We start from the raw sequence: 1,153,433 nt of genomic DNA, 5'->3' as shown, positions 1-1,153,433 counted from the left end.
AATAAATGGTACACTGAAATGACAAACTCCAGACATCTTCCACTTCAGCAATGTCATTAATTTTGGACAGCCAAAACATAGCTGCCCAATTCCCTCATGTAGCTTCCTGTGCCCCCCTCTGAAAATCCCACTACGTATCTATTTAAATACGCATAGGAAAGACAAATGAAGTGAGGGACAGCACAAGGGTGGAGACACACGCGAACATACTGCTTAATAGTGTTTTAGTTTAATAGCAAATAATAATAATAACAAAATGCAAGCTTAATATCAAGTAATAACAGCAAATACTGCAGCAATCTTGCAGTGTGATCTTAACTGGCAGCTTTGCTATCAAGACAGGAAGGAGAATGTGAGACTATAATAAATTACATGAATCAAAGTCTGATGGTTTTCACCAGCTAATATTTCTGTGAGGAAATAGTTAACCTCTTCAGTGCTGATTCTCCATGGATTTATTGTATTATAAGCATTCAAGAGAAATCATTCCAGGGATGTAATTGTCGGTTAAGAAAACATGTTTCTTCTAAGTGTACCTTCAAGGGACAAAATAGATTATGCCCAGGTACAAAGCAATAAATAAGGTTGCTAGATAGTAGAGAACAAAGAGGTAAATGGATGGAAATGTTTTGGAGACGAAGAGGTCTGCACCTCATGGACAGACCTGTGAGCCCAAAGCACAAACACCAAGAAATCACGGAGTTCCATCATGAAGACAATACACTCTAAGACTCCTTTTCCAAGTACGCTCTACCTGTGTATCAAAGTCAGTGAGATTCATTTTGTTCGGTGACCCTCTTGAAATGAATGAACATAATATAATGCCGGTTATGTTATCATTCTGCGCTAAATTCCACAAAGCCAGGACAGGACAACACATGCTTGAGTCCAAGCTTTGGAGTTTAACCACCTAGCAGGGAGATGAATTAAGTAGTTGCCACATTTGCCTGTCTTGTTCATCCCTCTGTCAGAGATTGCCAGCCTTGCACCAATAAATCTCTGATTAACATGCATTGGGTTTGAGTCCCTTTAGCTTTCAGTTTTGCCTTGTTTAGTCTGTCAGGGTGGAAAAAAAAATACAAAACCAAACCAAAGTAACCTGAATTTGGCAATGGTTACTTTAATATCCCAAACTTCAAACCTCCATCTCAAGGGGCTGTTTGCCATTCAGTCATTACTCCTGGAGACCCAGGCAACCTTTTGGAGAAGGCAAGGCTGGGCAGCTGCTACCATGCCTCATATCATCACTCATGAACCAACTGCTTCATTTGAATTTATTGTGTCTTCCCTGCTGGATCCTGCACTTTGTGGACCACTTCTTATACAGACTTCAGGAAAAGAAGGAAAGGCAAATAATTGTAAAAGCTGCTGACCTTCTACCTCCTAGTACAAAGAGAGATTTATGCATGGTAAAACACAATTTACTAATTTACTAAGGTAGTATTAGAGGCACAAAATATTTCCACAAAAATATGACTGTATGTCTTAATAAACTGTTTTACAAATTGTTCTGAGAACAGATTTCATTTAAAAAGTATTGAATAGAATTACTTGGAAAATTTATATAACATATGCATCTTGAATCGGCCCGTCTACAATCATAAATGGACACATATATATACACATGTATATATGTATGTTCTACAAATGTATGTCTTATACTTGCTTGTAAAGGATTTCCACAAACTGACTGCAATTTTTATAAACTGAATATTTTGTAGATGAAGTAACTTGTTAACTGAACCATAAATAAATTTTTAATGAAAACAAATGTATCAACCAAGTCACTGAAATAGAAAACCACCAAGGAAAAGCTGTCTGACAAAAGAAAATGGCCCTTCCTTCCTCCCTCCCTCCCTCCCCCCCTTCCTTCACACATTTGAACAGATAAATCTAAAATGCCTGCCAAATAACAAAGAATGGAACAGGAATCCACCACTTCATGTTATATGGGGAAATGGAATTGTCTTATTCAAGTAGCTACCTTAGATACTAATATCAGCAGTTTAAAGGAAAAATCATCATATGAGTTATTTAGAGAACAGTACCTGTGATATGCCCTCAGACCTTATTTTACTGGACAGAACTAGTTATTTTGCTGGTACAAAGGTGATAATCTTAATTCAACTTTAAATATAAAAAGGTGATAATCTTAATTCAACTTTAAATATAAAGAGCACTGTAATTGGAACTACTGTCATATATGGAGCTGATTTCAACCAAAGGAGGATCAAAGCTCACCTAAGCATAGAATGAAACACTTAAAACAAACCAACCATCTTAAATATTAACAAGAAGACTTCCAGAAGAAGCTTTTGCCAGAATAGACTAGAAGCAGTGCTATAGGTCCTGATGGCATTTGTGTCTCTATGCATTGCAGTCATTATCTGTAGCTTGTAATATCATGAAATCTGTGGTGAAATAAATAGGACTTTGATATTCCTGTTTCATAATTACTTCCTCTGGAAAAATAAAAATAGCAGAAAATCTGCAGAAGTCAATACATTCTGTCCAGGCTTTATTTATTTAGAGTATTTGGCCTACAAATCTGTAGCTCTACCCTAGAGAAAAAGAACAACCACATGCCTTGGGCAAAGTCTCCCTTCAGTGTGGTAATGATGTTTAGAGGATTTCTATATTAGTGTCCCTCCATGTATTTGTAGTGTGTCATATACTTAGTACAACCCTTCCAGTATTTTGTGTCCTCCCTTTAAAATCCACAACTATTTTTGAAAACTAACTCACCACATGTGCCATTCTAATCAGAAATTGGAATACACATATTTTTTCATTCTTTTCACTTTTCTTCTTTTTACGAGCACCAAAAATTCATGTAAACAGCTGTTTCATTGTTGGAAAAGGACAATGAGGAAGGAAAATAGACTTAAAAAGGTTATTTTTCTGTAAGTCGCAGTCCTTCTTGGTATTTACAGGCAGAAAGGAGGTGGCTGCATTCTGTCCCAGCCTGAATTCATAAACCTAACTTGATCGTCTTCTGAAGAATTTATGAATCATGGTTAATAATCAGCTTTAGGCCCTTCTGAGGGAAGAATCACATTTTGAAGCTACAGAGGTCCACTAAATAGCCCACGGGAAATGACCCTGCATCCCATTAAATATAAAAACTCACTACTGTAGGACTCTATGTCAGAGGTAAAACATTTCAGTCTCTGCTCCCTTCAAGTGTCAGAGAGCTCCCTCTGCCTAAATGCTTTATTAAGATTGAAGAAGCATACCAGATTTCTGCTTCTCAGGGAAAACTGTTTTCTTCTTGAAAAAGTTTTTTTCCCTTTTACTTTGGGGGAAAAAACCAAACTCTTTCTTGTCTCCATTCCCATATATTCATTATTGTCCACCTTTTTTTAAAGCTTTTATCTTTCTTTTATCTATTTCATATGCCTGTGGCAAACACCATAGTTGTCTTCTTTCTATTCCAAGAATCAGCTACAGTGAATGCTTTATCTTAGTTAGACCAGGTTGCTATTTTCCTATTTAAATGGAAGATATGGATTGAAAGTCAGATGTGAAGGTCAGGGAAATGGTTCTTAGTTTATTGTGATTTAGGTCTTTGCAGGCCACTTTTTGCTTGATGGAAAGCATAATCACAAGAATATTATTGAGAAATAAAGTGAAATTCACATTTACTTTAATAATCTATTTAAGTTTGCCGGGCATAAGTGTTCCCACATTTGTTTTGCTGTCTCTTCAATTGCAATGGTGGTATTGGTCACAATTTCAACAGGAAAAAGTTATTTACAAGCACTTCTTCATGTTAGTCCAATCAGTTTTGGGGGAACATACATACAATGTATGTGAAAGTAAAAAAAAGACAAATAGAACAGATAGACCTGCAGCTGTTGATTTCCACTGTGTGATTTAAGAAGCAACAAACGATGATAGTCTTATAGACACCAGAATGAATACCTTGTGTTTCTCTACTTATAAAGGGGAAAATTTTACCAATTTTTTTTCTGATGCAACCATTCTGACTTCAGTCAACTGCCCATAGCTTACAAGACGTCTTTTATAAAAAGCCTTGGCATACCTAATGGCTGTTCGGAAGGTCCTTAGACTTTATACATTTGGCAAAATATGAATAGCACCCAAGAAGATATTATGATTATAAAAACCAAGAGTGGCAGCAAGATACCACCAGTAACAAAAGCCATAAATTATATCAATATAAAAAAGTTATCTTCAACCACTTGAGATTTGACAAAGAATTTTTATTACAAGGAAAGAAAAATAGAATGAAAAAAGAGGAATGCAAATATTACAAAGTCTGGGAAATAAAAGAATTACATTCTGATTCCATTATCTGAAAAATCCCAAAGAAGAAAGTTCTCTGGAAAGTAATAAGGGTGTGTGAGTCTTCAGCAAGTTAGACATGATCTTACAGTGTATTAGCTACAAAAAATAACAAAACAATTTTCAACTGCCCACACAGAGATTTCATTTCTGAAAGCAGAGAAGTAATAAACAGCTATCCTTTTACAGCTGCAATGCAGCCTTACTTGGAATATTGCCTGCATTTCTGGGTATGAAACTGTAAGAAAAATGTTAAAAATTTCCAGGAACTTTGAAGAAAAAAAGAACGAAAAAAACCCTAACAAAAATCATTAAGGAAATAACATTAGCAGAGAAGGAAAGAAAAACAGCCCAGTAGAGCTTCAGCTGAAAAAGAGCTAAGCACCACTTTCTGGCCTGTCAAGAAACCATTTATGCAACAAAAAGGAAGATCAGCTGTCTTATGACGATAATGAATGTTTGTCTTCCACCACAGAAGGTAGGGTCTGTCTGCTCTGGGGATGTGTAGGTTTCCGAGAATCCTGTAAATCTTACAAAATATGCAAACAGAAGTAGTTATTACTACATCATTCCTCCCCCTCCACCAGCTTTATATGCTCTTTTTTCGACACAAAAGTGAGCCTCAATTGTTTTTGAATGGCCTGTTGGCTTTGCTCCAATGAATGGTCACCTATTTTTCCAGCCTGCAGGAACAGTACATTATTTTAAAAAGGTCCAGATGCTAGAGGTTTGGGGAATAAACCCAAACCCTATTTTTTTCTGTTCTATTTGTGTCTCTTATATTACCAATTTTTTTGCATCAAAATTACAGAATAGATTGCCAGAGAGTGTCACACTCAAAATCTTGACAAAAGGAACATGCAAACCTAGGTATTTACTGTTAGAATAATTAAATACTAATATTTAAAATACTAGAATGCTAAAGTACTAAACCACTAAAACACTAAAATAAAATGAAAATAAAGTCTAATGAAATAAATATTATTAGTCTAGTTGCAATGATGCTAACATTTATAGTTCCAATTATATTACGGTCAAAATGATATACATACAAACTTTCAAGTATTTCCCCCTAAAGTTTTGGGGAGGGAAGGAGTTACAGCAAGTCATCGGCATCCCTAGTCCTTTGCCAGGAGCAGTACGGTGGTGATGTGGATGATGTCTTCCTCTTGATATTAGGATCTGCTTAGAGCAACTTTATGAGTTTACTAATCTGCTTTACATCTTGCTTTATCCTCTTTGTTCTAAAAGTCCAGGTTACATCCAAAATTTTTATATACATATGTGTTTTACATATATTGGATACTTGTCCTTTGCTTTCTTTGTTATGACTAAACCAAGTTTTACCCAGCTCCCAAGGTGACATTCCTGTGATGAGTAATAACTGGCCATAGGTCAGTTGCTTATAGCCCTAGAGTCTCCAGTGTCACCCTCTCCCTGTATTTTCAGGCTGGCTGCTATCATCCCATATCTTTATTCCTCTATGCTGCATTTTGTTCCATGACAATGGATTCTTCATTCCACATGAGTCACTATCTGTTATTATTGTGTATTAATTACAAAGTGTATAGAACAAAAGCAACTGTGCCAAGTTAAGCAAAAGCTAAACCAAAGCAGGTAACGCTTACCTGATCATTAAATGAGCTAAAACCATTGCAAGCTAAAACCAAATCTCCAGGCAGGCTGAGACAAGTCCAGGCAAAGCCTGAGGTCTTGAGGTCTAAAAGAAGCCTGCGACTTCTTACAAGCAATAGCAACTCCAAATTTACTGGGCTAAAAGGCTACATTGTTCAATAAAAAGGGAGCTGCTCACAAGCGTTGAGAAGAAGAGTTCACAATAGATACTGAGCGATAGTGCAACCTCTGCTTACATCTGTTGGAGCACTTAGTAAGTCACGGTTTGAAAAAGTCACCTAGGAGAAGGGGAACAAGCATGGGATACACACTGGACTCTCTTCAGCTCTTTCTAGAGTATGATTTCTTGAAGACCATTCTGGTTTGAGACAAGCAGCACACAAACTTAATAAAATCACAATTTTTAAACCACTATCCTGCCCATGAACCTGTCTCCACCAAAAGCTCTTAGCATCTTCATCTTGTATTTATTTATTTAGGACACTAACCTAGAGTATGGATTTAGCTTGTATAAGGGAAAAAAAAAAGTGATTTGTACTGGCCAGAAATTATTCTGGAGACATTTTGCTTCCTCATAACACAAAGTTATGATTGTTTTTAGCCTTCTGTGTCATGTACAAAGTGGTTGAATCCTACCTCATTGTTCCTTATGCCCTTCCTGTACAGAGGACAACCGCACAAATGTGTCGTGTACTCTGCAGGATGGGGCAGAAGTGTTATTAAAACTTTATGGAAACAGACACTATGATTTCATGTGTAAAACTCTAAGTGCTTTCCTGGTGCCATATATATTTCATTATAAAACTATTAACGACATAGCTAATTATTGCACAACATATACTTAGTGCATAAAACAGAATCTATGCATAGCCTCAAAACAGAAATGGAAGTAAAGTGCATTTTATAACTAGTATTTAGCTTGTTTGATTAAAGCCAAGCTGTTCTTCAGTTTCTCTGTCCACACAGTTCTATTTGGCCTAAGCAAGAATACAGAAGTGTGCAGAACAGACTTGCCAGGACTCTGATAAAATATGTACTTGCTCGTTCAATTCCTGGACTGCTGATTCAATGTCTTTGGAAACTCCTTCTGACAGCAAGCATCTTACTAAACATATTTAAATGTATCTTGTGGATACAGATGGGTCCAGTGTATCCAACAACAACAGAAAAATAAAGCCATCTACTGAGAATTGGTCACATAACTTGAACATGAATACTTAGTTGTTATTCAGTGCTTTACATCTGTAGACCTCAGAGTGCTTTTGCAAAATATTATCCACATTTCTAACTGTGGAAACTGAATCACGAAATGATAAACAAATCATGCTGTGTCAACACACTCAGAGATTTGGTAAAGTTTTTGGGACAAGCACCAGGTTTTACCCTCTGGTATGAGAACCCAGTAAGACAGAAACTATCACAAAAGTTTCTGTGATTGTTTCTCTGATACAGATAAATGAAACAACAAAGATGTTCTATTTCATCGAGGAAAATACCTTAACCTGTTGGCCATGCTGCCTTTGGTTGATGGCACTCCTGCAGATTTCTTCTTTCCATCCTTTTAAGTACAGCAAACATAGAAGCTTTAGGAAGAAAACTGGAAAAGAAAACTCATAACTAGCAAAACCATAAAATATCATTTTAAGCATGTCCATAGTTAAAGCATTTTTAAGAAAGACTCATGAGTCCTTTTCTATGTCAGAATAAGTTTTGCAAGCACTTCTATGTATAAGATCATAAGATTTTATGATTTATTCCCAAACACATTGAAGTGAACAGAAAGACCCTCAAGTTTCCTATAGATGAAGAAGAGGTGAAAGATTTTTCTTTGACCTATAAAAGCAGCTCCTTAGCAGACATATAGGTTGCTTGCTTAGACAAAAAGATCGAACACAACTCTAAGAATAAAATAAAGCTACTGGAAAGAAAAAAAATCTTTTCTACATAAAAAGTTATTTATAGATCTCACCTGGGATTAGCCAAGAATTTCTTTCACATGTGAATCAAATGAAAGAAGAATGGAAAGTAATTAAAATATGATATATTACACAGAAAGACAGAAGTTTAGAAGCACATCTGCAGCCTACCTATGTGAAAGACACAGAGAAAACTGACACAAAAAATGCCTGTAAATGTGAACCCAGCAAGTAACCACATGTTACTACTGCAAAAACATAATTTACATTCAACATCTGGATTTTGTGAACTGCCTTCAAAATAAAAAAGAATAATAATATAAAGTGGTGGAGCGTAGTCTGGAGCTGCAATTCCATATCTCATTTTGCTTAACTTCTCTTAGGCGTTCCAAGAGAATGCTCTTCATTGCAATCCTAACAATGTCAGTGCAATTAATTATGCAAATAAAACTCTTCCTACAAGAGTTGCAAAATCAGCATATTTTTAATCTTATCCAGTGCTTTCATATAAAGAATGAGAATTCCCGGACATTCAGAGAGAATTCTTTCTGAGAAGAGACTAAATGATCAAGACTGCTTGATTTAGGGCTCTTTACAGTGGCTGAAATGATCAAGTCCCAGTTAGAAGAGAAGTTTTGGATATATGTAAAACAATGATCGTACACTCCCACCACAGCTTATTTGCCCTCTGACAGTTTTCACATTTATATACACAATGACTACACTACTCTAGTGAAGAACATGGGAATCCCGTCTGCAAGTAGATGCTACTTACACTCCTAAGAGAAGTTACGTAGTAGGAAGAGATTCTATTTTGTCAGAGAATCGAGTAATGCAATATCACACAATGCCAAGCTATGTAAGCCCTGCAGCACAATGCCAACACAGAGGTATAAATGCTTTTTTTTGATCAAATTTCCATTCTGTGCTAACATCTAGCCTAAAATTGGCATTTGGAAGCAGACCAAACAATAAGATGGGTCCAGAATCCAGGAAGTGAACAAAAAAATGAATCTATAAATACTATATATACAGTGGGTAGTTTGGCACATTTCTTCATAAGACACACAAAGTTAAGAAAACAGGGGGTTTTATGCCTCAGGTAATGATCCATAATTTTCATACCTTGTCTCTTTATTCTCTGTTTTTTCTTCATAGATATATTCTCTAACACAGGAATGGGAAACTGAGCAAAAAATGTTGTATACTGTTACTTTCCCTTTTTTATACCAGTAAAATTAAATAATAATATGCCCTTTTTGGCCACATTCCACCTAACTTTTGGCTTTTCCACAATGGCAAGATTTAAAGGATTTGGAAACCTTCTGTACAGTAATTTAGGGATTCTGCTAATATGAAAGGGATAGAAACTGTGTTTTGTGCCAAATACACTATGCACATTTGATATTTTTTAGATTAATCTGTACATAAATTATGTGTACGAGAATCTGTTTTAATATAATGCTTTCTTTGTGGTTCCTTGACTTTACAGCAACAAAAAATCTAATTTGGGAAGAAAAAACCCCCACATTAACTTGATAAGGTTTTCTTTATCAGAGCGTTTACAGCTGCAATTATAATTTCTTTTCACACTACAAGTTAATGGTCAGACTCAGCCACCTTCTTTCATGAGGTGTAATATCTTGTTCTGTGGCTGTCAGCACTAGCATCAATGACAAAGATACTACACCAAGTTAAATCTACACTACCTCTCCAACAACTGTTCCTGCTTTCTAGGCCACTTCTTATGTCTAAACCAAAAGGTTAACTTTGTGGAGGTCTCTTGACCTCCTGGCTCCACCAAAGCTCTTACAGGTCTTATTTACCCCAGTCACCACTGCAAATGCAGATGGGGAAAACAAAGATTTTACAGAGGACCCAGCCAGTCCAGAAGGTAGGTAGAGGTATCCAGAAAAGCATTTTTGGTGGAGGATCCCTTGAGCTGGTACCAGATGGTCTCCGGCTACATACGCAGTAATGAAACCAGAAGCCTACTGTGGCCTTAGCACCACCTTCGAGACTATGTAAAGAAAAGGTATATATATCCATATATGATAATGAAAGAAAGGTCTGAACTGAAGTATATAAACATTCATACACAATAGGCAGAATACACACCCTTTCATCCTGCAGAAATCATGCAAAAATGACCTGTTCCATGAGAAAGTATCCGTGTCCCATGAGGAAAGACAGGTTTTACCATTCAGGAGATCCATAAGTTTAATTTGCTTTTTATGGAGCAAAGCTCCAGTCTCACAGGTTCAAAATATACTTTTGAGCCAGAGAAAGGGCACACCTGTTGTACTTACACTACTATCGAGTGTTCTCATCTGGATGTAGAAATAGTGGTCTAATTATGACTGAACCAGTTGTGGGTCTGTGGTGGGCTGACCCTGACTGGATGCCAGGTGCCCATCAAAGCTGCTCTGTCACTCTCCTCCTCAGCTGGACAGGGGAGAGAAAATATAACAAAAAGCTCGTGGGTTGAGATAAGGACAGGGATTGGTCATTCAACAATTACCGTCAAGGGCAAAACAGACTCGACTTGGGGAAAATTAATTGAATTTATTGCCAATCAAATCAGAGTAGGGTAATGAGAAAACAAAACTAAATCTTAAAACACCTTACCCCACCCCTCCCTTCTTCCCAGGCTTGAATTCCGATCTTCTCTACCTCCTTACCCCCAGCAGTGCAGGGGGACAGGGAATGGGATTGGGGTCAGTTCCTCACACGTTGTCTCTGCCGCTTCTTTCTCCTCAGGGGCAGGACTCCTCACTCTTTGCCTGCTCCAGCGTGAGGTCCCTCCCACAGGAGACAGTCCTCCATGAACTTCTCCAACCTGGGTCCTTCCCACTGGCTATAGTTCTTTGTGAACTGCTCCAGCATGGGTCCCTTCCCCGGGCTGCAGTCCTTCAGGCACTGACTGCTCCAGCGTGAGTCCCCCCTGGGATCACAAGTCCTGCCAGAAAACCTGCTCCAGCGTGGGCTCCTCTCTCCATAGGTCTGCAGGTCCTGCCAGGAGCCTGCTCCAGCGTGGGCTTCCCACGGGGTCACAGCCTCCTTCGGGCATCCCCCTGCTCCGGCGTGGGGTCCTCCCCGGGCTGCAGGTGGAGATCTGCTCCCCCGTGGACCTCCCTGGGCTGCAGGGGGACAGCCTGCCTCACCATGGTCTTCCCCACGGGCTGCAGGGGAATCTCTGCTCCGGCGCCTGGAGCATCTCCTCCCCCTCCTTCTTCACTGACCTGGGGTCTGCAGGGCTGTTTCTCTCCCATATTCTCACTCCTCTCTCCAGCTGCTGTTGCGCAGTCTTTTTCCCCCTTCTTAACCATGTTATCCCAGAGGTGCTACCACCATCACTGATGGGCTCAGTCTTGGCCGGCAGCGGCTCTGTCTTGGAGCTGGCTGGCATTGGCTCTATCAGACATGGGGGAAGCTTCTGGCAGCTTTTCACAAAAGCCACCCCTGTAGCCCCCCGCTACCAACACTTTGCCATGCAAACCCAATACAGGATCACAGAATTTTTTCCTAGGGAACACTTGTAGTATTTATAAGTGAGCACAATGGCATTTACTGTATAATGATATTATTACACAAGCAAATAGTTTATAAAGAAATATAAATATTGATTTACAATTTTTACAATTTTTCTATAGCATGAAAGGACACTTCAGTTGAGGAGAGGTATTGAAACACTATGGAGGCCATGTTATACATTGACAGAAACTGGGCTGGCACTGTTCAGTTTAGCAGGAGCATGCCTGCATACTTCAGAAGGAAATGGCCATTGGTATTGTTTCATGCAAATTTACCAATATTTGTTTTTATAAAGAAAAGGAAGAAGGACATAAATAAAAGACTATTATTTACTATTATTAGCATAATATTACTAAGAACAACATGTAGTGGGACTGATCATAGCCTTTTTATTAGCACACATTTCAGAGATATCCCAAATTATCTTTTAGTTGGTTTCCTTATTAATTCAGCTAGAGAAGACACATCATTACAAGATTAAAACAGCATTATTATTGCTGGTGATATGAAGCTTACTGAAACAATAGTTGTTGTGACAACAATCACTGAAAAAGAAAATTAAATACGTCTAAAAGTACTAATGATAAGGCTGTAGTCAGAATTCTCTTTTTAATCTACATTATAACAAGTAAGTGTTTTTTTTCTTTCATGTCGCTAAATCATATAAATATTAGACTAAATTGCACCAACATTAGTGCATTACTGCAGTGCTTCACTTACATGAAAGTAGGAAATATTTACTAATTTTCCAAATATGGTTTATCAGATGACTCTTGGAAATACTTATCCACATGGTTCATGAAAAAGAAAGTTGTTTCCAGCAGGTAAGAACAATAAGGACAAAGAAATATTTTGCAATGCAAATAAAAAGGATGAAAAAAACCAAACACTTCCATCAGACTGACTGTAAAATCATAAGACTGCGGAGTATGATATGCATTAGGCATAATTATATACAAATGCATACTTTGAAAATGAACATCAAAAGTGTGTTTATGTTGCAGTGAAATTAAGCACATGTCCCAGTTAATATTAATAACTTCCTTGTTATATGAGTGTGTTTTCATTTTAAGAGCATTTTATTGTGGAGTCTTTCCCACTGAGCTGGATTCTCTGTTACAGTTCTTACACCAAAACCACACGAGTAGACCACTATTGTGGGTAAAGAAGCCTTCCTGGCTTGTCTGCCACTGACACTTCCAAATGGAGTGTTACAGAATCATATATGTGGTCTTATACAAGGTCCTCTTATACGCACTTTTCTAGCTGATAGGCACCTGTACAATATGAGGAATACATGCGTCTGAAAATGGAGTAAAATAAATCAGTGGGGCAGTAAAATAGAAGTTGAAAGCACTGAGGAAAATGATGGAGGAAAGATGCTCTATGATATAGAAAGCTTGGAGTTAAGCGTTAACAAGCCGTTCACAAAGTAATTTTGTGTGTTTATTAAATGAAATTATAGATTTAAATAGGAAAAATAAACCTGGGGGACTACACTGCCTAACCAACCAGGCAAAAGTGACTGCTACCTGCTGAGGGGAGATCAGAGAAGCACCAAATGCAAGAAACACAATAGGAACATGAAAAGTCAGCTAATTCACACTAGACTGATTAAAAAACATGCAGGGCTGCTCAGGCTGTGTTTTCAGAAACAGCCAGTGATTCCTGAACAACTAAGGATTTCTGGGCCAAGCCATACAAGAAATCCCAGAGAAGAAATAATTTTGGTCCTGAATCAGTCCATAGGAAAGTGTCATAACACTATTGTCGAAGTGTTATGAAGAGCCGACAAAGTGTCGAAGAGCCACACTGTCATTGTAGATACAACATACTTCATCTCAACAGTTTTGTGTGAATAACAAGAGCTGAAAAATCCTCTACTGTCATGCAATATTAAAAAAGGGGAATAACATGAAAGTGAGAAAGCTACTTAAAAAGAAACTAAAAGGAGAAGCTAAAAAAGTAAAATCTTCTCTGGAAGTTTGGGAATAATTTTGGAGCCTCATGTTGGAGGCACAACACAAATGCATATGTTTTCAAAGAAGATTTTAGAAAGAACAAAAGAAAGTCAGCATGGGCAAACGGCAGAGTAAGGAAGTCTACTAAAAATAAAAAGCCACCCTTCAAAAACCTGAAGTTCAATCTGAATAAAGAAACCAGAAAAGAACATGAACTTTGGTAGCTTAAATGTAAAAACACAGTAAGGCCAGACAGAAAAAAAAAAGCTAAAATCTTATCAGGAGCAGAAAGTCTGTCAGACAGTCTAAAGGCCCAATAAACAGTCAAGGCATAAAATGAGTGCTTGGATGAGATGACAACATAGATGACAACATAGAGGAAGAACTAAATTACTATTTTGAATCTCTCTGCATCAGGTAGGCGTTTGAAGATATTTTTTTTTAAACCCAGAACTGTTTTTCACAGAGAACACAAAAGAGAATACAAATATCAGATTTAAATGTCAGGAGTACAGCTTATAGGACAACTTGACAAAATGAATGATTTTAGATCACCAAAGCCAAACCCATGCTTCTAAGAGCTCTGCTGAATTTCGAGGAAGAAATGGCTGAACTACGGACTGAAGTATATAACTTTGCTCTAAAAATTGCCTTGCTACCAGCGGACCAGAAGGAGATCTAGGGCACCACAGATCAATAAGACTATACTCTGAATGAAACTGATACAAAATATGACAAAGTCTGAAGCCTCTACAGAGACTTTTAAGGAAACTAAGCAGCTATGGTATAAGAGGAAAGAGTCCAACCTGGGTAAATAACTAGCTATAAATTAGGAGGCAGTGGAAAAAATGGTTATTTTTCACAGAGAAGTGACCAGTGGAGTTCTGAATAAACAGTCATGAAAAGGAGATGAATAACTATGTGACAAAGTTTGCTGATCATGCTGATTTATTGTGTATCTTAAAAAGTAGAGTTGGCTGCAGAGAGTTGCAGAAAGACTACACAGCACTGAGGGATTGGATGATAAATTGGAAGATGGAATTTAATGCAAAGAAACATGAAGTGATGTGCATATGGAAAAACAAATGCAATTTTATGATGGATTCTGTAATGATGGGTTCTAAGATGACTGTTACCACTCAGGAATGAGATCATTGATTATAATAGATAATTTCACAAAATTATCACTTCAGTGTTCAGTAAAAGGAAAAAAACAAATGTTAGGAATTAATAGGTAAGGAATAGAAAACAAGACAGAAAATGTCATTATGCTACTATATAAACCTCCAGTGCACCTGCACTTGAATGTTGAGTACGTCTGACCCTCCCATCCTGAAGGAGATACGACAGGAAATCAAGAAAATGGACAAAAGCCCCAGCAACAGATGACAGCAGATTAAAGTCTGTTCAAAAGCGTGGGACAGTTTCCAAATGAGGAAATGCTAAATAAACTAGGATGGTTCAAGCTAGACAGCAAGAAAGGAGGTATGATGGCATCTCTGAGTTCAGAAGTGGGGCAGTGTAGGGACCACTTCACCTTCAGTCCTAAACTATACGCAATCAAACAAAACCAGTAGGTGACAGGTTCAAATCAAGAAAAAAAGGCTGATCTCCACACAATATGTAAATTAGCTGTGGTAATGCCCGATGTGAAAGGCAGTGGGACTCAACTGTTTGTATGGATTCAAAAAGTATTGGAAGAAGATATGGAAGAAAATGTCACTGGAGTCTGCAAGGAATGGAGATACCAGGTCTACCTCCAAAAGTTTCCTAAGTATGTAACTGTTGGGTGGGGGGTGGATGTTCAGGGGAATTTCACAATATACTTGTCATCTTCCTCCACTTTTTTCCAGGCATCTGCTTTTGCCTACTGTCAGAGACAGGATACAGGCCCAGACAGGCTTTTGGTTTGATCTAGCACAGCTGTTCACATGTTCCTAGTGATAAAACTCACTGTTCTTCATTATGAAAAATAAAAAACTTTGATTTTTTTTTTCTGTTAAACTTTCCAGATAATAGTCAAGAGTGAATGCTAAACTTCTTTGCAAGTGAGCTTGAAAGCCCTTCTCTTGATCATCATATACTGGATGAGAAAGAGTTCTGTAGTTTCTGTCTTGACTACGCAGTGCTGCTATATATTAAGGGTACTACAAGAGCTTAAAAGCATGTTTGTTGTTGTGGAAATCTTTAAAACTTAGGAAGGGTTTCTAATGGGGTTCTAAAGGGTTTCTCTTTTAATGTGTTTGCAGATCTGTTTTGATGAACAGTCAGTATATCCAAAAAAAAAAAAAAAAAAAAAAAAAAGGTGAAAAGAACCAAGCCAGCTACCTTTGCAGAAGCTTTATATTTAACTTTGCAGAAGAGAGAGAAAGGTTTTTTATGTATTAACTCACTCATTCAGCTACATGAGGGTTAAGCAAGGTCAGACTTCTATAGTACAGGTGCCAACTAAGGTGATCAGGTTACTGTATCATAATTAGTTACCATTTATCTGTTGAACCTTCATAATTGACTGTATGTGTGCTCCTGATCTGGAGCAATTGTAATGTCAAATGCTTTCATTTAGGTCTGCTCATGTAGGTTGCAGTTGTGTGACATTACCTACCTACAGGTCAGAAAATAGTTTTATTTTATAGAAAGTTTCAGAAAAGAGAAAATTTTTGCAATCAAAAATAGCATATGATTCTGACATAATTCCTTATTTTAGTAACTCATGCTTTCTTTCATCTTTCATGTTTGGTCAGATGACATTTCCTTGATGCAATATGGTATCTCCTTTATTTTTAAGGAGAGGCAGTGCACCAGAAGATAAAAATTCAACTAAGTGGTCCTACTGTACCGAGGAAAATGTTTCAAAGTGATAGAACTATTACTTATATAAAGCTCCTCATATATACAAATCAGCATTTAGAATTTTCAAATGAATTTTCTACAATTTTCCAATTGTATAAAAGGATCTGCTTTAAGTGACATCATTAAAGGTGATTGTATATGTGAAAGAGGGGACTGTAATAAGGACAGAATCTGTGATAATGGACAATTTTAATTACATAGTTATTGATTGGAAAACAGCTATGCAAAACCCAAAGAAGATAGTATGAAGTTATAGTTCAAGACTGGGCCCTACTGAGCTTGTTGAACTGTCTGTGTGGGAAGAAGCCATTCTGTCATAATTTCAGGGAATCAAATTGCAAGAAAATTTTACATAAAATTTGTAAAATATGTACAAAATTTTGTACAGCATGGGAATACTTGGCAATTATCAAGGCTGGATATGTAATACTCTCCTGGAGATGATCCTAGCTGCCTGTCACAGGCTGATGTTTTCTGGAAAACTTCTTGACTTCCAGGTAACACCTTTAATATCTTCACCAAATATGCCCAGTAAAGCTAATGGCTTTCAAGTAATACTCTCCAGGGCACTTGCAGCACGGACAACAATAAAGTCCAGAAGTTTTGCTTTGCCACCTGATGAGAAAGTAACTCAGAAAACTGCACTAGAAGGAAGTGATGTAAGCCTTTTTTGGTTGACCCATAGTCTCCATTCTGCACGAAATCTCTTCTCAGCCACAGAAAACATTTAAGATACTGGAAAGAAATATCAAATAGGAATATGCAAAGGAAAAGTCAAGGGTTTTCAGATGTCACCTGGAAATCAAGATTACACGAAATAGCAGATTAGCATGAATGGCTACTCAAGCCATCCTTACTACCAGCCACTGTCAATTACTGTACCCCAGTTTATATTTCAGAGCAGGAGGTGCTTTTGATTCTGTCATTAGGAATGTGAGGGCAAGAAGAATTGTCGCAGAGGTAGAAGGGGTATAATCTCCAACAGAGGAGGGGGAAAAGAAACAACTGCAAGTTGTAGGATAGGAATACTATCGTGGCTTGCTGGAGTGTTCTGAACTTGGCATGAATTCTGCCTAATTTTGCTTTGTATTTTATAGATTACGTGTACCCAATACAGCTTGAAAATGGCAATCATCTCACCATTGGGAATATATATCTCTAGGTTTGGTTTCTCATAACCTGTATTAAAATAAACCAGTGTGTTTTGGATGTTTCTGGATTGGCACTTTCTTTTTGCTGTTAGAAAGTCTGATGTTGTGTGATATTTCCAAAGAGGTTTTGTTTGGGTGTTCTCCAATGCAGAGATGAGCGCTACTGATGAGCACTGGGAAATAATTCAAGAAATGGCTGCAGAGCCTGCAACTGAAATTCATCTCAGCTAAATCTAAACAGGGAGGAGGGTTACAGAGGTCAAATGTAGTTACATAGTATATAAAGAGTAGAGTGAGCAAATAATTGAAAGGCTTTTGAAAAATATATAAACAGTCTGGTCGAAAGACAGACTGAGGTGGGTTTATACAAATAAGCAAAAGAAAGTTAAAAGGATAATTAGAGGAGCAAAGAAATAATATTGAATGTCAAGTTGTATGGAATATTTCAATTAAGGGCTCTTCAACTATATCTGTAATAGAGACTTAGGTTCAAAGGTTAAATTGTCCCATTAAAAACACTGATGGGGGATTGAAGACAGGGCACAAGGAAATGGCAATTTGTTAAATATTATTTAGCTTCTGTTATTACAGCTGAAGAAGAAGATGGAAAACTGCTTGGGAGAAGAAGTGCATATCTTAAAAGGATAGGTCAGCTCCTAATAAGATGCAGGTAAAATTGGATGTAAATGAGTCATTTGGCTGCAAATGTACATTTCGCTGGTGTCATAGAAGGACGTGTAGGTGATACAGGAAATACGCTCTAATTGGCTATAAATTAGGGAGGTTCTAGCTTATTATCAACATTTTTTTGTATGTAACCTTTATGCCAGGTCTTATATAGCACTGGGGTAGCACAAATACCTTTACAATCATTTTCCTCAGTGCAGCTCATCATGGGCTTTTATAAAGTGAAGTAATAGAAGTTATCCACGTTAGTGGCAGATTAATACACCAAGACATACTACCCAAATCTGAGGGAACATGCAATAGAAGAGCAGGACCAGTCCAAACCTGTACTGAAGAACTGTATGGAAATAAATGTTGTGAAAACCTAAGAAGATTCTTACAAAATATACAGAAATATATTTCCTCAGATCAGATACCAGTACTGCAATGAAATATTAAAGCTCTGAGCTGGAAGAGTATCACAGCATATAAATGAATACACTAACCAGCTCAATTTATAAACTGTGAGTAAAATTCAAGTAGAGTATCATATTCAAAAGAGCCGGAAATGTTCATATGGCATAAGTTTTAAAATAAAACTACAGAAGAAAAGCAGCATACACAGTATAATGAGATGAATTAGACTATTTTTACAACAGAGACAAATAGGAGTAATATACAATGCACAGTGACTATAAAGACTTAAATACAAGATGAGGTTTCTGTGATTAAATACTTCTTGAAAACAGAAGTTCAGGACCTTTTATTTCCAAAATCCCCTGTTTACTATTTCCCTAAAGATAAGTGGACATTCAAAAGTATCTCCTATTAAAACAGTGGAATTGAAAGTTTCTGGGAGTTTTGAATATCTGGCGATTTGAGTGCATCATCTTTCTTAACCCCATTTTTTTCCAGTGAAGAGTCAGACCTGCGCTGCCTTCTGCAGCCTTGATTTGGTATTTTCACTTTTTTATTGCTTACAGGCAAGATTGGCTTGATCAGCCTCTTCTCTGTGACAGCTATCATCAGCAAAACCAGTTTTCTTTGGTGTATCCCATCTTCTCTTTATATCTTTACACCAGCGGAAGCTATGAGCTAAACCATAGGAGGGAGGAGCCTTTAGGATGCAAAATGGAAAGTGGATGGCTGGAAAGCTGTCCAGAAACCAATCTTCCCCTAATTATAGGGGTCTAGACAGCTAAAATAGCAGGTACAGCTGTGAATTGGAGAAATAGTAGCAGTCTTTGTCATACACACTATGGAAAAAACTTTCCATTAGCCAGTTTTGGGCCTTTAGGGTAAGCTCTAGAAGTCTCTGCAAATAGAAAGCTTTTTTGTCATTTGATTTTTCTCTCTGTAAAAGATCACAAATGAGGGGCGAGTCACATTAAGAATCTCAAGCCTTGTTCTTGACTAAAACTCTTCACATCTCAGATGCAATACCAATAAATTTATTTCCACTTCAGTCCTCACAGTCTATATATCCCTTATATATTCCCTGACAGCTCTACAGCAAAATATACCTGCTTCATCATGGGACTTGATAATTGTAATTTCCTTTTTAAAAAGCTCTCATCAGGTTTGTCACATCACCTCTGAATCTAAGAACTCAACTGCTGTGCTATTCTGATGAATTGGAAGTATATTACGCTATTCCTTTCTTTTGTACGGTAACTGCTTCTTAAACAGCTGATTTATTATAAAATGCCACTATTTTTTAAAGCTCTTACTAATGCGGGCCCTGGCTCTGTTCTTGAATCTCATTTTGACAGGTATCTGTGCTGTGTGTGTCTCCCATTATTTAAATACCATACTGTCACCTCTTTGGAAGATAAATGTCTTTTGCATTGTTTGCTTCAAATTTAAGGTCGTTCTAAATTATGTCACAATGTATATTTTTATGTCTTTATGTTGTTTAAAGTTACAAATGTCACAATGGAATGCGAGGAAAGATATCAATAAATTGTTATTATCACCATGGTGGCAATCATGTTTGTTATTTCAGTACTTTGGACGCAAAAAGAAAACATAATCACCAATAACCTGTTATATTTATTACACTTATGTAAAAAGTTTCTGTATTTCAACAAAATTCTCAATATGAACAATATATGCTAAAAGGTAAGACTTGAGGCTTAAATCAGATTAAAGCACAAATCTGCTTTTATCATAAAAGGAGAGGGAAAAAAGCCCTTGAATTATTTTCCTTTTTCTTGCTACATATCTCAAGCCATTACTGCCAACCCATCAAATGAAAACTGCATCTTCTAGAAGCTAAAATTGCGAACACTACAAGTCATGTTGCAGTTGACATGAAAACAACCATTGCTGGCATATCTTGTATTTTTACAGCTGACTATTCTCTCTCTGACATTTTTAGTAAAGTTGAGCAATATCCAGATTCCAGCCTTGATACCAGTCGGCACAGCAACATTCATCTTAAGATGACATCTGTTGAGAATTTTTCAATAACTTAATGGTTATAAAGCATGTGAGGAGGGGGATAATAGAGGGATTATGACATAAAAATGCTAAAGCCCTTGTGGGGGAACTGCTGCACATAAAGTTTTGATTTGGTAATTCAAACTAATGCAGTTTGTAGTCCTCTAGAGAGAGGGCAATAATGGTGCACAATATGCTCTTAAACACTGATGCATAACACATTGTGCTAGAGCCAAAAGGCACTGTACAATATCATTATGGTGCAGAGAGAAGTAGCAACTTTGGGAGTTGCTTTCACAAAGACCTGAATGCACAGGTAACAAACAATGCCATTCCTCTTCTTTCTATCCTCCTTAATCTATCCGTTTGGGTATCCCAGGAAAACACGGCATTTGTTGTTAATATGGTAAAATGATAAAGCTAAGAGTACAAAGATCAGTGTCATGCAGTACACAGAGGCTTCATTATTTTTTTTTACAGAAGGTGGATTGAGCAAGATTAAAATTTAGGGTTGTTTGTCTTTGAAAGGTAATAAAATAAGGAATGTAAGGATTTGGACAAAGCTAGAAAACATAGACAAAATTAAAGATCCCTCTACTCATAACGGACCCAAATTTAGTACTACTAATATTTCATTGAAGATAAAAAGCATGTAAAGACAAATTCTTAAAATGGAATAGACAATTATTATATAATTTATAAAAATCTTATCAAAAAATACAACGTACAAAGGATACACGTTCTTTTTTCTTTTGCCTATTTTATTATTGTTGCAATTGGTTTATTTAATTTACATTGCATGTGCTGCTGGATGTAATGTGGAACATAACATTTAAACGAGAACACAATTTTTTGATTACTTCTCTAGGACTTCTGGCAGTGTGAATTTAAGGTGACAAAACTAATCTGTTTGAATGATAAATTGTCTGTACTAGGACAAAGTAAAATAAAGAAATTAAAAACTCTACCATATTAACTGATTTTCAAGAAAATGCATGTCTAGATGATTTTTCAGTTCATAAGGACCCTATGAAGTTTGGACGACTCCATCATTCACTTCCTGTAAGCATAGTGACACCTTTTTGGATTTTCTAATCTGAGTCAAAAGTTTAAGAAAAAAGTCTTGTCATTTAAAATACTTTTTCTCCTGAGAATTCCTTTAAGATAAGTAAGAACTTTTGTGACTTTGCATAAATGGTGATTCATCTCATCTCCTTTTTTTCACCTGAAAATCAGTTTTCTAGTGCAAACTGGTCGATTTTTCTCGCCATGCTGAATGGCACCAACATATGTAAAAAACCAACCAGTTGCATCCCAATGTGCTTGTCCAATTATGTGGGACCAATGAGCCTATGTCCCTTGGCTGTCTCTAAAGAAGTAGCCCCAAGAACCAGCTTACCTAATTCTGACCGACAAAGATGGGTGGAAATTCTGTCTTAATGACCCAGTAGGGAAGCTGTGGAAAAAAATGGAGAAAGAGATTCACACTCCTACATACAGGGGTCTAATGTCGTTTCAGACAGCGAGGGTAAATTTCTTGGCTTTCTGCTGCTACTCTAGACAGCTGTGGCTTTCCTGTAAGTCCTAGGTCATAGCTGCCATCCGTATGCTGATGTGCCAGGCAACTGAGGATGTGTAAAATGAGTGAGATGCTGCTGCTGCTCCCTCTTTCACTCATCACAGGTCTGTGGGTCCTCTGCAGTAAGGGGAAAACCGGTCTGTCCTCAGCAAGGGCTCAGGCTCTGAGGTCCTGCCTAATTTTGAGCGTAATGTCTACTACTACAGCATTAGAGAAAAGCTCCAGAGAGCTCCAGGTAGAGCCTTGCGCTTCCCTATGGTCTTCCAGCTCTCTGCTGCATGAGAACCTGTTCCTCCTCCAGTGTGCTCCCGAGCCATACAGTCTATGAAAAAGTACATCACGCCTCATCGTGCGCAAGGGGCTCGCGCTTTGTGTACAGCGCTTGTGTCAGCAGAAAGCTCTGCAAAGGGGGCTCAGATTTTCTCAGAGAGAGTTATTTATGTGCTGTGTGATTGAACTAAATTAAATTAATGTCTTTTTGGTATCCCAGAGCATACAGCGGCCAGCGTCTCCTCTTTTGTCACTTGGCTGCACTCTTGACATTTTTTTCTCACACATTGCTGGTAATGGTAACAAGTTTTCAGGCTCCTCCCATCTTTCCCGTTAGGAGTCTGATCCAAAGGTTTGCTAAGCAAATGGAAGATTCCCCATCTACAGTCAAGGTCTTAAATCAAGACGTTTTGTGGGAATTTTCTTTTTCAGCTGAGGTGTTTTTAAGTTTAATCATGCCTCTGGGAACAAGAAGCTAGGAGACAGTGGATCCCCAGAAATGCAGGCGTTGCTTGTTAGGGTATTATCCAACAATACAGCAAACAAGACTTTGGCACTCCCAAAATTAGTGTTCTAAGGCAGCTGAGTGATGCAAATTGGTGCTGATCTGGGATAAATTCAGCCTGGGTTCAAATGTGCTGGTTTAAATGTGTCCCACATAGCTTCTTCCTGGCAGAATCTATGTCGGATCATGTACTGCCCATTGTAAAAAATGTGCTCTGTGATTGTGTGCTTACTTCTCATCCAGAGCAGAACAGTACTAGCCCATTTGTCTGGTGAAGCATAGATCTTTATGATTGTAAAGCTATGACGTTAGAGACATTTCTGAAAGGCGCAGTGCCCCCTTTGCTATCTTGAAACACCTGGAAAGGTGTAGAAACCTTGGATGTTGCAAACCTGTGAATGGTGGACAATGTTTCCTCACTCATGCTTAGTCCACAAGTGGGAAAGGTAAGGTTTCATCCCCACTGTTCCCTCTTGTTCATGAGGACAGAATGCCAGGCAACGACGACTGCACTCCTCCTCTAGGCCATAGCTCATTTACAGTGTGCATGCAAACCAGGGGGTGAAGTTGGGAAAGTATACATGCTATCCCAATCATTCAGCAAGATAAGTGATTTAGACCCAAAAGAATAACTCCCCTTTTATCCATTTTTCCCAGCCTGCAGGTTCTGGGACATCTATCTCGTGATGTATGAGACCCATATTATCTTTGAAAATATAATGTTGTGATACAAATTATGAATTTTTTTTTAAATATTTTGTGACACATCTACCACTTAAAAGACTCAAAAGTCTGCTCCATGCTTAAAATATAATGGCGGAAATTACATGGAATATATGTAAATCTTTTTATGTTTTCTTTATATATAGTATCGTAATCCCTAGAATGAGAATCTGCTGCATTGTTCCATTGCCAAAGTGATGTCTACAAATGAGGGCTCAGGGAATTGCTGCAGGCTTTCTGATGAACTGAGCCAACAAGCCACTGTGGACACAAGCCTGAGTTTTTGAATGAAGAAAGAAGAGGATTTACACATGCAAAGATATTTGTCTCTCTTTTCTTTCAGATTTCCGACAAACAACTCCTCCTTTCATTTATGGGCAACAATTGGAAATATAATGCAAAACCTAAAAATACTTGCGTGCTCCAAGTCTTCTCCATCTTTTCCAGCTATATAATTCTTTCCTGGTAAAAGATGCTACTGTTCTTTACAGTTGTCACTGATTAGTTAATTAATACAGTAACTTCAAAATTCACTATTTTAACCATCTTCTAAGCACTTCTAAAAATATTTAAATGTCATTTTGCAGACAAATTAGTTGTGAAACTATCTACCTATCTATCAGTGCAACTCTCAGTTAAAATTTTGTACAAATAAATATATTCTATATGTTATTCTTTTCAAAGAATGTTTGATCTAATAGCTTCTAAAGACGGAATCTTGTTTGATTTCCTCGTTGTTTAATACCTAAAAGAACAGTCTGAAAAAGACGAAAGATGTATTAGTTTGCTTAGCTACTTAGCATTAGAAGACTCAGTATTTTGTGAATTACAGAACAAGATTCAGTTTAAAGGATGAAATCTTTTTTTTCCACTGATTGCCTCCCTGCTTGAAAATAGTAAGTGGCCTTAAAGTGCCAAGGAGTTTTAAGAATTTTAAATTAATGTTAAATATTTTAAGCCTTTTTTATGGAAAAAAGGAATAAATTCAGTATACTCACACATTCAAAACCCAGATACTTAATGATATTTATAACAGATCTTATATACATTAGTGGTCTATGATGACTAGAATTACAAAGGAAACCAACAAAGAAAGAAAAATAGGACTGTCTTTCTCTCTAGACCCCTTGTGTCTGTGCATGGCCACCTCATGTGCTGGGATTTGAAGTATGTGGCTCTATGACACTTTGCACCCCTTATCTTTCCTTGTGGATTTGGATAGTATATATTTAGATGCTCGGCTATCAGCGCAGAGGACAAAACTTTCTTGAATATGCTTCTATAACTGTTTGCATACATAAGGCCATGGTATCTACAGATTTTGGGAAATAATTGTGAAGTGTTAAGGCGCAGCAGTCAGCAATAGTTAGAGAACTTTCAAGGTCATGGCTGCTGAAATAATTTCTTTATACTGTAAACAGTATTTAGTCGTTTCTGAAAGAATAAGAGATAAAACATTTATTGCAGTTTTACATCACTTTCATGGTGTTTTTTGAAATGAATTGCTACCTACGCTCTAGACTCCTTCCAGTCAATCAGAATGCCGAATTTGCTTTCAAAAATGCTTACTTTATTCTACAAGAAAGCCATATTCCCTGAGAAATCATTTGTTACCAGCAGTTGTGCTTTGCTAGTCCACCTTCTGAGGTGAATCCAAGATTGGTTATGGTTTGAACATAATCGTGAAGTGTACAAATAACTGTTTTTAAAGGCAGTATTCTTGCCGTAGTTTATATTCAAGGGTTTATAACTGAGGTGGTATATTAAGAAAAGTCTGTAGTTAAAATTCTGCAATGGAAAATGTCCCCCAAGTCAGAAGGCAGGACCCACTTTATCAAGTTTATAATTAAGCAATAATCCCAAGAAACGCAGTCATTACCAGCATTTAATGACTACTTTGTTGGTTAACAGCTCAACGTGAAGTTGAGGATTGTTAACACTCTATCAAACTTCTTGTTAAGTGTGCTAAGTTTTTATTTAAACACACTTGGATCGCAGCTGGAAAGCTGTGGGGGGAATCGGGTGTTCCCCAGTGGCTAATGACCAATTTTTTTCCATCACTCAGAACACAGGGCACATTCCTTTATGTTTATATAATAGCTGTTAACTACAGATGGCTGGTGCCACCCGATTTTGGTACTTTGTGTGACCTTAGCCATCTACTGTGTCTGTAGCGAGTTGATGTCCTTTTGCTGTTGAGCTTTTGTGGAATAACAGAAGTTTATCTCAGAGCCTTTTGGAGAATCCAGCCAAGAGGACATAATAATTACTACAGAAATCAATAGTAAGACAAAAAGTGTAAGTACATTTCCAAAAGCTATGACAACCTCTGCTGAAGTCAAAAGGAGCTGCAGCGTACACCACTTCTGAAAATTAAGGGAAGTATCATCACACAACTTCCTTGAACTGTATGAATCAAGCAGCAATATTTTACCTGAAAAGTTTCACCTAATCTCCCATTGGCAGTAATCAAGAGTAAGTACAATTTTAATCAGAATCAGATTTATTCTGATGGGCCAGAGAGGAAACTATTTTACCTTGTCGAGTGGGATGACTGAAAATTAATCTTGCAAAGTCTACTGAGCTAATTCAGCCTAGGAACATTAGCTGAAAAGCAAAGTCATACCTCTGAATTAACTGCAATTTTTCTTCTGAACTGCCTGCGACAAGTAGCCATTTTCCTTTGTTTGATGTGGAAGCAGAGGTGCTGCTACATTTAGGGTTTACAATAACTTCCCGGACAGGTAGCAGCATTTTCACTGCAACTGAAGAAGCCTTAAACCAGCGGCATGGGTCGGACTTGCCAAAAAGCAACAAGGAGAGGGAGAGAGGGTTACAGAAGCGATGTCACGCATGGGTTTGTTGACTTTGTCGAAATACCCACAACAGTCGTGGAGTCAGACAAATTCCGCCTAATCAACCCGATAACTTATTATCAAAAGGATCTATTTCTTTGTCACGTCTGTCAGGGTAATCCGGAATTCATTATCATATTAATGTCCTGACTGGGCTCCTCTGGACCTCTGAGTTTTGTTTGTTGAAGAGCTTCCTGGGGCGTTTGGAGAAACAAAGCGCGCTCTCTGGAACATGAGGCATTCAGAGCAGCGTACAGATGGGCCCGGGCTCTTTGTTCCTCTCTGCCTGGGAGGCTGTTATGGGAAGCAGCCAACCTGCAGTCTGTCACAGTGAACATTGTCAAGTCATTGTGTACTTTTAATTGTTACTATGTACATGGAATCTGAAAGGTCGCTCTGGATATATAGTACAAGTGCACAGAGCCCTTTGCCAGACCAAACAGCTGTCCTGTGGTGTTCCCATATTCAGCTCCAGTCACCTTTCCCTCATTGAAGGATCCTTCTGACAGAGCAATTAAAACATACGATTTATTTACTAAACAGTCAATAAGGAAATCTTAGAAGTGCACTCTTTCACCACTTCACTGTTTCCCATGTGGCTGCCTTAACAGGTCCTTTTATATTTAAGCAATTATTTCTGCCCCAATGATATTACAGACCCGGCAAGATTAATTAAAGAGCCGACAGCAAAGTACAATAACAACCCCAAAATACAATCAAAGAGGTCAAACTGTATACCAAATTCTGCTCTTAGACATTCCTACATAAAATAAAACTCCCTAAGTTTGGCTGGCCTGCAAGAGACGAACTACATTCTTTTCTTTATTAAAGATATGTGAATATTTCTATAGAAGACTTTGTGTAGTTTCTCATTTTTATCTGCAGTATAAAAGAATCAGTCTTAAAGGAAAACTTAATTGTATATGGTGTGAATAATCCTTGGCTGTAGAAGCACTACTCACCAGGGAGTCTACAAGCCATGTTCAGTCTAGATATGTTAATATTTGTCTTCCCATCATGCACCTCAGCTTTTGTTTAGAAAAATATGAATGCTTGCTAAACACAGCTGAACACTAATATGATGGTATTTCCAAATCTTTGCTAAGTAACTGTGGTTTAGCAATATTGCCGTGTAAGCAAATTCAAAGATTAATAAAGACTTAAAAATTATTAGGTTTAGGACACAAATGCAGAGAGATTTCCAGTTCCTGCCCACTTTGCTTATCCCAGAAGTGCAAAATATGAAGAAGCCATACAAAATGTGTTGTGAAGAACATGGTCATTCTCCCATGGCTGTGCTGTATTAAAACTTGATAGTTAATAATTCGCATGCTGCATATATGTAAAAAGTAATGAATGTGTATATAAAATCATATAGATATATGTGTGTATGTGGGGAAAAAAACTATATTTAATGTCCTTAAAAATAGAATTTAACATTAAAAAATCAGAGATAATGAACATAGATTAACTTCAATCCAGCTTCTAAAGTATTATATAGGGAGCTCTTCATGATTAAAAGTACTCTATGTAATTCTGAGGGCCTTACACTGCTGAAAATGTACATCTAGTTATATACCGAACCAGGTATTCCTTAATTTGCTAATGATTTCCAACTCTTTTTGGGGGTGGGGTCCTTTTCCTCTTTTCTTTTCCTGTTTGTTGTCGCTGCTGGTTTTCCTTGTTTATTTCCCCTGTTCCTTATCCTTGTCCTTACCCTTATCCTTATCTTTACCTTATCCTTTTTTTTTTGCCTTGAGTATAGAACATCAGAAAATCTGGTTAAGTATTGCAGCAACATATGATAATGAAAATAACCTTCAGAATTTTCCAATACCCATTTCAGAAATCCATTTATGACAATGAGATATATTTTTATGATATTATTGTTGTTGTTTTTGTTATTAGTATTATTGTTATTCTCCAGTGCTTCTTAATGATCCTGGTTATAGAAGTGAAAACAGTGAGACTTATACAATTAAATCTGTGAAATTTATTATGATGAAAGCCTTTCCAGCTAACATTACTAACATCCATTTAGCTAACTGCATTTCTCAGTCACTCTTTGTTTACACGAATAGTTATATATATTCGGTGTTTGTTCAGGTATTAGTAACAACTCAGCTTCATTCATCTCCTGCACCTGCCAGATGAAGACACTAGCAGATCACCTCAGCTTGCAAATCCTTTTCATTTCCCTGAAAAAGTCTGAAACCCCTTGCTTTCCTGACTTGGGATTTAAACCAATTGGTCTGTGACTCAGATCGCTGAGGGTACCTTACTAGAATCACAGTGAAAGAATGAAAAAACTTATGGAAGCTCCAACACTAACTGCTACAACAATAATCTCCCAAGCTGGGGCTTAGACCTTAGTTTATAGTAATTCTTACTCCAGTTGCATAAAAAAACCTGTTTCTGAATAAAGAAAAAGTAGCGTACTCCTCAAACTGGGACTGTGTCCGAGTACTCCAAAGCAATCTTTAGGTGGCCATAAATAAACCTATGGTGAGCTTTTGTTTAGAAGTTCTCAGCGTTGATCAAGAAACCTCTGCAGGCACAGAAGTCTGCAAAGTGCAAGGCAAAGCAGGCCAAAGCAGTACCCTATGTAACAGCTGAAAGAGTGTTTTTTGGTGATGCATTTGTACTCGATACACTTTTTACAGCCTTTTGCCTGAGACTATTTGCTTAACATTTTGCTATTTTCACAAAAAAGAAGCAGAGAGAAGTTTGGCTGAGAGCAATTACACACATCGTGAGAAACAATTCCATGTTGTGGGCTGTTTTATTTCACCTTAGCCTTCCCTGGAAAATTCCGTGAGGTGAAAACTCACAGTGAGCAAATCCATGCTGAGGTTGATGAACCTAGTGCTCAGTACATAGGACACCATACTCAGTGGAAATAAGACATTTCACTTCTGTGAAAAGTTCCTAATAGGCCTAAATCGTTTTCATCATTTTTTTTGGAATATATTTTGTGGCAGTCTAGAATCATTTCAAATCACCCATTTTCTTTGAGAGGCTTGATAAAAGCCAATAATGAACATTTGTACTTATAATATCTAAGATTGTACCCAATACAATAGCCTGCTTATACCTTAGCATAGACTTAAATCCATGTTGGGACTTCTCTGCTGTTGACGGCTCATAACTGTGTTCTTCTTCAGCATTTTTTTACGGGTGGCTTTTTTTTTTTTTTTAATAACTGTACAAATGGTAAACACTATAAGACAGCTACCTGGAGGTCAGCAGCAGTATGGCTGATTTGCTGTACTGCTTCACGGGAGGGTGTAGGTACAGAGGAGGGATCCCGGGATGCGCTGCTGACCACGGGCTGTCCCCCCGCGTCCCCCACTCCTCCCCTCTGCCTGCTCCCACCGAGCCAGTCTGGGGGGGCAGACAGAATGCCAAAAAAAAAAAAAAAAAAAAGAAGGAATATTCTTCTTTCAGTTTACTCCACTGAGCCGTCCCTCCGGGGAGCGGGACAAGCACCGCTGCCAGGGCAGGAGGGGAGGCAGGCGCACATAGCCAGGGCCAGGGGGAAAGGCAGGGAAGAGGGAAGATCGCTCTGTCTGGTGGCAGTTAGCTGTCAGATCAGATTAGCTGTATCATAAAACAGCGTGTTATGGCACAGCTCCAACACAAACCCAAGGCCGCAGCACTTGAATGGGTTGAGAAGCTTATTTGTATGCTCCCACACTCGGGACGTGATTCCACCGAGCAGTGGATTAGTGAAATGATCTATGTAAAAAGCAACACAAAGCAAACGAAAACAAAATGTAGAAAAAGGGTGGTTATTTTGAACACCTTGGGTTTTTTGATCCATTTTGCACTGCTACCTGCAGTATCGGCACTCCACAAGGGAAGAGAAGATGGGGATAGGGATGCCTTCAATCAGTGTGGCTACCCGAACTCCATTACTGTAAAACTAAAGTCCAAGTCCATCTGCCCACACAACCAAACAACAGTGTGGTTCACTGGTTAGGAATGTCAGTCATACAACTGTGAGCATATTTCTGTGGTGATTATTGCATCCAAGAGTAGTTCACTTTATCTAAAATTATACTACACTTGAAAAACAATTCATGAAATGGGCTGAATTTCTTAAAATGAAAATCACTTTTAAAATTGTTTCAGTTGAGAACAGATTATTTGTATGAATACTGATGGTCACTGAGTGAATTTTCTTAATTCATTGACTAAATGATAGTCACCTGTATGGATATACTGTAAGTCAATAGCACAGACACCATTCTGTAATGTATATTAATTTATATGATGTAAAAGTCAATATTATGAGTTAACCTATTGTGCATAATATTTTGAAATGTCATCCAGAATAATACCATTGATGGAATAGCAAAGAATTTAATGACCTCTTTAGTAAAGTATGGCTTTTGAGACACCAAAAAACCCACCAGCAAATAGCCCTTCCGCAACTTTTCACATCTGCTTGGAACAGTGTCTAGAAGTTCTGAAGCTGGTATTTCTTGACCTTACAAAATGTATGGGTGCTTTTTTCCCTGCTCACGCTTAATCATTCCTCTTTGGAAGAACACACAACCTGTCTTGCTAGCAGTGCTATCACTTCACTTCCAATGTTTTTCTCTCCTGTATCACAAATCTTCTACATCACAAATTCCTTTTCCCTTGTTCATTCTCCCCATAAAGTAGTTTGATTTTTCCCCCTTTACAAATAGCACACATCAGAAGTGGTCGTCTCTCTGCTTTAGATTTTCAGGTTCTCACCTTGCTCCCTACAGACAGAGCTGGACATCCTTCCATGTGTGTGTCTCTTCGGTGTGGAATTGATATTCTTCACACAGCAAGGCCAGGGAGGGTCAGTGGTGTTCCTGCCTAGGACCAGGAGAGGAAAGACAGCCACAAAATGGGATGAACAAGAACTTCTGGGGCAAATTTTCCTTTCAAGGAAGCAGAAGAGGAGACAGAGCTCTGTATTTTATTGAGCAAAGGAAAGGCAAAGAACCCAGTTCTGACTAGCTAAGAGTGAATGGCAAAGAGCAGACAATCTAAGGTATTTTTTCCCCATTAATTATTTCCCATGTAGATATTGAGGAGAGGTGGAAAATCCCCAACTCATGAACAGTACAATAAACAGCTCTGAAACTCTGTTCCTGTTTTTTCCTAACCCTTTTGTCAAATTAGCCTTTCGGACTTTGTTTTATAAGAGTTTGGAATACAGTATATTAAAAATTAGGAGGGGGACGTTATGTAGTCAGCATACATCTGGTTGTATTTTTATTCTAGACCATGTTTTAGCTCCGTACTGGTAAAACAATAATATATATACATATACATTTTCAATTAAAGATTAACAACCAAACTTAATAACCAGTGCATAAAAACTAAAGCCAATACATGGTATAGCAATAGATTAATTGAATGTTCATCAATTACAGCAAGTTACATTTAAGAGGCATGTTCTGAACAAGTATGAAAGATCCTGATATTCAAAAGAGTTTGTGTTGAATATCGTTGAATCATATTACTTTACAAATATTTCTTACTAGAATTGCAGAGCTAAAATGTATCATTGTGACCCCTTTCCAGAAAACATTCTAAGCTATTGTATAATATAAAATATTGTACCATCCTGAAAGTATAAATAAATAAAAGAGATTTGTTATGCTAGTCACAATGCTAATGCATAATGGTCCCCACTTTTCAATTTACTGATTATTACTTTTCCAATTTATCTAATCTTTAAAATCAAAGGTGAATTCTTTGCTGAGCATCCACCCTCTCATATTTTATTTAACTTCACCCTTGTTTCTGCTTTGTGTCCGCCAGCTACTGTAGTTTCATTTCACTCCAATCCATTTGCTGCCTCAAAAAAAAAAAAAAAAAAAAGAAAAAGAAGAAAAAGTAGATAGATATAAAGACAGAGAGAGAGAAATAGAGGGAGAGACAGGGAGAGACAGAGAGGAAACTTGCAGTGGGCAAAATATATCAATTAAAAATTAGGGTAAAAATAGTCTTTCATGTGCAGTGCATGTCCCTGAGCTAGATTAACACTGCTGTGAGCATGTTGCACTAGTCAGTTCATTGCCTGAGGAAAGTTTGCAGGCAAAATTCATCTGCACAGCTAGCACACTTGAAAGACTCAGGCACAGGGCTGTGTTCGTGGCCTGGCAACAACAAAACACCTGCTTGAAGTTAAGACAGAATAGCAAGCTGGATGGAGTTCAAAAGAATCGAATGATAATCACACCCTGATTAACAAAAAAGTGAATTACTGTAGTCCTTTGTCAATAGCTGGCCTATTTGCATACTATCTCGCAATGCCCAACAGGTTAGAACTTTTTAGTTACACATGGTCAAACATTAAAAAATGGAAGGAAAAAGCTTTACGCCTGTGTAACTCAGACACATTGCATGCATATTGTGTGTGTTACATCTTCTTAATGCTATCTAGTCTGATGTTGGCAAGTGCAGGGAAAACTCCACCCACTGTCTTTCTCCCATTCCCCCACATTCCAAAAATATACTAGGCAAACAACAAACGCAGCCTATAATTTTATTTGGCACAAGTGTTTTTAATGTATTTGACAACAAACAACTGTATATTAAACCAATTTGTTTCAGCAGATGAAAGTGAGTAATTTTAGATTCAGTCCATTAGAGCTGCTCTTGGCTATGTGAGCTTTTTGAGGTTTATCAGCAAAAAAACCCCTGTAACAATCTACAATGCCAGAACATAAAACATGGAATGTACTACCTTAATTTCATACTGGATGCCTTTTGTTTCATAATTGCGTTTTCTGTGCATACCCTGGGTTTTATTTTAGATTAGTTTCAAAACTGAATGTTGTCATGATAAAATGAGCACTTCTGTATTCATATCTTTACATTGCTAATAAGGTAGTGAGGCATGGCAAAGTGGAAATAGAAAACATAATAAAGCCAAATTAATACTGCTGCTTGTTGTTTTCCTTTATATTATAAATGTAATATTACTCCATAGGTATTTATTAAAAAAAAAAAACTTCTTTTGCTGCAGTATAAGCAAAGTCCTGCTGGACCATGTCTTCCATTTATTCAAAGAATAGGCAGAGCACAGATTAGCAGTGGTGTATATTACACCTTCACTTTCCCTGGCAACATCCCTCCTTTGTAGGAAAGAGTATGACAGGAACTGACCTCATGGGATCATTTCCCTACTGTAGTTGAGATCAAGTATGTTGTTGCAAATATGTCACTTGTCTAGCTTGTTCTTAAAAACATTCACAGCTGAAAACTATAGCCATGGAAGATATTTTCAAAAAAACCACCTAAATCTCCATTATTCCAATTTAAATGTAAGTATGCTTTCATTTGTGCCTATTACTTCTTACGCTCCTCATCTTGGACAGGGAAAATAGATTATTCTGTTTCTTACTGCAGTAACCTTCTATTATTAGAAGATTAATGATTTGTCTCCACTTTCTTCTGCAGCCTGATGAAGACTAGTAGCTTCCATCTTCCCCCACGGATAACGCTTTTCAAACCTCTAAATTCCATGTTTCTCTCCTGCATATGATCTCCAACTGGTCCTTTGAGGGCTTAGAAGTGACAGAGCAGAAGAATGACTTCATGTGTCTTATGGGTTATCTGCCTGTTCCCTTTTCTTGTTTAGCAATGATATGACATTCTGAACATATTTGTCTCGCTATCTACTGTGACACCAAATTTCTTTCTGCAAAATTTTTACATGACCAGTTTTCTCACCATATTGGTTTTACAATGGATAACTACCTCCCTTGTTGTATAAATACGAATCTATTCTTTTTTGCAGACAGTTTTTCTAGTGTTTCAAGACAATTTTACATTGTCTTCCTGTTCTCTGAAGTTTTGTGGTTGTGTTGCTTCCCACTCACTTAATAAGCATTCCATCATGTATGTCACAAAAGGAAATCTTGAAGAGGACAACAGATGATCTGTTTGATTTTATCAGTAAACCAAAATCTTTGATACTCTCTTTTTACTGACACTGTAGCATTTTTTCTAAAACATGTCTTTCTAACTGGCTTAGGAAAATGCCATGTGCACAATGTTAAAAGATTTTTAATGTCAAAAATATATCTACTGCTTCTGCTTTGTCCACAGGGCCTACTACTCTGTAATAGAAGGAAATTATTTGCTCTTGACAAATCCATGCTAGCTGCTATTCAGTTTTCCGTTACCTTCTAGGTTACAAATAGTTTGCTGGATCATTTGGTTCAGTAGTTTTCTGAGAACTGAAATTAAACTGGTTGATCTATAATTCTCTTGTTCCTCCTTTTAGAATGCCTATCTCATTTTAAAGATGGGCAGTCCATCTGCACTCTTCCAGTCTTCAGTACAGCTCCGATAGTTTATGTTCTCAGAGATCATTGCTAACAGCTCCTATATTGCAGTAGTTGAACCTTTCAGTAATTTGGGATGAGGTACATGGTCCACATGGCCTAAAGTATCTGATTTCCCCAAGTATTCTCTATTCCTGTCCTAGGTTGATATTGCACTCTTTGTTTGTTTATTATTAACTGTGCTTCATTAATTGCCACTATCTCATTTCAGATTACTTTTTTAAGGGAGACTGAAGCAGCTAAGGTTTATACATCATATAGTAATAGCCTTCCCTTTTGGTCAGCTGAAATTTTAGATGATCTTCCTATTATTATTGATATACATATACAACCATCACAATCTTAAAGATAACTTACTATTTTTTTTCTTGTTCATTATGTTTTGAATTTTACATACTTGAGTTATCTTTTGTACTCATCCTTAGTAAACTGACATTTCTATTTTCTGCATACTGCCTTACTATCTTTGAGGTCAATAAAGTATTCATAATTTAGTCAACTTAATCTCTTCATCATATTTCTATTTTTTCTCTACACTGGGATGGTTTGTACTTCTGCCATTAGTATCAATAATTAAAAAAAAAAAAGTCTTCTTAAATGCTTTTTTTTTCCTTATACTTGTTTCCCAAAAGATATTCCCTAAAAACACTCTCTGAATTTACAGAAGCCTGATTTCTTGAAGTCCACTTTTTCTTATTAGGCTGTTTTCCATTATGCTGTCTCTCTCTCCCTCCTTCCCTGCTACCTTCCCTCCTTTTCCTCAGGATCATGAGTGTATTCATTTTATGGTCACTCTAGCTCAAGGTGCCTTCCATCTGCCTATTCTCAGTCATTTCCTTCTAGTACTTAGAATGAGATCTGGAATCACTGGTTGTTTTCTTCAAAATATAAAAAATTGCATCAAAATATCAATAACTGCATGAATATAGACCAAGAACTCATTTGGAAATCTGTGTTATGATCCCCAAAACAGCGCATACTCACACATTCTCCCTCCATCCAGCAAATACTAATGTACTCCACAGTATAACAGCTTCAACACTACAACAGCTTCAACACGAGGCCACGGGAATCTTCCCTTGCAGTGTGGTGGTTATGGTAAGTTCATAGGGAAGGACTTCATAGTCCTCAGGATGGGGAGAAAGCTTGTCAAAGTTCTTTTTCACACTCTGGTGAGTACTGTAATTGTCATGCTATCTGGTCAGTAGTCAACCTCTTAAAAATCAGATGCTGCAATACTCAGCAGTGTAACTCCCATGCCCTTTATGGTTTTAGACTAAGATGCATTTTTTCACTATTATTCACTATTATTAATTATTTATTGAGCCGTGACCTTCCCTGACTCATATGCTTGTCTAGAACTTTGTTAGTCATCGAATGGGGTCATGGATCAAATCTTTAATTCTGGGAGTTGTCCTAAGAGATAGACTTGCTTTCTATTCCCCTACAGTGTTGGAACATGCCCCTTTGGTGAAGAATTCACAACTTTGTTCCTTCAGTTCAGAGGAACCTCTGCCAGCTTAATTTGAAAACAGCCAGTGAGAAAGTAAAATAAAGCTCGAATTCTGATGGAAAAGTCTATGTTTTTGTGATGCTGACTAAAGATCAGAAATATTAGACATAAAGTATCTGTGTCCAGTAGAGTAGTATTCCACCGCTGTGCTTTCAAAAAGAGTAAGATTCAGGTGTGACTTGAAAGCAGCTGAGCTGTCTAAATACCTTTAAAAGTCTTGCCTTATCTACAGTCATGGATCATATCCTTTTCATTAACCTCTGTCCCATCAATCTGGTTGTCCTGATCTCTCAGGAACCACTCTGTAGTTTCCACTGAATCAGCTGTACTTCATCTTGGTGCTAGAATGGAAAAATCAAGAACTATCTATAGTGCATCACTTTCAGTGTACCTAATATATATTTCAGTTTGATGACTAAGTGTATCAGCTTTTTCATCTGCAGTAGCTAAATAAGAAAAAAACCCATCCAAACTACTTTTAAAAGGTTTATATAAAATTCAGAAAATAGAAAGTCCAATTACTCTGCTGTATGGCAGGACATTCTTGTCTACGTTTTTTCAAATGTTTGAGATTTTATTCTTTTTTTTTTTTCCAGCCATACTTTTATTAGAGGTTAATAACATGCTGTAACAAGGAAGCTAGAAATCTGTTATTTTTCATTTTTGTTTTGACAATATTTTTCTGACAATTAGCAATTTTCACATGATATAGAACCATCTCATCAGAGCAGTATCAGTCTCAAAGCTCAACCAAAGCTTCTGAACAACAACTTAAATGACAAATGTTCCTTGAGGACATGGACAAGTCAATATAGCACAGGAAAGGGAAGGCAAAGATGAGTGTCACACTTGCATGACTATCTAAAGGCAGAGATTGCTCAGGCTTCATAATTTGGGGAAGTGGGTTGTAAAGGAAAAAATGTAAGGAAGAGATATCAATGAAGTGTTAGTGCCTCCTTCCCCATAGCCATTATTGTCACGTGGCACTGACATTATTCAATGTCATTTAATGCATTTAATGTCATTTAATTTAATGTCATTGCTACAGTATTTAATAATGGGTGGGAGAAGAATAAAGATGTATCTACACATCTGTGTTGCTTCAGTGACAAGCTGCTAATCACAGGAAAGGGTGCTTGGAAACATCTGGTAGACATGCCAGTGCTGTTATATGGATTGCAGAGAACTGTGTTTTGAAACTTGGCATATAAGGCCATTTTAAAATCAACGGTGTTGCACTGTGGCAAAGGATTTTCGGACAGTATACGTAAGCTCACCAGACATATCCGTTCCATACCATATCAGCTCTCAAACCTGCAGTGGACTCATCAGATTTCCAGCTATTGTCTTCATATTGACATTCTAGACTGGATTTATAAAAGAAAATGTCATAATATTTCCCATTTTGAGATGAATACATCAAAAATAGTTTAAGAAAGAAGAAGGAAAAAGTGATATAGCATTTACACTGCTGCAGGTTTTGTGTAACTCTCCCTAGCTCTCGACCTATGTCATTTCATTTTTAGGAACTCAAGTGACAATTTTCATCATCTGTCAGTGCCTTTTCCACAAGTTTTCTGCAATTCTTTAACCAAAATAAAACAAAATGGGCTTTAAGAGTAAGTCATGGCTTGCATGCCTGTTCTTGATTAGCTTCATGGTAAGAAGATTCTTCTCCTCCCTGACCAATTTAGCTTATTAACACCACTTTCCTTGACCTTATTTTTGAGTTTGTGGAGCAACTGACTTAGTGGCAGTCAAATGTGTCTAAAATTGGTAATATCTACTGGTGACAACTCTTTTTATGAAATGCAGTACTGAAACACCTATGTGAGGCAAAAATATGCCTCAGGTGAAGAGGAGCTCCTCTTTCTTCAGGAACTCTTTGAGGAGCTGAACTGCTGCTACAGCAACACCCCCCTGTTCTCCAAATGCTATGTATCTTTTATAACTACTGATAGCCCTAGAAAACCATGACAGCAGAAAATTCTGGAGCAAACATGGCTACTGTGGGGCTACTAAGTGATAGTACTGTCAGTGTAACAACAGGCAGTATTACTGAACATTGCAAGACCTAGAGAAAAAGAAGATACCTGTACACACTCTGGTATACACTCGAATAGTCACCTCACAGAACTATTTTCCTGGCCTGATTTATTTCCAGTAAATATCAAAGACTCAAGTATTCATGTGAGATGGCTTGCTTTGCAACATCTATTATTGGATTTTACTTCGAGCAGTGGCTGTGTTTATTCAAATGGGTTGAAATTATCCTAATGGACGTGACCTCTGCTACTGGCATTATCAGATTCCTGTGTACACTATTTTTCCATCACTTGAAGCAAGTTATCCTTGTTTCCACTGCCTGAAAAAGGTTTTGATTTACAACCAGGCAGGTTTTTTGCAGACATGATGGGTTTGCAATACAATATCTGGATAATGTCATTTTCTATTAAATGGCTTGGCTGAGAGCTTGGTGAAATGATTCAAATAGGGCAGGCTGAAGATGAAGCTTTCAACTGGTCAGCTTTTCCTTAGTTTCATCAGAGTCCGTCAAAACATCTACATTTCCCATATGTAGATATTTGGGTCATACAGCACATTACGTTTTGCCTGTTAATTTAAAACTGTTGCTACTCATTCCAGATTTCACCTGCACTCCGCAGATTAACTTCCTCATTTTAAATATTTTGGCTTGGGGAAAGAGTGATAGTCTAACCATGAAAACCCAGACACTCAAGGCACTGGCCAGGGATATTGTTCAGACCGCACAGCTAATATGATCACTTCTGCGTCTGAATGGTATTTACTATTAGACTCTTCTCTTTTAGGCACCCTAATCCTTGCAACCTTCATTCTTTTCCATGAATGGATGAATCGGTCCGTCGTGTGACAATATGCACAGTCTAAAGACGGTAGCTCCTCTGAACACCTTGATTCAACCTAAGTCTGTAGACACCTGTGTACTGCCTTGTAGTCATGTTGAAGTTCAAGATCAATTTCATAGAGTCCAGAGTGATTTTGTCCACATTGTTGAAGAGCCAGTCCCATTTTCTGCCAGGGTCCTTGCCCAGAGACCCGGATGGAGAGGTGTGTAAGGATAGCAGGCTGTCAAGGAAACAGGGCTTCAGAAGAGGCTGTGCTGGGAATGCAAGGTCTGTCTGGGAAATTAAAATCTACTTTCTTCTGCACCAGGCCAGAGGCCGCAGCACAAACCTCCTGCTGCCACAGCAAATATTCCACCATGTGGACTATATGTCTTACATGGGAACTCCGGATTACTGTAGCCACTTAAACACAGAGCCTGAGTTTCCTTGGCATAATGTGGACACCTACCTCATCTAAGTCCAGTCTGAGAACTCATTTATTTAGTGTCCCAGCTGTGCTCCCTAACACAGAAAGACTTGAAATGTTCTTCCACATTCTTTTGGAATAACACCAGAAGAGAATAAATGAATAGCTTCACTTCTGAGTGACCCATATTTCTATACTACTACAGATTAATTTCTTAAAATCTGTGAAACAATCTTCTTCCTCAGCAGACATTCAATGTAACTAGTATTCAAATCTGTATGTTGGACTCCTGTTGGTTCATTAGCCACAAATAAATGTATTTTGTTGATACCTTAACGTGCATAAAAGGCTCAGAATTACGATTGTGACATCTATAAAAATGCATACTGGTGTTTAAGGCAGCCTATACTAGTTTGTATATTAATGCAGTTTAAGTGCATGTTAATTCAGTAGTATGCCTCAGCTCTAGCATGGACATGAATGCAGTTCCGTATCAATCCATTCATTGCCTGTCAGAGTCCAAAAGCTTACCCTTTTTTTCCCTCCTGCATCTTCTTGTCTACTTAAAAACAATCCTTACCCAGATTTCTGTAATTCAGAAAGGTATCTGGAAAATCAGATGTGAGTTTTGAGGAGAACTAGTTGTTCAGCAAAGATGGCAGTCAGGATTTTCTAACCTGTTACAGACTTTTTTGATTAATTTCTCTATTAGAATTGTGAGCAAGGCATTTCCAGCTACTTTAGAGCCACTACCATATGCTTTCTGGTCATAATACCCTTTTTGGAAACAGAGTTATGCCTATAATGGAGATATGCATGACAAATTTATGTATTCATTGTAAATCACTGTGTGAGAATTATTCACTTGAATGAAGAAAATACACTCATTTTCTTTATTCGGTTATATTCAGACTAAATTTACATCGTGAAGTTTCATCTATTTATGCCATGACTGAATTTTGACCTTTGCATGTGAAAACATCTCAGCAGTCCAAGTAACCATAGGAATTTCCTGTCATCACATAGCAATAAAGTACAAATAGTGCCAGTGCTGTGGAAATTTCTTCTTCCTTAGCATGATGATATTTACACAAATGCAAGAGTCCAAAATCTGTCACTACACCTCCTTACTAACTTTTTAGTTACACCTGAGCCAAGAATAAACCACTTTAACTAATCAATTAGCAAAAACCACTCTTTTTTTTGACAGACGTAGTACATGGGAGCTATGCAGATAGTTTCTCAGTTCTAGGAGACTGTGCAAAGTGATTTCATTCTTGACATTTGTTATTCTAGACATGCAAAAGCTCTTAAGTTAACAACCAAAATTAATCAAGGTAGGATGATTGCACTGGCCCACAGATGTAATATTTCATAAGGAAGCTAATTGTTTTTCATTCTAATTTCTGTAGAAGAAAACAGGCTTAAGAAATGCAGGCAGTAGCACCAGATGATCATAAAAAAAGAGTTAAGTGAAAAGGAATTGTTTTCCTTCAGATCAATTCTAATAGCCCATCCACGCAATAAACAAGAAAAGCTGTAAAGAAGAATAGGAATCACTCCTGCCAGGAAAAGTAGTGCTTTCACACAATTTCCTTGTTGTTAGTCCTGCAGCAGAGGGAATTTTATACTAATTTGTATCACCGTTAATGTTCAGACAGTTGCAAAAAACGCCACTTGACCATGAGTACATACCTTTCACTTAAAAGGAAATCATTCAAAAGGAAAATTAATTAGTCACAATTTTTCCTAACGGAACTAAATTAAACAACAACAAAAATAGAAGTATGGGTCTTCTGGGATTGATAGAAATAAATAATTAAACTTCTTTTTTTTTTTTTTTTCCCAGATGCTACCTGCCTATTTCCTTAAGAGGTTTAGTGCATCTGGTTTTCTATTTTCAGTTTCATTTTATTTGACTTTAGGAAGCACTAACCAATCTAGGAAGAAAACCTTTTAAAAGAGTTATTTATACTCAAACTTCAGAGGATAAAGACAATGGAAAGTGCAAAAATCAACTCAAATATCTTCAGAAATAATTTAACTCTCATGTCACTGCTGACTGACAGCTCTAATAAATTCCTACATTTTAAGCAGACTTACATTTCACATGCATTTGCTCTCCACTACTGAGCAGAGTGGAACATCTATTGTCAAATGCATAAAATAACATTAGAAATGCAAACTTAATGTAGCCAATGGTAATGTGTTATTTAAAACTTATGAGCCTGAATAAGGGCTTATTTTCTCCAAATTGAAATTTATAGTTTCATTTTAAAGTGCTAACTTGAATATTGATGGGCTTTAGGCATGCTGTTATAAAATGGGAATGAAAAACAAAGCAAGTAACTATGAGGCATAAAGCTGCTATTATGGTAATATATGGAAACTTATATAAAAAGTGGATCCTAGTTACCTGTACTAATAGCAAAAAACATACAGTAAAATTTGTGCAACTGGTATAGGGAAGTCATACTTTCCTGCAATATGTGTCAAATCATTATATATTCTAGGTTTAGAATCACAATCTTTAAACATCGATGGCTGGAGAGTAATTTTGAAAATACAATTGCACCAGAAAGCAGGTGATAGTTTCATCTCTTTCTTTTTGAAGCTTTGTTGATATTTTTTCTCCAGTTCCACTCTGATCAGTGAAAATAAAGAAGAGAGACAGTGTTTCTCAGTTGCTTTCTGGCACCAGATTTTCTTGACACTGGATGATTATACCATACATGGCTACAGGAAAGCTAAATAAATTTACATTAAACACAAATCTCCTTCAATTTCATAATAAAAAATACCTCTCTACCATATCTTGATTTTACAGATAGTCTAAACCACTGAAGTTTTTTTCCACTTCATCTATTCAAACATATTTTTGAGTTGTACATCAGTACTTCAGAAATGATGCAGTATATCTCTGGGCATACAAAAATACTAATTTGAAATTTTATAATACTTGTCATCTCTTGATGCAAATGTTTTACAAAGCAGTACATAGCTTATAAAATACCCCTGGTGGAAGTATTTATATTGGAAAATTCTTATGACAATTAAGAAAATTATGCTTAGAAGTTACCTGATTTTTCTAAAAATCACAGATTTTGCTCAGTTGCTGAATTAAGAACAGAATTCAGTCTCCCAAATCCAATGCATGCAATTCAGTCCTGCAGGTGTGATTCTTCACACTAAAAATGCTAATGTCCATAGACTGAAAACTCAGATCCAATACTGCTTAATTTAGGCATTAGAAGAAGGTGTAGTAAGGCTTATGAGAGTGTGCTAAACACTTTTCTCTCACAATCAAAAGTGCTGCTGGAAATACAATACAGTAAAATTGTCCCATTGCTTTAGAAACAGCAGAAATATCTCCACCATAGGCTGTTTTAACAAACGAACCCCAAACATCTCTTCTACACAATGGCAAGGATCATTAGCTCAAAAACTTTGCTTTCCATATCTTCTCTTTTGATCTCTGTACAAGAAATAACTTGTGACGGACTTTTCCCCTTTTGTTTATGGATCTTCCTAACTCTTTTCCAGGTTGCTTAAGAAGGCTTGTTTTCAGCTTTATAGGTTATTCTTGTGTGCTTTCTGAAGCATGCCTCAGCTCTGCTCCATAGCCATGCTCCTTGCTACGAATATGCACCTTTTTGCAGGTGCTACCTATGTCAAACTATTGCCATATTGTTTTAGGCAACACAACTTTCTCCTTTCTCCGAGCTTGGCCACAGCTCAAGTATTTTTTTAGGGAGATAATATTCAATAAAAGCTGTTGCTGCATGAATGGCATCTAGAACAGTCCTTTGCATGTAGTTAAGATATTTAACAGAAGTTTTGTATGTCGTTAAAACAGGGGGAGTCAAGTAGGACCACAGCCAGTTGAGCAAAACCAATAGTTTGAGGAACTCTCCCAATCCAGATGGGATTGGGAGATGCTGCTGCAAGTACCCTTGCAATAGAGACTCCTTTTGCCATGGGACAGCTATCAAACATCCTGTTTAGGAGATTTGATTCCCCATATGAACATTACCCTATACTGAGGCTTATTATCTTCTACCTGTCATCTATTATGTTAGTAACACTTTAAGAAAGAAGGTCTATTAATATTTTAAAAATATTATACCGTATTGGCGCAGACAAATTCCTTAACTAATTTAACTCTAAGACAATAAGAACACCAGTTGCCATACTTTTCCTAATATACAGCATGGATTCAAGGCCTTTTTCTGGTTTAGGATAAGATTGCTCCAAATGTGAACACACTCAAGTTTGCCTCGTTACTGGTCACATTTATTCCATGTAATGACAACCTGAATTGTTTCTTATCATTAAACTATTTCTACAAGTGGTTCTCAAATTATTTTACAAAGTGATTTACTAAAAGCAAAGCTTCTGTAATGATTTTATGGTTGTGAAAATGCTGAAAATGCTTAATTTACAAACATATCCCGTATTAAGAAGCCAGGTGTCAAATCTATTAAGGTCTGCTCAAAATATGCATTTGCCCACAGTGATCATTCTGAAGAAGAGGAAAATACAGGCAGAAGGATACTCCAGATAAAGACATCGTGTTCAGGAAGGTAGAGATGAGTGGCTGTATTTTGTTCATGTCTTAGAGCTGCTCTAGAAATTGCAGACTACATCCAGTCTCCTATCGTGATTTCTCAGCGCTGCTAGCTCAACTGTGTACCTTACAGTAAATTATCAGATAGTTGTTAAGGTATGTTACTGTATTAATTTCTTGGCCTTCAAATCAGTTAATTAAGTTCCTATCTAGGCATTTTATGAGAACACTTTTTTTTGTTTCTTTTTGTCTTGATTTTTTTTCTGGAGAAGAGAAGGCTCCAGGGAGACCTTATTGCTGCCTTTCAATATATAAAGGGGACTTATAAGGTGGAGAGAGACTTTCCACCAAAGCTGCCTATCTACCAAGGACAGGAAAAGGGGCAACAGTTTTAAACTGAAAGAGGGTAGGTTTAAATCGGACATAAGGGAGAAATTTTTTGTGATGAGGGTGGTGAGACGCTGGAATAGGTTGCCTGGAGAAGTTGTGGATGCCTCATCATTGGCAGTGTTCAAAGTCAGGTTGGATGGGGCTTTGAGCAACCTGATCTAGTAAAAGATGTCCCTGCCCATGGCAGGGAGGTTGGAGTAGATAATCTTTAACGGTCCCTTCCAAACCATTCTGTGATTCTATGAAATTTTTGTATGATATTAAAACTTCAAAAATTGCCTGGGGAGACCAGGTGCTCCATTCACAAACAGTGCAAACATGAGTGCTCAGCTTCTCTCTCATTATTCCATAGAGTCTTCACAGATTTAGGAGGCTCCAGAGCTCTGAAGGGACATTCTGATAAGCTGACAGAGCCTGACTGTGTTAGGTTTGTGGAAAGAAAAACTTTCTGATAAGTGTTTTCCAGAGCATGATAGAAAATAGCAGGAAATTCTTGAAAAGGTCTAAGAGTTAGATGGAATAATTAGAGTTTATTGTTACATTTCAGTTGAAGCATTTTAACCACCATGTTATATGTACTTTTTGGTCTGCTGAAACCTAAATTAGATAGCAACTATAATGTCTCCATTTGGTTTCGGTTAGCATTGATCTGACTGCTGTTGCTGGGAAAGCTTCATCACTCAGGCTGTATCTGATAAACCCCAGTGGAGGAGACTTCTCTAGCATCTATTTTCAGATGAGAGGTCTAACATTTCTGTTTCTCTCTATCCTTTCTAGATTGTTATCTTTTTTTTAGTACTGCATGGGCACTGTCAGAAACTCTGAACTTTTGCAGTGATCCATAGAAGCCCAGGGAAATGTCTGCTATCACCTTGGCTTGGTCTCTGCTTGCCATAGTTCCAAAAAACAGAATTCAGTCTTGTGTCAGACCCAATAGTTCTTCCATTTTTGATACAGAACATTGCTTAAATTACCACTAAGCTAACAGCCTGAACCTTAGATCTTGAAGAGCATAGCTCACTTGTACTACAATATGTAAGAAATGTTTGGTTTTAACTCTGATAGAGACAGATGCTATAAATAAGAACAGGTTCTAAGTGGCATTATGAATCTCACTGAAGCTTTCTGTGTTTCCAATTTCTAATTCTAGTTCAGTTATGACAAAAAAGAAAATCCCTTTGATAAAGCCTTTTGAAAAGTATGTTCTTTAAATAGCTAAAATACATGTAATGCATACTTCGTAACAATGAATTTTAAAAAAAGTATTGGCTTATGCTAAGCCAATAGAAAGCAAGCTAACTCCAATACATTATAATTGTGATTTGTGTAGCTGGCTTCTTTCGTGACCTACTGAAATATTTATAGTGGACAGAGAAAAGAGGCAGTCACAATTGCAAATTCCTGCAGCTGGGGACATCTCTGTCACTGTGGGCTTCACTGAGACAGCTCTGCCCTAATTTCATCTGACTTTGAATATGTGCAAATCACAAGGAAATGTGAACTGACTACAGGCTGAGAAAATCAGCAAAGACAGAAAATCATTTCAGATCACAGTGTTATCAATATTTTACTTGGTCAGGATTAGATAACTTCTCCAGAAATTTATAACCCTAGTTTCAAGAAATGTATAGAAATTCCTTAAAACTGTCATGAATACAAAAAATCTGTGTAGAATTTAAGCGTGCTGTTTGTTCATGTTGACTCACATGACATGAAAGAAACAATTGTCTAAATTTACCATGGGTGGACAACATAGAGCTTTATTATGGGTTATAAATAATGTCTAAAAGCATTTATAATATGCACTGCTTCCTATCTGCTGTATACTAATATTTTGTGGAATCATACTTGGAATTCATTAACACTGACATGACTGTGACCTTGAATTCAATGATCAATGTCATGATACCATTAAAGTCCTTCCTGATACCCAGAAGCAAAAGGGTAGGCTTTGTTCCAGCCTCAATCATCTTCTGAAATCCCCAGGGTGATGGCTCAAAAGTTTTGCATCTTTTTATGTTTCTTTTAGTTTTAAAGGAAACAGGAAGTAGTCTACAACCTTGACCTTTGACGGGCTGAGTTTCCAATTTGATTAGCTCAAGACCAAATAAGGCCTCTTCATATCAAAGTCTTTTCTGGATATATTGCTCTGTAATAAATTTTCACTCGACTAGAGAAAAGCAAAAATATCAAAAGTAAACAAACAAAAATATCAGTTATCATTCTTCTTAACGGGCTAGGCTGAGTGAGTGCTTATCCATTGTGCTGGATCACTTTGCTTGTGGATGTCAGCAATATCTGAGGTGGCGGGGGTAATACAGGAAAACTTGTTTAAGAAATGTCAAAAGGGTTTGATCAAATTCAAATGTCTAAGGCATACTCAAGGCAATCAGCTTCAACACAGAAGCCAAAATGCAGAAGAGGAACATGCTGGAGGGTGGATTTTTCTTGTTTTGTTTTGTTTTTTTTTTTTCTAAGGATGATTGCATACCTACTTAGCAAAAACTATCATCGTTTGTCTTGTCGTCTCTGCACACAAGGCGTGCTGAATCTCCTGACACAAAATACCATAAATTAATAGGGAATTTTGCCATCAGTCTTAGCCATTTGTCAGTTTTTATTTATTTTTTAGAAGAGGCTGCATAGTTTTTCTCTCCCAGTTTACTTTTACCAGGGAATTTTTATTCTGTGGTAATATTTAATCTTTTCAATATTCTCTGTAAACAGGCCAAAGAAATCCAGCTGTGTTTGTCAAGGGGTAAGTGAGTGCTAAGGCAGTGCTATGTACGCCTCTCTATTACCTTTGCTCTGTGTCTCAGCAAAAAAACTCTGTGAAAGGATACACCGAAATTTTGCTTAAAGAAAGCATTAGCTGTCTCCAGAAAACACTGCTGGGTTAAACCTTACATTAACTGTATGCAAAACTTTGATAAGTCAGAATTAATAGTTTCCAGTCAACTTTCAAAGAGATAGTACCACATAAGTCTTCCAATTAAAAAGAAAATTAATGCACACAGAAACCATTATAAATAGCATCAAATATAGCAAACCATATTTGGAATACTTTGATTAAATTTTAAACAAAACCTGTTGGTAGGAATTAATGATGATAATATGTCCCTCAAAGTTCCTCTCTTCATAGTGATTACATATATTCAAATATAAAGTATTAACATAATATTTACATTGCCATATTTTAAGTACATCACACTTAAAACACACTCTCCTCTGATCTTGTCCGGGAGCTGAAGTCTCAGGCTCTGTCTGTGGTAGATGACTATTGCTTTAGAAATCAAAATCCCCTCTGAAAAACTCGAAAATCTCTCACCAGATAGCAGGCCAGCAGTCTCCACTGCTATCAGAGCTCTCAAGTTTGCCCAGCTGGCCTTCCCTTGCAGGCAAAAGCCAAACGTAACCCAAATTGTATGGTACGTAAGGGAGGTCCAGTCCTCACAACACGCACCAATTTGGGTCGTGCGTGGAGCCGCAGAGGAGCCTACAGATCTGCCTTTCGCCGCTGTAATTAAAACCTTTCCTCCTTGCTCAGAGCTTGGCGGTGACTAGGCATGTCCTGTCAGACGGTTCATCGGCAACGAAATCTTCTTATACAGTCTCAGAAGCAGCTACTGAGCCAGTCCAGTAACTGTCATACAGCTATTTCTGGATCTGCCTGGGTCCAACGAGCGGAGCGGAGCAGCGCTGCACACCACATGTGTGCAGAGACACAGAGCATCTCTGCCCATTGCTCCACGCACTCCCGGTCTTTGGGCTGAGGCATGTGGCTTGCATTTCCATACAGTACCTTTCCTCATAATAATGCTCCCAAACAAATAACAATGCCAGCGATGGGGATTCCTTTTGAAATGCAAGAAGCAACCTCTAACCAACAGCTTAAGCCAATTTAAAAACTCTCTCACTTCTTGCTTTTAAAGCAAACAAACAACAGAACGGATTATTTCCAGACCATTTTATTGCTTCTATGACAGTGGGCAATCTGACTTCCATCGTCAACCATTTTTTTTAATTTATGACTTTGCTATTTAAAAAACCCTACTTTTTTTCAGGAAAACCCTTCTTTATGGGCATAAGAGTCATGGATGGCATAAAAAGACTTGGTGCTGGAGTGTCAATTAACACAAGTATAATAATTGGTTCAGAAACAGCACTGCAAACCTACTTGATACCCAGAAGCAAGAGGTACCGCAAATAATATATTCGTCACAAATATTGCCATGTGCAGAACAGAGGAAAGGCAACCTAATCTCTGACTTGCCTCGGCAGTAAACTATATTTTTCCCAAATCAATGCTCCCTGTGGCATCCTCTCTGTATTCCATGTTGATTTGTTCAGCTTACACTGTTTGAATTTCCTAATAATGACTGAATAGCGGATGAGTGTTTTTGATAACTTGCTTGAGAGTTATCTTGGCCGTGCTGGTTAGAAGTGTAACAACCTTCTGAGCTGCGCAACTTCTGAGTTCTGCACTACGAGATTTAGGATGATGATTGTGATGGTGACTATTTCTCAGGTAATCTTTTAAAGCTTTCTCTGAAAAAAAAAAAAAAGAAAAGAAAAAAAAAATCAAAATAAATAAATAAATAAATAAATAAATAGTAGGAGGGAGGTGGGAAAAATAACAGCAGTGTTCAGGCCTGTAATCACAGCAGTGGCTGCCCCTGTCCGTGTCTAATGTAAGGGTTATGGAATATCATAATCCCTTCTCTGAGCTCCTTTACAGCAGCAATGATGACTAAATTTCTTGTGTCTTATCACACTGTCACAGACTGGAACTAGGAGAAGGAACTCTGAAGAAAACACAGCATGAAAACTAGAGAGCAGATGATCAGATTAGCTGCTATTGGATTTGTTAGCAGGGCCACAATCTGACTGAAACAGGCTCGATTCCGAGGCCCACGGAGATTTAAACCATCAGCCCCCACCCGCCTCCCCCTTATCCCTATCACACCATTATTTATTTTTTTTTAATATATATCCCCCTTCTCCACATAACACACATGCTTTTACCCATTTTAAGTCATCTTCCAAAAGGATGAGGTTAAGAGTTAACACTTCACAGGTTCCAGTGGTATCAGATGAGTTGATGGATTTTGAGTAAGAGGATCCATCAAAAATACCACACAAAAAAATCCCCAAATAAGACTGAAAAGCAGCATTCCTTTACTGTTTAGTGAGATTTGCTCCATTTTACAAGGCTTCTGCAATGGCACTTTACAGAGATCTGTTATAATGTGTCCACTTGTGCTGCCTACATGATCCTTAATGTAGATCACATGCCACCCACAGTTGCAAGTGTAGACCAGCCATGATGGGCTAGATCCGGTCCCAGTGATAGTGGGTACAAATCCCACAGCATTAGGTAAAAATTTAGTCTGATGATGTATAGCAGTCACTGGTTTATAAAAACAAATTGAATGCTATATTGCTTAAGATAATAGTTCTTGTGTTCATGATATATAGTAAATATAGTACACATTCAACTTTTGATACCAAGTCAAGTTGCAGAGGAAACCAACTAGAATATTGCAATATATCAATATATCAATAGAATATATATCAATATATCAATATATCAATATATCAATAGAATATATTATAACATAGGAACTATGACATACAAAGAAGAGTTTAAAGAATTCTGCTAGAGGACATACTTTCAGAAAAGATATGAAACCTTGTACAAAATAAGCTCAACTGTACAGTCAAAGTGAAAAGTTCTGTGTACAGCAACAACAACAAAAGCAAGTGGACTATTCAAGTCTTGAATTCTGCAAAGAGATATTCATAATGCACAAAAATGAACACCTGCTTAAGTGTTTGCACAGTTGGGGTTTTAGTTTTCAGTTTAACATACAAAGCATGTTTCTATTCTTACTACTGCCAAATACAATATTTTCCAAATAAATCATCATAAAGAAACAAAGAAGTATTGAAGTCCAGCTCTGTAACTATCTTGATGAAATGCTGCATTCACTACAGTGGTAGTTAGATACATAAAAGAACTGCAGGGCCGGGATAATATTATAGTTGAGTGATAACACCACTGTGTTTTAAATTAGGAATGTTTGAGGACCCATAACTCTGAAACCTGTATTTCACTCTCCTTTGAAAATCAGTGTGCTTCCTCAGTAGAATTTGTGGTTCCAATTTAAGGTCATTTCAGTGAGGGTTCTCAAGTTACAATGATTCTATAAGCTTCATGAGATATTCATTTATACAGATACGGATTTATTGAGAAGGCATTTCAAGAGTTTTTTTCTTTGAAGCTACAACAGAAATAGATCCTTCATTTTCTTCCTGTCTTCTACCAAATATTCTTCACACCTAACAGTCAAAATACTGAGGAACTTTATCTGCACAGCCTACAGCTTAGGCCATTCTTCCTGTCTGTATTGACCCATGCAAAACTATTTATTCATTCATTTAAGATGATGCATTTTTTTTTCTTTTTCAAGAGGCTATCTTGATGTGCTGATAAGACCTCACCTAAAGTCATCGTCTTGGCCACCATCCTCCTTGTGTATACAGCCAACACTTCCAGATACTGTGCTCCCATTAACCATTATTTACCCAATGACAAATAGGTAGGATAAAAACATTTTTAGATACCACAATGTTGAATATCCTAGCTCCAGTTGTTTTGAATAGATAAGTGCTATTCTGGAAAGCCACTTCACACCATTTTGCATTTCCATGACAGCTGATATAATTTTTTTGTAAATGTAAACTTTTGGTTTGGGGTTTTTTTTGAGCTCAAGTAATATTCATGTGATCTTACACTGCAAGATGGTGTGAGGAAATGGTTAGATCCAATCACTCAGAAGCTTTGGTGGAACAGCATGTACTCACCATATTTACTGAGATAAAAATGTTGCTTTTTTCCCCAGATCTTTTTCTTATTCTGGTATTCTTATAGCTTATTCTTTAGCTAAGCAATAGTGCCAGCATAGGATCTGAATAACTTGATTTTTTTTTTTTTAATTTATTTAATTTAAATCTCTTCAGAAACTCTCATGCAATCGTTATGGAAACCAACCTTATTCCTCAATAAAAATTACATTTGTGAAATCTTCTTCCACAGTCCATTTGGAGACTGAAGCAGTGCATCACAGCAAAGCCCTCCATGGCCCAAAGACCTACATTTATAGGTTGTTGAGTCTGAATAAAAACTTTCTGAGAGCTACAGTAAGCCCCATATCTAGAAATTTCCAAATCTTGCCCCATGCTATCATGTTTTAAAGCCTTATCTTGCCCACAGAGCTCACTGAAATTTACAATTAAACAAACTAGTTCTCATACATGACAAACTTGTGCAATTTACACAGCTGTTAATTTATTCTTTTTTTTTCCCCCAGAAAGTGTCTTCCTTTTTTGCCATTGCCTCAGCCAGATGCAAAAAAGCAAGGAATTGAGGGCTTGAATTTTAACAAGAGTAATCAAACATTTGGAGAAGGGAAAAAGGAGAAACTTTTTTCAGCCTTTCTTGTTACATTATTAATTTAAAAATTCTAGGATTCTTCAGTCTTAATTCTATACTGAAAACAAAAGTTGATCAAGAGTTGTATTGCTTATGTTAGTCTGCAATACTGTAAGGAACAGCAGCTTGATTTCTGCAACCTTCTTTTTACTTATGTGATGAATGTAGTAAAGAATACATGGTTGCCCAAAAGGATACATGAAATAGAAAGAGGAGACCTTCAAAATCTGAGGGTTTTGAAGGGGCATCACATCAGAATCTAATATCCTAAAGAGCTCTAAACACCACAAATTCCCTCATTTTAATTTAGAAGTCCTTAAAAATATCCAAAACACTAATTGAACAGAGACAATAAGACAGTAGTAAACTTTAAAATACTGCCTTTGTAATTACTCTACCCATCTCCTTTTAATGAGGATTAGATAAATTCAAATACAATAAGAAACTTTGAGTTTAGCATGTGTCACTGTCACTAAACAGGCAAAACAAGGAAATGCATGTACAAGACACTCCTATTCTAATATGGTAAAGCACATACCGTTTATATGGGGCTGACTTCAATCAAAAGAATAAATTTATTTGCCATGAAAAATAAATAGATGAATCCATGTTTAGCTCTATCCAATTGTTCATCCAAACTAAAGAAGCCTAATATTTTCACACCTGATGTTTTCAGACTATATGTACTTTAGAAAACAATACAAATGATTTATCACATATTAGAAAAGCAGTCACAGATCATCTTTTTAAAAGCAGTCATAGGAAATACCTACAGCTATTTTTCCTAACACAAACATAATGAAATGAAACTCAGCTCAAGCCATCGTAAACATATCAAAAGAATTCTGTAACCTAAAATTCAGAATGTGTAAAGTGTTTTCATTACTCCAAGAGTGAGCAGTGTTATTATTCTATCATGCTTATCTTCCCTCTCATTAGGGAGCTGGCTGGAATTAGTTACAGGTCATAGAGCTATTTGGACTTGTAGTACCATCTCCCACATCTGAAAAATAAGAATACCCTGACCACAGAGCTACTGATTCAACCTCTCTAAGGTTCACTTTATCTTGAATAAATAAATAATGTTTAATTACTTATGAAGAATGGAAATTGAATTATTTATAGAAATAATTTCTCTAACAATAGAAATGAGAAACATCTTGCATGTCTTTCAGTGTAATGGAATAGCTATGGTGACTGGAGCAGGTATCACTTGCGGCGTATCATGGTCACTCACAGTCACTAGACTAATTTCATGTTGGACTTCTTGGACCTCTCTGAGTACAGTCCTTCTTGGACCAGTTTTTAGCTGTTCCCTCTTTCTCAGGATGGGAGCATACAGTTCTTCCCTTTCCAGGCTGTGCCCTGGATGTCAGACCAGATAGATCAGTTGGAGTTTACGTCAGGAGGTTGTGCTGTGATTTCCTGGGAGTAATGCCAGTGAGCAGATGATTTTGCAACACTGTGTTTTTATTAGGTGAGGAGAAAAGCTTTTTAGAGGAAACCAGCCTTTAAACGATGGATGAAACAGTATTCCTTTTTAGCTCATGCCATATTAGCCTGTACCCTGGCTGCCTGCCAGCAGCTGGTAAAATGCTTTCAAATGCCCTATCCTCACCACAGACTTTCTCAGAAGCACTTTTCAGCAGATCAGTCTCCTTTAGTCTTCAGGACTTCACCTTTGATAAGGTAGAGCTTCTAGGTACCTACAGATGGAGTAAAAGAGCCTGTAGTTAGTAAACTGGTCCACTGCCTTTTAAATACATTCTTCTCTGAGGATCCATCACAACTTTTTATATTTTTTATTTTTTTGATAGATATTTTCATATAGAAAATTGTTGTAGCCTGCAGAAAGATAACTTTAGAGTAACACCACGCCCCCCATTTCTATTACTATGACAAAGTCATAACATGAGACTGGGGTACAGAGTGAAAGCAAAGGTGTGTCTAGCCCACTAACCTGTCCCTGACAATAGCAGTAAGTGGTTGGCTACAGAGGAGCATGAAAACAAAATAAGTTTTTTAAAGATACATTGACAAGTACTCTCTCAGCCTTCAAAAGCTTGCATTTTAGAGATTCCCTGAACCAGAAGTGGTGTCCATGTATTTAATAATCCTCAAAGGATTTCTCTTTTATGAATTTTTCCAGTGACCCCTTGCATTCCACTAAACTTCCAGCACCTGCAACATCTAATTTATTCTCAGAAAGCATTACCTTCAGACTCCTGTAATACCTATATTGAAAGTAGTAGTTTAAATTCTCTTTATGGTTTATAAAGAATGACTGTAAAGAACTGACTTAAAGGAAGTCTAGACAACTCAGAGTCAAGGTCTATGCTGTGAACATCTAAGTTAGCTAAGATGAATGCCAACCTTTCTGCCAGTTACAGTTCTTCTGGGGCAGGGTCAGATATAGCAAAATTAATCAATCTTCACAACTGTTCCCAGTTCCCAATAAAATACAGGCTAAACTTCTAGAAAAGTCAATATGGAATTTCAAAGAGAATCGTATCTTTATAAATTCCATTGATTTCAAAACATAAAAGTCCCTCTTCCCTGAAATTACTGTCACTACATTAAAAAGGTGGTATCAATGTTCACAAAATAAAATCTGCTTCCTACAAGAAAATTCCAGTTGAATGGTCACAGCATATGCCTCAATGTTCAGTAAATTCTCATATGTTTTTATTTCCTTATATAAAAACAACAGCCTATTTTATTGTGTATTCAGTTCAGATGATCACAACAGTACAATACTTAACAACAGTTACACAACAGGAGCTCTAGTAGCATGTTCCCAACGTTTGATTAGATTTACAAAACCAATATAGGTTTGATAACATTGCCTGGACATCCGTAAGTTTGATTTTATAAGTGTATCTCTTCTAAGAATAAGAAAAAAAAATATATTGTTTCTCCTGTAGTATTTATCTATGTTAAAAAGTTTCACTTTCAAATTCAGTGCCTGGCAACCAATGAGAAACCCATTCTTCACTCCAGCAGTGAAGATACAGTTTCTTAATATTACAGAATAATTCTACTTTTTCAATTACTAGACAAAGATAGCCAGATTTAGCAGTGTCTGAGAAGGAAGTTAATTTCTGAGTGGTGAACGGAATTTATTTTTTCCAAGCTTTCAATTATAACTCAAGCTGCGCAGGACATTTTTACTTAAAAATCTTTTATTGAAAAATTCTCAAACAAATAAAAAGATCCCAGTACTATCGTCATCGTTTCTCTGAAAAATGTATTGGGATGGACTTCTGTTTAGTGAGAGTACGCAACATCCTGGTGGTTATCGTCGGGGCTGTGGGGGCACCACCAGCCCTGACTGTCCCCGTCCAGTCCTCCGGGGCTTCCCCCACCCTGCCCATGGCCCAGGACCCCACGTCAGCCCTCTGGGGCAATCAGACCCTGCCCCAGTGACACCACAGCAGGACCAGTCTCCAGATCCCCATAGCCCTGCCCTACCCGGCCATGGGGCTTGCTGAGCCGAGCCTACCAGTGAGCCCATGTCCCAGTCCAGCCTTGGCCCGTCCCAGTCCCCAGGGAGGTGCCCAGTGCCGGGGACTGGGGCAGTAGGATGGGTCCTGGCTGCCCTGACAGACCCCAGTCCCCATGGGGCCCTATTATAAGGATTATAAGAGCTAGAGTCAAGAATCTTCCCCAATCAAATCCCCTAGACCCTTTGATGTATATTTACAGGGAATAGGACAGCCTGGCTAAGCAAAATTTTTCAGCTTACTCCATGCTTCCCTGTTAATCTACTCAGAAGGGATGTTTAACTAATTGGACATGGAGCTACTGTCTCAGCAGAAGATAAGCCAGGAATGTTCTAAGACAGGTGCCATGCCCTAAAAGATGTAAAAAGTTCATCAATATACCTTTATGTCCTCAATTTTTAACATTCCCACTGTTGAGTTGGTCCAGTTCCTGAAATCTGACCTCCAAGACTGTACATACCCAACAGAAATGGTCAGCAGAGCTTCCCAAAAGCCACATGCTCTTTTCCAGGTAGTTTAAACTGGTATGAGCCATCACTGCCCTGGAAAGCAGCAGACCCACTTCTGGTTATTTCCTCCAGTTTTTTACTTCACCCAGCAAAAGCAGGTTCATGCAACTACAGGGCGAACAAGATAAAATAATCTAAAGGAAGTGTGGCAGGGGGAGAGACAGAGCAAGAGAGAAAAAAAGAGAGAGAGAGAAAGTGAGACTGAAACTGAGACACATAGGGAGAAAGTAAGAGAGAGAACAAGAGGAAGGGGAAAAGTAGGCAAAAGAGAAAAGAAGTAAGCAAGATAAAAAGGTGAGAGAGAAAAAGAGAGCACCTGGGGGGGAGAGAAAGAGAGAGGGAAAGAAAGACAAAGACAGGAAGAGAGAGAATGAAAGAGGGATAAAGGGGGAAAGAGGCAGAGATAGATAAAAAGAGCAGGAAAAAAAGATAGATATGTAATCAAGAGACTATAGCAATCGTACCAAAATTCAGGAAAGGATGCTGCAAAATATGAAAAAGTAGAAAACATAATGAAGACAATGTTAGCTGAAAATATTTCTGAAAAATATTTAGGCCACATCTTCAATTTCTCTATCACTGTTCATCAGCCCATCTGTATTCCTAATGAGTTAGAGAGACTTGCCTGCAAGGAAGAAGTCCTGGCTAACCCTTTGAGCAATACACTTATTGTTGCCCATTGCTCTGCTCCAGACTATGTTGCTCAGGTTCTTTTTAACAACATGAGGACAAGAGGGTTAGGGCCAGTGTCCGTATTTTACCTCTCAACCTGCTGACTGCAAAGAGGGTTTTATAAATTTTCAGCAAAAGGCATTTCTGAGAAGCTTGCATATATGATACACTTTATGCATTATAGTAGTGCTATGGACATCTGTCAATTTTACAAGCTGACCTTTCAGGTTTCTGTAGCTTTTAACATGTTATAATAAGAACACTAACAAAAAACCCAGTAAATAGTAACAATTAATAAAAATTAGAGCTCTTCAAGCTACTGTTGGTTATCTTGAGAGGCCATAGAAAGAAAAATAATTGTGAGAATTTAATAATTAAAACAGCCAGACCTAACTCATAGACAAAAAATAATCTCCTATGGAAGGAGCAACAGGACAGAGTTGCCCACAGAAACTTTATAAATGGAAGTCCTTGCAATAAAGTCTCCCTTTTCCCTTGAAATCTCATCGTATGTCTTTTGGAATGAGTACTCTCACTTCAGAAAATTTTGTTCTCATTTTTCTCACAAAAAGTTGTTTCTGTGAAAACTTTAACAAACGAGAACATATGAAGTAAGTTTAAGCAAGCAAGCCCCACAGACTTCTCATACTAGGGCGTTCTCTTGTCCATCAGAATTAGTACATCTGTGCCTGAGAGGACCATCCTGCAGAGCCTGCAGATCAGGCTGTCCTACAAATACTATAAAATTTCCCTGTATGCCCCAAATACTAAAATCAGACAAATAGTGAACAATTTATCCACTGCCTTAAAGGATTCTCAGTCTGCTTTTTTTCATACTATGTTCTGTGAGCCTCTGAGTTAGCAGTTTCTCATATTTTCTCCTTTTTAGCTGAACTTTGTAGCAGAACATAAGGTCTTGTCTACCTGCAGTTCAAACACCAAATTAACTAAATGGATTAGAAAGCAGCCTAATGAAAACTGTGATCCATATTCACTCTTACTTCAGATTGCAGAGGAGAATCCACCAATTAGCTAAATTAATTTTGATGTGTTCACTGCCAGGATTTCACCCATTCTGAAAACAACCTTGAAAATGTGAATTAGCATCATTTGATCAAATCTTGTCCTAAGTTGTTTGCAGTTGTTTGTCTAAAATAATAGACAAATGCTGTGCCCATTGAAATCTACAGTAAGTCCCCAAAACTTCATCTGAAAGCTCTGGCAAAGGCATCTCAATGCCTCATTCCCCTATCCTAGAATTTACCTTAAAGCTTTAACTCAAGTAGGAGAAATGGCTGAGTTTAGGTCAGATTTAGCTCTCATCCTAGCCAAGGAAAAGCCAAGCTATTTCAGTTCTGATCATTTTAGCCACAACATTCATCTGATTTTCTTATCTCACAATCCTAAACTACTCCTTTGGGTTTTTTGGGGAGACAAACTATCCCAAAAACAAGCAAACAGATCTCCCACTGATAATGTCTGAACCTAAATACAATTTTGGTGCAACCTGCTGCACAGAACACAGTGGGTGCAGTGTATCTTCTGGCTGCTTATTTATTACTGAGTTAGTGTTCCTCAGATATATTCTTCTAAGAGCACAGGAGGTGACAAGTTTTTTTCTCTCACAGAGAAGTGCACCATAATTTCTGTCTGTTTGTCCCACACTAGATATACTAGATGCCGTGGATTTCATGAGCCACTCATATTTTTGAAACTGTTTGAATTTTAGCTGTGCTTCACCCATTCTTCCATCAGGCGGCCAAAAAGCAGACAACTGCCAACTTTTACGTGCTCTGTGGCTTCTCCAACTCACTTCTCATTGCATTACTTGCTAGCTCCCACCCATGAAGGTGCGGTTGGTAGAAAGAGGCTTAGAAGGGCAGTAAGAGGCTTGTGGCTTCCCATCCCCATGGAAGATGCACAAGGCACAATCAACACAACTTCCAGCTACCTTATAACTTCTAGGCCTCAGAGGCTCAGACACTCAAACCTGGTTTTTGGGTACTGCTGCTTCTGGACAGAGATGGTTGTAGATACTGATCTATCATGGTCAGGATAGGGATCTCCAAGTAAATATATATTTTAAAGGGAAATCAGAGTTCTGAGAAATACAGGGCATAATTTTCCCCATTTTACTCATATAGCTACATGAATATTCATGTGGTTAGATGTGGCTGCTGTGGAAGCTCTCAGGGGAGAGCACATAATTCGTGAAAGCCATATCCTGTACAAACGCAAGTTGTCTTATTCAAAGCCACACAAGGTCAATTTTAGCTTACATGCCTGATTTTTTCACTTGGTCACACTTTTCCTTCCATATAGTCAAGTCATCTCACCCTCTTTTTACATGTTCTTTGTCCCTTTGGGAGGATGCACAGCACTTTGTATAACTCCCTGAGATGAATGCCGTTTCTGGGAAGGTCGTAATGTTACTTACTGGAAATTATATGGTAGACCTGACTAACTTGTCTGAGTCATGCAAAATAGGAACAATTTTGAATTTGGTGCTGAATAAATCAAAAAAAGAATAGGGATCTTGATGCAAAACGGCACCCATTCCACATTGTATTTCTAGCAAACTCTGAAGAGATAAACACTGTTACTGCTAAACAGTTCTTCGGTGTCTTACAATTTGTCTTGCTGAAACAGAGTTGAAAGAGAGTGTCCAGGCTACAAGGGTCTGTCAGCAATTAATTGTTCCTTGTGTGAGTTTAGAGTGTCTAGTTCAACTCTATCCTTGAGAAGATGTTATACGTTTGAAAGCAGCATCTGGAGTCCCAAGTCACATTCTGTCACAGAGAGTAAATTCAGTTTAAATACTAGTTTCCTAAGAAACATGAGGAATTGTTTTATTAATTGTATTAGTATTAATTTAAATACTTTTGTTTGTGAGAAAAATCATCAGCTCCTGAACATCCTCTTTGATAATGCCTCCTGTCAATAATATCTTTACTCACTGCTATTGTCACCACATCTCCCAAATTCCCACACATCTGTCCCAGTAGTCCAGCTACCATTGTGCTACTTTGTGCTTCTTTAACCCAACAAACTGGTCAGTTCAGCCATTTCTTGGCTGATCACCTTGAATATGATTTAAAAGTATTTTGGTGAGGTTAAAGCATTCCCTGAAGGTTACATATTAGGCATAACTCTTTAATGAGTGCTATGTGCACCTTATCTGTCCCTCGGCTGTTCCATCTGGTAATTAGGGTTAGAGGTACCAGCTCACTGTTGCTCTGTTCCTTCTTGCTTGTCTTGAGCTGTTGAACCTCCCAAGACAATATTTATAAAAGTCATTGCACTTCCCTGCAGTTCTAGCAAGACATCATGAAGTCCATGTGAGACAGAGAAGAACCTTACATCTAAAAAATTTCACTGAATAAATCTTCATCTGTGAATTTTGCATAAGCCATTCATAATTACTTGAAATTTGTACAACATCAACTACTTGACTATCTAAGAAGATAGAGATGATATAGTTTATTTTTCTTTCTGCCTGAGTCAAATTTCTACTACAAATATTCAGTTTTACACTCTGGGTATCCATATGAAATTCTACATCTATGAACATACTGACCAGTAAACCTGTTTGCTACAGTATTTATGAGAAACTAACATAAAGGGACCATGCCAAGAGATTAAATATGCAGAATTACAATGAAATACTTGTAGAACTTTCCTTTTTCAACTTTTACCTAGTCTTAACCTCACTCTGCCTTGGTTATCACATTTTTTACCAACTATTTGATTAAATGAGTCATCAGTTACTCTTAGTTAATTCCTAAACATATCTCACATTTCAGCTCAAATTCTGTCATTTAGTTCCTGGTTATTAACCATTAACATATAGAGGTTGGATATGGCGTATACCCCATGGCTATAATAATTTCTGCATGTTGTCTTTAGACTAGTTAATTTTTCAGAAAGGTTTTATAAGATATTAAATACTCTTTTTTTTTTTTTTTTTTTTTTTGGCAGGTTTTCAAAGTTCTGAGATGGTGAATGACTTTTTTTTGTGTTGTTTTTTTTCTTAACCCAGGAAAGCCACTGTGTACTGTTAAAGCAGTGCCAAAACTGAGGGAGCTCCAGTTTTCCCATTAGTTGCCAAGAAGACGTTTGTAGTGCACCAGCATCGTGAACTGAGAGAGATACCTTCTCTCAGCAAAAACTACCATCTCAGCATAAGCAAACTGATCAATAAGTTAATGGCATGAATCAATGAGAAAGATTTGGGAGAGATCTTAATTAAAGAAACAACTGCTGATACAAATTATGTTTCCAATGTATTGATGTAGCAGAGGGCATGAGGTTGAACGGAGATGAGTGCTGATCAATGCCTTTAACATTTGCATTCCTTTTAATCAGAAACCAGCTCTCTTCATCCGTACGGATACAGGCACGCACACACGCAGACACATCACTACCACCAGCACCTCAGAAGGGCTTTGGTTTCTTTGTCTTTATTGATTCCTATAGCACTCCTCTGGAGGTTATTATGGTCGCCTCACTTTACAAGGTGAAATGAAGGTCTCCACAGACAAGATGACGCTCATTCCTTTAGACCTTCCTGAGTACTATCTCAATACCTTAAATCAGTGAGAAAAACTGTGCCTCACTGTGAACATCATAACCTACATCATGTAATGTACAGATGTAATAAGGAAGCATAAGTATAACTTCGGCAACTTATAGTTATACAAAAAATAAAGACAGTATTCTTTAACACAAAACGACAAGCGTGTGTGTGTGTGTGCGCGCGCGTGCGCGTATATTCAAGAGAGACACAGACAAACAGATGGACAGAGGGAGAGAGAAATAGAAAAAGAGCATTCTCCAGTGGCTGAATGGCACAAACATCCAAAGTCAATAGCTGGTTTCCCCAAGTGATTCAATCTGAGACACAGTTTAAAGAGACATCAATCTGTGATGTCAGCAATGCTCAGCATATAGCTAATGGAGCTTCAAAAGATCAATATTCAAACCTGCCTTCTTTTCATGCTGGAAACTCACACCACTGTGACATCTCCTGCTAGATGCAACGTACATTTTATTTTACCTACTTTTATCACTGCTATTCATATTTTAGTTAGATGGGATGCTGGTGTGTTTGTTTTGCCTTTTTTTTTAATTTGGGAGGGGAAGAAGTTTTATTCCCTAGGATACAGAAAAGTAATTTAAACTTTAGCTCAGCTGGTAGCCATGTAATCCATCTTATTTTCCTGTCAGGTTTTATAATGAAGTCAAAAGCAATCCTAAACTGGTGACATAATAATCTAATGCTGTGTAGTAATGATTATGTTGGATCCAAAAATATGCTTTTACTGCATATACAAATTGAAGAAATAGAGCAATTTCAATTATCATCATCATAGTCTTAACCTAGAGCAACAATAATAAAAATATCTAAGAGGAGGAGAAAGAACTACGTTTTTAGCTACTTAAATCATAACCACGACTGAGTGAAAAGGCTGAAAAAAAATGAAAAGACTGAAAAGTATCTTTCAATAAAATACCAATTTCCTGTGGTAGAATCACTGGGTGTTTCATTAGTTGCTTTTAAGAGGCCATAGGAAAAGCAAGGGAATCTAAAACATTGAAGTCATTAACAATATTAATATTAGCACTGTTCTAAAATAACATCCTATCTAGAGCTAAACTATAGCATGCATCACATTTATTAGAGAATGGTTCTATTGACACATTGCAGTATATGTAAACTCGCTGAATTTATATAGTGAAATGATTTAAATATTAAGTGAGCCCATGCTTCCAAATGTTAGTTCAAAGACTGGTAGAATTGGAACCCCACTCTAATCAGGCTTTCCCATTTCCTTCTCCCACAAGAAATAAAATCAAAACAAAACCAAGTCAAATTAAGTTGTTAAATGGTTTAAGGATTTGATATCTTTTGCTGTTAATTTAAAGGGCTGAGCTGCAGCTCATTTCTTTTCATCTTTATAGAAAAGCACAGGGTGACCCCAAGGGTCACTGAGGATTATCTCTGTGTCTTTCCATTCCATCTTACGTTATTAGTTTACACTGCAAATGAGAAACTGATGTCAGAAATATGCCAAACATTATTTATAAATATAGAAGAAGCCAGGGTGAAGTCTGATAGGTCTGTGGCTTAGCATGTAAAGGTCTCAACAGCAATTAGTAATTGAGATACATTCACTGTAAGGTGGAAACTGTCATCTGAAGAGCAGAAAATATTTTGTTAGTATGTCAATAATTTACATGAAATACAATTCTGAAATGTCAAACACTAAGTATGAAATGGATCGGTGACCCTATAATAAAAAAAAAATCAAATTACTAGAGTAATGTCTTAAGGTTAAAAGAAGTACTGAAGTCATTACTACTCTTAAGTTGACTCAAATTTAGTATGAAGTTACTTTACATTTTTCCATATACTTTCTTTGATTGACCTTAAAATACTGCTTTTTGGCAGCTTTTATAATTAAGAGTTTTAGTTGTGCCAAAGTACTGTAAATGGTATATAAAAGAAGATGTGAACTTGCTGCATTAATGAAAAGCCATACTAGTCATACAAGGACTTTTAGTTAATTAGCATTCAAGAAAAATACCATGCGATAAAACATTGTATCTCTACATTATCACAGAGGAGGGGAAACTACCCATTATATTCATCATTGGAAGAACAGCCCCAAAATAGCCAAGGCAGAATTTAACATTCAAAATACTTTAAGTAGAAATTGACTATTAAGTAAGTGAGAGGGGAAAATAGTTAACAAGCAGTGATATTTGGGGATAAGAAACTGCTCTGGCATAGCAAAACTCACTGCACCTTTACCAGTGTTATTTAAAAGCTAATGCCTTGGTATCAGAGGCTTTATACGAAAGATACGCATTCAAATTTTTTTATGCTCATCACAAGTTACTGGAAATATGTGTTTGATAAATATGTTATGTTTATGTGATATTGCCTTATACTATATTGCGCTAATAAATCAGAAAGCATGAAGGTCACACATTTGAATAAAGATGCTGCCTTTGTAGCACGTCTTTCTTTTTAACCTAGTCTGTAATGAAGTTAGAAGTTAACGAAGTGCTGTGGCACACATACACACACACACACTCACACACAGGGGCTGATCATTAAGGCAAATGCAGCAAGGGAGAGATACCCCACTTTTATTAATGCAAAGAAATGTGATGTTCTGCCCATTACCACCAGAAAATAAAAAATTAAAAAAACCCTAGAGGCTTTGTTTATAGAAAAAAAAACCACCAAACAAACCCAAAACAACAAAGAAGATGTCTCTGACCTATCAGGTGACTAGGTCTTCCATTCAAATTTCATTCCAGTGTGTTCCTCTCATCAGCCTCAACTCTAGCCTAGGTCAATCTGCACATGAAGAGAGTAGCAGGACCCTCCAGTATAATTGCCTAGGACTTTCTAAGAAATCCTTGTTATGTTTTGAATCCCATCTTGTAGAGTACTTAGTGTATCATGTGTACAGAAATATTGTCCAAGTTTGTAGATTTGTAAGTTCATTTTGCTTTTTGTTTGTTCTAATTCTTCATTCTCTCCCATTTCCCATCTTAATATATTATCTCTACATTCCTGCATTGTAAACCAAGGAAAATCAAACATTCCAGGTTCAGAATAAGCTCCAGAAGTGGGAATGAGCAACTGGGAATGGGGACAGAGAGAGACAGAACTTCTTCACTCAGTTACGTTGTCAAAGCCAGTGGCCCATGGCACTACTTCAGCTCAAGTACTCCTCGCTTCTTAACTGCACATTGCTCTTCCCAGCAGGGTCACAGTCGTTCTCCTCGACTGTTAAGATAATTTTATAAAATCTAATTGTCCAGTTTCATTTGATGACATTACTAAAGAGGAGTCAAGAAAGACATAAGGCATTGAAATGAAAAAAAAAAAAAAAGCAGTGCTTTTTTGTTTTTGTAATGAAAAGATCAGGGAATAGGTAAAGAGAGAAAAAAAGACAAGTGTGCTTGAAATTAAAAGATTCTGTGAAATCCACTAGGACTTCACGAGGTAATTTCATTTGGGGAGTGTGACAATAAGCAAAGATGAACTCTATTCAAATCCTAGGATTTTAGCCTGAGATACTGCAGACTTAATTGTCAGAAAGACAAAAGTGGGGGTGGGCAGAAGGAGACAGTGGGTCATCGGTATCTACTGACTCTGGGTCTGCTGCATGGCTACTTCAGCATATAACTTTTAGGTCTCTTCCTGAAGGTCCAAGTGTATGTATTAAACCCAAAGGTCACGTATACTGTGCAAGGGAAAAATGTGATTAAAAGATTCAGCTTGCAGTCTACAGGTAGACCAAAGTTTGGTTTAGGGATAGGGAAGTTTTCAAAGTCCTGGTTACCTATTCAAGAACTTGGACAGTTTTACTCAGTTTGCACATTCTTCATAGGATAACTGTTCAGAGGAAAGCAAAATTATGAAGAGAACAACAGCAACAATACCGCCAGAGATACAAAAACCCCCAACAAATAAACAAAAAACAAACCAGCAACAAGCTGCTGGAAATCAGTGGTGCTTGGTTTAAATATCACTCTGAGGAACAGTTAAGATAAAAAGTGTCTTTAACACACACACAAATATCTCCCGATGTTACTTTTCAATTTGCACACTTATTCAGCTTTTGCCATAGTTTCTCCTTAAGCTAACATTCATGGAACACAAACTTGGCCCACTGTGAGATGAAATCCCATTTATTTCAATTGACGCTACACAAGACAAACAATTATAAATGATGCTTTCAAGATGCTGGGAGAAGATAGAGGAGAATTTCATTGCCTGATGTAATCATAACAGTAAATATCAAAAGAAAAGAGCAAGTGCCTAGATACAGGGAAACAGAAAATTCAGTTTCTGTTGTTTATGTCTAAATTAAGAGTCAGCCTTCCCTCACAGAGCTGAAGAAAAGTGGAGCAGGCCCTTCCCTGTCCCTCATGACTTAAGTGAGCTCATGAGGAGCAGGCATTAGCAATATACAGGGCCATATTTGTAACAACAAAGTAAAGCAAGAACAGCTAATCAGTGGTATACAGTACTGTACAAATTACCATCCTACAAGTGGGGCTGAGGAGCACTCTCAGAGTAGGTGCTTTTTCACATAACATCTTATTACCTGTTATTGCATAGGGTTCTGCAGCATGTTTCTTTATACTCTTCAGTCACCATAGTGAAGAGATGGCTCTTTACTCTTGCAAACCGCACTAAAAGTCCATCAAAGCGTTGATGGGTTCACTGAGACTAAGTTAGAGACTTGATGTTTTTAAAGGACTTAGCCCTTGTAGCTCTAATACTTGCTGCTAAGTCTCTGGAGCTCAGACTTCTTTGCGAAGCAGATTATAAATCTTTCCCATAGTCAGAGAAAGAACTATTTGAAGAGCTAGTAGAATATCCAAGTCTTGCTCATTTGGATGGTCTCCTAGCCAAAGCAACCCCAACAAGCTTGAAGGAGTGAGTGATTGTTAGTGAAAGAATTTGCTCTCTATGTGAACACAAGCTTCCTTGCCCCTCAAGATGCTTAATAAGAATTGCTAGATTAAATATCTACAAGTAGATGGTAGAACAAACAAACCACTATGGGCAGAAAGTAGGTTTCATCCATCTTTTCAGGATATAAAGATGCATAGAATTAAAGCAGTTTCTTTAAGGTTACATTTCAAATTGATCATATTATGACTTAACTACCATAGCAAGGAAAATGATGAGGGGCCTCATGCTAGGCTATTAGTACATCTAAATTTGCTGGACATACTTGGCTTCTTGTCTCATGCATTACATCACACAGAGTAGTGTAAACATCTATGTCACCTTTGTGTGTCACAGGCTTTTTTAAATGGCAGGAATATTTCTAGGAAAGCTGTTTTAAAGCCTCATTGAATTCAACATTAAATTGCTACTTTCTCTGTCTACTAATGTTTTAAATAAAATATAACTATTTAAAATTAAAGAAATCACAAGACAACATTTCTAAATGGTCAAGCTGCTATCTAATCTATCTAATGGATTTTTGAAATATTTTAATCAGTTTAATTCTTGGAATGTATCCTAGGTCTGCAACTATTCACTGCAGACTGTAAAGCGGTTAGCTACCCATTTACTATGTAGTGTAGCACCGTGGAGAAAGACTGAAAACAGCAAGTTTGAAATCATATGTCATGACTTCTCAACACACAGTAAGAGATTAATTTCCCTTTTCAATGCATGCCTATGCACTGCACAGAAGAGACATACAGATTGTTGTTCACACCTACATTCCCTTTCCCTGTACATAACGTATACAGTATAGTCCTCAGAAAGTGTCTGAACTTATTTAAAATGTTGAAAAGCTTTTCCTGTGTGAATCTCTTTGCAAGATGTGAGCTGTGTGTATTGATGAACACAGTAAGTTCAGATCGGTTACCACTGTGCTATTAAACTAAGCAGAGCCAAAGCACAGGCTCAAACACTCCCCAGATTGGTTTTGCCCTGGTTGGACTTGCATCCTTTCCAGACAGCACTCAGGCATACTTCAGAGGACTGAATAATTCAGAAAATGTTACCAAGAGGCAGTACGGATGATGCTACTTTGCTTTTTGAGATGATGAGATTTCAGCTGTGTGGACACGCGCTGTGCTGTGCCACATGCCCTCGGGGATCAGAGAGCAGACACCCAATCATTTTATTTACAAGCGTAGACACAGCCCCGTGGGACAGTGCTAAGTATAGAAATTAAAACAAAATATCGTCCATTTCTAAGATGGGTAGTCTGACTCCTCTTCCTCTGGCTCCTTGGCAAGGGGCTGTTCCAGAATTCCTTTGCTGCGAGCGAGGAAGTGACTGTTTAAGGTGCTGCCTAGTAGTAGTCAGCAAGTAGGCTTTGTGTGCTTACCTATTCGTCTCTGCAATAGTCACTGTAAAATTACTTCTGTTCTTGCCTAGCATAGACTGAAGACAAGGACAATTCCTGAATTTATTTTTAATGAGAGATGGGGTCTTTTCAAGGTCTTGATCTACTTGTCAGAGGATGCCCTATTTTTATTTCGGGTGTACTCCAGAAAAGGATCCATGTAACATAATCCTATTTGTCAATGAAATATAGAACATAAATACATATGTGTCTATTGCTTGTTTAATTAAGTGTTTAAGATACTGCATTATTTTTCTGTTGGAATAGTGAACTAAGGCCACATTCTGGTCAATTAAATGCTCCAATAAGACAGAGTAGCAACAACAGATTTAAAGACAACTTCTACCTAGATACACCCAAAAAGAAGGCATACAGAACAGTAGTAAAGCAATGTTGATACTAGAGCAGTAGGTATTTGTTTTTAAATTTTGAATGACAGAAGTTACAAGTTAATTCTTTTTTTCTCCAAACCTATTTAAATATTTTAAATGTCTTAATCATAAGTGTGTATTTCTGTAATTAACTCTCTCTATATATATGTATAAATATATTGTTTTCAGTCAGTAGTTGAAGCATTTTAGAGCTACCATATCATATCACATTACCAGAAGCTTATGTGTCTTTTGTAATACACATCTTTGGAACATGACATAAAATGCTTTTATTTACAGAAATGACTTATATATATACATAAAAAAAAGTCATAAATATTGTTAAAATTATCATCTCAGGGTCATTGAATTTTATTTGGGTTTTGAAGGAGACAAAATAAGACACTTTTAGTGAAAGAATAAGTAATCAGCTCCAAATAGCCTATCAGCATCTCAATCTATCATCAGCTCCAAATAGCCTATCAGCATCTCAATCTATCGGGGCACACAAAATATACTGAAACTGCTCAAACTACAAAGCTTTCTGAGTGTCTTGAATGTGGCAAAGGTGCAGAAAAGGATTTTAAGCAACTGTGCTTCAAATAATAATTCTCAAGGAGAATGCCACACTGATTCTGAGACTATAACAAGCATTTAACTAAGATAGATGTGAGTCCCTCCCTCATGTTTGCCAGACAATAACATGGATAAAGGTCTGGGCATGTGGCAGGTATGTCTGGAGATTTGTAAAATAACTTTAGACCATTGTTACTTCTCACTCCTCATTTCATGCTGATTTTTTTTACAGTATAAAGCAAAACCAACGTGACATATGAGATACTGTTTTACAGAATAAAAACATTGCTCAAAGTAGAAGGGTTGTTCTTAAACAAGTTATATATTTAGCCATTATGATTCCTTAGATCTTTTCTTTCATAAATTAGCATATTTAGGGTCTGATTTAATTGGGAACAGTCTGGGGACACTTTGTATGACAAAGTTTATTAAACTCCATGCTGTAAAAATGTTAGTATTCTTTGAAGTGTAGGGAACAAATATTCTTCCTCTCCTACCTCTGTACAGAAAGTCAACCATAATGATGATCTGAATGACTAAACAAAGCATATTCAAGGAATATGAACTTTGGAATATTATTATCTATTAAATCAGGTGCATTCCGTGACTTTCCATGTAATATTACTTATTCAGAGTATTAGAGAAAAAAATTGCAAAGTAGCCTATATTTTTTTTCTTTTTGGCATTTAAAGTGTGTCCAGTGATCAGCAGAAAGCCCAGTTGGTTTTATGATTTATCAACCTCAGTGTGTCAGTCACTTGCTTACAAGACAATGGCATGACTTCAAATTTGCACAAATTGTCTATATATTATGCTGCTGTGAATAGATTTGTATTTTAGGAAAGGATATACTCCTACTCTCATTTAAAACAGAGACAAAGCTCATATTGATTTCTATTAGACATAAATTTGGATCAATGGCTATGATTTTCAAAAGGAAAAACCTGAATTTAAGCTCCTAAACCCCAATATTCAGTCATATAAACAAATGGCCTGATTTTCAGAACTACTGAGTACTCAAGAACTCTTGTTGAGATTAAATGTTTTGGGAACTCAATATTTTTTAAAAAAAGAGATAATTTATTTGTATACCTAAATATAGACTTTAAGAATCTAAATTTAGGCTTCTATTTTTAAAATTCTTGGCCTAGATGTTATGGAAATGCTTCACACACTATTTACACAACAGTTCAGGAGGTGAGATGAATACTACATCCTACATTGCAATTCTAGTTCTGTGCACTAGTTTTTTCAATCATGTCAGCCAAATATATCTACTTGTGGCTGGCTTTAATACAAGTTATTCAAATAATAATGTTGCAATAAATTAGTAAAAATTATGATGCTTTTCTGTATAAAACAAAATATTTCAATACTACTCCTCCAACTATACCAGCTTTTATCCCTGAATGTGTTCTGAAATGATTTGTTCCTCTAGTATTGTCATAAGTGTATATCCTTGCTCACAGATTCCTTTATTTACACATATACCTAGTGCTCCATATTTAAATCAATAGTAATATTGAAACCTATATTGGTATTGGTACACACACACATATAGGCATTTTATGGAAAATGTGAATTGTCACTAAATAACATTATATTCTGTAAAAGGTACTCCTTCCTGTCTTTCAGATGGAAAATCTTAAGGAATGAAGAAGGAATAAAATGGTATAAAAGTATAGACCAGAAATTACTTGCTTAATAAAGGTAAGAATCCTGAAGTATGAGGTACTGTAGTGAAAGTGTGTGCATATTTGGGCAAAATATCGGAATCTGCAATTGTACGTATATAAATAAATGTGTTCCAGTTGCTGTCCTCAGTTTCTTAAAATTTTGCCTCCTGGCTGGAGAATTTCCAAGCCCAATTTCCATGTAGTGATGAGTTCAGCCATCTTTAAATATGAGAAAGAGATTGGGGCAAGAACAAGAATCTTGTAGTACTGAGACATAACTGGAAAAAAAAAGGCCTGATTGTGAAGAACTGAGGAATGATTAGGTGAAAATTAGTGCAGATTTTTATACTTTGTGATCCCTCATATTTCATATTTTACTGGTAAAAGCAGCATTCTTAATGATGACTCCTTATTCTGAGAGAAAGAGAAAGAGAGTTTGCGTGTGTGGTAAATTGGCTGTATATTAAGAATGCACTGAATATTTGCAGCAAATATGCATTTGTAAATGTGTATCAATTCATCTGTTGTTTTCTAATAGCAAATGGGGAATATGTACATGATAAGAGAATATTCAGGAGAAGAATGTGGATACCCTTAGCTGAGAAACTTTCATACTTCGAGTGCCCATGTCCCACATTCCAGGCTGTGTTGAATTTAAACAATATTTTATATGTGTGTTCTCAGAGTCAGGTGGCCACTTTGCAATTCTCTTACAACAGAAGGATAGCTGAAGCTGCTTTTCATCAAAAGGATTTTAAATCAGCTTTTTAACCTAAAAGTGAGCTTTTCCAATCACTCCTAAAACTTGAAGTATAAATGTTCAAAACGTAGACCAAGACTATCAGAAACACTTGGGTCAGGAAACACTTTTTGATTAAAAAGTAAAAGGTTCTGTAGAAAAATATGAACTTTTTTGGTCAAAAAGAAAAAAAATGCATTTGGAGTTGCATTTTTCCCCCAGTTCATTATCAATATATTATTTGGTTTCGGTTCCCAGAAACTGGAATTCTGTCTTGAGGGCTGGCCAAACACTGGACTTATGAGTGACTGACAAGACTGCGGAGTGTCCATCGACGGTGATGTACAGAATTCGACTGGACACAGCCCTGAGCCACCTGATCCATGCTGGCCCTTAGGCAACCTCAGAGGTCGTTTGCACCTAAATTATTCTGTGATTCTGTAACTACTTTTTCTCTCTTCAATACCAGAATTTCTGTTGCAACTAATTATAGAGCAATTTACAGAATTTATGTCTTTTCTGAATATGCTGTAGCTTATGGATCCAGCTATTTCTTTGATGTCTTTGCTCCCTACAAACAGAAAGGAAATAATATCTCTGGTAATGCTTTAAAGGTTTTTCGTCTTCTGAAAAGCAACTGCTTTACGAGAGTCTCTGGACAAGCTTCTCTGAGGAGAGCAGAGACTGAATGAACAGCCTAAAGCAGCAATCAACTGAATCAACAACCTAATGGCAGCAATCAGTTCCCACAAGGGCATTTCTTCTATAGCACAAAGGACACATAGATATGTAAAGATAATGAAGAGGAGGATTCAGCATTTAGCACAGACTCCTGAGTAATACTTTCACTGAAAAACAGCAGGATCATTGCCATATGATAATGGTTTACACTCACACAATATATTTAAAATGCCTACACTGATAGGACTGTTTCATATTCCTCTTCTTCCATTTTCTACATCCCTGAAACAAGACAACTAGAACATCAGCTGACCCAGAGAGTGGGAAGGGTTGTTCAAACACCGTACCATGTTTAGGACTCCAATACACCAGTTCATTACTGCAGCTTAGCCAAGCTAATGTATGTCAGCTGACCTTTGGGAACTTTGTGTGTATTCCTAGACCACCAAAAATGTGAGATATGACAACTTTATACAGTTTTCTTTCACTGATTTCTTAGCTAATAGGTTTCATCTCATGTTTGCCACAGGCTGAGTGTGTATGATGACAATTACTGTGGTCACAGTTGATATATATCAATTTATTAAACTTGCAGATATGTCTGAATTCTTAGCGCAGAGAACAACTGATGACTCCAGGACTCAAGTGGGAGCCAGCTGTAACCTTTGGTTCAGTGTTTTGTGAAAATCACTTTGTTCCTACTTTAAATCTGTAACTTGAAATTGTGGGTAGTATGGCACCTTTTTTTCCTGCCATTGACAAATTTCAACAGAAGGTACATGCCTTCATTTTTCAAACTGTCTGGAAGTAGGGTATGTCTATAACTACCTTTTTCTAATTTGAGCAGAGCAGCATTTTCTGTTCAGGCTTTAAAGAGTGTGTTTGGCTTAGCCACCTTCATGTGTTTCTCCCTATGCAGTAAATGCTTCCATTCTGGTGGAGAGAATTTCCATACATTCATCTTTGAAAATAAAAATGAAATGGAACCTTTGCTAATACTAGAGAAGTATTTTCACACATACTCTAACCCACTCAATTACTTTTCAGTCAATGAGTAAGTAAATCACCAGATATATCACTAGGCTACTAGGTATTGATTTGCTTGCTAACTTAACTCACGGTAAATGAAGGCTGGCCTTGAGCTGGAGATCAGGGACTGTTTTTTGCTGTACTTCTCTAGAGTCATGATCCATTCTTCAGCCTTTAAAATATAGCTCTAAAATAAGTGTGTATGTAGTAAGTAAATATAAAATAAGTAAATGCATAGGAAGCATATGAAAGGGAACTTTGAGGCAAACCAAAATTTGTAACCTCATAAGAGACTCTGCATTCTTACATTCTCTGTGTGCCCAATATTGCGGGTTTTGCTGATGGAAAACTCCCATCAACATCAGATCAAGCCTTATAATGGCACCATATTCAAAGTACTTAATTTGAGAGTCCTCTGGAGTCCCAATTCAGAGGTCACCCCTGCCATTTCAAAGGAGAATGCTACAGGGACGTCGATAGAGAATCCATCCTCAGCAACAGATTTTTAATGCATTCTACTAGTACATGTATAATGTGTAGCTGTAACCTACAGAATTTTAAAATAAAACAAAACCATGCGTTGCGCTTTTAGAAACAGAAAGTTATTTATGGGATTTTCCCTGTATTTTTTCTGGTCTTCAGACACTGACGGCTGAGAAACATATACTGTTCTTTTCAGCTGCATAACTATCCTGCTAGCGATTAATTACTTAGATACTTCTGAATAAATAGGATGTAAAGAAATACCTAACAAAAGCCTAATGCATCTCCAATGATGGAACCCTGTGCTATGCCTGAGATGAATATCCTTTTCAATTTTTTTTTGAAAGACAAGCAGATTATTCAAAATTATGGCAATCAGATACTGGCAGAGAAGAAAAATAGCGATATGCTGAACAGAAACCACTTAAATGCTGCAAGTCTCGATAATATAATATTTCCACAACTGTTTCTGTTTAAAACTAATAAAAATAAACATAAAACATTCCCTTCTCCTCCTATCAAATTCATTACTTTGAGCGACAAAATGACAAAATGATTAGCTGTTAATAAGGCCCTGGTTTAAAAGATTGACTGACATTGCATTACTCATTTAATTTCCGCTTCTCCTAGGTTTTTTTTTTCTTCCTCCAAGCACAGAGGGAATTAATATTATCACATCAAAGGCCTCCCTTTAAATGGGGGAGAAAAATCATTTAAAAGGACAGAGGCTGTGATTATTCAAACTAGGTTATTTGCACCTTGTATATATAACGATATCATGGTACAACTTCATTTTGTTCAAATTGCTGTCAGTCACTAATAGAAGAAATTTGCTTCCGTTTTATCAGCGTTATTGTGTTCAGTCAGATTTGTGGGTGTGGGACGGGGGTTCAGGGTGGGCATTAAACATGAAATCTGATAAGAAGGATATGAGGAACGGGGAGTAAGGAAGGCACCGAGCGAAGGGAGACTGATTGTGAATCCAACATTCACAATGCAAATGCTTTTCCCCCCCGCTCTTCCTTCATGGTTTTCTTCCCTCTCTGTGCGTGTTGTTTTTATTTAAAGACACAGATACAACCACACACTAAAGTGCAAGCGTGAGCCTCTGTGGAATATGAGATTTAGCAATACAACTCTGGGCTCTGGTATTTTATTTCCTTTCACTTTGATTCCTGACAGACAAATTATTCTAGGGATGATTTAACACCTAAAGATGTATGTCATATTCCATAAAATAGTTGTATCGGTGGGAAAAATTATGAGTGGCACAACCCTTGGCCTAGCAACAGCCAATGATCTATCAGCATTTAAGTCTTGGCAGATTGAATTATTCCCCTCTCTAACTGTAACTGTGTTAGGGCTTGCATGACAAACAGTCCACTTGTCAAATATTTATCCTTCCTCCTAAAAAAAAAAAGGGGGGGGGAGGGAAAAAAAAAAAAAAGATTGACCAGGAGAAGGAGGGGGAATATAAGTGGTAAAAGACCAACCACAGCATGAAATATGAAACATAAATCACTGGGGTCAGGGAGAGCAGGGGAACTTGGTTACTAAGGCTCCAGATGGATTAAATAACGCACGTCCTGAGGGAGGGTGGGAAGGCGAGCGCTAAAATAATAACAGAACAGAATGCTCCTATGTCGAAAGGTTTGAAGACAAGCCTTGTTAATTCAGAAAACAGCAGAGTTAAATTAGCCCAGGTCCCTGTGAAAAGTAGTGTTACATATTGTGCAGGAGAGATAAATTTTCACTCGCTGTCTCCAATACACTGGCCACTGACAGGTGACTGCTGTGAGTAGTTCATTAAAATGTCCAATTCATGGGAGACTTTCAAAATTTATAATGCTTCCTATAGACAACAGGGTCAAGTTCAATGAGAAAGGAAGAGAGCAAAGTAACTAAAGGAATTATTCACTAATTACCTTTTAAACACATTTGCTTTTTTTTTTTTTTTTTCAACAAGTATTAGCTTACTTTTAATGCCTCCAGGTTTACGGCTTTAAATCAGAGAGGGAGATCAGAGTTCAGCCCACATCCCTGTTTTCACTGTCCTCTGGATGGAAGATATTTGAACATGTAAGACTATGTGCTATAGCCCTTAGAGTAAATGATTTTAGAAGATATAGGATCAGACCTTTAGCAGGGAATGTAACAGTGATGGTAATTTTAATTAGGTTTCATTTACCTGTAAGCCAAGAATATATACTGAAGTTCAGTAATTACCAGTGGGGTGGATAGTACTGCATATTATTAACACTACTGGACATCTGTGACAAGAGCTCATTACATGTAAATAACCTTATAGTGTTATCTGGGATGAAATATCTTTTCCTAATAGAATACATGAAGTTGAACTGTTTTGCAAAATTTCAGCCATAATGATTATGCTATTCCAGAAATATCCTAAAATTTGAAGGATTATTTGCTTAGCCCATGCTAAAAACTCTTTTAGGTAGGAAACTATATGTTCTGCTGGATTTGGAAGAAGGACTGTAACAATGGCAGGAAAATAGTCCATGCCATTTGTTTCTTTTTGAAAACCTTTCCAAATTTATCTATGGCCTGGTGAAAAATATACTAACCCATGCTAAACTGGGCATGCTCATCCATGCCGATGGATGAGTAGGACTTTTCCTGAAATTGTAGCTTTAGGCTGCTGCAGACTGTGTCAGGTTTCCCGTGTCTCATCATGCCTCTGCCATCTGCAAAGCCTTCTAGCACGGGGTTTAGTCTCGCTCTTAGTCCTCACATAGGTGACAATTATTATCGCTGCCAGTTTCTCCATTAACTCAGCCCTGGGTCCTGAGAAGACCCAAACCCCAGAAAGCTATCTATAGAATGTTTTAAATTGTCACTATAACAGGAATATATTTTGGATACTTCTGATTATGTGTAAGCAGTATAAAATTGGTCAACAACTTGACTGTCTTCTGAATGAGAGTGATGGATTGTTAGAACACGAGGACTGACAAGTTGGGATAAGGAATGGGGCGATGGATTGGTTCAAGTGGGTGGAAGAACCCTTTTTGTCAGAAGAACAGGAAAACGTGATGAACTGAAAGTTATTAGGAATGAGATAAAGAATAAATGAGTCAAGGGAAGGTTGGAGCAGGATCCCAAAGGAAAACTGGAAGAGATTCACAGAAAATCTTGGAAAGGCAAAGACAAAATGTGGCTAGGCCTTTATAAAGGCTAAACTTAGCTAAGGACAAAGAGGTTACTTGGGAACTGCTGCCAGCATCAAGGAAAAGATTTCCAGGAATTTCCAGGGAAAGGTGAGTTACATTAACAGACATTATATTGTGTTCTAAACATCACCTAAGCTTTGTTAATTAAAATAATACCGCGTTCAGAAATTTGCTTTAGGTATAGCAAAGGATCTTTTATTGTAGAAGTTGGAAGATGTGTAGTGAAAGTGAAGGTAGGGAAGTTAAGGGAAGGAAGAAACAGAATAATCTCATGGTTAGGACTATGCAAGAAAACTGGAGTGGATTTCAACCTGCAGGTTAAGACAGCTAAACGTAGGTGTCTACATGTGAACTTGGTGCTGCAGCTCCCCTTGTACTCAGCTAATTATAATATACTCAGTTCAGTTAATGGAGACTGAAGGGCTACTCAGCTGAGCTTATATGGGTGTCACCTTCAGGGTGAGCCGATTAACTCATTGACTCACAGGCTGACACTGGCAGGATTCAAACCCTAGCTTCACAGACTATTTGTGACTATGCTACAGAGTTCCTCTAGGTTCCTGGGCAAGAAATTTTAAAAGACTTTTTTCATGAGATCGCTATCTGTGAGTTCCTTCGGGGTTCTTGGTTGGATGCTTAGAGGCCCGAGGACTTGATTGGCAGAAGCACTGAGAATTCACAGTTGCAAATGCAGCAAATAAAAATCATCATTTCAGCTCACAAAATGCTATCTAATTATAGTATCTTTGAAAAAAATTCAGGCAACAGGCCTCTCAAATGCAGCATCCATATTTGAAAGTACCTTTGACATGAATCTCATTCCAATGCGGTTCCTTTTGCAGGCAGATAAATTCCCTTATGTTTGTTAAGTCCCCATATAAGAGAATGATCAGCACTATAGATAAGCCATGAAGGATGTTCATCACTGCATCTTCAGAAGAGCCTTGAATAAATAGATATGTCCTAGAGACTACATATTGAATGGTGAGGGAAAAACAGTAGAGTGAATAGTTATTTGTAAGAAAACGTTATCCATTTTATGAGGCAAAGGTCCTGTGGAAAAAAAAAAATAGAATCTGATCGTATTATTAACATCTTTATAATAATACATAAGCTGACAGAGTAAATTAAGGTTGCATGAGCAATTTTAATTCTGGGGTTTTCTAATTTTTGAATGCTTGACTTTGCAACCTTAATAGATTTTTTTAATATATTTTTATGTGCAATTATATAAAGTGCAGAGCCTTTTGATTTATTGCAAATGAATATTCTTTGTCTGCTAGAGTCGTGTACATCATTAGTTCAAGTGGAAGAGCAGCATTTAGATTATGTGTGTTTAGAGTGTCATGTTGTGGCTTTCTTAGGCATATCTGACCATGTTAAAAAGCTCATGAAAACATGGGGAGAGAAGAAAAAGATAGATATGATTCAAACAGCTAGCTTTTTGGATATATTTGTAAATTTGTTCATAATTATTCAGAACATTGTTTTTAGAAATGAATTACCATAAAAAGAGCTTTAATTGTTATTTTATTAAAACATTAAACATATTTTAAACCAGTTTCTGGAGGGTTTTTTGTTCTTTTAAGGTTGGCCCAATATAATGTTCAAACAGTTACCTAAATGATATGAATAGTCTCATTAACTTCAAATGAAACTAAGTTAAAATTATCATTACTGCTTTAGTGGAACAAGACCTTTTGATAATTGTTTAAAAATAACATTTGTGAGATAAATCCCTGTATACAATATCCCAGATCTTTTCATAGGTAGATTCCCAGACAGCAAGAAAAGAAACAAATTTTTAAATCTCAGTAGCTTACTTTGTCTCTTCATTTACTATATGTGACTGAAAGCTTCTTATGGGTTTTTGCACGGTTTAACCCCAGCTGGTAACTAAGTACCACGCAGCCGCTCACTCACTCCCCACCACCCAGTGGGATGGGGGAGAGAATCAGGAAAAAAAAAAGTAAAACTTGTGGGTTGAGATAAGAACAGTTTAATAGAACAGAAAGGAAGAAACTAATAATGATAATAATAATAAAATGACAGTAATAATAATAAAAGGATTGGAATATACAAAACAAGTGATGCACAATGCAATTGCTCACCACCCGCTGACCCATGCTCAGTCAGTCCCTGAGCAGCGATCCCTCCCAGCCCCACTCCCCCTGGTTTATATACTGGGCATGACGTCACATGGTATGGAATGTCCCTTTGGCCACTTTGGGTCAGGTACCCTGGCTGTGTCCCCTCCCAACTTCTTGTGCCCCTCCAGCCTTCTTGCTGGCTGGGCATGAGAAGCTGAAAAATCCTTGACTTCGTCAAAACTTTACTTGGTAACAACTGAAAACATCAGTGTGTTATCAACATTCTTCCCATACTGAACCCAAAACACAGCACTCTACCAGCTACTAGGAAGAACATTAACTCTACCCCAGCTAAAACCAGGACAGTTTTTCCATAATTACTCCACCTGGGCATGAAGTTGTTCCTTGTGCGATCTACATCATCATATCCTCACCATGCTCCACAGCATCCATCCTCATACAGGGTAACTTCGCTTCACAAAGTGCTTAATCATGACATTAGCTCTCAGTGGCATGTCCTACCCTTCGCTCACCAGTGGGATTCCTGTGGTGTCAGGGGCAGAGTCTCAGGAAAGGGAATATGTCCCCAAACGGTGCCATTAAGCCATTACATTTGCTGTGTCTCCCAAACGAGGCCAGGGATAATGAATACAATACCCCATCACAACCGCTATTCCACTCACTGTTTGTAACCCATGGATTTATGATCTAAACCCCAGCCTTTTAAATAGCTAATGAAAATAATTCCACCTAGATAAGGAATATGTGTGTGGGGGGGGTGGGCATGACAATTTTTATTCATCCTCCATAGCTACCTCACTTCATCAAGACCACTTTGTGTGAATAGAATGAGGAGGGTTTTCACCTGGGAAGCTATGAAATTTACCTAGATGTACAAAAGTAAAACCCATCTTTTCCAGATACTTGATTTTAGATCATTTTAGAATTCAGTTGAATTGCAACATTTTGAGGGGTTTCATTCCAAACAGAACAAAAATTTGGCATTCCCAAAATTTTTATAAAATAAAAATTATCACAAAAACGTAGTTGGAAATACTGAAATATTTCCTTCAATAAAGTTTTGTGTTTCATGTGAATATTAAATATATAGACTAAATGTATATATAAAATATATAGATAAATATCAGTACATACATATTCATAATATTAAAATGAATGCAATAATCTATGTGTTTCAGTGAAACAGAGCAAAGAGGTTAAAAAAGTGCTCATTTTATCTCATTTAACACCAGGGGGAAAAAAAAAAAGGTTGTCCATTTTTTATTTAAAAGTTGTGAAATTGACATACTTCCATCAAATATCTCAGTTTTTATAAATCTGCATCTTTCAGTCAAAAACTGCTCAAACAGTATGCTGACTCTAGTAATTATTTCCTATTTGACTCTAGTAATTATTGTGGTCTTCACAGATTCTGTAACCTTTTTAAAACAAGAGAAACTTGAATTGACTCAGAAAGCAAGTAGACTGTGAGAAGCACTTCCAAGGTAATCGAGAGATGATCTGCTAATGTCATGCTTTCTCAGGTGAGCAACAGTATACATTGTTTGCACAACTCTTTAGCCAAACTGCAGAAATAGCTACTAAGGCCTGCAATTGAGCATGTCACAGCTTTGGTTGCTGCCTACAGAAAGAGAGGAATTAATTACTCACGCTTTTTTATTTTCTTGAGTCATCACTAATATATGAGCAATGGGTATAGATCTAAAAACACATTTTGAGAAATTAAGATTCTTCTGATTTTTCTACAGCTGTCTCAGTGTGGTGTGTTTTTTGTGGTGTCTCTGGTGCTGAGCATTCTTAAAAATACTCAAAGATCAATACATATATATTTACTTTTGGTTGAATGCCATTTATTTGTTATCATGCCGATTTTAAGATAAACTCATTTTTTGAAAAAGTAAACAAAACTCTTTAGGTTCACATACGTATTTCTTGTGTACTTCTGGAAACATTTCTGTCTGTAATGGAAGTCAAAAGAACTTCTGACAGTTCAACAGTAGCCAAGATGAGAAAAAGACTCCAGCAGATGATATGATGCTGGGAACATTACTAGAATTATTCCTTTCAATTACACTATTTTCTGTTGAGTAATTAATTAAAATACAAGTAATAAAAAACCCTTGAGCTTTTGGTTGTTTTTGTTGTTGTTACAATATCTGCTGCAGGAAATATCAAAATGGCAACAGAAAACAGACAAAAGATTACTACCACTTATTTGTGTTCTTGAGTGACGTCATTCTGGTGACTTCAGAAATCAAGGACGAAAGACACAAAGGATGCGTACCGTGACAGCTTTTTAGATTATACAATTGTAGTGTTATTCATCTATCCTCCTCTGAGATCACACAGAAAAGCTCTAAGCATCTGTGAGGTTCATCTGACAGGTGGTGTCCCTCTACATTTTCCCCATCCAGCAGCACCTGGGATGGCTGTGGAACTTTTCAGTGTCGCAAGCAATATTCACAGGAAAAGGAGGTGGCTAATATGAAATACAATAGACAGGTATGTTTTGTAGAGATAAAGATCTGGAGCCTTCTTGGTGCTTCTCTTAGAAGAGCTGCTTTTGGCAACCCTTGAATGAGCAGTGCCCCACTTCTCACCTATCTCCTGATTCCACTGCCTAAAGTTGTTAGGTTGGCTCAGTTAGAGCTAGGTAGAGTGGGAACAGCTTTTGTTTTGCAGGCTCTCTTCTCCATGATCTTAAAGGTCTTTTCCAACCTAAATGATTCTATGATTCTATGATCTTAAGGATCTGTCTGATCACAGTGTGTTCTTCCAAGGAAAGTAGAAGGGAGGTGAGAGATCAGTCTTATCAGCCTTGTCTGCCACAGGCTGCTATTCCTCAAAGAAACCTGTGTTTTCTTGAGTGTTTCAAGATTTACCCCCAAAAGGAAAATACAGTTCCTGGAATTTCTTCCATCCTTGCATCCACTGAACAAAGGAAAGAATTTTGTCAGTAATGCAAAGATTGTGAAAGACCTCTTAGAGCTTTTCTGCTCCATAAATGTGTGTCAGAGAAAGAAATGAGGAACAATTATTCAGGGTGTTTCACAGCAAGAGCTCAGATCCTATCACATCTTTTGAAGTCTGTAGCTTGTTGATGAAGCATGGTCCATTTTAGAACGCAATTCTTTTGGACCATCCTAGCTATTAGTGGAAGAGTAGCACACTCTGCCAAACTCAAAACTCTCTTGGCATGATTTCTATACAATTAACATACATTTCTATCAATTCTTGTTTGTTTGAGCTTTATTGAGTAATAACAGATTGCTGCATTTTACATCTGCCTTGAAAGTACTCTACTAAGAAATCCACTGGAGCACAACCTGCAGCAACTTTGGTCCAGATGTTAAAATCATACATTTAGAAAAGAAAGGTTACTATTTAGATAAGTTTATGCGCACTTAAATTGGTGAAGGAAATACTTATCCCAGGCATGTTCTTTTCACAGATAATTTCACAAATCTCATTTTTTTTAAAATACATAACACAAAACATAAGTTTCTCAACAAAGAACATCTACATAGGAAAACTAAATTGCAGAGCACCTTTGAGTGATCCCATTGCTTTAATCCCTTTGTTTTAAATAACTGAAATCAGCAGTTTTTCTAGCCTGTGAAACTAACAAATAGCGGGATAACGTATGGCTTTTTCTTCTGTTGAAAGAAATGCATGTACGTACTGAAAATAAGTAATGGGAATTTTTATGCAAAAAGATAATTAATAAAAGGAATGATATTTGTATAAAAATGGTGTTTACCTTGCTAGTGCATCCTCAGTCAACTCTACAATATCTTTCATCCAACATTATAAAACCACTTATGTTCAATACTGATAAATGCGCTACTGTGTAAAGCTACAGCTGAAATAACGTTTCAAAGCTGTACCTGGCAAAACAATAATAAATGCATTTTGATAAAATTTCAATTCTATTTCGGGGGGATTTATTTCTAAAATGGTGGTATGCTCTCCACCTTAGAAAAAAATTAAATGTGTTCTGGCAGCATCTTCATCTGAATAGCAGCTTGAAGGGTGTTTGAAGTACCGCTGCTATGTCTGAAAGACTCTGTATCAGGACCTTGTTTGTCAGACTGCATGTTTGTCAACATTGATGTATCAAAGAGGTCAGGTCAATAGCGCTTCAGTATAAAGTGAGCAGGACAGGGTCAAATAGAAGCCCTGAGCCTTGTACCAAGATCAGATGGGAGAAATGTGAAGTACATTTAAAAGGAGCCAATTGTTTTTCTCTCTTCACTGAATGCAAGTGTATGTTTGTTGACCTGAATGGTACTTTTTTAGATTAAGGAAAAAAGGTAACCTTCAGCAGTATTAAAATAGGAAAACATTAGGAGGAGAAGCAAAACATTTCAAAGTTTGAAAATCCTCTTCAGGTCTTTAAAACCTGCCAAGAGGATATGGAAGAGGAGTGAGGTTGGAAGGAACAGGAATGGAGGCCAAAATCACGCTTCCTTCTGGCACAACGTATTCCCAGCCTGGAGAATGCTCCCAAACACACTCATGATCAAGTCTAGATGTCGTATCCGTTCCTCGTTCGGGCATCAGCAATGCTGACTTTCTTTGCCCCTCTGTCTCCATGTGTCTTTTCAAAATCTGTCCTCAGTTTAGGCTGCGAATACACACACCAGTCAAAGATGGTGCCTTTGATCAGTTATCATCTGCTTTTACAGATGGAGGCAATGTGATTCGCCCAAGGCTGCAGAACAAATCAGAAGCAGAGTCAGAAACAAAATCTGGATCTAGATTTAAAATGGCTATGTTACCAGTAGACCAGCCGAGCAATAGACTTTGCGTATTTATGCCGTTTTAGCCAAATACTGCAAACGGTATTTGATTTTCCAGCCTGAGAAATTACAACAATATGTTATTGATTTGCATGGTGCATTCTGATGTTGATACTAAACACTTTCCTGGAGAATGGATAATAATACGACTGGGTAGATGGACAGCTGCCATAAACCAAAAGGATGTGATGACATTTCTGCAAGGAAAATATCCCAGTGGATCAGAACTGATGTTCAGCAGTTTAAGCAGAAAGTCAAATGTTAGGACACTGAACTCAAAAGCCCCCACCTAGTACACTGTCACTCTGCCATCTGTCAGAGTGAGCCGGGCTAACACCAAAACAAAACAAACATTTACAGCTAATCTCTACTGAAGGTTTTAAAAATCATTCCAAGCAGTTATTCAGCTACAATCCAAGGACAGATCTTCACTACCACCAAATTAAGAGACATTTTACACCGTGAGATCAAGATGTTTTTAGTTGGCTCAGCTGAAAAAGGAGTCCTCAGAGCACTATTATCTCTGCTGGTTTTCTGAGTGAAAAACAAAGCGAATAAAAGCCAGAGAAAGAATTTCTTTTCAAAACAGACGTGTATATGTGCTGAGGGCTGACACACTTTTACCACCATTAAGAGAGCTGTCCTTAGATCAGCATTGCTTAGTCAGGAAAAGAAATATCTGACAATGTATGGCATGCATCTGTTTATATTTAGTGTCCCTTAGCAGAAAGTTGACAAGGTCTGCCCAGGAGGTTTACAACCTTGTGCTCACCACCCCCAACCTTTTTTCCCCCCTTCTTTCTCTACATAAGGAACATTCTTTCTGTTTTGAGATATAAAATGGCATCCTTGGGGTTTGCGGTTTTTTTTTTCCTTCCCCCTAGGTTTTTCTGTTAAGGTCAACATTGCTTCAGAGTCCACCTATCACTTCTAATCCAGTTGTTTCCAGTATTCATTATATCACTTCCTAGCACAAAAAATATCACCTTCCTTGACTCTATCTGTGAGTCCTACTGCTCATCATGAAGAAATTCAGAGCTGTTGAATGATGATAGGTTAGAGAGAATAAAAAAGTGCCTGCAACAACAACAAAATAATAAAAAAGGGGAAAAAAAGAAGTGGAGAAGAAGGTTTCTGAAGAATGTGGGAAAGATAAATAGGACTGATACTTTGTTTCATTGTCAGTAGCACTCTGGGGTTATTTGAAGCACTTATTTATGCACTGTAAGCAGAACAATACTGTAGAAGAAATGATTAAATACCAGCTCTCCGAGCAATAGACATCTCATTGTGGCAGGCCTAGACTCACCACTGGGTGGTTTTGATAAAGGCAATATGAGTTGATAACTGATACAGTTTGCCAGGGAGTCATCTGGGGATGCTGACAGCTACTATGCTTTAATAAAATCATTAGAATGTAAATGTTTTTATTGCGAAATAAAGAGCCTCCAGCAAAGTTGACACTATCGCTGCTCCCTCCACTGAATGAAAGCACCGATTAGCATTCAAATGATATAATGATAGTCTGGTTATCTTTATTAAAATTTTTCAAATCGAGTCTTCATTTTGCATGATTGAGTTTTAAACAAATGCAATATTCAGTAGGCTGGTGAGCCAGTCTGAACACTCTTGAAATAATTAAAGTGTGCCTTTTATTTTTTTAAACATGTGTTTCATAAGCAATGAATTGGATTTGCTATTTTAATATGACAATATCTAGTTAGCTTTGCATAAAATAGGGATGTTATAGCATAATTATTGAAAGGGTACAACTTTTAAACATATGTTTCATAAAGCTGAATTCAATTTTCTGAAATGTGACAATGCCAGTCAGCTACTGAAATAATATCAAAGGACGACTTGATTGTTTAGGTTAATCTCATGGACAATCTTTACTATATCATAATTGATGGTAAATGGTATGCTTTGTGGTATTTATTTTCAAAGGAAACACAGAACTCATTTCCCACAATGTTCATCAATTCGGGGTTCAGACTTTTCAACTGCAAGAAAATGAAGCAGATTCTAAGCAAACAGTGCAGACCCTGAATTTCTGCAACATATGTTTTAACGTAAACTAGCAGAGGTTTTGAAGTACCCAAGAAGAGCCTGAGGAAAACTGAAGAATAAATTAACTCATCTAAGTCCATTAGATTGTACTCTACATAGGATCAATCAATCATTAATAAATATTTAGAAATCCCATAGGACCTGATCTTCTTTCCAATACTTCTTTCAGTCTTGTCAACTTAGGCTAACCTTTCTCCTGGATTAACCAACCCTATAAAACATACTGTACTACAGATACCAATAAATACACAGTATTGTAAGCAAGTATGCTTTGGCTGGTTCTTGGTTATAAAGAATCAAGAGAATCAATGATGACATAAATGTTCCTTAAAAAATGTGTTCCTGAAATAGCTGTAGTATTGATTCCAGCCTGAGACAGCTTCAGAGCTGAATTGAAAAAAAAAAAAAAAAAAAAATCTGAATAGCTGACAAACTCTTGTATCCATTGTTTGAGGAAGAAATGGATAGTGTAGGTGCATTCTTAGTTCTTAACTAGTCTTTTATTACAATGACTTTCTGAAGATGTCCTGAATGTTTTAGAAGATTCTAAAGAATTAGACATTTCACTATTTACATTTCACTGAAGAAGTGCCAGGGAGTATCATCAAAAGGAGGAATATAAATGCCCCTCTGGTAACAAAGCTAACATGTGAGAAAACAGGAATGTCAAAAAAATACCCTTTTAGCTCTTGTGCATTAGGAAGTACTGGCACACAAAGCTGCATTTTTACAATATTGGAAAAAGACAGCAAATAATTGAGGGATTTTTTTTTTTTTTTTTTTTTTTGGTTGATATATGAGTGTGTGTACGAGAAAGAGACTTAACTGCAAAACTAGGATTTGACATGTATGTCAACGTGGTCTCATTACACCAATCTGACTAAATGGGAACAGAACATCTTTAGCAGTAGCATCTAGGAGAGGACTAGCTAGAGTTGTGGTACCTGCTGTTGAGGAAAACACATTCCTCTTTCCACCAAAAGATGTGGTTACCATCTAAAGGACATAGGAAATGGTTCAGGCCAGAGCATTCTTTCCCCTGTTCATCAGATTTCAGAACAGTCTGTAGAGCACTCTGCATCATCCTAAGAGATGACGTACTGCTTTGTGAGATTAACCCCTCCCAGAGAGGGAGAGCACCTCTCCTGTCTATTGCCAGTGCAGTCCGTCCGGGCCAAATGAGGGATATCGCAACGGTCTTTGGAACTAAGCGTCAACAAATGCCTTGTAGGCATTATTTAGAGTATTACTAGATTACTGAGCCGGAAGAAGAAAAGCTTTTCAGTTTATAGAAACCTGCGTTTCCACTCTTTTAATGACAACTTGTAAAAGTGAGAGCAAGACAGCAGTGGATCTATGTAAAAGCCATTTCAACACAGATTCTGTCGAATGACCAAGGGAAGTCTTCCCACTATCACCCACAAAATATTACTATTTGCAAATTTTCTTGTGGGGTAACACACCTTATCTGCACAATCACTTATGTTGGTTCTGGGCATATATTTTTTTCAATTCCTTCAATTTTTTTCTAAAATAAACCAGATTTTTTTCAGGCAGAAATTTTCTCTTTACAGAGAAATACAAGTGCAAACCTGATACTTATACAAACTGGTTCACTGGGACAGGTATTGTATCAAAAGCCTAATTTGGTTGTAACATGGAGTTTTGTAAAACAGATCTAATCAGTGTGTCTGGTTATACTCAAAGTCTGGCGGGGGAGGGGGAGAAAGGTGGCTTTCCACTTTTTGTTATCCAGCCCAGGTATTATATTATCGATTCAGAGAGGAAATGTGCTGAGCAAGTGGCCTTGAATGGAACTGAAAGAAACCCTTGGGACCATTTATGAGATAGAATTTGAGCTCAGTTAAAGAGCTATAGCACATGCTGTTCTTCTTCTTGACAGGGAAGGAGTTTTCTCTTTTAGTAAAATCAACAAAGTAACACCTACTTTAGAGATTTAGGACAGAATACAACCCATACGTACTTAAGAGCTGGACAGACACGAGTGAAGTCTGAAGTAAATGAAGAGCAGAAAGGTAGACATGGATTTTGGTGGACATAGGCCTATACCAGGTAGAAAATCATAGAAGATTTGCACCCTCACAATATCATCATACTCAGCTCTGGAAGAGTTACTTTTGTTTCTTTACCTTCACAGAGGGAACAGTAGGGGAAAAAAATTATGAAAAAAAAAGGAAGCCTCCCACTCTCATCATGCAAGTTTGTGCATGTATGTATGCCCATTCTCCATGGTGTGTACATCTAGTGATAAAGTGACAGAAAAAGGAAGAACAGGATAAAAAATTGAATATATCAATGGAGGTCCACCTGAGTAAGAAAGTCTTTGGGAACTGTGACTTCCAGGAGGGATGCTTGTTTGTGGCTTGCTTGTGGGCACTGCAGTTTTAAGTGGATACTGGGGCACTTTCAGAGTGTGCCTGTTTGGTTTTAAAGATAAAGTGGCAGAACAATTGCTGCCTTTTGATAGCAGGAGATTTTTTATAGTCATGCAGCACTGAGCAGAGGAAAAAGAAGCTGATAAAAATTGGGCACAGAAAAAAGGAGAAAGAAAAAGAATAATATAAAGAAAGGGCAGAGACAAAGAAAACTCAGGGAGACGATTTCCAGAAGGAAGAATAAGAAGAGCAAGATGGAGAGTAAGATTACTGTACAGTGTAAAAAACCCCATGAAATTGCAAGAAGAATATAAAAATATGGGAAAATGGTAAGGCAGATAATAGAAGAAAATTAAGACTCAATTAGAGCATTAGAAAGGGATCAGTCTACTGCTACATTTCATAATATTATCAGTAACATTACGACAGAACTTGCACCCTGGTTTTTCAGTCTTTCTTTAATAGGCAGTATCAGCCTCATGGACGACAACATAAACTGTGTATGTTTTTCAGATGCTAACACATGCTGGACAAAGTTCAACAGCTGCTTTCACAAGTGCGTGTTGAAAATGTGACTGAACTGCTGGCATAGTGATTCAAGTGTCTTGAAAACAACTGCAGTATAGGTTTAACTGCCATCTTCTGCCTCCTCCCCATATTCTTCCTTCTGGCTCACAGAAGGTTGTCAGACACACAACATTCTCTGGACTTTAACTAACAGAATAAAATATCTAATATAAATTACCTTTGACTGCTGAAAGACTTTATTTACAGCTGCTCAGAGCTGCATCTGGAGAGTTTAGGTAGAGGCTATGACTGCCAGATGGTAGCCAGACTTACCCAATTAGCAATCTCTCTCATCCTGTGCCTGGGTTTGCAGTGTTACTCCTCACATCACGGTTGCCTGACTCAAGCCAGTACCTCTATGGTCTAAAATAGTAAATACTAAAATAGTAGCAATGTTGTCAGGTGAGCCAACACAGAGCTCTGTAGGCTTGGCTCGGTTGGAAGATGGTCTTTGCTACGGTTTTTCTGGCTGTTGAAATTAATGATGTAGCTCTTGATCAGTTCAACTTGTTGACAGTTAAGGCCTAATCCTGGTCTGCTTTTCAAGGCAGTGGTATGTTTAAAAGAGTAATGAGGGCTGGCCTGAATGGACAGAAAAGTGAAAAAGCAGGGAGAACAGGGAAAAAAAGGTTAACTTTCTCAAGTATATATTTATGTTTCAAAAAAAAACCCAAAATCAACAGTGAGGCTCATGACATCAGGAAATCAAAGCATATTCAAGTCCAAAAGGGTTATCTGCTGAAATCTCTGCTACATATCAAATGATGAAAAAATTATCATTTATAGTTGTAGCTGTGCTAAAGCACATCATCTAGACTGATCTGTGCTTAGACTGCTATTTGTAGTTGGAAAAAAAATAACAACCCCGGGCTTTTCCAGTGCACAGTTTAGGAAAGGCAGAGATATACAGACTGAGTAAAAGTACAGATCCTTATGAGACTTCTGGAAAACATTCCCTGTCCCACCTGAAGAAAGGACTGGTCTCATCCAAAAAGTCCAACTAAAATAGTTACATTGCTCTGGTTATGCTTCTCCAGGTGATTAGGAAGACAGGCTCTTGTATTACAGCGTGAGGGTGGAAAGAGGCTGATGTTTGCATTTTGTCAGATAGAGTTTCTTTTGCCTTTCTGACCTGCCCTTGGCACAGAGCAAGGACTGGGGGAATGTTGGATTTAAGCCACTTCTCTATACTCAGGTCTCTGAGGCCACCTGAGAATCACTAAAGCCCCGTCTGCATCACAATGCCAACTCCTCTCCGGTGGAGAGGATAGGATAGGGAAGGGAAGGTGTTGGGGTTTGTTAATACATATATATATATATAACCTGGGAAAAGGCAAAGTGCAGAGCTTTAGTACAAGTACTGCAAATCCCATGAGAGATATCCAGCATGCTGTAGAAATGAGGTTTCCAACTGTTTTGTGCTGCAAGAGTAATTAAAAAATGACTACTGATGAGGATTGAAGATATCTGGCCTCCCCTGAAAAGCCTGCCACATACCAGCCTGTTATTATGCTCACATGAAAACCATATTCCTTCATCCACACCACCTTTATGGCTGCTTTGATTACAGTTTTATGGTCACAGGGCCCATAACTTTGCTTTGACCCTGAAGGACGAATAAATGCAAAATAAATCAATGTGAGATTCAGAGCATGCCAGCAAGTTCCATCACACCGATTTGGAAAACTCACCAAGTTTCAGCAGGTGTAATATATCAGTACACAAATGTACTGGTTCTATTATAAACTTATGACTAGTCACCATGTTAGCTCTAATTTCTGATACTTTTGTATGTAAGGTATTTTAAGGATTTAACGAGGGAATTCAAATCGGTCAGCCAAAGAAACAGTACAGTTCAGACACAGCAGCAAGGCTAAATGAGTGCTTCATTCACTCTTTAGTTTTATTCTGTTTCTAGCTGCTTTCCATCCTTTTCCTGGAGACTGGATATTGCCATCCTTGTTTCTTCTGCTCTTCTCTTACTTGTTGTTTGTCAGACATTAGATTTATTATTTTTCTTCCTTTGTGTGTAGAAGCACTTTAGTAGTAGCTATTGCTTTTTAACATAAATCATATTTTTAGAAATTGTGACCCAGAGAGACAAATTTAGAAAAGGAGGGATCAGTTCAGAAATCATAAACACCTATAAAATTTGATCTGAACTTGTTCAAATCCAAAAATTTGGGGAGGTTTAAAAACTACTTCTGAGCCAAGTTTTTAACCCCTGTAACAAATTCGGCTATAATTTAACATGAAATTGCTTGCTAAGAGCAAACGTAGTTATTCACTGACATCATGTTGTTGATATCTAACCCAGGGAGGTTACACCCAGGGATGTTATACCCAGGGAAGAGGTGGGAATCAGATATACTCCTGAGGTCTAGCCCTTTTCCTGCTTCTGTCCTGTTTTGAAGCGTAGCTTTTTGCTGTAGCCCAAATTTGCCGTGCATGATAATGTCTTGGTCTGTGAGTTGTGTTGTCACTTGCCCACATTGTTCTCTGCCTTTTGTTTCTCCTTGCTCCCCATTTCCCTGGCCTGTGGGTAGGGGAATTACAACTTACTCCTATGCCCTGCAACCTGAGATTTAAGAATTATGAATGGTGATATAAAAGAGGGTCTCATTCTCTTTTATTTCTCCCAGCATATGACCTCAATCTCTATCCCTTAGGTAGCTGATTATCCAGATCCTCTGACTCTTTTATAATCCCTTCTCCTTCATTTCACTGAGGCTGCTCATGGAGTAAACCAGGATTTTCCTTAAGTGAGGTGGAATTATCTAGCTTTCTCAAATCGCCAATGTACATTTAGCAAGACACTGGGTTGATGAAAACATGGTTGAGATAAGCTCTCCTAAGGGTTCTGAATCTAGAGGTTTGTTTATCCCATTTGCGTTCTAAACAAAAACTTTTTTTCTTTTTTTAGTTAGAGATATTTGAGGCTACTCATATACGGTCCTAAAAAGACCCAGGAGAAATTAGCAAGGGACTTATTCTGAGTAAGTAGATCAGGAGTGGGGTTTGTTCTTCATGAGGGAAAGAAATAACACAGCTTGCAGGAAATTGATCAGTGCCTCCAGAGCCATATTGTGAATTTCTCTTCTTTCATCTTTACACATGGAAATAAAAGGACCTATCTGTTTCACTTGGAGTTTTATAGGTATGTTTTACAGCACTGACTGAGTTATCTGTCTCCTTGTTGGTAAGGAGGTGGATAATTCCCTATCTGAAAGTGTTTCTATTTTTATGATCAGCTTTTTTGGGGCAAACATCAGAAGTGACCACAATCTCAAAACACAAGGAAGAACATAAATTGGTAGAAAAACACAGCATAATAGACCTTCTCACATTGTGCTCAAGGGGACTCCAGGGACCAGCCAATCCATACAAGAAGAATAGTGTGAGCTAGATGGGACCCAGTATGATTAATCACCAGAGCAATGCAGATTTAGCGCATTAGGTGAAAAGATAAATGTGTAAAACGCTGTGTCAGAACCCATGGAGTGGCCCACACGGTAATTCAGGGTCAGTAATTGAACTTCACTCTAATTATCCTGGGGAGATAATATTAACTTATAGTTGAGTGTGAAAGAGAGAGTCCATAATTCATCACTCGATGGGGCTGCTCATTGCATTGTGTTATTGAAATATGATGGCTCCATTTTTATCCTGTCATAATGACAACTGATGTGCTTATTTTCTTTCTCTGTGCCTCCAGGGGATGATGAAATAGTAAGCAAACATTCTTTCTGGTGAAAGAACAGCACTTTATCACACTGGCTTCTGCTCTAAAAAAGCATTGGCAAACTCAGAAACAATTTCTAGAACCAAGGCCAGGCATTTCCCCTTGCATTCTGGTTGTAGACAGCTAACCTAAATAAAAGCCACCACTTTTTTTCTTTATGGGATGCAATCTTCCCCTCCCCAGTTATCAATTGTTTCCGTTTCTTAAATTTTTTGAGAAGCTTCTTTTCCATTTCTAATTTTGCTGGGATACAAACTTCTAGATGAAGCTAGTTGTAGCAGAGAGGTCACTGGACAGCAACGATGAGTTCTAGAAACTGGAATACGTCCATTTTCTGTTTCACACCTATGTAGCTCTCACTCAGTTCCTTTCAAAAGTATCAGTGTTTTCATCATCAACAATTTTAAAATCAGCTCCTGTTTCTGTTTGACTATATTCAGCATTTGAAAGTCTTTAAATTATGTCTGTGTCAGGAACTTCGCAGCTTTTGTAAACTTTTTCTCCAAGAACCTTTCAGACTACAGAATCTATCAGGATTTAGGTCAGAGAAGATTTCAACTGCAGATTTACTCTAGTGGTATAGAGCACATCACAAAACAAATAATGGGATGTCACTGTGTGGCTTCTCCTATCCTGTTTGAGCAGAAAAGGCAAGATTACTCCACAGGAACAAAATCTGTTTCATACTCATGACTACACATTTATGCATGTTTACATTAGGTCCCGACATGGGCTGGACTGGACAAGGGGAAAGAAAACATTTAGGAACTCTAACAAAAATGGTAGAACAAAGAAAAAGGAGGTGAAATTCTAGAAAGGGAAATTCTTGTTACTAAATATGGAGTGAAAAGTGCTGTGAACACTGCTCAGGTGTGGAGTGCACAGTGCACTGATGATGTTGACAAGAGATCGCATTCGTTGGATTATAGACTTATGTCATACTTCCAGTACTGTAAAATCATTTGTATTTGATGACAAATGGGAGATGCTTGACATAAACAAGATTCAGATGGAATTCATAAGGCAAATTGCAGTTTAATACATAGATATAGAAACATCAGTAGATTTTAATGAAGCTTTTTTTTTTCTTGTCTCCCAATGAAACAATCTATGTCTTTGGTTCACACTACAGTGGTGAAGGTGACTATTTTTTCCTGACAAATTTTTGGTGCAGGTTTATACCGCACCATGGAAGGCATTGTAGCTCTTCATATTGCTTTGGCTGGCAAAAGTTACAAAGCCAAAAAAAAAAAAATCTCAAGTATTCATAACAGCAATGCTCTGACTTAGCATTTCTGGACAGATAAGACTGAAGTATGAGCAAGGATGGCTTGAGCAACTGGTTGCCACTCCCTATCATAACAGTGAATAAGGAGAAAACTGATTTTCCTTTGGTTCCATGCAGCTGACCCTTCAAAAGACTGCACTGTGGCAAGAGTCACTTGAAATGTGTGCTGGTGGAAATAAAGTTGGCAATGCTGGGAGATGGTCAACTATGAGGCAAATGATAGATAGAAAGCAGAAAAACACAGCTGAACAGTATAAGACTTTGGAAAAAAATTAACTTGCTTTTCTGGAAGATAAAATGTGAAAGGAAGAAAGGGGCAATGTATCTACACATTGGCAGCTGCATTCACATTAATAAATCAAACTGGGCAAAGGTATGGGCTTGAACATTATCTTGACGTAGTCCAAGTATTTGATTCTCAGAATGTTTCTTGCTACGGTTTTGACACAGATCAGATAGATAGCTTTCTCTCAGAAAATGCCCAGGCACCATTCCAGGATGAGCCAGGGTCAGTAGTGCCCCCACAGTCAGCATGGACAACTCAAAGATTTTTTTTGGGGGTAGCAGAGTGGGGGTGAGGCAATAAGGGACTTCAGCCTCATGGATGTGAGCTGCAGAGAATTTCTGCGTGCTTTTTGCTACTTTGGAGTACAATCTTTAACAAAAATGAGGAGGAAATGACTAAAATGTATTTTCAAATTAAAAAAATAAAAATCCTGACATTCGTCATTCCCACTTCATATGGCTTAGCAGCGCCACGTTCAAATGTGTAAAGTGGAGGACAAGACAGGATGAAGTTTAACTCAGGCTTTTGCCATTGTGGATGAATAAATGGTTCTAGAGCTCAGGGTTTGGGATTCATTCCAGTCATTTGTTTTAGTCTGGCTGTGGCAAAGTGACAACAGGGTGTTTGCTGTGCAATCTTCAGTAACGAACTGAAATCTTAACACACAAAATGGGTGGCAGTTTTCACTTCAGAATCATGACAAAAGGATGTTAGGATAAATAACGTTAAGGAGGAGGTTGTCTTTTATAGCAGGTGCTACTCTATTTCACATGTTACCCTTTTATTTTTCATATTGTATTGTCTTACACTAATCATCACCTGTTCTTTAACTTTAGTTTATTGCCTTAGATAGGCCTTGAGCAGTTATTCCTTTAAAGACACCTTTCAATATAAACACTGACTTTTGGTCATCAAATCAATAGTACACAAACAAAGTAGAAAGGGCAGTCACTGTGAAACACAAGAAGGCAGAAATGGCCCATACTTATCAAAATCCTAGTGCTATGTCCTAGTGGCAGGAAACATAACTGTTACAGTAAAGGTGAAGATTTAGAAAGTGACTTTTCAATATTTAATACACCATGTGGATTCAGATTCACTTAATACTTGCTATGCATAAAACCAGAAAAAAAAAAATCATTAATTTGGTGATCAAGGAAATGATTTTCTCTAGATCAGATTTTATTCTTAAATGCACATATTTTTCTTGTAATATTTAAAAATAAATATATTGTACTTGACTATCCAATGTGACTTTTTAGCACTGTTGCTGTATTTCTTATAGCTGTTTTTAAACAGAAAAGTATCTTGTACATAAACTGTGCCTTTTTCACTTCTCATATATTTTAATATCAAATTATTTAGAAAAAAGTTTTCTGACATGTAATGTTTTATTATGCACATATAATTCTGTATGTTATGGGTGTGCAAAATTTGAACCTGTACAGTGAGGATGTAAAAAGCTACAGGTATACGTAAAAGAGTATCTTAGCTCCCGTAACCCATCCTTTCCTACTGTTGGACTATCTGATTTTACATCAGATGCTTTAAAGAAAAAGCGCTAAGAGTAAATTTCCTTAAAGCTTTCCTAAGAATTCATATTAAGTTACATACCCAGATATAATGGAACCTTTCTGAAGCATGAAATAATTGCATGTAGCCTTATGTCAAATAAAAATGGTTAGAGTATTGAGTTAATTAAGCCACTGATCTGTACCAGCGGCTATGTTCATCATCTTAGGCTCCTGCTGTCTTTCAGAATAAGTGGGCTTCTGTGTATATCATCCATCTCTGGTATTTCAGAAGTCCTACAGTCAACATAAAAAAGTGAAAATAAAAGGTATAGCAGTATTTTCCACTAGTCTCACAACCTCATCTGTTTTATCTTTTTAAAAAAAATGGCTACATTTACATTTACTGACTCTTGTATACAAGTCATAATGTCAAGGAATCCATTTGCTCTTTAATAAAACTTATCATGATGTCTGAAGGCTTGATTTATGGACAGGTCTGTTGTCACCTTGACTGCCTGAACCCTTTCATTTACTGCAAGAGTTCCGAGACAGGTCATGATATCTACACTAGGTCAGAATAATAATGTCGCCGGGATCACGGTCCCTGACAATAGCCTATTTGTCTCATTTAAATAATGAACATCATTGGTGAAAATTGCAGAATGAAACCATAACACACAAAGGACAGTAGAACACGACCGTGCAGGATATGAAGAACCAATATTGACACAAATCATGACCTACTTGCTCCAATTTGCTAGCCAACTATTTTTTGTTATTCTTTTCAAAAGTCTCCAGCAGTATCCAGATGATCATGAGAAATAAAATAAAAATATTTTTCTTGTACCAATTCTGACAAAAGAATATTAATTCTAATAAGTATGAGGGCATATACGGTGCTGCTTTTCTCATGGCATGGTAAATGCCATGGTAAATATGTATGTGATACACTTTTCAGATACATCAGAAATAATGTATAGGAAATAGTTTTCTCCTTGCTGTCTAAAAAAAAATAAAAATCCTTTCAAGTCCTTAAGAAGTACTTCCTGAACTACTTCAGGTATTCAGATCCAAGGTATTTCAGATCACTGTGAAATTTAAAAGTGTGTAAGTATAACCAGATACCCTTGTGTAAAATTTAGGGATTGGAATATAATATCATCATGCCAAAACTCATTTTGGAGAAAAGACAAAGGACACCTACCTGTTCAATGTCCAATTCATGAAATTCAGCAACCCAAGCTAGAAGCCTACTGTCCATCCACAATGAATAAGAGATGGGCACCTAAGACTGAGGTTTCTAGTGTTTCATGGTGAGTAGGCAGGAGGTAAAGCCAGCTAATAGGAAGCGCAGACTTGATGCGTCCCATGTACTGAGGTCAAAAGTCCTGCTTTTGACTCCTGCCTTGCGTACACCCATGTGTAGGTGCTTCCGTGCACCTACCACTCACATAGTAGTGACTTGCTGACCAGCTGCTGTGAGCCGAGGGCTCCTGCAGCAGGGTTTAGTGCCGCAGCCCTTTCACCGCATGTCCTTTAGCTGATGCATTCCGCCTAAGATCACCAGTGTTCCTCCATTAAATGTTGCACAGCACCTCTGGAAAGCCCATGATACGGTGCTGTGCATACATACGGTGCTGCGTGACCGGTAATAACTGTGGTGTGACCTTTCCACACGTGGCCACCTCTCCGTTTCCCCCACAGCATGTTATGTGTGTCTCGAGCCTTAAGATGCCACGTAACAAGGTGATCTGGAAACGGTGATGAGAGGAATGCTGCACACTGCCCAGAGCTAGGCAATCACACGTGGTCCCGAGCTGCACGCCTCTAGAAACTGGGTTTTATAGCTCAAAGCCTCTGCTTGACATAGGCATCTAAATTTTCCCTTGAGTGCGGATAATTGAATCCGTATTTTCTTACTGAACATAGCTGGATGAGCAACTGGTGATAGTCTGAGAGGGCTCAAGCTCCCACTCCTCAGAACAGAGTATTTTAACCTATTGTGGTTAAGGAGTGAAATTTTCCAAAGCAGAACTGGGGCAAAAAGTGCCCTTTCAGAAGCAGTAAAAATTACCAAACGCTCTAAACATCCCATTTAAATTGGGCCACAATGTATCAGGATCGCAGCAAGCATGATACCAGAAATAATATGTCAGATTATGCCTATAATAGGAAGCGTTATAATATTTTCCAATAAACTACTTAAACTGATGAAGAGCAAGCACAGTAGCTAAAACATGATTTTTGGAGGTAGTAAGTCTTCTGAAAATTAATGTAGTATTTCAATATTTTAATAAGATTACAGTTCTTATTACAGATATGACACTACCTATTAAGGCAGCTACTCTTCCATTCAGCATTTAAGTGTTGTATCATGTAAGTAAAATGGGTAAACAGATTTTGGATAGAAGGCCATACTACCATATAAAATGAGATATAAGGTAAGAAGCCTAACGCCAACTTTAAAGCAATGAACTTGTCTGCAGATTTTCTCCAGAGATGTATTCCTTCCCAAAGCAAAATAGGACCTCCCCAACCCACACACCTAAAGATATGCATCAAGAAAAATCACACATCTACTATCTAGATAACAGGTTTCATCCTCATTCCTATCTTACTCTCTGATTGAATTTGCACTATAGAGACTGAAAAATAAAGTCTTTGCCAAATGTACTTTTCTCAAAATACTCTGTTTAATCAATATTTTTTTGAGTCAATACATTCTACTGGGATGGCTTCTGTCTTCCAGAGCTCTCTGATGATAGAGAAGGAAGGAGAGAAATCTAAGCCAAGAAATACTGTTGGTTTTGCTCCTAAGAGCACTCTTTTATCACAGTTCTGTCTTGGGAAGGCATGTGACAGTTTGATCCAACGTGGACAAAGCATAAATTTTGAAGCTTCAGATAGAGCTGTGAAATAGAAGTCTCTGCATGGACAGTTCCAAGAGTAAGCAATCATAAAAAGTTATGTGGTTCATGGGGAGCCTTGCATCCACCTCACATCTGTGTAGCTCAAGATGGCACACACATGACATGCTACTTCTCATTTTCCTTGCTTTCTTTTTGAATAAAAGGGTAATTTTCACAGCATTTATTGAAATAGTGGATGTTTCAAACCTGCATTTCATTTTTAACCAGTTATAAGGAGGTTCCTTTAGATAATAAGTCAGTAATTCCTTCAGAAATCAATGGAAAATGCTCAGAGCTATTATTATCTTGACAGCATATTGCAAGATTAGTAGAACAATTTCACTATGTTTATAACTACCTCATGCTGGCATTTGATTCCCTTTTGTCCTTAAAATGAAAACAAAGAAAAGTAGTTGCACAATCGCTCTTAATTTCTGTCTCTCAAGCACAAATCATTCTATCAACTACACTATTATTTTCTTCAAAGTAATGAAAAAGTTCCTGTTAAAGAAATTTAAAAGTTCAAATGGATTTTAGGCAAATGGTGTGGAAAAAAAGCACGTGAAATAAAGAGTGATTCAGTTAACACCATACTTACAAAAAAGCACATGTGGATTAACTATATACACCTGTGTGGTAATCCACTTTTAATGGCTAAATTCCTAAGCATCAGGTACCTCATTTTGGGTGGAATTACACATTTATTTGGGATATTTAAATTTAGTTATAGATCTGATTAGAAATGTGGAGACACAGAAACACTGACAGGGTGCCTAAATCATCTAATGTGATTTTCTGTTATTATTGCAAATCTTTTGATGTATAAGGAGCAGAGTGAGTGTGGAATTCTCTTTGCATTAGAGAATCACAATAAAGAGTCCTTGAAGGCACGTCAGGAAGTCATCATATCCATTCACCTTGTCAAAGACAGGTTTAGCTACTCCTATATCATTCCTAAGAAATATTTGTCAAACTTCTTAATAAAATTTCCTCTACTGATGGATTTTCCAGAGGGGCCCAATCTTTGCAGATGCTTCACTGCCATTGTCACAGAGAGCTTTTCTTATCCCTGAATCTTCTTGCTGCAACTTAAGCTCATTCTTTCCACACTAACCATCTTGCAGAAAGTTAACAGGTCTTTGCAACAGCTTTTCAAAATGTTGAAGACTGCTTTCATGCCATCCCTTCAATATTCTCTATTTTATATCTCTCTCTACAGTTTACCTTTTTCAGATCTCTGATTAGTCCTGTCACTCTCCTTTAGACTCTCTCTAATTTATCCACAATTTTTTGAAAGTGGGATGCTTCAAATGGAAACTACTCAGGATGAGGCTCACTATTAGCAAGCACTCCAGAAGGATTCTGTCAATTCTTTGGCCAGCTGCATTCCTATTAATGCATCCCAAAAGGATATTTGTCTTTTTTTGCACCAGTGTAATATCATTGATTCATTTCCAGCATGTGACCACTATAATACCTAGATTTTTTTCTGTGAAACTTATCCCACCCCACCATCCTGTATTTGCATAATTGCACTTTGGCTTAAGGCACAATTCCTTGAGGTAATCTTTATATCCTATTGTTTCAAGAATTTTTCTCTAATTTATCAAGAGAATTTTAAATTCTAATTCTGTTCTTCAAATTACTTTGTCCCTCCAGGTCGTATTAGCTGTAAGTATAGTTAAGTATACTAGCTTCCACCATCCAGGTCAGTAATAAAAATACTGGATTACACTGAATTCAGAACAGATACCTGCAAAACTTCCCTTGAGTCCATGAAACACAGAATCTCTCTGAGTATATTTTCCAACTGATTTGCACCTATGCTGTAGTAGTTTTCATTAAGTCCCATTTCTCCTGATGTAGTTTATGAGTATGTCACAAAATACAGTGTGAAAATCCTCAGAAAGGTCAAAACCCACACCAAATTCCTGACCTACAAGTCTGTCATCCTTTCATTAAAAATACATACACACACATATATATGTAGGATTAGAGAGCTTTCTTCTTTACAAGTCCATGTTGGCTGCTATTTATGTCCTTATTGTCTTTCAGATCATTACAGATAGTTTGATTATTTGTTTATGTCCTTTTTTTGCCACAAGAATTAGATGTAGGTAACTGATGTGTACCTCCTGCTCTCAGTTTTCTTTTTTTTTAAAGAAATGAATCACTTGCATTTTCCAGTCTCAAAAATATCTGCTTAGGTTTTGGTGATTTCATTTGAAGATTATCAGACCCAAATGAGTTGAAAACATCTGTCTTAGGTAAGTACTCTCATTTATTCCTGCTTTATTCTGGATTGACAACTTCTTTTTCTTTTTTTCTGCAACAATTTTACTAATAGAAAATGGTGGCTTATTATTTTAATGTCTTATGAAGATCCATAAGCCATTAAAATATTTGGCCTTCTAAGCATCATTTGTCAATACCTTTCCCTCTCCGTGAAGAAGCTGACCAACGATATTCTTAGTTTCCCTTTTACTACAAAAACACTTTTTCCTCATTACCAATGCCATTTCCTGTAAGTTGCACCTCATTTTGTGTCTTGACATTTGGGATTTTGTCCCTATGTGTTTGCTCTGTGTTTTCAAACTTATTCTTAGTAAGCTAACCTAGTTTTTGCTACCTGCGCACTTTTTCCATACATCTGAGATCACTGAAAAACTCACAGTTCAGAAGTTTCCCATCTGTCCATCTTTCCTTTGGTTAGCTTGTGTTTGTACTCACAGGAAAAGGTCAGCTATACTTTGTATCTTCTTTTCTTACACTCACCTCCAATAGTTGCTAACCCTCTGAGTATATAAGTCTTCCTGACAGCCTGTTTTCACTTTTTTTTTTTTTTTCCCCGCATGCCATTTTACCTCTTTCCCCTATCAGGTCGTGTATAGCTTTGGTTTATGGTTATTCACATTAAGATGGCCTTTCACCTTTACATTCTTACCCGATGTCTCCATGTTTGCTGGAATCAGTTCTAACCTCCTGTATCATTTCCCCAACTCTCCCATTCCCGTTGAAAGCAAATTCTGTGCTCTGAATGATTTTGCCATCTCTTCACAGAAAGCCTTATCCACCTGAACTTCTTTACATTTTGGACTGTTGTAGATCCTAATCAGATAGCTCCTTTGTTCTCTTCCCCGTTCATCTCTACTCAGAGATTTTCAGCAAGCTTCTCTCCTTTTATTTTCTGTCTTGGCAAGCGCATGCATCCTTGATCTTCAAAGCAATACTCCTCCTTCTTTTCATTACCTGCCTTTCTTGTACAAGCTATTCCTCTTTTATATTAACATTCCAGTCATAGGAATTATCTTACCATGTCTTTATTATACCAATTAAGTCATAAACTTGACCGTCTAGTAAGAATCTCAGCCCTTTTTTCTTCCCCATATTTCTTGCATTAATATACCTATAGCAGGATGTTTTGCAGACTGCCATACTACTTCTGATGTCCTTATATTATCATAATAAGGACAGTCCCGTTCCCTTTCCCCAGTTATAGGGTTTGTCTGCATTATTGTTCTTTATTGTCACCTGGCTACTGACATTCTTCAGCTATCCCTTCTAGCCCTGTTAATCCTTATTTAAAGCCCTTTTCATTACATGGTTTCAAAGCTAGGTTTGGAAGACAAAAGGGTATTAAGCAAAACAAATTATCAGTCAAAACAATCCGTTATTCCAGAGATCATAATTGGATTTTTTTTGATGGTGTTATATATTTATTTTGCTCTGAGGTGAATACTCCCGGAGTTGTCTCATCCTGCTTTGCACCACTTCTTAGAAAGAAATTCTACTGTTTTTCCAAGTCTTCAACACTTCAATTTCATACTGAAGTGCCTCCAGACTGCTTGGGCTTTCACTCTGTAGTTACCCTTCACTTCTTGCTTTTTAATTCCTGATCTAAAGTCTCTTTTGACACCTAACTCTCCACAAGTATCTCAGCATTATTACCAAAGACGACTGCATGGAAGTGAGGAATTTCTCCTTTCAAAGCTATACAAAGAAACCAAGTCCTCAGTGACACAGCTGCATATGCATATTTAAAGAGAGGATTCTTATGGATTTGCTATACCAATTAGATTTGAATTATTATATATTCATTAAATTATTTATCTAATGCATAATGTTGTGTCCATAAAAATATACATAAAGATAGGCTGTTATATGATACATTTATGCTATAAATCATTATTGCAACTAGCAAGTATTTTTAAAGTTATTTTTTCATTGCTGTTCCTTTTATACTACATTTCCTTTAGACAAACATATAAGCAGAAAATTATTAATTATTTTGCAAAATAATAATTTACTTGTAAAAATGTCTCTACTGTACTAATTTGCCACTTACCTAAAATAATGTATCAGCAATGCCATATCAATACACAACTATCTAAAAATTCTGTGAAAGGTCATGTTAAAAGTAAAGTGGATCACCTGGGTTTAGATTTTTAATAGACTTATGTTTGTTTCCAGACATAAAATTAAAACAGCTTTCTAAGTAGAATTCTTTGTGGAGATCAACAAGGATGATATATGCCTTATACAGGCACTAGCCATGTGATCATCACTAAAAAAAAAATGATGGAAGAGGACAACACAGAACGCAAATAGCAATGTGTAACTGTGCAGCACCTGTTTCGGTTTTGTTTGTTCTTTTTGCCTTTGAGTCCAATCAAAGCGCTTCTTTTGTCTTTTTGTGTTTAAGATATTGAACCAAATTAAACTTGTGGGAAGCTATCATAAACCTTCATGATGAAATACGCTGCAGCTACAAAATGCTGTATGTTTCATAAGATCTCCAAAATTAGTGACCTTTTTGGTAAAGTTAGTAACAGACACAGCTCAAAAACCAAACTCCTGCAGGAAAACCAGAAGTGACACGACAAAGGGCTGGCATAATGTCCAAGATACTGTCTTTTATTGTATTTGATGTCTGTTCAGACATGTTTGACGTGTCTGTCTTCACATGTCTTCTCCTCTAATAGCAGCTGTGCTCTGATGGGATATAACACCTTCAATTTCCAGCCTTCTTTTTATTCTTCTTCTCAACAAAGTGAAAAAAATTCTGACAATATAAAAAGTAGCCCTCCCATCCACTTGAATAAGAGTCCAAATTTCACAGTTTTGATGAAACTTCTGGCAAAGTAATTAATGCTAAAGTAAACAGTCATCGAGAATGTCTGTCTGCAGTAGGAATGCTCCTGATTGAGGCTTTTATTTACTTTACACTCGTATCTACTTAACCTTCTTTAACCTACCCATCTATCAAGAAACTATACAGCTATGCATAGGGACTAGTTTTTCATCTAATAGAAATTTTGAAGCTCAGGAAAAATGAAATTTATGTAAGTTGCATTAAGTTTATAAACTCAGTGAATGATGACACAGGTTTAACTGATGAACTGATTTAAGAATCTGTTGTCACTTGGGAGTGTTAGTGCTTAAGTAAAATATCTGGTCATGCTGTCAGAACTTCCCAAATTGCTTACTTGAACCAATTCAATCTTTCTGTACATAATCCTGCTATGCAAACTTCTTTGTATAAAGAAATTTAAAAGGACTTCCTAGTGTTGCTTTCCATGCAGGAAAAAAGGCCATAGTAAAGGGAAGAATTTAACAAAATTCAATGAAGTCTTGAAAGTCTTGGGTATTTTCCTTCAAGCTGTATGACATTAGGAAAGTTCTGGTTGGCTGGTTGGTTGGTGTGGGAGACTGCCCGCTAAGGATTAAACACTGTCAAAATGCAAAATAAAGCCAGTTTACTTCATTTTGCATGGAGCTTTTAAAGCTGTGGTCTAGGGAATGTGTTTTATTAGCTTATAACCACCTGTCACTTCAAACTATATAAACCATTTGCTAGAGAGAGCAATTAAACCGAAAATTCTCAGAGGATCATTTTAAGAAATGAATTATAAACAACAAGGGAAAGGAAGTTGATATAGACAAATATTATTTATATAGCAAATCAAACCCACCTTATTCACAATTCTTAACACTGAAATTCTCTCAGATTTTATAGTTGTGATCAGATACAGATATCATTTTGCTTCTGAAATTATTTTACTCAGTACATGAGTTCATTTATGGACGTGCTTTTGTGACTTGAAAGAAAGTGGTTATATATTTCCAGTTGTTTTTCTTTTCCATTTCTGCTGGCCTTTTACTTTGAAACAAGACAGGTCAAACAGGAAAATTATGAATAATTCAAAACGCTGAAATCAGAAGACAGTGAGAAGCCTAGAAAGGTCTGTTTCAGACAATCCAGGCTATTAGCTGTTTCCTCTCATTTGGTAATTTGCAATTTTTTTCCCTGGAAAGAGGCAGGAGCTTATGTCCCTTCCCATTCTAGGACAACAGTTATAAAAGTGTGACTTGATGAAAGAAATACTGTGAAGATGTTTGCGCTGACATTTTCCTACCAAGATTAACAGACAAAGACGAAGAACATTTTACATTAATACAGTAATGTGCTGACATTTCCCCTAATATCTAACAGCTGGTTTACATGGTTTGTTGTTTTGAGTTTACAAAAATAATTTTACCCTTAAATGATTTTGTTAGTGTGTTTGCTGGTATGCTTAGTTCTTACAGCAAAGCAACCATTTCTAAGTAAATTTTAGACAAAATCTTAATAATTTTATTTAAGTAGAAGAATTCCCTAGCTTCTTGGAATTTCATACAGTATTTGTTGAATAGACATATGAAAAGAAGTAATCAGTTATCAATAAAACAGTCTTCCTAGGACCATCATGAATATGCACGTTTAAGCTAATCACTTAGTGTTCTCTGGATGTTTAGTTCCTTACATTTATAAAGATGAGGCAGGCTTCACATTACACTTAAATGCTCTCCTATCCTTCAGATTCAGAGTCAGATTTGGTTTGTTCCCTCCAACTGTGAAAATGTCTAATAAAATCATCTTCTAGCACATTTCATTATTTTCAAGCTACATCATTTCAGTAAATACTTTGTTTCAGTGATCATAGTGATGATAGGTCATGCCATAGTTTAAATAAATTTCTTCCCTTATTTAGGATTCCCAGCCTAGCTTTAGCTGTTAGGCGTACATGTGGCACTTGTAAACAGAGGCACAGCCACTCGGTGAATATCAATCGATCTTACCGGGTTGGATTTCCTCTCTCCTATCAGTAAGTTTAGTCCTTCAGGCATGACAAGTCACATCAAGGGGTTTTGTGTAGTGCTTAAGCTCCTTAGGTCATTTAGATGTTCTTTCTACTACATTATCTTTTGACGTGCACCTAGGAATAACTTCTTTTCCTCACATCCCTATATTCAAGTGAATTTGGTTCACATTCAGCTTCTCCCCATACCGTCGTTAGAGGGATACTGGGCTGCATGTGTGGTAGAGGCCTAACTTCTAACATGTCTCTAAAAATGTTGGAGATGACAGACAAATACATCTTCATGGCCCCTGTGGCAAGCAGGTCAACCTTTTCTTGACAAAATATGCCAGACTTCTATAATTACAGAATTCTTTGCCTCATTAAAAGCCATGTCAGCATTAGTTCATTAAGATAAGGTGTACAAGAAAAGCAGGCACCCTAGGCTGAAAGTTTCAAAAATACCCATCCAAGCGCTCGAGGATGAGGCAAAACAAGCAGAGGTGAGAAATCGTTACATTGCAGGACAGAATACAAAGGCTGGAAGTAAACACCACAGAAATTGCAATTTAAAAATTAAGATGAAAACATTAGTCTATCCATGATTCCACCCATGATTCTATCCATTTTTATTTTTTTACTGAAATGGTGGGCTTTATCAAACTGCATTGCATGCAAGTCAACAGTCATTTTTATCAAACTGCATGCCTGAGCAAAAAGAAACAGTGGTGTGTCAGTGAAACTCCGATTTTTCTCCTGTGCTCCATGCCATTCTGTAAACACCCCATGGCAAAACTCTTTTTGGTCACTGTGCTTCCATGGATAGGAAATTTGGAGAAGGGGTGTAACAAGAAAAACTGCAAAACTGAAAAATGTGCTTTCAGCTTCCCCAAAAATGGAGTATATATGTTTAGCAATCTGTAGCCAAAAAAAAAAAAAAAAAAAAAGGAGTAACTATGAAAGATCACAAATAACTTGAGATAATGTTTAGCATTGTATTAAGCTTGTAACTTATTACTATCCAAGCACTGTGTCGTGGTAACAAAACAGATCCTATAATCCTTCTTTAATCATTTGATATTAGACACCCATTAATCTAGACAATAATAATAATAAAAATAAAGTGTTCAGGGTTCAATGAAAATAAACTTTTATTTCTGACTAAATAAGAAAATAAGATATTAGATTTAAAACTTCCAGTAGTACCACGTTCCCTTCAAAGCAGAAGATAAATTAGAAAAAAAAAATAATGTCAGCTGCATGACATTTTTATAGATTTGTAATTTTAAAAAACCTCTCAGGGAGTCAATTGGACAGAAGAATGGTAAGGTTTCCAAAGCCGCATGATAATTGCACTTGATAGCAATATCCCACTTTGGTTCCATACCGGATGGTGGACAGCATGAAAAATATAGACAAGTACCCTTCAATCTATATATAGTCAGTATTAATAAGCTCTGGGAATAAGATGATTCAAAAAACATGGGACTGAGCAATGACCAATACACCAGCAGCAGTATCTTAGGACATTCTGTGTGGAAGGACAATGTAATTTGTGCAAACTGCCTGGCAATGTAAGTTTTAAGTTATTTTATTTATAACTTTAAGTTATTAAGTTATTTTATTGCTTTAAGTTCAATAATTTCCATGTTACAATTACTCTATGTGCATAGGAATTTAACCAGTTACATCTGACAGTAAAAACAGAAATTAAGCTCTTTAGGTTCTATCTGCTCTAAGTACAGGACACTGACAGAAATCTTGCAAAAAGAATTTTCTAATCTGAGTGCTGCTATAGCATATACCTTGATTCCTCCCTGTAATTGTAGAGACAAAAAAAGAAAAAAGAAAAACCATCAGCATATCATTTTGCCATAGTTTTGTGACTGAAAAATGCATATTTTTATATTCTAGTAACTAATTAAAATAATTTAAAGTGGGTTTATTTCATGATGATTAGATCCTTAGAATGCACATGTGTAGGTAGGTGTGTTTGTGTGTCTACATGCACATGTACATATGTATATGTGTTTGTGTGTGAATATATTTGCAAAGGAGGAAGGCTGCTTCCGGCAATATAATAGATTTTCTTAATTATAATTTGGAACAGAAGGAAGGCATATGCCAGGATTTTTGAACTGGATTAATCTGGAAGTCAAATTCTTAGCGGTATCTGTGTACAGGAAACCCTGTTTCACACTGTGAGCAAAATAATAAAAAAAAAAAAGTCAACTGCTAGCTCTGATCAGCTCTACCATATTTTCCAAAAGCCCATGAACCAGAACAGCGGGTTAAAAGGAAGTTGACCTGACACATCCAGGTAGACTGATAAACTGAGCTGAAAACATTTCATCTTGCAGCTGATGCTAGGTGAAGCATATATGACAAATTGTAATGGCTGCAGGGTAATGGATCACCTGTAAGGGCTCAGCGTTCGCTCCCTAACTTGCTTGCGCTCTCACTCCTGCGTTCTCCCACACGCGGCAAGGAACTTTCCCTTCACGAGTCTTAGGGCTGCAGGGGAAAATCACGACTTTGGCAAGTCGTTCAGCACCCTCCACAAAGCAAGAGCGCTGTGTCTTTACACGTACGCCTCTACAGCAGGACCGGTTGTGAACTCAGAGTCACAGCCGGTCTCCCATAAATTCTCACTTCGGGACAAGGCATGTCTGGCTGGCACTGCTGACCATGCCTCTAAAAAAAGCAGTACCTGCGGCGTTGTTAGGCCCAAGAAACTATTTCTACCAGGATACCATCATCAGCTTTCACTAGTTACCATAGAAGAAGGTGCATTCCCCAGAAATGAGGGAGTCCTAAAGAAAACTATGTATTCCTAAAATATTGAATTGTTTGATTAGCCTGTGCTACCAGAGCTATACTCAGCTGGGGTTCCAGCTCAAGGCTGAGCAGCTTATACACTTTAGCATAGAAACAGATAAGCCAGACAGCAGTATAAACAGCAATATAAATAGCACACTTTCTTGTTTCTGGCTCCCTGTCTCTCAAACTGCCTACCTCGCAGCCTAGCTCCCCTTGGGTGCAAGCTGTTGAGTCTGCTAGAGGAACGTCTGACGTGGGGCAGCAGCCACGGAAGAGAAGAACATCATATACGTGCAACTCAGAAATACTGGACAGGGTTTGCTTAGAGCCCCCTGAACGCTCTATTATACCTTCTTTAAGTTTAGCGCTAACCTCCATCTCTTATACCTAAGAACATAACTTAAGTGCGGCAGTTTGCTGCATTTCCCTACAATGGGAAGTATGGGTTTTCTGCACCCAAACTTATAAACCTTAACTCACAATTTAGTTAAACTGGGGTACCTTAATATGTAGACATGCCAAATAAACTTATCTGACTTGTTCTACACAACCATTTTCATACGGTACTATTTTAGAATAATAGATGCATGTGAAATCAAGGCAGGTTAGGATTAAACTCAGTAACCACACACAAAAGTTTCCCCAGTTTTTCTGAGTTAAGAAAGTAAAAATATGTAGAAAAAATTATAGTTTTAAGAGATTCACATGGGTTCCTCTAAATGAGCAATCTTCAACATCAGTAATGTTTTCTGGTTTCCGTTCTTTTAAAAACCTGGCTCCAGGTTTGCATGGAAGTTGTCCATGGAAACATTTCTCAGACAAAATGAGTTACAAACTAACAATTTTCCTTTATCTCTAAAAGTAGTTCCCTAACATAACCAAAAGATCTGTGAGGATCTCACATAGATGTTCAAACTCTTTCCAGGAATATTCTCCATTTTTTTCCTCTTCCTCACTTACTTTCTAGATCTTGATTCTAAATGGCTATTGTGTGGATTATATTTGATCTCTTATTTCATCTAAACAGGAGCCCAAAAAATACATCTTCTATCTGCAAAACATCACAGACTAAATTCACTTTGTTGTAAATTGTAAATGAGACTGTTTGTGGCGCTGGTAAGTTGAATGCAGTGTTAGTCACCATGAAACTAAATGACACAGCAGACATCCTCTGTTGACTTTCCCAACCTTGAAACTTTTCATTTGACACAGCACACACCTTGCCTCTCACTTCCACCTATCCAGAAAATCCATCAAAATTAGTGGCATTACTCTGCTATAAAAGTGGTTTCAGTGAGACAAAATTATTTCCAGAATTTATAGTGAATAAGTTACAAAGAAAATTATTTTTCCAACAAAATGATTTTGTACCAGCTGAAAATGAATGCACAAGTAGCAACTGGAGATTCAGAAGAGAAGAAATACAATTTCAGATTATCACTCATTGCTACTATTCTCTTTATCATCTCATACAGCCAAGTTGGAAAAATGTCTACTTTTCCACTTTTAGTATTTCCACATTATATATTGCAAATTTCCACATTATTTGCATCTGTACAGAAAGCAAGCAGCAAAACCCATCCAAGACAGAGTCAGTGACAAGACATATTTTCAATCTTTAGATTTATTTCAGTTTGGACAATATTGGACTTCAACTCATAGTGAACCTTTAGCCTAGGTAGTGAAATCTGGTGTAAGTAGGACATAAAGTAGGAGAAAATTACATTTATATTAGGATAATTAAAACAAGCATAACTGAAATAAACCAAAATAAATAGGTCAGGGTTTGGTAACCAGAAGACTAACAAGAAAATCAGCAATTATAGGCTGTGGTTTAAGATTAAGTTGATGCTGATTCACTAGGGCTGGCACTTAGAACAACTATTTTACTTTACATCGGTCCTTAGTAGCATGTAGACAGTCCATATCAAGTTCTGCAGGATCTGAAATGACAGCAAAGAGGTGAAATGCTTACATTGGCTAGCTGCTAACCACTGACGGTGTCATCACTAGCAGCTATGTGTACCAAGCTGACTCAAAGTATCGCACTGTGTTCCAAGGTTTTCCATCCTTTGATTTTGAGAAAGAGAATAGCCACCCTTACTTATACATTATGCTGTTCTCTGTGGTGTGTAAGGTATTGATAGTCCTGTCAGACAATACACAGGATCTGAGAACAGAAAGGGAGAAGGCAGCAGTAGGTTTGTGATATGCTGGAGAGCAGTAATCCAGACTCCAGGAAGACTGGCAGCGCAGCTTTGTTTTATGATAAGAAAGCTATTGCTGTGAAAAACAATATGAGGATGCTCTAATCCATTTCTATGTCAAATTATTAGTGCTTGGTGGAAACACAAGGTTGTAGCTGAAATATTTTGTTAAAATACTTACATGTTTTCTCTGCATACAGAACTTCTGATGTTTGTCCTTGGTGTTTCCTTCTTATTCTGTCTTCTTTGTAAGCTTTCTTTCTTGTTCGAACTTATTTTTCTTCTCAAGTTGTCTTCTCCATTATTTTTCACTGAATCAGTTTCTCCTTCCTATTAACTGATCCATATCTTTTTTTTTCATGGTGATGAAAGGTAGAGTAATGTAATTCCTATAATTCCAGTTTGCTATGTGATATTGTGGTGGGTTGACCTTGGTTGGCTGCCAGGTGCCCATCAAGCAGCTCTCTCACTCCCCCTCAACAGGACAGGAGAAAATATGATGAAAAACTGATGTGTTGAGATAAGGACAGGGAGATCACTCATCACGGGTGAAACAGACTCAACTTGGGGAAGAATAATTTCACTTATTGCCAATTAATAACAGAGCAGGATAGTGAGAAATAAGAACAAAACTAAAACCACCTTCACCTCATCCGTCCCATCTTCCCAGGCTAAGCTTTACTCCTAACTCTTCTGCCTCCCCCCATCCCTGCACCAAGCAGTGCAGCATGGATGCGGAATGGGGGTTGTGTCAGTTCACAATACTTCGTCTCTACTGCTCCTTCCTCCTCTTGTTATTCCCCTGCTCCAGCATGGGGTGTCTTCCACAGGAAACAGTCCTTCACAGACTTCTCCAATGTGGGTCCTTCCCACAGGCTGCAGTTCTTCAAAAACTTCTCCAGCGTGGGTCCTTTCCACGGGGTATGGTCCTTCAGTCCACAGACTGCTTGGGCTCCTCTCCATGGGCCACAGCTCCTGCCAGGAGCCGGCTCCTGCATGCATTTTCCAGTGTCGATAACTGCAAAACATGCGGTGAAGGGAGGCAGAAACAAAAAGCAATGAGGCTTAAGTAGCTCAGTATGAAGTGGGAGATGTAAGCAGTGCAAGGACACTGATGTACAGAGAGCCACCACAGCAAAGCACGGTGGGTGAGAGGCACTGCTAGGGATCCAGAACCAGTGCTAAGGTTTGTGCAAGCCTGAACAAGGCTGAGAACCATTGGTGTTTTAGACAAGATGGGAGAGGAGAACCTGTCCTGTAAGACAGAGAGCAGGATCATTCAAACTTTATCTGATCTTAGTCAAGAGTACCAAGCGGTTTGACTTTAGAGTTACCCTATTCTATGCAACATTTTTATACCCTAATGAACCTAGCTTTGGATATTGTGAGTCTTTGGTGCTTTTGGTTCACTCACTTCTAGGAAAGTTGTCGGTTCCATTAGGGAGGTTAAAGTAGACTAAGGTCGCAGAATCACATGCTACAATGCTGCAAAAATAGTCTTCATTTTATATTAGATTGCTTATTACTGGATCTCTTAGGATGTATTTTACAGCAGGATAAAAATAGATACCTTAAACTAAGAAACTTAAGAGTAGATTGTAAACTGAGTTTCCCAATTTTCTGTTGTCAAACTATGAGAAATCCCAGGCCAAATAATCACTCAGATTTAGTACTTTAGATGATTGACTATAGAGTATAATGTAAGTGTTGCCAGGGGATTTTAAACATTACTTTATTAAAGAGTCCATTACAGGTGATGTAATGATAAAAGTAAAAAACAAAACAAAACAAAAAAAAAAATGCAGCCATTTGATAATTCTTATGTTTCATGTGGGGTAGAACTATTATGCATATAATGCCAATTTCTTCCTCAAAAAGGTAAAATGGTACTGAAGGGAAATGATATTGAGCACTTTTTCATTATTCTACCTACTGACCATCTCCTTGACATGTTTCTTGCTGTCTGTTTTAGGAGTTTATGCACTTGAGTATTCCAGCCAAGGCACCTAAATTCTTTGAAATCTGCATCTGTCACAATGATTTTGAGTCTATATGCTCTGGCTGAGCAATGAGATACTCAGCATCATTCAAGTAGACTTAGGTCATGTCAACACTGGATTAACACATCCCACAGAGGATCCCAGAGAGCTTCAGTACAGCTTACAAGTGGATATCCCGAACATCAGAAAGCAAGACATGTTCCTGAATATAAAACTGTTCTAGAATAACATCAGGTCTGGATGTGATCTTAGAAAAAATATCTGGATATATCTACAAGTGGAGCCAAACAATAACTAGGATGATGGTTCATCTAGCTTGGACGTATCGCCAGGGTTAAGTCAGCCTATGCCTTGCATCAAAACTGCTTCCATAAAGAAAAAAAGACAGGTCATTGTCATAGGAGACCCTCTCCTGAGGGGAACAGAAGGCCTAATATGCAGACCGGACCCACTTCTTAGGGAATTCTGCTGCCTCCCTGGGACCTAGGTTAAAGATGTGAAGAGAAAGCTTCCTACCCTGGTACAGCCCTCAGATAACTATCCATTATTGGTTTTTCAGGTAGGCAGCGATGAAGTTGCAACTGGAAGTCCAAGGGCAATCAAGAGAGACTTCAGGGCCTTGGGACGACTGGTTAAGTGATCAGGAGCACAAGTAGTGTTTTCCTCTATCCTTCCAGTTGCAGGGAATGATGAGGGAAGAGACAGGAAAAGCCAGCAGATCAATACCTGGCTCTGAGCCTTGTGTCACTGGCAGAATTTTGGGGTTTTTGATCATGGGTCTGTTTACACAACACCAGACCTGCTGGCAACAGATGGGGTACACCTGTCTCGAAGTGGGAAAAGGACCTTTGCACAGGAGTTATCGTGGCTCATTGAAAGAGCCTTAAACTAGATTTGAATGGGGAAAGGAATAAAACCAGGCTCACTAGAGATAAGCCTGGGGGCGGCACGCCAATATTTGAGGGATGGTGAGCTAGCAAGGTCCTTTGGTCTGTCATCTCAGTGGAGGTAGGGGATGGAGAGCCATGAGACGGCAAAGACACAAGGGCTATTGGTGTGTTAGAAACCATGGAAGTACCTGAGAATGGTCATATAGGAATTAGGGCTTCTCCCCACAAAAAGGTGGCGGGATCAGTAGCCCAACTGAAGTGCATCTACACCAATGCACGCAGAATGGGCAACAAACAGCAGGAGCTTGAAGCCATTGTGCAGTGAGAAAACTATTATCTAGTTACCATCACAGAAACATAGTGGGATGACTTGCACAACTGGAGTGCTGCAAGGGATAGGCAAGGAAGGAGAGGCGGTGGGGTAGCCCTGTATTTTAGGGAGCATTTTGGCTGTCTAGAACTTGACAATCGTGACAAGAATTGGGTAAGAATCAGGGGGAAGGCCAACAAGGTGGATATCGTGGTAGGGGCCTGTTATAGACTGCCCAACCAGGATGAAGAAGAATAAGCAGCTGGGAGAAGTCTCATAAACCCTAGCCCTCGTTCTCATAGGGGACTTCAGCTTACAAGATGTCTGTTGGAAATACAATACAGTGGAGAGGAAACACAATACAGTGGAGAGGAAACACAATACAGTGGAGAGGAAACAGTCTAGGAGGTTCCTGGCGTGTGTGGAAGATAACTTCCTGACACAGTTGGTGAGGGAGCCAACAAGCAAAGGTGCCCCACTGGACCTATATTTTGTGAACAGAGGAGGACTTGTGGGTCATGTGACGGTTGGAGGCCATCTTGGACACAGTGATCACAAAATTATAATTTTCAGTTCTCAGAGAAGTAAGGAACAGGGTCAGCAGAACTGCTACCTTGCACTTCCAGAGGGCAGACATTGGCCTGTTTAGGAGTCTGGTTGACAGAGTCCCTTGGGAGGCAGTCCTGAAGGGCAGAGGTGTCCAGGAAGGCTGGACATTCTTCAAGAAGGAACTCTTAAAGGCACAGGAGCAGGCCGTCCCCATGTGCTAAAGGACGAGCCAGCAGGGAAGAAGACCGGCCTGGCTGAACAGAGATCTTTGGCTGGAACTCAGGAAAAAAAAAGAGTTTATGAGTTTTGGAAGAGGGGGCACGCCACTCATGGGGACTACAAGGATGTTGTGAGGTTATACAGGGATAAAATTAGAAGCCCAACTAGAACTTAATCTGGCTACTGCTGTAAAAGACAATAAAAAATGTTTCTATAAATACGTTAGCAACAAGAGGAGGGCTAAGGAGAATCTCCATCCTTTATTGGATGTGGGAGGGAACATAGTGACAAAGAATGAGGAAATGGCTGAGGTACTTAATGCCTTCTTTGCCTCAGTCTTTAAAAGTAAGACCAGTTGTTCTCCAGATACCCAGCACCCTGAGTTGGAAGACAGGGAAGGGGAGCAGAATGAACCCCCCATAATCCAAGGGGAAATGATTAGCAACCTGCTACACCACTGTCGTGGTTTAACCCCAGTCAGCAACTAAGCACCACGCAGCCACTCACTCGCTCCACCCCCCACCAGTGGGATGGGGGAGAAAATCGGAAGGAAAAAGGTAAAACTCGTGCATTGACATAAGAACAGTTTAATAGAACAGAAAGGAAGAAACTAATAATGATAGTAATAACAATAATAAAATGACAATAATAGTAAAAGGATTGGAACATACAAAACAAGTGATGCACAATGCAATTGCTCACCACTCACCGACTGATGCCGAGTTAGTTCCCAAGCAACAATCCCCCCCAAGGCCAACTCCCCCCAGTCCATATACTGGACATGATGTCACATGCTATGGAATAGCCCCTGGCCAGCCTGGGTCAGCTGTCCTGGCTGTGTCCCCCACCCCAACCTCCCGTGCCCCCCCCAACCTTTTTTCTGGCTGGGCATGAGAAGCTGAAAAATCCTTGACTTTTAGTATTAAAACTACTTAGCAACAACTGAAAACATCAGTGTTACCAACATTCTTCTCATACTGAATCCAAGACATAACACCATACCAGCCACTAGAAAGAAAATCAACTCCATCCCAGCCAAAACCAGGACAACCACTTGACACACACAAGTCTACAGGTCCAGATGGGATCCACCGAAGGGTACTGAGGGAGCTGGTGGAAGTGCTCACCGAGCCACTTTCCATCATTTATCAGCAGTCCTGGCTAACTGGGGAGGTCCCAGTTGACTGGAGGTTAGCAAATGGGACACCCATCTACAAGAAGGGCCAGAAGGAGGATCTGAGGAACTGTCAGTCTGACTTCAGTGCCAGGGAAGGTTATGGAGCAGATCATCTTGAGCACCATCACACAGCATGTACAGGACAACCAGGCAATCAGGCCTAGACAGCATGGGTTTATGAAAGGCAGGTCCTGCTTGACTAACGTGATCTCCTTCTAAGACAAGGCAACCTGCTTAGTAGATGAAGGAAAGGCTGTGGATGTATGTTGCCTACAGGTAGATGGTGAATGGAGATAAATCCAGCCGGTGGCTGGTCATAAGTGGTGTTCCCCAGCGCTCAGTATGGGGTCCAGTTCTGTTTAATATCTTTATCGAAGATGTGGATGAGGGGATCAAGTGCACCCTCAGTAAGTCTGCAGACAACACCAAGTTGGGTGGCAGCATTGATTTGCTCGAGGGTAGGAAGGCTCTAACAGAAGGATCTGGACAGGCTGGATCGATGGGCCGAGGCCAATTGTATGAGGTTCAACAAGGCTCAGTGGTGTCGGGTCCTGCACTTGGGTCACAACAATCCCATGCAGCGCAACAGCCTTGGGGAAGAGTGGCTATGAGACATAGACAGTATATTGGTTGAATATGAGCCGGCAGTGTGCCCAGGTGGCCAAGAAGGCCAATAGCATCCTGGCTTGTGTCAGAAATAGTGTGGCCAGCAGGTCTGGGGAAGTGATTGTCCCCCTGTACTTGGCACTGGTGAGGCCGCACCTCGAATCCTGTGTTCAGTTTTGGGTCCCTCACTACAAGAAAGACACTGAGGTGCTGAAGCGTGTTCAGAGAAGGGCAACGAAGCTGGTGAAGGGTCTGGAGAACAAGTCCTATGAGGAGCAGCTGAGGGAGCTGCAGTTCTTTAGTCTGGAGAAAAGGAGGCTGAAAGATGTTTAGATGTGGCACTTAGGGACAAGTGGTGAACTTGGCGGTGTTAGGTTAACGGTTGGCCTCAATGATCTTAAAGGTCTTTTCCAACCTAAATGATTCTAGGATTCTAGATAATTGAGATTTATATGAGTAGGGGTTGAAGATCAAAGCTCATCAGCTTTAGTAAGAAAAAGGCAGAAGAGATAAAAGACGAATTATTGCAAATAAAAAAGAAAAATCTGCTGCTGTTACACACATAAACTATTTTTAGTAGCCAAATCATGCTATTCACCATTTTACAAAGAAGGAAAAAAGAAGGCATAAATGCTAACAACCTCTGGAAATTATCTCAGCATGACAAGGATTTCTATAAATGAAAATAATAGCATTGCCCTTTAAAAATAAGTTTGCAATCACAATATATGTCCTGAAATCAAATGCAGATAGAAGGCAGGGGCAGAACTCAAAATTCACTTAATGAGAAGCCTTAGCTTACTGTGTTAAATGACCTGGCTAAATATAGAACTTGTTTGTTTCGATGAAATAGCAAAAGGTAGTGACCCTGTGAGAACTCAAAGGAATTTTCCTGTTTTGCAACAGTACAGGTAGCAGTTTTTCCTAAGTGGACAAGTTGGTCTCAAGACACAGAATGGTTTTCCAGAAAGAAGCATAATTTTGTAAGGAAGACCACGCAATGAAATGAAATATTTCCTTCTTGTCTTCACTAAGAATTCTGTGCTGACATTTGCAACAGAAATGCAGTTGTATCAAAGTCAACCACATTAGAAAACAAAGTAGTAGTTAATTTTCTGGAAATGCCAGTCATTTTTGTCACCTTTGGCAACTAGAACTGCTAAGAGTTAGTCACATTGGTAACATGAGTAGAAAGAAGAAAGATTAAAAATATCCTTAAGTAGAAAAGAGGCAGATGAGCTGAAAACTCAGACCTCGGAGCCTAAACTTTTTCACATTAAGGGCATCAGTAAAAATTCCTTTGTCTTTAAGAGTAGCCAAGTGAGGCTTATATTTTCTGGCCAATCAAAGGACTTGTTAATCCAAGAAAGTGCTGAAGAAGTGGCAAATATACTCATTTCTCATTGAAGTACTACTGGGAGGAAGTTTCAAGGACCATGGATGAAATGAACAACCTTTACCGCAAAAGTTCTTCCAGTTGACCTAGGGCCCTTCTTACTGCATTTTTCAAGTAAATAATTTAGAGAGAATCTAAAGGGAAAATATGGTTTATTACACATAATTTCTAGAAAGAAATACTAAAACAGGAGCAAGAAATGTGTAGGTAAGTTGTAGTGAGTATGGTGAGAGCAGGAGCAATCAGCACACTTCTATCAGAGGGTTATTTGAAATCAGGATTAACACTCGTACATATCGCAGTCACACTACATGCACATGACATTTAATATGTACCGTTGGCAGTTAGATAACCTCACAAGTGGTGGTTGAAGAGCCCATCTATGTTTAGGCTTTCTCTCATAGTATGCGTTTAAACTGAGATTCCTGCAATATGTGGTTACTCAGTCTCTCACTTTCTCAGTGAAAAAATGGATAGCCAGTGTTTCATAACATGACTATTCTGTCAGATATACCTGATACACTTTCATTTCTCCCCAAAATGAAAACTAAAAATCAACAATAATGTCTTCAGCACCAGTAGGCAGCTGATTCAATAGTCCCAAAGTCCAACTAAACACATGTTCCTCATTAATGGAATAAACCTATGGAGACCTATAAAAATGGTGTTGAAGACCTAGCTCTTCTCACGTATCCAACATATGCCCCCTGTACAAAGGTCAGGTGGCTAAAGATGGAAATTCTTGGTTGTGTCATAGCATTTTCCATGGTGCCCATTCTAGAAAATAGCATCTTATTCAGGTTGATATTATTTTCTTCTTAAACATAGGAAAAGCATATTTTGTAGCAGCTCTGCTGTCTAGTCACTGTTTAAAAAAATCCCTGAAGTGTTTTCAAAAGCATGATCAGCAGACACCAGTAGGTTAGCAATATTCTTCCTAAGATTTTAAAACTTTTTTTTTTCCTGTAGTTAATAGAGACTGACCTATCCAGAAATGTTGATTATAAGCATCTTAGATTGTGGCAAAAATATCAACTAGAAAGACACATCTGCAGGACAGAATTATTCTTGTTTCACAGCCTAACATAATGAGAGTTGTTTCATGTTGTTTTGTGTGGTTTTGTGCATATTTTTATTTTTTTTCTTTTTTTATTCTTGGCCTTTGATTTTTTTTCAAGTGACTCTCTCATTTTGTCTGCCCATGAAGGAGGAAATAGCAAAATATCAGGAGAAACATCTCATGTTATGATTAGGCCAAAAATGCTGGGAGGTGTGTGTATGGGTCCATACAGGAAAAGTACACAGGATACCAAACAGTACCTCATCTTGTGCCATAGCTAAAAATGTTTTTCATTGAATTATAAAAAGAAAATCACCACAACAAAAATATTGCTATAGTTAGGGGTAAAAAGCCCAGTGAGCGTACTGCCAGTCTGACCACAGAGAACTAAAAAAAAACCAAACCAGAAGTATTTGAAACCGGTCTCGAGGCCATGGGTAACCTAATTAACATTTTCTGTTGTTGTTTTAGATTGGTTAAATCTTTGAGTTTTACTACCAATTGCCCATTAGTGAACTTAAAATACATACATATGTGTGTATATATATGTGTACTTTCCGCTTTTATTTATCAGGGAACACTAGTTGTTTTATTTACTGGTTAAAACATGTAATTAACTGTTTTAGTAAAACCTTAATCTAAGGTTAGAATTTTCTCCTGACTTGTATTTCTTCTTATTTTGCTACTCTCATTTATTATTTGTTCTTATTGTAGGTTTAGGCACAAGAGTGTCAATTAGCTGATCGAGTCCCAGTAAAATATATCATGACTTTATGATTCAAATTATCTAAGGAATTACTTTGATTTTTCCCTCCACTGGGATTCCACTACACCTGTGAACAACCTTGCTGCTGTAGAATGATGACAAACATTCCTGATGCGATTTATCCAAAGCATCACTTTAGATTATAAATAGTAATGTATTTTGCTATAGTGATCATACAATGATTTGTTCCTGTGAATAACGCACTACTGTTCAAGATTCACAGAACTGTAGCTGCAATTTTACTTAACTGGCCAAGAAAATCCCCCTGGTTGCCTGAATGAGTCTTTTCCATTATAATGTGGAGTAAATTACCAACCCCACCTGGGCAAATGGATAGTCAAATCAGGCTGTCCATATAAAATGGTATGGGTATGCAATATTAAAGGAACTAGGTATGCCATAGGTCAGGTTCTTCCACCTCAGTTAGATGCTGTCAGCCAAGGAATAAATTTCAATAACAGAATACCTATATTTTGCCATATACAATGAGTTCTAAATAATTTCTAAGGCTGTGGAGGAAATAAAAAAAGAGAAAAATAAATTTAAAAAAAGACAGGATCTCTTTTCACTGGAAGAGCAGCAAAAAATAGTGACAGAGTAACAGGGTGGGTTTAAAAATATTACTATCATTAATCATCACTATTACTAGTGTTAATCATCACTACTTAATTACTGCTGGTAAAAAATAGTCTATGGGGTGGTAGAAAATGGAATTCTGCAAACAGTTTAGTCTCTAAACCTTACTGCTGTCAGAATGCCTTCTTTTAGTGCGCATGTAATATGTATCATCTAGTGGAATTGTTTAGAAGGCATACATGTGACAAGAAAAAGAAGTTTGGATGAAATGCACATACATGCATATGAACTCTATTACTCTGAAAAGTAATATAACATGTTCTCATCTTCCCTATTTACCCTAGTAAGTGGGAACTTGCATACGTGTATGCTAAGCTGCAGAATATATATTGGCAATTTTTTAAAAATTAAATTGCAATTGTTCAGCAAGTTTAAATAATTGTGCAAATTTTGATAGACATAGAAGAAAGATATCCTTAAAAAAAGACCTGAATCTAAAAAATTTAAACAATCTGTTTATTTTCTTCCTCATTAGCTGTGTGCTAGAAATAAATGGCTGCAACATTGGCCTGGAAAAGAACCATATGTTTAAAAAAAAAAATAAAAAATATATCTTTCAGTTTTATTTCCATTCTCTGAGTAATTTGATGTTAAACGTTTTGAAATGTTAAAACAAATGTCCATTTGCAGACTTCCTGATCTGAAATACAGTACTTTCTATACTTCTTTGGGCAGAAGTATAGAAAGTGATAACTATAGGGTAGTAACACAAAAGCAAAGAGGGGAAAAAAAAGCAATCTATAAACAACAGCCCCAGAGGGAAATATGAGCAAAACCTCTTGGACATTCTTGAGAGCTTTCCAAAAACATGGTGCAAGTTATATTGTGTGGGTTTTTTCAAAATTCTGTTATAACTGCAGTCACATTTCTTATTTCCTGCTCACTTAAACAGAGACTTTATAAGCTGAATTATTGTTATTTCAGTTTGTGCTTGGTTTTTAAATGTACAGCATTTTCAGGTCTACAGAGCAGGCATTTGAAGTATGGAAAGAGTATATGTTTTCTGTATGATACGTTAGAAATATCTGCATACAGTGGCAATCTTGAGATTACTAAAGTTAGTTGAAATTTTATTTTGTTTTAGATGACAGCAACACTCATTCTTGTGTATAACATTAAAAAAAAGACAAATTAAGACACTTCAAGGTTATTGGGCCATTCAGTAACATATAGGGAGGTCCAATGAATTCCTTTTATGCCTTCTGTGTAAACACGCACTCCAGAGTCATTAACAATGTGAGTGATAGGCTGAAGCTTGCCACAGTGGCTGTGCAGCCAGCATCTTCATTTACAAAAAGAATTTGCCTCCCATGAGTTATTTCAGTGTGGATGAGTGCATCCAGATGTAAACTCAGTACATTTTAATTAATGTACTTACATGATAGCAAGCAAATCTCAAAAGATGTGAATCAGAGATCCAACCTGAATAGGTGTCTGGTTTCTGATAGTGTTGAAATAATCAGTGTGCAAAAGATCAGTAGAAGCAAAAGGAAGTTACAAGGAAAAACAAGGAAGTTACATCCTTGACCTTCATTTAAATAGCTGAACTTGGTATGCCCGTGTAAGCATGCCTGGCTGGGTTACCAGGTGGTGTAAATCAAAGTGACTCCATTGATTTTAAAGGCAATACACCTGTTTACATTACCTGGCAGCCTCATTGACATAATCCAAAATTGCAGAGTGAGTAAATCTGACACAAAATGTAGTATCAGAAATCAGAGGCTTAGCGTGATGCTACGGTCCCTTTAAAATCAGTGGCCAAACTTCCACTGAAATTAGTAAATACAGGTTTTCAACCTCAATCTTTAATTGAATTGCTATCATAAGAACTGCCAAGGCCAAACTTGCAGACTGTTTCTATGGCGTTACAATTTATGCTCACACACAGACACAGACACCTACATGAAAGTTTCAGATGCCCAAATAGAAGTATACTGAGCAATTTTTCCCTTGTTTAAAAAAAAAAAAAAAGTTTTTGGGAAAAAATGTGGCTTTGTTTTGCTGACAAAACAAAAATCAGCTTTTTCTCGTCTGCTTTTTTTCCTGTTCTCCTCTCTAAGCCTGCTTTTGCAGATGAGCCTTATCTTCCCACCAGTTGCTTTTCTTGCTATTTCTTTCAGTCTCTGAATCAGAGTGATTTAGATTCTTGTTAAAATAACTTGAAACCTTTCCTATACCCAAATAAAACTAGGCACACTAAAAACTGGATTTTAAGAAACTAATTCATTCAGTATGAACTGGACTCATGTTCATTCATCTTAATCTGATTCCCCATTAAGTTAGGCTGAAGTGCCATGAAACGGGTCTGCCATATTGATAAATCGGCATCGCACAATTTTACCTGAAGTCAGTTTTAAAAGTCACTGGAACTGATGCAACTCTGAAAAGTCTGAATTGATCAATCCCAAAGGGTTGCATAAAGGCGCCTATGTCAGCTAAGTAGTGTAAAATCACCATGAGTGAGATGTATCTGTTAACTTTAGACAACTACTGTATAGACTTTCACATCTCACCTAGTTATCTAGACTCTCTCTGTAGTCAGTAAAGAGAGAGGTACTTTGAGGCCATGACTCATTTGGCTTATTTTAGATGCCTGCCATAGGAAAGGAACTGTGCCCTAAAAGCCTTTCTTTTCCCCCATCAGTTTCAAAGACCATCCGTGTAAATAGCTCAAATATAGATGCATGCTTAGTAGGTATCTACGTGTGAGTAGATGAAGATTATCCCCTGAGTATAAATTAGGGTATGATTTTTCTGTCTTTATTATCTTGAGCTGTGCTTTACAGTATTTATTGCAGACATTCCTTTCTAGGTAATGCTTAGTTTGACTTAGATGATTAACAAAATTAGGCCATGAGTCCAGGTGGATAGCCAATGTTACCCCAAGTTAGACTCTGTTTAGTTGTACCTAAGTAATTTAGAGAACAAAGAACATGCATTTATGTAAATGCAGCTGGATAAAAGATGATGTTTTCTTTGCTTTCTGAGATACTTATTGAAATTGAACTTTCTCCTTTACATGTGTATATAAATACTTGTTTAAACATTTTATGGTAGTGTCCACATAACTGTGATTGACAACCACCTTAAAACATATTATAGGGAATGAACAGAAGTGCAAAGCATTTTAAAACTATTACTAAATTATACCTTGGTCTTATATCTTACCCCTGCAAAATGAAACAGGTAAAACCATCTCTAATACACAGTCAACTGAAAAAAAAAAAATTGTGTGTAACCTTTGTTGTCCTTTTTCTTTTGTGATTCACATCACAAAACTGCTGCTGTCAGGCTTCTGAGTGAAAAAAAAAACTTCAAAGTTATTCCTACAAATTTTAACCATTAATGTAAAGACAATAAAAGCAATTCAGAACCTGGAAATGCCGTGCTTTATCCTACAGTACCCTAGCAGCTCAATTAACACCATATCAGATCAGCTGCTTGCTTACTACTCTACTCAGGTTTATGATCATCTAAGTGGTCAGATCTTAATCAAACAGTGGCAATATTTAAGGGTAGGAATGAAACAGTCTTTTTTTTTTTTTTTTTGTTACTTTTCGTTGTGTATCACAGCTTTTGTTATCTGATTCAAATACCATTTGGAAGCTTTCATTTGTTGCTGAAAAGCTCATAAGTGAGATCAAGAAAGAACTCAGTCAATTGTCAGCATGAATATGGAGTTCGGAAGGCAACACCATGGCCCTAGATTCACTGTGACCCTGGATAGTTATAGAAAAGACAGATGAAAACATTATGTTCCACTAAACTATGTTCCTCTAAAGATGTAGCTTTCTCCTGGTTTTGAGACTAAAACTTACTCTTGTATTTAAAACCAGATTATATGTTCTGTGTCAAATTCTACATCATGTAGGCAGGCTTATTTGTTGTATGTTGGGGAAAAGTGAAAGCAGAAGAATTCCTCTTGAGAATTCAGACCTTCTTGAAGAGAAACTTCACCATAGATGCACTGGAGACAGTGCTGGATAGCTTGAATTTGGTCCAAATAGAATAATTAAGCCTAAAGCTCCAACTGGCTTTGGGTCTCTTTTACTGCATACTCTTCAGCTCCATAAAATACAAATAGTTTGGTTTTATTTTCATCTTTCAGTGAAGACTTTGCAAATGTGCAAGGCCAATATTAATACCATTCATATTTCTATAAATGAGATTATCTACATGTTTGCATGATATGATATGATATGATACGAACATTAAATGAAAGGCATTTTCTCTGCTCTTGACTTTTCAAATGCTTTGCTTTCAATTTTCATTGTCAGCAATGGTTAAGTGGTGGCGTAGGCCCTCTGGAACTGCCAGATAATAAGGTACAAGCTATATTTATTTATTAGTTTTTGTTAATTTCTTCAGATCAGGTGCAACACATAAAAGTGTACCAACAATCATTCCTTGGCAAAGAATGACACAAATTATGGAAGATTTTCTATAGAAAATAACAACAACAACAAAATCAGCAAATGATAGATCTACCCAGATGACTTTACCTGCCTCATTCCAGAAAGATACGTGTACAATACTCTACTATTCACACTAGAAGAAAAGGCAAGAAGCATTCTCTTTGTAAATATTACATTGAGAAGGCAGATTTAGTTTTAATTTTGAATGACAAGTCAAGAATGTTGTTTAATGCAAATCCTTTCCAAAAGAGAACATACAACAAGGCACCATTTATTATTCATAGTTCACTTTCTGTACTTCATTATATATATCTGCTATAGGGATTTTATGCCATTGTTTGGTCTAAAAAGATGAGAAATATAAATGTACTTTCAGGGATGAACCCAATCTGTATTAAAGCAATGCTATTCATTTGCTTATGATGGTTTAGATTTCTAAAGTCCCTCCTCATTCTATAACCATAGAATACTTCATTTTACTACACCGGAATGCTTAGAATATTTTGCACAGAATTTATGAATGCAAAGCTTGAAACCAGTAATTTAACAACAGTAAGCTACTGAAAGAGGAAAAAATGGTTTTCCTCTTGTTTTCTGGGTTTTTTTTGTTTTGATTCTGTGTTCAATCCTAGCACAATGTGGTCCTGATTTAGGACTAGCACCGTAGAATTTTGCAATAATACAAATTAATTGTCATTGCATCATCATTTGGTAGAAACAATATGATTTTTGCTTCTCTGAAAAGTAGCAAAGCTTGCTACCTAGTAGTAAAAGAGAAAGATGAATCTTAATCTCAGCATTGCTTTGTGCCCTCAGAATATCTATGTCTCAGTTATCAAGGCTTGTCATGCATATAGATCACAGCAAGGCCTCGCACAGGATAAATTCTACTTTAAAAAAAAAAAAAAAAAGCCATCTAGAGGTAATTCTAATTATAGCATTTTGTACTGGAAATGCCAATTTTGCTACAATTCCCATAATTCTTCAGGGACTGGAATATGTCTGTGCTTGTCCAACAAGCAGAAAACATTAAATTTTTATGGACAAATACTGAGGCTACTGTTTTTACATAAAAAATATTTGTGGTGCCATATACCATACTCCATTTAACAGATTTGGAAAGAAAAGCAAAATATTATGAATACACACTACAAAATAAAAGAAGGCAGAGCACAGCCAAAACAGTCCCCTATTCTACCTGAATCAGAGATTAGTACAGGAAAAAGTGACTGTGATAAATAAGTCAGTTTTAATTCACCACTCTTTAGTTATATGGGTAGTCTGAAAAAGTGAATTAGCATTTCAAGTGATCCCTTCAAACATCAATAAGGTAATAGAAAATGTAGTCCTAAAACAGACTGCATTTATGTGCACCTATTTTTATTTTTGTTGGACAATCATTTGAATATTAATTTTAATATATGTACAGTCTAAGTGGCTACAGCTCTTTGATAAAGAACTTTTTCCTTTCCTATGCAAGTCTTTTTTTTTTATTCAGTTATTATTAGATCAAAATTTCGAAGGCACTACAAAGCTCAGTTCTGTAGGATAACATTGCTTCTACCAACAACAACTGAAGACTTAAGCAAAAAAATTTAGTGTATGAAAGGCAGAAATGTGAATCTCCAAAGAAAGAACCTTCTTTTCCCACCAAAATCTACTCCTTAATAAAATGGAGGGTTGAACAAGGATTTTTAAATTATTATTATTTATCATCCTTTTTGTCAAGAGATGACAATGTATTATTTTCTGAGGAATTTTGTCAGTGCCAAACCAAATACTAGGTTAGCTAAAAATCCCTCATAAGTTTTTCTGAAACTACACAAATATTTATTTCAGATTATTTTCTTACTTTAAACAGCAGAAAAATGAAAACAGTAAAACTTTCCTTTTTGCCTTTTTACCAAATCAAGTGCTTGTATCTGAAGCCAAAATTAACTAGTAGCCACAATGGGATTTTTTTTCAGTAATTTTGTGCTTCATTCATTTCATCCAATATGAGGAAATGTGGTAGAATCTTGTATGAATGATTTACTCTTCTCATTTTGACAGCTTCCATGACTAGAAAACATTAAAGATTTACCAGGAGTTGACAACAAGATCAACAGACCATTTTGAAAATACGACTGAAAGTTCATTAAGAAAAATGTCTACGGGCAATCAAACATGATGGGCCAAATATTTAGCAATCATGCATAGTGCGACAAAATCACATCCTTCCTTTTCTGGAAAAGTTTGGGGCTCCAGCTTCTTAGAGTATTTTGGACCAGTGCACTTGTTCTTTATCACACAAGTTCTACCACAGGGCAAATTGTCCTTAAAAAAAGACTCACCTGAGTGCCAAACAGATCTTCAGTCTTCAATCCAGCTCACCTTTCTGTAATACAAAAAATAAAATTTAACTCTGCACCGTTATAATGTTCTAATTAATTATTTAACTAAGCTGGAAAGAAAAAATGGAAATAAAGAGCGTATTCTGCAAATTCAAGTTTTGTATGTTTCACTGAATTTCAAGACTCACCAGATTTTTGTGGTAGCAATTGGTACAGTTATAAGGTTATTGATATTCTAAAAGTTTATTTTATAGATTATTTATGTGTATTTTCAGCTTTTAAAATAAACCGTATTTTATTTGTGTTGTAGCGTTGGCCAGCTTTGAGTTCCCATTTTTTCCACACACTGATTTATATTTTCCATTTAATTTTTGTGTGCTTACACTAGCTACACCAAAACTCCATTTTTATACAAATTTTATTTAAACTATTCTATGTCTTTGCCTATTGGATTGAAAAGCCTGCATAGACATGACAAAATCTCCTTTCACTATCAAACAAGGCAAAAGTGTTTTTTAAAGAAATCTTTCTTCAACAGGTCTTGCTCACTGGTTTCTTTTAACTAGACAGAATACTAGTAACAAAAGAGAGATCTCTCCTTAAAAAAATTGCAAAATTTGAAATTTTGACTTAATGAAAAAATTGTTGAAGGAATTATAAAGAAATTGTGGTCACACACACATCCTCTACCAGACTTCGCTCTACTTAGCGGAAGTTTAGATTGGATATTAGGAAAAATTTCTTCACCAAAAGGGTTATCAAGCACTGGAACAGGCTGCCCAGGGAAGTGGCTGAGTCCCCATCCCTGGAGGTATTTAAAAGATGTGTAGATGTGGTGCTTAGTGACATGGTTTAGTGGTGGACTTGGCAGTTTTAGGTTTATGGCTGGACTCGATGATCTTAAGGGTCTTTTCCAACCTAAATGATTCTATGATTCATCACGATACATGTTGACTAAAGCCATGTATTTCTATAATGATGTAACCCACAAGCCCAATGTCAGAATGGATTTGAATGCAATATAAAATGGCTTATGCTATGAAGTTGCTTGTGCTACACAGGAAGGACAGTGTAACAGTGATTGATGATTGACCTTCCGTGCTGGACTGCTTTATATGTTTATGACGTAAGACTTTTGAAGGCCAGTGTTTCATTGCTGAAATCTTGGCCTTTCAAATGTCTCACGGGGAAGCAGGGGAGCTTTACTGCGCCTTACCAACCACTTATATTCAGCAGACTGCAGCAACAAAGACGTTTACACTGTATTAATTCATCCAATATAAAAACACAATATAAAATCAGTACTTAAACCACATGCTTTATTAATTAGCTTCTACTTTAATTTATTGTTTAATCAGTCACAAAGACTTTAGCCCATCAAGATACAGTCCTGGTTCTAGGAAGGATGCAATGCTTTCAGAGAGCATAGTGAAGAAATCTGCCCGCAGCTTCCCTTTCTTTCTCTCTTTTCTTGTCCTTCCTTTGTATTCCTGTAAAATGTTAATGTGATAATTTCACCAGCACCATTTCCTAATCAGTAAAGAGTATCCTGAGACAGAGCTGCAGAGTTTGTCTGGTCTAAACAGTTTGCATAGCCTGAACTCCGCAGTCACACTGGGACTTTGCAATGTTGGGTTTGTTGGTTTATTTTGGCTCTGAGTTGATCATCACTGAATTCTGCCTTCTTATATTTTACGGTGGTGGGTTTCTGAATAGGACTCACTGTGACCCCAGTGGAATTTTATATCCTTGCAGTCAAAGAAAAACCTCTGGCTTAAATAGGTGAGCTGTGACTGGTAGAGAGATGCAGATAGAGTTTTAGATCCCTCAGGTCCTACAAATAGGAGCTTTTTTTTTAATCCTCCTTCCTGAGTAAGAGACCGTGTCATGCTGCCTGTTTTGTTTCAGGAATAGATGGGACGCTCTGGCCCTTCTGTATGAATGGGGAATATGAGAAGAGGAAAAAGTGGCTGGATTAGATTTGGGCTGAGTAAATGTTGATCTTTCCTCACCTGCTCTGCACAAGTCTTCACCTCACTGAAACATTTTTATTAAATTTTAATCAAAAGCACAGAAAAGATTGTTGATTGTAGAAATATCTAACCCTGCTCTAAGCTCCTCTGCTAGGCCAGTTTATAGATGTTAACAGTGCCACAGTGACATTGAGTTTAATGTTGTTTTATAGCCTAGGTGTCCTACGAATTGTCATAGAATCCAAAAGGATCAAAAAATTCTGTAGCTACATAAGTGTGACAGAGCGAAGAGCCCAAGCCTTTACGAGATGGTAAAGATTAACTTGTGTTCAGAAGGTCCCCTCTCCATTTGTTTTTCCTGATGCCAGTCTTCTGTGCAATGACAATTTGGTTACGGGAGGAGGGGGGAACTTGCGCTGAGACCCCAGTTTAAAAGTCTGTCAAGTATATATTTGGGGGAGTGTAAGCTTGCATCTCATCCCTGAGATCTTTGATCGCGAATAGATGGCCTGCCTCTTTTTTGGAATTCATACACGATCAAAGACATCCTTTATTTAGAGATGCAAATGCTGCTGTCAAGCCCATAAAATACATACAAATGACAATTTTTTACAGACCTGCATTGTACTTCAAAAGAGCGCTTTTTATTTAAAAGGTCGTGACCATTTTGATATCAGATACTGTTATTTGTGAGCGGAAGGTTCAGCAATCTTTTCTTCTTCTGACTTAAACATCATACGAATATGTGTATTAAAGCAAAGCTGAATCTCTCAGAATGAGGAAATGAATTTTTTAATAGATGTTAAAAGGCTAATAAGTTCACAACTCTTAGCACCCAGTCAGAATACCAGATTTTTATACCACAATAAAAATTTACCAGATTTCTGAAAGTATGTGATCTCTTGAAAAGAAAAATCATAAGAAACTTGGATCAGATGTCTATTATTCGAAAAACTTTACAGTCCACTAAAGAGTGCTTTTGGCAGGGAAGTAGGAAATGAGTTGGAAAGCATTAATAAACTTTCAGGATACTTGAAAACACCAGCTTATGGTACTTGATCTTTAAGTGAACTCTAGATTACTTCCATTTTTTTGAAACCATAAGTAGTGCTTAGAAAGAAAGATAGTTTATCTAAGTAAAAAAACAGAAGGACGGGAAAGAAAGTTTAGCTTGGACAAAAGCTAGAAAAGACAGAAAAAGCAGTACTTGGAAATTATTATTTTTTGGCATAGAGTTTGATTTATACTTTAAGTGTTCCACAGAAAGAAACATAAAATTTCACTAGGATTCCATTTTAATTTCACTTACATGTTACTGAAGTCCATTTTACAATGAATTCATAGCAAAATGTCATTAATCTGGCACAGCAGCACAAGAAAGGTATGTCAACTAGTTGATAACAAGAAAAAGAGGGTACATAAACTTTGGGGATCAAAGAATTGATTCCAGAACAGCAGTTTGTTCCACTGGCTTGACAGGCACTGATTTGTTCAGGTATTAAGCCAGATCTACTTTGCTCCTCCATAAAAATGTTAAGTGGTTCAAATTCAGTACAAGGCTATGTAGAGCCAGAAAACCCTAGTGAAAATACCAGCCTCTGAAAAGCAGTTTCTAAAAAAGGTAGCAAACTTTGGAGATCAGCCAGAGACATTTCCAGAGTTCTTGCTTCTTTTTGCAAAAGGCCTGAAAGCTGTTTATATATATACAATTGTGTTGGTTTGTTGTTTTTTTTTTTTTTTTTAAAAGGACCCAAACAAACTCCCCAGTCTCTCTCCTTTTATTTAACATAAATTTGTCAAGACTCTACTGGTTTTCCTAAAAGCTTTTTCTGAGGATTGAAAAGCATGTTTTATGTGAACTCAAGCACCTTAATTGAAAGGTGTCTATGAGTGTACCGAAGCCTTAATAATGCTGCGTTTTATCCAGAATGTTAATTAGGTGTTGTACTAGATGGGTATTAACAAGAAATAAAAGCAACACAGTTTTAAAGAGTACGTCTATAAATCCCCTACCTTTCAACTTTCCTTCCTGTGATCTTTTTATCAGTTCTTCAGTCGCATTAGAATTTTATAGGATTGAAAAGACTTATGTTCATCATTAAAAACAAAACAAAAATCATTTTCTTGAGAAAAATCTTTCTGGCTGACTATGTGTGTCAATAATAAACAAGAATGAGATCAGGACAGCAGCTTGCTTTCCTTTTGCTAAGTGTCCTTAACATAATGCAAATAAGACTGTTCTCTGTGACTGTATCAAAGCAGCAGCCAAAGCAGATTTGAATAGATAAACTCTGTGCAGTAGAAGTACTTAGGTATAAATCTTTAAAAGGCTAAAATAAACCACTTTTGTGTGTATGTTGATGCAATAGATATCAGCCTGCCTAGATAATTAGATGCATATGACTATTTTCTGCACAGAGTAGAAGTTGCTTTAGGTGAACTCAGAAACCACATTTCTAAAGGATTTGAAAAAGCTTTCAGAAAATACCGTATCAGAGCTCCTCTGTTTTAAATGAGATGGGAATCCATTCTACTAGAAGGAATGATATGCTGAACTCATAATTTGGAATATTTGCAACATAGGAAGAGAAAGAAAAGCTGAGTGTAATAGACTTTAGGAGATGAAGAAAAATGAAGAGATGGAGGTGGTCACCATTCAATGACCACGTAGAGTCTATTGCTTCTTGCTGTGAGGCTAAGGGGAGTCAGAGCAAATATTTTTTCCTACTACTCTTCAAATTCATCCTGATAAGATGCCTACAGTCACCAGGGAGATATTTTGGTTAGCTTGTTTCTTTTAAATTACAAGTTGCTTACTAAGGCTTTGAAATTTTGATTTTAAACTGATACAGGGAAAAGAGGGAGAGTTTTAACCCAAAACCAAGATTGTTAAAAGGTCATACATCTGAAAACACAACTGTGGAGTACAGAACACACAGTTTTGTGTTTGTCCTCTGTGATTATTTATACTGTTACGGCAAACCACCATCACAAATTTCTCAAGAGCTAGCAGTGGTGTGGGATTATCAACCTAATCATGACTGCCTTCTTTTTGCCAGAGCAGACCCTGCATGTTTAGTACCACTGAAGTCAGCGGAGGAGCAGACCCCTAATGGACAAACAAGTTGACAGTGACACATATCATTAGATAAAATGGTGCAAAAGTCTTTGGGACAGACAGGCAGGCAGACGGACAACAGGGAGGGAGAGAGAGACTGATTTGAGAGCCACTGTTATTGGAAAAAATACCAGTGGTTTAATTTGGATTATAATTATACCTAACATCTCTGTTCGCCATCTTAATAGCATTAGTGTAATTTTTTCTGTGCTGCTTTGTGAAAACCTGACTTTCCAAGGCCATGCATTCCTCGGGCATCACTTAGCAGAAGGCCAAAAACGTATGAATTTTTTAAAAAAGCCTCCATTTTTTCTTCAGAATGATAACTGAGCCCAGAGGTGACCCTTATACACAATTGCAGTTATTCAGGTCTAAAAAGCCAGCAAATTCACATGTAACTATATCTTCCAGCTTCAACAGTAGGGCAGACTGTCAGCTCCCTCATCTGTCAGCACTTGTTCAGGCTAGTAAATGAAGACCGGTGCATACTAGCTATATCTATTTGCTACAGGATATGCACTCAAGAAAGTCACGAAAAGGAGTTTCAAGCAAGGGCCAAAACCAATCAGTCATTTTCTCCTGTCAGTGATAAGAAAAGCAACATAAAAGAGAGAGGTGCTTGTCCCAGAGGTAGTATCAGTAGCAAACTGTCACCAAATAAAAATAGTTAAAGTCCTAATGACTGTACTAATTCAATACAAATGAGCCAGGTTCTAGGTAGCTTAGCATTTCCTCTTGCTAGGCCTCAGGCAGGAAAAACAGATGTCTTACTGTTCAGGCGACAAATTATGTGCAACTTGCTTTGGGTGAAAAAAGAAATGCCCAAATGCTGGGACACCCAGTGCCATCTTATCTCCTTGGAGCTAGAGTCCTTGAAAAGCACACTGTATCGCCTTAAATTAGCAGAAATCTTCCTGCCTTTTTCTTCTCCGTGTTGTGGAGAAGGATCTTCCTGCCTTTATCTTCTCCGTGTTGTTGCAGTCCTCCCCATGCTCAGTGTATATTTAATTTTTCACTGGTTTACCTTGAGGCAATGGAGAGCTGTGCCATCACCCAGGGAGACCGGAGGAGGACGGCAAAGTAGAATGGGTGCAATGCAGAGAAGCTCTGCTCAACAGGCAGTCTCTTCCAGCAGTGAAACTGGCTGCTAATTGAAAGCACGCCTTTCTGTTGCCCAGCACCATAAGTTGAATCTCTCCGTAGAGAATTAAAAACTTACTACTAGGGAAGGAAAAACCTACTACTCTGACTTGATATGATTTCATAACAGACTTTTATGATTCAAAAAGACCACAGAAGGTCCAAGACAGTGGAAAATGAGGTTAAAAGTCTTCAAATCAGGAGTGGATTTGTAAGGAATGACTAAGGCTTCACTGATGCTGCCCCATCTGACACGTATGATCCCAATCACGTTATGTGCTGCTGCACATCTCTTCACATCTAGCCTGAAGTTGTATCTGGCTCTGTAAATGCTTGATTCAACTTAATCAGATATGTGAAAAGGAAAGATGCTTTGATAGTTCTTTCTAAGCCTTTATGCGTACAGTGTTATCTTCTAATATTTTGGAAACATTTTACATACATAAATTATATAAAGGAGTCTATTGATTCTGAGTTTTATTTACATATTTGCAATCTAAATACTTAATCAACCCACACTGTTTGTGGTGATGTAATTCTTTCCAGAATAGTCCATTGTGCTGTCACGTGGAAGATGCCGAAACAACTATGCGTGAGCTAACAAGGTAACAAAAAAGCATGGAGCCAGATTAGTGCAGCCCACTGCCCATGTTAGCATATCTTGCATCTCTCTTGGGCAAATCGTCCAAGGAACAGCACTGTGATACTGTGACTCCAGAGCTCTTGCCATGGGGGTAGGTCACACTGTCTTTTAGCTGAGCACATTCAGAGCTCTTCCCACAAGACTTAGTCATCAGCAGAAGATTAAAAATGAAACTTTTGTCTTTCTACATACAAATAGCCATAATATTTTTTTTTAAAGTGTAGAAAACATACCAACCAGGAATTGAAACAATTTTAAATATTTGAGTATTCCCCCCCAGTTCCAAAATAATTATAGCTTTCTATGATAATTTTTAAGTAGAAATCAGTAAGCGTTCTCATATTAAAGTGTCTATTATAAAGGTGTTGTCTACACTGGTAATCTGTACCTGGAAACATGGTTTGATAAAATATATATGGGGGGGAAGTGTTCTGTAGCTGACATTAAAACAAAAGATAAAAAAAGCCCTTTCTATATATTCAACTCCCCTTCTCCTAACACTTTTTCTTACACTGTCTTTGGAACATTAAAAAAAAAAATCCACCAAAAACATTCAAGTGATGCTTTCAGTAGTGGGTGCTCTATTGAACTTCCATTTCTCTTTCATTTTTCCCTGTCAGCTTCTTGCACTGATGTCAGTAACTTACCTTAGATTTGACTTGCTTCTCACCCAGCCTTTCTGAACCCTTACACAAAAGATGTTCAGAAAGAGACTGTGGTATAGTGATTTCATTCAGCCTAGATGTTTGATTTCCGCGGCTCCTTCGGATCCAGCTTCCAAAACTTCCACTCTTCAGACAGCTCAGAGAAAGGATGCTTTTACTTTACAGCCTGCTGCCACTGCCATCCTGAATATAGATGCTTCCTGTTGTGTTTCCCCTTTCAACCTACAGCACTTGGCTCATAAACTACGAGCCTTTTTGTCTCCCCAGACTTTTCCTTCACAGGGAACTTTGTGGTTGACTCGTTGCCCTGCTCTGAGATGCTGGCCACCTGAGTATGGTAAGTAGCCCTGCCGAGGGGATGAAGGTTACTGGATGACTGAATTTCTCAGAACCTAGGTCCCCTGGTGACAGAAATAAGCATCATCATGAGCATGATGTGCCACGGGTGTTACGACTCCACATTTTTCTGTGGTATCACTCTTCATTCAAGATAAGCTATAATATATCTGGGGCACTCCAGGTATAGTCTAGAGGAACCCCGTCAGAAAACAAGACCTGAGGCAGAGTTTTTAAGGACCTTTTCCCCCCCTCACTTTCTTTCTGCCAGACAGAAAGAAGCAGATGGGGAGCTATTTATCACGCTGTCAAACCAGCAGATGTCTTCAAGAACTGCACTGCTCTCTGGTGAAGTCATGGAAGATAAAAGCATCCTTTCAAGGTGCTAAACTCTTCAAGGTATTAGAGATTTACCAATCACTTCACAGAGTAGGCAATTCCCCTTTTAGGGGTTTGTGAGCAAATGAAGTGAAGGCCAGACATCGTGATCAATTAGTCTTATCATTTGCATAGTACAGCCAGACAACAACCTTGAACGAATTTTTTCAGACCTTTAGAAAAACATCCCCTTTAATCTACTGCAAAACTGATAAGTTACTTGAGTAGTAACAGTTCCTACCTAATTTCAAGTCTGATTCTGTCTTATTTTACTACCAAGAAATAGATCTTATTCTTTCTGCACTGGAATGAAGATCAATCTACTATTGTGTTTTCACATCTCATGTGGATAAGTCCAGGCTAAGCTCAGGTCATCTCTTAAATTTTCTCTTTGATAAGCTAAATAGACTGCTGCAGTCTTTCAGTAGGAAGAATATTTTCATGGCATGACTTAACCCTCTCTGAAGGCTTTCCAGTTTATCAATATCCTTCGGTTGTGGATGCAAGCAGTAGGTACAGGGTTGCAGCAGTCAAACTACCAAAATGAAATACTGAGGTAAACTCACCTGCCCACAATTATTTCAAATTCACTGTTTATACATCAAAGAATTACACAGACTTGTTTTAGCCACTATGTCATGTAAATGATCACCATGACACCTAATTTCTTTTTTGAGATGTTACTCCAGGAATGGATCTTGCCACCCAGTATGACCTGGGTCCTTTCCTCCTAGATATTTGAGTTTGTATTTCACCATACCAGAAAATATACTACAGATGGTTGTGGTCAAGTTGCCAGCAAACCAGAGCACTCTGCCTAAGTAAGCTATCCTCTTCGTTATTATCAAACCCTCAGGTTTTTTATTTGCAGCCAATACCAGCCATAACACCTCCTTTTCTATGTACTTAATGTAACTCCTAAATAGGACAGGACAAGCACTAATCGCTGTAGTACTCCTCCAAAGACACATGCAGTTAGCGATGAATGCTGGCCAACAGTTTCTTAACGAAAATGCCCTGCATTACCAGATAACTGGTAATAACATAACACAGATTGTATTATCTTTACAAATTTTAAAAAACTGTACTACCGAGATGGTTATGAACAAATCTGAAAAAAAGGTAGTGTGTCCCTGAAAGAAAATCATACAGAGAGGAGAATCCACCAAAACCAACAACAATAACAAATTAGTTCATGAGTTGAGCGGCATTGTTAATAATGCATAAAATGTTCTTGACAAATATATGGCTAGAGATGTCCTGCAGGGTATGAAGACCGGGGTAGGGTATTAAGAAAAGATGTACCTTCTGCAGTGGGGCCAAAAGCCTGGAAGAAGTGTGTTCAGTCACCTGTGAACCAACCAAGGATAGCTCACATACCTTCACTCATAAAAGTCCAGATCAGCACTCAGTATGTTGATCTTTACAAATCAAGTTTATAAACACCTTAGGGGGAAAAAAAAAAAAAAAAAAAAGGTTAATTTTATAAATGTATTTGTGCTCTTTTTTTTCCCAATTAATTTTCTACTAATAAAATTGATCTAATTAATATTCATTGCTCTCATTTCTTTCTTTCTTTTCATAACTTATTCATTGTTTGGGAGGTTGCCACATTTTTATAGCTGCTTTCACTTATCCTCTAAGCTAGCTTGCTGTTTGCTTTGAGTTTTGACCAGGTTGAATTTTTGCCGATAGCATTTTAGACATCTAGTTAAAAATTATTAAATAGTTTGCAATAATCATTTAGACGTTTCCAATTGAGTTCTGTCTCCCAGTTGATTTGTCTTATAATTGTTTTCAGCTTTGTTAAACTGACCCTTTTAAGCACCAAGTGTATATCTCATTGGTATGTCTTTTATTCTGTTTGCATACAGAAGTGAAATCAAGTCATATTCATTTGCACCTAAGAACCACTAATTTTTAGTTCTGTGATCAGGTCCTCTTCATCTGTCAAGATGAGGTATAAGACAGAATTCCTCTGTGTAGGATGAAACACTCTCTAAGTTAAGAAATTGTCATCTATAATTTTTAGAAATCCCTAGGACATTTCAGTACTGGCAGCCTGAGAAACCCCAGCATATGTCAGGCAGATTGAACTCCTCCCCACCCCCTTTCCCTTTCCCTGATAAAACAGTTTTTCTTCCTACACGAAGAAAGTAGATAGGTAGATTAATTATCCTGATAAATATTGATCCAGAAAAAGGGATGCTAGAGATGGTGATCGGCTCTGGTCTTAGATTTTTTGCCTTGGTGATCCTCTTCCTTTGCTTCCTACTGAACATCTATGGAAGTAGAGCACCCCCATTTCGACAGGTGTAAAACACATGTTTTTTATTTTTTGCCTCCCAAAGGTGGAAGGAACAACAGACAGTGTACCAACACAGAAGCTATTCCAAACCATCAAAGCACACGTCTCTAAAAATCACATGAATAATACATTTGTTCTGAATGTATATATGTGATACTTTATTATATTGTCACATTGATTCACGATTCAAAATGATTTGCCTTAAGACGATATCATTTAAATTGGAGCTGGATGTTTTTCCTTCCCAACAGTGAAATTATCAGTAATGAGAAGATGGAGTTTAACTAAATTTTGGAAACTTGGGGCTGAGACCTCATTCCAAACATGTCCTTTTTTTATTCATAACAGCCTTCCATTTCACTCTCTTTGTTGTCTGTATCATTGCTTTCACCTTTCTCTCCGATATGACTCTAACTTCAAAACTGGATTTCTGCATATACGAACAAATTAGACTTCTGGGGAGTTTGATGGGGTTTGTTTGTTTGTTTTTTCAGGTGGCTAAAGAATTATAAAAATAAAATAGGAAAGAATAGCCCAAAATAAAGAGAATAAACATGAAATAACTAAGGAATTTGAGTTCTCTGGGCCTGATAAATCACATCTGTGGCTACTTAAAGATGTATAGGTGAGGCAGTAGTAATCACATTAATGATATCCTGAAAATTTGTGAAGGATTAAAGTGATGAAGTATTGAAAGACTGGAAAACTGAAAATAATACTTGGCATTGAATAAGTAGATGAAGCAAATTAAGCAGCCGCAACTCCTTAAATTCCATTCATGGAGATGGCATTCATGGGATATCTGCAAGCTTAAAAGCAGCTAGGAAAAGGAATCAGCTAACATGGAGCTGTCAGGAGCAAATTCAGTCAAGCCAACTTTATCTCTTTCTGCGAAAGCAGAACAGACGTCTCAGAAGAGACCATGGACATCTCGTATTTGGGCTTCAGTGAGGTTCTTACAATGTGTCTCATATCGTTCTCATAAATGGCCTTGAAAAATGTAGTAACAGTATAGCTTCCACCTTACTAGGATAAGTAGGTTGATGGCTGGAAAAGCCAGCTCAGCATTGTTACTGATAGTTCACTATCAAAGTAAATGGTAGTAGAACTATATAGTAGGTTATCTTCTGCCTACTAATACTGAATCCTTTCTCTAGCAATGCTGATGATGGAATATACATAATCTTCTGATAATACCAAACTCAGAGGGACTAGGAATATGTTGGACAAAAAAGTTTGTAAGTAAATAAAAAATAGCATATATTTCAGTAAGGATGAAGCTGTATACCACTCAAACCAAAACTCTCCAGCTGACCTCTGGGAAACAGCACACATCTGCACTGCACACAGTGACTGAAACAGCCCTCCTTACCTTTGCTTCCTATTTTTTTGTGGCTTAGTCTCATGTCATGACACTGACCTGTGTAGAGGAGTAAAAAGGAATTTGTTTCTTCGTATTTCCTCCTAATTTGTTTGTACTTCTATTTGTCCCTTTGGAGCCATTTTGGTGATTTATATTCATCTCTAGAAGTAGGAGTGATTCTGTGTCCATTCTGTGAGGATCACTAAAATAAAATAAAAAATACAATCACAAATACAAAACTACATTGGTCGAGTTTGCATAAAAAGCTTCGTTTTGAAATAAGCCACTTCCTTTTAAATGTTCTATGAGTGTTGCTGCAAGATGAGGCTTATTTGGAGGTGTATTACTAAATACACCAAATACATATTATGAGAGTAATATCTATGTAGATAGTTTATGAAACCCATTAATTAGAAGTAGAAACAGAGAAATTGGGGGATAGGAGTTTTCCTAATAATGTGAATCACCATTTGGGATTTATGAATGAATTGTAAGAGTAAAATGATGAAAATGATAGGTGTATTTGATAAATTAAACAGTTCTACAATAATATCTACATAATTTTTAAAATATCAGGAAACCTGTGCCCTGTTGACATATTCCAAGAAAAAGCAATATTCATTTCCCTTTCTTTTTATTAAATTTTTAGTTCTTGAACTGTGGACACATATCATTTTACTGTTTAACAAAGCTCACATGAAATTGTGTATGAAACTAAATGCATTGTACTGGCTTTAAATTTGCAATTAGAATGGTATGTTTAAATTGAAAAATAATATCTGAAGCATAAGATTAAATGGAGAAATGATAAACAGGTGAAAACTTGCTAAGAAAATTATTAAATTAGTATCAAATTGTATATTCTTTGACTATTGCAAAGCACTGTAAGTAAAGTAATTGGTAAGGGTTGAGTAAGTCCACCCTTATGCATATCAATTTGGCATATAGGGAGGGAAATTTCTAAGAAATGAGAAAATCCAAAGAAAGCAGAAATAAAAAAAATCCATAAAAAGACAAGGTAGTGCAACTTTTTCTTCGAGTGAAAGTCTGAAAAGGTATTTATATAAGGAATAACGAAAAATAAATTTGCATTACTACTACATTACCGCTCCATCACTGTGTAGAAAAGGCCATTAAAGTGTTGTAGTTCTGAAAATATAATTTAGAATAGAGAAAATCCTCTAAGACTTCAATTGCAAATGTATTGCACCAATAGCTCTTTCTGAGACTTAAGACATAACCTGCACAGGATGCTTAACCATCTTTTATCTGAGGGATATGTCCTGACCTCCAACTCCTTTTTTTGAGGAACTCCATGACAACACTGACAGAAGATCTGTGTTCCACTCAAATGCAGGAAGTCTTACCAGGAAGGTTTATCGGAAGCAGGCTTGACTACAAATGCAACAGATAATGCTACCATTCAACATTTTGATTTCAGCTGATCCAAAACCGTTGCACCTCTCCCACGCTTGGTGGCATTTGGAGTAATATGCACTGCTGAGAAAGGAATGATATATAAACTTACAAAAAAAACTGGTATCAGAACTTTGTAATATTATCAGTTTCCCACAGTAGCACTTCATGTAATTTTATTCCATATCTGCAGTAGCCTAACCTCTACATCATAAGTGATTTTAGTAGCCTCATGATTCAAATTAAAAAAAAAAAAAGCAAGAGTTTTGTGCTGTGATTGACAATGAAGTTACTGTGAAAAAGAGCGAGCTGAATCATGCGTGTTCTACAATTGCTACTTGCCTCATATCCCTCAGATTTCAATGTTACCAATTTGTTTCTTCTCTAAACTGGGAGAGATCAGTATAACAGCAGTGTGGATTTTCTAGAGAACTCTTTCAAGACCTTTTCAGACTGCCCATCTCTTCTCTTACACCTTTCCCTTGCATGTTCAATTCCAAATATTTTTCTTGACCTTTTGGCCTGCAGCTTCTTGCCACAAACCTTGCAGAGAAAACCTAGAGCTCTGGCTCCTGTTAACCATAGACATGATGTAATCCTGCCTACATTACTTCACTATTTTTTTCAGTATATGCATGTATATACATATTCTGCTTAACTAGTCATCTGGGGAAGGATGTGAGATCATTTTGTAAGATTGGACCAGAATGGAATTTAAGGGTCGTTTTTATAAGCGAATGGGCGGCTGCAGTTAATGCCATATGAGGAACCAGTCCCCAGACATTTGTCTGAATTTCAAATCCTTGGGGTACAGTTTTAAATATCTATGTATATGCATATTTATAATATTTAAAAGGATAAACCAACAAAATAAAATGAAAGCTAAGATGCTACAGAAGTACTCGGTGACTGCAAGCACTTTTGGGCTTCCAAATACATCCATCAAGCCCATGGGCACAACAAATCTGCAGGGATCAGAATGTTTGGATATTATTAACATAAGTATTCATTCCAGAAACTAGTCTTGGCTGTTATAAAATCAAGCAACAGGGTTAAACTTTCAGAAGTTTTTTTAATTTGTGGATTTCAAAGAGAAATTCCAAAGTTTTAAATGACATTCATTTTAATGTTCCAAACAGGTGATAAGCCATAGTAGCAGCCTATTTAGCCAGTTTTTATAGCTATGGTCTTTACGGCACTCCTGTTACTCACACAGTTGCAGTACATGAAGAAGGCAATTGGGTTCTTCTTATTTCTCAAGTGTTGGAAAGGAAGGTTGAGATGCCATCATGCAACACAGTTACCGTGGCCTTTCTCTACTTCTAAGCCCAGTGATGCACGTGCTGAAAGCATTCATTTGGATAAGCAGTTCAGGCATTTTTCCAATGCCTGGACAAGTAATACTGCAAGAATCCAAGTACTGTGCATGCGATATAGCTTATAGTTATTCATTGGTTGCCAAGACATTGACCTTGTACCTCTACATTTAGTCAATACTCACCCAGACAACGATAATATCATTTCATTGAACACATGCACAAAATTTCTGGGTTTTGTGTATCCAGTTGGATTTTTGTTAGTGATAGCAATACAGTAGTTGCTTTTTCATTCTTCAGTGTCTCCTTTGCAGTCCAAGGGTCTATCAAGAAGCCAATATTCCCTTCAGAGATTTTTTGCCCTCTAGCAAGCCTTTCTGACATTTGTAGTGGAGCTATGAGATGCTTTAAATAAGGAGCTCCAATAAGTTTATTACAAAATAATTCTGACTTAAAAATTACTTATGAGAAAATAAATTCATTTTTGACCCCTACACATCTAATGCATTTATATATTACAACTGTTGTTGAAATTTCCAGTTGTTGCTAGTAAAAATCTCTACAGTTGAGTATGGAATTCACTTTTTTTCAAACCTATTCAAACTATTAATTATAAACTCTGCACAGGAAGTCCTAGGAGCCCTCATTCTATCTTCTATTTAAATTTCCTCACAGACATATTTTCTTTATGATAATTCTCAAGAATGTCTTAGTGAGGATATTACATTTTATAAAAGCTATTTTAGCATGAGCCTAGGCAGAAATGATACACTTTATTCAAGCAAATTAAAAGAAGAAAGCAGAAATTTGCAAGTAGTCTTAATTTCACTGCACTTTTAAGTAGGAACCTCTGGAGTAAACAAGTTGTTTCAGTAGAGCTGGCCTAAATTGAAAAGGCTCCATATGCTAATTTTAGAGGTGCTCAAAGTAACCAGACATAATTTCAACAAGTCTATCATTAGCCCTGATTTGTTTCTCTTGGTTTCAACTGCTGCTATTAATTTCTCAGGCTGTCAACTTTTATATAAAACAAGTTTTGTCATAAGAAAATATATTTTCACCCTCCTTTTTCTCCACATACATGGGGTTGTGGCTGTGAGGAGATTTTTTTTCCTTAAGTCTTCTGAATTTTGTTCTAGTATTCATTCAGGGAAATGCCAGCTTCTCTTCTGGAAGCACATGACAGTTACAGTCAAAGCCTATTATTTTTAGGATAAACACCTTGGTTCTATACTTCTTAATCAACAGTGTTTTAAAAGAAAATAAACTATTAACAGAGAAATTTATACAGCAATCCTGTCTCTACGTCCTGTCTCATAAGAGTGAAATAAACCTTTTATACTTTTTTCAAATCCGCTCCACTTTGTCTTATCCCCTCAGCTTTCCCTCATTTGTACATATTCTCCATACAGATATGGATATATGTATAAATTATTAATATGCTGTATATTTTCTCTCTCAGCAAGGGTCAAGGACATGGAATTCTTTTTTATTGTTTAACCTACTTTCCTCACACAATGTTCCCTCAGTTCTAATTCTAATTTGCCTATATATTGAGTAGATAACATGGAACATTATTCCCAAGGTTCCTGACAAGGATAAAAACCTTGTGCAAACCCCCCGTCCCAAAATGCCACGAAGTAACACATCTCTGGAAGCTTGTGTATAATGGACTATGTTTTGAGAGCACAATTCAGGCTTACTAAGAAATTCTTTTGCTGGTGCTTTTTTGAGCTTTTAAGCTTCCTGTATTGTTTCATTAGATTATCTGTGAGGACATTGCTGTGCTGTACTTTACTCCTGTTTAATCATCTATGGACCATTTTTTCATATTTATTTTAAATTCTGCAAAATTCTTCTGAACCTATCAACAGAAAAAAAAGAGCTACAAGGGAAAGTGAAAAATTCAGAACCCACAAGCTTAATGAAGGAAATATAAAAATACAAGGTAAGATTGTTAAATGTGTTCACCTGTTGTCTGAAAAACCCTACTCATCCAACAGAAAAAATATGGCAAAAAAATATAATATTACCCACAGAAATCTGTCTTTACAAGATTTAAATAAATAATCAGCATAACACCTTCGCTTTACAACCTCTTCCACCTGTACTGTCAATATATAAACTCAATATTAAACTCCTTTGTAATACCTGTGTTCACTAAAAGATAAGCACTTCTTAGTATCAAAAGTAAATCCATGTATGCATTTTAACATATTTGGATGTAACACAAAATGATTTTCAAGCAACTGCAATTATAAGTATCATGTAAAGTTGATATAAATTGTATATTTGACATTTAAACTCTTGAAAAGGAGGAATTTTGAAAGACACAGTCTAACGATGAATTCATGAAATTAAATAATTCCGTCTTTAAAATGTGTCAGTTATTGACCTCAAAGCCTTCACATCGTCTTGGTACAGTTCATTTCTATACAATAATCTTAAGAAAAAAAAACAGTCAAATTAAAGAAACAACTTCTGTATCTTTAGCCTCCATATGGAATCAATGTTTAGCTCTCACAGTACATTTAAAATTTTATTTGAATTATTTTTTAATTAAGGATTTCTTTGGTCCCTAGGAAAAGAAAGGCAAGGGATTAAAATTTGGTGGATCCCATGTGTGTAATTTGTAAGGCTTAAACCAATACATAAAACATTCAAAAAAAATTTTGTAGATAGCTTGACCTTCACTATATTGATTTCTATCATAACATTCTAAAACTTTTAAGTATGACCTTTTCTTATTCAAAGATAGAAATATTTTTAAAACTGTCAACGTTAGACATTGCAAAGTAACATTAGACACTGCAAAATAAAGTGCTCATCATTGCATAAAAGTGGTACTGCAGAAGTGTATGAGGATAAAGTTAACAACTTAATGTTATGTAAAGTGTATGCTGGGAATGGGGAAGAAACATACGTTTCTCCTTGTTAGTTCCTGAAACATGGAAATAGTATAGCCGCATACAAGTTAACATAATGATTTTCTGGCTTGTGCCCTGTAGAAGGAAGTATCTTCTACAAGATTCAGGAAAATGGTCAGAGCCATTCTTGAACGTTACTTGATCAAATCAAAGTGTAAATCTGTTCCTTTTAGAGTCTGAATTTTCTTTGAATTTCCTGACTACCTCCCCACACTTCTGTGAGTTTACAAACAACACAGGCATTCACAAATAAGGTTATTTTTCTTCCATGAGGATTCCAAGTGACTGAAGTATCACATATGAAGATACACTTTCACAACGTAACCCTAGAACTTCCAAATACCCAAGCGCCTTCTCACATAGACATTACCTCCATTTCATGATCTCTACTTGTAGGTGTTTTTTTAAAATTCAGAGCAATAATGTAATCTTAGTAACTATAATTCCCAGGTTATCTGTGGGCTAGAACTACAGGTTCAGCCCTTAAGCTTGCTAAGAGAAACTACTTTTTCTGAGGCCTAGTAGTGCATTGTGATTTCTTTGTGCTGGAGACATCTGTTACTGCCTGCTCCTACAAGAGCACTTCTCAAAGGCTACATTGTCCAGACCAGCTGTTAGGAATCCCGAGTTACATGGACTATGAAATAAAGCTTACAGACAACCTGAATGTTTACACAGACACTCTGAATATTCAGATTCAGGCCCACAGCCTTTGATTTCTCTCTCAGATAAGCTTTCCCAAGGTGGTGCGAAAGAGGAGCTTTACCCAGGATCATAAGCAAAATAGCTTAACATCCTTTTACACTAGTTTGGAGTGGGCAGTATGCACCCTGGAGAAGAAAGAATGTCTTGGACAGAGAAGGGGCGTGTATGTATCTGAGTAGAGAGAGCAATGGGGATAAAAAAGAATCAACCTTTCTCTGACATGAAAAAATAATAAAAGTTTTAAACTCTGAGGTTCAGGCTGACAAAACACTAACAGGATCTGTTTGGCTTAGAATGAGAGGCAGTACTCCAAAGCTACTCCAAAAGGCAGTACTCCAAAGCAACAGTAGCCTATCATGAGAACGGAGAAGGTATCCTTCCAAAAAAGATTCACTGGTTGGACAAATAGAGCATTTCTTACATACTTTGGTCTTTAAGAACAGACAAAAGTTATAGAACAAAACACCTATCTTGTAATTCTGATTGTAGTTGCTGAGGAACTGGGTAGTAATATTCCTCCAGGACTGAAGGACCAGACATTTTCTTTCTCTTTTCTGTGAGGAACAGCTTGAAAAATCTTCCTGGTTTTATATATGATACTTATTAGAGAAGAGGTAAAAGAGCAATGCACATGAAAGAGTAACAGAAATGAAGTGAGAACACAAAAATTAAATGGGAGGCTAACTTGAAGAACAGGCTCCTTGACAACATAGTGTCTTTAGGAGTCAATTATGACCAATAGGCCACAGCGGGGATTAAAGTCCATGTTGTTAAAACCAAACCATATACTGCAAACCTCCAGCTCCAAAACCAGCAGCCCTAAGCAAGACTAAGAGGTATTAAACAGCATGAGATACCAGCCTGTATCGAACTTGTAAGGACCAGCAGGTTGCAGGAAGTGAGTTTGGTAAAGGAATCAGCCCATCTCCAAACACGTGGCTGGAAGGCAAAACACAGTTGCTCTACTTCTGGAAACAATTAATTTACAAAGAAATGGGTTGGTTTTATGAATCATGGAATCCTCTCACCACTCATTCATTACTCTAACCAGTGTGTATTAAAAACCAGTTTCCACAAAACAGAACTTTGCCTACATTTTGAAAGTCAAAACAACATTTCATTCCTAAGATTGGAATAATTTGATTTGTAGTGACAAAGATTTTATGTCACTTTAGATTTATAAGTGAAACCAGCTGAATTAAATGAAATAAATTTGCAAGCGGAGCAACTTGAAGTAATTACTTCAGTGTGGCTCGGCAGGGCCACAGTAGTTCTCCTGTGTGTTGAGTCTTATCAGATCCATGGGGATGGACCCCCGTACAAAGATCTTTCAAAGTCAAAGGGGCTTGGGAGTCCACCCAAGCTGCTGATTTCTGGTCTAAAAGCCAAATTTACACATGCCAAAAATGAGCTTAATGTGAGAAAAGATATCCCCATGTGTCTTACAAGACAAAGGAGAGGATAGTTACATTAGGAAACTGGTAGCAAGGGTTGATAAGCACAAATCAGAGAAGCAGCTAGATAAACAGCACTTACAAATCTCAATAAATTATGGAAGAGGCAAAGAAGTTTTTGGGCAACTCAGATAAGGCATTCAAGCTCTAGCTGGCTATAAATAAGAGAAAACTACAGTTATGATCAATATGGTTTCTCTAAGAAGTTTCAAATGGCAGTTTGACAGTCTGTTTATCAAAAAAAAAAAGGGGATTGATTACCACTATCCCAGAAATCATTTATATTATGCCCCTTTTTGCTAGCACAGTATTCAGTATTGCTTACATTTAGTAATACATTGAAATTTAGGTTTAGTTTAGATACTTAAAGGACAAATCACACATTACTGTTTAACTATTATCAAACATTTCACAAATGGGATGCTGGAAATCTATTTTAGTAATTTCATGCAACTCTTAACCTCTCTGAAAAATATATGCCCTATGACTGAAAAAACACAAAATTTGGAAAATCAAGTTTCTAAAGCATATTTAGTTACATCAGTTGGAAACATCAAAAATAGGTTTTAAAAGACATGCTGAAAAACCACCCCTACCATAAAGTCTTGAGTCTGCCTAACTGGTAGGTCTAGACTCATTAAATGTCAAAATACTAACTGTCTCTTATTTTCAGAACACAGAAATGTATATTTTTCATGTCACAGATGCCAGAGGTGAAAAGCAATTCAATTCCAACCTGGCATGATATTAAAAAGAACTGCTGCAGAAATCTCAGGAACAACAAACCCACTTTAGGCCTAAGGGAAAGCCTGCAGAGAAGTGTCCTTACTAAATTTTAAAAAGAAAGGCTTTGAACTACAACATGGAAACAAATACGGACATTTTCTGTGAGCTCAAAAAAAAAAGAAAACAAAGTGAATAGATTATTCCAAAACAGAAATAAGGTCCTGGCACCTCAGCAATAAAAAGCTCACAGGACCAAATATGTTTAGTCTCTTCCCTTCATGTTTAGCTTCAGTTTTGCCGAAGAAAATGTTATCCTTTCAGATCAATAAATCTTGGTAATGGCCTCTGCAGAAGTCAATTTCCACTTTATTCTATACAGTAGGGAACACAGTATGAGAGACTCAAAGATTTATAAAGCATATTGTGGGGTTGGGAAGAACCGCAGGTTAAGTGCAGATCTTGCCTCTTGAAACTTCAAAAGGCAGTGAAAGAGGAATGAGGGAAAATGAGGGCCAAAAGGAGATGCTGATCTAAAAGAGTAATTTAGGGTCTTCCTTCTTAAGCTGAAGGTCAAGAAAGCCTAACAGTGGTTCATTAGGAAAAGAGCCCTGAAGTGGGTTTAAAGCTGTAATAGTAATTTTTTTTTTTTTTTTTTTTTTTTTTTGATAGGAGTCTTTAAACACTGGGCAGTACTCTCAAGGCTTGGAAGTTACCAATGGGCTGAAGACCAACAACCAGCCGTGTAATGACTTACCGCCATGAAATAAGGCTTCACAGTCCGGCTGCAACTTAAATGGCACATGCCTGCCTCCTTTGGTTTATCGGGGAGTATCTAAGAGAATGAACAGCCCTTACTAACATCAGCAGAGAAATTCACAATATTGTCAATACAACTGCCAAAATACAGTTTAAAACCAACCATCAAATTCAACCAACAGCATAAGACTAGCTGGGTGATATGAATTCTGACATATAAATCAAGCTCTAATATTACCCACCTCATCCTATATGAAGTTTTCACGCAAGATGGAAAATGACACTACAGAACTACAGGGAAGTGTAGTCTTGGGTCCCTTTACATATGATGGGGAGAACGGTGCTGTTGAGAGAGGTTTAGCTGAAAGTAAAATACTTTGCAGTTAATCTTGGATGAGCAACCGTCCATACAATTTTACTGCAGCCTGCCTGACACAGTTCTGGCACATTTGCACAGTCTGTGCAAATGGCATCCTCTCAGACACATTTGGAGCTTACTTCTGGGGTGGACCAGGGACAGTAAGCAGTATATATGAGGCCACGTGCTTTGGACTGAGAAGAGAGTTTAACCGTATAAGTGAACAGTGTGCCACCCACGCTTTGGAGCAGAGAAAAGGCGTTGGATGTTCTATTTGCAAGTTTAGGTGAGCTGTATGGCCAAAGGAGTGATGATAGCATCAGATGGGTCAGCCAGAGCAGGAGCCTGCAGGCTTTAAACTGTATGTACTCTGAAGGAGACCACACAGAGTATCCTCCTAAAATTGACACCTTGGGTATCTGAGGGTAGTTTTGTGGAGGTTTCCTGAAAAGGCAGTAATGCAGAACTACGCAGCTGAAAGCAGAGGCTTAGGTTTCTAGCTGGGCTGTTGCAGATTAAAACTAAAATAAATAATGCGAGATAAAATAAATGCTACCTGAGCCCACCTGAATGTTAGTTCCTGCACTAAGTCTGAGGGTTAGTGAGGAGGAGGAGGAGGAGTGGTGGGCTCTTTATTTCCGTTTCTGTTGGCCATAATTTTCCACAAGCAGCAAGAGAGCTTCTGAAAGTGATCTGTACAGCCTGCCGGGGTCCTGCATCTCCTCCCACCCAGTGGTACCTCACGTGAACCAGCTCAGAGCTGACAATGCAGGTAGCCTACGGGGAAGTAGAAGGCCAAATAGGAAGGGACAGGGAAGATGTTGCTGGTTTCCCAGATAGTACCTGCTCTTGATTGTCCTGATATGTTGAAGAGAAATCTTTAACTTATTTCATTAAACGTCCGCTAAGACTTTAGGAGGCACAGTGAAAGTCTTGTTCATGTGAAGGAATAGTTGCGCACATGAATAGTCCAGTTAAATTACCGGTGAGTATGTTCGCATCTGTGCAAGCTTTATTCATATTATCAGGCTCTTTTAAGCTATATTTGCATAGAGTATTATGGAGAATGTCTTTGCAATTCCCCAAAGGGAATACACGCATTTTTATTTCTGGTTTGCGGACACACAAAAGCGAGTCAAAGAAACAGTTTGCTGTCAGAGAAATTTTTTTTTTTTTTTTTAATCTAAGAGCACTTATCTTATTAATTCTTACTAATCCTAAATGCTTATTGCCAAGACAAAATTTTAATTGACATCAGAATTTATCACTGTAATAAGATATGTGTTACCATAAAGGAACCACGAACAATTATTCCACAGAGCTGTTAACAAGGCTTCCTGATGGCTCTCCAGAATAGTTTTGTGGACCATGCTTTATGCAGGCAGATTTTTTTAAGGAAAAACTCCAAGTATCCTGATGGGCTATCCAAGGGAGAGGACAGCAAACAACTTAGAAAAGAGAAAATGTTGTCTTACTGTTAAGAAAGTAAACAGACACTTAGGTCTGGTTTAGTTTCTTTCTGTCACAGGTAACTTAAAAATCATGATCAACTCACTAAATACCACTGGAAAATTATGGCAATTATTTTCCCAATTCACAGAGTGTTTGTGACAGGATTGTGTAAAAAATGTTAGCTAGAAAGTGGAGAGGAGAAGGTGTTTTAGAAACAATACCTCAAGGATTGCTTAAAAAATTTTAGTCAAAACCCAGTAGTTTTCCCACCTTTTTTTACTGGAAGAGAAGCTTGGAAGACTGCTAGTACCTTTCAGAAAGTTATGAGAATTTGGATATAACAAGACAAAATAAAAAAAAAAAAAATTGTCTAGCATGCTGTGTGAATTCAACTCTTTTTTATTAAAAATGTAGTCATAATAACAATTTTCACCACTCATGAGGTATAACAACTTGCTTAACACTGAGCAGTGATGCAAGATAGGATATAAGGAAAAACACAAAGTCAGTTAGTTTCAGAAATACTGTCTTAGTGTTCTTGACATGCCACCATTATAGAGAGCAGACAAAGCCAGAGAAAGGATTCAATATAGAAGGGCAAGGAAAAGAATAAAGAAAACAAATGCTATAGAAACCAATAAAGAAGTAGTTGAGAGAAATATACGGACAGTAAATGATGAAAACATGAATTAATCTTTTATTAGCTTACACATTTAGAAAACTAATAAAATTTTCTAAAGATGTAGATCATGTATGCTCACTTTTACATTAACAATCAGAAGTGGGACTGCACATCAATTTAATTGATGTTGTTATGAAAGGAATATGTACATTTGTAATTTTGTTTAGAACCGTACTGAAGTACACGTTTATTTCTATACTGCGTATAAGCCAACAAGTGCTAAGACCCCTTCTGTGGTATGAACCGAACTGTGATTATGTTCAGAGCTGAAGGCAGTCTCTTTTTTCAAAAGCTTGCAAGCTATACAAAGACAGCTGAAGAAGAATAAAACATACAAAATAGAATGATCGATATGATGGTGACTCTTGTCAGCTAGCCAGCATATTTTTGGTGGAAGGAAGACTTATAATGAGAAGGGAACTAGTTAAATGGTACAGATTTAGACAGACAGAAGAAGGGCAAAATGTAAAGAGGAAGATACGGAGGTGAGGTGAGGAAATTGTCAGGCACTGAGTCTGAATAAAGGAGTAGGCAAACAGAAAAACAATGCAAGAGAATTTCTAGTCCAAACTGTGGTACACATTTCAAGTACTTAGGAAATTGATAAAACTCTTACAGTTTCTGTGTGGCTTTTCCTTGATTTTTTTTTTTTCCCCCTGAATATTACAGGGGTAGGGAAGATATGTCATATGGATCCAATCACCTCCAGGGATGATATCTTCTCTGTACAGTGTAACACAGGAGACAGCATACGGAACAAGCCTCAGCTAGACATATTTTATCCTTCTCTGTTTTCAGTGCTATACAGATAATTCTTAGGCCTTTTCACAATCTATATAGAAATAAAAGAATTAAGGACTCTGGTTTTCCCTTTTGTAGAAACGTTTATAGGAGGGATGATCATGTGGCTCCCCTGTAGAGCATTAGATCAAAACCTCATAAAGGGCACTGTCTTTAGAAAAATACCTTCTAATGGGGAAAGAATAGAGTTGGGGTAAGGAGGACAACTAGGTTTTTAGCTTACTTTTGTCTACTTAATACCCCAAAGAGTAAGCAGGAGTATGCTTCACCTTTAAAAGCACTGTAGTAAATTACACTGCCCACTCTACCTCAAGGATTCCCCTAAGGAGGCATCATATTTGGTTGCGATTTCCCCAGTGGAGTGACACAGGACCCCGTTTGCCTTCTCCGTTGTGAGGTTATTCACAGCAGCACCAACTTAACTTCTATTTTTCTGTTGTGCTCTGTTGTTCTATTATGTGAACTGTCTAACTTCATCTGCACTCCATCCTAATTCTGTACTACAAAAGAACACTGAAAATATGAATGAATTGTTCTCTAAATTGTATTTCTAAAGAGCCTCTGAATTTTACTGAATGCAGAGATATTTAAACCATGCAGTAGTTTATCTACCCTTTTCACTCCCACTTTTCGAGCAAATGAGAGAAGTAAGAAGTAGTTTTATTTGACTTTAAAAAGCACTTAGTTTCTAGAAAGACAAAACAATGGAAACAAAGTCTGGAAGTAATGAAAAGTATACATAAAATGTGTTCCAAAAAGTATCTACTGCTCACTATCATACTTCCAGAAATAGCACAGAAGTCTGAACTGTCCCATTTCCCCACAGTTTTAATTCATTAATCATGTCATTTTCCTTCAACTTTGAAAATTAACTTATTTCCTTTCCCACTTGTATTATGATGTCATACCATGAACTAGCTATGACAGAACATCAAAGAAATGAACAGATCACCTAACTCTGTGATCTTGACAGCAGTGTGAAGAATATTTTAACGAATCCTCTGTTTCTATTTAATATGCAATGGGGACTGTCTGACATTTTGTAAATGCTATCATCTTGATTTCCACAATTCTGTTCAGTGGTAGTAAATCTGTCCCCAAATAATCAACAGTAAAGCTGTTTCTCCATTTGCATGCATATTCAAATGAAAATGTTTGATCTGGATGGTTTTGTAATCACTTTGCAGAGGGATTTGGGGGGGTTTTTTTAGTGATTCATTTTTGGTTTTTTTCCCCAAAGATGTATGGCCAGAGAAAAGTGAGGCAAGTAACTCAAATGTTTTGACAGCATTTGTGCAAAGCAACTGGTTTTCTTTTGTTGGGCTATTTGAACACCGTCTGCCACACTGAACATCACATGCTCATTCTTCCTTGCTCTAACTTTGCAAACCACAGTCTGCTTCAAACAGAAAAGTAATATTGAGCAGCCCTATATTTAGTCTTCTTGTAATATGGTGTATCAGCAGGAGCAGTTCCATCACTCAGCTGGAGCTCTGCCATTTCCTCGGTTGACATTAGCTGGAGAATCTCTTTTCTCGAGAGGTGTAGAATTTGAAAATGACTCTTTAGATATGAACTTGATGTCATAAGACTTCATTGAGGTGAAGTCACCACTGGTTAATTATAAAACATGGATTGAAAAACTTACTGACTTTAGATATGACACACAGAAATATGCTCCAAGTTTGGAGCATATGCTTCATCATTTCCGAAGAATTTCAACAAAACTTTCATTTTATATCTTTTTTTCAGCTTACTTAAACAATGATAAAGTCACGCACATATTTTCTTTCTTCTTTGGAAAAAATTATTCCACTCCCAGAAGCAGGATTTGGAACATCTACTCTCCCAGGAAAAGCACGTTTAGGAAAGTATGATTTTGCCAGGTTTCACAGTCCATTGGTGATTGCTAGCACCTGCAATAAACACTGGACAATACACTTATCTGCTCAATTTGATGAAACCAAATCAATAGAAAATCCAAATTTAGGTGCCATAGTGTCTTAAGTAGAAGTATCCTGCTACCCACATGTGGCTCCCCATTCTGACTGATGCTTTGGGAACGTGAGGCAGGCAAGCTCACAGGTCGATGCTGAAAGGTACGACCCTGCTGGCCCCATATTTTGAAACATGCCAGAAGCCTGTGTACAAATAGCGCTCTTTTCTTCACTTCACAAATTTTAGCAGTTTAACAAGTCCCTGAAGTGAGGCAGAATGCAAAGACTCATCCAAAGCATCACAACAAGAAGCTGGAAGCCCTCTGGAGATCTGCAGTCCGCCAGTGCCTCCACTCTGCTGATCTTGTCTAAGCTGTGCTGAATGAAGGTCAACCTTTCAATTAATGCCTATTCCACCGTAGCAAATTGCTTTTTTTTTTTTTTTCTGAATTGATGTGATATAGGAGACTTTTTTTATTATTAATAATTTAAAGGTTCCATCTTTATTCCCTTATCCAATGGCCTGCTTTAAAGCATTAGTGGAGAATACTAATAGGGCTACTTTCGCATGGGAGAGGCTGGTGTAAGAAAGAGTACCTATAATAAGGTTCAGCATGAGGCATAGGTAATCCCTAGGTACTTTGTGATATTTGATTTGATTTGTGGTCCTTTGCAAAAGAGGCAAAACATGCTTGAACCTGATAAATGTCCTGTAAGAGAAACAAAAATGTCTACTGGCCAGAGAACAAAATTACTCCCAAAGGGATATGTTGCTTTAGGAAGGAATATTTTCCATAACCAACTTATTTCTAATAACAGGACGAGAAAGAGGAAGAGAGAGAGAAAGGTCAGATTTAGATGACTCTTCAAGCTTCTTCTATTTAGTCTCTAATAATGCAGTATAATAAAGTTTTATAGAGAAGAAAATCTTCCCAGTAAGTATCTTATTAATTATTAGCAGGTTTGGAGTGTTTTAGTTAAAACACTGCTACATTTATGTTTATCGAACATTTCAATAGACTTCAGAAATCTTTTAAAATTTCTTTTTTTCATCATAAATTTTCCTGGAAAGAGTCTATATTTTCATTTATATGTTGATAGCACCTAAAATTTTGGGATCCTGAACTTGCTTGTCTACAGTTAAATTATTGCTATGAACAGCACTTCAGCTAATGCGGCATGTCTTATGATTGCATTCTTCAAGGCTCAGACCAATATTGGCAGGGGATATCTTTAATAAAGACAGTAGGTAATGTTTTTCCAGTTCTATTTGTCAAACAAAAGGGATATTTCACATCAGCACAAAATTCACTTAGCATTCAAACTCTTGCAATGTGCTGATCTCGTGAAAGAAAAAGGGGGGCCAACGACTTGAAAATTCTTAGGATTGCTCCATGGGATTTTTTTGTTCTCCATCCCTTTCTGTTTGGCTTCAAGTACCTTGTAGTTTGTGGATATTAAAATACTACATTCCTGGAAAATAAATACTGATACATCTAATAGTGTAATTCTTATTTGTTTTTCTAACAAAAGCCTTCTTGTCCACAAGCATAAAAAATTCTTTTGATTTTTTTAATGTCTTTGCTAGTATGGTCTTCAGTGCACTCATCAAATAAGGATTCTAGGTTCTGCCTAAATCAGTTTCTCAATTATTCAGATTTCCATTTAGGAAGCCATTGGCTGTATCCTTCACATGTAAAGGACCTCCCTACTATTTGCAGAAGTTTAAATTTATTAAGCAAAGATGGAACTAGCTGAATATCAGTGAGACTGATACAGTAAAAGAGAGACATCTGACATAGCATTTGAAGAGGATCCCGAAAGTAAGAAAACCTTCTGGAGAATGCAAATGAAGGAAAAGTCTTGAAAGCCATCTTTACCATTTGCATAACTGGGCTATTTTGACCACTCGTTATTCAAACTTTAAAGTGGGCAAACCTCTAGATGTTTTAGCATGAATGTCATAACACAGCTGGTGATGAGACAGCATATCCTAAAAGAATATAGGACTGAAGAAGCCATGTACCTCAGCAGTAAGATGTCTAGTGTCCAGTAAAATGCTAGTCATGCCAACCCTAGGGTACACAGTGTATTTTCCCCTTTTCATGAGCTAAGTCAGTAACAATATATACCATGAATTATTTTAACTAATGAATGTGTGTCTGTAGGAAAAGGCTAAAAAAAAGGGAAGTAGTGCTTGAAAAATGACAACGTAAAGACATCTTTCATATCCTGGTGTTATGGCTTGAAGCCTCAAATCACTAGGGGATATGAAATGACACTGCTTGTCCTATCCTCCTGGTGAAAGTGGCTGACAGAAGGACTTCATCACACACACACCCCACACGCACTTATATAAATGCGCAGAGAAGACTTGCGCTAATCTTTCTTGTTATCGCCAGCACTGAAAATGCTACTCTTCCTTTTATTCTCTTCGATATACACTGCAAGCAGCTCTGAGCTTTTCTCATTAACCTCTCTTTTCTATACTTATCAGCATCTTTTCCACATTGTTGGGGCCATTTTCCAAACAATTGTTTGAGGGGAGGGGAAAAGCCAAAGCAATAATGGGCTCAGGGTCACAATTGAAACTGCTCCGTATAATAAGCAAACCTGAAACAGTAAACTGAGAAAGAGAGAGGGAAGGAGAAGGGGAGAAAAGAAAATGCTGACTTGGGTCAGGGGTCAGCTCTCTGATCTCATTGTCAGTGCCTCTGCCTTTTGCGTTATGGAATTTGTCTTTCATTACCCTGTCTGCCACTCCTGTCAATACACCCTGAAAAGACTCCTCAATAGGAAATTGTAAAGTTCTGGTTGAGGTAACAGGGGGAACTGCCCGATGAAGCCGGCTTGCGACTCACCGCCGTTTCCTGGGCCTCTGGTCTGGTGCCGATCTTTCCTCGGCATCGGACAACAGAACATCAACAGCAACTGCAAGGGAAGAGGGGTTACGCAGCCACCCCCCCGGCAAAACAACACAGGCAGGGCATCCCTGCTGCTTGAGGTAATGTGTAACTTTAATATGTGAGCCCCTCGGGTGCTACAAAGGTAAACAAAGCGGGAACGCCTATTAATAAATAAGAATATAAAAAATTCATTTGTTTCACCGAGAGAAAGAACATAATGCTCCTCTGAACCAGGGGACGGGGTAAAATGAAAGCTCTGTGTTAACGGGAACTTTACGCGTCATATACCATAAAGATATCAAATACTGGTTTATTCCTTCTAACTTCCTCCTTTTAGCTGACTGAGGATTTCCATCACAGTTAAGAGAGTTATAATCTCCCTGACATTTGCACTATATCAACCTATACTGAATGTCTTTCCAATTGAGTAGTCAATTATCATTAGCACTGCTGAATGTCGCAAGGAGGATTTTTATTGGGTGCAAATTCATGAATGCTTCTAGTGTCCAAACCAAAATATTTGGCCACTAATATCCCACTTGAAATGTCAGATTTTCTTTGGTTTCAGTTCATCCTTCAATTTTAGCTACACTGTATTTAAATACTTTTTTTTTTAATTTGAAGTCTTTTCTTCCAAACTGGTGTAATCTACTCAAATTTGTGATGCCAAACCTAGAATTAGTTATATGACTGGTGAATTTATAATATGCTTCACTGGAAACGTTCTCTTGAAATAAGGATCACACATCCACTCTCTGTTTCTGAAGTTCTGGCAAACTGTAATTAAAGCGCATTTTTCCCCCAAAAAAACCCTTTATTCAGAGACAATCATTAGACAACAGTGAATTTCAAGATTTCAGTGTCCTTGCAGGCAAATACAGATCTCTGAAGCCAAATTTTAGCCTCTGCACAGTTCTACTCATAAATATACTAGGATATGTCTCTTCTAGCTGCAAAACTTAGAAGCAACAATTGTCTAAGTTTACCAAAAAGAGCTGTGGTGTGGTTCATTCAATCCAAGCTAATACAACTTCCATTTCCTATACAAGTGAAAGCTCCCTAAGGAGGATACTCTCACTTCCATAACTCTTTCTGCAAAAATCCAAAAGGCCAAAGCAGTCCAAAGGACAGCATCCCATAAGAGTGACAGTAGAGTAAGGAAATAATTCATTCTCACTGACCAGCTTAAGAATATGACATGATGCCAATTTGCTACCTTTTGAAACAAAGGAGAGGGGACAAAAGATGTTTTGGTGCTCAAGCTTGTGATATTGGTGTGAGTTATGCTGCCTGTTGAAGCTGACAGAATAACACAGAGACACTTCATCACTCTAAGAAGGTCTATGGGGTAAATCGAATTAGTCTTGTTCTTGGAATTAACACAGTCAGTGTGTTGTTGAGTTACCGTAAAACCTATTGTGGTGGGTTTGGCCTTGGCTGGATGCCAGGTGTCTACCAAAGCCGCTCTATCAATCCCCCTCCTCAACTGGACAGCGGGGAGAGATAAACAATAAAAAGCTCGTGGGTCAACATAAGGACAGGGAGAGATCACTCACCAACTACTGTCACAGGCAAAACAGACTCAACTTGGGGAAAAATTAATTTAATTTATTACCAATCAAATCAGAGTAGGATAATGAGAAATAAAACCAAATCTTAAAAACACCTTCTCCCTTCTTCCCAGGCTTAACTTAACTCCCAATTTTCTCTACCTCCTCCCCGCAGCGGCACAGGAGGATGGGGAATGGGGGTTGGGGTCAGTTCATCACACATTGTCTCTGCTGCTCCCTCCTCCTCACGTGGAGGACTCCTCACTCCAGCATGGGGTCCCTCCCATCGGAGACAGTCCTCCATGAACTTCTCCAAGGTGACTCCTTCCCATGGGCTGCAGTTCTTCACAGTCTGCTCCAGCGTGGGTCCCTTCCCCAGGCTGCAGTCCTTCAGGCACAAACTGCTCGAGCGTGAGTCCCCCATGGGGTCACAAGTCTTGCCAGAAAACCTGCTCCAGCATGGGCTCCTCTGTCCACGGGGCCACAGGTCCTGCCAGGAGCCTGCTCCAGCGTGGGCTTCCCATGGGGTCACAGCCTCCTTCGGGCATCCCCCTGCTCTGGTGTGGGGTCCTCCCTGGGCTGCAGGTGGAGATCTGCTCCCCCGTGGACCTCCCTGGGCTGCAGGGGGACAGCCTGCCTCACCATGGTCTTCCCCACGGGCTGCAGGGGAATCTCTGCTCCGGCACCTGGAGCACCTCCTCTCCCTCCTTCTTCACTGACCTGGGGTCTGCAGGGCTGTTTCTCTCCCATATTCTCACTCCTCTCTCTGGCTGCAGTTGCTGTTGTGCAGCAACTTTTCCCCTTCTTAAATCTGTTCTCCCAGAGGCACTACCACCGTCACTGATGGGCTTGGCCTTGGCCAGCGGCGGGTCCATCTCGGAGCCGGCTGGCATTGGCTCTGTCGGACATGGGGGAAGCTTCTAGTGGCTTCTCACAGAAGCCACCTCTGTAGTCCCCCTGCTACAAAAACCTTGCCACAGAAACTCCACACACCTATTTAGGAAGAGGAATTAACAACTCTCAAAGGGTCATGGGAAGCTCTCCATGATGGGAAAATTGTGACTGGGCTTTTTTCCCTAAATTTATATGTTCTAGATCAAAGTGAAATGAATGAAGTCCTATAATCTTTGTTTTGCATGAAGTCAGGTTAGGTAATCACAATGGTTCTTTGTGTCCTAACACACCCTAAAAGGAACAGAGGACCTGATCCAATCTGGAAGTTTTGATGTTTGCTGTAGAAAGGAGAGCTCTCAATTCTTATTTGGATCCCTGAAGATCTTCTCATTGCTCCCCATCTCAAATGCATCCAATATGGACAACCAATCGTGCTTCAGAAATTAAGCCCCATAAAATACTTGTTTACTACTTTCTACTATGCTTACTAAAGTGTAGTTACTGGAGACTGCTCATCTGTAGGACAGACTGTCCCGCTTTCGTAGTCAGGTATATTTGGCAAAGCTCAGTAACTGAGGAGGCTTACATAATAAAGCCCTTCAGGGGCACTGATGTAGAACAAATGCCACCAAGCTTCTGAGTTCATTTGGAGAAAAAGTAAATGGTACAATGCTCACAAAAGTCGTCCCCCCCCCCCTCCCCAGACCAAAGCAAACTAGATTATCTGTTATGAAGTAGCACCAAACTCTGATACCAAGGCAAGCTTTGGAACATGGAGAGTTGGCTTTTTCTTTTCCTGAGGTCCTCTTATGCGCTTGTATTGGTACAGGAAAGTGTAGTATTGTATCTTAGAAAAAGCACTTGAGCCATTTATTTGTATCTTACCGGTAGGTAAAAAGTCTAACTCAACTGAAAAGTCTAACTGTGTCATTTCAGTACACAAAAGTGAATTTCACCCACAGCAATCCCACTAGCCAATTTACCAACAGATGTTGTTTTATAGGGAGATCTATTAAATGAATTTGTCCTTCATTAAGAGACACTATGTTATAAAGTTTCCCCCAATAGCTTTCCAAAGCACACTTGCTCCCAATTTGGTTGAAGTCCAGTCTTTGCTATAAAGTGCAAAATACTTGGCTGCTAACTAAAAATATATAGCAAGCAAGAAACACTTTTTAATTAATATAAAAGAAGTAGTTGTATTATTAACAGTGGTACTGGGAAAAAGTCAGTTTTATTTTTCCTCCTAAATTATTATTATATGTCTCCCACTGCTGGCATTTTCTTTGAAATAATCGTCCTTTTTCCAAAAGGTAATGGATACTTTTACCTTCCATACTTTCCCTTTATGAGCATTTATAAGCCTCACTGCACATACTTTATCCAACAGGTAAGGTTCTACCTTATAAAAAAGCAATTTAGCTTTATAGATTTGGCAATACTGAACACTTGGTTAAATGAAGGGTGCCTCATTTAAGAAATGGCATATCTGAAAGGGCCTGTTATCACAATTTAAGTTAGTGTAAAAACACCATCCAGTACACTGATATGGATGGAAACTATTGCTTCTGGCACAGTCTCACATTGGTGGGTGCCCGGAAATCTTTGAGTACATGCTTCAATTTAGCTGGAGAAAAGCTGGTGTATCTTCAGGACGAATTTTTTATTTGAAACTGTGTTCTTTTGTGTAGGAAAACATTTGTACAGAAATTTGATACATTATTTGCTCAAGTTTTTAAGATACATTGCTTTCCAAAATAAGGGACTTCAAAGGCAGCATTTCTAGAACAAGATTGAATCATAATGAAATTTTACCATATTAAATGTTATGCTTTCTGTATTCCAATTTTAATCAATTTAAAATTCAGACATCCCCAAATTGTTTTCATTTGAAAGAAAAACAAGTCAGAAATGGCAGAAAGCAGTAATTAAATATTAGATTTTATAATGTTAATGAGATTAACATTTTATAATAACCCCAGGTTATTTTATATTATTTTTAATCTGGCAGAAAATAAAATATGCAAATACTAGGGCATCTGAGGATCACTTTGTCAGCTATGCTTATGGTCATTTTTTATTAGAACATTAACCGATTCACTTTAAAAAATAATCTGTTAAACAAAATAAGAGTACTTTTGCAGAATTTTAACCTTAAAATAAGACTCCTTTGTTTTCATTCATCACACAGTATTTTGAGGTATCTTGTAAAACTCTACTTTTTTTTTTTTTTTTTTTTTTTCAGGAGGTAATTTAAAATTAATGTCACTTTCTTTTATTTTGGGGGTTGGGATTTTTTCAGAATTAGAGGGTGGCTTTCTGGTGTGTTTGTTGCTTTGGACTGGAATTTCTTTGTCTCTTAGCAATAATTTAATTCAAAAAGGAACAGATTATCTTAGATCTTAGTCTTCAAGGTAACAATCTCTCCCTACTTTTGAAATGTTCCCCAAGATATCCAAATACATTTCAGCTTATTTGTCCTGGTGATCCTTCGGCAATAGCAAAATTGGGGAAGTTTCTTCCAATTCTCTATTATTGTATTTTGTAAACAATTTATCTACCACTTCTTTAGAGCTGTTGTCACCCATAATCCTCTCTTGTGTACCATTGACAGAGTGACCTTCATACTCACTGGCTCATCCATCATACAATGAACTTTTCACTCTACACCATGCTCATCCCTTCCTAGTAAGGAAAACCTTTGTCCACATCCCACTTTGCCATTCACGAGGGATTCTGTACTAGTGCAAATGTGTATCAGAAATGAAAAAGGAGGAAGTGGAAAAAGATCACTAGTTCAGCACCTTTGAAAGTTAGTACAAATGGTTACCTTCAAAGCACATCTATCATTCTCATTTGCAGTGCTTTAGCTGATAAGCCGCCCCCATTTGTGCTCCCCCATTTGACAGAAGCTACCTAGTGAATCAGTAACAGTGAAAAACGAATTGCCATTTGAGAAATGCACTTCCCCTGTATTGCAGGATGCTCTCTGCGTTTGCCTCACGTGCCTAACTTTAAGTATCCCAATGAAAAAAGCTTGCTTTTAAAATCATAAGCAAACTCTTTCAATGAACCATATTAAAGAATGCAGATAAAATGTTACTTCCTATCTTTTGTAATTGGCAAAGTTTGTTTTCAAAGTTGCTACACAAAACATTATTAAGGACAGGGGATTAACCCTGTTCACGTATTTATGTACAAGGTCTTGTGTACTCTGGCACTAAAACGTTTCTGGCTCCTCCAGAGAACAGGTTAAAACATTCAATTTCAATGCAGTTTTATTTGTATTTAAGTCATATTTTTCTCTGCTTTTATTGATATGACAGTTGACTAAAACCTAATCTCAGGTTTTTAAAATCACCTCTCCAACTGCTTATTCTATATGGATCTAGAACCAGCACCATTTTGAGAGTATCAATGACTATGTGTTGCCCCTGGAAAAAAAACCTAAGAAATGTTTACTCTTAAGCTGGCACAATGACATAGAATAGGAAGTGGGTAATTGGATTCCTATGACTTGTTATTGTTTTACCATTAGGGTTTTTTATTTTACCCAGAGATTTTCAGAAAAGGTTTAAAGTCATATACGCTTATTCATTCCTTTGAATTATATATGACATAATAAATCAGGGAAAGACCTCAAGCTTAGAAAAGGGGAAGAGAATTATTGAGCTGTATTTAACTATAGCAAGACATACAGCAAGCTGTATAGCTGATATGAAAAATAAGGATTGGCGGTGGTGTGTCACTGACATTGACAGATAATAAATGTAAGTAGACTTGCTATGTTTAAAGTTTTGTTTCATTTGCTTCATGAAGATAGAATTGGACTCCAAACATTTTCTATTTGCTATTCTTTATCACAACTATATGCCAGCAAGTTTGCACTAAAAGTCCTATATACAAAATACTACAAATTAGCTACTTACCAAGAATTTATCTGCTTTTATAAAAAACAAAACAAAACAACCACCTTTTTATACTAAAATCCATGACTGGAAATCTAATGAGGCTATAAATACCCTGTGAACATTTTTTTTTTTTTTCCACTGCAATTGAAAGAGTCTTTCTACTTTGTATTATAGAATTTTGTTGTTTGCTAATCCCAGATTCATGGACTTGAACTCTCTCTCAGAGATGTTTACATAACTCAGAAATACAGACTGATGTAACTTGAGTAATTTGCACCAGAGAAAGTTAGTCATTACAACACAGGAGAAAGAAGTATCTAACTCAAAAATCATTCACTTGCCAAGGTTTGGTCAGACCTTACACTCATTCACTGGTATTTTCTCCAGCTTTGCCTCATAGGTGCTAATCTGTGAAACTTTCAAACCTTTATTTCTCAGTTGCATAAATTTCATTGCCAGAAAGCTTTTTAGTTTGAAATTTGTGCCTTTCAGTTGTGTCTGAATAGAGGAAAAATAAAAGAAAGTAAAATATTTGTACTGTAAACCCCAAACAGCAAAAGTAGTACTAATAAAAATAAGTTGAAGTTGAATTTGAGTGTGCATGTTTGTCAGAGGCTGATTTTTTTTTTTTTTTTTTTTTTTTTAAATGACACTCCTTCCTCTTTGGTTTGCTGTATATGGACTTCTTTATATGAATTTGTGATATACGCTTAGGCAGAGCTCCTCTTCCCGCCTTTTACAGGTAAATTATATAACTAGTTGCGCTACAAGTTTGTAATAAACAATGGCAGAGATTTGCAGAGTGAACTCCTCTAGGTTAAGGAAAATTACTTCAGGTAAGCACCTGAAAACTACAAATGCCTTTGAAACATCTCTTGAGATTGTAGGTTTTTAGAGCTGACTTCCACTTCGGTGGGATGAAGCCTTTGCTGTCCACAGAACAGAAGTACCTCTTAGTTACGGTGGACCCCAATGCAGAAGATTCCTCATTTCTACTGATGAGCAAAACAAAGTGATGTCAAAGCGGGCATGATCTGCCAGGCATCGGGCAACTAAGAGGAGGTACACAATATCTGTAAGGGGAGTAGACTTGTTGCTTCTCTTCAAGGTGACAACCACTTGTACTCGACTAAATGTTCACTTGCCAAACTTCTGGGACCCTCCTGCCCAGTTCAGAGACTCAGTACACACAGGAAAGCAATTTGTGCCTCATCAATGTAGCTGTGAGGTTACAGGTCAGGATTTCCTTCCCAATATGTTAATGCTACAATAAGAAATTACAGTAGTATTGTATATCACCTAAAGACAAAATCTCCTTTACTATGCCAACAAAACCGTCAGCTACTGAGAACCTTAGCTTAACTGCTGAAATTAATCTCTTTATAACTAATAGAAGTCAGAGAGGACTTTATCATTGGATTTCCATTCACCTACTTACACAACCTGCACGCAGGGTGAATAACAGAGAAAAATAAAATGTAGCATTTCTAAAGGGAATGACTGCAACAGAAGACCAGCTTTAAGCATGAAGGAAAACCTTTTGCAAGTAGAATGCATGGTACCAAACAGGTTGAGTTAATACTGTTTTTGCTGTTTTTCTGCCTTGTCTCTCAATCTTAAGTCAGCTGAGCAGCAGCTTTCTTAGTGGGAAAAAACAGGAGGAGGTCAGGCGGAATGACCTCCCTATTTTGTCTCCCAGTGGCCTGCCTCCCATTTACTACACCTTTTGACATCCTTAAGTAGATATCTCTTTAAGTGTTCAGTCAGTAAAACAAACTGAAACGAAAGCAAAGGAAAGGGGGATGGGGAAAGGAGTATACACTGTAGGGCTCAGATTGAATATAAGGCATGCACAACCCATAAATGCTGTATCTTCCTTCTTCAGTCACAGATCAAAAATAGTCTATTATTCCAGGTATTCAAAAAATACTAATTAACAGTTTACTACTAAGCTACTACTGTTTTCAAACTGTGTCATTGAGTGTCACTTGGGAGAAATAGGCCATATTCTAAAATAAGCTCCGGAGTTACATTTCACGGACTCTATTCAGATTTGCTAACTAAGCAGCAGTATTTTGGAAGTTATTAAAATTAACTTGGCTAATGAACGAAGAGTGAGGAATGTTGGTGTGTACTGTACTTAATGATTCCATGCAATGCATATATGGGAAATCAATTCATTGAGTAGTTGTGGTGGAACATATGTGAGATGTGTGATAATGGGATCTATGGCTTGGAGAATATTATTTCAAGACTGTTGTGGAAAAGTTCCAGATGTTCCACAAAACTTTTAAGAGGTTTTTTCAATTTGTAAATTACACATTTCCCATCTCTTGCCATTATCCATTAATTAGCCAGTTTAAATATTATGCTATGAAAAGAAATTCTTAAATAAATATCAGATGCAACCCATGCACTTTAAATAATCAAGAACATAAATTTCAACATCCTTTACTGGTTGGATGTACCTGTTTTCATCTGTAATCCCTAAAAAAGAAAGCTGAAAGATGTGGTAGGGATTTAAGACTGCAGTCGTTGGTAAAGCACTTTACAAGAAAATGGATTTAAAAGATTCAAATAGGACTATGAGCCATGCTCAACATATCAAAAAGCTGGTGAGTTTTTAGTTTTTCAGAATTCTTATTCATTTCTTCTCTGATTGTCACAGTGCTAAAGCTGATCTAAAGTTCTTATGTTAATCAGTTCATTTCAACATCCATAAAAACTGGAAGCTTCAAGTACACAAAATTTTTCATGAAAGAGTAAGGATTTTAGGAAGATCAGACTCATATAGCTGTAATTGGGTACATATCTTTCTTTCAAGTTTAATTCATTTGAATTACATTTTTTTTTTAAATTTGAAAAATGATATTGTCTTTCATTATCTTTTTCTGAATCTCACTGTGCAGCTCCCCACCCTGCGCAATTTAAAGCAACTTCCCAAGCAGAAAAACTACTTTTTTCCAGTAATTTTTTATTCATTTTAATACAAATCAATCCCTACTCAGAAAAAATCTCTTGGTAAACAAATTATTACGCTATTGTTTTAATCAGTGAAATGTGTTATATTCTATTGCTGCACATACTGCCTGGTTTATGAAAGTCAAACTAGGTATTAGTACTGGGTCAGATGAAAGAAAAAGGAAAGTATTAAGAAATCAATTTTTGTCAGTAAGGTGAGCAAATATGAATGAAATACAGAGATAACTGGCTTCAGATGTGCTAATAGCAAAAGAATTCAGGATAAGTCAACATCAATGATATATTTAAAGAAGTAACCAATTCACATTCCAGAGATCTGTTCTAAAACAAGTGTTAGAACATGGCACTGGCATGTACTGGGGGAAGGCAAGGCATATTGCAGACCTGAAGACTCTTGTTTCCTTTGAAATTAAATCTCTGGATAACAATTAATGGGACAAAAGATCCTACCTGGATCTGGTCAAAACATTTTAACAAACTCTATTTTTTCAGAAATACGCTTCTTTGGCAAAACCAAACATTTCTGCAATGACACATGTATTTATAAAGCCTTTGATGGGCTGTGTGGTTAATCTGTATGTTTCAAAACTATCTTTTTTAGGGAAAACACAGTATTTTTGTTTGTTCCATGAAACCAAGCAGGTGCATCAGCATAATGCTGCTCACCGATTAAGCCCTTCCAAAAGGAAAGGTATTTTATCTCAGAATCGACACTGTGATGACACGGCTTCTGAAGTGAGGTTATTCAGGATCCCACGTGCAGGCAGACGGAGTCCAGGACAGCCCCTCCATATGCAAACATTCCTCTAGAAGCAAAGGCATTGCATTCTCATGGTTAGGCAACCTGACAGCAGTCTCTGTCTATACTTTATTCACCAGAAGATTCTTTCTCTTAGATATCTCCTTTTTGGAGCGAGGTGGAAGAATGGAGGAATCAGCCTCTGCATCCCTAAAAACTGTGTATGAAATTCTGAAATTTTAGAGCACGGTATTGAAAATATGATGACAGGATACATAGTCCAGATACTGCAGATAAAACCATCCCCAAAGTATTTAAAATCCTTTTTATTAGGAACTGTCTTCCACTTTAGTTGTATTAAAAGAGTACATTTATGTTATGTTCACTTTTTAAACTTTTGATGATGATCTGATCATAATTTTTTTTATTTTTTTGTCTGCATTTGACAAATGAAATTTCTTTGCATATTTAGGCAATTCTGTTGCACATTTTAAAAAATGCTCTGTTTTCTTCTATGAGTAATTATTTTAAGATTAGTTTACATAAAGGAGATGCTAGTAACATATTTTTCTCTTCAGTAGTTAACACATTTCTTAAACTGGCCTTCTGAACTTGCCATTTTCTCTTCAAAATGTGCCATTAATTCCTATTAGGGAGCTACTAGTAAAGAAAATTGCATGTTAACTTTTATCAATCTGTATGAATAAATGTTAACCATTCTCAGTTAAAAGCTCTCCTTTTAGCTCCACTCAAGTGAAAACACCTAAAGCAGTGCACACGTTGGCAAATCATTCAGAAGATTAATGCACTTAGGCCTGTACAAAGAGTCAGAGATGTGTATTAGCATTATAGATTTTAATTTGAAATGATGTCAGTCTTTTCTCAGCTGCATTGTAGTGCAAGGACTGCCATCTGCTTATAATAATGAATCTGACAATCCACGTAAATGTGATTTGCTGCTCCTTTTGCCAACATAATGGCCTGGATATTGATCCTAATGGTGGAGCAGTTGCTGCCATTTCATTCAATAGAAGTGGGAGGACAGGGTGCAAGAGTGAAATTTCCAGGACTTCTGCTGGAATGACAGCTAAGAACAGAACTGTGGGTTTTTCAATATGAGAGGGGACGTGGATACTCCTCATTCTCAGTTTTCTCCTGGAATGAACCATAGAAAAAATCAAACAAACAAAAGTAAAAGTGAGTATCTGTAAGGAAAAGGAGCTCACAACAAGAAAGAGATAAAACAACCCTCTCCCCCCCGCCATACAGCTGCTCATTTTTTGCTCCTGTTGTTGATGACAAGCGAGATGGTAATGGCAGTGGGGGGAGTGTTGTAGTAGTCTCCGCATTTTAAGGCAAGTTTGGATCCTGGCCGGGACTTTTCTCTGCGCTGCGAGAAATGAGATGTCTGAGGTGCAGCGTTTTATACCTCTCTGTAATTTCTTCACGAGCACTTACACCCTTGAAGAAAGGCACTCGATGGCAAAAGCGAAGTGCCATTTAGAAGTCACAGATCTTAGAGGGAAACTTCTCTCCAGCTAATAGTAAATGCAGGCATTTCAGGCCTGCTGTTTTTATCACCGCAGTGCAGAATTGCAAGTGTCCCTCAGGATGGTTTTCCTCCAGGAAATGGAACCCGGTTTCCCGGGAAGTGCTCAGACTCCGAGCTGTCTAGAAGAGAGACAGGGGGCTATTTCCCTAAGCTACAACAATTATTATGTCTAAGTTGATTCTAACTCCACTGTTAATGTGATTTGTGCGGGGCCCGACAGTATTACAGTACCTTTATAAGAGGGTGCATGGCTGTTTCCATGACAGCCAGAAGAGGTAGGGATGGAAAATGCCATTTGAGATAGCTCAAAAGTGTTTGATTGGTACAAGACATAAGGTCAGCAGCTTTAAGGAGTAAACTCCTGTAACACTCAAGCTGATTTTCTTTAAAAAGTGGAGTTCACAAGCATTGGCATGTTAATTATTAATAGATTTTAACCAAAGCAGTTAAAAGATAAAGATGCTGTTAATTTTACCTCAGCCAGTTCCTGGACCAGGCAGTGTGACCTCAGTGACTGAAATACTAATCTCCGTGGCTATTTGAAGTGGTTGCTCACACCTACACTCAAATTTTACAGCATACCAAAGAGCGATATATGAAGCAGCTTATATATAAATCCATTCCATAAGTGTTCCTTTACTTTGAACAGCTTTAACTGCTGATTTTTCAACTTCCATTTCTAACCTTGTAGATTGTTATATTTATAAATGGAACAGACACTGCTCATTTCAAGATATCCCCAACAATCCATCATCTTCATGTCATTTGATCTCCTAGGACCAGAATTTTGAAAAAGTGTTCTCAAAGTGTAAAACTACCTACAAGTAAGAGCTGCAGCATGCATGTAAAATTTCTGTATTATTCTATCAACACTAACCACACAGCCTCGATTTAATATACTACATCCTAGAATACCTTGCATCCTCTGCCTTACTTGAAGGAACAGGCGTTTATTGTTTATTTCCCAGAGAACAGTGCAGCAGTGAGCAAAAGCCCAGTAAGAGGCAGAGAACCTATACAGAAAGGGAGGGTATGAAAGAAATAGAATAAAAGAAAAAAAAAAAAATCCCAAACCCATATCCAACAACCTTACGTAAACAGCATAAATATTTACCAAATCAGCACAAAATGTATTCTTCTGTCTTTTATCCGATGATTGGTGATAATGAAAAACACCAGTGATACTCAGTTGACAGTCAGAAAATCCCACCTGCCCTGAGGCAAGTAGGCAAACAGAATTTGGCATAACCATAGAAAGGCATTTTTCTCAGATACTTATATAAAACTGAGGTGACTTAGTACTAATGACAGGCTCTTGTGTGACTGACACAGTACATCTCAAACTGAAACACATCTCAGAAAGGGGGAGAAAATTGTTCTCTCATCTTCCCTCCTATTATTCCCCTCCAGTGTTTCTGCTCGGGTAGCAGCAGACAAGCACCTCTAACACAGGCCCTTAGGTCTGATGCCCAGTCCCCTCACTTAAGTGAACCTTCATTTCTCTACGCTGAAGACCTGCTTTCCCACAGGTGTTCCCCTGTGGGCTCTTCTTAGAGCTGCATTTCCACTAGTTTTCTTCTTCTGAGAGGGAAGGTCAGGTTAAAAAAAAAAAAAAAAGAAAAAAAAAAGTTAAAATTAATATCACTCCAGAATTTCCCTGTGTGGAAATCATTAGGTAAAACCTGTTTGCAATCAGAGTGGATGCTTTTAGAGGATCTGTATTGGATCTGGATGTCTTCTACCCTTTTTGGTTAGTACCTGTTAGCCATATTTCACTACTGTTTAAGCTACTATCAGCTATCCAGTACAGCTATCCAGATGCATATCTTTTATTTTGATTCATCCTTCATAGGAAGAAGAGCAACCATTTTGGTTAGGTACAAACCAGTAGGAAGAAAACTTGCGTTCCAGTCCCAGTTTATGAGGCTGTATGTGTGTAAGCTGCAGAATCTCACGACTATCTTTTTCGTATCTCAATAAAACTGCTTTAGTAGGCACACTTTTCTGGGAAAGAGGAAGACCATTAAAACTGAAATAAATGTCTTTAAATCTGATGAAATACTTCTATTACTTTGGACATCTATATAATTTCTTACAGATTACAGCAATAATGTTTGTATATGCATGTGCATGCATATAAATAAATAAAGAAATAATCAATATATGTAGCCTACCCATATAGCAGATGTTCATTTATAGCTTGGGCATATACCTCAAACTAGATAATCCAACTTCAGGAAAGAGCACTGTGAAAACTGTTAGCATGGTGACAAACACAAAAAACTTCTTCACGGATTGCCAAATCTTTATTTCAGTCCAAAAGGAAATATTATTAGAGAAAGAATAAATGTTCAGCTGGGACTGGAACAAGTACATCTGTGCAAATACAATAAGCGCAAATGATGTGCAGCTCTTATTATGAAGAGCTACCAAATCTCTCCCAGATGACAAGTGAATGTAGATCCACAGCAGCACATTGTCCACACTGAAGCAATACCCATAAGCATCCACATTTCTCAAACTTACTGTATTGGGCAGCATCAGCATCATGTCCTTCTGAATTTTTTTCTGAGAAGTGGAAGAACACCAAAAGACCTAGAATACTATCCTGCAAGTTAAAACAGAAACGCAGATTTTCTACGTTAGGTTGAGCAGAAGGGGGTCTGGACCTGTGTCAGCCCTGAACTCTGCCAGCAGTCCCCTAAGGGGCCACGACAGAATAGACTTCAATTGTCTGACAAGAAAGGACTTCGTTTTGGAGAGACCTTTCAAGGCTTCTGTCCAGGAGAATTATGGAAAAAAAAAATAGTAATTTTTTCATTTGTAACTGGCATTTTTTGTGAAACATCAGTAAATATGCGGTGTATGATTATACCTCCCAGACCATCTCATCCAAACCTTGCGTCTCTTCTTCAAATTAACAATACTTCCTTTTTAGTAATCACAGTTAAAAACACTGACTGGGAAGAGCCCGTTTTTGAGTTTACAAGTATAAGAAGCCAAGAAAGTCTTTCTGCAGGAAAAAGAAGGAAAAAAAAATGTTTGTCAGTGTTTCTTAATCAGCAGAAAGGGAGCAGCTGTCAGCCTGCCGGAATTCAGAATTTAGATGAGCTGTGAGGCCACACTTCTGCTACCCCGCATCTGGTTTGGAAACAAAGAACAACCTGTCTTTGGTTGCTCTCATCTTGTAAGTACAACTACCGTGTAGGTAATTAACACTCCATGATAAAGGCTTGGTTTTGCATATCTTCATTTCTACTGACTCCTCCACAGTGTAATTCTTCTTCCCACTTGCAATTAAAACAAAGGCTACGCAGAGGAGAGGAAACCTGAACTTTTTCTGATGTTGAGGTGAAGTGAGGTAAATTTACTTTTTTGGTTCACTTCCTGGAAAACACACCATGGTATACAATACTTCAAATGTATTTTTTAATTTTATCCTTAAAAAAAAGGAAGAGTGCTCCTTCCTTCCCTCCCTCTCTAAAATGTTGAGAGATTAACTTTCTTTGTGAAGTACATAATAACCAATAGCAGTCTTTTTAAGACATCTTTCAAAAACAAGAGGTCTTGGAATATATTGGTGCTATACAGTGAGAGCAGTTCTATTCGTTCGCTGTTGTATATAATGTGAGTTCCGTTGTGCTGTCTATAAACTGATGAATAGAGATTTACCTCCACAGGGGAATGAGACTTCTGCTCTCTGCTCCCCATTCCATCTACAACAAAGTCCAGGCGCAGAAGTCATTCAGCACCGCTGTCTACAGGCCCTGCGGTGAATACTGGCCTTCATGGACAGCGAACAGATGGAGGGGACAGACTCTTGTCCTCCTCCCTAGTTCGAACATCACATAGGGTCAAGACAACCTGATCCTCTATGGTTTCGGCCCATGAACTCATTCTGTGGACCATGGATTTTTGAAAGCTCGTTAAATCCAAAGTTGCAGCAGGAAGGACGTATTAAGGTAACACTGTCCATAAGATAAAGAAAAAAAAAAATTGTAAAACTGGGATTGTTCTTTATTTTAACACTCCTGATTGATTGGGTTTTTTCCTCTGTGATTTTAGGAAGTGAACCCAAGTACGGAGGCATCTTACAATCTTGTAAAGTGCTTCTTAACTCCTACTAAGGAGACTTTGTTTATACTTTTTCACATTAAAATGCTTAGAAAAAGGAAAAAAATTCTTAGTGAGTCAGCTAACCAAAGTTTCCCAGTTATGTCTTTGGTTTTTTTCAGTTTTAGTTTTTCACAGTCCTTTTCTGCTTAACTGTCAAGTGAAAGATAAGGCTGTCATACTGTCTGAGTAACAAAAGAAATACAATTTTCCTACACTAAAGTGTACTGGCCTTGTGCCACTGTTAAAATTAAATTTGCCCAATACCAGTTAGCTGCAGCAAACATTTTTATGGCAATAGTTGGCAAAGAGAAGAGAGATTTCTGGGGTTTTTTTGCTGCTCCATTTCTCTGAAACAATGGCAAGAATTGACATTGTCTATTCAGTGTAGAAGACAGGCTGTCAAGTAAAGCAAGACAAATGTGATGTCCTGACTGATTATTTCCTTAGATACTAAATCAATGAGCTTATTATCACAGCAATTACATTACTAATGTAAACAGATGCTATGTGTAGACAACTGGTTAACAATAAGGTAGGCAGAGTGTACTATTTTTTTTCTCTTACACAAAAAATTATTTGAAGCATGTTATATTACAAATAACATTCCATCTTCAGTTCAGTTGTATCAGTTAACTGAATATATGCTGTATCACATGATTTTAAATGTAGGAGAGATATACTGTAAAGGAGTAGTCATTTTTCACACAATTAAAGTTGAACTTGTGTAATCTTTATTATTACCAGCATTAATGTTCTTGTCTATATCAATCTGTAATAAAATTCAGGGATTCTGAATTTAAAAAAGCAACACACTACAGTTCTGCCCACAAATTAACTCTGCCAATTTAGTCTCAGCGCAACTTGTTATGTAGTTTTATAATGAAATTAAAGAAAAAAGCAATATCCTGTACAATGGCTAAAATTATTTTCACATAGCTCAACTTGAACTTCCAGTCTATTCTTCTATTTCATTAATAGTTATCTCTAAGTTTCTAAACCGTTCTCGGTTCTGGTCATTGTATATGGGCTTTAGAGAAATCTGGTGTACATAAAATAAATCATTATAAATATAGCAGCATTTATAATGCTATGTCTTTATAGTAGAAGGTAGTTCCTTTCTATAAAACAATTCAATCAGCTCCTAAGCTTCCTGAACACAGCTGTGTATTCAGTATATATATCCTATTCAGACAAAAAAGTAATGGGGAATCGGGGTAAATTGGTATGTGAGTTCTGTAAGAAAGGACCATTAACCAGTATTTGACCTGATGGCAGGATACTTCTACACTATACTGTGGTCTTTTAATTTGAAGGACTCTAGCAAGTACTAATAATGAAGATACGGAGCTAGTCTAGATATAACGGAGATCGTGTCAGAAAACAATTTGTCAGAAAACATTGTTTCACCAAGTGCAAAAACTTTTCATGGGAATGCTGAGTACTTCACAAAGCCCTCGCCACAGAGAATTTTGACTCCACTGAATGCAGACAGTGAGAAACTTCAGAAATATTTTGTTTCCCAAATTAGATTAAAAACAAATGGCAGATAAAAAATTCCTCCAATTTCTCTTTTCATCACTGTTATTGAATATATGATAGTGAAAGAAGCAGTCATATTTCTCCCTCCTCTCCTATAGAAAGAATTTACACGGAAATTTTCCTGCTCATCATCATGTTAAATTAAAAAACCCAGTTATTTTCTAAGGCATTTTCAAAGCAGCAAGATCTTTTCTGAGCCATTTAGGAAGCCTCTTTAGGAAAACTGCACTGTTTTGTGTACTTTGTGTTCTATAAAAAGCTGAGTACAAATTGAAAGTAACCAAAAAAGAAACATTTCCCCAAAGGTCTAGGTTAAGTAAACTATGAGTTTGAACAGCAAAAAATGAGCTAAAAGTTCTTACCCCCAGTTTCGGCCATGGGACATTTTTCTCTGTGCATATTGCAAGAGTTTATTTTCATGAGATCTTGCAATGTTCTAACATGGTTGGAAGGAGATCACTTAAGATATTTGCATTCCGCAAATCCATTATATATATGTACATGTGTACCAACAACCTCAAAGTGCCTTTTGCTGGTCTGGCGCCTGATTCTGTACCACTGGAGAGGGAAGTACTGCCACTACTGCATCACTGAAGAGTGGGTGCAGGATTAACCTCTTAGCAACAACACACTCGAAAACCCATTCACAGGCAGCATATGATTTTTACTCTTGTCAACAAACTGCCAAAATATATTTTCCCTGGAAAACAGTCAAAACCATTTTTCCTGTGTGGAGCCTGATTTCCATGACAGATATCAGCCCTAGCTACTTCTAGTCATATGTATATTTTGTGTTAAATGTATCATCTGGCATTTTTCATTCAGAAATAAACCATTTCTGTTAAATTTTAAAAAATCTCTCTGTAAGAAAACATAGAGATCAAGTGGAAATTGTTGATGTGTGAAAGAAACCAAGGGTAAATTACAATCTTATTATGGAATATCTAATACAAAAAAAATAGCCTTAAATTGACAAATAAGGAAAATGAGAAACGTACTTATTTTCAGTAGTAAAAAACCCTAACACCTGGGTACACCTTTGAAAACATCGGGGAAGTTTCAGGTGAAAGACTGTATCAAAGGTTAGTCAGAGACCACTCACAATTAAAGAAAAAATAATTTGCAGAAGTTCAAAATTCATGAAGACTTCTTTATGCAATAACTAAATCTTCTACAATATAATTTGCATTTATTACATGTGGCAGATACATTGCAGTTATATCTATTTTAATATCTGTTAGCTTTGGTACACAGTATTCGTCTCTGTCTTCAGAGAGTTTCTCTCCCTCCCTCCTGCAAAATTTAATTCTGTCGCTTTTGAAATACTAGAACAAAACGGCTCCTTTTTAAAGATAATTGTTGATGAAAAATAATATGTCTTTGTTTAAAACCACAAACTACGCATATTATTAGTTATGGTTTCTGTTCTTTGTGACTGAATACCTCATTGGCTTTCCATATACTGGTTTCTACTGCTGGGATGCACTGCTGATCCAAAACACATACGAGGAAGATGAGAGAGCATTCAATTCCTCAGTTTACTCAGAAAATAATGATAAGTTCGGCTCAGATTACTAGGGAAATATTGTTGCAATATTTAGCTGTCACCTTGTTTTAAAATTAAGTGTAATTTGAAATCTTGGGGAGGAGGGATGGAGGGGTCAAACTCATGCTCTCTCTTTTCTGGCATTTTTGAAGTCTTGAGAAAAATGTTCTGGATGTGAGTCTTCCATTTAAGGTAAAGAACCATGGTTTTCAAGAAGAAATGTTAGTCAGTATTCCAGTTTTCCTCATGCATATTTCAGGGTCCATTGATTTCTGATATTATTATATAGGCTACTATATGCTGTAGCTTCATAACTTAAATGTTATTACAAGAGGGATAAATTATTCCATAAGAACAAACTGAGACCAAGGAGTTTTGCCATATTCTAGCACATGTGGAATCTCTGTTGCTGTGTTTTCGTAATATATATTCATTTTACTAATTGTACGCAGCACCATCTTTATAGTAAAAATATTAAAACAAAAAGAAACCCGATCATTTTAAAAACCCATCATTTTTACACCTCTCAAAAAAGATATCATATTTTACAGACACAGCTGACTAATATTTTTAAAGAAATGGCAGTATTTATTTATTACTTCTATCAGTGGTTAATAAATAAGATAAAGGTTTTTAGTTTTGTGGTTTTAATTTCTTTTAAAATCATGTATTATTACATTGGACGTAATAAATCAAATGGTTTGCTATCTCATCCACTATCCAAGCGGTTCTATTGATCGGTGATGAATGAGTCCCCAAATTGCCTACTGTGTGCTCTATTCATGCACACTGGAATGCTTGTTTTAGCTACGCTTATTGTGAGACTGAAAAAAAAAAAAAAAAAAAGACAGCAAAGCTGCAGGTGTGGGAAAATTAAGAAGCTTTGCCAAGGAAGGTCAGAACCTTGGATGTGCTGAACAGCTCTAAAATACTCTTAGAGATTGACTTAAGGTGTGAGACATCTGCCTTTCATTTTCTTACTGTATCTTAACTCAGACAATTGTGAATCAAAAACTAGAGGTCTTTTTAAAGTTGGATCACATACTGAAGAACAAAAGGAAATCTTAAAGTTGGCTCAGGCAACAGTGGTAATCATATAGAAAGGGGATATTCTTTCCTTTCTCTCCTTTCATTGTATATACGCTACTCAACAATGTATTTATAAAAATAAGTAGAAGTCCATTTCCTCATGGCTGGTTTTGTGCTTGGCTCTTTCACACTCTTCCAAAGGCTTTTAGCTCATCACTGCTCACAGCATTGTAACCTCGGTGCAGCACTGAACACTCTTTGTGCTCAGAGATGACACACCAGGTCCTATAAATGACGTAGAGCTGAGCAGTGTTTAAATCAGATTTGCTTAAGTGTGCGCAATAGCAGACAAATGGCAGAGAAGCCAATTTTGAAGCATGGCTTCAAGAGAGCGAAAATATGTCTCACTTTACCCTAAAGATAAATTCCATTTCAACTTTTTAAAAGGACAGCGTTTGGAAAATAAAAATGATTAAATAATATTCTACCTTTCTTTTTCTGTGGTCAGCAAAAACAGGCTTCTCCTTTATGCTCACAGTCAGGAAAAACAACAGTTGTTTCCATCAATACATATACAGGCAGCAAAAAAAAAAGAAAGGTACTGTGTGCTGTCTTTTTTCTAGGATGTATTTCTTACAGTCATTGGAAAAGACAGGTATTCAGGGCCAAATGCTCTATCATGAATTTAAGAATCTGACTGTAGGAATCCTTATTTTAAAATGTTGAATCTAAAATAAAAATTCAAAATAAAAATATAGATTAGCCATTTTTTTTCCAAAAGGGTTGATTTTAACAAAAAGCAGTGATGGCTCATCACTGCTGGAAACTTGACTACTAATAGATTCTTAACATGGATTTTAGGAAGTAGATCCTATCTCTCACCAGTCTTTTGCTTTCCAGTGTTAGTTGTCCCATACAAATCTTAAGCAACTAGATTTAAATTTGCTTTTGATTTAAGGTAGAATTTCTACACATTATTCCTCTCACTCCAGTGTATTTTGGATATGGAAATGATCCACTCACTTTTGCATGGCTCATGGCTGTAGAGAGAAGGACAAAATGGTAGGGAGAGCTTGAAGCACTTGAAAGGAAAAATATAAAAATTTAACTATGAAAAAATTACTTTAAAGAAAACTATTAAAATCACTTAGAGATTTAGAATAACAATGGCGATAATGAAGCATGGAGGAACTACAATCAGGTCACAGTGGTTAAAAGTTTTGGATTAATTACAGTTTATCGCTGTCAGATTTTTCAGACTGTTGTCCATTTGTTTAAATATTTTCTCATGGAGCTAACCATCCCAATCTCTCATCCAGTACAATACGCATACATGTTTGTTACAAAATAAGCTAAATCCCCTTGCAGCATTCAGTAGTCCAACATTTTCTGGCAAAAAACTACAGGAAAAAAATTGAAAAATTTAGGAAAAGAGATTCTGGTTTTCATTTAGGCGGCATTTGCATTTCTAAAAATTTCAAAATGCTACAGTGTTTAGAAACTACATTCGGTGATCCATGTGTAACACAAATCAGTTTTCACATCACATATATAGGGACAAAAAATAATTCCAACATCAAACATCATGTTTAGCAAAATAAAGAATGGAAGTCAGAAACCCCTGAGTTTTACATCTGCCACTGCAGTTCTAGCTTTTACATTTGAACATCTCTCCCACTGTCCTTGACAGCTTCAGGAGAGATTTGACTCCTATGCCTGCCCTCCACCTTTGCTCCAGCAAATGACAAATGCAGACAAATAATCAGTAGGTGCTCATGGAGCCACAGTCACAAACAATGAAGGCCACTTAAAAAAAACAGTCATGATACAGTATTTCCTACTGTATTTCAGAATCCAGGTAACACATGTAAGTCCTAGCTCATGGAACAGTGTTGCCTGGCTTTCAAAGTCCAAACTTTGATTTGTCCAAGCCTAGATCAGCAGCAAAGCCTCCGCGCACTTTGTACAGCAACCGAAAGATGTTCACAGTCAAGCTACTGACCCTCTGATGACTATTAGTCCTAAAGGCAGGACTGACGACGTGGAATTTTTTACCAGGTTGGCCAGTATTATGATCCTTGATTTACACAACTTGCTTTGAGTCACTGGTTTGCCAAGGTGAAATAGTTCTTGTAAATATCTAAGATTCTTAAAAACATAGGTCTGACTTTCTACAGATCAGTATGTTGGACAACTACTTTCTGAAGGAGACATTGAATCAGAACCAACTAAAATTCTTACATTTCTGTGTTATTGAAAAAGTAATTCCACTATGTAACCTTTAACAGTTAAGTTTAACCATGCACAGATGCAGCTGCTACTAAAACAAGGAGCAGAATTCATTCCAGATAGTCATTATGCTAGATCTTTGAAGGCTACGGAGGAAATGAGCGTAGAGCTTCTAATAAAGCGTTTACAAGCCAATTATGAATTTTGTGCATTTCTAGACTGGAAAGACTGGCTACTATACTAAGACATTCAAACCAGCTAAACAGTATTATGCATACATAAAAATAACATGAAATTGCAGCTTTCACCACAGTATTGTACATTAGTATTTTATATTTAACATGGTAAAGTTGTACATGAAAAGGCATATTCTGCTGTGTTTACCAGGAAGGAATGGTTTTGCCACTCAGGGATGCATTATTTATTTATTGATCAGGAGAAGAGATACCCGAAACTGTGACTTTCTCAAATTATCCATCTTTGCTACCACTGAGTGAGCACCGGACAAATGATACTGCCCTCTCTGAAATCAGCACATAGGGTAATTTACTGATAATTCTAAGAGATCTGTGGAAATGATCTTAAATTAACATCTTTGCTCAATGCTCAGAGCACTCTGCAGAGGATTAACTGAAACCTGAAGCAGCGAGTGCCAGTCGCAATGTCACGTGCATTCTGCGTACCCATTTCCGTCCCAGATTGCTGAAACGCAGAATACCAAGGGCAACAAAAAAAGTCATTACAAAAATGATTTTAGATTCCCCTAGCCTTTGTCTCCAGTCAGAACCAGTGAAACCTCTGAGCAAGTAAGAGCAACACCAGTAAGCAGCCTTTCCTACAATACCAATGAATCTGCTTTACAGTCTGAGATATTCACATTTTGATTCATATTCACACTGTTTCCCACTTTTTATAAAGGTGACGGAACAAAAGGTCCTAACCTGAGACACAATTTTTGCCAATTTTCCAGCCTGGCAAAGAAACTTGTTCTGTGTGGATTAATCTTATATCTAGAGTCAGAAGGAACCAATGGATATAAGAAGTTCTTTTTTTCCATGTTATGTTCTTCAAGTATGCTTAAACGAGACACAATAGATCGCACATTTCAATTACTAAAAAATGCACAAGGTTGGAGTCACACGCTTTATAACCCTCAAAACCCTATAAACAACACATAAGTAGTATTAAACAATTTCCTTGGCCTTAATACCCTTTATTGCCTTGATTCTTTCTCCTCTATTTTTTAAAGCCAAAATCAAAATGTTTTGTTGTGTTGATCTTATTTTCATTGTAATTTACTTTCAAGCTGATTTTGAAAGCTGTTTTAAAGTTCTAACTTTACTGAAAAAGCAGCTACTGCACAATAAAATCCTTGGGAAGAAATGTGATTTATGCAGATGAGTTTGTTAACAAAATTTACACATAAATGAGAACATTTTTTTCCATTCCGGTTGCTATTACAAAGAAACACTGGGAAGTAAATTATCTGTAGAAGAGTACAAGATAAAAAATGTATTAAAAGCTGTAAGAACGAAATTGAAATGTCAAACATAGTTACTTATAAAAAACAGGTGATAGGCTCCTTGTAAGCTACCTATTAAAAAGAGTAATCAAAGTGAACTAAAATGGCTTTAGTTCTCCCACCAAACTTGTGGCTCAAATCCTCCACAGGTTTATTGCCTGTTTGCAGAGTTTCATTCACTTCTAGGCAGTGCGGGCTTTCTGAAAGTTAAGGCTGTATATAAGACTCTTTATTACCCACATACATAACATTTGAATTCTGCTACAGGTTTTCGCAAAACCCAGATAAATGCTTCTCGGCACTAAGATTTTATGCATGCCATAACTGTGATGTCCCGTAGCCCGCAGAAGAGGGAGAAGTGGCGCAAATACGGATTTTAAAGCCGCGAAAGGCTGGGAAGCCAAAACTGGGAGACGAGGGCGTTGCGACCAAGGCTGCTCCTGGCTGCGGGACGCTTTTTCCCCCCTCCCACACCCCCAGCCCATTTCCAACCCCCAGTCCCACCACCCTTGGTTGCCTTCTGGTGGGGTGGTGACGCCTCCTGCCCGGGACCTGCGGCCCCGGGACAATGGGGCCGGGAGCGTAAAGCATAGCGCTGTGACCGAAGCCTCCTCACCGGCAGGCCTTTTCAAGCCGATGGGAAGTAGGGCCACTTGAGCTGGACATGGCTGGCTTGTCAGTTCCTGACAACAAACTGTGTTTGGTACGCGGTGCATTCATGGGCAGTGTCATGCTTTTGTCCGGAGCCGTGACGTCTTTCCCCGGGTCGGCTTCTGGCTTTTGCGGCCGGGCAACTGTGTTGGGAAATCCACCCAAGCAGAAAGGGCCCCCCTGGCTGGTGATTTCTCACATTTAATTAGTTGATTTTCCTTTCCTGCAGTCAGGAAGAAAATGGAATTACATCACGCGCCATGTAGCCTTGGAAAAGGACCGATTGTTTCTAATAGAGCCGCTGGCGACAGGCACAATACATGCGCTCCTTGTTTCACATCGGATATTAGATCCCCCAAACAAGTCTGAGTGCTCCTGCTCCGAGGATCCTCAATAGGGAACAAAGGGGACCAGGCTTCTCCTGTGTCACTCCCGGCACCCCACGGAAAGGAAATCTTCATTTAGGCACACTTCACCCTTTTTCACTCTTTCCAAGCATCTTCTGAGACTCAGCAAATGGTTCTGAGAGTACCGGTTTGCTACATGGAATTTGTGAGCTGATATTTTCATCTGCCCATCAATAATTAGTTAAATGCATACCTATACCACTTCACTTAATGGGAACATGCCTGGTTGTAAATTTGCAGTCACTAAGAAGTATGGAATAGGCCTGTGATACTTGGCTCTGGGACTATACAGAAATGACAGTTTATTAAATTAGGTACGTTTCCCACAGGCAGACAGATTATGTTATGCGTCTTGTGCAGATGCTTCAGCACTGTTAATATTTAAAAAAAAACTCCAACCAATCAATCAAACAAAAAACCTACAAGACTTACCATATTTGATCAGACCAGTGATGCATCTCACTCAGTACTGAGTCTCTAATGTCAGCGTATAGAGGATGGCCAGGGACAAGTATGGGTACATAGAGTAATATCTCTCCAGAACACAGCATACAGGTCAAAAAACACATAGTAGTACTTCCCTAGAATACTCTCGCCACTTGCAGTGATTTGTGGCTTAATGATTTTGTGAACCAGAGTATTTAATAGCCTTGGATGGACTTCTCGCCTATCGATCTTGGCATAACTGGCACGCTCAGGCCTTGTTGCACAAAACATCTAAAAAAGCTTTCCCCGCAGACCTCCCAGTCTCCGGGAAGGTGCATGCCTGAGGATCACCTGGGTACGCCTTTCTTCCCAGCACATGTTCATTCTCATCACTGTCAAAATTGAAGTTCAGTGCCTGTGCTTCTAAACAGGTTTTCAAGATCTGAGAAGAGGTTATTTCTTCCAAATGCTAAAAAATGAATACAGAGTACGAAACCAAGGCTTTCCTCAGCAATCAGTTTTAAACTAATCCACCTATGGGAAAAATGTAGCCAAAACCTATTTCTGTTAACTGCTGGAGAAGGAGGTCACTATCTTGATAGCCATGTTGAAACATTTCTCCTCTTCTATCAATATCAATCTTAGTGTCTGAATTGCATGAGAAGAGAGTTGATCTTTCGTGCCATATATGTACAGGAGGCCGCAGAGTCACCCTACATCAAAAAGCAGGACCAGAATGCAATCACAGTCAACAGCAGGGTATGGAGAAACATTTGTGGCAAGCAGACTTCAGGCAGGGAGCGTCATCAAGATAGGATATAAGAAAGAGCTGATGGTATCAGCTGATGATACACCCGAAATAAAAATTACTGGACCACCATCGCTTCCCAGATGATCCTGTAGATTAATTTATTAGAGAACTTCTTATTACTGCTAATGACATTAATGCATAAATGTTGTATTACCTCAGTTATTTATTTCAAACAACAGGCCTCTAGGACTGACAATGTCTAAGGTAGATACACTGTGTTCTTCTACCGAGAAAGGCAGAAGTCTCTAAGCTTTCACTGAGAACTTTTGGATTCAATATTAATGAACAACGCACTGTGAGTCCATATGGCTGGCGAGGCCTGAGCTGGAATTCATAGGACATCAGTCAGTGTACTGCAGGAGTCGGGTCTTATATATATTTTAAAATAGAGTTTGTTTTAATGGCATATTAAGCCATTGATGTCAATAATGAAAGAGAAGGGACAGATGTGCCTGAGCAGATCAACTAAGCTTTTGTAATGTTTTTAAATTATTTGTTCTGTTGTAGACCTCCATTACCTAACAAAAGAAAAATAGATTTGACTGGTATACATTCTAATTACTTGTACTAAAGTTAGTCAAAAGTAGGAGTTTCTCTTTCAAACAAGTCTTTTGATATGGTTTTTAATGTTTTAATTCTGAACTGGAATGAAACAACTGCTTTTGTCACAACAATAAAATATCCAACTTACAAATAATATTTCAAATTTTCAAAATAATAATTCTATAGAAGAACAGAAAGCAGTAGAAAAAGCACATTAAAAGAGGTTTTACAGGAATTTATGACCAAGTAGGCTTAACACAAAAAGTACATTTGCCAAAACCAGCTGTTTTGCCTGAAAAAAAAAAAAAAAGAAAACAAGAATTTATTTTCTGGTCAGCTTGTCGGTCAGGAAAAGAAATCCCAACATGTAAAACATACAGGGTTGAACAGAGAAGATAGAAATCACTGCACTTCAAATTGGACCTCCACTCGGGGCTACCCAGTCTTTTTTAGACCGGTCCACCAAAAACATACAAAAGCCTGATTAGAGTGATTGATTAATGGAGCTGGATGACTGCACTGTTAATACACAGTGACTTTTGGCAGCTGAGGCAAAGTTGGACTGTAGGTATCTATGTTACAAAACTGCGTCACAGCCATGCTCTGTCTAAACCTGTGACACAGATAAGGAACCTGGATGAATATAATGTAGAAGCTGTAACTAAATCACGTGTTTAACAGTATTAGAGGGCAACTGCCTCTCCTGGTGCAAGTGAATGGTCAGTGGAGTGTATAGTGGCTTGATAACCCATAGTTTTTAAACAGTTTAGGAGATGGCACTTCACCATATCTTAAAGAAGGGGAAGTCTGTTGAATAGAGTGGGCAAATCCTGTAAAAAGGAATAATGACTGCCCAGCAAAAGTGCTGAAATCACATTAACTGCCTAGGGGAAAGGCTGAAGGTGGATAACTCCTGCACAGTGTGGCAGAGCAAAGACCGAAGATCATGTTCTCTCAGAAGGGAGATGATGGGTGCTGGATGAGCTGGAGAGTTCCTTCATGTCAGAACTCATTAAAACTTGCCATAGCTGCTCTCTCTACGTGCCTGGGCAACTCTAAGATACAATTAAGATACAATTCTATTTATCCTGTGGATGGGCTGTCTGTACCAATTCATAATCAGTTACTGGTATCTCCTGAAAATCCATGGGTCTGACAACTCCTTCAGCTCAAACATTCCCAAACAACCTTCCAGTCATCATATCAGACACAAGGCTAAGTTCATTCCTTAATTGCATTTACTCCGTTTAATTTAAATTGATTTTTGCAACAGTGGTCCGTAATGTGTCGAAATACCATTAATATCCAAAAGTTGTACTAAAGAATCCAGTGTTGAGATTGTCACATACCTGTCAGCATCACCTGAGCCTCAGAAATATAAAAATGGTTGTCTTTACATTTAAAAAGCTCCCACTATGACCTTAAACACCCCTGGATTATTTTAACATCCATACTGCTAAGTCACGGTTTAGACAACTTTCTCTGCCCCCCTTAAGTAAGTGTTATTTTCACAGTAATGCATGGCTTCGAAGCAACATCAAAGGGCACAGTATTTTCCTGGCATTTACTGTAAAGGTGAAATTGATATGTTTGAAATGCCACAAGTAAACATAGATACTGGGCTCAACACCTAATGAAGCCCACACATCCCAAACTAACAAAGGTAGCATCGACTCAGTGCTTGAGCTAGATAGAAACTCAGACTGTGTTTCCTGGCTACTTGCTTTAGGCAACACTGCTTTCCCATGATCACAGAAGAACTCTGACTGTATTTTGATTCAGTATTCACATGTAAAGAACATTTGTTAATTGCCCATTTTAACACACAGTGAAATGTGTGAGCTCAATATAACTGAAGACTTAAAGCCGGTTTGACACGTATCAAGTGGGTGCATTGAAAAGGCAACTTCAGAATTGAGGGATTGTTTTAAGTGGTTTAAACCTATCCTCTAAGCCAACTTTGTTGCTAAAAAGCTGCAGAGGTTTAAAATAAAAATAACACATTCTTAGCCTGTTTGCATTTCCTATTCAAAGAGCTTGTTCATCTTTAATCTTAACTCTTTATCTTCAGAACCTTGAATGGGGGAAAAGGACAGAGACTATACCAGAATCCTTTGCTCTAGCAACAGATACATGGGAATTAGAAAATAACCCTCTGCTCGTTTGCCAATAGCCTTTGCAAGTCACCTAATTAGATGATTAAGTCATTAAAGGGATATGCGCATCTGAAAAGCCTCTAGTCAGCCTCTGAAATCAGAGGAGATAAAGAGAAGACTCTTATTTCTTTTTTCTCTTACACTGAAAAGGTAATTAATCCATTTAACTCTGCCTAGCAGTGCTTTTCTATAGTAAAAAGGAGAGACTGAAGCAGGATAGCTTTTCAGAAACACTCTTTGAAACACCAGAATGACAAATGCCTCTTTCTTTTGCATGCCACATGAAGAGGATAGGCTTAGCCCCCAGTGGTCAAAATTATTTAGACAAGAGACCAGCAGCAGTGTGTGTAATGCTGACTTTGGTATTTGGGATGTTACTACCTGCTAATTTGACTTTTTTCGTAGCTCAGTACAAAGTCCCGCTCCAGAGCAGCATCTAAAATTCTGGGGAGAAAATTATTTAGCATCATTCACCTCCTCCTATACAGGACTCAGAATCAGTCTTGGGTACATGTCACCTGTAGGACAGGTGATGACTTCCAAACAGTAACAACGATGCGCTGTGATTTCCAGGCCTCTACTGTAAAACTGGAAGTAGCGTGTTGGAAATGACAGACACAAACACGTGTGCTGCCCTAGCAACTAAAGCAAGCTACACATTACAAGCTGCCAACTACACTGCAGATAAACCAGCGCTCCCACGCTCGGAATGGCTAAGATCTCCCTCTGTGTAAGCTTTGAGGTTTAATTTCTGTTAATACATTTTGATATTTGCAATATAACACAACTATAAGAAAAGAAGGCAAAATGGCACTGCTAGGTCAGCAGCAAGAAACAGCTCAAAAAAACCTTAATCCCCAATGCTGCTGTAGGGTCTCGTCAGATCAGAGAGCGCAACCCATGTTGCAATAGCTCAGCCTCGTCACTTCAACGGCGTGAGAGGATCTGAACACAGGTGACAGTGGACAGAGGACTTATGCTCTGCTTTGCAATTCGCGTCTCTAGAATTAAAATTGGTGAATGAGGTAAAGAGAGAAAGAATATTCCTATGAGCTTAAAACAAGACACTTTTTCTCTCTACTTTAGAATTTTTCCTGGGTCTGGCTACAGAAATCCCAGCAGCACTATACAGCAAAAGGCAACGTCAAACATGGAAAACGTACCATTGTAACTAACTGCCATTATAATTCTGAAATCTGACATCTCTATGTCAAAACAATTTGTGGTTTTCAGCCACATTTGGAGCAAACTCTTATGTTCTTACACAGTTTTGTACTTACAGTGCTGTAAATTAAATTAGAACATTGTATGATTTCCACAATAATTTTTTGAGAGAGTTCAGCATTGATCTATTCCCTGTTATTCTACTGTGTGTAACCCTGGTAGTGATTCAGTACTGTATCAAGTGCAAGGAAAGACAGAGAAATCATTCTGAAAGGTTTAGTATGTATTTTAGCATACATTTTAGTAGCACATTTTGATTGACATTTTCAGTGATGTGTAACAGAGACAAAAGACCTGATGTATGGACAGACAACACTTTCCAGGTTTTGTGACCAGACTACTGTGATGTGCCTGCATATATACATACTTTCTTGGGAGGGAGGGGGCAAAAAATGAATCAAAATCTTCATGAAATACTATAGATCCTTAAAAATCCATGAATTGTCAAAGAAGTCCAAATATTTCATTTAAGAGTCAAATGGAACCTTGATATCAAATAGATATACTGCCAGGATGTGTTCCTTTAGGCAAAATGATTATCAGTCATCCTTAGTTGACAGCAATTTAATAATAATACCAACATGAATTATTAATTTCTAACAACACTACAAATACATTGAAAATTTCTTGTCATCCCTTGCCTAGAGGGCAATAAATGAAACTTCCCCCAGATAAACTGAAACATAGCTCTTAAGCCATTATTTTTCTCTGAAAAATGCAAATGGACAAAACAGCATTAACTTAGCAAATATTCTTTATTTTATTCATTCTTCAATAGTTTGTGCTCACTTGAATGCTTATAGTAGCTTTTTTTTTTCCCCTCATTTTTTATAGTCTCTATATTTGGTATGCACAAAAGAAAATACCTACTTCTCACCTCTTATGATTAGACAACAGTTTTTTCTGTCCCAGACTAATTAATGGGACTCACTGTATTTTAAAGTCATTTTAATTTCAAATATAAAAAAGGAAGTGGTCAAATGGCAAAGAAATATGTGTCTTGAGAGTGTCCTGGCCTAATACTTTTCCAGTTTCCTAAAAAACTTAACTTGTACAGGAATGGCCATGAGTAGATCAAAAGACACTGCATGTTATTTTCATGGTAAGGCCCTTAACAGACAAACACTAATCTGTATGCAAGTTCACTACAGTATAAGAAACTGGAAAAAACAGCAAGAGAATCAATCTTTCAACTACCTAAGCCATTCTTCTGAATTCTAAGCTGATATATCAAAATTATTTTCCCTCATTATAGAAAAAGAAAACATATTATTTCAGATCTCAGTATATCCTAGCTTTGCAGGGAAGGGGAGCAAAGCTGCAAAACCTAAGGCTACAGACCCAGCCTCAAGCAAAAAAAGCCTGCCAGGGTCTTGCCTGAGTGGCCCTTGAGAAATCTGTGAATAAACATTTTTTGCTCTTATTATGCACAATATTTCCTTCCTTCCCTATCGCGATTTGCATTACATACTTTTGACTGAAGGCAAAACCAACAATATCAGGAAAAGAGACACATTTCAAAGGACATCTAGATAGTAACCTCTCAGTGGTTGAAAACCTGAAAAAAAAAAAGTGTAACTTGCAAGTGTAACTAGTAGCATACCATAAGTCAAACTAACTCAAGCTATCAGTTGAAGTAAAGATATTTGTTGTCTCACTGAAAATTTCTAGTGATTAGCATTCCATCTGTACTGAAGAATTATTTTTGTCAGGACACTGTAGCATATTTAGTTATTCTAACCTACTGCTGAAACATTCTTAGTTGCAAACATTCCATGAAATAGTATTACGTGCTAAATGTGTACTTTTTCCACAGAGTACATTAGTCATTAATTGCTAAACAAAATGTAAGAATATGTAATAGAATGAAAGAAAGGAATGTAAAGTAAACACAGAAAAAGTTGTAACAACAGTTGTTGCAAAATAGTTACATAGAAAAGAGATGATACACTGGCAGTAATTAACAGGTAGGAATTAGGTCAGGATTAGAAAAACAAGACGATCAGCAGGGCAGGAGAATTCTGGATGGCAGCTAATTCCCCAGTAAGGACTTCAGGAAGTAACATATCTGAATAAAAGAGACAATTGAAATCCACTTTTAGGGCTCAGGTAAAGACAATAAAATACAGCGCATGTATACATTCAGTGTAAGGAGTAAGCATTACAGAGTTAGCATTACAGAGTTAGCATTGAAAATCTCTGTCATCATAAATTCCCTTCTTCCTTTAATATCTTAGGTCAGCCTACTGTTTCCAAAATCTTCTTAAAGAAAGTTTCTATTTCCTTTTTTTTCTTCTTTTTTTTTTTTTTTTTTTTTTTTTTTTCTTCTTTTGCCAGCTGCTTCATTCATACCTCCTACACACTAAGGGCTCCCCCTGTACACAAATTCCCATAATGCAGTCGGGTGGAGAAAAGACAGGAGCTGAAAGAGGATTTTTTCAGTCAGTCCTATGTTAGGTCTTTAATGTTTGTTGTCTAAAGTTCTTTTGCCAGTGCAAAAACATCAAAATACTGTCAAAACCATAATCTTCCTGCCTGGCACAGGTCACGAGAGCAAGTTTGACGTAAGTAAGCTTTAACTATCACACTCAGAGCTAAACAGCAAAGCTTAACAACACTTTCCGCAAAAATTATTTACTGCATTTTGTTCCCACATGACCTTTTCCAGACTCAATACTAGACAAGCTCCAGGTCATGCTGTGCAGAAGCTTAAGATGTTAGTACCCCACCGGTCTGTTCTTCCCCAACAACAAAGTCAGCAAAAGGGCAAAGCTGACCGAGTAAGAAGTTTGGCTGCTCAGCGTCAGCCCACCGCCACTGGTGATGTAAGCCCTGAGATTTCCTGCTGATGCAGCCAAGGTGCAGACACATGGTCCCATTTTGTAGTGGGGGCAGTTACCTCCCAGTTGGAGAAGTCAGCTAGGGACTCAAAATTGCTGCCTAAAAATTCAGTACAGGTCTTCTTTCAATGGTATAACAGAAATCCTCAAGTTAACAAAATGGTCTTGCGAAGAAATTTTCAGGCTGCATAGAGTCCTACTAAAAAGCATGTCCATTGACTTTCAGTATTATCTCACCACTTTCAAGTCAGCTGGATGACCTCACAGAAAGTCAAATGCACAAATGTGAGACTTGCCAGGATTTATTTTAGGTATTTATGCACTATGAAACAGAGTTACCAATACCTGCTTTCCAAGACATCGTTTTGCTCTTTGGATTGCACAGGATATAATAGTGATAATGAATGGAAGAACACAGGTTGTTTCTATCCCAGGATTTATCCCTGCTCGGTTCGACCTTATTGTGCTCTTCAGACAAAGTGATAACTTGAAGAGAAATGACCAGAGCTTTTTGGAGCACAGTAATGCCATCTCAAACAATCCTCTGTCAGACCTTGGCATGCCCCCTCTCCTGTATTCTTTCCTGAATTCAGCAGGAGGCTTCCAATATGACAACTGATCTACTAGACTTCCTACTGAACAAGCCAGAGCTTTATATTGGATAAGCCACTTTAAAGGTAGCTGTGAGGAGCTTGCCAGCCATGAGCTGCATGCAGATGAAAGTGAATAATGCAACATGCAGCATGCAGCAATATTCTGCCAGTACTGATTCCATCTACACAACAAATACTCATCATGTGCACATAGACGGCAACCGAATCAATTACAATCTTTCAAGAAGGATAAAAACAAAGACCTACATTTTCAAAGCAAATGTCACCAAAACAGCTAAAAAAGACAAAAGACAGATAAAAATATGAATAGAAAAGATCTCTTGATTACTCTTCTCATTGTAAACTGCACGGTGAGGGTTTTTTCTCCTGTTTGAAGGGTCACAATAAAAAGTCTGAAGTAAAAAACGTGTTTAAGTTTTCATCTTTGAAAGGATCTACTCTTGGTAAGAAAAGAGCTGATAATATTTTAACACACAGGGATCAAACTAGCAGTGCCACTCACTATCAGAAAGTGAAATACATTTGAAGCATGCTATTTTCAAACTTTCTTGCCATAAAGAATAACGAGCTTTCTAGTGAAGCTAGGAAAAATAAATACTTACTAATAAAAACACAGAAATGTCAGATGACTCCTTCCTGGTGGGAAAAAATAATGCACTAGCCCACATTTACTGCTTTTCCCTTATTTCTGAAAGACAAGTTCCTTCAACATATAGTGGCAGTACAGCTTCTACCACTTAAATACATTTGATAATTGAGACGCAGAATACACATACAAAGTATGTATTTAATCTACACTCTCAGGGGAAGAAAGCATAGATACAGAATGCACAATCAAACATCTAAGACCTGCCAGATTAAAACAATGAGATACACACTGAGTCTCACAATCTTTTCATTATGTAGTATATCAAGCGGTGCTGCTGCAAACTGCTTATACTGAAGAAAAAAAAAATCTGTTTTATCTTCAAGCTTCCATTCTCACTTACCTACGCAGATTAAAACAAGCAAGCAGACATATATGCCAAAACACAATTAAATAATTAACTCAGTTCACGCCTTCTACTCATTCCCTGCTCCCAAAGCAGCTTCTGCGGCAGCTGGGAGCACCCCCTTTGGCTTGTGGACTGAATTAAGAAGGTGCTCCTTCAGAGGGAACCAAGACCACCTCCACGTTAGTGGTATTTGCAGGTCTTGTGCCCCACAGTGGTCAGGTCCATCTTAGTCCAAAAATTTGTCTTAGCTTTCAGGAAAATGTATTGTAGTCCTGTTTAAATACTGTTAGTTGCTAGTTTTATTCAGTGTGGAACTGAACAGAAGTAGTCAAGTTGATGTTTGAATGTACTATTTATAGGCTGCCAATCAACCTTTCTGCAATTCTAATATAAATAAAAGACACCAGAATATATAAGTAATGTTTAGTTATTATCATAATCATTATGCATTAAGTTTATTAATTAGACAGGGAAAGTGTGAACATCCTTTTCACAGTTTAAGGCAAAGCTGACCAAAGTCAATTTTTACCGCTACACTTAGTTATTGATGAAATATTGCTTTGCTCTGAGAAAAAAACAGAAGTCGGACAAGTTTGAACTCTTCTCCACCAAACACCACCTCCTTTTGCAAAGACAGTTTCAAGATGTCCAGATATGTCTAAAAAATTCACACCACAAATTGAAATAGTTGTTTTTCTCAGTTTCAGTGAGATTTCTGGAGTCCATCAGGCAGGATATGGCTGTGAATCATAGTCTTACAACATGAAAACTAAAAAGTAAGTCACAAAGAAGACTAGAGCAGACATGCATTTTGAAAAATGCCTTTCATTATGCCGTTTTCCTCTGATCTTTATTATATTTGCCTACACCTTAACAAAAGCCACAGAAATATGTGAAGTAATATGAATTCATGATGAAGGAAGTGGAGGGAGATGAGTGAATTTAGCTGCTGTTGTTCACAACTGCAAAGAACAGCAGTCTCTCCTCCCTATTCAGTGCCTCTCTGGAATGGAAAAATCTGTCTCTAATTTTCCATTTACCTTCAGTGGTAGATTAGAAAACATTCCCAAGTGGAATTGTAAATCTTTGACCGCACTCCTTACGAAAGCTAAGATTTTTGGTTTCTTTCAAAAATGAGTTACCCACGTTTACAGTGCAGAGACTTGATTTTGTCACATTCTAGTATGTGCCTAATCTGAGGTATTTAGAGATTGTGTAACAGGAATTAGCAAATTTCAAAATAATGATGAGCATGAGTTCCTAAATGAATCAAATGCTCAGCTTCATGACATTATTTTGTAAGCTATAGCTTGCTAGCACTGCCAAAGGCTGCTTCTTTTCTCAAAGGCATCACACACCCTCACACACTCCCTTTCCAGCAGAAAATTATAAGATTTGCTTGCACATAAGGAAGGGTCACTGTGCAATTTCCTTTTACTATAATTTGAAATCCCGCAAATATAATTTCTCATCATACTCTAGGGAGCATAACAGTTTTGGCAAATTCCAAAGAAAAGGTAGAGCTGAAAAAAAAACACCAACCCAAACCCAAACCCCACACTAATTTCTGCAAAGCAGTTTTCTGTGTTTTCTCCTAAAAAGGCAGTAACTACCACCAGGCTGGTTTGAGATATTTGGTTTTTAGTGAAAGAAACAAAGTTTTACAAATAAATATCCCAAGAATATTTTTGGGTCAGAATAGTTGACATTCTTCCCAAACCCATATATTGAATTTTGGAATCATACCTCCTATACATCAACTTTCCTTTGCTTGTCTACTGAAGCATAAAAATTACATAGTCATTCTAAAGCTCAAGTTATCACTATGCATAGAATTTAATAATACTGATTCATAAGAAGCTTTAGCTTACATTCACAAACTTATAAGGAAGCCTGTTATCTATTTTTGAATGTCTGTCCTGAAAGACCTAAATACTATGTTTCAACAACACTTTACAAACAATCAGAAGTTGTTCATTCTAAATGACTTCCAAATAATTACTCAACAGCCAGCTAGTTATTCTAGGATAGGATGCTGTAACTCACTGTTTTTAGTGAGTAAATCACTTCAGTGACTACAACAATCAGAACTCCCCTGGGCAAGAGGGTTATGCTGTTTTTGTTATCTATCAGAAACTGCATTTTTGGCAGGTTAAAACTGAGAGAGAAGGTACAACCCAGCAAATATGGCCAAGTATCAAACTGTAGGACAGGATGTTCTGTTCAGATTTCTTGTTCTTCTTAAAGGAATGAGGAAGATCATGTAACAAAGTCAAAAGATATTTGTAGATGCATACATGCTGGGCATCTTACGTCTTTTGAACACATAGGAAAGCAAATGCTTTAGAAAATGCTGGTGCAGCTCATCCTGTTTAAGGCACGTATATGCTGCTGTCTGCTATTTTGGCATCCAAGGGCTCTTGATGCCTTTTCTCAGAAGTCATGTTTATTAGAATAACTTGTCCAACAGTCATGCTGTTGGGCAGTGAGGTCATTTCTGTGTGTTAGGGTTGCAGTACTTTTTCTGGAAATTTTTCCCCAATGTATACTACATACAACACAGAAAAATGTGATGTGTGTCCAGTTGGTGGGGAGGGTGGGCTCTGTGATACTTCCTCCTGTTCTGGTCTCTTCAGCAGTTAAAGTGGGCACACACTGCAATTCCATTCCTAGGATAGCTGTATGGTTAGGTGTCAATCCAAAGAAATGCACCAAGAAACTAAAACTGAAAGGATGTCACAGAACAGACTTCTCTGGGATGATAATCGTGAGTACCAAGTGAGCACCTGGTGAGCTTGCTCACTTTAGGATCCTCTGAATCCATGCCTATTTTGCACACATACCTAAAGTGGGAATGATGTTGGTTATATGTAACTTTTTGCTTTGAAATGGTGCTGGAAGCATGTGCAATAACTGTCAGTTATACCTACAGACAATTGCTTAAAATAAGAGGTGAAGTGGACTTCTGGCAAGTAGGCTAGGTAATAATCTTGCCTGTACCTTTGTGAGACCTTTCAGGCAGCACAGGTTTTTCTGCAATTGCTTTGCATCATTGATTCTTACATACAGTATGCAAGAAAACCAGCTAGATTTCTAACTATTCTATCCAGAACTATTCTGTCCAGAAACCTCCGTCTTTGGAGGAAGGCTGAATTGCTAATGACACATATTAGCATTATTTGCCCTTTAACTCGGGCTTCTTCTAACTGATTTGCTTTGTTTGTTGCATCTCCTGCAAGGAATACTAGTTCAGATTACCCCAGGGTTCTCCTTGCTCAAGAATTTGTATAGAAGTTTGAGCTGCTTTGTAGACCTTTAGACCTTGTTTACAATATTCAATCTTTCAAGCAGAACGCAAAACTTTCGAAAAACATGCTTCAGAGCTGTAGTTTAGGAGAACATAAAACTACCATAAGCCCGTATGTGAGAACTGAGAGTGAAGCCAACAATAATGACAAAGAGCTTCACAGTAATAGGATGCCAATATTTTTCTTGATGCAAGCACGTATAACCTCTGGATCCTAGAATTATGTTCCATTTCCGTTACTCCTGCTTTACATCTTTGTACGGGACAGTTAGTCAATGGTCTATAAACCATTAAAATGAGGGATAGTCAGACATTCAGGAAATGGATGGCATCTCGTGCTACACAGTGAAGACGACTGATCTTTCTGCAGGGTTTCAGGAGTTCCCAAGTCTTTTTGGACCTAATTTGGACTCTTTCATTGGTGGAGGTATGTTATTAAAATTTTAAACTTCTGCTTCCTTTCTGCACCCCTGCTTGTTTCAGATGAATGTGGGGCAGGAGGAGCACTGCCTATGATATTGAAGATGCATTTTCCCCCCACCCTACCTCAATCAACACGTCAACATCCTCTGCTTTGTTCCGTTTCTTTCCTAAAAATTCCTGAGATTCTGTGTGCTTTTTTTGGCTGTGGCTGAGCTCTGAACTGATCTTTTTGCAGAAAATATTTTCTTCTGTAGTGTTTCAGGGTGTCAGAGCCCGTTTCACCCTGCCCACAAGTGCCTTGTACAGAGCGCTGCAAAACAGGTTAGTGGGGAAGGGCAACGTGTACCTCTGGATGGGCAGCTGTTTCATCTCCTTAAAGAAGCAGAAGAATCAGTGTTTCAAAAACCTTCCCTGAAGGGAGAAACCCTGGTTTTGTTCTCCTGGCTATAGGGAAGAAAACAGTGCTGGTCTACAAGCCATGCCTCACTCGGAGGCCATTCTTCCCTCAAAAGACCCCCTCTGCAATGTGATGTTTCTGACCACGGTCAAAATCTCTCCTCACTCACCCCAGTGAAAATGTGGACCCACTCCACTTATGGGTCCTTGTGGCGATACGTGACACAGTTTTAGAAATGCAGGATAAAATACTCAGAGCTTCCTTTTCATGACTCCTTCCTTTGCAACGTGTTTCCTTCAGCAGCAGGCAGAGTACAGAAGGATAGCGGATCAGATACAAGAGCCAGGTGATCCCCGGGCTGATGAGGGGGTTGGCGTTGTCATTGCAGGCAGCAGTGAGTGACTGAATGCCTGGCATTTCAGAAAGAAGCCTGACTCTTATTTTCTTCCCTTGCATTTGAAGGAACTTCACCGTATTTGACAGGTCTTAAAACTGTGCGTATCTGCTGCCATGTAAGAAGCTTGCCTCTAATTTAGATAGATACAGTAGATAAATATTACCTCAGTAGGGTTTACTAAAAGTCTTTCTTAAATCAACAACTATGCAGCATAGTTAGAACTATATGCATGCAGAGCAATTTTAGGCTTTTTGACATCTTCACAAAGCCAGTGGTGGATACCCATTTTCAGACTCTGAGAATGATTACATGATATCTTGGCAGGCCAAGATGACAGTATGCAGCTGGTAAGCTGTTTCTAGCTGTCATAATAGGTAGTGTTTGAAAAGGAAAAAACAAAGGCTTGCTTTAATGAGGCCTACAGCAGCAGCAAACTGAAGTTATAAACACATTTGCTGCTATTTTGAAATTTTCAGTGAACTTTTTTCTTACTTTACATTCCTTTTTTAAACACATTTTGCTGTCTGCCTTTATAACTTCAGCCACTGCTGTGTGCCGTCTTGTGTAAAACTTGCTGGGAGACATTTAAGGGTTATTTTTTGTTTGTTTGTTTTTGGGGTGTTCTTTTTTATCTCTATCCCATGTCTCCTTTGAATTTTTCCTTGAAGAAAGAAACTGTTTCCTCTAAATACAACCATTTGGTTGAGTGTAAAAGTGTTAATTGGGGCATTTATTTACTCTGCCGAATTAAATTCCACAGTGATTCTACACAGAGCTTCAGCAAATCCAGTATTTTTTCTTCTGAAAGCCTATGCAGGTGGCGTCAGTACTGGATATTCTGTTTACAAATCATTAATGAAGTGATTGTGGCTTTTTTCATTTGCTCACACTTTTGAACTGCTCAGAGCGACACATTCCTAAATAGGGAACACAAGAGTAGAGAGAAGCACACAATAGCCTTATTATGGGGGCCACACAAACACTGGTAGTGCTGAGGGTTTATATTAACCCAATCAATTAAAGATGTACGGAAAGAGTTCAGCTAGTAGGGGACTGGGAAAAAACGGTACACAGCAATGAGTTGCTAGGCATGCTAATCTGGACTCTGAAATTTTCGCTTAGTGCTATATCTGAGCTTTCTTCCTGCACAATAAAAGGTCCCTTTCAAAGCTGAGAGTCCTTAGCAGTGCAACCATTGGAAGTCACTGCATTCTCTGAATGAAATAAATGCCTTGCTTTAATTTCTGTAAGGCTTGTGTAAATTTCCTTCAGTACTAAACCATTAGAATTCCGAAGGAAAAATGCATATATTAGGCTATACTGTATCCCTATTGTGCACTAAACATCAACTCATGCTACTGATATGGAGTTTAAAAGCTTAAATAAAGTGCAGAGCTCCTGCTGGGCAAACAAGCTGAACTGGCCCAATGAAGTAACCTTTTTGTTAAGAATTCTCATTTGAATAAACAGCATGGTAGAACTGCTGAATGCAGATGGCTTAAGTCTTTGGGTTTCTTCTGGAAGAAAAAATAAGTTTTAGTAGTGTTATTCTTTCATGAACTAAATCATATTTTACGAAGGACAAGTTCCCCAATTTCTCACACATTGTATGGTAGAAATGAAAAGAGTTAGTAGCTACCTGGCTCTTTTTGAAGGCTGAATCAAGACAAAACAAATACACAGGTTTTATTCTGTAATTCTCCTCTTGTATGCTTGTCTATGCAAACACACATACACACACACACATGCATGCAGAAAGACATGGCTCTGAAAGCTATGTAAGGTCTCCAAGGGGTAAGTGAAAGCTCTGTGCTTACATTTTGCGTTATTTTTGTGTTCTGCACTCATCCGTGATACTTTTTGAATTGAACGCAATATCACGAGCTTATCAAGAGCTACAAAGACTTAGCACAGCACACAGTCTGTCTTATAATAGAAGCTTTGCTTCAACTTTTATTGCATTCGCTGTCATTTGCTAGGTAGATATTTTCCCTCCTGTCAGCAGAATGCTGGTCCTGTTTGCCTCCTTCATCTCTGAAAGTGAGCAGGTGGTGGGACACTCTACTGATCGTGCAAAGAGCTCATAGTGCCATGGCAGTTGGAATATAAGAACTGAGAGATACAAACATTAATTTGGGATACCACTTAATGGGATGCCATTGTGCAAAAGAAATTGAGAGTTGACTGCGCTCAGCTGTCAAATAGATACCCCATTCTCTGCATCTTTTATAGGAGGTGAATAAGCTATTAAGTGTTGTGTGAAGCATCAACCAGCTATTTCTACGGACTTTTTCCTCCTATACTGTAAGAACTGCACTGGTTTTAATTGTTACTGTTGGATATGTTTTCTTGAAGAGATATTTCTCTGATCCGAGATAATCTGAACAGAAGCTTGTGCAAGAATGTGTTAAAGATGCTGAAATGTTTCTTTAGCTCCACAAAGTGACTAATGGGCAAATATGAAAGACTGGGGAGGGGTGAAACAATATAAACATCTGTCAAAAACATATCTTTGAAAGGATCTGCTGAATATAGACAATGTCTTCTATTGAAAAAAAAAAGATGGGGAATTTTCAAAAGTTGTGGAGAAGAGGGAAAATTGTCAAGAGTCAATAAGGTAATCTGATTACTTTTATACCAGGAAAGACTTTCTAATAATCAACATCTGTAAAACCAGACATCTGCATGTTGGAAAAGAAGACTGGGTACTGTGCACCAAAACTCTTAAGACAGAACTTTCCTCTAGCTGTTTTGTTGCCGTTTGATCCCATAAAGGTGAGGTAAATTTCTACCATGTTGTAAATAGCACTAGTCTTTATTTAATTGTTATTTTTCTGCTGATCTCATAGCACTTTAAATAGTTCTGTAGGTCTATGTATTTGAACTATATATGTCGTATTTTTTTCTTTTACTTTTCTACAGAAAAAAAATACATAAGCGCTAATTGCAGTTGTTGGACTGCATATACAAAGAAGACGTGCAGTTATGTCCCTAGCCACATGGAATAGTCCGTAAGCAGGCAAAGATCTCTAAGGCCAGAAGAAAAACTTCTGACGAAAACTCTGTCTTGATTTTTCTCATGAGAGTGTCTGTTTTCCTCCCCAATTTTTTTTTTAATGGTGAATTCTTGGCGATATTTTTCAGTTGAAGGCCACTATTGAAGGCCACTGTGCACAGAGAGCATAACAATTAATTCCTAACCATCACCATGACAAGTATATTTTCTAGAAAGAGCAAAAATGCCATGATATAATTATCCATGTACTATTTTTTTTAAGAAAAAAAGATTATTCATTTCTATTGTAAATTTGGAAGAGTAAGTGCATTCAATATGCAATTTTGTTGGGCCTTGTCATACTTCTACTTAGAAATAGCAAACCTAACAGGTTATCTATGGAGTTTTACTTGTTTTGAGAAGATGTTAATGTACCTTGCTACCTAGCTTGTCTCAAGTTCCTAATGCAAAAATCATCCAAAACGTAAAAAATTAGAAAAAAAAAAGAAAGACGGCTGAATAGTTTAATCTAGTAAGATAGCTTGCATTAGTTAGTTGGAACTCTTCTGCAACATGTCTAAGTGGAAACTTGATGATTAGCACAGGTAGAACTGTTATAGTTCAAATAAATACAAGTTTACCATCATTAAACAGTAAAGTAGCTATTCAAGATATTAAAATGGATTGTATAACTGCATGCCAACTACATTTTTTGAACAAAAACTACATGGGCATGGAGTATTTGAAAAAGTGAGTTTCATGAAAAACTCTTGGCTTTTTCTTCTAATTTTCCTTTTTTCATCTCAGGGTTACAGTTCCCTAACTTTTTAAAATTATTGTTCTAATATGAAAAAAGAAAAAGCAAAACCCCCAAATTAATGGTCCAAACACTCTTCTAAGCTAAGAAATACTTCAAGTTCTGAGTGTGTCATATATGGTACTTTAAACTCTATCACAGTCAGAGTTGCTCTGATTTACACCAATATTTACCCTCTGGTTTTTGTACAGGGACAAACACCAAGATTTGAAGAAACCTGACAGTGATCATAGAATCATAAAATACCAATTTCGAAGGGACCTCAAGGATCATCTGGTCCAACCTTTCTCGGCAAAAGCACAGTCTAGACAAGATGGCCCAGCACCCCGTCCAGCCAAATCTTAAAAGTGTCCAGTGTTGGGGAATCCACCACTGCCGTGGGGAGATTATTCCAATGGCTGATTGTTCTCATTGTGAAAAATTCTTCCTCTTGTGTCCATTCGGAATCTCCCCAGGAGTAACTTGTACCCATTACCCCTCATCTTCTCCATGTGACTCCTTGTAAAAAGGGAGCCTCCAACTTCTTTGTAGCCACCCTTTAAATACTGGCACATGATGATAAGGTCTCCCCTAAGCCTTCTTTTCTCAAGGGTGAACAAACCCAGTTCTTTCAGCCTTTCCTCATATGGCAGGCTTCCCAGTCCTTTGATCATCTTTGTGGCCCTTCTCCTCTCCAGCCTGTCCACATCGGTTTTTGTACAGCAGGGACCAAAACTGAACACAGTATTCCAGGTGTGGCCTGACAAGCGCTGAGTACAGTGGGATAATGACTTCTTTATCTCTGCTGGTGATGCCCTTGTTGATGCAACCCAGCATCCTGCTGGCTTTCTTCACTGCAGCAGCACACTGTTCACTCACACTGAGCTTGTTGTCGACCAGGACCCCCAGGTCCCTTTCGCAGAGCTGCTCCCCAGCCGGGTAGGTCCCAGCCTGTGCTGCACTCCAGGATTATGTTTTACGAGGTGCAAGACCTTACATTCGTCTTTGTTGAACTTCATAATGTTCTTGTTAGCCCACTCTTCCAGCCTATCCAGGACTTCCTTCAGCATGGCTCTCCCTTCCAAAGCATCCACTTCCCCACTCAGTTTGGTATCATCAGCAAACTTTGTCAGGGTGCACTTGATCCCATCATTCAGATCACTTATGAAGATAATAAACAGCCCAATATTGGGCCCAATATCAATTCCTGGGGGACCCCACCTGTGACAAGTTGCCAGTTTAAAAAGGAGCTATTCACCACCACCTTCTGGGTGCAGCCTGTCAGCCAGTTCCCCACTCACCGCACAGACCACTTGTCTAGACCGTAACGCATCAGTTTCTCTAGGAGGAGGCTGTGGGAAACCATATTGAAAGCCTTGGAGAAATCCAGGTAGACAATGTCCACCACTTGCCTCACATCAACCAAGCAGGTTACTTTGTCATAGAAGGCAATCAGGTTTGTCAAGCACGACTTGCCTTTGGCGAATCCATGCTGGTTTTTCCCAATCACGTGCTTCATTTGACTTGTGATAGCCCCCAGGAGGATTCGTTACATAACTTTCTCATGGACTGAAGTAAGACTGATGGGCCTATAGTTTCCTAAATCTTCCTTTAAGCCCTTCTTGTAGATGGGGGTGACATTAGCCTTCTTCCAGTCTCCTGGGATGTCCCCTGATCTCCACGACTTCTCAAAGATTATGGAGCGCAGCCTCACAACAACATCAGCCAGCTCTCTTAACACCCTCAGGTGAGTATTTTCAGGGCCCATTGATTTGTAGGGGTCAAGCTCCTGTAATAGTTCACATACCAACTCTTCTTTCACTGACGGTGGGTCTGTGTTTGCATCAACCTGGATTTTTGTTCCCAAGGCCTGGGGTCCAACAGTGCTGGTAATGACAGAGGTGAAGAAAGTGTTGAGAACCTCTGCCTCTTCAGTATTGCTGGTGACAAATTCACCTCTCCTGTTTAACAGTGGGCCAATATTTTCCTTCTGTTTCTGCTTGTTGTTTATGCACCTGAAGAACCCTTGCTTGTAGTTTTTAACATCTCTGGCAAATTTCAATTCAAGCTGAGCTTTTGCTTTTCTAACTGCATCTCTGCATGCCCTGGCAATGCCCTTGTAGTTCTCAGTGGATATTCGTCTGCTTTTCCATCTCTGGTAAGCTTCTCTTTTGGTTTTGAGCAGATTCAGAAGCTTGCAGTTAAGCCAAGGGGGTCTCTTGCTCTGCCTACTTCTCACTCACTACTTGCACTCACTAGCTCCTTTAGCGTCCATGGAAGCTTCCCACGGAATCCCTCCCAGATGAGCTGTAAGCAAGCTGAAGTTTGCTCTTCTAAAATCTAAAACCTTAGGACTAACCTTCAGCGTGCTCAGCAGGATCCTAAACTCCACAATATTGTGATCCCTGCAGCCAAGGCTATCACTAACCTAGCTATTACAAAGCAGGTTTTCTTGGTTTGTGAGTAGCAAGTCCAGCAGTGCCTCATTCCTGGTTGGTACATCTAACATTTGTATGAGGAAGCAGTCCTCTACGCATTCCAGGAACGTGATGGATGACATGTGAGCTACTGTATTGTTCTTCCAACAAGTCTCTGGGTAGTTGAAGTCACCCATAAGAACCAGGTTCTGTTGACTCGAAGCCTTCTTAAGTGACCCAAACATTGCTTCATTGGCCTTATCATCTTGGTTTGGAGGTCAGTAGCAGATGCTTACTGTAAGATCCCCCTTGGAGATGACCCCTCTGATCTTGACCCAGAGGCATTCCATAGGGCTTCCACAATCACCGTAGTTGACTCCTATACATTCAAGGTTCTCCTTAACATAGAGTGCAACTCCTCCTCCTCCTCTTCTTCCCTGCCCTGCCTGTCTTTACAAAACAGCCTATAGCCATCCATCATGATCCTCCCGTCATGCGAGTTGTCCCACCATGTTTCAGTTACTCCTATGATATCATAGCTTTCTGACTCGTGCGGAGCTCCAGTTCCTCCTGTTTGTTCCCCAGGCTGCGTGCATTGGTATATATACACTTGAGGTGGTTGATCTTCTGGTTCTCATCTTGGGAGGCAGCTAAGGAACATTTGTCATTGCTCTGGTTGGCCTGGCTTATTCCCCAGTTGGTTGCAATGGTGTGAGCATTGCCACTTTGGACCGTCCCCCCAAGTCCTTTACTTCAAAGCCTGCCTCATCAAGTTGGCCAGCCTGCTGCCAAAGATGCCCTTGCCTTTGGCTACTCAGTTTACCAGAGAAGTCTTTCTAGATGCCATCCTGCCTGCCTCCTCTCCTGAATTGAAGTCAGCCCCAAGCTCCTTCAAGTCCCAATCTACCTTCATACGGGTACGCCACATTGTAACTTTATTAGCATACTTCATGCAAAAAGTCTTTATTCCCTGCCCCTTAGTATGATTATACCTTTCAGTTAAACAGCACAAGACAGGTCATAGACCTCCTGCCTTTCCACCTATGCCTAGCAGGGGAGCAGAGGTGTACAGTTGTTCTCTTCTTCCTCCTCCAAGCTCGGACCATATATTTTTCAAAATTTTGGTTCATTTTGCATTTGCTTTAAAAGCCAGCAGTGACAAAGGTCTACAAAGGTACTGAGGTATTCAGATATTGAAGTGTTTTAGGGCAGAACACAGACTGTTCAGAGTCACTCTAAGCTTCCTGCTCGCTCTTGAAGCGTGTATACCTGCTACGCTTGAATTATGGAAACATGCACTGGAGCAGGGTTCAAAGCTCAAGTCTTTTCCCTCTCAGGTGAAAGTCCTAATCAGTGGGCAGCAGCCTTTCTCATTAATATTCCCTTACCTGCTGGCCAAAGCACTTGCTTTGGAAGATGCAAATTGAAACTCTCTTAGACAAAACTCAGATCTCCCGAACAGAAAATACTCCAGTCCCTGAGTTACTGTATGCAGGCTGGTATATGCCTATCTCCATTTATAAGACTAAACAGCATTAGATTTGAGATACGATGCATTCTTTGGCATTTTCCTGGGGACATGTTGGTGACTCTGCTAACAAAGCCCGATGTGTGAATACCATATTTAGACATTTCATTGGCTTAACACTAGTGCCTAATTCAGAGCTGTTGACTCTATTACACATTAAAAGACACGTAAAAGCAAGGCACCATGATACATAATAAGGTTTTTTTGGATCTATTTTCCCCACCTCAAGTCTGAATCCGTTCAAACTAAGCATAATGACTTAACTCTAATAACACATTGAGACATTTCAAGTAATTCAAAATCTGAGAAATGGCTTAACTAAGGTTAAAGTTTCTGATACTAAGCCTAACTGGGGGAAAAAGAGCAGCTATTCAGTACATCACTCATTTTCATATTCTTTGGTTAAAAAAACCTAGTGAGAAGGAAGCAGAGTCTGATTTTGAGGCTCAAGATGGGGGTGCTGGCATATTCCTTGTCCTAAGAGATGCTTTGATTAGACTGAGCCATCCAGAAGGTCCTACATGACATGTCCCGGAGCTTTAAAATGTTAGACATCTCCTTTCATGTGAAAATTATGATTCTGCTGTCATCTTTTCCCTTGCATACTTTTTCCTACTCTTCTTCCTGACCTCTATTTTTTTCTTTCTACTCTAAATATATCCCTCTCTTGTGATACTACCATGACCAAAAGGACACTGAAGTAAGTGGTCTGGCCATGCAAACACAGAAGGAGGCTTTCAGATGTCAGTGTCTCAAGGAATGAGATACTAAATGCCACTCAGGAGACAAAGGTCATCTTTTGGAAGATTTCCCATACTGATATATACAGCCAGAGAACTGTGTGACAGCAGGACTCTTAGGCAGGGCAAGCATTTCTTCTCTCTGGTGAGAATTATTCAGTGCTTGTTGCATGTGTCTACAGGGATATCAATTCCTTGCTGTGCACAGTTCTGTATTTCTAACCAGTCAACAACACCTCATATTTCTAATTCTTTCCCTGTTACTCTCTCAAACATGGCTGCTACCCCTTTCTGTGAGGCTCTTCACTCATACATAGTGCTAGAACATTTGATCTAACAGGAACTATTCACAAGGCAGAATAAATTTGGACAACTCCTTCAATGATAAAAGGTTTTACGTAGCCCCTTGGTATAAAAATGAACTGTATTAATGTGCTACAGAACTTGGGAATTCAAGTATAATTACAATGTTGGTATTATTATTGAAGAGAAAGGAAAAAGATTTAATCTTAAATATATTATTAACACGCAGAAAATGGAAAACTTTCTGAAAATACTTTATCAGTTATTAATTACTACATCTCAAACCATTCTGCTGTAAAAGTTCACTTACAGACTTCCATGCCAGCATAACCTGGAATAAATTTTGGAAAGTGGCACCAAAATAATTGTTAATCAAAGTCACCTGACAAGTGGCCAGGACTGTTATGAGCAGGGTCAGATATCAAAGCAAAAAATGAAACACTTCACAAATCTGGCACTTTTGCAATTACATGTACAAGAAGACTCTCCAGAATAACTGCCCTCTTCTTTCAATCCAGGAAGAGTTTTAACAGGAGAAGGAATGGAGTATCTGATCTTTCACAATCAGTACCGTGAAGACATTTTGCCTTATGATTTCTACTAAGATGCAGCAAGGGCTCACTACAAATCTTTAAACAAGGCAAAACTTGGGTTTTATTACAGATTAAAAACTCTCACTTGGTCTTTAGACTGTGGACAACCTGGGGAGATTCATATGATAAAGTAAGAGTATACCATCCTTTCACCTATGAATGAAATGAAACACCTCCTTCAGTACTGATGTCAGTCTACCAGCAGGATAACAGAGAATTTGTTGACAAATTGAAGGTAGTTTGGAGATAAGCATGAAAATGTGCAGAGACAAAGAAGACATGCCTAACAAAAGTTTTGGTATCGTGTGGAAATTCAGGTCAAAATGGTAAGTTAAAACTTCCTCATTTAGATTTCAAATTGATAAATGAAATATTCAAATCTCTGATTTATTGAAAAATAATTAATTACTTTGGGTTGTATTGAAATAATTATTAAAATGTGTTGCAGCACAGAAGCATGGATTTGTTTCCAGTGCAGCAGAGAAACTGTGTCTGGGAAACATCAAAAGTAACTTTCCTTTCCGTGGTTTCACGATGTGAGGCAGGAGGCTCATTGAACTTTCACTCAGGAGGAAGAGACAAAAAATATAAACAGGTACAGATGGAAAGAAGTAGTTCAGGAACACGATAGTGACATGGAAAATGGCAGTTTACCTGGACACATGATTTTTTCTTGAATCCTAGCAAAAATTTGCATTAATAATGAAATTATGTCAGAGGACTCTAAGGGAGGATTAAACCAATTAATTAGGTAAATAATAAGAAAATATTTTTTCTCCTAACAGTCACGTTAAGAAGAGGAAATTCAAGAGGCTCTTGGAATTATTCATCCAACAAGAAAACAGAAAAAGAGACATGAAGTTGGATGAGAAACAGTTCATTAAGTATTAAAACCTAAGCCAGTCTCCCAACCAGCCTGGCAGAAGCCCCATTACTTGACATACGTGCAGCTCAGCTTCACCAAGTTCTCAGAACTGAGAAGCAATGCTATGAGACTTTCTGATGTACCTCTCTGCCAGCACAGGGATTTACCTTTAAAAGTTACTTCATACATTTGGCCTTGAAACTTCTCAGCCAAAAGTCTGGGAAACATGGCCTTTAATATATAACTTGCTCTGGCTGACATGTGTTGCCTGGTATGAAATTAAGGAGTTCACTTTCCACCACTTCTTTTCTATTTCTGAAAACTCTATCATTTGTTACTAAGCATCCCATAACTGTGTTTCTAACAAAGATTACACTGATATTTCTGTCCAGCTACATGTCCTGCAGGGCTGTTCTGCGGTCTTCCGATCAGTAAAAATGTAATAACATTTTCACATAGTCAATATTTAATTCTGTAAATGCAACTGGTAGTTGTAATCTAGGTTATTAACCACACAGTGATTTATGATGGAGGGCAGACAGTGGAGGGGTACAGAGCACTAGGAAGGTCCTCTGGTGACAATAAAAAAGTTATAAATTTCATAGCTCTGCCTGAGAAATGTATTTATATCCTATATTAAGAATAGCTTTTTATAAATTTTAATGATCCATGTTATTAATGGTGCTGTCATCATTACTGCCTGTGCAAGACTGCAGTCTTTTTTTCCCTCTTATACTTTTCCATCAGCTGAAGGTCTTATATTTTTTAAAAAGCTCTTATTAGCAGTTTGCCAAAAAATCTTTAAGAGTTATAAGTCTATCTTTGTTTCATTGGACTGCAAAGACTGCAAGGAATATTTTGCATAAAGTTTTACGGCCAAGGCAAAGGTTGGGCTAATTGGACAGAAAACAATTGCTTCTCTATCATGTTTACAAAGCCTAAGTCAACACACAGGAATAAAAGTAGCACCATATCAAAAAGAGGAATTTATACATGAAAATTGTTCTTAAAATAGTGTAGTATATAGTATTGGGTAACTAGAAGATAGACAGTTATATATCAAAGATATGACATGAATCTGTATGGTAACATGGACTCCACGTACAGTGAAAGAGACAGCAGCAGTATTTACAAATAAACCACATTTTTACTTGTTTTACATTATTTTAGAATGCTCTGTCACACTCAACCAAGTTTGCCAAGGGAAGGTAGTCTATGGCACTGCCTGATATTTGAACAACTTTTCTATTTATCTGATCTTCGTACAAGTAAAACAGAAATATAAAAAGAAGTTTGGGAATGGAGCAAAAGACAGAAGGAAAAGAAAACAGGGCAGAAGTAGCACCATTTCAGCTCTAAGCATTTCTCTTTAGTCACCTCTAACAGCAGAAGCAGGCTCCTACAGCAGCCACCTGCTTTACTTCTCTCAAGGATGGAGGCAGGTTTTCTAAGACTGTCAGAAGTCAGGTGGGAGCCAGCATCCCTCCTACCATAGGACACCAACAGAGTAAAAATGGTACACAAATATCTGATCTGTGGACAACGAAGGAAGGGATGGAGTTCTGGCAGATGCGTTCAGTAGGAAGAAACACAGCCATATACGATTGTGTATGTAAGACACGTAGGTCCTCTGACATAAGCATTGGTATTTTTAATCATAAAATCATAAAAATAAACCACAGACTTATGGGCTATCAGACACTCTGATGTTTTGGTGATAGCAGCTGTACAGTTCAGGTGGACATATTAAAGAAGATACATGAGTTGGAGCAAGGTCCTGTGGTATCCTATGCTTGCTGTTCAGTTTTAAAATATTCAGCAAAAAAGGAACAACTAACAATACCCTTGCAATCTCCAGGCAAATTAAGTACCTGCTATTTTACACGTATTAATATCAATTATGATTTTTTCAAGCATGAAAACAAATTTGCAACACTGAGCCACTATTTTCCAAAATTATTCTTCTTTGAAAAGAGCTTATTTATCATTTTTTGTCTCCTTTATTTTGATACAAACTCTGTTTCAAGTTGATACAGTAAAAGTGATTTTTCCCCTTGTCTTTCAGCTACTTATCTTATTTCTGGGGTAGGAAACATGAATATTGCTAGTTAGTAAAGCCAACATTCCACTGCAAATACTGCATTTCACATTTCCAGCTCAACTTGAACTGTTTTCTCACCTCATGATCTATGAGTTATAGCCTAAACACTATTCTTCTCCTATTGTATTTCTATCTCATATTGGCTTCAAGTGTTAGATGCTCAGCCTAATTCGAGGTAAGCCCTGAGCAGAAAGTGTAAGTGCAAATCAATCTGAATTCAGAGGATAAGTGAGGAGTAAGACACTAGACAAAGTGATTTCAATGAAGACAGAAAAGAAACCTTAAAGACCACAATGGTAAAGCATCACTTGACTGATCTAAATGCGAACAAAGTTCCATTATCCAGAATCCTAGGAGAGTATTAGAAGCTTACTCCAGATTTGCTTTCATAAGAGAGGAATTTCCATGCTATTCCTAACCTGAGAAAAAACATCCTCTCTAGTGCTAAAAGAAAATTCAGTCTTCCTGCAGCCTAGTTCTCTTCCTTTCTTAAGCAAACTCTGCTAACTGTATCATACTATATTCCTGTAAACTCATAAGGAAATTATTTGAAATACAAATGCATTTTCACTCGCTAGAAACTCCTCTTAATGAAATCAGCTATTAAGCCAAAAGAACAAGAACTGCAATTCATTTTTAATACAGATTTTTCTAGGATTCTTTTTTTTGACAAATAGGATCTGCACAATACTTAATATATGTTAATGCTTATCTCAATTTCTGATGATTGTTTATAGTAATGTAACAGGGATGTTGAATACTATTTGGGGGAGATTGAATAACACTGATAGTTAATGACTACTATGTCACATGCAGGATGCCTCAGCTCATAGTATCTGTCTCAGCAAGATTAAGTAGGAGAAAAGACTATGAATTACTAAGGAATAAGTCTGTTGGAATGCTTTTCTAAATTAAACTTTTTACAAAAAAGTTTGCCTAAAACTCCAGAAGTAGGAAATTCATTGGTTCTTGAGCAAAGCTAACAGAATTTGGCATCAGTCTGGCTTAGAAAAAAACCCTATTTTGTTCTTCATGATAAGGGACTTTCAGAATGTAACACTATGCAGTGTAAGAATGCTTAATAGTGCTTTTCTGATTCATGAATGAAAAAAGCTTTTATTCAAGGTGATTACAGAGTACTCTATTGATTTAAGTAGTGGGTATTTACTCTAACTTTCTCTTAAATGACTACAAAACAGGAGGTTTTCCCACCCGCTAACAGCATGATCTCAAAATGTAACGTACAGTTCCAGGACATCTGCCCTTACTCATAAAGGCTACTATCTTATTTTAGAGTAAGCAGGCAGAAGAACCAATATCATAGATGAAAAGGTGATGTGCTACTGCCACTTATTTTGAAGTCAGATAAAGCAAAGCAAGGCAGGAGCAATGATTTAGCAAAGGAAACAGGAATGCATCTTGGTGGGAACAGTTTGTTCCACCTGAGTTTTGCATTTTAGCTAACTTAAAATATAAGAGAAAATGTGATACTGATTGATACACATTTGAAAGCTGAGGGGGGGAAGAAGCTAAGAGAAAAGCGCCTTCTCAGTTGTAACACCATATGAAGATATTCTAGAAAGAAAGCATCAAACTGTGAAAAAAAACCTGAAATGTCAGGGAACCTCATTGTAATTCTAGAAGCCCTCTTTGAAAGTTTCCAGTAGCATTTTTAAAAGTAAGCCTAGACATATTCACCATCTCAATGAGAGGCAGGAGGCTTCCTATTCAGCAGACAGAGAAAGTGAAGAAGCAAAAAATGTGATCAGCAAAAGCTGGCTTGCTTACTGGGAAGCTGCTGAAAGTGCACAGTGGGAAGCATCGAGGAAACTGTGACTTGAGCCCATTTAAGAAGTTTTCTGGGATACAGGTGAATCTCTGATACGCAAAGCCATAACCTTTTTTTCCAGCCAGCCCGTTCTCACAAAGCATAGGTGTAGGAGGAGGTTGGTAACCCCCTCTCTCATAACAGCATCTTGGTTACAACAGTGGTTCCTAAACACACTGGTCTGCTGTAAACTACGTTTCTTGGTGATCATTGCATCCCTTATCAAACTTGAGTTTCAAACACTTCTACAGCCCTGATGCAGAGCCATACTATGGCCTTGTAGTTGGCTAGTAACCAAAGGACCACATCTGGAGGGGCCTCTGGGAGAGGACCCACCCAGGTTATAAAAAACTTCCACTGCATAAGAGAATTGATATCTGCACCTTCCCTCTCCCTGGGCGTTATTATAACCCCCAAGTTACACATACTGTGTCCCTGGACAGCGATGCTCTGTGTTTCATCTCACACCGATTCCCCTTTTTCCAAAGAACCTAAGATTTTCTCTCTTCTACTGATTCCTCAAAACTACTGTTCATTTGCCTATTTGTTTACTTTTCCCTTCTACTAACGGAGTCTGAAACAGCGAGGAATATGACTTCTTGTTGTCTACCCTTGCAGAGGAATGCTGTCTAGCAGCTGTCTTAAGGGGATTACAGCAAAACGATCTATTCAAGTAGAGCTCTGGAAGTCTCACTGAAATCTTGCCTTAGCTCTCAACCTTGCAGCCTTCCATGTCTTAATCTGTCCTGCCCTCCTGCATCTTTTAAGCTCACTTCCCTTTAGACTCCTCTTTCTTTTTCTCCTTTTATTGCGCCTACTGTTTCCCTACACACTGTAACTATCCTAACAGAAATGGAAACAACGAGGCTTTTCACATTTGTCAAATGACTTGTCTGCTGTGTTTTTTTGTATAATTCTCTTCCATTTTATCTGCTTTGTCATTCCAGATAACAACCATTTTTCTGCAAGGAGTATGTCTATATTTGTTAAGAAAGCAGTTACACTATTTTGGGTACTGCCACAACCTAAATCATTATCATCTTTTTGAAAGAATTCTACACATACATATATGTATACATATACATATACATATACATACATATATTTTCAAGCCCCAAAGGCCCTTTATTTATGAGAACGAAAATCTGGGGTGACTTCCAGAAACTATACAAGAAGTAGATGAAGAGTGCCAGATCCCACATTGGCAAGTGAAACAGGACAGCCACAAATCCTCATCCTCCCATTACAACGATGGAGGAGTTTCAAGACGAAGAAAGAACAACTGGACTGAACTAACTCACACATGCTGAGGGCTGGGGTGAATGAGTACTTTTTTTGTTAATGCAATGGCTTGGAGTTTTTGTTTTCTTTTAAATAAGTAACTGGGAGGAATAGTGAAAATGACAAATATGAGAAAGGACTGACTGTATTAATGAAAGAAGAAAGATCTGGAAAAGAAAAAGGCAGCCTGACCACAAAAACCTTGTTGTGGTCTAGAAGGACCCAGTAGAATCTGTGATGAACCTCCCTTTGACTTTGGTGGGACATTTGCAATATTCCAAGCAACAAGAAATGGAGAAGATTTTAAAACAACCAGTTGACAAACAAACATATCAGCTGTGTGCTCCACCTACTATCATCTATTTCTTTCTCTGCACTTCTTGCTGAAATCCATTTAAGTCCCAATTCTGCAAATACGTGCTTAACATTATGCAACTACTGAGATCCACTGGAGTCTGAAATGCTATATTTGTAGATAAACTAAATTACCCATAGTAAAAGCAAGATCAGGACTTGCAGCTATAAGCTCTTTACAGCAGAAATCTTGAATAGCAACCCAGCCCTTGAAAATCTGTACTGACTCAAAGAGCAGGACTAGGATAACTCCTTCAAATTTCATTCCTACCATTTGTAAGTCCTACTTCATCCTAAAACGCATTTTATAAACAAAATAGCAATGATAATAGATGGCTTTTGTGGAGTGTTTAGCATCTCTTCTCTAATACCATTCTGCCTAGCTTCCAAGTGCATTTAAGACTTACTGAGAATTTATCTACTGCTTCCACTTTGCTGGTCATATACACGTGACAGCCCTCTTACTGCCCGAGCAGTAGAGTTTGGAGATAGAATGACCACTGCAGAGGTGCGACAAACCTCCCTTCTATAGTCACAGACCGAGAAAAATAAGAAAGTAATAGAGCTCACAGACTACTGTCATTTCATTCATGTTCAATGTCCTGCCAGTATTAACCAGTTGCTGTATAGATCTGTGTAGGAATCAATCAACACATTGGCAGTCCTGCAGTCTATCATCCAATTGAAAATGTTATAGCTCAAGTGAAAGGTGTCCCAGGAATTCCTGAGTTTAAATTGAACGGGAGAGCAGGAAAACGTAAAATGCGCCATTAAAAGTCAAAATTTCTGCTAAATTTGAGTTTCTCAGATGTAAAGTAATTTACAAATGAGAACTATAAGGGGAATGTTATTTTCTTGTATTTCAACATTTTTTATTCCACCAAGTGTTTTTTTATTATTATTCTACTTACAGAATTTAGAGATTTACAATATACTTAATTGTGTGTCAAATTACATTTTAAAAAAATTGAAACTAGTCAATACTTTAATCCCAAACATGGCAGTGACCTCACTCAAATCAAGTCAGACACTGAGAATACACCTGAATTCCAGGACAGATATGTCTGAATTATCTACTGCTTCTTCACGTCTTTTGCTACGGAAGAGACCACATTTTGACTTATTTCAAATAACAGTGAACACTTAGCTTTGTTATAATCGTAAAACAAGAACCTTTCACCTGTACATAATCTGAATGTTCCAGGAAACATAACAGATGTGCAAAAAACAGATCTGAAAAATTGAGGGTTTCTTTCTTGACTAATTTTTCTCTGTTTATGATATAAATATACTGTCTTATCATTGAAAAAGACATACACTGACTTTTTAAAGTCTAATCAACATTTTTTTTATTATTACTTAGACAGTCTAAAGCCTCAAAGAATACGCTTGTTCTTTGGATGTTTCAGTAGGAAAAGAACTGGAGCGTGATTCTGCAAATCTGTATCCAATGCTATGAGGGCAAGAGCACTCCACAGGTCATACCACAGTTCTGCAACCCTAATCATCCAAAGTGAGAAAGCCACATTGGTTCAGCATGGTAACAGTGCCCACCTGCTTCTCAGCTGACACGCACTCAGACCTAGCTACATTGCAAGCCATGGACAACGACAGTGAGAAAACACTGAGATAAGAAACAATTCTAAACTAGCTATTACAAGCAATCAGTTTAGACTCAAGTCAACCTTGCACTGATCTTAAAGAAACTCTGCAGTAAATAAATGTGGAGCGTGATTCAGCTCTCTCAGCAGAGTAAGGTGGGATATAATCTCTCAATTCAAGGGATTTATATGAGTGAAATCAAGTATAAAGGCAAAAAGAATCAGTAATGCAGTGCCTAAAAATAAATAAATTCTTGAGAATTTTCTGAGAATGGGCTCAGAAGATACATTCTTTTGACTACACTGAGTACATTAAAAGAATAAACACATACACATACTGTTACATCATTCATTAAACCTTGACATCCTTCGCATTTGTAGCAAAGCATGGACTTTGGTGGGACTATTGCAGGTTCACGTTCCGCCGTTCCTATAAATGCTCACCCAGATATGATCTCTGGAAACTTCAGTTTGTGTAGATGTAAAAAAGCTCATGCCCTCAGCAGCCTATCTCCTCTGAGCATCCTTCAGCTCCTCACAATTTCCACATTGGAAGAAGCCTGAACACATACTGTGCTTACAAAGCAATTATCCACATTTAATTTCAGACTGTGGGAGCAGAATTTAGGAGGCATGCCTCTCTGGACAAAGTGAGAACGGGAGTATCAGAAGTCTGGCATGTGAACAGAGCACAAGAACAGAAAGAAGCACTGGTTTGGGACTCTTGGCCAGAGTTTCTTCACTGGCTAAGGGCTCAGACCTCAGGACAAGGTCAGGCTGTAAGCTAGTATTTCTCAGTAGCCAGTGACAAATAAAACTGCTTTTTGAAAGAAGTACCATTCTTTGCTTTTACCTTTTTGTTGCCATTGTTGTTGAAAACAGCCCTTTTTAAGCCTTATCTGTGGGCACACCATCCCTAGTTATATAATTCATATTTACTGCAAAATCAGTCAAACATGGACACATTACTTTTGCTCATATGATTTAGCTTTTTAATACTTTCAGATCTCAGAAGCAGGTCTACGGTCCCTGCAATGCCGGCAGGGCAGTTTTGCAACTCTACCCATGAGTTGTGTTTAAACATTCGGAGCCACACACTGTATAAAGAGCAGAACTATGGAGGATAATCAGCTCTGCCACACAAAGAGATTCTGAACTTATCTTGAAGGCAGAATTCATTTTTCTAGCTTGGTGTCTCAGGTTTTTTCTGCAATAGGACTTCTCCTGTAGAGTAACAACTCTTATTACCATGGGAACATAACAGTTTTAGAAAGCCTTCTGCTGGATCAGCTACAACAGGGAAGGTACTGACTGCAAAAGCAGCTCTGCTTCAGAGTAGAAGAATCTGAATAAAATGTAGCTGTGATTTTTTTTTCTTTGCAGCAACTCTTTTAGACTTTGCTCATTTCTGCAACTGTTCTATTACAGCAGTTGCAGAAGTGCCTGAATGACAACTAGTGTGAGCAGCAGGAGGACAACCCATTATACCTGGCAGAAGTAGAGCCCGCGGGTGACTATCTGAATGCTTTGTAATATCCACAAAATGAATGAGGCATTTTTTATTACTACTATTTGCACCTATAATCAAACCAATAGTATATATGACCAGATCATATCTACATAATGGGTCCTGCCTATTAATCAAGAGATAACTAGAATACTCAATATACTTGTAAGAACATGCTGTCTTGATAATTATGATATTTGCTCCCTGGTATTAGATAATATAAGGAAATAAAAAGGTTTGAAAACCACTGCCTTCCATGTGTTCTGTAGGTATGTATAATGCTGAGAAAATAATTTAACAGATCTCTGGTATTGCAAGTGTAATTCTTTATCTGTCTTTCCAGTACCGTAACAATGATGTAGTTCATCAAAGTATATGAGTAAACAGAGGAGCTCTTACAACATCATTGGTAGGCTACATGTCAGAAATCATCTTTATTGATCAGAAACACTGAGATAACAGAGAAAGTCAGAAAAAGGTGTCATTTTAAAGGCATGTTTAAGCCTTGTAAATATCTCTGAAAACCACAGTGCTTGATTCTGATACCCATGCCACATTCTTATTCCTATATGAAGTCTCAGGCAATTCTCCTAAGAATTTAACAAAAGAATATAAAAACTGGTGTACTAGGTCAGACCAGAGGCACAAATTATATCTGGTCTCTCATGGGAACGAGAAATGGATGCCTAAGCACAACAGAATAGTGACTGCACAGGAGTACTTCCCACAAATACCATTCCATTTGCAACATGAGCCTTCTGAGCCAGAGATAGCATCCTTGTACTTAACAACCTTTTTCATTTTTATTCTTTTTCGCTCTTTTTCATTCACTCAGCTGTTCACCTCTTGAATTCTTGTAAATATTTTAGCACTAATAGCATCCTCAGGTGGATGTTCCTCAGACTAGATATATGTTGTGACAATAACACGGACATATGCACCACTTGTTTTGAAGGGGTCTCAGGCCATTTTACGCTGACAGCCCCTAGATCTTGTATTGGAAGAATAAGCAAATAACCAAACCATATTCACCTCCTCCAGGGTTTCATAGACATCCGTTGTACCTTCTTTCAGATCTCTTCCTTTTCTCTGAGCTGAAGAGTCCCACCCAATTAAGATGTTCCTTATGCAGAGCTATTCCACGTATTTGATCTTCTTTGAAATGAGGAGGGGTGACAGAAAGAATCCGACTGTTCAGTTTTCAAAATCTACATGTGTATTTACACAATGATGAAATGTTTTGTGTTTTACCTTGTGTTCCCTTTCTGGTAAACCCTAACATTTGATTAGGACTTACTGCACTACTGAGCACTGAGCAGACTTTTCATAGAACTAGGTCTTAAATTCAAAATCTCCTTCTAGAGTGGTAATGGTCACCCTAGAGCTGATGGTCACAGTTTATGTAACATTAGGATGTTTCACACTGTAAATTTTCCCTGAGATGTGAGCAAGAGTGATAACATTATCACAAGCCATTCTTTCTACATGACTTATATTATTCCAATGGCTTCTGGAGGATATCCACATTTTTAATTCATTTATATTATAAGGCATAGCTCATCTTCAGAAATCTGCACCTGTTATCCTTAATGCGTTTTGGAACTGGCTTTGGTTTGTAGGGGTGCTGAGGTAGATAGTACATTAATTTAGTATTCCAGTCAAGGGTAGAAAAAGTCAATATAGGAGGATGAGATTTGGGCTTCATTCAGAGGAGAGAAGAGTGTTGTAGCATGTGTCATGAGAAGACAGAGTGTCTTCTTGTGAATATTCATTCAGCTGCTACCATCAGTTATGGAGCACTTATGAACAAGATCTGTTTTTCAAGTAAATAAACCTAGAGAAGAACACACAAGAAAAACATGATGGACAAATACAGACTGTACATTGAATCTCAGCCTGAGGTTTTTTCTGCTAAAAATGGGTAAGTCCAAACAAATTCTATAGCACTTGGAAATAATTTCTCTGCATTAACCACTTTTAAGAGGAGTAATAATTGTAGGAGAGCATTCAAATGGTAAATAAAGTACGTTAGTTCTTTGCCAATGTTATTGTTTAAAAATTCTGAATTTGGGGAAAATATTTTGAAAATCTGATAATTCTTTTGTGCCTTGCGTACATGGGGTGATGTGTATGTGCTGTCTTGTTAAGACACAGGGCAGAAAGTATTTGCCTGTGTTAAATGCATCTTTTAACTTTACCAACCTGCACTCTGCCCACACCACTCAGGACTTTTTCCTGCTATTCCAGGCCCCTCTGAATAGTCTCAAACCTCTGTTATTTTCTGACAAGTGTCTCAAGTGAAAAATGCAAACATCCTCAAAAGATCTCTGAAATAATCATAATGACAACAACAACAAGGTAAGATAAAATGGTAAGATTAACTCCTCGGTCAGCAATGGGTTAACATGCCATTTTGCACAGGAGAAGAAGAACTTCTGAACAGTTCATTGTTAAGTGTTTAAAAGCATTTCCAAAACAAGATCACTGCAATACATAAGGCAGAGTACACAACTGTGTTCAGGCTCATTCGTTGCTCAAGAACCAGAGAGGAATGCACTAAGGATATGACTATATTTTTCTTGGTCCTAGAATAATTATTATAACTGATAATAACTCTTTATTATAATTGCACCTGAGTAATTATCGAGGTCACAGACACATTGAGCGAGGCAGTGTATGAACACAGAAAAGCTGCCCCTGTTTTAAACAGCTTACAATTAAATTAAACAAGATATATGAAAATGACGAAGGAAGGAATAAAATTCACAAACTGAACAGCATGATCGCAACAAATGTCAACCCATGAGTGCTTTTCTTGGGGGGAATGGGAGGCTATTAAGCACAGGCATGGCGTATGGAAAGAAAAGAAGAATGGAAACAGCAGAAAAGGTAGGATCAGTAGTGACTGGATGAAGCTGAGGAGAAGGACACAATATAGTTAGAAATAAATTCAGCAAAGGGCAGGGACACCAAAATGAGAACTGTAAAATGTTTGCTGTGGCTACGTCCACACACATATGTTAGGACACTGTAAATCTGTCCCCTGTGAAAATGTCCTAAGATGACCTGCTCTCACATTTTCACATCACGCGCTGTTTGGGGATGCCCAGCCTGGCAAAGGCACACTGCCCAACACTCAAAGGGCTCTACAGGCTCCTTGGGCTACCCCGTATATGAGAGTCAGTCATGCCTTCTAGCAGAAACAGAAAGGAAGGGAAAATATGAGCAAGGAACTGGGATCCATGGGTAGCATGCACCCCTACCATCTGTGCCTGCTGTATCCTGCATTCACTAGACTGCACGCTGCCTGCACCCACTCCCATACCCATCTCCTTTCTCAAAGGCCAGGCATGCCCCAAACAAAGGAACAAACACCGTCCGTGAGCAAAGAAGAGGCTGGGGCAAGTGCTCCGCGAGTACTTTTTCAGTTATGTCCATGCAAGGTCAGAAAGGTACTAAGCAACCTGAGACACACTGTTTCAGTAATGCCACCCTGCCAAGGCTGTCCTTGAGAAAGTCAGCAAAAAGGGCCCAGCTGGCCCCATCTCCAGCATGCAGTGATGTTTATGGCATGGTCAGAGACATTTTTAGTGCGAGCCAAGTGCCAAGTTTGCTTCTGCGTCTTGGCCAGCTTCCTGAAAGACAATTTCTCAGACCAAACTTCTGACCTTGAGAAGCCAAGCCTATAACAAAAGCACCAGCTTGAACCTAACCCTTCCAGGCCTGTGGGCTTTGCAGTGTCTGAGACACACAGAGGCTTCACATTGCAGGATTAAAAAATCTTGTATATTGCAAGGATAGTTGTGGAACCTAAAAAGCCCCACTGCTGCTCAGTTTTTATCGGGTTTGTGACTGTATTTACACAGACTGGCTGCTCAGATACATCCAGTCAGGCCAGCATCTATTGATAGTGGGACAGAAGAACTGTATATCTAAGCAGGCACCTGAAGACACTCTGTAGGGTACCTGGCAGCAGGTACGACAGGTCCAGGTGAGCATGCACCAGAAATGTGGATTGGGCCCCAAGCAAGTGAATATTATCTACCTTCATAGACTAAGCAAATTTTAATTGCCTGGCAATGTTAGTCACGATGATCAGCTGTGGGTCTTGGAGCAGGAATTTCAATGGTGCAAACACTTCGTATATAAAATGCAATGAGCTTAGGTTGGGTCAAGGGGGGCAGTGATGTAGAAGGACAGTTCCCTCCAGCAGCTTTTCATTATTCATGATGCGTGGCTTCAGTCCACTTCTACTTCAACCAGGTGCATACGTCTTTCCAAGAAAGATTGTCCTGGGACCTCTTTGTGGTACATCTACTTTGTTCCAGTTGAGGCCACTGAGTGATGTCCAAGGCAGCACGTGTTCTCTTCTGGATGTGCAGAAGTGTTGTGAAAAACGTAACCCCAGATGAATCCAATTTAACTATTTCTAAGTCTCTCAGGAGGCCTCATCTTCAGCATGGGTAATAAAGGACTCAAAATTATTCTGATCATGTCTCTGCTCCATGAAAAAACACACATTCGCTGCATGAATTTAAACAAGATGAGCTGTTCACACAATGAGTAAAACCATGGCCTCCTGAAAATCAAGAGTTGTTTTAACAAGCGATCCAAACTTTCATCTTTTATCTCTGTAGTGTTCTGTCAAGTGGAAAACAAACTCCACTGAAATTCAGGCTTTAGAAAAGAATTAGAGAGGTAATAGTAGCTGACAAGACAGCACAGTCTTCTCCATTGTCAAAGGGAAGCTTCTTGACCATTTATGCATTACTCCAGCCAATGCTTGGATCTTCTTGAGGGAAAGCAATGAAAGTAACTTTGAGTGAAAATGAAATAACTCTTGAACTCATTTAGTCTGATAGAAACTTGTACATACATTACATAGACTTTCTCAGGCTGTACACCATGGAGCAGAAGCATGCAGCAGGAAACATCTCATGCTGTATGGAGAGGTGGTTCGCCACCCACTGCTGCCTCTGCTTTATAACTGCTAAGGTGGATTTGAAGAAGCTGAGAATTAATGGGATGTTTGTCTTAACGTAAGACAGAACTGTGAAAGAAAACCCTGAAAACGCTACAGAGGAGAAGTCTGTAAGACTAATTCTTGAGCAGCTAAAGTGCTCTATAAAAAGGCCTGAGAATACTTGTAGGAAAAAAGATTTTCAAAATGTAATACCTCTAAATGGCTTATTTCATTACAATAATGTCAAGGAGTCTTTTATATGTCTTGATTACCACACAGTGAAGTCTTAAGAAAAATAAAACCATAGATTTTGCTAAAATGTAGATATTATTCTTTTTATTTATGTATTTTTTACTTAATTTGTAAATGTAAATGTAAAACATTTTTGGTTGTCTTTTTGCCCCATTAAATAAACAAACAGTGCCTGTTTTTTCTCCAGAAAAAAAACATTGTTCTGAATTGTAAAAATTGCTTTTGTTCAATAATAAAGATTGAAATTACATTATTTTGCCATACCCCTTAATAGAGTATAAATGGCATAACAATAACAACAAAACAACAACAATAATAAAAATAATAATAATAATAACATCACTGTCTTCAGATGTCTTTTTTTTAGTTTAAAAAAAAATCCATTACTTTTTTCAGTCAAGATGCAGAATATGGTTTCTTTGGGGATTTGAGATTTTTTTTTCTTTTTTTTCTTTGAGATGGTTAGTTTTAAGTGGCACTGAATTTAGCATTACATATTCAACAAAAATTTATTGGTTTTGTGAAAACTGCAATTCTTGGCATATGTTCTTCAATTATATCAACCATAAACACATGTTATGTGGGTGTGCAGTTCTTTGGTTCATTTGTAAACACGGGTAATAAAATATCTGTATTGCAATACCTCTTTGTGTGCAGAGTATTCATGTTATTTCTTCCACTGGAGTTTGCTCATTAATCATGGTGACAGCTGATACTTTTTTCACTGACATGAGATATACAGTTGTTAAAAAATTTGTTATAGAGCTTAATATTGTCATTTATGATATGTGCAAAATAGAGAGAACCTTCATGGAGAAACTAATATGACAAATATTGACACCGATGGTAGATGTTTTTTCTCTCACAACAAGTGGAGACCTCTTTGAAAGGCACTAAGGTGTTAAATGCAAAGACCACAGACTTTTTAAAATGCATAATGCACATGTACTCAAGAAATTTCTTATAAATTCAAAATCATTTGAATGACATTAGATATCTTAAAGGGTGTGAAGAAGCAGAAGTTATATTCTAAATAGGATAACATATGCATACAGAAGTGGAATAATTAATTTAACCAAATATGCTATGTCTTAGAAAAAAAATAACTGCAATCAAAGTATCAGCTGACATTTGAAGAAAGGGGTGAGGATGTAAACTGTGATCTCGTAAGGACATGCCATCCCTGTGGAACAGGAGTAAAAGCTGTAAAACAGATAAACTTCAGAGCTCCCCAACTGGACAGCAGGAAACAACCATAAAGGATAAACTCTCAGATTAACCTAGTTTAGATTTCACTTTGACAGGATCCTCCATATTAAATGTTATTATACAATAGCGTTACTATTGTTACTACTGTTAACAACTCTCCAGCTTGTATTTTCTTTATTTTACACACATCTTGAGGTGTTGCTGTATGAGGACTATTAGGGACGCCTAGGAAATTTAGTACCAGTTTATTTTGTACTTTTTTGTCTTTGAAAGTGTCACCAGGAAGTTTTGCCTGTTGGAGAAAAGACTATTTTAATGCATCATGACCAAAGGAGGAGAGAAAGTACCTGGCAAAGGAGCCAAGAACCCCACAATATGCAGAAAGTCTCAGAGAAATGATGTGTGTGAGCTTTAGTGATCTAGCAAGTGTATTGTTTAATCATTACCAATTTCCTTGAGTTAAGATAATAGAAAGTTATTTGCCCTTTGTGGATATCACCTCTTTTTTTTTTTTTGGCAAAGAAGATTCATGTGTAGTAAGATTTCTGACAAGAGGCTCAGGAGAGACACATATTTCCTGTATGTAAAATATATGTTACTGGAGTTGCTAAAAGACTCAGAGTAGAATTTTGTCCTTGAATATATATGCCACTGCTGTTTACTTTAATGGGAGGTATGTGCCATATTCCAGTGATCAACCTTGGCATTTGCAGAGAACTCCAGCTAGGAAACCAAATGCTTATTTCACAGATATGCTGCAGTTATTATTGTTGGAGAGATGTAGACAACAGCAGACCATACATGCTTTTTTTATTTTAGAAGCATAACTGGTCTATGACGTGCTTGAAGAAGCCCTCTTAATTCTTCCTAGCCTCATCTCCTGTATTAAACTCTCATAGCACCAGCTCTTACACCAAAACCTCTCTGAAGATCCCATCATCGTTTTTCATTCAGGATGACACACTGGCTTTCAGAACACACTCTTACATTTCTAGGACAAAATTCAGATGCACCATGTTCCTCAAACATGAAAAAACAGGGAGAAGATCCAAATGTAAAACTTATGAAAGGCTCTGAAATTTAGTTCTGGATTAATCTTGGGTGTTTTTGTGAAAGTCCAAGGTATTTTTCTATTACTCTAGCCTATTTATTTTGCCATAAAATTTTTGACTGCATTAATCTTTATTTCATATTGGTTTTAAACACCTAAAATTAAAGATTTTTTGTTTGTTTGTTTTATTGAATTCCATGGTCCAGCAAGTTAATATATTAATTTGTCATAGGACACAGAATATGAACAGTCATGTGGGAAGAGACTGGAGAGTAGGTACAAGCAATTCATTTTTGAAGGAGAAAGGTTTAATTCCCTGGAGATAGCATAGCAGGTATTTTGCAAGTGAAGGCATACTATCACTTAAATCCTCAAATACTTTTGTCTATTGTCTTCAAAAGTAGAACATGCATTAGCCCATATTAATTCAACCTCGCTGTGACCCATAGCGACATATCATTGTCCTTAATCTTTATAAATGGCTTTTGCACTCTGCACCATAAAAAACTTTCTTTTTGCTGATCAATACAAAGTGTATTTGAAAAGAGCATTATCTGCCTTTGAAAAGGCCTTCTGGACAATCAATGGTCTTCAGAAGCAGATGCTGATCAAGCAAGCATAGGCAACATTGTAGAAAGCTAGTAAATATTGATCTCGATTCAGAAAAGGAAATTGCCTTGTAGTTGCAGTGTCTGACTTCATTTAACCTATAAGTTTACCAAACGTCTGATTGGCTGATCCGGTAAACACTATGGTGCATCATCACTGATTGGTGAGCTTGTACGAACAACATGCCTTAAGAGTTTTATGTGGTCACAGCATGAGATTAGTTTTAAACTAGAGTTAAAACGAACTTGAAAAATGTTGATTTCTATTGTAAAAAAACACGAGTAATACTCATTGTCCACATGATTTCACAGTGGATCGAAGCAAGCAAAACAAAAGCTCTGACACTGGCATATTTTATGAATCTGTACTCCTTAATTAAAAAAAAATAACATCCAAAATAATCTGTTTAATCATTTTTATATATCAGGTAACCTCCTGAACTCAGTTGGTTTGACAAAGTCACAGGCTCAACGAATTTCTTTGTTTCCCAGGATTTTATTGGTAGAAACTGGCATTTCTGATAGCAGAAACAGCATTTTACGGTAGGCCTAGGTCCAGCCAGTACAATTCCACTAGTGCAGAGAGAAGGAAAGATGCAAAGGAACTTCAACAGATGATCTAAACTTCCATGTAATGCATTACAATAAAACTTGAATTATTCTAGATTTATTATGTTGTTTATGACAGAAATCTTGTTTAGTACTTCCAAATTGTGAGAGTCACATAATTAGCTGTCAGGAAACTGCACTGATCGTCATTCTGTAAAAGATATTTTAGCTTACAGCACCATATAAATCATAGAAGGTGTATAGTCATATCTCGTGTCACTGAAGTCAATAGGACTTAATTGATATTCAGCGGCCTATCTGATCATTCCTTCATATTATTGTAGGAAAGGTTGTTCCTCACAAACGTAGGGCAAAAATACACTAATTTCAGGTCTGAGATTCACAAGTAACTACAGGGGTAGAAGTGCCACAGATATGTATCAGCCCTCCTCACTTGTCCAGTCAGCCTGCTCACTCTGGAATAAGAACTAATCCCAAAATCTCAGCAGTCAGAGGATGGACCACTTATCTTTGAGCCAGCCACAACGCTAGGCAATATGTAACAGGACAATATCATAACACCATAAGTGTTCTGTGCCAAAGAGCTATTCTTCATCATGGCTCCTTGCTGGAAGAATGGGATTGGACTGATGGAGTCTATGAACAATACAGATATACTTACTCAGAAATTCACTCAGCAGACTAGGGATGCAAAAGGCAATGGCCATTCCTCTAGCCCAGCCTGAGGCTAGGGGAATTCACTGGCCTTCAGCTCTCTGCAAATCACTTTTATCCAAAAGGCCCAAACGGACTTTTCACAGAACATGTTCTTCTACTTAACAGGAAAAATAAATTTGAAATGCAAAGACTACCTCCTGTACCACAAAATTTATGATAAAATATTTTACTCTTTTTATTACTTTTTAACATATTTACAGAGATTAGTTTCCAAATAAGTGCAAAAGACCTTCATTTGGACTCACAAACGAATGAAGATGTATGTCACTACCTGGCAAAAACTAACTTTAAGATTTTAAATATTTTTTAGAACATGAGAAAGATTGAAGTAAAATTCATTACATCAAGAATAACTTTGACCCCAGAGTTTAGACTTATCTGAGTTGAAAAATAATAATAATAAAATAAAAAGGAAAATCCATACTCTTCAAACTAAGTTCTGAAACAACTGAGAGCCAAATTTTCTAGACTGAGCCTCTAATTTTGCACACACAAATACAGTAATTAGGCATGAAACTGCTCATGTACCATAAAGTTCTTATAGTGTGGTATTTGGTCTATATCAGGAGGTAAATCAGGGAGCTGTTGTGTGGTTTTACAGCGACTATATACTTTGGGGGGTGGGAAGAGTAGCTTCGGGTGTCCAGATCGTAGCTGAACAATGGATCTGAAATAGGGTTGTTTCTAGAATGTATGTGGAGAATAAAATATGACAGAACAATATTTCTCACTGTCAGTTTGTGGGCAGTTGAGTGCTTGGTTTGGGTTGACAAGCCATATGTGATAAATGGTGCATAGTTTTGTAGGACTGTATTTTCTCAGCAAGAGGTGAAAGCTTTGTCTTATTTTGGCAATGGAGTGGAATGACTTTGTTTTTGCAGAATGGTGGTCTGATGCCAAGGACTATGGGAAGCGTTGTTTGTGAAACTTTACATATACATCGCCACCATAATAATGTCAACCACTTTCTAGCATTATTAGCATTATTTTGCAATAATACTCAGAACCCCCATTGGAATGTAGGCCACACTGCGGTCTACATTTGTTCCTGTAACATAATGAAATTGGTTTTTTTACCTAGTGGGAAAGGCTATTGTTGTACCTTTGCTGCTGACTCAATATATTAAAAATATATTACCAGAGAAAGGTCCATATAACTGCATTTGCCAACTATACGCTAACATACATGGCTTAATTTATGTCTCCTTTGGCACTGGTACTCATGACTTACACAATACATGTGAAGGAGGCCCATCAGAGGGCTCTTAAACTATTTTAGAATACTAATCAGTCCCTACACACTACAGCTTTTATCCTGTTTACAGTAGGCTACAAAGGCAGAAGCAAGCTGCAAGTGCAAACCTCAGCCAGGGCAGCAGTCCTTAGTCCCATACTCTTACCAGCACCCAGCAAATGTAATTCTAAGGGAATTACGTGCTTGCTAATCATCAACGATATGACTACACAAATCCTTAAAATAGTGGCTGTTAATCAAAAATAGAGTAATTCCTATTCCGCATCAACTACTGCTCGCTAAGAGACCCATCTTTCTAACTAAGCAGCACTATTCCGAAAACCCTTAGTGACCTCGGCATATTCAGAAGACCTTGCACTGCACAGATCAGACAGCATCTCTACCACATCCCAGGCCCTGGCTGTGCTGGGGTGGAGGCACACAGCCAGGATGGTAACTTTTCAGTCCTCTGAAACTGAAAGACACAAGTAACAGCGAAGTGCACTGCTGTATAAGAACAACTGAGAGGAAGACTGCACCAAATCCATGTATTGGGGTGTCATTTAAATCATCAGTCACCAACAACATAACCCGAATAATAAGTAGCATGATAGTGCAATAAAAAACTGCCAGACAAAAAAAGCTGTTTAGAAAGAAAGGTCATTTTTGTTTTATGCAATGTAATATGCCCATTTTAAAGATAACATCATGTCTGTGAGCTCCTAATTAAGAGTTCTATTTCTTTGGTCCCGGACAAAGTAAAAAGTGAAGTTCAGCACAGTAACTTTTTGCTTTAACCTGAGCAATGAGAGCTTGATCCCCTGACATAAATGACAAAATCCTCTCGGCTTTTGCAGCTTGGTGGAAACGGCCAAATCTGCATTCAACTTGTTTTTCACATTTCCATCATTGTGCAGAATGAAGCCTTGCACAGCCCAAGGGACATGTGTTTAGCTGCCATTCTGTAGTGCTTGTAGCATTTTAACTTCAAGCCTCTGGGAAAAAGCCACATACCTATTACTATGGCTTTGGAGTTTAAATTGTTAGTTGATGTGTCCTGTTTATCAAATCCAAAAAGCAGTTTGTGCCTGAACAATAGACCTGGCCCTGCAAGCAGAGAGGTGTTTGGGCTGGTTGTTTGTTTTTTAAATAAAAGCCTAAAGAAGTGGCAGTCACAAGTAAGTAATCAAGTATTTGTCCCTCTCGTCTGCCTCTGAGTTATTTTACACTTAAATTGACTCATTGCTGACATTGTAAGTTTTGCAAGGTTTGGTGCTCACCTATCTGACCTTCTGTATGAAGTATGCTTATGAGAGTAAAAAGGAGACGGGTTGAACCATTCTTCATTCAGTGGGGTTTTTGTTTCCATGTTTGGTCAATGTAAAAAAAAACCACCACAAAACCAACAAAAACCCAATTCCAGAACCCCTTTCCACACTCTCATATAAATCTCACTATACATAATCAAACACGAGCAGCATTTTGCAAGTAGTAAGTCATTTCGCTTTCCTCTAGAGCTGTTAACAAGGAAACAGATATAAATTTTATATATAAAAATCTATTTAATTTGATATATTTTGGCAGGCAAGTGCGTTTCTGTAGGTTAGGACAGGTGTGTTGTTGATTTTCATTAATATATATAATCTGCCATCCATTTATTACATATGATGTAAAAGAAATCTTTTTTCTTTTTGTCTTTTACAGTGCAAAGACAGTGAATATTGTTTTTTAAATCTAAAGAAAGACCTTCATAGCTGAAAGGATTAACTTTTTTCAGTTTGTTTAAAACACCTCTTCTTAAAAAGTCTATTGTTCTGAATGAGTTTATGTTGGCCAGCTAGACTATTATCCAGGGAACAAATGTTTCCTTGTGAGCATGAGACAACTTGCAACTTTTATTATGGTATTTCAAATAATGGAAAGTAATAGTAAAATTGCTGCAATAAACTCAAAAGAAAATCTTGATGGGCAAGTCCGTTATGCAATATGTATTCCCCTTGCTGTTCCTTCACTGATGCCAAAAGCATGTCACTCAGGTAATTTGTTTTAGACCCTTAACAAGACTTAGAAGCAATTATTATGAAACACTGACACAACAGATCTCACCAACAATTGAAGTTTGACAGCTTGTGAGAAAAGTCTCATGTTTATGTCATTGGAGAGGTGATCCTTGTATGACCTCCTTTTTCACTGCTGTGAATGATAAACTATCGTTTTCCAGTGGTAGTTCACTATAGCTGAAGGCCCAAATGTACTGTACTTGTAAAGGAAATTTTCAGCTGGTTCTCTGAATCAAATAAAGCTGGAAACTTCTTTCGTTCCTTTGACTGATGTAGTTTAGGTTTTATGATATGCTCTAACTGGGTAGGGAGCTAAAAGCCTAACGGATATCCATACTGTGCACTTTGTAAAGGACTGTAGAACAAACACAAATAGAGATATATGTGCAGAGCTAATGTGCATATACTTTCTGACTGAAAATAGCTTCACATTTGTTTTTCTAAGCAAACTGAAATAACTTGCACGTGAGAGAGGGAAAGAAAAAACATATTAATATCTATTGCAATGTATTTATTTGCCTTATTTCAGAGTAGAGCTTGGAGGGATAATTTACTGCTTTATGATAATTTCAGCATCTGCAAGCACCCAAATCAACTACTCTTAATCCACATTTCAGAGACAAGTGGAAGATGATGTGGTAGGCAGGACTACGTACTCATGCTGCAAGAGTTCCTCAAAACTGTCCTGAATCAGTCAGAACTGCCATGGAGCAGCAGAATAAAAATAACCTTCAGGCAGTGAGTTTAAAGCTCCCTATGCTCCTGCACTTAGTTTGAACAACACCAGACAAAGCCTGTACTTCTTTCTTTGCTGTTAGATAGCTTTCTTGCTGAAGATTATTTTCTGAAAAAAAACCACCAAAACCACCAATCAACACCCCCCCCCCCCAAAACAAACAAACAACCCACAAACTTTCTGACAGTTTTCTTTATCTGTGTACTCACATCTTAGTTTCTTGATGGAGATGGAAGCCATACAGAAGCTGTATCCATTCCCTGGTGTACAGCTTGGCTCCATGTTATACTTCATGCTGCACCCAATGTGAGCCTACGAGAAATTCTCTTCTACCTACTATTAAGTCACACATTGGCCAACTACAAGTCTTCCTAAAAGAACACTTTATCTTAAGGTTTTGATCACTTGGTATCTTAAGCATATGCAAGTAGAAGAGTACACTTTTTTCCTTAATGATTCTGAAAAGAGTAAGACCTGCTACACATTTGCTTTAGGTTACAAAGTGACTTACAGGACTTCAGATTAAAATATCTTTTTTTCCATTTGTGTATTCTGACCCTACATTTGCATTGCTTGCATGATAGCAGAAAAACTCCAGCCTAAAAAACTTTTCTGCTTCAAGTTCTGTATTATGCAGCTGGTAATTTATCATGGATATTACTTCACTGTCGCTTTCACAACAATCTCAATCTAACCCATGTTCAGCAGTTTTAATAACGGCTTCTAATCTCAAACAAAAGGATTTTTGTTTACATCCAGATTTTTCTCCGTATTACTGAAAGGAGAATGTGGCAGGAACTTCTCTCTTCCTTTCTAATTCCAGAAAGGAGCAAAAGTGAGGTTAAGAGCAGATGATGTGTTTCTGAATTTTAGATGCTCCAAGTGGCACTTTGGTCTCTCATACCTGCACGCCCTTGTAGTGAACAATGACAATCACATTTAACTACTACCATAGGAAGTCAAAACATGACCAGGGCCAGCTGACACCAGAGCACCACTTACAACATGATACAATCCTTTTTTAACCCAATACTTAAACCCTATTTATTTTTCCTCTTGTCTAGGAATGCAGATTAGAAGATAGTTTAATTGCAATCTACAGAGAAACCAGCTGTGGTCAGGACTTTTCAGTAGTACTATAAAAGAATGAATGGCCATATTTTTGTTCTAAATATTTGCTGCAGCTAGCTGCAGAAGGCAGAACTTTAACTTGGACATACATCATCAGAATAGATTATTATATACTAATGGTATAAAATTTGCAGCTGGTAAATAAGTTTAAGAATCCTGTGATTACAGCATGCACTGACTGCATTTCACCACATCCTTAAAATGTGCTTGCAATGAGTAAGACTGTGCCTCAGCTGAAAGGTAACCTAACCAATACATCAACTCTCAGGTCCTTCTCTGCCCGACACGTGGGAAAGCCTGATACGCAGGACAGCCAGCTACAGTCTGGATTCTAGGAGATGGGATGGAGCAGGGATGTGAAGGACTTCACGCATGTTCCAGAAATGTGTTGGCATCCTCTGATCCTGCTGTGACACCTGGACGTTCAGTCATGCAGCTGACTTTAAATCAAATTGTAATTCTGTGATGCTCATCCCTGGGAACAATATGGTTACAGTGTGCTTAATGTAACCATTCTTGTTCACCCTGGAAAACTAAGCACATGTGATATCTATACACCCCACACTCCAACACAAGTCTCACTAGACTTTGGGCCATCTGCTAACCAGAGGTGCCTGAACTTTTGGAGTTATCTTCTGTTTCTCCTTTTGTTTATATCTATGTGTGCTGGTTTTGGTGGGGATAGAGTTAATTTTCTTCATAGTAGCTAGTATGGGGCTATGTTTTGGATTTGTGCTGAAAACAGTGTTGATAATACAGGGATGTTTTGGTTACTGCTGAGCAGGGCTTACTCAGGGCCAAGGGCTTTTCTGCTTCTCACCCCACCCCACCAGCGAGGAGGCTGGGGGGGGCACAAGGAGTCGGGAGGGGACACAGCCGGGACAGCTGACCCCGACTGACCCAAGGGATATTCCAGACCACAGGATGTCATGCTCAGCATAGAAAGCTGGGGCAAGAAGAAGGGGGACGTTCAGAGTGATGGCATTTCCTGGAGATGGCTGAACACCTGCCTGCCCATGGGAAGTGGGGAATGAATTCCTTGTTTTGCTTTGCTTGCGTGCACGGCTTTTGCTTTCCCTATTAAACTGTCTTTATCTCAGCCCATGAGTTTTCTCACTTTTACTCTTCTGATTCTCTCCCCCACCCCACCAGGGGGAGAGCAAGCAGCTGCATGGTGCTTAGCTGCCAGCTGGGGTTAAACCATGATAGCATGCAAAGCCCTGCTAATTGTATCAGAGAAGAATCGATAAAAGCAACAACAAAATCAGCTTGAATGAAGGTTATCTAATAATGTGGGAAGTAATGGTGTGTGCCTGTTGCATCAGGAAGTTTCCAAGACAGAGCTGGAAAAAATATGTTTGACGGAACAGCAAATTGGTGCAAAATATTGTAAAGTAATTTTCACACAAATACATATTGTGGTACTTTAGCGACAGCCTGGCACACTTCGGTCGTGTGTTGAAAAAACAAAACCAGTATCAGGAATCTGAATACATGGCCCTGCAATTATTTTCGACATTTAAGATATTAACAGAATTTGACCAGTGAATTCCTTGTTGAGTACGTAGCCTTCTGCTAAGTTGGGGTCTTGGCCCTCTTACTACTATACTTTATCATCTCAAAGATCTTTAACAGAGGTCCTTCTTCAGTCTCTGAAAAAAGGTGAAAAGCTTCAAACATAGCTGTTGGGATGTCCCCAACAATAATGGGATACAGATCCATAACTGTGTCGCTAAATACGACTAAATATAACTATTCTTTTGGTGCAATTAAGATGCAACACACTAGTAACTAGTAAGTTAAAGCTCTGCAAGTTCATACAGGCATGATCCCTCTACATTACTGCTTACGCTCCACAACGAATCTTTGATCGGTGCCCCTCCATACATCTGTTCCCCCCCTTCCATTATTATTTATCTTTATTTTATTTATTGCCATTGAAACAGACTGAATATCTCAAGGATATGAGATGTTTAATGTCTTGCTCATTACTGCGAAACAAATGCAGGTTTGTGTGAATCACCATCATTAACAGAAGTGAGAGTGCTCCTAATTGGAAACAATTACTCAACAAGTGTTGCTCTTCCCTAAGAGACCTATGAAGTGCTCACAGTGGGCAGCCCTCAGACTTCAGTTTCCCATGCAAATGGAGATTTTGCCATGGAATTTGGTGACTATTATCCAGTTGTTTCAGATAGGTTGGTACATACCCATTCAAGTCCCTAGTAAGAATGCCCACAAATGGCACAATTTGTCAGACTTACCTGCATTCTTATGCCACTGATTGTAGGTCCCAAGTGGTTTGGGTTTTTGGGGGGGGGGGGGGAGTTGTTTGTTTGTTTGTTTTTAAAACAACAAAAACCCACCACAAAACCAAAACAAAACCAAAAAAACCAACCAAACAAACTGCCTTCTGGCTCCCTCCAGAAGTGATACATATTGACACACCTTAGCCATGTTGCCCTATGGACAGACAAAGAAAGCATCTTAGTCTTCTAGGGGCATTAGCAGTCACATCTTTTATCACTAATAGAACTTCAAACAGTTTAGATTTCTGTGCCGTTTGCAATTGCCTCCTTGATCCTAGGTACTTCTTCACATCTGGAAAATTGCATCATAGTATCGCACCTGAAAAAAAGTTGTGTTGTCTATTTTCCTTCCCCCTAAGGATACAAGTCATAACTGCAGACTTTCAACCTCAAGGTTAGAGCAAGAGTTGTATTATTCCTGTGCAGCACCTAAACCAGCTGCTGGACACAGCAAAACTTCTGACATTCAGGAGTTAATATAGCTAGTGTGTGTGTATGTGTGTGTACATGCACTAATTATGGATCACAGCATGCACTAGGATGCTAAGGAAGTTCAAAGAGAATATTAGATCCCTGACTCCAGCAGATGCACAGCTCTGGGGTATAAGAAAAAATGTGTGAGCAAATCACACAAGCTTCCTGAGCAGCTAGAAACAAACCTGGAACCCTGCAGGCTATTGTTGGATTTGTAAGATTGACAATAGCCTCTGCAACTTGTAATTTAGTCTTGTTTTTCCTTACTATTAAGATTATTGTTTCAGTTTACTGAGCTCATGAAAATGTAAGCAGAGGAGAATGCAGGGATTCTCTGCCAGTATTTATGTTATAAAATATTAACCTGTTGACACCTTGCATTAAAATGGATTCATTTTTAGATAGAGCATAATAGTTCTATCATCTTTATGTAAGCATTATATACTATTCTAACTAAAGTGCCTTGAAACTGCTCCTTCAGTTCTGTGTATCTAAACTCAATTTATACAATATTTAGAATACATTTAACATTTAATACACACAACCCTTATTGTTTGAAGACAACCAGATCAGGCCATATGGCTGTGGTTGTTACCTTACAGCTGTTTGGGCAGAGCAGGGCAGGATAGTTAAGGTTAGAAACACATAGTAAAGAGCTCTTTCACTCCTCTAATGCAAACCATGGAGTTTAAGGCCAAAAGCAATCATTTTGTTTTACCATCCAGTTCATCTTAAAAGAACTTCAATCAGTAACAGGGCAGAGAGCTTCATTCCCCAGTTGTGGTGGCATAGAGCTAATTTGTCAGGCATCCATTATCACGCGACCAAAACCGACCTCCTGACTAGTAACAAGTCTGTCTTTCATCTCGTTTTCAAGATGCAGCACAATAGCTTGGAGTAACACATCTTCCAGAAAGACATCCAGTCCTGAGCTGAAGATACCATGAGAAGGAAAAGCCACCACTTTACCCCAGTAATCTGTTTCAAGGGCTTTTCAGACCTTCTGTAAAATTGTGCACTTGATTTCTCGGATGACTCTGCCTTGCCTCAGCCTCCAGCCATTGGTTCTAATTATGCCTCTCCCTACTAGATTAAAGAGCCTTTAGTATCCCACACTCTCTCTCCTGACATTACTTTTACAGTGAGATCAAATCACCTCTGACATTCTTAATACAATAAGCAGAATGATCTTTACGTTTCTTGCAGTAAAATGCCTCCTCCTGGGTCTCAAATAATCACTGTGGGTCTTCTCTTCAATTTTGGGCGTCCTTTAAAATGTGGATATTAAAATTGAGTGCATGGATATACCTACATATTTGTTCATTACTTCCCTGTTATCATATTCAAGGAGTGTATTCTCCTTTTTTTGCCTCAACTTTGCCATTTAAACACTCCACTGCCAGGATCAGTTGCTTCTCGGGATGCAGCTCTCCATACCGGAGCTACACACAGTGCTCCTTGACATGTAATTTTGTATGTCCCTCCCCCACCAATGAATGCATCATTTTCACTAATGCATCAAGACTTGACCACCTAGCCCCAGCACTGTTAATCTCTCCCTTAATCCCCCCAGATTTTTTCAACTGCAGTTCTGTATATAATTCCAGATCAAAGTCTTGAATATTACTAAACCTGGAATATTTTCTAGCTACAGCCCACCCAACAACAACTTTTCACTGACATTTTTGGAATTTTGAAATCCGTGTAAGCTATATCCACGTAACACAAATCGGGGAGGAGCAGTGCCAAAACACGACATGTCCATACAGCACAGTGCAGCACCAAGCAGAAACCTGGTTATTGTAGATGTCCTGTTGTGGCTCCTGGTGATCACTACCATGTACAATACTCTACTGAGTAGCACACATACACTCTCAGTTTGCCAATGTAACACTTCATTGATGCTACCTCTCAAGTGGGTGTTGCTGGCTATTCTCACAGAATCACAGAACCATTAAGATCGGAAAGGACCTCTTGAGATCATCTAGTTCAACCCCACTGCTCAAAGCAGGGTCAACTACACCAGGCTGCTCAGCATACTGACTAGATTTTTTTAATATCTCCAAGGATGGAGACTCCAGTGCCTCTCTAGGCAACCTGTTGCAGTCAACAATCACCCTTACTGTATTTTTTTTTTCTTCTTATGTTTAAGTAGAATTTCCCGTGTTTCAGTTTGTGCCCATCACCTCTCAACCTTTTAGTGGATACCACTGAGAAGAGTCTGGCTCCACTTTCTTTACTCCCTTCTGTCACACATTAGTAAGATTTGCCCCTTAGCCTTCCCTTCTCTAGCCTAAGCGATCCCAGCTCTCTCAGCCTCTCATATGTCAGAGGCTACAGTCCCTTCAGCATCTTCATGGCCCGTCACTGGCCTTGATCCTGCATATCCAAATCTCTCTTGCACTGGGCAGCCCAGACCTGGATGTACCACTCCAGAAGTGTTCTCAGCATGGCTGAGGAGAAAAATCACCACCCTCGACCTGCTGGTGAAGCTCTCTCTAATGCAGCATGGCTGCCTTTGCTGCAAGGGCACTTTGCTGGCTCACATTCCACTTGGTGTCCACCAGGAGCCCTGGGGCCTTTTCTGCAAAGCTGCTTTCCAGTCAGTCGGTCCCCAGCCTGTTTGGGTGGGTGCCTGGGGTTTCTTCCTCCCCAGGGGCAGGGCTTGGCATTTCCCTTTGTTCAGCTCTGGAGATCCTCGTTGGCCCGCTTCAACAGCCTCCCAAGACCCAATTTCATCACAGTGCAGCCATCTGGTGTATCAACCACACATCTGCAAATCTGTCAAGGGTCCCATCATCCTGGTTATCAATGAAGACGTTAAACAGTACTGGCCGCAGTAACAACCCCTGGAGCACAGAACTAGTGATGAGGCTCCAGCTGGACTTCATGCGCGTGACCTCAACCCAACAGTTCAGACTGTCTTTCATCCACCTCTCTGTCCTTTTATCCATGATTCATCACTTTGTCAGTGAGGAAGTCACAGTGACAACACTGAAAGCCATACTGAAGTGAAGATAACAACCACTGCTGTCTGCTCACCCACCAAGTTAGTCATCTAATCATAGAAGACTATCAGGTTGGTCAAGCATGATTTCCCCTTCCTAAAGCCACCCTGACTACTCCCAATCACCTCTTGCCCTTCATATGTCCAGAAATAACTTCCAGAATTATTTCTGCATCATGTTGCACACAGTCAGTGAGGCTGACTGTGAGGTCTGTAGCTCTCTGGATCCTCTTTCTTGCCATTCTTGAAGACAGGGATGGCATTTGCTTTCTTCCAGTCACTGGGAAACTCCCCCAGTCACTATGACCTTTCAAAGGTAACCAAGAGTGGCCTCACAATGACATCAGACAGCTCTGCCGCCATTTGGAATCATAGAATTATTTAGGTTGGAAAAGACCTTCAAGATCATCGAGTCCAACCACCAACCATACCTACTAAACCATGTCCTGAAGTGCCTTGTCTATGTGCTTTTTGAATACCTCCAGGGATGGTGACTCAACCACTTCCCTAGGCAGCCTGTTCCAATACCTGACAACCCTTTCAGTAAAGAAATTTTTCCTAATATCCAACCTAAACCTCCCCTGCCGCAACTTGAGGCCATTTCCTCTTGTCCCATCTCCAGCCACCTGACAGAAGAGACCAGCACCCACCTCACTACAACCCCCTTTCAGGTAGTTGTAGAGAGCGGTAAGGTCTCCCCTCAGCCTCCTTTTCTCCAGACTAAACAACCCCAGCTCCCTCAGGCACTCCTCATACGACTTGCGCTCCAGGCCCCTCACCAACTTGGTTGCCCTTTGTGGGTGCATCCTATTGGGTCCCATAGACTTGTTTATGTCCAGTTTATTTAAGTGTACCCTAAGTTGATATTCCACCAAGGGTAAGGTTTTCTTTCTCCAGACTTTCCCTAATGGCCTCAGGGACCTGGCATTCCTGAAGGCTAATTTTACCAGTAAAGGAGTGAGGCAAAGAAGGTGTGGAGTACCTCAACATTCTCCATGTCCTTTATTACAAAGATCACTGGAAGATACAGTATTCAACCATCACAAGGGGAAGAAGTTTACAGTCTCCTTTTCCTCCTTGATTCACCAACCAACCAAATATAAGGCTTGACTTTACTAAACCAGACTGTCTAACATGCTAGAAATTATTGCATAATAAAGAAAAGAAATTATAATTGTAAATGCTAAGTATTGTTTTAATTCTGCTGATAGTCTGGAATGTTCTTAAAATGTAAGGAAAATGAAAATGGGGACTAATGGAAAAAAATAGAGTGGCATTAGGTAAATGAATTACAGTATTCGGGATGCAATGTTCTGCATTAGAAATCATCACAAAGCTGTGAGGTGATCACAGGAGGAGTAGCAGGATTTTTATGCAAACAAACATTTTTAAAATTAAATATATAACACAAAGATAAAATAGTGAACAATGTTTATTGCTAGCTTTTGTATTCCTTGTCTTAAACTTTTAACACAAATAGACCCTCACAAGAAAGCATCATGGATTTGAGTCTTAGAAATGTAGACACATTTGAGTGACCCATACTGAAATTGCTGAAATCACAACAGGGACATCAGAACCACCACATTGATCAGCCAGGTGGTAGAGAATTTTGTTTCTGACCAAAAGCAGTAGTGGGCACTTGGTGGAGAATTAAGAGAGAAAGGCATGAAAGGCTGGACTGTTTCTAGTATGACTGGACTAATCTTTCTTGAACGCACTCACTCCTTTTTAAATTCTCTGGTTAGAGAGTTCGTAACATCCTTTTTTGTGTATGTCATTTAAATCTGCTCTCTGATAACTTCTTTGGGTGTCCTCCAAATCCTGTACTGAAATACTGAAAGTTGCTTCCTATTCAACCTTCTCCAAATTACTCACAATTTTATCAATGCCTACCATATTCCCTTTTAGCTACCTCTTTTCAAAGCTCAAGGGAACAGTGTCTTTACTCACACAGAAGTTGCTCCATTCTTCTGACCTTCCTTGTTCCCCTTCTCTGCTAGAGAGGCTAAAAATATGGCAAAATTCAAAAGGAAGGAAGACATACGCACAGACAAGATGCACATCCTGATTTGTATAATGTAATCTAAGCAGAATGAAACAAACCATCACATTTTCAGCATGGGTTCAGGTGTATTCCACTTTTTCAATTTTGCCTTCTGTCTTTTTATTTGTTAATTTTTCAAATAAATGAGTCCATTTGACTGTATTCCCCAATATCCTGGCAAGCGCATACAGTTGCTGGGAGAAGGGCATTGTTTTCTAAGTCCACCTAAAAGTGTAGCGTCTGGCTCTAATTCACTATTCTCCCATGAAGGCCATGGGGAGGATTACATTTCTTTCTTCCCTATTCCCTCTTTCCTAGCTAATGTCTGCTGCTGTCACACACTGCTGATAGCAGCAGAGCGAGATGGGTAAACCAGATCAAAGAGAAATGTCAGCTCCAATTTTTGTCCATAGCATTGTAAAGTAACAAGGAGTTAAACAGAGTCATGCCATTTTTCAGCATTTGCATTTCATAGCTGGTACTTCTTTGCCATACATCTTGCATTAAACAGCTTCGTATTAAGTAAAAACCAAATTCCTTACCCTCCATAGCCTCATCAAGTTCAAAAAGGTCTGGAAGGAGGTAGCACAAGGCTGAATTTGGCTCTGTGCTTCAGAACTGACATCCTGGTGAAGTAGCCTGCAGCAGCAGCAGCACACATCGGAAAAATTTCCTTTCCACTGTGGATTGCTATTGCAATTCTTGACTCAGCCTTTGCGGAGATTTACTCTGGAAATCAAATGGGAATTTATTGTACAGAACAAATGCAGAATATGCAGCTGTGATTTTCAGGTTAGATAACTGAATATAATCAGAGAAGGGAGTTTTGCGTTTCCCTACAGCCAAATCTGCATTCAGTGACAGAAAGGCTGTCCTAGTTGCAAAATACTCTGTTAAAAGCAGAATCTATCACCATGGCATTAAAAACGTTACTTGATATTCACACAGTGAATAACTTCAAAAGGAACAGTAAAGGAAAAATGAAAACAACCTCAGCACCTATAGTATTTAATGGCAGTGGTACTCAACCTATGGAATTCATTCTTCAGAGGCCTGTATAGAGCTTTTATCATGGGTCTGAGTGAGAAATCGTATGACATGCTGGCTCAGTTCTGTTTCTTTTCAGCTATTCTGCAAACTTGTTGGATGATATCTTTCACCATTTCCTTCCATTTACGTATGTAAAGTTTCTTTTTTCCTTCTTGTAAAAACATACAATCTACCCAATCAATTACTTTGCCCTAAGACACAAATTGCAGAGTGCCTCTGGATTTTCTTAACTGTTTTTGATGAATGCATTCATTCATAATTTTTAATAAAATTGTCACACGCATTTTTGTATTTTTTACTTGTGTGCCTCTTTGTGATTTTAAATGGCTCTTCGGTTGTTAAAGGTCGAGTGCCATTGCTCTAAGGGGCATATTTTCATTGCGGTGCACGAAGAGTTATGCATGTCAATCTTTAATCAAGATGAAAAGTCCTCCTAATGCTTTCTGCTCACGAACTCAATGCATAGTAAAAGAAACTTAAAACTGAATAAAAGTTGTGAGTTTCAAAAAAATCTGTTTTGATATGTTTTCATCTAGCAAATCATTAATAACTTCATGATTCATTCTGAATGATTTTGTTCTCTGAAACCAATGTCATTGTTAACATGAGTAGTTCCCGCAGAAAAGCCTGTGTTGCCTTGTCAAAAAATAGTTTTATCATAAGAGGCAACTGCTTTTAATAAATAAGATTACAATGTACTTTATGGCAGCTTCTGATGAAAAATTACAAATGAAATTACACACATGGGGAACAATCCTAACTTCCAGGAAAAAAAAACAACAGATGAAATCCTGGGATGTAATGAAAAAACATGGATTTGAAAGGAGCCTTTCTCCTATGCAAAACCAGTAAGGAAACAGAATCTTGATCAAACCGAGACTATAGCTATATATGCTAATGCAGAAAATCCCATGTAACCATCACAGGTAACATGTACATGTAAAAGCCCTAATTCATACAGTAGCAGTTCTGTTACTTTAAACACAGACCTCAGAACTCCATTCTTTTTTTCATGTTTTGCCTTATGCTCATGTCTATAAATGGATCCAATTTCTTATTTACCTAGGAATGGAAGATATTTTCTGTAATGGATTCATAGTCAAGAAAAAACAATTAACATTTGAAATTCCAGTGGTGTTGGCTTAGTTTTGAAAACTCAAAGAAATGGAGTATGTAGCATTATCTTTTCTTTCTTATTTAACGGATCTGATATCTGTTCTTTATACAAATGACCACAGAAAACTCATTTAAAATTTACTTTCTAGTGCACAAAAATACGCCAGATTAAAATGCATGGTTTTTTTGCAAGTATTTATAAGAAGAGATTACAGGAAGTTTCTGAAAAAGAAAAAATAAAAGAAAAATTGTGTTGAAGTACAAGGAAAAATTTATTTGGACTATTCACCTAGGTTTTGGTCAGCTCAGTTTTATGCAATTCCATTTTCAGTGGGAAAAACAACAGACCAATTAATGCAAAAGTTTCTCAGACATCTTATAATGTTACAGTAAGAGCCCCCTAGTTTTGATAGCAAAAACTGTTTTATTCTTTGCAATTCATTTTTCAACAGGAATCTTGGGAAAACTGAAGGCAGTACAGATTTGCAGAGATGACTCTTCCAGCGTTGTCCACCTACAGAAAACCAATTTCTGGCAGGTTTTCTGAATTTGTAATTTGTTCTGGAATAAAGTCACTAATAACAGTCAGGAGAAACTGACTGGGTTTTTTTTCCTACCCAGGTAGAATGGATTGATACACATTATGAAATTCACTTACTTCAGAGAAGAAATTACACTTTATAGCATAGCAAATATTAACGTTAGCACAATGCAAACAATCTTTTTTGGACTGAAAATATTTAAGAAAATTACTATAATATTCCCTCATAAGAGTATCAGTTTTGTTAAATATGTTTAATTGGTGAAGTCTTCCTTATATAATATGTTTCTTAACATTCTTCCTAAATATTTGATATCATATCATCAAATACAAGTATTGAATTAATTTCCTCCCCTGATGCTTTTGCACTTCTGTGGGAACAAAATTATTTTTTTCAAGTGCCTCACACAGCTTCCGTTGGCTTTAGTTCCCTCTGAACGTTGCCAACTCAGTCTGCACAGATTTGGATCCTTCCTTTTGTACCTGTTATTTTCAGGCTTAACCCTAATGTCAGTGTTACAAAATTCAGAGCTATAAATAATCAGTTCATACTTTAACTGCAGAGGAGCTCTGTTAATCCTTTGAGAGTCCCATCTTTACATGCCTGAACATTTCTTCAATACCTTATTTCCTGTTGTCAAGCTGTGATACCCAACACACAAAACATGCATGCAAGAACAAGCAATAAATACCAGTTTGCTAAAACTCTCCCTCTCTCTCTGGTGGGAAATGCGTGTGTCCCGACTGGATGTACATGTGTTTTCCCATGTGAGACTCCCCTCTCTAACAACAAACAATGCATGTTTGTCACTGCCATTGAACTGACTAATCCAGGCAGTATAGAAGACGACTTATATATCACAAAACAATAGGACTAATTTGAGTGACAATCACTTAAGCGGAGCGCTCTCTTAAGTGGCATACAGAAACACCGAGTTCAAAAGTGAAATGTACTACTGCTTAAAAATAAGTGAATAGTAATGATAATACACACCTCACACACACACACACACACACACAAAAAAAAAAAAAAAAGACAGACAGACACATCATTCATAGGATCCCCCAGATAAGAGAAAATACTAGCTGGAATTAGAATTACAAAGAAAATCCTCATCGACAGTGCTTTCTTCTTCTAAATACACATATGTATTATTTTTCCTCTTTTTTCTGTGTGGCTAACACACTGCATTTGTCCCTCGATTACACTTCCTCGGGGAAGAAACTAGTTTGGCATTCCTGCCCGGGGCAGACACCCCTTTCCCCCAGTCGACCCGAGCAACCCTGCCGATCTGACAGGCCGCGCTCTCGGGGTGGAGGGGGGACGGCGACTCGCGGGACGAACCCAAGCTCGCTCCCTTTCCCGAGATCTCACTCACAGCCCCCGGTTTAAGACTGCAGCTCACGATACCCCAACCCACGCTGATCTGATCCCCTCTTACAGGGCCGGATTCGGGGAGACGCCGGGCTCCGCGCTGGCGATAAAGGCCGATTCAACCTGGGCTCCGGGCTGAGGAGACCGGCGGGCCTGCGGCCTTCAGTGGAGCTCTTGCACCCCCTACAGCCCAACCGCCCGCAGTTCACTGGGGAAGCGGCGGCGGGGGGTGGGGGGGTGGTGTGTGTGTGTGGAAATAACATCCCAACAACAGTACAAAGAGGAAAAAAAACCAACCCAACCCACCCTTTAATGGCATTTTCTCAAATGATTCCTGTCATCCGGAATCCAGGCCTGCCGTCCCCGCCAGGAACCGCGCGGCCTCACCGGGCAGCGCCGCGGGGCTCCCGCCGCCCGGACGGCCTTCAGCTAACCCCGTGCTGACAGGAACCAGGCAAGACAGAGGAGAAGGCCGTTCCTAGCATTGATTAATTAATTAATTAATAAAAATACCCAGCTTCTAAGCCAGTGTCAAGAAAAAAAAAAAAAATCAGCAAAAAACAAACCCAAAACCAAAAATAAAAACCGACCATGACTTGTCAGCCTAATGCAGGGCCTGTGTGGAAAAAAAAAAAAAATCCAGGCTGGGAGAGACCTGACCCTGAAACAGGCATCTTACCACAGGAATGGTCACACAAAGGACAGAGAGGCTGGTAAAAGCAACTCCCCTCCTCCCGGTAAATCTTAAAATAAAGGCGTGGGGTGTGTGGTCTACAGACGTGCGGCGAGACCCGGCTCTGGCTAAACTTTACTCTGTGAACTGGTGGTCGGTGAGGTATCCCTCACGCACAGAATGCTCCGGCCGCTCACCTCCGCTGGGTAACGATGAGGCTTGTCATGGGCGCTGACGCTAACTAGGACGCAGGACAGACCCACCGGTTTTAACTCAACTCCAATTTAGCAGCCTCTTTGCAGGCATCCTAAAGCCATTCCATCTCTATAAAAACTATTTTGGAACCATTTTGTAGTCTCAGTTGCACCACATAAATCTCGTTTGACGCAATTAGCTGCAGTCGGGTTACTAGAGGCTGACACAGACTGAGAGTATTGTACAGAGATAACATTAAAGTGAAGGAGGTGAAGGGAAGGCCTCAAAATGGAAAGTTTAGCATGAGGGCCAGCTGCCATTTTTTAGGCAAGTTAGATTACAGGTGTTTAGTATGGTCTTCCTGTTTGCTCTGGTCACCTCCCACCCCTCAACTGAACAGTAAAGTCTTTCTACCATTTTCATTATATATCCATTTATATCTGGGGATACAATTCAGACCAGAATCCTAATTTTAAACAGCCAATTAACAAAATTAACATCTCTTTTGCAAGCTCAGAACAAATCATTACTCCTGTCTTCTCAAATCCATGGGTCTCATATCAGCCTAGAAGTCAGGTTTTACAGAACGTGAAAGGAAACAGAGAAGTTGTCTCCCTCATACTCACTTGTCTCCCGCGGTGGAGTGGCTTTGTGCTTCGTAATGATGTAGGGAGACTGAGAACCACCAGAACACATCTCCTGGTGAGACAGCTGTAGGAGACATCCACAAGACTCCCAAAATTGGGTTTGAGTGCTATTGACTGATACAAACCAAACAGTGAGCAGAAACCGTCAAAGTACTCCATCGTCTCCTTACAGTCACAAAGACTAGACTTCACATAACAATAGGCAGAGTTTCTTCTGCAACTAAATAGCTCTATATAGTGGGGCTTTAGTTAAAACAATAAATACCATCAATCTTCTCATTAAAAAATCCAGGAGTGAGAACATCACCATCTCTTACACTTGGTTTACTAGTACACAAAAATATATGAAGGATTCCCTCCCTCAAGCAGGCCTCCTCAAGATAACATTTCTTAATTAACACCTTAATTAGCACTGAGAGGGTATGGCCTGTAGTTTATTGGATCTATTTAGCTCTCCAAGCAGCTGCATTGCTTTTAATCAGCAGCAATGTTTCTCAGAAAGCAGAAACAACACTCCTGTTCTGAATATGCTTAATCATTTATCTCCCTGTCCAGCAAGGGGAATCCTGCATAAAGGCCTGCTTTATACCTGGGTTTTTTCTCTTCTGTGAATACCTGGAGTTTACATTTTTTATGACCAACAGTAAGAAATTAATCTCAACAGAGAAGGCTTAGGAAAGGGAAAAGGCTTGCCTCAGTTTCACTGCCTATCCAAAGGTTATAGGGACTTGGGGCAATGTTCACATAGTGATGGGGTCTTTATGTGCCCAGATGAAGGCAAGGTCTCTTCAGTAACCTGATTAAAAAAATGAGTGAAATAGCATGTAAATTAATAGTACAACACAGCTTGTGTTTTAACTTTTGGTTATCTCCAAATTAAATGGAAAACACAGCAATAGTGTTTTGTTGTTGCCTGTATGAGCAAGTTTATATTACAATTTGAGCTGCTACTCTCAGCTAAGTGACTTCTGCTCTACCTTTGCAAAAGCAGGATTTGCCTCCTTGCTGCTAGCTTTGACAGGCTATGCTGGTTCTTAAATTACAAGTGAAGTAGGATGCTGTTGGCGGGGTGGCCATTTTCAGCAGAACAAATTACAATCTAAGTCTGAAACATAGCTCTTCTGAAATCAACCAATTTCAATGGGAACAGAACTGAACTGTATTCCTGCTGATAATTCAATGTAATGACAGTCCCTAATTTTCCCAACCACTAGAGCAGTAAGCATGTGCCCTGGTAATTGTCTACTTTTGCAGCCAAAAAATCCCACAAAGTCAGCACAAGATGTGCATATGCAGTATGCAAGAGAGTAGCAAACAGAGGAACCTGAGAAATGCTGAAGACAATAAAAGGCTAAAAACACTAAATGAATTTTAAAAATGCTCAACATACTATCCTTTTCTGTGGCTTTCCTAGACAAAGTGGCTAGTACCTCACTGGCAATAAAGCTCTCACAAGTGTTAACATCTATCCAGTCATTTATGAAAAAAATTTAATTTATATTTTTATATTATATTTAAGTATCATTCTTCTTTCACTTTGGCTTATGCCACTTTCATTCAGTTAGCAACTGTCCTGACCAAATCAGGGTAAATGACAGAAACCAGGTAACAATTTATAAGGTTGGGTTACTAATCCCGTAGGAGTCTTACTTCAGCTGCCGTGCTGAGAAATTACCTCTCAATAGACCCACATCAGAAATACTGAAAATGTGACAGAAAACACCAAGTAAGAGGGCAGAAAAGAACATTTGAAAGGAACGTGTACTGCTAGGATTTCTGGAACTTTAATAGCTTTCCACCTCAATTTTGGCCATCGTGAACTCAAGCTAAGAGAAAAAAATATATCTTTTTAATGAGTTTTACAACATGCAAGTTGCTTTATAACATATTACATAATGATGTAAGTGCCATAAAGAAGGTTGTGTGCTGCTCTGTAAAACGTATTAGATCATCAATATTTCTGGTTTCGTACTGAGGAATTAGAAATAATGATGAAGATTAGGGTTACAAGAATTAAAAAAATCCTTTGAATTGAACCATTCAGCCATCCCCAGGGAAATTCTAAGGAATTTGTAGGCTGAGAAAATAGGTAAGTTTATAGGTTCTCCTTAGGTGAAAGAAGTCATGTTAACATCATAAGTTTTATACAAACTTTCCATATGCTGTAGTACCCTCCCTGCTTACCCCCAGCTTGCTTTCCCTTGCACCCTTATTGTATAGCCCAGTTGGAAATAGATTTATTAAAAAATGATCCATCAACTTTTACACAGAAGGAGGTCAAGCATCTTTCAGTAGCATGATTCAAAACAGGAATATCCATTTAATCCTCTTGCAAATGACAGGCCGGGAGAGTTTGCATCAGTAAGCATAGAGGCAAAGGAGGTTTGCAGAAGAGCTGTCCTGTTGCTTAATGCCATGTTTCCTCAGAGTCACCCACGCTCTGTCCCGCAGCCCACTTCTGCAGATGTTCTGTATTCCTGGAGAGGAATGCAGACACTTTGAGACTCCTCGCTTCCAAAATTTTGGTTTTGTTTTTTTTGCCCTTGTACATGTGTGTACTTTCAACTTTTGAAATAACTGTGGGACTGCTATGTACGTTAGGCAATCAACAAGCTAGAAAAGAATCTTTACTGAATGGGTCTAGGAAGGAGTCTTGTAGAGTTTTTTGTCTGTTTGATTAGTGGAGTTCAGTATTTAGCTGCTTCTGAAAGGCCAACTCGGCACCCAACTGCCCAAATGCAACTTCAAATCTGGCACTGAGCAAACTAAATCATGCTGGCTGTCAATAAGACATAGATTTCTGTGTTGTTTTTTTAAACAGGACTTAGGTTTTAATGATACTGTACAAAACCAAGACTGATTAATTCTGAAATTATTAGAAGTGAAAAGAGGGATGAATTAGCTGGCTAAATGTAATGATTTTCATTATATAAAACTCAGCATGTACTGACCACCAATTACTATTGTAGGTGCACAAAAGGAATGCTGTCTGTATCTATGGTCCAAAGTCAGAAGCCATAGCAAAGCTATATTAGAAACTATGCTTACTTTTATAGTTAGAAAACAGTCTCTACCACAAAGATACATGTTCATTGTGATAGAATGAACAGCAGTTTATGAAAGCATGTGAGGTGTAACACAGCCTGATGAAATTATGTTTCAGTCTCCCTTGTTTTTATTTAAGATGATTTCCAAATTCCTAAACTTTGTTTAGAGTGAGAAAGTAAATCAACATAAATTTTTTGAATTGCTGATTCATGTGGAAACATGGGAAGAGAGGTCTAAAGCTCTCAGTGTCTATCAATGAACAAGTAACTTGATTGGGCCTGTTTTCCTGCTTTGATAAAGGGTCAAAAGTGTTTTTTTGCTGTGTTTGAAGCACTTTATATTGTGAGTCTCTAATTTTTGTGATAAAAGATGCAAAAAACCTGCAGTAGGTAGAGAAGTCTGACTGATGCTGGAGAAGCCTAGGCATCTAAAATCATCAAGTTAAAGAAGACCTAAGAGGTACAGAGAAGAAATAAACATTAAGTTAGGAATCAGAGAAATAAATCTCTTTGCTTTCAGCAGGGAGTGCAGTCTCCAGGCTGGTATTAAGCTCAGGAAGATAAGGCTGCTATGGATATATTCCTCATACATAAAAATTAAAGGAAGTAGGAGAGTGTTGAAATGGCTCTTTAATGTGTAGTGTGATTATAAACTTTGCACCTGACCTCACAAATTTTCCTTCCATAGGTATTTTGCCTAAATTAAATGCAATATAATAGCTAGATACTGTACAAGCTTTAACTGTCTCATTTGGGAAGAGTGAAAAATGATTATAATTTACAATTTATTGGAAGAGTGAAAACCAGCTGGATCATTAGATACCTTGAGTGATTCTCCAAAAAGGAGCTGTTCCATACCTGTCTTGCTGTTCCTCAAGTCTCAACAAAGTAAAAATACGAACAGATTCTTAGATCTGGAATGATGCTGACATTCAGGTACTAAACTTGATGCTGACTTCACTAACATTATCTTAGACTTGTTCATTTTGTTTCCTAATGAAAATTAAAATCAAGATCCCCTAACACACTAGTATTTTGTCTCGCTACCAAGTAACTGATAAGCAATGTAGGTCAAGAGCAATGCATTATTAAAGTTGGCTGACATGTCATTTCTCACCTCATGGTTGTAGCCACTTTTAAGGATATACTCTCAACTACTAAAATCCCAAGGGTATTTATTGACGGTGTTGTGTTTACCATAGATCTACACCAAAACTTTTGTCAAATCAAGCGATAGGTTGAGCAAGTTTGTGAGTGAGCTGGGAAGTTCTTGCTCCTGTGACCTTATCCGTAAAATAATCTTAAAACAGTTCCAAGTGTTCCCTGTCATTTTTCAGTGAGTTTCAGAAATGCCTTATTATCTCCAGATATCTCAGGTTTTAATTTTTTAATATACTCTACTAACTATTCAGTATTAGGGAGAGACAGATTTTTTAGGGTGAGCTGAATTGCTTCCTTGGGCTCCACTGGCTGTGCTCGCTGGACATGAGTTCACTAGGACAGGAGCTTCAGACACCTGCAGCACACCTGTACACCTTCTTGTGGATTTTTCCTTCCTACATTTAGGAATCTTAATCCAGAGCAGAGTCTCACTAGAGGAGTCCCAGTGTAAACTCAGCATCTAAAGTTATACACTCATTTTCTCAGCATGTAAATGACAGAAAAGCCTCTGAGAACCCAGTCTGACAAATGATGTTCATATACTTCAGACATGATGCATGGAATGGTCCTCGTTAGGGATCCTTCCTTAAAAGACTGCATCATGCATGGGACATGTTTCATGAAAATAGATTTGGTTCTGTCTTGGGAGACCCAGGAGATGAAATGTGACTCTGAGATTAATGAATCCTGCAAGTTAAATGGTCACTGTTCTAGACAAGACACCTCCCAGTTTGCCAGCTCCTAATGGTACTAAAACAATTGCTGAAAGAGGAGAACATTTTCCTCAGAGAATATATCCTGTACCAAAAGAGAAAGAAAATGCAAAGCAGAAAATTCTGACAACAATGAATTTCCAGTAATAGCTTTAATAGCTAATCAATTAAGTAGTACATGGAAAAGGTTTTCTTTTTTAGAAAATTGCTTCACCGTCTGTGACGAGATATCATGCTGCAGAGTTTGGATGGTTTCCATCTCAGTAGAAGGGGAACGAATGTCCTCGGAGACAGGCTGGCTAGACTATTCAGGAGGGCATCCAAAATGCAGTATACGTACTTGATGCTTTTAAAGGACCATTTCACAAAGCTGAAAATAATTACAAGACGTATCAGGCCAGAGAAAGAAATCAAAGAGAAAAATGTAAATGGCAGTTTGGAACTGTTTAGGAATGTTTTACTAGATGTCCAAAAAGCCACAATTCCTTATCTGACAGAAAAGGCTATGTGGATTTAAAAAACAACCTGGTTTAGTGGGGAAGTGAAGGCAGCTATAAAGAAAGGGCATAAAAAAATAATATAAAAACAAGATGAAAGTAGAGGGGAGGAGAAGTAGAGAGCAATGAATATAAACTAGGAACTGTACAAAACTGAGAGAGAAGCAAAGAATAAAAAAAAAACCATCAATGACCAAAAGAGCTAAGGACAAGACAGAAGAGCTTGTCTGAAAGTAGCTTAGGAATAAAGGGAATCCTAGTAAAGGAACAGAGCCATTATCAGATGGTAATGGGAGGTGTGTAAATATTAATACAGCAATGCTCTGTATTGTGAGGAGAAACAGGATGAAGTATTAATCATCTCATGATCATGATCATGACACATTTTCCATCCCCAGAGTAATGCAAGAGAATACTAAAAGGCCTTTAAAGTTGAGCATTTTGAGATCAGTAGCTCTAAATAATTTGCTTCCAATAACTTGAAAACATTAACTTTCTGGATTATTATTGTTGCTTTTCAGTAATTCTTAAAATATTGAGGTTTTCCTCAAGGCTAGAAGAAAGCCAGTGAGGTACTGATATTTAAAAAGGGAAAATGGGATGATGTCAGTAACTGCAGGCCTGCTGTCATGATAATAACACTGGAAAAAGATGATGGGATGGCTGATAGGAGACTTGATGTATAAAGAATCAAAAGAGACTGAAAAAACCTACTCTCAGTCAATATGGGTGTACCAGAAATAGATTTTATCAAGCTAACTTAATATATTTTTAATAAGATTACAAATTTGGTTGCTAAAGATAATCAAGTTGATATAGAGTACTGAGATTTCAGTGAGGCATTCCACTTATTACCACACAACACTTTGATTAAGAAATGAGAGTGATACAAAATCAACATGTAATATATTAAATGGATTAAAAAATGGCTAACCAGTAAGTCTCAAAAAGTACTTCTAAGTGGAAATTATCATCAAATGCTTGTGCTTCTAAATGGGGTCTGAAAAAAATAGTTTTACACTTTATTCTATTTATATTTTTATCAGTGATCAAGAAGACAACTTTAAATAGTAACCAATAAAGTTTGCAGATGGCACAAAAGCAGCAGGTACAGGAGATAATAAAGAAGACAAGTCACTGCTGCAGAACTATCTGGATTGCTTGGCAATATGGGGTCATTTTAATGTAGCTGGTTGTAAAAACCTACATGTACTCACAAAGAGTGAAGGACATATTTACGGGATGGGGGACTGTACTGTATAAAGTAGTGATGATGAAAAGGACTCCTGGGGTGAAGGCAAGGTCAATGGGAGATAATCAGCTGAACAAGAGTTCCCAGTATGATGCTGTACCAAGACGAACAGAAATTTGATAACAGAGCGCTCTTTGATCTACCAGACAAAAGTATAAGAAGATCAAATGGCTACAAGTTAAACCTTAGTAAATTCAGAGTGAAAAATAAAACACATTTTCAGCAGTGAAAGTATATATACCTATTGGAACAACTTGCTAAGGACTGATTCTCTGACATATGAAGTTTTAAAATTGTTTGGTGACTTGCTTTTTATTTTATTAGATTTTGTTTTGGGTTTGTTTTTTTTTTTTTTCCCCAAAAAAGAGAAAAGCCAAATCGGGGTGCTTCAGGGGCAGCTTGTGTTGCACAAAAGACCATACAAAATCATCTCACTCCATTAGTATTATTTCTGAATTCTACATGCACTTGGCTAATGCCTTCATTCACGCTTTTGGCAATGGTGAGGCTACTATCATTCAAGTATTACATTTACCTGTATGAGAAGGATTTTATTCTTGTCAGGTAACTGCAATTAATGCAGATGTGAATAACCACCATGGTTAATCACAAATACTATATTTTCAAACCTAGGTGGGATTTGAGGTGTTGTCATTAGTGCTTCAGGTGGCATTGTTCTAGCAATTCATTGCAGTATACATTGAAAATGGACAAATACTAGCGTTCATCAGAACCATTATGGCCTCTTTTTTTCCTGTTTAAAAGCTTAGCACTGGGACTGGGGGGCTTAGCTGGCTTCTTTGATCTGTTTCTTGGGTTCAAGTCTCTCCCCAAGTGCTTGAAAAAATGTGTAGGTCCTAACCGCAAGCCCCACAGTAGACTTCATCTTTTTAAAGTGCTTTGCTCAGCTTGCAGTTCACAAGCCCGTGCTATTTGACAGCAGGAGACAACTCACTATCTTCCCCTCCAGCCAGGAAATCCTGGAGAGGTTTGACTGTGAGCAGATTTTTCCAGAAATGGTAGGATCTTTCCACTCTCTCTCCAAGAGTGACCAAGTCCCTGCTCCTCCTTAGTTCCTGGGAAATCATGGTGCCAGCCCTATGTAAAAGACAGCAACTCAAAATCTTTTAGCAGGGCTTCATTTAAAAATTTGAATCAAGATATGAATTAAGCTTTTCAAATAAGGAATAAAGTTTTAATCAGCCACAAGTACTTTAAGTGTTATTAAAAATCATTACCTATTTCCCTTATTAAAAACAAGAGGCTGAAAGCATTTCAAAGTCATATTTAAGCCTCCTGCTGATATTGCTATACTGAAATATGATGGGGACTTTATTATGTTATTTGGCTGTGTTAAGGGACATTACTGACGTTCTCCATAGTATATAAAATTGAGGAAACAACTAAAAAATGTTTTGGTTACCTCACAGACTTGCAAAGAGAAAGTATTAAAAATTAACAATTTAAAAAGTAAAGTATTTTCTTATTAGAAGCAAAATTAAAGTTGCGTTCAGTCTGCTATTTCAGTGTGCTATCTCAATATAGGGTGAGGGAAAATTAATTATATTTCTGATATCTGGAAGTAATTTAAATACAAAAAAGAAATTTAGAAGGAAAGAAGATAAACAATCCTGAAATGCCAGTTAGCAATCAGATGTGACGTAAAGGCCAAATAAGATTCTAGGGGTTTAACCATACTGTGCCTTCCTCTAATACAAATGAAAGGTAATCCACAATTATGGGCTCTAATTATTTAATAAAATGTTTATTTGTGTTTCTGACTCTCTGGGTGAAATTCAATCCCCTGCACTCGCATGAAGCCAGAGTAATTGGGGCTGTATGCAATGGCTGTGTAAAGGGACTAGTGAGGTGAAATTCATCCTTCCCAATCTGAGGCTCATGACTACTCCGCACCGCTCCAGTTCCCCAGCCAGCTGCTCTCCTCTGTGCCTTGGCAATGCTTGGTTAGGAATGGCAGTTGCAATCTCTCCATGCAGTTTATACGGCTTGGAGCTGGTTTTGGTGTCTTGTGAGTACAATTTATAACTTCTCTTGCCCTTCCTTGACTGAATATCTATCCAGAGAAAAAGGTGCTCCATACTGCACAAGGGAGTTAAAAAATAGTGAAAAAAGAGGACATTTTCCTGATTGCACTGCAGTAGCTGACACTGGTGTGGTAATGGCTTGGAATATCCCTGATTTCCAGGTGTCAGACATGAGAGCAGCGACCTTTTACATTCAGTCACAAATGGAAAGGAAAAAAAGACATCTAAACAGAAAGCACCAGTGATATTTTTAACATGAATTCCTTCTCTACATGTGTGAAAGACACAGAGTCTTTATTTTAGTATATGTATGTGTAAGTCAGAATTTTTTTTTTTATAAATATTTGTGAGAGAGGAAAAAGAGAGAACAAATTTGTATGGGCCTCTGTTTTTGTGTGCATGTGGGTGTACTAAAATTGCCAAAGTAAAGAAGAGCTGTGGAGATGGGCTGAATTATGAAGGTGACAATTGCTATTCACACTCTCATCTAAGAGGAGATTAGAATGGAAATCACACCCTTTTACAAGTACAGTTTTGGTCCATTCTGTTGTAAAATGTGAAAGAGTTAAGGCAATATTTCGGAGGTTTTGGTGAAAGTACTGGCCTAAGAAGTCAATTATGTGTTATCAAGTCCACAAATTACAGGTCATTCTTGTTATCTTGCAAGAGTGAGAACTCTAGGCCAGATATTATTTCCAGAGTCACTGAGCATTTCCTCTTTGAGTTCCAAAACCCCATACAACAGCACATGAACAATGCTATAGGACTGAAGAATATCTTGTTTCAGCCCAACTGGAAGAATTCTAAATACACACTATCAATGGTCTTGCAAATCTCTGACAATGATCTATAAATTTATATTCTGCAACAAATAAAACACTTCTATCAGCCCATCAGAAGAAAACATTCAATTAGACCATTTCTTTTAAAGGAGACTTAAATTTAAAGCTCTTAACATGGATTCCCAAATCTTCAAAAAATCCTTCTTCTTTCTCTATTAGAAAGAGTGAAGGGGAAAAAAAGTGACTGAGTACTTTGAATGAAGACTTTGAGCAGGCCCTTCTTAGGGAAAGTTGTTTCTTACTGAAAGCCTTGGTGAGTGTCTAATTACTTCCTTTAGAGCCACTTTGAATTGAACCATAAGATTCCAATGTGTATTGAATTTAAATTCTACTTATGGGCTCTGCTTCCTTTGATTCTGCATTTCTAGCAAGGGGAGCTCCTTACACCACATTAATCATAATATATGGAAGGGCTTCTGTGTTTGCTTCTGCAGTGCACTAAGTTGTCCCTGAAGATAAAAAAAATCCCCCTTGGAAGAAAAATCTCATTCTAAATGAAGATTTAAATTGAAATTATTGGAGAAGTTAAGAGGAAAAGATATGCCCAGTAAAATTAGAACAAGCATTTAAATGGAAGAGGGTATCTTTAATTATTTTCTTCCTTGGCATAGCAGAAAATCCCATGATATGATAACTAAGGATACTTTGGGGGGTTAAGAGCCCAACAGCAGAAAAGCTAATGGGATTTTTTTTTTCAGATAGAGGTTAAAGTGATGGTACTTTAAGTAGGCTGTCAAACTATCTCAGCTCACCATCTGCTACATATTAATTTACAATAGAGAGATAGGTGAAGTGGGTGTTACTCTTCAGGAGCTATATAAATGTGTAACTTTCTCAATTAGTATTCACTTCAAATGAAGAATAAAATCCCAGGAATCTCAGACCACAAGCCAGGCAGTATTATGTTTAAATGGTAATAGTGTATCTATAATATGCAGCTAGAGCTGCAGTGTATTGCCAAGAACAGAGTCCAAAAGGCAAGGCTAAGCCGTTTACCATTAACCTCCTGAGATTTCTTTGTTTTGGATAGGTACGCAAAATGGAATAGAATAGATGTGTGTTTCCAAAAGGCTTTTTTTTTTTTCTTTTTTTTTTTCTTTTTTTTTCCCCTTTTTTTCCATGGAAATAAATGTTACACTTTTAGTTTGTGGGAAACTATGTTTTCTTTAAAAGCATTAATTCCCAGTTTCACCAAAATCAGATCAAGAAAAGGAAAGAGCTACTTAAGAAAAACAATCTCTACTTTCTCCCATTCCTGTGTGAATCATATGCCAGTTGAAGAAAAATAGAGAACTCTTAATTTTTGTGCGTACGGAGCCAGCAGCTACTCGTAAAAGTGGGAACAGGGTTATCTTTCTCACTGTAATGGCAACATGGAGCCCTATCCCATCTCCTGGATACGTGTGGGACTTACTTCCTTCGGGCTAAGTCCCTGCCTCTCTGAATGAGACTGAAAATCCTTCACTTGATCTCGAAGGAAATGGTTCAAACGCTGATACAAGCACACCGACTGTGGAAATGTGGGCTGTGTACGGTGTAAAACTCTGTTGGAGATACCTGTTAAAATGTGGTGAGGTACTTCTTTGGTAATTAGAGAGTTTGGCTGTATTATGATATAAAAAATAATGTCTCCCTTTAAATTCATAGAGATTATTTTCCCTGGTCTCTTCAGCATTTACTGTAGCACTAAATATCGGTTAACAATTAGCAGTGCTTTACTGAAAATGCTGATTAGACTTAGGCTAATCATAGCAGACCTGGCCTTGTTTTATGTAGAAAAATCTCTTAAATCTGAAAGAACACTTTATCGCAAGTTAGAAGTACATTTATTTTCCTCATTCATTCATTGCCCAAAGAATACAGGCTTTCCCACCGTAGCAGTCTTTTTTGTCCCACAACCAGAAGTTTCCCCAGACCTCCTCCTCCCGCTCCCCCCTCGAAGGAAAAATACTAAATTGAGGGAAAAGTCGAGCTGTGCTCTAGCTTTCACTACGCTCTCTCTCCCATGCGAAGCCAAGGTGGTAACGGTGTGTGAGCAGCAGAAGGCACGGGACACGGCTGCGACGCTCTGGAGCGGGGCGCGTGGGGGTACGGCTCTTCCGCGGACAGCAGCTGCGATGGCGCGGTCCACCTCGGAGGCAAGTTTCTTTATAACACACAGCCATCTCCCGCTAAACGTCCAGAGCAAAGGTGGTATGCTCAGCCATAATTTAAAGGACCGTGACATGAAGAAAGGGTTATGATGTTTAACTTATAGGCCATCCAAATGTTATAGGCCCAAGCAAGTTCCTATTAGCAATAACTCAAGTCCACCGAGAAGATTTGACATTCAAAACTGATGAGCACTAATCCCTCGAGCCCGCTCCGACCCAGCCACGCTCAGGCCACTTGGTAACCCGAGTGACCCAGGAGTCAAACCATGATAACCCACTTCAATTTAAAGAGCAGCTTCTCCCCATCTGTCTGAGTTCTGACTCTGCACAATAAATTTCCCAAAGAGCATAAAGAGCCATCTAGTGTATATCAAATCAATATCATTGTGGCTTGCAGCGATATCTGAGGCTACAGTTCACAAAATAAACTAGGCCAGGGGCTGGATTTCTGCCCTTGGCAATCAATCAGACTCACTGGGTCATAGATTTTAGTGTAAATTAACACAGCAGAAACAATCACGCTCCCCAGATGATGATATAATACAGTATTTGCTTTTCTTTTTCCCCCCATTTCATTGCTCATGCTCGGCGGCTAAGCTGTACTGAACAAGACTAATAAAAAGCAATGATTAGAAAGGTGGTGGTAATCATAAAGCAGAACATTAATATTCTCCTGACAAATGTATATAAAATGCACATAAAATATATACACAATATTAAAGGGAAAAAGGAGAGGGGAAATGGCATTAAGTCACTGATGTTTCAAATACATTTTTTTTGCTTAAGAATTTTAGAAGTGATCTTGTAAATCATTGCAAGTGGTTATCATTTTCTTTCATTACCGTATTTGAATCCAAAGATGCTAAATGCTCCCTTATTGTCCTCGTGTACCACTTCCCATACATGGTGTGGAGCACACCGACAACTGCTTTCTCCACTTGTGATTCGGGCTTTCCCAACATTTACCTGAGCACTGCCAGCACTTTTCCCCAGAGGAGTTTTAATTTTTTTCTCTTTAATATGTCATTGTTATAGGAGAAGAGGCACCTAGTGTTTCATGACACCTACCTTTACACAAATCTCATCTTTTGAAATTTTCTCGGAATGTGCCACGTATGAAAGCCTTGCAGGAATTACTATAATCTCTAATTATTCAATTGACGTAAGACACTGTATTGTATTTTCTGTCAGAACCTCAGGAAGAAATGTCAATATTTTCAGCATTAGCAGGACATTTTTTGAATTATAAACACCCATCTCGTAATGTTATTTTATCTCATGCATCTTCTCAAAATATTTTACAGAAAGGAAATGCGATACACATAAAGGAGACGAAGTAGGGTTCTTTTATTTTTGCAAAGCCAGCTGGATCTTTAATTAATGCAACAGAAATTTCTGGTAAGCAACCATTTTATTCTTTAAGTATTCAAACCTTTACATTACTGTTGAGATAGTGTAACTCCAGTCAGAATGTATTTATTTGCAAAATATCTAATTAGATTATACAAACAATATTTAGTTTAGATATAATAAAATACTAATCTGTGTACAAAAGCTACATGGTATGGATTAGAACTGTATGAGAATAATAACTACCGTGCAGGAGTGGTTTCTGTTGAATAGACAGAATAATAAGATTTATCAAATAACAGTTATAAGCAGGAATTCATTTCTTAGATTAAATTTATCCAGTATTTTCTGCCAGGGGCATAAAGAAACAGAAGCTTCAAAGGTAGCTCTCTTCTGAGATGATTGAAGGCAAACTATACCTCCTTTAGTGACAAATCTACTCTTCTGTTCTCTGACTAAAGAAAAGAGCTGGATTAAAAGGCTGCAGAAGGGGAGCATCTCTTGTATGCTCTGGTGTGTCCAACTCAGGAAATCTCCTAAGTAGTTGCTACAAAGCCAAGAAACGGTAGAAATGAGGGATCTGCCACCACAACGATGCGACAGATATTCCCTTTCCTGTGCAGTGGGCATGCCAGCTGGACTAGCAAAATATAGTCATTGCAGGGCTGCACAGTGTCCCTCCACGATAATTGTGAAAGAACCCCCTTTCTCACTGTCTCAGTTCTCATTTTATTCAGTGGGTGCTTCCTCTGTGGCTGAGTACTTGTCCATGAAGAGAATAAAATTTCTGAGAAAGAATTAGTGAAATTTACAGTATTAGTGACAGGCAACTGAATTGTTTGTGTAAGGTAAAGCAACCTCTACCCCCCAAAAAAACCTCAAAAGCAAAAAAAAACCCAACCCAGCCTATAGGCTGAAGAAGTAGATTTCCTTTCTTCATGATAGTCCACTCATGAACAGCTGAGTTACAAACTCTTGCAAATTATTATTTTGGTTTTTAAGTTTAGATTCCTCAGGACAATTCTGGTTGTGTGCCACTCTATTAGCTGGTGTGATCTGACAGCTACTAGATTGCTCATTTTTCTGAAAGCTGGTGTAGGGCAAGATTACCTTGAGATAGCAACCACCTTCTGTGTTTGTGCGTGGTAATTCTATGTTTACCTTAAGTAGTTAAAAATTTTTTTTTTTTTAAATGCCTAAAAGGTAGCAATTAACTCTGTTGGTGCTACACGGAAGTGACTGTTACATATAAACTGCTGATTTTTACCTCTTTTTAAAAAACCTAAGTACTCATATGTAGAGAAATTTAGCTTAAAAGATTCATAGGGCTCCACACACTATCTCAGAAGAAAGAACATAGAAAATGTCTCAGCAAATTTTGTTTGACCCTTTGTGAATCTGTATTATGCTACAGACCTTAATTACGTAGTGGCAGGTTATGTTTTCATCAGACTGCTTCATTCTGAGCACAAGCTGGATACACACAGAAGCAGAATTAAGTTCTCACAGGGTACCATAGATCTCACCTCACTCAAATCTTTCCGGAGTTTCTGCCCTTTCTGGAGTTTGCCACCTAAGCATCATTCCTCTGACCTATCTTCAAGCACTTTAAAATAATAATTTTCTTGCTTCCCCATCTTTCCCTGTATTTTGTCAACACGAAGCGGGTCTTCATTTAATGACATCTACATGAAACAGCTCTGCATCTTCAGACTGCTACAGTGGTAGTAATCTCTAAATAGGAAGCAAATGCTATCTGTCAATATGCTGTGCTATGCAACAGAGTAGGCCATATGAGAGGTCTGCATTACATCATTCATGGACTTTCCAGGCTTGTAATGTCCTTTCAGTGAACCTGAACTGAGTGTTGAGCTTATAACGAAAACTGAAACCCAGGGAGTTACTTGTGGTTTAGGATTTTTGCACAGCTTCAATATACACATACTGGGAGTCATTGCAATAGGCCAAAGATGTGTTTCAGCCACTTGTGAGGTAGTAATGTTAATAGGCAAAAAATTTGCTTCCTAACATAAAAATTCTTCATTCCTCCATTTTAGAGTTTTTGTGTTGTTTTTTTTTAAATGAACACAGTACACTTGTGCCCGGCATCTGTAATATTTTTTTGCAGTTCTCCAGTTGTAGAAAGCAGGAAGGTATTGCTATGGTTATAATTATAGATATTATTCTATGGATGTGTGAATGTATGATTCTCTGTGTGTTTATCTGTATGCCTGTGTATAAAATTAATGAAATATTCACTGGGCTAGAAGAAAGAGGGGAAAATAACAAACAAATCCTACAGTCCAATGGTCAGGGTACTCCCCTGGGATGTGGGAGAATCCAGTCGCAGTCCCTGCTAAGATGAATGTTAATTACGTACTGGAAGTAGAGCACTTCCAGCGGGAAAGATTAAGAGGTACCTATTCACTAGCCCATGGATTAAGTCACCTTTGTGGGAGATTTGTGTTCAGAGACAATTGAGATTTGATCCTAATTCACTCAAAAGGTGAGCGCTCCTAGGCAGTAAAGAGCTCATCTCCACGGTGTGAGAGACAAACTCTACTCCTTGGCCACTGGCTAAGTTTTGACCTTGCAAGTGAGATGGGCAGAAGCACACCTTGCTTTTTAAGCTTGTGAGGTCTTAAACATTACAGCTCAGTTCTAGCAAGATAGTGACAGCCTTTTCTATGAAATTCTGGGGTCCTGAGAGTTTCTGTAGTAGAAACAGGCACGTAAGAAATGCAGATGCCTCCAACATTAGGGGAGGTGGTGATGGGATAGCATGGAGGAAGGAAGACAGGAGAATGGGAATCTGAATATTATATTTGAGTCTCCTAAAGAAGTAGATGGTTTTTCTGTATTACCCCATGAATCTATGGCAACTTAGTATTATTTTTTTCTATTCATTTTCAGTGTGCACTTCTGGCCCTGTCTTCTCCTCCATGTTCCTTGCCACAAGCATTCCTTGCCTGACCTTGGAAGTCAGTTGCTTTAAGGGATATTTTCATGGGACTCCCTTTCCAATAATGCTGCCTCGAAAGTCATCTTGGTATAAAGCTGTTCTTAGGTTTCAGTAGGCCTAAGAGCCATTGCCTTTGCTTACTCTGGGAAAGTCAAACGTCCATTGTGAGGGGTCCCAACATCATGAGTCAAATGTCAAGTTGGGGGAAAGAGTGTGCCAGGAAGCAATTATTCTTCTCCCCCGTAGATGAAGAGCATCTGCCATGGATCAAGGTCCTTTCTTTTTACACTCAAGTCAGAAAATTTTCTCTCTTCTAAACTGCTTCTGTACTTTTTACTCCATGAGCAATTGTTGAGATCTCTCTCCAAGCCCTTCCTACCTGACTTTCAAATACAGCTGTAGAGAAACTATAATTACATTTAATGAAACACCTTGATAAATATGTACAAATGGCAATCTTTAAAAACAAAAAGGACATTAATCTTTGTTCTTAGATTTGACATGCAGAGGAAAACCTCATAAACCCAGACTGAAGAGCTGAATGGGAAACACAATGGAAGTCCTCATATTTCTACCAAACTACCCAGATATATTTCCTCTGTGGATTTATTTTTACATTCACTTTAGCATTTAAAATACTCAACTGACTAATGGAAAATAGTTTGTCCAAATTATATCTTTTGTTTCCTACTAATCAGAAAAAGTACTTCTTAAATTACAAGCAGAAACAGTTGCCAGACTGGTTAAAGCCAGGTAGATCTTTAAATCTTGAGAGGAAACCTGGTGCTATCAGATTTTAATCCTATTTTCCAAAATTTATTTATATTCAGATAACTCTGATAATCCTTAAGAAGAAAAACAAATACTATGTTTCTTACAAGACCCAAACTTCCAATAAATCATTTGGGACTGAGGCAGTGAAAGCAATACCAAACTGGGTTAATTTGGGGGTTGGCCCCCATAACTAATTTGACAAACGGCACTGAAATTTAACTGGTATTTTTTTCTATACATGCCATTTTTGTTTGGTGGCTGTAAGGGTTATTGGCATGGCTTGTTTCCTTCATGTTACTGCTTTTCATAAAGTTAACTAGTAGAAATGGTGCCAAGAAAGGAAAAAAAAAAACAATTGGTTCATGATTTAAAGTAATAAAATGATACAGTATTAAAATGGCAGCAATCCTGCCCTTACAAAATTGGCTGGTGCAAGACTAGACTAGTTGGTTACTAACTGTATGCAAAATATAAAGCAATAAAGAGAAAGGCATATTTGCCCATTGTTTTACTGAATGTCATAAACAACAATAACTAAAATTCTGGAAAGTAATGCTCTGCTTGTTTTTCTAAGTAACATTAAAAAGCAGCTCAACTTAAATGGTATACCATGAGAAAATCATTTCTAATTATTTTAAGTAATATTTAGATCAATTCATAGTAATCTTATTATCTTTCATGTTTATGTCAGTATTAGATTACTTTCATGTTTGTTTAAGCTCTTTTGCTTTTTAGAATGTCTGTTTCAAAGGCAAATTGAGCATAGTTAAAATAATCAATGCCCTTTGTGGTTTCAGCATATGCAAATAACAACAACAGTTGAAAGGAATCTAGTGCTTTCTTATACAAACTATTAAGCTTTTACTGAAGAAAAACAGAATTATCTAGCTAATTATATCATTCATTATTGCTACCTGCATATAGTCAGTAACTTACAGTCTATTAAAGAAAACTATAGTGAAAGAAATATGCTGTGAGAAAGAATAGCGGCTGGCCAGGCTTAATCCCTGTACAGCATTGCTCAAAAAATGTTCTTTATTTGCTCATGTGAATGAGTAGGAGTAAACAACAGTCAGGTGCCGAAATGACTGGATTTCACCTGGGAAGAGCTGCATTCACTTTCTTGCTCTGCCACAGACTTTCTGTATGACCTTCGGCTGATTATTTCATTTGTTTCTGAGCTCCGGCCCGGAGCTAAACAGAGCTGAGGTTCTTCCTTTCTCCTCTCCTTTGCCTACAGCTAGACTCTAAGAAACTTGCGGCAGGGGTTGTATCTGCGCTCTGCGATGCGCTGGGGTAGTGCGTAGCCTGGTGGGGTGCCCGTCTTGGCTGCAGCCGCTCTCCCAGGTTGTACAGTGAGTAATGATACTAATCCAACAGGCCGTCTGTACATGAAAGCACTCATTAGCTTCACTAAGATTTCCACCAGAGCCATAATTGCAGCGGTGAATTGCTGACAATTTCTCAGCATGGGTCACCTTCTGAAATGTTTAATGGGAGTGAAAAATACTTGAGCTAATTGCTAGTGTCTTATTCTTTGTTGTTTTCTCTTCACTTCCTCTTGTGCTTTGTGCCTGACTGTCATGAAAGGAAAATGAACATTTTGCTAGGACTCTAGGGGCTCCATTGCACTAGAAGAAGCAGTGGTTGTAAAGGGGTGGCAACGCTCAACAGGGCACTCTACTCCCCGTCTTCTCGTTATTCAGAGCGGAGAGAGGTGCCCAGGGTACGCTGTGGTTCCTGCCGGTTTACGCATCTAGGATTTTTACTGGCAGAAGAAACCAAAGCATGGCAGGAGAGGGATGAAATGCATGTCCAAGGCACAGCTGAGCTTTTCCCAGATCCAGGAATATAAAAACACTATTGGGACTGGTCTAAATTTTTTTAAATATCAGCCTACAGGTTTTTGCTGCTTCTCCATCTCAAATGTAAGCAATGTATTTCCATTACAGGATACCATACTGTCATAATATCACATCGTTGTGCACAGAGAGCATCCATGAGATAACGCTTTGATAAAAAAAAAAAAAAATTAACTGATGTGCTTGATTTTAAAATTATTTTGTTAATTGGTTTTTTTTCAGGAAGAAGACACTTCAGATTACTCTCTCCAAAACAGTAATAGATTGTGTTTTCTTTTCTTAGTAGCCGTCTTTTTAAACTGCCTTAAAGTTTCAGCTACCTGTGCATAAGTCAGTCAGAAATTTTTTCTACTCTGATAAAAGCATAGAGCCTTCTTTGCAATATCCGTAGATCAGATTTGCTAAAAAACACAGATTCATGTTCTTATTACTAGAATACAAACATAATGTTGGTATATGGCAAATTTTACTGGTTATGTTCAGTGGTAATACTGGTATAGCATTGTGTTAGCAGACTAATGCATTTTTATTTTAGCAAGTTTTTCTCTTGCAGTTTTGAATTCAGGGCCGTAGGTCAGACCTCCAGGCCATTTGGTAGCTGGAGGTAAACGCAAGGAAAATATTCATCTCAATGGTTTCTGTATGTTTCAAAGAAGAAGATAATTTCTGTGTTCGTATGCCATTTGCATCACCTTGATGAGCCCTGCTGTAAACTGATTTATAGAGTTCAAGATTTTTGGAAGTACACTACTTGTTGAAAGCTAGTGATACAAGTAGGAGTCATTTAACAAATCTTTACATTCTTCTGTTTCTGATTCTTTCTCTGCTCAAGGGGACTTCTGATTCTTTAGCTCCAGGTTGGTCAGGTTCCCATTGCTATGTAAGAACAGTACAAAACCTTCACTTCCTTTTTAGAAGGGGTGTTCATGTGTGTGAGAAGAATGTTTGGTAAGTGTAGCTGTGTTTAGCCAAAATGTCCAGGTTTGCATCAAAATCACTCTCTTTCAGTATTCACGTGTATTCAGATCTAAGATTTCAGGTTACACACCACTGAAAAAAAAGAGGGAGGTTCCTACATGTGCAGAAGGTCCCCCCTTCTTCTGAGAAGGGCTGTGCACTAACAGTACAGATACTAGAATCTGACTATTCCAGATGAAGCTCCAGAAGGATTTCCTTCTCACCGAATCAGAAATGAGTGAATCTGTTCCCTTAATTTCTCACCCACGTCAATATCCTGGCCAGTTTGCAGGAGCAATGGCCGTGGGACTTCAAATTCACAGGCCTCCAAAAATTCTGTTTGCTGGATAACAACAGTATAAGGAGCCACAAAGGAAAACATCATGACCTAGGCAGATTTCAAAACACGTGAAAATTTGAAACACTTAGCAGAAATAAACTACATGTAGAAATCAACATGTCCACTTAACTATGAAAATGCAAACTAGAAAATCAAAAAGGAGAGATTTCTAGAAATTGTAAGTTCATCCTTGTTGCTGTAATGGATTGTAGGAAAATTATAGATCCCATGAACTACTCTTGAAAGATCATGAGGCTGGACAGAGGAGAAAAAAGTATGTGAAACAACCTGAAGAGCAGATTTTTCAATAGCCAGTCAGGCTAGAAACAGGTGGTTATTACTACAGAATTCAAAATATATAAGTAAAAAATTTTTATCATTAAATATTTATAATATGCCAACAAAGCAATCTGAAAATCAGAAAATACTGATTATTTTGTAATATCCTGAATGCAGTTTGAACTTATTTAGGAAAAAAAATGCAATCAAACTTAACCTGATATAGATGTTCTAAGGAAAAAAAAACGGGGCGGGGGGGGGGGGGGAATATACATACAGGAATCAAAAGGGAAACTATATTTATTCTAATGACAAATATTATTTAACTGCAGACTTCAAGGCATACCAAAAGGCAATTATGAAGCAGGGAACAAAGAAGATAAACATTCTATGATCTGATTGTTCTATATGATAAAAAAAGTTGTTCTTAAAAGAGGTGCAAAGTTAGAAAGCCCAAATACTCAGAAAACTTGAATCTCTCTTTAAAACTACAGATTGCAACAGTGCATTTGAGTGACTGAGCTTCAGTGGGACCGAGATTTGATTTCATGTCCCAAGGAACACCAACCGGCAGTGACATTCCTTAAAGAAAATTATCAGCAGAAGAACAAAAGTTTTAAGTGTTGCCAGTTCTCATGATTTTGTTGTAAATATTGAAGTATTTATTGTCCCTTTCAAAGTTTATATTCCTGGAGTCAGACTTTTTCCTGAGAATCTCATCTGACAATTAAAAAAACCCCAAAAACATTCTGCATGTCAAAAATATTTTTCATTAATTAGATTTTTTTTTTTTTTACTTCAGTCTCATGAATTCTGAATGCTTGCATTTGGCAGTGAAGGAAGACTAAGAATTCTATAAAAGGTTGTTTGAAAAACAGAAGACTAAGAAGCTAGTTAATGGTTGGCATATAATTTAATAATCAGCCTTCATTCCAGACAAGACTAACTAAATGTTATATAATAAAAGAATAAGGGAACACTTGATTTCTTTGAAAGACAAATTTTAAACAAGTGCAAAGGAAATAATTTACTACTTTAAAATTAACTTGTGGGATTCACTGTTGCAGTACATTTTGTCCTAAATAAATACCCTATTTATGTGTATATATTATTATGTATAAAAGTATAAGCAGCCATAAAATCATAATTTTATTAAGAATACTTTCTGGTATTGCATTAACTAAGGTAAAATGAGGAGTGTTAGTCATACTTATATTTAGGAAATAAAATGTCCCATTAGTCTGAGAAAGAGTAAATTATTCTATTGTGGTAGAATTTGGGAATTATAGGTATTTTTTGATGCATTAAATGCTAAGCATTTATCCCAGCTAACTTCAAGTGCCCAGCTGTGTTATTCCTGTCTTCCTTTAACAGTAAAAAAAAAAAAAAAAAAAAAAAAAAAAAAAAAAGATTAGCAGTATTTCAGATCTTAGCATGTGCTGACTTGCGCTGTGAAGGTGGTTATTCCTCTCCACTGCAGTGGGTCTAGGTTGCTAGCTTAGAAGGTTTGACTAGAGATCCTCCTGAGGTCCCTTCTAACCTAATTTAGCCTATGAATTATTCTATGTATGTTCCTTAGTCATCTTAACTAAGAACCCAAAGGCTTCGTCCACATTCATCGTTTAGTTCAGCTCCTGAAATTTATCTCCCAATTTTCTCCCCATTCCTGTGTTTTAGTTCACACTGGGACGGGTTTGGATGAGACAGAACTGGAAGATGCACCTTGGGAGTGCACTTACAGAATTTTACAGTTGCAACAGGGCATGCAGTCCATGGGACTGCACCAGATGGAGCTAGTCCAGATTAAAAGACACTGGAAATACGTACAGTGAGGATGTTGGTCCTCAGCACCAAATGCTGTGCTCTGCAGATCCACTCCTATCAGTCTGCGTTACTTGTTAATGTGGACGTAGCTAGGGCTGGCAGCAGTGAATCCAAGCCTCCAGGTGCAGCGTATGAAAGAATCCACAAAATACAGACCAAACGTTACACTATCACCTGAAAGTGAAGCTAATTTACTTTAGTAACATTTTAGAAGAACTTCCAGTCTGTTTGCACACAGAAGACTGCAAGCACCAAAATACTCAGTCATTTAACAGAGTTCTTACAGGACCACAGAAATAATTTGGAACAATTTTACTACAGAGTTGTACACTTTTCAAAAGATTAATTTTCCTTTTTTATTTCTTTCTCTTGGAAATGTTACACAGACTCTGTACAACTATGTATAAATAGTGTAAGTATCAACTATAAATTTGCTTAACCTTCTAAAACAGAGATTGTTTATGCAGAGCATAGCTACAATTATTGACAGCATTTGAAATAAAAATGCCTTATATTACCAGCAAGACTAATTGCTATTTCTGATGAATCTCCTATTTTTAAAATGGCCTAATCCACAGAAATAGATTACTAGAAATCATGCGTAATGCTAGTAAACATTTGAGATTGCGTGCATTCAAGCTTCATCTGAAAAAGTCCATGCTTAGTGTTGCTTTTCAAAAAGAAGCAGTAATGCTGAACATCTTACTATTTCACCTCTGAAGTTACTGGACCGTGTCACAGTAAAAGCAATCAATATTGGTTAATAGGCCAGATCTGTGTTATTAGTATTCTTTACAACCTTGACATACTTCATTTTATGTACAGATTGCCTATGAAAACTTGGGCTTATATCTTGTCTAGACAATGCCTTACATGGCCATTCAAATTAATAATGTGCCAGAATTATCCTATGCTTAATGCAGCTGTGCTCTGTATTGACTCTGAAAATTAAATTTACTTCATGGTGCCTATTGACAGCTGGGTCTCAAGCATATTTAATGGATTTGAATGGAGTTTGGGCTATGGCTTATGCCTCCAAGCAAAATGTTAATAGCTAATAATTTTCATTAAAAGTGAGAGTGTTTATCTATAAACGTTGCATTTCTCAGTATATGAAGTCAGCATAAAAAGAAGTTTAAGATCACCTTTCAGTTTACTCAAAGCACCCAGAAGGAATCAAGAGAAAAGAAAAATAACCTGTTTGCTGTCTTTAAATGCAATTCGTTGGCTTATTAACAATGTATTTGCAAATACGTGGTAAGGGAATCCTATTCCAGTCAAGAAAAATAGCTTTAGTTCCAAGAAGGCAGAGACAATACCTCAAGTTGCATCTGAGCATAATGAAAAACCTCATACATAATATATTTATTGACAGCCCTGGAAATTGAACTTCTTTATTTATTGACAGCCTACATACAGCATAGGCTGTGCAAGTTTCTTTCACTGCTGAGCCAACATACTTTTTACCTGGACAGAAGAAACTACTTTTCCTGAAGGAAATAGAATTTATTCACCATATCCAGTTGTTCTTTGGATTATCTATGAAATGTCCAAAAAAGGTGTAAGCCAGTACCAGTTTTTCTGGTCACTTTTCTACCCCAGAATACGTTCTCAAGAGACATCTAACAGAAACAAATTTTACTCACTACTAATATGAGACTGACTTCTGCCACTAAATCTACAGGTAGACAGTTACACATCTAATTACTGAGAAGGCTAAAAGCCTCTTAGGTAAATAACCAAACAACTTCCTTTTTATAATTAATATCAAAATTGACTCTTTTTGTTCTAGCAGCCATCAGGTAAGCAGATAAAATTGACATTTCTCCCACCCACCCCTCTGTGAGAATTTCTTGCCACATGGGCTTGGTAGAGTTACAGTGTAAATGGCAGTATTTGCTTGAGATAAGACATAAAGGCTGCATGACATTTTTTTATTCCGGGTCTCCAATCCTTCTTAAGTCTGAAATTATCACTTAAAAAAAAAAAAAAAAGTTTGAACATTTCTGCCATCTTTAAGCACAAAGAGGAGTGAAAAACATGCTTTCTAACTTTCAAGCAATAATAAACTTTCTTGGACAATATGACAAGGAAAAAATATTAAAACTGGAAAATTGAAAATGAGAGGATAGACCTCCATAATGTCAGGCTGCATGCAGGTCTGCAGTACATTTTGCACAAGACTTTTTCTAAACTTAGAAAACAGGCAGTTTAGGAAGGACTGCACTGGGCTTTACCAGAAATCAAAACAGGCCTGAAATTCAGATGCAAGTGCCACAAGCTCTAGCAGACTTTGTGAAGTCCATTGGCAGATACCCTGGCAGTTTACCTTACATGCAGCAAAACTGTTTCTATTTAGGACCTTCCAAAATGTGTTGTGTGCAGTACAAACCAGTGAAAAAAAGTTTCCTTTTCTGCTTGTTTTCTCTCTTTTTCTACAGACTCTAGCATATTCTATACAAAAATCCGTGGCAATATTGAGAAGAAAGAAAGTGTACATATTATAGGTGTAATATCTATACAGATATAAAACAGAGAAATGTTGTATGTACACACACACATATATACATACATAGAGATACACATGCAATGCACATAAACATACAGAATAATACATAACCCAGAGAAATGCATTACAAGTAGAAAACAAATATGACACCTGGCTCAGCTTCCTAGGAACTGTCAGAAACAACTGCAGTCTCTGACTCACATCACAGGCAGCAATGATTAAAAAAAAAAAAAAAAGGAGTAATAGTTTGCTGTGGAAGAATGTTTAAAAGATTAATCAAAGTTGCAGGGTGTAATGTATATAAAGATTAAGGATGGGCAGTGACATACAGGCCAACACACTGCTGAATTGCAATTAAAAAGAAAGCAAGAAAGCATGACGTTACCAGCTGGCACATCCTCCATAGGAGGGAAATATTGTGTGATATTCCATGGTCTCAGATGAGACATGTGCCGTGAAGCAAATATACAAAGACTTCACAGATAACCTTAATTTTCACATTTTCTTCTTTTGGATGGTTCACCTTACAGTTCAAGCATTTTAGGGATCAATAATATCTTTAACTGGAAAAGGGGGTTTTGAAGATAAATTCCTGGAAGATTCTTCCTCTTGGACTGTCCATTGAATTAACTCCTGATGAGAAGAAAGGGTTTGCCTCCTTAGAGAAGAAAATTAGGTTGTACACCATGAATCTTTCATATACCCCAAGATTTGAGAGATCTGATTGAATTTAATCCTGTGACTGCAGCCCCACTTTCTGATGATACAAGCTGACTACAATTCTCTTTCCTTCTACAGCGTTTTTTCTGCAAGAAGCTGCAAGACTAGCGTGCCTCTCTCTAACAACAGTGCTTGGCTATTTCTTTTATCGTCTCCGAGTTATTTTGATTGCTGGTGGTCCTGCTATGTATTTTGCCTTTCTGACAATCTGGACAGACCTCAGCTTTATGCAGAAGTCCAAAGAGCACAATCCCATACCTCTTTTATACTGAGAAGCATTATTTGTAACCTGAAATGTATGGGTTTTCTTACATGAAACAAATCAAGAAACTATTGAGGTTGATCTTACTGGAAAAGGAGTGACTTTTAACCCATGAAGACAAAAGTGAATGTCTTTCAATACTCAAGGTGAAACACCGGTTGGACAATATATTCTCATTTTCATAAAATGTTGATATTACTAATGGTGCTTCTTGATGCCAAAAGTTTCTCTTCCTGTGACTCTAAGCAAACAAAAGAACAAAGATTGTTTCAGTAACACTGACAGAACTGTCCAAATTGTTCAGTTACGGTTTTTCATTCTTAAGGTGAAACCCAGGAAACTCAGCTAGTCTTAACAAACACAAAAGAAAGTCACCATTTTTTTCCTTTTTATACACTTACCTTCAGAAACGTATCAAACCTTTCAAAATTGTCTCCCTTAAATTTTTGCCATTGCTAATGATGGATGAAGTACACCATATAAAAGTGAAAATGTGTGCTGAAAGAGTACTTTAATAGCAGATCCCCCCCTGCAAATGTCAGCAGTTTTTTTCCTCCTTTCCTTTCTCTTTTTTCCTCTTCTCTCTCCTTTATTTTCTCTCCATGGGGAAAAAAAAGTGCTCTGTAGTCTTTGGGGGCTTACATTGTGATGGAGTGATAAAGCAGGACTAGATTCTATAGATTCCACACATTTTAAATTACAGGAATTTGGAGTCATATTTTTGGCTCAGAAAATAAGCCTGGTTTCTAAATTTTACACAATAGCCATACTGTGACACTCTGTGACTTGAAATTTCCATGGCACATATACTTCTAGAGACAACTAAGACATGCCTTTTATGCTATTTCGCTTTTCCATAGCTACAGAAAACAATAGCTACGAACTTTTAATTAATTTCTATAATACACATCCTGATAACATCCACTCATGGGCCATTTTTAATTTTGAAATAAAAGAAACTAAATAAAATAATTTCCTAATAGCTATAATAGATTCCGGTTTGCTAGAATACATAATCTAATGAACTACTGACAGCACTGAGAATTTTACTAATTGTGAGCAGGTTTTTCTTCCCACTCTCTACTCCCAGCACATCACCTTCCTGGACAAACCAGGGTCCCCACCACATAGGAGAAGATGAAAGAACTGGCACAGGCTATGGAGCATAAGATGGGTCATGGAATGCATCCTTACCTCCTCTTTGGATGCTGTAATCACTTACTCTTTATCACCAGCTTCCCACTGCACAGCTCCAGTTGCAGTTTGAATCTTGCCTGTAAAATACAAGTCAGTCACTAAACTATGAAAAATAGTAAATACATAAATTATATGCATATTTGATGTGGGACAGATTTCCATAGTTTGGGGGGGGACCTCAAAGGAAGCTGATGCTTTATGTAGCAGCACTCCCGAAAAACAGTGACTAGGACATGTGTTGGTAGCTTGGATTTTCTAATGAAGTGTGCTTTTATATCCCTTTAAATCCTCCTAAAAATTAAGTATATTGTTTCTAGTTTCACCTGCATTACTTCCAATCTCCAGATGGATTTTATTTGCATAAGAGTTCCCAGGAGGGCTTTGCTATAAAGAAGCCTTGCTGAACAAATTACAGAACTAATCATTTCTTTAAACAGACATTTGTAAATAAAATAAAAGATCTATACAATATGTCAGATGTGAAAGGTTAGCCACTGTGCACAATAACAAAATAATTTAATTTTAAATAAATGACTTTGCCTTAATTAATTAGGAGGTGAACTGAGCCTCAACTCCCAACATAGTTAAGGGAGAGTACTCACGCTTATGCCAAAACGCAGATTGTAAAAAAATGTGAGGCTGAAAACCGCTTTCCCTTCACTAGTTAGTGTGAGCCAAAAGTTTGTGCAAGCAGGGGAAGCTCTTTAGAGTCAGCTCTCGAGGCTGCTTTGTATCACTACATGACACGAAAGTGGCTATAAAGACTACAGAATGGACACTTATGTGCTTTATTTGACCTTGAGATAGGTTTCCCTATCAGGAAGGAGACCCCTCAAAGGTAGCAAGGTGACAAAATCAACAGGATTAAATCTCTAACTACTGGCAAGCATCTAGACCGAAGTTCAACAACACATCTGAGATCCTTTTTTTTTTTCAATAGTACCTGTAGCGCCCAGCGCAAGTGTCAGATTTAAACCCCGACATCTAAATTGCTACATATAGGAACAAAAGAATTGACAAAAATCCCCATGAGGTATCTATCCTGATCATTTTCCACCCTGAAACTTTTTTGGGAATCATTATCCTGACTGTCGTTTGGAGCTGCAGTCACAGTCCTGTAAACAGGTTCACATGTGACTGGTGATACCTCTAGGGATTTCCAGTAAATCCTATAAACTCTTCAGAGAGGCAGAATTACTCATGTGCATAATTATCTGAGGGACAGATAATTATCTAATAGTAGTTTCTTTTAGTCTGAAGTTTTAAAGCATTAATTCATAATAGTAACAGCGTATCCCTTTTAGTGGAATATTATTGCAATTGGCCTAATATGTGTTTTTTATCTTTTATCTCCCGAGGCCTGAGGGACAGAGGGAGGGAGGAAGGAGAGGGCAGAAAAACAGTAAACTGGTGACTGCTCTTATCTTTGACATGCTGTGAATAGACAGGATATTAGACTAATACCCACAAAATCACAGATAAATGATTATCTTGTCTTGATTACTACTGCCCTTTAACAGGCTCCTCTTTTTAGCCAAAGACATTAGTTCTAATTTATTTGACACAAATTTCAAGGCCTTCTGCCAAGAGGAGAGCAAAAGCTTCATGAAAATGTTCTTAGCATAAATTTGGGACATTACTTGTAAAACGAGTCGATAAAAAGAAAGAAAGGTCTTTCTACTGAAACCAGAGGATCTCCCAACTTAAAGCAGTTCTGGTTTCTATATTTTACCATGTATTTATAATAAAGACTTAACTCACCTTTGATGTGAACTTCCTAGCAAAAGCTGAGGCTTAGAGATTGTCTATATTATAAGCACTTAATCATGAAGTACAGGAGAGCACACTTCATACCTTCATATGATTTATTTCCTTACAGAATAACCTTTAGGAACAAGAAGCCTTTCATTTTTTCTGTTGTGTTTCTGTGCTAATTAATTTTCAAGAAGAGTCAACACTTTATTTGAGCTGCCAGGGAAATTATTTGCCTTGCCGTAGGAAAATGCATCACTGTATTATGAACCTCACTCGCTATTGGCGATGTTCCTAACAGCCTGGGATGTCGGTGAATAATGTCAGCGTTACTTTGTTACGTGTACTTTAAGAAGCATTTTTTTTTAACTTTTTGGATCCATTTCTGCTGAGTGATATGTGCTATCAGTTTCACAGTTACACAGGTTTAACTTGGAGCAGTTTATCTGGCTTGAGTTTTGTTTGGTTTTACCTTTTTGGTACTTCTAATGTTGAGTACGTAAGAACTGAATGCATTAAAAAGTGTATTCTGCCCTTCTTATTAACAAGGGTCCCTGGGTGAGGAAGAAGGTGCGTGCAGGGGGATTCTGCAGTCCAGCAGTGAATTTACAGTTACTGCAGTTACGATTTTCATCTTCGTTTTGGCTGGTGTCTCTTTTATGTCATTCCTAAGCGGCTTTGTGTGTAATGAGGCTATTGTTCAATAACAGGAAACCACGTTTTCTCTCCTTCTGCTGTAGCTTATTTTGGCCCTGGTACCTGTAGTCCTTCTCATATTCAACCCACACTAAATTTCATCTTAGAATTATACAATAATTTGTGTTGGGAGAGACCTCAGCTAGTCCAGCCTCTTACTCCAAGCAGGGCTAACTTCAAGGCGAGATCGTGTTGATCGGGGTCTTGTCCACCTGAATTTAACCATCTCCAGTCTCTAGTTTTAGAAAAACAAAAGTGGGAATTCTTCCAAAGACACAACTTAAAGAGACATAGTGGCTACTTCAAGACAACTAATTCATTACAGTATGACTTCTGCATACATACAGTTCTGAGTAGGACCAAATCAATAATAACAAGCACTTTAATTAATATTATCTGCGTATTTCACAAATACTTGAAATTTACTAAGGATCTAGAAGGAAGAGTGAACATTATTAGTTGAGTAAGAAGTTTTGAGTAGACTACTTCTCATTTTTTTTAGGCCTTCATTCAGAAGAAGGACTTATGAATATTCCCATCAAAGCAGTCTTTTCTCCAGAAATGATAAAATGTATTTCTACTCTAGCCTTGATTCTGAAAAGACTCAGATGTCTGATTAAATTCAGGGATTGGGAGTAGTTCCACTGAAATTATCCAGCTACTAAAAATCCCTCTGAAATTAAATCAAGGAAATAGTTTTGAAACCCTTAAATATAATTTCTACCTTTATTCATGGAAGGTAAGAATGATCTGATTAGAAAATAACAGAAAAGTAGGGAGAGATATTAATTCTTATTTTCTAAATTGTGTGCAATTTTCTTTACATAGATTATGACATTTTCATCAGGCTCCTTCTACAAAGACCATATTTAGGTACCCATAAACTTGGTATCATTTTTGCGTGGACCCAAATCCTCACTTGCTTACCTATTCAAATTTCCATTCTCCTAATTGGAAGCTCTCTGTGCTTAAGGAGTAAAAACTAACTGAAGAGTTATTTTCAGAAAAAAATCTGTTTAATATTTAACTCAAGTATTTATGAGTAAGAAAGGCAATTTACTACAAATGCTAACAATAACATGTTAACATTGAGACTTGTCAGAGTTAACGACTGCAGTTTTCGAAGACAATTGTTTAACAACCTTGTGCAATAGGAAGCAAGAGGGTTTGGAATAATATTATTTATTTGGATTAAATACGACATAAGTGAAATTTGCCTGAAGTAAAATTACACTGAATGGAAAATAGAAGCAGAACTGACTGACATTAATAAATCTAAAGGTTGAACAATCAAACCTTAACTGAAGAATACAGAGGAAACATTCATCCGGTTCTTTGTTAGAGATTCTTTTTAGAAATTTGCCAGAACAGTCATAATAAGAGGTGTAATTAAGCAATCAGCCTTTTCAGAGATACATCTGTAATAACTGCCAACAATGAAGTGTCTTATTGTGGATTATACTCCATGTAATTTAAGAAAAACAACTGTAATTGTAAGTAAAGCTTATGGCATCATACCTCATGTTTACACAGGTGTGATGTTATAACTTATCAGACTGAAAGCTTTCTTTAACACAAGAACAGTATAAAAATACCTTACAACATTGCCAGAAGTAATTGGATGGTTAACAAACAAGTGTATTCACCTGTTCAGGAACAGCTCAGCGTGCAATGTCTGTGCTCCATCACTTAAATCAAAGTGCTTTGAGCGTGGAGGTAAAGCTAAGCCTTTTTGGACTCTTCTGGCTGGTCAGTTTTGTATTATTGACAAATCTGCTGCCACTGGGTCCCAAATATGTGCGTGGCCCATGCAGCCTACGATGGGAGCAGCCAGCTCACGTTGTCTCCTTTCGTGTCAGTGTTTCTGGACAGGGAGAAGTGTTCCTGTTGAAGGAGCACGCAGGGACCCAGCTAGCAGCTGGGAGGAGCAGCAGCCACTGGCATCGCAGGATACACATCTGCCTGGGCCGGGCAGAAGAAGGTGGCAGCAGCTCAGGAGGGGTTCCCGAACACTTACAGCTCTCCTCTGTGTTTGTCCGTGTGGGCTGGAACCGGTAAGAAGCTGGTTTAGGGTGAAGAGCGCTTGGCCATCATGCAACCACTCAATCACATCCCATTTCCCACCAGCAGACAGCACCCACTTAGTCCATAGTATCCCCTCCTTCCACACTCAGCTTTGCTGGTTCGCGGTACACCTGATACAAAGAATACCTCACCGGCATCCCTCCGTCTTGCTTGTAATTGTGTATACCACCTCCTCTCCATTTGTCATCGCGGAAATTCCCTGGACAGCAACAACTTCGGTGGGAAAGCATTTGTATATTTTTTGCTGCCTCTGGGCCATGCTATGGAGCAGTTTTGAGCTCTGTTCTCATCTACAGTGGAAGAGCCTGGAGACATTAAAGGACTTCTAGAAATATTATCTTTACCCATATATATTAGCAGCAAGGGAGCAGAGGACTATGCTTTTGGAATCAATATTTAAGAGAATCTCATTCACTGGACAGTGCTGAACAACATGGCTTGTTTTTTAGTCTATTGACACACCATCCTTTTTAAAGGCAAAGCACAGTAATAGCGGCAATTACAGTAACTGTTCTTGCATTGGGAAATTTTAATTTTCACAGGACCCTGGCCTTGAGATTGTTGGCAATCCTTCAACTGTCCTACAAAGGTAAAATAAGATATTCTAAGACAAGATATGCTCCTCTTCTCATTTCCAGAAATAAAATGTGGAGCTCAATACTTGTAATATTTCCAGAAAAAAAACCAAACCTAAATTAAGCACTCTGACATTATACATTCTTGACTTCCAGTGATTAAAAGGTTGGCTATACCTGATGTATGGCACTAAATCCAAATATCTAAACCCGTGAAGTAAACATAAAGATTTTTCTATTATCTTTATTTTATGTGCAAACTTTAGGCCACATTCTCGGCTACTGTACTGTAGCTCCTTCTCCCTCAATACAGATTTACTGTTGATACCACTTTAGGACTGTGTCCTTATTTAAAAATGTGTTTTCAGGAGCTTTTTGTTGCTTTATTTTTTACTTCTAAATGCAGGAAAGAATGGAGCAGACTTATGGGGAGAAAGAGTTGAAGACCATTCTGACATTTTGTTACTTGTGTCTGAAGCTCTTTTCTTTCATCTTTAAAAATACTTTTTTTTATTTTGTAAGTTTCTTATCTTAAATATGATATTATCATTAGATAAGGATTTAGCAAGATAAATAACTCCTATGTACTAATACTCACAACACAGAGACGTAAGCGTTTGCAGTCTTCCAGTCTATTACCTCTTTGCTCTCTGACCACCACTACACCCAGCTTAGATTAATTACAAGAAGAGGTGCAATTATAATGGGAAACAACAATACATCTGGTAGCAGTAGGGTTGTGTATTTTGGTTGAGGTACTGCAGAACTGAACTGGTCAGGGAAAATTGTGAAGGGCTAGCTAGATTATTTAGCACTTTTCATTTAAAATTAGCTCTCTATTGATATTTTATCTGGGAGTCCAAATCACAGATTAAGAACCAAATTATCTACAAACACAAAACAAAGCTGCTGTTTTTGCCACAAAAGGTTTACAAGGCAAATTTAGGTACATTCCCCTTGGCAATGCTAAACTGACAGTTAAAACTTCAATATTAAAGACCAGTTCTATTTTGATCTTCCCAGAATCATCTTTGTGAACAACATGTGGTACATGGTTAGAGCTAACCAAAAAAAAGAGATTAAATACATGGCATTGCATCCCTTTTAATATGTTGATTGTTCACTTGCACGTAGTTGGGCAATTAAATCTGACAATAATCTCTCACCCCCTCCTGAAAAATCCAGGATCACCAGCCTGTTGTCATGGATGATCTGAATGTATCATGTTGTAAGGGTGGCATCAACTCCTAATGTTAGAGTGAGACAAGAAAGGGATTTAAGATTTCATTAGTTCAGCCCGTTTTTTCCATGTTCTCAACATAGCTTAAAGGAATTTAAGGAACCTTAGTGGGGCCCTGAATCTAACACGCAGTCTGTATTCCTAAACTTGGAGAGTCTCTCTTGGTGGGAAAAGGAGGTGAGAAACTGGAAACTACCTACAAAAATGTTAATAAAATTGTGGAAAGAAATAATTTGTTGTGCATATGTTGTTGTATGTTCTTTTAAAATATTTTAATAACAACTAATTGGCCAGTTAAATTAATATGGGTATACGGAGCCAAAAAATTCCAGGCATGTGAAAATAAGTGGTTTAACTACATCATGCTGAAGCGAAGAAAGAGCAACTTGCTGCACACCACGAACTATGCAAATGCCAACAGTAACAGAGAGTGTGCATAAATGGAACATGAATAAAGGATCATAAACAGTAATTTAAAAAAATGTATAGTCTACAGTGTTCTGTTTCAAGATTAGGTTAATTGAATGTGAAATGTTAGTTTAAGGGAAAAAAAGTGATAGATTAAGATTCACAAATCCTGAAGATAAGTGAGTTAAAGAATACTGGCATAACTGTAAAATAAATTTGACCCAAGAGCATGCAGATAATCATAAGCTCCTTTATCTTCTGGACCTTTGGGTTTACTGCTTTATTTTTTATTTTACTGTTTGAAAAATAGATTTTAAAGATTTACATACTTGCCACAGAATAATATCTTAAACATGTCTGGATAAAATTATGACTTAGAGGAATTCAGCCATGATAGGCCTTGTATTGAAAAACCTGCCATAACAAATTTTAATTCATAATTGTTATTGAATAGCAAAGACAGATTTAATTATCTCCATTATTGACCTGTTCTAAGCAAGTACTTTATGTTATAAATCCACACATTATTGCCAAAGAGCAGGCTGAATGCATAAATTCTCTGCCAGTTCTCTCAGCAGGTTCTTTATGCCACAGGAAAACTTCTAAAGGAATAAAATATGTCCAGCTTCCTCCAGCTCACCTAGCTATAATGCAGACACAGATTTGTCAGGGTTGCAGACCCACAATGAAATAAAATTATTATTTGGGGATTCACGAGAGTTAAATAATTCAAAAACTGAAATATTGTATAAGCCCGATTAAAAATTCAATGGTGAAAAAGTGTTCTTGATTGGTTGTGGCACCGGACATCAATTACACAGAAATCCTTCAGCAGCTCTGCCATTCAAACCCATCTGTTCCACAGTCATCTAAAGGAGTGATGACACTGTGTGAAAACAGGTAAAATGTGGGATTCTTTTTCTTTGCTGGAGAAAAGAAAAGGGGGATATAATAGCAACGATGACCTTGGTACAGGACATTTCCCGGGGAATTGATGACCGCCGTGGACCATCAACTCTCCCAGCTAGTCATTAATCCCCAGGAAATGCCCTGTGTCTGCCTTGTTATTGCTTAATTCAATTATTTGTGGTTGTGGCATTTATTCTGTGAATATTTTATTGCTCAATCTGCTCTCTGTCTTACCTCTGCTCCTCTTAAAGTCCATCTCACTGGTGCAGACTGGCTCAGCTCAAGAGCACCTCGCATTTACCAGAACAGGCTACGGTTTACACATTTCTGTGTGCCTGCTATTTCATTAAGATACGGTAGCTCGAATGGAGTAATAAAAAGTGTACTTTTCTATCTATCTTAGGAATTTCATAAATTGTAATTACCAGACAATGTAGGTGGAATCAGGTTTTACTGGGCATATACATTGCATACATACAAGCACCATAACAAAAACAATTGATCCTGCTACTTGAAATGTCATCATTATGCTGAGAGATTTTTAGGTATGCCAGAATGGTAGGATGCTACAATAAAGGTAGGAAATAGGATGGTGTGATTACTTTTTGTTAGTTTGGTTTTTTCTCCTGCATTGTATCACTCTTGTTCTTATTTCTTGTTCTAAGGATGCAGCATGACAAGCGTTTCACCGTCAGCCTTGTTGTTTCCTCAATACTGCACCTCAACGTTTATTCCTCCCCTTATTTCTGGCAGTGGGACTGTTCTGTGGGGAACTAGGAAGATAAGGGAGCTGGATTTTTAAAACCTACAGAAAAAAAAAGGCTGGTTTTAACCCCTGCAATCCATTTCACCAAACAGCCACACAAATAGTTGTACCGGCACAATGGAGGGACTTGTCTGGAGCCAGGAAGGAGTGGTGAGGAGTGAGGACGGCTTAGCCAGCCTGCCACGGAAAGAAACGCTCCTCTAATTACAGTCTGAGAGTTGTATTCTCTTCTACACTAAAGGCCTTCACAGTGCTTCGACTGTTTGAAGGAGCCATTAAACAAGTCTAAATATAATCTATGTTTATGTTACTATTAACGTGCAAGAAAGAGGACATTTCTGAAGCAGTTGAAAAACATAGGTGTACAAATGGAAATTACTACACAACATCTGATCATTCAATCACAACATATGCACAGAGGTCCATGAGATCAGATGGGATGTATGCAAGAACGTTGAAGGAGTCAGCCAATGTCATCGTGAGAACACTGCGCCATCTTCTAAAGCTCGTGGCAACCAAGCAAAGTGAATAAGAACTGGAATAAAGTTAATGGGAACTGGAAGAAAGCTGACAAGAACCCCATGAAGTTCGACAAGAGCAAACGCAAAGCCTTGCATCTGGTACAGAGTAACTGCCCACACAAATACAGGCTGGGGACCTACTGTCTGGTAAACAGCTCTGCAGAAAAGGATCTGCAGGTCATAGTGGACAGTAAGTTGAACATGAGTCAGCAGTGCAGCAGCAAGGAAGAAGCAAAGATCAGCTGCATCCTGGGCTGTATTACAAAGATTGCAGCCAGCAGATCTAGAGAATTTATCCTTCCCCACTATTTGATGCTTGTGGAGCCTGCATATGGAGTCCTTTGTCCAGTTCTAGTGTCCCCAGTACAATAAAAATATTGACTTATTTTGAGCCAGTCTAGCGGAGGCACCAAAATGGTTTAGAGCTGGAGCATGTGACATATGAGAAGAGGCTGAGAGAACTGGGTTTATTCAGTCTGGAGAAGAGAAAGCTAAAAGAAGACCCTATTGTGGTTTGCCACTGCATTGATCAGAGGTGGCAGATAAAAGAGACAGAAGCTTCTCCGAGGTGCACCATGACAGTCCAGAGTCCACAGATACAAGATAAAACATGGGAAATTCTGATTAGATATACAGAAATTTATTTTATTATGTGGGTGGTCAAAAACTGGAGCATTCTGCTCAGAGAGGTTGTGGTGTCTCTATCCTTGTAGGTGTTCAAGACTCAACAGGATAAGACCCTGCGCAATCTTTATCAAATTAGACCTGCTGTGAGCAGGGGGTTGGACTATATGAGCTCAAGTGGTTCCCCTTAACTTAAATTATTCTATAAGTCTATGATTCCAAAGCCATATTTCAAATAATATGAGGACAAAGTTTCAAGCAGAGGTACCTAAATGGTATGGATGTAACTATCTAACATCACTGGGGCTAGTGTATCTTTCCCTTTGTTCACTAAAAGGCCATGCCCAGAGAGCAAATCTTGAATTATGACGTTTCCATTAAGTTCTGTGTTATCAACAGTTAAAAGTTCATGTTAACACAGTTTAATAGCTTAAACGCAGCTACCCTTGTATAGCTAGTAATTAAACATATTGCCTAGAGTGGATTGACATGTTGGTGTGCCCCATACTGTAAGATGGAAAAAGTAGTAATGTATTATATTTGCATTTCTTCTATACTATTAGCCTTCATAAAATTCAAAACAAGATTTTTGGAAATATGTCAGGAATTGTTTTTGCTTTCTTCTTGATATCATTGTCACACACAAGAAAATGCAGAAGTTATTTGCTAAGAAGTAACATTGCTTTGCATCGAGACTGAATAGTGTTAGAGCACCTAATCTCCTTGAGATCCTTTGAAACACTGCCTAGCCTACATTTTTTTCCATATTCTATTGTTTTCTTGCTACAGGCAACCCAAGTGATAGTCTCTACCCCTCCCAGACAACATTTCATGTTCACAGGAGTGAGTGAACTAGCTGCAAGTCCCATCAGAAATTTTGTAAACCCTGTGCAGGTTTATAGATACAACCCTTATCTTTCTCATAACTTGATAAGTGATAGGTCCAAGGATGATTGTCTGGCCCATTGCATTTGACGCAACTAGACAGATAGACACCACAGGGATGTGATTGAGCTCATTCCCCAAAAATCTCAGTTCTGCCCATTAAATGTTTATAATCTCCATTCTGCTCATTTCATTTCAGTTTTTCATTAATAACTCTAAAGAGGCCATGAATCTGAAGTATAGGATTGGAACTCAGAAGATTTATACTCTGGTCCCAACTCTGTAACTAATTTGTCTGTGACTTCTTGCAACTCACTATGCATTACTCGGTTCCCTAACTTGAAAAAATAGGAAAAAAAACATTGCTCGTCTACTTTTAAGCTATACACTCTCTAATGTTGACTTTTTTTTCCAGGTTTTGAAATTTTTTTATTGTTTATAGACAACAAGCAGGAAGGATACACTTGTCAAGATGCTATTGTCAGAACCAGTTTGTGACTTTGCTTCTCGAAGTGTTCAAAAATAAAAGGCATGTGTAAGTCAAGATGAAGTTTTAGACACAGATAGACACATGACTGCCTATACACACAGAAACGAAATAGTTCCTAAATTCTTAAATGCTGGACTCCTTTGATAGCATAACCATAGTTAATGTTGTGTCAGGGTTTCCACTATAAACCCTCTCTTTTATAACTAGGCAATAAAATTTTACCCCAGGCATGAAGTACCAGGTCTCAGCACAGCGGCTGACATTTTTATATGTACACGTTTTCACACACATTAAAAAAAAAAAAAAATCAGTTTAGCTACTTTAATACATGCAAGTATAACTAATATAAAAAAGTTTAAGATACTTCTCAGTTGAACATATATAATGCACATGCACACATGCACATGTACACATATATACATATATAACTCCAAACAGCTTCTTCTTGTTACTGAAAGGGTAGTGGAGAAAGATAATACAGACTCTTCAACTAGAAAACATGCATTCATTACCTATATCTAAAGAAATAATTGTATATGACCAGATATTTGATTGAAAGTTACTTTGTTCAAGGAAATACGAGCCCTCCCACGTGGCTTTACCTCCCACACCACCAGCAGTCCCCTCACCCCCGACATGATACACTTCATTAAACACAGAAGTGCTTTGTTGCATTAGGGGGTTTAAAAGAAGTGGAAAGGTAGGCTCCTTGCACTTCCTATGAGAAATGAACATCGACTTCCTCTGAAGAAAATGTAAATGGATTTGCTTAATTGGACTTGGGGCACTGGAGCAATTAATAATAGATTGTGTCATAGTAAGGGCTTTGTTTATATTTAAAGCAATAAATTACAAGTATTAAGTTTATATTTATTCCAAGTTAAACTCATTTGTAATTGACATGTTACTTAGCCCAAGGCTTTTAAGATCTTTTAGTATAATTAAATTAATAGAGAGTTATAGATCACTGCATGATAAACAAACAGCATGGACTTTAATATGACAGATATACAGAGAACAGGCCATGTAAGTAGATCATTATTATCGGTTTTACCTTCAGCAAAATTACAACTGAAATAGCAGCAAAAGATTCAGTGCAAACAATGGTAAGTGCAAGGATGGTTTGTAATAAATTTTCTTTTCCTTTCCTAACTTGATGGTTAAAATACATATGTGCCAGTGTGAGGGAATATTAGTCAGTAAAATAAGCTTTTCTATCCCACCACTCCATGATCATTTTGTTTCTTCCACTTTCACACCAAATAGTTTGGATTACATTTTTGAAGAGGTGATACCACTCAAGGAGTCACTAAAACTTTGGACACTTGATTTCCAAGAGATCCTTCTAGTCCTTTGGCCCTCCAAATGATAAGGTTAAGTATACCATTCCCAACAGACCCTTGTTGAAACAGTTAATAAAGTCTCTAATAGCTGTCATAGAGACCAGTGAGGAAGATCCCACAGATGCCTTGGCAACTTATTTTGACATCTAATAATCCTGGGGTTTGATATCTAACCAAAAATACTTGGTAAATAGAGCCTGCTTCTTTCTGTTTACTGTGGCCATGGAGATAAGATAATCCTGTTTCTCTTCCAGCAGCCTTTTAAGGCCAGTATAAGCCAAACACTCTCCCAGTTCTTCTTTTCTGTGCATTACACGCATTAAAGAGCAGGTTGCTCAGCCCGTCTGCACAGGAGCTGCTTTTCAGCTGTCTGACCGTTCTCTTTTCTCTCCTGCAGAGTCTCCCACACCTCTGTTGAAATGCCCCACGCAGTACTCCTCCTGAACTCTTACAAATGCTGAGCAGAGCAGAAAGATATACCGTATGTTTATTCGCTTTGCTTTTAATCTTCCCAGGATAGCGCTTATCTTTTTCTCAACAGCATGACATTATTGACTTGTGTTCCACTTGTGATCTACTAATACCTTTAAATCCCTGTCTACTGGCCTGTTGCTCAGCCAGTTTTTCTAGATCCTGAATTTGTGTGGCTGATTAGGCCTGTCTATCTGCACTGTTTCACTTGTGCCTCTTGAACTGCATTTTGGTTTTCTTCAGACCCTGCTTTCAATCTGTCAAGATCCTTTTGAACTGAAATCCCATCCATCAGTATAATGCAGTGCCTTCCATCTCAGCACCACCTACAGATTTAATTATGACTCCCTTCCCATCGTTCAGGTCATTAACGAAAACACAGAATACTGCCAGATCCCCGACAGTCATAGGCAGAATCAGACTCAGCGCTTCCTTTCATTTTAGGAGTAGCCCATTAATAAATACTAGTTATCAATGATTTTCCTATTGGCTTTACGCTGTCCTAAAGTACACTTAATAATACACTGTTTCCTTATAAGAATATCATGAGATACAGTATCAGAGTCAAGATTTTAGTAAGTCTAAATTTAAGATATATATGACATTTTCTTCTTCTCCTCTATCCTTAATGCATCTTTGTCATAGAATAAAATTATATGGGTTTCACAGGATTTGTACTTAAGTAACCCATGTTGACTGCTACTCATCTCCTTGCTTTCTTGCAGCTAAACAGTTTCATTAGTTATTCCACTAGGGTTTTTTTAAGTTGAACAGTCCATAACTCTCTACGGATTTTCCCCCCTATTTTTAAAGATGTGTGCCATGCCTCTTCTTCTTCCTATTTTTAATACCACATCTACCCTTGTAAGTTCTCAAAAGTAAATGCAACAAACCCAAAAGCAGTATTTCTAGTTCTTTAAATATCCTGGGATGAGACATTTGAGGACCAGTATATGTAAAAACAGTTATATTCTCTTACCTATTCCTTCTGTATGCCTTGGCCTTCTGGGTTAGTCAAATGACTCCTTCCAGTCCCTCAGGTGACCTCTTTCCCCTCTGCTGCCATGGACATCGCAGTATTCGCTCAACTTCCCTCTCAAACCCATTAGAAGACCAGAAACTAACGCTCTTCAAACCCCTTCTGCTGTAAGTGGAGCTTATGTTGACAGTTTATAGTGTTAGAATAGATCTGTTCTTTTGGGATACTTTACCTTTGAAACTATTTGTAACCAACTTCTGTAGATCAAATAGAGACAAAGGAATAATTTGCTAATTTATAAGGTCGGTGTTTGCATTAAACATTCCCTGTGCTCCATGGTAAAGCAAAACATTCACAAATTTTCCTGATGATGACTTCCTTCCCAAGAGTTAAAAATGTATGCTGTTTTCTCCTCTTGTTCCTCATGGACCTTTCTCCCTTCCAGCTTGTCTTACTTTTTGTAAATGAAAGCTATCTTATTCCACATTGAGCTAAAATCCATTTCTTGTTTACCAATTCTATTCTTACATACAAATGTGTGTATGTGTAATGATATAGATATGGAGATATATATGTGTGTGCGTGTGTATTTGTAAATATATAGTTTTACATATATATACACATGCATATATTTACTTGCATATGTATTTATATAAATTCTTCTGTTTTCCTGTTTTTCTTTTCTAAACTCTCCTTTGTACAGTTTGTTCCATATTAATAATTCTTGATTGCATCTTTCTACTCTGGATGTCAGTTTAATTGTGCTGCGGTCTATATTATTCACTGTGTGATGTAAGTACATCATGATTTTCTGAACTAATCCCAGTGTTGAGAAAGTCCTTCTCTTTTCTGATACTTGCTGAATGATCATTCAAGGAACAGAAAATTACCTTTCTCTGTTGTTGCTCTTTCCGATCAGCTAATTGATTCTAAATAAGAGAAATCATATAATATTACTTCTTTATCAGCCTCATTTGCTTGGATCTGTGCACTATGCCTTTTATATGTTTGGGGGTTTTTTGTTCAGTAGGTGGCTAATGGTAGTTTTGTAGCCATACAAATCTTTTGTGTGATCTTCTCTGGTCATAATTTTTAACTCAGACCCACTGAAATTTTATCTGTATTATTTATTTTAAATATATGTAATGTTATATATTATATTATAGAGATCTGTGACTTAAAATGTTATTCCTATTTGATTTAGAACTAGGTATTATAGTACCTTATTGATTTTTGTCATTGACATTTGTCATCGATTATGGTATATTAAGGTCTTCCATTCTCAGGAGTTATGGCACCCTGAGTTTGAAATTTTCTGTATTAGAAAACTGACCTTTTTTTGAGGATGTTTGATAAAGAATTTATAGTGAAAGGCTGTGAAGGTGGACACTACTTTACATACATAATCACTTTTTGTTCAAACTTTATTGGGGGGGGGGGAAGTCAAATATCAGAGTAACAAACTTCTTAATTTGCTGTGAGAAGGTGCTAAGCAAGCAAGTAAAATCCCTACACTCTCTACCACTAGAAATTGATAAACAGATTTTTAATTTTTTTTTTATTTAAAGTGCAGTTGCAATCATAAAATTCTCTTACGAGATTAACAGTACCGAAACTGAACATGTGAATATCCGTTTTCTTTGGTTATGAAGCTTTACTAGCAAAGGTGGGAAAAAAAAAGACTTGGAAGAAAAGACAGTTATCCTTGTAGATTCATCAGCTCCACTCATCATGTTGAACATCCATGTGCACTTTTAATTTTCTTATGCATGGTAGCTTTCCTGCACATGAGGGTCTCTAAATATTACCAGCCCAGAGAATAAGCACCCCCTTCTGGGATACACTTATGACATTCCAGCATAGATTGTTGTCACATGAAATAATTTCATATAATGAAATTCACAATGAATTTACAGATGAAATTAATTACTTCATGTGTGTCACAGACACCAGTGTAAATTAAATAACTTCCCAATAAAAAGAAATCTAGCTTTTCAAAAAACAAAATCCAATAATAGCAAGTTGCCCTTGTCATGTGCTCAGAAACAGAGTGGTTTTTTCCCTTGCTCAATCCCAAAGTTTTTTAATTGCTTTACCTGCCATGCTTAAGTCACTTATGTTACTGAAATATACTCCAGGCAATCCTTTGCTTTCAGATCAAGAGAGTTGATAACTGATATGAACGTCAGTCTAGAGGTTTTTTTCACATCATCATGTCCTTAAAAGACAGCTATTACTGCAGGTACTAATTCCCTAGTATTTAATTTTCCAAACATATATACTACACATTAGTTGTTTGGCTAGGTGATCATTCCCATCTCTTTTAGGCAGCTAAATCATTAGCTTCGACTGGTATCTTTCACTGATACAGGCTTAAAAGCAACTCGTGGCTAATTTGGCACCTAAATATGCATTTATTGCTTATTTTTGGTCTCTCAAGTTTGAAAACTGTAATCTAAATGACTTTTCCAACCTCATCTTGTGATAACTGTTATCTTTCTGGCTTACTAGAATTAGAATAGGAAGGAAAAAACCTGCCTCAGATACTATTATGTGATAAGTGCTGACCTGTCTTGACTCTCTAATTGTGACAGGTAACTACACGTAAATCAGTGTCATAACTGAAACTGGTTTCTGGGGGAAATCCTGATGCCTTGAAAGATAATGAGAGTTTTGCCCTTTTTATTTCTGGTGGATAACAACAGCTCATTCTGACTCTCTGAAATAGAGATATAGGCATACTTCCCTTCTTCAAAAAATGGCCAAGAGCACACACTGGGTCTTCTTCATTCTCTTACTCATCTTGTGTGAAGCCAGGTTCTGACATCACCTGCTAACATGCAGAGCATGGGCTAAATTAACAGCATCAGGAATGTCTTCTCTTTACTATGTTGGACTAACCTGAGAAATGCCAGAAAACTTGTTTTTAGGGACTTGTGACTTAAAGAGCTGATCATCATCCTCAACTCAGCTTGATTCTCACTAAATTATCTATAAATTTGTGATACACGCAAAGATGGGGAAAATGTTTCGGCTGTGATGTTATACATCACTGTGTCCAAACAGAAAGCTTTGCGTTCATGAAAAATCCCATGTAAAACGTTACAGGATTACAGTAGACCACAAAAGTCAAGTAATAAGCTTTCATTCTTACACTGAAATTGCTATATGCAATTTTCTATTAATATTTTCTCACTAACGTTTTTAATGAAAAGATATTTTTAAAAGCAAGCAGAGAACAAACAAGATGCTTTTTCAAAGTGTTGCCAGTATGCTTCTGACTCCATCTTGCAGTAATTTAGTTTTCTAAATAATTCCAGTTGATGTACTCTTTGGAGCAAATCCCTGCAGAGAACAATGGGGTTGATTGTTTTGTTGACTGCAATTGTTTTATGTGTGGGTTATTTCTCAAACCTCAGTGTTGGGCAGGGAAAGGAGTGGTTCAGAGAAGCCCCTCTAATGAATGGGTAACAGATGACTGTAAACCACAGGTATTAGACCTTTTCAGCATGGAGCTTTAGTGACTCAAAATGTTAAAAAAGAGACAGAAGAACTGTGAGCACATCCTAAAAGCTCAACAAATTCATTGTCTCAAATTAGGTAATTCGTGGCCAACCTCAGTTTGGATTCTTAACATTTTTGGAAATGTGGTTAATTTTGCAATGCACAAATAACTATACAATCTAGTATCAAATGTACTTTGACATTTTGCAGAAGATATACCTGGCTGTGGGGCTTATCAATAGCACAGAGTCACAGAAAATACGATGAAGGTTGCAACACTTTCACGTTTTTGACCATCATTCCAAATAGCAAAAATTACTTGATAGAACAATAAAAATTAATTAAAATAAGGAGGAACACATTGCAATAAAAGACTTGCCTTAAATACATTCGCTCCCATTCACAGCTGTGCTCAACCTACCCCTTTTGTTTGATTTTCATGCAGCGTCTCCCGACTGCTGTAACAATACCTCACATGCTAAAGTATTTAATGAAATTCATGCAGTTCAGCATGATCACAGAAGAGCTAATCCAAATATAGTTCTAATAAGTAAGGTATCTTCTCTAGCCAAGTCTTACCCACACGAAATGAAATATAAAACTTTATAGTCACTGCTACTGGTTGACAATTTTAGTGGAAATAGAATTATATAGCAAAACAACCCTGGGATGCTACCCACATTTTGGTACTTTGTTCGCAACTTAAAATTAGCTAGTTTCTACTGTGAATTTTTATTTCTTTGGCGAGCATGTATATTTCATTCTGTTAGAGTCAAAGGCAAATCTTAGATTAAAATACATGGGATATTTGTCCCATTCTGTGTCTGGCAGTGGAGGCAACCTAACAGCTAGAAGATCCACACAGTACATTATGCTTTACCTGTCTCTGAGACCTTGAAAACCTCATGAGACCAGCAATCCATAAAAATGCCATATCTTATTAGCACACCTGTATGCGCAAAGTGACTTATTTTCTTTTTTATGTATTAAATTCAGGCAATATTGAAATGAAGTGTCACTTCAAAAATAAAGGTAATTTGTTTTGCAAATGTTGAAACAAAATCTGGGACTTTACATTCTTTTCTTTCCTCTAAAGCTGCAATTTTCATCAAATAAACAATGAGCCCAAAGAAACCTTTCTCAGTATCTAACATCTAACATCTGTGTCAATCACAGAAAACCCTCTTACGGTTCTTTGCATGGAAGAAAGCATACCCTATCCCCCTCCTAGCTTCAGTGATTAATGAAGTGACTAAAACGTTCAAACATCTTAAGGAATTTGGACACCTAATCTCCAGTTATTTTAAGTCAACTGATATGTCCACGAGGGAGCTTTCAGTTCCCTACATGGCCATAACTTACACATGATCCCTTCCATGTTTTTCTTGATTTCTTTTCCCTGTGAAAACAGAAAGACTAATACCTGAAGAAAACAGCAGGATTTATAGTGCACCGTTTGAAAGGCTGCAGCACTACAAGTGTTTCTTTTCTGCTTTTCTCTGTTACTTGCTAATAATTGATCACTGGCAGTTTCTGTCCCAGTCTCTGTTCACCCCGCTGCTATTCTCCTGCCCACTTCCCCGGGACTCTGAAGTGCACTGTAAAATGTCTGCAGATGGGCTTTAGTGTTCATCTAAAGACGTACCCTCATTTTCTTTACTGCAGATCACACAGTCATTTATTTTCACAGATCTGGGCTTTGGTTTTCATCTTCTGCATTCTCTTGTTGTTCCCAGTACATCAGTGGCGACTTCTGCACCTGGACTCACAGCGTTACTATTGCCATTCTCTCTACTGGACCTGTTTCTCCCATTCCAGAAGGACTATGTCACTAATTAGCTCCATCGATTAGAAGCCCACGTGGGCTCTTGAATTCGCTTCCGTAAGGCAGGCAGGTCTTCTCTGTTGCATTTTTAAAGTCTATGTATACAAAATATGCTAAAGCATCTCTTCGCCTCTGTTGATGAATATCTGGCAGGATGACCAAGCAACACTGAGAGCTTTGTATACCATTTTGCCTTTATGACATGTAGGACTTGCACATCAGCATTGTTCATCCTGCTCTCGAGTGGCTGTTGAACAGTATTTAATATTAGGACAGTAATCAATGTTAGTCTTCGAATTTCAAAGCAAATTAAGATGACCATCATAGTATGCTGTTGGATGTCGATGTGTCGTTATCTCCCTGGGAATTATAGAGGTTCACAATTTCCAGAATAAGCTTGGCTTGTGCAACCACAAGCCGAGTAATGTCATAGAAAATTCACACTTTGCTGTGTATAGCCATATTTTCTTTACTGCAGTTGCAGCCGTTCTCTTCACTAGCTACCAACTAGAAGTACAATGCCCATGCCACCGGGGTTGGGTCCACACCAGCAGTTTGGGGAACAAAGCAGCACGAGGAGCAACTCTGCAGGTCTCTGACTGGCAGGAGGACACAGCAGTTGCCTCTTACTTCAGCCGCTGTATCACCACTGCACAGCTGGCCACAGCAGAGGTAAGGTTTTTGGATCCCTGTCTGTCTGTTGCTCCTTCTGAGTTGCCATATGCACTTACATATAGGGATAGCATCCTAATTCTTGGCCTCCTTCCTTTTTCTTCCGCTTTCACCTTCCTTCTCTTCCCCTGTACCTCACATCTCCACGCAGCCATACAGAGTCTTGCCTTACATGAATATTATATCATTACCTTAAAAATATTGCCATTTGGAATTATTATGCCATTAATTCTTATGTCCTGTAATTTACAATAAAATAATGCTATAACTCCTGAATCTTTAAACAAAAGGGATATCAGTGCTCTGTGGAGAAGGGCTGTCGGAAGCACAAATATAAACTCCCCATCCTAAATCTTAATTACAAATTTTATTTGTACAACGAAGAGTAAGATTTCAGTAGTCCTCTATTTGTTCAGAATCTCTTTATACAGGTTTTCACAGCAAATTAATTTGTATAACACAGGAGGATTTTGCTACAGTTGTGACTAGACTAATGTCATTTTGGATAATCTTCATAATGTCTAAAACTTCAATATCTCCCTGAACAGCAGAAGCAGCAGGAAAAAGAGAAACTTCCCTCCCCTGTGGCTTACGGAGTTATTTGCACTGGTCATATTAAGCACTGCAAATAATTTATTTGGTGAAATTAGCCCTTTCTGTTCAAAAGATCAGAAAACAGACCTTTCATATCTATGGGCTTGTGTTTAGGACGCTCTCCCAGAAGGGAAGAACACGATAAAAAGGTGCAAAGAGAGGTAAAAATGAGAACTGCACTGTTTGGCAAAGCATTTGACAAAGGATATACTGTAAACAGATGTTACGGTCTCGATCAGTTATATATCAAGTAGTTCACAGAGTGAGCGTTCGTAATAAGAACTCATTTGATGGCTTAAAGGCACACATTCTGTTCACTAATTAGATAACGTAACCTTTACCAATTAATTCCACTTCCAGCTGAATTAAATAATTGGTGGCAAAAGGAACTCTACCAACATTTTAAAACCACTAGGCTATATTGCAACTGGATTCTGTAAGAAGGGTTCAGCTGTTTTTTATTTTATTAGTTGCAGATATCTGGTTGGAGGAACTATCAATTTCATGGTCTATCCTGCTTTGAGCATGAGGTTGGATTAGAATCCTCCTAAGGTTCCTTCCCACCTGAATTATCCTATGATACTATGAGCCTCTAATAGAATATTATTCTATTATAGCTATTGTAGAATATACTAATAATGTATTTTTATATAAAGATAAATATATAACAGTTTCTATCCTATATTCATGTTTTTCTGACTGTTGTTCACAGATTCTGCAGCATTTGTGAAAATTAGCTAAGAAAAGTAAGCCTTTAATCGGCAGACTTATTTGCCTGGACAAGAGTCCTTATCCATACTGAGAATTTGTTAGAGGCCTGCAACAAGGTTTAAAAATAATGAATTATATCAATCCTGTAGCTTTTAAAAGTAATCTCTGGTAATTGCTTGAGGATTTAAATAGCTTGTTAGGATATCAAGATTTTTAGAGACTGGAAATAACCTTCTGCACCCAAACACTGCAGTATCATTTATTTTTAAATACATATAATTGAGGTCCTCATGAGAAGAGCTCTGCCTACTGGGAACTTCTCAGTCCCTCTGAGATTGGTGGCTAAGCAAGACATTTACTGAAAATTAAGTCTAAATCATCAAGCCTTTTTTAGAAATTGTTTCAACGTTGGCCTCTCGTGCCTGTCTATTACTGATTATTTGGTTTAAGCAATTTTTGTCTTTGAGAGGGAATACTGATACTGTCATTTTAGTCAGAGTTGCGAAGCACTGTGGTTCTTTTCAAGCCCACAAAGCTAGCTTTTTTTTTTTTTGTCTTTCCAATCGCTATTCATCTTTTCCTTTTCTCTTCTGGCCCATCTCTTCTGCAGTAGCTGCAGCGACTGGGCTGAAGTTAGAAGAATTTAGCTAACGGAGTTCAACAAGTTTATGGTGTTAACAACAGGAAACCACCACACTAATCTGCAGATTGCCTGCCTTCACATACAGGGCTATTCATGAATTCGTGCTGCTGTTTTCCTGCATTTCAGAACTTCCATTGTTTTATATGGGAGCTTGGAGGCTGGTTTAATTAAAGTGATCTGAATAGAAGTACAGTATGCCAGATGTACATTATAAATATAGAGCAGGTTATGTAATGGTAAACCATCAGGAAATATATGGGAATGGTTTGTGATAACTCATTGTTAACTAAATATAAATCCTAATTTATTTCACTGTTTTAAACTTACTACTTTTTTTTAACTAGCACAAATGAACTTTCTTTGTATTTTTACTTTTTCCTTTTTTTACTACAGCTTTCCCATGGGGAAAGTCTGCTTCAAATTAGTTCATTCTGGTGAACAGGTACTATTCAGTGTGAATAAGGACTGTAGCATTTGGGCTAGATCCACAGCGGGACTAAGACAGGGTATGCTGCTGTAGTTGCTTCTGCCCACAACAGAGGTGTCTTAAACCCATGCGTCAGCTGCCATCTAATTGGCATAAAGACAGAAAGTATTCTGTTTCAAAATTTAAATTCCCAAGGTCTTCAAAGAATATAGGCTTGCTCCAAAATATCTACTTTTCATTATGTTGAGCTGCTCAACTGTATTGTCCCATGATTCACCAATTAAGTATTGCCTCTCCTAATTTACTTATGTGGCCTGATCGATAAAGCATTTTCAGCATCCTCTTGACAGAAAAGGCAAGGACAGTGAAGTTCTCATTCCTACCTCTTTTTATCCCATTCTTTCTTTGCTGGAGCACCCTAAACATGACACTGCAGTTCCCTTTTCACCTTCCCTTACTGAAACTCACCGAAACGGGGTGCAAGGAAGCCCTCAGTCCCTGCGTTCAGAGGAAGACTGCCTCTTCATCTCACAGGCAAAAAGCTCTTTGTGCAACCCTGGTTCAGGACATACAGCACCAGCTTTCACTGGGTTAAAAGGTAGAATGAAGCGTATATTCTTCAACTACCCGTGGAATACCGTATAAACAAACCTCAACCCAGAGAATCAGTCCCACTTAAGTCATGGGTGCTGATACATGATTTCACATAATATTTACTTTTTTCTTTGAAAGCCCATGAGCAACTCATTTAATAGTCAACCATTTTCAGATGTTGGACTATGCTAATTCCTAAATTATGATACTTGTTGCATTTCCTTTTAGACTATTTGTTCCACTTGACTAGCAAAGAGGCTTTAAATGTTGAAATAACTTTTTATAAGCCACATTTTGTATCAAAATTGAAATATTTCTGACAAGAAACATATTCCTACATATTCATTCAGTACTTTTCCTGTCTTTTGCCTAATTAACAGTTTCAACTAGTAGGTGTTTTCAAAGCTGACTGGGCAGGAGGTGTAGAGCAGACAAATCCCACTGTTTGCTAATTAATTTCTCTCTTCTTAAGATCACTAACAGAAAAATCAATGGTCGTCTACCACATGTGTTCTTTATAACCTGCCAGTGGTTTAGCATAATTTGTTGAAAGACTACCCAAACACTGTTTGCAAAGAGGTAAAGGTATCAAAAGGTCATTACAAGTAGAATAGTAAAGAATATTACAAATATTTCTCAAAGTATGGAATTTTCTTTCTGAAGAATTTACACTTCACAGCAAATACACATCCTAGAGTCCTGCAGAAAGCTCCCTAATTTTAACTTGCCTTTCAAGGCATTTCTGCATCAGTCAGAATATCTGACTGGCCTGGGAGAGTGGAAATGAGACACAACTCCTCTAGCTTCATCACCACAGCTTACCCTGTGATTCCATTTGTTTTAGTGGGTGAAACTGGAATAAGCTAGAGTAATAAATCAGCCTGTCGTGTCTGAATTGTCTCTCTAAATCCACAACAGGACTGGATGTGACTCAAAGTATGAGCCAATGGGTATGTTTGGGCAGTAATTTTCGAGTTTCAGATGTCTGTCTACATCATCACCCATACATCTGGTGCTGCTTACTGCAAGAGATTTTGATGAATTATTTTAAATAATTTTCATGAGCTTTAGAAAACCAGCCAGAGCTTCTGAAATTAGGCATAAAAGCTTGCATTTATTTACATATGGTCTTCTAATACTACATGCATTCAAATTGCTTAGAAACCTCAAAATATCTTTATGTCCTTTTTCTTTTCTCTGAATCATTTAAATTATAAGGAAAGGAATGTCCCCATCCCATTGATCTATTATAACAGATACAATGTAAGTTATGTTAAAGACTTCTATAAGGTATTGCTGTTGTTCTTGATTCCTCACAAGCACCCAGCAAAAAGGGAGAAAATGATGAATTTGGTATTCACAAAACTATAAACGGGCTGTTTTGGATAAACACAGTTTCAGTCATGACTCAAGGCAGCTGGGAGGTGGGTTGGAACAGCTCTGCCAAAAAAGGATGCCACCAGCTATAGCAGCCAAATTCTAAGGGTCTTGACAAATGGGGAATGATGGCCAAGCCGGTCAGAGGACTGGCTATTTCAGCACATTTCTTCTGCAGTCTGAAGCCTCTGCCCATGCTGATATCAACCCTTCAGTGGTTATCTGCTCCAGTCTTTCCCAGCTGGATCTATCTTGGAAAATCCGCAGGTGACACCACCCGCTGCCCACACTCCTGACTTGATTTACATAACTTGAACAGGTTTAAGTACAGCCACCTCCAGAGGTTGCAGGGATGTACGTGTTGCAGTCAGCAGCTCTGGGCTTGCAGTGATGTTTCGGAGCTTTCTGGGAATTCATTGATGCATGCAAACACTTTGGCAGTTGCATGGTTTAGCCTTGCTTGCTCTTCTTGTAGCTTTTGGTGCCTGGCACTCAGTGCATATGCAGGAGGTTGCAAAGTAGGATCCTCATCATGTTTATGAGACAGGAAAAGAACATCTTCTTGTGGCTATATATTTACTATTATTTTGCATATGGTATTTATGTGTAGTAACCTACCAAAACCAAATCAGAGACTATCACTGTTCCCTGCAACAGGACACATGGGCAGTTCTCAGTATGTGTTTTTTAGGTACTTTATGGACCTGCAGCTGCCCAGGCAGTGTGTGAAGACAGCAGCTGACTCACACCTGCCAGACTCATTCAAATCTTGGCTTAAATATTCTGTCATTGCAGATTAATCCCTGATTTCCTTCTGGCTGGCCAGAAAGGAAAAAAAAAAAAAAAAAAAGCGCAATATTTGGAAACTAGGAGTCACCTTCTAGGTTCTGTAAATAGTGTGCAAGAGTGTTGTGGTCATGTATGACCATGTAAGATTCCTGTATTGAAAACCAGAAAAAAGTCAGCTATTTCCACAATGATTTTTTTTTTTTTTTTTTTTTTGAAGTGGGAACTGTACTAAGCCCTCCTTCTGCAAACAGCAAAAGAAAGCACAGTGCCAGAGCTGCTGAAAATTCATGGTAAGAACAGTCACCAGAGACTCTTACTCCAACGTGCATTCTCTCTGTTTTAGAGGACAGACATGAATCTCTCTCCTGGGGCAGTATTGTAGGCAGTATTCTCTGCCTCACTGGGACTCTGCCATGTTATATCAGTATTTCAACATTCAGTGAGACCAACAGGAAAGCTGTTGACTCCACAGCCTTGTAAATTGGATCACTCAACTGGAATGAAAGAGACTTAGGCATTGAATCCTTGCTTTCCAGATACTCACTGGAGCAGTTCCTGCTGAAGACCCCAAATCTTGGCTACAGCATTCACCTGATAATGCATAGTCAAGTCTTTGCTCCTATCATCCCAGTCTACCAGTGGCACGGGGCCTGCTTTGGTACTTACATGCAGTTAACTTAGTGAATGAAAAAGGGAGATACATAGCCAAAAGCATCATTTTTCTAGTACTGTTAGAGTACTAGTGATAGGACAAGAGGAAATGGCCTCAAGTTGCACCAGGGGAGGTTTAATTTGGATATTAGGAAAAATTTCTTCACCAAAAGGGTTATCAAGCATTGGAACAAGCTGCCCAGGGAAGTGGTTGAGTCACCATCCCTGGAGGTATTTAAAAGACATGTAGATGTGGCACTTAGGGACTCAGGTTAGTGGTAGACTTGGCAGTGTTAGGTTTATGGTTGGACTCGATGATCTTGAGGGTCTTTTCCAACATAAATGATTCTGTGATTCTATTCTGGACTTGTAGAGCTTGGTGTTCAAGATACCACAAGTTCTTGGAGCAATTTACACTTACAGTATTGTTATTAACTGGAGCAAAAAGCAAAGAAAAGGAAGTGGTCATAGCCCTGGCTACTACTGCATAGCCTCATGTCTCACCTACAGCCCAAATATACATTCCTCACAGAAGGAGGGCAGCCTACGAGAGGTACCTTGAGGGGATGATTAGTGTTAAGTGTATATATCTAACATACACATGGTTTGGGTTTCTAAGAAAACTCAGTAAGATCACAGTCTTATCACACATGTCATCATTTGAAATTGACAGGCACACCACTCCTCTTATAATTAGAAGCTTTGAATGTTAATTTCCCAAATTCCCACATCATCAGGAGGATGAAATTTAATCTCTGCATATGTCACAGTGGACTGAGCCAGGGATTTGATATGTTAGGAGAATCCTGGACCTTGTGTATTTTTAGGCGGAAGGAAATGGCAACGTTTCAGTGTAACACTGTACTGTGCTTGCCCCTCAGGGGAGGGTTTATATAAAGAGTGTTTCAGTAGCGTAGGGTCATTTTTGAAACTAACAGGGCATTGCTTTCTTTAAGGTCACAGCATCTAGCAAGACCCCGTAGATAGCAGCAAGTCAGCCTCTAACACTCAGGAACAAAAGATCGCTAGAACACATCAAGTAAATGGTGGTTGGTGGATGCTGCAAAACCTGAGATAGGAAAACGAGCTGGTGGGATACCAAACCAGATAAAAACCTACTGCCTGAGAAACTATCGAACTCCTAGTTGTCTGTGTGAAACCGAGGACTGCAGATTTAAGTAGAAGGAAAAATGAAGGGAATTACTTCAAATGAAAAGAAGACATTTTTGGCTTCCATAATAGGAAACTGCTGTCATATCAAAAAGAAAAAAATCCTGAAAAATTTGAGCTCTTATTAACAACTTTTAACAACCTCCAATAAGGTGAACTTTTTGTAATTTATCAGAGAACAAAAAAAAAGTGATTTCCATGAACTTTCCAGGGGAAAGCCAGTATGGGTATTTAACCTGAGCCTTGTCAACTCTCCCTACAGAACTTATCTTCCGTCTTTGGGGAGTGAGCACTCCAGAGTGGTAAATGACTGTGCTATCTTTTTCCATAGTCCCATATGTGACATAGATACATTTTTGCCCATGATTAATGAGATAAGTTCAAATAAAGGTTATGTGTTTAACCAAACCTCAGCAGTAGAGTTATGAGACACACATTTAATATTTTTTTCATCAGAAACTAACTACATGCTGTTCTAATTTACTGATTGCCAAGTTATGTCATCCAGCTAAAAAGTTTTTTTGTTGATATTCAGGAGTACAGAGATGTCTTATTTAAATAGCAAGATAGAGAGAAACTATTAATATAAAGGAAAAACAATGATCTAAACTACAAAATATGGTTATCAGACATTGCCAGTAAATCCCTCTATTAAAAGAATAAATATGGTGTGAGACTACCCATATCATTCTTATACACAAGACCACCGTTAAATTAAGAAATCTCCTACTGGTATAGATTTACTGCATAAACAGGCAGTAGGCTAGAGAACTTATATAATCTTCACCTTTTTGCTTTATTTGGGAGAAAAGTGCATGGGAAGAAACTGTTTCTACTTTTTCTTCTCATTTACTCTCCTTTTTTTCTCTCTCACACCAATAGATATAACCCAGTCACTTCAATCATTTGAAAGGCTTGTCAACTCATGTCATTTGTTCGGACATCTTGCTACCAGCTGTAGAATGGATACAATTAAAATATGAGGGAAGTGATAAAACTTTCCCTATAGAGACTAGAGTGCGACACAAAGTAATCAACTGAGGGTTTTATGATAATAATTTTGGCTTATGCCTGCACTGCAGTCTGCAAGGCCGTGCAGAGATACTAGAGCAAGATTTATATGAAGCTATTGAGCCATGGCAGTACCAAGCCTGGTGGGGGCAAGGTGATCACCGCTCTCCCCGTTGGGTCCTTTCTCACTCCATGCATTGTCACTAACTACTGGGATATTTCTGGAACTACTTCAGTAGGGTTTTCAAGGTTTGCCTTTGTGCCAGACCATAGGAAAAATGTATTTGGGTGCTGATTGACCCATGCAATCCAGAGCCAGAGCTTGGGAATGGGGAAGAAAGGTTGCTGAAGAGCGTCCTAGTGTCACTGACAAAACGTGATGAGAGTTGAACTGACTAGGGAGAACAGAAAATCTTGAAGCTGATACAAAATCTTCAACCATGAGTCCGTTGGTTTTAACCAAAGAATACTTCCTCTTTTGGGAGTGATAAAAAAATCTGTGAGAGTACAAACACGACAATGACAGGTTCAATTTTTCACATTTTAGAAAGTCTTTGAATTTCCGTTGTGTCCGTAAAAATATTTGTGATAAGGCCACAATTTCTTTGCTCTAACTCAAAAGGGATAAGGCAACCATGTGGGTCCAGAGGAGGGCCACAAAAATGGTCAAAGGGCTGGAACATCTCTCCTATGAAGAAAGGCTGCGTGAGTTCAGGTTGTTCAGCCTGGTGAAGAGAAGGCTCCAGGGAGACCTTATAGCGACCTTTCAATATATAAAGGGGGCTTATAAGAAAGATAGAGAGAGAGGCCTGTAGTGATGGGATAAGGGGAAATGGTTTTCTGAAATAAAACGGAAAGAAAGTAGATTTAGATTGGACATAAGGAAGACATTTTTTACGATGAGGGTGGTGAGACAATGGAAGAGGTTGCCCAGAGATGTTGTGGATGCCCCGTCCCTGCAAGTGTTCACAGTCAGGTTGGATGGGGCTTTGAGCAACCTGATCTAGTGAAAGATGTCCCTGCCCATGAGGGGTTGGCCTATATGATTGAGAGAGGGGCATTTGGCACTTAACAATTCTGGCTATTCAGCACGAAGCCCTAGCCATAGAAATCAAAAAGATAAGGTCTTTGAAATACTATGTTGTGCACTGTCTTACAGCTTGCACGTAATGTGTTAAGCAAGTCAATGCACTGATTTTTTCTTACTGCCTTTCCTAGGTGTGAAGTTACATTGCATTGAAAACTGTTTTTTCTTTGCAGGTCAATGTATCTAAACCCAAATCTCAACTGGAATTGGACAACTGAAACTATAAGCAATATTGTCATAGAAACTTCATGGAATAACAACCTGTAAACAAAATGTAGTAGAATTTAAAAAGATGTCATCCAAGTAGCTTATCATTCCTCAGAATTCCTTCAAAAAGGCATGCTTACTCCTCTGAACATACCAAGCAGCTTCATACACAATATACTGTAAACCTATAGACATATTGAGTTGACCAGTGCTAGAAATATCCAGCTCAGCATGTTCACAAAAGCAGGAAAATTAACAACCTAGGCAAAGAGTGAGATGTATGATTGTTAACTCATATCTTGAATACAAGAACTTCAGCAGGTAGAAACATTAAGAACACAATTCCACGTATATAGAAAATCTCAAATATTAAATTAATTGTTTGTTAAACATTGTTAATTCTTATGTGCTTTGTCTAGCTTCCCTTGTCAGTCCCTAGTCTCCACTCATTGAATATGAAATCAGAAGAAAACCAGCAAAAACAGACAATACACAAGAGCTTAACTTGACAACAGGACTACTCCTATGCATAAAACTATTATAACTTCTATAAAACACTAGAATTATTACACAAACACAGGATTATGAATTAACTCAGTGCATGTGTGAAAATAATCATGCTCTGATCTGTGATTTTCAAAATAAGAGAAAGCTAAATTAGATTATTTTCTAGAGAAAGTCCTTTATACATTGAAAAAAGCAAGACTTGAAAAATGTCCTGTTATCTAATGGAGTAATGAAATTCATTAAGTTTCAAACAACTTTCCCATAAACTTAAATAATCATTGTTCATACTGCTACCTATTTCAAGTGCATTTACACAGGAAGCATCATAAAGAACTAATCCTGTGTGATTACTGCAGTAAACATGGCTGAAGCTCACTGTGGGTGCAGATTTTTCATTTTATACAACAGAATGTTGAAATACTAAGTTCTGCCTGTGATGAATGAAAGAAGAAAACAGAAGAAAATACAAGATTAATCTCACTTTGCCAACTTATTTTAGGATAAATAAAAATACAAGTGTTGCTAAAGGGATTCTGTGCTTGGTGTTACAAAGCAGAAAGAACTTGCTATGATCCATACATTAATTTACCCTTTTAAACATCTCTATATTTTTAATAAAAGATTACAGATTTCTCTTGTTATACACAGGCACATTCTAAGAGATAAATGTTTGAGCAATTTCACTTGAAACTTGATTGAGACATTTTAAAGGAAAGGACAGAGGTTTAAATGGCTAGGTTGGATGAATGTAAATTGATTTGTCCAAGGTTATTTGTTTAGATAATAGAGGTAATAGAAGGAAGGCCCTGGGTCTCACAGAAGTGATGCTCTGAGACGTCCCATCCTGTCATCATGCTCAAAGCAGGTTCACAACAGGCCATACTCCATTTAGGCAGGGAAAATTCAATTAGGATCATTCTGTGGACTCAGGGATCCCAGTGGGGATCAGGGTAGGCAATATTCAGATTTCATTGTCTCACAACTATATATGCCAATGAAAGACATCTTTTGCCCTGCCTTGTGCTCCCCCTTGTGTTTTCCCAAAGTCTGTTAATAGGGTTTTGATGTCAGAAAAAAATGAGATGCTGATTGTTTATGGCATATTTTATTAATTACACTTTTAAAAATAAAAACTGGCAATAATTGAGTACTGTCAACAGTGAAAAAAAATAATCGCCAAACCTATTCAAAACTATGATTTGGGCACTGCATAATCATTCAGCATATACAGAAAGACAAAAAAATTAAGGAAAAAACATTAAAGAAAACCCAACAATTAAATAGTTTCTGGGATCAGATATAATTTTTCCTGCAGTGTGCTGTCAACTAAGTATGTATGTCAGCACAGGTCTGAAAGTCATGGCAAAAACTTAGGAAAGCTGGGAAACGGTTTAAGAAGACATCATCATTTTAAATACTAGAGTTGCCAATCCTAAAATTTCAAAATCATGAGCAAGACATCTAAAGTCATAAGGCTGACTAAAGCACTGATTAAATGTGAGACTGTGTTTGATCTGTCCTTTTGCTTTTTAATGTCTTCTTACCCTTCACGCTATGGATGTGTCACAGTTACAGAGGTGTCAATTGTCTGAAACATAGGTAAGCTGGTCCTGGTCAATGCAGCAAGAGTTGTTACAGTCTGATGATCAACTTCATTCAGCTTTTCCCCAATACAAGAATGCTGATTAATCAGTCATTAATCCTCAGCCACACAAATACCCGTTTCTTACCCCTAAGTCTTTCCTACCACTGAAGTGTTATTGGAGGAAAGTCTATACTTTTCTTGCAGCAGTTTTCGTCAACTCCTTTTCCACAGGAACAGCAAAGGTATGTATTCAGAGCATCCATCTTTTAGGCAGAACTGAAATCCATGTGAATCTTACTAGCTGTATGGTAGACTTCTGTGGAGACTCAAGACACCATACTGAACACAACAGATGAAAATTAAAAACACAAAGGTAGAGAAGAAAGAGCTTGAAGGACAACGTCCAAAAGGCTTAAAATTAATAAAGCCTATTTTAAACACATCAGAAGCAGGAACCTTGCCAAAGCACCTGTAGGGCCAGTAAGTAATCAAGGCGTAGAAGGAATGTTCAGAGAATATATAATAGGAAAACGCAGCAAATGTTTTCCATCTGTTTTCCCTGTGGAGAAACATAGGAAGGATTCTCCAAAAGACCCCTTCTCTATGCAGGACTTATCAGAGGGTCTTGCTCATGTTGAACTGCTGGAAGAGTGTGGAACAAAAACACCAAATGAAAAATTTCTCATCAGGACGATCTGATACATGCTGCAGAGTTCAAGGAACTCAGGTCTGAAGTCCTGCTTCACAGAGCTATTGGAGTTCTTTACAAGAACAAAGGGGATCACATAAGGATAAGGAAATCTGGAGAATATAATCCGTCCAGTTTTCCAAATGGTCTAAAAGATGCCAAAGAAATGAAACTGCTATGGGGCGATGTGAAGATCCTAATCTGCGTAAGAAATAAGTTAAATAATAGGAATAAGAGAGTAATAGGAAGTAGATAGCATAAGAGAAATAACTCTGCACTTTCATCATATGCATAGTTATAAACATCATATTCAGTTATAAATAAGACAATTATTAAGCTTAATCTCTAATACGCCCTGTCTGCCTCACCATTAACACATCGCATTGTTTTCCAAAAAGTCATTGGTCTTACCTTAGACTTGCTTAGCGCCATTAATTTACCCTTGGGGAGGACTTCCAAAACACACCAATATACGTTCTGCTCTGTAATTTAAATGCTGTCAAGTTTTAGGAAGCCACCTTAGCTTCTCAGGTAGGAGCCTGCACTTGTGATAAAGGCAGGAGCTTTTACTATATAGGTTTCATTCCTGGATGTTGGGTCAATATCTAAAAAGAACAGAGATATAACAGGCAGATAACATTTTGTTTCTGTCAGTCTATTGGACCAGCTGCCTGCATAGCAGACTTCAGCAGATAAAGAAAACACTTCTTGCCTATTGCATCTTAATTACCTGGGAACTGAGAAGTGGTCAATATCTTCAGTCCGCAGCTTTCCTTCCCTCCATCCATACTTGCTCAATTCACAAGTTGCTACTTACCTGTTTTCTTGTCCTCTACTCTCATTTTGGAATTTCATTCTGATTTTTTTTATGCATATCTCTTGCTTTAGCAGTGCCAGCATTTGCAGTGATTGATAATTATATGGAAAGACATTAATTTTGGTATTCAGTGCACAGCTAACTGCAGATCTTTGTTTTCCTTTGAAATATGTGCTGTTTGAATCTCAGGTCAGTCAAACTATCAGAGCTCGAAGCAAAGATTATCATAAAATCCTAGGCTTACTCTTTATACATTGAAGACATATGCAAAAATACAAAAAGAAATGCAATTGCTTCCAAGTGTTTGCAAGGAAAAATGTATGTATATATAGATGAATGTACATGTATTTGGCATGTACCAATGGTGGTATGTGCATAATAACAATTCCATGTCGTATATAGGCATTTGGAATATGTTTTTATTTGTCTAAGCAAAAATTGGTAGCTTTAAGAATTCCACAGATGTGAATTTTGTGTGCGTAGCAGTGCATCATCCTGATTGCATGGGCAAATGTTTGCATCTGCTGAAAGGGGAAGGAACTTGTATGACAGCACAATGTGGAGCTCCAAGAGGGTGAATCACTGAAAATAAGCAGTTACACAGAGAATCAATGTAAATCATTAGAAATATGGTCATTTCAGTAGGAGGTCAGTAGGAAGAATGAATGAGATGACTGAAACTATTTAATTCACAGTGAAAATTAATAAAATGGGACAAAATAATGAATAGTTTAAAAGAGACATACAGGGCACCTCTGTACAGCCTTTTTCATAATACAATAGCAAGGAGATATTAAATTATCAGCTGAAGATTATTTTAAGTATGACAAATTTGGAGATGAGAAATGGTGTTATATTTCCATGCAACGTCATTAACTGATGAAATGCACCCATGTGTCAGAAGCTTCACAGGATACAGAAAACATATGAATAAGAGAATGATGATAAAATGATTTAAACCTCCACTCTCACACACACACACAAAAAATCCCAATTGCTAAGTCATTTTGCTTAGCGTGGGCATTTCCCTTTTGAACATTTCAAATTGTTCATGCATTGATAAACCAATCCTGTGTTTTTGCATATGACTCTGAGAAAATTCTGGAGCTTGGCACACTAGTTCGTGTAACAAATGAAGTAGGTAGACCTGTTTTCAGATCAGTTGTGGCAGTTCCTGTGTTGCGTTGTTTCAGAACTCAGGAAGATGGTCTTGAGAGTTATCTGCAGCATTTTTCAGTTTGTCTGGTGTCTAGGAGGGACAGCGATTGTTCCTCCGTCTTTCCCCTAAGAACATGATTATGTTTTTGAACGCCCAAATGTTTTGTTCCCACACATTTATGGTTAAAGACTATCACTTGTTAAATTCATAAGACCTGCTTCCAACCTATCCCTGTTAGAGATGTAGGAGGTGAAAATGCTAAAGGAAAGAATGAAAACAACAGATGGGACTCTATTATCATCTGGTTAAAAGGAGGATAAAGACTGCCTACTATGTGTGCAGGATCGCCTTCCTCAACAAGTACAACACAACATGGGGATATATTCATTGGTTTACCTCGCTGTGGGAGCCAGTGATGCTTTTTTATCCCCTTCCCATTAAAGGTTTTGATAAAGGACAAGGAAAAGAAAGTGAATTGTTCACCCATTTCTAAAGAATTCAAAATTAGCCAGGGCTGAGGATAAGGTAAAGCAGAGTGCACAACTCTATCTACTTGTGTGTGTCATATAGAAAGGACAATTTCTGGAAACTCTTTGGAAACAGATACCTAATTGCATGATTGTTTTTTACTGTACCGGACAGATCTGGTGACCTAAGTGAGTCTGATGTCCTAAGTGGTCCCTCCCAAGCCTATGGTTCTTGAGCCTGTGTGTTTCTGACCATGTTTGGTCCAAATTCAATGGCCATTTCGAATAGACTGGGGAAAAGTATTCTTCAAAATACATATTTATTTCAGATGGAGTATAAGAAACTCCTTGGTTCACTGAAGGAAGCTTTGTTCGACAGTACCATTACAACAGTTTTACTACTAGTCTGGTCTATCCAAGCAGCAGCTGAAGAAAGTTAATCAAGCTGGTGGTGTGCTGTCTTGAGCATTTTCTGTGTTTGAAGCTGTTTCACAGCTACATTTACAGTAGCATAGCAAACAGGAAAAGCTCACAGTTGATAATACTAATAATAATTTTTTACTTCATATCAGACAAACTGAACACGTACGTCTTATTTGGAAAAGAAAAAAAGTAGCCAGAAAGACTAGGCATGACACAAACCAATAACTTAACTTAATAACCAGTCAAGATTTCTCATCTTACATCTTAGAAAATGAGCCTGTATAACTGTATTGCCTGCTTGTGCATCTGGCAAACAATTGTCCCTCCCTCTACTATAACTTTTGAACCAATTGGCCAATTTCAGTCAAATTCAGCTCAGAGGTTAAGGTCTCAAAGGTTAAATTCCTCCAAATTTCATGAAAAGAGACAGCAAGATAAGGCAAAGACAAACATCTAAATTAGTGTCACCACTAAAGGGAAAATTGCTCTCAGCTGAAATTGTTTTTTGACACCACAGAATCTATTTGAGATAGAAATGGGGTATAAAAGCATTATTGTTCACAAACAAAGTTTATCTTGAAAGTCACTTTATATACAGTTTTGAATATTGTCAATGATGTGAGATCCATGATGGTTTGCACCTAATTCAGATTTTCATTCTGGATCATTTCTAGAGTGAATATTATAATTTTGTTACATTTTTGCCATGAGACATTTTTTCATCTCCTAGACAAACCAGTGTTATTCATTTTCTTAATTACAAATACGAGGATATGAAATAGAGAATTAAGACATGATGTAGGTGGCAGGAGCTGTGGGTTCATTTCCTTTGATGAATAAATAATTGGTTATTTGATTAATAAATAATAATATTTTGTTACCATTTTTCTCAAGCATTTTAAAAAAAAAAACACTCCTTGACATTGTTTTATTGGATATTACCTAACATAACAAACTCTTCTGGGTTCAGGAAATATTTTTGCCTAAATTTTTCAGCTGGAGAAAGTGGGGCACATGGAGATTTAGAAATATATTTTGCCTCCCTGGTAAGTCATATTTTCTGTGCTGCAAGTTCCTGTGTTTTTTCAGACACTGTGAACAAAAGAGGGAGTGAAGGCAAGGATGCCCAAAATGTGAGCATTTGTGAGCATCTTCCAGAAATGGATTTGTCCAGCCAGAGAAGAGATTAAGTGTGTAATTATTCCATTTTGGGATTGCCATTGAATCATGGCAGCAATTCTACAGATACAAATTTTACTCACAAAGAATATTTATGCCTTTTATGCTTTTTTGGCCTGGGTTCCCTTCCCACAGTAACTGAGGCATATGGGGGAGTGTGCAGAGGAGCAGTGCAGCCCAGGTTATTTCCTCTGAGGTCCCACATGCAACAGTGAGTAAGCAACAATAGTAAAGTTCCATCAATGTAAAACAGTCTTGTCTTTCATTTTGTTTATTTTGTTCCTTAGTTACTAGACCACCTTGCCTTCTTTTTTTTTGTTTTAGCTCCTCATTTTCCTAGCATTATTTTGAGAAAGGCACCTCCGAAGAGGGATTAACATATTTTCCAGCCCTTGTCATTTAGAGGATCAGCAGAATTTCAAATCATAGAAGATGCTGAAAAACTACCAAAAATGTCTCAATGAAAGATGCAATGTAAACATTTTAATTATTTTTTCTCACTTGAGAATCAAGAACAAACTTCCCAGCAGGCCTAATGCTGCCTTATTGCACGAAGTAAAACCATGAAACTGGTAACAACTTTCTAAGCACTCAGTCACAAGCCAATTGCACCAGTTTACCTGTAAGGATACAAAGAGCATTTCCACCCGATCATTCTAAGGAAAAGTTTCCTAACTAGTTACATGGAGTTATATCTCCAAGAATAGAGTCTGGCGATATCTGCTCACATATCCACACCTGGGATAGAGGAACTTCTCATGTCCCTCTAATGGAGTAAATGGCAAACAGTTTTCAGAATTTCTTCATGAAGCAGAACGTCAAATCTCAGATACCTTGTGGGACACATGTCTAAAACAAACATTATTTGCCATTTTCTTGTCACAAACCTGTATCTTCTGTAGGAGGAGATATGCTGCAGCTCACTGTACAACTAACTGAAATAGAGAAAAATAAATGAGACTCTCAGGTTCTGAAAGATTTACTCAGGTCTGATAATGAATAGCACAAAAAGCTTAGCTTTCAAATAATTCGGGAGAAGCCAGACAGTTAAAAAAACCCAGCACCTATATTGAAGTTGTTATTCAATTTCCAAACTTACTGGCTTAGGATAAGTAAAACAAACACACAAACAGAAAACCCTCCACAAGCATTTTCATTAGACACAAGTTCTCCTTGGGTTGATACTTGTAAAATTGGCTCATTAGTGAAAATACTTTGATAACCCATCTTTTTGCCAGAAATGTTATTTTGGGAATTTTAGGAAAGGGCTTCAAATTAAAGACAAATATAGTAGCTTTTATTTGTGGAAGGAATCATTCTGACAGTGTCTTCTATTAAACAGCACCATAAGCAAAACATGTCCTACTGCTGCTAAACATTTATAGTATTCCTCACAGTATGAACACCTCAAGTTCAAGAGATCTTCCGTAAACAGAAGTCTGATAATGTCTTGCTCAAAAAGATAATTATAGCATGCTACAAATGGCTTTATTAAAATGCATTAAAAAGCTTCTCTGAATGTATTGTTTGCATTCTTCAACCTTGCTGTGACCCCAAGCACCTTTACATAAATGTCCTACAGTCGAGTTGTTGAATAAAACAGAAATTTTGCTATGGACTTAGATGTGATGAATACAACTTATATAGCATAAACAACTTACATTTTTATTTAAATTTACTGTAAAAATTGGCACAAAAAGCAGTAGTGGATCTTGCTATCAGAGAAAGGAAAGTTATAAAGACCTGTAAAAGTATTACTATATTTTTAATATTATATGTGCACTTTAAGCTGCAGTAATACCTGCACTAATTTTAAGCAAACTGTTTCAACTGTTGACTGAGATCCATCTCACTGCAACATCATGGAGTTCTGTGAAGGCTAATTTACTTGCTTTACTTTTACTATCTATAGTGTAGGCATACTTTTACTTTTCTGAAGTTTTGGGTACAACATTAAAAAGAACATTGTATGCATGTGTGTTTATATATGCCACTATGTATAAATGTCAGAAAACATGCACAGAATTAGAATTTTTCATGAGAAAGCTTGCATCAAAAGCACGTTTCCATAAAGGGAAATGTTTTACTGAAAGAATTTTTTGGTTTATGGTGAAGTTTTACAAGCTGCAACAATGAAAGCTCAGTATATGAGGAAATGCAAGAAAACTACTAAAACAGAAATGTGTTTATGTAGGGTGTATTGCTGCTGCTACTATTTGCATTCTGTCCAATGAAAAGGTCACTTCAGAATGGTGATGCCATACAATAATATTCTTTAAAGAGTAAATATATTCACCAAGGATATGTCATAACTTGCTATATTTAGGGATACCTGAACGCTGGATTGTTTGCATAGCACACTTTAAACTTGGATTTTAGAATCACTATGGGCAATAACTAGCTGGGAGCAATGTTACTTTGTTTGTAATTCTCAGAAAAACGGCTGAATTTGGCCATTAATTGAGCTAAGAAAAACTGCTGCCTTGTTTTTTTAATATTTTCATAGTAGATACTCCAAAAGTGCTGCCTGTACAGGACTCAATGGCAATATTAATGAATTTCTTATTACTATAGAATTTAATTGATGTTATAGAGGAACTATAGATGGTAACTGTAAAGGAGGTACTGCTAGTCTTTTTCTTTTTTTTTTTTTTTTTAAGAATATGACTGATATACAATAAAAAAATGTGCTGCAAGTAGACCAGAATTGAAGGGGTTGAAGGGACAGGAGGAAAATATATTTATACCATGCTGCTGTGTAGTTTGAATACTTTGCTGATCAGAGAAAAAAAAATAGGAGAAAACACTGCATCATTCTCAGTGATGCCAGCTGTTTACTGGGAGGACTGAAGAATATTGCATTTGGGAAAATTTGTGAGGGCCTGAGAAAAACTGGACCTACAAAAATCAAGAAACAACTTACCAGAAAAACTGGTTTGCTCAAACAAATAAAATGATGCAAAGTTGTTATCATGGAAACCTATATGCTTTCCAATCTTAGTAGTTGGTGGTATTTTATAATACTATTTAAATAGAACAAATATTTTTTATAACTGCTCAAAGTGCTAATGCAGAGAAAACACCAGCAGCAGGAGCATCCTTCCTCTTCTTCAGTCCCTTTGGTTTGCTTTCAAATGTGCCTACCAAGATTTTAAAGAGCTGAGACACTGCCATGTTTTTAGGAGCCAGAGACCACAGCATGGAACTGAGACAGGTAAAAACAGGAAAAGAAATCATTATCATGTGATTATAGAACAAAAGCTCACATTACCACCAGATAAATTATGCCCCTGTATTTGTCCTTCTGCTTTCCTCCTAAGTTCATCAGAGAAGCCACAATACAAGGGAAAAGTAAATCTAAATAATATAAGCAGTCCTTGTTCCTGATACTTTGTTTATCCTCCCATCTTTCATCCCTACGCTACGTCATTTTTGTATTTAGAGTAGACACTCCGACAGAAGCAGTTTTTCCTTTAGGTTTGCACAACGTCCGGTAAATGTTGGGGGAGAGGAGACGTAAGTTTGGATGGGATTCTTTAGAACAAAAATGTTAACGAAGTGGATATCTCTGCTCACAAGAAGAGGGACAGATCTTCCAAATGAGCGATCCCATTCTTCCATCTATTATTCCTAACAATACTAGTTTCCAGATAAAAAACAAAGCCCATTTATGTTTTTCTGTTAACTTTCTTCTTACTACCACTTGAATTAATAGGGATATAGTACTATAATATTGATTACTCTGCAGCTGTGATATTGAGAAAGAAAACTGAAGAAAAGGTGTGGATGTTGCCTAAAAAAAAGAAAAAAAAAAAGGAAGATTGGACTCTTTTTGGTTTCTTTTACTACAGCTAACCAGAGGACTGCTGGCTCCAAAATTGTTAGTCTCTGTGTCAACTGCAGCATCTTCTCAGACTACGGAACAATTTTCTTTGGAACACTTTAATAAACTTAAGTGCCCTTTTCTGGCGACTTTTAAAGATTAGTAATTTTCCTAAATCTTTGATATCCTCCTTCATTGCCCCTGCCTCTGAACACAATACCTTTCCTTTTAGAACAGTAATCTTCCATTTTGCTAGAGAAAATATCTTCCTTTGAAACTGAGTTATGGGATGGAGCCATGCAAACTTCAGCCCAAAAGAATGCTTTGTATCCCAGCACAGGCATAAGCAGGGTCTATGCTAACTTAGACCCTCTCAAGGTCATTTATGGTTATAGATGAAATTATGTAATTATGACACCTTTCCATCTGTTTTTAGCAGTTATCAACTATAGCTGAAGAAATGCTATTTCATATTCATGCACAGCCTATCAGTTCTTTCTTCCTTATTTAATTTTATTTATCAACTAGCATTAGGAAAGATGATTTAAGTTGCATATTCTACTGAAGAATTTGTAAGTCAGAAGGGACACAGCTCAAAGCCTGACTTTTACATGTTTGCTTCGGCTTGTAAGCGTCACAGTTTGAAACACTCCCTTTTTCTTCCTGGCAGACAAACTTGATATGACATTTACTATAACATGATTAACTCTGGTGCCATTTTCACAAAGTCATTCTTAGAGTATATCCATACTTTTTTTTTAAAAAGAACTGCAAACAGGAGGATGGATATCATATAGTATCTTGAACAAATTAAAAGCATAGAAAGCATAGTTAGAAATATTCTGGGAAAATTTCCACAACCAAGAAAAAAAACCTTGTATTAGAGGTTCTGAGCTATGCCTATGTGTAAAGACAGAAGTTATGGAGGCAAAAAAAATGCTACACTTTTCCTTGCTTTATTTTTTACAGTTTTGAATTCTCTAGTTAATAATAATATTGGCTTTTCTTTCTCCTTCCTCCCTCTCTGCACTCCCTCCTCCCTTTCATCCCCTTCAACTATATGCAGGCTGCCTGATCAAAACAAATTACAGGACAGCCTTATAAATTAGTTACAGTAGACTAATGTCTAATGGTGACATGTCTGTTTTGCCATGGTGATGCTCATCCTCCAGAGGTAATGTCACCTAGGTTGTCAGACAAGCAACAGCATTTTCATAAATAATCCATGTGATGCTAATACAGGATGATTTGTGTGCCTTATAAAAAGTTTGGTTGGGTTTGATTGAGTTTCCCACAAGATACTGTATAGTTAACACTATGACCTGATCTGACTTGGCTGACTCTGATTTCTGAAAAGGCTACTCTAAAATACTAGTGTGCAACATGAAGGCACTATGTTACCAAGACACAGCTATACTGGTAATAAACAGAAGACTGTAATATTCTGAATGTATCTCTGGTTAGATCAAAAATGCACAAATGCATTCAAATACCTATAGAGCTAAAAAATGTGTCTGACATTTTTCAAGCGTGGATTTATTGGGTGAGGAAAGAGAACAAAGGAAGTTGAATCTCTTTCCCCCCGATTACCATGGCCTAATACAGTTTGTATGCTTCAGTTCACATGACACTGACCTGTCATTCAGCTGCAGAGCCCTCTCTCACCCCTCCTGCCCAAACCAATCAGAGCTGATCTGGACCCAATTTTACTTTTCAAAAATGCAAACATCCACACTGGTACTAAACAGCAGCTAAAACTACAGGGGGAAAATGCTTTGTGATTAATCTAATAAGGTTACATACCTCATTTGTAGAATATCACCTCCTTTTCAACTAATAAGGGCAAAAATGCAAACACACGATTGTAATATAAATGAGTCCCTAACTCTGGTTTACAAATATGAGCCAGATGCTCATTGTCATACTTGAAAAATCTCAGGATGTTCCCCTACCAGAAATGTTGAGCTAGAGACCACCACTAACTTACACGTGTCTCAATACAACTGGTTTTAGTTCTACTGGTTGTTTGGCTGCCTCTGGTTAAGGACATCCTGGGCTTTCCATATGTGCTGCGGTTACTTCTCCCCTTTGTTTAATAGGACACATTTTGCCAATGTCTTGACATACATCCCAGGAAATTACACTGGCTTCACTGTTGTCACGCAGAGCTGGCCAGTCCTGTGAAAACAATGTGGTTCTTATTTTGAAAAGAGTATTAACTATAAATGTGGTGCTTAGTATTTCTGCAGCACTTTTAGGGTATGACTGAGGTATGATATGGTTTGATACTTAACGCTGTTTGATGATGGAAAGAAAATAACTAGATCTTTAAAAGGCATGACATACTTTCTTGAGGGTCAGAGCATATGTGTGCATGGGAATGAGAAGATTCAGACAGTAACTGAAAGGAAAGAAAGAAAATGCGCAGGAAGATAGAGGACAGAGGACAGAGTGCTCAGCTGAGGAGGAAGAATTTAGTATGGACCTTCTTTACCAAAACATGAGAACCAGGAATGCCTTCTCAGATTTCCTATATTTTGTGTTTTTACGATGCAGCTTATGATGTCTAATAGTCATATATATAAATCAAAGGGCTTATTGCAAAAAGCCTGCAAAAGCTCCAGCAAATATAGCATTCCCCTCACACTCTGATCAAAGGAAACAATATAATGCCAAAATAAGACAACAATTCAATACTGAGATCAAGCTATAGTATAATACCCAAGGATGCAAGGATCAGCACAACTCTCTATTTAATAAGAACAAAAATGGAGTTTTAATACTGCTGCAATTTGATCTCTTGGACATGCGGTTTTCTGAGTTGGTGGCATACCCAAGTCCCAGTGCTTCAGTCATGTAATTGCAATTGTTCCCCTTAAATCCTTACGCTCCACAGTAAGCTGGCAGTTGTAGCATCTGACAGCATTCCTGGAGAAATAGAGACTCTCTTTGGTAAAGTGTTGGTGAAATTTGTTCTCTGAAAAAGTCAACGCCTTTTAGCGTCCAAAATTTTTCTCCCAAATGTTCCCCCAAAGCTTTGTGGAAAGAAATGAAGCCATTTTGGTAAATAAAGAGGACTCCAATTTTCAAAATCTGGACTCTGTCATGCCTTCCCTCTGACATTATTAAGGTGTTCCAAGAGCACTTAGACCTCGTAAAGCAATTCAGAGGTGAAACCAAAACAGTTCTTCCTCGAACCTGAAGTGTCACTTCAATTAGACAATATCCACCTCAAAATCAAGACTATTGGACTACCTTACTTCTGGTGAGTTATCCCAAAGGATGAATGTAGCTCTGTTAAGCAGCTTGTGCCTCCAGTCATCAGTGCATATCTTCAAATTTCAATTAGGACTTCCATTTCCAGCTATGGTGAGAGAGATCCAAGATATACAGGTTATTCAAGCCAGCTTTCCACATGACAAGCAGCTTCTCTTTCACAGCAGTGCAGGACTACAGAGGGGTTTCTCAAAAGCAGCACTCCTTGGCTTAAGCAACACCTAATACTGCCCCTGCTTATTTCTCTAAAGCCATTTACTCTTCTTGGAGGACACACTGACACTTCAGAAGAGCAGCTGGTGAAGTTTTTTCTTTGCCCTCTGTGGACAACCGGTCACACAGGCTCTAGCTATTTTACTTACTGGGCTGTGTTCTAGCTATTTTACTTACTGGGCTGTTTCACAGCTGTAGACCCCTGGTCCTCCAAGGGGTTTTGAGATACCAACTAGAAGGGACTGTGATCGATTTTTCATTAACTGCACTTTCACAATAATGACTCCTCTCTTGAACTTACAATTTGGTACAGCCTGTAACAGCTTTTCCAAACCTCATTTCCAGCTGGCTATTTGTGGTTTTGACATTTCAACAAGCACACTGCCATAGTCCTTTATTCATAAGAGTTTTATTAAAACGAAGACCTTGTGAAACCAAAATTCTAGTTTAGAAACTTTATGCACTAATTAAAGGCATCTTTAAAACCAGATGTGCCCTCCCTGTACCAGTACAGGTATCCAACTATTATAAAGGAAAACAATAGTCCCATAAATGTCCCATCCTATGATGTTTTCAGGTGATATCCACCCTTAGGACAGCAACCATGAAAATGTTGAGCAACCTGGAAAGATCTCACTTCCCACATACAGTGTCAGTTCCCTGAGGCACTGCCAGCCCTGACCGTCCCTGCCCACCCTTCCCAGGACCTTCCCCCACCCTGCCCATGGCTCAGGACCCCATTTCAGCCCCTCCCAGGCCTGTCAGTCCCCACCTGAGCTGTGGTCCCAAAAACATAACATCAGTTAACTTCCAGAGAACTGGAGCCCTAGTTAGAAAGGGTTTGGAGGGTGATGGTTGAAATCTCTTGGGGTAGGCTTATGCTCAAGATTTTCCTGGCAGTTACATACCGCTTAGGACAAGAGACTGGAAGACAAAAGCAAGCAATCACTGTTTCTAAAGCAGAAAAAAATGTATACCAGCGTCTGTAACTGAGCAACAGAGGAAACAGAGCTTTATACAGCAGGCATTACGCTAAGGGGCAACATTAGCTGCTGTTTCCCAGTCAGTGATCATTGGCAATGGATTTTCTCCCTTCTCCCTTTTTTTTTTTTAAGAAAAGTCAGATATTAATTGTGTTCCTAAAGAAAGTGTTCTCCTGCCCCTCGTTGGCACCTGTTAATGAGATGTATATGTACATGTCCCAGTATTAGCTTTACCGTGTCAATTGCATTAGGGCTCAGTTCTTCCCTGACATAACTTGAATACGTACTAGATGAATACTAAAAAACTACTAATTTCTTTAAAAATTAACTTCAAAAAAGTCCTTTGTGCCACTTAATGAAGTATGCTAGAAAGATTCAAACTAGTATTTTTCTGCATGGTACTTGTATGGCATATTCACAGACTGTCACAGGTCTTCTCTTTTCCGTTCTTGGATATACTTTGGATGGGATACTGTTTTCCAAGAGCTACAGTTTTCAGGCCTTCTCAGACTGAATTGAATACAAAGGCCCAAGGCACACAAATTATCCAAGCAGTTCGTGTCTTTGCAGGAAAAACAGGTCACAGTTAAGGTACGGTTTACTCAGGAAGAGAATACTGGCCGTGTTTCTTCTTCAGTAAATTTTATTTCAGTTGCAGAGTTTCATTCTGTACGAGAAATGGCAGCTGATCTACAGTAAGGAATGGAAAGTAGAGATGATCCAACAGAGTTGTTTATTACAAACCTGCTCAGTTTTGAGAGGGATATAAAGACCGTCGGATGAGCTCTTTAGCAGATCAATGCTTCAGGAGACACTGCAACTAATATTTCTGAATATTCCCAATTAAATTCCATGATCAGAGACATCTATTCCTGAATTCTATTGTTATTATAGGTGTGAAGATGGATGATTGGGTGTCTTCCTACTCTAGAAGTGCAACCCTTGTTTACCAGAAGGCCGAGATTTTCTTTACACTTTTCTGAGTAGTTGTCATGGTTTAACCCCAGCCAGCAACTAAGCACCACGCAGCCGCTCACTCACTCCCCCCCGCACCCAGTGGGATGGGGGAGAGAATCAGAAGAAAAAAGGTAAAACTTGTGGGTTGAGATACGAACAGTTTAATAGAACAGAAAGGAAGAAACTAATAATGATAATAATAACAATAATAAAATGACAATAATAATAATAAAAGGATTGGAATATACAAAGCAAGTGGTGCACAATGCAATTGCTCACCACTTGCCGACCGATGCCCAGTCAGTTCCTAAGCAGTGATCCGTTCCCCCTGGCCAACTCCCCCCAGTTTATATACTGGGCATGACGTCAGACGGTATGGAAGACCCCTTTGGCCACTTTGGGTCAGCTGTCCTGGCTGTGTCCCCTCTCAACTCCTTGTGCCCCTCCAGCTCTCGCTGGCTGGGCATGAGAAGCTGAAAAATCCCTGACTTACTTAACATAAACATTACTTGGCAACAACTGAAAATATCAGTGTGTAATCAACATTCTTCACATACTGAATCCAAAACATAACACTATACCAGCTACTAGGAAGAAAGTTAACTCTATCCCAGCCGAAACTAGGACAGTGGTCCTAGAAATCGTCACATTATTTTCTTAACTCTTCTCCCCATTCCTCTTTTAATCCTTCCCCTTACATTTCTGTTTCAAAGTCTGCAAGATGGTTTCAGTGAGGCAATTTCAGTGATCAGACACCTCTCAATATGAGTGTGGAATTGCCAGAATTATGTTCAGTGTGAAGGCAAGTAAGAGCCCATATTATGCTACAAAATACCTCAAGAGTCCTTTGAATATAAAAAGATACTGATCTTTACAGTGATTAAGTGGCAATAAAAACCAATATAAAAAAATCCTGATATTTGCTAAAACAAGGTATTTTCCCAAACATAGAAAATGTTTTCACATTAATATCCAGCAATACCATCTTTATGATGTTTTTTAAAACTATCAAGATATACTGCATCTTTTTGTAAGAAATCAAAACTGAAGATCCATACTATATTTATTATTTACTTCCTGGAAGGAATAAAGCTCATATAGATTTGAAAAGAGTTTGATAAACATTAGGAAAATAAATACTAGTTTTTCTTAAATGACTTTTTAACCAATCAGAATGCATCCCCTGAATATGAAGTATGACTGGATAAAATTGCTCCAGGCTTCAGTATTATTGTCATTTGAGAAAGCAAACAATAGAAACCTATTTTCAGTCAGTTGTGAGCCAGCAGTTGTTTCAACAATGTAACCATACCTTCTATATTCATGAGTGAAGATAACTACAGAACATTCCTAATCCTTCAGTGAAAAATACAATATCGCAGCCTACCTCCCTGTTTTTCTTCACCCCTGCACAAACAGAGGCAGATACCCCTCAACTAAAAGAAGTACAGTCAATTGTCTTGTTATGTTCCTTTTGCATTACAGATGCATTAGAGCTCTGCTTAGGTTTCATAATTGAGTTATAGCAGTCATCCACATATTAGATTCTAGGCTGAGCTTTGGCAAGACTAAATAATAGATTGAAAAATACAATTATTGCTTACCTACAGAATTCCTTTGCTTGGGAGGTAAAGCATATCTATCAGAAAAGTTGTTTTTTTTTTCCTCAGGCCTATTCAATAAATGAACGTTACACCAGGATTCTTACACAGAGTATCTTTGAAATGGGTTTTGTATTGATTTTTGTAACTACCCTGTTAGATGACGTTATCCCTTAGTGTGTCATGTTTAGATGGGTCCGCCCGGAGCAGGTCACTGAGGTGATAACTGTCATTTGGAGGGACAGAAAAGCAATCATAGCTTTTTCATTACTTACTGTTTTCCCCCTGCAAGTGTGGGATCATTTGACATATTATGGCTTCTGTGATTTAAGCTGCATTCTGAAATTAAGTGCTAGAATATCAAGCTGTGGGTTTAGAAAAATAAACTTCATGTCAAAGGAACCACATGCCCTGTAGGTCATAACTAAGATCCAGAAGAAGTAACAGTCTTCAGCATTTAAAAAAAAAAACCCCTGAACACAAACACACACCCCTCAAAAAAATTTGCCAGAAAAGAAATATATTTTTATAAGAGGCAAAAGGATCCAAAATTGTTAAAGTAGTTGCAGACTGTACTTCCTATGTAAATGAAAAATTGAAAAGCAATTTACAACCTGAAGCTCTTAATTTTCCGTGCTAAAACAAAAACATTGTGAAAGTATCACCAATTTGTTAAAACATTCAGTAAGCCAGTAACAGTTGAACGTTAGGGTACAAAAAGAAGCCAAAACCCGCTTTTTACCAGCTTTCAGAAAAACCGCCACACTTCTCTGCAAAGCTTTTGTGAGTGTGACCAAGTTTCTAGGAAAATCTAAGGTGAGTTTTAAATCAATCCAAACTCATTTTAAAACTAATCTGTATTAATGCATAGTTGCTGACAGAAAATACAGAATATGGTAGTTATTAAACTGTTTTGATATGGAACAAAGAAACTTGTTATACTTAAGCTGAGCTTTTGCAATTTTTAAAAATTTATCAAATACCAAGTTAAAAAACAGGTTAATTAGTTAATAAAATAGACCCCTGTCCCAGATACACTTCTATATGCAAACTCTTTTTTGGTGTATTTTTGAAGACAAGGCACAAAGTCAAAGTGTCCTTTCCCCAATTAATCTTGAACACTTATTATGTAAGAGTTGTTAATGTATTTTAGAGATGAGCCCTTAAACTGTCAGGGTTTTTTTCTTCATTTATTCAGAATCTTCTTTTATGATCACAATCACATTTCATTCACAAGCCAGATCATATGTCCCTTACATGAAACTTATGTTTACAATTCTTAGTCTGTAATTCTCAGAAAACTCCTAGTACTATAAAATGTCATTATAGCAATATTCATATACTATATAGCCATTGGAAAGAATGCACAAACAATCCTGGAAACAAGGACTGGCAAGCAATATTTCATATTCAATATCCTAAATAAATGCCAGGTTACATAACTTGCTGTCTATTCTTTCTCACTCTTCAAACCCTGTGAACATTGAAGGTTTTGCCATATAGAGGAACAGTTTCAGCCCAAGGCGATGATCATAGTCTGGTGGTTCAGGTACCCTCTAAAGAGCAGAACACCTTGGTCTGAACAGCTTTAGGCTGAGGAATCCAGTCCACCCACATGCTGTGCAGAGGTTTTAACCATGAGGTTATGTCATTCTACTGTATCTTCAAGGAGCAAGTCTAATCTATTTGTCCAGAAGAAAGCTTAAAATTCTCTTTTATGATTCCAGAATGGATGAGGTTCCCAGACTCTGGAGAGACACAAGCATATACATATGCTCAGGCATGTCTGTCTGGGCTAGTCCTCAGTAGCTCTCTCCTTACCAGTCAATTTGGGTTTCATGCTGAAAAGCTTAAATCTTCATACCATCTGTGGGTACCACAAATTACTAACTAAAATATTAAATACTACCAGACAGGGATAAAATTTTCAACAGGTTAAGAGCAAGATTAGTAAAACAAACTGCCATCCCCTTACCCTTCCACTTTCCCCAAAGTAAGCTAAGTAACTAATAAAATAACATTTATTTTATTTTTAAGTAGTCAATGACTACATTAGTCTGTACTGAAGTGGATATGGACATTTTCTTCCCAAACTCCTAACCCCCAAAACTGATGAAAGTCGTAAAGTATTGTTAATCTTCATTTACTTTAAAATGCCCCACAATAGATTTGCAGTCTTGCAACTAAAATGAAAGCCTTTAATAGATGTCATTTTACATTTTATATATGGGTCTTGTAAGTAATGCTTCTTTTAGGTTGCTATCTCACATAGGAAAAACTGACCATAAACATACTCAATTATTTTTAGAATGTGCTCAGAAGTACTCTACTTACTTGGCACTGATTAAACATAATTGGACAGTTGAAAATGGCCATAAAAATATACGGTGATCAAGTTACATACTTCTTTTTTTGTTGGATATTTGAACTATTGTTGGATATTAAAACTATTTAAATAACTACAGTATACAAAATCAAAAGAATAGATGTTATCTGAATTTAAAAGCAGCCATTTGGCAGATCTCATAACCAAACACATTGAGAAAGAAATTGGTGGGCTTATTTCTAGTGAATAATACTGGTCAGTGTATTCAGTAATTCTATCATTCATAAGAAATAACTGATCAAGTTTATTAATGACACAGAGATTGGTTGACTAAAAAGAATGATGGGAATAGGTCGCTTATTCAGAGATATCCAGATCACATGGCACCATGGGTGTATTCAAGTAACATGCATTTTAATATACATTTAATACATTCAGTATTCAGCCAGAGGCATCTTTTGAGAGAGCTCAAAATCAGATTTCTGATGGAATGCTAGTCACAATCTTATTAATTATGAAAACTTTGTTTTTTCATTCAGAGGACAGTTTTAAATTTAACTATTTAAGATGTAAAAGAACTTTTGCATTTTTCTTTTTCATATTTGCAGGAGAATATATCACTGGAAAATATTCAAAACCAGTTGTTTTCATTTAGTGTTTTTTTCATTGGTTTTCATATGCAAAGTCTTCTGGTTTCTGGATGTCATAAAATTCAAATTGCAGGCACACATTTTTCCCTTGGAAACAAATGAAATCATCTTAACGTTGGTTACTGCAGTCATTCCCTGAGATTCTAGAGCAGTTCTGAGAATCTGAGCTTTTTCAAATGATTGAAGTAAGCCTCACTAGAAATATCCACTGTTAATTATAAGGAATTAATAAAAGATGTACACTATTCTTTTCAACCATTAATGTGCTTCCTCCAAAAGGAAACTAAGAAAGTATTGTGAAGGATACTTTATTGTCCCTACAGAAAGCTATAACTGTGGGTTAACTGTCAAGGAAGTATAACAATACTATCCTTTTTTCACTGACATTGTATTTTGAAAACACAGAATATTAAATCAGGATACTATCAGTTATTCTTCCTTACTTAAATTCAAGCCACAAAAGGTAGTGGAAATTGAGTGAAATTGACATTTTTTAACTTCCCAAATCTGTTTCATAATAAAAAATTAGTTGGGTTTTTTTGTTGGTTTTTTTTTTTTTTTATTAAGCGTACTTTCTTTTCTACCTTACTGGGTCATAGACTTGCCAAATGACTTTACATTGTATCATCTTAAATATGCATTATTGCTTATCATGTCAACTTTCAGAGATATAATTCCAAAAATGTATTCAGGTTGTTTAAAATCCATGCATATAATTCTGATAGAGAAACACTATAAGAATCTATTGTAAAAAAAAATCCATTCAACCACAATGTATTTATAACTTGTCACAGACTATTAATATGCATCATCACAACAAAGACTTTCTTTGTTCCAAACTGAAAGTGGAAGAACTGAGTGAAGCTGGGAGGATTCTTGATCCACAGGCTTCTGTTGTTCGTTCTTAAGCCAGCATGGCTTCTTTTTCATGGATATACTTATTTACTTTGTCTTCTTTCAGGAATGTAAAAGGAGTTTAAAGTAGCTTTAGCTGGGCTGCAAGATTGGGTTAATAAGATTATAACAAATCTTTTCAATTCTTCAGTCATCTTGCCTTGGGTTTGACTATGTGGTCTGAGGAAGCCTTTGAGCTTCAGCTGAAACAACTTTCACATTTCTCAAGATGCAAACTTCTTTATTAACTCCAAGCTTCATTAATAGGAGCCAACTTCTAGAGAGCCATTGTATATACACCATAAAATTATTGCAGCTACTTTGCAAGTCTATCTTTATGACATAACTGACCAGATGACCTCATTATGTCTAACTGGGCTCGAGAAAGAGGCCAGATAGGTAGGAAACATCAGCACAATGTACTCACAGATTTCTAGATGTTCCATACGCTGAGGTGGCACTACCTTCTGGGAGCCCTGGGCAAAGGTTAAGCCATGCATTTCTTCTTCCTCACATCCACACAGTGTCTGGCTTACTACCTAATCTAACCTAGTGTCAACCATGTCCCATTCTTTCCTCATTCTCTGTCAGAAATTTCTCTAGTGTTTCAACAAAGCATGTACCCTTTTTTAATACAAGCAGACCTTTTTGAAGAAATATGAAATATTTCAAGGAAATTAAGTAGCTTCACATCATGTTCCCTGGATACTGCCCAAGAGACAAACCTACCAAAAAAATCTGAAAAGAAAAAGGAGTATTATAGAGTCCTCTTTATTTTTCTAAAAATTTTCTATAATACAGTGACACACCATTTCTGTAAGATCTTCTATTAAAACAGTATTTTTTTTTACTCTCTCTACCCTTTTATAGACAAGACTTTCCACAGAGGAATTTACTTGAATGCATGATTTTTTGTAATTAAAATGTTACATTTTAGGAAAAGGAAAAAAAAAAAAAAATTTCTATAAATAAATGGGATTCAATGCACTTAACAGAAAGGGAAGAAATTAAATTGCCAGGAAGTCAGTACCAGTCATTCTAAACATTGATTTACACATCTGTTCTTCGCCAATTAATAAAAAGTTTAACTGTTTGTAAACACAGGATACCAAATTTTTAAAATGGCTCCAGTAGAGAGAAGTATCTGGGGAACTCCAGATCATTAAGTATGGCACCAAACCTGGGTAAACCTTTAGAAACTATTAATAAAGTATAGAAACAACAGACTCGAAGACACATGTGATTCAGTGGGGAAGAAATAACCTGGTATTAGTAGAGAAGCACCATGCTTACAGTTTATTAATGATCTCTGTAGGACTGCAAATGAGGGAGATCTGGTTAGCATACTGTATTTGGATTTTTACAAAGTTATCTGCCACATCTCTCATGGTAGGCTCTAAAAGAAATTAAAATTCCAAGGGGTGACACAAATACCCATTTGTATTTTATGGAACAAAAAGCAGGATAAATGGTGATTCTGTAGAGGTAGGTCAACAATGGAGTCTGGTACGAACCTGTACTGCCATCTGCAGTGTTCAAAATAAGCTGATGTTACTAAATTATTCAAGGTTCTCAAGTTAGAATAGATAAATGGAAATGCCTAGTACGAATGTTAACCATTATTAAGGGGAAAATAGAGAATCAAATCGGGTGCCATTCTGGTCCCACAAAGGGTAAAATAGCACTGGAAGAGGTAGAGACAAGGATGTGTGGCACAGTTTCCACATAAAGAACAGTTAAAGAGATAATAAGTCTATCATCTGGAAGAAAGATAACAAAGGTCTATAAGCAAATTCGTGAGAAAGTCATACAAAATCAAGAGTGGCCTGGGTGAATCAAAATCATGAAATAGCATGTTTAAAAGGGGAAATATGGTATAACATAATGAACACAAAAAGCAAAAGCAGAAAATCCTAGATATTTTCATGGTAGAAAAATCAGAAAGATACTGCCTCTGACTCAGTGAGTCCACACACTGCTGGCAGCTAGGAGGGTACACAGGGGGAATTATCACTGTGTGCTTCCCTAGGCATCTGCTGCTAGTCACCAACGAAGAAAGGAAACCAGGATAAGATGGACTCTTTCATCTGATCCAGCATGGCAGCACTAATGTTTTTATTCAGGAGCCCCTGGCATTACAGAGGCGAAACAATGTCAATTGGCTGATTAGCAGTATCTTGCAACAGGGAAAAGCAGATGCTCTTAAACTAAATTGCTTTATTTGGAATGCATACAGGACTGCAGCAAAAGTTCCCACAGAGATCCTGTAGACTGGCCAAATGCAGTCCTCTCCACAACTCTATGTCCATCTTGGGGAGGGTAAGGGGGGAGGGAGGGGTATCACATATCTTTTTGATATACCCATCCAAGCTCACTGTAGGAGCACCTATTTTAGAAACAAACCAACCATACAATCCTGGTATTACTTGCTTTTTCTTCTAAATTACTGACACCAAAACCACAAGCTTTTTGAGATCAAGGCTGTCTCAAACTTTATACATGTGAAACAGATGAATGTCAATGTCTACCTCTATTACTTTACCGGGTTTAGTTATGTCCTTCATTTATGGTTCTTGTAATTGTAAAAATACTTTGACCCTACAGAAAGAGCCTTTCTTAGAATCAGAGTCGATACAGATCTCCCCTTAGTTACAAAGAAGAGAGTATCAGTTGGGAGGAACTAAAAGGAGACAGAAGGATTCTAATGACTTTAAAAAACTTTTTAATGTAATTTGGAACTCCAGGGCTAGTACTCTGTTATCATAAGGTTTTGGCCACTGCAAGGCATCATCAGAGATCAGAAGTGAAGTCTTTGGGGTGGTTGGTACTCTAATACTTTTGGATTTCTCTTGAGTGCACCTTAGCTCTGAATTTCTTTGATTTAAGGATAGCTACGTTATCACTATAATGTTTTATTACCATTAAATGGCACGTTCACTTTCAGCTGTAATTGAAGTTTTTCTTCTGTGGTAATATAGGGTCTGGTTATAGAACTTTAGCTAAGAGCCACAGTTTGTAATTCATAGAGCACTTTGAGATTTGCAAAAAGACTCTCATAAATCAATTTAAAGAAGAATGATGGAAGGCAATGGAATTAAATTATTAACATTACATATACACTCAATTTCATTTCAGCTGACTTTTCATCATGACGACTTTTTCTTGACATATAAATATGAAGCTCTACGAAAGAGGGAGCTTTTTTTTTGTTGTGAGAGAATAAGGGTATTAAAAGAAAATTAGTCACTTATGTAAGAAAACTTCGGCAAGTAACCAAGTAGTACTACAGGCAAAAGCAGATATTCCTCACAAGGGCTGTGCAAAGTAGTGAATTCTAATCATCTCCATTCCTTGTTGCATTTAGGCATAATCAACTGGAAAGGGAAGTGAGACATGTTCTGCAAACCACACTATATTGTGAAGATCACCTCTCAGAGCTGAACACAATAGCTGCTGAAGCTCATTATTGTCTAGTTGTGTATGCCCAGTTTTGCAACAGTCTCCACAAGCCCACACCACAAACCAGGAATATACAAAATTATCACGCAGAAAAATACCTGTGTCCTAGAGACATTACCATCTGACGGCCAGATCCAAAGAGAGCTAAAGCTGAAGAAGTGGAATATAGGTGGATTTAGCAGCCTATTTCCCAAATTGCAATCCTGACACATTGTTTTTAACCGCAGCTAAATACTGGCATGCCAGTTTTGGTCTGCCACCTTATCCCTAGCAAGCCGAAATGAAAAGAGCTGAAAAGCTTGGATGAGAAAGAGGATGATATCAAATTTTGAAATCATGTTCTGAAAAGAGAGATTAAATGTTGCTCAGGACTCTGAAAGAAAGTGGGTAGGCAACTTCAGAAAAGGATACCAGGCTGTCCAAATGCACAACAATTCCTCCACAAAGTCCTAGGTAAGTCTTGTCACAGAGCACAATGGCCCTCAAAGTTCAGACATGGTTCCTGTTCTCCCTGTTTTCTATTGATTACCTTCATGTGGCTGCACACTGGGGAACAGCACAATGTGCTACCTGCTAGGGATTCTGAAACATCCAACTCTCCATATAAACTGTATGTCCCTATTCTAGTTTCCTAGGACAGTAGTCTACATAAAATACACCATTCAGAATATTTTGTTCAGAAATAACCCTGAAATGTGTTAAGGAAAAATAGTTCTGGAAAATTAATATATTCTAGATGTCAGTTACAGTTTGTGAATTCTATGCAAGCCAAAATGTGCAAAATTTGACAACAGTTATTATTTGTGGTGAATAATCCAACTCTTCAAACAACCAGTATTACATTATTATAGTTTAGGATAAACTGTTGCCCTCTTTTAATAATACATTTTTACTGATTACATACTTCTATCTTATCAATGAAAAACTCTGGCATTCACTCCATTGAGACTGTCTTGCGCTAAATTTACAAAAATATGGGCTACCTGGTTGCTGTACAACTTGTAACTATACACCTGTCTGTGTTTATTCATAACTTTAGCATCAATTTTATCATCCTCTTTTATGCACTACACAATAATTATATTTTTACTTCATTCTATTCAGTGCTTTCCCTTATTAGAGGTTCCTTTATTTCAGTTTTTTTCATCATATATTTGACTGGAAAAACCACTGTTTGTTTTATTCTTTGAGCAAAGTTGTTTCAAAGAAATGCCACAAATTGACTGAACGAATTTCTTTATTACATTTAGGTAATGGGTTGCAGAGCGTTCCTACTAACCCACTTCAAGCATTGCTACAAATGCAGAGGACAGGTGGAACGATGGCCTTCCAAAGGAGAGTAAAGTAGCCATTCCAGAAGTGACAACTTGTTTGGTCTATGCCAAGTTCATTTCGGTTTTGCTTTACTTCCGATCATACTTCAAATGAAGAAGAAAAGTCATCATCTCTTTGAAACTGACCCTATGCATAGAATGATATATCAAAAATATTACAGGGAGATTCTTATCGATGATGTTTCACAATATGCCTTCAGCTGTTAGTAAAAAAGATTAGTTTCAGGGTTTTTTTTTCCATATCAGGCAGCACCATTTCAGCAACACATTAGACTAGGTATGCTGGAGATGACGTTCAGTACTGTTATAACCACTTTAGGTGCCAGCTACTATTTACCAGTCTTTTGTGTTCATAATCACTGACCATATTCTCCAGCTGTCTGCTCACCTGTTTTCAGATAATATTTAACTCACCTAGGAGTCATTCTTATTTCCCAAACAAATTCTTCTCCCAAGACATTCTGGGTACCAGAAATGCCATCACATTTATGCAAATGTCAATAGTGTAAAATATCAGCTAGTTCAGCAAAACATTGTGTGAATAAAATTTTGTTTTATTGTAGGGGATATTTATAGACAGAAATCCAGAAGTGAGATGGAGACAAGCAGGATGTTAGTGGCCCAATGACTCTGCCCTGCAGAAATTAAATTTTAGAACTGTTCAGAATATTTTTAACAGAAATTAATGTCAAAGTCCCAAATTCACAGAGTCACCCTCCCCTTATTAGGGAGGCTCAAGCACCCTTTTAGCCCATGCTTGGGAGAGGCCTGAGAGCCAGGCCCAGGGCACAGCTCCTCCGGTGCAGCCAACAGACGCAGCATTTTGCACAACAGGGCACGAAGGAGAGGCCAGCAAACTGTCTATTGTACACAACCTTCGCTACGGTGGTGATGTGCCACACACCGTGTTCCCGAGGAGCCACTGGAGAAACTGAACCTTCATTATCAGATGGAGCTTGGACCCAGATGGAGCTTCAGAGAAGGATGCAGCTCTGCAGTCTTAAGCTGCAGGGAGTGCCTGGGAACCTCTTGTTCATCCTGGGGAACGTGGTCTTCTAGCCTACAGGAGATGTGCAGTTGTCAATGAGCTATATTGCCAAGTAAAAGAGCTGCAAGGGAGGTCTCCAGACTGCATGGAGAGGATGAGAAAGAGATCAACTGTATCATCTCTGAGACCCAACACCTTCAAAAGCCCAAACCTTCAACTGTAGTGAAGGGGCAGGAAGACCCTGTGCCCATGAAGCTGGAAAGTGGAAACTCTCATCATGAGAAAAGCTAGAAGCTGGTGACGACCCACACCAGGAAGGCTCCTGACGTACCTGAAGACTTGCAGTAACAGAATAGGTACAGTGTCCTCGTAGCAGATGAGGAGCTGGGAGTGCCATCAATATAGCATATTTGGCAGCTGAGCCTGAGCCACTCAGGAGCACTAGGAGGAAGTGGTGAGTGGCAGAGGTAGGAGACTCCCTACTGTGGGGGACAGAGGCCCCCATCTGCAGACCTGAGTTGTCATTCAGGGAGATTTGCTGTTTTCTGGGGACTTGCATTAATACTGTTGTAGAAACACTATGGAGGCTCATCTGGTCCTCTGACTAGTACCCTCGCTGCTCTTCCATATACGCACCAATCATACTGCCAGGGGTCACCTGGGAAATCAAATGTGACTACATGACTCTGGTGGCAATGCTCAAAAGCATGGAGGCCCAGGTGGTGTTCTCTCCTGACGGTGAAGGAGAAGGGCCTGAGGACTGGATCGATCCTATGGGTCAACAATTGGTTGCACAGTTGGTGTTGACAGCACGGTTTCTGTTTCTATGACCATGGGACTCCCTTTAAAGGCCAGCAGCTGCTCAGAAGAGGCAGGATCCACTTGAGTAAGTTTGCCAACAGGCTGGCCAATTTGGTGAGGAGAGCTCTAAACTAGAAATGATGGGGTAGGAGGGATTCCTCAACAAACAAGTCGGGTAGTTATGAATGAAGTAGATAAGTCAGGGGCTGGAGGTGACGGGTACAGAAGCAACATAGCAGACATCAAAACAAGGCTGAAGTTGAATCACTTCAAGTGGAGACAAGTAATAAAGGAAGTGTTTGTGGAATGGCCTTATGGGAAAACTCTGTTCTGGGGACTAAGCATGCTTGGGTGCCTCTCTGAAATGCCTTTACACTAGTGCATGCCACATGGGTAGTAAACAGGAGGAATTAGAAGTCTTTGTCCAATTATAGGACTGTGACTTCATTGGGATCATGGAGGTATGGTGTGGTAACTCACATGACTGGACTACTGTGATAGATGGATACAGGTCCTTTAGGAAGAACAGGCAGGGGAGGTAAGGAGACGGTGTTGCACTTTATTTGAGAGAGCAGCTGGAACGCATTGAGCTCTGCCTTGGGACAGATCAAGAGCCAGTCAAAAGCTTACGTTATGGGTCAAGATCAGCAGGCAGACCAACATGGATGCTGTTGTAGTGGGTATCTGCTATAGACCTCCTGATCAGGAAGAAGTAGATGAAGCCTTCTTCAGACAACTGGAAGAAGCCTCACATTCATAGGCCCTGATCCTCATGGGTTCAACCTCCCTGATATCTGCTGGAAGGACAACACAGCAAGGCACAAGATCTAGAAGATTTCTAGAGTGCACTGAAGACAACTTCCTGACATGGTTGATTCAAGAGTCAACAAGTAAAGGCACCCTGCTGGACCTGATACTTGCAAACAAGGAAGAACTGGTTGGGGAAGTGAAAACAGGAGGCAGCCTTAGCTGCAGTGACCATGAGATGTAGAATTTACGGTCCTGTGAGGAGAGAACAGGGGAAAAAGCAGGACCACGACCCTGGATTTCAAGTGAGCAGACTTTTAACTTCTTCAGAGATCTGTTTTGGAGAATCCCATAGGAGACAGCCCTGGAGAGAAGAGGGGTCCAGGAGAACTGGTTGATATTCAAGGAGGCTCCAAGCTCAGGAATGGTTCATCCTGACAAGTAGGAAATGAAGCAAAGGCAGCAGACCTGCACAGGTAAACAAGAAGCATGTCACTGAACTCACAAATAAGAGGGAAGTGTACAAGAGGTAGAAGCAGGGGCAGGTGACCTAGGAGGACTATAGAGATCCTGAAGACTGGAAGAGAGCAAATGTCACTCCAATCTTCAAGAAAGGCAGGGGAACTACAGCTCAGTCAGCCTCAGGTTGGTCCCTGGGAAGAGCGCTGCCAGCATGTTGAGGGAGGTGATCCTTGCCCTCTGCTCAGCCCTCGTGAGGCCACATCTTGAAAGAGACTGAATTGTTATCTTGAACCATTTGCCTCAAAGATTGTTAGGTGTGAGGGACTGGGCTGTCATCAAGGAACTGTGAACTGCTTATCTTGAGCCCTTTGTCTCTAAGATGACCTGTTTAAGCAGGACACCCCTCTGTCCATAAGGACGATTACCAGGCCATTGAGGCATCCAGGGGAAGAAACTGGGCTGGAGCTGATAAGATATTGGTTTCTGGTATCGATCACGCGAAGGTCGTGTGATAAATGAAACCTGCAGCGCATGACATCATCGAAATATGCCCTATAAAAACCCATAGAGACAAGCTGTGGGGGCTTTTTCTTCCTCACCAAAGAATTGAAGATTGAGGACCGACGGGACGCTGCTGGATCCGTGGTGGTGACCATCCTTGCAACTCCCACCACCGACTGCTTGCCTGAGGACCAACGGGACGCCACTGGATCCATGGTGGTGACTATCCTTGCAACTCTATCCCTACTGCTTGCTTAATTTCTACCTTTTCTTCCATTCTATCCTATCGCCATCATTTTCCACTTTTGATAATAAAAACTCTTTTGACTATACGGCATTTGTCTTAATCTTGCTCTTGGGATCATATCGAAACCTTCCCCGACATTGGATCGGGACAACTGTGTCCAGTTCTGGGCTCCCCAGTACATCATATGGACTTACTGGAGTGGGTCCAGAGAAGGGCCATGAAGATGATTAAGGGACTGGAGCAACTTTCATGAGAGGCTGAAAGAGCTGGGACTATTCAGCCTAGAGAAGAAAAGGTTCGGGGGGGTACTCATCAAAGTGTGCAAATGCCTGAGAAAAGGGTGTGAAGAAGACAGAGCCAGGCTCTTCTCAGTGGTACCCAGTGACAGGACCACAGGCAACGGGCTCAAACTGAAATACAGCAGGTTCCATCTGAACATCAGGAAGCACTTTTTTACTGTGAGGGTGACTAAGCACTGGCACCGTATTCTGTCAGTGCATTTTCCAATATGAGTGCTTTGTAATTTGAGAGATATGATATATTTACAAAGCATCTTTTGGATAGAAAACACTCTCCTTGTGTTTTTTCACAGTAATGAAGTACTGGTGAAGACTGCCCAGAAGAGTGCACTGAGTCATATACCTCACGCACTTACAAATATGTAGAAAAGCTTCTGGAACATTATCTAAAAATGGTGCCAGCACAATAAGCTTCGCATAACTGCTTTTCAGTTCTTATAGGAATGCTAAAAAACTGTTGTCAAACTCCATTTTATTCAACATATGATGGCAGTTTCCAGAAATATACTAATTTTTCCAAATAAATTAGATTACAACCATATTTAATGAAAAAAACAAGTCTCTACTGATGTTCTTAAAGCTGACCTATTGAATAAAGTATCAGCAGTGGCTCACATTGTTATCCGTAGCACAATTTATGAACTGTAAGACACAAATAAGCTAATCTATCTCTGTTGCCTCAGTAATATGAATTAATCAGGTGTTGAATGGATTGTGGAAGTGAATTTATTCTACTGAAATCACATCATATGTTTGTATGGAAAAGACTGAAAGTCTACTTTTGAAGCCAAAAAGAAATTAAAGTTTTAATAATAAAATGCACTGTGGCCTCAATCCAACTTAGCACGTAAAATAAATAATCACAGCACATTTTTAAATGTGACACCATCGGTGTTGCAGTACAGTTACCTCTGGACTAGCTGCTCCTGTTCTCCTCTCCTTGCGTGCTAATTATCTGGATATACACATGTGCATACATACACGTTTGAACTTGCACACAATACACGTACACAGACATGTATATATAAGTTAAAGTCAAATGGCACAGACTAAACTAATTTTAAAAATGGACAGTAAAAAAAAAGTGCTTGAAGAATATTTTGGAAGCAGAACTGGTAAAATGACGTTAACAGAAATAAGAAAGTATAATGAGCCAGTAGATGCACAATGAACAGCTTACAGCATTAAAGACCAGAAGAATTTGGCAAATTATATAGTAGCCCAGATTCCTAAAGAAGTCAGTTATTTCTGTTATAATCTGCATAGTTTTCATTTTTGCTTGTATTGAGGTGTCTATGCAGTGTAAATAGCTGAGTTTTTTAAACCAATGTACCTGCTTCATAATACAGCAATGGCATTACACATTTCCTCAGCAGTTTTAATCTAATTATTCATTTATCTATAATACCTTGTGGTCACTTTTAAACACTGTTATTTATCTCCCATATTACCTTCAGTATTTCACTAGTGATGTTTGTAGCTACAAAACAAGTGCATATATATGGAGGTACAGAATTTACATTTACAATGGGTTTCATTTTACTTGATAAAAAGAAATTGACCTATAGCATGGATTTGTTACAAATACAGAAATACATTGCTTTCACTTTTTATGATTCCCTTTTTAAAAGAACAAAACCCAAACTTTAAATTACTTTGTATAAAATCTTAATATAAAATTACAATATATTGCATCATGATTTACGTTCAAAGTGGAGCTTGCAAGGAATCCTGCAAGGGAAGTCACACTGACCCACATGCCTGCCTTCCCCTAACCTCTGTTCCTTTACTGAAAGACAGCTATACCCGGGCACCTGTAATATAGTGCCATTGTTGCTTTCACTTACTTCAGAATCCATTTATTAGAGAGACCTAAGCCTCTATTTCCAAACTAAGTCATATCAGCTGTATTTGGTCAAGTTTGTATATAGTAATTAAATATATTTTGTTAATATGAAAATACATAAGTATTCTTTTATTTAGCTGTAGCCTTAGCCTCCTACTTCTACTGAAGTCAATATAAAAATCAACTTTGACAACCATGGGACCTGGCAGATCAATAAAATGAATCAATTCCTTCAGAAATAGGAACTGTTGCTTATTATAATTAACAGATAATTGTTACAACCAAGTTACCATTTCTGTAATCTTCACCTCTAAAAACAATCCCATTAACTGTAATAAAATAGAGAACAAATACATATTTTAATTTCTAGGAATATATTGATTACTCATCCATATGCAGTGCAAAGTTCATGCAAACTAATTTCTATTAGGAGTGACCCAGAATCATGTTTTGACTTTCCTATGTAACATTTATCTTATATGGTAATGCTTCACCTTCCCAACTGAATAACTAAAAATGTATAGGCAGTAATTGATATAGCCACAACAGCAATAATACATTAATCTATGCAAAGAACAGTTATTCTCTAAGCACTGGTATGACCTAAACCTGATTTGCAGAAATGTCAGCATGATCTGACCGCTTTACAGTCTTGTGAAAAACAGCTGTTCAGCTGAGAGCAAGTGGTAGACTAGCCAGTACTCACCCCTTGCCTGAGAGCTGTGACTTTTTAATCCACCTCTAAGAAGTTGTGAACTCCAGTGAAGAAGTGCCACACGTGTGTTAGGTTTACCTTCTTTTACATCCATATATGAAATTAATTTAAAAACTGTTTTGAGCAGACAATGGAAGAACATCACTTTTTATTCCCCCAGACGGAGACCTACTTTAACAAGATGTGTTGCATACAGACCGTGTGGGATTGACCAAAAGTCTTCCACCTCAAATCCTGTGTAGCTCAGTGACCTGGCTGAGTGCCCATCCCCAGGCAAACACCTCTGCTGCACCCTGAGTAACTCTCCCATGATCCCCTGTGAAAAGAAACGCAGGGATGTGAATGAGAAAAGAGTCACTCCAGCAACCTCTCCAGTCTGGACAGCCCAAAGGCCACAGGCGTGCAATTCATGGAGTAGTTATCAGTGTCCACACAGGCACAGAGACACCACTCTCACAACTAATGTTGATGACCAAATGGAAAAAATGGAGAATGCATCTACAAAAGCAGTCACCATCTTGCCCCGGACACATTACAAGGTGGTTAGACATAAACTGAAACCCTAAGGATGCGTTCATGTATCTCTGTGCCCAAGTGTGTGCTTTCAGCAGGCTGTCTTAGCTTAGATATGGTGGTGTGGGAACACTAGAGACTGGAGCTGGCCAGTGTTAAGTAATACTATTTCTTACATATTCATTTCATTTTTGTCAAACACTATGGCTTCCATTAACGTTTAGCTCAAGTTTACTTCTAAAACATTCACTTTCTTCAAAAAGAAAAGTCTTACATATGAGCAAGTAAGCTGATGTGAGATGTACAGCTTTAAACCAGCTGAGAATCTGGCCCAGAAAGAGTGTCCAAAAGTAAAAGTGTCTCTTCTGATGCACCATTTTCCATAGCTGTCCATAATACTTTATTTTCTACACTGTTATGTCATTACATATAGACATAGGCACAGATTCACACACACAAACAACTGTGTGGCTAAATTTCTGATGTGATATCACACGCCTTTCCTTTTGGTCCAAAGCACTGCTAGACAGTTGATTCTGAGATATGTGCTTTCGAGAAGCATATTGGAATAACTTGAAGAACATTTCTTCTGTTTCTACTAATAAAGGAAAAGATTCAAGCCACATCTGTAATGCTGTATTTCTGAACAAGGTGTGCTTGTTCTACCAAGGATATGCCAATAATTCAAGGTAATCAGCAAGGTACATTACAGAGGAAACTCTGAACCAACAAGCTGTACAAACAAAATAGCAATCAGAAGATTTAATGCATTTCTGATGTACATTTAAGGCATTGACACTGGGCCACAGATGTACATGTGTTGTGTTTTATCTGTTGAGATATGGCCTGTGAGAACCTATTATAGCACATCATCACCCACAACTACTGGGCCCAGCAAAGGAAAAATTCCATCACACATTACTTCTGCAGATATATTAGAGAAACAAATTGTACTTGGAATTGAAAAGTCACAGGCTTATTCTGTCTTAATAAATTTCTGCCAAAAGGCTAAGTGTAAAACTAGAAATACTTCCCAAATGTTGTTACTGTATTATCATCCCTGACATCTCAAGGGCTGCTCAGGGGATCATCTAGATATCATTCCAGAGTTCTCACAATAAATCTGCTTTTTTTTAACCTGTGCTTGGTTTTATGTAGCCATTTTGAGTTTGCTGTACTTGAAATTTAACATCCCCTTTACCAAAAAGCAAGGCTGTTTTATAACAAGAGCTCTGACACTTTGGTGATCTGATGATACTATACACTTTTCAAAACCATGGATACACCTTCAAATGTTACTTTAACTTTTCCGAAGACATAGTCTGAAATCCTGTAATGCACCTGAAGAATCTTAATAGATCTGATTCTGTCCCTGCACTGCCATCTTTCTATTCTAGATTATGCATTATATATTGATCATTTTTTATTCTGTTATCAATACTTGCAAAGAATCTTGAGTGTTGTCTCTCACATGCACCTTGTAACTCTTCCATGTGTCATTGTAGCATAGAGCAATATTGTAAAGTTCTCAACTACATCTATTATTTCTGTTATCTTCTCTTACGTTTTTAATTCTCTACCTCTCTTAATAAATACATGAGGAGTTGATAATATACTGATATGGGGATGACAACATGCTAAATAAAATGCACTAGGAAAGAGCACTTTTTTGAAGCTATTCCAAGAAAAGCAGTCTTTCATGTCAACCAGCAAAACCATTTTGTCCCATTTTATTTCTGCTTCAACTAAACAGAGAAAAGAACAGAAAAATGCAGAAGGTGGATCTATGCCATTGGTTTAATTACTCTGATTCACTCTGAGCTCCTGCTTCTTTGACAGGCCACACTTCAGGACTGCCAGATATTTCCTGGGATGGAGCGATGAGGTCCTTACCCAGGCAGAACCCAGGCCTGGCTGAAAGCTTAGGTAAACAGGTACAGGGATGAGACAACTTACTCCATTGCCCATCCCAGTCTGCCAACACCTTACATTCAAAAACAGGTTCGTTCCACCCTCCTCTGCACATGGTACATACCGTCAGCATCATGATATTAAAGCAGAAATATGGAGTGATGGAAAGCAGCTCTGTAACTATCTTTGTTCCATATAAAGTTATATTAATTCTGAAGGAAACTTGAGCAAATTTTTTAAGTATCTCAGTCCCAATAAGAAAAAAAACACTCTAGACCAAGGAGAAGAACCAGCCTTGACAAGTGCTTCTAGCTATCCCACAGGATGGCATAGTGAGAAGACCAGGACATGCTCTCTGTGCCTGTCTAGACGAACCCATCAGGGCGTTCCATGCTGAGGGTTATGAACAGTACAACCCCAAACTAAAAATTAAAAAATGACCTCCATTAAGGTGGGACCTGGTATGGTCATGTAGCAAAACAGACACATGCTGCGAGTGGCATGAGAGTCCTACAGGTGCAGACGCAAAGGGCTATGAAACACGTACCAAACAAGAGATCACGGAGAAGTTATGCAATGCAGATCAGTCAGAAAACTGCTGGAGGAGCTGGCCATGAGCGGCATGGATGTCACCCACCCTCGCTCAACGGACCAGGGAAATGCAATGTCTCACTGGAGCAAGTCATAAAGGTAATATGGGGGTAGCCAAACAGCAGAAGCAACCTCTCAGCTGCCTATGCTAAATCTGACAAGGATCATGAAGCAAAAGCTGCAGCTGATGATCTGACAAGGTTATAAATTAAATAGATGTAGATTTACTTTAAGAGTTTCTAAACTGTGCCAGCTCGTAAGTGAACACTGTTCAGCCAATCCTACTACACGGGAGGCAACCTATAGCAGGGGAAGGGGACAGTGAGCTAAAGGTGCCAACTCTTGTCTTTGTTTCAGCAAGAAAATAGTTGGCTTCTTCAATCAGAGCCTTCCATCTCTCTGGGTGACATCTAGGAAGCAGTGTTGAGAACAGGGTTGGGTATCCATAGGGATAAATAGGTACATGAGTACTTTTAAGGATGTGGGCCTTGATGTCTCCAGTCTATAAACATAAGCAAAGGCATACCAGACCAGGTCAGTGTCATACTGAGTCATGTATTCCAGCAGTCACCAGTACAGCATGGCGTAATGGAACGTGAACTGACCTAGTAAGAAAAAAGCATTAATTAAATTTAATGTTTAAATATGAACCAGGAGATGATATATCCCTTGTAAGTAAAGTTTTCCCCTATGAAACGTAGTTGTGAACTCTAATTCTCTATGAATTTACTTACTTTTTTATGTTTAATACTTCTTCCTCAAATAATTCTGGGGTTTCAGTGGGATATTAAAGTAATTAATCATTTGTTGTGTAAAAAATTTGTTGCCTTTTGGTCCAAGAAGCACTACCATGTTGTTTTTGTATTAGGAAAAAGGGTAAATAGCAATGGTCACCCTACTTTTTCTCAGTCATGTATCTGTTATGATTCTTCTTCTGTGCTTCCTTCCTAAAATGTCCCAGCATATTTTTATATGAAAATGTGGTCAGTTCTAGATTTACAGTGTCATTCCTTCACAAGTGATGCTACATGGCATAATTTTTCCACCAGTCATTCATCTTCATCCTTGTCCATGTCCTCGTGTGGTTTTTTGGAGGTGGGGAATTAGTAGGCTACTGCAAGTACTCTGGGTAACCAGGATGCTTTATCTAGATTCTGCTTATTTGGGGGATGTCTTTCCTCCTTTTCTTTCTTATAAGTGCTATTTTTCCAACAGTTAAAGTCAATATGGCTACTGCTGAGCTTTATAAAAGTTCACATACACTGTTTCAAGAGAGCTTCAAACCTCCAGTGTATGTGCTTAATGTGTCAGTATGCAGTGATCAAAAATTTCTTTGTTTCAGTGTTTTCAAAATCGGAACAGCAGATAGCTGTTGGCTGTGTACAGGCTCCTCCACACAACGCTTTTACATCAGCAATCAACAGGTAGGCTAGCCAACCACAGCTCTTGAAATAATCAAATAGTAACTTGTCATTTCAGCTGTGATGAAAGTCGACAACTGTGATGTGAGATATGGAAGTGCCCTGCAAAGAGTGATCATCTCATTTTTCTAGCATCCGTATAAGACAAAGAAGACAACTGGGTTTCACAGTTGTGCATCAGTGCCTCATAGTTTAAAACTTGTTAATGTTACCAGGCTCTGGTAAATGAATGAAAAGAAAATTGATCATTAAATGGTGTGATAAAACCAACGAACAAGACATCCAGATACCAGGAGCTTTCTACATACTGAATATAGCAGCCTTATAAGCAACAAGCTTACAATGTACACCTGCAGACCCCACTAAATTGTTTAGATTGCACACTTTACTGTAGGTCAGGGCTGTTAATCACCAGAACGCCCCAGGGCAGCCACATACAGCCTTATTTATGGGCAAATCAAGAAACTGAAATACTGAACCGTGCCTGATTAGCTGCACTAATATGCTACTTGTGGCTAATTTCTGAGCTGCTTAATTCGCAGGTGTTTGCCCCAGCCAATAAATCATGCTTTCTACCTCCTCTTTGCACTCATGGACCTGCCGTGCATATGTGGAGCCTGTTTAAAGTGACAAGCAGGAAATAATTGATGGTGCATTAAATCACTCTAGCGTTTAGTGAACTGGCTCCCCTTTGAAACAAGCCTTGCTACGTTCCCACTCCCAGGCTCATTTCAGATGTTATTGTAACCCAAGTCTTCTGCGCCACTGCTTGCAACCTTTCAAAGGTACAATGTGTACATTTCCTCATTTTTGTTTGTTTTACTTGTAGAGCACACTATTTGCATAAGACATCGCTAATAAATTTTCCACAACAGCTAGTCGCCAATGCGATGAAGCGGAACAAAATTCTACTGAGTGAGAAGTTGGAAGGGAACGTACCCATACCAGGAGCCTTAGCAGCTCCAGCCCTGCAGTTTCCCTTTAAATATTCTTAAACGAAGCTGTCAGTAAACAGGGGTTCTCGGTCATGTTTTGTATTGATCATCACTAACTTGTTCACTCTGATTTTTTTCCTTCGGATGAGAGAAAGGGAGCTGAAAGCTGAACTCATGGAAACAATCAACTCCTAACTCACTCCAAGTCAAAACCAGGCAGATTCATGTTCTTTGCTGTATCTTGACGCAAAACCACAGGGAAGCTGCACAATTGCCAAACTTTAACTGCAAATGCTGTCGAGGGTATACTGGGATGCCTGAAACTGGGGAATACCCTCATTTTTTCATCTGTCTTTTGGTTCATCCCATATTAACATGTGGTTACCTGAAGCAATTTTTATTTGGGGGGAATCTCTGGTCTTCAGCTTGCATTGTAGCTGAGATGATAGCTCCTCAGGGAATTCTGGATGTGTCACATAAATCTTTTTTATATGGCTTATGGAGAATGCCCTTTGGAGCAAAGGATAAGAGGCAAGACCTAACCACTTCTCTCTACTTTAAGGAGTCGATTACCATTGTCCATCATAAAATTCCTTTGCCATTATTCTGGGGTCTAAGTAAAATAATCTCAGAGTAAAGGATTTCAGCAAATAAGATTCTGGTTTTTGAACATTTTCACTGATCACTTAGGCCTTATGCTGAGACCAAACAGTAATTGATGCTAATGGGTAATGAGGTAGTTTGCATATTAACTTATCACACAAAAAGCTTATTGGTGTCCTGCAAACCACAATGTTGCCAACAGTTTTGTGGTGATAGCTAAAAGTGGGGATTTCTGGAGATATTTTTTCTGGGGGTGCTTAAAAATGATTATATTTACTTAGCAGAGTGTTACATTGTTTGAGGTACATTTACCTGAGACTTTTTCTCCTACTGCAGCTAAGACCAGCAGAAAAAAAATCAGCTCTCCAAAAAAAAAGGCAGCTACTTCAAATTAAATTAAAAGGAAGAGCAAAAAGGATAAAATGTCTACAAGTGGTACAAAAAGTTTTTAAAGAGAATGTATTAGACATTCACAATAACAATGAATCACCCCCACCATCAAAAAATATTTCTCTTATGTTCCATAGGAAACCAGAACAGAAAAGGTAAAGGAGGCAATAGCAAATCTGAAGAAAGAGGGGATTATCCTCCTTAGTCATATCAGCTGAAGAAGTTTTTTAAAAGCATAAACTGAGACAAATTATATCTTCAATCACAATAAGATACATGAAAACAATTTTGAGAATAACTTCCTAAAAGCATAAAGAAAAGAAAATAAAAATTAAGAACAAAACAAGAAACTGGTTGCGGTTTTTTTCCAAGCTTGATATGTAATCTATGAAGGGAACAGAAGGTCAAAGTTTATAAAGAGAACTTAAATGCCCTGTAGTAGCCACCGGTGAAGATGCAATACTGAGTTACATGGACATTTAGCCTGACCTAAAATGGTAATTTTATGTTCTTATCTTCTGAGGTTATAAAATGAAAGTTCTGCTGTCAGGGTGTTCTCTCTTGCTCTCACCTGCTTTCCTTGAATGCCAAGAGAGGATTTGTTAGCTTCTGCGGAAGCTGTAAAGTCATGTTTTGCCATAGACTTGCAAAAGAGTTGGGTTATGATCTGGATTATGAGACATTTTTAATACATTTGTAAATTTTAAGGCCAGAAAGAGCCATTATGTTTGCCCAAAGTAATTTCCTTTGCTATCCGGTTATAACATTTTTTCCTGAGTAGTTTCTGAATTGGAAGGAATTATTCTTTTCCATTAAAAAGGAGTTTGTTTAGATTTAGAAACTAGTAACCTAACCTGGAATATATTTTTATAATTTGGCATACTTTTGCAATTTTTTTTTAGTGGTAATTCAATTATAAAAATAAGAACTATGTTTGAGATATTGTGTTTCAATTTATCTCAAGCACCTTGACTTAAAGGAGGTTATTAACACAAATATCTAATGAATAAAGGTAAGTCATAATGTCTGACCTGAAAACTTTAGGGTGAGATTTTCAAAGCTCTTCTGCATTAAATTATCATAAACCATCTAGCTGACTCCAGTATAAAACCCCATAAATTTCAGTATAAGGGCATGACATTTTCCCACTATTTATTAACTGAATATTTTGCTTTGGTTTTGATGCCTAGTTTGCTAAGATGCCTACTAGAGAAAAATAAAATGCATGCATATCAATTAATATAATTTCAATATAACAGACCACAGTGTTTTGACTCAAAGGAGGTTTTTTTCCCTAAAATGGCTTTTCTCGGAAGTGAATGTTTGGGGTCACCTTTTTTTTAGTTAAAATAGACTTTTCATTTGCTTTCTACATTACCTAAAAATTTCAGAACTCTCTTATGAAATATTTCTAATGTGTTTTCTCGAGGATTAGAAAATGGTTATTGAAACTAATTAATTAATCAATACCATGGTTTTATGGGGAAAAAAAAAAGTAACATTTTCTATGACATGTTCAGTAGATATTTCAGGTAAATAGCACTGTTGAATAACATTATTTAAATAAACAAGTGCAATAAATTTAAGCTTTATGAGATGTCACAAATAAATAATATGACTGAAGTGGAGTGGCAACGAGTGAACAAATTTGTACAAAGCTTGAGTTCTTCATTTATAACCTGTTGGAGGAATTGGCAGGAATAAATCACTTTTTGGTCAGTTGATGTCCATGGGAAAACTCCAGCTGAATTCAGCGGGGACAGGGAAAAAAACACGCATACACATTGTCAGTATTCCTAATCTGACTTTGAATACCTTAGGATTTTTTGTGCCAACCTAGAGAAATCATCAAGAAGCTTAATGTTCATTGGCTCAGTTCTGTGTCCTTTTTGAAGTCCAGTACCTTGTAAACACGATGAATTGGACAGGAAAGTTGTTTCCTGAAAACTAACCTTTAAAAATATTTTGTTGTATGTTCTTGTAATTTTTATGATATTTAAAAGAAAATTACTGAAATGTTCATTAGGATTTTTACACAAGGCTCAGATCAGGATAATGAAATAATTTCAGCTATTCTTGTTTGCATTTTTCTTTTCTTTCTCCAGTCATTCTGTTTAATAAAGTAGATAAACCTATGCCTCACTCACATTAACTTCATGCTTAACAGACATACGACAAACTCTCACCCAAGGAGCATCACTGGGGACTTTCAGACAGATTTGTCACACCTCCGTAATAGTCTGGAAATCTAGTCTGATGTTTCTGCTCTTTCAGAAAAAAATATCATCAAATAAAGTGAAATGTACTTTGAAATTTCTTTAGACTGTCTTGATTTTTATGTTTGTTTTCTTTTTACCAACATATTTTTCCTAATTCAAACTCTAGTGAATTCAATAAAGAGATCCCTCCGAACTTTCAAGGGTGGCAAAACAGTCCCAGGCTGTTACAGAAAAATCTTACAAGTATAAGCTGAAACTATAACCAGCTCCTATTTTATGCAGTCTTGGAGAGGTTTGTTAAGATAAGGAGTAACATTGGCTTGTGATCAGTATTGGGGTGTACACTAGTAGCATTCTGATGGAGTACTCTGAAGTTGCACTACTTTCTCAAAGTGATGTGGTAAGGAGAGAGATTAGGATTGGTTTGGTTACCTTAATTGCTCCTCTCCATATTCATGATGCTCTGAGTGTTTTACAAAGTGAAACTACGCCATGTCATTTTCATGCTTTAAATTATTTCTCATTTTTGAGAATAACTCTGAGAATACACTCTAAAGAGATCTGTGCTAGAAATAACCAAAAGATATTGGCATGTTAACCCCATATTAACAAAGATTCTTATTACTGAATTTGGGTTTTGCTTGCTTCATTGGCCTTGAATTATTTTCTCAGTTGAAAATCCACTCCGTATTTCATCACATTCTGCATCAACGCCAAAGGAATAATGTATGACAATTCAAAAAAGGAAAAAGGAAATGTATAATGCAACTTAGTAACACTATGTAATTGTCATATTGCTGAAATGTAAGCATTGGAGAGGGATATGGGAATGTCAAGAAGTGTGGTTTCTGTATTTAAGAATTAAAGGTGTGCCAGCCTTTACTGTCAGAATACACTTTCAGGAGGCAGCAATGAAACTTTATATTACAAAGGTCACTCAGAGAAGAAGAATGTCACAAAGTTAAGTACATCCAGGGAAGATCAGATAATAGGGAATATCTTTTTCAAAGCTAAAATGATAGATTGCAAGAATGGTAAAATAGAGCACATGGCAGATAGAAAGGGAAATCAAGACAAGAAAAAAAAATAAAATAGAAGGGTAATACAATATGAGTGAAGCTGTAGAAATCATAAAAGAAATGCTTGGAAACAAGAGTGAAACTTATTGAATAAAATAAAATTTATTCAGAGCATTCAGATGGCAAGATTCAGAAAAATAACCAGCAGAGTGGCATCTTAGCTGATTGCAAGATGCTTGACGAATACATTTTAAAAAATTGTCATGTGTTTTCATATAACACCATATGAATAATTTAACAGCAATGCCAAGATTTATGAAAAGAGTATTATCAGTGAAATGTTAATGCCTGAGACAAGAAATTGTGGGGGTTTAGGGTGACTCTACAGTTCTAATTTATAAAAACTTACAGCATTTAACATGGACTTGTAAAGCTGGGACAAGATCTTTCTGGATTTCTACAGTATTAACAAAGATGAAAGCTTGATGATATTTGGGAATTCTGTGCTAGTTATCATTTAATACTATCTTTGGCAAACAGAATATGTATAATACTGTCAAAGCACTATTTATACAGAATAGCAAGTCTAATTATTTTTCATTTAATATTTTGCTTCCTTTGATGAGCTCATCATAAAGTGATCCTTTGTACTGAAGAAGAAACTTTATGATGTCATTAAAATATTACAGACACAATCATTATGTAACGTTAGTCATTTTGCCCTTGAAAAACCTATGAGGAGGAGCGTGTGCAGGCAGATTAATTTGATTGCTTGCATGCCTGGCCACAACATGAGACAGACACAGTATTTTGGTTTCCAGTGGATGGCGTCTGTTGCACCTCGACAAAGAAACCCACCTGCATTCACCATCTTAGACTTTCCTAGGACACATAAAAAAGTTGAAGAACAAGCACAAAATCGAGAGGATTCCATCACTTTACCTGCGTAGCCCTCACCTGCAGGATTACGACAGTTCCTTGCATTAATGGGAAGCTGTTGGGGAAATCTCCTGAGAGGACACAAGTGGGTGGGGCACAAAAGTACGGACAGTGTCTGTATTAGATTTATGATCCCATAACCATTTTCCGACTTTACCTGCCTTAGTGTCTCCTATAGGGAGAAGATATTGGGCTGAATTTCCATGGCTGCAATATGTGTACAACCAAGACATTCTGATCCTCGAGCACTAACTCAGTGATGTTGAAATCAGGAATGGTGAGCATAATCATTCTCAAAAGAGCACTTTCATATGGAACAACAGTTTTAAGTAAAATAATTTAGATAGTGCAAGTATAAATTGTGACCAGAAGGGCATAGATGATGGCTTCAAGCCTTTAGGGCAGATGAGGTTAAAGGTAACCTTTTTGCTAAACATTCTGTTTAGCTATCTGTTCTTTGCAAACATACCAGAAGACAGATAGCATACTACTCTGATAACGTGGTGTTTTCCACTTTTTCTCTACAAATATTAAAAGTTTGCTGAAACCTAAAATCCTGCTAAAGTGCAAATAAGCTCTGGGTCAACAATTATTGATGAAAATCCCCATTTCCTCTTCCTCCATTGGTGAGCTAAAGAAATAATGTAAATTCATTTTCAAACTACACGATACAGTGTGCTTCAGAGACTGACTTAGAGGGCATACTTCCTTCCCTACACATTGTACAATGTATGACCCACAATCATTTCCAAATCTTCTAGTACTTTATTTCAATTAAATACTGCAACACCTTTTACCTTGGCTTACAGTCAGTTCTTAGCTATAGAAAGCACGTACCTGATGAACGTGGCCCTCTCAGAAGATATTCTAATCACTAAATTTGTGTCACCAACATAAAACTCATATACACACTGAGACTAGTCATAAAGTCTGGCCATGGTCTGAACCACGGGATACCTCCAGTCACAGAAATACAAGCCTTGTACCAACCAAAAAAAAAAATACACCTCGCTGTGGACATGCTGACTCCCAAATGTTTGAAGATGCTGGGGTCAACCTGTTACCCCTTAGAACTATAACAATTGACAAAAAACCAGCTGGGAACAGGCTTTTCATTTGGACCTCTCTTGCAGTCAGATTGACAGGAGAGCAAGAAAAAACACAGAGAGAAAAAACATCCATGAATCCATGGCATGGCCTCCAGGAATCTTCAGCTAGAAGAAGCACGTATTTAAAATTCTGTTCCTTCTAGATTGGAACCCAAACTATGCTGTGTACTCTGCAAAAAACAACTGTGTACCAGCAGGGATTGGACATGAGTAGGACTTTAAGAGAGAATTCCGTGAAGGTCTGTCAGCTTTGAATAGGGTGAAATCTCAGGCGGTTAATTTTGCTTGTCCACCTAAGATGTTTTTACAGGATTGAGTTTTACCTGAAGATATGTCTTAAGCCAGCTCACTTAACCAAGAAAAGATGAGTTGGGCTTTAATGCTGAAGTTTTGACTTTTGCAATGTATATTTGTAATGCATTTTTAAAGAATGCTTTGCATATGCATGCAGACTATTACACAGGTACATTATGATTATAAAACAAAACACAGGTACATTATGATTATAAAACAAAACAAACAGATTCCTTACTTATTTTAATCTCTGCAGTGAGGAACATTGGAATATTCCTGCTTTTATCCTTTTCAGACTGTTGCATATCAGACATGACTACCAATAACAGTTGTGGCTATTTTTCTCTTTCTTTTCATTCTTTTTCAGTATATTGTGGATGATTTTGAAAAACAGCTCCTATTTTGAAACTACAAACAGTTGAAAACTCTTAGTAAAAAATGGATGTTTTCTTAAAATATTAGACTTACATATTGCAGTGCAGTAGCATATGATATTAAGGGTGGGATTCAGGCTGATTAGAGAGTTTCTTTACATTCCTATGGCTTCTTTTCACCAGTGTGGTATAAAACATATAAGAAAAAATATAATTGGGCTTCAGGGTTTTTTTCCTCTCTGTCTATGAGTAGTTCTCTGATTTCAGTAATCGTGATTTGTCATCATAAAATCTACTGATTTGTGAGCCACCAATTTACTTGGTCATCTGTTCTTACACAAGTCATAGGAAATAGGAAAGGTGGAACCTACATGGTCATCTCATCCTTCCACCTGCCCAGGACCATCTCTACTTTCATCATTCATGACAGATACTTGTTCTAAATCTTTTTTGAAACTCCTGTGATGGAGGTCCCACAACCTCCCTGGCAGAACTGTGCACTTGTTACTTTAAGAGAATTTTTTTCTTTTGTTTGTTTTAATGCAGATCACATAACATCTTTTGCTGAAAAGGAAAAAAGTTTATTCCCATCATATAAAAAAACTATAGTTATGTCTCTCTTTCTCTAAGCTAAATAATGCCATTTCAATCAACCTTTTCTCGTAGGTCACATTTTCTATGTTTCTGATCTTTCTCATTCCTCTACTAATTTGATCTCCCTCTTTCTAAAAGCATGGCATTAACAAACTGAACATGGTATGTCAGCTAGGGCCATTCCAACACTGAGCAGGGTAGAAGCATTAGGTCATGTGTTTTTCAGGGTATATTCTTGACAGCCCAAGGCGGTGGTTGTCTTTTTGCAACACCATTGGCATTGTTGACTCAGGCTAGGGTACATTAAAACCCCCCAGATCCTCTTCTTCAGTCCTGCCTAGTCAGCTTGTATTTGTTCTTGCAACTATTTATTCTTATCTAAGCACAGTGCTCTGCTGATTCAGTACCTTTAGCTTTTCAGTTTGTCAGGAACTTTTTTTTTATTCTAATCATGTCCACTGATGCACTTCACGCCTCAGCCGATCTACAGATACCTTAAGCATCCTCTCAACTCTTTTCCCCAATTCTCTAGTGACAAACTCGAACCAGGACAGATCTCTGTCAAGTCTCATTCACTGCAGTCTTCCATTAGAGAATATACTACTAATAGCTATAAACTGAGTATAGTTTCCCATCAGTTTCTGTGCTAGTAACAATTTAACTTAAAGCGCGCTTGCCAAGCTTTCTTATAAGACCACAGTGCAAAATGTCTTACCAAAAGACATAGACTGACAATTTCTCCTTTCACCTATCATGCAATTGTTTTGATACAATTTGCTCCTCACAGCTCCCTGTTGGCTGTTTATTCCTCTCTGTTCTCACTCAGGTGTTTGCAAATTCTTTCACTATTAGGTGCATGTTTTTTTCTAGGAAAGGAAGTTTCTGTAACTACCTTATATTTCCTACTCCTTCCTCCTTTTCTTGTTTATATCTAAAGACCTGCCTTGCCTTTTTCTCATTTGTGGAACTTCCACAGGGTCTCAGAGAAAATGGCTTCAGGTCTGCGACTGCTTCAGCCAGATCTGTGAGCATCACTGGGTGAATTTCACTTGGCTCACATGATTTACAGCACCGACAGAACAGCTTCCTCACCTCCTCTTTCCCTCCTGTAGACTGATTTTTTTTTTTTTTTCACCCTAACACTAGTCGGTGTTAACTCTGTGATCACAGTCCAGCTTTTTAGCAAAGGTCGTAACATACTGCCTTGTGGTATGCTGCCACACTTTCTAGTAGCCCTCGTGTTACAGAACATCTGTAAATAGTGAAAACATCGAAGCAGAGCAGCGGAGTGAGCTGTTACCAAATTAGCAGAATATGTTCATCTTCTCTAACTGACAAGCATATTGTTTTGCATATTGTTTCCTAGCTTTGACCTATTTGTTACAGATAAAGGAAAGCTCTCTCCTTCTCTATCTCTTTCCCTATGTCTGCCTTCTTCCTTTACTTCTTGTTCTCTGTTATTGGGAGTTGCAAATCTTGCATGATCTAATGAGATCAATGTTATAAAGTGAGAATGGGAAGCTCTGTGCTTTCACTGAACTAATCTCTACCCTGGTCTAAGGGGCTTATTTGCAGCTGAAAGTCCTGGCAGTCTAGAAATAAATGCCTCATAAAGAATTACTTAATTTAGTTAATAATGTTTGAATCAAGTCATTCTTCATTTTCCATAAAACTAGAATAGGCTAGAAGTAATTCAATTATTTTTTACAAGTACTAATGAATAAAGTAAATGTGTAATTTCCAATAAATTACATAGTTACTTGTGGTGTGAAAAATTGTGCACTCAAAACAAGTAAAAAAATGTGTCACTTTTATTTTTATAGTATGTCCTTTAGAAGAGATATTAAAGCAGTGTTTACTTTATCCCATGGTACTCTATAGAAAACTGTAGATTAATTTTCCCTCAGAGAAGCCATATAGTATTTCAACCCTGAAAGAAAAAAATGCCTTAGAGAGAATCATTCAGGTACCTTGTATAAATTCTTCAGTAATAAGAAATAGGCATTTATGCATTTCATACATAGCCTGTATCTGTTGAGGAAATATATTCTTGCCCTGTTAAAGGAAAGATTTGGCTTTTTCTGTCTGAGTCTTTTTGCCCCTCTTTTAATTAAAATGCAAACTTAGGCATAATCCTGCCTTCTCAAACAGTGTTTTTCTGTTCTGAAGCATGTGGTTAGACTTTCTTTTCTCTGGGCAATGGGTAGGACAGAAGCGTCATGAATGGAACACAGGGGATGAAATACCCGTCACGCCATGCACTTCCTTCCCCTCCTGTTTTCCTTCCAAAGCTCAAGAAAACCTCTCTGTGTTCATGGAAATGACAAAGGAATTTATTTCATATTTTCAAATATAAAAAGAGGCAACTTAGAAGAGGACAGTATTTATAAAAATTTACTTACTGCAAGCTGGGATCCCTCTTGGCACACCTGCACGCAAGCACCGCCTATGAGTAATGCATCCACTGATTGTGCTGGTGCACTGGGGGGAAAGGGAAAATACAGAGATTCACAAAATACATATCTCAGTAGCCATAAATGAAGCAAATCCACTTTAGCTTTGCTGTGACCTCCAGGAAGCAGAGCATGAACTGCTTTGATTTATCACAAAATTGGAGCTTGCATCTAGAAATGTAAGTGTGAGATCATTTACTTAAAAGCTGTAGTCATCACCATAATCTTTAAGGAGCCAGATCCTGAGGCAAATTGCTGATGTGCTGATGTGCTAAGGCCTAGAAAGCAAGTCAGACTTCCAGGATACCTTACAAATATGGCAATATTGACAGGCTGTAAATTGGTTTCTTTGTGCATGCTGCCTAGCCAAATAACCCTTAAGGAAAGCGTGATAATAGCATAAGTCACCAAATACATTTCACCAGGCCTCTGTGCAGATGTAACTCTTCAGAATAAAATAAACCAGCTATGCTAGTTTTGAAGACAAGGCACTTGTACTTAGTTGCGAAATAAACCACCAGCCGGCACAATACAATCTCCTCCTCTGCGGTACCTTTGTCTACAAGACGTGAAGCCTGGACCTTCACAGATGGCACTGGCTCCAGAGCAGGAGCAGGACGGACATGGATTTAGCGAAGAAATGTACTGACCACTAAGACAATCCAGGTAAAGCAGTGCCATGCATTCAGATATGCATAGAGGAACAATGAGACCTCCAAACTCTATATGTTTCTGCGCCATGGAGGTGAACGCAATCTTTGCCAGAATTTCTTTGGATGTGGTGTCCCTTTGGTCGGAGCATTTTCACCTCTGGTAGACAGAAGTTAGAAAGTGACCCCTGTTTCAGCTCTGCTGACCAACGACCCATCACCTTTTTCCAAGTATGCCTCAGTACTGCATTCTGTGCTTTCCAGCAAAATTACCCAAATAGAGAACTGTTAGTAAAACATTAACTGAATGTTGAATAAGCGTTGACTCCTTACAATGACTCTCTAGTTCATCCTTTCAGTAATCTAAAGACCAACCCAAAGCATGCAGTGAACCAGCTTTTACAAAGGAAGCAGGATAACAGAACAATAAATTTTTTTTTTTTTTTAAGTTTGGGTCATTTTTTTCCCCAGTAAGCTGATTCAGAACAGAAACTTCAAAACTAAACAACATATGATCAGTATGTGCACAGTCATGTACTAAGAGTCCATATAATAAACGTTTCTTATTGTTAGAAATGCCTGGAGTACCTTATCTTCTGTAATATGCTAATGACACATGCTGATTTCTAAAACAGTATCCAGTGTAGGCTAACTACTGGCAGATATAAAAATATTTACATAGATGAACAAAACTGTGTGTGGTAATATACTTGCAAATTTATCTTACAGATGTCATTTCCAGACATGAAGACATGATAATCATTTTCTAGCTAGCTCTAATTAATTAGGACCCTAAAAAGCTATAACAAATTACCATCAACATATTTGAAAGGATTTTAGAAAGATATTCCTGAATTTCTCAGTCAGTGTAGAAATGTGGTGATAATTCTGCTATTCGTACTCCTTCTGAGATTTGTTTCCGCAGCACACACTATACCTAGAATGAACTAAGAAATTATTTTTTCTTGTTAAAAATATCAGTGCTTTCCAAGTTTCCAATAGATATTTTCTTTTTAATTTATTTTCCTATGAGGAAAGAAAGGGAGCTTCGCAGCCATTTAAAATTTATTTTTGCAAAAACATACAGCAGAGTAAATCAAAATTGAACCACCCCACTCTGCAAAATTGAGAGAGTGGCTTATATATATATACAGTGTATTTGGCAAAATACTATAACAAACACTTAAAAAGGAATTCACAAATTCTAGAAACTGAACAAGAAGGAATCTGAACTAGCCAGTAAGAAGCAGTGAGAACCGTGATGCACCCATCCCTGGGCACAAGGCAGATGAGCCCTGGGTACCCAACACGAGGATCCCAGCAAATCCTCTCTGCCAATACAGCTCTCTGGCCCCGTGCTACCAAGCCGTACACCCTCTTGTGTTCACTTTCTCTGAACCCAAGGATTTTTCATTCATGACTGCTCTGTTGCCCACCTTCAACAAGAAAACAGAGAACCAGTCCTTTCCAGCCAGCCTCATGGAGACTGGTGGTTATGCTGCATCTCTATGTGACATGAAAGCTGTCAGCTTGAACCCGTTCAGGCAGAGACACTTTTTGGTCCAGCTCAGTCCCTTTTTGTTAAAGCTCAATCAAGACAATTAAAACAGCCCTGATCAATGTAGAAGAAACTCAGGCCCCTAAATCAACACACTGAAATCTCTTCCTGAAAGGCATTACTTAATTTCTAAGTGTTGTAATATTAAGTAATCTTTGGGGTATTTCTTTTCCTAATAAATGTATCCATCCAAAACATTCACTTCCCAATGACTACATTTTCAGAAGATGTCCTGTAAATGTTGTTTTCTCACTTCCTCACATTATGTTCATAGAGCATAATGGTTTTAGTATATTATTATTTTTGTTGACTTAAAGTTACAAACACATAAGCAGCATTTATATTAAGCTTTGTGCAGATACAAATCTTGGTAGGAGAAAGCACCACCGACATCAATGGAACAGTTTTAAACATTAGTCTGACCTCTTAACACACAGTTAAGCTTAACTTATGAGGCCTTATGAAATCTGACAGGTCTGAATTGGGAAATTTAGCAAAAATTCTTTTAGAATAGGGCCATTTTCTTGTGGAAATTGGCTTTTTATATTCCTGAGTTATTCCTTTTTAACTTGGCTTATTTTTTTTTTATGTGAAAGGTTTTGAAAAAAGTATTTTTCTTTTTTTTTTTCCTTATTATGGGGTTGAAAGACTTTGCAAATATTCCAATTTAAAATCCATAATGAGTAATGCCAGGAAAAATGACATGACCACAATTTCAACACACTTCTTTCACCAAAAGCAGCACATATGGCTTTGGCTACTCTAGTTGGGAACATAGGCTGGGGATATTTTGTCCAATGCAGTGGTACCATATTTTCTCAGAATATTCAGAAGATAAGCATTATGTAAAAAGTCAGAAAACTCTGATGTTCTATTAGAAACTAAATCAGGATTCTGGCCTATATGGAAATGGTGTGTGGAAGCAGTTCTCCTGTTGAAACCACCTGTCTAGGATTTGCCCTCTTGCCATCTGTATGGGTTCTGAGCACCTCTGAACATGAGAAAGTTACATTTGTGGCCCTTGTACTGCTCAGGGTCATTAGTTGCACTAAAGGAGGAAAAAGAAGCCTCTTAATGCTTCACCTGAACCAGGAACAGTAGCTCACTTGCACTGCTCAGTGCCCACCTCTGTCAATTTGGTGATGCAGATTGTCTGGTGGTGGTGATCAAGGAGTGATACCAGCAGGTCGAGGGAGGTGATACTTCTGGGGAAGTCACATCTGGAGTGGTGTGCCCAGGTCTGTTCCCAGTACAAGAGAGATGGAGCTACTGGAGACAGTAGAGCAAATGGCCATGAAGATGATGGGGGACTAGAATATCTCTCCTATGAGAAGAGGCTGAAAGAGCGAGCTGGGACTGTTCAGCTTGGAGAAAAGAAGCTGAGGGGGGGATATCTCATCAATGTATCTAAATACCTGAGGGACCAGAGGTAATGAATACAAACTGAAACACAGGAGGTTCTGCTCTGAGGGTGGCCAACCACTGGCACAGGTTGCCCAGAGAGGTTACAGAGTCTCCATCCTTGGAGATATGCAAAAGCTGTCTGGACATGGTCCTGAGAAACTTGGTCTAGGTGGCCCTACTTGAGCCGAGGGGTTGGACTGGATGACCTCCAGAGGTCCCATCCAACCTCAACTATTCTGTGATACTGTAAAATATGTCCCAAGTCAGAAGTCTGGATATGTAACAAAAGCCACACATTGTATGCACCTCTCCTGGACTCACCCAGGAGGCCATCAGACTGCACCATGGGAGGTAGAGGCAGCCTGTCCTTGCTTCCCCCTCCCCTGAAGACTTTTCCTCACAAGGTTATGTGCTTACTCAGGGTTCCACAGAGTTTGTATTTTTTATGTCCTTAACAAAGGGACTGTGCTCTTTGAAAATTTCCCTCCATTTCAGAAGGCTGTCCCTTCCGAGTTCTCCATCTCATGAATGTCCCCCATGAATAATTTCTCTTCCTGAAGTCAGCATTCCCCCTGGAGGCTGATTCATGGCGAGAGAGTCTTCCTCAAGTTCTGCTCCTCAGTGATTGAGGTCCCATGTTTATGGAAAGAAAAAAATCTTTTGAGAGTCTCAGGGCATTGATATCTTGCATCTCAGCAAATTGCCATGGGGTAGAGCATTCTGGTGTTATCTGTTAATACCAGAAGGTGCAGTCTTATAGATTTTTATGTTAAGATGCAAAACAGTGGCACCTGGTGACTCCAGCTCCTTGAAGAGAAACAGTATTTTTGTATTGAGTCTGTTCCATTCCTGTATTCATCAAGTCACTTTGCTGAGCAAGAACAGATCAGTTAATTTTTTGGCCCAGCTTGCTGCATAGCCATATTAATTGGAATTTTCCATGAAGGATTTATAGGGCACAGTTAAAATGAAATATACTTGCTAACACCTCCGCAGAGGAGTTTATATTAGAAAATAGATGAGGACTAACTGGGTTCCCTTTAGAAAACAAATGTACATGTATACACCGCACATTGCAAACCAGATAACATACATTGTTCAGGGTATAAATTAGACACAGGTCGAAAAACAAGGAGAAGAGAAGATCAAGAACTTAAATCTGAAAAGCTTCCAGTTGTCTTTTCCAGAAAAATAATAATGCAAAATATTTTTCTACTTGTTTTTTTCCCCCCACAAACCAGCTACCTCTCAGCCACCGGGTGGTAAAGTTTCACTCTAAATAAAGCATTGATGGTATGAAAAAACAGCTGCAAAAAAACAAATGACAGTCAGTTCTGACTGTCAATCTACACATTTAATGAGAAACTCTGCTCGATTTAATGAATCCTGGTGCTTCAGTCTACCATCACTTTAAGTAGAACCTGCATACACAACTATGTAGTGTCAATTTGGGGCGTACATTATGGCAGTACAATACACCTCTGAAGGGAGAACTTCATTTTCTGAACTATTAACCATATAAGCAATTGTTACTAATTTACTGTGAGAAACGTGTGTGAAAATGTATGTGCACATGATTGGCTTGGTGAGACAGCTTGAAAATGTTTAATCAAGGCTGAATAATTCTGTGTCTACAGTAGCAGTTAGATTAAAAACAATCAAAAGAAAAAAAAAATAATACTATCCCTTCACCAATGTGTCAGGGGTGAAAGTCTAATTGGTTTGTAGTTGACGATAAACTAACTTCACTGTGAACTGACTAGTTGAAATCGGGGCGGGGGGGGATTCATTACCTTGGGCTTGACCTTTGATTCCTGAGTCTGATAAAACCTGAAAAGAAGTACCCTTCTTCGGAAAGTGTATTTCATATACGCGGAAAAAAAAAGAAGAAACAAAAACTCCTTGAAAGCTGCTATTTGACATCAGAACTAGGTGGCTGATTACAATGCCTAGGTCGGGACAGTTCGCTCGTTGTAAGTATACGGATATAATGTTACCTCTAACAAATGCTTACATTTAAGCATCTGTTTATCAGCCAGAAGCGCTAGCACAAACGAAACGCTCAGATTATTTTAGGAACCCCTCTAAAAGACCGCCCTTGAAATTCTGCACAGAGTTCCTGATTTTGACAACGGTACTGGAGTGCTGGCTCTGAACATCAAACTCGCGCTCATTACAGCCAGCCATGGACAAGCCCAAACCTCTTCCCCTCCAGCCCGCGCTCCCTCGCATAAACCCATCCTCGCACGGCTGTAAAGGACTGCAGCCCGGTTCCTCTCTGCGTGAGGCTGAGAACCGGCTCATGTAAATACAAGCCGGAGAATTTAGGTTGTGTCACGTAGCAAAAAACAATGAGTGGAACAAATGAGTCCGAGCAGCTCGGAGAGTTGGAAATCTCTAATTACCAGACCCAGTCACAGAAAAAACACTGAAGGAGGGGCAGACTATTTGCACCTAGCGCCACTCAACCAGGGTGACAATAAATTTATGAAAGGTCAAAGAACTTTCCCTCAGTGAAAGTTGCGGTGGGAAGGATGGAGGGGGGGGTCTGTCACCCGGCCGGGGCTGCCAGGGCTGGGACGATGCTGCCACCTGCCGATGTCCCATCCTTCCCGGACATCCTTCTCCAGGTTTTTCCAGCCTGCAGGTAACTTACCACTGGTTTGTTTTGTTTTTTTTTCTTTTTTCCTCATCGCCTGACAGAATTTCCAGTTACTCATCGAGGTTACAACACGTACTTAGGACCTACTTGGGTCAATTTGGCATCTTCTGCCTCTCTGCTGAGAATCCACTATCCTGCGTGCGATTGCGATATCACTTGCTGGAAAGGCAAACATAAATATCAGACAACTACTTGCCTTTGTTACATATAGCCCCCTTTTCTAAGCAAAGTGTTCACTCCTAGCATTTATATCGCTGTGGACTACGGTATACTCCTTGCCAACGTGCCCCTTACTGCTTAGTTATCAGACTGTGGAAAATGGTTTCCTTATAAAAATGCCTCTTCCATAAATACACAAAAACTTCCACATCAAGCTGTCTTAATGAAAACCCCTGTAATAGCAATAAGTCTTATTTATAAAAATTACACAAAAAGACTTGTATAAATGCATACAAATGCACATGTAAACATACACACAGAGAGAAACAGGATTAATAAAAGGATTTTTAGAAAAGAGAAATATAACCTAACCATATTCAAGAAATATTCTCTCTGTGAATTCCTCCTGCTACTTTTTTTTGGACAATTCATCTAGCTTAAGCTAAAAAGTGGGGGACAAAACATCGCAACAGCATTCTTATTGCAAGCTACAGATTGTTCTCTATGTTTGGGTATCGGGCAGGACTCGAGCATCAAGGAGAGAAGAGCTGAATTACAGGATGAGCACTTTGGCAACCGTTCCTGCTGCCCAACCGTACAGCAGTGCAAAAAGAAGCCTGGCATCTGCCAGAGCACCATCCACGCCTCAGATTCGTTCAAGAGCTGTGCCTGGACAGCAAGAGGGGCTGCAGGAGGCAGGAGTAGGCTACAAGGACAGTCCTCGATGGCACAGATGGAGGGGGACACTTCACCCTGTCTCTGGGGCTTTTGGGATGGTCTCCCGACCCCTCTGCGCCCTGCCAAGGTCTCCCTCCCTAGGGACAGCTTTGCAGGGGATTCTGCAATGCCTCGCTCACGCCGCTTCCATGCTCGTAAAGTCCCATTGCGCGGGTTCGTCCACGTCACCTGGGGGTCTCTGTGAAGAAGGATCTGAAGCAAAGCTCCTTCCAAAGAACGGTTTGTGTAGGGCAGTCTCTAGCTGAACTCTCAAAATTAACTCACCAGCTAAGCGTGTCCTGTGTGTGCTGACCCTCCCCAGGACACACACACACACACACACACACACACACACACACACACACACGTTTTCAAGTAGCTGTTGAAAAATATCATAAGGTGTTTTGGAAGGACTACCTTGACCCTTCTCCCTCAAAATCTTGATTTTATGTAATGATGTGTGCAAGACTGCTTAGGACAACGGCATCCCAAGTTTTCGTTTAGCTCTGTTCTCTGCACTTTCCTGCAAACACGTCTGAATTTTCATGTTCAGATGCTGCACATGCCATCATCGCATTTGCTTGGGCTGCAATTACAACCAGGCCGGCGCTAAGCTACAGCGTACTTTCAACTTGCAGCAACCGCAGAAGCCAACCCGTCTTCAGGAGCGAGCGAAGGCAAGGCTCCTTCGAGCTGTGCAAATGCTTGCATCGACTTTCAGCCACCACCGTGGCCAAACCCTGGAGGAAGCGTGTGGTAGTGGCAGCCGTACCTGTCCTCAGAGCAAAACCACCAGCTCTCCCACGCAGTCAGCCCAGCACGAGCGTAATTCTTGCTTCTTTGTGCCCGATTAAGGACTCTGCACCTGAATTTTAATCATGAGAAAATCGTGTGCTATACAGAGCAAGAGACAGAGAGAGGGTGCCCTTGGAGGACCTTCTGTAGCAATTATTTGGCCTAAACCCCTAAATTTCTTACATTATGTTTAATCATTATAAGACAGATAGACTAAGGGTAACAGTTCCAGCAGTGGACAAGCCCCGATGGTTAGCTAAGGTACCTAAGGGCGTGCATTTTAAAAAACATTTGCGTAATAATGTGGCTGTTTAAAAATTACATAACAGTACAATTAAAATGCCAGAGAACGGCACAGTTGAGCTGTTGCTTAGGTTAGCTGATGTGATCCTGAATCTCTCTGCCAGCTGCTTTCTCCTCTGAAATTGCTTGCCCACTTGAAATGTAAAGGCACGCTTTTCCAGTGGCTCTCACAGTTTTCGCTTAAGTATAAAGCCTCTGGTGGGCTGCATGGTGCTTTCTCAAAGAAACATTTCATATCTATAACGTATATTAGCATCTTAAGATTTGTTGCCAAAACAATACCAGCATTTAAAGGTCACCTTTGTCTGCTGTTACAAAGTTGTAGACTAAATATTGTTTACAAATGTGTATGATAATAATAAGTGTATGTACAGAGCAGAGTTCTTTTTTTAAAAAAGCAGAACACCAATACTCCCAAACCCCTGCTAAGCTTCCAATATAACCTGAAAGTTTAATTGAACTATAGGCCTGACTGTTAAAAATCTGTTAATGCTAATGTAGGTTTTGGCACTTCAGCTTCAGCACCACTATATATGATTTAAAATCTGCATTTAAATACCATTCAACTTTGACATCCACAAGTGTTGAAGAGAGTGTTCATATCTTTTTCTTGCTGAGAAAATTCTTTCTTGTCAAATGTTGTAATCGAGCCACTGACAGCTGGCACGAGTCTTATCTGCTTGGACAATCGTGATACCAAATGGAAAGACATGACTTGCCTTGCCTCTGATTTTCAAGATTACAAAGGACTCAGACCAGAAGTCCAGAACTGAATATTTCCTTGTTCAGATAAGACTGATTTGTGAGATCAACTCTGAGTTTATATTTTTTTGTCTGGGCCTCATCCCAGTTCAAAACATGAAGTGGTGTTGGGAGAAACGTGACGGGTAATGGGAGCCCACTCTATACTGAATTGTACTGGCATTTCCCATTTCTAAAAATGAAAATGTAAGAATGAAACTTGCAATTCTTGACTGCAAGTGACTGAAAGGCACTTATTTTTGATCACTGATATTTGCTAGGAAATAAATTAAAAATTAGAGGACGGTCAAATATAATCTCCTGTCTGTGCATTAGAGAATTAAAGATACTGACCACTGAGAAGCCTGCCTAACTTTAAACACAAGGCTTCCTGCTGTCTATTAAAAGTTATGCAAGATCAATGACAAATGGCAATGAACACTAATCTTTCAAGAAATTGCCAATCAATCAGTGGAATTCTTTAACAGAAACCTGCAAAAACATAACCAATTTTTTGTAAATAAACAATTGCTTTCCAAATGAAAAGTGCTTGATTTCATCCCAATTTCATATTGCCAAAAAGAACTTTGCTACCATGAATTCTGAGCTGCTGCCAAGATTATTGTTATGTCAAAGTCCTCATTTAGTATTGAGATTCATGTTTTTTTCTAGAGAAGTTGCAAATTGTATCAGAAACATCCTTTTACTTTGCCTTCCAAACAAATACAGCTTCTGTGATGTGCAAGAAATGTCTTACAACAAGCACATGACAAACTGTCTCCAAGGGGACTTTCTTCAAGCTAAAAAGGTAAAGTGGTTTTCACTTGCCAAAAATGCATTGTTGTTTTAAAGAACCAAATTAATTAAAAAAATGGTTTTTACATTTACAAACCATTTAGGAAAGGATAATTCTTTCTCAACAATAAGAAAATAAATTAAAAGTTCAAAAGCAACCTCCCCATTCAAAAAAAAAACCACCCAGTATATGTTGACTGACATGCCTTTAGCTTATTACTGGTGTTACACTATTTATTTGCTACTTGCAAAGATAACAAAGAGAAGAAGGTATGTGCAGTAAACCTTTTTCCCAGTATAACGGACTTGAACTGTCCAAAGGACATAATTTTCAGTAGAACAAATATGGAATACATGGCTGCAGGTAGAGACAAACACAGAAAAAAAAGCATTTGCATTTTTTTAAATCCTGGAAAATAGAAATATTTTATAGCTATGTCATTACCACTGTAATGTCACTTTCACACAATAGTTTATAAGAACAGGCTGTTATTCAGTGAGCTGTGAGTAGGTCAGTGTATTTCTTTCACGGTCTCAGTACGACTCTTTCCTGAAGAAACGTACACTGGTACATCCTTCAGGAATGGATGAGAACGTCGGAGTCAGGCACAGTGCTGCTGCTTCTTTAGAAAGAAAGTTGCAGTGACTCAATTCTGAAGCCACACCTGCAGCAGAAGTCAGTGAGAGACGTGTCTTGACCGATTGGTAACATCTACCGTACATAACTGGCACACATTTGTCAGCTGTTTGAGGTTTGTAATTGCTCAGCTACTGCATTAGATAGGGAAGGAGGAAGACCAGATCAACTGCTTTTTACATATGACCACTTTGTAGTACTTTTTGTATTTGCTTGGGCTGAAAGCCAAGAGGATGGTCTCTTTTTCTTAAAAACAAATCAAAATCCCTTTAACTTTATGCCAAATATTAACACTTGACACTGAAAGCCAAAGTAGCAGGACAGTTACAGGGAACAGTAGAACAGCATTGTGCCATAGCTCTAATGAGGATAAACACAATAAGAAAGCTATTTTATTTTCTGGAAATTAGTCTCAGATGCCATGGACATAGAATGAACAACATACAGTCCTCTAACAGACATGTTTACTACACATACACAAAAAAAGGTTTGCATTCACATTTATCACCCTGAACAAGAGGAAACATTTTATGAAGGGTGTTTGAATGCTATTTATACAAACTGAACCATACCATTCCTACTGAGTAGACAGACTGGAGATACGCCTATTAAAAAAAAAAATACATTTAAACCAGTTGAAAGTGCAGCACTTTATTGCTCATCTCCAATACATGTAAGATAATACCTTATGGGTGCTGTAGGTACTGATCAAAATAGGTTTAATATACTTATTAGTTGAAACCAGATATAAATAAGTCAAGAAACTGGATTAATTATGTTGTTATGTGGGAACCAAGTGAGGGGAGACTCAGCTATGATCAAAAATATTTTTGTTCTGCAAAATACACTATGATTCTATGCAGTGTTTTAAAGTTTGTTCAATACTATGTAATGTAATGAAATGTTATGTAGCAATACAGATCTTGCTTCTGCTTGAGGTATTGTAAATCACTATTGATTTCAGTGGAGGCAGGATCAGGTTCTTAGAAATGATAACAAGCCAATTCTGAATTCTCTTATACTTACCAAAGATAGTCGTCATCTTTGACAGAGATGCAGAAATGGGAAGAAAATCTATTCATGTGCTTTAGACACTGGCTTTTAGCAGCAGAAAAAAGATATCAAAGAGCACAGCTTTACAAGCACATGCAAGAGCAGCATTATAGATGACTTTCCTGAACAAAGGCTTGCATGATCAGGCCAAATTGCTTGTGAGGCTTTCACCAAGCTTTCAAATTGTACGGAAATAAGGAGGGAAAATGGTGTTTTAAAAGTATTTTTAAACCTGTTGCAGTATACTGACTGGGTTTGGATTAAATTGCAGATGTTCAATGCCCCTGAATTAGTACTTTTTATTAACAGACAAAGAGCACTCCATTAAACTTCTGTTTCAAATCACACTACTTGTCATTAAACAATCAGAGCATGTTTTCTCTTTCTTTTGACCTTGGCAATTAACATATAAACTTTCAAAGCACTACACTCAGACCTCTGAAAAGAAATATGATACAGAACACAATTAGTGACATAAAGATGAAGGAGACAAATAAAGGGTATCTAAATATAAAGAAATTTCCTTAAAACTCTTCTTGAAAATGAGACACTGTTATTAGAGATTAGACGGTTTAAAGTGAAAAGACATCTGACATTTGCATTGATGCTGTAGCAGTGTAGCTCTGACTTACAGTAGGTGTAATTAGAGCATTCACTCTATGGAGGAAGAAAGACCTGTCACTCTGCAGCAAAGCCCCAAGCAAGGCAGGATAGCTAACAATGTCTTATCCTTAAATTACACTTCTGATTTGAAAAAATATTTTAAAAAAACAAGGTTTGAGATGGATTGTGTAGTGTTAGTAACTGAAACTTTCCCTGCTTCTCTGCTAATATTATTACAGCAAGTTATTACATATTTTTTGAAGCCCAGAGGACAGCTCAAGATTCATCTGCTTGAGTAAATGCACTGATAGGATTATTTTGGAAAAGCATGATGTAAGCAGCTCTCTCTAATAGAATGAAACCCCTCAAGATACTTATAATTAAATTGATTAATTTGGCTTGTGAAGGTGCACTGTGTCATCTGATTTTGGAGGTAGACAAATATCCAAGAGATAGAGTATCAGTGTCTTCTTGTCCCTTCTTTTTTTAGGGTTAACATACTGCCAGCTAACATGGGAAAGATCCCAGACAAAAGCTCCTTTTCAGACAAGCTGAACAGATTTGGAAATTTCAATTTTCTCCAGTCCTGGACAAGAAAGAATTTCCATGCATTGGAAATAGCTTTGAATGTTCTGAAACACATGAAATGCAAAGAGTTCAATCCCTGTTCAACCTTGAAGACGTTCCCTGCAAACCCCACCGTTCTTAAAAAATCCCCTCTTCTACTAACAGGAGTTTAGACAAAACAGATGAGGTTCTCACTCCTACATGGCCAGGGATAGAGTGGATGATACCTACAATGATGCCTTCCTCTTTTCTTGCAACGCTATTGATCTTTTTGTCACCTGCCCCCAGAGATCCACTGGCATTATTTTGTCATTACAGTGCTTGCCGTGAGACACAGAAGGGACAACTTAATGCTGCTTTCTGAAATACTAGTCATTTTACAGACTTCAAAATTGAGATTGAGACCAAATGCCGGAGAGTTTTGTGAAGGGTAGCTGACTTCCACATAATGGCCTCACATCTACTCCTAAAGCAAGCCATGAAGGTTTTGTCTTGTAGGGATCCCTAAATCTCCTCTGGTTAGAAGGAGCAATAGCTTTCCAGGGAAGTGGAAAACAGTACTAAAAATTATTGACAGTTTCAATTTGGAACGAACCCCTTAGCTACAGCCACAATGGAAGAGAATTATTTGGGTTTCCTTTGCCAAATTCATGAAAATCCGTAACTGAAATCTATGCCACTAAATGAAATATAAGGCACATAAACAGAAAGAACTAAATATAATAAAAAATCAGAACAATTTGGCCAGTAATCAATTTCGGATTACCATGAAACAAGGCAAACTGGCTCTTCAAAGAAGGTTTTCTCAATAGCTCTTCTACTTCTGTGGAGTAGGCATTGCATTAAACTTGATCATCATTTGAACTACTTATGAATAATTGATTTAGGAATAATGTCACTGATAAAAATCTCGAAGTTCCATTTGCTACGGTTTGTGGAACATATTTATATCCATTTATAACAATGCTAATCGACAGCAATCCGGACTTTGGAACCCTTGAAAAAATTAATTGAACATTACAAACTCAAATACTGTCGATCAACATAATTTAATAGAGTGTCTTCCATAGATTACCTAACAAAGATCAATCATAATCACAGGACCCTCAACCATTTCTATTCTCCTGTGGTTATTAAAATAGATGGGATTTTCCAGTATGTCTAAAAGATTAATGAATCAGATTTCTGGTAGATCAAAGTGTGATACTAAATTAGGAACAAGTAGTTCTCCAGAAGAAGCCTCACCAGTAGCCTGTCCCCACATGCAGTTTTTGTCAATGGAGTTCCATTTGGAATATCTTTGTTGATCACAACAACAGAAGCATGTCCCCAGGCGGCAGAATATTTAGCACTTCCAAGATTCCTAGAGGAGAACTGGACCTACAGGTGCACTACAAGATGCAAAAAATAGTCAATGGCAATCCTGAGTTGCTATATGTTTTCTTAATGAAATATATTTTTTATTACTGGGGTTTTTTTTTCATTTTGTTGGTGGAATTGATGACTGAATGTAACATAGTTAGGCTTTTAATGTGGTATCAGTTATGGACATGCAGATAGCTTAACAGAAAATGCATGTGCCCTGTAGTCCTAGACAGAGTGTCTACTTACGTACACCAGGAGAGACTAATTACATTTAACTCACTGCAATAGCAAGAGAACGATGAGATATTATGGTATCTCTGGGTTTCATGCATCTCTACATGAGAGCACACAAAAATTAGGGTATCTTTTCAGCTAATACTGTTTAACTTTTTGTTGGCTCGACGTGTGTGTCTGTGTGTCCCAAAGGAAATTGTGTTACTTTCATAATAAATAGATTTTTTATGTAAGAGTGCATATGCATTGTTGTGTTCAGCGCGCTGAAAATAACAGCTCACATGCAAATCCAGAATCAAAAGACAAGTAGGAGAAGGGTCATCAATACAAGAACTGGTAACAGCACAGTACATTCTACACAGTCAAGAGACATAGCCTAGGGTACCTGAGGTGACTCGATGTAGGGTACTGAGTCTTCTTTTACCTCCTGAGTACAAGAGATGTAATGTTCAGTGATAGCAATATGCTTCCTCCTCATAGACCTTTCACACGATGATGAAGGTGGCAGCTGGTACAGAGGACCTCTGGCACTGAGCATAAATTTTGGCTACAAAAATATGATTCTTTGCAAAATTTCCTTTCAATCAAAGAAGTAAATCTCCAAAGGGACCTTGATAGAAAAATCTACTTTGTTTCCACTTCTCTATTTCTACCCAGTTTGCTTTCCTAGCCAATTTTTCAGGTTTCCTACATGGCTTTATCACAAAACCTGCAGTTACAAAGCATCAGAGAAACTGATGTGTGTACAAAACAGTTGTATTTATTACACGTGTTTATTCAGAAATAGGCCTGAGAGGAAACATTGCCAAATATTTGGAAAATTACAATACTCCAAAAGCCCTTCTGCCCTTGTAGGACAAGGAAAATGAAATCCCTCCTGGAACGGTGCAATGAGTCCTGAAAGAATCAACAGCAGAACATTGCTCCTGTCTTCCCTCCACCTGCTTTCAGAAAAGAGGGCTATGGAGCATGAGGGAACTGCAGCGATGAGTAGGTACATGTTTTGCTTTCCAGATTAGTTTGGTAACACTTTCCCTCCTAGGGAGAGAATACCTTTGTGTTTCAGAAGAAGGGTGCAGCAGTTAGTAAGAGAGATCTTGATGGACCAGCTTCATGAAAGCCACACTGCCTCAGGTTCAGAGTGTCAAGGACAGATGGGGGTAAGGAGGAAACCTCTGCGCAGAGTGTGACTGCATCTGCTGGCTCATCCCAGAAGCAGATTTTCCTATTCGGTAGATGATCACCAGAAAGGAAGCAAATCCCAAGTGAGTTACGTGGTGAGAATGTTGCCAGATTTCCTGGCTTCACTATGTCTTAAAATGACCTGAAGAAAGGTGTCCTGTTATCTAAGAAAATTCAATCAAGTATTTAGATTATGTAGAAGACATAATCTTCAGAAGACTGAACCAGCACCTTGTAAACAACCTGAACAAAGGTCCGTAACTCTCTGCCACCAATGCAAAGAGAGGACTCAAATGTGACTCAGACCAGTGTGCTTCACAACAGAATTGTAATGGTCACGGTGAGTTGGCAACCCTGCAACTTAAGTGGTGAGGAAAGTTAAGTGCTGGCATGGTAGCAGCTGTTCCTCTGCAATGGCAAGTGCAGCAGAGAAGTGTTCTGCTTCCCCCTTCTTTGTGTGAGCATGCAGCAGTTGTCATCAGCTGGCAGAAGACAAGTAACCAGTCACACACTCCAAGGACTACCAAGGTTAACCAGAGGGTCAGGGCAGGGTGAGCATTAATTTGTGATATAAAGATACCAAGGAAAAAATTGGAATTTTGTTCTTCAGGTCCCTTTTAAGATATTGCAGGTCCTCTTGAGTTGAGGCAATTAATAATTTTGAGGCAATTAATACTTTTGAGGCAATTAATGCTGTTTAGGCCTAACACTGAAGCAGTCATAAGATTTAAGAGGATCATCTTGAAAATGCCAGGTTTGTACTGATGGCGCGCACTCTTCCGGCAAGAAGCTTCACCATTTCCTTTGGTAATGCTTGAAACGACCCAGGATCTGGAACCACAACCTCCAGTAAAGAAATGGCGTGAAGCTGTGTAAGTATTTACGGGATATTTTTGTCACATTTTCTACATAGACAAAGAATGCCCACCTTGGCACCTACATATTCCCTTCCCTACTGCATCCTATCTCCATTGTCACAGTCTGGCACAAGGGTCCAATTTGGTAGCACGCTGAGGGACGTTGTCTCAGGAGACCTCTCAGCTGTAGGTAGGTGGTTATAGGGACCGCGCAGTGGTGGGGTTCCCCCTCCCTGAGACCCTGCAGAGAAGAACCCTGTTGTAAGAACAAAAATCATAGCAGCTGCTCAAATGTGTCCCAAGCAGAGGGGAGGACAAGCTCACTGGGAAGCCACCATCTCCTCAAGAAGACCTGCAGATACCAAGCAGGGGACACAAGCACAAATTTTGCAGCCCCCCCTCAAGAGGCCCATTCTTTATATATGAGACTGAGGAAGCAAAACAGAGTTGATACACACTGCGTATGACAAGGAAATAAATTTTCTTCATCCACTTGTGGCTGTTCTTCAAAATACAGGGAAGTATATTTTGCTTCATGGCCACTCAGAGTTTTAATGCTATGACATGATATGCAAACTGGTAGGAGTTTCATATTCTCTTTTGAGAAGAGGGAAAAAGTGGAAGTGAACAATTCAAGAAGTTACAAGACTTTTATTCAGGGAGTAATATGCACTGACATGGAACACCAGGAGAAGACTTGGATTATAGGTTTATCTGTCCCTTTTTATGGGTGACCTTGAAAATGCTTAGAGAAAGCTAGAGAGAAAAGCAATTACATTTTTGAAATTACACACCACTGTTCTCATTCATCTTGATAAGCACTTTTAAGGAATCCAAAAAAGGCTAGAATATTGCTTTTATAAGAGTTATAGAGACCTTGGTTCTGCAGAGTCAGTTTTAAAATAAATTTAGATGTACAAAGATGAATTTTTACTTCCTTTGTGTTGCTAAATTGGCCACTTTTAAAAAAACTGCAGTTCTGTACCGAGGCCTTTGGCAAAAAAAAAAGTGTACAGGATTTTTTTTTTCTTGTTCTGAAAAGATATATAGCAGATCAGTTTATGTTGTGCAGTCATCCCTACTGTGTCACAAGCATCTGCATTCATCCTTTCCTGTGCGTTTATAAGTGTGATTGAAGTGTTGATAGGAAACTGCATTTATAAAAACAGGATGTTAGGCAAACAATAGGCACAAGATCTTAGTTATTCTTATTCCTGCTGGTTAAGCTCCCTGTGTTCGTTTTGGCGTGATCTGTCTTCGTGTCTCTTACTCTCATTATTATCTTGCCTTACCAATTAGGTAAGGCACTGAGTGGCCTGTTATTCCAGCCCGGGAGGGCTGGGGGTCAGAAGGAGTCATGCTTAATGTTAAATAGCTGTGAAACGTTAAAGCCTGTAAATTCATCAGGACAGTTGGCCTAGCCCACTGCAGAGCAAGGGGTGTAAGCACTTTTCTGCTTGAATTACGCATGGAGCAGCGCTGGCTTTGAAATGCCAGGATCCACGCTGAGCCCAGCGAACGCTCCCCAAGCGCGTAGCTCCAGCCTCAGCTCTAATAGCAGGAGCAATAGGGGTTATATTTGGAAGCTCTTGGCAGTCAGATAGAAAAAAAAACTTCAAAAATCATTCTTCCTCTTTACTGAGGACCCCCGTAGGAGTACTACTGGGAAGAAGTCTGTCGACCTGCCACAGCTAATAGTCACTCAGCAACCCGGCGTAACCACCGCTCCAGAATCAATGCGCTGCAGCTATTCAGTAGTACCACATCTGATGCTTGAAAGGATGGAAAATACGATATGTGACAGCTGCTTATGAGTGATAGTGATAGTGAACAAAAAGCCTAATGGGTACTGGAATCTCCCCGCCCTGCGTACAGAAAAGACGAGGAAGGGAATGATGACTTTCCCTAGCACGGCTGCACTCTTCAGCAGGCACCGTCCTGTGTGCCAGATTGGCATCTCCAACAGCTTAACAGCAATTATTCACATGCCACCTCTGAAGCTGTGGTTTGCTACTCACATAATCTCTGCTATATCACATACCAGACTGCTGACTGCACATCAAGAGGTTTTTCACTTGTTGGACAAGTGAATAAGAGACCAACAGACAGAAAACAGAAAAGGGTCAAATCTGTTAGACTAGAGCTTTGTACAAGGAAAGCAAGAGCTTTTGTAACCAACATGCACAAGGTTAAAATCTAAGCAAGGATAGTTTAGCTTTGGAGAGAAGGATTTTCTGATGCACCAGAAAAAATGGCCAGGCTTTGTGGTATGGTGTTTTACCACTGGCTTCGTTGGGAACTTAGTTGCATAGCATCTTGGCCTGCTTGAAACTTAGCACCCAACAATATTTAAATAAACCCTGGAACTGTGAATTATTTCCTGAAATCCCATAGTCTTCCATTTTGATGTACAGTTTGACATTTCTTTGGCAAAGGCAACTTTGCTTCTGTCTACTATATGGCTTAGCATCTCAAACTTCTGACTCCAAATCTGAAGATACTTATACCTCACCTCCATGAATTTCACTCTTCATTGTGTGAGCATAACTTTGATTGCTATTTAGAGAAAAATATTCACCTGTTCTGAGAGGAAAGCACATTTGTGAACATGGCTGAAACTTTTTAAAATGTGTCTCAAAACAAATGTGTAAGCTATTCATTGTGGCAAGCTTCCACGGAAAAAATCTTCAGGATAAAACAATAATGTATTTCTAGCATGCAGAATGACAGAACACCTGCCCAAAAGGAAAAAAGAAGACAAGAAGAAATTTCATCAGGAGAGAACCTAATTATTAAAAGACATTGTAAAAGCAGAGGTGACTCTGAATTTGGGGTAGAAAGATGAGTTTGATCAAAGGGCTAGTTCAATCATTTGTCTATACAAGAAAGTGCTGCCCTGAGTTATTATCAGTAGCATTCCTCAACCTATTAAAAGTCCTAAGTGAGTATTATTTTATAGATCTCAACTGGAAAGACTCCATTAATATTCCCATGTATGAGAATAATGAATTAGTATCTCTTTTTACTAGTTGTTTTACAGTCAAATATTTTGTGTCATTATGTTCAATTTTTACAAGGCTTTTTTTTATCTTGGTTTAAGATATATAAACATCCTTTCAAATGTTTATATACCACCAAGAAGTATTTCCAAGGCTACCTCTGTTTGTGATTTTTATCTTCATGCTAAGGGACTCAAAAGGTTAAGATTTTAATCCACTGCAAGGGATTTGCTGAGTAAATATCTTGTTTGTAAGAGTTGGATTTAGACAACACACTAAACCTACTCCATCTAACTACAACACGGTGAATCTTGTCAAGAAAAGAAACTCTTCTGTTTATCCTTACTTATGCACAGACCTGTGAATAACTCTTATAACCAGCTAGTGATCCTGCCCACATTATCTTGTCTGTAAACATGCTCTGCATGCTGAAACAGCTGAAAGGAACATACAGGATTAGGAAAAATCACAGAAACTGAAAACATGTTTTAACACAACTATGGGAGAAAAAAATCCTCTGCTCCAGGTGAAAAGCTTTATAGTCTCTCTCATCTCCCCTTATCCTCTCACATTGCCCAGAATTGCCCTACTTTGTCAGAGAGAAGCTATGATGAAATGACCCAACTTGAAGGAATACCTCCCACTTTAATTTCCCTAAGAACAGACAAAACAGTATATAGGCAGCTACTTTTAAATTATTGTTTCTCAAAAGGTACACTAGCACTGGTTAGAAAAAAATGTTACATCTGAGCAAATAAAACACAGACCCCAAATGGTTTGTGACTTTGTAAACCACTGCTTAAACTTTGAGTTTCAACATTTGCTTTTTAGCCCAAGAGATCCCAAACATGTTCCCATTAATGCTACCGGGATTTTGGTTGGCAACATCAGCTGCAGAAGTAGTGGGCTGCTTGTTTAAGGACAGCATCTAGCATTAGCCTGCAGACGAACAAATGTTTAACAATATAAAGGAACATTGCACAGCAATTTAGGACAACAAATACATGGCCATATTATTCTGCTTTCCTGATATACTCTCTCAATGACCCAAACCAGACTTAAGCCAGAATACTGCATTTTCTGAAATCTGCAACCTCTCAAGACTGCAATCAGCCAGCAGTTCTCCTCAAAAAGATTCTGTACCAGGATTTGGAGAGACCCTGTGTCACAGGACAAGTAACTTCAATCCAGCTTCTCAGGCCTTACAGGCCTCTCTGTTTATTGGGTGGAATGAGCATAAAGCCCTTGATATTTACTCTGATGGGATTTGACTTCTCCAGCATTATGAACATGAGCAACACCTCTGGTTTTGTAACTGAGCTAGAAGCCTGTAGCTGTGGCACAAAGCAGTTGCTAATACCATTATTTTAAAACCTGGATTTGTTACCGAATCTGTCTGATAGAAGAGGGTAAATGTACTTTACTGAATATTCAGTGCAGTCTGCAGCACCTCAGCCTCACCCGAGGTGTGAGAGAAGAGGTTTGGCACGGTCATGTAACCCCACCTCAGTGACATGTTCTGCTGATGTGACGTATTTGAACGCTGCAGGACCTTGGAAAATCTCATAAGAAAAGCAAATAATAGTATAAAGGTTCGTTTATCCTATTTTGTGAATGAATACGTCATAAACATTTCTTGAAGACCTTTACCTTTCTGCAAATTAACTGGCCCCCTCCAGAGTCCAGACTGACTGGGGAAGGGACAGAAGGGAGATGCTGACCTTCCTTCAGAGCTCTAAGGGGGTGAAAGCAGCTAGGAAATTGCATTTCTGGGTGTTGTTGCCTGATCTCTTTGAGCAGAGAAACCTAGTAAGCTATGCTGATGTTACAGATATACAGCAGGCTCCAGGGAAGCCTATCCCTCAGCACTGGAAGCAACCATGGCTTGCGACCCTGCATTTCATAGAACTTACTGCCACACACAAAGAGAGAGGTGCATTGTCTAAGGCTTAGACTCAGCAAAACCTTCTCATCAAAGCTGGACCGATCCTATACTTTGCTATCTTGAGACTGTACTTTTGTCCCACTCAACACCTGTTGACAGGAGGGATTGTAAGATGATGCCCTGCCTACTCAAGGGTAACAAGAACTTGCAAGCAAGAGGAAAAATGCTTACTTGCAGGTCACCCAAATTTATCTGACTTGTTTGTCATTTGTTGGAGGGGGGGTGGTGCCAGAAAGGAAAATTTTCTCAACAACAACATGTTCAGGGGATGTATGCCTGCTTCAATAAACCTCATGATCCCTATGGAAAGGTGTCTGATTTTCTGCCTGCTGCTTTCCAGGCTTCAAGCTCTTAGACCCCAGGTTTTTAAATTTTCTAGGAAAAACAGCATCTACTCTTAACCAGTTGGTTCCCCCACTATCGTATTACATGACATTACCCTGGGAACCAATCAGTAAATCCTAACTCACCATCCAGGCAAAAGAAGATGAGGTGGTCCCTTCATAGAAACAGGTCTCTACTACAACTCTTAGGCAAGAGTGTCTGTTTCCTTAGGTATGTTTATGTTTCTATGAACAAAGTCTTTTGTTCTCGAGTACTCTGCATGTAAGGAATCAGAAAAACAGATGCCTACAGCCTGATGTGGTCACATATGTTTAGGTTGTTTAAGATCACAAATATAGGCCAAGGTCCTTCATTCATATTTTGAATGATGCTACTGGCACTTCTGATGAAAACAGTCAGATCTACATCAAGGCCGTACCACAGGGAAGAAAGTCTGGCATAGTCTATCCTTAAAATCCAGTGGTACTACTTCCTTTTTATGATGCAATGCAGTTAATGTAGCATAGGACATACGACGGATCAGACTCCTGTACCTATTTTTTTTTTTTCCCTTTGGCAATTGGCAAAGTATCGATGTTGCTGCACCATTATGTCTTCCAAAATACTATTTTTACCAGAAAGGAATACACTGATGAAATATATCAGATTAAAATCAATATTTGAAACCTACCATAGACTCCCCAGAACTAACAGGGGAAAGAAATTGAATGACATCAGTACAAATGAATATCTTAACAGCACTGTTAAATCACAAGATTTAAAATCCAGTCTTTTCTTGCTTAACTTTTTACTGTAGAAAAAGTGGCAAAGGGACAAAAAAATGCCATGGCCTTGAATTTCTGAGTACTAAGAATATGAATCCTCTTTCCACCTTTATTGGAGAAACCTGTGCATTCATATATGCAACCTTAGAATCAGATGCATATGCAGTGTCTGTTTAATAACTGTTACAGCATTTGCCAACAGTTAAATTCTTTTCCAATTAGAGTATTTCTCATTTAACTTCTTTAGGCTAAGTTATCTCCCAGGAAATTATCTGAGTAAAGCTGTTGTCCTAATATTTCCTCCCCCAGTCTTCTGCCATACACCATTACATGCTGTGTTCATACATACACGCATACACACACACATATATATATATGCTTCATTGCAATAGTGGTTTTCTTCTCTAGTACTTGGCAGAATGTGGTCTAACTCCCCTCTTGTTATTTAGTTTTATAGTGGAGTACTTTGACTGAAAAGAAATTACATTTTTATACAAACAACAGTGAGATAAGATCATGATTTAACAGCAGCTGAATGACTAATACCTCTAATTCCAGAAATGAGCATGAGAAAGAAAATTTATTCCATACCCAAGGTGTGTGAAATACTAAATCTAAACTGAAATTTAACCACAGAATTTGGATAGCAAGAGTACTAGTCTGGACAAGGGGAGTATGAGCCTTCCTGTGATGGCTCACTAATTTTGACCTGGAGAGTAAATTTTAGGAAGAAAATGATAACCTATTATGTACACTCACTCAGCCTGCAGTCTCTCCTCTGAACCGCTGAGATTCCATAGTAAGACCTGAAAGGTACCTTTATTTTATGTCTCTCTCCTCCATAAGAGGTGAACAGAGAATGCCTGATTAACAACAGCGGTGCTAAATCTTATCTTTTCCTTAGAGTTCATTTTCTAACACATATAAGAGTAAATGTTTGCGTTCCTGAATACAACTTTGATAGTGCATGGTAATGGTTTCCTGCTGCAAATTGAACATTAATGAGACTCAGCAGAACAGCTGCATGTAGAATGATTAAAAACAAGGACAGAAAGGCAAAGATCAATCACATGATCTTCAAAAACAGACAGAAGAAGACAGGAGCTAGAAAGAGAATTTAATGCTGCTAGTACTCTCTAATAATTTGGTCAGTTTTTCTTCATACACAAAGAAATATTAGAGGTCCAAGAAAGTAATCCGGAAATATCATATATTTCATTTACCACACTCCTTTTCACAAAACCTCAGGCCATAACTGAAGCACAAACTGACAGAAGTTTGGCTCTAATGAAAAAGAAAGTTTTGGAAACAGATACATAACTGTTAGTCATCGCACATAAACACTGCACAATGCCAAATGCACATGGTACACTTTTGATCTCAAGCAGACCGCTGCATTTTACATATTGCCAAATTTTGACTACTTAATCACAAAATTAACTACCAAACAAGATCCACAGATGTTATTTTTTTTTTCCCTGTTCGATGTCCAGAAACAATTCCAGGGGATATAATTTTGTAAAATTAAGCCGAACTTCCAATGTAAAATGCTGATTTGGAAAAGAGATAGGATATGGAAGAAATTCTTGCAATAGAAAATTATGTAAGTTGCTGCCTGTAGACCACAGACTTTAAAAATCTGAAAGATGAGTCTAGGGTTTTCTTCATGTTTTCTCTTCAAATTCAGAAGAATCCAGTTGAGAAGTCCATGGAAAGCTGGAATTACACCAGTGAGAAAATATTTCAGATGTGATTCTGCACACCTTAATAATATACATGGCCAGAAAGTTTCTACCTTTGTAAATGTGTAAAGAATTATTTTCTCTAATAGCTATGGGAATGAAAAAAGTGAACGCTAAATTTTTCTAATTTCACATTTGCACCTAAAGTTTAAGTGTTTTTCCTATGAAGACAAAGAACGGAGATTGCAACTCTCACCAGTTCTCCTCCCTAACCAAACATATTTTGCCATTAGATTTCCTTAGAACCTTATTCAGAGAAAAAATGTTTTTACAATTTTTTTTTTTACAATTTATAAGTAAAACAAAACAAAACAAAAGCCCACAGTTCTTGCTGTTAATAAGGGCAGTAGCCTCACTCTGCCTTAGAAATTCAATAAGGCACTGCATGATACTAAATAAGTTTAAGTGTTGCCCTTGCATTATACAGCTGAAGGTATGCAGATTTTCCTGGTAACCAAGCATATTTTATTATTTACACTTTATTTGTATTATACAATGAAAAAGAATGTGTGACCAGCAGAACTAACAAAAAGGACAATAAAATGATGGTTTGGTATACAAGTTGGGACATTTCAGTCAGTTAATTTGTTTTTCTACAGCAAGCATAGCTATCTGAATTTCCATAATGTAAAGCCATTTACTCTTCCACTGAGTAGGAATTTCTGAACAAAATACCCCTGTGGCATGGTTTAAGGACAATCACTACAGTAAAACATTCATTTTCATAATATATGTGAAACAAACATATAAATGTAAAACACCACCATTTCTTTCATCAGCAGTAGTAAAAGCAGCAAAGAGTGAGTTCAGCAAGTAGACCTCCAGGAATTTTCTGCAATTCTTTGTCAGGATTTTTCATTGTCTGGTCAGAAACATCAGCCACTTCTCTAACAATTTATAAGTAAAGATGTAAAGAAGTGACCACTGCTTAGTATTCACTGATGCTTCTATAAGTAGAATTATAGCATGGATTTATTCATAAAATAAAACCCACATTCACTCAGGATATGTATTCATTTTATTCCCTCAAATAGTTTCACAGGATCAGGAGTCTCCTCTCATAAAAAACCTACCACTCTTAATAAAATGGGGAAAAAAATTATACTGGTGATGAAACACACACAGAGTTCATAAAGATGAATCACTACATATGCTGGTTAATAATGTCTCAATTTAAAACAATATAATTCCTGAAAGTTGTGCATCATAAATCATTTGTTTCATTTGAGCAGTATTTATATGGATTTGTCAGTATTACCAGAAGAAAACAAACATATTTTAATATGTGGTCCTAAAACTTAAATGTAAGCATGCACTACTCAAAAACTAGAATCATAGCTAACAGCGATATAAATGTTAATATATTTCTAATCCTGTAGAGTGCTATTTTCTCTAATAGTTACGGAAATGGAAATGAAGTGATGTCTAAAATGAACATACCGTATTTTTCTTCTTCAAAGACCAAGAATTTAAACTGAATAGTTTTGGATAAATGGTCCAACATATTTTGGGCAACACATATTTGGGACATAAAAAAATAAGCATCCTAAACAGAATACAATAATACATTGCAGAAGACCTTATAAATCAAAATATTGGAGACTTTTTGAGAATTGCAGAAGTAAGATTCATTCCCTTGGACCATGAATTTGGGAATATACATGTTCTGATGTTTCATATGTGTATATGTATGTATTATACTTATTCTCTGGTATTTAGCATGTCTGCATTGACAAGTAACCCATATGGCATTGACAAAAGAGGTACAGAGAAATCTTTTAGAGTGATATCCTGCAACCTCTGGCTTCAGGAGAGATAGGGTTTTCCCTCATCTTTTCCATCTATCATGAAAATTTTATGTTTCTGTGGACAGAGATGCTACAAATACAAGTTAATCTATTTCACATGTTAATATCTTTCTACATATGCCCATACCTTACAATTTAGGGATTATTTTTCCTTAAATGTATAACTGTTTCCTCCCCCCCAAAAATTCTACTGCTCTCGTCTGCATGAGTGGACCCAAGACATATTCGGTACCTAAACTGAGGAAGGTCAATTTCAATCTAAATGCTGGAGGAACAGGAATGAAATCACAGAATTGGAAAAAAAAAAAAAAAAAAAGAAGTTAAATGCATTATAAAAATAACATTTGCTGCCTAAAGATTTATTGAACAGATTGCTGAATGATTCATGCTCTTCTATAGGTACATATACATGCTTTAAATAGTATAGATAATGACTATATTTAGTTATAAAATGTTCATTGTGTCAACTATTCTAACTCCCTGAAAAAAACGTACATTTTACTCTTGGAACCTTTTTTTCCTGGTGTCATTGATTAGAATTATTACACAAAGTTTATGTGGCATTGTACTGATCTAAGGTAGGCCACAGTAAAAAGTTTCATGTTATCACTCAGAGAAAATGGGGTAAGAAACTTAGAGAAACATCTGGATGACCAGCATAATTCTTTTGGATCCCTTCACCTCATCTGTCTTTGATGTCCCCCCAGACATGAAATGCATGTATCTGAACAGCCTCATAGTTCTTGCACCAGTGAGAGTCACATAGTGCCCTCCTTTCCTTCTTCCAGTCCTCCTGACACTTGTTTCTAGTCTGTGTTGTCTGAAAAATTCCTGGAGCATTCTTCCACATAGTCTGAAGATGCAATCTTGCTCCAGAGAAGCCTGAAGACCTTCCTCTGAAGATCATCCTTACCATGAGGAAAGAGAGCCTTTCCCCAAAGGAAAGCTGCAGATTGGAAAAAGAAGTCATGTATAAAATGAGGACTTGAAAAAAAAAAAAAAAAAATCACATTTGTGAAGAGTTTTGTTACCTGAAGAGCACAGAATTTTACCTGTGACCTTCACTCAGAACATCTCCGCAGTATACCTTCCATCCATGGCAGTGCTTCAGCAGAGTTTTGGGTTGTCCTGACCCAGTTTCGGGTTGTCCTGACCCAGCAGCCTGCACCTTCCCAAGCCAGCAGTGGTGAATGGAGTCTAGTATCTGTGCTCCATTTGTGTGCAAATACTTCAAAGACACAAATAAATTCCACTGCTTATTTATGAAACACTTTGGAGCTGTGGCAATGGACAGGTATTGATGCACAACCAGGGACTTACTGGTTCGAACTGAAGCTCCAGTGCCAACTGTAAGCCACCATTTGTAACAAGACTGAAATGCTCACTGAAGGCAATGACTTGAGAGAGGGCATCTCACTCTGAACTTGGAAACATACCACAATGCTGTTGTTACTGGCAATCCGAAATGCGTCTCCTAACGGTTGATTTCCGAGGCTCACCACCTGCTCTCTAGTGTTGGAAAGTTGGGGGAGCAGGGGGAGAACCAAGAATCAGGCAAGGGGGCTTTCTTCAAAGATACCTATTCCCTACCGATTCCCATGCCGTTCTACTTCAGATTTTGAAGGTATCATGTGCTCCAGTAATCTGGGACAATTGCCTGCCTCAAGCCAAACTAGTTGCTTCAAAATGTGAAAACCATTTTTGAATGTTCCCACAACTTTCACCCTTGCCCAAAACCATTCTGTAACCCTCAATAACCTTCTGCTTTCTTTGTCAAGGCAGCTGCTCCTGAAAGACAGCCTGAACCACCTTATGCCAGAGGATGGAGATATATTAGTAATTTCAGGCCAAGTCAATCAATTAATTGGTAATAACTACTAGAATCAATCATCCTTGCCTATCTGGATTCACTACTCAGAAACAAAGCATCCACACCTCTTTCGTGCTGTCATTACTGTTCATTTTTCCTATATGTTTTGCTTCATCTTAGATGGCATTACATCTCAATTTATTTAAAAGTCAGGTCTCATATCACTTCTCAGTATCTGTGCTTTGCCCTGTACCAGCACAGCATGAGGAAATATAATGCTTTGCTTGCTACACTGCATTTTCATGAGTGGAAAGAGAAAGTGAGAGTGTGTATTACGAACACTGCAAAACTGGGCAGAGCCGGTGATGCTATGGCTTCTACCTTTGCATCTGCCAGTAGGCTGAAAGTGTGACCATGGACTCTAACAGGTATTTGAAGTAAGATTAAAATAAGATGGCAAAAGTCACCGTTCCTTGCCAGCCTTGCCATATTCACCACCCCAAATGCAAAGACTTTTTTGCATAGGCCATCAGCAGCCACAGTCATAGGCTTGGTAATATTAATACAGATGCTGAGGTGAAACCTCTGCTGAGGTGAGGGTTTAGGAGAAAATGAGGTTTCTCTGCCTCAAGAACAGAAACGTCTGTCAGTTGGAGGAGATACTGGGCCTGTATAGCTTCAGCTTTCCTGTTGTTACCTACTCCTGGTTGTTTATTCAGTTCCTGTGCTACAAGTTTTATCCCAGAATGGAAATGCAAGAACACTCTATCCACAAAAATGGACCAGCTGGTGCCATTTCACAAATATTCTCATCCAAAAGGGTTCACTTATATGAGTCAACTCTAGACATCTATGTTGAACACAAAACTAGTATGATCAAACTCAACCTTCCAGTCCTGACCTTCTCCTTCATGAGTTTTAGTTATTCTTCTAGATACTACTGTTTAAAGCCTTTCCATGGTTTATAGCACGTTACACCACACTTTCTTTAGTTTCCAAAGCCAGGTCCTAAATAAAGACCAAAAAACACTTCAAACAACTTAATCCTTCCTAGAAAAGGCTGTTAGCATTCAAAGATGACATTACATCAAAAGCAAAGGTTAAACTCCAGAATGCATTCTTTGAATGAAGTAACAAAAGCTCTATTATATCCTTTGATCACTTGAGCTCACCTGTAGGAAATGTTACACCTTTTTATTAAACTGTTGAATTGTCTTTGCTGTACAAGCTGGAGACATTCTTGACAGGCTTAAAGTCGTTAACACCTCAGAGGAATGCTCAGCAGAGCCTATAATACCCTCTCGTGTCGATGCACGTCCATACAGCAACTCTATAGTTCCCTAACATCGCAGGCACTCTTTCCTCTTGATCTTTGTGTAACAAATTTATTGAAATGAGTGAAATAATAGCATACTGTCAAAATTCTCCATGACACAGATGTGCACAGTAAAATATTTGATGGTTACAAATAAAACCCCCTAGCACTAAATTAGCAAACTTATTGAATTACCATGACACATTTGTAAAATAAATCACCAGTTAATTACAGTTTTAAAAAAACCCCAAACATCTTTGCATTTTTTATTGGTGTCTGGCCAGTACATTTACCACTGCCCATTGCCAACTACTGTATACACGGTCAATCCATCTTCCATTCATATAAAATACATTCATATTCTCACACAATAGACATCCCCCCCCCATGCACTTTCTTGTTCTCTCTAGAAATATCTACTTATATATGTGTACAGGCATGCAAGTATGGCTTATTAAAATAAGATTAAAGATCAACACTGTATCTTTGGTTTCTCTTCTTTTAAAAATTTCGTTATACATTTATTTTGTTTTAGAAGTAGAGCCAACTATAAACATGCCTTCTCTTAAAAATAGATAAATAAATAAATAAATAAGCTTATAAGGATTTTCTGGCAATCCAGACTGCTATTTATTTCTAATATCTTCAGCAATGAACAGCTGAAAGCTATTTTCCCCCAGCCTCAGTGGATCCTTTGTTTCCTTTCATTCCTTCAGTTCTTTTGCAGAGCTCATCTCTTCATGCTTAAACAATATTTTTATAAAGACTAGCATTCCTACATGGATGCAGTCTCTCAGACACACAGAGAACTAGGAGCTGATTCTCCTCTTTTTCTCAAGTTGTGCTCTATATACATTATTTCTTACATGTCACAAAGCTTTTGAATATTTCTAATACACTTCACACTTTAGGTTCTGAGACATCTTCTGCTGAATAAGCACTCATATACATGAAAGCTTACTGCCAGACCATCACTACATACACATACAAAAAGAATTCTTACATAGCAATGAATGCTATGAGACAGCTAAGAAACACAGCGCAAAGAACTACCAAATATAAACGATGGTAGATTTTAAAAAGAACGTGTATCCTTTAAAAAAGGAAACGTACATGCTCTCTGTATTGTAGCCAAAGCCCCATACACAAGCTAATGTAATCACCAAAAACTAAGTTTACATCCTTCTTTCATACTTGACCTATGATTTTCTGAGAGAACTTTTGACTTACTCATGCTTCTATTCTTGGCCTATTTAGAGATAACTATTCAGTGGAGGCTTACAGTGAGCTTCTGGATCTTAATCCTGTTGTCTCGATTAGTCTCTCTAATGATTACACAGTTTGATTGCCTCAGAGGGAGGTGGAGAAGAATGGGGTAGAGGGAAGGGAGCAGTTTGTATAGTCCCCATTAGCTTCTGATTACAGGAAAAACAAGATAGTGTCATGTTGGCTGAGTTCAGTGGGGAGGAAAGCAACGTGCCTTAGAATAATTCTGTACAATCAAGAGATTAGAAGGATTAAATGTAACCAAACTTTTCCTAAAACAGAAGGATGAGCAATATGTTTTTAAATGGTAAACACTGGCTAATTTGTTGACTCATTTGTGAGATAGTCTACTGACACAGTGAACACTGGTAAGAATAAAGCAGCCACCTGTACCTGTTTCTCTGTTGAATCACACGGAATGGATTTAAGATTGCTGTGCCTATCCGACTTTGTTCACTGAAGATTTATCTTTCTGTCCCACCCTCGACTTAAGTGGGCAATAAAAACTGAGTATTTTCTAAAACTATGAATTTTTCTGTACCTGTGGGTAACTAGAATGAATGAGTAAAAGCTACCTCACTTGGAAGAATTTTTCATCAGCAGTTTCTTCTTAGGTTTTGAGTGATTTAGAATTTGTATTTTTCATAAAATTTGAAAATGGCTTTCATAACAATTCAGCCAGGAAAAAAAAAACCACCATAAATTTCTTTGCCAATTTCCTTTGAAAAATTATACAATGCAAAAATGAGCCTAATAGACTTTTCATTTTTCTTTTCTTGATCCCTTCTTAAGTTAACAATTAATGTTTTCCTTATTTCATTTTATGAAAATAGCTCATTATTTGCAGTGTCATATGGAAATTCTTCTACTTCAAATGTCTTCGGTTTCTGGAGAATAATTGCATCTTTTTTGTAATCACGCTGCTGTCTGATGCAGAAAGCAAGTTTCATTCTGCCCAGAGAAGCCCTTTTCAGTCCCCACAAGATCACTACTACTAGAAATAATATTCACACCAGTGAAAAAAACAGAAACATATCCAGTGCTATCCTCCCCTAAAAGCTCATAGAAGGTGGTGGCTTAAACTGAGAACAGCAGCTCCTCTGACTGGAAAAAACACGCCCCTTCCTTACCAAGCACTTTGGTCTGTGCTGCTTACACTTTTAAAAGTCATTTATCACTGCTAATGTCAGCCTGCTTTTCCCTTACAGTCACAGCATTCAGCAGAGAGGGCTAACTGCAGTGAAGTATGCAAGCTGCATGATCCGAAAGGTTATGGAAAGCAGTTGTAATTCCCTCCTACAAGGGCAGTAACACCAGAAGAGTGGAGGAGCTGTGGCCTGTCAATTGCTATTCTCACAACATTAAAATAAAGATGTTCAGTGAGACTTTATAAGGAGTTTACGTAATTGGTTTAAGACTATGTATCATGTCAACAGAACTCAGTAAGACAATACCTGTAAGGAGAGAGAATAACTTTTATGAGGTCAGTGTAGCTAGAAAAAGCAAACAAATTTCTGAAGTCCTTCATCAGATGAAATACAGGAGCTCTTGGTTTTCAAACTTGTTTTAGCCCATATAACTCCATTTCCAACCAAATCAAAGATCTAAAATTGAAGGTAACAGCATACGAAAACTGAAAGTTTACAGCCCATGTAGGCACATGGGCTGAGGCTCACAACAAACTCAGACACAGACCGGAAAAAAAATTTTAGTTGTTCTTGGCTTCAGATACCTGGGCTTCTGTCATCAGGATGAGTTTCAGATTAGCATTTCCAGATTAGTTTGCTTCATAAGCACTGTGCTTATCATAGAATCATAGAATAGTTTGGGTTGGAAGGGACCTTTAAAGGTCATCTAGTCCAACCCCCTGCCATGAGCAGGGACATCTTCAACTAGATCAAGTTGCTCAGAGCCACCTCCAACCTGACCTTGAATGTTTCCAAGGATGGGGCACCTACCACCTCTCTGGGCAACCTGTTCACCACCCTGATTGTATAGAACACGCACCCCTCTTGTGGGGAGCTCAGCCTTATTTGGAAAAGTAAATGTATAGGCAGTAGCTGAATTAAGGATCTGGAAGATCAGGTTAAGATGGAAGTTTTAACAAAAGGAAAATGGTGTTTTCCAAATAGTCAGCCCAAAGTTGGATTGTTTTCCACATCGTTTGTTCAGCAACCTTAGTAATCAGTAAAGGAGTTTAAGGATTCTTTTGACACATTATTCATCACAAGCAGAAACTAGAAAGTCATAACATTAAAAAAAAAGTTTGTTGCCCTAGGCATGTTTTAGCTTACTGTCAGCTCAGTCTGTTCTAGTGTTTCACTTGTAATAGCTCCCTTGCTGTACTTATGACTAATAACAATAAAATATTAACAAAATAGTTTTGCTTGGTGGTGACTCTAGAGATAGGAATGAAAGCTGTTGTTGTGTCCTTTGTTTTGTTTCAAGTCTGACAACTACTTTTGCTCCCATTACCACCATATCGTTTTGGTGCTGAAAGGATCAGTGACAGCAGTAGCACCATATTCCTCACTGGTGTGAGAATAAACAGGCCAGTATGCTCCCACCTTAGAAGGAATTTGTTTTCCTGTAGCGTTTCTTCCTCCTCAACTTGAACTCCTCAACATCCTCCAGCTTCCTCCAGCTTTTCCAGCTTCCTCCCTGATGCTAGAAGACGTGGTGAGACTTTTCCTCCTTCAGCTGCCTCTCTGCCTGTGTTGAACTCCCTTTCATCTCTTCCAGCTCCTTCTGCACTCGTTCTTTCTCCAGCCGCAGCCCCCATCGCTGCGACGAGTCACAGAGCCTGCGGAGTGACGATTTCTTCACAAGCCAACCCTCTCCGGCTCCGTACTGCGGCAATGAATGTGAAAGGTTTGCCAGTTCTCAGAAGGCACTCCCATAAAATGACCCCAAAATATCTGACAGATTAGATTGGAAATTTTTAAAAATATGTTTTTATTTGATTGTAATTACTGCTTGCTTATAATGATGCCTACAGGCCGTAAGTGAGATTGCGCACCATCTCCACCCATAGTAATAAACAGCCCTCATTGCAGAGTGTGCAGTATAAGCTTAATCAGACCAAAGTTAAGGGAAGCAGATACTATGATTCTTCTTATCTCATTTAACTCCAAGGTACAGCTGAGTTTGTTCAAAATCTTTGGCAACTGCAGCAGAAGGGTTCAGGCAGTGCTATGAGCTTGGTGCTGTGTAGAGTGAAATGAGTTTGTATCATTTTCACGTTGTGTTGCAAAAGCTTCATGTGGTTCTAGTACTTACAGAATTACAGTCTATTTGTTTCAGCGCTGGTGCCTTATGAACTAACAAGGGATCTGTTAAAGGGCTCTCGAACATTTCATTCAAACTAAATTCCCTGGTAAAGTTAAGTTTAATTTCTTTAAATAAACTAAGGTCTCTGTTTTTAATTCCTTGGGTGATGTCAAATGAATGTACAATTTTATGGGCAAGCTAGGATGGATTCTTAGAATGAGAACAAAGAAAATTAGAAAGAGAAAATAAAATATAGCTTGAAAAAGTCAGCTACTAACCATCAGCTAATATTGAGGTTCACTTTTACTTTTTCTGTGTAATTTGTAGCCTGTCATTAAAACCAAATGATCCTTTAAAGTCTGTTTTGCAAACAATGTGACAAGATTAAACAAGATTTGTGATCATAGAGAGATCCCCGTCTGTCCTAATGCTGTGCTCCTCACCTCTTCAAGGTATTTTAATTTCCATAGTTTGTCCTCTCAGACTTTTGTATTCTGGTGCTTTTTTAACGCTAACACCAGTCGACTCCAGATTGCAATATCCCTTGGCATTACAGTGGTGATATGATTCACATTACCACTGGCAGGTTATCTCAGGATAATTGTATAATTAACTTACTGTGTAATTACCACTGTTTCCAGCAACTTGTTATATGATTCCCACCTTGTTACCACAAAGTAGCACATGTTGGTTTTGACACAGTCAAACCATGTGGTGTTTGAAGGCTTGTGAACTTTATGATGTCTGGAGGGCTTGCAAGCTAGTTTGTCATAGCTGGGAGCCTAAAGTGGGAGCTGAGTCAACCTGAGGAGGACCACCATACTTAAATGAATAACAGCAATCTCTCTAACCTCCAAAACATAATATTTCTGTGAATAAATTATACTTTCTTAACAATAAATAAATTCTGGATACATGGAAGCTTCTATCAGTTAGGATAATTTCGACATATATGGATATGCTAAGCACTGCGTATGTCACAGTATGCTGGTGTTTAAATTTTTCTAGGTGTTTCTTTTTTATACACTACAATGTCCATACTTTCCCACATTGTCTGTTCTTTGCTCCTGTTTTCAACCCACTTATTTTTTCTTAAGGTTTCTACTCCATTTCTCTAGCCATTTTGTTTCACTCACTCATTGAGAAGAATTTTCAAACACAGGATTTTCAAGCCAATTCAAGAAGAGGCAAATGTGGTCTTCTCATCCCACATGCTTCTACAGAAACCAGGAGGAAAAAAAAGGGTCCCCAGTGCTTCACTACAAACACGGAACTTTTTAAACATCAGTTGTTATCAGTAAGACCAGTGTTTTCATTTTTTTACACACAGATCGATTACTTGATTTTGTTCTACCTCTGTTCAGTTTTGCTAAATACTGAAAGGATATAGGAACTCCTTTCAGTTCAAACTGACAAATTTTCCCAACATCCCTGGATTGAACAAGCATTTAATTGCCTATAACCAGACCAAACATTGACATAAATGTGTATTAAGTCTGCAGATCAGAAGCAGAGGTAGGACAGATCTACTGGGCGATCTGGGAGTTAATCAACTTTGGTTTTTATGCCAGCACGTGACACAGTTTGCTTCAATTTCTTAGGCTGAAGGCCAGGGATACCTATTCTAAACCATCCTTTTGAACTTTCCTGAGAATACTGAGCAAATTACACTGGCTATGACCACATTATTTTTATATATAAATAGTTAGAATTGATTCTGGATTCAGATGAGACTGAAAACACTTTTCTTACTGAAGACTTCTCCAGCGAGACAGGCCAGAAGGGTGATGTTCACTATTGTTTAAATATCTGCCAAACTGCAGCTTTAATATTAATGGCTTATTCAGGTCATGCCATTTCTTAACGTTTTTTTTGTACCATCCTCTATGATATTTATGCTAATGGCCAAATGCTTTCAGTGAACCTAATTTCCAGCTTCAGTGAAATAACTTCTACACATCTAATTTAAAAAGTAGAACACTTAATTTAAACAGAATATACATAAAAGGTTTTTTTTCTCTTTTGCCTTATAATGCTATTGTTAAGCCTGAATCAGATATGAAATCTAAGCTTGTTACTGGGAAAAAAATCCATTCACATTCAAAGTTTAATGTTACTCAGCTTTCCATACAATCACTGCAATAACACTTTATCTGCCTATTATGAGTGTCCTTGACAGAATGTTCGCAGAGCTAATCATTTACAGAAAAAATCAGAAATTAGGGTGAGAGGATATGTATATGTGTGTGTGTATATATATATATATGTACACACAGTGTGTGTGTGTGTGTGTGTGTGTGTGTGTGTGTGTGTACACACAAGCATATGCACACTTGGAGTTCATTTTTTTTTTTCTGCTCTGGACATTTGCAACTTCCCACCAAAGCCATAAGAAGTTACTATAACCTAGTCAGGGAAACTAGGGCTTCTGGATTCAGTTACGTTTTTAAATTCTTACAATTACATAAATTGTTTTGAAATTCTTAAAATACCAACCTTTGTTGCATACTGATTCACTACCTGTTTTAAAGAAAATATTGTTGTCAAATATAATCCTACTCTTTCTGGTGAAATCATATACCCAAGCAACAAAAACTTTCACAAAGTTATGACTTTGTTCAGCTATTTACAGCTGCTGGCCTAATATACATTCTGGTACAACTTCTTTTTTAACCTCTTAATGAAACCTAATACTGCAGATCGGAGTCTAGCTCCTTAAAACTGCGGCTTACAGGATACCTTTGTGGTGCATTAATCTTTTAACCCCTTGAGGCACACTGAACATCAATTACACAGCGCCGTTGCCCAGAGGTGAGATATGTGAGCTGGAGCTGAAGACAGACTACAGCAGCGGCATCTCACACACAGATCATGAACAATCCATCTTCTTCAGGGTGTGGGGGCAGAACAACTTCAGAAAGCCATCAGCGCGTAATACGGTATGTGAGCGCATTCGCGGCAAAAACTAACTTGTCGCACAAGGAAGAGCTCGCAAATCATCCTGACCTTCCTGACCCCACGCAATCTGCTGCTGAGGAGCACGCGCTGTTAGAGAGCCTCGCAAGGTCCACACAAAAGGAGCAAAAAGGGACTCTTATAATTGCCCTGGATTTCTCAGAGCATCCTGCTTAGCAGGAGGATGGAAGGTAAATAACACCACCAAAACTGAGAGTCACCATTGGTATTGTTTACAGACAAGACAGGTCCACTCTCAGGGAAAAAAAAAAAAAAAAAAAAGGAAAATCAGCTCAAAAAACATGATATGAATTCCCTGCTATTGAAATTCCCCAGCAGTTGTGAATATTAAAAAGTGAGCTTTTCCTACATAATAAGGCTCCTGTGGAAACTGCAATAACTGTATACTGCCTCTACATGTTCTGCCAGACGCTAAGTTTGATCTTAAGGTGTTTAGAGGTTAAGAAAGTAAGAATCTTATTGTTTTAGGAAGTAGAAATCTAAAACATACAGAGTGGTTCTTATGAACTTCAGCCTGCTGAAGGATAGATAGAACTGGTACCATCACCTTTAAGGTCATCCAGTACTCCCTGTTATAGGACTAGCTGCTTATGTCATGAATATATGTGTACCTTTCATGAGCAGCTACCTGCAATTTCATCAAGGCTCGCCTTGAAGCTATGACATGCCATCTCTTCAAAAACTCACCGAAGCAGCCAGTTCAAGAAACCTCTAAAACACTGAATAAAGGATGCATTGACTGAATAAGCATAACACTGAAGGATAACAATATACTGAATAAGGGATGTGTTAGAGTATGACAATTGCATTTCTCAAAGATTTTCACTGAGGCATCCTGGGGCTGAAGAAAGGGAATAAGTGGCCAGGAACCAACCCTGGTGTCAAGCTCCAGTACTAAGAGTTTATTATCTGCTTTTTATTGCTCCTCTATTTCTATTGGACAGAATAACATGGAAGTAAAGGAAGTCTGAACCCATCCGTGTTCAACATTTTACATATCTTGATACCTATTGCACAGCAAATGAACTATCAAAATGCATGCACATTACTGGATGATTTCTTTCCTCAGAAAATACTAGGTACACCTCTTCTTGTTGTAATTTTTTGTTGAGGTTGGTATTTACTACCTGCTCAACTCCTTCCGTGAACAGACTTACTCTAAACTCCTTAGAAATTCTTGGTTCATCTGACATTGCTATCTTCTGTGTTTCAACAATGTTTCCCATTTTAGAGATATCCTTTGGTATAAGTAATGCTCTATGCTGGCTGACTGTGTAAAGGCATAAACATTTCTCTAGTTATCAGATAGAAAAGCTGCTACTGTAAAAGTCCATTATCTCCTTCTGTTTGTTTGCCAAAAGTCTGACTATTGTCTGTGACAGCCTTAAGTCAGACAAGGTGTCTGCTCCTGCTCACGATCATCAACACCCTTCACAGGAGGCAGAAGTTTTCAGAAAGCAAACCAAGGTCCATGGTTTGTGGGCCTGCCCAAAGTTTCTCAGGAGCATAGGCAAAACCAAATCTGTCATCTTCAAGATAAGGAACAAGTAACTTTGTTTTCATGCACAGGGTGGTAAAATTCATTTTTTATTGCAGCAAAGCAGGTGCCATCTTCTACTTATGCTCAGTCTCTGCTTAAAGCTGGCCACAGTTATCTCTGCCTACCATTTCCACTCTTGCCTTCATTTGCAGCCTATCAGTATTTTAAGTACCTGAACAAAGGCATGAAATATTTAGGCATTTGCTTCAACTATATAACCAAAGAATTAAATGCAGTAAATAAACACTGACTTTAGTAAAGCTCAAACATTACATAGATTATAGCTAAACATTACATAGATTAAAGCTCTTCCTAGATTCAGTATGTGGCAGATGCAGAAGCTTGCTGTGCTTGCAAAATAACTTTACACAATCACAACCTTTATTCAAGGAGGAGAAAGACTAGACTGAAGGTGGATATTTTGCACACACGTAAACAGACTTGAACCTGGCAGCAGCAGTGCCGGCCTTGCTGCAGTTTGTGCAGTCACTGATTTTAGTAGGGCCAGGGTCTCATTCCCTCTTTTTTAGAAAATAATTGGAGGGGTTGGCAGCATCTTTCACTAATGGAGAAGTAAGGGAGAGCCTTGGCTCCATTAGATCTTTAACTTCTAGATAGATAAAGCTAATCTAAAATAGGCTCCCTCTATACTTAATGGATGCAGATAGACATCTCCAGAGGGTGTTTCATCCCACCTAGTTTTGATGTATACCAAGGAAGAACTGCCCTCAGGAGATGCATGTTTTTCTGTGCTGATTATAGAGAGAATACAAATGACTAGTGCATTTAGATGTCTAGCTTTCAGATAGCTAACTTTACATTAAACAAATACCACTCTGAATAGATATTAGGAGGTAGATATTTTATAAAGTCTTGTGATCTCACTTCCAAAATGAAAATAAAAATGCAGAATAAACAAGTTATTTATTAAAAATGCTGTATAGATGCATGCAAAGAAGGTAATGGGTCTCTCCCAACACCATTAACTTTTCCCTAACATGCTAGATAACACTTATTTCTTTGGTCAGTCAGAGCAAAGCATTTCTATGCTATATTATCTATAAAGCCACACAGCTAGAGTAATATTCATTGCCTTCATACATAGGCACTTGCATAGTACCTTCAGTGTCTGGATCTCAGAACATCTTACAAACATTAATGAATTTAACTTCCCTATGAGCAAAATAGCATTTTTGTATTTCCTATATAGCCATTGAAACTACAGCAGCACACATGGGATAGATTCTAGTGCTTGAGAACTACAAAGTTTCATTTAATGTTCACCCTATGAATGTAAATGTGAAACAAAGACTTTTGAAAGCTGCTTTCTGGAGGAAATGGTTCTTGGCAGCAGTGCCAAAATTACAACCGTCTCTCATTTTTGTGCAACCTGTGATTGGCAATTATCATAGAACAGAAGATTAAAATCAGACATGCTGAGATACTTTAAAATCTTGTCAAATGAAGAAATATATTTTTAAGGCAGTTTGGAGGAAAGCTTGCAACTTAATACGTGACATATTGTCTTTTCCATCATAGTACACCATGCATAGTATGGTGAGTGTATATCTTAAGACTAGTTGGGAAACAGGTATCATCATTATTTTTAAAATGTTTACTTTTTGAACACAGTGTTTATTCTGAATTACAATAAAAACTATTCTTGAAAACTTTTTTTTAAAATATTGTACCTGTACTAATGAAAAAATGTCATTTAATTTTAAGTGCCAAAAACCCCCTTACAGTTGTATACTATTAGATAAGCATGTATTCTGTACTTTATATAATGTGAATGTCTATAAATATATGCATACGTCCGGAGAGACATAGATAAGAGGAAAAAGTCAGTAACATTGGAGACCGTGTTAGAATTTTCAGGAGATTGTGTTTTATTATTTTGATCATTGAGAAATGTTTCTAATAACTTTCTACAAGCATATGATTCACTTGGGGAAGAACATTTCAAAGTCTATTTCATGAACTTGTGCCTTGAAGTATCACAAGTGCTTTGTATTTTGAAGAAGAAATTTATTCACAATAATATTGACTAGCCTGGAATGCTTTATTTGTTGAATGAAAACATCAGATCGTTCTGTCACTTAGTTGTTTAATCCTTTAATGGTTTTGATCATTAAAAGGATCATTCTCTAATTTATGAAAGTAGACGACGAGACTCTTTCAATGTGAATTCTTTACATATATATATATATATATATGCACATCTATATGCACATGTATACACACACATGAACACAGAAATTACAACGTCTCTGCAGTATCTTTTATTCCTTTAGTCACTGGTAAAAAGTAGACAATATCTCCATCATCATCTGCTCCAACTGTAAGAACATTCCCATCGTTAGGAACACATTAACTGTCCTCTCTCCATAAAAAGCATTACAGGATTTGCTTCTAAAGGTCCCTTGTGGTCCAGACAGAAATCCAGGGGCCTCCAGAGATCACTGTCAACTGTTTGGAGCCATCCATCTCAGTAGTAAATTCCCTGGTAGGCCAGCTTCTACCAAAATAAGACTGTTGAGTCTGTTTGTAGCACAGTATACCCAGTCGCCATTTCCAAGAAGAAATGTGAACTAGAAGTTATTTCTGGATAGTTTTGTTCAGTGTGTCTGCTCCATCACCTTACTCTGCCCAAACTTCTTCTCCCAGGTTCTTCAAAGGGGTGTTTCTCCCCTGCAAGAAGCAGGTAGTTCGCAGGAGGCTGCTCTTTCTCTGAATGTGACTTTTCTTGCCTTCCAGCTTATGGGAGAAGAATAGATAATGTTGGCTGAAGACTCAAGACAAAGAACACCGAACGTCTGAAGCATGCAAGGAGTTACAATACAGGGCATTTCTCCCTCTCTGGTTAGCAGTCTGTTGCAGCCACAGGGCTTTTCTCATCAGATGGGCTTACCTGCCTTAGCACCGCTTTTGGATCTCGGTGCCAGAAATGCCTAGAAAAGTATCTACTAATTATCTGATAAATGTGTTTGTTCATGTCTGAAGTGCAGCTTATCTAATTGCCAGTGCCCTTCCTATTTTCCTCTAAGGGGTGGGTTTAGTTGAGAATTCTCCCAAAGAGCTTGCTTTTCATGTAAGTAATTATGTGCTTTGCTTGCTTCGAAGGGATATTAGCTCATCTGCCAATGGCAGCAAACAAAAAAAAATTATATTCTCAAGGAGATTCAGATCTAAAATAAAACAGAAACAAAGAATTTTGGATTTGTGGCTTTAGGCTTTATTGAAATTAACATAAAGCTAACAGTGAGGCTTGCTAGAAAGTACTAGCAGATCTGTGTTACTGGAAGTGCTGTCTTAAGGGCATAAACTTGTAAGGCCAAGTCGCTAATCACCTTTGTACTTGGGAGCCAGGAGATTGAGAAGTTAATAAAAACAATCAAACAAACAAGAAAAAATTAGGTGTTATTAAGAGGGTAAACTTTTGCAAACTTTGCAAATCCCTTGGCAACAGCTTCTACATCTGAAATTCCCACTACTTTCTAGGTCCCACCAACCCAGTTTTGAGGCCCAGATGTCCCTTTATGTTTTATGTTTTGCAAATCTTCAGGAGCTACTGTGAACCTGCAGGAAGCAGAATATGGTTCAGCTTCTTACTAGGTCTACTGGACTTGGAACAAGAGGAGAAATACTCAATCCTTTTCATAAGATATATAAGTATTAACTCAGGCAGAATATGGTCCAACTTTATTCAATACAGTAGAAAGCATTAATCTGGGTAATACTGAAAAACACGAGATAAATTGTAACAGATATATTGCATACAAAATAAAATAATGTTTACATTTATCACTAGAACAAGCATGTGGATGAAGGAGAATGTTAACACAGTTAGATGGTTTTATAGTTCATTTGATGACGTCCTTCACTAAAGGCTTTTAAAGAACCTAAAATTCAGTGGGACAATATGTATCTGCAAGTGGTTGTAACTGAAGTCTGACAAAGAGCTATGCCATGGGCAGTGTTATGCCATGTAAACATTCTTGAAAGGGGATGAGCTGATATAATTTATTGTCGCTCATCAGGGCTGACTGCTAAGAACTACAGACTAACCTCATTATACTTAGTGATAGAATGAACTTCAAGATTAACATAAAAAAGGGGAGGGGGGAAGAACTTTCCTTATTCACAGACACGGGGATGGTCTCTTGACTTACTGTTACCCCAAGTTAAAAAAATCTTGATAATATATTTGGAACTTTATGAAAATGTCAACTCAGTGGTAAAAAACAGTTTGTGAACAAAACCAAATATGCAGACTAGGACCCTTCAGCTTGGAAAAATGATGACTGAAAGGTACATAACAGAGGTCTATAACATCAAAAGTGGCAGAAGATGATGAACTGAGAACAGTTGCTCATCATTTCTCATCAATACAGGAGCTAGGGTCAAGAACTGAGATTAGTAGATTGCATATTCTATACAGGAACAACAACAAAAGAGATTTCTTCATATAACCCATGTTAAGTTGTGTGCCAGAAGATATTGTAGCTGCTAAAATTCACACGGATGCAAGAAATGACCAAACCAAACCAATCCATGGAACATAAAGCTACCACACACCATTACAGAGCCCATCGCTGATGTAATTAGGAAGGCCCTGTGCCATAATTTGTTGGATGGTGGAAGAATATACCTGATAAATAATATCACATGTTCTTCTTATGCTGTTCCTTATGCTCTGTCTGCTTTGAACTTACTTCATACTCAAGTTAGAACAAAATTCTTAAAGCCATAGAGCTAAAGCGAAATACAGGACTTAAAGGAACCAGGTCTGGCTATCAAAGCTTATCAAAACTACTTAAATTACTTCACACGGTTTCTTGCAAAAGCTGAACAAGTTCTACTTTGAAATGTGTTTGATGGCTAGCCTCCACTACACTTAAAAGATCTTACTCATCCAAAGGTTAGAAACCTCATTTTCAATCTTAAGTTGTTCCAAGCAAATTTATAAGCACTGGTTTTTTAGCTACCACTGTAGCCTAAAAGCTCTTTGTCCCCTCAGTTTCGACTGTTGCTCCCTCATCTTCCCTTCATCCCTAATGAGCAACAGAAAAAGATCAATTATACCTCCTTCCAGACTTCATTTTCCTCGTTTAAAAAAAATGGAGTTGTTTATGAAATTAAACCTTTGGACTTGGTGGAATTGCCATTATTTTATACATTTTTTTAAAGCAAGGAATATTTCATTTTGATGACAGTACCTTTTCTAACAATGAGGTACTTCAGCCCTTAATGAACTGTGCAGTACGCAAGTATGCAGTCTGGCTGAACTAACGCTGCTCGGGAATATCTACATGTGTACCACCCACACTAAAATATCAGTAAAGCTAATTTCATCAGGGAAAAACAGGAGATCATGTTTGGTTGATTTTGGTTTCGTGTTTGTTTGCTTATCTTGTGAGTTAATTTCTGGCACCCTAGATGGAAACAGAAAAGAATTAAAGAGAAAATGGAAATATGACAACGAGTGAAGTAAAATAATAAGAATAGTATCACAAAAAACATTCTCTGAAGTAAAAATGGATTAGTAGCTAGTTAGGTAACATGGTCATGAAAAGCATTTGTAAAGATCTGTATAAAATGGAATGTACAAGTAGTGTGAGAGGGTCATTGAAGACTCACATGTTCCTGGAGACTGAAGATCATAATAGGGGCATATGCATAATACAAAAGATATAAAATATGTTTCTGCATGCAATACTGGAGATAACTTAGCTTTTAATTTCCTTTTTCCAATATCTTTATGTCCTGTTCAGCATGTGTGCATTAACTTTTTCAATGCATGCGAAAATGCTTAGGTATTAGTAAGTACTGGTGGAAGGTTCAATATTCTGCATATGTCCATAAGCTTATGGTTTAATATTATTTAGCAATGATAGTCTTCCATCTTGAATATCCTTCTGATCCAGCTAGATACTACCCCTTCTGTCAGTACATATGATACAGCCTCATCTCAGCAAAACACATTATAATTCAGTATCATTTCACTGAAGAAAAAATGGCAAGATTGGTAAAATTCACAGAAGACAAGCAATGATAGGAGATCAATGCATCTTTTTTTTTTTTTTATCATCTCACCATAAGTATCCTCACACATCCAGAAAGAAAAATGGATGAAATAGAAGAGAAACAAAAGTATGGCAGTATCCAACACGTCTTAATAACAAAGAAGTAAATCTTTGTTTCTCAGTGAACTAGACTCTTGCAAACTCTCAAATACCCTAATCTGACTATAAATTTACCCCTCCTACACCTTATCACCCTCTATATTATTTTTTCTCTGAATAGACTGCTACTAACATTGTTGGCTGCAAACCCCACCGAAGTATGAAATTCAATTAAATAAGTGTCTATTGCTAAGAGTATTGCAAAGAGCTGCTATTCCTATAGGAATATATTTTCAGCAAGATAGTGCAATTTGATGTGGCTGCCTTATTTAGATGATGTGCAATTTAACCATGGAAGTAAAGTATTCCTGGCTGATTGGAAATATCTACATCTATGTTATTTTGATACGTTATCTGTATCACAGCAGATGTCTCACAGCAGCTCTCCGTGCACGTGCTGTCTTGTGAGAGGGGAGGCCAATACTGAAACCCAGCGAGGTGCCAGCTCACAGGGGTACAGACCTTCAGCGATAAACCTGCACGCTATAGGAGTCCAGTCATTGCAGTGACTCAGCAGGGTCTTTTAAGTTTTTTGGAAAAAAAAAAAAAAAAAAAAGAGGGGGGGGACACAAAAGATACCCTAAGCAAAATGGACCACTGCACTGCTACTACTATTAACCTTTGTCCCAGTCGCACATTCCATCCCAAAATGAGATAGGGAGAAAGCCAGATGACTTCTGTCTGAAGTACTATGGAGAAAAGTACACGCAATACTACAACCACTTCTTTGATGCTCAGGCAAACAACTACAGGGAAGTATGAGGAGCCAATGGCAAGCTGAGGGAGAGAGATGTTCAAAGTTCCCTGATACTGTCATGAAACAAGCACACTCCTGCAAAGTACTTTTTGCTTCAGTGTCGAATCTGCAAAAAAACCAAAGGCCGCCAAGTAGCCTGAAGGGAACTGTCATGGAACCTCCCTTCCCTCTTCTAACCTACTCCCCTCCCTGCCTCCTATCTCACTCTACTCCCTTCCCTTCACCTAATCATCTCTGAAAATGAAACAAAAGAAAATAAGGCTTTTTCTTATTGCGGAGCTGGAACGATCCTCAAATACTACCTCCAAGTGGGTGCCCTATCTTTCTTGCCATTATTTGTCTTATCTTCTGTACTAAGATCATGCCTTCTTTAGGTAGGGAATGATATTCATTCCATGGTGTCTAGAACAACCTCAGGTTTGGCTGGCTCCTCCTACCATATCAAACAACAAACTAACAACTAGAAAAGACACCTAACTGTATGCTAAACAAAACTGTGAAGCAACACGCTGAACTTCTTTTAGCTGAAAGGTTTGTCTTCACCCAGTACAGTCTGGGATTAACAATGAAGCGAAGGTGAAATACCTGGTACCGTTCCACCCTCACTCCTATGTTATTTACACATAGAAGACTATCTAATTGAAATGGAGCAAGACCTGTTGCACATGGACAAGAACTTTTACCCTCTACCCAGAAGATCATCTTAAGAAGAAAGTTTTTTATGAAGAAAAACATGGGATTCAAGAAAGAGAGAAATCCCTAAATTAATGTTACCCCAAATCCTGTAGTAATTGAATATCATGTGACATCCTGCTTAAATTTGGTGACAAACAGAGACCCAGAGGGTGCAAAATACAACATCCCAGTAGGGAATGTTCAGAACAATTCTCTCATTTTCTGAAATAGCTGAAATTTTGAGAGCAAAGCAGGATGTCACATGATACTCAATTATTACAGGATTTGGAGTAATGCTTATAGCAACACAGTGCAGGCAAAAGAAGGATGAAAAGTTTTCTGGCTTCTTTCTGAGAAGCTGGAACATAAACTGCTTCATGTATTGAGGCTGGTGTCCAGTCATTTCACACGCAGCTTACCTGATGTTCTGACTGACTCTTATTGTTCAGGTTTTCAAACCCCCACAACCAACAATCACGACGTAAAAGCCACTGGTACTTTGGCTGACCAACAATGGCCACCTAAGATGCAACTAGATGTCCTAGTTGCAGGTATTTGAAAAATGATAATTTTAAAAGCCTTGTGCAGATAAGCATGCAAACTCTATTGACTTCTAATAACATTTGGGTGTCTAAAAACTTAAGCTACTTTAAAAATCCATGTATGAGTGTGTATCTCCCCTGCAGTTGCACCGACTACCGAAGAGAGATGTAAGCAAATGTTGCACTAGCTAGCACCAGCAGCAGACGCAGTCTAGACACAGCATCCTGAGGTGGTTTGCAACTGATTTCCTGGGTTTCTCAGGCAGGTTTTGAGCCTGCAATGCTCAAGGCAACTGAAGTTATGTTACCTAGACTAATTTACTGTGTTGATGGCACAGTTAGTTTAACTTATGTGTAGTACACTCTTAAATTTCAGTAACAAGTTTCAACTCATAAACCTTAGCGTTTTTAAATCAGTAAGTACCAGATTTGCAAGTACAGAGTCAGTTAAATTATTTCACCATAGCAATACAAAAAAGGTAACTTAGAGTATCCATGCTTAAAAGTAGTTTGAAGCCAGAGGTTTTTCCCATGTTGGTAATTTATTATGTCACACGAATCTGTCAGCTTCTCTAGATTTAAGTTTACTTTTGTGAGTTTTAACTTAAGAATTCACTGATTTAACATATAGTTAGACTTAACAACACCTAGCATGCTTTATATATATCCTCAAAAATGTGAGCTATTACTTTTGTGCTGATTTTAAACTGCTTAATTTCTTGGAGTCATAAACTGCTTTGAACATTAAACGTACGTAAGTTTCTTGTCACTGAATTCAATAAAAACCTTGTTATCAACATGAAGGAAATCAGAATCAGGTTCTCAGTGAATATTTAATGGCTGGCACTAATAGGGTTAGCTGTGAACAAACACTACCTGGGAAAACAGTTTTCAACATAATTGAATTAGTTTCAGTCAAATGAGTAGTCGGTTAAATCATAGTATCAAACTTCTGAATTACTTACCTTCACTACTTTCATTCAGCCAGTAGCAGATACAGAGTTTCCATTAGACCTTCCAGTTTGACTGGCAAACTAATAAAGAGCTCAATAAAGCTGCCATGGTTCCTTTTGATATGGGATTTGAGTATGTTTGTCTTTTTAAAATAATTTTGATTCTATTACTTTGATTTATTCTTTCTTGTTACATCCTGTCTTGAAATTGTTTATTTAGCCATTGTAAACATGAGTATATAACAACTTTATTATAATTTCTGTTCTGATTAATAATCATCAAGCCCATATTTCATTGCAAACAATCTGCATTTGTGAGAAACCTGCTAAAGGACAAGCAGTCCTTAACTGCAGTTATTTTACTAGCACGTCTTACCTTAATTGCTTTGTTGTTTTCAATGCAAGGTAGAAAATTAGGTTACTGCTTCATAACTATCATCTCTATTTTCAGAGCAGAATTTGAAGTCTGGTCCGAAACTATTGTACTAGACATGGACTGATTTTCAAACACTTGGATGAACTTACCATGTATACTTATGCGCTGAAATACAAGTTCAGCTCCTTTGAAAGGCTGGACCCAAAAGCTTGATCCTGTACAATGCTGGACGATACGTGGAATATTTCCATGATCTTTTTCTTTTCTGCTGCCTTCAAAGTAAATCTTCCCTACCACTGCAAAATACACTTCCATATTCACACACACAAACACACACACACACACACACAGAGACACACATACTTACCCCTTCTCTTTTTTCTGTACTTTCTCTTTTCTTGAACCCCTCTATGTCCGTCCCTTCCCATCCGTTTAACTTTCTTCTGGTGCTCCCTTCTAAGAAAAAGTTCAAAGACTGAGAGGTTTAGCACTATTTGGATAAGCATGAAATTCTAGTTGCTTATCCCAATTACACAAAACCTCTAAGTCTTTTGAACTTTCCCTTAGAAGGGAGCATGCAAAATTTTATGCTTATCCAGGACACCTGGATTTTCAAACCTGAGCTGGAATTTTATGAGGACAGTCTCTCTCTCATTGGGTAGTACATGTACAAGAGCAAACACAGACATAAGAAGAGAAAAACACTGATTTTTTAATCCTGGATTTACTACTGGATTTTTGAAAACTTTGATGACCACCCTTCTGTCTCACCTTCTCTTTCTGTAAGATGAGACAAATGAAATTACCTACCCATCACAAGAAAACTGTTGGGGCTTTTAATTCATAACCCATTGCATATGCATTACTGTACAGAAGGAACATGATAATGCTGTTACTTCTCAATGCTTTTCAGCACCAGAAGTTCCAGACTGGCCAGTGCAAAAAAACAAAAACAAAAACAAAAACAAAAACAAAGTAAGGAGCCAAATAATTTTTTTTTTATTATGATAACAGTAGCAAAAACTGTATTTAAGTTTGTCAGTATTTAGGTTTGCATATATTTCATATATTCCATTTGGCTCATGATTTAAGTTCCGGCATGATAAAATGACGTTCAAATTTATCTTTACGACTTCGCAGGTTGAACAAAATCCTTGAGATTAAGGTTGTGCCTTTTAGTCTTGAAGCTGTCCTCCTATTCCTCAGCAATAGCATCTATAGACCGGCTGAGCACTTCAGTTTAAGCTTCCTTTTCTATAGTTATCACTGCCGGCAAAAGTACGATTCTGAGAACGGCATTAGAGAATATTATTGCAATGCAAGAACAAATGGTCTGAGTATTGCCCCACAAGAATGGAGTGACGGAGGTAGCAAGGCATCTGCCTTTCTTGTGGTACCTGTAACGGGAATCTTAGCTGAGTTTCTTTCGGCGTCCCTGGTTATGACAGTACCATCAGAAACGTTTATGTTTCATACCTGTGGTTCTTATAAGAGTACAGCAGACACAGTAAAACAATGAAAGTGGCATTATTAACATTAAATGTCATAACACTTGACAGCTTCATGTAAATGAGGACCTCACTAGGCAAAAAAAAGAAAAGAATGCTGCTTTTTCTTTAAAGTGAATTCAGGACTAAAATAACAACTGATCCAGGCTGGAACCCAGGACCGCAGTGCCTGTGACACACACAGGCACAAATGAGCTTCTCTTACTCTCTCTGCTTTTTCGGTCAGGAAGGGGTGGGTTGCCTATTTCGATATGAGCTGCATAATTCTCGGCAAAGCCTTCTGCTGTTTTACCCTTTCTTCAGCTGTTAGGAAGGGAGGAGGAAGAGAGAGACGGGAGGGAGAGCGACGCGGGCTGGACTGAGTGGCAGCGCAGAACAGGACCAGCAGTTCGGGTCCCCCCGCCCTCTCCCTCCCTGTCAGAAACACAGCAGAGGTGTTTTCAGACCTAAATGGAGCAAGTCGGAGCATTCCTCCCCTATTGCCACAACAGACGGCGCAGGTCCTCCCGATGTGGCTTTCAGCTTTCTCATCTTCTCGCCTTGTCAGAAGGTTGCCATCATTTAGAAAGGTGCAGAGTATTTTGAAAGGATTAGGGTATAAAACCCAATTCAATCCTTTACAAAAGAGAGACAGAGAAGGGGAAGGGGAAAAGCAAAGTGTCAGGTGCTGCAGAGCGACTGGACGAGAGCAACGTGCACAAATAAAAATAGCAAATTGATTGAACCACTCCTGTTCCTATGAAGCAGGGGCAGAAAGAGATGATACGTGACAAATACTTAGCGTCAGAGCAAAGCAGGAGGAGCAAAATGTAGATTATGACAATGTATGAAGGCAGAGGATTAGGTGACACCAATAAGGGAGAGGTCACCCCCCGCAAAAAACACTAGTTCTACACTTATTTAATACTGACATGGGAAGCTTCTGCTTCACTATTAACTGAATATTAAGTACAGAAATTTACAGTAATGACAACAAATGCTGCTTATTGTTGTACTACCAAAGCCTGACAAGTTTCTTTTTCTCTTTCTTGGGCTTTTCTCTCAAACTGCATGTCAGGAAATCTCCTTAAATATTCAGGTTGTCCACATCTCTTCCCCACCACGAAAAATGCCCTTGTGTGTGGGTTTGCAGATTTTCTTCTATTCTGTTTCACAAATTGTTAGCCTGCCCATGAACTTGATGCATTTAAAATATTTGTGCTGAGGAATGAATGAATGAATGAATGAATGAATATTCATTCCTTTATTAACAGATCCCATTAACAGGTCAAACATCTGCTCTTTCATTGGGTATTTCGAAAATACGAACAGCACTATGTATGATACGTAGTCTCTTATGCAAGTCAGAAGTCAGATTTTGCACTAACAGTTTCTAACATGAAATGCTGAAACACACCATTCACTTCAAGAAAGTGAGTTTAAAAAATCACCTTTTTCATCACTTTAGTATATTTTAATGATTTTCCTCTCAATTTTTGCAGCAAATAAAAAATAAGAAACAAAGGTTTGTAACACTGTTTTTACCAAAGAGAACATTTTACTTGTTTCCCCTTAAATGAATATAAGGACTGTTCATGGCAATGTTTACAGTCACAAAAAATCCATGATTAATCACAGCTAACCAATTCACAGGAGCTTTCATTTGCAAAAAGTTTATATAAAACAGTTTTCATTAGTATCTTCTGCCAAGATGTAGCTAATTTACCTCTAATTTATGTTTTCTTCTTTTCCTTCTATGTTACGGTACTTTTGTTTCGGCATCAGTGGTTACTTAAATAAGCCAGCATGCCAGTAATCACTTGCATGCACAGATTCTGGAGTGTGATACACAACAACACTTTTTCTACTGTAATGCTGCCCAACAGCCTTTACTAAACCGTGTGTACTGACCAGCAAACCTATCAACTGAGTCTTCATGGGAATGTGAGGCATCTGCAAGTGTGGGTTCCTTGTGCCACAAGAAGAAGTTCAAGTCTTTTGAATTGCCTAGGTCTCCTTAAGCATTTCAGAGACCTGAGAAGAACTGCTCCATTACGTTATCCAGTTATCTTTCATAAGTAAAAAAAATAAAAATAGAAATGTAGTTTCCATGGAACTGATAGAATTTATAATAAAAAGGCTGAAAACAAAGAAAAAACTTTGCATTCACATGTTCTGAATTTTTTGTGCATCTGTACAGAGCCTATTGTCCTTCAGCTCTAAAAAGATTTCTCAATTTTAAAATGTATTAACACACTTATTACAATAAAAAGTTATTAAAAGATTTATTTTTAAAATACCTTATAACTATTTTACAAGGTATTTTAATGCTTTTTTTACTAGATTTGATAATATTCAGAATCTTCCTAGAATTGTTTGTGTGGTACCGGCTGTCAGTACCACATGTTTACCCCTTTTATCACATACAATCTCTTGCATGCTGCAAGAGATGCTGTACTCTTAAATTTTTCCTCTAGTTCTTAAAATGTTTGGTAATGTCACTAACACGGCATCTCTCTAGATTGTCTTTCAGCTTTCTTGCTGGGCTGAACAAGGAGCAAATACAAGTAGGGTGAGTTCATTCATGTCCTCGTTTACCTAATCGCTGAGCAAATGTCTCTGTTCATTCCCTGCCGCTACTAGCTTTCTTCTAGCCACTTGTGGACAGGACAAAACAGACACACACCAACGCTGTAAATTAAATTCTTCCTGAAAGAACAGTAGCAACTACGCAGAACAAACCTGTAAAGAAAGGAAATGGCAATGTAGGCTCAATCCTGTGCCTTGCAGTAGCGTTTATAAGAGAAGAAGTGCCATTTATGATCTTTTGAGTAGCCTGACCTGCAGTAGGGAGATCCTGCAAGAAAATAACTTTGCAAGTGCCAGTTATGCAAGAACAGTAAGTCCCTCTGCCCAAGGCCATTTCTGAGTGATAGAGTACCCACCTAGATGATTACAGCACTGGTTGCCCACACTTCATTCTTATTTGTAAATAAATCTCTGCCCGCACGGTTAGTCTGCTGTCTGGCCTCTCCTGAAGATGACAGGTTCTCTCCTGAACTCCTAACTGGGGGTAACTGTCTTATACCACCTCCTTTTATTTTCCCCTGTTGCAAACTCTATCCCGAGGGAATTATTCAGTGAATTCTAACAAGCGGCAGGAAACACTTTGGTGTGCCATGCAGCTTGAAGAAGCACCTTCTACTAAGGGAAAGATGGGGGGAAAAGATCCTGAAGCACAACTCCCAGAGACACCAGGAAGGCACAGGAGAGCACAAATTCCAGTTAAGCTGCCAAACAAAACAAATCCACTAGCTTGAAGAATACCAGTATCTTTCATTTCAGATGCCACACTGGACAGTCTCCCTGTAGTCACTGGGCTTCAACTAAAAAAATTATTTTAATAAAACTCACTATTCCAAGGCAAGTAACACAGTCAGATAGGTCTTATCTTTAACTTGCTTTACTTCTCAGGTTTTTATTTTTTTGTTTTTGCCTTTTTAAACCTTTTTAATTTTTATCCTCTAATTCACAAAACAAAGAAAAAGCGATTTTCCTTAACACTTTCTAATTTTTGCTCCTTTACCCATAGCTGATGAATCCTTGCTGACAGCAAACACCATTGTAATTCCTAAACACAGGACCGTAAAGCTGGGGATGAGCTCTACTGAAACCAGTCAATTTGTTAATTGCTGAGAGGAACTTGAATTAATGTGACAATGGCTGCCCTCAATCAAGAGTTTCAAAAGATTTTGTGTTCCTAAATGGCTGTTTTGGAAAGGATATTACCTGACTCAGAAATCACAGCAGGACGTTGGCAAGCTTTACGTTCCCTGGGCAGGACTTCAGCGGTCTAGCTAGAGCCTTTTCTACACTCTCAGCATCTACTTGGCCACAACACAATCCCATTTATCCTGGAACATCAGAACCAGCCTAAGCCGGGACCAGTCCAGACAAAAGAGGAGAAAATAGTGAGCTAACTACCCTAAGTGCATGCAGCTCCTTAAATTGTTGTAGTCTTTCCTGAACATGATTTGAATCAAATACATGAAGCATGCGGACAGAAAGTTCACAGTAATCTGCAACTGTATGACACACCACAGATCTGAGAATTAAAGGGGAAAGTCCTAGTATATGCATCCAAAATATACTCACGGCTATTTAACTGGTTTATTCTATTTTCAGCCTACTTAAAGCTGAAATAACTAGTACACTTACAAGATGCGATTAGATCAATTCATTAATTATGAAAAATAGCAGTTATCATATAAACAGTTTAAAATAAAAAATACGTGATATTATGACAAAAAAGTTAGTGGGAGAACATGAATGCAGGCCTGCATATATGGACATCTAAGTCTGAAAGCAAAAGCAGGTAAACAGATTTTGTAATACTCATAGGAAAGTTACAGGTATTCTGTCACCCTCACCTATTTTGTTTAATTCATGAGAATACATAGAGAAAGTTACCACTCATTATAATGGAAATACAGAATCTTAATCCATATAATCACATTTAATTAGAGACTGGGCAGTAATGCATACAAATAAAACCCTAATTTTGACCTTCCCTGATCTCTAAGTTGGTCATCACACTTCTTTACCCTCTTCAAAACATATATTTTTCTCTTGATATTAATAAAGTTAGCTGACGTTCAGAAGAGAAGTTTTTAATAACAGAAATTATTCAAATAATAACAATTGTGCATAATCTGTATTAGTGATTTTGTTATCCAGCTTAAGTATGCCCCACACTTGTTTTTGGCAGTTTTGGAAGAAGAGGTTTACACTCCAACTGAGTTTGGGGGATTGGTTGCTCTTGGTTTCTGATGGCTTTTCATTCTTATCTGTGATGGAAAGGCCAATGATATACAAACAGGTACTACAGCAATGGACCATTGTCTGTTCAGTAGCCGCAGAAATTTTTAGAAATGATTTTTTGCCATAAGGTACTTACATAGAAACTCTGAGCTACTGGACAAATTAACCCTTACACTTCGTATCATTTTATATCACATTTTTCATCATTACTGATGTGCCATCTGTTACCACTCTCTACCAAAACCATTATGGTGTGCTTTAAACAAACTCAGCTCCTTCAAGCTCAGAATGACAGCCAGTCAGTGCATAGTACATGTCATGATAAGACAAGAAAACTTGGTCAAAGACACCCAGATTCTACTTTTTACAAAATGAGGTTTATAATGAGGTTGTAATCTTCAAGCAGAGCTGTGCAGGAGCTCAGTCTATGAGGCTTTATCCCAAAACTCGTACTGAGAATTTCAAAACAAATTTGAAAAGTCTGCAGAATTAAAGGTCTATAAACTGACACGCAATGGATAGTGCTTAGCATACATCAAATATATGTCAGCAATAAGGACTGCCACTCAAGAAGGAAATTTTGCTGGACGTTGCAGGTTGTCATCTTTAAGGCTGCAGTTCTGATGCAGACAGCTCATCTATTATGCTCCACAAGTCTTCAGTTTGGGGATATCTTAGTACAGAACTATCCAATTAATTGCTTAAAGCTGTAGTAATGTTATGCATGACAAGCAGGAAAATTGCTCTGATTAGGCAAAAGTGCAGAGTCAGACCTCAGAACAATGCAGTTGTATTTCCTTGTGAATACACAGGATGGAAAAACCAAGACAGCTCTTCTCTTTGAGTGGATGTGAAATATATACTTGATGCTTTCATTAAAAATCAAGTAAATGGCATTTTTATATCAATGTCACAGAGGGCCACCAGACCCTTTTACTGAAAGAGAAACATCTGTCTTTGAATGGCATGCTTGGAACATCTCTTACTCTTTCCATTGGAACATAAACAAAAATTCTCTCTACTAGAAATACATGAACAGAAGCAAGCATACTTCATCTAGGATCACTGCAAATATAAGGCCATTACTTTCTCTCCTACCACTGAGAATGCTTTCCCTTTTCCTAGTAATCCCTCTGGATATGTTGGTAGCGGAGACACAGCACTGTGCACTCTGACCACTTCAGGAGAGCACAAATTCCATTCCAGCTGAAAAAAGGGCATTAAAACTGAAACAAGTGAATAATTAAATATGATAGAGAAAAATGAAATTAAATCAGCAAAATGTCCTACATTAAGACAAAAACTCAGAGGAAGATTGGACATTCCATAAGCCAAAATTAACAGATACAAATAAGATGGCTCGTGCTATAGTTTCACAAGTGACAGCTGTATGTTCCAGCAGCAAGGGACAGGTCAACCTGGAACTCAAAAGAAAAGTGAAAATAAGAAATTAATAGCAGAATATAAGAGAAATATCATTAATAACTGATGAACTTTGGAAAGCATCAGGAAAAAAATAACACACAAGCAATGAAATGCAGCCCCCTGCATTTTGGAAATCCTTTTAGGTGAAGGCCATTGACCTCAGCCATTAAGACCATGAAATTAGAAAGGAAATTACCTAAATAAGCTGAAAAGTCTTAGTTAAAGCAGTAACATCCAGGATTATTGTAATCATTTTTCACAGTCCTAGTAAACTAATCATTTATTTATACTATATTTTATAGTTTTATAAGGATACACCACAGTTTGAAATGTGTGTCAATGTATGCATGTACAGTAAAAATATACAGTGACATTCTTATATTTTTCTGAACCAAGGACCTATGTAATAAATATTATATATATATAAAACACTATACACATAAACAGTATATAAACAAGAAATATGAAGAACAAGAGAAAAGTGACATGACCTAACTCTGAAGTTAGATCTGCTCTGAACAGGAGGTTAGACCAGACGATTTCCAAAGTTCCTTTCCAACCTCAACTATTCTCTGATTCTACAGTGATTTTTTTTCTATAAACTACAAGCAAACATCACGCCTCATGAAGCTCCTTGTGGTTCACCACTGGAGAGCAGCTTTGGGAACCAGTATCTGAGGGAAGCTGGTGTAACAGGGTCCCACATTATCTTACAGTTGTGGGGCTGACGGCAGTAATGATATTCCCAACCCCTAGCAGCCGAAGCTTGAATACGTACTGCCTTCTGCCCTACCACAGATTTCTTAGATATAACTTTTTACATAATTGTTAGCTCTTGCAGTTACTATAGAACCAAAACGGTCAGAAAGGATAAAAAAAGAGTGGAACTATAAATCGCAGATATGATGTTAAGCTCTTGAGAAATATAATACGAATGAGACAGATACATAAAAGTTTATGTGCACGGTATTGGGGCTACAAAACAGTTTACAGACACTCTGAAGCAAGTCTTTTTGAAGAAAGGTTTTTTCTGGCAAGCATTGAAAAAACCAGGAGAAATCAGAGTACAGATAGAAACGATAATGGCCATAGCGCTTGGACAGAGTTACAAAAATTAAGGATGATAAACAGAACAAGCTGAAAACAGATCTCAAAAAAATGCCCTTCAGTGTATTTATGTTTCAAAATCGTGTTTGTTCAGTTACCCATTTATTATAGAGCGCTCAAAATTATGAAGACTGTAGACCAGGGTTTTCAAAGAAGCAGTAGAGAGAGCTAAATAGCATGTTGATTCTTGTCTGCGCCATAAACATAGCCACACAACGCCGTTCATCCTAAGAGATGCTCCAAGTGAAGTGCTACGTTCACATTATATATTTGGCCCATAGCTATATCCGAACCCTGTATTGATCACTTTCCCCTTTCCCTGCGCTAAGCAACCATTCACACTCCACGTGGACGCAGAAGAGCTGTCAGAAATGGCACGTAGAGATTAGTGGAAATTAGGCATGCCTCTTGCTGGAGCCTTGTGTTAGGACCAAAAGCAGCTCAGAAACTCAGAAAAGAGTCGACAGCGGACCCTGAATAATCCTGACCCTCTGTTGAAGTCACATTAACTACTTTTGGGTTTGCAAGACAGAGGATGAGATAGCACCAAGACAGCTAGCCTGGGGACAGGCTTCAGGTTATTAAGACAGCTACGGGGTTAGCCAGGAGGGATACAAACTTCGGTGAATTTTCCTGAGGGGAAGGGGAAAAATGGGAGTTAAGACCAACCAAGTAGCCTGCCTGGTAGCAACAGTTATACGATGGCAGCCTTCAGCTAGCCAGAGGCGTCCATGAAAACTGCACAGAATCAGTTCTGAAATCCAACTGTAATGTCCATTTGTTGTAGAAATTAATTCCCCAAAGAAGAGAGCAAAGGAAAAAAAATCAAACATAGCAAATTTTTTTGACATTACAAAATGAAGTGCGAGTCTATACCCTTCTCAATATACTATCTCTGTTAAAATAAGTACTTCCTTGGCAGTTCATTTCTGATGACAGCCAAATCCCCAAATATTAGTACCATGAAGCATTATTAGATATTGAACCACTGAAGAAATACAGTAGCAGCATAAATAGGGATGCTGTTCTATTTCTTTGAACTAGATTTTTGAAACAAATTGTGGGTCTTTCTGCTAGCTACACAGGTGTGACAGAGAAACAGTACGACTGAATAATGAAATCAAATGTTTCTCTATTAAATACAGTAAACGAGTTAATGCAGATGAATAGGTACGGCTCACTTGCTTTCCAGTAGCATTGGCTTGCAAATTATTTGCAAGAGGATGCTAAATTCTCTCTTTGGTATGGATCCAGCAAAACTACTGCCAGATCACACCTCCTGGGAAATGTGGGACTTGGCATGGGATTTGGCACAAGACTTTACAAATGTCAGTTTTCCTGTAAAAACATCAGGTCTGTTGTCATGAAAACATCAGTTATGAGTAATTTCTTTTCTTAATATTACTAGCCAATACAAATAGAGAGGGGATGAGATGTCAGTCATGTGCAGCCATGCACTCAGGGCTGGATTTTTGTAACACAATTGCCCAGAATAGAAATATGGATTTTGGATTTTGAAATGGATGTCCACACTTTGGATCAGTACATGTTGTCTTTAAAAGTATATCTGCCCTGTACTTCAGAATACCTGTCATTATGAAATAACTGACAATTAGGAGGAAAACAGCAAACGGTATGAGCTAGGTACTCATGTTCAATGCAAAGTCGCTGGGGGATCACCCTATTTCATTTTCTTTACAGATATTTGTCTCTGAAGAGTATGGATTTTTTTTCTTTTTTTTTTTTAATGAATATTCCCTAAGAATATAAAGCACTAGAGAAAAGTTAGGATTGAACAAGATAGTCATGGCAATCAATTCAGCCATCTGTGATATTATTTTTACCAGTCTGGCAAGCAACGAGCTGCACGAATGCTTTACTGAATCAGTACATACAAACTAAGCTCCTGGCAGGTCCAAGCCTTTAAGTGGTTAATTAGTACCTCATTTCTAATACAGTGCCTAATCTGTGGGAAAGCAGAGAATACCTGCTCCAAGCAAATGCAAGGAAGTAATCTTTTGGAAGATGGCTATTAAGTTTGGGAAGCCAGAAAAAACTTGTTGTCTGAATGGACATCTTACTCCACGCAGCCATTCAATAGATCTTAGTCACTTCTCTATGTGTCAACCCGCCAACACTTAAACATTCAGCCTTCTGAGTCACACACTGTATTTGCACTGGGATCTCCTCAGAATCTCATATTGATAGCAACAGCAGTTACATCTGAACCTTAAGAAAAAAACACTGCTGAAGATCCCAAAATTAAACTTTGCCCATAACACCATCTTTTCTCAAATTCCCCTTTTAATACAAAATTAATTTGAATGTATATTTTTATGTCCAGCCCTTGTGTAGAACAGTTATCCAGGAAGAAGTACACAGAACAAATCTCAGAGGTAAAAGCTTCAGTATGGGACCAGTGTCAAAGTAGGTCAATTTTTAGGACTAACAGCCTTGACAGTGTCCCTTTAATATGTTGATCTGTTTCTGTAAAGCACATTAAGAAAAGTTTAGCGTGAAAGAGGCTACAAATGTGTTTGATATGATATGGCAATAAGTGTACATTTTGAGCATACTAAAGCTGCCAAAGTACATTTTAAACTGCTTTTCTTTACTAGCTAAGGGCCCAGTTCAATGAAAAAAAATCCAGACTTCTGTACACTAGAAGTTGCAAAAAAATCTGGTTTTCTGTGACATCTGTAACTCACTGTATATATTTTCAAGGTGGAATCTGCATCTTTCTTTAAGACATAATGAATATTATTTGTCTGTTTGGACTCCTGAGAAACCTTAAGTTGTGATCAGGGCTGGATGTTGTCCATATAGAGCTGGGCAAAATCACTTGCCTTGAGGATTTAAAAGTCCTGAGTACTTTGTTTTCAAGAATACTGCTGAATCACCTTGCCTGCTGCATTGTATTACTGCTGATTTGCTTCTGTTGTCCGTTACACACATGTGAATCTATCTATTTGATGAAAGTTTGATGCTGCAAGAGATATAGTCTGCATCATATTTACAGGTATTGCTAAGGAAAGCACACTTGCCAAAGAAAGTTTTTTTCAGTGAGATCTTATATCCAAAGAGAACTTACTGTTTTTTCATGTTTTCTGCTTTGATTAAAACAGATATCAATTCAATGGTTAATGCATACAGAAAGTGTCTAAATAGTACAGATAGTTCAGGATGTGGTTCTCTGTAAAAAGGGTAAAGTTTAAAAGGCAGACTCAAATTTTATGAAGAACCCTTCCTCTATAAACTTCAGTGAGGAAGTTCCAAGCTGCCTTTATTTTTGTAATGTCTTGCACGATCTCTTTCTAAAGTACTGTCTATTATCAATTAAGAAGCACTTACTGATGCTTTACGATTACATCATGGTGGCCTCTTCATTTTTCCTACTGTTGCACACTATTAAAATAAGCTGGAAGTACATTCAGTAGTTTTGTTTTATTGCTTTCCTTTTAAACAAGTTATCCTGTAGTATTCACCACTTTTGTATCGTCTGCAGTAAAGGATATAGTAATTACAGGCTCTGTTTTAATCTCTTTTATTACAGTAACTGATGCAATTGAAAAAGCAGACAGGTTTTCAAGCACATGAGCCCTTCTTCAGGTCTGGAATGGAAACAGCCAAATTTTAAGCACATGAGTTATATACACATACAAGCCTGTTATGTGAACACAACAAAATAAATTTATTTGGATGGCACTGTGTTCAAACCATTTCCTAGGAACATTTTTGGAGTTGCTTCCAAAATATTTTTAGAAGTGTAAACATTTAAGGAAAAGCATTTAAAAATATGGCAACATAATCTACTATTGGGAGATGCTTTAAAAACTAAAATCCCCTCACAAAGCAACTACTAAGGCTTAATAAAATGAAGACTGACATTCTACAAAATATCAAAGAATAAAAAGACATAAAATATACATTAACACAAAAATAACTTTTCAAGGAATATATGCACAACTGTTAATTAACGGCAAATGAGGATCAAATCATTTTCTTGTGCAGAGCCACAACTAACAAAGTGTAAAACACGACTCATTGAGCAACATAAATATAAAAACAGTCCGATCAACAGTAGGTACTTGATATTTCCAAGCGAACAACTCCCAAGACCTCATCTTCAACCAAAACATCCTTATACCAGCTTTGATTTATGGCAATGGAGTATTTCCTCTGAAATGGTGGAGGGAAGATGTTTCGCAGTTTCTTAATTTTGCAATAGAGCTTCATCTCCTCATATTCACACTTAGCACAACTGGATAGAAAGCAGACAACAATATTTTAGCTGTCAACATCTAGTGTTTAACTTAATTTTTTTCCTCCTAAAATTACAATGATTAGAAATGTAACCCTGCTTTGTTTCTTTATTCTTCCCAGAAACATGCCTCCTACATTTGACACAAGTTTTACATTGCTGCCATGATAGACTCTGAAAAAAATCATTTTTTGCAAGAAAAAAATGAAAAGGGCTGATTCATATACTAGCTTCCAAATCTAACTACATAGTGAGCAATCCACACATTCCTTCTGAAATTCTTGTAATCTGCAGAAACAAAGATGGCAGGGCTAGTCTTCATAAATTCTCATTTTACAATGCCTGTCTTTCTTCTTTTTAGGATTCTGTTCTCCTGGAAAAGTAAACATTACCTAGCCTTTTTTTCTTTACATACTTTTCTATTTATTTTCCACATTTATTTGTTTTAGCTGGCACTCCCTCTATTTCATTGCTCCTTTCTGCAGATCCAATGTTTATAAAGAAACTTTTGGTTTAGAACGATCAAATTAGGAGTATAATTTATTACAAAGAGCTATTTCTCTAGAATTTCTTCAGCAACATCTTAATTAGCAACAAGGGCAAAGAACTGGTAAGGCAAGATTCATGTGCTGCAGGGCATCTCAAAACAGCTGCCCGGTTGCCTGATATTTCTTTCGTATCAGACCCCAGTGCACAAAAACATTACCAGAACACAACTTGGCATTACTCTGATTTAATGCAGGGCAGCAGAAAATCGGGTGCCTCATCCTTGCAACAAAAATCCTTCTGCACTGAACATCTTTGATAAAAAACATTCATAAGCAACAAGACTTTAGATTTTCTCTTTTTTTTAAGTCTTGCCTAGATGCATCTCACTGGCTTTTCCACAGAACAAAAAGCTCTGAATCAAAATTAGAAAGTGACGCTCTCAGCCACTGCTGGCACGTAAGAGTCGGTCCTGAAGCTGAGCATGCAGTGAAAGAAAGTACAAGGCTACAGCAACAGTCTGCTGTATACACCTCTTCCCTACGGCTTTGTTAATGTGCAGCCAAGCCAAAATCATAAATCAGCCCTAGCTACCCGGAGAGCCTAGCTTTGCATATGGCTGTGTCCAAGGACTGGCAAGGTGCACTCGCACCAGACTCAGAGGAGCGGCAGAAACAACGGGAATGGATGCTACGTCCCAACAACTCACCGGCCAAAGCAGAAACACAGCTACTGTTCCTACTACACTGACAGGCAGCCTTGGACGGAGCAGGCAGGAGGAAGCCATAGCCAAGCGTTGTTTAATTAATAATGCCAATGAGATATCTGAAGCGTCTCTGCTTTCTTTTTATTTGCTAGCAGTCACATACTGGCAGAGGTAAAGTTTTGTGCAGACTTTAATAAAAGAGGTACAGAGAGGCTAACTGCTGAGGAGCTAGGGAGGGCGCTCAGTCCCATACCAGAGCAGCCTTGCTCTAGGAACCACATACCTCGTCCTCTTACACAGGAGATTCTGCGTTCACAGGTTGGAAATAGAAAGGACAGATTTAGTGCAACACCTGAATGCAACAGGTCTTGTTGGATACACCTGCTTTTACACAGGAATTGGTGTAAAACCGGCCGTGTACATTTGGCAGCCAGGAGCCATAGGTGAGAATCACTAACTGCATCCAACCAAATATAGCCGAGTAAGTGACAATCGCCAGAACTTTAAAAGAACTTTTGTTCTGTTTCTAGGATCCATCTTTTAAGTATTGTGTTAACTTTACCATTCATTCAGTACAAAGATAACCCATTCATATAGTTTACAGCAAACAGGGAACAAGCTTCTTACAAAGATCGGAGAGACTAGGTACACACTTGCTGTCTCCTACCCCAAACCCATACAAGATATGAGAAACAAATGTGTTTCTTATATAATATTGCACCTTCTCAGCAAAAAGCATATCACTGAGCCTGGGCAGACAAGAAAACAATCCCTCCTTCAGGGCGCCGCATTGCAGAGTTTCAAGCACAGAAGAAAGCACAATGTGAAAAGCAACCTCCTAAGAGGTTGTGCTATCTCAGAGCCCAATACCGAATATTTGTGCACACAAAAGTACAAATAGGAAAAAAGGAAGAACAGGGTGGTCATGAAATAGCCTTCGATGAAATTAAAAAAAAAAAAAAAAAGCACAGTGAATGACAGCAGCAGCAAAGGAGTGGGATATTCAAGACTAAGGCACTGAAAGAAATCCTTCACATTTATAGCCAAATTTATATGAAGACAAAGTATTTAGGATTAGAGAAGATAAAAGATCAAAAGGTTGAAATTATGTTTGTTTAACTGAGTTTATGAAAGAGTATATTACGAGGTGAGCTACACAAACAAATTAAGTTTATGTAGTTTTGACATATCCAACAAAGGGTAATGAAAACCACAACTACCACTGGGAAACAACAGCGGGTAACCAGCTCTTGCAAGGGAGTGGTTCAGGAGATGAGAAAATGATAAAGATCGCTTGATAAAAAGATATCGGGAAGAGCAAAGCCCTAATGTGTTGTATCTTCTGATACTTCAGATTTCAGCCTTGTCATGGTTTACTATAATCAAAACGCAGGTAACAACACCACACAGAAATGGAAAGCAAGCCTGAGGTTATTTTCACTTGAGACACAGGAGTTGCCACGCAAATTACTGAGAAGTATTTGGCCTCCAGAACTTATCTGGCCTCTTTTCACTCCAGGAGCTAACAAGACAAATATAATAACTGAGGGTCCCGCCAGGTGTCTGGAAGAACCTGCTGGAGTCAAGGCTGCAAATACTTGGTAACTTCTTGTTTTCACATCGCTGTAACTACTTGAACTCCTCTCCCATCCCATCCTGGCATTCCACACACACATGCACACTCCAGGTGATACTTCACTTGTCTGAAAAAATTAAATATGTTTTCTAAGACAAAACCCCTTCAGCCCATCTCCCCAGTTACTGGCCAAGAGTATTGCTGAAGAGATCCCAGTGTGTGCTAAATTCTACACTTAATCCCAGCATTTCATACACTATGGGTTTAAGAATTCCACTGCATTGCCCAGTAATGGTACAAAACATTATCGGTAAAAGCTCACATGCATTTCCAACTGCAGATTGATTCAGTTGTGTTGCCAGTTCCTAGCATTTTTAGTGATCTCAGACTAGATCAGTCTACCTGCTAAGTGGGTTTTGCATGGCTTTACAGCAAACTCTTCAAATTTATTGTTGCGCACATATTTAGGCACACATATTTGCATGTTCATTTAGCTGCTCCGAGATCCAAAATGCTAATTTTGAGTTTCATTCTTTAATTCTGTCATTTCTAAACTTATAACTGCTTAGCTTCCAGAAAAAAACATGTTCAAAATTATTTTTAGTGTGCATAAAGTTATATCTAACATTCAGTTCAAATAATACAATTTCATGAACAGAAGGAAGACTGAATTTATTGAAAATATGTAACAGATAATGCTGCCACTGATACAGCTGATATGGTACAAAACATTTTTAAATAATTTCATAGCTTTAAATGCAAGCTGTGTGATTTTCTTCCATTTTGAATATTCTGTAGCTACAATCAAGGCTTAAAGTTAGCACTGAACAAAGAAATTATGTATGTCCTTACAACATTTTATAGACTGACCGTAATTTAAGGACTTGTAATTAGCTAAGTTTATGATCTTGCTTTAATTTATGCTTTTTAATGCGATCAGTACAATCTTGGTCTGAGATGTAAGTACAGAAGAGAAAAGGATTAAACCAAAGATTTTCCTTGTTCTTTTCACCAAAATCTAATTTTGGAAATGGTTTGGGATTTTATCTGGTCCATATACGTTCTCCAGATGTGAATTCCTTCATTTCAAAAGATACTTTTTTAGTTCGTGTCATAACAAAACAAAAGCAGTTGAGTTTTGTCCTCTCTGGTGTTTTTGGCATTTTCACTTCAAGGAAATGCTTCAGGTGGTTTCACCTGGCACCTCTGCCTAAATCAAGATTCTCCATCCCCCAAAAACCCATATATTCTCAGTGTAAATTTTGCTAATAAATGACACAAAAGGCCCAGCTTGGTCTGAAAAAATTAGAAGCACAAAGCACAAATAAAAACTAAAAAAAAGTATGGCTACAAAGCTATCATATAATATGAATGAGGGATAGCACTTGTAACCTACTAATGTTTATGCTATTTTGAGCAGTTTAACAGTGTACCATCTCTTTTGCTTTTTCTGCTGTTGAACGCAATGACATATAAATGGCAGGAATTATGACTGGGCCATGTTTATGCTGCCTTTGAATTTTTCATTCATCTTTCTGTTTCTACGTTTGGTATGTAATAAAAAAACAGTCATTTCAGGAGTTCAACATAACAATGCTTCAGTATTGCTACAGAAGACTTTTGTAAGAGAGATCATGGAGATGTCTGCAACACTACAGTCTGTGTTATCACACAGCCATTAATTATTAAAAATGCCCTGAACACTGCAGCCCTACTTAGAGCTTCTGGATATTTCATTAGTATTTTCAGTGGAAAGAAGAGCAATTATCTTTATTACTTTAATATCAACATTTGCCACCGATATTTTCCAATAAAAGATGCATCCTTTAGGTTTGGAGAAAGGAGGCTAGAGACAGTGGGGGGAAAGTGAGATACAATGGCATCTATTTACTGCATTCACTCCAGAAGACAAGATGGCAAATTTGTGATAGGAAAAGCAGCACTTGATGAGAAAATAGAAGAGAAACAAAAAAGTAAACCCTGAGAATCAGGAAAAGTGTTTCTTTCTGCTTCAAATATGATACAGGACTTAGCTGCCAGCAGTATGAAATATCTTGTGTTTTAAGATCTCTGTTTCATACTTACATTGCACAGTATTATGAGATTTTTAACTTTCCCCTTGGAAATCACTTACTCTTTTAAAATGACATACAACTAAAAATCATTTTGTATCACAGTAGCTTCTGAGGGCTAAAATTAATCCTGGAATTGCAGTAGAAGATGGAAACAGGCACCCAAGAACTATTAATTGTTGGCAGTATAGTTTTACTGCTCAGAAGAACTGCAATAAATCACACTAGAATTTCTAGAGGAAAGTTGCAGGGTTTTTTTCCTCTGGTTTTGTTTGACTCTTAAACAATTAGTTTGATTATTTTTTCCTTATCAGATTTCCTATAATTAGAGGCTATGAGGAAGATCATTAAATAGTAAATGATTTTTTCATCAGCCATATGGTCACCTCAGAGATTTAGAAATCTACTTTAGGCCCCATCTGTGCCAGTAAGAGTTTACTGGCAATGTCAAGAACTCCACACTGTACACAAGTGGACACGTAGCAGAGGAAACCTAAATATAAGGTGACATGGTGCCACAGACAGTTTGTGTATAGATCCAATCTCAGATGCTCAAATTCGGCCCTGGGTCATACATGTAAAGTCTGACATATTATGGAAAAAAGGAAATTCATAACTTGGTTGATGTAAGGTAAGGAGGGAATTTTGAATTCATATTAAAATTTACACCAATGTAAAATGGTCAGCAATAAAAAATTGCCTTTTGGATAGCAATGGTTCCATGTCTTGGTATAAACAAGCTAATTATATAGCACTATCTGCTGAAACTATCTGACTCTTTAATAGTCTTTGAGGTGGCAAGGTTGAAATCAGTACTCACCAATTTGCAGCATCTGGTCTGGAAACTCTAATCATGAAAACTCTCTTCTAAAATCAGGGCCCAGCTATAAAAAAACTGTATTGCAGGTAAGTTTCTAAATGAAGCCAAAAGGTTGGGTGATTACCTGAAATCACTAAACTAGAAATTAACTCTGAAAGGTTGGTTTTCTATCTGAACCTGGCATTGAAGGAAGTGGATACAAGTAATCTTTGGAAATAAAGCTCATCAGCACCTCATTCTACCTGATCAGGTTTACAAATAAGGATGTAGATTTTATATAAACCTGTCCCTTTTGGAAAATTCTCCACTTGTCTATGTTCTTCATTACAAGCTAGAAAAGAAACAGTTTTTATGCTGCTCATGATCGCTCTTACTGATTCTGGGCTAGGCTGAAAATGAGAAGTAAAACATAAGAAGTAAGGTTTTGCCCTCTGGGGTCAATAGGAAAATAGGCTTTAGTTTATTCAAAGTAGTTCATAAATATGCAAAAAGATATATCTCTCTCTTTCAAAAATAAAAAGGGAAAAAGAAAAAAAAAAAGGAAAAAACTTAAAATGTCTGTTTCTCCTTTTTTTTCCACTGAAACACTGGGAAATGTGTATTTGTGGGTTTTTTTAATTTTTTTTTTTCAAATTTTAGAAATTCAGGAAAGAATTGGTCAAATTACAAGTAAATAATTTTGTGTACAGATCAGCTTCTCTTTTTACATAGCATTCTTAAGTTTAAATGAAAGAGACATTACGCTCATTGAGTAACATTCCATAATGAAATGTGTCAGGCAAGATAGTAAGGGCAAGATTTTTTAAAAAGTGGCTGTAATTTCCAAGTGTACATTTTAGAGCACTGAATATGAGAAAAAGACCTTTTTAAATTATTTTTTTTAAAGAGCACATGCTCTCAATTTCTATGCAAAGTTTATCAAATGATTGACCAAATTTAGGGAGTAGAGTCACTATATTCATGTCACTAGTGTAGTCACTAGTAGTATAGCAATAACAATAGAAACAGTATAGTCACTACTAGTAGTACAGGGTTACTAATAATATTCATGTACTGAAGAACAGACTTGAATGTTTTCCACTTCCCTCTAGGCCGTACCTTGGTTGAAACAAATTGTCGCCCTACCAAAACCAACTGGGTTGATGTAATATAAATCAGTACAAAACTTAGCTATCTCATAGTATAGATTTACTGAGAACTAGCTGTTTACAGAGTCAGAAGATTTTTTTTCTGTCTCCCTTACAAAAAGATATTAAGGGCCAAAGGAAATATAAAGAAGTGCCATGCTGTCTTTTCAGTCATAATGGCTCAGTTACAACGTATGGTCCCAGCTGGAGCAAAGAGGGCAGTGCTCTAGGCCAAGCCCCCTTCTCTAATTCCCTTTTAAGACTTCATACAGCAATGGAGCACAACTAGAATCACTGCTGTCCCTAAAGCACAAGGTCTGTATGTGTCTTGCAAAAGGATTAAGAGTGGGTAGCCCCAGTGCTTATGTTTATATACAACAATTTTCTACTATTCTATGACCACATGCAAATGGAAAATATGCTGCAAAGCTATACTCACAGAAGAGAACTCCTGAGAGTTCATACACAGAGTATGCATTTAAAGACTATTTCAGGAGGATTATCATGGTCTCCTGCAACGTGAAGCCGTAAGGTTTTGAGTTTTAGATGTGGCTGACCACAGATTGACTTTTACATGATCTACTTGTCATCACATATCACACAAGAAAAAAAAAATAAAGTCAGAAGTAGGCTTCTATCTCCTTTTCAAAATTTTAAAACCAAAAATATATTCATGCTATGTGCATGCTGACAGCTGAAACATCAGCAGTCAAGAAACAGTAAATAAAGAAAAAGCAGAATATCTGCAAATAAGTTTGAACCAGCTCTAGGGTTGCCGTAATTTAAATGTACTGTCAAAATGAGTAGGGGACCCCTGCTTCAAAAAGCAAACAAGCAAACAAATGTGAAACCCGTGGTGCTTTTCAGGTGAAGGTTCAGAAGTGCTTCACTAACTGGGCTGATCTGGGAGCTGACTTTATTGCTCGTGTATATGAACCTTTGCCCTGGTGAAAGGCTCTTATAGTTTTATATTGCTAATTCAGCTAGCCAGACACAGTGCTTCAGGATAAACAGTGATAAAGCTACACCTCAAGTTGGGAAGAGCAACCTGCAAAACCTGCATCTTTTTCCATTCACGAAAGAAGGAACATACCCAAAGAGGGAGAAGTCTTTTGTCTCCAACCCGTTCAGGAATTACAATAAGGACATCATTGGGCTTTCTGACATCATAACGGCCCTAGAAGGTGTGTTTTAACAATGCAACTCACAACAGTCTGTTGCTTGCCCTTTCCCAACCATTTTGTGATCGCACCTCCCATGCCCCTCATGTAAGTCTCTAACCTAAGCCATAGGAGCCCAACAAATTATTGTGATTCCATGATCACAAACTATGATCTCACATACTCTGTCCAGGACTTTCTTGTTACTGAGTAGTACCAACTGTTTGCACTGAAAACAAATATGTGCAAGAGAACTTGTATGACCTAACATCCATCTGAATGTTTTGCATCTAGTCTGAGACAGTGGTCTACACTCCCTCCCTAGGCGATGGTAGATTTATCTCGGGTATCTTTGACCCGTTCCTAAAACAAATCACACTCTATCTCCTGATTACAGAAGGAGCTTAATGAACTTAAATTTGACACAGGACTTTAAAATGTGTTAGATAAGTCCCACCCATGCACAGTACAGTTTTCTTACTCAAATTCTGGATCTTGTTCAGTTTCTCAAAGCTGTTACCCAGTAGATTTGGTATCCAGAGCATGATGCTCCAGGGCTTCTATGTCAAACACTTTGAGAAAAGAAGAAAGAGGAACAGAAGTACTTCCTTCATTCATGCCATATATACAAACAAAGACAAGTGGAGATGATCTTATCATTTTAACAAGTGAAAAAAATCCTCAACTGTGCTAGACCAACTAAAAAAATAGTCTTCCCTTTTGATACAGCAATATGCTTTAGGCCAGTTTTTGAAGGCAAGTTGAAACTTTTGAGACTGTTCTCACTGATGAAAAGTTTTTCAAGATCTTGGGCTCCATTGAGCTAGGTGCTGGACAGACGTTGCCTACTCCAGATCTCAGAAAAGGGAACACAGAGTCTAACCTGAAACAAAATGCAGTTGTGTTACAATTGTGTTTTGCCAGCTTTCACCAAACAGAATAAAAACAAAAACTTTTTTTTTTTTTAAATCCTTTTTGGATACTATAGTTGTTACCTCTCTTGTTTTAGTCTTCTTTCACATTGAAGAGTATGTGCACTCTGAATTTATTTAGTATGTAAGTACACTGTAAATTTACTATTTACCAACTTAAATTTACTATTCCATTACAATTAAAAAGGAATCAGAAAGAAAGATGTCACACTTAGGGGAAAAGACATTTTAATCAGCTTTTAGCAATTAATCATGAATTGGTATTCAGCCTTGAATTGAAAGGAGGAAGACAGGTAGATGGAACTAAGTCATCCATGGATCCTACAGCAATTGTCACATTGTTCTCCTTTCCTTTTTATTTACCTAGAGAGGTCAAACTAGAAGGAAAAAAAAAAAAATATTTGTAGTAAGCAGACCATAAGATTTACCTTCTTTTAATGAGTATCAAAACTGCACAATGAAAAGCAATCATGTACAAACATATTCAGGGGCAATGGAATGCTACTAAATGTTGTCTTTCAGTGCACTAGGTGGTAACAAATACAACGTTGCAATAACGGTGTCTTTTTGTAACAGAAAGACTACCAAGAACTCTTAAGCCTTATATCGACAGTCCTACGATCTGAGGAGAAAATAAACTAATCTTGATTCCTATTGCTTTAATGTATCACTTTCTACTAATTGAATTAACAACAGTAAGTTTATCTTCTCAGCTTTGTTTCCATTTAAAGCGATAAGGCCTAAGTCCCCCATAGTTTTGAAAAATTCATTGCCTTACAGCCTCAGACATCTAGAAAGTCTTTCACAACTCTCCAGAGCTCCACTGCTAAAAAGCTTTAAAAAACCTGGGCCTTCATGAGTGAGATATTCCCAAGAAAGGCTGAGAAATGACAAGCCTGGAAATTATATGTAAAGGCAGATCTTCAAGCAATGGTCACCCAAGTAAGGGTTGGGTAGCTGAGTATTGGGCCTGCATCCCTCTTTATTCACAAAAATCAAGGAAGAAATACAATTTCATAAACAAAGAAGCTGGTCATCGCACCACTTTGGAAAGGATTTCCGGAAAAGCAATTCCTCTCTTCTTTGGGACTTCACTCAGGCTTTGACATTTCATTATGAATTCTGACCGAATACAGGTGTGACTTTCTACTGGGAAAGCAGAGTACCCATCCAAAGCACGTCAGGACGCATGCCAAAGCGAATGCATAAGACAACACAACTGATGGAGCACAGGCTCTTTGCACATCACTGTAGGTTTTATTTCATTACTAATGCTCCACCTAATTCACCTTTGGCTGGGTTACTATGGGGTGGAGGAGGAGGCGGGAGAAAAATAAGCTACCTATCACGGTTACAGGGCTAGCTGCATCCCTCTTCCCTTCCTTACTTCTCTGAATACACCTTGCCCTCTCCAAGTATGTAATTCTCTAATCTATCCACTTTGGCTGGACCACTGCACAGCATTTTCCTCCCTCCTCTGTCTGTGCTCTGAGCTGGCTGGACACGAACAAGTCAGATCCAGGAACTGGATCGCCATTTGCAGAGCACTGAGCCTCAGTTGGTAAAGCCCCACTGAGAGACTAACGGCTGCTGGCTCGTGTCCACACAGGCAGATACTTCAGCTCTACAATATCCTGTGCATCAGCTGCTCTTGTGCAGCCTGTTAAGCTGATATTGGCACCTATGAAATTTCTGTTCAGAAATCCATGATCAGCAGTAAATACATCAGTTAAACCACCTTATTATTTAATAACGCCTTGACATACGAAGAATAAAATTTAGATAAAAGATTTGAAAGCGAGAGCTTACATTCAACTCTACTGTAATTCAATCGGGTTTATTCTTACAGTGATCAGTAGAGCAAGCTACTCCGGGTGCCTCGGTCCTGGTTCCTCCACAAAACTTCCCCCATCATAAATTACTGCAGCCTCACTGGTCATCTGATCTCAAAGTCTAAGATCTACTCTCGGAAATAAGACTCTGCCTGGGCTAGAGCGGAGCTAGCAGTTCAGCCAACTCTTCAGTGTTGTTGAAGAGTAGCCCAGCTTGAGCAACGGTTTCCCTCAAGGTAAACCAGTTGTTCCCTCAGTCAACGTCTTTGCTAATGCCAGGGGACAGAGACAAGGTAAAGATTAAAATGCCTTCCTGAGCTGTCAGCAGACAACCTGACTGACGGGAGATGCGGCCATCCTACCTTCTCTTTCATTTCGCTCTTCCTGACAAACTCTCCCATTAAAAGGAAACCACCAGCGTTTGCACACGCTGACTGAACCACACGGCGCAGCCGCTCTGTTGCAGCTCTGTCCCAGCACCACTTGGAGCTAAAAGCTACGACTGCCTCATTTCTCGGCTGCAGTCCCTTCCTTCCCCGTCCCTTACACAGGTAGGGTTTAGGCGAGTCGATACCTCAAACATGACTCTGAGAGTCCACCTGTCAATAATAGCATGACTGACACTAGCAATAGGAATGGATTTTGGGACGAGAATTGTCCTGCTGTATATTATAACTAACTTCATATGTAAACTGCATTTATGAGTCTGAGCTCTTAACTGATCAATTATTTTCAAATATTTCAGTGCTCCTGAGGAGCCAGATCTGGTCCGCTGGCTTCAGCCACCATTCAAACTGACAGCGAGGTCTTGTAGAACAACAAGAAAGTCAGAACAAGCTCACCAAGGTAACGCTGTAAGCACTTCAGCTAAACATCAAAGAGACCATCTCATATCTTAAATTAACTCTGAAGTTCCATATCCATCAAATTTCACCAGGTGCTCCTTCATGATGGAGATTTTACTTCAGCGGGGGGGGGGGGGGGCGGGGAAATACCTACAACGTGCCAAGTCTTCTAATGGTCTAAAAAGCCTAAAGAAAAAGGTGAGATGTATTAAAAAAACAACAGAAAAGATATGCTAGTGCATTATCGTCTATGATCAGCGCACTGTGCATTGCTGATCCAGCTCAATGTTTGAAGCCAACAGCAATGTGCTTTGCCCATTACTGAGGCCCTGGACAGGACGACTCGGTAGGGGTGGGTTATCACAGAATAATCACACCCTTGGGTATTGGGTACGCAACCACATCTCAAATCTTGTAACACCCCAGAGGTGTGATTATCTGCTGTCATGCTTTAATTCTTAATTAAAACAAGAGCTGCAGCTCAGATAAGATCTGTGAGAGGATTATGGTCATTCTTGGTTAGACAAGGGGGAACGTGTATCTTTGGAATTAAAATTCAGGTGCTTGGGTGAACTCTGCAATGCTGAGCTGTGCTTGAATCCAGCTCGCCTTAGTTTTCCCTTTGATATGATTTAACCAGGAGGCAGCACACACAAAAAGCTGCGATCCCCAGGAACCAAACACTGAATAACCCAATAAATTGCACAGAGCTGCCATCATTCAAACATTTTTGCACTTTAATCACTTCTCAGCATTTTGACTTAAATAAAACTGTAAACTTTAAGTGTGCTTCTAATGATGCTATAAGACTGATTCTTGCTACTAAACATTAGTACAAGTCACAGCAGCCATAAAAACACTGGAGGAATGTCTTGATGAAATGTGTACTAAACTACTCAACCCGCAAATATAAAGATGGATATACGGCCTGAGGAAAAATGAACATAAAGCAGTTTTGTGATTTTTTTTTTAAACTTAATTTTATTTTTAACAAATATTAACCCAACTTAAAGTCTCTTTTAAAGGTTACATTTGCATTTACAAAGAACTTTCAAGCAATTTAACTACAATGAATTTTAACAAGGCAGCTTCCTGTCCTCAGTGCTTACCTATTTTTAAATTTTATGAGACGATTCTGGCAGAGTTTTGTAGCCGTTAAGATGAAAGTCTGGATGCATGCATACTTTAAAAGTGGAGGAGGAGGAAAAGGAAGAATAAAAAGAAGAAAGGAAAATAATCAATTTGGTATCAAATTTATTCCAAAGCCGAAAAGTGCATTTTTTTCTGATTGTGAAAGAAGACATGCAGGGAGGTCAAAGGTCAAGCAAAGAGGAGACAGTATTGTGTAGGAACTGTCACGCATCACCACCTATTTTGACATGCACAGGGCCGTTTGTTGTCTGTCGAACATGCAAATTAAGTGCCTGCTGTCATAGCTAGCCGATATCTGAAAGTGGAAAATGAGACCACCTGTAACCAGTGAATGGAGTGATGGACAAGCATTCAGAGCTCGTCATTTCCAACGCCATTCACACCACCTCCGAATTGCATATGACATGTAAAAATCTTTTCTTAATATTCACAACCGGGAAGTTTGGGGAATTATGGAGGCTTCAACTGCTGCATCTAATGGGTTCTCCAAGCAGACAGCTGTGACTGTGAGCTGGCTTGATAATTAGGTGTCCAGGAAGATTTTATGCTATGAATCAGTTAAAAGGGAGAAAAGAAAAAGAAAATAATGGCAAGCAAAACTCGCTGGAATGGAAATCATATTAACCCTTGCATGTCTTCCTCAGCACTTGGCTTTTACAATTCCTGTGAAGCAAGATTTGCAGAAATCAGACACATAATAATTTGTCTTCTGTCTCTGAGCAGCACTGTCTTCCTACTCAGAAAATTGCACTCCAACCTTGTTTGATGCTTTGTTTTCCTGGAGAGAACTTAGAAGCATTAAATCTAAGTATACCAATCCCTCTACGATTTGAAAGCAAAGGCAAGGCTTTATTTGAATTTCTCGTTAATATGGTGCATAGGATTTTAAGGAACAGATTCATTGTACTAAAGTCATGTCCTGTCATGTGCCTGTACATATGAAAATCAAATAGTTTAGATAGCTCTTTTGTAATCCTTTGCATGTTATCCCTACTTTTGTATGCATATCTGTCTTTGTGCATGGGATACCATAAATACCGCAGGCAGTATAATGCCAAGAACAAATGTGATCTCCCTGATTTTTACTTTTGCTTGATAAATAAAGCTGATCTAAAACACTTAGGATAGGAGAGTTTAGATGTGCACAGACGCACAGTAAGCTCACAAAACCTGCTATTTTATTCAGGGCCTAACTAATTAATGCCAGTGTTAATTCCTAAACAAAAAATTAAGCTCTTCAGTTTGCAACTTCTGTGCTGTGTTCTGAAAGCCATTCTGGGTGGGTTTCCTTCGAAACATAAAGAAGACACGCATACGTACGGCAGTCAGTCAGCATTCAGGAAGGTTATTCAACCCACTAAGGATGAATCAGAATTCAGCCGAGGAATATTGTCCACCAATACTTCCAAGCACAACTAGAGAGTTTGGGGAGCTTGTCTGAAGTCCTGCTACACAAAGATTGCAGCCCTGCTCCAGGCTCCTGAGGAGTGAAGGCAGGCACTCAGAACCAGAAGCAGGCAAGTTACTAGTACGATAAACAAGCTTCTCTGAGTCACGCAGTAGAAAACCTGTATTTAAATTAGTTTTATTTTTTTAAAAGCATTACACTTTTTCATTTACATTCTGCGAAGCTGTAAAGCGTGGCAGCTGTTCCACCGTTGTGCACAACCTGCATTCCCTGCTGCTCTGATTTAGGTCTCCAGTGATTCTCTCTTCCCTCCTGTGGCAGGGAGTTTAGAGAAGCTGAAACAGGACTCGCTGACCCCTCTGACTGGGGCTGGGAGGGAAAATCAGAAAAGGAAGGAAAGAAAAGAACTAGTGAACACAGACCCAAGAGAACAGGAGCAGAAAAGACACTGGAGAAAGAAAGATCCTACCTGCACATGTTCAAAAGCCATCCCTATCCCATCTTCTCTTGAATAACATGGCTACCCTGTCTCTTCCTCTGTGTTCTTGTCCCACTTATTTTAGACCTGTAGGTTTTCTTAGAAGCACTACTTCTCTTAAGTTTCCATATGCTCTATGGAGAAAAAGAGAGATAAGCATCTTGGGGAGTCCCATTTCCCAGCCACAAGCCAGCAAATGCCATTTGATGGTTTACATCTCTAAGACGTAAAGTAGGAGAGCCTGAATCAGCTACCGCTCAGTCAGTACTACACTGCCGGGCACAGCTGAAGTGTGCAAAGGCATACCTGAACACAACACTGAAATACTATCACTGCCTTTCTTTCTTTCTCCCAAACACGTTAGTTTGCTGCTGGGCAGACAGAAGTGGAAAAGGCAAAAAAACTGGCAAGCTCTCTGTTTCATCCCTTCACACCAGCTCCAGAGAATAAGGTTGTTTCTCTGTGCCTGAAATCAAGCTCCAAACAGGACTTGAAGACAGGCAGCACGAGGGTGGCATCTTACTAATCATGTTCTAATCTACACACAATAGAAATCTAAAACACCGACAGTTAAAAACCATCCAGTGTGTGCATTTCCATAGAACAAAGTGCTTGGCAACAAAGTCAGATTAAAGATTTCTTCTTCAAAACACCTTCCAATTACTATCCACGTGCAATACGCTCACATGCCCCAGCAGTGCCTTTGCAACTGCCAGACTGTCAATGTGACCAGAGTTGAAAATATCCCTCATCTTTGAGCATATTCCAGCCTTTTATATTTTTTAACTCCCTACGAAATGGGAGAAAAATAAGTGTAAGCCTCACTGGCTGGCTTCTGATATGTCCCTGAGCCAGCTCACTGCCTGCAACATCTGTGCTGGCACGAGCAGGAAGGCAAGCACACTGCCACACAAAAAAACCAAAAACCTGCAGCTTCAAGTAGGACTTAAACTGGCATTGTTGCTGAAGGACTATGTAACATGGATCTACAACCAGGGCCACACTGTTCATCTGCCTGTTAGCAAGCTAGGTTGGAGTCCGAGAAGTTGGGCTCCACTTCTCAGTGTGGCTCTAGGCGGTCAGTTCACCTCCAGCAGCGTGGGTACACCAGGACCCTGATACTGCTCTTAAGGTATATAATAGATTGTCATTAATAACAACAATTCTCTTTATATGTATTTTACTTTGTTTCTACTATACAAATTAAAGCAAGCTTTGTTTTCTACATACGAGCTATTAAAATACGACTCTACAACCTTCAACATCTGGCAATATACTTCTCAATATGGCTTGCTCCAAGTTTCAAATAAGACCTAATAATTTTCAGACAACAAAAATATGTCATCAGGTAACACAAGGTTGCTATCTCCATTACACAAGAAGTTAGGGAGATCAAGGTCTGTCAGAAAGCTCTTATAAGGGTGAGAGGGGAGAAGTGGCCATCACGTGCCTTCGGGTCAAACCAAGGAGGGACTTGCACATCACAGTTAAGCAGCACCACTGTGAGACTACCAAGTCTCATTCAGGCCAGACTTTTCAGCCAACCAACACATTTCCTAAATTTTAATTTCACTGGAAATGTTTCAAACAGGTCACAAGCTGGCACTAAATGCTTTCCCAGCACAGGTCTGAGTAGCAGGGACAGGGGGAAGTTTTTTTAAAGATAATTCTGTTTGCTAACATATTGCAGCACCAGAAACCCAAACCAATGATATTTGAAATGTCTGCCTGCAGTACATCAGGCCACATGTTGCCACTCTTTCCTTGCAGTAAGCAACATGTCAAGCAAAGCACCTGATTTGCCTGTCAACACGGGTAACAATGGCAGAGTATTTGTAGAAGAAAAATCTCATGAACACAATTATGTAAGTCCTCCTACTCACGGTGGCAAGTCACACTCCTTGGAGCAGATCCAGGAAAATAGTCCATAGGGTAAAGTGTTACATTGCCAGCCTTGTCTGACTTAGACATGTCCAGGTCAATGTAAGCCACCAAATACTCATTACTTCTGAAAATTCACCTACTGCTTGCATTCCTTCAATAGTATTTTGCCACCTAATCTGAGACTTGTTTTTCTGCAGATACTTCTTGTGGAGGTTTTATTTGGGTTTCTTAATTTATTTCACGTGCCTAACTTGAACACTCATCCTGTTGGCAGGAACGCAATCCAAGGACCCAGAAGTTCTCTTTATTCTGGAGAGACTTACAATATAGACTGGGCAGACAAACAAGGCCCTTCATTTTTTTATGATGTTTTTTGTAGAAATCTGCTTATTCTGTCAAAAGAATCTGTCACTGAGAAGCAGCCGGACTGAAAAAAAGACAGTAAATGACACTGAATTTTACTGAACTAGGTTCAGCCTTAAATAAAGCAAGTCAATGGTTCTTTCTATATGAATGGAATTTACCCAAATACGAGGCCTGCTTACCATTCAAACACAAGTCCATTTAACCCTAACACTAAAAGCTGAGTGTGACTTAAAAGTGGTGTAGACACACTGAATTTTCCCTCTTCACAAGGCAAATTTGCACCCTAATTGAGCAAATAAAATAATAAAAATTCTCAAGAGATTTCTAGTAAAATTTCCAGATTACATTACCTATGTATTGTATTATCATTAATATCTATTTAACCACTACCTGTATTATGAAAACTTACTTGTACGGGAAAAATACTTTGCTTGCTTTTGTACACACGATAATTAAAATATTCAGTTAGGAGTAATATTTAAAAGCAGCCCCAGAAAATTTTATCCCTATATTAATATGCAAACAGTACTTCTTTTTCTGATTATATTCTTCGGTTTCCAAGTTAATATACTTAAGCTTTCTACCAAAAGAATTTCCAACAATAGAATGTGCCAGTAATAAGGAAAAAGAAAAGTAGAAACATGCTTTTCTACTCACTTTCTAGATAAGCTTCATTCCCCTATCATTTTTTAATTGATGGTTTTATAAGTATTTTTTCCATGTGACTTTATCTAGCTATTTTAGAAATACTCTCTTACCACTCTCTACAGATTTCTGAAATATATACAAAAGCAAGTGAGAGGAAAACACAGTGTGACTATAAAACACGCTGTCGGAGGAAGTAAACAGCACCAAACTAAACAGCATACAACAAAACCACTGAGCACCGCGCATTGTGATGAAGTCCTCAAACTGGAGTTTTATGATGGCAGCTTAAAGTTTCTTACATGCCCTTGTGTTGCGGCGCTGAATGAGCCAGGGACAGCTGCACCAATTCTACACAATTAGTCAAGGTCAGACAGTGGAAAGGGAGGACACTCACTATTTGTCACGAGAACAATGGCAGGAGGCTCAGCTTTTCTGCGCCAGGAATGACTGTTCCCTACATGCATTCAATCAGTGGTGAAATTATGCCTGGCCCTTTTTTTTGTATAGGAGAGAGGGGCAACCTTTCCAGACAATCGAAGTGTAAGAACTAACAAGGCAGAGCAACAGCACAAAACCAAGCTTGTTTTAAGTACTGAAAGCATATGTTCTTGACACAAGTTAATGTTTTGACACTTGCGGAGACGAAGGTAATAATTTCTAGAAGCTTTGAGTAAAAACACTAAACCCACTTAAAACTGTTCCTTCATTACTGATTATCAGGGTTGCAGATTTAAAATAAAAAAAAAAATCCTGACAAGGTACTGGCAATTATTTTGCTTGCTCTGAGGGGGTTTGGTGTTTTGTGGTTTGTTTTTTTTTTTTTAAACATGTATTTTTCATAAACCTAGAAACATATTCAGAAAGAAAAGAGTTAAATTTTGGACAAAGGCACTCTCCTCAACATGGGTAGGCAACCAGAGGTGGAAAACAAGAAAAACAATCCAAAGCATCTGTCATTAGCAGGAGGGGAAAAAAAGAAAAACAAAACGTTTTTAACAATGAGATTTTATTTCAGTGTGTAATTATGTGCACTTGGAGCTGTATTTTGAGTTCCTTTATGACACAGCACAAATACAGAAAAGGCAAAAAAGTAGTTAAAAATAATGGATATGAAGTAGTAGTTTTGATACAGAACTCTCACGGTACTGCGCTGGAATAAACGGGTTTAATTGTGTAAATTCTGTCACTTGTATGAACAAGTGTGGGGATGCAGAATGTGCTTAAACTATTATGTGGAGACTATACTGAGACCACCTTTTTAAAAAGCACACTATACATTTAGATATATTAAAAATGATTCATATTCACTGCAAACAGTATTTAAGCAAGTTTATGGCAGTTCTGAATGCTAACATACTTTTAAGTATTTTATCATATTTGCATTCATCAAAGGCAAACAATTTTTAGATACTTAAGGCGGGAATTCTTACAATTAAGGAGTTTGAAAGCATTACTCTAAGTACGTGTAATTAAAAACATCAAAGGGCAAATTTTCTTTTTCTGGACACCACCTGAATACGAGATCGCATTAGCTTTGGAAGAAAGGAATTTCTCCTTCAGGTAGTTTTTGCAGCTACTAAGGCTGCACAAGCCACACCTGTAGTTGCACACTACCATAAAAGAGGAAAGGATAGAAATCCATGAACCATTGTACCAACTCCTTCCTCCCCAGTAAGAGGAGTAAGGCCAGCCCCAACCATACCTACCTCTTCCTCTATTGCTGTCCTGCAGACACATCAGGATGTTTGAAAACTTTTTTTTTTAAATGCTCACCATCTGTTTCGTGGTTTTTTCCTCCAAAAATCTTTCCCCCTGTGACCTGAAGCTGCATCAGCCCTGCAGTTAAGGAGCCATCTGCCCCAGCAGAAAAACTGATTCTGAAAGATTCAATAAGGGGAGGAAATGGGAGAGATTTTACCTTGATTTAACTTCACACCCAAAATATCCTACATTCATGATAAACTTCTGCTGAATTGTATCTGAAAAACAGGTTTTTAATATATTAACTTCAGAACATCTCTTTTCACCTGGAGCAATTTAGAGAAATCCTTTAAACCAGCACAAATTTAGTTCTTCATGTATCTAATAAAAACTGAGATTTGACTACATGAACTGTGCCTGTTAATTGAGACAAGAAACTAGTGCACTACCTTCTAATTCTAAATCCTTAACGGCACTTTGTTATTGCATTGTTTACAAAGCAAGGCATCCTTGACTGGTTTCTTTATCATACTTCCAATGTCAGCTGAATAAATTAGAACAGGAAAACGTCAGAGTACAATGTACCTTTTCAAGCCATTTGGCTTAGTGAAGCAGGATAGATTCAGGAAAAATCACCTCTTTTCCAGTCTGGTGGCTTTGCAGGAAGTTAGTGCCTTTTTCTTCAAGTTTAGCAATCCCTTCCTATCCTTTCTTTCCCTAGAAAGAAGCCCTGCGAGGTAAATGAAATTTGCAAACGAAGTAACCACCAAGGTCACTTTCAAGCTGCTTGCCATACACCTTCTATATTGATAGGTACAGCTACTGCTTCCTGTGATGAGAATATAAACTTAAATTTTGTTCATTCTAATCTTCCTTTCCCTCAGTTGACAGGGGAATCTTTGCACCATCCTCCTCTCACTGGCTCTTATCTATTTGCTAGAAGGTGAAGACAGGCCCCATGTTTGAAAACGGTGCTGATCAACAGAAAATAGTCAATCTCATCTAACAGTGAACAAGGAAATTTGTTAGAAAAAGGAGGACAGAATTTCTTAAGCTATTCCAGTCTTTTCAGTAAATCTATCATAAATCAAACAGACCAAAAACCCCGCTTGGGAATTACTGGATCTGAGAAAGAACTTATTCAAATGAATTCATCTAGCTAAAGGCAACTGTTATTTAACTGCATATTTTGAATTTTTCAGTATGAAAAACTAGATATTTCTATTCCATGCTGACTTTTCACGTATTTGGAAGGCTGAATTTTGAAACCTCAGAGCACATTAGGAAATAATATTTTGTGGCATTATTGAGAGGGTTTTTTCCCAAATGTGTCTACTGCCATATCTAGCATCAGTACCTGACGGGTTTGCAAATTTTTGCACACAGCCCAAAAATGGAGAAGTATTGCTTGGAACTTTTAACAAGTATAAACTATGCAAGTGATAGCATTTTACATAAAAGTTTTACCCACAGGGAAAAAAAAAGAATAATAAAACCTCTATTAATGTTGAATATCTAGTAACTTACAAGATATTTTTACAATATTCATTTAAAGTCACTATGTCACCTTTTCTCTGAACACCATCAAAATCCAGATAGGAATGTTTCAAATTGGAGCAAAATCTTTTAATATTATTATTCCTGAACACTGTGGGCTGCAGAATGTTCCAAATGTATCTATTCAAATATACACGTTCCTTATAATGAGTGGATAAATGTTTTTACTTGATTGCAAAACATGTCTACAATGCTTTAATTGATTAGCATGGTTTTATGATAGATATGTAGTCTTCTTAAAACTAGGTCTAAATTTGACAGATGTACAGTTTACCCATGTAGTAAGTAAGAATATACAGTAGCTTCAGGTAGTTCATAAAACAAAAGTCACTGATGGGGAATAAAATGCTATAAACAACATTCAGTACAGTATCCAACCTGTCATTTTGATAGTACATTTCTGCATTAGACAGGGATTGTCTTTTCTTAAGGAGGTTAATAGAGTCACAACTTATGTATCACCAAAGTTGAACTGATCTATACAGACTGTCTAGAGAAGGGCAGATGGATAGGTAAATTAGAAAATACTGAAATAACTTTCTCACTGCTATAACAAGGAGGGAAAAGAGGAAGAAGTAGGAATTTGAGAATCATTAATTCCTTTCTGATATCACTCATAGTGTACTAACTTAGGTCCCTATCAACCCTGAGAGCCTGAAACACAGGAAAGTCAACTATAAAGACCTGGGTATAGAGCAAATTATAAACTGCTGCACAGTTATACTCCAAACACACTGTTAACTCTTAATGCACATTTCTATGAACCATAAATATCACTGATTGCTGAATTCATTCATTCTAGATGCTATGCTGTTTCTTTAAAGAGAAAACCACAGCTGAACTAGAATTGAAATAAGAACCTTTTTCTGTCTTTCTAAAATTAAAGGAATCGCGATGAAGGAATCACAGTATGTGCCTGTAGAAACCAGAAATTAAAATCAAAATATTCTCTGAAATTTGATATGAATCAAGATCAGAAATTCTACTGTGAACCATCCCAAATAGACAGAATTATACTGTAAAGCTGAAAATAAACTTACTTTCATAATAGAATTTGTGAGCCTGTATTACTGGACATTAGCAGGAATTTCTGCTACTATAAATCCTATGTTTTGCAGAAACACACTTTGAATAATTTCACTCTTATCTGTTAGTTGCCTGGAATACTTGCAGGAAAAGAACATAAAAGTAGGAGCAGCCATCAAAGCATCTAATTTAAAATTCAATAGTTAAAATAAAAAAAAAAGAATTTCAAATCTGCATCTACTGGTTATTACCTCCAACAGACTAAGATAAGACCTTAAGTTCTGGATATTTGACAAAGGGCCTTGACTTTCAGAGGACAAGTGCTCACCACTTTCTGAATCATTAAGTAGAAAATTAAGGACTGTGTTCCTCTATCCTGGCAGAAGCATACCATATGATTTAGGTGATGAGTCACTGAGCTGGAATTTCAATGATCAAATATTCACAATGAGATCCTTGAGCAGGAGCTACAGACCAAGACCAAGAATTATTCACAGAAGTTATCGGGTGAATAGTTTTGAATAATGAGCACATATGAAAGTCTTTGCTTATACAATCTGTGAAGAAAAAAATATCAATTGTGGAATAAATTATTAATTTTAAATTAAGTATCTGGCTCAAAAACATATTTACTACATTATAGTGAACTGTAAGCCTAACTGTAAACTGACTGCCCTTTGCATTTTCTAAGTTTTCACAATAGCCATGCACTGCAAGAATAAACATCTGAATTGAACTGATGGTGTGAGTTCGTTGTGGAACACAAAATATATTGCTTCTTTGATCAAAGGTCAAACCTACAATAGTAATGTAAACACACACTGGCTGGGCATAAGTGAGAAGTCTTTCATAAATTCAGCAGAAGTGAAAGCTGTCACTAGTTTCTTTTTATGAGCTTGTTTGATGACAGTGGCCTGAGGTACCAATTAAAGGGAGTTACTTTATGACATTATTAGTGCAAAGTGTGTTCAAAGGTGAGCCTATTTGTCATGCCTGATTAGCACCAAGTATGGGAAAAAACCTAAAACGGTAACAAACCAAGCAAAATCTGTTTTTAAAAAGATCCAGTCATATTGATTTGACTTTCATTGCTCAACTACAAATTCTAGTTCCTTCCAGCTTTGTTTTGTTTTGGTTTGGTTTTTAATTAATGATTCAGAATAGAATTTCTTACCAACCCACTGGTACTATGGCAGCTATTAATACTATAGTGCAGATAATTTTACTGACTATTTTGGTGGGAGGTTTTGATTTACTGGACTCTCTAATCATACTGTTATTTTACCCTTTGCTTTTCTCATTCTAACCCACTTGATGGATTCTCCTACAAGCTCATCACTGAAAAAAAGAGCATGTAACCCAAAATCTTCAGCCATTATACTGGGCGACAATTAGGCTTGCTAAGCATAGTTTCAACAAAATCTCAAAATTCCCTAGAAAAACTCCAAGACTTTTGCAAACTCTTCTGGAGTGATGGTCTAGAACAACATTTTTCATCCCAAAGTCAGGAAACTGGATGAAACTTTGACACTAGATGTTTTGTAAGGGTAACCTTTTCCTAGAGTGCAATAGTCAGTGGGGCTTTCCCATTTTCCCACTTCCTTAACTAAAGAGGTTTTGTTGACAACTCCCCAAAATTCCTGATTTCAAAATCTGAGGTTGATCCAAAGTCAATGATTTCAATAGTATTCCTTTTTATTAACAATCTATAAAGCTTTCTTCTCATAGTAGTGTGGAATCAAAGCAAAAAGTTACAATCGAATTCCATCATATTTCAGAAAGCTCGAGGAGACAGGATACATCTGTTGATTTAAATACTAACTCTCATTTTTTTTATTTTTAAGTACAACCTAAGAAAGGTTTTGTTAAAACATCACCATTCACCTAAAAGTCCTCTTACAATGATATCTAGAATTTGAACTACGAAACTAACTCCTCTTGCCCTCTGTCCTAAATAGGACCCAACAGAAGCCAAAAAAACCAGCAGCAAACCTGCATAGCTATCATCTCCCTTCCTCCATAATATTAAAACCCAACTTTTCATTTCATTACGAATCCTAAATATGAGTCTACGTTAGAGAATTCTGTAAAATGAATGGCATTTCTTAGACAGTAACTTTTTGCCTGAAGAACTGTACTTGAACCTAGTCCAACATTAAAACAGTGGCTGCATCTAATTCATCTTAACTAATCAGGAGGATGTAGATCCACTACATGCATACCCTGTACCAAGAATCTAGTCCCAATGGGTATGCAATGTATAGTCCCCCAGAGCTGCGCAGATCAAGCACACAATACATGTACTGGTACTGGGTCCTCAGCCCACTGGCTGAGCCCCCTTTACAGAGGGAACTCAACACACTGAGATATGCTCGACAACATTATGCAACTGTCTATTGCATAGCACTGAAAAGTTTGGTTACAATTTTTACACCCTTCTAAAAATGCAAAAGATGTTACTGCTTTCATTAAAACTACTACGAAAACAGACTTCTGCCACTGAACTGCATACACAGCTCATGTCTTTTCACAGATTCTATGGGAAGAAATTATGACATGATCCAAATCAGATTCTCAGCCTAGGTTTTTTTCCTCAAAACCTTCTGGAAGTTAAATGTGCCTATAAATATGTATTCAGTTTGGCTGCCCAAAAGTCAAAGCATTTTAATAAGTTGGGATTCCAGTGTAAGACAAGAGAATTCTATTCAAATCCATTAAAAAAAAAATCAGAAGCTAAATAAACAAAAATCCAGTCATCAAAAAGAAATGTTTCTCCTTTGACAGAGAAGCAATAAGTAATGTTTATTTTAGATTTAATAAGTCTAACCACATTTCTTAACTGTATACCTATGCATCTTCATGGGAACTTTTCCTAGGTTTCTAACAGTCATTAGATGAGTAAACCCGCAACAATTTCTTGCTCTCTTTCCTTACTGTCCCCTTGTCATGAACAAGCCAACCTGACACTTTAAAAAGTAGCCTCACTTACGCTCAATCTCTCCTTTCTGATCTTTGTCCCTTGTTTATCTCTCTCTTTTACCTTATTTATCATTTGTTCAGTACTATCCATGTGTCTTCCAAATTTCCAATACAGAAGTTAACAACAATCTCCTTTTATATTAAAAACATGAAAGTCAAAAGAACTGCTGAGAAAAAAAGAGTTTTCAGCTTCACCACATTAATTACAAATTACTTTTGGCGCCAATGTGGGTGTGAGTCTTGGAGTACTTATTAGAATTGGAAAATAAAATACTGAGAAAAACTTGGGGGCCAGGTGGAGAGAATGTACAGACAAGAAAAAATTAGTACAGAATTCTGGGAGGCCTATGAAATAGCAAGCAAGTGTTGTGGAACTTCACCACTTAATTAGGTCAGGGCATGAATGCAAGATTATGAAAAACAGCTAATTAAATCATCTTGTAGAAAGCTATCCCTTCTAATAGAAAGGCCAACCCAAAAGGCAATAAAGTAATAGGAGGGAATCACACCTAAGCACTCTTATTATGAATTAACACTAATGGTAAAAAAAATCACTCTCTACTAAAAAGATTGAGTCAAATTGAGTCACAATAGCCAAAAGGTTTACAGACCCAGAGAAGAGGTGACAGCAGCAGCAGTAATTTCTCATTTTCCCTCAAAGCCTTCCTCTTATTATGTAAGGGAGATTGACGAGCTACTTCAGAAAAATTAAACCGAGGAAATTAATTTTGCGTTCTGGCCTGAAACTGTGGAGTCTGTTGCCATTCTTGCAGGAAGAAGCCAAGCTAGGATCTGCCTGTGGCTATCAACAGCTCTGCCGTTAATGCTTGACACTTCTGCTATCCCATGACAACATTTTACCCTATCACCAACTCACCAGTGCTTTGACATCAGCATTTTTCTCCACTGATTCAAAAATAGTAGTTTTGGTAAAATATGTGAGTGAGTCTGGGTCTTTCTGCCTAAGCTAAATATATGCTCTTGTATTGTTTCTCTGCCCAGAAGATGCTCTGAATGTTAGTTGTTCTATGCTACATTAAAGCACGAAAACAAGTCTTTTGTTCCAGGGTCAATCGCCTGTAGAGCTAGAAAGGATTTTTCTCCTCCATCATTGTCTGTGTTGAGGTCAGGACAGGTTGGAAGTATTGAAGACCACCTACTGATTAAGGCAGGGTATTGAGAGTGTGCAAGTGCATTATGCTGTTGCAAATGCTGAGCATCATTCCCCACATCGGTGTGATATTTCCTGATTAAATAACAAGCACCACACCAAGCATTAAAGGTACGCTGAGAAGGAATTATCACCACTATTGTCTGACTTACAGGACTACCCAATACAGAGTAATACTGGGATCGTTTGGAGTTATCTTGCTTCATCAGTTCCCTAATATTGCTGAGGCATTTGGAACTGATGATGTCCCAGTCACTCCTGTTACTTGCTCAACATGTGCAGGAAGGCACCAGAGAAACCAATATTACAGTAATGTTCTTACTTGTTGTGGACTGGATACCCAGGGAAAGATGATTGCAGATGAGTGCGTCACTTGCACATTTACCAGCACACAAAGAAATGTGAATTCAAGCTCAGTAATGTTTCCTGTATCTCAAGACCTATGCACGTTGCCACCCACGTGCAAACATAGAGCAAGGACTAATGCAGACTGCATACTTTAAAAAAAAAAAAGTTCTGCTGAATTGTTACATACAAGACATACTGAAGCAATAATAATTATTATTGCCCTTCTTACACATTCTGTTTAACCACATAAACGGACAATCAAATATACCAATGTTATTTAACTATATAACATTTCATTGCCCTAGGAAGTCCGTCTACTCAAAAGTAATTCCCAGACAGCTAGCTCTCCATCCATGATCCCTTCCTTTGTGCTTCAGCACTTCAAAAAGCAAAAACTGCTCTGATGATTTATCTCAATATGCTAAATTCAGGCAGCTGGGAAATAGCCTAAGATAAAACTCCATGCTCCTATCTTGAAATTTAAAAAAAAAAAAGTTACCACCCAAAACTTACCCCAGCAATGCCTGCTGGCATTGCAACACAGAAAAGAAGACAAGAACAGAGAGTTAATTCTGGGCTTTCTGCTGTTATATTCATTTCTTTCAGGTGTTTTCAGTTCTACAAGACCTAACTCTTTCTTATCAGTTGCAAAAATATCCCCAAAATTCTGTTGCTTAATGACTGCTAGTATCCACTTTGAAATCTTCTAGCACTTTTTTTTTCACCAGACTTTCTGTTTTCCAAGTTTAGATTTACTAGTCTCAAAGACTGAGAGCACATCTTCATGGAGAAATCAAGGGATACAAAACATAAAGGAAGTGTAAAATATTCTGTAGTACTTTCTCTAGTTTGTTTTGTTTTGTTTTAAATCTGATAGGAAGGCTTCTGAATCTATTCTGATCTTACAGGATTTTCCAACACATACCAGTTTGAAGAGGAAGCCCTTAATGTCCTGTCTCCGGTGTTGATAGTCAAGGTGACAAAAGTCTTGCTTACTTCATTGTGCAGCAGTTGATACTAGTCAATGTATGGATGACTTCTGTTGAACTGTAATTAAAATTTAAGTGTTCCCATTATATTGCAAACTCTGTTTGGTATACTAAATGGTACAGGACTATAACTCTCACATAAAGTAATGTATTTAGAAAAAGAGGTAGTCTTATTGCTAAGAACATGTGACATGCTCTTAAACCTAGTTAAATAAGTTAGAAACCATCTTCAGATCTTGAAAAATATAATTGGCAATCTCATCTCACATAGTATGGTGAAAGCCCAGAATCATTAGGAGAAACAAAGAACTATTTTACAATAAAATATTAGACTGCCTTCTGTCCTTTACAGCACAGGTTTCTAAAGGAAAACACAGAAGTATCCCAGCTTTCCATTGCTGCATATACCACTTTGCTGTTTAAAAGCTGGAACATTAAGTAATATTCTAACAAACAAAATACTTCAGTATTTTCAAGTATATTCAGAAAATAACTCATTGTTTGATCAAAGACATTTTTTACACTGCCACAAAGTGAAAGTTATCTGTATGTATGTAAATAAAAACAATAGTGAATGGAGCACAATGGAAGAGCCATTTAACCTGTGAATTGCAAGGTTATTTTTGTAGCTGTGTCCTGTCTAACCAGTGCAGCAGATGATTTATGGTCTCCAGCAGAGCTTCATCATCATTGTTCTCACCTTTATTTCCATCATAGTTAATTAAAGGGAAGGTCATTGTCACCTTATGTTTTAAACCTTCTTAACATAATATATCACCCTGGGTATGCTTTAATAAGGGGACCTGTGAAGGAATGCTGTTATAGGAAAAAAAACTTTACAGCATAATCCATCCTGTTAACAATTACACCTTAGATTTACACATAATGAAAGTTAATAAGCAGACAGAATGAAGGCTACATCTTGATACTCATTCAAATCTTGATTAATTGGCTGTGTGATCTAATGGAATAAACAGTAGTATGCTTTTCTTGACTTCAGGCGTATGTATGAAGAGTGAGTTTCTAAAGGGAAGATCTTCCCTTGAAATAATTTTAGCATACAAAACACTGTGCCAGTGGGAAAGGAAAAAAAAAAAAAAAAAAGCAAAGCACATATTTTAAATATTACCAAAGAAACCTCTTTTGATGTTACATGTACAAAACAAACCACCTTTAAGTTGAAGATTGGCTCAGACAGATTACAAAATATTCAGACAATGAAGACAATGGTTCTTAATACAGTTTCAGTAGGTGTTAGCATTTTTAATCCCCCGGGGGAAAAATTCAAACTGACTTATAATTATCTACTAAAGAGAACCAACTCTCTAAAACACACACAGATCTAGGGGAAAAAAATCATTTAAATATATATTTAAAGATTTACTCCAGAAGATCTCCAAAAATCTTCTATGCTTAATCTATATTAAGCATTTTTTTAAACTATTATGCTGTTTATACAATCAGCCAAAATATGGGCTAAGCATACATGGAAAATAGAGTTCCACAGCACTACTGTACTTGTTAGCCATAGACACTTATGGAAAACCTGAATGCTGAGCACTTTATGGCTTCCTAAGCTTATCTCCATGCTAGAAGACAAAGGTGATTTTTATTATAGTATTAGTGGACTGTAGTATAAGCCCTAGAAGAGACAATATACAAAAGTATGGTCCTTGTCATTTGCATGTATAGTGCCTCCTGTCCTCATATTGTAAATACAGCAGCCTTCAACTAGTCGATATGGAGACAACTTGCCTAGCTGGAGGCAAGTTTTTACATCAGTCAACTGGCCTGTGCAAGTAAATTATGGACCACAGAACCATATCTGTCCACTGATAGCTAAAAAATGGCATCCAGGGATGAAAGTCCTGTCCATCAGCTTAGCTTGGATCACTAATTTTGCTTTCCTTTCTCTACACACCAAAATTTCTCCATCAGTGGAGAAAACAGCTGCTCTATATGGGACCAAAACCATACCGATTCAGGACCTTCTCAACCTGGTTGCAGCGCTTCCAGTGTTGCTTCCAGTGATGGAGTATGCATCTCTGACACGTTAGTACATGTATAGATTGTGGCTCTAAGATTTGTCTTGTGCCACAGTGGTGTGAGGAGTCATGAAGCAATTTCATGGTTGCCCTGAAAGAGAAATTTTTATCAACGCCTTCCAATGACTTAGCTAGAGACATTGGGAGAAGAACAGCTAATAAACTGCCACTTGGACAACGTGCTCTTGACACCAGCAATACTTTGGAAAGTATAGCTCTCCAGACTGCAGAAATATGATATTAATACTCTCTGGAGACAATATAAGTACATTATCTCCTTATTTGTCTTGACTTGTCTCCTGGCATCATTAATGAAAGCCCCAGAGGCCTGAGATCGACCTGTGAGAACTTCCATGGAAAAGTCACAGACCAGGTAAAGACAGCATGAAAAAAGATTGTCATACACTCAGCACCATGCTGAAAAAATTGTGGCACCTCAAGACAAACATATTAGCATACTCATGCAACAACAAAACGTATTCATGCACCTGCAATATGTTGTTGTGTAATTGTGTGGAATGGTAGATTAACTCTGTACACTGTATTCAGTCACCACAGAAGTAGCCTTCATTCTTAATACACTGATGTAAAACTTTTCTTGAACACCTTAATTTTAGCTAATTGCATAAATAATATACTGCAACAATGTTGATTTTTTTCAACATAACCTGTGCTTACATCTAGCCAGCACTTCAGGAACTCCAGATGCAGTATTCTGCTGTAGAGCAGCCAAAAAGCAAAGCAGGGAAGTGGGCAAGGATGAATACACGCCTTATGCTTCCTAATAACCTAGCTGTTTGGCTTATTCTGTTGTGAAGTTCTCAGTCGTATTCATTAGAGCAGTTCATTTTGCTTCAGGACTGAAGTATTTCACGGAGCAAAGCCTAAACCCAGTGTTATTACTTTAAACACCCAACTAGAGGAATGTAGCAAAGGAGACCTCTCTTCATACACATTCATAAAAGGAAGAACCATGGCCACAAAGCATAATCTACACCAGTTTGAACACTTGGAAACCTGAAAGAATCACCAGATGGTTTAGTTCATGTCCCAGGCCTTGCAATTATATTCAGTTCTCTGTGTTATTGTACAAAATGAGAAGTTTCGCTAAAGAACATCCTTTGCATAATCAGTGTATTGCTTTAGCTCCTCCTGAGACATGAGGACACCTCTTACATTTTGAGGCCTTAACATTTCTCACTTGATACTATTACCAGTCTCATACATTCAGATATGATGAGTCAAACAAAAGAAAAAATCACGACCTCGATGCCAAAATCCCATTGGAAAAAAATTTTATTTCTATTATGTATTTGGCAAGTCTTTTGACCTCCCATTAAGGAAGGTGTATGCAAGTCACTGGGCCAACTCTGCCTGACATGCAAAGATAAACCTGGCCCCTCCATTAGAAGCTCCTGCTGATTAATAGGTAGTACAGAACTTACAACTTCTTATCAAATCTCAACTACTAGTTAACTGATTACTAGCCACATGAAGCTTCTCTGCTCTTCATTCGCCATTCAGAGATGCATAATTAATACAACTTTCACAGTTCCTACATGGCTTTGCAACCCCCCCCCCGAGAGCAATGTACTCGCTCCTCCTGCGCTTTCAGGGATTCTCCGTTATCCTCTTCTCCTCCCCAGGCTTGGCTTAGCATTAATGGGAAATAGAGGAAGGATGACCTATACTTGCTTTTTACAATGACCTTCACCTGTCCCTTCCATGAAAACTGGGGAACTAGACGTGTCAGGCAATCGGATGAAGGGTCTTTATGGGCATGGAGGCTGGCATTTCTCTCCTCTGATGGTGCCTGCAGCAGAGGCCAAAATCAAAGTTATGCAACATGTCGGCTCTGAAAGACTTCCTGCGAGGCAAGAGACAAGTTATGTTATCAAACAGGGAGAGTCTTAGATGGATGGGCAGTTCTACACGGCCATGTAAATCATTGCCTTCAGCTCATTTGAACTTCGCAGAGATGGATTTGATCAGATGTGGTAAAAAAAATATCTCCTCTACAAGAAGCTTTGAACAAGGTTCACAAGGTTCGCTGTCTACACACTTGACAAAATTTTAATACCTCCACTAATCTGCAATAACTGATCAACCCTGACATTGATTATCCAGTAACAGCTCCAGCCTATCTTCACGATGAGTTGTTTCTCAACATGAGATAATGAAAATGAAAGAGTTGTCTGAAAAGACAAACCTTGGGATCCCACTGATACAGCAATTGTCTTCTACTCAGGTGAGTGATCCCCTTAGTAGCATCGCCTTTCTCTTGGCACCTGGCAATAAGCCTGTCTGGGTTAGGAGGCTCTCCTTAGCAATGCAGTGACCTGAGCCTTCAGAAGCAGCTGTGGGACAGACAACAGGAGGTCTTCTTAGGCCCTCTTCCAAATACCAGGGTATCATCTAAGCCTCCTTTTTCTCCTCCACAAATTAGACAACAACTAAATGTTAGGTACCTCAAGGAAGTACTTCTGTTCAGGTGGTCAGCAGCAGCAAGAATGGGATAAAAAATAAACTGTAAGAGAAGGTAAGTCCTAATGTGCCCTAATTTATAGTGGAGGAAAGCATGAGCTTTTTGGCCTGAGGGACTTGGAGTCTTTACTTGACACTGGTATTTAAAGTGACAGATGATTACCCAGAGAGGAAATAATGTGACATTAAAATATTCCCCAAGACATACAGCATTTGATACCTAGCCCAAGAAACCTAATAAAAATAATAATAATAATAAAATAATAATAATAGTAATTCAGACTGGCTTGGGAGGCAGCCTGGTTAAAGAGTGGTTAAAATAAAAAGGGGAAAAAAGCTAGTGAAATGACCCTATGTCTATGTCTACGACCAAGATCTGGTCTTAATGCCTAACAAAACCATATAAATTTTGGGTAGAAATCAGTAATGGGACTCACATGAGAACCATAGTGAATGAACATTACTTACTGACATGCCTACCTATGCTAGATATGAAAGATCAATGATCAATATCATATCAGTAGCTGTATATCAGTCTACAGAGACACAATCTAGTATTATATCTACCAATACATTCTCAATTAACATCCAAAAAAGCACACTCACAACTCACTGATGACATTCATAGGTTGTAAACAAAGTTTTGCACCCCTAAAAATTATGGCAGTTTTCTTCCCCTCCCCCCCCCCAAACACACCTTTTTCTATTTCCTCCCAAGAGTGAGGAAATTCACACTGTTCAAAAGTACAGCCAGAGAGTTCTTCAACACAGACAAAACATCACCTGTCAAAAAGCCCCTACATTTTCTAGATTTTTATAGTTTAAAATATGACAACAATGCCACCTACTAATAGTCTGAGGCTGTATTTACATGACTCTTCAAATTTCCCTGATTGTTAGGTTTCAGAAATCTAGCTGGTCTCACAGTTGCTTGCCAGTTCAGCATGCCCCTCTCCAATGTGAATGATTTGCTGGAGACAAAAAGTTAAATATTGTGAAACAAGTTCAATTTTCAGTATTACACAATGGGGTTAGAGAATAGCTAGCAATAAATATATATATATATATATTTCAAGCACTGTTTACTATTTATATCTTTATAAATCATGTATAGCATCCTGCTGTATTCATATTTTTATAGCATAAATTACGTAGGTGACAAGTTGTGACAGTCATACAAAATCTGATTTTATGACATTTTTCCACTTGCTGCCTTTGGTATTAAAAAAAATCAGGTTAACGTCATTCTGCTTCATATTTATAGTTCCTATAGAATGACATGGAGAAATTTCAGAGTAGGTTAGTCACATTGATATGCATTTGTTTTCCTACGTAAGTAAGACTGCTTATATATAAAATCAGTAAATTTAGTGTAATCCACATCTCAGCAAGTCAGCACTGTTTATACTAATTCACATAAAAATCCTGTACACTAAGAAATGGCTGTAAATATTCTCTTTGGGATTTCTAAATTCATCTGCCTCTTTCAAAACTGTTCCCATTTCTCTAGTGAATCTGAAGAGAAACCACACTGAAAATATAATGGACTATTTCTACTCCCCTCAAAGTGATCAACATTGTGACTTACTTTAGTGAGAGTAGGACTAAAGACTCCCTTTCTAACTAAACATAATTTACAAATCAAGACTAATCAGTTAACACTTTCCTCTCACTTCACCTACAAATGTTAAAAAAAAAAAGTTAAAAAAACCTGCCTTGATAACAGAATTCCAAACCCAAGTCAGATTTTCCTTCTTCTTAAATCAGAGAAGCACCAAAAAAATGCCATTAGTTGCCTCATATACTAGAAAATATACAATATTGCTTATGCTGCCAATACCTCTTGTAAAACATGTAATAGCAAATACAGACACACACTAAAGAAACCACTGGTTTTTATTACTTACATTATGGCAAGCAACACACCCTGTAGACTTCTTCAAATTGTGGCAGGAAGTTATAGAGAAAGTGATGATGTAGTTGTCTGGCAAACCTGAACAGCTTTCTTGTTCTCAGCACAAAACTGGGAAGAAAACTATTTCAGGGTCTATCGGAGTTAGCAAAAAAAAGACAGAACTCAAAAAAGGAAAATACCATTAGATTTGTTTTTCACACTACACTTGTTTAGCACAGATGGTAACTGACCAAAATTTCAGTTATGACACAACTTCCCTGGACATCCTAAAAAGGAAACATGCCAAGCACTTTTTGTTGTTATTTTTTTGGTCTTGATTTTATCTTTTTTTATTTGGCTGATTTGAGGCTTGTTTTGTTCTGGCTTAGTTTTAGGAAGATTTATGAATATTAGGGGGTTTTGTTTGGTTTTTTGCTTTGCCAGTTTTTAGTATTACCCTTCCATAATGCATATTACCATGCAAAATGCATGATACTCCCTGTCTGGAATGCAATTCCTGTTCCTTTTGCCCTGTGAGAAGAAATAAGAGTTCAGGATTCTATGCTAACAGGGTTTTAGGACTGATCATGCAAAATAGCATAGAAGAGAGGAACCCAGGACATAGACCTGCAAAGAATCTGTAGCATGAGGTAAAAAAGAAACAAATAAAACCCTCTCGATAGCAGGAGGTTATAGAATCACTTACTCCATTTCAGTCAAATGAACATTTCAGATTTGAAATATTGGCCAGATTTCACGTTAACAACAAATTTTGAATAGCTAAGTATAATACACCTTTTTTTCAGGTATATTTTTGAGGCTCGTGGACAATTATTTTTTTTAAAAAAGCTTAAGTAGTTCCTATAAGATAACTTAGTATTTTGATACACCTGGAATACTGCCCAGCACTGCGGTAGCAATTTTATCTTTATAGCAATACATTGTTTAAACTCATTTACATGCATCTTTTCCACTTCTATTTTGTCATAAAGCCATTGGGATGTTTTTCAGGCCAATGCAATATTTTTTAAATAGCTGTATGAAGAACAAGGTTTGACTGTGAAGCAGAGCTATACTAAACCTTGTTGATATTCAAATTATGAGTAACCTGTCTTGTGCAAGTTCGACTAATGGGCAAATGTTGTCCTAGACTCCAGAAGGCAGAACTCATTGCTTAACAAACACTACCAACATTTTACTAAACAAAACATTTATTTTGATGCAAAATTTGCAAAGTGTTTTTTGCATCTCTCATTTTCTTCTGCCAAAGACCACTCTAATGGTGTGTTCTAACGAAGCTTGCAAAGGCACAGGCAAACATGTAAAATCTACTCCAATGATGGGAGGCCAAAAGATAAGACCTCTTATAAATCCCACTATTTAGCTTTATTGTAGGTTTTCCAATATGCCTTTACAAAGAACTCTACAGCCTTTTTAATCTTTCAATAGTTTATTTCTGCACTTTCATAACAGGCAATGGTATTTCAGCCCTTCCAGCATGTTTTTCAGAGAATATGCTGGAACAGATCTTACATCACATGTCACTTGCTCACAATGTTTATTAGAAGACAGTCCCTATTGAGAAAGAAAGCATCTTGGAAGAAATGCATTAAGTAAATGCAAACGAAACTAGTAATGACTATGCAACACGTTAATCTGAAAGAACTACTATCAATATCTCATGTTAATTCTGTCTCAAAGGAGCACCTTCTTGTATGACTACCATATGCTTTTATCCTTTAAAAATGTCGACCCTCTCTAGTGCCTATTAGAAGGATTTCTCCCAGGCGTTGTGATCATGTTTCAAACCACTTATACCCTTGGACAGCCAAGGGACAGCATTTGCTCTATCAGAAACCTAATGCTGAATACTCAATACTTCAACATGTCAAATTTATGTACTAGCATGAATTAAAAACCACCAGGCAGTGAACTAGCAAAACTTCAAGGAAAACACACAGTACTATTCTGATCTAATATGTGTATCTCTGTCAAGTTGCCATCTTTGATTGGTTCAACAGAACATTACATGGCACAAAATCCAAAACATACTACATTGGCTTCATAAATATTTTTAACTTCATGATGTTTGAAGAAGACTTAGGTAAAAATTAGAAATTTATATTTCAATTATGTTGGCTTAGAAAATAGAATTTTAAAGACTTTTTCTTCCAGCTTGAAATCTGTTAGGAATTTCCTTTCTAATTCCAGGAGGAAGATAAGCCTAAACAAAACAATAAAATCTCCACAAAGATAACTGTCATAGATACTTTGAGACAAAAAACCTAGCCTAAGTAGTATGTAAGTATGTGGATACCAGTTACTCCCCCCAAATTCTTGCTGGTTTAGACACACATCTCATGATTACAAGTTACACTTTTCAGGCACAGTGTTTCCTATAGATTTCCTTTTTCTTTCATTGAGCACCGCGTAGTTGCCCAGTCCAGCCCCGGTCCGAGCACAAAAGGGAACATTCATACAAAGTTTTTTCCTCCTCTTTCCTGTGCAATTGCTTAACTCATGTCCCTGTTCAACTTGGTGAGACACTCCGACCTTTCAGGCCTGGGCTGCGACTTCAGGAATACACACGGCAGAAATAGCCTCTCCCCTGCTCCACGCCGAGGGCATGAAATCCAGGCAGTCAGCAAGAGTTTTTTCTGCAGGGCCAGGATTTCACACAGCTTGTCCATAGTTGAATGACAGACACAAAAGAACTTGAAAAGTGCTATGCTCTTAAGATAGATGTCAAGTCTGAGAGTTATGGTATGGAGCTGTCAGCTGGGAGCAACGATACATTCACTGCCTAAATATTCTTCTCTCTCTCCACCCCAGGGCTGGTACCGCCCAACTTTTGACTAACTGTGGGCTGGTACCGCCCAACTTTTGAATAACTGCAGGCCAAGATTTGGTGCTTAAGGAACGATTCATGAAAACCCATATCTTCAGATAATTCATTCCTTTCCATAAGTCACCCCTGCAAGTTTTGTGAGCTCTAGGCTAAAATTACAAGTTTGGAGCATGCTTTGTCAAGCTTGTGCTGATCAAGGGAACTGACAACATAATTGCTTTATCAAGATGAGTATCTATTTGATGTTCTTTTAAGATTCTGCCCAGCTGGACTGCTAAGAAGAAATTTATGAGGTTTTAGAACAGATGTAACCAGGTTTAGAGCTATGGGGATCCTTTTCTTCCTCCAGATGTACTCATGTACAAGGGTTTCATACTTAGTTTCAGCTCTCGTTCTCTTCTCCCCCCCCCCCCGCATGTTTCTTGAGCTGATAATGCCATGGACATTTTAATTAAACCACAAAATGCCTAAAATAATATACTATGTTTGCAGCAGAGGGGGAATTAAAAACATTAAAAGTACTTTAAAATATTTTCAGCCCTACTATATATTGTTTCAGACCATAGTTATCCCCTAAACCTGCTAGCAAGTTGTCTAATCTTTATATCTGCCAGTATACAGAATGCATGGAAGGAAAGCAGCAATGTATGTTCCCAAGACTAAATACAGACTATTTAAACAAGTATTAGGTAACCTACTGATTTGAAAGGTAAAGTATATTTCACAGTATGGCAATATTAAGAAGTTTAGAAGAGCAATTTATTAAGCAAAAAAGTGTGCATCTAAATACTATACTTTTAATAAAGATATTTGAATAATTTTCTCTATGTAATGATTGCAGTCAGCCCAGATTCAGAGGAAGTTAAACTCACATTGTCATTAATTTTTCATGTATGAATTTAAAATACTTTACCAAGAGACTCCCTGGGAGGAACATTTAAAATAATTGCATGCTTACATTAGTTAGTAGCAATTCAGAATGATCGTTCTCTAGTACAGGCTCTGAAAGAACTTTTATGAAGTTGGGATGAAAGCTTAAAACCCATCACATGCACAACATTCACTGAAGTTTAATGCGATTAAAGGAAATTATTTAAAGTTATATAAATAATCCAGTATTATATATATTTATCTTCTGTAAGATTCTCTTGTGGAGAAACAGAAGAAAGATGATCACGGTTGGAAGATCTCTTCTAGGAGGATAGGTCTGACGATTGAGCTTTGATTACATCTTGTGTTTGAGATATAAAGGATTCCTCCTTTACTAACTAGTTTACCATCCAGCAATCAAGGGGTGATAACTACATAAACAAATCACTCAGTGCAAGATTCAGAGAGACTCTATATAAAACTCTAGCTTATCAAGGTAGACTTCCAGTTAACTAAATACAAATGTATTCTGTGATAATACTAAATGCTAATAATACTGATAATACTAAAAAAAAGAATTAAATTATTTTAAATCATTATTTCCTCATTTAAAATAATTTACTTAAAGTATTTTCATTCAAATATTGACACTTTAATTCTTCGAATTCTTACATTCCTTCCCCATGATTTTTTTCCAAAATTAAGAGGTAGCTGACTCTGAACACTGAAGGGTATTTGTTGAAGTATTTTATATCTAATGGGCTAAATTTTAGGCTACTTAGGTCTGGAGTTCTTTCTAAAGTTTTAGCACTAGAAATGTATCAGTGAGTCCAAATGTTACTAAGTTTGGAGCAGCAACAAGCTGAGGAAGTGTCATTTGGAAGAAAAGCAGGATTATTCTAGGCCTGAGGCCAAATCCTGGCTAGAGTTTAAATTCTAATTTAACGGTACTCTACATCTGGAAAGATATTCTCAAGAGATTTTGGTGGCATCCAGACTGAAACCAGGAAAGGAGCTCTTCCAATTTAGAAGGCAATAGTAAGCAGAGAAGCAGGGGTAGATTCAGACGAAGCAATTCAAATCACAAAGTAATCACCAACCTCTGTCCCCACACAATTCAAAGAAGACTTGTTCACTTTATTTTATCTGATTTTTGGTTGTTGGTTTCTTTTTTTTCTTTTTTAAAGAGCAATGACAACTAATTTACCTTGTTATCTCTTTCTTTTCTCTGCTGCAGTTTTTCTTTGCATCGAATAGAGAAAACTCCCCTTTCCCTTCTGTCTTACACATTTCTTATCCAAGATTCTGCCACTGCAGGTGCCTCAGTCTTCCAGAGATGCCTCTTCTCATTACTGGCAAATCTTTTAAGGTGACAAAAGAGTATTTTACAGCCCCAAACCCCCACATATGACAACTAGAATCCTATATTCCTTGAACTCCCATGAATAAGAGAAGTAGATCTTCATCCGTGTGCTGAAGGTCAAAGACAACTGTAATGCAAAAATTTATAATGTAAATAATTACTCCCCCATCTCTTATCAACAAAAGATTTTTCTCTGATTTTGAAAAGAAGGCAAATAGAAAGGCAAATAAATAATAATTTAATAAAATCCTGGACTTATATGTGGTGGTTTCCCATTCAAACTCCTTTCTTTTTTAATATTCTATTAAATAAATTGTCAAGTCATTATATTATCTGAAATAAAAAAACCAGTAGTTCAACTCTGCCTAATTTTCAAACACACTATTGCAGTGAATTTAGTAGAAATACATGATATTTAAGCCTGGGCAGGATATGGTCCACTGTAAATGCCTCCTGTTCTATCATGGTAGTTTAATTCCAATGAAACACAAAACTGTTGTATGCATCTATATTCAAACGCAAGATAAAATGCATATATGGATATTCAGCTTTGTTCTTTGACTGCTGTGCCAAGGTCTTACTTATTTTTGGGGTGTGAACCTTTATGTGTATAAGGAATATATTGATTAATTTGTCTGAGAGTTTAACTCTGACTTCAGAATTAGCCTGAATCAAATACTCTCATCTGACATATCATTTAAATTTCCATCAATATACATTTTAGAAGAAAAGCTAAGTATAGAGATCTTACTCACACACATTGTTTTCTCTCCTGCACTAGTATAAATCAAAACAAAGAAAGATTAGACGGCAATACAAAAAAAGGTAGGATTTCTATAAGACCCCATATTGCAGCTATAAATGGAAAAATATATGAACGTGTTCAATGCAGCTGAAGTTTAATATTACTATCCAAATTCCATTTTATCCCACTGTCACCGCCACCAAAGGAGGGGTTTTATGTTGGAGATAATATGATACCGCAGTATAAGCCCTCCTCAGATTTCAAACAGGTCAACTTGTCAAAGCTTTTTAAGGGAGCCAATTACATTAATTTTCCACAGCAGAGAAATACATATTTCATTTCCATCTCCCACTAGAGATGGGGCCCAGGGATTCTGTTTCGAAAGGCTCTTATCACTAAGTAACATTCGTACCCCCAAAGGAACCTTTGGCAGTCACTGGTCCATTGATATAATTGAGCAAGGTATGAGCTGTCTGACACTGCCATGGCATTGCTCAATAGCGCTGTGCACTAAGCACTCGGAACAATGAAGCTTCAGCAGACGGCCGCATTGTCAATAAATTTCAATTACACTAATTGCCAAGAGTTCAATGAGTGCACTTTCAAAGGGGAGGAGGAAGGACGGATGGAAGATTAAAAAAAAGCCTATGCCTACTAGGGCTAAAGAATAGGATGCAATAAATAAACTGCAGCTTCTAATGGGGGCATTAATGCATTTTTTTTAACATGGCTTAACAAGATTTTACAAGCTGTACCAGTTTCAGGGATCCTGTTTTACATTTCTTTGTTACTGTCTCCAAACAACCTATACAGAGACTCAATTATGTGGCATTATCTTTCAGGGAAGAATCATTTTCTTAGGTTTTTTATGTTGTTCGTGTTCTGTTCGGGATGGATAATGCATTTGAAAGCAGAATGCTGTAATGTCAATTCCATGAGCAAATGAGGCTGCTCACTGAACAGGCATATAGCGACCAAATGCATCACCTTACTGGAGTGACACAGTCACATATTCCAAATTAATTAGAGCTATGCAGGAAACTTACATATGCACATGTGTGTTCACTCCAATCACTATTAATATTAGGCACACAGCAATGTGCACAGTATAGATATAAGTAGTTGATATACTTACCTCTTTCTTACCCACAGATTATTTTATTCCAATGTCTGAACTTGCATAAAAATACTGGTGACTATTCTGAGCTAAATCTGGGAACATTCAGTTTGCTTTATACTGGCCAAGATCCCAAACAAAGTATTTCCCGTTATGTTTAGTTCTGTTTTGGTTTTTAATATAGCCTTCTGTGTAAAAGGGGGCTCAGAGGAAAAGGCACTTTGCTTAGTGTATTTTCAAAACCTTATAGAAATCCTAAGTGAGTAGTTAAATGTTTACATTAATAACTATATGATGAAACAGTATGAGAATTTACAGGACTGTCAACAGTTCCCGCTTCTGTAGGAACCGTATGTATGAATGAACTGGATAATCGTTTATGTCAGAAAGGACTTAAGGAGGTCTCTAGCTCAACCTTCTGCTCAAAGCAGGGTCAGCTCTGAGGTGAGAACACGTTACTCAGGACGTTACCTTGTTGGGTTTTGAAAATGCCAAGGACAGAGTTTGCCCAGCCTCTCTAAGCCACTTGTTCCACTGCTTGACTGTCCTCATGGTGAAAAAGATTTTCCTTACATCTGCTTGGACTCTCTCATGTTTCAACTTGGGCTTGTTGCCTCTTGTCCTCTCACCGTGCATCCCATTCATCTTCCAGTGAAAGTCCTTGTTCTAAAGAGTGTTTAATTGCATAGACAGAGTGCAACAGTTCTACCAAACATATGACCCAAAGAGGTACACATGAAAGTATGGCACTATCAAGAAAAGGATGTGGAAGTGGGCCTCCCCCAGTCCAGTTTACTGGCTCTACTGGTGTTCAAAAAAAAAAAAAAATCTCGGCTTTAAAAAGCCATACATAAAACTTCAGAAGGTTTTACTGTAGCCCAAAATAGAAATCTCAAAGAACTCTGCAGAAGAGAATGACAGCTTCAAAATCAGTCTGGGAAACAAAACACACATGTAGTTTAATATTTTTCAGATTTGTTTCTTTAATAAGAAACTAGAGAATATAATAAAGTCACTTCAGTTTGATAAAATTAGGTCTTCAACATCTCAGTGCACCACTGAGAGTGATGACAATAATGACTAAAGCTGTAAAGGGCTCCATAAGGCACCAGAAGAATTTACAGTACACTAGCTCAAGGCACAAAAGTTAGAAACAGTCACTTATCTTCACAGGAGATTTTTAACAATTTAGTTGAGAAACATGAGCAGATGACCTCAGCTTTCTGGGTAAAAAGAAGAAATACTTTCTAGCAAAAGAGAGGAGGAAATGGTGGAACAAATGGAAGACTCAGTTTCCTGCTCTGTTTGATTATGAGTTGATAGACATCTAAAGTTTAACCCCTTTTTTACACCCCAGAGAGACCAGATCAAGATTTGCCCGTGGTCATACAGGAAAACTAAGGAAGGGCTGAGAGCAGGACTTAAACCTCCTGGAGGCAATATTACCCAACCACAGTATGCAGAGATTTCTGCGGCTGGCATGCTAAGTAGCACAAGATGGAGAACCACCACAGCATTACAGCATAGGAAGGAGGCTCATCACTAATATCACAGTTAATAACACTACATATGCAGACTAGAGGTGAATGAGGTATGGCAAAGGAAGAAGGCCGGAGGTGATGTACTTCTCAGAGAGCATGAGGTTGTGGACAATCTCCTGGACAACTCTGGAATGGAAGAAATAATCGGCATTTCCACCTTGAAGGGAAAAGCAAGCCTTACACAGCAGAAGTAATAAATGACATTTAAGAGCTATTTCCAGCAATTTGTGAAGATTCTGAAACACCCAAAGAATGACCCCAGACACACAGTATGTCTAATAAAAAGCTGTGCTTTTTGGGTGGGTTTTTTGGGTTTTTTTCAGAAATTACTGCGAAAAAAAAAAAGGCACATTTTGATGCATCAGGCTTTTCCTTAACCCAAAGGAATCAAATTTACAAGTACTCACTATCAAATTCCTCTTTCCCATCCATCTTCCCCCATTAAATTTCCAACAGTTAATCTGGAAGTGGAATTCAATGTGAAAAATGTGAAAATTCTAAGGAGTCTTCTGAAGAATCAGTGCTTGCAAAGAGGAATAAGGACCAAGTGTTTTTCCACCCAAAAAAGGTGAGTAGTGCTGTCTGTTAGCCACCCTCCACACCTGTGGATCAGTCTTATCGCAGTTTGCATTGCTGCTTATTTAAGGCAGGGTGCTATGGCCAAAGCACACAAAGTTTGTTTCTCATACAGCTCACAAAACAGCTTGTTCAGGGAAAGAATTCTCTGCATGGCATTTTTATTGACTACAGCATTTCCTTAGCAATTTCAGAACTCTAAAACAAAGTAACAGTTTCAAGAGTTTTGAAGTGAAACACGGCAGAATGTTTAGTCTTAGCTGCATTAAATGTTCTGATCACAGCTTATTTTTGCTTACTGATGACACAATATTAATTTTAACGAAAAAACACATTTAGACTTAAACAAAAAAACACATTTAGACTTTAACAAAAATTTACTGCCAGCTGATAAACAGGTTTTCTGTTGGGGTTTTTTTTACACAAGATTTTAGATGCCAAAATCAACCAATCAGCCCAAGTATGTCACTATTTATCATGCAGCTCTCCCAAAAAAATAGAAAGGCAAACTATTCATCCATCTTGGCATTTATAGTCTGCTAATGAAAGCAAAGGAATTATTCAGAGATTTAAGATCAGGAGTCATCATGATCCCGTATTTCAACTTCCTGCATAAGAAGGGCTGTACAATGTCACAGAATAATTTTTGCATTAAGACTAGTAACTTGTGGTTGAACGAAAGCTGTTTTTAATAAGATGTCTGACCTTAATTTAAAAACCTAGTGATGAAAATTTCATCACATTTATTGGTATTTGCTAGTGTTTCATTTTTCTTAAAACTATGTACTTAGTTTCTGTTGTTGCCCCTATCCATATGTACTGTACTTTGTACCTTTTGGAATTTGTTAGGACTGTGTCTACTAGTTTTAAAAGACCAGTAGGTATGTATTTATGCAAATCAAAACAAGAGAGCATCAGATGTGCTCTGTGCACCTTTGACATGAAAATCTGCCCTGAAACAAAATCTTAACATTAATGTGAAGACTAATTTTAATATGAAGTTGCATATGCATTTCCTGTTTTCCATAGAATATTTTGTTTATGGGATACAGGAACCCAATGGAACATTCTATACAAAATAGCTAAATCACACATGAAGTAAATTAACATATCTATAACACAATTAATTTTATATTTATTATAATAATTCTGGAAAGCTATCCATCGACTGGAAACTGTTTTTCTAAGCTCAAATTTTATGTACGCTGTGAGGTACTGCACTGGTAAAAACAAATTTTCTCTATTCAATACCACATTTATGAATGAGACCTGTGAGACATAACAAGTCAGGAAAAATCTCTCCATTTCACTTCAGAAATGAAGATGTTCCCTAGTGTAAAAGAAGAAAAAAATTATTTGCTTGTGAAGTGTAAGAAATATTGTTGATTTAATTTTTATAATTTTGGGATATGCTTTCATATGTGTCAAAAAATAAGTAATGGTTAACGGTATTTAGACTATCATTCAAGGTATTTATTCAAGAAAAAGAAAATTATTCTCTTTTGTAGGAAAGCATGCTTGATGCTATTTGATCATAACGGCAGAAATAGTGTGGTTTATATCAGAAAATTGTGGTTGCGTGCTTTCTGAGCTTATGGAAAATCAAGTAAACTCATTGAAACAAAATAATTTTAAGCTTAAATCATGGTAACTTTGGAATACTAACTTTCCAACTTGAATTTGTTTATTAATGTCAGCTTTAATAACAATTTTTGAATCTACTGTGCTGTATTCTTCAAATTACAAAAAATGAAGAACACATTTTCCTGGTTCAATACCACTTTTGTAAGAGAGACCCATGAGGCTTAACGAGGTTGTCAAATGATTCCTGATGTCTGAGAGTAATTTTTTTGCTTTCTTTCACTTACTTACACAATAGAGTACTACTTCCAGGATACCAGGACACATCTCCATGCAACTTTCTGCATGATCCTGCAGCATTTTAAGAGGCTTTTGTTTTCCACAGACATAAATTAATTTTATAGTATTTACTGTGCATCCAGATTGGAATGAAAGCTCCCTTTTAAAGTCCTAAATATGTAGTACCTCTCAGAGCTTATGTCTTAAAAAAAACCTCGTAAGTGTTGTTGAAAACTCTGGGAATCTATGAGAACAGTATCCTGTCCAAGTGTACTAGAGAAGTATGATATATTAAACCTGACAGGATGATGTTCATTAATCTTTGAAATGTAGTCGGGACGCTGGTAATTCCAAGAGGCATTACATTAAAATGAAAAGCCCCCTTATGGCAAATGAAGGTGGTTTTTTGTTTCCTGTCATCATCCATTTGTAACTGCCAATAGCCGCTAGTTAAATCAATGCACCTGATAAATATTGCTTGACTGAGGAAATCTAGAGAATCATCATTTCTTAGTACTGGGTATTTATCTTGTTTTCTTATTGCATTTATTTTTCAGCAGTACTGCACTCTGAAAACGTGCTCATACCATTTGGCTTTTCAGCAATTAACATTGGCCTAAGGGCAAATTGAGAGAGAGATGGTTTCAGACCAAAGCGTATACTACATCTGTTGCTTTACCAGTCTTCCTTGCAGAGGAAGAGGTTTCTGGATGGAATGTCATGATTTCTGTTGTTTTTATTCAACATGTACCTCTCTTGGCTGTATGGTAACATTTGGAAGACTTTGGAACAGAAAAGCTCTATTTCCCATTCAACTGAGGAAAAACAAAATACTGTATCTATAACACAACTCTAGAAATAGACCTATATCCTGGAAGCAGGTAAAGACTGGGTCTAGTCAATGATTTACCCCTCCCTCATATTTCAACCATTACAAAATTCAAGAGAAAAAGAGGAAATGTTTCACTGTTTACTGTTTAACCTTTTAGCTACAAATCATGTAGTTATCATTTGTAAAGGAAATGCAGAAAAGTGAGTGGGGGAAAAGATGTGTATACTTGATACAGTCTTTAAAAATCTCATTTGTTTGCTGTTTTTTCCTATAGTATACAAAATATGAAGTGCAAATTTAAGGCTTATCCACATTTCTTTACACTAAATATTTCTATTTTTTGCTTATAAAAAGGCTGTATTTTTCAGAAATGCCCATTTACTCTGATTGCTCCATTATTTTACAAGCCTAGCCTGTGATCCATACATTTGGGCAATCCAAGATTAGTGATGACTAGATTTTAAAAATACTAATATTTATTTGTGTATTTTTCTTTAGTGGTAAGATTCCCAAACTATTAAAATGTTTCCTTCCATGACATGCAAAAACTCTTACAAGATGCTAACTTTTCATCAGGGCCAGTGAGAAGCTATTTAGTTTAACAACAGAAAGAAGCTCTTTCTCGTGTTTTATTGATGACATTCATTTGCCAGATAGGCAAAGAAGCAGAGAAGGCAGTACTTTGAATGCTATTCTGAAGTCAGTCGTCTTCTCCGCTAGAAATTTCCTATTTGATCTTGAGCAAGCCAATCTGAACACTACCTCTCCATCTTTAAAACGGGCCAACAGGTTCACCCTACGATGCAGTAGTAGTGTGTAGATACAGATATTATAGAACACGAGCCACACAGCTAGCAGCTTTGAGACCTATGAGGATTCCAACAATAGAGCACCTAAACCAGATAATATCTCAAGGGGAACTTATTTCACTAGTATGGTATTTGGCAAATGAACAAGTAAAATACACTTGACAAATTTGCTAACAGTTTTGGTCTATAGTTGGTTAGATCCAATGCCAAATCACTCTTCTTTCCCAAGACAGAAAGTTCATTAAAAATTAATTTTGCCTCATTATCACAAGTAGGTTTTGGTCGATGACCTCCACATCAACTTAGCTGGACATGGTTTTGTTTTGAGCTATACACTTACCTGAGTTTCTATAGGCAGATTTCATTCAGAATTTGTACACACACCCATAATAAAGGTTTGGTCCAGCAAAACACTTAATTCATGCATAACTTAAAGCATGAAAATAATGTCACTGAACTCAGTCCAGCTGGCTATGTATCTGAGGTCACACCTATGTATATGCCCTTTGACCAAAGTCGCAAGTTTCCAAGGTTGCCTTGTGCTTTAATCTGGTTACATCACACCATGGAGAAGGCTACTATTTTGTCTGAAGAACCAAGAACAAATCTTTCAGTACACACAGTATGGTTTTCCCGAAGGCAAATGGCAGGGGAAAGGAGGGTACGGAGACTATACTGTTGTCTGGCACCACACAAGTATGAAGAGAAAAGCTGCCAGAGGACTGCTCATGCTCTGTGTCCTACCCTGCATGTCACAAACGTAATATTAATGCAGACAACACCACACACAATGGCCATGAAAAGAGCTATTGAAAAAAGTTCTACCACGCTTAGAAAGAAGAGAAAGGAAGCACTGATGTATTTTGTCAGAAATAACCAATATCAATAGCACATATATACATAAATGCTCCCATTCCATTTTTCATCATCTTTTAATATCATTTGACGAAGTCTCACATTTTTGTCATCATTGCCATTCAGTGGGCTTTATCATAACAACAGTCATCATCAGGAATGCTATTCCTGTCTCTGCTATAAATATAAATCTATAATCTCTGCAGTAAGCTTTAAGACCTGGCTTCAATGCAAACAATACAAGCTTACTCCATTCCACTGATCTACCTCGACCTGCAAGAACTGAAGGCCAATTCAGTGCCTCAGCAGCCAGTTTTAGTGGAGGTGCCTTTAGAAACCTAGCCCTGGCTGACTGGCATTCACTGTCTTTCTCACATCCTCATTTTCAGTCAGGAATAGCTTGCTCCTATGTTTGACAATATATATTTCACATTTGGTAATTATTCTTCATCACATTATCATAATGTACCATGTCCTAAGGGCAACAGCCCTTTGAGATTCAGTTCTCTTGGCCTCTCCCATTAATACAGGCCTACTGGCTGTTTTACATGATTGAGGTTTGACTCACAGAAATACAAATAACATAAATTTAGGCCACTGGCTTTTTAATCTCCCCTTGGCTCCCCAGCAAGGCAAATGACAATATTCTAATCTGTTTTCCATTATAATTAAGGCTCTCATTTAGTTTATGGTTTTATAATTGGAGCACCACACCTCAAGAAATATCACAGGTCCTTTCCACTTCACAGGCAAATCAGGGAAATTCTGCACATAACAGAAGAGGCCATAGGCAGTAACAGAAAAGTTATTTATATAGAAGGAGAAGAGACGTGGTTTAGAAAGGTTCACATTTCCAAGGTGATGAAAAGCATGTCCACACAGCACAATTGGGTGCATGTTAGGGAGCACCGAGCAAGCTCCAAGTTCGTTTGTATCTAGTGCAGTAAAAGAAAGCACTGCCCCGTAAGCAGAGCAGAAGAATTACCATGCCTCACTGTACAAGCTGTTTAGTCCTACTGACAGGGTCTGGTCTGTGGCCAAGTCATTTGATATCAGCAGTGGGCAACCCATGCCGTGCCCCACGACATGATTTAAATGTGCTCATCACAGTAAAAATAGTTCAGGATTTACAACAAAGCTTCCCTTAAACTGGATCTTTCTAAGAAGGTTAAGTCTTCATGTTGACTTTGGAGAGCTGTTTAAATTTGTTGGTTTTGACTGGGGGGGGGGGGTGAAGCCAGCAGAAAAGGTGGTTCTCCTTACAGCAAGGAACTATGAACAAGGGCTTTCAACAGAGAAAGATGAGAAGTAGAGATAGGCCAAAGGCTGCACTACTAATCCCATGCATAACAACCTTGGTTTTGTTCTGAATAAGGTATTTTAGTTGTTAACAACACCAGAAGACTGAAGTGTGTGTTTGTTCTTTCTGCTATAAGTCATTAATGCTATTCCAAAGCAGGAAGACTTCAGTTAGACCATTATCAACCTAACCACGCAGCGTTGATTAAAAAGAGCACACATAGAAAACATTTTACTTTTAATCAGTCACAGACAGGACAACACAGGGTCCCAAGGAAGAAGAAAGTGATAATATAGGATTTTTTTTTCCCCCAAATTCCAGAAGAATCAAGGGAGAGAAACTTACAGCAGAAACAGCGAAGTGACACACAGATAATCTGGCACTTAATTCAGGAGCAATGAGGACAGGACTGAACTGTACAGTAGTAGTTAGGATTACTGTGTGTGCCAAAAATCATCATCCATCAGCATGGGAAAACCAGACATGATAACAGCAGTGTGCACAACGAAGTAAGGTTAAAGGACTTCCAGTTCTTTCAGGATGCCCAGAGCTCCCGGACTCCACAAGGGCCACGATCACAGAGCTGTTGGAAGGTTATACTCAAAACAAGTGTCTGCCAAAAGAAGTACTATTGTATTGGCATCTCTGGGGGCATTTCTGACCTGCATTTTCTCAAGCAGCAGTGCTTTTTCCAAGCTGCTGGTGTATACACAAAGCTGGTGTTTAGTGAAGCAGATGCTATTGTAACCGACAGGTGAGCTGGCCTCTCTGAGGGAACACAGAGACGCACATCTTTATTAAAATAAGCCGGCCCCTGTTATCGCAAGATTACTCCATGAGTCAGAACATGGTCCCAGCAAGGACAATGATGACAGGGTTTGTACTGTAGGCCTCCTCAAACACTAATTTTATAAGCCAGGATATGAGCTGCATGAAGTAGTAGCTAATTGCTGTTTACTGTCAGACACACATTTTAACATCTAACATCTACACACCATATGTCACTTTCTACATCCCCACCCTCCCACATATTTTAAGTTTAAAAGAGCTGTCATTCCTTATCTAACCTTTGGTTTGGGGGAAGTGGTTCCATATTGTTTTCCATTTGGTTCTCAGTGATATCAGTTTAGGTATTACTTACATGATTTATTAAAATAAATAAGAAAAGCTGTTGCAAGAACGTTGTTTTAATTTGCTTCCAGAGAAGTGGTTAAAATCAACTACACTTCAACTACAACACTGTTGACTAGCAGTCAAAGAACTACACTACAAGATGATTATGACTTTGCTGCTAGGGGAGCATATTTTTACAAGAATTACATAGGAAATAAACTATCTGCCATACAGATGATACAAGAGAGACTGCACTTAGCACTGAGAGCGTTCAAGGGCAATATGGGATACCTGTACCTACTGCACAATACCTGTCCTCCAAAGAAGCCCATAGTTGAGATGGCTTCAACACTTCTTTACAGAAACAGTCTTTAACTTTTTTTTCCTCATATTGCCAGAGCAATAAACGTCTTGACTTTTCAAATGGTAAATTAAACCAGCTACTAACAAACGCTCAAACTGAAATTATGCCACAAACAGAAGAAAAAAAAGTTTCGCATTCTTCTACCCCCTTTTTTTTCCCTATTCAAAATAAAATAAAAAATGAGAAATGGATATTTTTACTTATTTTTTTATTATTATTCTGCAACTTCCTAAAACTGCAAGAGGCTTTGAAACTGCAGAGCAGTAAAAGGAAAAAAAAGGAAGAGACTAAATCACAGATATTATCAATTTCATTGAAAGAAGAAAGATAAGATTGAGAAAAGAACATGTTAGGCCTGCATAATTTTGATGTTCCCATTTCATCAGTCTACAGTGTCTTCCACAAATGGAAAAAAAAGAATCAGATAAAAGTTGCTCTATTTTATATCATGTTAAAGGTAAAAATTTTGAAGTTGCTTCTATTTTGGTGAAATTGTTCTGCCATTTTTCAACACAATCTACTGACATGTTATCTGGCTTCATCATGAAAGACCTGGGAAGAGAAGAGAGGTTTGAACAGGTTTTCTCAAAAGCAGTCGAGTATTTCCAAAGACTATTTGTATCAATAATATAAGTAATACTTACTGTTTCAGCCATAGAAGTGGCTGCAAATCAGTCTGCATAACCCTAAAATCTTACCACCAACTACTGATTGAGTTGAACAGCGTTCAATGCAATTTTAGTAAAGCTCAGAGGTCACATACCCCAGTGAAACAGTTGACAGACCGCAATTTTTGCCACGCAGACTGCAATACCTGAATTTACCACTGAGCCAAGATAGATTTAAAAGTGAAACAAATTCTGATTTTACTAATTTTGCCACTGTAAAACAGTTTCATAGAAGCTGAACTTCCTTCATTCTTTGTAGAAGTTTTATAAAATGATTTGCCAAACTTCACTACTGCTTCCCAGACAAGGCAGTTAAATGTATAAATTAATTCACAAAAAGAATCTGCAAACGTACTTATGCAAATTGATAAAAATATGATATGCACATTAATCTGTCTGATTTAAACAAAAAGAAGGCAGCATGTTTATGTTTAAACTAGAAAACATTGTGGCTTTGGGAAGAAGAAAATTAAAAATAAAATCTGACTAAGTCAACAATGGTTAATATTGAATATCTGAGCCATATAAACTTAAAGTACACTGAAGACCTGTAAAGTTTAGATATGAACACATGCTTCAGAATTCACAGAATGCTACAGTATCTGTAGATCTTATGTCATGGGGATGAGATGTTATCTGTCATTCATGAAAATCCTAATTACCGCAATTATCTTGTGTGTTAGGTGTGATACCTTTAGAATTAATTCACATCACACAGTGGATGTAAACACTCCAAAGCCTTATGAAATCCAGGAAATAGAAAACTAACCTGGTCAATACTAACTTACTTTGCTATATGATTGCATAAAAATGTGATGCAATAAATGGTTGCACCTTTATTTAGCTCTTACATGGAACTTCAAAAATTTCTTCTGATTCTGCAGCCAAAATCATAGAATCATAGAATTGTTGAATGGTTTGGGTTGGAAAGGACCTTAAAGATCACCTCGTTCCAACCCCCCTGCCATCGGCAGGGACACCTTCCACCAGACCAGGTTGCTCAAAGCCCCAACCAACCTGGCCTTGAACACTTCCAGGGATGGGGCATCCACAACCTCTCTGGGCAACCTCTTCCAGCGCCTCACCACCCTCACAGTGAAGAATTTCTTCCTTGTATCTAGTCGAAATCTACCCACTTTCAGCTTAAAGCCATTACCCCTTGTCCTATCACTACATGCCCTTGTAAAAAGTCCCTCTCCGGCTTTCTTGTAGGCCCCCTATAGGTACTGGCAGGCTGCTATAAGGGCTCCCTGGAGCCTTCTCCTCTCCAGGCTGAACAACCCCAACTCTCTCAGTCTGTCTTCGTAGGAGAGGTGCTCCAGCTCTCTGATCATCTTCGTGGCCCTCCTTTGGACTCGCTGCAACAGGTCCATGTCCCTCTGATGTTGGGGGCCCCAGACCTGAACGCAGTACTCCAGGTGGGGTCTCACCAGAGCAGAATGGAGGGGGAAGATCACCTCCCTTGACCTGCTGGTCACGCTTCCTTTGATGCAGCCCAGGACACAGTTGGCTTTCTGAGCTGCAAGCGCACATTGCCAGGTCACGTTGAGCTTCTCATCAACCAACACCCCCAGGTCCTTCTCTGCAGGGCTGCTCTCAATCCACGCATCACCCAGCCTGTATTTGTGCTTGGGATTGCCCTGACCCATGTGCAGGACTTTGCACTTGACCTTGTTGAACTTCATGCTCACATCACGGGGCAGATGAAGCCCTTGAAATACAGGACTCCTAACATTTAGGTCAAAGACATTAAACTTAAAGGTCAATAAAAAAAAAATCAGGAATTATGGCAAAATACTCTTAAAAAAGGAAGATACAAAAGAAAAGGATCACTGGCAAATGAAGTAGCAGTAAAAATTAAATTAATTTTATGATAAAAACATGGGCATAGCTACAGAATTCTGACAGATATATTTTGTAGTTAGAAAAATACAATTAATCAAATATAAAGATAGGTTTTCCATGGCAAATTTTTAGAACATTCTTTTGCTATTGGGTTTTGAAGTTGTACTTGTCTTCCTTTAAGGCCCTGAGAAGAAATTGCAAAACTGGAAGCTACCAAAAGCTAAACTGTTCTAAAGTGCCCGGGCTGGACACAGCCACCACATGTATAACTAGAAATATTCACCCTTACAATTTGTACTGCTAAACTGAAAGAAGCAGCACACGTTCCTCTCCATTTTTTTAAAGTATTTTGCTCAGTACATCCGAAAATGAATACAATCAAAACACAGTCCTAGGAAAGAAGTCAGGAGATAATGGTCAGGACATAATGGTACTGACTATACCACTTCACGATACCTTTCAAAGAATAACTGACAATTAATTCCCCTTGATAATTCCCTTTGGGAAGTAAATATTACTGTTTTCTGTTTTACAGCTGTAGAAATAGGAAAAAAGACTGAGGAACCTCCCTCTGGCTGCCTATCATGTTAATGGTTTCTCAGAAGCTGTTTGGTGCCCACTAGCTCGCACAGCTTCTTCATTGCAATGATTTCAAACGTACATTGTACCATCAGAAACATGAGCCTGACATAGTACAAAACCTTGACGCAAATAAACAGAAGACAAAGCCCACTGCAGTGGAAATAAGACACTAACATAGACGATGCACGCTAAGTGTTTTTCAGATATGAACACAGGACTTGCTGTTCTGGCTCAAACTTGTCACCCGCCGGGCCCAAGACACTGTTTCCAGCAGTAGCCAGCACCAGGTGCTTTGGTGAAAGGTACAAGAAACCCCCACAGATGTGGGATAATCTGCCTCCCTTGAAGGTCTCATCCTAATCCCTTTAGTTATAGATTCCCTTAAATCCTGATGCATGAGGGGGTTTATCCCTTCAAATACTCTTTTTTAGCATTGCTATCATAACTGTGGATATTCTTGTTATCCATATAAATGCCCCTTCCCTCTTTGAAGCTTGCAAAATTCTTGATTTCACCTTCATCCAGAGTCAATGAGTTCCACAGTTCATACAGGCACCTTTTGGTAAGTGCTTCTTTATTCTTAAGAGATAGGGAAAACTGTAGTCTCCTGATCTTTGTTCTCTGCTCCATTACTTTATTTCTTTTTTTTCTTTTTTAACCCACATACTTTATCACTCCCACTCTCATCTGACTCCGCAGTAAACAATCACTTCAGATACATTTATGTCACTAGCCTTTCTCTCTACTTTTATCTGGGCCTGTCCAATTCTGCAATATTTTTTTCCAAGATGGACTTTTCATTAATGCCCAATAAATTTTATAAAACACCACACCGCTGACTGATACAATGGCTGCGTATGCAATTACCTTAAATTTTTTCTATATTTCTTCAAAAAGAATGTACCTCACAGTTACCTCATCTGACTGAGTCCATGTGAAATTCCTTAAGGCTTCTCTGGACTTGATTAACAAGTAACCTACAAAGAGGTTATGTACCAATAACGTGGTGTTGCTGCCTCATTTCTCCTTCCTCTTTCCAGATAACTAATAAATACATTACACAACAACAGACCTAGTACAGAAACTTGTGGCTATTAACCTTTTGCCATGATGAAAATGGACCATTTGCTCCTGCTTTGTCTCCTGCCTCTCAGCTACTTCTTGATCCATGATATTACATTGCCTCACGGCTACTTGGTTTCTTTTAGGAGAGATATTATCAATCCACAACCTTCAAAAAACCATGCATGATTAGCCACAGAATCACGCGATAGCTTACAAATCATGATATATTAAGACATAATAACAATTCTGTTTCTCCCAGTGTCTGATTTCTAAGCTAGACTGATTCATGATCATGAGCTTTAATTCCTGAGCTTCTAGGTTGAAGTTTTGGGGGAATTTTTTTCTTTTTCACAAGAACTTCTCATTCCATTTCCTGACTTACATAACGAAAAATTTGAAAGAAACAGAAACATGTAATATGGGGCCTAAGAGAAAACCCCAAGAGCTAGCAAGGCTGAGTAGTCTCTCACCTATGATCCTGTCAGAAGCCTTTTGAAAGATATACTTAACATCCCCTCTATTCATTTGCTGACACGTTCAAAGAATTTTATGACATTAGTCAGCCAAAGTTTGCTTTGCAGAACTACATGATTAGCTATAGGTTATTATCATCTAACTCCCTTTTCTATTCCAGTGTTACTCCAGCTAAGTACCCAGTAATGTCTATCAGCAAGTAGTCCCACAGAGCTCCTCTAGAACCGTTTTAAAATATATGGTCAGCATTTCTACCCTCTTCTCATCTGGCCAGTTAGCCCATTTTTAAGCAAGCTGTTGGTTTTGTTAGAAATTCAGCCAAGTCATACTTAAAACTCCACCAAAACTCTCAGATATATACCATTTGGGCATGGTGACTTACTTTTTTTGAAATTATAACTGTTTTAATACACCTTTCAAAAGTGTAAGTTGAAAAACCAGCCTGCACTTTTATAGATCAGTGAACCACTGAGAGAAAATAAGTGTAAATAATCAAATATTCTATGTTAAAGGATACATGAATTGTACAGAAAACTTTTTTGAATGAGTTCAACAGTGAACTCCAAGCATAAAGGGAAAAAAAAAATCCAGACAAAACAGAAGCAGAGAAAAAAGACGAGATATTCACGACAAATATCGTACCAAGGATTACCTTCGTAATTGTAGAAGCCATACTTATGGGTACTTATTTTTTTTAAGTGATTCACACATTTCATTTCATTTCCTCTAGCTATTATATCTACCTTTTTGGAGAAAAAGAGAGATTTTATACTGGGATAATATCTTGCTATCAGACCTAGATGAAACAGGTGGTTTTATAACATAACTTACAAAAAGTGTGCACTCTTTGGAAAGACCCATGTGCATTTACATTTTAACATGTAAACTCTGAGGGCTTCACTTCTGCTCAGTTGCCATTGTCCTACTCCTTTGAGTCCTGTGCAGTTCTGAATCTATGCAAGAAGCTTGGAAAACATGCAAGTCCCTCTAAGAAATTGTCATACTTAAGGTTTGAAAAATCTTACAGGATCAGAGGGTACAAAGGACATAATTTGAGACCGTCTGCATAATTCTGTCACCTATAGAACCTAAAAGCAGACCAGTAAAAAAGTTCTGCACAGAGCATTGCTAGTTGCTAGCAACCAGGAAGACAAACAGATGAAGAAAGTAGGCCAGGATTTAAAAGAGGAAAAAATAAAATAAAGATAAATAAACAAACCCTCTCAGAAAGAGAGACATGGTTCCTTCCCAAATCACTAATACAAATACTGGCAAGAAGTTGGGAAACATATCTTGCATGTTTCTCTTGACAGATAAAAACCTTTTGTGTGACTAAGTAGAAAGCTAAAGGTTTATCTTGTGTTACTGTACTTGTTCTACCATCTATTTGACATGTGGGTTCCAGAAGCTCAAAGTTTCAGCTCGCAGTATATGAAAAGTGAGATATTAAAAACAAGAAAAGCAATTCTATCCTCTTGTGAACTTTTACATGGCAGACTGCATAAGTTGTACTTAACAAAGCTCACAAATCAAAAGGAAATTCTGCCGCTTCTGACGTCCACACTGATCAAGAACTTCCCCAGAACGTGTAATTCCAAACACTAAAACTGTGAAGCATAAGAGAGGACACAGGCCAAGTCCAGCCATCTTTGTAAGTCTCCTGAATTTGTCCTGTATTTTTTTATATTGTTATTATGGTCTGACAAGGTCACCATACAATGCCATACATGATGCTGCTTCACCATTTTGGGAACGAATTGCTTAGTTCTCCTGCATCTGGAAAGCACACCGCATGGGAAATATTGGTTTACATATAATTTTAAAGCAAAAGCTGATTTCCAATAAAGCCTGTAATTGCAAGAAGATAGGAATTTACTCACAAATGCCAGACAGCACTTACAATTTTCCAAGATATTTTTTGGCACAATAGTTATATTACAGTGCCATCCACTGACTCTCTCCTGCAAGTACGTGCACTGACACACACAGCTGCTGTTTTACATAGAGTTGGCTTAATTCCCACTGAAGGGCCAACCATCCCCAGACAGATATATTCCCAATTCATTTCCTCCTGCAATGATAACTGTGAAATTTACCCAGCTCACAAAGGAAGAGAAATAATTTCTCTAATAGCCTTAATGGGTTTTTAGAGACCTTGGCTAGCAGCCAAGAGAGACTTAGATGTGGCTTTGCAGGCAGCGTGAATACAGAGCTTACTTTCGCCCATGTGTGTGTGTGTGTGTGTGCGCGCACGCACGTGCATTGTATGCATGTTTTTATTGTGAGATACGTTTCAGAAAAAAAAAAAGTATTAATTGAACCCCATCAGCACTGATGCGCCCACCAATAGTTTTCCCTCACTGACATCAAGGGATATGAATGAAAACTAATTGTGCTTCAAAGAAAAGGCAAATCACAAGTCTGTTGTAGGATTAGGTTTTTCTTTAATTAAGATCGTTGAAATAAACAGCAAGAGAGCTGTTATGGACTTTTTCATGTATACTTTAGTTCCAGTTTCTCTATTGAAATATGAGACTATCTTGTTATTACAAAAGAAGATCAAAGAAATGGATACAGTAGAAAAGCCCCAAAAGCTTTCAGAAAAAAAAAAAAAAAGCGCCAAAACATTAAGCTTTACTTAAGTAAAATTCCCTGAAATAGTCCACAAAAGAAATGTTTTGAATATTTCAGTTACAAAGAGTTCAATAATAAACTCTTAGAATTAGAATTTTATAGTATGGGCCTTACTCACACTCTTCTTCAAACAGAAGAGGAGCATGTAAAGACAGATTTTAGAAGAAATACCTTTGACAGTTCAGGGCCTGCTATAATTACCCCAGTAAAATATACTTGCTCACTTTTTGTTATAATACATGTTCATTGACTGGCACATTACATGCCAGCACAGGAGGATGTGTCCACACACCAGCATAAACACACTGCAGAGACTCTGCAGTGCTTTAAAAATCCTATAGAGGAGGATCCGTTTTTGTGACAACTCCCATACTTAGAAAAGGGTGACTGAGCCATGAAGAGCTTCAAATCAAGAGCAGGTTAGGAAGAAATGAGCCTGAGGAATACAAGGGTAGTCCAGCTGGTTAGACCATTTAGTGGCAGTTCTGCACCACACATGCATACATGTTGTTACAGACAGTAAGGGGGGGTCACAAATTTATGTATTCTACCATGCCTGTAATGCATATGGTGTGAAGAGAGCTTTAAAAATGCTCCTCTATGGCAGATCGTCACTGCCTGGAGATGGGTTTAAAACGTTTAGCTGCAACAGAGTTTTTAGAAGTTGATGCACACAGGACAGGCAGAGGAAACAGGCCAAACTTAATGCATCTCCCCAAACTATCTGCCATAAATACCTGCCCTGGCCATCCAGAAGGTCAGGGAGGAAATTCCTTTGGAGCATTTCAGCAAGTACATGTCCCGCATGACTTGCCAGTCTGTCAGCCCCCTCCATCTTTTAATCTTTAGCCCGTCTCCCATTCTGCTGGTGACAATCACTCTTTTCACTCTCATGTTTCCTATTCTTACCTACACTGGCAACAGAGCAACAGTTGTGTTGTCTCCATACTGTGAGCTGGCTGCCTTCTCACACGTGAACTTTTAGCAGCCAGGTACACAGTGAGCCAGGAGCCATCAGTCAGACAAGAGCTATAGACCTTCACAAGCACCAACCACCACCGTGCAACTACTGCCGTTTAGTAATTGCCAATTGCTTCGCTATATGGCAATATCTACTATTGCTTCTCACTGTTAGCAATTAAAGAATATACCCGAGTAGCTCATCAGCCACAACGTACTATAGACTTCCACAACCTGTGACCTTTGTCTTTGGGTACAGCTGGGGAAATCTACATATCTATTAGCATTATATCAAAGGGTTTTAGCTCACTGATACTGAGGCACATATGTTTTCATAGTGCTTACATGGAGGAGTTTTAATGAAGTCTATACACTGTTACTTTATGAAAGCTGGAAAAAATTGCTCCGGAAAAAAAAAAAAAAGTTGCCACTGGGAAGTTCTCCCTAGGACACTGGGTTAATGTAACAGTAAAACCTCACCTCCTTGGGTTTCAAGTTAGTTCAGTGATACCTTATTGCAGGGTCCAACCATACTGAAAGTCACCTACATAAACACAAGAAAGTGGTAAGACACAAAGGTATAATATTTGGAAGAAGGGAAAAGGAAATCTTTTTTAACAAAGACAAGGGTCATGAAGACTACATTCGTGCTCCTGAATCCCAAGACACTGCCTTTCAAACTGTTCCTTTTAGCATTACCAGAATAGACTGGGTTTATTTCAACTAAACTTTGTATCTGTAACCATCTTGATTTTTTTCAGTGTCAAAATATGTGAGTTATTTTTTACAATGGCATTAGAAGCATGGACTAATTTTGTCTCACAGAAAAGGAACAAAAGTCCAAATTCACCAATTTTGCTTTAAACAAAAATTCTTTCTCAGACCTCTAGTCTCAGCATAGCAGAGATTAAATGATGGTTTAAGCTCAACTCTCTTGAGACAGGTACTTAAAGCTGTTTGAACATGTCTGCTTTATCCCTTTTCTAAGAGCTACAGCGCTAAAAAGAATTCTCTTCCTTAAAGACCGCTGAAGTCTGACAGAGATAGTATCAAAAATTTGCTGGATTTTAGCACTCATGAAAGTTGGAGACTGAGCATATGCCCTAGAAGCACGCCATACACATGCATCTCCAGAGGCAAAATTGACACATATCTGCAGTAATAATTTTTTTGTATTTAATATTGTTTCCAGTACCTGGAACCATCTTCTGTTTTCCCTGCTTTTTCCAAAATACGTTAATGTCTTTTGCTACAGCTTCTGCAGCACATGAATATCAACTGGCCAACAGATTACTGTCATCTTTTAGGGGCCAGGAAACTCAAAATAACTTTAGAATAGCCACTAAGTCCAGTAGACATCTTACAGTGGCTAACGTGACAAAACTGTAAAATGAATAGCTGTGACTGGAACATAATATGCTGCATGTTAGGTTCATAACCTTTAATAACACGTACCCCAGACTGCTCATTGTTCAGAACTACTGCAGACATCCCAGGTCCAGCCCTGCCAGATGAAAATCTGGTGCCCACGAGTACATCCAGACTGTCATTTGAAAGGATCTCTCCTTTCAATTCCAGATTCACCATCCATCTAGGTAGTCATGAAGCCCTAGGCAAAGCAGAAGGCCATCCTCTAAAACACGCAGAAACTTATTTCCCTAAGGAGTCCCGAAAGCTTTGTATGGTTAATATGCTGCCAGGCATACCCAGGCAAGGTTTTCCTCAGCTGCTTGCAATGCCCAGGAGGTGGACGGAGTGCAGAACACATCATGTCACAGTCACTTCTGTGGCCACTTATCAGAAAAGCAGTATAGATTTAACCAACAAAACTTAACCTTAACCACACAAAATCCCATTCAAACTTTTTTTGAATGCTGCCTTTTTTTCCCTTTTTTTTTTTTTTTTTTTTGGTTGATTGTTTGTAAGATCACTACCCTACCAATAAAGCTGTGTTCTGGTTAGGTTTTCTCATCTAAATTCCCCACATTGCATTGCTGTTTTGGTTTGACCTGGATAAAACACAATAGCAACGTGGATTAATACCTCTTTCAAAGAGATAGTGGAGAACCAAAACCACATATATATAGAGGTTCCAACTTATGTGATTACCTCCAGATCATGCAGGCAGGACAATTTCTCGTTTGTCATTTCACTTTCTCAATTAAATTCACCCATCTTGTTTACAGACTGTAGTTATACTCTTCCGCCTACATGGAAATAGACATTTGCTGACCTGCAATATCGTGTTCTCCAGCCACTCTTATTAGTTCATATAGTCACAGCATTGTTTTTTCTGGCATTTTCTTACAGGAAAACTAGACCTTGCCTGTTTTGGGCCAGTTTCAGAACTATCAAAGTCCTCTCAGGATCTCTACCCACATTACTTCTCCCTGAACCTAAAATTTCAACATCATTTTTTAGCCTGTTTAATTTAGTAGGTGATATATAAGTGTTGCAAATTTAGAGGAAATCCGACCAAACTAAGCATTTCATGCACGTTGGTTTTGCAGCAATCCCCCAAAAAGATTATGGCTCAGAAGTACATACGTCGCATACTCAGACTTTCACTATTATGTGCCAATGTGTGGGTCAGCTGTGGCTAACAGCCAAATGCTCACCCAGATGCTCACTCGCAGACGCTCCTCAGTGGGGCGGGTAGGGGGGGAATAGGATAAGAAATATCCCTGTCAAGATAAAGATTGTTTACAAATTACTGTTCTGGGCAAAACAGATTCGACTTGGGAAAATTCCTTTACTTTATGGCCAATTAAAACAGATTCAGGTAGTGAGAAACCAAGACAAACATTAAAACAACACCTTTCCTCCTTGGAGTGGCACGGGAGGGGATGGTGGGGGGCATATGGTCAGTAGACAGCAGTTCCTCTCTGCCGCTCCTTCCCCCTCATACTCTTCCAGTGCTCCATCATGGGATCTCCCCGTGGGCTGCAGTCCTTCAGGAAAAAAAATCTGCTCCAGCATGGGATCTCCCCACGGACTGCAGTCCTGTCAGGAAGTATGTACTGCTCGGGCATGGGGTCCTCCACAGGCTGTAGAAGATATCTGCTCCAGTGCCGTGCCGCACCTCCTCCTCCTCCTCCTCCTCCTCCTCCAACCTCAGTGTTCTCCTTGCTGTTTCTCACTCTTTTCCCCTTCCTCCTCTGCCTATGTGGTGTTTTCCACCCTTTCTTAAATACTTTTTCCCTGAGGCACCCATCACTGCGGTGCCGTCCCCTGCAGTGGGTCGGCTGGAACCAAAGTTCTTAAAACATTCAGTCCCCAATTTCTCAGTATTACTTATTACTTATACCTTACCAAGTCTCTGACAGCGTTAACATTGGTCACTCTTTTCTCAGCTGTCACCAATTTTACTGTTTTTTCACTAGATTCAAACACCTGAAATAAAGCCTTCTAGGTGAAGGGCTGTCACCAATGTGTTTCTAATCTCTCATTTTCCAGGCAGCGTGCGTTTGACTTAGTTCAGCAGCCATCTCCTTTTGGGCTTTCGGCTGTAGGAGCCCGTTCTTTTTTCTCCCACAGAGATTACAGGCCCATGCATTGTAAGAAGTATCATTTTCTGTATACTCATTTATTTAGTTTTTAATTCCTCACCAGTGACTTCTCTGATAGGCACTCAGAAGCTGAAAATCAAAAGAAACATCCAAATCCCTCTCTATAATATTGGCGCCTATGGAGCTGGGGAGAAGAAACCCAGTAGAGTGTTTGCACAGTAACGTCCACTTGCTATTTTGTTTCTTTCAGCAAATATAAAATAAACAGGAATAGATATGATAAAAGAATCAGTAACAGCTTTATTTAAGAGAAACAAAAAGAACTCCTAAAAGCTTAGCCAGCATTAAAATAAGCAAGTTGTCCCCTACTAAACAAAGTCCCACAATGTCACATAGTCTGGCCCTAAAGCACCCCCAATAACCGCGTGCCGAATTAGATCCACCTGCAACAGCACCCAATGCAGCACTCAGAAGAGAAGCCTCTTCCCCACAGCAAGGATGCTGGGAAGCTCCCACATGCTAAAGGTGGGCTTAATATAGCACAGGCTCTAAGGTAACAGTCAGGACAGCTGAATAAAGCAGCTTGAAGCTAGAGGTCTGGAAACCTTTACCTCCTCCTCCTTGCAGGGATGCCTTTCCCTTTAGCCCCGATTTTCAAGTCAATAACAAACTCCTAACATGCACAAACCTCACAGTACCCTCTGGAGCTCTACAGCAGCCTCCTTCATCCCCATCACCTCAAGGTTCAGCTGCACATCTACCCTCCTTTGATGCAAAGCCCACGTTATTAAAATCCACCTCACCTCCAGCCATCCCGACCTGCACCAGCGCACAGCCCGGATGCCTCTCCCAGCTGCACAAGAAGATTACTCTCAAGGAAAGGCACAATCTCCCCTCCATCTATAGGGTTCCCCTGATCCTGAACGCAATGTGCTGCCCAGCCACGGGCTTGTTAACAAAACAGAGCACGCTGTGTATTCAGTGAGCAAAATAAACTGTTCGACCATTCATCACACTGTTCTTCACAGAATTTTAAAATTATAATAGTGAGCAAGCGTGATGCCAGACTGAGGTGTATGTACAAATGGACAAGCTATATGGGCTGAGCATTAAGAAACTGTATGTTACACTTTAGAGAGCATTAGGTCACCACAAAGGGCAGGGCAGACAACACCTAATATAAAGCGCACTTGAATAAACTTTACATGGGGCTTTGGGAAGTGTCCACTGATGGAATAGCACCAGTCCAATGTTCAGTGCTTTAGAAGTTACACCTTGCATTTTTTATTTGCGTGTCATCACATTTGTTTTTCTCTCTCTTTTCTTTTAAATGTGATTGCCCTTGTTCATTCCATAATTTGTTGGTCTTCGGGGTTTTTTTTTTTTTTTTTTTTGTACTTTCACTAAAGTATTATTTTGCTGGTTCTTAGGTCTCATGTGCTCCAGCACAGAAGTTGTGTCACCCACTCCTGGTGAGCAGTACCGTGTATGCCCTCTCGAACTCACTCCACAGATAGAGGAAAGGAAACAGCTTCATATCAGAGGAGGATGCACTTAGTTAGAAGGATTCCTATTTTATAATACAGAGGGCAATAACTAGGATGATTCACTAGTAAGTTTGAGTTCCTCTACATTGGTGGTCCATAGTGGTATGTCAAAGCACTGTAAAATCAGAATTGAATGTCATCACCAGGAAACAGAGGGACAGAAGGTTTAAATGACTTACTCCAACTTAAACAGCAGAATAATCACAAAACCTGTTAAATAATGGTTTTTCTAGGCCATTTAGATCAGACTGAGTCCTGGCTAGCAAGTTCATACATTGCAGTATGGCCATTAGTGTTCCTCACCTCAAATTCTGTCTAAAATGTTAGGCATACACCTTTATGTTTCTGGTGTAGTTCATATTGTTGTTAGCTGTGATGTTGAGCTCTTTATTATATTACTGAATCAAAATATCTCAATTATGTTCTGCTATTATACTGAAATATTACAGTATTTTTAAGTCCCAGGTGACTACAAGAGACACAAAAATATGCTCCACTGTACATAGCATGAAAATTAATTGGTCTCCAGATATAGAACTGTATCTGGAGAAAAGTGGAAGTGTACTGTAGATAATTAGGTCAGACTTGAGGGCCTCCTAAGCCTGCTTTTGACCTATAGTATTTCTAACTCATGGATGCAGTTACAGTAAAACTGTTATACTCCAGAGGGAGTGCAGCTTTAAAGGTCTCTGCTCATCATACCATTTGGGATTTTCTCATAGATGGTAAAAAACAGAGACCAGAACTTGTAGGAATGAGGATTTAACTTACATTTTTATTTTGGCATTGCAACTGAGCCTAATAGCACTGTTTTGCAGCTCAGAAGAAATGCTAATATTGATACACTTTAATGGTTAACAGTATACGCAATGGTATGGGACTTTGACAAACACTAACATATTTGTAATTCTAGAGTTAATTAAATTGTGGATTAAATATATTTTTCAAATCCTAAACACCTCACTTCACCCCTCTGCTCAACCCACTCACCAGTGCAAGCTCATTCAGAGAAATCTGAGGAGCAGAATTCAGCAAGCTGCAGCTGCTTTTCTCTCTGCCTTTTTTAATGAGAAAGTATAATAAAATTCTAATTTGGTTCCATGGTTATCTAAAATCTAACACACAGCCAGCCTACTTCCATGAGCAATAAGGAGTGTGTCTATGTTAGTGTTTTGTTCAACCGAGGTATGCACTTTTGAAGCAAATCTCTCAATCCACCCAAGTTACTGTGTTTTCATTTGTATTGTGTAGCATTCTAAGAGGGTCTGCTTGGATGAAATTAAACTGGAAGGTGCTCGCTCCCCGGCAGCACACCTAATGCACATCAGATGAAATCAGGCATTCAGACTATGGGATCAGACTAGAACTATCCAAAAGTGAACCCCATGGAAATGTGTAGAGTAGGGATGTTGGATCCTTTAGACCTAGAAGGATGTTCCTATTACACTGGACTAATTTATTGGTTAATATTGACATAGCCTGTGAAGGTGTGTCTGTAGGCCCAACTTCTGAGGACAGTTCATCTTGACATGCTTAACTACATAGATTCATAAGGCTACAGCAGTAGTGGTGTGTGTAACAAAAGGACAGCCTGGGCAACCGGAGCCCAGCAAGGCATAGATCTGTGTTTAAGTACCCTACTTCCCATGTGGGTTTTATTATATCTATTTTATATTGTATTTTAAATCCAGTTTCCACAGTTATGTCCACAAGCTTTGACCATAGCTCAAACAGACTGTGTGGTATCACTCAAACGCACCGAGTGCAATCAGACCCTCTCTAAAGACTGGGCAGGACAAATCTTTTGCACAGAGTAGGAAGTGGAACATGAGGAGTCCTGGTCTTCTAAATGAAATAAGAGCACAGTGCTGAATAGCCAGGCAATCACAATATGAACTGGCTTGGATTAATTAAGCCTGCTGCTGCTCTGAATGTAGCAGTTTTCCTAATGTCCCTAAGTATTGTAGTGAATGAAGCTCAAAGCTTTGCACTCCAGGGCTAAATCATGTAAATCCTATTTTACACACGCACACCACCCCCGCTTCATTTTCTCAGGCCGTACTCATTTACCTGTCAACAAGGCCAGTACTAAACCTGTTAGTTCACACAGTTTCAGTCCCTCTAAATCTCATGGTCAGTGGACTGGAAGGATTGTGTCTCTCTTTGATGCCTGCTTCTCACTGTTTCTGAATTTAGCAGGTCAGTATAGCGTGTCCTAACTCTTCCACATCTGTAACACTTTTTTTTAAGAGCCTGAAGTCAGTCCCATGATAAGCCTGGGTCTATACAACTAGAGACACCCTTGTTTTTCAAAAGTCATTAAGAATTCAGTAGCTTCCACTGTCTTCTTGGAGCTGCTAGATAGGTGGCAGAAGTCCTGGATCTCTTGGAGGATGTAGCCAGGTTACCAAGAAAAAGATCAAAGAACAAAATGTGTACTAAGCATTACACTAAATAGCCAAAACAGTCAGATGGTTTATCTGTGGAGTCAGCAGTCCTGCAAACTTAATTTTCAGAAGATATTAATGCTATGTGAACTACTGCAAAACATTCACCATTCCCTAGTTCACTGTATTAGCAAGAACTACTCAGATAACTGGGTTTCACATGGGTCTTGTGTACCTAGAGTTTCTGTGGCTGCTCAGTTGTAAGACTTCAAAATCTCTAACCTGATAAAAATAGAACTGGTCAGGTAGTCTTTGTCAAATGTATTATTCAAAGAGTACTGCTGTTATTCATCAAAACTGTTCTTCAGCAAATAGCTTTTAGCAGCACTTGACCAATTCTGTAGCTGGCTGAATATTATTCAGTGAATAAATTAACTCATGTATAATGGCAATATTTGTTGAATAATTTATTTGAGGAATATTTTTTCAAGTATTTGACAAGCTCCATTAAGTTCCCATAAAATCTAAGACATCACCTAATTAAAAATAATTAAAAGTCTGTTTACAAAAATTGGCCTTATTCTTTGCTAAGTTGTACATGCTTTATGGCATTTGACTAACTCTCCAGTTCCCAGATAAAGTTTGGATAACCCAGACAGGAAAGCAGACAGCCTGCTTAGAGCTTTAGACTCATATTTTCACTGCTATTTGCACACACCAAGACACATAAAATACATGCTGAAAGAAGCTGTGTACATATCTATACTTGTGTAACTTGCAGACCACAAACTTCTATCAAAGTGTGCGATTTACATTCCAGACTATCAATATAATACACAAATTGTTAGGAAAATTAATTTTTATGAATTATCAACAGGAATCACATTTTGATGTAACACATAAGACTATTTTTTTTCCCTATGGGAAGCATTTTAACATTGTAGCAAATATTATTATTTAAATGTACTTTGTGCAGTATGTACATATACAGATGCAAGTATAAATTCATACTCTCATACACACTCATTGAAAGATGACATTTAGATTTACATGTACTTAACTTCCAGTGAAATTATTATAATAATTGCTATCTCCATATTCCACAGCTAATAGATAGGTATTAATAAACTGAGTAATAGTATTTTTCAGAAGCCTGTGCCTCCTTTTGCCACCACCAGTCTTTGAGTATGAATCTAGTTTTCCATGTTGCAGTTCTTTCATACATGTCAGTGGTGACCAAAACATCAGCTTGGTTCTCTATTGCCTAGTAAAGAAATCAGACCGGTTACAAAGCATGAGGCTAGTACTTCAGTACCAACCGATGAGTCTTAGGCAAAAACTATGTATATATAGGTGAGATCCATTTATTTAACAGATCAAAATGATTCACCCCGAAAGAATGGTGAGAAGGCAGCAGAGGGAAGCTGTTCACAAGATTATCCTGTTGGAAGGATTTTCAGTACATGGGATTATCTGTAATGAGATTAACCACTGAGAGATCAAATTCTGAATGGATGCTTCAGGGAGACAAAATGCCCACTAAAACAAAAGAGAAGTGGGAGGTACAAGCTATAGGATTTAAGATAAAGTCTGGTTCTGAAAGTCCCGTTGTTCAGGCTGCAATAATAGGAAGACGACTGGTTGGCAAACATTCAAGAGACACGTCAAGTGCAGATCAGTGAAGGTCTAAAGACAGTGTTAGGAAAAGGGTTTCTAATGAATGAAGCAATGTGGAAATGCGACAAAAGGTGGCCACTGATTCTTCTGCATCAATGGGCAGCTGAGAATTCTGATGTGAGCAGCAAGATGACGCTGCAAACAATCACGATGTGTGTTACATTTTGCGTACGGTAACAGAGATCAGTTTAGACAGGATTTTAAATAAGAGCCTGAAATGGAGGACAAAGCTACAAGAAGTTGTACAAACAACGGGTAACATTTATTCTTAAAACCACCCATGAAATTTCAGAGAGAGACATTTGGCAAACTATGTTTCTAGTAACTAGCCTGTAAACAAATTTCTGGACTTCTTTTCGCTGGTGCAACATTTAGGCAAAACAGAAAGTGGGTTTGGGGAGGGAGGTACTGATATATCATAAAAACGTATGGAAAGGAATTATTAGGAACAACTGGATAGCAAGCCAGGTCGGGCCTGGACCCCTCACCCTGCCCTGTCTCCATTATCTCTCTCTCATTCTAGTAACATATGTCAACACACAGCTGCAGTTTTTGGTGTGGTCCTCTGCTGAAATGTCCTTAGCTACTACGTATGCCACATGTAGGAGGGGATAGAATGTACTGGGTTTGCATGGCAAGGGTTTGGAGGTGGCAGGGGCTACAGAGGTGGCTTCTGTGACAAGCTGCTAGAAGCTTCCCTATGTCTGACAGAGCCAATGCCAGCCAGCTCTAAGACAGACCTGCTGCTGGCCAAGGCCAAGCCCATCAGCGATGGTGGTAGTGCCTCTGGGAGAACAGATTTAAGAAGGGGGACAAAAACTGCGTAAGAACTTGCAGCCGGAGAGATGAGTGAGACTATGTGAGAGAAACAGCCCTGCAGACCCCCAGGTCAGTGAAGAAGGAGGGGGAGGAGGTGCTCCAGATTCCCCTGCAGCCTGTGGAGAAGACCATGGTGAGGCAGGCTGTCCCCCTGCAGCCCAGAGAGGTCCGCGGTGGAGCAGATCTCCACCTGCAGCCCAGGGAGGACCTCACACTGGAGCAGGTAGGTGCCCGAAGGAGGCTGTGACCCCGAGGGAAGCCCACGCTGGAGCAGGCTCCTGGCAGGACCTGCAGACCCGTGGAGAGAGGAGCCCACGCTGGAGCAGGTTTGCTGGCAGGACTTCTGACCCTGTGGAGGAGAGCAGTCAGTGCCTGAAGGACTGCAGCCCAGGGAAGGGACCCACACTGGAGCAGTTTGTGAAGAACTGCAGCCTGTGGGAAGGACTCATGTTGGAGAGGTTCGTGGAGGACTGTCTCCCGTGGGAGGGACCGCACACTGGAGCAGGGGACGAGTGAGGAGTCCTCCCCCTGAGGAGGAAGGAGCGGCAGAGACAGCGTGTGAGGAACCAACCCCAACCCCCATTCCCCGTCCCCTGCGCTGCTGGTGGGGAGGAGGGAGAGAAAATCGGGAGTGGAGTTGAGCCAGGAAGGAGGAAGGCGGGGGGGGGAAAGGTGTTCTAAGATTTGGGTTTACTTCTCATTATCCTGTTTTGATTTGATTGGTGACAAATTAAATTAATTCTCCCCAAGTCAAGTCTGTTTTGCCTGTGACAGTAATTGGCGAGTGATCTCCCTGTCCTTATATTGACCCACGAGCTTTGAGCTATATTTTCTCTCCCCTGTCCAGCTGAGGAGGGGAGTGATAGAGCGGCTTTGGTGGGCACCTGGTATCCAGCCAGGGTCAACCCATCACGTAGGACAACACTGGCTACCTGAGGAAGCCCCAGACTTGCAGGTAGCCATGAAGTTGCAGTACTTAACTGTAGGAGCATGTTTCAGAAGGAGAGAGAGATGAGCATACGGCAAGCATGGGGTTGTGCTGAGTGGGATGCCAGACCTGAGAGAACAAGGGTTGTATGTTAAGCTCTAAGTCACCAAGGGTATTTGAAAGGCTTCCTCAGGCCTTGTAGCAGTCAAAGACTCTTCACCTGGCAATTGCAGCACACACCCAAGAAGCAGTAGAATGGGCTCTGAGACCTCTGCAACTTAAAGGGATTAAAACACCTGCTTCCCATGTCCCAGAACAGTGTCTGATCAAGAGACTCCAAAGAGGAAAACAACTACTTTTCCTTTAAAAGTTTGTTTCAAGGAATATTTTAGGGAACACTATTTAGTTTATCATGTTTTTCATACAGATGTGTGTGTGTGCCTGTGAGCACACATTCATTTTCTTTTACTTCAGACATACAATTCAGTATTGTAGGTTTAAACTTTAAATGATACCTGCTTAATACAGTTCCATGCAAATAGGTGCTGTAAATCAATTCATAAAACTTTTGTCATATATAAGTGAAATAAAATTTAAATTTGAACAGTCTCTACAGAATGCATGTTTATCAGATTTCTGTATTCTTAGCAAGCCTGTTTACTCAAGGAAATATTATTCTTACTGTTGTATTAGAGTGAACATAAATTCCACAGGTTTTAAGTAATTAAGATACTCAGGATTTGAAGATTGAAATGTTGTTTCCTAACATAACCCTTCTGAGGCTGTATGCATGCTCTACTAAGCATCTCACTACAATATTCCTGACAAACACTCTATACCCCGTCTTTTTCATTACTGAGCCTTCAAGAATGCTTGACGTGTTTTTTTTTCAAAAGGTGACTGGATCAGGTAAGGGTAGTTTTGTTTGCCAAATCAAAAAGTGAAGTCAGATATTTGAGAGCAATTGTATATCATTAAATGGAGACACTTTACATTTTTCCTGACTTATCTTTTAACATACTCTGAAAAATAAATAATTAGTATTCAGGCACTGGATGTGAATCCATCATTCCCATTTCTTCATCCTCAGAGAACTGAAAAATCTCACTCCCATCTGACATTCGATATCTAACTTTTAATAGCTGGGAAATAATCAAGAATCTGTCAACCTCATAAAGATAATCTTAGGGCAATATAGCTCAACACTTCCATACATTTAAAGTTAGGAAAATTAAATATTTCCAGCAACTAGAAAACTCATTGCTATACAATGTAATTGAAAACGTCTGTTATGTTTTCTACATGATCAAATGATGACTAATCTATCATATACACTTTGTTGCATTATGCAGCATATGAGCTAAGTAATTAGCTAGAAGCAAATCTTTTTCATTATTTATCATGAGCTGTTTTCCTCCCCAAATTAACAGTAGCATGGTAGGCACTAAATAATGAAAAACTGCCAAAACCCCCCTCTAATTCACTTAAACTTATTACATTATCAAATATTTCTAATGCAATTTGATTGCTGTCTAAAAAAAAGGTGGATTATTCTTACGTATTGTTGGAATCATTACATATTTCAGTTGTTTTGAAGTATTAGTAGCAATAGAGAAATGTACACTTTTCAACCAATTATTGTTTCCTCATCTGAAAAAGGAACTGGCATTTTGTTGACAATACACCGATTTGTCTCCCTCTTAAACACAGCTTTACAGCACTCACTAAACTGTACTTATACATAGATCCTCTGTAGGAGTGACTCTGGTAGCGTACGTCTTACGATTTTCTTAATAGCAATACTGTTTCAATAATAGTGTTCTTAACTATATAAAAATTACTTTTATGATTTATGTTTGCAATTTTTTGCATCTGACAGTCCTTCATGAAGAATTAAACAGCTACTTCTCAATCATTGTAAACTTTGTCATGAAAAATACTTTGTTCATCTTTCTAGAAAATATAACATTTCTCCTCAAATATAATCAAGCGAAAAATAGTTTATACTTTCTGACTATCTCACACAGAATAACTACCAGAAGCATTTGGTATTTCTATATTTTGAAGTATCTGTAGCACTCAAGTTTTCTTTGTTCAAAGAAGTCTTCTTTTGTTTTTGAAGGAAGACTGATACAATGTTACTTTTACATGTACTGTCAACGTTTGATGCATTCACATCTTATTTACCAATCAAAACACCTAAGTAATACTTAGGCTCAGCTTCATATCATTATCACACAATGTGTGGTGTAGTGCACTAATCATTCAAAGTATTGTGTCCCATAAAACCCATATGACAAATATAAATAAGATAACCCATGATAAATAAATATAATACAATCATCTTCAGATGCTCAGCGCATTGAGTATGCAACAATTGCTCTACAAATACATTTCAAATGTATCTTTCTGAATTTCAATGGTAGTAGTATTCACAGCTTTACAATTTTTTTTTAACTTAAGATCCTTTCTTTAAAAAAAGTCAGTGCAAGTATAAAGTCTGTTAAGCCGCTGGGTGTAAAGTACTCCTATTTGGGAAGCCTTGATCTTAGACCAGGTGGGCTGAGAATATAAAGCAGCCTTCAGAGTAGCAGCTCAGTTTGAGTCATTCTGATATTCCTCTGATGGAGTGAATACTAATAATACTTCTCCCTGTTTGTTGTGCTGAGATTTTTTTTTTTCCTCACTCAGATAAGTGAGGGCAAGCTTTATGCTTTTCGCCTCATATTGCCTCAATAAATGAGTCCATATCCAGCTTGAAGGAATTTTTCCACCACAGTTCTCTGGAAATTTCAGCTGGGCCTTACTCCAAGCTCAGAAGAAGCCAATTTCTTTTCCCAGTTCCACATCACAGCTCAGAAACTCCTCTCTACAACCCCTTCAGCAGCAGCACAGTAGAGTGAAGCTCCACAAAGGCTGGAGCTTTCCTTCAATATACAGGCTCACAAAGTCAAATGAGAATTCAGAAAGCTCTAGTAAGGCCCTTCACCCTTAAAGTTGAAATCAGAGGAGCTGGCTTCTCCCCTACTCATAGCACTCGCTCAATCTCTGCAATAAAACACAGAGGGCACACAGACAGTAAACATTCGCATTTCACATGGCCCTTAGTCACAAAGGCTTCTTCCTTGCATAGCTCTACCCTACTGTGATGCAAGAGAGGGGAAAAAAGGTCTAACAAGAACAATCTTGTGAATCCGCTCCATGATTTCTATTTCAGGTAGTTCAGTGTGCTTTTAGATCAGTACAAAGAAGCTTTTATTTTTCTGTATTTTGGGGTTGTTTGTTTTTTTTTTTTTGTGGTTAGCATAAGGATGCTTATGGTTTCTTTATGCTTACTGTTGAAAACATCTTTAATCAACTCCTACATTGCTCTGCAAAGGTTTGATTGATCTTTTCAGCCTTCCTCTTATTCACATAATAGACAAAATAGAAGAAAAGCCTTAAAAGTAAGGCATTTCTTGCTTGACACAGACAAGAAATTAAAGGAATAGGGGGCAGAAAGTAACTGTATGCACTTCCCATTCTTCTTATAGGAGCTGTGCCATTGTGCAGATAGGAACAAGGGAATCATGCCCTAGTTCAGGCCCAACCCTATAAGTGTGTGTAGGTGAGTTTATAGCATGCCTACTGGTAAAGATTGAACTGGGGATTTAAGAGCTGCTCCTAGAGTTACTGCTTCCTGCCCCATCAGAGGAAGAGATCTACCTGTGCAGGTGAGAGCAAGTACAAAAGGGCAAGGACAAAAGAAGAAGAGCAGGAACATGGGAACTTTCAGGTCAAACTGGAAAGCATCTCCAGTATCAGACAGCTGCCGAGAGGGAAGTCTTTTTCAGTCCACAGTTTTGCACCAAGGTGTCTAAGCTTTTTTTTCTGATATTTGCCTAAGTACAGGAATTTCATACTTCAGGGCAGGTGTTTTGCAAAAATAGTCCTAGCTTCTGCAGCCTTGCTATTACACTTTAACGGAGAAGAATTGTATCTTTGTGGTTAATGGATCAGTGACTGAATAAGTAGCCACTAACAACGGCTTATTTTACCACTAACTAATACCATTAATTCTCTCTCCTTTCCGAAAGGCGATGTTAGCCTGCTGCCATCCCTCACTGGGAAGTCATTCACGTTTAAGCTCCTGGTGATTCTGTGGGTCATGTCAGCTCTTCAAAACAGTGTAAGGAAGATAGCTTAAATAACTAAAAAGCTACCTGGCTCTAACATTTCATAGCATTGTTCATTAGCTTAGTACTAATAAACATCTCCAATCTACTTCATTATTTCCTTTTCAAAAGGACATGTGACTAGAATCCATCTCTAATCCAAACTGAATATAATGCTGCTTTCAGCAACAAGATGCTAGGCTTTCTTAATTCTGTATGATTCCTGCTTAAGAAAATATGCACTATCACAGCATTTGCCAAAAAGGAAAATATATGTGCAGAGATATGTAATTAATTTAATAACTAAGAGCCACCACAAAAAATCATATTACCAAATTACATAACCTATTAGCTCATAAAGAATAGTTTGATGAACAGAGAATGAATTACAATGAAAGGTTAAGCAGAAGTAAAAGTAGGTACACATCTTCTATTATTTGTGTTTCTTTTTAAATATCTATTTTTCATTTTGGAGTTTCTCATTCCCTTAGGTACAGCATGAACTTAAAAGCAACCTAGATTCTTCACAGGATTTTTAGAGTATATGATGGATCAATAATGTGTTGGTTTGTTTATGAAATATGCCAACTTACTGGGACAGAGTCATTTTTAAGGGGAAAGAAAGATCAATATATAAGTGCATAGATTTATGGGTGTTTTTGTTACAATCAAAATAAGTCTTTCTGTTAAAGAACTCTAAAAGGCAAGCTTGGCTTTTCTTTTTCATTGATGCATTGGCTTGAGCGGGCCACTAATTCTAAATGCTAAGAACTGCTACTTGTGAATCTTTCATTCTGTTAAAATCCTTTTGGAGCTTAATTTAAGTAGAGTAAGTTCTAAAAACGCCAGCAACAAGCCTACTAAGACTTTTAAAACATTATGATGACTACAATTTGTCCACTTCTTTAAATATGTGAAATGTTTGCCTAGAACTATGACTCTTAACCACTGTTGCACTTTTTCTTCCTGCAGGTCGTCTGGATAGAAGTGTCTCAGGAGAAAAAAGAGCACTAGATGGGAGGAACACAGGGCTTAGACCCCCAGTTCCTAGCTGCATCCCCCACACAGGGCCACAGCTTTTTCCTGGCTCTTGCAGCAGCAACGCAAGTGTGACAGGGAGAAAGATTGAGCCTAATGAGGAGATTATCCTGCAGCACCCGTGGCTGCAGGATACAGTGCACAGTGCATGCAGTACTGTCTGTATGGGAGGAGGGAACTTCCTCGTCCACACCAGTCTTGTGCCAGCTTTCAATACTCTCAGTACCACGGTACACTCTAAAATTTAAATATTAAATTCACCTGTCCCCTTCCCTTTCTGCTGCCAAATCTGAAGACATACAAGTCTCTCAGGGTTTCAGTGATGCTAATACTGTTCTCTGATTTTTTGCTGCCAGCCAGGAACATAGCTACCCATCTCCTGATGGCACACAGCACTCTTACAGCCGTTCTTCCCACATCAGCCAGAACTTCAAACTAGGTGCATCTCTGCCTATCTCACCTCCAGGGTTCACTTTGATTATTTTCATATTCTCAGACTCTGTACAAACCATGATAGTTAGATGGTGATAGTGCTGTATATACAGTATCTAACCTTTACCTAGCAGATGATACATAATTTGGCTGGCATAGAGGTAAGGATAGTCAGTCTTTCCTCTTCCTGGGAAGGCCAGGTCACAAGACAATTCTGGAAAATAATCCTAGGAAAAAGGATAGCATCGTCTTAAAAATGCTAAGCAAACCTTTTACATATGCAGCCTAAGGACTAGAACCTGTATCTCCTAGGTAGTCTGCTGTAAGGTGATCCTATAAGTGATGTAAGTTTTGACATTTGTCTGCCATGAAAATATCCAGAATCCTTCAAACCCATACTGGTCACTTAGCAGCTGTTATCTCACAAATAGGCATGATGCATGCCCAAACTGAGTGAGGCATGTTTAACCTTCCTCTATGTTGCTTCTAGAGGACATGGATTTGAAACATAAAAATACAGCACTTGATGCAAATCTCACTGTAGTCAGTTGTTCACTGAATCTTAGTCACTGGATAATCTCTCACTGAACATAACGGATCTGAGATCCAGACTTTTCATGTGACCGTGAATTCTCTTTTGTCACTGCTGGTATGGATGCATTCTCAATTTACTGAAAAAAATTTCAGAATGAACTGGCCCCTGCCCCCCTTAGCATATCTGTTCCACTTATGACAGGAAAGGTCTGTCTTTCAAATTAGAGTAAATACTGTAATCAAAGACACAATTTTTTTCCCCCATTTTACACACAAAGGATGAAGATTAATACATATTATTGCATATACTTTATATAATAATAGAAATAAAATATATAGGAAGAAAATGAACTATTTTATCTACTGGATAGATAACTGTACTAAATGATAACTTTTTTGTTAGCTTGAAAATGTCATTAAAGAATGGAATTTAGTACTGATTATTAAAGAAAAAATATAAAATTGCATATTTTCGGTCCTTCATGGAGGTTAATTTTTTGCATATTTTGTCCATAATTACAGTGCAATTCCACAAACTTTGCTTAGAAAACAAGGCACCTCAAAATCGATTTTTACTGCTTGAGCAACTAAGCTAGTTTATTGATCTTTAAATCTTTGTGTGATTTCAGATATCTTCCTTAAAATACACTATAACAGTCCAGGGTTGTGTGTGGGAAGAGGATAACATGATGCAAGCCACCTACTAAACACAGTTAATTCAACTGTTTGCCATATTCCATTTTCTTCCTCAGTGAATACATTCACTTCCACATCTTCTCTCTTTCTCCCTTTCCCTCTCCCTGCTATAGCATCCAGAGATGTCAAAGGCATCATTAAAGAAATAAAAGAGAGAAATCAAGGAAAAAAGTAAGATCACCTTGTTAAACAAGTTCAAACGAGCTACTAAAACAAGAAGAAATGGCAAATAAAACAATAGAAATATTTTTTTAAAGATGCTATTATTAATATTTTGATTGTGATGTGTCTCAGAGTCAGAGTTGAGAAGTGGAACTGTCACAGCTCTTCAGTAATATGCCAAAGGTTTCCAAACCTAGCTATTTAAACAAGGTAATTTATTAGCTTCAATATCTTGTTATTCTCAGAATGAAAACAAATGTGCAAATTATCTAGGAAATTTATTTTTCATTGTTCTAAGCTACAATTTTATTATATTATCAACAAAACAGTTGAAAAATCATAGAATAAATAAAGTTTTCAAGGCTTTGCAGAGTTGCCTGTAACTTTATGAAAGTAACCAGAGGAAATTTACCTTTCTTGTCTTGTTCTGACTCTTTGGCTGTCATGGGTAAAATTCTTAGTTGCTGTCCTACTGATTAAAAAAAAAAAAGGCATCAAACCACAACATTCACTTCTGTCAGGGCTGTCAAAAAGGTGGAGAAAATTACCCAAGAGTTCTGGCTGTTCTTTGAATAAAATGAAGAAAAAAGAACACATGTATTTCCTTCATTTATATTTTTATTTCTTTCAATGTACTTGTCCAAATCCAAACATAATTCCTTCCTGGGCTTTTTTTCTACCACTGCTGATTTGATTGCCTAATTTTTAAAAGAATTCAGTGCAACTTAAGGAGATTACATATCACAGATAAGTACCCTGGATGTGAGTGACTACACAAGTGGTGGCCAACTTCAATTGATAATTTACATATATTTATTGTGCTCCACAAAAACATACCACACTAAGTGTTAAATATTAATAATTACTATTTCTATTATGAATTATGTCTCTGTTAACTGTTATAACTACAGTGAGCTAAGCAAAGTGTGAAACTGTATAACAGAATTTTATAAGGGACCTGAAATAATATTCTATTAATACATAATAATTAATATTCCTTTCTTTTGTCCTTTACAGTTTAATTCACAAATTCACTCAGAGGTAATAAAAAAATGTCTATATCACTCCAGAAAGTATATATCCAAGATGCTGTGCTAGCAGAAAATATATATCCAAGATGCTGTGCTAAATTTTGTATTTATTTATCCCATAAGTCTTTAGATTAATCCTGTTTGTTGAATTTGAGCTGATTAAGAAGATACACAAAGATAAACATGTTAGATCTCAACAATGTCCAGTTACTTGATGAGTCTACTTAAAATTACTAAACTGTTTACATTAGCCTGTATTAGAGATATTATTTTCACATTTATTTTATGCATGACTGTCCAAGAATCAAACTCATCTATTCTATCAGTCATCGAACTATTCATCTTTTTTCTCAGTCCCTATTTATGTCTATTATTTATAGACAAAAATACTTATTTCAAGAAGCTCATGTGTTCTCCAGTATAGCAATACTCTGCTTTTCCAAGGTTCTACAACATGAACAAATAATTCCTGGTAGTAATAATAATATGAATAATCTAATCTAATCTAAAGTCATAATGCAGGTGCTGGTTTAGGGATTTTGCTATAATTTAAAATGCCAGAAGTAATGATGAGGTGTTAACTGTCTTTGAACTTTCAACATGAAAACTAGAAACTACTTCTTGAAGATACTCATTTACAGATTTCATTAGGCTGTGTTGAACTGAGTAGGGAACTCTTGGGTTCGTTATTTTTCAATTTGCTGGAAAAGATGTTCCATGACTGAGTAGCTGTTGACTGTGCTTAATGTTAGAATTCCTGAAACAATTACTAGTTTTGTTAAACCCTTGGAGATCAGATTAGACCTCACCTTCAAAGTCCCAAAGGAATGAAATTCATTACAATTGTGATCCCATTCTTTGTGCATGTTGACAATGTCTTGAGAAAAAAACCCACAGTGATTGAAAAGACCACACAAAACAATTTCAAAATGCTTTAGGCACAAACTATGTGAGTGACAACTACAAATTTAAGTGCTGTAATTCTTTGATTAATATAAAGAAAGTGATTTAGATTATTTTGATAACAGCCTTTAGGGAAAAAATGACACTTATAGAAATATAAAAATTTGAGGTTTGAATTACTCGCCTAAGATGTGTTTTTATAAATAACCTGTCACCTGTATTTTGGAGGGAGAAGAAAAAAGCTGAGTTATTGGCTTTTTACAAAGTAAACTACCTACTGTATACTCCAGAAGTGACACTTACATTTTTTCTTACCATATCTAAAACCTCAAGAACTTGAAACATATAATAACCTATTACAGAGCCAGAGTATGGACACGATAAGAAAGCAAATTCAGAATTTACTTCTAGTTGACTAAAAAGAGCAAAACTGTGCTCTCTTCAAAAAATGCTTCCATACGAAGACTTCTCTTTATTAACAGCAGTTTTGAAGACTGGCTGCACAGATCAATAATGTATAATCACTTAGTGCCTAGTACACTAACATGAAATAAAATTACCTGTTTTAAGAAGTTTATTTGAAGCCCAATTCTGCTCAAAGGTTCTACTTGTTTGCCATAAAGGAAAACAATTTCACTCACTTAGGCGGTCAAATAAAGAATTAGACACCTAACATTGAAACTTCCTGGTTTACCAGCATTAATTTTTCACAACGAAAAATCTGGTACTTTTCAGTGCTTTTAAACAACACCTTTTGCATGACTCAGTATCTTCTCAGAAGGGAGAAACCGAGGAACTCTGTAGATCTGCAAAGAAATCCAACATGCCATTCCCCTCTATTCATAAACCTCTGAAGCAAGTTTGTATCCCACATGCTGCCCTTCTTCATTGAGGCTTGGCCCCTAGAATTATTCTGCCACTCACCGCTGTATCCTCGGCCTGCTTTTGTGTAAAAAGCTAAAAGGGAAAGATCCTGAAAAAGAATATATTCCTCCTGTATCACTTGCTTCCCTCTCTGATAATCCAAAAGGTCCTTGCTTAGACAAAGTTTCGGCTGTTAGACCAATCAGTGCTAACACCAAGTAATGTACACCTTAACGGGAAGCGAGACAGCATTTGCTGAAGTTATTGTCCTCTCATTTTTGTAGCTACTTTCACATCTATTTGATCCTTCAGCTCATTATTGAAGAAAATAATTTGATCTTACCCAAACAAGATATATCTTTTAGTGCACTGGGAACTGTCAAATACATAATACCCTATATTGCATGATTTCTAAAGAAACACAAAATTTAAACTACTTTTTTCAGCTTTCTTAGTGCAAATAAGTACCAGTAAATTGGGGAATCTGCAGATGGGCCTAACAATGAGTTCAGTCAAAAGTTGTATCTATTTTGTACCTCATCATTATTTTGCTTTTAGAAACTGCAAAGACAGATAAAAATTTATAGCATGACTCATTGCTGAGGGGCATAAGAAACAAAGCTCACCTGGGCAAGTAAAACTGCAGATGTCACAGGCCCCTTTGTGAAAAATCACTGAGTCAAACAGGAGGAGGAAGAAGAGTAAATTTACCTGTGTTAAGGCATTAAAACCCCATTTTTTTCTCTCTTCATCCTCCTCAGAAGAAAAGACACACATAGCAAGAGCATTCACATAGAGCACATATAAAAAACACAAGACAAATTTAGTCAAGTTCCTACTAAAGGAACCAACCTATTGGTAAGCTCAGATCCTCATTAATATTCTTGATGAAATTTTAGGTGTAAGTGTTACATAAACTCCTATTCACAAGGATTTTGCATGTTTCAGATTGTCCACTGTGAAAAGGATTCTTAGGATAGGCGCATAGGTTCTTTGGATAACTCAGGTTAAGAAGGGAGTTCAAGAGGTCTCAAGTCCAACCTTCTGTGCCCTCTGTTGAACTTTAGAATAGAATAGAACAGAACAGAACAGAACAGAACAGAACAGAACAGAATAGAAAGTTCAGTTGGAAGGGACCTACAAGATCACCTAGTCCAATTGCAACTTCCTCCAATTTACCAATGCCTTTCTCTAGATGAGGTCTACGAGTGCTGAACAGGTGGGAATAATAATTTTTCTCCAGCTACCATCTATGTTCCTGTTAATATACTCCAGGACCTTCTTTTCTGCCAGGACACACTGCTGGCTCATGTCCAGCTTCTGCAGAGCTGTTCTCCTGCCACTTTGTCCCTGGCTTGTATTCTTGCAGAGGGTTTTCCATTCACATACACAGGGCATTGATGAATTTCAAAAGGCTCCTGTTGATCTATTCTTTCAGCCTGTCCAGGTGCCTCTGAATGGCAGCCCTGGCCTTGATCACAATTGGTCACCGTCACCCAGTTTGGTGCCACCTGCAAGCCTGAGAAGCAAGGACTTCATTGCTTTCTCCAGGTCATTGATAAATGTGCTTAAAAGGACAGGTTCCAGAATAAACCACTACAGCTCTTGTCATTCAACTCCAGGTAGACTATGACCAACTAACCACTGCTCTCTGAACTTGATGATCCAACCAGACACTAAGGAACTTCCCTGATGTCCATATCTTTTCAAAGAAGTCATAGAATCACAGAATGGTTAAGGTTGGAAGGGATGTCCAGAGGTCATCTGGTGCAACCCCCCTGCTCAAGCAGGGCCACACAGACCTGGTTGCCCAGGACCACGTCCAGACAGCTTTTGAGTATCTCCAATGTGGGAGACTCCGCAGCCTCTCTGGGCAACCTGTGCCAGTGCTCAGTCACCCTCACAGTAAAAAGGTGTTTCTTTCAGATGGAACCTCCTGTGTTTCAGTTCATGCCCATTGCCTCTGGTCCCGTCGCTGGGCACCACTGAAAAGAGCCTGGCTCTGTCTTCTTTGTAGCCTCCCTTGAGGTATTTATATATATTGATAAGATCTCCCCTGAGCCTTCTCTTCTCCAGACCAAACAGTCCCAGCTCTCTAAGCCTCTCCTTATATGACAGATGCTCCAGTCCTTCAATCATCTTAGTGGCCCTTTGCTGGACTCTCTCCAGTGCATCCATGTCTCTCTTTTACTGGGGTGCCCAGAATTGGATCCAGCACTCCAGGTGTGGCCTCACCAGTAGAGTGGAAGGATCATCTCCCTCAACCTGCTAGCAACACTCCTCATGCAGCCCAGGATACCATTAGCCACCTTTTCCGCAAAGGCACATTGCTGGCTCATGTTCAATGTGGTGTCCACCAGGACCTCCAGGTCCTTTTCTGAAAAACTGCTTTCCAGCCAGTCAGCCGCCAGCATATACTGGTGCATGGGGTTGTAACTCCCCAGGTGCAGGACTTTGCACTTTCCCTTGTTGAACTTTGTAAGCCTATTTCTTCAACCTGTTGAGGTCCCTCTGGATGGCAGCACAACCCTCTGGCATATCAGCCAATCCTTCCAGTTTCGTGTCCTCAGCGAACTTGCTGAGGATACATTCTGCCGCATCATCCAGATCATTAAAGAAGATGCTGAACAGGACTGGACCCAATACTGACTCCTGTGGTACACTGCTACTTACTGGCCTCCAACTAGACTTCATGCCACTGATCACCACCCTCTGGGTCTGGCCATTCACCTAATTTTCAGTCCACCTCACTCTCTGCTCATCCAGCCCACACTTCATCGGGTTCTCTATGAGGATCTTGTGGGAGACAGTGTTGAAAGCCTTTTGAAGACAGAAAGCAGCCTCACAAAAGCACTTGCCCCCTCTCTCAACAACCTTGGATACAGACCATGGAGTTTTATGGGTCAAGTTTTCTCAAGTTACTCCTGCCTCAATCTACATCCACTGCTGGTAGTTCTTGAACCCTTTCGCTAAGCACAGAGGCCAGGGACATCTTGCTGGTGAAGACTGAAGCAAACAAGGCACTGGGTGCCTCAGCTTTATCTGTGTATGCTGTTACTAAACCACCCATTCCATTCAGCAATGGGCCCACACTTTCCTTGTTCAGCCTTTTATTACTGATGTCACAATAGAAGTTCTTCTTGTTGCCCTTGATGTCTGGCACAGGTGTCAACTCCAGTTGAGGTTTTGGCCTCCTAACACCTTCCATGAATCTCTGGGCAATATTTTTTAAATTCCTTCTTCACAGCCTGTCCCAGCTTGCACAATCTGTGTATATTGCCTGTCAGCAGTGGAGCTCCACCGTGAGTCCTCTGCTTAGCTATGTCGGTCTCTTCACAGTGGTGTTTCTAGGCTGAGGTGCCAAATAAGTACTGCACTTATACTGATGTGCTTATAATAGAATGGCAACCTAGAAAAATCTGTATGTATCATCAAATATATTGGATGAACATAGATAATGAAAGGATGATGTACTGCCCCCTTAAAAAATCCCTCAGGACATCTACACAACCTTAATGAAACCAGAGATGAGGGAAATGTACTTTAACAAAACATGTAATGAGATACATGTTTAAGATTTAGCCTGCTGAGGAAAATTCTAAGGTCTGCCATTTTTAAAGGCATCTAACAAACTTGGGCAGCTGGTCCCGCAGCAGCACCAATGGAGCTGGATACCCATGTTCCTTACGTACCTTTCAAGCTCACACCTACACAGGTTTGTGAAAACTTTGTAGATGGACAATAATGGAAATGTTTCACCCTCCCATGCTTTGAAAGTCAATGATAAAATTTTAAATACGCAACTTGACAGGAAGCCAATCCAGAGAACAGTAGTGGTAACAGCATAATCACTAGGAACAGGAATACATGGTTGCTGCAGCATTTAAACATGTTGGAGCCAGAAGCAATTTATCTGTCAGTGTCACTGATAAAGAAGGACAGTACTGTTACCTCAAGTTGATCAAGCATACACCAAATTCCAGCATCACTCATATTTCATACAGCTCCATCTAGGAGTGGCTACTCAATAAAAGATGCACTTACTGTGCACCTATTCCATAAACAGTTTACATCACTGAATAGGAAACAGGCATTTAAACTATTGTCAACATATCACCAGAACCTAGAATGAAAGACCACCAGTTTCATTGACTTCAGGGGAATTTGGATCTATTGTACTGCTGAAATATTACATATTCAGGGAGAAAACCAAGTACTCTTCTCAAGGAAATTACTGTTTCAAGCAGACTGAACATGGCACACTAAAAAGAAGACAGGATGCACATGGGGATGGCTACGTAGTATGTATTATATACCTGCATATATATATATATGCACACGTATCATTGTATTTGTCTGATCGATGATTCCTAGGTTTTGTTCCCTTTTGCTTGAATAAGGATACTAAAACTGTAATGCTAGTACAGTGTAATGTTCGACTGGATGGCCTCCCATGGCCCCTTCATACCTAAATTACTCTGTGACGACCCAAATTACTCTGTCAGTATGTCAGTAAAATCTCTGGGCAAAAATTTTAATTTTATCATCTTTTAAGTATTTTAAGGAGGGATGGAAAAGATGAGGCCTGAATTGCCTCCTCCTGTACAGGAAACTGTAATGTGTCCAGTCTACATTTCCTTATGGTCAATAATAAGACTGAAAAAAACCAGCTAACAGTTTACATGCATAAAATATATTCTCGGGTATTTTATTACACTAGAAAGTCAGGTTTGAAAGGCAGAAACAGGTTAATATTGAGAAGAGTTTTGATTAAATGATCAAATATTGCTGCAGTGTGAATGAACCTGAAGCTATTTCAGTTAAAAACACAAAAGTTCTTCTGATTTATTTCAGGAGAGGAAAGAACGAAGACAGGGTTTTTTACAAACATATATCCATCGCCAGATGATCTGTTGGTTTTGTGCCAAAAGACTACTTGTTGGTAGCTAGAACTTTAGAACTCTAAAAACCAAAAAATCTTTTCCTGAAACTCTGAAAGAGACATATAGAAGTGGCTAGTAAACGTCCCGTGTAATAGATCACGTAAACTTAAGGTCTGTTGAGAGCTCCTTTAAGCCACCAAACTCCTTAAATAAAACATTATCTATAATGAAGAATTGTGCACCAGCTGTTTTAAACTCCACAGACAAGAAAAGGTAAATCCACAAAAGAAAACTAAACCGAAAAAGCCTCTGACATTAGTGACAACCTTTTTGAGCAGTCACAGTTGCTTCAAATGCAGCTTTGGAAGATCTATGGTATCACTTGGAGGCAATTCAGGCCTCATCTTTTCCATCCCTCCTTAAATACTTAAAAGATGATAAAATTAAAATTTTTGCCCAGAGATTTTACTGACATACTGACAGAGTAATTTGGGTCGTCACAGAGTAATTTAGGTATGAAGGGGCCATGGGAGGCCATCCAGTCGAACATATGGCTCAAGGCGTGCTTAACATCAAAGCTAGATCAGATTGCCTAGGGCCTTGTCCAATCACATTTTGAAGCTCTCTGCGGATGGGTATTTCACAACCTGTCCAGGCAAACTGTTCCAGTGCATTAATGCAGTAACTGTACTAGAAAAACAGTGCAAGCAATGGGAGGTGTCTGACAGCCACTGGGACATTGAGGATTTCCTCTCCTGCCAGCAGTAAGTGAGGCAGGGCTCCATGTCATGCAGAACTGCTTAGGCAGAGGGTTCCCAAGAAGTGAACTACATACGGGAGCAGGGGCACTTCCACAAAGACTGAAGAGTACAAGGCCCTGCAATCACACGCAATTCCTGGCCGCACCAGAACCTAAGAAGACTTTGTAGAGGTGGCCTAGCATGCTCTAGTCTGAAGGGGTAGAATAGTGTCAGTGATAGAAAAGGACCGACCTGGAAAATTAGAAAGGGGCTTATGTTGATGTTGCAGGAAACAAGAACAGGGTGGAGAGGAGCTGAAAAGCTGTGCTCAGTCCCAGGTTCCCTTCAACTGTTCTGGATGTTACCACATGATGTTGTAAAAATGGGTGAAATCAAGTTGCTCGCATGCTGGCGACACAAAAAAAGTATGTTGCTCTCAATAAATGTATGTTTGAATGAGGTTCTGAACACAGATTTAATGTCAATCATAAGACTAGGATTTTCTGTTTTGGAGGAGAGAGATGACTCCATAGTAGCTAATCATCTCTTAATAATAATGCAGTTCTTGCTTTGTAAGCAGCTCTATGACTCCAACACATAGTTAGCTTTTTCCACATTCTTCCTTTTACTGCCCTTCAATCACTCCCTAACCAACTTCCTTTTGCTTCTCTTTTTGAATGATTCATCTGCTACTAAAATTAATTGTGGAACTGACAAGATGGGTCCTGCTATGACCAGTTTACTCCAGTTATGCTCTATATTATTTGCAACTTGTCTATTTAGATTGTCAACTCCATGTTTGTACAGGGCTTAGCAAAATGGGGATCAATACGTGGCTGACCCTTAACCACTGCAATAATAAATATGATTTATAATAATGTCAGGATATTTTTTTTTTCGGTCCAAGAACACTAACAGAAACAAATTCATTGAGGAAAAATAAAAACCACAGTGGTTCCCACTGCCCTATTCTCTCCATTCTACCTGCTGTTTAAATCCAGATTTACAAAGCCAAATAAAGTCATTCTGCCTCAAACTTTGCTCACTTTTTTCACTGTATGAAAGATAAGCCACTGCTACTATACAGAGAGCAATAGTTCATTCAGCCTCCAATATCTGATATCCTTTACTTCCCAAAGTTACCTTTAGATCATTAAAGAATTTTATCAGCTAGACCTTTTGCACTCTGATACCCATCAAGAGGAGAAGGGAGCTTCCAGTGTCTGCATGCTGATAAGAAAGTCCTGCTCAGAAAAAATAAATTACCATCTTCTGTCTTATTTAATACTTATTCGTTTTTTGAACTATAGTCTGTCTCAGAGTGTGATCAACTAAGATTATTGCATTTCATGCAAAACAAGATCATTATGCTGTCCTACCACCTTCCCATTCGGTATTTAGCTGGTTATAATCTACAGTGCTTGTCATAAAATTACCTTATAAGCATCTGTAGGCAAGAGTATTTATATTACATGTTATAGAGAGCCTAGCTCTTCTTAATCAGGGCACTTCTATTATAAGTACTACCAATAATTTCAAAGTGGGGAAAAGAAAATTCATATGTTTATATTTAAACAATTGTAATCTTTCTATTTGAAAAGGTGCAGTGTTCAGGGACTGATAAAGGTGCCTCTGAGGTAAAAAGGAGTCAAAATCTGATAATCCCCTCCACTTCTATGAGCAGAGAGGACTCAAATGAGCAGCTTTTGACTGAGGATGGACCTATGGATATCTGCTGTCTGCAATTATGCACAATCACTGCCACAGCAGGCAGTTACTATCACCAGACACAATTTCTTGTGCAAATGTTCATATTAAAATCAGAAGTGTAAGCAATCACCACTCTACCCAAGACTGAATATATGTGGTAAAAGCAGTTACTTAAGAATAACTGTGTTAGCTCCTTATAATAATTTTGCCAGAAAGGTTTTTGCATAGGGAAGGGAAAAATGTATCATTGACATCTGCTTTTTGCCCTCCATAGCTAAATGCATTTTTCACCTCTCTTCTCAATACCCTGATATGCTTATGATGTATTCCTAAAAAGTCCAACAGCTCACAAATTGATGGATAGCAATTTTTCCCATGAAAATTACTGTGACAGAGGAGTGATGCAGGCAGGGACTTAAGAAATACATACATTCTAAATACATAGGGAGAGTGTGCGTGGGGTGGGGGATGGAGAGGCAAGAGTCAGATCATCCTTATCATCAACTGGAGGAGATGCTGGGTTTTTTAGTGGCTGGTTTTACAGCAGCTGAGATCTTTTGAAATCATCCTTCACCAATCAATTCATACTGAGCTCTGCTAACTCTTGTCACTATACTGTTTTCCTGTCCTTCCGTCTGGATAGTCTTGCTGACCTTGATTCAGCGGAGGAAGACGATGAGGATGAAAACATAGCCATTCAGACAGAGAGCAAAAGCACTCACACTAAAAGATGTACGCTGGATATTCAGGCCCACAGATGAGGTGGCTGAGTCTGACAGGTAGCGCATCACGTTCAGAAAGGTCTCAGGCACTGAAAAGCCAGCGCCTTCCCCAGCAGGTGATCCTGATGATCTTGCTGTATGTTTAGAATAGGGAAATCAGGGCCTAAGCAGCATGGTGGCTGGGAGAACTAACAATTACAAGACTGCTAAAGCTAAGGAACCAGAAGTTGAGTGTCTGAGAGAGGAAAGAACTGTTAGCCAAACAGTTTAAATTTTGATTTTGTTTCTGCAAGAATTATCACCTGTAGCAATATCAGTTTAACTCAGAAAAGACAACGCTGAACTTTCAATTGTCACACAATTTAGTACAAGAGTACTTACACTAAATAAGGGTGATATTTTCTATTTTTGATCACTCTGTATTAAAAAGTAAAAAAATTTCTTTAACTACAGCAATCTTTCAGAGTGCTTATGTCAACAAGAAACAGAAAGAGAAAATGAGCCCATTTTTAAGTGTTGTGTAAGACTTCATATCCAAATATATCACTTGTCTATAGTCAAAAAGGCAATTAAAAAAAAAAAAACAACACTCCCCAAAAAACCCAAAACTTGAAAATACAGATTACTTAGTCTAATGCCTCTGTGCAACATATTTAAGTAGATTCTTAAAACAAGTTGTCAGGCCAGTTTCACTTGGTTTATTCATGTAATCAGTATCGTCACACTAAATATTATTGTATGAAACAAACTGTACTTACAAAGAGGTACCATGGTGCTATTGTGACCATGAGAAGCAGCAAGACTTGCTCTGGACATTCTGACCAGGACCGGTAGTATGCTTGCTGCAGTATATCTTCTCACACAGCTTTGCACAGTTAATCATTTCTACTGGTTGCCGTAAAGGAAGGGATGCAGAATCCTCACCCTGCCTCTGTGTAATTTTCTCTGCTTTACTGGAAAACTGACTAATACAGGGTTAGAGAGAGGAAGACAACCACATTCCAACTGAATGCAAGGACTGTTATTCTACCTTGCCTTTACAATTGTGGCTTAGTGGCAGATAATTGCCTTAGCCTCCAGCCGTGCCCTTCTTAGGGTTCTGGGAATACCCTGGCCTCCAGAAAGTTTGCAAGCTAGAAAGCATGACCCAAGTCTGATGCATACAGCAATCAACGCCTTATGCTATCAATATTCTTTTTTTAAGTGTAAGGTAGAAGATTCCTGACAACACAGTTCCAGTAGAGTCAGTCAGTCCAGAGATGGTAAAATATGATCACTGTATCCCTAACATGAATTCCCTGGGTATCCACAGGACTGTGAGTTAAACTGTGCTGCACTTTGGTAAGGGCCAACTCTGCCCAGCTCTGCCAAGCAGAAAAGGCAAAGTGTAAAAAGACATTGGCTAGACATTGGCTATCATTGCCTGAGAGGGCTTCTCTTTCTCATGTTGTCAACATAAGCTCTAAATTCAGTGATAAATAAAGTGTGAAGGAGAGAGCTGGATATCAAGCCTGAGGAAAGGCAAGTTATAATGATTTCATATTAGCTGTTAGAAAACCTCATTCAAAACACAAGATCCAGGATTTTGCAGCAGTGCAGAGTGTTTCAGGCTTCATAAAGACACATATTCAAGGTTTTAATTAGCACTGTGACAGTTTCGAAACTGCTGTCAATCAATCTTTGGGAAAAAAAAAACCACTTGTCAAGTTTGCATGCCCAGGGAGAGTTAAATTGAAATTAAAGTGAATTTTAAAAGATGGGAAATAATTAGGGCACCAGGAAAAAGAATCCAGAGAAAAAGAAAGCTGTGAGAGGAAAAGTACGTTACTAATTATGCTTTTTTACTTTTTCTAATTAATCCTCATTCCAGTCCCAGCCCACCTTTAATAAAATTAATGAATGATTATACAGGGAGTGTTATACTGTTCAATATTTGGTTATGCAGATTTGCCACATCATGTGCATACATAAAAGCATGCCCAAATGACCAAGTATGTGCCCATCGGAAATGCAGCAGAATGGTCTACACTATACAAATAAGAATCCCAAACTCATATGTACAGTTTATTAGCATATTCACGCAGCCCAGTTTCAAGTGCAAAAGCAAAGTTGCATATTCCCTAAAGCCTGCTCGAGAAGATTACAGAGGATGTTCACATAGAACAAAAGGGTATCAGCATCAAACACTTCCATTCTCCAGTCGGTGCAGCTCCCATGCAAAAGCTGAAATCTGGGAGGATTGCAAACATTAGCTTGTGAAAGAGAATTGTGGGAAAGACGTAAAGCTACTGTGAGACAGGCACCCAAAACAGTAAGCTAACAGAGACTGCACAAAGCAAAAGCAACAAGGGAGTGAAACATGGAGGAAAACCTGACATTGTGCTCTGAACAGACAGCTGGGTGAAGGGAATACACCAGAAACCCTCACTGGAGAAGACAAGCAAGACTTTACTTCGCTAAAGGAGAAATGATAATCATTGTCATAGCTCCCGAAGCTACCACATTCATATAAACACATATATGGGAGTGAGGGGATGTGCACACATGTGGTTTATAGATTGAAACATATACAAAACATACAAAACGTCTTATATAAGTATGTACAAAAACCCCTTTATCTACAAGGTCAGTAGAGATGCAGTGTCATTTATACTTTTCAACCAACCAGCTGTTCATGGTGCAAATAGAATGAATTTACATACCCAGTGAATAGGAATGATATCTATAACTGCTGGTGGCTGTCCTGAAACATGGTTAATACCCTATGTCTGACTCACTGAGGAAAAGTGGTATCCTTCTGCAACTTTTTGTGAACCTGACAATTAAGTGGCAAGTAAGACAGGAGAAGGAAAACTCAGCTCCCACATAGCAAAGGGGTTCAATTCCCACCCACCGTCCTACTTCAGAAGCCCTAGCTTTATCATTAAAGGAACATGCGAGGTCGCTCCAAAGTGACAGTTCATAATCCTAACGTCAAAACAAAAAAACTTTGATAAGGGCAAGCTTTAGCTTACAAGATTTTATACTATAGACTCAGAGGAGCTGCTCTTGCCTAGCTGCCCCGTGCATCCATGGGGTTCTACTTCTGGGAAAAAAAGTGATGTACAGTATTCTGGAGAAGTCTGTGTGCACTCTGTTCTCTCATGGCCAAGCCCTCCACTGGGAAGGTAACATCCTTCCCAGCTCTTTCCCATTCTTCTCCAAGAAAGTGACCATGTGCTTAAATGTGAACCTAAATGCTAAATGATGTTGATATAAATAAGTCAGAGACATAGTCTCTTTCAATCCCTTCATATTTAAAATCTGAGTACATGAAAATAAATCCGGGACCTCTCCACAGCTCACTAATGCCTCTTAATGATTCTGCAGCTCACCCATAAGATGGATGGGCAAGCTGAATTGGCTCCCACATATTCACTCTTTTTCTAAGCCAATTTTCTTATCCTTACTTGCTCTTTTATTTCCCAAGGTAGAGATGCTGGGCCTTCAAACAAGAGACACAACTGAACAGTTTCCTGCAATGCTCCCACTGAAATGGTAACTCTATTTTATCTCACCTTTTAAACAAGAAGGGTATCGTTGCTTTTAATAGGCATCTAAGATATAAATAGCCAATATCTGCACTCTTTTTTCTTGAGTACCACATTGAAACAAGGTAACTGCACTAAAATTGTATTTTACAAAAAAGCTGGTTTATTTCCAAAAAAAGGCAAATGTTATTGGAACATTTCTCAGCAAAGAAGTTCCACCTGCTGCAGAATGACTGCTCTTAAACATTGCTGCAAGAGTATGGTTAGATCCATCAAAATACCTATGTTCGGTTTCACAAACTGCTAATACTTCAAACTGCCAACATAAACAGCTTTCCATGGTCCCTACCTGCCTTTATGCATGTACAGTTCTTCTGCTGGCAAATACATAGTCTTTGAAAATGTATTGCAAACTGAAATGATATCAACTGCTTAACTTCACCCTGTGCATTAAGGCTACATATGCTGCTACTTCTAATACATGCCCTGTTTTTAAAATATATCCCTTAGTGTCTACAGTTTTAACAGACATGTCACTGCAAACAAGTACAAACAAATATTGTGACACTTGAGTTCTTCATTAGAACAAATACTGATCTATACAGTTCTTCTTTTGTGTATAGAAAGTAAAGCATCAGATAGCTTCAGAAAGTCAATTAAAAAGAGAGACTGTGCATCTTAATCACAGGGCTTTTCCTATCTATTTTTTCCAGTAGTTACTTAAAACCACTAACTTGAAATCAGTCACGCGCTGTCTTCAGAAGTTCACTCAATCAAAGGGCCAAGCTCTGAGTAATCAAAGATCTTAAATCACTGGAGCTCCCAACATCAGCCACAGGAGGATTAAAAATCCAGTAGCCAGAACTCAATTCTTCGATCTAGCGAGCACCAGCGCATTATGAGAAGTCCCTAAAGCCCTAGATCACAGCCCAGCCTTTGCCTACTGTGGAGCTAAGTGGAAACCGTCTTTAATTCCTTAGGAGATCCTATCTTGCCAGATGAAAATAGATATTGGCCTCTGTGTGTAGGATGATTAGAAGAATGGAAGAGGATTAAACAAGATGCAAGGGGAAAGGCTCAGAGTGGCTCATTTACATGGTATTACCGCTGACAGATAGGTGTTAACAGAACAGAGCAACCTAAAGGCAAAACTGTATCTGAATTAAAGCTGTATTTATTTACTCAAGTTATAAAGGGATTAAGTCCTGTTTATTTTACCACATCCAGCACTGTTTTATCTATTAAGCACTTTGATGCTTACTCAATTGTTCTGTGTCACGCATTGCACAGCTTTTTGGGGATGTGTTTATCTTCATTTAAAACAGAAGCTTTTAAATGTTTCAAACATAAAATATAGATGCTAATGGCAAGTTAAACATTCACGGCTGTCTTCTTGTCTCCCAAAATGGAGACATTTTTAAAACAGACAATGGGAAAAGTAAAAAGCACATTTATAAGTACTTTGTAGATTGCTGACAGGAAGAACCAAGTACAGGAGAACATGTGTCACACACACACACCTGAGCACAGTGTCACTGACACAAAATCATTGTATTTCTATTAATTTCTAACTATTCAAAAAGCTTTAATTAGGCAGAAAAATGATTTAGCAAAAATTCCATCCAACCCAACCATCTGTCTTTCTGGGAATCAGTGAATTTTCTCAAAAGCCAGTTTAACATCTCATAAAGTAGCTACCATTTTACTCTGAGTGAAGCCCTGTAACAGCTGCTCCCAGGTGATCCAGTTCTCAGGGGACTACAGAAACTTGCCCTGCTCTGCCAGCAACACCAGAAAAACAGTTATTTGTAAGACCCAGTCTCAGTGCTGCTTGACTGCTCTTATACCCTCAGCTGCCTCATTTACCATCCCAAGTTTGCACAGGATCCTTATTATCTTCTGGGAACTGAAAAGCTAACTGTACCACTTAGCTTGCCCTTCTCTGCTTGTGTTCCAGCAGACCTACTTTCCTTCTTCTCCCTTCTTCTCTTTCTGTTCATTGCAATAATGCCACTTTGCAATTGTTTGTGTCATAGCCCAAAAGTAGCCAACCCATTTTGCATGAAGTATGGTGACAGTGGTGAGAAGAGAGGAGGGGATGAAGACAGACAGAAGCATAGAGAATCTTTCAGAGTTTCATTTTTCAGTCCCATACAGAGCTACCACTGCTCAGTGCTGTTATGGGTTTGCCTATGTTCATACTCTCCACAAGGAAATATTTACAAAACCGTCAGGACTCACTCGAGTGCAATCACATTCTTATTAGTACATCAAGGGTCTTGTCTTCCAATGCTACATTTTCTGGTTCCAGCTGGGACAGAACTGATGTGCTAAGAGGCTGTGGGAATAGGCTTCTGCACGTTTCTTTTCAGCAGAGAAAAAAACAGCAGGTAAAAGACAAGGGAAAAAAACTTCTGTTCCAAATTGTACAAGAAATAGTGAATTGTTTCTACAATCTGAAGACTCAGCTCCCTGCAAAACCACAGCTAATAAGACTTGCCATTGTACCCTAGACCCATTATAAGAGGCCCGTTCCAGATGAAATAGAGGCAAAGCTAAGTACTTGGTAGGAAAAGCTTCCATGTATTGCTGGGAAAGGCTGTGCTGCTTTTGTTATTAAGGCATCTCACTCTTCTTTGTGGAAGGCTTACTATTCATAGGAAGCTATCTGTGCCATGATGGCCAGTAAAATCTGTGCAAACACTTCTGAAGCTGAGCTCCATTCCCCAGAAAGGTTATCATCAAATGGGCAAGAAAAACAAACAAACAAGCAAACACCCCCCCCCCCCAAAAAAAAAAAAAAGCCCAAACAAACAAAGAGAAAAATGGATTGAAGACATAAGTAATAGACTCAGTCCTGCTCTGAGAAAGAACCCAGGAGCCTTCATGTCATGTAGGGCAAGTAACCCCTTGTAAGTATAAGGGTCTAGCAGCACGTCTGTAGCTGGGTTCATATCTCCATGTTCATCCCAAGTAGGTCCTCCTTCCAGTCACCCGAGCTGTCCAGGGCTCTCTCAACACGCTCCTCAACCATCCCAAGCACTTTTTGCAGTAATGTTCGTGACCCTGCCTGCAGTTGAAGCATGACCTACTTACAGTTGATTTTGAAAGATAGTGTGACCCTGACATTGTTGAAGATTTTTTTCTTGGTAGTGCAGTTCCTTGTATTCTTCTACAAGATCAGACTCTGCCATTAATACTTTAGATGTGAATACTGGCCCTGTTACATCAGGTACACTATTATGCACAAAGGAAACAAGATTGAAGTAAACAAGATTTCCAGGCATTAAATAATAATAAAAGAACCCAGAGACTTTAACGAGCCTTTTTATAGAGCTTCGATGCCTCTTAAAATAAATAGGTCAGTGTTGATAGAAAGACTGGGCTCTGATTTTATCCTTCTTTATTTTCAGATGCTTTCCAGCATCCAAGCACAATATGAAGAAAAAACACAGGCCTATCTGTTCATGCTTCTCTAGCCTTAGTATTGATATTAATGCCAACAAAATTAGTAATTTGACAATTAGTTTTCCACTTACCTGAAAAGACATGAAAGGCAGAAAGAAAGTAGTTTAACTAGATTATAATGTGGCTGTGACAAGTCAGGTTCCTGTCATGTTATAGCCTTCCAACTTTAACATTTTCATGTCTGCTTGGCAGGTTATTAAAATAAATGAGGGTGTGTTGGACTGCTGTTGCACTTTTCTCTAATGGGAGTTCAGGAATTTGCAAGCCGCTACCGTAAATTGACCGATCGTGAAGTCTGAAAGAAGTTGGCTAAAGTGGACAATTAGGAGCATTTCTCCACAGCTGAGTGAAATATTCCTTGTTATTTTAATAATTCAGGCACAGGCTAATTTTTGGAGGCTGAGTTTGTCAAGATAATGTGCCTTGTGCTTGTCTGCTTGTCATTTTTAACTCAATCCCACATGTTACAGGTGCAGTCTAGCTTACAAAACAGGCAAATCACTCACAGTGGAATTTGCATACAGAATATAGATATATTGTACTAAGGAAAAACAGTCCAAGAAGTCAACAGATAGCTGTGATAGGAATGCACATGATGGTAAAAACTTTTGATGTTTGATAGCTGTTGTATCCCTCTTTATGCTGATATAATTAAAGGTGCTATTTGGCACTATGCATACACAAATATGTATAATGTAAAGCATCATGTAGATTTCTTCGTAAAGAGAGATGGTAAGGCCACAGGAATCCCATGTGGCCTGCAGATGTTCTGGGTAGACTCAGTTGCCTTTTTCAACTTAAAACATCTCAATGTCAAAAAATGTGGAACATGCAGGGAATAGTTACTTCCTTCAACTGAGAGTGTGATGTCTCCTTTAAAAAGATGAAGCAGCTTCTATAGACATTATTATACCCAGCTTCTGAAAGCCAAGGCTACACTACTGAGCCAGAATTTTGAAACCTCCGATTCTCTTTTTGCTTCTATGTCACTTACCAGTTGCTTCTTCTCTGAGAGGCAGAGAGAATGGCATTCTCACCATGCATTTTTTCTCTCATTTTCTCAAGCTGGATTTCTGGCCTAACCTGAACACATACAGACACGTGTGTTCAGGTCGAAACTGGTTGAGAAATTCTTTTAACTTGCTACAGGCTTCCCCTGCAGATTTAAGACTTAGCGATGAGCCAAGAAAATTCACTCCAAGACAAAACAATTGCAAACTTTCAGTGGATGAAGCATTTCTAGGACAGCTTCTTGAAGGTCAGCTCAGACCTCTATAATAGCAGCCTATAATGAAGACACCAGGAACTATATCAGCCTATCACATCTCCACACTGCAGCAACCTTGGGGAAGGCACTGCGTAGTTTCTCTGACATGCCTTGCTAGTTTCATAACCCCAGAAGAACCCCATTACAATGACCATCAGGGATGAACACCCAGGGAAGAAACACTGGACTCATGAGAGTGCAGTTAGTTGTTTACACAGAGGGTAAAGAATTCCAAATTACTTGTGAAGGCTGGGCAATAGCTGCCTTTTAGTCTTCTCCACCACAAGATACACACACACACAAATGTATGTATGTATATGTATCTGTTTATATATGTAAGTATATATATGAATATATATTTGTATATATGCATTTATCTATTTTAAGGTGCAGGCAAATTCAATTCATAACTGCCATTTTATCAATCAATCAGATTTCTCCCCTGAGGTCATACAAAAGAGTTCTTTGCTAGAAGACAACGAAACATACCACTTTGAGCTCACCAGTCAAAAAAGTCATGATGCCACCCAATCTCTGGTGTTGCCATCACCCCTCTATATTCAAGTAGCAATGGAGCAATACTACCATCTCCTACTATGAAAAAAACTGAAGGCAATTTTATTAACTGGGTTGAGAGATGGAGGATATGGATCCCCAATGGCAACAAAGAAGAGCCCATTAAAACATGCAGGACCATGAAAGTTCTGGTGGAGAGAGAGCGCTCTTACACTTAACAGTGATGTGCTATGAATGCTTAAAATAATGCACCATGAGAGTTCATGTTCTCAGGCCATTCCTAGAGATATTCTAAAACACTGAGAACAATCTGAATTCCAATATTTGCATGCAAACCAGGCTACCCATGTGTGAACATGAGCATTTATCATATATTATTCATTTCTGATTGCATTTTGAAAGTTTCAGTCATTCAATCAGGGAGCAAACTCAGTCCTCGGCAGCTGAAGTGGCCACTCACTCAGCATGAGGAATGAACAGCACAGAGTGAACAGCTGAAGCAAACAGTTCAACAATTCACTCTCAAAGGTTATTCATATAAAATTGTCCGTGTAACAAAGCATATCCATAAACAACCAACTTGCACTCAGCAATCTGCAAACAGAATTCATGGAATGAATTACATGTTAGAAATTAGTCTGAACAGCTCTGATCTTCATACACGAGGAGCAAAAGTCTTTGTCAGACCTAAGACATTGCTAAATAATGAAATAGTGGAGACAAGTGATTTGAAGTCTATGCATGCTACCAGTTTCTAAGAATTTAACTTCAGAAGCTTCAGAAAGGGGACCGTGGCTGCTGCATCTGGACTTGAGAGAGGAAAAGGTGTCACAACCCAGGCTGGACAGACCAGGGAGGGGTCGTGGCAAGTTTGGAATTCCCTCAGGCTAAATTAAGATGAAACGACACCAAACCATCAGTTGAACATTTTATTCATGGCAGAAGCAGCCTGAACTTGGGAGGTGTAACAGTAGGTGGCGGCGCTTCTCACAACAGGAATTGGCATGGAACTACCTCAGTAAACAGTGTAACCTGTGGTAACCATATACATCAGTTCAGGGAATAAGGAGATCCCTCCCGTTGAGTCATGAGGTTCAGAGCAGACCCCCTTGCTTTCTAGACTCCGTCTCAGAGAAGAGCCTAGGGGCAGCTGGATCCACTCCTAGTCCCAGACTTGGTCAATGGTTTTATGTCTACAGGGTTGAGATGTAGGGATTATGAAAAAGGAGACAGAAAGCGAGAGAGACAGAGGGAGGAAGAGGAAAAGAAAACAAAGATTTCACCAGTCCTGGGTCCAGTGTTAGTCCAGCCAGCCTAGAGGTCCAGTTCCAGAGGGGGGTTGTGCGTGGGGCTTCAGTTTGTGCCCTTTTATAATCTCCTTGCCCCTCCTTCAGGCGGGCACTCGAACTCCTTAGGCTAATTAGGTTTCATGCGCAGTTTGTGCTTTCAGAACCTTCAAGAAATGGGTCGGTGGGCTTGGGGGTCATTTTGGGGAGTAACTTCTCCCTCTGTGCAGACATAACCATTGTTTGATCTTTGGCCATACATGGTGAGCTGCCCCGCTCAGCATATCGGAACACGGAACTGTGCATCCTCCTGCACAAGCTCTGCTTCCTGTTGCTGATGTCCTGTGCTGATCGGCTTCTCACCTGTGGTTTGTTGTTATGCAGAACTTGCCCCACCACAATGTTTGAGACATTAACTCTTTCAGTATCTCACAAAAGGTCAACATATGAGCCTAAGACCATACTCAAGGAACTTGCCATCTCTGCAAGGAAACAATGAGCAGTAAGGGTAGGCAGCAAAACTCATCTCTGGTAAAGTAGAGCATGAAGGGCCCAAAGATCAACAGTGGATCAGAATCACAAATGTCAGACCTCCAGCTTGAGAGGTGCCTTCAACAGGGAATAAACCAAAGCTAACAAATCACAAAATTACTGAGATGGCAAAAGAAATGTCTACAGTCTTATCGATGCAACTATCATCCTATGGTACCTCAAGTTAAAAAATTAAATCTTTCCCAGGAAAGGCAACAAAATGAGCAGAAGAAACATGTAAGCTGGTGACTTCACTCCTCGTGGAAAAGAACAATGTCTCAGGATGTTACTGATGCCTATTTACTCATTTATTTCCCCTTCTCTCCAGTAGATTTTAGCAGCAAGCTTCTCTCCATTGTGGTCCCCAGCCCCCTGCTCCTCTCAGAGGAGAAAGGGGAAGAAGGAGACTGCATTCTTGTTCACATGTCAAGCTTATACTGACGTAAATATGAGTTGTGTTACTTTATATCAGGTTGCAGGATCAAGAGGCATGACAGCACTTCTGGTAGTATAGATTCCGTGCCTTTTCGGGACTAGATAACATATAGACAATTACCTCTGAAAATGATTGGAGGATCTTGTCTGCTCGTGGTTCAAAAACCACAGAAAATCTTTTAAAAAAAAAAAAAAAAGTTATTTTTGTTAAAGGCAGTCACTTGAATCCAATGTGTGTCAACAATATGAATTAAGTACACTGAATATGGAACTTAAAATGTCAAGAACATTAAACCTGACATTTTAAAGTCATAACAGAAAACACGGTGTATGTTTGGCCCTCAAAATACATTTTAGTGGCCAAGGGGAAGAAAGGAATTGCCATTATCAGCAACAAATTGAGATCAGAAACTAACCATAAACAATTCCACAATATTTAGAGGTTAAGGAACATATTCACAAATGCTAGTGTTTGCCTAATTGTGTATGTGTCTACCATTGAGCAAATCTGAGTTCACACACACTTTGTCTCTTTAACGCTAGAGGGAATATCTAACACTTAGAGATTTGCAGCCGTAACTTTACAGAATGAGAGCACACTAGTGTGTATGAATGCAGATATTCCCCATATGTACATGCAGATGTAATATTTTAATGCAGATGCAGTGAAGGCCCTTTTATAAACTTAATCTTAAAATTAACTTAAAATAATCTTAAAAATACTTCCATTAAAATATTTGCATGTAGAACTGATTTTGAAGTAGCATATGTAAATTCTTATGTGCTGTACTCTCCGTGTGGTTAATATCTGAAGTTCTCTTTTGCAGAACCATACAATTGTTAATGCCTGTATTTTATTACAAAGATATAGATTCAGAATCCTGAATTTTCCAATAGAACAACAGGGCAACTACATTTCTATCATCATGCTTTCCTCCTTTTTTTTATTCAGCGTAATTCCTAAACCATCCTATTGTCTGAATAATTTTTGCAGCTTCACCTGATATTTAATAAAGAGAGACTGAAACTGGTTGAAACTCTCCCTAAACGAAAGAAGATAATGGCACTTCTTTTTAACAGGAAAACTGTAGTTCCTTGAAGGATTCATTTATGAGTATATATAGAGACAAACATTAAGTCCAAGCCCATTTAATTCTGCATTGTTACACATAATGAAGCCTGAAATATCTCAGTGAGAATAAGCATTTGACATTTATAGACAGGTTTTAATACAAACCACATAGTATGACTTACCTTGTATGTTTGTAACTAAAATGTTAAGGAAAATTATCAGAAAGGTTAAAGAAGCCTTGATATTTCAAAATCTTCTATGGAATTCCAACCTGCCAAAATACGAACGGTGCTGGAGCATGTCCAGAGAAGGGCAACCAAGTTGGTGAGGGGCCTGGAGCACAAGTCTGATGAGGAGCGGCTGAGGGAACTGGGGTTGTTTAGCCTGGAGAAGAGGAGGCTGAGGGGAGACCTTATCGCTCTCTACAACTGCCTGAAAGGGGGTTGTAGTGAGGTGGGTGCTGGTCTCTTCTGTCAGGTGGCTGGAGATGGGACAAGAGGAAATGGCCTCAAGTTGCGGCAGGGGAGGTTTAGGTTGGATATTAGGAAAAATTTCTTTACTGAAAAGGTTGTCAGGCATTGGAACAGGCTGCCCAGGGAAGTGGTTGAGTCACCATCCCTGGAGGTATTTAAAAAGAGTGTAGACAAGGCACTTCAGGACATGGTTTAGTGGTTTCGTGGGCATGGTTGACGGTCGGACTCAATGATCTTAAAGGTCTTTTCCAACCTAAATGATTCTATGATTCTAGATGTGGACAAAAAGCATTACAAAAGCTTAATGACTTTTGTAAGTCATTATTTATTATTAAAAATTATAATATCTGACATTATCAGTGTATGTTCATCAAATATATATGGCACTTGAAGCAACTTTGTGATAAAAAGGTTACATTCCTCAACGTTTGAGATTTTATCTACCTCAGTCCATTGTAAAACTGGTTATCTAGCACCTAACAAGTGATCCAGTGGAAAATTTAGAAATATGCTGAAACGTATTTTCACATATTTCCCCCAAAATTCCAAGGTGACTGCAACTTGTTTTGGAATTGTCAATTCACTGTTTGAACAGAGCAAATAAGACTGGTTATGTCATGGTATAATATACCATGACATATGTGGATGATAGTATGCGATCATATTATTATACAATTATATAACTATACAAAATATACATAATATTGCATATTAAGGTTAAAAAGAACCTCTCTAGAAAAACCTCTTCTCTTACTGTCTTTTCCCCTTCAGGAAGCTCTTACAGAGAAACCTGCCCTTTACAGAAAAATTATAGTGATTAGTTCCAATAACTCGGACAGCTAAATAAATATTTACAGTATCAGAACATACAGTAAAAACTCATTTGCATGGACCTAGGTGACCTCGTGTGGATTATCAATTTTTGCAATTAGTGTGTAAATAAACAAACAGGATTAAAAAAGTCAAGGATACTGCATCACAGAGTGTACTTTGTTCATTTATTTTGACAAGCACAGTTTTGTTTTAATTGTGAATAATAATGCTACCAATCATTTTATAGTTAAAGTATTATGGGATGTTTGATGAAAAGAACGTACTTTGAAAATATATCTGCAAGGATGCAACAGGGAGATAAGTTTAAAAGCAAATTTGATCTAATGATATCTGTCTTTTCAAGGGAGTTTTAACTTTTTTTTCCTTTCATCACAATATTTCATTATATGTTCTGGTTTCAATAAACCACAAAATCTTTTTCCAGTTATCAGTCGCTGAGGCAAAATATTTTTTTTTTTTTTAATTTCACACTTCCACATACTTTTTCCTTACTTTACTCTTTTTCCGGTGTTTTCAAGGGTATCAACTTAGTTGTGTAATGTTGGGAAAAGCAGATTCTCCATGCTTTGGCTTACCCACCTACAAAAACTGTGTAACATGCTGATTGTGCAGAATTAGTATGATGTTTAATCAATCTTCATAGAAGCACTCAGCTTCAGAATCCTAGTAGCACATATGTAGGAAGTAGGAACACATTTGATTTCCTATGTTTGCAGCATCAACAGAGTGGTAAAGTTCCACTTTTTAAATGTTAAAATTATTAATGAGTCATGCTTTTTGCATTTTAGAGACAGAACATGCTAGTAATTCTCCAAGTCAGAGCTGCCATTTTGCAAATGCAGCACTGAATATACTGGAAGTGTATTAAGGTATAAATGCAGCTCCATAGTAGTGCTCCTGAGACAGAAAGACTGTCAGAGTTTTTTCAGTATGTTCCATTTTATTTTTCTCCAGTGTGTAAAAATGTTAATGCTTAAGAACAGGACTTGCTATATGTCATCAAACTGTCTTTTTAATGTCTCCCTGTTCTGAGCTATGTTCCCTATGACCAATTTTGTTATTGGATTGCTAACACAGCAGCTGCTTAAATAACTGTTAAAGATTAATTATTACCATTATTTCACAGGAGTTCCCAAAACATATCAAATGCTAGATAAACTTTATAGCAAGATAGGGACTGTCCCCACCTTCAACTCCCCACTCCTCCGTCCATGCGATGGGAAAAATTGTTCAGAAATGTTCCTAGTTCATCGCCTGTGAAAGTCAATGGACAATCGATCAGGCTATACTCTTGCAACTAGAGGTCACAATTAGAAAGTCTGTAACACTGTATTGCTTCATAGATGTGATAGCAATTATAGTGTAGATGTTTAGTAAGTAAAACAGCATGTTTTTCTCACCATTAATGTTGTTTCTACCTGCTAAAACACATCTCTTTAAATAGATTTGTTGGTTAATAATATTTTAAATTAATGTCTTGTGTTGATCATTAAAGAACAGATTGGAAACTGAAGTAGCTGTGCCTAATTGAGTAACTATTACTACCCCAGTAATGGGACATGTGAAGCATTTTATCTGCTTTCTTTGCAGATTGTTAATTTAAATGGATGGCATAGCCATAAACCAGTTAGAGTTAATCAGCTGAACAAAACTGCAGAAAGACAATGTAAGGACCATTTTAATGCTAACTCAGAAAACTACAGCTGTTGTAAAATATAATAATTAATAGAGTTGATGAGAAACTAATTTCTGGAAAACTGGACATCATTCTAAAGCTACTCATGGGTAAAAGTCCCTGAATTTCTTCAGCACACAGCCTGAAATGGTCTCATTTTCTAATGAGAAAGACTGAATTGTAGCAAAGGAAGATGGTATTTCTCAGCCTCCGTACCTGCAGTGAAAGCAACTGCAAGGGCCACATACAAGGTAGCAACCCCAAAGGGCTATACTTTGAATCGTAAAGAAATATGCTTTATGTTCTTTCATAATTAATTAAAAATCTCATTACCACCTACCCAAGGTTTCAGTTGCCCATGGACCCCTAACAAAAAGTTGTGCTTTCAAATTATCAGTGCTAAATAATAATTTTTGTACATGTTTTCTCAAACATTAACAGAAATTTTGGGATTTGAGGGGTTTAGGATTCTTTTTTTTTTCAGGAATATGAAATGAACAGTACACAGCTTAAAGGACTAGGACCCTGGCCCTAGTTTATTTATTAATATAAACTTATCTGTAGTGTGACACCAGTTCTATCAAGGTGTAAAAAACTCTGGATGTCCTAGTTCTGTTTGGAACCAGAAGGGCAGTGGAGGGAAGACTCTCTTGTCTCAATATTAACGTCTGATTTTGTGAACTCAGAAGATGTCAATAAACATTCAGGGTGTTGGATGCTCATTGTGGTCCATTCTTTGGGAACCTTTGCTATGCATCCATCACAAACTATAACTCCAAGGCCCTACAGCTATTAGACATGTCCCCAGACAGCATTTCTACATCAGAATGTATGGGAAACAATGGAAAAATATCTATTTTTAACAGACAACGTCTTCAGGCTGCACAATACTTCTTGAGGTCTATTCACCTTGTGACCACCATAGCAATGTCTTATCTATAACAACTGTTCAGCAAGTCAGGGGAAAAATATTAACAAGAAACTTGGTCCAATATTCTTGCCTCAAATTAGTTTGGGTTTAAACAGCAAGTCTCTTTAAAGTTGGCGTATTGTAATCTGATTACTCAGGCCTGTAGAGCACAAAGGATTACAATCTGTAAACATGGTTTCTAGGTTAACATATGGGGATCTCAAAGGGGACAAATCATTACACAAACACACTGAAATCAGTAGGACTGAGAAGCAGTAATGGTCTGCTGAATCTTAATCAAGTTTAATAATGGTCTGGAATTTAGGCTAAAAAAAATCACTATGTCTGAACAGCTTTTGCCCTGAATTCCATAGACATGTGTTGGAGTTCCTATGCAGAGCCACCCACTTCAAATCATGAACAAACACAGGACTGAGAGTTAACGCTGCCACAGAATGAAATCTGTAATGCCAGTCATAATTCATACAAAACAGACAATGACTCACATATTAGCAGTTTTCATGTTCTATAGTTCTATACTAGAGAAAAGGATGAAAATACCTTTAATGAAATTATGAACACGACAAATACTTCATCTCTTCAGAATCTATAGGTAACAAATTAATAGCAGGGGTTTTAGTATTGTATCTTTTTTAAAACTCTTCTGCTTACAGGAATAGGGAAAGGAAGAAAGCTGGCTTGTGTTTTTGCATAAATTTGCAAAGTGGAAGAAGCAGCACCTATGTTAAGGTACAGACATGAAAGATATTTATATACAGGTTTTTAAAGGATGACATATCAAAGACATTTGCAGGAATACGCACTGGGTCACTCAACCTGATAGAATGAGGACTGCAACATTTAAAATCCCTTCCCCTGAGTCTTCTCAAGGTCAGAGAAATGTTTAAAATAAACCACAAGGTGAGGAAAAATAGAAGAGCAGGTAGGCCAAAAGTTGTACTCATCTGCCTTGTCAGCCTCATTTGAACCAGTAAGCAGAACAGCCATGAACCAGCACAACCTCAGAATGCCATGGAGATGCAGATGTCTTTGAAATGTCTTCTTCTTAAACATCTGTCTGGGCGAACACATCAGGAGGGTTTCTCATCTCACCAGCCCTTTGCCAGTCTGACACTGATGTAAAAATTGCCATTTCCATGAAAATGCCAGCCCTTATTCAGAAATGTGTGAAATGTATGTGAGCACAGAGAACTCCATATTCATTATATGCATATTTTTTGTATCACGGAACTGGATTATTCTTTGGTTTTAAGTTGATACGCTTCTTTGCTGATGTACAATAAACATACAAATGTATTATTCCTCTTTCCCAGCTGGAAACTGCTTTTTATTGGGAGTATTTTTTATGATTATCAGCAAGAAAGGCAAATACTGGGTGAATCGTTATTAAACACCGTTGGCATGACTTTTCCTATGAGTCCTATGGCAGCTTTGTTCTCATTCAGGGATCACTCAAATCTCTTCATTTAAGATTTCTTAAGTTTTTAGAATCATTGTCCTCAACCTCTTTAAAAAAAACCCAACTTTTCCTTTCAATCTTATAATCCTCTTAATTTCACAGCAACACTGATCCATAAAACTCCTTCCTTGCAGGGGAAGCCAGCTGCCACCGCACTCCTAATGCCAGACAGAGATCGGTGAATGATGGCGCACTCCCCCAACCTCGAGCTTACTGTGCAGGGGTACAGACAGGCAGAATCACTCTGCAATCTCCACTGTAATGATAGTTCAGAAAGTTGCAAGGGGAACTGGGTCTGTGGTCACATTCCCACTCTCCCACTGTGGTGGTGGACAAGGCTAGCTGATGAACAAACCACTAGAAGCTGCTAAGACCATCTGGGGAGTTATAAAGAAATGGTGGTTTTGCTCCCATCCTAGAGAAAGAAGGAAAAGAGTCTACTGTCACTTCCCTCTGTGGTGAAGAGAACTTGAGAAAACTTGGCTCTTCTAGCCCTGACACCACTGTAAGATAACGTATCTTTCAGTTTAAAATGTTGACATTCTTGTCGAAAATTCCACAACTGCATCAAAAATCATCCCGTCTTCAGACATGAAATAAAAATTTATTCCCCTGCTCACATTCTGGCATGTGATCAGTCTGGCTACTTGCATTCGTGAGGTTATAGACACCTTAGCAATAAACAAAGTCTGTAGAGCAAAAGCTCCTTCTCTTTAAGAAGTAATCTATAATAACCAACAGCTGAATAGCCAGAGAAGATTCATAATGAATCATGCCTAACATGGTACAGGTCACTTCGAATAAAAGGAAAGTTCAATTTATAAATTTAAAACTCCTCTGGTCCTGTGTTGATGTCCCTTCTCCACTATTCTACAAGTCGCAGAGTAAAAACAAGGATCCAGTATTTTCACCGTTTGGGTCTTATTCAAGCCTGTACAGAAAAGTAGCTATTCTGAAATATTTTCTGGCATCAGTGCCTTCTTGCAGCTAAGCACCAAATGTTGCCATAATCTCTCCCTCTCTCCCCCATGCGGTATTTGACAACACAAAATGATGCTCATCCAGACATGAAAACCATATATGGATGCAGCCTTCAAACAAGTGCTGAGCACTCCAAATCTTCTTTCAGATCCAGCTGCTATACACATCTGTCTGTAAGTACCAAGCTAAAGCTTATTTATGCTTTGTCAGCAAGCAAACTTCCTGTTCCAGGCTTCCTCAATACCCATATTATTAGTCAACTGAATGCTAAATTATCAGAGGATAAGCAGGAAGCAAAGCTGCTCTGGTTGCTTACTGCAGTGGAGAGGTGGAGAAATAGCAGGAAATCAGAACATTCAAGAACTGCACATGTAGGTGGCTTCTCCTCTGAAAAATGTCAAAACAAAAGGAGGGAGGAAAGATTAATTCCCTGCCCAGGAATCTTCTCTTCAGTTCCCCTAAAGGAAACATGGTCTACCTCTTCATAACAACATCAGTCATTCCCAAAACTTAAATACAACTAATTCTCATCACAGACAGAATACCAGACCCACCAAAAAAAAAAAAAAAAAAAAAAAAAATTAAAAAAAGTGAGAAGAATAAATTACATGCATTCTTCTGGCAGAAATCATTTGAGAAGAGATTGCAAATCTTTGTGTAAACAAGCCGTATTTGAGAAATTTAGCACCATTCTGGACTTCTGCAGGGATTGCTCCTCGCCATTCCTTCCTTGCTATCTAAGTCTCAGCATGGCTGCTGCGCTTCCTCTACCACCAGAATGTGTCTGGCAATGATTTCTTAGCTCGGAATCAGTACCTTATCCCTGCTGCCTCAGAATATTCCTGCCACCTTATCTCTCCCTGTCTGGTGAGAAACTGGCTTCCCTGGTGAGGAATCAGTCCCCTGCAATATTTAGGAGTCAGTGTGATCTCTCAACTGCTCATTTTTGAGAACTTGGAGAGATTGGTAGAGTGGCAAAAGTGAAACAGATTACCTTAAAGGAAGGAAAAGGAAGATGGAGGGAACTACAAAACAGCCTCATTTCAAGACCCTAGAACTACGTATTAAGCAATCAGCCTTTAAGCACTTAGAAGATAAAGAATTTGCCAACACATCAAGAACCTGTAGTGTCAGTTCAAGCTACTTATCTTCCCTGATAGTATAACTGGCATAATGGAAAAAGAGAAGCAGCAGATGTGACATACTCATTTTTATAAAACTTGATATTTTCCCTCATGATTGTCTTGTAAGTGAACCAGCAAAGGCAGTGGAGATTAAGTTACAATAGGGTGACCACTCACTTGGTAGAAAATATGTACATGAGGAGTATCAGTGTCAGATTGGGAATACATTTCAACTGGAGTAGAACATGAATTTGTCTTTGGCCAAACTCTATTCAACACATTAATTTAAAACTCGAATGGCAGCGAAAAAAAATTACCAGTTTGCAGATGTCACTGATCTGGAAGGCCTCACACCAGAGATAGAAGTGGTATTAAAATGAACCTAATAAGTCAGGAAGACATTCAACAGGCAAATGCAAAGAACTACGGCTTGAAGAAGTGCATAATATGATATAAAGAATAACTGCACAGCTAGAGCAGTGAGGAGTTATTATGGTCCATAAATTGACAGACAACATTGTGATGTTGCTGCTGGGAAAGGAAAATTTTTTTTAGCATATACTGGTAGGACTGTCATATACATTACCAAAGTGATAAAGATCGTTCTATTCTGTGTTCATTCAGCCTTGGCTGGAACACAGCAGCCAGTTCCCGGCACCATACTTCAAGAAAGCAGAGAAATGAGAGAAGTGCTCAGGAGAAGAACGGTGACAGGTTTAGGCAACACGGCCTGTGAAGACAGGTGGAAGGAATTATGTTTGTCCAGCCTGGGAAAAAAGTACTGAGGAGAATCTCTAAAAATATTGTAAGAATTGTAGTAAAACATAAAATTATCAATACTCTCTCATAATCAGTGGGAAGGAAACAAAAAGTAATCAACTTCAGTGGTAGCAGAAGACACCCAGGTTGGCTCTCAGGCAAAATTTTAAGAACTATTCCACTCCGGACAAAGTTGCCTGAGAGGCTGCAGAATCTCAGTCATTAAAGCTTTTGAAGAAAATGTTACGCAGGTATCTGTAAGAGATGGGTTAAGTATATTTATCTATGAATGGAAAGGCACTAGCTGGCCTTCTTGAAGTCATTCCCAAACTTACATTGCTATGAAAGTTATTATATGCTTTGTTAAGGATTTAGGAATGCTGCCAGGACCCTGAGCGCAGACTGCGAGGTGGGTGAAAGGTTTTGCACAGCCCAAAGGCCAGGCTCCTTGGTGCTTGGCTCAGGGCTCAGGAAGGTCCAAGAAAACCAACAGGGAGCAGCAAGGGCTGGCTGCTCCATAAGGGAAGGGGAGCCAGGCAGCAAGGCAGGCAGAGGCTTCATCAGCAAGGGCACAGACTTGCAGTACCTAAAAAAGAAGAGCAAAGCAGGTCTAGTGGCAGCAATCAGTAGCAAGAGTCCAGACTACTGACAAGTCTAATGCTGAGGCAAGTCCACAGCCAAACCAGGTAGTTAAGTCCACAAGTGGGTGTCTGGCTCAGTGGGGTATGTGGCCAAGCACAGGCATAGCTGCAATAAAGGTCAGGCAGCAGCAACGAGCAAGGGTCTGAGCTTAAACACAGCGCTCAAGTAAAACAGGAATAAATCCCAACAAGACTTCTCACAGCGCTTTCTCACACAAATTCTTCCACAGTAGTTGGATCCAAGGCCATGCAGCTGTGCCATATCAGCACCGATCTTGAGACCAGTGTGCCAAACCCACAGAGGGGAGTGGGTGCACTCAAGAGACCCGACAAATACTTAGGAAGTGACAAGGAAACCAGCGCTGCATTCATTTACCTTTCTTCAGTAGGTACCTCCTAATATTTTTGTGGTTTTTATAAATATTATCTGCAAATTCCTACTCTGGTATAAATTAACATTTTTAGTTGCCTCTTCAGGGGTGCTAGTACAGTTCCAAGGTGAAACAACTGAACCAGCATAATAATATAACATCCTGGCACATGCATGGATAATACTAATATACTAAAAATATTGCCTTCTTGGAATGAATACACATACAAACAGGTAGAAAATTACAGCAAATTAATATAAATGTTCAGATTGCTGATAGTAATTGCAATGTTTTTAAATGTTAATATTGTTTTAGTAAGCGGTCAATTGTGAATGCTTTTGCTAATTGCAGTATCATTATTAAAATTAAGAGAGATGAGGTTGCAGGTATTCTTATTGATAGAATAAATGGAAGTACTTGAGAGTATGCCATCTGTTGAGTAAAAATCATAATGTAAATGTGATTAAAATTGTATTACTCATTAGTAGCAAAGCACCAAATATTTCCTTTTAAAAAGCTTCATATATTTCAAAGCTACACCATTACAGGAGCAGCATACTCGGATTCCATCCGGGGATCAACTACATCCCTTTATAGTAGATATTTCACCTGACCTTCTAATCTAAGGCTTGTGCTTGCTACTTTACAGTCAGCTTTTCTTCAAGCCAACTTGTCAAACACATGGGTCACATTTTCCAAATGCCAGCGATAATCTGAAGTACGATCACCCAGAATGCCTTATCTTCGGGAAAGCAAGAGGTGGGGTCATTCTCTTCTGTTAAGAAAACAGAAATAAGTGTTCAACATGACAAGTCTCAGATCTCTGAGACTCGGCTAGCCATGCAAAGCTTCACTTATCAGAACCCACAATTCGCCATCAGCTTAGATTCCTCTCTCCTTTCAAAGGAAAAGCCTACCTGTCAGCATGAAATGCTGCACAGGGCTTTGGCTTCCCACAAACCTCCTCTAGAAAAAGGAGCTCTTCCCTAGGCCTGCCATGCTCCTACAGCAAAGTACTTTGCTCAAGTCTCAACAGAAGGGTCAGTGGTGGCCTAATGATAGACTGGTGAGAAAAACAAATAGCAACTGCAGTACCAATTATTGTTTTAAATATAAGGAAGCTCCAACACTGCTGAAATCAATGGCCAAAGATCCAGCACAGGATTTTAGTTTTAAGATGGCCTAATCTTTTCATCTTTATAATAAATGTGAGAAGCTCTCCACTGTGTTTAGTTCAGGTGTTGCAAATTTAATGTGCTATCTGTTGGAGAAGACTGTGATTTTCAGAGCTAATCTAGGTAGGTGATGGAGACAATGCTGCTTCTGCATTTACATTCTATCTGTCCAACATTAGTCTTTCCCTAAACTGGCACATACTTGAGGTATTGTGCTGCCTGTGGTAACTGCTATCAAATCATTCAATGTATACAATACATGCAACTGAGTCTTTTTAATATTCTACCATAGAGTGTATAATTTGATGGATTAAGTCAGTTTAGTTGATGCTTAAAATGATGGAATTTGCCAAATTATACTGACTTGGGATGTTGTAAGAATGTATCAAAAATTAAACTTAGAGTTTGGTTATAAATCAGACAGATTATGAGGTGGTGTGTTAATCAATCCCTTTAAGATTCCTCTGCCTCCTTGTTTGCCAGAGCCCAGAGTAGTTTTGGATACTTTAGCATATTTCTGTAAAAAGGCCTTTGCATTACCAACCACATCCCAAGAATACTGAGCGTCTGAAAAAAAGGCTCAAGAGTTGTGAGATCACAGTTTGTGGAGTAACAATATCTGGAGACAAAACAGTGAACTGACCAAATGTACTGACAAAAAAGGGACAAATGAGGACCTTTCCCTTTGGATATGAAACATGACAGCATTTGATATATTAAATAATTATCATCCTTTTCTCAATCAAATGCTTTCCAAAAAAAAAAAGGGGGGGCAAAAAAAAAGTATTGTAGTTTTTCATGTTGAGGTTATTCCTCCTAGATCCCTGGACTCCAGTTCTTCCCCTCTTCTTTGCTAGCAACCCTTATTTTCTTAAAAACTTACTGAAATGTTTCCTCTGGTTCTTTTTGTTTAAAAAGATATGCAAGGTACTTTTATTTCATGAAAGTTACAAGCAGGTAAGAATTTAACAATTAATAGTATGTTTTTCATACTAGTAGTGCCAATTACATGCTGTTTAAGCTTACCATCTAATTGCATGCTAGTGCTGGCTTCAGAGATGGCATGACATTAAGTCAGACTTGTGCTGCATTCCCCAGCAGTGGAATATTCAATTATTTGTTCTGACTCATGTAATTCCCTGTATTCCAAGCTTGTTAATGTCATTACAGGGCTGAAATAAAGTGATTACTCTAAATGAGTATTTATCCGATAGGCAATGCAATTCCTGCCCCCTCCAGCTGACAACAGATGATTGCAAGTGTTCTTCTCTACTCCCTCACCTGCACCTCCCCCTCCTTCCCCTGTCAAGGAGGGAACCATAACATTGTGGTGCTCTGTGAAATACTGTCAGATGGCGTAAAATATATATAATAAAATAAAAAGAAGCGCAACCTTCCCCGGCAGAGTTAAAGCTAATGACCACTGCTTCCACTCCCAGTCAGTGATGACAGGTTGAACTAACTGATAATGGCATGCCTGCTGTTGAGCTGGCCACTTATGTTATTTCTCTTGACATGGTTCTGGGGAAGGCCTAATTTTTTTGACATTTGACCATGCAAATTTGAGTCCTGATACATTATTCTGCATTTACATCCTCCCAGTGTTGCTGTTTAAAATGTGCTACAAGCTCCTTGAGCTCAGCTAATAAAGGCCACAGAATGAAAGAAAGTTAAATATGAATGTAAGAGGAGACCTAAATGAAGGGCTAGCTTGTACATCTCAGAGATGACCTTCTGGAAATGAGCAAGTGGAAAATCCTTTTTAAAGCAAATGGTAAGAAGTGTAACATTGATTTTTTTTTCTTCAAAAATTTTTTTAAAGATTCTAAAATATTCACAAAAAGGAAAACATTAAGTTTTACATAGACATTTCTTCAGTCAGCAATTCAGCTGAGTGTATTTTAAGCCTAGGTTCCATTAATGACTCTTAGTAATACACCTTTCCCAAAGAGCCAGAAATTCATAGTGCTTCATTAAATATAAAGAAAAAATATGGCTTGCTCTCTCTCTCTCTTTCTTTTCACTTGCTTTTAAATTTTTCACATTGTTGAAGTCCAAAGGTATTACCTGTGAGCAAATTCAACTTTTTTCCATCTCTTAAAATTAATTTGTATAAATTTACTGCTTACGAACAGCAATAGCTTGACAGCTCTTAGGAAAACACATCTCTCTTTAGCTACAGAATGGGTGCAGGCTGGACCTGTGGCTCCTCAGCTAAGGCTTTTACATCAAACCTGAACGGATCATATGCAGGGAAAGGTCAGCATTGCATGGGCTTTTTATATGCCTGGAGTCAGGGAAGTTGTGGTAAAACTTTCATTCACAGGTTTTTCTCTGTTGTCTTCTCTCTTACTGACTCTGTTTATTACAACTAACCTCTCGGTGCATAAGCCAATATCCAGTGAAGTCAATAGAAATTTTTCTGGCTTACGTGCTCTGCTTCACTCTCACATAAAAACTCCAATAATGAAATGGATGCAAGAGGATTACATTGCATCCAGCCTCCAGCGTCTGGCATGTGGTTAGCACCCAGAATGTATCAGACTTCCCCCAGTCAATCACCCTGGAAAATAATACATTTTATAAAAAGCCTAAATCAGCACCTCTGAGCACAAATAAAACAGCAATCTAATCTACCATGAACAAGAAACCTTTGACCACTGTGTAATCTGGGCCGCCAAGTAAGCCATCCACTCTAAAGCTACTGTAGCTTGCTCTTTAACAATACTTATATATACTCTCCTTACTTTCCTTGCAAGTTCCTCTGATTTCACATGTGTTTGCCAACAACTAAACACTCTGCAACACAAAATAAAAGACACAGTCTGTGTGATATTGGTATGATTTAGATAGAAAACTTGAAGATGTTAATATTGCACTGTATCTCGTTGCAATTACATTATACTATATTACATTGCTACCAGCTTAGGATATTATGTTATAAACAAAGCAAAGTAACACCAGTGGGCTGATTCCATTTTCTTTTTATTTCCAATATCTGCTGGTACCAAGACCCAGTTTTCAAATTCCTTTTTGATGCTTGTATTAAATGTGTAACTTAAATCCAGCTCCGACTGACCAACGTTGGGAAAAAACTTCAATGATCTTATCACTGGTCACTAGCCATGTAAATATGAAGGTACTTCCCCCAGTTTTCAAGTAAGTGTTTCTTTTGCAAGACCAACACCAGTGACAACTTGATCAGTCATCTTGTAGTCACAGTGAGGTCAAGGAACATAAATGATTTCCTTGCTCACTCTAAATGGATGGTCCCTCTAGAAGACTCAGTCAATTTGCAGACATATCTGATTGTTAATCCTTAGTATCTCTCCTCTCCTCACCTATCAACAAAGAATAGCTCCATGAGAAGGAAGCCATTTGCCCTATATGTTCCCCAAGACTAAGGTAGAGCCACTTACCATCCTCTTCTCCTGTCTCTGTGGCTTACACCAGCAACAAGGAAATGCCTTCCCTTGCCTTATAGAGAAGTAGGTGACTAGCAGGCAAGTACACAAACCCACATCAAAAAAAGGAATATAGCAGTCCAAATAACTGTCTGCATATGCTCATTTTTACCAGACTATCCCTGCTTCTCCTGTGATACCTGCTGTTTTTAAAATGTTTCTTCAAGCTACCTGGAATAACCCAGTTTTTCCTTTCCTCCATTTTTAACGAAACCTAATTAAAAATAAATGGTAGATTCATAGCACTGTACTGACCAGAATTTGCCAAAACAGAAACAAACTGGAGTATGCATTCACTGTGCTAGATAGTGTTGTGAGTGAAAATCAAGGGAGGATGCTAATGGCATTTGAACAACCAATAAACTAACTCAGAAATCAATTAGATTATTACCAGAAAGCTGCCACTCGAGCAAATATCAATCTCTCTAGTTGGTCAGAAAGTGGCACTAACAGCACCAACACCTTAAAACATCCTGTAGATTCTTCTTTTTGTACAGCTGTCTAAAATATGTTCTCATCCTGCTGAAGCATGAATCATCTCAAAAATCCCCCCACCTCGAGTGCTGTTTCATCCTGCAGCAGCTGAGGCTGCAGGGGAAGCCATGTGAAACAGCTGGCTATGCAATATCTTCTCACCAGTTACCTCACTTAAACCATAGAGAACACAATCTAAGGCACATACTCCAAATCAAATAGCATTTCCCTCTGCAATACTTTAATTCCACAAGGACTGATATCTGAGATACAATCTGAACATCCATGTTGGATACCTACACTACAATTTTTAAAATGACAGTGTAGGCATAAGAAGTCCCAAATTTGCTTTGTAATTTCCCTTTGAAAAATCAACAGACACCTGCAACATTTGCTTCGCTAAACGGAAATCACATTTTAGCACTGTATTTTCCTGGAGGGAAAAGTCATGAACACCCTAGTATTCATCACCAGTCTGTTTTTGTAATCCAGTAACACAATAACTATGAATCCAGTAATACAGAAAATAAAAGATCTGAGGCAAACAGCCACTGTTTTTTCAAAGAACTGTGGTGCAGACGGTTTTTAAACACTGCAGAGTGTGTTTGTCCAGGGGAAAAAAGATCCAAAAGCACAGTGGCATGAGTTGAAACTGGAAAAGGGAAAAAGTACACTGGCCAAAGCTATAAACACCTTGAAGATCATGATTCCTCCCCTTTTACTATTGGAAAAAATTCCACTGAGTGCAAATGCTGCTCAGTAGTTATTTAGTTAGAAAGGTTGATGTCCAGAAATGTAAGCTCAAGGGTTTCTAATCCTACCCAAGCTGTCTCCATTTCACTACCAACATTTCTCACCTAAGCACTTCCCAGGGAAATGAAGAACTAAAATAAATGCTAAGAGATGACAACAGAATGGGATCCTGTTAACCTCTTAGTAGAGAGTAAAAACATGAGAGTTGCTATAGTGTTTCAAATATATAAGGCCCCTTCTGAAGGTCAGTTTATTACACCTCTTCTATACCAATAAAAGAAAAGTTAGAACTTGCAAATACCTTACAGTTCCAATCTAATTTGTGTAATATATAACAGCACTGCATAAATTGCACAGGCTGACTGTCTTCTCACAGATTCAATTTAGCCTATTTCTGCCGCAAATTACTTTAAATATTAGCATTTTCCTGTTTATATCTCAGCAAAAACAAATTTTGTAGCCATACTGAATAACAGATACTTACTACACGATTTACCACGGTTTTTTTCAAGTGAAAAGTGACTTTATAATGAGTAATACTAATATTGTTCATATTTATGCATTAGATACACATGCATATACTACTACCCTCTGCAGAATGGAATTATACCACCTTCAATGTTCTCTTTCAAGCCAGGGTATGTTTTTAAAATATATACAATAGATTTAGAAGCATTCAACTGTTATCTATGTACTCATATAACTCGAAGTATACATTTCATCCTTCCCTGAGTGAGGACCATGTTTTATGAAATCACATTACATCCATCCAGATTTTCACATTAAAACTGAAAAGTATTTAGCCAGCAGCTGCATATTTAAAAACACATCCTGAATTACTGACCAGTTATTAAAATATCAGTAAAACTCCCAAAGTGGGACCTCTAATGATCAGTAGAATTTAAGGGCTGTTACAAGGATTTCAAATAAACTCATAAAACTCACAGATAAGTGAGCAGTAAAGCTTAGCTCTCTACTTAGCTGGGTTATCAATAACAAAATCAGAATAACAAGTTCAGTTAATGCCTAAAAAGAGAAAACTGGTCTATGCAGAGGAAGCAGGTAGATCCCTTCCAAAGACCTCTATTTCTCAAAATCCCATCTCTTTACAAGATTAATAGAGGATTAATATCAGTGCAGCTGTATTTTTGTCACTTTAGCTAACCACAAATATTCTGCTTCTACATGACATTACCTTAATGCTAGCTAAGTATAACTCGCCACGCTCTGGGGTTATTTGCTGTTGCAATTTTAGCTTGCGTTCATACTTTGTCCCAAGCAATAAATATAAAAAACCCTACCTGACTAAAATAACTTTTGCTGGAGCCATTTTGATCTTGCCTGTCCCTACTTGCAATTTCTGCTACCTTTGCAGTTTCTGTTATTAATATATATAACCTCGATTAAGCAATAGAGTTAGGCCACAGGCTTTCTGCTCTATTGGGCCTTGTGCTCTGTTAGACTACAGTCTTTATGCTCAGGTTCCAGAATTGACCTGGATTTTCCATTTTTCAGAGAATCTATAAAGTAGCAATTAGTTAATTTGCAGAGAAGAAGGAACAGCAACATACAATGCCAAACTTGTAACTAGAAGGCATTAAAAATTGTTTAGAGCCCAGCCTGAACCAACAGAGAACAAATTAACAGTGAGAAGCTGGGCAGCGAAGACCAGACAAATGACCTGAAAGAGCGAGAATGCATTCCCAACAGGGAGGCCACAGTGACACAAACTGGAGAGGATGTGGCAATATGGAAAAATTAACAAACTCTCAGAGACTCCCATTCAGAATACACTTACTGGCTGTTGCTTCTAAAAAGAAAAATCTACATCAAAAGTAAGAGAAAGACCATGGGCTGCGAGTGCCCTGAAACACGGCTCGGCGCTGCGGAGGGAAATACCCTCCTGGACTCTCCATCAAAAATTCTGTCCAGTTCTCCCTGCCCTTGCCCTGGGAAGACTGGGAAAGGTGGGCCCTTGCAAGTCCCACACTGCTTGCTACTTGAATTGTTACTCATTTACTGCTGTTCATTTACTCTCACTACCAGCAATAAACACAAACAGGAAGCAGTATGGATCAAAAACAGCATGAAAGGAGGAGGGGAGGCAGACTTGAGTGGGAAGTGGGAAGGAGGAGAAGGTTAAACAGTGAAGCATGTGCTCCAAATAACTTCAGGCAACTCAACAGTAGCTGCAAAAAACCATCACCAACACTTCAGACAATCCTGAAGTAGCTCTGCTGTACCTGATACAGAAGCCATGATTAACTCTTAGCATGCCTAAAAAGCTACTGATGCCATTTCTGTGTAGGACTTGCACGACTGGACCCCCTAGGAGATGAAGCATGAGAGCCAGCAATGTAATGCAGAATGTACCACACCCAGAGAATATTTCAGTGTTGTCAAGAAGCAGTTGGGTCAAACACAGTCTGATCTCAGCACAATGTGTTATCAATGGCTATCTCTATCCTTCTTGAAGAGTGGCTCTCAGTCACTCTCTCTGTGTGGTGATCTGCTTACCTCCCGTGTAGCTGCCATGTGCCTGATCTTCCCCAGATATGATGCCGTGTTCTACTTGGAGCAGGTTCCACTGTTCCCACAGGAAATGGGATTTGGACATTTGTCCTGGACTACAGGTCAGAGCAGAGGCAGTAGCTTGGACTACTTGCCAGAGGCCCAGAACTCGGTCACAAATTACTTCTGTGTGCATGCATGGCACACTTTGGATTTACTACTTAGGTACAAAGGAGTCACTCTGGGCACACCGTGCAAGCTCAGTGAATCCACAACGTGTCAGATTTGCTACACACACAGTTTGCATGCATGGCAAGCCTGGCATGACCGGTATGTTGGAGTCATTGCGCGTGCACAGAATTGTGTGTGTGTGGGCACCTAGATTGGTGCTCAGCTGCTGGCAACTGAAGTCCTAGCTGCGCTACAGCCAGGCAGTGGGGCCATTTGCAGGCTCACTGTCTGTACATAGACTTGAGGCTAGCAGTGGGACAGCCCTTTGGAGACAGTGCAAACCTACTTGTGAGTCTCACACATCCCTGATCCAATAGCCCTGCAGCCAAAATGGTCATGGAAGTGTAGAGAGTAGCAGCTGCCATTGCAGGAAACAAACCAAAGTGACTTCCCTATGAAGAAAAATAGGGATGGACTACCTGTGAAAGGAAATATCAAATTGTTATCCTCTTTCCATCAGTTTCATGAAAGTGCTTGAAAACATGGCGGCTAAATCTCCTTAGTTTTGCCAAGGATATCAAGTCTACAGAAATGTTATCTCGCTCTTGACCTTGCACTTGGAAATGACAAAGCAGCAAGCACAATGGAGCATAGTTTAGTCATAAATAAGCTGGCCCAAATGAGTTGGTCTATCTATACAAACCAGTGCCATGCAGAAAGACTGTCCTGAACAAAAGTGTACTTTCATTACTCCAGCATAGCCCTCTGCCTAGGCCAATTGCCTCTTTCCGGAGCTAATTAGAGCAGAGCACATTAATCCAGACACTCTTGCTTATCTTGCCAGCTGCTCCACTGAGATGCAGAACACAATTGTGTCCTCTCAGCCAGCCACAAGACAAACGCATGAATGTCTGCTGTGGAAAATTCATTGTTAATACCCATTCCGTAGCTGGCAAGCTCTCATTTGTTACCAGTCTCATGGATTGACTTCAAAAGATGATGAAAAGGTCCTTGCAAAACTAAGAATCTGGCTGCACATTTAAATATGAGAAACACAAAAGTGGATGTATTAACAAGACCTTTTCATGGAGACAAAAGCAGAACAAGCATCAGGGAAATAAAGCTGGCACCCAGTCCACCCAGCTGATAGCAGTGATGCTAGGTGAGTGAGTTCAGATACTCTACCAGGGCATTCACATAAACCAGGAAACCAAATCTTAGTGAACACAAAGTTCTTGTTTATGAGTCACAGCCTCTTCACTAGTGCTTTTGGAGTGTGAAAGTGCACCATCCTGCTTGGGGGAAAAAAAAATGGACTCCTTTTTCATAAAATAGCCGGTAGAATTTGCTTGGAACTAGCCTCCATATTTGGGTACACTTTTGGAAAATGATTTTATTTTTATATAGTGAAAGAGGTATAACTCACTTTGGTTTCCATTTAACTCCCAGCTTCTGTTTGAAAGTTGTCCTTCTGTAAACGTCAGTATTGTTTTGTATTGTTTCAGAAGTCAGACTCTGACCATCTAATGACTTCGCTACAGTGGGCATACTTCAAAACTTCTACTTTAGAAGTTAGGAAAACTAGTTGTTCTAAGTAATAAAACTGTACAGCACAACAGCATTTTAAGATATTGAATCCTACACTTAAATTTTGATTTTGTACCTTTTAAAATCTTTGGATAGCATATAAAAATTGAAAGCATCTATTTAGTTTCTTTAATTCTCTCCTTGCAATGCTAGTCTTCTGATTGATAGTTTTGTGAGGATTAGGCTGAATCAAGCTTAATGTTGGGGTTTTTTTCCCAAAAAAGAGCTGGAATCTGGTCTGTAGCCTCATTTTCAGTAATCTGGAGCTGCTATCAGGCCTTTGATCATACCAAGCCTTACAGACTGAAAAGTTCTACTTTAAAATTCCCTACGCATTTGGAGATGTCAATAAAGTTCTTTTAAAGTGTCAGAAGCGATTGCTCTGTTTGTACTTTTGCTAATACCAATTACAGTGGTATTGTCTCCAGTCAGAAGAGGGTATAAAGAAACAACTAAATGAACCCTTCTTATTCCCCTACCCACTCCAGACAGTAATCTACAGACAAACACCAAGGCACATAAATGGATGCACACATGCACACGCATGCCACCCTGATTCTTTGGAAGGAATACATTAAAGTATTTGCACTTTGGGATAATGAGGGAAACATGTAAATACTGCACTCTATTCTTTCAAGAAAAGCTTTCAAAATGCACATACTCCACTCCCCCTAAATTATGGTAGAAGATGGGTCATAATAGCTGATGTAATAGGCAAGAAGGGAGAATGGAGCACAATTCCCTAAACTCGATAAAATAAGCAATTACTCTTGTTATCTGAATGGCTCTGTCAGTGGAGAAGTTGTCTGTGTCATAACAGAATCTAACAATGCCTGTTGCCTTTAAGCATCAAAGGCTTTGGCCTTATTATCTTTCTAAGATGTGCATGTATAATAAGTTTTCCCAACAAATGGCGAGGAAGCGTCTCTGGCAAACTATAAAATGGTGATAAACTATGTCCAAATGATTAATTCACAGAAATTCTCCATCACACTGCAGCTACATGTGCCCGTCTCTTCTGTTATGCCCTTGGAGATTTTCATACTAAACGTATGTGCATATTTTTCATGGCCATTGATATTTGAATTGCAGCCTGCTCCCATGCAGAACATAAAACACTTCAAACTGCATAATGCTGACTAAATTATAAGTTCTCCAGTGGCCCGAGGTAGCAAGGGCCATAATAATGAGTGTGCTTAAGTGGTTTGTGTAGATTTTTTTCCCCTTTAATTTTAATGCCCTGACTTGCTGCTGCCTTTTCTAAAGCTAGGGATTGTCTCATACAATCATAACAACAGGGAAATAGAAACTGCATTATGCTTTGAAAAAATGTAAGATGCAAAGCAGAAGCTTCAGCCATCAAACACAGTGATAGCCAATTCAGCCCTGTCGGTCACATGGAATAGAAAATGTTTTGGTGACTTTGTCCATACTTGTAATCACATTTGGGCTGTTTTGTATACAAAGACAATTCAGACCACATTTCCTGGATACACCAAAAAGCTGCAATCCTTCCAATCACATTCATATTGCACATGCAAAAAGAAAGAAAGAAAGAAAGAAAGAAAGAAAGAAAGAAAGAAAGAAAGAAAGAAAGAAAGAAAGAAAGAAAAATACACAGCTGAAATCTCATTTGACTAAAATGATAATGCAACCAGGTAAATGAAGCCTGCCAAAATACTGAGAACTTTACTCATGGCATTACAATAGGTCAAAGCGGACATCTGTATGAGCTGTAATGAACAGTTACTGGTTTTGCAATGTTTTCAATATTCTGGTATTGGTTATTTTTCTTGGTTTTACTCAAGACAAATGGATGAAAATGCTTACACTGCAGCAATGCTTACTTCCATGGTAATTGGAAAAATATACACAAACTGTGCTAATATCCACGGATGTTTATAGTCAGGCAGATAAAAAGAGCCTGGGCACATGTTAACTGTTTCCATCAACTTCCCCCACCTCTAAACAGAGACCATTTTTGGCCAGCACATTGAGGAGCAAGGAGCTATTGACTTCACAAATCAGTGCAAAGGAAGATGGGCTCCTTGCAAAATCCGTTTTGTGTGCCCCTCTTTTGTTCCACAATGTTTCGGGAAGCTCATTTCTACATTCCCTGCTCTACAGGATTGAGGCAGATGTTTAAACTCACTTCTCACAGGATTCAGACTGACCCCCTAACCACTTCATCTGGCCTACATACAGTCTGAGGCCCTGTTTGCAGAGGACTATGAACTGATGTAGCTCGAATGCTCCTATATCAATATGGCTACACAAATCTTCCTCTGGCACCAGTTTTCAGACCTCTTCCTCATTGTGAAAGCACAGACTAAGATTCTTTTGTAACCAGTATCAAGACTTAAATGGAAGAAGTGAACACACAGACTTCTGCCCTACCTCCAGGTTGCTCCAGAACCCTGGTGTGGAGTTCCTGGGTCAGTAAGCAGTAAGGACGGCTCTGTTGGCACAGCAGGAAAAAGACCTGCAGTGGCTCTGTCAACTGCCTACAATAGATAAGAACTGCTGATGCAACACCAAGACCTCCCAGGAAATATCATCTCTTCCCTCTGGCCTCTCTTACACAGCTTGCTTATTGTCTTTCCATAACTGAGAGTAATGAATACATCTCTCATTTGGGTGTTTAATTCCGCATTGTTTTGGATACTGTTCAGCCATTCTACTTACTCAAAGTGAGTCCAAAGTGAGACAATAAAACCACTGGTTAGTTTTTAGAGAGTACAACCCTACCTGTTGCAGTGTTTTGACCCTCCGCAGCTCTTTTCCCCACCTTAATTTTGCACTCTGTGATTCAGGTATTGGGTTGTAAATACAGATTAGAATTATTTATTTAATCTCTCTTCATACTTGAAATAAAAGCATGGCATAATTCACAGAGTCACAGCATGACTGAGGTTGGAAGGAACCTCTGGTCATCTTGTCCAACCCCCCCACTCAAGCAGGGCCACCTAAAGCTGGCTGCCCACGGCCACATTAAGATGACTGTTGAATATCTATAAGGATGGAGACGCCACAATCACCTGGCTCTGTCTTCTTTGTACCCTCCTTTCAGATATTCGTACACACTGACCGGCTAAGATTCCCTTAGTGGTCTTTCGCTAGACTCTCTCCAGTTTTCAGTCCACCTCACTTTCTACTCAGCCAACCCATACTTCATCAGCTTCTCCATGAGAATCTTATGGGAGACAGTGTTGAAAGCCTTACGGAAATCAAGGTAGACAATATCCACTGCTCTCCCCTCATTTACCAAGCCAGTCATTTCATTGTAGAAGGTTATCATCAAGGTGGCCAGGCATGACTTCCCCTGGGTGAATCCATGTGTACAACTCCTGATGACTTTCTTGTCCTTCATATGCCTGGAAATTGTTTCCAGGATTAGCTGCTCCATCACCTTCAAAGGGATTGAGGTGAGGCTGAACAGCCTGTAGTTCCCTGGGTCCTCCTTCTTGCCCTTCCTGGAGACAGGAGTGACACTTGCTTTCCTCCAGTCCTCAGACACTTCTCCTAGTCACCAAGATCATTCAAAGATTATCGAGAGTGGCCTCGCAATGACATCAGTCAGCTCCCTCAGCACTCGTTGGTGCATCCCATCAGTGCCCATGGACTTATGTATGTCCAGTTTGATTAACTATTTTCTAACTTGATCCTCTTCCAGCAAGGGTAAGTCTTCCTTGCTCCAGACCTTCCCCTTGGTCTCTGGGCCCTCAGATTTCTGAACGTGGGTCTTACTAGTAAAGACTGAGGTGAATATGGCATTTAGTACCTCAGCCTCTTCCATGCCATGTGTCACCAGTGCCCTTGCCCCATTCAGCGGCAGGCACACTTTTTTGCTAGTCTTCCTTTAGCTATTTATGTACTTTGAGAAGCCTTTCTTATTACCTTTTAACACCCCTCACTAGGTTCAATTACAGATGGGTTTTGGCTTTCCTAACAATATTTCTGCATGCTCAGATAGTGTTTCTCCTTTTTATGTTTGAGTTTTGCCAGGAACTCCTTGTTAATCCATGCAACCCTCCTGGCATTTTTGTCTGACTTCCTGCTCATTGCAATGGACTGCTCTTGAGCTTGGAGAAGGTGATCCTCAAATATCAAACAGCTTTCTTGGGCCCCTCTTCCATCCAGGGTCTTATCCCATGGGAGTCTACCAACAGATCCCTGAAGAGGCCAAAGTCTGCTCTCCTGATGTTCAGAGTTGTGATCTTGCTTTTTGCCCTGGTTCCTCTTCTCGGGACTCTGAACTCCACCGTCTTATGGTTGCTGCAGCCGAGACTGCCTTCAACCCTCACATCCTCAAACAGCCCTTCCTTGTTTGTAGTTATGAGGTCCAGTGGAACACCTATCCTCATTGCTTCCTCTATCATTTGGGTCAGGAAGTTGTCCTCAGTGCTCTCCAGGAACCTCCAGGATTTCACATGCCCATCTGTGCTGTTCCTCCAGCAGATGTCAAGCTGGTTGAAGTTCCCCGTGAGGACCACAGCCTGCGAACATGAGGCTACTTCTGTCTACAGAAGGCCTCATCCATTTGTTCTTCCTGCTCATGCCACCTATAGCATACACCTACTACAATGTCACCCATATTGGTCTGCTCAGTAATTGATACCCATAAGATCTCGGCTGGCTCATCATCCATCCCGTACACAGAGCCCTATATACTCCAGCTGTTCTCTCACATAAAGGGCAACTCCACCACCTTGTCTTCCCAGCCTGGATCCCTCCATTGCAGCACTGAAGTTCTGCAAGCAATCCCACCTTGCCTCTGTGATCCCAACATCATAGCCCTTCAACTGTGCACAGATCTCTACTTCCTCATGTTTATTCCCCATGCTGCATGCACTTCAGAGAGACACCCCAGGATGCTGACTTCCTGATAAAGGTCTGGGATTTTTCTATAATGATGCCTTGCAAGCACTTCCTTGCTTATGTGCAAATGCGTGAGGTGACCCTGCATAAGCCCTGTTTTGTTGACTGTGTTTACTATCATTCTTACCACTGTTAATATTAAACAAGCTCCTGAAAGCCCAGTAAACAGGAAGGTGTTTGGTGTCTGAGCAATTATTTTGGCCATAGTATACATGGCTACCCATAAGTAATGACATATATATTTATTCATGATTGTTGTACAGGGTATGCCACCAAAAACAGGCAAGACTGACTCAGCATACCTGATTTGATTTCAAGGGGCATCAGGCATATTTCATAATCTCCTGAAACATCTATCTGCATATTTTGGTACCTTAAGCTGCCTGAATGACTGAATTTCCAATCTTTGCAGGCATAGCTGGATCATCTGTTTGGTTTGGGCACCTTTTTCATTGTATAATCTGTTCAATACATTGCCTTTACTGGTAAAATTAAGTTGGGCATGTATTTTAACACATGAAAAGTCACACAGGTGTGTTGGTTCATCAACCTGAATTCATGTGACACAGATTCTTAAAATGCAAAAACCCTAAAATTATTCTATTCAGATATGTGAAGACCCTTGCTTGCCAGAAAAATAAATGGACAGTTATCTGGCTTCAATCTGTTTTCAATCTGTTTCTTTGTCTCTTTCACTAGCGTAACTTGTCCCATATTTTAGAGTTGAAACAGCTACTGTTTGGTACAGTGGAAGTCTCTTGCTCTGAAATGCATGAGAGCACTCCAGGCATGCACGCACCTGCAGCATGGCAGTCTTCCTGAAGTCAAAGGTGCTTCACTCAGTCCAAGTGGACAGCTAACCTTCAAAGTGGCTTTCTGAGGAAAGTGCCAATTTTGATTTGTATCCTTATTCAGAGAGCAGTGAGCTGAGAACTCATGTGGCTTCAGGCAGATTTTAATTTAAAACTAAAAATACTACTACTACTACTGAAAGAGAATCGTCAACTCCACTGATGGTGTGGCATGTAGCCATCCTATATAACACTCTTCTGAGGCAGGCATTCCAGCTCTTAAAGCTGAATAAAATATTTTCTTTATCATACTGAACTTTGCTTATCCCCAGAGGTTTTTCAGAGAAGGTTTGAAAATAAAGGTGTGGTTTAGGAAATTTCATTTACAAAATTCTATGTAAAATAGTCAGGTTTCATTATGTTTTAATGAGCAGGTAAGCTTTCTTTAGACTTAGCCTTAGAAGTGGAATATTTATACCACCTTCCACAGTAAAACAACGCATCAATTATCTCTTGGGCATTCACGTGTGAATCTTGTCAAGATCTACTGCGGAGTTTTCAAGTGTCATTTTTAGGATGAAAGGTTCTTAGAGAAGTATCTCACAAACAAACTTTCAAGAGTTGATTGATGTTTGAGGCATCTTGCTGTGAGTAAGACACTGTAGTTTGTTCAAATTAGTTTACAAGATTTCTCATTTCAGCTCATTAAAAGCACAAATGCTGGATGCTAATGACTTATGGAAGTAAGGTGATTTTTATGTATCCCTTTGGAACACACCCTGTGTTCCCTAGCCCTCTTAGGATTTAATATGCGATGAAAGGTTCAATTTAGAAAAGAGAAGGCTAAATTAACAATAAAAAGGGCTTCCACCCAGTACTTCAAAAGGACATTTATGACATGCCTCTAAAGTTCTACCTACACTTTATGTTTTAATTAATTTCTGAGTGAAATACATGCACATTTTTCAATCCCACTGAACTACACAAGTTTTGAACACGTATCTCTACCAGACCCTCTGGTAAACTAGATCTACTCTTTTCTAAATCCAAACCTAGTGCTCATAATTATGCTTTGGATAAACAGTCATAAAAAACAGAAACATATTTTTCAAGCAAAATGCTGCACAAAGCGGTCACTCAAACTGAAAAGCTTATCTAAGAAGGCACTATTTGTGCAGCTCAGCCTCCTTGTTAAAGGATTTCCTTTCCCCATAAGAAACAAATTCAGCTTTCCTACCAAAACCAGCCCTAATGAAACACTTATCAAGAGCAGCAAATGAGCTGATAACTTGGTAATGTGGCCACCTGTCAGTTAGGCACTGGTCCAATGTTACTGACTGATTTCATAGAGGCTGCAGAAAAAGCATTAGCTTGTAGTAACTTTCAGGTGTAACTGACATGGGATGAATAGATCTGATGTCCCAGAGGGTGTATACTGCAAAATTTTAGTGTCCCCATCTTGGAACATCGTCTCTTTGCAAGCTGAAATAAACTGTGGACACACGTTCCCCTTCCTTAAATTACACTCGCTTTGATGTCGTTCATGGCATGATTTTAAGACTGCATAAATAAAATACATGCCTGTATGTTAACCAAGCACTGGGCAGAAATACAAGTGTAAACTGGTTCCACTCATGGCTGTAAGTAAATGTAAGCATTGTAAGACTTACTTTCTAGCTTCTGTGTACCACCCAGTAAAACCCTTGGCCTGGGTCTGTGAGGAATTATCCACAGCCAAAAGGAAGACACAGAAGCCGGGTACTTAAATTAACCCCTTGCACATGCCCAAGTAGTTAGGCACCTCATTCTGCTTGGATTTACAGTAATGCCTCCCACACATTACAATTACTAAATAGCCCTCCAATTTTTATCTAAAAGCCAGTCAGACAACTTCTCAATCCCACATCTTGCCACCAGCTGAACAAATGTACTAGCTACAGTTCTTGTGGTTCAAGAGATACCATTGTCACTGTAAAATTTTCCTATTAGCATAACTGAACACTTTCCAGAGCAGTTTGGCCCACCCTAAGGAGACATTGCTGAAAGACATAAAAGGAATAATTGCTGATTACACAAATATTCTATTGTCAGAATTATATGCAGCATTTGCTCTTTATGTTGTTTAATTCAGTTTGGAGACTGCATCCTTCTGACGATGAAGACAGGTCATAGAGCTTTAGTGATGAAAATGAGCACCTTCAATCCCCTTAATTTATAAAGTATTTAAATCTTTGTACTTCTGCAAGGGCTGTCACTTGTGTTATTTGTCCTTCTCTTTTTAATGGATAGTTGTAGTTCCCCTACGTTGATCTGAAATCTGACACATTCTTTTCTAATTAAGGACATCTAATGGGAAAGTTACACTTTCCCATGGTGCCTGCTACAATAAATCCTTCTGATTATTAATGTATCCAGGCAAGTGACATCTCATTATTTTGGGTGACTTCACAAAACCATTTGTCAGGAAATAATGATGACTCAACCCCGAACCTAAATTTGGAAGAATTTAAGCAGATCAGAGATTTTTCACTACCATAAAAATTTTTTATTCATATGGCTTAAACTAATAGATACTCAGTCTGGGAATTCAGATGAGTTAAACTTCTTCCCACTGCAATGGGGATGCTGACTGCAATGGAGAACAACACTGGTGTGTTTTGAGGCCTACATGAGAACATGCCATTCCCATCACATTTCCCTTCTTTGAGCTTTCTATACCCTATTTCTACAGTAAATATATAGTGTAATGACTGGAGCAGAGAATGCACAAGGGCAATTTTAGATAGTATGTAAAATTTGGTTTGCCACTCACTCACCAGTGTTATTTTGTGGGTTCTCCTTTCCTGTCTGTAAACAGGGGGAAGCTTAGATCCCCACATCTGTTTCGGAGAGAGTTCGGTGAGTGCATCCAGCTTCCCATGGAGCTGTCAGCCCATCAGTTCACATGCAGCAATTGCGTTAAATGGAAGAGCAACTGCCAGAAATGCTCAGACGGTGGCGTTAAGTCAGTGCAGGTTGGCTCCTCAGTCACCCTCTCACAGCAAACTTGGGGACTCTGTTCAGGATATAGCAAATAAGAGGTTGCAAACGCTTTATAAGACTCGGGAGAGTCTTATAAACCGAAGCCACTGCTGTTGCTGCCAGGGCAGCCGGCACCGGGCGAGCACGGCTTCCTCCCCGCCGTGGAACCCGCAGGCCTTGGCCACAGTGACACTTCCCCGGCCTCCTCCCCGGTCCCCAACCCAGGGCTGAGTGTTGCAACAGCTTCCCCCATTGTATTTTGGAGACCCAGTGTGTTTAAACCGCCCATCACACTGGAGGGGAGGGCTTCATCCCCACTGGGAAACACGAGGGCTCCCCGAGGGCCACGGGCACAGCAGCCGGCCTAAGTGAGGCGAGGTGGGGAAGCCCGTTATCTCCACAGCAGTTTGCTGAAGAAAGGGCCATGACGGCGGACAGCTATCCCCTACCTCGCACCAGCTATCCATCTCCCAGCTCACACCGGCTATCCCCCACCTCACACCGGCTCTCTCCCACCTCACACCGGTTATCCATCCCTCACCTCACACCGGCTATCCCCCACCTCACACAGGCTATCTATCCCCCGCCTCACACCGGCTCTCTCCCACCTCACACCGGTTATCCATCCCTCACCTCACACAGGCTATCTCCCGCCTCACACTGGCTCTCCCCCCACACACCGGCTCTCCCCCGCCTCACACCGGCTCTCCCCCGCCTCACACCGGCTCTCCCCCGCCTCACACCGGCTCTCCCCCGCCTCACACCGGCTCTCTCCCACCTCACACAGGCTCTCCCCCCCCTCACACCGGCTATCTATCTCCTGCCTCACACCGGCTGTCTCCCGCCTCACACCGGCTAACCCCCGCCTCGCACCGGCTATCTCCTGCCTCACATTGGCTCTCCCCACCCCACACACCGGCTCTCCCCCGCCTCACACCGGCTCTACCCCCCACACACCGGCTGTCTCCCGCCTCACACCGGCTCTCCCCCGCCTCACACCGGCTCTACCCCCCACACACCGGCTGTCTCCCGCCTCACACCGGCTCTCCCCCCCCACACACCGGCTCTCCCCCGCCTCACACCGGCTCTACCCCCCACACACCGGCTGTCTCCCGCCTCACACCGGCTCTCCCCCGCCTCGGCCGGTTACTGCTGGCGACTGCTGCGACGCCAACGCCGAGTCGGCAGCGCCCCCTGGCGGGCGGCCGCCGTCATCGCGCTCCTCCCGGCCAGGGCCGGGGCCGGGGCCGGGGCCGGGGGCCGGGGGCCGGGGCCGGGGCCCCACCGATCATCTCACTTAATTTTTGATCATTATTTTCACGGTGCTGCAGTGCGCTTTCTTGGAGCTTTTGCTGAGGGAACGTTAGTTTCTGTGGTTGTCGATAGCCGTGAATAATTCAAGGCGTCGTCGCGGAGGCTGAGGTGCCCGTGATAAGGATAGCGAGAGATCAGAGGAGACTCAAACTTTTCGAAAGTAAAGGGGGGAACCGTTAAACTAGGTCTCTGACGCGTGGCCTGCCTGTATCCGCCGGCCTTCGCGTAGCAGTTTTCATCCAGAAAAGTCCTGAAATGCTGAATGCGTCCTCTCCTGTCCCGACACGCAGCCGGAGGACGCGGGGAGCTGGCGGCACGCCGTTTGGTGGAAGCCTTTCGTTACAGAGCCATGGCGCGAAGGGACCTCGGGAGGTCTAGTGCTCCAGCCCAGCTCCCTGCTCAAGGCAGGGTCAGCTAAGAGGTGCGAGCAGTCCGTCCGGGGCTCTGTCCCCTCAGGTCTTGAAGTTCTGCCGGGCTGGAGAACGCACGGCCCTGTGGGCAACCTGCCGCACCGCTTGGCCGCCCTCGTGGTGGTACGCGCTGGTATGCGGTCTTGTTCCAGCCTACGACATTTGCCTTCTGTCCTCCCACCCTGCACCACCGAGAAGAGCCCGGCTCCATCTTCTCAATGACCTCCTGGTAGGAATCAGAAGGCTGCTGCCTTCGCTAGCTGCGTACCTACCAGAAGGTCCCATGAAGCCCTCTTTTCCCCATGCTGAACAAGCCCCATTCCCTCAGCCACGCCTAACAGGGCAAGAGCTCCAGTCCCCAGCTATTTTCATGCCCTTTGCTAAACTCATTCCAGTTTAACCACATCTTTCCTACACTGTGGGTCCCAAAACTGGATGCTATTGGGGTCTAACAAACGCTGAGTGGGATTGTAACTCCTGTCAGCCTGCTGCTACTACAGCCTAGGATGTTGTTGGCCTTCTCTGCAGACACTCTATGCTCCTGTCGTACGTCCACCAGGCCCCCCAAGTCCTTTTCCACAGAGCTGCTCCCCCACCACTCTGCCTGTATTGTTGCACAGGGTTCTTCCTTCCGAGGTGCAGGACTTGGCATTTGTGCCTCTTGAATTTTGTAAGGTTTCTGCTGGCCCACTCCTACACCCTCTGCAGATCCAACTGGATGACAGCTCCGCCCTTGAGCATATCGACTGGTCCCCCAGTTTGGGGTCAGCTGTAAACTTGAGGAGCAAGCAGTGCATCAACTCCTGCAGGTCATTGATAAAGATGTTAAACAGGACAGGTCCCAGGATAGACTGCTGAGGTACTCCACATACTGCTGGCTGCCAGGTAAAGCCCGAACCATTAACTACTTACCGTCTGAGCTTGATCATCCAACCAATTTTTTAACTGTCTAGTTGTCCACTCATTCAAACTGTGCTATCTCACCTTGCATATAAGAATATTGTGAGACACAGTGTTAAAAGCCTTGCTGAAGTCAAGCTGCTGTCCTTGCATCCACAAATCTAGACATTTTATCGTAGAAGGCAATCAGGTTTGTCAGGCAGTTGGTAAACTCATGCTGACTCTTTCCAATCACTTTCTTCTCCCAGCTGTCATCATGAATCTTGGGAAGGAGCATGATCCAAACCCTGGGGGATGGTGGTGTTCCTGTCTGGGCACTAACACACTTGCAAATGTTTTTATAGTGTTCTTACTTTCTCATTTCAACACCCAGAAACTACTGAGCAGGTCAAAGAGCAGTTTACCACTAATGAAGATGATAATTCTTCCCGGAGCTTTCTGTTGTCAGTGTTGGTCACTGCATAACCAGCTATGGATGAAATATTACTAGCTGTCTATTGCTGAAGGGAAATTCTGGCAGAAAATTGATTTACTCAGCATCACACAATGTGTCTGTTGTCAAGGCAAGAGCAGAACTCAGGATGTACTCCCTCCTGATCACATACTCATCAGCAAATTCATCACATGACAACTATTGCCAAGAACATACTCTTCCATTCAAACCCGTGAGACAAATAAATACTTCTTCCATCCAGTGACCTCAGCCTGAGGCTTCATTGTGTTATAAACATACATGTCTAATTTACAAACAAAAAAGCAACACGATGGTGAAGTGAATTATCTGGATTGCAACATGCACTTGGCTCTGATAATAAGCACTTACAAGGAACACGAGCTCATTGGGGAATGTTAAAAAAACTAGAATGGAAGACTGAAAAGAACAGGTACATGAACTGAAAACAGCAAAGCTGGCAAAATTATTTTTGTTGGAAATGGAAAGTAAAAATTTCTTATTTGGTGTTTTTATGGGAAATTTCTAAATGTGGGCGGTTTTGTTTTGATTTTAAAAAATACTACATTTCAACAGAAATGTAGTTATACAGCTCTCATTCATGTTTTAAAGCTTTCCATGCAATTTTTACTTTGAAAATGCAAAAAGCACAGGAGAGTGTCTTTCTCCTCTTTCTCCCTTCCTGAATCATCCTTGCTCCATCTAAGAAATCACCAGTGTGTGACTTTGCCAGAAGTCTTCTTAAAGGCACGAAACAGAGAATCTAGGTTTTTCTCTGTCTGTGTGGAAGTACGCTAGAAGGAATCCAGCATAACATGGGGAACCATACATTGAAGGTAAAAACAGCATAACATGGATTTCCATCCTATCATCAGCTCTGGCTTCTGTATTTGCTTTTTCTTTGTCTTTTCCTGCCTGTGAGGAAGAAGCAAGTTGCAGCAGAAAGCCAAGAATGTTTTTGTGAAACGGCTGTGCGACCCTTCCTATATTGTACGTTGTCTCCAGGAGAGAAAGAAGGTGTTAGTCATGCTGTGCTTATGCACAGTTCTCCCAAATTAATTTAAAATATACACATGTACATAATGGCTAACATATGACAAGGCTATTGCTAATTTCCACATAATAAACAGGCTAACTCGGTTGCTTAGTTTTGTTGCTATATCCAGCCAAGTCAGGGTTTTCTGGTGGTTTAAGTTCTCTTTTGTCCTCTTTGTCCCCCCATCGCTGTATATGAATTGCTCTTTGTGTTGCTTTGATCCAACAAAAAAGAAAGGCATTATAAAACAAGTCCATTATTAACATTTGTAATACTTGTTTTATCAAATTAGTACTTATCAGATTAGAGAGTGGCAGGGCCTTCCAAGGTGTTAAACAATGGCACAGTGAATGCCAACAGGGAGGTGAGCTCCAACAAATTAAAGGGATATCTAAAGCAACGTGACAGACACATTCTTCAGCTACTTCTCTAAGAACATACCTAAAGTCTCCTTGTGTACACATCGTGCTCACACAGAAATGATGCAATCCGACATGGTGGGTGGGATGCTCCATTTCTAGATTATCTCAGCCCAGATTCTGTCGCAGTTCCCTGCACTTAGATCCAGAGTGGCTTGGATTTGGTGGAGTTACACAGTACAAATCAGGCCAGCATTTGGCTCTTTAGTTCATTACCTATCTACTTGAAGGTACAAAGGGACATTGCTTTTTTGTTAGAGCTTCTCAGCAAGCGTATTTGCTGCAAGTAGAAAACCATTATTACATTTAAGCAGTGCTATCACAAAACCCAGGACATTTAGGAGCTGTCACGGCACACTGCCTAATCCAAGAACACCATTGTCCTCAAAACTGAGCAACAAATTGACAATATTAACGTTGTAAGTCAGTATCTTTGTCTGATTATCAAGGTTAACACTTCAGGATACTTCAGAAAGTGCATCTCTCCTCAGGTGGAGGAAATAAGGAAGAGCTTGGCTGCAAGTAATTATTGCTGTGTGGAAAACAGCACCTGGAACGATTGGCTTCCCTGAGAGTTGGCCCCAGGTCTGCTGGCTGGCTGGCTTAATCATACTACTAGTCAGCAAGATTCACAGTCTGTTATTTGGATAAAACACAGGAAAACACCTGTCGCTACACTTAAAAGAGGCATTCTATTATTGCAGGATTTGCTATCTGTTTCTAAATCTAATAGCTTGTTTCCTAACTGTGCATTTATTTGAATGAATTTGGTTTATTGTACTCATCAGTGTGGTGAGTGCCAAGAGTGATGTTAGGTTGGTCTAGGAAATATAGGGTATTGCAGTCTTCAGTGTGTACAAGGGTGTTTTTTTCAGAATATTCAGAGCCCACCAAAGTCTCAGCATTTTAAAACAGGCCCTTACCCACTTCATGATGATGCTGGGCTTGCTTGAATGCTGATAACACAAAAAAGCGTTGGCGAATTTTAGCTGGAACCTGTTCACTCGCTTTGTCCAAGGAAGTGGAAGGAGGACCCCAAAGTTAATGATCACTGTGTAGGCTGAGAAGCAACGCAGCATGCCTGAAGAATGGGAACCACGAATACTGTCCCTGTGCAACTGAAATGATGGGATGCTTGGAATGCAGCTGACAAACTATCGTGAAGTTCGGAATACAGCTGACAAACTATCGTGAAGTTCACTATAAGAGGATGTCCATAAACTATCAAAGGACTAACACAGGTGCATGCAGAACACCTGTGGTATTGTCTGAGGGGAACATGTAGATGACAAAATATTCTTACGTGGCATTCCAAGAGATGTTGTATGATATACATGGGTCCATGGGACCTGATGGGATGTACCCACAAGTACTGAGGGAGCTGTCTGGTGTCATTGCAAGGCCACTCTCAATTATCTTTGAAAGGTCATGGTGACTGGGCAAGGTTCCTGCGGACTGAAAGAAAGCATATGTCATCCCCATCTTCAAGATGGGCAAGAAAGAGGATCCAGGGAACTAGAACCAATCAGCCTCACCTTGATTGTGGGGAATGTGATGGAGAAAATAATCCTGGAAATCATTCCCAAACGTTTTAAGACGGTGCTTGGGAGGAGTCAGCATGGATTTAACAAAGAGGAAATCATGTCTGACCAACCTGATTGATAGCTTTCTACAATGCCTGCCTCAGTGGATGAGGGGAGGGCAATGGACGTGGTCCTGGACAACCAGCTGTAGGTGGCCTGCTTGAGCAGGGGAGGGTTGGACAAGATGGTCTCCAAAGGTCCCTTCCAGCCTCAGCCATTCTGTGGTTCTGGGAAATGAATCTGTGGCACTGTTAAGGACTACAGTTTGTGTGTGTGCTTGATACAAACACCAAATAAGCAATTAAAATGCATGATAGGAGATAAACAATACAATATATTAGGAGCATCAATAAATTGGAGCTGTATCTTGTATTCCGAGATGGCTAGAAAGGTGGATGAACCTTTGCATACACCATTTAATTACCAGCACAGAGAATGCTGCTTTCTGTTGGCTCTGTGTCTGAGTAAAGGAATGTAAGCAATGGATTTTGAACCGAGTCTGTGGCAAGAAGTGCGTGCTTTGGAGTCCTGAACTACTAAAGAAAGTGAGTCCCAGGGCATTCAACATTAATTCTGACTGTTCAAGAAACAGCCTAAAGGAGAGGCAGATCCTGGAAAGAAAACCAGTAGTCCCAAGCTAGCAAAAATACTATCTATGCTTCTATCCCTGACCTTTTTCAATTTGTTTTCTTTTTATTCCCCTTCTTAGGACAAACTGGCAGCAGAGAGTGACTTGGAAAAAACATATATGAAGAAATCTGTTGAGAACAACTGAAATCAGGCCCACAGCGATCACATCCATTGCACTTTGCTGGCTGCTCTCTGTGCAAAGTGATTTTGTTCTGCAACTCAGCAAAACGGAAATCCCTGCTCCAGCTAATTGCAGGCCACCGATTCTGTGGCATTACAAATTGCTTAGGTTTACTAAAAACAAGAACTCACGGCCACATATCAAGCATATGCGTGAACACGGAATATTCTTAGACCATTTATAAGAAGGTGTCTTGAAGGGGCCCGTTTTTCTACATTCACATTTGCCCGCTGATCACCTTCAAGAGCCCTGCTCCAGTACAGCACTAGCCACTCTGCTAACAGCCGTAATACAGCACTCCTCTTAAGACCAGGCAGGCCGATTTTGAGAATGTCGTACATACCTACTGATGAGAACTGAGAGGAATATGAAGCCAGTTAAAATGCAATAGATGCAATGTTGGGAATATGACAATCATACTTCAAAAATCTATTTGCTTTTGGTTTTATGACTGCATGTTAACTCCATTAAGTTTTAATGAAGACTGGAATGCTGTGAACGACAAGTGGCAAAAATTGCTTTGAAACAATTCTTTGCTGTGACACTTTAAGGAAGACATTGCATTAGCAGTTTATTTCAATAATACAAACTTCTGAGAGACTGGAAATTAAGTATTCCAAATGAGCTTTAAATATAGCATAAGAAGTTTCGGGTTTAATGGACAAAGCCTGTTCCCACTAAATGTATCCTTGTACTGCCAAGAGGGCTGTGAATTGTGAAATAAAATAAAATCTAGAAGTGGCAAGTTTGAAGCTATTAGTGTCAGGTCAGACCAGCCAAGCAATTCTAAACTAAGGTGATCTTGGTATTAAAGAAATCTGTTTGTGTGAACTTTTATGTTGCCCTTCACTCTGGAAACCAAAGTTGTTCCCTTGAGAAGCTACTTGGCTTCTGAGGTATTTGCTGAAGCACGAGAAATACTACAGATGACTGCTTGAATCATTTCCAGATAATGAAATATCTTTACTTAAAATCTGATCTTGATTAATGCTCAAAGTGCAGAAAAAAAGAAAATGAAATTCAAAGAACCTTATAAAAGCGTCTTGTAAAGTAACAGTACTCCTCAGCAAAATGAGACGTCTTAGGGTTAACAACTACAGATTAGCCAAGTCCGTAATTCTAGACTGAATCAGAACAAGAACTGTTTCTTGTAGTGTTTACTTCTTTGGCAAAACCTAGAAGGTATCACTTTTCATTATGAGGTAAGCAAACTTTGCTAACAAAGATTTTCATTTAACCTAAAAAGGAGGACACAGAAAATGAACAGCAAATGGGAAACAGCTTTTTACCTTTGAATGTCTGTGACGAATCAGGGCAGGTCAATGAAATGATGGTCTCCATCTCTGAATGGTCTCTTTGTCCAAGTGACTGTTTGCAACAAACAAACTGATCATAACCTTCACTTAACGTCATGTCTGGCACCCCTTATGGGTGCTTTGGATGCTTTAGGGCATGCAAGTGCCAGTGGATGTCTGGACAACTGAATCAAGCTTCTGGTCTAGGCTGGTCAGATACTGCCTTCTGAGGCCCCAGTGACTGTACTGACCAGACCTCCGCTGCCTACAGTAGAGTTTATACAGCTCCTCGTGTCAGCACTTACACAGAGAAACATAAATTTAGGTGTCAGTCTCAAACTTACCTCCTCTCAGAGCCATAAAGCAACTCGTTTTGTTTCTCCACTTACAATGACAGATAATTCAGGCAGAAGGAACACACCACCTTTAAGAAGTGCAGCAGAAGATACAAAAGGTTCCCAAACTCTAAAATGGTGTCTTTTTGTTCCTGTGTTAACAAAGCTAACTCTTTAGCTAGTGGGACTTGGTGATAGGACAGTTGGAGGAACCCTTTCTGCCTGTTGTGTAAACACAAAGACCCTGCTCCGGTTGGTCTCCTTTGACAGTGTTGTGTTCTGTTTAAATCTCTGCTGCTTGTTCTTCAATGCACTTTGGGTAACGTTTCCAAATTTATAACGTTATTTATCCTCAGTCACTCTGTAGCTTAGGAATTGGTAAACAAATTTATCAACTAGAGGAACTAAAACCTAACTCTTCCCCATCCTAGACCAGTGTCTTACAGGCCACACTCTGTGAATCTTATTTTCTGCACAGTGAGATTCAGCCAGAGGAATGAAGCGTGCCCCTACCTCGACATATAGCCTTGAGGTTCCCACAGTCTTCTGGGCAGTGGTACATATGAATTTGAACCCTATTAGATTGTAGAAAGAGTACATTTCTCAACCTTGCAAAGTGTTTTTCACACTGAGCTATTGCTCAATGTCTTACTGAAAAGGACCTAAAAAAAAAGAACACCCACGCCCTCAATTTATTGTAGGCGAGTACTTCTCCTTCCAAAGAATAAGGCCTGCAAGCTCTTGGCAGGAACGGCTGAAGCCTTGTCACCCTGAGGTTTCCCTATTAGCAGGCTTGAGGTGACTCTGCAGCATGTATTGCATGTTTGGATTGCCACCTGTTGCATGAAAAGCACAAAACTATGGGGAAATTGTGCTGCCATAGGGTCCAGAGGCACTAGATAGTAGGCAAGATGTTTCGGCTCATTACCGATCACTTATTCCCAGTTACACTGATAGGGGCTCCAAGGTCCCACTGCATGTTTTTAGCCCAGACACAGTAGCTGTTTCCTAGTCTTAATAAGAAGCTGCAATTATTTCTCTGCTGCATTTTGAAGTGTTTTAACCAAAACTGTCCGCAAGTTTCTTCAGGAAAGGACAAGGCCATTAGCTTAATACTATATGGTTTGCACCCAACATTTCTGTAGATCTGTCCTGCCATGTCATCTGTAGTGACAGCTCTGAAAAACTGTGAAAGCAGAAATTACGTATTTTCACCCTAAAGCTGAAATTAATCCTGAAGCACAATTCTGCATAAGGAGTGATTTTCTTGGGTGTAAGACATGTCAGAAACATAAAATCCCATGCTGAATGTCAATAGTGTTATAAGTTTGTTGACATACATGCATTGAAAAAGAAAAATGGAACAAAAATTATTTTGCACATAGCTATACTATTAACATCCAAAATGTTAACAGCATGACCACCAAGGACCTCGGGGTACTAACAGGCTCTGATCGTCCTTATCAGCTCATAACCGTCTTTTTTCTGCAATACACCCCTGTAACCTCTTCTCTTCCTCCTAGGGATTTAGCTACCTGTGTTCAAGGTCAGCTCTGATACAGCACAGCTGCATAACCTGGTGCAGCTCAGCTGCCCTGCTGTTTGCCTTCAGCAACTTGGAGCAGTACCTCAGATGGCCAAACCCATGAAGCCGTCACAGAACCAGCTCACACAACCAGAGGCACCAGAGGGACAGCAGGGGCATCACAGCTTTCACTGGTGCTGTTATCTCTATCACTACACCCACTTCTATTCCTATTTTTGCTAAACTCCACTAAAACCAGTACAGTGAGGAGGGTGGAAAAATGTAAAATCTTTAGTTCTGTACAAAAGTAATTACTTGAGATCACTCCTCTGCATTGGAGCTCCAAGAGCTTCTTGACTTTACCTACATTAGTACTCCTGGATGCACTGAATTTAGCCAGTGATAAAGTTATGTATTTGTGAGTCCTCAGAAAGATAGATACAGTGTCAGAGGCTTCTGCTGACTTGTATTTTAACTGCTCAACAAAAATTTGTATTTACTAAGCAGAAAATTATTTCCACTCATAATTACTATAACTAGTCTTTTCAAAATTATTACACAAATCAAGTTACAAAAATGTGGTTTAAGGATCTGCTAGTGTTACTGTTCAAAAAAACCCAGCCAGTATCAGTTAAATGGTTTTATTCTCAAAACAACCAATCGGCAATATAAAATATTTTAACACTATTTCTGTTTAAATATTGGTGACAGATTATGCATTTCCTTAAATAAAGTGCTTTTTTTACAAATAAGTATTTCATATTTACTTTTACTGCTGTTCTAACCTCTTAATATTGAATAGATAAAGTGTATTTTGGTTAATGAAGAATGCAGCATTACTTTTCCTTTATATTCCTTCTCATGAAACCATTACATTTTCAATTTGGACTCTTTTTATCTGTATCCAGTCGAGAGGCATAGTCAGGTTACATACTTCTCCATGTAGAAGCTCTCATAATTCATGGTGTTTTTCATGCCTTCTTCCATGCTTTTGTGTTCTTGACTGTGCTCATGTAAGCCTCCTATGGGTTCTTCATCCATGGGCAAGAGTAGAATGAAAATATGATTCTTCTTATATGGTCACTCATTCTTCCAGATCTTCTGACTTTGTTCTTCTCAAATCCAGACCACTGATGCCTTGAACAATTCAACACTTAGGCTGAACTATAAAAGCAATCTCTTTATTATTTTCTTGATTCTTTGTGGGATTCAAATTTTTAGCACATTATTGGAGAAAGTCCTATACAGGTGTAGTTAGGACTAACTTTTCAAATTTTCATTTGTATACTTGGATTCACTCAGCCAGATGCCAAACTTCACCATAAGAAAAAAACCCAATCTTTTTTTCCAGTAGCTACCTTTTAGGAGAAACAGCTTCTTGTGGTTTTATAGAGCAGCCAGGTGCTGTAAATAAAAAAAAAAAAAAAAAAAAAAAAAAAAAAAAAAAAAAAAAAAGTGAAAACTGCAACCAGCAAGACTTACAGCTTTAAAGAAGACAGAGTAATTCCACAACTACTAGAAACAGGCCCACATCTCCCAGTATCATTGTTATACCAGACTCCAACAATTTGACCCTGTAACTAATTTTACCCATCTTAAGCCCTCTCCTGTATGGAGAAGGTATGAAAAGTCAAAGTCACATGTGAAAATGTCATCTACTGCCACAAACCTTTCCAGTATCTCTCTTTTCTCAAAGTGTACCTTTCCAGCAAGTGGCTACCTGAATTCTGTATGATTTTTATTTGCAAGTCTATACTGGTTTTGCTCCTATTTTTACTTCTTACTCTACAACCTCTCTAACACCTCCTCTGGATAATTTCCATTTAATATTTTTTACTCTGAATACGAAAGTGGAAAATAATAAATACACGAACAACTCCCCACTCTCTTCCACTTTATTCTGTCACATCTTTTAAAATACCTATATATATATATATCTGCAGATACATATGTGTAAGTATGTATCAATATGCAACATACTATCATATGTAAAGAGAAACTGGAAGACCAGAATTTCTGCAAATAATTATATATTGAATGGCATCATACTCTTTTTTCATCATAGGCATAGTTACTCTTCATTTAACTTGTATCTGGAGAATACTCAGTTTATCCTTTTGATACCTAAATCCTCCCTTTGTTCAGTGCCCCTGCTAGATGTTGGAGTGTTCTTTTTCTTCTCACCTTTTATAAGAGAAGTGTTATGTTTAGGTGGGGGAGAGCAGCTGGATATCTATACCAAGTGATGAGGCTCATGTTTTTCTTTCGAGCATTTTAATAAACTCGATATTAGAATGTAAACTAAGCTAACTGGCAGTTAGCTTTACCTCCAACAAATCTCTGTTAATTTTTTTTTTTTTTCATAATAAGGTTAAGAAATGCCCTAGGAGAAAAAGAAGATTGCATCCTTCAGACTATAAACCTTGGATGCTCTCTTGCTTTTTTCATGTCATTTTTGTAGAAATGGCAAATTCTGTTACAAACCCCAGACCTGGCCAAGGGAACTCCAGGAACTGCTTCTATTTTTTATCACAGATCTAAAATGTACACTTCTTTACATATGTATTATCTAGCATATGGGATTTTATTTCTTTCTACTCTTCTGAAAAAAAGAATTCCAGTTGGCTTGCTCCTTTTTTCCACAGAATTCACATCAACTTTTTTCAGCTTTGTGTTTCTGATTTGGCAAGTCTGTGTTGAGATGCAGCTCTCTCCTTTGGTGTCATTTCTTTCAATTAACCTGCACACCAATGCCAGATCTGTTCAACTCCTTAATTATCCACTTGATGACTGCAAGAATCTTGACACCCACCCACCCTCCCTGCAAAGAACCCAACTCTAAACAATTAGTCCTGGCAATTAGGCATTCAAAAAGTCTGACTTTCTTTTTTACCAGAATCACATAAGCAAAAAGGTCACCTCAAACTACAAGCATAAACATTTCCTGGGGTGATACAATTTCTTAAATCCAGTTTCCTCAGAAATCTGGACTTCATGCCGCCACTTGCTGTTTCATTGGAGTCCAGACAAAGGAGGAGCGTTTTGCTCCTCAGAGCAGTCATCTTGCCTCATGCCTCCATGGGCTGGTCATCTGCTCTAAATTTAAATGGTGAAGTAGCAAGCTAATTCTGTGTTTGTTTGATACAGTTCACTGGAGTATAAAGAAGCAGTATCTTCCTAGTAGTTTCTCTTACCAAGGACAGGGTGATCGGCATACATTCGCAATTTTCCGAGCCATAATTTTTTCCCTTGAAAACTACCAAAGTGTCAAAAAACCCTGTAACATTCACTCCAGGAATGAATTAATTTTGGCAGAATTTTCTGGAGGTCACCAGTTCATTTCCATTACAAAAAGAGACAGAGGCAACACTCTCCATGCAAGTACTGTTTGCCTCTTCACAACAGGGACAAGAACTATGGATGCCCCCAAACCTAATGGCTTACGGGTCCAGTAACCACTGAATTATTTATACTACAGTTAGGGCAGTCATCTGCCTTATGCAGTTCAGGCAAGGACTGGAATATGGAGCTCCCACAGCCTAACCTAGTATCACTGGTGTGGGGTGGGGAAGAAGTGGTCTCAGTACCCTTCTGACAGAAAACAAATGTATGTCAAAGCCTGTTGTTTTCTGCAAAGTGGAATCATCTCACCTGCAGCCCCAGGGATGACACAGCAACTGACATACAAAGGAATCTTTCTCCCAACAGTGAGCTATAACTGAAATAGCTCATCTGACAAAACCCAACAAACACTCAACAACTTTTCTACGAGTTCTTGTAAAGAGTATCACAGTGAGTTCAGAAGCAATGACCTCAGCAGGAGGTGCTCAGCCAGAAGCTAGCTGAGGATACAGCAAGCCAGCAATTGATTTTGAACTGCCAAAAAAACATCAAGAAGAAACAGTAGTATCTTCCCTAAACAGGCCTGTTGTGTGAAAGTAGTTATAACATCAGTCCTCTACTTCTGATGGTCTTGCTTTTACTTTTTCTGCCTCTCGTTGTTTTCCTTCTAGTGCATTCCTTGAAAGTGTAAATGTAGCTAATCACTGCAGTTCTCTTTTCCATTCTAGAAACACTCATCTAGATGCTTTTCTATTTCTGTTGCCTGCCATCTCATACCAGGTTTGACAAGCAGCAACAGCTCCTGACCCAGTGGCAGCAGGGGAGAGACTGAGCCTGGGCAGTTTGGATTAGGGCATCTTGGGGGGAACTGAAGCTAAGCTAGCACTGGAGCTGTGGATGGAGAGGGTGTAGAAGCTGTAGACATTTGGAGGCTTGGTGATGGTAGCCTACAGACCTCCCACAATTATAAGCTACATTTCCAGAAAGTGAGGATTTAGTTTCTTTTCCCCTGCTTTTTCATTTCTGAGTCTTATGGATATATTCAGATCGTATTTCATTATCATCTTTACACCCCTACAGGCTGGAAACTTCATAAAAGCAGAGCTACACTGGCAGCCACTCCATTTTAGGTACCAAGCTTTTAAAATTACTCAAATTACTCAAAATATTGAGGAAATCACAGTGACAGGTGCAAAAACAGTGATACTGACACATCTGGAAGAGCAAGATGTTTTTATCATCCTGTGAGCTACATCTAGCTTTCTAAAAAGTCAAATCATGAAGTGGCTTTCTTGCTAATGGTGTCCGGACAGGCTCCTAGGAAGAGCTGTAGAGAAATCAGTGGTTGTGGACCATGCAAAAAGCATAAAAGTTCCACATATTACTTTTCAAACACATCACAGGAGGCAGCCAGTTACAGATGCCATGATGCCAATCAATGATTAGACTCTAACAAGCTAGAGAAGTAAGTTCACATCAGAAAAACTAAATGTATTCACCATGGAAAAGCTTGGGAAGGTTCCCATTTCAGAAGCCTTCTTTATGTGGGAGTCCAAGGTATCTTAACCTGAAGTATTGGTAAAAAAGGTTATGAAAAAAATACACAAAGCAAATAATAACAAATTGCTAAGCCAGATGTTCTAGAGGATCACAAGGTTTAAGCAACTGAACCGCTGAGTACAAAGCACAGGTTCTTAGTTAAATTGACATGTAAGTGGGAAGTGATAAAAACGATGCTAATTTTTTTATGGTTCAAGAGGAGATCCAGAGAAACACAGACCAGTGAGATGGCCAGTAGCAACAGGCAGATTAGCATAAACTATAACAAAGACTGAAATTTTGTGAAAAACAATCAAAAAGGGATTTGCAAAGCCTTGCCTCACCAACCTACTGGAATTCCTTGAAGGTGCCAACAGTCTTGTAGATAAAAGAAGTCCACTTGATGCCTGGATTTTTACAAGGCATTTCACAAGGTTGAAGTCTGGCTCTTAAGACAATAAGGAACCCACAGGGTGAGAAGAAAATTTCTTGTGTGGATAAATAATCAGTTAGGAAGGCAGAGGACAGAAGGTGGGCGTAAACAGTCATTTTTTCCATAGTAGAGATTCACCACTAGCATTTCATAGGGATCTGCATGAAGGCTCAGGTTTTTCAATATATGATTTCAAAAGGGCATATAGAGTGAAGTGACAAACTTTCCTAAGTTATCCATGTAAATAAAAAGAAAGGCAAACAGAAGACTGGCAAAAGGACTTCATGAGACATCAGTGCCCAAACAGTAAGAGGGCAGAAAAAATTTGATGAAGATAAACATGAAGTATTATGAAGGAAGGCATATGGAAAAAGTGATGTATGAGTGGTTCTATAAAATGATAGGCTCTGAGCTTGAACTCAGTAGATAAGCTGGGTTATAAGAGGTAGTTCCAATTAATACAAATTCGGCCTTCAGTTATAGCCAAAAAAGCAGAGTACTAGAAATAACTAGGAAAGGGCAAGAGAACTGAAAATAGAGAACACAACTAAAAACCAAACATCACTCTGTCGTGTAAGTCCATGGTATGCCTACATCTTGAAAATTGTATGCTAGGCTGGTATGTCCAAGTCTGAAAGGATATAGTAGAAAAGGAAAAGAGATCAGAAAAACTATGGTATAGGGAATGATTAAACAGCTTGTAAGTCTTCCGTCTGGAAAAAAACATGACTGAGGAAGAGTATCACAGGTATCTGTAAAATCGTCAGTGGCATGGAGGCAGTGAAAAGGGAACAATTGTCCACTGTATCTTCTGATCCAGTAGGATGAAGCAAAAGAAGTCAGGACATGGCAAGTTCACAGTAAATGAAAGCAAGCAGCTCTTCACACCAATGTCAAACGAGACCAGATGAAAAAGCTGAACACAACTGTATGGACCTTGGATCTGACTCGGTGCAGCTGCTCTTATGCTCTAAAATACTACACATTCCTGGAAAGTACTTCAAGTTCCAGAGACTGCATGGGGTCCCACTGCTACTTTTTACAATGAAAAGCAGCTTACCTGTTGCAGAAACTTCTTTTATCTACATGTTCTCTTCCTCTTCCTTCTCTGTTAGTGCTTCTGTTCCTGTTTTACAGCCAAATCTATTTCATGGAGCCCTCAAACACAAAACCCCAAAAGCTGGATCTGATGGCAGCCTCCTTGCAGCATCTTGTCAACTGGTCAGCAGGAGCAACTGTTGCCTCCATCCTTACAAAAGGATGTTCTCACTAACTCTGTGCCACCATTACTGTCTTTTGCTGTCTTCAAGACACTTTTAAGCTCAGTGGTTAGGCTCAGCAAGTTGCTTGGAGACACACTGCACTTGTACGCTTCTTCAGTTCTTGAGTAATTCCAGTTCATTGCACCATGTTATCAAATCCCAAAGAGCAGCTTCTGCTCCCCTAGTAGTAGCCCCTACAGAAGAGGCTTCTCAAGCCTGGGATGTTATCAAGAGACATCCAGAAGTTCCCACACATGCTGCCGACTCTGAGAATGGGAATTAAGCTGCACAATGCATACAGTGACACCTGATAGTGGTTTTCAGCCAAGCAGACTATATAGAATACAGAAAGTAGCCCACACTAACTACCCCAGCAATGCCGCGTCTTCCCCAAGGCAGCAGTAGGACTACAGTTAGCACCTGCTTTCACATATCTAATGATATTCAGCTGACTGAGATTGGAACAACTGGGACTTGCTCATTATTAAGGCCTCCTAAAGCACACAATACCTGAAACATTATTTAACATAACCACTAAACAAATGAAATGATTTTATGAGTGGATGCAAGCAGCAAAACAAGCAACTGAAGGAGCGTAAGAGACACTTTAACATGGTGAATTTCTCAAGGCCATTCAATGGCTTTCGTGTTGCTCCTAAAACATGGATCCAGAAATACACATATTAATAGGTTTTGCCCCATTCCTTAACCTTGAGTAACAGATGCATATCTGCCTTTGGCTCAGGTAGCTGGCAGGACAGAGATTTGCAACTTTTGTATCTAGGGGTGACTGTAGTAAATGTATTCATTTGTTACAGGTCAGCAACACCTTTCTGTACATTTTGATTATAGATAGAACATTTTAAAAGGCAGTTCCTCCAGCAATGGCTAGCAGTTAACACTGGTGGTTGGAAAAGATGTATTCCAAAAACCCCGACTATAGACAATCGTATAAAAATATTACCTATACAAAATAACTAAATGCATACATACATAAATACATAATTAACATACCTATCTCAGCCAGTATACTAAATTGTAAACCTTGAATATATTTAATCAACTTGATCACACTAAAGAAAATTGTCTCCTATAAAGTGTATGCAAAACTAAATTACATGTCATACAGAAACACACCTCCCACTGCTGTTATATGTATACATACACAGTATAACATCCATTTTCTGTGTTTAGTAACACATGACAAAAGTTTTATGCTTATTTCACATAGTACTGAAGTGTGATAAAAATCTTACAGGTATCGCTACATTTTACCTTGAAATCTTCTCTACAGTCTCAGCAAAAGACACAGACACGCATCAATCATTAACCCAGAAAGCAGTTAAGTGGCTTGTTTGACACATTCTGTCTTCCATCCAGTATTAGTTAAAAGTATCCATACATTTTTCAATTAATCTCAGGTGCTACTTACACTGGGAATGACCTGGAGGCCGTGTGTTGCTAACACTACTCTCAAACGAAGAGTGGAAGTTGTGTATAGTTTCTTGTAAAATCTGTCTCTCTCGTCCCTGTAAAAGCACAATAAAATAAAATAAGGTATTCTTAAATTTCCGTTTTAAAAATGAATTTTATAGTAAGAGTTCACCAAGAAATGTGTAAATATGTATGTCTATGCCCAGAGAGTCACAGTGTATTATGAGGAATAATAACAAATCCTTACCTCCCAGGTACATAGAAAACCTTGTAGTAATCTTTTCCTGAAACTACCAGATAACAATAGAAACATTTTCATGATTTTCTTCATAACTTTACAGCATGAAGCATCATCCATCTCCCCTAATTTTTAGCCTCATCACTTGTTGCTGTTGATCCTAACTTGGGGAAATTATCTTTATGTTTTGTTTTATCCAAGCTTCCAGTATCAGAGAGAGAATGGACCTCAAAACTAAAAAAGGAGCTGAGAAGTGTCAGCCAGCCTAATTAAAGAAATGCTCCAGTTCATAATCCCTTTGACAAGAACATTGCTTACTGTATGTCATCCTTAGCAAATTTGTCTATGTCAATATAAAATTAAAAGGCAATAAAAGTGTAAGGAATGAGAGAAGTGCTATTTACCTAATCACAGAGAAATCAAAAACTGTTAGGCAAAGCAAATCAGACCTTTCCTTTTACATTATGTTCTCTAGCTGGACTATAGTGGCCAGATGAATCTTTTTAGCATCACTGAAATCAATATTCAGTAACTGCAATATCACCAATGTTTATGTTACCAGTAGCTTCTGATACAATTTCCAATATGTTGTAAAAGAACTGTACAGTCACTGACCTATGAAAGAGTTAATGAAAGAGAATAGGGAGTACTACAAAGGAAGGTATTTTTCACTAATTAAGTACATTAAATACTTTCTTTGGAAAAAACATTCTTTTGGCTTTTCTAAGTAACATCCTCAACTGAGTTTTGAAAGATATGTTGAATTAACAATATAAGCAAACCTTGAATTAGTATACTAAGTACAGTACTTCATAATATACCTTTCCTGCATTCAGTTCAGAAATAGCTGCCAAAATTTGCTGCCTTGATCCATCGGTTTTAATACCCAGCTCTTTCAGATCACCATCAGTAAGTGTAAGGAAGGCTTCCATATCCACCTGCATATGGGGGGGGGGGGCAGGGGGGAAGAGGAAAAAAAGACAAGACAAATTTACCTAGGCAAAGATTCACTATTACAGGTTAAAAGTATTTGGGTTTTGTTGGTTTTTTTCAATTGTATAGACTTACTGTAAATATTGCGCACACAAAAATTTTTAATGAATTACCAGCACTGAATGGCACCCACTTTACCACTCTGTTGTCAGGTTTTAAAACTGCTGTTAATAATTCAATTAATGATGATAGTATATTTAAAATATAATGGATTTTTCTTTTTTTTTTTCCAGACAAGCTCTATCAATACAAAATATATACTGTCCACAAAAATTCCTCTACTTACAGTAGTAGTTACTTGAATAAGCCTAAGATTTCACTCTTTTCTTTTCTTCTCCCTCCCCCCACCGAAGTATTTTTGGAATTTAAGAATATTTTGTGTGCTTTTCCAGTGCCTCCTGAAGAAAACCTAGGGTTTGTTCATATATCAGTTTTTATTACATCATCACATCTGTAAGGCTGTGGTAAGAACAAACATCTAGAAGTTTTCATACTGATATAACCTTCACACACAGAGCATATTAATTTCTACAAAATCCTCCCTTCCCTATCATGTAGGGGAACAATGATAAGCCCAGTGTATTGTGATGGAGCTAAATAATCTGTGTTTGTGGTGCTGAATTCTGAACTCTGCAGCAGTGTCGATTTATTTTATGTCCATTCACTACCCTCTGCCTTTGGCCAAACAAATGCACAATTATTGTTCACATCTGATACTGTCTTAAACATTGTAATGAATTATTTTTACTTATTTTCAGCAATGTTTCCTTTCATTGCATCCTTCAGGCAAGTCATTGTCACAGGCCTCATCTACAATGATGCTTAGGTTCCCCAATTTAATTCTCCTGTTGCTTATTCATAGCAGATAAAGAAAAGAAAGCAGCCATCTCGGTGACTCACACTCTGCTGTTCTCCATCTGCAAATGAGGTTCCAGCTGTGATTCCAGGGGTGATACAGTATGTCCTATAAGCTGTTCAGTCACATTGGATATAGACATATATAGAAAAAGCAGAGTGTAAAAACAGAGAGAGGAAAAAAAAAAAAGTCTGAAGCACCTATCTGTATCAAAATTGTAGGTTCAGTGTAAAAAGCACTGATATTTGCAGTACCCTGGAGAATGCCATGAATACTGCTTGGTCTGTGTTTCAAGGTCCTCTCTGCAACCTGAAATGGTTCTAAAACTTCAAATTTGAGATTCTGGATCACAATTCTGATGCAATGTGTGTTGCGCCCTACTTTTAAAAAAGATTTGGTTTTTACTGTTTTAGAAAAAGACATACCTCTTGTTCCTCAAAAATAGGCTGATATTTCTCAAGTGACAATTTTTTAAGGATGCCAGTCAGCTCATCTGTAATAATAGAAAAGAAAAACAAGAAAACCCCCTTGGATCAGGAAATATTTTAGCGATCTCTGCACTGTTAACAGCTGAAAATGTATATTAAAACATATATTCCACACAGTGATATATGATAACAAAAAACCAACCACATTTACTCTGCATCAGAAATTAAAATATTGGCTTATTGGGTTTTCACCTACTTCTGTATACTGTAATTCTATCTTACCTTGCTAGGATAAGATCCTTCTGTTGTATTGCCCTTTCTTCCTCATTAAAGGGTCTTAAAAAACCAAACCCCTAAGTACAACTTAGGCACTTCAATGCCTAAAACACAGGTGCTTGGCCCCAGATGGCTGACCCAGATCATGCAGGTTAGACAGCAAAACTCCTCAAGCAGGCAATGAACTGAATGGCATATTTCCATGTCACGATCCAGGAAGACAAAGTGTAGAGCAAGCAACCACCCAGTTGCTCATTCAAAACACTGCTACAACAAGGGTATATCTGAACCCCTTCTCCTTAAGTGCCTGACATCCAGGCATCTTGAACACAGACAGCTGAAGTTCGGCTAAGATGAAACCTGGGCAGAATTTAAGTTTCATAAGCTTACCTTCCAAGACTAAGGGCACTGGATATTGGGTTTCCTCTCAAAGTCTAAAGAAATTAAAAGTTGGAGGACCTGATAGTGACTCTTCCCACATATTTAAAATATGATTAGCCAGTTAAAAAGCATAAGTTCAGTTTTAGAATAACCCACCATTACCTCTCAATTACACACTACCTCTCTGAACTACAGATTCTGTTTATTTTTATTGCTTTGCTGTCACAACTAACTAATTATTTTTTTTTCCCCAGAAATACCAAAGTGGTCAGTTAAACTAAGGAGTCAAAGTCAAAACGAAGAACATGAATGATTACAGTACACAACCAAACTATATTTAATATTCCCCATATAAACTCACTTTCATTGTAAATACATCACCATTCCATTCCCAAATATACTTTGGTTTTATTTCACTTTTTCTTTTGACGATCACTTTTCTTTCATCGTCAGTAGAAACATGAAAAAGAACCTCACTCTCTAAGCTTCTCAGAAGACATCAAGGATGTTGAGATGTGAAGTTCTTGAGAACTTTTCTGTGCACCATTCTGGAAGCCTCCTTCTTTACATAGAAGAGCCCACAGAAAACTGAAGTGAAAAAATCTAGTTGAGTCTTATTTTCTGCTAGGGTTTTGGTTTTTTACCTCAAAGCCAACTAATTTGGTATGCTTAACATGATTTGTGAAGGTTGGCATGGTTTCAAGCTAAAAGCTTTAGTACCCTAACTGAGGTTAATCCATGGGAAAAGGTAACCAACCAGCTTTAAAAACATAGCACGAGAACGTCTCCATGCAGTTTGATGAAAAATATCATCTTACAGAAAGAAAATAGAAGTTTCATTAGAAGCCCTTAGATATATTAACAACCTTTTTTTCTTTTAGGTTGTTAGTTATTTTTCATGACATGGGTGTCCTTAAATGATAGGTTGTGATATGGGAAGAAACCTTCAAGGTCTTGTGAGCTCAGAGCCTTGCTGTCAGAAACAACTATAACATCTAACACTTCTCACACACAGAGACAATGCTTTCAGCCGTAGGCCTTTCATGTTGTCTTTTCCTCTTTCCCTCTTCCAGTTCCAGTATTATACTTTAAGTTTGAACAAACCTGAAACCTCTCAGTTTTACAACTCTTGCATGTTGTAATGCAAAACTAATACATGCTTTCTCCTTTGCTTTTTCAGTAAGTCCTTCTTTTGCTCTACTCGTATCTTGTCTCCTTACCTACATCCCTGGAGAAAGCAAAGGTTCTCGGAGCTCTTACTCCTCCTGCCACGTTAATCCTATTTAGCACCTCTTTTGTACTACTCTATAGTAGCAAGGTAAGATTACCTTTCTCCAAGTTTTCAGAGCCTCCTTTTACTCTCACATGGTTTCGTCTTTCATGATTCTCTACGTCACTGGTTCTCAGAATAGGGACAAGCTGTTGATGGTCCACCACGTGGTTGCCTAAAAAGAAACCATGCACACCTCTGAACCCTGCTGTGTACTATTCCTTCACAGTAATATTCAATGCAAATCAATTTTCTAATTCATTTAAGTTTACTTGAAAGAAAAAGAAAAGTTAACGTTGCAGGCCTTCTGTACTTACTCTTCTGATTACCGCTGGGCCTATGAGCATTTGTACTGTTGCTGCTGAATCAAAGCACAGTAAGAGAAGCCCTTGAATTAAAGGGCCACTTAACTATGAAAGCTTACAAGCACAATGAACCCAGAACTACTTAGGCTTCTGACAACCTATCCCTCTGCTACAGAGGAAACTCACTGTATCATGGTACTAGTGGTGCAGTCACAAAGCCCAGCTTCACCAGGTGAGATTACAACAGCTGACAGCTTGGGCAATTCTCCTTGTTATCCAACATTGAGTTCTCTTCCCTTCATGTATTTCTAAACCAGTAACTCTTGTGTTATTCAAGCCATCATTACAAAATGGCATTAACTAAAATGTGAAAGGATTTCCTCCAGCAATCAGTACAACACGTTACAGCTAAGCCATGATAAGACGACAGAAAGCGGGTCAAGTATCACCTCTCTTTAGTGTCAAATGGAAGTACAGTGTCAATAGACAGCGTTAGCATAAATGAAAACAAAACAAAATCAATATGGACACTTTCAAAAAAACCAAAAATAGTACAAAGTGCCTCTTGCAGAAACCAGATATAAGGTACATCCATCTCTTATTTAAAAGATTCTGAGTTGTTATTTTTTCCGCTTTTTTTTTTTTTTTTTTGAGATGCTTACAGAAGAAAACAAAGTAGTTGATATCCTGTTTCCAATGCAGTAACATAACTTTTATTTTAGAAAGTGTTGTAATATAGACCTAAAAGTTGAACTTAAAAGGTAGTAATCTTATTGGAAAAGTAGTAACATTATTATCCTTTCTTATGACCTAAAGTTAAAAATAAAGTCAAAATAAGGCTATTTTTTCAAATTAAAAAAATAAATGCAATACAGCTCTTAAAAATCAATTGCATGTAGCTATGACTTGCTATGAATCAAAATTGTATTTCTGTAGTGATGTGCTTCACTGTATTCATTAAAAAAAAAAAAAAAAATATTTTGAATGTGGAGAAAGTGTATTTTCCACCCTCAGCAAAGGGTGAAAAACAGGATTTAAGCCAGAAAGGAGGGAAGGAAGGAGGCCACGTAAGAGCGGCCTACCTACACGCTCTATGCTAGCTTTGAGATGGTACCAATATCCCTCTCTAAATGGAAGGGATCACAGCTTTTGGGAGAAATAGCCTTTTACTGCAGTAATACCAATCTCGCAGTAAGAAACACCAAAATATTTTTTTTTAGAAAGAAAAAAGTTCTCACTTTCATGCAGATATGCACTAATCCAGTACAGTTATAGCTTAAAACACTTTGTGCTCTTGATGAATCAATCTCCTATAATTACAGCGACCAACTCACCATCTTCTGTAATAGTACCACTGCTGGAACCATTGCTCTTGGCCTGTCTGTGAGAAGAAGAGAGAGAGGACTCTGCATTGTGAACCTTAGGAGACGGGGAGGGTGATGGGGAAGGTGTGAGCGTTGGTGATGTGCTTTTAGATGTAGATGAAGTCCCAGATGGAGGTCTTTTGTTCATCTCCAGTTTTTGCTGCAGTTAATGATACAATCATTTTGGTTTAAAAAAAAAAAAAAAAAAAAGCGTTTACCTATATATGATGCTTCAATATTACTTAAATTGCATATCACTTCTGCAGAGCATGTAGTCACAACTAGAAGCTTCTGCTTGATTCACATTGAAATAATTGGAGCAATACTGATTTATCCCAGGTGAGAGTCTGTCCCTTCAAATTCACCAAGAAAAATATATTAAGGCTGTAATTTTGGAATAAGAAAATTATTTCTTATGAAGCAATACTATATATAAGCACTACAATTATTCTTTTTATAAAAGGTGAAAATACTTTGACTCTGAAAACAGGTCTTTTTCATTCAGAGATTTAATTAGAGAAATGAAGCCTCAATTAAAGCTTTTCAAAGTATATCAGACACTAATTTAAAGTAGCACTTCCTGCTGGATTAACCAGAAATACGCAGCAAGCATAGACTAAGTTTCTGGTGCATTTAAAGCCCTTGCTGCACTGGAATGAAAGTTTCCAGTCAACCCTTAAACTTATTATTACCTAACATTAGTCAAATGATTCAAATTTATTAAATATTTTGCAAACATTTAACACATTTGGAGGCATAGAAAACAGGAAGATAGACGAATTAAAATGAGAAATAAGAATATATATGTATGTGTATCAGTCTTTTCCAAAACAAGTTAATGTACCTCATCTCCCAAATTCCTCAATCTATGTATCACTGCACACATATCAATGTTTGCATTATATGACCTAAAAAGAAGTCTTAGGTGATTCTCTCCTGGATTCCTGAATTCAGAGTTTAACTTAAAACACCTTTTTTCAGTCAAGCTGCTACAAGAAAAACATAAGAAAAAAGTTGAGCTGGGTAACAAAGCAAGAAGGGAGAATGACAGCGGTTCCTGCCTCTCTACAATTTTGCTTCTGTGCTATGGCATAAATGAACTTTTCCAGTTAATGAAAAAGATGCAGATTAAAAACATAAAATTCATTCGAGTGGTAACGTTCTTCCATTACTCTGTCCTATGCCAGAACGTACTACCTCCTTAGCCCTGCACTGAATTGACTAGAAGTAACATAGCACGATACAAATTTGAGAGGTCTCCAAAAAGCATCGTGAACTCGTTTCAATTTTTTGTCCCAAATTTCCCTGTATTCTGTTATTGGCCATTTGTGTTTCAGAATGGTCCTCCCTCTCTAGCGCATTGTCTGCATTTATTTAAATTACATCACCCTGTAAATTGTTATTCACTTTTTCTTTTCCTTTCTTTAAGGCTTGTACAATCCCGACCCTCATAGATAACTTTTGCAAAATTGATCAGTGTAACATCACTGCGTTTTTCCATCAGCTATTTCCAAGTTTAGACAGCATGATCCTCATGGGAGGGCACAAGCATTTCCACAATGGACATAGACATTAAATATTCAGCATTTATGTTGTTGATTACAACAAAAAAGTAGGCTGTTTAAGCTTTTACAGCCAGTGTGGATCCATATGTGATTGTGTACTCCCAACAGACACTGATGTCCCAAAAACCACCTCAGACGTATGACCACCTCAGACATATGATGCACGAACATCTATAGTGAAATCCACATGGATTACATGTTTTCTTATTGGTGGATAGACTGAAATTCACCTAGACATCTAAGCAAAGAGCAATGAAAGGGCTACTGCCTTTCCAACATACTGGCATAATTTTTTTTTTTTTTTTTTAAATCTTTTCAACAGTATGATGAACTGCCTTCCCAGAAGATGATCTGCAGGGTGTTGCACCTCTCTACTTCTTTGTCTCCTAATGTCTTTCACTGTGAGTGGGAATAACACTTAAACAACTTAGTGGTAACACTGCTGTAACAACAGGCCCCAAGATCTGCAGCCCAAAGCTTACAGGCACAGGTATTCTCTCTTAAGAGGCTAACTAATATAAGTGGAGAAAAATAAGATTTTTTGGGGGGCACACAAGCAGCTCATCTGAAATTATTTCCAAGATAAAAACAAGCTGAGAGGAACTGCTGAGACTTTAATTAGAAATATATTTGTCAGACCACCTCTGAAAGAAAAAACATTTGGTAGCTGTTCAGTAGAGAAGACTTTAATGAGGGAACAGGATAATAAAGTGGCTTCGTCTACAGGAAAGAAAGAGACAGATCATTTATAACCCCGGGAGCAGTTATGTGGGATAGAAAGGGAGAAAAGATTATCATGTGCCAAAGAATCAGTATGAGTCCACAGCTTTTGGGAGTCCAGCAGAGTTATAAATTTTACCTCCCAATCTCATCTTTGAAAAGCAACCAGTAGTCCCTTCAGAATCGGGACTGATTGACAAAGTGACTATTCCTGAAAACTGTTTTGGCATTGGTAGTTGACCACTTTTCTTCTGATTTTTGTCCTCCAGAAATTGCAATTAAATCACTGAACAACTTTGTAACTTCATTTATCATTGATATTTACTGATTAAATACACATATTGCTTACTGTTGCCATATAAGACATCACAGAACGAGATAGAAAATGTAATAATTTTATACTCTGGCCATTTTTGTTTCTTTGGGCAAAACTTCAAGAATAATCTCATTAAAAGATGCAAAGAAAATAAAACAAAGCAAAATGAGCTGTTTGAAGATTACACAAGCAAAAAGTTGAGAAATTTTGCTCTTGGTCATGTATTCTAAAGTGTTCAGAATACCAGACATTAGAACTAAAACCCCAAATTATGTGCTTGCTTTCTCTTGTTTTCTGAAGTGTAATGTTTCCCTGTATGAATAAACCCATACATTTCACAAAAGTGTATCCCACGTTCTGTTATGATGCTGCTTTCTAACTTCTGTCTCTGCAGATTTTGAAGATTTAAAATCTTAATCTTTAAAAAGTTTGTACAAAGCAGTTGTTAGCTTCAAAGTACATGCACAAAAATGGGCAGGTCATGAGGGTAAAGCTATTCCAGGAAATTGATAGGTAAGTCAGTGCAGATAATACGGCCTGCACTCAGGAGCAAAACCTGACTTTGGTGATGACAGCTTAAAGTTCATACTGTTTAAAACCCTTGTGGAGCAGAATCCATACGGGCATATTGCTGTGGTCAGCAGATCCTGCTACAAATTTTCTCATATTCTGCACTCAGGTTGTGCCTTTGAAGGGAAACTAGCTATGGCACTTCAGAGTAAAGCCCAGGAATTGCTAACATAAAACACTGGAATCAATCAGGGCCATAGAAAGAAATAATGAGAAACCAAAATAACAGTGCAGATCTACCCTAAGATCAAGTATTACATTTACTGTTTTTAAAACAGAATTAAAGTAATAATAAAGCAAAATCATGTTTTACTATTAGGTCTGATCTTTTGTAGACTTATAATTAAAAGGAAGGTTTTTGGAGCTGAAAAGTTTCCACTACTGTAACAGGTGTTCATTCATTTACGCTGTGGGATGTCAGGCAGTTGTATTTATCAACCCTCCATGACTGAGACATAACCTATTCAAATTAGCCAATTTGGAATTACAAAAATTTATATTTCTCTGTACCTTTACAACATGTCCATTGCCAACAATTTGAGCACATTGCAAATCAGACAGTGTGGATGAAGGAGTTGACTGGACTGGACTATGCTGTTGGCTGGGCTTCTGTTCAGGTAAGCCTGCTGCTTTTCTTCTTTGGGCTGCTATCTGAGACAAAACATTATCTGCACTGCCACCTAAGAAAAAAAATAAAATAAAAACAGAGTCAAGGAAACCATCATTTTAAAATATTTGTTAATTCTCAATTCACCTCTCTCCACCACTCACTCTCTTTTAAAAACTGACTGGATGAAGTAAGAGAGAATTGTAAGGTTCAGACCTGTGCAGCAGCTTTCAGGAAGGGAACAAAAATCAACTGCAGGAGAAGAGAGAAGCCAGCCTTCTCTATATACACACAGAGCTGACTTTCATACTCTTGGATATAGGTTTCATAAGCTGCTTCACCATATTGTCTTTACAGTTGCCAGATACAACACTTGCAGCTTTGTTTTTAATTGAAACCGAATTTTTATTTTAAACAAAAAGCAAGTAACATGGGTAAGAGCCAGCTCTATGAAATATATGTTGCAACGAACAAGCATCCACCTGATCCACTGTGGGTGGACTCAAATAAAATCAACATGTTTTTTCTGAGACAGGGGCTAACCTATGAGAGTTCTGTAACAGATGTGACATTTTTATTTCCTTATGTGGGTGTCCAAAGTCCAATTCCTGTTCCAATAAAATTTATGGAAGTTTTGCTTCTACAGCAGTAGAAGCCCTCAGAAAAGGTTTAGTATCTTCTACCATCATCACAAACACTAATTTTTTTAGCTGAACCAGATACAAATTACTTTCTGATTAAAAATAAAAGCAGCATGGTACCTGATCTATTATGCAGTTCTCCTCCATGCCTGTTAATTCCCGCAATGTTATTAGACCCACCAGAAGAATGGGGGGAATGGTTGAAGCTGTTGGAATTTGAAGGAGATGCAGGTCTTCTTGCAAATGTTGGTAATTTGACTGGTCTAGTACCTTTGCTAACAGATGTCTGGAAAACAAAAAGAAAAATAATATTAATTTTTCTTGTTTGAGCAAAACAAAGATAAGCTTCAACTGCTGTTTTATTTATCATAAGCTCTGAAACTTCCACTGAACAAAAGGGATATCAGAAAAAAAAAATCTTATTTTACATATATAAATATATTGAATATATATTTATATAAATATATATACATTGAATATATATATTCAACAAAAGAAGTAACACAATAAAGGCATTAATTCTCCTTAAACTTTGTCCAACACAAAATGAGTATATACGATGCACCTAAGGTATGATATACATGATATTATGAGCAGTGGCGGGGGGAGCAGAAATTATCATGTGAAACTTCCCTGCAGAATCCTGGTTTTGTCTCTCCCATCTTACAAAACAGCTACCATCTACTTCTCATCCATCACATCCCTGTTTCTTACTAAGATGCAACAAGTAACAAGAACTTTCTCTCCTCCAGTTGCATTTTCATATCCCCTTCAATCTAAACATCTACCCGCACCATTTTATTGACTTGTTAATTGAGGCATTAATGATCTAGCTATATGCTAGCCAAATCCTCAGCCACATCCACATCCTCCTTTAATTCTTTTGCTTTTACACCACTGGCCACTGCCAACAATCTGACATATAGCTCTTGCAGCTCAGCTTTTTCATGTTTCTTATCCTGTTGCTCAAATCACTTCTTCCAAATCTGACTTACTAGGTTTCTCTCCTTCTCCCTATTATCTTAGCAAACCCCTTCTTTCCCCACAGAAGGATCAATGGCTAGTCCTCCCCTACTTCCCCTTCGCCTCACTTCACATACGTGTGCCAATTACCCACTGATGTTATTACAATCAACTTTTTTTAGAATGAGGAACATTTACCTTCCTGTGATCTATCGCTTCCCTTTTAATACTCCACCTTATTCCACCTAAATCACCTCTACTGGTATTAAGCTAACTTTCACTTAAAAAAGGAAGGCAGAAAAACATTCACTCTAAAATGTCTTCCTTGTCCCATTTCTAGAACTGACATGAAATACAGTTCTGGACTAGTAAAATAAACTCTTCTCTACAGTTGACTATTAGAGTCTAAAGCCAGGCGAGTAAGGACTTCTCCTTTTTCTCCTACTAATTACAAAAGCAAAGATTGTCAGGGTTGTTTTGCTTCCTGTCTCAAGATAAACGAGCTATTTTCCTTTTGGTTTGCGTTTTCACAAAAAACATTGTGAAATCAGGCAAGCTCCTTCTATAAAAAACAGAATTTATTCAGGCTTTTTGCCTTTTTACAGTACTTGCACTTTAAGGCTGTATGCCTTCAACCCCACTTGATCACTAATTGCTACAATTTTATCTATTACTAACCTTTCAGAATGTTATGTCTGTATATTTATGTCTCACTGATATTTCTTCCCTCCCTACCCAGTTCCTAAAAATTAAGAAACTTTCATTCTTTTCTTCTTCCCCTAGTCTTCTTCCAAAACAGAGCAATTTCAACCACAATCCAATTACTGTACCTACTTTGGCAACTAAAATACATAGGTGGAACCAGCAGCCACTTTAGCAGTTGGCAGCAAATTCCTTAGGGCTTCATTTTATTCTGGTTAACAGCAAACAAATCGTTTCATTTCATACAAAACTTTTGTTGCATTTATGTTCCTTCCACAGGGATGTCTATTCTTCCTAAACAGCAGAGCTTAAAAGGACAAGCCGTTACTGAGACAGCGGGTTTAAAGTAATTTCTAATCAGAAAGACAGTGTGGCTCACCAGTCACCATGGCTAGGACATAACAGTATATTCGTACACATTTTGTTTGCTTACTATATCAGAGTTCCCACTGCTGTTAAAATCGTGCTTGATCGCTCTCTGTGGCCAGGCAGTTCTCATCTGTTCAGCTTTGCCATCTTTGCCGAGTCGTGTTCGGTCAGAATTCCAAAGCTCAAAACTTGAGGGTGGTAAGAAAGGCGGTATCACTGCTTTCAGTTTATCGCTGGGCAGCCTGGTAAATGGAGCACTACTTCTCAACTGAGAGAGAGAGAAACAAGGAAAGGGAAAAAGAAAAGAGCCTCTTCTTAAGAAAGATTACTGGAAGCTGATGATGTAGTGTCAAAATTTTAAGTTAAATAAAAAGATGGAGACAAATGCATTTTTAAACAAAATAAAATGGAAACAAGACACAAAAGTAGTGTTTGTAAAGATGTACAACACAACAACAGAGAGAATCCAATGGACATTCTGGCACCCATCAGTATGCTCATTCATTTAATACGATGAATATAGTTCATTAAGTGGCAGAAACCACCTCTTCCTTCATTGGGCTGAATCTTGCTTCAAACTGATTTTAACAGCAATGTTAACAATTAATTTCCAAAGCAATTAATTTAAAAAAAAAATAACAAAATAGTCCTCTCTGTATTCCCGGACAGGACACCTGGAAACAGTGAATAACTGCCTATTCCTGCTGTATGTGTTCTCCAGAAAGAGAAAACCAGCACAACTGATTTGGCTCCCTGGAGTTCTGTCAGTCAGTCACATCAAAAGCTACCCAATCTCCTTAAAAAAAAAAAGAACATGAAGGATAACCAGCCAAATTTAATGACATCTCCAGGGAGTAAGCTGTAGGGGAATTTAAAGCTACAGCATAACAAAAGAAGAAATAGAATAATACAAATAAACATCCTAAACTGAATATTTCATGGTTGCCTCTACTAGTAACTTCTCACTTTCACATTGTACCATGTTCCATCCATATTTTCCTTACGGCATACCGTTTGTCAGCAACTAATCAGCTGTTCCGACTATTTTACTAATTCATTACTGATCATACAAAGGTGTGGGTAACTCTTGAAAAAAGTCAGTACTTGTCAACAGCTTCCATACCATACTAGTTGTAGTACATCCTAGTGTAAGAACTACTGATGTATCACAGCCTGTCAGTTCCTGTCTAGTGACTATCAACACGATACCCCTCTTTCTAATGGTGACTTAGATAGGAGGTAAAAAAAAAAAAAAAAAAAAAAAAAACAAAAAAACAGGAGCTGCATGAGCTTCTGAATTGGACTGAACACACCTAAAACACTGCGACATACCATGGTTGTCAATAATTCATCATCCTTTCCTCCTTTTGCCATGTTTACACCTGAAAAATATATAAATGTTTTGTTATTTACATGCTTCTACTTTTGTTCTCAAGGATAGCTTATTGTTTTCAAACATTCAACAGCTTTACGCTCAGTAAGTACACAGAAGCAAAATTTCCAATGACACTGCCATGTACCTGAATTAAAATTAAGCCAATAGTCTTATTTCACTTCCCAAACTGTGGGGGTTTTGCATGGAGAGCTGTACAATTTCAGTAGATGTGCTTTATGATTTGGGCTTTTCCAATCTTCTCATAGTTATTTCTTTGTTTAAATAAATTGGTTTTCATTACATAAATTAGTTTACCAAAGATATTAACAACTTTTGAGTGACCTGTCTCTACTGTCCAATTTAATGGTGCTTGCTACAGAACAGTAACATGGTTATATTAACATTTTCCTGTTTAAATGATGCTGCACTCAGCATTCAGCATGATCAACAGTCAGGAGTACAGACATCTCTCTTCCTATATACTACAAATACATTAAGTGTCTTTTCAGTTATATTAAGCTAAATAAAAACTAAATCAATAAATTAGAAATAGTATCATCTTGACTATCCCACAAGAGCTCACTTCCCACAAGGTAACTCTGGCTTTACCACTAGCTTTGTTATTTGTGATCCAAGCTGTAGCAGCATCAAGGTTTCCAGGGGTGTCTGTATCACTCTGTGAAACTGCTTTTATGGTGGAACTTAATGATGATTCAGGCTCATCGGGAAAAGGCACAAACTGATTGGAAGGAAATCCATGGCGCAATGTCTGAGTCAGCTTCAGCTTGCGGAATCGATTGGACATTCTGCTCCACCAGGACTAGATTGATAAGAAGACACAACAATTTAGTTCCAACTAGAAGAAAAAAAGAGGGAAAAAAATGTGCAATTAAGTAATCCTTACAGCAGTGATAAATCTGTCAAGGAGTTTTTGATATAAACTACAAAAGCAATGTTAAAGTGGCTTGCAATTATCAACAGAATCCTTCACCATAATTTGTATGTATAAGATTAATCTCCTTCCTTATTTTTCATCTGGCAAATGCCTTACAATATTTTTCCACACTATCTGGAAAGGCAAGGTAGATAAAAGTATTAGGGCAATTTTAATAGGAAATTTTTACAGCTACATCGCAAATATTTAATCTTCCCTTTAACTTCCAATTTCACCATCCATTCTTACACTCTTTGGCATCAACGAACTGGCACGTATATTTTCTGCTTTTTAGAGGTGTGCATAGAAGTTTATCCGATCTGCATGAAAGCTTCTCCTTAAGACTTTCAAAATCAATGGCAAACTGGAAGATTTCTGATAGTATTCCTGTCAAACTAAAGATGCACAATCCATACAGTGCTGCTATACAGATAACTTAAACCCTTCCAGACTGGAAAGACTATAAACTGAAGAAGAGCAAAGCAAGGAAATATCAGCTGTGAAAACACCACAAACCTTAGGACTACTGCACCTACAACCTCTATCCGCAGAGGTAAGACATATGTGGAAACTGTTACATGAAAGAACCACCTTTGCTCAAAATACAATTTATCCAAATATTTAGACTTACACATTTTTACAGGCAGACAGTGCAAGATGCTTCAAGTATTTCACAGGACATTTCTCTAGACTATACAAGACCTAGGCTATATTAAGATGACCTATACAATCTGTATTAAAGATTATGTGGCTTGTAGGTAAATCAGATTACAAATATCTTCTGATTATTTCTTAGCAAAGCCGCTTCTTCCCTTTCTGGAACAATTTAAAAAAAAAAAAAAATAAAATAAAGTCAATTAAAAGTGATGATACTTCATCAAGGCAGCGTTACATGATATGCAATCCAGATAACACACTTTCCTAGTTTATTCTTAGCCATTCCTTCTCATCATACATATTCCCCTCTCTCCTTGGCATTTAACATTTTTCAACTACTTGCTGATATATGTCTTCCCAGCTGTCATACAGTAGAAGTAAGTAATATAAACTGTAAACTTATTCCCTGTAAATCAATCCTTCTAGCAGGTGATCATTAAAAAGATTTTAAATCTGCACAAAGCATTAGTAATGGATAGAGTTCTCAGACCTTTGTATCTCTTTGGAGCCATAACTAATAAAGATTTACACTACTTTCAGCAACAAAGACCTGATGGAAAAAGGCAAGAGAGACAAATAGTTCCGAGAAAGCAATAAAAACCACACAGTTCAGCATTTATTCACCCTTCAAAAGGAACTGAAAGGGCAAAAAAATCCATCTAGTTTTAACACAGAGTATTATGAGCTTACAAAAGAGACTGCTTGCACAGTGTGGTTTGGTTTTGATCCCTGAAGCTAGCTTGCTTCTGTAACAAAGATCACTTCTAAGTTCCTATCATCTTTGGCACTCTTCTTCACGGTGCTTCTGCTTTGTTAACATATGCTCACACCACAAACTAACCTGAAATGGAGTAAGCACAGCCACTATGTTACCATATAAAAAACTACCGCTCTCCTGCAAGAAAGGAATGATAGGGGAGAGGTTCATCTTGTCCTCTCGTGTTTAGAGTACAGTGGTCTGCACTCTGGAATTTCCAGTCTGCTGCTGCAGAAGGTTGTGGCCTCTCCATATACACTACCACATCACACACATACAGAAGCTGGAATAAAGGGCTTTAGACTGAAGCAGCCAAGTAACAAAAATGTGTTTGTGGTTAAAAATAGTGTCTGTCAAAAGGCTGAAATCTAGTAGCAGTGGGAGAAGGCAATACTATAAAAGAAAAATGGTGTTGTCACTAGAGAAATAACTTAGACATTCGTAACAATATTAGGAACGAAAGAATAAGGGGAAGAACTGGAAATCTCTGCCCTCAAACAACTTTAATCTAAAAAAGAAACTGAGTGTGATAATTCACGCTGCTCTAATACTGACATTGAGAGTATAACCTGCTGAAGAAGCACAGGCAGGAAGAAAAGAGAGGAAATAAAATTTTTGTATATTGAAAAGGCACAACTTTGTTTTCAAGTCCACAAAATGGTGCAAAACAAAGGACTTAACAGTTCCTGCATGAAAGGGGGTAAAGAATGAGATCATGGTTATCCACTACATAATCAGTAGGTAAAGGAAAGAGGGCCTGTATTACACATAAACTACAAATAAAAGAAACACACAACAAAAGTCTACTAGTTAATGACAAAAGAGATCAAACAGGAGACACTGAAAAGGGTTGGGTTTCTTTTGAACTTCAAAAGCAGCCTACTTGTGATCAGATATTTTAGTATGAATACCATTACCAGGAGGAAGGTAGGAATATAAGTGCATTTGCTTAACAGAGTAAGAATATTTAAATAAGCTTACACGAATTAAAACCAGACAAGACTGATTAAAATTACCCTAGAATAATTACAGGCAACACGACCTCTGAACAAATATTGATTATCTTCAAGATAAGTTAAGAGGATGGAAGAAGTTACAGAAATCAGGCAAAATGCAAATACATAAGCACTCTTACCCCAAAGAGCAAAATCTGAAAATTTACTGATCAAAAAGCTTAACTTGAAAGGACACCGCTGAAAAAACTTTGTATGTCATCACAGCTCATAAGAGACAGCTGGCACGGGTTTGTTGGGCATGAATCCCCCTACATCAATCTCTCTGACAGAATAACTGGTCGAGTGGGCAGAAGGGAGGAAAAGCTGTAACATAGCTTGACTTCAATAAAGCTTTTATTGCTATTCCATGTAACGTTCATCAAATGACTGAGGAAAGTATGGTTCAAGTAAAATTAATACAAGGTAAGCACCATAGCCAAAAAAACTATTAAGAAAAAAATTACCAACAATTTGATCTCAAATTGGGAGGACATATTTTGTGGAGTGAAACAGGAGTTTGGAAATGTTCATTAACAACAGCAACAATGAAATGTAAACATATTTTGCAGAGTCTGTGGAAGACTTCTATCTGGACAGTTTTGTGAGCACCTTAGATATTCTAAATTTAAACGCTGACAAATTGACATTATTCAGTAGGGGTCAAGCTGACATGTAAGAAGAAGAAATCAAGTGTACAAATACAGAAAAAGAAGTAAGTAGCAAAGCAGCTGTCTGTACTAAAAAAAAAGAAAATCAGTCTCGTTAATGTATCACAAGCTAGGTATAGATGCACAGTGTCTTACTGCTGCTGCAAAAAAGGTACATTTCACTGGTAACAGCATGAAGCACACAACTGTGCAAGAGTTTTTGTACGTCACTATGTGATACTGAGACCCTAGCTGGAATCTCATTACTTGTTTTGGATCCCTCACCTTGACAGATATAGACAAATTAGAAATAGTAAGTTTAGGAAACATAACATGCAAACAAGTAAATTTGAATGAACTATTTTTATTTAGTCTAGAAAAAAAAAAGATTGACAAGAATATGAGAGTTCTTTCAGTATTTATGTAGTTCTTATAAAAATGAAGGTGGCCACTGAATGAGAATCAATCAACTTAATACACAGCAAGAGAGATATAGATTAGATCAGTGGAGAAAAATTCTGACCGCAAGAAGCATCAAGCAGTGGAACTAGGTGCTGACAGAGACCATGGGACCAAGGGATCTCTTCACCACAGTGAAAGAAGAGAGAACAGAAACTTCAGTCAAGGATGTTCTTGGCATGTTCATTCTGCCTCCTTACATAGAGGCAGATGAGCCTCTTGAAATCCCTCTCATTTTTACATTTCCATGATTGTGTAGACCCCACATTCCATCATTTGCACTGATATAGACAGAAAATTTATGTACTGGTTGAGTCACCATAAATATCTTTTGTTTACAGTCCTGGCTCAGCACAGAGCAGTTGTCCACATGGAAGCACTGTTGCTACAAAACCCAGGAGAGGTCCCTCACTTCAGCACACTCTTCCCATGCTGGTGAACATTTGTAAGGAGAGTAAGATATGTAACATACTTGTGGTCAGATAGAATGGTTAATAAAGCATTAAGCAGTGATGGAAAAGGGGGTTATACTGGCTTTCAGGTTTTATATATATATATATATATATATATATATATATATATATATATATATATATATAAAATCAGAGAACTATACAGAATACAATTTCTGCTGAAAAAGTGCTTAAGACTTAACTTGTAAACACTGTAATATTTTGTAGTTTTGAGACCAAATACTTAAACATTCCACACATCAAAATATTAAATTTGTGTCAGTACTCATGTGTACATCTTTATTATTAACAAATCTTGTAATTTTTTTAATTTCCCTTCATAATCTTTTATGATCCTAATCCAAACTTTTGTGTCATAATACTGCAAGAATCGCAATCTGACCTGTTGTTTATCTGTACTCCACAACATCAAAAGCTGTTCCGACAAGCTCCCATTTAAGTAACTGCATTCTTAAATAGGTCCATCTAAATTGATACTGAAGTTGTATCATATCGAATAATAGAATAAACATATGAAAATAACCACTTGTTGCTTCTTAGTTAAAACAGATTTGAGCTGAAGTAGAACTTTAAATGGTTCATGTCAACCATTCATGTCAACAATAGCCTGGAAATTACCATGTGTGTTTCTAAGACCCTGATAGTATTTATCCTAAAAATGTGAGATCATGGACTCAAGGAAATTCTGAGGTACACCACAATCAAAAATTATTCACCTAAATAAAAACCAACAGCAACAACAACAAAACAAACTAATACTTTTTCCTTCTCTTTTGCAAACAGACAATCTAAGTTGCAATAACTTTGTTTAAGTGGCATTCACTTGTTCTGACTCTATGTTGACTCCTATTGGACTACTGCCAATTTCAAGTTAAAGATACAGCATGCCAGAGGACATGTAAGCCTCAACAGCACACTCTTCATATTAAAATCTCTGCCATGATCTTCTTAATTTTCAATGTCAAAAGCCTGTTTCCATTTATGGTTGAAAAGAAGTCCACCATCTGTCCTAGAGGCAGACAAGAGGTGTAGCCTCTCAGTCTCTTGGGCTGTCCCACACAGAGTCCCAGGCATATTTTCAAGTACATTACCAGAGCTTCAGTTTCCTTCCTACATCATCCTTCCTTCTTCTAGGGTCTACTAAATACCATAAAAGTAAAATAAAAGAACTACTGCTGCAATTCCTCCATAGAACAAACATATAAATAGGCAGTTGCTCAGTATGTTAGGAGATACTAGCCAAATCCCTATAACACATCCACTCCAATTTAAAAAAAAAAAAAAAAAAAAGTTAGCAATGAGTATAAAGAATCTACTAAAACTGGAGTACATTTGCATTTTAAAGGCAGATTTATAATTAAGATCATAATGGATTCAGTTCCAAACTTATGAACATGATACCTTCCACTATTTAATTATGAGATCTATTTCTAGGCACTGAAACGCTTTGATGCAAACTCTTCCTTAAAAGTCTTCCCTTTGCCTTGCCATCTGACAAAAAGAAAGCTAAACACATGCTGCATTTCATAAAACAAGGAATTGCTATCAACAAGGAATTCAGAACACTCCCACCCCGCAAAAAAAACCCAGTTACATATTAGATCCAACATACTTCTTAGCAATGACTTTCTCTGCTTCATAAATTATAGGAAACAATGCACTGGTTATTTATTAAGAGTGAATATATTTACCTTTAGACCTCCTTTGTCATCTGGCAACATTGGGACATTTAAGGATTGCCTACTTCTGGAACAGGGCAAAGATGATCTGTTGTTCAGTTTATTCTTGTCTTTGTCTACTTGCATGCATGCCGATGCCAGTAACCGTACAAGCTCTGTGTCTAAAAGAAAACAAATTAAGATAATGTTTAGTCTCTTTTGCTTTCCCAAATTATGACTGATAAACTGACACTTTCCCTATAAATCCCATATAAGTAGTAATTGATCTACCTCTCAAAGACAAAGCAGATGGATCCCCAAAACCTTCTTTCTTGACCTAAGTTTCCCACACCTTCTCCCCACACAATGAGCTGTAGTCTTACCATCACCTCTCTAAAGGTATTTATCAATATAAATAAGCATCCTATTCAGTTGGAATCAGTCATGTCTGACCAAGTGAACTGCCTCCTCTTGCACTTTTAGAAGTTAAGAACCATATTGTGATGCTCCCTTTTCTCACCTGACACAGAAGAGAGTAGAGAAAAATGAATATTCTTTCTTCAAGCGTAGGTTGCAGAAAAGAAGCTTGAAATTAAATCCCAAAGAGAAAGAAGATGTTCAGCCTGGATACTGAAGGGACTGAAAAGACATGGTAAGAAAAAAGCTGGACAACAAAAATTAAGAAAAAAAGAAAGGAAGAGGAAGAAAAAAGAACAAGCATGGAATGAGGACAGGAAAGCAAAAAATACTCTGTAAATCTGTATTTTACACAGAAATCAGGGAAGACTTTCAGAAGGGCACACAGAACTGACCTATACATATAGAGAGAGACACACAGGTAACAAGACAAACTACTCTGTCCTACAAGAAGTTAGTTACAAAATAATTCACTGTATGCATTTTCTAAAATTTCATACTATTAGAGATCAACTTTTGACAAAGAAAAGGTATCTGCTAGTGACCAAAACCACCATAATGAGTAAATACAGAGAAAATAAAACATTAATTCCATCAGCAGTAGTGTTTTTTGGCTTCAGATAAAGTAATCCAGCTACCAGGCAAGCTTACAGTGACAAATTATATAGACTAAACAAACTACAACAAAAACTAAATGTGTTTCATTGAAGTCTCCTCAAAACACGCTGCCTATTTCTAAAGCACTCCCATAAAAACAACCTGAAGTGTGATTTATTCTCAGCCTTTACAGACCTAGTGGGAGGTTCAGCCAGGAGTTCACTAGTTTTGTTCTGACTGCACTCTCTTTGTCCTGTCCCTTTACTGCTGTTTACTGAGTGGAAACTTCTAGCTGTAGTTCACAGCTCTGTGCTAGTGACACTACAGAATACCTGGGCCACCACAGGCAAATGCCACTTAAGTGGCTCTGGTGGTGCCACGAACAATACATTTTGGAGCATCTTCAAGAACACAGGAAGAAGAATGCACAGAATCTTTTATCCCATAAATGTATACACTCATCTAACCAATTAACTCAAAACTCACCATTTTCAGGCAGTATCCTTTCTTGGTCCAGTCCAGCCCAGACTTCAGAGGATACTTCCTAGCAACTTTAATGTATTTTCTAGATTGGAAGGGATGTTTATCCGTTTATGTTGTACATTCCCTCACTGTTCTTTGGAATAACATACCTGGATCGTTCAACAGCATTATCAGGTCAAAAGCTGTATATCCATTTTTTGCACGAAGATTGACGTCAGCTCCTTGATTTAACAAATACTTTACAACATCTTTGTTTCTTTAAGGGAAGAAAAAAAGGCATTGCTCATGTTAAAAAAAAACCAAACCAAAAACCAAAAAACTCCCCCAAAACCTAATACTCTATTTTCATCCTTTTATACCATTGCTCCTCAATTAGAGATCACACTTTTTCCTTCTGTGTAGCTAACCAAGTCTAAAATTTGTTCACAAACTATTCAGAAGCTCCCATGATTCCTTTGTCAGTCACTGTTTACTCGCTATGAATTACACTAATCAACATGCAGAAAGTGAGCCTAAAAAACCTAATTGGAACAGTCAGTTTCTTAAGCTGACCCTTTGGAACTGACTCTAGAATTTGTTGCCAAACACCTTCCCAATGAAAGGCCATTAATGCCTAGGGCAAAAAAGCAGATGGAAAGACAAAGGTCAGTCCAGTAGTCATCACATGCCATCACTAATACTTCAACACAACTTCATATCCAGAACAGGTAAGAAATTGCATACAGAAGAACCAAAGTGACTGAAGATAATTTATGAACTCCAAACAGTACTTCACTTAATTAGAGATATATATTATATAATTGAGAAGGCACATTACCACTTCCTTCAAATGTTTAACATGCAAAACCAATCAGCATTAAATGATAACCAACACAAACACCTTCCAGCAAAAGCTCATAAAAGCTAGTTGCATAAAAGCAACTAGCCCATTCCCTTTAGTCCCTCTCATACACCTGAATAAATAAGCAGGACTTGCCTCGTGGGTTAAAAACAATACCGTAATTCAGCCTACAAAATAAGTGAACATAAGACAACAAAGCAAGGGTAATCTCCTTTTGAGCGGGGACTGACCTTGTATAAAACCTAACTCTGACATGCATAAGCAACACAGAGCAAAAATGTTCTTAAGCAGCAATAGGTGACTGCAAACTCTAATACTGAAGCTGACAAACAAATCTCAACCTCTCCACTTCAGAGCATTAACTTCTTAACTTATAGATAAAGTTTTCACTTCTGAACTCACTCCAGATCAAATCAGTCTAAAATGCGAGGAGGAATGTTCCTCCACTCTTCTAACAAAAATTCTGCTTATCCTCACTACAGCTCTTTTGCATGCTTCCCACTACTTTTCTTCTCTTCCTTAGAACTGTGTCATCCCCCATCCTGCTTTCCAGTCCTGCACCTTGAGGGCACACAGAGACACAATCCTGCTCCTGGCTCACACAGACCTTGCCCACTCCCTCCTTCAAACCAGAGACCTTCCACACCACCGTTGCTCCTGAGAGAGGGTAAGCTGAGGCTCTGCAGAAGCTAAAGATTTCAAGTTGTTCTGAAAATTCGCAACTGGCCCATGCCAACTAAGGAGAAAGGCTAGGACGCAAAGTATAGAATTACAAGCGTAAACATTTATTCATGCACGAGGTGTCCCAGCCAAATTGGGGCACCCCAAATGTGGTTTTACACAGGGTTCTGGTACAGTTGAGCATTTAGGTACAACATGATTTGACTAATCACCAACACCCACACTACCAATTTACTAAACATAGTAAAACTTCGCAAAGCAACTGTATTTCTGCAGCATTCTTGCTGCTCATCTATTGATCCAGATGTCACTGGAGTTGGTCTTGCTATCGTTACTTATCTATGATGCCAGACAATGCTGGGAAGGCTTCAAAGACGTCTTAGAGGGGCTACAATGCTGGCATTATCTTGGTTGACTAGGGGTATCTTTCATCCTTCATGGACAGCTTTAAGTCTCCAAGAAGCCAAGTCCTTATTTCCAGGGCTGGGATATCCTTCTGGTCCTTCCACTGAGCCACTGTCCTTTAGTTTGTTTTACTTAAGCATGAACAATACCAAAGTCTCCAGTAAAATTTCACTACCTTAAACATTAAGTGTATTGACAAAGTTAATACAATTTCATGCTATAAAGACTGATTGATATAATAGGGAAGGGAATTTTCCTAACAGTCCTCCAGGAAAGGGAAAGGGCAGTATCTGAACACATGCAACGCACAGCTGTGCTCTGTGCTTCCACAGACAAGAGGAGCGCCTGAGTACTGGCATGGGGACATGCCAGCAGCCCTGCACATCACTTTCTGCTGGCTGGAGTAGAGATTCCAGCTGTGTGTTGGGGTGGCTGCTGCTAGCAAAACAGCTGCACCAGAAAAACTAATCTTCAGGCACTTCTGTGAAATGCCCATTGCTACTATCAGTACTGCGTTGGTGAGGAAGCAGAGAATCTCATCTTATGTAGGTCCCAGGAACTACTTCAGAATATTTCACAAAGCAGTGACAACTTGACCTCCTATTTTATCTCTTTGTTGCACTTGCACAGTCCAGTGAGATCTGCTGACTAAAGATAAAAGCTGGAGCACAATACCTGCATTTGTACAATTAACGTGAGCATTACCAGGTGTCGTGGTTTAACCCCTGCCAGCAACTAAGCACCACGCAGCCGCTCACTCCCCCCCGCCCCCCGACCCAGTGCGATGGGGGAGAAAATCGGAAAAAAGAAGCAAAACCCACGGGTTGAGATAAGAACAGTTTAATAGAACAGAAAAGAAGAAACTAATAATGATAATGATAACACTAATAAAATGACAACAGCAATAATGAAAGGATTGGAATGTACAAATGATGCGCAGTGCAATCGCTCACCACCCACCGACCGGCACCCCGCTAGTCCCCCGGCGGCAATTCCCCCCGTCACTTCCCAGTTCTTAAACTAGATGGGACGTCACATGGTATGGAATACCCTGTTGGCCAGTTTGGGTCAGCTGCCCTGGCTCTGTCCTGTGCCAACTTCTTGTGCCCCTCCAGCTTGCTCGCTGGCTGGGCATGAGAAGCTGAAAAATCCTTGACTTAGTCTAAACACTACTTAACAACAACTGAAAACATCAGTGTTATCAACATTCTTCACATACTGAACTCAAAACATAGCACCGTACCAGCTACTAGGAAGACAGTTAACTCTATCCCAGCTGAAACTAGGACACCAGGCAGCGAGGTGAATCTTCACCTTGCTGAGGGCCTCGTCTACGACAACAGAGAAAAGTTCACCTTCCTAAACTGAATATCCTGTATTCAGACAATGCCAAGTATATGACAGAAATCACATGTGAAGTATCGGGCCAGTTTCTGGGGTTTGACTCTTAAGTGGCTACCTGCATTTATAAAGTAGCTTTAGAGAAAATGACAATCCGTTCTCCAGTGGGCATGTTTCAGAAAGCTCCATGAAAACTAAAGGCTGAATAGGGGAACATAAGTATGGTTTTAAGACTGGAAAAGATAGTGCATAGAAGGGTGGTTGCCTTGAAGTTTCACAACTTGACGTAGGCCTACAACCCTGGCAGGGGGTGATACTATCTTACAAAACACTAAAAAACATCAAAGGATGGAAGTTGAAATCTGCACCAAAGCTCCTAATGCCTGCCTGGAGCACTATGTTCACAGCACTTACTGAGCAAGATTCAAGTTCCCAAATGTGCCACTCATTCTGAAATCCAAATGGCATTCAGGTCTGCTCTGAAAAGCAGAGGACAGTGCAAGAGTCATGGAAACTGAGGTCACAAGTCTCTCAGTTTCTTCTAAGATCCCTCTGCTTCCAGAGTCAGTATCAAAAAGATTTTTTTATATTGGCATGTAAGAAGAATGAAACTTCTTTACTGCTAGACCCAAAGACAGCATATGTCTTACCCGTGGTATGTGGCCTGCATTAGTGCTGTCCAGCCATGAACATTATCCTGTTTGTCGATATCGGCATTTTTCTCAACAAGGAGCTGAACAAGTGGCAGCTGTCCAGTTACAGCTGCAATCATTAACGGAGATGCACCATCAACGTTGGTAATATTGACCTGGCTTGGGTCTTCATCAACGATCTCTTTAACCAGCTGAAAGTCTCCTGCAAAACAGTGATAAAACATAATCTACGTGAGCAATAGAGAACTGCTTAGCCACTGAATTAATATGTATTTTGATTTGCTGACATTGGTCTACATTTAGTGGCATTAAACCAGAAAAATAAAGTACTAAAGCAACTGCAACACTAAAGCTAAATACTTGTACTCATCGTTGGTCTTTTAGTTAATCAGTACGTTTTCCCAGGCTACATGAATTGTGGCATAAGCACAAGGCACTGTTTTCCCTCATTTTCCCTACCTGTACACTTACAGTACAATCCCATTACAAGAAAAATTTTCTGAAATGAACAACAAAGCTATAAAGGCTGTATAAACTGCAGTGCATTCCACATACAAAGACACAAGTAGGGAATATTTCTATTAAATTGTCATAAGATGATGTCATGCAAGGAAAACCGATGATGCTAAGACACCATGATTTGTCCTTCAGCAGGGTGAAGATCCCTGTTCCATTTCCATAGGCTGAAATCCCAGAAAGCAACAATTTTATAATCAAAGAGAGTGGGTAAAAAGGCAGTCTGAAAGGTGGTAGAGGCCATCCCTTGCCTTAAGCAGGTACAACAATGCCATATCTCATACTGACACATAACTCCTCTTACAAAGGTGGTTCACTGATTCCAAACCCCTCCATCAATAAAATTCAACAACCTCTCAAGGAATTAATCTATTCCAGTGCTCAACTTTTTTATATTCAGAAAGTTGTTTTTTTTAATTCTGCCTCCAATATTTAAACTAAATCTCCAGTGCAAAAATTCCCTACTCCTTGGTCAAGAGTAACGTGTTATTCCTGCCATCTTTCTAGTTCTTTAAAAGTGAACCTAATGTTCAAGCTTCCACGTAAAGAGGCTGGTAGTAACCGAGTTCTTGTCTAGATTATGAAAAGCAGTATAAAATATGCTACTGAACATATTTTAACCAGGTTGTGCGTTTTTTTCTAAATCTTAATAAAAGTAGGAGCAAGCACTTTTTAAAAACATATGAGGTAGTCAGGATTATCTTAAGCAGAGAGCTTAAGCTCACCCACCTCCCTTACTTTTTTTAATGACATATGGCAGGCAAAAGCAGGGAGGAAGTTAAGAGGAAAAAAAGATCTCTGTGACCGAATATGTACCACCATAGGAACAGAGGCAAGAAGCAGCAAATCATCAACTGCCATGCAAATGGAAAAATTCTCACCTTTAAAAAAACCTTCAGATGGTAAACTGCTTCGTGACATGGGCTGCCTTCAACTCAATCACAGGCACGAACATTTTCCTTGGAAAGCCAGTCAGAATCCCAGACAAACCCTGCAGGCACTTAAATGCATGCACTGAAACTAACACCCACCCATGCCACTCGGCTAATTTCTTGGAACAGGAAAGACACAAAAGCACAGAACTACTTTTTTTTATGTCCCAGTTTAGGAGAAGACAGTAGGTGACTTTTTGAACACAGACCCGCATCACAGACTTTGTTAAACAGAAACCGTGGAACCTACAGTGACTCCAGAATTGACTTTGAACTCTAGCCTGGACACTTCTTAACTTAGTGAGCTTTTTTTTTTTTTTTTTTTTTTTTTTTTTTTTTTAACAGTGCTGCCATCCATAGCCAAGTATTTCAGAAAAAAAACCAAAAGGAGTATGCTGACCAGTATTGATTTGGCTCCCCGCCCTAAGACTCCTTCCAGCCCAGCACTAACGTTTTTCAATCTCAAACTAAAAGTCACAGGGGTACAATAAAGGCAGCTGAACTCTCTAAAATCTAACAGACCTGAGGCTTTTCCAAGAAGAGGTTTTGGTAGCTTACATGTGAAGAGTTGACATTTAAAGAGAAAGATTAAATGGCTACCTGTCACCTCCTCCTTCTCCACTATTACGTCTGCCCATTTCCAGTTCTGGTAGCCTGAAAAGCCATAAACTTCCTGAGAGGGTGACTTACAATGGTTAATTGAAAAGCAACTGTTAAACTGTTGTACCAAACCCAGGATGAGATCTGAAAGCTAAGGCCAGGCTTCACCATTTAAAAAACACTTCTAACTTTTCAATAGGAATGCAGCAACAATAAAACTTGGAAGATAACTGTTGATTTAAAGATGCATTGCTGAAATCCATTTGGACAGATATTCAGAAAAAATGGCATTTTCCTTCACAAAAATCACTCACAAATAATAATAATAATAAAAGATCTAAAAATCCGTAAGAAACCCTGAAAGTTGCTAACTCAGAGCTCTCTTCAGGTTGCAGCTCCCCATCGAAAGCAAGAAGGTAAACCATACCAAAGGCTTCGTGATTACGTTACAGTCAGGAGCGGGTACATGGACAAAAAAGCTGGAATGAGAGCTAGTAGTGCTCAACTCTAAAGCTGACTTGTTCTGTATCCACATATCACAATCAGGAGGGGTAAAGCCGGCTTTCAGTATGCTATGATCAGATTTTCTATACCACAGACGTAGAAAGCACAGTGCCAGTAAGGATTATTAGGTCCACTGCACACGCAAGGCTGTATTACCAGTGTTTCCTCACTGTCTGGGGCATCTTGGTCCCAAGTAAGGGCAGGCTGACTGGAGAAGAGACCCATCTTAGGTCTCATGGGACACCTCTCATGACTTCACTGCACATAAGATTTAATCTCACATGGGAATGACATCTTCCAATACTTGAAGAAAAACATTAAACAGATCTATTAGTAACTTTTCTTTACTACTGAGTGACTGGGTTTTTTTCTGACTGTCTATAAACCTAGAACTGCTGGCAATAGGCTAAATGTGCTATCAAATAGCTGAAAACATTTAAATGGCAAAATACCAACTGCAAGAGCAGGAATGAGGTAAGGTTCAAATACTGAATCTCTCTAACCTGTCAAAGAGATTGCAAACAGCACAGAGTATTCTGACCTGCGACGTTATCGGGAACCTCAGCAGAAAGTTAACAGTCTTGTTTCCCATGCCAAAGCTGTCGGATAGCAAGCCTCAGGCCAAACCCTTCATCTCAGCACTTTTTCCTATGCTGGAAGATCCAGGAAAATAGGTAAGCAGAAAGTAGCTTGCCATCCACCAGGCGTGCAACCTATCAGTGCCTGGATCAAATTTAAATCAACAGGATAGCACTGGCTCTTTCCATGGAACGGTTTTACCAGTTGTGTGCTCGTGAAAGTCACTCTTGCTCATGAGAGAACAGGCAAGATGTGAGACACTTATTCTTTTCTCAAAGCAACTTTAATGAGCAATTACAACACTCGTACGGAGTAGAGGCCAGCATGTTTTTTACACCAATTAGCACTTTTGTTTTCATACTTCAAGTTTACGAGAAAGGAAAAAAAAATATTCATATTAAAGGTAGCATGGTCTTGGAGTAACTGGAACTATCTCATACCATTTTGGCATGAAAGCCACAACCAGGAGTTCATAAAGATTTTCTCATACTGGAAAGTGAAGAAAAACAAATATAAACTACAGAAATAAATGTATTTTTAAGATGAAAAGAAAAATAAGGAAAAAACCAGTCGCATGTGAAAACAGAACATGTCTCGGTTTCCCAAGTTAGCAAACAAAGATGGTCTGAAGTTACAAGAGCCAGACATGGTGGAAGAATCCTGTCAGTACTTACCCAATTTCAAAGCATGAAAGACATCAGGTTGCCTCTTTTCTGTATCTGGAAGAAATATAAATATTTCTATTAGCAATCATTAAAAAAAGCAAAAATTTCTAGTAAAATGTTTATAGCAAAAACTATTAAAAATTTTACGTAAAGGTACTATAAAACATGTGTTTAGACATACATTTAATAAGAAGAAAGAAAGCACTCATAACCTTTTTACTCCCTTTGGGAAGAATGACTCACCTGTATGGTTCTCTGTGCAAAGCTAAAGCTACAAACTATACTAAAGCACCAGTACAGGCTTTTGCCTTTCAATTTCCATTCTCCATCAGGAAATTGTATTTGGAAACTTCTGTGTTTCCTGCCTGGAAGACTAAAATATCAATTATAAGAACCACAGCATGGTTCTGTGGTCTGGTGTAATCCTCTGTACAACAGCAAACACTCAAATAGTACAGGATTATTTTGAAAGGTGACTCAAAAGGAGTTTTACAAGCTATCCCATTTTTATTTCCTCTTGAGTATTGCCAGGTTAATTTGTGAAGGTCACAAAAATAATAGCGATGATTTAAGTACACAGCTTGCTATTTGTGCATTAATAGATACCCTTCAGCTTCTAGATCACCATTGCCATAATAAGAACTGTAATTATTACAAATTTTAATATTTTGAGTGAAGGGTCATTCCTTCAACATGCCTTCAAAGTGTTTTGATACTGCTGACACTATGTATGATGAGGAAAAAATAGTGACATATTTTGCACCTTCCACTGAAGTCAGAAAAATTTATCCTCCTCCATCTTCCAAAGCATTACTGACACTACAGAATCAATGGGGTAAAAAGATTTTAAGGAAAACAATGAGTCATTGAGAGATTTCCTGAGCCCAATTCTACCATTTTTATGGTAATACGGAAAAGGTTAATGTTCATAGCTTGACTCCAAAGGAAGTAATTTGAAAATGCTGAACAAAAGCAATTGCTGGGAAGCCCAAAAATACATGATAAACTCTTATTTTAAGACTGGGAGAGTGGTGGGTCCTACATTTTCTCCTGGTTCGGAAACTGCTTTTATAGAAAGAACTGTGTATGAGCTCACCATTGGAAAACAGATTTCAAAAGACTAGTTTAGGAAAGGACCAGACTCTGTACTTGGCATGCAAAAAGCCTGGAAGAGAGGCAACCTCAGGGACAGGAGACCACAAAGAGATGCCAGAAGTAAGGACTGCCGTCTGGGTAAGCCGAAGCAAGGACAGGGACAGAACACAGGCAACATGCAGGCCACTTCAGGTAGTTCTGAATTTGCTACTGAAAACAGCCTTGAGAAGTGAGTTGCTTTCTTTTGAGAGGCAATTCGCCCTATGTATGGCAATAGATCAGAATACAAGCTCCTTTTCTGCTGCCTTCTGTATGAAAGAAAGGATGTTGTTTCTTCCCAGGATATACAAGACAGTGCTAGGAGGAGACTGAAGCTGTGGTTAAAAACCAATGCAGAAATCTGTATGGAAGCTTAACATTTTCACCCCCCTCTCTGCCCTTAGTAATTAGTTACTACCCTTCTGCTGATGGGAACTCCCCCTCAGCAGAGGTGACAGAAACACTCGTGCTTTAAAGCAAGTCCACTCTCCTAGCTTAAACAGACTTCTTCAATACTTTAAGTCATATGACTACAGAAGACTTTCAAGACTCATGAGGACAACTCTGCCTGGACATACGTTCTGTATGTGCAGATGTACGGGCAAGGTATAAAGCGCTGCACTAGTGAATCCCACAGATGTCTGATTCTCTGTGTACTGTAACCAACTGATGTCTACTCCTAAGAGACTGGTCATGAGCAAATGTCTACAATCAGCCAGTTCTGTCTGGTAGCGCGGCTGTATGAAAGCCCTAGCTCCAACTTAACCTATGAGTCAACATCTGACTAAGTTAACACCTTCTCTGAAGCAGAAACAAATGTCAGATTTTTGTCCTTGCTTCTTAAAGTACAAGGGAAGCTTGACCTGCAGAAATGACACTAAATGTAAATAAAAATTAACAATTTTGGGGACTGCAGACATGTCCACATGGCAGTGTAATACAGACATAATTAGGTAAGATTTAAATAAGCCTATTTGGGTATCACAAGTGGCACAGAGCTTAAAGTGGACTATCCTACCCTACAGGCTTTCTGCCACTATGGCTGGTAGCACCTGGAAAAAGCTATTTCTAGGGCTAGCCACGTCCTTAGCTTTCATAGCAAGTACTCCAAAGCCGAAAAATCCAGATGCAGCTCTTCCAAACCCTCTTGCTGAGCACCATCCAGCACTGGCGTGCATCATAAAGCACAAACACCTTGACAAGTGTCCCCAAACAACCACATACAGAGTGAGGTCTCAATCTTTAAAATGACTTACTGACATTCAAAAGTCCAACACAATGTCCAAACCAAACTGTCTGATTTCAGGAACAGATTTAATGCGTTTCTGTTAGCATAAACAAACTTCTGGAGAAGGAAAGAGCAGCAAATCCACAGCACTTTAACAAAACTAACATAAGACATTCATATTATTTTACAGAACCAGCTAGAAAGAAAAGCTAATTTGGAAAGATATCAGGGAGAGATATCCACAGTAAGTAAAAAATTTTTAAAAACTAAATTCATTAACAAACTGACAGATGACAGCAAGTAGGTTTTAACCTTTATCTTCAATAAAAGCAAAAATCCTAGGAAATCACATACAAAAAAACCTGTCAACAGAATACAAATTTGCTTCGTAATTAAAAAAAAAAAAAAAACAACTTGGAAAATTACTGGTAAAGACACATAATATACTTTTCTGTCCTTTCAGTTGAGTATATGGTACTGGATACACTGGTTAATACTGAAGGAAAAACATTTTAGTCTAAGTTTGCTCACAGCTTCCCAAGCCTTCAGATCCCCTAGTACAAGACACTAGCTCTCTCTACAAAATCCTGGATTTCTTATATCCTTCCACGCCCATGGCTAAAGCTACATGACCACCGCACATTCTTTAATTACACGGTCACAAAATGTTTCTTTATCAGTTCTCGTCTCATTCAGCACACATGACGAATGCAGTAGTGGGCAAAATGAAAAAAACATAAAAGCAGCATTTCTTAACTTCATTTTAATTGAGATTTGCATTGAAATAATGTTATTTTAATCTAGTTTTGAACACACACGAGCAGTGTGTGTGCGCACACGAGCAGGCATATTCACGTCTGAAGGGAGGAGGTTGCTTATAAATTTTATGAGGTCCTGAAGTTAATTCAGTACTCCCTTCTCCTTCAAGGAACAGAAAAGTAGGGGACATGCCAACTTGTTATTCATCCACATTAATAATTGGTTTTCTTAGAATACACAGCCCACTACCGAAGGACATTGAGGAGGTTTCATACATTCAGACAGTGGTAGAAGAAACTGTTAGGTTAACCTCATCTGGTTTTCTGCATGTCACAGGCCTTGTATGCAACACCCAGTGAAGACAATTTGATGATGAGTTTTAGAAAGGCATTTAACCTTGATTGCAACTGTTATGAGATTGCACACCTCTACTAAGTCTCTCCAGCTCTAAGCTTCACTGCAAAACATAGTGTCTTATTTCCCATTTAAATTCTTCTAACTTTAAACTCACAGGTTTTTTTCTTTGGCTGCCATATAAAAAGGCCCTCCAGTATTGAACTTCCTGTCCTTAACGTGGACACTTTATTAATCACACCTCTTAACCACCTCCTCATGCAACTAGACAGATTGAACTTCTTCAGTCTCTCCTTACAAGGCAGGTTTTCCAGATTTTAAATCTTTTAGGTTTTCTTTGAGTCTGCAATATCCGCTCTTTGATATCCTATTCTGTTTTTTATGTTCCTTCTTCAGTGCCATTTCAAGTAGCCCTTTGTAATTTTCTTCCTAAATGAGCACCTGGATCGTGTGTTTTAAAAGCAAAAAATATTTAAAATATTAAAACATTTCAAAATGTTTCACATGACTTATCACAGGACAGGAATCTCATCATGCTAACGCAGAGGTAATCTGCTGAAGTTGGGCATTCCTGCCTCACCTGAGGTAGGTGTACCTACTCCAACATTTTCAAAAGAGTCTAGGTACAAATTATAAAGAACATCATGCACATACGAAATAACCCCTTCAATTTGTACATACGCATCAAAACTTCAAGAACGCAAAACAAAAAAAAAAATAACACTCCATACCTGCCTGGGGTCTGATCGTTGTGAGAGATTCCAGGTAGTCCTTCATGTCTTTGTGTTTGAAGCCAACAGAGATTTCAAAAGGTGTTTTATGTAGCACATTCAGGTGATCGGGATTGGCACCCTTCTCCATGAGCTGCTGTGCCAAGCTCACCTTTCCACTAACAGCTGCCAGCATTAAAGGACTCCAGCCCATAGTCTTCACAGTGTAATTACAATCAGCTCCCCAGTCTAATAACAGATGTACCACTGCCTCATGTCCATGCTGAGCAGCTGCCATTAGTGGAGTGATATCAGGAAGGTCGTCTCTGCTGCTGTTGAGCACACTTGTGCTAAAATGGTCATAATTGTCTACAAAAGCTCCTGATTCCAGCAACAATTTCACCATGCTGACGTGGCCGCCTCTGGAGGCCATTGTGAGGACACTGGCTCCTAATTTATTCTGTGCATTGAGATCAGCACCATTCTCCAGCAAGATGTGAGCCACACTTAGATGTCCGAACCTTGAGAAAAAGAGATAAGGAGGAGAATTAACACCTTGGATGGCAGAAGCTTCTCAAAGAAAACCGACATACTCTGATGTGGCGGGTTGACCCTGGCTGGATGCCAGGTGGCCACCAAAGCTGTTCTATCACTCCCCCCACCTCAGCTGGACAGGGGAGAGAAAATATAACAAAGGGATCATGGGTCGAGATAAGGACAGGAGAGATCACTCACCAATTACCATCACGGGCAAAACAGACTCAGCTTGGGGAAAATTAACTCAATTTATTAGCAATCAACCAGAGTAGGGTAATGAGAAATAAAACCAAATCTCAAAACACCTTCCCTCCACCCCTCCCTTCTTCCCAGGCACAACTTCACTCCCAGATTCTCTACCTAGCCCCCTCCCCCAGCGGCGCAGGGGGATGGGGAATGGGGTTTACGGTCAGTTCATCACACGTTATCTCTGCCGCTTCATCCTCCTCAGGGGGAGGACTCATCACACTCTTCCCCTGCTCCAGCATGGGGTCCCTCCCACGGCAGACAGTCCTCCACAAACTTCTCCAACATGGGTCCTTCCCACAGGCTGCAGTTCTTCACAAACTGCTCCAGCATGGGTCCCTTCCACAGCATGCAGTCCTTCAGGAGCACACTGCTCCAGCGTGGGTCCCCTACGGGGTCACAAGTCCTGCCAGAAAACCCGCTCCAGCATGGGCTCCTCTCTCCACAGATCTGCAGGTCCTGCCAGGAGCCTGCTCCAGCATGGGCTTCCTATGGGGTCACCCACCTGCTCCAGCGTGGGGTCCTCCCCAGGCTGCAGGTGGAGATCTGCTCCACCGTGGAGCTCCCTGGGCTGCAGGGAGACAGCCTGCCTCACCATGGTCTTCCCCACGGGCTGCAGGGGAATCTCTGCTCCAGCACCTGGAGCACCTCCTCCCCCTCCTTCTTCACTGACCTTGGTGTCTGCAGGGCTGTTTCTCTTCCATGTTATCACTTCTCTCTCCGGCTGCCGTTTCTGTGTGTCCCAGCACCTTTTTTTCCTTCTTAAATATGTCATCACAGAGGTGCTACCACTATCGCTGATGGGCTCGGCCTTGGCCGGCGGCGGGTCCATCTTAGAGCCAGCTGATATTGGCTCTGTCGGACACAGGGGAAGCTTCCAGCAGCTTCTCACAGAAGCCACCTCTGTAACCCCCCCCGCTACCAAAACCTTGCCACACAAAGCCAAGACATCTGAACACAGAACACTTTGTTACTAAATTGGCCTATTGACTAATACACTATGTGGGATCATGCACACATCACTGAATGTGACAGCGATCACCTTACTGGAGGGCAGCAATCAACAGCTGAGGACTGTAAACTAAACCATTCCATATGTACCAGTGACGACGCTCATAAACCAGGCACCTCTTTAAGAGGATGTTCTGGTCAAAGCAGCAACGTTAGCCTCATTTTCAGCTGCATGACATCAACATGTACCTTCCATAAACCAGAGAGTCACCTTCATCCTCTTATTTCCAGGCCTGTATCACATTCAAGAATCACATCCAGTTTGTTTGCAGAGATCTTAATTAAGTAACCTCATTACTATTGAGCAAGTAGAGTAAAAACTGTGAAGAGTCAATGCTTAACACCCCCCCCCCCCCCCCCCGAAAAAAAACCCAAAAAACCCACCCAAAACCTTTTTATGAACTGGATAGACAATCTTTTGTATTTGCATAATCTCTGGCTTTCCAGTTGTGAATGATCAATCAACCCCGAACCCCCACAATGGAAGAAGGCTCAGGGAAGACAGGCATGTGCCCATGAAGCTCAGAGAAGAACACAGCCAGTGGCCACAGCTGTTGTAAAGTAAGCTAAACTTCTCTCAACACAAAGGGGACCAGAGGGTGGCCTTTGTTTTAGAGAAATGGCTCTATCAGCAGAGCAGGACAACTAGCTGTGTGAATGGTCTTCCCTAAAACAATCAATAGAAAGTACTATCCTCCTGACTCAGCCAGACGAGCATGGGGGAAGCTCAGCCCAACACAGAGCACCAAAACTGAGAAACCAATGAGAAACAAATTTTGAAGAGAGCAAGGGGCTTGAGCTGGCTCCCAGCCACGTATTCCTCCCAGGCAACTGGGGCCACCCAGCATCGTGACAGCGAGCATACAGGGACCGGTAATGGGCATGCTGCTAGTCTTGTGGTTCAATTGTGCGTTGCAGCTGCTACGTTAGGCTTGTGTTATGATTTCAGGAGATTGCTGTATCACTAAGCTAAATTAGAATCCTGTGTAACATCAAATATCTTCCAATAAGGAAACTTGGTATTAAAGCATTAAACCCTCCTTGGGTGGAACATCTAAAAGAACTTTGTCAGACTATTGAACTCTGACACCAGTTTCACCAGTAACCCAGCTTTGATACCACTTGACTATCAGAGGCTCTGGTAGTTTGTCAGTAAGCAAAGGACAATCATGCAAGCCGTACACCCAACCAGCTAGCTAACAGTGAGAAAAAGGAAACCCTTTGCCGTTCCTCCGCTGAGTAATCCCACAGTTTAATAAACACAATACATTGACAAGACGTGTACTCTGTGCTCGTTGCAGGTATCACGCATTACTATATGCTTGTTCAGCGTTTAACACAATCAAACTTTGATCCTGAAAGCAGCCTTTGTACACTGCAGTAAAGCAAGTGTTAGTTGAGGAAATCCCGAAGAATGCTACTAACCACCAACAGCAGATACGAGACCAAAACTCCCTATGTTCCCTTCAGAAAGTACATAATTGCAGAAGGAAGCCTCCAAGGCCTGTCTAGTCCCTAGGTCTATCCTGGTAGCCTTCACCGTGTCACTTCAGTAGGGACCGCAAACCCTGTACACATGATTAATTTTATGCATATATGCTATCCCCTGTCCAATTTCAACAGACTAACCACAGCCAGAAAATTAAACATGTACATAGTTCGAACCTACGTTTGTACAAACACTGCTTCCTTTTTGGTTATCCATTAAAAAGAAAAAAAAGAAAAATGTTCTTCCACTTTATGCTTTCTCCACAGGTTTCAAAGATATCTACAGTACTTTTCAAATGGCAACAAGTCATTTCTTTAAAACAGTGAGAGGGTTATAGTGATTTGAGTTTACTGTTTTTAGAGAATGAGCGTACGGTTTTCATTAAGGGGAAAAAAAACCTAAAAATGTTTCTGCAACTTTTTTCCTTTTTTTTTTTTTTAACCTTCCTAAAATGAAAAAAATTGTTGAACCTTGTCTTCCTTGTTCTTGCTGGGAAACCAGCTGTGTGACTCATTCTTTGGGAACTTTCTATGGGCTTTAATTGAAAAGAGAAATGTTGACTTTGAAACAGACTCTTTTCTTCCAAGCATTTTTAATCTGTTATGAAACAAAAAATAAAAAACCCAAACCAAAAACATTTCTCAATTAAGCACTCCATTACTATGGGAAAGCACTAGCCTCCAACCTTGCAAAACGCATCCGTAAACCCACGGGGTACCTGTATACGTCAAGATAAGCACCAGCACTAGCAACACGGGGACCTCCCACAACCCAGCAGCGGGTTACACGAAGCATGGAATCATCAAAGCAGAAAACAATTCAGTTTTGTCATTAAAACCCTCAGCAATGATTTTCCACATCCTCCAGCGAGCCACTTAGGAAAAAAAAAAAGGAAAAGGCAAGTGAAACGAATTATTTCTGTTTGCCTCGGTATGTTTTATGTCAGAGGTGAGTTTTCAACAGGTAGGTAGACGCAGACACACCAAAAAAAAAAAAGTGACAGAACACGAAATAAGCGTGTGCACGTATCTTATTTCCACAGAAGGAAAGAGCAGAGCAGCGTTTTCGTGCTCAGGTTACCTCTCGACTGCGATTCCGCGCCGGCTTTACCCAAGAAATAGCACGCACGGCTTCAATCACCGCATCCTTAACACGAAAAGGGAAAACCTAACTCCCCGGTGTAACACTTAGCCAAATTTAAACCCGACAGCCCCTCCTCACCCACCGCCGGGGACGCTAACAGGTGACCACCGGCATCCCGCTCCCCGGGATAACCGGGGACGAGCGGCCGCGGCCTACAACATGGCGCCTCCCCGCTCGCTCTCTCTTTCTCTCACACACACACACACACACACGCTGACCCGCCTGGAACAGCCCCGGCGCTCCCGGGCGCCCTCCCCCGGCCCGGGGAGCGGGATTTTGAGGGCGAAGCGGCCGAGCGCCGGCGGCAGCCCCGGGGCGGGGAAGGGAGGGCCGCCGAGGCTGCGCCTCGGCGGCCCCCCCTTCCCCGCCCCGGGGCTGCCGCCGGCGCTCGGCCGCTTGACTAGGCCGGTGCCCCGCGGCGAAGCGGGATGGCGGCCGGAGTCTGCCCTCTCTCCCCGATCCCTCCCCTACCTGGCCGCCTGCATGAGGGGGCTCCATCCGTAGTGGTTCGTGCTCTGTACCGAAGCTCCCTTCCGCAGCAGGAACCGCACCAGCTGCTCGTGTCCCCCCGCCGCGGCGAACTGCAGCCCCGTGTTGCCGGCCTCGTCGGTGCAATCCACGGCTACGGCGGCGGCGGCGGTAGCCGGCGGGGAGGACGCTTCGCCGCGGGGATCCGCCGCCGCCTCCTCGGTACCGCAGGAGGAGGGAACCGCCGGGTCGGCCGCGGTGCCGCCGCCGGGCAGCCCCAAAAGGCGCCGGGCGGTTTCGCAGTCGCCCTGCTCGCAGGCGCGGAGGAAGAGCTGGACCTGGGGGGGTACCCCGCACTCCCCCATGGGCAGAACCGGCGAGTTACCCGAGCGGCTCGGCCGCCCGCCACCGCCGGGAAGGCGGCGGGGAGGAGGAGGGGACTCGGCTGGCGGGAGGAGGCCGGCCGAGGGCGGCCGCAGCGCTCCGGCCGCTCTCTCGCACGGCGGGGAGGGGCAGCCGGGCCGGGCCGCGCTCCTTCGGAGCCGGCGAGGGGCTTCCCGACCCCGGGCCTCGGAGCCGGGCCGCTCCGTCCTGCCCTGGCCCAGCCGTTGACCGGGTCACCGCGGCTCCTGCCGCTTTCCCCAGGTGTTTTCCATCCTCCGCTCGCACCTGGGCCGCAGCCGTTTTGCACACCCCGTTCCTACTGCCGTTACCGAGTCCCTTACAAAGAAAGGTCTCCTCCGCCTTACGGGTTTTTCGGCCTGGGGTCATCGCAGCAAGCCTTCGCTGTGGGGCTTATTCGCTCTCACCCGACAGAACAACCCCTTTCTCCTGATTCTTAACACGACTTCTACAGCCAGGCACGGTCCCTCTCTGTCAGCCCCGCTCCGCTTACGGGATGCTTCAGCCTTTACTTGCACCTTCCTACTTCGTTTTCCCTTCAGCTCAAAACCAGTCTTGTCTTTCACTGAAGTACGGGATTCACAGTCGAGCCATTCCCCAAAGAAACAAATTTCCCACCCTCTGATAGCACCAATCCGTCAGGCTTTCGGTTTAAAGAGTTTGAGCATAAAATTGTGATTTCTTGTGGCGTTTCTAAGTAGCTTCTCACTAGCTTGAGCCTCCCACGTAACCTGGCATTTTTTCCAGGTTATATTGATTTACAAAGTGAGGGGGGAAAAAAAAAGCGCCGATGAAATAACTCTTGAACTGCAGTTGACCAGTCAATTAAGGATATTGTGTTGTGTCTCTGTAAGTTTGGGCAGGTTGTTCTTTATTAAAATCGGTGATTGCAATGTCAGAACATGGCACTTATTACAGCAGTAGAGGGCTTGGGAACGAGAGGACTAGGAGAGGTTATGGGGAGTGTAGCGAAACCACCAAATGCCACTAAAATGAAGCCATCCCCCAATTTTAGGCAGTGGCTTCCATATACTCCAAGTTACATGGCTTTCTGCCTTTGATCCACTTGCAAATCCAGATTGCCAGACCATCATGGCAAAGGGCCAAACAAGTTACACTTGGAGAAAGACTCCAGCAAACAAGTACTGGCTGTGCTTGTGGCCACTTGAACCAGGCCTCTGGTAAAGTCATTCACAGTGAAGAAAAAAAAAATTACTTGCACCTTTGCAAATTTATCATTACAGAAAGAATAGGACAAATTCCTAGACAGGGTAAATATTCAGCGATGCTTCCTCCACTATAGATACCATGTGTTAACTCATGTAAAATATGTAATTATTTAACATATACACTTATGATAAATAATTTCCTTAAGCATAAAGGTGCTTATAGTGGCCATCATCAGAGGCAAAATACATGGCTAGGTAGACTTTTGGTCTAGCCAGTACAACCATTCTTAAGTTACAATAGGATGAGGAGCTTGCCACTATCAATAAAGCTGGACTGGACTGTGCAAGATTTCAGAGCTTGGAAGAAGGGAATGGCAAGAGTGATTAATACAATATATTATTCATGATTAAAGAAAACTGGGTCATACTTACCACATCAAAGTGCATGCACGGATCTAGTCAGATTAGTGACGGGATCACTCCAGTTTATCTTTGAGATAAGCTACTGAACATGTTGATTGTACAAATTTATGTCACGTAGCTGATGATAACGGTATCAAATTCTACTAATGGTTTGAAACTCCAGACAAAGATATCATGAATGTAATTAGGAACGTAACAGCAAAAGATGCAACTCTTATTTTAAGAGACTCCTAAGTAAGCAAGAGGAAATACTTGCTGGGGTTTACAAAATGAGAGAGGAAATTATTTGTGCTAAATTCCGCTGCTGTTATCTGATGGTCATTACTATCTTCAGTCAGCATCCTAGGCATTTACACAGATACGATCACTCAGTGATTTCTGCCACTGATTGAGAATCAAAATATCATGAGGCAAGGGAAAAATAATCAGATCTCTTCTGAAACAAATAAAGTGCTATAGAATATTCTCACAGTGATGCAGTACCAAGCTTTAGAAAAGCTACTCATAATACAAGGCAACATAAAGGAGATAGACTTAGAGCCATCATTCTGCAAGAGACAGAACTCATCGTTTGCAAGACAAAGTCTAGGAAACCATTAGGGTATGTAATGTACCTGTGGAGCAAGTAAAGTAAGTATAATATGGCAAATGTGCAGTGATGTAGACCTACAAATGGACCAGGTAACACGACAAAAAATTCTGTTGCTTCTACAGTAGTAACAGGATGTAACACATTTGGACATATCCTTATACCATGACACACGAGCAAATTTCTACCTCATAGAATTCAGAATCACATAATATGGAAGACTAAAATTACCGTCATAATCAAAGGCATCTCAGGAAGGGAAAAATGCAAGTAGTCAAGCAATCTGTTCCAAAAAAATGCAGGAAACTAGAGATGGCTGACTCAGTCATAATCTTCATTATAAAGGTCTGGGGATGATGGCATCTCTAATCCCCAAATATGATGGCATTACTTTCATGGCAATTCAAGGAGTACAAGGCTTATTTTCTACTGTAAAAGCTTAGTGATGTGAATCACAAGGAAGTTGTACTTCTGAGAAAAAGAAAACTGAAAATTTTAGCACGTGTTTTGTGTGAAGACTCGTATCTCTGCCTTAATGAAAAGGCAGACACATACATTAGAAATACCATCATAGAAAAGCAGATGCTTTTCCAGTATCATTAGACTCGATGTATGTTAAGTTTGGTCCTTTCAGGCACAGAAACAGAAATAACCTTGAAAAAATTACTAAAAAAAAATGGTGGTAAGGGCCTACAGTATAGGATGACTAAGATTAATTCCACCACGTAATATCCCCTTGAGTTCTTGGTTGAGAATTTTAATCATGGTGTATATAGCAGGTCTCCACTTTGTCTGCTATAACCGGCTGCTATAACTTTGTGAGGAATTTACTTCATTTATATGTTTCAGAATATGCCATAATTTTGACCAAACTTTCAAAAATTATTTGCAACTCAGTATTTTAACTCACTGTGTCCTCACAAGAATGTATGAAAAAATCAGTCAGCTTTCCAATGTAACAGACCTTCAGTAACACATGACGTCATACCATATTCCATGTACTGAACCGCAGTTTTGTTCTGACAGTTTTTGATAGTTAATCTTGCTAGCCATGGCTTCCTTTACATACAATATCTCTCCTATTGCCTGTAGTTCATGCTTGCTATTTAGCTAAGGAGAACATTTATATATCAACAGTACATACCTATAGCAAGCAAATATACCGATCGATGCCTTTGGCGTGCATATACTTCCCACCTTTAAGCGAACCTGGCTTGCATATGACCTTTTGAACAAGGTATTTTGTACGTGTACGTATGTGTTTACGTATATATATGTAGACATACGTACGTACATATGCATATACATGTACTACAGAGATCTGCAAACTGGTACAGGTTAGGTCTTCTCCAAGTAATCCACTGAATGCCACCCGTTTTTATTGGCGTGTCAGTATGAGAATTACAGAGCGTTTATCGGTCTGATAGAAGATCCCTGAAATAGCTGACAGTTTCTATCTCACTCATCAAGTCTGTGTTTTTAATCTATTTTATTTTTAGGCCTCTCTATCCACTGTTCTTCCTCTCATCTAAATTCCTGATACGCTCTTCCTCCGCGCTATGCGCCCAGCTTCGCTCTTGACCCAAAGCCTGCCCTGGAAAACAGGGTCCCCGCTGAAGCACCGAGGACCTCAACACCCACCCTCCGGCACAGACCTGCAGCTGGGAAAGTGGGGTGCAGCCTGTTTTGTGTTTTGCTTGTGCTACGCAGCTGTCTCAAATAAAGACGCTTTCAACACAAATACATTAATAAAAAAATCCTTGGCACTGGTAGGACAATGGGCTGAAGAATAATACTTAAAAAATACAGGTGCACTTGTGCTGCCAAAGGAGAGGAAGAGCAGCCAAGGTGGGAGTTGGGGGGGGCTGTTTCTTCGCAGGGCAATGCTGTTTTATGCCCAGTTAAAGCGATGGCGAACAATGACCCGTAGGCCTAAAGCTACCTCCAGTGGGTATGTTTTATAACTTGGCTGAATCTTCTTTTCCTTGAACAAATTTCCTATCTATCTGCAATGTTTTTGTACATCGTGTTCCTCTGATAATCCTTTTCCATTTTTTTTTAGAATACGTAAGTGTTGGCTGTTACTAAAACGAGGAACATTATTCTGGAACACGTTATTTGGTACTTTCTTTTCCCCTGAAAGTACGAATTTAGGAAGCTATTTGAACTTTGGGTTTATTAAAAATGCAGTTTCTATCAGCTGATACTTCTCCACATCCCATTTCCATTTTAGAATTTTGTTTCATTTTGAATGAAAATACAGATCTAACAAAAAAAAAAAAGAAAACATTGGATGAGGTAAATTTTAAAGCTTTAGTAAATTTAATACCTCTATTTTTTTTCTGTAATGTGTAGGTCATCACTACAAAATAAGAATAACTTTTAATAATAATACATGTTTAAAATAGTTCATCTTAACTTACCGCTTTAAGTTTTCCTTGTCTGTAGACCAATTCCTTCAATAAGCTCATGTACTTTAGGTAAACTAAATATTGTCTGCAATTCAAATGCATATTTCAGTGAGCAACAGATACGTTCTTAATTTCAGCTATTACATTCACTATAATGCAAGTTCTTATGGACAACTGCATATTGTTGTGTTTAGTCTTCTCTTAGTGCTTTTTGGAAGGTTTAGTTAATATTTTGTTTCTTCTTTTTTTGGTGAAAAAATACAATTTCACTTTTTTAAAATAAACTCTTCAAATGTATGAATTATTCCACTGATCTTCTGTTTTAATTTTGACAAATGAGGGCACAATAGATCTTCCTAGATAAGTAATTATAGGTTTTATATGACTTGTCCAGTTACTCATTTCTGACTGAAACTCTTGAAGCAACTGAGTTCATGGCTCACTAAACATTCTTACTGATCTTTAAAAAAATCCCCAAACCAATTGTTTTAACTTCCATTGTTATTAAACCTGAACACACACCCCCCCCCCCAACAAACCCAGAATTGCTTAGAACTTTCCCATGAAAACACTGCTACAAGCTTTATGCATAACAGGAAACTAATTTGCCTTATTAACCGTAGTTTTTTTTTCTCTGGGGCTTATTTTTACATTCAGAGCAAAAGTCTTTATACTCTAAGTATTTCAGCTCTGAATTTTCAGTCTTCCCATCTTAATTTAACCCCACAAACTTTTAAAAAGGTTTAAGAAAAAGTGTCTTTGACTTCACATTCTTTACATCTTGTTCAAACTTATTTGTGAATGCAACTGATTTATTCTTAATGATTTTTGCATTAACACCATTATTGTACTTTCCCTTGCTGAATTTCCTCAGATTTCTGTGCTTGGACATCATCCCTGAGGAACTACCATTTACTAGTATTACTTTCAATCCTCACTGTGATGATGCCTTCCCAGCTACTTTGCTCTAAGCGCATTATTACTACTGAGAGCCACCTCCCTTACTTTCCCACCAGCTGTAACCTTTCTTGTTTCTGTGGAAGCAAGCTGATGCTCTCCTACCTTTTCTTCAAGCCCTTTCTTCCTTTCTTTTTAAAATCTGACTGAGAGGTAGCTATGCTGGTTATCTTCTTCAACAGTCTTGTCTGATCTTACCCTGTCTGCCACTGATTGCAGCATGCCTCCTGCAGTCCTGTCACATTCTGTTCTCAGTTTCCCATTTTTTACTCTCAAAACTGGTTTTAGTCATGCGATCATAATTCTTGTGTTTCTTCCCTATTACGCTAATACTTAAAATACTGAAATAAAATACTTATTCTTCTAACACTTAAGAACCCCTGCAGCAGAACTCCTCTCTTTTCTTTCTCACTGATCTTAATTAACACTCAGTCCCATATTTTGCTCTTTACATCTTCCCAATGTCCCCCACTAATTTTTGGGGGGGAGTCCAGGAGGATGTCCTTCTCCTTTTATTCATTCCAGGAAGTCCTTGTTGGGCTCCTCATGTTTAATATTTCTGTTACCCTATTCTAAGTAACTTGCAACCTTACACAAAGGGAAAAACCCAAGAATGTTTGTTCCAGACAACCACACCTAAACCAGCAGCATGTTCCAGAAATGTTGGCTGTATCTTTAGGGTTTACTCCTCCACCAGCCAGAACCTAGTGAACTGCTTCTACAAACTCAATACCAACAACACCAGTTGGGCTTCCTTTATTCGGGAAGGATGGCGAGCAAGAAGACAACGCAATCACTGGGCGTGCAATTACTAGTGCCACCTACCTCTTCAGACCCAAAGCTTGGGCTGATAGGATAGGAAATAGGCACTATTTCCTTTATAGACAATGTATATTCTCATGTCCAGCATATTGGTATTTAGTAGTCGTCTCCAATGCTTATTTACACATGCATACTTCACTACTGTTATGCTTCAGTTATTCCAGCCGGTATGTGTGCTTTGAAACTAGATTTTATGCATGTATGATTATCAGTGGTAGAAAACTGTATAGCTGAATAAGAAATAATGAAATTATACCTATACACACACCCACGCTCATCAGCAAATCCACCTAAACTACTTGATTTATGCTAGTTTGCCAGCGTCAGGATGACTCATTATTATTCACCACCCTTCTGTCCAGAGCAAGACCTCCGCAGTAGTTGACAGCCCCCGTGTTTGTTGTCACATACAATATTGCCGTGTAAGATCCGAATCAGCTCGTAGTTGTATGCTGTGACCCTGTCTGGTAGTGACGAGGTTTCTCCCCTTCCTTACTGTCAGATGAGTTTTCCTCCACCCCACAGCAGCGCGGGTAAGCACTGCCCAATACCGCTTACCAGGCTGAAGTCCCTCTCTGGGGATGACCGGGGTTCTCTGCTGGGTTCATCTTGACAGGCCTCGGGATAGTGCAGTGAACGGTCTCTTTGCAAAATGCGTAGAGCAAACGACACCTCAAAGCGAGAGTTTCAGCTCCCTGCTGAAGACGAGAGGTAAACTGTATCAATTATGTTACACTTACGTTAAGGTTTTTCAAACGCAAAATCACAAATTCTCACGTAATCTTAGGGCCTCAGGATCGCATGTTTAGACAGACGGGGCTGCATCCTATTAGGAGGTGAAGTGAAAAAGCAGCGTGGATGTGTTTTTGAGTATGAAGCAAATTAGAAAGTTTCGACTAAATGCCACAGTTGCTTTTTTCCCATCATTCAGTCAAGCCATGAAATGGACTGCCCGTTATCTGGGAAGTCAATTGGGGTTTTTCACTTGTCTTCTGGATTTCTATCTATGAGGCCACATCCGTTGACTTTTTTTATTTCAACCAAGAACTCCGCTTTCTTCAGTGAGAGAGTCTGTCATGGCTTCTTGGCCCATGTTCTCTTTACTTCTAAAGCACTTGCTGTTCTAGAGGCAGCAGAAGGGATGAAGCCCGGTTTCCTACGGACTTGTTTCCTCCAGCCCCGAAGCTCTCCCTAGTCCCTTCGTGACAAATGGCCTCCCTCGCTGTCCTCCTGGAGCCCCGGCTACCTCTGTCAGGAGACAGCAAAGCCTTGGGACCGTCCCCATGGCCTCCAGTGGCCAAAGCAGCTCACCGCGGGCCCTCTGCCAGCCGCACTTTCCCTTGCCGGGAGTACCCGTGAAGGTCGGCCACACACAGCCACCAGCGTTCGCGAAGGTCCCTCAAGCTTCAGGGTGACCAGATGACCTTCTTCCCCGGGGGGGGGCGTAACAGGAGGTGTCCGCAGGGGACGAGCCTTCCTCCCTCCTCCTGCACGACCCGGCAGCACCGGCCCGGCCCCGCTCCGCTCCCTCCCGGCAGCTGTCGGGGGCGAGCGCCCGGGGCTGGGTCTCACCACCGTTCCTGGCCCCACCGCTGGCGTCCCCCGCAGCGAGAACCCGGAGCTAAGCCGCAGGCGTGCGTGCCTTCTTCCCCGGCCTGCCGGGGCCGAGCAGCCCGCCGACCACCGCCACGGAACGGAGGACCGCGGCCGCCGGGGAACCGGCCGGGGAGCGGCGCAGCCTCCCCCCCCCCCCCCTCCCGCCACCGCCTCAGCGCTTCGCTGACAGGCGGGGCGGATCCGGGGCCGCCGGCGGGAACGGTTCTTCCCCCCGCCCCGCGGCAGCGCCCCGGCGGGCTGGCCGGCGGCGGGGCGGGGAGGAGAGGAGGGAGGAGCCGGCGGCGGAGGAGCCGGGCGGGTTTCCTGGCGGGTAACGCGGCGTGGGCAGGTCTGTGAGAACTTCTCCGGAGTCCGCCCGGGGCGGAGGCGCGTCCGCCTCCGTGTCCGGGAGAGGCCTTGCCCGGCTCTGCTATGGCCGGCCGCCTCGGCCGCGGGATGTGCTGGGGCAAGCGGGGCAAGCGGGGATGCCGGGGTGGGGGTACGCTGCTGGCCCTGGGGTTGCTGGCCGCCGTCGGCTTCCTCGCCTGGCGGCACGGCCCGCCGCCCCGCCACGCCGCCCGCCGCGCCCCGCCGCTGCCTCCGCAGCAGCCGCCTCCCGCCGCCGCCGCCGCCGAGCTGCTGAGGAAGCCGGTGTACGCCAAGCCGGCCCTGGACCCGGCGGCGTTGGGCGAGCTGGGCCGGGCGGTGCGTTTGGAACTGAGCCCGGCCGAGAAACGCCGGCAGGAGGAGAGCGTCCGCCGGCACCAGATCAACATCTACCTCAGCGACCGCATCTCCCTGCACCGCCGCCTGCCCGAGCGGTGGCACCCGCTGTGAGTACCCGCCCCGCTCCACCTGCCGCCGGGCGGCCCCGAGGGCGGACGGGGCCGGGAACGCTGAGGGGGCGAGCGGGGCCGCTGAGGGGGCGAGCGGGAACGCTGAGGGGGCGAGCGGGAACGCTGAGGGGGCGAGCGGGGCCGCTGAGGGGGCGAGCGGGGCCGCTGAGGGGGCGAGCGGGAACGCTGAGGGGACGAGCGGGGCCGCTGAGGAGGGGACGAGGCTCAGCTAGAGCCGCTCTTGCAGGCAGAGGGCTGGGCGGGAGAGTCGTCGCTGGGAAACGGGGGCTGTGAAAAGCGTCTTCCCCAGCCGCTTTCACGTCGCCAGCCTTCGCTCAGCCGGTTATAAATAAAGCGTCGCTGGTGTTGCCTGGTTGCCGGTTTTCCACGAACGGGGAGCACGTTGGGGGTGCCTGCGCAGCTCCGGAGAGGTGGTTTTCCTCTGGGCTCGGTGTGGTTTGAGCCCTTAAGCCGGGGCGCGCTGCCGTGTTTCTCCTGCCGCTGTCCCCCGGGCAGGTCACCGTGGGCAAGCAGTCTACTCTTCCAGTCGCTCCCAGTTTTACGAGTGTCATGCTTCCCGGGCTTCAGCCTTGCGTCGCGTTCGGATGTCTTGCGCCACACAGCATAAAGCAGGTTGTTTTTATCATCAGATTTTCCAGGAGCATAAAAATACTCACAGAGGCGTGCGGCGCCCTTCTAAACTGGGACTTTGCTTGAGCCTGGATACTTAGTTGCTGGGACGATTTACATTTACAAATTACATTTACAATTGTGACCCTAGTGCTAGATGGTGGCATAAGCAATTGTAAACTAAGGATTAGATACCGTTTGTTGAGACGATTCTAGTTGACAGGCAGCAGTTCAGTGCAGTCGTGAAGCCAGTGCCGCACAGCGGGTCCGACTGTACGATCGGTTCTGGCCTAACGCAAATACTCAGTTTAGCTGAGTGTTTGTCCTGTAAGCGAGCAGCCAGCTGGTGAGAGGAATGGGTTGAGTAGTTACAGGTATGTGCCTTCCATCAAAGTGGTCAGGACAGAGCCGGGGCTGCTACTGACTGAGTCACCTCTGCTGTTTCACCTGACCTTGGCTTCAGCCGGTTTATTTCCTTGCAACAGGTTTGTATGGGATGGTAGCAAAGAGCTGTGGAAAAAGCAGGGCTCTGGCTCTACCGCGTGTTCACTTCACGTCAGCGTGTCCTGTCCAGTAGCTCACCCAACTCTAGTTGTAAGTGCTGAATCTAAACCACGAATCCTATGATAGCTTTCAAAAAATTGCGATGCAAGTGTGAGGCCTTTTTATCATAAATTTAAGCCTGGCAGTAGGCTTGTTTTTCTTGGTTATCTTTTATTCTCCCCTTACAAGCAGTCTGTAGACCGGAGGCTAAAAAGGACCTTTTTGATTGCTTTTCGACGGGAAGCATTTAAATCATTTCAATGAATTATTCTGGACTCTTGCCATTTCTTTCAGACAAGATGTTGGAGGAAATGGAAGATCACAGTTGTTGAGAAGGGGACATCATAGATGGGAGGGAGGTTCCTGAAATGAAAATAATATAAGTGGGCAGATGGATTTTGCTACAATGACACATCCTTTTTGATTTGAATATTTGGCTGTTGAAATGACAAAACGTATCCTAAACCAAAAGGATTGCAAGGCATCAGTGACATAATCTCAGAGATAGTTGCCTTCTGAGGCTGGGGCTGTATTGTACTGTTGTAGTATCTGCTGGCAGGTGCTTCCTGCCTTTTCAGACAGTTAAATCTAAGTGATGGCAGAAATATCACAGAACATCTATCTAACTCACACAGCAAATGTAAAAAAAAAAAAAAAAAAAAGACCCTTCCCCAAAGACAGTTTTGCAATAAAATTGTTAACTACCTCTCTTAAGAAGGAGGACCGTGTAAGAGATCTAAGTTAAAAAAAAAAAAAAAAAAAGTCTTGAAAAAGGTATCCACAAGCCTGTAGCGATAGAAAATTCATTGCACTTCAGTGTTGAAAGGTTAAGTCTAGGAAAAATATGATTTAGTTTATTTTAAGGTTGGTAATGCTTGACCATTCATGATCTTTAATGAACATTTGGGTAAGGCTACAATGGTAGGAAATAAGTAGTAATGGTAGACTTCAAGTAGACTTCAGCTGTCCACAAAAATGGTGCAAAGGCTGAATTTTTAGTTGTGATCAATGAAACAATTTTGGTACCTGAAGACCAGAAGGTGACAAATGCACCATTTTTTTAGTGGAGTCCCAGAGGAGAACCAGAGAACTGTGTGCTGGCAAGCCTTGGATCTCTTCCAGGCATATTATTTACAAGCTGTGGTAACGAAAAGTAGCAGACAGGTAGGTGTGATCTATTGAGAAAGTCAGCTTGGCCTTTGTCAAGGATGACGTGTCTCACAAACCTATTGGAGTTCTTTGAAGGCTGTAATTATATGGATAAGCAGGTGTGGTGTTATTTCCAGAGGCTTTTGATGAGTTCCTTAAACAGCTGTGGAATAAGATGGAAATTCCTTGCATTTATAAATAACTGGATAAAAACTGGGAAGCACTTGTTTTCTTTTCTTTTTTTTTTTTTTTTTTTTAAATAGCGTAGAGTCCCTGGTTAAGTTCCACAGAAATCTGTGTTGGACCCAATGCTGTTCAACTTACAGCATGGCTTCCATACAGAAGTGACTAATTAATTTAAAGCTCTTCAGCCTGAAAGACAGACAGGCTACTGAGAGAGTGCCTCTTGCTGAGCCACTCCAATACTAGGTCCATGCATGAAGTGGATAACACAAATTCTGCCACCTGCTTGTTCCAAAAATCCATTTCCTGTACAGTATGAGGAATTCCATCTACTAGAAAATCGACATCAGGTATTCGTGAGATACTAACAGATACTATGCTTGGAGACATTTTTCTGGGCGATGGGCTTTTGGTCTGTTTCAGCATGTTCTTATGTGTGTGGAGGCGAGTCTGGAAATTTTAGATCCCAGGAAAATGGGAGGAGGAAAGAAAGGGAAATAAAGATAGGCAACATCCCCACCACCTGGATGCCCCACTGCTCCTTTTAACCTTAATGCCCTCCCACATTCATCAGTGAACCCGTTCTCTCGGTGTGAATTGTGAAAATCACAAATGTGAATCTAGTGAAAACTACAGTTTTGCTAGTAAGATTGCGAATATCTGAACCAGTAAGCCTTTACACCTGGTCTGCAAAATTATGTATACAAGGTGTTGTGTTGCTGTATCAGAAACTGATGCCAAAAAACTTCTCCCACTGCTACGTGTTGTACATCCTGGACTTGCTATCAGATGAGAAATGTGGTGGTTGTTATTTGCTAGTACCTCTGTCTGGTAATACTGTGCAGGAAGAGAAGAATAGTTTGACTGAGATTACTCCCCCAAATAATGTACTGTTTGACAATATTTGACAATAAATCCTATACAGATGTTATTTATTATAAAGTTTTTGAAATTTTGGGTGTTTCTCCTACTAATATATTCCTGCCAATGTAAATATTCAGAAGACCTTTATTCCTTCATGTTCTCACAGACCACTGTAACATGTTTTTCTGAGAATTGATCCTGTTTCTATTGAAACACCGACTTGGAGAGCTTGACAATTTGTATCGTTTCCTTTAGACAGTTCCTACTTCCTTTAACTGTCTGCACTTGAGGTTGGCAGCTGATAATAATGTGTTTTCATCACACAGAAACTTTTTGGGTTTATTGGTGGCTAGAATTGTGTGTGTGTATATATATATGTATGTATATAAGTGTACTGCAAGTATATTTATACATAAATATATACGTTTAAACATATAAATAAACATATATATAGAAATAAACTATAAAAATGTTCTTTTGTACAAGGCTAGGAGTGAAATATGCCATAGGGTCAGAGAAGACGGAGGTTGGAAGGAACCTCTGGGGTGTCTAGTCCAACCTCCTGCTTGAAGCAGGGCAACTTCAGTCTTAGAACGTGTTGCTAAAGGCCATCTTTGTCCCGTCAAATTTGGAAAGTCTGCAAGGATAGCGATTCAAGAGCCTCTCTGGGCACCTCTTTCAAGGCTACATCACTGCCACAGTGAAATCTTTCCCCCTGCCACCCCCCCCCGAATCATGATGTTGTCTAGATGGCCCAGGTTGTCTTCCCAACGTCTGTCCTTCATCTCTTGAGTTTATACACACTGGGGAAGCAACCAATATAGCAGGTTTAAAACAAGCAAGCATCCTCCGTCAGACATTGACCTACGGAGGGCCGCGTTGGGGCTGATGCTGCTGCTCTGCCTTCCCCCCCGTGCAACAGCCGGGCTGCATCCTGTCCTGTGCAGCTTCTCATCGTGTGCTTATTTTACAGGACTGCAGGATTAGGCAGACAACTGATAGGGTCTCTTAGACAGCCTTTTACAGTGTGTTACAGCGTGTAAGAAATACATTTCCAGTTTTTCTGCTTGGGTTCTTTTAGATTAAGGACTGTTCTCAAGCATTGTTCCTGATTTTAGACATTCTACCTTCTTTATTTTCTTTCTGTGTTTCTCACAGTAGGGGTGCGTTGCACATTTATTTCGGGGACGGTTTCTGTAAAATCACACCAGCCGCCTTTTGGCTGACTCTTGTTACAAAAGGAACAAGGCAGGGATAGGCACTTTTGTGCTGACTCGGCATTTTGTGATGTCTCTCTCATGGTAGAAGCCGCCTGAATCAGCCCTTGGGCCTCATTTCACTTGTGCTTGAAAGCAAATGGATTTGTAAGTCTTTCCTGCCTTTCCTTACCTGGCAAACGATTTTGAGTAGCCACAAAAGCCCCCAAAATATTGAATGTGGTCTGCATAATAATTAGCAGCTATAAAAAAAAGTTTAAGAGATTTATTCTTTAATTCTAGGTAATTGTCTGTGTTTTGGAGAGAGCTTGTTTATATGTAATGTTTTATGTATGCATGGTTATATATATATTCAATTATCTGTGTATATATATTTCAGTATCTGCATATAGATATACACAAATACTTAAATTCTCTGTCACCATCATTTATACCTATAATATTACTTATTTTTTGGGATATTGTCTCTGAGCTTAGCGTAACAATCTTGTGCAAAGATTATTCTGAGTTTCAATACTGCTTTTCCTGTCTGTTGCTAGATTTGAATGTGACTCCTTTACAGTCTTACTTGCTACCATGGTTTGTTTTGTTTACTGGGTTGTAAATACCAACTTATGCAGGCTGCTCATCTGATAGTGTCTCACTAGCAAATTCCCAGAAAAATGCTCGAGACGAGGTTTTGGCCCCTCTTCTGCTCCAAAAATCACAGCATCTGATTTTGATGGGCATGCTGCTCCTGCCAGGAGTTTTAACCTGACCCCGTTCCAGGAAACGGCGCAGCAGCCAGGTGTTTCCTCCTCAGCCCACTGCGACTTCACCCAGGCGCTTCTCTTTCATCTGTTACCTAAAGGTGAAATGACTGCAGTGACTTTTTTTGCAGTGCGTGTAGGAAAAGTGAACTCTTCAGAGAGCTTATCTGCAGGAGCTTGACCTTGCCGGCGCATCCCTTCCCTCTAAGCGCGCAGGTGATTCCACGCTCTGTGCCCAGGGCTTGCTTTGGCGTAGGTATTCCCACGCTTTACATTGGGTCAGAGTCCAGCAGGCACAACACTCTTCTTACGAGCAAACGCTTTGCATAAAACACTTACAGGTATATTTGGTTCAGTAGTTTCATAACACTGTGGTCACTGATTTGGGGTTGGGTTTTTTTTGTTTTGTTTGTTTTCTGAGCTTTTCTGGAATGGATCATTAGCTACTAGTAACTACATTAATCGTAATACCTTTTAGTCATTACTTTATTGTTAGTTGGCAGGATCCCTTGCATTTATAGACAGGCTTTAGACCTGCAAAGCAGTGTGTCTCTGGGACATCTCATTCCTCCCTCATACAGTTAAGTGAGGGAGTAATAAACCTGCAGTATTGTTGTTTTTGTTGTGTTTTTTTTTTTTAAATAAGCAGGCTTGCATTTTATAGCAGTACAAAATACAGCAATGCTTCCATAAGCGCTTTGATATTTAGGATATTTTACTATTTTTGTTCCCTATCTTCTGTAAAAATGTGTCAGCTTTCTTTGTCATTATGCTTTTGTTTAATAGTCACATGCAAACATTTTCCAGAAGAGCTCACATGATTATTTTTTGACTGTTTTTCTTTACAGCTTCTGGTAGAGATCCTCAGCTTCCTCTGACATCTAGATGAGTGCTTGGTTTTGGTTGATTTCATTTTTAACCTGACAAAGTTCCCAGATCAGTGATAGTAACCACAAATCACGATTATTTTTTTTTTCTTTATCCAAACAGTACTTTTACTATATACCATTGTCTGTAAGGACCAGGTGCATCCACACCCTACTATTAGTGATGGTTACAATAACTTCTTTCAGTTATTGTATTACTTAGCAAAATATTTTTCTTGTCCTGAATCACATTGGTCACATGAAAGTAAGTTTCTGAATGTAGATGTAGGAAATCGTATGGCTCTGTGCAAGTGTTAACTGTATCTCACTGCTTAGGAATAAAATTGCAAACATGGGTAACTATTTGAGCAAAATGAAACTACTGTTTCAAATCAGCAAAATAAAATAAAAAGTAATTGTTTTTTCCCCATGGACACATGCAGAAATGCCTTCTCATCTGTACTCCAGAATCTGGGCTAGGTAGGAACTTCTATTGCCTTTTTCTAACAATTTGGAATTAGGGCGATCTATGGATTTCTTAAATTTGTGGATTTTAGGATATAGATTTAGTCCACCCTCATGGGAGGGCTTTCTAGACAATTTTTTCTTGGCGTATTTTTAATCTGTCTTAAACAGATTTGCTTTTTTTGTTTTTTTTCCCCAAACATTTTTGCAAATACTTTCCTCCATTTCAGACTTCCCAGCTTTTTTCCTTGCTTCTCACAATGTTTTTATACTAGCCAGCACAGCCCTTTATTATCTGAATTCTTAAAACGGTGTTTGGCAGCCTGTCTTGTCGAGACCTCATTGTCACTGGGAGAATTGTTCTTTAAAACATCAAATAATCTGGAAAACCATTTCACAGTCTAGCTAGCCTCTGTTTTCAGGGTCTTGATCATATCACGGTGTCGTAGACTGTACTGAGGGTGCTCTCTCCTAATGTGTTTTGTTTCAGCAGACACAATTTCGGGAGTGTTTACCTGGGCTGGGAGCAGGCGGTGGGGAAGCGTGGGCCAGCGTGGCTTTAACTCATGCTGCTTACGCGTTCCAGCCTTGCCCCGAATAATTCGGCCGTTCTGGCAGTTATCAGCACCTTGCTGCTGTCTGCTTTGCTAATCGGACCAAGACACACCTTCCGTAAACGTCAGCGCCTTGTCATGCTGCTGAACCTGGGATGCTCATGGACAGACCTGCTGAGCCCTAAGCTGCTGCTGGGAGCAGGAGGGGAGACGTAGAAAAGGGGGGAGAAGAGGACCCCAGCACAGCTCTGTCCTCTGCCGTGGCTTTGGGAGGGTGGGAGAAGGAGGTGGGAGAAGGAGGTGGGAGAAGGAGGTTTTTTCTCATGGGGGAAGATACTTGGCAGACCCCTGAGTCCGCGTTGCCGCCTCTGCAGTTTATGGGGTGGGAGCAGAGAAGGTGAAACCCACATTTGAGCCCACCTCTTACTAAAAGAGCATCTGCCGTTTAATTCAGTGTCTTTGTTCAGATTAGGAAGAGAAAAGGAGGTTGTATTATGAGTTGGCGTGTCCACAGCCCACCGTAGCAAACCCAGCAAGCCCGGTTCCTAGCCCACCGCGTGAAACCCAGCCTGAAGTAGGACCCTAACGGTGTTTGCTAGATGACATGATGATGGTGCGTATATGGCAATGTCACATACCGTAGTCACATAAATCCTGTTAGATCAGATATATCAGTGACAAGTGCTGTTTTGAACTTTTTGAGAGAAGCCACACGATCTTGAACTTGCCTGTATTCTCGGACATTCACATTGAGACTTCAAAAGCAAAACTTAGATAGTATACCGTTAGCAAGCATTAAATAATCTATGAACAGATTGTATTCTTAACGAATCTTGATACACTCACAGGACTTTTCATATTTTTTCTTAAAATATGAGTAACTGTGCATATAGAGCATCAAATTTGGAGATTAAAAACGTATTCTCCCTTGCCATATCGTTGTTGCAGTTGTGATGAAAGTCTTACATAAAAGTATGTCAGCAACCATTCCTCATTAACTCATGGCAGCGTGCCCGGTGTGCACACATTCATGCTCTCTCTCCCTGTGTATAGATACGCATCTCTAAGAGAAACAGCTCCTTACAATGAAATAAATTGAGTGATTACATTAATTGACACAAATGTTCTCCAAAATAGCCCATTTAATTTTGTTTAGGCATTTTCTGACTGATATCTCCTTAGTTTCTAATAAATAACCTATTGTAAAACTTGGTAACAGAAGGCTTCGTAGTGTAGTAGATTCCAAGGTTAAATTATTAAACTTGTCAGCCATAGAGTCTCAGTTAGACTGTGACTTGCAAATGCAGTGTAGAAGGGCAAAACCAAAAACCCACAGGAATGTGAATGTATGCCGATACACCTTTACATGCTTTGCTTCGGTTTGCGTTTTGTGGAGTTAGATGTTTGAGTAGATGCCATAGTGAAAGATCCAGGAAAGTTGCTACACAGTGAACGTGGTTTTAAGTTTGTGTTCGGGTACGCACCAGCATTACTCTCTCTCTCTTTCCATCTTTAAAGATTCATGGATGAATCCAGTTAGAATTTAAAAATGTAGATGTTTGGTTTAGTTTTAGTTGATAAACAAAAGCTTTGTCCTTTGGCGTTTCTCGTTTTATACCTGTCTTTTAAGCCACAGTGACCAAGCAGGAGGATTCCTGGCACAGTCACCCAGTGTGGCAGAGGGTGCCTGAGGGAAACGGAGGACGATGCAGAAGCGGGCTGCTGCAGGCGCAGGGCAGTGTCCCAGCCCAGTCCCAGACGCGATTTCTTGGGGTGCAACTCCGCTGTGCACAAGGACCCCGCTTGTGCGTTTTCTAATGGGGCTGCAGAGAACAGGAGCCACCGGAGGGCAGAGGCTGAGCGGGTGTCACTCCTTTCCATCGTGTTATCCGTTATCGTTGTTATCCATTATAAATCAGTGTTTTTGAGTGCCATCCGAGTCCTGTTTACAACTTTATGCTTTTCTTTTGTTGCCTCTAAAAAAGCTGCTCACATGTGCTGGCAATAGGTTTTTTCCTCAGTGACTGATCCTGGTATCTGGTAACTTTTTCCAAAATCCTCTTGACTAGAGATACATGTGCTTTTCTGAAGAAAATGAACCCACTCAACATGCACACGTAGTTTTAACTTCGGTGTTTGGGTTTTTTTTTTAAATATATATAATTATTACCTATGTAAATAGTGAAGTTCCCGTGGTTGAATAAAATAATGAGAGTAGTGAAATAGTATGTTGGACTTCAAATAACAGTGCTTCTGCATTTATTGTCCATGCTTGGAAATGTCACATTTACAGGCAACTCATTTCCTTGTGTCTATGTTATGTTTTTACCAACTGTTTGGTAGCTATGATAACGAGGTTCAAGGTGCTGTATCAGGCAGCCCATAGTAGGGACTATAGGTAGTTTCCTGTTGTTTAACTTCAGCCGTAGGAAAGTTAAGCATCTGCTCTATCGTTAAAATGTCTATGGACAAGGGAGAGGTGGGAGCCCATAAAGGTCTGTTTGTCTGTGCTACATAAATGGCTTAAGGAGGGTGAGGTGGATCGTCTTCTGGATCTGTCTTTACGGTCAGGCAGAGTCCAGGCAATTAGCTCAAAGACAGCACCTACCTTTTAGATGGCTAACGTGAGACGCAATTAATCCTGTCTTAACATGATCCCCTATATTGGGAAAGGGCAGCCTTATGCGTTTGAGGATGGCACTAAAGAGTGCCTTAGTCAGAAGCCAAAAGCAGCTTGCAGTATAGGCAGTATAAATACACATTCCCAGTATCTGCAAAAACACATTTTGGGACTGCTGTCACCAGTTCGTATCCTCCCTGTCATTTTAATGACATGTTGTAATTGATACGCATTTGTTTTTCTGAATAACCCAAAGTAGGAGTGAAGTGATTCACTTGGAAAGTAGGAGCTTGGATACTTGGCTGACACATGGAGAATAAAAATACATCCTGAAGTTTGCAAAGGTGAATACAGAAGATGCACTGCTAAGGTGGTTCTGTTGTAAATAGTAGTGGGGAAATGGAAAAGCTGAGCTGTGACTGCTAGGCTTTAAGTCAGGTTTCATACTTGTAGTGGGTTTTTTGAAGCTTGTATATCTTGTGAAGTGGTGATGTTTAGTGTCCATGTGCATGCTGCTTAATTGTTATTCAACAACACTTCTAAGCGTTTCCATTTCAGGCATTCATTCTCTTTTTAAGATTTTCTTACGCTATTATTTTTCCAGGGTTTAAGTGCTTTGTGTTTGTAATCTCCCCAATGGGATTATTTTTTAAGACTTAGCAAAGCTCTTTGAAATTTCTTTCAGTACAGAAAGATAAGAAGAAATGTGCTTCATTTTAGCAACAATATTTGACACTGCTAACAGCTGAGATCTTGTAGCAATCTAGTAAGGAATATATGTCTTGGAAATAATGTCTGAGATAAACATGCAAATCTGCATAGAAGTTGAATTAAAAAATTAGAAAAAAAAAGTTTCAAAATTTTAGTTGGTCTGTATGTGACGATTAGTTTTCCCCAAAATAAACATAATGTACTAAATAAAAAGCAAAGCTTTCAGTTGTTCTCTGTGTATTTCAGTATGCCAGGTGAGAGATGTCAGGTTCTCAGCCCTGTCCAGCCGGCCAGTTGCGGGGAAGCGGGCTGCAGGGGACTGGGGAATGGCTGAGCACCACGGAGCTGGTAATAAAATGCCCTTTTTAGTTTTGGCCTCTTGGTTCACTTCAGAAACCTAAGAAACGTGTACTGTGGTATGTCCCGTAGGAGGCTGACCTTTTTCCACAGTGTGGGGTATGCTCAACGAAGGAGGCAGCAGTGCACAGTGCATCACAGACAGTTAGGGGATTGCCTTGCTCTGTGCCAGATTATGTTTCCCATCTCCAGCATGGAATTTTCAGGCAAATTCATTTAAGTCTTTAGTTTATAATTAGGGTTATAAGCTTCTTTAGACCTTTTGGAGTTCCTTTTTTAAAGAATGGAATACAGCATTCTTATTCGGTGAATCCTTCTGACGTATTTTCAGAGAAAGCTTTCCTGGAGGTTTTCTCTTTATTTCTTTTTTCCTTCGATTTTCTAAAATGGGTAGGTAAAGATCCCATTTCCATCAAGAAATGAACTGAAATTACCTGGTACAAGTGACTGTGATACATAGGAAGAATTTTTTCCTGGCAGTACTGAGCATAAATGTGTTTCAGTAGGCTAAAGTAAATATGTGTTTCTAAAATTGGATTCATAGAGTAGATTTTTCTGAGTTAAAAAAAAAAGTTAATTAAAATGTCACTCCTTTTTCATGTGTTAATACATGAACATTTGGCAAAATAAATCACTTCTGTTGCCAGCCATTGGTGTGAGGCAGTTCTCTGTGAATGCCCCTGTTTGCCTCAGGACAAGTTACAGCCTGGAGGGACGGGTATTTTTGTACTTCACTGTATAAGTGTATGTGTATCTACCTATCTGTGTATATCTGTATGTGCGTATGCATGCATATGCATCATGTACAATGAGTGGTGTTGCATAGCATTCCTTTCGTGTTTGAGAAGCTGCCTTCTGTGTGCCTCCTCTGCCTAAGTGTCATTTCTCCTCATTGTTTCCTCATTTTCAGGTATTTATTACAAAAGTACTCTACAGACTTTTTTTTTTTCCCCTCATAAGAATTTTAAGTTTAGGAATATTCAGATTCAAACTTCTTTTTTTTTTTTTTTTTTTTTTTTTAGTTTCTGTACCACAGATCTTAATAGATGTTGCCTAATCTGATCTTAATAGATGTTACCTAATCTTTACAGAAACCTATAAGAAGTCTTCTTTTATTGCAAACACAGCAACGTTAAATGGTCAGTAAGCATATTCTCGATGTGCTATAGGTAAGCAGGTTTTTTTTTTAATGTCATTTTCTGGGTGTTTTGGGGGATTTTGGTTCCCCTAAATTGACCTAAGGGATTTTGTCATCACGTTTTCTACTGATCTGTTCTGGTTTCCCTTTTCAGCTCCCTGTAGCATAGGTTTTGGAGGACTTATTGCTGTTCTGGTTTGGTAGGAGGGGTGTCCTACCTGCTTCGATATCTGTTGTGACCGAGCAGTCTACAGAAGCTGACGTATGTCCTTCTGCCCCTTACAAGCCCTTGTGGCTCCAGGCAGTAAACTGGAGGCATAAGAAAATTCAAACATCTCTAAACCATTTCTGTTGGTTTTTAACAAAACTGCTCATACAGGTTGCTCTAAGAAAAGGGGAGAAATGGTAATAAATACCTTCATTATTTTAAAATTCTTTCAGACCAGGGGAATCTTTAACAATTTACACATTTGGCTCAGCTGTAAGATTCTTGGCATCCTTATGTTCATTTAGGGAAGTTCATATATATATTTATAGGAAATACATTCTGGAGCTTAATCCAAAGGTTTGCAAACTTCCTGGCTCTCCCTAGAGCCAAACCCATGCATTTCTATGTCTGTCTGTGTTTTTTGTGGATTTCACTATTACATCTTGGCAGTTCCGTGGTCTTCCCAAATTCTGCTTCAGTGTACATACGTCTCAGCTCTGTTGCTGGGTTGTTTTTTTTCTCTTTATACGTTGCTGTTCCTTCACAGTTGTATTTTTACTGTCTAGCACTTGTTTTATTTTCCAAAGCACAAGTTATCAGTAGTTTATGCTACTGTTTTACCGCACTTAGGTTTTATATTTCTTTTTTTTTTTCCTTTCTGTAACCTGAGGCAAGTTTTGGCCATTGCTTGTTCCTCTACTTGAGGCAGTATTGTATAAAGACAGCTACTGCACATACACCAGCCCCAAATACCTTCTATTATTTTTCTTCTTGGACATTTTGGGGGGTTGTAGAATTTTAGTCATAATGCTGCTGCAGAAATGGGACTTCTGGAAGACCAGCTTCCTGAAAGCATTTGCATGACTTTTCCGTGTACATACAGTTCTTTTAAGATCCTTTGTATGTTCTTGCTTGCAGTTAGTAAATAGCATACAAAATCTTCATTTGAGAATAGTTTTCTGAAAATTAACAAATGCTTTTGCACTAGTACTAAATGTAATCCCCTCCCTTACAGATGCAGAGAGGAGAAGTATGATTATTACAGCCTGCCAAAAACCTCCGTTGTGATAGCTTTTTATAATGAGGCTTGGTCAACACTTCTGCGAACTGTTCACAGTGTTCTTGAGACATCTCCAGATATACTTCTGGAAGAAATTATCCTTGTAGATGATTACAGTGACAAAGGTAGGAAGAATAATTCTAACTAATGGTGATTGTTGATGGGTTTTTTCGGCCAGTCCACAGGAGAAAAAGATAGCCTGTTTGGGTGACATACTGTAAAATTGTACAACATAGGCACCTAATTGGAAAATAGTTTTTTCTTGTAGCATGCCAGTGAAAAATTTGACTTGTGGACCAAATGTTTAGAATGGGGAAGCACGTTTGCTGTGTTGTAACATGAGTGCTTGCATACATAGATAACCTACGGTCTGGTCAAAGCATTTCAGGCTTCCTAATTTGAGCAAGTTTCAATTGCTCCAAGGTTGCCCTGGTGTCTAGTATAGCGAGAGCTACCTGGTTATCTGTTTTCATTTGAATTATGGGACACAAAGACAATGCTGGCATTTTCCACCACACATGAATTGCGTTAAGAATAAACCTTTTACAAGGGAAAAGTTTTATGTAACATTTGAGAAGCACTTAACAATTTGGGAATGAATTGCAGAGGCAAATACGAAACATTCAATTTCTTGAAAGTAACTGCGATTTGCGTCCATCCAAGTTCTGTGCTTTTTCCTTGTCCTTTCCTAACGTAGGCGGTATAGCAGAATCAGAGGTCAAAATGCCGGTATCTTTAAGGCACTGCTATAAGTAGTATGCTACTGAAAAAGGAGCTTTCTGTAGCATGACGTAAACCAATCGTTCCAGAACTATATTCTTTCTTTGCATTTTATTTGTTTGTTACAGAACATTTAAAGGAGAGTTTGGAAAACTACGTGGCTGGCTTACGCAAGGTGCGTCTTATCCGCGCAAATAAGCGAGAGGGGCTGGTTCGAGCCCGGCTGCTGGGGGCATCTGTGGCGAAAGGAGACATCCTGACATTCCTGGACTGCCACTGCGAATGCCACGAGGGCTGGCTGGAGCCGCTGCTGGCAAGGTGAGGTTATGCTCTGGGCTGGTTTTCTGTCCTGCTGCAGAAGGAGAAGGGATGGTTTGGCGCACTTCTGCAGTAGAAAAATGGTTCTTGCTAGATGTTTGCCAAAGGTTACCCAAGTCTGGTCCCTGAGGCGCCGTGAGTGTTTGTTTCGTGGCAGTGGGGTAGCGAGTAGAAGCATGGAAGGGTTTTTGTTTTCTCCCAAGGACCAGGCTGCTCTTTTCCTTTAGAGAAAGGAAAGTTTTGTTTTCAGGAAGAGGAATCCTCCCCCAGCTTTGAAACTACCTTGGGAAAGGGGGCTGCTTCGATCAGCCTGGGTGGTGGGTGAGAAGGTCTGGAAAGATGCGTGTGCCGAGACATGCCCTGTTGCAGGGCAGCGTACACATAAGCAGATTGGAAGAGAAGTCAATAAACTCTGTCGTCCCAGTCCTGAGCTAATCCATCTCTCTCTACCTGGAGACAGGTTTCCAAAAGCACATGCTGTCTTAATGTGTGTAAGTCTTCCTGATTCCTAGTGGGACTTGTGTTCTCAAACTCCCCATGTCCATCTGAAATTGCATCTGGAATAAGAATTTTTTTTTTTTTCTTAAAATTGTCATATTTAACTTGTTTCTAAATTTCATACCGAGTATATTCCAGATAACTTTAGGTTAACTTTGAACAGTATAGATAGTGTGAAGAAAGGAAAAGGGGTAAAAATCAAAGTGTAAGCATGGTTTTAACTACTGTCCTCTGAAGAAACAGTATATCACTGTGGAGACGATTCTGTAATTTCTTCACTTCTTCAGCAAACCACTAGATGGCAATCTTGAGGAAGGATTTGGATAATTTTAAGTGTAATAACTTACCACCTGTAAAAAGTTAGCCCTGGATGTGTCTTGGAGTTTTTGCCCTTCTTGCTGCAGATGCAGACGTACATCTCTAAGGGGATGTTTGCATGGCATATCTGACTCAAATATATGGGAGCAGTACAACAGTGTTAGCATTTTGCAGTGCAAACATAGTTGTATTTGTAAACTGCCTGTGCATTGTACCATCTAGTTAATTCTTAACTTGGATAAAAGGTGATGGCTTTTCACTTACCTGATTCCTTTCATAACTGAAATCACGTGACAGCTACCTAATTTTTACTCCTTTTCCTTTATGGGAGCAACAAAGCACTTTTACATTTTATTGGGATTTTTGTTTCCTCTGTGTACATATCATTCTCATTGCGTTGTATATAAGTTTTATGCAAGTGAGACAGGAGATAGCAATATTTGCATAAGCCCTTTTGTGCACTCTACCAAACAGGATTTCAATGGGAGATTATAAAGAAGAAAACAGCGGTGTTGCATCTTCCCTCCGGCAACAAGAGACCATTTCATACTTAAGGCAGTCTTTCTCAGCTCAGACAATACTTCTTTGGAAGTTCTCTGCTGCATTTAACCAACACAAGCTGCTCTAATTTCAGAGTCAGAGCCCCTTGGTCAGCCTGCGGGTTTTAAACTTAATAATCCCTTGAGGAACTAGCTCCCCTCGAATGACAGATGCATCACAGTTCCTCCTTGTTTGGCAATATAAAGCGTTCAGTTTTCCTTCTCCTCTGGAATACGCAAATCGGTAGATGCAAGGCTAAAACAAGTACCAGCATCTTAAACAAGTCACTTCGTTTCACTGAACTAACAGGAGGTGTCTAAGACTAGTGTAGAGCAGATTGCTAAAGAGTGATTTAGGAGAATGACCTTAGCTTGAGCTTGGGTTCTTGAAGCTGATCTCTCCTAGTACCGAGAGGCCTTTTGAGAAATTGAGGTGAAGGCAAAGGAACCCACTGCATTTTGTAAGGGCAAATGCGTCTGGCAAGGAATCCAGAAAACCCTGTACGGTATTGAGAAAAGGGAAGAAGGGGTTTATCTCCTTGCAGAAGTAGACCTGCAAGAAATGTCGTCAGCTCTGGTGTATTCTTAGTATGATAAAGATCTTAACTATCTTTAGATCAGCCTTGCTGATAGGTATGTCATTCTGCAGTACTATCTTGTTTCTCCTTTTTACCTCCTATGTTGCCAGGGTTTCTGGAGGCCTCCTTCATGTGTGTTTCACTGGTGGAGATCTAATTGCAGCATGAATTGAAAAGGTGCAATACTTTGTGTTTGGTATCTGTAACCGTTCTCTGTTCTTGACAGTTCTAGTTTTTGAGAGAAGTTTCTAATGGAAGTCACCCTTTGCTTTTAAAAACACATTAGGATTGCAGAAGAAGAATCAGCTGTCGTCTGCCCTGTTATTGATGTTATTGACTGGAATACATTCGAGTACTTGGGAAATGCTGGTGAGCCACAGATTGGCGGATTTGACTGGCGGCTGGTCTTCACTTGGCATAGTACCCCTGAAAGAGAACAAAAACGGAGGAAGTCCAAGACCGATGTGATCAGGTTAATTTTTATGCATCTTATGAAACTGTGAATGTTACAAGTGGTTTTGATTTCACTTGGAAATGCCTGGTGCTGAAAAATATTTGAGAAATGAGCATATTACTAAAAATTACATATTTTGTTTAGTTCCCCTTTTTTCCAAAATAGCTCCTGCTTACCATGCTCCTGGAAAAGTATTGCTCTAAAAGCTGAAATTCCTGTGTAATCTTCCATATGGAATCCTTATTGAGCAAGTAGTCTCTTGACTGCTGCAGGCAAACTCCCGCAGATGCTTACCAGCACACTGAAAGGTTGTAACTGAGTAACTAACATGGGAGGATGTCCTCTGTGCAAAGCAGAGAGATCTGAGTTGTAAAAATATGATTGTGGTCAACGATGAAAAAGGGAGAAAAATCATCAACCAGTAAGAAGGCAAAAGTAGTTTTGAAGACTTTATCTGTGCTGTAGCGGTGGTTCCTTGCGCTGTTTTCAAAGGTGAACCAGTTCTTTATTGGAATGAAATGATACAGCTCTACCCACCATAGTTTCTGTGAAGGGCTAACTCACAGGAGCTCATGCGGGTATCTTCCTTGTGGGTTTTAGTTTTGTTTTCTTTTAAGACAAGTTGCAGTCAGTGAGTGTTATTTGTCACTCCATGCTCTATTTTTAGGAGAGGTGAGGTAAGAGTACCAACAATGCATCTGGAAAACGGACACTGTAGGCAAAATCCTGAAGGTTGAGGGTCTGCTACGTTCAACTTGGAAGTTACTGTATTTCAGCAGTTTATTGTAGGAAATGAAGCAGCTATTTGGCATTTTTAACACCACGATTTTGTTAGTCCTTGCTTTTATTTATAATCTGTTACCTTATGGTCTACAACAAATACAGAATGATTAATTTTTCTCAGTCTTTTCTAGGTTGCTTATCGTGATAATAATACCCAGTACTTCACAAATATTAATGAACTTATCCTCAACTGAGAGAACTTTTTTTTTTTTTTTTTTTTAACTGGGAAAAGTGAGGCAGTAATTTAGTCCTTCTCAGCATGTATTAGTCCACATCCTCCATAAAAAAAAGTTTCAAAATAGAGTGAATGTTTTTAAAGCCTTTAGTTTAAATATGATGCTTTCCTTCTCCACGACAAGAAGAATTGTCTTTGGCATGCCAAGGGGAAAACGATGAGGGATAAAGCTTCACGGTAGCCCAAGGACTGTGAGCTCGGCAAGTGTCTGGAGAAAGCAGCAGTGCGGAGAGCGGTGCCACCGGCAGCTGTGTTTGGAAATACAAGGTCTGGAGTGAGACAGAAGAGCTTGTCTGGTCACGGAGTTTGTTTTTTTGTCCTTCTGTCTCACCTCATCTCATTTCATTCTTTGAAACAGCATATGACAGTGTAAGGGAGTGTTGCTTCATAAAGATGGCTGGTAAAAGTCGTTTTGACAGATTAAGAGTAACTGATAGCTCTACTTTTGTTAATATTTACCTCAACAGCAATTTAGTAGAATTCATAACGTGTCAGCTGAATTTAGTTCCAACCAGCATTATCTACTTGGCGCTTTAAAGAGGGCCATCTTCTAAGACTGTAAACAATTGGGAACAACATTGAACAAATACAAGTTTATGTATATGTGCACACACTGCCCTACTGAAAGTACATCCCTTAAGTGCGCTGTCACTGTGGGCCGTCTGGTCTGCAATGATCCGGTCTTGATCCCTGATCTTTTTCCCAAACTTAGTAAAAAAAATACAGATGGGCAGATCTTCGAAAGAATAAAAAAAAATTCTTTAGGGGCTATATTTACTTAATTCTGCTCAATTGATGCCTGAGAGTTTTTCCACTTGATGTTAATGGGATCAGCAATGTTGTTATTGATTACTAAAGCACAAATATTTGTTTACTTATTACTTAAGGATACTGCACTTCGAATTTCAGAGCTGACTAATATAATTCTGCCACAAAAAAAGCTTATGTTCTACTATGTGAGGTAAGAGACTAGTCATTTATTGTCGCTCACAAAGACACTGTGATTGCAAAAACTTACATTAACACAGTGTTCATCTTTTCTGATTTCATTGTTATTGTTATTTTAATACATTCTGGAGCTTGTTTCAGATACCATTTTTTACTACAAAATTAAATTTAAATGGCCTGATGATAACCGATCAATGGCTGACTGTTACTTTGTATCCAGAAAAGACTGAGAAAATGGAAAATAAAAATATACTGTGGTTTTTTTTATTCATTTCACTGGGTTTTAAATTTAACTTTTTTTTGCTTTTCCTTCAATTCAGAGTTACTATTCTCTTTTATAGGTCTCCGACCATGGCAGGTGGATTGTTTTCTGTGAGCAAGAAGTATTTTGATTATCTTGGTTCATATGACACAGGAATGGAAGTCTGGGGAGGAGAAAATCTTGAATTCTCATTTAGGGTAAGTGGCTCAATTGAAAGGTTTTTTGTCTGAGACTAAACCCAAGTTTCTTTCTTCACACCCTTTTACTTAATAAGATAGCTGTAATGTAAGCAAGTAAGCAAGTGTTAAGAAGAGAATATTTTGCCAGATGTCTATCTGAATCTCTGTTCTCACACTTCATGGTAGCTGTATTTTCTTTCCGAATAGCCATTTTAAAACAATTTTTAAAAACGTCTTTGTTTTGAATGCCAGTATAAAGTGTAAGTAGTGGTGTGATACTAGTGGATGAAGCTTACATTCTGTGGCTTGAAGAGGATCGTTGGAAAGAAACATTTATAATTCTCTAATGTGACTCGGAGTTCTCGCTGGGGTTGATGGAGTGAGCAGGAGGCAGCTGGTGGTGGTTACCAGCGGGGCAGGACAAGCCAACCCCTGCACTGCTTTAAGGCTTTACTGTTTCACTTCAGGAAAAGTTTGTGTAAAGGTTATAAAAGGTGATGGGGAAAATCTTCCAGGAACTGTAGAGCTATGCCCCGCTGGAGGGTGGACCAGTGCTCAGGTGTGAGGCAGATAGATAGCTGGAATGAAAAGGATTTATGGCAGGGGAAGAGAGAGGAGATATAAGACAATCCAGACTGACGAGTAAAACAGTGTTGTCCTCAATTCTGCTGTTACCTGTGCTGCTGCTGATTCCCACTGAGCACTGGCTGCCTGTGGTTTGCCCCATATCACACTTAGCTTGCTGAAGCAACCCAGTGGTGGTGTAAGAGGTACGCTGCAGAGCCGTTTTTGGCTTGCAAGGAGTTCACCACCCAGTATCCTGGATTTCCCTTGTGTTTTCTGCTCATCATCAGTTATGTTTTGTGGTCATATTTGCATTTCTGTGTGTCACTGGATTGTGGGACGGGAGAGTTGATGGTTTTGTTTTGTTTTTTACCAGGCGACAGCAGACTTCAGGGATAAATAGTACTTTAATGTTGCAAAACCACTTTCCTGAGAAAGGAGGCATCAGCAGACTGTCTCACTTGCTGCCTGTAGTGCAGAAATCCTAGCAAAGAGGGCACAAAAATAAGGAAAGAAAAGGATTAGGGAGGATAATAAGCACAGACCTAGAGGTGACATGGTTTCTCTCTGAAGGGGGATTTCTCAGCTGGAATCGCTGTTTGATCTGAATACATGACCACCTTCTTTCTCACGTAGGGAAAAGTTTCTGGTGTGGAAGTCCAGACACACAGCCTGCTCGTCTTGGTCAGTAAATTCAGCAGGCCTCCGCCTGAAGCTCAAAGCAGCTCTACCCACCTCCATCAGCTCTGTGAGCTTCTGAAGCAGGAGCCTCCCACCTGTCTCCACTTCTGGTGTAGCCCACGTTGATGTGTATGTTGCAGTGGGTCCCCTCTTTCCACTGGAACGGGTTTCTTTTCTGTGGGATAATTGCTCAGTCGTGGGGTCAGGAGTTATGAACTAGCTCTTCATGGAATTATTTTTATGCCTCCTTTTGAGACGCTGCTCAGGGAGCCACAAGTAGCAATAGATTGGGTTTGTACTTGGGGGCCCAAAGAAATGATTGTGCTCATCATCTGTCACAACCCAAAGTAGGTTAAGCTGGAAAGCAGCCTGGTGGCGGATGCCATCCCCAGCTAACTCTGTCAAGGGAAAATTGTTTTTCTTGCTTACTGAGGGATTGGAAGGGGTGATGACAACGAGGGAGTCGTGCGTTTTTGGGTACAGATGCTTGCCGTACCTGGGGCTTGCTGTGTCTCTTACTTTCTCAGCTGTGACACTACTGCAGCAGACAAATTAGCAGAGACAGGAGACTCTCAGTTTAGCAGCGAGCTACATCAGAGAGCATGACACTACCTCCCACAAACGTGGCGTAACAGTAGCAAGCATGTTGGGTACGTGCATCTCTTGAGCAAGACTGGCTCTTGCAGGTACTTGTTTGTGTCTGCTAGTGTACGTGCAACCAGACAGAGCACCCGTGAGGTGGAGAGGGTGCTGCTTTTGAAAGTACTATGTGTTCTGCCTCTTAGCAGAAATTGGCACCGGTCTCAAAGCAGAAGCTTGGAAACAACAGCCACAGTTGACAGAACTGGACATGACAGGATCTGTTTCACCTTGTCAAAATGTCTGCAGTCTTTTGTGGCCCTGGCTGCCACAGATTTGGTGGCACCAAAATGGTTGCCCCCTCACTAGTACCGCCCCAGATGGCAGCCAGCGGTTTTCTCCTCTGAGATGGGATTGCGGGAGCTTCCTACAGCTCCTTGTAGAAAGCCTGGAAGACGGCCCTCTCTGCATGCCATTCTTGGCTTTCTGCTCGTCGTGTCTTGCTTTTTGGGAGACCGAGTCTCGCAGACAGGACAAGCCTGACGGCTGCCCTGTACGACACAAGAGTGCCCTGCACTGGCTGCTGCTTTAGCCCCAAGCTATCATTGCCCTTGACCTCTGGCACCAAGTCTCATTTTCGATGTTACTGGTTCTGGCATGGAAGTCCGGGGGCTCAGGGCAGTCCTGCAGCCTGTCGTGCACCGGGCCGAGAGTGGGGACGTGGTTTGGGGTGGGGGGTAAGAGGGGTGCTTCACGGGGGAGGCAGAGTGGGAGCTCTGGTGCGGGGCTCACTGCAGGTGGATGGAGAGGCTCTCTCCTGCGGGAGTTCTGCAGGATAGACTGTGCGACGGCCAGTGAATGTGCCTGGGCGTGTTAATTTTGCTAGTGCAGATCGCCAGTAGGATCTGGGCATTTGGATCCAAACTGCGCATGATGTGCTCTCCTCGATTTGATTTCAAGCCCCTGTACTCATGCTTCCTGTGGTGAGGGTTTTTGTGGAAGAGGGCAGAGCGCTATGATGTTGCTTGACTGCGGTGTTCTGGCTGCCCATGGTGCCGAAGAAGGTCGAGAGGGATAAATCAGTGTTAATTCTGTTGTCTCCGTGGTTTCTAGGCCTGCCAGACCTGAAAATTAGGAGCAGGGTAACTGAAAAACACTGTAAATTAATTCATTGTTCTCATCTCTGAAAACACCACCCTCTCCCGATGACATGAAAGGACCTGTCCTCAAGCCTCCTCTTTCTCATACTTCGATTATTCTAAACTGAAAAAATTCTCTGTGGTTTTGAGAGGTGCAACAAGGACAAAGCTTCAGCTAAAAGCATGATGACTAAGAGAGATGGAGGCTGCACGCTGAATGCAAGATCGAGTCAATGTGCCTTGATTTCGAATTGCTTAATGCTATTTGGCTGGATAAAATTTCACTTCATGGGCATAATGGGCATTGAAACTCCTCTTTCTGAGGGACACAAAACATGCTCTTTCATCTTCCTCTTTCCTGTACATGGAGCGAGGAGAACCTGGTTGCAGCTTTTTCCCCCCACTCCTGCTAGTGACACTGCAATGTAAGTTTGTTTCTGGGGACCAACACTTGATGTGCCTGCGGTCTGTCCTTCAACCCACCATCACGGCGTGAGAGAAACCCACGCATGTGCAAAAAGACAAAATTATTTACTGATAAGTCCTTTCTTCTGTTGGAAATTTCATTGTCCATGAGCCTAGATGATACACCTCCAGTCGCCTGGGGTCTTCTCTTTTCTGATCTTTTTGTAATGTTTCTTTCTGTCTGGAAATCTGTCTTGTGGCGGGAGCAGCCAGGATGGGTTCATGTGGCTGGGGGGGCCCCTCTGCCCACCCAACTCCCAGCAGATCATGCATGAACACCACGCCGGGGGGCTGAGCCGCAAGCAAAATTGCAGCAGAGCAGGGGCAGGAACAGAGTGTTTTCCACAGTTTGGCCTCATTCAGGAGGTAGAAGCCTTTTTTTTTTTTTTTTTTTTTTAATATTATTTTTTTCTTTCTTCCAGAGAGTCCTAAAACGTTGGAATGGAGGTGGTAGAGCTTATAGAGCTTTTCTTATTTAGCGTTCATTGACCCAGCATTAGGTCAGTTGTCCAGAGACCCTGGCAGGGATGGGGATCCCAAGGCGAGATCTGAACATTTACTGTAGCTTTTCATAATGCCACCATCTGTCCCTGAAAAGAAAAGAAAAAATATCGATAGTCTGCATGCATCAAGATGAAAGTGAAAGTAAAAAGGAATGTCACCTTGTTTTCTTTCTGTGGTGAAGGAAAAAGTATGCTTTTATAATGAGAGCTGCGAGGTAGCCAGACCTAGTAAAAAAACATATTTTCATGCATGTGAGCATGTAAAATATACATGAAACCTAATGTGCTTCTCTGTTACAGAAGGTTGAAATACTTTTAGGGGAGAATCTTCTCCAGAGTCACTTATTTAGCATTTAGTAATCAACTTTAGTCTCTCTATTGAATTCCTTGCTTTATTTTATGGCTGTTCATTTCTACCTGATTTTATGTAGAGGTCGAAATGTTTTCCATTAAAATAAAAATAAATAAACCTTTTGAGGAATTGTTTAGCTGAAATGCATTTAATTTTTTTTTTTTGTAATAGGAAGACGAGGAGTTTTGAACTGTTTTAATGAAAGAAGCAGAATTTAATGAGCACTGCTTAGCAACCTGCGGTTATTTTTTAGAGAAATTCAGGATTTTAAAATTCAGCTGTTGTGGAATTCACTTTCTGTCAGCAGTTTAACAGAGGTATGGTCAGTCTGGTTTACTCCATTTAAATCAGACTTTATCATGGAAGAGTAGAAGAATGTGCTTCCTTCTTAACTGTACATTTTTACTTCAGTAGTCTTCGTGGTCTGTTACTCGTATCTTGTTTAAAACCAGACTCATCAAAACAGTAATTATCAATAAAAAAATGCTGATATGGAATATAATGAATACAGAAATTGTTAAACTTTAATAAATTTAATGGTGCTTAATATTTGCTGACAAATCTTGCGTGATAAATTTCAACTTTAAAAAAGTAATCTTGGATCTAGAAATAATAATTTAAGAAAGCTGTTGTTTTGAAACAAATCTCAAAAAGGGAGATCTTAAAGTGAAAGTGGATAGCTGTTTTCATAGCAGCTTTCAAAATAGCAGTAGTGTAACTTACAAGCAAAAATATGCAAATTGTTTAAAAGATCAGTACAGAATTCTAGATTTCTTGTATAATTTCTTTAATAATCTTTCTGTTCAAATGACAAATATACTGCTTCCCTGAAAAGCAACAAAAAAGAAGAGACACACCTCACGTGAAAAGCAAGAAATTAAAATTTTAAATCCAGGAAGTAGAGATTATCTAGTGTTCTCTGTAGTTGCATAATGAATTACCTAGACCTTTAAGGAAACTGTCTGTTTTAAAAGTAAACATATGTATTAGACTGCTTACCATTTTGTTATTAAGCACAGTATTGTGCCATGCGTAAAGGTCTGATGTCATTATCCAAAACCAAATCAACAGAGACAGCATTCACTGATTTCTAAATTAAGAAATTTGAGAGAACTCATAAGTAACTTTAAAAAAAAAAAATTAGCAGTCTGAAGACAACATCCATCTTGTGTATGCTGAAAGCCTTCATCTGTAGTGACTTTCTAGATCCCTAAAAGTCCCAGGGAGAGAGGTGGGAAAAGTCCCGTCACTGATCTTTTGTCATTGTTAGGTACAGAAGTTTTATTTGCTACCTCATAGCTTTCACTCCTGCTGTGTTCATTTGAATAACATGTCATTAAATATGTATGTGTTATACAAGAAGGTTGCCAGGGAGCAAACCTCTACCCCTTAAACATATCCCTGCTAATTTCCTTTGTCCTCCATTTACAAAGGAAGGATGAGCTGCCACCTATGCATGGTTGAATACACGAGAAGGATTAGCTCGCTGGAGTGGCAGTTCTCAAAAATCTTCTACAGAAAGTCTGTCGGAGCCATTGGTGATAGCCTTAAGTTTGTTCAAGTGCAGCAATGTGTCCTACCTTTCCTTCCATCTGGCTAAATTTCAGAAACCTTGTTTCAGAAATGGTGTCTGCCACATTGTGGTCACACAATATTAATTAGGAAATACGTAGCTGTGCTTTCATTACATCAAACTTGAGATCAGAATGGATGATGGGAAAGTGGCTGTGTAGATAAACTGCCGGAAGTCCATGGTTTTCAAAGGAGAAGAGTATCATTACAAAAATTTGCAGAGAGTGCTGAGGCTAATGTATTCACTCGGTTGTCATTTATGGGCTCTATCTCGAGGGTCGTACATCTCCTGACCTGGGGAGCCAGAGGCATGAGGATGAGCACAAGGGTAGAGCGAGTCCTGCAAATTCCACAGTCAGGTTCAAGTACTTTCCTTGACAGCAAGTAGGAATATTGCTTTAGACAGGGGAGGTTGTTTCACTAATGTTGGTTGCACCACCATGAGTTAGTTACAGAATTACTTTGCTTTTTCTTTTCATGTGTTGGGTCTGGGGTTCCTTTCCCAGCTTTCCAATGAAAAAAGTTAGTTTAATTTTATGACCAGGCACCCATGCCTCTCTTCTGACATGGTGAATATAGAAGTGGGAACACAACTTACCACTCTCTAATGATATGACAAGCTGACCTGTTTTGTCAAGTCAGCTTTCCAGTGTGGAAAAGATTGGGCAAAGATTTGGCAAAGATTTCTGGTAAGAAATCAGTTATTGGTCATTGGTTTCATTCTGAGGCGGCTATTAGCATGGTTAATTTGGAAAAGAAACATGCCTCTTTTTTTCTTTCTCTAGTTTTTTTCTTTTTTAATAATGCCTGTATAACTTGATTTGTAGACCACAGTTAGACCTGCGGAAATATTGTGGACCACTTCTTATCATGCCTTCAGAGAAAGTAAAGCTAGGAAAGGGATAATTGCACACGAGACAAAACCAGAGATGGGGTTATCTCCTTGTTACTCCCAGTGATTTGCTCTGAGTTCAAAAGGATGTAATTTTATCCAGCTTATTCATCAAATGAGACACAAAATTATTGTATATGTTGCTTATAGTATGCTGTGATATTCTTGAGAAGGTGTTATCCTTACAAAGGCTTATTGTTACTGTATCCTTCTGCTTGCAAAGATTCAAATTAATGATGCACAATGTCAATTCTTTGCTCAGATATGGCAGTGTGGAGGAAGTCTTGAGATCCACCCTTGCTCCCATGTAGGTCACGTTTTCCCCAAACAAGCTCCGTACTCACGCTCCAAAGCTTTGGCAAACAGTGTGCGTGCAGCTGAAGTGTGGATGGATGAATATAAAGAACTTTATTACCACCGAAACCCACACGCTCGCCTGGTGAGTTCAAGTCCATTGTTCTTGGAATTTTGCTACAATTTGTCTTCAATTAAATAATTATTAATTTAGCTAATATTTAACATGAAGTGCTTTTATGTTTATTTCTTATTTCTTCTGAAACTTTTTCCAAACATAGAATAAGTGTATATATAGTTAATTTTTAATTCCTTGGAAAAAATCAGAAATTCCGTAAGACTAGGAGGTGGCCAAATCTCTGTCAATATTAAATGAATGAATGAATAAATGAAAGAATAAAGTTAAGCAAGGTGACCCAAGTAAGGAGGAGCTGTTTAGCCTAAAATGTGCACTTCTGTGAAACAACTGATACAGGATTCTATCAATAAAGAATTACAGAACAGACACACAATTATCGAATGCTAATCAACAAGTTTCAATGGACAGTAGATCTTTAAGTGAACAGCATGGTAATAATCTTTAGCAAAATTACCTGTCTTGTGGCAATTGTAAAACTTTGGACTGATGTAAGACAAAATGGATTTTTCTGTTTGATTTACTGCTGTACAACATTTGATTAAAAAAAAAAAAAATCAATACTGCAAAGATTCAATTAATTAAAATCATTCCTGGGAACTCAGATGAAAATGTTCCTAATAAAATATTTGAAGTTTCAGTACTGTTTTTAAAAAAAAAAAAAAGTTAATATTTTTATTTTCCATGAGGAAGAAAATACAAGCTCGTTTGTTTGCAGAATTTTTCAGGAGATAAATACTGTGAAAATTGAGTAGGTCAAAACAGTAAAGCAGAGTGCAAATTCATAGCTTGGATATATTTATTGTGAGGGGCTGCAGGCTGGAAGACAATAACACTGAAATATCCTCACAATGTCTAGAAATGACTCAGATGAACCTCTGGCACAAAGTCCAAAATTCAGGCCTAAAAGAAATAATTCTCTGCTGTTGCTTGTTTCTGGAGGTGCTTAATCTTCCCGGGCACTTCTTTTTGTGTGGAAAGCTTTCCCAAGTGCCAGCTTTCTGGTTTTGTGCACGGGGAGCACTGCCCTGCGGTGGGCTGCTGGGCACCCACCTCTGGCTACGCCGGACCAGAGCTTCGGGACCAGGCAGGGGGACAGGGAGCTCCCCACGTTTGAGTGGCCTTCCCCAACAGGCGTGCCGGGGAAAAAATGCTTTTGAAACCATTAAGCTTTTAAAAGATATGCTGGAGGAGACTGGGGAAGCTGAATTTGGTTAGCTTCCACCTCGCGTGCCTTTAGATTAAACTGGGTAATTAGATTGTTGTAGTCCATGCATTTGTAATAATTGTTTTACTTTAACATCATAAAAGCCATTTAGGTTTTATTATTAGAGTCTGACTTTGAGAGAAATATGGGTTTTGTGTATCCAAAGACAGGAGCTCACAGGCAATGCCAGGCTGATTCTGCTTGTCATACACCAAGAGACAACAGCAATAAATGCTGACAATTTTTCTTGTAAAGTTCTGGGCAGCTGATGTCTGCGATGACAGAACTTTAACTTTAAAGGATATTTATGTGTTAGTATTGGAAGCTTTGCATATTGGTGTATTGTAACACGGTGGGCGTAAGCTGAGGCTCGTGTGGTTTTTTTTCATGTATCAAAGCTGCCGCCAATGCACTCTGGTTTCTGTAACGCTCTGTGCACCACTTGTTGCAGCGGTTGACTTCAGGCCCTTATACTTTATCTATCTAACCCAAATATTCAGTTCCGTAGCATAATGGGAAAATGATTGATGGTATGGCTGCAGAATTTGGTTCCGTAAAGTTTCGCTTCAAGATTAATGTTCAGACCTCAGAGCTAATATGTGATGCTGTTTGTTATTCAAGCGGGCATCTCTGCCTCTGTTTTACATCTACTTTGTGTTTTCAGTGATAGTTCCACAGCTTTGAGAAATGCAAATATATTTGTGGTTTGATGAAAGAGTGTGTCAAGTTACCTGTAAAAATCTGGGGGCTGCAAACGGTATCTTGTGCCTGACTGTCTGAAGTCCCTAGTCGATATAAAGATGGATTTTTGAAGACAGACATGAAAAGATGTGATCTCTGCTCCAATCTATAGACAGGGAAAAGTCTGCAATGAAAGCTTTTCTCTGGAGGTTTAAGATTTCATAGTCCCCACACCCCAAAACTATGAAGTTCAAAGAAAACATTAGCAGATTTTACAAATTCATCAGTTGAGTGTAAAACTGTCTGTACAGGTAATTTGCAAATGAACATAATGGTAGAATAATTTAAAATTCTCAAGATTCATTAACTGCTTTTGAGATTTTCAATTATCTGGCTAAAGGAAGTTTTATTTTCCAATACGCCTTCTCAGTTCCCAGCAATCTGTATTCAAGGACTGACTGACTGGCGGATTTGGGGAGTTTTCTCAGATGAACTGTCTTCCAGAATATTTTAAAGTTTTACATGCACCGTTCCAATTCTTTTTTGTCAACATTTAACAAATGTAAGGATAATGAAATCAAATCCAGCACCCAAACATGGGGATTTTTCCTGGCTAAAAGTCCTACTCATCCCTTTAGCATACGGTTCCTAATAATGTATACAGATAATTTAAAAGAGAGCGTCTGTTCTAGTTGTTTTTTTTTTTTAATCTTTTTTTTCTTTCAGGAACCATACGGAGATGTGACAGAAAGGAGACTCCTTCGAGAAAAGCTTAAATGTAAGGACTTCAAATGGTTCTTGGAGAACGTGTACCCAGAGCTTCATGTACCCGAGGACAGACCAGGCTTCTTTGGAATGGTACGTGGCTGCTGAGAAGGGACCTCCTCGCGGTTCTCTGAGCTCTCCTACTAACTCAGTATGAAGGTATTTTTATGCCAAAATCAGTTTGGGATTTTGGTAGAATTCAGTTAGAATTGGTAGGCTTTAAAACGTGTTTTCTGTCAGAATCTTTGTTCTAGGGGATGGTGTTTATGAAGGAGTTCTGTGAGAGGGTAAGGGAACAGGTAATGTTGCCATGAATTACACCTTCCAAGTGACATCTTGGGAGTGTTAAAGGCAGTAAAGGATGACGTTTTTTATTTCTTGAAATGTTGAATAGCAAAAAAAAAGAGAACACTGAAGTGTTTTAGTTTTTAGTTGTCAACTTGAAAATAGAAAGAGTGTGCTTTGAAACATGTATTTGCACATTTTATCTGATGAAAACTATGATGCTCTGATGATGGGAAAGAAAGCTGGTGCTACGTGCTCCCAGATCATACAGGATCCTCTGTGTGTCGAAACCAACACGTTCATTTTTAATCTGGAGGCCACTTTAGACCAGCACAAGTTCACAAGCAGTTTTCATTGGTTCAATATCAGAACCCTCTTCTCCTTTTTTTTTTTAAGAGTCGACAGCTTTCTATGCTATTTGCAGCTTACAAATAAATACAAACTATAGCTCCATGTATATCACATCACTGTAATCTCATTTGGAAGGGAGGAAGGCAGAGATGATGCAGCAAATACCTGCTTCCTCTGAAAAATCAGCAGATATCTGCTGCGCGTCTTATTAGGGAGACAAGACTGCACCTTTCTGCCTGGCAAAGATGTATAAAATAGCTTCCTGATTACCAATGACACATTGCCTTAGAAGTACTGCTGCTGGTAACTCGATTACTCTGCCCATCCAGCTAAGCTGCATTCCCACGCTGCTGCATCACATCCGGCCCGTATCACAACAGTTTTGTCTTGCTGCCATCTGCGCTTTGGTTCCTCAGTCTCTGCTGGATCTCCTTCGGTGCAGGAAAAAACCTGGTCACAGTGGGCGTACAAGACATACAGGAACCAAGTTTCCCCACCATCTTCCCTAATAGCTTTGTCACCTGTTGAACGAAAAAGATCCTAGTGTGGAAACGCTGTGGTTTCCCGTAGGGAGCTGTATTTCCCACGGGGAGCTGCGGGAGCTCCCGTAGGGAGGGAGCGCATCACTTGGCAGCAAAGCCCTCGGGAGTCTTGCAGGGAGGAGCCACCCTCCTCCATTCGTCTTGGAGCTTGCACTTGAGTTCCTATCTCTGTGTGATCATTGGCATGAAAGGTAATATCCACCATTATCCGGTACCTTGAACAGACCCCGGTACAGCATTGGTTTGTTTTGTTGTTTTGTGTGTGGTTCGCTAACTGACAAGGTCAGAGACAGTTGAAGCAATAACATATTACAAGACTTACCTTCCAGGCGCATTTCAGTAACCTTATCCTCCCCTCCGCCTCCCTCCTTCACCCTCCAAAACAAAGCCTAGACTGGTGGCAGTGATAGCACTTCAACCTCCTGGGGAGGAGAAGGGATTTGTGCAGTTTCTTTCATGGTTTAACTGCACGTGTCATCCTCAAGAAAGGTGTTGACAATACCTAGAAATAATAATTCTTGTTCAGAGCTGCTTGAGGTATCTACAGCGTAATCTAGGTGTGCTCTATATATTTCTCTAAAAACAATTCTTAAATGCTGTCATCTAGTTGTGAGCATAGGAATACACCAGTTTTTTTTGGCAGGAAGAATTTAAAATGTGATTAAAGTACAGTTATACTCTAAGGCAGTGACAGTGCAAAAATGACACCTACTGATTCAGCTGATTTGTGGATATTGAGTCCCATCTGCTAACTTCAATGAATCATTGATCGTGTTCTTTACTCCTGCCTTAGCCGTGTAGTGCTTTTCTGGTTCACAAAAACGCTGTGTCTAAGTGTGTTGGCTTTGTTAAGAGCTTGGCTTAGTGTAAGGTTATTTAGTTGTTCAAAGAGATTTCAGAGGGATATGGAGATTTCTCCCTCCCTTGAAATTTTTTACACTGAAGTTGAAAAATCTTTCTAAGATTACCCATAGGTCAGCCATATGTTGCTGAAATAAATGCAAGAATTACTGAGCAGCATTCAGTGCCATGCACTGACAAACAGACACTTGTGCTGCATTTTTTTCTCTTGATATGTAGATAAAAATATCTATACTAAGCTTGGTTGTGTGAAAAGTTAGCTGCCTAAAACTTTATTTAAACATACTGAATTTTGAATATTTTTACCTGAGCTACGATTGCATTCTTATAAACTGCCTGAGCCCTAGAAATGAGCAAATATCTTCTTATTTGTCCTTGGGCTCCCTGCAGCTTTGGAACTTTGTGTGGGACATGAACTAAACCTTTTGACTTTAATAATTTATTTGGGGGACGGGAGGGAGTGAAGCTGGTAGGCACTTAGTGGGTTAAAATAATAAGATGTCAGCATTTCTGGAAAGGCTGATAATCCCTTTTAGGTTCTTGTGTAGAGCACCGATGTCTCTCTCTTTCTGGCATAGCATCTGATTTAGGCCATCCTTGAGCATGTGCTTACCAGCAAAGTGTATACTGTACTTGTGCTTCAGCTGATGTGAGATTTTAGAAAGGCTTGAACCCCAGGCCTGTGCAGATTGCCCACCTAGATAGCCCAGACTAGGTCTGCTTAAAAATCTTGGCTGCCCTGGGAAGGGATGGCGTGGGCACCTCTGGGAAGAACTTTGAGCCTTTAATATTAGTACTGTGACATTGCCGCATTGTGCAGCTAGGTCAAGACAGAGAAACTGGGCAGCTCTGTGATCTTTTCATGTTATTGGTGACTGTGGAAACACACGACTGCAAAGCAAGGGAATAGTCAGGGTTCCTGTCCCCTCTAAGGTATACTAAGTATTGCTGGCATTCAGGGTGCATACCTGAGGGTAAAGATTATGGTCAGCCAGTGAATTTGGCTTTGCACTTGGCATCCAGATTGCTTTTAAAAGACAGTGTTGACACAAAAATATCAGGATTTTATCTCTGCTTTTCTATAAGTTTGATCACTTGGCAGTGAGACCGTATTATGTTCTGATTCAAGAAGTTTTTCTTTGCTCTTCTCAAACAGTTTCTAGCTGATCTTTCTTCCAGCTGAATGTGAAGCAACTAAGCTGATAGATGTCTATTGTGACTATCTAGCTGATGGCTCTTCTCCCCACCTATCCTTAAAGGCATCTGCGACTGACTGAATCAGTTGGGAGATCAAAAACTTGAATTTTTCTGTTGGCAGCTTCCTTCCGCATTTTCCCCCAAGACCATTTCTTCTTCAATGAATTTCCAAATGCTTAGTCATAATTTTCTTTTAATTTAGACCAGATTATAACCTTAACAAAAAAAAAAGATCAGGAAGAAAGATTTTAAGCCTTTAAAACTATGAATAATTTTGTTTTGCTGTGACATGAAAGACAACATTTTGAAAATTATCTAAATAACACATTATTTATATGGTCAGGCTTACAGAAGAAGAGATGTTAGCTATGTGGCTTAAGTTATGTAATTAAAGAGACTATTGCATATCTGGTGTTACACGTTCTCAGAGGTATCAGGCTCCAAAACAGCCTCCTCTAGGGTATACCTCTGAAAGCGCATTATAATACAGTTTGTAGAGCTGCCACTTGAGATTGAATTGGTACCCAAGATTATGGCTGGCTAGACCTGGAGATCTGATGCCCGTCACAGGAAAATATGCACCACTCCGTTGGTTGTACAGCCTCTGATAGCTTGAGACAGACTTTTTTAAAGGACGTGGGAGAAATTCAAGTGTTTGATATTAATCTCAAGTGAACACACCATCACTTGAGACATGTGCTTGTATGTTCTTGAGCCTCCCAGGGAGATTTGGACTTGCTGGGATGAGCAGCTGGAGTCCAGCAGCAGTGTCTCATCATCGATTCCTTCAAAGGATCTTAGTCATCAACATTGTATACCCATTTCAGCATCACGCTTAAGAAGTTAACAGAAATCTGAGGATATTCACAAGTTTTTTTTCCAAAAGGGTGATATGAAAATGGCATACACTGAGTAAAATCATTCCCTGTGACTTCTTGGATTACCTTTGAGGTAAAAGCTTATGCCTGGTCAGTACCATGAAGCTGTTGGCTTGCTACAAATTCACATCTTAACTGTGTCCCACCGTATCATCTGCCCATACCACTAATACATAAGCACCAATGCCACTGTGGCAGAATAAAGAGGATTCTGATCTATTTTGTGGATGAAGAGAAAGGTTGGCTGTGCTCCACTGGCTGTATTTATCAACTAATGTAATGAAGTTTTAATGTCAAAAATCTGTTGTTGATGCTTTGCTTAGGATTTTATCTTAAAAAAAACCCCAAACTAAGAATTATTTACAGAATGCCATCTGTATTGTGTTGTTATATACAAGTGTCCAGATGTTAGGAAACAACCGATTAAAATTTCTCCAAGCAGCAAGGGATAAAGGTCTGAGGTGAATATCTCAGTAGTTGGTGTTTATTACTTGTCCCACCCTCCAAACCGAGAGGTAACTAAATGGCATTGTAGAGTACACCTGCAACGTTTCAGTAGGAGGCAAACGTTGTAGAAAGACCCAGCCAGTTAATACTGCATGGGCAGAGCTTTTTAAAACTGAACTATGTCTTTTAATGGCAAGGTGATCAACACTGTTTCTTGCTTCTGTTTCTCTAATGCAGCATTCTGCAAAAGAATTGAGGTAAGTCATGGAGAAAATTTTGTTCTTATTGCATGACTTGTGGATATGGGAACAAAGATTGCTTCAGAAATGAATGGATGATTACTGTTTTGATAGAGCTGTTGCATGTAAAAGGAACTTAAACTGTGTATTCTCATTTAACAAGAGAAAAATACTACTTTCACAAATTCTCTCATACTTTTTTCTGCCTTGGAACAGAGGGCAGATTTTTTTTTTTTTTTTTCCATAAATGGTGCTGTGATCGGATTTTCAAATCTGATTATTTTCAAATCTTTGTCATTTCCGATCAGGTCATTTAACAGCTTAGTATGCACTATTCCCACAAATTAGGTCTTGAATATCTTTTAGGCTTCCTGATGAAGCGTGGGTATAAAAGAACATCTACCAATGTCTGATAAAACTAAAAGAACCAGGTTGAAATATGGACCGTGTATGTGTAGGAATATGTCTGCACATATCACAGGCATTTATGCATGAAAGAGAAAAATGAGAGAACACACGTGGTAGCATCCTGGGAGTACAGGCTCAGTTTTAAGCCATTTGAAATGAAGCTTAAGTTAGTAATCTTTTACACATCTTTTGCTTTCTTGCCTGTATTTGGGCATCGAGTAACATGCGTAGGAGAGTTACCGTAGTTCTGGTGGTGCACGGCATTTTGAAATGGGTTATTTAAAATTCTAGGCCACAGAGGGGAGCACGTGCCGGGGGGCTGACAGCGAAGAACGCGCGCTCGGAGCAGTAGCGAGGGCGTTGGGCTGTCTGGAAGGGCACCGCGGATAAGGGCTTCGCTGCGTTTATCGTCCCTTGGAGCCAGTAGACAGTCAGGCAAAGTCATATGTTATTAAACATACTAATAAGAGACCCTCTGATCCTGAGGACAGCTGCTGACAACAACCGAAACCGATTTATGTTTTTAGAGATAGAATTACCATTTTTAAGCGGTTATGACTTTAAGTTGACATTTCTTGGTGTAGAAGGGAGAAACATGAGAAGCTTATTGTTTGGTTTATGTAGTTCCATGGTAGTGTTAAAAATCATCTGTAAAAGATGCTTTTCTTTCCTGTTTTTTGTCAGTTTAATTCCTGCCTCGTGTTATGAAGGTAAACAAATATCTTCTTTTGACAGCTCGAGGAAGGGTGCAGTGGTCTAGCGCGTTCCCATCAAACCAAGCAGTGCTTTCTGTAGAAAGGGTACGCAGGGGGTTTCTTTCACTTCTGGTAAACTTGGGCACTAAAACTAAGGATGAATTTTATCATACACCAAATTGAGATGTTAGTTTATCCCATACTGACAAATTACACCGAATGCATAGTGGAAACATGTTCAGAGAGGAATTACGAGGCAAAACCTCTAAGGGTAGGGCTTCAGTCCTCCGTTCGTACATTTGGCTCCCACAGGAGAGCCTCATGGCCCCAGCAGACCTGCAAGGGGCCCCGAGCCGTGGCAGCTTGGTGGTCCTCCCCAGCCCCCCAGTGAATTGCTGTTGCCTTGGGCCGGCAGCCCAGGCATGCAGAGCGCCGAGAGCTTGGCTGTCTTTCAGCGGGAGTGGGCACGAAGCAGTGGAAAGAAAACATCGGGTAGCAATAAAAGTAGAAGCTGGGAAAGCAAAATATATGTAGAACACGATTATTTAATTTTCCAACTTGTGTGGTTTGCTCTGTGGTGGGTTTGGGTCCTGCGGGGTTTGTCTTGTTTGGTTGGTTTTAGCCTTCTGCAATCCCTTCGTGTCCGTTCATTCTCCACATTAAAAACTGAGCATACAATTATCACGACTAGGGAAGAGTGGCGAAATTACACCTTGCTGAAGTAATCTTCTGAGATTTACTCTGCTTATTCTTTTTGTCTGTGATATAATTACACTCAGTAACGGAGGCATTCAGCTTGAACCTATGTTTACAGAACCTGTTTTGCTCTGTGTAATTTTAAATTTGGTTAAGTGGCTAATACGTGGAGTCAGTAATTGTTATGGCATTGTTTACCTTATTTTCAGTTACTTTTGCCTCCTGAATACTTAAATGCAAATCCTTGTTAATTAGCCTGATGTTTTTAAAATCAGGTAACTTAATACTTCAAAATTTAATCTAAAAATTATGCACTATTGTGTCAGAGATCAGCAACACTGGTAAAGAATGTTTAATATCACACTTAGTGTCTCTTTCCAAAGATGTATCTTATCCACTTTCATGCTTTCTGGTCTTAAAATCTGTCTGCTTGTTCAACCTCAAGAGGGTACTGGAGTCCTTTCAAGAACAAATCCTTCTACCGTCTCCTATTTGACAAACTGAGAAAAGTATGTAGTCATCTTTTCACAAGAAAATTGAACAAGTAGATCCTGGGGGAAAAAAAAAAAAAAAAGATATGGCAGACTCTTTTGTTCTGCATGAGTTGCTGGCTTGTTGGGTTTTAACACAGCTTTTCATAGTTCCTACCTACTTCATTTGCAAATACACTGGAACACGGTGTCGTTCCTAGGGGAAGCCATCATGTCTGGCTGCTTCAATGCCCGAAGTCAAGACTAGTCCCAACAGTTTTATTTCACATTAGTCAGAGAGCTGTTGCCATTGGATCCATTTGATCTATTCCAGTTAATTTGCACCAGCTCTGGGATATAAACCTCACAGCCCAGCAGGATGGGTGTAAAGTGACTGCAGCGTATCTTCCTTACTTTAGATTAATACTTTAAAATATTCTTTTGTTTTGATTAGCTGAAGAATAGAGGAATGGCAAACTTCTGTTTTGATTATAACCCTACAAATGAACATCAAGTAACTGGACACAGGATCATACTGTACCCATGTCACGGCATGGGACAAAATCAGGTAAGATTCATGTTATATTTTCATTTTGACCAACACTATGGTTGTAATGTAAAAAAAGTGTGGTAAAGGCATTGCAGTAGGGCTGACAGAATATGTTGCCACAGTGAGGTGATCTTAGATCCAATTTTGATTCTTTTAATTTTGATGTATCTTCAGGTCAGACTTTCTTCATTCTGAAGACCTGTCTACCCAGACCAGGGAACTCATGCATACGTTAATTATGCCTTTCCACAGAGCTCATTAGCAGGGGTTAATAGCACAGCAGTGCGGCTACAGTGCTTATAGGCCAGTGTTCGCTCATCTCCAGCTGGTCTTGGGCAGACCAGCACATCTCTGAACTTTTGTCTGTCCACGTCTCCAAAGCCCTTAATAATGTTGCAAACCTCACCTAGTTCTGCCTGTGTCCGTCACCGTGCCACTTCCTCTTGGTGCTTGTCTAACTCTGCAGGAGGTTTTGAACAGCATCTTCTCCTGTACTCCACTCCACAGAAATGTCCTCCTGGGCTCGGGCTCCAGAATCCTGGAGAGCAGGGATCCCCTCTAACACTTTCATTCTTGCTCTCTTGGTTTTAACTTATGAAGCTGAAAGTTCTTGCTGGTGTCTTTCTCCATGCTGATTGAAACTGTGTGCAGCAGTGGTTAGTTATGATACCCGTAAAGCTCTCTGTATAATGTCGTGGTAAAAGTGTTGTGGGGCACCGTGTGCCCATCTACAGTGGCCATTTCGCATGGTTTTGAGTGGCCACCTTCTAGAATTGTGATTTGGTGTTTGATGTGTGGCATGTAATGCGTACTTGCCTATCTAGCTTGATTTTTGGTTTCTAACCCAGATTAGACTGTATGGCATGCTCCTAGTGGGGAGGGGTGGAGAAATATGTAGGGTCTTGTTGAGAGTAAGTACATAACCCAATGACAGTTTGGGTGGCTTGACTGTTTGGGTTTTTTTAAGGAAATGAATCCAAACATTCAGTTAGGAAAGGAAAAACAAGTTTGGAAAAGAACCAGAGATGTGGTAGATAAGCAGTGTATCTGTTATCTTTCTGAACTCTGCTTTAAAAAAATATAAAAGCTTGAGGAGTGAAAAACAAGTCTCTACTGAGGAGAAAGCTTCTAATATGAATTGCATTTTAAATGAGAAAAGGAAAACAAACAACAGTCTGAGCACTGTGCTTCGGATCTTAAAAGGAATTAGATTTGTTTCTGATAGCAAGTTTATTGCCTGAAGTATTAGAACTATTATCTAGTATTATTTATTAGTTTATGTCTAGTTTCTGTCTTAACTTTCCTAATGTTTCTGTCCTGGAGGCCAAAATATAGGGGAGGGTAGGAGGAGAATCTTGTGTCATAAAAGCCAAAGGATCTCGGTACTGACAGACACATGTCAAGCACGCTAAGTCATGCCACACCAACCCATTTTACTCCCTCAGTTCAGCTCCATGCCCAAGTTAAGCATACTTCTATACACCTATATAGAAGATAACCTAGTTAAGCCACATCCTTATGAGGAAAAGTTGATTGCTTTTGTAGATTAAGTAGTATTTAATGTATGGGATTACGTGCTCACATGCAAAAGGTATTTATAGATTTCCCCCCCCCCGGTATTACAGACTAAAGAGAGGAAAGGGGTTGAATCTTTTTGTGTTTCTCTGAGCAAAAAAGTTTATTTAAAGTTTATCCCTTCCACCAAGAAAAAATAAAGACGTAGGATAAAAGGTGAAAGCAAAAGAGAAGTACAATTTAGAGTTGAATTGTCATGAGATGACATTTTTACAGTTATCCTTTGTTTAGCTAGTACTAAAAGATTAAGTGAGTTTACTGCAAAGATATCGCACCACTAGATATTAATAGTTCTTACATCTCCGCTGATGGTGCGATGCATCCGCGTACCTGCGATAGCAGGCACCGCACTGAGAGCTGTGCAATTACTGCTCCCTCTGCTGGCATCCAGGCAGCAGGAGGAAAGAGAAATGCTAAAACTATCTGACTGCAATATAAACCAAGAAAAGAAAATATGAGGTGAGACAAGAGAATTGCAGAGTCTGAGGAGGGAAGGCTAAACACAGGAAATGGGCAAAACAATATTAGTGAAATGGGCAAAAGGCATGGAAGGGCTGGTGGGAGCCAGGGAAAGGGGGCCAAGGTGACAGAGGGCAGAATTTTGGGACAGAGGTAGGGCAACAGGCGAGAAGCAGGGCACGTGTGGCGGAGGAAGGAGTAGTTAGGAGCTGCTGCGAGGGAACGTGGAACAAGCAGAATAACTGGAGACCCGTTTAGTGGAAAAGGGCAGGGGGACTGAAGGTGGGAGCAGAGATACCAGCTGGCAAGTGGGGGCACGAGTAGGGGTGACAGGTAGTAGTTGCAGGAGAAGTAGTGGACAGCAGGAAGAGCTGTGGGTGAGGGAACAGAAAGGGGGCTAAAATAAGATGTAGAAGCACAAGTGAGATGGGAAGTAGAAGTCAGGATTGCTGCACCTGTACCTCCTTTTTTCTGGCTCACAAATAGCTGTGAAACCTACCAGCAGGACATTTCTCTCCATTTCCTTCCTGTCCCCCTGCCCTTCTGACAGTTGTTCTTAAAAGGTAACAGGCTGTTCCTGGTGGTGTGAATTACTTAGCTCAGTTGGCAGGTGACAGTGGCAGGACCAAACGGGTCAAATCTCCCACATGTACATTTACTGCTGTCAGCTGATGGAACTGATGGTGACAAGGTTGGTCATTCTCTAGTTGTATCAACGCTGAGGAGAGTGAGGCACTTCACCCCAGAGTTTCATAGATGTTTGCTGACAACAGGCAGCCCTTAACTTCTGTTTTGTCCTTGGAAGGGAATCTGCTATCCTAATCCCAAGCTCTTCTGCCTGCTTTCCTCCGGTCTGCCCTCATCACTCCACTCATTACCTATACACAGCTTTAGCAGCAAACCCTCATTACAAAGCTTCGCTCCAGCCCCCTGTCCTGCACCACATCACAGACAGCTCCAGTTTCTCCACTCCATGCTGTTTAACACTTTCTTTTCCATGCTGGCTGGCTCCCAGTCCTTCTCTAACACCCTTGCTCTGTCTGTCCCCTCACTTACTCCTCCTACCAGTTACTACCCACACTAGGTGACGTTTTGCTTCTTTTCACGTGCCTTTCTTCTTTCCTGGCTAGCTCTCATTTCTAATTCTCTAGTCTTCTCCTTCTCATCCCTTCCTTCAGTTGCAGAGTTTTTTCTACCATTCATCACTTTCTTCCTCAAATAGTGCTCCCTGCTGCACATTCACACGGTCTCATGGTATAAAGGAATGAAGTTTATTTTCCAGAGTACAGCTCAGTAAAGTTATTCTCCAAAAATATCTTGATAGGATTTAACATTAACGAAGGTTAACTTGGTCAGCCATATGTGTCTTACACTCCAGTACACCCATTTTCTGGCATGATATGGTAGTGGCAGGTGGCTGTTTATGTAGGGGACAACTGCAAAAGCTCTTTGCACTGGAAGCAATTCTCCGCTTAAAGTGACCTCTGAATATCTGCGTGCGCTGTGCTGAGAGGAGAGAGCTCTCTGCTCTCGATTATTTATAAAGTCCAGCACCTGCTCCCATTTTATGTCTCAGTAAGTAAAACCACTCTCAGAAACTAAGGTCCCTGGTATTTTGTTGCTATTTTTCCTTGAATCCTTGGCCTAAGTGAGAGAGTTCCCTTTAGTCCTTTTGAGTTGCTTTTGTGTAAGCAGTAAGAAAGCTAACTGTGGATTGTTTAAAATTAGCGTGTTCATTATAGCAAGAAGGTGAGGATATGACTGTGGTGAGAGGAGCTGAGTGTATGTGGAAGAAAGGCAGAAAATACACAAAACACTGGCTACTCAGTGCTTGCACCTCAGGCTGCAGATGTGGAAGTGTCTGCCCCGGTAGATGAGAATGAAAGGCTTTGAAATTCAGCACCAGTACAGCCCATTGGCCTTCATGGTATGGCTGGGAAGCAGTACAGAGGACACCAACGCATGACAGCAGGAAGCCGACCTGATGTGGTAAGACGATGGGAAACCACTGAGCAGCCTGCTTTGTCTGACATTACCCCTCCAATATTCCCATTTGCAGCCGATAGATTTAAGGCAAATAGGGAGAGGCAAACAAAAAGCTTAGCAAAGCCCTTGGGTTTTCTGTGAAAGGGGTATCAGACCTGGTAACCTCTCTGCTGGTTCTACCCATCGAGTGCAAACTTCTTCGTGCGTGCAGAAGAGCGGTAGCCAGGCACAGAGAGGGATTGAGAGTGTGTTTCAGGGTCTGGTGAGGTAGCCAAAATCTGCCTCCATCCCTGGTACCACAGAGCACTGATGCAGCTGGAGCATATCCCGTAGATCACCCAGAAGCTGCAGATGCTGGGTAAAAGGCCTCATCGAGTTTCCCAGTAGCACTTCAGGGAATGTACTGGTTCTCTGAAGGAAAGAAATGCAGTAAGACTACTAGTTACTGGGCTATGGATCAGTTTGATAATGCTTCCTTTCTGCCCACAGAACCCACTGGGCAAGGAAAGAGCACTAAAAAACACTTCACCTTTTGAGGAGGAAGAGGTTTATCTCATGTATTACCAGAGCTTGAGAAAGTCCAAAGCCTGAAGTATTTATTCCATTTGAAGCCGTAAAGGGTAAAGAACTGTATAATGTTCATTGGGCAAGGAGGCAGGAGTGCTTGGTTGCTAATACTATAACCTCAATCCTTCATGTTACCCAGAAATTAACCATTTTACTTGCTCTTCTCCTCCAAAATCTGGTGAAAGTCCTTGAGAGGCCATTCAGGAAAGATGTAGTAAGGAGCGCTTTGACCTAGTAGCCGCTCCATCTACTCTTGATGCACCTGGTACAATCAGCAGCTTGCAGGCTTTCACTGATACTATATACAAATTTCTAAAAAGAGTTATACCTAATAAATCCACTAATGAGTAAGACTCTAAATGTGGCCATGTAAAAGTGGCAGCTATAAAAAAGTGTCCGTCCAGACACAAACTAGCAGGAGTGAAGCTTTTTCTTTATTCATGAGTCATAGGCTTAAAATGAGTGCCCTTATAGCTCACTGTGCTGCCTGAAGAAGCAGGCTTTCCATGTCCCAATCAGATACCAAACCTGGGAACTAAAGTCTGAAGGCTGGGGAATAGCCCCTGCCTATTAGGGTAAAAAATAGTAATAAAAATTGGGCAAATATTATCACAATTGACTTTTGATGATGAGACATTTCTGGCATAAAGCAAATGTCGTAAAGGCAGTGTAGCCTACATCATAGGAACAGGTCCTAGCAATAGGTTTCAAGGGGAAATCAGAGTCTTCTGGGTGTTACGTCAGCAGGTAGACTTCAAACTTGAAGTTGCTTTCTCGAAACACTCACTTCCCTTTATGGCTTACCACAAATGAATGGTGGCACACAGGTTAATTCTCGGGGGTCAGTCACTTGCATCACTGCTGGGGAAAAAAAAAAAAGCCATGAAGCTCTACAGGCTGACGCAGTAGGCAGCGTTGGTCTGTGTATGGCTGTGACAGCCACCTCGGCAGAGAAATTCCTGATTCTGATAAAAGGAGGGGCAGATTTCAGGAAACAGCTACCATCAGTGTAGTCTAGATCAGAGCTCTTACACCTGGAAAAGGATGACTGCAGACTTTGTAATCACACAGTCCTGTTTACATTAAAACTGCATTTCCAGGTTCTCTTTCAAGGTTAATTAGCCTTGGTGGCTGTTAAGGATGGTTTTGTGGTAAATTCAAGTATATACGACATTTCTGAATTTGTACAGTCCCCTTCGCACAGCCTTACAGTCTCTTTCTCCAGGGGTGAAACAAAAGAAGAGATTTGTTCTCTCCCTCATCCTTTTATTGGTTTCCACTAACGCAGCTATACTATTGGTAACAAGCAATTTTCTGATGTGTATAAAACTCTCCTCTACTGAGTATAATCTAAATCAGATCTAAATACACATCCGTGCACTATAGTCATCTAAATTATTTACAAGTGTGCTAAATACAAACAACTCTCAAACTCTGGCGCTCTTTAATGAAGTCCAAAATCTGGCAAATGTCCATGATAAATAGAAAAATTTTAAGGAAGTCTCCAACCATAATTGCTACAGAAGCCAAGATGTTTTAGAGCATGTTCAGAACACCTGTAGAGTATTGTACAACAAGCAAAGCCAGTAAATTGTCTTTAATAAAATTCTGTTCATGTTTAAAAGCAGCTGTAGCTGATTTGCTTCAAATAATATCTTAAAATGTTATATAATAAAATGCTCATCACCATGTATCCTGAGTACTTTGTAACTGGAAATGAACCTTGACCAAACTGCATTTGAACTATGCAGCGAGCAACTTCTTAATTAAAAGTAACATTGTTTTGTGACAACTGAATTAAGAAGGCATAATGTCAGGCTATAAGCTGTTTTCCATCACATTTTTAAGGGTGAACTAGAATGTGAAAGTAGAATATTACAGTCAAATTTTGTAAGTTCTTTAATGCTGGAACATCTGTTTGCCAGGGCATTTATTCAGCATTTCATACATTTTAAGTGCTAGCAGAGTAAAGCAGTGCTGTGGTGAGATTGATTTTCTGTAAAATAATAGGCAAATGGCAGAAGTTAAGGCTCCTTGAATATTTTTGGCAGAATTTCTCTCCACAGTAGCAACTTTAATATGTGAACTTAATTATAGTATCTTAGTATATCCTTCTTATAAATACTTTCTTCTGTACATATGAAATGACTGTTGTCCTTTGTTTCTTCTCTTGGGTTTGTAGTTTTTCGAGTACACATCCCATAATGAAATACGTTACAACACCCGACAGCCAGAAGTCTGTGCAGCAGTCGATTCAGGGACCGACTACTTGACAATGTACTTGTGTCAAGAAAATGTCCACAATGTTCCTGAAAACCAGAAGTTCATTTTCAGAGAGGTAAGTGTGCCTGCTTAGTTTTGGGTTTGTTTTTCGGGGGAGTGGGTAGAAGGAGAATTGTTGAGTTTTTTTCTTTTTATCTTACTGCCTACACATCATGCAGGCCACAACATTGGCATAGATCTCTGGGAGAAATACGCTATCTTGGCTTTTAATATCTGAACACAGAACCAGGGTAGCAGCAGCGTGCAGATGAAGAGCATGCCAGTCATAAAGAATAGGAAGATGAGAGGAAAGAAAGCGCCCTTCTTAACCTCAAAAGAGCTGGGAAGGTTGGCCGAGGTCTCTCTTTGCCCGATCCACATCAAGCGTGCTCTGCGGGCTGCTCAGTTCTGTCTCACATCTCACCCCTACTTTCTTCTGAGAAATGAGGTGCCTCCATATACCCCTTCCCCAGCCAGTCTCATTGCTGGCCTACTTCTGCTCTCCTTTCATGGACTTCTTTTATTTCCCAGTATTCAAACCACCGTATATCCCTGATACTTCATATACCACCATTACTTTACACTCTTCCCTCCTTTTGAGCAGCTAGCTGCTGCTTCTCCTCCGCAAACCATCTCTCGTGACCCTTCGCGTGAGCACCAGAAGTGTTCCCTGAGCCTTTCTGCAATGTAATGTGCAGTTGTGTAATTTGATGCACCATCAAAAAATACCTTCTGCAATACTCCTGCCCCTACACAGGATGCATCTTACTGGCTGTGGGGACTCGGCAAATCTGTATGTCTCTTCTTTGACCTTAATGCCTACTCCCAAAGGGAAGAAATACTGAGAAGTATGGAGTAAATTTAATAAACGTAACATGTGATCTTAGAAAACCTTGTGTTTAGTAGTTTTTAATCTCTAAAGGAGTTCCTGGATGCCTGAGAGAAAATAAATTGGATGAAAAATGATGGCCTTGGTCAGGTTCTGGAGTGTTATTATTTGGCTAAGGGAAAAGGTCACATAATATATCAAAATGGTATATTTACATAAGGTGTCTGCATAATGCATCTAAATTCTACAGGCTCCACAGTTGACAGATTTCATGCTTAGGTACTACCACCAGTGATAGGTGGCAGAGTAAATTCTAAAGAAAAATACAAAAACTTCTGTCCATTCACTAAATTTAGTCCAGACTGAAGCTTACAGTGATATTACTGAGTAAAACAAAATATTTAGAAGGCTGACTTTATAAATGATGTTTCATTTTTAATGCTGACTTTTAACAAAATTTTTCAAGGTCATATGCATTAATCCCCAAGATGATGTATGACCCTCAGGAAATAATTGAGAAAACACAGTTTTGGAATATATCTGTTCCCATTGCATTCCTAACCATTAACTTTTAGCATCTGAAACTTCAGGAATTATTTTAAATCTTCTTTCTTCCTCGTGATCACTTTGTGCCTGTGTGTGATTTGAATGTACTGCTCTGCTCCGATTCCTCCTCTTCTATTGCATTAAATCAAAATCACCAGTCCCCACCTTTTAAGGCAAGTGATGGGTGAGATGTGAGCACCACATTTCTCTTGCTTTGTGCGGAGAAGTGTCAGACGCTGTCCTTCTAGATGTAGCATAATCAAAGATTCAAACAGCCTTCCCAGCAGCCTGGCAAGAATTAAGTTCTTACGGGCACCGAGTCAAAAACAAGCGAGGCAGATATTGATTAGTCCGCTCGAAAATTTGAATTATCACAACGGAAACGGGAAAGTCATTCAGCAGCCAAGTCTGTCAGCAAGCCCGCGAGCAAGCACGTGCTGCTGGGCATTAGGGACTGTGGCTCAAGGCGCAATTAGTGCGGTACTCCTGACGACGGGAGGAGCAGACTTCCAAACGAGTCAAGGTTACGCTCAGAAACATGGCATTGGCATTTTTCTTTTGAGGCCGCCAGAGGCTTTGGAAGTGGTTACGCGTGGGAATGTCACCAGGGCCAAGGGAATGGTCTCAGAGCAGGGCGGTTCTCCACAGCTGGGTACGCTGCCTTTTTGCAGCTCGCTATCCTAGTTGACAGAGCTGGAGATGAAGTGTTCTCGGAGACTTACATAATAGGAGGGTCTGAGGCCTCCGAATGTGGTTTTTAGGGAATCTGACTGCGGAGGCCTGTCGGACCTTACACTTCTGAGGCAGCTGTGCTGCCCTCCAGCAAAGCAAGCTGACTCCACACACACCTGCAGGCAAGGGGCACACTTAGATATTTTTGCCTTTTCCACTAAAAATATACCCTGTGAAGAAAGGGGAAAATTTTTTTGCTAAAAATATATCCAGCATCTACACTTAACTAACAACATTTTACTTGCAAGATGTGCAGTAAGTTGATGAATTTGGGTGACACCTGTACTAGGCTTTGTTTTTTTCTGCCCATATTCTGGTGGAGTAATAAAAGGCAATGGAAGTGAATGAAGTTAGCACATCCTTTACAGGCTCAGATGTCAAGACACGAATCACTCTAAAGCAATTTTAATGTAGGTTTAAAAGCAAGGTCGTTTGATAAAGTTTCAGAGATCCTCAAGTTAGGCATTTTGGCTTCACTGCATGGCCCCATGAGAAGGGTATGTGTGATACTTATTTGTTCCTAATGTCTTCTGTTACTTTTAAAACACAGTGATAGGCCTGTAATTTTTAAGACCTGAAAAGCAAAAATTATTTCTGTCTTTTGTAGGATGGTACCTTGTTTCATCTACAGACCCAAAAGTGCGTACAAGCCGAGTCAAACGCTTACGATGGTAACCCAGCACCATTGTTACGACCATGTACGAACTCGGACTACCAAAAGTGGTTCTTCAAAGAAAGAAGTTGATACAGATGTCATCTAGGATATAGCCGAACATGTAAATGTGCTCTTTCTAGTCAGCGGTTAGTCAGCCTTTTGAAAATCATGAGTGATATATTTTTGTATGGAAAGAACTGTAATTAGTTTACAAGCCTTGGATTTCACTTTCTGGAGCATTAAAAGGCACTAAGCATTGAGAGCAATGTAAAGTAAGTGCAGTGGTTGTATCGTGCCACACGCTCCTCCTCTTTTCTCTTTACTTGGCAGCTACATAACTGCTTCTGAAGTGTCTTAGGTTCTTTTCACAAGTGACAATGTATTTTTTTTAATCTAATGTGTGAAAGTAAGGCAGTCAAAATAATTGCACTAATGTTATCTGCCAATAACTTAAAATGTTTATTTTTCTACTAAAACATTCTGCAGTTGGGCCTTTTAACAGGTAGTAGTTAATAATTCTTGTTGTCTTTTAAATACCAAGAAGGTAAATGTAGGCCAGATTCTGCCCTAAGTGACTATCACAAAACCCTCACTGAAGACACTGTGGATTTGCACATGAAGGCAGAGTAGGTCTGCAGGGTTTTGCACAAATAACAGTCTACATGCATACAGATTGCACATGCTTGACAATACTATACATTAAATGTTGCGACAATTTTAGATGCTCATGGCACTTGGCAAGTTTCTAATCATGCTTAAGTCTGGTTTGGGAGTAAAATGGGGATTTTCTCATCTTTCTTAAAGAAATAAGGCAACAATATTTAAAGGTGATGCTCTGGGAAAAGCTGTTTGAATTCACATGAATCTAGCGATGCGGCTATGTCCCAGACCACACAACTTACTTAATGTTATGTCGATTTTCAACATACGTAAAACTTGCAAGATCAGACCTACCAATAATTCTTGTGACAAATTTCAAAATTACAGTTAGAGAAAATGAATCTAAGAAATTGTATCTTTCATTAAATTTTTAAATGTTTAAATGGTTCATATAAAAATGATTATATAAACAAAAATGGTTTTGCAACTAATTGATATGATATGCAGCTGATATTAATACAAAAAGAATTGTGTTTCAGATATAACTTGCATTTTGTCTGGGAACTCCTTTTCTGGTAAGTTGGCCGTATCAACACACATAGTCCTATTGAAAACATGGGGTTTAATTTGCACCGGTAGAAGATGTTTTCTGCCGTGGTGTGTGGGATCTGCCTTACCCAATCAGACAAGTAGCATGTATAGCAATGTATTTGGTCATTGACCATCATCATTACAATGTTGATGAAAAGGGTTTCAGCTCATAAGGAAAGTTTTTTCTATATCAGCTAGAGGTATGCTTATGTGTAGAATCGTGAAAATTTCAACCTTTTTCTGTCAGAAGTCTTGGCATCTGTTTCGATTAGTTTTGGATGGATTTTGTTATTTGCTTTTGTTCATGTTTTCTATAAAAAATGTACAGCCTTTTCTTTGAATCCTCATAAGCTCATGCCATTTTGGCATACCTATTTATATGATTAGGGTGGTGGTGGGGGGGGGGATTTCTGCCTGTAGGAGATGCGTACGTAGGTTCTTCCAAGGTCTTTCTAAACCCATGTAGATAGAAAGTTTTTGTGAGCACCTTTAAAGTTTTGTCTCTGTGGGCCGGACTGATGAAATTGATGTTAGAATTAATAAAATATTTTGTGATTCAGTAGAGTGGGAACTGTCTTTACAACTATTTTTTTTTTTTTTTCTTGTGGTCAGTGGTTTTCTTTTAGTCGTTTCTCTGATCTCTTAGGCTCTGATTCCTGCAGCACTTGGGAGAAGACAGCTTTATTTTATGGTCTCTCAAGTTCCCTTTCCTGAACTCAGTAATGCTTCTGTTCACCTGTTAGCACTTTGTGGAGCCACAAATCAAAACTGGGTGGCTGCATCAGAGAACTGTGAGAGCTCCAGCAACACAGCAAGGATTTTCTATTCATTTCTGCTCTGCCTTCTTGACTGTTGATTGAATTACATTAGTAAGTTAATGAGGGCCCAGCTATTACAATCATAGATAAAATTCTCATTGACCTCCATGGTCAGTGAGGTTTTCTTAGTTTTGGGACTTCCAAGATTTCATCATCAGGTGGTGTTATGCAAGTGAAACAGTAATTGGAAATGATTTTCCATACGTCTTCCCACTCTGCACTTGTGTAGAGTGTTTTGGGCTTCCAGTTACACGCAGCTGAGCAGTTTTCTCATATGCCAGCAAACCTGCTAGCCTGGGCTGAGTATTTGCTAGGCAAACACAGTCATGTTGAGTTCAAAAGCAGACACTGAACGTAGCAACGTCACCAGCTTGCTCCCCTTATGTTGGCCTTTTAGTCCATCTACTTACCGTTTTTTCTCCTTGATAACCTTTTCTTCTTCTCAGCTCGCTGGAATTGTATTAATGTCGGGCTTCAAGTTTGGAGGGTGAAGGGCTTTATGAAGCATCTGATTGACAATGCACATCTTCAAACTTCCTTTTGCAGGAGGTCAGGGCTACCTGTTGAGGAACGGACTGTGGACTTTGGGCTTCTCCTGAGTAGAGAAGGGGCTGGATGCCCCACAGAAATGGAAAAATTGGAGGACTTCAGTCACAAATCGATACTTCATCTGGTTCTGGCCTCCTAGGGCTCTCTTTGAAAAAGCGAGAGAAAGGAACAATTTCCACATGGTCCAAATCAAGAACCAGTAGGTCCCCCCCTTTCTTAGTATTAATCTTCCTTTTATACTTAGAGCCGCGTGTTTCTTTTCCCCTTTGCCACTAATCATGTGAAGCACCCATAAAACCAAAACTTGCAACTCAAGCTTATTGATAACCTTAGATTAAAATAATGGGATACCAGCAGCGCACACTGGGAAATCATCCTTCTTCCATTTTGTCCCGTCACTCTGTTCAAAACAAGAAAGGACATTTTTTAAACATAGAAAGATCAACCGAACAAATTGTCCTAAGAAGGTATCGTCCTAGCGTACGGTACGCCATATAAAATTGTACGGTAGAGATAAAGAAATCTGTCTTCAGAAGGGATTTTACTCCTTCCTCATTGCCTAGCTGTGAATACATCCCCTCCCATGTTTACTGCCCTTTTTTAGGCATTATACTGGATCAGCGTGATTCTGTGTTCTCCCAGGTTCCTTCCCTTTCCCTAGTCTGATATTCCTTGGATGTCCCTAGGTATGGGGCATATTTGGCACGGTTGAGGCACAAAAGATTAAGCCAGAAGTATTTCACAAAACTAAACTGTGCAAAATGTTTTCCCAATTTTCCAAGTCCTGTGCTGAATACACCTCGTGAGGAGAACAGTAATATGCAAGGGGTCTTTAACCTTTAATAAATTACCTGATGGTATTATCCCCAAAACGAGAATTTGGGGTTGCACGTACTGATTGAACTTGCTGATTTTTTGGAATAATAAAAAAAATCATTTTAAAAAAATGCTTATTTCTTAGTCTTTGTATTCCTTTATTAAAGAAAAATAAATTGCAATCCAGATTGCAGTCTAGTGCCTAATTCTTTATCATAGTTCCTTGAACTCATCAGGTAGCTATTTTGCCATTTTTTTTTTTTCTTTTTTTCTTCCACTGTTCTCCTTTCATTTAAACATTGTGGGTCTTCGACATGGGCTAGAACTTACTGGATTTTCACTTCAACAGAAGACAGTATATGAACCTTCCTTCTAAGAACTAAACCACTAAAACCTCTGTATGTGCAGTCTTGACTGAACCGTTATGGTGGAGGATTTTTAGAGCTTGCACAAACACGCAGGAACAACAGTCATCATTGTATACGCATCGATCAACATGAATTGGAAGCAGTATTTCTTGCTAGCTCTGCTGAAACAAAGACTCAAAACTGTGTTCAATTTTTGTTATATTTAGAGGAAGTGATAAGATTTACTGGAAGGGGAAATTCATGTTGGTTGTTAACGCTGGGACTGATGGGATTGTGCTCCTGTTCCCTATGTATGAAAACGAAAACACGGGTCGTTACGCAGTGATACTGCTGGGTTGGTAATTCAAAATCTGATGTTCTTTTAATTTCATTTGGCTGTCTTAAAGCCTTTAGATTGGGAGATTAATTTGAAATTGAGCTTTGTTCTTGATACCCTGATACAAAGATGTAGCAATCAAAATGTCTAAAGAGAGTACAGGGTTAGGATCATGCAGTTGTGTATACACACTTGCAACTGTGGGGTTTTTTGGCAGTGTTTGAGAATGCCATATATCCTCGTAACAAAGACAGAATTTTGACTGTGCTAGCAGGTTAACTGAGGTAGGTGGGAAAGTCCTCGGGAGGGAGGGAAGGGAGGGATAGCGGAGCTCCCCCCGTTCTGTCGGCGTGCTAGCAGTTGACTGCAACAGCAATAGCTGGGTTTGAATTAGAGCGCTGCAGTATTCTTCCACTTCCCATTTACAGAGAAAAGCAATTACGTGTGTATATGCAGTACTAAAATTACTATGCCTAGATCAACAGTTTTCAGTCTTGTTCTTCAATCCGTTACTCACTGACTTTTATATCAATAGACAAGCCTGTTTACACCAGTCAGCACCGACAGGAATGACATTGCTGGAGATGGCATGCTTCTAGAGGCTTCCAGGATTTCCGAAGGGTGTTGGAGACAAAACAGGGGTAGGACATTCTCGGTGAATTCTCCTAACTCCAAAAGCAAGAAGGTGGAAGATGCAGGAGGTGAGTCACTGGCCTGATAGGTAGCGTGACATGTTTCATGTAGCATCAGACCATCTCCCAGAGTGAGAGAGGACTTGCAGCAGATGCAGTTTCTTTCTTGCAGCTGAAGAAAAAGCAGTCAAGGGAGCCATACCAGTACAGATACTTAGATCTGAAATTCATGAATTAGGTACTCTGTGATGAGCAAATGTAAAGAATATATAAAGAACAAAAATGTTAACTAGGCATACGCTGTGAGAAGACTTAGTAATAACTGAGCGAAATTGGAAATGCTCATTAGCAGTAAGATAGTTGACATAACTGTTTTTCCTGAAACGGAGTTGAAGGATTCACATGATTGAAATGCTGAAGTGACTGGGTAACATGCCGGGAAGAAAATGACATTTGATTTTCTAGCAAAGAGAACAGGATTTACAATTCTTGTGAACTGATATTTTAGCCAACAAGGAATAAACAGATACGGAGGGTGTCTGGTGTAGACCACCAAATAAGAATATAAAGCCTTTTTCCATATCAGATAAAGGATGTGTGCTACTTCAGAGGATTTCATCCTAGGGGATGCACTTTACCAATTTCACGGTAGCAAAACATTCTGGGGATTTCTAAGGAAAAAAAAGGCAGCTGGGCAGGCAGCTGTGTCTGACACAATCTTTAATAAGCAGTTTGGTGCAATTCTCCTTCAGGGCTCCTTTTGCTTAAAATGAGCTGTTACCTGGGCATTTGTTACACATAAACAAAGGATAGTACCTATGAAAGAAGAAATTTCTCAGTGCTGAGAATTGGAAAGAAGCAGGATTTACAAAATGTAACTGTATGTGTACATCATGTTGAAAACTTACATGTGTACAACATGAAAGTTTTTGATAGGATTGCAAATGGAATATTTAAGTGTCAGAAATAAAAGTTCTTTAAGAAATCTAAATTTAGCCTCAGTGCATCTATTACACTGTTGTCTTTAATTACATCATTTTCTTGCATTATGTTCCCTGTTTTTTTACAAAAGATGTGGAAACTGTCTTTTTCATGCCTCACTGAGTATACAGGAAGGATTTTGAGAGGCTGGCTTTGCCTAATCCTCATTGTTCAATATATGGCCTTATTTACTTCCCCATAGTAAATCACTAGCCTGAAAAATAATGGTTATTTTCACAGCTTTTTTTTATGGAACTTGAATGTTACAGTGTCTTAGTGCTTCCCAAATACTTACTACTCTATCTTCACAGTATGACCATGAAGGAAGAGCACCCCTGTTTTACTGACAGGGAATGCAGTGACAAAAAGATTTGAGGTCGGAGGTACCGCATTATTAAATCCTCTAAATTGAAGTGTAGCTTTGCTTGGTTTAGACAATATCCAGCAAGACTCCAGACGTCTGCAGTTCAGGCACAGGAGCTGGGATTTATTTGACCGAAGGTGGTCACCTTCAAACCAGAAACGCACACACAGCTGTCACGGCAGGGTTCCCGTTACGCACAGAATGATGCAGAGAATGATGTACAGAAAGGATCTTCTGCCGAGTGCCCCAAAAATGAGGAAGGTATCATCAGAGACTACCTCTGAAAAGTCTGCCTTAGCTTTCTGGGCGAATAGGGGTAAATCTTGGTTTCCCGCGCCTGCTTTTGGAACTATTTTTGTACTCCATTGTAAGTGTTAGTGCCGTGACGTAGCACTTGCTAGGCGTGTTTCTCTGACCTACCTCGCCAGCGTCGTGACTTCCCGGGCACCGCTGGCGGCTGGGCTCTGCCCCCCACGAGAGGGCAAACCTCGAGCCGAATGGAACTCTGCAATAACTCTTTCCGACCCGTGTTCGGAAAGAAGCAAGAAGGTGCATTTGATTCTTCAAATAACAAAGGGATGTTTGCTGTTGCATCAGTAACGAAGGATGTCAAGCAGTTGCTAGTAATAGTCAGGGTATTAATTCTGTTGTACCACACAACTTGGACTCAGACTTTCTTTCAGAAAGACTGAGATCTCAAAAACTGGGAAATTGCTTAGGAAAAAAAAAAAAAAAAAAAGCTTAGAAAGCTGATGATGTTCCACAGACAGTATGAGTGCGTGTGTTAATATACTGCCAATATTGTAAAATGATAACCAAAGCGATCCAAGTAGTGGTAGTCCTGCTAGCCAAGTACCGGAGAAAATCACAGAATGATACAGGATACAAGCAGCGAAGAATGATTTTCCCTGAAACAGATTTTGACAAACAAGCTTGGTATCTATTGCAAGTCAAGTTGAGAGTGCTGAAACATCATTTAGCATATGAAATTCTGATTAAAAAGAACATCACACAAAATCAATATGGCACCTATTGCTGTTGGCACCCTAGTGAGATCTGTTCTTGGTGTCATGATAATCAATTTTCTGGAGGACAGTAAGTTACTGATAAGGTTGCAGGTGACGAACTGCTGGACAGGTCACTAGTACAAATAAAGCACATAGTTCGATTTATCCTGATGCAAGATCAGATGCACAGGAGCAAAGAATTAAGTCACGCTTTTAGGCAGAATGCATCCAAAACAGGGTGTAGAGCGTTCCGTAAAGCGGCAGCCCCACACCAGGACAATTTGCCGACAGGGATTAGCTCTCCCGACGTGCCTGGCCCTCGGAAGCGGCTGGTGCCGAGGGAGGTGCTGAGGTTGCTGCTGGTGGCCCAGCGCTGGCCAGCTGCGGAGTCAGAAGGGCCAATTCACACACACGAAGCGGAGAATGGAGAGGGAAATGCCTCCAGGAATGATCCTTGAGGTGAGGGAAAAGTCGGTCCGATTATTTTACAGAAGCAAAACGCAGTGATTAATCTTAGCCCGTGTGCATGGGATCACTGATAACTACGTCCCCTGAAGCTGATAAAGGCACGATGAGGACCAACGATAGGAAGCTGGAGTAAGACAAATTGTTCCTGAATATGAGATACACCTCTTAGCAAACTAATTAATAATTGAAATGATTTATCAAGAGATGTGGTGGACTCTTCATTACCGACGCCTTTAAGTCAACGCCACTGGACGTCGTTCCGAGGGACGGGCTGTAAAGCGGGGAGCATTACGAGGTTACCGGTTGAGGCCTTGGGTCGCGTCGCCTCACCGCTGCTGCTGCGGGGACTTGGCAAACCACGGTCACGGGTGGGCAGCGGGAGAATGCGTTCCCCGGGGTGGGGGGGACACGGTGGGAGCAAGGCAGAAAGCCTTGGTGAATGGGGGGGGGTATATGCCCCACGTCCGTTCAGATGAGGTAACCAGTTGGGAGAACACGCGTGGAAGGGGCTCGCCTCCCCCAGGCTACCGGCAGAGTTGTGGCAACCCTCGGGGAGTGGGGGGGGGGGGGGGGGGGGGACACTCAGGAATCCCTGCTGCAGCCTTAGTGGGTTTGTAGCCGGGAGCGGAGCCGGGCTCCACAAACCTGCCGGTTCTGCGAGGAAATGAAAAACAGTTTAAAAAAAAAAAATTAAAAAAAAAAAATTAAATAAAATCCCGGTTTCAGCTCTTGCAAAACGCCCCCCCCCCCGTGCCGCAGAGCTGCCACGGCCCGGGCCGGGGCCCGTGCCCGTGCGGGGCCACGCGTGGGAGCGGGGTGTGTGTGTGAGGAAAAAGGCGGGGGGGGGGGGGTGTCCACACACACCCCCACTCCCCCTGGTTGCGGGTGGGCCGCGGCCACAGCAAGACACACCCCCCCCCCCCCCCGGCCACCTGCGCTCGCGTTGAAACCGCCACCCGGGGAAGGTGGTGCCCTGAGGGAAGCTCGGCACGGCACGGCCCGGCCCCGGGCCCCCTCACACCTTGCTCTGCCCCCGGGCCGCGCATCCTGCTGGGCGGCTCTGCCCGACACCCCCCCCCCCGGCTCCCGGGGAATGCGGCACCGCTCCCCTCCTCCGCCTCCCCGGCTCTAGCGGGGGGGGGGCTTTTTCCTCTTCGGCGTTTTCTGCCGGAGCGTCCTTTTTTTTTTTTCCTTTTGGAGGAGGAGGAGGAGGGAGGTGTTGAACGAAGGCTGCTCGGCCCCCCCCCCCCCCCCCTCCGCGCCTGAGGGATGCTGTCCCTCCCCGAGCGGAGACGGGGTGGGTGGGGGGGGGTAAGAGCAGCCGGGGAGGCAGAGGCAGGTCCCCCCGCTGCCTTGCTCTGCCGCCGGGGAGAGGAGGAGGAGGAGGAGGAGGAGGAAGAGGAGGAGGAGGGCGGCGGGGAGCAGCGTGTCTGTACGCGCGTGGTGGTGGTGGTTATTTATTTATTTATTGCTCCTGGTGGTTGCAGCTGGCAGACCTGGGAAGGAATAGGCGCCATTGCCAGAAGGATTATTGCCAGGGGAGAGGAGAGGAGGGGACGGGGAGTGGGGGGGGGGGGGGGGAAGAGAGAGGAGACCCCGAGGCTCCCGGGGAAGCGGAGAGAGGCGGCTCTTCTCCTCCCGCCGTGGCTTCTGCCCGCCGGGGGATGCGCCCGGACTGAGAGGGGCTCGGCTCCCTTCCGCCGCTCGGTCCGTCCCCGTCCCCCCCCCTCCCCTCCCCTTAGTCCTCCTCCTCTCCCCTTAGTCCTCCTCCTCCTCCTCCTCCTCCCCCCCCCCACCCCCCCATCCAGCAGCATGCATCCCTCTCCGCGGAGACCGGCCGCTGCCACCTCCAACCCTGCCATGCTACTGCTGCTCCTGTGCCTGGGCTGGGCGCCGCCGGGCTGGGGCTGGCAGCGGGGCAGCTCCCGGGGGGCTGCCGGGCTGCCCCACAACGCCACCACGCCGATCTCCATCATGGGCTTGATGCCGCTTAGCCAGTCCGAGGAGGACCAGAAAAGCAAGATCGGCCGGGGGGTGCTGCCCGCCGTGCAGCTGGCCATGGATCAGATCCGCAACGAGTCCCTGCTCAACCCCTATTTCCTGGACCTGCGGCTCTACGACACGGAGGTAGGGACCCGCCGCCGAGACCCGCGCCGCCGCCCGCTCCCGGGCCGCTGCGGGTACCGGGGCGCAAGGGCAGCGCGGACGCCCGGGCCGGGGCTTGCGGCTGCCGGGGGGGGGGGGGGGGGGGGGCGGACAGACACGGACGGGGACGGACCGTCCTCCTTCGCCTCCCAGCCCGCCCGCCAGCTGTGCGGTGACCGACGGCGGAGGGAGAAGGAGCGGAACCGGCGGGCCCTATCCTGCGCTTCGCCCCGCCATATCCCGAGCGGCTCGCCCCGCCGACCCGGGAGCGGGGAGCCGGGGAGGGGAAAGCCCTTGCCCCGGCGTGGCGGGGGTGGGCCCCGCGGGGGGGGGGGGGGGGGGGTCGGCTGGGGATCCGCTGCCCTTGGCACGCACGTAAGGCCGGCGGGAGGGAAGGCTGCCTGCCGCTGGCGCTCCCTCGCCCGGCAAAGCCGCGGCCGCATCCCTCTGCCAGCCGCTCTCCGGGCAGCAACAGATGCACGCCGGCCGCTTTAAAACCCCCCCCGTCCCCCCCCCCCGTCCCCCCTCCGCCCGCCAGCGGGCACACGCTGCCATCCCCCATGTAGCCCATGCGGCTCCGGGACGCGAAGGACGAGCGGCCGTAGCTTGAGGAGGAGGCGGGGAGGGTCCCCCCCGTCTCGTCCCCCCTCCCCAACCTCTGGCGGGAGCGGCTGGGCGCCCACCCGGGGCCGGTGGGGGGGGGTGTGGGGGTGCGCGGAGGCGGTCCCCGTCAAGAGTTAAATTTGCGGTGGGATGGATGGATGCCTGCGAGGTGCCCCGCTCCGGACCGGTGCCCGGAGGTCTGGGTTGGGAGAGGAGCCCTGCGCGGAGCAGTGCTGGGAAACATCTTTCCTTTAGCTGGGAGAGAGGGAGGGAAGGGGCTTTGTTAAGTTGGTTCCCACCACCCTCAACTGGATTTGGTTTTGGTCACAACTTCAATGACCGTGTGTGTGTGTGTGTGTTTGCGGAGGGTACCTGCTGGTTCAATATCGAGGCTTTCCTGAAGATGGCAGCCGTTTCTCGTGTAATGCTGGCGTCGGGGGCTCATTTCCAAGACAACCCCCGGTGAAGCAAGCGACTACTGAAAAATCTTCCTGGCTGTAATTTAAGGAAGCCCCCTGTCTTCTCCCCTTCGGTTCTCAGGATCCCGGGTGGGGGGGGGAAGCAAGCCGAAGGCAGCAGTGGCAGGCTGTGCTGCTTCGTGACAGTGTCTCCGTCCCCCAAATTATTACAAAAGCCTCTCCTTCTGGGGTGGCTGCTTTTTATTGACATTCGTTTGTCATGGGATTTTTTTTTTTTTTCAGACATCTCTGAGCAGAAATGCGTGGAGGGCAATATTGCTGAAGGTGTAATTTGGGGGGGGGGAGCGTGCTGCCGTCGTGTTGCGTTGTGTGAACAAGACTGAGGAGATACTGAAAGGGAATACCGGCAAGATCAGCCTAGAGTAGCTGTTTGTTTCCTTAAAAAAATGAATCTCGGGGAACTCTGCAATCATAATGAAAAGAATTATGGGGGATTTTCCGAATGGCATTACCTGTTTCATAAAGTGAGGTACTTGTTAGAAAAAAAAAATCACAGTTCTCCTAATCCTGTTTTCATTACATTATTCTATTTCAATCCTTCCCTTGGGTGGGATCGTTACAAAAATAACACATGCATAGGAAGTGGAGAACCTTCGGCAAGATCTCTTCGTTCTTCATACAGTAACATAATAATCAATAAGGTGCTGCACTTCATTGCAGTCAAAATATTTTGAAGGTCTTAATGCAGATTTTGGGTTCTGAACTAGGTAGTTAGCATTAAAATACTCAGGGAAAAAATGCCCTATTTGTTCTGGAATGAGCGTCAGTTTCTTAAAAATTGCATTTTTACTGTTTTGTACTCTAGGGACATAAAGAATCAGGGTCATGTTGCCAGCTTGCTGTGTAGCTTTGAATGCTTTTAAGCAATTAATAAATGGATGGTTATGGAATGCTAAGTCAGGCGAATGTATATATTTGGAGTACGGTTGGATCATTATTGCATGCTTAATAGTGACAAGTAAATAACTTAGTGTTCATGAAGAGCGCTAGATTGCACCAAAACGGAATGGACTAATGGCTGGAATAGCCATTAAATACATAATGGCAGCGCAAACTTTTTCGCTCGGTTCAGACATTACCTTATTCCTTCAGTGCACTTTACCGTAAGCAGAAGGGTAGATGGCTCATCGTGCCCACTTGGTCCGCAGCCTATTTTCTGAGGTCGCCAATAAACAGATATGCCTGAAGGGCCTGGATCCTTATCATGGCATAATCACAGACCAGGGAGTAGTTCTCCCTCTCAGGGCTTCGCAGGTGGTGCTTGTGACATTGTTGGCTCTTGAAAAGAGAATGTGGAGCCTTGAACACATGGGATTTTTTAATAGCTTGAGAAATAATTGTAGTATATTTATAATGCTTAGGCAATGTGTGGCAGTGATTCAGAAACTCATATATTCTCCCTCATGACTTTCCAAAATCTCCCATTGTTGCAGTCTGATGTTTGTGTTGCAATTTTGCATAAAAGCTCATGAAAAATAATAATGAAAATAAACATATTGGATTTTTTTTTTAATTATGCATTCAGGTAGTTTTCTGTCAGGATTGAACTGAATATTTTAGTTTGCTTGATATTTCTGATTCGTATAATGAAGCATTATAATGCCTTTACTTTCTTATCAGCCGTCTGAAGAATTGCAGTGTGCCTTCTAAGTTAGACTGTTGTTTGTCAGCACTTGACTTTGAGCACGGGAGCAGCAGCTCTAGTGTTTTTCAAAGCACTTAAACTGAATTAAGCACTTGAGTACAATCCTTAGTCTATGTCTCAACCAGTCCTGATTGTGTGAATTACATCTTTGTTACAAAATATAACCAGAGGTTACAGCTAGTACATAAAAATGCAGAGGTTTCTGTCCTGAGTATTTTTGATGGTTAAATATGTTTGGGATGCGATCCTGATCCAGTTCGGTGAACTCTGTTTTGCTACCCCATGGGCATGTCTTTATGTAGGCTCAGTCAATAAAACAAAGCTCAGGTGCACGCATTTGCAGAACTCTGGTCTAAGTTAGTGACTTTAATTTGTGCTGTTCATTTCAGTGAGAGCAGGAGCAAACTCTAGATGAGACTCTCAGGCAAAATTTCATAATTACATTATTTTAGAAACTAGAGCATTTATAAAGTGATCATCTGTAAAGAGTCTCATCCAAAATCCATTGAAATTAATGGCAGTAATTCACTGATTCCAACAGCCCTTGGACCAGGTCCTAGAAGTTAAGGGTGCTTGATAGCTTATGGCTTTGGATCAATAACCATGATATAATATTTCTTCTTTTTCTTCTCCCTGTGATTGTAACTTTAGCTGGTAGAAAATGCAAGGAAATGTTTTGCAAAATAATGAAATAAAAAGCTCTGCATACGCTAGATGTAGTTCACAACTTCAAGTAAATCAGGAAAGATGATTTCTGCTTAAGCACCCTGACACACATCTGTTACAGGAAAAAAAAGGCAGAATAACCCTAAAATAAAGGAATTAAACATTCTGGTAGACAATATTATCAATTTCAACAGTATTTAATTTGCATCAGGTAAAAACTGACCATGCAGAAACTAGAGGAAGAGGCATAGTGGAAGAAGAAAAGGGCTTAAATGGAAGTTGGATATGTGCCCTTCTGCATCTGGACATCTTCCCTCAAATATGGAATATATTGTCTGATTTCTTGTAGGAGTGGTGCTGCGAGCCGTGCATAGACAGGCTGAATTTGTTTTGAATCTAAACACGTATAGTCAAGAAAGCTGTGTATGCAAGTTAGAATTCTGTCAGTTGTTTCTGAAGATCAAAGTGAGTCTTGACAAGCTGAAAAAAATATCTTTCAGAAGTAAGTGGGGTATATTATCACAAAGAGGGAAGAATATTCATAGTATGGGGATGAGATTATTTCATTTTCTCTAACTACTACAAATAATTTGTGGTAATCCTGATATAATCTCATCTTCGTGTAATAATACACTCTAATACCTTTAAATAGCAGGTTGGCATAGTAGGGTGAGCTCTGGAAGATGCACAAGACTCCACAAAATCTGAAGGAAAATGTGAACTTATTGACATTGCATACATATTTGCCATCTCCTATTCTGTAATTAAGTACAAAGTGCCTTGCCTAATTTATCTGACAAGAAGTTACAGTCTAGGTGTCTTATAAGTAGACCTTCTCTTTATTTTCTTCTTTTACTAAAAAATTATCTGTATTTTCAGTGAAACCCTCCTCCCTCAAAGTTCAAGAAAGTTGTACAGGCCGTGCACCAGTCTGGGTCATTCCTACCAGTTATTCTAGGTTAAAAAAGACCCCGAGCCTCCAAATAAAGATGCCTTTTCCAGAAGGTCCTGCCACGTATGGTGTCAACAAAGTCAACTCATATCTTGTTCCTGCAAGTGGAAGTAAGAGTCATATTTACTTTTACTAAGGATGGGGCCCGTATTCCGGAAACAGGAGAGCAGGTTTGTGTCTCTGGTGCAAAATAAGGCGTCTATTGAGGAGCGTGGAGCTCAGTGTTCAGTAGCACCTGATGGTCCTCAGAGTGGGACAAACGGCTACCGGTTGCCATCTGACAAACTCTGCCCTAACAGAATTGAGCAAGGGCATCCCCCCAGAAAGAAGTGCGTACGATGTGTCGGTTAGGCTCTTTGTCTTGGGAGGCGTAGATTCACGTCGCCCCGACAGCAGCTGGATTCTCACGGGGGAGTTCGGTGTACCAAAGCCTGGTCGGGACTCTGGCGGTGAGCCCTGACACGCTTATGAGTGCTCTTGAGTACTAAATTGTCTGGAGCCTTATTTTCATTTTTAAAGTAGTGCTCAGAATGGGACAGATGAGGTGTGGTCGTGGTCCTCTCAGAGTAGCAGCAGCTGAATGCACAGGAGATGTCAGAGTCTAAAAGAGGGTCCACTTCACAGCAGATTGAGCTGGCAGACATTTGTTCTTGTATCGTCAGATGAGCTTGTGTCTGGCATATGTTGAAGTAGTTGGGTAATTTCTTACCTTTAAATATTACCAAGTACTTGTGCTGTCTGATATATGCAAAGAGTGTAGCATTAAAATGCAATACGCTGCGTGTATGGATGATGATCACTGTCTACTCTGCTGGCGACGTTCTGCTTGGAAGGGACATATTTCTTTAAATAGTCAGTGTCCCCTTTGACTTTCGCGTAATATGGCTCTGTTTGCCACATAACCTCTTTTTGCTTTAGAGTTTTGTAAACTTGGAGGGAATAATCTAAAAGTTAAGTGTTTATGTTAATTCTATGCTGGCTTCTCTGCTGATGCTAAGATGTGGGTGGGGAGAGGAGAGAAATCATGTATTCACTGCACCCACTCCTCTGGGTGCGGATCCCAGACCTGCAGAATGTATATCCTCTAAATATCTCTGCAAAGAGATTAAAGCCAATGTATCATTTTCTGGCATATGTCTTGCAATTCGATGTATAACTTATCCTATGCATACTGCAAAACACACTGTTATGGAATCTTTTGATTCAAATGCCAAACACGCTCCGTCAGCAGGGAAAAATTATTTTTTGAATAAATCCAGGAAGGAGTTTCCATTTACATTTGAAGAAAGAGGGGGAAGGCCCTATCTTCTGATATGGTTATCAACCAGAGTGAATTACTCAAGTTTGTGGAAAAGATGGGGTGTAATATCCTGGTGATAACTGTGAAGAAAATATTTGCAATAGGAGAAAGGAGAGGAAGGATCTAGAAGAGAGAGATTTAATGACGGCATTCACACAAACAATTGTCAGTGTAATATTTAGATTGTTTTAATTAAATACACGTAACTATTTGGGATGACAACATAAACAGCATCGCGTGTCAAGGCTACAAAGCACCGTCTCACATTAATGACCTGAGCATGATGAGGCATGCGTGTCTCAAGCTTTGCTCTCTGCTTTCAATTTCATTGCTTTATGGACATTTTCATGGCATGTGGTGGAAGAGCAGTGCATTTGAGCAAACTGCAGAAGCTGGGAGCCAAACAGCTCCTTCATGAAACTCAAGTGGAGGCCATTGCTCTCACAGGAAAGGCGATACTTTTCCTTAGGAAGGGTTGAACCATCGCATACGGAGGTCTGGCTTAGGGAATCAAGTGGTGGAAGTCAACAGAGGAAAACTCTCCGTGATCCATTTTGGCTCAAATAATTTTTGGAGCAGCTGGGGCTAGCAGAGAGGTACATTGAGACCAGTCAGCACGGGTGTGACTCAGTCCTGTGGAGGTGTGTGTTGGTACGCAGCAGCCCCATACATCCCAGGAGCTCTATTTCAGACCGTGGGACTCCAAACTGAGAGGGTACAGTGTACATACGTCACATGTTTTTGAGTTTATTTTTCTACTAGGAATCCTGGAACTAAATCAGTGACAGAGCCTGAAGCTTTTTAGGAGCCAGATGCACTGTTCTCTGATTTGTGGGTCTAGCTGAGCTAGAAATGAGATTTGCAGTACTTTTGTGGTCCCCTGGCTCCAGCATTAACGGAACAGTAGCCTAACTCCTGAAGGAAACTGGTTCAGGCACAGCATCACTCCGACTTAAGGAAGGCAGTGCCCCTAAGAATAGCTGGAATGTATTTTCAGTCATGCTGTCACCCCTTGCGATGCCACTGATGCTTATGGGATGTCTTCTTTGCAAGACAAAGATTCCTCTGTTTGCAGAGGATTTTGCCGTGGGTAAGATCTGCTGGATTTGGCGGCTGCTTGATAACTGCCTGCTGAGTGGAAACGGGACATACTGACTGGCAAACACTTTTTTTTTTTTTCCTTGTGATGGAATAACCATGTAATCTCATTGCCAAGTCAGTGAGTGATGTCCAATTTGCGTGCCATTAGTTTTTCATTATCATCGGCCTTTAGGTCTGACAGTTTTATCCATAGTATTTTCCAAATAAGTATTCTTAAATGTGAAAATGAAAGCTAACATTAAAGGCAAATATCCACCTTCTCTCTGAAAATAATAGTCACAAAGAACCAAGAATATAAAGGCTAACTCAGCAGGGCTGTCCAAATTGTTCCTGAAGCTCCTGAGAGATGGAGGCCCAGATAATGGACTAATTACTTTAAAGTGAACATCGGGAGTTTGAGGGATAGGATTAGAAAACTTAGGTTTCCTACTATGGCCATGGTACTTCTCTTAAATAATTAACAAGTTCTAAGATGAGAGGACCATTAGGATTATCCAGCTCTTACAATATAGGCCATATATTTCACTTGGGGATTTCTGCCTGCTCCACTGTGAACTAGAATATGTACTTTAGAAAGCCCTTCGATCTTGTCTTCTGGATCCCCCCAAATCCTCCTCCCTGGAAAACTTTTCTCTGTGATTTGCTGGAAATCCCTTTAAAAGTCCCTTGCTATTTCCAGCTTAAACTCTGCCGACCCTGTAACCGCTGATGCTGTGAGAGTACCAGCTCTCAGCTTTTGCACATGCCGCTCTCCCTGCAACGCCTTCCCAGCTGCAGAACTGGGAAGTCACCCGCGAGGCGAGCCGCGCAGGGTGACCAAGGCTTTCTGACTTTTTTTATGGCTATCCAGGGGAATCCAGCCTTGTATCAAGGGGTCTGATGGGTTAGATCCTGCTGGAATAGGAAGTCTTCTTCCCTTTTAAAGATTGTCCCGGACCAGAAGTGAAAAACTTACTAGCTTGCTTCTTGGCAAGCTGGGTCTGCCGGATTCATGTGCTCCTTCACTGAGTAGCTGGTTCTGCAGAATATTTTTTGAATTCTTGTCTGAACCCCAGTTTCTTCTCTACATCCACCTTTTTTTGTCAGACCATTTTGCCACAATCCCCATTAGAGGAGCTCATACTGCGTGCCTGGTTAAGTTATTTCCAGAATCTCAGTTTTTTTGATAAAGAATCACTACCATATATCTTTAAAAGAATATATGTGTTCAATCTTTTGTTTCCTCAAAGTAGTTGTGTATTTTAATTTACCGTTTACCTATGGTAGGCCTCAGCTTCTGCTGCAGCCTCACTGAACTACAGAATTATGTGAAGATTCATACACACAATAGGTGTCTAAGTAACCATTTTACATCCAAAACCTCCACGGAGAAGTAGTAAGAGGCCCCTTTTGGGATGTTAATTAACTTCCTTTCCACTGTTTACTGCTCCTGCTTTCACAGGGAATGTAGTGTTTTTCTAGCAAAGAACACGTATCTTTCTTTACAATTTTTACACTATATGAAGTGACAGTTTTTGACAGATTAACACTTAGTGTAGTACAAAATATAACATATAACATTTTTCAAGCATTGTGATTATCAGAAACGCACTCTCTTGTATCTTAACAGCATCATATGGAGATATTTTAGTATACAGATAGAGTATACAAATCTTAAACTCTGCATTTCTGTGGGGTCTTTCATATAATTTTAAAGTTCTGTAAAAGCACCTTGGGTTTTGCTTTCCCCTCTCCCCTGTGAATTCGGAGGGGCCTAAGTATTAATAATTTAGAGGAAATTGACCGAGATAGAGCGCCAACTTTCTCTTTTTGTCCCTTCCACTTTCTCCCTTTCTAAAAATTGTAAGCAGGACCAAATTCCATGTTGTTGGTGAGAACCTAATCTGGAGGGATGTGCTAGTGGCAGGAAGACTTTATGCAATGTAGTAAAAGAAATTAAATAGCAATAGCTACCACTACATAGAGAAAGTGATACAAAAAGTTTTGCATTCCAGATCTTTAAACTTAGCCAAGCTTCCCTCTGCTCCTCATTTCTTACTGTGAAGAATGCTAATGGTATCAGCTCCAGATTGCTGCTTTTTTTTTTTTTTAAAAAAAGAAGAGTTTCAAGTTAGGTCCCTGAACTGACGATTTGCTTTCCAAAAGCACCGAGTGATTTGCATTTTCTGTCAACATCAGTGGGAATTGCTGAATGCTCAGCACTTTAGAAAGCCAGCCCACCTATGAAAATGCAACGTGCTTCTATGAGGAGGAGACCTAGAATTGCCACTTTTAATTAAGAACAAAGGCATTCATAGTTACTTGCTTTAAAGTTTCAAATTGCCTGGTGGAATAAAATGCTGATTTTGTTCAGCCTTTGGGATACAGATCCTTTCAGGATTGGTGTCAGTATTATCAGAATTAAATATCCTTTAGGATTAGATTACTGCATCTCAAAGATCTTGTAGTTGAGAAATATGCAAGGTACAGGTATTTTTAAAAACCAGTCATTTGAAAAATAGTCATTTTGTAATTAACACATATCTGGAAATGGTATGTTTGACCTTGGCAAAAATAACAGCTTGTACGATGTAAACAAAAGGAGTGACACAGTGGGAGTATTATGTCCCTAGGGCCTTGTTACTCAAGGCAGGTCTATACGGCTGGCACAATTATGTCACTGGTGGGTATCAGGAGGTGTTTTCTTAATGTCAGCAGAAGCCCTTAGTGCAGTTACAGCAGCAAACAGCTCTTTCTAACTGATCTAATAAGGGTTATTTCATTTAAAGGGGATAGTTTACTGAAGGGTAGAAAGTGTGTTTTCCTTGACCAATGAGTTCAAAAGTTTGGTATTATTAGAAATCATTTTTTCATCCATTATAGAGCAAGTTACAGATTAAGCCGCCTTTGAACATTAAACTAGATAGACTGAGCTGCTGCTTCCTCCCCCCCCCCCCCCCCCAGCTTTTTATGCATTCCTGTGGCTTTCTTCTGAATCTTTTACAGTTTGTCATCTTCATTCTCAAAGTGCTGCCACTAGAATTTGATCTATTACTTCAGGAATAATCTCACTGATGCTGTATATACTAGTAATTTTATCTCTTTTCTTCAAGCCTTCTGCTCAGAATGGAGGAAATGAATTTGATCTTTGTGCTGCAATGCCAGGGAAGAGAGAAAGGAAGCAGAGATGAGATTTTCAGGCTACATATGAGGAGTGAGACACTAGGATTTGCAGTAAAAATAAATTTTCATTTGCCTTCTCCAGATGACTCTCACTAGCTACAAGCAACTCTGGTCAGTCTTGATAGGGCAGTTGGAAGTAGATAGCCTGGTCATTTGGGTGATGCTGTGGGAGGTAAATAATTTTAGCTGAACAGCCAGCTACTTAAAAAGCTGGGACACGTTAGAACGGATGATAGCGTCTCAATATTGAAGCTGCTCTTGGCATAGGTGGAGGCTTGGTCTTGATGTAAGAACTGGAGTTGCCATCCAAAATAAATCATAATGGTTTCCAATGCATTACCAAGGTTTCTTAGGATGTGTGAGTACTCTGTACTCTAGTTACACTGAGCGATTAAGCAGCAAGAGCAGAGACACGTGGGACAAGAGGGGTGAATGATAACCTACTTTGAAAAAACTAACATTTGAGGCTGGTATTAGAACATCCTATAAATGTTAATGGGTGTTACTCAAGCGGGAGGAAATTTTGTGTGGGAGGTGTGGGGTGACATATAGCTTAAATATATAGCCAGCCTTTAACACAGTTAGTACAGTCTATAATCAACTTTTTACATGAACTAATAACTCTTTAAGTGATTTATGGTTCAGAAATACTGATCAGGGGATTGAGAACTCAATTTAAAATGCCATAAAGGCAGAGGATAAAGTGGTAAGAACGGCAACACAAAAGATTTCTCCTCTTGCCTTTGGAAACTACTGGCTATAGGCAATATATTTATGCCAGGTGTTTTGGTTTTTTTCTTTTTTGAAGTTCTCAGGCACTGTGCTCCTACGAGGGAGCACAATTTCCTCCTACAGTTTCCCTCTCTGAAAATTACTCAGTTTGTGCAGATCTCACAAAGGAGATGCCAGCAGTGAGTCATCTGGTCACCAGCTCTGTCCTAAGGCTTTCAGCTAGCTCTTGCAAAAGCTATAGTGATCCTTACCGTGCTGAAGAACAATTATCTACCTTTGGTAAAGCCTCCCAAAATAGTAGGGAAGGCAGGGTTTAAAATGAAATGGCCTTCATTTTCTGACACTGAAATCAAGTTTCAAAATTAGTACTATTTCAAGTAATTGTGGAAATTCAGCTTCACATTTGAGAAATGTATATAAGGTGCAGTGAGTTGAATGATCAGATTAAGATTTCACAATTGTTATGCTTTGGTAGTAAATTCTGAGGGTGTTGAGTAAACACACTTGAAAGACTTTATCTTCAGATGTGTGACAGGGGCATAACAATGTACTTTTGTAGGTATTAAGCCTCAGGAGATGTTATTCTAAATGGGAAAATTATACCTGTATGATTAATCACATGCATGGCAAACATGGCTACTTTCTTCATCAAAATGAAAATGTATGGGCATGTTTTGACACAAGTATTACAGGATTAATCAGCAATAAAAATACTATGTAAGAAACAATCATCTGTTTAGATAGTTAAATGTTTCTGTCAGGAAGCAGACTTTAAGGAAGCAAGTAACATGAGGCTGCACTAGTACATGATCTTGTTTGTTCCTTTGCCAGGCATGGGTTAAATGCAGTAATGCAGAAGAGACCCAGAGGCAGCACAAGGAGAAAAAAAAGACTGGTCTAGGTTGAAGCCAGTCACGTATCTATAGACGGAAGTGATGCTCCCTGAAACGTATGTCCTTAAAATCTATGTCCATCCATACGGTGCTGAAAATTATTTCATAGCCTCTGATACACCATTTCTTTCTCATGAATTTAAAGCCATTGGTTGGGCAACGGAGGTTGAATGAGGTGTGGTGGCAGATTTGTTTTTTGAACACAGAAGAGGATATTGGATATTCAAACCACATCTTTTTGTTACCTAAGTATAAGCTAACGCTATGACTTGTGGAGCCCCGTGTTCCCGCTTGGTGAAAAGATTTAGGCATAGGAAGAAGAGCAGTTCAGGGCACCTTAGCTGCTGAGGTTTGGCAGCATGAATACCTCCCGCTTTCCTCCCCTCCTCTCCCTTAGTGTAGTCAATGCTGAAATAATGCTGGTAAAGAAGGCTGGTCCAAGGACTATTCACCAACAAAATCCTGTTTAAGCCTCTAAGAAAGGTATTAAATGGGATTTAAGCAACATCTTGGCCTACACTGGCCCTCTGCTCAGGGAAGAATTTCATCCTGAGTTTAAAAAATGTTTAAAAAATATGTTTTCAATAATCACATTATAGAATCGTAAGACTAAGCAACAGAAAGTACCTATTAATTCATTGTGTTAAATTGTTGCTATGCTGGACTGTGCTACCAGAGTGTGCTTCCTACTTAGCGTTGTGCCCAGCTAATGTGCTAAATTTCTCAGTCTAGGGAATTCGCATAATAAATTTTGACCCTGCTGCATTTGACTCGAGCATAGCCTTGTACAGGAAGAAAAACAGTATCTCCTTCCCCACACGGAGGGCTCCGTACAGCCTTCTGCTTTCTGACTAGAGGCAATGGTGATGAAGAAAAGCAAGGGTTATGCAGCAGGTATTTCTATTTCACCTCGTGTTTGTGTTCAAGAATGCATGGAGAGGGATAATAATTGATTGGGCTCTTTTCTTGCCCACCCAGTTGCACAAGTGACTTGGCAGAAGAGTCACTGTGGAGAGTTAGTAATAAATTGAGCGTATCTCCTGCTTGGGGCTATTTGCTCTGCCCAAGGCAGACATTTGTTTCTTCTTTATTAAATATTATTTTGCTCTTTTTACTTTTATTTATCTATTTACTTCCATGCCCTCATGTCATGCAATATACAGTTTGTAATTATAAATTAGTATGTTTATAATTGGACTTTATTTGAGATTTTCTATAGAAGCTTTCTAGTTGCATGTCAGTTTCAGAATAATTTATTGACCTGGAACACTGTGTTTTGAAAATTAAAATTGAAAAAAACACCCTTACTTTCTGCAGCAAACTAATACTTAGTTTTGAAATGTCAACTATTCACAAAATAAATTGCCAAGCTCTGAACATATAATTTCAAATTTGATTTATACCAAATTAAACTTCTGCCTGTGAGCCCTTCCATTTGTTTTCCTTTCAGATTATTGAGTCATGAAAACCTTTGAGGTTTTGGGTTTGCATCCCAGCTTGGCACAGGGCATTTCTTTTGAAATCTTGAATTTCCACAAGATGGCAAAACAATTTGCTATTCAGCTGCATGTGTAATGAGACTGCGCTGAAAATCGGAGCTTTTTTCTTCTTGGACAAACAAGTCTCTCCCGGGCCAGATGTTCTTCTTCTCCCTGTCCACGGGCTTGGCTCTTGCATTTCCCACCCTTGCCCACGGCAGCATCCTGGTAGGTGTGGGGGGGCTTTCCGTGCGTGGGGAGAGCCGGCTGCTGGGATGGAGAGAAGGGATCACCCAGGTGGCTGCTTCCAGGGAAGCAGAGTGGGATTGCTGCTGTGAAGGGGGCACGGAGGAATGTGCTCGCCCGAGAGGGGAGGTAGGCTGCGAGAGCTGGGGAACAGAGGTGCGGGCTCTCCTCTGGTGTGGCGGTCCCGGATATATTTCCTTCTCGCCCTCGTGAGTTTTGATTATCCTGCAGCAAAGGTGATTTTCTCCGGCATTACTATTTTCTCTGCGTTTCTGCCTGCACAGCATCCGTTCCATTCCGTAGCCTGGCACATTACTCGGAAAACTGCAAATAGTGTGATGAAATGACTTGGCTGGCTACGACAATATGTGAAATGCCTGTCAAAGGCTATGTGACTGTACAGGGGAGGAACAGGCCCGACTTCTGTATATGCTCACAATTAGCATTGATTTTAAGGGAAGCATGGGGTTTCTGAGAAAAGCATAATCAGGCAGAGGATATACAGCTTTGAGCTGATGCAGCTTTTGCCCTAGAAGTATATAAAATATTATCAATACTCAGGACTGCCTATTCTCTGTTTGGTCTGTATGAAGCCAATTGAAAACGTGATCTGCGCAAGATAAACCAAACGGAAGCAATCTTCTGACCCGACCGTGTACAGATTGCTGCAAATACAAGTTCAGCATGAAACCGCTTCCATCAATCCCTAGAATATCTATTTTCAAAGGAATCATACTAGTTTGTTTATTGATTTGTCACCTATGGATGAATATTTCTGCTACAGAAATGTTTAAAATGACACATGTTTAAAATTAGACTTGGCAGAGCAATTTGCCTAGAGATTATTCTTGTGAAGTATTGATTCACAGCACTGCTGTGAGCTGGATTACTGTCCAAATTGGAAAAGCCAGTCGAAGAGAGGTCTTTATCCTTTAATAACAATTAGCTCCTTTCTTAGAGGGACACAGCTGACTGAAGCAAAGGAAAGCTGCAAAATGTCGGGCAACCAGGGAATCTAAGGCCTGCTCTTCAGGGATGTGGGCTGCAGGGGAAGGGAAGGAAAAAAGAGAAAAGCACCAAGAAAGATGGTTTTCTGGAACTGGAAACTAGACACGCTGGTGCTGTTTGTGTTACTAATAATCAGGTGCTCTGAGGAACGGGATCGCACTCGCCTCTCTCTTCTTGGGCTTTCACCTGCCAGCTGCCTGATTGATCGGAGAAACCTAACGGCAGGCGTGTTGCCCGCTGTCCATTTAGCCTTGAAACATTTATACAAGCATTCGTGGATGTTGAAGAACTATGAACTCCAGGTGTCATTCTACGACACGCAGGTAAATGGACGTAGGCGTAGAGCTATGTAATGTTTGAGCCTCCTCTGTGAGCAGGCTTTTGAAAGCTTGCAGCTGAATCCCTGCCTGGCGAAACCGGCTCTGCTGAAATACAGCAAATGTGGCTGTCCAGAAAAGTTTGGGCTGTTGGGTGGATGCCTGATTGTGCAGTCGTGCCCTGCTGGTGCTAGAAGCAGGAATAAAGAGCGTGCCAATTAGGAGAGATGGCGAACGCCTATGGCTCTTCAGGCGTTTCTGAGGTACCCAGAAAGCATTCCCCAAAACTATGGCTTGCTGAGTTGCTCTGTTCTTCTGCGCTCTCTTCTGCGTCTTGCTCTTCCTGCTTGCTTGCTGATTCGGGAAAAATTAAGGGCTGATACAAGAGGTGAGGATTCTGAGGAGATAGATATAAAGAGTATTGAGATGATATCTGTTATCGTAATACTTTCAAATTTGAGAAAAGCTGTGGTTTTTACTTTTTCTTCTAGGACTGAAATACATCTTTATCTTCTGTGCAGAAATTAAATGGAGACAATTAATTTCTAAGGCCTGTCTTTTAGGCTGGCCAAAACAACTGTGACAAAATTAAGAGGAGACAGTCACACATCAGGGTGGTCTGGGACTGTAAACCTGTTCCTAAGGAGATTTTCACTGATTTGAACTTCTGTCTCCTGCATCGGAGGCGTGTTGTGGAGCAGATGCCCTCAGACTCATCCACACTTACGTGCATATGTGCATACAGGCTCCATATAGAGTAGTAAACTGCTTACTATTTTGAAGTTGCAAAGTGGTGCATCTAAACGTATTTGCTTATCTATAAACCTTTAAACACGGACTATACTGTTATGATTAAGTTATTAAAATTTGACATTATTATACCAATAACAGTTGCACTGCATTATATAATGGGAAGAAGGTATTATATGTCTTTTTGAAACTCTAGAAAATTATCCAAGGGAGAAATTCTAATGTAATTTTAATTGTGCATTTGGTTCATAAGCACTTATGTGTAATTCTTGAAGTACTTAACATATAACAAACATGATCCCGTATGCTATAAAGTTACTTGAGGATACTTTCCACGTTTAATAATGTAACACAAATGTATCAACTACATATACTCACTAAGAACATGCCTGTCTTATTACTTTTAATACAATTCACTCTTTTATTTATTAGTTTGTAGGTTCCTACTGGAAATGTAATTATAGATATGCAGTCCTGAGAAATGCGTACATCTTAGTTTCTCATGTAAAAGGATGGAGATGTGCAGTAACATTTCACCTTAAATAACTGGAAAGTATGTAGATGTGAGTTTAATTGGGCAGCAATTAAAACCTACTGGATTTGCTCAGATTCAGTGCTTTTAATCCTGTTTCATTTGGTCTGGGGGGGTGTAGGTGGATGTTTATTTGTTAATTGTGTTTGCATACTTTCCAGTTCTAGGAGCAACTCCAAACTATTTTTGCCCATGTACATGTTCAATAGATTTGAATTGCTAAACTTCAGGTCTGTTGCACTGACCTCTGCAATTTGAATTGAAATATTGAAGTAATCTGTAATTATCTTTTTGAAACAACCCCTGGAAAAAGACATGTCATGATGACTTGTAAGAGATTAGCAAAATGTGGGGCATTGAGATTTCTGATTTTTCTTCCTGGTTCTGAGAGTAGGGCGCACAGTCTCGAGTTTTAAGTACTGATTACAGACAAGCTACAGAGGTCCTTGGATTTAATCATTTCTCAGGGACAGTGTGGGTGCGAGAGATCTGTTTATTAATGATGTGAGCCTAGATCTGCCATATGTGACCTTATACAACCTTTCGATTAACTTTCTTTTAAGTAGAAAATACAGATGCTTGGCTCTTTGGATGTGACATCTCTCAGGAGTGGGACAGATAATTGACTTTTTGGCATAGTTAACTAGGAAGAGAGAAGAGAGAAGTTACATAAAAAAATATTTGTGCTCCTTCTGCTGAAATAAGAAATGGAAAGAAATCACGTCACCCAATATATGACGTTGCACAGGGCTTGAACGGAGTTGTAGCTTCTTTCATGAGCACAAGGGAGCAAGGTTGCACTCTGTCCTGTGCCCTTGGGGTTTTGAATCCACATGCTCTGCCTCCCGTGAGAGAGCACTGCCCTACTGCATGGTAGGGTGTTCTGGGGAGGGTTCTCAGTCTTTTGCTTTGCTACTGTTCTATTTAAACTAATTAAGCTGTCACTACTCCAGAATGCGAATGGTAACTACGAGGCAAAGGGAGCACTCTTGCACGAACTGTCTGAGTTCTTTGTGTTAAATGAAGTTGTTTCAGCAGGAGCCTTTGGGAAAACTTTCTTCAGCAGAGTACTTTGTAATTTGGTGGCTTTGGCACTGAGCTGAGAACTGAATGCTTTCTTTGACGGATTTCTTTCAGGTCTCCTATGATTTAACATGCGTTTCCTAATTACCCTGTTGTCAATTGCTTGGAAGCGGGAATCCCTTAAACACTCATGATGTAGCACTTCCACGTTAAAAAACGCTTAAATATTCACTGAGAATGAAGAGCAAGCGAGTCAGAATGATCTTCTGGTTTGGTAGATGGCTGCTTATCCCTCAAATGGTACATCTATGTCTGCAATGTTTATTTATTTGTACCAGAAGGACAGTGTTAACAGGACGGATATGTCCCTCTTTTCCAGCTACCCCAAGCAAGGGCGTCTTGGAGAGGGGTGTGATGTGTTTCCCCCCTCTAACTGAAGCAGGGCTGAACTTGGGTTGTAGGGAGAGCCCTCATCCTTGAAGTGTTGGACAAAGGGTGTGGGAAGGCAGAAAAACTGCTCTTGCAGGTTTGTGAATCCAACCATGGAGCAGCTTTTTAGTATAGTAGGGGAAATTATGCCCTTGAGATTTTTACCCATGGGGGTGGGCAGCCAGGTATAATTGAGCTGTCTGTGTATCACTTTATTTCTGTCTTTCACCATATGGCTGACATCTGGAGGCTCTCCTTCTACGCCATCCTCAGGGTCACCGGGCTGGTGGATTCTTACAGGCTTAGGCAAATCTAAAAATAGTTTTACTGGTAGATAAAGAACAATATTTTGGTCCTTCAAAGTTACTGTTATTCCTCTGTTCTTACCTAGTTTTCTGTGAGTTAGTGGCCAATACAAGGACTGTGAAGCGAGTGCTTTGGTTAGCGATGGTGTTAACAGGAAACGTTCACATGCTGTAACTGGGACGTGGCTTGAGTATACAAATAGACTTAACTCTACCACTGGGATTTTCTGAGTAGTGCTGATTTGCACTCAGATTGCTTGTTGACACTTGGCTGAGTCTATCCTAATGTGTATCATCTCTGACGGGGGTGATACAACATGTCCCAGTCTGACTTGAAGGCTGGTTGTCTTTTCTTTGGTAATAAACTGGTTCCTTTGTAATGGAATGACACAGTAACATGATAGCGGTGTGTCAGCTTATTTAAGGCAGACCTTTATGTGCTTATTAAAAAAGAAACCCCAAACAGCAATGGAACAGTCACTGAAAGTGACATTGATAAGCAAATTATTTCTACAGTGCAAATTTCAAGGCATGCTTGTTTTCTTATCCTACCTAAATAAGAAAAAAATTTCTGCTTCAGGCTCAAGATGCAGTAAACTGAAGCGTTGCTGAATCAATTTTTTTGATTGTATGTGTACAGGAATTTCTGCTTAAAAGCAAGTAAAAAAATAGACATTTTGCAATGGCATTAACACACAACATCACTTATTGATTAGAGTATTATTTCATAAACAAGAAAAAATACCTATTTGTTTTCGTGTGTGCAACTCATTGCATATGATCTGTAACTCCAGCTTGTACGTTCATGTCTTCTGAGATGCTCTATGAAACCATCTGCCAGGACAGGGATAGGAAACAAAAGCATCATGTCATTCATGTTTGGTAAAGACTTGACATTTTGGAAACTTGTGAACTGGTGTCCTAAAAAGTTATTAGAGGACCATGTGTTTTGTAAGCCAGTTCTTGACATCTAACATTCACATGAGCAAGGTATTGTATTTTGCCTCTTAGAGAATACAGTTTCTCAATACAGTATCGTAGGCATGAAAATTGTGAACCATAAAATACTTGTCAAATGCTAATTTTAGCTTTCCTAAACTGCCGTATCGCTATCCCTATTATTAGAACTGTCTAACTGAAAACAAGAAGAAAAGGTGTTCTGTTATCTATGGTTCTTCCCCCCCCAAAAGTCTCTATTAAGATTCCTGGCAATAGCTCGCTGTTTTCTGAATCCTATATTTAAGAAAAAGAGTAAGTAGACGAGCCTGGCTAAATTCCTTATAAGCTATTCTTGTGAACTGCCACGAAAGGTATCCAGTTTCAGTTTTATTCTAATGTTTCACTTTGCGGTGCAGCAGAGGTTCAGAGGTGTGCAAAGGGTACACAACAGTTGCCTTACGTTAACCCTTTCTAAGGGTTATTTGAGCTAATTCTCATACAGCAAAAAGAAATGTGGTCTTTCCTACCTTTTGGCCCCAAAGGACTTAGTCTTTATTCATTGATGTAATTCTAACTTTTAACTCTGTCTTCTTAGTGTCACCATTTATTTCAGGCCTTTGCAGTTGCTCGGTATAATGCTCCTTATATATATCTGGATGGTGTATAAGCAGACATCTGATGTGAGAAAAACGATTTGGGCTTGGCATCTTTTGTTTTCCTGTTACTGCTTCTGAGCCATAAGGAATTTGAGCAGAGGAGTTGGTTGATGGATCCAGTGAGGGCTGACAACCCAGGAGAGGGGTTTGGCGCTGTCAAGCCGGGGGTGTTTCCAGACATGTCCAGGGCAGAAGAGCTCTCTGCTAGGACCGGGCTTCATCTGACCTGGGTTTGGGGGTCTGGGCTGGGGATATCTCCCTTCAGCTAGTGTGGCGATGTTTCCTGTGCCGTCAAGGAGTAGGAATGTGGAAAAATTCATCTGACCTATTTTAGGTGACTATTTTAGGATAAAAAGAATTGTATCCTAGAGAAAGCTTATTTCTCTCTGTGAAGTATGAAGGGAGCCTCAGCTGGCTAATATAGATGTAGATGTCTCCTATGTGGAGACCTGTATTGCGTCAGCGAGAGCCTACCCTAGATGTCTCTGGGAATTTTAATGTAAAAAGCTGTAGTAACAATGCGCTTCCATCACCTCCAGCTTTCAGCGGGATTTCAGCAGACGGTCCAGAGAACTCACTTCCCACCACGCTCACTTCATCTTTATGGGTTACAAAAAATCCTTCTTTGGTCTCTCACATCTAGCCAGAAAACCTGGAAACCAGGTCGGCAAAGCCGTATCGTGTGCTGGGAACCGGGGTGGTAGCAGCACTGCGGTCAGGAGTGAGGACCGGGAAGCTCTGGACTGTGAAATCACATTACTGTCACGAAGCCTTAATTTCAAAAGCCAAAGGAAGGATAGTTTAGATAGTCTTGACATAATTTTTGAAATTACATGCGCTTATATTTTCCTTTCAGAATTAATTTCAATTGAGATGGCAGAGACTTTTGAACTTTATTAAACAAACTATATTTGAACAAAATAAAAAAAAAGACAAAATTTAAATTACTGTTTTTATATGAAGATTAAACATTTCAGTCAACACAAAATGGATTATTTCCAAAATTCTCTTTCATGGAGAAATTCAATGTTTGGGATTTTCTGTTCCTAATAAAATGAAAACCCCTTGCAAAATTCTTCACAAAATCACTTGCTCCTGTTCGGCACCTGCCTGCTCATGTCTCCTCATGGATGTTTTTCTTGTGCGAAATTCTACACAGATACTATATTATGTAATCTTTATTGTAAAAGTTTCATAAAATGCCTCTTTTTGGATTCTAAAATGAAAAATGGAGATCCGTCAGAATAATCAGATTCTGGAAATATTAGTCCATTTAAGTACACTTTGTTTAGGGCAACTTCAGTGCAAGTTCTTATACTGGTGTGTTGTGTTTGAATGAATCCAGTCTCTGGTGAATACTATTGCTCTTGGAGCAATTTACATGATTTTGGTTTGTGACTTGTGCAGTCAGCCTCTAAAGAAATACCGCCAGTGTTGTCTTCATTCTGCTGTCATTCCTAAACGCATCTTGCAATTTTCTTAGCTTTCACTGTAAAGCAGTGATAAAACAATGCGGGGACCTGTTTTGCTGCTGAAGACAAGGTATTGTTAAGTTCTAGATCATTTACAGCTAGGCTGAAGTGTGGCAGCCTCACAAAGTACTCTGAGAATGGTGAACTGCTGGACAACTAATACAGTGTCCAGAGATGTAAACTAGGGTTTATTTCAAAGTAGGTGAGAGGTGGTCAGACGACTTGACAGATTTGAGTAGTTCCACTGAAAGATTAAAAATTTTGTTTTTGCATCACAATTAAAATTTATTCATTTTTTTGCACAGGCAATCTTTTAAAATAAAAATGTCTTTCACTTTCAGGTGCCATCTATCCATTTCAGATACCAAGAGATACCATACCATTAGAAGCATTTTCTTGTTTGACACTGAGGCACAGTAAATATTTTAAACATACAGAAGGAATCTGGAATAAAAAAAAGGAATGAAGCGCTGTTTTCTGAGGCGGTTCACAACCAGTTCTTCTGGTTATTCTCCAAATTTTCTATGTTCATCATAGTCTAAGTACTCAGTCCTGCTGTCCATGTCCTCCATCCGTGGCTCATATCCTCGATTCCCGCGGCAGGGGTCTTCTTGCTCGCAGTTAGCATATGCATTATCTGGGCTCACATCCTTACTGCTCCGGAGCTCTTTTCTCCTTCCCATGACCGCTGACTCTGAGTGCTCCGTGCTTTCTCATCTGCCCACAGTAAGTGGGAGAGGCAGGGATCCAAGAGAGAGGAGTCATCAACAGGAGGCTGATGAAATGTTGTGAAGAGGAAGTAGGCGTTTCACAGGGTTTTAAAAAGAGAAGGAACAGGAAAAAGTGTCACCCCAATATCTTATGAGCGATTTCCAAGCACGGGAATCCTTTAGGAGTGCATGGCTGGCTACCATCTAAACCGCAAGAAACTTAAAGACCCAACTGTTGTGAACAGACTGATGTATTTGAAGAAGTGGGGTTTGAAGCTGTGGTGAGGGATGTTGACTCCAGAGGTGTTTAGCAACAGGAGGAAGAGAGAAATGCGTTTTTATTCACATTTTTGTTCGGATTTGACTTCTTGTTGCTGAGTGGTTCCAGTATTGCTATGGTACTTTACTGAGTGTATTTCATAGATTGCAGGCTGGAATGGAAAATTTTCTGAAAATGATGTTAAATGCATCATTTAAGGAAAATCATGAGGTTTTTGTGATTTTTCTCAGTTTGGAGATTAACTGGTGTCCGCTTAAATATTTGTTCATTTTTACTATTGTCAGGGTTTAAGCCCAGCCGGCAACGAAGCACCACAAGGCTGCTCGCTCACTACCCCCCCCCCCCACGGTGGGATGGGGAGGAGAAAATATAAAGAAATGCTCATGGATCGAGACAAGGACAGGGAGGGATCACTCACCACTTATGGTCACGGGCAAAAGACAAGCTCAACTTGGGGGAAAAACAATTTAATTTATTACCAATCAAATCTAAACAAGATAATGAGAAGTAAAACCAAATCTTAAAACACCTTCCCCCCACCCCTCCCTTCTTCCCAGGCTTAACTTTACTCACAATTTTCTCTCTCTCCTCCCCTGCAGTGGCTCAGGGGGACGGGGAATGGGGGTTGGGGTCAGTTCATCACATGTTGTCTCTGCCGCTCCTTCCTCCTCAGGGGGAGGACTCCTCACTCGTCCTCTGCTCCAGCGTGGGGTCCCTCCCATGGGAGACAGTCCTCCACCGACTTCTCCAACCTGGGTCCTTCCCGTGGGCTGCAGTCCTTCACGAACTGCTCCAGCGTGGTCCTTTCCACGGGCTGCAGTCCTTCAGTCACAGACTGCTCCAGCCACCCCTGTAGCCCCCTCCCTGCTACCAAAACCCCACCACACAAACCCCAAACAACTATGAAGGCAGGGACATTGAGTTGCATTCACCATTTTGTTCCAATGATGTTCCAATTCTGAACCAACACTAATAGAAATAAGAATTCCTCAACCCATAAGAAAACTCACATGAAGATCTGACAGGTAGCTGGAATTGGTTTATAATATTTATGTGATACCTATTAAATTATTAAAACCGTACTGATACAAGCAATCCTGTAGGTACTTGTATTACAATGGGAAAAATACTCCTGATCTAATTCTCATTTACACAAAGGACTATTTCCTGAATACTGACAAGGTAAAGGTGCCTTAAAAAGGTCTGATCTTTAAGTCTACATAGACAGAAACCACAGCCACAGCCAGAAGAATGAACTTCAATGTACACTTATCTCCACAAGACTTGAAAAACAGTATTCATAAAGTAGGACATTTAACCTGTGGGATGGGTGAAAATGCAATGATCAGATACAAAAGTTAGTGGGTCGTTTGTCTTAAGTCTGATGTGCTGGTAGCTGCAGTCAAAGCAGTGCTATAGTACAGGCATGCTTTTAAGCCAAGTGAAGTGCCAAGCCTGTATCCTTGGGACTAAGATCTATTTATTAAGAGATCGTATGGAGAACTTTCTATATGGGAAAACATGGGAGGAATTGGCAGGAATATCGGAAAGCCTCTCCTTTGTAGCACAACCTACATACCAAACAGCAGAGAAAAATGGATGACTGAAAAGCAAACCAAAACATGTAGGCCTTGAAAGGGACACTTCCATGTAGATATTGGTATATCAATAATAGTTTTGATAAAGTAATCTTGGCAATGATGGGCGTGGTGGTAGAAGTGTTAGTAGGCTGAGCGTGGTGTGCTTATAACAAGAACTGCTAGTTCTTCGTTTCTACATTTTGTTGGTACTGCTGTCTGTCCTATCTTGGTCAAAACCTACTAGTAGATTAATTTGCAAAATATGGTAATCTTCATTTCATTAGCCCAAACTTCCATGGACCACTTACTGTATCCATCAAGTGATTCCTATGTCAGGTTCACCAGTCTCCCTCAGAACTGATATTTATCTTCTTGAAAGATGTGCAATTTTTATTCAGAGTTTTCCAAGGGTGAAGAATTTACTGCATTTTTTGCAAAGTTGTAACCAATGGGCAATTTCACATGTTATTTCTGGTTAAACTTTGCTGATTTCATATTTCAGTTGTAAGATATAATGCCGTCTCTGTTAGATTTAAGATCATACTGTCATCTCTGTATACTGATTGTGGATCATGTTCATTTCACCACTTTCTGTCGGCCGTGATCATAAATAGACGAAGTGCTTTTATTTTCTTGCTGCAAGGCAGAATTTCCAGGAGTTACTGAATTAGCTTTCTGGAGGGAGAACAGAAGAATATCACCATTCTCCATTCCCCTACTTGACTCCTACTTCATCCTCACACTGTAGAAGCATGGTTCCCATAGCAATTGGCTCTGCTGTTCCTACTGATGTGCTGAGGTCCAAAGAACAAGAGGGATGCATATCTGATACAGGAGAAAAGCCCTATGTATTTTTAAATTGTATACAAAGGTAAAAGTGTCTCTAGAAACTTTGACATGCCCTTGAGTTGTCGGCACATAGAGAACACTTACTCTCCCTTCTTGGAATAATGCTGAGATACAGATTGTCTTCATAAAGTACAAGGAGTTTAAACTGTAATTGTTTCAGTCTGAATTTTCTTGATAGAACCACAATATGACCTTTTCTGCTTGAGATAAATTTGAAAGCCATCTCCCTGATGACAAAAAACCTCATTAACATGAGAAACAGGATATTTTAAGATTTTACAGTGTTTCACATATCAGTGAAAGATTGTTAATCTTTATTTACAGAACATTGCATATATAAATATGCAGTTCTCTCAATAGAAATGATACAACAGACATGTTGTGTACTTTGACTTTAAACTTACCTAAAAAGCCTGTATGTGTAAATATGTGTACCTATGTAGTACTATAGGAGAAGGTGTGGGATTGTGGATAGTTCTGAATACAAAATCCAAATGACTTGTTTTCTTTCTTTGGGTTTCATCTCTCCTTATGCTTTATAGACATTTCTTTAAATCTCTGGAAGAGAGCTACTAATAAAATTATCTAATTTGAAATGATGGTATTTCTAAAGCTCTCTTTAATTTAAACAACTACTTTCTAATACACTTAACTTGTAGGGCTTTCTGCCTTGATCGTTATCAATAATACTTTCGTTCTTACTTTTATCTAAGTACTGCTAGTTTAGCCTTAAAAGTTCCTAAATACTTCCTCTCCCTTCTTAAGACCTGATCCATAACCAGGATCCATATGTATGGATAGCACTCATCAAAGCTGAACTGAACTGAGATAAGTGATGATGGATACACAGATGATCTCTGATTCATCACACCTATTTTTAGATATGTGTGTCTGAGCTGGTCAGCCTTTATAGTCAAGACATTTAGATGTCTGCTTTAGGATGAGATGAGTCCTGTCCAAAAAGAGTCTGTTTCTTTCCACTGTCTATAAAACTAACCTAGCATATTTAGCATAACTGTCAAAGTTTGGTCAAATGAATCACACTATGTATCTGGGCATATGGATAGGGCTGTGTTGTTTGTACTCTTCAGATACATGAAGATCATCAGCTTGTTGACCAGCTGCTTTGCGAAGTTGTGCATTTATAGTTTTCTTACTCTTCGCTATTCATAAACTGATCTTCTCTTAATCCAGGAAATACCTTCAAGTCTGTGTGTATGGTAATGGAGTGCCTGGATGCCACCTAGGTTTTTACACGAGAGACCATCCATTTAGTGTCTGAGAATTAAACCCACTAATGGAAATACATCTTTGCACCCGAGGGACTGCCACCTCCCAGCATCTGCCTATGTTACCTAATAGGTGTTCTCTTTACCTCCACTGTAGATTTCATGTTTGTCTAATTTTCTGCTTCCAGTGCTGCTTCTAGCACTGTGTTCAAATTTGTTTTTGTTATTGAGTATCTTCATTTTGCAGGATGCTTTTGCTAATTAAAGCTTCAAAAATTTAATCTCTTTTGTTATTTTCTAAACATACTGCTAAACTAAGTTCCTTGCTATTATTTCCTTGTCTTCATTAGTATTCTCAGTAACACCCAGTTTAATAGCATCAGCAAATTTCCAGCAAATTAACCAGTTGTTTATTCCTTCCATATAAAAATCGAAATGTTAAACAGGACTGTTTTGACACTGATCCTTTGACAGTCTAATCATAATCACCTTTCCCAAACTTAGCAATTAGTTGTTTATCATCACTGTGGTACTTCAGCCACAGTTCAGACTTTCCTGTCACACATATGTAATCATATGTAATTAATTTGGTGAGATAATATAAAATGATATGCTAAATTTCAAATAGTCTAAGTGAGTTCAAGTTTAGTTTTCAATTAAAATTCCCACTCAGTGGGCAGATGCATCAGGGAAGCAAATACATTAAAATCAAAGTGCAATGCATAACAAATGAAATGGAAAAAAGTGGATATAACATTATAAACAGACATTAGATAAGTCAGTGATACATCTATATATGAGCTGTACTCTACTCCAATGTAAATGTGAATACAGGAGTAATAGAAGGGGTTCAGAGGTGGGTGATGAGGCTGGTCAGAGGCCTGCAGATGCTTCAGTCAGAAGAGACACTTGCACAACTGAGATCCGATCGAATCCCCATGCTGCCTGATTTGAAAGAGGAGGTCAGTCCCAAGTATCACATTCCAGGAGACTTACTCAACTGAGTTCCCCTAAAAAAAACCCCATCAAACTTTTTTTTTTACTGTTACATTTTACTTGGGTTAATTAAATATTCATTGGCCCAGACATCACAAGTAGAACCCCATGACTGTGGTTTCTGGCTTCACTGGAGTATCCACGCAGATTCTCGGTGTTGCCTGTCTTATTTGAGTGTTAGTCCACTTTTTGTATTGCCCAATGCATAATGCACAGGTGGGTCACACCCTGACAGTTCTGTCCTGTACCAGTTCCTCTAATTTGTTTGAACTGATACATAAAATTGCTGCTTCCATTATTGTTTCATGTAAAGGTTGCCGCAGATCATCCTTTACTTCTTTTGACTCAGGATTGCCCAAACATGGCTTTTTTAGAGCATAAGCAATTGCGGGAAAACTCTGGGTCCTCGAAATGAAGCTGCTGTCTTGGAGACTTTCTATAGCATGCAAGAAAAAAACAAGTAAAGAACAAAACAAGAGAGAGCCCTGAAGTGAGTGCTGGAAGTGGTGAGGAAGGTGGTGTGATGAATGGTCAGGAAGCCACGCTAACGCTTTCATTTAAAAATAGACTTGCAGTCTCTTGTGTGGTTGCAGAGTAAAACTTCAAAAGGTAATAGGCATGCATTCAGAAATCAAAAGGCAAATAAGCAATAAAAATTCAGTGTGATTAGGTTCAGTTTCATGACATCTTGGAGTCTGACTCATGACTTCTGAATATCTGTAAAGGATGATACAAGAAAAATATGAGAGAGATTTATAATGTGCAGCCGTCAAGTAAGGAGCATAGTACCTGTCAGCCCTTATGCAGTGAAACTTGACTTCCTGCCTTTTTTTCCTGTGCAGAGTAGATGTTTTCTTTATGTTGTTCCATTTGACTTTGAAGAAATACAGCTTGTTAACAACTTCAGACTTATCTTAATGAATGTAGTTTATCTATCTGAAACTTTATTTGGGGTTTCTTCTTTATAATGGTAAGAGATTGAGCATATATTTCCTAAGAGGCTTTTAGATTTACCTCTGGTAACAATGTGCAACTCATATAGGTCTGATTGTGCTAAAGCAGAAATATGAGTTGAAATTGGGTGTATAACAGAGCAAGTAATTCATAAACAAAGAACGAAGTTGGTCAGGTAAGAGTCCTCAAAATTTCTGAGAACAGAAATGTAGTGTAATAATACTTCAACTTTGCTATAGTGAATGGATTTTATGGGCCAGTAAAAACACAGAGACAGATCCTTAAATAGAAAAACAAATTATTAATACTCTTTTTCAGTTCTAAAACATGTCACTTACTTAGAACTTACCCCTCTAACTAAATATATTCCTCCTGAAGACTGAGAAGACTGGGCAGTTAGCAGTGGTGTCCTTCAGAGATCAACCAACACTGGAGCTGATTTTGTGTAACGCCTGTATTATTGACCTGGAGGATGGGATGGAGTGCACCCTTAGCAAGTTTGTCGATGACACCAGATTGGAGGAGTGGTTGGTGACTGGAGGCAGGGCTCTATATAGAGGGAACTCAACAAGATTGGGTTGAAAGGAACCAAGCTGGGGCTCTTGGGTATAAGACATTGACATAATGGCGTGAGTCCAGCAGAGGGTTACCAAGATGGTTAAGTGGTTTGGAGCGCACGACGTACAAAATTTAGTTTAAAATTTATTTTTGAAATACTGTATGTAGGGGAAGGCAAAGCAGATGATATTTGGTGAACCACTAGTATGAAGGTAAAGTGCAACTACCACATTGAGCTATCATCCCTCTATCTCATGGGCGACTTGTGCCACGCTCTTGTGGAGAGAGACAACTCCTCTTGCTGGAGGGACAACACAGAAGGGCACAAGCAGCTCAGGATGTTTCTGGAGGACATTGGTGATAACTTCCTAACAATACAAGTGATCAAGGAGCTCACAAGCTGATGAAGTATGGGCTAGTGAAGTGCACAGTGAGGTGGACTGAATTCTGTCTGAACTGGCAGGCTCAAAGTGTAGTGATCAGCAGCACAAAGCCTAGCTGGAGATTCAGTCACTAGTCATGTACCCCAGGCATCAATGCTGGGGACGGTATTCCTTCACCTCTTACTGAATGATCAGGATGATGGGGCAGACTGTACCCTCGGCAAGTTTGCAGGTGACACCAAACTGGGAGAAATGGCTGACGTACCAGGTGGGTGTGCTAGAGGGATCTCAACAGGCTGGAGAAATGGTCAGACAGGAACCTTATGAAGTTCAGCAAAAGGAAGTGCAAAGTCCTACCCCCAGGGAGCAATAACACCAGGCACCAGTACGCGCTGGGGCTGACCAGCTGGAAAGCAGCTTTCCAGAAAAGGCCTTAGGAGTCCTGGTGGACAACAAGCTGACCGTGAGCCAGCAATGTGCCCTTGTGGCAAAGAAGGCCAACAGCCTCCTGGGCTGGCTGCATTAGGAGGAGTGTTTCCAACAGGTTGAGGGAGGTGATCCTTCTCGTCTGCTCAGCACTGGTGAGGCCACATCTGGAGTGCTAGATCTGGGCACCCCGGTACAACAGATACGGACTTACTGGAGCAAGTCCAGCCAAGGGCTATGAGGATGATGAGCATCTCTCACATGTGGAGAGGCTGAGGGAGCTGGGATTATTTAGCCTGGATAAGAGAAGGGTCAAGGGAAAACCTATCAATGTTTATAAATATCTGATGGGAAGGTGTAGAGAAGAAACAGCTAGACTCCTCTCATTTTTGCCCATTGAGAGGACAAGAGGCAATGGGCATAAACTGAAACACAGAAAATTCTATCTGAATGTAAGAATTGTTTTTATTTTTTTTTTACTGTGAGAGTGGTTGAACACTGGAACAGGCTGCTCAGAGATGTTGTGTAGTCTCCATCCATCCTTGGACATACTCAAAACACAGCTGGACACAGTCCTGCACAACATGGTTTTTCTGACCCTGCTTTGAGCAGGGGGGTTGGACTAGATGATCCCCATAGGTGCCTTTCAACCTCATCCATTCTGTGGTTCTGTGATTGTTTAGCAAGATGAGCTAAGTTGAGCCTGAGTAGAAAGCATTGAAGGAATTTTAAGAATATCTGGGTATCATCTGAAGTATTGGCAGACTGATACTTTCCTGTTTTGTCCATGGTGAAAACTACTGTATAAGAACTAAGTGTGAGGTTACCTTGATCTACTATTTAATAGGAAACCTGAAAGATAATTGGAATTGCTAAGGATTGAACATTTCACTTAATTATGTTAAAGAGTCAAAGTTATGCATGTTACCCCACTCCCTTTCCAGCTTAAAATTTGCAAAGTCTTAGTAATGTGAAATAGTAGAGCTTAAAAAAATCCAACACATGAACAAATGGCAAGACAAGGGAGAAAAGTGCGTAGTGAAATGAATACATGGAGTGACATTACATTCTTACAATCCATGTATAACCTGAATTCTGTAAGAACAGTAGAAATGAAAATGGAATGATGTTAATCAGTTATGAGCAAACCTGCATTTTGCCAATATTTATGCAAATCTGCATAAATATTTTGCAAAAGCACAGTGAAGTAAATGAGTGAATTGTTCACTACTCCTGCACTCTTGCGTTGCAACAGTCATCTGGCAGATAAACAAGTTATCTTAATAAAAGGCAGATGAAAAGATCTCTGCAGCAAAGCAAACAACCTGAGAAGAGCTCTGTGTTTCAGTATGCTGTTAATTCCTCAGTCTGCCAGAGAAGTAATTTTTTTGCAACTTTTACAAATTACCGAACATCTTAACGTAACTGGAACCAGCCAGCAGTTGGGTTCATCTATTACATTAAACCTGACTCAAATGTCAATCTACATGTAAGATTAACAGTGGTAAAATCACAGTTACTCATCATGAGGCTCCAAATGTTTTTAGGGCAGAATTTTTAAGATACATCAGGAAAAAAACCCATGGAAAAATCTTTATTACTTGAAAACAAGGTATCTTATAGGAAAAAAAAGAAAATAGCTTCTGGTTATTATGTGAGAGTCTCCAGTCTGGAAGTCAGGATTGTTTTAAATCTGAAAGAATGGCATTTCAATATAAAGGGAGATCATTATTACATATTTATTGTTTCTGGCAGTAATAGCAGTAGGAGTAGTAGTAGGAGTAGTAGTTGTAGTAGTAGTAGCAGTAGTATATTCTCACACAACATACAGTCCTGGGGAGAAGCAGCTGTCAAATTCCCTATCATCCCGATTCATCAGACAAGTACTGTTCAGTTCCTCTGCAGAGAAGAGCCCACAATACGGGCACGTGTTGGTTTGCAAGCAGTGTCTTGGGTGAATGCTCTTGTGGGCTTTCTCGTAGGCCACAGAAGTCTACAGAGTTATAGAGTGCTTCGCATCTGGCACTGGCGGTGCCATCATCTGGTATAATCCGAGGTGGGATCTGACGCTCTTCTTACGAGTGCAGGATGAGAACTTAATAATGGGCTTACACAAGTCTGGTAGGAGCCTGCATGGGCAGTGTTTGGAGAGTGAAACGGAGGTATATCAATGAGACACAAAACAAACACAAAATTGTGTGAAGGAAATTCTGCCGGTGTGACCAGAGCCTGAAAACCTATAGATGTATGCTGTCCGGTGAATGCCCAGCCCAGAACAAAGAGTCTGTGGGAACAGTGGCTGCTTCGTTTGTTTATTGAAGACTCCATACGTAACAGGTCTGGTAACTGACTTTTGGTGGTATCGCTTAGCTTCAAGTTGCTTTTGCGGTAGCACTTCCATAGCTATTGAAGTGAATTGAGTAGTTTAGAGTAATATATTTTAAATCCTTCTGAAAGTCACAAGCAGACAAACTTGGGGCCGTAACCTGTGAACATTTCTGCTGGAACCTAAAAATAAAAATGCAACATGTTCTTCCTAGATGACATCCGCACAGAAGTTCAGGACACGATCTGTGAATTTGTGTTGATATTTTTTTCCTTGGTGTTAGCTTGGGGATGGAATTAAAATTTAATATGATCTTGATGAATTGGAGACACAGTCTGGAAAAAATAGGTACAATTCAATACAGACAAGTACAGCATTCCAGCTTTAGCAATAGACAAAGTTAATAAATACTTTCCTTACTTGTCTTTAGGTCTTTGATGCGTGTGACTTAATTTGGCAGTTTTTCTCAGCTTTAGATAAAGGGTTAAATATATCTTTGTTCATTACTGACAAGGGGACATATATTTTAACAAAAAGGTGATTAGAGAGGGTTTGGGACCATCAATTCTTTCTACACCAATTGTCACATATCGACTTTTGCTCTAACACATCAGCTACCCAGAGAATCCCTAAATCTTCATTAATATATATTTTAATTTATTTTATATATATGTATTCAAGATCTGTTACCTTAAATGCATCAAAATCTTACAAGAAATTGTCATCTGATAAGAACAAAGACCTATAGAAATGGTCATATGAAGGACCCCCTATTTTTTTGTTTGCTTATTTCTTTTGCAACTCGTTGCTGCTACTTCTCAGTTCTTCAATGTTGTACAGCTCATTCACTGAAGATCTGCATTTCTTCCTGTCTTACCATGCATGAATTCATATATTAACATCTGGCAAATTCTGCCAGATGTCACTGAAATTGTTTCTTAGCTTCAGTGCTGGAGATACTATCTCAGCTTCAGATTCACAGGAGGTTTGTGATTGCTGTGATGTTCTGTCCCGCTGCTTCTATGTTCTCCGCGCACAGGGCGTTCTGTGGGGGAGCTGCCGAAGGAAGGGAAATGCCAGGGTATAAATGTACTTGCTGCATCACACAGAACAAACAACCCCATGTTCCCTCTCCTTTTTCGTTGTGAAACAGCTAGGAAGAAGATTAAAAACTATGGAACAGACCTTTCGACCTGTGGATCTTAAAGTATTAAATATAGTGTGTTTTTGTTGTGGCAGGAGTAGTGAAACGTGGAAACTTCTCGAATCAGTTCATTTCTAGATCATTTTAAAAAAATCCACTGTAGGGGGCTACACTTTTACGTGTTTAGAGGGCGATCATCTTTTCTGCACCTCCTCGTCTTCCTTTCGCCTCTGACAGCAGCCCCCTGCGTTCTCATTCTGCTCACAACTTGACATCCTTACTTTTCACTGTATCTGCTTAATTGTTCTGTCTAGTTCTTGCTTTCCTTCACTACACCTTTTCTTTCACGCAGAGTGCCATTTCACCTTGCCCTTGTAATTAGCCAAATGATTATCTATAAAGTTTTATATTCTGTGCAAAAAAATAATATCAGGAAATTAGCTTGCTACTTAAACAGCCCCACTGCCCTGCAACAGCCGGCTGAATCAGTCACTCGAAATATTACTGGAAACATCGATTGCTGCATTATTCCTAAATGAAATACAAATTTTCGTACTTTATCTTCTCATGACAATGGTAGTCTTAAATTATACTTTTGAGCATACTTTATTTTACTGTAGTTTATTTTGGGCAAATGGCTTTCACTCATAAATCACGTCATTGTTCCTCCAGCCAGCCTCACTGGGATGCATAAACTAAATATTGCAAGGTAGAGTTGTAAATATTAGAAGATATGGCATCACTGAAATTAGAGGTGGAAGATAACTATTTTGGTGCAGTAGTGATGAGGTAGTGATCTCCTAGTTGAGGATATTCCGACAATACATTTTCATGCTTATCACTCAGGAATATGGTTATTCAGATCCTTGCACTTAATCATCTGATAGAAGTTACATGCAGAGGTAGCTTATTCCATGCGTAACAGACTGCAAAATGTTACTTCTTCGCTGCTGATAGAGGATCCAGAGTTAACATTTGGCATAAAAATGCCAAACGAAGTGGCTGATCTTTCAATCAAAGGACACAGATAATTTTTGGCAGCAGGAGGCTGATTCTAGATGATCATGTGTTAGAGTTATACCAAGGACTTCAAAATTACCAGTCAGCCAAATAAGCAAATAAATAAAACAGATGTCGTTATGAAATCATCTTCAGGCAATTGACTTAGATTTTATAAAATATGAGGTGGAGAAAAAAAAGCAAAGTCATTGTGAAAGGCTTACACATGCCTTGGTGAAGAGGAAAATTGAGAAGGAGTCTTTGTGTGCAATACCAACAGAAAGTAGAGTTAACATACAGAGTTAATCCTAGGAGCTACCGCACACATTTTACACAGCAGCAGTTCTGCAGGGATTCAAGCCAACAAAGGTGGCATCACTGCTTTTGTGGTAAGTTTTCATGTCCCACAGATTTTTCTCAGGAAACTGAAGTAGCATCATTGTTGTTTAGAAAGCTGTGTGATCTTTTACTGGTATGGTAATAAAACATGTAGTCTAGCCTCTTTGCAGATCTGATAAGAAAAAAAAAAAAAAAGAGAATGGATACTTTGAGGTATGCGGCATGGTGTAAGAAAAGACAAAATATATACAACCTTAGACTTTGCAACCTCCATTTCAGTCGTCTTGGCAGATTTGGAAGGTAGACAATATGCTCACTGCTTATATTTTTTCAAGCTCCCTGATTTGTGTATATTTAATAGCACATTGCTATCAGAAGGTTATCAAACCTAATGTTGTACTTGTTTTTTTCTTGCCTTTGGAGTGATAAATTGGGGATAGAGGAATGGGAAAGGAAATGAATTGGTCTTTCTGCCATCTGAAAGAATGTTGCCTACTATCCATTTGTACCCTGCGACGCGAAAATGTTCCCTCACCAGACAGAATCTGATCTCCATGGTCTATTGAGCAGATAGATCCATCAAACAGTTTTTCTTTATTTATTGGGAAAGATGCTAAGTATTTCTGATTTAAATCTGTACTCTAAATCTATATGCTGATTCTGATATGCCTAGAATAGGTGTTGTCCATGCAATACAGTAGCACAAAGGAGACAACATAGCTTGTCAATCACACTGATATGCATGTTAATCACTACTTTCCTAGATTCCTTGTCATCCACAAGAAATGCCTTGATGGCATTGGGACCAGCGGCATCAACACCAGTACAACATCCAACTCAACATGCTGTCAAAAACCCTTCTCATCTTCCTGCAGCTCTTGCTCCAAACACTCCTTCCCCTTCCCCCCCACACAACAAGATCCTGATGTGAGATCACAGGACAAGACCAGGCACCTGCGCATCAGGTCAAGAGGAGATGTAGGAGAGGCATCAGGTATGAACAACCCTCCTGCGATAAATCCCATAAATCTTTTTATGACTGACATTTTTATGTGCCACGTTCATCATAGACGGATTAGCTGCGTGACTGAACAGACTCAAAGTATATCTGAACTGTGCCTGAGAGCTGGTCGGCTCCACCAGGAAAGTGACTCCAGGCTACAGATCTTGCACTTCATTACTCCGAGCGGAGGCCAAATGCAGCAGTTAATGTGATGGTACGGAGGGGGTGTTCCTGTCCCACTGGCACGGAGATGAACAGAGACTGTATTGCTACCAGAGACTGATGTGTCACAGTGGGGCACAAGGCGCAGTTGCCTTCTGCTCTACCTCGCAGTTGCTTTAAATGCCCTCGTAATCATCCGCTCCGCAGGACTTTTTCACTTCTGTTGACTACTACATTCCCTCGCCTTCTTTCTTTCTCCAAAAAAAGCCTTCAAGTCCATCTGTAGGCTGGTGAAAGAACATCAGTTTCATCCTCTGGAAAAAAAAAATCCAGGAGGTGTCACTTGAATATTTTTCCTTATTTAATCAGATACAGTAATGCAACAGCATTAACTCAGTGAAGCATAATTTAATAATAACTTACATTCTGTAGTGGTTTTGATCCAGCTGTCTGAAAACACTTTAAAACATTAATACATTAAATTTAACACTGTCCCTCTTGTGAAGTAGGTAGGCATTATAGCCTTAATTTTACAGATGAGAAAACACAGGCGCAGAGAATTTAAATGCCTTGCCCAAGGTCAAATGAAAGATTCCTGCTAGAACTAAGAAACTGGGAAGAGGAAGGAACAGTGTGGTTCCATTAGCGCTGAAGCAATCTATCCAGCTGCTAGCTTTTTATGGAACAAAATGTGTGCATCAGTGAAATCTACATACGTTAAGAAATATATTTGTTTATCTTCATAGGTGTAACAAGACACTCGTATAAATGACTTCATAATCAACAATGTATTTTTAAATTGAGAGAGTGCACCAGAGTGAGGAGTAGACCAAAGATAACATTTTGACCAGCAAGTTTGTTCTTTGTTTTCGGTGTTACACCCTCATCATCTCTAGCATTATTATTTTGTCTTGTTTCCTTCATAGAATTGTTGTTTTTGAGAAATAAATGCACTAAATAAACAAGTAAGTGTGTAACCCTTGCAGCAGCTGACACAGGTTAATAGAAGTCTGGACTGCTGCCTCTGGAGATGAACACAAAACCAGCTCTTGGGCATTCCTGCAGTGGTATTGAAAGGAAAACAAACCTTAGGGAGGTACAAAGTTGAGACAAAAGCTTGATTACAGAAGGCTGTCATGACATTGGGGTTTGCCCTAAGAAAGAAGAAGGTCTGGGGTGCTGTTAGGGGCTGCTTTGCAAGAACAGGGACCTCTGAGACATGCCTGGGTAGGTCTGGAAATGTTAGCCAGAATAGAGGATGTGTAAATCAATTTTCTCTTCAGAACTTTTCAGGGTAAGTTTCTGATGAAGCACACCAGTCAAGGAAGAGCCATGCTGAGGGTCTTATGATTTGAAAGAGCCGAAAGAAGGGTTTCACCATGGTATTTAGAAGTAGTGCTGGTGGGTCTGTGTAGAGATGTTATTCCCAGGTTTCAGAAGAAAGCTGATAACAGCAACATTAAAGGGCGTGGGCTGAGAAGCGACCTGCCCAAGTAGCCAAGTCACAGCAGAGGAAAATTGTCACACAGCAAGAAGGCAGGTCCTGGACAAAAAAATGATTATGCCAGTCTCAGGATAGTAGGTAATAAATGATCCTTGTCTCTATGTTGCCTATTTCTAATCTTACAGTATCCCTTAGCTCTGCCTCTTGCAGTGTGTTGGGATGGTACCTTTCTGACTGTGGCCACTTGGGCAGATAAAAGAATGGGTTTCAAGCCACTTTACTCTGTAAGCCTAAGCACTTTTCTTCAGAAGAGTAGGTCAAATCTCCATGCGAAGCAGGTCTTAAATAAAGTTTATTTAACAGTAATGAGGACTGAAAACAAAAATGTTGATTTTAGTGTGTTTTAGGTTTATGTGTGAGAAAGTTGTGGTAAAAAAATGGCTTATATGATCTCCAGAGCTGAAGTCAGTTTTCCATTTCTTTAGTGCTATATTCTCCCCATTGCATAGGACAGAGCGTGTATGTGTAATCTAACTTCTGTTCTCCCTGGGGCCAAAGAAATGATGTTCTCCTAAAGAGATTTTCTCTGTGGCTCTGGAAAATCACTTTCTTCTCTTCAGCTGTTCCATCTTGTTACATGGACGCATATATCCTAGAAGCACTTGCAAATTTCTGATTTTCCTCCCCTCCTTTTCCTGTAATCGGTTGCCGCCAGCCACTTCCATAAGTGTATATTGGCTTGTTGTCACTTTGCCCAGCTTAATCTATGTAAATACATATAAATGCTTTTATCTCTACTCTCTTCCCCTTCCCACTTAATTTCTTCTGAGATTCTCTGCATCTGCTCTGATTTGTGTTGCATGCAGCTCTGTTCCCAAGTTTTGAATAGATACATGCACTCACCCTGTACATCTTTGCTGCTGCCTGGTATCTGCAAATTCCATATGTCTTTCAAGCAGTGCCTGTTGCTTTCATTTGCCCCTGTAGAGAGGTTTTAGATCTTTTCAGGAATCATGAGCAAATGCCTTTGTCAGGCAAAAAAGTCCTGCTATATTGATTTTCCCTTGTTCTCTGTGGAGAAGAGGATCAGGACAACATAATACTCAAACAGAAAATATGGTCTGGCTGCATAAGCAGCAATCACAGTTCTTGCTTCCCAGCTGCAAGGAGCTAAGTCCCAGCTCCTCAAGCCAAAAAACAAAGGCTCTGATTCTGTCCAGAAAAGTCCAAGCTAGCAGAGGTGAGGGAGCTGGAGAGGAGTGATGATCCCAAGTTAGGACCTAGGGTAAGTTTCTAGTTATCATTTACTCTTCTTTTGCATATTTTTTCATACCTGCCCACATTTGTGAGTGTATCATATGGCGCTCCACAGATGTCATTTGTCCACAGTCCATCTCACTGTTCTTAGTCGTGTAAAAACACCTCAGGGCAGGGCCTCCTTCCCTGAACCTTTCTTCCTTCTCAGCCCCAAATCCCTGGCAGAGCAGGAGAAACAGGAGACCTTCCTTCTCTGTCCACGTAGCTAATGAATACTCTCTCCCAAACGAACCTTACTCAAGGGGTTGCTCTGTGTTGCTGTTCCTGAACAGTGTCTTGGACTTAGGGTAGCATGTGTCCTTGTGGTATTTTTGAGGAATGGACAGTGAGAAGCACTGGTTAAAACAAAGCAAAACAAAAACCTGAAACCAGCAAGAAAGAAAAAAGAAGTCATCTATGCCTTGCCTCTTGCCTCCTTGAAAGAGGCAACTGTTTGCTTCCTGCTGAAGGTGTACGTTTTATGTAGACTGATGCATGACGTGTCATTCATATGCTGTGCTAGTCGATGACGGAGGAACTGAAGCCCCAAGCCCAAGATGGGGGTTTTTTTGGTGTGAAACAGCAAATTATTTTTGGTAATCTGATCTGCACAGATTGGCTTAATCTGTATCGATTTTTATATAAAGATCTATACAACAAAGGACACTTCTTTTCCTCAGCAAGTAACTTCACAACACCTTTTAGAGTCCTTCATCTCCATAGAAATGGCTTTTATCATGGAAAGTCGTGGAAAGCGTTACCTAAACGAAAAATACAGAGGGTTGCCAGATAACTGCTTAGAAGGTCCAAGTGTTTCTTTACCCATAAGACTAAAGTAATGGGCAGAGAGTAGATACGGCAGCCAGAGGTTTGTACAGAGGCATTTGCTACACTGGTCTCATGAACTTTTTTTGTCATTTATAATGCACTTAATGGCGTATTGTCTTCTCACTAATATATCGATAATGTCAGAAGATACAATAATGGTATGATATATACACCATATATAGTGTACTATATTGTAGTGTTTATTATAAAATAAAATAATAGTGTCAGAGACAGCTTCAGGCCTTCGAGCACCGTTAAGGAACTCGTTTAGAGTATTTTTTCTTTCTGGATATATATGTGAGGTAATACAGAAAGATGGCTCAAAGGTGGTTATGATTCTATTTTTGTCCAGAACTAGGTTTCCTTTTGTATGCAGTGTGAATGCTTTACTTTGAAGCAGGTGTGGTCTCCAAAATGTTGTAATTTTAAAGACAGGTATTAGAGAGCCAAAATAGAAGTTTATTTACCAGTAAGGGGAAACTCCTAATTTCTCAGTCACTCAGGGTTGAGCTGATGATGGAAGGAGAATGGGAAGGACATGGGTAATCCCTTGGTTATCAGAAAGGATGTATTGTCCAGACCAAAAACTCAGGAAAAGAGAAGGCAAGTCTGACAGTACCAGCAGTATCCAAAAGCGTCTGCATCGTTGTGCCCTCTTACAAGTTAAAATCTTTCCAGGAACACTTTATGCCTACTCCTGCCCTTGGGGACAGTAGGGTTCTCCTTTGCAGTTTCCTTGGGCAGCTTCCTTCAGGTCTGTTTCGGAGGCTCTTTTGGGGCTCTTTTGGCACCAGAGGTATAAGCTGACTGAGTTGCTAGAAGAGCAATTACATCAGCAGGTTGCAGTGCTAGGCTCCTGCACCAATTCATCTGGCAGCAATAGAAAACTTGTCCATTATCTTTCTATTTTAGGAATGTCCAGGATGTCTTTTTTGAGAATGTAGGTTTTGATTTTGATCTGAGAATGTTTTCTGAGCGGTTCGGTGTGGTTTTGAAATTGAAGTGTTTTCAGTCAGGCTCTTTTTGCCAAAGGGAAATCTTTTCCCCAGTTGCTCTGCTGTTTTGGGAGCAATTTCAGTGCAAGCGAGGTGTACCGTGGGCAGAAGTTGGCCCTTCCACAGGCTGCTGTTCAGTAGTTGTTTGCTGGCTGCTGGCTGGATTGCAGAGATCTAAATTCAGACACACAGATGATGTGGAACTAGAGCTGGTTTTCAACATTTTTCTCATGCTGCTATTTTGGTTTAATGCAACCTTAATTTTAATAAATGCATAAGAAAGATAAATCCTTTTATAAAGTGGAAATTATAATAAAACTTAGATCAAAGGTTTGGGTAGAAAATGGAAGAGTAGTTTTGGCATACATTGCAGCATAATGAGACCTCACAGATTCATTATATCCTATGCTCTGTTCTCAAGGCATAAGTTATTTAACAACAATAACAATCTTTATGCTGATTTGTTTTTAAATTGAGTCATTAATAATAATTTTATTATATGCTACCAGATTCTTGCATAATTTTGTACTTGCACAGTCTGTTAAAGTCCATGTACGCTTTTGCTTTCAAGATGGGTGATTTAAAATACAAAGTTCAGTGTGTTTGCTCAGGCAATAAGAAATGCAAAATTACATGTAATGTTTGACAATTAAGAGAATACTGTCACAAAATTAAACAATAATCATTTCAAATGCATTAGGAAATAAATGTGATCCAAAACATTCTCCCCTTCTTGCAGAAAGACTGATGATCCTGGGTAGGAAACCATGTAAAAAGAATCTTTGTATAAAAGAATTTGTTCCACATAACCATATTTTACTTTTCCCCTGCCAAGTTCTTTGAAGATGCCTATTTTAATGGCTGTTGAAAATCTACTGAAGATCTGGAAGATAATCAGCATTAATGAACTTGCCTCCTCTGTACTTTTGTAGAATTGTCAAATACAACCTTAATTTGCCACAGGCATTGTATGTTTATTAAAAGTGACATTTTCCCATTTTCCTCCAAGCAGATGGCTTATATGTGCAAAGAAGACTTAAGTTAGAATGCCTTAATGCCCCTCAATTGCAATTTTTCTAAATTTTCTTAAAGAGAAGACCTGAAACAGGCTCTTCCAATTGCTACCTGTGTGGCAATAGTTTTTAATTAAAGCAACACGAAGTGCCTGCATAATTCTTGAGTAACTAATTTTCAGATCGAGCACTTCATCTGTGTGTGTATGTGTAGGCGTATACACGTACGTATACATACACATATACATGCTTACAAACTTGCCACATGCTTGACAGTGGTTTTTTCCTCCAAAGCCACATTTGCTAACCATACAATGGGTTAAGTTTATGTTATAGCCTATTTCTGTCTTTTATTATTAAGACCAGATGTAATGTATATTAAGCTTGATCATTTTATCCTGGACATTTGCTTTAGAAATTTAATTTAATACAGATAGGCTTTTTTGAGCTACACTACGTAAAGTCTTATGCATGCACAAGAGGAATTAGTGAGATTAGTGTCTGTGAGCACTCTGCAGGGGATTCAACATACAGCAATAATTTGGGTCACAATGCCTTATAAAGTCAATGGTAGCAAGAATTTTTAGCATAAATTTAAGCTGATGCATCATTCCAACCAGCAAAACTTTTTGGACTTTTGACCCAGTAAGTATCACCAGCAGATCATAAATGTTTGGTTAACACCTCCTTCTGGAAAATCCATTCATCTGTCTGGGAAGAGCTTGCCAAAAGTGCATATAGCCAGATTAGCCTCTTACATGGATGGCTAAGTGTAAACAAGGGGCTTAATGCTAGCCTGTAGGTCATGCATCAGAGCTAAGAGGTTCAAACACAAGACCTTAATTTCTTTGCCTCTTTCCTAACTAATGTCATGTCGTATGCACGAGGTGCGTGTGTCTAAGGAATATTAGGAATATTGATAATTAGTTTTTTCTTCAGATATCTTCAAGTGACTAACAGCAAAATTGATCAGAAACTGTAATTTTTTGGTAAAACTGTGAGTAATGCATAAGCTCTTTGCAGAATCAAGAATTCTCTTTTGGTTTTCGTACATTCATTTGAAATGCTTTATTTGCTTCAAAAGGATTAATCTTAATAGCTTTAAAAATGAAAGCGTAAAACTAGCAGGAATTGTTGGCTTAGGACCTACAACAGGGAATTAGTGGCTTCCCACTCACCACTAATGAGTGGATTTTTTTTTAAGCTCTGTTTATTTATGAGCACTGTTGAATACAAATTCTTTTTAAACAAGTTATTTTAGGGAGCCTGCTCTGCTTGACTTCAAAAAATATTCAACAACCAAATTAACAAAACGTTATTTGCCAAAATGGCAACATAACTTCATCTCACATTACGAAAAAATGCAGCGTGCTTAAAGAAGAAAATATCTAGATTATTACTAACTATAGACTTTTGAAAAGTTACTTCCAAAAATGAATCTTTTCTTAGCATCAGTTACTTTTTTGGGCAACCTAAGGTACAAGTACATACTATCATGCACTGTCATTCTGTATTCAATATACTACATAAACATTCCAGTGAATTCATATTTAAGCTGGTCAATAAAGTGATTTGCTGATATTGAAGACTTCATGCCTTAAGAATATTAGGAGAAAAAAAAAGATTCAGTTATTTGGGATAGTGTAAGTGTTCCTCTGTAAAAGCTTCCTCTAATACACCAGTGTTATTCCGTTTTCATGCTGGCAAAAAGAAAAGAAATTTGAACAGAATAAAACCAGACTAATATTGGGGTGAATCAGATCCTGTATTTTAATACATGAGGACAGAAGTAAAAAATTTTTTTGTTTCTTGGCTTTTGGGAATTGACCAGTAACACTCTTACTGGAGGATTTCCTTCCAGATATCCTATTTTGAATCCACAATGTGTAAGAGAAAACCGTTTAGCCAAGCTTCAGAGATTTTTTTCGTTCTTCCACAACCTCAGGTTTTGTTTTAAAATTTTATTTTTCGTCACTGTTACAAAATGAAATTTTCCTGTAATGTCTTCGTCTTCTCGACTTCATGTTTTTCCCCCTCTTCGTATTTTTCTGCTTTTATATTTTCGAGCATGATATTGTTTTCCACCGCTTTCGGTCGTGGGCTGTGACACTGGCGCGCGCTGTTTCTGGCACGCAGTGTGCTATGATGAGCATTTTTGGGTAGCTCTCGTCAACATGGGCACTCCAGGCTAACAACGCAGGAGCCCGAGCAGCCGCGTGAGTCGCAGGTGAATTCGGTTAAGCTGAACCCCAAGCAGCCAGCCACTTCCCTTGCCTGTTTTGTGGATGCATTTTCGTGTTGGGCTGGGATTCTTAAATAAGGGCTTGCCTGCATCTCTTTTCTTTACATACCTAACAATCCTGAAAAACAAATTACTTTTCACCGGGAAGCAGAACCGCACAGCTCTGGCCATCTGCTGCTGCTTAGCAGGGGAGCAATTCTGGTCCTGGAACAGCGTACCAGAAAGGTCAACTAGTTTTAGTTGCTCAAATTACTCCATTGACAGGTTGACCTGTAATTGTCGTCTTCCGCTGTAACAAATTAAAACTCAGTTACAGTGGGTAATGATTTGCTCCATTATCTGTAAGATGGAGGTGGGCTAATTTACTGCATTCCCGTTCTGTACTAGAATTGCCCATCAGATTAATTTGGGGAAAAAAATTACACTGCGATAAAATGTAGCGTTAAGTGGATTGTACTCCAGCTCCTGCATCATCCAAATGGATATCTCATTTTGCATTTCTGAAATTATGTATACAATAAAAAAGTGTTCCCGTTGGTGTTTTTGCTAAAATATGTATACGTATGTACACATAGAAGAGCTGATTGTTGTTTGGCACTGGAAAAGGTGTATCTTGGGAGACAAGGCTCTAGATCTTTACAGAAGATATATGGAATAATTATATAGAAAACAGTTATTTATTATACATTTACTATATAAACATTTATTTTAAGATTTTAATTAGTGCATGCTACCAGAAAGTATTGAAAGGTGTTGCTGCCTGACAAGGAAGAGAATATCAAGCTTGTCATTGAAATAATTTAGGTTAAAATTGCAATATTTGAAAAATAAGTATTCAGAAATGTACAGAAAAGGAACCATTTACACGCAACATGCAATTGTGTGAGTATCTGCAAATGTAGTACTGATTTTTTTCCTTGTTTGTCCCTTGGCAGTTTCCAGCTGAACTGCTATGCATCAGACTCCATCATTATGTCTGGCAGCTGCAGTGCAACATGGTTTTAGGACTTTCTGTGATTTCAGCAGCGAAGCACAGCAAGCACTTTACTGGCCAAATTTAAAAAAAAAAAAAGGCCAAAAACCTTGAATTTAGGTATTTTCTGTATCCATGGTAATGATGTTCAGTAAGGCCAGAAGCCTCCATTACATCGTCGTTACCGACAGCTCGCAACAGCTTACCCAGTTCTGAGTTGCCTGATACACACAGGATCAGCTCCCTCTCCTAGCATCACTTTTTGCTCACTTTTACCCGTGCTTCTCACACAACAGTCGGCTCCCTCAAGATTTCTTTTCTGAATCTCAAATGCCATGGTACTGGAAAGAAAAGGAAAAAGTACAGAAGTTATAAAAAAAGTGTCCATCAGATGTGGATATGGTTTCCTTCAGATCCTTTGAAATGGTGACCTTACTGGATCTCCCAAGATGAGCAGTTTCTTTCCTTCTCCCCCTCAAAAGAGTATTTTCATGTGTATTATCAACAGTCCTTTAGATGTACCATGGCATGAAAGCCCCTGGATAGCCTGGAACCTCAAATAATTCATAGAGAGGCTAAGTGATCTGGAAAAGAAGCAGCAAGTTCAGGAGGAGTGCGGGAGATGACAGATATTAGCCAGAGAGGGTTCTGAAATATACTTTCTTCAACCTTTAGTACTGCTGGCATGAAGGTTTTTGTTGTGTACTTATGCTTTGTTTTGTTTCAGGGGGTAGCAAATGTGAAAATGATGGACCTTTCCTTTGCTTCTCCTAGGACAGGGCACGTGCTTCTTATTTTTTCTAGCCCTTTTTATCAATAGCAAATGTATACTGTTTGGATTTATGCTAAGGGGTTGTTCTGTTTTGTTTTATTTTAAAATCTGAATAGCGTATAGATGGCAGAGCCTTGATGTGACTGGAATGAAATATAACTCGCGTCTCCCCCCTCCCCCCTTTAAAAAGAAGAATGCAAATTAAAGCAGTTGAGGGTAGAAAACACAAATGAGAACTGGCTTTAAGTGTGTGAGTAGACCTGCTATATGTAAATCTCTGAATCAGTCTTCAGAGAAAGTACTACCATTGAAAGCTATAAATATGTTTTAATTCTTTCTGAATGAGGATCAATGTGAGGAGGTGTATAACTCCAGTTTCAGTTCAGAACAATTTTATTCCATTTTAATTTTAAACAGAGTTATTAAAGTTGGATAGTGCTCACATTCCGAAGTAGATATTTAGGGCTGGTCAAAGGTAAGATACATTTATTTTTCAGGTGTAACTACTAGTCAAGCTCTATAGCACCTTTTATGGATTTAAATATTTTCTTGGGTCCCTTCCTGTCTTGTGCGCTTAGATGAAAAATTCAAACAAAACCTGAACTGACTACAGCAAAACAGTTAAACTGGCAGATATTTACAGAAAATACTAAAAAATCTTTAGAGCAAAAGTACTTCGGGAGACATTTTCACCAGCTTTCTTAACGTATTTGCAAATAGGTATTTGTAGTATACTTAAATTTTAGGTAGGAGTCTGTTTTAAAATAATACGATAGTATGGGTTCTGTCCAGTTAGGCGTATTCTCATTAGAATCGTAGACGTGTCAGTTTGAAGACATCTCTGAAGGTCATCTCGTCTAACTTTCTGCTCCAAGTAGCACTCTTGCCCACTCTACCGTGGGTCGGCCACGGCTCAATTAGCCAAACCTCAAAAGCCTCCAGCGTGGAGACTCCGCAGCCTCACCGTGCCGCGTGCCCCAGTGCTGCTCTAGTGAAAATGTTGTTCCCGACGCCCAGCCGAATCTCCCAGGCCGCAGTTTGGAGCTATTGCCCGCCGTTACGTCATCTGCCAGGGCTGCCATCTTTGTAGCTCCTTTTCAAAAAGTCCTGTTACGTTGCCACTCAGCCTGCTTTCCTGCAAACTAAAGATGCCCGGCTCCCTCAGCCTCTCCGTGCTGGGCTGCGTGCTCCAGGCTGCTGACCACCCTGGTAACTGAACTTCTGCTGGAGACCCAAAGCTAGGCAGAGTATTCCAGATATGGCGCCAAATAGAAGAGAATAATATCTTCCCTCTTATAGTCTAGTTACATCTAATTACATTACAGGCTAATTGCATCATGTCATAGTGCTTGAGACATGTTTGAGAAATATGGTAAGATATTTTCTAAAATAATGCTGTTCTTACAAGTTCCACAAAAAATGGGGTATGCTTTCAAGAAGTCTTGCCAGCATAAACAGTACTACGTAGACCTGAGAAGTCAATGCACGACATTATCGTAATTGTAAAAAATGACTTTAAGATGCAAGGCCTATTTTCCTCACACTTAAGTTGAAGTTCACACTTGATTAAGTTGCAGAAGGAAGGATTGCGGGCTAATTTCATCTTTGCTTTCTGGCTGTGGACTCACAAGATGAGTATCCGCAACGTTCACATCTCTTGCATTGCTGTTTGCAGGAAGGACAGCACAGGGGAGGTCTTTGATACCTCTGTGTGTGCAGAATGCCTTCCGTCTCTTCCAAAACAGATGTTGCTCATCTCCACAAAGGTATTGAAGATGATATGAGGGATTTGCTTCACTACTACTTTTGACATCCATTTTTAGTTGTCTAATTAAATGGTAATATTATTTTAAAATTGTATTTTTAAAGTAACTGTGGAACCCATCTTAATTCCATAGAGTACACATTATAATTTTTAAGGATATTAAGAAAACAGTAGATGCATCCTATTACAAACTTCATCTGTAAGTCATGTGTAAGCTTCTATATATAAATTGTATTTGAGCAGAATCTCTTCTATAACTGCTTCTAACCTCTTGACTTCCTTTGTAGTCCTTTGTCCAGTTTGACATTTACAACATTTTAATAAAAAAGTGGAAACATAGCTCATGGTTTGCTTGCTTTTTCTTCTAATTCAACTTTAAAGGATATTGGTTTCCTTTAGAAATGTATTCATTGTGAGCAACCAGATCAGAACTGGGGTTTAAATGAAATACAACTTGGCATAAAGAGGCAGGGTCAAATCTGCTTGTAATTACAATACAATTTAGGACTCGGTGTCCAAAATGCTTAATTTTTTTATGTTATGATAACAAGAAGAGTCCTGAAAAGAGTACTTTTTCATATGATGTAACTTCAGTAACCAAAAAAGATGTTCCTATCCCCAAATCTTGTTCTCTTGGTACAAGATGTATAACAGTGGCATGCAGCCAACCTGGTAGCAAAGCACAAGCAATTAGCGTAAGAAAAAGTGTTAAACAGATTGACAGGTGCGTAAGGATTTGTAAGTGTCCTATTGGGACAGATTTAAAGGAAGTCTTTGAAAGAGTGTTATTTTTGTGCATAGACGTTTTTCTGTAACATAATGTATGGAAGTATGAAGATTTTTGTAGGTAAGATGACAACTGGGCATAAAAAGCTGCTGTTGTTGACCGGAAGGAGACAAGACTTGGTGCATTAACTGTATATTGAATTATTTGGAGAGTTATAAACTGTAACAGCATGAAAGAGGGAACTCCCCAGCCCTGTATTTTATACAGTGAATAAGGTAACATGAGTAACAGTGAGAACAGGAGCTAGCCATAATAACAAAAAAATAACTAAAAAAAATCACTCTTGATGAGAGGAGGGTAGAAGGAGAAATTGTACTTTGGACTTTTTTCCCCCCAGTGGATTTGGAGCAAAAAGTAAAAATTTCCATTTTTACAGGGAAAAATCTCTCCCCCATACACATAGAAAACATAATTGTCTGGAAGACAAAAATTGGATTTTTTACATTACTGAAATTTTATTTGTCCAACTATGTGACAGAATACTCCAGTCAATCTCACATTCTGCAAAATTCACCGTGACATGAAATCTTACATATGGGAAGAAGTAACCGAATGGCCAAGCAGAATCAAGAGTTTGTTGAGGAAGAGAAGACTGAGTTTAGAGTCATACTGAGTAGAACAAGCTGTAGGGTAAGGAAAGACTAGAAGGATGAAGAGGTAAGAGATGGAGAAGGGGAGAGGAAGGGATAAGTTAAGGTTGAATTTCTGGATTGGGTGGATGAGGTGGAGGGGTCGATAAAGAAAAACAGGTATCTCAGTGCACTGACAGACTGAAAAAGTAGGAGGCGAGAAGGGGATGGAATAAAACCTGACTGGGAGGCACGACTGATGGCATATTTCGTTTAGAGCGCTGGGTTGGTTTTTTCGTTGTTTTGTTTAATTTTTTATTTCCTTCCTTTAATTGGAAGGACTTGTTTGGGCAGGACCTCGGTGGAGCTGGGAGGCTGCTCCTGGTGGGGTAGGAGAGGGGAGGTCTACCCGGAGGGAGGGTGGCAGCAAGAGGCAGGGAGCCTGCGGAGCAGCGAGAGCATCTGGGAGGCTCTGGGGAGGAGCAGGGACCGGAGCACCGGTGACAGAAATGACTGAAAAAATTTCCCAGAGGCAGAGGAAGCTGGGCACGGGTTGCTGCAACTCAGAAAGTCACCAAGTTGGCCAAGACTGGGCTGCAAAGCAAGGATCTGCCTACATTTGCTGTTGGGAGAACAATAAAATTGAAGCAGACCCAGAAGCTGTCTCTCTCAACTGTCTTGATTTCCAGTAATTGAGGGCATCTGTGAGGCTATTATTTCTTTCCAGAACTTAACTCTACAATCAATATGTTGTATTAACACTTCCAGTGCTAGTTATGAAAATAAAATCATTTAAATATGTAGTCAGAAAATTGTGTCTATCATCCCTTTCTCTGCTGTATGAAGGAAGTCATTTTTTGAATGCTTGATACAGATTCTACCTGCGATGTGTCCCTGTAGCCTTCAGGCTAATCTTCCCCTTCCCCTGCTCCAAAAGACAGACAATGCAGCCCAGCTAGATGAATTTGAATACACCCGCCAAACAAGTAATACAGAAAAAAATATCTTCTGATTCAAAGTACTGATGCTTGCAATGCAATAGCAACTGCTGCTATTTAAAAATGTTTTCTTTGTGTCTTTTATTTTGTTTTTTTTTTTTTTTTTAATACTGCTTTCTTAATTTATTCCTTGAAATCTCCATTAGACAAAAAGCCTTCTGTTTTTTGATTGACTGTTTTCAATGGCCACCAAAAGTGCCAATTTCTAACTCTAGTTGCTGGTGAAAACAAGTGACTGACAAAAGGATGACCGAAAACAGTCTTCAGATAATTTTTCCAGATTACATTTTTTTGGAAGAAACAGAATCTTCATAGGAAGCCCGAGATGGGAAGTTCTTTTGAAATAATGGTCACAGTACTGGTTTCATGGCTTTTGTTGAAGGCACGATACCAATGCTTTTTCCACCTCAGATGCCCCGGTAGAGTTTGTAACGCTGTAAGCAACGGTAACGCAGCTTTTTGATTTAAAAGGCTACCTGCATCTTTTAGCAAAGACTCTCATTACAGTAATGCACTCACAGGCTGCGTGTTAGCTAACGAGCGTGTTTGCTTCATGCACTGCAATTGCGCAGGTGGGGTAGCCTGGTAAAGTACATGGAGCTCTTTGCTCAGCTCTTCTTCCACCAGAAACCGGAGCATAAGCGGACTGAGGGGACAGTGCACTCTGGACCCCATCCCACCCTAAAATGACACGGGTTGGATGGCGATGGATGCGTTTTACAAAATCATTTAGTGCTCTTTCAGTGCTTCTTCATAGAAAAATGTTTTAATACACATATTCGATCAACCTAACTTTGGCCATCTAAAATTTTTCCGTTCATGAGATTGAAGGGGGAAAGGAGGAAAGATTATGCCTAAAAAGTTTTAATTGCAGTTTAATAAGATTTTACTGGGTTTTGAATTCTTAGTATATTGATGCCTTCCAGTTGGAAACGTACCAAAGCCAACCTCAGGCTTCATTTGCCTTGCAAAAGTATCCTGGCCACTGCCTAATAAAGGTTATTGGCCTGAGCAGGTCTTTGGGCTGACCCAAGAGCTCAGTTCTTACAAAGCTGCTGGTGTGAGGGACAGGTCATCCCAGTTTACCAAGGCAGACGCAGTTTTTTTGTTGTTGTTGTTGTTTTGGTCTGGGTTTTTTATGGTGGTGTTTTTTTTTTCCAAATCAAAGCAAGTGTTTATTTGTAAACGTTTATCTTCTAGGATAATGTGATGCTTATCTTCTAGGAGTGCAAAACACTACTACGCTGCCTGTTGTTTTCCTCCTTATCATTTCAGCATCTTTTTGAAAGTATATGAATATACATATCATGCAAATTAGGGTGTATAAATAAATAAATAATAGTATTTGCATTACTGCAGATGCAAATTTTGAGGTCGAGTTACAACCATTTAAAATAGTTTTATAAGCATCTCTCTTTACGTTGACAAAAATAACTCATTTCTGGAAGGAATGGCTGTCATGCAAGCCACTCAACTATTTTAGATACCTTGATTTTGCTCTGTGATGCTATTTGCTATATCCAATGTGGCTAATCTGTGCAAATGCAACAGGAAAACAATGTGCTTGTTGGTAATCCTATTGTTCAGGCGGCCAGCCCTTGTATGACATCTTTGTAACTCTGCTTGTACAATGTCTGGATTAAACAGCGATTCCCTTACTAGCAGAAGCAAACATGAAGCGTATGTTACGTGGGAAATGAATTCAACTCGCACAAGCTTCTTACTCCTTGGGGTGGAGCTGTGAAGCAAAGAAGACAAAGTAATAGTACAAATAAAGATCTGGACATCGATTTCAAAGTTAAGAAATTAAAATCTGCCAGAATGCGTGGCCGGAGAAGTATGAGTAGGGTAATAGTCCCATATCAGTGCTAGAGGCATATCCAGGCCTATGACTTTAATAATGACAAATGTCTGCTGTATATAGAAACATTTATGACCTCACGCTGTAATGTAGGTTGTCCTTTATAAAAAACCTGGATACATTAGGCAAAGGCTTGACGTGATTTGCTTGACAATATCATTTGGAGATCACACCTGCAGAAATATTACAACAGCAGTGTCTTTGGAAGAAGACATCAAACCAAATTGATAGCCTGGGTGAAGCAGAAGCTTTAAAATAAGATTATATGATCTTCAGATGGAATCAACAGTGTAATAACTTTTACAGAAACACAGGTAAATTCATAGCTACTGACTCACTGATTTTTCACTACATATTAAATTATCCGTAATTGAAAATTGTTAAAAAGCTAGCAGTCACACAGGCAGGAGGCTCAGTGTTAGATGCTTCCCTTTAGAATGCTTTCAAGCAACAGTTTCCAAAGCAAACAGTTATTTTTTTGACCTGCTGGATGCCTTTTGGCTGATACACCTAGCTTTGAAGGACATTTTGCTTTTTTTCCTAGTGCCATAGTGGTGCCAGTGACATTAGTTTAGTCGTAGGAGGCCTCAGGGGGCTTAGATACGAACACAGATGACACTGTAACGTTTGGCTGAGGAAGTTTTGGATTGTAACCTGATAGCATAACGAACAACAGAAGGTGTCAAGAGTTATTACAGTTAATGGGCCTCAGTTTTCTCGTCACGAGCTTGAACATACTTAATCTTCTTTGCAGCACAGCTTCCACCATGACAAGGCAGAAAAAATTGTCAGGACTGCCAAAAACCTGGGTTTTGGTTTGGTTGTTGGTTTTGGGGGGTTTGGGTGTTTGGTTTTTTTTTTTTTTTTTTTCCCCTTCCTCCAGATGGAGAGGGATAGGTAAGTGGGAGCATATCAGAATAACAAAGCCCGTAGAAAGAATTAGCAGACTAGAGAAAAACACCAGCAGAAGGCAAAGGCACCCTTCCAGTACAGCTCATATCACACCGTATATGGACTATCTTGTTTACAGCAGATGAAGCTTTGAAGCCAGCAGCAGCTGAAAATGTGATTGCAAGCATCAAGCCAGTGGTAGCAAATCAAATGTTACTATGCAGACATAGCCAGATTCCTGGGACTTCCAATTTTCTTGCTAACCAAGAACACAACTAGAATCTAAAAACAGAGGTAGGGCGTGAAGGGCACAAGAAGACACACATGCAAGACTGGTTTCTAGCAACAAAGAACAAGTGACAGATTCAAACGTACAGGTGACTGGTTCAGCAGCTACCTAGCAATATGGGTTGAGACAAGGTGACCAAGATAAGGCAATAAAATGATTCCAGACAACTTACCAAGAGAGATGCAGCCTCAAAACTGTTAGAAAAGTAACAAAATAAAATCCTATAAAGAGCTGAATAAAGCAAACTGTAAACCTTTTATTTATAACTGAAAAAATGTCATTGTATTCCAGTAAAAGCAATGTGAGAAATAATAAATATGTCCTTTATGAAAGCAATTAATGTAAATGACAGAAGCCTACTAGCATAAAATAATGCTTTGCTGTTCATTAGTCTGAATGTTTTATGCAACTGGTATTTACAAAATTTTGTTATATCTAACTATGAATAAAAAGCAAATTAATAAAGAGATTGGAAATAGAAGGGGCAAAGATAATGCAGCATCATGTAGTTTTACAAGCTTCAAATAGCTACTACAACTGAAAAGAATTCCTCTGAAAATTCTACTTTCAGCATGTTGCCAGAAGTAAGCCCAATTTTACTACTCTAATTCCTTATTGCGTGTGGCCAGAGGCACTGGCCAGCACTTAATGACAGAGACAAGAGATTTATAGCTGAGACATAAATACAATGAGTAGCAGCTAGGTTATATATAATGGAAGTGCAAGTCATGTACCTCTACAACCGTAATTCTGAAAGAATAAACACTAAACTGTTGTCCTTAGGGAGCTATTTGAATTATTCCTATGGCCTGGTTATGAGGATAGTTTACTTACTAAAAGACTTGAGCCTTGGCAAAAATGATGCAAGAAAAATAAAAATCAAAGCATGGAAGTATCTTGAAGGCAATCATGAAATGAAGAACATCACCTGGAATAAAATCACAGGTGAATTGTAAAGTGGTCTAAAAACCTCTATAGGCTTTACATCCAACTAATATCAATTTTTTTTTTTTTTTTCCCTCTTTGTAGAGAGAGAATTAGCACGGAAGCTGCCCAAAGGAGCAGCTAACTGGGAAAGACTAGCTTGTCACTGCCTTGTCTTGAGCACGAGCTTTTGTGGCTCTTGAATTCTTGAAGATCACAACTTTCAGGTGGCCCAAGTGCAATTTTTGTGTTGAAGCAAAGCCACGCGGGCCGCTGCTACTTCGCAGTGAAACGGGAAGTTGTTCACAGGCAGCAAACGCGAATTACTTCCAAGAGCTTGAATTAACTCTTTGCAACCTGCTGCCTCCTTGAAAGGAAGGGCAGATGGCAGGTGATTGCTTTTCACAGACGGGGAGCCGGCCGACGTCTCTGCGATGCTGATGCCCACGCAGCGGCAGGGCTGGCTGCTCCGGGTCCTTCTCCACCCCTCAGCCAGGGCTGCTTCAGAGGGAACACATCTGTAGAGCTTTCCCGCTTGTCAAGCTCTATATTAACTGAATCCAACCTGAGTTTGTAAATAGTTTACTATTTTCTTTAAAAATAAAATAAATTAAAAAAAAAAACAAACCAAAAAACCCTCCACAAAACAAACAGCTATCTTGCCTAGCCTTAGTCACAGCGGAACAGCTGTGAAGAAGCATTTCTGCTAATGCAGTGCCAGTCACGGCAGAGAAACGCAGCTTTTCACAGGTGGCTCTCATTTTCTGGGTTGCTGACTTGAGACCTCAGTGTTTGATTTGCAGAAGCACTGAGTACTTGCAGCTGTAGCTGGAGTTAATAGTAGCTGGGCTTTGAACGTGGAAGAGCACCATGAAACGAGTCTTGTGAAAAAGCAGTTTTCAGCACTTTTAGACTGAGCACCCAAAATTAGTAGTAAGTGTGTGATTTTCTTTTTTTTTTTTTTTTTAACCTTTCTCTTTGGGCCTTGTTTTAATGTTAAAGATGATGCGATTTGTTCTTGCTGTAGGTATGTTGTGAAAACAAATATTAAAGTATATAAAGCATGTCGATGGTTGTAATAATGAACTTCCAGAGGAATCACAGAAGAAATTAGTTGCTTTCAGTATGAGCTGACGTTGAGCTCACACAAAGAGAATTCATGGAAGTAGAATACAATAGAGCTGTGTGCTGAATCAAGTAGGACAGGTAGAAGAGTAGCTATCCTTTTCTCTTTCTTCTGCCTTGTTCTCAGAATCACATGAAATGGTTTAAATGTATACTGGAAACTGTAAGGTCAGGTACAGTCTCTCCGTGTTGTGTAACTCGCTTCACATGAATTACTACTGCCTTATCGTGATGTAAATGAGAAGGAAAAGATCTTGGAGGAATGAAGTCCTTCACCCCAGTGCAAAGAGAGTCCCTGCACCATCACGGGCCATAATGTGGTTTGTAAGCGTATGCAGAATATTACGAGCAATTAGCTCTCGTGTGAGGGGCCTGGAGTAGGGCTGGGTGAGCATCACAGTCAAAGCCTTAGCTTCAGAAATTGGTGGTAGCTTATAAATAACAGTACTGTAAGTATATAAAACATGGCATAGTGGTTATCCCGGGCTTTTATGGTTACTGATGTTTTTGCTTTATTATCAGGACAGTGTAGGGACAGAGTTGCATCGAAGAATCATTGATGTGGCAGTCTAATAAGGTCACCTCCTGTGATAGGAGGAGAAACCAACTGTGTGCCTGAACTGCTGGGTTTCTTTTATTTGTTAAAATGTTAGAGGGGAAAGAGCGACCTGACAAAGGATAAGGAATCCTTAAAATTTTGCACTTTCTTCTGCATAGCTGTGGCTGATGTAAAAAATGCTGTAGCTGATTCTGATTAGTATCCACGTATCTAATTGCAGTCAGCCTGTTTATGATTGTTTGTACTTAGGATTTTATGGTAGTTTTGCACTGCAGTTAGTTTAGAAGTTGGAAGGTGAGTTTTGATGAATCTGCTTGTACTGACAGAAGATTTCCCCTGGCTGTTGGAAATTTCCATCTTCATTACAGTCAGAAGAATGAGGCAAGCACCTGTGGTTCCGCCTCTCCATTTCTTAACGCATATTAGACTGAAGTGGTGATAAGAGTGGGTTTCTGGTAAGAAGCCAGACCGTCAACAGGAAGAGCTGAAGTGCGAGCTCGTGTCTTGCTCTCAGCTCTTTGCCAAGGGCCAGCTAGGGGCAGAGCAACCACGTTTGGTGCTCATACTAGTACCCAAGTGTCAGGCTCCAATGCTAACTTTTAAAGTGCTTGCCTAATCCCCTATTTCTGAAGCTTTATTACTGCTGTGATATCAGCCCACAGAATGATGCAGTGACTCCATCTCCGTACAGTATCGATACAAAAGTCATTGTGGGTTTAGTGCTCTTACTGAACCTGATGCCTGATAAAATATGATATCTAGGGAATGCTTTCTAAAGCTGAACAATTGTTCATGCTACTGACTAAACAATTCAAATATTGAACATCAGCAGGATTTTCTGTCTGGAAGTTGAACTCAATGTTATCTAGTACATAACAACAGATAAAATAAAAAAGTATGAAAGCTCACATAGATACCTTAAACCAGTCAGGAAAACTGTTTCCGACATCAGCACTATGTCCCTGAAAAGATAATCCGTGTTTTTTAATTAGCAGCAAACTGAGTAGACTTCAGCAGTTTTCTGCAGGGGCCACTGTCAACCCTGCATAACCGTTCTGAGTCCTCCTACCACTCAGCGTTTCAAAAACAGGATTTTGTTTCCCTGGATTTCAGTTTTGAAACGATTCCAAGCATCGCCCCATGCAGCAGGATGACAATACCTGAAAACTGGGACAGCATAGTCACAAGAAAGATTGCATGCTTTCAGTAAAGTGCAAGTGAAGGAGGCTTTCTAACTGCTAGTAATAATACTACCTCAGATGGGAGAATAAATTCTGCCAGCTCTTCTTATTACTTTGCTAAGCTATATTCTCTGAAATGAGTCACCATCAATTCATCTGGTTTGACCCAATTCAAATTAAAGTAGAGGTTCATCTGCCCTGATCTGATCAGAAGCTACACAGCTCTCTGGTAGCTATAATGGTTGTGGAAAGGAAACTACATACAATGATTAACAAAAATAGCGTATTACACCTACTGCCTTGCTCAGAAATGTGTATAATGTTATGTCAGCATATGACTTTTTTACATGCTGGCTTTTTTAATATAAAGAATCCCCGTTGCACCTCTTCCTGTAAAATTTCTTCAAATCCTGGCTGCTCCCATTCCTGTTGTTTCTGCTTTTTGTTGATGTTTGTCCCCGAGAGACTTTCACACTGGCCAAATCTGTCAAGGTTTGAAGGCCAGTTGCTGGTACACTGAGCCTCGCGGTTCTCACTCGTTTCCAGTCCTGGCCTGTGCTCAAAGCACTTACTGGGGTCCTGTAGCGTTGCGTCAGTGTTTCTTTACATCTGCCTGTAGTGCTGTTGGCAGGCAGCTGGGATTCAGTGAAGTAGGGAGCTTTTTAATACCCCGTCACATCTTTGCAGGTCTTAAATGTTTTCCTTCACCTTTTTGTTACTGTTGGGTTCATAAGCTAATTTGCTGTGGGCTATAAACTGTGGATGGTGAAACAAGGTGCAGTATGATAGTGCTGCCTGCTCCTTTGGTTGGTGAGTCTTAGTTCTGCTATTCATTGTCTCTTATCCCAATTTGCCTGGGTAAGAATTTCTTGAAAGCTGCGTGTGCCTTGCCATTAAACTGGCTGTGGCGTGGGAAAAATGTGAGATGTTCAGGTTATGCTGGTGGTATAAGCTCTGCAAATCCTTGACAGGCAAATTGGAGAGAAGAGAGCTGGAAGGGACTTTGAGAGGCTGTGTTTTCCATATATCTGTCCAAATATAAATGGATCAATTGTAACTGTCACTTCTCATAAGTGTTTGTCTAACCTATTCTTAAAAACCTCCTATGATGGAGATTCAAATCCTCTTCTACTCTAGCTTTCAGTGTTGGGCACAGGAAACTTTTTCTACCTTAAATCTGTGATGCCAGCCCATGCTTTACTGCCAGCAGACATGGAGGAGAAAATGATACCCAAGCTCCTTTAATTTACCACTTACAGACTTGAAGACTGATGGACGATTACCAATTTTCACCTTCCAGGGCAAACAGTCACAACTCCTTTAACCTTTCCTTGCAAGCTATGCTTTTTAGCCTTCTGCTTGCTCTCACTACTTGTCCAACGACCAACTGCAGGGAGTCTGGGTATTTCTTTAGTTTTAGCAGCCACAACTGGACATGCTGGTGAAGACCTTGCTAGTGCCACACAGAGCAAAAGGACTGTGCCAGTTGTCTTATGGACAATACTCTTCCTCATATATTACAGTGTGGTGCTTTCTGTTTTTTTTATTAAGGATACAATACATCACCAGCTGAAAAGAGATCAGCACCTGCCTCCTGCCCCCTTTTTTTCCCTGGCATAGTAATTTATCCTACATCTATGGATCTGCAAATGTAAAATTTGCATTTGTTCTTACTGAATTAAAATAGAGACCCATGATTTTAATGGAAGTCCCTAGAAGGTTAGCCAAACTAAGCTATTCAGTGAGGAGGACTTATTTTTCTTTTTAATCCTGCATTAAAAAAAAAAAAAAAGTGCTAATTTTCAATCAGTTTGGTGTTGGTTGTGTTAGGCTTATATTTTATTTCTAACCTATTGAAGATGAAGTGTCAGAAGATCAATTGGAAATATATTTGACTGCAGCCTGTAATTCAGGTGAGGACATAGGAAGGCTCTGCTGTCAGATGGTTTCACAGTGAAACAAATGGCATTCATAGACCTGTATCTGTAAAAGTGCACGTGGATTTTTGATGTGTTTATGGTAATAAGGCAGGGAACAGACTACTCAGTTCTTCCTGGCTCCTCCTGAAACCCAGTCATGTCCTTCACAGTGAGAAGACATATCTGTTCACCTGCTATTTAAAACAGTGCATGTATGTTGGCTGTATTACTTTAGACCAGAAATTATATCTGTTATACACTTGCAGACTAAATCTTCTGTGGCGTTATTTAATTTTGAAACTGGCTAACAAAGCCCTGCCTCTGAGTCCATGCATGCTGTAGGTTTCCCAGCTGAGTGACATTTGGGATACAGTACTCAAGAAGTCATCTGCAAATTCTGACTTCAGGCTGTCAGCACTGAGATCTTAGCAACAAGTATCTTTAGTTCGGACTAGCGATTTATGGAATACTTCAGAAAACAGTTTGATAACCTGTCTTTCAAAATAATATATCTTTTACTTTATTTTTTTAATAGATCTTTTTCTTTTATAGAATGCGCCTCCATATGTGTGGCGTGGCATTGTCAAAAATAACATTACAAATTTCTCTCCACTTTGGATTGTTTTCATCTAGAAGTTGAACTAAGATCAGCTGTTTGCCACTTACTGAATGACATCTTTAATCCCATTGAGCTGCTACATAAGCAAAGAAAGACAGAAAATGCAAAAGACCTTGATGATTTTTTTGTGTCTATGACTTTTAGTGGTTTTACTCGTGATGATTCTGATGTGCTACTTGAGGTTCTTGGGTTGCTCGCAGTGCACATGTGAAAACCCCTAGTATTCCCAGTAAACTCATTCCTTCTTATGCAGACAAACAATTATTCTTTATGTTTGTGTTTGCTGCACTAACCATTTTTTGTTAGCCTCTTAGCATTGATAAAGCAATTTATTAGCTACCTCTGTGCAGTACCTCCTTTCTTCCAGATTTCCCCACCTTCTAGAAAATAATTCCTGCATTTAACTTATCGTACTGGAACAGTGAGACAGACTGTTCCTTATCACCTGGGTCCTTGATATACCTAGCATGTCAGAGGTTATCTGAACCCCTGAGCCAAGGCAGAGGAGGCTAAACCAAAATACATGAAGCACTTAACTGGGAATGGGGGGAGCCTGGCAACGGCTCAGAGTTTTCCTCACCTAATCTGCCTTACTAAACTCTACATTCAAATTTTAAGTAGAAAAATACATATGAATCTGCAAAGGTTTTAGAAAGACTCATCGGCTATGGATCTCATGGCCTTAAGGAGAGAGTCCAACCTTGCTGATAACGGGATTTAAGGTGGGGAAGTAGAGGCACTGGCAATTGAGCAACTTGTGTAAAATAATTCAGTAACTCGGGAGCAGAGCTAGGATTTAAAATCGCGGTCTCAAGTACGACAATTTAGCTCTTAAATCATGCTGTGGTGCAATGATGTACTTTGGAAAACAATCTAGCCCTGATTCCAAAACAATACCAGCTAATAAATGTGATGGAAAAATGTTTGCATAGCTAGTCAGTGTATTGCCCAGAATGAACTATATGTGGAAAGCTGCAAAGACAAAAAAAAAAAAAAAAAAAAATTTAGGGGCATCTTGCAGATGGTAATTTATGTAAGGCTAAAATAAGCCTATGCAGTAAACTATGGGTAAAATGGAGCTGTACACTTCTCCAAAAGATCCAAAGAATATGTGATTTACTCTCACTTCCAGCGGTGACTTCCCAGTTTCTAATGTTTCTTTCAGCGACAAGTTACTGCCCTTCCAGTCCTCTAGTCTTGGCGTGACTTGCCGCCGGCTGCGCTCGAAGCAGAAGCTGTGCTCTCTCCCTGCCGTCGCCGTGTGCTAGGCACGCTTTTCGCTCTTTCGCTCTGCTCCTTTGTGCAAGCTGAGGGTGAAATCTTGCTCCTTGGTTGGACCGGCACGATCCAGCCTATACAGTCTGGGTAAAAGGGTTTGGTACCACTGTGTGAAGTCTAGCAGCTGGCTTGGTACCCTACGAACACAGGAGATGTGTCTTCCTCCTGGGAAAGTGGAGTAGCTTTTGGAATGAAATATGATGAAAATCAGGAATAATGGATACCTGTTTGTTCTAAAAAGCAGCAATCTTCCCTTAGACCTAACATGGCATGCGCGATCAGTGATATTTGTTGAAAGAAACATGATACAAATGGAAATTTAGACAGGAAACATAAAGTGCTGAACAGTCTTTTTTTCCTGCCATCCTAATCCCCTGACTAAACTTTTAATTTAACGTTTGTTTAATAATTGGATTAAACAAAGTAAAGAAAATTTATACTTAATGGAAATAAGTGGAAGCAATGAAGTAAAACATTTAAAAATAGCTCAGACAAAAACCTTTAAATTACACTGTGGAGAACTGTGGGAAAAAGACAAAACAAACTAACATAGACTTGTCTCATGCTTGTTCATGTGTATATGAAATAGGGATCCTTTTATTCCTCTGTAAGATCTCTGTATTTGTGCAAGAATGTGTATCAAGCTGAGAATATACACTGGCTGGGGATTGAGTAGATAATCTCATTAGGTCCTTTAGTCCTGCAATTCTAAACTAAGTTAGGTATGTTCTAGAGTATTATTTCTCTGTGTTAAAGTTTTAAATTTATCTCTTTAAACATTCCTATTGATTATAAAATCAACTGAATATTAAATTTCTTAAAGTTCAGTATTCTGTCATAAACTAGAATTTAAGAATTATGGGCATTGGATGAGATTGGGGTATATTTTGTTTTCAATCTGTTCAAATAACAATGGTGATTACCTAATTATCTTTGATTTCCTGTGAGAGAGAAAAAGCAAATGTCTTTTCAACACATGTGGCTTTCGCGTAGCATTAAGATGTGATTTCCTTCTAGTAGCTGGCCTGTAGACCTAGTAATTTTTTTTTTTTTTTTTTATCCAATGAATGTTGCAAAAGTTTATAGATATAAGCTTTATGGCATATAGAGATGTAGTCTGGATGCCAACCTGATAAGATCTAACCAGATTCTTAGACTAGTTAGAAATGTGTGGGAGAAAAGACCTGTATATATACTTTTTCTTTTTACTTTTGTATATGAAAGAACAGCTTTCCCCTGAGACACAGAAGGAAAAATGCTATATGTAGGGCAACTGATAAATAACTACTTTCTTCTCAGCCTTGTTTTTTTGTGGATTGTAGTCAAGTAGTAAGATCTAGGTAGTTCCTGTCCTCTGTAGCTGGTCTACAATTGCCTCAATGCTGCTGGCACCCCAAAATTGCTGATTATCACCACATCTGGTCTCAGTCAAGAGCCAATGATAAACTACATACAATTAGTCTGCTAAAATATTTGTATTGCGTGGTGGTTTTTTTTATTTGCAGTGATATAAACTGTAAGGTTCAGGGAAAGATATATATTCCTTGCTGCTGCATAAAGCCAAATAGCCACCAAAAGGGAAGGCAAGAATTTAGACTTTCATTGCAACAAGGAGTTGCTTAGTAACTGGTCCAGCACAGGGGATAACATTTTGTGTAGTAAAGAAATACTTGTTTGTCTATTGGAAGGGAATTTTCCAAGAGCCCAGCCAGTCTCCACGTCAGGCAGGAATAGGAGTGTTGAGGTGAAGGATGAAACTCCTATATAAACAGGTGAAAAAGGGCTCTCAAATATAACTTCTTTTTTTTTTTTCTTCTTTCCCCCAGAGCTGCTTAGCATATATACTTAAGTGCCAAAGTAGTATTAATGTTTATGTATCTCCCACTAGTTCCTAATGTTGTATGTGATATTACTGAAGCATTCTTTCTCATCCTCACCCTCTGCTTTCCCAGAACTAGTTGTGGTGTTGATGGATGTCTCTTGTATCCAAAAGCATCTTTAGTTACAAAATGAGGCAGAGGCCTGTTACAGAGAAGTAGTCATCCATCCGTTTCGTTGGCAGCAGCTCTTCTCAAGCACCCTGCTGCAAGGCCCTCCGGTGCAGTGTATCTCGCTTCGTTACCATCATCTTACCTGAACTTGCTTGCTTACGGTCTCCTTGACTTTTACAGTTGCTTGGTTTACCTCTCCTTTCTTAAAGATAGTTCCTTAGATATTCCTTCCCCTACCGCTCTGTTCTCACCTCCTCTCCCTGACCTCTGTGCTCATCTGTGGGAACGTATTTAGCTCACGGTCACAAGAGCATTCCAGATGCCTTTAGAAGGCCTTGAACAGAATAAACAAGAAGACAAAAATAAGAAAGATATCAATTTAGAAGAACACAGGTGCGCATTCCACGATAAAGGGAACTTGGCACAAAGAACCTCAATTCAGCAGTTTATCTTGACCAATTAGACTGAGACAAGTTTCGCATGTTTTAGTTAGTATAACCAATTATGTCTTATGTTTATGCGCGTGTACAGTGTTGATATAACCAATCATTAAGTGTAACTAGGCGCGTGAATAATGTGTGTAACCAATAGCAAAATAGCTAAACGCGTGTATGGATGTAACCAATGTATAAAATGATGTCTGATGCTCTAGTTAAGGGTCTTCAACTATGATCATATTGATCTGTCGTTGAGTCCATGATTATGTTCCCGCACTCGTCCCATCCTGCTCTGCTCGCTGGTGCCCTGCACCTCGCCAAACTTCCAAAATGTAACATCAGTCCTCCCATACACCGCTTGTCCACAGCCAGCCTTCCAGGTACAGCTTGGACTTGCAGTAAAACAAATTTGGAAATAAAGCATTTAGCTGCCTTGATTTAGTCTATATCCCAAATAAGATTTGTAAAACAAATCGTTCCTCTTCTCTACAGTGGTAGAGAAGTTTTATTGAAGAGCGAGAAATCATTATACTTCAAATGACAGGTAGAATTTCAAATCGCAAACTAAATCTCATCATAAATGCTTAAATTTCAAATCTGTATGTCGCTTCTGCTGCACTGAGGGAGTCGTAAGCTTGTGTGCTGTCTGCTACAGCTCCATACAGTACATAAGGGAGCCCGGAAAAGCTCCATATTATATTATTATACAACATGCAGCCATTAGATTTCATTAAACCCTGGCTGGTAGATTGGTCTCTAAAAAGAAATCCTTTCTTCCCTATGGACACTGACAAATTGTGACAAAACGCCTCTCGATTCCACCTTTGATAAGATAAATGGAAGGAGATCTTCTGACTTATTAGGCATGACCACCTCCTGTGGCCTATATAGGCTACATTCACTTAGTAAGTTTATAGGTTGGATTAGTGAGGATGGTCATAATTATAGCATCCTGTCCACAAAAGGGGTGATAAATGTCCCTGCTTCTAGCTACTATGCTGGAGAAAGAAAAAACAATCAAAAATGTTGGATAGATAACATCGTAGGAGGGCTGATCTTCTTAAGGACAGCTTTTGTTTTGGAAGTCTTTCTGGAGGAAAGTCTATAGCATCTGATGGAGACTCTAATTTTCTTCTTTCTGATCTCTGCCTGCTTAAGAAAGACACACTCTTGCAGGAGCCTACAGAGACTAAAGTCTCACACTGACCAAAATCTGCTAATGTCTTGCAGCTATTTTCCTACTACTATCTTTTTTTGAATGCTGCATTCCTATGAGGCTGGTAAGGAAACGCAAAACATCCAGTGTCCCGTGTCTGCCACTGGTGGATTCCTTATCTGAATGAAAATGCCACTCCATTGTACTAGAGCTTTAATTTTTCCTTTGTTTGCCTCCATTTATTTAAATAAAAGGATATGGAAGTAGCAAATCTTGGCAGAAAGGTTGCAAACCGTATATTTTAATATTATTATTTTCAATCTCGGTTATCTTTTCTCTATAGCTTATATTTACTTTTCTTGAAGCTAGACAGTTCTGGCTGTCAACTGATTTCAAGCTGTCTCACTGGTTTGAAAGTCTAATAAATTTTAAACTTAAAAAAAAAATCAGTTGTGTTTTGAAGTTGGGATCCGAAACCAACTAACAGCAATTTACTTATTGTGTACAGTATCAGTGGGATATTGGGTATAAAAATTGGGTTTAACGATGATGGATGTAGCAACCTGAAGAAGGATTTGGAGATCACTTGATGGCTGAACAAACATCTGTGATTCTTGAGTGTATGGGAATATCAAGTGGCAATAGGAACATTTTATAGCTATTCTTAATTGAACATTAAGACCTTTACTCCAAGAGTATGTTCAGTTGTGGTTTATCTATTCAGCAAAGAAGCTGGAAAGGATTCAGAGTAAAATATCAAATAAAATAAAAAATCTATGGGAATGATGTGGTATTTGGAAAAGTAGCCTTAACATGAAAGAAAAATAAAGCCTATTTATTTTGTTAAAGAGTTGCCTAAGAAGTGACCTGTTCACAGCCTGGGGCAGGATTGTGTTGGAGACTGTTGTGCAGGGTAGAATTGGCTGTAAACAAGCAGGGAAGAAACTCCTGCTGTCCAAAACACCAGCTGCCCTCTCGGTGACTGTCTTTAACTTATAGGCAGGTCTTGGTTTGCTAGGAAACTCCCAACTTTAACAAAACCCAATAAGAAAATTATTTTGTACTGTTGTTTTGATAGGAGTCAGAGGATTTACAGGCTGCAGACAGCATAAGTAGGTAACAGGCATGTAACATTAAACAGTATGTTTCTACCCACTGAAAGATAAAAACAGAATTACAAGTGATTACTGAAATTAAGAAGCATCCTCCGAGATGTCTGTCGTCTTAATTGAAGTGCCATTGTGAAGAAATTGGCTTTTTACAATCATGTAATTTTTTTAATACATAGAAAGGGTACGTTCATGTAACAATGTCACAAATTTAGCTTAATGATTGGGAAAACGGAAACTTCCTAAAGTTCTGGTAAGGAACAAAAAACCCCAAAACCTGCAAGAACAGCAACCCAAAACTCAACCTCTAGCAAATAAATTATGTGTAATAGAACATCCAGTTGTTGTCTGGAAAACACAGCAGAAGCTTAATTTGATGCTTAATTAATAGACCTTTCTGGTTGTAGTCAGTCATCTCAGCCTACTGCAGAGAAAAAAAAATGTTTTTGTTAGCCACAGAGAAACAGAACAGCTTCAAGAGCACTCACTGAATTTCTACCTCGCGTATCGTGAAAAGAACTATTCATAATTTTCTGACCAACTGTACCTGAATAAACACAGAGATGGCATGCCAAATACCCATGGATGAGACCTTTCATGGTGATTGCCGATTCCTAAATGCGGAAAAAAAATGGAATTGAAATTATTTTTCCGCTCTGAATTTTCAAGGCTGGGTCCCAGCCTTGAAATGCTGTATTAGTAATTTGGGCTACAATGTATGTTTTTATATCAGGGTAGAGGTCCAGAGTTCCCTGTTTATGTGGGCAAATTTTTTCTTTGAGATATCTATTATCAAAATTCTTTGATTGAAGATAGGGCGTGCTTGAGTAAGATCTGCCCCCGATGTGTAGAAGATGGTACCTTTGGGACAGTAAAGCGCGTTTGTGACAGAAGATCTCAGAAGTAAAACATAGAAGCTTGTGGAGCCAGTAAGGGGCTACGCTTCGGATGAATGTGCAGGAATGGAAATGAATCAATGTGGGAGAAAAAAAAGCTCTTTTCAAATAACCCAGAACCGTAGTTAAAGAATCAAAATCTGAGTTGGAATATATTCTGCATAAACGCTCTCCAACCCTTTTGTGTGCGTTCAGGCAAACGATGTACTTTTCCCCTGTTGGAACGAGGTCAGAAAATTTTCAGAAAAATGCCTTCCAAGTAGACTTTTTTTGAGGCAGGGGAAGAAGGAGGGCGGGCGGTGGCTGTGGTCACATTTTGTTGGGACCTGGAGGTGTTTTGCCCTGTTTTTCCCCCGCCAGCAGGCGCGGGGACGCGGCGGGGGTCACCTTTTGGGATCGGTACAGGCTTCCTGGCTGCTGCGCAACATCACAGCTGCTACGGTTTGGCTTGGGAGCCTGCGCTGGTGGGGTGGGAAACAGAACTGAAAAAATAATGCAGATGGCTTTTATCTACAGCAATGAAAACATCTTAAGTTTGTCCACTGTTTCCATGGTGACCGTGCCATCATATAGTCTCCCAGGGTAACAGGCAGGAGGAGGAGAATGCTCGGAGTCTTGAAAAATATAAACCAGCATATTCTTATGAGAAATTGTTTCGCTCAAAAAGCGAATAGATAAGGGCGGGGTTTTTTTGGAGAACTGCATCTGTGCTTGCACTTGTACAGTCTCACAATGACAGTGGCTCTATTGATGGGACTGTCAGCTATTCAGAAAGCCGTGTATGAGAAGTAAGCCCCTACTGCATCAGGTGGAATTAGTCAGAGGCTTGTGACACCTGGATAAAAGGCTAATCCGCACATTACAGCCTCTCTGGTTTTGGGTGTAGTCCATGCATTTTCTGAAACTGGGTGCCTGTGAACCACCTGCATTGGAGGCTTCGCTGTGGTTTTTGTCATCAGTGTGTACTGAAAAGATACCCATCTCTTTCTCATGCTGATAAATTATTCTGTAATATTGTTTGGTTTACAGTTTTGCGTTTCAAAGGAAAAAAAGTAAAAAAAAAAAAAAAAAAAAAATTATTTTCTACTGTCAGGGCTGGACCTGGGTGCTGGCTGCTGCACTCTGAGCCGGGGAGAAGATCCTTCTGCTGGAAGGGCAGGCTGCACGCTGCGCCACTCTCAGGGAAAGGGTGCAACTGGGGGAACTCCAGGGGTGCCTGGGAGGGGGCCACAGATGAGAAGTCACGCGTGGCGAGCAAGGAGCTTTGCTCACAGGGGCAGACGGCACAGGCCGTCGGGGGTTTCCTACCTTGGGACCCCAAATTGGCTTCAGTCATACCACCGTGTGCCCCTGTTGCTTCAATTCATCATCAGTCCTGTCTCTTTGTCCCTTTCTTCTTGCAGTTCGATGTAGGAGGGGTGGGGAACTCTAGTCCATCAGATTTTCAATGTGTTCTTTTTCTTTTTGACTTCCATTACCCTCTGCCCTGGCTTGCCCTTGCAGGTGGCAGCTCAAGTGGCCCAGTTTCTGGGCACAAGGCATTCCTATTCAGCTGGGAGCCCAGAAGGACACTCCATGAATATGTGAAAGGCTGGTTTTCATTTACATGAAATTATATTATACATACATAAATATGCAGTGTATATTTATCATCTGCATCTGCAAGACATATGTACCGTAGCTAATAGATCCTGTACAGAACCAGTAAATTTTTGCCTTTAAAAGGCAGACTCCCAGGAAACGTTCTACTTGTGCTTCCTACAAAGCTAAGGCATGCAAAGGTGGATGTGGGAATCCACAACCCCAGCAACTCAAATGAGTATTATGGACCCAGTGGCCACTGTTGTCTGGGGCTGAAACGGTTTGACCTTCTGTTATTCTGAAAATCTTCTTTATGGGCAAAAAGGATGCATATAAGTAAGCAAATAAGCATATACTTTATATAAGTAAAGCCAAACATTGATTCTTAGTATAATTGAAATATTATGAGTCTAATTATTTTTAGTTGTAGAAAAAGCAAGTCTAATAATGCCGTTAAAATTGTTACACACAAACCTCTTATGTTTTGGCCCATTGCTGATGTTATGCTCACCGAGCCACTCTTCCTCTGGGTCCTGAGGTTGGACAATCAGGTTGGTCCAGCAGGATCTACTCTTGCTAAACCCATGCTGACTCTTCCCAGTCACCTGCTCCTTCATGTGTCCAGAAATGTGTTCCAAGAGGACTGACTCTGTTATTTTCCGAGGTCTGGGGTCTGCACTTCTCTTTTTCATTCCCTTCAGGATCTTGAACCCTGTTTCAGGGTCATGACAGCCAATGCTACCACTGATTATCACGTGCCCACCCAGTTCTTCCCTTGCTTGTGAACAGCAGATCCAGCTGTGCATCTTATCTGGTTGGCCCATCCTGTACCTATATCAACAAATTATCTCTGACACCCTCCAAAAATCTTCTCAACTACTTGTGTCCTGCCATGTTGCCCTTCCAGCAGATGTCAGGGCAATTATAGTCCCCTATGAGAATGAGGGTCTGACCCAGAGGCTTCCTCAAGTTGTTTAAAGATGGCTTCACAAAATTCCTCACTTTGATCGTGTGATGTGGTACGTGCAACCTGAAAACTGCAAACGCCCACAGCGTCCGGCAGCTCGAGTGGCATCCCAGAGCCCCTGCACGTACCCTTCCTCTGGCAGCAGGCTTTGGGATACGGCTTCCTCCTCTACGCTCCAGAGCAGGCTGCTTCTCACGAGACTATGAGTGCTTCTGCCTGGTCCTTATTTTGCTCGTGAGGAACTCCTGCACTGCCCTCGTGGGAAACGGCAGCGAGGTATTGTCTGCTGTGTGGTGACAGGACCCAGTAGGTCCTGTCTTCTGCAGCAATTGGTCCCACTCATCTGGACACTCCCTGCAGTCCCAAAGCTTGATCCTGAGTTAGAACCTCTCAAGTGCAATCCTTCCCCTGGAGTCTGGGCTATGTTCCTGATTGTGTGGCAAGTAAGCTGGTCTAGCAGTACTGAAACTCATGTTTTTCAGCCCATCTCTATGCTCCAGAAAGCTGTGTAGAGCTGTTATCATTAACACTTCACCTGTTTTTTAATCTCTCTTTCTTGTCAGCTGCAAACTTTATCAACAGAGATTTTTGTATTTGCTTTCAGGAATGGGTCTGCCTTCTTGATGAACTTAATCAAAGTAGAGAAGTTTGAGATTTGGCAGACTGTTTGTGTCAAAGCATGACTTGACTGATGGTGTAGCCAAGGCATGCTCGTTACTCAAAACTTGGAGGGTTGGATCTGCTTGTCTGCATCTCAGGTACTTTCTGAGCACAGAATTTGGTAGCTGGGAGTTTCCAAGAAGATGTTCATATATATATATATGACCTCTCACCTCCCTAGCGCAGCCAACAGAAAATCTGAAAATGCAGAATTAAGGTACCATGTAATATCAAGTCATCAGCGCAGAAAGCAACACGGACTGTGACATACCTAAGGACTTGGGGCAAAAGTGGGGATAGTAGAAGAGCTGTGAATAATTTTCATAGGTGGAAAGGAAGATAAATGGTTGGTTGGTCCCCAGGTATTTTTTTGTGGTGCTTAAGTTACTACCTGTCCTGTTTTAGAGAATTATGGAAAGGAGAAAAGCTCCTTGCTGTGAGTCCACAGCAGGTGAGTGTCTTAATGCTGAAAGCCTTGAAGTTGTGATGACTGTCTCTAGTTTGTTTTCGATCTCTCTTGGTGCAGGTCCTGTTACTATCACTCCTATTTGTCTTCTCTTCCTTACTTTAGTCATCAAACACTCCACAAGGTTCATGTCTGCATGAAAAAGAATAATTGGGACATATGAAAGGTGCTGCTTCCAGCCTTCATATAGTCACCACTACAGAGCTTACGGGAAAAGAACATAGATGTTACCTCTGGAGTAAATATGCTGCCTGGTATCTGCAATCAGTAAATCTCAGGCAGAGCTCAGTCTGTGTTTATCTTGCGTATTTTTACTGTGATGTTCAGCAGTTTGATAATCTGTCGCTGAATGGTCCTGATTCCTTGTTGCTCAATCTCAGTTGATATGCATGTTTTCAAGGAGATCCAGATGTTGGAGGACTTTGGAGCGCTTTGGGAATTAAAACTGTAAGCGTAGCAGGAAGAAGGGGAGGAAATACTTTGTGACCTCCTGTCCAACAGTCTTTACAAATACAGTAAATTGGCATACCACTTCTAAATAACTGTTACTCTCTCAGGGTATGATAGCGTTTAAGATGAAATTTTCATCATCCTTAAACTTTGCTTCTGGAAGGAGGCGTTGACAACAGAGCTAAGCTAAGAAACTGCTGCCTTTCAGTTTTGTTTTCCAGAAAATCATGAACGAAGCGTTAGGATGTGGTGAAAAACTCTGAGTTTACTCAGTGTTGTGGTTTGACTGGCGCAGAATGGCCAGGCTACTTTGGGGAAAGTGTAAAGGGTTGTTTGTTTACTATCTGTAAAGTTGCAAGAGGAAGGGCTAGTAACGCAACTGGAAGGAATTTCACACTGGATCACAATGATCACCAGGTTTTTTTAGCTGGGATGTTGGCTTTGTAGATTCTTACCTTGTACTGACAGCAAGGAAAATTCTTGGAAAGTTTCATGGAAACTTCTCAGCCTCCCATCATGATTATTTTCCTCTCTATATTTCTGTTTGAAGAGGTTCCAGAGAATCAATGAAGAGAGGAGTTGATTTCACTTTCCACACTGGCAGGTGTGTGCTTGAAAGTGCAAAGCTGTGATTTTACTATTTTATTGTTTCATAAAGCCGGATAGTACAGTCCAGGATTTTGATGCTAGTAAGCTAGTTGTAGTGCAAATAATGGGAGAAACTCGGCAAGTACTCAAAGATACCTTAAATTTCACTGGATTTTTTGTTTGTTTGTTTTCCCTAGGAAAAAAAAGAAAAAAAAAAAAAGACCTTGGTATTCAGTAACTGGTAATATAATTGTGGAGAGAAGGAGTAGCCACAGTGTACTTTTCATTAAATGTGTAGAATCCAATTAGAAATGAGTTGCTCTGTGAAAAAAATAATTTAATAAAGCCTGGTGTCCTGGAGACTTGAGTCCTCTGTCCCTCTGCCTGATCTTCTCCTGCACTCTGCTAAATAAAATTTCAAGCTTTCTTTGTGTCCGCTGTGATTTTTTTTTTTTTTTTTTTTTTTTTGGGGTCCCTGTTCAGCCTTTGTAGCACTGCCAGCTACTTCGTGTGCCCTAATGCCTTGGGAAGTGGCTAATGTGGAGTTTGTGGCCAGAGAGTGCCCATGGGCTGACCGCCTGGCAGATGACTGAGTTCGTGGTGCTGGCTCACCCGACAAGTCGGAGCGCTCTGGTTTGCATCTTCCTGTTACTTGGTCATTAGTTTTCATCCAACTTAAAAAGAATCCTTTGGGACTTCAAAAAGGTGAAGGGTTGTGAAAGGAGCGTGATGGATAGGAGGAGAGGATGAATTCCTGGAGGTGCGGGCTAAAACCAGGCTGAAAACATCTGGTGTGTTTGCGAAGTCACTTCACAAGTGAAAAAGCAAAGAGCAAGATGTGATGTTTCTTGCAGCTTTAGAATTCAGTGCCTGGGGCTTAAAAAGAAGATTTTCCTCATTGTGGTTCTTTTCTATAGGTAAGACAAACCCTCCCCACATGTAATGCATTCGGTCTAGGGGAGAATCTGTGCTAACGCCTCTGTTGGGGATTGACGGATTGATCCTCAGGGCACGATTTGGACCTTGCTGTTTTGGGGAACGGGATGATCCTTTCTGGATTTCAGTCGCAATCAGCACAAAACCAGAATTTCTAAACAATAACAGGAGCAATTAACAGTATGGAGGAGGGAAAAATAGCACTAAAAGGAAAAGCCATCACATGGAAGTAGTGGTAAATTTTAAATTCGTCTTAAAGTGAAAGGAAGAGTCACAACCAACAGCTTAAAGTAATTCTTAAAAAGAAGGAATGTGTTGGAAACTGTTGATAGGGCAGAATTTAGGAAAAAAATGACTACGGAAACAGGTGTATTTGTACTGTACAGACCCCAAAGTGTTAACAGAAGTGGTATAAATGCGTTTCTAAAAATACACATTTATTAAGAATGTCAGTGGAGCCGCATGAGTTTTCACCAGGGCTGACTTCCTTTCATATTTATAAATCTCGCCTGCTTGCATGGTCTCTAAAGCAATTTGAAATTCCTTATTTGCATATTTATTTCTTAACCTTAACGTAGCAATAAAATGTATAACCATCTTCATTTTATTATGTATCTCATGCTTGATTTTAAATTAAAGGAAAAGAACCAATTCATTAAACTCTAAGCTATGACAACTGCAGGGATTTTTTAAAATGAATTTTCCAGTGAGTGAAATTGTTTCTGTGGTTTGAACTGTAGCTATATTTTGATATGATGATGAAACATTTTAAGGATTTGTGTTGGGTTTGGGGGGGCGGGGGGGGGGTTGCTGCATGTGTAAAGAACAAGTATCAGATGTATACCACATAATTCTGCATTTAAAGCAGAACGCGAGTTTGCTTCTGCAAGAATTGCCATGCCAATGCTTCATTAAAAAAATATTTCTGTGAAGCTGCTTTGGGATAGAGAACTCGCATGTATCCTTCCCCAGTATGAAGGGTTAGGGAAAGACCCCCTGAATTTCCAAGTCCTTCTGAAATCATTCATAAATATTAGCTCACTTTGCAGGAGGAATGTGTGCTATGTAATGACAGCATGTCTATTCAGCCCACCAATCCTGTGATTGTAACTGGTATTATAAATGAGATTTTTCTAGAAATAGATTATTACCAGAAGACAAGATAAGGGAAATATTTCCTCCCTCAGTGAGATGTCAGTGTCCATAAGAACACATCTCTTGGAAACATTTATATGACAACCATAGTAAGTGTAAAATTAAATCAATACTAATATCGTACCTATGTAATTCATCTATATGATCTCCATATGGAAAACATCCACTAAATATTCTCAATAATACTGACAATTTGTACTGAAGGGAAGGCTGAGCGATTTAGGTGGTTTTCTTGTTTGCAGTATATTGCGCTCATTCTCTTTGGGAAGAGAGAATTGTGCTTAAATCTTCATGTATTTGAATCATACAAATCACTTAAGTATACAAACTGCTTTTCCAGATAATGGACACAGTGTTCTAATAAGTGATGCTTTAAAATTAAATGAATCAGTTTAAACTTCAGCATTTATATAGTATTTTAGTGCTGTAAATATTTAAAAAACTACATTCCAATGTTGTCTTCTCAGTCTCCAATTCTTCCATTTCATGCCCTCTTCTTGTGTCAGGCATTTCAGTCTCCCTGAATGTCTTTGACTTCAGGTTTCAGCTTGACGTGAATCAGAATTACTATTGTTACTATACATGAAAGTGTGATGCTCTTCACATACTGTGACAGATCTGATCTGTTTGATGTATCTTTATACTCTGAAAGATATTTCAGAATGATTGTCTAAAAAGGAAAGTAATTTCCCATCTTCAGGGTTGCAATGAAAATCATTAGGTGTGATCTAAACATATTCTGTTCAAAGGTGGAATATTCAAAATTTAAGTTCCTAATCTCATTTAATTCCATCTTGATGTAGTTGGCAAAGAAACAGGACTACTCTCTGCACTTATTCTTTTTGTGGGATAAGTAAGTCAAGCTCGTTTAGCCTCCCCCTAAGGTAGGCTTTCCATTCCCATTATTATTTTAGAAGCCTTTCTCTGCATCTGTTGCACTATGAATTAATCATTCTCGAATGTTATGATTCGAGATGCACATGGTAGCCCTTCTTGGGTTATCATCTATGTCTGGAAACATTTTGGTAGATGATTTTTAAAATTGCATTTGATGTTTTCACACCTAAATGCGATCAGTTGTTAAATTCAAGTATTTTTCCCTCTGTTTCCAACCCAGCTCCAAACTTAAAGTGTGTAGTTCTGTTTTACCCATTTCTAAGTGTATATCCAAGCTCTGCTGAATTCTAGTGTTTCATTATGTTGTTTCTTAAAGTCATAATATTTGAGCGAACACCTAGACTGTTGAAATAAGGTGAAATAAGGCAGTTCAATTTGTTAAGGAAACTTAAGCATACTTTATGTTACATGGTGTGGCAGAAAATCAGTAAGAGTTTCTGCTCCTCTGTTTTGCCTAGCGCTGGGCTGGTGCTGCTCTGGGTGGTGGAGCCCAGGCAGGAACCTCACCGGTGTCGGCTGAAAGATTAAAGGGTAAAACTCAGAACTGACAAAACAACCCTCTCCTGCCTTCACCCTCTCTCGTTGTGCTCCTTCATGCTTATGGAAACCCTAAGCTGAAGGAGCGTGGCTGAATATGTGCTGATGAAGGCAAAGAATTACTGTGATTACTGAAAGAACCTAGTATTTCCTCCTGCAAAGCGGACTTGTTAACAATATTGGTAACTCAGGGAAGAAAGCGTAACTGCTATATAAAACTGCTATCCCACCTTTAGAAACCACTTTTGAAATAAGAAAGTAATGTCCACCTATCTGTGCGTGACACAGAGCTCCCTGGGTAGCGAGCCTCAAGGCACAAGGGGAAACCCTGAAGTCACCTAGAAAGAAAAGCTGGTTTTGGCGTGCCTAAGCGCGGAGAGTATCCCGCATCTACGCTATTGGGTTTCTCTGTAGATTCTGCAGACTAAGTAAATTATTGTTCACCTACATATGCGACGTGTACAGGTAAGTTTTATAGTCCAGTTGTTAGCTCGGGGCTAAAGCAATGTAGTTACGGTGCCTGCTGCAGGCAGAAGTGTGTTTGCATCCTGCTAAGCCCAGTCTGAGCGGGTTTATATAGTTAGCCTGGGTGCAAGCCGGTGATGCTCTGGGGCAAAAAGCATGAGCTACTGAGCTAGTATGCACAGTCCCAGCACAAAGGCAAGGCTGCACAAGACCGACTGTTGTTATGCAAGCTAAATTAATAAAAGCTAGCTTGCCCATATGCAGTGCAGCCTACTTTGGAGTAGGGGAATCCTGACCATCAATCCCAAAGCATTTACTTGACTGGACTGCCCCCCATGGCCCATTTCCTCCTTCAAAACGATGGGAGAATCAAATTGCTCTCTTAGGCTCTTTCTTGTGCAACGTTAACTTTCTTGCATTCATTTTCTTGCATTCTTTTAGGAGGTAAAGGGGAGGAGGAGAAGAAAATGCCAGATTTCTTATAGTTGTACAAGAAGCACAGCAGAGTCCTCTGCTTAATTGTGTTTTACCAATAGGAAGAATTAGTTTCAAGAGTCAAAATCCTAAAGCCAGATTTAAACTCTGCACCGTAACTTAATTTATTAACAAGGACAAATTCACATCTGTCAGTGCAACTATAACCAGGAGACTGTCTAGTCCTAAATCTTAATATTTATGTGTCCAATATCCGATATCTAATAAGTGTAATGCTTTCAGTGTCTACCACAAACAGTACCTCTGCTCTAAGGATATTTGCCCATCTTATCATGTCTTCAAGAAACTAGAATTCCCATTATTCGGAACAGAAATGTGATAGAGCAACAAGAAAACTAGAACAAGAGGAAGATGGGGACAGAAAGAAGGAGCGATATTGGGTGTGTTATGTGTGGAACCAGAGACTTGCTGATTTCAAATGCTGAGTGTAGGAACTGGGAAAGGAGTGTGACTTAGAAATGCAAACCTCACATTTCTAAAAATTATTGTTTGATTTCTGGTCTTTTGGAAGTTTTCAGTGATTGTGGGGCTTTTTTTTTTTTTTTTTTTCCATAACATATAGAGCCCTAGTGTACTGAAGGACAAGGTCCTCTTATGTATGTCAATTTGGAGATGCAGAGGTAACAAAGATCTCTAACACTTCTGAAAATTTGCATTTAAGACTTGAGGAATTTGCAGCTAGGCATTTTTAATTTCCACTACATGGAAGCCCTTAGGTTCGTTCCTCATTTCAGTTATCTTTAAGATTGCAACAACTTCTTTTGTGTTACAAATGTGTAGTCTCGCATATTAACTGACAGTGACTGACCTGGGTCTTTTTTACATCTATAGTGTTTCCAGTTGTTATAAATGACACTAGTAGGGAATGCTGCATCAGATCTCTAACTTACTGCAGGAACAAAATGACTCTTAATAGTGTGCCAGCATGAGGAAGAAGGTTGTAATTTAGACACCAAAAAGAGAACTAAGAGGTGTTAATTATCTCATCCCTTTGTACATTTGTCAGTTTTCAACTGTCCGCTGTAGTTTTAACGTACAAAAGAACTCTGTCGCTTTTCCATTTTGTTGCTTAACGCCAATTCATTGGTGTGGCTGTGGTCATTTGTCATGGTATAACCTCAGAACTGCTTTCTGTGAATGAACTGAAGGCCGTTTTTTCAGTTTTGTAAACCAAGATGTTTTAATCCAAATGAGTAATGAGATGATCTTAATCTTATTGAGAAGACATGTAAAAAAAAAAAATAAAATCCTCGACTATAATACAGCTGTTTAATTGTGTTATCTTGTATAATAACACAATACAAGGTGAAAATTAATTAAATGAGTTTTTTCTTAAAAAAAAAAAACTCTGATCATTACTATTTTAAGTGAAAACTATTCTTTTGGTGACAAGCAACGATAATGGGAGTCAACTCCTTTGCCCCTCTCTTTCTGAAGCAACTCTGTGTGATTCAGCTTTAATAAATTTATTTCTTTTAACTAGATATAGCCCTTAATCTGTTCTTTTGGTACCTAAGTTCTCTGGCTATTCATATTTTTCATGGTAGGAGTATTAATCTAGAGTTATGGGACAGATTTATGCTGTTAGATGAATAGCGTCGGAAGTGTATGCTTAAATTTTTTAGAGTGTAAACTTCATGTAAAAATCGAAAGTAAGCTTCCGCCCCGACACTTTCAAACCAAACCTGAAATGTCCTTTAGTCCATACATAAAATAAAATTGATGCTCTTCTGAGGAGAATGAAGAGAGAAGTTCAGGGCATTTTTAAGTGAAATAACTAACGTTGGTATGCATTACTAATAAGCTCATGATCACTTCTGTTAGGGGCATGAGACCAGGAATGAAGGTACGGTAGTGGAGAAGTGGGAACTGGGGATGGCAGTGGGGCAGTAAACACAAGTTGGAAGTAGCAGACGCGACTCAAACACCAACATGTTTTTCAGCTAAATGGTGCTGTGTTTAACTGTAGATTGAGGATACAAGTAGTGGTTTTATATGGAACAAAACTTGATGAATGTTTGACATCCAGTTTCCTGGCCACCTGGGTTCCCTGTCTGACATCTCACTGGTAGTACTAATCTATGCGAACTTCCAACTTCTAGTTTAGTGTTATGTAAAGTACTTACTATGAACTTATATACCTTAATATAATTTGGACTTGAACCAATAAGCTGTAACAGTGGAAAATGGTTTCTGTTATAACACAGTCTTACGAGGGCATTGAAAGCTGAAGTGTGTCAAAACTTGTTCACCGTCTGTTCTTTGTTGGTTACTGTTCTGCACTGGGATGTGGATGGATCTAAGCATCGCTGCAAACTTAAGGATATGAGACACAACTACAGCAAACTTCTAAACAGAGCATGGCAAACAAAAGAGATTTGTTGTTCATTTCCTACCCCGTTTTCCTAACCTTTGCAGTGGTCTACCTCCACCTGTCTCATGGGAACTGAGTTTCACGTTGCTATTTATAAATAGAAATAACTGGTTGGATGGAGTAAGTGGAGATAATGGCAATGTAGTTAAGATTCTCACAAAGGCATCAATTTCAGCAGCAAAGTATCTTTTCCTTTTATTAGAAAAGGGTTATCACTTGTGTGCAAAGAGACTAGAGCCTTTATTCAGGGATGTATTCGTGTGGTTGCCTTCAGGTCAGCTGAACAGGCACACCGAGGTCAGTGCATCTATTCAGTGCTTAAACAAGATCAGAGCAATGCTGTTAAGAGAAACAGTGGAGTTCATCAATTCCGCTCACTTAAATCTATTTGAGATTATAATTCGACTTCAGCAGTCTCATAGCATTAACCTACTTTGGCTTTGTTGTGTGCGCCTCCAGCTCCGGAGCCAAGTGCCTGAGCCGTACGTTGGAGAGCCACGCGGCAATGCCGAGGCATCGCCCGGGTCGGAGAGGGGCTGGTTGGGCAGGGAGGACAACACAGCCTTTGGGAAAGGGGCGAGGAGACTTTTGGGAGAAGGAAAACGTCCTCCTGCCCTCTGTTTTACTTAGTAGATCCAAAATACAACTGCGACGAACGTGTTTGAGACGGCCCTTATAACGGGTAATTCCGGGGCTAAGCCTGGGAGTTTTCCGATGAAAATGTTCTGTATTTCTCAACACAACTCAAGAGAACTGCTCTGGGAAGGACTCTGCTGTTGGCAGGGAGGCAGGCACAGTCTTAAACCCTGCATTGTTTCTGTCCTTAATTTTAAGGATTAAGGGATAGATGTCTAGGCCTGCTCAAAAGAGTAATGTAGAATTAATGTATGACATATTAATCAGTACAACTTTAGGTTTAATTTTGTAAAATACTGACCATCAGCTTCAGCATGTTGTATGCATCCTCGTTTGTACCATCATAAGCTAACTGGCTTAATGCGTTACATTTATAGGATTAAATGACAGTGTAATTTCCCCCCCCCCCCCCCCCCCCCCGATAGTTTTGGGTTTTTTTTGTTGTTGTTGTTTCTGTTTTTGTTTTTGGTTTGGTTTTTTTTTTTGATGGCAGTAAAGGGCCAAATTTTCTTCGAAGACATTTCTTGCCTGGGTAGAGTGGAGTGCAAATAGCCATGCTTGTGAAAACTTGCCACATAAATACGGCTAAAAAGGCACAGATTTATTGTGGAAGGTTTGGGAGGGGTAGCTCTTTGTTTCCTTGTTTTATTAGCAACAGCCAGTGTGGTATGCAATCCTGTGCCATGAGGCAGTTGTATTTCTGCCATTGCACAGTTCTCTTGCCCTCTGGAGAAACAAAGTCTCAATCTACTGCAGTAGCGATGCGTGTACAGTACTGCCATGGAAGCGGTCTGTTGCATTTTTGAAACACACAAGCTTAAACGCTTTTTAATGGGTACCACTTTATCCTATATATACTGCAGTTTTGATGCAAAATATCACATAGTCTCATTATTTTAACCTGAAGTTACAAATGTTATTGGGAGGTGGAGGGGGAGGTTTAAAGCTTAAATTCTAAAGATAAGTTAATGGTCAAGAAAAAAATGTTCATCTCCTGAGCTACTCAAGAAGTAGAGATTTTTCTAACTAGATCAAGAAAAGTAAATGATACTTTTTTTTTTTTTTATATATACCAGGCTACAATATTTAAGATGTATTTAATGGGCAGGTGTGATCTAACTGCAAAATAGGCTGAGAAATATTGACTTCAAGGAAGACGGCAGAGAGCAAAGTATTAGTGCTGGTTAGGAAGCATGATCTTTCATTGAGTAGCTAAAGGTGTTTAGGATGGCTAAAGGATGGACCAAACTATTGGGGTGAGCTTGCTTTGCTGCGACATAAAAGAATTGATAGTGGTTGCAGATCGGTCCCTACAGGCCTAATTGTGGTGAATTCCTTTTATACTGATGCTTTGCTTCTGTGCTTTGTGTAAGCGGCAGCACCTGTGTTTTGGAACATATGCCACCCATGGGTTTTGTATGGAACACTGCTGTGGCTTTGATTTGCAGTTATTCTCCAGCTGAAGGAAACTAAGGAGCAAGGAAAGATGTAAGAAAAACAAAAAGAATGCCCCAATTGAAATGCCTGCTCAAAACACAGATGAAATAATCTAATATTCTGCTAATGTACAAATAAGCCTTTTCTGTGATTGCCCCATGGGTGCTGTGCAACAGCAGATGAGAAACCAAGTGATTGCTTGATTCTCTATGGGAGTAAAATTGACTTACATAGTGACACAAGTGAGAGACAGAGTGCTCTTGAAGAAATATTCGTTGTCATCTGTGTTTACTATTAGGCTAAAGGAGTGTAAAAACAAATGTAATTTGTTGTTGGGAAAGAATCAGGAGATGCGTTTTTGCTACAGTTTGAAATTGTGAATTTGGAGCTACTCACAGAGATGGTGATATTTTTGCGTTACTGAGATTTGTTAAATGTGATCTGATATACATGGAAATCATCATAGCGAAGTCTCTGGAGATGTTTAAATGTTGTACAGAGGAAAAAGTAATTAGAACGCATAAGAATTTCTAAATGTCAAGATACGTGAGTAAATGTAACCTCATCATTTGTAGAGTTTGCAATTTTTATGTGTATTTATATATTCAGAAAATATTCAATGTGATAGCCATTGAAACTATGTAATTGCTGGGAAATCAAACAAGTTACAATATGGCCACTTTTGTACTGTAAAGAGGAAGAGATCTACCTATTAACAAATATTAATGTTATTAAGATACAATGCTGGAATACACAGAAAGGTGTAGATCAAATGCATGGAATACTATATACACTTTATAATAAATGTTTTAAAGTACAACTTAGAGGTATTTCGCCTCAAAATAAAGCATGTCCACAGGCAATAGAAATACTTAGTAAGGGGAAAAAGTATGGACACAGCCTCCATCAGCTGTTGTCTTTTCCCTCTTCCAAATAATTATCTACAGTTGGTTCATATTTTATAGGCTAACCTATAAGGTGTATCTCAGAGTTTGCTGAGAAAATAATTTTGAACTTTGGCCTAATTTATTTCAGTACCATTCAGATGGCAGTGCTCATGAACACTCTTTAAATGTTCTCATTTTTTCAGATGAGAAACATCTGACAGTTGTTTTCCAGCTTTTCAGATACTCAGCTGCCAGTGCAGCTAAGAGTTGTGAGCATGAGAGAACCGTGATAATGTTTGGGGTTCACAGAATTAGATTTCTGACCTACACTACAAGCTGAACCTGGAAAGGACTATTACTTTAGAGATTAAGGCTCTTGGGTTTTACGAACACACTGTCTAAATAAGCACAGTTATTTTACTAAGACTGTTAAAGCCATAAGAATGTTTATTTTCATTATTCAGCGCTGCAGTTTCTAATTCAGCTTGATATACGTGCACCGAAGTGAGAATCCAAATGGCTGTTCTAACTTTATTTCATCCTGCTTGCAGGGTGTTTTATGCCTCCTTTTACTACGGCTTCTTGCTGCTAGCAAAAAGCTGTAGATCTGTCTAGGTTTCAGACTCTGTAGCAGTTTCTCAAGGTGGTGACTGGGTTTTGTTTTAGTAGTGGGTTGTTTTTCTGTTTTTTCCTCCCTTTGTGTCACAGCACCCTGACCTCTTTTCTAAGGTAAAATTTTATAGGACTGTCTAGTGGCTGGACCTTCAGTTTAGAAATGCAGTTTTCCCCTAGATAATTTCCCACTGCTTATTTAGGTGTAGCCGGGGATCCTAGTGATACGGTACCAGGTTCTTTCCATGATTAAAATAGCTCATCTGTAAATCATAGCACCAAGGTATCAAGCAATTTAAGTACCTATTTCTTGCTCCTCTAATTTTCTATGTAATGAACCCGACACTTTTCAGGATTTCAGTGTTGTACAGTGCTCAGCTTCGCACGTACCTTGGAGATAAATCCTAGATTCAGGGAGGAGAAGAATTCATGGTAGATTGGCTTAATTCCCTTTTTGTGACAGATGTGTGGATCAGAATAGAAACTGGACTGTCAGGCTAAGTAGTATGGAGGTGTATTTGTGGATTGAGCGCAAGAGATGTGGTCAGAGAGCCTTGTTAAATGCTTTTATCTTACGGCACACTAAACAATTTCATGGATATTACTGTTGCACATTTTGAAATCCATATATTTGTATTTCCTAACTATGTTCTTGGGAGATGGTGAGGTAACACAGCAACTACTTAGTTTGGATCAATAATCTGTAGATATAATATACAAAAAATGATATTTTAATAAGGCCAGGAATTGGGGGTTTGTGTGAAATTTTTATAATTACAGCGATGTGGTCTAATAATGTGAAACTTCTTTCTAAGTGGCTGGCTTAGTTTTTTAACTTATTTTCATTGCTGCTGAAGAAAGCAAATGTGATAAACTCTGTAAGGAGATTTCAACAGTTCCTGATGCACTCCAGCTGAACAATTTTCATCACAACAACAGGAAAAAAAAAAAAAAAAAAAGAGTGCCCTGGTGTCTAAGGGCTGCTCCTCTGCCAAATGAAAACATCCATTTATAGAAAACGGAGCTATTAGGGCTCTTTCCAAATTGAAAAATACAACGGGAAAGAAAACGTATTATCAGAAAGCTTCAGGTGTTGTTGGTGGTTTTTTTTTCCAGTGATGTGCAGGCAAAAAGATTTCAAAAATGGAGTATTATAGCAGGGCACAGTCATTCATGGCAGCCTGGTGTAAGTGAATGGAGCTTCGCGTGTTCTCAAGCCCTGGTAGGAACGGTCAGATGTCTGTGGGTGCCAATGTCTGGTGCCTGCTACTGGGTTTAATTATTTTGCCTGATTTTATGACTAAGTGATGTTAAACATTATCTCCCAGGCACAGAGATACTTCTTAACTGTATCAGCAGTGTTTAACCCCTTTGCTTGTTTGAAAGACTCGTAACAGCTTTGTATGACATATGTATCACTTTCAGGAAAAGTTACGGTTTTATTGCCATAAAAATCATAACTATTGTGGGCTGATTTTAACTCTGGCACATAGAGGTGTGCTGGCCAGTGACTACAGTGGGTTTGCATCTGCTTTTTTTCAGGCCTGAAGTCACCACGTTACCCTTGCTCCCCCTAACATTCACCTTGTTTCATTTCTTATGTGTTGTAAAGAAACAGATTGCTTTCCCCAAATCAGTAATTGAGGATGAAACTTCAACTGAACTCCAAAGTCTTAGGAAATTTAGGCAGATTAATAAATGTATGAAAGCTCCAAAGACAGAATTGCTTGTCTGCCAAGTCACTTCCTTGAGATTAAAAGATGCTGTCATTTAATTGAAATAAATTATTGCTTAAAAGTCACCAACGAAAGACTCAGTAAAATGACTTTTAGGATTAGCGATCTTTTGAAGATGACAATACACCCCTGAATAAAATCCATATTTATTTTATATGTCAAATTAAATGAGACTATTGAAGAGTTTTTGCACTTTGCCCATACTTCATTTTGTTTCCATGGCCTACTTTTGAACTTACTTAAATTAATGTAGTTGGAACCAAGTTCTCTGAAGATAGTGAAATTACTGTAGCAAATAACCACCGTAAGGAAGAGGAGGATCAGGCGCGTATGGGTAATATCGAAAGAATTCTTCATGAAACTGCTTTTACGAGGAACTATTGAAAACGGTAACTTAAAAATTAGGCCACAAGACAAGACTTTCAGCAATGCTGCCAGAAAAAGAAATCCCTGTTAGTGTTGGTAGTGGCTACTACCCACTCCCCATTTGATGTGTAGGCAATCGTGGGGCTGGTTAAAGTTACAGGTTTAATCATCTTCCAGTCAAGCTAAATGTAAGTGGAATTAAATGTCCTTCTTCACAGTGATACCTAGATGTGGTAGGAAGTTAGATGGATGCTTAGTAAAGCCAGATTATTATTATTATTATAATTTTTGATTGCAATTGTAAGCTGAAGGCATATGTTGAAAGGCTATGCATGTGTGTGAGCACTCACACCAAAAAAACTAGGTCAGGAAGAATGGAAAATGAGGAAATGAACAAGAGAAGAGGCATGAGTACGGCCTTAGTAGATGCAAAGAGATGCCCTTTGTTATAAAACACACTGGGGAGGCAGCTTTGCAATTATCATCAAGTGCGGGCTTGCTGCTGCAGAAGGGGAGACGTCTTGTTCTTTCCTGGCGTGAACCTCCCCTCCGCCTGCTCACCCCTGATTTCAGGGTAAGCTGCTTTAACTCACTGATCAGGGGAAAAAAATCACCTGTGTACTCTTCTGCTCTTTTATAGTTTTGGTCTATTCGCCGTGGGATCGGATGAGTGTCAAAACTGGATTTACTGAGAGGGTGGCAGGAGCAGAAGTTCAGGGCATCTTGCTCTCGTCGGCAGCGAGATGTTAGTTCAGCTTCAGTCGTTGGGATAAGCCGTACCCTCGGCTGCATTAAGGGCACTTGTGGAGAAAGTGCACATGGATTGTTATAGCAACTTAGCTTTTAGGCTTTTTCTACTTGCTGTAACTTTTCTTTTTTTCAGTAAGTGCCAAGACTTCTAAATATGGACTCAAAAAAGCAGCAAAGGCTCTACCTCCATCTGAGATAACTTTCACCCTAAAAAAGAATATTTCTCCCCGCGGATGAGTATGGGCATTTAGACTGTCCTCGGAGGAGATTTTAGTGACCTGAAAAACTGCTTCTAGTTTGCCCTTTTGAGGACAGGCTCACGGTGGTTTTATTAAAGGTCTTGTGCTTGTGAGGAGAATATTGCTGGACACAAGACCCTGGAGTAGCAGAAGGTAACAGACCCGGGAGAGCAGGAATATAGATGCCGCTTCCCAGGCGTTCACGATCTAAGGGAAGGCAGAGAAGGCGGCAGTACCGCGTGTTTCCCGCGATGGTGCTCTCTGGTTCTTGCCCGTCCTGCTCAGGCTGCCCCAGCTCCCTCCCTGTGCACCTCCAGCGTGTACAGAGGTGGCAGGGGGGTAGCTCCGACAGTGAGATTCAGTCTTTTGAGTCTTTCTGGTTCCTTTAGGCGGCTCAATCTGCCCTCGCAGCATCTTAAAGATGGCACCATCTTTCTTAAATGGAGCGGTGAGTGACAGTAGTTCTACCTTTTCATTCTCTGCTCATCACTTAGACGTCAAGCATCAGGTTTTGTGTAATTTCCCCTTGCGTTCCGCCTTTTGTTTTACCAGAAAAGATTTTAGCATAGGCTTTGAATAGTAGCAGTAGATTTTTTTGGTCCGGATGCATCTAATCTTCCCAGTGTTTGTTGACTGTTTATAAACAATGTTGTGCAATAGGTTGAAATGGATTTTTGGGTACCTTGAACAATTCGGAGTGAGAGCTCCTGACGAGACAGCATCATGTTTAGAAAAGAGAAACTTAAAATGCACAGTACAAATCTTTACCTCCTGAACTATGAGTAACTGGTAGCAGAAGTAAGCTGTTTTCTTGTGTGTGTGAACACGAATTAACTTTGCCAGTGATTAATCACTACCGTTAACTAAAAACATTGGGAACTGTAGAAACTCATCTTCTGCTCTGGGCCCAGAAGACTGTTTGTTCTTATGTTTACTGATGACAATATTGGGTCTAGCAATGAATTAGGATCCTATACATAACTCTGTGGAACTTGAATCCACTGTATTAGCGACCAAGGGCTGGATTTTAGCCAATTCAGAGTCTATATAGAAATAAAATGCATGGCCTAATGACAAACTACAGGTCAATATGAGAATCAGGAATGCAACAATATCCCCTCTTCTCTTGCGGAGAATAATTCAGGCAAAGGAATGCATACGCTGCAGTTTAGCAGGTTGAGTTTTAATGCTGGGCTTAAGCACTCTGCTGCCCATCTGCTGACTGGCTGTACACCTTAGCTTGTCCTTTAATTAAAAGTTTTAAAGATCTTAAGTTTTTAACTTGTACTACCTGCACGAGGTGGGTGATGGGAAGCCGGTTATTCCTGACCTACAAGAAAGCGCTAGTTATTCTCTTCCTCTCTCTGGTCTTACAGTGTTTGCTGAACGCTATGGGGGATGGGGAAGAATTGTACAGAAGCTATTACAGCTGCTGCAGGCTGCTGTTCTCTGCTGAGGTAATTGTCTGGTGACAGTCCTAAAGGTCCTTGTGTTACAGCGGCTTTGTGCTAGTCTGCGGATGCAAGGGCTCGTACCCCCTCTCTTCATGGTCAGTGGGCTAGGGCAAACGTGAGGAAGAAGCAAGAGGAGGCATCTAGCGTGAGATACTTCTTATTTTGAAGGTCCTAAATTATCTTGCATGGGTAATTTATCAGTCAGATCAATACAGGTGTGTTACACTCGAGAGTATGTTAATGTCGTGAATATTTGGGACTGACATCTCATTCATGTTTATTGTAAAACAAAAAAAAAAGGAAAAGATCATGCTGATAGTACTACATAAAGCATAGGGATAGCATGTCCTGTTTTTCATCTCCTTATACTAAAAAAATTTCAAATGCAAATTTCCTTAAAAATACATTTTTCCATACTGATGCTGCAGTGTGTTGGACTACTTCCTTTCTGTTTGAATGCCAACATTTGAGATTGCTAGATCTGAAAAGGCCTTGTGTAAACTACACTGAATAACAGAGTATACAATAACGAGGCAACATACATGATGTTCTCCCAAGTGAAAATGATACTTAATGCTCAGTAAAAAAAAATGTTGGATGTCTATTAGAAACCCAAATTAGCAGTGTGGCAAGGCTATCTTATGAAAGGATTTCATCAGTTCGCAAAAGCCCATCACAAAAGTGGTTTCTCGGAGGATATTTGCTGTACGTACATCTGCTGCAGCAGCATGCCCAGCCTTTTGTACTTAGTTAGAAGTCTCGGGTTGAAGCCTTTGAAGAGGGATGCCATAGTCAGTGGGAATGCAGGACAGAAGTATTCATAAGGTACAAAGAGCGTTGGGTTAGACGTGGGTCTGAGCTCAGGATCAAGTATTAGTGGAGCTGGGATACACAGGAGATTGTAGGATACGCAGGGAAGCGTATAGAAACTGTATAGACAGACACTTATTTCTGTCACTCTTCAGCAGAAAAGATTATGATTATGATGATTTTTAATGGGGCTCTGTAAGTAAGCCTAGCCCCGGGGTAAGAGTATGCAGAAGGCATGAATGGGGAAAGATTTTCAACGGAGTGTGAAGGAGTAGGATCGGAGTAAAAATACTTGGGATGTCTTGGGGCAGAAGTGGTGCTAGGGTTATGGAGTACTCGGGGGAAGAGATGGGAACTCTACGTGATAGTACGTTCTTGCACACACAGCTGTCATCTGCTATTTCCCTGCCTATCTTAATCAGATGGTAGGAAATCAAAAGAATTTTTTATTTGATTACCTAAAGGAAGTCATTCAAATGAGATCTGTCCTTAAAGGACAAGGGCTCACAATCACAATTTAGATGAAGGGTATTTTAGCGCAGATTCAGGCAGTGCCATTTTTGCCTGCCAGGATTGTTTCAGGTCCCCTTACCTCTTCTAATTTTACTATCTCTCTGTTCCCACCCATTTGCTACCCCAAACTAAATCTTCCCAATACTATTTTCCCACCTCCTAGATATAGAGTATAGTACTTGCCTGAAAGACAAGATCCTGATGCTGAAACTCATGAATTACATTTAAGTGTTGTTCTCTTGTAGCTGCAGGCTTCTGTATGTCTCCTGACCAGTAGTAACTCCAGGGTGAAACACTGTGCACCCTACAGCTGGGGAGTGAAGTGATGGGGAGCAAGGATTGGGTTCCACTGGATGTAGCGTATGTTGGCAGCTTCTGGGGCTGCTCCCGGTTCAAGGAATAGTCTTGAGAAAAGCAATGAATGGATCTTAAGAATGTTTGTTCTAAATCAGATCCCACTTTTCCGCTCTGTTTACCAAGATTAGCAGATGCCTTCTTTCCAGGAATATAGCCTAGACAATCTGGTGTTTTCTAGGGGAAGCTGTAATTATGTTAAGTTATAAATACCTTAAATGATTATAGTATTTCAATATTTCATTTAAATGATTACAAGGAAAATTACTATCATTGCTTTCACTGAGCTTTTGCAAACTCTGACTTGCAAGGAATTATTCTGGGAAATAAGGTGACACGTGCCGTGTTTGTGGACTAAATATTGTCATATTGTATTTTTCCTCACCTGTTTGAAGTTGCTGGGTGAACATGAGAGAAGTGCATAAAAAAATGAAAACATAGATATCACTTGCTTGACTAAATGATGTTTAAAAAAAAAGAAAAAGTTTTTAACTAGACAAATTGAAATTCATCTAGTTAGAAAAATTGCAGCAAAACAGTCTGATGTTAGTACAAAGAAAACGGCAGATGATACCAATTGTCCAACTATCCATAGCAATTTGTAAATAATGCTCTTTATGCTAGCACAGAACGAATCATGGTGGAAACGTAATTTAAAAAAGCAAAACAAAACCCAATATTTCAAATAAAATCTCACATGAGAGCCAGAGACCATGCTGTTGTTCTGTGAAAATTATCAATGCCATTCTTTCTCATATATGTTCTTATTGCCGTTTTCAGTAAATGCTAGCCAAAGTCATCTTTAGCTTTCCCAATGCAAAGTGATTTGTATTGGTGGTGGAAAGGTGTGATACAAGCCTTAGCCTAGAAACCTTGCAGTCTTTAACTGCACAGCTTCATCCCAAAAATGGGGTGAAGACCCTATTTTTTTTCAGAGCTCATGGGTGCTGCTCAAAATTTTGCAGACCTTGTTGCATCGATGCTGGAATTACTGCTGGGTTAGCTAGTATTAGTGCTGCATTGGAGGCTGCTGTGACTGGACATAGTGTTGTGAGGCTGATTTTGCTTTTCTTGCTTTGTTTCAGCTCTTGTGGCTACTTGCTATTGAAATACCACAAATTAGTTTTGATTGAAAAGGACCCCTGGGGGTCATCTAGTCCAACATCCTGCTCAAAGTAGAGCTGATCTTGAAGATATATCAGGTTGCTCAGGACCTTGTCCTGTTCACTGTTGAAAATTTCCAAGGATGGAGATTTCCCAGGCTCTCTAGTTAACCCCTTCCAGTGCTTGATCACTCAGTTTGCCCTTTTTTCTCTTAAATCTAATCAGAATTTGTCTTGCTGCAACGTGACTGCGACCTCTTGTTCTTTCATTGGGCATGTATGAGAAGAGTCTGGCTCCATCTGCATTCCCCCTGTTAGGGACTAGAAGACTGCAATTAGAGACCTTGGTAGCCTTCTCTTCCTGAGGCTGAAGGAGCCCCGCTTCTTCAGCTGTTCCTCATACACCGTGTGCTCCATCACCATCCCTTTTGATGGCTTTCCTTGGATTCTCTCCTGTTTATCGGTATTTCTTTGGTATTTGAAGGCTCAAAAATGACCCCAAGACATGAAATGCAGCTTTAACAGTGATGACTAGAAGGGAATAGTCCCATCAAACCACTGGCTATGCTTTTGCCAATGCAGACCAGTCTGCAGTTAGCACTCACTACTGCATAGGCACGCTCCTGACTCACGTTCAACTTCTTGTTCACCAGACTCCCACTTCCCATTCTCAGAGTGCTACTTAGCCTGTCAGTCCCCAGCCTGAACTGTTGCGTAGGGCTATTTTCTCCTACGTGCAAGACTTTTTGGATCTGCCTTGATGAAATTCAGGAGGGTGCTGTCAACCCGTACCTTTGGCTTGTCAAGTCCCCACCGCAGGGCAGCCCAGCCCCCCAGTGTACAAACACCACAGTTTGACTTGACTGAGCTTAGGTAAATGAGTTATGAGCAAAGCACTTCAGTTTGCTATTCCGACAACTTCCCTGACGGCGAAAGCTGTGTCTTTCAGAGATCTGGCAAGGTGAAGTCTTGGCCTCTGTCCTTTTCCACTTGGCTCCACAGTTTGTGGGGTTGCCTTGATGTTCCTGCCCTTTAGCTCATTCAGCTTTTGCCTTTTTGTACTTTCTGAGGAGTTCCTGAATCGTTACTGTAACTTACTGAATTCCAAGCTAATAATCTCTGCTTTGCTAGCCTCTTATAGAATTAATCAATGACATCAAAAGAGGGTTTTATGTTTGAACATCACCAAACTCTTTCTTCAGGGATCAATGGCATCAAGGAGTTACTGCATTTAGATTCGAGTCTAAAAAGGGTTAGTCTGACAAACACTTGCTGGCAGGGGTTGGACTCAGCATAAAAGGAGGGTTAGCTGACTCTGACCTTTGTGTTTAGAGCATTAGCTGGTATTTAGAGCCTTGTGTTTGTGTCTCTTCTCAGCTTGAGGTAGTTCAGTCCTGCCACTCAGAAGCGTTTTTTAACTGTCAGGCTGAAGATGGTCTGGACAAGGTATGCTTCTGCTTTTCTGCTAAACGTGTCCTGAAATTATTTGAGCTAAATTAGAAGCATTACTCTGTCTAGATGTTCAGATGGAGAAAAGGTATCTTCTACTCAGGTCCTTGATGCCTGTTTTCGTGGTTTATATTAAAAGGAAACAAAATCATCCCATACAAAATAAGTATTTTTCATTAAGCAGAAGAAATATCTTTTTGAAGACACTACTCAATCATAATTTTCTTAAAGTTTGAAGTCCCAGAGTAAGTAATGTTAATACAAGTGCTTACAGAAACTCTGTGAGGTTTTAAAATGGGGCTTATTTGCAAATGGCAGGCAATTAAATTATTTATAACAGATTAAAGCTGTGCCAATATCACTTCTGTTTTATTATTTCTAAATAGAAAGCAGTGATGTTTGCAGTCTCTTGCACAATCCAGTACAATCTGTGTGTCACTTCTAAAGCAGGTATCTTACAAAAATGTGATTTCTTGCGGAAAAAAAGGGTTGTCACTATGCTACACTAATACTTCATATCAGATTAATTTACACAGGTCTTTCATAAGATAGTCATATAAGTTTTACATGCTTTTGATTAAATGGCCTTTAGAATCATAGCATCCTATTTGCTGGACCCTAAGAATTTGTAATTAAGAACTTACCCAATATTTACTGAAGATGAGAAAGTACAGGAACTAATGCTGCTAAATCTCTTTTGAAAAGGCCAGACTAAACTGTTAAATGACATTTCAAGGTGTGTGTGCAAATTCACTGATGGCGATAAACCGAGAATTGCGTTAGAAAGCGAATTATTTCTACTCAGCAAGGAATATGAGGGTAACGAGTATAAAGTTGCTTATAATACATCTGATGGAGTTAATGCACAAACAAGTTGAAAACCCACCGATACAAGACTCTAAAGAGTCTCTTTTTTTAAATTCTCAGGACCTAGTCAAAAGAAGAACTAGTACTTTGTTAGCTGTGAGCTAATCTCTGTTTTCCATATGTTGTGGTATAGAGCAGAAGTACACAGCACTCAGAAGGTGATTATCAATAGTCTATGTACCAAGTCTTAAGTACCGTAAAGCCTTCTGTATGTTGATTTGAATGTTAAAATGCAAACTTGAGAAATAATTTCTGAGTAACACTGCAAATAACTCCTGTAGTCTAATTTTTCTAGATTTGTTTTCTATTGTGATCCTAATTAATTATGTTCTTATTTGTTTCTAATATTTATGGTTGAAAACACACTGTTCATAGTTTATGCATGAAGTAAACTCACAGAAGTGATTACAACACGATGAAGAAAGCAGTGGACAAATTTTCTGTTTTCTTTCCCTCAGTAGAGTTTTGTTATAGTGATTTTAAAGCATGAGGAGCTCTGAAATCTGGAGGTGTAGTTGTTTTGTCATATCTGCTTCGAACTGATATCTGTTGAAAAATTCTGGTAAGCTGAGCTTAAAGAAGTGAATAAGCTTTTGTGGTTAGGTGAGACATACAACACTTTTTTTTTTTTTTCTTCTCTCCCCAACTCAGGCACATGTTTGCATGCTAACACACTATGTGCCAACCAAATCCATGTTAATATTATGCATTTTGTGATTAATATGTATCTTTGCCTGTCTCTCTTCTTTGGTGTGGGAGTGAGTCTCCTATCTTCCAACTCATATAGTAGCTTAAACTACATTTTGAGCACACTGGAAGCTGGTACTCATTCAGTCCTCTTTGCATCTAGCAGTGTAAGTAGAAGGTAGTGGGAGTATCTATCCCTGTTTGTTCCGCTGGTTTTACTGTTCCGAGGGAATACAGTCTCCACTGCACCTGAGGAAGGGACTGTTCCATGATCTCATGATCTGGCACCTGGTTATTTATCACCACGTGCTTATTAGCTCAACAAGTAGACTTCTGCTTCCAGCTCCATTCACTGGAGAGATCCGTGGGGTGGTGGGTTGGTTTTTTTTTTTTGTTTGCCTGTGGGTTTCTTTTTTACAATTAGTATGTAGAAGTCTGCTGGTAAACCGTCATGTTCCTGCAGCCGAGATATGGGCTGTTTGAAAAGAGCATCTCCTTTTGACTACTGAGTTGTGGTTCACCCTCAAAGCGCGGCAATCGAGTAAGTGCCGCAGGAAGATCTGCGGCAACCGGCAACGCCGTTGTCCTTCTCCTGCCTCTGCCCCTGCGCGCAGGCACCGACACACGCGCATACGTACACGTCCTCGTTTGCCAAAGGGGAAAAGATGGTGTGAACTCTTCTCGTCCGCCTCCGCATGAAGTCAGCGGGCTTCGATTTGAACAACTATAAATATCAGCTGTAATTTGCCATCTTGCTTTACCTGAAGCGGGAACCACTCACATAAACTCTTCCCAGTGGGCTGTGGAAGGGTAGCAGCCAGGTGATGGTTTCTGACCACAGCCTAAGTAGAAAATGGTTTTTCTTGGCACTACTGTGCCCTCTGGGCTACAGCACTGGAGTGTGCCTGCTCTTGTATTTTCTCAAAACCCTGAAATCCTAACACAGGCTTGCTAGTATGCATTCTTGCTACTGGTTTTGAAACAGATGTCGGTGCAGGAGGGAGGCACAATGCTTTCCACAGCTGTCACTTCTTATGCAGTTTCAGGTGACCAACAGAAAACCTGTTTAGGTCTCTTTCACCTACTATTTTGTACCAGAAGACTTAATGACGGTAACCTCTTTCCTCCCCTTGAGGCACTCTGAGTGTTGCATCTATTTGATAGATATCAATATTTGAAACATGACATTTGAAATCTATTAAGGTATTCAGAGCACTGGTTCATCTTGAGAATGGTTTCCTTGGGCAGGGTTGTTGTCAATTTAATATTTCACCTGGTCAGGACTTACACATTCTCCTTCAGTTTGTTGCCTAAAAAAAACACCAAGAAAATTTTAACTCATTCACATAATTTCTTTTACCTTTATGATGCCATAGTAAGGAATAAAATTGATGCAGAGCTGTACAAAGTACTTTTTTTCACTTGACAATGTAGTGTCAGCCATGCTTGACAGAATGATTAAAGTCATCCTATTAGCATTTTATACCATTTCAACCTGTGAGGATTCTGGGTGACAGTCAGTACTTATTTGGCAAAGGGATGTCAAGAATCTGTTAAGTTCCCTGTGCAATCTTAAAGCAATTTAGCTCTGTTGGAGTACATAGTGTAACAGAAAGCAGGCTGTCTCAAGGAGCTTGCTATCTGCATGATTTTTTTTTTTTTTTTTTTTTTTTTTTTAAATCTCTGGACAAGTTAGGACTGAGTGAGTCTGGCAAGATCATGGAGATTTTTAAGGCAGGGAGGTCTTTGTAGACAGACGGAAAAACTGATCTGTTTGTCTATCCAGGTACTATACTAGTCTGAGAATTTCTACTATGATGATTCAGTAGAGTTTAGTCGAGCCATTTTTAGTAGAGTTTAGACAAGTCAAAAAAGTCAATTTACACAGCCATGAATTCTACTCATGCACATGAGCTTTGCCTACAGGGTAGCAGTGCCTGGCAGAGCATTGTGTGCCAAACTAATAGCAGCAATCAGTGAGGTGCCAAATAGAACCTCAGTGTGAAGGTAACTGGACAAATGACAGAGGATTTGGTGGTTTGGAACTTCGTCAGTGAGATTTCCGTAGAGTTTGGTTATACGCAACCAGCAGGAATTACTGGTTCAGTGAGACATATCTGAGGGAGTTCGTGTTGGGATGATATTATGAAGGAAAACTGTGCGCACAGAGACAAAACAGTCTCTTTTGGGGGTTATAACTCTTATAGTTCAGCTTGGGCAGTTGAGCAAGCACGCAAGGAGTTGAAGAACAAATGAGTTTGTTGTGAACGTGTCACGAGCATATACCACATTTAACAAACCAAATTAGGTAACTAAGGGAGAATTAGGGTGACCTAATTAGGCTAAGATGAACAACCTAGCAGGTCTTAGCTTCTAGTATGGATTGTTTGCAGTTTCCAGACTTGCACTGATTGTATTTGCTTTTAAACATCTGGGAGGTTGACCTGGGGCTGACTGCAGGTTTAATCTATGCACTCTGTGGGCATTTCACCTGCACACAGCCCAGCTCTATTTCACTTTTGTTCCACGTGTCCTATTTTTTCTGGAGCATAAGGAGGGAACCCCTAAGGGTTGATATATCAACGTGAGTAATACCCTGCTCTTGGTAAGCTTAATTAAGATTCTCTGTAGGTGCTCCAAGGGGGAAGAGTATTGGTCATTCTGCTTGCAGAAATCCCATACTATTCTGTTGAATGTGCATGATGAGGATTTATTTTGGTAGTCTGCTAGCCTGCCTTGATCTTGCAAAGAAACAGCTCTTTGTTAACCAGGTTGCAATTTGCAGCATGGAGGCAATGTCTTGCTTGTATAGCTTTAAAGCCAGAGAAATTTAGTGTCCATGTGTGAGTGTGACAGGACCATGATGACGAGTCAGATCCACCATTCCATGTTTTTGAAGTGGTTCCTAATCTCTACTAATTAGTTTCCTGGAATATAAAACCCAACTACATCAAGGTGAGCCTTTAAATAGGGAAAACCCAGATTAAGTTGGGCAAGTTTTATTAAATAAAAGGCTTGAGGAAATACCTGCGATAACTCTGCCCATAGAGTTCATGAAGTTTGAATCCTTTTAAACTGTATTTCCATTCCAATATCTCCCTGTACTTCCAGGGCTGCTCCTTTTCTTTCCTTTGCCTCTGAGGCTCAACTTTGAGCCTGTTCCTTGTTGCAGCTAAGCCCGTGACACCTCAGGTTTGTGTTAGTCTGCCAGATCCTTTTCGGAGTCTCTCTGCCGCTGTCTGCTTTCCTGCCCCGTTCTGCACTCAAGAGTTGCTTGTGCGTGTGGGAAATGGGTAGCGCACCATTGTGGCATGATGATGTCATGCACGGTGACATCATTTGTCACGGTGGGTTTGAACCAGGAGCATGTTCAGTCTCTCGGGTGCTGCAGATCACTTTGCTACATTTTGTTGTTGTTGTTATTTAAAAAGTCCCTCTTTTCCAAAACATTCCCAGAAATAAGTTGATTGGACCCTGTAGTTCTCCCATTAATAACGGAGTTTATTGTGACAATTTGCGCTGCGTGAAATATGGTGGCCAATGGGCTCAGGAGAAAGTTTGAATGCTGTAGCCATTGCAGGCCTGTTCCACCTACTGGAAAAAATCCACTGTCAGGCATAATTAAGGCAAGCCCAAGTCACCATTCAAAATTTGGTTTTCAGCCTGAGGGAGGAAAAAGATACTCTGGTCTTTGGGGGGTGGGGGGGGGAAGGAGCAAGTGTCCTAACCAATACTTGGATTTTGAGGGGTTTTGGTACCTGCTGACTGTCAAGTACCGTGCCTGGTCACACACTGAATGTCATGCCATCTCTGGGTAGTGGTTAAAATAAAATTGTGTTCTCTGCATAGTGTCTCTTTTGCCAGGTATTAAGGGAGAAAAAGGTATGATATTTACCTGTGCCGATATGCACTCTATTCGTTTCCAGCCTGAGACTTCTATAAAATGGTGAATTATTATAGTCTGGTTAATTTAAGCCAAATTAAAACATACCATGAATTTCATTTGGCTTTTATGGGCTAACTTAAATGGTAGCTTATCCAAATGATCACACATTATTCCTCCTTAAATAAATTAGCGGAGCAGAGTTTTATTCATTATAGACATGTTCAACTGTTTTATATCACAGAAAGATTTTAATTAAAAATCAAAGACATGTGATGAAGACTATTACACCAGATTTTCTTGATTGGGTCAAGATATTTACTTTTGCTATTCTTAATTCATTAAGCCCTTTCTAAACTCTTACTTTGTCAATTGTATTGTTTTTCTGACCTGCATCTGTATTTCCAAAATTCTTGTCGGGGAATTAAAATTTAAAATAATAATAATAAAAATTTCAAACAATATTGCTGCAGAACAAGCCATGCTGGGAGCTACTTGTACCACTTAGTGTTATTCATGAAGAACATCATCCTCTAAAGGAAAAGAGTTTAATCCAATTTTCAAAAAATACCAGATGCTTTCTGACCTTTTATTAAAATTCAAATATATTCTCAAGAACACCACAGACATCCTTGTGATAGCTTAAGAGATCTTCTCACGTTTTCTAGGTAAGCAACCTTCAGAAGCTATAAGAATAATTCTGAAGGGCCTCGGAGTCATCTGTGCCTCTTGCCATCCCTGGTGAATGTTTATTTAGAAACTTCTGTGGTTGTACTCTGTTGCCCTATGACCGAGGCACATATGGGAGACTTTATTTCAACATGACACTCTTAACCAGAAAGATACTGAAGAGCTGTTTTTCCATATCTTCTCACACTCGGAATAATGTCTTACTTTTCTGATGTGAAATTAAAATAAAATATCAAGAAAGATCCTTTTTTTTTTTTTTTTTTTTTTTAAAAACCCTTAAAAGTAGAGTCTCTTTCAGGAGCTTGTAGGTCATGGACAAGAAAGAATTTATATAGCAGATTCCTCCACAACTGATTCTTGTGGATTGCTGAGGGCCAAGTGATTTTTCAAAATATCATTGCCCTCCTATCTCAGTTTCAATTGCAGTTTATTACTCAACAGTGGGATGCCAGGCATACTATGATGTATACTGCTGTTACTTCAAATGTTTTGTACTAGTACACTTCCATTTTCTTCCATCTACAAGAGCTTCCTGATTGTTATTTATCAATTTGGATTTTCTCCTTCTGTATTCTCTTATTTCAGTCCCTCCTTTTATTTGCCACGAAGAGTACAGCTGCAGTTAAAAGGAGTTTCACATTTTCAGTACACAAAAATTTCCAGTGTACTGAAAAGAAGCAAGTCAACAGTTCAGAGATGGTGACCCATTCCTGCATTAGGTGATATTTCCTTCTCCCAAAATGACCTGGGAAAAAAACAATCCTCCTATTAAAACCAAGTACATAGTCAATAGCAGACTTAAGAAAAGGAGAATGTTGGTAAAACTCAACTTTTTAAAGGCAGTTTCAGAAAATTTATTTTACTAAACATAGAATTAAGTACTTCTCTATTAAGTTTTGATTTATTATTTTTGATTGTTCATGCTGAAAGTCGTATCTTTTGCGGTGCTTATACTCTAGATCTGGAAAAGAAAACCAAATACCATATTTAAATGACACATCTTTCACTTTTGTGACTTCTTCCCTATATTCTAAAAAGCACAGGGAATGCAATAAAAGGAAATCTAACTGAAATAGTCCAACAGAGTGTGACTATGAAAACATAGGCTATTTATGATAATGTAATAATAAATGGTAATGAACGAAGGGAAGAAAAAGACAAGGCAAGTACAAAATTGAACAATCGACATTAGCAACTCTGTGTTGAGCCTGCCAAAATTATCTCCCTTAGCTCTTCATTTTGTACTTGAGCTGCAACTGGCAAATGCCTTGTAAATCTACTACAGCACATGTCTTTCTCTCAAAATGAGAGGCAACAAAATAGTAAGTAGTTTGTAACAATAAATTTAAGTGATAATGATCTTGGGACTCAAGTGTCTGAAACAATTAGCACCTTTTGAGGTTACTTAAATGCAAAAACACAACTGATTTCCTGGGGGAATTTTAAAAAGCCTTTTGATGCAAATAAAGAATAGGGATATTTTCCTCATTTCTTGAATAATTAAAATTAATTCTTTGTTTGGTTAGAGATCATTGTAATGTTTGAACTTCTTTGGTAAAAAATGGAAAAGCTGGAGAAAACTGAGCCAGCTTATTCTCAACAACAGGACATTATTTGTTTTCTAAACATCTTTGAAGATATTATTTTTTCCTACCCTATTCCTCTAGACTTTTATGCTTTTCCATGATTCCACTTATTTCCATAAAATATAAGAGCAATGGAGCAGTATAGATTGTGTAGGGAGGAAGAAGCAGAAGTGAGCAAGGCATTGGTCTCCCTGTTAATACTGAACGTACCAAAATGTCTGATAAGTGAGCACTGGGATGTCAGAGAAAACAATACAGTACTAAGACTTAGGTTTGCTTTTTACATATTTATGCTATAAAACTGAATGTGAATGTCCATATGGAGCTTTAAGGATACTTGGAAAAATTTCTAATTCAAGATGACATTGTGTGTGTGAACATTCATCCATTTTAATCAATGCTGCTTATTAGAAAACATCTGTAAAACTGTCTTGTGTAATATTATTGGATTGAAGCAGAAGCAAATGAGTTAAATAAAATGGACTGTATGTTGTGGGAGAGCAAATACAGTGTGGATGTTGTAAAAATCCCCTCTGGCCCAGGAATATTTGAATCAACACCAATTTGATTCTGGTTAGCTGATGGGTCCAGCTGCAGAATAATCCAGCAGAACTCAATAACTTATACTGTGGGATCTGACTAATTGCTCATATTGCACAATAGGATCTCTCTAAGGCCCAAATGTTAGCTTTCCATTAGCAATTCAGAATGAGATGTTAGAGTTGTGAATTCGTGTTCACCATCTTACAGCCGTCCTGGCCAGTGTTACCCGCATTACGAATTTCATCGCTGTGCAGCCCTAGAACAACTCCTGGATTTGATCAGTGGTACAGCCAGAAAAAAGGATACAGTGGACCCTATCTAAAATTATTCACATGTGGGGTTCTCCCCGGGCTGCAGGTGGAGATCTGCTCCACCGTGGAGCTCCCTGGGCTGCAGGGGGACAGCCTGCCTCACCATGGTCTTCCCCACGGGCTGCAGGGGAATCTGGAGCATCTCCTCCCCCTCCTTCTTCACTGACCTGGGGGTCTGCAGCGTTCTCTTGCTCACATTTTTTCTCATTCCTCTTTCACAGCTGCTGTGCAGTGGTTTGGTTTTTTGGTTTGTTTTGGTTTTTGGGGTTTTTTTACCCTTTCTTAAATGTGTTATCACAGAGGTTCCACCAGCGTCCCTGATGGGCTCAGCTTTGGGCAGTAGCAGGTCCGTTTTGGAGCTGGCTCTGTCAGACGTGGGGGCAGCTCCTGGTGTCTTCTCACAGAAGTCATCCCTGCAGCTCCCCTGATACCAAAACCTTGCCACATAAACCCAATATAGCTGTATTATTGGAAGGGAGTGATCTTCATATTGCAAATATACCAAATGTTTCTTGGTGATGTCTAACAGTTACAGATCAAGGAAAGTCTTCAACTTTGAGGAAAGACATCAGCTTCCCAGCTGAATGCAAGTTCACTGTGAAAAGAGGAATTCAATTTGATCTCTGCTATTATTGCATATTTAATCGTGGTGGAAACTTAGGCAGAGTCAGTTTTGATTACACAGGATTTATCTATTTGCTACACTCTAACTCAATTTCATATTGGAGTTTTTAAATTGGAATCATCCAGTGTAAATGTTATATACTTGAAGAAATAGTAACAAGACAGAAAATGTAAATCATATAAATGAAAAAAAAAAAAGATAAATGGAAAAAAATGGATAAAATATATCTATTTCTCTTATAAGGAGATGGGAAATTTTTGTTTATCTTGCTGGGTGGACTCAGTTCCCAAATAGTGAACCAAGAAAAAGAAAAAGATGTTGAGCAAGAAGCTGAGCCTTCACTTGGTGTTTAGACAGTCTCTTAGGAAATGAGGTGACAGAAGAGTGAATGGTTACCCTGCTGTGAAGTCAGTGACTTAAGAGTCAGGCAGCACCTGAGGCAGAATATAAACTGTTAATGGGATGCCAAGCACCAGTACCTTAGTGGTAGCACTCTATGAACTATTCCCTGTACAGCAGGCAGGATCAGATAAAGAAGTTGCTAGGTAAAGTCTCAAAGTGCGTCAAGAGGTGTCAAGGTGAGAGGGTTAATTTACTGGGAAATATTTCACTGAATAGATTAAGTCCCCCTCTGCTGTGTCTACTCCTTCTAAACCAAAATGAAATCTGATTGCTAGTAGTTAAAATTAAAGGATGATAGAGAAATCATATACAGAAGAGCCCACAGTCTGGGATGAGTTAACTTCAGTTTTAAGATACAGAAGCTTGGTGTAGTTGTTGGAGTGGGTTGCTTTTGTTTTGTTTTTCAAATGCAGAACACAGGAATGGCTACAGTGGTTCAGACCAGAGTTGGTGCAAGTACTCAGCATTGTCCTGAAACAGTTGATTGGCAGGACAGGGCCAGCTTTTACTCCTGCTTCCCCAGAACTCTGTCCTAGCCACCAATGATCTGTGATTCAGGAGTTTCCTGAGAAAATCACTGTCTCTCTATTAGGGAGTGTGAATTGTTTTTTGATCTATGAACTAGTCCAATTTCTTTTCCTGTATTTGTGAACTTTCAACATTCATAACATTCCCTGGCAAAACGTTTCACGCCTACTTTGCAGGGTGTGAAGAAGTTTAGAACAAATGAAAGGAAACGCTTTTTCTTTCAATGGATAATGAGGTTGTTACCAGATGTTGTGATTGTCAAAGTGCTGGTTCCAAAAGCAGTTGTACAAACTCATGGAAAGAAAATCCAGTTACAGTGGTTAAATGCAAAAAAAAAAAAAAAAAAAAAAAAAAAAAAAAAAAAAAAAATTCTGGCTTTGAAAGTACCTAAGTTGCAGATACTTGAAAACAGAGAGGATACCTCAGGAGAAGCATGCTCTGCCCGTAAACCCAGGCAGAGGATGTTAACCTGATTGATGTTTGTTGTAGCTCAGACCAGTTGTCCATATGTTCTTCACTGAATTGTCTGTATTGCTTGATGACTTCAAAGTAGTGAATGAAAATCAAATGAAAATAATTTTTGGTGTTCCTCATCTCTTAGATCCTTTCAGGCTCATAGTCTAATGCAGAGTTAGTTCCTGAGCAAGATTTTGCAGAGGATAGGAATAAGGCTTTGTACCTCTGTTGTCTCTGTTCAGGCAAGTCTCATCATATATTTATGAGCACTTGCTTCTCTTTCCGGTGATATTCAGTGCAGAGTGCTGCTGAAAGCTCTCGTATCACTTGAAAAAGTTTGATATTTCATTATGAAGATGACAGCTGTTGGTTTTTCCCTCTCATCATAAAGGATCTCTAACCTCGGTAGTCAGTAGCTCAACGGATACCAAAATGGTTCCTCAGGTTTACTTTTACTCAGACAAGTAGAATTGTGCCAGAATATAGCTGAGAACCAGAATGTAGCTAACTGAGAAACAGCTGGGCATAGCTATCCAACAGCTAGAAATCTAGATATGATCATTCATCTGACCAGCGTATCAGTTCCCGATAGTTCTCATTGCTATGCGAATCAGACGAGCTCAGTTGAATTACAAGTATCTGCGCTTCTGCTAGTCCTGTAATTACTCAAACCTGTCAATGTTAGAGGAGTCAGCAAAGCTTTATGTATACGAATTTCCATTCTCTGCGCTAAGGATTCGCCCTGTGGGTTTGAGTACACCCCCCGGTATCTCTCGCTGCCGGCCAGCCAGCCTTCCCGGCGGCCGGCAACCCTCACGAGTCAGTTCTGCCGCTTCTCCTGACTTCAGTGATGTGCGTCCTTCACGTGGGACGTCCTTCCTCCGAGCTGCAGAGGGCCTTTTGGGTACAGCGGAGAAGGTCTCGCTCGTGCATTCAGCTGCTGCGCTGTGCTCCCCAGAAAGGTTTCTGGTCCTCGCGCACCCCTTAGGCTCCAGCAGTGCCTCCTCCCTGCGCCTCCGCGTCCTTTTCTCGGTGGAGGGTCAGAGTTTTTATGTGCCAACCTCTCCTCCGAAGAGGATTCGGGAAGGTTAACGCTTCAGTCCCCAAACTCATTCGACTCCTCTCCCATGCAGCAGTTCATCTGGCTATTTTTCTTAATTAAACTAAGTGGTTCTGTTTCCTTGGAAATGGAAACTGTGCCTTTGTCAGGTGCAACCTGTGATGTTAATCTGTCTTTGTTGCAGTGAGAGGTGGGACCCTTCACAGACCTTGGCTTGGTGATTTGCTGGTATTTCTCCTTGTGAATTGTCCATATAATCTGTACCAAGTCAGTGTGTTAAGAGACAGGTTTAATGCCATTTTTTCATTGATATGTATGTTTGCTATTTACATATGGCTCGTTACTGGCGTTTGGCTGAGACTAAGTATAGCAGTTAATGTGTTTGGGTTGAGTAGTTCTCAGCCCCTTCCTCTGAAGAAAATTGTAGCATGTACCAAATTGCATCTATTTGAAATGCCAGTTATGGTAAAACCACATTTCTCTGATGAAAGATATTGCAACTGCCCTCAGTGTTTCAATGTGCAGTTAAGATCAGCAGCAGCACAGCGTGGCTGGCTGTTTATATAGGAGTCAAAAGTGAGCTGGCTGCAGTTCAGCTTAGCAAAATAGAGATGTTGATGACAATTTAGGTGAAAGAGCAAAACTAGCTAGCAAAAGCCGTGTTAGCTCCTTGGGGTGATATTTTTCATCCTTTAAGTTTGTGACTTTTTATGAGGGATTCTTTCCCCTTCGTTCCTGTTAGTCATGCTCCAGTTAATAAGCCAGTCAGCTTCTTGTCATCCACATGTGGCCAGGACTTTCTAGCCTCTGCTTTTTAATGTGGATTTTGGCTCTTACGCGGTCTTTTGTTGTACTGTAATGCGACTGCTGCATAACGTTGCTCCTGGAGCTAGTTGTAGTCACCTGGCGACAAGAATTCACAAACTCATACAGTGGGAATTTCAGTGGTATCTGTGCTTGTTGTCTTTGAAGGATGTTGCCCGCTTTTAGGGTTATGTATTGCTGGGCAATAGAAGATCATGAGCAGCAATGGTGGCCGCCTGGGATCTCTGAAAAAGTCGAGTTGTTAGAAGGGCTCCAGGAGCTCGCTAAGGATATGTTCCTCAGACTAGAGGCAGGAGGAAACCTTTTCTAACCGCTTGTCTGTCTGGCTTGGTAGGGCTATTATTTTTATCTGAATGTTTATTTTTTGATGCTTGTGACAGACCGTTCTGTTGCTTGCAGGGAAGAATGCTATACACAGTGTATGTTGTGAAATGTGACGTTAAACAAATGTGAAAGTCTGCTTTCTCCCATCTTTCTCATTTTTCCTTTCGTTTCTGTCCAATTGTGGCCAGCCACAGTATTAAGTTCTTTATCTCTGAGACACACTTTGGACTGTTTTGGCAGTTTTGCTCAAGGAGCAGACTGAGTCCTGTAATTATATGTGGTGGCCTAAAAGAGAGAGCTGAGACTAGTCAGGAGGAAAGTATGAAGATGAGAACATGGTAGGCTTTTAACTGATTCACACTGAAGAGAAGCCCACGTGTTATTGTACGTGCTTTGGATTGATCAGTAACATATCTCAGCAGTGCGAACCTTTCACTTTGGGAGAGATGAATAAAGTTTTCAGCATACCTTCCCAAGAGAATCGCTGTGTGATTGAGAAAGGGTCGTTGGCATGCAGGTATCTTCATAAACATGAAAAGATCAAATAAATAAGAAAGAAAAAAAACTTATCATAATAGCAATTCTGGACCTCCCAGCAAATTGACCTCCTGGGATCCGTAACTGCATAAGGTTACTTCACTGCAGTGAGAAACAATTTGTAGGCAGATAATAGTTAAAAATGCATCACTGTTTTGTGATGTAAAGGTGAATTTTAGTATGAATTTTACTTCAGATAACAGACCGTAGGTCTTTATTGTTTAGAATGCAGAATTTTATTTCTTCGTAACTTTTTATGTACGTAGCCCTTCATGGGCTACAGCTTCTGACTGTTATTTTATTACCAACATCCTCCTTATTTCATATATGACTTGTATTCTTCTTAAACTGTTACTCAGTGATACATTTAAAACATGTGACATAATGCAAAAAAAAAAAAAAATATATTATCTGGTTTTAAATTGGTATGAAAACGAATTCAACGATCTCTGTTGCTGCAGCTTCAAATGGTGAGGTGGATGAGGGCAAAGACCTGGCTAAATGTCAGTTAAGTTCAGATACTTGAAGCTCTAGTGTCCTTGGCTGCTTATAAAAGTAAAGAAGTAGCTGAGCCTTCTAGTTGCGCTTGGAATAAACTGGTCTTTAACGAGGGGGTGGAGGAGTAAGAGTGGAGGACGCTGCTTGTTCCAGTAATCACAATCTTAATTCCTTCAGAATTTGAGCTTGCCACCAATCCATCAAACTGACAAGGGAGCCTCTGCCATACTGAATGTTGTTTTGTTTTGTTTTGTTTTTTTCTGTAATAAGAAGGAAAATGTTGTGCTGTATTATGCAATTTAAAAAAATCTATGCAGTAAAAATCTGTATCCGTTTGAGTAAGTGGGTGCAATAATTCTATTCTTGCAGATAGAATGCAAATAGAATAATTTTTCTTTCAGCATATTAATTCAGTAAGGAGATTAATATAAGCTTGCAAACTTCTTAGTCAAAATCTTTATTCTCTCCACAGAATGCAATACAATTACTACTTGGATTCTGATAGTAAATGAACTGTTTTATTGAATTGTCATAATGAAATATTGGATGCTGGTGTATGATAGTTCCTATAAAGACTATATTTGAGGAAGACTTTGTAGAGGAGGCAAAAGAGGGCAGAAAATTTTGTTTCAAAAAGGGAGATAAAGAAGTGGCTGCTGGTGAAGCAGTGGCAGCTACCATTATAGCCTGGTGGCACTCCTGACTTCCAGTATGGTTTGGAATCAAATTCTTAACTTCAGATACATAATTTATTAATACTCCGCTGCAAGCTCAGGAATTAAGCCATGACTGCAGAAGTTATTATGAATGATTGATACTACTCTATTCAAGGATTGATATAGCTTTTGCAATACTGACTAGCATCACTCTTTGTTTCTTAGGTTTCAGTCCTAGTCTCAGTTTATGGTAAAATTCTTTACACCTGAAATAATGATCAAACTAATTATCAGAGAAGCCCAGAACAAGTCAGGTTAGAAGGGACCTCAGAAGTTCGTTTAGTCCAGTCTTCTGCTCAAAGCAGGGTGAGCTATGAGAGCAGAAAAATTAATTCTTAGTGCTTTAAAAGAATTTTCTTTTGATATTTTTTGAAGACTTTATGTTGTCCTTCTAAATAACAGGCACTCTACTATATATTTTTTGCACAGAATACTGAGGTTGGACCTTAAGGAGAGGTTACTTAGGAGTCTTAAGTAGAGACAGAACTTTCTTTACAGAGACCACAAATAGTGTCAAACTTTCCTCCAACTATGGAAGTCCTGCTGACATCTGGGTGTGCTACATTCCAAATTTTGCTTTGGGAAATGGTAGCTCTGAATGTAGAAAAGGTTTCAGTGAACCATTTTTTGTTGGGGCTTTTTTATTCTTTGTCAAATGGTGGTATCAAAATTCAGATGTTGCAGCTTCAGCTTGGAAGGAAGACGTGAGGGGTTTTGAGCGATGTAGGGAGGGCTTTTCCTATTCTTTTACTGTAGCACATTTAGGGGTCCAGAACAGAGTGCTCCAGTTTTTCATGTTTGGGTCTTAAAATGTTATATATTGTACAATTTTTACATCGGTGTAACCTCTGAATTTTTTTCCTGCCCAGTAGTTTATTTCTTAGTTGACTATGTTGTTTGTGACATTGAATATTGCCTCTTTTTTTTTTCTTTTCTTTTTTTCCCCAGTGCGACAATGCAAAAGGACTCAAAGCCTTCTATGACGCAATAAAATATGGACCTAATCATCTGATGGTTTTTGGTGGCGTATGTGCAACAGTTACTTCTATCATTGCTGAATCTCTAAAGGGATGGAATTTGGTTCAGGTAAGGCAAGGATTGGAATATATTCAAATGCTGACTATCTTGTATCTCTGCAACTTTTTTTTTTTTAATTTAGAAACTTACTATTTGATGCTTTTCAAGCTTAACATTTTGTGTAATTAGTGTATCTCAGTTTTGAAGGTCAGTGAATTTGTGTGTAAAGAACAACAGTTATTTCTATATAGTACTAGATTTTAAGGCTTGGCATTGTGCTTAAAACACTTCTGAGTATGGGGCAGCAGTCGTGTGTCTCAGTAGGTTAATTAAATAAAATTAATGTAATGTGTCTCAAAAAGAAACCTAAATGAAATGAAGTTCAGTCACGGTAGGTGAGCAAATCTAGGACTTAGTCAAAGTTAGAAGAAACAACTTGTCAGGCCTTAAATTATGGTACACTGGGGTCTTTACTTGGTCTCTACCCAGTCATAATGCAATAATTCCTATTGACTTTAAAAGTATTGGAAGTGCATAAATTGTAAGTGGTAAGTGGGTCTGTATCTCAGTATTTGGCTCACAAAGCACATTTATTCCCAGCTATTCTTCTTTCTGACTTTCTCAAAGGTCAAGTTTGTGGAAAGGTTCCCTCTGCTGAGGAATCACAGTTTATTAATACTAATCTTTAAAATGCAGATGATAACAGCATGATTTTTTTCATTTCTTAAATTATCTGTCCAGTGATGATCTTTGGATTGACGGCTGTTCATGCAAGGTAGCCAGCCAGTTTTGCTTTTCAGATGTGGAAATGCCCTGGCTTCCTACTCAATAGTCATATTGCCCAAAGATAAGTTTGCATAATTTTTATTAAAGTAAAAAAAAATTCTATAGCAAAATAATAATATATAACAATTACCTGAGGTTTCAGTTACAGACTCCTCTTTTCTGCCTGGAATACTCACTGAGATTAGTGCAGAATGAACAAATGAGGCATAATTTAAGTTTGTGAAGCTGGTGATGATCAGAGTACAAATGGGAAAATCTTAGGAGGATAATTAAAGTAGCTTGTTAACTGTGTTTGCAATGCTTGTCATATCAGATGTTTTTTTTTTCTTATGCTTCAGGATTTTTTCTGATGTGAAAAACTTCAATTCCACTATGGAAACAAAATAATAGTGTATCTCTGGGCAGAATGGAGAAAGCAACAGAAAGCTTGAAACTGTCGTGTAACACTCTCTCTTAAAAATGGCCTAGTCCATAGCCTATAATGAAGTATGTGGCTGGAGCTCTTTTTTTTTTTTTTTTTTTTTTTTTTTTTATTTGTCACATGGAACTTCCAGATGATGTAGGATGTTTTAAGGCATTGGATTTCATTGTGCTAAATCCTTTTCATTTGCAGTCAAGTTCTGCCTACCTTTAAGGTCTGAAAATCAATTTGTTAATGAAGTTGCTCAGTCAATAAGGAAGGGCAATTAGAAAGCTTCTATTTGCTTTTAAATGCCTAAATTTGTCAATATATGAAGCATTGCTACCAGACAGCATCTATGTCTTTTGTATTTAACCACTACAGCTGTGACTGTCTTAAACATTATTAACGATATCAGTACATCAAGGGATTCTTTGCTGCTTGGGCTTAGTATCCTGCAGGCACTAGATAAATCCTCACATGGTGTAACTCCACTTCGTGTCAGGTTTTTGTATGTTGATTGACTGAATGATGAAAGAACGCGAATGACAGCGTGGCTGGGAAGCGTGGCGAGGCTTAGTGAATGGCATAGCAGCAATGGAAACAGTCTAAATACAGTTTGTGAAAGTGTCATGTCATACGGTGACAGCAATATGTGTATCTGCAAATCAGCAGAGGTAGCATGTGTAAGATAGTGGGGAAATGGAGTACAAATCCTTCCACTCCTCAGGATCCACTGTCATGAGCATCTTTGATTAAAAGCGTAACTTGAATAGAAGGAATAGATAGAAATCTGTAGTTCTCGGAAGTAGAGCAACAATATTCAGCCTGATAAAATACAAGACTGTCCTCCCTCAAAACTTGAAACTTCACCTCAAGGAATCACAGCAAACTCACATAAATAGTTATATGAATTTGTCATCAGGATCATAAAATGATGCAGTCAAGAAAAGCGAAAGCAGCATGTAGGCAAAAACTGACCTGACACCGTGTTATCGAATAGAGGCTTTGCATTTGGATGTCTGACTCCATCGCTTTGTCCCTGTGCAGGCAGTCAGGAAAAGAGAGCTCTTAACCCTAGCAGGAACATTGGATTTGATTTACACAGGTGTCCTGTGGTGGAGCAAAGTGATGACTGTCTTCTGTGCAAGAGAAATGCAGGATGATACTGATAGTACTGGGAGGAATCGGGAAGAAAAGAAGAATGACAGAATATAACAACTGAAAAATTACTTTCCTTCGCAAATACAGTATGAGGCTGGCTGCCTGCAAAAGTTTTCTGAAAGCCTTTTAGCCCTGAATTCCAAGTTTCTGGGTGGCTGCTTTTCATCAGTTTGGGGGAATTTTTCTTTTCTGCCTCTTCTCCATTCTCTACAATCAAAAGTCTCCAAAACCAAACAATGAAATAAAAGGCAAAGAGTACAAATGTGCTGGAAATTATCATGTTGCGTTTGCTACTCGGGCAACACGATAGTGGTGACGAGAGGGGAAAAAAGGAAATAAATTTTTGCAAGGCAGCTTTAGTTTCTACTCCCCTTGCTGTATGCTGTTGATAATGATACTGTCTTTTTGACTTAATTGGTTAATTCAGGTCACTGATGGCCAATCCAACAATGTCAAATAGGGAAGACTATCAGAAGTTGAGAGTCTCAGTCTGAAGGTGACTTGCCTTATTTTCTGTACCATACCTAAACAGAGGGGACTCTTCCTCCCCCATCTTGACAAATTTTGATTTACTTATGATCAGCAACAGAAAGGGAGATTCTGTTCTCAGTTGGCTGCCTTCTACTGCGGGCTGATTTAATTATCTCTCAGTGTAACAAAATTAATGATTTTTTTTTAATGGAGTGTTTTGTACCTGTGGAAAAAGCAAGTTGTTTTAGTCTGCAAACACTGAAGTCATCCTTAAAGACCTTCACTGAAGTATGCTAGGTGACACAACCTGCAAACTGTTTTCTCAACACATGTTCTTAGTAGGACAGATGCAGACACCCATTCCTTAGCTTCGCAAATGAAAAGCGAGTAATCTCTGTGTGCCAGCGGTCCTTACTTTGTTGAGCGACAGTCTGAGCACGGGCTGGAGGCTGCATGTGCGGCTTTGATCTCCAGGCTGTGGTGTGGAATCTGTTTGAACCTTTGGTATTTTGGTTAAAAAGTGCCAATAATATTCTGTGCATCTCACGGTGGGTCATAAAGGCATGAAGGTATAATACTGGGCAGTTGCTGTGCTGTAGGGGGAATATTTCGAGGTCAAATTCTACCGGATTCATCTTATCCCTGTTCCCTTTCAACGTGTATTCAAGGCAATTAAACAGAGTGAAGAAGAATCATTAATAGTATCTACAATATATTGCAAAAGACCAGCTGTGTATTTTTATCTTGTACACTAAAGCATTCCAGCTAGTATCCAGGTAGTGCAAAACAGAGGAGATGGTTTGCAATTCAGTCTTTCTCTTCTATTTCAGGATATCCATCAACTGTTTACCTCTCCATGTGAATTTCTTTCGGTGGCAAAAACATTGAATTTGTATAGATCGCCGTTTCTCCTATTTTCCATTGTCATCTCTGACTTTTCCTGATTGCCATATTAACATAAACACTTACCCAGGATGAGGATTTTCACCAGACTGGTCATCTCTCTTAATTTGTGGAACTTTCTCTGTTTTGGAGATTTGTCTTTTTCTCTCATTGTGCTGTTTACAATGTCTTACAGCCTGCTTTGTTTACAATTTCCTTTAACTCTGGAAATAAGCCTCTGCCAGAAACAAAGTATAAATGTTAGTGCTTCCTTGGAATATCTTCTGTTTCTACATCTTTAATGTAATCTAGTCATAATTGCCAGCTTCTAGGCAAGTAACTGCTACGGGTGATCCAGTGATTAGATTGTAATGACATTCAAAACAGAGAAATCTTGTTTTGGATTCAGCATCTTATATTGGAAGGTTTTCTAAGAAAATTATAGCTACTTTAATCATGATGTATTACTCACTTTGTGGGCATATTAATACTGGGCAAGTTCACGTGTTAGAAAGGGATGTTAGAAAGGGAAAACTCCTTTAGTTCTCTAGCTCATGTAGCTAAGTATTAAAGAGCCTACACTGAGATTTGTTTTATTATCCCAGAGATCCATAGGTATTCAAGATGCCATATCTGAATTACCAGAAAGACTGCTGGTGTTCAAGAAAATCAGTGATTCTAGCCTTTGGTTTCTTTCTGAAACAAGGCTGATGTAATTGCATTGTCAGCTCCTCCTAATAATTTCTGACCACTAGCTAATTGCAACCAAATTTTAACAAAGGATTTCCCAAAGATTATTAGTTTCTATACATTTCTGTGAAAATGAGCTGTGGAGGGATCCAAATTAATGAAGGAAAGGCAGCAGCGTGAGCAGAGAGAACTTGGAGCCAGCCATGGCATGTGGTGCTCCTTCTCCAGCTGCTGTTTATGGGAAGGGGACTGACGGCATTGGGAAGAGATTTTAAAAAGCAGCAGAAAGAAAGTCAAGAAAATGCAGAGAGGGGGTGAAGCCCAGAAAGATATGAAGTGGGAGCTGGGGTCTGTGTTTGTGTGTGTGTGTGTGTGTGTTGCAGCCTAGGACACATGTTTCTATAGGAAATGAGGCTTTATTAGCTGGCTCTGTTACTCGTCAAAATTCTTGTTATTACAGAATTTCACAACTATATGCAGGTAATAACTGGTGGTTTTTAACACTTAAGTAATGCAAGTCATCACAGAGGTTTCTATACTGGCCACTGAATCAAATTCCTTCTTGTTAATATCTGAATTTTCTAAATTCTCATGCTTGTTACCCAGAGCTCTGGCATGGGCACTTAAACATTTTATAAAAAATGCATTTTTGTTTTTGTTTGGTTTTTTTTACATACCTTGCCACATTTGTTCCAGTACACTGAGTTTGTTCTACTTTCGCCTTCACTGCACAATTTCCACATATTATTAGTTTGAGCAATGAAAAGGGCATTTAAACTAGTCTTTGGCTAAGAAGATTAGCTACTTCTATCTACGAGATGCAGGCAGCCCCACTTGAACAGGTCTTTCTCCCACTGGAATATGACCCAATGCACCACAAAACTAGAGTCTTCAGCTTCTTGGCCCACAATTCACCATCATAATCCTTCCCCCCCGCCACCGCTTTCCTATTTTATCTCCTGGGATTGGAGATATTTTATAAACTTTCTGTACTTGCGTTGTACTTTTAATAGGCAAAGTGTGTGAGGGGAAACACCTCTTGCAATCTTAATATATAAGTGCAAACCTGATGACATTCTGGTCTTGCTTTCGGGAGTTAGCTGAGCACATAAGGAAGTTTTGCTCGCTTCACCGTAGGAATGCCTGGGAGCTCCTCAACAGGAAGAAAACACAGCAGGACTGACCTTCAGGTGGAATTTCATGTGAAGTTTCTCCTCATTTGAGAGAAGCTCTGGTGAATTTGGAGGGAGACAGACCTTTTAGTTCTGCAAATCCTCCCCTTGATACAAGCTGCCAGCAGGAGCTCTGCGTTATTGATGTGGCCCTCCCGAAGCTCTGTGGTTGCTGCCGGGGAAGAAAATGCAGGGGGAGTCGAAAGAGATCAGCGGTACCATATCTCCTAATTAGGCTGAGTCTCTCCATGTGTGGACGGATGCATACATGCACAAGGTAGAACAGAGTAGTAGGAAAGTTGTTGTATATTCACCCTTAAACTTAGAGAAATGAACGTTGCAGTGCAGCAGGGGAGACTAGTCTAGGGCAGAAGAATTAATTTGGTGACAAAAGTTCTTTCACAGTGATAAAAATGCTGACCCTGATTCCTAGTGCATTATTTCAGTTGTACCCCAGGGGAGACATTAGCATTACATTGCTGTTAATAGCAGAAATTTGGTCCACAAAGTTTAAATCGAAAATTTCAGAAAATTTCCAGGCTGAGGTATGGTAGGAAATGCATATCCTATATTCCAAATGCACTACAAGATTTAGCAGGACCTTCCTTTCCTTTCTTTCTGTCTTCTGCCTAAATGTATGAAATTGATTTATATGGCTTAACTTGGCTTTCCTTCAGTTTGAAATTGGCTTCTATCCAGTATTCACTTTATTTAAATATGATTAGCTGTTCTTTTTCATCTTGTTTGTCTTGTATTCCTACTGTTGGAGAAAATAGCAAAACTACAGTATACAGTCTGCTTTTTGCCTTTGATCTAACGTCGGCAAGTTCAGTTCATTACATAAAGTGTGAATAAACGTATTTTAATACAGCTCTAGAGTTAGGTCAAAGCTGTCGAAGACTGAACCGGTATATTTATTCTAACTATGATCTGCCTGTTCTGACAGAAAAAAAAAAAAGCTTTTTTATTATTTTTTTCTTCTTTAGCTGTTTTTCCATAATCACTCATTCTCTTCTGTTTAGTGTTGGATAAATAATATGGATTGAATGAGTGATGGACTAGGGAACAGTCCCAGACTGGAAAGGCAAGGGTGTCACTTTGCTGTGCAGTATATTTTGGGTTTGGGAAAACACATTTATTTCTGAACAAATAGATATTCCCTCTCCTGAATGGTGTCTTGGAGAAAAATAAAACACATAAAACCCCAAAACAAAACCAAAAAACCCAAACCGTAGCATAACATACAAGCATTGATGTTTTTTCCAAACACAGAGCCTTGTGTTTTAATGCTAGCTCATTTTTTTGCTAAGGTAAGGTGTTTAAAATATCCAGATTAATTTATTATCAGAATAAAAAATGGCTATGTGTTTGGGATTTTGGGGGATTTTTTTTTTTTTCCTGTGTAATTTTTATCAATGTTCTGCCTCACTGCTCGTATTCTTCCCCCTATACCCATTTTGTTTATTTCTATAAAAGGGGGTTGTAGTCTTTTTTGGTGTGGCTTTTGCAGCCTCTCAGCTAGCATAGACCTGCCAGGTAGAATCTTACTCAGCTACCAAAATATTTCAGTATTGCACCTTACAGCTACTGCTGCAGCTTCCTTCAGGGCTATAAAAGGTATTCCTTCATGTCCCCTCAGGCTGGTTTATTACTATTTGCTGCTGCTTTTTCTGGAGGTGGTTTTGAGAAGTAGATGGGTAGCTTTGTTTGCAATCTCTTCCTTCTCTCCTTCTCCCTGTCCCAATATGAAAGGGAGACTTAAGGTTTACTTCTTTGGGAAATCACTTGTGGTTTGGCATCTTCGCTATGCTGAATAAGGAGGACTGTGATATACACTGATTTCTTTTTCAGATTTGAGATTTTTTTCTTTCTTTCTTTTTTTGGCACATTTTCTAGTACCTTGTCTGATGTCTGTTTTCTGTATGGTCCAACCCACTGGACAGTAGTGCTGCTGAATTTCCTTCTAGCCCATAGCTGGTCAGCATGTCTCCTCTTGAATTCCTCTGGGAAATGTCATACGATTTGTGGGGATATACCTGTGTGACACTAACACCCCATTAATGATAATCTGTGATTCTATTCACAGTTCTGCCAGGCCAAAGAATCACCTTTTAATTCATTAATCCCATTGCTTTCATTACTCTGTGACCCACAAACCTGGCTTGAAGTCTCATGTTGTTAAGTGGGAGCATTGCTATAGTTTCTTGGCAATTGCAGCACTGAATTTTGAGCTCTCGTTTGCGTTTTTCCTTATGTCTGACTTTACACAAATCTCGTTTTTATGTTTCTCGTTTGAAAGCTAGAGGGAAATTGGATGCTAATTGGTTGCCCATCTGTATATGATTTTTCTGCTTTAAAGGTTATATTGATTGAAAACTATCTTATTTCACTGAAAATATGATAATTTTGTCACTTTTTGCTTCGTTCTTGGCAATCATTATTAATTTACTCCAAAATGTTCAGATTATAGTATTGTATTTCACTGACTATTGCAACATTTGAAATACTTGAGAAAGTTGGTTTCAAGCTGCTTTTACCACTGATTCCCCAAATGTGGTCCTTCTGATTATTTTCACCATACCTCTAATTTCTGTAAAGCCTGGAGCTGGTTATTTTGGTACGCCGTTTGCCAGAGTGACTGCTTTAATTTGTTTCTGAAAGGTAGCGTTGAGTGTTCTACCAGACCAGCTTGCTGGCCCGTTTCTCAACAGCCACCTTGGAAAGCCCTGGGGTTGCTTTCTCTCCAGTCCCTTTGACCAGCCCGGCTTGAGTGGCCCTAGATGAAGTAGCACCCTCTGCCATAGCTGTTGCTGTCCTTGGAACATACAAACTTGGCCACAGTAAGAAGGTGAACGCAACTAAGTCAAGGCAAAATTGCTATGATATAATTTGTTGCTTCGTACTATTACTCCCACGGTCTTAAATCCACTTCTTTATTTCATTCTCTCTTACTTCAAGGTTTTTCTTCGCATTACTGACCTATTATAGGACAAGGAAAGCTTTCTCATGTGGTAAATTAACCTGCTTTCCCCTAAACGCTGTTTTAGCAGCAGTTACTTAATTACTTATTTTGAGGGATAGCATAATTCATACAAATTCAGCAACAGCAGCTCCTGGGCGTAGATTGAAGAACAAACTCATAAACCAAGCAGCTGCAAAAAAGAAGGCACCTTTACATAATTTTGAAATTGAAATAAAATATTTATTGGCCTTTAAAACCAGAAAAAGCTTATTTATGCTCCATTGAAGAAGTAATACATTGCTGATATGTTTATAGAAAAGTAAGCGCTAAAGTACAAATCCTGCTATAATAGAAGCTGTTCTAAGGGCCTGATTCTCAAGTGCACTGTAGTGTTCTCAGTATATGATTCATCTAGTATTATGACCAGTATGGCATCCGTTGTAATTCTTGGTATTCTCAGTACTCCATACCTCTGGAGAAGTTCCTGGGGACTTGTAGATCTTGCTGCATGCTTTCATCTGCCATCAGTTAAGTTTTAACACAACTGGAGAAAAATAAGGCCTATAAAATAAGGGATAGTTATGGTTTAATTGAACTTAAATTGATCTGGAAAGACATCTCTTTCCTTTAGCCTTAGTTATCACAGATAGCAAAAACAGAATCTTAGTGTCACAGAAAATAGATACGATCACTGTAGTTTAAAAGCCTCCAGGCTCTCTTGGAAAAGCACTAATAAATGCATACAGAATTGTTGCTGAAACAGTCCATAGTTGGAGTAAGAAGGTTTGGTCCTAGGACTACACTGAGAACAGGAACATATTGCACAGCTCTTAAGCATAGACTTGTAATAAGGCATTTCCTTTTCCTTCTCGTCACATCCAAGACATACAGCTATAGAAAGCTTAAGTAACTGAGTCTAAACTTATTTTTTTTTTTACTGAAAAATAGTTCCACAATTGCACCTTTCCAGTCTTGCAGAATATCTTCTTGGCTCTCTGCGCTGTAATTCCTAACGGTAGTTGCAAGTCCACATTTACTTTGATTTCTTGTTTTGCCTTGGTTTCATTGATTTTTGGGAGATGAGTAGCTTGAAGTTTCTGAACTCTGTGTTAAGCTATGACAGATTCTGCTCCTAATTCTCAGAGTAAAGGAAAGTGTCTCCTCAGTGAAGTGTAGTCCTCATTTTCCCTTATTTTGTGGAAGTCCATTAGACTTTCTTATCCGATAGACAGCCTATCGCAAGCTGCTTAATAAGCCGGAGGAGGATTGACAGTATAACCACTCTAAGCTTTGTTTGTATTATGCTACAACACTAAGCTAGGAAACTTCTGTGATTATTTATAATTAAGCTACTATGAAGGCACAATATGTATCAGGATGTGGATTCATTATGTCGGTTCGCTTCCTGAAAGTAAAAAGATTAGTGACACAGCTTCTGAAAGGTTTGTTCAAGTCCTTCAATGTTCAGATGAAGGATCAAGAATGTGTGTGACTGGGGAGTGAAAGATCTCCAGTTCAGCAATCTAAAGTCTTGCACGAAGTGCTTGGAAGCTACAACTTTGTATTTGTTATTAAATATTGCAATCTTGACATAAAGAAAGTTTTAATTTGCTCTATAAAACAGAACAAGAATGTTCTTCATCATAATCCTTTTGAAAATAAAAGCTTGTAAAAGAGTGATGACAGTCTCAATTTGAAATAGCCTACAGTCACAAATCAAAAGCTGGATGCTGGGTTTTGCATTTGTAAACGAACTCCCAAACTGGATCCACTATTCTTTTTAAGAATATCTGTAGCTGCAAAGAAAAGTTAAGTTCTGGGAAAGTGGGATAGACTTGCATCATTGATAATAATGGGGTTTTTTTTGTTATAAAGACATATATACACTTGTTTTGGTTTGACTCCAGCCAAGAACTAAGCACCGTGCAGCCGCTCGCTCACTCCCCACCCACCCAGTGGGATGGGGGAGAGAATGGGAAGGAAAAAGGTAAAACTCATGGGTTGAGATAAGAACAGTTTAATAGAACTTTTATATAGAAAGGAAGAAACTAACAATGATAATAATAACAGTAATAAAATGACAATACTAATAAAAGGATTGGAAGATACAAATAAAGAGATGCACAATGCAATTGCTCACCACTCGCTGACTGATGCCCAGCCAGTCCCCGAGCAGCGATCTGTCGTCCCCCCCCGCTCCCCAGGCCAACTCACCCCAGTTTATATACTGGGCATGATGTCACATGGTATGGAATATCCCTTTGGCCAGTTTGGGTCAGCTGTCCTGGCTGTGTCCCCTCCCAACCTCTTGTGCCCCTCCAGCCTTCTTGCTGGCTGGGCATGAGAAGCTGAAAAATCCTTGACTTAGCCTAAACACTGCTTAACAACAATTGAAAACATCAGTGTGTTATCAACATTCTTCTCAGACTGAACCCAAAACACAGCACTATACCAGCTACTAGGAAGAAAATTAACTCTATCCCGGCCAAAACCAGGACAATGCTAAAGAGATTATTTTCTGAATGTCTCTTGTTTAACTTAAACAATCAATCCAAAGATTTGTTTAGGTAGGCAGATTTTTATTGATTCTGTTTTGAAGGCTCTTAATGGTACTGAGAAAAGCAAAGTGACTGAGCAAGCAATAGGGAAGATCAGTATTAGGTTTAGCTTTTTTATTAATAAAATGAAAATCAAATAATAAAGAAAGGTATGAAGACTAAAGTGCTGGTTCTCTCTGGTGTATACCTACCTTTATATGTATACAGACACATATATATGACATATATATATGTTTAGAATTATCTAAAACTGTCCTCGGTCCTTTTTATGGCTCAGTCTGTTGCTGACGGGGCACTGTTATGTTTCAGATAAAGGTAGTTGCAGTCTCTTACACCGCATCAGGATTAATTCTCATTCAGAAATGTGGTTGACATGTGTAGGTGGGCGCTACGTGAGCAGCCTGCTTTGAAATTTTTTTCCTGTCACTTTTTGCTCTCCAGTTGTTTTTGCCCTTCACCTCTTTTGCATTATTCTGCTTGCTTATGAGAAGCTAAAAAAAATATCTGATTTGCAAATCCAAAAGAGAAGGAAGGATCAGAACCAATAGTTTACTGTTATATAAAGATCCTGTATGTTAATTGTGGATATTGATACAGGAGGTCAGAATTACAGATTACAGACTGTAATCAGACCAGCCTGGAAGAAATTTGACTATAGAGACAGAAGTTTAAGAAACAATTTTTACCTAGCAAATTTCATGCAATCTTTTCAGATCCTTGCATCTTAGCTATTAAAATTCAGTAACGTTACAGTTGCCAAATCTGATAATGCTTAATGATGTTAACATTAATGTTGATAATGAGTTCTTTGAGTTGTCCGTGTGAAAATTCTTGTGACCAATGTGATTTTGCCTTGCTTTTGGAAGTCTTTCTGACAGTGTGATAAACTCCTGTCTTTCTGCTGGTTTTGGCTTGGGAAGAAGAGAGAAAATGCAGAAAAATGTTTATTTTCTTTTTCTTTTTTTAGAGCAAAGGGCAGAAAGGTGCAACTGTGGGGCCCTGAGTTTCACTGCCCGACACCTCCACCTTTATTGATCAAGACCTCAAGCTACTGTTTTTGCAACTATAATTATCATAGAGTCACCTTGTACGTAGACTACTCAAGGTTGCATGAGGCATATCCGCAATTATAACACAAATCTTCCCTCAGCAAATGTGCTTGCGCTGGCTTGACTTGTCTCCTATTCGCTGTCTAATGGCTAGACCACAATAAGAGATTTATGATTCTGCTTACATTGCCTTAAAAGAAGGTGGTGGGGTTTTTTTCCCAATTAAATCATTAAAACAGAAGACAACAAAGCTGCGTAATAATTTTTGTACAAATAATTCTGTGGTTTGCTCTGTTAGCCTTATTCTTAACTTTTCAATTTCCCATTGCCACAAGCAGTGCTAGGAGGTCTTAAAGGCAACACGTTGCCAATTAGTCATGGCTTGCAGGCTGCTCATTTGAACAGTAGGCATTTATTTTTATGTCCAGAAGTCTGCATTTATTACTGCAGATGAACCAACAGGGTGTGATTTCATAGTTAGTTCAGTGGTCTAACTGGTTATGTGAACCAGGAAAATGAAACTTTAAATGTTGTTGCCCAATATTCTGCTGTTTTACAGACAGATTATTATAGTATTATAATTGCCTTGGAAAGACAGCTTGGGTCTCCAGTCACAAATGAATTCACACAGAATATGACATTCTTAGTGTAGTTGTAAAGGGGAGAGGGCACTGTGCAATAAATCTAATAATTCATGTTTACAGAGAATAAGTGGATTGAGGGTGCTGCTTTGGAGGTCTTAGCTGCCTGGCCAGAGACTATATAAATCCTACCTGAATGTGTTCTCCAAAAGCTGAATTTGTAAGATGTATGGTCCCAGAAAGCAAACCTCACCCTCAAGCATAATGTTATTTCCTCAGCTCCCTAGATGAATAATGAAATGTGGATCACGTGAATTCTACAGAGATTCAGCCTTGTCCATGTATGAAATAAGTTTGAGATGAACACTGGGACTGAGCCTTGAGGTGTCCTCATATAGTGGGGTTACCAAAACTTGTCGTCAGACTTCGCACTTGATCCCGCACTGCTTCAGAGTGTAAATGTCTCTTATTCTGCATCTTCTCGGGTGTCAACCACAAGGACCTCCATGGCATGCTTGGTTCTGTCAGGAGGGGTCCAGTCCCAGCTGATACTACTTGTGAGTTTGCCGGTATTTTAGACTGCAGTTTCTACAGTCATTATTAAAAAAAAAAAAATCAGAAGAGGGATCAAAACAAATGTCACTTTTCTGAATTGTCATCAAGATTATTGCGGCCAATATCATGATTTCTGGCTTTGTACCTCCTTTGCTTTTGGCCTTTGAGGCAGTTCTGTTTTGCCACAAAACATCAAAGGTGAAGTGAACTGTCTCAAATGGTCCTAGCTCGGTGCTTACCCTAGTGAAATTAATGTTTTGGGACTGGAAGTGGTACTGTCTCAGCTTCTTGTTTGGTGATTACTGATACAACTAAGCTCTGTATGACACAGGTACCCGCTGAAGAGAAGGGGTGGGTTTGCACTTCTCTTCGGGTGCTCTGACCAATTTTTATATTGAATAATGAGCATACCCACCTTTCAAGTTTACCTGAAAACAGAAGAGTGAAAAAGAATGAAAGGTACACGTTTTCAGAGCGTGCTTTGGTCCCCGAGAGCGTGGAGTTACGAAGTCTGCTGCCTGAGCCCTGCAGAGGGTGGGATTTCAGATGCACTCTTCTGCTTGGAATGGCTCATTGCTCTAGCTCTAACCACTTCCATGCCCAGCAGCATGCCTGGTGCATTTGAGTCCCATCCTGAGGCACTTAACTCTCCCTGTGTGCTGTGCAGCAAGCTTAAGAGCCTAACTTTGTATTTCATTACTCTGAGAAATCATTGATGTTCTTGGAGTACGTGTGTTTGCCAGGTTTTTCTGAAACCATGTCTGCCTTTCATCATACTGCAACTGCTCGCTACGTTTAATCACCGTATATAAAATTGCAGTTCTAATTTTAACATCACAATTGGCTGCCGTGGAAGTGGCTGTAATGAACAAAATGAAAAGTTAATAGCCAAATCCTTTTTCCTGCTCTGCAATCTAATAGTCATCTGGAGAAATCTCTTCAAAGTTGTTGTAACAACTTTATGGGCTCAGTACGGGGGAAGTTGTATGCCTCTGCAGAGGTTTTAAGCCAGTATTATACATTGAAGACCAACTGATCAAAAAAAAAATCCCCTTCATGGAGATTCTGCCTGGTTTTAGGAATGCCTAAATGTACAAGGCAGCTCCCTTTTTTTTCTCAGATGGCTCCAGGTGCTGGCCATGTATGAATTTGCTTTTGTGCATCGTGCCCAGAGCTGCTCTAGTCGGCGCGGGTTGCTGTCACTTAGCAGAAGATATAGGCCTTAACAAAATATACTGTTTTTCTCTAAGATGTTTCCAGCACATAAGATAGTAAAGGAGATGCTGGTGCTTATGACTGTTAAAATAATACAGTCAGAACACTTGCCTAGAAACATGAAGGTTTACAGTTCTCCCCTAAGACAGTCAAAATCACATCTGAGTGCCATAAGCAGTAGGTTGCGGAGTCACTGTCCCTCATGTGCTCTGTTTTTCTGGTCGCATGAACCTTTTAGATATTTTGCTCTGCAGTGGGGCACCACTGACACGAGGAGGGAGTAGCCTGAACAGGGCAATTGGCACCCTGAGCTTAGGGCGATGGCAAAGACAGCCCCAGCGCCTCAAGCTGAGGGTGGTACCCCATCTTCACCTCCTTTCTCCTGGACAAGACTTACACCGTTGTATTGCCTCTAAAATACGAGTGCTCCTATGCTTTGGCAGTCGATGTGTCTAGATAAAAACAACGACCTGTAGCCAGCTGCTTTGGCAGAAGAGGTGTCGGTGCTCTCCTTCAACCTGTCACCTGCACGGACGGATGTAGGATCTGCTGCCTTGATTGACATGCCTGGTCTTTGCGGAGAGAGGGGGTTGGCACTCGCCATTGCTCTTGGCATTCCTGTCAGCTAAATATGCCGGGTTTAGGATATGGCTTGTTTTCAGCTGTGGTTTTTGCACCACCATAGTTTCCAGTTCATGTTACAAGGAAGCTAAATGTGCGCAGAGTCCTCCTCTGGACCCAGCTCCCACAAGTTGTGTTCTGCAGTATTTAACTTGTAGGTACGGGGATGCTTAATTTCACCTATAACTGAGTTTGTATTCACTATGCTACCTGAAGTTACCTTGTACAATATAAACATGTGGTAAGGATAGAATCAGAAAATAGCTGGTTTATTGATTATAGCTTAGGGCTCATTTTGAAAGATTCTAGATATGTATAGAGGAACAATCCTTCTCCTGTTCTCCCAAAGATATAACTTAAAGAGTATATGACTGATCTTGTCAGCTTTAATTTTTAATAAATTAGGATGTGACACTTAATATGTCTGAACTTACATCCATGTAGAATATTGTCAATTCTTTGAAGCCAGTTCAGGATAGGGCACTCAAATTATCTGCCTTACAGGAACAAGTGATGAAATTTTTTTCATAAAGTAAGGAAAACCTTCAGTTTATCTATAATCTAGTGGATAACTTTCAAAAAATACTCAAAGGGGAAGAATATTGTCTAATTTAGGTATTGATTACACTCAATTTTCAGAACTTCAGAGCAAGTGTTTTCCAGAATCTCTATAGTGATTCTTTGCCACCTTAACACATAGACAACAGCGTTCCTTATTTTACCAAAAGTTGTGGCTAAGGAAGTCATGACATCATATATGAAAGTATTCTACGTGTACCAAAAATTGTAATCTTCTAACTCTTTTGGTTCTGTACACAATCTAGAAATACAAGCTGTAGTATTTAAAAACCTAGACATTAATAAAAATTAATTTAATTGTAATGTTTTCTAAGCTTTCTTCAGGCAAATTCAGAGACTAAGTATCTCTATATTTTGAAGATATTTGTCTCTGTGTGCTGATTCCTAGATCCTATGCACTACTTTAATTATTTATAAATAAATATATATTAACCTCCAGAATTTTTTCCATGGCAGTATCTCTATTTTTTCTTTGATCATAAAAAGTATAAAATTCTGCACTGTAAAAGTATGATAGAACATGCAGATCAGAGCTAAAAATACTGAAGTTTTTATTAAAAGAGGTATAACTTGATGAAATTGAGCAAAATTAAAAACTCATATCTGCCAGTATTTCTAATTCTGTGTTTTTATTAGTCTGTATAGCTTTCTCTTGGATGAAGATGTAAATTCTTAATAATTTTCTGCATAAAGCAGTTTGAAAAGGTTCTTCCTTCAGGGAGAAATACCTTAGTATTGTGGTTGGAAATTACAAACATTATACACTCATGTCTTATGTCTATTTGACCCTAAGTTTAATTTTTGTTTAGAAACACACTTGAAATATCTGGAGCCGTAAAACTGGGAACTATATTTACAGTGCACAAATGAGATCCTGTTTTAAATGTATTCTCTGGTTTTAGCATAAATGTATTTCCTAGCCTGGATGCTTTAACGTTGGAACGAAGGAACTTCTGAGTACATAGGCGACAAAATTTTCTTTAACATGGGAGCGGTCAAACATTGGAACAGGTTTCCCAGGGATGGTGTGGAGTCTCCGTCCTTGGAGTTATTCGGTACCCTGGGCCTGACTGCATCGGGCAGACTGTAATCAGCAGGTTGAGGGAGGTGATCCTTCTCCTCTTCTCAGCCCTGGTAGGAGCACGTCTGGAACGGGGTGTGTGTGTCCAGACCTGGGCTCCCTGGTACGAGACAGACATGGTTGGGTTGGTATGAGTCCAGTGGAGGCCCACAAAGATGATGAATGGGTTGGGGTGTCTGCCACATGAAGAGAGGCTGAGAGAGCTCTGACAGTTTTGCCTGGAGAAGAGAAGGCTTGGGAGGATCATGTCAATGTGTATAAATACCTGATGGGGGTGAGTGAAGAAGGCAGAGCTGAACTCTTCTCAGTGGTGCCCAGTGAAAGGACAGGAGGAAATGGGCACAAACTGTGATGTAGGAAATTCCATGTCATTGTAGGGGCAACCAAACCTAGAGAAATTGTGGAAAGTCCATCCCTGGAGATAGTCACAAACGTGACTGGACAGGGTCTTGAGCAACCTGCTTGAGTAGGCCTTGTTTGAGCTGGGAGGTTGGACTAGACAGTGTTCCGAGCTGCCTTCCTACCTCAGCTGTTCTCTGATTCCGTGAATGTAGCCCCCAGTGTTCACTTTGATTTTTGTACTGTAGACTAAAAAAATTGAAGTAATAGCAGTGAAATTACACTGATAGGCTGGAATCACTACAGATTCCCTGATCAACTAAAAATGATGAGCAGATTTTATTTTAATCCTGTTTAATTCAGTATGCATTTATTGTTACTGGTTTGTTTTGTTTTTTTTTTTCCAAATCCTCCTTCAGGCTTTAAAAGCAATAACAATGAAACAGAGAGCTATAACCTCCGAGTTGAATTGAATATGACTTCATGCGCAAATAAGTATTTCTGAAAAACAAAGATCTTAATAACACAAATAACATTGGTTTGACCCTCCTTTGAGCAGGAGGTTGGACTATTTGATCTCCTGAGCTCCCTGTTGTTCTGTGATCCTGTGATTCTGAAATTGCTGATCCATGGCATTTCCTGTTATGTTTAGAACACTAAAGATGGTTTATCTTTCACGCATTATAATTCTGAAAGCGTTGGCATTATTGGCAATTGCCAGAGCATTGAAACTTTTAATTCTGGGTTCATGTATTTCTAGATGATCGCAGAGTCTTTGCAAGGTGGTCTGTTATCTTGTTTTTCACATACAAATAACTGATTTATTGTATCATAGTGCTACAATTTATGGAGTGTTTGTCTGTTTGGGTTTTTTTTTTCCTATAGAAGGGGTAATGATTTTTGTAGTGATTGTATTGGGGAGAAGGGAATAATCTCTAATCTGGGGATAATGTCAGTCTTTATACAGAGCTTTTCTGCAGTAATTAATTTTATTTTCTATAATAGATCATGCATCATTTTTTCTTTGGGCTGCCATCAGATCCATGAAACCTTTGATCTAATGCCGTTTTCTAGGTAACTCCTGAAGTAGCTCCAGCAGAGAACTCCTGCAACAACAATGGCTTTCAAGAAAGCAAAGTATCTCTTGTGAACTCACTTTTAATACTTTTCTTGACCTGTGGAAATGATACTGCTTTATCAGCAGTTAAGTACAACTCCTATCAAGTATCCAAACTAGGGATTTGCACTACAAAGAAGTGTGAAATTAAAATAGGCATTTAAAATTGCTTACTTTACCATCTACTTTGGGGACATATGGAAAGTATTTGTTTGCCTCAGTTGTGTATGATCATTTCTAGATACAAATGTGGCCTTCTGCGGCTGGATGCGGAGGGTATAACTTCTCGCTGAGTATACCGACAAGAGGATTGAAAAGTTGTCAAAGTAAATGGATTTCAGAAAACTCCCTGTGGCAGGTAGACATTAATATTAAAAGGTGTGCAGTGTGTGATGTGGGCTAATGTAAGCTTAAAATTATTCTCAAACAAGGAAAAATTGCTTTCCAGAAACTGCGCAGTACTGAAAACATACTGCTTCCCAGCTGATAATAACCACTTTTCCAAAAACTGCAATAATAGCGTTTATGTGCAGATAAACAGAACTTACAACATGTCTTGCCATAATGACGTTTGGTCGTTACTAAAGTATTAAAGCTATTGTTCTAAAAGCAAAGTTCTTGGGCCTCTTTGTTAAGTTACCAAAAGACCCTAACAATCAAAAAATATGACAGGCAGTAACATTTAAAAGATCTTTTAAAAAATCTTGTCAAGCCCAAAAGCCAAAAAGAGCAGGCAGAAATGTACAGAAATAGTGTAATGAAACAGTGGCTGTCTTCTAACCTGAGCAGAGACTGAATAAATTGTATGGCTTCCTCTTCAGTAAAACAAGGATGGAAACTCAGGGGTAGATAGGTTGACTAAGATGGTCAGAAGATCACTGCACTGAAAGTAAAAAAGAAAGAGAGAAAGTGGACCTATTTTAATGCAAAATTATGATATTTTGCACAATTGGTCAAAATATCAATGGTCAAGACATTCTTTACTTGGTTGTACTTGAGTTTCAAATGAGAAGAACTATAATTGCTCATCTATAAACATAAATTCAATCTTGCGTATTACCGAATCCTGCTGGAAAGACTGACATGATTAGAGTTTTAAATTCAACTGTCACAGCCTCTTTAAGAAAGATCAAGTGGGCAAAAGTCAAGAGGGAGCACTCAAAAATAGCATTTGTTGTTGCTGTGTCAATGACCTCTTGAAAGGAAATGAATATTTAAGGGATTACTGTCAGGTTAGAGAACTATGAAACAAGTAATTAGTGTAAAGTTATTTCCTGATGTTTGCAGACCATCAGATGACACTAAAAAACAAGATGATGAACTCAGGATGTAGTGATGATATATACAGGGGAAAATGAAGATGTGTGATAGAGGACTTCAGTCTGCGTGAAATATGTTAGAAATGTCAACTTCTTGGGAAAAAATAAAAAAGGACTATTGAACATAGAGGTTTATGTTTAAATTAACACAGTTTATAACTTTGAAATGTTTAATAATATTATTCCATATCCAGACATCTTACAGGCTGCCCTGGTTATAAAAAACAAACAAATGAAAAACTAACTGGCTTACTGTCTGACGTTTAATGAAAACAAAATTAAAAAGGAGAAGGTGATAACAACTGATGGAAATCAGAAAGTAGGAACATTTGGAATGTAACAAGGTCCTGAGCAATCTGATGTGGTTAGTGCTGCTCTGGGCAGAGATTTCTTCTAGGTGACCTCTGGAGGTCCCTCCCCACCTAAATTGTTCTGCGATTCTAGGATGGTAAGAGAAAGGAGAATGACAATAAGACATGTTTAAGTATATCAGGAAGCAAAGGAAATCGTAACAAGGATACTAGTTCATTGTTAGGAGGAAATAGTATTGTCAGTAACAATGTATAAACAGTAGAAGTGTTGCTTTAATATTCTTGTACTTTCTGTGCCTGTTTTGGAGGAACAGATGACAAAACAAATGCTGTAAGCTTTTCTGCAGTAACCTGTGAGGATGCTGGTTAGGTATTTTAGAACAAGTTCTTCTAAATAATTTTGCATTTAAGTTTTCTGACAAATTGGTCAAAGAACCTTGTGACTGTTTGTCATGAATTTTAATGTCTTGGACCATTGAAGAACTTCAAAGGAACTAGAAGGAAGCTAACGCTGCACTAGTAAGTTAAAAGACTATAAAGGATAGTTTGAGTTGATATAGGCTAAAGTGAGTCCTACAAAATGGAACACATGATACAGGTTTTGACTAATAATGAGCAGACAGAGGGAAGAGAAAAATGACCTATATAGATTTATGAAAAATTATGTCCTGCCAAACATGTCTTGCTTTGAAATTATAGTTTCTGTTGAGGGAAAAAAAAAAAATAAATAAAACTTGTGTTAGTTTCTAAGTAATCTCTCGTAAGGCATTTACCTTGCAAAGGTTAGGGAATTATAAGTAACGAAAACAAGTCACTAGTACAGAGTGATCCTGATTAGTGAGAGAACAGCATGTCTTAATACATTTCATACTCCTCTCTTCTGGATCATACTTATCTCTTCTGGAAAGCAGTGTTCCTTAAAAGGACTATAATCTTGGTAGATAATTAGCCTGTCATCACACTGTGATGCTGCACTCAACAAAACAGGATTCTTGGATGGAAAGGCAGATAAAAAGGGGAATTTTTAGAAGAAATTCTATGTCCAGTTCTGGTGTTCATATCAGAAGATATTCATAAATTCCAAACTTTTCAGAGAACAGCTATACAAATAGCTTCTGTGCAGTAAAGAGGTCTACAGGATTCCAAGAACTCTGTTCAGACTCCCAGACAGATGATGGTGAAATTTTGTCATCTGAACTATATAAAAACTTTTGATAACAACTTCAGACTACAAAGAAAAATATCAAGAATAATTCAAAGTGGAAGGTAGACAAAATAAGGATAGAAATTAGGTATATATTTTTAACAGCAGAGATACTTAGTAGAACAATTTACAGAAGTTTTCATTCAATTCTACCTTACTGGCAAGTCAAGAGCAAATGTTTTCCTAAAGCTATGCTGTAGGTTAAAGAAAATACAATTTAGGGCAGTCCTTTGGCATGTCATGCATATGAGGTCACCCCAGATCCTCAGAATTATTTGGTTCAGCCTTATCTACAAGTCAGCTGAACACAGATGTTTTTACAGGAAAATTGAAGTGTTATCATTTATAGTATGAAAGCATGGAAAATGACCTTTTTAAAAAAAAAAAAAAAATCAGAAAACCTTCCTTAGATAATGGAGAAAGCTACTTATTGTCTTAAATTGAGGAAAAGTATTAGAAGGAAATTATTCATGTGGAAATTGCATAAAGCAAAATTGTAGTAGATATTAACAGTTCATTGTACACAAGATAAAGTAATTAAAAGAAAAAAAAAAAGCATCTCTAAGTTCTTTGATCAGATCTTTTAATAATTTGGTAGAATCCACAGTGAAAAAAGTGAATGACTCTGTCCTGATTTTTGAGGACAGTCTAGAGGCAGGCAAATGTTTTTCAGTAAAGAGACAATGTTTGTCTTTTTCAGGAAACAGAATATTTTTAATTTTCAACTGGAAAACATGTTCATGTGAATCTGTTTTCTGGGGCAAGATAGGAAGGAAATAGTGTTCCAAATCACATTAGTTTGTAGGGAGAGGAAGGCATTATATAAATTTATTTTTTACTTTACTCTTCAATTAAAACAGAAATAATCTTATTAAATGTTTGAACACCAGTTCCTTAAATCACATAAAAAAGATAGACTCTGTTTTCATCATTAGTAATTTCTAGCTTTTCTATTGTGAAGAAGTTTGTCTCTCTGCCCCAAGACATCAGAACGTGACAGAGACCTTGCAGCTAAGAAGACATGGAAGTACTCTCTCAGGAAAATTGTCTGTGTGCTTTTCAACTGCATCTGGGCCCAGTTGGCTAGGACTCTAAGGCAATACCTACATTAGCATTTTAGTTCAAATCTGGAGTGTGGTTTTGAAAGAAATCCTACTCTTGTCCCCACTTACCATGCTTTGGTTCTAACCAAGGGGAAGTGTTGGAGCGCATGACAAGGAAGACAAGGTTCTTCCACAAGGAAGAACCAAGAGCCATGTGTGCTCCAGGAACACAACTAACTCTTCTTCCTCTAGAAATTGGTGCTCACCCACAGGACCGGTTTAGAGCTAATCTCTGTGATGTGGTGGACACTGGGTCCTCAGCATTAACTGTTTTTCTAGGCAGATCAGCTCTCCTTTCTTTGCAATGCTTGCTGATGTTCACACAACTTGACAGAACTGTAAGCATGCAGCAGATCCTTGTTCCCTTTCTCTGGCAGGAGCAGCATAAACTACTGAGGAGGAAAGGATAATGCCTTCTGCTGTCATCTGCGTCTGGTAACTATTATTGCTCCTGGACAGCTGTTGGGCTTCCCTGTGTTTTGCTCCTGCATCTTTAGAAGCCCAAAGAGTCAGCTTGCAACCAGAATCCCAAATATTCACAGGGCTGGGACGCGAGATCATATGGGTGGAGTTATCAGGCAAAGCTTATCCCATTGTGTATCCAAGGCCTTCCACACTCTTACTGTGGGCCTTGCAAACTTTTATTGAAACTGCTGTTTTGCAGAAGTTGAAAATCATTTATTTGCAGAGTCCAAAATCTTCAGGTCAGAAGCAGCAACTACGACATTTAGTTTGACATCCAATTAAAACTCAGGCCAAAATTTTTCATCTACTGTACTTCTTCGTACAGCCTAGTAATTTATGACTAAGCTAGACCTTATCTTTATAAAAGACATCCATTTTTGATTTAAAATGTTCTACAGAGAACCCAGCTTACCCTTAAGTGAGGTGTTCCATTGATTAATTGCAGTCACTCTTAAAATATTTCCAGTCAGACTTTGCTTAGCTTCAGTCTCCAGTCATTTGTCTTTTGTGCCTTTGTCTGTCAAGTAGCTGCTTGCCACTGAAAAAATCTTTTAATACATAGGTACTTACAAACTGAGACTTAGCTGCCCTTGGGAAAATAGTTCAGTAAAAGCAACATGCATTTTCAAAATACTTTAAAAGAAAAGAAACCAGAATTTAAAACATCACTTTGTTTTCAATTCTTTCCCTTTTCGGGGTAATAACAAGGAAAGGAGAAGCACCTTTTTTATTCTTTCTATATAGTATAGTTATACTGAGCTTGCAAGAGATGGAGAGAGCTTTTTTACCCAACCATGGCCATGAGTGGAAATGAAGAAAGCGTGGAATAGCATTCCTTTTTGTTACCTCACAGATGTCATCATTTTCAGAGAGGTACAACATGGCTAACTTTATTTTTTTTAAAACAGTTGGGTCTCAGAAAGTCATTCCTATTGCAGCTGGTACTGACTAAAGCTCTTTTTTCCCTGAATGATAAAATTAGAAGAACCTAATGGGAAGTGTAGAGAAGGTAGACCCACGCTCTCCAGCCTGAGGTGTACAATGGTAGGACAAGAGGCGATTGATATAAGTTGCAGCACTATTGATATCAAGAACTGTATTTTATTTTTTACCATGAGAATGATCAGAGACCAGAACAGGTTCCCAGAGAGGTTTTTGAATCTTTGTCCATGGCAATGCTCAAAATTTGACTGTACACGGCCCTGAGCTACCTCACCTAGGTACCTCATTGAGCTACCTCATCAAGGGCAGCCTTGGCTGCAGTGACCAAGAAATGGTGGAGTTCAAGATCCTTAGGGCAGCAAGGAGGGCGCACAGCAAGCTCACTACCCTGGACTTCAGCAGAGCAGACTTTGGCCTATCCAGGCATCTGCTTGGTAGAGTACCATGGGATACAGCCCTGGAGGGAGGAGGGCCCGAGAAAGCTGGTTAATATTCAAGGGTCATCTCCTCCAAGCTCAGGAGCGATACATCCCAACAAAGAGGAAGTCAGGCAAAAACACCAGGAGGCCTGTGTGGATGAACAAGGAGCTCCTGGACAAACTCAAACACAAAAAGGAAGCCTACCAGAGGGTGGAAACAAGGACAGGTAGCCTGAGAGGAATATGGAGAAATTGTCTGAGCAGCCAGGGATCAGGTTAGGAGAGCCAAAGCCGTGATAGAATTAAATCTGGCCGGGGATGTCAAGGGCAACAAGAAAAGCTTCTATAAATACATCAGTGATAAAAAGAAGACCAGGGAAAATGTGGGCCCTCTCTGGAAGGAAACGGGAGCCCTGATTACCCAGGACCTGGAGAAGGCTGAGGTAGGTACTCAATGGCTTTTTTGCCTCAGTCTTCACCAGCAAGTGCTCCAGCCACACCGCCCAAGGTGCAGAAGGCAAAGACAGGGACTGGGAGAATGAAGAATCACCCACTGTAAGAGGAGATCAGGTTCGAGACCATCTAAGGAACCTGAAGGTGCACAAGTCCATGGGACCTGATGAGATGCATCCGCGGGTCCTGAGCAAACTGGCAAATGAAGTGGCTAAGCTGCTATTCATCATACTTGAGAAGTTGTGGCAGTCCAGGGAAGTTCCCACTGACTGGAAAAGGTGAAACATAACCCCCATTTTAAAAAGGGAAAAAAGGAAGACGCAGGGAACTACAGGCCAGTCAGTCTCACCTCTGTGCCTGGCAAGATCATGGAGCAGACCATCTTTGAAACTATGCTAAGGCACATGGAAAATAAGGAGGTGATTGGTGACAGCCAACATGGCTTCACTAAAGGCAAATCGTGCCTGACAAATTTGGTGGCCTTCTACAATTGGCTTACAGCATTGGTGGATAAGGGAAGAACAACTGTCATCTACCTGAGCTTGTGCAAAGTGTTTGACACTGTCCTGCACGATATCCTCGTCTCTAAATTGGGGAGACATGGATTTGATGGATGGACCACTCAGTGGGTAAGGAATTGGCTGGATGGTCGCGCTCAGAGTTGCAGTCAATGGCTCAATGTCTAAGTGGAGAGCAGTGATGAGTGACGTTCCTCAGGGGTCAGTACTGGGACTGGAGCTGTTTAACATCTTTGTGGGCAACATGGACAGTGGGATTGAGTACACCCTCAGTGAGTTTGCCAACAACACCAGGCTGTGTGGTGTGGTTGACACACTGGAGGGAAGGGATGCCATCCAGAGGGACCTTGACAGTCTTGAGAGGTGGGCCCATGCAAGCCCCATGAAGTTCAACAAGGCCAAGTGCACACGGGTCAGGGCAATCCCAAGCACAAATACAGGGTGATGCGTGGATTGAGAGCAACCCTGCAGAGAAGGACTTGGGGGTGTTGGTTGATGAGAAGCTCAACGTGACCTGGCAATGTGTGCTTGCAGCTCAGAAAGCCAACTGTGTCCTGGGCTGCATCAAAGGAAGCGTGACCAGCAGGTCAAGGGAGGTGATCTTCCCCCTCCATTCTGCTCTGGTGAGACCCCACCTGGAGTACTGCATTCAGCTCTGGGGCCCCCAACATAAGAGGGACATGGATCTGTTGGAGTGAGTCCAGCGGAGGGCCACGAAGATGATCAGAAGGCTGTAGCACCTCTCCTATGAAGACAGGCTCAGAAGAGAGTTGGGGTTGTTCAGCCTGGAGAAGGGAAGGCTCCAGGGAGACCTTATAGCAGCCTTCCAGTACCTAAAGGGGGCCTACAGGAAAGCTGGAAAGGGACTTTTTTACAAGGGCATGTGGTGACAGGACAAGGGGTAATGGCTTTAAACTGAGAGAGGGTAGATTTAGATTAGATGTAAGAAAGAAATCCTTCCCTGTGAGGGTGGTGAGGCGCTGGAACAGGTTGCCCAGAGAGGTTGTGGATGCCCCATCCCTGGAAGTGTTCAAGGCCAGGTTGGATGGGGCTTTGAGCAACCTGGTCTAGTGGAAGGTGTCCCTGTCCATGGCAGGGGGGTTGGAACTAGATGATCTTCTTCAAAAGTCCCTTCCAACCCAAACCATTCTATGATTCTATGATCTAGAAGACCCTGCTTAAAGCAGGGAGTTGACCTGTATGATCTGCAGGGGTCCCTTCCACCCTGAATTCTTCTTTGATTCTGTGAAGTAACACCGTGGGTGGGGTTAGATGAGTGTTTCAGCCTTTGTGTCACTGAAGTAAGCTGACAAGGGCTCCCTCCTGCACCTGGTTGAGGAATTGTGTGAAGCTTGTTGAAACTTGGTGTCTTTGAGGTTTGGAGAATAATGCCAGAAATAACTGGCCAGACCAACTAAGCTTCTGTTACTTAGGCAAGAAGGCCGAAAACAGACAGCAGGTCCCCATTTAACCATATCACCCAAGCACATGCTGCATGTGAAACAGTGCTTTATTGAACTGGTAATCTAAGTTGGCAGCTGTGTGGACATGCAACAGTAAACCACCATGTTCTGTATTGCTGGTTACTCAATCTCAATTTCACAACTTGATCTTTTGACAGACAGTCACATTTGGGTAGATGGTGATGCCTAAAATTAATTCCACTGGTTTTTTGTAATGAGTAAATTGAGGCATGGTGTTTGCATTTATTGAAAATTACACAGAAAGACACTAACAGTCAGGAAACAGAACTCATTTTTATTCACTTGCAGTTTGTCTCCCAGTTCTCTAGCCATTACAAAATATTGCCTCTATCAGACAAGCCAATGTACAAGCAATGCAAATTAATAGCAAAGAGAAAAATGAATCTCTCATTCTAGCACAGTGTATTGTGTCGCAAAATTTAAACAAGTATTATTCTATTACCTAATTCATTCCTTGTAATCAAACAAAGGATATGCCTGTCTTTGTAAATTTTCTATAAATAAACCACGATGTCTGGAAATTTTTAAGTCAGGGAAGCCAGGCTGTCAGCATTCAAATTCAAAATTTTCTCTAAGATTATACTCTGATATGTATCTGATAAAAATAAACTTGTTACATAAGGTCCTGATTCAGCAAAGAAATTAACTACACGCTTAACTTTTAGGCATATAAGTGAACCCAGTAGTATTCAGTAAGTACACACATGTCTTAATTCAAAATTATTGAATGTCAAGAGTCATTGTCGTTGTTAGGAACATAACTGCGTTTCAGCTCTGCTGATCATTAACAATATGTCTAGTGGATTGGCTGGTTGGTTTGATTGCTTGTTTTAGCAAGGTCAAATATTTCAGTAGTTATGGACCTGTAGTAAACTTATTTTCAAGAAAATTTACAACTCCCTAGGAAACAGTGCTGGTCATATAATCAAGGTATTTGACCAAATATGGTTACTAAAAAAACCCAACACAATTCAACTCTTTTAATTCCATGACCTCTTCTTTTTCCTTTGTGCTCTCTATGTGCAATTATGAATCATGTTTCGGTTAATTACTGCTAAACTCCTCATTTCTTTTCCCATAATCTTCTCAAGATCACTGTGACTAAAGCTAAGCCAGTATTTTCATCTAAATTCTCATCTTTGTCCCTTTTACATTATTACTACCATTATTAACATCCTTCTTGTACACAGTATTTGCTTATTTGTATGTGGGAACAAAGCAGCGGTGATTTTTTTCTGAAAGAGATGTTTCTGTTTTCTTGTGGTAGTCCCAATTGAAAAGACCTCAAAAAATCACAATGCATATTAATTTCTAATGTGTTTTCTATATGATGGGGGTGTGTGGTTCTTTTTTCTATTTTTCTGGTTTGATTTTTGTCTGAATCTGGTTGGAGCATCATAAAAAGAGAAGCTGGAGACTGTTTATATGCTGGTTATACACAGTTCGGTGTGTGTGGGTAGCTTTGTTTTGTTTTTTGCACAGAACGATCTTCCAGTTTTTTGACTAGGAAATATTTTGATTTGAATGATGATGTCTTTTCATAAATAAACTGGTCAGAGTATGGTAATGCATATGTGTGGTTTGAAGGTCTTGCAAGCAAATTATGAATTGAAGGTTTTCATACAGATAGTAGCTGAAGTCATTTGTATTCTGTTGCACAATGGCACCAAATTCTGTGATAGCAAGTTTTGTATTTTGCAGTAGCAGCCATTAAATTCCACAGCAATACCAATTTATTTTATTGCTAAGTAATTCATTTCTTTTTCCTTGCTTCTGCCCCTTGCAAAGACACAAAATGTGACTCATAGCTGAAAATATTCAACAAATTTTATGTTGGATTAATATTTTCAACAATTTCACGTGCTCTCCAAGCAGTATGGCCACATATCTTAGGCTTTGATCACTGAGATTGCACACAATCCCTGTCTGAACCTATTTTTTCCCATGTACTAGAGAAGAGACTAAGGTTGAATCCCCTTAGAGAAGCTTTTCATCATTTCTGCAAGTCTATACTACTGCTGTGTTCATTAGGTTTTTTCGAGTCTGTGGTGCTACATGCAATGTAAGAATCTCTGTGGAATAGATAGCTTCAGTTGTGCGGCTGAAGCTATTGGCCAATGTTTCCAGTTCTTTCTGTTCCCTCTGCAAACCTAACACCAGTGTTTGCTTCCCATCTTTTTGAACCATTCACTGTAATCTAGTTGAAAGTGCTCAATGGGCAAATCTTCGAGTCAGCTGCAAACGGGAGTGGCTGATTTGCTTTCTCTGCATGAATAGGGAAGATAAAACTTTACATTTTAGCTTACGCAACTTTTTGGTATATTTATGTTGAAAATGAGAAGGTTTGTCATCAGCAGAGTAGTGATGCTCTGGACCTACCTCTTGATAAAAGCAGTCAGACCTGTAATAGCTAAAGACTAGATTCTGACTTGAGAGGTCCTGTCCAGTCTATGTTCTGGCCAAATAGTGAAATCAGAAATTACCAGGTCAACATAATATAAATGGAAAGAGGCAAGAGAAAAGACACTGTTCAGAGCTGTCATTTTGGCAGCTATATGCAGAGCACATATACCAATTCCTGCTACAAATTTAGGCTCTTCACTGCTATTTAGCTTCCTTGTTGCCTGTTGATTTTAGTGTGTGATTACAAGAAGGAGAGGAATTAGGTACTACTAAGCTATACTCCAATGTTATGGGACTTAATTTTTGATAAAATAAGAAATTCTGGTGTATCGTTCTGTGACAGAAGATGAATTGTGAAAAGAAACGCTTGTGATCTTTAAAAGAAGAATACCCCTTTTTCATACTGAAGCCCATGCTAAAAGTACATTCTTGAGCATTTTATGATTTTGGTCATCTTCATAATGTTCATTTTTGTCTTTTTAGATCTTTTCAAGCCTTTCTATAGCTCTTGATGTCACTGCCTTTTCCATTCTGTATTATGGTAGGTTTTTCAAGGCTGATTTCCTTTGAACTTCACCCACGTATAAGGAGTCTAGAATTATGTGGTCTGGAATTTCTTCTTTAATGTAAAAGAAAGGGAGTTTTACTGATACATAATACAATGGTGTAGAAAGCTTACTTCTTTAGAATAAATGTGATAAAACAGATCCTAACTTTATATACCTTTTGCATATCAAGTGTAACAACTTGTAAAGACTCAACGTCAGTGAATTTGAAGTCATTTGAGTAGTCTTGGTAGATGAACTGAACACATGGTTCCATGGTTTTAATAAAGCAAATGCAAGAAAATACAGAAGAAAGAAGATGGGTTTACTTCTAACTCTATCACAGGTGGAACTACTGGATTATCTGTTGTACCTGTGTTGCAGAAACTGTAGGAAGAATAGTTTGAGGACTTGAATATTACATGTATTACAAGACCTTAAAATTTAAATTTATTAAAATGGTGCTGTAACTGTCTGGGAATGTTTTGGCAATTTTTTTTTTCATGTTCTTTCTTCAATCTAGTTTCTCTGAGATCGAATAAAGATTTAGAGAACTTGATTTGCATGCAGGGAGTTGATTTATAATGTTACTGACCTTCTCTGACTTAGCAGACAAAACATAATGTGATCCCTTGCTCAGCTACAAAAAAAATCAAACGTGCGTAGAGAGAGACATCTTCTTTCTGTGTGAGGGCCAGCTGCAGTGTCCTAAGTTGTGGGAGCTTTGCTGTTACTGGAAGTCTTCTGCAGGGTGCATTCCAGGTGAAGCACAGGTGGTTGGAGGTTGGTGTGGGAAGTGTTGGAACGACCTTCTCTTGCCCACCTTCATGAAGAGCCGCGTATGGGAACCCGCGGTGCCCCTCTGGGTCTCACACCCTACGTGTCCTCCGTGTTAACCCTATAGGGACTGTTTGCTACCATGCCACTGACGGATAGAGATGGAAGTTTGAAATTTCTGTTTGCTTGCCCGTTCCCGATGCCTTTCTCTCGCAACTGTTGTGACAGCGGAGAAGGCGCGTCGCTCCTTGTGCTCCCTGTTGACAGCGCTGGGGGCTTTTTAAATCCAAGTTACAGGGGTTATTCTCTGTATTACTTTCTAATGGTTATACATGAAGATGAATACTGTCTAGACTGTTAACTGTCTTATAGACGAGGACTTCACAAACGGTGAATTATGTACTCTGTAAGGGGAAGATTTGAGTGTGTCTCATTTCCTCTGTCAGTTTTCAGCATCTGCCATTAAAACAACCATGTGGTAACTATTGCAGGAGGGGTAGGCAGGTATTGCTGCCCTTCTTACAGTGAAAAGAGAGTACAAAAAGGACTTTGTTAGCAATCAAAAAGACTAAAAAAAGAAAAGCAACTTGCTAGGAAAACACTAGCAAGCAAAATATAATAAAATTACTTTCAAAGACTTTCAAGTGCTTCTTAATAAGTTGTCGTATGATGTATACCTTTACTGCAAATAAAATCAAGTTGGAAAGGTAATATTAGCTTCCTACTGACTGCTTAGGTACCCAAGCTGTTTTATTGATATCCATCATTTTTACTTTTTATTTGATTTAGTGGTAGTATATTTAGGTTAACCAGAACAATAGTTCTAAGGCCAACAGAAAACCTACTGAAAGTGATATAATTTCTTTCCACTAAGTTTCTAACTAATTTTTACTTAACTAAATGAAGTTAAAAGACATGTTTTCCCTAGTGAAAAATCTACTGCCCTTTTAAATAATAAATGCATGCTTAAAAGCACACACAAATTTCTTATCAAATTTGTTTTGGCACTGTAGACTAAATCTATTATATAGACTGAATTTCTGATAAACAAGCTTTGTCAGCTTCTTACTTATTTAGAGCAGGCAACTTTATCCTTTTTGCGTCGGTTTTGCTTTTTCATGTTAGTTTTGATTGCTTAGATTTTTTTTTTTCCTTGGGAACAAGGCAGCATGTGTTTAAGGTATTTTCATTTTTTGCTTTGTTGTGTTTTTGGGGTTTTTTTGTTTTGCAGAGCAGGCTACAGAATGCATGTGGGTTATTACTATGTGTCTGTTGTTCTGACCAGAGAAATACTTTGTCTGTTGTAACATTTGAATCTCCTCTGAGAAAGTGACTGAAAAGACTACGCATTAATTCCCACCCCCCTTCCTGCTTTCAGTATTAGTTTATGGGAATCTAATTTAATTTCAGTTATTTTACCAAAAATATTGTCATTGTTTGTAACTAGGGATTTAGCTGGGATGACTCTTGAAATTAAAGGGCCAAGTTATGGTAAGATCCTAGTAAAGAAGGAAATCTTTACTGATGTGTATGTTTGAGAGTTTTCGAGTATTTAGCTTCCATTCTTCTGGTTCAAGAAAGCAAAATACAATACACATACTATGTTTCTTACTGTAAGGCTATTTTAGAAGTTCTCAGAAAAATTGGATCTCTCTGTACACCTAGAAAGTTTAATGTACATTTCCTTTTTTTTTAATGATGTTAAAATTATTTGGATTTAAATAATTAGATAAGAATCAATGTAAATAATAACATGAAGTTTTATAATCAGCTGATTCTGATGGCCTTTGTCTAACCGAAAGAATTTAGAATTATTTCAATGATACCTGTTTTCTAAAATGTACCATGTAAATACTAAATTTAGGTAAACAAAGTCTATAGACTGAGATGCTTATACATTTATACATTTTCCATGTATGCAAATGTTAATATTGATCATGATTTTTCTCTTTTCTTTTTCTAACAATAATCCAATTTTTACCTTGGTAAAGTACACTTGTCTTTTTTTACTCAGCTGTGTTTTCAAGTGATAGGTTATGTCACCCTGATTCAAACACCTTCTTTGTTTTCAGTGCCATAGCTTAACACTTGTGGTGGAAGGTTTCCATTCCTGATATCAAAGGTACCAAAAGATACGCTCTTGACAATCAACACTTTCTTTCTTTCTTTCTTTCTTTCTTTCCAAACAAGATGAGCCCTGCTTTTGTTGTCATTTCTTTTAATAATCAGCAAAACTTTGAAGTCAAGAGTATTTTTAACTGAATGTCAAGTGAGGAATGTTTAATTTATCCTTGTTTCTCTGAAATACTTGGTTAAAGTTTACTTGCTGGAATGCCTTTAATTTCACAGTCATAAAAACTTTCTTTTTATGTGTCTATCATTCAGTACCTCAGTATGTTAGAACCGAAACGTGCTTGTAACCCCACAGCTTTCCACATGGTAACATAATACATCGGAAAGATGCCTGCTACTCATTTATGTTAAAATACTTAGCTCAGTTTCTTCTTATTGCTTAATGAACAGTTGTCTCTGTTATTAGGCAGCGTTGATTATTCTCTTACTGCTGCTGTCAGCAGTGTCAAAAATAAATTTCCTAGCAAATATTATAAAATCTTCATGTTGTACCAATAACATGGCCCAGTGTGCAGGATTTTGCAAGAGGTGCTGCAAACCCACACCTCCCCTTTTTTATTTTTCATTTCAAGTAATAAAATTTTCTCCTGCATGTCATCTCGTCATGGATAACCGAGTATTCTTTATTATGCCGTTATCTTAACTTGCCCCTAAAAGCCAAGAGCTTATTATTCCTTCTCTGCTCTTGCAGGTTCCAGACAAGAAGGTATTTTTGTTCAGAAAAACACATATTGCTTGATTTGATGCCCAGAGCACTGTAAACATTTGTAATTTTTTTTGACTTAAGAAAAATTAAAATGGCCTTCTGCATTAGAAATTGGGAGTGAACACATACTCATGGGAAGGCCACCTTCTACCTTCATACAGGGCCTTACCCACAACAGATTTCCCAGTAAAGTGAATAGAAAGTTCTTAAGAAGATGGAATAACTAATGATATCTAAACGTACTGCTGGTGCACAGAGTGAATGTCTCAGTGAGCCTGAATGTCACAAAGAGATGGAAAGCCAATTCCAGAGCTGCTGTTTATTGTCTTTCTCTTTCTTTCATGGCATTCTTAGCATTTTCTTTCCAGTTCATCCTCTGTTTCTCATTTACTTTTTCCTTCTGTGTTTTATTGCTTTTGAGAACTCCCAGCTGATCCTCCTGTGCTTCAGTTCCACTTCCTCTCACAACTGCCTTCCAAAACAGGATCATTGAACAGTTAATGCTGGCACTTAAAATGAGTGAACAACCCAATTAGATTAACCAAGGGTAGGGAAATTCACGTCGCGAACTTTTATTTTCTGCCAACTCAGGAAGACAAAAGAACATCAAGCAGCTCCCAAGTTCTGCCAGGCATAGCAGTGCAACGTATAATTGGGACCATAATGTTCGTGCTGGTGATGATGTCGCTGTTTTCTGCCTTTAGAGGATAAGGACATTTGCTGTTTGCTGGGGTAGAATTAAATAGAAGAAATGAGAGAATTTCACAGGTTCGACCTTTTAGGTTTTGGGTGTGAACAAATAAAGATAACTATTTAAGCCTTCCTGGGAGTAAGAGACAGTAACCAGCTCTCCTGATCCGCTTTGCGCGATGTTCACTAATCCATCCATGCCTATGGCTAGCTTCCGATGGACCAAGAATTTGTGGGTTTGCTCCTGAGTAACACAGGGCATTGGAGAGAGAGCAGAGTCATGGTGCTTGGTCTCAAAAGATAACATCACTAAAATGACTTTTCTATTATTTAGCCAATGTGGCTGATACAGAAGGAAGGTGACTTTCAGCCAAGAAGTGTGTGTGGGTTTTTTTGTTGTTGTTTGTTTTGTTGTTGTTGGTTTTTTGCTAGTGTTCCTGATCAAGTTTCCTATATTTCTGAAGGGGTTTGCAGCTGTCCTGCTTATGCTTAAAGGTTTTTTTTAAAGCTCTAAGACAAAGTTATTATTGAAGTGTTGGTAAAATACATATATATATATGAAGGTACTTATATAAAAAAAAAAAAAGCATGTGTATACACACACACACACCCTCCCTGCCTTCTCCTCAGAAAAAAAATGCTGTCAGGAGCAGGATTTTAAAAGCGTGTGTTTCAGAGAAGAGTCCCACTGCCACAGAGCAGAGGTCAACACCATTACCTTTACCGGCTGGCATGTTGATAACTTGGTTTCAGTTCCCCTCCTTCCCCTGCCAAGTGACGATAATTTTCAGTGCTAGCCAGCACACAGGCATAGACTAGTCTTCCAGAGGTTTCGCACCCAATGTGATTTGCTCTTGCCATTGCTTCTCATTGGCAGAATAGAGATAAGTTGCCCTGTTGAACTTCCGAGATGAATTCTTACATTTGTCTATTTACTGTTCTCTGTATCTTATTCGTGCCTTTCACCACCTTCTTTTAGTCCCTCCCTCAGTGAAGGAGATGGCACAAGTTATTTCTGCCTACAGCAGTCCCCCAAAAATGCAAAGTCAGTTTATTGCTTGTTTTTTATTTAGATGTCCTTTATTTGTACAGCAAGGCAGAAGTTTGGAGAAAGTGAGGATACACAACCTTAGCACATGCTGCAATTTCGGCAGGTTGCCAAACACAATTTGATGTCTAACATTGTCTCTCATTTGCTCAGACCAGTTTGTAAGTAATCTCTTCTAGGTTTAACTCTGGTTTTGAGTCAAGAAGCTAGTTAGATTTTAACTTAACAGTATTCTCTCTCACTGTAATTTGCATAAATTTCAGAATCAGTGGTCCTGAAAAGGTGTTTCCCACTGGAATTTTTCAGAGTTTATACATATTTAATTTTTTTTTTTTTCACAAGACAGGATGTTATGTGAGTCATTTAAAATTTCCCTTCCTACACCTTCTTAATTTCATTTTCAAAAGGTGCCATTGAAATTCGTCTGCAATAATAATTTCTTACTGGCATAGTATTTCATTCTTAGAAGTGCTTCTGCACGTTAGCATCACTTTATAAAGCCTAAACAGACTTTAACAGACCTTTGCACTAGAATTCCTATAAAGTGATTTCTCATGGTTAGTTTGTTTTGCCATCAGTAAATTTCAAATGATAAATATTTGTCAAAGACGGACAAATTTCTAGTATTAGTTTCTCAGCAAGAATGTAGTTTCACTTTGCTTTAGTCACTGTTTAACAAAACATGTCACTGGTTAATCATCGTGAAAGAAGCCTTCCAACCTGCTGCTGATGTTGCATTAACAGATATCCTGGGTTCTTTGTTAAACTCAAAACATTTCAGTAGAGCTTTATACCTGGGACAATATTTAATTCCTCAAAGTAATTGCTCTTGCCAATCTTTCCATGCGCCAGTTTAGCGTGGAATGAGGTTATTAACAAAGGGATGCTGCTGATTTCTAATCCTCCTAATTTCTTTCTGTAGTCAGTGCAGAAAGAGAGAGCAAGAGACTGCCCTCTAGAGAACAAGATCAGCTCTCGGGTTAGGCGTTGCCTTCAAGAAGAGTCTTTCTCCATCGACCGCAGAAGAAGGCAAGAGAAACTAAAACAGCTTGTGTGACTAGCCTGGATTTCGAACTCATTAGGAAGGCTTAATTATATCAACATGTTGGAGATTTTTCTGTGATATAAATTCACCTCCCATCTGCACAACCTTTTCATCCTTATTTTTTAGGGTTTTAGCTTCTAGTCAAAATATCTTCTCCACGAGTGTCTCAATTAATATGGGAATGTCACTGAAAACTGTTTCCAAATTTGTTTTTGAAAAAAATGTAGAGGTCATTTGCATGGGAGGCAGTAAAACGCTACATAGCCTCTTACTGCATGTTGTTCATTTTAAAAGGAATTTGCAAGGAGCTTGGCTCTCTTTCTGGCTTGCACACCCAGTTGATAGTATTTAGTTTAAAACAGCCCCTGATATTACCACTTAAAATGAAACCTGTTTGACACACGTGCAGAACACCCACCTTGTACACCCATGCTCAGTTTTATTTGATAAAGATCAGCTATCGCTTGCACATAAAACCTGAATTTTCTACAATAAACTAGGTATGATGTATTCTTCAAACAACTAACTAAATTTCACATGCTTGCTTTCACTTGTTCTGTAGAAATATATATCTGTGTAGTTGTTTACATTACAAGTTTTATCTTTCGATCATGGAATTTTTTTGTTCTCCTGATTCACTTAAAATGGTATGTCTTTCAAATACAAGCTACAGACTTTTATTCTTTGTATCATGAAGTTTTGTTAGAAGTTTTTCCTTACCGAAATGAGCATGCTGCGATATATATTTTGAATTGCTGCTCTGTTTATTTCCCATATCAGAACCTACTCTTTAAAAACATACTAATTTTATATTTTTTTATTGAAGAACCCAAGGAAATATGTCTCTGTACTTGCAGCATAAGAGTCTTTTTTTGTCATCTCTGCGCTGATTCTTTAATATTTGTTTCTAGTTTGTAGTTGAAAAAGGCTGGAATTTCTGGTTGAAAGTGTGATTTCGCAGAACTGCCTTTTGTTTTGTTTGTATGCAATTGGTAGTTTTTGTTTGCTTATGAGTGTAGTCTTTTTTTTATGCTCTGACATGGTGCACTTTTACCTATGGATGTTTTCATTCTTCTACATTTAACAGTTTTATTTTTCTGTACCTTTTAAGCCCACGCTTTTCCTGCCAAGTCAAGTTTATTTCCAAAAGTAACCTCGCTATATCCAGATTCAATTTTGTCATAAATAAATTTCATTCCCAGTTAATCCACATTGATGTGATTTAGCCGCATTACTTAGCTGCTTACCATAACTCAGGGGCCTTATGGTGCAGCTGATTTCACATAAATAAAAGTGGGTTGTTTCCTGACTACGAACTTCCAAATATCGAGTGAGTCACTCAGAAATTTCAAACAGGCCATCAGTTTTTGGAGAGTGGACCAGAGAAACTTACATTGTTGGTGCAAGCAGTTGTGCGGAAATTAAATGGTTTATGAAACTGGAGGAACATTACAGGAGTTTTTGTGTGAGGTTTTTCTGATATGGGGTATTTTTTTAGAAAAACAAGCAATATCATTTCAGGGAGATCAGAATGGATGGACCAAAATTAGTAATCTAAACTTTTTATAAATAAGAAAGTTCACTGTCATTTTGAAACCATTTTTGTTCTCATTCTTTTGTTGTATAGCAATGAAATACGAAAAGTGGAAATTAAAGTAAGACTTTTCAGCTAGCCCAAAATAAGATTTTGTACAGAATTACAAATTCTGTTACTTCGCAGTTATCCAGAATAAGCTCATCTTTTATAATTCGTCCTCCAAATTCTGTCACTGCATATAGTTGTTGTTTTATGTCAATTTACTGTTCCCACTGGTATTAAATGGAGACCTGTCATGTTTCGTGGGAGGGGGTGAGAGGATGTCACCTCAGCTATCCTGGAAAAGAACTGGAAGGTAGGAAAATAGTGCCTTTTGGGTTGAAAGATGCAAATGGAAGTATTCTATTTTGAAGTGCTCTATTTCTGTCACCATGTAATTAGCACGCAACACAAATGAATGTGGTTAAAAAATGGACTCTCTGTCTTGGTGCTAATCACAGTGCAGTCAGACTGACAAGTAACATCACTTTGGTCACCTGCTGGGCAGTTATTCGCTGGCCTTAATGACTGCAAAGAGCAAAACTGATTCTATTTTAAAACCTGGACTGTGGTTTATGAAAGTGAAATAATTTTATCTTCAAACTGTTGGTTCACTAAAGCATATTGAGTTATAGGATTCTCTTTGGAGGTTTCATTCATTTTAAGAGATAACTCAGAGTTGGGAGCATCCATGGTTAGATAGAACTATTAGTCCCTCTGATGTACTTTATGAATCTAGAGAAAGGTCTTGTTAGATTCAAGTAATGCATAAAACTCACTTAATCTGAAGATTGTTGCCCATTGCAGGAGTTGAGACAAGATTTGATATTTCACTTAGATGTATCCAAACCGGGCTGCAGGTTTCTCCAGTTTACTGTTACTTTACTAAAGTATCTACAGAATGCTGTGCTGCATGTTTTCAACTACTTATGTGTGTTTCCTCACAAACTCTCTTCAAGTTTTTCCATTTTAATCTCTAAAGTCTTGATGTGGATCATAGTATTAGGAAAATCTACTTCCATTCCCAAGTTTCATAGTGGTGGTGTAATGGAATCCTTTTTTCTGCTTTTAGCTTGTCCCTAAAGAAAGTGGAGAGATGCTTCAGTGGTTTTTATTACCCATTTGTAGGATCTATTATCTTATGAATTAATGGCTCCAGTTCCTCAGGTTATCCATGGTACACCATACCACTTTCTTTTCTTAGGAATTTGCTGGAATTCCCCTTGCTCCCTCAAGAATTTTCAGACATCTGCCTTTCCCCTTCTCTGGGCATGGAATTTACTTTATCCTAGTATCATTGATACTACACTTTGACCTGCTTTTGCTTGGATAGCTACACTGACCTTTTTCCATTCGCAAATCTTTCTGCAGCAGATTTTGTTGGGGTTTTGTGTATTTTTAGTTCTAAGTTAGTTTGCTATATCCGGATCAGTTCAACTTTTTTTGAGAGTGCACCTCAGTGGAACATAATTAAACCCCATGTGATAAGAATAATTTCAGTCAGTACGTACTGTGTCAGGCATACTACTTGCATCAGCAATTTAGTTTTGATATTTTATAGCTTCTGAGTAATTAATTTTACAATCTCTTTTAGAATATAACATGTAATTCTAATTTCCATTTTTTAATGGAATGAAACCAGAACAAAAATTCACCAAAAAAACCCTAAGAGAACTCGTTCAGGTTATCTGGGCCAGGTTAGAGTATCTTGAACCAGATTTTAGAAACTCATCATTAAAATGATGAAGTTATGAAAGGTGGTACAAAATTGTAACCTTCTGTATGGTCCAGGCACTTCTATTGAAGTACATGGTGGGGAGACGTGGTCAGACTTCTAAGGAAGAGGAATTTTTTTTTTGGTGCATATTTTTTCAGTGATTTAAGTTTATAGTGAATAGGGATGGGAAGGTAGAGGATGTTTAGGCTACACCTTTGGTCTGGTGAAGATTATTCCTTTCATGTTAGAGTTATCCTTTTATGTCTCAGATGATAAGATACAGCAAACAGAAGAAAATATAATATGTGATACAAGAACAACATACCAGACATTTGTGTTATCTATAGATAATGAATAAAAAATGTTGACAGCACTTCCATTTTCTATTTCAGCTGTTTTTAAGGGTTCATTTATGAGGAGCTTTCTGTCCCATTTGGCTGACAAATACTGACGTCTGAATCTTGATGCAATCGGCATCTTCTCCTCTTACTAAATCATTCATGAATGTTGCACTACTTTTAGTCTCTTTATTCTGTCAATGACTTTGTGGTAAAAATAGAAATAGAGCTTTTTGATTTCAGTGATTTGATGCTTTCGTAGCTGATGCAGATCATTAGCTTTTTTAAATGCATAAGTCACGGACCCTAATTTTACAGTCTTCAGGCTTTTAATCTTTTGGTAGTGTTTGCAGTCTTATTTTAAAGGAATAACTTCATAATTACTTTTTTGTACTGAATGGAACCACTATTTCTACAATAGTAGTTACATACCTACAAAACAGGAGTAGTTAAATTAGAGAGGATCTCCAAGAAGAAAGAGAAAAGATTATTAGCCAAAACCCATAAGCAATTAAAAGAACTAGTGTTATTCAACTTAAGGGGGCGGGGGGAGAATATATATGATAATGTTAAACACCATAGGGAACTAAGGAAAACAAGAACTGTCTCCCAACTCTTTATGTGACCTTCAGTTAAGTGAAAACAAATTTGTGTTTATAACTAGGAATAAGAACTTAATGCTTCAGGATGTGTGCTGTGTAAGAGCTATGGAGCTAGAAGTTGGGAAAAATGTCAACCAGAAAAACATTTGTTGCTGCAAGTAAGCCAGTTGCAGTGCACAAATGTTTCTGCGGAACTAGCGAAGGCAGAAAAACACAGGGGATATGGTAGTGCATGCACCTTTATTTAAAAAGAAAAAAAACCAAACAGGTGGTTAAAAAGAAAAGAGTTTGTAGTTGGAACAATGAACGTCTGATCTTTCCTAACTTGAATCAGGCTGAACAGTTGAAGAAAAAAAGACCTCACTTATATCAAACATTTCTGACATTCAAGAAGTCCTTTTGGGCCCTGAAAAGCTCCACGACAAATATGACACATCTTCTGCCTTGTTTTTTTTAGAGAGGTTTCCACTTTTCTGCGTTACTTTAGAACTAAAGGAACTTTAGAAATAAAGCAAGCTGCACTACTGGGGCTTTGTATTGAATCTGTGTGAGAATTGCGCTACTCATAAAAATTTGCTCTAGGATGTCTTAGCAGGGATTGCCTTAAAGTTACTTGATAAAAATAAGTAGATAAAGACAGCAACAGCTATCTACCAAATCACATCAGAGTGTGACAATACGTAAAGTTTAGTTTGAGGTCAGTTAGCTTTTAGATATCGAAAGTATTTTGTCCTTTTCCATTGTTAAACCACTTACCATGATTGTTTGTGTGGAAAATTGAACATGTTTGGTTTCTTTTTTAAAATGTATGTTTATTGCTAAATGAGTTTAAAATGCAAGTCAAGAAATGAAAATGCTTACATAGCAAGATAACCAGAATTTAGATTAGGTTGCAGGTTTTTGCTCTTGAAGAACAGGCAGCTGCTCCTTAGTGATTTTTCTTTTTATAGAATTGAAAGAGAAGAGATGAGCAAACTCCAATGGAAAAACCTTAATTTGAATGGTATGAGAGTGTCTTTCACAGCAGAGGAAGCAAATTGTTATGTGAACTGTGTTTATTTTACTCAACGTTTCTTTGATGAGAACTTGCCCTTCATTTGAAATTCTGTAAAACATTAGTGCAACAACTGATTGCCTACAGAAAAGGCTGTAATAAGTGACAGTAGTCACTTATTTCCGGGTAAAAGGATCTGATCTACTTAAGGCAATGGAAAGGCTCCACTTGGCTTTGGATTAGGCCTTTGCACAGGAACTGGGAGTGGGAGGCCCATGTTATAGAGTGCTTCTGGAATGAACTTGAATAACCACAAGTGTATGGCTGAAAGATAAGCACGCTTGTCTTCTGGAAACTTCTCTCTTCAGTTTTCTTTGCTTGATGTTGAGGAGCTGTAGCTCATAGCTATAGTGATATCTTATGCTATAAGGTGGTGTACTGGAAAAAAACAACAAAGTGCAGTAGAATGCCACAATATCTGCCAAGATTTTACTTCAGCTGTTTGATGCTGGACTGTATGATTTAGCTTTTCTTTTTTTTTTCCTATGGAAGGGTAAAAGCATGGGAGAGGGGGCATGTAAGCAATGGTCTTTTTCGTTTGCCTGTTTTTTTTTTTTAAACTTGCACACTTGAAAGATCAAGTCTCTGAATAGTATACTGGAAGGGTTCATCTGGAGAGTCTAGAGAACTATTGTCCTTTTCTCACTTTACCTGGTGTTAGGGGTTTTTTTGCCACTTTTGTACTATCTTCTCCACTATCATTTATGTTTTCATAACTCCTTTGCAAACTCATTTGTGTCTCTCCCTGGTTTCTTTAGTGTCACGTTGTGGGAATCATTCCATGATTTTGATCACTTTTGGCACACTTTTGCTGTACCTACTTTGTTTCTACCATCTCATTTTTTGAAGTGGAGTATGCAAAGGAGAGCTGGAAACAGTATTCTAGGCAAGGTGACATCATGAATGTAAATACACTGTCAAAGGATGTCCTCTGTTTTGTGCTATGATCTTTTTCTAGAAATTCTTAATATTTTCTTGAAATGTTTGGCTACCATTGAACGTTAATGTGATGTGTGCAAAGGCTTACCTGCCATAACCACATGATGATTAGTGTTTTAGAGTGCAACTTTGTATACATCTAATTAGAGCTGCAGGTTTTGTTTGGTTTTACTACATGGATATGGCTTCTCATGCACAAGTACTATCGATGTACAGATATAATGCACTTATTGTGTCCACCTTAAGCTTGCTCATCTGCCTGTAGAACATAAAAATATTTATGGCACAATTTGATGTCTTATGTGGACAAAGAAATCTGCAGGGATTATTTATCACTTTCATAAATTCTTGAGAGACCTGAAAACATTGATATGAAAGCATTTTCAATGTAGTTTATGATGTTATATGAAATGCTCCATTTTTAATTTGTTAGCAAATAAGGTAGCAAACCCCCTCAAATCTGTTATAGAAGATCTCTGCAGCTAAAAGGCAGTTACTAGCGCAGATGTTCTCACCTGTTGCAGTCTTAACGCTGAAGTTGACAGCTGAAAACTATGTGTAATTTTGAATACAAATGTTAATAACAACTGAGACAGTAAAATGTAATTATTGCATGTTATTATACTATCACCTGTGCAGCTGCGAGGTGTAAACTGAATATTTTGCCACATTCAATTAGAAGAAGATAAAAGTAGCACTGCAGAACTGAGTCAGTTAAATGAGGATTTAAATCACTGCAACTGAAGTAGCAATTGTAAAGTCATCCCACATCCTAGCCAACAAGACATGTTTCAAGACCAGCAAAGTGCGATTTTTCTGGACTTAGGTCACCAAAGCTGGTAGCTTGGATGATATCTTAAGAGAGTGTTTGGCCTGTCAGGCATGTGTATGATTTCTTAATGCTCCTTGAGAAGTGTTAGTCACAGGAAATGTATTGTCCTGGCAAATGAAGCAAAAGAAACTATCTTCCCACCATGTTCTTCCCACCATGTTACCAACACCGGAGCTTTGCATTCACCTTGGTGCTTGCCATACTATTCACTTTCTTATCCAGTCTTTAACCAGTACTCCAGCCAGCATGGAAAGTGCATCTACTTACTCAGTTTGATCCATTTTTCATTGTAAATGGTTCCTGCAGGGCTGCAGCACCTTCTGTTTTAAGATATAAGCCATAGAGCAGTGACATTGTCGATTGACTTCTGTCCTAGAACAGAAATCAGTTACAGTGATGGTTGATCACCCTTTTTTGGTAAGAATTTATTTTATACCAATGTTAAGACTTTTACCTTGTAAAGGTACTCACTAGTTCTTTGTTGTTTCTGTGATCAAGCAACCACTGGAGTCACAGGAGATTATGAGGCTTAAAAGCTCAAAAGTGAGAATTTAGAAGTTGCTTAGAACTCCAAGTGTCAGATGACATTTTCTGTATTACCTATCTTTAACTAAATTGATTTATGATAAAATAAAGGTTCAGGTGGAGTAAATTAACTTAAAACACTGCCTTAGATGGGCAAAGAAATTCATGCATTTCTACTATCATCACTTAGACTTGCCTCCTGTGTAACACAAGCTGTTTAATCCAGTAATCATCATAACACATCTATAGCTTCTGTTTTAAGAGTGTACATACTTCCCACCTACTGATTTATAAATTGAGACCAATCAACTAATTAGCCTTCTCTTTGCTACGGGCTGGTAAGTTTCTGACATGTTGCTGCAGGGTTAGCATCTGACAACTCCAGACACTTTTGTGCAATTCTCAGACTAGTTGAGGCTGGAAGGTACCTCTGTAGGTTGTCTAGTCCAACCCCGCTGCTCAAGCAGGGCCACCTAGAGCTGGTTGCCCAGGACCATGCCCAGACAGCTTTTGAATATCTCCAAGGATGGAGACTCCACAACCTCCCTGGGCAACCTGTGCCAGTGCTCGGTCACCCTCACAGTAAAAAAGTGTTTCCTGATGGTCAGATGGCACCTCTTGTATTTCCATTTGTGCAGATTGCCCCTTGTCCTGTCACAGGGCGCCACTGAGAACAGTCTGGCTCCCTCTTCTTTGTTCCTTTCCATCAGGTAATTTATACACATCGATAAGTTCCCCCCCTCCCCAGCCTTCTCTTCTCCAGGTTGAATGGTCCCAGCTCTCTCAGCCTTTCCTCATAGGAGGGCTGCTCCAGTCCCCTAATTGTCTTTGTTGCCCTTTGCTGGACTCATTCCCCAAAGTCCATATCTTTCTTGCAGCCCGGTTTCTTCAGAAATGTTAATTTATTTTCATTCTCTTATTTGACACGTAAGTGGCATAGTCTAATGAGTTCTCTTTCAGATTGCCATTTTGTTATTGCAAACACAATTCTAGAATCTGTGTTACTTTGATACTGACTGGTGCATAAAGTTGGAGTCTACTTTCTACAATTCTGCAAATGCACATCAAGTAAAATGGAAAAGTACTGGTCTTAAAATTGGGGCTTCGTGTCAACCAAGCCACAGCAATCCAGACTTGAAACTCAAAGTATCTTTTCTTTGCTGGAAACAAAGAAATTGGACAACTCCACCCAATTAATGTGAACTGAAAGAAAACAACACTGTCCTATATAAGGCTAGGCACCCATGCTTTATTTTATCAGAGAATACCAGGTTCCTTTACCTAAAGAAATTTTTTCTGAATCCTTCCCACTCTTTAAACTGTGACCTAGAAAACAGCAGCCATACCTGCCACCAACAGCACCAATCACTCTCCCCACCTCCCCCCTTCTGATTCCCACCGTTAGTGCTTATTTATATTACGTAGCTGGGTATTGCTGCGGGGGTCCAATGCACCCTCCTTCAGCTTTAAGTTTTTTCTTTTGTGTTGAACACTCAATACAATTTTTTGATCCAAAATATAAATAAAAGCAATCACTTAAAAAAATTAAAATTCTATTTCAATATTGTTTATTTGAACCATGAGTACAATTTTACATGCTTCAGAGAAGAATAAAGGTGAACCCTAAATATAAGTGATGCAAACCCCTAAATTTCAGGCCATAATATGTCACTGGCTGGGATGAATAAAAAAAAAATATTAAAATAAGCTTCATGTATCGCCTGGTTTTCAGCTTCTGCCATTGTTTTCTGATGATCCAATACTGGCCTTTTTCAGGGAGCAGACTAGATTTAATTTCTTAGATTTTTTTAATGTATTTTGCTTTTTTTAATTTAGTTGTCTTACATACTGTTCTATTTGATAAACATAAGGTGAATGCTGAAAGGAAAATCATATTTAGGAAATTTGTCTTGTTCTCAGGTGGAATATTGAATAAAACCTAACACATTGAATATAGAAATGTTATTAATTGGGGGGTAGTTTTTGAACACAGAATAGCGGTAGAGACTTAAAATGCATCAATATTTATCTTGTGCCATATCGTCACTTTAGAAATTAAATAAAATCTTCATTTTGACCTTCAGGACAGAATAGTGCAGGTGTAGCAGATGGAACTTTGAAGTACAGTTCCCAGTGAATTTCCTCTTATCGGTGTGGAAAAATTTGAAAGATGCTCTCTTTAAACACTAGTTTGTTATTGTCACTTTCTGAAACTTCCTTCTTTCAGTTAATAGTTAGGCTGTCACTTTATTAATATGTCTAGTTGTTGGCTTTTTATTTACAACCTTGGTGACAGTGTCCTACAGAGTGATTTATTCTGATCAGCTGTCAACAGGATGATACAGTAAGTAGTGATGTAAAATAAAATAGAAACAGGTTTCAGGCTCTGTGTTAGCTTAAGAAATAGGTCCACAGTATTCTCTTCTGTTTCTACAAAGTCATGACTACTCTTGTAACTGCTGCAAGTCTTACAGTCTTCGAGCCCAACCTGTTCAGCCTGATCCTTCCAGAAAAATGGAAACCACTCAGAGGGCTTGGGCTCAGAAATCTACCTGAGTAGAAAGTGAATCTACAACAAAATTATCTTCCCAGAAAATGCCATAACTTTTCTGAGCATCCCTGCAAACTATATGATGTGTCTGAAATAGCTGTCAGGTGGAAAGGTCTTAAACTACTTGAGGTTTTGTATCAAACCTCTATGGATCTGTAATCCATTACTGAAAGCAAAAGGACTAAAAATGTTGTAATACTGATAAGAGGTGCTGAATTGTTTAAAAGTCTCCTTAATAAGTAAGCAACTCCATTCTACATCAATAGCCGGTTTTGATGACTCTGTATTTTACAAAAATGTTTTAGCTCAGAGAAAGACAGACAAAGGTAATTGCAGCATGACTACAGTCAGAGGGAGAGATCAGAGTAGTGCTTTCAACAGCAGCTACCCTTAAGCACAGATGGCTAAAAAAAAAAATAAAAAAAAAATCTGGATTTACCTAAATGAAGTCTTAAAGACAGAAGCAAAATCAATGAATAAAAAATGGCATAGTAGTAAATTCACCAGTAGAGTTGAGGAATATTTTATGACCACTGTTTTTGTCCCCTGAGATACGAGAGAGAATCCATCCAGAAGACTGTAACTCCATGTTGCATAAAGTTCCCCGCGGATGTTCCCCTGGAGACCCGTCTGCCACTTTTTCTTCCAACACTGTTCTCTCTCCACACCAGCTGTGTCCTGGCAGCTCATCTTTCTGGTCAACGAGATTTCCCCCAGTCATGGATTCCAATGAGCCACAGTCTTTGCTCTTTTTCTGGTTTTTTTTTTTTTTTTTGTCTTGTAAGCTTGACTGTCCTTCTGTTCCTCCTTGGTGCAGGACAAAGAGAGGATACAAAGCTTAATGACTTCCCTCTGCATCTTTCTTAATTCTTTCACCTTTTTTTTAAGACACTCTTTGACCTCGCCATCTTGGAGGTCCAAAAGTCCTAGGAATACCGTGACTAAGCTAATTCTGGAGCAGGGAATGGCAGAGCTGCTCGGTGTCTGGGAGCATGCAGCTTTTCCCACAAATTATTTCCTATTGATAGGCCGGCTAAATTAGCTCAGTGTCACACCAGGATGGTTTCAGCGTGCTGGGGACCTGAGCTAGAACTGCTGCCTGGCACTGCAATTTGCCTGTTCAAAATAAGTTCACAGTTCTTAGTTCCATGCTCTTGTGCATGTTGCCCACACTTAGGGTAATGAGGTGTATCAATTAGGTTACACCTCTTGGTTTTGTGCATCTGAGAGTGGCTGTTTTCCACACAAACGCGCACATGAATCAGATTTAAATCTGTGTTAACAACAGTTTTGTGGCATGCAGTATAAATCTGAGTCCTTGCTAAGGTCTATTTTTTTTTTTTTTTTTTTAATCCAATCATGTTATATTCCACTATTGCTTTTCACAGTTAATGTTTCTTCTAGCATCACAGCAATTCTATGTTGGTGCCTGTCTTGAAACTGAAATATACACACGTTTCAAAGTCACTAAAATAACACTACAGTGCAAAAATTACAGTAAAGCTTTTATATTTTTTACAGTCTATGTACTAACATCTCTTAATTGCTCTAACAGCAAGGAAGGAATTTCATGGAAACTGGATTTTTCAATATAAGCTTAAAAATAATCTGTTTAGACAGAAAAGAAGTTTGGTAACCTTTGCAATATATTAGTTTTAGGAGACTTTTGAGTATCTGCAATGCAACATGGAATAAGACACTTCTGTCATTTTTTAGCATTTGTATCTTTATATCTGATAATCCTACTATGCTACAATATCTATCTATCTATATATAACTGCAAAATAAATGCTGGGCAAATATGAGTCCTTTCAGTTGTATAAAGGTAGCTAATGCAGTATTTTGCCTTTCTTCTTCTTTTGGTAGAAAGTATCTCTACATGGGACAGAATAATATAATTGTTCCCCTCCCTCACCTCATCTCCCAGAATCTTCCAATAATGAATCTGTCTAGCTTCTCAGGGCAGTTGCTTCTTATAAATAACATTTTCATTGCGGTGAAGGAAAAGCAAGTAGCAGTTCTGTCTTGGATAGTCTTGCCTTGAAACTCAAAGACTCTCTCTCTCTTTATCACATGCTATTTGATTTCAAGAAAGTACAAGGTATGCTTTAGGGAAAGTATGTTCTTTGAAGTTCACAATTTTCTGAGGTGGTTTTCAGAAAATTTCCTGAGTGTTTTTTCAAAAGCTTTTGTCATTGCACCAGTAGTAACCAGAAATTTCTGAGTCCTTGTGATTTGAAAACACTGTTTCGTCACATCCTGGAGAATCTCCAGAGTTCACCGGAACTGTTCTTTTTGCAGCACATGTACAGTATTTTTTCCCCTAAAATAACTGAAAGTCAGAATCAGGATGGCAGATATTTGTTTAAGTGTCTATTCCTAGTATTCTTGTCTAAACTTATTAGCTGATTTTATTCTTGAGAGTATACACTTTACAATGATGTGCAATTCTTCAGAAAAAAAGAATGTGAAGTAAGAAATTTCCTTTCATGCTGAATTAAGTATTTTTAAAAATTGCGATACTTTAAGCTGGTTCAGAAAACAATTCAACTGAAACTGAAAATAATTTGATTTCTGAAGCTGAAGGGTTCACCTGGTCCTCTACTCAGTGTCATTATGACCCAGAATATCATATCTTCTCTCTAAATCAGTTTAAAAATCCTCTGCATTTTTCCTGTGATCTTGGGTATGAATACAGTAGTGTAAAGTACAATATAATATTTGCTTAATCAATGTGCCTATTAAGAGATGACTCATTGGTGGCCTTATAAGCACATACAAAGAAAGATGTTAAGTAAGGCCCTTTAAACTATCATGAAAAATATAAGTACCTAGTGTCTAGAAAGTAAAATTAGCAAATTAAGAATTAGATAGAAATGCTTAACAGAAACCATAAGTAGGCACTGGAGCAGGATGATGTTTTAAACTCAGCATCACTTGGATTATTTAAGCCAGACACTTCTCCAGCTCCACTAGAAATTCGGTGAAGTCTGATGTTATACAGATGTTCTGACAAATTAACGTTATTCTTTTGCTTTAAAATTCCAGTAGTCCATCAGCCAGTTTCAAATGCGATGCACATTGTTCTATGTTACAAAAAAACTGCAGTCACGCAATTATGCAGAAATCAAAGACAGTCTTCTACATGTTCCTCTTTTGCTCTCAGCTCTTACTTTGTTTGGAAAGCTTGGTAACAGTGAAAAATTGACAAATACGTTAGGAGGTGGAGGAAAGTTGTTCAAAAAATCTGAAAGTAAAGAAGATAGAATTCAGTAAAGTTGTAACAGACTGTTCAAATTCTAATATGAATTAACTATGCTTCTTTTCACACAACAGAGCACAAAGTAAACACACAGTTTGAGATAATTAACAAAAAAGTTCTTGAAAGTGTATGAGTCCTAAATGAAAGTATACCTGGGAAGAGAGTCCAATTTTTTAAAATAGTTCTCATGATATTATATACTTCAACTTTATTAAAATACACAACTGATAGAAAACATACATAAGCACAGAGTCACAGAATGGTTGAGGTTGGAAGGGACCTCTGGAGGTCATCTAGTCCAACCCCCCTGCTCAAAGCAGGGCTACCTAAAGCCAGTTTCCCAGGACCGTGTCCAGACGGCTTTTGAATATCTCCAAGGATGGAGACTCCACAAGCTTTCTGAGCAACCTGTGCCAGTGCTCGGTCACCCTCACAGTGAAAAAGTGTTTCCTGATGTTCAGACAGAGGGGAAGAATCACCTCCCTTCACCTGCTGGCAACACTTCTCCTAATGCAGCCCAGGATGCCATCAGCCTTCTTTGCTGCAAGGGCATGTTGCTGGTTCATGTTATGTTTGTCTTTGATAAACAGGGTACTACTGCATAGCTGGTTTGACATCTTTAGTTATTTATCCCTAAAAATCTAAATATTTTCTGCTGAGACTGAAGTACAGATGCCACCAAGATGGAAAGGCTGCAAGTTGCCCCACGAGTAGTTAAGTTTGTAGGAAATATTTACAATTTACAATACTATTTATTATAGTAAAATATTGTTTGAGCATGTAGCCATTTGACAGTGTCTGCTGAAATACAGTATCTGCACAGAAGGAAATTCAGATAAGTGACTATGTTTAATCTTTATTTTGTTTTCTAGCTATACAGTCTTGGTTGCATTGAAATAAAAATTCTGAATTAAGCAGTAAGATCAGCTTAAGAATAGTGATTTTGAAAGTCCTTTATTATGATAGATAAGTTTGGGCATTTCAAAAATGACACTTGTATAGCAACAGTGCACAGCAATGCCCTCATCATTCTTCTGTTGACGTATCAAAATCTGTTGTAGTGAGCAAAACCTGGTCGTGGATGGCCTTGGAAAACAAGGAGTGGGTATTGTAAAGAAACAGCTTGGGTGGGGGAAGGAAAAGGGGAAAATAAACTCTCTCAAACCAGCTCTTTACCGCAAGTGACAAACAGGTTGTCATTAAACGACAAGCATAAGGACCTCTTTCAACTTCTATTTATTAGCTTCCAGACATTTTTCAACCTATCAGCTACTGTTAAAAATTAAAGGCATAATTAATTCTACTGCTCAGATAAAACCTTGTGCCCGGAAAAGAGATTTCAAGAATTTTTTTTTGTGGGTATCAAATACCATTCCTGTGATGCAAATTGCAAAAGTGGGCTCTGAGTTAAAGCTATACTGTAAGAATGAGAGATATCCTTTGCTAAGCGTAATGTTTATGATTAAAAAGGAGTTAAAAATCATTGTTGCATAATTAACCAGTATTCAAAAGTCTTCTAGGAAAGAAGAAAATGTACATGTTGAGGTAGGATAATCTTGGGGGAAAAAAAATATTCAGAAAAGGGATAAATAAATCCCCAAAAGCTCTTTTTTGGTTTTGTTTTTTTGTTTGTTTGTTTTGTTTTGTTTCAATGAGTCTAAATTTCACAACTCCTAATGACATTTTAAAGTATAGTTTGAATTTACTTACTGCACCTTAGGTGACTAGCAACTGGCTGTGCCATAATGTGCATTAAGAGGGATGAGGTGTGCACCAGGAGCCTGCCTAATGCAACTGTTAGTGACTTATTGATATAGGTCCTTAATTTCCACATAGCCTGGGCACCCAAAACTGCTTAGCATGTCTGCTCCTCTCTTCTGCATAAAAAGAAAAGAATTGGTCCATAATTTTCCCCTTATCAGACATTAACAATGCAGAGGGCATCCACACTAGTATATCATTTCACATGTGCAAGTGACTATAATCTGGCTGGTTCAGTATGTTATTAAAATGCATTGCAGCCCTGTGCATTAACCTTTTCAGGGACATATAAATCGTATGTTAAAGGGATATGATGCAAGTGGGATTTAAAAAAAAAAAAAAACCCCAACCAAACAACAACCCTTTTAACATAGCACTCCTATTAAATGCTAAAAAATGTTTATTAATGGTTATTAAAATGAATAATAAAGTGTAGATGAACTCATTGTATTTTGAAAAGGTTGACTGGCATGCATTCTCACAGAAAATGGGGAAAACAGTAGCCACAACCATAGTTTTGGTAAGGTAAAGATGTCGAGACAACAATTGTTATCACACCGAGAATTTCGCTATTTCATGCTTTTTGAAATATATTAGTTTAAGTTTACATTCAGATCCCTGTAAAATTACTGCTCTACGCCCAGTTAATACGACAGTAATTAAACATCGAACAGAACACTACTCGAGGGCCTGAGCTGTTGCAGTAACAGCTCCCCTTTTTCCTCCACCTTCCCAACCTCTGGGGAGGATCACGTGTAGTTTTTGTCGCTCCTTCTTTCAAGTTCTTATTAAAAGCATTCGCCCTCGGAGGAGACGACGCAGATCTCCCCAGCGGCGCGGCAGCGGCAGCGCTGTACGCCCTGTGCCTCCGGCGCTGCGGGAGGACGTCTGCCTTCTGCTTGTGCTACCTGCGGGAATTGCCGATCTCCAACTCCTGGCTTGGCTGGGGAGGAGGAGGACGAGTGTTCTGGCTGGCTCCGATGAATTAATTGTTTCTTTCTTTATCAAAGGTGGCAATGTACACAGGTGCAGGGGTGCGTTTCTCGGGGAAATCGCATCTTAATGGTTTTCTAATCTGTTTTGCTCTCACCGCGGAAGCAGAAGAAGCTGCTCTGTTAGTTGCAACTTATCATTAATCTTCAGTCAAGGTCTCTCAGTCTTTCTGAAATTGTCTTGAAATCCCTTGCAGTGAAAAGGCAAGACTCCTGGAGACAGATATTCTGCCTAAGTCCCTACATTACATATTTAAATTTTGCAGTCTTATGTGAAGTTGTTTGTCTTCCATGATTGATTGTTTGTAAATGTAATTTCAATAGAAATCCATTAGTACTTTAATCCTGTAGACATAAGCGAATATTTTGTTATTTTACCATGCAATCAAGTTTACAAGATCACATTTTGTTCACTTTGTTCTCTAAGTCATCAGTAACGCCCTTGCTTACGTCACGAAGGTTGCACAATATGTATGACCGGAGATTTGTGGGAAAACAAGTACACGCTCTTTTTTTCTGCAGTCTTTTTAGGGATAGGTGTCAGAGGCAGCAGAGACTCCATCAGCGCACAGAGTGTTTAGTCATGATGTAGCACAAGTGCAGGCATATGGTGACCTTCAGTGCTTAATGTTACTGTACTTCAACGATCAGGGATTGGTGTTTACAAAGTGTTTGCAGTGTTGGACTCTCTCTGTGTGTGTTATGTGTATATATCTATACATAATTTCTGCAGACATTTATTTTGCTTCACCAGTAGCTAATGACAACACACAGAAGGATCCGTCTTTGACAAATACCAAAAGCAATATGTGCCCCATATGCATCAAACTTGCAGGCTAAAGCAAAGCCCTTAGCGTGACTTTGGCAGTCGTTTTTGGCAGAAAAATTTCCCAAATCGTAAGATGCCTGAAAGTTAAATATACTGATCCTGTTGGAGTTTTGTGCCAAAGAATATGAGGTCTTGGGAAATGTGGCATGTTGTGAAGCAACGCGTATTTTGCTGTTACTTTTTGAAAATACCAAGTACATCGGAGGTATTAAGGAAATAGGGGGAAGCCTTTTGTGATTCTAAGGGGGCTAAATGGAACTGGGGGTTTATGGACGGTGTACTTCCTCAGCCTTGATTGACAGACAACATTACTGTTGTCCGCTAGTTTTAGTGAGAATTTATTTAAAAAGCAAACACAAGCGAAAAGGTGGATAGGGAAAATAAAAAGACCTCCGCTACCCCCTGCAGAAACACCAGAAAAGCCCTGACTGCTTCAGTGGATTATTTCTTTGTATATGTGTTTACATTTATACAAGTATCATCTTCGATTTCGCTATTTTTAATTAAAAATCTGGTTGCATTTACTATTGGCCTGACGTGACATAACATCCTATGCAGTCCTGATGGCAACTCAGTAGGCTACCACAGACGCTGCGGTAGAGCAAATGCCAACTCACGCCTGCAGGCAGATGGGAAAGTAAAACATGCGTGTTATTTCCAAACCACTTAAAAAAATAACTTCTCTTACACCATCAGATAAAAACATATTAAAGAAAATCTGTCTTTTTACACATTTAGATAAATATGTTCTGTAAGAAAATCTGTCTTTTTACACGTTTAGATAAATATGTTCTGTAAGACCAATTACGCTGGGTAATGTATTTGAACAAATATGCAGCAATTAGGATATTTTGTTGAGAGTATCTGCTGTGACTACCAGTCTTATTAAAGCCATCTTGGTAGCAATCTCCTTTATTCTTTTTCTTGCTTAAAAAGAAATTCAGATGTGAAAAACTGGAAGCTGGAGGAAATATTTGCCACAATCTTTCTTTTCTTAACCTATTGTATGTATTCAGTTAAAGACTAAGCAGTTATTGCTCACAAGGTACTTTAAAACTGATGGCAGTTAGCATCTGCTCTTAGTATTGTCCTTCTGCCATGTTTCAGCTGGGACAGACTGACTTTTTCAATATCATAAAAACAAAACAAACAAGCAAAAAAACCCACCCCAAACCTACTGTTCCGCTTCTGACCAAGGGGAATGTGCCTTTGCTTTGTTAAGATGCCAAAGTGACTTCTGTATAATGAGGTAACTGTTGTGTGCCATTCCCATCACTTTGGGACTTGTACATTAAAACAATTTTTCAGACTTTTGTATTGTTTTTCATCATAAACATGCTTCTTTTGTATATTTTCCTAAGTATGTGTAAACATTCAGTTCTTTTAGAAGTAGTTTGACTTATCCAGTGATACAGAAAGACCACCTAGGTAATGGAAAATTTGTTGAATGCTGCCAAAAGCTGAAGAAAGGTTTAGATAATTAAAACCACCGCCCAAAAATTGTAAACTGTGTATTCAGTGTCGGCTTCCACTGTTGGGGAAAACAAAATATAATTTTTCATAGAAACTAACTAGGCTTATAAATCTTGCTTCATACACTGTCAAAATGATTATGCTTAGAAATAGAAGTGATAAAAATATAAATCTTCATACATCTGTCATTTAAATTTTAAGATATAATATTTGATTGGCTCTCTGCATACAATTTATATAACAAGAAAAGTTTCAAAAATTAGGTTAAACAATATATGAAAGTGGAAAAGTAGGAGATTGAGGGGTTTTTTGGTACTCTTTCTACATTGCATCAGGTGTAGAGTGGAATCAGTTGAAGTGATTTCTTATTCAACTTTTTATTCATATTTAGTATGTTTGTTTATATTCATTTAACAGTTTCTCATTTTAATTTTTTTAATTTTTAAACACAGCACAAATTTTGCTTCCCAGCTCAAAGAATGGGCTTATGGAAGTCTGTATGGGACATTAATTAGGGCATAGGAATAAAATAAAATTTTCAGACTGGGTTAGCGATCATCCTGAACTTACAGGCATAAGCCTGAAAGATAGAGCTGGTCACAGGATTCACTTGGTCATAAAACCCCAAGATTTTTCTGGTGTTTGGGCACTTCAATTTCTGAATTATTTTGCAAGCCATTGGGACAATATATACAGTGGAATATTTGATCTTTAATAAAATTTAATTTTATTTCTATATTTAACCTAATAATCACAATAGAGAAAAAAATCACAAATCATCTGGTCGCTGTGGCAATCCTAGTTGCAAAGGACTTTGAGTTAAAGAAATTATATCTGTATCACTACTGGCAAAGTTCTTTTACTAATCTGATTTTAAAGTTTTTCAAAATGGTGATTGTGCATCTTCCTTCTCCAGTGCTTGACTAGCAGATATTTTTTTTTTCATCACATCCAACTGGAATCATTCTTGCTGTAATGTAAACTCATACTTTCTTTCTTTTTGAAAAAGAGTGAAGATTATTCTCACTGCCTTTATGAAAGAAGCCTTTTGTATTTTTAAACACTCCTATCGGATCCACCGTCTCTTTCCAGCAAGGCTAAACCCCAATTTTTCCCTAAAGGTGTTTTCTGGACCTCTGGTCATTCCTCATGCTGATCTCTGGGCACTCTTTCTTTGGTCCACAGCCTACTTGAAGTGTTATTCCCTAAACTGGACCAATGTTCTCTTCTGAAAAACCACTCATTTCCCATTTTATGTTTGTGCAGGTGATTATTTCTGCCTGCAAATGTGATAGCTTGCCCGTATTTCTATTGAATTCCTGATCTGTTTTCAAGCTATTTCTTCAAATTGTTGAGGTTTTGTCAAAATTAGAACTAATTTTGACCTTTAATTTGCTCACAGCCCATCTTTACCTAGTGCTATCTGATGATTTAATAAGTATGGTCTGTGTTGGAGGCTCTTGAATAGTTAAAGTGATAATCCCGTACTCAGACAAAGATAGCAGTGGAGTAGCAGTGACATAAAAAGAAATAGAAATCTCCAGAAGAATCTCCATCTTCTGATACCTCACGGCTGCGCTCAGAAATACAGTGTAGTCTTACTGTCCCTCCCAGTTAGCTTTGCTTACCAGTGAGTGGCCACTGGGAAGTTTTCTCTGGTTTGCCCATTTCTTTGACAGGAAAGGCAAATCTAGAATCTGAAGCATTTAAAAATGGGAACAAAAATGCCAACAAACAGCAGAAAACACACAGGCTTTTGAAGAAACGTGAAAGAACGTCCTTGAGGAGTCCAGAAACTAACAAGTTCATGAGCTTTTTTAGCACTGTTGTTCTGTGTTCAGCTAGTTAGTACAGCTTGAACCACCAAGGGCTGTCTGAATTTTGACCCTGTCGTTACCTTCCTAAAGGAAACAACATAATAAAGCCCAAAGAATTAGTTCAGCTCTCTGACCACCGGGAGAAGTGCAAGGGGAAATGTGATAACGGGATAAGCACTCAACCCCGGTAAAGCCTGCGTCTACGTCTGAGCATGACACTTAAAGGTTACATGTTCAGAGGTGAGCAATGAGAAAGATTATTAGTTCAGGAAACTCGACCTGCAAAGAAAGGCCAGAAGAACTGAAGTTACTCAAGGAGGGGTGGGAAGGAAGAATGGAGACAAGCTTGAGGCGTGAAGGAGGTGAATACCAGGAGGAGGAGAGCAGAGGCAGGATCTTTCCTCCACTGCAGTGAGAAAGATTCAGCTCAGACTTCCCAACTTTATGAAGTGTTTGTCAGATTATCAAAGGAAATGGAGCTGTCTGTCTGCCAGAAGAGCTTACGTCCCTTCCAGCCCGCTGTAGGATTCTCTGACTTGGCTCCTGTTACACTATCCTCCCGTACCTGACTTCATTCTCCGTCTCATTCCTGCTGTTGCACGTTTACGGGCTCTTCCTCAGATTCTTTTTCTTCTGTAGATGCATATGCATAATGATTTTTTTTTTTTTCATCATGGAAAAATACTTTTTAAACCTCTAGCCTCATTTAACAGGAAGTCTGCAATCGCTGACTAATGATCTTCAGAAATTAATTTTTCTGATTATCTCCCAAGCAATTTCTGCTTTGTGTGCTGTACCAAGTTCCCATTCACAGCAAGGAAATACAAACAAATCCCTCTTGGCAAAACAACAGGTTCTTTACTCCATCTTTATCCATTTACAGCATTAATAAAACCAGTGAGATTCTCCTTATACTATCCTGGTTCTTGGTTATCATTTCATTTCTTCCTCCTGTGTCTTATTCAGTGGGTACAGTCCTCTTCCTCCAATGGGTGGAATTTTTCTGCGTCCTCCTAGACATATTTTTCAGGTGATGTTATCTGTAGCTTTTATACTGACAGTCAGCACACATGCATCTCTATATGGACCTGTTTTAAGTCTGTTAAGTCAGAGTCCCTGTGGGTCTTTCTAGTAGAACCTGAGACACAAAACAGACAAAAATAAGCTTAAACTTCCATTTTAGTGATATTAGAAATGTCAGCTAACTTTTTTTTCAATCAAGTGTTGTATTCTGTGTTTTGCCCAAACTTCTCTCGGGCACAGAAGAGCATTGCAGTGGCCAAGACTGAAATCCTCCAGTGGAAGATGTATTAGTGTACGTTCGGCTGAGTATTTCTAAAGTTACCATTTTCCTCAGTCTGCTTGAAGCACCACATGAATTCGTGGTTCTAGTTTTAAGATACAACCAGCTGCTGCGGAAACACCTGTCACAAACCAAATGGAGAGTTTAGCGGCCAAACCTCTCTCTCTGCCCTCAGTGTAACTAGTTAACAGATAAACGCTCCCGAGGGAACAGAAACGCACTTATGATATGAAACAACTTGTTACAGCAATTTTATGGGATAAGTCAAATATGGGACAGTGTGTGCATCTAATATTGGATGTAGGAAGGCTTTGAGCACCTAAAACAAAAGCTGTAGCAGCTGAATTTTCATGGGGTTTCTACGTACGGTTGGTTGGCATGTCCCTACTTAACTTAAAGTTCTGCCGGCACGGACGCTTCTGCTTGTACACGTGCCTGGACTGCTGTAATCTGAGTGGTGTCACACCTGGCACCTGCTGAAACCAGATTTTTTGTATAAATCTCCTGTCAGCAGTGACCAGAAGTCATGCCGTGAAAGTGTCTGTGCCATATCAATGTGGTCAGGCCTATTAGGAAATGCAGTGTCTTCCACAATTTCTTCCAAGGTGTAACAAGAGGAGGAGATTGGGCCAAGAAAGGGAGGTATGAATGCCTTTCATGGCTTGTGATGACCTTTTGCTGTGTGGTGCAAGTAGCGTGCCCTTCCTTGGTGTAGCTGTGGTCTTGTGATTACGGTGATGTCCACCTGGATGGTGGGAGAGGAAAAAGTGAGCACCTGGAATTCAAGGGGGGCATACGTCCTGGAAATCCTGGCCACTAGGCTTTTACGCAGAGGATAGACATAATCTTGGCAGAAAGGCAGAGTTTCATACCTGCTTTCCTGCTTGCCGTTTCCCTCTGGCTCCTAAGAGTTACACAAATGAATGCTCTGAGGTGTCTGACTCTTCTCACGTGCCGCCTGCTGAAAGCCAAAGGCCATATATGTGTTCTGCGCCATATACCTGCACAACAGGATTACGAACTACTAGTCTAAAGGCGTCCGTGTCTGTTATTCCTGGGTCTCCCAACTCATGGTAACGCTTCTGAGGACACCGCAAAGGAGGAGAAGCAGTGAATGGTTCCTGACTGAGGGTCTTCCACTTTGCTGTGATTTCCAGCTACCCCAGCAAAGTCTTGAGGACTGTTAGAATTACTTTGAAATTACAATAATTTGCGGTTGAATCTGAAAGAGCCGCCGACGGATACAGGATTTGGGGGAGGTGTGAAGAAAGCAATCTCTTTCATCTGCCAACCCTGCAGGATTCAACCTGCTGGTTTGGTGAGCTTACAAATAGGATAACTATCCATGGAGGGATGTTCTTTTAATTTAATTAAGATACCTCTCTGAAATCTAGGTAAGTGATTTAGGAAGATAAGGGTTAACTTGCGATGGAATTTCATTATTTAGCCAAGGGAAAACAAAACATGATTTTTTAAAGATAGTTTTTTTTATTCAAACATAGACATTAGGTTTGTAATTTGGCGACTGCTGGAAAGCCATGAATCCACATTCACACTAACTTGTTAATTAGGGCCTTATTCTTAGTCATCACCCACAAGCTCATCAGTGGGTACATATCACCAGATCCTCATTCGTACACAAACTCCCTCATTTTCAGCCCCAGCTTGTCAGCTGCCACTGGCCCTGGAGGCATGGACTGAAGAGAGCTGTCAGCCCTCGGGATTCAACTGCAACACTTGTGATATTTGGTGTTTTACTTAACGCCTCAGTTCCTGCATTGTTGTTATGCAAGAATCTCCATCCTCCCTGCAAAAATAAATTCTTTTTTTCTTTTTTTTCTCCCTAAATGAGTAAGTCAAGCTTGAACTGTGAACCTTATAGAATAGAGGGGAAACAAAGAGAATGCCACTGTGATTTCTTTTTAATCTTATTTTAATTGAGGAAGGAAACAAGTGGGGGGTTTTGATGCTTGATGTTGGTAGTACTGTAAAAATTACCGAGGGTTTGTTTTCTTGATCTGTTTATCTCCATCACCAGTGGTAGACAAATTGTAATATGTTAATTGCTAAAATGGCTTCTTTTAGATAATACTTCTGTTAATGATAAATACCTGTTTTTTAAAATGCCAGTCAAGATTCATCCCAGGTAAACCACTCAGAAGCAGCATTTTGCTGTAGCTATGGGGAGATTGTGATCTATCTTCAGGAGACAGGTTCTCTTTTTTTAAAAGCCCTTCTGAACTGTAGTTGGAAACGCCTCAGTGGCATTACGCTGCATCAGTGCCATGCCCCATCCATCCATTTCGGGGGGGGGATTAGCTCAGTGATAAAGTTCATTGGTCACTTCTGTCGTCGTAGCTTGGCGCTTCAGGACTACCCGTATACAACTGCTTTGCCAGATTGTGGTGTACCTTACAGTGATTTTTCTCCTGTTGTGATTAATGAAAAAAGATATGTTGTCTTTTCTGAGGCTACCTGGCTTTTGAAGGAGTACTATTTTAAAATTTCTGTCATTCTAATAGGACATAAAATAAAAGCCACAATGCACGCTTTTTAAAAAAGCCACTGTCAGTACGGTTAGTTGTTTCTCCAACTAACGGGACCTCAGGAAAGTATTGACAGCCTTTAAGTTATGTGAACTCAAAGGACAGTAGCCCTCTGGTTCTTAAACTGTGATGTAATATCAAATTCTCAAAAGCATATTATACACATGAAATATTATCTGTGGGAGGCTCCTACTAACCTTTCAACCTTATGAGCTATTCAGCCATTGTGTTTTTATAATGTGTAGATCTAGGGTGGTTGTCATTATCTTGAAATGTAACACAAGCCAGTTCTTTCACTGTACTATTCGTATCTCCATTCTGGTGTGTCTGAATGTCTGCATCATTGTACTACGTGAGTGCATTTTTCATACTTAAAAATAGACTCAATAACCATCTTCATTCTCTGCCTTTCATTTTACAACTGCAGTAGCAGCTACATTTCCTGTCTCAATAGCACTTACGAAGCAATTAGGCAAATTTGGGACAGATCTTGCCGCTGAATGCTAGACAGATTTCTCTTTATCCTCGCTAGGACTTGTGCGTGTGAAAGCTAACAGATTATACCCTAATGGCCTGGTTCTTTTCCTGCCCCTGCAAGAAGCGCTCTTCTCGTTTTACACATGGGCCATTTGATTTGGTCCCACAAAATGAAATTAATGGATCCTCTAATTGGTCATTTGCAATTAATTAGTATCAAAAATTATTCATCTTTTGTTTCTGTTGTACCTTCTGTTGTCTTCAGTGACTACTGCTCATGATTATACTGCTGAGGGGAATTATTAGCACACAAATTAGAAAGACTTAAAAAGTAAAATTAAAAGATTTTTAAAAACCCTAAATACCTCCAACAGTAAACATTTTCAGTATTTCTGTAAAATCTCCCTGTTTCAACTAAATTCAGGGAGAAAATAGGTATGTTTTTATCAGGTAAAATCAACGAATCTTACCTAGCACCGTGATTAAGTGCATATTAACAAAACTAAGTATTCTGTAAACTTCCTTATGAAAGGTAAATATAAGATAAAAGGGCACACCAATCCTTTGCTGGTTTGAGCTCTGTAGGTTGTGGTGATTTGGACAATTATTATAGAAATATCATAAAAATAACCATATTAAGTTTTCTGCTAGGTGCTCTCAAGGACCAGGAAGGATTTCAACCTCTAAGGCTAATAACTTGGGGTTTTTTTTCTGCTTGTTCATTTGTTTATTGCCTTACTTTTAAGCACTGGAAACCGGTTACAGAAAGAGACAGAGAGCAGGGCAAGGGACGGTGGTATTCCTGTTAGCAGGCAGTTCTTTCACTTGGTGCGTCCCGCTCACGAGTGCAGGTGGCTGCCTTGGTTGGGATCAGGATCCCGAGTCTGCCACTTCGGGCTAGTGGTGACTGACTCCCCTTCTTCTTCTCCTCCACCACACGAGACATAGCCCGCTTTTTCAGGTTGTTATGGTATGAGAGAAAAGGTTCGTCTCCGTGAGCACAAAGGAGCAGAGGGACGATGACAGGTGGAGGAACCCCAGAAGCTTATCAGGGGAGGAGAGCACCCTGACCCAGCTACTCACAGCTCTGCTGCAAGAGAGCGATGGCCCCCGTTGTCCGGGTGTGAGACCTGTCAAGATCAGGCAATGGGAGAGGCTCTTGGGACCACCTTTGAAGAGGAGGAGGATACTGCCTACAGGGTGTGGGAATCGTTACGGGATGCAGGGGAAGAGTGTCTTGGGATTGTGCGAGACTTATTATGAGATGTTTGGAGGAGGAACTACAAGCAGGGAAAAAGAGAGAGGGATCAAGGAGAACTGGGGAGGAACGAGCATGGGAAATAGCCAGAAAAAGGGTTCAAAGAGGCTGGTTGTGTGTAAACAGGTTGCTGGTCAGTGCACTTGTCTGGCCATGCCGTGTGCCTGACCAGCACCATTTGTCCTGCCTTCTCGTTAAACTCCATTTCTAACTAGTTTTCTGGCTGAGGGCTCTCTACTCCGTGCACGTGTACGTGTCAGGAGCTGGAGAGGGGACCATGACTCACAGGGCCCACGTGTCTGCAGTGCCCGAAACTGGAGCAAGTGCGGGTATGTTTGCAGCGTATGATCACTAGCAAACCTGGAGCCAGAGTAGCCGGTGAGCGGGGTGAGAGTCCTGGGAGCCAGGTATTGCAGCAGCCAGAAGTCTGGGCCGGATAGCGGAGAGAGCAGAGGGTCTGCGAGCTGGCTGATGGAGGGACCAGGAACCCCAAACCAGCTACGGGAGAGACCGTGGCGTCCGGAGGTCGACCGAGAGACCCCTTCGCGTGCGTGCGTTTGTGCCCGGGGCAGCCGGAGACCGGAGGGTCGCGGGGGCTCCTACGTCCAGGTGCCAGCAGCTGGGGAGACCTGGGTGTCCAGGGACAGCTGCTGGACAGACCGAGGGGCTAAGCCCAGCTACTGGAGGGGTCCTTGTTGGGTACACGTCCATATATTTTCCCCTAGAGCACTTTCATCCTGACCAGCCAGAAAGGGAAACAGGATGAGGCCACTGGTGCCACCTGTGTTTTTGCGAGCACTCTGGCTTTTGCCATGAGTGTATGGCTGGCCATGTGTATGCGCGCGAGTGTATGCGTGTACGTGTGCATCCTCTATATAGGGAATACCTGCTCAGCCTCGCTACCGGCCAGACCTGGGGGCACAGAGCTGTGTCAGCCTCGCCTCTGTTGGGCCACCAGATTCAGCAACTCTTAACAAAGGTCGTTAGGAGTTTCACAGAATAAATTCCCTGTTTCTATGTAGGTCAAGGGCATTGGCAGTGTTTCTCGTCCTTCTGTGCTCTTCTTTTGTGGCACTTCAATGCTGTCTCGATGGGGGTTTTACTACAAGTTTTCAGCTTAATAAAGTGTGTAGGGAATATTTTGTGGGTTTGGGTTATTGGAGCACATGTTCTCTAGATTCTTCTTACTACATGGTATCCTGCAGTTGCTGAAATGGGATTTAATGATCAAGGTCTGGCTTTATACTGTGGTAGGCAGATTACACTGACTGTATGCCACCAACTGAAAATGGTTGCTTTTTCAGTAGTTGTATCACTTGGAGCTTCTGGGTTGATCTTGCGCATAACCTCTGGAAAGAAGCACAAAAGAAATGGTTGACCTCTCCTCCTTTTGGTACTCGTAACAACAATATGTTCTTACACTCAGCTGTTGTATTGACATATATCAGCAGTAGATAACAAACTTCACTCCCACTAGAGTACAGGTAACACTCCTGTTCATACACAACGGCATGCCCTTTTCCCTGCAGAATGCCGTTGTCGATCCACATTCAACCTTGTGAATTATTATATGCTCAGATCTTTTTTTTCCCTGTGCAAGACTAACAAGTTGGGGTTTAGCCTTTTTTTTTCTTTTTTTTCTTTTTTTTTTTTTTTTTAAATTTGGTGGGTTTCATTGTTCCTAAATGTATAAAGGTTTTTCATTTCTTCTTACTGAATTTCAGCCTATTTTTCCCAGAGTGTTTCTCTCATTTACCATTGTTCTGAATCCTGCTGGAGTAGACCATATGACATTCTATAAAATTTTTATAGCTAATTTTCTTCTGTAGTTTTCTAGCTAGTTATATACCAACTGAAGAGCAGTTCAGCCTGCTTAGGGTAGTTGTTAGCTCGCTTAGAAAATATACGATAGTGTCAAAAGCCTTGTTAAAAACAAGATATGTGGCTTCCCTTGTTTCTCCTTTAGGTACAAAGTTTGTTCTCTGTCAAAAAAGATGATCTGACTGGTTTGGCATGGTTTGTCCTTTATGCAGGAGTCAGCAGTGAAAGAGAAAGAAACTCAAAAACAGAGTCAGTTATGCAGTAAAATTATGTATTTCAACATCTGTTCAAAATTTTAAAAATCAAAATTACCTTTAGACATGTTTTTAATAAGATATCTTAATGCACCGCAAAGCATAATGTTAATACCACATATTTAGATGTGTAGTATATAAAATGCAAACCAAACTGAACCAAAGAACTGTAGAAGTAAATGTTTAAATGGTTTCAAAATGAAATGAGGAAGTGAAAGGTAATACGCTTTTTCTATTAAGAGTTGAAACAGATCCTTTCACCAATATTCTTTAATTTTGAGAGAAGTTTGTCTTCTGCCAATAAAAAAATAAAAAAATTTTGAAAAACTCTTCTATGGAATTTGCAGATATGGTGAAACTTGAAGTTAAGGATCTGGCTGGTTTTTTCCTGCTCTGTAGTAGAATATAATGTTAAAATACACTTCTATATTACAGGATTCAGGGGTTGAATTACAATATAGCTTTCATAATATGTTAATTTTGAGAATTATTTCACTCTAATATTTCCTTGCATATCTCTTTATTAAGACATGATAGAGCAAATCCACAACTTGTTTATAAGGCATTGAGCATTTTCATTTTTATTTTTAATTCAGATTTAAAAAAAAAAAATCTTCATGAATAACAACAATGATGTCTGAATTAAAATTTTCTACTCAGGCTCTTGGCTGTGTTAAACACTTTTTTCAATGTTCAGAAGCAGAGCCTCTTTCTGTGTTCTCAGCATCCCATGTTCTCGGCGGTGTAGCTTTCAATATTTTCACGTTGCTCAAAATCTGTGTGACTTTATTCACACAGTGCTGAGCCTGAGCTAATACACCCCGCTGAGGGACTTAGCTGCAGCACAGAGCTCTGGCAGAATATCTCCTGACATTGTAAGAATTACCTGCTAAACTCTATACATGTTGTTGACATAGCAGCCGCGTTTTGAAGCACCGGCTAATGCTGCCACAGCTGTAGGTAGGATCAGGCACTTGGTTATTATTAGGGAAGTTGCCAACATATTAGCAATGTTTGTATGCACGGTTTACTATAGCCAAAGGTACCCTTTGTTGTTAGGCACCACTGTTAGATAAGTTCTTAAAATGTCTTAAATCTCCCATTACTGTAACCCCAGATGACTGTGGAAGCTAATAGCATTGGCAAAAAGCTCCTTAGAAATTATAAGCAACACCCATATGCCAGCATTTGCTGCTAAGTGAAATAAATTGTTACTAGCACCGCCAAGTTGCTGGAACTGCTTGTGATAGCTGTGAACTCCAAAGTAGGTGATTAATGTCAGCTCGGAGCATTGCCGGCTGCTTGACGGAGCTTCCAACACCCAGGAACTCTGAACTGCAGGTCTCCTGACGGCTGCAAGCGTTCCTGACTTCCTAACAACGTATGTAACAGCTGCAAACCCTGAAATACAGGATTCACAGCATCTTCTCTTTTGTCCATCTTTGCTTGGCTCTGGTGAAATCTAATTACCAAGATAAAACCTGAGGAATTTTAGAATGTCCATGTAGTTATTTTTGCTGGTAAATCAGCTGCTAAGCTTCATTACGTGAAAATATTAAATTTGTTTTTTTGTAATTTACCGCTGTCTTTGCATTTTCAAGAAAGAAGGGGGCTGGATTCTCAGTGTGGCTGTACTCTCTATTTATTGCCAGGGGGTGGGGATGGGCTTTTACAGAACCACTTATAAAATTCTTATCCTGGGAGCAGTTCCATGCTATTTCCTATCTCGCTATAATTGAAAGCAGCCTGAGGATTAGAGATTTAGCTTCCAACTAAGAATTGCCAGAGTTGCAGCACTCTGCCAGCAGCTTCCACTCTCTGATTGTTGTCTATGTGGGAAGCTGCAGTGAGTATAGGAAGACTTAGCAATAAAACATAAACCTTTGAAGATGTTAATCTGTATGTGTATAAAAGGTCAGAGCATAGGCCAGTTGTGCCACAGTATTTAATATGTCATGTTGCTATATAGGAGTTCTAAGGCATGCAAATGATAACAACGCTAACATTACCAATGGGATACACAAAATTACTGATTAATCTAGGGTTTTAGTAGGCCAAAACCCAGCATTTACCCATAAACATCTACTTTTTTGGTAGTAGAAGGAACATTTCCACTCTCTGCCAAAATTACGTTTACTAGTCCTTGGACTGCTAAGCAACTGTACTCAGATCTTGAAATCCTGACTTTCTCATTGAATACAAATATTGTCTAGTATGATAAAGAGCACACTGTATTGCTCAGGTAGTTGAAACGGCATTGGTCATGAGTTCTTGTGAACTTTCACCAAGCCGATAGTTTATTCACTCTCTTTTCTAAGCAAGAACTATGCGGTATAAAATGAAATGTGAAAGAAACAGGTTCAGAACAAAGTAGAAAAGATGATTCCTTAAGTAAAGTATGGTTAAGCTGCGGATCTCTTTCCTGTGGATTATAGTGCAGGCCAAAACCTACAACTTCAAAAAATAGCTGAACTAGATAGATTCATGGAAGGAAAAAAAACCAAACAAACCCACAAACCCAAACCATGAGGAATATTAAATGCAAAGACATCAGAAAGGTCCAAAGAAATGTGAGCCACAGATTTCTGGAGGTTGGGAGTTTCCTTTAGGAATGTCTCTAACAGTGGCTGAGAGCAGATGTCTAGGAAAGAGCAGGCGCGGAGGTGAAGGAAACAGCGGTGTGTATTTTCGCTTTGACCTGTTGTGGCCATTACCCTGACATGTTCTTAAGCTTTTCTGAATCAGAGCGTGGAGCTCAGGCACAGTGGACCCCAGCATAGGCTTTTGCCTGCGTTTGTGGACAACCTGATCAAACAAATTTGAATGAATAAATTTGAATGTTGAGTGGATTTTTCCCATTCATCTCCTCAGACTGTCAGCTCTCAAGCTTTGTGGAGTGAAGCAATAACAAATTTATGATTGATTATCTTAGGTAAAATCTAAAGCTACTCTCTTATATGCAGTTCTTGGATGACAGTTTCTGAGTGCAGAAGCAATGAGATAACTGCATTTGTGGGATTTGTGAATCTGCATTTGTGAAATCATGTATTGGAATTATATGACTCAAATAACACTGTTTTTTTACTGGCAGCCATCTAAATAATGAGACAGTAAGCTGGCTACCTGAGCCTGAAATACTGCACAGTAACTGCATATACAGAAACAATACAAAGGATTGAGGTTGAACACTGTTAATTCAGATTTAGTGACAGTATTTTCTGTATAACTGTGTATGAATACTAGGGCTAAGGGGCATCATTCGTACAGAATAATGTGTTTGCTCTACTATCAATTTGCAGGCAAAGAGGAAAATAGAGGGATATACCATACATATTATTCTGCTTTAGAGCTTTAACTCACAACTGCACCTTAGTGGTTTTTAAAAGTCATCTTTATGACTGTTTTATTTCACTGGTTTTATTTTTCTGTTTTTATTTTTATCAAGACTATTTTGAGAAGATGACAAGCGTGGAATTCAAGTACACATGTAGGCTTTTAAAAATATATTATTTAGTATTTAGACTACAGGGGTTGATGCTGGGGCCAATACTGCTTAACATCTTCAGTAACAACTTGGATGATGGGGCAGGGCAAACCCTCAGCGGATTTGCAGGTGTAACAAAAATAGGAGGGTTGTTTGGTACACCAGATGATTGTGCTGCCGTTCAGTGGCACGTCGAGAGGCTGGAGATCTTGGCCAGCAAGAATCTCCTGAAGTAGAGCAAAGGAAAATGCCGAGTCCTGCCCTTGGGGAGGAAGAAACCCCAGGTAGTCACCCGTGCAGGCTGGGTGGTGCTTGGCTGGAAAGCAGCTTTGCAGTAAAGGCCCTGGGGCTCCTGGTGGACACCAAGTGGAACGTGAGCCAGCAAAGTGCCCTTGTGGCATAGGCGGCCAGCAGCTCCTGGGTTGCACAAGGGAGAGCGTTAACACTAGGTCGGAGGAGGTGGGTGAGTCTCCTCCTCTGCTCAGCCCTCACTAGAGCACATCTGAAGTGGTGTGTCCAGGTCTGGGATCAACAAGAGAGACATGGACATGCTGGAGCAAGTCTAGCAAAGGGCCGCTCTAAGGATGATGGGACTCAGTCATCTGTCCTATGAGGAGGGTTGGGATCGTTCAGCCTGGAGAAGAGAAGGCTCAGGGGAGATCTTATATGTGTATCAATATGTGTATATATCTTACACTGTATAAAATCCTTAGGAATTTTTTTTGTTTATACTTCAGTTTTATAAGAATGAAGACGGTGTTTGGCACCACGAACAACTACTTTATTTCCAAGAATCACCAATAGGCACAGCTCACACTTTCGCAACTGGCCGTAGTTACGAGTCCCAGTCGCGCTCAACAGCAGCAACTCGCGTGTGCCGCCAGCGCGAGGTTTGGATGGAAGCGGCGTGGGGCAGAGGTGCCGTGGGGGCTGCCGGCCTCCCCTCTGCGCCAGGCTGCTCTCTGGTATCTGCTCCTTCCCTGACCAGTGGTCTTTGGCAGCTGTGGGGCAGGGGCTAGGGAGAGGGATCACCACGGAGGGAAGGGAGGGACAGATCAGCCAGGGCAGGTATCATTTTCTCCAGACCTTTGAGTTGTTGGGCTGCTTGTTCTACTCGCATCTTTCTACCTCGCTTTCTGCAGGAACAGCTTCCGATTCTTGCCTCTTCCGAGCAGTTCAAGAGGAGGCAAGTTGAGGTTACGCGAGGGATAGAAGGCTGGCTGTTTTGCGCCGGTGTATTTTGGGTCTCAAGAAGGAGGCAACTGTCATGTGTTGCAGGAGAAAGGGGAGAGGTAGGAGAGGTATGGGGGAGAGGGGAGGAACGTGTCTGTTCCCAGCCTCAACCCTCCAAAAAAATTGGAGTGGCCTCTCAGTCTTTGAAAGCTGTTGTGAATCAGTGCTGTACCTCCCCAAAACAAGCACCCAGAAATACCCAGAAGCTGTAATATTCCTTTTGGAGTCGTTGCCCTCCCCTGATGCCTCCTGACCGGCTGCCTTCCAGCCACCACACTGAATTGAGTCCTGCAGGCTCAGAACTTGAATAAATGCATGGTTTTACTGGCACCGAGAGGTAGAAGCTGTCAACATAGGAAAATTATGTGTATTGATCTTTATGTGTAGCTTATGAGTTCTCAATAACATCAATAAGTAATAGTGTCAAAATTTCTGAATTATTATGTACTCAATGTGAATACAGAAAAAATCCTTTCCGTCAGTAATGGGGCCGTTGCATTTTCATTTGATCGATAACTTGTAAGTAGACATGACTTTAACACAAAAGGACTTGAAACAATTACGATTTGAATGACATCCTGACACCATCAACGTATTTTATAGCCAACATAGGGAAGGAGAGTATAATACTTCCATATATTTTTCTTTTTTCTGGATCCACTAATTCAAAACACTTCCGGACCGTATGTTTTTGAGGCTTTACTCTGGTTTTTACTCTGGTTTTTATTCTGCTTTTTTGGTTGTGGCTCCTACTATCTCCAGGGAAACTTCATATCTACAGTGCACCATTTTGTGCAAAGAACAGTGAGAAAGCCTTCTACCCATCTGCCTCTCTTCTGTATTTAGCTGGCCGTCATAGGGGGATAATTGTGCCTGACTCCCCAAAGCAAAAAATGGATTGGGTTTGACTGCAGTATCTGTCCGGTATCCTCTTTCCCTCAGTTTTACCACACTGCTCTGCAAAGCCACGCAGCTTAGTGTAGAAAGGGGTGGGTGAAAGTTGTAGCCCCTTCTCTTTGATTTAGTCATTTAAAGTACATTTCCTGTTATATTTCAGCTGTGTTGCACTTGTCTTTTGGTAAAGCAGAACATGCAGAAAACTGGCAACAGAGAGTGAGTGCTTAGCTCCATGCCTGTCTGTGAGATCTCAACTGTCATGCAGCAGTTGGGATATAGCAGGGGCATGTAGCGTTGGCCTAATTTGATATCAATGGAGGCTCAGCAGCAGACTTCGGTTGGGCTTGTGCGTACCACAGGTCTGCCTGCAGCCTTAGCTGTGTGGATATACGTACAAAAGCTTAAAAGAAGCAGGTGCAAGTATACGGGCATTGTTTTGTTTGGCTATTGCTTGAGGTTTAAGGTAAATGAGCTTGCTGGTCATAGAGGGATGTTCTACAGGCATGACATACGATGACACTACATGCTTAATGACACTACAAAAAAATCACTGGTTCAAATGGCAACTCTTACTCAACAAAGTAAGCAGCAGCCCCATAAGTTGCTTTGGGCTGTTTATGTAGAAGTGGAAGTATTATGCTATGATGAAAGATGTGGTAAGGACAGGGTTAAGACTGTTGTGAGACACCTGACCTGAATCTCCAAGTATTTTTAAGATTGAAAGAAATTACAGTGAAAGTTCAGTTACCTTAAACCTTAGCACTACAGTAAGAATTTTTCCAGACAGTGAAGTATGGATCCACTTGAACATTTTGTGGCATCTGTATTTCCCTTTAAATATGATATTTGAAGAATTAAGGCACCATCAGTTTTACGAACTATTTAGTTTAAACTTTTAGAGAGATCAAATACCTAAAAATTCTCAGGGGTTAAGAGGCTGAAGTGTCTTCTAGGTGCCTCACTGCTTCTTTACATGCTTAAATATCTATATAGATCTGATCATTTTTATGGGATGCATTTGACCAAGTGCAGTGTAGGTGGCTGCATCTGATACAGTCACTGTAGTGTCCCATTTGTGCCTACGGTAGTGAGAAGCAGATGCTTCTAGGGAGTGATTCATCTCACCTTAAGGTTTATCCCAGGCAAGTCAACACAAGTTATGATGTACCAATATAAATCACACCAAACTTGAAGCTTTACACTGCTGTAAATATACTGGGACGTAAAATTCCTTATGTAGACTTAAGAAGTCTTAGAAAGCATATGCTGTTCTCTACTTACTGTTCCCTGAGGTCCAAGTGACCCAGGTTTTTTGGTGGCTGTAGACCTCTGAAGTACCTTCATTGAACATGTGGACATGCCTGTGTTTACATATATCAGCCCAAGTACTCACAAAGCCAGGCTTTCAGCAGATTGTAAATAAGGCCAAGATTCCTCCTGTTCACTGCATCTGTCCACGGTGTCTCTCTGTATTTTGTTTTGGTCTGTTCATCTTTTTTTTTTTTTTTTTTTTTTTTTTTTCTACAGTGTGTCTTTCTTTTTCTGTGCTCTGAACAGCACCTCTTCTGTTCTTTCTTGTCATTTGTCCATCAACCTCACGGTCTCTTATCCAGTTCTTGCGCTGTTGCTTATTTCGTGCCAGGGTTTCCTCCCTGCTTTTTATCTTCAGAGTCTTGTTTTGGAACGGGTCAAGAGGTTGTATTCAAGCTGGCCGCCTTCTGATCACTCCTTATCTGTACTCTGGGAGGTGCTTTTCTGCTCAGAGTAATCTGAATCTCTCTACAAGGGGAAAATCAGGAGTCCAGGAAGCTGGAGAATAAGTAAACTATTACGATGGTAGAAACGAAAGCTAGCAATTCCAGTACCTTATGGATAGTAAGCTGGATGAATCTGGTAACCAAATTAAGAAAAGAAAAAAGAAGAAAAGAATGTCCTATTAGTTTCTAGGACTTTCTGTGAACTTGCTACAAAGAGACCATATGCACATTAGGAAAAATACCTTCATTAATATAGGTTGTTAGTTCACCTCTTGATATGCATTCTTGATAAAGCTGACATTATTTTAACTGTGGGACGTACTTCAAAATTCATAGTGAAAGTATGTTAGCATGGGGTAAAGTATAATTCCTCAGGAAAAGCCATCCAGATCATCAATTTAATTTCTGAAATCTTCATATAAATATTAATGTTTTATATTTTCAGATCTGGAATCGCACTGATCACCTTTGTCAATGATGCTTTACATTTCCCCTGCTGTTTGTCCCATCAAGGGTTTGTCCCATGTAGAGGCAGTAAAAATAGTAGACATGTTCACATTTGGCGGGAATATGTCAAAAAGCAGTGTCTGAAAAAGACCAAAAGAACCCAGAATAACAGATGCCAAAGCCAGTAAACTGCTAAGACCAAGTAGACAAAACCATAAGATATGTGGTAAAAAAAAAAAAAAAAAAAAAAAAAAAAAGACAACTATGACAACAATTTGGTCAGAACTGTTGTATAAAAATAAATGGCAATTCAGAAAACACTGGGTCACAAATGAGAGGGTTGAGAAGAGGCAAATGACTTTAAAAATTACAACTTAATCACTGCACATGAGAAGTGAGTAATAAATAATGAATTACATAAGATTGAATTAGGGAAGATGATATTTAAACCAGCCTTCCAAAACTAATAAGAACTACCAAACTCTAATGCATGTACTGAGTTTTCATATATGAGTTCCTTCTCTCAAATCAATATAACTCTTGAAATATTTAAAATTAAACTATATTCTTAAGCGCTTTCCTGGCTCTGTGACAAAGATCAAGCACAAAGATATTCCTTGCATGTGAAAAAGTAAGTCTACGTTGGGTTTAGTACTACATATGGATGTGGAGTGGTTTAGTTCATTTTTTTTCTCACCTGGATGGATGTAAGTTACGGAAAATATTGTAAGAAGAGCAGATTGACAAGGACTATTTTCAGGAATAGATGGGGTTGTAGTGAACAGTTTTATGGAGTAAGTGACAAAAAAGATAACAAGGTCTAAAGAAAACATTCAGCTTTCAGCCTGCAGGAAGTAGGATGATGGCAACAACTAAGGAAAAATGGTTGAGAGATCTAATTGAAGTGTGCGTAATCTTAAATGGTGTAGATAATGTTAATGCTTTCTACCCAGCGTGCATTCTAAGACCAGGGGCAAGTACTGTACTTAAAATCAAATGCAGACATAAAGAAACGCTTATTAAATTAATAGTAACTGCTGAAGTGACCTGCAAGGCATAGGTATTGAGAATAACACATTGAGGGTTACTCAGGCAACAATTAGCTGATGTCCTGGAGGCACCGGCACTGGGAGGAAATGCCCATGCTTTCTTCCACTTCCTCAGTGGCATTCGAGAGGGAATTTTTGTTTTGTAACTGTACTCAGACCAAGACTGTTTGCCATTTTTTTATTTTATAAAAATAGATTATAATGCCTCGTAAGACTTTTTTTACAACCACTCATAGTTATAGATTAGAAACCACAGAATACAGCTTTAAGTTGACAAATATTTTTGCGATTTAGGTTGTCTGAATATATCTGCGTGAACATTTCCTAGTTGCATACGTTACTGAAAATTTTTGTACATGTAGTTTTCTAGCTAGAGCATCTTGTTAAAATCTGTATTGACTGCAGATAAAGAAAACCATAAAGTATGTGTGATCTTGGTTATTTCTTAGAGGAGGATCAACGACACATTTGACATTTTAATGCCAAATATATTATAATCATAATTGTGATTGGCATTTCTACTGAAGGTTTTTAGTGGCAATGTAACCCAAGTTGCCCTTGCTGCTGGGCAAGCAGTACTTATTTTGCTGGCAACATCTGTTGGCAAAGAAAGTTCCGTGATTTTTTTATCAGTTTTTATTTCATCATCTTCCCTCCAGCAAGCCTTTGATTTCTGTAGCATAACCCCTCTTTATCCATTATTAGAGATGGTGCAGTTCTAAGCGACTGATGTCAGACCACCCTCTAAACACTTCTGGTGGGGTGTGACTGCAGCATGTAGAGCTGAGATATCATAAAGGTTACAGAGCTGAAAGAAAAGGAAAATTAGCTCAGGCAGAGTGCAGAATTAGTGCTGTGGTATTGCTCCCAGGACCTGATAAGGCATCTCTGAGCTGTGCTACTCCAAGTAGAGTAAACAGCTTTATGTATCGCTACATTGCATAGCGAGGATGTCACCTGTTTTGGCTTGAAAAATCTGGGATTTCTTGCTTAGGTTTGAAACCAGGGAATGAAGAAATAAACCACTAATTCATGATGCAGGGCGGTGCAAAAAGTATTTTTGTAAGGATTTCAGTAAATCATGATTTAACATGGTGTGCTTAATTACTTCAGATGCTATATTTCCAGTAAAAAAAATAAAAGATGGGAAGGACAGATTTGGGACTCTATTAGGGTGTCCACTCCACAGAAGACCTGGGGAATTCTCATCATAAATCTCACCAATGGTCCTTCTCCCCATTTCCAATAGAGTGCAACGTTCATTTGCTCAGAAGAACAAGACACCTCCATATTGCTCAATTAAGGTATCTTTGTATTGGGGAAGTTTTTCCCTCCTTTTCATCATTTAGAGGGGAAAAAATAATAAAACAGATATCTTATTTAAAATCCAAATGTAGAACAGCTGTAGTTTTAACATGTGTTAGCTGGATGAAGTCTGACAAACAAACAATACTAATAGAATGATAATAGTTTTGGGCAGCCAGCCAGGAACAGGCTGTTGTGAATAGGTCTGGAAAGACATTTTTTTTAATGGATTATGGCAATATAGGCTCTTTTATCAGAGGTGAAATATTTTACAAAGTTGTTGGTTTTCACTAAATTTTGAGGATAATCTGTTACAGACAAGAGACAAGCAAGCTGGGTAGTTGAGAGTATGAGTGTAGGAGACTGCTTGATTTGGGATAAACAATAATGCTGTCACTGAAGCAGAGCAGGGATTTGAAGCTGAATTCTGGTATAATCCAGGCCAGTAGCCAAATGCTAAGCAAGTGAGTGTGACAGACAAAGATATACAACCCTCTTTCGCAGTGCGGTTCTATTTATGAAAATGCTCAAAAGATTTTGTCTTTTATTCTGTTTGGAAATGAAAACAAATTTTGCAGCAACTTCTGTAGAGCTGCCAATTAATTTCAATGCTTTAGTCAACCTCTAGCAGTAAGCAGAACACCTGTGTTAGGTGTAAATGATTTGTGCCTAGTATAGAGCTGAAAATATTTTCTGGAGAGTAGAAAAAACAGTTAATGATTGCCAGATTTATTCCCGTAGTGTTTTTTGGTTTTGTTTTGGGTTTTTTTGTTTGGTTTTTTTTGTGGGGTTTTTTTGGTTTTTTTTTTTTTTGGTGATCTGCTTCAAACTGTGACAGACCTTTTCAAATGAATGGTCAGAAGAAATATGCAATGAAAAGGAGATAGCAGTTGTTTATTTTCCATTAATAGTGAAAGAATCAAGCCTAATGCTGAATTTTGACTTTTGGATGGGGTAATTTGTTTGAGATGATTCTGCCTCATGTTCAGCTGGCTGAAACTGTAAATCATAAAGTCTCTATCAACTTGACTGGTTGCACTGTTAACAATTGAATTGAAGGACAGTCTCCATAACTCCATGATATACTCCCTTGGCACGTCTCAGAAGTAAGGTGAATGCATTAGGTTTGTTAGGCAGTATTTATTAGAGTTTACAATGGATCCCGTTACTTGGACTTGGATTTGATCTGTAACTTTTTTCTGTTCTGAACACTAATAACTATTCTGTTTTCGGTTCACCTGACATGTTGTTCTAGGAATTCCTTTAACTTATTTTTTTCAACAAAGTTCTTAAATGTAAGCTCTGGCTGGTGTGAACAGATGGGTGGAAGTTTTAATCTTTGAGCCCAAGAGGCAGGTGAAGCAGTAATGCTAATGTCTAGATCATTTTCTTCATTTTTTTTTTTTTTTCAGTAGATCTGCTACAATTTTCAGCTAGTGTTTATCCTCTCCATTCCTTGAAGACAAAAAAAACCCCTTAGCTGAGGATCAATTCAGTCACTATTCTTCAACATAACCCACAGGCTTTACGGGAGTAGAAAATTTTAACTCCAAAAGACCAAACTTGATCGTCTGGTCTGACTTGTTGCATTCAGACATCTGCAGTTCCTACCGAGTTGTGTTGGGAGTAGGTCAGGCTACCCAAGCGGGAAGCAAGCAGGACTGAATGCTCCTTCCCATTAGCTTATAGGCACGCATCTTTCAGCTAAAGTACTTCTCATATGGATTTTATTTTATCTAAACCAGTTTCTATCCTCAAAAATATTGATTCATTTAGTAGCCAGAATTGCTTCCTGAAATGTCTCCAGAGCAGCATGCAGCTGAATATCAGTCTTATTGTGATTGGATTAATTCACTGGAATGCTATCAGCGTGGAGGCGGGTGCCTTCCAACCTTGAGACCAGCTGGAAGTGCTTTTTCTGGAAACTCCCAGGTGCCAAAAGGCAGTCAGTGGAAGCAATTTCAGACACAGAATTAATGAAGGTAATGGCAGATGATATTGGGCAGGAGTATTTGGCAAAACATCTGAATTTAAAAGGAACAGTAGCTCTAATCAGATGGGTAATGTGTTATGGATGATGAAAGGGATGTTCGTCCACGAGATCCATTCTTGTCCAGTGTGTTTAATACAATGTGTATTTTCATGTTCCCATTTGGATTAGGCATCCTGCCCATGTACCAGCTAGTGAGCCATCATAGATATTCTCCCAGACTTTTATTTTGCTCTTGTAACTGTCATAATGAAAGCCCATACAGAGTTAACAGAACACTTTTTAATGATTGTCGGTTTATTTGTTATAGCACTGAAGTTTGTCCAATCCCATAAAATCTAAGTATGATGGAGACTCCAGAGCTTTCATTCAAGTAGGTATTTAAGAGTATTTATGACAGGTAGAAATATAGCTGATTTACCACTGCTGGAAAAGCATAATTTCTTGTTAATATTTTCTTCTTTGGTCCCCATTCTTTCTTCTTTTAACTTATGTTAGTGTGTCACCTGAGCTATTTGGGGACCAGGATTAGAGTATAGCTAGTATGGAAGATGGCCACTTTGATTCTTTGATTCCTAGGTCCGGTTCAGAACCAGCTCCTTTACTGTCTGTATATAGTCACTCTTATTACCAGCAGCTGTGCAGGCAAATTGTCAAGGAGCAACATCTTTGTTTCTTGATCTTTATTACTGTGTGTTGCTTTCACCTGCTTTCAAGATCTATGCAATGCCTCCATCAATGAAATTGCTGCACTTAGCTTCTTATGTTGAAATATTTTCCAAATACTTAGGTGTTTGTGACCATCTTTGCAATGTTATTTCCACATACCTTTTCTCTAAATCATCCATCAAAGTTGATTGGATAATACATTTTGTGCATTGGGGTGGGAAGGAGCAGTCTAGTATATCACTTTTTTACTTTACATACTACCATGTATTTCTTAAGGTTCTCTTTAATATTCTTCTTCATTATATATCACTATTTTCTTATTTCAAGTACTGTTATTATATTAACATTTTTTCGTAACTTGACTAGCGGTAAGATCAAGTTCTGTGGTAGTTTGACTCCACATCTGGGCAAGTTGTCTTGTGTAGTAAGGTTACTGTTAATCTTTAAATAGTGAGTTAACATTTAGCCTAAATCTTTATATTTTGTGGTTTTTAATATTTATTACAAAACATCAATCACCGTTCAATTAAAAATGCAATTTAATTGTTACACTTCAATCTATTCTCTGTCTCTGGGCTAAGAGTATATTGTTTCACTTGTTATGTGACATCATCTAATGCTGTCTCAAGAGTTGCAGCAGGCAAATCTTTTAACTCTTCATTATTCATTAGTTTCCGTTCTGGTCTTTCTAGCTCCTGGGACCATCAGCCATCACATGCCCACACTCAAGTATTATTATTGTTGGCACAGGCTTGTCAAAGCATTAGAGCTCCTGGCAAGGCACACAAAGGAATGGTGTGTGGTGTCACAAGTACACACTGCTGCAAATTATCATCTTGCTGGGTTTCATTCTTGTTATTTTCCTGTGACAAAATTCCATATGTGCAATCCTGTATCGTTGTAAAAGTATTTTCTATGGAGCTTTCTGGCATTCTGCCTTCTTTTTGGAAATAATTATTTGCATTTTCCTTTTTCACAGAAAATATTGCTTCCTATCTAAGCATCTATGACATACAATCTTTAGTTATGATGATAATAAATGATATCACCTATCGACCGGATCAGCAGTTTATATCCTATTTAGCAATGTTGATTTATCAGCATATTTTAGCTGTCTAGAAAAGGTACAGGAAATACAGGTGATATCTGCCATATATAAAATACTCTCCATGAAGACTAGTTTTGCGGCAACAGGGGCAGATTTAAATTGCTAGGGATCACTAATAAAATACTTGTACAAGCCACAGTACAGAAGCCTAGGAAAATTAAGCTAATCTCTCTGGTGCTCAGTAAGCTGATTTTCCCCATTTGCAAACATGAATCAGTTGTCTTAGCAGATGACATTTTATTAAAGGGAGATTACCCTGTTACCTAAGGCACTTTTTTTTTTTTTTCCTCCCCCCTCCAGTGTATAATACTCCACGCACACAGCGTGTAGCTTTAATTCACAGCCTTCCCCTTTGGAGAGGCAAGTGGTGAGAGTGACACCTCATTCTCAGTTTGGGATTGACAAATCTGGATGCTCTGACACCTCCTGCCAGATGTCAGGGGCCTCCTTTGAGCTGCTGGGGGGGTTTGTGGTGGGAGATGCTCCCGATCCTCCAGCCGTTCCTCTCCACGGGCCACTCTGCTTTATGAGGGGAGTGTGGTTTCCAGCCCGACTGGTTTTATGGACCTACAATAATTTTGCTAAGGGTTTCTGGTATTGATTTACTTTAGCTAACACAGTCCTCTTAAATAAATGTGACTCCTTAACAGACTTGTTGCCTTAGATGAGGGTGACTGTTTACACCAGGGATAGTTCTGCTCTTTTATTTTTCCCAGATTTCTATACATTATTACAGTGACAAAATGTAAACATAAATGCTTCCTAGAGATAATAAAACAACCAAACACCAGAAGACGGCTTGCCATTTCTGGTGGCTTCCCTTCCCTCTGCAGTTCTTGGGAGAGCAGAATGGCCTCAGCCTTCCAGCTTCCAAGCTCTGGACTTCTGTATGGAATATATACACTCTGTACATAGTGATGTTTCCTTTTCTAATTTTCTTTCAGCTTTCTAATATCCATCCTCCCTTACACAACTCCTAGTCTTTCCCATTGATTTCATTACTGTTGCATCCCATTTTCTTAAACAAATATCAGAGCTTATCAATTTGCCATTCCTGCTTCTGTACTGACTTTCTTGAAGGAAATGCACTGTTACTTCCTCTGAAGTAATGCTTGCTTTTTAAAGAATATGCTTGCTCTTTAACTTGAAAGCACTTTAGATTGATGTTCTTGGTTTAATCTATCACACCTCACTTCAGCTTAATATATGATTATAGAGCTAGCTTTTACTCCCCTTCTGCAGAATTGTTCCTTTCTACACTTTTAACTTTTTTTTTTCATCTGCCTCTATCTAGTGTTGATCACAAGCCTCCCATGAAACTGTATTGACTTTCAACAAAACTGATGTTTTCCTGTTTCAAAAAGTATCATCTTTCTGGAGAAAATTTAATTTATCAAAACATATATGTGACCCTAAAACCTCCTTAATAAAATCCTTCTGTATATTTTTCAGTTTTTCAGCAAAGTCCAACAGTTCAAATTCCTTAACCTGGCCATCTGTCATATTAGGCTGAAACATTTCTCATAATAGTTGTGTAACATTGTCTCCCCTCCTGTCCTCTCCATTATCAAATTCTACTTTCTTTCTGAGTGTGAAGCCGAAGAAATTTCCTTGACTTCTGTGGAATAATGTTTAATTGTGTTTTTTTTAATCTGAAAGTAAAATCTGTCTCACTGGCTTTTTCAATTTTGGATCATTTCCAAGCCTTTTTTTTTTTTTTTTTTTTGGAAGTACAAAAATGTCCTACATTTTATGGCCTCAAAACTCTTTACGGTATACACTCTTTTACACACATAGTGCTATCAGGTCCTTTCTGCATCATCTTTAACGTTTTGTTGTTTTTCTATTTCACACCGTTTCCTGAATTATTTTGCTTTGGACCCATTCCAGAACTGTTATTCGTTGCTTCCTTTCTATTCAAAAAGTTAAGATAAAGCCATTAGCTGTGTTTCTGCTCTGCTTCTCCATTGCTAGCAAGGAAGCACAACTGCTCAGCTCACTCTTGAGCCAGCCCTGTATTTATCTTTCAAACAGAAGAATCTGCACGACTACAGATCTGAGTCTAGGCATACTGCAAAATGTCAGGACGACCTACGGAGTTACAGTTATACCGGTGTAGTTACATCTCACTAGCTAGATCTGATTTCCAGGTACGCAGATCACAGCCTTGAGATCTGGGCTCTGAAGAAGTCGGTGGAACTTTTGGCACTGGCTTCGGTGGGGTTGGGATTTCATCTGAAAGACTGGCTTGCAGCCAACCTAGATGGACCTCTCCAGTTAGCTGTGCTTTTGCTCTCACGTGGTCTGTGTGGTATATTCTATGCAGAACACCACAGTAAGCTAAACTTTGCCTGAGTAAATGAACTTCAGGTGACATACTTGAAAGTCCTTTTGCACTGATTCCTTTCATACTGACTGTGTGTATTAACATTATTGTTTTTCGTTAACATGTGCAGACAAAATGCATTCTGATGAAACTCTGCTAACTATAATCCATTTATATAGTGATCACACAAGCAATAGGAATAATTTAAAAAGTCAGAAACCTTGCATTTTAGCTGTTAGATAAAGTCATTTTAAAATTTGAGCAGACTTCATTGTGGTATTAAGGCAGCAGAACTTTTACTAAATTATGACTTTTATGAAGAAATAAGCATTTGTTTTTTAATACCTTGGCCTATTCGGTTCTCATTTTGTACTGTAGTTAATATTCTTACTTGAATGGTGAAAGTTACCTTATTTTCCATTTAAAAGTCTTAAACTGTTTCATCTTTGAAATCTCCGAGTCATAGATTATGTATGTTTCCCTACATACACTCATTTTAACTTCAGAAGCAGTTGCTCACAAATTGTATCAAATTGTAAGCAGATATTCTAAAGAAAGATTTCTCGGGGATAGCCTGAGAAATCACTTCAGTTTTTCTTACAGTATTCAAACTGATATATATATATATTATATATATGAATAATTTTTTTTTAATTTTTTTTTTAGATCTACAAACACATATGCACAGAGCCTGTTTGCGTGTGCACACACACAGTTATGATATATCACCCGGTATATGTCCACCGTGTCGTCCATTTTATACCAATTTGAAACAAACTTTTTTCCTGTCTTGCATCCCTTCTTGAAGTTTGGCTTTTGGCCATCACCTTTAGCAGTTATGTAAAATAATTTTCTGTGAAAGAATGACATCATACACCACACAGGCATTTATTGCTGAGTTATAATCCCACTTATAACTTTATCTCTCACTCTTCCTGTATGCAGAGAGGCAGCTATGTAACACCTATAACAAATTTTTTTTAGCAATGCATGAATATGTATGCTCTGAAAATACAGTAATAAAAAAAATAGTACTTTTGTGGTTTGCAGAGTTACATGAGCAGTAGGATTGCCGTTGATCCAGATTTTTTACTAAATAACTAGAAGTTATAAAAAGAAATTCCTGTAACAAAAAGCAGAAGCAGATCTCTGTGGCTTTCAGTCCTGTAGAATGAAGTGAAGGAACTATGAAAAGTTTGCCTTTCAGTGGTGTTTTGGGTTTGTGCGGTGGGGTTTCTGGTAGCCGGGGAGGGGCCGCAGGGCCGGCTCCTGTGAGAAGCTGCCAGAAGCTTCCCCAGCTCCAAGTCGGACCCGCCGCTGGCCAAGGCCGAGCCCGTCAGCGATGGCGGTAGCGCCTCTGGGAGAACGGGTTTAAGGAGGGGAACCTGCAGTGAGTAGGGGGATTGGAACGTGAGAGGAACCCCTCTGCGGATACCGAGGTCAGTGAGGAAGGAGGGGAGGAGGAGCGCCGGAGGAGGGGATGCCCCTGCAGCCTGTGGTGAGACGGCAGGCTGTCCCCGCCCGGCCCGTGGAAGTGGATGCCCCCCCCAAGATGGCCGTGACTCCATGGGAAAGCCCGCGCTGGAGCACTCTGTGACTGAAGATCTGCCCGTGGAAAGGACCCACGCCAGGGAACCTTGGGAAGAACTAAAGCCCGCGGAAAGGACCCACACCAGGGAAGTTTGTGAGGAACTGCAGCCCGTGGGAAGGACCCAGGTTGGAGAAGTTGGTGGAGGACTGTCTCCCGTGGGAAGGACCCCACGCTGGAGCAGGGGACGAGTGAGGAGTCCTCCCCCTGAGGAGGAAGGAGCGGCAGAGACAACGTGTGAGGAACTGACCCCATTCCCCATCCCCCTGAGCCACTGGGGAGGAGGAGAGAGAGAAATTGGGAGCGGAGTTGAGCCGGGAAGGAGGAAGGCGGCGGGGGGAAGGTGTTTTAAGATTTGGGGTTTACTTCTCATTATCTTGTTTTGATTCGATTGGTAGTAAATTAAACTGATTTTGTTTCTTCCCCAAGTTGAGCCTGTCTTTTGCCCATGACCATAAGTGGTGAGAGATCCCTCCCTGTCCTTGTCTCAACCCACGAGCGTTTCTTCATATTTTCTCCTCCTCGTCCCACTGGGGCCAGGGGGGAGCAGTGAGCGAGCGGCTACGTGGTGGTTTTTTATTGGCTGGGCCTAAACCACAACAAATAGATTCAAGTTTCAAATCAGCCATGAATAAACAACTTTAGCCCTAAAATACAGAGGATTTATGTTCAGTTAACAAGGGCTGTACCATCTCAATGCATATGTCGGTGGACTGTGTTGTGGTCTAACTTGTTTTATCACAAACATTAAAGTTTTTGTTATGAATATTTTCATGATATTTCTATATAGCCATGCTATATCACATACTTTTCCAGTACATTGTGTCAATTTATTTATTAACATGATCTTTTCGTTACTGCTTTTTAAAATATAAGGAGTTTTTTCTTCTTCCTCTTCCCTCCTTGTGCCTTTCAAAGCAGAATATTGAGTGCTGGTGATTGTTGGGTTCCGTTCATTGCATGTCCCCAAACTCTCATAGGGATGATTTTGTGAGAAGTTAAATATTTTCAATGACTTAACTTTTGTGAGAAAGAAGGGGAAAGGACTGACATAACTATTTCAGGTTATTTGTCCATCTCTCATGAGTGTCTTATTAAAATGGCAAAGTGATGCAGAATGAGAGCAACCATGGTATATGTGATGCTTAAAGAGAGGCCTCTGAACATATCCTACATTCCAAGAACTGTTCGAGCATGAAATTTTCCCATTTTATATTTTAATAAAACCTTTCTTCAAAAAAGAAAAAAAGAAGAGCAATTGTCTTTTGTAATTCAGGTGTCATTAGTATTAAACATAAACCTGGATTCATCTCATCTCACTTTACATGGCTGAGAAATCTAAGTTATGAGTCGTCTTCATCTTTCTTTAATCAATGAAGAGAGGTAAGGTTTTGCTTCATTGTTTCCCAAGGAAATTTGGGCAATTACGATACTAATTTAGGTACTTTATTTAAGTCACTAAAATGTCAAAGGATGGATCTGAATTGCCTTGCTTATATCACAGTTCTTCATCCTAAAGCCAGCTCATCACTATAGAGTTGCTCCTCACTACTAAGGATTTTTGTACTTCTGGTCAGAAAAATTTACCGTTCAATCTGTGAACCTAATTTAGTTGAACGTTGCTGATGTTGCTTGTCACTACTGTTACTTCAGCATTGCTCTTTACTTCTTTTTCTTAAGGATCAATCAAATTACATTCGATCCAAAACCATAATAACTTGAAAAGCAAGTCCTTTGCAGTCACCAGGCTGCAAGCAGCCAGGCTGCTGAGAGGCATTCCTCTTCATGCTGGATTTCTAAAGTCAAATTTTCTCTCTTTTTCAGTCAGAGGTACAGGTCCTTATTTCCACTTTCATTGTGCAGTGGATGCATGATGTTCAGCATTACAAGGCTAGACAGAAAAGCTGGCTAGGTCTACCTGGCAGACCTTCATTCTTTTTCCCTTGAAATCAGCTCTTCGCAAACTCATTGCTGATTACTAAATGTTATGAAGTTCTAAGTGAGCCAACCAATATGGTTTTGGAAAATCAAGATGACAATTTCACAGTACTGCATAGTGTACTTTTTTCATAAAATCTAATAAAAGAACAGTTGCTACATTAAAAATGTTTTACCTTAGAATTACATGGCAGTACAAGGTCTTAAAAAATATTCTCTACCAGATGCCTGGTGAAGAGAAAGAATCTTCTATTTTTGAATGGTATAGTGTAAACTGTCCAGTTAAGCACACTTTAAGTTGTTTGGATCTCAGGCGTTTTAATTAGGAAAACAAACTATATTTAGGCAGCTATAGCAATGCAATATGTTCTTTGTGAGTCTAAAATCAGACAGAGAATGAGTCCTGTCTCTGTCAGGCTAAATCTAGATTTTATAAACACCAGGAGAAGGGTAGAACTGTTATTTCAGATTAAACTTGTCTATTCTGAATTTCAAAAAAGGGTATCTAGCCCAAATATACAGAATACTTGATTGAAGAAAGTGTGAACTTAATACTGTGGTTGGATGTACTTACATAGGCTTGAATTCACCTGTGTTTTCTGACTCTCTACTGAGTTTGAAAGACTTAACATAACTGTATTAGGGAGCTTATTTTTCGACAGTCAAACCAGTTTGCATTAAATCAGTACTTTAAAAAAAAACCCTCAACTGCTACGCATGGCTGAAAAAAAAAGCTTGAGAAACACATTCCTAGCTACCTAAAAAATACTGGAGGGAATGACCTCAAGTATCTTTGGAATAGGAGCATTTTCAAAAACTGAATATGCAGGCATTCCCATCATAACATTGCCTGAAAATAATTCACAAAAATATGCTGCCATTTAACTTGCACAGAAGAATTCAGGGAAGTTTTCTGGTTTGGGGTTTTGAGTTTTGTGTGTGTGTGTGTGTTAAAAGGTTTCCTCTCATCTTTCGTTATAAGCATTCTCAAACCATGTACAAATTCTGCTGTTTTCAGATGTGTAGATTTAGCCACTGAGTCCCCTTTGATAACACAGATCACAGGGGGCTGCTTCAGGGGAGGAAACAGGGAGGCAGGTAAACTTCTGAGCTGCAGCCTTGGCTGCCATAATTATTTTCTCTTTTTTTGCTACCTAGAGCTGTTTTATTACCTGAAGATAGGAAGAAGTGCTACTAGAGGTTCACCCTCTAATTTAAAGATATATAAGAGTTTGAGAAAATCCCCTTGGAGGTATTCTCAACTTTTATGAAGAGAACATAGAAGGAAGTTGCTGGGGAATTCATCACAGCGATTTACTCCCTGAGAGCTTCTTGCTCTGCGCAATGTGTAAGATTCATGATCTCAAATAGAGGATTTTACACCGCTGACTTTGAAGATTTCCTAGTTTAATTTTGTAGCAGGTGGTTTATAGAGCTAAGGTATTTCAAAAATCCCTTTAAAAGTAAATGAGTGAATGATGCTGGTAGGACTTCCAGGCTGTATGATGATGGAAACTATCTACATGACCACAATGTGTAAACTGTGTCTTGTTGTACTGAGAAGAGCAAAGTTTTTCTTCTGGCTGCTAGGTGACTTATGGTGACTTTCATTTTTTTGTTGTTTGATTTTTTTTCAGCTTTCATTTGCAGCAACAACCCCAGAGTTGGCTGATAAGAAAAAATATCCTTATTTCTTCCGGACAGTGCCATCTGATAATGCAGTGAATCCAGCAATTTTGAAGTTACTCAAATATTATCAGTGGAAGAGAGTAGGAACTTTAACCCAGGATGTACAAAGGTTTTCTGAGGTAAGATTTTCATAAGTTCCAGTACATAAAGAGAGCTACTAATATTAGACTTCCAAGGAGCTAGCTCCTCCATTAATAGCAATTAATTAAAAAGAAACAGACCCACTGTTTCAGTCTTGTTTGGCTTTGTCTTACTGGGTCACATTTGCTGTACTGAATAAACTTAATTCCCTTCTGGAGTTTATTTGACTGTCTGTAGTAAAAACTACCCATGGTTTTACACCCAAGATCATTGCACCCAAGAGCAAAAAAAAAATCACATTTTTTTTGTAGCAAAGGTTCCTTTATACTCTTTGACTTGCCACAGTGCATGATTTTGAAGGAGGCTTATATCCTGACAGTGGTTCACTTAAAAAAAAAGAATAAATCTCATTTCATCGTGTTCCTTTTGTGCTCTGATTTACTATAAGCAATGGTCTGAACAGTGTGAACATTGAGGGACAAAATCTGGTAAGTCTGTGGCTTAAAATAATGGAGATGCTTGCTGATACAGAAGTGACTGAAGCCCCCAGAGCTGATAAGATCACATACTATGCACGACACAAATCTGAGTTTCACCCTGAGCAACATTTTGGTCATAGAAATTTCAATGAAGTATGGGCCAAGTGCCTTAAGCATGGTTTGAACAATAGAGTAGTTAAAAGAAAATGTTCTATAAGTAATTAATCAGAGCAAGACAAGGGAAAGAGTTGGCCCATTAATTGACAGAGAGGCAAAACTAATAGAGGCATGCCAGTTTCATGGTTTGTTTTTTTTTTTTCTCCTTCCTCAGCATTCATTAAAAAAAAAGGCTGACTGTGTTCTGAAGACTAGCATAATTAAAACTACTGAAGAGGAGTAAGAACAGGTTCAAGTCTGCTTAGATGAGTCAGATGTTTTCAAATTGTCTGGCACAATTAATTCACTATGGAGTACTCAAGAAATCTTAGAGTCTTCCCTTATGAGCTTTGAGAATTAAAGGATAAAAAATAAGTGAATTGTAGGGGGAGGGAAGAAACCTTTGTGTCTGTCTTTCCAAAAAACCACATAAAGACCCAGGGAATTATAGACCAGTCAGGCTAAATTTAATTCCTGGAAAGGCACTTGAGCAGATAATCTGTTTGGAATCACCCAGAAGATAAAAAGATGCTAAACAGTGGCCAAAATGGATTTGTCCAGAATAAATCATGTAAAGCAATCTAATTTCCCTTGATGACAAGATAATACGTCTCGAGGAGACGGGGTAGGTGATTAAGTGTGATGTTTTATGACTTACAAAAATGTTAAAGGTGTTCCTAAAGAAAAGTAGGGAAACTTAATCTTGAGGAAGATACTGTAAGAGCAGCCTCTAAACAATATTCCTGCCACCAAGGTTAACTGACATCAGATCAGTTGAATATTTGTTTTTAAAACAAATACTGAAGCAAAAAGTCACCAAAAAGTATGATATGCTTTATCCTTCTCTGGCTCGGAATTATAATTTCAAAGAATAGTTATCAGTGGTTCACTGTCAAACTAGAAGGATGAGATTCTGTCAAGTGGTTTTCTCTAGAAAGAGATAAGGTTTTCTCTAGACAGTGGGATAGAGAAAATGTTTATTAAATCTGCATTTGATACCTACTTGGGAAAAGCTGCAAGCACATTGCAGAGGACAGGATTAAGTTTCAGAACGATCTTGACAAGTAGAGAAAGGTTTCAATATAAATAATATGTAAGTAAAAAAGTGCAAAATGGCTGTCTAGGCAGCAGGTCTCCAGAGAAAGACACAGGAAGCACTACAATGAACCACAAACTGGGGAGGGGTCAAGAAGGTCAAACTGCTTGTCCTACTGTAAAAAGTACAAAAGAAGCAAACAGCTCTCACTTCACCACCCCCGATGTAATGCAATATTGACACTTAAGACAGAGTAAACTTCAACACTACTTAGTGCTTGTTAGACATAAGTTGGAACATCAGGTCTACTATCATCTTCGAGAAGGAAGTAGATCAGAGATGCTTATAAAAAAGTTCAGTAATCTAGAAACATGTTTTATGAGAAAGATTAAAGGTGGAAAACAGTGGAATAGACTGGGTAGGTTATTGAACCTTCATCGTGTAGGGTTTGTTAAGATAAGACTAAAAAACACAACATAGGGATTCTTGGTCTTCCTTTGGGACAGAGGGATGAACTTCCATGTCTGTCACGGTCGCTTAAGAAATGTTAAAACTGCGGCTTTCAGGGTTTTGCTAGAGTGCTACACTTGAGTTCAAAGTCTTTCTGTTCCTCTTGAAAGGTAAGCAACAACCTTCTGTGTCAGACTGCAAACTCAATTTAGTGTGATTCATTAAAGCCTTCAGGTAATGCAAGATCCAGTTAAAACTTCCGTGAATTCAGGTGATTTTTATAGAGCATGCTGAGTCCTGAGTCTTTGAAATTTAATTAGAGCTCCATCCTTCCTTTTTCAGCTCCGTGCCAAGTGTCTCCCTTCCCTGTGCAGACAGTGAAAGCACAGGAAAAACAGGAGGAAATAATTAATTGGCCGTCCGGGAGCAGTGAGGGATGGGAGCCACCAGCAGCAGAGGGGGAGAACGTGCGATGGCCGGGCAGAGCCTAGCCCCGCTGCAAGGGAGGAGGGCAGGCCCAGAGGTCCAGGCCAGGCTCAGCCAAGGGTGCAGACCATCAGGCAAGTAAGTCCATGGTGATGAGGCAGGTCCAAGGCCAAGCTGGGAAATCAATCTGCCTGTCAGGGTCAGGTCTAGTGATTGCTGGGCAGGTCCATGGCAGAGACTGAGATACAGGACTAAAGGTGTGGGTGGGTGGAGGTCCCAGAGGAGGGACCATTAAGGCCTGGTAGTGACCTCCAGGTGCTAGTATAAGTCTATACATCCACTGAAACCATAATTTTCCCTCTAAAGGAACATCAGGCATAACTATCCTTCTAACATTTTTTGAAAGTGACAAAATTGTTGAATAGCGTCTAAAACTTATCTCTTTGTTGTAAAATGCCACGGAGTTTAGGATGTGATTCTTCTTTTCTATACTGAAAATGCATTACAAGCCACTAGACCAGAAGTAACTGAATGTCATCTCTGTTTACTCTCATATAAAATAAAATAAGGGGAAATAAATTAATGGGGTCTTTAGAGAAGCCTGTGTAATAACTCAGGTGGTTTTACTCTAAGCAGCAAGACAGAGCAATTCCCTTTCTCATTTTTCCATCTCTCAGAGATACTGTCAGTTTGACAGGTTTCTTTTTTTTTTTTTTTTTTAATTCGCATATCTATATTAATTTCCTCCAGTTGTCCTTCCACCTAAACACATGTGGGGATAGATACTGCCTTCTTGATCATGTTATATAGAGAAGACTTCATACCCGTATAGTTTAGTCAACAGTAACTCAATTGCATCTCTTCAGCTGCCATCTAACTTCTGGTTTTTGGGCTGATCACTTTTTTCTTTAGCTGGATCACTCTCTCCTGTCTCTTTGCAGTTTGTACTATGATCTTATATCCTGATAATTAAAGCTGACCTAACATGTCCACAAGTTAGTTGCCCCTGAAAGTCATAAAGCTGTTTTTTCGGTTTACCTTGCCTTGTAATTAGACAGTTGTCTCAGTTGCTTAGATTATCAGTCTTACTCCAGTTTATCTCGAGGCCAAAATTACAGAGGATTTCTTGCTTCTATTTCAGCCATTTCCCTTGGGAAGCATGGCTTGAGGCTCCCTTTCTTGGTGTTGCTTGGATCCCAAGGATTATGACTTTTCACGTGACCTGAATTCTATGGTTGCCAATAGCACACCTCGCTGTTAGCATCCTTTGTGCGTTATTCAGGTCTGTCTGTACAACCAGAAATGTCTCTTCCATTGGATTAACGTTTAAATTGTGTAAGTTGTCTTGGTATAAGGGTAATATGCAAACTTCATCAGTTCTGTTACTTAACTAGGACAAGTTCATACTTATTGTGCTTCTGTGTCCTAGATTTTGTGGATTGCTGCCCTGTTCTCATCCTCTGGGAGAAGATTCTGTTTCAAAAGTTAATAATTCCATGGCAAAGGCTTATAAATGAGGTTACAAAACATTTTCAGGATTTTCAGCTTTAAGTGTTTGCTATGGTACATGATCATAGGATAATTTAGGTTGGAAGAGACCTCAGGAAGTTGTCTGGTCCAACCTGCTGCTCAAAGCAAGGCTAACTTTAATGTTTATCATCCCTGAAGAATTATAGGTGTTGCAGACACAGTTCTCAGAAAAGTCCTGGCCATGTCCTGTTTCCAGTTCCCAGGTGAGCTTTCAGCTGGTTGGAGATTATGCAGCAATTGGTGCCTCCAATTTTGCTGCTGTCTAGCACTACCTGTTTGGGATTGTGTTTTGAATTAGGCAAACAAAGCAATATTCCTGTGGTCTGTGTTTGCTGTGTTTCATGTTTCGGTGGGAAGAGTCATGAGAATGAAGTCATACTTAGCTATCAACAACTCAAAACTGTTGGGAGCCACCAGTATTGTAGAAGATGTAAAGGCTTCGGAATATGACTGTGAAACAAAAAAAATGTGTAATCATGTACTAGTTTGCAGGTAATGCTGTATTTGCTAATCAGTAACTCTAGTTTACCTTACTTCAGTATTTTACTGTTCTTTCCTGCATATTGCTCATTTTATTTATACACATTTTTTTGGTTCATAGTATGTTTCAAACTGAAAGTTGGCACTTGATTGCACTGGTATACTAAGAGGGATTCTGGCTTCCTTGTTTTGTGATAGGACACTTCCTCTAGTCTGTTTTCAGTTGTTTCTTTTTGTTCCCCTGTCATATTAAAATTCAGTGAAACTGCATTTTAACTTCACATTTGGTGGCATATTCATATTTCTAGATTTTTTTAAAACATATATTTCCCTCCCACTGAGTATCTTGTCTGGGATTGTTTTTAAAACAAGATAAATTCTGATCGTCTCAAGTGACTCTTTGTTTTTCTCTACTTCTTAATAGTCGTCTTTTTATGTGATTTCTCTGCTTCTTCCTGGAAATATTGAGAACTCCTAATGTAATTTTATCAGTGTAGGTGGCATTTCAGAAAGACAGAAGAAATGAGAAGTGTGCAGTAAGCTAATGAAATAGATTAACAATATGAAAAATAAAAGATAAAATATTCTCTCTTGTGACTCTGTCACAATCTTCATTGAGTTTAATAACCTAAAAATACCTTGATGACAAAAACTAAAGAGAAACAAGCCTTGTAAGTGGACAAAATAGCACTTTTTCTGGTTGACATGATTAACACTCTTAGGCTTTCTCAAGGTAGTGCTGCATTTTGTACACTGACATGTACTTCAAAAATCAGCAGGTCGTTAGGGTCCATTTTACCTAAGTTGAAAGCCTTTAGCATCTGTAAGTTGCAGTTCTCATCCCAGAAAATGTAATACTGGGGGGGGGGGGGGGGGGGGGGGGGAGAATTGTTCCAAAGAAAAGCAGCTAGTAAACAAGCCATGTCAACATAGTATATGTCTATTCCTTTAGAGAAAGCAGGGTAGAAGTCTTATTAATCCAGAAGTTTATATATTGTAGCCTTGCTCTCTCACTGTGGAGTCTGCAAACTAGGATCTAAGTTAGTGGTCAGTTCTGATAAGAATTCATTGGATAAGGAGGTGCAATGAGAGAGTTACTGAGGGGCTGAGAGGGATTAAGCAGGGAAAAGAAATGAGATACCTGGTGACCTTTCAAATTTCAGCCAGAAAACAATCTTGAGACACCAGTTTTTGATGGCTGTAGGTATACATTAGGCAGACTTCAAGTTGTGATTACACTCTGACTTCTCAGGCTTGGCTTCTGAGGAAAGACAGAAGAGCAGAGATTTCCACTTTCCATCACTGTTGTGAAGAGATTTGGGGGCAGCAAAAAAAATATTACTTTTTCTCCAAGAATGAGCTTGGAAGCATCAAATTTACCAGATAACAGCAATGTTAAGCTGGAAGCTCTAAATAGTACCCAGTGATTTCATCCTAGAAGGAGACCTGTACCTTCAACTTTGAGAGAAGATAAGAGATGTGAGACACAGAGACAGTAAAAGAGAAACATGGGAAAAGGCATGGAAAGACGAGAAAGAGAGCAGGAAAACTGAGACATTATAAATGTCATTGTTTAACTGTAGATCTTTTTCAAACTCTCTCTTCCTGATGTTTCATATATTTTCAAGGTGTCGTGTCTTCCTACTCTATTCTATCCATCTTTGGTTTGTTTTCAGTGTCATTTCATTCTTTCCACAAAACCTTTCAGATTCCTTTTACTGGTTCATATTTTTGTTTCTAAAGGAAATTAAAAGATCTCTGTCTGCCATGTCTTTGCTTTTCTGTTTCCACCCAGGAATTTCTCCCATCTCCATGTGCTCAGCTGCTTTTGGGGAAGGAGCAATCTTCTCCTAACATAGGTTGCTATAGTCAGGACAAAATAAGCAGCTAACTTCTGCCCCATATTCCATATTTATTAAGCTGACTGGAAATAAAATAGGTTGTTAGGCCTTCTTTGAAATACTAATATGAAGTTTTTGAGGCAAAAGTTGTAATTTTTTTCATTGCTACTGGACAGTTATTGACATAGTCTATTCTTCCTGTGTTTGGAAGAATCTTGAGATGCCTCGATATGGCCTTAAATATTCTATAAGCATTTGTTGAAATATATACTATATCAGACAGAGAGGGTTTTTTTATTTTTCTTTCACTGGTTTAAAAGAAAAACAAAAGCAAATTTTCACCAAGCTTGGATGTATACCTTGAAAGCTGTGAACTACTGATGTAAAAATGCTAGCAAAACAAAGTCTTTATTTAATGCAGCTTCATATATTACAAAGACATGAGGTTTTGTTTGCTTGGTTTTTTCCTGATCTCAAGAAGCCCCAATCTTCTTTTACCAAAATAGTTCCAGTGAGTTCAATAAACAGAAATATGGAGATTCTGTCCTCATTGTGGTTTCTAAGTTTTCCTGTCCTGCAAAGCAGAAGTACAGGCATAGATGTGCCCAAGATCTTCCTTCGTATTGCCCTATTCCCAGTTCTTGCCTGATTTCTACAGCAAAATCTTAGGAACGACTTCAAGTTGTCTTGAACTTGCAAAGAAGAATGAATTCCCCTGTTCTGTCTTATAATTATGCTTTCCTATAATTCAACTTGATACATTAAGATCTTCACAGAAACGCATTCTCCGAAAGTGACTGCTATTCCTATAAATGGGAAACTGTATCTTTGCTGGTGTTTATATGTGGTTTAAGGGGGAAGAATCACTACAATAATTTAAAATGGAAGAGACCAAGACATTTCTTTCAGTAAGAAATTTCAGAATCTGAAGGGAAGATATTTAGCCATATAAAACAGAGGTGGTCACTTGCTGGAATTTTCTGAAGGGCATGCATTAGTGTCTTTTTGGCCTGTTGTGCAAATGTCATCCATGCTAGGAAACTTTTTTTTTTCCTTATGGCAGTAGTATTTTATCCAATGTTTTTCACCTTTTCTTCTATTTCCTAATACATTTCTTAATATTTTTTTTAGCTTCCAAAAACAAAATAAGAAAAGATGTTAGAACATCACCTGGCAGAGAATTAGAGCTATGCAGTGGTATTATATGGTTGTGTCATCTTGCACTGAAGATTCACACTCCACTGTCACCCTAAGAGGGCCCAGCATTCCCATGAACTGAATAAGTCCTTGTCAAACTTCAGGTGTCTTGAATAAAACCAAATCAAACTTAGGAATTTTTTAGAGAACTGCTCACCATTCCTTCATGTTTAAACCTTATATTGTTCATGTGTGATAGGTTGGTACTTGCAACACAAGATAAAGGAGTAAAATGATCAGTACCTTCTATAACTCTAATACCTCATGGCTGAGAAGCTCCATATAGTTCAGAGTTTCCTAATGGATCTGATATAAAAATCATCACTTTATCTGAAACAAAGACTAATCCAGACTCAAAGAAAAAAGTTCCTATTTATATTATATTGAAAAAATGTTCCAAGACAACGTTTGTTGTAACAGATGTTAGCATTGCACATTGAAATTTTATTGTTTATACCACAGCATTGTCCTAGTTCTGTTTTGGGTTTTGCTATGCTTTGGTGCTTGTTTTTTAGAAAATGATAATACAAGGATGAAATATGATTCTAAACAGTGATTTAACTTGCAAGCATTCCCTACACACAATAGTTTTGATTGGGTATCTAATTATCTTCCATTCATCAGGCAATTGCAGGATATTTTCAAATTAAAATCAATGGTGCAGTGATAAAATTTAAAAGTGGGCACAGTTGTGCACATGATGTAGATGAGTAGTAGGAAAATGTGATATTGTCCAAATCAGAAGAGAATAAGCTCACTTCACTGAAATAACCATTTCTGAAACAATTTATAAAAATTCAACGTCTTGATTGCTAAGAGGTTAAAATAAAATCCTGGAAAAGTCATGGAATGTCTTTTGGAATGATGAACCTCCCCAAAAGGTATGCAAATTTAACAGAATCCATTCCCTGTGAAACGTAATCTGCAAGCACTAGAGTCAAGAAGGTAAAGCAGCTGTTAAACTGCTTGAAGTTAGCATGTACAGGACTGGGGCCATTACTTAAGTTCAATTTCAAAAATATGTCCGTCTCCCATCACTGTCGTTATGAATGATTAAAGCTAGAATTAGCTCAGGATATGAGAGTAATTTTTAAGTGCTCCTGTGTGTTTTGTTCAGTGCTATTGTCTGTTCATGGATACATTTATTTACTGGGATTTTTTTTTTTTAAACTAATCTTTTCCTAAGAACTGTGATTATTTCTGTGTTATTCTGGTTGTGTCCAACCCAAATTTATACCATCTTTTCTCTGTCTTCATTCTTGCTTGTGATGGTTCAGGATTGAGTTTCAGCAGATTGCAGAACCTCTTGTGCCCTGTGAGGAGAGTGGAACCTTTGCAGGGCGAGAGATACCTTTTCCCTAAGAAAAGGGTTTAAGACATCACAGTCATCCCTCTTAGACTTCAAATCTAGAAATATAGAACATATATAGTGTCACACAGTCACAATTCTGCCGCCTTCTCGTGTTATTTACTCTATAGAAAAGGAAGAAAGGGTCCAAGATGAGGATTAATACTACTCGTCTAAGATTTTTTTCTCATATTCTCAGTCATCCCCAAAACATGTATCTGCCCTGTCATTAATACAATGCTATTCATCCTCTAGTTTTCTGTGCTATAGTGTTGCACTGGGAATCTTGAGTGAATTGGTGATGTGGACCACTCTGTAGCATATGGCTCAGGCAGGCAGTCTCCCAGAGAAATAAGAATGTAAGCTGTTAACATCTGGCCAGTCTTCATTCATTTGTCTGGAGTAGACAGATTGATCTGCATATAGTTTGGCTTCCAGTGCAGTTTCATGTTTTATTTACTCCCCTTTAACTGCAGGCTGCTGATGAAAGGGGCAGTCCTCTCCGCCCCCCACTCCCCCGCCAAGTTTCTGCCTTCTCTGTCACGCCTGATCTTAGCAGTCATTCCGCTATCGTGAACGAGCTCAACTGTTCAAAGCTAATCTTCCATTTGCAGGGTGACTCAGGCTCTGTGGTTATAACTTTCCCTGCAGTTCTCGTGTCCTTTGGAAAAGTGGGGACTTAACTTTCATAGAGACTTGCTGGACATCACTCAAAGTGCAGAGCGAAGATTTTGTATGGTGGGAGTGTGAAAGCCAGTGTGAGAACTTTTTGTTTGTTTGTTTTGAGAAGTTTGTTCACCTCCAAGAGGGAGTAGGGCATGTAGCAGATCTAGGTATTTCTGCTTGCTAGGAAAGAGTGTTTCCATGGTGAATTTCCTTTGTTCTTCGCCAAAATGATGACAATACAATGGAAATGAAACAGGGAGAAACTGTCAAAGTTACAGTGGGACTTCTAGAGGTTTTGAACACTACTGAAGTACTAGATTTAGCATGATTTTTCTGGGTCCTGGTCAATATTTAGAGGCCATGAGATTATGGGAAGGTCATAGGACTATGATACAGGAAATGGGGAGAAATCAGAGAGAGAGAACCTTAGCCTAGGTTTGTCGCTCTTTATAGGAAATGGTCTGTGCACATTCAGCTACAGTATAGGGGGTCATTTGTAGGTGAGAAGTGCCCTACATCGTTGAACAGAATGTCTTTTATCTGAGTGAGAAAATGCCTTTGAGAGATGTGACTTGATAAATTTAATGACATTCCTCATTACGCTCCCCTTTTCTTAAGAAATTTATTTGCCTCTGGCATATTCTGAGCTTGTCTGCTCCCAGTGACTGGCACTAGGCTAATGGTGTACATGAAAATTACTTTCTAAACACTTTCGTAGCTTGGAAAATGGTTCCAAATTGTGGCTGACAAAAATCAACCTTGTTGCAGATCAGTAGAATAGTTTCAGCTACTGACCTGTATCAAAACTTTTAGAAATGCAAGACACATCAACCAGATATTTCCTCTTTCCAAATCTTATGCCTTAGGTCTTGGACCAAAAAAACTTCAAATTGACATCACAAGTCTAATTCTAAGTCCCAGAAAAACATTATTTTCCAAGGCAGTTTAGACATACCTATGGATTATAGGAGCATTCTGAAACCTAAACTATTACTCTAAAGCACAAGGTATGAATTTAAATCTGAGTTAGCTGTATCTGAAGATGTCCAGTAGCTGTTAGAGGTAACTATATGCAGGACATCAGTAATGTTTGTAGTGTTTTAGGAGTTCACAGAATTCCAGAATGGTTGAGGTTGGAAGGGACCTCTGGAGGTCATCTGGTCCAAACCACCTGCTCAAGCAGGGACACCTAAAGCCAGTTGCCCAGGACCATGTCCAAACAGCCTTTTAGTATATCCACAGATGGAGACTCCACAGTCTCCCTGGGTATCCTGTACCAGCGCTTGGTGACCCTCACAGTTACATGTTTCCTGATGTTCAGATGGAACTTCCGATGTTTCAGTTTATGCCCATTACCTCTGGTCCTGTCACTGGGCACCACTGAAAAAAGCCTGGCTCCATCCTCTTTGCCCCTCACTTCAAGCATTTATATACGTTGATGAGATTCCCCACCTGAGCCTTCTCTTCTCCTGGTTGAAGAGTCCCAAATGTCTCAGCCTTTCCTCATATGAGACATGCTCCAGTGCCTTAATCACCTTTATGGCCCTTCACTGGACTCTCTCCAGTGTGTCCACGTCTCTCGTATTGAAGAGCCCAGAACTGGACCTGGCATTCCATGTATGGGCTCACCAGTGCTGACTAGAGGGGAAGGATCGCCTCCCTCGATCTGCTGTGGCAACACTCCTCATGCAGCCCAGATACCATTAGCCTTCTTTGCCACAAGGGCACATTGCTGGCTCATGTTCAACTTAGTGTCTACCAGGACCTTTTCTGCCAAGCTGCTTTCCAGCTGGTCAGCCCCCAGCATATACTGGTGCATGGTGTTGTTCCTCCCCAGATTGCAGGACTTTGCACTTCCCCTTGTTGAACTGCATGAAGTTCCTTTCAGCCCAACTCCCCAGCCTGTCACGGTCCCTCTGGATGGCAGCACGACTTTCTGGTGTATCAGGCAATCCTTCCAGTTTTGTGTCCTCAGCAAACTTGCTGAGGGTACGCTCTGCCCTATCATCCAGATTGTTAATGCAGCTGTTGAACAGAACTGGACCCAGTATTGACCTCTGGGGACCACTGCTAGCTACTGGCCTCCAGCTAGACTTCATGCCACTGATCACCATCCTCTAGGCCCAGCCATTCAGCCAGTTTTCAGTCCGTCTCACTGTCCACTTGTCCAGCCCATACTCTATCAGCTTCTCTATGAGAATCTTATGGGACAATGTCAAAAGCCTTGCTGAAGTCTAGATAGACAATATGCTCCATCACCTTTGCGGGGATTGATGTGAGGCTGACTGGCCTGTAGTTCCTTGACATTTCCTTTCCTCCAGTCTTCAGACGCTTCTCCCAGTCACCATGATTATTCAAAGATTATTGACCCGCTACATCACCCGTATTGGGGTGCTCAGTAATTGTTACCCATAAGCTCTCTCTCCCTAGGAAGAGCCCCATATACTCCAGCTGTTCTCCCTCATAAAGGGCAACTCCACCTCCTCATTTTCCCAGCCTCCTTCCTAAAGAGCCTGTATCCCTCCATTGCAGCATTGCAGTTATGTGATCCATCCCACCTCATCTGTGAGCCCAATGAAACTGTAGCCCCACAACTACACACATATCTGAGTCACCATGTTTATTCTCCATGCTGCACACATTAGTGTACAGGCACTTCAGAGAGGCACCCCAGCATGCTGATTTCCCAAAAAGGATTTGGGAGATTTCTCCGTAATTGTGCCTTGTAGGCACATCCTTGCTTACATGCAGATGCTGGCGGTGACTCTGCTTAAGCCTTGTTTTGTTGATTTTGTGATCCCTTTTGGTCACATCACCCCAGGCCCTTTGCTCATCAACCCTCCCTGTCCATCACTCCCTCGCAGGGCTGCTGGTAACTCACTCTCCTCTGTCATTCCTAGTTTAAAGTGCCTCTTTACCAGGTCAGCCATTCTACTGGCAAAGATATCTTTGCCCCACTTAGTGGGAAGGATCCCATCTCTCCTAAGCAAACATTGATCTGCAAACAGGGTCCCATAGCTGTAGAAACCAAAACCCTGATGCCAAGACCAGTTCCACAGCTAGTTGTGGACATGCATTATCAGCCTCCTCTGCAGCCTTTCCCCTCACTGGCAGGAGGAAGGAGACCACCACCTGGGCCCCCATGCTCCTGACTATTGCCCCCAGAGCTCTGAAGTCACTTTTGATACTCTCCAGGCACCATCATTGGTGCCCACAGGGAAGCAGGGAGTAATAGTCAGATGGTCAGACAAGCTTTGACAGTCTCTCCGCAACATCCTGAATCCAGGCCCACAGCAAGCAGCAAACCTCTCCAGGTGATAGGTCAGGTCCACAGATGGGTGCCTCTGTTCTCCACAGCAAGGAGCCACCCATTACTATTTCTTGCCACTTCTTCCTGGTGATCTTGCATGGTTTAGGGCCAGTTGACCCAGATGTTTGCTTTAAAGCACATCTGGCTCCTCTACAAATTTGAGGCCAGTGAATCTCTGTCATAGTTGTAAGCCTTTTGGTAGAGCAGGAGCCTTTCTCATGGTGCCAGGGGTCACCAACTTGGGATGGACACTGCTTGCATCTCCACTGCAGCGTGGGGACCAGGGCTATTCAAACTGTAGCGTCTCCAAGAGGACCCTGTCTCTCATCTCTGATCTTGTGCAGCCTGATGATTTTCTCCTGTAACTCTTCTACTTAGTGACGCAGCCCTTCAAAGACAACCCGCTTCCTGCAGGACAGAGGTCCATCTCTCCTGGCATCAGAGAGGGGGTCCAGGCACTCTGTGCAGGCTGGAACTTGGAGGGCTGCATCCGCCATCCAAAGCACCGTGTGAGTCGAAGCCTCTATCCTTGCAGGGTCAGCTGCTCCAAAACCTGCTGGGAAACTGCTCTGTGGTGTGTCACTACCATACCTGAGACCGTTTGTGCTGGGTTGAACGCAGCTGTGTGTGTATCTCTCTCATCCCTCCCTCCCCTGCCTCCTCAGCCCTTTCTTCTTCTTTGCACCCTCCTGCAAGGTTGCATGTAGTAGAGGTATGGTCTACTGTATCCTTCATCTATCTAAAGTGATTCTGTACATGAAATACACAAGCTGCTGTGCTGTTGGCTGCCGCTGGGAGCTGTGCTCTGGGCTTGGCTCTTATATAGGCCTCTCCTGAGAACGGTTCTTGACCAGCAGCTGCAACAAAGGCTCCAGGCACCTTGGGTCGAGGGCATCTGATCATGCTCATGAGAAGTTGCTAGAGCATCCTCGGGCCCACACCCTCATGGCTCCCCTTATCTCTTCCTTGCGTGACAGCAAGCAGGCACCCTCAAGTTTCTCAGAGGGTTCCCAGGAGCTCCCTGATGATCCTGGATCTTGTTCCCAGATGGTCCCAAAGCAAAGCCCGGAGAATGCTGCACAGACTGCTGTGTCTTCATGGGATGCAGGAATAGCAAAGCCTTGAAGGAAAGGATAAACAGGGAAGCAGAGGGCAGGAAAGATAAATCACAACATAGCTTTATCAAAGGAAGATTATGTCAGAGATGGTAAGATAATTGATTTCTTAGAAATACTAGTGTGGATATTGATGTTTAGCTGAAATCTAAGCTGGTTGGTACGGTGCCCTGCAGGAGCTGGGTGGAACAGAGATGGTAGGATGGGTGCAGGGAGTTCTAAGGCAGCTCAGGAGCACAGCCAGAGGGAAGACTGTAGCAAATAGTATTATAAGGATACTTCTCAGGATAGAAAAGATGACAGTGACTTTTTTTTTTTAAAGGAATAGCCCTGGGACCAATTGTTTTCAGTGTATTAATTCATTACTTTGGGGACAACAACATATAAACTTGTGCAAGTTGTAGATGACACAGGGAATAAAGAAATTCACATAACCAGAAGAAACAGATCATCATAAAGGATGATCTGTATGATCTTGTTAACAGGAATCAGAAAATGAACTTCAGAACTTCATATGTGGTAGGCTTTACATGTAGTAAGCTTCCTAGAATTTCCAGGATTTTAATGTAACAGATCCCAGCTGTTGCAGGACTGTAAGACATTGATGATGCTTCAAATCCTCTCTCTTTTAAACTTTCTTCCATTGGAACATTATAGCTGTCGCCTTTAATATTTTATTACATATTTAAGTTTTGGTTCTGGAAAGTATTTTACAGCCTACAGCATATGAAGAGACTTCCCATGTGTGGATTTCTTTAACTGTTTGGTTGTCCCAGGCAGTCCCTTTCAGTGATAAATTCTTGTGGATTTTAGACATACTCCATTCTTAAAAAGAATCTCCTTTCCCTGTTCTTTCCTAGATCTAATCAAACAGAATTGTAACCACAAGCTTCTTCTGCAAGTGAAGATTTTCAATTTGTTTAATCAGTGTTCCATCACTTTGTGGAGAACTTATTTAATAAAAATATATTTTTTCTTTTTGTTAGAAAATACACAATTAATCAAACTGACAATTATTGAAAATGTTACGATAATAATCATACTGTTATGATATTGAAGACACACTTGAGTGTGTTATAAGTTCATTATGAACAATTTTTGCCAAATGCCTCTTTTTTAGTCCAGATCACACAAGCTACTTGGACATTGTATTAGTATTCCCTGGCTGAATGAATGCATGAGCGCTTCCAGCACACACATTTCTAAACTTTGACTGCAGTCAATACAGTTAAAGAGAACTTGAGACAACCCTTTCTGTAAATGTCAAAAGCTAAATTGCATACATGTTAAATAGGAGTTGCATTCACTAAAAATGTTATTGCAGTGGCTGTCTTGGCTTCATCTCCAGAGCTCTTTGCAATTGCTTTGACACTAGCGGAAGCTTTAAGGAGGCTCATAAAGCTAGGTCTGTAAAAGTGTTTAGGCTCTTTGTCCCTAGCTCCAAGACCTGTGCGGATCAGTTGTTCTTCATCCTTATGCAACTGATGGAGTAGTGGATAAATCGGTTTTGGATGTGTTCCCAAAATCAGAGTCAGAGATGACAGCACACAGACCAAGGAACTAGTAAAGGTACCCAAGAGTCAGCCCTAAGATTTCCATGTATTCTAAATCCTGTCACTTTCAAGGAAGTTAAAGCCTTCCTCTGTGTGGCTGTAGAGATGTGCTTCTGTACATGCAGGATTCACATTCCTGAATGATTTTCTAGACCCCAGAGTGCTACTGTCTGTACTTCCAAGGCTGAATGGAGGTCAGCCCTTTCTTTCAGAAAGCTACTTCTGCAGATGATGATATTTTTGCCTCAGCTTCTCTTTCAAGAACACATCAAGGAAATGGAAATTCTCTTTTTTGTTCTCTTCTCTTTGAATCCTTTGAAAGGAATTCAAACTCACATCAGCCCACCGCCAGGACGGAGCCCTAATCAGCAGAGTGGCAAACATCTGCATCCTTTTCTGGCAGTAACTCCAAGTACTTTCGCTACTGTAATAAATGGGAGCGCAGCCCATTCCAGAAGGGTACGGTGTAGGTGGAAAACAAGGAATGTGTCCAGATATTCTTAAACAGATGCATAACAAGAAATGCTTATATTTGCTCTGCACTGCTCTGAGGGAGGAAGGTGGGTGGTGAATTCTTGTACTTCATTCTGCAAATTACACATGTACTAAAGGGAGGAGGATTACAGAACAGAATTAGATAGTGTTGTAGAGAACATTTGACTTACAAAACTGTTTTTAAGGTTCAGACTGTATATGGACATTGAGCTGGCAGTTGTTTGGATGATGAGAAATGAGCAGATGTTGGTTGGTCTTCTGCAGAGACTGTTCTAGTCATTCCTTAGATACATAGAGTTAGTAATGTGGCATGAGCAGGAGTGTCTTTACTGTGCCTTTGTTTGCAGTGTAGAGACATGGTGGAGATCTGTTCTGACATGTTTTCCGTCTCCAATCTAAATAGGGGTTGCTAAGAGAAACTAAAACTGCACCATGAGAGACAAGATGATATATGGCATTAACAGGTCCCAACGGGCAGGCCAAAGCTTCCTTAATAATACTGTGCGATCAAGTGCAACTTGCCAGTCAGAACAAACAGGTATCAAGGACTGGGGGAAGCTGTTAAGCTGTCTCATTTGCATACCCTAAGATGCAGTTGCCTTTCCTAATAAGTAAGTAAACAAGGGTATTTAGAAAAATGCATTAGTCAAGGCGTATGTGTGGGAAACAGAAGGCTATGGCTTTGCAGTTACCAGGAGTGGTGCTTTGCATGGTGATTGCTGAAACCATGGCTTCCTGCAGAAGCAAGAATCCATCCATAAAACAAACCTCCTATTCAGTACAGAACCATACTCCCCCATAGTTACTCTTGCCTTCAAGCACAGGACACAACAAACTGCTAGTTTGCAGTCACTAAGAAGGAAGCTGGAATGTTTTCCCCAGACCTTACTTGGCCCATTTCCCCCCCCTTTGCTTTGTCCTGAACTCCTCAGAATCTTGTCGTGCCTCCAGCTTGAAAACTTCCTTTCTGTGATCCTTCTGCCTGTTGAAGTTACATGTAGTAGAGGTATGGTCTACTGTATCCTTCATCTATCTAAAGTGATTCTGTATATGAAATACTAATTTTAAACAGAATGGGATTGCAGAATCCAGCTGCAGCAACTTTATCAATTAAAAGTGTAGCCTTTCATTTCCTCCAAGTAACTTTTATCATTGCCTACCTTCATCAAGAAGATGTCCACATGTCTTTTCAAGACATCTTCTCTCTCTAAGACTGTAAACCAGCAATTTATATCAGCATTAAAATCACTAGTTGGAAAGTATAAGGGAGGAAAATCTGTTTCAACATGCTTAGAACAAATTATATAAATCTGCATTTTTACTATGGGGTTTTGTATCCAGTCCTGACAATCACAGTAAGAATTCATAAGAGTTCAGAGACCCCTAGGCTAGCACTGATCCAAATTGCAATGCTCATGCAGTGTGTTGCTTGCGAAGTTCCCAGCTCTGATATATTTCTTTGGCTATACTGAAAAGTTATACTCCTCATAGTACGGGAGATTGTAGGGCTTTCTGCATCACATTGAAATAGTATGCCCTGGAGAAGGAGAGGAGGGAAATATATGAATTATCTTTTGATTATGATATGCTGCAGTGTAGCCTTCAGCTCTTATTTTGCTTTCCAGTCGTTTTCCTCACTTGAGCTTTATTTGTTTAATTTCAGCCTGTATGATGTTCTGATGTACTAGCAAACTAATTTGCCTACAGCCTAGTAAAAAACTCATTTTTTGCCTCTGTCAGGTCTAATGATTGCAAAAGTGTTTGCTCTTGCACTGGTGGAACAGACAAGTGCTCTGTGTTACCCTTGTCAGCCTTCTGCAATCGGTCCCAAGGTCTGCCCTCAGACCAGCTGTGCTTTGCTTGTCCAGCTTGCTGAAATGAAAAACCATAGTATTTGCTATGAAGGTTTCTGCGATGGATTCCCTCACCCATGGTTTCATGGATGCCTTTGTTTATGTGAATATTAGACACTTTAGAACAAATGCTTATCAAAGGCAAAAAGCAAGAACTTTTCAACACCCTTTCACCTAGAAACTAGTTGGTTTTAGGTTTTCTCTTCTATCAGAATTACTTTTCCTTTGTGCAGCTCTACAACTATAAAACTAAAGAAATTCCCCCACCTTGACTGCCTTGCTTAGCTTAAACTTTGTGTCCTTAAAATGCTTTGCATAACTTGTTTGTTAAGTTTTTTCCATATAAAATACTTGCCATCAATTTCTTAAATTTATCTCTGATCTAGCCTTTCTTTCTCAGGCAGGATTCCTGTATATTGTTGACCAATACCCTTAGGCAAATTTTTAACTACAAAGCTAGGTAAAGATTGATTCTGAATAGGCTTGGTAAAACAGACCTTTTTCCATCATTCTTATAAAGACGACTAGTTTCAGGTTTGGTCCTCTTAAATGTTCACTGTACTAAAGGTGTGTGACTCATGTAAAGCTTCAGCTTTAATGATGAGCTGAGAACATGCCAGCATAAATGACTCCTCAAGGCCAGAATGCACCCTTTGCTCACAGGAATTGGTCTGTGTTTGGGATTCATTTTGTGTAATGTTAGCCACCTAAACAGTGGTGTCTAGCCTAAGCTAATCATTTAAGTTATGTTTATAGCCCGTGAGCACCTCTCACCCCAAGTTGAAGTGTCTCAATAGAAAAAAATTGATGATACTGTCCAGATTCCTACTGCTTTCCATTGGCTAACTTAAACTAGGAACTACAGGGGAGGGAGATTATGACCCATGGTTGAGTGAGATAATGGTAGGCAGGGGTCAAAAGCACCGGGTGCAGGGTGATGGGAACAAGAGAGACTTCAGGAACAATTAAGCAGGGTGAAGGGATACCTGCCTCAAATGTACACAGATGCATGCAGCCTGGAAAACAAGCAGGAGGATCTTGAGCTGCACGTGCAGTCACCAGACTCCCTCACTGGAATAACCAAGAGACAGTGGGAGAACTTCCATGGCCGGTCTGCTGTGGTGGATGGATGCAAGCTCAACAGGAAACACAGGCAAAAAACGAGGATTGAGCTGCCCTCTGTTGTGAAGGAGCAGCCTGGACACACAGATCTCTCCTATGGGAGGGATGGCAGCCTGGCTGAGAGCTTGGCAGAATCAAGAGGAGAGGATGGTAGGGGTGATGCTGTGGCGCAAGTTTGTTACCCCTCCAGTCAGGTTAAGGAAGTGGACAAAGCCATCTCTAAGAAACTTGAGGATAATATTTTCCACAAATACAGTGTTATTCCTTGCAGGAAGAGCAATATTTGATTCTCCTGATTTCATTCCAACTAAGTGCTGAAGAGTGTGGGGAGAAACCGCCATGAAACTGACAGTAAGCATTCTGGCTCTAAGCACTCAGAACCTGTAGGATCCATGCTGTAACATGCTTAGGAGTAAGGGAGAAAGATAAACACCCCATTCTCCTTCAGGAACGGGCAGATCATAGAATTGTTTAGGTTGGAAAAAACCTTTAAGATCATCGAGTCCAACCATCAACCGTGCCCACTAAACCATGTCCTGAAGTGCCTTGTCTACATGCTTTTTGAACAGCTCCAGGGATGGTGACTCTACCACTTCCCTGGGCAGCCTGTTCCAATGCCTGACAACACATTCAGTAAAGAAAATTTTCCTAATATCCAATCTAAACCTCACCTACCTCATATTGATGATAACTCATCAATTCCATAACTTCTGAGCACAACAGGACATGAGTTTCAATGTTTAATCTATTTTTTCCAGATGCTAGCCTCTTAGCACCTTCTCTAACCTCCCTTGTCTATAGTCCCTTACCGAAAACAACAGTAGAGCATTGCTATGTTGTGGCAGCTATTCTCATTGATTGGAGTTTAGTGGCAGTAATCAAAGTCAACAAATCAGGCAGTTCTGACTAAAATCTGGAACATACTGGGATCTGAATACTGGCTTAACATATTTGCATAAGAAGAAAATGGTTAAATGGAATTAAATGGATTAATTTTTATTTCTCTTGTGGAAATATCACTTCTGCTGAATGAATGTTTAGCAGTCTGTGGTAATTCATGATGAAGTGATTTACATTTACTAAAAACCCAAGTAACCTTAAACAAGGCAGGCTTCCAGATCCTTTGATACTATGGTAGAAATTCTATGTCAATTTAAAATAAAACTGTAGACTAGTCCTGAGTGCGCATTCATTTTTGATTATCAGTATGAGACTTCTTTCCTGTAACATTTAGTGTAAGAATGAAAGACAGGCAAGGAAAATTAATGCAAGTATTTTCAGATGTACACAGTATGGATGTTTGCATTCCAGTCAGCAATGCAAGGAAGGAAAACATTCTCAGCTGTAGTTAGGCCTATCTGCAAACTTTTATCCGTAAAAAAAGAAAGCTAAATACAACTTCTTGATAAGCAAATGCTAAACTCCGTGGGACCTGAGAGTCCGTGTGTGACCCTAAGAATGTATCTGCAGTAAAAAGTAAAAGTTCTCACCTGTCTCCAAGACAGAAAGGACTTTCAAAAAGGATTTTGTTTATTTAAGGCTGAGTTTCTGTCAATCTCCGTTACGTCATTTTGATGCAGTACTTTCTGACTAAAGCATTATGCCCTCTATTTTACAGGAGTTCAGACTGAATGATTGATACATTTCCTCCTGGCATTAAAATCTTGGTATTTTTCTTTAAAAAGCCTGTTACATACTAGTAGATCTTAATACAGTGTTGTGTAGTTTAATGTAAAAATCTTTCCCTGAGCTTTTATTGCCGACCATGACATCATATGGAAGGGAATATCCCTTCAGTCGGTTTGGGTCAGCTGTCCTAGCTGTGTCCCCTCCCAACATCTTACCTATTCCCAGTTTACTGACTTTTGGGAGCAGGGGGCAGAGAGAAAACCTTGACACAGTGCAAGCACTGTTTAGCAATAGCCAAAACGCTGGTGGGTTATCATCACTGTTTTAGCCATAAATGCAAAGCACAGCACCACACAGGCTGCTGTGAAGAAAGTTGACTTCATAACTTCATTCCAGCCAGACCCAATGCATCACGTTACTGCTTTGTGCTCAGGTTGCTGCCAGTGAAATGGAATTAATCAGTGTTTTTCATCAGTAGATCTTAAATAGTTAAAAAGAACTTGATATTTTTATTATCTACGGGTATTTATTCTCATTTTGTCAACATAGACACTGAGATGCAAATAAACGAAAGGCGTGGTTTTGAAGTGGGGGTTAGACTGGATGCCAGTAAGAAGTTCAAAATATAAAAGCTTGGTTATATCTCTAGCATTAAATCATTGCTTCATAGTCAAAACCCAGATATTTTCTTGATTTGCTAAGGAAAAATGCTACAGAATCTAATTCATATATGTATAATCTTGTTGTTTCCCATGTATTTGTGCTCAAGAACATCAGAAGGCTGGGAAATTTGCTGTATTTTTTGTCACTGTCCTAATGGCTAGCAATACACACTAAAAAATGTGTCTTTTTTCATCTTTAACTTCCAGTCACTATACTTTATGTATTTTTGTCTGCTAGATTAAAGAGATTGGAGTTAGAAAATCTCCTTAAGTAGGTAATTTATCATGTACAGACTGTATCATCATGATTCAGTTCTGTCTTAATCCATCTTAGAGCTCATTTAGTCTCTTATTGTACAGTCTATTTCCAAATTGCAAATCAATCTTATGGTTTTCCTCTAAATTTTGAGTTTTCTTGGCATTGCTTTTAGTGGAAAAACTGGATAGAATTGGCTATCTTCAGTCTTGGGAGAGGAGTGTGTAGGGACTCTAGGTACTTTAAGCATATGTCTTTTTTATAGGCAGATGTCTTGAAGTGTATGTCTTTTTGCAGGTGGGCACAGATTGCCTTCAATCTATGTGCAATCCGGATAGATGCTGGCAAACTCCGAACTGTGCCCAGCTAAAGAGTGAGTAGGGCTGAGAATCCCATAGAGCAGGTGGTCTCCAAACAGGGGTGTGTGCAGCCCAGAGGGTGTGCAAGATGATCCGTTGGGGTGCAGGAAGAAAACAGTTGAACTTCCATTTATACTTATTTTTATCTAAAAAAATAAGGGAGAAATTAAGCTTTAGTGATATTTAATGTACAGACTTACACTCGTGCATTTAGTTGGTCCATGTGTCAGATGGTCATGTAGGGTTCCTGAAGTGCCCTGAGGGAAGAGTGTGTGCTTCACAACTCAGAGGTGTATTACAGTTTATGTGTGACCACTTAAGTGGATTTATGGGTTATACTATCTAGTTTTTACTAAACTACAAAATAGACAAGTGGCTTAAAAAGATTTCTGCAAAGAAACTGCAGATTGAAGATAATACTGATAATGCCAGTACAAGTGAACAAGAAGAAAATGGCAGAGCTGACACTTCTACTGCTAGTATGAGCTCTTCATCAGCCACGTTGAGGATAAAAACAATGATGAGCTAACCAGATCTGACAAGAAGTCAGCCAAAAAAAAAGCAAAATTATCAAGACGACTATTTGAAATATGGATATATAGCTACTGCTGCTAACAATGAACCTCACCCTAAGTGTATATTGTGCCTTGAGACATTACCTATTGATAGTATATGAAGCCATTATGATTAGAAAGACATTTAGAAGTTAAGCATCCAGAACATGAAGACAAACCTCTAGAATTTTTTCAGTGATGTTTAAAGTCATGTGATACTCAGTCCAGTAATTTACATAACTAAACATAATGATAAATGTTTAAAAGCAAATTCTGAGGTTTCTTAATTAATAGCAAAAGACAAAAAGCCCCATACTATTAGGGTAACGCCTCTTCTTCCTGCTGTGGTAAAAATGGTTGAAATAATGCATGGAAAACAATACAGCGACAAACTGAAGTCTATTCCTTTGTCAGCAAATACTATTGGAAGATGCACAGAAGAGTTGAAGAGATGCTGAAGAGTTGAACAAACAGGTGTTAGAACAGATCACACAGTGCAAGAGGTTTAATGCTGCTGGGTGCAAGGACAGATGTTTCTGACATGTCTCAGCTTATGGTATTTGCTGGATTCTGCTTCAATAATGAAACAGATAAAGAAGTACTTTTTTGTGAGCCACTAAAGGAAAAATGTACTGCAGAAGATACGTTCTTGGCAGTAAATGACTTCTTTAATAAGAGTAAAGTTTTATGAAAAAAATGTGTATGTGTAACCACTAATGGAGCAGCTGGAATAAAAAACATATTCCAGGGTAAGGTTACAGAGCTAGCATCACACGTGAAATTCCTTCGCTGTGTCAGTCATAGGCAAGCTCTTGCAGCAAAGAAGCTGGAGCCGAAAGTGCATGAGGTGCTGCAGGGTGCTATCAATGTGATTAATTTTATAAAAAAAAAAAAAAAAAAGACCTTTAAATACTAGAATATTTATAATACTCTGTAATGAGATGGGGAGTGACCACAAAAATCTTTTGTACCCGACCGAGGTTCACTGGTTTTCTTATGGTGAAGTGCTTAAAAAGTTGTTGAACTTGAAGATGTTACACATTTTTCTTTCACGAAAAGACAAGTGTTCCAAACTTGCTGACCTTTTCTGTGATGACAAGAAGCTGTCCATAGTGGATATTGTCAAAACAATAAACACACTTAATGTGTCCCTTCAACGTGAAGGTGACGCTTTAACAATGGGTGAGCAAGTCACTACCTTTCAGAGGAAACTTGGGCTATGGAGAGAGCATTTTGGAAACAGATGTTTGGAAATGTTTTGATCATTACTTGATTTTGTTGCCAAGAATAAGATTAAATAATATTATCACCTATCAAATATAATATCACCTAATAAAAACTCTCATATCTGTACACTTAAAAAACATGGAAACTGAATTTTCTAGCCCGTTTAAAAATCTCCCCAACAAGAGTTTCCATGGGTTTTGAAGCCAGTTGTTAAATATATAAAAATGCAATACCTTCTGATTAGTTTGCAAGAACAACTGATTGCCATCAGGGAAGATGGAAACTTACTAGCCGAAATTCAACAAAAACCTTTGTGTAAGTGGTGGATGGGACTTAAAAATTAATATCATGGTTTAGTAAGTGTAGCCAGTGATGTCTGGTCTCCATTTGGATCTACATATCTCTGTGAAGTACTATTTTCAGCTAGCAGCCATTAAAATCAAGTATTGAAATAAACTGGACTTAGAACCAGACCTTCAAGTTGCTGTATCACCAAGCGTTAAACCGAGAGTTTGAAAAATAATGAAGGATATTCAATCACATTGCTTTAGTGAGAGCAAGAAGGGTTTTTTTATACCTCTAATAAATAAAATAATTTAAAAAATATTATTTGATCTTTATCTCATCCTTTTAATTTCTATTTTTTGTTTATGTTTAATAAGCATAATATAGTAGTACAGTAGCAAGAACGTGTATATAATTTATAAATAAATAAATATGCATGCATTGGGGATGCATGCTCAACAATTTTTACTGGTAGGGGTGCATGATCAAAAAAGTTTGGAGACCACTGCCAGAGAGCCAGAACGTGTTAGCTTAGTTCCCTGCTGCATCTTATTGTGGTTACATAGGTTGAAGTTCTTGCTGGTTGCCTAAAAGAAGGAGCAGAGCACATTCATACCTGTCTGAAAAATAGGTTGGAAATGCCCACAGTAGACCAGAAACTCCAGCACAATACTTTTTGTCTGTCTTATATAATGAGGTTATTGCCACCTCTTTACACTATTAATATATCTAAGAAAATCCATTAACCGTTTTTGTCAGAGCCCTAACGTGAGAAACTATGTTTATGCGTCATGAATTTTACAGTGGTTCACAGTAAGGGTTCCAACCTTTACGTGATCCAAGTACCCCCTGAATCCAGCATAGCTTCTTTGGAGGAAGTTGCTCTGCTTCTGGATATCATTGTTTTCACTAGGATTAATAGCCTTAGTAAAAAGCCCCACTCAGTTCCTGTAGGTTCTTTTCACACCATGACGCTGTATGAAGACACTTGCATGTCACTTCCCCTTGTAAAGCTGAAAATTAACCTATTAAACTCTGTTATATAGCAGTTTGGAGAAATGATTGGAAACTAAGAGAGTTTTATAAGGTATTCTGCATTATAAGGTATTCTCACTTTCTTCACCTCTCCTTTAGGACCATACTTAGGAGTATCACACCGTCTGGTGACCTAGTGAATCAGGGCAGGGAGAGGAAGAGGGAGGATTCCCCTCCTGCTTTCCTGCTTTCTCTGTTATACCTTTTTAGACCCAAATGTCAGTAGTAACTTTTGTGTTCCCCTTAATTCGATGTGCTCATATAATGCGGAGGAAAATCTGGTTCCGTGTCAATGGATTGGTATTTAAAACATTTCTTCACACAAATTAGTGATGAATGGTCAGTAGAAATGGTGAAATGTCTCCTGTAGAGATATCGTGGTGGATTCTTAAAAGCTCTCATACCACCTACACTTCTGGCATTTTGGAGTGCCCCTAGTTTTATGGAAACAAGCTTCTCCAGATATTATCCACCAAAGTCTCTGAGCACTAAAACTAATAATTAGATGAAACTTTAAAGAATTATTCAGATTGCAGGATCAACAGTTCTAAACTTAAATATGCCTGCAGAGCTTTAACAGAAGTGTTCTGTAAAAAAAAACATCATCTAAACAAAATGAATGTCTTTCTCCTGCCTCCCAGTCCAGTACAGCAGCGTCTTGACAGAACAGGGTTTGCTTGTATGGGCTACTGGGATTATTCCCTGTGCTTCTAGGTCTCTTTCTTGTTTAAAGGAGGGAGATTAATGTTACAGGATTTTAATGTTACAGTTTTTTAAAAAAACGCTGAATGGGTATTATCATTCAGACCAATTTAAAACATGTAACAAATGGCATGGAATTTTTTTAAAACTCAGAAACAGATAGAAGTTATTTTTAAGGAGATTGTTCAATTCCAGTGAAGTCAAATGCATAACCCTTTATGACACTACGTGTATTCTCTCCTACCTAAAATAGCTAAAATAAAGCATGACACATGCTTATGAAGGTACAGAACATTTTTCATACCAGATTGTTGTTAGTTCTTGTGGGGACACAGAAGGGTAAAGTCTGATTCCAGGTGTTCTGTGAATTCCAGGCACAATCCGTAATGTTAAAATGAAAAGGGCACTGACAGTAAAAAGTATTAGCACACATGGTCAAGGAGATGAATGCCAGTCCATAACAGACGGACATAATTTTCACCACCTGAAGTTGCCAACAAGTTGCCCAAAGACACAGAATGAAACTGCTTGCTTAATTTGTAGTGTAGAACACTTCAAGTAATTCTCAGGTAACCTAGAAGATTTTGTCTTCTGGTTTCCATACTGAACTAGGGACTTCATCTCAGACAGTACTGATAAACTACTTATATTTTTGTATCTTGTTCCAGTCATGGGTAAAATTGTCTTTACTTTCTTAAACCAAATAGCTTGTATTAATGTGACCCTGGAGGATTCCTCTGCAGGAAAAGAGAATGTGAAGCCAATGAAATGAAAAGATGCCACCATGGTATTTTTAACTACGTTGCTGTAAGAATGAGTGCAACCACAGTAAGGCTGCTTACGACAATATGCCAAGATGCAGCATAACGCCTATTCAGAATCCCATTCAGGATGACATAAAATAATGTGCAGAGTTTATGTATGAAGGACTTGATATAAGAGATACCAAGAATTATTGTGATTTAAGAAGCTTCAGGAAAAGGTATTAGAAGGAAAAAATTTCAGAACATAGAAGTCTGCCAAAGGAGAAGAGAAAGAGCAAGAGCAATTAAAAAAAGCATTAAAGGGTTCAAAAAGATATGTACAAGAGCCGGGGGAAAAGTTCTTTTCTAGAAGGACTTTTCACAGGTAACTGGAGTACAGCTTCAGCTGACAATTGAAATCTCAGTGGAGGAAGTATGTGAATCAAACTGAGACACTCAAGTACAGTAAATTATCACCACCATATGGCATCCTTCTGAGGATTCTGAAGTAAATAAAGTGTGAAATAACAGTCATACGCCATTGCGGGAAATGTTGCCGCAAGGTTGTCTTCAATATTCAAAAAAACGTTAATATAGCTTCTGTATTTTCTTTAAACTTGGAGGACCAAGGGATAATCCCCAAACTCTGAAATAATGTAGTAGTCCTAGGAAATCTAGGACTAGATTTTCTACTACTATTAGGATGTAGTACTGCTAGAAAATAGAATGAAAATGCTCTAATAGAGCCACTACTTTATATTGTTTTACGTTACTTTGACTTAGATTAAAATGTGAATGTAATTTAAAGTTAGCATAGCATAGCATATATTAACTAGATTAATTTAACTAGCATGGGTTAACTGAGCTATTAACTAACTTGCTTATCTAAATTCCTGCTTTCCAAAAAGTATGTGGTTATGGCTTCTACACATTCTTAAATTACTTTTTTTTTTTTAACAGAAGTGGTTACTCTCCAAAGCCTTCAGCAGAGGACAGTCATATCTCTCATGATGAATTTGGGCAGATCAGAAATGTATAGATGTTTGTGCCATTATCAGTTCCAAGGGGGAACGAGAGGGAGAGAGAGATTAGAAGCAAAAATAATACTTTAGCCTGTAACTTGCTTCTCCCCAGGTGACAGCAACCACTGTAGTTCACCTTATGCTAGAGAGTGCCATTTAAACATCAACTATTTTTTCTGTTGCAGACTTTTAGCAACTTTCTCTCTCACTCCTTTAAGCAGCCTTGAACTTCAACTTGCCACTACATATAAGGGACAGGGGGACAACTTTGTGGGCTTCTCAGAAAATCACAATTTGATTTTGTATCAAGTGCATGGCACCTTTCCAAAATACATTTAAGTAGTTGAAATCGTATGCTTGGATGTCTTTTATTAGTCTTGAGTTTGCCAGCTTTATTTTTCATTTTATCCTTTTTCCTTAGGCAATGGGTGGCATTATCATTCTAACTAAATGTTAGATATCATTAATTTTGCACGTGATCCACTTCCACTTCATGTGCCTTTCTGGCATTTTCTAGAATCGCCCCTTCTCTTTTTGGTTTGGAAACAGAACAGTAAAATCAAGACATTTATTCAGGAAGCATTCACTGATAGGTAGACTCAAGTGAGGGTCCCTACAATGATTAATAGTTGGCAGATTAATAGTAGGGCAGAATTTGGCCACTGCTGTCCTTATCTGGTAGCAGCAGTAGACAAAGGTGGGTGCGTAGCCACCATACAGCTCCTACATGGCTGCTGCTTCCTTCTATGGGGAGAGCTTCCACAGAAATCAGTGCTTCAGTGTTCTTAAAGTTAACGTCCCTTCCTCAAAGAGGTGATTAACAACTCTTTGTTAAACAAATCAACAAATTCTTTTTGTTTAAATGAAAATCAAATTTTAATTTGCAGGTGAGAGGAAGGAAAAACTGGGTTGAAGGTATGCCCCTAATTTATTTAAAGCTGTAATTGGTACTGTTGGGTGCATTGATGGCCCAAAAAAGAAAAGGAAAGGACATGGATTATACTGGTTACTTTTACTTTAGCCAGATCATTGTGGTATCTGGATCTTCATCTCTTGCTTAGGGCAAATCTTCTGTTGCAGTGTGCTTTAAGCCTGTATGAGGGGCATAGACCCTAATGCTTTTGTTTTCTGGACATTTTTTTTTTCCTGGCCTGCTTGCTCTGGCATAGAAAATCTTGCATATGAATATACTGCTTTAAGAAACAGAAGAGTTTGGAGCTGTTGAAAGTGGTTGAACAGCGGTTGTCCTATTCTGTTTATTTGTTAAAAAAAATTGTTGATTGTTGATTATTTTCCTGCATATTCTTGTGCTGCCCTGAAGAGGAACTTCATCTTTAGCCAGTAGAATCTGTTTGGTAACTATCAGAATACTAAGGGTGACCTGGTAAGCAGCTCCAATTTCTTAACAAGTCCATGTTTTTATTTAAGACCCATCTTCAAGGAAGTACAGTAGTTTCAAGTGGGACAGCATACTCCACCATGTGTATGCTTGTTTGGTAGAGTCAAGTCATCAAGGACTCATTCCTAAAGCAGTGTTCTGCCTCAAAATTGTCTGTTCTGCAACTGATGAAAACACTTCTTAGGGGATTTATTTTTCATACAGTTAAAGGCTGGACCAACTGCATCCTATAAAAGTTTTAATTGTAGCATGGAGTTCTCATTACAGGATGTCTTCAAAAGACATAGGGAACAGTTTTACTTCAATGAATACCATAGGAGACTCTGTGAACATTCATGACGTTATACACTGAAGCGACACTTTGTCAGAGGTTACTGCACTGAATAATAAATTTCCCAAATATAAAAAATATTAGTTGTGTTTGGCCATTTGAACCTTCTTGCAGCATCAAATGACAATAAAATTGAACTTAGCAAGTATTCTTATCAGAAATTTTATAGCTCATTATACAAAGTAATGTAAAATATATAGATTAGATTGTAGTAACAGCTGAGTTAACAGACTTGGGCACCAGTTAGGATTTGCAGATGGAATTTATAGAAGTCCTTTCTGTAGATGAAACCATGGTTGGGCATCTGGGGGAGATTTTTTCCCCACATATCCTAGGTTATGTAACCTTTCAGCTAGCCTGTAAGATAGTATGTATATTATTGGAAATACAGAGTAGTGTGAGGACATCCAAAAGGGAAGGATGTGGTTCCCATTGTGAAGACTGCCACTACTAAAATTGTGGATTCCAACCTTCTTCTGGATTGTAGGCTTGAAAGCGAGAAGGGGAGATTTTCCTGTAACACTGACAGTATCTCAGTTCTTCATGGTTTCATAACTCCTCTCTTCCTCCAGTACAGATGAGTGAGTGCAAACTCTTGATGCCAACAATTATAGTCAGATTCATGCTCCTGCTTTGGAAGGTCAGAGCTGCTGCTGCTGACTTGCCGGGTCCCACAAACAGAGAGGATGCAAAAGAAAATTGTGCCTCAGAAATATTCATGAAAATATTTTGGGTTTCTGCATTATAAAAATGAATAAAGCAAAGATGGTGTCTGTTACAGAGAGCTGATGCTGAAGTATTTTGACAGAATGATCAGATCAGCAGTGCTTGTATGTGCAGAAGGTGGGCATTTGTGTTTGTAAATCAGTTGTTTCCTCAGAAAATAATCTCAGTGATCACAGGAATAGTATTAGTGAGCATCTGACTATATAAGTTAATCACTACGTTATGCTTTTTACTTTAAAGACTCCAAAAGGTTTTTCAATTATTTTTGAAAATTAAATATTACTATGAAATTTCAATGCATAACACTGTAAGAAATGCATTACTAATTTAGTGTTATGTATCTTCAGTTTAGTTTCTTCTAACTTTAGTTTCCAAATGGATTAAAGTTGCAGTCCTCAGTACAATGCACTACAAAATTCCAGTCTTAAGAAAACAGAAAAGGATGGCACAATTTAACAGACAAGTGCAAGTGAAAACAGTTCTTTGAATGTAAATGATACACAATGGAGAAAAAGAGCAAAATTTATTTTTTAAATCTCCTGATCACTTGTCTCTGCTCAGTAATATCACTCCAGTTAGCATCTAATTTAGTTCTCTGATGTAACAGAACCTGTTTGGGTCAGAAGAGATAGAAGGTAACTTCTGTCTTTTTCCAGAAGGAAGGAACATGGGGCTGAAGCATGGTTCTTATGGTAAAATTTTCATGTCTATTTATATTAGCATTATCATGTGATGATCTTATATCCCTGAAGTGGTGTCTGGTTTTGCCCTTTTCACCTGGAATAAAAAATACAGACTTAGGAAGTTTAAACCACAAGGGTTTTTTTACAAGGTTGATCTAAACAAAACTGTTTGGAGCAGCACATTGCCAAGTGGAAAGTAAGTTAATGAAATGCTTTATTAAACTGTCCTCAAATTTTAAGCAAACCTGTCTCTCCACTCCTAAAAAGCCTAAAGAGTAAATACCCCAGTGTATTGCAATGAGGACGACTATTCCTATAGTTCAAGCATAGAATAGAATTAAATCTTAGCTTGATATTGCTGACCTTTCCGCATTTAGGAAGTCTGAGGAATGTGGATTGCTATTTTGGAGGATTATTGAAAGAGTAATAATTTCATATTGTCTGTATTCTCACAGGTATGTTTTCTATAATCTCCCCTTCATCAAAATGTTGTCCAATTTTTATATTAGGTAAACTTTTCTTTCTTTTTAGTTTCCCACTGAGGCTTGTATTCATAGTTTTCAGCTGATAACAAGACTTACTCCTGGATATGTAAACGTTGACATAGTCCCCTGAGTCTGATGCAATTAAGCCATTAGTGAATAACTATAGCTTCAGTACAGCAAGTGAGTGCACGGTAAAACTTCAAACTTGGCCCAGGTTTTCTGAAAGAAGTCCCAGATAGATAAAGACTTCCAAGCTTTTCACAAAACCCATGGTTTGTACAAACCTCCTCTACCAGCCAAGAAGTAGAAGAAGAACCTGTATGTTCTCCCTCGGCGGCTGGGTGGTCAGATTGAGAAAGGATACAGGGAAGTAACCCTTTCCTCTGACCTTGTCCTGAGAACATTTTGTGAAGGTAGGGGATCTTTGGGGTATCTAAGTTTCAGTGGATGCTACTGGTACTGGAACAGCATTTTGAGACAGGGTTAGATTTTGAGACCTGGGATTCAGCTACAGTTCAGCTGTCTGTAACTGTCTATCTGAGAGTCATCTAAGCTTTGTTTATAGTTAATGGAGAAAAGAGAGAGGCACTTCCAGGGTGCAATTCATCTCACCTGTTTTAGACATCTATTTATGGATGAGATGACTCATTCCTTAGAAATGCCCATTTATCTTTGGCAATATCCGTGTAACACCTTTCCTAGTTAGAGTTAGAATAAAAAATATTTCATCCATCATGGGTGGAGAGAGTGTAAATGTGTAAATGTTAATGTTGCTTTCATTTTGCTTAATCGAGAATTTTACATAAAGACGCTTCCTTTTGTAATTGTAAATCATAGCTCTTTTGGCACCGATAACATTTTCTTAAACAATATTTAATTATCGCTCATGTTGCTTTGTTTGAATTATCCCTCTCAATGAATTCTACTCAGAATTGTTTTAGTAAATGGGCTCTTTCTGAGTAATAAATGTGTTTGAAATGTGTGTGTAGGTAAGAATTACTAATGAGTACTATACGTTGTCCACGTGTAATAATGTGATCAGATGTCGAGTCCTTAATTTTTGGTTCAGTAATCAGTCTATTTGCTACATGAAAACTACTACAGAAGTGGTTTTGAGGGTGGTGTAATAGTGTGTGCTTCAAAAGAAATTCATGATAGTTTTCTAAGCTGTGATTTATTCTTTTTTCTGTGATAGCATGAGACTTTCCATCTTGTTCTGTTGTTATTTCCTAACCGAGACCAAATTCACCAATGTAAAGCAGATTTACTATGTATTCTAAGTAGTTTTTAAAAGATTTTTTATTTCTCTAAGTGTTTTTTTTTTTTGTCTAAACACATACTCTAAAACTTGTGAAATTTTATTTGTCAGAAGCTCTGGATATATTCTATATTTTGCATTCTATGTTCTAATTACACTCCACACATAATAATGTAAAGCGCCTTTACTTGTCTGCCTCTACATTCCCTCCAAGATAAAGTGTTCAATATTTCAGCACTCCTAGTTACTTGAATGCTTGCACCAACTTTCAGTCATCCTATTACATTCACTTGCTTTAATAAACAAGCATTTCTAAATTCTTGCTTAATTACTTGTGCTTCTGGCATTGGTTTAGAAATTATTAAATAATCTATTCTCAATATGGCCCCTATTTACTTTCATAATACCTGGCATGAAAATTACTGTTGTATAATATTACAACTTCCAGACCCTTTGCTTTTTTTCTGCTATCTCTAAGAGTCAAGTCTGATAAACTTGTAGAAGAGTGGTTGTTCTATTTATCTAAAAGCCATCAGAACCACATTGCCTTCAGTTTTGTAGATGGTATCTCACACTGAAGGAACCAGAAGTATGTTTTGTGTATATTTTCTTCTTCAGTTTTGTTCGTTGGTGCCCCTGAAACCTTCATGTGAACTGCTGTTATTTCTTATAGCATATATCATTAACTTTCAGTCCTTGCCTACTATCTTTGGGATCCTTTCTGGCTTTGCAATGCATTATGCGTTTTTTCCCTATAAGGAATGCACCATGCCTTTTCCCTCCCTGCTGTACTACTGAGTTGTGTGTTTACTTGTCTTGACGTCCAGTCTAAAAAGAAAGTTTGTTTCTTCGGACTGCTCAAAGTCCTGCTGAACCTATTCTGCAGGTCTTTAACATGTTTGTAGATTAAGTGGAACAGATTAATCTATTCATACATTATCATAGTGCAGATCGCTGTTTCTTTTTCCTACCTAATTTTTTATTTCACTGTAATATGCTGGCATCTTTGAATACCTGATACCAAGTGATCCATGTCTTGATAAGATTGATTGATTTTATCTTTTTGTTGCAGGGAAATCACCCTCTAAGTCGAACTGTTTGTAAGTCACCTTAAAAACCCCTAATAAACATCCTCCCTGCCACAAGAACCCTAAATTCCTATTAATTCTTTTTACCCACAACTGTTAGGTTTAACATCACAGTTCATGATTATGTTTAGTTTCTGTGACCAAAAAACATGAGAAGGAAATTTTTTTACTTTTGAGTATTTGGGGGGAAATTAGAACATTTTATATGTGACTTTATAAGGTTTATGTTTAAGTAGGTATGATCTGTGTGGTAGTCATGCATATGTAGGTTTTATGTGAAATCATATTTACCACGTTGACATTCCAGGCAGAAAGGAGGAAAATTAGCATTTTTTAACTGGAAGAGGTAGTTATAAATATAAAAAAATAAAACAATACAATATCCTATTTTTTTCTATTATTAGTAGTATTATTATTGCTCTAGTCCAAAACACTCGGTCTGAAACATGCAGGCACTTCTTGCAGGCAAGAGTTATATTGATTGTGTTTGTTTCGGGGTTAGATCCATGTGCTAGAGTCCTACTTCAATGAAAAAAGTCATATTTTTCTTGAAAGCCTGTACTGACAGTCTTCCCAATTAAAAACCCAATATACCAGCGTTCCTTCTTCCCTTCCTCTCACCCAGAAAACCACACACAATATGTGATTTTTTAAAAAAATCTGATTTCTTTTGAACAAAAAAGGAAATCCAATGCATCTCTGATTTTATTTCTCCTTTACACAATAGGATATATTTAGGTTTTTAATTTTCCTGTAAATGGGACTCTTTCCTAATACCTAAAATAATATTTTACTGTTTCTTTTTGGTTTATCTATGCTTTATCTTTTGCTTTGTGTTGTCTCTCTGCTCAAAATAAGGTTCTACTTCCTCTTTCAGTTTTGTAATCCCAAATGCTGTGTATCAATGAAAGTACACCTCAATTTTCTTCTGTATCTAAGGGCAATGACAAGTATCAGTATTTAGTATTACACAATTCCTCTTCCCTAGATACAGTATTTCTTGAAAGTAAGTTTCACTCAGTGCTTCTAAGCCTCTAAATGTGAGTAATGTGTTTGTTTCATTGGAATGAAAATAGGGATAATTATGTTTGCTTGTAATGCATTGTATATGGTGAGATGTCTCTATCTTTATTAATCCCAGAAATTGTAATCTGTCCTTTGCAATTGCTCACAATTTACATTTTGTCCATGTAACGAAGAAATATTTTGTTCTTATAATTCATGCATTTATTTTGTACACATATATTTATATCTCTGTACTGAAACTCCGACAGTACAACATTTTAAAGTACACAGTATAAATCTCAGCAGCAGGAAATCTTAGTAAAATATCTGACTGTATAATCCATCTGGTCTGACCAGTTCTCATTCATTAGGAGTCTCTTATGATCAACATCTGGTAGGATTAGACTGCCCTGAACAACAAGGATTTAGCTTGCAGTACTTACATGCAGCTTTACTGAACCAAAAGGTCATCGGAAATATCTGTTAAAATCAAAGTAGTATGATTAATCTAAAAATTATTACATTTATTTTGTAACTGGCAGAGTTAGGATTAAATGAGCGAACTGTGCCTTTAAAAGTATAATCTGAAACCTAGTTTGCACCATCGATCAGTGGAGAGCCCTGAATCCAAACTATCATCGTTATATTGACAATTCATCAGGAACATCGCCTTTCTTTACTATTTTCCTGGGAAAAGGGGATAAAATTGGCTTGATAAAAATCAAATATTGTGGTCAAATGGATGGTAGCTATTTACTACTGGTCAGCAGGTGCTTGCACTAATAATCCCACTGAAGTGAGCAATATCTGTTCACCTAAAACAAAATCAACATGTGTGCAACTTTTGTATCCTTGTGAGGTAGGGGATCATTTATATTTCGTGCGCAGAGAATCATCATACAGAGATCATATAGGAAGTAAAAAACATGCCAACAACCAAAATTCAGTGTCAGGGCTCTAAGAGCACCAAAAGCCCTTTCTGACCCTGACCGGCCCCCCGAGGTGTCCCCGTCCCCTCCTCCCAGGACACAGGACCCTGTTTCAGCTCAGCCCAGTGCCACCAGTCCCTGCCCCAGCGATGCTGTGGGAGTGCTGGTCTCTCTCTCTCTCTCTCCATCACAGCCATGCCTGGCGTGGACCCTGTTGGTTTGGACCATTTCCCAGATTGTCTTCAGACCTGTTTTGTCGCACAGACCTGCCCAGCGATCACGGGTCTGGCTCTGACCCTGGTTATTCTCACCAGACCCGATCCTGTCCCAGACTCGCGGATGGACTTCCCAGCTTTACCCTGGACCTGCCTTACCGCTGTGAATTTGCCTGGAGGTGTAGCCTCGCGGCTGAAACTGGCTGTTTTCTCCAAGCCTGTCCTGCTCCCCTCGCTGGGGTGCTGGCTGGCGAGGTCCCTGGTCCAGGGCTGTGTTACTGCACTCACGTCCCTCTTCCTTAGGGAGCAGCCGGCCCATCCCGCTCCCCAACATTCGCTTTCCTTCCTTAAACCGACACTCATCCTTCCTGATACAGACCACAAGAGTGCTGCAATTTGGTCTCATCTAGACTTTTTTTTTTTTTTACAGCCCATTTAGTCATTTTATCTACTCGCTCAATTTGCTAGAGATTAAAGAAATTAATTTCTTCCTTGGCAATGCAAGTTCTTGGCTCCTCAACCCCCCTGTATTTCTTCCTTCACAGGTGCAGGGTCAGGGACTTTGTTGTTTGCCTCTCAAACATCACTGAATTTGATACAACAGCTATGAGGTAGGCAAGTGTTGCTGCCATCCACTTCACAGAAAAAAAGATACAGCTAGACTTGGTAGCAAACTTTAAAAGCTTATTTCAGTCATATGAGCTGTATCACAGAGCAGCTCTGGCAGAATGAGGGGTAAAAGCCAGTTCTCTTGCATCCCATCTTCTCTTGTGCCTCAAGCACAAGGGCCATCCTTTTCTTCCTGCAACTGCGTCCCTTACGCATGATGCAAACCCTTCATTTTTTGGAGCTTGCTCCTGGGTAAACATATTTGCACCTCAGTAATTTTTGAAGTTGACCACACATAGATCTATTAAATGTGCAGTATGGTGAAAAACTGATTTCATCTAGCTTTGAATGCAGAGCAGTGTAAAAGCGCTCTTTTTTTTTTTTTTTTTTTTTTTTTTTTTTTTTTTTTTTTTTTTTGCTGTGAGTGAAGGACTAGGGTGTCTAAGCAGTGGTTTGTGAAACCTTCTAGGTTTATTGGTGATCAGGTCTGGCAATTCCTGTTTTGGGAAAATGAAATGTTGGTGTCTTTAAAGTGCCTAAAATTTATATAAACAGACATAGAGCAAACCTTCATTAAATTGTAACAAGGGACTAAAACCACATAGCATTATACTACTGTATTATAAGTCAGTGCAAGATTTACTTAGGAACTGCAGATCCCCACCAGAGCTTAATGCAGTTTTGTTACAACTTTCTACAGCAGTTTCCTGCAGTTGAAATTATCCTGTTCTACACAATAAAGAAGCAGAAGTACAGTAATTTACAATTTTCTTTACTCAGAGCTGGTGGAATGAAACAATTACTGCTGTCCTCTAAAACCGCTTGTACCGCTGGTGATACGCTTTCCAGGACTGCAAGCATCTGCTAAAACAAAACATGCAGCATTTTGTATTCTGAGTTTCACAATTTTAATCCAAAATCGCAACATTTGCTACAGGAATTGGCAGCTCTAGAACTGGAGGTGAGGCTTTGCAAATTCTGATGTTGGACCCATATCCAAATTACAAGATTCTGTAGTTAAATTTATTTGAAAGAAGTGAAGAACTTCCGCAGGAAGAAAACCACAAATTTCAATTCTGTGCGATATTTAGAAAGAAAGAAAAGAACCTGAGGATGGTGAAAAAAAGGTATGGAAATAGGAAACAGACTGGAAAATGTAGTGAAAATACCCCCAGACCAGGCACAGGATGAGATGTGTCAGACTAGTGGTCATAGCATTGAAAGGGGAAAAAAAATATTGTCTTCTTAAAAACCAATGTAAACCTTGTAAATTCTTATTAAGCTTGTTGTGATAATGGGAAAGAAACACCTTTCTTTTGGCAAAATCTCCACAACAGATGCATCTGAAAAACATCCAATATCTGATTGTGGCAGTGAAGTGAAAAGGTTTCCAACTTCTCTGGCACCAAATCTAATAAGGTGTGTCTTTGGGGAGGTTAATCAGTAGTTCAGTGAAAAGTCTAAGAGCTCTGAAAGCTGCAGAGTATTGGGCTTCTAGCAGATGGGGCAGGGGTGTGTCAAAGAAATTTCTCAGTGACTGAATGTAAGTAAGTGTTGCTTGTAAAAAATTAATATCATTGCTCAAAAAAAAATTCATATGCAATTGAATACCTCAATTGCAGAGTTCATGAACAAGTTCTAAAGGGAAGGAATCACAGCAGGTCAGTAGACAGTCTGAAGTGTAATTTTTATAATCAGGTGTCAGCCTTGTGCCCTCCACTGAAGGGCACAAGGTGTTAGTCTATTTATTAATATTTAATGTGTATTTTTTATCATTTTTCTCAGGTTAATAATGGTCTAATTTGACTAAACATTATTTGATGAATCAGCTGTTTTCTACTCGGATCACCTGAGTAATGTTAATCTAGTCTCTGAGATTAAAAGAATGACTAGAAATGGCTGTGGAAAACAATGAAGAAAATATCAGAAAAGCAAACCTACAACTAAAAAATTTCTTGTTTTACAGAAGAAGGTTGGACAGTACGGGGTAGAAGCATATGGCAAGTTGTATGCCTTTGGAAAGTACAGTTCTGTAGCTAAGGAAAATTTTACTTTTTCTAAGTCACATATGATAGTTCTAGTGAACTTTCATACTAGGTAGAAGGATTTTGGACATTAGTTAAACTATGATCAAGAGAGGTCTGTTTTCTTTTGTTATCACTCATGGTTTCTTTCAGAAAAGCAATTTTATTTTGTATCGAGAAAAACCTGTATCATAAGGAGCAGTTAATGGTAATGCTGGAGCTAAAATATCAACCATTCATTTTACTAGTATACTAGCAGAAAACGGAGTCACTACTGATCATTTTTTGTCAGTGAATACATTTTCACAGAATGCGCTTAAAAACTGATTATAACATCACAAAAGTATGAAGGATATAACTCAAATTTTGGCAGACTGACCATTCTGACTGTTGCTTCTGTAAAATAAAATAATTTTTAATTAAAAAATCACCTATATGTCCACTTGTTTTAATCATTGCAAAAGGTTATAAGGTAAAAATATGTCTTAGTAATTTTAAAGCATGGCTAAAAGGGATAAGATGAAGCAGAGGCCATGGAAGAAGTAATTAAGGCAGCCAGTGTAGTAATGATCTTCAGGAAATACTTCATTGGTCAACCAAGAAACTTGGCAAAACCAACTTAAAGGGACCAGCAAAAAGGCGGAATGCTGTTTGAGCATCAATTAATGCAATTACTACATTGCAGAAACCAGATTATGCTTCTTTGTCTTGAAGAAATTTGCAAAAGTACAAAGATAGTTTTAATGTTCCTCTTTTTTACCAAAAACTGTGTTGCTATCTAAAACAGTTAAGCAGCCTACCAAAAAAATATATCAGTTGCATGGTAAACATTAAGGCATGAAATACACCCAACAGAAACACTGACATGTATAGATTGGGAGGATGCTCACAAACATATATTAAAGAAAGGCTGAAGGATTACTGAAGGGATGAGTTTGTCTTGAAAGTAAAGCTGCCAGCAGAACGCAGAAGTCTCACCTGTGACCTTTTATATCTCATTGCATCCCCTTGCTCTTACTGTGTAGTTAGGCATGAGTGTGATAGACTTTCAGCAGAGGAAATTTAGCAATAGCTGGGTCTTATTTTTGCATGGATAAAATGCCTTCTCATTATATAAACTTTATGGTTATTTCAATTCAAATGAAGAAGTTCCTGCTCCTGAAGGACATATACCACCACTTCCTCTTCTTTACTTGACCATGTCACTGTATATCAAATACTTTCAGATTGTTTTGAATGGACTGTGCTTCTCTCTCAAAGGACGTCTTGGAAAAGGAGAGTTAAGAGGGAGATTTAAAATACGTAATTCCAGTGACACATACAGAAGGTCATTGGAAAGTATCTGCATATGATTTATAGACTTCGAAATTTTCCTGTTTAATATCACATATATTTCTCTTCCATGTATTGTATTATCTGCGTTTGCACTTGAGATATCTGTTTTACACTGTGATTTGTTTCTCCTATTTCTTTTATAACAAAAAAATAAAACAGTCAATCAGTACAATGAATGTGATCATAATTTTATTAAATTAAAGTCGGAGTGCCACTCTCTTCATTTCAGTCTGTAACCATGTTATATCCAGCTAAAATTATTTTTGCTCATCTATTAGGAATAGTAATGTGGAACTCTGTTTTGCAGTCATGTGGCTGGAGCAAAACCAGCAGTGATTAAGACAGAAAACCTTGAATTAGTTATATGGAAAAAAAACCCTAAATCTGTAAACCAGATTTCTTTGTGTGTTATCTGGCTTCTTTGTGCTATTAGGCAGCTCAAAGAGGACAGAGTCTTGGCACTATTAAAAAAAAAACAGGTGAGAAAATCTGTTGGTACATGGTTGCATGTGTCACCTTTAAGCAAACCATACTACTTGCTGCCTCATGATAAGATGCATGCTCTAAGATAAGAGGAGGGCACAGAGGAGTTCATTAAGCTTTACCAATCCCTAAGTGATGTAAGCTAAGCTCTGCTGATTCATGCTAGGACCAGCTGACAGGGGTTTCAAATTAGTACTCAGCACTGAGAATATGTAAGAGTTTCCTTGATGAGTCTTTTCCCTTTATGCAGTCTCAAACATCACTTTGGCTACAAGAAAGCTTTTGGTCTTAACAGCACTGGAAATACAGAAGAATTGTCCATACCCATGTAGCAAAGTGGGAGCCCACTGTGAACGTTTCGTCACACATAGTAAAGCTCTTTACGTAGTACACCCCTTGATAGTAGATTGGGGTCGTAAAAGAACAGTGCCTTGATCAGATTTTGGGCGAAACGGAAAAAAAAAATGTGCATGCATATATCATCATTGAGATCGTTGCTTGTCATTACAGTGATAAATATAGTCCATCTGCTTCCTCCTCACTGAGTCTCAGTTCACTAGTTTGCCTTTTCTCAACTTCTGACAGGTGAGGAATGATCTGACTGGCGTCCTGTATGGTGAAGACATCGAGATTTCAGATACAGAGAGTTTCTCCAATGATCCTTGCACAAGCGTAAAGAAGCTTAAGGTATGTGCTGCTGTTTGAGAAATAAAGAGAAAGTGGTATTTATGTCATGGCATTTGATTTATATTTTTTTTCCTTTGAAGAAGGCTAATAAACCAAAATTTGCATAAGAAAGATACGTTACTACATTCCATTGCATAGTAAGGTCAACAAATTGCATCTTGAGGGCCTAGTCCTGCTTAAGTCAATAAATGTCTATGCACATAGTAAATATTTTTATAGTTCCTGATAGGGGCACTAAGTAAAGCAAGTTGTTGCTGGCTTAATGTTTGCACCTAAAGCACCGCTCTTAGTGATATATGTGTGAAACCTCTTGAGGTTTGGAGCCAAAACCCTTGTAAGGTAAATTATCATGTAGCAAAAGCATTGAGCATCTTTCCATTAGCTTCATTACACATTCTAAATTGAATTCTTTGCTTATATCATCTGTACTATTTCATATGAATCATAAAAAAAAAAGGAAAAATAGATTTGATAGCAGAATAATTTACCATCCTTCTCTTATTATAATGATTTATTAGGCTCCTGGCATCTCATAAAATTAAAACTATATTTTAGCATTACCATGCAGTGCAACCAACAATAAACTAGACGTAGCGATATGAATCTTAAACTGCGTATGAACATGAAAAAAGTTATTGGACAGCAAGAGAAAGCACTTTTAAATGGTGAAGATTGAATCATTGCTAGCATCAAATACGTATGACACACGATCGGAGCCACAATCCTGCAAATACTTAAACATGTGTAAAATAGGCTGAAAACCCCCTAATAAACTGAATGGCTTTAAAACCCTAAAATTAAAGCAAGGATATCGACCTCTATCAGACTAGACCATTACTGAAGCTAACTGGAAAAGGTGTGAAGCATGGTAAACCAAGTGTGCTTTATTATTCCTAGAGTCTAGAGATGCAAGCCTGAATGTTTAAAGTATAAATAGGTAAAGATTATGTTTATAGGAAGCCATTTGTGCCTGTCCAGTCTAAGCCAGTTTGCATTTCCTATCTGGGGTTGAAAAGACTCCAGTATATATTATCAGTAAAGTCCACGTTTTTTGCAAGGTCTTTAACCCCTGGCATCAGAAAGCTAACAATTCTGAAGACAGAGCTATTTAAACCAATGAATGATGTAATAACAACAAAAAAGCATAGAAGATGTATATTTAGGCTGAAGGTTAGAAGAAGCAATGAGATTCTAGCCTTCCGGTACGTCAACAACACGCTGTTTGTTTTATAGGGAAGACCAGAAGACTCTAGCAAACAATACACTAAAGCTATTTCTTCTTCAAAACAAATTACTACAATAAATAAGCAATTATCTAGACAATTGCTTGTTCTTGACAGGAATGTAAGGTTACTTGTCCTTAGGTACGTACGTCAGGCACAACTTAGCTATCCAATTCTAAAAATGTTCATTCCTTTCTTCAAGATGTAAACCTCGCATGGGTAAACTGGTATCTGCTTACTGTACTTGTGATTCAAACGGACACAAAATACCTTTTATTTTCATAAACACAGTTTAAATTAATGAAATCAATGATTATGCAATATAAAATAGAAATATCTGGTATGATTTGCAGAAATATAGGTTTTATATTTGTCCCAGCAACACCTTAATTTTCACTGCATTGACTCCAGCCTTTTTGAATCACAGTTGGAAAGTAAATTCTTGTTTAAGGACATCTTTAGAACTCATTTTTGTGTTCAGAGAAAGCGATGTTGGAGAATGTGCATTTGTACATCAACTTAAATGTTTAAAAATTCTAAGCACGCACAGGCAAATTGTATGAGCAATAACACTTCTGCTTCCAACTTTCTTGTATCTTGCACGTAGGACAAAAAAATTGCAATATATGAATTCCAATTCAACGAAACAGTTTCCATCTGATTTCCCGAATACAATTAGGTGTTTTGGATACTGACCGAACACCATCTCTTATTCTAACAGTCAAGTTAATTAAATATTAAAATTTTGGGCCATGAACAGGTTTGGATGCGGCCTCAATCTAAGTGAGTGACATGCACACTAACACTGATACCAGCAAGTTTTGCCAGCATGTTACAATGGTGGGAGCTGATATCTTCCAGTTCACCTTCACCATCAGTGATTCTATAGCTAAGGTCAGAGGCTTGTCTATAGTTCTTCAAGTGGACATCCAGGCATTTAGAAGGCAGAACATGTGGATACCTCTATTGACAAAGTTACCCAGCTTTGAGTAGATGTATTGATAACATCTTCACTGTCAGATACATGGTAGAGGATAAGACAGAGTATCTGAGCTGTTCAATTTAGATATTTCAGAAAGAGCCTGCCAAGACATTGACTTTTCCTGGCAGATGAGATATTGTAGCAATCCTTCTCTGGAAAGCTGTGTAATACAACATTGTGGTGTTATTCATTAGAAATGAGACAGATTAAAATCTGATCACAGAAGGGAAGCTCTGCAGGGTGAAAAAAAAAAAAATAGCTGCCTATTCCAGCATAATGTGCATCACTCAAAAACTCTGAAAAGGCTGAAGAGTGCCTCATATCTGAGGCTGTTAGAAATGGCAGTGGAGGAGACAAGTTGTTCTTCATCCCTCAGTGGAGCATCTTAGATGTCTTGATCCTCACTGTCTTCAGGGTTTATACTACTCAGCTGCCTGTAGTACCAAAGCACTTTATATTTAGTGGATGAATAATATCCTCACCCATATGAAGGAAAGAAGGGAGCATTCATTTTTGAGGCTCTGCTATAGTCTACATTTATAAAACATGTTTTTATGGAGAATCCGCCACAACTGTGGGTAGTTGAAATGTAACTGTTCTTCATTTTCTTGTTTGAACTTTAGTCCATATGGGAACATATGTATTGCTTACTGAGGGGCAAAGCTTAAACGCTGATATTGCTACTCTAATCTCTGAGAAGAGTAAATATGACAGCTCACCATCTGGCAAATGGTCTAAACATTGGTCTTTTTATATAAGTGCAGTTTTGGGAGTTGCCTTCCCCCTGGGATGTTTTTAATCATCTCCTAGATCACCTGCCTAGTTCCATGAATTAAAAACTCTTCTGTCAAATACGCTTTAGCTCCATGCAAGCAATTTACAACTCTGTGAGAAAGAAAGAGTACTTGACACTTTGTGGGTGACTTTTGATCCCTGCAAGGGAGCTACACCGTGTTAACTTGCTTTGGTCCCATAAGGGTTGATGTAAAGGAATAATAGTATATCCTTGCCAGGAGATCATACTGGTTGATAGTTAACAGTGTGACTGAAGGGGGGGAAAAATTATGCCCCAGTGAGTATTGGACGTGTCTCTTTGCATGAGACTATGATGAGGACATATGCCCTGACCTATGAGCGCTGACATGAACCCAGCTCTGATAAACTTCAGTGCAGACTTTATTATCCATCCAGATAAAATCTCTGCAAGGGAATTTGAAGCTTCAGTGTCTCTTACGCAGGACAGAGCCAGCAGACCCAAGCGTGGCATCAAATGGATCCAGGCTTATTTACCATCTTGGATGCAATTCTTCAGGAGCAAATTTGGGAAAAATGTGGAAGAGGATGCAAAAAGCAGAGTTGGAGAGAAAGAGGCTTACTGAGGAGTGCATCATTGCACACAGAAGGTTATACGTGGAAAAGCTGTTGTATAGACTTTCCTAAATTGGTTCCTTCTACATGTATTCTAACATACAATTCTTTGGTTACATGATTGCTTACTAAATTTTCCACTCTTTTTAACTGCAAGCCATCAAGCCCCAGGCACTGCATCTCACAGCATTGTATTGAAATCTGTGTGGTTATAAACAGGAGGAATCTTTTGTGATTTCCCATTTGTGACTAATCAACCAGAACTATCTATTATGTTCTTCATGATGCAACTTTATGAAGATGGACAGAGAAAAAGATATTCAGCCATATATTCACTGTCAGCTTGACCCTGTGATCCCATACTCTCCACTTAACCCAGCAACATCCCCGTCTCATTCTGGATCTTCATCCCAGTCTGAAGTTTCTTGATTACTCCATTCTGTGTTCTGCTTCTCTGATTTCTCATCTCCCTCTGAGTACCTTTGTCTAGATTATTGTTCCATTTTCTTCTGGGCATACTTTCTGAGATTGCATTTGTCCTAACAGTAATTATTTGTCAAGCTTCCTATTTGCCATACTCTTGAAATTCCTAATTCTCCCTCCCAAGCTCCTTATTCAATAATGATCTCAAGCCTACTGCTGCCTCCCCAGCTGTTTGCTCCATTTTTGCCTAAAAAGTGTAAGTAGTCATTACCCAAATTCCTTATTGGGTTTCTCTCTCCTTCCCATGTGCCCTTTTTTTCTCTCACTGGATCTTACCTCCAGTCACTTTATTTACTGACTCTCAGCATTATCTTCTTGGATCCATTTCTGACCAATACTGAGCATGTGTGGTTTGTTATTTTCCCCACCCTTCAAAGGATTAATACCTGGACAAATGTGGCAGACAACTGGGGATTCATATTTCTGTCAGAGAAACCTTTTTTTAGCATATTGCACATAAAAAGACATGGAAAAGAACATGATTAACTTTATGAGTTTTAAGTCTTTGGAAAAAAAAACAGAATTCAACTTTCTTTTACTGTAGTGTTCAATGGCATAATACTTGAAATGGAGGACTCATGACTTATTCTTTAATAGGTGGTAATAGAACATTTCTTTTGATCTTCTTAAGTCAGTTTGTGGTTGGATACCATCCAAATCTTTTAGTGAACACAGACATGTTGATGTCCTCCTTACTGTACGGAGTGCTTCAACAACAGTAATCTATGTGTTAACATGGAAATTCATTAATTTAGGCAAAAGAACATTTGGATATTGCATCTTGGCTTGATCATACATCCCAAGGATGACAGAACATCAGGGACTGTCAAGTTCTAGAGCCTTAGCTGATCTTTGAACTTGGGTTGTGAAGCTTTCCAGTTGAGCATCAGGGATTCTCAAGAACTTGGCTCAGATGTGGTTCTCACACTGCAGATTTCCTGCTCTGCCATTGGAAGCTCAGCCCATGCTGGAAGTGGAGATTCCCGCCTGACAGAAAATCTAACTTCCCTGAAATCCCTGAACTGGGATCTGCTGACAGCAGGACAAATCAGCAAACCCATTTGCTTGGGTGCCTGAACAAGAGCAGAGCACGTTTGAAAATAGGATTGACTGCCAATATTAGAGCGGGTGCTCTGCTATGTCTTGTGTGAAAAACATTTTCAAGATGAGTTTCTTGTGTGCCTGCTTGCTTGCGTGCCTATAGACTAAAGGAATTGTAAAGCCACATACTCATGTGGCTGAATGTGCAAGATTTGGGTCTGAGTGCTATTGCCAAACTAATTGCACCATGATATTAGTGTAAGACAATCCCTGCAGACAGTAAAGTTATTGAAATGGGATGGGATATTTCTGAGAAAAAAAGAATAGGACGGACTACACAGTTCTTGTAGTACTTTACAGTAAAAGAATAGTCACTGTGGGAAATGTACTCCAGTTTATGTGATAATCAGGTGGAAGCAATGTCTTAAGGCATGGAACCACGCACCACAGACACTATGACTTCAGTCTGAAGGTTTTTGCACAGCCAGCGGGCAGCGTTGCTGCACATGCACTATTGGGTTATTCTCTATACCCTGCCTGCAGTCTCTGGCACTCATAAACTATGAGGCCACACATCTGTTTTTTTAAAATTGGTTCTTATCATGTTATAAAATGAAAAGGAATTTATTCAATTTTAAATTAATAATTAGGTCCTGTGTCATTTATTTTTTAACCAAACTTTGCCACTCTTTTTTCAAGTATTAAATCTGCATTTTTATGTTCAGAGAGGTCAAGCGATTCAGAGATGGAGTTCCAAGATTGACCAAAATTATTTTTTAAATGTGGAAAATAGAAATAATTGATGAGAGGTTTTTTTGCTGCATAATTCCTAAATCTATTTACTGTCCTTACAAAAACTGTAATACTATTGCTTTAATTTGTGTAATTTGTTTGTTTAGTTTCATGTGACCTTGTTAGATTTGTTTAAAAAGAATCTAATCCTCTTCAATAAGATTTACATTATTTTATCAATCTGTGGCTAAATGTAAAGAGAAGGCTTACTGAAAATGCACAGGTTCAGAATGAGCAAAACATAATATGTTCTTTAACCATGCTAAGACTGATACTCATTTCATGTATTTAATTGCAGAAGCATTTTAGTATCTTTTTGCACTGTCCATCATACTTTCTGCTGAACAGGAAATAAACATTGAAATTATCTAAACTGAAAATCTTTGATAAATTGATTTAATTAAAACCAAAATGTTTTTCGCCACTGAAATTCACAATGAATCATCTGTTTCTTTTTTCCTTGGAGAGGGAAAGAGCTATTAGTAATTCTAACCGAGTGTTTTATACAAGAAATTAAAAATTAGATTTGCTCAAGCTTTTGCTAAGGACTCAGCTTTTGTGTGAAATAAAAGGTAATATTAAGTCATAAAAAGCTATCTGTTCTGTGTCTTACAGATGTTAGCAGCATTTTTTCACGTGAAAAAAAAGCTAGCCCTGTTCCTGAAGAGATATTTTCCTGTATATGCTCCTGAATTTAGGAATAATTTCTTAATATGTTTCTAAGTATGAAAGTAAGATGATCTCTTTTGACTTCAGTCATAGATTCTTAAAATGTGATGATTTTTTTTTAATGTGTGGAGGTGGAAAGGAGGAGGAGAGGAAGGATTGACAATGTGTTATAGTGACTATAGACATGTATGAGTAAAACCTTTAAAAATTACTAAAGCGGGCATAATATCAAGGCATTTTAGCTCACTTACAAATCTCCAGTCTCTCAACTGTATAGCATTAGTTCATGTAAGCAGTGAAAAGCATGTATTTTCAGCTGGTTTTAATTTTGCAAGGGATCAAAAGAATATTTGCTATTTTAGTGTTATTGAATAGTAATATTTGACAAGATAAACATTACAGTTTTATTCTCATTAGTGCTATTGCTTAATCTTTTTCTTCAAACACCTCAGCTGTTCTCTCTTGCAGTATTTCAAGTTCTTGAACTTATAGAAAATGGAATAGTTCTGAATTAATTTTGCTGTCTCCAGCTGTAATCTGTGCTAACTCCATACACGATTTGAATGGCCAACTGAAGTGGTTTCTGGAAAGGCTGTGACGGTATTTAACTACCACGTATTCTATTCAATCTGCAGGGTAATGACGTTCGGATAATCCTTGGCCAGTTTGATGAGGAAATGGCTGTGAAAGTTTTCTGCTGTGTAAGTAAATATATTTAATTGCGTATCAGAACAAAGAATGTGTTACATTTGAATAAAAAATAATTTGAGCAAGAACATTTCTTCATGGGGTTCAGCTCTGTCAAGGTTTATATCCTAAAGAAAGGTTACACATGTTTAGCTCCATTTCTTTTTAAGTAAAACACTTTGTACTTGACTTCAGTGGAATTTAGGTGTGGACTGCATGGTTAGCTTCTTCTTACCGCTTTCCTGTAGCGGAATTAAATGCCGAATCGAGCTTGAGCATTTCTCTTCATGTCAGATCCAGGGAAACACTTGTATATGTAGCAGCAGATACAGAGAATTTGAATCTTGTCCAAGAGTTGAGTTCTGGTGGTAATGTCTGCATGCATGTGGTTTTGTATGTTTTGCTTTGAAAGAATAAGTAATTCAAGCGGTGCCTATACATGCTAACTAAGCAACCCTAATAATTGCTGCTGCTCAGAATGTTGCTAATTGTACAGTTGTCATTCACTTCTGACTGCTGTACGTTTTACATGTTTTACATGAAAGCAAATATTAGTTTGTAAAAAATAAAGTTTTTTGAATTAAAAGAAATATAGTAAGACCAGCATACATGAAATTCCCTATGCTCAGCATTTGATTGTGCGTGTGAATGTGCTGCAAACATGCATAGGGTGATTGCCATTGAAAGTAGCAGGATTAAAATGTAGATCTTTGTTTGTACCTGCTCAAAAAAAAAAAAAAAAAAATCCCAAACAGGCAGATTTTAGTGGCCTAAATTTTGTATTGGTATTGAATTCTTAGTTTAAATAACCAGATTAATCCTGTAGGAGCCAAGAGCACAATAAATATAATGGAAAAACAATAATGATGGCATCTGAATTTCAGAAGGTGTTTTTTAGTGTTCAGTTAGAGAGACAGTTGCCTATCCAAGCAAAGAAAGGGAAGGCAGAAGTTCAAAATTTGAGTGTTACATGTGCCTCAGACACATGTTGGCTCATACTCAGCAGCTGTCCCAGTTGCTGGCAAAATTTGGAAAGGAGATTGTAGAGTATATTTGGAATGAAAAAAATCTGTTTGCATCCAAAAGGAAATGGAAAGTATCATTTTCTTTTTCATTCTTCTCATCTCTGATAAGCCTTTGCATAGAGATCTTTTTGTTCCGGAAGTTAAATTGGATTGGCAGAGATAATCTCCCATTTTTCCATTCCTGGAAGTAAGAACGGTCTTTCCAGAGCCCAGCTCCTCCTCAGATCTGTTGCGGCTGGGCTGCGTTTCCCCAGCTGAGGGGTTCCTGTCAGAACTGTCTTCCAACCCAATGTTAGACAAGAGGTTGGCCTCGCTTATGCTACTGCCCTTAGTATCTAGTTGTCTCCCTCTACAATTCTTTTCCTAGTCCGTGTGCATGTCAGGCCTCTGAAGGAATCCTAGAAGTCCTTGGAGAGGCAGGGCGTCCTCTTGTCTGCACCGCTCTAGTCTGAAGGATTTCAGGTGGGGGATGTCTCTTTCACACGAACGCCCACCAGCTTTCTGCGGCAACGGTTTGATACTAACATGGGAGGTGTGCGCGTAAGTCAGAGCAGTTTAAAGAGTGATGGCTGCTTCTAAAGTACCTTAGTGTCAAAAATAATAAGGTGGATTTTTCTGGAGCCTGGAGAAATCTGAGAGATCATGTATTTAGGCTTGTACAAATGTATTTATGAGAGTTTCAGCAGGAGACTGAATGCAGGAGGGGGCAGTTCAAAGTAGGTCATTTATATATATTAATGCACTACAATATGTCAGTAAGCTTGTTATTAGTCATAAAATATATTGTTGACTCATACACTCCTACAGCTATGTGTCTAAGAGCACAATAATTTAGATATGTCAAGTTTTTTGGCCCCCTTCCCCAGGTGTATCTTCAGACAAGTTTCACTTGTGATTCCTGTATATTTTGCAGGGTGGCTGATGTCAGCCAGAGAAAGGCTTTGAGTTTGTTAAAGGAATGTGCTATTGTACTAGTGCAAGATTATTTTTTTTTTCTGATTGTGGTTATAACCGTAATATTATTTGCTAATGATTTATATTGGTGGGAAAATCTTTAAAGTCTGCCTCAGTTTTCTGTCTGGATTCAACAATCATATGCTGTGAGATTTTCTCAGGATGTCCATTAGAGTTTATATAGAATCATAGAATCATTTAAGTTGGAAAAGACCTTTAAGATCATGGAGTCCAACCGTTAACCTAACACTGCCAAGTCCCACTAAACCATGTCCCTAAGTGCCACATCTAAGCGTCTTTTAAATACCTCCAGGGATGGTGACTCAGCCACTTCCCTGGGCAGCCTGTTCCAGTGCTTGATAACCCTTTCAGTCAAGAAATTTTTCCTAATATCCAGTCTAAACCTCCCCTGGTGCAACTTGAGGCCATTTCCTCTTGTCCTACCACTTGTTACTTGGGAGAAGAGAGCAACACCCACCTCGCTACAACCTCCTTTCAGGTAGTTGTAGAGAGCCATAAGGTCTCCCCTCAGCCTCCTTTTCTCCAGGCTAAACAATGCCAGTTCCTCCAGCCGCTCTTCAGAAGACTTGTGCTCTAGACCTTTCACCAGCTTCTTTGCTCTTCTTTGGACACACACACACACACACACACTAAAAGATAGTCTAATTCAGTGGCAAACTAAAAATATGACAGGACTAATTCAAGCCAAAGTGAATGTTAGCCGGTGTTTCCTACGATGATTTAAATAAGCTTAGCTATTCATTTAACACTAGTGTTGAAAACAGTTAGCAAATTTAATTCTGAGGGAAATCTTATCTTTCTAATGTTGTTTTCACCTCAGTGGGATGAATGTGATATTTTTAATGGAATAGAAATTAGGGTATTTTGCTCAGAAGTTAACACTTCAACAATCAAAATGGTCAACTGTGTTGGATAGACATCTTTTTTTCATTTGAAATTGGACTACCATGACATTGCATCTTCCCAACGAAAACTTCAGTTCTGCAGAAAATTTTATTTTTAAAAATTGCTAGTGGTAATTTTTCCAACATATTATCTTTAAGCCATAGAGATAATGTAGTACAGCTGTGCACAGATCAAGACTGACGCCTAGCTGAAACAATTATCTGTCTGAAAACAATTAAAGAAGATGACTATTATGCATAGGTCACTGCATGAGCTTTAGGTGGCTCTTTTAGTAAACATTTAATAATAACCAAAGCCAGGCTTAATCAGCACGGTTGATACAAAAGGACTGGACTCTGTTCTTGAACTGATAAGAGTTTTACTGCTGAATCTCTGTTTTGGAACTAAAGGCACTACTGATTTTTAATGAGAAACAGGTGGACGTTCATTGCAATTCAGAAGTCTACAGGAATTCATGTAGGGGTGGGATATAGGATGTGTCCATGCTGACTTGATGGAAACATGGTGGAAATTCAATGGCGGTAAGGTTTTGTAGGCCCAGTTACACAAACTGCTAGTAATTGTTTTCTACACATAGAAAGATCTCTTACAGAAATTTCTTTCTTGTAAATAAGCATCTCTTTATGGATTCAAACACGAATGAAAAGTTTAAAAAAAAAAAAAAAAATAAAAATTCAGTCTCACAAGGGCAAAAAATGTCCAGGACAGTTTCCTGGCTGCTTAACAGCAACTCAGGGGTTTGCAGCCTAGACAGGGCATGTGGGAAAGACTAGGGAAGACATTTGACTACTTTATGCTGTTCTGATGGTACAAAGCACTTGTAAATCTCCTTCAACTTGCTCTTGTGTGCCAACAAATCTTCCCCTTAGAAACTAAAACCTGTAAGAAGTGTTCTGTATGCATTCAAACAGTTCAAGAAAGATCCTCATATTTCAAGGAAATGTATCTTTTAATCAGTCATCTCCATTTAAGAGAATCAACAGGGAAGAAATGGTGGCAAAAAGCATTATTTTGAAATAAGTCTTCTGGAACCCTGTTTTGGGTTTGTGTGGCGGGGTTTTGGTAGTGGGGAAGGGGCTGCAGGGGTGGCTCCTGTGAGGAGCTGCTAGAAGCTTCCCCAGCTCCAAGTCGGACCTGCCTCTGGCCCAGGCTGAGCCCGTCAGCGATGGTGGTAACACCTGTGGGAGAACAGATTTAAGAGGGGAAACCTGCAGTGAGTGAGGGGAGCGGGATGTGAGACGAACCCCTCTGCAGGTACTGAGGTCAGTGAGGGAGGAGGAGATGTCCCCCCCAGCCCACGGAGGGGAGCGGGGGAGCAGATGCCCACCTGCAGCCCGGGGAGAGAGGAGCCCACGCCGGAGCAGGGGGATTGGATGCCCCCCAAGATGGCCGCTGCTCCCTGGGGAAGCCCGTGCTGGAGCAGGCTGTGACTGAAGATCGGCCCGCGGAAAGGACCCACGCCAGGGAAGATTGTGAGGAACTGCAGCCCGTGGGAAGGACTCACGTTGGAGAAGTTGGTGGAGGACGGTCTGCCGTGGGAGGGACCCCCCGCTGGAGCAGGGGAGGAGTGAGGAGTCCTCCCCCTGAGGAGGAAGGAGCGGCAGAGACAGTGTGTGAGGAACCGACCCAAACCCCCATTCCCTGTCCCCCTGCGCTGCTGGGGGGGAGGAGGGAGAGAAAACCGGGAGTGGAGTTGAGGCGGGAAGGAGGGAGGGGTGGGAGAAAGTTGTTCTGAGGTTTGGGTTTACTTCTCATTATCCTATTTTGATTTGATTGGTAGTAAATTAAACTGATTTTGTTTCTTCCCCAAGTTGAGCCTGTCTTTTGCCCATGACCATAAGTGGTGAGAGATCCCTCCCTGTCCTTGTCTCAACCCACGAGCGTTTCTTTATATTTTCTCCTCCCCATCCCACTGGGGTGGAGGAGTGAGCGAATAGCCTCATGGTGCTTTTTTACCAGCTGGGCTTAAACCACGACAAACCCAAACACTGAAATGCCTGAACAGTAACAACTGTGCTGTTACTAGAAAAATGACTGCGTGGTCATGGTGCTCAGCTTTGGAGGAGCTGATTTAGTTCCTTCTTTTGCCTTCCCCAGACTACCCTTCAAGCCCTATCATTCCACCAGATCTCAAATGAAGAGCTGCCAGCTCTTAAAGTATTTGTCCTGGGTTTTTGTAAACCAATTTCTTGCAGGAATGTGAAAGTTTCAGTGCAACCTTGTTGGGAATGGTCCCTTGTTACTAGGGTGGAGTTTCTGGCTATTTTGAAACTTTCAATTTTCAGCCCATATCCCAGGACATATATAGATTATACAGGAAACAGGCTCAAGTGCTTATGCAAACAGAAAATTTCCAACAGCTTCAGTTTCTGAATAGTTCACAGCCAATGCTTTCTTGCAACACACGATTTGGTACTTTAATCTGTATAGAGCTAGTGAACCTACACAAGATTGTCCTTCTCTAAAAGCACTATTCTGTGTCAGTTTGTGTCCTCGGTGATTTGAAAACTGTCAAATAAAAGACACTGTATCACTGAAAGGTCTTGAATGACCTAATTGTGTAATGGAAATTCTTTTAGACATCAGGAAGTATTTGCAGGATGGGATTGCTGTTTTCCTCACAGGTGAACCTGGGATGCAGTGTTGTCATAGCTGTAGCAGGAGTGGAGATGGGTAGGAGGGCAAAAGCAGATGTGTTTCTGGAAGGGTAGAATTAATTAATGAGCAAGAGAAAGACAAACAGTTTATGTGGACTGCAAAATAAGATACGAGATGCAAGACACTGGGTGTCAGACAAGAGCACTTTCAAGCAGCATCGGGTACAAATGCATGAAATTTGATTTTGGCTGAATTAAAGCTCCTGCAACCAGGGGCCAAACAAATCTGTTTTGTGCACAATACGTTTATGAACTGAGTTGGCACCATTAAATAGCCTTCACAGCTTTAAAGCCCAGTTTTAATTTGGGTATTAACATATTTAGGAGGCTGTCCTATTTCATATTTTTTGCTATTCATCTTTACTTATCTGATAGGCTTTTGGTATGATCTTTGGGATACTTTTGAAAACGGTTATGTTCTGAATGACTAGTGTGTCCTGTTTGCATTCTCATAAGTTCCTCCTCTAACATTTTCTGTGAAGGTGTAGCAATTTTCTAGTTAAGAGCTCTAAGGTTGTACCATGTATTTCTAAAAACTGGAATTTTTATCTTATAAGTATGGCTTGTATCTCCAGTATTGCTTATATTGGGAGCAAAAGAAGCATGAAACCTCCTGTTTTGAAATAGAGTCTGAGTGAAATGTCAAAAGAAAAATATCTAGTACTTACAAGACAGTGAGAGAAACATCTAAGATAAAATTTGCTAATTTTATCCTAGAACACTCTTCACAATGGAATAGATTATCTATTGTGAGTAGATCAGCTTTTAGGCACAACAGCATATGTGTATGACTAATAAAGTATTTCTGTTTCCTGTTGCATGTAACTGCTATGTATTGGAGATAACCATAATCTCAGTATCTTGGAGTATAGTGGGCTGTATTCAGTATTCAAACAATACAGGATTTCACCTTCAGAAATTTCTTGCTGGAAAAAAAAAAACAAAACCAAAACCCAGTGAGATTTGCTTGCTTTATCAATTTACTGTTGATTCATGCTTCTCAAAAGAAACTGCTTACTTAACGTCCCTGTGGTCGGCACAGTCATGTAATTCATATTTGCAACGTTGTGATTTGATGGTGCCTAGGATCCAAGTTTTCTTGTTTAACCTTATCCTATTTTATGTGGTCTTTAGGGTGGTAGTAGGATGATAATAACTTAGTTTAAATGTGGTGGCATGGTGGTCCTACCACTTGTGTAATAGTTGTGTTATGGGGAATTTTCTATGCAAATGCTGTGTCTTCTGCCAGTGTTCCTCTTTATCTCCCCTGGTTTTAGAATCCAGTATTTTATTTTTCTGTTTTTGAATAAATGGCCTACTGAAAGCAAAATAAGTTTTAGTAAATTCTCATGACCTGAATGTTAGACAGAAAACTTCAAGAACGGAGTCTTTATTATTAGCAAGTAATTATTCTAAACTGTTCAAAATACTTGTGTATCCTTCAATTATGCCATAATTTCATTAATAATGGAAAAAACCATGAACAGAAAACAATTATTTTTATGTTCAATATGTCTATTACAACGTCTATTAGCTTTTCTTTTTTTCTTTCTTTGTAGGCTTATGATGAAGAAATGTATGGCAGCAAATATCAGTGGATTATTCCAGGGTGGTATGAAAACCTTTGGTGGGAATCCTGGATTAATTCCTCACAATGTCTCAGCAAAAATCTTCTTGCAGCCATGGAAGGTTATATTGGAGTGGATTTTGAGCCTCTCAGCTCAAAAATGATAAAGACCATATCAGGAAGGGTTAGTATTTCTCTTCCAACTATTTCATTATACCATCAGTTGTCTCACCAGTGTCTTGACACAGCAAAGCACTGAGGAGGGAGGTGAAGCTAAAGGGTTCCTCTACAAAGAGAGCTGGCAGTCATCATGGTTAGTCTCATCTTTCCACTGGTTTGCAATTTTTAAATATTTAGAAATCAATTCCAATTCTCTACAGGGTAAGGAAGCAGTGAAGTCCCTTGCTTCAAATCTGTCCTTTTCCCCCGTGTGAACATTACAGTTAAATGTACAGTAAAGCTTGAATTACAGTCTGCAGTATCATGTGCTGAGTCATGTCAAGTTAAATAATTGAGCACAGAAACAGAAATCTTTTATGTTTATACCTAATCCAGCAAACAGCTAATTTCATTGGTGATTTGTGCCTCTCAGAACTAGGGGGGGGGGGGGTGGGGCTTGTTTTAAATATGTAAATATGTGGTTACTATAAAGTACATAACATTTATCACAGAACAAATTCATGCAAACTCTGGCCAATGAATAAACATGGCAGATTTTGCTGCTTTTCGTCTTTTTTTTCATCTCTTTCATGCCTTGCTGAGTGAGCAGAGAAGGCAAGTTTACAAAAAGGCAACTCATCATAAGATAGCGCACCATAAAGAGCATAGTAAACTTGTAAAACATAGACAAATTGCCACTCAGATAATTTCATATTAAGCAAATAGTTGCTTAAGTAAAGGTTATTTGATTTGCATTATCCTATAAAGTGTAATCAGACCACTAATTTGCAGGGATACAGACTTATTCTCTGTTCTAGTTTTATGGCTCACCAGTATGCTGGTTGCTTTGGTTGAACTGAAGCCTTTTGTACAAAAGCAAAATAAAGCAGGTTGTCCTTCATACAGAGAAGCAGAACAACTGCTTTTCAGTCTCTCTGTCTCCTAGGTCTCACTCCCAGTCTCACCATCAGTCTTGTAAGACATGCAGCACATGGTTTTGGAATTTTAGTTTCTTAATTTTTGTTTGGGCAGCCTTTTCCGTATTAGTCATGCATGTCTCTAAATTGGAGGGTGCAGTTCGAGGTGTAGGTTTGGGTGCAACTCTGTAAAATGTTAAGTATTGAAATAAAACTGAAGTTATTCTCCTCTGCAGACTCCACAGCAATATGAAAAGGAATACAATGCTAAGCGTGGCGATGGGCAATCCAGCAAATTTCATGGTTATGCCTATGATGGAATATGGGTGATTGCCAAGACCCTGCAGCGGGCAATGAAGTATCTGAATGCCACCAACAAGCACCAAAAAATTGAAGATTTTAACTACACAAATCACAAACTTGGCAAAATTTTTCTGGATGCTATGAATGAAACCAACTTCTTTGGAGTAACGGTAAGTCCTAAACAGATACTTGTGGGGTGGAGGAGGCTTGTGATTTTATGTCAGTAGCTGAAGCAAGCATTAAATTTTAAATACTCTTGAAAAAGAAACACAGTTGTATATTTCTTGTAGCTTCAGAGCTTCCACACTTCTACTTTACCTTAAGAATTAATGTTGTTGCCTTAAGACTCTTGCTGATCACCTGTCTTCTGGTGCCAAGTGATGGCACTGTATAGTTCCTTAGTTATCAGGTTTTTAAGCATGGATGTCATCTGAATTAAAAACTCAAAGCGGTCTCAAGGGAACCACAAGTGTTGCAAGCTGCAGTGACCTTTTAAGTGACTGTTTTAGCAGTTGAGGAGTAGCTGGAATGTGATCTGTAAATATCTCTTATTTTCCTGCGTCATTTATTTTTGGTAATAAGTTATAGTACACTAATGTCTCCAACTCCAGTGCTGTACATCCTAGATATTCTTACAACATACTTCAGTTGCCATTTAAGTTTATTTATAATCCGTATTTTTTCACAGTCAAGTACAAAGCATGTTGACTGTGACTTAAGAGAAGAACTGGTCACATATAGTAATAACCTCATTCTGTTTTCAATTGCACCATTGCAAATTCATAGTACTTTTTTTTTTATTGCTTCTAGTTTTTAGCAGAGTAAAACGGGCAATAGGAGTGTGGCCCTAAAACTTCTTAATTGCTTAATTATATTTGAGGCAATGTCAGTCAGAAGTTAATGGCGCATACGTGTTCAGGAGTCTGCAGAGCCAAACTCCTTCAGCAAGAGAGATGAGCAGACTCCATTTCAGGGAGAATGGTCTTCACGGTTTCCAATAGCAGCAAACAAGGAACTTCCTGGAACACGCTTCATTAAGCAGTTTGCTTGGGCTGCAACATGGCTAGCTAAGGAAATCAAGAGTTCTGAAGAAACGTGTACTTCAGCAGTGCACAGAGGGAGTGCTTTTAGGCACCTCCCTGCAGCAAGAGCATGCAGAAGGTTGGCATCATTTCTGCCACTGTGCAGTAGCTTGTCAGATTCTGTCCCCGTGTTAATTTAAATTGTCTTGGATATCAGTTAACTTCAAAACGTGTTGAAGTAGCAGAACTAAGGTTGTCATACATGTCATATATTGGTTCAAGGAGGAAATAGCTTCTTATAGACATCAACAATGGGTGCAGGCTCAACTTTTCGGTGTCCTTGTTAATTGCTGAAGAAGCCTATGTTTTGTATCACGCTACAATTGAAACTAATTTAGGATTTGTAAGTAAAAACAATCATGGCAAGACAACATGAGAATCTAGTTGCCTGTACAATATGAAATTTTCTTTCTTTTTACACTGAATTTGACTGAAGGTTTTAGGAAAAAATTGGGTATCCTGTTGCATCCATAGCAGGACTGGATCTTTGATAGAACTTTCAGTCAGTAACAGCTGTGAACCAGAGTCTGCAGGGACTCAGACGTCTCTGTCCTCAGTTATTCCAGTATAGTATCTCTCAATGTGGTTGAAATTGTATATTGCTATGTAGTTCCTTTTTTCCCCCTTTCCCCATCTTTAGCCTTTTTGCCTGTTGTTTAGTCTTGACAGCCGATTACGGTAAAATGGATAGATTTCATTAGCACTGCTTAATTGCCCTTCACTACTCCCTCTGCAAAAAAAAAAAAAAAATCCAAAACCTCTAAGATGAAGAAGGCTCTTTTTTATTCATTTCAGAGACACCAACAAAACCTCACATATGAACTGCATCCCTTTAGGGAGGGAATGGATCAGAGTTTCACCTGTCATATTCAGCCATATTTACTTACTTTATTCCCTCAGGTGTAATGGTTTTTAAAGAAATTACTGCACAGTTATTCACTGCATTTAGTGCTTGTCTGAGGTGCTTTGTAAAACATTTCCCGTTAAGATTGGTCTAAGAAGTCATCGTGACAATGCACAGCCCAAATCTGCTGTTTGCAGGGATCATGCTTCTTGTTCCTATACTACATTCACAAAAACATTTTAATCAGAAAGATATAGAGAGAAGAAAATCTATAGCAGCTACATGTTCTTAGGATATAATCACAACAACCAATACTCAAGTTTTTCCAGAGTGTGAAGAAGAAGAGTTTTATAGCAAATATTAAAAGTTTTGCATTGAAATGTTCAGAAAGTTGAAGGAATAGATTGATTCTTACCAGAAATATCCTTAAACTTTTTATTCTTCAGTCTAATAAATTGCTGTCATTTATGACCTAGTTTAAAACTTTCACTGGAATGTAAGTTTTGGGTCTTGGAGTGCCAAATCTCATTTTAATATTTGTTTCCAGAGAAAGTATTTTAGTATAAAATTTTTACAATTTATTTTTGAAAACTTATTCTAAACAGGAAAAGGACATTCATTTATTCTGGAGTATCTATGCCAAATATAAAATGAGTTTCTGAAAAAAGAAGAAATAAAAGGAAGGACTAAATCTTATCAAGATCCAAAAACTCATCCAATGATATAGTAAAATATGTTAATTAATAGGTAAGAGGAGAATGTAGACAAGAAGCTGTAGACAAGAATCTAAAAATGCCAAATCTACTAAAAGGCATCTTTCTTTATGTTTTCTGTGAATATATCAGAAAGACTGTCATGTCATAAATAATAAATCCCTTTACCAAATTTTCATTTTCTTTGAAATTATTTATAGTAAACCACAAAAAATATAATGACTGTCGAGTGGTGGTTTTTGTGGAATTTTTTAAACAGCTTTGGAAAGACTTGCTGGGAGTGAAGTGTGCTAGTTCCTGATTACACAGAATGTCATTCTTTTTCTGTTCTTTTTTCTGATATTTTTTTTTTTTTTCCCTAGGAGACAACATTTAGAAAACAGTTTAGGCTATTTTCCAAAGACTTGACAGAACTAATCCTCTTTTTGTGCATCAGAAGCTCAGTACATAGATGTTACTTATTCTAATTCTACTGTCAGAAATCTATTGGAAAGAAAATCATAGTTATTCCTTAAACATTTCTGCAGGTTCTGCTCTTTTTCTGGATTTTTTTTTTTTTCTCTTAGCAAAATGGTTCCTTCTGTTAGTTTTGCTTCGTGCTTATCTGACTTACAGTCACGTTGATTACCATGTAATTTTCTCATGTATTTTGAATATAGAGCACAGAAATGTATATTTGGTGTTTTAGCAGAAAACAGTTATCTGCTACACTTTTTCAAAGGTAAAATGGATACTGTTTTACAGATACAAAAGGACTTTGTGATGAGAAATGCAATATGAACAAACAAAAGACCTGCAGGGATGTTCCTACGGTTTTATTAATCTGAATGTCCTAACTCTGTAGTCAGATCCCCTGATGTTGGCCGTTTTCAAATCGAGTATGCGTTGTGTGGTTACAATGGTCCATCTGCAGTGACCAGCTTTCAGGACAGGAGTCCTTTTGAGTTGGGAGTAGGTTGGATTTCGTGGTTTACATTTTTCTAATTCCTTGCTTATCAGAGCACTTACTTATTTTTTGATGGGAAAGTTATTGAAACAAAAAAAATCTCTTAAAGGATTTTGGATAATTTTTTCCACTTTTCTTAATCCAGATAAAGCCAGTTTTGTAAATGGAATACAGCCCTGCCATGCTAATGGTTTATAAGCTGCCAGATGCCTGTTTTCTTGCTAAATATATCCCTCTTTTCAAATAGTACACATTCTTTCTGATAACCTAGGTGTTGGAAAATGAAAGATAAGAAGTACTCACACAATTTATTTTGACACAGTTTAGATGTCTGAGGAGTCCCCTTATATAGTTGGTAGAGCCACTGGAGGTAATTTAGAGTTGGAGAATCTACTGAGGTCTCTGTTGAAGTGTTACTGCTTTGAATCAGTATAAAGTGATAAAGTGATGGGAAACAAAATATATTTCTGGGTATCTATATATCTGCATTTCAATTATACAGCAGTTTGTAGCATACTACCTATAACATGCCCATCATGTATGTGTGGAAGCCAAAGAGAATTTTGCACAGAGCTAGAATAATTCTCCTAAAGCATGATTGTTTGCCTAAAGAATAATAAAAAAAAAAGTCTAACTTTATTTTGTGTAATACTACCATAGTATAACTTGTAGGCTTGATAATTAGTGAAGCATTAGTGCTGTCTTCTCAGGATACGGAGTCATATATGTGCATACTGAATCAAAATCCATCTAGAGAATTTGGATTTGGTTTAGTTTTTTTTTTTCCTCTTTTTTCTCTTTGTAAAGACTATGGATGGTTACGTAGGACCTTACAACTACAGCAATGTTTATATTTGTTAGCAAAAAAAGTTGGTTATACTTGGAAAGATATTAAGTACCATATTTGTTCTCGGTATGGTAAAAGTTTGTATTGGTTCCATGTGGGAGCCAGGTAGTGGGAAAAATACAATGCGTGTTGGAGATAATTTTTAATTTATTGTTTATGGAAAAAATGACATTATTTTTAAAAATGCTTTCCGCTAATTTTCTAATTGTTTCACCTTTGTCACTGATGTGATGTCATGAATGTTACCATTCTCCCTGGTTTATGCCTGAAGTCCTGTAACTGTTGCAATAGGGTATTCTGCTGCTTGAGTTTATTGCTATTATCTGTGATTATAAATCAGGCTTCAAAATTGTTAATTTATTTCTCATCCTTAAGGCCTTCTATTATTTGTGTGGAAAAAGAATTAGAGTGGAGGACAGAGAAAATTAAATACAGTGTTGTCTTTCCTTTTATGTCAGCCAGAGACTCTAGCACAGTAGGATGAAATTCTATCACAGTAGCTGCTGTACAATTGAAACCACAGGCATGAAATAGCTTTCAAGTCTGTCCCTGGCATCTTGCATTTGAATGGATCCAGTCATGTTTCGTAACTGGAAAAATGCTTATTGATATGAAGTTCATTTTGTATTTTGATGCTGATTATTTCTGAAAATTGATTTTAGCAGCTTGCCTCCACTTTCCAGGCTTCAGTAGCCACTGTGCTGTACAGGAATCTCAAAAATATAGGAGATGTTAGCATCAGAATAGGAACAGAGAGAAAATATTTATTTCATGTCATCCTGGAAAAATAACATACCCTAAGACTGTTAAATTAAGGAATATGTCAGTCATTGGCAGAGAATCAGACAGAATTAGCGTGGACTTCAGCAGAATGAATTTATGCTTAATATGAGGGTCTAACAAAAATTTCTGTAGTGGCATTGATCAGTGCAGTTAATTTTGCATGAACAGTTCTGAATCAAGCCTCGAGCTATTTATACCTGGAGTCAATTTTTTTGTTGTTGGCATGGCTGAGGTAGGGTGGACAGTAAAAGTATTGGGAGGGAGGGCAGAAATTTTAATCAAGTAACTTTTTGTTAATCTAGTATAGTGCTTTAAAAGTACATTTAATTTTATAAAGGATGGGGTGGAGGTTTAGTGTGCAGTGGGATACCTAACACTACAAAGATACCTGTTCCTGAGAAATGCTTTTGAATGTTCCCATGAATTTTACTTGGTCTTAATTTTGAGCATTTGAAAATTTGCTTTTGGCCATTATCCATAACTGGGTGATTTGAGGGAGTTCAATAAGCTAGCAAAATGCATAGTCAGGAAACCATGTATATGTATATATGTATGCTTACACATGCATGTGCTCACAACCCCACCCAACTGTTGACAGATCTTGGGTTTTTTTTCCACACCTGACCCCATGGGTTATGAACGTGAACTACTCTGAACTTAATGCCTTGTGTTTCCTTTTGATTTTTCAGAACTTGCTTCATGTTACAGGGTTTCTTGTGTAGCACAAGAAAGAAAAATACTTGGGGTCTGACTGTGTGCAAGACCTCCTACATCTCTTTTTGGTTTTCCCAAACCTTGAATCTGAGCTTCCTCCAGTGGAGATAAATATGGTGAACCTCTTACTTCCTTATTCCCTCCTAACTTTCAGTGCATTATCCATCTCAGATGAGCAACTGAGAGCAGTATGGTGGATTGGTGAAATAATTAGCTCTCTATATGGCCAGTTCATTTAAGAGACAGAGCTGCAAGCCATCAGCAAGTTTGCATAGGGTCATAAACAATGTTTGCTTATTAGAAAAATTCAGTGCAAATGTTTTCATTTGCCAACAATGTAAAACTGCATACAGAAGGAAATCCTAACTTTTTAAAGTGAGAACTGAGATTAACTGTAACATTTCAAGATTAGCCCTCAAGCTAATCAGCAGTTGACGATTTAATAGATATAGTAGGTGGCAAATAAAAAAGGCTTTAGTCTGAAGTTGTAGAACAGTTATTACTGCATCTGTCATTCTAATAGGGCGATATTTGATGAAAATAAATGAGCAACATGCATTTACAGAAAAGCTAGTGAAACATTTTCTAAGATCAGGCTAATATCTCTTAGCTTCCTCTGCTCTATATTTAATTTTGTCTGTAGCTAGACAGTGTTTAACATAACACATAATATGCTCTAGAAGCTGCTTTGTTGCTACTTTGGGGGCAAAGAGTGGAAGTCCCTACAAATAATAAAGAAACAAAGCTCCAGTGAAGGTGATTACATTGTCTGAGTGGTAGTGCAGGTTTGTGCTTCACAGGGTAGTTCTCCTTCAAGCTTCTGAAGAAACAAAGCACATTTCAGTACTTCCACCATGCTGTTTTTTTTCTGAAGTGTGATTTGTTTTGTAGCTGCCTGCTTCCAATCCACCTTTGTTTTATCTTTGTTGGTTTTGTTTTCTCTTGTTCTGTTTTTCTTTTCTGTATTCTTTGAATTTGAAAGATCAAAGAAAAAATAAAATTTACAAAATTTGGAAGCTCTGTCCTGTGCCAGATCAGCAGTTAAGCTGGAAGAGGTTATCAGTGGTTTTAAAGAGAGTTTTCAAGACACTTTCTTCCTCTGCCAGTTGGTTTTGTCTGAGGTTGGTATAGAGGGCCATTTGAAAAAAAAAAAAAAAAAAAAAAAAAGATACTGAAAGATGGGACAGTCTATACAAGCTGGACAAGCAACATAGGAGCTACGGGTTCTGGTATCTCTTGTGTAAGTGGGAGAGGTATCTCTTGTGTAAGTGGGAGATTGTTTTTCCTGATGGTTAGACGGCCTTTTGTGTTCTATTTGGACAGAAGTACTAGGTAGGGAAGCTGTTCTTTTGCCACCCCTCCAGCATGTAGTAGAAAAAGAAGGAAAAATGTTATGTACCTTCTTTTATGGCGGTAAAGCCCTGTACCTCGCTTCACCAAGTTCCTTTTGACAAGAGATAGGAAATATTGTTCATGTGCCTATTGAAAAAGGGTGATAGGATAAAATCTTACAGACACTTATGGAGAAGTGACCCTCTTGCAGTAAGTGTACCAATGAAATACCATCTCTGAAAAATAATAGAAAACCTGGAGTAACTCCATCGGCTTATACCGTGGCTTCAAACAATATTGGTATCTTATGATCAAAGGCAGATGATCCATCAGCGTGGATCTCTGGTGGTGATCCCATATCAGCAGGAGACGTGTCTCTCTTCTCCATATACAAGCCTGTGGAAAAGAGTTAAGGATTTGCAATATATGCTCTAAGAACTGTTTTGGCAGAGTCTCTCCTGCAATTATAATCCAAAATGGAAAATGTGGTGCAAGATGTGTGGCGTTGATAATGTTGCAAATTTCTAATTTTCTGTATATGAAGCTTAGCTATTTCTGACACTGCAGTTGTAACCTCCCAAGGAAGGACTAGAACATTGCTGTTAAGGGAGGTGCAGAAGAAAAGTGAAGTGTGATGGAGAAGGGAGCATCTCAGGTGCTTTAATTGCCCTAGAACCTGATTAAGTTCTTGGTAGCTGTGGTAGCACATAACGTGTCAATTAATACGGAAGCCTAGCAAACAACTGTCTTGAGTGCTACGATTATATAGGGCAGGTTAAAATTCTTTCAAGCCCCTTTCAAGTATTGTTGCCTGTAAAGGAAGACTGCTCCTTCCCCAGGAGAGAAATGTCTTGAGTGCAGAGGGGACAGATGAAGAGTCAGCAGGGTCTGGGTTCTAGATGGGGACGCCCTGGGAGAGGAATTAAATCCATAGCTATGTCCCTAACGCCCCCACACCTTTTTTTAAGAACAAAGTGTCTGGAAGAGATGACTTCAGGGAAAGGTGTATTTAGGAGAATATAATGGGAAAGGAAAAGATTTCCTGGAAGGCTTTCATACGATCTGCATCACTGAGCAGTTCCGAGTTTCCAGTCTCCAGTGCCTCTTGTTGTTATTCTGATTTGTTTAATAGTGCGTAGAGTTTAATGAACATCTTCTCACCTGGCTGTGCTTTTCCTGAAACTGATGTTACTGTCCTTGTTGAAGAGCAGATCACTAACAGATTTTATTCATTTCTTAGAAATATGTCCAGATATAGACATACATGCATGGGCCAGGTGTTTACTAGATGGGCCATTAACGTATTTACTAGATAGAGCGTGATGGTCCTGAAGAGCCAGCTAGGCTCTTTTAGGGTTACCTGGCAGATGGTCTGTGAATCAAACAAGTACAGGCTGGTACAGGCACAACTGAACCATGCTTCCAGGTGAGTTTTGCAGACAATGCAATGACTTATAGGCAAAAATCTATGAATTGTGGACATACCAGAGTAACAGTGTGTTTCAGTGGTATAGTTATTCCTGCATTTGGCGTTGCTAAGAGAAGAAAAAAGATGTATGGCAAACTTAGGGATGCTACTGGTTCTATCTGCTATGTCTCCATTTGAAATGATAAGCAAAGACATCTTCCATGGATACTTCCAAGCCCTCAGCTGCCCAGTGGCTTGGGCATGAAATTCACCATAGTACAGCCTTCAGCTGCAGCATATTCTCTTGGTATGCAGTGGTCAAAGCAGCAAGATTAGTTATCCCGCATCAGCCTCAGTCTGCAAACTTGTCCCTCAGACCTACCTCTGATTTATCTCCCTTCCCTCCTAGAAAAGGGCACTGCAGAAGGACCTGAGTTAGCGTAAAGTTCGAGATATGAAGGCCTTTCAATCATGACTCTAGAGTTAAAAAACACTATGATTTTAGAGAGAATGTATTTTAGAAATGGTATAAAACTGAATTCCTGAGTGCTTGAGGGTATTACAGTTCTTGTTTTATTTTCCACGGGAACAGATGTTAGCCCTGCTGCCCTGGGATCATTCCAGCTCTGGTAATTCTGTTCTGTGTACCTAAAACTCTCACTGAGATTTCAGACAGATAAGGAAGTTATTGTTTACTGGCTTTACACCGGGACTCTTCTGGGAGAATAAATGCCATAAAGATGCAAAATTTTAGTATTATTGCTTTCACTTCTTTTATTAGACACTGCATTTTATTATTATGTCACTGTACAGGCAAAGTATAGTAAGATTTTACTGGTTTGATCCTGTTCCTGTTTCAATCAGTGGTAAATCTCTTTTAATTTCATTGTAAGCAGGAGGAGGTCCATACCTAGCAAAGTGCTTTAATAAATAATTTGTGGATATAACTCAAAATGTTATTCTAAAATCCTTTTTGCTCACAGAAAATTTAAAATTAACTTTTTCTGAAATGCTTTCTAGAATTAATGAATATATTTTAAGAGTGCTGATCAGCTGTAGTGCTGTAGGTTAGTAATGAATGATTAGACACAAGAGCTTGTTCAAGCACATTTGGAGAATGCCTCTAGATAGTGTACTATGAGGAATTACATGACTCAGATGTCAAATAACTGTGAGCGATTAAAATAATGTGGTGGAGTATAGCAATTTAGAAAGTAACATCTAGTGATGCTTATAAAAGGCTGCAACTTCTAATGCAGATCATGTAAATCAAAGAAATGCTGAATATTTTAGTGATCAGTTTTGCTCATATATATTCTTTTGGCACAGCAGTGTAATTCTTAACTGGGTGTTAGATATTTGGGAATATGAAATATGGAAAAAAGTTATAGGAGAAATCTCAAAGAGCATACAGATAATATTATGGAGGTTGAAGCAACAGGAAGATTATTCATAAACCAGTTTGTGAAAATTTTAGGGTATGTTTGCAACTGTTCTTTGAAGAGTTGTTATCATACTGCTCTAAAATCTTCTCAACGTATCTTGCTTTGTATTAAGTATTGAGAGTGTAGAGAATGATTAAAGCACATAAATGATAAATATATTTCTAAATATGCCAAAATCTTAAAGCAGGTTCATTTAGGAAAGAAATTATGAAGTATAAAATTAGTTCTAACCTGCTTATTTTTATCCTTTACATCATTGATTTGGATACTCTAAGAAAAGAAATAAAACAAATGCATTTTTTTGGTAATTTTTGTACCACATTTACAAAGATCTGTTGGTTTAGATTAGTTGGACTACTTCTCTCCATTGCTGAATAGTTGCATGGCAAACTTTAATTTATGTTCTGTTTTCATCTAGGTTACCCCATCAGTGGGCAATTTTAAAAAGCTTTTAAAAGGAGTCTTTTTTGTCTTCAGTGAAAGTGACCCACATTGATGTTACAAGAATTAGAATTTAGCCTGATGGGAATTTTTATGTGCACCTAAGAGCAAAATTTTCCCTTGGGGAATATTTTGCAATGTGACATTTTTACTTTGTGGCCAGCAAAAAACCCTAAACTTTTAAAACTGCATTTTAGTTCTCTGTTCACACTGCAGTACTTCTGAGATTTTGGCTTCACCAATTAACATTCTCTCCACTGTTGTTAATCTTTATGACAGCTCAAGGCAAAAATATTCCTTAACTTGAATGCTACTTTTTGCTGAGTATGAATCCACCTGTAATGTTAAAAATGGTGTTAGTAGCTGACTTAGCCTGGAAATGCTCTGAGGTTGTCAGGTCTGATGTTCAATGGATTATATTTTCATACATCACTGCTCCTCTTTTCTGGCAGTCATGATTTCTACGATGAACTAGTTTTCTTCCTTGGAGAGGTGCTCCAGTTGCAAATAGGATTCTTGGAGCCTGCAAGCATTTTAGTGAAACACAGGAAAATTAAAGTATTATAATGACATTTATTGTAGACAAATGCACAGTACATTTTCAAATAGTTTTCTAGTATTTTTGGAATCAGCTTTTAGGACTTTGTTACCTTCTGCTATCTTCTCATAGCAGGTTGTTGCCTCAGCTGTTGCTGCTGATGAGGATAGTTTTTCAATTATCTAGCCTCTGCTAGAGCAATGTTAAGACAGTGTTCTTTTTTTAGATTTCATAACACAACAAAGATCTTGCACTTCAGTAGAGTATATGGTATGGTAGGACTTCCCCCTTGGAGTTCTTCACATGAAGAAACTCCTGGAAGGTGAGGAGGCAGAAAGTGCAGCAGGGCCCTTGCTGAGCCCCTTCAGTCTAGGACAACACGCTCTACGTGTGCTGAGCCCCAGCTTCGGAGCTGTCGTGGCAAAACAGGCAGCAGCCAAAGGCAGCACTTTGCAAACTAAAGTAGGCTGCCTTTCCCCCCACCCCCAACTACCTCGTTTGAACAATTCGTGAATATTTCTGTTCTATAAGTTTTAGAAAAATAATCCCAGGATTCTGCCTTCTGTGTTATCACCCACTTTATATCTGGTCCGTAATGACAGCTGAGGTTGTCAGCGTATGAACCCAAAACAGCGGACAGGAAGCAGGCTGTTCTCTCATTTTGTTATAAACAGTTTTAGTCAAATCTAGGGCCCAGCATGCCTCACTTGTTGAATCTTTCTGTGTGACAATAATTTTCCCAGTTTTGTGATTTGTTGTGACCTCAAATGCACCAAAATTATAACCATGCGTACTAACCACTGTCAGGAATCAGATTATTCTTTTAGACCGTGGCCTAAAAAGTTCGCACATCTCTGTTGTTGATAATTTTAACAGTATTTATATTTCTATATATCCACCTTCCAACATCTAGCCAAAGCTTCATGAAACCTTATTGTCTCTCCTAACAAGTCTTTCTGCCTCTCGTCCAAGAACTTGTTGGACTGCTTTGACAGCATTAAATCTTATGTATGCAACTAAGATAAGCAAAGCTGTACGCAGCTCTCTCACTTATGTGTGATCAAGCCTTTTTGGTTGAGTGGCCCTTCACCCTGAGCATAACCTGCACAGTTCCTGTGTCATGCCACTCATGTAGTATCAATAGGTGTAATGACAGGTAATTTAGATGAAAACAACCCAGCTCTAACCAAAACAACATAACCTAAATCTAAAGGGTGAACTTACAGTTAAACAATGTCATAGATCATGTAAATAAACCTGTCCAGGGCTGATGTTTTCTTGTCACTGCAGAGGACATTCTATGTGCTGTGTGGTGACATGTAAAATTCTGAGTGTCACCGTAATACTGACAAACTGAAGAATTTTCCAGAGTAAATCAACACAAATCAAGAGATTACAGAGAATGATTTGAGGGAAGAGTTGTCCATATACTGTATTTCAAAATCAGCAAAAAACTATAGTGGTTTTCCATCTGTGATGGATCGACTTTTTTTTTTTTTTTTCCCAAATCTATTATCAGTAGGCATAAATTAGCTATATAGGAGCCAACCCTTTAACTGGAAAACTTTGAAAAATACAGTTATGGATTAGTTTGTACCTTGTAAATTCTACACCTTTTCTGCCTTGTAAATTGTGCCCCAAAAACTTCTCGTGAAATTCTTCTGCCTGTGCAATTTCAATTCTGCCTCTGCCTCATTCATTCTAGCTGCTGAATTAGACAGCGGTTCAGTTGTGTTTGATCACGTAATTAGAATGATGTTGTGCATAAGCAGTCATCATTATGAGTGCTGCAAAGCTAAAAACCACAGCTAGAGACTGCGAAGAATACTGTCCCAGGAGTGAGAGACAGCAGCAGAGAGCCTGGCAATTTTCCTTCCCTCCCTCAGCCACCCTTGGTGAAGGACAGGGTCCTGCTCCACGCAGTGGAGGAAATAGCTTCTTGAACCATTTGTGGAGTCTCAGGAACTGAAGGTCTTGCCTCACCTGGTTTTCTAGTCCTGCGTGCCACTGCTTGACTTGCTTTCTGGTGCACTGTGGTGGTGGTGCTGCATCTGCCTGGTGACTGTGGGGCTACAGCCTCAGCGTGTGCGTGTTGAGCTACTTCATTGAAAATGGTCTTCGGGAGTTAAAATGTTCTTCAGGAGTTACAAAGGGGAAAAGAAGTTACAGTGATCAGAAGTGCATGTCTCAGCTGAATGTGAATTCTGTGAGACAGAGGTAAACTTCTGTAGCCCGGAGGTTCTTGTTCTGCTGAACTCAGATGTTTGCTGCATACTAGAGAAGCATGTGAGCATGTATCTCCAAAAGAGGCTGCAATGACATTTTCTAATTGGAAGTGTTAGACTTTCTTAACATTGAGTTTTCTAAGATTGCAGTCACAGCTCAGAAATTTTATTATTGGTGCTTTTGTTATGAATGACCCTGAAGCTTGGCATTTGAGACCCAAAATATCTATCTTGTCAGTTAATTTCCTTTTTTTTTTTTTTTTTTTTTTTTTTTTTTTAAATGAAAACCTTTTCCTGGTGTCTGGCTACACAACTTCTTCTCCACTGTGACAGTTTCATTGATACAGAAGCAAGGCAAAAGTTTAAAAAAGCAATTATGACACCACAAAATTTGATAGGGGATTAAAAATATAAATTGCCTCAGGTAAGAATACATAGATCAATTAAATTGCATCTAGAAATAAATCAGTCAAGCTACATGTACAGCTGAGGAATAATTGTTTGCTGGTCCCTTTGGATAAGTGCAAAACAAACCAACACAGCATTAAATACTGGGTACCACACTGATTGTTGCGAGTTGTGTGTAGACCTCAGCAGCATCACAAAGCCATTGTAAGGACCTTTCCATTGTAAACTCTGAAGTTGTTTACTGATTTGTGAATTTTTGTGTGATTTTAAGGCTACTCATTTTAACAGTATTTATCCTATAGCCTGTTCTTTGAATGCAGGCTGTGGTGCTGTGGAAGTTTGGATCTCTCTGTATCTAGATGATGTTTTCTGTTAGTTTCCACGTTGAAGATGTAGGTTATTTTATAGAGGTCACAATTAGTATTCTAGAAAAGATTCAGCGCTCAGTTTTCAGCCTAATGTTTCAGGCCTAACATGTTAGTGTCAAGCTTTCCCTCTTGCAGAAAGTAAGGTGAAAGTTTATGTGAAGAAAGACATCCTTTAGTAGGTATTTCCTAACAGTGCAGTACAGCAAATTAAGCTTCTTCTCTGCTTTAGATCTATTTTCCATAATAGTTATGGAAGCAGTTAAGTCCCAAGGGACACAGCAGGGGCCATTTCCCCAGTTTGAGGCAACCCCTAACCTGGGAAGGAGGGAAGGGAACCCGGTCCAGAGCACTTCTAACGTGCATCCCAGCTGCTCCTGGGCTATGGGAAAAGCTGTGGCAGAGGGACCAGAAATCCCTGTAGATGTGGTTCAGAAAGCATTTGGGTAAGTGTGTGTTACGGATCATGAATATTAAGCATACTTTCCCTTAAAACCTAAGTAGTGGCATCTGAGTCATTGGGCTCATAAACTTCTGTAGCTGTTACTGCAAATAGCATATACAGGGAAGGAAGAAAGGAAGGAAAATGTTGTAACTACCTCGCCAATTATTTCTTTTCAGATCTGTTTTTTATATTTGGACATTTGGGGTTTTTAAGATCTGGGCATTTTAGATTTCTATATTTGTGTGGTGCACCAGTGAGTAGATATCAGCTGTTAAAAATATTCAGGCAAGTAAAGATGCAGCTAAGCACCTGGAATATTGATTTTTCTTGTGCAACTTATTATTTAGTGTGTATTTAAACATAAGCATACCGTATTGTATTTCTGATTGAAATAAATCTATAGAGTATTTCCACAGGAAAGTGGGTGATTCACTTTATGTATATCCTGATAATCATATTATCTGCCTTATACGTTCAGGGTATTTTAGATAAGCGTTTTGATGAATTGGTAAATTGGTCAAAGGTTCACCCAATGATGAGTGATAAAAAAGAGCAGTATTAGAAAGAACTCCATAAAAATTATAAAATAAACATGGAAGATCCTAACTATTGCCCATTTACAAATGTCAAACTGCATATTTCTCCACTGTACATCAAGGGAACATGTAATGTGTAACTAAATGTATAAAAACTGTAGAATGTTCTTTTTCTACTTCTTAATACAGATACTTAAAAAATCAGGGGCAGAGTAGCTGAATTTCATATTTTATTTCTGAAAAATATTTTCCCTGAGGCTTTTAAACTGTTTATACTGGTCTTTCTCTTAGGCTCTAAGTGCAGTGCTTAAGAGCACACTGAATATTAAGCATGTGTATTCTAAATGGACTGGTGAAGGGCTGTACTGAATCAAGTCTTGTTTTCCAATGTAGGTTGTATCCAAGTAAAAGAAACATTTCCCATATAGAGTTAACATTTAGTAACCTCTCTTTATGGAACTGTTTTACAATATCCCAAATGCTAACAGTAAGGGACAATAAACTTGTTATACAAAATGTGAGTATTATACAATGTTTAATGTGCATCTCAGTGAAATTAAAGGCATGTCAGACTTGGGTTTTTCAATAAAGGCATGCCACAGCCCGGGGGCTTGTCATGGCTGAAAATCTAGTTTGTGACATGCTTTTCACTTCTCTGAGCGACATGCAAAGCAGTGCTACAACCCAAACTACAATGTTAGCGGAGATATAATGTATTAGGCTTTTGCAGACTGCATATATTTTATGATCTTAAGTTATAAATAGAAGTATCAAATGGAGATAATAAAATTACAATAATAACTTCAGTGTTAGGCTGGCTTTATTCTTTGAGGTCTACAAATGCTTTTTAAAATACATAAACCACGGACTCCTCTCAATTAGTAAATAAAACGCAGCTGATTGTGATGCAATCCCAATACAACACAGCAACCTTATTTTCTCTTGTGTTTTTCATACCAACTACATCTCAGACTGCTTTCCACAATGCTCAGTAACGCCTGGCAGTACATAGGAGAGAGTAGCCAGGAAAAAAACCTGCTCCAAACGCCCTGTGAGTCACTAGTATAATCTCATTCAGCAGTGGATCTCATACAGGAAGGGGAATAAGTGAAAAATTCTGAAACACAGCAATTCCCTCATGTTTTAATGAGATTATAGGGAGGGAAAAGAGGGATGGCTATCTTTTTCTGCCAATGTAAAATTATTTTCTCCATTTTTGTAAAAAGAATTAGCTCAGCATGGTAAAATATTTAAGCTCTATTACATTCACAAGATTCTGTTGTTGTTTCAATTGTCTTTCAGTTATAACAATGAGAAAAGTTACTTGTAATAACCACAACCTTTTAGGTAAATGCAACTTTAAGTTCATGTCCCTTTAACCTTTGTTAACTGGCAGCCAAAATAAGGCACAGTTTACATTCATAATTCAGACTACACTATCCGTTTGACTTAAACACTGATTGTAATTAATCAAACGCGCATGGTTTGCTTTGCAGAGCGACAATGCAGATGCTGTGGTGCACAGCCTTGCAGCCCTGCACGTGCGATTTGCTCTTTACCACCATCTCTTCCACTCCAGGGTGGCACTATCTTTTTGCTCTTATTTCTGTACTTGCAACAGAATCCTGCTGGTCATGACCGAAGCTTGAAGTCTTTATTAAAGACATATTTCTCTCTCCTAGCCTTCTTTGTGCTGGTGATCTAATCTGCTTCTCCTGCTATAGTTCTTCTTTAATTACCTTTGCAGTACCTAAATGAAAAAGCTTTTCTTTGCTGATTGCCTCCTTCAAATATTTGTGGCAATATCTCTTTTCACTTGTTATTCAACCATTCTGTATAGATGGAAAGATCTTAATCCTCCCCAGGAAATTAATCCCTATGTACTTAATTCGATTTAAATTCCTCTACCAATGCATATGTTAAGAAGTTATGTGGCAGTGAGCAGGCCATTGATTTAAATGCTGGGATCTGAGAGGGGAAATAGTATTTGACATGCATGATGTTGGCAAAAGCTGCTTTTGTGTTGCGGCTTTCTGAATTTCCCTTCATTAATTCACATCTTTCTGCAGTGGCAGTGTTTGTAAGTGATAGGAGTTTTCTCAATATAAGGCATTCCAAAGCTTAGTCCAGACAGACACAGGCACTTTTGCTTCTCCTCCTCACCATTTTTCCTCATTGCCTCTAGTTTGCACGTTATTTTGTTTAGATCTACCTCATTTTATTGTAAACACTGAGTAGTTTGCTGTCCAGATTCCTGAAGCCTGCATGTTTTGTTAGCTTAATCTTGTAGTTAACTGCAGGAGGGTAGTACTGGTACTGGTGGGAACAGCGGGCATCCTCCTGGCCTTCCTCTGTGCAGTCTCTTTGCAGACAGAGTAACAAGGATGCCTTTACTGACAGAGTACGTCCAGCTTGTCTGTCTCTAATGTTAATAAAGGCAAGGCAAGGCCTTTGAGTGATTCTGATATTTGCTATATAGTACTTCTAAAATGCGCCATAATTAGCATGCATTTGTACTCACTGATTGCAGACATTTAGCGTGAAAAATACTAAATATTTCTTCAAAACTTGGATGTGTCAAAATTCTCCCCAAAACTACTGACAATGCTGCTGTTGACATTTTTATGTTCTACTTGTGTCAGCAAAAAGAAATTGTAATGTATTTTTATTTGAAGTCTGGCTGAAGTGGAAACCACTTTTAAAAACCCTCCAAACCCAAAAATAGGTTATCAAGAGTTATCATAAAGTAACAGGAGAAACATGGAAGCTTGTTCCTACTAGTTATGTAGGAAAGCTGCTTCTTGGAAGTTGTTGACAAATACTGTTTTTAGTATCTATTTGAAAAACAAAACCTGACCTGACCTGATTTCACTGTAGAGCAAAGGTTAAGTTTAAAGATGACATAACTTGCAAACCATCAGTTTTTTGAACGCCATATATCTCCATACTGCTGAAAAGGTGAAAATAAGAAAAAATAAAACCTGCTTAGAAACCAGATGGTACTGTTTGCTTCAGCAGAAGGGGTCATAATTCTCTTCAGATTAGCCATCCAGGATATGAAAGAAGGAAAGATGATTCATCTTAAAAAAACAAGTGTCTCATGTTCATGTTTCAGGCCGGCTCTTCAGCTTTCCCCCCATTTTGTCCTACTGTTTTCCTCTTCACTTTTGTGATATCAGCAAACGCACTATGCTGGAGAGTAAATGGAGCACTGATGGGCACTGGGAGTCTGAAAAATAACTGTTCCCTCACCACTCGCAAGGTTGTTTCTCAGTGTAGAAGTAGAGGAACCCAGCAGCAGTAGTCTTGGGCTGGCAATGTGAATCATGATACTGCACCCTGCGGAGGCAGCATTTGAGTCAAGCCTGCTGTGAATTAGGCACCATTTCCAACTTTGCCTGAAGAGATATTCTTTGATAGGCTCTGACAGTTTACTTGTTGCATGGTGAGATGGCTTGGTTTTGAAGGTCAGACACAAGAATCTGCTCTAAGTGTTGTGGAGTGTTAGAAGTGTAGCCAGCAGCCAATTTGAATACATATTCTTGCAACTATCTGCAGGATCTTTCTTTTTAATGAATGGTGTTTTGTGCAGTGTGTCTGCATGAAAAACTTGCATTTGTTGCACATTGAAATTAACAGCTAGATTTGACAAAACTTGAATGTTTTTGCTGGATCTGATGCTTGATGAAGTTCGGCAGTGGTTGTGAGTGAAGTAGGAAAAGGAGAACTAACCCAAGACTTTAGCTCTGTTGAATGTACCTTGTTTTCAGGAAATCTGCTGTTTATTTCAAACATTGAGCTGCACTATTTTTGTTCAGTTGATTTTCTGTTTACATCATTGGGTAAAAGAGATAAGTAATAGGAAAGAAGCAAAATGCCTAGAGTTGTGAAGGGTTTACTATGACAGCACCCTTAGTTCATTACACTGGGCTAAAGTTGTGGAACAATAACATGTCTCCCGGACTAGCACCATTCTGAGATACACAAAATTTGATTGCATATAGTGACCAAAAAAATCTTGATTTGACTTAATACACATAGAAACAAAAGTACAATTTTATTATAACTAATATCTCTTGGGAAGAAGAGAATCAGGAGCAAGAGGTTTCTAGCGTTTGATGTACAGAAAATTTTAAAATAAAACTCCAGTAGGAGGTTGAGCATTTGAAGCGTATTTACTTTTCCTACCATGGATTCCTTCGATGAACTTGGAACTAAAGATAGTTCATCTCAAGCTGTAACTGGAGGTATTCTTTTAGGAAACTGTATCTAATAAAAAGAAAATTTTAGAGGAAAACGCTGTAATACTAAAATAGCGTAATAGTTGCTAGATCATTTTTTCTGTGCTGGACTGCTAGACTATCATAACATGGAATTTACAATTATTTCATTAAATATAGACAATCAAAATGGAGAATACTTTGTCTGCCATTTCCCTATTCCTCACCTGTAAGTAATATTAAGTATACTTGTGATGTGTGACATACTGATTTTTATATATACTTTATCTTATACATTTTTAAAGTGGGAATATTTTATATTCACCTGACCATCATTTTCACTCAGGAGGAAATAAAGAGTTATCATAGTGCTCTACTGCATGTGTAAATTGTATAAATTAAGCACTGTTGAATAAAGACAGCAGCTGGCTTCTGCTTTAACTTCAGTGGGAATATGTGGCCCCATGTAAAATGCATTTTGTTAGAACAAAAAGGTTACAATGGCCTATGGTAGTCCACATAGAAAATAAAGTCTCATCCTCACTGAAAGCAGTTAATAAAGTTTCTTTTGCTTAGCTGTGATCTAGAATATTTAGTCCATTTTTTTCCATGGTAATACTTCCATGAATAAAATCTCAGTGCAGTGAGTAGTGGCTCGACTTCTAGGAATAAATCTTAAAGAGGTTCAGAGGCTCAGAAAACCTCCAAATTATGGTCTGTGTTAATAAGTAGTGCATGTTCTGGGTGAAAATAGTCATCATTTGAACACATTTTGACAAAAAAGAAAAGGTGAATGCTGTCTTGAGACAGAAATTTGTATTAATTAGACTTCACTGATGTCAGTAGAAGACTTCAGGTATTTTTTTATGATACTGCTGATCAAATACAGATTAGAATGACTGGAGACATGAATTTTCTCCTCAGGCAACACCTTTAAATAGGATATTGATAGTCTCTTGGGGGTTAGATATAAAAAGCTTTGCAACTAGGAGCAACTTTATCACTGGATCCACTACTCTCTGTGTGCACACCACTGTATAGGGAGCAAAATAAAGTTCAGTCTTTAAAATGTAAGAGTATGAGCATTGTGTTTTCATCTGTAGGACAGACTGTGTCCACCGTGGGACATAAACCAGAGAACACTGGAAATTGTTCCTGGCTTCATGCCACAGAAATTATTGTCAGGGTTTAGTAAGTAAAATTCCTTCTCCTGAATACATTAAGTCAAAAAAGTTACATCCTTGTCAGCATCTCACCTCTTCTATTCCTGTATAGCCCCCTGCCACATTGCAGAGGGAAAATTTCTGATGAGGAAAAAGGAAGAGCCTGATAGATGAAGCCCTCTCTGTCTTCAGGAGTTATCAATGCACATTATCTGATGGCTAGTAATAGAAGAGAGAGAAGTAGGTTTGAAAAACAGTGCTGCATAAATTCCTTCATCGAACTTGGACAGTAACATAGCCCAACAGTACCACCTGGTACCCAGATCTGCATTGAAACTTCCTAATAGTTTCCTACGAGTTCCTGACCAGACAATAAAGTTCTTTCTGTTACCATAAGACACAGCAATGTGGCCCTTCCAGGGAAGTTGACTTGGTTTAATGGCTTCAGAAAAACAGTCTGATATAAGCAGTATCTTCCTTATACGGGTATTCTAAGCTTTTGAAAACAAGATAATTTATATGCTAATAAGATTTCCATTATTGCAACGATTGCTTTCTTGTCCATTAATTACGTGCACTTTGATCAGTCAGCATTAGTACTGTGCATAAAATAGCTTTACAAATATTTAATAAATGGGTTCACGTTATTAGTGTTTTTAAAGTTAGTTGTTGCTACAAATTAAGATTCCTTTTCCAGCCTAGAATATGAAGATAAAATATGATCTAATTTGAGAAGCAATTGTTTGTGTTAGCTGTTTTGCAATTATTAATTCCTTTTATGAGTGATAGAAAGTAGAATCTCCTTTTAAGTGCTGTATCCTCGTTCTAGCTGGAATTCAACATTGTCATATCACTGCAATATAGTGAAAAACATCATAAATATTCATTGAATGCCAGTGGCAGAGAAGGAAATACTTTCTTCTTCTAATACCGCTTTCATTTGAGACAGATGAAATAAAAGGCTTCTCATTAGTTATTTTGGGACATTTAATACACTATAGGAATGCCATACACTTGGCCAATTAGCATAGATGATCGATGACAAGTATTAAAAAAATAGAAGTAACGGATTTTTAAGGGCAGCTGTGAATACAAGGTTTGCTGCTATTGTAGGGAGCAGTGCAGTTTGTCAAAGTATTAAAAAGAAATTTAGTCCCATTCAATTCAGTGTGAGTGTGTTGACCGAGATAAGGAAAAGGTTACGATACTGGAGATAGCCAGAGAAAATAATGGAATCTGTCATTTGTCTTCCTTCAGGCTGTTTAGATATTATTGCTGTCTTTCTTCATGTACTCTTCTCCAAGAAGCCAAGCGCCTGATGCCGGAACGCTTTAATTACGGAGGTGTCAGCGTGAGCTTCAGCTCATTGTGCTTATTTAGAACTTGTAGTGTTGGATCTTTTGTAGGAAAATGAAGAATACTGCATCTTTAAACAATGGTTTCTTTGTTTTCCAGTGAGGTCTCTTCCAAGTATAATGCTTCCTAGACCTAGAAGGTCTGATCTCTCAAACAGGGCCAAAGAAAGTAGCCAAACTGATAAGATATACTGACATCGACCCAGGAGGCTTTTGAGTATGAGGCAACCTTCTCTTTCCTTGGGAACTGAAAATGGGCAAAGCAAGGGCTGGGCCGCTGGACTTGCCTTCAAAGATCTTACCTTAAAATCAGTTCAGCATTCTCTGCAGAATAGAGTTTCAGGACTTCCTTCAGCACGAGCTGAAGTGCCACCAGCAGTGGTCCCAGCAGATCTGCGCTGGCATCAGCTTGCTCGGTTGCTGGGGCTCTGACAGCAATTCAGCCCAGCTCAGCATGATTCAAGGGGGTGGGGCTGGGGTACTGCTGCTGAGACACTAATTTTGGGGAAAGGAAACCTCACCTTGTATTCAAATGAGTGCAGTCCTTTCTGAATATAAGTTAGGGAAATTAGTGTACATTTGTATATATTGTTCTCTACAGAGTGCAGTTATGAGTCAATCAAAAATTCTCTGTTCTATTGAGTGATATTCTGCTACCATCAGCCTCCTAATAGACACAGAAATATTTTTTCAAAATTTAAATATCTGAATATTTTCAATATTTCAAAAAATGTAGAAATTTTTTGTACATTTTCAAAAGAAAACATTTAACACTTGCCTTTCAAATCAAATATTTTTTAAATCGATTTTAAGTCCTTTTTCCATGTGAGAAAATTCTGTGGGTTTTCTTCCTGTTTTCCAGCTTTTTTTCTACTTTTAAAATTTATTCTTTTTCCTTTTTTTGCACGTAAGCAAAAATAAGGGATATACCGATTTTAAAGTCTCTTAAGTATTAAATAACTGGATTGTGTTATTCTGGCAAATTGTCAGAGGACCGCTTTGGTCACTCCATGAGCAAGTGACAAGATACAAACTTTCACTACACAACTTAATTAGTAATGCCCCCATGTAGGCATCATTTAAACTACATGTTAGTAAAACATACTAAATCAAACCCAAGTCTAGAAGTTCAGAGTCTCTGTTGTTTGGACTATGCCCAATACATAGTCAGCTCTACCTCATGGGAAGCCTGTCTGAGTGCATGGGAAATGTAGCAGAGTATATCTGTCTGGGTTTCATGTAGTCATTTGATGCAGGGTCACAAGAAAAATAAGTAAAAAAGGCAGCTAGAATATAGCTGTAGGAGACCCCAGGCTGGACTGGAAGGGCTAGGAGAGGGGACTCTTCTAGCAAAGTTTCTCTAAGACACCAATATCAGCTCTTGAAATTATATAATTGAATACGTTCATATATGCCTCATGCTAATAGTAGGAGTGTTACTCATGTGACTTCTTGATAACATGGATTTGAAAGGCACTCTTAAGATAGAGGACAACTAAAATGTCATGTAGGAAGAGCTAAAAGATCTTCAGGGTTCCAGTAAGAGACACTGGAGGAAATAAAAGTAAAAAATGCAAAGATATGCACTGAGGAAACTGTCTGCGCTAGACATACCAGAGGCATTTAAAGAAAATGTAGGTGTCCAAAGTTCAGACAGCAGCAGCCCAGAGTGGTTCCTCCCCATTCTCACTTTCAGGACGCTGAAATTCAATCCCAGCCTCCATTCTGGAACATGAAGTTCCCTATGCACTTTGTGCACGAGAGAGGCATTTCAGACTGGGTGGGTAAAAGCCTACCTCCTATATAATACCAATTTTTGTGGTGGAAAGATAACTCAATTGGTTTTTTTTTTCCTCTCCCTGTGGTGGCTCAGAGAATACCTAGTATTCTGAGAGGAGAACTACTTGTTCTCTGCATAAATATCAGCCAAAAAAACATAGCGGGGAAAGCTGTTTAGTCCAAATCATACTGTGAGACTAAAAGTATATGGCCAAAAATAAAAAGAACCTGAAACATAGAGGAAAACTTAAAATGACCAGAAGATTCAGATTTAGAAGCAATCTTCTGATGGGAATGATGGAAGTGAAAAACTCCCTATGCTGAGTTTTGTAACTCCAAGAAAGGGCTTAGACATGAATACAGCCCCTTGCAAATGCATTCCCTTCCAATTCCAAATTTACTGACTCTGATTTCTGCCTGTGCTCCTCTTCAAGCTAGAACTGAGAGCAGTACCTTAAAGATACATGCAAACCATTTGGGTTTTTTTGTCCAGAAGCAGTTTAGTTGTGTCTAAGGCAAGAAAGGGGATTCACTAGACCAAGCTTGGTAGCCTGGGAATCTGATTGTACTTCCAGACTTAAATCGGTCATGTTTTCCTATGTGGATTTACCAGTTCATTCGCCTGGGTGCATCTGAATTAGTCTGCATGACATGGTGTAGATACCGTGTTGGGTATGAGAATGCAGGGGGGGGAAGAGAGAGAGATGTCTAGCCCTTAGCTATTTAATGTCATTAATTGGACTTTGTACACTGCCTTGAGTTAGAAGAAAAGCAAAAAGTGGACTCGCTTTACTAATAACTTGTGTTTCTTCTCATTTCTGCAAATTAGCTAGTGTGACTTAAGGAATGACAATGAAATATTATCTGTTGTCTTGTTTTCATCTCCATCATCATGTCCTTAGGGAATCTTGAAGAGTTTACAAATAATATCTTTCTTTTAAAAAGATACTGTTTCTCTGTTAAGTGAGCGTACGTTCTGGATACGTCTCAAATTTTTAGTATGACATTGATTTTAAATTAATTTTAGGCAGAGAATGCATTTGAAACAACAAAGTATTTCACAAATGTTTTTAAAAGCATCCATCACAGTGGAAAGATGTTTAAATATCAGTAAGCCTTAACTTTAGTGTTCTGAAAACTTGGGGAAAAGTGATCCCAAAGTAACACCATTACTCTAAGCATTGCTCTGTGGAGTCTGAAGTGAGCTACACCTTTGAGAGCTCTGATATATGCCAGCTGGAAAGCTGTTACGCTGTGTAGGATCTAGTGGTATATGACGCTGATCACTCACAGCTCAGAAACCGAACTGAGCCTCTTCCAACAGCTTTGGATCTGACTGTTTTCTGAAGAACATGGAGACTGCTGTCTTTCCTCAGTAAAACTGCTACAAGGATATAAGTAGAGAATCCTTAAAGTTTCAAAACTATTCCAGTTATATCTCACTGATTCTCTGCAGGCTGTTGGCACAGGTTAGAACAGCCTGAAGGATTAAAATGGACAATGGAAAGGGCTCAATTTGATTTTATGAAGAATATGTTGGTTAGACCTCCTTCCTGCCACTGCCAAGCCTGTTCAAATCTCTGTGCCCAGCAATGCTAATGCCCTTCTCTGCAGCTTTCGGTCAGAATTTGATGCTGATGAAAGCATCACCTGGAGGGATGCAGCACTAAAGAAGTGGAAGAGGATGAAACATCTACTTCATTATCATCAAACATAGCTGTCTTCAAGAGTGCTTCCTGATATGGAAAGCAATATAGACAAAATCTGAAATTTTAAAGAAAAGTAATTCTAAGAGTCCTAGGATTAAAAATTATTTAGCCTAGGCTTTTTAGCTTTACAGAAATAGCCATCTTGAATGTCAGTAATTCTGACATTTGTGAAGTAAAGCCAAAACTACAACTGGGCTAAAATAAAAGGCTGTTAGAAGCTTGCTGTAAATTTAGATGAATCAAGATTATTGTTGTTCCATTATGAAATGGAAAACTGGGAAATACATATTAGAAAGTTAATGTCCTGGACAGTTCCTGTGTGCCTTGAGCTGCCTTAATTGATTTGCCAAAGAAAGGTTTAAAATCCTCTAGTCACTAGAAACATTTCATGAATGTTGAATAAAAGGGTTTCAGTTCCTGTGTAAGAGCTTGTACAGAGTAAAGAAGGAAAATCAGTGTTTGTGTTCTAGGCATGGATGGCTGTTCACTTATAAAAACAGCCTTTTAGCTGATTCCAAATACTCTTTCCTGATCAGTGTCAGCTCACACTTCTGCCTGCAGGGGAATTTTCAGATGTAGAGTAGCCATATAACACTGGGAATGAGTCTCCCATCATAGCCTTTTCTCTAGCCAGTGCTAAGAATCATCCAAGACTGATAGGTATTCATAATTAAAATCAAGATTTGTAAAGCTGTCCAGTCTTTGTGCCTTTTTTAAAATTTCCCTTTCTCATTAAAGTGGGTTTGCATTAAAGTTGCTCACTTAGAAAGACAATAGTCTGAAGATACCGTGCTCAGCGCTTGCATGCGAATAATGCCAGAGTGCTCTACTTTGGATGCAGAGACCTTGCTAATAACATAGGCTGCCTGCTCATTAGAAAGAACATAGTAAACAAAGTAATCGCCTGCGTCCAGCCAATGTGACAGAGCCTGGGCAGGAAGAAGTGTGCGGAGAGGAGGTAGTGGCTCTTGCAGTGTTTCGGGTCATCATCAGAACAAATGAAATACAGCCTGTGTGGTTGTGCTCTCTGCTGGGATTAATGTAGTTTAAAGAAAATGGAAGAAATTACTTCAGAACATCATCTGAAATTGCACTGTTGAAGAGATAGCACTGCAGCTTAATGCGGTGTCCTTAAAAGGCTTTATGCCATCTCTTCTGATTCATTCTTACAAAAGCAGTGAAAAAAACCCGTGGTGGTAGAATATAATGTGCTGTTCTGCTGTTTCTACAGACACACAGAGCTAGAAACTGAAACCATCAGGGACTCAACCTCGAAGGAACAATTGTGAACATCACCTCAGCAGTTCATATTTACTTTTTAATACACACTAAAAAGGGCTGGAGTTCCTAGTCCCAGTGCTTCAGACTGTTTCCTCTTCTTTTGCCAACCTGCAAGACAGGTTGTTTACATCAGCGTTTTTACACACATCTGAAAGAGATTGAGTCAAGAGTAAAGGAATTATTTTGCTCGTGCTTCAGAGGCCGACCATAGATCAGGAAACTGGCTAAATATTAGTAGTCAGTACTCAGTTACATATATCAGACTTGAAAGTGTTTGTGGCAAACAATTCCAGTGCCTGTCGTTTTGTTTCCAAAGTATTCAGAAAAACTTGCAAAAAAGTTTGTCAAGTATATATGTTTCATTTTAATTTCTTTCCTGTCGTGCTTTTAAACCTAAGACCCCTAATGATGACCATATTTTAGGCAGCCAACAAAGAGCTTACAGGGGCACTGGAAGACATCACTCGCATAGCAGAAAAACTCTATCATTGGATAAAAATTGATATGGCAAGAAAGAATGGTAAAAAAGAGCATCTAACTGCTTTGCCTTGTGCTAACCATAAGCTTAGCTGAATGTGTAAAAGCATATTAATAAATGACAAAGCGTAAAGGTTTCTTCTTTCTTCACCTGCAATGGCCCGCAAGTGCAATACTGTTTGGTGCATGATTTCCTGGCTAGTATCCTTTTTTCCCCACCTTCACCTGTTTATGAATTGCTGGTGCCTTGTCAGAAACATTATTCCCTTAGACTGGCTTCTGTGCGTAAAACAGAGTGCTCAGATGTTCACAAATCATACTTTTGCTTGCTGTGCTGAAAAAAATGCTATAATTGTGCTGTCTCATTTCAGCATAGCTGTGTAAAATTGTGTATATGCATCTAAATGCTAATCTAACGGAACAGCTTAGTCTGGGCTTATCTCATGTCATTGTGCTGGCAACAGCGCACTTTTGTGCAAAGACAACTTGATGACAGAGTACGCTGCTGAGATGGAGGGAAGAAATTTCATCCAAAGAAAGTCTGTCCATTTCCCATCTGATTCCTGCACTTCCCTGAAAAAAAGAGATGAAGTTCTGCCAAAAATATGGTAAAGTTCAGATAGCAAAATATTGTTAGAAATAGAGGCACCCTTCTACACAGTAAGAGCATCTGTGTTTCAGTTATGGATATCTTTCCTCAGGAGGTAAATAAGAAAATTGAGAAAGGGGCTTAGAGACTGGAGATAGGCAAAAAAAGAAATCCCCTTTCCTGTGAAGAAGAGACTGAATGGACTGGAACTCTTTATTTAGAAGGTTTAAGTGGCAGCATGTTTAAATCATGGTGATAAGGCTTACAGTACTTTGTATTTTTACATAATCCTAGATTCAGGAGGTATGTGAATGATAGGCACATAAAGATGTTGTTATACTTGATCACTTTTTCCCAAAATTTGAAACTTAAGGTGCTGGTCCTCACTTGCCATTTCTTACAGCCCAGCTGTGGAATACAACTCTTTCACTGCCACCATGATTTTAGGAGATGCACAGCGTAGCCATTTTTTTGAGGAAACTTGTTTTTGGGAAATGTTTGTAATTCAAGATGGTTCATACGAAAGGAACTGGGGAATTTTTTTTTTTTTTTTTTTTAATTTCTAGAAACTCTTACTTATTCTGTAGGCCTTTAAGGGAGATGCGTGCCAAAGCAAAGAGCACAACTGGGCAATGCCACAGACTACTTGTATCAGCTGTTGTTAACAGAGATCTTCTCTTGGCAAATATGAGGTACCAAGGCCATCCTTTTTATTAAAATTGCTGGATAATTTTACCCAGAACAGTTTTTGCCCTTAAAAAAAAAAAAAGAAAGAACAAAAAAGTGACTTTTATATATCTCTCTCCTGTGTTCTTTATTTCCAAATGGTCTGTGATGAGAACCTGTACATCTGCTTATCCTATACTTTGCTCATGTAGAAGCAGTTTCTGTGACCTGTTTAAAAAATCATTAATGTTTCCTGAACTCTGAGATAAAGCTGATTTTCCATTTACCTTTCTGTCTACCAAGAGTTCACATAAGAAGCTACATAAGAATATATGAAGTGTCCCATGAGGTCAGTAGACTGGTTCACCTTGCAGTCCTCTGTTTCTAAAGAAAACAAATGAATAAGCAATCCCCACTCAATGCGAATTTCAGAAGTTCACTACCTGCTGTGCAAAGGAACAACATGAAAAACATCACTGATTTTTCTGGTTTAGACCAATATCATAATAGTTTTGATGAGTGCCTCCTAGTTCCAATATTATGGGATTTGATGAATGCCGCTTTTTCATTCTTCTTTTCCAGCACTGTCATGATTACCAGGAAATTTTTTTCTGGGCACTTCAGTTCCATCAACTTATCTTCCTTCTTCTCCACTTTCTTTCTCCAAAACCCATGTTTTCATGTTTGGGAAACTTACTCGTTTGCGAGTGTATTTTTCAAACATTATTCCTGTGGTGCAGACAGATATTTAATGCTTAGAAGTAAGCATGTTCATTTTTTCCTGCTGGTTTATGCCTGCTCTGTCATAGCTAGAACACAAGTATCAGTTTAGATGAGAATCGTGCTATTGCTTCATTTAGAGAATGTTAGCCAAGACCAGATCTTTAGCTGTGCTTCACACCTGCTCTTTGAGCTGCTCTGCTGCTGCTGCTTTCCAGACACCAGTGTTCAGTTACCCAAATCTTTTCGAAAATGTCTTAAGAGGGAAAACAGGCAGGGAAAAGAAATCCCTTTGGGTCATAAAATATTTCAAATTTAAATCTTCAGTCTTGAAAATTTTGACAGAAACACCTTTTCTGAAAATAGTCTCAAGGCTTGAAAAGCAGCAGTCACTGAGTCTGCTTTGATCAAATGTTCTAGCAACATTTTATCCACAGCAGTCTAAGGATGTAAAATCATGGATTCAGGAGCATTGTTGATTTTATGGAGCATTTTAATTTTTGTTACCCTCTGCCTTCTGCTCTCCTCTCACTGTTCCAAAGGTGACGATTACCTATTTATCCCACAGGCGGTGACAACTTTATTGCTGCCTCCCTAGTATCCTCTCTTGCGCTATGCTTACATCTCCTGTGCTTAGCTCTTTGTCTCCGGCTAATTGAGTGATGTAACTAAGTTGAAACCAAAAGAATTGTGCACAAGCTGCCCTCAGCTGGAAGTTTGCTGTTTTGTTTCAGAAACGAGGTTAGACTTGCGGAGCTAAAAGCTTGCTGGGTTGCTGTCAACTATATCATTTGACAGACTAAATGATAGTCCCTTTCTCTATAAACACTGCTGTCTTAGAGGTGATGTTTGGAGGGTGGAAGAGGTCATGAATTACAGCGTGTAGCTCTTCACCACCTAGAAGTTGCAGAGCCAAGACCCACAGAATGCCAACCTGCTGTTTTGTGCGTGTCAGGGAAGGCATGTCCGTAGCTGAGGAGTCCTGTATGAGTAAATCGAGTGTGTGTAACACGTGAGTAGCGGGCTGTGGGGATTGCATGATAACACAGAAAGGCTTTGAAAGGAGCTGGGACTAACAGAGGATGTCTCACTCCCTCCCTCCTAGCTCTTTCTGCTAGCACCTGTGTCCCTCCAGGACTACTTTGTGCTGGCTCTGGAAAGCAATTGAGAAGCAACATCCCCCCCACTTGCCTAAAAAATACAAAATAAAGCAAAAGAAAAATCACTGAACACATTTTGCTGGTTTAATAGGCCACTACAGCTCACATAGGGGCCTGATGAATGTCGAGTTACCACTAGGTAGGTGTAGGACTGTGCAGCTAGGAGCAATGTGGGGAGGGCAATACCTGCCCTGTGGGTGTTAGCAAGCTCTTAAGATTGCTGTTCTGCGATGCTTCACGCTCCTTGGCTCCTATTTTTATTGGAGTTAGTCCAATAAAGACACTACAGGTTCAGAAGTACACTTTGATTTCAGCAGATGTCACAGAACTTAAAGGGATAATTTTATTTGTATGCTCATTAGTTTTTGACAATAATGTGCTGTGTTTTAAATTACAAATATAACTTCAGTTACCTTAGTTATCCCACTGCTTTTCAGGTATTTCTGCATGCATTTATTTAAATGGTTTACTTTTTATTAAATATCTAACTCAAGAACCCCGAAAGTGACTGAGTTAATTTAGTTTTGGAAAAAATACTGATGGTCACTTTTGGAACTGGTTTGACTGTACAGGCTCAGGCATTTCAGGGAAAGCGACTGGGGATGAACACTGTTATATGGGGAGGTGACTTGCCTATAGGGCAGAGTAGACCAGATTCCTGGACAGTGAAGTGGAACGGTGGCAGAGCCCTGAAATGTACTGGCCCATTGGAAAATGCTCAGGGGGACACGAGTCCTGTAGCATTTAACTGTCTTGCATCCAGCTGCGATGTGTGTGTCAACATACTCATGATCTCTCCTCTGATGAAGGGGTATTTGTGTTATTAATTTAGCTTGAATATATCATTATGGCATTTTAATCAACAATAAGATACCAAGTATAAGCTGAGTATATAATACAAATTTGAATAAATAAAAAACCTCTTTGGTGCCATGTGGGGGAAGACTGTTGGAGAAGGAAGTAAGCATGGTCTAAAGCAGACTTTTTTTTGTAGGTATAGTATTGAAAATCATAGAAATAAATGCTATTTATTTATTTCTCGTTTACTCTCTTTGAGACACTTTGCAGAAGAAAATACACAGTAAATGAAATGATGGTCAAAGTGCTGACCTGGCCCTGACTGAGAGCGCAGTTAAGAATCTTCTGAACTCTGGTTTTATTGACTGATGAGGAAAGCTAAGGACATGAATGAAAAAATGTGTTGGCTGTGGTTTTCAGTGTATGAGGAATGAAAGAATTCTAACTTTGGCTTGGGCCTATGTCCAGAGCTGAATAATACTGTCCGTGATAAAGCAAAGAAACTTCTAATAAATACTAGTGCTCCATAGCTCGAAAAGAGCTTAATGACATGTTCATAATACAGCAAAGATAACTACTTTTTATACACCAGGAAAAAAATACAGTATAATAAACAGCTGCTTCCAAGTGTAGACAAATGACTAACTGCTATAAAGGCAGGGGAAGTCCCATGTGTCTAGAATAAAGCTAATGTTGGCTTTATATTTGTGACTGCCAATGGGTGATTGTTGTGGACTTCTTATTCTGACCACAAATAAAGGACTGATGGCTTAAGGAACATCAATTCAAGAAAAAAGGTGAGGATTGTACATCCAGAGAAGGTAGAGACTGTCCTTTTAGTAATGAGATGATAGTAATGAGATGATAGTTATGCTGTGTAACAAAGTACTTGTGAGTAGGACAAAAATCAATGTTAGGCTTGTAAAATGGAGCACATAGAAGAAGACAGTAAGCAGAAGAAACAGGGAGATGATGTCCTTGTATGTGGCAATTGTGAGACTGACCAGTGAAATGTTTGGTCCAGTTCTGTTTTCATCATTTTTAAAGGACATTAAAGCACTGTACCTTTCTGGAAGAAAAAAAAAAAAAAAAAAAAAGCCAAACAATTACAGGAAAAACAGCTGGACTTAGAGATGTATCTAAAGAAAACCCAACAAAACCAACCAAAACCCTAAAAAACCTACAATATAATCTTCTGTATATCTATTGTCCAAGCCACCTAACTTGCAATGTGCAACTAGTATTGTTTTCCCTTATGGGGTGGTTGTACATTTAGGAAAACTGAGTAAAGTACACTTGTGTAAGCCTGCATTATAAGTTATGCAGCTGCAGTGGATCCCAAATATAGGTTATTGGGATGTTGTTTGCAGCAGTGGCTGTACGTACCAGCAGCAACATCTGGGGGTAGCACGCTGCGCCAGGCTGAGCTCATTCAGCTTCTCTACCACCCTCCGTTCACATCACTGTCTATTGGACTCCAAGTCACATACTTTCTATTTCCTTCCCATCAACTTTTCAAGGATAATTGCTGATGTGAAGATGCCTGTCCACAGCTCAAAGTTGGGCAGATCAGTTATAGAATTGGTATTTATTCTAGCATCACTTTTGCAACTGGTAAAGAAAGAAAAAAAAATCTGTAGATGGTAGATTGAAGAAAATACAACAGGCACTAAGATACCCGTGCGGTTTCTACTGGTCTCCATTGGGATGATCTGTGTGTAATGAAGAGGAAAGCTTTGTTGATTAACTATTTTAATGTATAGTATAATATGTTGTTTGATCTAAGTGCAAGTAATTAATTTGTGCAGTTGATTTAAAAGTTTGTTAAGGACAGAGATCATATTTTACATCTCTTGAAGTAAAATAATTACTTGACTGGGAAATACCATTTGAATCCGACAATCATGTTCTGAAGAAGTTAGTATTAATATTACTTCTATTATTTTCTTTAAAACAGTACTTCTCATCTATTCAATCACTGATCCTTTTGCTAATAAGTATCTTAATATGTCTATGCAGTGTCACCAAAACACAGTGGAAGGTAAAAGAGGGTTTTGTCTGTTGATATATTCGCGTGGATTTCATAAGATCTAGATTTTATGGTGGGTCACACTGTAAGCTGCAGTCTGTACTGGCACATGTGTTGGAATAAGTGGTGAGGTAAAAATAAAAGACAAAATAGTACTAAGATTGGCTTTAGTAATGTCAGAGCTTAATGTGTGTATTAGTATTATCTATTATTCAAACATCTGCTACCTTAAATAAAGAAAAAACACTGTTAGTAATTTATGAATCTCAAGTCTAAAGAAGGTAACTCTCTAGCTAAATCTTATGGTATGTTACCTCAGTGGCAAAGAAAAGACTTGACGTGAGCCATAGAACATCTTCAGATTATAACTCACTTCTCATGCCATAAATCAGCACATCATTTCTACAAAACAAGTTTCTGAAACACTGGTTGTCTTATTTCTTACTAGTATTGCTGTAAGTTTATAAAATTAAATACTGCAGCATTTTATTCTATATTTATATCACTTTTTTTACCCCAAATGTAATTGTCTTATTTTTCATAAAATAGCGGTGAGAGCATAAAGCAATGGGTGACTCTTATTAGTTTCCTTCCTCCTCCTGTTTTAAGAAATGAAGATATTGCTATGTATACAATTTCTCAGTGTTCATGAGGAGGCCTCCTTTCTGCCACCCTGGCAGAACCAAATACTGCAGCAGCAACCCTATGTCCATGTCTGCTAGGGCTACCCAAAGCCCCGGTAAAAATCTAGGAATGTTTTCTCACGTAGCACACAGGAATTTTAGAGTCTTGACGGGTTTAAGGTACTTGAGACGCTGTAGCTACTCGTCACATGTTATTATGAAGCAGCATGTTCCCGAGAAGCAAAGAACCAAACGGTAACTGCAGCTGCGGTTGCAGTTTTCATGCCTGCGTAATAAATATGTACTGTCATCATCATGGATTGCACTAGAGATTCCTGCTTTGAGGCTTCTTGCTGATATGTTTTTTGTTGATTTTACCTTTGAAAACAGATTTATTCGTTAGATTACACATGGAATAAATAGCCAGTTTCAGTTTCTCAAAATAGGGGTTTTTTTCCTGTTAATATCTGTATGTGTAACATACAGACTCTACTCTGTAGTTTGTGAACAATAACCTGGACAATGTCAGACCTCATAAAATAGTATTTGGAAATTGTTATTCCTTATAATAACCCATGTGATTTTTTAGCATTTTCCAGTAATCTTTAATGAAAGTAAACCAGTGATTGAATAATTTTGCAGATAACAAGGACATGTTCACATGAGTTGTTCCATAAATCTTTCATCACCATCATCCATATCTTTATCTACTGCTTAGATCAGTATAAGCCACAAATCTTAGCAAAGGGAATTTGATAAAAACAAATACCTCTAAATATGTAACTCTGTTTATATTTTTTTAATCAAAATTTTTACATTTGTTCAGAACATTAGGACCTGATTTATGTTTTGTGGATAGTTTCAGAACATGTCAGTGAGGATGTATGTATTTATCTCTAGTCAGTAGATGCATATGGTATATGTCTGTCCTACTGAATGATGAAAATGTGGGTGATTTTGCAAGAAGCAATGATAATATTGCAAACCAGTTGCACTCGGAATCTAGACAATATCATGAGCTGCTGTATTATACTATCAATAATAGATAACAATTGTAGATGACTGTCATCATAGATGACAGCAGTGATGCTTGCTGTATGTTTATCTATAAATGGCACTCTAGTAGACTACAACTTACAGTCCTATTAACTTGTAATAAAAGTATAATAGGAGACAGAGTTAGAGGCAGTAAATTCAAATGAAAAAGTAATTTTTCCACACAGTGAAAAATTTAACTACAGAATTCTCTGACACAGGTCACAGAACCAAGAATTTAGCAAGGTTAAGACTAGACTGACCATAGATATATGTCTGCAGCAAGTGATACTTGCATAGCATCTTTACAAGTCTTTCTTTTAGTATTTTCTACTATTTTTTTACTTAAACCAAGTAGCCAAATGCATTATGATTATGTTCAAACAAATGAAGGGATATTAAAAACTACTTCTCCAAACTAGAGGAGATCTGGATGAAGGCTGCTAAGGTGCACACGTAAATCTGCCTGCTAATGTTTTATGTTCTCTCCTGGAGCTGTGTTAGCAGCAACTGGATGAGACTTAGCTCAGCTGGATTTCAGTAGGAGCAGCTCCTGTGTCCTTCTGCAGCTGTTGCCAGAATCTCTCCCATTACCAGTGTTCATTTCTCTTGCTCTCTTTTTGTCACAGACTGGGGCTTTTGGCTTTTAAGGCTTAGCACAAGGTAGCTTACGCTTGTTGAAGGGTGTCGTCTTCTGTTTATCAACGGGAAATGGTGTTTTGTGTCCTGCAGGAAATGTAGAGTGTGCTGTACTACACATTGGTTGTACAGTTCCTGCAGGGAGCTGATTTCAGTAATTCAGATGGTTGCCTTCTGTGCATCCCCTTAGTGACTAGAAAGGGTTATTCAAAAAGGGGCTGGCTTGCACAGAGAAATGTAATGTAGCCTTACGTGCTTATTGTTTGGTTTCTCTTACCCTGATGTCTGCTAAAACAAAGATTAATGGAGAAGATAATAATAAACCAAACTGTGGATGCAGTAAAACAGCAATCTATATAGACAGCACTCAGCACTCCACTGCAAGTTCAAAATATTAAAAATACTTCTTAGCATAAATGAATGAAAACCTCTTCTTTTGTACTCATCTATGAAATAGCTGAAGTAAGGAAGACATTTAGCAAGATCTTTTCTTAATTTAAGTTAGAAAGATGGGATGAAAGATAGGAGTAATTTTCTAGGGAAATGTGAGGAGGTTTCAGCATTATGTGACCATTATTTTGAGGAGTAACAATGTGTAGCGCAACAAAGGGTAGTACTGACTTAAAGGCATTACATTTAAAAAGAATACTAGGATGTGTGTTGCTGTAGTACAAAACCAACCCACAAGAGCTACTGGTATCCATAATCAGGTAGGATAAGTATATAAGATAAAAGTAGGTTATAGAGCCCTTTGGACAACAATATGATAAATGAAATGGAGAACGATTTTCTTGCATGATCTTTGATAGCTCTTACATATCCTTGATAAAAACAGTCAGACAGTGAAGATCAATTGTTTGCACATCTCTCATCACTTGAGATTCAGTAAGTTACTGGCTTTATTGTACCTCTATTTCCATCCCTGAAAAATGGGTGATAACACTGGTCAACTTTCTAAGGCCATTCGAAATTAGTGGAAGAAAGCTTTAAGGAGTTGTTATTATTTTAACCTTGGTTGAATCTGCTATCTTCAAAGTTTAAACTTTGCTTGGGTAATTTTAATAGTGAATGGAAAATAATTGCAGTGCTAATGATGCTATATTATGAGAGATTTATAAAACTTTTAAGGTATTTATTTATTTTATTTAGGGTCAAGTTGTTTTCAGAAATGGAGAGAGGATGGGAACCATCAAATTTACGCAGTTCCAAGGTAGGTTGCAAACGATTTCATTTTCATTATAATTATGTATGCAGTTTCAAACTTGTGTGTGAGTTGCATTTGTTTCACGATGTTTTAAATATGTGCAATTATTCTGAAAAGGAGCTGCTTGGAAGATGCAGCAAAGTACTTAGAAAGTTTTGTTACCTGTTTAAAATACTGTCTTTTGAACCCTGAGTGCTATGAGGTATTTCCAGATATTTCCAAGAATTGTTCTAGAAGAAAATCCACGTGCTTATAGAAACTACTGATCTGTAACAGCCAACAGCTGTTGGAAAAACTCTAGTGGTCAGCTAAGCATCCACTTCTTAATACAGTTGTTTCTGAAAACCAAATCTGAAGAGGAATTTAGAGAGGATTTTTGCTGTTAAGCTCTTTCAAGTTAGTGTTTGTGCTCTCTGAAGACTCACTTTTGACATTCTGCAACTGCTTGCTGAAAGTTGCTTCGGGAGTTGGTCCCGCAGCGTGCAGGGGACACAAACTGCTGACCCCCCACGCTTTGGAGGCAACACGCTCCACGGTGCGGCTCGCCCAGCCTGCTCCATCCTCTCAGCCTGAGCTGCTCCTGCAGGGAACGGGCTCAGCAGCAGAAGCCACAAGTGCAGCCGTGGGAATTTGTCAGGGGTCATTTGCAGTCAGAACAAGGTGCTTGTGTGGGAGAGTTCTCTGCAGAAATGGTGATTCATAGAAGACATGTTGTAGTTCTGTCTACAGCTTATAGAATGCAATTCATGTTTTTGTTCCTACGCTGAGATAAAACCGGGGATGATTGCATTCGGATGGTCTTGTGAGAGTAGTAGTGAGAAAGCTGGCAAATCCTTTTCAGACAATGCATGAGAAAGAAGCTTGCACTCCCTTTGTCTTCAGGAGATCACTTTAAACATAATCCTGCTGACCACATTACAAAGGCTCATCCTTTAAACAGAAGTTGTCTGCTGTATGGGCATTATTATTAATGAACAGCAATGCACTTGAGGGGATCTGTTACTCATTCTAATTTACTGAAGCAATCTTCGGGATTGCTCTTGCCTTCACAACTATAACTGACGCTATTAACTCATGTTCCCTGAAGCATTCTACCCACTAAAACTTTGCAGACGTCATCTCATGATAATATAATTTAGAAATTCTTGCTCAACACCAATCATAAATATTGATTGCTTCCTCTTCTTCCTCCCCCTTCCACCCGCCTTCCCCCCCATTTTTTCATAATAGCAGTGTTTACAGCCACATGAAAGAATCATGAGAAAATATTGTAAGGGGATTTTACAAGAGGTGTTTATTCCCCAGAAGTCTGAAGGAGCCCTTATGCATCATGCCTGAGGCAGCTGTATGTACCCTTCTAGAGCATCTGAGCGAGGAGGAAGGTTGGCACATTCCCTCTGCGCATTAAGGATGCGATTGGGGATCATGGGGAGGTGCAACATGTATCTTCTGAACTAATTTGGAGGAGAAATAGAAGTCTGGGATAGCTGATTTTATATACAGTTTTATTTCCAACCATTCAAATTGAGTTTGTTTATAATGTTTTCAGTTTCACCTTCAGATGCTATTTAACACCAATGGTTTTACCATCACTTGAAGTACTGTTTGGTCAATAAGAACATAGGAGACAGCCGCCCATTTTATAATTCCTTGCAATTACAAAATTACTATTTCAGAACTGATTCAGGCACGTACTCAGGATTTAGATCATCAGCCAAAGTTTTCCAAGTAACCTAAAAATAACTGAGGCATCCTATGGAGAAATGCAGGAGAAGGGCTGGATTATCTCTCATGCAAGCAATAGTCTGTCAACACATCTGAAGTCTGGTCTTAGTTTTGTTTAGTTTCTTACTAATTTTGGAAATTAAAAGAATGTACAAAAATATATGAGAAATTGAAATAAGGAACAGTATAACAACATAGGTGAAAGTAATCTATCTTTTTTTTTTAACTACAAATGCTATTCTAACTATTAATGATTTTTTTTTCTGTTCTTTCATTGATATTGTTTTTACACAAGGCTTTTATATTCAATAGTTGTGGTATAATTGTAGAAATTATTAATTTGTTCAAAAGAATCCTTTATTGGTTAGGAAGCTTTCTGAAACATTCATATTAACTTTTAATAAATCTTGGACTATTGGGGAAGTTCCTAATAATGGAAAGAAGTTAATTAAGTCCAATACCTAAAATGGTAAATGGGCCTTTCCTTTGTTGTTGTAGCTGTTAGGTGCTGTCAAGCTTGAGACAGATATACAATTCATTCAATCAACTTTTTTTTTTTGAATATAATACAAATCATGATGATTTCTAGGGAAAAAAGACCACATCAAGGATGTCTTGTAAATGCTTTTATAAGATCAATTGTAATTATGAGTATAGCATATATTAAATGTATTAGTAGCTTATTATCCAAACATCATAATTGGGAATCATCAGTTTTAGTGTTCTGTACCTCAAGATTCATTTCTTCATCTATGCTGGTGTATAGTTTTTCTAACAATTTGAATGAAAATGCACAGTTATCACAAATAATTCAATGCAGAAGAATAAAACAGGTAAATAGACAATCATGTATCAGAAATAGGATTCCTTGGCCAAAAATGCTGTTCCTCATTTGCCAAGGTAGAAAATCAGCTGGGTAGACTCAGGAGCTTCATTTTCTGTTCTTTGCTGGAAACTTTTGTGTTAATGAGACTATCTGCAAACATTTTGGCTATGGAAAAAGCAGACAGCCATGTCTGCCAGAAGCAAGGGAAGACCAGCCTGTGAGGTTTCAGAGGGTAACTACAGTATGCCTGACATGCTGTGATGAAATTTTGAATAGCTGGTTTAATTTTGAATCTAGATATAGTTTTTCCCAAACTCACACTAGTCATGTCTCTTTTTCAGCTTCTGTGCAGCCTGTTAGTTTTGCAAGTGGTCAGACAGATGGTGCCAGAGATAGCTGTGACCAAACTACTTACTGCTTTATAGATCATGAATACCACCCAGGAATGATTTAGTATGCAGCAGAGGATACAAAGCACATGTAATAGCATTTTCTTCCCCTACCTTACTGGCAAATAAAGAGCTGTCTAGCTGTCAGTCTAGCTCAAATATCCAAGTGATGTTTGAAGCTGGCATCCTTCTGAATGAATGGCAATTTCTCCACAGGTGCAATTAAAGGACTATTCTCATTGTCAAACATGTAGTTGAAGGAGGTGGCCAAAATCTTTTGGCTAGTGAGAGCTGAAAGAGGGGCCTGGCAACTGTTGTGTGCATGTCAAGGAGTGAGGAGAAAAGCAACAAAACTGAGATTGTAGATTGCTGTGATACAGGAGGCTGCAAGAACAGATACATACCTCTACTTCAAAGTGTTTCACTTTGACAGATCTTTTTTTGATTAATCTGACTAGACCCTAAAAGGCACCTTGCTTTCAGTTATATTCCTATTTCTGTCAGGCATTAGAGAAAACCTAAGAGTCTTCTGTGCTGGAATAGGTTAAAAGGGAAAATTAAAGCTGAATTGTAAACAAATACCATTGAAATGTGCATAAATCATGCTTCTTGTAGATAGGAACAGAAGTCTGTGGTGCTGCATAATGAGAAAACTTGAAGAAAGTAGGTGGTCATCTGCTGTGTCTTTCTGGGAGGAATTTAAGAGCTTCAACTCATTTAGCCAGGTAATATGATACTAAATTTGTTAGTGTTGAAGGCTGATCTGGGTACCAAGCAAGAGTGAGAGTGTGGCTTGTCAAGTGTAACAGCATTGGCCTTCGTAGAAAAGGCCTTACTGAATTTCTGCAGTAAAAGCCCCAGATATTCTTCTCTGAGTTTAATCAACAGAAGTAGACAAAGAAATGTCTACTCTACACTCAAGAGTAAGGTACATGAGAACCCAGGGTTGCTTTCCTGTAGCCTCAGTTCATCTACTTAGTTCTGACTTGTTTGCTGTCCACAACTGTTTCAGTGAAGAAGACATTAGCAATTCTCCAGAATCACCTACACATACAATAGCTTGTTCTCCAGGGGCATCAATCCAACCCTAGAAATTTTTCCTTCTATTATTTTAAATACAATCTAGCAGACTCTTAACTACTCTTGGTTCTTGCTTCCATAAGGGTGGATATGAATAATGAGACTAATTGCCTTTGAATATTTTTTTTGTATTTATCATCCGTCCAGTATACACCTCACAGAACCAGTTTGTGGATTTTCGTTCTGCGATGATGTTGAAGGAATACAATCCAATAAACAGGAAATATTTAGTGACAACTCCGAAAACTCAAATTTAAAGTATCTCATGTCATATATATATGGAATCAGTGGTGTCAAATATCCAGAATCAGTGGATTCAGATTTCTCTGCTTCTGCAGCATATTTACAAAGTGAGAATGAAATCTCCTTATAAATATTTTCAGAGATTAAGAAGTACTTTTGAATAGCCAGATATGAATTTAGGGGAAAAGTAAATGAAGAAGTACAGAATTCTGTTGGCTGAGCAGAATTTGAATAGTGAACAATAAATAATTGCTAATGTCATGCAAAGAACAACAAAGATGTAAAACAAACTGCATGCTGCTTATCCTGGGCAGCTGGATTCTTCTGGAAAAGATTATTCAGTCATTAAAGACTATCATTTTGTACACAAAGAAGGGAATTCATTAAGGAGTCAGAAAGCTTACTTCTGACACATCCTAACTGCAGTGCTTGACTGCAATCACAACAACGTGTGTGTTTGGTAGACTTCTTGGTGTACCATATCCACTCCATTTTATCTGCAAATGAGTAGTGTGGTTAGATTGTAGATGTTCATATCTTAGTGACCACTGGGTTTTTTGTGGCTTAGTGATCAGCTCATCCTGTCGATAATAGTCTGTTAAACAGTACCCACAGTGGTTTGTAGCAATTTTCCAGCACACCACACACATGAACCCCGCCGCCCCGGCCCCAAATGTCCTTTTTAACTCCAGGGCAGTTAGTGGTGACTGCATGGAACTTCTAATAGGTCCCTCCCAATTGAAATCCCCCTAAATAATAATTTTCTACATGCTAGCAGATGTTTCAATACCAATTCATCCTGATAGTCTGAACCATGGTATACAAAATCCCACTGGTGCTATCTTGTCTTTTAACTTGTCATTTACAACACTGATTCAACAAATATTTTAGGCATTGCATTTCAGTCACACTACCTCTGCGGAGTACCACTTCCCTCTTTTGTTGGCAATGACATTTTCTTAAGCAATTTGGGATAGTATCATCTATACGAAACTATAAGGTGTCCACAACTAATTTAGAGTCCCATTTAAGGAAAAGAATAACCTCCTAAGATGGAGAGATATACCAAGTAGAGTTCTGAAAGGGTGTGCCTTAAATCTGGAGTCACTGAATATTGTCATTGCTGATTAAGAAGATGAACAAGAATGTGTAATAATCAAATGTACAATGGTCTCTGAGGGAGCCAGCAAGCACAATGGGGACTAGACAAGAATTCAAAAAGATATTAACAAATTGAAGAAGTAAACAGGAAAAACCAGAATGCAGTTTATTTAGGTCAAATGCCTGGTCCTACATTGGGAATAAACTGCTGTACAAATACAAAATGGGGAACAATTCACCAGGCCATAGTTATACATAAAAGGAACTAGGGGTTACAGTGGGTCACAGGCTGAACATGAATAAGCAAAGCCATAAAGAAGTAAAAAAAGAAAAATTCTGTACTGGGATGTATAAATAATAGCATCCTTTTAATCTACCCAGTGCCAAAAGGCTACAGCTAACTACTGTGTCCAGTGCTGATTTAAGGAAAATGTGTAAAGATGGCAGAAGATTAAAAACATACCTCATTACGAAAAGCAAAGGATCAAGGCTGCTTAGAGAAGGGAAGATGGTTGAAATATGTGACAATTGCCACTAAAATGTTTGCTTGTCCTGCCCTCATCACGTGGCTGAGAAGTAAGAAGTTTAAATAGTAGCAGCGGAGATTTGAGCCAAATGTTAGGAAAAACTTTCTAATGAAAAGGGTATTTAAACTCTGAAGGTGCATAAAATTGCTGCCTCTGGAAGTTTTGAAGAACAAGTTAAACAGCCCCCTGAAGTGGTGTAGATGTATCATTGTGCCTTGTGACAAACAAATTACTTTTATTACACCTGGAGGTCCCTGCTAGGCCAGCTGTATTTAATCTTGAGCTATTGCTCCTCTGCAGTGTCTCTTATGTGATTCTAACACTCTGTTTACAAGTACTTATCCACTGCATGCTACTAATACCATTTGTTGCATTTCCTTGAATTGTTTCTAGTAAGAGACATAGGATAAGCATGAAACCCTAGATGGGTGGTTAGGTTATTTGTAAGGAGGAAACATAGATTTAGTTGCTCTTCCAACATCGGTTCTATGTTTTGGTTTTTTCCTTTAAATCCAATGTATTATTTGAATGTAAAATGCTTAAGTAATCTTTGGGGCTTGGATCCCTCATCAAAGTGAGGATCATAACTACTAATAGATTACAGTGTCAGGCCCTCTCACCCTTTGACTTCTGGTCTATCAGTCTTGATTTTTTTCCTATGTTGTACAAGATTTTAGCAGGACAAATAGTGAAAGTCATTATCCAGACATATGTGTAGCCTGGTCATAAATAGAAAGAGGTGAAAATTGCAGTTCTCCCCAGGCAGAAAGTGCATTAAAGCTGGGATTTCCCAAGTATATGATGACTCTTCTAACCATTTATATCAAAATAGGTATTATATGAAAGGGAAGAGCTGCACCTCCCTTCTGCTGATGCATTTTAAAGAAGGAACTCCCCATCAGTTCTTGACAGAAAGGAGCGATTCCTTTCCCCCAAAGACGCACACATAAAAATGCACATTAAAAAAAACCCACTGATAATTGAAAAATCTATCAAGACATACAATTTACCTCCTGACAACCCCAGATAGAAAAGTGAAACTTATCCCTTGTCTGTATACCAAGCAGTGGTATTTGGAGCGCACAGATTTTGGTGTTTCAATGCCTAATGATGTAACACCTGAGAACCTGATTGAATCTGACCATAATTATTTGTATCTCTAGTGCATGAAGAATTGCAGTATTGGGTCAGATAACAAGTTCTGTCCAGCTCAGTATCCGCTTGGTAGCGGACGCTGAGGGAAGGATATGGCATAAGCCGGTTGTGGGTATCTGTATCAGAACAGGCATATATAGAATTGTTTTTTCTCTATTTTACACTCCGAGTTCCCAAAGGCAAGTGTTTTCATGACTTTTTGAGCTGGAGGTTGTTTTTGAACCATCAGGTTTAACATTTGCATGTGGATTTATCTTCTATCAATTTGTCATATGTTTCATGAATCCATTTATATTTTTGGCCTTCAACATATCCAGTGGCAATGAGTTTCACTAAATAATTATGCATGTAACGATTAAAGCCCTTTCATCTGTTTGTTTGTTTGTGTGTTTTAAACCAGCTATCTCACTATTTCATTGGGCATACCCTGCTTCTTGTAATGTGAGAAGCGATGAATAATCATGTCTTACTCACTTTCTCCGTATCATTCATGTTTTACAGATCTCTCTTATCAATGACTCTCTTGTAGAAATGCAAGTCCTTGTCATCTGTTTAGTGTTTTCATCATGTAAAAGCTGCTCTACAATTCTAATAATCCCCTACCTCTCCTGATACTCTTATTCCCTTTTTGCAAGAGCTTAGTGAGAGCCACACATAGCATTGAAACATCCACCTCCATACCTCACACCGCTGAATTACCTTTCTGTGTTATTTTAATTGCTTTCCCAATATTCTGTTCTACCACGTTCATCCTCTCTTTGCCTTTTTGGCCACCAATGAGCACAGCACTGATGTTTTCAAAGAACCAGCCACAGTAAATCCAAGGTCTCATCCTGGGTGTTATTAGTTAATTAGTACCAACTACTGTATATGTATACTTGATGTTATTTGTCTCTCGTATGTTACTCTGAACCTTCCTAGCACTGAATGTCACCTGTGATTTTATTATCAGTATCCTAGGCACCTTTATACCAGTCCTCTGTCAGATGAAAACATAAAGGAGATTATATTTTTATATATGTTTATAGCTGTGTTCCCCTTTTATTGTCAGATTATTTTGGACACATTTCCTGTTCAGTTTCTCTTTTTGTTCCATGCCTACCAGCAGCAGTGTTTTCCCCTGAGCCAGTTATTCCTCTTGTAATTTGTTCTATTGGTATTAGTTACCTGTAGTTGGGGGTTTTGTTTGGTTGGTTTGTTTTTATAAATAAACATGGAATAATGAATTGAGATTCAGGTACCTAAGTTGTGCACATGTACTATCAAACTGGAGAAAAGACAGATAAGAGCTACAGAAATTGTTTGGGGTCTCAGGGCATTACTTATAAAAAAAGATTAATGGAATTAAGCGTGTGGAGTTGCTAGACTTGCCTCATTTGGAACAAGCCGTATTGTGAGGCTATAAATTGCAAGGCCAGGAGGACGCGCTGAAAGGGTACTCTGATACCGCAGCAGCTGGTTGTCACGGCAGCTTATTTTGTTTTACCTGAGCTAGCTTTAAACCGACCAACTGGGGTGCTGCTAGCAGTGTAGCAACAATAACATGGAGCAGACTGTAAGCTGGAAATCTGCCCAGAAGCAAACCAAGCATTTTGGTAGGTAACCTTTCCTTTGGGAACAGCAGAGCTATGGAAGACCACAGCTTTGCAGCCACCGGCGCTCAAGCCAGCTAGTTTAAGGCTAGCTGGGTAGCTCTGTATCGCCCAAAGTTGCAGTAAGCATGACAGAGTCCTTAGGAAGAGTTGGATCCCTTATTTCCCCCCAGGCATGAGAGGCAGGCACCTGTGAGGAGCAGGGGAGACCTATTTATCACTGTGCGTCTGTGCCCGTGTTTTGTAGAGCAGTTCATCCCCTGAGAGAGGCAGTTTGGACTGTGCAAATAATTATTACTGGGACAAGCACACACATTATAGAAATAGCTGTAGTTTTTATAGGATTCCACTTCAGTTCATCCGGCATACTCTGAGGCACAAAGTGTTTCATAGGAACTGGTAAGTCTCTGTCACAAAAGTCTTAGGAGCTGTCTTAAACACCACGGAAAAGGAGTAAGTTTCAAAAATAACAGCAAAGAAAAAAGTTGGAAAGCAACAGAAAACAATTTTGCTATAATTAATCTCTACAAATTTTGAAGTATCCAGCTCCAGAAAGTTAACAGAAATTAGTACCCCATTAAAGAAATGGTGTCTGAGAAGGACCCGAAAGAATTGTGACCTGATCTCCTTCAGAGCTCTCCTACTTTTACTGCAATTTAAAAAATACATATTTTTTTTTTTTTTGCAATCAGTACTCAGAATCCTACCTCTACTAGAGTTAACTTGTTCAGATGTTTCATTTCAGGTGATGTACAGTGCTGTCCCACATTTTCACCACCCAGTCCTCCCCATCTTTTGAAGCGAGGCAGAGTCTCTCCCAAGGGCTGCAGAGCCACTCCAACCTGCTGCTCTCTGCAGAGCTGTGTGCTGGCAAGTCTCTCTCCTCGGCATCTCGGAGAGATGTTTTTTTTCTGGAAGCAGTTGTAATACAGTTTCTACAGGGGGATAAAAAGAGCCAGAGGACTTATGAGAAATCCGTCAGATTCTGGTATATATTATGGGAAAATATTTCATTTGACATAATTAATAGAGAATGCAGCCTATTGCAATGACATTGTCCCTAACCTGTAGTTCAGATATCTCCCCAAGAGATACAAATGCATGAAATAGAACAACTTTAATTCTTGATGAATGGAAAAGAAGAAAATTAAGTTTATCTAGGTCACTAAAAGGATATAGATTTGTTACTTGACATTACAGCATTTGAACAGACAAAATCAGAATATTGTTTAATAGTACACCATGCCAGCATGTAAAGGTTTACGTAGTTGCAGGCCAGAGATACCAAGATAAGGTTATAACATCTGACAGATCTCCAAGTCAATGGAATTTTATAAGAAAGAATATTTGACAAAAATTTCCTTTAAATAGCTACTTCTGGGATGGTAGGCAATCTTATCACAGTGTTATGAGAAAACAAAGATGACAGGCAGACCTATCATTGGTAAGGGAGAAGAACAAGGAACACTTTTTAAAAAGCAGTGAAGATGGGTTTGTTCACTGTGTAGATGACCAAAGGCAGTTGTGAATCGTATGCTGCAGAATTCATACAGGTGTTGGTACTACATCTTCGAGAGCACAGGAACAGTATTAATCCAGATATTAGCTCCTTATTAAGGGTACAAAACCACTAAATTCCTTTTCAAATTTACTAGTCCCCCTTTTTGCATCCTAATCATAGTTTCGTTTTGTTCTGTCATTACAAGTGCTAATTTAATTTCAAGTCATAGCTGATCATGCAGTCACTGTATTGGCACCTTGTTCTCTAAGCTGACATTTTAGTTCTGTAAAAACAATCTGTTTCAATACATCATCACTGGAATCTAGTTCAGAAATTAAAGAATTCTGATTCTGTAAACATGGTGATAGAAAATGAGTACATGTACTTAATAGATTTAGGAGGAGAAAAAATTTTGAATTTTGTTTCTAAATGTCTGACCTTAAGTAACACTCTACAACAGCACAGGTGTCATTTTGTGGCTTGAATCACATTATTTAAAATAACTATATTAAATTTGTTATACTTCTGTGATAAGCATCTCTGTTTATTTTCAAGGAATCTTGCTGACTTGCTTGAACAGGAATTTATCACCCTCCCTTTCAAAAGAAATGAAGTGGGGATGCCAGTTCAGGAAATAGTAGCTTTCCATTTCTTTATTCCAACTGGCAGTATGGACCCTTTGTAGTCACATAAGCTGACTGAGAGCAAGCTCATTTTTCAGAGTTCCCTCTTCCAGACTCTGGGTGTCAAAAAAACCCCAGATATTTAGGACTTAGGCAAAACATCTTTTAAAAGCTTACTATGGACCCTAATGTCCCCTTGCCCCTGGAACAAAAGGACTGAGTCATACTTTTCTTACTCTTGAGTTATTGGTTCAAAAATTGAAACCAAAGGGAGAACATGAGTGTGGACTGTTGAGAAAAATGTCTGCTTACAATTCCATCCATCTTGGTATTTGTTATCTTCAACTGGAGTACATGTATAATTTTTTCCTAAAATGATTATGGAGGACAAGGGATGAATTCTTCATAAGTAAATTATTTCATTAGATTGATGTAGTACAGCTACCTGTAAAGAAGTGATTTCACCACAGGTGATTTAGCAATGATTTAGTTCAAACTACTGCCAGAATGAAAAATGCACTGAATTAATACTGTACGTGTAAGAAACAGGGTCAGGCAGAGGAATAGGGAACTGTCATTTGTACATAAAACTAAGTACTATTTTATATGATCCCTGACTACAGACACAAAGCTGTTTGATACCTCGCTGTGTTCTCACTATATTCCTCCCTGCTTTTTTTAACCTCTATGCCATGGACACATTTTTCCTCCTTGAGCTGCTTTCCGCATATCCAATTCAGAGCTATCCAGGCCGTGCTTGACCTTGACAGACTGGGTACAGTCTTTGCTGGTTAATCCCTTTTGTAGGAGGGTATATGTATAATAATCAATTTCCTTTTCTTTTACCAGATTTGGGACTTGCCTGATCTCACTAGGTGGGCTCAGAAGCCCCACTTGACATGGGAAGCCCTCCCTGTCAGTGGGCCACTGCAAATCATCTTGGGGCTACCGATAAAGGCTAGTTTGAAGGAGGAGAAAAAGAGCAATACCTCACTGAAAGGCTATCCCCTAATGTCCTCCTGCATAGCTGCACACCAGCTTTTGCACTGAGCAGGCTGGATAGCTTTTCCCTGGGAAACATATGTTCCCATCTATCATAAAGCCATGGTGGATCCTTGCCTCGACTAAAAGTATGCTATAGGTCCCACATTAGTCATACAGATTCCCTGTTCTGGCCATTTTAAAAGGTCAGGTTATTTATAAGCCTGGTGAGGCAAATAGCTCCATATTCTGCCCTGAAGTGTGTTAAAATGGAAAGCTGAGTATGTCAGGGGAAATAGATTCCTGTGCTCCTCAGCCTTCATATTGGAAAGAACAAGGTGTCTAACATATACAGAGACCCAAATCCTTGAGCAATCCATTTTACTCTTTCACAAGACTGCTTGTACCAGATATGTTATAGGATGGAGCCACAGAGAGTTCAGTGGATTGCAGGGGTGTTGCACATTCATAAAAGCTGGCAACTCCAGCAGGCTCTTGAATACAAAGCGTGTGCTGCTTGCATTTAGGAGAGAAAATAAGGAGAGGCTCCCTGCGCAGAGCAAGGGGAACTAAGCCTTCCTCTCGTTCTGGCCCTTCGAAAGGTCAGTGCGGAAAGTGTTATAACACAAAGTGATTTTACCCTGACTTTGCTAATGTGACATTTGGAGCATGGTTGTGGCAGTCTAATGTGACAGCAGGCGAACGTTGTGTTGTGTTAGTAAATGGCAGAGGGCCTGATAAGAAGGAGGAAGTTGTTCACATATTTAGTCTGTGCTTCCCCCCTCAAAAGGGAAAGACTATGAAAGCCCCTGAAATGTGAATCACAAAGGTCAGTAAATACATGAAGGGCTTGTTGAATTCAGAGAAGAGAACAAAATTTTTGAAAAATCATTCATGAATTTTCACACCCAGAAAATGTTAAGTTGGATTTAAGGTTGCAGTTGTGCAGGGAAGCTATAGATCATCAAAAGCTTTTTAACTGCTCATATCCAGGTCTGATAAATTCAGCTAACAATCTAGGTGATAACCTGCAGCCAAATGCTAGATTATTGCCTGTGTGCTACAGGTTCATTTTTCAGCACTGTAGGCCTATTTTAATCACTGAAAGCCTCCCAAGACTCAGGCAGCTTTAGGCCAGCTGATGATGTACTGTGATAGCGAAAATCAGTGGTGCACACAACTCAAACTGTGGGCTGGCTCTGGAATTAGTGGGGTTTACAGAAGCATGAGTTCTGGGAAGGACTCTGGGCTCGCAAGTCATAAATACATACACATGTGCCCTATGGATATACAGTGCCCTACTGATGCCATGGACCAGCAGGTAAGTAGAATATTCCATCCCTCCTCTGGGCTTGAGTCGGACTTATGATTCTGTTTCCCTTATTGATTCATATTTTGATAATTTTTTTTAACCAAAGTTCAATTTATTTTTTTTTAGCCCTCTATGATCTGTCTACATGTGTGGAAGAGGCTGACTAAATGTAAGAAATACAAAAGATAAAATATTAGGGGGAAAGACAACTGAGTCATAAGACTTTTATTTCTAAATCACTCAGGCATTTTGAAAATGCTACCCAAAATGGATTCTCCCCAAATGGAGCAAATCTGAAACCTAACTGTTTTGTAAGATGAAGTAGTCAGATAAATGCGTCTCCCTCGGCTTCGTAACTGAAGACTTGAGCGTGAGCATATAAGCAGTTCTCCAAGCTTTTCTCCCCTTAGACATTTGTTGTGATTGACAAAGGAGATCTTGCCAGAATAATGATAATGTTTTCTTGCTCTTTTACTGAATTAAAAAAGCAAAACGATCTAGGTAGGAGCATTGCAAAGTTCTTCAGCTCTGCCTAGTGGAATTTTGTGTTGAGACTTTCTTAGCATGAGATCCTAAAAGGAATAAAAGTTTATCTTAAATGATCTGTCAGGTTCAATTTATTTGCGGTAATTGGCCTGGGGCTCTCCCATTTAGCAAAACCTTGGCTGCTCTTGCATGGGCAGAGAAGTTGGAAGAAAAGACTCTTTTTGCTGCCTACAGATGTACCCATACAAAGCAATTCAGCTAGCATCCCTGGCAGGACTTTGTATCCCATAGGGCCACGGACAGATGTACTGAAAGAATAACTTTGAGCCTTCACAATCTGCATACGTACCTCCTTGTGCGGGGCAGCAGATACTAGCAGAAATGCGCGCAGCCCCTTTCATGACAGATTTGAGGAATTACGTGCGTTCTCCTTCTCTCAAACAGCACTGCCATGGCCTGGCATAGCCAGGAGAAAGGTGCACTCATCCTAGGGGCTGCTGCCAGCTATGGCCTCTTGGCGTGCATTAAAATTATGCTTGTTTGAACCCCAGAATCTGCAGTGCTTTTCCTGAGCTCCAGATAAGTACAAGCTGCAGATGCAAAGGATGGTGGGAGAAGAGATGATTTCTAGGCCCTAGCAGTATCTGTTGCTTTGTGCTTTCACCAGCTCACTAATATATAGACTAAAAGAACAGGTGTAAAAGTGGCTCGGCAGTATCCTTCATTACAGTATAATTGATTTCATGACTGTCTGTAATTTACACTCATTCAAGCAGTATTCATTCCAGGTGGCATTTATATTCTCATCATTTTGGATAACTTTAGGGTGAAATATTATGAAATGCTTTATTTAAGAGTAGGTATATTCCATTTGCTTGCTTTCCTTTCATCTTCTTGGCTTTGCAACTATTATTAAAAACAATCAAAAAAGGGGGAGACGGGAGTAAGGGAGTGAAATGTGACATTTGCATGCCATAAATCAAGCACTCGAAAGTCAGCAATTACAGGATCAAAGGTAAAAGCTCACAAGTATTTTTTTTTTTTCCTTCTATTCTTAAGTATAAAATGACTAATGCTGAAAATCTCTAGCAATTGAAAAGTTACAAGCAGCTGAGGTAAGCTCATTCAAGGTCCGGTTAAACAAACTGGAGTACTCTATGCTGACAGACCCAATTTTAACTAGGCAAAAGATTAGGTCATAGAGTGGCTTTTAGTCTACACCATACTCATCGAAGTTTGGACAGATGAATCCCACCAAGTCGTCTTCTAACTAATAAACAGTGTAGTGCCTATGAAAGGGAGGAATTAACTACAGTAACAATGATGAGCTAAATCAAGCACTGTTCAGTTGCCTGTTCTGTGGGTTTGAAATCTGCAGTCACTTCTCATCTAATAAAGGTTAAATAACCAAGTTCAGACACTTACTACTTACTGGCTTTCGATCTCACAAAAATACTTTGGTGCTGCTGAAGAGTAAATCAAACAAAATTAAATCTGTACATTTGAGAACTCAGCATCCTTGCTGACAAAGCCCAAACTATATTTTTTAGTAATGCTAATTAAAATTAAATTAAGATTAAATTCATTTTGGATTCCCTCCCAGCACAGTAATTTGGAGAACAAAGCAAATCTGAAGACTAGTTCCTCAGGGCAGGGCTGGTGGGGATATCACCCTGAATGACTTATTCCAGCAGGACAAAGGGAAAAAGGAGACTTTAACATCCTAACTTATACTGCTTGGGTGCATAATTTTCTTGTACATGCAAATTGTGGCAAACTCCAAACCGTTACACCATCTACAAACCAGGAAGCTTTCAGCGAGATAGTTAATGCAAGGCTCTGTTGCACTTCTTACCCTCTCCATGGTGAACTCTGTATGGGAAGATCCATCCACAGGCAAAAAGGACTTTTGTTGAGGTCAGGCTTCAGCCTTTAGACTGACTTTAAAGGTGGTTGGGAACAAGAATTTATTTTGAAAAAATTGAGCAGATTAGTTTTGTAATAGATAATGGTGTGAGAAATTATTTTGAATGTGTATTTATGATGCCAAAGCTCCATTGTACCTGAACAGGGTAGTTGGGTTAGGGTCTCAACAGCCTGTGAAATGGTGAGCCTTTCTTGTGTGTGGTAGCTTATGTGTCTTCAGCACAAGACTGTCTTGCCTGAGCAGTCTTGTGGGATATATTATCTCAGGAGGATGAGTTCAGTGCTGGAATGAACTTTAAGAGCACAGAAATCGTTAGTGTTATACCTGGGTTTTGGAGACCTTGTGGACTCCCTGAAGCACCTCTCTGATCGCTTGTTGTCTCAGACTTGCTGGGCAGCTGTGGTTGACTTTGTCTCCTTGTGGTGCCAGCTGTTCAGTGCAGTAAGCCAGTTTGGTGTCTAGTGGCGTGAGTACAGACGGAGCTAACGCCTGTGTCTCTCTCTTATCAAATTTGTTATCAGCACAGACTATGTTGACCATCACAACTCTGCAGCAAAAAAATAATTATGCTGTGTTTGGCTATAAATATATAATTTTAAAACTTTCTTTTCAGCAATATTATTTATCTTTTAAAAATATTTGTTAAAATTTACTAAATTTTGCTAAAGGTAGTAATCCTATTTAATACCTGGAAAAGAGATCAAAATATCTTAAAATTTATGTTTTGCACTTTTTGATTTTGCTTGGCAATCAAATGAGTTGCAAGGTTAATTTATTTTTAGTAAGAAAATAATAAAAAAATCATTTATACAGTAATGAGAACTATAAGTTGATTTCATTAATTCACAATTTATTTCCACCAAAAATGAAATTCTCAAGAAAAAATTTAATTTGATTTGGAGATAGTCCTTTTAAAACTGGCTTTAAAACTCTTTCTTTTATTTGTGATTGCTACAAAAGCTATAGTAATATAATTTTAGAAAAATATCGTCTGAGCTGGCATGCTATTAGCAAAAATTAGTTGTGATAATTCTGTACAACTTGATCTTCAAGAGGCTTGTTTTCTTTCCGATATAGAACTAAATTAGTCATACACAGATTCCTCTAAGAAAATGTCTTATGCAAGAAGCAGAGAAATTCAAGATTCTTCAAATGGATTTTTCACCAAATTATGTGTATAGTGCTCTCTTGATTATTAAATTACACTCTGTGCTAGGTCAAGGTATAGAATAAATGATTATCATTTGTTTTAAATGAATGGGAATTAGATAATTAAGAAGCATATTATTGGGTTTCAGATAGCAGGTAATTTTGTGTTTAAGCTCAATGAAAGGTTTGGATGGGGTGTAAAGAAGGAGGCTTTTATTAAGAAAATAGGAGCAGGAAATTGGACCACTTCAGAACAGACTTACTCAATTTCTCTTACTAAAATCAGTGGGCAGGTTTTCACAAAAAGAGTATTAACTGTTGAAGGTAACAGACAATGTACAAGCTAGATCATAAAAGATGGATTTAGTTTTTGCATTCACTTGAATGCAGTTATCTTTCAGCAGTATGTAGGTTTTACAGCATTTCCTGTAAAAACCTTCTAAGGTATGGAAAGCCCCACTGAAGGAAATAGAAACAGTACATCTGAGATCATCATGCCCCGTGTTAAAAAAATCATAATGATGTTATACATTATCAAAAATGCAGTATCAGTTTATGTTTTCTGTCTGTTTGTTCATTACTTCGTTTTTATAGGCAAAATCAGGAAACTCAGTAGGACAGATTTCTAAACAAAAGTCACAAACTGCGTAGGTACACTGCTCTGGTTGGTGAATTGCTGCTTTTGAACTGGACCTGCTTGAATGAGACCTGTAACTCTTTGAACCTTTTCTGGAAAACTTCAAGGTGGTGGTGATATGCACCAAAACAGCTGATCAGTTTTGAGGAACTTAGACTCTCCCCAAATATGAGGAGATTAAGGACTTAATGATAGGTGGAAAGGCCTGTAAATAATATTTCTTTTGGGGGTATACAAGGATTAGGGCTCTACATGGCTGTTTCTCAGGGCTCTGGTCTCTCCAAGATCAGCTGCTATAACTTTTGGTAATGAAGCGTGGCGAGGCAGTGTCCTTGTCTTCCCACCACGCGTGCCTTCTGGTCACTGGGCTCAGCGCGGTTGCCCAACCTGGCCACCGAGCTGTGTGTGTCCTGCAGCTGGATGTTTGTTAGCCTGCTCTCTGGTCTCTCTCTGGCCTCTGTCAGTCCTCCTGGTCTTGCAAAATATTTTTCAGCCCTATAACCCTCCTGAAATTTAAAAACAAACCGTGACAAATGATGAAGTTTTGGCACAGGTTAAGTTTTTTGTTGGCTTTATCGGGGCAGTTGAGGTATATAGCCATATAAACATGAGATTTTTGGTATTGGGAAGGGGGTGGGGGGTGTCAAAGCCGTGAAGGCATTCAGTATTTTGAGGGCAGGTGCATGAACTGAAAGGACTGTGTTGTTAATGGCTAGTCCAGAAGGGTCCATAAAATTATCATGGTAGTTCCACCATCCCTCACACACACACACACACAAGAAATACCAGAAAACCCATGGTGTGCTATCTTTGAATAAAGCAGCAGCTTCAAAATCTGCCAGAATGGCTGGGGACACGCTACACAGGAAAGAACGAACTCAAGTGATGCAGCAGGTTGACAAGGTCTCAATACCGGTTGCATAAGTGAGAATCGCTTTCACCCTAGTTGCATGGATTGCAACACTGTTATCCCCTACAGCTCAGGTACGAAAAGATCTGCAGAAATAGTCTATCTCCTGGAATAGGCTATGGAAGTTACAGAATATTTTCCATTTAAGTAAGAAACTTCCACTTCTAGGAATATATCCGCTGTTGCGCGCCAGAAATTATTCAGCAGAGCAAGGCGAAGCAAGCTACAGTTCAGCGTCGGTGCCGTGCGTGGGACACAGGGGCACTGCCGAACAGCAGTGCTCTCCCGTGAATGGCGTGACTGAAAAGGAGCCAGCCACTCCACTTGCAGCAAGGCCAGAGCAGAGGAGGATGCCACACGAGCACTCTTCTGTTCGGCAGCTCTGTTTTCCCCCGTTTACACATGCTGCTGATGCAATGAGGAGTAACGTGGTCTAGTTGAGTGAAAAAGTGATTTAAGCAGGGTGGGCTTTTGGCACAGGGAAACCCTGTCTTAGCACGCGTTGTGGCATGCGACACGTGCCATAAATCCTTGCCCCTTTGTTGTCCCTTCTCTTTCCTGGTCCTGGTCTGACCCGGACCAAGACCAGGACATCTCTGTTCCTCTGAGAAAGTCAGGAGGTGCTAGATGCTGAGATGGTAACACTGTGGAGGTGAGGAGGGCATCAGGAATAAAGAAAGGACTGTAGCTGGAATTTGGGGGCCCCAGGTTTCCAAATATGCAAGTGAGGATCCAGGCACTGGTCTCACACAAGAAGTGTGACTGCTTCTCTAGGTTATGTTTCATATGTTTCTGACCTTTATAGTCTTACATCCCATTGTTCTTGCTTTAATCAAAGTTGCACAAATCTCTTGGGTTTGGATTTAAGGTAGACTTTTCTGCACCTACCCCAAACACAGGAAAGTGAGACAATGTTTTTACATCTTATACCAAAAAGCAATTAGTAAAAGCATTTGACTTGCATTGCTAGCTCCCACTGATCTGTAAGGGCTGTTGCAGAAGAAGCAATTGTGTACAAGAAGGTGAAGAGACAAAGACTGTACCTAAGCTTAAGTAGTCTTTTTGTAATATAGTTTTGTACTGAGGTTCTCAAATTTGGGGGAGGGGTAAAGATTTATGGTCCAATAGGTAAAGTACTTGCTTTTAATAATTCTGCTAACTATATGAAACACATGACATAGGTTATGATTCTGCTCTGATCTCTTTTTTTTTCTTCCTGAAACATTCTATAAATTAAATTTCTATTGAATGCTGTAACAAGCAAGGGGTTGGTAGCAATTGCTGAGATACATATGCACTGAGATACATACTTACTTCAAGGAAGATTGAAATCCCTTTCTCACCGTTTGATCACTGTGGTTTTGGCTTTCAAACTTGTTACAATTAAAGTTCGTGGGACAATTGACTTTTGTAGGTAGCTTAGAGTAATACTTTGCTAACAGTTTCAGGGGAAAGATTTTGAAATATTTTTTTCTTGAAACTGTTTTTGGCATTTCCTGTTTCCAGAATTCCTCTTGCTTTCATACTCCAGACAAACCTCAGCTTTCTTTACTCATCATGCATCTACAATTTTAACATTATCTCAGGCAAAAGGCAAAACATTATGCTAGAACAGGGAGACAAATATCCCTTACATTTGAAACACTGGCATTTTTCAAGTTTTGATTCCAGTTGTAATGAAAAACTGGTGACATCAATTTTGTAGAGCAGTTTTCCAGAGTGTTGTGCCTCTACAGAGGTTATTTAATCTGGTCTTTTATGCCCAACCAATTGTAAAGTCTCTACCGTTTTTCACTGTCATACTGCAATACAGTGATACATGAGAAAAAATGCATACTTCTGCTTTTCTAGTTTTAATCAGCTTTTCAAGGATTTTTGCCTTATATTGTATTTCATTCCTATAGGCATAAATCCTGTCCTCTTGTAACAAGTTAATGTTCAAATTAAAATCATCATTGCTGTATGCTATCAATTTTCTTGGCAGAATAGTTTCTTTCAAACTATGAGCCTTTCATCAAACTGTTTTGTCTCAGTACCTAAAATATCAGTTTTGATTCTGGAAACTCTTAGATGAGTGTATTTAATGTTATGCACAAAAACAAAGCTATGCTTATGCATAAATGCTTGTGTGCTCTGGCTGTGCTTTGCCAGGCAACTTTATTCCAGAGCTGTCTGTCAGGTGTATTATATAACTGCTCTATATTAATTATTAAATCCTTTATTATTTAGAGTAATTATAATTTAATGGCTGTAGCTTTCCACGGGAGGTTTTTTCTCTTAATGCAGGCCTGTTTTCTGTAGCTATTCAAACTCCAGATGAAGAAATAAAAGGAAAAATAAATCAGAATTTAATTAGAGATTACTCAAAACAGGTTAAAGCAAGTGGAGGTTCACTGAAGTAGCAGGAAAACAGAGTTATTTCTCTGGAAATTTGACTTTTAACAAGTTCCAGTTGAGTGCGTTTCTTTCCTCTTTAATGCAAGATCAGCTTACAGGTTAAAAAAAATCTAACCAAACCAAAATAGTTTCCTGAATGAACTTTCTTTTGCAAATATTATTGGTTTTTTTCCTCTAAGTTTTAACACCATTAGAATTTAAAAGGAAAAATCAAGAAATAATAGTGGTGATAAATTTTGAAGTTCAAGATTAGAATGCATCCTACTAAAATGTACTGGTAGTAACTGAAGGAAACCAAACAGCTCTACTGACATGAAAAATGTGTATTAGGGTGGGTTAAATTCTGATTTGACTGTTACTATCATCTTACGTCTCAAAACTGTTCTGGCCTCATCCTGACATAGAATTCACATATACTTACATCCAAAAAAAAGCGCATCAAATGGAAATTCATAAAGTAAGAAATATCATTGTAGGGGCCTAGTGGGCTGGGCTGGTACACAGAACATTTCAAATGCTGTTTTTTGAAAACCCACCACTTCTTTTGTAGATCAGCAGTCTCCCATGAGTGGATCTGTCACCTGGATCTGTCTCTTAAAGCCTGTGAGAACTGAGTAGGGCATGGTCATTTTTTCTAGCTGCTGATATTTCACACAGGGATTTCATGTCCTCCAGTGCCTTAGGGCATGGGGCTGCACAGCAGCACCCCTCCTTCTGGTTGGTACCCCAAACTTTCCAGACTTCTCAGGTAGCCTCTTGGGGGTCAAAAAGACAGGCAAGAAGCACAGACTTCGAAGAGGAATTTCCCAGCAGCCACTTCTGCTCGTAAAAACACTGAAAGTAGCACTCCTGAACACACTTTTCTCACCCTGTGAATCCCGCAGTTCTTGGGTTAGATGGGCATCCCGGGGTTGTGTAACATTTCTTGTTTTCTCACTCCCTGGTGTGCCGTCCCTAAATGTAGCAGTGACAAGACCGTCCCTGATGGGGAGCGTACCTCCCCGAGGACTGGGAAATACAATCTGTGATCCCATGTGGCTCTAAGCCCCGAGCCAGGCTTCTGCACGGGGAGCTGATTGTCAGGGGAGGGCTAGAGCTTGAAAGGTTGAATGTCTGTGGCTTTCCATGGCTCTTTGAGTGACGGCTCTCTTGTTCCTCTCAGCAGGGGAAGCTGGAAGAGTCATCTAGGGGAGTATCACTACTTGGGTGCCTTTATAGTCTCCCCTATATCTCGGCGAGGTGCCGCTTGCAGATGCAGGTTATTACACAAGTGGGCTCTTCGTTGCTCTAAATTTTTTTTCTGGAATGCTTCCCCTACTCTTTCTGAATAAAATATCTGGAATAAACCAGCCTAGGTGAGTCAACACTGGCTTTCTTGTACAGGGAAAAAACCCTGGCAGTTACTGTACAAATTACAAGACAGAAAAGAGCGTAGAGTTTGCAGCTTTGTATAAATGTATTCAACGCTGCCTCAGCTACCTTATTTTGTATCTTAGGATGAGGGCAGTGGGAATTCCGCCGTTGGGTTTGACCCTGAATCTTGAAGAAGATATTCAAAGCTCTTTATGTGCTACAGTGTTTTCACAGGCCACCTGGTGTAATGGCAAGAGTGGATATTCAAGGACATAGTGAGTAGTTCAGATCCAACACTTGTAATACACACAACAGCTGCTGCTCTCCTCCCATCTCAGGCACAGCAACTGTGAAATTCCAACCTCTAAATAATGCACTCTTAACTCTGAAAAAGTTTAAGGATGCAGTACGTAAGGAAGAAGCCCGAGCATCTTGTTTTCTGACCTCTCAGCTGGAGCAGACCAGGCGCAGCCTGCTGTAAGGCTGCTCAGCATGCGCTGAGCCCTCCCCTCCCAGGGGAGGGGAAGCACAACCCTGACAGATGGCGAGGGAAGGCCCTAATCATATAATCGTAGGTATGCATCCAAATGTGCGATATGGAGCCTTTGGTTTTTTGTCCCTGTGTTGTGTGAGATCACCAGAAAGCAGGCATGCCTTGCTAAGTGGAGGGCAAACCACCTTGTTGAGAGGCACTCAGTCACATTGTCACGTCTTTGCAAGAGCTGGCATGCTGCTCCGCTCCTGTCCTCCGGCCAAGCACGCGTCTTCCGTGGTGGGGGACATTTTTATTTCTGTCACGTTATGCATTTAGGTTTGGTTATTGTATAAATTAGGAAGGGCCACCCAACCCTCAAAAGGAGGACTGCATCATGCAGGTCATTCTATATGTCTGAGCGGCCCCCAAAAACGCGGTGGCAGAGACTTGGCAGCACTGTTCAAGCCACCTGAAGCTGCCCACGGACTGGGGCTACTGTCAGTGGTTGAGCTGTGCATCACCGCGCTGACAAGAAAAGCCTCTCCGGGGAAAGAGGTAACCACCCAAGGTTTTCTAAGTAATGGATTTCAGGGTTTTTTTAATTTGTCTTCTCAACTGCAAAAAATAAGTGATGCTCCTCATTGAATTGAATTTAAAATTTCAGTTAGATGAGTTATGTGTATAGGTAAGTGTAGTGAAACGTTTCTTTTGGGCACCCACAAGAAAATCAAATTAAATGCTAGAATATTAAACATACCAGAGAAGGAAAAGGTCACCTGATCTTCTGTCTGATTCAACCAGAGTGTGCAGCTGGGCTGGAGTCAGGGTCATCCAGGTCCCCAGGGCTGTCTTTCTTGTCAGGACATTCCACGGTGGCCGCCAGTCACATCTTCTGTCAGGTCTGTATGGAAAGCTTAAATGCTGAGCCAGCAGATGGAAGTTGGGATTAGGCTAGACTTGGGTGTCTTGCATTTTTCAGCTACAGCTGAACTTTAACTTGGTGAGTTAGAAAAGACTGACAGCAGTGCTATTCCCAGTTGTTTCTTCCCTAAATGACACTGCTTGGTGAATTTGACTTAAGTTCATGATTAACTTTGGGGTTAACTATAAAAAAATAGTTCTCTGTTAATTTGGTAATGATTCAGATCTTTCCCTTGCCAGACTCTCCTGATAGGGCACACTGTGCCTACTCAGACTCAGTTTCCAGGGCACCAGAGAGATAACAATTGCATTTATCCCCCTTGGGTAAGAGATCTGGAAACGCTGCTTCTCTGTCATCTTGGGTTCCTTTGGAAGTCTCATAGATTGTCAAAATGGACATGCTGCTGTCCTGTGGTTTGCTGTCCCTTATCTTTGAATTAGTGCAGTGTCGTGGTATATCTTGAATTGTGCCTCACAGTCTCTGACGTTTCAGCACTCTGAAATCAAGCTCGAGAGGCAACAAAACGTGGCCACAGCCTCTCTCACTGGCACCTCCACCTCCTGCGCAGTCCTGGCTTCAGTTGTCCCTCTCCCGGAGAGACTCTGACAGATGGAGCTGCTGCTGGGCCCTGGGCTGCTGCCAGGGGGACTTCTCTGCACATCAGTGGCATCCGCGTCCAAACCTGTCACCGCCTGGATGGCCCTTCAAACCCGGGAAGCTCCTGGGAGGTCTTCCAGGGAAGCCAGCCCAAGGTTGATTTCCTAGCACACCCACTGTGAAAAATGGACTAGCGTATGAGAGTAAAGGTACTTAAAGGCACACGACAATTAATAAAGTTGTGTTATTATTTAATAATTGAGAAAATTCCTTCTCTGGAAGGAATGGTGGCTGCCTGTAGTTTTACACATGCATTGCTATTTCCCACTGTGAATTCACAGTTAATAAAAGCAGACTGATTTTGGAGTCTGCTAGGAAGAGGTGATTCCGAGTGATAAGTGAAATAAATACCAATTTTTGCTTGTAGACCGTGTTACATTTAGATAAATATTAATATTAAAAAACACATGTGTACTTACAATCTGAGGTACTGTATGACTTCAAAGAATAATTTACTTTGGCAGATAAACTCTCCGAATGATGAGGATTTTCATTCTCTGAAAAGTTAATCAAATCATAAAAGAGGATGAACAATAGAACAGGCAAACCCTTAGCTGGATTGAGATGTTGCAGTTATCGCACATGCATGTATCCTGAAATATAATCATACCGTACCTATTTGGATATTTGTTTCTATCTGTTAACTTCCTTAATGGAGTTAAAGGTAATTCAAATTACTAACATATGTTTCAGTGGTTATACAGTCTGATTATGATTCTCAGTTAAGATTTTATGCTAGAAGTATTAAAACCAAAAGAAGTGTGTTCTCATATACAGCCTCATTTCAAACTATCAAGGAATTTATTAAGCATCCTAAGAAACAGGAACTTCTTTTCAGAAGAATTAATGTAAGCTCTGTACACTCGCTTCATCACACTAGTCATTATACTTCATGGATAAATCTGCCTTCATTATTGTATATTTGTTTATACCTTTCTTAGTTTCCTGAATGAAAGGTATAACGATGTTGTTAACAATTCAGATTTTAAGAAATAATTGTTTTAAACTCAAAGTAATTATTTTTTATTTCATTGTATAGCTCTTTGATACATAATTTATAAATACCTAAGATATTTAGGTATTAAATCCACATGAACTATATTACTAAATTTCTATGCAGAACCAGAAGCCAGTCTAACAAGCAAAATAGGAGACATGTAAAATCGGGAAGGTAAAAACAAAGGTTAAAAAGGATTGGTAAAATTAATTTTTATAAGCTTTTAAAAATGGAGATGCTTCAAATTTTTATGGAAAAAATCTTCTTGGGCTATAAAACCACTAGATTTTTTTATGAGTTCAGGATACTTAATGACATTTTATGTGCTGCTTGCTTACTTGCTTTCTATGTCCTGTTGGCTAAATACCATTACTAATGTAGTGAAATAAGCCCAAGGTTAAGACTTCTTAGCTTTTATCCTGACTCTAAGGCTGACATACACTGTTTGGCCTTTGGCTGCTTTAACCTTTCTGTCTGTTTTGCTTTATGGATGAATGAAAGATAGGACTTGAGAACTAGCTATGAAGAGTAATTATCACTTGCTAGATATACTGCTTTCATAACTCAGGATTTTCTGTATGTTTTGTGCACTGGAATCCAGGATTTCAGAAATAAAACACTAAACAGGTACTTCAAATGAAGGAAATAGTTGTGCAGGAGTTAAAGATAAAGGTAATATTTCTTTGGGCAAAACAGATTTTTAACTTTAATTACAAGGGTGAAAACTGTGGTAATTCAAATCCTTGCAAAGGTAACATATTTTTCTTCCTTGATTCTTTCTTTTCTCGCAGCTTCTGCTGAAGAATAATCTTCTATCTGACCTGACATTTTCTTCCTTATTTGAACTGTGATTCTTAATCTCAGCATTTCTGTCTTTAAACAAAGAAATGGTTGTCTATAAGTGGATAGAAATTCATGAAAAAGGCTTTGCTCATTCATTATTTATAAGCTTCTCTTGTGATATATTTTTTTTTTAATTGGAAATTTTCAACGTGTATTGGTTATTGCTGATACGTGATAAGGATAACTGAAAAGCTTCCCGGTCCTGCTTGACAAGGGTATCTTATGAAAGTTAAGATTACATTAATTTGCTAAGAGTTTCTACAGGATCCACAAAATGAAATGTTTCTGTATTTATTCTGAAGGAAATTAGCTTTCATGATGCTTGGTTTAATTCAGTAATGTAAAGGCATTCAAAACAGCATTTCCAGCTTTTGTGGTAGATCGTTATTTTGTGAAAGAGCTTTCAAAATGAGCGAGACAAAGGTAAGACAGGTTAGAAGAGACTTTGCAGGCAATTTGCACAGGACTTACTGAAATATGGGAAGTGTTCTCAGACTTGCCATCAGTTTGCAGTCTCCAGCTTAGGTTTTTCTCCGCTTGTGTTCGGCCCATCTTCTTTCCTGGGACTTGTTCTCTGAATACCCCTAGTCGCAGGACTGCTGTCGCTCAGTGTGGCACATTAGCTCTTCAGGAGCCTTCGCAGCAGGCAATAGAGGGAATGAGAAAGAAGAGCCAAGACCTGTCAGTGACAAATGATTGCTAGGTGACTGGCAGTTTAAAGTGCTAAAGAAAAACATTCACTCTTTAAAAGAGAATGTGACCAGAAACCAAATTGGAGAAAGGCAAGCCTCAGAACACCATAATGTAAAGTGTCTGTGCACCCTTCGCCCTGTCTCTGGACTGAACCTGTCAATGAGTTGCCAATAGCTTGTGAATGGTGAACTTCCAGATAGGTTAGATGTGTCTTTGAAAATGTTAGCACTTGTGCAGTGGCATGATTTTTTATTCATATCTAAGAGATTGATTTGAAATTTGAAATTAAAATCTTTCAAATTGAAGTGTCATTCTCTTTCTAAGGATCTTTAAGCATTTCAGGTGTGTATGGTCCATGCTCAGTTTCACCCGTTGGCGGCCACTGGGCATTTTCCAAAATTCTTCTGAGATCTGATGAGTAAATATTCCCCATAGCTACCAGCAGTCCTGTTGGGCTGCGATGCATGGATGAGGAACAATGTGCAAGAGCTAAATATTTCTGTTGTAGGGCAAGGTTTAATGATATTGGATCCTGAGATAGGCTGCTAAGTGCTGAACGTGCAGCAAGATTTTCTAACTTGCTAAGCATCTAATCACTCCCACTGAATGACAATGGTTAAGCAAGAGGGGCAGCTGACAAAGAGTGGGAGAAGGGATTGTTAAACTGATGTCAGAGGAAGGTTTTCAGGGAGTACAGTGATAATTTCCTGAGTGGAGAAGCAGGAGGAGCTATATAAAAAAATTCTGAAAAACTTTTTTCAAGGAGAAGGAGACATGGAGGCAGCACCTTATGCAAGGATGTTTTTTCAGGACCAACTAAGACCTAGATATTGTGTATTCTTTCAGCTATAGGTTATGTCTTTTTTCTACTGCTTCTAAGTTGACAGGTGTCATTTAGATGAGAAACCTCAGTGACCCTTAGCTTATCTGGAGACTAGTCCATTGTAAGTTTATTAAATTTACTTTAAAATTTACTTTATATTTGTTGGAAAGTGAATACTCATCCCTTGCACATGTTTATCTTTGTAGTTTGCATGGAACTCCAACTTTATAAAGAGCTGCAGTGACACAACAAAGTATTAGTAGTGTCAAGCTACGGTAAGCTATTTAGAGCTTTGAGGTCCTTAATTTTCATTTACAGCCATGCGGTTTGGGCACCACGGTAATGTTAGGGCAGACCTGTTAATTTGTCTTTGTTCTGGTGGCCTAGACATAGTTTTTTACATTAGTGTAACCAACTAGACGTGTACGAGTCCATGAACACATTCACAGATCAATATACATCTTTTTGTAACTTTGTAGGATACTGTGTTATTTCAGAGTGCCCTTACTATTATAAGCATAAATTATACTGGTGATATACTGGTGTAAACATTTTTATATTGGCTTAACTGCATCACCACTAGGGTTATTTGTACCATTTCAGCCAGACTGACATACTTGAAGGTGCTACAAGCTTTAGATATAGACAAAGTCTTAACGTCATTAGAAGCTAGCCAGTATTGTCTGCATAGGGGAAAACAAAGGAAATCCATCCCATATCCTATGCATTGCAAGTGCTTTCTCTCATCCTTAAACATTTCTCAGTAGAAACTATCTTCATGAGGTATGAATAAGTACGCTTATAAAAAATGTAGTGAAAATGGAAATTATGACATATAGTGAAAAGAACTAAAACTAAGCATAGTCTCATCTGGAAGTTCTCAGTGTAAGTGCATAACAGTTGTACTGGCAATCATAATACTGTTGTGCATTTTGGTAAGTTTGTTTTACTCAGCCAATGTCAGTTGCAGAATTATTTTTGCTTTTATTCAACAAGAACATGTAACTACCTGATATGCAATTAAAAATCTGTTGTATTAACTTTGTGAAATGTGACCCAATTAATTAAGTGGTAGTGTGTCAATTTGTCTGGAGTTGCTTAAAGTTGGCTATAAAATTCTGTAATAAAACATGGAGAAGAAAACATTTTAATTCACCTTCAAGAATAGTTCAGTTCTTTGTTGGCAGAAGACTTTAATCTTGGCCATATAAGTAATCTATTCTGTGACAATTAATTAACCACAAGGATTAGTTGGTTATAATTCTGTTTGGCATAATTTTTAGTCACATATTTCTGGGCCAGTTTTCTCTGGGTTGGTTAGTTTTCATACTTTTCTCTTCCTATGTGAAAGAACAGCTGCAGATTCAAGTTCTAAAATCCCATCGCTCCTGTCATGGTATCGGCAAACATTATCTCACAAAACAAGTATATTTTCCCTCATATTTTTCTTCTGCATTTTAACCTGAGCAGGAGAGTTTCAATACAAGCTCTCTATCATGAGTGTGGAAAGATCAAGTTAAAAATAATGAAAGCACTACAGAAAGAAGCCAACATCATATTCTGAATATTGTGCAAAGCACTTTGTTGGTGTGTTTATTTGAAGGAGTTCCAGTTTCTCATGTCCTTTTGTTGTTGAACACACAGAGATTTTGACAGATATGAGCTACATTATACAAACAGTATACTGAATTGAATAATTCAGAATTTTCAAAGGGAATTCAAGGGAATGACATATAGAAAAGTAGAGCCTGCAGTCCCATCCTTAGCTATGTTGACCTATGCAAGAGACCAGAGAGCCATAGTGCTGCCTCCTTGCTTCTTTTAATTAATATTTGGAGGTGACTTTGTCACTGATCAGCACTTGTGCGCGAGGAACTGAAAAACCAACAACTGTAGCTGTAATCCTTGCTGGGAGTACAAAAGAGCACAAAGACTGTTTGTGTCTCCCCCTCAGCACCCTTGTAATCATACTAGGAAATGGATAGTATACCCTTCCTCTCAATGAAAATATGGTTTATTTCCCTCATAGACTACTTTCCACAATTGTAACTACTTTAAGATATCAAATATCTTTATGCCTTTTCTTGACTTCAAGAAACCTTGGCATGTGCTCTGTGAATTGTCCTTTCCCATTTGCAAGGGACAAGGCATTGATAATGCGTTTCCTAGGTACTAAACACTTTTTTTCCCCGCACTCTTGGGTTTCTGAGTCCAAAAAAGTCTTGCTCTTCAGCTCAGTCTGCCATGGAATTTTGTTTCTCCGAATAGCTCCACCGAGCTCCATTCCTACAAGGGCTAGCTCCTGGTACCCAGGCTAGCTCGTTGTAGGCTAGCTCATCTCTATTGCACTACATTGCGCTTACCATTATAGGCACATTCTCAGTGTTACTTCATCTGTAAAGGAAGCTGTGTAAGAATTTATAAATGTTGAAGGAATGGTATTGTAGGTCAAATGAAGCAATCACAGAAAAAGTTTCTCAATTGCAGTACCTTAATCAGTTAGAGCACAGATTTACGCTCTCTTTTTTGTATGCTTCCCCACCTATTATGTGCTTCTTACATCTAATCTAGTCCTGGTAAGTGCTCCATACAGAAATGTTTGTGGAGCAATTACCCTTTTCTCTTCGCTATTCATCAGAGCTATCAGGTTTTAGCCTGTTGATGTAAAGTTGTGGCTAGACCAACACCAAGGTGCATGTCCTCCCCATTTGGTATAAGTAGATGCTGTGGACTATCTGGCATCTAATGTGCAAATTGTATGTTGGTATGCATTCTGGTGTTCGTCTCGCTTTTCTCTAGGTTGTCTTCTGATGTTTTAGATCTACAGGTAATAGCTGTCTTGCTACAAATACAGATGGAATTGAATTGGTTCAGTTTTTAGCAGTGACCATTTTAACTTTTAGATGACTGACGGGAAGATTTTATTTTTAAGACTGTCAAGGTTTTATGCATATATCTATTTCACAAAGGATTTTCAGCTGATGACAGAAAGTATAAACTTATATTTACTCCTAAGAGTATGTAATGGGATTGTGCTTTTATTCCAAAGTAGTCTTAGGGCCCCACAAGTGGATCATGCTCATGGGAAAGGCAAATAAATTTTCAGAACTGCGAACTCCAGCTTTTGATGGAGGTATAGCAAATGCCCAGGTATCTCTGCCAGATTTGCAGTCCAGTCTACAATTCTGCGTAAACAATTTTAACAGTAAGAAGTGTGGTTTATGTAAGGAAAACTTTCGCCTCCTGTGAGCTCTCAGATTAGTATTAATCAGCCTGTAGAATTTACTAAAATGGAGTTAACTGCTTCATTCAGCAAAGCTGAACAGGCACAATTACTTTGAGTGAAAAAGGAGAAAAGGTTAATGTGGAGCTGTTGGGTGAAATACAGTCTTTTCAAATTTGCCATCTAGTTCAAGATCATCAGCTCCCAAAATCAGTGTCACAAATAGGGTCTTGAGCTCAGAATTTAAATGTAAATTGGGTTGTGCATGCCCACATATAGAGCCCTGAAAGGACATTTTTGGCTCTGCTGAGCCAGCTCATCAAAGAAAACTTTAGCCAGTGTGCCTGTGGTTTATAAATCTCTGACAAAATGTAAAAGTTTTAGTGTAAAAGTGATAATTTAGTAAGTTCCTGCACTTCTGAGCCATACCAAAATCCCAACAGAACTAGCAGAAATTAATTGATGCCAGATGTTATCAGAAGGGTAGGACAAATGTGGGCTGGAGTTCCAGCTACAGCGGCCAAGGCAGCAGCCAAACAAATTAAGTTCCTATATCTGCGTTACTCTACTCCATTAGGTACCAGAAGGCCATATATGTGATGATAGTCCCAAAATAGCAGATGAGAGTAACAGTAAAATTTTAGCTCAAGTGCACGTTGGCTTTAATTATATAACATGGTATGTTTTGCAGTCAGGGTACTAATGAGTTGCTAATTCCCAGTCAGAATAAGAGATTAGATTCCCAGCATATCTATTAACTAGCCAGTCTACGCTGTACTGACTGGAGCCTGCCAGTACGACTCCCCTGGGACATACTTCACTGTGCAAGATGTCCTAGTTGTTTAAATGAGAGTGGAATGTGTGATTTAGCCATATCTGTTCTCCCAGCAAAGTGTCCTGCATGGTGTGAACCAGTAAGTGTGTGATCTTTAAGCTGGAGATGTCTGTGCCCAATAACAACAATTCCCTGATTATGTAAATGAGTTCTTAAAAATAATTCACATTTCTTTAAAGAATCAGAAATATTTCTTTTAATTATGTTAGCTGTCTGGCATTCTGCTTTGATAATTCGTGCACTGCAGGCATATTTCATTTCCTTTTGACATATTGTCAAAAAAGAAGGCAAAATCAGTTAAATAATTGAGAACATGTGAACTGCCATAAACAATCACTTTTTTTTGTTTCTCTGCAGAAAGAAAGGAAGTGAAGGTGGGAGAGTACAATGCTGTGGCTGACACACTGGAAATAATCAACAACAGCATCAGGTTCCAAGGTAGGAGAGAAAACTGGAAAGAGGTACAAGAATGACATGGATAGCTGTGTGTAGTTTGTAAGACTGCTTGCTGTCAAAGAACTGGTTTTGGATTTTTAATATCAAAAAGCTAGGACACAGCATAAAGAGAATGGGAACTGAGCTGTGCTTAAAAAATAAAAGAATTCTGAACAGAAAATCGCAATGTTGATATTGGATACTTGTTTTTCATTCCAACGACCAGGACAAATTCAAATTTATATGTGTACACAAATGTTCTTTGATATTTCAACAAGCTGCAGATATGTCTTTTATTTCATCTCCACCAATCAATAATGTTCTAATTTCCTCCCCATTTCCCACTCCCCCAGTTCATCTCACCTGAGGGATGCTCCTGTGTGCTGTTTTTGCACACACAAGAGGAGGTGGTTGTTTTTCTTTGGGAGGTGTCTCTTAGGCAGTTAGAAAATAGGATTTCAAAATACCGAGGCTAGCTTTAAGACAGCCCCTGTGAAACAGGGCTAGAGAGGGTGTTCAGCCCAGCAGCACTCCCAAGGTCCACAGCGGGCATATAGACTGTGTTGCTGTAGCTTCTTACCATTTTTTGTCCCATGCTGCTCCAAAGTTAGCATGGGGACTTCCTCTGCCCTCACAGCAGTTGGAGTACGGGCATACCCATGGCTTTCTAGGCATATGGTCACAGCAGCCAGATGTCAGCTGAAATGAGTTTTAGGGGTTTCTCCTGTTGACTATAGGCATATACGTTATTTTTAAAGCTAATAATTAGGATTTAATCTTAAACTCCACTATGGTGCGATTCAGTAACGGAGAGTAAAGTCAGCTTGGTGAGATCTGTGTGGTTTCCCCTGGGAGTGGTGGATGAGTATCAAGCTGCTGTATCCCGTGCTCTACTACCCCTGCCTCCAGTGTCCCAACACGCAGGGTTTGCTTGAGCATGACTGGAGTTTCACTGCAGTGATCTAATCCATGACTGCTTCTCCATCAGCTGCAGCTTTCCACCTGTCCTGTTGGTATCCTTTGCTGGACTTAAAAGAGCACAGCTACATGCACTTCTCACATCTGTCTGGAGAATGAGGCTTTGGAGATGAAGAGTGCAGAATCTGTCCCAGTTGCCTAAGTCTGGGACCCAGCAGATTATTTTTGCTGCAAGGAGGAACTGATGATGTGGTTGAATACTGATTCAATATCACTAATTTCCAGAGAATATATGCAGGATGAACCAAGTAACAGGAGACAGTTTTTGTTCATAACTCCATGCCTTTAAGGACAGTAGATGATGGGAAAAATTTTCTATTCAGGCTTTTTTCGGGATCACACTCCTAGTTCTTGTTCTGACAACATCTGGTGTCCCTTCCACCCATAGCCTGTCTTATATTTGTCTTAAGATGCATTATGTGACTCCCAGTGAACCTTCTCTATTTACCCATCTTAACTTTTCACTGAGGCAGTCATGTATTCAGTGTGGAGGACACTGTTATTACCATCTTCCAGGCAGTATAAAAAACTTAGTTACTTTAAGTATTTGAAATGAAGAGTAGTAAATATAGCCCTGTTTAATCCATTACATAAAATTGCACACAAGAGAACAATAATTCATGATATTAGAAGCAATAGATTGAATGCCCATTGCACAAATAAGAAAATACATTTTATAGAATCACTGGTTGTATTTAATAAATACAAATCATCAATATAATCTATCTATTTTAGATACAGCAGGGTGGGTTTTTTTCTTTAATATTAGTTCTTTTAATTCATGCACTTGCTTCACTGTATTTTTGGCTTGTTACTTGTTGCCTAATTTTGTGAAGTGTCATTCACTATAAATGCGTGCTCTGAGGTGGGAAAGGGAAAAGGGGAAAATCTCAGGTAGTTTTCTCCAATATCAAATCAGCAAACGGTCCCTTGACTGCCACTTTACTGCGATTACCTGAAAGGAAACTTTTTTTTCAAAAATGTTGGGCACAAAGACCAAAGGATAGCAAGTTTCCATTGTCTGAGTTGTTTCAGCTTAACTGGTATGGATAAAGCTATTTTATTGTATAGATCCTTGAATATTCTTCTAGGTGCAAAGCAGAAGAGCAGTCGTGAAATTTAGCTATGGCAGCTGCTAGCCAGTTACTTACAGCCCTGTGATCAGCGGGTCCACAGAGCTCTGCCTGTGCAGCCACGTTGTGAAATGAAGCTGCTCGGCCCGTGTGGTCGTCCTCGCAGCCTCACGGAGAGCTGATGGGAAGGGACAGGCTTGGGCACTGTAGGGCACACAAATCCCTTTCTGAAGGAAGGCAGTGATGCAAAAGGCCTTTTGTCAATCCCCTGCACCAAGGAAAAATTCAGTAAGCAGGTAAAATGGAGTGTGGGAAGTAGGGGATGCAGAGCTTTATTGTAGTTGTCGGAAAGTAATTCTTCTCATTAAACTGAGAAACCTTTAATTAGTGGGAGCTGACTGTCAATCAAGCACATGGCTTTAAACATAGTTTTTAAGTTCAGACATTCAAGTCCACCTCTGCAGGGATTGGCAAAGTGGGTCTGTCCCTGTAAAACCTTTGCTATCCATTCTTCTATATTTTTCCATTCCGTGGAGTTCTGGGAAGGCACCACCAGCCCTGCCTCCCTCCGCTCCTGGGGCTTCCCCCACCCTGCCCACAGCCCAGGACCCCATTTCAGACCCCCAGGACCGTCAGTACCTGCCCCAGTGATGCCACACCAAGGCTGGTCTCCAGCTGTGGTAGGTGTCTAGACAGGCTGTTTGAATTTGCCCTGGTAATAATGACAGTATGCAGAGGAATGATGCTCCTGTTTTCTACTCATTGCTCTGTCACTTGTTTCAGGAAAGCATAACCTCCTGGTAAAATCTGTGGTCACAGTATGCATTTTAGTGTTTATTTACGCTTTAAAATGAGGATAGTTAGCATATATTTTACGGGGTTCTGCATGAGGGTTCTGGTGTGTTTTTTGTTCCAAAGAGGATGTTTACCTGCTCTAGAAATACAAACCTTCTTGTCAATCAATGTGACTAACATATGTCTGTCAAAGTCAATGATTTCATCAGCTACTGATGTGGTTCACAGCTGCTAAATCTGCTAAATTAGAGGTGTAGCACTTAGGAGAGGCAAATATTCTTACAGAAATTCTGCATCTGGCTGAGCTTTAGCCTTTTTTTCTTCTTGTGATTCTAGGACTTGAGCCTCCAAAGGACAAAACGATTATACAAGAGGAGCTACGCAAGATCTCCCTGCCTCTCTACAGCATCCTCTCTGCCCTCACCATCCTAGGAATGATAATGGCCAGTGCATTTCTGTTCTTTAACATCAAAAACAGAAATCAGAAGTAAGACACTCATGTTACTTCTATCACTACTTCTTTCATATTTAAATGCTATGTTTGTAGAGTCTGTCATCTATATATATATAGATATAAGGAAAAAGTTAAGGCTGTGGAAAGATGATATTTTAGAACTATTTAATTGAAATCACTGTGTAAGAAATTCACATTGAAATAGATTGTCTATCTGTTAAGACACGTTCTTTTATACTGTCTGGAAAGTGTAATTTTTTTATTTACGTTTGACTGTCTCCTATTAACATTAAACCTAGCTAATTAATCCATCAGTAAAATAGGAGGTCTTTTTACTAAACATTCAAAAACCTGAAAAAATGCTAGACTTTATAAAACAGCAAATAGTGTGCATGCTTATAGATTTCATGGAGTTCTACAAGAAGGGTTATCTGTCTGCCTGGTTACAAAAAGCTCTTCTTTATTGCTCTAACAGCCTGGCAGCAATCTTTCCGTCTTTAATGCACTATCACCTTTTGTCCATAGACTAATAAAGATGTCCAGTCCCTACATGAACAACCTTATTATCCTTGGAGGGATGCTTTCTTATGCATCTATTTTTCTTTTTGGTCTTGATGGATCCTTTGTCTCCGAAAAGACATTTGAGACACTTTGCACAGTAAGTAATTCCATATATTCTAGTTGAAGATAGTCTTGCAGGAAGCTCTGTGAGAAATGCAAACAGAAAAGTTCAGTAGTTGCATGTCTCATTCCATTTAATCACTGATTCTCTTAGTTCTTTCCTGGGATATTTTCTGGGACCAAATTCTGAAACATGCACAAAGCTATATTATTATTATTAGTGAAAGCTTCAGGTGCATTGGGATTTGGCCTCAGACTAAAACAGTAGATGTACTTTCTTGTTTTGAAATTATATATATGAAGATGTTTTATTAAAGGTTGTGTTCATAGCATGACAACTAGTAACATCTGTGAAGCTACTAAGTTTTCTTTCTAGATTCCGTATTATTTTAGACTTCATGACTGCTGCTTCTCCAGGTCTTTTTACTCAGTCTTTTTGGCTGAATCTCCAAAGACTTCTACTGCTATTTCCAGGCTACACTATAAATTCGCACAAGCCTAGATCCATGTAGAATATATTCTAGTTAAATCAAAACAAGCAACTCTGAAACCAAATTAAATATGTACACCTGGAAGCATGTAATGTCTTAATTGCTCACTGTAATATGCAGCCTGACTTACAGAGGCCATTTCAAAGAAAAGGAAAGAACTTCACTGCAGGAATATTCCTTCCAAAACCAATACAACCAGCATTTAAATTTATCAAATATTTTCTCCTCAAAAAATCCTGAGACTATGCTTGGCCCGTTGCCTAAGAATATCAGACTTACTCAGGAGTTATCCTCACTATGTTTTTGATCCTTCTTCAAGTCTCTAGAAAGTTGCAGTTCACAGCACCTTTTTTTAGGAGTCTGAATCTCTGATGTCATTATTGGAGAGAGAGAAACTTTACTTCCAGATAATAATTCAAAGCATGAAGGTTGGATGCCTAAAGCTAGTTGGTGCAGATACATCCCAATGTTTCAACTGAAATCCTCCATACTGACTAGAACTATTATAGAAGTGAAATATCATCTGATTTGTTCAGTTATACCATTTCAAAACGCTGGAGACCTCTTTAGTACATGCCAAGATGCACTAGAAGATATAGTATAGGTGAACATACAGGATTTTCTGTGCAAAGTCTTAGCTTCCTTAGTCGGGCCTGGACACAGCTGTATTTTAGACACCTAAATGTTAGCAGCAAAAGAAAGGAGAAGGAGAGAATAGCCAGTCTTCCTACAGCTAGAGTGCAAATTCTCTATACAGCTAGTAGAAAGAGGTGCCTCAAAGGCTTCAAAAGGACGATCCTGTTCACCTCTCCCGAACTATTCTATAACTCTCTGAATACACAGGGGCCAATAGGAAGTGGAAGATGCCAGCATCCATTTTTTATCCAGCAATTATGCCCTTTTTTTTGTGAAACAGCTTCTAACAGAGCAAAAGTGTCATTAGGAAGCTAGCTGTTGATGTCAATCCCTGCTCTTTTCTCACCCTCCATTGCAGAAGAATCTAGTGGCAGGAAGGGCAAATTTTAGGTCCTGATGTCTGCTCAGCCTTGAGGGGATTGTATTCAGAGCTCCTGACCTCACTGCCAGGCTGTAGGCCATTCTATGACTAGGCTACAACCCTCCTTTTGAAGGAGCCAAGCAGTGCTGAACAGAAGGAAAGAAAGTGGGAACTAGAGCTACTTATCAGCATGGAGCTGTTCTAGGGAACAGGTTTGCACCCAGATTTAGCCATATAAAACTAAATTTAAGTCCTCCTTCAAATGTGAAACAGCTCAGTTTTAACTCTGAAAAATGTATCAACATCCAAAATCCTGTGCCTCTGAGCTAAAACATTTCTGCTCTCTGATTTTTCTCTAATTTGCTTCTCAAAATGTAACCACTACTCTCACATTCTAAATGCAGCAAAATTTAAGTGAGCGTGGCTTTGTTCTGTCTTATCTTACGTATCTCTTCTTTTTTTTCAATTTGTATCTGTCACATTATGTTAAGTCTCTCTGTCTGCCATAGAGGGAAAAATCTGGATGGGCACTTGAGTAAGATAACTACTTTATTTAACTGACCAATAAAAGAAAGGGGTGGAGGAGAATACTGTGTTCTTAAAGCCAAACTTTGATTAGGAATTATTGCCACACGCCTTAAACAGATATTTATATTTTTTAATGTAGTTAAATGTTATATCAACAGAGCAGTGTGTGTGAAATGTCTTCCCAGTCTTGGTTTTCCAGGTTTTCAGTCCCGTAGAGAAGCATTTCTGAGTGTGCTTTCCTGTACATTGCTACCGATTTATCTTATGAATCCCAGCTGTGTCAGCAATTAGAATTACGCTCATAGATGTGAGAAACCCTTCAGAAGCAACCTATCAGGAATATTTTTTCTAACCTCCTGCTCATTAAAACAATATTTACAAAACTTCCTCCTCCAATTATAATTTTTTCAATGGGATACGTTATGCTTCTCTTAGAAATCATTTTTATGTGGCCACCATTGACTGTAGCAATGCACTTTGCTTTTATCTAGAAAACTCTGAAGTAATGCTGGGGAATGCATAAATATGGGAGACAAACCCACTTTTCCGTTCAGTAACTCTTCTATCTCTCCTCCTTTCTTCCCAAAACATCCACTAAGTGCTGGGTACAGCATGTACATTTGGCTCCATGTCATGAACATCCTTATTTCTATGGGGGCAATATGCTTAATGATTTCATAAGGACTACTTACAGATACCAGTTCTTATAGGATCAGGCCAGTACAAATTTCTCCTGATCGTCCATTTCCTTGGAAATGCATGATTTTGATGACCCATTCTAGCCATATTAGAGATTAGTTTAAAATTCCCATTTTATACAAGCCTGTGGCTTACTCTTTAAAAGAACCAGCTACAATGGAGAGTGATGATAAAAAGCCAGTAAGCCAAAAACATGTGGGTATAACAACTACATCTCAGTCACAGAGAAGAGCCATGTCAATGAAGGGAGATATTTTTTTTTGTAGGGAAGGAAAAATTTTGATTCAACTTTTATAAGCACATGCAAAACTAAAAAGCTGTCATTAGTGTTATCCCCTCTCTAAGCCAAGTAATCACCCTTTTTGTCTTCTATATTCCAAAAGCGATTAGGTCTCACTAGAGTAGCAGTATATACACAATAGCAAGTTTATTTAGTGAGATATGTTATATATGGTATCTGTTTAATTTTCTGTCAGTTTTTTAACAACAGTTATAAGAGGTCCTTAAATAGTCCTGAGTCTACCCACAAAATTCAGGAAAAATGGTTTCCAAATTGTAGGTATTACATTCCAAATCTATTGTGTGTGCTTCCTCTATAGCACAGTGTTTGTAGCATTGTTTGGAGGGTGATGTGCTTTGTGGTCTCTAGTCTTTTTGACTTTCTGCAATCTACATCTACATATGGCATATGTTTTATGCTGTAATATTCCAAGGACGCTGAAACATGATCCACAATTACACCAGTAACAGCTGAAAATTTCAAAGGATTTCTTTGATAAGTTGTACCACCATTTTCCACTCTGTAAGGCAGCGGTTGTAGGAGCATGTGGTATACAAGTCAATATGCTGAAAAACAGAACCAAGTGTTAAATGTGTTTGAGAGTCAGCAAAGCACTTATATGGTCAAATAATTTGCTGAATAGGGGTATTATATAAGTCTTTGAAATTATATAGTGTTGAGTCTGTGCTACAGTAGGTAATCGGTTCCCAAACTAACTCATTTTTATCTTGGCATGCCCATTTCCTATGGAAAAGTAATCAAGTATATTTAAATACACAATAATTTGTGTTCTTATGGTAAGAATTCATAATACCAAATGTAGCATTATTTAGTTCCATGTCAGAATTAGAGATTAGGTGTCATATTGTAAAACTCCAATTACATGGAATTAAAACTATCCAAAGCAGTGAATTCTGAGAAAATGGTCAGTGTATTATAGAACCGTTAGATCATGTCTTACTTAACAGCAATGTTATTGGTTGTACAGAAAAAGGAAAAGCAGTATAATATTTCATTAAATGCATATGTATGCCAAAGTAGAAAGTGCTTCAGATATGAGGGAAAGAATGAGAATGAGAATGATCTATCTTTGTTTTTAATCTCAGAATTACCATGGTATCATAGCAAAAAAGAAGTTAGAAGTAAGGGTGTGAAACAAGATGTGATGCCAACTGGAAAAATGCAAGGAAGTGGAAAAATAATTGAAAGCATTCATTATATGGAAGAGAGAGACTTGAAATTAGCAATGCCAGTGACATATCCTATGAATAGAATTTAAGCTGACATGGAGATACTTAAAATAGAGAGAATATTACATGTGATCATAATGTTTAGACTTCTGTAATACGTTCTACTGAGAATTTCATGCTTTACATTTAAGACGAGTAATGTCTTTGCAAATTGGAACTGCTACGGGATGAAAGGCTACTATGGCCCTAAGGAGGAGCATAGTCTGCTCTGTTATGCATCTCCCTCAAGTAGGTAAATAAAATGATGTTCATATTCACTGGATATAACTGATTAGGTTGGGGCTGAAACAAAGATCGTTTAAGTACTCCAGGTTGCAGTAAAATGCCCATAGTCTCCACACGGAAAGGTCTGGCGTGTTAGGTAGTAGTAGACTGAACAGCTCTACTTCTCCTCAGTCCTGGTAGTCCTGATGTGTCGCAGCACTTTCTCCTGGAGAGTGTGCAGCACTGGGTGATTGGAGTGGCAGGGGAAGTGGCAAATGATCCATTTGGAATAGTTCAGTATAGGATTCACACTGTTCTGGGAAATAGCTATTCTGGAGACAGCAATTGTCTTCCAGTCTCCTTTATGCTCCAGAGTTCTGCAAAGGTGTTACATCAAAGATAAGAGGATCTAACTCTTGCGATTTATACAGTCACTAAAATTAAGCATACTTTATCTTATCTCATTAATTAGCATAATTGATATGAATTGCCAAAGCCAGGCAGATACTCTGTGATTCCCGGTGATCTCACTGAGCCCTGTCAGTGTTTTGGCTTGGATAAAGTAAACAGAGCGCATGAAGGTTTCTGCACACCTGTGGTGTTCAACGGTGCCCTCATCCATCCCAGACAGCGCTCAGGCTTTCAGATTCCAGTCAGTTGCTCTCAGCCATGATTCAGGCATTTGGAAACAGGCTTTGTACAGAAAGAAGGAACCAAACAGTGAGGTGGGGTGGAGAGACGGTGGAGAGAAAGAGAGAAGGAAAGAGCAGAGATGCCGCTGATAAAGTCCAGCTACCTACTGCAGTGTGCGTGACAATCCAGACTTTGTGGTTTTCTCAGACATCCTGAGAACATGTACATTCATGGCAACACTAGATGTTATGGACCTTATCTTCTCAAAGGTGTACTTTAAAATGTGGCCTTTAAATGTATCCAGATTGTCAGAAGCACTTAGGGGGGTTTTGGCTAATATTATTCTTAATTATGGATCATGAACACTTCTGATTCTGTGTCCTGTAGCAATCTGAATGGCAGGTTTTGTTGTTTTTTACTGATTTGTCATAGTCTTGTGTCTTCCCCACTGAGAGAACAGCTAGGCAAGCTGGAACTCCACGGTCCACATTGCACCTTTCCTTAGGAAACTCCGAGCCTGCGTGAGGTGAGGCTTACAGGAGAGACCCTGAAAACCACATCAAACAGAGACTGAGAGGCTGCGGTGAGGAGCAGGGAGGAAAAGCCAGGTGTGAGGTTATGGAACGGGTTCCTAGGGATGGGGGCAGGCTGCAGGTTGGCGGGGACACTGGGCAATTTGCTAAAACTCTGAAAGTTGTGGAGCTGGCTGAGAGCAGCTCTGGAAGCAGGGACTTGCCTTTAATGGTAAAGCAGGGAGAGGGAGAAGATGTATGAACCTTCTGTCTATTTATTTATTCCTGTTTTGTCTTCCCTTGCCACTTCGAGTTTTCTCTGTTTAACTATTTTTGGGGGAACTAAGAGGAAAGCGTCTGGGCAGTGCCACCTCAAAGCTGTGGCTTTGTGTACCATGGGCAAGAGCCACTTGGACTAGACCCTATGTTACCAAATAACATCTGGCCTTGATATTTGGTTAGTAGGTGATGATGTGCTCCTTATTTGTACCCTTTATGCTCTTCAGCATTGCCATAGGTTTGGGGGTTTTTTTCCCCCTTTGGACTTTATATTTGCCTAATTCTTTTCCTCAAATTGTTTAATTTTGGCCAGGAATTAAAAAAGCAACAGATAGACACTCAGATCCTACTGAACTGCAAAAGGATTTGGACCTCTAATCCATTTCTTTGTCTCTGGAAACCACAGCCTTTGTTTGTATTTTTAGTCTGGCCTTTTTCATTTTGAGTGTATTCTTTAGTTTATTTCCTACTTAATTGTTTAGCTGTTAATTTTAATCTCCCTTTTCAGTATAATCACTTCCATAATTGTCCTCACTGTCATTCAGTCTGAGACTGATCTCACTCCTATTTAATTCAAAGGCAATTCTGTTACTGAGTTTAACATAAGCCTGATCAGCTTCTATTTTAGTAAATGACATTTTCTTGGGGGAAAAAAAAAAGTAGAGACAAAAGTTACAAGGCTGAAGAGATCCTTGAAACAAAATTATTTCATATGCTGAAGCAAATACGCCACAACCTTGCCAGACATTTATTAAGGCAATATTTTTAGAACATTTTGCCTCACCTTCAGTAGGACAACAGCCAGATTTTAAAGCCCCCTTATAGAATCAGGAGCAATTGTAATATCTTTTACACTACCCATGCATTAATTCTGAAAAATGGTCTGAAATATATTAAGAAATCACTACAGGAGATCTCACAGCATGTGAAGAACCACTGTACTTAATTTATGTGAAAACAGCAGGGTTCAATTCTCTAGTGTTATTGCCACTTACGTTTTACAAGAACTGTGCTGGTGCCACACATATTCTAAAGAATGAGTTAAAAGTCATAAACACATGTCAAAAAATGTTCGATATAAATGAGAAAAGTATGATTCAAATGGGTGAACTCATTTAATGGGGCCTGCCTGTGCTCCCACTGGGGATTTTGCCGTGGTTAATAGAAGCAGGACTAAGCCCCAGTGAAAACTTGTTGAGATGATACATTTTTGTTCATCATAATTATCCTTTATGTCCCCAGTTTGCCAAGAAAAATAGAAGGTGCTTAATTTTCAACTCATAAGTAGTCCACAGAAATCAACAGAATTGTCTGCTTAAAGATAATTGTGCTCTCCAGGGCTAAACCCACAGCATGGTTTATTCTCGCGTTTGTCACTTTTAAGTGCTTAAGTCTAATACAAAGATGCCACCAAACTGCTCAGCACTAATGTTCAGCTACAGCCTAACCCCGTGGGCACTGCAGCTTCCAACCCGGTATGTGTGCAAAACTGGCTAATTATTGATATTCCCAAAATGAATCAGTCTGAGTCTCATAAACTAAGATGGAGAGTGTCTGGAGTGTCAAGTCCTACGAAAGAAAGATTTTAAAGTTTTTATTTAAAAGAAACCATTAAAATTAAGGTCTTGAGATGGTAAAAAGAATGTTAAATCTGAGTGATTCCTCTGCAGGAACATAATCTAAATGTTTTGCTAACTGAAGAAGAAATTGTTAAAGAACCAAGCTGTCTCACTATCCCATTCAAATAATTGTTATTTAAAAAAAAAGAAGTCTCCTGGAGAGGTGATAAGAAGTTTGTAGCTTTTTAGGCAACACATGGAAGTTCTTTGTGCTGATATTTGGTTTTCTTTATTCATCATTCCGAGTCTTTAATCCCATCTTCTTGTTGGTTGCTTGATATTGGCAAACTGGATTAGTGTAGCAAGTTTAAAGCTGCAACATGAAAAAGGAGAGTGTGTAGTATATTCAGTTCAGAAGGTTGGTATATGTTTTTTTCTTACAACTTAACAGAGGAGTAGAATACATCACTTTCTTGATCAACTGCATTTGAAATTTTTATTATTGCTTTCATGACCTCAATACCTTCCCAGGCATTCCTTGTCAGCTCATGACTGTGTGGTCTTCTGAATGCATATGCAGTGGTGGTCAAATATGGGAAAATAATGGAACTTCTTTAAAAGTGAAACTTTTTACTATTCGTCAATTCAGTCCATTTTCCAGGATAACCTTAATTTATGATTTTATATAGAACTGTAATTGTAATAAAATAAATTCAAATAATATTGTTGTTTATCTGAAAGTTAACAGTACCTAAAATAGTGGTTTTGTTTGTAACCTTCATTCTTCGAGTATATAAACAAGGAGAGACTTGTACTTCTTTGTTCAGGATGTTTCTGATGCTTTCACCACTCTACTAATTTCCCCTCACTAACTCATTGTTCACAGTCAGATGGCTTCTTTTATTAATAATGAGTTGTAATATCAAATAACTTTGTAGGTCTGTTACAAGAGATATAAATAGTAACCACTTCACCATTCACATAACAAAATGATGGGAAAGGTGCAGATAGATTTGTGCGAAGATATGAAACAGCAGCATTCAAAACGTAGGCTAGCCAGCTAAAGTTCAAGGTTGAGAGGAAGTATGATTCAAATGGAAGTAACTTTATATAAGGCTCTTAAGCTACCAGTGCTTATTATATGATGGAAGAAAAGTCTTACTTAAAAAAATAAAAGATCCTTAGCACCTTATGGATAGGCTTAAACCAGAGGATTTTTGTTGCAAAGGGAAGTTGAAAAGAAATGCTCCTACAAGATAAAAGGAGGACCTTGTTCATAAATGCAGTGACTCTTTAGCTGAACCTTAAAACATTTGTTTAAACATTAATATTTGACAGAGATGGATTTTTGTTTGTTTTAAATAAGCATCATGTCTGTTCCAAGTCTGGAAAATGACCTGGAATGGTCTGTTTCTTTGTGGAGACACTTTTGGTGTTTGGTGGTCATCAACTGTGTTGTCCACTAAATAAATCATATCTAGCTTTTTCAGTTGTCACAAGTAATGCACCTGTAAGGGCTTCTATCAAGTAATTTATAAAAAGCACAAATTCCAATCATGGGTGCATAGATAGTATTTTCAAAAATAGACCCTATATCAAAATAATGTAGGAAGTATTAAGAAAAGAGAATTAGGAAACAACGTTTTAGCATCTGCCAGACATAGTTGATTGTTGTGTACCAAACCATATTAACTGCTTTGACACTTGTAAGTTGTCTTTGAATGATAGAAAACAAAAAATTTGTAGGAGATATTCAATGAGTTAAAACATCTTATTCTCAAAAAGAAGTAATGAAGAAATACAAGCAGATAATTGAAGGTATATCCTAAAATTCAGTGAAGGCATGAGGAATTTTGCAATGACCTAACCTTTTGGGAAAAAGATAAACAGTAGCTATTTTTACAAATTATCCTACTATAGGAGCATAGGAATGTTTTGGGGCTTTGTGTCTAGTTTGGAGTAGGGATTTTAATGCAAGTTTTCCGTCTTCTAAGGACGTGCCTTTCCTGCTCATTTGGTGGGTACTGGCAGGAGGGTGATCTTCCTCAGCTTATTCTGTTGAAACGCATCATTAAAAGCTTCCAACATGAGAGAATTACTGATTGATTGTATAACATCATGGTCATGCTCTCCAATTATTGGTGTTATTTTTATCATGTTCTTTCAAATGAGTGGGATTTGGAGGTATAACACATTTAAGAATATAAATGGGCGGATATATGAATTTCAGAGGCTTTTGCTGTTTTCTAAATTTTTAATTTTGCTGGCTGCATTAATGAATTATAGCAGACAAATTCGAGGTCATTTTCTTCAAAATTAAAAATTTATTTTCATCTGAAACTTACTATCTCATTCTTAGCAACAGCAGTCTCATTTTGACAGATCTCCTGGTATGTTTAAGCTGGAATGTTTCTAATATAGCCAATAGTTATATTATTCTAATTTGCACAGTCCAGATCAGGAATACATAAAACTTTTTGAACCAAACATGCTAGAAATAACATTTTTCTGAATATCAGGTTAGAAACATATTACGAGCATAATTGAATTTATTACTATTCCCAAGAGGCAATTGCTGTTTCAGTGAGAACAAAACAGAGTCTTATTAGAGACATGAAAATACCATGTATCTGTTTGCCAAATATATCACTAAACTGTACACAAAAGAGCTGAATGCTTATTAATAGCAGCAAAAAGATTGAATGCTAAGTAGGGTTATCACAGCTCAGTTGATGCGAAGTCAAAAAAAGATGTAACTGGCTAATATGAACATATTGATATGAAATGTATTTTTTAAATCACTCACAGTAGATCTAACTGTGGTTTTACTGAAGTTATTAGCATAATGTATGATAATGGACAATGAGCAAAGACTTGAAAAAATATTTAAGTTAAAAATAATACTTTGCTGACCTAAATATCTATTCCCATTTTCTTTGGTTATGGGTTTCTTTTTCAACACTGCATTCAAGTATGTCACCAAGTGGCAGAACTCACGCGGTTTGAATCTAATCACCGTTGGTTTACTGGTTTTATTAATAGCAAGATTAAACAGCAATCAGTGAACTATAGGTTCATGGTCCATATCAGCAATGCAACAGATAAACCACAACATTAGATGCTAATAAAAAGTTAATATATACATACAAATACCTAAACGGTCTTCTATATGTAATCCCAACATTTTCTAATAAACGCACACGCTGAGTCACATGCAGACACCTCCCGCTCACCGGACACATGGGTTACCAGCACACCCTTTCTTCTGGGGGTGCAGGTTCCTCTATACACACCCATCCTGCAGGAGATGTGGGCGCCCTAAGTTTGTGTGTATCACCGCAACCTGGCAATGCCCACGCTGGTGAGACAGCACCCCCTGAGTTCACACTTGCACACTCAAGGTGTGTGTCCCTGTGTGGTGCACAGTGTTATCAGTTTTGGGCATATGCCCTCTTAGACAGTTTTGGGTGCCCATTTGTACACGTTCTTCTTTGCCAAGACCCAAGGTGCCAGTTCTGTGTGTACTTCTCTCTCACTAATTCACCATTATTGACCATATGTATCTTATTTCTTTATTTATTTTAAGGAACTGTACTCATTTTATGTCTCTTATTGCTTTATCAATATTTTTGAGTGAGTCATATTTTTTTCTTTTCTGCCTTGATATCCAGTCACTAATGATTACTAAAAACCAGGATTTCTATTCCACAGAAAATTTGGGGGGAAAAAAGTCATGTTTTGAATACAAAAATTGAAATTCTGAAGACGTTTAGAAAGGCAAAAACTAGATAATGTGTATTTAGAAGTGAAACATTTAGATCATTCCTAATATTTATCTTGGATCCCAAGTTTTGCCTCTTACTACACCACCTAGGTTCTCATCAATATGCATGTCCTAAAGTCACAATTTAAAAATCCCAAACTCTCCAGAAGTCAGATATGAGACTAGGCTGGTTTCCAATGAAAAACATTGCCTTTAGGTCATCTAAAGATTTTTTCTCAAAATCTTTTCTCAGAATGTCCTGGTTTCCTGGTTTCCAGCTCTACTGGCCAAGGATGCGTGGTCAACATGGCCAAAAGAATGCTGGCTTTCCCTTTTTCTGCCTTTGCCTTCCCTGTCTTTAGCCATTGTCTCTCGCCCAGTTTTTCCATCTACAATATACAGTGCATTTTATTTTTACTTCTTTGTTTGCTTTTGTGCAGTCTCCCTTTTTGACAGCTGGCCCACGTGGAGTCTCTAGAGGGAGGAGGAGATCGTTCCTCCTCCTTGTGATTTCTCAGGCTCTCAGATTCAGCTGTAGGCTTCCAGCTCCCTGCTGTGCCTCTCGCGTGGTCTTCCACCTGCTACGCTCTCTAGTCTTTGGTCCCTCTTTGGGGAAGAAAACAGTCTGTTCAGGGCAGAAAAGCTTTCAAACAGCCAAACCTCCAGGGTAGCAAAAAGAGAAACTTCCGAGGAGTTAGAGGGGGCTGTGCCGAGCTTGCTACAATTCTGAAATTCACTGGCTTAGCTGAAACCAAGTGTGAAAGTGAGGACCTACCTACAAGGATGCTATGGGCAGATGGGGAGTTGCACAAAAAGCTTTTGTAACTTGTGTTCAGTCCTCCCTGGTCAATTTGAGGTTTTTCTATTTCAAAAAAAAAAAAAAAAAAAAAAAGTAATTCTAGTTTTTTACTCTAAAGACATCATGTCTTTTTTAGTTTTAAAATCTTCTGGTTTTCTCTGGGAAGCTCAGTATGAGGAAAATGTCTAGACAGGTCTATGTCAAAGCTCTGGCCAGCTCAGAGTCCCATTACTCCATTGTTCTGTGTAAGCTCACCATCTCCTTTTTCTTAGGCCCATATTGCAGGTATTATCTTTGATTCAGGTCTTGTCCCTGAGGTCTGCCCACCAAGGCTATGTTCCTGTCTTGCCATTTTTCCCTATGTTATAATTTAAGGTCAGTTTTTCTTATCTTTCCAGAATTCTCAGGAATTCTCATTAAGTGATGCATACCTCACTGTTGTAGTTTAACCGCAGCCAGCAGCTAAGCACCACGCAGCTGCTCACTCACTCCCCCCCCCACCCGGTGGGATGGGGGAAAGAATCGGAAAAAAAAAAAAAAGTAAAACTCATGTGTTGAGATAAGAACAGTTTAATAGGACAGAAAGGAAGAAACTAATAATGATAATAATACCAATAATAAAATGACAATAATAATAAAAGAATTGGAATACACAAAACAAGTCAGGCACAATGCAATTGTTCACCATTCACAGACCAATGCCCAGTCAGTTCCCAAGCAGCGATCTGTTCCCCACCAGGCCAACTCCCTCCAGTTTATATACTGGGCATGACGTCACATGGTATGGAATACCCCTTTGGCCAGTTTGGGTCAGCTGTCCTGGCTGTGTCCCCTCCCGACCTCTTATGCCCCTCCAGCTCTTGCTGGCTGGGCATGAGAAGCTGAAAAATCCTTGACTTAGTATAAACACTGCTTAGCAACAACTGAAAACATCAGTGTGTTATCAACATTCTTCTCAGACTGAACCCAAAACACAGCACTATACCAGCTACTAGGAAGAAAATTAACTCTATCCCAGCCAAAACCAGGACACTCGCATAGTGCAATTTCCTCTTATTTAGTCTGAATAACATTTCTACTTCTCTGTTCATTTCTGTTCAAAATGTTGCTGTTAGTATTAGCTCCCCGGGTACTTTTTATAGTCTCAGGCTCTTGGTTTCCTCCAGTAATTCTTTCCTCTGTCTGCACAGAACACAATAAAAGTGAACAAAAATGCAAAATATTGTAACAGAGTTGTGTTTTTATATATGGCAGAGATTGTCAGCATCCAGATTTGTTATACTTGGAGAGGGGATGGAGGGAGGAGAAAAAAAGCAAGCAAGCGATGAATGAGGCAATGCTGAAATGTCAACATTTTTGTCAAGTTCTTTGAATATTTTTTTTCTCAAGACCTTGAGAAAAAAGTTGGCTGAAATGATGATATCCACATTGTCTACTGAAAATTAAATGGCTTTGTCTTTTTTTATATATATATATTTTTAGGTCCGAACATGGATTCTTACAGTGGGATACACAACTGCATTTGGAGCAATGTTTGCAAAAACGTGGAGAGTTCATGCGATTTTCAAAAATGTAAAAATGAAGAAAAAGGTGAGGGGAAGTAATCTCATTTCTCGTTGCTCTGTTAATAGAATTTTCTAACTGTTTTGCTACCTTTCCTGGATGGCCATACTTGTGCTGACTCTGTTCTTGTGTCGCGTTCAAAGATCCTGAATGGTTTGATATTGGGGCTTTCTTGGTCTCCTTTCTAGTCTCTGAGAGTTGGAGTCGAGCATCAGCCCTTCAGTCTATATAACGAGAGGTGGACAGTGGAGATGGCTGTAAAGTGAATTCAGATCCTCACTCTTATTCAGTATGTTGTTTCAGCATCCAGAGGTCTCCTTCTGGTAGATTCACAGCTGTTATGAAATGTTTTCTGTATATGTCTGTTTGGGATACAGGTATTACACACAAGCTTCTCACGGATGGGTAGGAGGAGGCAAGAGAAAGTGCTGTTTATACAGCTTTCTAGTTCTAATTTTGATTGAAATTGGATAAGCTTCCCCTAAGACTGATCAGAATTGAACCACAGTAGTTGTCTCTGGTATTTTTGGTACAGCACATTTTCTGTAAACAATTAGGCTCAGCTTAGGAGTGGTACAACACGTCATGTATGTATTGTTCATTTGATATTTTTCCTGTGGAGCTTCTTTTCATGCATAGAGTGCTTTTAATCAGACGGTTTTATTTAAAAATGGGAAGACTGGTTAACAGAAATGATTTTGATGGAAAAAACATTAAGAGAAATGTGCATGAAACAGAGAAACAAATTTAATATTATTACAAAGTGAGAAGTAGTGTCAAATGCAGTTCCTATATGCAGCTGAATAAGTTTATTCTAATAAGTGGTACAGGGTCATTTACACCCAAAATAAGTAGAACAATATTCCAAAACCTCATCAGATTCCTCTGTTTGTTTACCTCTGTGTGTGGTCATGGAAGAGCTGTATTTTTGTTGTTGTTATTAGTACTGTGTTATTTTTTCCACAGTTGCAACATGTAGGGAGTTGCTGTCACCACAAGATACACCTTTCCGTAAAAAGGTTTGGACTTTAGATAGACAGAGAGAGAATTAACTCAGTTTCTAAGAGGATTTATGTCTCACATTATTAAGGAAATACGTGCCGTGGCTGGAACTGGACCTAGCACTCTGGCACCTTAACAACACAACCACCTAGGACTTCCCTCTACTATTCGGCCATGTCAGGTTTGCTTAAATGTTTGTTAATTAAATCCCAAATATCAGTCAGTGTAAGGAATAATGAAGAGTAAATAACAAATATCTTAAAACTAACTAAAATTGTAAGAAATTTCTGTACCAGAAACAGGATACTCTGGACTGAGGGAAGTGGAGACCACCCTTTCTGCATCTGTGCAAAGAGCCCACCATAGTGCAGCAGTTTATGTTACCAGAGTCCAGTATATATTTTTCAAGGATCTTACACTTCCTGCATTAAAGATTTTTAACCAAAGCTGAGCCAGTATTTTACCTTCTTGAAAAATGAAATTTTATCTTGCAAATATGTTTATTAGTACAAATCTTTGTAAATTAGTGAAGTTACACGAGATACTGCCAGTGTAACACATAAAAGCACTTACTTAATAGCCTTTATTATCCCGAGAATTTTATCATTTCTACAATACATATTCTTCCAAATAGGAACGAACAGGTACTTCAGTGGACTGTCACTAAGTATTTGCTTTATCCTTTTTTTAGAAAACCTTTCTTTTTAGAGCTTCAAGTTGCTACTCAATATTAAATTTCACTGTCTGTTCATTAAACATAATCCTCAAATTCTATATAGTGCCTGTTCTTCAACAGGCCCATCAACAACTACAAATTGCAATTGTTTATTCACAGCTAGATGTTAAAAATTATTTAAGATCAGTTAAAAAGACACTGGCCAGTATAAGGGAGATAAACTTTCAGACATCTGGATGCTGACCAATGAGATGCTTCGCTCTGAGTGATACTGAAAACATCAAGGCTATTAGGGCACCTTATTCAATATTCTGAAATTAAGTAAATATTGCATTTTGTTCTGTAAACTTTAAAAAATGGCTGTTCCACAGAATTATCTGGGTTTGCTTTATTTGAATATCCCACACCAGAACACAAGCATAAATCATAAAAGACAACAGTTTTCTTAATGCAAAACAAATTAGCTATCCATGATAAATGTTTACTAGTCATATACTTTCTGTCTTTGATTTGCTAGGATAGATAAAACTGTTTTTACAAGTTGATTGAAAATCATGCCATTCTTTACTTATGTCTTACAAGGACATTTCCATTTTCAGCAGATGTAGTTTATAGACAAAGTATTTTGTATCTACGGAAGCACAGACAATAGAAATTTTCACAAACAATGTCTAAACTGACAGATAAACAAAGGTAGTGCTGCATGAAAAAGCACATTAATGTTTTTTGAATTAGCTGTGCCATGACAGAGCAGACTAGCGTTTCAATACAAGGAGTACAAAGTTCCAAAATTATTTAAGTACTGTGGATCCTATTCATTTGTAAGAGCTTCAGTTTCCACCTGTATATGACAGTAAAATCTGACATTTAGGTATACCACTTCTGCCTGTCATCCTGAATATTTTCATCAGGAAAATTTTCCAAACAGTGAAGTTTCTTCATAAAGTGGAAGAATCTCTGTGCAGCTTTTGAAAATATTGGTTCATTCATTTCATGGAAATGGGTGTTAGGGAAGGGAGAGAAGAATATGATGAGTGAATCTATTTATCTTCAACAGATAGGGCAAGCTTGCTTCCAGACTTTTACTGGACACTTAAGTATACAACATGGCTTTGTGAAGAGATGAGTGGATTTCTGTCTCATTGTGAGAAAATATATAGAATTTTAAATAATAATACACTATAGCTCCCTTTTAGTACAGTTGGAGAGTGGAACTAAATGATTTAGATTGTCTTGAATTAGATGAAGAATTTTGTTAACTTCTGTTTATGAAGCTCTCAAAAATCTTTTCTTTTCACCCATTTATACATCCACTCCTTTGTTACTGGAAAAAAATAAACAATAAAATTCAGAATACAGTTGTTCTGCTATCAGGCTGCTAACTGACAAATTTTGCAAGATTCCCAGATCTCTGTTACCATCTTTGAACTTGCTAGGGCTCAAAGGAAGCAAATTAAAAATCTATTAATTTCATCTGGGTCTGAAACAGAGGGGTGCAAGGGAATCAATTTTTGTCAAATGGAAATGACAAAATCAGTAAGGGGAAATAAATTATTTTTGAGTTTTAAAGAGGTTAGTAGAGATAATGGAAAGTAAAATAGAATTAGTACTAAAAATAACTGTAACACTTATAATTGAGGTACAATTCTGGTTTTGATACGTCTCCCTTCTCTTGGTTTGGGCAGCAGAATATCTTCCGCTCAGTGAGGGGTGGGGACTGCTTTTATGTTTCCGTTCCCAGCAGGAGGACTGGCAGTGGATAAGAGGAGAGAGAGGAGAATATCAGTGGCAGGAGAGCATGTGGTGTCCTGGGGAAGCTTAGCTAGCTGAACCATTTGAAGAAGCCAGCCCTTCTGGTTAAAATTTAGAAGGTTGTGAAGCTGTCCTTTTTGATGGGAACTGAACTGTCTTAGGTTTTAGGGCGCATTAAAGCAGTCCTGCAATGTCCTCCTGCACAGCTCCAGTATGCCAAATAAAGACCATTCACTTTTGACAAATACCAGAATAGTAACAAATTCAAAGCAGTGGTATTTAAAGCCTCTATAAGCTTTATATATTGTGCTTCTACAAAGACAAGTATTTGACTGTTTGTAGGTGAATACAATGAAGCATGATGATCTGTGTCACAACGTTGCTTGTTGCAGTTTGTAGTTGAAGGCAGAATACTTCTTGGTTGACATTGCTATGATAAACTTGTCTTACCATTAACACAGTACATTCTAGCTCTGTCTATTTGTACTTAATCCTTTAACTGTGACATCAGGGGAGGGATGTGTCATGTTTAATTTTCACTGAAAATATTGCCAGTGTACTCAGTTATTACCACCGCTGTGGACTCCTGGTGGCATATGTCCTGATGTTAACAATGTTGTTACAAGGTAAATACAGAATATAATTGCACAAGGGATGTATAACAGCATCTTAAGACTTGTGCTGCTATAGTTTTGCCAACATTATTTTACTCATTGATAATACTTCATGAGCTTTTCTCTGTTCTTAAATTTACTGTGTGACTACAGAGTTGTCACAGATGAGAAAGGGTTAAAGAGCTTAACAAGTATTGAGAAAAGTTATTGGTTCTATCACAGGGTTAGAAAGCTACAGCCAACTACAACAGAGAAAAATGACTTACCAGTCCAACCTGACTTAGGTATGCCTGTCAGGCTGCAGTCTGGCAAACTTGTTTTCTTACATTCAGCCTACTAAGTCCTTAAAAGACTTCTGAAGAGAGCTGTGGTCTTCATGCATTGCAGAGACGGATAGGAGATCGTACACCCTGCTTTGTTGACACTAGCATGGGGAAGGGAGGCTGGCACTGCAAGGGAACCGCGGGTCCAAGAGGCCAGGAGCAGGGAAGAGTCCCAGAATGAGAAATCGGGTTAGCTGCTAAGCGCTTTGGAGGGAACGGGAGGCTGTCCGGGTAAAAAGAATAGGGAGAAGAGAGATTATAGACTGGGAGAAGTTGAGGAGGGAGACTAAATTTGGATAAAAATTCCCAGAGAGTTAAAAGAGGATTGAGAGCCAGCAAAGAGTCTAATGGGGCAGGCAGGTCTGTAAGAAGTGGTCAAGAAAGCTCAGTATGGTGGAACGTAGAGCCTGGGTTTGGGATTCAAGTGGCAAATTCTGGTTGAGGGACTAGGTCTGGTTTAAAATTAGATTAAGACTGACATTTAGAGGCAAGATGGCAGGCCTGAAAATCAGGGACATAAATTGGGAAAGGAACATAGGAGTGGGAAAGGAATAAGAGGCAAGAAAAAGCTGAAATTAGGACTGGCCAGAACGGTTGCACAGAAGTATGGGCAGAGCATAAAAACTGAACACAGGATTTTAGAGTTTCACTGTTCTTTTTTTATTACTATGTATCTGTAGAATCTACAGGCAAAATATGTGCCTTGTTTTCCTGTTATGCTGTTGTACAGCTCATGATAGCTACTAGTTACTCTTTTAGCTCAAGCTGATGAGGTGTGCAAAGATCTAAAGGTTCCTTTTGCTGATGCATGCAGCTGTCTCTATAATTGAATTCTCTTTCTTTTAATTTCCTTTGAAAATAATGGGCTCATGAAAATGTTAAAAGGCTTATGTTGTGGCTAAAAAGTCAATCATTGAAAACCTACAGCTTGCTAAGACTCTACAATGTACATTTATTTCCCCATGTGCAGTATCAGGACACAAGTGCAGCCTTAGTTTTCTACAGGATGCCAATGTCATGGAGCAGACACAGCGAGTCTGCTCTGGGCATGCAGTAGGACTGTATAATAAAAAGAGGCAGTTTTCTGTTGGAATCTTTTTCACTTAAACCAGAAAAAAAAAACGTAATGAAAAGGCAGTAGGAATTCTGAGAAAGGTGATCTCATTTATAAGACAGTTGAGTGCCAACATGGAGAAAAAATAATTAATTGCTAGAATTATTTGTTATGCTTTAGAAATCTCTCTGAGCATGGTTTCAGAGGAGGATAGCACTTGTATGATTCCCTGGTTTTGAGAGGCAAATTTATTACCTGAGTGAAGCCGAGCAGGAATTCTCAAAATTTTGAGCTCGTTGTCTTCCCACTCCATTTCTTAACTCAAGTTTGGCCAACCCACCTCCCTAATTCGTATGCATCATGGTCCATAAACTGAGGCGCGTGGAAGACTGGAAGGGGTAAGAGACCACCCATGCTCTTTCTGGGGTTGCTCTGAGCAGCCCCCAGTCCTGACCCCTCCAGTCGGGGTGGGCAGCGGCTGGCTGCGTGCTCTCACCCCGTGGTACCAGCTGCAGGGAAGCTGTCAGGACCTGCAATTGCACAGAGTATCCCAGGGGGGGGAAAAAAAACAGAGAGAGGAAAGCAGCTGGAGGCCACACGCTTATGAGCTTATGTGCTGCTGCCTTCTCCTCACAACTTGTCTCTGTTCATTGCTATCTCCATCCCTCATTTGCAAACCTCTGCGAGAGAGTTTATAGGATGAGTGTGATCTCTAGTTATGAACTTTCCTACAGGTTTTTCAAGCCACCTGTGCAATTTAGAATTTATTACAATCTATAATCTTTCTCACTATAAGTCCTAAAGAGGTTTTAAAAAAAGATTCTCATTATCTTAATCATTTAAAAATAGACGAAGCAAAGTTTTCCAGATTATACTGACAGAGGGTTTAGGTCAGAACCTCACAAGCCATGTCATATTTACTCACTTAAATGCCTTTGTAGACGTAGTTCTGTATTAGCATAAATGTGGGTCATATTACCTAATCAGTTCTTTCTGTAACTACTGCTATAAAATATTTTTCCAGGTCAGTTTTCAGACTGTAAGTATTTATACTTTTCCAGGACATTTTTTTCAATCTAGCTAGAGCTTTTTGTGTGTATAACAAAAAGCTATATGCTGGATTTCCCCTAGGATACACATGTATTTCACTAAGTATATATGAGAGATTGTAAGTCTGAAAAGGAGATGTGTCAGGATCCAAAAATTTGCTTTGGGTAACCATACCAACAGTACAACAATCTATTAGGGACCATCTGCTGAAAATGAACTAGCATATGGATACCTAAAGAAATGTTCAGCATTATTGTTCAGTCTTTGAGAGTAAGAGAGAAGGCAGCGGTTTGAAATTTGCTTATGTTTGGGATTTTTTTTTTTTTTACAATATGAATATTAACCACTGGACCAAGTAATCCGTGGTACTTACAGTGCAGTGTAAATTATTCAGGTATAGCTTCATGGGTTATTAATATACAGATACAGTACTTCCTAAAGCGATATAAGTGGAAACCAAATTATTTTATCTTTTTTTTTTTTTTCCCCAAATAGCTATAACTATAAATTTAAGTCCAAAGCTTTGAAAATAGTCAGTGTAATCCTAGAATCCATATTTAGATGTAAAATAAGCATCCTGTTTTTCGTAAGAGCTGATCAGCCAAAATGCCAGCCAGGGAACAATAGGAATCACATTTCTAAAATTTCCATTCATATAAATATGGATCGGGAAGCTAAATCTCAAGCGCCTGTCACAGAAAGAAGTTGAGCTAATGAACTGTACATCTAGGAGAAAAATCTGCTTTTGAAGTAATTCATGTATGTAAATTTCTGCATGGTACAGTTTGATAAGGCTAAACCTCAGTAGCAATGAAAACAATGAAAACTGTGTGAAATGTAACTGCTCATAAATGGTGCTACAGCCATAATTTCTATGTATTATGAGACTAATGGATGACAGAGAAATAAAGAACATGTCGCTATACAGTATGAGGCAATTTATTCCTGAATAGCTTGAAATTGGATTGTAAATGTAATCAAGTGCATTGATGTCCCCAGCTATTTGGTAACGATGTAGTATGCTTTCCCACAGAATTGTTCATTAAAGAAAATATTAAAGTCTAGGTATTTTAATGTTATCTCAAACAAAATCAGAACATTTCTTCCAGTCTATTCACATCCTTTGTGCACTTTTTTCCTGAAGATTGGGATCCTTTTTAGCTCTAAAGATGAGAATTCACAGCCCTGGTAGAAATTCCTTCACACTTATGGCCCGTGAAATCTTGGGCTCAGCAAATGCATTTCTCTCAAAGGTGAATTTGACCTGCTGTGTTGATGGGATATGCAGTTCTCTCAAGGCAGCATATCTTGCTTTACTTATGGTAGCGAGCAGAAGTTGAGGTTTGTTTCTAAGACTGTTCTGCAAAACATTTTATAGTAAGAATGGTTGGTTCTAATGCTGTCAAGTCGGATTTCTTTAGTGCCATTTTGGTTTTTAAGGCTACAATGTTTTTCATTTTTGTCCTTTCAAGAGAGTTTTGTGAAACTAGCCATGTTAATATCACTCTGTGTGTTCCTTATGGTTGGATTAGCAATGTTAGCAAAACAATAATGTCTCCAATTCTCTAATGCATTGTAGCCATAATTGAGGCTCAGGCTTTCAAAGATGAGGATTTTTATAAATTTTTTAAGCTGTCACTGAATCCCTCTCCTTCTCTGACCTCTGTAAACTTTCTATCTTCTGCTCCCCCTAGGGAGCATCCCACGAGGATGTTCCCCCTTTCTTTTATATGAATTGGAAAAGGGGAGAGATGTCTTCTAATCAGATAGCTTCTCCTGGCAGCAAGGCATAGAGTGAACACATCCACATTTGCAATGCAATTACTGAGAGGGTGAGTCTGCCCAAAGATGCTCTGCAGTTATCCTGAGCATGAGTCAGCAAAGAAGACAAGTTCTAGAAATATGTGCTTTAGCAGGCTAGTGACTGTAGCTATTTAATTCTCAAAACCAAGCTTTTTGATCATATCCAATTGTCCATTATTATCAGTAGTACCACGCGCTCCACTGTCCTGGAAAGTAGTAAAAATCATCAAGTTCTCAGACTGCAGGGGTCACAGTAGATCCTTACAGAAAACATATTTATTTTTTAATTTATAAGTAGATATACAAATCTTTCATCAAATTAATCAAAATATCTCTAAAAGGGTAAAATGTCCTAAGTTTAGTTTTTTACTACCGGTGACTTACTGGTCAAAGAAGCTTACTACTAGGAAACATGCTTTTTAAAATGTTAGCATTCAGTCATTAAAACTAATGTAATTGCAGTGTGAAAAGTGTTCCCAATACTAATCATAGAACCTATTATAGGAAATACTCATAATAGCTGTTGAAAAAAGCATTGTGGAGTTATTGGGAACAATGCATAATGTGTTTTCAATAGTCCTTTTTTCTCATTCCATTACACAATAGAAATTAAGAATAGCTCTCTAAAATATTAATGACTTTAATAACTGAAAGATAGATATCTGCCTCGGCCCACGTATGGCAAAGTTCACCTATCCACCACTGACTCTGCATCACCAACCTCCTGACACCATCCCATTTGTGCTGGCCCACTACATGTAGGGGACCAACCCTAAGGTGTCTATTAATCATACTGAGAGAAATGAAAGGGTAGTTTATGCAATGGAGAGAATACCCTGAAGGCAAGTTTAGGAGTGGTTATATGGTCCCTTTTTCCAGCCTTGCAGACTTTATCATATCATTTTTTTCCCCCAAACTCTGTTATTTTTTCTCTTTCCCCTCCAGTTCAGAGGGAGGACTCCTATCAGCATGATTTCTGTATGTACCAGGGAGAAGAACATTGGGTTTCAGATTTCTGAGGGCTTCAATAATTGCTGTCAGTGCTATTCATTTAATGGAATAAGGTCTAGGAAGCTTCACAGAGGGATTCTTTAAAGAGGGTTTCTTTCTACAGATTCTATCCCAAGAGTCTGGGGAAGAGACAACTGAAAAAACAGTTACTGAATAGCATTAAGTGTTTATCCAGCTAGTGCCAGAAGGCAAGGGACAGATCTGTCAGCTAGACTAGAAAGGGTTGATCTACAGAAGAGAAAACAGAATTGCCTTCTTAAACAGAAAAAACCCTAAATTTTCAAGGAAAAAGAAAATATATATTTATCTCAAAACCTATAAATAGATTCAAAAATACTCCTGGCCTTGCTATGTTTCTATGAATTCAATTAAAAAAAAACTAAAAACCAAACCAAACAAACAAACAAACCACCAAGGTTTAGCTAATAGATCTTCCTTTGAATTTAAAGGTATTTTATTCTGATAAAGTGAGGTGAAATTCCTGGTAACAAAGAAAGTAACTCTGAAAAAAAGACAGAACTGTTCAATCCATACTGGAAAGCTATTTGTGGAACTCAGAGAGTACAAAACTAATGTTGCATCCTGGAGGAAAGGGTAAGTCTTCATATGTAAGACTCTGTTCTTGGTTTAGAATGGAGTTCAGCTTTAAGGTCCATGTCCTAGACATTTGCAGAATTGATTTCTAATAACGTAAGAAATAACAAAAAGTTTTCCTTAGCCTTAACTACAAAAAGCAAGCCTAATGTTTAATTACTGTTGTTTGCCAAATTGCCAGGTGATCCCATAAACTGGCTGAGGATAGGGTCCTGCAGGGCACAATGGATGTGTTTTAGAAAGCAAATGAAAAAATGCCCCACAAAAGGTCTGTGAAATAATAACCAAATGGATGGTTGAAGTTGCCGTGGCAGAAAATCCCCAAGAGTTTCATGAGCAGAAACTTCACCCCAGAGCTTTAGACAGATTTTATATCTCCTGTGATCAGACCGCAAGGTCCCTGGAAGTTAATGACTTTGATCTTGAACTTGTCTTAATGGTCACAAGTTATCAGAAAAATTTTGATTTGCTCATACAGCGATGTTGCTGAGAAGAAAATGGCCTACCAGTTTCTGTTCTGAGTGAATTTGTTTTGAGGACAGATAGCTTCATATCCAGATATATAGTCCAGACTGGTAGCAATGGCATTTATAACAGTGGGCAGATCTGCCAGGATGAGACAGATTCACCTATCCAATCACAGATGGTAGAAAATATTACTCACAGATGCTGCTGTATGAGAGCTTGGCTTCAGTGAGGAGCCAGGAGCAGTCACAAAAATTGATTTTATTAGCTACCCTGCATTTCTCCTGAGGCTGATTTACTGTATGCTAGAAGGAAGATGAAAAGGGAAAAAATAAGAACCCTCCTCTGAAAGAAGAATGATATATGTGATTGTAGGGAGCCTCAGTTGCTCATGACTTTCTTTTGTCAGACAGAGAAACTGTTGGATTCACAAGATCTGAGTCAAGACTCCTTCAGTGCATCTGGTGTTTCCCAAGGAGTGAATGTACTGAACTTAAGGAGTGCTGGTGGGTGGGAGTGATGACTGGGGAGAGGGAAAGCTGGGCTTCCTGAGGGTGGAGGGGGGAGATCAGCAAGCCTCTTAGAAATGCTGCTAGTGATATACCAATGGCATTTCTCGGAGCAAATTTATGTTAGGACAAACTGCTAATCACTGGCAGAAGTGAAAAAATAATTGAATCTCAACGTCTCGTTCTGAAAAGCGAGCGTTTTGGTGACGAGTTCTGCTTCAGAGCTGCGTTACTGCAATGGTTTTGCCAAGGACGGAGCAGGGTCGCGACGGGTGCGTGAGGCAGCTGCAGGAGCCCTGCTCTCAGCCCGCTCACCCCGCTTGCAGCACTCGTAGCGCTGTGTTTTGCAGTTCTGCTCATTACAGTAGCGCAGATCACTTCCTCAGGTTGTCTTATGGGCTTTCTTTTGCTTGCCTTCCTCCCGGCTGTCTGGCAGAAGTGAGTGATGAATAATACCTGCTGCCAGTGACAGCTGCTGTTAAGCACCTCTCCCCTTCTGTCCAGAAAAGGGCCATTCACAACATAACGCAGGAAAAAATGCTCCAAGAGGTATTCAAGGAAGAGCTCCACTGTTTGCTGTATTTCTGCTTTTATTTGTTCTAATAATTACCTGCCCAAAAAAAAACAGTTACCAAACTTACATGTGAACTAAAACACAAATATTGATCTGCAGTAGTGCAAGGTCAGGTACAAATAAAAGATGCACAAGAGCAAGGAAAGGAGGTTAGCAATGTGATCCTGAATAGGAAGTGTTAATACGAGATTTCTTCTGACCCTGTTAGTGAGCAGATTATCAGTATTACTGCTTTTAATAGTATCCTTTCACTCTTTTGCTTCTGGCATTGCTGTACCAGTTTGATTAATATTGCCGGGTGTTGGTAAACCTGCATCTAATGCAACCCTACTTTCAATATCAATATAGTCCATATAAATTTGGAAGACAGTGGGCTAGTTGTCACATGTTTTACCTGTCCTAGGTAAAATGTTCACTATTTTCCTTAGAAAGATAAGATAAGGCATCATTACTGATGTTTGGGGTTTTTTACAAGGAACTTTTATGGTTCAGTAGAGCAGAGGGAAACATTTCTGGCAGATTCTTTTCACATAGCTTTAAGTTTCTCAAATGCATATTTTTAGCTGAAGTTAATTATCTTCACACCCTCTCGGGGGGTGGGGCAGGGATGAAGAAGGGAGTGACACGTTTCAGAACACTAATTTCTCTGATCCTAAATTGTACCCAAGATAGGTGGGGTGAATTGTTCTCCAAAGGCTTCTGTGACTGCCCACTGGCTACTGAGAGAGGCTAGGTACATAATGGTTAAACAGCCAACTTCAGGAAAATAAACCCCATCAGTTAAAAAGAAAGACCAACTAAAATATGCCAATAAAATAAATTACCTAGGCATTTAAGAGGGAGAAAAAGAAATTTGGGTTGAGGTGTCTACATTTCATCTAAATCGAAACTCTCTTCGCACTTCACTCCCCATGGTTTTCTCTCCTATGTCTCCACTCATACTAGGAGCAGCAGCACTAGGTATGTTTTGCCCAAGTTCTGTTTAGAGGCATTAGAAAAGATAAAAAAATTCATGGGCTTTTCCTACAGAGGGTAACCTCAGTGATTAACAGTCCCTTTTCAGCTTTGATTGCAGCTTGGTAAATGACTAAAAGGTTAGGCATAGTTATGTTTTCCCAAAGAAGACGAGGGACTAAGCTGCATCTTGAGAATCTTTGCTTAATATCTGCTTTCCTTTTTAGCTTTATGAGGAAACACATTGCAACAGTTTTCCTCCCCCTGCACCTCCCACCAAGACACCTTTTCCCTGCAAAATTCTCCTTGCCAAACCATCCAGCAGTGAGACCTACCACCATGAAAGCTGCACCTTTCCCCTTCACCCACCCTCTCCAGGCATGCCTGTGCCATCTCTGATGAGATGGACACACTGCTTTATTACTGCTGCAAACATGTGGAAAGCATCATATTCTGGTCCTTTATGATGATGGATTTACATGGATTTAAATAACTGGTCTCAGGAAGTGAAAATAATGCATCAAGTCCTTTAAGTCATTCTGATTGCTAGCCTTGAGCTTACACTTAGTTTACTCCAAATGATTTCTAAAATAAATTAGTAGATTAACAAAAAGTGGTGCACAATATTGCAGAAACATCTTTCAAAATAAAGAATGTATCTCACTAAATAATATGAAAAACAAACTTTCTAAAGTTCCTCTTACATTATTTCAAATTGTATTCATTTTTATCATTTCCTTAAGCTGGATAGGAATTCAATGCAAATACAATTTATTCTGGGCAGGAATACCAGCCTCACCTGTATTAAGATTAGCTGACACTTCTGGCTTTATAATGAGCTTTCAAAATCCTAACAAGTTTATCAGATTGAACTGAAATTATTACAACTTTATTAAGCTGCTCAGGCTTAATATTTTTGAATATTTCATTTGGACTAAACCAACTGTTTCTGAGAAAAAAAAATGGGAAAAATGTGTGGGTTTGTCCGTGTTAAAACAATTTGGCAATACCTTGTGAATATTGGATGAATGTTCATTAGTAATAGAATAACATATTCATTTAAAAAACCATGAACATAGGCACAACAGGACTGACTGACATAAAGTTAATTTAAGTCTGATATTTGAACATGCTTACAACTTTGCAACTGAAATAATGTACTTGCAATGTATTTTTTCTGTGTTGCTATGTGTATAACAGTAGAAATAATATAGGCATTGCATGCAGCTATACAAGACTGTAATACATGGTTTGGCTTGTTATTTTTATTAGCAACTCTTATTTTCTTTTTTGAACCTAAAATGCATCCAAAATTAAAAACATGTTTTAAGTTGCATGTGCTTAAAGGCTCTAACCTTTGTAATATAGAAAAAATACATCATTCCTTTCTGCTCCCTGGGTAACAGAGGCAAATGTTAAACACACATACAAAACCTCAGAAATGAACTTATTTTTTCATACCTTGCAAGTATGTTTTTCACTTCTGAGAAGGTTATGAAGAAGTGAACACTGTAAATCTTAGTGAAAATTGTCTCAACTCCTGCTACTCTGAGAGATGTAATGAACACTTTTCCACATTTGCATACATAAACACAATAGTGGCCCTCTAGAATGTATTTTTTTTCATTTACCAGGAGTTAATATTAAACCCGGACTTCAATATTAATATTTAAGAGTCTTCCCAATTTCTTTTTAGAAATCACAATGCACTTGAGATACTTCTAATAATCATGAAATGAATTAAAATTATTTGTGTCTTCTGCTTTCATCTTTTGATATTTCTGAAACTTTTCTTCATTCATTGTTAAAAACCCTTTTTAATAGCAACCTGTGTTTTTCTCCCTATCTAAGAATAAAGCTGTACAGGGATCTATCTATGGCTCATGGGAATCTCCCCCCTTTTTTTTTTTCTTTTTTTTTTTTGTCTCTCCAGATCATTAAAGACCAGAAGCTACTGGTGATAGTTGGAGGGATGCTACTGATTGATCTTTGCATCCTGATTTGCTGGCAGGTTGTGGATCCTTTGAGAAGGACAGTGGAAAAGTATAACATGGAGGTATGTCCTCAAGCCCAAGTAATATTTATGGTTGCATATCAGTATCTATAGCTTTCTGTGAGACCAAGATAAAGATGCACTAGGTTATATGAAAGCTGCGTATTTGGGGGGAAGAAGAGTTCTGTTTTTCAAAAGCAAACAGAAATGAAATAACTGCAATCAAAAGAAATTGTATCTGTAGTTGAAGGTGCCACATTTCTGTCACTTGTGAGAGATTTTAGATGAAAGTGTTGTAAACACAGGAGAGTCCTCTTCTCTGTTAGAGTCTGTTGCAATAAATAATAGATTATCAGAACACATTAGCAGATTTCAGTAAGAGCTCATTCAAGATAAATGCAGGAGAGGTCACTGCTTAGACTGCATTCTTTGTGGAGATGTCCAGGAATTGTGTTACCTACTGCTATATTTATTTTCAGTAATGGCGTGTGCATACACACATAGCGATTGTTCCTATTTTAATGTCATTCCCAGAAAGGTCACGCTAGAGATTTTGATAGGGAGCAGGTAATAGCTTAATGCCACTTGGACAAATTTTCCAGCATTGTGGTAGGTTTCTAGAAGTAGAACTTTCTGGACAAACTGACAGCAAGAAACATGACAGCAACAATGCAGAACTAGGAAAAAAAAAAATCTCTCTGTATGCAGATTAGCAGCGTTTGAGAGTTTATTACCTCCATTATGGAAACTGGTGATATCTGAAAACTAGATTATATAAGGACAATCTAGAAGTGTTATTCTATTCTCCAATACTTGGCAATCAGTAAGAAAAAGAATGGTAGTTTTTTCTTCTGATGTTAACGTTTGCAAAAAAAGATATGATATCTTACTCCATTGTTTTTACTTTGTTGTTACTTTGCAGCGTAGCTCTGGAATTTTATTAGGAGAAGATTTTAGGTTTTATTTGAATATAATTTGTAGAAGATATCTTAGAACGATGCCTCCTAAACTGCAAGGGATGCCTTTCAAGAAATCATTTTAGAGTCTGAAAAGATACCTCCCAGTCATTCCCTAGAGTTTGAACTTTTTTGAAGAAATTCCCCAGTTATTACAGTTGTCAATAAAAAATGGAAAATGTAAGTGAAATTTGTCTTGTGGAGACATCTCTGCTCTATGTTTGTAGAGCTTGAAACAATAGCAGCTTGTCAATAGCCTTGTTTACTTCATTTTGTTCCAACTGCATTGCAACTGATATTTCAATTGTCAGTGTTGTTAATGGTTTCACTGCCCATATAAACCCAAACCTATTATGATGAGTAGTCACAAAATCAAATTGAAATAATGCTCATTCCAGTGCTGTGGGTGAGTGAGTTAGAAGGACTTTTATTTTTTTTCCCTGATCAGAGGGAAGCCATAACTAAAGATCCTGATACCTGGTCATATCAGAATCACTTCAGTGAAATTTCTGTAGACAGCAGCAGTAACTGTGAAGTTATCAAAACATAAATACCATATATTTGAAAAATAATGTTTGCTGCGGTTTTAAATGATTGCAATTTCCATCTGAACTTATCAGTGTATATTCTTTGGTCATGTAATGTATACCACTAAAAACTTGGTGTGTTTGTTCCACGTTCGGTGCTATCTAGACCAAAGGGCTGCACACCAGTTGCCTGAACTTTGTATCAGAACTGAAATTCCCTGGGCACTATGTAAGCCCATGCAAAGTCATGTTCACTGAATGCACACACAAGAATGTGTAATATTTTGAACACTCAGAATTGACTTAAACTTACTCTTATAGCTCTTAGCTATTACTATGAGTTGTACAGAATTTTTTTTAAGCTAATGGATTTGGGAACGGAAGGAAATAAAAGTATTATGCAAGCAAATTTGGTCATTAAAATACTGTACATATGTTTTTATCTTACATAAGCAGTGAGGTGAACTGCAATTTGCTTTCCTGAAGCCCATCTCTTCAGGTCTCAGAAACTCCTTAGTAAGAGCAAATGACAATTGTGTTTGCTTTAATAATAATAATAATAACAATAACAATAATAATAATAGTTGTTATTATTGTTGTTATTGTTGTTGTTGTTATTATTATCTTTTTTTAATTTTAAGGGGTTTAAGTGCATTCTGCAATGATGAATTCTTTAGTTGAGTTTGCCTGAGCAGGTATTATCTTTTGTGTGTTTGAAAAGTACTTACCACACAGTAAACACTACTGGAGGCAAGCTTCTGTTTTATTTCAGGGATATTGTGTCATGTATATTCCTTGTCCCATTTGCTTCTATGAAATAATTTTAAAAGGCTATTTTCTCTCAGTTAAAGTTGATCCAAGTGATAGAGACTAAACTAAATATAAGCTCCAAAGTTATGAACACAATCAGTCATTCTAGCTAATGAACCATTTGAGTGCTGTTTTAACTATGAATACTCGTCAGCTTCCTACGTGAAAGTTCTGCATTTGGCTATTATCGGGTGGTCCTCTGTTAACTGTGTCTTCATAAACATGTTAATCAAAGTAACCAAGATGAGGAGCGTAAAAACGGACAGCGTCCTTTGCTGTTTGGCACTATTCACAAAATATCAATTGAATACCAACACCAACAAATTATCAAGCACTTTTTAAAAATCCAGGCTCTTTTTCCAGAGTTGCTTGCAAAGTCAAGCTATCCATGCCTTAAAAGCTGAGGATGGGCAGTCTACATCTAAAAATACAAAGGGAAGTGAAGGCACTTGTGGTGACTCTCTGCCCCTGACAGAAGGAAGAAATCAGGTGGGATGTTTGGTCTGCCAATTTTCAGACTGGTCTCTGGCATGCTAGCCCTAGATGTCAGGTATCTTTATGAAGAGCACTTCTATGGCTGCCACAACAGACCATGTTAAGAGTTTTAATGATTGAGCTGTAAAGCATTCAGATGCTCCAACGATCAGTAGGGCAGTTATTTGGTATATGATATATAGACAACAAAATCGTTGGATAAAAGCAAACAGGTCACAGATAAAGGCAGGGACCACTTTAAAATTTCCATAGCTGTACGCTGATCTCCTGCCAAAGAACTGTAAGGCTCCCCCTATGTACACTTCATATAGAGTACTGTAGGCTTGATTCTCGCATAATGCAAAAGCATTTTCTGACACAAAATGCTTCTCAACTTCAAGCAGCAGTGTAAAAAATGGAAATTAATCCATAATGTTACCTCTGTTCATCGGTTTTGTTTGTTGCACCAGCTGTAACGTTTCTCCCTTTGCTAATGTTTCAGACCAGTGAAGAGACCAATTGCTTTTTTTCTCACTAGCTTCTTCCTACGCTGAACTTGAAATTTTCTTTTTTTATCATAATTCACCTTTTTTTTGTCATAACCAAAATGCTCTGTGGATATGATCAGATCTCAGCTAGGTTGCTGCCAGATTACGTTTCTCCTGGTCATGTGAACTGGAGTGCATCCTCCTTCACTGTCCCGCTGGCCGGGTTCTTGGGCTCGACAGCCCATGAGGAATTACGGTGCTTCTGTGTATGTAGCTGTGGAAGAGCTTTCCCCCGGTGGCGAGGCTCCACCACCTTTTTCCAACTGTCTGGATTTTGTCCTGGTTTCTTAAGAAGGCAATGTTTATGTGCAAGGGTGCTCCATGTGTTTTTTCCTACTGCCTAACAAACTTTGTTTGCCAGTTTCAGTCAAACCTGACAGAGCAGATACAGCTCTTAAGGAGATAGCACTGCTACAGATTTGATGGAAATAGCCAGCTGTGGGGAGGAGAGGTTCTGGTAGCATCTCCGCTAAGATGAGGGTTGCAGAGTGTGTTTATCCCTCCGTCTAAAGACAAGCATTATAAATTACCTGCTACAGGGGAGCTTCACACTTAATTAGACAAAAAGAATCGAGCCACAAGACAAAAAATACATAGGAAACCAGCTTGCTCTAATTTCAGTTGCTCACTGATACACCTGCATTGGAATGAATCCACAGTCTGAAGTAGCAAAATCCTTTACAAAGTGGAATCTGCTCGCCCTGTGCAGTAACCATATCATAAATCAATTAGGTACTTACTACAGTTCAGTAAGTCTGTGTGTAGACACGGTCACACTCACCTCTTGCTCGTAGTACAATGGTATAGTAATTCTTTTACTCTTGAAAGCGTCTGACTGGCTTGTCTTCTCCCAACACAAATATCTATGACACAGATTGAATCACTCTGGCCTTGGAAGGTAACCAATGATAAAGTTTAATATATAAGAACTTGTATACTAGGGGAGATAGGCTAGATTTTATAATTCCCAAGGTAAAAAGATCTTGCATTAGTGTTAGACTCAATAAAAGTAATACTTTGCATACTGCACACCAATATTTCTTGTAGAATTTTAAAACCTCTTCACCAGGGCAGCAACCTTTGCATTCCTTGATGTCTTAGTACCAGTTATGTAGTTATCTCTGCGATGTTTCTTCTTGTGCAACCTTATGATAACATTATCAGCATTTAAAAATAAACTTCATTCTGGTATCTGGAATACCAGTATTTAAGGCTTCACACAGAATTGTCCTGGGATGGTAATAAACATGAAATGGAGAAAAAAACAGAACAAAGTGCCACTTTAGAAGGTAGAGAAAAACAGATCAATGAGACACATCCTATTTGGGCTTCTAGCATTGATATAGAAACAAAATGTGGAAACTAAGAATACCCAACTTTATGTGAGGGCATTGCTGTAACAAAAATACCAATATGCAGGAAAGATTGAGTAGGCCAGGCCAGTGGCAGAGTAGTGCAGTCTGTTAAAGAAAACTTGCAGTCAATTCAGATTAACAAATTAATCATTTCAGTGAGTGAGGCAGAATTCCTATGCATTCCAAGTGTATAACTATGCTATCGGACACATATTACTAACTAACAAGCCAGAGGGTCAGCTTTGACTGGTAGGTTGAGAGAGTCATAAAAATTGCAAAAGCAAAAATCACTATGTAAACTGGACAAATGTTCTGCTCAGACTAACTCATTTAGGAGAGGTGACTGCTTTGTAATTCAACAGACTAGAGAACCCACAAAGAGAGAATTAACCCTTGATTTCATTCTGAATAGCATACAGAATCTGTTCCAAAGTGTTGATATCTGAAGGACTTTTCTGTAGCTGCAAATACATTGTTCTCAGCTTTGATAGCTTTGAAGAAGCAACAACCAAAAAAGATCCGTAGAGTGGAACTCAACTTCAAAAAGTGGAATGACTCTCTTAAAGAGACATTAAAGAGGACACTGTAGAGAGTTAAATCTTTGCAGGTGGCCTAGAGAGTATTAAGAATATCATATTGGAGACAGAGTAAATGCATGTCACACATCAAGTAAGACTTGAAAAAGAAGAGACTCAGCATGACGAAACAGCAGGAAGACATCCTTCAAAAAACCAAAGTTGTATCCAAATGAGGAAGATAGGAAGGATCATAAAGTCCGGTAAGTTAAATGTAGAATACAATAAAGCAGTCTAAAAAAAATCTTGCAAAAGGCAAAAAAAAGAATGATAAATCTTTCTCTAAATATCAGTAGCAGGAAGTTTGCCAGGGAATCTTTGGGGACAATATTTGATCATAGTATAAGAGCATTACTTGCAGAAAACAAGGCCATGTAGAACGATTAAATGATTGCTTTACTGCTTTGTTCAGCAAAATTCTTTGTGGAAGAGCTTGTGGAGATTGCTATGCTAGAACCCTCCTGATGAACTCACTGAGGAGTGACTGGAGTTGCTGGTAGGAATAGAGAAACTGATCAGAAATCAATCACTGGAAACAGATTATATTCTCCCAGGCTTTCTAAAGCAATTCAAAGGAGTAATAGTCAAACTACTGACAGCAGTATGTAGTCACTAGCTCAGAACTGCTTTGATATCTGGGTGAAAAGTTGCAAATGTCTTGCCATGACTTCAAGACAGAGTGGAAGCCTCAAACTTGTAAGTTAATGTCTGTAGCAGGCCAACTTATAAAAATTATAATCAGGAGTGGAATTAGAAATAAATATGTTACATTGAGGAACAGTTGACATGTCACTTGTGAAGGAACAAATAATTCAAAAACTCAGTGAAGCCCTTTGAAGAAGCCAGCAGGCATGTGAACAGAAGCTGCCACAGCCTGCTAGGTCTCCCAAAAAGGACTTCTTTCGTCAAAGGCTCTCATAGAAATTAAATGGCCATGGAATAAGAGAGAAGCCCTCAAATGGATATAAAATCCTTTAAAACAAGGAAACAGAATTTAATTAAGGAATAAATAAAAGTTCATTTTTCAGGAAGGAGGGATGTGGCCTGTGGAGTCCTTCAGGACAAGTCCCAGTCCCTGTGCAGAGACCTATGTTGCTCAGTGGAAAAGGAAGTGAATGATGAGATGACAAAATTTTAGTGGTTATAATAAATTATTCCAGAAAATAAAAATGAGGCCCGATTGTGAAAAATTCTGGAGGGATATTGCAAAGCTCAACATAAAGTGAAATGGTCTTTCCTGATTGCAGCTGCAGCAGCAAACCTAAAGATTATTATCTCGTTTGTGATGCAAAGTCTTAGCGATATAGAGGAAGATGAGATTCTAGATTTTGATTTTAAGTTCAGCTAGAAGAAACCCATAAATAGACTAGGTAAATTCAGTAAGTCTTACATCTCTTTGAATAAGATAGAATAAGTCTGACTTAAAACAATTACAATTGCCTAAGTTTTTCATTCAAATAACTAACCCGGAACAAAATCACAATGTTAGCTGACTTGACACAACTCTCTGAGCACCCAAAGATGTCGAGTATATTCTTGGTAGATGGATGCAAGTGCAAGAAGACTGAAAGAATAAATGTTGTTCCTGGGTATCTGATTATCTTTTCTGTGAGACTGCTCCTAGTGCAGTACCTGAAGAAATGAATATTCCCGAGATATTATGTGGCCTGTATGTGGATTCAACTAAATACACAATTCTAGAAGTTACTCATGGTAGTAATGCCAGGCCGCTGATAAGTGAGAGTTGTGTCAACATAACTGAGATGTGATGTAAAGAAAACTGAGGAAGGACTTCATATATTAGGTATGAAAGAAAAGGAAGGGTAAAAGCATGCCCAAGGTGAGCATGGTGCTGTACCCTAAAGGTTAGACTAGTTGACTAAGACGAGAGGCCACCAAATATAAAACTTTTCTTTAGGACAGCCTTTTGTCTTGTGAAATTGATTTGTCTTTACATTTTCAATCAAAAGATACGTGAAAATTGGGATGCAACTGCACAGATGTAGATCAAGTATCATTTTCATAGAAAATTTTACTTAAGTCAGAGATTAGTTGCCTGCATGCTTTTCTAGGGTTCTTTCATATACTTTAATATTCTTTTAAAATAGTTTTTTTGCATTTTTTATTTTTTTTTTTGCTTTAATATTCATCTTCAGTCGTGACACTGCTGCTGTAAGAACTGGAAAATACTCTGGCCCAAAATTATATACAAAAGAGGGTGTGTGTGTTTGTATACACGTGATAAAAATGTGGGAGTAACATAGGTCTGGAATTGGTAAAGCTGTCTGGTTCAAATTCATGTGCTCAAGTAAATTTATGTAGATGCTTTGTCATTTTGAAACAATCAGATCATGTTCTTTTTCTGCATATGTATATATGCAGAAACAGATGTGTTTAGGGGGTGTTGTTTACATTGTGCTGTTGGGCTATTCAGTCAGCTAACAGCTGGATTAGAGAGAACTTTGTCAAACGTACATTATGAAATGAAGAATATAATTGGCTGAAGTAGTTTCTGGGGGTGTTCAGTCTAATGCAGGTCAGAGCTTGTTAGTCAATTTGTTCTCTAAATATCATTACGCCCATCTGTTTCCCCTACTATTTTTTAAATAAATTTAATTTCTTTCCTTCCAATTTGAAATATTACAGACTATGGGAGCCAAATGTCTCCTGAAATCTGGAGCCTGCTTTCAAACCCTGCCATTGTAGCTCACCGCAGGCGGCCCGCCAGCAGTAGCTGAAACTGAGAACTCTTACTTGCATCTGCTGGGGCCCACCGGTGGCTGGCAGCTGTTCCAGAGAGGAGGAAAATGAATGGTCATTAGAGTCAGCTGTAAACCTTCCACTGGCCCAGAGGATCTAGAGCAGGTCCAAAGAAAGAGTAAATACTAAAGAGCAAAAGCTGGTTTACTTCTCTTTCTCGTTTGACATCAGTTTCCAAGGAAACAGAACAAAACGTGAGAACTGGGAGCCAGCAGCTGAGATTGACTCAGCTGGTGGCTAGTCCTGCTTCTGTTCCCATGGAAACACGTATCAAATTGGCAAAAATAAAGAAATAGGGCAGGGTCAGTTCCAAAATGGCAGGATGAATGGCTGCTGCTTCAGCTACTTAATAAGACGAGGCTTGCTGGTATTTATTCCTCTTCAGTAAGCAATTCCAATTTTGGTTCTGGCTCCATTATTCACTTCCCAATAAACGCTAATTCCCAACCTCAGGAACGTAGGAGCCACTATCGTCGACAAGACTTGTAATTCGTCTTGTTCAGCGGCTTGTTTGCAACAATGACTGGCACAAATACTTTCAGAGGTGGGTGCTAGAAACAGGTAGTGCGCATCTGAGAGTTCATCGGTCACACTTAAATTTTCAGTCATGGTTCATATTGAGTAGTGACTTCAAATGTATGGTTGTTGTGTGTATCTCATAACTGTTTTATACGCTCACTATTTGAATACTTCTGTTATTCCCATAAAGGTCAGTTGTTCTTGACTCTTGCTAACTTTTCACAGTTCAGTGTAATTGCTAATTAGGCACTGTGTGAAGAACTTCCTTTTTCAGTTTTGGAAATGTTGCTTTTCAGTCCTATTGAACATACATTATTTTTCTTTTAGGGGAAAACAAAATTGAATCTTCGACATCTACTTTTGCAGTACCATATATTACTATACATTTGTGTACTTACTATATAACCTTATTTTCCTTTTCTTTCTTTGGTAGACAGTCCTGATCTTATTAAGCTCTTTTTCCTATGACACAGAAATTCTAAAGCATCCTTTTTAGTTAGGATGACTAATATTGCATATTTTAGAAGACCTGTGTACTGGTTTTATCTGTTATTCATCCTGTTCCTTATATTTAGTGTATTATTTTCACTGTTGTACACCATTAAACAAAGTTTTGGACTTTACTGTCAAAGTGATTCCCAGATCACTTCCATGCAGTAATTAAGACCCTGAGAAAGTGTGTAAGTAGTTCCACTGGTTTTAGGTAAAAATGGCTTTACAGTTATCGAAATCAAATTCCATTTGTCATCATATGACCCACTCAGTTACTCTCCTCACAAATCTTTAGACTCAATTAACCTCAACATTTTTGTCTGCATATTTTCCTGCTTGTGCTGTTGAGCCACACTGATTTTAGTATGGAATTATGGTTCTTAGAGTGGAAGTATTGCTCTGGAATATGGTAGCATTATACTGGTTTTTTTCTTAATGTGTAATTATTGTTACTTGTGCTGCTGTTACATGGTCACACTTCTGGCATGTCGCTGCTGCTTTGCAAACACTTTGCTGTAGTTCCTCCCGTTCTGAGGACTCAGCTACCAGAGGTACCCAACAGGACCCATCCTTTCCACTGTATTTGGCAATCCAGACTATTGTTCTCCCTTTGGGATTTCAAGGTATAATCCCCAGTCCTAAGAGAAATAGACTATTGGAGGAAAGGAAATCAGAGGGCAGATATCTAACACCAGTAAAATCATTACATATGCATGGATTAAGAGCAGCCATTTACTGCTTTTGGTAACAACACTACTGAGATTGCTGTGTATAGTGTGAGACTACCAGTAAATGATTCACAGCCTAATCACCATTAAAAGCAACAGACGTATCATCTATCAGTGTTACCTGTCTGGTTCACGCAGAAGGCACTGTGACAGTTTTGTTCATTCACTGGGGAGACTCAGTGCATGATAGAGCCAGTGGCACTTCTTCACTTTAAACTTCAAATACATAGGATACATTCAGATTTATTCCTCTGAAGGCTGAAGCCAGAGCCAAAGTTAACATTGGTTTTGTGCTCCATTATAAGGCTGCAAACAGCTACAGAGTTGGTAGAGATCAACACTGATGCTTTTTTGACAGTCAGGAAGTGACTACGAAATAGCGACATACCTGGCTTTAGCATATTTCAGCATTTGTTCAGCAGTGCCACACTTGCAAGGGCTTAGAAGCTCATCTCCTCACATGCTTTCCTCATTCTTTCAGAGATAAATCTCTGAGGGCTCTCTGGACACATTTTTACTTGAACTGCATATTAAGTGTCGAGATTTAGAGGCATTATAATCCAGACAGGAACATTTTTTGCTCTTTTGTCAGTGATTTGAGTTGTTCTTAGTATCAGAAGCAAGAAAGACAAGAAGACTCTCCCTCCATCAAATGCCAAAGCCTGATTAAGAAAAACTTCCAAAAACAGACTCCAGGAACTGATTAATCTTCCTTGTTGCATTCTATCCTGGGCATTCAATGTTCAGCCCTCTGTAGCCCTGTAACATCTCTCTGTTGTTTTCTGGAAGCAAACACCACTGTATAGAGAAAGACAGATTTTAATGCTTATGTCAGGAAACAGATGCTGATGCAGATGAAATGAAGCATAATGAATTACTCCAAGAATATGCTGAGGCTGCAATAGAGACCAATAAAATCCTTCTACCAGACTTCTCTGAAGATAGTGAATTCTGCATTAAAATAGCTATTTAGGATAACAAATTATCTAATGTAATTAATGCTGCTTTGGTGGGAAGAATATTCCCTTGTTCCTTCAAATGTTTAATAGGCTGATACCGAAAAGACACACTCTGGGTTTCCTGGTACTCCTTTAAAACCATACCTTTAGTCATGAGCAATCTGATGGAGAAGGCAAGCCTCAGCTTATAATATAAGTGATTATAGTCAGTATCATTCACCCGGAATGTCCTGAGTTCTGGCCAAGACATTGTACTGAAACGCATTAATGGCAGTGATGGATTAGTCCTGCTGTCAGTGGGGAGAAGCAAGCCGTCTAGTCACCTGCCACAAGATCTTTATGCAGCGCTTGACCATGAAGTAATGCTCTCTCATCTAAAAGACACACCTTGGTTTTGCACTAAACCGACTTCAGTGCTACTCAAACTTAATAGGTACTGATGTACTTTTACTTAGAGGCGAAGTGCCACGTGGAGCACTTCTGTTTCTAGCATACACAGGGAGACACTCGGTGAACTAGCGAGACAGCTTGGGCACACACCCAGGCGATAAGCAGATGGCAAAGTGCTGGAAACTTAACCCGTGTAAAACAGACTTTTTGCTGGTGGGGAGAAGGCCTGAAGAAGAACTTCCACGCACAAGGCCATCCTCTTTATGTCTGTGCACTACAGATCATTTCACTTCGGCATTTAGTTCTCCTGGATTCCTCACTGTTGCTAAGTACTCTTAGAAAGCAGCATCCATAAGTAATACTATACCATATTTGTACCCAAACCCTGAAGACTCTGTCCCACCCTGGCAAAGCAATGCAGTCTTAAGTTGTTTGTACCTTATCATCTGCAAAACACCAATACAATATGTTTGGACATGAAAATACAGACATTTTGAAAGCTATTTAAAAAACCTGCTAGTACTAGCACAGGATATTTACTGCAAGTGCCTTAGGCCATTCTCTGCTAGGGTTTCCCATACAGTAGTAAATCAAGACCTTTGGATGCCTATATTTTATGTATGTAAGGATTGGTTCAATTTAGAGGGCAAAGTTGTTTCTTCTTTGATAAGCATACTCTAAAAATTCAGATGTATATTTCATATATAAGTGAGAAAAAGCTTTTTTTGGATCTGCCAAACACTAGAATGAACTTCTCTACAAAAATTGCAGATTATCACAAATCTCCTCACTCCTACAAAAGCCAGGATTGTTTCTGAATTAGCTCTCTCCAGCATCAATATCCAGCAGAATGTGTTTATGCATATGTATTTTTATTTTAAAACATCCTTCTGTATATTCTTCTCTCCCTGGAGAAAAGAGAAGAAACACGTAATAGCTGTTAACCACATTGTTAATGGGACCAATATGCATTAGCGATGCTTCAGTGACATATATATTCTTAAAAGCTATAAAACTGGGGGCTTTTTTCTTTATAATGGCCTGAATCACCCTAAAGTCTACTTTCCAAACTGTCTCTGTTCTTATACCTCCAGCAACTGCATCTGTACTCTGGGAAGTGCATGCCTGCCTTCCCTGCTTCTCCACACTCCTGTAATACTTTCTTCTGCCCGTGTCCATGAACTCTCATGCTTACCAAATCTTGCCTCATGCTCACTTTCACTACCATAATCTGCAGGTCATCGATAAAACCGACCCTGTGAAAGGACAGCAAACTTGTGGCTTAGGTCAGCACAGTTTTAGATCAGTACCTACATGTGAGCACCTATAGAAGACTGGCAACGACCTGACTGCGGGTGGCCGTGGTTTAGGTACCGCCAGGCTGGAGTTGACATGCTTGTGGACAGTCAGCTCAAGGCTTCCCAGTAAGACCTGATTTAATGGTTTGTGGTAAGAATCAAATATAAAAGTTGACTAACTTAATTATGTGGAAGTGGTGGAGCAAGTTCCTAGTGGATGAGGGTGGGATGGGGCCTAAGAAGAAGCTCTTGCAGAATTTGGGAAGGTGATAGTGGCCAAAGGTAACTGAGAAGAGTCAGAGATTTGGAGGGGACAGGGAGGAGCCGGGCTTGCTGCTGTCACTGTGTGCCAGAGAGATGTGGAAACAGTGCCTCACAAAGGGAGAGACCCACTCCCCACAGCTGTGGCTGCCCGGCAGCCCTCCTTGACCTTTTTTTTTGGTGGTAGTCTATGCAGCACGCATTGTCTCCTCTTTGTATAGGCTAAGTAGGCAGCAAGAGTACTGCACCTCACAGGCGTTGAGCAGCTGCCTGCCTGTCCTACACCACTGCTTATGAAGGGTCTCAGTCCATCCCTGTGGGAGGGCAGTCATCTCAGCTTGCCTAAGTGCCTCTGTGTATTCCTAGACATCGTTCTCATCCCGGGTGCCTTACAGCCTTTAAAATGTAGGAACAGCACTGACTGCCCTTCAGCCCTCTGGATTAAAAGCAATTTGCATGAAAAGACTACAGATTTTTGTCAGTTTTTTGTCGAACTACATTTTTTCTTAGCATATTTTTGACAATTATACAGCAGTATTACCTCTGGGCATACATTATATAATGAATACTTGATGTATCATTTTATTTAAAATCTTCTGAATGCTGGTAGAGTAATTGATTTCTGTTACCTGAAAAGAAAGATGTTGTGTAGAAATTTTGTCAACAGTCTCTTCACTAGAAAATGCTGAGACTCCATTCTTTTGTCATCTTTACTTCTCGCCTCAACTCCAGCAATGTCATGGATCCAATTTTTTTTGGTTTTCAGGTACATTTAAAGAAACTCAGTGTTGTCTCTTAGCTGCTTGCTTTTGGAAACCTGTATTAGCTATCCTAATTTTTCTCATATAATTTCTTCTCTAAAATATATCTTTTTTGTATCAACTTCCTTATTATGATTATATTTTAAGGGACTCCTGGTTGTCTCAAATAACAGTTTGGATTTAAGTGCCTTGGTGTACTGATTTCTTTAGTATTGCTGTTTTATTCAACAGTTTCCATTCATTCTGAGATATTTTTATTGCTTTCTCATGCAGCATCTGTGACCCAAGTAAGAATTTTAGAGATTTGAGAATCTTTCTTAGCAATTGATAGTTCCTTTATTACTATTACTATATCAGGTTAGAGTTTACGAGGCTAGAATCCTCATTTTATGGAAATATCCTGCTTACATTTTAAAATCATTATACCTGTTTTTTTTCATTAACAAATAAAATACTGTGTAATTCTTAGTAGTGTAGAAGAATCTCTTCTGATGTATGCTACTGAATTAGATATTCCAAAAGGCACATCTTTTTGAAAAAAATGTTTCTCTAAATATTTAATTTGAGTATGTTGCATATTGATGTACATATATATATGAATAAGTGTGTGTGTGTTAATGGGTACATATATACAAATATATTTAATATCTTGACCTTTGATGTTTCAGTTCTGGTATCTGGTCAGGGGACACTAAAGAAGTGCTTTTTTTTTTTTACTTTTTACTTTTTCTAAAACTTAATGTACAGGTGTTTTTCCAAGAGGCACAGAGCAGGGAGTCTCTCTTGCTTTCTCACAGTCTTGAATATGTGAGCTCCTAGCTCATGTGAATTTCAAGAATCTCCTATGGAATGGTATAGGACCCAAACATAATTAAAACAACCCATGGTTCTGATTGTGGTGGGCGAAAAGCTGGATGTCCTCCCTGTTATATATTTCTGTGTGCTGGTTACTTCTCTGCAGAAAAGGGATTTTGATCTAACACCTTTGATTAGTCCCCTCTCATTTTGTGGGACTGTTGCAAATAAAAGTAGAACAGAACACCTACATCATACGTTTATAGACCTAACAATAGAAAGTAATTTACTATGGAATTTTCTATTTGCAATAATATCATTGAGCTAGCACGTAACTTTGCGCAGCAGATGAAAGCAAAATGAAAATTTCTTGCTGCCAATGTGGAGGTGTTCTTCAGCTTTATATAGGTTATATAGGTTGGTGGCTCATATCTATAATGTTTTCATTGGGGTCTAATCTTACAATAATGCCATGAGCAAGGTTTTAAAGCAAAGTTTTTTTCATATTCTTCATTTGCATATACTAATACAGAAGAAAGAACTGCCAGTTAAAGCACTGTGGAGACACATTCAGTGTGGAAAAGTATGTGTGATGGCAGATCATCAAACAACATTATAAGAAATGGCATTACAAAGGAATTAGGCTGGAGCAAGATGGAAAAAATCACTGCAGGGGCAGGAGTGTGATAATTTGGATATTTTTCCTATTTTGCCAGTGTTTGGGTTTTTTTTTTATTAAATTCATAAAACTTTAATTAATCTGAAATGAGAGTCATATCAGAAATTATCAAAGTAGTTATTTAAGATGTTAAAATGGTGAACTTTAACAAGTCATTTCCACAAGTCACTATGACACTGATTTCATAAGTTGAAATCACAAGCAAGATTTCTGTTTTCAGTGAAAATTAAATGGTAAGTGGAACTGAATGTAAATAAATGCCAGGTGATGGTGAGATCTTGATACAATAGTACATAGTTGTAAGAAAATGTCATCTTGATGCTCAGTAGGAGTCAAAAGGCAAACCAAATGTAAGGAATTATAAGAAAAGAAGTAGGGAACAAAACATAAAGCAGTATTATGCCAGTATATAAATCTAGAGTGGAGTATTCCACTGCGGGGGGTAGGGGGGGGAGAGAGTGAGCGAGCGGCTGCGTGTTGCTTAGTTGCTGGCTGAGGTTAAACCACGACATATACCTACACTGTGTACAGTTCCAGCACACTTCCCTACCCTCAGGAGATGGAAAACATATAGACAGAGCTACACAGAGGATTGAGAAGTGTGGAATAACCTCCGTCCAAGGAACAGGCTGGGATCACTTCTGTCTGGAAGAGAGATGGATGAGAAAGGGAAGTATAAAATCTTCAGTGGCTTAGAAAACATGAATAGAAATGATCACACATAGTCTAATCCAGTACAAGAGCTAAGGAGCGTGAAGTGGAACTGGCAGGTTCAAAAAACATACAACACACAGTGCAGATGGAGAACTTTTCTGCAGAGTGTTGTCCATCCTAAAAGTTTACATGGGATTGACGTAGCAACAGGGCACACTCATGGAAGAAGACTCTATCAAGAGCTGTTAAATATGAAGTGTTTCTGTATTCCTCTGGTGTCACCTGTTCCGGCTTTCACGTCTTGTACAATTTGTTTTGAGGTCTGAGTTGAGTCAGGAGTTCCTTGTTCATCCATGCAGGCCTCTTGCTGCTGTTACTTGATTTCCTCCATGTAGGGATGATCCATTCTTATGCTTGGAGGAGGTGATCCTTGAAAATGAACAAACTCTCCCGGTCTGCTCTTCAATCCGTGACCTGTGGGATCCTTCCAAGTAGATCTTTCAACAGCCGAAACCAGGACAGTTGCCAACAACCTTCTCCTCCTCCACCACTTCTGCCTTTTTTCTAGGTATCCTCTCCAGAAGGGTGCCTCCTCTCATCAGATCATCCATCACCTGTGTCAGGAAGTTCTCATCAATGCAATCCACAGGTCCTGGGGATCTGTGGTTTCCTGTGTTGTCTTTCCAGCATATATCAGGGCAGTTAAGTCCTCCGCGAGAACCAGGATCTGCAAACATGAAGCTTTTTCCCATTGTCTGAATACAGCCTCATCACCTTCTTCCTGATCAGGTGGTCGGCAGTAAACACCGACCATGATGTACACCACTTTGTTCTGCTCTCTAATCTTAACGCATAAGCTCTGGACTGGCTCATCACCCATCCCAAGGCATAGCCCAATGTATTCCCACTGCTATCTCATGTAATGGGCAACTTTCCCTTTTTCCCTTCCCAGCCTGTTCCTTCCTATTTATCTGTTGCCACACAGCAGTCATGGGAGCCTTCCCACCACATCTTTGTGACCCCAATGAGGATGCAGCCCTGCAACTGCGCATATACCTCTAATTCCACCTCTTTGTTCTCCATGCTGCGTGCATGCATTGGTGTACAGGCACTTCAAAGAGATGCTCCATCATGCTGTCTTCACAGAAAAAATGTGAACGCTTCCCCCACTGTTCTCTTCACCCCTGTCCTCCTGGCATTTGCATGCATACAGTTCATGTGGGCTTCCTTCCATCCTGTTTTGTTGTTTTAAAGCGCTTTCTCGTCTACCTCACCCTGCCTAGTCTTCCGCTGTTCAAGAAAAAATCAGTGAGCTATTGCGTGTATCTGGTGAAATTGTCAGATATCTCTAATTCTGAAAGCTGTTCAGTGCTTCGCTGAACTTCATTATGTTTCAATGACTTACAGAAACAGAAGTGCTCTGTGAAAGCAAAAGGCTTTCAAGGTTCAGTACAAATATGTACAATTTTTAGACAGAAAATCTAATTTCCACAAACTTTGTTAATAAATTCCGAATAATGGTATTTTGTTTAAATCTGGTCATCTCTGGTCAAAAAATGAACTCATAAAGGAACAGGTACATGCAAGAAATGTTGGGTTGACCAAAAAAATGGAAAACCTCTGTTATTAAAGAAGTCTAAAACCGTACGGCTTGCTTAATTTTGCAGAATTGATGTCAGGAGGATATATGATTACTATCTCTAAATTTCATGGAATATTAAAGACCAGGAGGGGAGATGAACTATTCAAACTGGATGTCAGTGCTGACACATGAGAAAACTAGTTTAAAAATTGATCATGAGTAAACAGATGCTGGAAGTGAGAAGATGTTTCTAAGGCACTAGATTATCTGAAGATCTAGAATTGTCTTCTTTTAGGAGCGTAATGATTTAACATTTGAAATTCAGAGTTTAATAAGTATGTGAAGGAGATTGTATGATGTGGAGACTGGACCCATGTTTCTGTGTTTATGAACTGGGCCCCAGATTTTTAAAGACCTTGTGAAAACTGCCTCCATTCCTGTTATTTTCCAGTTAAAGGCTGGCTAGCTTCATCTGGATTTTGTGATATTTTTTCAGCCACAAATGGCTAACACGAGAGAGAATACCACAGCTATCACTGCATCTCCTTTAAAATGGTTCATTTGCCTCAGGCTTTAGGATTTAGCTGTAATGAAGATGAAAGATTGATGGCTGGCTGCTGACCTACTTTGAGGAAATGAAAGAGCAGGTGGCATGCTGCTGACTAGGAAAGTAAAAGGCTGTACTAAATGCAGAGAAATAAAAGCATGGCTAAATAAAGTCTCTTTTAGATCACAGCTACTTTTCAGTAGCCTGACATGGAATAATACACATCTGGGAACCTCAAAACCTCTTTTATATATATGTGTGTGTGTGTAAATATATTTAACCTATTTGAAATAGTTCTTTTCATTTTACATAAGAAGGCTCTATGAGTTACTGTTCAGGGTTTGAATCTATCAAAATGTCATAGCGTTTGTAGAAACTAATAGGAAAAGCTAGACGAGGCAAATTATAAAAAAACATACGGCTTAAAATGTGACAGACTTGTGTCAATGCTTGCAACAAACTGTTCCCCTAGTTTTGTTTAACCTTTGGTGAAAGAGAGGCATGTTCATCTAAACTCAGAATTAAGGTGCTTCCAACTGTGCGACAGAAGTGTTTAATCGTTAGTGACAACCAGTCCTTCAGCAAACAGCTGCCACCTTTTAACTAGGAGCCGTGTACTCTAATCTGTGTCAGGAACTTCATACATGAATCATGAGAAGGGGCTAGAGGAAAACATTTTCAGTTTCTTGTTAGCAGTCTTGTGTTTGTGGCAAACTAGGAAGTACGTTGGCGAATGAACCCAGTGTTGACCACCAAATATGGCTACAATTTCTCACGGCTGTCAAGTTTATAGAAAATGGCATAATTTTTAAACTAATTGCTTTCATTACAAAGCAATTATCTTCCATGTTTTGGAGCAGGTAGAGAAGAAAAGAGCCATATTGCCTACCTTGAGATCTAATGGGAAATGGCGTGAGCTGCAAGCAAAGAGACTGAGTTGTAAGTGAACGTCCTCCCCGTACATCTTGCATTTCCCCACTTCCAGCAGCCCTCATTGTTAACTACAGTGTCATGCTGACATCCTGAAGTGAAAGGAAATTTTACAATTTAAGTAGGTCCCTCTGTATTCAGCTTCAGATGGCAACAGGACCCTAGCATGTCATTTAAGACATCCAATTCTTATTCATTTGGAGAAGAGTCAAAGGTGTGTGCCATTTTTAAATCAAGTCTGGCTCTGACTTTCCCTTCAGTAAATTATTTTTAGGGTTCAAGAATGTGATAAAAGTCAACTTTGTAGATCTTTAGACTCTTGTTCTTTTACATGGAGAGCTTTTCGTTTAGTCTTTGGGTGCAATTCAGACATGGGAGATAGGAGGCTATTAGGCTGTCCAGTCTGTAACTATTCCCAAGACCTTTCCTTTTTTAAGTCTGGGAATAAAATCTGATTTTAGCATCTGACATTCAGCCCATATTCTAAAATAGCTTAGTAACTCATTAGTCATTTTTGTACTATCTTCCTTTTTTTTCCAGTTTTGAAAGGGGAGACAGCTAGAGGAAGTGGCCACTTATTATTTTGGTGTTATTCACAGCCTGACAGTGATTTAGGGGCATAAAGGGGAAAAACATGTATGTGCATATCAGGGAAAGTGCCAAGCGTAGGTGCTGAACTTTTTTTTTCACCCTGTAAAACATTCTAGCTAGAAGAAAATTTACATTTGTTTTTTATATTTGTGGTGGGTGAGGGAGAGTTGCAGGAAATTTTGCCTTTGTATCCAAATAGTAGAAGGCATTATGTGTGTGTATCCTGTGAAGGACAAAATTTAATTTCATCTTTTTTTTCCTCGAAAGAAGTTTGTTTTCCAAGTTGTTGTATTAATAATTATGGGTGTGGTTGCCTTAGGGGGTAGGAATTGTGCTATCAAGACTTCCTTTTCTCTGGTTTTGATGTACCTCACTGGGTGTCTGGTGAGGAACTTGTTTGGTTGCCGTCCTACATCCCATGTCATAGACTCTCCATCATACATTTGCACCATATTCAGCTCACTGACAATACAGCCTTATTGAAGGTGTGCATAAAAGCTCAAGAAAGGACAAAAAAAAATTACTTTTATACTGGTAGAGTTAACACATAAAGCATTAAAAATGACCTATTCATCTTTTTAAAATAATTTAATGTTAGTGTGATTCAGAATCTTTTACACTTTTCTGAATGATAAGGCTGCCTATATACACTAGTGATATGGAAAAACAAGAAGGCCTTTTCTATTGATTTTACTTGACCAAACCCATGAGAAACAGGAGTGAAGGTGAGGGTAACCTAAGGAAAAAAGATAAGAGGAGCAGAAGACTATTCTTTTGGATTGGAGTCCCAGAAGCCAGCAAAGAAAACACGGCAAAAATATGTAGCTACCAGTGAAAATTACTGTGCCTGGACATACCTAAGACACATCTATAAAGAAAATACCAAGATAATTCTTTTATTGTCTTAGACACAGACTGCAAAGTAGTAACTAAATAGATTCTTTTTAAAAGGTTAATGAAGTCTAGCAATTAAAATTGCGGGTTTTGGAGCATGTTTTGGAATTTAGGACTATTTTAGTGCAGTTATAAAACATTAAGTAAAAAGAAGACTCTTGCCTTAAAAGATCTATTCAGAAGATTGCATGGTGAAGTGATGTTGATATTCTTCTGTGTTAGAAATACCCTGCACCTATGTGAAATGGATACTATTTTCCTTTTGTATAAAATTAGAATCCCTAGAAATTTACTTCCATTGGTACAGAAAGAATTAAGATGTGTCTGGATCCCTAGATGTGATTTCCGTATGAAGTTGAGAGGGTTTAAGTAAAGGTGTATTCTAAACTGGACATATTTTGTGACATCTCTAAATGGATTTTGACCTTGCTTATAGCCATTTAGTTCACATCAAAACTCTTGCTGGTGTACAGTTATTAATGTAAAACCATTTTCTAATTCTGCAATTTTTTTCACCAGTATAACCAAAATATTTTTTACTTATTTAAATTAAGCCAGTGATGTTTATTATGTAGCGAAGCCAAGAATGTCCAGGCTAGCAAGTTACCTGTCACAAAGACATACTCACTCTAGGTGGAATAATTTGAAGGATTGGAACCTTGTCTCTTAGACATTTGAATACTTGGATTAGGGTCTATTACCGGTTTGTGTACAAAGGGATAAAAAGTATGACATGGAAATCAAGTGAAAAATTAGTTTGCTTTGGGATTCAGTTTTTTCTTGGTATTGTCAACTGAATTATTCATCATAAACAATTTGTGGGATTTATGATAGGAGTGGTCTGTAAAAAAACATTGAGTAGTGATTTCATTCTTTTTTTGCCCACATTTTCGATCACTACCCTCCTTTTTCTTTTTTCCGTGTTTGCCTAAGTCTTTCAATGAACAGAACTGTAGCTTTTTTCTCTTTGATGTATGTCCCTTTTGATTAGGAGATCATCAATTATTTAGATTGTTCCAAACCTTGCAGCCTAATACTTTGAACATAAGACTGTAAGTAGAGCATTTTGAAGATCAGTGTTTAAAAATAGGTCATGTTTTTCAAGAGACCAGCCAATTCAGTGCTTGAAAATCTGGAAAATCTCCCGATTAACTTTCAGTATTTGTTAACCTAATATGGAATTGTTTTTAAAACATTAGCCATATTATTTTCTCTATTTAGAAAAGTCACCTAGCTTATGCATAACATTTAATGCCAGTTGTATTATTAACAGAATCTATTAAAAAACAAGAACAATGATATTTAAGTGGTTTTGCTGAAGGAAAAGAAGGTATTTTCCTAACTTCCTCTTAATATCCATTTCATACCGTTTGGGAACCTTATAAAATTATCAGCGTTGTTTTGCCGTGATAATTATTTGGTGCATGTTCTTTATTATTATTATTATTAACAGTAATAATAATATTTTGCATTTCTGAAGCACTTTTCATCTGCCGACCTCAGTTCTTTTTACAAACAGCTAATTAGACTTCAAAACACAGTAAGTGGTGTTATACCCACTTTTCTGCAGGGCAGTACTGGAGGGCAAACCATGCTGCCTCTCAATAGGCAGTCCAGGATGCTTGAGAGGATGAGTAGGAACCCCCCATGAATATGCATTGTGAATTAATATGCCATGAGGGAAGTTTTCTTACTTATTCCAACTAATTAGCTCATGGCCTCATAAATGAAAAGGACAGAAATTTCAAACGATTCCCTGCAACTGCATGCTTAAGAGTTTTCATCTTATCTTGTCATATGGCAGTGACAGTCACAGCAACAGCAAAGCTTTTCACAGTGGTTCATATGCCAGAGAGAAGTTCAAACAAAACTACCTACCTACAGGTATTTTTTGATTAAATGGTATTTTCCATCCTAACCTGTTTAAATGGTGACAATTTTATTTCTTCCAGCTTTGCTTCTTTGGTTTTGCTTTTGCTTTTTTCAAATGAGTACTGGCCAAGCGCTTTCAACAATGTAGCTCCTGATACTCGGCTAGTTTCGGTGGCTCTCCAAGCACTGTGGTGTTTTAAGGACTGGCTGTTACGTACAGGTATATTAGCTAGTTATCTCATCAAACCACACATTCAGTTTAACACCCTCCTTTTTAGATAAGGAGGAGGAACTTCTATGATGAAATGACTGGCCTAGTAAATGAGGGGAGAGCAGTGGATATTGTCTACCTTGACTTTAGTAAGGCTTTTGACACTACCTCCCGTAAGATCTTCATAGAGAAGCTGTTGATGTAGGGGCTGGATGAGCAGGCAGTGAGGTGAACTGAGAACTGGCTGAATGGGCAGGCCCAGAGGGTGGTGATCATGAGGTGGCACAAAGTCCACCTGGAGGCCAGTAGCTACTGGTGTACCCCAGGAGTGAAGACTGGGTCCAGTCCTGTTTAACATCTTCATTAATGATCTGGATGATGGGGCAGAGTGTACCCTCAGCAAGTTTGCTGATGATACAAAACCGGGAGGGGTGGTCAATACACCAGAGGGTCATGCCGCCATCCAGAGGGACCTCGACAGGCTGGGGAGTTGGGCTGACAGGAACTTCATGCAGTTCAACGAGGTGAAGTGCAAAGTCCTGCACCTGGGGAGGAACAAGCCCAGGTACCAGTACACGCTGGGGGCTGACCAGCTGGAAAGCAGCTTGGCAGAGAAGGACCTGGGTGGACACCAAGTTGAAGACGAGCCAGCAATGGGCCCTTGTGGCCAGGAAGGCCAAGGGTATCCTGGGCTGCATGAGGAGGAGTGTTGCCAGCAGGCTGAAGGAGACGATCCACCCTCTCCGCTCAGCACCTGTAGGGCCGTGCCTGGAGTGCTGTGTCCAGTTCTGGACTCCCCAGTACAAGAGAGACATGGACTGGAGAGAGTCCAACAAAGAGCCACAAAGATGAAGAAGGGTCTGGAGCATCTCTCCTATGAGGAATGGCTGAGAGAGCTGGGACTGAGGGGGGTCTTATCTATGTGTATGAATACCTGAAGGGAGGGGGCAAAGAAGACAGAGCCAGACACTTTTCAGTGGCGCCCAGTGACAGGACCAGAGGTAATGGGTACAACCTGAAACACAGGAGGTTCTGTCTGAACATCAGGAAACACTTCTTCACTGTGACGGTGACCAAGCGCTGGCACAGATTGCCCAGTGAGGTGGAGGAGTCTCCCACCCTGGAGATATTGAAAAGCTGTCGGGACACAATCCTGGAAAACCTGCTCTAGGTGTCCTTGCCTGAGCAGGTGGGTTGGACCAGATAACTTCCGGAGATCCCTTCCTACCTCAGCCATTCTGTGATTCTTTGATTCTCTGAAATAAAAAGGTGAATTTCCTAAGATTCTAGCTCAGGGCTGCTTGGGATTTCCTCTTTGCTACTAATTTTACCTTGGTTGCCATGGAACCAAAGGCAGAGAAGCAGAAGAAATCAAGTAATGAAGCCTACAAGTAGTTTCTCAAGGGAATGAGGAACTGAATAAGGTAAATCGATAATAAATAAAACAAAAACTATTTCTCACTTCATTGAATGCTTGAGAAAATAACAGAAGTATGTCTTTGAATGCAAAACTGCCTGGATTGGTATTTTGCATCTTTTTTTAATATCTGTAATTTCTCCCTATTATCTTAGATTTATTACTAGTATCATCTTTACACAATAGCACAGTTTAATCATAGAATCATAGAATGGTTTGTGTTGGAAGGGACCTTAAAGATCATCTAGTTCTAACCCCCCTGCCATGGACAGGGACACCTTCCACCAGACCAGGTTGCTCAAAGCCCCGTCCAACCTGGCCTTGAACACTTCCAGGGATGGGGCATCCACAACCTCTCTGGGCAACCTGTTCCAGTGCCTCACCACCCTCACAGTGAAGGATTTCTTTCTTACATCTAATCTAAATCTACCCTCTTTCAGTTTAAAGCCATTACCCCTTGTCCTGTCACTACATGCCCTCGTAAAAAGTCCCTCTCCAACTTTCCTGTAGGCCCCCTTTAGGTACTGGAAGGCTGCTATAAGGTCTCCCTGGAGCCTTCTCTTCTGCAGGCTGAACAACTACAACTCTCTCAGCCTGTCTTCATAGGAGAGGTGCTCCAGTCTTCTGATCATCTTTGTGGCCCTCCGCTGGACTCAATCCAACGGGTCCATGTCCCTCTTATGTTGGGGGCCCCAGAGCTGAACGCAGTACCTCAGGTAGGGTCTCATGAGAGAAGAGTAGAGGGGGAAAATCATCTCCCTTAACCTTCTGGCCACGCTTCTTTTGATGTAGCCCAGGACACAGTTGGCTTTCTGGGCTGCGAGCACACCTTGCTGGGTCATGTTGAGCTTCTCATCAACCAACACCCCCAAGTCCTTCTCTGCAGGGTTGCTCTCAATCCACGCATTGCCCAGCCTGTATTTGTGTTTGGGATTGCCCTGACCCACGTGCAGGAGTTTGCACTTGGCCTTGTTGAACTTCATGGGGTTTGCACGGGCCCACCACTCAAGCCTATCAAGGTCCCTCTGGATGGCATCCCTTCCCTCCAGTGTGTCGACCGCACCACACAGCTTGGTGTCGTCGGCCAATTTCCTGAGGGTGCATTAAATCCCACTGTCCATGTCGCCGACAAAAATGTTAAATGGCTCCAGTCCCAATACTGACCGCTGAGGAACGCCACTCATCACTGCTCTCCACTTAGACATTGAGCCATTGACTGCAACTCTGAGCACGACCATCCAGCCAATTCCTTACCCACCAAGTGATCCATTCATCAAATCCGTGTCTCTCCAATTTAGAGACAAGGATATCGTGCAGGACAGTGTCAAACACTTTGCACAAGTTCAGGTAGATGATGTCCCTTGCTCTTCCCTTATCCACCAACGCTGTAACCTTGTTGTAGAAGGCCACCAAATTTGTCAGGCACGATTTGCCTTTAGTGAAGCCATGTTGGCTGTCACCAATCACCTCCTTATTTTCCATGTGCCTTAGCATAGTTTCAAAGATGGTCTGCTCCATGATCTTGCCAGGCACAGAGGTGAGACTGACTGGCCTGTAGTTCCCTGCGTCTTCCTTTTTTCCCTTTTTAAAATGGGGGTTATATTTCCCCTTTTCCAGTCAGTAAGAACTTCCCTGGACTGCCATAACTTCTCAAGTATGATGAATAGTGGCTTAGGCACTTCATCTGCCAGTTTGCTCAGGACCCACGGATGCATCTCATCAGGTCCCATGGACTTGTGCACCTTCAGGTTCCTTAGATGGTGTCAAACCTGATCTTCTCCTACAGTGGGTGGTTCTTTATTCTCCCAGTCCCTGCCTTTGCCTTCTGAGACTTCGGTGGTGTTTTCTGAAATCTGTTTTGTGTACAAAGGATATTAGTAAGACCAGTGAAACTATCCATCATTTAGGTCTTGTTTTATGAGCAAATTGAGGCTTAGATGGCTGTCATACACACAGGTGAATTTTTTTAAAAAGAAAGTATTTGCTGTTCACAAATATTTTTCCTGGAGACTGGGTAGAAGACCGTTGTGAAAAGAAGTACATCGTTAACGTGGCCAGCGCAAACTGTGAAGTTTATTGTACCTAATGTTTAGTATTTGAAAAAGGAAAGAGTAAGGTAAAACTACTAGTAGTAGAAATTCCTGTCCTTAACACCCAGAGTACAGAATGGCATTTTGTCATCTGTGTCTCATGAAGCACCTCCTCATAACATATGTTGTAGATTTTTGGTGTCTGTCTTTTTTTCTTACCAGTTGTACTGCTGATTCAGTCCCTGACTCTGCAAGCTATTCTGCACAGCTACCAGCATGTGCTCGGTGGCTGAACTGTGGCTTTTCTGAACACATGCAATATTCCTTTTACCACCAGATTCTGTGTTAAGATATTGAAGATTATTCAGGGAGAGGTGGTGGGTTTTTTCTTTTCCTTTTTTTCATATTCCTTTTCCTTCTCCTCCTTTTTTTTCTTTTTCTTCATTATTTGTATCACTTCTCTTCAAAGAAAATAAATATTCACTTGAGAGAGTCCAGGTGAAAGAGTACTGCTTTAGGGCTCCAAGGGTGAAATACAATTACAGAGGGCAGCAACATGAAGGTGGCATGTTGTAAAGTCAGTAACTACTGGGAAACCTCCAATAAGAGGCTGTTTATCAAAAATTGTAATGCGTTATAAGGAAAAGCATTAGGAAACTGGCAAGCAGTCTGAAGTATTTCGTATTATTCTTTTTTTCTAACTAATTTCTAATAAGCAGAAAATCTCAAGAACTCCGAAACAACTAAAAACCACAATAACTGGAAATTACATGGATCATCAAATACAGATTATAAAGTCTGTGAAAACCAGTCTTCTGCTGATTCATTATGGACCTACATGAAATTTGGGTGAAAATAATTCACTTTATGACACTAGAAAGAGTGGATTATCCCAAAAGAATGTCTCCAAGGTCTTCAAGCTACAAAATAGCTGTAGTCCCTTTTGTGACCTATTTTCTGTGTTTTGGCTGGTACAGCTGAACAGCTGCAGACCCTCTGATTAATCTCCTTCTCTGTTAGTTTTGCAGAGTAAAGCTGTTTGGTGTGTAGGGATCACCATTTACCAGGCTATCCCTAGGCTGCAGTATTTGCCCCAGGGGTAATTCTGATGGAATAAGGGCTATAGGAGTAAGTGGTATCACCTGCTGAAAGAACGAGCTGTGAGTAATAGAAATGATCAGAGAGCTTTGTTTAGGCAAACTACAAATCCATCTTGTTCTTTTCTTGCTTGTTGTTTTTATGTAACAGATGTCTGTTATCAGGACTTCTTCCCAATATTCAGCAAGATTGGAAACACAAAAATACACATCTGTGTATTTTGACTTTTTAAAATTTTGAAAAGCATTTGCACATATTTGTGTTTTGGCAAGAAAAAGTTGGGGTTTTTTCCTTTTCATTTAGCATTATGGGAATATCTGTAGCTCTCTTGGCTGGGGGACTAAGATGATTAACATGTAAACTTTTGCTAACGTAAAGTAGTTATCACATATTACCTAGCCATAAAATATACTGGGCATTTGGAGGGCATGACTTCTACTTCAAAATTCGTCTGACTGCAGATGTATCTGCTGATTTGCTTCCTGTAACGTAGAGCAAGTACAATGGCACTCAGTGCAGGAGCTCAGCCTGGTCAATGCTCTTTCCAGAAGCCTCTAGGCTGTGCACTGTAGTTCTTCTCAGGCCAAAATAGATTGCTGTCCTGAGAAAATGTGTTTTGAAGTGACATGTAGAGAACTTTTATCTTCTTACACATGTAATTAATATACTCTGGATTTTAATTTTCCACTGGATGTTTTTATTGTAAGAAGTCTAGCCTGCTTGTGCTCTTCCCACACTCTTTTTTGATTCACCAGTTCAGCAATTAATTATGCACCTCAGCAACTTCCAGATCAGATGTCTCCTACGAAGTCTGCCTTCTCCCTCTTTCCCTTGTTTTCCTTCTACGCACCTTGTCCCCAGGCCTGTTGCACAGATAGAAAGAGGACAGGAGGAAGGGGCAGAGAGGTGGGATCCATTTTTCAGATAGGGGAATGTGGGGCAAAGCAGCCCTGCTGCCAGTTACCAAAAGTTTGACTCCATCACTGTCGCTATAAGCCACACCTGCTCCTGAGTTAGGTTCTCTGCAGTTGTGGACTTTGGTGAGCCAACATAATAAGAAGTCTCCTTTAAACTTCTGAGAAAAAGGAATTTGGCCCTTTGCGTTGGTTATTTGATTTGGCCTTGAAGGAAGGTGGAATCTGAAACTTTCTTGCCTGAGATTAGGGGTTTGGATTTTGTTTGCTTCGAGTGGAAAAAAATGTTTACTAAACTGAAGGAACTATGGATTTTGTGTGCCTAAGCCCTGAAGAGGAGTTAGCTTCCAAGCCTGTCTTCCCTTCATAACACCCATAGTGTGCATTTCCCTCTCAACATACATCTGCTCCTTGTATGTTGCAAATATCTGACAAAATTGTACCAGAATTGTCCGCTATTTCTTGCTTCCTTTCCAGATACAGCTTGTCCTAAATGGACTTCTATTCCAAAAACCCACAACCACTAAAGGAGCAGTGAGGTGTGTATTAACCACATCTGCACGGTCTTTCCAACTGAACCCACATGAAACACGCATAAACCTAGAATATGCTCTAAGCCATTTTATTGCTTATTTGGGCAGAATTATTTTCCCTGGACCTGTCAGCCCAGCATTCCTGCTTATCTCAAAATAACCAGATCCTGCAAATTCTCTTCCTTTTGCTGCACACATTTGCATGTCTAATAGAAATATAAACTCAAGTTATAACCCTGAGTCAATTCCTGTTGAAACTGATGAACAAGTATTACAAAAATTAGTGGCTTTGGACTGATCCAGATAAGTATTTAAATGTTCCTCCCTCCCCCTCATTCCTTGGTTTCCTCTTTCTCAGTGCGTATATTTTGCATTTTCTCTTTTCATTCTTTCAGCTGCCTCCTTTCCAGATCCCTTCTTTCCTCTTTATTCATTCATTTTTAACCTACTACATTGCTTATCTCAGCTTTTGCCATTGAAAGCTTGCATTTGCTCCTCTTTCAAGGAAAGATATTTGGTTTTCTCTCCTCTGCTGAGGACACACCTGTGTTTGGTTAACTAGACTGCTTCCTTTTCTGCTACTTTACCTCTGTATCTAGCCAGGCGTGCACTGATTTTGCCCAGCTGAATCTTCTGTAATGTCATTCTACAGCAAAAACTTTAAGGTCATTGCTACTGGGTTTTTTTATTGCTGCAGTTTTGAAGTTGACCATATTGCTGCAAAACAAGCTGTAGAGCACACCGCCTCTTTTCTCCCTGAAACATCTACATCCAATACAGATCAGATCTTTATCAACCTCTGAAACTATCATTTTTCTCCCTTGTTTTTCCCCCCCCCCAGGAGCCTGCCTTTCATGTATATGTAGGTATAGTTAACAGTGAGGCATATAGATGTGTACCTACAACTCAGAAGACACTGTCCTCACAAAATTCCAGAATCTTAACAACAAAGTAGAAACAAAAAGTTAAGGAATTCATCTTTAGATAGTTAACAATACACATTCTTAATAGAACTCCATCATAAATGTTCATACATGCAAAAAATGCTTGTTTGGAGGGAATTATAAAAGGGCACTCTTGCCATAGTTGCACTGTCAAAAGTGCACATATTGGCGTTGGAGCAGAGAATGTACTTGTTTTTCCAGACTACTCTGCTCACTACGCTGGTTCATTCAGATCTGAACACTAGTATTACCCTTCTCTACAGCACTTGGCTTGAAAGCTTTTCCAGCCAATGACAGTCGTCTGACCCAATCTTCGCTTCCACTTAAGCTTGTATTTATACAAGCTTAACGCCTTCCCTGGGCCTTTGATTCATGTGGCAGCCTTCAAATATGTCTTCTTGTGCCGAAAAAAATAGACAAAATACTTGATCTCCTTCAAACTGAGAACCCTAAAATAAACAGCAGAAAGAAACGTTTCATATGACAGCCTGTCTCCTACAGAAAACAGAGCTGTGAAGTGCATAGACAGATGGCTGCTGCAGGCAAAGCATATTCTCAGTGTGCGATAAATCAGATTTTTTTCATAAATATTCTTGTAAATTTTTTTTTTAAATTGCTGTTATATAAAGATTATTATTAACATTGACCAATGGGCTATTGATTTCATCCTCACTGCTGAATGGGGGAACATCATAGTTCACTTGACTCCTCACTGGCAAGGCTCTCCTGAGAGGCAGGCAAGACTGGTTTGTGCCCCAGAAATATCCTAGTTTTGGAGGCGACACCCAGATTATAAGTTGTAGAGCCAACCACCTTTGACAGTTTCAGCTGCATTCTTTCCATTAACTTATACGTGTTTATTATTAGAGTCCAAACATCTAACACTTAGGGAAAAGCCTATTTATCATTCCCTGAAATACAGAATTTCTGCTGCTCGATGTTATCAGCTCATCCCAACAATAATGAGACTTCTGAACCAATGATATTTTAAGGTATGATATTTTATGGTGCTTATCTTTTTCCCTTTACTCAGGTCTCCTCTCTCACTGCTGCCTATTTTCCATCCACCAAACTTAACCACTGGCAGTATCAAATTAGTACATACACCCTTAGTGTGAAATTTTGCACAACTGCATCTAATAATTTAATAGTTGAGTTGAGAAACATAGAAAATTTGCTTGAATAAAACGTATATTGTGAAAAGCTGAACTACCTGGATTACAGTGCTCTGTAACTATGAATGCAAGAAAACCTACATTTTTATTTTCCTGTAGAGAGCTTGCTTTTCAGTTTGGTCTCCCAAACTTAGGACACAAATTGTTTTATCCCACACTGCATGCTCAGAAAGTAGGACCCAGTAGACTGTTTTCCCTTCTTATTTTTCTGTTCTTAATAGTCCCCTTGGCACTCTAATACATTTTGAAAGAGCCATGTCTGCTTCTCTAGCCTGGGGGAACTGTCAGACCTGACAGGCTGCTGAGCCTCTTCCCTTTAGCCATCCAGGCCAGGTCATAGATTGGGAAAAAAAAAAAAAAAAACTTTAGGAAAACTTGACACTGAGGCTTCATCCTGGCAAAGAGAAATCCTGAGCCAGGTCTGAGTGAGAACCCAGGAAGAAATGGGTCAGAGAAAGTAGCATGAAACAGAAGTGCTGTTAAATTCGTGGCAGTGAACATAGTTAATGGCCATGGTCAAGCAAGGTCGGTGTTTGTCAGCACTGTTCAGTAGCCTGAGACAAAAAGCCTCTCACCAAAGACAGTAACAGTTGCTGACCTAGGAGTCTAACCTGTGAGGGAAAGGACCTGTCACCTACTATTGCAAATGTAATTGTTTTGTTAATAGTGCTCTCCTTTATTCTTCTGGGGTATTCATTTTGTGTCTTCTGCCTGCATGTCGTTGTTGCATGAACCAGTTAATCATCAAGCATCCACCTGATTTCAGTAGTGGGGTTTGGAGCAGTACTTGGATTTAGGTTTTAAGTCATGACATTTCAACTCAGAACAAGCTGTGCCAGTCACAGGAAAGTTTGCTGCAATATTCAAGCTACTCTAGGAATCCAAATCATACCTGTAATCTTTCACAAAGAAAAAGGTCCTATCCTTTAAATACTACTTTGCAACTTTATTGATCTTTTATAATGCAGGGATTTTTTTTGTACATAAGGTGTATATAGTAGCATTGTATGCATGCACTAAAATAGAATCTGCCAAACATTACCTTTGTCATTCTGCCATTAGGATGAAATCCTTTCCTTAGCTTTTTATTTCTATTTTATTGTTAAGATTCTGGATTATGAAAAGGACAGTGTCTTCCTGGTTGTCGGTGCACATGTGTACGCCTCATTGCACAAGGACAAAAGCAGTCAGGAGCATGCAAGTGAGAATTAGGAAGAATATAGACAAAGAGCAGGAATGGTGCTGGTTGGTTATAGTAACTGGCAAAGGTGAATGAATGAGTTCTACAACTCACAAATTCTTACATTTAATAAAATACATATGTATTAGTTTATGATTTAGGTTTTTTGATAGGCTTAACTCTTAGAAAGCAAGAATAATATTCTGCCTGTGTGTGCAGCACTCTTTCGCAGTGGCATATATTCCTGTATCAGTTTCTGGAGTGCTTTTATAACCAAAATAGTGGTGATTTTTTCCATTAATTTATTTTTGGGGTTTGCATTCACTTTTAATGTCATGTCTTACTCTGTTTAATGTTATATTATTTGCTTTGCAGCCTTTGAGGGCAGGTTTTGGTGGCCTATATTTACTCAGTGCAGCTATTATATTTGTCTAAAATTCACACTTCATGTGTAAGTTACACCATAGTTTGCACCTCTGCTATTTACCAAAAAAAAACCCAAACTACCTTTCATTATTTGTTTGGCATTTCCTTCAGTTCTGTCCTTGTTTCTCAATTTCATCTTCTGAGAAGACGAAAGGACTTGGACTCTTTCTGGGGAGCTTTGGCAGTATTTATACTTTGCTTAGAAATCCCTGTCCCTTGGTCTGCAGACACTTCAGTTTCAGCCTTGTGCCTACAATTCTGCACCTGCACATACCCCATGTAAGTGGAAGTTCACCACCCATGTTGTATCTCTACATTTATCCCTTTAGGATGTCCCTGTAGAATAAAGTCCACTGAAAACACAGCAGTGTCAGGTGCTTTGTTAAAAAAGTACAGGAACTGTTCTCGGTTCAGCCACCCTATCCGGAATGTTCCTCATCAGCCTACCTTTTGTACTGTGCTACCTTTTTCTTTCTCTTTGTAGCCCAACATACCCTGGAGGGTTTCTGTTAGTACCAACAGAAGTTTCTGCAGGTGGGACTGGAAATGTGATGGCAGTTCAGCTTCTCAACATCTACAGTTCCCTGTGTCCTCAATAAGACATGTATTATACAAGTGGGGAGCACTACAGATGCACTGTCTGGGTGTCCCTGTCCAAAAATTTTGGAGCAGACTCTCCACAGATTTTGTCTGAAGCTAGGAAGATGGTATACTGTACCGCAGAGACTCCAGTATGTGACTCCCTAGCACAGCTAATCCTCTTCTGGGAGTCCAAAGCTGAAGGAGGGTGGGATTGAAGACACACTCCTCTTGTTAGCTTTTTCCTTGGAGTAGTGTTTGCGGCTCACTGCTCAGCGTGCCGCTGCCTTGAATCTCATTCGGCAGAGCGCTGCGGAGAGCGCAGGCAGCTAACGGGGGGCTGTGGATTGCCCTTCAGAAGCAGATGCCAACCACTTCAAAGTCAGGCACCGCAACGCCAGGTCTCACGCTGTGCCTGCATATCCTTTTGCATAACACACCTTTACATTTTTAATCTGAGACACACAGAAACTAAACACTGAAAGATGACACTTGAGTCAGCTCCTTCATCTATTGCGCCTTGCAGGAACGCGCTTCACGCTAAATGCCTTTGGCTCTGTCCATCTCAGCGCGTAGCGGGCTGAGGCAGCCCTGTCCAGTCGTGGGTTCGGTAATCAGGCAGGCTGGCAGGAGGCAGGGCTGGGCTGCTTTGGATCAGCGACTCGGACAAGCCGATGAGGTCCGGGCACGCCAAATTCCCTGAGCGGACTGTCCTCTTTTCTTGTCGAGTCACGGGGGCACAACCTGCACTTGTTGATCATCGCTTCCCAGCTCTGCTCCCTCTCTGCTGGTTCTTTCCTTTGCATACTGGTGCTCGGAAATATCCAATACAGCAGTGCCGGCCCCACACAGTGTAAAATATCCTCCATCATCGCACTTCCAAGACCATTGCACAGCTAGAGATGTCTCACTTTTCATAAAGTGTCTGCTTTTAGCAATCTTCGCTTTCTTAGTTTACTTGTAAACACTTTTTAGATATACTATTAATATCAATATAAAGAAATACTTTCTTAAAGTTTATCCTTTTTAAATTCTTGAAGGTGGGAGTCTGGGACACATTTATACTTCATATAACTATGCTAATTATATTTATTTCTAAATTAACTACTAAACTCCTATCAATCTTATGACCATTTCTCTTTTTGCTGTGCTGCTCCTTCTATTTTGTCAACTGTTCTGGCTCTGAACAGGGAGAGCCATATGCTGAAGATCCCATCACAGCTTTTCTAGAAAGTGTGTTATCCCCATTACAACCTAGCAGAGGGATGAAGATTTTGTTAATATTTCACTAAAAACTTTTATCCATTTGGTTCACTTTCTCCACAGTTCTTCTCTTAATATTATGAGTTTCTGACCTGCAGAATTTTTATTGGCTTTGGTATTACAGGTATACTGTGGATGGTTTTACCTTTTTATCCCCTTGTATTTCATGCCCCTAATTATCTTCTGCAAGCCCTTTGTCTGCTTTCTCTTTCCTTTTGTGAGTATAGTAACACTTCACAGTCTTATATCACCTCCAGATTTGGTGTACATACAAGTTTTCCTATAATTACATTAAGAAATGCTTTAGTAATATGATTCATTTTAATTTGCTGTGACAGGCAACACCACATACTTCAGAAGATGGTGTGAAAGCTTCACACACACACACACAAATCATGCTGTTACCTAACCATGTAGAAAGTTTATCGTCTGTGGCTGACTTATGGCTGTATCGTGTCCTGTCACCTGTCCTGTGTCCATTCCAGCTGAACTTGCAAGAGGGATACCTGAAATTGTTTAGTTCCCAGGTCTTATTTGAAAAGCAGTGACAATTGTGTTCCTGGTTCCTTTGAAGTCCCAGGATTTTGTTGTTTCAGAAACCTCTTGGTAGATTTTTCTTCCTACCCACCCCACCACCCTACACACCTGTTTGTGAAATTACAGACATCATTATCTGGTTTCCATCTGCAGCTGCACATTTCTGCAGAGATTTTAATGTCATTTTGACAGTGTAATATCTGAGTTCTCACTAAGAATACAAATATTTTCTGGGAAACTTACTGAACTTCTTTATTCTCTGCCTGGAACCATACTGACCACACAGTCACAAAAGTTAAAGGGCACCTCTGAACCATTTCAGCTGTATTGCACCACAAGAAAGTAAACAAAGGTTATTTAAAAGGAGGGTAAGTACCAACAGCTAATTTTTCTTAGGAATGAGAAGCCACAAAGATTAATAGTTTCTGATCTAAGGGAGTACTAACTGAAGAAAAGGCTTAACCATGAAACTGACAATGTCAAAGGGACCAATTTTTTTTCATCTGACCTCAAATCACACCAAGACTGCCTACACTAATAATACCAAATTTTCTCATCCAAATTCAGCAACTAAATTTTTTAAATGGAATGACAAGTATGTATTTTACTAAAAAAAACCCTGTCAATTTTAGTATAGAGAAGATAAACTTAGGGTATTTTGAATATTAACTCTTTCCCATCGTAACAAAATGCAGTCTTTTTGTTATGCTTTGAACTATATCGTTTTTCAAAGACTAACACTTTCATTTTTAATTTCCATAAGTTTAAGATCTGAAATTATCTTCAAAACAGTGAAAAATGGGAGAAAATTACAGATTTTTAAATCCTGACGTTATTTATAAACATTCTCTTCATATGGGAAATACACTTCATATCTGTGATTGTGTTAGTATTCTAAACAAAAAATAATTACAATTGTGATTCCAGCTGAAAAAGGCTGACAATCTATTCCCAAAGCTGACTTGTATTTCTTAAAAAGACAGAAGTATATACAGAGTGAAGCAGTAGACTATGAACCAAACTCAGCCATTGAAATATGTGTGCTAGGAAAATGTTATTCAATTTAACAGCTAAAGATGTTTCCTTACCAGAGACAGATCTAATAAGACCTTAAAGGATGTGAGGCTAAATTCAGATAATGTTTATGTACTGAGGGTAAGATGTCTTTGTGAGCAACAATCTCTGGCAATAACAACAATTTCTTTGGATGGAAAATGACAGGACGGAGGTTGCCTCATGGTGCAGTGAAGGGAGGGTGCTTCAGTGCCTGGTGTTTCACGCAGGCACTGCTGGGCTCTCCACTTACCACCCAGCCGATCTGTTGCCTTCTGTATGGACCACATCCCTTCTCACCAACTAGAAATGCTGTAGCTGTAGACAGGCTTAGACAGGGGCAGGTTAATACACACGCAGGGAACAGTGACATGTAACCAACCGCCGTGAGCTGCGCAATCAGAATTTTTTAGTAAGATAGTAGTACACAGAATGAGATTGATATACAATTAACAGGATCCTTTCACTTAACAAACCCAGCTTTCTTTGGTTTCATGTAGATTATGGTAGGGATGGCTGAATATATTTTCTAGCGGTTTAAAAAACTCAAACACTAAAAAATCTCATACATTTGAGACTCGCTATGAAAGTTACTGGCCACCATCACTGCAACACAGCACTAGCAACCTAACCTACATGTCTGATAGTTTTCTCACTAATTGAAACCTATTGTTTCAGTAACTCTTTTCTTAAACAATAAAAGGTTAATTAACACCCAGTGTTCTTCACAGAAGCATTTTATGAATGTTATCAAGTGAGTTCTGACAAAAGCAATAAAGGAGAGTAATTTAATATTTCCAGAAGGGTGTATTTACAGACAGAGAAGTTTAGGGATTTGTGTCAGACCTTAAAAATTGATCTCCAACACTGTGGTTGCATAACATAGGGTGGGTTATTTTGCTTCAGAGTCCAGCTGCCTATTAGTTACGCACTACGTCTTTCACTGTTGTTGTGTCCAACTTGGTTTTGGGATCCTGACTGCTGCCCACCTAAAAATGTCACTAACTGGCTAAGGAGGGTATGACTTTCGTGTTTATTTGATATACTGTCTACCCAGAATTGTATGGATACAGCACTTTTGCCCTGGGTTATCAACCTCTGAAAATGAAGGTCTAAAATAAAACTGATGATGTAGCCTTAGCTACAGAAGAACTCGAAGTCATTTCTGTTACAGCACAAAGTGGGGACTTTTTTTTCTCTCAGCATTGTGGGATGCTTGGACTGAGTCATTTCTTTGATGTGTAAATGCACCTTAAGAAGGACATTAAATATTTCAAGTAATTGGTATGAACATGAAATCTCTCATTAGTGTCTGCTAGACAGCTGCAAAGTGCAGATAAGAAAATACATGTGCTAGTACAAGAAAATATTCCAAAATTCTTGAGGGAAGCTTTCTGTCTAGAAATGCCCCTCTTCTTTTTGCTCTTCCAGTCCATGTCTACGCAGCCTGTGTCTACTGCAAAATTTCTGGTTAAGTGGAAAAGTAAAGCACTGTGTACGTTAATCTCCTTGCCACAGAGTTTTTTCCTTACAGTGACATGACATCCAGGATGCATCTAGGCTGCAGACCAAAATTATTTTCCCACCTACTTGCAGAGTAGAAGTTGAATGGTGCTTATTTAAAACACTTTAATTTGTCACATGTTTGATTTTGAAATGCATTTTCAATAACAACCGCTGAAGTCCATTCTGAAACTGATGTGACTGTCTAAAATGAAATGACAACAGTAATTAACATTCCACTTCATGGTTAATTAAAATAGATTATATACTAAGAAAACACAAACTTCATCTCATAGAACTAGTTAATTAGTCTTCTCAAAGCTGCTTTTATGAGGTTTGTTGCTTTCACAAGTTTAAAATCTGTCTGTTAGAGTAATATGGATGTAAAGAAATCATCTACACTGTTTCTAGGAAAGGAGGAAGTTTACTTCCCCACACATACTTCTGGCAGTTTCTGAGAAAGTCTGGATATATAAATTCACCCTTCCTGAGACTGAACAAGTTGTCATTGGGAATTAAGTAAGAACCTTCAAAGGGAAAGGAATTTCATAACAGGCTGATTTTCAGCATTCATCGTGGTTACTTACTGCACTGTGGAGAGCAGGGCAGTCACATATATACTGCCAGTATAACCATATTGAATAATCTAGTTTAGTGGGGAGACCAGAGATGAAGGCTGGAAACAGAACTTGAGTCCTTTAGAGATATGGATGTTTTCCAGGTAAATGACAGGGTAGAGTTGCTCTAGCGAAAATTTGATCTTTTTTTAGTGGTGCTCTGAAAGAGGGGTAGTACGATTGGTAGTGCAGAATCCCAAGGTAATGAGAGCAGCTCTCCCTATTATCTACAGTTGTAACCTGCATTATGCATTAACCATTAATTCTTTTACAGACTTCTTTTTTTAAATTTGCAGATTTCTCTGAAGATTAGCTTCTTTCATATAGATTTAGTACTGATGAAAGAGTACCAGTTGGTAGTTTTGCTGAATGAAGCTTTATATCTACAGATTGGGATTAAGGCAAATTTTTCTCCTACAGTGGTCTGCAAGCAAACTAAAACCAGGAGAGAGAAGGAACTTCTTCTGTAGGTAACAGGCATTTCAGTCACAATGATTTGTGCAGCTTTGGCTTTCCAGTAAGCATACAGACCATGCTGATGGATAGCGAAGCTGAATCTGACAACCAACAAGATCACCTCCTGAGTCTTATAAGCAGGAACGGCTCTAGCATCCTACTGAACGGGGCTGCAGTACAGTAGATATTATACAGAGGAAATGTTCTGCAGCCAAAAGAAAATGCTAGTTCAGTGTTACTTATAAATAAAGTAAATTTTAAAAGACCACAATAAATATCAACAGATAATCAAAATCTAGAGCAGTGTTTGAGCTTAGGTCAATCCTGTTGCATTTATGTGTCTAATATCCTGGGCCATAAATAGTTTTTCCACTTTTGGATCTCAGAACAAACGTTTTCCTTTAGTGCTATAAGGAGAACCGTAGCACAGCACCTAGTAAGAAGTACAATCATAAATGATGCAGAGATTGTAAATTAGGTATTTGTTGCCTGGCTTGTCTTCCTCAATCCAGGAACAAGCAAGCAATAAAAATACCTGTTTTAGCGATTAGTGCTAACTATCCATTTGTCTCAAGCTGTCTTAAGTATGTAACAAAATTAAGTTTAACTCAGAACATTTTTTCTCTTCCTGCATTAGTTTGAAATTTTTGCTTCCTTTTCAGACCTGATGACGAGTTTATATATCCATAGATTTATTTACTTTCTTCCAGTCAATCTAACAAAATATATCAACTCCTCCTACAAAACCTGCTTTTCTTATGTCATTAAAACACTAGAGCTGGAACAACACTAATATTGCATATATTTTAGGAAATTTGTTCTGTGGTGCAGTTTAGCAAGGGAAAATATTCGTAGCTATTTCATTAAAAACCTGGGGTTTATGCTCAGCTCTGCCTAAAATATCCTTACGTAACCTCATGAGTAAAATGCATGTGATATGTACTTACTGCTGAACAATAGCACTAAGAGGCCTTGACTGATGCTAAGGAGTTTGAATGTTCGGAAATATTACCATACGTAAGTGGGAGAGCTGGGACTGCACAGCTCAGTGAATATTCCTCTGAGCTATAAATAGCTTTTGGAAAAGGTATCAAATGCTATTTTAAAATGTCCAAATACACACAATTCATAACCCTGTTGTCTTGCGTTACTGAGTATTTTTGAGCTTTTTAGAGCCTGATCTAACTCTTATGCCAGTTACTGCAATCTTGGTTGCTTATTTTCAAATACAATATTAAGGCAAATTCAGAAATACCTATACACAGAGAAAAGGTACAAGTTAGCTAGCTTTTTGATCTGGCAAACAAAAAGAGCATGATTTACTGAGTGACAATCAAAATGATCAATGCCCACATTAAGAAGCAAGACAGAACATTTTAAATACACCAGTAATTAGCCATTAGGCCACCCTGATCATGTAGTAAATTCCTCTTTCTTTGCAACCCTCTGCTCAAAATTAGATAGCTTTCTCCAAAACGTACTCTAGGGCAGATCATTTTCATTTGCATAACAAAAGACAAAGTTCTTTCTGTGAAGGTATCGCTGGATACCAAAGGTGATGTCTCATTGATGCAACAGGGCAGATTATTTAACTCTATCAGTCTCCTTTGGCCTGAAAATATATGGCTTCAGTGCTTTGAGCATCAACATAGCATTCATCAACCCAGTAACAGAGTTTACATATATGAGAGATACTGATTAAGACACAGAATTTGCCTGTTACGTTCATTAGTTTGATGAGACAGTCAGGAGCTTATGCAACTAAAACTGAAGATGAATGCCTACATTGGTATGATTTATAGAAGGACAGGAATCTGACAGTTTTCTTTGTTAGACTACATGTAAGATACTTAGCGTACTCAAGCAAGTCTAAGTGTTTTACTCTGTTTTTCCTCATAGAACAAACGTAACTGATATTCCCATAATTGACCTAAAATTATATTGCCTGCTAATAAAATCATTTAGAATTTTATAATGCCTTATATATAATATTTTTCATATTTACTGATTTTGTAGACTACTCCATTGCTAATAAGTGCTCACAGTAATGAATTCATTTCAATATGTCACCTTGATCTTAGAACAAATTGGGAAGGAAAACTTCTACCTTTACACCCTTGCAGGTGTAATTCATTATTGCTATGAGCTTGTACTGTGATTCAGTTATATTTTCCCTAAAGGACTTTATCCCAAAGGACCAGTGTGAAGAATTGAAGTTGTACTCCAAATATTGTCTGACAGGTCTTAACTTTTGCTTGTTCGCTTTTCAAACTTCATAGTATTCATTTTAGCTGAAGGGATTGGCCTTGGGGTTGGGGAGTTTTGGTATTTATTAGGAATTAACCTTGAGGATACCATTATAACCTTGCATTTCCATGTTTATCTGCCAAAAACATTCACTGTGGTGAGTCTTCAATCTCAGAGAATTATTTACTGACTATGGGCAAAAGGTAAGGAACTTGAAATTAGAGTGAGCTCTAGCATTCAAACCACAAAAGACATAGTGACCCAATTTTGTATTACCGCGAATTAATCTCCTTCTAGTCATCCCGGAATATAGAAGTTTCCTTGCCATTTTGTAATCCCTTTCTTTTTCATCTTCCCAATTACATTGATAATTATTTTCTATTTTTCATTATCCTGATACAATCTGTATATCTTTCACATTGGGAACTTCATACCATTTCAGGTCTCTAGAAGAAGGATATATCTTATTTCTAATGTTGGTTCCAAACCAAGAAAGTATTTCAATATGTTGTACACCTTCAGCATATGGGTAGTCACACTGAAGTCAACAGGTGACTCATACTTAAAAAGAAGCATATGGTTAAGAGGTGGGTTTTTTTTCCAGATTTGGATCTAAAATTATGCTGGAAAAGCTTGAATATAAAAAAACTACTGTTATTCCACAGTGTGGAAGAGCAGGACACCTGACATATTTCCAAATTTTCTGCCTGTGTGCCGTGAAGCTATATTTTGCAGGATTTCTCTCCATATATGTGTATGAGGTTAGAGGAAAAGCTGATGTAGCGTGATCCTATACAACCACAAGCAAATTATGTAGTCTTCACTATGTAACTGGTAGGCTGGATGAAGAGTTCTACTAATGCTTTGCAGAGGTAATCTATTTGAGTTCTATGAAGACTGACAGAGTAATACCGGGTTTTGGTGCAGTAACCAAGGTTTTGTTCCATAGATACTAAACAAGATTTAGCCCTACCCTATATTCCAGGTTTATTTCTTTGTACAGCTCTGCAGAGAATTTCTGTTCAGGTCACAAAATAGCACTAGGTTTTCAATGTTGATTTCACTCATTAACTTAGAGGGAGCTAGATTTGGATGTACTATTGTTTGCTGCTTCTCTTTCACACGCATTCTTTATATGTAATTGTAGCAGATGAATGAGATTGTGTTAGGGTAATCTACTTAGCATAATCCATTCATGAAATCAGATTTTTTTGTATTTTATATTGCCTATTTGCGTGATGGAAAGCAGAGAGACTTCTGGGAGCAGGGTCAAAATCCAGCTGTGCTCTCTCCGTCTTGGATTTTAGGTAACCAGTGGATTTTTACTTGCTTTGGCCTTTGTGTGGAGACAGGTCCATGTCAACAAGAAGGACACTAGGAATTCCTCTTCTTTGGTGAGATTGCTGTTACTCAGTGCTGTTGGTTACTGTATATGCAGTCTTTCTCCTGTCTGAAAGGAGAGGCAGGTAGCTGCAGAAGAGGATGCTCAGTTCTGGATCTGAGCAGACCGAAGTGCCTACCGTTCAACCTTCACTCCTGAGCTGAAGCACCAGGGAGGGGTCAGTGGTCAGGCATGGCTTAGCACTCCTTCTAGGGTAGCTTCCACTTTGGAAGAGCATTGAAAAGCCTTTTAGAAGCACCTCAGTTTCCCGTCAGCTGTGCTCTAGCACATGGTCTCTGGACAGTTTACTGCCACCAAACTTCCAAGCCTGGTATCTACCGGGGCTCTCCAGATCATTAACAGAAGTGACGGAATGACATTTTGGCTGCCACAGTGTGCCACCTAAGTTATTAACCTAAAAGAAAGTCAGCAGTGATTTTAAGTTAATGTGAGCACTGAGTTGCAGCAAGTACATCATCCATTCTGCCACGTCTGCTACAGTGGCAATAACCTGTGCCAGAGGTAAACAGCTCAGATCGGTGACCTCTTGACTCGTCATGAATTCCCGGCCACCACAGAGAGACTGTTAATCCATCATTGACTGCACTGGGAATTTAAATGTCTAACTTAGGTACTTTGATACTTAGGTACTTTGAATTGCACTCTCTTTGAAGTAACAACAACAACAAAAAGCTCGCAAAAAAAACCCCCACACCTGTACTGGGTATTTAAAGCAGATGTTTGGAATCAGCCTCTTGTGTCGTGGGCATATTGGTATTATCTTTTTGCAGTTCATTGGGTTTGGTTGTATTTTGCCCATCACCTCACAGCTTTGCAGTAACCTCTTTTGTAGAAACTTGAATTTTCAAATGAAATACATTAACTTTTTTTCCCATAGCCACTATTTTATTTACAGTCAAAGAACAGTAAGAGAGAATTCTTTTGCAGAATCCATGCCAATTAGATCATGCCAGCAAGCCTGGTCTCTCAGGTCTCTTTTCATTCTGCTTAATTTATCATTTCAAACTATTTGCCAGGTTTGGATGTGAGGTTTATTGGCCTAGAATTGCCAAGATCAAGCCCTGGAGTTTTTAAAAATACAGGCATAACTGTGGTTGTGCTTAAATAGGATTTCATTTTTGTAATTACTTTTTAAGTATATCTGTTTCAAAACCAGACTCTTTTATCCCCAGACTACAATATTTAAGGGATGTGGAGGAAATACACACTGAAGTCCCAGTTGGTAGCTAAGGGAGTCAGGCGCTGACATCTCTCAGATTCTTTTGCAATCTTACCTATACAGTGAAATTCCAGCAGAACAAAGACTTCGTAAGAGGCTATAAATTATTGTACTGAGGGTGACTATTACATAAATGAAAACTGTAATCTGCCATTTTAAGAGGTGTTTGCTGAAGAATGATTGATGGTGGAGGATAAATCCTGAGCCGAGCACCCAGGGTCCCTCCAGAAATACGCCGGTTTCATCTCTGTACTCTTCAGCATGCCACGTCCTGCCATTGGGTTTTCATGGGTGCTGAAAGTGCTGCCGTACCTGAGAGTTCATCTAAGCAGGGATGGGTCACTCTCGCTGACTCGTGTGTAGGTCTCGGTTATTGCCTCGACAGTTCGCTTCATTCTGGCGTTCTGCTGAACGCAACAGAATCAGTACCTACACTTCAGAGCCCAGTGGGTGTTTTATCACATAGGAGAAATTTACTGTTAGAAATGAGTGTAAATCACATCACTTCAGGTGCCAAAGTATCACATCAAAATTAAAATCCTTTATGGTGGATCATACAGTTCCATTAGTACTGTAAGGGATCCGTGGATGGCTGTGTAAATGCTGTCACTGTTGTAAAGTGTGTGTGGAAAATATTTCATGTACGTTGACTGACAAAATCTGGTCTCAAAGCTTTTACTGCAATACTTGGCCTACCCAAGTTCATGCAACAGCAGTTCAGAGCCAAGGCTCCTTACCAGTCATAAATAAAGAACTCTTACTATGGTAATGAACAAATTTAAAACAAATTAATGATGAAGTGTTGTAATTCGGACAGTAGATGTTGCTTCATTCATCTTTCAGGTCACCTGTGTATGGCTTTTCGAACACAGCTGATTTTAAATACATCCTCTCCCTAACCTTAGGTGATGGTAGGCTTCTGTGGGAAGGCTCTGATAGCCATGGCATAAACACAGACAATATAATATTTGAAATAATTAAACCTAGCAGGTTAAGTTAAGGTCTAAGGAGAACCCAGCACTCACTTGCAACCATTGTTTCCAGTGCAGTTGTGTAGACATGCCTGACGAATTCAGCCCAAACTGACACATTATTTTTGTAGCTTTAGAGTCTTGTCTCTAATGTTAGCTCCCTAATATTTTAGCTTAGCTCATTCTGGGATGCCTTAGCCATTCTTATTATTAGTGTAATTTACTAATAGGGTGTCAGTGTTAAATCATTATTCATCAAGGTAGACAAACACCTTTGGTACAAAAGAATAAAAGGGAATCTTTTGGTATGGGTACTAAATGTTCCATGTGTGCAGACCAAGAATGCTGCAAATTACTGTCTATAGTGTTCCTACATATAATACACTTAAAAACCATGAAAATATTTTCTTTATATCCCGTAAATGTGTAATAAAAACTTGATCTCTATCACTGTTAGGAATAAGGCAGACTATCAGTGAACCTTAGGACTATTTATCTCAATCTATTCTGATTAAAGAATATGAAAGAAATAAATTTTTATGGAGGGATATCTTTTACTAACCAATTTAGTGCTCATCCCTCTTTCTGAGATTGCTTGTGGACCAGTATACCTAGTAATATAATTGGTATTTTCTTGGATAAATATCAGTCATATATTTCTCTTGACCTTTTAGTCTATTTAAAGCAAAAAAGGAAATAGATATTTATTGTTTGCCAGCCCTTTTTTTCTGTCCCATTTCACTGCACATGTTCTGGAATCCAGTTTTCTAGGCAAGCTGACTGCATTCATTCCATTCACCATTCTGCCATCTGTGAAGTAATTAACTTTTGACTTACGGAAAAAAAATCAAGAAGAATTACAATCATTTTATTTGTTTCCCAGTACCCCTGAAAGATAAGCAGTAATATTGTTTCTATTTAAGCCAGGGGCACACATGAACATCCAAAATCTGGAAGATACTCACAGCTTCCTTTACAGTAGCCATTTTAATTTTATTGTAGCTAAAATTTTACTCTCATTACTATGAAGACTGCTACAGTGAGCTGTATTTCTGCATCTGGGTTGAGTGTGGCGCTGAAACTTAATATGAGGACTGGATTAAATAGTTTGATACAGACTGACATCCTCCTCTGCCAAACCACAGCACCCCTAGAACCCAGATCTGCAAAACTGTTGAGAAATTTGCAATGTTTTATGTGTCTGAGGGTAGTTTGTTCTGTCATTCACTAACAGAAAATTTACATTACTCTCAATGTTAAAAGATGCTGCTGACCATCCTAACATGTTATCAGGTTTCAGTTAAAAATAAAAACACCTTACAGACTCGTTAGAGAGCTGATCACATTAGAAGATCACAAGCTATGTTTTGTTGTGCAAAAGAGCAGAGAGCTGGCAAAACATCTATTTACATGCTTTGCCTATACCAATTCACAGTCTGATGAACTAGCCTGAAGCATTCAAGTTCACGCTATAGAGAAACCATGTGTAGCTACTCGTCCAGGTTGGTTCACTGATTACTGTTCTTTCCTGCTGTTTTAATCCAGTTGAGTTGACACAGGGTGAGTTAACAGATATGGTAGAAGTGCGTGTTGCCTTTATCAGTTTTCCCACCCCTAGCCCCAGGTGTTGCCCCTTCCAAAGCATGTGTGGCTAAACCACACATGAAGCTTGCAACCCAGAAGGTGGCAAAAATTATAGTCTCTTTCAGACTATTTTCCGCAGCAGTTTAGGCACTGCTTCACGTGTGGTTCAACCACCCTTTGGCATGGGTATACAACAGCTTCAGGCATCCTACTGCACTCCTCACTGTGAGTCAACAATATCAGGATTACAGTCTTTCCTTTAGAGCTGCTAACATTGCAGAAAACATTTCCTGGCATGGTCATTTCATGGCCTTTCCCCTGCAGTACTTTCTGTGGAAGAGTCTCTTGTCTCAGGAACAAGCCTTTCAAATAACTGTGTCTCATCTGACTGCCGGTGATATTTCACCTATCATCTAGTGAGTGAGCTGAACAGACTGTATGGATGATATCTGAGGAAGCATGGTTTCAGGCCGGGCTGACAGCAATTTTACCCAAAATATGGTTACAGCATAACAAACTATCCATAAGCCAGATCTCCTGGAGAACTGAAGGCCATCCTACCACCTAAAAAAATTGAAAGAGCTGAACAAAGATAGGGAAGGACTAAGTCCGAGAACTGATGTACTAATCCATGCTCGGGCTCCATCAGATAGGATATAAAATTGCTGTGTCTGTCACAGGCCTGGAAAAAGAGTGGCAGAGCCAGTCTCTGCCTTTCTGCATATTGCAGAAAGGAAAAATTCATCCCAATTAACCATCAAAGCACAGAAGCATCCCAACTGCTCTTCTCTGTAGCCCTTGCAAATCATGTAGGTTATAAACATAGGTAAACTGTTAAATGAAAGAGGTTACATATACTTATTTTCTAACAGGTTCTCCATCCCAGATGCTGTGAATGTTGTCCAGCTATATTCAGCATTTTTTTCTGAGGGGCCAGGAAGGATTTCAATAGAATGTGAATGGTATACAATTTTTAGTTTGACTTCAGAGTTTAAATGGCTGCTGAACTATGTATTGCCCACCACACTCCAAAGTTTTATTTCCCTTACAGCAGGCCACAGATTTGGGTCTTGTTAATAAAATTTAGAAATGCAGACTTGTTTATGTGCATTGTCTTACAGGTCCATCTTTCAGTTTCAACTATGCATTCAAAATTATAAATATATGGATATGGATAGTGTTCTTGAGGATATGGATAGTATTCTTGAGGAATATTGATGGGTGACCTGGAACTGCTGGAATAAAAAATCTGGCATAATATTAGCTGGCATAACCTTTTGTCTCAGTCTTCCCACCTGTGTTGTAAAAGTTATTTATTCATACTCCTGCACAGCCCAAACCAAAGTGAGTTTTTCCAGAGATTTAGTTAATGTTGGCATAGTGCTTTCAGAAGGCGAAGAGCTCATTTCTGTAACATCTGGTGTAAGATGGTCCAATCCCCCCAATTTGTGCTAATCCTTCTGTAGTTTAAGTCCTTTGTAGTATTTTAATGCTTGAAACCATTTAGTACAATCAGCAAACTTTACTAATGCACAGTCCAGTTCTCCCCTGATATAAATACGTAAAATAAGTATTGCTTATATTAACTCTGAAGGATATTACCTTTTGACCTTTCACCCTGCTGAATAGTGTGAAAATGGCAGTTTTCTGCTATTGTGTGCTCTAACCCGGTATAAAGCTAGACACATTGTCACTCTACTGATTTATCAGCTATACTTTGGGCACCCAGGAATGGGATTGGCTTTTTGGGTAGAGACTACCGGGGCTTACTGCAGAGATGTTTCACACAAGAAAAGTACCCTAGGTACAGTCACACTTAAGAGAGGACAAAATGTGCCAAAGTTTGTGCTGCTTTTTTTTGGTTTATCTGATAGATCAGATGTTAAATTTAATCATCTCAGATTGTATCTATCTATGTCTTACTAACTTATCAACTAGATTCTCAGACAGTTTCCGTGGCTCTGATTTAAGTTGCTTCTATCTACAGTTTACAAGATTGTCTTTTTAGGAGCAGCTTTACTATCTTTAGAAACAGTTGCTGTTTTTGAGAATAACTTGCATAAACAGTAGGTTTAATTGCACTGGATTATGCACAGTGTTTTCTGGATATGTGGTAGAGCTAGCTCAATATGCAGAAGTGCCCAGAAAAAGAAAGGAAACATGTTTTCTAGCTGTTAAATGTTAGGGCTTGATTTCATCTTTGATGTTTAATCAGTTCTTATTGGCCAGCATAGCATAACTGAAATATATGCACATTCAGTGTAAAATCCTAGGTACGCTGCCTGTTGAAATAGTTGCTACCAGTCTTGAAGGTCTGAATGCCAGATATTAACATTAGTTTCATCTCTTCTATCTTTTACCCAATAAACCTTTTTGAGTCTTTAGTACTGAATACCAGAATATTGTGTCATATGTAGCTATCTGTACAGACTCGGGTCTACTTCATTATTGCCATCATAGGCACAAGGCTGCTTAGCTCTTAACCATTGGTACAATGGTAATTAAAATATCATCTTCCTGAAATATCCCTCTCAGATTATTGTGATAGGTAAGGTATGACACATTAAATACTCTGATACCGCTATAAATTAAAGTATTTATAAATGTCTTTATTAATTTCTGTGTTTGTTTTTATTTTCTTTACCTTCAGCTAAAGTTTTCTTCTCCACTATTGCAGAGAAGATGCTAATTATGCTAAATTTTGGGCAGGCAAAAAAGCAAATGCACAAAACCCAGCCCGAACTTCCAGACCATATGAGACAAAATTCTTTATGGTCAACAGCAACAAAACATTTAACACTTAACAGAATCGAGGAAAGTTTCAGGGATGATTCACAGGGAAGAAGTGGTTTTAGCTCAGAAGAATCATATGGCTTGCTCTGGGATGGGGCAATATTCCTCTGGGAAATCCTGTGATCCTGTAGCGTGCCCTTGCCATGAGAGCTGCTTTGCACCTGTTTGCACATTACACATCACCCACAGTTCGGCCCTTTGCACTGGTACATCTCTTACGAGCCAGAGTTTTGTATTTACCTCATAGATACAACCAATCCAGCTTGAACCACATGGCTGACCTATTTCAGGAAGGAACAAATGCAATACCTTCTGCATTTCTACTAATTTTGCTATCTGAGGTAGTGGTAAACTTGGCGAGTTTCATCTTGACCTCTTGAAACCCGTTTTCTCGGTAGAAATCACTCCATGTAAAAGTCCAATTTTCTTCAGAGTCCAATGTGTTGACTTTCAGAGTTACAGAGTTGTAAGACTCATTCCTTTACTCAGGGAGCAGCAAGGACCCAGAGACCAGAGCTCGCTCTTGTGTCACCAGAGACTCAGTGGACAACTGTCAGTGACTATTTGGTACACTGTTCGTTCTGCTGAGAGAGTGAAGCCTGCCTCTTTGGAAGCTGCAGAATAAATACCCTCTTCAGTACATTCTTTCACATTATTCCTTTCAGTCCTTGAATGAAATGCCATCTGGTCCTGATGACTTACTGTAATTGCATCTCTAATTGCTCTGTAACTTCCTCCTTAGAGAGTTCAATCTCTGTGAAAGACATATTCTGATTTACCATTAAAATTGCCTTCAGTATAGCAATTCAGTTATCAGGGCTCTCCTCTTTCTACATCTCACTGTATCGAAACTGTCTAAAAGGATAATGGTTACCATAAGTTAGGATTTTTCTGGGCTACAGGAATCTTGCTTTGGTTAAATAGAGATGTTTTTCTTGGAAAATATGTTACAGATCAGACAAGTAAAGAAAGGAGATGGATTGGGAACTCCTTAGCATCGAAAAATCTGATATTTATTATCAGTTCTGTTGCTTACATCTCTCTAGACTCAGGATTGATATTATCATTGTCAATCACATTGACATTATACCTTTACTATGGAATGCTTTCCTGCATTTAATGTCTCTGTCCCCATTCCTTAATGCTTGATTCTGATGTTGCTCAAAGTCACACTGATTTCCCCTATATTTTTAGGAAATCTTTTTGAAGTACTGAAAATAATGAAAAAAGATGTACACACATTTTTCTATCAATGGGCATGCATCTTTCTGGCCCTGTAGTTATGGTGTAATGCATCGTGGCACATAGATACAAGTTGTTGAAGCATTCCAGTTAATGACAGATGTCACTGAAAGTTTGAAAGTTCTTTGTGAAAGCTAAACATCTATTCTTTGATAGACTTCAAGCCCACTCTTCAATTAAAGGAAACCTTTTTTGATCCATGAACCAGTAATGGAGATCCTAACACAAGAGCATCCTGCAAACAGGGCAAGACACAAGACATCTTCTCCCAAGAAAAAGCAGCATGTTTAGCCCTACCTCTTGCTTCCCACATTTTGCAGTTGCCATTTCTTCTTCTCCAATGTCTGAAATAATTTGCAAATAGGTTTTGTAAACCAATGCTTTTTAAAGAAATTACGTATCTTATATCCATCTCAGAGCTACAGAAGAACTTTCTGTTGCTAGCTGTATCACTTCCTACTGCACATCCAAGAGAAAATGGGAGGACATAACCAATACAGCTCAGTCAGTTTCCCCTTATGGATCTTCAGCTCAGGATGGTGACATCAGCCTTGATCACGCTCATTAGGATCTCAGGATTTTTTTGCACCTCTTGAGTTTGCCTCCATTCTTGGTTCCATAGGAACAGCCCTGGGATCCTGAGCAGTTTCAGCAAGATTTCGGGTCAATATCAATGTGGTCAGCATAAATCCTTGCATCACAATGTGGTTATAATCATTACCCCACACGGCTTCACTTGCAAGATTTCACCTGAGGCTACTGCAGAGCTGGCTGCCAGTCTGAAGCAGCATATGGGCATTTATAGTATCACTTCTCTAGTGCTGTCTTCACACAGGGGTGGTAAACATACACAGTCTCGGTGTCGTATTTCCCTCCCTTCAAGTGTACGGTCTTAACACATGCCTCAACACATGCAAACAGAAGGCATATGGACCCTCAGTCGTCCACTCTTCCTGAAAATGTATTGAAACTCAGACAACCCAGTTCGCCTGCAACAATTTTGTTCTCCTAAAAAGACGTCACGCTTCGCATCCTGACAGACTGCACTGTGCATGTTACATTGGCCATATTCACTGTGTAAGGCAATTTTCGACCTTATACATTCAGCACGAAATAACTTGCACAGCACAGCAGTTACCAGGTGTAAACAACCACCCACTAGACTATTTTAAACAGTCAACAATCCCCAGGCTGCCAGGTAATGTGAAAGGCCAATCCAGCCAGTACAAGAAGGAGAATGCATAATGAGTTGAAAACATACCATTTTGTGCCATAAGAGGCCACACTCCAGGCCCTCTCTGAGATGCCCTTTGGCATCATTATAAAAAAACATGTATTACTAGAGTCCAAACCTATTTGCTGTTAAGAAATGACAGTCATTCAAAATGTTTTGTCTATGTGGACCCTATTATCTATTTTTCTTTCTCTCTACACCATCACCTTGCCGTGCTTCCAGGGTGACTGAAAGTCACAGATGTAATACAAGTTTCTAATGTCTCTGAGATGAGACGTTTGAAGTCCTTAGATTTGGACTACACACCAGCCAAAGAGTATGAGAGGTATGAGAGTATCCCGATGTACAAGGGATATGTAGAGACAAATATTTCAGAAAACCGGTTATAGTAAATTCAGTGAACATATGAATGTCAGTTGCTTTGGTTGGTGGGAGGAGGGGTTATATAGAAGTAACCTGGATTATTTAATTTCTTTTTGAAGCCCTCTCCTTCTTCTGGAGTCTGTGTGTGTGCAAATCTGAATGTTATCTTTGCAGTTGTTTGTGTCTCTCCTGTTAAGCTATACCACTGCTACAAAGACATTTATACTGTTGACATTATTATAATTAGTATAATGGGTTAGCTTTTGTATTAGTTAGAAAACATTTCCCTAACTAGATGAATATATTTTTATGATTTGTGAGGCCCTTACTTATCCTGGATTTAAGTTTAAAATACCTAGCAAAATTATTGTCAAATCTAAAAGCATTGTGATCTTTATGGTAAATTAATATGTATTAATAGACCAAATTTGTTTTTCCAACACAGTGATTGTCCGCTATTCATTCTTCTTTTTGTAAAGTAGTAAACATCCGTGGAGGAAATTCAAACAGTAGTCATGTGATAAGCAATAAATCAGAAAACACTATTTCTTTGTTGTTTTGATAAGTGGCTCGCTATTTGTTTTCAGGTTATTTTTGGTGTGAGGGAAGGTGCTAGCATTTATCTGGATTTGTTCAGCAAATGTTGGAATGGAATATTTTACATTAAACTGCTCAACACTATGACAGTTTAAAGCCTACGAAATTTATAAATAATTCATATTTAATAAAGAGAGGAATACATGCTGGCAGAAATCTAAGAGTTATGGACCCTTTCTTTTAAGACACGGAGACAAAACACATGATTTGTCTTCAGGCAAGAATAATTGAAATGTCATCCAAGATCCATGCACCTTGACCTCTTTTCGCTGAGTAACACACCAGTTGCATGACAGGTGCAATTGAAATATTAAATTTTGATGGAACTGGGAAGTACAACTAGAGCTAGATATGTATGTCAGCAGAAATGAGAGACATGGCTAATGTACCAGGAACAAAAAACTCTTCTACCCACTTCAGACGGAGCACCCGATCAGACACTGTATCACTGGAATGGTGATAGAGTTCCAATCAGTTTCTCTGATAGGATGATGAATTCTGTCAGATTTTTACAAGCAAATGACATGGACTCACTGGACTGGGATTTGAGGAGAAAAATGGATTTAATCCAGAAGTAACTGACAGCATGAGAGATTGAAGGGTCAAAGGGGGGAAAGCAGAAAGTGCTTTCTTAGAAAAGTAATTTTTTATTCAATATAACTAAACCAATCTAGATGAGCCTTCCAGAGAGTCAGACTAGATAAAATATTCAGACAGGCTATTTTAATCTGGTCTCTGTCTATTCTGTATAAATCTGTTTTTAATCTGTGTTCCCTTACCCAATATAAATAATATAAGAGTAAGATCGTATAGCTGAGATGAAAATACAAGGCCATAATAATTCCTTAATGGTCTCAAATCCAGCCTAAAAATTGAATGCCTGAATTCTGAGGCCACTTTCTAAAACTGTTGCACATCTGCCATCGTACCAATAGCTCCTGTGGGGAAATGGAGGGGAGTTGTTCCTTATGGTATGGAGAAAAGCATATTCCTGACTTTTGAGGCAAAAAGGGATTTTCCCAGAAACCTCACAATGATATGTTCTGATACTCTCATTGCATTGCTACAGGCATGTCTTTAACCACACTGATATTAAAAAGAACAATATGGAGCATGATATGCAGTCAATTAGCTAGAACAGCTGTACAGAAGTGAATATAGTGGGAATTCTGAACTGAGAAGCACATTACCAGCTGACATGATGATATTTTGTTGCACACTAGCAGTATCGGCCTCTTCTGCATCACCTGAAGTCAGTCATCATAGCAAACCAGACTAAAAAGATGGTTTTTTCTGAGAGGTGTCTCCCTTTCAACCCAAAAGGCACACCACTGCTCCAGCAGTACTTATCTGCAGAAATTTATTGGTGTAGACATCTCCAGAGATCCTTTCAGGCATTACTTAGTCTTATTTAAAGAGGTGCAAGCAGTGGCAATAGCCTCTCTGTTCTGTGACGGAATAAAGTAGCAGGAAACTGAAGCTGAGACTCCATCCTGCCACACCAGCAATCTGGGGCCAGAAAGACCAGTTTCTCTTTTTCCAATATCTGCATCAACCAGTGCTAAAGCTGCTCTGTTTGATGCTTTCTAAGTCCAAATGTCTTGGATTCTTGTGCATAAACATCAGCCCAACCAACTTCACAGACCGAGTTATATTACGGTTGAGTAAATGTTAAGACTTGAGGCTCTCTGAAGAGAAGTTTGGGCCTACAGAATAATATTACTGATCGACTTCTTTTGTTCTTAGTTTTGCAATGCTGAGTTGATATGCAATATGAAGGAAAAAAGCTAGAACATCAACAGACAAATTAAAAACTGAAATTAAAGAGAAAAAATTCAAGCACCTTAACTGCGACTTGAGCAGAATTACGTCATTATATCCAAAACTGCTGAAGACTACTGTGCAGCTATCACCTAAACACTCCATTTATTGCTTTAAAATCCTCCAGAATGATAACACACATGATGAGTTGCCTCACTCTTGGCAGAATGGAGCAAAGTCTTACATTGTTTTACCCCAGTACTTGGAAGGGAAGCATCACTCCTCTTATTAAGCTTGAGCAGCTTAATCCAGACATCATTAGGTTTAACTCACTCTGACAAACTTAGACTTAAAAAAAAACCCAACCTCTGTGACAGTTGCCCCTTCCTTGTAAAACATAACCCTTTCTATAGCACAAGATGGTGGTGAGCTTGTTTGCCCAAGAACAGTTTCAATTCCCTCCTCAGTATTTAAGCTCCCAGTTCATCAATCAATGCCCTAATCACCAGGCATTGACTCTTCTTTGTAGGAACATTTGTCTGTCTCCTGGAAAATTATGTCACTTTGCATTATTGGATTGGAGACACAAACTCTCTTTGTAAATGATTGATCCCTAATCTCAAGGTTACTTTTTTTGCGTTTTATTCAATGAACCAGGAAGCGGTTCCCCTCTCCCTGATCAGTGCTCTACGATACCAGTTTTTATGCAGAAATGGAAGACCACTTCTTTTGTTAGCTTTGTTTTTAAAGAAAAGCTCAGGGGTATGTTTGATGAGTGGATTTTGTGCTGGAAAAAAAAAGAGGAATCTGGATGATGTGCCTAAGAGGCAAGATTTAAAGATCCTTCTATCCTATTGCCTAACTCTAGGCAGCTTTCCACTCAAGGTACTAATTGTTCTGGTTCCCATTTGGGGATATCTATCTATGTCCACATATCTAATCTAGCCACCAAACCTGTGAAGGCAGATGCCTGAAAGATAGCCATCCCTGTCCTTACTTTTGGGATCATCATTTATTGGATCCAGCCTTGAGAGCACATTGCTGTTGGGCAGCAGCAAATTAACTTTATGAAATGTAGTTTTTTAAATTCCTTCTTATCTGTCTAATAAATTGCAACCTTAAAAAAGAGAAGGACTCTGGCCTAGAGAGTTAAATTTATCATGACATTAATCTGACTATGTTTTTACTCTGCTTAAAGTTTAATTTGATTCTTTCTCTCTAATAAATCTCATTTTAATTAAGACAGCCCAAAATGAATTATAAGGACTGTTACTGGATGCTCATTGTTGAATATTTCAGAGCTAAATGAAGCTGACTCCTGCCCTCAAGTGAAGCACAAACAGCATGAGGGCACAAACACTGATGGGCATGAGACAGCACATTGTAACACGAACTAGAACTGTGAGGCTCCTACCATTAGATCTTGGCTAATAGACCCTGTACGGGCAGTGAAAAAGCTTGTAATTTCTATAGGGAGTACATAAGACATGCTGTCAGTCCTATCTAGTTGTCTGGGTTGTTTTGCAATGGCCATTCATGCAAGTACCACATGCCAGATGTACAGAGCATAGCTGGAATAGCAGATACAAATTCATATACAGATTTGACAGTATTGCATTGCAGCTGAGCCAGTGAGTTTCAACATTTATCTATAACAATCTGGCTGTCCCAGTCAAGCACTTTTCCTCTCCTTAGAAGAAGACTATCAGCGATGCCAAACTATACAAACAGCACTCAGTTCTTCTTTCTAATTTGCATTGGCTTGAAATGGAGTTGTTCAGATATACTTGAAGGCAGAATTGAGTCCATAAAGGCCCCATTCCTGCAAAGTGTGACGTACATGCAAATAACTCATCCTACAAGGATTCCCATTGACAGCATTAACTTTATGGCCAGATGTACGGTTTTGCAAAATCAATACCTTTGAGAAGAGGGAATTTTTTTGAACATGAGACACGTGGCTTTTCACAGCCATTAGAAATGAGTATTCAGTAAAAGTTCCCATATTTGGATTTCAGAAATTAAAGAAGAAGCAGTATTCCTTGTTCATAGAATATGACTAGCTATATCGTTCTGGTTTACCGGCAGATATTGCCAGATATAAAACTAGAAATTTCTTTGACAGTACATGGGTTTGTACTGTAAAATTATATTTTTATTTAAAAGTCTTTTGAGCATAAAAGGATCATGAGTCCTTAACGAGTTTACTAGACTCTATGAACTGTATAAATGAGAACAAAAGATTTCTATTCCAGTATTGCACAGCTGGTGCTGTATATTGTAGTATAATTAAAATCAGTTACTGAAATGCTGATAAGGTCACAGTTAGTATCTCTATTAGGATAATAAACTGTGTTAACTTTTTTTCCCAAAGGGATGGACTCACAGGACTGGGGTTTTAGATGAAGAGTGCACAGATTGTATAAAGCAGTTGCAAATGGTAGAATAATCAGCAGAATTGTAAAAAGATAAAAGCAGCAGCAACTGGTTATGTTATAGGTTGATGCCATCCAGTGGTTCAGTAGAGCACTGAGGGACAGGTTTTGAGTAGTATCTGGTACAAGATACCATTTACAGATCAAGCTACAGAATTGCTCCTCTTTGATATTATCATTCTAATCGAACTCGATTGTGTTTAGTGATTATCACTTGTGTTCTAACCTACAGTTACATAATACTCTTCATATATGCTTTGGCCTATATACATATACACAGGTACATATTGTCTTGCACATGTTGTGTGTCTGTGTGCACATACAGACAATAGTAATGTTATATAGGACATTTTCCACATAAAAGGGCACACCTCAGAAGAGCAGTTATTAAAAGAAAAAACAGCTAATTTTTGCTGAGGTAAATCAGGTTAAAAATATGCACTCCAGGAGTGGAGTGATTGTTTTATTTCAGAGCTCTACACAACAATAAACTTTCCATCTCACCAGATGCCTGTAAAGGGGAGACATACTAAACTAGCTGCATGTAATTCTGAATGCTCTTAGAAGTAACCTACCTACACCATCATAACAATACTGCAATTTATTTATGTGGCCTCTATTTAGAAAACAAGGAAATACCAAAGGACTTGGTGTAACATGGGTTTCAGATTGATGCATTGCATTGCCAAGCTGCAGAAAAATTGCCTGTAGATGTTAATTTTATAGTGTTCAGTAAGCAGAACTGATATTCTGATTAGTTTCAAATTAGCAAATCAGTGCGAAATTTAAAAAAATTAACTCAAGCCCTGACAAGAAATCTGCTTGCTAGTTTTTTATGTACAATGTTAATTTTCATCCTCCAAAATATTATTCTCTTTTAACAACTTGAGTTCTTCAGTTTTATGCTAACAGGATTGTTGATTTAAAAAGGAATACACTCTTCATTATAACAAAATACTCCTCCAGAAAAGTACTGGTTGCATGAAAATCCATTGTTAATCATCAAATGAGTAAAGAATCACGGTACAAATAGCAAGGTATTTATATCACAGTCAGAAGACTGGATTATGTCCTGAGTTTGTGTTGGTTCACAATGAACCTCATACCTGCAAGCAAGTGTGAAAGAAGAATACAGGCCATAATCTGAATTTCCGTATTTGAAGAGTTCTTATGAGGCAGGAGCTTTTAAGGGAGCATTTGCGCTCTCTCATTTACTCTGTAGAGCCTCCACTGACAATATCTGAACCTTGTGCTCCTAATTCAGGTATCTCGGTTGCCTTAATTAAGTGGAAATTCTTCATGACCAGGGTGCAGTCTGAAGAACAGCACTGTAATTCTGGGGAGATCGGAGGCTGTTCCCTCTCCATTCAGAATCACTGACATATGTGCCCCAGCCCTAGCTTGTTCATCTGGAAGGACTAGAACAGGAGACCCTGTCCAGGGACAGCAGCGAAACGTGGTAATGTTTTCTTCTACAAACATTCAGCAAACATTCAAAGGATAATTTTCATCTCTCACCAGCTTCATTGCCCGGGCCTCCTACTCTTCCACTCCCTCCAGCCCCCATCTTCCTCCTTGCCCTGGGACATTCGAAGTGGCTTCCTTCCTAAAAGAGCATTCAGCAATGTTTTTTTAAAGCACGCAGAGAAGTGGCAAAGGCGCGTAGGATCCGACAGCGCTGCAGGGGACTGTATTCCAAGCAGAACAGGACCCTTGTTGCTGTCAAAGTTAGCATATCAGGTGGAAACATTAAAAAAGAAAATCAATAACAAAAAATATGGCGTAAGGTCAGAAAGAAGTAAGATGCATCAGTGTTAGTTATCTCAAAAGGCAACATGTTCATTCTAAACTTCTTTAATTCCATCTGTCTGCATTGTTGATATCCTCTCCTTGGCATCTTAGAGACAGGAAAAAGGTGAGCTGGAGGAGAGGAGAGCATGTCTTCTAATACTGATTGACTGTGTATTTTTCCAAGGTGTATTTGGATTCATAGAAGTGGTCTATTCATGTTAATATGGTCTGTGAAACCCAGTATCATTGTTCTGGATTACATGGTATGCAAAGACACCTGCATTTGGCAAACCTGACCCAATCTTTGCCTGAAAATAAGCATGAAGAAGTTGTGTGTCTTCTATTGATGTTTATATAACAGTTTATTTAGGGGATTGAAGGAGGTATTGAGGCTTGCTGCTTCTTTTGAGAATGGAGGTCAGTGCTATACAGGTCTGAGAGATCAGAAACAGTTCACACTACTTTTCCATCCAAAACAACTTCAGGAGTGCTCCGTATTAGAATGCCTGCAATTCCCTGTGGAGTGACAAGTGATAACATCAGCACGTGGTAAACACACTTTGAAGTACATTAGAGGAATTACTAGATTATATTGTCCTCTGTGGAAATTCCATGAATTGCAAAATTGCAGATTTTGGTGGGAAGGAGTGTGCAGTTATGAAGAAGAAAAAATACTTTCTGTGTGCTCCCTTTTTTTTCTTCTGTAAATAGCAGAAGCAGAAAGGGAAGGCCTGAGAAAATGCAAAATGACTGACAAATGGAGTTATCCCACTTCAATTTTGACAGGATCATAAGGGGTGTTGAAAACAAGACAGTTTCCTGGCAGTCTGTTTCATAGGAATTCCTATCTGCTAACAACAATGATTAGAACAGCAATTGAAAATTAAATTCAAGTTACCAAAAAAGCCTTTTGAATACTTAATTGTTGCAGCTTTTCTGTCCCCTTGAGTGCCAAGCAGCACGCAGTTAATGTCATGCGAGCCTTCTCCCAGCTTGTGAAGTCCGCAGTGTTTCAAATAGAGACCTAAGGTTTTTGTGCATCTGTTAACAGGGAAGTGCCTTCTCTCATTTAGCAATTACTACTCTTTTTCCCTAATCTCAGCCACAGGCGGTTAAATTTTACTTTGATCAACTGTCCTGTGTTTGTATCACTTGTCTGAGATCTGAAGAGAGAGAAACATGACTGAGGAAATGCTTGTGAACTGGCATTAATGTGATTTAACTCGTTTGAATAAGTTTTGGATTAAATTTGGCACTTTTTTATCTGTAAGTTTGGATAAGTAGTTTCCATAGATGTTGGGATGGGAAAGCATGAACACATGGATTCGCCGCAATAGTTACAGGTGCCCACATACCTCTGTGCTCTGACTGTGTAAGTTGTAATACGTAATTCTGTGCTTTGTTGTATACTTACATTAATTATTCCCCACCTTCTCTAACTTTGATCTTGCCTTTTCCTCTGAAATATAAGAAGAATAATATTGGTCATTACAGCATGCTAAAAGTTGACAAATGGCATGGGTGAGGAGAGTAAAACTGATGATCTCTCAGGGCAAAATGCTAGCTGCCTGTCACGTCTTCTGCAGAGGCTCTGCTTCTCTGGTACCCTCAGAGGCTGCAGTACGGAATAATGATTTCGGTAATGGATTTTGCCGTTATTATTTAGATCCTTGTCAGACCATTTAGGGCTTTAGAGGCTTAAATTGTCCCTTTTGCTTCCAACCAGGAGCTCACTGGAGGCCAGTACGGTGGTGCTGAGGGTAGTAGTGTAATGGGCTTAACTCCTACTCATCCTTCCATGTAACCAGGTTTCAACATCTCAGGCATCACAGGCAAGCTCTTTCTGAAAAGTGTATTACAGTGACCTTATTTTGGCAAATCCTGCAGTGGAGAGGAAGCAGCGTGGGGGAGTGGACTGGTCTCTGCATTAGAGTGCAGGAGCAGCCCGGCCAACCAAAAGAAGGCCCCGTGTTATCAAAAGGAGTTTCTCCTGTTTAAAATAAGTTGCTGATATAAATTGGGATGATGTTATCTCTGACTCAGTTAACTGTGTAGCATCTGAGTGCTAAGTTCATCCAAGTATTGGATAATATGTTCCACTAGTCCAGCAGCTTCAGACAAGATGAAGGCGTAGGACTGAGAACCGTAGGAAGCTCCTTGCCTTCTTTACTCCATCCAGAGCGGTCCTGGGAGTCACACAGGAAGGGGTCACAGTTCCAAATAATGGTTAAGACCAGACCGCAACATAATGGTCTAACCTGTCATTCAAAGCATCCAGATTTTTTACAGCAACCTTAAAGTGTTTTATTACTGAAGGTTTCTGTAAGAATAGCCCTTGTAAGCAATATTGTCTCAAGGCTGAAGCACTTTCTAGTTTGTTATTTCTCACAATCCTTTGCTGCCCTGTGTTGTACTATGAGCTAATTAAAACTGTTGTCCCTCAGAAGTTACAGATTCCTCTCTCTGTGTTTATTTAGTCAGGTTGAACATGAAGAAAAAGTTCGGAGGTAAAAGCAGATCTATAATTGAGATTGCTGTAGATAGATCCCACTGGATTTCTTGCTTAGTCCTGTCAGGCTGCAATGCCCAAAGAGTGAGACGGTTTGAATTCCTGAACACTTGTGATAGGCAAAGACAATTGGCAAAGGAAGGATAAAACATGTAATCCGAGGTTTTGTTTTGCTAAGTTTGTTAAGAATTTGCAGACAAGCCCATAGCAAACTACTTTTGTTTTGCTAACTCTGTGTAAGGATCATGAAGGAAGCTCTTCCTGAGGAGGACTTTGAAGGAGGGTAAGAAAAGGGTTTTGTGGCCTAATTCAGAGAAGGAATTAAAAAATATCTCTGTAGAGTCCTCATTAATTTTCTTACAGAGTAAATAAACAGGCTTGGAGCAGGCACAATTGCAATAGGAAAAGAAACAAAAGGCAAAACGCAAATACAAAAGCAGGGACAGAGATACATAAGTTCTTGTTAGAATTTGTAACTTAGTTAAAAAAATGTGTAATATTTACAATTACATTATAAATTGTTGACTTTGAACTTGGACATTCAAGAATGCTTTGACTACAATAGAAAAGATCATCATTTTGTAAAATATTGCCGATGACAAAATATAAATTGTAGAACAGTCAACCTGCCTTCAATTGCCAAAAAGTTACTGAAACAGGTTGTTAAAGAATCAGTTTATAAGCACACAGATAATAAAATAGCCAAGTGATGTGAAACAGCCAACATTAATTAATCAAGAACAAATCAAGTCAAATCAGTCTGTTTTCCTTTTTGACACTACAACTGGCCTAGTGGATACAAAGGAAGGAGTGGATGTGCTATATTTGGATTTTAATAAGGCTTTTGACACACTACCTCTTACATTCTCATAAGAAACTTAGGGAAATGTTCTGGATGAAATTGCCATCTGGTGGGTGCACCCACTTGTTGCAGAAATGTACTAAAAAATAGTTATGACAGTTCACTGTCAAATTGGGAAGGTGTTTTACAGAATGTGCTTTACAGACTTCCTGTGTTTTCTTCCAGTTTCATTAATGAGCAGAAAATGCTCATCAAAAAGTTGTGATTTTTTTTTTCCACTGGTAAGAAGGGAATATTTTGGAGGACAGGATTAAAATTCAGAAGTCATGGAAGTTTGAAGAAGTGGTCTGAAATCAGTAAAACTACATTCAGTAAACACGAAAGAAGTGATACAGTTACTAAGGAAGAATAAAATGCCTAAACAGAAAATTTGTAATAAGTGTGATAATACTGTACAAAGGGTCATGGGTGGATCACAATCTAAATATGAAACTACAGTTTAATACTGCTGAAAAAAAAAAAAGAAGCAGATGAATTGCAATGTTTGTATGTAAAGCATGAGAGATAGGAGGTATTTTATTTTACACATGACATTTTAACTAGAGTATTATGTCAGATGCTTGGATTTCAGGAAAAGGTAAACAAATTGCTGAGAGTCCAGAGGAAAGTCAGAAGAGGGATGAGAGGTTTAGAAAATGGCTTGTGAGGGAGGTTTGAGAATTTGCTGGTTTGTTGTGCCTTCTTTGTTCTAAACTAAAAAAAAATGAGAAAGCTTGCCATAAAAAGAACAGTGAAATATTATTATAATGACAAGAAATCAGAATTTCCTCCTATCCACTGTGGATAGGACAAAGGTAGTTAGCTGAATTTACCCAAGAGAGAGTTAAGTTAGATGCTAAGAAAAAGTGAGTGTAGGGACAGATTGTGCTGGAACATGCGAAGTGTGCAGTCTCCTTCACTGGAGATTTCTGAGGACACGTTAGATGAATGTGTAATCAAGAGTGAGCTGGGTATACTTCATCCTGTCTCAGAGGTTTCTTTCAGCCTAGCTTTGTGCGATTTCTACTCAGTAATGCAAATGTCTGAAATTAGTACTTAGGTGGATTCTAGAAAATAGCTCTTAGGCGGATTCAGGCAAAAGCATCTTTGCCAACAGACCGACAGCACAGCCTGCTGAGGAGACCTCGAAGCTAGGAATGACGGGGTAAAGGGAGATGATGACCCGCAGTCCGTTGAGGAAGGGGTGGGCTGAACTGGTAAGAAAGTGTGAAGGGTCTGGTAGACAACACAGAGCTTAAGGATGGCAAAGCAGGGTGAAGGAGGTCCACTTCAAGCACGTGTGTGCAAACAGAGAAGTGCCAAAGGAGCTCTCATACTTTCTGAGAAATCAACAGGCTGGAGCACCTCTCTGAAACGGCTTTACACTAATGCATGCATGTCGCATGGGACAAAGCCAGCAGGAATCAAAAGCATGTGTGCAGTTGCAGGACTATGACCTTGTACAGATGTGGTGGGAAGGCTGCCCCAGCCAGCGTGCTGCAATGGATGGACACGTGCTCTTTAGCAAGGACAGGTGAGGAAGGCTGTGGGGGCATTCAGCTTTTTGTGAGAGGCTAGCAGGAATTCATGGAGCCTTGCCCTGGGACAGATGATGACCCAGTCAACAGTTTATGGGTTAGGATTAGAGGGCAGACCATGTTGTGGCAGATGTCTGCTACCGACTGCCTGGTCAGGAAGAAGATGTGCCTATCTTCAGACAAGAGGAAGAAGCCTCACATTCAAAAGCCCTGGTTGTCATGGGGGACCTAATATGTGCTGGATGGTAACACAGCATTAAACAAGCAATCCTGGGGATACATGAACCGCATTGATGAGAACTTCCTAGCAGTGGTGACTGGTGATCCAACGCTCCACTGGACTGGATGCTAGCAAGCAAGGAAGGGCTGGGGATATGAAAGTTGGGGGCAGTCTTGGCTGTAGTGACCGTGACGTGATGGAGATCCCAATCCTGAGAGAAGAAAAGGCAGCAAATAGGAGGAGCACAACTCTGGATTACAGGATATCAGACTTCGGCCTGTTGAAAGATCTATTTGGAAGGATCCCACAGGAGATAGTCATAGAGAGAGGAGCAGACCAGGAGAGCTGGCTGATTTTCAGGGATCACCTCCTCCAAGCATAACAGTAAGCCATGCCAATGTGGAAGGAATCAAGCCAAAGCGGCAGGAGGCCTGCATTGATGAATAAGGAGGAGCTCCTGACTCGACTCAGACCTAAAAAGGAATTGTACAAGAGGTGAAAGCTGGGACAGGTGAAACCAGAAGACTATAAAGACACTCTCTGAGTGTGCAGGAATGGTGTTAGGAAGGCTAAAGCCCATCTGCAGTTGAATCTTGGGAGAGACAGGAAGGGGAACATGAGGGACTTTTACAGGTCCATCAGCAGCAACAGGGAGATAAGGGAAAATGAGGGTCTGACACTGAATGGGGCAAGGCACTTGGTGACAAAGGACACGGAAAAGGATGAGGTATCCAATACTTTCTTCACCTCAGTCTTTACTGATAAAATTTGCCCTGAGGAATTGCAGGCCCCTGAGAGCAGTGGGAAAGTCTGGAGCAATGAAGTTTTACCCTCAGTTAGGAGGATCGCCTTAGGAGACATAAAACCAAGTGGACATACGCAAATCTGTGGGACCCAATGAATGTATCCATGAGGACTAAGGGAGCTGGTTGATGTCATTGTGAGGCCACTCTTGATTATGTCTGGAAGATCGTGGTGACTGGGGAAAGTCCCAGAGGACTGGAAACTCAAAGGTCACCACTACCTTCAATAAGGACAAGCAGAAGGATCCAGGGAACTACAGGCCAGTCAGGCTCACCTTAATCGCTGTGGAGGTGATGGTGCAAATTTCCCCAGGAACCATTTGCAAACACATTATTGTGTTTTAGGCATTTTCCCATCCTTTGTAGAAAAATGCAAAGACACAGAGGTTACATGTCCACAACGTTGAGGCTCTGTTCAGTTCAGTGATCTTGCTAGTCAAATGTCACTTACCCTTTTCTGTTTCAACAACAAGCAGACTATAAATTTTAGCATCTCACAAATGCTGGTGAAGCTTTACGTAGTCAGACAGTGTCTTCAAAACAGCACACTCCTACTTTGTAGTAGGGATCAGATTTCCAAAAAAATGCCTGCTTATTCTGAACTTGCCCATTTCTGCATGACCATCCTAATGCCATAGTTGGGCATAATGAAGTGGAACCATCTGGGACTAGTAGATATTTGTGAGAGAGAGTGAAGATGAGATTATCTGGGTGCAGACTGATTGCAGTTGCAGAAGATATAAATTCATTTTTAAGGGAACAATTTTCAGGAAGTTTAATTTGCAGAGTGAGAAAATTAATTGAGAGCATGGGTAATTTTCATCTTTCCATCCAGTAAGGAGAGAAAACTAAAGGGAAACAGTGAATATAATCGGAATGACAGGAAAAAGAAACAGTCACTCATAATTGTTCTTGGTGACAGCATAATTTTTTCAAGAATACGATCAGAGGTGTCTGAAAATGACTTTCAATAGCACTGAAAATGTGAATGATATCCAGTCAACTATTCATTATGACCAAAACAGTTACACAATAACTCATACACTTGGAGGGGACAAATCCATATTCCCAAATATAAATTATTTTAAAATCAATACTTAAAATATAAATGATACAGACACACACACAAATTCTGTGTGTATGCATAACCTGTATGTTATACTCTTGAGGCAAAACAAAAAAAAAATTGCCTTTGTAATTCAAGGGGAAGAATTATACAGCTTTATTAAGCAAGGCACTGCTGTAGATCTCTATTGAGGCTGCAGGGAAAAAACTGTCTTGAAAAAATTAAGATTTTAACATTTGCATTTGTTCTGAATTATCATAAAATTAAAATATCTAATTTTTTCATAGAACAAAACGACTTTTGTAACAAGCTTGTTTTCACATTCATGATGATCATGGCTGAGACTGCCTGGTTCCTGATTCTGGGGATGGTTCTGCATGGGTTATGGCGTTTGCAGAATTAAGTGCTTTTCTGAAGACTGCTAATTAGCAACTGGCCTAAGGGCGTTGTTTGCCAAACTAAGCAGAGTGCAAGAAACCTACAGCCCTTTCCAACACGTTTCCTTTGCTAGGAATGGTGGGATACTACTGTATTTGTGATGATAATGAACTGTCTTGTCCCAAAAGAATCCCTAGCTAGCAAAACCCGTCTCGTTTTTAAATCGTTTCTGCTGGTTGAATTGTGAAAAGTAAGTGAAGTGGATCTGATAATCTGGCCCACATGACTCCTTTACAAAGTAAACATTATCAATGAACACTTGATTTCCTGTATCCTCAAGGAGAATTGCTTTGGAAGAAAAGACTGCTCATGAGTGGCTTTTGATAGCCTCTTTTCAAATGCTTATCTTCCTGGATCAGCAGGCAAGTCTTGTCTGTTAGGAGGGCTCCACTCTATCTATCTCCTTGTTTGGGATACCAAGGGTAATTCAGGCGCATCTGTATCTCAGTTTTCATCATGTTTTGTTCTGCTGTAAATATCAGTTTATTGACAGATATCAGCCTCTCTGATACTCTTCTGTTGGCTGGAGATGTGAAATTCCCCAGCTCCATTTTTTATAGGAGCATCTCCCAGAGATATAATGAATGGTAGCAAGGATTGGAAAAAGCACTTGATAAATGCTCAAAACCCGGCTTTGTTCATTCTTTGTGGTAATTTGCCCTAATGTTTGCCCCCAAATAGTGCTTATGCTACGAAACAGTGCTTCTTACATGATTAGCCTTTCCCACTATTAAAATACTGCATTCTTTGTGTTTGACCTGATTGTAAGAACTTCCACATCAGGCTGCCGCTGGAACTGTTTTACATGAAAAACACTGGGACTGTGTTTCAGGGCACTCCAGAATCTCTCTAAAAAATTATAAAATAAATAAGCTGTCACTGTCAAGGACAGAAGACAAGTGCAGTCATGAAAAAGATGCCATTTCTGCACATTCGGGTGTCTGTGTAATCTTTGCTGCATAGCACAATTATTCTGCAAATTGTAATGTTTTCATTGTTAAAAAAAATACGTCTTTAACCACTAAAAATAGCTGTCTGTCTGACTATAATGTTATGCGCTTCTGCCCTATAGAATTAGCCTTGCAGAAAAATGCCTCAAGGCAAAAAAAGGCAAGTCTGAACTTGACCCACATCCAGAGTTTTTTGTGAACACAAACCCCATGGGCTGTTGAGTTGCTAACAATTAGAATTGCAGAAAGTTTTTTTCTTATTCTGTTTTTCCTCATGGCAATGCAAAGCAACAAGAAGAATGAATGCAAAAAACTGTGTTAGTACATTCATATCACAAATTTAAAAGCACTTAAAAAAACCAGAAACTGAAGAGCTAATATTCTGGTTTCAGAAATGATACCAGGTAATATTAAAGATGGTTAGGTATGCATCTGTAAGTCCAGATGAATTTTAGTCACAGAAAATAAGAAAGATCAGCCTACTGCCTCGCAGTTTTCATGATGTTACCATGAGCTTCGTGCTTTTGAGGGTTTTCTTGGCTTTCTTCTCTCCTCTCCTGAAAAATTTTGCTTTTTGTAGTGGTTTAACTCCAGCCAGCAACCAAGCACCACGCAGCCGATTGCTCGCTTCCCCCCAGTGGGATGGGGGAGAGAATCAGAAGGGTAAAAGTGAGAAAACTGGTGGGTTGAGATAAAGACAGTTTAATAGGGAAAGCAAAAGCCACACGCACAAGCAAAGCAAAACGAGGAATTCATTCCCCACTTCCCATGGGCAGGCAGGTGTTCAGCCATCTCAGGGAAAGCAGGGCTCCATCACACGTAACGGTGACTTGGGAAGACCAATGCCATCAGTCCCAACGTCCCCCCTTCCTTCTTCTTCCCCCAGCTTTATATGCTGAGCATGATGTCGTATGGCATGGAATGTCATATATATGGTCGGTTGGGCTCAGCTGTCCCAGCTGTGTCCCCTTCCAACCTCTTGTGCCCCCCCAGCCTCCTCGCTGGTGGGGTGGGGTGAGAAGCAGAAAAGGCCTTGGCTCTGGGTAAGCACTGCTCAGCAGTAATGAAAACATCCCTGTATTATCAACACTGTTTTCAGCATAAATCCAAAACATAGCCCCATACTAGCTACTATGAAGAAAATTAACTCTATCCCAGCCAAAACCAGCACACCTGTCCAGCTGTGGAGGGGGAGTGATAGTGCAGCTTTGGTGGGCACCTGGCATCCAGCCAGGGTCAACCCACCACAATCCTTTTTGGTGCCCAATATGGGGCATGAGGAATGTGAAATAAGGATAGTAATTGCGAGAGGTAACTGGCAAAACATAGACTGAACACAGCTAGAGAGCAAAGAGCAGAATGATTGTGGGGAATTTATGTTGTTGTAATTGTGGTGAAGGGAGGAGGGGTGGATTGTGTGTAAATTGTCCACTTTTGTTTGGTGTTGTGATGATGTCATTTTGCTTTTGTTGTGGGGAATTGTTTTTGATGTGAGTGAAGTTTGTGTGATGAATGTGGGTTTTAATGATGATTCTCAAATATGTGATTCACAGAGGCAAGGGGTGGAATGTATTGGGTTTGCATGGCAAGGTTTTGGTAGTGTGGGGGCTACAGGGTGGTTTCTATGAGAAGGACTGTGGTGGGTTGATGCTGGCTGGATGCCAGGTGCCCACCAAAGCTGCTCTATCATTCCTCCTCCTCAGCTGGGCAGGGGAGAGAAAATGGAGCGAAAGGCTTGTGGGTCGAGATAAGGACAGGGAGAGATCACTCACCAATTACTGTCACAGGCAAAACAGACTCAACTTGGGGAAAAATTAATTTAATTTATTACCAATCAAATCAAAACAGGATAATAAGAAGTAAAACCAAACCTTAGAACACCTTCCCCCCACCCCTCCCTCCTTCCTGGCTCAACTCCACTCCCAATTTTCTCTCCCTCTTCCCCCCCAGTGGCACAGGGCGACAGGGAATGGGGGTTGGGGTCAGTTTATCACACGTTGTCTCTGCCGCTCCTTCCTCCTCAGGGGGAGGACTCCTCACTCCTCCCCTGCTCCAGTGTGGGGCCCCTCCTATGGGAGACAGTCCTCCATGAACTTCTCTGGTGTGGGTTCTTCCCACGGGCTGCAGTTCTTCATGAACTGCTCCAGCGTGGGTCCCTTCCATGGGCTGCAGTCCTTCAGGCACAGACTGCTCCAGCGTGGGTCCCCCGCGGGGTCACAAGTCCTGCCAGCAAACCTGCTCCAGCATGGGCTCCTCTCTCCACGGGGCCACAGGTCCTGCCAGGAGCCTGCTCCAGCGCGGGCTTCCCTCGAGGTCACAGCCTCCTTCAGGAACCCACCTGCTCCGGCGTGGGGTCCTCCCCGGGCTGCAGGTGGAGATCTGCTCCACCGTGGACCTCCCTGGGCTGCAGGGGGACAGCCTGCCTCACCATGGTCTTCCCCACGGGCTGCAGGGGAATGTGGAGCACCTCCTCCCCCTCCTTCTTCACTGGCCTGGGAGTCTGCAGGGTTGTTTCTCTCACGTGTTCTCACTCATCTCTCCAACTGCAGTTGCTGTTGCACACCAACTTTTTTCCCTTCTTAAATCTGTTATCCCAGAGGCACTACCACCGTCACTGATGGTCTCGGCCTTGGCCGGCGGCGGGTCCATCTTTGAGCCGGCTGGCATTGGCTCTATCAGACAAAGGGAAAGCTTCTAGCAGCTTCTCACAGAAGCCTCCCCTGTAGCCTCCCTGCTACCAAAACCTTGCCATGCAAACCCAATACACCTTTATTTAAAACCGTTTCTTTGTCCTATTAATTTCAAGAGGATAATTCTCATTATTAACATACCTGTCATGGCCATACTACTTTGAAATTAGACATGAACCTATTCCTGACATTACACAGTCTGCTCTTCATTGCATATTTTAAAAAATGTGGGACTGCTTGTTTGTTCATTGTCCCCTTAATTATCCTTAGGACATATGTAGCCTTCTCGTTGAAAAAAAATAAATATATTTAAACTTTTGTTTAAGTGCCTGTGAAGTCAATACCATATATCTATTTTGCAAATACACAAACTAAGATTAAACTAGGGATAAACTAGGGACATAGATGAAGTTTTTAAATACTACATTTTGCTTTGGCCCTTGCACCTTAAGTTAGAACAGAGTATTGGGAGAGAATTCTTGTATTTCTTTAAAATCCCGTCAACTGTAATTCCATAGAGTGGGCTCGGGTGTATGTGTGGAAACACACTTGCTGCTGGCAGAAAGCATCCCTGGGTCGCCCATGCTACCACCATCTGTGACATATGCGCTATTTGGCAGAGGGATTTCTCTGCATTTCCTAGGAGGCAGGCCCCATCCATCCCTTTGCTGTTGCCATGGCCACATTCTCTCTCTTAGTATCCTTGAGTGGAGAAGAGCGCGATCGTGTTGCTTCCCCAGGAGACTGCCTATGTACTTTCCACTTCCTTGTGTGCAACATCAGCATGCCAGAATGATGATTCTTGGTGATGCACCCAATAAAATATAGCAAGTTAATGAGACTTTAACCACAGAAGTGGGCAAACCAGAACCTGATCTTCAGCTGCAGGCAGTTTGTGCTCTTCATTTTAGCATTGAATTTAGGAGTCGTCTTACTTAAAAAAAAATAAAAATACAAAGACATATTTATAAATATATGTTCTCTCCAAATATGTAATTATAGAACGCATTATACCTAGAGGATAGCTTCAGGTTTCCCTGGATTATGAAATCTGAGTTCAAATTTTGAGAAAAAAGAGCAGCACCTGTGAGCTGGTTCAGGGATTATGTCCTCACATACTCACCAATTCATCTTATTTCACAGCAATCCCATAATATCAGTAAATATTCCTATTTTTGTAAGAATAGCTTTGGTTTCTCAGTAAATTAATCTCTTTTTGTTAGTTTGCTTTGATGATAACATTTTACGTTGCAAGCAGCTGCTCTGTAAAGATTGATATGAGGAGTATGCGATAACCCCACAAAGAAGCAATGCCAGGCTGCAAAGTGCTCTTTCTTTGTCCGGGTGCCAGCGTTATGAAGAATCAATACAAAAAGAAAAATTAGGATGAGAAAGAAAACAAACATAATTGTGTCTCCACTGCTGTTGCTCTCAGACAAAGCTTGTTCCTCAATGTTAAAACCTTGTTGTTAAACAGGCAGAGGGGAAAAGATGATGTAATGCCGTGAGGTATGAAAAAATGAGGCGCTCGGAGTTTAGGACTGTGTCTGTCTCTAAAATGACGAAGAACACCAAGGTCATTTAAAGTCAGTGAAGCAGGAGCCATTCTGCTGTGCCCTTCAATTAAAGCAGAACTTGGGCCCACATAAAGATGATTTTCTCTGCTGCATCCTTTGCAGACTCTAACCCAGTAATGACATCTCAGTTTAGGGTGATGACTTTGATAATCATTGTTATCTCAGGTATGCAGGGGTGGGGAAGAAAACAACATCTTATAAATGCCTGCTACCAGGATAAAGTGACAATACCTTCCATGTTTAAGGAATGGGAGCTTTATTTCAGAGAAATCATGGAAACAGTTTAAGCAGACATGGGTAGAGATAGAAAAGATTTCAAGAGAAATACAAATTTCAGCCAGCAAGCAAAAACACCAATTTCAAGGTCAGATTGCATGATCCTTTAATTGGGATATTAGTGGTGCACAAGACTTTAGCTGTATTATTTTTTACAGTAGACAGTCATCCAGCAAACGCAGACATACATCCTGTTTGCATATACTGCGGGATATGGAGCTGAGTAAGCACAGGGTTACAATCCTTCCAGATCCAGAACAATAATTCAAAAATAACAGCCTAAAAATAAACAGAAGAATTGAGTGTGAGGCTTTCGCACTGTCTCCTAGGCTGAGCATCTGTTCAGCAGCTGAGGTGGATATTTAGATTCAAAAGCAAATCTTAGCAATTTTGGATATGCACAAGCCCCTTTCTCCTATGAAAAGGGATTTTTACAGTCTGCTATGCTTCAGAATGGAGAGCCACCTGGTGGGTATTAGCAGCAGTGCTTTGCTGTGTTCACCTACAGAGCCCAAAATACTCTCTCTTATTATTCTTAGGATTTCTGTTTGCAAAATGTTCATAGCCCCCTAATTTTTTATGCGGTTTTTCTTCATTTTGTTTTTGTGTTTAGTTTTCTAGGCATACAATTGTAGTTATTCTTTGCCAAACAGTATTCACTAATGAGGCTTATTTTTATGACAAAGCTGGACAAACTGTTGTAGCAAAAAAAAGGGAATGGCTTCGAAGTGCAAATTCACTTGATCTGAAATGTCTTACAGATGTAGAGCCAGTTCACCAAATAGTTTCATGTGAAAAAAAAAACCACTTCAGCCAGATGCATGCTTGAGCTAGAGAAGAGGAATTAGTATCTCTCTGCCTGCTGGCTCAGGGGTTCAAGCACTGTGGCAGACTGGAAGGGACTTGATTCAGTTCTGTTAAAATCCACCCTCTGCAAGACTGAAGGCTGGATGTAGGCTGAGGAGGAGGTACCGATAACCAGATTATATGACATTCTGAGCAAGGGCTTCCTCACTCTTCCCCATTGAGGTTGTTTCATTATTTATTAAAGACTGACATAATTACACACAAAAAATGAGAGCAGTCTGAGACTGATTCTCCAGCCATGTGGCTGGGACATTTGCTGGTTAGGTAGTATATGCATCAGTGTTCGTATGAGTTACTATCTATTAATACACTTAGTATCTATTAATACGGTGAAAGAACCTCAACAAGTGAAAAGCAAAGCTGACTGCCCATTATAGCAGCAGGGTAAGGCACTTTCTGGGGAGGTAGGAATTGGGAATTCAAATTCCCTCAAGCAAAGGAGACATCTGAGCTTGGAGCTCCTGAGCTGTAAATCCCTGAATGGTTCAATGAACTCATCCTTTCTTCTTGGTTTGCTGAGTCCAGGCTTTCTTTAGCATTGTTCTTTTAACAAGTTTCTGAAACAAGGTTTTCTCTAAGGGCAAATGAAATGTTTTTTTTAAACAGAAAATGACTTTTTTTAGGCACAGTAGGAAAAAAAGCGGGAAAAATCTATATGATCCACATCAAATATGGATGTTTGATTCAAATCTTGATTGATTCAGCTAAGTTTAAAAAAATCTCACAGCCTTAATTGCAAGTGAGATATATTGTACTAAGTACTCGTATTCCTACCGACATGTCAAAAAGAGCATTCAGAAAGCGCTCCACCTATATTTTGCATCAGAGTTTAAAGAGACTGTTGGAAATTCAGGCAGTAAATTTTCCAATTTCCAAGTCTTGCAGGCAAACAGAAGCTTCTTTCAGAATTTCGAGTATCCTTTAGCCTGAGAAGTATCTGGGAAGTTCTATCTCTTTGCAGGAAACAATGGCAAGTATAGTTATTCTGTTTTCTATTGTTTTAAATTATTACCTCTACGTAATTAATTAAATAAGCAATGCGGCACAGTTATGAGAGGGTTGAGTGTGCTAGATAGTGTAGCTCTTTTCTTGGAAGAGAGGTTGGAAAACCACTTATTTATATCCTTCTGCAGGGCAATCCACCTTTCTTGCAGCGTTGGGGAGAGGTATTTACTACACCCTCTCCCCATCTCACCTCACCCCCTTCGTTACAGCACAGTTGCATTTGCCCGAGCCTGCATAACGTGCCCTCTGCTTTCCTGAAGCGTCAGGTGGACTGCATATCCTCAGATCAATCACGTTGCACACGTCTGGCTGCTCTGACCTTGCTGCTCATTCACCATAAAGGTCTAATGTACATTTTCTGCCTGCGGTCCGTTTCTTTGTTGGTCTCAGCAGCGCATGGGGGTTGCTGTGGGCTGAATGAGTGCCCTGGCAGGGTGCGCGCAGCCTCAGAAGCACAGGCGAAGGACCCAACTTGTAGAGCAAAAGTCAGTCCAGAGTTAACATCCAGCCTCTTCAAATTTCTCCGTTCTTAATATATTGATCCTTCAACAGAATTCTTTCATGTTTTTGGTCTCATTTTTCTTCCCTTAATTTTTAAAAATGCATTCTCAGATTAATAGACTTTATGTCAGAGGCACTTCTAATCTGAATGTCAGAGCAACAGTGACTGTAGTTCCGCTACTTAGTACACAAGCTGCTGTTTTGTCTTGAAGATCTTTCAACAAGACATCTCATCATCTCTGAAAAAAAAAATTGATAGAGACTTCACCGTGCCCTTTCATCATATTTCAAATTATTACATAACCTTGTTGCTAACTATTTTCACTGTAAACACAATGAAACAAAAAAAATGCATTTGCTGGCATAAAATAGGCAATTTCTTATGTTGGACATCAACTTTTAAAATCCTTATCTCAGATAAGGTATAAACCATGGCAGATGCTTCAGAATAAACCTTAACTGCTTTGTACTTTTCACCTGGTTTGCTGCATGCGGAAGCCTTTTATTGCAGTTCTGTCTTACAGAATCAGCTACTCACTGTGAGCATTCAAGTAGAGTTGCTGATTTTACAAACATGCACATCCACCTGTCAAAGCCATAATTCACATTAAAAAGAGATTGTAAAATTAACATTATTTTGTGAGCTAGGTCACATGTGATCTTAAGTCTGATGAAGCAAGAAACTAGGACAGAGCCAGTTTGTGGTCCTAAAATTCCTGCTGTTAATGTCCAAACAATTTCAACTGGCATGCCTCCTATATCACTGGTGATTCAAAAAATTGCAATTTTACTTGGAATACCATTTCTTTGAATTGTAGAGAACTGTAGTGTTACAGGAATTGAAGCAAAGCACTACCACATTCTAAACATCCATAAGCTTGTTACTGAAGCAAGTTCAGCAGCGGGCCACCTACACGGTAGTGGCTGGAGCACTTGACCTGAGAGGAGAGGCTGAGGGAATGGGTCTTGTTCTGCCTCAAGAAGACGAAGCTTCAGGGTGACTTAACATCAGCCTTCCAATACCTACGAGGATGTTACTGAGAAGGTGGGGTGGGCTTCTTCTCAGAAATGCACAGTGGGAGGATGAGAAACAATGGGCACAAATTGAAACGAGAGGCTTGGACTAGACACAAAAAGAATCTTTTTCATGGTGAGCACAGTCCAGCATTAAAAAAGGTTGCCCAGAGAGGTTGTACAGTCTCTGTCCATTTTAAAATCGGACTGGTTGAGTAACTGGGTCTGATTTCGTAGCTGACCCTGCTTTGAGCAGCGGCTTAGACTACAGACAGGTCCCTGAGGTATCTTTCAACTAGAATTTTCCTGTGAACCTATGATACACAGCTTTAAAGGAAAACTGTCTAGCAGTATGTCAAAAACATACTTAAACGCAATATTGACACAGTAAGAATTACATGAGAAAACCTCTAAGGTTTAGCCATCTCAAGAGACCTCCAACAATGTCATGCTAAACTGAATTTGTTCTGATAAAGGAGCTTTGCCATGATTATACCTAATGATCCCTGAAGCCGCAGGAGAATATCGTTTCCTCTCCTTGTCACAGGCATGGAAATGTCTACAGCAAGGTTGACATTGGGAAGGAATAATTACAGTCATAGGAAGTTCTGACAGGAGGAACTCATAAATGAAAGTTCTGACAAGAGGAACTCATGAAGTGAAGTGTCTCGTCCTCAGCTTCCACCATTCTTTTTAAAAAAATTGGCAGAAAGAAGCTAAATATTTTTAAGGCTCATATTATATTTGTGTAAGATTTCTGGAGCTTTTTATGGAGTTATTTGAATTTTATTTACTTGTAAGAGTCATGTTAAGTGGAGTTGTTTCTCCTCAGTCTGAAAGGACTCTTCAAGACAATTTGCTGTGGCTGTCATAGTTTTCTCTTCTTCCCCAGCCAGCAGGGTAAAATCCTACATAAGGTGTGCATACGGATTTCATGGACTGTTGAGTTACATATTTAAAATACAGGTTATTTGTGGCAACTGCAGAGCAAGCTCTAAACCTAACTTCTCTTTTCTGCATGTTTTCACTACTCAGTATAGGGAAGTTCATTTCAATAAAGTGCTCCCTGAAGGTTTCTTCTTGTTCTTGATGTTGTTTTTGTGAATAAACAGAGTCTTGCTTTAAGGGAGTAAATCTATGCTTCTGTCAGGGATGAATTTGCTTCTGGATTTATCATGTCAATAATTTAGCACCTATGAACAAAAATGATTAAAATCCAAATTGAAATATTCAATGAAATATAACACTAGCATAGACTCCAGCAAATTGTCAAATGATGGGTTTCTGCAAAGGTGCCCGTTCTTTTCAGGCATATAAGAAATATTTAGCTGACAACCTTGGTATATGAGCCTTTTCAGGAATAATTGCTTTCAAAATGAAGAGAACAGCCACAAAGTGTGAGTCACTACATCCAGTTGTGAAAAACAGAAACTAAATATATCCTACATGCTCTAATAGTCATATATGAAGAAGGTAGAAACTTTCAAACACTTTTGTAGGACAAACCTCCCACTTTCAAGTATGAAACCTAGAGAGAAATGTAATTCTAATAAATAAAATGTGTGGTAGTCAATGAGAATACCTTTGGAGTTCCACTTTTCAAGTACAGCAGAAAGTGAAATGGCCTGCTTTCAAACACCTTTTAGGTGTTTTGAAAGAATATGAGATTACCATTCCTTTCAGACATCACAAAAACAGCAAAGTGTTCCTGTCCTTTATATTTTCTTTAAAGCACTTTGTGCATACATATATTATACTGAAATATTCTCCTATCAAGAATACCCGAGAAAAAGTATGAAAAGCAGCAAAATTTGAATGTATACAGACTTGAGCAATTGCATATATTTTCAGAAGGTTTTCTTACAATATCTATCTCTCATACCACAAGACACTAAGTGGTAAGTATATCACAAGAAAAGAATTTATATGTATTATATAAACCGATGATCCAGGCTATCATTACTCTGTTACCAAAAAATGCATTGTGGTATTATTACCTTACATTTTAATATTGAAAATCAGAGCACGGTGCTTTTGTTCTGCTACTTCAGTTCACAAAGCAGGTAACAGTTCAGAAAAAGCTGGCTTCATACATATATTGGTTAGAAATAAACTGAAAAATGTATAGATTTGATCTAACAATGAAATGCCTCAAAATCAGCGTGAAGATCAGTTACTTAACAAGTTTATATAAAAGTTGTCATGAATATTTAGGTAGCAAAATTTACAGCTGACCACGAGTTAATCAGTTCAGTTAAATTTAGGAGAGTTGTGAGACAATTTAAAAGGACTGAAGAAAGGGCAGCAAAGAGAACCATAGTGTAAGAGGTTCCATTTTGAAGAGCAGTATTATGCCTGATGACAATGGTAGATGTCTGTGGCACACAGTGATGAAAGTGGAAAATACAGGAAGGCAAGAACAGAGAGATGAAAGAGAAATTTTAAATTAACAGGAGGACAACAAAAATCATAAAAGAGTTTAGTTCAGATGCTTTCTAAAAACTCAGAAAGACGTAGGAGCTAATATGACAGCAGTATATAAAATAACTAATGGTGAAAAAGGCCAAACAGTGTATTTACTCTTTCTAATGTGACATAAGCAAACTGAGAGCAGAAGCCTTAGTTTTATCAACAGGTTTTTAAAAGATAAAAGGGTGTGCTTTGCAGATTATGCATAATTAACCCGTGGAACTCACTTGTGTAAGAAATACAGAAGAAAAAGGTGCAGTAGAAAAAATAATAAAGAGCCTAACCTTTATACCAGTAATAAATATTTTACTACTCCTTTGGAGAAAAACAAAATTCCAGCAGCTTGAGGGAAGGATTTTTTTTTCCCTGGAAGTATGGTTGGCTAGCAAGTTTTGTACACTTTGCAAAGCACCTCTGGAAGTAGCTAACTGGGCTATTGGTCTTATCTACAGTGACAGTTCCTTTGTCTTTGCTGTGGTGCAGTGCAGATATATTAATTATCCTAAAAAATGCAGAAACTTTGAGAGAAATTATGTCTTTAAGTGCAGATTCACATCTGTCTTTGTGAAAGATGAGCACTACTTCAAAATAGCAACAGCAATAAAGACCTGGCTTTTTCTGTAATGTTCTATTTAAACTCCACTTAAATGAAATGAAATGCTCTTTACTAGCAGCAATAAATCAATTCTTTATGTAAATGAAAAGCAAGTATACTACCACAGCAGAAGTTTGTGCTGCTTATATGTTGCCATGACTCTTCTGGGTAGGTCATTCCTTCCCCCCACCCCTGTCCTCAGAAGCACTTTAGATATCAAAGCGTAAGGTTGAAGCTTCATTTCCTACCAGGTTTGTCCTTGATATTAATTCAATAATTGTCATTTATGCCATGAAAAAGTGTTTTGCAGCAATGTACAGGTGGGATCTTATGATGCTCCATAAAAATACAATCATCAAAGCTATTGATAACCAGGATAGTAGATTGGCATAATGGTCTGATAACTAACTCAGGACTCCAGTTAAGTCCACTGGAGTGTAGTTACTGCCTCTGTGATTTTGGACAATCCATTTAATTTTTCACTTGCACAGTTCCCCACCACTAAAATGGGACAATCATTCTTTTCTTCAAGATATATTGGAGGTACTCTGCTGTTGAGACTGGCAGTGGGAAAATTTCAATAAAAGATACATTTATTTTTTAAAAAAACATCTATTTTAGGCTACTATTTCTTCACTTCGTAGTGGCATTTAAAAAGTTATCATTTTTTATTACTTTGTCATAAGATGAATGGTAAAGTGTCTTTGTGATAGTTCTTGTCATTCTTACAAAATTCCTATGAAAAATACATGGTTTTCCTCCTTTTTTGCCAGCCAACTGAATGATGACACAGATAATTGAGCAGTTTCATATTCTACCAAATGCAGCTTACCTCTAATCATGTGTTGTCCATGTATGAGAAGGATTAGAATATTAAGGTCTTAACGTCAGGATTAGCTGTAGAAGCTGTCTTCATCCTCGGGAAACAAATTAAAGACACTGGCTGTTGATCGAAAGAATGATTTCAAAAAGTCACTGTAGATAGTACATACGCTTCTTCCTGTCACCATCTTTTCAAAAAGGGACTAGTATATGAATGTATGACAGCATTACTCCCATTTAGAAGAAAATATTTGTTTACTGTGCACAGGTAGGCACAAGAGATAATTTTGTTTAAAAAATATGAAGGGATCTGTTGATGGTAGTTCAGAGTGTTGAAGACCATGCTGCCTCTTTATTTTATTACCTTCTTAGTTATTTGAGTCATACAGTAGTTTATCAAGAAATGTTTAATTTATTTTGACTTCTACCACGTTTTAAACTTGTTTTTCTCCTTCTTAAAGCCAGCAAAACAGCTGGCAGGATTGATTTCTGTGCCACATGTAATGAAATGTTAGACCAAAACTAGAAGAGGATTACAGACACTCAATGGCCAGTGATTTCCGTATTCCAGTACACCATCTCAAAATTTCTCAGCCTCCTTCCTAATCTGCATACCCTGCTGTTGGCTAGCCACCTTCCTTCCTCCCGTTTCCTTCACCGCTGCTCAGCCACAAGGAGAACCGGGTCCATTTTCAAGTACTCGTGCCAGTTAATAGAATTCCTGACCCCAAATTAGGTTTTGAAGTGCCTTATTACTGTATCTCCTATCGTCCAGTTGACATCAAGGTGTAGGGTACACGAAGAGGTGGCTTTTTCTCTCATGCTCTTTCTTCCCACTTTGGGTACAAAGTTTTAAACACTGCTGTGCTCCAGCAGGTTAGGGTACTCAACTGGAAGATGCTGGTTCAGGTGTGATGAGGTGGAAGAGAGTTTGGAGCCTATCTCTCCTCTGTCCTGATAGACGAGAGTTAGGATGGGGAAGAGGGAAGAGGAAGAGGATGCTTCCCCTTCCTTCCCACAAGATGGGTTTTACACAGGGACAGGTACCGCCTAAGCAGCTTTACCAAATCAGACCCCACGAGTCAGCCAGTTGGGGAAACATTTTGTGGTAAGGCTGATCATAAGACAGGCTACAAGTAAACAAATATCCTGAGGTGCCATGCATGCACCTAGCTGCAGAAACAGAAGTGCCCACTAGAAATGTTTGCAGAGGAAACTGATGTGTCACAGGGGTCGGATGCCTACAGAGGTGGCCTGCCCCACAGATAATCGCGATATCAAAATAATGGACATGCATCCCTGAAACCCAGCACTCCTGTCCCCTTTGTAAATACAGCCTTGAGCATCTTTGTGACAGTTCTCTCTGCCTAAATTCTTCTGGTTTGTTGTCTTTGGTCCTGGTGAGAATAGCCTCATAAAATGTCCTCCATCTAACACATTTAAAAGGATTGCCTGCTATTTATTCCTGTGTCTATATACCCATTTGTTCTTCATGTTCTAATGGCTGTGTTTGAGATAGGTTTGAATTTTCGTGATCGATATAAATGGGATATGCATTGTATCCTTATCTATTCTCCTCCAAGGGAATTGCTTTTAATTATTATTTAAGGTTCAACTCTAGTTACTGATAAAACGAACTTCTGCCTCTAGCTTTAGGACTGAGAACTGAGCTGCAAATAAACATGAACTGAAATAATTAAATCAACTACTACCTTTGGTTGTTTTACTGTTAATCTGTGTAGCCTTTATATTTTCAGAATAACAATCTCCAAATTCATTTCAGCTGAAGTCTTTTTTTTTTTTTGAGATTCATGGCGTCTTCTCAGTACTCAGAACTAGGTCTTGCTTGAGGCAGTCATCTAATTTGTAAAGAAATTTCTTCTCTAAACTTTGTCCCAATATGACTTTTGACCAGTTTATATGTGGCTAGCTGAAATAATACATTAGTAACAGCTTATTAACTTCAGTTGCCATTTGTCTCCTTTGGTATTGTACATTCAACACACTTTTTATGATTGGAGGCCATCATTATAACCTGCCAAATCTGTCTTTCAGATGGGCTGAGTACACGTGTAGTTTTGAAGTTAAACATAATAGCTTCTGTTTGGCTTGGGGAGCTCTCGATACAGTGGGCAATTATTACCAGGTTTCTCTAGTGGTACCGTTACAGCCTTCTCTCATACTTTTACATCCCTTTCCCACACAGCACGAGTAAGGGATTGCCTGTCACTCAGCCTCCCACGGGCTGAGCCGCCCCGGACCATACGGGCGATGCGGCTGCCTCCCTAGCACTTCCCAGGTTTTCTCAGCCTCGTAGCAACCTGGCTGTTTCGTTCTCACCTCCGCCGCCAGAAAGGAAGGAAATCATAAACAGAGAATGTGCCCACAAACGCCAGGGATGCAAGGAATTAAATTAATTAGCTGCCTGGAAAATGTTCAGAGCTAAGGAGGGGATCTCCTTTGGACAGGAGAAGGTGCAAGGTGGCAAGGGAAGCAGAAGAAAAGGAGCCGGTGGTGGCAGACACGTTGGTTGTGAGTTGGCAGTAGTATTTGTTGCATGGAGGTGCGTTGTTCGTGGAAGGCCAGCAATAGGCGAAGCGCTGCAGGACTTATGTGGGGATACAGAGCCAGGACCCCAAATTAATCTAAATTCTTAATTGCCTAAATGCCTCATAGGCACCTAAGTGCAAATTAACCTTCTCACAACCTCGGTATAGTTGCCACTTCTCCTTGCAGGCTTCTGAAATCCTAGCTCTTACACTTTCCAGATGCCCAAGTGCCATTTCTAGGGGAGAACTGCCTAAGCCTTCTTTGCTGCTGAGCAGCTGGGGTCCTCCACCTCTGCCAGGGTTCACGGACTGAGCATTCCTCCATCTGATCTTCAGTTTGCACTCCTGGAGCACGTTGTCTGCATTAGAGGACTCAAAACAGAGATCACAGCAGCAGTAGTCTCTTTAATAACCTGTGGGAATATAGGATGCACATTTATAATTTTTTCTCCTGGCTTTTATCACATTTCTTAGAAAAGTACCTTGGCCTTTCTGTTTGCATGATCAGGAGTTGAAAATACCACATTCTTTTAACCAAGTGCTCAGTTTTTATGAATCCGTGTCTGACATTGTTCCTCCTCATTTTTACAAAAAAAAAAAAAAAACAAACCCAGCAGATCTTTAGCTTGTACCATTTAATATCCTAGGTCCTTGCTGTGAACCTCACCCATAGTCCCTCCTCCCAAGGACGTTGCAATTTACAACAGATTGGGCATGGAAACCAGAAGAAATGTCATTGATTTTGAATCTGTTCTTGAAATTCCTATCCATAAATTGAGCATAACTTCAATGCTGCAGATACAAGCTCACTGTAGGTCCCACAACAGTTTAAATGTAATTGTAATGGTAGGCTTTATTTTTGAAGACTTATTTTTTAATTGGAAATCAAATCCTTGCTGCCTGACTGAAAGCTGCTCTCATTTATGTAAGTGTATAGCAGCTCCTCGCAAGCCACTGGAGTTGTACTAGGGCCGCTGAGAATACTATCGTCTTTAGAAGAGTATAAACTTATTAGGATAACTGTTTGATCTTATAAGTGAATTCAGCAAGCTAAAATCACCCTTCATCTAAAGCAGATAATTGCATTAGGGTTAAATTAATTGATTTATTTGATGGTTATATCCTGGAGCCTGCCAGGATCCTGAGAGTGTCTCTCTCTTTACTGCCTCGCTTGCTTCCTAGGGTGAAAGTGATGGTACCGAAAGAAATGTGCAAGTTGCAAATGCAAATGTGCCACCACCCACTTCTCTGTTATTTATTGCTGTTTACATAGCAGCTCAGGTTTGTGTGACATATCAGGCAAGTAAAGCGTCAGGTTGCTGCCTGATAGGATAAGAAGCCTGATTGTTCACCACCTAGCTTAGGCATGACTGCTTGCACAAAATGAAGGTAATGTGTGCGTAACCTGATGGCAAATTTAAATTCGTCATTTGCCTACTCTCCATTAGATTTGTGCTTTATGCTGACTGTTCGTGGAGGTATACCAGCATAAAAGATGCGTGCTGTACCAGCTGTGCTCCTGGAACAGGAATCAGACATGATGAAAGTTTGCTATTGTGACAGCAAAGGGGCAGGAAGAATAGCTTGCACTTGTGGAATCCTTTTTGGAAGTGACATTTGGAAAGGCAAAATGCAGATGAGAAAGAAGTGAAAATTTGCAAGGAAGATTTTCTTCTTTCCCATACCTCCCCTGTTTTCCTTTATCTGTATATGTGTTTGCTCTTTTACCTGTATTGTATTTTTTATTCCAACTTGAATCTCTGATGTTTTTAAAAGTGGTTTAAGATGACCCATACAGAAGTATGGGTCATCAGTTCATTGCTGCTAGGTGCACCATACATCACCTCAAGTCCCTTTAATTTTGTTCCAGACTTCAGCATGCAGACAGTCATATGTTTGTTTTACCTATCTTCATGTTCAACCATGTGAACACTGGTTGAATATCAGGCTTCTGGTAACTATATTCATCCTTTAGACTCTCCTGACAGTAGAGCATCTGTGTAAAAGACACAGAGGGAGAGGGAAAGAGAGAGAAATAGAGAAGGACACACATCTTTGATCTATTCCAAGAGTGAGGAACATGTCGGTTGGGACTTGGGCCTTATTAAACCCCTGCATCTATCAATCAAAAACACTGATTTTGAGCAATCAGGCTTCATTAGCTCCATTTGATGCAGAACTACTTGTTTAAACACAGAGTGAGATGGAAGAAGTCATAGAAGTCAATGTGTTTGTTAATAACTCTTGCTTCTGGTAGATGATATGGTAATTTTCATTGAAAATCGAATTGTAGAAAGTCATGAATGTGGCTAAACACAACCTGGGAAATTATTCTGAGAAGAATATATTCTCTATCTTGGGAGAAAAGTAAAACATCCTAAAATCTAGCAGTTGCTATGGAAATGCTTAAATTAAATGTAAAGCATGCATAAATTTTCAATATACCCAGCACTTTGGGAATTGGGCACATATGTTAGGGGAAAAGCCATATACATGAACACTAAGCAGAAGATAAGACATGGGATTTTTTCCTGCGGATCTGTGTATGGAATATTCCACTGGCATATCTATACTTCATTTTGAGTGCAGACCAAAGTCCACACTTAAAGACCAAAGTATTTCTGTGCAAACTTCAGGACAAGCGAGAAACTTGGGCCTGAGCCAATTGTGCCACCAACTATCCTACCTTTGCTTGCAGCACTGCAGCTTGGCCAGCTTTGGGCAAACAAGCTGAATATGGAGTCAATTCTAGAAAGGCCCTGCATACCACCACTGAAGGTGAATAGCCTGATATCGTGTTGCTTTTCCAACAGTCTGTCCATGGAGCTACAGAAGTTCGTCCGAAGAAGTAGATATAAAGCAAAAAAGACAGGAAAGCACACTGGGCTGAATTCCATTCCCTTACCCCCATTGTCCGTGCACGGTGGATTTGATGCGAACTGAGGATTCAAAAGTATGCAGTTTGCATGATACTCCAAAAATTGCCAGTTCCCTCACAAGACACTCTTTTGGCCATAAGAAGGAATCCTTGGGAGGCATGCTTTTCACTAGGTGCTCAAACTGTTGCCTGTGTAAGCTCTATGCACTAAGGAGAAGATAGCACACCGTGGCTTCTCTCCTGACCATCGTCAGTAGGTCCCAGAGTTGTTGCACAGGTTCAGGTGTACCTGTACGTGCTACAGTATCACAAGTGACTGGCTGGATGCAACACCTCTAAGGAACTACCAAGAATGAATAGTGTTTTTTATTATGGTACATAGGAGCTACCTTTGTAAATCAGGTTTACCATACAAGATACTATGCTATCACTATTTGACATAAATTAAAAACCACAGATCTAGAGTGAGGGTATAGCTAAAAAAACCCTCCAGGTTTCTGTCTGTGGTGATACTGTCATGGTGAATGTCTTATCAGCCTGAAGACTGCAATTTACAGAAACATTCTGAATCTTTACATGCTTGAAAGACAGCTTTTGTAAGGTGGTTTGGTTTTCTGTTTTGATCTTGTTAAATTATAGTTCAGCATTCTAATGCAAATTAAAAGAGAAACTCTGAATCTTCAACTTGCAGCTTCTTAAATATCAATTTCCTCTTTAAAAAAAAAAAAACTATCAATGTCATATGAAACTATAGGCACACATACACACATGTACATTTGATAATGCAAGTTATTCAGTTTAATCTAAGTCTTGACTTAGGATATGGAGTGGCTTCCCTCCCCAAGGAACTTTGTGTCTGTCTGCTTCAGGGTTTTAATTTGGGAATGCACTTCTGGAATGGTTCTCAGAGATGAAGTCAAGAACTGGTGTCCTTTTCAGTGAAACTAAATCAGAAGGTGGTTTTCAGATCACAGGACTGTGTTTGAATAGGTGTACCTAGCCCAGGACATGATACAGATGGTGATTCAAAGTAGCTGCAGTTGTAGGAACCCTGTCAAGCTTGAAAAATGCAAAAGATCACAAGCATAATCCTGACTCTAGTAAAGTGAAAAATAAGATTCCCTTTCACTTTGGGGAAGGCATATTATACCTAGAGTAGGCACTCTCCCTGCCTTGGCAGCTGGGTGACAAGAAAGAACAACTACAGCAATCAATTTGTAGATACAGCTACTGGATCTGAAGTCATAATATACTCTGAATTGCACTTATCTGCAGAGTTAGAAAATACACCCTTTTGCACCCTTTAGTAAAGGCACATTAACCCTGCTGGACAGTCACATTAATGGATAGCTTTAATAACATCATAGCTTCTTTGTTTGCCACTGTCCATGCACACAAAATAAATTCCTCTGCTAACACAGCCTGCACCTGCCTGTCTTTTGCAGCCATTTTAAACACTATTTTGTACAGGTGTGAGTGTTCATCATTTGTTAATAGGTGGCATGATGATGGAGGAAAATAGGGTATTCATTCATGTCCTTCATCTGTGTATTTATTACTTCTATTTTTATTGTTTCATTTAGATAATGCTGAAATGCTAAGGGTTGAAGACAGCCATTCACGTATGCAAATAACACCACATCCTGTTCTGGGAGATGCCAGTAAAGATACTGTTATGTCCATATAGGCAGGTGTTTGGTCAGGGAATTTCAGGTGTATATTTATAGTAATTCTCCACCGAGTAAAATATTCTGGCAAAAAAATCCAGAAGCAACAAATGGTGCCCGGTGGATTTGATTTTAGGCTGTAAGCTACATGCTGTGTCTTCGTAACCCGTGGCACAGGCAAATGATTTTAACCATAGAGATAAATGTTACTGGATTCTTTTGAGACTATTTTGGCAAACATAGAGCCTATTAAAGAGAGGATCAGGAGTCACATTTGTGAAAATATGTTGGGAATAGAAATTAAACTATAACATCTGCATTATGAGAATATACTTTTTAATTAAAAAGAACGTATTTGCACAGCTAATATAGATCAGAGAGTATTGGAGGAGGCTGTTATTGCTTGTCACAAGAGACACTGGTCCTCAGGTTTGATTTGATTCACATGTGAACAATGCATATCTCAATGTTTAGATTCATGGTTGCTTGATTCAATCCAAATTGCATACTGTGACTATTATATTTGGGACAGTACTTGAACACAGTGTATTTAAATATACTACATTGAAAATTAAAAACTTTTGTTTAGTCATAATTAGCAAATACAGTTATCGAGATACCACAGACTTTATTTCTTTAGGGGGAAAAAAGGTATTTAAAGAACAATAAGAAGTTAATATGCCTCCATAATAATTGAAATGCATAGGGCCAGATTGTGACAGTTTGCTCATACAGCACTAAGGTACTATTTAATATGCAAATTAGGATTCTCTGCTTTTGAAGCGCTGGATTCTGATATCCTTATTAATTTTTGCTTATACTTTATTCCGCATGTTGCCCTAATTACTACAGCGAGAATTATTCGTGGACTATGGTACTATTTAATTGAGGAAGGCTATCATAAACTGTCTGTAAGGAATGGGTTCATGTAAATTTTAACTCTGACAAAAAGTCTAGGTAAAAACATGAAAACTTTAATATTCTGAAATTTTAGGTAAGAATTTGGTTGGGGTTTTTTTGCCCTGTAAATAATAGTATGAGTACTTTGAAATAACTTTACTTTGGTGGTGCTTTTAAATTTTTTCATGAATAATAGATGTTCTAACCCCTAAACTGTATGCAAACAAGCCATGCTACTTATTCACAGTATGTAATATGTAAATCTTGGAGTTTTAACAGGGTACCTAAATCACAGTCTACTCAAATTTTACATTTGTTCATCCCGTTGATGATATCCTAGCACTGCTCGGTGGTGGATACACTTGTTTATAAACAATAAGTGTACGAATAACTGTCATATGTCTTTCCCTATCCATTCTTCCCTGGATGGGAACATTGGATGGACATTTTTCAAGTTAATAGACACTGGTTTTGTTAAGTCAAGATCAAAGCACTGCACTTATATTTTGCCTCGATTGGAGTTCCTGTTTCTAAAATAATAATACAATTTCTGATTCATATAGACGTGAATTTCATAGCCTTCAACCACCTTCTAAGAAAGCAGTTTTCCATTTCTAACCAATAATTGCTATGGTTTAATTTGTTGTATCGAATGCCTGATGTATTCATAAAGTAATGGTAAGGTGATTGTGGGAACATCAGGCCTTGTTGCCATGGAAATACACATTTACTTACACAAACATATTTCAAGAGAAAAATCACTTTTAGAAAAGTTCATAAAAAGATAAATTTTTTTTTTTTTAATATTGATCAGGTTACGGAAAGAATTATCTTCCATTTTTTGTTCAGATATGTTAACTGGGGTACCGTGTATGGGACTGATGCTGAGTCAGTTCATACCCCACTGGCTGTTGCAGTGGCAGAAGGAGATGCTATTTAGGGGGAGCATGTGAACCTGGCCACTTTCTGCTTTAGCCCCCTCCTCCCTTTCTTCTTAGTTTGGCAGGCAAAAGGGAACATTTTCACCACCACTTCATTTCTTCCCCACAGTCTTCTTGAACAAAAATGGCCTGATGTTTCAGACGTCTTAAGTTTTCAGTATTTCCTTTGTTCCATCAGATCTCAGCATTGCTCCCAAGGTTTATTTCTATCCTAGCTGTATTTGTGAGACTCTTATTTCATCTCCTGATTAATTTACCAAAAGTCTGCTCTGCTGCGTAGAGAATCAAGTGATCGAGAATTGTCACCACTGGCACTTTTTCAAGCCTCAGATGAGTTGTGAACACAAGCTCAAGCTTCAGTTTCTCGTTGGTAAGGAAAGTTTCTTCCAGCACAGGAGCTAAGACGTCTAACCTTGCCAAGTTGGATCATTTGGCTTTTGCCATAGCTGCTCCAGAAATGCTCAGTGTGGATTTACTTTGGGGAAGATCAACCAAGAGCTCTATAGCAGGACATTCTGCATTTTCCTTAGCTTCTCAAAGCACATCAGCAAAATTGAGATTTCCCAGGGCCATACCGCTGCTGCTTAATCCTACCCGGCTCTTTAGGCTGGTCCTGCTCCGAGGAAGTCCTCCAGCACTGCAGCACGCAGTCCAGCGCAAAGTGCCAGAAGGTCGCAACTCCTGCTTCTCCTCAAGTCTTGTCACACTGCTACCTTAAAGGGGATACGGTGACAGCGTAATAATTACTCAGGTAGCTCAAACAGCAGAGGTTTGTCCTGAAACGTGTGAGAGGCTGGTGGCTGTAGGTGGATACCACAAAGGAGGTGAATGCCAAATCGGACAAACCTAGCCGACACCAGCCGTCATCGTTCAGAAATGTGCTGCTTTTCTTGCCCTCGTGCTGATATTGCCTGTCTGCCTGGGCTTATCTCATCCTCTGCCTGTCTTTCAGTGAGCAGTGAAAAATGGTGTGGAAGAACAAAGGCACTGATCCACTTACTGTTTCTTTTCAGTGCCTTGATCTCAGAAATGAAAGCTTGGGTGTAAATGTAAGCTGTCGGGGGCTGTGCTGAGAAAGAGTTTTTGAGGGCTTTCATGTCAGCTTTAGAGGTGCTCTAGAAGAATTACACATGCTCACCTGCTAAAAATAAAATTATGTAATAGGCATTCCTAAAAAAATAATGGGAGGAATGATAAAATCCCTAAGTACACCCTATTAAAAAAAAGGATGGATAGGTTCAGAAGACGGTGGAAGCTCTTTACCTCAGAAATAACCACCTCAATGAATTCTTCAAGGCCAGTGGAGATTACAAGTTTTGCTGCCAATACTGGATGCTGCAACAATCCTTTTAAAGTAACACCTGACACATCCGAACTGGGAAGATGCTTGTAGGTAAGATCATCTGTATCTACCAAGACAACTTAAAGTTCACATGACAAGAGAAGAAAAGTACAGCTATAGATAGACACTGTGTATTTAGTTATAGAAAAAAAATATGAAAATACATCAGAGCACGGTTACAGATCAACAGCTTCCTGTAATTCATTAGGTTGAAAATAAGCACTTTGTCTCATCCAGATCTTTTAATACAAGAATTCACTGAAACATAATCTTATAAATAAGAAAGTGTACTACTTTTGTCAAGAAGATGTAGGAATTGCAAGGTAGAGTAGATGCAGACTTATCTGCTTGTACTACATATATATCAAACATATGCTTCAAAAGCCAAAAAAACCCCAACTATATGATATGGAGCTTAACAATGTAAAAAAAACAATTCTATGGAAATATAAAATGGATTTTATGGTTGCTAGGTTTTGTTTCATGTTGGCTTGCTTTCTTATCAACTGAAAACTCTTCTGTTGTATACCAGAGCAAAGGACCTGCAACATTTAAAGTGTGTGGTAGACTTGTGTTAAATGAAATCTGGTCTGACAGATGCTGAAAGAAGATAAATTATTTAAGAAAAATGTTGCATAAAAGTTTTACTGAACTGAGAGAAAGAAAAAATTCCCATGACTACCTGCTTTGCACTGAATAACGACAATAGAAGTGGCAACACTGAAATAGCTATTTGTAGAAGAAAGACGTAACGGAAAAAAATAAAAAATCTCCGTAACTGCTATTCTTTTTGTGTTTTGGGGGCATGTAACTTTTAAGGTTGTTTAGTGCAATTATTATTGGTTCTTACTCGTGTCAACTATTCCTATGAAATCAGGAGAAATACTTGGTGAATAAGATTTCAAGATTATCTATTTTCTTTTCTATAGCTTTTAAACTATCTTAGCATCTCTCTATTCATTTAGAATAGAGTAAAGAGAAATTGAGAGATTTTTATGGCATTTGTAGTTTCATATATACACTTTGGTCTAACTTGACCTTGGGTGTTATGGTGGTATTAATCCTGGGTATGGCTCCAGGGCAACCATAACCAGCATAGTGTGCTTCGTCTCACTCTTCAGAATTCAGGAAACTTCTGGTCCAATTGTCCAAGGAAAAGCAATAAGACTTTTTAAAGAAAGATACGACTTGTCCATGCAGAAAAACACTAGGAGCTCAATATTTAGCTTATCAAGGACTATGTTAAGAGTTCACTGGGCCAAAACTTTAAATACCAACATAGGAACAAAATTTTGTTACATAGCCTTTCAATTCATTAGACAAAACATAGTAAGAACTAAAGGAACCTGACACTAAATTCGTTTTAGAAATGAGGAGCAAAATGAGGGTCAATTTTTTTTGCAGTCAACAAAATTGACTCAGCGACAGTTATATAGGTTCATCATCACTGAATGTTTTTTCTAAAAGAGATGTTTTATTTCAAACTGGAGTTAATGCAAGGGAAATCTACATCCTGCATTTTGCTGAAGATGAGACAATGATCAAAACGGTCTTATTTAACTGTAATGCCAATATTAACTGTGCAATCCTAAGCCGCATTTCAGATTCCTTCTTTAAGGCAGGAAAAGCGTCGATTTAAGATTCCAAGAGTAATTTTAGTTTGCTGAGGGCTACATCTTTCACAGCCGAAGCAGGGCTCTACCGAAGATGAAGGCATGCTTTGTGTACCTTTAGTCACCTATAGTCACCTCCAGCCTGTAGGCTTTGCTGGCATAATTATGCCAGTAAAAGTTGTAAAGATGTGTGGTTCATTCATTGGTGTCATTCTACTCTAAGATAGGATCAGTTATACTATCAAGGGTGAATCTTCAGAATTAATCTGTCGAGACCATGGATTTACAATATTATTGCTGTTCATGTTCCTTAATTTAGGTATTGAGATATTGTTCTCATAAAACATTGAGTAGTCATAAGATTTATATACCTGTAAGAAAAAGGCAGTCTTAGTGAGTTTCCCCATGCAGAATTATTTTGGTAGAAAAGTGCTAAAATGTTCTTGTTGACCTTTGTTAACTAAAAAAAAATCTTTTTTTAATTCGAAATGACCTTTCTTTTCAAAATGGAGTTAGGTTATATCAAATAAGGTTAACAGTTTTAAAAGGTCAAAACCAAATTAAATCTTTTGAAGTAATAAAAATATATCTGTTGACCTGACCTTTATTTATTTATTCTTCCATTCAGTTTTGGATGGTGATATGTAAAAATGTTTATATCTGAGACATTACTAGTGTTGCAAGGTGGGAGAAAAAAAATTGAAATCTTCAAAATTCTTATGAGAGACAAATGTTTTCATGTACTTGCATATATTAACATGCACCTTATATTTGACTGTCAACAAGAAATTAGGAGTTGGTTTTAGGCAGAGCAACTTTTGTGATGGGGAAGTTGAATCCCCTAATTCTAAAAAGACTTTGGAGGAGATTTAGGTGCTACAACTATTGTGCTGTAATTATGAGAATATACTTATTAAGCTAGTCTTAGCATTCACGAATTAAAGATTTGCTCAAAATTTTTGAAAACAAGGGAAAGACCTCCACTTAATACAACAGTTTCTGAATTATGTCTTAGCACAGTCATAAATTCAGCAACAAAATCCTCCAGTAGTGCATTGATGGACCATCATCTAACCATTTTGGAGAGTATAAAATAACAGGTGAGGAAATTAAAATGTCCTTCAAGTTGAGAAGTAATCCTTTTTATTTGCCACAGTGCCTGCATAGGGGGACAGTGGTCTCCACTGATATTTACCTCTGAAAATGTCATGCAATCCTACTTTATGCTTCTCTCTTCTCCCACCCCTCATACGTATGTTTTTAAATCCTCTTAGGGAATGAATTTTTCACTTTCTGCATGAAGACAGTGTCCATTTGTTGTTGTCACTGCAATGCAAATAGGCATAGTAATAAATATTGTCAGAATCCATAAATCAAAGGAATTATAGCACTAAACAGAAAATATAAGACATTTATAGAGGTAAGATTATTGCCTTCCTTGGCCCAAATAGCTGGGCATAATTGAGAACCTGAGAGTTTTTCTTGTTGGGAGGAGCAACCAATGATAGATTCTGATAGATTTGCAGATAAGCAAATCTGGCTTATTTACCGGAAAAGTGCTAAATCCTGTTTCTCTAACTGCCACAGAAAGAACGAGAAGTCATATCCTTGCTTACAACTCAAAGCCTACCTGCTAGAAAATTATCTGCAAAAAAAGCCTGTATCTTGGTTCCTGCTGGGGCCACCCTAACAGTTTGTCTATGGCTGTCCTCTGCATTTTTGCTCTACTGTTCTCCCTTATGCATTTGCCATCCTTCCACATTAACGCTGTCTGTTTCCATTACCGTAAGCAAGGAGGTATTGAATTGCTCCAGCAACCAAGAAGAGTGGCTGGCATGGTCTCCAGCGTAGCAGGAAATCTAGTTAGGAAAAGAAAAAAAACCTAGAAGCAACTGCATGTCCAGCTTGTCAGCCACAAGTCTGGGCAGCTTCACAGGAATGGAGGGGAATAGACTCTTCCTCGGTTTGTGAAGCTGATACCAAGAAGTGCACGTTTCTGGAAGAATCTGTGCAATGCAGGAGGGTCTGGGTAGTAACAAAGGTCTTCATTCCTCTAACCCGCTTTTCTTACATAGCTTGGCCTTTTGCCCTCCCTTCAAAGAAAAACTAATGTTCTACTGCTAAGAATGCTTTATTAAGTCTTTCTAACACTTTTGTCCTGCTGCCTCCATGCACATACACAGAAACGTTTCATTATGCAGTCCCTAGATATGTAATTGGGGCAACATTCTCCAAGGAAATAATATGATGTAAAATTTCTACTGAAGAGATTGCTGAGTGCAGAGTGGGAAGAAGTTAGTCACAGTTGTTTGAAACACATCATGATACAAGAGATTTTTTACCTTTTCCCTTTCATTACTAGTCTGCTTTTGTTTGCAGGGATCACAGGGGTTTCTTTCCTCAGCCTAATCTATTATTTTGTATTTTACGTTAATGCAAATAAATGAAACTGCTTGGATTAGGGGATGATAGTAATAAAAATACCAAGAAATCTCTGGGAACCTTTTGGCTCTCAAAAACCAGTTTCATTTAAATAAAAATGAAGCACCACAACAGCAAAATAAAAATCATGAGGTAAAGTGATGTTATAAATAATGCTGCTGAGAGATTTTTCTTTACAAGTAAATGTATGGACACATTCACAATACAAGAGCTTATAAATAACTCTTCTGGCATTTTATCATCTTTCAATCACACTAACTTACAGTATGTATGTTTACTGCTTTATGGAATTATTTGTACAAGAGACAGATGGGGAGCTAGAAAGTAGGTTTGTTTTAAAGATATTACACTGTGACTATCACTGTGACTGTATTACGAGACCTTATTGTTTTGGGATAGTAGGGATTACAGTGGTTATCTCTAAAATGTTTTCTTTTTTTTCCTGTCTGTCTTTCTTTGCTTCCATCCACTTGTAAAGTTAGACCTGGATTCTGTATTTGTAGCAAGTTGAGTGATGTAAAATATCTACATTAATACCCTTGAAGACCCAAAATGCGTTAATACTTTTTTCCTTGGCTTATATGGTACATCGTTTTTGTGTTTTAGAAAACCAAATTGAAAAAAAAAGTGACCAGATAAAAAAATAGGGATATACGTGTTGGTATTCCAGCAAATGTCATTTCTTCGTGTGATGATTTCTAGCTAGCCAACCATTACAGAATTGCTGTCCCATGTGTATGCGGTGCTAAAATGCCACTCGGAATGAAGATTTTTTTAGGAGTTACAATGTAAACAGGATTTTTTCGGAACTGTTGGAAGAGTTTGAATTTTGAAGTTTTTGTGAAGCCAGACAATGCTTAAGTCCAGTCCATAACCGAGGTGGGGTGGGAAGCTGAATTTCAGTATAACAAGAAAATGAATGAAGCAGAAGATACCCTGTAATCACCCTGGATAACCTAAAGATATCCTTTACTCCACGTCACAGGGACAGGGGGTGTGTATTCAGATCTACGTGAGGAACTTTGCATCCTGAAACACTTCCTACCCCAGCTCTGCGCAAATCCCCCTCTGGAGAACTCCACCACGCCACTCCTGTTGTGGGTTTGGGAAGAAGGGCCATACTGGCCCCAGGGCTGACTTCTGTCCCGCGCAGTTCCCACCTGAGCCGAGCCAGTGGGTTTATAGTTTCAAATAACACTGCTATACTGCATTGCTGCAGTACTCACCACCACCGTGGAACCATCGGAAACTTCAAGAGCAATCCTTAGCCTCATTCATTAACGTATTTGAAGTGGCTGGAATCTTCTCTGTTTCAAACTAGGATAAACTTAACTTTTCTAAAACTTTCACAAAACACAGAGCCAATTTTTTGTTGTTGTTGTTTGCATCAATTTGAAATGCCAGTAATTTGTTTTTAATCTGTATAATTAATATAAACAAATACTGGTTTAGAAGTTAGTTACAATCTAAAAATCACACATTTTCATTTTAAAAAACTTTGCAGGGGGACATCATAAAGAATTGGAAAACTGAACTGGTTTTAAATATGATTTCAAGTCATTAAATTTATTGAAATTGATCCTTTTCCAAAGGAAAAAAGATTCAGATAGAGAAAGTTTTCTTCAACATTTTTTTCCAGTAAATTTCTAATTAAAATTTCTAATTAGAATTAGAATTTTAGAAATTCCTAATTTTAATTTCTAATTAGAAATTTACTGTAGAAAACTGCTTCTCTCTCTGGAGCAATAAAAACTGTAGTGAGAATTTTTATATCAATCATAGTTATCAGAAAGGAATATGTTTTTTCTAACTCAAAAAAGGAAAGCAGAATAGGCTGAATTCCTCTCCGATTTCCTAGGCAATTTGCCTAACCTTCATATGACGACTCCTCCTCATCTACAGAAATGAGGTAACAGCTCCCTCATCTACAGAAATGAGGTAACAGCTCCCTTTCCAATAGTGTCATGAGCATTAATCCGTTATTCTGGTACAAACGAAGTAAATCCACACATTAGGGGCTGAAGCAGTTGTAACTATTTCATGAAATAAAATTTTGTCTTCCACCTCAGATTAAAAAAAGTAACATTCCTAAACTTTTGATCCTTATGAGAAGTTTTTCTATTCAGATGGGAACTGATATAGCATTCTATCTTGCTGCAGTTGTGTATTCATAAATCATCAACTGTAAATGTTTTTACAAATATAAATAACATTATTTAAACAATTTGAAAAAAGCAAATCTAAATTCAGGTCTAAAATAATTTTCTCCTTGGGGCCTGCATGAGAGAACATCAAATGTGCACACTGGATGCCATGGGCATTGTGGTTGCTCAGAACCTTGGACTTACCTTCTCCTAAAGTCAGAAGAATCATGTTTCTCATTTCTCTGGCAGCAGTCATGGAGTGGCCAGGTGTAAGGATAGTTATTTAGTTGAAAGCCTGCTTTTATTAACAGAATCCTGCATTTCCATACTGGAAAACAGCTCTTACTATATGAAATAGTACTGTGCTTACCTATTAATAGCTGATTTTCTGTTCCATGATCAAATCGTCCCATGACTCTGAATCAAAGAAAAATATGTGAAGAAAGTCTTTAAATCAATCACTCTCCTGGATGATTAGCCTATTACAGAAATGATGAAACTTCTCAATTAATCTTGAAGGGAAATTAAATTGGTCACTGGACTGCAAGAATCCAGTAACAGTTTTGTACTTGGCTGAGCTACTATACAACATACAATGTAATTCATAACGCATCTAAACCCAAGCTCAGATATGAACAAAGACAAACAAGCTTTTATTCTGGGTTGCCTACCAAATTTTTAATTGGAAGACATTCCAAGTGAGCTAACCCAGCTTGGTATTGCATCTGCCATTTTGTATTCATGGAAGGTATGACCACACAAAGTAATAAACATATGAAAAAAAAGGGATCCATTTCCTGACAAATCTTTTTTTCATATCACAGTTGTTTTTTCTCTAAAAATACATCAAATTATTAAGTAATTGAAAAGTAGACAGCCTCTGATCTTTCTTTTTCTCTTTTTGTCAGTAATTGAGAGCCTGGCTACAATATACTGCATGTGAAAACTGTTTAAACCCTTTTGTGGAATACCTTTCTATTCGGATATGCAGTTTAGCACAGAGGAGGGCCTGTTACAACATGCAAGTAAATTTAATTTCTTACAGAATTTATAGGATAAACTAACTACAGTTATCCTTGAAAAAAAAAAAAGAATTTAAAAAGAAGTAAGGATGATCTTGTAATTTAGCAAAGTCTGGGTTTTCAGATAAGGAATCACATTTGAGCTCCATATGACTGTTAAATGTGCCAAATTAAAAATGCCAGAGTTTTCTAATTCATGCTGCAGACTAGCGATAGTATACAGTCATTATGCCAGTTAGATGGAAGCCATTTAAAGGGAAGATAAAACAGAGAGTGGGATGGTATATGAAGACCATTTTAACAGTGTGACAGAAGAGTATGGTCCTGTATTTTCCTATAATATGGGAACCTCACAGTTTATTTTAAACCTAGTAAACTGAAGCTGCAACTATTTACCTTATGTTTCATATCCATCTTTGGAAAAGACTGAGGCCTAATGTTCTGTTTTTTTCACCGATGAAACTGCAGCTGCAGAAATGACGAAATGTCACACTGGAGATATGCTGCAAAGTTTCTTAGAAAGCTTGCTGAGATTGTCCGCCTGTGAGCTGTGTTACAGAGCAGCACCACAACTCTGTAAATAAAGATCATCTGGTGTTCTGGCAACGGGACCTGAAAAGGTGACCACCTAGAAGTACCACCTTAGGAAGGTCAAGGACTTTTGGATACTGTGTGGTGGCCCAGTCTGTTCTTCACAGACATTTGCTGGATGAAATGCCTCGTGGAACATGGACCCTTTCTCCTTTTTTTAAGACCTGTGTGGAGCTGTAGAGAAGGAATGGCAATAAAGACATAAAATAAGTCAACGATACATTAATCGTCGTACAAATATCTCCCCAATGCACGGGGTCTTTTCCAAAGGGATTTGGCTAGTATAACAGCAACTAAGAAATTGTAGTTAGAGACGAAAAAAAGATGAGAGCTGTCTTTATATGGATCAAATAACGTGCTGCCCAGAAGGTACAGGTACCTCAGGGTGATTTGCCCCATCTTCCCACACCTTAGCCCGAGACGAGGAAAGCTGTCCATTACATTGCATGCATTTGTTTACTCAAGTGGAGCCAGACCCTTAAAGGAATTGCAGATAATTGTTCAACAAAAACTTCACTTGCACTTGAAGCATGGCCTTTCTGCTTCCCTAACACGGGCCACTCCGGAAAGCAGCTTAATCCGAGCCTGTAGTTTTGTATTGCAAACCATAGAAAGGTGAAGGAACCAAGAGTCTCATCGCTGCTCAGTTATTCGGAGGAGGTGTAGGAAGGCAGGAGGCACTCGACGGTCTCTGTCATTGCCCCTGCCAGGGTCCCTGCTGCAAATTTTCCTGCTGGTTCCAGGTGGTTTTAAGCTTCTCTCCTCACTCTGGCAGTACCCACCTAAGGCATCGCTCACCTACTATGAGGAGGATCTGCCAGCCCACCAGCAGACTGAGGAGCAAAGAAAATGAAAAGGCGACAAAGCTACAAAATTGACTAATAATAATTTAAACATGCACAGAGAGGGGATATAAACATTCTGTAGGTAATCTTTTTACTGGTTTGGGTTGCTTTCTAGACCTAGCAGATCTCATGTAAAACAAGCATTTCACTGGTGATGATACACAACTCCTGTATGAAGTGAGCAGATTGAACTGTTTATGTTCAACTGCTGAAAACACTCCAGAAATTGATGTCAATGTCAGAAACCTTATTAGGTTTCAGAAGAGGTAGGAAAGCTTCAGCCTAATCACAGGATAGGAGGTCTTCAGGCTTTTGAGAATGACATCTGAAGGGCATTTAGATTGTTTTCTATAAAAGGAAAGGGCGAATTTCCAGTACATACATAATCACTGGTAGCATTTATGTTGTCATCCTCTCTAAAGCAGTAACAAAGTGCACAAATGGTGGATGATTAGAGAGGTCAATGAAGTGCTCCATTCAGCTGTAATTGTAGAGTTTTTAAAAATTCTTTTGACATCAGAAAATATCATATGTTTTTTTAACCCAGCTTTTTGCTATGATTAGTTAATTCATGCAAAATCTGTGAAGAAACAGAATGGCAAATTAAAAGCAGTAAACCAGGAAAGTCATTCTGCAGTAGCCATAAGTAATCAGCAAAATCAGTTCACTGTAAAATTACTGCTAGCTGCCAATGCTTAACTCCACATGCACAAGATATCAGCAAATTTTTGTTTAAAATACTGACACCTTGCAGATCTGGAAAGTCCTTTGAAAGAAGTGCTGCCCCATCTACACTTTTGCTGATGCTGCAATCAGTTTTCTCTCTTTTCCTGCTCCCCCTAGAGCACTTCACAAGATTTTCTTATCTCACATAGAAAATCTGAATACACTGTTTTATTTAATTAACATAACTTTTAAACTATCATTGCCTTATAAAATCTGGCAATCTTCCTGCTAAGGAAATGATACAACCTCTTTCTCTCTAATAGCATGTGAAAACAATTTTGAAGCAAATTTGCATTAGAGAATAACCACGTTGTGAAAATAAAAATATAATCTGCCACTGACCAAACAGGAGTTCTCACTTCAGTAATATTCTTCAAAATAAGGAATAATTCCTATTACTCATAGTTGGTTAATAGTGGTGGAATGCTTCAGACTGAGTAGAGGTTTCAGTCCAGGGACAAGGGAAATAAACCACATGACATTGTCCATTGCACCAAGTGGAAGTCTACATTATTTATAAACTTTCTTGTTTCACAAAAGTACAAAACTGAAATAGAGGGAACACATGGCAGAAAGAATGTAGAGCTGGGGAAATGAAGAGACAGTCCTGTGCTGACTCCCTGGTGTGAAGAGAAAAAAAAAAAAAAAGACATTCTGATGACCACAAGCTTAAATTTTACGTAACTTCCATAATTCCAGACCATGAGGGATGCAACTGTTGGCATACTGTAACTCAAAAGATGAAAAAAAAAAAGTATAGCAGGCTCAGATGTAGTTTAGAATTTCTGAAAAATGTCTCTGTAGTACAGTCCTGTTCACACATCAGTTACACATTCAAGGCTATATTTGAATGATTTGTCATGTGAACTTTACTTTGTACTAGTCAAAAATGATGTTGAACATAGCAGGTTGTAACTTTGACATTAAAGGGTACTTTCTCTTCTGTGCACCTAAATTTTACCATTGGGCTTTTGTCATTGATGGGGGAGAATGAGGTAGTTCAACTGATCCCCAGACAAACATTCGTAGCATCTTAAATGCTGTGATGCCACTTAATGTTTGCAATCATTTCAATTTTTCAGCTAATGGTTCTTTGCTTGCCATCAGCAACCATTAGGGTGGAGTCATAAGCTCCCTGGGAGAGTTAATATTGCCGCCTTGGTTTTTATCTTATCTTATTTTAGGACACCTTTTTTCAAGATCTTTATTCTCCTCTTCAGGGCTTCTAGAGAAGTCCAGGATAGGAAAAGGTTTTAAATGTTGATGTCTTGTCTCCTGCAGGATTTGCAAAGAAAATCGTGAATCCTTTGACTGTGCAGTGCTTTGCACAAGGTTGTTTGGTGTCACGTGTATCGTCGTGTGTGTGTGTCCCCAGCCCCCGCATCTACCTCCTTATTTGTTACATTAATTTTTTACAGCATATGAGGTCAGGGGCAATGCCTCACATAAAAAAAGACTGATGGAAGGAACTGGGTTGAGATTAATGCTGTGGCCACTGAAATCTGTAGCAAAATTCATACCAGCATCAGATGCAGCAAGAATAAGCTTTAGGAAATTATTCAGATCTCTCTAAAGTCCTTCCACATACAATTCTACGTTTCAGTTGGTAAAAATGTGATTTTTCCTTATCTCATATATTAATCACTATACTTCTGCATGAGACATTTTACATGTGTTATTCATCAAAAAGGGAAATTGCAAAGCCCACTGGGACAACCAGGTACAGAATGTTGTGTCTGGGTTGATCTTAGTTTAGCTGAAGCTCAGATCTGCTGTTTCAAAGTAGAAAGGAAAAATAGCTTTCAGTATTTCAGTGTTTTCTGTAAAGCAAAACAGACTGTAGGTACACACAGCTCAGAATAGCCACCAGGAGTAATCTGCGGTATCTAACTAAAACAGGATCTCTTAGAATCACATACGAGAAGCACCTTGTGTTCTTATCAATGGACACCATTAAAAAGCAGTTTGACCAGACCCTAATATATATTCTAATTGTAGGCAGCATAGTAGCTAGTACCCGTTTGCTCTTTGTGTCAACCGTTTTTTCTCCTGTTTTAAAAAATTAAAGGCCAGGGAGGTGGGGGGGTGGTTCTTGCAGGTTTCTCTGAGTCTTAACTGTAACCTCTCCCTCATACAAACAGTCTTGATAGTCTGCAAGCCCTCTTGATTCTGCACTTTCATACAATCTCCTTTTCAAAATAAATGGAAAGCTACAAAGCTTCCAGCAGTATTAAATTTTGTGTAGACGTTCACTTGCTCTAAAGGACATTTTTTCCAGATTTTTGATGATTTATACTCTCTTCTAAGCTGCTGCTGTAGTTTCCATAGTAAATGGCCTTTGATTTAGCTCATGGTTATCGATGAAAAAACACCTGAAACACAGCATTGCTTCATACATTGTTTATCAGCCATTTGCCAGTGACACAAGAACCGCAGGTGAAAGGAAGGATGACTTTAAGTACATTTCTTCTCATGCCTGTGCATTCAAGCTGTTTGCCTTGTAGAAAAATTAGATGTCCTAAAGCTGATAAATGTGACTGACACTGTTAACGACAGAGTGACTTCAGACACTTTCTTTCTGGTTTGCAGTAGAGGTGACCTCACCTGGTGGTAGCTATCATGCAGTTTTTTCCCTCAGATCTTTACTTTTCACTGTATCCCTTTGCAGGTTCATGGGTCTGCAGTCATCGCAAGTTAGTTTAAATACTCTGCATTCTACCCATCCTCAATCTACTGAGAGTAGATTTAAGTACCTCTGAGGTGGTACAAACGAATACAAATGAAATCTGAATCCAAATATTTCACCTTTTATTTTTGCAGCCGGACCCTGCGGGCAGAGACATCTCCATCCGACCAATCTTGGAGCACTGCGAAAACACTCACATGACAATTTGGCTTGGGATTGTCTACGCTTATAAAGGGCTGCTGATGGTAAGCATAGCTTGTTCTACACAATACTGACTTCAGCTTCTAATTACCGATAGGCATGCACTGAATTATATTTGCTTTCCAAATGGCTGGGACAGAGTTAAAACTTCCTTGAATACATTTTTTGTAATTGGATCTGTTCTAAAGTTCATTAGGTGGTAGTATGTGGATATATGCATACGTAAAATAAATAAGACATCAATAGCACTTAAGGTGAATACTATAGATACACAGCAAACCAAGAAATTCCATAGTGAAAAGATGGGTCTGTGAATGAGACAATTCCATAAATAAAGAAGCCTGATCATCTGAATTCCTTTAGGTTCTCCAAAAAGGTGGGACTAGGTTATTCTAGATGTTTGCCTCTGAGTTGCAAATGTCCTTCAGGAGCAGTCGCAGGAGACGCAAGATTAATTTGGAGCCTGAATCAAAATAACCCTTTTGTCACTGAGGCCCATCTCCACAAAAAGGTTTCATTACTAAAATGGACCTCGGGAACCAGGAATCCTAAGCCTTGATAATTTCAAAAAAAATCCCCAAACCCTGTAAAGGTGACTATTAGTGATTAAAAGCTCCTAAGCCTGAAGGATTTAAAAACATCTGATTTTGACAGTACTGACCAGCTGAACACCTATCTTGAGCCGAGCCCCATCTGGATCCTAAACCTAGATAAACATTACACTGCCGAAGGGTTCAATCTGTTCTGTGGGTTCGTAACATGCCTGTTCGTTAGGACACCCACGAAGGAGCGGGTCGGGGTGGTTGGTGCTGCTGCCCTGGGGCAAGCGGTGGAGCGGGAGATGCTGGTGCCCGGAGTACGTGTCTTCCCTCTCCACAGCAAATGCCTGCTCTGCTGGGCTGCAGAGCCCTGCTGCTTTTCACGCTGCTTTTTTTCAGGCTGCAAGACCTTTAAATATGTGATATGGAGTTCAAAAGGAAGGGATAAGGGCTCTTTTTTTTTTTTTTTTTTTTTTGTTTTTAATTCTAAACAGTCAGTAACTTTGTGGTCAGGCTGGTGGGCTGGGGAGTGCCTTCAGGCAGAGAAGGCACTAGCACTGTGTGTCTCCAGTTCCTGGGTGAGAGCTCTCATTCTGGAGCTAGTAGCCAAAAGGAAGCCTTCCCACTTTCCCATTTAAAAAAGAAAAAAAAAAAAAAAAATAGGCAACTTTAGGTGTAGATGCCTGTTTTTCAGAGAACGTCCAAGCAGGCTGTGAAATCAAGAGCTAGGACATACTTGATCCCCCCCAAAGGGATCAGGAATTAGGAGAGATTCCACATCTCAGCTCCGAGTGGCTCTGAATTGACAGTAACCTCAGCACGTAGCACAGCATCGAGGGATTTGTGTTTTGAAGGCAAGGACACCAGCAGTTAGGAGCTGTGACACTGACCAGCACTGGGGCCACAGTTTGACAGTAAGATATAACTGTCCAGTGGCATAAAAAAAAAATCATGTTTTATGCAAAAACACAGCACGCCACCCAAAACTGTACCAGTACATCGTATGTGGAGCTTCTTTGCAGACCGATGAACTAGTCCAGCTCAAAACAGCTGGCTGCAAGTAAAAGGGAGCAAGGAAGGGCTCCTTCAGGCTGCCAGAGCCCCTGTACCCATCTGCAGGGCTCGTCTGCAAGTCCCCACGGTGAGCTGGGAGCTTCTGAAATTCTTACTTGTCTTCTTTGTTTGATTCTTCCTAAGCTGCATAGTGCCAGTTTCTGATTTTGTCTCTGTTTTAAGCCAAATCTTTCAAAGAGATACTGCTAAATTGGAAAGTGTGGCTTTAGTACCCAGTTGCTGACAAGGTATTTAACTTTATTGCAACATTTTCATTCTGTGTAATGATGGTTTGTATCTGTTAGGTCATTTATTTATCTTCAGGGATGAAGTTCTTCTTAACTTTTCATCCCTTTTCTAGTAGATTACTTTATTACTGGTTTGACATATCTGTCAATAAATTCCTACTCTTCACTTGGGAGAGTGGTTTTCACTTTGCAAATTTAATTTTACAAGATTTTTCTTAGATAATTTATTAAATGGAACAATGTTTTCCATACTTTTGTTACTTTCCAATCTCCTTGTATAGAAATTTTGAACAGTTCATGTTCTTCCAGGTAGAATTTGCCAGTGTTCCTTATACAAGTGCTTAAGACATTTTTCTCTGTGGTTCTGTTTGAAAAGTAAACAAGTAAATATGTTTGGTTCACTTAAAGCAGTGTAAATGAACAAATCAAATTAAAATTACTTTAAAAATATTGAAAGATTCAAATAAATGGTGGGGACTTTTTGCAAAAATAACTTCAATAATGTTTTCAATTAAAAATTAAAGAGGAAAAAAAACATATTTTAAAAATACATTCTCAGGTAATTTTCTTTGAAGTTTCTTTCAAGTTTGAGTCGTGCTGCATAGTAATCAAGCTGCATTTGTTCTCACTAGTCCTTTGCCCTAGATTGGTTTGTTGGCACGTATGTTGGACTGTTTTCTACAAGATATGTGACTCAATTTGTTTAAGTTTGCAAATGCTATTTGGCATTACTCACTATACTTATTTCAGGCACACAGTGTTTCATAACCACCAGTAAAATATACACTTTTTATTACTCCAGTGCCCTTTTATCACACAAATCGCTACATATGAAAAGGAAGATACTCTTCTGAATCACTTAAATAATTGCTATGGTGAGTTATATGAGGACAACAGGATTGATGCATTTTATCTCATAACCAAAGATGTTTCTGTACCCCACACATACTTTGCATTAAGAACAAAAACCAGAACCTCTCATGCTGCTGTATGATTTTATGAACTTTTATCTAATATGAAATTCTGCAGTTTGTAATAACAAAATACTTATCTCTAATTTAACATTTAAAGAGCTAGTATTGCTAATTGCAGTACAATGCAATATTTAAGGTGGAATGGCTTAGTGATTCACTCAGGCAAAAATTTACAGTGACCTCTTGTTGTCTCAAAATGAGAATACAAAAAATTGGGTTAACCTAAAAAAGTATTTTTCTTTTTTTGGCTTGAAGATACAAAGCAATACTGTCCATTCTGATGACTTAAACGCACTGATGCAGTGAATAAATCACTCGGGGTAGGGTAAAGCACAGAAGGGCAGGGAAGGCAAGGCAAGGAAAAATAAGGGAAGGCATTACTCGCCAGGATGCACAGGTTCCTTCTGTATTAAAGTAAGCAAACATTAAAAGTCAGATTCACGATTCTTCGATTGCCTTCGAAGGGATGTGAGGAAATGCTTGCTAACTTCATGAAGGCTTCTCAGTTACGGGATTCAGATTCCTCAGGACTGGTGACCAGAGAATAATAGGAAGACGACCATCCTAAATCTTGGCTTAGTTATAGTGTTAGTCTCTTAGTGACCCTGGCCAAGTCCCACCAGACATTCAGAACTCAGTTTTTTCCCATCTCAGGTTCAGCTCCTAAAAGGCTACATACAAGTTCAAGGTCTGTCTGTGTGTACATGGTGACCATCAGTTGCAGTATGTCTAGCTTTTGACTTCTGATGATGTAGACATGGTTGAAAAGTAGCTTTATTTCAGATATTCCAAAGGATGATAGAAATCACACAATCTTAAACTTGCCAGGGGTGCATTATTAGTGAGTGCACTAACATCTTTCTGAGGGGTATGAATTATTTTTCTGATCTCAGCTGGGAAAATACCAGGTTAAGGATGGATTGCACTCCTCTAGAGCGCTTTGCTTATTAACCACACACACTAGCCTCGTCTACAGTTTGATTCCTTTCTTCCTGATAATGCATTTAATTAACATTAGACTCAAGGTGTACATATGTTGGAAGTTTCATTGTGTTGCTGACATATTATTACAGTTACCTGTTATTCAGCTACTGAGAAACAGGTTTTCAAGGCCAACGTATATTTTCAGTTTGGCTGTTGCTTTGTGTATCAAACCCTACTTTCACCCTGTAAGTGTTAACTGAGGGCGTTTTTTATGCTGTAACTAATATTACTGGTCACTTCTGATACACAGTTTTTAAGGTATGGTTCTTAGCTAAACTTGCTAAGGATGAAAACATTGTATTTCATGGTGGAGGTGGAAAAACTGATGCATATACATCACGGGACTCGGTAAAGGTCGCTAAGAATAAGAAATTTAATTCCTTTGAATGATTCATATTCCAGCGTTCTGTTTTGGTCACTACAGTTGACATACTGCACAGCACAACTCCATAATTGATTTATGGAGCCAAATAAAGCATTAATTCAACTAAAATATATCTTTGGGGTAATGTTCAATCTTAATTTCAAGTCTGAAAGAATCCTCTGCTTCCTGAGGCTCTCTAATCACTGTTAGCTCTGACTTCCAAACTTTGTACCTTGGTGGGTCTTGCATATATGTTATCCCTCTTTCTCTAAAATGGCACGACGCCTTTATTTCTAGGCAAACTACCCTGAGTTTGGCCAAATTGCTGTGACTTTTCTAAAAATCTTACTGCTTTATGAAAATGACATCTATTAATAGTTTACCATTCTCCACGTTTGCTTCCTCTGCATCATTTTCAGCCACGATGTTATGGCCTCCTTCAAGTCAATGTACAAATATAAGACAGCATTTGGTTAGGAGTTTTTGGAAACGTATCCTTTTCTTCAATAGCTTCTCATTAATAGTTGCACATTGAGATCTATCACTTAGATTTCAATCGGTTTGAATTTGTTGTATTGATTTTGTAACATACTATTTTTAAATAACAATACTGTGCAGTATTAAGAAAAACACTACTGAGAAATCCAAGCAAGCTGCATAAATATGATTATCTTTATTCAGTCTTGCAATCTCACTGAAAAAAGTAATAGCATGTTGAATTATATTGCTATCTTTTTTTTTACTTTTTTGTCATTTATTGCCTGAGTTCATATATCAGCCATTTCATTAATTTGCTTAGGATAGAAATTACCGTAATAGCTCTGTAATCACTGAAGATGTTCCACTTTCTCTTTTCCCATATGGCCTCTTTATATCTTAAGTGGAGCTTTGCCAGAATTCCAATAAATATCAACAATTAAGTCCAGCAGTCCAGACAACTTCTAAATCAATTACTAAAACTCCTGCATGCAAATTACCAGACAACAGCTTGTCTTGACAGGGTTTTCAAGAGCTCTCTTACAGTTGGGATCAGCTGCGTTTCACTGTTTTGGCAAGACCTGAATGCGTTGTTCCATCTCTATACAAATATAGGACAAAAATATTCATTAAGCATACCTTATCACGCATCATTACTATTGAATTCATCTTCCACGGAATGAATCACTATTAGGATTCCTTTTTCTCCGCACACATTTTTAGAAATCCTTATGAATTCTGTTAAAGCTGCTAGCCATTCATTTTCTACTATATATTTAACTTCCCTGTCCGCTATAGGTATTTTAGAACTTTAATTCATATTCATTATTATGACTCTTTTCAACCTTTGTTACATTCTGTCTAGTCTTCAGCCAGTTTTATTGCTTGTTTGTTTTAAATTCCACAACGATCAAAACAATTTTTAAGGTAAGGAAAGCTTACTTACACTTAGGAAGTTTAGGGCGGATCATTTACAGCACATACCCAAACATCTTTCAGTTGCTGTTTGTAAATATTGCTGTTGCTTCCCCCGCTCCCTTCTCCAATAGCTTCCTTCGCTTTGATGGCTAATCCCTAAGCATTACTTTTTCAATGTTTTCATGCACTTGGAAGTAGATTTGCAAAAAAGGAGTTAAGCACCATGGTTTAGACTTTGGGCTGCAGTCAGTGCCCAGCGGCCCAAAGTCTTCAGTCAGCACTTGGTGCTCTTGCCTTGGTGGGCCGGAGGGGAGAGCGTCTTGGCCGGGGTACGTGGTCCTCACTAGCCTGAACTGCCTCTTCTCTGAACGCCGGCAGAGGTTGGCTGTGTGACAGGCACCCGTAAGCAGATACCCGGCCAGAGTCCAGGCAGCCGTTAGCGTGCGCGGAAGCAGAAACTCGGGCACCTACAGATGATGCTGCGGGATGGCCTGACCATCCTTGCTGGATGCTGGGTTGTAGCTTCTCGCTACCACTTCAGGTGCTTAAGCCCCCTCTGTACATCTAGCCCAGGAGCTGCTTAGGAACAGGAGAGCTGGGGTGTGTAACACGCGCTCCTCATTTTTACCGTTTTACTGTGTTTAGTCAATATAGACTGGATATGAAGAAAATTTTTCTAGCTCTGAGGAAAGTGAAGCAGTGGAGCAGGTTGCCCAGAGAGGCTGATCAGCCTTCATCCTTGGAAGATTTCAAGACCAGACTGGATAAAGCTATGAGCAGCCTGGGCTGACCTCCCAGCTGAGCCTGCTTTTTGAGCAGGAGGCTGCACTAGATGATTTCCTCAAGTCCCTCCCAATTATCTTATGATACTATACCAACAATATGTCTATTCTTAGTCGATCTCTTTATCAAATTAATGAATTTGATGTGTAGAAAAATTGAATAGTCTCCAGATTATGTTAAAATTCCCAATTATTTTCTGAAAATACCTTTGGTTTTTGACATATTTACTTGCATTCTTTCCTAATTCCCTTCATGATCGAAGAGTACTCAGGAGAAGGGACTGCCGCCTTCTCAATTAATTTACATGATTCCAACTCATATTTGTGGTGGCTTTAGCACCAACCCATCTGTCCCATATTACAATCATTAGAGAGGAAGATAGTTAAGCTTTGTGGTGGGGGAAGGTAGTTTATAGTGGTACCAGATATTTTTTATATCTTTAATAAAACATTGACAGTGTTTTAGCATCCAAAACATAAGTAACCATATGGTTTTGTAGGATAAATTTTTCCCTGCTATGACCACAAGGAAACTTCAAATAAATTCTTGAAATATTGCAGTATTCCCTTACATGTCTCTTGGCATCAATTTTTATATAGCAGAAATAGATTTAAATTGTAGCACACACTTGTTTTTATCAGAGGTGTTTGATCATTTTAAAGGGTTGGAATTTTCTGTGGTAATCTTATGCCAGGGACAATATAAAGCTATTTCAAATGGATATTCGCTAATAACCAATTGCGTATTTGTTTCAGCTTAGTTACTGTAATGTGTTTCATGACGAAGCAGAATTTTCACAGAAGAAAAAGTCAAATGCAGTCTGAACAGAAAGAAGGGAAAATATTTTATTAGCCTGTTGATTTGGGAGGCCAGAGTATCAAGTGGAAAATTTTATCTGGATGCATGTTGTCTCCATAGCTTAGTGCCACTTCTCTTCCATCTTGCCCTGGGCAGGACCATACTAAGTGCCCTGCAGCATAAAGGACTTTGCCAAGACCTTTATGAAGAAAGCCCTTCAACTGAATAGCTGAATATAATATCTTGCAATTTAAAGAAATTTAGCTATTATCCTAATGCTCAATCAAAATATTAAGCTTCCCTTTAGTACTGTCTATCCAGAGCAGCTCTGTGAAAATGAACTAAATACACAGCTGACTTGTACCAGATCAGGGGAGTGAGTGACGGTTTAACGTCAGATTGTACTGACGCTGAAGGTACAGGACCTACAAGGGTATAGTTTGTTCAGTTTGCTAACCTTAATTGGTGTGCTGGTGATTAAAAAAAAAAAAAAAAAAAAAAATCACTTTTCTATGCATCTTCCTGAAAACTGCTCAGTATTTTTTACTGCCCAATTCTCCAGTGAAAACCTGAAAATCAAAATGCTTTTGGTTTTTTTAGTTATGATAATTCTCATTGAAAAAAATCTGCAGCCATTCCACTGAAATAAAAATGTGCCTATGCCTGTGATGATCTGGATTTAATGAATGAACATGAGTAGGGAAACCCAGAATTTCAGCTTCACAGAAACTTTAGACTGAGAGATCTTTACAGGACAGACTCTGGAATTGCCTTTGTTTTAAGGGGTGGCAGGAGGGGAAATCTCCCAGTAATCTAGCTAGAAAAAAAAACCCAAACAACCCAGAAAACCAAAAACAAACCAAAAAACCCATCCCCAGATGTAAGATCTTTAAAGTAAAGGCTTGCTTTCATTCTTTCATGCAGCACAGCAGGGCTATGATCCACAAGTGAGCTCAGTTAAGTGTTACTACAATACAGTAATTAGCTGCAAAGCTGCAGCCTGGTCCAATATATAATCTTTCCAAAACCATACCCTCTAGTTATTGGCAAGGGTGACTTCTGAACAAGATTGGAGACTTTTCCTCTGGTATTTCTCTGCTCTTGTCTGATATCCTTAGTATAATTTTCTTTCCTAATACTGCTTGTAACCCATGTTCAAAGTAGAAGCAGACATGACTTTGAAATGAAACACAGAGACAAAACAATTTAAGGGCAGTACAGGGCAAGAGGGAATATAGGAGGAAAAATAATTTCCTGCCTCTTTCTTATCTGCTAATCTATGCAGTCCAATAGCAAATTAGACACTTGATTGTATTAATATATGTTGTGGATCAGTAAGCAATCGTTACTGTGTTTAGCAGTAATTTTGGTGAACAAGATTTAAAATGAACTAGCCAGTAGAGTTTTGAAAAGCAGTGTTAAATGTTTTCCAGTACTTCAGCTACAAACACTTGTATTATATTCCTAGCTATCACAATTTAGTCAGTGCAAGATTTTTTAAAAATTAAAGTTTGCCTGTTAAACTCTGTGAACACAAATACTGTATTCTCCATAGTCCTGTTATCCCTTTAAGATTTTAATATAGATTTCTTTTAGTGACCAGAATTCTATCTTTAGTCACAGTGGTATAATTCTGTTGTCTTCAGATACTGTTTTCCCCAGATTTATACAATGATTGTCTCACAGCCTTTTTAGATGCGCTGACAGCAGAGCCTAAACCCACCATATCAGCTGCTACACAGGTAATACTCTAAATCAGTGTAGTGTCAAATGGAAGCTGCCCACCCTCAAATAAAAGATGAAACAAAGCAATCATCTTGCCTGTACAGCCCATACCTTCAGAGAAAACCCAAAATAACATTTTATGACACTTTCTACATCAACAAGATGTGTATTTAGTAGAGCAAAATGGGAAAAAGCTTTAAGTTAATGACTAACGATGTAGGAAGCCTTCCTAGTTGCATTCTCAGTGTGCCTTTGGTTGAGATCCCCAAAGGGACTTAAATTAGACCATTAGACATGATAGTAGAATATTGTGCTCCTTAACTTTTAGATAACTGCTTTCTATAGGAGAATGCATAGCCCTGAGTTATTCAAACTCCTACTGTATTGCACAGGATCCATCAGGAGCTTCAGGATGGGAATTTTAACTGCCAGCAAGGAGCTGCCTAAGCGAGCTGGTATGAAACAGTGGGGACAGATGTGTCCTACCCCTCTCCAAATCTAGCACATTAGCACTGCTAAGAGCCACCCGCCTCCATCCCGATGTGTTCGTGCACACCTTCTCTAAAGACTGTTTAATCAAAATGCTCAGAACTAACATCCCATGCAAGTACTCAAGTAATTAAGACAGTGAGTGTCTCATTACATAAAAACTGAGAGCTCTGAAAGAAGTTTGAGAGCTCCTTCTGAAGACAGCCTCTACTCTGGGGCTAGAGAGTACATCATCTCAGGCAAAATTTGGAATTGGGCCATGTTGTCCAAACATGAAGCTATGCAGTGGTCATCACCAGCATCATTGTCTTGAATGAAGATGGCAGCTGCTGTATTTTGGGGGGGGGGGGGGCAAGCTGGTAGATGCACTCTGAGAAGCCTTTACCAGCTTGAGCCCTCCAGGAGCAATAGCAGGAGAGACAGCTGCGTTGCAAATCCCAGCAGACAGCCTTAAATATCAAATAGTCCTTAAATTGCACAGCAGTCTCAAGATTTAGGTGCCCCCAAGCATAATGAGAAGTGTGATTTATGTAGCTGGGGAAGATTAATGTTTAAGGTTTAGGTACCAGGAGTAAAGAGCAGCTGAACTGGGGTACTAAGAGTCTGGTTTTTTAACTGGAGCTCGTAAGTTTCATATTCAAAACTTGTCAAGGTATCACAGAAATCTGGACCTTTCACTAACAACGTCTGCATCCTATTCCTCAACCAAGCCATTTTAGGGTTTTTCAGGATTTTTGCAGTCATAAAAGTGAATCTTTCATTTGTGCAGATTGGCTGAGCCTCAGGAATGGGGACAATAAGAAGAGCATATGGAGGGAGAGCAAAGTGTCATGTTCCCTCAGGAATGCTCTATCTCAGAGGAGAAATCTTACCAACCCCATGGAGCTCTGCAGGCACCTGTAGCAGGCAAACAAGGAGCACCTCTGCGATCACCACTGTCCTGGCAGCAGGCTGCAGAAAACTCTCAGCTTTTATCCATGTCTGAGTCTCAAAGATCATCTGTAACTTTTAGAAAAGGAAAGCTCTCTTCCTGGTGCAAGCATTTTACCCAAAATGCCAATAAAAATTAAAAACAATGCTCTCAAATTTATAGTGCATCATTCTGAGGAAACCCACTTGCTGCAAGAGCCTCTCCCTTTAGTTACCATATAAATAAATATCTTCCTTTCATCTGGAAGATACTTAACCATTTTCCATGCTGTTCTCAATTATAAATGAGAATGGGCCAAACCATAACCTCCACAACACTGTTCAAATGATCTTTTTCCATTATAATTGATATTTTAGATTGCTTTATAACTGCCTCAGCTATAAATTCATGCCCATTATTTGTAATAAGTGCTGGCCTCATTTAAGTATGTTGGCTGTATTCCCAGAATAATGCTTTTGGAAGGGAATCTGTTCATACTGGGAGAAGTACGGGAGAGTGAGGAATGACCTACAACCCCAAAAATCTCATTAATAATTAATTGTAGCAGGATAAGATAGAAATCCCTTTAAAAACATGATCTAGACATACACACAATGATTTTCTTCTACCCCTCAAAACAGCTCAGCCCAGACCAGCCTGTTTGTCAGTTCAGGGGCTGGCAAAGTGTAATTTTGCAGCAGAGCTGAGCTCCGCAGCACCAAGAGTGCAGGGAGCGTAGGACAGGGAACCGCTGAGACAGTGGAGGATCTGGGGGGAATAGGTTCGTATCCTGAAAAAAGCTATCATCACCAGTGTACATCCCCAGTGCAGCCAGGTCAATACGGTGGACGATTTGCTTCTGCAGAGCCCATAAAGGAGTCTGTACGTTCCCTGCTCCGACCGTGCACAGTGCGAGACCCAAGAGCGGAGGAGCGCTGCCTGCGTCCTTCCTTATTGGAAGTATCATCTTGGTTACCTGAGAGGCTCTGAAAATGTATTAGGGGATGAGCTGCTTCTCTAGCACAAAGCTACCCAGCTCAATAAACATCCTACCCAGCTCGATAATCATCTTACCCACCTCAACTGCCCTACCTGAATGGCTCTGAGACCCCTCTCTGCTCCAGAGAGCTGCCTACATATACCTTGACCCCTCGAGAGCAGCCCTCTCCCATGCTCCGCTTGCAGCACTTCTTAGGCTGCTGGGAAGGGCAGGGGAAGAGGCAAGGGACTGGGGTGAGGTGTGGGCTCTAGTCCTACTAGAGGAGATGGGTAAAACAGAAGAGGTAGGCCTGCAACAGGGAGGCAAAGGAGTGCCCTGGATAGGACCATGTCCTGCAGGAGCGCGTGGAGGGGAGAGGGTAGGATTGGTGCCGAGGAACTCTTGGGGAAGGATTGCAAGGGCAACTGCCGCCGCTGCTGCTCGGAAGGGCCACCCCTGCCTACGTATCTTGATACGGGTTGCAGCAGTGACGGCAGCACTGGAAAGTGGGTGAGCAAGAGGTTTGCCTGGACTAGGCAGCACCTCCAACCTGCCGCGCTCCATGGGCTGAGAGTAGATGCCTAATCTGCCAAAGCCTTCCAGCTGGGTCTGCTCACGAACACGTGGCAGGGTAACATATGTGCTGTAGGCAAGAGAATGAAATAAGCTAGCAGACAAGCTCAGCGACGGGAGGGCAGGGCTGGCAGTTCGGCAGTAAGTCCTGGTTTGAAGCGCCTGGGTGAGTAGGTAGGTGGCTGCAGCCTGCTAGTTTCTGTGGGAGTGCAAAGCAGCTGAGTCACAAGCGGTTGGGTTCGTTGCCATTGTTAGTTGAGGTAAAAACTAAGCAAATAATCAAGGAAATTTGCAGTTATTAATGTCCAGTTGTTACTACTATTGAAAGCACGCAAGGGGAAAAGTGAGTTTGTACAGCAAACATAAGTCTGCCAGTTCCCAACTCTCTTGTGCTTGACTGGCAACCCAACAGCGTTCTTCTAGTCCAGGTTCTATGCCTTTGAAATTTTTAATGTTTTTTCCCACAGGAAAAAAGCAGAAGGTAAATTTTTACTAGGCAACTGCAATTAATCCCCAAATGGCATCATCACAGACCTCTAATTTCCTGGATTACCACATAGGTTGCAGTTGTATAAAAAAGAAGACTATCTCCGTGACACGGCAGTGGACAAATGTGATGGTCTTGAAGGAGGGGTACCAAGGTCAATGGGAGTGCACCTTTTTTCTTTCTCCTTCTTGTCTGTCCCTGCAGCATGATCAAAAAAAGCTAGAAAACACAGAAACCATGCCTTGGGGCTTAGTGATGGTTCCTCTCTCTGTCCTTCCCTTCCCTCCAATACCATCTGCTGTCTGCCATTCTTCCCAGGGCACCATACGCTTTTACCAGGCTTTGCCTAGTCTATAGGCTGGGCTGCCTAGTTCAGTTATGGTCTTACCGTGTTGCCAGAATTTCTCTGAGGAATGCAAGAGAAAGAAAATAATCGTTTGCAGCAGTTCATGTTGTAGAAAAATCTAATTAAATTTCAAGGGATGAAGGCAGCTTCCTTACACTAAAGACTTTCCCCTGCTGAATTGCAAAAGCATATTGGAAATAACAAAGGGCCTAAAACTTAAAAATACACCAAAGAAAAAAGCAAACAAAAAATTGCCACAAGAATGTTTTATGCCAGAAATCATTAGGCAACTGCAATTGAAAGGCCATTACCAACTCCCACTATAATAAAAGACATTATAATTGCAGTCTGAACAGCTAGGGTGACACTTTCTACATTGTATATTTGTCTCCCATGGGACACATCTTGGCACTGCTGTTTATTAATGTAGGTGATAATCATACAATGAATGACTGGATTGATAAGAGTGTATTGAAAACAGCTGCTAAAAATAGCTAAAAGAACAATGCACATTATATCCTTACTGGAATCCTTGAAAACAAACAGGAAGGACTGTCTTTAAAAATTACTAAAAGTATAAAATAAAGATAGCCATATCATTTAGAAAAATTTGTTCCCAACGCAACTAATTCCAAGTTTCACATTTTTCTGGTGAGAGCAGGAATCTGTCCTAGTAAGCAAAACAAATCACATAGATAATTAGATATTGGGTAAAAGGTAGGTGTATATCTCTGTATTGTAGTATCACCTATATTTGTCAAGTTAGAAAACATACCAGTTTAATGCTTTTTCTGGTTGTCAGCCAATTCTTCTTATAATTATCATGTTTTTTCCTTCTTTTACCATTTCAGTTATTTGGGTGTTTCCTAGCCTGGGAGACACGAAATGTCAGCATTCCTGCTTTGAATGACAGCAAGTACATCGGAATGAGTGTATACAACGTGGGGATAATGTGCATTATCGGTGCTGCTGTTTCATTCCTTACTCGGGACCAACCCAATGTGCAGTTCTGCATTGTTGCTTTAGTCATAATATTCTGCAGCACCATTACTCTCTGCCTTGTGTTTGTACCTAAGGTAGGTGAATTTGTTTAGCATGGGTCTGGATTTTTTTCCTTCTGTTTTGTAATTGTGATTTAATATGTAAAAGTTTATTGCCTTTTCCAGTACAGGGGATGTGTGTGAATTCTAAACCAAGTCCATCTATAATCTCTTTTCTCTGGATCCTGAAAGGAAGAACAAAGCTTCATGAGATTTTGGAGAAAGTGGAATATGTAACGTTACAGAAGTGTGAATACATGCGTTTCTAATGCCTATATCTTTACTGAATCTGTGACTGGGGAAACAAGGTTGTTTTTTGTCATTTCAATGGAATAGTCTCCATTTCCAAATTTTAGGAACTTTTTGGAAAGGGTGACAAGTGGGGATTCAGGAGGGACAGGTCCAGTTGTCTACTCTGCCACGTTTCTTATGTACCCTAAGCAAGATAATCAGGATCTCTGCTTCTATACCTACAGAACAATAAGACCTTTTTAGTTCACGGGCATGCTGTAAGTTCAACTACGTTGAAACCTCTGAAGTATTCAAATATGGTGGTACAATAGGCTTTATCAGTACTTCAGAGGAAAACTGTATGTACGCTGCAAATGCTGATGCTGAAGATATATTTATTAATGGGTATATTAATGGACTAAGTCAGGCACAGACTGGGAGGCATATGCTTTCATTTCTTTTTGCTCCTTTGGGCTCTGAGGATGTGTTTGTTGTGCATTATTGGAAGAACTGAGAAGACACTTACCCACAGAGGGCTGGAACTTGATCATTTCACTTGCAGAGTTAAGCTTTAGACATGAGTATGACAGATCTCGAATGAAGGGAAACCGGTTTCTACATAAGCGTACTTCAGCAAAGCCTCAAGTTCTGGAGAATGTATTTGAAATTTTGAAGTAAAATGTATAATTGTATTCATTTTAAGTGATTTGCATAAACCTAGCTTATCACCCCAAATCGAATGCATATGCAGTTGGATGTCTGAAACATTTGCAAGGCAAGAGTCAAGGTGCAGGTCCTTTCACCTCTGGAATCTGTTTTTAGCTTCTTCAAATGAGTTGTGATAAAAAGTTTGTGACTCTTTACTGGTCCATGTTCGATCAATGTATTGAGCAAATTATAGGGAATAGGTTCTGGTGCTAAGTGGTATCCCTGGTGATGGTTCTAAAAGGGGCACCAAGAACTATATGTGTAAAAGGAACAAGCTAACAAATTTACCTCAAAGTGTTCCCTCTGAAAGAAATTAGAGGCACAGACTAGCAATAGAAGCTGACTTCTAATCTTCGAAAAAGCAAAAGTAATTCGTTCCCCAGGACCAACTAACCAGGATGTTTTTACAAGATCTGCAATTCACTTCTCAAATATTAAAAAGCTGTACAGACATATATAGTCATATTTTTATTCTGGATCTTAGGGAAGAATCACAACTTCATTCTAAATTAAGGGAACATTCACAAGCACAGCAATGGAGGGTACTTCGAAATACTTCAAGATTTAAGTGTGTAAGCTGTATGAAAATGCATATTAAAACTCTGATGCCAAAAATACCTCCACAGAATGTCAGAACTCTCTTCAAAGAGAAAATATTATTAATGCTATGACATGCTCTTCTGCCCCTTTGCTTTCATGCTCCTTTGCCCATCCTTCTTTTCTGCTGCCACAGGCTCTGAAATGACTTTTCTGTTTCCTTTTTTAACCCCTTCCTCTGCTCTTCTTTTAAACCCAATTACCCTGCCCTCATTTTTCCTCTCAGTTCTTTCTACTCAAAATACAAACATGAACCGTAGCCAAACTTGAAGCGTGAAGTACTTCATCTCATTCCGTGTATTGTCAGGTTACCAAATGCTTAGCTATTTTGCATTAAAAATGGTCATTGGATAAAGTACAAAAAAAAAGAGGTTGAAGCAGGAGCTGGAATGCAGCACTTCCAATGCCCATGTGAGTGTTTTCACAGCTGGAGACGTCTTCTTGCACTTGTATATTTTGCCCTACATTTCTTCTCGCCATGCTGTGCCACAGTTACAGCAGGGCGGCTGGCAAGCACTCTCTCCTGCAACCTGCTTCAGCACAGGTTTCACAATAACCTGTCTGGACTCCGCAGAAAATTAGATCTGACACCACCCAGTTTGTACACCTAGGTAAGATGTCAGCGTGAGACAGGCACCAAATCCTACCCCTTAACAAGTGTGTAGTCAATTAGTACAATTTTGGTGACATAGGAAGATCGCCGGTGAAGATCGCCGGTGAAATACTAAAGACTGTGGCTCATCAAGCACAGGAGATGATAATGAAGGCTTGGAGGATTGCACTTTTTCATTTATTAAACTGTGGCCAGACAGATGGAAGCAGTAATGTGTTTCTGGGCCAGGAAAGTACTTCTACTTCTCCACCATACAGAGTAAAACACATTCCTTTTAACTAATCTTCAGCAGTCTCCTGGGCCAACAGTGCTGGAATTCAATTTTGCCCCACAGCCCTTTTATGAATCTGAATAGGCAACTATTCAACGATGTAGGCAAACTAGGGAATGAAACATGACATTTTCCCCTTACTTCTTGTCAGCTCTAGTAATCTTATTTACTTAAAACATGGCAATTACTATACTTCTCCAGTTAAATGTCCACCTCATCCACTGCCATTTTGCTCAGCACCAAACGCCTCAGAATAACATGAGGAAAATCCCATAGTAGAGTAAGATAGATGAGAAAAAAATGTTCATCACTCTCTCCATTTAAATGTATCCTCAAATACAAATGTTGAAGTCCATTATACTGCATCTGACTTACAGTAACTGCAGAAGTTCTTGTTATCTGATTAAAAAAAGTCCAGACATTTTCAAAACTATTATAGATTTCTGGGTTCAAGGATATCTTGTAGAAATGATCTGCAGAATTCAAACATACATATTGTATATTTAACCTGTTAGAAGTTAACTACTATGTCTAATCATCTTTTTAAGGGCCAACATGTCCATAGTATTTTCCAGCATACTCATAACTTCTTTAAAAGAAGCAATCCTAATATGTATTCTCTCTTCAGGAAGTAATTTTCCCATATTTACCAGTGTTTATCAAACTTCCATGTCCTTCCATTTTTTCTGCTCCATCCCTTTTGAGACAGAACACTGTGCTCACTTCTAGTCACCCACCGAGTGCATACCATTGTTGGCTGCAATGGCATTAACACATTAATTCTAATCCAGTTTCCTGCAGAGCAGCAGCAAGGCAAAATCAGTTCTAGGGGGCCAGGATTAAAACATTAATTTTCTGTGTTGGTAGCATTTTTTTTCTATTTGGCACTGAATCTTCGTAGATATTCAGCGTTGACTCTTTTGTCGAAATTGAAACTGCACGGATGTGAGGCAGCAAGACACAAGTTCAACTGACTTTATGGCCAGAAAAAAGGAAAAAAAACCATCTAACCTCATCCCTTGTACAGTGTGAGCAAACACATTGCCCATGGACTTTTCCATCTAATCCACACCATGTGAATGAATTCATTAGAGCATATGTTCTTGTGGCAAAACATCCAGTCTTTAGATATAAACTCCCAGATGAAGATGAGTCAATGGATGGCAATACTTGTATCTTGTATTCAGTTTGAACTTAGACCATATCAAATTGCAGAGCTTTTATCTTGTAACAGTTTTGCCTGCTAATTTAAGAAGCCTTGTAATTACCATTCTTCACCTTTAACTTCATTTTAATGCAGTTTTTGGTCTGGGAGTTAGACACACCGGTCATTACAGCCAGCCTAATTAGAATCAAAGAAATGGGGGAGAGGAGAGGCAGGGGGCTCTAGGAAGACTCAGCTACAGCAGGTTACTCAGGACCTTGAGCAGTTGGGTCTTGATTATCTCCAGGGATGAATACTCCACAACCTCTCTGAGCATCTGTACTAGCGTTTGACCACACTCATAGTACAAAAAGTTTTTTTCTGATGTTTAAATGAAATTTCCAGTTTTTCAGTTTGTGCCTCCCTTCCTTTCATTGGGCACCACTGAGAAGAGTCTGGCTCTATCCTCTTTACTCTCTCCCATCACATATTTCTACACATGAATAATGTTCCCCCCGATGTCTTCCATCTCAAGGCTAAACAATCATCAGTCTCTGCTTGTATCATAAAGGCTCCGATCCTCTTCAATCTTTGTGGCCCTTCACTGGGCTTCCTTCAGTAGGCCCATGTCTCTCTTGTACTGGGGAGCCCAAACCTGGACACAACACTCCGGGTGTCCTCTCACCAGGGCTGAGTAAAAGGAAGGATCACCTCCATTGGCCCAGGGTACTGCTGGCTCACGTTCCGCTTGGTGTCCACCACAATCCCCAGTGCCTTTACTGAAAAGCTGCTTTCCAGCCAAACACCCTCAGCCTGTTTGGCTGGGTGCTTGGGGTTTCTTTCTCCCCGAGGGCAGGACTTGGTGTTTCCCTTTGCACAGCTTCAGGAGATTCTTGTTGGCCCAGATCTCCAGTCTCTTGGCATCCCACTGAACAGCAGTGCAATCAACTGGTGTATCAACCCCTCTTCCTCTTTGAGGGTCATCCGCAAACTTGCTGAAGGTGCGCACACTTCCACCGTCCAGGTCACTAATACAGATGTTAAACAGTATTGGTCCTAGCATGAACCCCTGAGGTCCAGTACTAGTGACTGGCTTCCATAATCCTTTGAGCATGGCAGTTCAGCCAGCTTTCAGTCTACCTCACTGGCCACTTACCTAGTCACTACTTCACCAGTTTGACTGTGAGGACATTATGGGAGACAGTGTTGAAATCTTTGCTTAAGTCAAGAAAAATAACTCTCTCCCCTCATCTACCAGCCCAGACATCTCACTGAAGAAAGCTATCGTCAGGTTGGTCAGGCAGGATTTCCCCTTCATAAATCAACGACGACTGCTTCTAATCACCTTCTTGCTCTTAATATGTTTGGAAATGGTTCCCAGGAGGGTTTGCTGCAGCACCTTCCATGGACTGAGGTGAAGTTGACCAGGCAGTATTTCCCCAGATCCTCCTTCTCACCTCTCTTGAACACAGCTGTGACATTTCCTTTCTCCCAGACCTCAGGAACCTGTCCCACTCAACATCCCCTTCCAAAGGTAATTGAGAGTGGCCTCGTAATGACATCGGCCAGCTCCCTTAGTCCTCAGAGATACACCTCATCAGGTTGCATGAACTTGTTGTGTTCAATTGCTTTAGGGGTCTTAGGGGTCTGGGATTTCTGAAGGCAAGTTTTACCAGTAAAGACTAAGGTGAAGGCGGCATTGAGTACCTCAGCCTTCTCCATCTCCTTTATCATCTGAAAAAGGAAATTTATTGTCTTCAAGCATCATTGCAATCTGCAGACTTGGTCTGTAAAGACTTGTCAGGGGCCAAGCGCTTCAGTATCTGATCAGTCAGATCTCTCTCTATGAGAAGTTAGGTCCTTATTTCATGCCACGGCAGCTGCAGAATAGTTTCATGCTCTGAAGAACAAGTGGGACCAATTCCAAAATGGGGCTATACCACAAAATCTGGCTGTGCCGTGCTTACAAAATGATTGCCCCTTCTCTTTTTGCAGACAACTCAACACCTTTGCATTTATGATGCCAGGCCTGTGCTCTCAGGGCAAGGAGCTCCTTCAGCTTTGTCTGTATACAAATATATATGTATGCTGCTTGGCAAGTAATCATAAATTCTGTATTCTCTAGAGTAATCTGAGAAGCTCTTTCCCCTTTGCCAAAGAGCTAGTAGCTTTCTCTCCTCATGTCGAGGTGATATTTTCACGTTGTCACTGAATGTTAAATCTTACTTATATTTGCTCAAATGAAATATGTTTAAGGTTAACCTTTTTTTAAAGTGGCTTATTTAATTTATTTGAACAGATTTGGTTTATTTTGGGTCACTAAAACCTAATTAAGTTTCTGTTATCTCCAGAGCGCAATCTCCCATGAGTTCTTTCTGTTAATGCTCCTGCTTCATGCCTCTCTCTGCTTGAGTGTTACTTGTAACAGTAGGAAAGGAGAAATTTCAGATGAAACTGTGCTTGGGAAGAGAAGGGCTTGGTGGCTTGTTTTTTTCTTAAAGAAGGAATATATAGTTTGAAAGTACAAAGATATCAATGAAGGAGAAAAATATGTCTGATTAAATATTTAAATGTATTTTTAACATAATTAAAATCCAGTTAAATATATTTGAAATTAGTTTTTCCTAATTTTTTTTAACACTTCCCCTTGCAAAATCATTTTGGTTCAACCTATTCTGTAAGTTATTCAGAAATTGTCTCAAGTACTGCACATGGCAAGCGGAGCTCACTTTTCAGAATCTTGTACTTGAAAGTCAGAAAGGAACTCGGTTTGTCTGTCAATATTTTGAGATACGAAAGAAATAGCTGCAAAAATAAAACCGCAGACAGGATTTCTTAAGTCTTCTAAACCTTTCAGCTCATCACACTGAGGACAAATCCAGATGCAGCCACACAGAACAGACGATTTCAGTTCACTCAAAATCAAAAGAAAGAAGACTCAAAAACATCAACATCAGTCACCAGCGTCAATCAGGCCAGCACATCTCGACTAGAAGGGTTGCAGTCAGAGAACCACCGCTTGAGAATGAAAATTACAGAGGTATTGTTTATTGTATATACTGCCTCGGCAAGTTTTTTTTGTTATTTTTTTTGTTGCAATTCTGTGATCTGCTTATATGTTGACTACTTTTTAGAGGAAAAAAATCTAGCTTTCCCCATAGAAAAATACTGAAACAATAGGAAAGAGATGATTTCTATGAATAGCTAATTAATACAGCAAATAGTTAGCAGGTGTGATAAAATGAAAATGTGCCTTAGCAAATTAAAATGAAACTTCCCCTATTTATTTGCAACAGGCAAATTACCCTGCTGCTTCACATGGACGTGCTGAGCACCATAAGGCAATAGCTTTAGAAGCGCAACCTTTACACGCAAGCGTAACAGAGACCCGCAGCCCCAGGGGCACTTAAGAGCTATCTTTGTTTCTGTTTGTGGCTGAGCTCAGAGACTGCTGTTGCTGTTATTTTCCAACCTCTCTGCGAGTTCGTTCAAAAACTTGCTAGACAGATTTTTACGTCTGCCATGAAACAGAATCACATATTTTCTTAAGGTAGAAAAGACTTTTAAGATCCCGTAAGCTGCCCCGTTTGGCACAAAGGCTGTGAAGCTTCTTCAGTCTCTACCGAGAGAAAGGCTAAGTACATGGAGTGCATGAATTCCATTAGAGCTATAACATGTATATTTTTAATTATGTCCATCCTTGCTCAGGAGACCTCAAACAATGACAAATCAGCCTTGAAGACTTCCCATTTTGTGAGAGAAGATAACCATAACAGATCCATATCTTACAAAAAATGAACCTGTTCTTGCCTAGTCTGTGAAGTATTCTTATACCTTGAAGAAAAGGTATTTTATTGCAACCATTACTTCTTCATCCAGATCTTAACTAACGACAATTGCCTAGGTAACCAAAAGGTTTTTACTCAGACTACCAAAGACACCAAAAGCAAAGATTATCTCTGCCTTGTTAAAGAAATTTAGTTCAGCTTTGCCAGGTCCCTTCCACGTGAGAGCCTTGCAATTTTTAATGAAGGCTCAGCTGACTGCTGACTATTTCAGTTTCTTTATCCTACTCTAGTTTTTTTCTACTAAGCCTCCTAACTCACAAGATCTCAGCCTGTGCCTTGCAAGGCTCATAATGGTGATCACAAGTAAGGCTGGTCAGGGCAATTGAGCCATATTAGTGCACGCAGGGCCCTGCCGATCTTTTTAGACTTTGCTTAAATAGATTAAATTAAATAGCCAGAACCAGTAGGTCCAAACAAGAGATTCATTCTCAAGGGGATGTGGAGCATGCCCTACCGTGGCTAGCAGCTACATCTCTGGCTTATCTACCTTGAGTTGCTGTGTCCCGGTTCTGTAAGGAAACAATGGAAATCTAAATTCAGCACTTTTTTAAAATTCAGTTAAGCCAGTAGTGATTGAGACATACTCTGGACACCGCATCCCGGACAGCTGTTCACAGAGAGCATCCCAGATCACCATTAAGATGCTTGTATCTGGTTATTTTCTGCTGGGGCTGTAGCCGGTTGAATACAAGTTGTAGCCCACTGAATACAAGTTAGCTGCTGGGGAGAGCACCCTGTGTTCAGCTCAGCGCGAAAGGCCAGGGCTGTACCAATCCGGCATTTGTGCTGTGGCTCTTCCAGTCAGAAAAGATCTGTGCTTCTCTCCCTCTAGTTCTTAAAGGATGCTTTGGGGGAGAGAAAGGACTGCGATTTTGGGGTTTTTTTTTCCCCCCTCCTCTTATTTCCCTCTTGGAAAGTTATGCTTGCAACGGCAGTTTAGTGCTAGCTATCAGATTACACAGTTTAAGACACAAAAGATTTAAAACACAAGGGTAGTTTTCAAATCGCAAAAGTATAGAGTGTTCTCAGCCCCCAAACTAAAAGCTGTGAGTTGGATTTTCTTCAAAATTTCACACACACAGAGACACAAACAAAAAGTCTAACAGGAGTCTGTCTCTCTAAGAAAGGTAAAAGGAGTAAAGATAATCTTTAGGAAAAAAAAACATTCCCAGTAGAGTTGACTGCAGTAACTCACGTGGCTGGACATGCCCCTGATGCCATAGTTCACATATATTCTCTTGTATGGTCGATAATTTGATTGACTCAACAAAGCGGTTATAGCTATGTATACAGCATTTGTACACATAAATAATAAATAGTTGAGAGGTTTTCAGACTGGGCTTTCTAATGCCCGTTTCTTTCTCATTCAGCAATATACCTGAATTGCTTAAACTGTCAACTGCTAAAGCTTATTCCTCTCATATGCCCTGTGTGCAGTATTACAGCTGAACACGGTTTGTTACTTGTAGCATGATCTGTAGAGGTAGTGTTGTAGTGCTATAAGAAAACTGTATTTGGCACAGTGTGGCAATTACACTACCACCTGCCTTCTAGTCTAATTATAGAAAGCTATGCAATTACTGCAGATACCTGAAGGAACGACTCTTGAATTTTTAGGGATTCATACTCTTTCTGTTTTGCAGCTGGACAAAGACTTGGAAGAGGTCACAATGCAGCTTCAGGACACTCCTGAGAAAACAACATACATTAAGCAGAACCACTATCAGGATCTTAATGACATTCTTAGTATACGGAACTTTACAGACAGCAAAGGTGAGAGTCAGTAAAATCCATTAGTAGCTTAACCCACCAAGATTTGGAATAGCAATCTCATTGGATCGGTTCGAGAGCACTTGGACCTTGGTAAGGTAGAGCTTTAGATATTTTGGTTGCAATACAGACAGCATGCAGATTCACATAATAAGCTATATGGTACCCACTGAGTAGTTATTTCTCTGTACGTATGTCTTCTATTGTATGCCCTGTGTGCATAACACACATGGCAAAGTGGGAAACTTTTAAAAGCATACTTGTGTTCAGAAGTCAAGGTTTCTGTGCTGCATGGAGGGAGGAAAGTCACAGAGTGTTTCAAATATTGTGAGAGTTAATTGCGCCAGCCTTCAGCAGCAGGAAGCCCAGTTTAATATGTGCTCGTCTGAGTAGGACGTTCAAATTCTGCTTTTGGACACTGCTACCAAGCATGTAGAAGAGAAGCATGTAAATATTTCAGTGCTGATTTGGACTCTAAATGTAGAATTGAAGGCACTCATGTATGAAAATTCTTCCCTAGGAACTGATAAAAAAGGATTTCATGACGACTGTAATATTCCTAAGTTGTTTCTACTGTGTCTCTTGCATCACTCCCTGAAGAAATACATGCGAAAGAATTGCTTCCATTAAAGCTATTTCGCTTTTGGGAAGCAATAAGATCTGGTGCATAGTGCAATAAAGAGGAAGCCGGGACACTCAGCTTCCATTTCTGACTCTAGAATGGATCTACTTTGTGACTTTTGGTGAATGACTTTTTGTACAGCTGAATGTTAGTATAGTACGTGAAAAACTAGTTGCCCTGTGTTGGGAAGCCATAGACTTGCATGTTTGTTGCAATGCTAGGCTCAGGCTTCCCACTGATGTGGCAGCATAAGCTTGGTTAAGTGGAACAGAAGCTACCACTGTAAATACAGTTGTTGAAGAATAATTATAGAACAGCAACAGTTCATATATGCTTTTGAAGTATATTGAAATTTTGGTTGGATAAGGTTACTTTTTCATGCGCTTTTTGTTTTAGCCTGGGTATACATTTCGTTGTGTAACTTGTGGCAAAAAAAAAGGAAGAGCTCCATAGAGTTCCCAGTGTCCTTTTTAAAATTAAAAAACAGAAGGGGGAAAAGGAGGAAAAGGAAAACGTAAATAGCTGCTGGAGGCGTGTGATTATTGGGCTGAGATCAGCAGCAAGAACTAACATCAGTGAGTGGGATGAGGCAGTTTTACCAAGTGTTTGAAAGGAACACATAGAATGTTCCACTCATGTCAGATGCTCCAGGAAAAATGATAAATCATGAATAATATTTCAAGCAGAAAAGATACATTACATTGTGCCAAATGCCCATCTGAGTTTGGGTATGAGAAATAAAAATGCTTCTCGAGAGATACGCTGGGTATAAATTTAGGATGGGATGCTTCCCACAGCAGGTTGCACTCCATTAGCAGTAGGATGCTGGCAAAGAAATCAAGGAGAAAATATAACCTTTCTGCACTTACTTGTGGCTGTATCTACAAAAAACATCGATGCCTAACTGCTGCTTTAAGAAGCAGCATCCAAGATTGTCTGTGCTCCTAATTTTCCCCCAGTACAGTTCCCCAACTTCTACATATTTGCTGCAGGGTACATATTTAAAATCACCTGTAAGTACAGAGCCTTAATGGACAGAGTAGCTTGGAACTATGTATTATTGGGATTTACAGGGTAGATATTCTTCTGCTTACTGAAGTTGCTGGATGCAGCTTTCTGAATGGACCTACCACATAAAGTTCCACACAAAAGGGCGGGGGGAAAGAAGGATTTTTTTCCCTTGGCCATCTTCATATTGAATAAGTTAGAGCATCCATTCACCTGCGAATGAGGAAGACCTGGATCCCAATTTGCAGCAGGTGTTTGAAGCTTGGTCCCACACCTGGTGGCGAATGCCCCAAGCATGAGTATTATGGAGTATCCTGATCCTGACTCGAATAACATCAAATTTTCATACTTCCAGACTTTGAGCTACCATGTTCAACAACCCTTGCTAGCCTTTTTCTGTCCCTCTATTTCCATTTCTTCTGCCTCTTGTTTTCTGTCTTTCCCCGTTTCCCTGTCCCTTAGCTACACATCTGAATCTCCTATTTCTCTCACCGCATCCATTCCCAATAGTCAACCTATGTGCTTAATTTAAATTTGCCATTCCAATCAAAATAACAAGGCTTTGGAGAATTCATGCTGCTGAGTCACTGCTGCTTCTGTGCAGATGCAAACAGACATCACTTAAATGGTACTTAAAAAAATTATGGCCCTTACGGCTACAGGAAAGCTAACTCTGACTGACATAACTATGCTTTCTGTAGCTATGTATTTCATGTAACTTTCTGTAAATGAATGTACAGAACCTTGAAATTATGCGTCCCTGATGGTACTTGAGCGAAGCTTCAGAATTGTAAATAATTTATTAGCATGACCTAGAAGTGACCATGTCTCTCACCTCCACCGTGCAACTGGGGAAGCCAGTCCAATGTTATTTTTAAGGTGATGACAAGGTTTGTGCCTACCTCGGACCTTGTAGAAAAATGTGAGCTGAGAGAGAGGGAGTAGGACAGTGAAGAGAGATGCTAAATATAGCAGCTGACTCGGGGCTGAAAATCATAGCAGATGATTTGCCACATTTGCATTGTGGACATGGCTGAATCCTCTGTCAATCTTCTTTATAAAATACCTTGCTGTTCTGAAGGAGTTCACATAGAGAATGCCGTGTAGTGTATCCCCCTTGCTATTGCTTATACAAGTTCAGGGTACTGTGCTTCAGAGAGCAGATAATAACGCAGGACTTACGCAATGCATCTCGAACAAGTCCTAATCAAACTTTAATGTCATAGTACACTTCAGTAGGTTTCTGATCTGTACAAAGTTAAAATCCCCAACTCCTATAGCCAAGTGCTAAAGGAGGTTATTTGATTCTTCCCTTCCTTCCCCACCACCCTCATTTACTTCAAATATGGATTTAGGATACAAAAGTTAAATTACTTTAGCCAAAATAGATAGACACAGCTGTGCACTCCCTTAGCTGCCTGACCTCAGGCAAATTTTCATAACTTTGGAGTTCCTGGTTAGTTATTAACAGCAACGGCTCCTGGTGTAGCCTGGGAGCTCTTTGCTGGCACGGGGACTCCTTCTTTACAGCACATTTCAATTCAGTACGTCTCATTTAAAGAGAGATATTATCCGAGACACTCATCTCTTGTTCACAAATGCGTAATGTCCCTGAGACATCTACAGCAATTGGCTATGTAAGAAAAGCAATTAGGAAATGAGGCTTGTAGTTTATGGTTTGATTGCTTTTTTTTTAACGCAGGCTTTCGTCTGCGCTGCTAGATAGCTTTGTGTGGTCAAGCGGTTCTCAACGTGCTCCGTGGACCGCAGCTCTGGGTCCTCAGATGGCTTCTCCAGTTGAATTTAAAAAAGGCATCCCCTTAACTTCATTTGATACATTCCTCAGATGATTTTGAGTCACGGCGTCTGCTAGCAACATTAGCTTCTCCCCCGGCATTTGTGGGATCTGGTCGCCTCGCTGGAGCAGCAGAGCCACATGAGAGCCTGGGTTTGGGGTAGGGATGGGCTGTGGGTGAGACCAACGCTTGGCTTGGGCAGTTCCTGTAACTGGCAGTGCCGTTCAGCAAGGAGAGCCAAGCTTGGAGACACGGCTGAGTTTTCCAGGCTGACATTTGGAAAAAGGAGGACAAATGCTTGTAACTGTGATGCTGTGTAAAGAGGAAGGTTGTGCCGCACGGCTCCAGGGAAGAAATACCCTGGCACGGGCACAAACCAGAGCTTCCCAAAAGGGCTCCCTGCACCCATGTAGACGGTGTGCCAGAAACAGCAGAGACTTCGTGAAGGTAGAAGTTATTTCTACCGTGCAAGTTCCTGCAGAGATAAAACTTACTGAGGAGAAAAATATAGAGGGAAGATGGAATGTGGTTTAGGGGGGTTGGCTAATTTTGCTGCACTTGGAATCTTACAATCTTACTCTGTTTGACTTCTATTTGACATTTTATTACATGAAATTATTTCTACATGAATGATTCATAGATTGCAAGAGTTTCATATAAAGCCAAGCTCAGACAAAATCCTGCAGGAGAATGTCCATTTATTTCTACCTTTGCCGGTACATTTCAGAGTAGTCTTTTAGGGAAACTAATGAATGACAGCCATCCTGTGGAAAGTACATAAGAAGCAAGAGACAGCCTTGCAAAAGTCCCCACTTATGAACAAACCCTTTCTACAAGTTGTCTCTCTGCAGGCACCCTAGCTTGCTCAGAAAGCCTTTTCTGGTTTGAGCCAGAAAACAGTCTTTACTCATTGCTGTAAATGGACTGGGAGCATTCATTTGCATGTCAGATATGCCTACATACTGTCAGTTGTAACCCCACTCCAATGTTTCCTAGTGTTAGTTTTTCCCTATGTAAAAGCAGCTCGAAGAAAAACAGATTTCAAAGGCATGTTGCTTGTAAATGCAAAGCAAAACAGAGTTCGTCTGTGACAGAGGGGGGAAATATTACTTCTGTGAAGTTAGTGTGAGTCAAGCGTTAAGCTTGAGTTTGAAACCACAGATTCAAAGGAAGGGCTTTCAGAAATAAGTGTACAAGACTTCAAAGGAATGCTGTTTTAAAGACAGAATATAGTTCATTATATCCTTTGTATATGGAGATATATAAAGATATGTATACTAGTTTCTATGAAGCCCAGCAAATGGAGTCCAGTCCTGAAATTGGAGCTTGTTTCTATTTCAGCAGGGAGACCAAACTCCAGAGGTTCAGAGCCCACCCTTCCTTGCATAGAAATAACTCTGTAGTAAAAGGAGTTTCTACTGATTTAAAGTAGTATAAAACAGATGAGAATCTTGCTGGCTTTGCTTTAAAAAAAAAAAATCTTCTTTTCAAAACGTAACTATCAGAAGTCATGTGCCTGGTGCTGTGAGCTTAGTTCAGGAGATCTTTTTCTGATATATCCAGCAGACAATGTGATCATTTAAATTTTTCCTTTCATTTTCCTTTCTTTTCATCCTGTTCGCATAAAAAGCAGAAACTGGCTAGTCTTGTTTCATGGTCCAAACAACAGAAGTGTGAAAAATTACAGCAGATTCAAAAAAATCTGCATTTAAAGTTTCCAGAGTTCTTTAGTAAATCAGCAAGGTTACCTCTGCCAGCTCTTATAAGCCATTATTAAACCACACTTGCTTCTTTGTGGAGCATACAATATGCTTTCTAGCAAAGAGAAAACAACAACAGTAGAATTGAAAGATGGGGGGTGAAGAATGGTTCTGCCATCTAGTTGTAAGCCATCGGAGGAATATTGCCGCTAAAGCGTAATGATGAAGATGTTCAATAAAGCTGCAGTGTCCAAACGTCAACAAAACAAGCTTCTAGGTAAAGAAAGACACTTTATAAAATCTAGGAAGAAACCGCAGCAGTGGCAGTCACCTGGTGTTTTCTGCCTGCAGCTGAACAGGAGTCGTTAAAATGCACGACGCGTTCAAGCCAGCCCAGGTAATTTTGACAGCGCCAGGTTGCAGAGCGATTATACGTGTGGCAGGTCTGAAGTGAGCGTCACCCCTGGCAGAGGGAGAGGCGAGCAGCTGGGAGCAGCGACATCCTCGCTGAGCCCCTCCACAGCCAGCGTCGGATGCGCTCTTGCAGCTCGGAGCTTTGTAATTGGAAGTTGTTTCTCTGCTGCAGGTAGGCAAAGGTCCTGAGCTAAAGCCTTCTGGCTCTCGCTGACAACCGGGCAGCAGGTTTTGTTTTCTAATGAACCCATCAGTGAGTGCCGTGCGAGGCCCTTGAGATCTATTTGACTTTTTTCCCGATGGTTTTCTGAATGGAAAGTGCTCGGGCGTCACTTATCGAGACTTCCGAGTTCCAGTTTGAGGTCAACAAAGGTGAAAATTACTTAGAAAGTGCTTCTAGCTAATGTAAATTCAATTTTGAAGGTAGTTAGATCATCCCAGTGCAACTTACTCAGTAGCATCTGCAGTGGCAGACAGTATCCTGAGAATGAAGGGCATTTTTCAGGTGGCATACTTAATGGACAGAGGAAGAAAACATGGGGAATTACTAAAAGCAGTGCTACACTTTCCGGGGGAAACTGGGAACTCAATTGTTTACCGTTACCCTTAATTCATTTTCTTTCAGTTGTTCATGTATATAAAATCAGTTTCCTCCATCCTTAAGTTTTTTAAGTGCATATGGTAACAGTGTTTCTTCTTTAAGCTCCAGCTCCTGGAAGCATATGACTAAGTGAGAATCTTGCTCTTCATTATTTAAATGAAAGGTAAATTAAAAAAAAAAAAAAAAAAAAAAACAGAAAAAAAAGAAAGATATTCTAGTTTCCATAGCTGCAGAATAAAAATCCAACAACTCTTCTCCCAAAAAGCTTAACAAATAAGAATTACCCAACTTTTTTGTATTTTGAAAGAAGCAAAGGAAAAAGAAAAAAATCTCAATGATGCGGCAGTTTTATGTGTATCTTGTCTGTATTTTATACCTACACATTAAAACTTGTATATGGTAACCTTGTATACAGAAATTTATGCAGTGTATTAAGGGAGAGTCATCTGCAAGAGTGATAGAAAGGGGTCTATTAAGAATAACACACAGTGATATATGGGCAGTTGGTGTTGAGGGGTGAGTAGGCAGAGAATATATGATTTCTGCTCTACTTAAAACTAAATCCCCCACCTTTTTGACAGGGACCACCTCCTTCCCTCTCTCTCTCTCACACACACACACACAGCAAAACTGAAAGCATAAGAAATCCCTTTAGGGGTGTACGACACCAATTAATATATGAAATCACATACTCCCAAAGCCCAACAGTTGCATATTCCAGTCATTTGATGAAGAATCATATTTTCAGTGGCTTTGTAAAAGGTTAAATTTCTTATCTTGGCCAAAGGAGTTGGAAACCTAAAATAGTTAAATAATAGACCTTTTCCATCCCTAATTACAAGGATTACTCAAATTTTAACTTTGGTCTATATCATAAAGTCGGCAGTTTTCATTGTCAGCTGAGATCACCTCAGGATTGAACATTGGTTTTAATCATGGAAGTAAAGAGTGTTCTTTTCTACATGTCTGTTTATAGACATCACAAGGCTTTTATGCAAATGTCAAGCTCAATATACATAGAAAAGTGATATATATGGAAAATAAAAACTGAACTCTTGTGACAGTAAATGCCACACCAGCAAACTTCAGGCTGTCCTGAGATGATAGACTTCATTGCTTATCTTAGCCACTGTCAGATTTGACTCTTTGCTGTCCTCCCTTCACGTCTAAACCATCACTGAATCCTGTCATATCTTCCTTTTAAGCACTCTTCTTGCTACAACTGAATTCCTTAGCTCTCTTTTGCTGACATTTTCTTGCCCTAACAAAAGCAGCTTCGTGTGTTCTGGTTGCCTCCTTTCTCACCCCGACCCTTCTCTTCCATGCAACAATAAGTGAAGAAACCTTCTCTCCTGCTCTTCTGAGCTGTAGCGATCCCCATGTCTGCACACTTTTGCATCCTCACCTATTCACTTCTGGCCAAGTTGCTCGTTACGTTTTTCACAGTAGAAAGTGAACGCTACAAAATAATGCCAGGGATGACCGCGCTGGGAGGGGAATGATACGCGTTGGAGTTTGCCCTCAAAACATTCTCTTTCTGCTTCCAGCTTCTTTCCTCAGTCTTTGTTTCTGCTGCTTGTTTTGTCCCACCAGTGCTCTTCGATAACATATATATTACTAGCATGCTGGGACCTGAGCATTATTTGGGGCTTCTGAGCATTAGTAGAACAGAAAAGCAGCTTAAGCCTTCAATACGCACTGGGTTTTTCACGCTATTTTCATTTTCTCTTCAGTATTTTCCTGCTTTTCCCCCTCATACCCATTTTTACATTGAAAACCTCCAGTGTCGTTTTCAAGAATTTACCTTTGAGTCCTCTTCCATGCTGCCTTAACGCCTGCAGCAATCACTCTTTCTCCGTGTGTGTGGCAAACAACTGCCGGTGATGGATTTGGAGCTGCTCTGTAATTATTTATGAAAACTGTGCACTGTCCTCATTACTCAGATGTTTTCCATGTGACTTTATTTGGCTTAACACAGTAGGAGACTTTGGAAAAGCAGGCAGGAACAGAAAGGATCCCCGGTAAAGACAGTCTTCTTAAAATGGCTGTGTTCGTCTGTGTTTCTCCGGGGGACCGATGCCACAGGCTTCAGCACAGCTAGCCAGGGACTCCCGGGACACCCGCGGGAATCACGTGAAGCTACCTACAGGGAAAATGATGATCTTCTACGTTATCACTATGCAGAAAAGAGAGCAGCAGGAGAAAGCTTAATGAAATCATTAGCTGTCCTTCCCGCAGACAGCCTATGGACCAGTGCGACTGATATGAATCATATTTCCGGGCTAAATGATAGCAGATAGTTAAATGACAGCACTTAATTGCTTATGTGATTGCAAGAGTACCAAGGTTTTATACATCAATGAGATTATAGTTTTTCTAGGAAAAGACTTAAATAAGAGGGTTTTTTCATATGAAAAGGTAACAATTTTTGATCACAAGATAATATGATGGTGCAGTTACATTAATTTTTTACCCAGCCTAAGACTGGGTGAGAGAGCATGATAGGGCTGCATAGAGATAGGCAACAAGGTTTGGTTTGTGGTTTGGTTTTTTTTAAAGGTGGGGGGGAAGCAAAGGAAGGACAAAAGAGCTTTTGTCCCTTTTCTGTTTCTTCATGGTAGTTCCTATGAAGGAGCACAGCATCAGAAGCATGAGTACCAAAGACTCACAGGGAAACCTGAGACTGTATCAGAATATAGGCAGAAGGAGTTCACTTTGTGGCATTATGAATATCTGGGAAATTTTAAAATGAAATAATTTTAAAATGGTCACTTGGTCACAGTAAAGTAAAATTGAATGTGTTCTCCATCCAGATGGTGAGAAAGCCATTTTGAAAAATCATCTTGATCAAAATCCACCAGCACAATGGGGCTCATCAGACCCTTCCAGAACAAGCAAAGAACCTATAGAAGACATCAACTCTCCAGAACAGTAAGTATACACCATTACACACTGGTACAGAAAGAGGCACCCTTTGCTCTCTCAGGTGTGCATGTGCTTGGGCGCGCACAGTTTCTACTCTTTTAGCCATAAATTACATCCTGGATACCAGCTGCCTTGCTGATAAGATGTTAATTTAAATTATTACATTTCATCAAAACCCATATTTCTCTTTCATGCTTTTTTATGGGAAGACCTTCACTGTAAACCCTTTCAGCCAGCCCCAGCTACAGAGAGAGCCTGGACCACCAGTAACAGAAGATGTGAATGGCCCCTCCTGAAGCACCAGTGGGCAGCAACGTTGTACTGTGATGGCCCCCCCGCCACCAGCTCACCATCCCCACCAAATTTAGAGGATATCAGGGGCACTAGATCCTAAGGTGCCCCAAAGGCAAACTAACACCCTTCTTTTCTCTTGTCAGAAACATCCATAACATGATGTCTGAAGTTTCTGCAGAGAGTTACAGGACAAGCTGTGCCCAACCACCAATGTATATTAAGGAGAGAAGAGGATGTACATACGTGCACACACATGTTACGACTAGTGTCAAAAGTCCAAGGCCTTCCACACACCAGCCAGAGGGGTTCATGCTGTACCTAACCATTTTGTTCTCTTTCGATCTTAAGCTAGCTGAGAAATAAAAACAGCCTGACGGCTTTTCTACGTTGCCATAGCAGCTGGACCTGAGTTTTGGCATAGGAAAGCCTGCACCGAGTAGTTTCCCTTAGAAACAATGCTGTGGCTACAAGGATAGGATGGCACAAAGCACTTGCTAAATTCAGGGAGGGGAAAAAGTCTTACGGTATCAGCTTTTGCCTCCAGGAACCTATACAATAAACTCATGTACTACCAGCTCAGCAAGGCCTGCCGTAGGCCAGAGCTCAGGGAAGCACCGTGCTCGTTTGTCCCTGGATCAGCCATTTCCCCATGGCAGCCTAGTTACATGGGCACCACTTCATCAGGAGCTGAGCTAATAGCTGTCAGACTCCTGTTTTGTACACGGACAACTTCAAAGCTTATTTAAAAACAGAATAAATTAAACAAATTACTAGACTGAGTCACATGTTACATCAGTGACAGCAAACCTGATTTCAGATAGCAGTTACTACCTTGTACTACCCGGTACAGGGAAACACGTGGATTTCTAACTGTCCTTGCACTTAGAAAAAAACCCAACCCAAACCTGTACAGGAGGTAACACATACATATGCACCAAAAAAAGCCCCCAGTAGCTGAAATATCTGGTTATTTCACAAAAGCAGGGCACTCACTGAGAAAGCTCTCGTGACTGTATATGGGGTCAGCAGGGTGCTTTCATGCATAGCTATTAGAGGTCTGTCTTTTTCCAGCACCATTTGTCAGAAATAATGTAGTGTGAATGCAACCTCATCTGCACACGGCCCCCTTTTACATTAAGAGAGATGCTAAGAAAAACACAGACACTCAGATAATCCAGTTGTCCCAATACGGATTTAATACAGAAAAAAAAAAAAAGGGAAAAAAATTTGGTGATGACAAAACTTCCTCGAGGCTAGTGGTAACTGATGAGAAGACTGAAATTTCCTAAAGGTCTTAAAGAGCGGGTCAGTACAAATCTGAACAGTCACTGACATTTATGGAAAGCAAGTCCTGCTAAATCAAAACAGTGTCATTCAGCACTTGCACAGCTGTGACTGTGCCAGGTCCAAGGGTCAGTGTTTCCCCTGAGGATGTGATGGCAGTTTGGGTACCAGAGCCACACCACCCAGGCACAGTGGACCCGCCAGAGAGGAGAAGTGTAGCCATCTTCAGGACTAGGGTTTCGCAATTCCCTCTTTGACAAGAGATTGCCTCCTTCCAAACTTTGTGCTCTTTAAGAATATCCTTCTCCATGAATGGGCTTTTTTTTAACTTGTCTGGCAGCACTTCTGGACTTCCATGGTTATTAAATATATTATTTTTGTAAAAAAAAAAAAAAAGTTAAAGACAGGTTGTAGTTTGTGCCTTCTCTTTATCATTTCACTGCACACATAGGGCATCTGATAGAGAGGTAGTCACACAGTCTGCTGAACCTATTTCTTATTCAAGAACACAAATCTCAAGGATGTTAGTCTGAAAAAGATTTCCTCTTTGCCACAAACCTATGAAAGGAGGCCATTAAGATAATTTTCCTGCAGAAATGTTAACTCTTTAATGCCTATAGCAAAAAGAAGCATCCCAGCTTCCTGTTATTGACAGCACTGAGCTGACATCTTCCGGTATGAAATTTCTTATAGAGTGCAGAAAAGACTCTGATTTGGGATTTTTTTTTTCATTCTTTCTTACCACTAATGCTACATTTGACTAACTGCAAATGTGATCCCTTATTCTACAGTTGTGTCCAAAGTGAAGGCACAACAGTACACATGCACTTCATGCTCAGCAGTGCAGGAAGTTGTTTCATGTTTGTTGATGGGGTGATATTTATACCATCCCAATCAGAATGTGAAAAACCTTTGTTTTGTGCTTGGCTCAGATTTAGAACCCTGCATCTAAGGAAAAATGCAGTTTGTATGACTGTAAAGCAGATTTAGAGCATGAATACAGATGACTCACAGTTCCCCTTGTCTCTTACTCCCTTTCCTGCTGGGCAGGACCTGGTAGGTTATCTATCATGCAATGTAAAATTTGCCATACCCAGTCAGACCGTCAGGCACAAGGAGCAAAAAGTGGGTTCTGGCTGCTTTCTATCCTGTTCACACTGGCCACACAGTGTAAATTAACACTTCCTATAATAGGCAAAGCAGTGCTGGTGCACAGGCTCAAGCCCTGCACTTTGATTTTCCATGGTGCTTATTAGCGTGCTCCCTAGCACAGTTGTATCAACTTGTGCTCTCCTGGTTAATGCTCAGGCACAATTTGGTATTCAGAAACCCTGTTTGGGGGGAGCTTAGCTGCATGGATGGAAGCTGCACCGTGCCAGTTCGTCTCAAGTCCAGAGAGCAGCCTGAACTAGTTTAGAATAGATATAATAGTTCATTTCCCAGTAGGCTGGGGTGTCTTTCACGCAAAGTCAGCTCTTTCCTGCTGGGCAGTCCTGCTTACTTATCTAAAGATCCCATCAGTCGGCTCATCTGCACGATGGCCATGCAAATACATTATATGGGATATCTTCTGTGACCTTTAAAGACATTCTTCTGTGCACCTTCATTCCTGCGTGTTGTCCCATCTCATCAGTGACCTACATTTGCTGAATTAGTTTTTGGCACCATTAAAATTTATACCATTCTCATTTTAACAGCGACGATATGTAACTGTCTTCCAGACCTCTGAGTAAAGGTGATGATAGATTTCTGCAGGACCCCACTAAACCTGCCATTTTGATAGACTGTTTCCTATATGTGGTCATTTTTGTAACCATCAAAAGAGCTAATCGTTGTATAACTCTTATGATAGAAACCACCTTGATTTTTTTCGAGCTTTTAGCAGCATTTAAAAGACAGCCAAATACCCTGCTGGAGCCAGTTATGTCAATTCTAGTAACCAAAAATTCTCATCATAAAAAGTTGGTTATGACTGTATTATTGCATTAAAGCCATATGCCTTGGCATGAACATGCCTCTGTTTCAGTTTCTTCACCAACAGTGGTTCATATTAGTCTATCTATGATCCTACTCAAATCTGTCATTAAAATAAGGTGGATTTAGAATCATTAGTTTACATGTTAGTACATCTTGCTTTATTGTAGTCTTTTAGAACTTCTCTAGCTTCCCAGCATTTGCTAAAAATCAAATTAATGGGCTGAAGAATCGACTGAAATGATCCCTGAATGCTTAGACACAGTTTACACACTCCCACAGATCTTCAGATGTTTGAATGTAGCAGCAGTTGTTTCAGTCCCCCCCACTTACCAATGGATCTCATCAGTGGTTTTCTATAGCCACTATAAAAAAATATTTTTCAAATGCCTCTGCTCCCTTTGCAGCATCATGCATTCCATGTATGTTCCATTGTGTTCCTATGTGCATTGACATTGGAAGTCAAGTTTTTACTTGATTTTATTTATCCCTCATAAATGGCATTTCTGTACAGAGCTGAAAATATCTGCCCTATTCTAACACAGTACCTTGATGAGTGGGTGCTCTGTATGAGGCACCACCTTTCCTTTCCATCCCCCTCAGCAGCTGCCTGTGATTCTGTGATTCTAAAACTGCTAATACTAGCCATTCCCTCCCCAACATACTTGACCATATATATGTTTTGACATATCTATATTGTATGGACAACTCGAAACAAATTCATAGAATCATAGAATCACAGAATGGTTTGGGTTGGAAAGGACCTTTAAAGGTCATCCAGTCCAACCCCCCTGCAACCAGCAGGGACATCTTCAACTGCATCAGTTTGCTCAAAGCCCCATCCAGCCCAGCCTTGAACACAATCATGGGCCATCCACGACTTCTCTGGGCAACCTGTTCCAGTGTTTCACCACCCTCATCGTAAAAAATGTCTTCCTTATTTTTAGTCTAAATCTACCCTCTTTTAGTTTAAAGCCATCACCCCTTGTCCTATCACAACAGGCCCTACTAAAAAGTCTATCCCCATCTTTCTTATAAGCCCCCTTTAAGTATTGAAAGGCCGCAGTGAGGTCTCCCTGGAGCCTTCTCTTCTCCAGGCTGAACAACCCCAACTCTCTCAGCCTGTCTTCATAGAAGAGGTGTTCCATCCCTCTGATCATCTTCGTGGCCCTCCTCTGGACCCGCTCCAACAGGTCCATGTCTTTCCCGTGCTGAGGACCCCAGAGCTGGAAGCAGTACTGCAGGTGGGGTCTCACCAGAGCAGAGTAGAGGGACAGAATCCCCTCCCTCGACCTGCTGGCCACGCTTCTTTTGATGCAGCCCAGGGTACGGTTGACTTTCTGGGCTGCGAGCGCACGTTGCCGGCTCCTGTCCAGCTTTTCATGCACCAGTACCCCCAAGTCCTTCTCGGCAGGGCTGCTCTCAATCCCTTCATCCCCCAGCCTGTATCGATACCAGGGGTTGCCTCAAAAGCACTGACAAAATGTGCTAGGGATGGGGGAAGGGAAGAACTGCTGATATTGGCAAAAAAAAACCTACAGAGAATGAGGCAAGGTACAAGATTTACTTTTGCTAAAGGACAAAATAGCAGTTCTGTTTGGATTTTGATACTTTTTTTGTTTTGTTTTGTTTTTCCCCCTAACAGTTTTGCCTAAACTCTTTATTGTGCGGGAGTCTCCAGGCTACAGTCCTCCGCCCCAATTCCAGGAACAAAGTTTTCAAGTGAAAGTAAACTTTAAGTACAGTTAAAGCAAAATTTGCCACCCACTGCAGCCACCGTTGGCCTAGCCAAATAAACATGCTTTGTCCATGGTATGGCTAAGACTTAAATGGGTGAAAAAAAAAATCCCATTCACTTGATTATGCAACTGGATTCTCTTGGAATAGCTTCAAAAAGCTCTTTAATGAGAAGTCTGTAACAGTTGAACAAAGTAAGCATTTCCACTGGTGGGAAAATAAGCTCGGGCAATTCTGTGTTTGACCCTGCAACGAGAGGCAGAATGACAATCCGCAGCGTCAGGCTCATAAGGATTCAGCACGTGGAAGCAGTGAGCCATGCCACCTCTGCACTCCCTGGGAACAAGGCCTGATTTCATTGATAGCACCAGAAAGAGTCGGGCACAGTAGCAAAATAACAATGAATGGATTTTGTTTAGTCCCAGGAATGCATTGCCAGCACTACAATGATCAACACTGTGGATTAATATTGCATCAAACTTTTAAAGGGTGTTTGGGGGGGGGTGGGGATGATGAGAAAGAGTTTCCCAGCTAGGCAGGCTACAACTATTTCTCTGTATAAACAAGCCTTAGTCTGTAGTGAAGAAACTAAAGAGAAGCAGATTACGTTTCTTTCTGTTTGAGTTTGAAAGCTATACTGCTTGGTCCCCGAGCGGTGCACTGAATGCCTTGGTAGCTGTCTCCACTTCCTAACACAAAGCAAAAAAAGTAATGAAATGTTGTTTGAACCAGAAAGGCTGTCCAAAGGCAAGCTTTCAAACATACACTTCTTATAAAAGCCTGTCTCTACACAGTCATTATATCAGATAACAGGGAAATATAAATTTAAAACTCTATTGTACTGATACAATGCTTTGTATGGGCATTTTTCTTCTGGAATCAAAAGGCCGGTCTTCGGGTCAGTTTTGTCACTTTGACACCTGTCTTCTCGTAAAAATGTCCCTCTGTGTCTCAAGAGTGAATGTCTCCAAATGCAGAAGCAATCCCGCTATGATAACATCACTGAAAACCTCCACTGGATTTTTATTTTATGTAAGGTGCCAGTATACCCACAGCACGGGGATAGCAGAGCCCATGTCCCACGGCACCGTCCTCTCCATGGAGAGGGGTTAATTGGGCTGTCTGTGAGCACAGTTTACTGTCCTTTTAAAAAAACAACCACGAAACCCAAACCAAACCAAAGTCCCACCAGTTATGGTGATGTCAATCCGCTTGGAAAATTGCATACAGGAAGTTGGGTTCCTAAAAACTGAATTTTGGTGTGGGTGGAAGGTTAGACTGCTTTAGAGCGCCAGCTCCTCGGTCCCACAGCACTGACCGTGGGAGCTCAACAGCGTTCAGCACCCCAAAAGCACAGACCTAAACTGCAAAGAGGAACTACTTGGAAAAAGCCATCGGTCCGAATTCCCTCCCTCCCTCCACGCACCTGTGTTTGCCTTAGCTGGTTGCAAAACTGCCATCGTTAATTCTAACATCCTTGCGCTACGCGATGATGCGTGGCTTCAAACTCAGCCTGTGACCTCGTGCGTGTCTATGCAGCCGGCCAGGGCTCTGCACGCAACAGATCACTTTGCAAGGGGCGGGGAGTTGCTAAGCCACCTGCCCTCATTGCACACTTAACTTTTTCCAGTATCAGCAGCCTAACGATTACTCTGAAAGTGCCTGGGAATTTCAGAGGGTTGTGGGATGCTGAGAACGCACCCTCAGATTCCTTTGTGAGGTCCAGCCTGTCAGAAGCATTCCCGGAGGGGAAGTAACAGCACGGTGGCGGAGCTCAACAGCAGCGAGTGCAACGCTCTCGGCATTAACCCTCTCTGTCACAGCGGCCGGCACGGAAAACATCCTTGCAGCAACCTGCAGCCACAGCGAGCGTGTAATGTACTATATTCTCCTCTTGGCTAACGCTCCTCTCTCTCTGTCTCTCTCGCAGCATACAGCGTCGGCTGTCTTTGCAGCTGCCCATTCTTCATCATGCCTACTTGCCATCCATAGGAGGAGTCGACGCTAGCTGTGCCAGCCCCTGCGTAAGCCCCAGTGCCAGTCCTCGGCACAGACACGTGCCGCCTTCCTTCCGAGTAATGGTTTCGGGGCTGTAGGAAAGGGAGATCAGTGCTTCCCGAACTGCTTTTAAGTACTCAATGACTGGACTAAACATCCGACCTAGAACTCTGCTACAAACATGTAACGTTGGCTCTTACCGCGGAGGATCTACCGCTGAGGCCGTCATCACAGGAGTGCCCGTGTAACTCGTGTGGGAAGGCAAAGGAGAAGGACACAAGGAGTTTGATCTGTAGCCTTATTCATGGAGTTTTTATTTCTTCACGTAGAAGTCACTGAAAAACGTTTCTTCCCAAATTTCTACTAGCAACAAGGAGGCTGGGAAATACGGATCTTGCAAAAAAGACTCTAGGAAAAAAAACAAAACAAAAACCACTCAGTTGTCACTGAGCTTCATGTGGCTGCTGAGAACATGCCATTCTATACTGTATCCATGTAAGGAAAATACAATGGTTGAGCTATACCATATTTATTGAAATAGATACACTCGTTTTTACAAGAGTTGTGTTAAATTGCTGGAACCATTCTGCACCGGTTAGTCTTGCCTGTTTTCATTTCAGGGACGATGTTCGATAGGAAAGGAGGGTTATGAGAAATGATTCTTTGGGTGGCATTGAGACTCTGCAGTGCTGTGAGCAGGGTCACCTCTGACTTGCAGCTGTACATGAAACCCAAGCAGAGGCTGAAGCTCCAGCTCCCAGTGGTCACCAGCTGGAGAGCTGCTGGTTGGAAGCGGAGCGCTTCACCCTTCTCCAGGGATGATGGTAGTGACCGCTGACCATCTGCAGCTCCATTTTAGCAAAGTTTCTGCACCTCTCTCAGAATAAACACCACCAACCGTAATGTACTAAACTGTCTGGAAAAGTCCTAGGGCTGATTGATAACTCAAGAAGCTGAGGACAGATGGTTAGTAAAGTCTTAATGTCACAGGACGGATTGTTTTTCATAGTTTGTTTGAATTATGTCACACGTAATTACAATAAAATTAATCTAGTGGACTGGGGGGGGAGGGGTTAGGGCACAGCACTTTGCTGCTGCAGGCAAAGCCTGCAGAGCACATAGATGTGAATATACACTATGTTTGCTTTGTACCTGCGTGTGTGACAGTTGTAGCGGATAATAGAGAGGACAAATCAAATTTACCAATAGAATATTTTACCTGAATCCTAAAAGGACTGTGAAGAAAACAGCGGTTTTTGTACTTTAGCTCCATCCCCTGAACCGAAGCAATTAGGAGGAACGATGGTGGCTTACGGTCTGGACGAGCTCTGGAGCCAAACCCTCAGGCACAGGTGAGGAACACATGCAGCTTCTTTTTCCAAGGGACTGGAAATGTGGCATCTCACTGCCAGGGCTGTTTGCTAAGAGCAGGGCGGGGGGAAACACATGAAGCACCCACTGGGCTCTCAGTTTTCTTTGACCAACGCCTGTGAACCTCAGACCAAACCTTTGGAATGACGTTTCTACAAAGGTTTATAAATCAGCAATGGCTGAAGCACAGCTGAAGAGGTTCATTAGCTGAGGGACTTAACCACAGCTTTGACAAGCTAGCATAAATCTCCATTAAAAATAAAACACACCTCATAGTGGCCAAAACCAACATGAATATGTATCTGAATCTTACAATCAGGAGCATCACAAAATATTTCACTTGGCACATACAGTAAGAGAGGTTATGGAAATACCTGTAGCTTTTAGAACAAAAACATGTAAGTATAAACACAGATAAAATAGAACTCATTACTCTGTTTAAGCACTAAACACTGACGTTGTCACTCAATGTGTGTTGACAGTATTCTCTTGCTTTATTAATATCATCAGGGCCTGGTTTATTTTAAAAGGAATGTTAATTTTTAAAAAGAGAAAATTACAATATTGTATATAATGTATACACAAAGATCTCTGTAGAAATATTATTCCAACTTAGCAGGAAAAAAAAAATTCAGAAGTATCGGACCATTGGAGGTGAGTGTGTGTGTGTGTCTGTAACTTCGTGAATACTGACTGTGTGACGTTTATTAGGTTTAAACCATGCAGTACATTCTTTGTCTCAATGATACTGTAGTTTCTCCCATAACATTTTTTTTTTACTTTACTGCAGATAACAAGACCAACCAAGTGAATATAGCTATTTAATGTTTCTGTTCTTTTATACTGCAGCAAAAATGTACTGTAAATTTATGAAGAGGCTGTGCCCCAATGGCATTTTCCAATGATGTTAGTGCACAAATGCTTTAAACTAGACTGGAACTGCCAGGATAAAATGTAAATGAAGAATTTCTTGTATAACCTTATACTGCATGAGATCAATTTTTAATAAATTGTTGCAAATCTGTTTTTATGAATAAAATATATAAAACCTAGCTTTTTGGACTTAGTGCCTTCTTCCCCCATAGCAAAACCATTTTTAATGTGTAAGTGTGTGTGTCTAGATATATAAACATACATATATATAAAAGCCTCTCTAGAGAAGGAGGAATCCTATTACAACACTACATTGTAATAAAAAGTCAAAATACACGTCCTAGTAGTTGAAGGGTTCACATCTAGAGAAAAAAAGAGAGACAAGCTTCTGCCCTGAAATACAATTACTGCAGTACTCATGAGTGAAGTCTAAGCCATTTTTCAAATGGGAAAATAATCAAACATATGCTGAACATTTACATCCAAACCACACTTAATACATGCACTATTCTCTCTTGCACCACACTTAGTGGGAACTCAGGAGAAAAAGAAAGATTTTACTATTTCACATAAATTACTGAAGTTGAGCCAAACTTCTAGCTCTATAGTAAAATCTCTGCTTCGGCAAACGAGAAGTTTCTGAGAATAATCACTGGTTGTTTCATGAAGGCAAACACTAAACTTCTCCATCCAGTTTCACGCATGTGGTGGGTTTTGTGTCTTAAACCAGGTTCTTCTGCATGGCAGAACAGGAGGAGGGTGGGAATGTAGTGCAACGAGCCAGCTGGAGGAAAGAGCATTTTTAGTCATTTGCTTTTCAACAGGAGCATCCTCAAGCCAGCACAAAATGACATAAAGCCCAAGATGAGGGAATTCAGAGCCGCCACAAATGTGTTTTCTGTAGATTTCTGATGCAGCTCAGGAGTCCCACCGAACACATGCAAAAGGGAAAATACCAGTGAGGAATGAACAGCATGGATCGTGGATCTCAATGCAGAATACCAGATGGCAGGAGAAACTCAAACAGATACATCAAAGCTCATTCAAGAAAGAAAAAAAAAAGTCTAGAGTGGCTTTATTTTGAAACCTATGTTCAACCAGAAATTGTGAGAGGATGTGAACAACCTAGAGTTGCTCAAGAATAATAGGAAACCAGAACAAAGCAAAACATTGCTTTAAGAGGTCAAGAAAAAAACAAAAGGGAGATGTCAGGGGAGCAAGTTTACTCTATCTGTTGAGTTTCCACAGTCACAGCAAATATGTTTCTTATGAAATCATAAAATTGCTTTTGAACTCATGGAAGATTACTAAAGTTGCAGCACTTCTTTGAAATAATAAAATTGAGCATAGTAAGGGAAGAGCAAGAGAGGTACTTTTTCAGTTTTCTCTTTCTTTTAAAAAACTTTAAATCTTTTCTTAAAGGTTTATAATCAAATCTTTTCTGGTCTTTTCAGAATTTGTTTGTTCGTTACAAATCCCGGTACGGTGTGCCTGTTCTCCCCAAGACTGGATTAGTGTTTCTGTCCCTTTCTGCTCAAGCTTGCTTAGCTGCTGGAAGCCAGTCCAGCAAGACCTGTCCCAGCACTTCCACAGCACCCTATGGATATCAGCAGGGCTTTACTGTGCGCTCATACCACAGCCCAAAGGATGGGCCGGTCTGCCCGTTCAGCGAACTGACTCTCCCTGTCGCTGATTTGTTTAATAGGGATTTCTTCTCACCGCCTGAGAAGACTGACAGGTTTATTACAGTGGCTTAAACATCACGATTTTGATCTGCGTTCAGTTCTCATATTTACCGACTGCCTTTTCCACCTCTTGAGATGGTGAATAGCACTTACGGCCGTTACTTTAATATGCATGAATATTCTTCGCGAACGCACTTTCAAGAGCACTCTGCCTCTTGAGCCGATCAGGATTCTGCCAGTGCACTACTGCGCTTATCACTACTCGCTAAATGACATTGCAGGGGAGCAATAACGGGTCTAGGGCTGCGTTGGAAGCGGTGGGGAGGAGATGTCCGGAGCCCTCGTCGGGCTGCTGGCAAGGGCAACCCTGGGTGGCAGCACCGTCACTTCAGTGTGGCCACAGACCTCTCTTTCTTACCTGCAGACATCTTGAGCCACCAGCTTTGCAAACTGCGACTGGTTTGAACCCCCTCCCCTGGTTGATGGGGTGCTGAAGTGGGCCAAACGAAGGGAAAGAGCGAAGGGCAGGCAGGAGGAGAAAGGAGGGAGAGGCATCTCTAATCGCCGAGCACGTCCTTCACCGCCCCCAAGAAAGTGGCTGCTACTGGTGCCATCAGAGCCAAGCATCGCACAAGCATTTAGATTACTGAACTTTAGAGGCTAAATTCAGTAGAGATCAAGTAGATCTGAGGAGAGGAGCAGGAGGTGGGAGTGCCAGCTGGAGGTACCAGCAGCAAGCAGCCTCTGGGCCGGCTCACTAGCAGCAGCATAGCAGAAAGGAGCTCAGATGACCTTGAGCTTCAGGAGAAAGGACAGACATCTTCATGAGTCGGCAAACACAGGCTTTGACTGGAACCGAGGGGGTTTTTTATCTCCTGACAAGAGGTTATGCGGCAGGAGCCCTGTACCCACACGCACGGGGTGCAACTTAAGCCGAGAAAAGTGTCATCAACTACATTTACAACCTGCAGCGGTAACCACTTCAGGGACCACATCACCCACCTACCTACTACTGCAGTCAGCAGTGTGGGATGCCTGCTTGAGCACGGGAGCTGCCACTGGTAGAAAACCGCCCCACAAATGGGAAGCCATCCATTCTGGCAAGTCAGTTTGACTGGAAAATAGTGTGTGTGTGTTGCAGAGAGCACCGGCAGGACACTGGGCAAGCGCAAGCAGCCCAGCGTTAACGGCCTGGAAAACACCATGAGAGCCAAGGCAGAGACATCCACGCTACCTCCTGCTTTGGGAATTTGTCACGCATCTAAAAGCAAAACCCGTTCTAAGGACATACACCCACAAGCCATCCCCAGCTCAGAATTAATTCGCCCTGGCGCTGGAGCACTCTGCCACACAGTGCAAAACCCTGAGCCTGCGCAGCTGAACATCCCCTGTTTGTCCAGGCCTAAGGAAAAAGGAGCATGAAGCAGAAATAAAAAACTGGAAAAGAGCTGGCAGGAAATACGTGCATGGCTTTGTACTCATAAAGTGCTCTGCTGCACTGTTACCCAAGTGGCTCCTACTCTGCCCTGTCTAAGGGTACTCCAGTATTTCCAACCACCAGGGACTCCTCCCAGCAGACAGAGGGACGGAGACATCTCGTCTGCAGGAGGGAGGAACCTCACATCCTCACCAAATAATCTAGCCAACATAATAATTAGTCCACATTATTAAGTAGGCCATCAACTGGTGATACAAACCAGCACAAGCCTTGTTAGGAGAAAGCATTCCTCTCCGGCATACGGACATCTCTCTTTGGGAAACCTTGTGTTCCTTTTACTTTGTACAGATCCGTACAACACAGCCAGAGAGCAAAACTGTTCCTCCAACCTGAGAAACCCTTCGCTTTATCCCCTGCTAGAGCTGTGTCTGAAGCAGAGAGCCACAGACAAAACAGCAGAGATGAAAGTCATCTCTTGAGCCGTTCAGGAGACAAAGCCAAGGGAGGCAGCAGTGCTAGGACCACCTGCCCAAGGGTGCTCTGAAGGGCACCTGCAGGTGTAGGTGCCACTAAAAGACTTGCCGAGAAAAGTAAATTGCTGAGCATAGATCAGCTTCTCCTCAAGAAAGGTAAAAGGAAGCAAAGTCTTAGTTGCTCATCTTAAAGGCAGTCACATTTCCAAAGACATTGACTCTCCCCATGACGAATAGCAAGGGGAGAGACACTAACAGTAACAGGGGGAGCAAGGACAGTAGCTTCAAACTAGGGCTGCGGAGGGAGGGTGATGTGATAAAGGTTAACAATTCCCACAACTCATCCCGACTCTCAACACTGGAAAGAAGTCCTCTTCGGTTTGCCTTGGCTCATACTTAGGTCACTGGAAGACACTATTTGAGCAAAGTAACAGAGCTAATGGGAGAAAAGGAGAAAAAATATCAAAACAACCAACGCACACATATGAGAAGATGGCTTGAGAGTCATAAAGATGCAAATGAACAAGGGACTCAGCTGCAATCGTTTCTGAGGAAGACATATCAATGTCAGCATCAGATACAAGCACCCCTAGCAAAAGATAGTCACTGTCATCCCACAAAGCTAGCTGTACAAATGAAGCTGTTAAAATTGTCAGAACTGAAGCCAACACCATCACTAACTGCCTCGGTGTTGCTAGTAACTAAAATGGGAGCAACCTTCCTCCAAATTTTGACCTCAGCTTCTAGTGGGTGCAGAGTTTGACGTTAAATTCAATACTTCAATAGCCTAGGCTGTTTCCAGGCTTTCATTATTACTGGAGGGCTGCAGGAGCATTAAGTTTGCAAATTACCAATCCTGATGAAAATTTTACAGAAACTGGTTCTTACACACACGAAGAAATATGTTTTTTCAACTGGACTGCCTTAGATCAGGGTGTGGGGAGAGGGTATATTTCACTATTCTCCCTATGTATGCACTTTTTAATCTTTTCAGAGGCCTTCACAGAATTTCCCTTTGAGATTATAGACTCTCCAATTTCAAGCTGAAAGTACAGCTGAAGAGCTGTCATACTGCTGTTGTAATAAGGAGTATTTCTCTAATAAGCCTCCTTATTCTCTGAGGACCTTTCAGTCTTCCCCACCCCCCACCCCGCCCCAGCTACTATTCTATATTTACTGCTTTGTTTTAGTTTTAAACCCCAAAAATTTATTCACCTAAGAATTAACTGACATTTGAACTTAAATAAGCAATTTTTGATGAGACTGAAGCTCAGCAAAGTGGAAAAAACGCATGAGTTGTTCCAGCATAATCCCTGTAAACAAATAAGAACAATACTTGCTACAGTTCAAAACTTTCAGAGGTATTTCACTGGGACAAATGAAAATAATTTCAAAACAAAATCAAGTAAATGTATCCCAGGTTTACTTGACCGTTGAGTTAGAGGACAAAGTCAACTTTCAGTTATCCTTGAGTGGCTGATTCAGCTTGCTACAACCTGGGACCAAAGCTGACTGCTCTACCCACTGGGGCCTGTTTGCTCACTGCTTATTAAAACTGCCCTCAGCTCTGCAAAAACTGGCTTGTAAGTTTTTTGAAGGTGAATGAATTAACTGGGAAATTCAGACTAGCACATGTGAATTCTCCATAGACCTTTTCTTGCTTTCTGTCAGCCCGCCACTCCTCCCATCCCATTATGCTCTTTACGATACTGCCGTTTGATATAAAACTACCCCTATTAGGGACAAGCAAAATTGGAATGAGGGTGGAAAGACATATAAAGGCATTCATTTAATCGGTCTGTGGCTCAGCATTTCAGTATTAGGAGTGACAACCTGATGAGTCCAAAGGCATCTCCCCGCATTGAGTTATTTGTTTTGTCACGGGACGGGAGCAGTCGCATCGGATGTCCATCAATTCCTCTCAACAGAAGTTTTCTTTGCGTTTTGTTCTAACCTGACCCCAGGCCAGCAAGACTCACTACTCCTCTCTGCTTCTAGACTTTAACGAAATCTCCTGGCTTGAGTCTTTTTAAATATAGCAAGAAGGTGAAACCTCTCCTTCATCCTCCTGCACCTGCTCGACTCTGCTACTGCACCCTGCGCACTTGCAGGCAGGCAGCGGCCGGGACTTTCGGCAGCCGGACAGACCCTCTCCAAACAACATTTCCCTGCAATGCAATGTGCAGAAAGGCTGCACTGTTGCACACCTCTCCTTTTATTTTCTTTTTTTTTTTTTTCTTTTCAGCTTCTCTGTCAGCTGAACGCCACGTGCCACTTCCATTATTCTTTGTGTAGTTGTTACCAACGCTGGAACATTTGATATGTTCAAATCCTTCTGAAAAGGCTGTCAGTCCTTACTTGAGAAATCATTAGGAGGAAACACTCGCTTCAGGAGTCCCAAATGTGACAAATATAGTTTCAAGAATTAAAAAGTGCCTATTTTAATATAGCCTCCTTTAAATAAGCTCTCTATTTTTTCCCAGTGTATGTCAGCAATCATCAACCACTCATTGTCTTCTACAAAGAAAAAGTGCGCACCCAGCTCTGTTTCAGACCTCGCAGGCATGCTTGCATTATTTTTTCATACCCCCTATTTTCTGCCTTTTTTTTTTTTTTTATGGTCATGTTGCTGATTTATTGTTTGTTTGTTTTCAAGCAAGACAGAAACAAAATGAACTTTCCCATATGGAGAACACCAACCACAGAGCACTCGCGTCTGTGCAGTACAAATGCTCAAGTATAAACTGCTTCTCCTCATCCAGCATGCAGAGTGCGTATCCCAGGCTGTGCAAGTAGAAGCTTAGAGCTTCAGTCAGATAAAAGATAATAAAATGAGCTTGGGCCTCATTAACTTACCCTGTTGATGTGAATATTAACATAGATTAAAATCCAAGATCCAAAAAGAAAACGCCATCCCAGCCTTCGTCACAGGCAAACTGCAAGCAATAATAAATTCCTTGAATTAATTTAATTCATCATACTCTAAAGCTACAGCAAGACACGCTACATAAAGGCCTTCTCCACATGGTTTTGCAAGTTTTGTAGCCAAATGCAATTTCAAGAATTAAATCTCTGGTTATGCACTTTGCTTATGGCTTTGATGAATACCCTGCTGCTCTGGCTGTATATACAGAAAGAGTGTAGGAAGGCACTTTTCTTTCTTTCAGGACCTAGTTCAGCTTGGTATGCAAAAAAACATTTATGAACATATCAGAATTTAGGCAACCTTGCTTAAATTAATTTAATGGGGTATATTCAAAATGATGAAAAGATGTTTCTCATTAATTTCTCTCTCTTTCAGAATAATGCTTTCCTTTTACTGATATTCAGTTCTTTTACTCTGTTCTAAATAGATGTTATACTACCTTCATTATGACTACATTACTAGCACTACACTAGTGATGCAAATAAGGACGCTTCATCTTATTTTTTTCCGTTTTCCTATACAAGAACAGCATTTACAGTACACTGTTTGTACTTACGTAAGAAAAATTAAGGCGGACTGAAGAAAGGAGCTGCTTTTTTTTTTACTTACACTACAAACTTTTTGTTTATTGTGGAAGTTCAAAAATGCGTTTAACACTATAACAAAGGGAAAGAGATTTATGGAGATCATTAGTTCCTCCAAAAGTCCATTCCAGTCCTGAACTGGCCCTTTGGAAAACATCACCCTTTCCCTGGGGTAGGAAGTTCATTACATGAAACGATCATCAGCGATCCTCATCCCAAAGCTTTCGGCCATCTTTTAGCTTTGTTAATCCCAGTCACCAGCTGATTATTTAAAAAGTAAAGTACTTTCCTCAGACTCCACTGCCTCACTTGATTCCCATCAAGAGATTCCTCTGCTACACTGCATGAGACTGCTCTCTTCTTTCCTGACATAGCTGGCACGGTGAGATGCTGAAGATGGTTTGACCCTCAGACTCCCCATGCTGAATGGACAGACACCCTCGGCCAGGGGGATTTTATTCATTATGGAACTTCCCTCAGGCTTTGGGATACATCTACGTGTTTCTCCGCTTTTACATGTGATGTTGTGAGCTGCACCGTGTAAACTGTGGTGGTCTAAGATAGGTGCCTGTTCCTGCATCTGTGACAGAGAAATTTCCTATCAGTAGCTTGTACGTCCCAGTAAGATAGCAAAATCCCATGAGAAGGGTAGAGTAGCATACCATATGCTTTTCAGGGATGTATTTGCTTAATTGGCAAAGATTTATTTGAATGTTTGTGGTACATCAAGCAACACACTGCTTTGTGCGCTGTAGTTTTCTTCATATTTAATACACAGATCGCTGGCTTAGCATACAATGGATGCCTCTGCTGATGACAGTCCTCTGCCACGTCTACCTTCTTTCTGGCACTGTTCCCAATGCAATCGCTGTGGGCAGAGCTGCACTTCCCTGAAGACAGACCTTTCTGCATAAAAAAACATCCCACAATCTGCTAACTTGCTTTTGCACCTGTCAGGCAGTCATTTGGCTACCCATAAATTACATTATTCATTCTTGCCCTACCTAGCATCCTCCTCATTTTTCTTCAGTCCTGTTCATGAGAGTTTCTGGCTTCAAACCCTAAGAAGTCTCCCCTGCATTTCTCTGACTACTCACTTTCATCTCCTTGGGATTCTTTGGTGGCCAAAACTGCTCCTCACAACTGCCAAGCTCATCTGGCCGCCTAATAGTTTGCTAGCCTGCTGACTGAGCCCTTCTTTTGCAGGTGAAATGGCATGAATCCCAAGAACAAAACCTCTGTCAAAGACATAAACCAGTAGATCGGTGTTGCTATTGCTAGCGGCAGGCCGCGTTATCTGCATTTACTGAGCGATGACTCTGCTATCAGGACTTACTGGGTTGTGTTTTGGGCAGCTCTGAGCTCGGTTTGGCTATGGCTGCAGAATGACTAAAGGGTTGGGAACAACTGCTTAACTTGTTCTTTTTGTTAGCTTGACTCACTGCAATGGTAAGGTTTAACTGTATACGGTAAAGGTCTAAGAAAACGCAGTGATTGTGTAACTAGCTAGCTCGCCAACAAGAAAGAGTGGCCAAACAGACTGTTTAGGAAGATACAAAGATAACTCCCCTAAGCCAACCTCCAGGACTGGAGGAAGGGAGCCCACTCCCACCACTGAACTCCTCCTGGTGGAGAATTTGGGTGACCAACAGTTCATTTCAAACCTTTTGTTCTAAAGGAAATCTGGCGCTCTTGACCTTTAGGGCCCAGAAGGGCACAGGGAAGGTGTGCACAAAAGCCCACAAAAATTTCATGAGGTCTAATGCAACGAAGAAAAAGTGAATGTTCTTTCATCTCAAGTCGTTCAATCGCCTGAAAAAACATGTGTCTGCTGCTCTTCTCCCATCCCCCAGCATTAGCACCAGAAAGCATAGACTTCACTAGCTCATGTGAGATGCAAGGTATTTTTTGTACAAACAAGTCTATATCCTCAGAGTTACATAAACTGAATGATTCAATGCTCCCTGAAATCGTCACAAAAAAGGCCGACAACAATGAGAAATACTTTCCTGCTTCTGCCTCAGCACTCATCATTATTTTTAGTATTTATGCCACTGTAAATTCATCTTAGGTTTACTCTACTGAAACAAGTTCATCTTGTCTATAAGGGAGAGCAGACTGTTGCCTTACTATGATAATTTTTTAATCAACACTCTAAACATGGGCAAGTATCTGGAAACCAAAATTTAAAAAGAAAAAAAGACAACTAGGGAATACATGAAGAAGGAAGAAGAATGCTTTCCCCCTTCTTTCTCCTTGGGAGAAAATATTTTCACACTCAGTTCTTAGATCAACCTGAGCAACATCTCAAAAAACAGTAAAAACAAACAAACAAAAACACTACAAAAAAAGAAGGTAACAGAGAGTTTTCCACCACTTGCTTACCCCTCCTCCCCGTTGTTATGCTGGTCAGACCAGTCACCAGGCAGAAAACTTTACTTGCAAAGGGAGAAGACGATTCAATATTGAACCATGGTTATTTCATATGGTTTCCCAGATGGAAAACCATAAAGCAGGGTGAGGGTTTACTGCAAAACAAAACAGAGTCTGGAGAAAGGGGAAAACATATGTATGGATGCATATATTAAAAGCAGTTTTAGAAAATCACTTAGTCTTCCAGAAAATTATAAGGAAATACAGAATAAGTTTCCACATTTTTTCCAACCAAAGCTTTTAATCAGAAACTGTTGTCTGGACATATTGACAAGTTGCATATATACAAGCACATTGATTTTATACTGCAGAATTAAACCTCCCTGCTGCCACATTTGGAACATTGAAGTCCTATGTGCAGTTAATATAACCCATATCCATGAGCTGATAAGAAATATTACATAAATATTATTTTGATTTATCATGTAAGGATTTTTTGACAGGATGTTCTGGGCTTATACATTTTTATAAATTGTTGCTATTTTGGTAAAGCAGAAATGTTGGGTGACCAACGCCAGCCAGTAGTTACAATTTCCTGTATTGTTACTATGCAGCATGCCAAGATTTATAGCTAACTTCATCAACAGCTTTCATTGTCCTGCCTTTATATACTTTCCTTACTCTGTTGTTGTTGTTTTTTTAATCATTACCTTCAAATTGACATCCTTGGGCCAATTAATTTTTAATTTAGGAGTGTGAAACAAAAATAGCTTCATGAGTCAAGAATTAAACGAATGAGAAATGAGCATATGGCAAAACCCAAGTCCTTTTAGCTGCTCTTTGAATGTACTATGATTTATAATGGAGAGGTTATGTGGTAAAGTTTAGAGTACAAAGCTTACTAAATAATAAATACAGTGCTTCCATGTAATTTTGCTGGCAATAACCCTGAGC

At 39.1% G+C, this 1,153,433-nt stretch overlaps 3 protein-coding genes across 14 annotated transcripts; 2 read left to right on the top strand and 1 right to left on the bottom strand.

Annotated features, from left to right (window-relative positions):
• Positions 1-543,993: 543,993 nt before the first annotated feature.
• ANKS6 (ankyrin repeat and sterile alpha motif domain containing 6) lies at positions 543,994-590,815 on the bottom strand. 6 transcript variants are annotated; one of them, XR_003922986.1, is made up of 18 exons: positions 590,192-590,809; positions 585,316-585,815; positions 581,119-581,163; positions 577,311-577,515; positions 573,542-573,648; positions 571,929-572,077; positions 565,925-566,135; positions 565,273-565,322; positions 564,005-564,208; positions 562,027-562,192; positions 561,169-561,338; positions 557,458-557,647; positions 555,877-555,993; positions 553,889-553,956; positions 552,436-552,552; positions 551,375-551,471; positions 548,208-548,275; positions 543,994-544,770 (listed from the first exon to the last, which is right to left on the bottom strand). XR_003922986.1 is itself a non-coding variant. In XM_030011436.2 (17 exons), exons 1-17 carry the CDS (start codon positions 590,551-590,553, stop codon positions 544,721-544,723), a joined length of 2,808 nt encoding a protein of 935 aa, XP_029867296.1. In that variant the 5' UTR covers positions 590,554-590,808; the 3' UTR covers positions 543,994-544,720. The 6 variants fall into 6 exon arrangements, 3 of the variants coding, with proteins under 3 accessions (XP_029867296.1, XP_029867297.1, XP_029867298.1); XM_030011436.2 differs by lacking the exon at positions 548,208-548,275 and having other exon boundaries at positions 590,192-590,808; XM_030011437.1 differs by lacking the exons at positions 548,208-548,275; positions 555,877-555,993 and having other exon boundaries at positions 590,192-590,811.
• An 8,028-nt stretch (positions 590,816-598,843) lies between these two features.
• Positions 598,844-647,349, top strand: GALNT12 (polypeptide N-acetylgalactosaminyltransferase 12). The gene is made up of 10 exons (XM_030011439.2): positions 598,844-599,390; positions 612,663-612,832; positions 613,556-613,745; positions 615,965-616,150; positions 618,440-618,557; positions 625,549-625,725; positions 628,331-628,462; positions 635,893-636,006; positions 642,758-642,913; positions 645,552-647,349. The coding sequence occupies exons 1-10, from the start codon at positions 598,990-598,992 to the stop codon at positions 645,687-645,689; spliced, it is 1,782 nt and encodes a 593-aa protein (XP_029867299.1). The 5' UTR covers positions 598,844-598,989; the 3' UTR covers positions 645,690-647,349.
• A 7,177-nt stretch (positions 647,350-654,526) lies between these two features.
• On the top strand, positions 654,527-1,143,179 carry GABBR2 (gamma-aminobutyric acid type B receptor subunit 2). Of its 7 annotated transcripts, none has more exons than XM_030011392.1 (20): positions 655,127-655,236; positions 689,480-689,709; positions 759,201-759,338; positions 844,412-844,582; positions 885,231-885,332; positions 892,526-892,591; positions 899,700-899,891; positions 901,020-901,256; positions 937,551-937,611; positions 969,345-969,425; positions 972,605-972,755; positions 973,248-973,380; positions 986,820-986,927; positions 1,001,215-1,001,337; positions 1,101,468-1,101,578; positions 1,115,033-1,115,257; positions 1,121,643-1,121,825; positions 1,124,277-1,124,406; positions 1,133,358-1,133,475; positions 1,140,689-1,143,179. In XM_030011392.1, the coding sequence occupies exons 3-20, from the start codon at positions 759,264-759,266 to the stop codon at positions 1,140,852-1,140,854; spliced, it is 2,433 nt and encodes an 810-aa protein (XP_029867252.1). In that variant the 5' UTR covers positions 655,127-655,236; positions 689,480-689,709; positions 759,201-759,263; the 3' UTR covers positions 1,140,855-1,143,179. The 7 variants fall into 7 exon arrangements, with proteins under 7 accessions (XP_029867249.1, XP_029867252.1, XP_029867254.1 ...); XM_030011394.1 differs by lacking the exon at positions 655,127-655,236 and adding an exon at positions 668,473-668,493; XM_030011391.1 differs by lacking the exon at positions 655,127-655,236 and adding an exon at positions 669,730-669,842.
• Positions 1,143,180-1,153,433: the final 10,254 nt, after the last annotated feature.

Source organism: Aquila chrysaetos, chromosome 4 (genome assembly GCF_900496995.4).
Source record: "Aquila chrysaetos chrysaetos chromosome 4, bAquChr1.4, whole genome shotgun sequence".
Taxonomy (NCBI): Eukaryota; Metazoa; Chordata; class Aves; order Accipitriformes; family Accipitridae; genus Aquila; species Aquila chrysaetos.
This window is presented reverse-complemented; position numbering and strand designations above follow the sequence as displayed.

Coding starts and splice junctions, on each gene's coding strand:
- ANKS6 (XM_030011436.2), bottom strand. CDS start 590,553: ATGGGGGAGTGCGGGGTACCCCCCCAGGTCCAGCTCTTCCTCCGCGCC. Junction 562,193..564,004: donor GCAGTGGGAACTCTGATATA/GTAAGCAAACAA, acceptor TTTGTTTTCCAG/ACATCTGTTAGCAAAGGTAC. Junction 557,648..561,168: donor GCAATGGACATGTTGTAAAG/GTACAGAGAAAT, acceptor CATTAACTGCAG/CAAAAACTGGAGATGAACAA.
- GALNT12 (XM_030011439.2), top strand. CDS start 598,990: ATGGCCGGCCGCCTCGGCCGCGGGATGTGCTGGGGCAAGCGGGGCAAG. Junction 612,833..613,555: donor AGATGATTACAGTGACAAAG/GTAGGAAGAATA, acceptor TGTTTGTTACAG/AACATTTAAAGGAGAGTTTG. Junction 616,151..618,439: donor TCCAAGACCGATGTGATCAG/GTTAATTTTTAT, acceptor TCTCTTTTATAG/GTCTCCGACCATGGCAGGTG.
- GABBR2 (XM_030011389.1), top strand. CDS start 654,922: ATGCATCCCTCTCCGCGGAGACCGGCCGCTGCCACCTCCAACCCTGCC. Junction 899,892..901,019: donor TAAAGACCATATCAGGAAGG/GTTAGTATTTCT, acceptor TCTCCTCTGCAG/ACTCCACAGCAATATGAAAA. Junction 986,928..1,001,214: donor ATGTAAAAATGAAGAAAAAG/GTGAGGGGAAGT, acceptor TTGTCTCTCCAG/ATCATTAAAGACCAGAAGCT.